The 971,966-nt window shown below is 44.2% G+C and overlaps 21 protein-coding genes and 3 long non-coding RNA genes across 62 annotated transcripts; 10 read left to right on the top strand and 14 right to left on the bottom strand.

Annotated features, from left to right (window-relative positions):
* Window positions 1-932: 932 nt before the first annotated feature.
* On the bottom strand, window positions 933-167,035 carry R3HCC1L (R3H domain and coiled-coil containing 1 like). Of its 6 annotated transcripts, none has more exons than XM_036886414.2 (8): window positions 166,835-167,004; window positions 143,976-144,061; window positions 50,238-52,060; window positions 15,224-15,399; window positions 10,545-10,615; window positions 9,816-9,911; window positions 9,183-9,323; window positions 933-1,740 (listed from the first exon to the last, which is right to left on the bottom strand). In XM_036886414.2, the coding sequence occupies exons 3-8, from the start codon at window positions 52,044-52,046 to the stop codon at window positions 1,673-1,675; spliced, it is 2,361 nt and encodes a 786-aa protein (XP_036742309.2). In that variant the 5' UTR covers window positions 52,047-52,060; window positions 143,976-144,061; window positions 166,835-167,004; the 3' UTR covers window positions 933-1,672. The 6 variants fall into 6 exon arrangements, 5 of the variants coding, with proteins under 5 accessions (XP_036742309.2, XP_036742307.2, XP_036742310.2 ...); XM_036886412.2 differs by lacking the exon at window positions 166,835-167,004 and adding an exon at window positions 166,509-166,823; XM_036886415.2 differs by lacking the exon at window positions 143,976-144,061.
* Window positions 167,036-180,932: 13,897 nt separating this feature from the next.
* Window positions 180,933-228,847, bottom strand: LOC118912924 (uncharacterized). Of its 2 annotated transcripts, none has more exons than XR_005024996.2 (4): window positions 228,698-228,847; window positions 219,471-219,608; window positions 213,051-213,156; window positions 180,933-182,623 (listed from the first exon to the last, which is right to left on the bottom strand). It is a non-coding gene; the product is annotated as an uncharacterized LOC118912924 (long non-coding RNA). The 2 variants fall into 2 exon arrangements; XR_005024997.2 differs by lacking the exon at window positions 180,933-182,623 and adding an exon at window positions 191,773-192,088.
* A 38,011-nt stretch (window positions 228,848-266,858) lies between these two features.
* On the top strand, window positions 266,859-422,743 carry CRTAC1 (cartilage acidic protein 1). Of its 5 annotated transcripts, XM_036886492.2 has the most exons (16): window positions 266,861-267,011; window positions 283,473-283,672; window positions 358,319-358,515; window positions 370,611-370,747; window positions 375,822-375,978; window positions 384,703-384,837; window positions 388,064-388,209; window positions 391,062-391,198; window positions 394,784-394,866; window positions 395,696-395,796; window positions 396,176-396,344; window positions 405,471-405,616; window positions 406,922-406,964; window positions 408,875-409,018; window positions 422,265-422,328; window positions 422,503-422,743. In XM_036886492.2, the coding sequence occupies exons 2-16, from the start codon at window positions 283,473-283,475 to the stop codon at window positions 422,723-422,725; spliced, it is 2,082 nt and encodes a 693-aa protein (XP_036742387.2). In that variant the 5' UTR covers window positions 266,861-267,011; the 3' UTR covers window positions 422,726-422,743. The 5 variants fall into 5 exon arrangements, with proteins under 5 accessions (XP_036742391.2, XP_036742389.2, XP_036742387.2 ...); XM_036886491.2 differs by having other exon boundaries at window positions 422,265-422,743; XM_036886495.2 differs by lacking the exons at window positions 422,265-422,328; window positions 422,503-422,743 and adding an exon at window positions 409,482-410,183 and having other exon boundaries at window positions 266,862-267,011.
* A 145-nt stretch (window positions 422,744-422,888) lies between these two features.
* On the bottom strand, window positions 422,889-434,601 carry GOLGA7B (golgin A7 family member B). Its single transcript, XM_036886497.2, has 5 exons — window positions 434,472-434,601; window positions 427,346-427,471; window positions 424,731-424,883; window positions 424,485-424,644; window positions 422,889-423,013 (listed from the first exon to the last, which is right to left on the bottom strand). Exons 1-5 carry the CDS (start codon window positions 434,481-434,483, stop codon window positions 422,994-422,996), a joined length of 471 nt encoding a protein of 156 aa, XP_036742392.1. The 5' UTR covers window positions 434,484-434,601; the 3' UTR covers window positions 422,889-422,993.
* Window positions 434,602-434,637: 36 nt separating this feature from the next.
* Window positions 434,638-542,471, bottom strand: ZFYVE27 (zinc finger FYVE-type containing 27). 7 transcript variants are annotated; one of them, XM_057506193.1, is made up of 15 exons: window positions 542,339-542,471; window positions 532,307-533,336; window positions 528,668-528,865; window positions 525,471-525,541; window positions 523,634-523,820; window positions 521,028-521,123; window positions 519,788-519,900; window positions 518,904-519,049; window positions 518,252-518,323; window positions 516,784-516,804; window positions 516,511-516,655; window positions 512,671-512,717; window positions 512,294-512,375; window positions 474,116-474,166; window positions 434,638-434,775 (listed from the first exon to the last, which is right to left on the bottom strand). In XM_057506193.1, exons 3-15 carry the CDS (start codon window positions 528,862-528,864, stop codon window positions 434,642-434,644), a joined length of 1,362 nt encoding a protein of 453 aa, XP_057362176.1. In that variant the 5' UTR covers window position 528,865; window positions 532,307-533,336; window positions 542,339-542,471; the 3' UTR covers window positions 434,638-434,641. The 7 variants fall into 7 exon arrangements, with proteins under 7 accessions (XP_057362176.1, XP_057362175.1, XP_057362174.1 ...); XM_057506192.1 differs by lacking the exons at window positions 532,307-533,336; window positions 542,339-542,471 and adding an exon at window positions 530,093-530,299; XM_057506191.1 differs by lacking the exons at window positions 532,307-533,336; window positions 542,339-542,471 and adding an exon at window positions 529,930-530,058.
* On the top strand, window positions 497,429-503,119 carry SFRP5 (secreted frizzled related protein 5). Its single transcript, XM_036886515.2, has 3 exons — window positions 497,429-498,162; window positions 500,335-500,412; window positions 502,039-503,119. The coding sequence occupies exons 1-3, from the start codon at window positions 497,643-497,645 to the stop codon at window positions 502,383-502,385; spliced, it is 945 nt and encodes a 314-aa protein (XP_036742410.1). The 5' UTR covers window positions 497,429-497,642; the 3' UTR covers window positions 502,386-503,119.
* Window positions 540,476-544,526, bottom strand: MARVELD1 (MARVEL domain containing 1). Of its 2 annotated transcripts, none has more exons than XM_036886351.2 (2): window positions 542,339-544,526; window positions 540,476-541,293 (listed from the first exon to the last, which is right to left on the bottom strand). In XM_036886351.2, exon 1 carries the CDS (start codon window positions 544,372-544,374, stop codon window positions 543,853-543,855), a length of 522 nt encoding a protein of 173 aa, XP_036742246.2. In that variant the 5' UTR covers window positions 544,375-544,526; the 3' UTR covers window positions 540,476-541,293; window positions 542,339-543,852. The 2 variants fall into 2 exon arrangements, with proteins under 2 accessions (XP_036742246.2, XP_057362179.1); XM_057506196.1 differs by having other exon boundaries at window positions 540,476-541,014.
* Window positions 544,527-556,331: 11,805 nt separating this feature from the next.
* AVPI1 (arginine vasopressin induced 1) lies at window positions 556,332-563,765 on the top strand. 3 transcript variants are annotated; one of them, XM_036886333.2, is made up of 4 exons: window positions 556,348-556,488; window positions 556,579-556,828; window positions 561,868-562,164; window positions 563,162-563,765. In XM_036886333.2, the coding sequence occupies exons 3-4, from the start codon at window positions 561,878-561,880 to the stop codon at window positions 563,319-563,321; spliced, it is 447 nt and encodes a 148-aa protein (XP_036742228.2). In that variant the 5' UTR covers window positions 556,348-556,488; window positions 556,579-556,828; window positions 561,868-561,877; the 3' UTR covers window positions 563,322-563,765. The 3 variants fall into 3 exon arrangements, with proteins under 3 accessions (XP_036742229.2, XP_036742228.2, XP_057362180.1); XM_036886334.2 differs by lacking the exon at window positions 556,579-556,828 and having other exon boundaries at window positions 556,332-556,488; XM_057506197.1 differs by having other exon boundaries at window positions 556,376-556,828.
* Window positions 563,766-564,788: 1,023 nt separating this feature from the next.
* PI4K2A (phosphatidylinositol 4-kinase type 2 alpha) lies at window positions 564,789-605,530 on the bottom strand. Its single transcript, XM_036886331.2, has 9 exons — window positions 604,969-605,530; window positions 598,000-598,200; window positions 587,959-588,090; window positions 587,429-587,582; window positions 582,171-582,232; window positions 580,570-580,669; window positions 579,703-579,836; window positions 579,153-579,212; window positions 564,789-567,192 (listed from the first exon to the last, which is right to left on the bottom strand). Exons 1-9 carry the CDS (start codon window positions 605,401-605,403, stop codon window positions 567,031-567,033), a joined length of 1,440 nt encoding a protein of 479 aa, XP_036742226.2. The 5' UTR covers window positions 605,404-605,530; the 3' UTR covers window positions 564,789-567,030.
* A 3,175-nt stretch (window positions 605,531-608,705) lies between these two features.
* Window positions 608,706-620,815, top strand: MORN4 (MORN repeat containing 4). 8 transcript variants are annotated; one of them, XM_036886435.2, is made up of 7 exons: window positions 609,016-609,161; window positions 612,879-613,460; window positions 614,831-614,906; window positions 616,920-617,017; window positions 618,552-618,666; window positions 619,094-619,203; window positions 619,462-620,815. In XM_036886435.2, exons 4-7 carry the CDS (start codon window positions 616,951-616,953, stop codon window positions 619,608-619,610), a joined length of 441 nt encoding a protein of 146 aa, XP_036742330.1. In that variant the 5' UTR covers window positions 609,016-609,161; window positions 612,879-613,460; window positions 614,831-614,906; window positions 616,920-616,950; the 3' UTR covers window positions 619,611-620,815. The 8 variants fall into 8 exon arrangements, with proteins under 8 accessions (XP_036742335.1, XP_036742331.1, XP_036742330.1 ...); XM_036886434.2 differs by having other exon boundaries at window positions 612,879-613,547; XM_036886436.2 differs by lacking the exons at window positions 609,016-609,161; window positions 612,879-613,460 and adding an exon at window positions 608,709-608,973.
* On the bottom strand, window positions 619,878-643,773 carry HOGA1 (4-hydroxy-2-oxoglutarate aldolase 1). 5 transcript variants are annotated; one of them, XR_008998977.1, is made up of 10 exons: window positions 642,938-643,773; window positions 633,036-633,164; window positions 632,715-632,842; window positions 632,058-632,192; window positions 631,717-631,813; window positions 631,115-631,195; window positions 629,908-630,041; window positions 622,743-622,899; window positions 622,127-622,177; window positions 619,878-619,995 (listed from the first exon to the last, which is right to left on the bottom strand). XR_008998977.1 is itself a non-coding variant. In XM_057506186.1 (9 exons), exons 1-8 carry the CDS (start codon window positions 643,146-643,148, stop codon window positions 622,172-622,174), a joined length of 921 nt encoding a protein of 306 aa, XP_057362169.1. In that variant the 5' UTR covers window positions 643,149-643,773; the 3' UTR covers window positions 619,878-619,995; window positions 622,127-622,171. The 5 variants fall into 5 exon arrangements, 4 of the variants coding, with proteins under 4 accessions (XP_057362169.1, XP_057362167.1, XP_057362168.1 ...); XM_057506186.1 differs by lacking the exon at window positions 622,743-622,899; XM_057506184.1 differs by lacking the exon at window positions 619,878-619,995 and having other exon boundaries at window positions 621,945-622,177.
* On the bottom strand, window positions 633,202-640,718 carry C8H10orf62 (chromosome 8 C10orf62 homolog). The gene is made up of 2 exons (XM_036886441.2): window positions 640,706-640,718; window positions 633,202-639,798 (listed from the first exon to the last, which is right to left on the bottom strand). The coding sequence occupies exons 1-2, from the start codon at window positions 640,716-640,718 to the stop codon at window positions 638,852-638,854; spliced, it is 960 nt and encodes a 319-aa protein (XP_036742336.2). The 3' UTR covers window positions 633,202-638,851.
* A 134-nt stretch (window positions 643,774-643,907) lies between the features above and the next one.
* Window positions 643,908-652,586, bottom strand: ANKRD2 (ankyrin repeat domain 2). 2 transcript variants are annotated; one of them, XM_036886521.2, is made up of 9 exons: window positions 652,381-652,586; window positions 649,225-649,323; window positions 648,263-648,421; window positions 648,057-648,164; window positions 646,523-646,621; window positions 646,069-646,167; window positions 645,165-645,263; window positions 644,959-645,057; window positions 643,908-644,208 (listed from the first exon to the last, which is right to left on the bottom strand). In XM_036886521.2, exons 1-9 carry the CDS (start codon window positions 652,453-652,455, stop codon window positions 644,059-644,061), a joined length of 987 nt encoding a protein of 328 aa, XP_036742416.2. In that variant the 5' UTR covers window positions 652,456-652,586; the 3' UTR covers window positions 643,908-644,058. The 2 variants fall into 2 exon arrangements, with proteins under 2 accessions (XP_036742416.2, XP_057362170.1); XM_057506187.1 differs by lacking the exon at window positions 652,381-652,586 and adding an exon at window positions 650,260-650,999.
* LOC130684621 (uncharacterized) lies at window positions 645,172-645,757 on the top strand. Its single transcript, XR_008998979.1, has 2 exons — window positions 645,172-645,305; window positions 645,664-645,757. It is a non-coding gene; the product is annotated as an uncharacterized LOC130684621 (long non-coding RNA).
* A 1,449-nt stretch (window positions 652,587-654,035) lies between the features above and the next one.
* UBTD1 (ubiquitin domain containing 1) lies at window positions 654,036-702,705 on the bottom strand. Its single transcript, XM_036886489.2, has 3 exons — window positions 701,993-702,705; window positions 656,516-656,743; window positions 654,036-655,138 (listed from the first exon to the last, which is right to left on the bottom strand). The coding sequence occupies exons 1-3, from the start codon at window positions 702,060-702,062 to the stop codon at window positions 654,753-654,755; spliced, it is 684 nt and encodes a 227-aa protein (XP_036742384.1). The 5' UTR covers window positions 702,063-702,705; the 3' UTR covers window positions 654,036-654,752.
* A 178-nt stretch (window positions 702,706-702,883) lies between these two features.
* Window positions 702,884-741,568, top strand: MMS19 (MMS19 homolog, cytosolic iron-sulfur assembly component). Of its 5 annotated transcripts, none has more exons than XM_036886480.2 (31): window positions 702,884-703,038; window positions 721,374-721,422; window positions 723,383-723,483; window positions 724,194-724,279; window positions 724,672-724,746; window positions 725,158-725,227; window positions 725,593-725,721; window positions 725,809-725,870; window positions 730,876-730,962; window positions 731,404-731,478; window positions 731,929-732,006; window positions 732,555-732,693; window positions 732,944-733,098; window positions 733,359-733,437; window positions 733,702-733,827; window positions 734,024-734,105; window positions 734,412-734,509; window positions 734,613-734,762; window positions 736,522-736,677; window positions 737,505-737,604; window positions 738,121-738,223; window positions 738,364-738,432; window positions 738,659-738,785; window positions 739,262-739,362; window positions 739,510-739,566; window positions 739,715-739,901; window positions 740,206-740,288; window positions 740,421-740,585; window positions 740,668-740,727; window positions 741,005-741,105; window positions 741,178-741,568. In XM_036886480.2, the coding sequence occupies exons 1-31, from the start codon at window positions 702,927-702,929 to the stop codon at window positions 741,203-741,205; spliced, it is 3,090 nt and encodes a 1,029-aa protein (XP_036742375.2). In that variant the 5' UTR covers window positions 702,884-702,926; the 3' UTR covers window positions 741,206-741,568. The 5 variants fall into 5 exon arrangements, with proteins under 5 accessions (XP_036742375.2, XP_036742376.2, XP_036742374.2 ...); XM_036886481.2 differs by having other exon boundaries at window positions 734,409-734,509; window positions 736,537-736,677; XM_036886479.2 differs by having other exon boundaries at window positions 734,409-734,509.
* Window positions 730,940-733,711, bottom strand: LOC118912900 (uncharacterized). Of its 2 annotated transcripts, XR_008998978.1 has the most exons (4): window positions 733,592-733,711; window positions 733,448-733,489; window positions 732,525-732,711; window positions 730,940-731,321 (listed from the first exon to the last, which is right to left on the bottom strand). It is a non-coding gene; the product is annotated as an uncharacterized LOC118912900 (long non-coding RNA). The 2 variants fall into 2 exon arrangements; XR_005024985.2 differs by having other exon boundaries at window positions 733,448-733,695.
* On the bottom strand, window positions 733,719-751,083 carry ZDHHC16 (zinc finger DHHC-type palmitoyltransferase 16). 2 transcript variants are annotated; one of them, XM_036886487.2, is made up of 13 exons: window positions 750,888-751,083; window positions 746,965-747,212; window positions 746,610-746,804; window positions 746,387-746,475; window positions 746,028-746,056; window positions 745,298-745,431; window positions 745,120-745,167; window positions 744,197-744,282; window positions 743,448-743,571; window positions 743,188-743,258; window positions 742,219-742,400; window positions 741,837-741,995; window positions 733,719-733,832 (listed from the first exon to the last, which is right to left on the bottom strand). In XM_036886487.2, the coding sequence occupies exons 2-11, from the start codon at window positions 747,205-747,207 to the stop codon at window positions 742,286-742,288; spliced, it is 1,134 nt and encodes a 377-aa protein (XP_036742382.1). In that variant the 5' UTR covers window positions 747,208-747,212; window positions 750,888-751,083; the 3' UTR covers window positions 733,719-733,832; window positions 741,837-741,995; window positions 742,219-742,285. The 2 variants fall into 2 exon arrangements, with proteins under 2 accessions (XP_036742382.1, XP_036742381.1); XM_036886486.2 differs by having other exon boundaries at window positions 733,725-733,832; window positions 741,837-742,400.
* Window positions 751,084-751,193: 110 nt separating this feature from the next.
* Window positions 751,194-761,282, top strand: EXOSC1 (exosome component 1). Its single transcript, XM_036886490.2, has 8 exons — window positions 751,194-751,303; window positions 751,410-751,525; window positions 753,411-753,485; window positions 757,611-757,699; window positions 758,468-758,501; window positions 759,014-759,064; window positions 759,195-759,279; window positions 759,606-761,282. Exons 1-8 carry the CDS (start codon window positions 751,273-751,275, stop codon window positions 759,710-759,712), a joined length of 588 nt encoding a protein of 195 aa, XP_036742385.1. The 5' UTR covers window positions 751,194-751,272; the 3' UTR covers window positions 759,713-761,282.
* Window positions 761,283-761,598: 316 nt separating this feature from the next.
* Window positions 761,599-768,098, bottom strand: PGAM1 (phosphoglycerate mutase 1). Its single transcript, XM_036886488.2, has 4 exons — window positions 767,836-768,098; window positions 764,213-764,487; window positions 763,459-763,639; window positions 761,599-762,679 (listed from the first exon to the last, which is right to left on the bottom strand). Exons 1-4 carry the CDS (start codon window positions 767,972-767,974, stop codon window positions 762,510-762,512), a joined length of 765 nt encoding a protein of 254 aa, XP_036742383.2. The 5' UTR covers window positions 767,975-768,098; the 3' UTR covers window positions 761,599-762,509.
* Window positions 768,099-781,213: 13,115 nt separating this feature from the next.
* RRP12 (ribosomal RNA processing 12 homolog) lies at window positions 781,214-807,873 on the top strand. The gene is made up of 34 exons (XM_057506182.1): window positions 781,214-781,962; window positions 782,497-782,726; window positions 785,030-785,113; window positions 786,206-786,282; window positions 786,857-786,962; window positions 787,161-787,277; window positions 788,294-788,432; window positions 788,537-788,664; window positions 789,520-789,618; window positions 790,271-790,362; window positions 792,031-792,142; window positions 792,358-792,455; window positions 793,650-793,764; window positions 794,773-794,915; window positions 795,121-795,242; window positions 796,136-796,200; window positions 796,291-796,453; window positions 796,919-797,073; window positions 797,340-797,407; window positions 797,968-798,061; window positions 798,818-798,976; window positions 799,095-799,175; window positions 799,393-799,498; window positions 799,719-799,826; window positions 800,341-800,498; window positions 801,889-801,980; window positions 802,151-802,312; window positions 802,432-802,604; window positions 802,837-802,968; window positions 804,496-804,545; window positions 805,865-805,937; window positions 806,541-806,608; window positions 806,914-806,996; window positions 807,359-807,873. Exons 1-34 carry the CDS (start codon window positions 781,824-781,826, stop codon window positions 807,459-807,461), a joined length of 3,894 nt encoding a protein of 1,297 aa, XP_057362165.1. The 5' UTR covers window positions 781,214-781,823; the 3' UTR covers window positions 807,462-807,873.
* A 23,481-nt stretch (window positions 807,874-831,354) lies between these two features.
* On the top strand, window positions 831,355-833,842 carry FRAT2 (FRAT regulator of WNT signaling pathway 2). The gene has a single exon (XM_036886503.2). The coding sequence runs from the start codon at window positions 831,810-831,812 to the stop codon at window positions 832,506-832,508; it is 699 nt and encodes a 232-aa protein (XP_036742398.2). The 5' UTR covers window positions 831,355-831,809; the 3' UTR covers window positions 832,509-833,842.
* Window positions 833,843-840,686: 6,844 nt separating this feature from the next.
* On the bottom strand, window positions 840,687-843,243 carry FRAT1 (FRAT regulator of WNT signaling pathway 1). Its single transcript, XM_036886506.2, has one exon. The coding sequence runs from the start codon at window positions 843,059-843,061 to the stop codon at window positions 842,222-842,224; it is 840 nt and encodes a 279-aa protein (XP_036742401.2). The 5' UTR covers window positions 843,062-843,243; the 3' UTR covers window positions 840,687-842,221.
* Window positions 843,244-855,117: 11,874 nt separating this feature from the next.
* On the top strand, window positions 855,118-946,016 carry ARHGAP19 (Rho GTPase activating protein 19). 2 transcript variants are annotated; one of them, XM_036886504.2, is made up of 12 exons: window positions 855,118-855,201; window positions 908,345-908,610; window positions 909,429-909,509; window positions 910,997-911,206; window positions 913,546-913,772; window positions 916,378-916,464; window positions 928,167-928,232; window positions 929,454-929,645; window positions 933,803-933,901; window positions 938,029-938,139; window positions 938,652-938,730; window positions 942,124-946,016. In XM_036886504.2, the coding sequence occupies exons 1-12, from the start codon at window positions 855,146-855,148 to the stop codon at window positions 942,132-942,134; spliced, it is 1,485 nt and encodes a 494-aa protein (XP_036742399.1). In that variant the 5' UTR covers window positions 855,118-855,145; the 3' UTR covers window positions 942,135-946,016. The 2 variants fall into 2 exon arrangements, with proteins under 2 accessions (XP_036742399.1, XP_057362164.1); XM_057506181.1 differs by lacking the exon at window positions 855,118-855,201 and adding an exon at window positions 905,361-905,412.
* Window positions 946,017-971,966: the final 25,950 nt, after the last annotated feature.

Genomic DNA, 971,966 nt, shown 5'->3' with positions numbered 1-971,966 from the left:
ACAAGTCCTGCGGCTACAGGCTGAAGAGAGGGGCACTGACCTAAGCAGTCCTGGGACAGAGGGTCAAAGGGACTTATTTAATCCCCCAAACCAGAAATGGGGCACTGAACATGAATAAGGGACAATCTCAGAGCTGACCAAGAAGGTAAAGGCCAGTGCTAAGGAACTGTGTGGGAGGGCTCTAAGACCGGAAAAGCAGCAGGAATAGCTGGGTCAGGACTAAGACCCAAGGCCAGTGTCATCTGAGGAACACTTAAACAGAGCCCTCCTCCACCGTGTTCTAGGCAATGCTCATAACCCATCATTGTCACGGGCCCTAAATCATACAAATATGAGACTGCTGCCCTCTTTGAAAGTATAATGAGACACTATTTCTTGCCACTCAGCATCTTAAGGTCTAGTACTACCATTTCTTCAGTGCAGAACCACCTTCCGAAAACAGAGAATACAGATGTGAGATAGGTAAAGCCCAAGCTGAGTCTCTGACTTGTCTGTGTCCTTTAGAAATCTCTCACTGCCCAGAGGTGTTTGTTTCACTCTGGCTACTCTTCATAATGGATGGTCTTGTGCTGCTTGCCAAGTGCCTCTGGCACAGACCGAGATCATACCGAGAACATGTGTGCCAGATGCTTTCTGCAAGACGTCAGATTTAACAGAAATGGGAAAAGGCAAGAAGTTGAGGTAGGGGTGTACTAGGAGGACAAAAAGGGGAGAGGAGCTGCCATATACTGATCCCAAAAGAGACATTTTTGTAGTATTTGTGGGGCAGAGAGATTATCAGCAGTCAGCATAGTGGGGTTCAATAAAACCAGCAGATCCATTGAACCCATGCACAGCATTATAGGGATGAAGGTAAGAAGACAGTTGCTCTTTTAAGTTAAGAAGATAGTTGCTCTTTTTTTGTTGGAATGACAAGCTTACAAAGAACAAAGTGGTATGTCATAAAATGGGCTTTAATGTCTCCCACTTACAACATGATAGTACTGCTTAAAACTGGAACTGGCACCCAGCTCCCAACACTGGCTTCCTATGAGGAATGAGGCTGGCATGCCCCTGGCTGCTATGTAGATGGACAGCCCGAGGTACAGCTCAGTACAAACTCTAGAGTCCAATATTCGACTTCTGTTGCAATTCAGCAGCTTTGGAATTCTGGCCTGACAGTGTAGATTCTGTGAATACCAAGTACATCGGACACTGTTCTGTCTTTTTGTACTAACTGCTCCCTCCCATCCCCCACCCAATACTGCTGTTCTCAGCTTTGAGAGGTACAAGGAACACCCCGCCTTTGCAGAGCCTAAATCTCCCATCATTGCAGGTTCGAATCCTCTGTTTTGTATTTGCTTAAAATAGCTCCGAAGTGTGACCCACACTAACATGACTTGCTCTGTCCAGAGGGCTCGAAAGTCACATCTTCCAAGCTTCTTCCTAACTAACAGCTTCCTTCTATACCCAACACAGTGGGGCGATTCCAAAGAACTGCATTTAGGAGTGAAGACAGACAGGAATCTATCTTCTTTCTATACCCAGTCAGTCCTTGTCTTGATAGATTTGGCTCTCTCTTCCATTAACATGCACATATGCATGTGCACAGATCTCTGGAAGGATCCTCTTATTTGAAGACTAAGGAAATATTTTCTGAATTCATGGAATATCCCCTTTCACTGAGTGATGTTCAAACTGCAGACTGGTCTCTGCCTTCCCAGATATCTTCCCGTTGCTTGGCTTCCAATCGTTTTCTCTCTGTAAATAAGGGCAGTGTTAAAAGTGGTAGTATGCTTCATACAACCAGTGACTTTCCCTTAATCCAAATTACAAGGCAAACTTTAATCATGACATAGGGATTTCTTGGTCTTCTCTTACCAGATTTCAAGAGTAAATAATCTTTTAACTTGCCAAGTGCTTTGTTAGTGGAAACAATGTTACTACTACTATATTAATAAAAAGAGACAGACCTGGGGCTAACAGAAATAAAAGGTATATGGAGTAAGTTAGCATCTAGCAGAACCCAGATTCTAGTCTTGCTATTCTATTTCCTAATTATGTTGGTGCTTCAATATAATTGCTCATTATTCCCAGTTTCCTGATCTTTACAAATATTTCCATAGGGACAAAGAATGTATTTCAATATTCTACTTTCTAGTTCAAATGGACACAACAGCCACTGGGCTTAGGAGTTTAGGGAGTCAGATCTCCCTACAATCTCACAGAAAAATTATTTCAGAGGCAAATCAAATTTCAGTATTCTTTAGAGCACTTTTGGAAACCAGAATCTTCTGGAATACACAATTCCAACATGGAAAAGTGATCACACATAATGGAAGGAAATTTAGAACTATTTCTAAAAACAAAAGATGCACAAATCTAGGCAACTCATCAATTTTTAACACAGAAGCTTGTTTTCCATTTAACACTTCCACTAAGATCTAAGAAAATACAGACCATACATTGTTTGGTGACCCAAGCACTTCACTAGCTGCCACTATACCAGTTCTAATTTCATGGCTAATCATTTATCTTGATACCATAATGTAGGTAATAGGCCTAAATGCTTCCTTCCAAGGGTGATTATTTCAGACAATGTCTGTAAAAGATTTTGCAAGTCATGGACTGGGAGGATTACAGAAATCAAGGTGACTTTAGAGTTAACACTTGCTATTTTGACATAACTTTTCAAATCCTCAGAATCCCTTACATAATTCCTGTATTTGACTGTACTTTAAGGGCAAAGAACTTGGTCAGGGAGCTGACTGCCACTTGTAAATGTGAGAGAGAGAAATTTGCTGCTATTTGGGCACCATCTTGTGGCATTGTCTGAATATAGCAGCAAAGTTACAAGAGGCAAAAAAAACCAGGGGTCAGTAAATTCCAAACTGAAAGCTAATTATATCAGTGCCCTGTGACCTGGCTTTGAGACAGACTTCAGTTGAGGTGGGGACTCTCCAGGGAGAGAGCACTAAGGCTAACTGGCTTGTCTAAAGGATCCCAGGATTTCTTAGGAATGCACTGTGGTTCTGATTCTTGAGCAGGGAAAAGTTAGGAGGGTATCTAAAGGCAAAGGCAATCCTGGATAAAAGCAATCAAATACTGGTTCTGGATTCCAAGAAAAAGTAAAGAACCCAGAAAAATGAATTACTAGAACTCACATTTTCCAGTAAGCTCAGAAACTTGAATCAGAAAGGCAATATAGGAATATGTCAAATTATAAGAAAAGAAATCCAGGAGCAGTAGAAAAATATAATGACCGGCCATAATCCACAATTTCAAAAATCAATAAATTTTGAAAGTTTGGGGCCAAAATTCATTTGGTGGTAAATATAACCTGAAAGGACACGAGGTTGCTTTATAGTCTTATACATCATTTAGTGTAAACAGTCATACACTTTGCTACAGAAATATTAAGGTTAATGTGATTGATTTTGGTGTTACAAAGCATGTACTACGATAACTATATTATCTTTCTAAAACTGGAAAGGTTTAGAATTCTGAAATATTTCCTGCCCTAATGCTTTCTAACAAAAGACTGTGGATCTGTTACCAAATATATGTAAATATAAAAGGAAATACTGGTAGTAATCCACAGGAGAGAAAGGAGACAAATTGAAAAGTACAAAGAGAAAGGGAAAATGTGAGGCATACATTTAGCAATACAGAACACGAACGGAATAGATAAATACAGGTTAAGATGAGACTTTAAAATATTTTCTTCATTTTAAATAGGAAATGGAAGCCTTGGAGGAGTTAAGTGAACTGCCCAAAGTTATATACTCAGTGAAAACTGAAGCTGGACCCCAGGTCCTTGTTTCATAAACCAGCACACTTTCCACTATCCTGACATCTGAAAATATAATTTAAAAAACTATCTATGAAGAAAAGGAAACAAATGTGAAAAAAAAGTATTGACAAAAACATTTCTCTTTAAGAAGAAACATGTCTCTTTATTAAAGAGAAAGGAAAGCAGATAATAGCTGATAGACTTCATGAAAAAGGCTCCTATTAACTTTGCCTCCAACAATTAAAAAAAGTAAACTAAGGGAAAGCCCATCAGCAGCCATAAGGGCAAGGAACTAATGAAGAATAGAATAATTAGAATGAAATGGTTAGCCTAAATCACTCAGATAAGCTGGCCCTGAAGACTCTGATTTGCCAGTATAATAAATAAGTTGGCAGAAATGATAATATTAAATGAGTTGACTGAACTCACCACTTCTCAATGAGAAAACAGAAAGTGTTGAAGATGAAAAAAGGGCCAGTCTGGTGTCATGTTTTAAAAAAAATAAAGAAAAGTGATGTAAATTAAAACTTTCAAAACTTACTTCTACACCTGAAAACATAAAGTACAAGTGTGGTCAAACTAATCTAATTGTCTTCTTTCATGAATTGACAGACCTGATAGATTAAGGAGAAGTAATATAAGTAACCTCTTAATTTTAGGAAGGTTTTTTACATTTTAAGCTTACCAACTATTTATATAACCATTAAAACACTGGGAAAATATAGTCTGGATCACATTAATGTTAAGGGGGGCATTTAACTCTGGAGAGTAGAATTATAAATATATTAAGTATCAACACAAAGAACTAAGTGCTATTTATTTAGCAACAGCTGGTGAACTACCCAGTTAGTCCTTGGGTTAACATTTTCATCTCTGATCTACGACAGGGATGTAAGTTTATTAAACATCGACTGACACCAAAACTATGGGTAAATACTGTGCCTCAGAGAAAGAGATAACATTAAAATGAAAGGAAATATGGTTAGAAATGAAGGGAATTTCACATCAGGGAAGAAAAGACACCAAGAAAATGCCCCAAGAACTAGATTATGAGTCAGCAATGCAGCACTACTCTTCGAAAAAGAACTGAATGCCTACGAAGGCATTCATAAGGGAGCCATGTGATTACATTTTTTATTACAGTTGACTAAATAGCCTATAGAAATTATTTTTACTTTTAAGTTCTTAGTGATTTAATTAATCAACCTAGGGGATCACACTCTATAGCATCTTACTATGCTGATGGACAGTGACTGCAATGGAGGGGGTGGAGACTTGATAATATGGGTGAATGTAGTAACCACAATGTTGCTCATATGAAACCTTCATAAGATTGTATATCAATGATACCTTAATGAAAAAAACAAACCAAAAAACTAAGGGATAACATTATTATTTACTTACTGTGCCTTTCAGGCCTGTGACCCAAAAGATGGCCTAGAAGCACCAATCAATCACCTACCCCCATTAGTAAAATGCAAGTAAGTTATGAAATAAAATTACAGCAGGCTTTAGAAACGAAAGAGTAGTTTATTCTGAGAAGTAATGATTTATCTATCTACAATTTTAGGTGGAAATTGTGGAACTTGGGGAAATTTTACATGTATCCCTAAATCTGGTTTTACTGTTCCCATGTTCTAAGACTTATGAACTAAAGCTCTTATCCTCCAAATATATACAATATGATTTCCTTAAAAGGATTATGGTACTTCTTTTTTCTTGATTCTTCCCAGAGTAGCTTTACTTTCTGAATCTCTTTTTTAAGGGCTCAGAAAGACTTCTCATTAAAATGGTAAAAAGGCCAAAGTAGGGTGAAGGAACTTAACAGGAATGTACTTAAACCTCAAAATCATAAATCCCAAATTCACTAATTAGGAGCGTTTCAGTGCTCCAACTCTTGAGTTTTATAAAGAAAACCACAGAGGACTTGAAAGGGAACAGGGTAGACCCATGAATGAAGTAAGACATATGAAGAAAAATTAAGTAACCAATGTCATTCATGAATTCAGTCAATGAACATATATATGAGTATCTCTCTATGAACCAGACATTGTGCCACAGAGCAGAACTCTTCAAGTAGGAAAAAGAAAGGGCAGAAGGCTGTTCTATAGTATTATTAATATAAGTACTTATATTAGATGATACATATATTTCAGTTTCCATGCTAATTCTGATCAATTGGCAATATTCAAGTCAAAACTCACAGGAGTGTCATGATTTAATGAGCACTGTCTGTCAGGGATAATGGATGAGGAGCAGCAGTACACAGCACCTATTTGTCATTACTGGCTCATATTATTATAATGTACATTAATTTCACAAGAATCACATAGTAACAGTTGTCCTGAATTTGTAAAGCACCTTTCTATCATTTTTACACGTTAACCTATGTTATGCTCAAACAATTCTCCATGGTTAGATAAGCCAGGCATTACTTTCACTGTGTTGGAAACTAGGGCCAGAAAGATGTAAGAGACTTGCCCATGGCCACACAGCTAAATTAATGGCAAAAACTTGATTAATGCCTTGATTCTGTCATTCTTAAAAGATCTACCCTTGATCTTTACAGTTAAAGGCTTTAGAACAGAATGGTGTCCAGATGTTCACTACCTCTACAAAGGAAAAAGAAGAGGAAACTGGTTTAAATTCCCGTGCAGTTTAAATTAGACTAAGGAAAAATCTTCTGACAGTGAAACCTGTTAACCACTGGACAGATAACTAAAACTTAGAAACCTGTCACATTTCATTTTCTGAAAAAATGAAAAATGTTTGATTTTTTTTCTGGGAAAAAAATGTTTATTACCCCAAAAGTCCTGTAAGAGTGACCACAGTACTGTACAAGGAGCATGGTTTTAATAGAGAGGCCTAGGTGCAAATGCCTCTTCTCCATTTACCAGCTGGGTGATCTTAGGCCAGTTACTTAACTTCTCTGGGCCAGCTCTAAACTGGAGGTAATATCATCCATCACAGAAGTATCATAACATGTCATACTGTCTGAAGTGTCCTTCCAATCCTTTTAATCACAAAAATCTTTTCATGGCTTTTAATCTTAAAATCTTCAGAACTGAAGAGGAGAAACAAATGCTTAAAATTCCAGGTTCATATTTTCTTTCTTATATCAAGGCAGATATCCTCATTAGACTGTAGTCTTAAGGAGAGGAAGAAAATCTTGCGATCTCTCTACTTCTTCTAAATAGGGTGCATAATGCTTTGCACAGGGCAGGGCTTAGTAAATGCCAAATGTTGTTGACAGACTATTAAAGGAAATTTACAATAAAGGCAATAAAGACAAAAAATATGCACTGAAATCTGTGGACTCACCATATAATGGTACACTACTATTACTAAAAACAGCAGCAGGCCTATGGAAACAGGAGGGAGAATACTCCTATGTGTTTTGAAGATGACTGAATATCTTTCATGGATTATTTCACTTGATTTCCATTTTAAGATAAGGAAACAGAGGCCTCCAGAGAGCAAATTAATTTGCCCAAGGTCACACAGCCAACAGAGCTCACATGTAGACCCAGGCAGTCTGATTTGAGAGTCTATAATGATATCCAGCAAGTTGTACTGACTTCTCCCCCTCTAGTGGAAGATCTGGAACAAAAATACCTGTTCTGTTTAATACCTAAACAGTACTTTTAATTTCCACAGAAAAAAATCATCAGTTGACAGTCTTGGGCTCCATGAAGGCAGTACAACAATATCTGCTCAATGCATAAAGAAGCCACAAAGATGTATCAGGAGTTTTCCGTTGGTGTTCTCTCAGATATCAAAATGGCAGAACATAATAAAGGATGAGTCCTCTATAATCCATACAGCCTCAGCACCAATGTATAGGAGGAACTTATCACAGTGGGTCTCTATTCACAACTAAAAGCCTTGTTTTAAGATGTAAGTAACAGGGTATCCACTTAGCCAAGTCTCACTTTTAATTCCATCACTGAAATGTCCTTTGTATAGCTGGGCACATAAAACAAATACTTCAAGTAGCACTGAATGCTAATGCACCTTCAGAGAAATGGAGGGGACCCCTTAGATGATATCCGTACAAAACTATCGCTGCAGTACCTGGAGATATACAGGTGAAATTACACCCAGAGGGAAGCATGATACATTGCAAAGAGAGTCGTATCTCCTTTTCTGGATACTCTTGTTATTACCCTCTACTGATCTTCTGAGATAATTGTGGTTATCACAGAGAAATCATTTTCCTCAGAGGTAACCAATTAATAAAGGATTAGGACACTGCACATTCCCTTTAATCTAGTCCTGTTACTGCCATCTATAAAAACTAGAGGGATCCCCTGTTTCTGTAGTCTATAAGAGGCCTTGGAGTGAACAATGCATTCATTGGAAAAATCAAAACCACCTCATTATAATCATTAAGCTTTCATAAATTGGTTGGGTTCAACTCTGAAACTCTAGCACTTGCCAGGATACACTCTGTCACTGGTTATCTAGTCAGAACAGCTGAGAGTCCACAAGCTGCCTGCTATCACCAAAGCAGAGCAGACAGGAAGTATTAATGGCCTTGTTAGACAGGCAATGAACAAGGAGTTTGAAACTTCAATTCGTTTAATGGAAAAATGAAGTTACTTTTCGGTAAGTGGAATTTTCAGAATAAATTGCCTTCACAGATTCCACCCATCGTGGGCTAAGGCAATGAGACTGTCTAAAGCCTGAAGGCTGATAAAAGTACTTAAGTGCAAAGCCGAGTCCCAAGCCTTTACATACAGTCAACAGCATATAAAGGGGGAGAGACAGATTTTTAACTTCAACTCCAAACTATAGGGAAAGAAAAATCTACCTTGTGGATCAATCGAAGTATTTTCTGAGAACTCGTAGGTAATGGAAAATAATCAGAAGCTAGGTTAATCTAGAAGTACTCTAATGGAGCCATTCAAGACTGTCTTTAAAGAAAAAAAATTCCTCCCATGGTTATCATCATCAATGCCAGTTGCTGGCTTTTCCTTAATTTGTCTTCTACCTCCTAAGATCTAAAACATCTGATAATAAATACCACGGCAATCATGGCCCAGTAAAGCTATAGCAAATAATGTTTTCTGTCCAAGAGACTATCATGCCTGCACAAGAAAATTTTTCTCAAGAGTTTGGAGCAAGAACTATAGAAAAAGCCATGGATGAGCTAGGAAGACTGAACCTCACTCTTGGAAAGCAACAGCAGGAGTGTGAAATTAGGATGACTGGGCATGCGGCATGGCAGGCAAATCCGGAAATGTCTTCCTCCCAAATACAAGGCATGAAAACAATTTCAATACACTTGGGAGGCTTCAAGTTAATGGAAATTGCAAAATAGTATGGTGTCATTCATTCATTCTTTTTTTACAATGCCTCACAGTGAGCTCTAAAGGGCCTAGAGAAGAACACCATCACTTCAACTCACCTCGGGCCTCTTGCAGTTTCCTGAGCTCTGCTTCCTGTTCTGTTTTGCTCAGCTTACTTCGAACCCCAAGGGCACTGATGACTAACCTTCTGGCTAAGGCTGCTGAAGTCTCAGGACGCTCCTTTGCTGGCTGGAGGAACTCTGAATGGGAGAAAGGGAGGGAGTAGGAGGAAGTGAGGAAGAAAAAGCACTCAAGCTCCAAGTGATTTAACTCAGTAATTAACAAACAAAATAGACTAACAAGGGCTGCATCAGCAGTAATTAATACAAGCCTGATAAATGATGATCAGAGGAAATTAACAAGGCAAAGCACAAACAACCATGGCTTCATTATCTGTATTAACACAATATCTTACAGTGACTCTATCAAACAGCTAAACACAGAGGTAAAATAGATAAGGATGTCATCAGAAAATGGTTGCTGCATTGCTTGCTGTATCTCCTACTCTCTTCAAGTGGCTGCTCAAATGCCAACATAGCCTTTTCTCTTTTCATTTTTCCTTAAAATCATACTCCCTTTAGTACTAAAAATAAAAGTGATATGTTTTCAGAACTCTGCATGCTATACAAGTGCTGGACAAAACAATAACGCCACTAACCAACAAGAAAAAGGCCCTGAGTTTACAGGCTTACCGGCATAAGCTCTAGCCTTCGCCTTGGCTGCTCTTGTGGCCTGTGACAAGGGCCGGATCTTCACCATGGTATGTTTACTACCCAGAGCATCACGAGCTGCAAAGAGAAATAAATATAAGGAAGTAGAAGACATTAAGAAGAGTGAGGCAAAGGAAAATTTAAGACTAGTTCTTAGAAAGCATTGCCTAGATGTTATGTTTTTTTTTTTTATGGCAAGCAAAAGAAGAGGTAACTCTAGAAAATCCATAAGGAGTAACTTGGCAGTGATTATTTTTAGATCAGGGATCAGCAAACTATGGCTTTGGTGACCGAATCCAGCCAGCTACCTTTTGTACTGAAACAGAGCCATGCCTATTCATCGCATATTGTCTCAGGATGCTTCCCTGCTACAACAGCAGTTAGGTACTGTCAGAAACTTTATATCCTAAAATATTAACTATTAGGCCCTTTACAAAATAAGTTTGCAGACCCCTATTCTAGGTGGTTCAGACAGGCACCAACAATTCTAATTTCTCTGAATGCCTTTGCATTCTGGAGACTCTCTCTCCAAATACCACCGGATTAAGGTGAAAAGGAAGAGGTGGAGTATATGGGTACATGCCTCAAAACCTGTACCTGTCAATTACCTATACTGGCTGAATAAAATGCCAGGCAGCTGAAATAGAAGGGAAATATGGACAAGCAGCAGGAGAAAATGCACAATAAGAAAAGAATCCACTGGGTAAATACCTGTGACTGGACTGGAGAACACTCCAAGGGCATGTGTATCATCCACCCACTTAATATCAAATCCTTTCTTTCTGCAACAGAAGAACACATGTTATTTCTTAAAATAAAATTTACTTTTATGAAACATCTTTCAAATAGAGTCTCATAAAGCATTTCATTATGAGATAAAGAAAAACACTCAGCAAGCGCACAGGTGGAATAGGAATAATGACACGAAAAAACAGCTTGGAGGACAGGAGAAGCCACTGAATTTTAAAAGCAATAATACCATCATAAAGAACTACCTGGGAGTATTTTATGTTCCCAGCCATTTTATAGACATCAACTAATTAATCCTCACATGTCCCTTGGGGAGGTAAAGTATTTATCACACTATTTACAAGAGATGTTCTTACGGGCACAGAACAAGAAGAGATGGAAAGAGGAAGCAGAGGAGGGGTAGAAGAGTATTAGAGGAGAAGGTAGGCAGGGAAGGTCACTTGGATTTAATGCAAATATAGGCTCAAGGGCAGAGACAGAGAAGGAGAGGAAGACAGGTCATTCAAAGCAAAACAAAACAAAACAAAAAGCAATGGAGAAAAAGGGCAACTATAATCAGTGACTGACCTAGTTGTTCTAGTTGTAGAAGCAAAGTAAGAAAGAAAGGGAAAATAGGAAAGAATTGTGGCAAAGTCAGAAAAATTCAGGATAAAAGAAATCAAAAGAAATGTCAGACCAGATTAGAAAGACTCAGAAGAATGACCAGGAAGTACTAAAAAAAAAAAACTTTTATTTTGAAGCAGGAGCACAAGGACTATCAGGATGACACAACAGTATTAAGTTTTTCAGTCAGCAGCTTAAAACTGCTCTGGACCAGGTTCTATCACCTCTGGCCAGTTTAACCTCTCTTGAAGCCAGGTCTGCTCATCTACATTACTACTTTCCTAACAGAGTTGTGAAAATGGAAACAAGATCGTCCATGACAAAGCAATTAGCACAGTGTTGAGCACTTACTGCACATTTAAGAAATGAATGGTGCTCATTATTTTTTTATTATTAATAGCAATATTCATGTTTTTAATTCAAGGTTATTAATGTTGATGAAGGTGATGATTAAAACATGAAGCTGACTCTGGTGTTTGACTCATAGGCATTATTATAGGCTTTTGTACTATGACTTTTTCTTTATTTTTATAAAGCACAATAAAGAAAAAGAAAACCTGCTAACCTCTTTAACAAGTGAAGAAAAAAAAAATTCCTCTCAGGGAAAAAGAAGTAACGGAGTCTTCGAAGGTTAGTTAAGAGAATTTCCTGACTGTAGGAGTAAGTTTGACCATGGCATAAAATGACCACAGGAGTTGAAGACTGGAAAACATTCAATAGTAGAAGAGCCTATGTTATAAGATAGCTTACAAAAAGGAAAGAAGAATACCTAGAAGGGCTCTGGAGGGCCTTTGAGACTTCAGAATTTCATAATCCTTCAAAATACTTCTCCTCTTTGGGAATGTTTTTGGGTTTGATAGAACATATCTTACAAGTAAAATAAAGAAAACAAAGCAAATGGAAGTTAATTTGTAGGAATGAACTACTCTTCAGGAAATTCTAAACATCAACAAAACTGATCCTTGGTTCTAAAAATCAAGGTAGTTCTAATTTGGGATTTAATTTCATTGACTGCTTTCTAAAATATATTATGTATTTCATATAAAATAGGCCCCAATCCTGGGTCTTAACATAATTGTAATCAATTAGACTAACCTACACTGTATATTTAGAGTAAGGTGTATGGCAGAGATTATCTGTCCTCCAGGATCCAGTCACCTCTTCTTTTAGTTATAAAACTGATACTGCTCCCCAACCAAAGTTAAGTGAGATACATGGCTGCTAGCTAGTTTTGCCTGTTCTGGAATTTTATAGCAAAACAGGATACTTGTTTTTGTACATAAAGTTTCAATGTATACAGCCATACTCATTTGTTTACTATTATCTATGGCTGCTTTAATGCAACAGTGGCAGAACTGTCTAAATATTTACTATTAAGAAATTGCCCTTTAAGAAAAAGTTTAGGGCTAGACTCTGATACAGAATCTTATAAATTTAATATGTACATAAATTTTAAATTTAAAATAAACCTGGTTCACTTTTAGTATCAGGATTGTAGCATTAAAGTATAATCCTTTGTGGTATTGACTTTCTTCTAGACCCTGAAAATCTTATTCTTACTTTCTTAATTATTTATTTATTCTGGAACCTTATTTTTTCTTATAAGCTGGAGATACACTTTTGACTCTTTTACCTTCTCCTATATATGTATGAACTATATATGTAACAAGAGTTATAGCATAATTGTTCTCAAACCCCTCTTTTATCAGTTTTATATTTTCACTACATAATTTAATTAAATAAAATTAAAACAATGAAATATAAATGTGAAAAAGAAGAGTTGTTGTGTCTATAATAACTTAACTGAATACTTTGGAAGACTAGAGAAAAGTGAAGTAAAAAAACCCCAAAGTTTATCAATCATGTTTGGCAAAACAGCTATGAAAGACAGAGAAAATAGTTTAACATAGAAAGAATATGCACTCAGATTGACTCTGAGGATAAAGTTCTTGCTCCAGTGTAAAGAAATGCAACTTGTAGGTGATATATTATAAGGGTGATAAACAACAACTCTTCTGTCAATACACCAATAACTTGGGGGCAAAAAAGTCTTGGTACCACATCAAAGGCAAGTGAATGCACATTTATATGTGTTGTTAAAATAAACTAACTGAGACATATAACTATCATTTTTTACATTCTCCATTTGACTATTTCTATCTCAGTGGTCAGAATAACCTCAAGTCAGTGATTTAATTTATAGTTAAATTAAGTTGTAAGGGCCCTGGACTATTAGGGCCCTAGTGCTTGGCGGAAGAAAACACATATCCTCTCAGGAGAAATCCTCTTCTTTTATTGTAGGCCTCAATTCCCATAAATGAAATTCCAAGGAAAACGGTAGGCCCATAGTAAAAAAAGTAACTAAAACTCTACAGAAGTACATACTACAAGCAAGGATCTGCAGAAAGAAAACTAAAAGGACTTCAGGTAAAGGAATTATCAGACATAGACTACCGAAGATTCATTTTAATATACTTTAAGAAATTTTTTAAATCTTGAAAATAATTGGAAATAAAACTCAATGGATAGATGTAACATCCAATTAAACACAGCTTAAGAAAAAATGAACTAGAAACTAGAGCAAAGAAATTATTCAGACTGTAACAAAAGGTATAAAATTCGAAGAAGATATTAATGAGGATTAAGTAAAAATATCTAATATACATTTAATTGGCATCTTAGAGAAGGTAAAAGAGGGAGATTGGCAGAGGCAATATTTGAACAGATAATATCTCAGTGTTCTCCAGAATCAATGAAAAACATTTAATTCACTGATTTTAGAAGCCCAAATAATCTCAAGAAGAATAAACAAAAAGAAACACAAAGCCACATCATACTTAAAATGCACAATACCAAAGACAAAGAGAAAACTTTAAAAGCATCCAAAGAAAAAACACATTACATTGAGAAATGACAATTGTTAGATTTTCAGCTGGGTTCTCATCCTCCACAGATAAAGATAGGAAACAGGAGAACAAAATCTTCATGTTTCTGACAGAAAGATAACTGCCAACCAAGAATTCTATACCTAACAAAAATGTCTTTCAAGAATGAAGTTGAAATAAAGCCATTAAAAAAGCAACAACAAAAAACCCAACTGAGTTTCTTACCAACAGACTTACACAAAAAGAAAACAAAAGAATCAAAATAATCACAATACTGTATTATTTGGGGATGGAGGTAAAGGATGGAATTAAAAGCCCTTCTAGTGTTTGGAAAACAGTGTGATAATGTTAACTTTAGCCACTGACAAGTTATGCATGCATTTTGTAATTTCTAAAGTAACTACCAAAGAATAGAAACAGAGTACCATTTCCTAAAAAAATGGAATGAGGAAAAAATACCTCAGCAATCCAAAGGCAAGAAAGAAAATAAAAAGATGGGACACAAAAATAGATGGCAGGCATACATCCAAACATATCAGTAATTACAATAATATAAATGAACTAAATGCACCATAAAGACAGATTCAGAAGTCATCACTGATGATGTTCTTCTTTAGCTAAAATGAGGTCAAGCAAGACTGTTTGGCATTTTTGAGGAACTTAGAAGACAAAGTTTGATACAGATTTCTAATGGGTTTGGAAAAGACAATAAACTTGATGCTAAATTAAACAAAAGGGAATATGAAAAACAGAAAAGACGATTTTTCAGAAGACTTTAAAAAAATTTTTTTAGTTTTGATATCTTGATGTACAATTACTTGAACATATGGTTACTAGACTCCCCCTATTATCAAGTCCCCCCCACATACTCCATTACAGTCACTGTCCATCAGCATAGTAAGATGCCATAGAATCATTACTTATCTTCTCTGTATATACTGCTTTTCCCATGTCACCCCCCCCTACATTATGTGTGCTAATTGTAATGCCCCATTTTCCTCCTTATTCCTTCCTTCCTACCAACCCTCCCCAGTCCCTTTCCCCTTGGTAACTTAGTCCATTCTTGGGTTCTGTGGGTCTGCTGCCAGAAGACATTTTTTAAAGACTTCATCCCACTTTCCCTAACATCCCCAACCATTTGCAAATACTTACTGATAACTGCAGAAAATCCTTAGGAGGTCTTCAGTACGAAACTCTTGGGGGAAGTCATAAATTTCAATGACATGTGGGAATTCACAATCACTGAGGTCAATATCAGAAACTTCATGGTTGTAATAATCAAATCTAGGTTCCTGGATGCTTTCTCTATTCTTCATATTCCCTGATAACTAGGAAAGAGGAAGCATATGTGACTAAATATATCAAGCCAGAGCTTTATGAAATATTCTACCATATACAAATAATCCTTGTAAGATAAATTCTAGCAGAAATAAGCAGGCGAAGAGAGGCAACAAAGGGCCAGGTAGTTTATTTGAGCACAAATTCCCAGGTGATGTTCCGCGGTCTGGCTATCACAGGCTGGGGAAGTCACACCCGGTCAGGGAGGTGGGGGCTTATAAGGGGTTAGGAGGGGGAGGAGTGGGAAGCTACCCTAGGGGGCATGGAGAGGTATGATTGGCTAAAGGTGAAGTAATAGACAAGTAGAAACTTTTTTTCCTTCCAAGAGGGAGGAGGCTGACATCCAGGTCTTAGTTGGCACATCAGAAGGATGGAATTCAGGAAGAGCTGTCCCCTTTCCATATAAGGCGTGGACCTTGGGGTCTGGTCTGTTCTCCTTTTATGGTATCTCTCTGTTCTATTTGCATGTCCTTGTTTTTCCTTCCTCCAGCCTAACATTCCAGCCTTTTGGTCATAATGGGCAATGACTCGATCTGGCTACTTCCAGCTGACAAGGGGTGTCGTGGGGGTTTGAGGCTGGTATTAGGCCGAAGGAGGGGGTTCAGTGGGAAGAGGTGCATAACGGTGAAGTAACATCTGGTTGGTGGCGACTTGGGTCATCTGGGTTAGCCGCTGTTGGAGGAACTTGAGGACACAAGGGGCAACTATGAGTAAACCACAAACTGTTACTAAGGGGCCCAGGAGGGGCATTAGCCAGGCTATTATGGGGGACTGGAATTCTGGATTGAGTTTACATTTCAATGACTAGTATTGGGATTTAGTACAGATAAGGCTGCATTATTGAAACAATACTTTTCCCTAAAATTACCTTCATTTTTATTAGAAGTAGCTAGATTAAGAAAATAATTAACAGTTGGCTTGATTATTTGCATAAGTGCAGCAAGAAGAGCAATTGATTATATAGGCTCTTTTAAATATGCATTGCTGGAACTTTTTATAAGGAATTTCAGACTGGACTTTTAAAGGCTTCTTGAAGCCAGAAAGCCAAGCCAGACTTGCCATCAGGTTGTGCCTGTAGTACCTGTACATTTGGGTGAATTCCTCTCTTCTCTGAGGTTCTCAAGACATTCCTGAGGTTCCTGTACCTGCCAGGAAGTGACCTTCTTTACTCACCTGGTAAGGCTGCTGGGAACCCTGTAAGCAAGGTACTAGGCCAGTTCTTCTAAGGGGCTTTGTTGGCTTTATAAAGTCAATCTTAGTTCCCTAAAGTTGTCTGTTCATATCTGAGTTTACACACATGTCTCTCAGGTATGACGTTCCAGTAAAAGCCTTGGTAATATAACCAGTGTTTTTAATTGGTCTTCTTACAAGGAAAGCAGATTCTTATTGAACTTGTACAAATAAACATACTGCCATGAACTATAAAAATAGTCACTGAGAGTTTTTAAATTCTGGAGGGGTCAGGTAGAGAGAAAGATAGTTTCAATTCTGCTTATAAAGGCAGTCATTTACTAAACTGTTCTCAGCTTAAGAAAAAAGCTTAAAACACTTTATCAACAACATTTGAAACAAAAAGCCATAAAATAATTTTCCTTAGTTTACTTAATCTTATGTAACTAATACCTGTTGTGCTGAAATTTAGTTCTTTACTAGCTTAAGAGTAATAAAACAGTGACTATAAATAATAAAAGACTTACAAATGACAATGGTCAAAGATTTGATGAGAGCTTACTGTAAGACAGCTGACATAAGGAAATTCTGATATTTCTGTAACACAAAACATTTAGTAACAAAGTTTAGCATTATTCTTTTTGACAGTGCTTTCTAGGTAATTAAGCAGGTAATTATATATCAGATAAATAAGCCAAATTAGCCAAATACTTTTTCCAATGAGAAAAAGTTCTTCTGACATGTTCTAGGGGCCCTCTGGAAAATATCAGAGTTAAATAGAGTTTGTGAAAGTACCTTTTTGAATTTGACTTTTTTTTTTTGGTACTTGCTTAAATAGGATTATAGGTTGCCATGAAGCAATACTTATCTATTTAACTAGAATGACAACAAAATACCACAAAGGCAAATAAAGGTTACACAGTTGTTAGCAAACTTCAGCTTTTAGTCTTCTTAATATTAAGATTTTATTTTCTTAAATACTCTGACAACTCATCGAGACTTTAAGCATGAGAAACTGCTTTGATAAAACAATTAGAGAACTTTTTGCAATCTTTCAATATTAAGAGCAGACTAACAGTTAAGAAAACTTTGTCTTTTTAACTAAAAACAAAATTCTAATTTTGCTGTGTACTTGATACTGAGATTCATTTGCTTTAATTTTATATAGCATGACCATATTAAATTCTTCTACAAACTTTCTACAACTTTCTTTTTATAGAGTTCTCTCTCTAAATAAACAGCTGTACTTTAGAACAAAGTTACTTTTTTTTATCAAAAGACACATTCTTTAGCATGCAGAAATGTTTTCCTTACTACTTTAAGTAGTTTTGATTAGAACTTAAAACCATCACTTTAACCTTTAGTGAACACTGAAAAATAGGCCACTGTAAACTGTTACACAAGCATTCTTCAGATTGACAAATTTATGAACATTTTATAATTTCTGTAACTATGAGCTTTACAGCACAATCTCTCACTAAACATAAAGTATATCTTTTTAACTTAGCAAAACTTTAAGGTTTTAGGTTACCACAAAGATTCTCAGGCTGTAGATAGGTATACACACTGTAACACACAATTAAAAAGGTGTTCACTTGCCACACTTACTTAGTTCATTCATTCATAATAACTATGCTAGATTACTTACAAGACCTTTACTGAATATTAGACAAAGCCAAGCCTTTAAGCATTTTATTCATAAAAGATTTAGCAGATAACATCAACTTAAATGACCTTAGGTAAACTTAGGCAGCTGATAACTACAAGGACATGCTCACCTCAGCCAAACCCAAATTAGCATTAATGCTTAACATTTTTTATCAGATTTTCTGGAAGTTTTAGAATGCCCAATTTTCACAAGCGCTTGTTTTTAAATCAATTTTTATTAATACCATCCAGAGGTAGGAAATATTTTTCATCTACACACCTAGACACACAAACATACAAACTGAGACACACAAACATACAAACCGAGACACAACGACTACAGTCAGCAACACTTCTTACACAAAAACATATACACAGACAGACAAACCGATAAAAAGACTTGAGTCACTGATATCTAATTGCTTTCCCTCTCTTCAGCTTCTTGTCTCTGGCTTCTGGAACCAGAGGGCGGGAGGAGCATGTTCTGGTGGGAGAAGAGGGTGGTGAAGGCGGAAGGAGAGGGAGAGGGGTGGTGCAGCCACTGGAAGAGGAGAGGAGCAGGTAGGCGGCGTGGATGGGAACAAAGGACCTGAAGATGGCAGCGACGTGGGGGAGGACAAAGAACTTAAAGATAGTGGCGAAGAGGGGTAGGGGTAGCGAGCTGAGAGAGGTGGGAGACCAAGGTCCTCCAGTGGATCTGAAAAGGAAAAAGGACTGGGCAGAGTAAGAGGCTGACCATCTTTAACTGGAGATCGGGCCAGGAGAAACTGAGTCGTTGAACACTTAACGTAAAGGTCTGGGCAGGAGCGCAAAGTCCAAAAAGCCTGCACATATGGGATTTCACTCTACTCTCCGCTCCGGTGGTAATAATTAATCAAGTCGGTGAGGAGGCCAAAAGTGAAAGTTCCCTCAGGGGGCCAGCGAGATTGATTGTCCAAGGAATACTGAGGCCCGGCCTCAGAGCAAAGAAAGACTAGCTTCTGTTTGCGAACTTCCAGGGACAAATATAGAGTAGCCAAATTAGAAATGAGACACTGCAATGGGGTCTGAGCCTCTGCTTTTGAGGCTGTTTCCCCATGTCTGTGCCACTCCCCAACTAATCCCACTGAGAGGAGTGCCCAGCATCCCAAGCACGCCAAGTCAGGGGAGACATCCTGGGAGCCTGGGTGAGGGATGTCTCCCACACTGCAGGGCCAGGGGCAGGCCGGATGCCCGCAGAGGGTGGGCCGAATGCCCAGGGGCTGGATGCCCCACCTGGACGTAGCTACGATTTCTAACGGACCAGGTGAAATGGAGTTAGGAAGGGAAACAGACCGGGGGAAACTGAGGGACTCACCGGAAAATAGTCCACACAGTGGAGAGCAGGCTGAGGTCCCAGGTAGGGGGAGGAGGGGGCAGGGCCACCGGTGGCCAGTCAGGGCCCCGCGCTCACGCTCCTTCCTGGGTTTTGGCACCAAATGTAAGGTAAATTCTAGCCAAAATAAGCAGGCAAAGAGAGGCAACAAACTGCCAGGTAGTTTATTTGAGCGCAAATTCCCAGGTGATGTTCCGCGGTCTGGCTATCACAGGCTGGGGAAGTCACACCCGGTCAGGGAGGTGGGGCTTATAAGGGGTTAGGAAGGGGAGGAGTGGGAAGCTATCCTAGGGGGCATGGAGAGGTATGATTGGCTAAAGGTGACAGAATAGACAAGTAGAAACTTTTTTTCCTTCCAAGAGGGAGGAGACTGACATCTGGGTCTTAGTTGGCACATCAGAAGGATGGAATTCAGGAAGAGCTGTCCCCTTTCCATATCAGGCACGGACCTTGGGGTCTGGTTTGTTCTCCTTTTATGGTATCTCTCTGTTCTGTTTGCATGTCCTTGTTTTTCCTTCCTCCAGCCTAACAATCCTCATCTTTGTCTCCATGTTCCATTTCTTAACCTTCAGCACTGTGTCAATATTAATGCTATTCATTAATATAATAATGACCAGGGGTCTATCACCCAGTTTATCCTATCCATGTGGAATACTTTTGAAAAGGTGCTGAAATTTCAGCAAAGACAGGCAATGCATGAAACTTAACTTGCATCTATCAACAAGCGTGTGAGAAAATGTAAAATGATTAATGTGGTGAGTTACACATTGTACATCTTAGAAAACAAACTTCAGAAAATAGCTGAAGAGATGAATGAACAACATTTGTTTTATTTGAGCTTATTGATCAGGCTCATCTCATGGTTTTTTTTCTGGAAGTGAACAAAAACAGAACAAAATTTTTAAAAATGGAAATACTTTTTTAGTCCACCTTTTGTTAATGTAGCTTACAAAGAAATCTGTTAAAAGACAAATAATGTAAGTGATACAAGTAATTACATTTAAGGTCCCCAGAATGAGAGCTACCTAAAGGAATTCACACATAGCAGGTTAGAAAAGGAATTAATAGTAACGAAAAATCTTAAAATTCTACTATTCTGTGAAAAAACATAAAGCTATTAACTATTTCACAGAGGAAGCAGGAGAAGGAAAGGAAAAAATGAAAAGTGGCAGTGAAGCCATAACAGTCACTTTGCCATTCACTTGTTATAAAACTTAGATGCTAGTACTGACCACCACAGCCTTCAGAACCAGTGTCCTCTCCCATTAGATCAAAAGTCCAACTAGATTTACATCCCTTCAAACTTTCTCTCAACTGTTCCTCCTTTCTCATTAAATGAGAAAATGAGAACTTTTAGTGCCAAGGATGTATCTCCTTTCATTGCAGAAGTAAAAAATGGATTCAAGAATTTTATTTGGGAGGAAAGGCAGGAAGAAGGCGATTTAGGTAAAATCAACAGAAATATTTATCACTATGCCTCTACTTCCTTTGCTCCACTAAGCTTCAGCTTTATATATAAAAATATAGGAAAAATAATAGTACCTGCACCTCATACATAGGCATATGGATTAAAAGAGATGACAAAGTAAGTGCTTACTTAGCACACCTCAAGTATTCAATGAAATCAACCTACTTTAAACAAATGTTAACTGAGTGCCGAATCTATTACAGGCAAACCACCATGTTATTTCCACTCTGCTTAGGATATAGAATGCAGGAAGAAAATATTCCTTCCACCATAACAATGAGAAAAGACCAATGATCTATAAAATCATAACTCTTCTTGAGTTCATCAGACAGCTGAGTATGCAAAACAACCAAGGAAACTGAAACCCAAAAGAATGACACGCACCTCCAAAGAAAAACAACACATACTCTGTTTTGCCTTTGGCAAATCATGGGAAGAAGTGGCCACCACACAAACAGGTGAGAAGGTATCAGCTAAATTTCAAACAAATTTTTAAAAGCCTAAAGTGGGCTTGTCTATCAGTTTAGAATAACTCAGAGACCCAGAGACCATGAGAGAAGTCTGCTATCACTTGCAAGTCCAGTGGTATGACAGTATCAGTTTTGAATTACTATGGTTTTACTACAGGTTTTGAAACCAGGAAGTTTGAATCTTCTTACTTTGTTCATGTTTTTCAAAATCATTTTGGCTATTCTGGGCCCCTTGAGTTTCCATATGAATTTGAGGATCAGCTTGTCAATTTCTATCTTCCCCCCCAAAAAAAGGGATTGTGAATATGTAAATCAATTTGGGAAGTATTTTAATGATATTAAAAAGATGAATATGGGGTGTCTTTTCATTTAGTTAGGTCATCTTTAGTTTCTTCCAACAATGTTTTGCAGTTTTCAGAGTATAAGTTTTATACTTCTTTTGTTAAATTTATTCATAAATATTTTATGCTTTATAAATGGAATTGTTTTCTTCATTTCAATTTTGGATTTCTGGCATTGACTTTTTGAGTTATTTTGCAAAAACCAAATAAACTGAATCACTGCATGTCCATGCATTTATAAATTGGGGCTAAACAATGCATTGTAAGAGATAAACAATATATAACTACAAAATACCTTGGAAATATAAATCCAAAGAACTAACTATAAAGAGGAAAGAAAGAGGCAGAATGGTGTGACAAGAAACTGTGATTATGGCCTTTTGCTTGCTCTAACCTGGTCAGCAAAATTGAACTTGTATACTTATATCCCATTTCTGAGATAACTACTAAACATTTTGGCTTCTGGGACTGGTTAAATCCAAAGTGTTAGTAAGAGCAAAACACACAATTCTCATTCTACGTTTCACAGAACCATAGATACAAAGCCTACAAGTAACATACTCCTGACTACATTTTCCTATAATACTCAGACTCCACTATTATCAGGGATTCCTAACTTTTCCTAAGAGGAGGAAGAACTTCATTTCATTTCCCCACGGTATAGATATTGTTGTGATCAGCTTACATTTCTTCTACTGTTAACACATTTTTTGTGGAGGTAGGTGGGAGGCCATATTGTTAATGGTACAAGTGAGATTCTTTTGTGAGAATCTCAGCAAAACATGCAAGGAGGCCTTGACAGAGTAAAGGAGAAAGGAATATACAACCTAAAAGGGGGAAATGTCTAAGAGAGGACAATATGGTATGATGTGAGGACCAGAGTGAGACTGTGAAGGAAGTTTGGGCAGGGCGCAGGGAGGAGGCACTGTCATACAGGGATCAGACATGGCAGCATAGACAGCTTTAAGGCAAGGCCCTAACATTTGATGCAATGATTATGTAGATACCTTTGCAGTTAGACCTGCACTGTCTAACAAAGTAGTTGTCAGCCACATGTGGCTACTGATTACTTAAAATGTGGCTAGTCCAAATTGAGATGTGTTTTATGTATAAAATACACATTGGATTTCAAAGACTAAATACAAAAGAATGTAAAGTAGCTCATTAATAATTTCTTACATTGATCACATATTGATAACTTGGATATATTAAAATATATTATTAACTTCAAGCATTTCTTTTTACTTTTTTGAATGTGGTAACTAGAATTTTTTAAATTATATGTATGGCTCACATTTGTAACTTGTACCATATTTCTATTGTAGACAACCAAAACATTTACTGTTAAGAGTCACATGTACTGAGGCAATGCTCGCTGTATCATCCAGGTGGAACCTTCATACTGTAAGACCCACATATATATTTTTCTTTTTTATAGCTAAGAAATTTTTGATAGAGCAACAACAGAGGGGAAAGGTTAGAATTTTATTTCTTTTGATCTAATATAAACCAAGGGAAAGTTTACAAACTCAGAACAGTTTTGAGTTATGAATCACAAACATTTTAGGATTTTTACCAGTGGTCTGTCTTGCTATTTATAAAGCATAAGTGAAATCTGAGTATTCCTTCATATGCATAACCAGCTTCCACAAAATCACTCAACTAAATTAAAATTATCTTCCCCAAAGTGAGGGTTTTAAGACTCTCATACCCTAGTAATAGCCTATTCTTGAAAAAAGTCTGTAAAATATTACCTGATGTGCTATGACATAAATTGCACTGACTTCCATTTGTAGAGGAAAAAAGGATGGGGAGAGTAGGTCAAGTAGGCATGGATCACTGATCTTTTTATTTTTTGTTGATTCTTGGTTCTTCAAGATCCAAAAGGAAAAACAAGTTCTGAAGTGTAAGCCAGTTACTCTTTACAACCAAACAAAAAGCTACATTTTTAAAAATAAGGTTAAATTCATATCCCTGTCACACAGGCATGTCAAATGAGCCCAATTACTAACAGGGAGATTGTTATTATCCCAATTACTAACATGGAGAATTGAAACACAGAGACTAAAGGATAACCCAAGGGTTAAAATCAAAATACTGACAAAGTTTGAACCATAACTCAGGTTTCCTGATTGCTAGCCTGGTATTCCTTCCATAACATGACGAAATGGCCTTAGAGTGAATAGAATCCGAAACAGTGGCTGTATCATTGTTCAGAACAACTAATTCTCTCTGATTAAGGATTTATGAATATAAACTGTTCTAAGAGGAAAAAAAGAAGAAAAAGAAACAAGGAGGGAAGGAAAGAGGGAGAGAGGATCAATAGTAAAGCTGAAAAGACAACTCAAGAGTTGATTTCTTTCCAGTCCTATATTCTAGATAGCATATAGACTAGAGATTAAACTTCCCAAAACACTGCTTTCATCATGCCATTCCTTTAATCAAGAATCTTCAATGGTTGCATTTAAAGCTCCTATAATCTGCTCTATCCTACTTGTCACATGCAGAATAATGGCCTCTCAAAGATGTCTATGTCCTAACTCCATTAACCAGTGAGTATGTTATATAGCAAAGGAGAATTAAATAAACAGATGGAATTACAGTCGCTAATCAACTGACTTTAAAACAGGGAGATGATCCTGGATTATCTGGGTGAGTCCAGTTACAATTGCAAGAGTACTTAAACGCAGAAGGGCTCAGAGGCAGAAGAGGCAGTGAGTCAGTTATGTGATATGAAAAAGACCTAACTGTCCATTCCTGGCTTTGGAAATGGGGCCACGAGCCAAGGAATGTGGGCAGCCTCTAGAGGCTGAAAAGGGCAAGAAAATGGATTCTTCCTTACAGCTTCTAGAAAGGAACACAGCCCCGCCAGTACCTTAATTTTAGTCCATTGAGACCCATTTTGGACTTCTGACCTCCAGAACTGTAAGATAATAAATTTGTACTGTTTAAAACACTAGTTTGTGGTAATTTATTATGGCAGTAATAGTTAACTAATATACTATCATTACTAGCTTTATCTCATGTCATCCCTTAAAATATGCTACATTCCAACCAAAGAATAATACCATGCCTAAACACACCTTGTTTCTTCCTGACTATTGCTTTGGTCACATTATTTTTCAAATGCTGACATGTGTCAGTTTGCGTATCTGAAAATATCACATCATTCTCCAAGGACATAATCAAACACTACCCTCTTCTAGGATTCCTCCCCTAAATACTCGAAAGCATGTATAATCTGACTGTTCCTCTATAGTTCTATAGCATTTATCTTATCTGCACTATTTTTATAATATTCATTACACAACACCTTACATTACAGCTAGACCTGTCTCTTCCTCCAACCTTATCCTGCCTGCCTAACAACCCACCCACCAAACATTTAATATATGCTTACATACATTAGAAAAAGAACAAAGAACTTTAATACATATAAAGTTGTAAGAATGAAGAATGTGCTACCAGTGGGTAGAGGAGAACAAATTGTGCTTCCTCATCTTCAATGCCCAAGTAAAGACATAATACAGAGAACATGCAAATAAAGATACCATAGGTAGAAGTGTGCCAAGGCATGAAAGGAAATAATGTGAGAACTTAGGGGAGTGTTTAGAGCTTATGTCTCCCCCTAAAATTCATGTTAAGTCCTAACTTTCAATACCTTAGTATTTGGAAAGATCTTTAAAGATGTAATTAAGTTAAAATAAGATCATTAGGGTGGGCCCTAATCTAAAATGGGTGGTATTTTTTATAAGAAAAGTCATCTGACACAGACACAGAAGGAAAACCATGAGAAGACACAGGGAGAAGACAGCCATCTACAAACCAGGGGGGCCTCAGAAGAAACCAACCCTACTTACAACCTGATCTTGGACTTTTGGGCAGACTTCAGAGAAAACAAGTTTCTGTGGACTCTGTCACAGCCAGTCTGGGGTACTGTTTTCTGGCAGCCGTAGCAAACTAACACAGGGAGTAAAGCTGTAAAGAAAGGCTGGAGTTTCAATTTCCTCGTCAATACTCTGATTCTGTAATTCAACTATGAAGGACATGTCATATTTATCCCTATATTTCCCCACTGCACACATTATCTTGCACAAACTAGGCATTCAGTAAGTATTTGCGGAACGAATAAAATGCACTTGCCTCAAATTAATTACTTTGCCCAAATGAATGTTTAACAAGACTGATTCTACACAGAGCCTTCATCAATAAGGATTTGATTTATGCAACATATGTTTTTTTAAATGATTCTGGATGGCATTCTGAAATTTGAAAAAAATTAACACTTTTCTTCTTTCCTTTTGCCAATAAACTTTAATTGCTCTGGTTATATAGATCATGCAGAAAATCTAAATTAATAAATTTAAAAAAAATTTCAAAAGAGATCACCTAAATTTCTGAAAATTTAGGACTTATATCTGGGAAAATTCTATATATTTTACAAGCTGTTCTCACATCCTGGAATGCCCTGTCTGCTCCTGATGCTTCTTCTCCTTTAAGGCCCAGCTTCAATTTTTACCTCCTCTTGAAGCTTTCCCTGCGGACTCCAATATGGTGGTCTCTGCCTTCCTATACTACGTCCTAACACTTGGCAAGTGGATATATACTGTATTTCATCAATTCTAAGATGCACATTTTTTCACATTTTAACATCTCCAATGTCAGAATGCATCTTACAATCATGCATACTGTCACTGATTGCTGGCACATGCATGGGCAACAAAAGTACCAGTTCCAAAACTTGCAGAAAGGGTGGTTGACAGTGTGGAAGATAATTCGGATATACAAACATTTCTATATAAATGCAAAGGTGGCTTAAGAATCCAGCAAAAATGATTTTTTGCTTCTTTTATATATCCTTTTAAGAAAATGCTGCATCATCAAAGTTCTTCATGGTATAGAAGTTGATACAGGAAGGATAGGCATCATATCAATGACTGAGTTAGGAAGAGCTGGACTATGAACATGAAGTTTTAAGAAAACCTTAACCAATTTATTTCACCTATTTTTCTTTATGTAAAAACAATGACATATAAAAATTTATGTCTAATTAAGTCTAAGAGTTTTTCCAATATGTATAAAATAAAAATTCTAAAGGATAAGCATTGTATGAAAGTTTGATTTTTCTTTCTTAGTGATGTATAAAATAATGTACTTCACAATCAACAGCATTTTCAATTCAATCAAATAGAATACTGTTTCTTCTCTAGCCATTTCTGAGAGTAAGCCTTATCAGCTCCCTAAAACTATAAACTCCTTAAACATTGTTAGTCTTCTCCTTTATCTCTAACGTTACCAACATCAGAGCTGGGCACAGAATAGCTGTACAGTGTCTGTTGTTTGGGTGAGACCTGTTAAACAGAAGCAAAGGCTTAGTGTCAATGGAAAGAGCCCAGAGCTAGAACCAGGAGACTCCGATTCTAGTGCCAACCTCCAGCACTAACCTTAGCTAAGTAAGTGACAACCTTTTTGGGCCTTAGTTACTTTATCTATAAAAGAAGAGGGCTAGGCTACATTATGTTACAGGTCCCTTTCAAAGCTAACATTCCACTTCTTAAAAAAGACATATAGCTCTGTCTCTTTAACATGTTAAAGGTTCTAATTCCTAATTATAGTTCAAGGTCTATCACATAATCCTGACTCAGAACTTAGAAGGTAGGAATAAAAACACTTTTGAGGGTACTTTTAATTAACACAATTAAATATAATAAACCACTTTAAACTATAATTATGGTTTTAACAAATTTAAATATGGGAGCATCAGGAGTTACAGGGACAATGACAACAAAGAATTAACCACAAGTTAACTACAGTTACTTCAAACACCACAATGTCTATTTACATAATTAATTACAGAATTAACCCATATAGCCAATTCTCAATTATGCAGATTAGATTATTCAAGTCCTTTGTTTCTATTTTTCTCTTCCACTGTTATCTTACAGCTACTTAACTGCTTACTAATTCACTTTCTATGAAAGAAAAGCAGTTTTAAAATTTTACTATTTACTATAAACCACAGTAAATTAAAATAACTGTTTAGAGAACAGGTTTAAGCTATAAACAAAAAAATAAGCTTTACTGAATTATCTGGATTTGATTCTATCTAAGGTATTTCAGTATCACAGAAAAGAAAGGAACGGCCAAGAGTTTTTCTTGTTGGTCTATGGTAATGTGAGTAAATCAAAAGCTAGAATTAAAATGTTTTACCCATTTTAACTTATCTTTGGCAGACAAGGAAATAATACTATTTTAAAAAACAAAACATATTTTAAATCTTTTCAAATTACTCATGACCTAAGTTCAAAAACATCAGAAAAAAAGAGTTCCCTAAAAAGACAGTAACACTACAGTGTATAATATGCAACGTAAATTATAGCTTCCAGTCCTCCTCTCTGCTGCTTTGGGCATAGGTCCTTTCAACAGTAAAAAGATAAATTCAGACTTTTAAACTAACATTTCATACACTAAGTGTAAGAGCAGATAATGTCTCCAAGCGTATTCCCTATCTGCAAATAAAACTATCTAATACATCTAGGTGATGCCTCCACTGACCTTATCAAAAAACCAAGGCCAGAAAGGCAAACATTGGCTTCATACAATTTATGATATAGAATGGGTAGAATGCCATGCAAGGTGCATCCAAAGATCTCTCTAGAATAGATACCAGCAACATAATACCTCCGATTATCATCAGTGGGAGAAAGCCATGGTCATAATTTGGATTAAGGCATAGTAAAGACCAGAAAAGAGGAAAGTTAACAGGAAGCAGAAAAGGAGAAGGGCAAAAGGAAATAAGAAAAAATAAAGCTACATTGAGACATTTATAATTGCCCCATAATTGGTTCAAATGATTATTTACCGACCCCAGTGCCAGAGGATAATTTTGAGAACTCTAGTTCTCTCCCATGAATGGTAATGTATGGCAGGGACCAAGTGAATATTCTGAACCAACATGGACCTGGCTCCTATTTAGACAGCACAGAAAGGTTAACATGGCAGATTAACGTTGGCATTCTTGGGAAGACATTATACAGATCCACTAAACAGTGAGAACACTGTAATAGATTATCTTATAGTAAAGATGAAGACTGAGAAGACAGGGAGACCTATCTGTATGTCCTCCCCTTCCCTGCATGGCTGGGAAGACTAGGTGGAGAGATACCATGGATGAAACAGAAAGGTTAGACTAGACTAGCCTGGAATAGTAAAACTAAGTCAGAACACGGGATGCTAGAGGTTTAAATCATCCCAAAAGAGTGCTGATAGTTTAACTCAGGTACTGCTATAATAGTGAGTGACAATGACTGTCCATGAGACCTAAGAAAAATTTCAAAGCAAATAAAACTTAGCCTTTACTGGCTTGATTTCTCTAGCCCCTGGTCTACTTTTTCCTTATACTCTCTCTTTAGCTACCTAAAATCCTGCATCACACCCAGGCCTGTTCTCCCACATCAAAATTTCCCCTTGTTTATTACTTTATAGAGCATTGGTCCTTGCCTATCTGTCCCTCTGAGCAACAGGCAATAGACAGGTACTTCTGACCTTCAAACTGCAGACTCAGATCCACTGGTATAAGAAATGAGTCAATCCTGTTCCAGTCAGGCAGTATAATAGTATGACCCATCATCTATGTGAAGGATCAGAAATACAGTCTTGGTACATTAAGCCTAACATCTAGTACACGTAGGCAACCCTTTGGTTTTTGTTAACCATCTCAGCCTTTGGTCAATCCACACAAAAAAATGTTCTATATAAGGTTGCTGCCTAGCACCTAAATTCCCTCTGTCCCAAATCTAGGCCTTATTGCAAACTTGTATCTCCCCACACTATACCTCCAAATTCACAACAAAGAAGTCTGAATTTAAATATATTTAGACTGTTGGCTACCCACTTCAGCAGTCAGGCCTATAGCTGAGTCACTACTTTCCTCTAGCATTCCTTCCCAAACCCAGCAACAGAGTAACCAGCAGGCCTATAAGTAATTTCTGATACAAATAATTAAATTCATTCAGGTCAAAGTGTGGATGAGATTTAATTCTCCCAAAGTTATGTTCTATCTTTAACCAAGCCTTTTAACACAAATGAATTTCTCATTTGGAGATACAGTTGTGTGTGTTTTTCCTGACTGGGTGAATGCACACTCTGGTTCTCTTTTATCAACCCTACCATTTCCTCTCTCTGCTCATGTTACTATACTGGGCACAAATTAAACAGAATGAACACCATGAGTCCTATCACTCCTGCTACCGCACCGGCCCCAACTGTATGTACTCCACATGCCACATCTCATGGAGCAAAAGCACTGCCATGGGTAGAGTACAGCACACCAAAATCTCTGAAGCTTCAGACAGAAATCCCTCCTTGTACTGACAGCATAAGCCCAGAACTGTTTACTTTTCTGTAGTTTTGAAAAGGGATCAGAAAGTAAAATGCTGTTGTCTTGAATGGAAGTTCAGAGGAAAAAAACATGTAACAAATCTAATGGAGCAAACTCAGAGAGGAGGTTTTTTTAATGTTAGGAGTTACTTGATTAAAAAAAAAACCTATGAGCAATGGTATCTACTTAATATGCCCTTTTTCTGTGTGAACCAGAGACCTAATCATCTGCTAGTGAACTAAACAATAAATAGTATATAATTCAGTCAGGTTCTTCACTGGATGTCCCAAGTAACTACATCAGAATATACAGCATCTGGAAGGTGAGTCTATACATCCCCACTCAGGCAGTCAATAACATGTTTATTGAGATATTTTAATAAAAATATTAAGTACAAATGTTATACTTAATATACAACACATATGAAAGATGGCGGCGTGAGAGGTGAGACAGAGACTTCCTCCTAAAACTGGATAAAATTAGAAAATTTAATTGGCGCAACTAATCCTGAGAGAGCAACAGGAAAGAGGACGGCGCCAGACTGCACACACCTGGAGAAAAGAGCAGTCCTCACCAAGTGGGGTAACATACCAGAGCTGTGCCTCTGCAGGACCCGAGCCCTTCCCCCACCCCAGCTCACTGGCGGGAGGAAGGGAAACAGAGCAGGGAGGGAGTGGAAGGCTTGGGACTGCTGAATACCTAGCTCCGGAGATCTGCTCTGGGAGCACAAACCTACATTTCATGGTGCTTTCATGAGACTCGCATGATTATCAGGTTGGAAAGTTAATACAGGTAGAGTTCCTGGGGAGACTGGGACTCTGGCCGCTTGTGGAAAGCAGGGATCCATATCCGGCTGCTCTGGGACAAAAACTTATACCTATGTGACCTGCCCACTGGCTCAGGCAGTGGAGACAGGCACAGCAGCCGGGAGGCGGGGAACAGCTCTCTCCTCCCCCCAGGCACCCGTACTGCTCCCCTGTGACCCCCGACATTGCTTCAGGGGCTGAGCAGCTCCAGAGACTACAGCTTCTGGAAACTAGAGGGCGCCATATACAAACATGAAACACCAAAGGAACCTTGTCCAGAGTAAAATTATTAATATAACTCCCGAGAAAGATTTAAATGATATGGACCTCGTGACTCTTCCTGAAAGGGAGTTCAAAATAAAAATCACCAACATTCTAATGGAGGTACGGAAAGACACCCAAGAACTCAGGAATGAATTCAGGTCGGAGATCCAATCGTTGAAGAGCACGATGGAGGGTATTAAAAGCAGGTTGGATACGGTGGAGGAGACAATAAATGAAATAGAAACTAGAGAAGAGGAATACAAAGAAGTTGAGGCACAGTAAAAAGCTAACCTTTTCAAACAATATTGCTTCTCTCTCACTTACCAACTTTACATTTCCCTGTATGGCCCCGGAAGATGACTGGTTAGCCAGAGACGGGTAAGATTCCTCAAGGGAGGAACAACCTAAGACAGGCACAGTCGCAGGGGGGCCATCAGGTGAGAAATCGGGGATCAACAGAGGTGAGGCTTAGAACCTCACCCCCCCTGTTTTGAGAGAAATCTTCTGCATCCATGGATGTTTTGTTGCCCTTGTGTAGCTTGGATTAATACTTAGTCTATAGGCACACACCTGATCATCTACATTTGCCCTCTTACAGCACTAAACTATGTTTTCTACCTTTATCTTGCATCTACCTACCACTTCAGCATTTTATTAAAAAAATAATAATAATAATAATAAGGGAGAAATGTGGGATTCACATATAAATCAAGTATAAAAATCAAACGAATAATCATAATTGACCTGATTGTTTATAGTTAATGATGCGTGATCAAAACCGAAAGTTTCTGTGATGACTGCCCTTGCACTGTTCACCATGTAAGAACTTATTCACTATGTAAGAACTTGTTCACCATGTAAAAACTTGTTCGTTATGCTTCAGAAGATTGGAGACTGTTGAGAATTAGGCTTGGGGTTGATTAATGATTGTGCATTGAGTCCCCTATACAGAATTTTATTGTTGTTAACAACCACATGATCAATAAATATGAGAGATGCCCTCTCAAAAAATAAAAATCAATAAAGCTAAAAATCTCAAAAAAAAAAAGAAGCTGAGGCACAGAGAGAAAAAAGGATCTCTAAGAATGAAAGAATATTGAGAGAACTGTGTGACCAATCCAAGCGGAACAATATTCACATTATAGGGATACCAAAAGAAGAAGAGAGAGAAAGGGATAGAAAGTGTCTTTGAGGAGGTAGTTGCTGAAAACTTCCCCAATCTGGGGAAGGACATAGTCTCTCAGGCCATGGAGGTCTACAGATCTCCCAACACAAGGGACCCAAGGAAGACAACACCAAGACACATAGTAATTAAAATGGGAAAGCTCAAGGATAAGGACAGACTGCTAAAAGCAGCCAGAGAGAGAGAAATAGGATCACATACAAAGGAAAGTCCATCGGGCTAGCATCGGACTTCTCAGCAGAGACCTTACAGGCCAGAAGGGAGTGGCATGATGTATTTAATGCCATGAAGCAGAAGGGCCTGGAACCAAGATTACTTTATCCGGCAAGATTATCATTTAAATTTGAAGGAGGGATTAAACAATTTCCAAATAAGCAAAAGCTGAGAGAATTTACCTCCCACAAACCATCTCTACAGTCAATTTTGGAGGGACTACTATAGATGGAAGTGTTCCCAAGGTTGAATAGCTGTCACCAGAGGTAATAACCACAGTAAAGAAAGTAGAACAGCTAATTACGAAGCAAATGCAAAATTAAATTAACTATCCTCAAAGTCAATCAAGGGATAGACAAAAAGTACAGAATTTGATACCTAATATATAAAGAATGAAGGAGGAAGAAAATGGAGGAGAAATAGAAAAGAACCTTTAGATTATGTTTGTAACAGCATACTAAGTGAGTTAAGTTAGACTCTTAGATAGTAAGGAAAGTAACCTGGAACCTTTGGTAACCATGAATCTAAAGCCTGAAATGGCAATAAGTACATACCTATCGATAATCACCCTAAATGTAAATGGACTGAATGTACCAATCAAAAGACACAGAGTCACTGAATGGATAAAAAAACAAGACCTATCTATATGCTGCTTACAGGAGACTCACCTTAAACCCAAAGACATGCACTGACTAAAAGTCAAGGGATGGAAAAAGATATTTCATGCAAACAATAGGGAGAAAAAAGCAGGTGTTGCAGTACTAGTATCAGACAAAATAGACTTCAAAACAAAGAAAGTAACAAGAGATAAAGAAGGACATTACATAATGATAAAGGGCTCAGTCCAACAAGAGGATATAACCATTATAAATATATATGCACCCAACACAAGAGCACCAGCATATGTGAAACAAATACTAACAGAGCTAAAGGAGAAAATAGACTGCAATGCATTCATTTTAGGAGACTTCAACACACCACTCACCCCAAAGGACAGATCCACCAAACAGAAAATAAGTAAGGACACAGAGGCACTGAACAACACACTAGAACAGATGGACCTAATAGACATCTATAGAACTCTACATCCAAAAGCAACAGGATGCATATTCTTCTCAAGTGCACATGGAACATTCTCCAGAATAGACCATGTACTAGGCCACAAAAAGAGCCTCAGTAAATTCCAAAAGATTGAAATCCTACCAATCAACTTTTCAGACCACAAAGGCATAAAACTAGAAATAAACTGTACAAAGAAAGCAAAAAGGCTCACAAACACATGGAGGCTTAACAACACGCTTCTAAATAGTCAATGGATCAATGACCAAATTAAAATGGAGATCCAGCAATATATGGAAATAAATGACAACAACAACACAAAGCCCCAGTTTCTGTGGGATGCAGTGAAAGCAGTCTTAAAAGGAATGTATGTAGCAATCCAGGCATATTTAAAGAAGGAAGAACAATCCCAAATGAATAGTCTAATGTCACAATTATCAAAATTGGAAAAAGAACAACAAATGAGGCCTAAAGTCTGCAGAAGGAGGGACATAATAAAGATCAGAGAAGAAATAAACAAAATTGAGGAGAATAAAACAACAGAAAAAATCAATGAAACCAAGAGCTGGTTCTTTGAGAAAATAAACAAAATAGATAAGCCTCTAGCCAGACATATTAACAGAAAAAGAGAATCAATACACATCAACAGAATCAGAAATGAGAAAGGAAACATCACAACGAATCCAACAGAAATACAAAGAATTATTAGAGACTATTACGAAAACCTATATGCTAAGAAGCTGGAAAACCTAGAAGAAACAGACAACTTCCTAGGAAAATACAACCTTCCAAGACTGACCTAGGAAGGAACACAAAATCTAAACAAACCAATTAACAGCAAAGAAATTGAAGTGGTAATCAAAAAACTACCCAAGAACAAAACCCCCGGGCCAGATGGATTTACCTCAGAATTTTATCAGACATACAGAGAAGACATAATACCCATTCTCCTTAAAGTTTTCCAAAAAATAGAAGAGGAGGGAATACTCCTAAACTCATTCTAGGAATCCAACATCACCCTAATACCAAGACCAGGCAAAGAACCCACCAAAAAAGAAAACTACAGACCAATATCCCTGATGAACGTAGATGCAAAAATAATCAACAAAATATTAGCAAACCGAATTCAAAAATACATCAAAAGGATCATACACCATGACCAAGTGGGATTCATCCCAGGAGTGCAAGGATGGTACAACATCCGAAAATCCATCAACATCATCCACCACATAAACGAAAAGAAGGACAAAAACCAAATGATCATCTCCATAGATGCTGAAAAAGCATTCGACAAAATTCAACATCCATTCATGATAAAAACTCTCAACAAAATGGGTATAGAGGGCAGGTACCTCAACATAATAAAGGCCATATATGATAAACCCACAGCCAACATCATACTGAACAGTGAAAAGCTCAAAGCTTTTCCTCTGAGATCAGGAACAAGACAGGGATGCCCACTCTCCCCACTGTTATTCAACATAGTACTGGAGGTCCCAGCCAGGGAAATTAGACAAAACAAAGAAATACAAGGAATCCAGATTGGTAAAGAAGAAGTCAAACTGTCACTATTTGCAGATGACATGATATTATACATAAAAAATCCTAAATACTCTACTCCAAAACTACTAGAACCGATATCAGAATACAGCAAAGTTGCAGGATACAAAATTAACACACAGAAATCTGTGGCTTTCCTATACACTACCAATGAACTAATAGAAAGAGAAATCAGGAAAACAATTCCATTCACAATGGCATCAAAAAGAATAAAATACTTAGGAATAAACCTTACCAAGGAAGTGAAAGATCTATACACTGAAAACTGAAAGACACTCTTTAGAGAAATTAAAGAGGACACTAACAAATGGAAACTCATCCCATGCTCTTGGGTAGGAAGAATTAATATCGTCAAAATGGCCATCCTGCCCAAAGCAATATACAGATTTGATACAATCCCTATCAAATTACCAACAACATTCTTCAACAAACTAGAACAAATAGTTCAAAAATTCATATGGAACCACCAAAGACCCCAAATAGCCAAAGCAATCCTGAGAAGGGAGAATAAAGTGGAGGGGATCTCGCTCCCCAAATTCAAGCTCTACTACAAAGCCACAGTAATCAAGACAGTTTGGTACTGGCACAAGAACAGACCCACAGACCAGTGGAACAGAATAGAGACTCCAGATATTAACCCAAACATTTATGGTCAATTAATATATGATAAAGGAGCCATGGACATACAATGGGGAAATGACAGTCTCTTCAACAGATGGTGCTGGCAAAACTGGACAGCTACATGTAAGAGAATGAAACTGGATCACTGTCTAACCCCATACACAAAAGTAAATTCAAAATGGATCAAAGACCTGAATGTAAGTCATGAAAACATAAAACTCTTAGAGAAAAACATAGGCAAAAATCTCTTGGACATAAACATGAGCGACTTCTTCATGAACATATCTCCCCAGGCAAGGGAAACAAAAGCAAAAATGAACAAGTGGGACTATATCAAGCTGAAAAGCTTCTGTACAGAAAAGGACACCATCAACAGAACAAAAAGGTACCCTACAGTATGGGAGAATATATTCATAAATGACAGATCTGATAAAGGGTTGACATCCAAAATATATAAAGAGCTCATGCACCTCAACAAACAAAAAGCAAATAATCCAATAAAAAATGGGCAGAGGAGCTGAACAGACAGTTCTCCAAAGAAGAAATTCAGACGGCCAACACACACATGAAAAGATGTTCCACATCACTAGTCATCAGAGAAATGCAAGTTAAAACCACAATGAGATAGCACCTCACACTCATAAGGATTGCCACCATCCAAAAAACAAACAACAACAAATGTTGGTGAGGTTGCAGAGAAAGGGGAACCCTCCTACACTGCTGGTGGGAATGCAAATTAGTTCAACCACTGTGGAAAGCAGTATGGAGGTTCCTCAAAAAGCTCAAAATAGAAATACCATTTGACCCAGGAATTCCACTTCTAGGAATTTACCCTAAGAATGCAGCACTCCAATTTGAAAAAGACAGGTGCACCCCTATGTTTATCGCAGCACTATTTACAATAGCCAAGAAATGGAAGCAACCTAAATGTCCATCTGTAGATGAATGGATAAAGAAGATGTGGCACATATACACAATGGAATATTACTCAGCCATAAGAAGAAAACAGATCCTACCATTTGCAACAACATGGATGGAGCTAGAGGGTATTATGCTCAGTGAAATAAGCCAGATGGAGAAAGACAAGTGCCAAATGATTTCACTCATATGTGGAGTATAAGAACAAAGAAAAACTAAAGGAACAAAACAGCAGAAGAATCACAGAACCCAAGAATGGACTAATGGTTACAAAAGGGAAAGGGAATGGGGAGGATGGGTGGGAAGGGAGGGATAAGGGCAGGGAAAAAGAAAAGGTGCATTACAATTAGCATCTATAATGTGGGGGGGGCATAGGGAGGGATGTGCAACACAGAGAAGACAAGTAGTGAGTCTACAGCATCTTACTACACTGATGGACAGTGACTGTAATGGGGTTTGTGGTGGGGGGACTTGGTGAAGGGGGGAGTCTAGTAACCATAATGTTCTTCATGTAATTGTAGATTAATGATAATAAAATGAATAATAAAATATATAATATATATATATACAACACATATGTTAAGTACAAATGTTGTACTTAATATACTATATATATATGTTGTATATATAATTAATATATAAACTAATAATAAAAGATACTATGCAAATAGAAATTAAAACAGTAATGAAGAGTAAGGCAGTATATGGATGGGGATTCTGTATTTTTCACCCAATTTTTTTCTGTAAACCTAAAACTGCTCAAAAAGTAATTTACAAAAGTAGAATAGAAAATAGAAATTAGAAACAAAGAACAATCATGTAAGTGGGAATCATAATCTCATTTAATCCAATGACCTCACCAACATGAAATAATATCAACCAGTTTAACCCTCAGGGATCTAGTCTTCTTTTGAAGCCATTGTCTGTATCATTTATCAGAAATCAAATTCAGTATTACAGCATCTCTTATATGGTTGTTTTATAGGTTTTTTTATATTAATCATCCTTCAGATTGTTATGTGACTACCTAATCACATGGTTATTGTTGGGAGCCACACAAAGACAACAAGATGGCCACAGTTCATGAGGTTCCTGCTTCACTTCCTGGAGATTAGCTGCGAGCCCGCGCGCGCCAACAAGAAAGCCCGCGCGCGCCAAGAGATACTCTTCTCCCCCTCCTTCCCCATTATCATATACCAATCAGAATGTAACTCGCTGCGCCATCCCTGCTATGCAGCCAATCCCCTGCTTACAAGTATCCTATGGCCCACTCTGCCCCTGAACACTGGTGTATATCTACCCCCGTCTTACAATAAAATTTGAGGGCTTGATCAGAATACTGTCTTGCCTTCGCTCTTCTCTCGCCCCCATTTTCTTTCAGGTCGGATCCCCCTCGTCCCCACAAATAACTAGGTCCCGCTGGACGGGACAAGTGGCGCCCAACGTGGGGCTCGAGGCGCGGATCCTTCGCAGGCGGACCCCCGAGTAAGATATCGTCTGGCCAGACCCCTTCTTGATGAAACAATAGGAGACGCCTTTCGCCGCTCACGGAGGTCGTCGTCCCTGGTGAGTACCGGCCGCCTTACAAGAAAATGGGAACTAAATTAAGTAAAGAAGCGGTCTTCATAAGAGACCTAAAAAGTTCACTTAGGGAGAGAGGAGTTCGAGTTAAAAAGAAAGACTTGGTAAAGTTTTTTATTTTTGTTGATGAAGTCTGTCCGTGGTTTATCATTAATGGCCCCGAAATTCATCCTAAAAAATGGCAGAAAGTAGGTAGAGATTTAAATGATTATCTTATCAAAAACGGCCCTGACTCTGTTCCTGTTTCAGTATTTTCCTATTGGGGTCTTATCAGAGATATTGTTGAAAATACTGACCCTGATAAACGTCAACTCTTGTCAGTGGCAGAATATTGCCTCCGCCCCCTATCTCGGGCGGCCTCAAAATCGTCTCTTTCGAGTGATCCCCCTGCCCCAAAATCAGCTAAATCCCCCTCCCCTAGCCTGACACCATCTTTGCTCGGTGCCCTCCATGATACCCCTCCCAAATGTTGCATTTATCCGCCTCTCCCTCGAGATTCGGACTTTGTCGATACACAAAAGGTTTTTCCAGTCGTGACTAAGAGCCAAAATGGCGAGCCTTTAGATCCGAGAGACGCGGCTGAACTAGAAGACGAAGCGGCCAAGTATCACAACCCAGATTGGCCTCTTGCCGCCCCGTCGCTTAACCCCCCTTCTTACACACCCCCAGTTTTGAAAAGAGCCTCTTACACTCCCTCTATTCAGCCTCCCAATGTTTGCGCCCCGGCCTTTTTGCCCCCGTCGGCCCCTCCGCTACCCCCTCCGGCTCCCGGTCCTGTTAGCCCCCCTACCAGCACTGAAGACCTAATAGCACAGATAGTAGAACAAAGAATAACTTGCCATCTCCAAAAATTAGTTGTCTCCCAACCAGTTCGTCCCGCATTATATTCGCAAAGGGGCCTCTCTAAGAAACCGCTTACAGCCACAAAACCTAAAAAACAACCTAAAAAACTGCTCTTTCCTGTTCTTACCCGGGCCTCCGCCCGCTCTGGCCCCACCTCCACAACACATAGCCCGGAGGAGGGCGATCTTGAAAGCGACGGCGAAGACGCCCCTGCTGCTCAGGAAATAGAAAGTGAGGGAGAGGAGCAGGCTGAGCCAGAGCCGGCCGAGCCTGCCGATGGCCCTAGAGAATTTCACAAAATCCATTTCAAAAGCTTAAAAGAGCTGAACGCGGCCGTTAAAGCTTATGGCCCCAATGCCCCTTTTACCCTTTCTGTTCTTGATTCGCTGTCTCGAGGAGGACATTTACTCCCAGGTGAATGGCTGCGTATAGTCCAGGCTGTGCTTACCCGTGGTCAGTTTTTAACTTGGAAGGCAGATTTTGCTGACCGCTGTCAGACCATCGCTGCTGCCAATGTAAAAGACCCTCATTCCCCAACAGCGTCCTGGACTTTTGATAAGCTTACGGGACAGGGCAGATATATCTCTGAAACCAGGCAGCAGCGCCTTCCCCTTGGTCTTTTATCTCAAGTGAAAGATGCCGCTTTGGGCGCTTGGATATCACTCCCTGCTTCCGGGACTGCTAACACTCCTCTAACTAAGATCACTCAAAGCTCGCAAGAAGACTATAGCGAATTTGTTAGCAGACTGTTAGAGGCCGCCGAAAGGACCCTTGGTTCCGCGGCTGCCAATGATAAGATTGTAAAACAGCTAGCCTATGAAAACGCCAATTCGGCATGTCGAGCCGTCCTCCGCGGTAAGACTCGAGACAAAACTCTTGATGAAATGCTGAGAATGTGTAGAGATGTCGATCCTTTTACATCCAAAGTCCAAGCCCTTTTAGCTGTAGGTGCCGCTGTTCAAACTCCCCCGGCTTCTTATCCTCCTTCCTTCCCCAGGGGCGCACCGCCTATGCGTAACTGCTTTAAATGTGGACAGCCAGGCCATTTCGCTCGCCAATGCCCTACCACAGCTCCTCCTCCTAGAGTTGGGTCAGTCCCCGGTATTTGCCCTCGCTGCCATAAGGGGCGGCACTGGGCCAAAGAGTGCCGTAACAATCCAACAAATCCTTTTTACAGTACCACAAATCCTTTCACCCCCCCTTTTCAGGGAAACGGGCTGAGGGGCCAGCCCCGGGCCCCCCAGCCAATTCCATTTCAGCCGGCCTCGGGGAACAGCCTAGCTGTAGCACTCCCGCCCTCTATCGGGCCACACCCGGGAGTGCAGGACTTGACCTCTGTGCCTCCTCCTCAACAATATTAACGCCTGAAGAGGGAATTACAATTATTTCCACAGGAATTTATGGCCCACCTCCCAAAGATACTTATTTTCTAATTTTAGGGCGAGCTTCCACCACAATAAACGGCCTTATTGTCCACCCTTCCTTAGTTGACAATGACTATACTGGAGAAATAAAAATTCTTGCTAGTGCCCCCCAGTGCCCTGTCAGCATTATGAAAGGTCAGCGCCTTGCGCAGGCGCTCCCCCTCCCTTTAAGTACATCTCACCCTGCTATTCATAAGCAGCGAGGCTCCTCTACCCCAGGTTCTTCAGACTTATATTGGATCCAAGCTATTACTAAAGAACGCCCCACTCTTAAACTTAAGATCCAAGGAAAAGTATTTGAAGGAATTTTAGATTCGGGGGCCGACTCTACGGTCATATCTCAGGCTTCATGGCCCTCCAGCTGGCCCTTACACGCTTCCTTGACCCATCTACAAGGAATTGGGCAGTCAAGAAACACCTTACAGAGCTCACAGTTATTAAACTGGGAAGATGAAGAAGGAAATACCGGATTCATTCAACCCTTCGTAGTTCCTGGGTTGCCGGTAAATCTTTGGGGAAGAGATATCCTTTCTCAAATGAAGGTCATCATGTGTAGCCCTAGTGAAGTTGTAACACAGCAGATGCTTTCACAGGGTTACCTCCCTGGTCAGGGGTTGGGCAAACTAAAACAGGGAGATCCCAACCCGATACTGGCCACGCCTAAGATAGACCGCTCAGGTTTAGGGTTTGAAAAACATTTTTCGTAAGGGCCGTTGCTCCTCCTGCACTCCAGGCAGACAAGATTACTTGGAAAAGTGATGTTCCTGTCTGGATCGATCAATGGCCCCTTACCACTACAAAATTAAATGCAGCCATAGAGTTAGTGCAGGAACAGCTGGCTGCTGGACATATTGAACCTTCTACATCCCCTTGGAACACCCCAATCTTTGTAATCCAAAAGAAATCAGGCAAGTGGAGGCTCCTACAAGACCTCAGGGCGGTTAATAAGACTATGGTCTCTATGGGCGCATTACAACCGGGAATTCCCTCTCCAATAGCCATCCCTAAAGGGTATGTCAAATTAGTAATTGATCTAAAAGATTGCTTTTTCTCCATACCTTTGCATCCTGATGATTGCAAACGTTTTGCCTTTAGTATACCCATTACCAATTGTGTAGGGCCTTCTCCCCGGTTTCAGTGGAGAGTTCTCCCACAAGGAATGGCCAACAGCCCCACTCTTTGCCAAAAGTTTGTAGCCCAGACTATAGACCCCTTTAGGTTGCTCTTCCCCACTTTGTATATTATCCATTATATGGATGATATTCTTCTTGCCAGTCCTGACCAGCAACAGCTCTATGCGGCCAGTCAACAGCTAGTCACTGCCCTCCGAGATCGAGGACTACAAATTTCCCCAGAAAAAGTCCAGGTCCACCCCCCCCAACTTTTTTTAGGCTTTGAATTATTTTCTAATAAAATCCTCACTCAAAAAATTCAGTTAAAGAGAAGCTCCTTAAACACTCTTAATGATTTTCAGCGTCTGCTAGGAGACATCAACTGGCTCAGGCCTTATCTAAAGCTGACCACCGGAGAGTTAAAGCCCTTGTTTGATGTCCTACGTGGAGACCCTGATCCTTCCTCCCCCCGCTCGCTTTCATCAGAAGCACAAAGGGCATTAACCATTGTAGAGCGGGCTATTTCTGAACAGACCATTAGCTACTTCTCTCCACATCTAAGTTTGTGGCTGCTCATTTTCCCTACCCCCTTCTCCCCTACAGGAGTCCTTTGGCAAAACCATCCACTATTTTGGGTTCATTTGCCAGCCTCCCCCCCTAGAGTCTTAGCTACCTATCCTCAATTAGTTGCTGCCCTCTTACGTTTAGGCCGAGAGGCAGCTCTCAAGTTGTTTGGGAGAGACCCTGAAGTTATAACCCTCCCATACAATACATCTCAATTACAATGGCTTATTCAACATGATGATGATTGGGCAATTAGCTGCACCTCCTTCCAGGGGACAATAGACAATCATTACCCTGCAGACAGATTAGTCCAGTTCCTTCAAAAGACCCCGGTTGTCTTTCCCAAGAGGACTAAAACCACGCCAATTGCTGGGGCCGTAATGGTGTTCTCTGATGGGTCCTCCTCCGGTATAGCCGCTTTCAGTATTAATGGGCAAGTTACTCGAATACAGACAGACCTCTCTTCTGCACAACTTGTTGAACTAACTGCAATAATTAAAGTTTTTGAGCTTTTAATAGATGCCCCCTTTAACCTTTACACTGACAGTGCCTATGTAGCAACCTCTGTTCCCCTATTAGAGACAGTGCCTTACATACGTCCCTCTACAAATGCTTCCCCCCTATTCGCAAAATTGCAAAAATTAATTCTAAACCGCGATGCCCCTTTTTTCATCGGGCACATACGCGCTCACACTGGCCTTCCAGGGCCGCTTGCCAAAGGCAATGACAGAGTTGATCTGGCGACTCAATTAGTAGCCTCTGTCACGTCAGACTCACCCTTGGCTGCAGCCCAACGGGCTCATGAACTACATCATCTCAATGCTCATACTCTTAGACTCAAATTTTCAATCACCCGAGAACAGGCCCGCCAAATAGTTCGGCAATGTCAAGGATGTCTAACTCTCCTCCCAGAGCCTCATAACGGAATCAACCCCCGGGGGTTGGTTCCAGGAGAGATATGGCAAATGGATGTCACTCATTACCCTCCCTTTGGTAAATTAAAATATATCCATGTGTCTATTGACACATGTAGTGGTTTCCTATGTGCATCCTTGCAAACGGGAGAGGCAACTAAAAATGTTATTACCCATGTTCTCTCATGCCTGGCATATCTACCACCACCTAAAATCTTAAAAACTGACAATGGGCCTGGATACGCCAGCTCTAGCTTTAAACAGTTCTGTGCGCAGTTAAGTATTAAGCACATAACAGGAATTCCCTATAATCCCCAAGGCCAAGGCATTGTTGAAAGAGCCCACTTAACCCTTAAAAACATGTTATTCAAACTTCAGTCGGGGGGAGAAGTACTCTATCCGAAAACAGGTAATGCAAAGACACTCCTAAATCATGCACTGTTTGTTCTTAATTTCCTTACTTATGACTCCGCGGGTAAAACCGCTGCTGATCGCCTTTGGCATCCCTCCACGGCAGATAATTATGCACAGGCTATGTGGAGAGATCCGATGACCAACGCATGGCACGGGCCTGACCCTGTGCTCATATGGGGGAAAGGACATGCTTGCATATATGATGCTAAGGCACAAAATGCCCGATGGCTCCCAGACAGGCTCATTAAACTTCTAGACACAAATAAAAGCAAAAACAATAATTCTAGTCCAGGGCATATTAACCCCTGAGAAGCCTTCCCTTTCTGTTTAATTTCAGGAGGCAAGGCCAAAAGACCTCTCAGTGTCTCACCAGTTCCAAGCAAGAGACCTAGTCTCTGTGAAGAAAGCGCCTCAACCAGACCCGGACTGGCAAATAATTTGAACTGATAACCCTCTTAAATTTCGCTTGTGTAAAAATGATTGTGTCACTAACAATTCTAATTCTAATGACCCAGTTACTTCCCACCTTCCAGAACCCTAACCCCCATGAACCCAAGATACTCACATGGCAAATCATCACCCCGGCTTCCCAACGAGTAGTAGTCCAGTTAACAGGACAACACCCTAGGGGAACTTGGTGGCCTACCCTCACTGTGGACCTGTGCACTCTCTTCAAACAAGACCCTTGGCACGAAGGTAGAATAGGGATACCAGGATGCGGTTCCCAGAATTCCATGAAAGAACTCCAAAAAACCTGCTTCTATGTATGTCCAGGCCCCCAAGCTGGCAGTGCCAAGATCTCACAGTGTGGTGGGTGGACAGATTTTTTCTGTAAATATTGGGGTTGTGAACAAACAGGGACATGTCATTGGCTGACAGGAAGTGCAAAGAGATCTCCTCTAGGCCTCATAAATATCCAGCGGAAGACCTCGCAGAATACCGCTTGTACCCAATACCCGATCTGCAACCCTATTGACATCTCTTTCACAGATGCAGGAAAAAGGGCAACAAACTGGGAAAACGGGCTTATGTGGGGACTGAGACTCTACCAGAGTGGCTATGATAATGGAGTCTTGTTTATGCTCAGGCTTAGGGTAGAGCCTCTTCCGGCTGTCCCAGTAGGACCCAACACTGTCTTGCGAGACCAGCCGCGTCTCCCAGCCCCACCCGCGCCGACCCTAGCCCCACCTGCAGACGCTGCCACCCCTTCCTTCGCCTCCACTCTTACCCGCACCACCTCCTTCAGACCCACCTTCCTTCCTAGCACCGGACAGCGCCTTCTCAACCTCCTTGAAGGAGCCTTCCGAGTTCTAAATACCACCAACCCAAATATTACCAAATCCTGTTGGTTATGCTTTTCCTCTTCACCTCCTTACTATGAAGGACTAGGATTGTTAGGCAATTTTAACAATACGACCAGCCACGAAGCCTGTGGCTGGGGCATGCAGAAGTTAACCCTGACTGAGATAACTGGAAAAGCTACATGTTTAGGAACAATTCCCTCAACCCATAAGAGTCTGTGTAATAACACCATACCCATAGTTACCTCGAGTGAATCTAGATATCTAGTCCCTCCCCGTCAAGGATGGTGGGCTTGTAACACTGGACTAACACCGTGTGTTTCCACCTCTGTTTTCAATTTCTCCCATGATTTCTGTGTTATGGTTCAACTAGTGCCGAGACTTATATATCATGATGATCCCTCATTTGTCACTGAGTTCGACCCTAAAAATAGGTACAAGAGAGAATTAGTCTCGTTGATCCTAGCCACATTAGTGGGAGTAGGAATTGCAGCAGGAGTAGGAACAGGGACAGCTGCCATCATCCAGGGGAACCAAAACTATGAAGGGCTGAGAACCGCCATTGACGACGATCTAAAAACCATAGAACAATCTATTACCAAACTTGAAGAATCTCTGACTTCCCTTTCTGAAGTCGTCTTGCAGAATAGACGGGGGCTAGATCTACTGCTCCTAAAAGATGGAGGACTGTGTGCAGCTTTAAGAGAAGAATGCTGTTTTTATGCAGACCACTCCGGAATAATAAGAGATTCAATGTCAAAGCTTAGAGAAAGGCTAGACCAGAGAAAGAGAGAGCGAGAAGCTAGCCAAGGTCCCTTTGAGTCCTAGTTCACTAAGTCCCCATGGCTCACAACTCTGATCCCCACCATCCTTGGACCCTTAGCAGGACTCCTCCTTTTAGTGTCTTTTGGCCCTTGGGCCTTAAGAAAACTAACAGCCTTTATTCGAGAGCAGGTTGACCAGCTCGTCAAGCCAGCAGTTGCTGTTCATTATCACAGACTTACAGCCTGTGATGAAGGATCCGACACCGAACCAACCAATGCTCCCGGCCTCCAGTTCTCAACTTTACAGGCGCCTCAACCATGGTACCATCGATTCTGGCACCGTAATTAATGTGGCCCATATGCTGGTCGGCCAGAACCAAGCATACCCCTAACTGTGAGGGTATGGGCATCGAGATGAGTGCGAGACAAAGTACCGCAAGGGAGGGTTCTTCCTAGAACCTCTCTGGTCCTCCCTGAGAATACGCCTGGCTTGCATAGAGGTTGGTATCCATATGTACATAAAGCCTTGATATATTAAGATCAATTTGGCTTTCAGCTCTGCCTCTCCTCCCTAAAAGATACCGAGAGCATTTGCGAAATGTTACCCTGCTGGAGGAGCCAGGCCTCTATTCCCTCACTCGATTAAGGCCCACCTTTCTGAAATAAATAGAAAGGGAGGAGATGTTGGGAGCCACACAAAGACAACAAGATGGCCACAGTTCATGAGGTTCCTGCTTCACTTCCTGGAGATTAGCTGCGAGCCCGCGCGCGCCAACAAGAAAGCCCGCGCGCGCCAAGAGATACTCTTCTCCCCCTCCTTCCCCATTATCATATACCAATCAGAATGTAACTCGCTGCGCCATCCCTGCTATGCAGCCAATCCCCTGCTTACAAGTATCCTATGGCCCACTCTGCCCCTGAACACTGGTGTATATCTACCCCCGTCTTACAATAAAATTTGAGGGCTTGATCAGAATACTGTCTTGCCTTCGCTCTTCTCTCGCCCCCATTTTCTTTCAGGTCGGATCCCCCTCGTCCCCACAAATAACTAGGTCCCGCTGGACGGGACAGGTTATATCTTATCTCTCCAAATAAAATGTAAGTAACTTGAGAGTAGAGAAAAAAGGCAGCATGTAGCACAGCGTCTTTAACATAGCCGAGATAACTATATCTAGCTATTTACAATTTATAGTTTATTCAACTGTAAGTGTCCAATATTTGCCAATTAACTGCAAAGTAATGATGGGGTACCCAATATTAATGAGGTCCCCTAGGATATAAAGGACTTTTCTCTCTTTGTACTTCATGTAATTTGCTTTCAGTGGTTGGATTATGAATTTTTCAATTTTGGGTTTCCTATTTAAAATGAAGAGCATTTTTACAAAAGGCTATAGGAAGACAGAGAGAAAGTACAAATTTGAGTTAGCACACACAGAAGGAAGATGGTTTGGGCTGTGTAGTGTTCCTTCACTCTTTTCTCTTTCCTGGCTATACACTGTTAGTAGCCTTCTGTAACAAAAGGAGACTCCTACCTGAATATTTACCCCTATCTAAAAATTCAAATCCACTCTAGAAATTCCGGCCAGTAAAGGGACCAGATGCTGGTATCCATCAATATCAATGTTATGTTGCTGGTATCCTACTAATTCTCCTACCAATAGGTTTGTTGATCAGTATAGGAGGCAGCAAGGGTTTTGGAAGTTTTATCTAGACAGCAATAATTCCTGTGTTTCTGTACCAAGATCTCAGAGGGCTGAAAGAGGTCATACCAATATCCTTTTCTTTATTAACTAACAACTTAAGTTTTTGGGCATCCCATACCATGGCTTTAGGAGATTAAGTGTGATCCTTGAAGATTCATCAAGAGTTGCAGTTCTGGGAGCTCAATAATGACCTACCTATGCTCTCTTCTCACCTCAGAGGTTTCAGGAGTTCAAATGACACAGGAAACTGCTTTACATGCCAATAGCTGCCACACCCTGCTCTAAGGCATACTTCTCTGCCTATTAGAAATATCAAACATACCTCCATGTGTAGCCATTGTCAACAGAGAAACAGACCAGCTAGGAAAACAGCCAAAAAGCTTTGACTGGGAAGTTTTCAAAGTAGGCAGACACTCTGGTTTAGCCTTTAATAAAGTATGTTCGGAGCAACATAAATAATATATTAAGAATAATAGTCACCAAAGGGCCATTAATGTTATTGGATTTATGACATCTTTTAATAACATTATTATTGTATCTTCTAAATCCCAAAGCACAGGAGACCATAGCCTGGAGCTGTATCCACCACCTGCATTCTCAGCCCATCAGCTTCTTTCTTGTTCTCATCCATCCTCATCCCTCAACATAAATTCCACTTTCTACCAAGGACCTCCAAAGAAATAGAAACACAACACCAAGGCATTGGCTGTCTTTTTTTCTGCCATTCCATGCTTTAGGTCATGCCAGTGTCCTCTTTGCCTATATTACTATGTCCTCAAAATATTGAGTAGTTGCCTGAAATCTTTTGTAACCATTCTAAACAGTGTTAAAACCTGAAAAACAGAGTTGCATACCTGAACACCCCTCCCCCAAATACAGAAACCATATTCCTCAGCTACCACACAGAATCCAAGTTCCAGCAGCAATGTTCTGAAGCCCCTGGAGGCCCCCCTAAAAAGGCAGAGCTCTAACTAGCCCTATGCCTACATGCATTCAGTATTTACTGAGTCCTGCCACGTGTAAAAGGCTCTGTGTCATGCCCTTCTTTTGTAGGAAGCCATTCTTTCCTAATCATACCTGTACTCTCCACCCACTCAGGTAGTCCCTTTGCCAACTCCTAAGAACACCGCCTCTTTCTCAGACTAAGGCCTTCTCCCAATGCTTGCAGCCTTAACAACTCTTCTTTATTCACCTAACTTCCCACATTATTAGTACTTTTTAAACTGATTTGGGTCTAAAACCTCCGCTGAACAATTTCTTTCTTTCTAATTATGGGCTGACAGCTATCCCTAGTTTCCACACTAACATTCTGACATACACTTAAGTTTATGTATTACCTTTGAGCAGTGGTTCTCACTTTATGTACATCAGAATGACCTGAAAAAATTTGTAAATATACAGTTTTCTCGGGTAAAGAGTACATTTCTAACAAGTTCCCAGGTGATGCTCATGCTGCTGGTCCAGAGACCACACTCTGGAAACTATCACCTTTGAGAATATGATAAAAGCTATGAAAAACTGCGCATACATATAATGTTTGCATGCAATTTCAAGCAATTCATGAATGCCCACTCACAGATACCTTCTGTGCTGTATTTCTTTCTAAGGGATGTTTAGGACACAGTGTTCCCTGATGTGACCATAAGAAGTGCTAATTGTGGTACAGATGTGCATGCCAATACCTCCTACAAATGAGGAGGAAGTGCTTGGCATTGGAAAATCAGTTCTGTACAATGCACTGCCCCCTTCAGTCTCACCTCTCTCTCTCACATGCATGTGATGATTTTTCTGTACCTCTGGTTTAATTCCCAGAAAAAGACTAAGAGGCTCTTTGGAATCACTCAAATAAAACCATATTATAGGTGAAGAAGTGATCTGGTAGAAAGAACATAAATACTGGATTAAGAGAAAACTAGACTGAAATCCTGGTTCTGTCTTAAAGTTATGATCACTAAGCCTCAACTTCTTCATTTATAAAATTGGGGATTTTCCAGGGAAATCATTTTTTCCCTTCTAGGCAAAGGTTATGTGAAACCCCCATGAGGATGAAAGGAGTGGTGGTTCTACCATTTAAAACCAATGATTCTTATGTACGGTAAGGAATTTAAGTGTTGAATAGCAAGTGAATGTCTAAATTAAGAAAATGAAATAACTGAACTAAATAATCTCTAAGATTCTTTCAAATCTAACATTTTGCATTTATGAACTCTGGCCCACGTAAAATTACTCACTTATATTATCTATACATACTCAATAATCATTTATTTAACTCAGCACAGTAAACTCTTTAAAAAACAATTATACCTTTATTTCCCTTCTCTACACTAACAACATTCCAACACCTACTGGAAAAATAAATATAAATAATAATAAGCTTTTCTCCTTCCCTCAAATAGGCCTGTGTAAGTTATATCTTAATCAGAACAGAAAAGCCCTTCTGAAGAAGCTTCCCTCTGTATTTCCTCAACATATAGCCAGAGTTTACTTTAATTTTTAATTTAGTAAATTTCTTTATTCAGCAAGATCTCTCAGGATTTGGCTGTTACAGATATAGCTCAATTCTATATATTTTAGCTTTAAAAGATCTATCAGGTATTCTTTTCTCAACCTACAATCCTATAGTTTATTGCAAGAACCCACACACTATATGTAATGTGTGAGTATGTACAAATATCTATCAGAATTACCCCCTAAATCCCAGGTTCTATGAATCTATAAATTACCTAAGCATCAGGCAATTAGCACTAAACATACCTCTTGTAGAAGATGTGGATCCAGGCATTCACCATCATCATTAAACATCGACTCCCAGCTCTCCTCAATGGCAGCACTTTCTTCCATGTAAGAAGTTTTAGTTGCTTTCATTTCCATGGATGTTTCCACAGACAAAGAGTCTATATCAGGAGAGGATACACCAAATTCTATATTCTCTGAGTCACCTTCCTCTTTCGTTTTGAACTCTTCAGCAGTTTTTAGTTCATTCAATGCCTCTGCTATATCGCTAGTACAATCTAGATCATTGCCCAAGGCACTGTCTGAAAGTAGTGCTGTCCCATTTAACATACTGAGTTCAGAGTCCAAAAAAGTGTTACAATTACTACCAGCAATCTTCTTTATAGGTAAGGAAGAAGCAGAATCTGACAAGCTCTCTATCAACTTTCCTGTTGACTCTGTGAAAATAGATGAAATACTCTCAGCATAAATATCTGAGCAAGCAGTCAGGTTGCTGAAATTTTCAGTGTCATTACCACTTCCAGCTGTATGAAGAGGAGCTGTATCTGCACTCATTTCTAAATATTCTGAGGAATTACTTGTGTTGCTACAGGCCTCTTCAACTATTCTAACTGCAACTCTACAATAGCTACCTACAGCTATCTGATTGGGCATGACATCTGTAATGTCTATCATACATGCCTTATTGGTAATGTCACCTAAGCTCTTAGAGCCATTTTCTGTAACTGTTTCATGAGGAAGGAAAGCTGCATCAGAAGTTTCATATTGTACACATAACTCATCAGCGGTGCTGTCATTCTCATACTCTCTAATCATTGTTGAATCAAAAATGCCATTTGTGCTCTCTAATTTGGGGATTACAGTCATTCTATGAGAGATGTGACTCACGGTGTCAGGAATGGAATCTATACTTTTCTGACCCAACATGAAATCAGTACTGTTGGATCTATCACCAACATTCTCAGCTTCAAAGTCTATACAAGTTTGATCAGTGACACGATCCGGACTTCCAGGAACAGAACTCATGGTGACCCCTCCATTGCTGAGCTTCAACATTCCACCTGAGGTTTGCATGCCTTGTTGTACAATCCCAGAATCAGAAGTTGGTTTTACTGGTACAGTCATACTCTGAGGTGTCAACACAGAACTAAAAACTCCAGGAAACTGGGATAGTATCTCCACAACCTTGGTATCAGTTTCAGTTCTGCTTTCCAAACCTCTGTCTTTACATGTTTCCCCACTTAATTCATGCCTACTGAAATCACAGAATTCTACATTTTGTAATGTTCTGTTTATCAGAGCTTGAGCCTCACTGGTTTCTGAACAAGACTGAGAGAGAGGCAACCTCTCATGTCTTGTCACATCTGTGGTTCCAACCTCCAAACACTCCACCTTCAGTGGTTTTAAATGTCTTTGTAAAGGTATACTAGGTATAATCCCAGGATCTGGGACTCTGTGCTGATGTCCTTGGGATAATACTTCTTTGGATTCTGTACTTCCCCTCTTAGTACCAACACTAGCTTGCTTGCTTGCTTGAAGACATGCATCTTTTCTTAATTTTTTTGAAGATTTCTTTCCTCCCCTAAGATTGTACTCCTTCTTATTAAGAGTAATACTTAGTCTTTGAGCCTCAGGTTTGTCTCTAAAGCTCTCCTTTTGGGACAGACATTCTTCTTTTTGTTCTTGTTTCACCATGGAGTTAGGTTGACCACATCTTTTTTCTCCATCACCTGACTTGAGGAGTATTACACCTCTTCGAGCTTTAGGTACATAAAGTGCCATGTCAGGCCTTCTGGCTCGAACTCTGCATCTCTCTGCTTCTTGCTGCATGGCACCACCTCAATCTAAAAGAAAAAGACGGAATGATTTAATTACCAGAAAGTAATTACAATGTATTGAACCAAGATATTTTTAAAGACTAGTAGAGGGCCCACTAATCCATCCTATAGAAACCCTCAAGTTAAAAGAAAGTAAAATCTGCCATAAAATAATTAATGCAATCAGGTAAGCAACTAAGGAAATTAAGTTCTAAAACAATTCATGAGCCCGTGAATTATATCTACCTATCTTCTTTCTTCATATTCCCCACGCCCTTTACCTCCACCTCCCAGTCCTACTTTTTAACAAAAGGCCTTGTCTCAGACTAAATTAAAACACTGCTATAACAGTGACTGCCAGCTATCAAAAACTCATAAAATACAACTGTCTCCCTACTGTAGGAACTCAGAATTTACATTGAAGAGTATATTCAGAGAGAACCCCAAAAACATATTTGCTCCACATATATATATATATATATATGATATTTAAGATTAACTTATGGAAGTAACTTGAATGCCAGCTAGAAAATGAGACTATTAATCAAGGACTGCTTTCTAGAAGATGTTTTTGACCTATGTAATACTTTAGCAAAGAAACAGGTAGTGGGAAAGAGAGACATTATTCTATTAATACTTTTTAATCAAGTGACCTACTATAAATTTTTCCTCCTTCCAGCAGCAATAAAACAGGTGTGGATAGGATGAAGGAGGGTGGAGACCAAGGAATGTGATGAGAAAAGTCCACCATGGTTGATGAATGGAGTTACAAGGGGGGGGAAATTTAATGACAGTTAAAAAGACATTTATCTAGTATCTACAAGACACAAGCAATATATGCTAGACAATTTCATACTGAGTTATTCTTTTACTCTTCAAAATAATACTGTGAAATAGGTATTAGTTTGTCCAGAGCCAAGAGAATAAGTAGCTGGTATACAAAGCAAAAAAACACCCATACACACTCCAAAGCACCCAATGTTAATACTTCACCACATACATGTCAAAGGAAAGAGATAGGATAGGAAAACTATTTTCAGATCCCTAAAATTTCCCCTGCTCCAGAACACCTCCTCAGTGAAGCAGCTCTGCTCTCACTGCACAGGCTATTTTCTCTTCAGCCATGGTATATACCATGGTCCAGTGATGTTCTTGTCCCTTTTCTCTTTTGATGTCTTATTATCTAGCCCATTATTCTTCATGGGTTCTCTCCCTATCTATTCATTTGTGGAAAAATATGACTTTAACACTTAGCTATGCCAGGATTTTTCAAAAATGCTGACTTTCCAAAAATAGAAGTATTACAGTGTATTTCATTGAAAGGGATGCCAATGAAGACATCTGGTATCCAAACAAGACATTTGTTTCTTGATCTTGGCAAAGCATCTGACAAAATACATCACGATGAACTTCTATATGTAAGATGGTAAAATGTAGGCTACTTAATACAACTGGTAGGTGGTCTCATAACAAGAAGTAATAATAATGGGCAGAAGTGAATTTAGAGAGGCTTATTTTAAGAACTGTGCCCCCATAGCCTTTCGGAATTTAATATTTAAAAAAACAATTTGGATGAAAAAATAACTTGGATATAAACAATAAACATTGAGTGCTTATTAAACCTGCAAATGACACAAGATTGATAGGATTAATAAGTACCAAAAATTATAAAGTTAGAATTTAACTAACATTTCTACAATCTGGAACACTGTGCTGAAAACAATATGAAGACATAAGAATGAATAAATACAAAGATCTACTTTAGGTTTAAAAAAAACAGTTGACTTCTGTGTGAAATTTGCACAAAAAACATCTAAAAGCTTTTATCTCATCTACAAAGTCAATAAAGGCCAAAAGGGTAGTGTGGATGTTTAGAAAGGCAACACAGTCTTAGATTACACAGTCTAGAAACTATGCCATACAATGTAGGATTAAAGGAACTAAAGGTATACTCCTTGCCCAAAAAGGACTACAATGGAAACATCCCAGCTACCTTTATACCTAACAGGCTGGTTGATCTACAGAAGAGACAAATTTTCTCTTCTAAGTTTCTATGCTTCTATATTTCTCCAGAAGTCAATACCAAACCAACTGGTAGAAATTAAAGGAAAATAAAGTTTAGCTCAATATAAAAAAGAATTCTACTTTCAGAGTTCTCCCATGCTATTACTATCAAGTAATGAACTCTGTCTCTAGAATTCTGTCTCTAGAATAATTTAAATACAGTCTGGATAACTGACTGATTACACTAGAGAAACAACTTCTATCTGTATGGCAGATTGGTCTGGATTAATTTTAATCATTCTTCGAACTCTAAATATTCTATTTCTCATTTACACCAGACATATATACCACAGATTTCAAATTTAAAATAATTATTACATGCTATACAACTGATGACATAAATTTTAAAACTTAAACCTTTTTTATTAGTGCCCACATGTTGTCATTATATGTTTTCCTAAAGCTGAATAACAGTGTAATAAATTTGTTATTATCTAATTCTTAGCAAAACACTGAATTCAATTATGTCATGACCACCAGTGTTGGCATGGGTTTAGCAACCAGCTTTCCAAGTGCAGTTTGGACAACTGGTTGACACTTTTGTTTATATCAATCATGTCAACAATATGATTTCTTTGCTAACCCGGATCATCATTTTTGAATGGAAAATTATATCCTCTACTTTTTGAGTTATGCACAACGTAAGAGCTAAAGACATGACATTTTTCCCCATCACCTTAACTCTAGACAATTAAAAAAAACAAAAAATCAAGCCCCGAATGAAGACATTTGCTGATCTCTGTGGTGTAACTATTCCCAACATGGCTAATTTCAAGCTACCAGTGTGACATCACTGAACATGGAACTAGGAAAAGGTACACAGTAACATAATACACAATAGTTCAACCATAAAGATACAATATATATATATATAAATAACACCAAGGGTAAGTAACATAGTAAAATGTAGAAAACTAATTAGGAGGGCATGAATTTTAATTTATTACCTTCCTATAAAAAGCATCATTTATTTACAATAAGGTATGTAATTTAATTTTAATAATGGCTATGTTCAAAAATCAGTTTGCAAAATTCCTAAAATTTTAACAATCAGCTCTTGGGCCAGAAGGAGATGCCCCAATACACCACTGGCTGTGACTTCCTTCAAAATACTCATCGACACACACACAACAACAAAGGACATCCCCATCTTGTGGGCTTTCAAGATAATGCCAATTCAATTTAAAACCTTGTGTTTTCATGAATTTCCTTTACAACTGTAGGCATGAAAGGCCTTTAGCATTGAGAGACAGGGTGCCTATTATGTGCATGTTTAAAATATATCTTGGATTAAAAGTTTCCCACCCAGGTATTTACTAAGAGCACTTGATATTTTCTTTCTCTCTTTAAACACAGTTTAATTTTTCACAATGTTCTAAGTGCTTTTATCAGTCCAATTTGTTTCTTAACTGCAAGGGAGAATCAGTTATTTGGGGGGTATATTTTATAGCTAACTTATCCTGGAATGGCCATCAGCATGCAATTCTATTCAAAATTACATTCCCTAAAGGGAATAAAAATTCATATTTCTTTACAATTGTGGGCAATTAATTGCTAATGTACACCTTTAAAATATTTAAGCCAAATCATTTTTTATACTACACTTTTGAACACTGGGATCATACATAAGCACCTGCCAAACTGCTCCTACAGTTTCAAATTCTCCTTAAAAGAAAAATAACTTCCTTTAAGTACCCTCTGACCCATACTCATGAGTAAGTGAACTAGCACAGGACAAATTAAGTTTTTATATTTTCATAACAGAAAGTCAACACTATCCACATTTGGTATCTGAAATATATGGATCCCTCTCCAATCAACAATAGAGAATATTGGCACTTAAGGTACTCACTGGATAATTCAATTAATTCAATCCAGTACTCACCAAAGGTTCAAATGAGACATCTGCCATTTGAGAGAAAGTGCCTAATGGACATTTTAACTATTCATTATTTGAGAACAAATTCTCTAAGCTCTATCACTTTATTGGCTTATTAAAATGCATCATAACTAAACCATATATTTTTGTCTTAACTTTTTATTTGGAAATAATTTCATATTTACAGATAAGTTACAGATAAGCACCTGTACATCCTCTGCCAATATTTAGCTACTATTAACATTTTACCGCACTTGCTTTATCAGTTGAAATTGTGTGTTTCGTCTCTCCTTTCTCTCTCTACACATACACACACAATTTTTTTCTGAACCTTTTGAGGGCAAATCAGACATCATGGCCCTTTTACCCCAAATACTTTAGAGCATATTTCCTATAAACAGGTATATTTTCTTTCATAATCACAACAGTTATCACTGTCAGCAATTTAACATGATACTTTTATCCAGTCTACCTTAAATATTACAGTTCTGTTAATTGTCCCAGTAATATCCTTTACAGCATATTTCCAATACTGGATCCTAGATTAGAATTACATAATGAATTTAGTTACCATGTCTCTTTACCTCCTACATTCCAGAATGTTTCTGAGGCTTTTCATGGTCTTTTATGACATCAACGATTTGGAAAACTCACACTCCCAGCCTTTTGTTTTGGTTTTGTTTTCTCTTCTTTTTCTTTAATAGGATTTATTTATTTATTTTGGAATCATTTATCTAAAATTACATGAGCAACATTATGCTTACTATACACCCCCCATCATCAAGTCCCCACCACATATCCCATTACACTCACTGTCCATAAGTGTAGGAAGATGCTATAGAATCACTACTTGTCTTCTCTGTGTTTTAGAGACATCCTGGTGCCCTGCACTACATTATGTCTGCTAATCTTAATGCCTCTTTTTCACCCTTGTCTCTCCCTTCCCACCCAACCTCCACAGTCCCTTTCCCTCTGATAATTGTTAGTCCATTCTTGGGTTCTGTGAGTCTGCTGCTGTTTTCTTCCTTCAGTTTTTGCTTTGTTCTTCTACTTAACGGACGAGTGAAATCATTTGATACTTGTCTTTCTCCGCCTGGCTTATTGCACTGAGCATAATACCCTCTAGCTCTATCCATGTTGTTGCAAATGGTAGGATTTGTTTTCTTCTTATGGCTGAATAATATTCCATTATGTATATGTACCACCTCTTCTTTATCCATTCATCTACTGATGGACACTTAGGTTGCTTCCATTTCTTGGCTACTGTAAAAGGTGCTGCAATAAACATAGGGGTGCATATGTCCTTTTCAAACTGGGCTGCTGCATTCTTAGGGTAAATTGCTAGGAGTGGAATTCCAGGGTCAAATGGTATTTCTATTTTGAGCTTTTTGAGGAACCTCCATACTGCGTTCCACAATGGTTGAACTAATTTACATTCCCACAAGCAGTGTAGGAACGTTCCCCTTTCTGCACATCCTCACCAACATTTGTTATTGTTTGTCTTTGGGATGATGGCCAACCATACTGGTGTGAGGTGATATCTCATTGTGGTTTAAATTTGCATTTCTCTGATGATTAGGGATGTGGAGCACCTTTTCATGTGCCTATTGGCCACCTCAATTTCTTCTTCGGAGAAGTGTCTGTTCAGATCCTCTAACCATTTTTTAATTGGATTATTTGCTTAGTGTTTGTTGAGGTGAGTGAGCTCTTTATAGATTTTGGATGTCAACCCTTTATCAGATATGTATTTATGAATATATTCTCCCATACTGTAGGATGTCTTTTTGTTCTATTAATGGTGTCCTTTGCTGTACAGAAGCTTCCCAGCTTGATATAGTCCCACTTGTTCATTTTTGCTTTTGTTTCCCTTGCCTTGGGAGATATGTTCATGAAGAAGTTGGTCATGTTTATGTCCAAGAGATTTTTGCCTACATTTTTCTCTAAAACTTTTATGGTTGCATGACTTACATTCAGGTCTTTGATCCATTTCGAATTTACTTTTGTGTATGGGGTTAGACAATACTCTACTTTCATTCTCCTACACATAGCTGTCCAGTTTTGCTAACACCAGCACTTGAAGAAGTTGTCATTTCCCCATTGTATATCCATCACTCCTTTAGTATATATTAATTAACCATATATGTTTGGGTTAATACTATCCGGACTCTCCGTTCTGTTCCACTGCTCTGTGGCTCTGTTCTTGTGCCAGTAACAAGTTGTCTTGATTACTGTGGCTTTGTAGTAGAGCTTGAAGTCTGGGAGCATAATCACCCCTGCGTTATTCTTCCTTCTCAGGATTACTTTGGCTATTCGGGGACTTTTGTGATTCCATGTGAATTTTAGAACTATTTGTTCCAGTTCATTAAAGAATGCTATCGGTATTTTGATAGGGTTTGCATTGAATCTGTAATTGCTTTAGGCAGGATGACTATTTTGACAATATTAATTCGTCCTACCCAAGAGCATGGAATGAATATCCATTTATTGGTGTCCTCTTTAATTTCTCCTAAGAGTGTCTTGTAGTTTTCTGGGTATAGGTCTTTCACTTCCTTGGTTAGGTTTATTCCTAGGTATTTTATTCTTTTTGATGCAATTGTGAATGGAATTCTTTTCCTGATTTCTCTTTCTGCTAGTTCATCATTAGTGTATAGGAAAGCAACAGATTTCTGTGTACTAATTTTGTATCCTGCAACTTTGCTGAATTCAGATATTAGTTCTAGTAGTTTTGGAGTGGAGTCTTTAGGCTTTTTTATGTACAATATCATGTCATCTGCAAATAGTGACAGTTTGACTTCTTCTTTACCAATCTGGATTCCTTGTCTGAATGCCTTGTATTTCTTTGTTTTGTCTAATTGCCATGGCTAGGTCCTCCAGTACTATGTTGAGTAACAGTGGGGAGAGTGGGCATCCCTGTCATGTTCCCGATCTTAGGTGAAAAGTTTTCAGCTTCTTGCTGTTAAGTATGATGTTGGCTGTGGGTTTGTCATATATGGCCTTTATTATGTTGAGGTACTTACCCTCTATACCCATTTTGTTGAGAGTTTTTATCATGAATGGATGTTGAATTATGTTGAATGCTTTTTCAGCATCTATGGAGATGATCATGTGGTTTTTGTCCTTGTTTTTGTTGATGGGTGGATGATGTTGATGGATTTTCGAATGTTGTGCCATCCTTGTGTCCCTGAGATGAATCCCACTTGATCATGGTGTATGATCCTCTTGATGTATTTTTGAATTTGTTTTGCTAATATTTTCTTGACTATTTTTGCATCTATGTTCATCAGGGATGTTGGTGTGTAATTTTCTATTTTTTAGGGTCTTTGCCTGGTTTTGCTATTAGACTGATGCTGCCTTCATAGAATGAGTTTGGAAGTATTCCCTCTTCTATTTTTTTGGAAAACTTTAAGGAGAATGGGTATTATGTCTTCTCTGTATGTCTGATAAAATTCAGTGGTGAATCCATCTGTACCAGGGGTTTTGTACTTGGGTAGATTTTTGATGACCTATTCAATTCCGTTGCTGGTAATTGGTCTGTTCGGGTTTTCTGTTTCTTCGTTGGTCAGTCTTGGAAGGCTGTATTTTTCTAAGAAGTTGTACATTTCTTCTAGGCTTTCCAGCTTGTTAGCATATAGATTTTCATAGTATTCTCTAATAATTCTTTGTATTTCTGTGGGGTCCGTCATGATTTTCTTTTCTCATTTCTGATTCTGTTGATGTGTGTAGATTCTCTTTTTCTCTTAATAAGTCTGGCTAAGGGTTTATCTATTTTGTTTATTTTCTCAAAGAACCAGCTCTTGGTTTCATTGATTTTTTTCTATTGTTTTATTCTTCTCAATTTTTTTTATTTCTTCTCTGATCTTTATTATGTCCCCCCTTCCCCTGACTTTGGGTCTCATTTGTTCTTTTTCCAGTTTCAATAATTGTGACTTTGGACTATTCATTGGGGATTGTTCTTCCTTCTTTAAATAGGCCTGGATTCCTATGTACTTTCCTCTTAGAACTGCCTTCGCTGCATCCCACAGAAGTAGGGGCTTTGTGCTGTTGTTGTCATTTGTCTCCATATATTGCTTGATCTCTATTTTAATTTGGTCATTGATCCATTGATTATTTAGGAGCATGTTGTTAAGCTTCCAATTCCATGTGTTTGTGAGCCTTTTTGTTTTCTTTGTACAATTTATTTCTTGTTTTATACCTTTGTGGTCTGAGAAGTTGGTTGGTAGAATTTCAATCTTTTTGAATTTACTGAGGCTCTTTTTGTGGCCTAGTATGTGGTCTATTCTGGAAAATGTTCCATGTGCACTTGAGAAGAATGTGTATCCTGTTGCTTTTGGGTGGAGAGTTCTGTAGATGTCTGTTAGGTCCATTTGTTCTAGTGTGTTGTTCAGTGCCTCTGTGTCCTTACTTATTTTCTGTCTGCTGGATCTGTCCTTTGGAGTGGTGTGTTGAATTCCCCTAGGATGAATGCATTGCATTCTATTTCATCCTTTAATTCTGTTAGTATTTCATTCACATATGTCGGTGCTCCTGTATTGGGTGCATAGATATTTATAATGGTTATATCCTCTTGTTGGACTGACCCCTTTATCATTATGTAATGTCCTTCTTTATCTCTTGTTAATTTCTTTGTTTTGAAGTCTATTTTGTCTGATACTAGTACTGCCAACACCTGCTTTTTCTCCCTATTGTTTGCATGAAATATCTTTTTCCATCCCTTGACTTTAAGTCTGTGTATATCTTTGGGTTTGAGGTGAGTCTCTTGCAAGGAGCATATAGATAGTCTTGCTTTTTTATCTATTCTATTACTCTGTGTCTTCTGATTGGTGAATTCAGTCCATTTACATATACTTATTGCCATTGCAGGCTTTAGATTCAAGGTTTCCAAAGGTTCAAGGGTAGCTTCTTTACTATCTAACCATCTCACTTAACTCTCTTATTAAGCTATTATTTACACAGTCTGATGATTCTTTATTTCTCTCCCTTCTTATTCTTCCTCCTCCATTCTTTATATTTTAGGTGTTTTATTCTGTACTTTTGTGTTTCCTTTGACTGCTTTTGTGGATATTTGATTTTATCTTTTGCCTTTAGTTAGTATTTGGTTGGTCTGCTTTCTTTGCTGTGATTTTATTTTCTCTGGTGACAACTATTTAGCCTTAGGAGTGCCCCCATCTAGAGCAATCCCTTTAAAATATGCTATAGAGGTGGTTTGTGGGAGGCAAATTCCCTCAACTTTTGCTTTTCTGTAAATTGTTTAATTCCTCCTTCAAATTTAAATGATATTCATGCTGGATACAGTATCCTTGGTTCAAGGCCCTTCTGTTTCATTGCATTAAATATATCATGCCATTCTCCTCCGGCCTGTAAGGTTTCTGTTGAGAAGTCGGATGATAGCTTGATGGGTTTTCCTTTGTAGGTGATCTTTTTTTCTCTCTGGCTGCCTTTAATACTCTGTCCTTGTCTTCGATCTTTGCCATTTTAATTATTATATGTCTTGCTGTTGTCCTCCTTAGGTCTCTTGGGTTGGGAAATCTGTGGGCTTCCATGGCTGAGAGAGTATTTCCTCCCTCAGTTTGGGGAAGTTTTCAGCAATTATTTCTTCAAAGACAGTTTCTATCCCTTTTTCTCTCTCTTCTTCTTCTGGTACCCCATCTTCCGTTTGGATTGGTCACACAATTTTCTTAATATTATTTAATTCCTAGAGATCCTTTTATCTCTCTCTGCCTCGGCTTCTGTGTATTCCAGTTCTCTGATTTCTATTCCATTTACAGTCTCTTGCACCTCATCCAGTCTGCTCTTAAGACCTTCTATCGATTGTTTCATTTCTGTAATCTCCTTCTGGACTTCTTCCCTTAACTCTTGCATATTTCTGTGCAGGTCCATCAGCATGGTTATGACTTTTATTTTGGAATCTTTTTCAGGAAGATTGGTTATATCGTATCTCACCAGGCTGTCTCTGCGGCTGTCTGAGTGATTTTTGACTGGACCAGATTCTTCTGCCTTCTCATGGAGATAGATGTGGGCGCAGGCAGGTAGCGTGTGTGTCAGCTGGGAGAACAAAGTCCCTTCCTGCTTGTTGGTCGCCTTGCCCTTCTCCACTGCCTGTGCTCTCTACCTGCACACTGGGAGCCATCTCTGGAATAATCTCCTGAGCTGCCATGGCAGGACGGCCCTCGGGATAGCCTAGGGCCCTGCGGGGTTTCGCAGTCACAGCAGGTGTGTTCTCCTGCAAAAACAGTATGTGCCTTTTGGACCTTGCTCCAGCTTCCACTGCCTGTGCCATCTACCCGCACACCGGGAGCAGTCTCTGGGATAATCTCCAGAGCTGCCGTGGGAGGGGTGGCCTTGGGATAGCCTAGCACACTGCGGTGGGTGGCAGACATGCCACATATGTTCTCTTGCGAGAACGGTGCCCCTTTGTGCCTTCTGGACCTTGCCCTGGCTTACTCTGTCTGTCCCGGTTAGCTGCATGCTGGGAGAAGACTCTGTGTGGTTGCTGTCAGCAGGGCTGTTCTCCAGCTGCTCTGCAGCTGTGGCGGGTCAGCCAGTTTGCTTGCAGTTGCTTGTAGCACGGCCAGGGGGAATGAATGGCAGGCTGCTTATCACTGTGAGGGGCTTCAGTTCTGCATTACCCCCCAGGGGGTTAGGGAGCCTGAAGTTCCTCAAGATTCCCAGCCTGCTGGGCTGAGTGTGCTTGGACGATTCTGTCCAGCTGTTGAGACTTTGTCCCTTTAAGACTTTAAAAGAGTGCCCGCTTTTCTTTTGTCCCAGGGGAGCCGGCTGTGGGGCTCAGCTCTCAGTCTTTGTCTCAGATTTCAGTTTTCCATTATCTCTAATAGCCAGTATACCATGCATTGTGTGTCTGTGCTCCCGGTGCAGATTACTAGGGCTGGTTAGTAGTCCTGTGTTTCCACTCCCTCCCCACTCTGATTCTTTCCTCCCGCCAGTGAGCTGGGGTGGGGGGAGTGCTCAGGTCCCACCAGGTCACAGCTTTGTATCTTACCCTTTTCGTGAGATGCTGAGTTCTCATAAATGTAGATGTAGCCTGGCTGTTGTACTGTATCTTCTGGTCTCTCTTTTAGGAATAGTTGTATGAGCTGTATTTTCAAAAATATATATGGTTTTGGGAGGAGATCTGTCACCCTACTCACACCACCATCTTGAGCCCCTCTCCACCTCCCAGACTTTTTAATAGAACCATCCCTTATTTAAGGTTTGTGTGACATTCCTTATGATTAGGTTGAGGTTATACATTTTCAGCCAATATAGTACATAGGCAGTTATGTCTCCTTCTCAGGGCATCATGTCTGGACGCACATAATTCTATCTGTCCTTCAATGGTGATCTTTACATTATCACCTCATCAAGATATTGCCCAATTTCTCTGTGTAATTACTGTGTATTTTTTCCCTTACAACCACTAGGGAAGGTGTAGGGTAACAATTTAAGAGCATACAAATAACCTGCTCCTCATCAAAACTTCCCCTAGATTTAGCATCCACAAATGATTCTAATCTGATCCAATCTAATTATGATGGTTGCAAAATGATGGTTTTTCCCAACTGTGCAAGTCCCTTCACATGTACCAGTCAATCCTTGTCATTTCTCTGAAAGCCGAAGTAAACCATGTATCTTAGCTAACCATAAAAGCTAAGGATCTCTAAGTTAAAAGTCAATGTTAGGAGGGTTGGCGGAAGATGGCGGCGTGAGTAGAGCAGCGGAAATCTCCTCCCAAAACAACATATATGTATGAAAATATAACAAAGACAAACCTTCCTAGAATAAAGACCAGAGGACACAGGACAATATCCAGACCACATCCGCACCTGAGAGAACCCAGCGCCTCGCGAAGGGGCCTCCCAGCAGCTCCTGCTCCAACGCGACTCCACCATTTTGGAGCAGCTGCCCGAGCCAGGCCACGCCCACAGCAACAGCGGAGATTAACTCCATAGCAGCCGGGCAGGAAGCAGAAACACTGTCTGCGCGCAGCTGCGCAGCACAAGCCACTAGATGCCGCTGTTCTCCCAGGAGAGGAGGGCCACAAACCAACAAGAAAGGAAGTCCTTCCAGCCGTCACTCGTCCCAGTTCTGCAGACTATTCCTATCACCATGAAAAGGCAAAGCTACAGGCAGACAAAGATCACAGAGACAACACCAGAGAAGGAGACAGACCTAACCAGTCTTCCTGACAAAGAATTCAAAATAAGAATCATAAACATGCTGACAGAGATGCAGAGAAATACGCAAGAAAAATGGGATGAAGTCCGGAAAGAGATCACAGATGCCAGAAAGGAGATCGCAGAAATGAAACAAACTCTGGAAGGGTTTATAAGCAGAATGGATAGAATGCAAGAGGCCATTGATGGAATTGAAATCAGAGAACAGGAACGCATAGAAGCTGACATAGAGAGAGACAAAAGGATCTCCAGGAATGAAACAATATTAAGAGAACTGTGTGACCAATCTAAAAGGAACAATATCCGTATTATAGGGGTACCAGAAGAAGAAGAGAGAGGAAAAGAGATGGAAAGTATCTTAGAAGAAATAATTGCTGAAAACTTCCCCACACTGGGGGAGGAAGTAATCGAACAGACCACGGAAATACACAGAACCCCCAACAGAAAGGATCGAAGAAGGGCAACACCAAGACACATAATAATTAAAATGGCAAAGATCAAGGACAAGGAAAGAGTGTTAAAGGCAGCTAGAGAGAAAAAGGTCACCTATAAAGGGAAACCCATCAGGCTAACGTCAGATTTCTCAACAGAAACCCTACAGGCCAGAAGAGAATGGCATGATGTATTTAATACAATGAAACAGAAGGGCCTTGAACCAAGGATACTGTATCCAGCACGACTATCATTCAAATATGACAGTGGGATTAAACAATTCCCAGACAAACAAAAGCTGAGGGAATTTGCTTTCCACAAACCACCTCTACAGAACATCTTACAGGGACTGCTCTAGATGGGAGCACTCCTAGAAAGAGCACAGCACAAAACACCCAACATATGAAGAATCGAGGAGGAGGAACAAGAAGGGAGAGAAGAAAAGAATCTCCAGACAGTGTATATAACAGCTCAATAAGCGAGCTAAGTTAGGCAGTAAGATACTAAAGAGGCTAACCTTGAACCTTTGGTAACCACGAATTTAAAGCCTGCAATGGCAATAAGTACATATCTTTCAATAGTCACCCTAAATGTTAATGGGCTGAATGCACCAATCAAAAGACACAGAGTAATAGAATGGATAAAAAAGCAAGACCCATCTATAAGCTGCTTCCAAGAAACTCACCTCAAACCCAAAGACATGTACAGACTAAAAGTCAAGGGATGGAAAAACATATTTCAAGCAAACAACAGTGAGAAGAAAGCAGGGGTTGCAGTACTAATATCAGACAAAATAGACTTCAAAACAAAGAAGTAACAATAGATAAAGAAGGACACTACATAATGATAAAGGGCTCAGTCCAACAAGAGGATATAACCATTCTAAATATATATGCACCCAACACAGGAGCACCAGCATATGTGAAACAAATACTAACAGAACTAAAGGGGGAAATAGACTGCAATGCATTCATTCTAGGAGACTTCAACACACCACTCACCCCAAAGGATAGATCAACCGGGCAGAAAATAAGTAAGAACATGGAAGCACTGAACAACACAGTAGAGCAGATGGACCTAATAGACATCTATAGAACTCTACATCCAAAAGCAGCGGGATATACATTCTTCTCAAGTGCACATGGAACATTCTCCAGAATAGACCACATACTAGGCCACAAAAAGAGCCTCAGAAAATTCCAAAAGATTGAAATTCTACCAACCAACTTTTCAGACCACAAAGGCATAAAACTAGAAATAAACTGTACAAAGAAAGCAAAGAGGCTCACAAACACATGGAGGCTTAACAACACGCTCCTAAATAATCAATGGATCAATGACCAAATCAAAATGGAGATCCAGCAATATATGGAAACAAATGACAACAACAACACTAAGCCCCAACTTCTGTGGGACACAGCAAAAGCAGTCTTAAGAGGAAAGTATATAGCAATCCAAGCATATTTTTAAAAGGAAGAGCAATCCCAAACGAATGGTCTAATGTCACAATTATCGAAATTGGAAAAAGAAGAACAGATGAGGCCTAAGGTCAGCAGAAGGAGGGACATAATAAACATCAGAGAAGAAATAAATAAAATTGAGAAGAATAAAACAATAGCAAAAATCAATGAAACCAAGAGCTGGTTCTTCGAGAAAATAAACAAAATAGATAAGCCTCTAGCCAGACTTATTAAGAAGAAAAGAGAGTCAACACAAATCAACAGTATCAGAAACGAGAAAGGAAAAATCACGACGGACCCCACGGAAATGCAAAGAATTATTGGAGAATACTATGAAAACCTATATGCTAACAAGCTGGGAAACCTAGGAGAAATGGACAACTTCCTGGAAAAATATAACCTTCCAAGATTGACCCAGGAAGAAACAGAAAATCTAAACAGACCAATTACCAGCAACGAAATTGAAGAGGTAATCAAAAAACTACCAAAGAACAAAACCCCCGGGCCAGATGGATTTACCTCGGAATTTTATCAGACATACAGGTAAGACATAATACCCATTCTCCTTAGAGTTTTCCAAAAAATAGAGGAGGAGGGGATACTCCCAAACTCATTCTATGAAGCTAATATCACCATAATACCAAAACCAGGCAAAGACCCCACCAAAAAAGAAAACTACAGACCAATATCCCTGATGAACGTAGATGCAAAAATACTCAACAAAATATTAGCAAACCGAATTCAAAAATACATCAAAAGGATCATACACCATGACCAAGTGGGATTCATTCCAGGGATGCAAGGATGGTACAACATTCGAAAGTCCATCAACATCATCCACCACATCAACAAAAAGAAAGACAAAAACCACATGATCATCTCCATAGATGCTGAAAAAGCATTTGACAAAGTTCAACATCCATTCATGTTAAAAACTCTCAGCAAAATGGGAATAGAGGGCAAGTACCTCAACATAATAAAGGCCATCTATGATAAACCCACAGCCAACATTATATTGAACAGCGAGAAGCTGAAAGCATTTCCGCTGAGATCGGGAACTAGACAGGGATGCCCACTCTCTCCACTGTTATTTAACATAGTACTGGAGGTCCTAGCTACGGCAATCAGACAAAATAAAGAAATACAAGGAATCCAGATTGGTAAAGAAGAAGTTAAACTGTCACTATTTGCAGATGACATGATACTGTACATAAAAAACCCTAAAGACTACACCCCAAAACTACTAGAACTGATATCGGAATACAGCAAAGTTGCAGGATACAAAATCAACACACAGAAATCTGTGGCTTTCCTATATACTAACAATGAACCAACAGAAAGAGAAATCAGGAAAACAACTCCATTCACAATTGCATCAAAAAAAATAAAATACCTAGGAATAAACCTAACCAAAGAAGTGAAAGACTTATACTCTGAAAACTACAAGTCACTCTTAAGATAAATTAAAGGGGACACTAACAGATGGAAACTCATCCCATGCTCGTGGCTAGGAAGAATTAATATCGTTAAAATGGCCATCCTGCCCAAAGCAATATACAGATTTGATGCAATCCCTATGAAACTACCAGCAACATTCTTCAATGAACTGGAACAAATAATTCAAAAATTCATATGGAAACACCAAAGACCCCGAATAGCCAAAGCAATCCTGAGAAAGAAGAATAAAGTAGGGGGGATCTCACTCCCCAACTTCAAGCTCTACTATAAAGCCATAGTAATCAAGACAATTTGGTACTGGCACAAGAGCAGAGCCACAGACCAATGGAACAGACTAGACAATCCAGACATTATTAACCCAGACATATATGGTCAATTAATATTTCATAAAGGAGCCATGGACATACAATGGCAAAATGACAGTCTCTTCAACAGGTGGTGCTGGCAAAACTGGACAGCTACATGTAGGAGAATGAAACTGGACCATTGTCTAACCCCATATACAAAAGTAAACTCAAAATGGATCAAAGACCTGAATGTAAGCCATGAAACCATTAAACTCTTGGAAGAAAACATAGGCACAAACCTCTTAGACATAAACATGAGTGACCTCTTCTTGAACATATCTCCCCGGGCAAGGAAAACAACAGCAAAAATGAGTAAGTGGGACTATATTAAGCTGAAAAGCTTCTGTACAGCAAAAGACACCATCAATAGAACAAGAAGGATCCCTACAGTATGGGAGAATATATTTGAAAATGACACATCTGATAAAGGCTTGACGTCCAGAATATATAAGGAGCTCTCACGCCTCAACAAACAAAAAACAAATAACCCAATTAAAAAATGGGCAGAGGAACTGAACAGACAGTTCTCCAAAAAAGAAATACAGATGGCCAACAGACACATGAAAAGATGCTCCACATCGCTAATTATCAGAGAAATGCAAATTAAAACTACAATGAGGTATCACCTCACACCAGTAAGGATGGCTGCCATCCAAAAGACAAACAACAACAAATGTTGGCGAGGCTGTGGAGAAAGGGGAACCCTCCTACACTGCTGGTGGGAATGTAAGTTAGTTCAACCATTGTGGAAAGCAGTATGGAGGTACATCAAAATGCTCAAAACAGACTTACCATTTGACTCAGGAATTCCACTCCTAGGAATTTACCCTAAGAACGCAGCAATCAAGTTTGAGAAAGACAGATGCACCCCTATGTTTATTGCAGCTCTATTTACAATAGCCAAGAATTGGAAGCAACCTAAATGTCCATCAATAGATGAATGGATAAAGAAGATGTGGTACATATACACAATGGAATACTACTCAGCCATAAGAAAAGGGCAAATCCAATCATTTGCAGCAACATGGATGGAGCTGGAGGGTATTATGCTCAGTGAAACAAGCCAAGCGGAGAAAGAGAAATACCAAATGATTTCACTTATCTGTGGAATATAAGAACAAAGGAAAAACTGAAGGAACAAAACAGCAGCAGAATCACAGAACTCAAGAATGGACTAACAGGTACCAAAGGGAAAGGGACTGGGGAGGATGGGTGGGTAGGGAGGGATAAGGGGGGGAGAAGTAGGGGGGTATTAAGATTAACATGCATGGGGGGGTAGGAGAAAACGGAGGGCTGTACAACACAGAGAAGGCAAGTAGTGATTCTACAACATTTTGCTATGCTGATCGACAGTGACTGTAAAGGGGTTTATAGGGGAGAGCCTAGTAAACATAATATTCGTCATGTAAGTGTAGATTAGTGATAGAAAAAAAAAAAAGGGCAGTTCCTGTGTGGTAACCTCCAACGAGTTCTACACAAGGGTATAAAGGGCATATAAAAGTGTAGGCAAAGGGTCTGTTTGTGTTTATACAGAGGATCAAAGCCTAATTGGGCTACCCCGAAAATGAACTAAGATATGATATGAAAGAGAACTTCCAACATCAGCACTCTCTGGAAGACTCATGCCAGAAGATGATCATCAAAAAACCCCAACAAAGATCCACGCACTGCCACAGCTGTAGATGCACTCATCCCACCAGTTCCTGGACTTGCCATGGGAATGAGGAAGGAGATATCTAAGCTGGCCTGTGCATACAGTAAAACAACAAAATTGGACTGGATCTATACTGTTGGAACTCAACCAAGAATTAGGAGAAGTGCAAATTGTAGCGCTCCAAAATCTTACAACTACAGACTATTTACTGTTAAAAGAACATAAGGGATGTGAACATTCCCCAGGAATGGGTTGTTTTAATTTGTCTGATTTCTCTCAGACTGTTCAAGTTCAGTCGGACAATATCCACCATATCATAGATAAGTTTTCACAAATGCCTAAGGTGCCTAACTGGTTTTCTTGGTTTCACTGCAGACGGCTGGTAATTACAGATATGCTTTGGTTATGTAACTATACTCCTATTATGTTAATATGTGTGTGCAATTTAAGTAGTAGCTTAAAACCTGTACATGCTGAAGTTACACTTCAAGAAGATATGTCAGAGAAATAATCAATCTTCCCATGTTTTCTTCCGCCTGCTACTTCTATAGCTTTTCTTCTTCCTTCCTAATTACAACCCTTAAATAGAATTCGTGCCTCATATCAAATTTACCGACTATCATAATTCTTCCAAGTGGTAAAGATACCTCAAGACAAATGCTGGGCATAGAAGCCACAGGGCATAAATATGCAAAGAAGTAAAAAGCTAACCTTTCAAACAATAAGGCTTCCCTCTCACTTACCAACTTCACATTTCCCTGTATGGCCCCGGAAGATGACTGGTTAGCCAGAGACGGGTAAGATTCCTCAAGGGAGGAACAACCTAAGACAGGCACAGTCGCAGGGGGGCCATCAGGTGAGAAATTGGGGATCAACAGAGGTGAGGCTTAGAACCTCACCCCCCCGTTCTGAGAGAAATCTTCTGCATACGTGGATGTTTTATTGCCCTGGTCTAGCTTGGATTAACACATAGTCTACAGGCACACACCTGATCATCTACATGTGCTCTCTTACAACACTAAACTATGTTTTCTACCTTTATCTTGTATCTACCTACCACTTCAGCATTTTATTAAAAATAATAATAATAAAGAGAGAAATGTGGTATCCACATATAAATCAAGTATAAAAACCAAATGAGTATTCATATTTGAACTGACTGTTTAGAGTTCATAATGCATGAGCAAAACCGAAAGTTTCTGTGATGACTGCCCTTGTACTGTTCACTATGTAACTTATTCATTATGTAAGAATTTGTTCTACATGTAAAAACTTGTTTGTTATGCCTCAGAAGATTGGAGACTGACAAAAATTAGGCTTGGGGTGGATTAATGATTGTGCATTGAACATTGACTCCCCTATACAGAATTTTATTGTCATTAACAACCATTTGATCAATAAATATGAGAGATGCCCTCACAAAAAAAAAAAAAAAAAAAGGACAGGCTTCCAATGGTAAAATAAATTAGTAACCGGGATGTAATGTATAGCATAAGGAATATAGTCAAGATATTGTAACAGCCTGGTAGGGTGATAGCTGGAACCTAGAATTATGTATATAAATGTTCTACCACTGTGTTGTACACTTGAAACTCATGTAATGTAATACTGTGTGTCAACTACCCTTCAATAAAAAATAATTGTTTAAGAAAAAAAAAAAAAAAAAAAAGTCAATGTTAAAATCTTAGTTTTTATAATTGGTCATACAGGGAATGTCCATCTGAAAAACATTTCCTAACTTTTGCAAATCAAAGTTGAAAGTAACTATTTTCTTATCTAATGCCATTTATAAAAGAAAAGAAAAAGCATGTCTCTCAAATTATATGGTTCCTTTAACAGACACAGCATGTCTCTTTCTACTCTTTTCCAAAAAAACAGACTTAAGTTTGGTTTTCAAACACAATGACTAATCCATCCCAGATGTCTGGTAGTATTTATTTCTCTGTCTCTTTTCAAAGCCATCTCAAATTCCTTTGGGAAGGAGGCAAGGCATAATCAATTCATGTACATTAATAAACAGAAATATGAGGGCACAAGAGGAAAACATTTTTCGTGGAGAATATTTACTTCATGTCTCTTTTCAACTTAGATTTGTTTCAACTATTAAATATTCTTTAGAATAATGAAATGTCTCAAATGAGGTATATTTTGAGTTCTGACCCTGGCATCCCCTTCAAATGATATGCAAAAACTATGCAAGATAAAATATTTATGTAAAGCATATATTAAAATGCCAATGCAAATATTCTGATAGCAAGATTCAACAGTTAGATTTTCAATTGAAGATGACAGACAACCACACAAGTACTACCCCACTCCCAAAAGAGACCTACTTCTATATGGGAATTCAGATTATAATAAATGTGGCACTTCAAATAATGGAAAAATCTGGAACATACAATGTCAGGACAACTGCCTGGCTTGCCTTTATTGAGGATTTTGTGTGTTTATGCAAATGAGTATTCAGTCTATGAGTTGTTCCTAGTATTGAGAATTACATGATTATCAAGTTTACTGTAAGATGTACTATGCAAGTTAAAGATTCATGTATAAGGCTGGGTTTACCATTCCTTAAATGGTGGTGGAACTTACCTGTAGCTTTGTCTGGAAATGGTAATTTTTGGTGAAGATGTTCTAAAATTATTTGATTTTTTAAATGTTAAAGGTCTACTGAAGTTTCCTTTTCTTCTTGATTCAGCTTGGCAATACATTTCTCTAGAAAATTTGCCTTTTGATCTAAGTTTACAAACTTATGGATATAAAAGTTGTTAACAATACTTTTGGTTATTAAGCATCTCATTTATGGTAGCCATTATGTTTTCGTATTTGGTTCTTAATATTGTTTATTTGTGCTTTCTTTCTTTTGTACCTTGTCAGTTCTGTCAGAAATCTACTTGATAAATTTTTCAAAGGACCAGATTTTGGTTTTATTTTCTTTTTCTGAATCCTTAATTTCTGCTCTCACCTTTATTATATTCTTTAATTTTCTTTAGCATTACTCTATTTTTCTTTAATTTCTTGAGTTGTTGACTTAATCAGCCATATTCCCAAATTTTTTGTTTCTGCTTTATTTTTATATCACAAAATTTTTCAAACATATTTAAAAGAGGAAATATAATGAACTCCCAAATGCCCATTGCTCAGCTTCAAATCACAGTTAATGTTTCTTCTCTTTATCTGTGCATACACTCCCACCTCCAACTGGATTATTTTAAAGCAAGTACCAAACATCCAAACATCATGGCATTTTATCCTTAAGTACCTCAGTATATATCTTTAAAAGATTAAGACTTTTTTTTAACAAAACTATAATACCTACACACACTTTTTTGAAAAAGGAACTAATACCTTGTATAATCACATTCAATGCTCAAATTTTGCCAACTGTCTTTTTAACACTTGTTAAAATCAAGATCTACAAAAAGATTTACACATTGCATTGGTCTTTTAATTTACAGGTGCCTGTTAGCACTGTTTTTGTTTTCCTATCTTGCCATTCATTTGTTAAAGAAACTGAGTTTCTTTAATCCAGAATTTCCCACTTTCTAGAGTTTGCTGATTGCATTCTTGTAGTATTGCATTAATAAGTTCTTATACATAGTATCTGTACTTCCTAAAAAGTAGTGGTTAATCTAGAGGCTTGATAGGATTTGGGTTTAAATTTTTATAGCAAGAATATGATGTCATAAGTGATGCTATGAACTTCCTATTGCATCACATCAGAGAACAGTAATGTCTGATTGTCTCCTTTTTGTAATGTTAACACTGATCAGTGGGTTCAGGTGCTGTCAGTCTGAGCCATCCACTATAGTCTTTTTTATCCCTATTAGTCTTTCACCCAATGGTTTTAGCAGCCTTTGATGAACACTGCCAAGATACACTACTACTTTAGGGTTTGCAAAATTATGACCTTCTAATTGCCATTCTTTTTTGCATATATTACTTGGAATTCTTTTATAAGGAACTTTCCCTCGTCAACTATTTTGTGATTCTGAGGTACAGTTCTTATAGGTAAGACAGAATATGTGATTATTCATTTTCCAGCTTTTTCAAGAACTAGTTTCATGGCCTCCTCCTAAGGTAACCAACTTTTTTTTGGTCTATTTTAACAACAAAAACCCTCAAAGATTTTAACTTACTGTGTTTGAGTCCACTGCAGTAATTATTATTCTTGAAGTCCACACTATCTTTGACCATGGCAGTCCCTCAAAGTTCTTTTTATACAACCCCAAGTTGACTTTGATAATTTCGTGCTTTCTAGTATGACATCTTGAATTTTAAAACCAAAATCTGGGCACTGTAAGAATTCACTGCTATGGGGTGGTCATGGTGTTTAAGCCCTGTCAGAACTCACAAGTTTTGATTCTTGGAGTGAAACAATAATGAAAACACACATTTTCATGCTTTTTTCATCTCATAAGTTATTTTAAAGTGTCTGCCAAATGTATGTAAATTTATTATATTTTTCAATTGATTTCCAACAATTACATTGGGGTCTGAATGAGATTAATTCTTCAAAATGTGTTGAATTTTGTTTTATGGTCTTATAAATGATCAATTTTGGTAAATGTCTCATCTGTGCCTAAAAATACTATATACTGCTACATTTTTGGGTGCTATGTGTGTGTGTATTCATTAAATCAAGTTTACTATTATAACAACAAAGCAAAAGTGAAGGAACAAAATAACAGCAGACTCACAGACTCCAGGAAGGGACTAGTGGTTACCAAAGGGAAGAGGTTGGGGAAGGTGGGTGGGAAGGGAGGGAGGGAGAAGGGGATTAATGGGTGTTATAATCAGCACACACAATATAGGTAGGTCACGGGGAAGGCAGTACAGCACAGAGAAGACAAGTAGTGACTCTATAGCATCTTACTACACTGATGGACAGTGACTGCAATGGGGTGAGGAGGGGGACTTGATAATATGGGAATGTTGAAACCACAATGTTGCTCATGTGAAATCTTTGTAAGATTGTATAACAATGATAATCTTAATTTTTTAAAAAATCAAGTTTACTATTGTTCAAATCACAACTATACTTACTATCTGTTAATTAATCACTGAGAAGTATACATACACTCCCCATGTTTATGGATTTACTGGTTTCTCTAATTTTGTTCATCAATTTTTATATACTTATATAATTTTTTGAATATCAGATACTTATATTTAGAACTGTTCTATCTTCCTAGTAAATTGTTACTTTTTACCATTATATAGCAATTCCTTCTACTGCTGAACTTTTTGGGGACAGGGGGCCCTAAAATCTATTTTCCATAAAAAAATAATACAGCAACTTCTAGTGATTAGCTATCTTCTTTTGTCCTTTTACTTTCAACTTTTCTGTGTCAAAATGTTTTAGGGGTGTCTCTTGCAAACAGGATACAAATGAATTGCATATTCTTTACACATTCTGTTGAGGTCACCTTTTAATCATCAAATTTAGTCCATTCACATTTACTGTGATTATGGATAAAGGTGGAAGTATTTCTACCTTTTTATTTTGTGCTTCCATTTATCCTACTTTTTGTAGTTTTCTTCCTTTCATGCTTTAAGGATTAGCAAGTTTTCATTTTTCTTCTATTGCTCAGAAAGCTCCAGATTTCTACTCTGTGCTTAGCATTTTAATATAATTAGCTTGTCTAAATACCTAAAGTTAATCATTATATTTGTATCTGCCTCCTAGACAATCACACACTTTTATTTCACAATTCCTTCCATATATATGTAGTTTTTGTCTGAAACTACCCTTACATTGCTTTCACCCTCTAATGGATTTTGACTTCTGTTGTTACTGTTAAAAAAAAAACCCATTGCCAGTTTGCCACTGCTTTATAGTTAATCTCTTTTTCTTCTAATGATTCTCAAGATACTCAAGTATTTGGTGTTCTCAAGTGTCTACTATGTGTTTTGTATTATTTTTCCACTAGCACAACACTATGCTTCTTGAGTTTTTTTAGCTCTGAGTCTTTAACCAATTCTATTCATTCGGGGCAATATTTTCACTCCATCTTCCATATCACCAGTGTTCTCTTCAAATTTTACCTACTCTGCACTTTACTATCTAATCAGTTTTAAAAATTTTCATGACTAGGGTCTCTCACAGAAGTTCTATGTATCCCCTACCCGGCCCCGATCTCCCTGGCCTTATGTTTTTTTAAAAATGGTCTTGCTGTTGTTCTTGTATTTGCTTTTATCTTTTATCCTTAATCATTTTCAACATTTGTTTTATTGTTTAATTTTTATTATTACAATTGCAGCATTTGCTTTTTAGCTGATTTTATAATTAGATGTAATATTAAATATTATTTAACAGTTCTACATTTTCAAGTTCTGGAAGATTTAATTCTGCTGTCTCTTGTGTCTCAGACTTTTGCTTAAGGCATTATCAATTTTTGTGTGTTTTTTTGTTTTATATTTTGTTTTTGATATTTTGTTATAATTTTGAGTATGGAGATCAGCATCAGTGGGGCTTTTATCTGTGGGAATTCCACATAGCCAGACTACAAACATTCTTCCATGGAGTGGTTTTGCATTAATGTTAATTTTAAACTTTGAATTCTTCTGGGCCAGTTAAGTATTAATATGAAACACAAACCCACATGAGGGTAGAACTATAGCTACAAAATCTCAAGAACCTTTTTCCTTTTACCCAGAATCCATGTGGAATCAGAAAATCTTATTTTCTTTCTGTAACTCTGAAGAATTTTTTTTCCTAGCCTATCCTTTGAATAAGGGTACAACTCTTTGAGATTAAAGCCTTTAGGTGAACTGGTTTCCAGCTCATCTCTACCAAGCCCAATGCCTCGACTCTTTATTTCCCACAAGGCTATTAAAATCTAAGTTTCTTAGTTATTACCAAGAACAGCAACATTAGTAAAATAAAAGATAAACAAAAACTGTAACCAATATAAACAGGAACAATTTCTTAAAATTACAGTCCACCCACACAATGGATCTAATTAAGCATTATAAAACATACTGCTAAAGGGAAAAGGAAAACTACAATTCAATTCATTCTCTTTTTGCACAAAAGTGTGTGTGTAGTGTACATGAGAGTGTAGTCAAGTATGGGCTCTGATTCCTAGGTTAAAATTCTAGCCCCACACTTAACTAGACCCTTACTTCAGACAAATTACTTAATTGTGGCAAAGGTTACCATTCTAAACCTTAGTTTATTCAAAGAATAAAATGAGGATAATAAAAGACATTGAACAGATTAAATAAAATGATGCATGTATAGAAATTTGCCAGTCATGGTAAAAGTCTCAATAAAAGTTATTAGCTATTATTTAAATAAGCAGTTAAAGTTCCTTATGTTTACACAAGGAAACAAAGTCCTTACAATACAATAATATTCTAAATTTGCTTTGATCACCTATAAAATCCATTTCTGCTTGACATTAACAAGTACTGCAACTATGCATCCTGGCTTTGCCCATCAATTTCTCACTAATAGTCTATTGTTGTAGACATCCAATATAAACACAGTGTATCTCAACTGTAAAGTGAAAACACAAATCTTGAAAAGAATGCAGGACTTCGTGAAGCCTATGAAAATAATACTGAAGGAAGTGCTCATCTTATAGCAAAACCCCTAAGATATGGCAGAAGCAAATCAGTGAACAACTGGAGAAGAGAAAACTGAACAAGGATAATAACAGAATAGTAATTGAGAAAGACAGTATCTAGGGATTTAAAATATTCTTTTAAGAAACTACTAAAGCTCTCACTTGTTTTGGCACAATTGATGCATTAATATAACCTCTATGATAAACACTAAGGAAATTAAACAAAGTGAAGAATGCTATCAGACTATCACAACATTGTAGCAGAAAATTATACCAAGAAAACATATAACTAGATAGAGGGAGGAGCCAACACAGCGGCCTGAGTAGGACAGTGGAAATCTCCTCCCAAAACCATATATATTTTTGAAAATACAACAAATACAACTATTCCTAAAAGAGAGACCAGAGGATATAGTACAACAGCAAGGCTACATCTACATCTGTAAGAACTCGGTATCTTATGAAGGGGGTAAGATACAAGCCGCGGCCCGGCGGGACCCGAGTGCTCCCCCCACCCCAGCTCCCCAGCGGGAGGAAAGGAGTCAGAGCAGGGAGGGAGTGGGAGCCAAGGACTGCTAAATACCCAGCTCTAGTAATCCACACCATGAGCGCAGACACACATTGCATGGTGTGCTGGATATTAGGGAAACAGAAAAGTAAAATCTGCAAGCGGGTCCCCGCAGCCAGTTCACCTGGGAAAAAAGAAAAGCAAGTGCTTTTTGAAAGCCATAAAGGGACAGGGGCTTCACAGCTGGACGGAATCATCCTGGCACACTCAGTCCAGCAACTAAGAATCCCGGGGAACTCCAGGTGCCACAGCCCCCTGGGAGGCAATGCAGCCCCGAAGCCCCTCACGGTGATAAGCAGCCTGCCATTCATTTCCCCTCCCGTGCAGCCACAGCAGAGCAGCCTAGGAGCAGCCGTGCCCACAGCAGCCACCCAGAGTCTCCTCCAGTGCGCAGCCGCCTGGGCCAATACCAGGGCCGCTGCCAGCGAACAGCTGCCTGGCACAGACAGAGGAAGCCAGACAGGGCGCAAAGGGGCCCTGTTTTCACAGGAGAGCACACCCGGCATGCCTGCCTCCCCCTGCAGGGCTCTGGGCTACCCCAAGGGCTGCTCCCGTTGTGCAGGGAACTGACATAGGCAGCGGAGAGGGGCAGGGTGACCAGCAAGCAGGAAGGGACTTTGTTCTCCCAGCTGACACATGCGCTACATGCCTACGACTACCTCTATCACCATGAAAAGGCAGAATTTGGTCCAGTCCAGAATCACCCAGACAACCCCGCAAGAGAGGACGGCCTGGGGAGACAGATATAACCAGTCTTCCTGAAAAAGAATTCAAAATAAAGGTCATAACCATGCTGATAAAACTGCAGAGAAATATGAAAGAGCTAAAGGATCAAGTTAGGAGGGAGAATACAGAAATAAAACAATCTCTGGAAGGACTTAAGAACAGACTGGATGAGGTGCAAGAGACCGTTAATGGAATAGAAATCAGAGAACAGAAATACAGAGAAGCTGAGGCAGAGAGAGATAAAAAGATCTCCAGGAATGAAAGAATATTAAGAGAATTGTGTGACCAATACAAACGGAACAACATTCGCATTATAGGGGTACCAGAAAAAGAAGAGAAAGAAAAAGGCATAGAAAATGTCTTTGAAGAAATAAGTGCTGAAAACTTCCCCAAACTGAGGGAGGAAATAGTCTCTCAAACCATGGAAGCCCACATATCTCCCAACACAAGGAACCCAAGGAGGACAACACCTAGACAAATAATAATTAAAATGGCAAAGATCTAAGACAAGGACAGAGTATTAAAGGCAGCCAGAGAGAGAAAAAAGATCACCTACAAAGGAAAACCCATCAGGCTATCATCAGACTTCTCAACAGAAACATTACAGGCCAGACGAGAATGGCACGAAATATTTAATGCAATGAAATAGAACGGCCATGAACCAAGAATGCTGTATCCAGCATGAATATCATTTAAATTTGAAGGAGGGATTAAACAGTTCCCAGACAAGCAAAAGTTGAGGGAACTTACCTCCCACAAACCACTTCTACAGCATATTTTAAAGGGACTGCTCTAGATGGAAGCATCTCCTAAGGCTAAATAGATGTCTCCAGAGAAAATAAAAATCACACCAAAGAAAGCAGACCAATCAAATACTAACTAAACGCAAAAAAATAAAATCAACGATTCACAAAAGCAGTCAAAGGAAACACAAAAGAGTACAGAATTAAAAACCTAACATATAAAGAATGGAGGAGGAGAATTAAGAAGGGAGAAAAATAAAGAACTATCATACTGTCTATATAATAGTTTAATAAGAGAGTTAGGTTAGATGGTTAGATAGTAAAGAAGCTATCCTTGAACCTTTGGTAACCTTGAATCTAAAGCCTGCAATGGCATAAGAACATATATTTCCATAATCATCCTAAATGTTGAATGGACTGAATGCACCAATCAAAAGACACAGAGTAATAGAACGGATAAAGAAGCAAGACCCATCTATATGCTGCTTACAAGAGACTCACCTCAAACCCAAAGACATACACAGACTAAAAGTCAAGGAATGGAAAAAGATATTTCCTGCAAACAATAGGGAGAAAAAAGCAGGTGTTGCAGTACTTGTATCAGACAAAATAGACTCAAAACAAAGAAAGTAACAAAAGATAAAGAAGGACATTACATAATGACAAAGGGGTCAATCCAACAAGAGGATATAACCATTATAAATATAAATGCACCCAATACAGGAGCACCGACATATGTGAAAGAAATACTAACAGAATTAAAGGAGGAAATAGGATGCAGTGCATTCGTCCTAGGAGACTTCAACACACCACTCACTCCAAAGGACAGATCCAGCAGACAGAAAATAACTAAGGACACAGAAGCACTGAACAACACACCAGAAAAATGAACCTAACAGACATCTACAGAACTCTCCACCCAAAAGCAGCAGGATACACATTCTTCTCAAGTGCACATGGAACATTTTCCAGAATAGACCACATACTAGGCCACAAAAAGAGCCTCTGTAAATTCAAAAAGATTGAAATTCTACCAACCAACTTCTCAGACCACAAAGGTATAAAACTAGAAATGTACAAAGAAAACAAAGGGGCTCACAAACACATGGAATTGGAGACTTAACAACATGCTCCTAAATAATTAATGGATCAATGACCAAATTAAAATAGAGATCAAGCAATATATGGAGACAAATGACAACAACAGAACAAAGTCCCTACTTCTGTGGGACGAAGCGAAGGCAGTTCTAAGAGGAAAGTATATAGGAATCCAGGCCTATTTAAAGAAGGAAGAACAATCCCAAATGAATAGTCTAAAGTCACAGTTATTGCAACTAGAAAAAGAAGAACAAATGAGACCCAAAGTCAGGGGAGGTGGGAACATAATAAAGATCAGAGAAGAAATAAATAAAATTGAGACGAATAAAACAATAGAAAAAAAATCAATGAAACCAAGAGCTGGTTCTCTGAGAAAATAAACAAAATAGATAAGCCCTTAGCCAGACTTATTAAGAGAAAAAGAGAATCTACACACATCAACAGAATCAGAAATGAGAAAAGAAAAATCACGACGGACCCCACAGAAACACAAAGAATTATCAGAGAATACTATGAAAATCTATATGCTAACAAGCTGGAAAGCCTAGAAGAAATGTACAACTTCTTAGAAAAATACAACCTTCCAAGACTGACCAACGAAGAAACAGAAAACCCGAACAGACCAATTACCAGCAACGGAATTGAATCGGTCATCAAAAATCTACCCAAGCACAAAATCCCTGGTACAGATGGATTCACCACTGAATTTTATCAGACATACAGAGAAGACATAATACCCATTCTCCTTAAAGTTTTCCAAAAAAATAGAAGAGGAGGGAATACTTCCAAACTCATTCTATGAAGGCAGCATCAGTCTAATAGCAAAACCAGGCAAAGACCCTAAAAAATAGAAAATTACACACCAATATCCCTGATGAACATAGATGCAAAAATAGTCAAGAAAATATTAGCAAAACAAATTCAAAAATACATCAAGAGGATCATACACCATGATCAAGTGGGATTCATCTCAGGGACACAAGGATGGCACAACATTCGAAAATCCATCAACATCATCCACCCATCAACAAAAACAAGGACAAAAACCACATGATCATCTCCATAGATGCTGAAAAAGCATTCAACAAAATTCAACATCCATTCATGACAAAAACTCTCAACAAAATGGGTATAGAGGGTAAGTACCTCAATATAATAAAGGCCATATATGACAAACCCACAGCCAACATCATACTTAACAGTGAGAAGATGAAAGCTTTTCCTCTAAGATCAGGAACAAGACAGGGATGCCCACTCTCCCCACTGCTATTCACCATAGTACTGGAGGTCCTAGCCATGGCAATCAGACAAAACAAAGAAATACAAGGCATCCAGATTGGTAAAGAAGAAGTTAAACTGTCACTAATACAGATGACATGATATTGTACATTAAAAACCCTAAAGACTCCACTCCAAAACTACTAGAAGAAATATCTGAATTCAGCAAAGTTGCAGGATACACAATTAGTACACAGAAATCTGTGGCATTCCTATACACTAATGATGATGAACTAGCAGAAAGAGAAATCAGGAAAACAATTCCATTCACAATTGCATCAAAAATAATAAAATACCTGGGAATAAACCTAACCAAGGAAGTGAAGACCTAAACCCTGAAAACTACAAGACACTATTAAGAGAAATAAAAAAAGGACACTAACAAATGGAACTCATCCCATGTTCTTGGCTATGAAGAATTAATATTGTCAAAATGGCCATCCTGCCTAACGGAACCTACAGACTCAATGCAATCCCTATCAAAATACCAACAGCATTCTTCAACAAATTGGAACAAATAGTTCTAAAATTCATATGGAAACACCAAAGACCCCAAATAGCCAAAGCAATCCTGAGAAGGAAGAATAAAGTGGGGTGGATCTCGCTTCCCAACTTTAAGCTCTAATAGAAAGCCACAGTAATTAAGACAATTTGGTACTGGCACAAGAACAGACCCATAGACCAATGGAACAGAATAGAAAGTCCAGATATTAACCCAAACATATATGGTCAATTAATAGATGATAAAGGAGCCATGAACATACAATGGGGACATGACAGTCTCTTCAACAGCTGGTGCTGGCAAAACTGGACAGCTACATGTAAGAGAATGAAACTGGATCACTGTCTAACCCCATACACAAAAGTAAATTCGAAATGGATTAAAGACCTGAATGTAAGTCATGAAAACATAAAACTCTTAGAAAAGAACATAGGCAAAAATCTCTTGGATGTAAACATGAGTGACTTCTTCATGAACATATCTCCCCGGGCAAGGAAAACAAAAGCAAAAATGAACAAGTGGGACTATATCAAGTTGAAAAGCTTCTGTACAGCAAAGACCACCACCAATAGAACAAAAAGGCATCCTACAGTATGGGAGAATATATTCATAAATGACAGATCCAATAAAGGGTTGACATCCAAAATATATAAAGAGCTCACACACCTCAACAAACAAAAAGCAAATAATCCATTAAAAATGGGCAGAGGAGCTGAACAGACAGTTCTCCAAAGAAGAACTTCAGATGGCCAACACACACATGAAAAGATACTCCACATCGCTAGTCATGAGAGAAATGCAAATTAAAACCACAATGAGATATCACCTCACACCAGTAAGGATCACCACCATCCAAAAGACAAACAACAACAAATGTTGGCGAGGTTGTGGAGAAAGGGGAACCCTCCTATACTGCTGGTGGGAATGTAAACTAGTTCAACCATTGTGGAATGCAGTATGGAGGTTCCTCAAAAAACTCAAAATAGAAATACCATTTGACACAGGAATTCCACTTCTAGGAATCTACCCTAAGAATGCAGCAGCCCAGTTTGAAAGAGACATATGCACCCCTATGTTTATCACAGCACTATTTACAATAGCCAAGAAATGGAAACAACCTAAGTGTCCATCAGTAGATGAATGGATAAAGAAGATGTGGTACATATACACAATGGAATATTATTCAGCCATAAGAAGAAAACAAATCTTACCATTTGCAACAACATGGATAGAAGTAGAGGGTATTATGCTCAGTGAAATAAGCCAGGCAGAGAAAGACAAGTACCAAATGATTTCACTCATCTGTGGGGTATAAGAACTAAGAAAAAAACTGAAGGAGCAAAACAGCAGCAGACTCACAGAACCCAAGAATGGACTAACAGTTACCAAAGGGAAAGGGACTGGGGAGGATGGGTGGGAAGGGAGGGATAAGCAGGGGAGTGGGAAGAAAGGGGGCCCCATGATTAGCATGTATAATGTGGTGGGGGGGCATGGGGAGGGCTGTAAAACACAGAGAAGCAAGTAGTGATTTTACAGCATCTTACAATGTTGATGGACTGTGACTGTAATGGGATATGTGGGGGGGACTTGGTGATGGGGGGAGTCTAGTAAACATAATGTTCCTCATGTAAATGTAAATTAATGATACCAAAATAAAAAAAAGCATGTAACTCTTTGTTAATTTTTAAAATTAGCACAGCTGTAATTACAACCTAAATTTTCTTAAATATGTGGTAAAATAAATCTCTTCACTATATAAAATTGTCCCTGACAAATCTTTTTTCATTAACAACTATGAAACTTTAGTCTCCATTTTAAACAGGTCCACTTTAAGAGGTATTTTCAAAGTAGAAATTTCTCACTTCAGAATTTCTCTTAAATGTATATTCCTAAAGGAGAGAAAGGCTATTATCTAAACTGTTAACAGTGGTTACATCTGGAAAAGGGGAAAGAATTAAGAATTATCTTTTTATACATATATCTCAGTACTATTTAAATCTGTTACAATAAATGTAGTATTTTTGTAGTTAAAAACAAAATCACAAAAATTTAAAGATATGCTATTGTTTTAGTATAAAACGGCGTTACTATAAGTTGCTGTAGAAGAAAGCAAAAGCAATGAAAACTGATAAGCATATCTTTATTGGACAAAATTAGTGTAAGTACAGAAATGATGGAGAAAAGAATGACGTCTTTAATATGCTTGACAGAATAATGAAATAAACAGCACATAAATTACCTGATGTTAGAAAAATATCCTCAAATGTTACAGAATGCTGAGCAACCTCTACTTTTTGGCCTAAGAATGATCTAGAACTATACTATCCAATACATTAGCCACTAGCCACACTTGAAAAGTGGCTAGTGTAAATTGAGGTATGATGTGTACGTAAAATATCCCCAGATTTCAAACACTTGGTATGTAAGAAAACAGTAAAATGTCTCATTTATATTTTTATGTTGATTATATGTTGAAATGATTCTATTTTGGATATAATGAGCTAAATATAAAATAAAATTAATTTCATCTGTTTACTTTTTTAATGTGGCTACTAGAGAACTTAAAATTATGCATGTGGTTCACTTTTTTTCCATGTTATATTTCTAATGAGATAGCACTGGTCTAAGATCTTGCTATATCCTTAATGCCACAAGAACAAACACAGTCTGTTTTTCCTCTTGTGTCTTGCCTGTTTCAGATTTTTCCACTTTCAGCAAGAGAATAAATAAACCAAGAAATCAACTTCATAATGAATGTACAGGTAAGCTTATCTCTGCACTGACCTTTTAATGTTCCAATTTATAATGATCAAAAAATGAAGCATCAAAAGAAGTCTACTCATATTTCATAAATCAGAAAATAAGACTGATTAGACAACATTCCTATCTGGTAAAAGTTATCCTCAAAAGATTTAGGAACATTTTTTCATATATGTTTAAAATTGTGGAAGGTCCTAGATTTAGAGTCATTTCTTTGCATAATTAATAAAACAACTTTCTTTATTTTAATAGTACCAAGAGCAATCTTATTCTTGTTCTACTTACAAACTGGTAAAATGATGACATGCCAATATCCTTTAGTTCACAGCATACATGCATGCCCATTTGTAAAGGAGTAAAAAACAGTAAACTTAGTATGTTTATAAGTAGATATAATATATAAAATATGTTAAGTGATACAAGTAAACCAATAGGTTTCCGTACACTAAGACAATTATATATTTTTAAATTCTAGCCATCCCCTCAGAAGGATTTCACTACTCTTCCCTCCCCAATTTCATAGTTTGAATGGTATCACTGTCAACCCAGTTGTTCAAGTCCAAAACATGGAAGTCATTATCCCTGACATTTCAATTAACAAGCCCTGTTCATTCCATCTCTACACTGCTTCCAGTGATTTTCTAAAATACAAATCACATTTGATCATTTCCCTGTTCAAAATTCTTCAGTGGCTCTTTACCACATGCAAACTTTAAAGTGTCCTGCATAGCATATTTGGCCCTACATGATCTGGCTCCACTGCTATCCCTAAAACTACCTATCTGCTCAGTCTCATCTCCAGCCACCTAATTTCAGACTTTACAATCCATCCATTTCAACATGTACCAGACACATGCCCAGATGCCTTCTCACACCTCTGTGGTTTAAGACAGACTATTTTCCCAGTCAGAAGCCTGCCTGATAGCCTCCTACCTGTTCTTTAATTCTCTCCTTAAAGGTTACTTCCTCTATAGATTCATCTTTGTCTCCTTGATATACTATGGTCCTACCCATAAGTTCCCACTATATGCCTTTACATATACCTTCATTAAAGCAGTTATCATACTGCTTTTCAGTTACATGTTTGCATGTCTTGTTCTCTTCTAGTCAGTAAATTCCTTCAGTGTAGAGTTAGTGTCTGTCTTTCTATCTACAACGCCACAACACTACCTTAAGCACTAAGTATCTGTGAAAGCATGGCAAGTGAGACTTCTCAATAAGTGATGCTACCCCAATGTCCAGCTGATACTTAGGGCCCCATTCATTTATTCATCCACAAACATTTACTGAATACCTACTATATGCTAAGTCCTGTCTTAGGCATTGGAAACACAGCAATAAACAAAACAAAACTTCTGGCTTCATGAAACTTACATTTTAATGGTGGAGGCAAAAAGTAAATATTTGAACACATTATAATATCCGATAGTGATAAATGCAATGGAGTAAAATGAAGAAGGGACAGAGAAACAGAGTGATGGGGTGTGTGGCTATTTTAGAAAGGAAGACATTTGGTAAAGTGGGGACGACCACTCTGAGTTAACACCTAGGCTGATACTCGAATTGAGTCAATGGCTCAGACAAATTATCTGGGAAAAAGAGAATTCCAAGAAAAAAGAAGCTCTGAGGCAGGACAAGCTTGAAATGTTCAAGGAATAACAGGGAAATGTGTGGTAACAGTAGATTAAGAAGGTGCACAGAATTCAGTGAGATAGCTAAAACCAGAACAAGTAGTGGCTTGCATGAAGGCAAGAACTATGGATTTTATTTTGAATGTGTTGAGAAATCACTGGTAGGCTTCAGCAAGAAACGAGATGATTTGACTTACCTTTGCTAAAGATTACTCTAGCAAAAATTTGAGGAGCTGACTATAAAGGTAAGAGTAGAAGGAAGAAAATCTGTAAGGAAGTCTAAAAACGAATAGACATGCAGCATGTCTAGGACAGCAACAGAGGCAGTCACAAGTAATTGAATTAATGATATATCCTGAAGGCAAAACTAAAAAAAACTTGGTGGCATGCCTGTACTGGACGTGAAAGAGAGGAGTCACTTTGAGAGTTCTGATCTGCTCAATCTGGATGATGACAGTTACACTTATTAAGATAGGGAAGGAAACAGGAAAAGAGGAATTAAGAGCTGTGATTTGGACATCTTAAATTTGAATGCCTCTTGGACAACCTGTACAGCTATTATGAAAGCAATTGGAAATATAAGACTGAAGCCAAGGGGAGATGCAAGAATTAGAAAATTTTGGGAATCACCACCATAAAGATTCAAGCCAAGGAATAAGGTTAAGACCACGTAGGGAGTGACAGAGACAGATGACGAGGGGGAGAACTAGCCATGGAAGAACTACAACCTTCAGAGGTCAGGAAGACGAGATGCAGCCAGCAAAGGAGACTGAGGAAGAAAACAGAAGCATATAATAAATACCAGAAGCAAGGGAAGAAAGCATTTTTAAAAGGCAAGAGTAATCATTTGCAGGTAATGCTAAAAGGTCAAGTAGAAAGAACTGAAAATTTTCTACAGAACTTGGCAGGATAGAGGTTGTTGGAATGGTTTCAGTGGAGTTGGGGAGATAAACACCTCACTGGGATGAGTTAGGGAGCAACTGTGAGGAAAAATGATTCAGTAGGAAGGGAAAAACTGATGATGCACCTGGGGGACAATGAGGTTAACTGTAATAATGACATGTTTACAATAGTTGTTAAATCCTGGCACAAAAAGCTAACAACTACAAGATTAGAAATTCTATCAAAACCTGCTTTGTTATATCTTTCTTAAAAATACAAGAGAGTGTTAAATGGAGTATAATATTCTGAACTGCTCAATTATCCACCTCAGGACAGTTAAGGCACCTGGAGCCTCAGTATTTACACAGAAATCAAGCTCACATATTCAGCATCTTTTTTCTTAAAAGTTAGTTTTGCCTTAGCAAAGTTCAGGATTCATTAAAGCCTGTACAAAATCAGTTCTTCAGTCATTTGAATTCAGTTAGTCTAAGGAATACAAACAAATTCTGCTTCTTAAGCAATGACCAGTATTTTGGAATACTGGGTGATCTTGCAAATGTAGCAATGAATATTCATTTACAAACTCTCAGCATACTCAGTGTTCTGATAACAATCTAGATCACAAAGTTCTTTTTCTTGGTCACCATGGGCTACAAACTGAGGAATGACATCTCCAAGTAGAAAAAAATGGGATTTCTTTAAATAGGATACCTACTTGAAAGATAATGGATAGCTCAAGGGTCTATAATAGAAGGGAAATCTAGTTTTAGGAAAAAAATTTAATGAAGTAAAAAAGTAGGTTTTTTGGTATTTTCCTTAATACAAAAGCATTATACAATAAATCTAAAAATAAAAAATTTGTATTCTCACCTTATAGAGATAATCACTGTTAAAATTTTGCTGTATATGCTTCCATTTTTCCATATTTTTTTAAAAGCCTTGTGAATGAGACTTATGAGCTATGAGAGCAAATTTCTATACAGAAAGACTAAGTCATTTTTTTCCCAAAATATTTTCGGTACTCTAGTTAAAAACATTTCACATCATGACATAGTACATGCAAGTTTCATACACATATGTGTGACTGAAAAAAGTTCCATAAAATAGTATTTGTACTGCTCTTAATCTATTTGACTTTTTTAATTTAAAAAATTTAGATTCTTATCATAATTTAAAATCAATTTATTCACTAAATTGTTTCACTTGATTGACTAAAAAACACTACTCCAGACAGCATATATTCAATGCCATAAATTTTCATAGCAGGGATAAAAAATATTCTTTATTTCAAATGATTCATAATTTTGGTTGTAGAGCAAGATAAAAGGGAAAGTAAAAATGTGTAAAAACTCAGAAGATTATACCACCTGACCAGGAGTCTTTAGCAAAATAAAATTAGGAATATATCTAATCTTTCTACACTGTCAAGGTCCACCAATGCAAGCATATTTCTGCAACTAAGAAACCAAGAAATGCCCTTCCTCTGCAAAAGAGCTTCACTTTAAAATATACTTGATCCAGACACAACACAGAGGCATTTGTGTGTGATAAAATGACATGAAAAATTATACTTGGACAGCAGAAAAATGGCTTCATACTCAAAAAACTATAAAATCTGCTAATGAACCACAACTGATTCTGCTATAGTTTTCTTAATGCATCTTTCCCTAAATGGCACTCGCATTAGTTAATAAAATGACATATTTCACACTTGAAAAAAAACAAAGTAATTCCTATATCCACTTAGACATTTTTTCTTACTTCTATTTAAAGCAGGTTTACAAAATATGTTATAATTTAACAGAATAAAGATGATAATCTGTGACATTAGTGTCTATAGTTCAAGAGATTACTTCAGGCCTTCTCTTAAAGTCTCATATCTAGAATGAAGATTTTGAAAAATAATTTAAACTGGGTAGATACTCATTTAGAAAACCTTCCATAAACCTTACTCAAAGTTATGCAAGAAACAGATTCATTAATGGGAAGCATTATTCAAACTGCTAAACTGGCCATGTATTAAGTGACACATCAAGGCCTTATTCATTGTGAAAAGCTGCTCTTCCCCCACATACAACTGTATTATGATCTCCGATTACTATTTCTCACAGTGACTGCTTTTTATTGTTTCCATCTCTTTACCACCTTTTGCCACACTAAGCATTTTTATTTTTCTCAATATAATGAGTGCTGTGTATTCAAATTATATACAAAATAAAAGGCTTCTAAGTAAGGATCTGAGATGCTTCTTATTTGAGTGAAGTGTGTGAACTTTAATATATGAACTTGGTCCCTTACCAAATATTATTTGCTTACCTGATGATATTCAAAAAGTGATGTCCTCATTTAAGCCTCCCAACAATCCTATGAAGTGATATTACTACCAATCCAATTTTGCAGGCGAGAAAATTGAGGCATGCAGATGTTAAATAATATGGCAAAGAACAAAGAACTAGCCTGTGACTGATTCAAATCTAGATAATCTGACTCCAATGTTCGTGCTCCTAACTCTTCTTATGGCAGTATGAACACACCAATGTGTTTAGTACCCTCTGCTTTAATATCTTTGACAACCCTCTACGGAAGAAAAATAGGAGTAACCACACCAATTAGTTCATTGATGTCTAGGAGACCAGAAGCTCTGACTACCTCCTTTCACCTCTTCAAAAGCTGCTCCAAAAGATGTAATTGAGCCATGGAAATGAAAAACCAAAAGGCACGTTAGTGGGTTAACAAAGCTAACCACGACATTTTCAGAGGTCTAGCCTTGTTTAGGATTACATTGTGCCCATCCTATAGTGAATCCTAACCTAAGGCTCTCTCCATTGCCATTTGTTAGGACTGTTGCTTTTGAGATGCAGCCCTAAATGACCTCTGAATGGTCTACAATCTACAACTGTTGCATGTTGTAGATTTCAATAAATATTCCTCGAATAAATGTAAGGTGGGTATTTTCTGCCCCCTGCTGCCATATCAAACTGTTAGCTTACAGCTTACCTGACTCTCAATTATACCTTGAACTTGCTGAAAGCAAGAAATACTCTATCATTGTCATAGCCTCAATGCCCAGCACCATTCCTGGCACATGGATGGCATTCAATAAATGATTAGTAAATAAAGAATATAAAAACAAACATTCCTAACACAGAGCAATAGCAATACAGATGTTTCTCCTTAATTTGAGACTGTGAATAGAAAAAAAGGTATATGTATTCTTGATGAAAGTTAAGAATTTTTTATTATTGTGTTACTTTTTGATTCATTAGCTATTTTCCTACCAAAGTAGACTTTACTTGTATGTGTGACACAATACGTATCTACTCACAGGAAGAGGCCTTATGTGCAAACTAATGGTGAGAACAAAATTAACCAGACCTCTAATAACTGATTCATTCTTAAAAACTGCAACTTCCTATCACCATCAAAGAAACGTTGTTCTATATTTTTAAAGTGTTATCCATTTTTTCAGATAGTCAATATTCATATTGCAATTATGAGAAATGCTAGAAAGCACTAAGACTATGAATGTTTCTGAGATATAAGAAAGTTGTAGTATGTTGGACTTAAAAAATGAAAGTATAATTTAAATTTGTACTGTACTAAAGAAGTCAAATGAATGAAGCACTGTGCTAAGTGCACATATATATTATCTCACTTAACCATCGTAACAAGTTCTTGAGGTATGTATGATTATTATTATTACCATTTTACAGATAAGTTAACTAAGACTCAAGGTCACACATCTAGCTATCAAGCATTGGAGCCAGAACTGAAACTCAGCTTTGACTGATACTAAAGCTCCTAAATGCTCTTAAATCTGCATCTCATAGTATACCCTCAACAAAACAACTCTGAATTTTCTGAATCACAAATGCCTAACTTTAATATTGTGACATGTTTATTTTTAACTTCATCATTTTGAGAAGAAAAATAAAGGAAAATTGTTTACTTCCTTGAGCTCCACATGTAACTTTACATCTTAACCAATGTTTACCATATGGGGCTGTTCATCACTAACTTTCCCTTTTCTGAAAATTAGACTTTGCCCCTCCAATATAATGAAAACACTGTTGGCATCCACCACTATGTTATGTATAAAACTTGCCACAGCTGTTTGTGGTAGTGGTCACTACCTTAATGACTGAATCTTAGAAGACTTGAATTCTCTAATACAAGTTCTAAAGGTTTTCTATAGTAATATGTACCACACTAAATACTGAGTAAAAACATCTGGGAAAAGCAAGGAAATTAGGTGATTAAATATAGTAAATTTCTCTCTGCACAGAACAGCTCTGTTGATATCAGTTGTATATTATTATTATTCCAAAAGAGCAAGGAAGCCAGTTTACAGATTTTTTTTGTATGTCAATGGGCTAAACATTAACACTAAAGGAATCAAACTATCTTCTATTTTGCTCAACACTCAAAAACAATCAAGAAAGAAAACTTTATTTGCCATGACTTACAGTTTTTGTTTCCTTTTCTGACTGACTTTCACCCAAAAACTTCAATGAATTTTGAATCATGAGTCATGAATTGTAGTATTTTTAAATAAACCAAGGATCTTTTCTTCTACTCTTTCTTTCTCATGGAAGGAAGGAAACTTGGAGGTTCTGTAGAAATATACCAAGTTTTACAGGGTACACTTTAAGTCTTCCCTGTCCTTCACTTTCCATATTCGATCAATTGGCAAGTTCCACTGATCTCCATACCTGAATACCTTTTTTATCTGCCTAGTGTTGCTATCCCTAACAATACTCCAGGGTAAACCAACACACACAACTGCCTAGATTACTATAAAAACCCATCCAACTGGTCTGTTTTGCTTCCTTTCCATTCATGCATTCACCTTGTCTCCACAATGACCCTTTTAAAACAATCAGCTGCTCAGACATGCCCCTCCCTAAAACCTTTTGATGACTTTTCATCATTCTTATGACAAAATCAATTTATTTTTAACAAGACTCTTTCTAACCTGGCTCCAATCAATTTAACTTAGCTTTTGTCACTTCCACCTATATGCTACACAGCCACACCAAACTCCTCTTCAGATTCTTCAACTCATCTGTTTGTTTTGTGCGCTTTTGTTCCCATCTTAGCCTCTACACACAATCTCTCCCCTCTACCTAGTTTACTCCTTGCAACCTACTAACCATCTTCATCTAATTTCTACATAACCTTTGGGTCTCCAAGATAGCTCTTTCTTAGAGAGCCTTACCTAATCATTATAGATTAGAGGAGGTACCTCTGCCATATACTTATCTTATTACAGCTCTTATATTTGATTATAATTACTTCCTTAATTATCTGATCTTCTCCACTGCACTATAAGCTCATTAGAGAAGGCATTATGTCTTCTTGCTCATCACATATCCCTAACACTTAGCACAACACCTGAGCATATAGCAGAGAACCTTTTTTTCCCTTTTATTTTTTTAAGAATAAATGAATGAAAGAACAAAGGAACAAAAATAATGATTTTGAGGTAGGAATTGGATGGGACAGATTTAAATGGTATTTTGAGCAACAAAAATCCAATATCAAAGTAACATCCTCAAAGACATGAGACTTCTGGATACTGATTAGGATGTACAAATTGGAGAATATTATTCCCACCCTTAAAACAAACTAAAAGGTAGATAATGTGCAAAATCACAATTTTCTTGAACTCATCAGAGAAGTAAGGTCACAGGACAAACAATGAACCCAAAATTTAACGAAGACAGATTCCTCAAAGGAGAGATTGAACGTGAATGCTTTCTTGCTTGTAGTAAACACCGGACAACATACAAACCAGTAAGAACTCAATTAACATGTTTAAAAATTGCCAAAAGGCCAAATGCAGGGTACCATGAGAAAACAAAACCCTTGGCAAATACAGAAACAAGGGGAATTATCAACCCACTCATGGAACCTTCTCCAAAGACCTCACTCAGAGGTTCAAAAGACAGACTAAGGGCAAGGCAAGAGATGGAGAAGTCTAGCCTTGTGGTGTAGACCTGGGAGAAGGCAACAGCAGCCTCTGTGGAGAAGTACCAAGTTCCACCTGGATCCTTCTTGCCTACCTTCCCTACAGGGAGGGGAAAAAAGCATTGTCTGGGGAAAATGGAGCAAATCCTGTTGCCACTAGGCCAAAGGTGAAAGACCACTGCAGCTAGGGGAAGTAACAAAACAAAAACAAAGACACCTCTACGCTGAAGAAAGGGCAGGATCACTGAAAAAGCCCCAGCCCTTAGCTAAGACTCAGGGAAAATGCATCTAACTAAAATGAAACTGAACCAAATCAGTAGAAAATGTACTCTTCCATTTCCCCCCACATCAGGGTAGCAAAAAGTAACAGCAATTTATTACTCTGGGAAGAGCAAAAGCAAGAGACCTCTCTGAGATGCAGGTTCAAAGGAAAACACGTAAAGCTGAGGGTAGAACAAATGTATGAGAAAAGTCTGGCACACCAAAGCCCATCCTAAACACAAGCCAACACTAGAAAAAATCGAAGTGTATGGTAAACTGAGGATAACCTGGCAACAATTAAACCTAAACTCAGCTGAAAATCCTAACCAGAATGACCTGGGCGCAAACCCTCCTCTCCTTAACACACACATAAAAAAGTCTCAGCAAAAGATAAAGCATGCTAATTTCCAGGTTGTGGGTAAAATCCCATTATTTCCAGAATCTCTCGCCTGGCCTTAGTGCATCTCCATATCAACAGTTGTTTCCAAGGAGTGCAGAGAAGCAGTCCATCTCCATATCAATAGGTGATTACAAGGGAGGGAGAGCAAGGGTATACCTGGATGGAAGAAATTTGGTAGAGTCCCTTTTTGCAGCCAGGTTATAAGAGACACAGGTGAGCAGAAGTGGTTGATTGACTGCTTATAAGCAATAAACAAGTTTCTCCCACTTTATATCACCCTTTGACTGATTTCGGTTTCAAAGGTTATCTGCCCCAAGCTGAAAACTAATTTTTGCCCCGGTTACACAGGCATAAACACTATTTACCTGTCTACAAAAAATGTCCAGATTTCAACCAAGAGACATTCAACCAAAAGGAGTAAAGAAAAAAACAAAAACAAAAACAGAAAATCCTACATTAAGAGATAGAGCAGTCAACAGAACCCAACTCAGAGATGATGCTGATGTTGGAACTACTATATATGGAATTCAAATAATTACAATTGTTGAAAGCCCTGATGGAAATGTGGACAACACACACAAGAGATGGGTAATTTAAGCAGAGAGGTGGAAACTATAAGACAGAACCAAATGGAAATGCTGTAAATAAAAACACAGTTAATAACATGAAAGCCTTCAATGACCTTATTAGTGAACTCAAAACAGCCATAGAAAGAATCAGTAAAAGAAATCAATAAAATTGCTCAAACATATATAAAAAGAAAGAATGAAAAGAACAAAACAACATACAAGTGCTATGGGACAATATCATACAGTCTAATATATATGTACTTGGAATCCCAGGAAGGAGAAGAAAGAGATAGACTGAAATAGTATCTGAAGAGATAATGGACAAAATTTTTCTAAAATTAATAAAGTACAACAAACCACAGATCCAAAAAGCTGAGAACACCAAGTAGTATCAAATAAGCAATAATAAAAACCAATACCTAGATACATCATATTCAAACTGCAGTAAAAAAAATAATAAAAGACAAAGAGAAAATCTTAAAGGCAGCTGCTAGAGTAAAAACGATGTGTCATATACAGAGGAACAGGGTAAGAACTTTCAGAAACTATGAAAGCGAGATATCACTGAAGAGCTGAAAGTAAAAACTGTTCACCCACAATTCTATACCTGTCAAGAATATCTTTCAAAACCAGAGGAGGAACAAAAACTTTTTCAGACAAAATGTAATTTCAGAACAAAACTGCAATTCAGCATAGCAAAAGACTAAAGAAGGTAAAATACATCATCATCTCAACAGATGCACAGAAAGTATTTGACAAAGTTCAACACCATCCATAATAAAAATTCTCAGCAAGCTAGGATCAGAAGGGGACTTTCTCACCTTGAAAAAGGCTATCTACAGAAAAAGAAAAAAAAAGGCATCAGCAAAGTAAAACCTACAGTTTACATCACACTTGATGGTGAAAAACCACATTCTTTCCCACTAAGATCAAAAACAAGGCAAGAATGATTGCTTTCACCACTTCTATCCAACACTGAAAGGGAAGTTCTAGCCAATGCAGCAAGGGAAAAAAAAAAGCATAAAAGACATCTGTATGGAAAGAAAGAAATAAAACTATCTTTATTTGCAGACAACATCACCTTCTATATAGAATTCCCCACAGAATTTACAACAAAATTACTAGAATGAGTGAGTTTAGGAAGGTAACAGGATACAAGTTCTGTATGCTATCAATGAATAAATAAAAATTGAGAATTTAAAGAGTACCGTTTGTAATAATAGTAAAAAACATGAAATACTTAGTAAAAAAATTTAACAAAATATGTGTAGATTCTGTGCAGAAAACTTTCAGACACCGATAAAGGAAATTAAAGAAGATCTAAATAATAATCATGAATGGGAAGACTCAATATTAAGATGTCAGATCTCCCCAAAGTTATCTTTAAAGTTTCAATCAGAATCCCAGAAGGAACCTTTTGGTGTGTGTGTGTGTGATTCTTTTTTGTGGGTTTTTTTGGTATCATAAATCTACAATTACATGAAGAACACTGTTTACTAGGTTCCCCCCTTTAACAACTGCCCCCCTCAAACCCCATTACAGTCACTGTCCATCCACATAGTAAGATGCTGTAGAAACACTACTTTTCTTCTCTGTGTTGCACAGCCCGTCCTGTGCACCCCACACACACACATTATACATGCTAATCGTAATGCCCCCTTTCTTTTTCCAGCCCTTATCCCTCCCTTCCCACCCATCCTCTCCAGTCCCTTTCCCGTTGGTAACTGTTAGTCCATTCTTGGGTTCTGTGAGTCTGCTGCTGTTTTGTTCCTTTAGTTTTTCTTTGTTCTTATACTCCACATATGAGTGAAATCATTTGGTACTTGTCTTTCTCCACCTGGCTTATTTCACTGAGCATAATACCCTCTAGCTCCATCCATGTTGTTGCAAATGGTAGGATTTGTTTTCTTCTTATGGCTGAATAATATTCCATTGTGTATATGTACCACATCTTCTTTATCCATTCATCTACTGATGGACACTTAGGTTGCTTCCATTTCTTGGCTATTGTAAATAGTGCTGCGATAAACAGGGGTGCTTATGTCTTTTTCAAAGTGGGCTGCTGCATTCTTTGGGTAAATTCCTAGAAGCGGAATTCCTGGGTCAAATGGTATTTCTATTTTGAGCTTTTTGAGGAACCTCCATACTGCTATCCACAATGGTTGAACTAATTTACATTCCCACCAGCACTGTAGGAGGGTTCCCCTTTCTCCACAACCTCGCCAACATTTGTTATTTGTCTTTTGGATGGTGGTGATCCTTACTGGTGTGAGGTGATACCTCATTGTGGTTTTAATTTGCATTTCTCTGATGACTAGCGATGTGGAGCATCTTTTCATTTGTCCGTTGGCCATCTGAATTTCTTCTTTGGAGAACTGTCTGTTCATCTCCTCTGCCCATTTTTAAATTGGATTATTTGCTAGCTTGTTGAGGTGAATGAGCTCTTTATAGATTTGGATGTTAATCCTTTATTGGATCTGTCATTTATGAATATATTCTCCCATACTGTAGAATGCCTTTTTGTTCTATTGGTGGTGTTCTTTGCTGTACAGAAGCTTTTCAGCTTGATATAGTCCCACTTGTTCATTTTTGTTTTTGTTTCCCTTGCCTGGGGAGATATGTTCATGAAGAAGTCACTCATGTTTATGTCCAAGAGATTGTTGCCTATGTTTTTCTCTAAGAGTTTCATGGTTTCATGACTTACATTCAGGTCTTTGATCCATTTCAAATTTACTTTTGTGTATGGGTTTAGACAGTGATCCAGTTTCATTCTATTACATGTAGCTGTCCAGTTTTGCCAGCACCATCTGTTGAAGAGACTGTCATTTCCCCATTGTATGTCCATGGCTCCTTTATCAAATATTAATTGACCATATATGTTTGGGTTGAAGTCTGGAGTCTCTATTCTGTTCCAATGGTCTGTGGCTCTGTTCCTGTGCCAGTACCAAATTGTCTTGATTACTGTGGCTTTGTAGTAGAGCTTGAAGTTGGGGAGCGAGATTCCCCCACTTTATTCTTCCTTCTCAGGATTGCTTTGGCTATTTTGGGTCTTTGGTGTTTCCATATGAACTTTTGAACTATTTGTTCCATTTCGTTGAAGAATGTTGTTGGTAATTAGATAGGGATTGCATCGAATCTGTATATTGCTTTGGGCAGGATGGCCATTTTGACAATATTAATTCTTCCTACCCAAGAGCATGGGATGAGTTTCCATTTGTTAGTGTCCTCTTTTGTTTCTCTTAACAGTGTCTTGTAGTTTTCAGGGTACAGGTCTTTCACTTCCTTGGTTAGGTTTATTCCTAGGTATTTTATTCTTTTTGATGCAATTGTGAATGGAATTGTTTTCCTGATTTCTCTATCTATTGGTTCATTGTTAGTGTATAGGAAAGCTACAGATTTCTGTGTGTTAATTTTGTATCCTGCAACTTTGCTGTATTCCGATATCGGTTCTAGTAGTTTTGGGGTGGAGTCTTTAGGGTTTTTTATGTACAATATCATGTCATCTGCAAATAGTGACAGTTTAACTTCTTCTTTACCAATCTGGATTCCTTGTATTTCTTTGTTTTGTCTGATTGCCGTGGCTAGGACCTCCAGTACTATGTTAAAAAGCAGTGGGGAGAGTGGGCATCCCTGTCTAGTTCCCAATCTCAGAGGAAAAGCTTTCAGCTTCTCGCTGTTCAGTATAATGTTGGCTGTGGGTTTATGATATATGGCCTTTATTATGTTGAGGTACTTGCCCTCTATTCCCATTTTGCTGAGAGTTTTTATCATGAATGGATGTTGAATATTGTCGAATGCTTTTTTAGCATCTATGGAGATGATCATGTGGTTTTTGTCTTTCTTTTTGTTTATGTGGTGGATGGTGTTGATGGATTTTTGAATGTTGGACCATCCTTGCATCCCTGGGATGAATCCCACTTGGTTATGATGTATGATCCTTTTTATGTATTTTTGAATTCGGCTTGCTAATATTTTGTTGAGTATTTTTGCATCTATATTCATCAGGGATATTGGTCTGTAATTTTCTTTTTTGGTGGGGTCGTTGCCTGGTTTTGGTATTAGGGTGATGTTGGCTTCACAGAATGAGTTTGGGAGTATTCCCTCCTCTTCTATTTTTTTTTGGAAATCTTTAAGGACAATGGGTATTATGTCTTCTCTGTATGTCTGATAAAATTCTAAGTTATATCCATCTGGCCTGGGGGTTTTGTTCTTGGGTAGTTTTTTGATTACCGCTTCAATTTCATTGCTGGTAATTGGTTTCTTGTTTAAATTTTCTGTTTCTTCCTTGGCCAGTCTTGGAAGGTTGTATTTTCCTAGGAAGTTGTCCATTTCTTCTAGGTTTTCCAGCTTGTTAGCATATAGGTTTTTATAATATTCTCTAATAATTCTTTGTATTTCTGTGGGGTCAGTCGTGATTTTTCCTTTCTCATTTTTTATTCTGTTGATGTGTGTTGATTCTCTTTTTCTCTTAATAAGTTTGGCTAGAGGCTTATCTATTTTGTTTATTTTCTCAAAGAACCAGCTCTTGGTTTCACTGATTTTTTTCTATTGTTTTATTCTTCTCAATTTTATTGATTTCTTCTCTCATCTTTATTATGTCCCTCCTTCTGCTGACTATGGGGCTCATTTGTTCTTCTTTTTCCAACTTCAATAATTGTGACTTCAGACTATTCATTTGGAATTGTTCTTCCTTCTTTAAATATGCTTGGATTGCTATATACTTTCTTCTTAAGACTACTTTTGCTGCATCCCACAGAAATTGGGGCTTTGTGTTGTTGTTGTCATTTGTTTCCATATATTGCTTGATCTCTATTTTAATTAGGTCGTTGATCCATTGATTATTTAGGAGCATGTTGTTAAGCCTCCATGTGTTTGTGGGCCTTTTTGCTTTCTTTGTGCAATTTAGTTCTAGTTTTATACCTTTGTGGTCTGAAAAGCTGGCTGGTAGGATTTCAATCTTTTTGAATTTACTAAGGCTCTTTTTTGTGGTCTATTCTGGAAAATGTTCCATGTGCACTTGAGAAGAATGTGTATCCTGTTGCTTTTGGATGTAGAGTTCTATAGATGTCTAATAGGTCCATCTATTCTAGTGTGTTGTTCAGTGCCTTTGCGTCCTTACTTATTTTCCGTCTGCTGGATCTATCCTTTGGAGTGAGTGGTGTGTTGAAGTCTCCTAAATGAATGCATTGCATTCTATTTCCTCCTTTAATTCTGTTAGTATTTCTTTCACATATGATGGTGCTCCTGTATTGGGTGCATATATATTTATAGTGGTTATATCCTCTTGTTGAACTGACCCATTTATCACTTTATCATTATGTAATGTCTTTATCTCATTACTTTCTTTGTTTTGAAGTCTATTTTGTCTGATAGTAGTACTGCAACACCTGCTTTTTTCTCCCTGTTGTTTGCATGAAATATCTTTTCCATCCCTTGACTCTTAGTCTGTGTATGTCTTTGGGTTTGAGGTGAGACTCTTGTAAGCAGCATATAGATGGGTCTTGCTCTTTTATCCATTCTATTACTCTGTGTCTTCTGATTGGTGCATTCAGTACATTTACAATTAGAGTGATTATTGAAAGAGATGTACTTATTGCCACTGCAGGATTTAGATTCGTGGTTACCAAATGTTCAAGGTTAGCTTCCTTACTATCTTACTATCTAACTTAACTCACTTATTGAGCTATTATAAACAGTGTCTTATGATTCTTTATTTCTCTCCCTTCTTATTCCTCCTCCTCCTCCATTCTTTATATGTTGGGTGTTTTATTCTGTGCTCTTTTCTGTTTCCTTTGACTGCTTTTGTGGGTAGCTGATTTTTTTTTTACCTTTAGTTAGTATTTGGTTGGTCTGCTTTCTTTGCTGTGATTTTATTTTCTCTGGTGACATCTATTTAGCCTTACAAGTGCTCCCATCTAGAGCAGTCCCTCTAAGATACCCTGTAGAGGTGGTTTGTGGGAGGCAAATTCCCTCAACTTTTGCTTGTCTTGGAATTGTTTAATCCCTCCTTCATATTTAAATGATAATCATGCTGGATACAGTATCCTTGGTTCAAGGCCCTTCTGTTTCATTGCATTAAATATATCATGCCATTCTCTTCTGCCCTGTAAGGTTTCTGTTGAGAAGTCTGATGATAGTCTGATGGGTTTTCCTTTGTAGGTGACCTTTTTCCTCTCTCTAGCTGCCTTTAAAACTCTGTCCTTGTCCTTGATTTTTGCCGTTTTAATTATTATGTGTCTTGGTGTTGTCCTTTTTGGGTCCCTTCTGTTGGGAGTTCTGTGTGCTTCCATGGTCTGCGTGATTATTTCCTTCCCCACTTTGGGGAAGTTTTCAGCAATTATTTCTTCAAAGACAGTTTCTATGCCTTTTTCTCTCTCTTCTTCTTCTGGTACCCCTATAATTAGGATATTGTTCCATTTTGATTGGTCACACATTCTCTTAATATTGTTTCATTTCTGGAGATCCTTTTAGCTCTCTCTGCGTCAGCTTCTCTGCATTCCTGTTCTCTGGTTTCTATTCCATTAATGGCCTCTTGCATCTCATTCATTCTGCTTTTAAGTCTTCCAGAGATTGTTTTATTTCTGTAGTCTCCCTCCCTACTTTGTCCGTTAGCTCTTGCATTTTTCTCTGCAGGTCCATCAGCATGGTAATTACCTTTATTTTGAATTCTTTTTCAGGAAGATTGGTTAGGTTTATCTCCCCAATCTCCTTCTCAGGGGTTGTCTCTGTTAGTCTGGTCTGGATCAAATTCTTCTGCCTTTTCATGACAATAGAGATAGTTGTGGGGAGTTGGCGCATGTGTCAGCTGGGAGAATGTCCCTTCTTGCTAGTTTGTGGCCTTCCTCTCCTGTGAGAACGGCGACCCCTAGCGGCTTGTGCAGCGCAGCTGCGCGCAGACAGGGCCTCTGAGTCTGGACCGGGGGGCTGCTGTGAGCATGGCCAGCCTCAGGTTGCTGCTCCCCTATGTTGGAGCCACGATGGAGGGGGAATGGGTGTGAGCCTTTTATCGCCGTGAGGGGCTTCACAGCTGAGTTGCCGCCCCGGGCATTAGAGCACCAGGAGTTCCCTGGGATTCCCAGCTGGTGGGCTGAGTGTGCTGGGATGCTTCCATCTAGCTGTGAGGCTTCTGTCCCTTTAAGACTTTCAAAGAGCACTTGCTTTTCTTTTGTCCCAGGGGCGCCGGCTGCGGCGACCACTCACTGTGTGTCTGTGTTCCCAGTGTGGATGACTAGGGCTGGGTATTTAGCAGTCCCGGGCTCCCTCTCCCTCCCCGCTCCAACTCCTCTCCCCCTACTGAGGGTCTGGGGTAGGGGTGGCGCTTGGGTCCCACCAGGCTGCTGCTTGTACCTTACCCCTGTAAGGCTGGAGGCACTGGGGAAAGTGGTGAGCCTGCTGGACAAGCTCAGGCGTTGCCAAATAAGGCAAAGAGACCAACAGGTTCTGGTCTGACAACATTCCAGGGTCTGATCGGCAACACTCCAGAAGTTCTTAACTAGAGCCCTCCCCCAAGCTGGAGGAGTAGTGGTAGCTTTCCAGTGCCTGTCTAGAGACCAATGAGAGACCTCCACACAACCTAGGCTAGCCAATCCTCGCGTTGCTGTAAATCTAAGCTCTGCCTCCCCCTACCTTCTTTATAAACTTGCTGCCTGCCCTACTGGGCACAACTTCTCCAGCCTCCATTTATGTAGACTGGTGAACCTTGCCCGGGATCACGCTCAAATAAACTGCCTGGCCCTTTGTTGCCTCTCGTCGTCTGCTTATTTCGGTTAGAATTTATCTTACATTTGGTGCCATAACCCGGGAGGGAGCATGAGCGCAGGGCCCTGACTGGCCACCAGCGGCCCTGCCCCCTCCTTCCCCAACCGAAGACCTCAGCCTGCTCTCCGCTGCGTGGACTATTTTCCGGTGAGTCCCTCAGTTTCCCCCAGTCTGTTTCCCTTCCTAACTCTGTTTCACCTGGTCCGTTCGAAATCATAGCTACGTCCAGGTTGGAGCATCCGGCCCACCCTCTGCGGGCATGCGGCCCGCCTCTGGCCCTGCGGTGTGAGAGGCATCCCTCACCCAGGCTCCCAGGTCGTCTCCCTAACTTGGCGCGCTTGGGACTCTGGGCGCTCCTCTCAGCGGGATTAGTTGAGGAGTGACACAGACATGGGGAACCAGCCCTCAAAAGTGGAGGCCCAGACCCCACTACGGTGTCTCATTTCTAATTTGGCTACTCTATATTTGTCCCGGGAAGTTTGCAAATGGAAGCTGGTCTCCCTTTGCTCTCAGGCCTGGCCTCAGTATCCCTTGGACAACCAATCTCGCTGGCCCCCTGAGGGAACTTTCAATTTTAGCCTCCTCATCGACTTGACTAATTATTGCCACCAGTACGGAAAGTGGAGTGAAATCCCATATGTGCAGGCTTTTTGGACTTTACGCACCTGCCCAAATCTATGTGTTAAGTGCACTCCTTCCCAAGTTTTGTTAGTCCAGGCCTCCACCAAGGACCACCAATCTCTACCACTCCTATTACTGGGAGGCTCTTCTCTGACGGACTCGGCAGAAGACCTCAGCTACCCCTCTTCCCGCTCCTCCAGGCCCACTGCGGGGGCCAGCTCCCTTCCTCAATGTTCATGTCCTCACCCCTCCTCTCTCTCCCTCTCTCTACACTATCTTGTTCCCCTTCTCTTCCCGTCTCTCCACCATCTTGTTCAGCTTCTCTTCCGGTCTCTCCACCATCTTGCTCCCCTTCTCTTCCGGTCTCTCCACCATCTTGCTCCCCTTCCCTTCCGGCTCTCCACCATCTTGTTCCCCTTCTTTTCTGGTCTCTCCACCATCTTGTTCCCCTTCTCTTCCGGTCGCACCGCCGTCTTGCTCCACAGGTGCCAACACCACTTTGGAAAAAGCGGATAAAACTCCCCCATATCCTAGTCCCCTGCCTTCAAGTTCTGCATCAATTCCCAGGTTGTATCCCCCATTGCCAGTGTCCCCTCCTCTGTCCCCTTCTTCAAACCCACTGCCGTCCTACTTGCCGCGGCTGGCGCCCAAATGGTCTAGCCCTCCCATAACCCGCTCTAAGTCACAGCAGTCTCAAGCTCATGTGATAGCTCCTCTGAGGGAAGTGGCAGGAGCTGAAGGGGTAGTGCAGGTTCACGTTCCCTTTTCCCTGGCAGACTTGTCCCAGGTAGAACAGCGATTAGGGTCCTTTTCCTCCAACCCTGTAATGTTCGCTGAACAGTTTAAATATCTCACACGAGCTTACAAGTTCACCTGGTACGATGTACATGTAGTCCTCCAATCCACTCTAACCCCACAGGAATGTGACCGTGTCACGGCGGCAGCACAACACTGTGCCAATGAGGGCCACGCCACAGATGAATGGGAACCTATGGGCAGGGAGGCTGTTCCTCTACAGGAACCTCTGTGGGATTATAATTCTCCCGAGGGTGAGGCGTGCCGGGATCGCATGGTTCGCTACTTGTTAGCAGGTATGAACTCAACCACCCAAAAGACCATCAGTTACGATAAGCTTAGAGAAATTACCCAGAAGCCTGATGAAAACCCATCAGAATTCCTCATGCGCCTCAAGGAAACCCTAGGGCCTTTTACTAAGATTGACCCAGCCTCAGCATTGGGTTCCTCTCTCATAGCCATGCATTTTATAACTCAGTTGGCTGTTGACATCAGGTGCAAGCTGAAAAAGGCTGAAGATGGTCCCCAGACCCCTCTAGGAGACCCCTCTAGGTAGATATGGCATTTAAGGTTTTTCATGCCTGAGAGGACGAGAGCGAGAAGAGGTCAGCTGCCCGAATGGCGGAACAGACTCGCACCGTAACAGCTACTTTGCGACTGGCTCGGGGAGATCATCAGGTTGTCCCTGAAGATTGACTCAAACCTCCAGGTCCTTGCTTTCAATGCAGCGAAGAAGGGCAATGGGCACGGAAGTGCCCCAACCAACCACACAAACCGACCAGACCGTGCCCCAGCTGTGGTAAGCGAAGTCATTGGAAAGTAAGACTATCCACTAGGAGGTGGTCCTCCTCCGGCCACAGAGCCCAGCGGGGAGTGGACGCCCTCGAAAGACTACCCTTCAGACCTGCTGGGCATCCTTGAAAATTGAAGACTACCTAGACTCGGACACCCTGATCACCCTCGCCGAGCCCAGGGTCAAGCTGTAGGTAATGGGTAAGCCCATCTTCTTCTTGGTGGACACGGGGGCTACCTACTTTGTTCTCCCCTCCTTTAAAGGGTTTTTATACCCTGCCAGAGTCTCCGTAGTTGGAGTCATGGGAACCCTCTCCAGACCTTTAGAGATGGGCCCAGTGGCCTGTACCTTCCAAGGCATCCCTTTTACCCATTCCTTCCTGGTCATGCCTTCCTGTCCTACCCCCGTTAGGATGAGATTTGCTCTATAAGTTAGGAGCCTCTATTTCCCTCCCACCTTTTGAAAGCTTACAGGAAGCCAGAAGCTCCCTCATTGCTTTGGTCAGCGAAGGAGAGTTAGACAATAAGGACCTGAGTCTCCCAACTCCCTGGACTGCTGTCAGTCCGGTCATGTGGGACATCTCCACCCCTGTGGTGGCAACCCACCACACCCCGGTTCTAATACACCTTAAAGACCCATCCCGCTTCCCTTCTTGGCCTCAATTTCCTATTTCGCAGGCTCATCGAAGGGGACTACAGCCTATTGTTAATCGTCTGCTCTCGCAGGGGCTTTTAATACTGACTAACTCTCCATGCAATACTCCCATCTTGCCGGTAAAAAATGCCTTCTGGAGTGTATTGCCTCATTCAGGACCTCCGAATAATTAACGAGGCTGTTATTCCCTTACACCCAGTAGTGCCTAACCCATCTACTCTTCTGTCTCAGGTCCCTTCCGGTACTTCTCATTTTACTGTACTGGACCTTAAATAAGCCTTTTCACTATACCTCTCCACTCAGACTCGCAGCCGCTATTTGCCTTCACGTGGGAAGACCCTGACACCTGTTGATCTAGACAATTAATCTAGACAGTTCTACCTCAAGGTTTTAGAGATAGCTCCCATCTTTTTAGACAGGCCCTGGCAGAAGACCTCTCACGACATTCAACAGGCGAGAGTACTCTCCTCCAATACGTAGATGATCTTTTACTTTGCAGCCTCTCAAAGGAAGCCTCGGTTCTGGACACCACATCCCTTCTTAATTTCCTGGCAGACATGGGATACAGGGTATCCCCTGCCAAAGCACAGCTGTCTCTACCCCAGGTTACATACCTCGGGCTAGCTCCAACTCCCACCACTAAAGCCCTAACGGTGGACTGAGCAGTTGCAATTAAAGCTCTCTTGCCACCTACTTCAGGAGCCAAAATACTATCCTTTCTAGGCTTGGTAGGGTTTTTCAGACACTGAGTGCCTAACTTTGCCCTTCTGGCCAGACCGCTCTATGCCAGACTCCTACTAGGCTGCTAACTTCACCCACCGAGGTGGCTTCTGCTTTCAATCAGTTGCGGAATGCGTTGCTCTCATCCCCCCCGTTGATGTTCCCTGACCTAACTAAGCCCTTTACCCTATATACAGCAGAGAGGGCAGGGGTGGCCATTGGAGTGCTGGGACAGCCAGTGGGGCCAGGGTGCTGTCCCATTGCCTTTCTCTCCAAACAGTTAAAATACCACCACCAAAGGGTGGCAGCCTTACCTCCAAGCCCTGGCAGCTGCAAGAAGTCTGGCCCGAGAAGCCCTGAAATTAACTCTCCAACAGCCCATTACTGTGTATTCCCCACACCAGTTACAAGATCTTTTGAGCCATAAATCCCTGGCCTCCTTGAGTCCTTCAAGGATACAAGAATTCCATCTTCTGTTCATTAAACATCCACAGGTAACCCTACAAGTCTCCCCACCCCTTAACCTAGCCTCCTTGCTTCCCATCAGGGATCAGGTGGATCAGCCCACTCATTCCTGTGTAGAAGTTGTAGAAGCTCTTAGAAAACCTAGAGAGGGCCTACAAGATGTGCCCCTCGTAGACCCTGACTTGACTTTTCTCGTAGACGGAAGCTCGGTGAAAGAGAGTGACGGGGTGCGAAGGGCGGCCTATGCAGTGGTGACTCTGTCGCAGGTGATAGAAGCAAACCTACTCCTGTCTAGGACCACCTCCCAGAAAGCCGAATTAGTGGCTCTTACCCGGGTGTTACAGCTGGCAGCTGGGAAGAAGGTCACAATTTATACTGACTCTAAATATGCCTTCCTAATTACACACACTCATGCTGCAATTTGAAAGGAAAGGGGCTTCCTTACCACTAAGGAAACCCCAATTATCAATGGCAGGGCTATCAGCCGCCTGCTACAGGCTCTACAGGACCCCAAGGAAGTGGCCGTCGTGCATTGTAAGGGACAGCAGACTAGAAACAATCCAGTAACCAGAGGTAATGCGGCAGACACCGCGGCGCGACAGTTAACATCTGGGTCTAGCCAACCCTCTGTGCTGTTTCTTTCCCCCTCTCTATTGCCCCAATACCCCAATGATGAACGGCGACTGCTTCTACATCAAAGGGGGACGGTGAGAGATCAGAAATAGATATACCTCAGGGGATGAATTGCCCTCCCCTAAGCCCAAGGCAGAGATATCATATCCAAAATTCATCAGTTTCTACATATTGGGCCGGAGGCCATGCACCGGTTTCTCTGCCCCATATTTGCCCCTTATGGTCTCCGCAAGGCAATAGATCAGGTGCACCAGACCTGCACTACTTGTCATTGTGTCTCATCTCAAGATGCTCTGAAGACCCAGATAGCCCTTCACCAGATGAAGGGAGCGATCCCCGGACAGGACTGGCAGGTCGATTTCACCCATATGCCTAGGCATAAAAAGCTCTGGTATTTACTAGTTCTGGTTGATACCTTTTCAAGGTAGATCGAAGCCTTCCCAGACTACCGAGAGATTGCATCAGTAGTAGCACAAGTGCTGGTAGAACACATCATTCCTCATTTCAGTCTCCCCACTTCACTCCAATCTGATAACGGACCTGCCTTCATCTCCCGGGTCACTCAGCTAACAGCTGAAGCTCTCAATATCACCTAGAACCTCCACATACCCTGTCATCCCCAATCATCGGGCAAAATCAAAAGAGCTAACAGTCTCCTAAAGGACCAACTAAGCTGTTTCTAGAAGTAAAACTCTCGTAGCCTGATCTTCTCCCTATCACTCTCACTCGGCTGCATGCTGCCCCCCAGGGACTGGCTGAACTAAGTGCATTTCAGCTAATGTATGGCAGACCCTTCTTACTGAACACAGGCCTGCCTGCTACCTCTCCTCCTTTGGCCTCCTACCTTCCTTACTTTCACTATTGAGACATCTTCTCAGAGAACACGCAGACCAGCTCCTACCCTTACCTACATCATCCAACAGCCCAAGAGACGCACTGATTCTTCAGCCAGGGGACAAGGTACTTCTAAAAGAACTCCAGCCAAAATCACTCCAATCCCGCAAGACAGGGCCTTATACAGTAATCCTCACTATGCCCTCAGCAGTCAAACTACACAGGCATTCTGCCTGGTATCACCTTTCTAGGCTCAAACGGGCACCCAGACACAATGATTGGGTGTCTTGTGAGGTAAGTCCTCTTAAGCTGCGGGTTAGTCGTGTCAAGTGCAACCAGCCAGATGAATAGCCCGGTGGTCTCCAGGCAGTTACTCTGCATGGAAGTTTAAGCTCCAACTAACTCTTCCTCACAGAACCAAAGTCTGAGAAGTGGCACCCAAAGTTGCCCACATGTGGGTTGTCAGACACCGATCCAGATACCAGTACACACAGACATCTTAAACACTTTCTCAAACCCTACACTGTGCTTTCCGTATGACCAAATATCTCATACATGTACTTTCCAGTCCAACATGTATGGTAAATGTCATCCTGAATTAGACACATGTAGAGTTCACGCAGTAGAAAATACAGCAAGAGAAGTCTCTGACAGCATGTTCTTCAGAATACAAGATAAGCTATACATTACCATTAGTGATCCATGGGATCAACGCTGAGAGAGAAGAGTACAGAGCAAGCTATACAATAGTTACCAAGCCTCCCCACAGGGCACAGTATACATCAAGAGAGAATAGACCACTGTAAATCCCACTCACATGGAAGTTCTAAATACCCAGGCACAGGTATCAAGTAATATTCTACAAAAAGAACAGGCACTAAAACAGAGGATTCAGTCAGACCCCTACCTCCGCTCCCTATGACTAGCAGGAGCACCACTTTCCTGGGCCGGAGCCATTAGAGAAACAGTACGGTTTCTTAATGCTTCACATGTGTCCTATTGTTTCCTCTGTGCCTCCCTCCAACGCCCCCTGGTGGCGGCAGTTCCCGTTAGTTTTTTTCCAAGCTCAATCGGTAAACTCCTCTGAAAAAGACTGCGGCCTCCCTTTAAGTGAAGTACCAATGTGAAAAACGAGCCTTAAGCCCGAAGTTCAACAGAGGTCCAGGGCCACCAGAAAATGGTGCGAAGAATCATCATCCCCACTAACCTGCTACCTGACCCAGCATTCCACCATCTCGGAATTGTCAATGAGAAGCCAATGCCGACGACAGGTAACCGTAGACACTCTAATCTCCCTCCAAGGGGGCAGGTTTTCCTGGTGCAACAACACCCTTACCCAGTGTATCAGCAGCACCACAGTAAGACCCTGCTTTTCAGTGATGCTAGTTCCCCAACCGACATTATACAACAAACCTGAGGTAAAGCAGGCACTAGACGGATGGATGGTCTATGTATCTGAGAGCTAGGCAAAAGAGGGCTGTCTTCCTACCCGTACTAGTAGGAGTAAGTCCTTGTCACCACAGTAGCCTCGGCCGCCACAGGGGCAGGAGTGTTAAGCTATAGCCTAGTCAGCTCTTAAAGTCTTGCAAGTCAACTGGCAGTATTAGATGATAGAGTGAGCCTGGCCCTGGAAGAAACCTCAACCACTCTTATTTCCCTCCAGCAACAGCTTACTTCCCTTGCCCAAGTCACCCTTCAAAATAGACGGGCTTTAGATCTGCTTACCGCAGAAAAGGGCAAAACCTGCATTTTCCTACAAGAAGAATGCTGTTACTATATCAATGAATCTGGAACTGTAGAACAAAGTGTTAAAAAATTACAAGAACTACAAAAAGACCTCCACAAAACACGAGTATCTGAAGGTGCCCCTTATGGGTGGCTTCAGTCCCCCTTGATGGCCTGGCTAATGCCTCTGCTAGGCCCCTTAATAACAGTTTGTGGTTTACTCTTAATTGCCCCATGTGTTTTCAAGTTCCTCCAACAGCACATAGCAGAAATGTCACACATAAAGGTCAATCAACTGTTGCTGCACAAGTACTTGCCCCTCCCGACTGGGCCTCCTCCAGCCGTCAACCAGCCTTAAACCCCCCACCCCCACCAACAACTCCCCTTGTCAGCCAGAAGTAGCCAGATCGAGTCGGTGCCCACTATGACCAAAAGGCTGGAATGTAAGGCTGGAGGCACCAGGGGAAGGGGTGAGCCCGCTGGACAAGCTCAGGCCTTAACAAATAAGGCGAAGAGACCAACAGGTTCTGGTCTGACAACATTTCAGGGTCTGATCAGCAACATTCCAGAAGTTCCTAACTAGAGCCCTCCCCCAAGCTGGAGGAGTAGTGGTAGCTTTCCAGTGCCTGTCTAGAGACCAATGAGAGACCTCCACACAACCTAGGCTAGCCAATCCTCGCACCACTGTAAATCTAAGCTCTGCCTCCCCCTACCTTCTTTAAAAACTTGCTGCCTGCCCTGCTGGGCGCAACTTCTCCAGCCTCCATTTACGTAGACTGGTGAACCTTGCCCGGGATTGCGCTCAAATAAACTACCTGGCCCTTCGTTGCCTCTGGTAGCCTGCTTATTTCGGTTAGAATTTATCTTACAACCCCCTTTGCAAGGCGCTGGGTTCTCGCAGGTGTAGATGCAGCCTGGCTGTTGTACTTTATCTTCTGGTCTCTCTTTTAGGAATAGTTGTATTTGTTGTATTTTCAAAAATATATATGGTTTTGGGAGGAGATTTTCGCTGCTCTACTCACACCGCTATCTTGGCTCCTCCCTCCAAAGCCCCCAGAAGGAATCTTATAGAAATTAATATTCTCATTCTGTTAGAGTAGGCAGATATTAGACATAAGCAGGAGAAAGGGGCCAGCCCATCACCAAGGAAGACTCCTCCCTGGCTAACCCCTAAGCCCTCCTTAGTTTCCAGTTACACAGTCAAGGACACCTAGTTTATAAGGGTGCTCAGGACAAGGGCTTCCCTGATTTCAGAGCACATGCAAAGTCCAAAGACCTTGTCCAAAAGGAACCCCGCCTCATTAAAATAACATCTAAAACTAATTAACATTGCAGTTTTGGCCCCACCATGAGCTTCACTTAGGTATTTATGGGTAAGGTGCCTGTGCACTGAGAAAAAAGTTATATAACCTAGGGCCATCAATCAACCTTTCAGTCAAAGGATGTAAGACACAGAGCAGGACTTCCTGCCATCTTAAGAAAAAATAAAAGCCAACCTAAACCTAAGAGCAGGGCTGCTTCTGGTTTCCAGAGTCTGCTCTCTTCTCTCAAGAGTGTACTTTTTGCTTTAACCCAATAAATTCCTCACTGCTTTTTTCTTGCTATCTGGTCTCTCAACTGAATTATTTCCTTTAGGAAGACAAGAATCAGGGAAACACAATGCACTCCACCAGTAACAATTCTAAAATAGATAGTGAGGCAAAGGAAGTAAAATAGTCAAAATAGTTTTGAAAAAAGAACAAAGTCAGAAAATTCACACTACCTCAATTCAAACTTACTGTAAAGTACAGTAAATCAAACCATTGTGGTACCAGAGAAAGGGTAAATATATATATCAATAGAATGGAAAAAAAAGAAAGAGTCCAAAATAGGCCCACATGTATATGACTGACTGATTTGCAACAAAGGCACAAAGGAAATTCAATGGACAAAGGATAGTCTTTCCAAAAAATGGTGCTGAAACAATTAAAAATTCACAAATAACAATAAAAAGATAATGTTTATCCATACCTCACACCATGCACAAAACTCAAAATAAATCACAGACCTAAATATAAAACTTAAAACTGTAACACTACTAAAAGAAAATACAGGAGAAAATTTTTGTGACTTGGGGTTAAGGAAAGATTTCTTTAAAAAAACACCAAAAGCAAGATCCATAAAATAAAAAAAGAAGTTTTAAATCAATAAACTGAACTTCAAAAAAATTAAGAACAGAACCTCTGCTCTTCAAAGACACTGTTAGGAGAATAAAAAGACAAATCACAAACTCAAAGAAAATATTTGCAAATCACATATCTGATAAAGAACATTTATCCATAATATATGAAGTCTCAAAATTCGATACCCCAAAACAAACAACTTGAACAATACCTCACCGAAGAAGATAGAAAGATGGCAAGTAAGCATACCAAAAACTGCTCAACACCATTTCCTATCACTTGGGAAATACAAGTCCATTTATATGACATTCTGGAAAAGGCAAAACTTTAGGGACAGAAAATACATCAGCAGTTGCCAGAAGCTCAGGTTCAAGTAAGGGCTTGACTACAAAGGAGCACAAAAGCATTTTTTGGATTGATGGAACTATTCTCTATCTTAATTACCTGGGAGTTATAGGACTGTATGCTCTTGTCAAAATTCACAGAATATACTCTAAGAAGGGTGAATTTTACTGTATGCATATTGTACCTTTAATTTTTAAAATGAAAAAAAAAAATCACTTATCTAGAAATTCCTACTAAAGTTTGCCTGCTAGCACTGACTCTTTAAATTCTGATTCTTGGCTTTAAAATCTAGAAATCAGTGAGTCACCAGTGCAGCCTTAATGAAGTTACATTAGTAAGACTGAAGATCAACTTCTTTCTTAAAACTTGAGGTTATAATCCTTTCTAATTCTGAGATCCTTACTTAAAACTTCGATTGATTTACTCAACTTTGCATGAGTAAAGACTGTAAAGCAGTCTCTTCTGACTGTCAACTCAACTATCTACTCCATACATAACCGAACCACACAATTCTTTACACTGCATTCAGGAAGATATATCAAACTATATTTTTAATCTGCAAAGTTGTATTCTGAACCTTAGAAAAGCGGGCACTGAAACTATTTTAAGATACTCTGGCAATCCCAAACGATATTAGGCATATAAATATAATAACGTTTTCTAAAACATACCATTTTTCATAATTCCTTGCTCAAACACCTTCATGACTCACCAGAGTCTACAAATAGAAACTAAGCTTAAGCTTACCTGGCATTCAAGGTTCTCCACAATTTGGTATCAGTCTACTGTTCCAATCATATTTCTATCACTCTCAGACACAAATCCTGCACTCTGCACTGGATGGCCTCATGATTTTGTTCATTCTAACTTCTGAAATCCCTTTAAACACTCACAGTCACTATTCATTCAAAAGGCTTATCTCAAATCTGGCTTTTTCCTTTAACTATTTGAAGGCATACGGATTTCAACCTTCTGTGAATTCATGTGCATTCATCATCGATGGTATTCATTGGTCATTATATACTACCTTATTCTTACTTAAAATGATTCACAATATGAATCTCATATTCCATACTACAGTTTCCTGAGGGTAGATACTGTTTTTCACATGCTTTTTATATCCCCAGAAACACAACACATACTCAATAAATATTCAGAGAAAAAAATTAATATAGAAGGTAAATAAAGTTTTAAATTAAAATACCTAAACAACTTTCTAGAAAAGCTTTTTTTTATAGCTCGAGAAACTGAAGCCAGAAGCCCTAGCTAGACTCTGCTCCCTGAGGTCTGTGCTATATTATATTCATCTTCATATTTCCAGAGTTGAATACAGTGCCTGACACATGGAAAACACTAAAATAATTAAATATCTAAGTAAATTTCATTTTCTAAGGCCAAAGTAAGAATAGAACCCTGGAGTTCTATCCCAATCCCCCCAAGATTATATTAGTGCCTTTAAATGTTCTCTAGTTTCTCATTTTTGTTCTCAGATTCTCCCTGAACAGATTTACAAACACCACAAACACAAAACTAGGCTTTTTCGTCTCTTTAAAGCTTGAAGATCAACTATCACAGTGTTGAGTACATGCACAGTAGGTAGGCAATATTTCTATCAGATTTCTTAAAAGTAACATAAAGTCAGCTCATATATACTTCTCTGTCCCATGTAAATACATACTAAGTTACTCATCCAACTAGAAAGATTTATTTTTCATCATCTTTGGCACAAATTCTAGCATGCTATCTGCCAGATCCCATGCCCCAATAAATACGCATCCACAAGCAATTAAGGAGATGGATAGCTTATGGGGAGGGGGCATTCTTTGGTCAAGTCCCAGTGCTGGCCTGTGGTTAGGGGAAAGGGTAAGTGGGGGGAGGGGTATGGCCCCATGATTAATCATTGCCCACTCTACTTAGGGGTATTTATCACGGCCCGCTGTCAGGTAAATCACTGGAAAAACACCTCTTCAGTAATTAATGTGAAGTGACAGATGGACAGCCACTGGGCCCATTAATCAGGAACATCAGCAGCCTACTGAGATTATGAATGTCAGGATGCATAAACTGCCAGTGGATCAATAGGCCCAGGAATACATCCAAGGCTCTCATTTCCAAGGCATCTCCGGTACATTAGACTCCCTCAACCCCTCCCCGAATCTAAAATGAAAAGCAGGGCTGCAGAACAAAGAGCTGAAGCTGAGGTCTGAAGTGACCACTGCAAGAAGTCAGTCAAGGAACCCAGCCATGGCCAGGAAGGTACCAGAAGAGTCAACATGAGCACAGAACTATACAGACAATCCCAACTTAAAATGGATCCTTCAACTTTTGATTTTTCGACTTGGCAATGGTGTGAAACCATACCAAGCATTCAGTAGAAACCATACTTCCAATTTTAAATTTTGATCTTTTCCTGGGCCAGCAATATGCAGTCTCATCCTCTCTCTTGAGTCTGGGCAACGACAGAAAGCCATAACTCCCAGTCAGCCACACAAAAAGGCCAAACGACAATATACTTAAAACCATCCTATACCCCCACAACCATTCTGTTTTTCCCTTTCTATGTAGTATTCAATAAATAACATGAGATATCAAACACCTGATTATAAAATAGGCTTTGTGTTAGGTGATTTTGTCCAAGTACGGGTTAATTTAAGTGTTCCGAGCACATCTAAGGTAGGCTAGGCTAAGCTATGATGCTTGGTAGATCATATTAAATGCATTTTCAACTTAAGATAGTTTCACCTTGTCCTAGCCATGGCAATCAGACAAAACAAAAACATACAAGGAATCCAGATTGGTAAAGAAGAAGTTAAACTGTCACTATTTGCAGATGACATGATACTATACATAAAAAAACCCTAAGGACTCCACCCCAAAACTACCAGAACTGATATCGGAATACAGCAAAGTTGCAGGATACAAAATCAACACACAGAAATCTGTGGCTTTCCTATACACTAACAATGAACCAACAGAAAGAGAAATCAGAAAAACAACTCCATTCACAATTGCATCAAAAAAATAAAATACCTAGGAATAAACCTAACCAAAGAAGTGAAAGACTTATACTCTGAAAACTACAAGTCACTCTTAAGAGAAATTAAAGGGGACACTAACAGATGGAAACTCATCCCATGCTCGTGGCTACGAAGAATTAATACCTTCAAAATGGCAATCCTGCCCAAAGCAATATACAGATTTGATGCAATCCCTATGAAACTACCAGCAACATTCTTCAATGAACTGGAACAAATAATTCAAAAATTCATATGGAAACACCAAAGACCCCGAATAGCCAAAGCAATCCTGAGAAAGAAGAATAAAGTAGGGGGGATCTCACTCCCCAACTTCAAGCTCTACTATAAAGCCATAGTAATCAAGACAATTTGGTACTGGCACAAGAGCAGAGCCACAGACCAATGGAACAGACTAGACAATCCAGACATTAACCCAGACATATATGGTCAATTAATATTTGATAAAGGAGCCATGGACATACAATGGCAAAATGACAGTCTCTTCAACAGATGGTGCTGGCAAAACTGGACAGCTACATGCAGGAGAATGAAACTGGACCATTGTCTAACGCCATATATAAAAGTAAACTCAAAATGGATCAAAGACCTGAATGTAAGTCATGAAACCATTAAACTCTTGGAAGAAAACATAGGCAAAAATCTCTTAGACATAAACATGAGTGACCTCTTCTTGAACATATCTCCCCGGGCAAGGAAAACAATAGCAAAAATGAACAAGTGGGACTATATTAAGCAGAAAAGCTTCTGTACAGCAAAAGACACCATCAATAGAACAAAAAGGAACCCTACAGTATGGGAGAATATACTTGAAAATGACACATCCGATAAAGGCTTGACGTCCAGAATATATAAGGAGCTCACACGCCTCAACAAACAAAAAACAAATAACCCAATTAAAAAATGGGCAGAGGAACTGAACAGACAGTTCTCCAAAAAAGAAATACAGATGGCCAACAGACACATGAAAAGATGCTCCACATCGCTAATTATCAGAGAAATGCAAATTAAAACCACAATGAGGTATCACCTCACACCAGTAAGGATGGCTGCCATCCAAAAGACAAACAACAACAAATGTTGGCGAGGCTGTGGAGAAAGGGGAACCCTCCTACACTGCTGGTGGGAATGTAAGTTAGTTCAACCATTGTGGAAAGCAGTATGGAGGTACATCAAAATGCTCAAAACAGACTTACCATTTGACCCAGGAATTCCACTCCTAGGAATTTACCCTAAGAATGCAGCAATCAAGTATGAGAAAGACCAATGCACCCCTATGTTTATCGCAGCACTATTTACGATAGCCAAGAATTGGAAGCAACCTAAATGTCCATCAATAGATGAATGGATAAAGAAGATGTGGTACATATACACAATGGAATACTACTCAGCCATAAGAAAAGGGCAAATCCTACCATTTGCAGCAACATGGATGGAGCTGGAGGGTATTATGCTCAGTGAAACAAGCCAAGCGGAGAAAGAGAAATACCAAATGATTTCACTCATCTGTGGAATATAAGAACAAAGGAAAAACTGAAGGAACAAAACAGCAGCAGAATCACAGAACTCAAGAATGGACTAACAGGTACCAAAGGGAAAGGGACTGGGGAGGATGGGTGGGTAGGGAGGGATAAGGGGGGGGAAAAAGGGGGGTATTAAGATTAGCATGCATGGGGGTTGGGAGAAAGGGGAGGGCTGTACAACACAGAGAAGGCAAGCAGTGATTCTACAACATTTGCTATGCTGATGGACAGTGACTGTAAAGGGATTTATAGGGGGGACCTGGTATAGGGGAGAGCCTAGTAAACATAATATTCGTCATGTAAGTGTAGATTAATGATACCAAAAAATAAAAAGGCAGTTCCTGTGTGGAGACCTCCAATGAGTCCTACACAAGGGTATAAAGGGCATATAAAAGTGTAGGCAAAGGGTCTGTTTGTGTTTATACAGAGGATCAAAGCCTAATTGGGCTACCCCAAAAATGAACTAAGATACGATATGAAAAAGAACTTCCAACATCAGCACTCTCTGCAAGACTCATGCCAGAAGATGATCATCAAAAAACTCCAACAAAGATCCACGCACTGCTACAGCTGTAGATGCACTCATCCCACCAGTTCCTGGACTTGCCATGGGAATGAGGAAGGAGATATCTAAACTGGCCTGTGCATACAGTAAAACAACAAATTTGACTGGATCTATACTGTTGGAACTCAACCAAGAATTTGGAGAAGTGCAAATTGTAGCACTCCAAAATCTTACAACTACAGACTATTTACTGTTAAAAGAACATATGGGATGTGATCAGTCCCCAGGAATGGGTTGTTTTAATTTGTCTGATTTCTCTCAGACTGTTCAAATTCAGTTGGACAATATCCACCATATCATAGATAAGTTTTCACAAATGCCTAAGGTGCCTAACTGGTTTTCTTGGTTTCACTGGAGATGGCTGGTAATTACAGGTATGCTTTGGTTATGTAACTATACTCCTATTATGTTAATGTGTGTGCACAATTTAATTAGTCGTTTAAAACCTATACATGCTGAAGTTACTCTACAAGAAGATATGTCAAAGAAATAATCAATCTTCCCATGTTTTCTTCCACCTGCTACTTCTATAGCTTTTCTTCTTCCTTCCTAATTACAACCCTTAAATAGAATTCATGCCTCATATCAAATTTACCGAGTATCATAATTCTTCCAAGTGGTAAAGATACCTCAAGACAAATGCTGGGTATAGAAGCCACAGGGCATAAATATGCAAAGAAGTAAAAAGCTAATCATTTCAAACAATAAGGCTTCTCTCTCACTTACCAACTTTACATTTCCCTGTATGGCCCCGGAAGATGACTGGTTAGCCAAACGGGTAAGATTCCTCAAGGGAGGAACAACCTAAGACAGGCACAGTCGCAGGGGGGCCATCAGGTGAGAAATTGGGGATCAACAGAGGTGAGGCTTAGAACCTCACCCCCCCCTGTTCTGAGAGAAATCTTCTGCATACGTGGATGTTTTATTGCCCTTGTCTAGCTTGGATTAACACATAGTCTACAGGCACACACCTGATCATCTACATTTGCTCTCTTACAACACTAAACTATGTTTTCTACCTTTATCTTGTATCTACCTACCACTTCAGCATTTTATTAAAAATAATAATAATAAAGAGAGAAATGTGGTATCCACATATAAATCAAGTATAAAAATCAAATGAGTATTCATATTTGAACTGACTGTTTATAGTTCATAATGCATGAGCAAAACCGAAAGTTTCTGTGATGACTGCCCTTGTACTGTTCACCATGTAACTTATTCACTATGTAAGAATTTTTTCTCCATGTAAGAACTTGTTTGTTATGCTTCAGAAGACTGGAGACTGACGAAAATTAGGCTTGGGGTGGATTAATGATTGTGCATTGAGCATTGACTCCCCTATACAGAATTTTATTGTTGTTAACAACCATTTGATCAATAAATATGAGAGATGCCCTCACAACAACAACAACAACAAAAAAAAAAAAAGTACACACTTCCAATTGTAAAATAAATGAGTAACCGGGATGTAATGTATAGCATAAGGAATGTAGTCAAAATATTGTAACAACTTGGTATGGTGACAGCTGGTACCTAGAGTTATAATGTATATAAATGTTGAATCACTGTGATGTACACCTGAAACTAATGTAATGTAATACTGTGTGTCAACTACCCTTCAATAAAAAATAATGATCTACAAAAAAAAAAAAAAAAAAGATAGTTTCATCTTGGATTAATCAGGATGTAAACCCCACTGTAGGTTGAGGAAGATCTGTGCTGACCAAAAAGCTCTTCGAAGCTCAATGCACTGGGAAAGCAGGGGAACCAGGAAGGTAACAGTTAACATTCAATTACTCAGTTTGATTATCCATTTTAGGGTAATCCAGTTTCTTGCTTCTAATCTTTTACCCACTTTCCTGTCCATCTTTTCTTTCCTTTCTATTGGTACCACTAATGTAAAGTAGACAGAAATAAGAGAAAGTTCAATTTCTGCTACCTAACAATCTACATAAAAATTCCAATTTAAGAGGAAAAAGAGGAATTTGTATAAAATAAAATCACTGAATTATCCTTGAATTTAATTTAGCCTCATCCTTCATTACCATGAAGAACTGGGAATTGCTAGTTGTTTTCAACTGAGAAAAAGGTGGTCTTCCTGATTAATATCTACAAAGCATTACGCAAAAATAAGAGATGAGTTAAAGGCTAAACTGTGTAGTGGGATTGCAGTGAAATGAAATCAGCTCTTAATTCTATTTCTTCTCCAAGTTAAACAAACAGTTCTCCATCAAAAGAAAAGGGTCTGTTCAACTTGTAAAAGAGTATGGAGCTTAAAGAGAATTACTGTTTGCTTGTTCCCCCAAGTTCACTCAAATTCTGTATGGGAATCACGGCTCTGCTCCCACCTCATACTGAACACACTGTGGGCTGCAGTGACAGGAATGAGACTGCACTTGCTGCCACATCCCGCCAAACCCCAGTGCTGTGCTTTGTGGTCAGACTCAGGCCAGAGCTACAATTGTTGGTTAGAAAGTATCTCAGAGTTACGGCTGCCTGTTCTGCTAAATCTCATTTCATCCTACTGATGGATGGATGGACAGATGGCTGCTTGGTGAAGGCAGCATTATCAGGCAGCTTCTATGGGGCCTCTGAATGATGGATAGCCTTCTTTCTACTTTCCCCAAACCACCATCGATCCAAGCCATATTTCAGCAGTCAGAAGCCCAGTAATATTAAGACACACAATCAGGTTAAGTTACTTGCAGTGTAAACCTCTAGAACAGAAATTCTAACACCTCTGCTTTGCTGTCATGAACTAGTCTGAAAATGTTACAGTTTCATTCTTTCTAGCTGCTAATGCAATGAATTCCAACAACTCAAAGCCCAAAGGGAACAGATTGGCTCCATTCCTAAGAACACTTGAAAAGCTAGCTTACCTGTCAAATTTTTTACTAGCCAGTTCTGTGAAATGAACTCTGCAGCAGTGAGCAGGTCTGTGAATATGTGTATCCAGTGGAATGTGAAGCTACCAGAAGCATACAAACCACACAGAGTTTGTCAGTGATATAATCACTAGCCTCAAACATGTTGGAACTTTGGATATATCAAGTAGACCTTGCCTAGCAACATCAAGGATGGTGCTTAAAACCAGGACAGATTAAAATTTTGTCTTCTGCTCACAATCCTAAAATGCTGTTTCTAGCTAGTGTGCCTGACTAGCTTCTGTTCTCCTGTGTACATATCAGATCCTACGTACTAACCCATGCCTGTTGCCACAAGCATACTTCTGCATCCATTTGCTCTGTCACCTTCTAGACACTCATCTCATCTTGTCTGTTTGGGCTCCATGCCCTCCTTCTTCCTTCCACGATATCCTGTGCTCTCAGACAGCAACTGAGACATATAACTGGACTCTGTGTCAAAGTTATTTCCACTCATGTAGTGGGAAGAAAGGGACTCTGACTCCAGCATTGGGATTGGGAGATTCCCAGAATGCACATGCCCTCTGTTTCTAAGATCACTTACCCTCAAATGACCTCTCTAAATGTTTCACTATCAACTATACCCCAAATCAGCATGACCTGGCCCCTACACCTGGCCCTTTTTGGTCACCCTGAGTCTATGGGCACAGAGAAATTGCTTGTATTTGTTTGCAGGGTTAGAAAAATATCTCAGTGGAGTGGCCACTGTTTTTCTTCTTGCTATATGGTAGTATACTTGATTACTTTAATATTTATGCCTTAACCACACCTATAGCTCTGTTCTTTGCAAAAAAAAAAAAAATGTGCTATTTCTATAAGATACTACTTAATTATAATGTCATATCAAAAATAGCACTGCCCTTCACAAAAGCTTTAAAAAATTTTTACAGAATCTTTGAATTACATTACTGAAAGGGGTTATATAAATCAGAATTCAACATCCCAACTTTCCAAATAAAGAAAGTTAAGATCTAACATTGTAATGTCCATGGTTAGATAGATATTAAGTGGCAAAGCATGACTGGAACCTAGGTTTTAATTACAAATGTTGTGCCCATTCTACTTTATTTCTCAGATATTTCATTTTATCTGGAATTTCAAAGAGTAGGGGTAATTAGGGTTCAGTGTTATTTGTATGTGTGCCTGTGTGTTTTAGGGGAGAAAGGTGGCCACAAATAATTAAATTTGGTCACCCATACTATTACGCTTCCCATCAAATTTGTCCATGGATCATCTGAGAGCCACTCACTATCTTATAGAACAAAAGTAAATGAATTTCTGACAACTAGAAACCTCTACTGTTCTCCCTTCATGTTATTTGTTCCAGGTCTGTCTAAAAGGTTGAAAAGATACTTAATGCAAATAAAATCTGAAAACTGAGAGGCTCCATATCTATAACTTAAACTAAGTGGACAGAGTAGTAATGTGACCTTTTCATTTCCAAGGACATCACATTCTGGTCAAATACAGAACATAGATTAAGTTGACTGACTGGACTTCACCCTCCGGTGGCCAAAATGTGTCACTGCTGCATTTCCTGATTGCCAAACGACCTCAATACAGGTCATATTAAATTTACAGCTGAAAAGACCTTTGTAAATTATAACTGATAACTTCTTCATTTTCAAGATGAGGAAACTGGGTGAGGAATTTATCTAAGACATACAGCTACTTGATTGGGAACTAAGACCAGAACCCAAATCTCTTATTAACTAAAATCGATAGTTTTATCACCATGACAGCTGCCTTACCCAGTCTTCCACCCAGTATATGCTCAGGATTTACTAGCTGAGCAAAGTTTAATCAAGAAGTTAATTGTGCTGCAAAAATAATCATATAATGCACATGAAAACCAAATATATCATCCACATGAATGCTCATCTGTATTAGTATAAATTATTAGGAACACTTTTTCATCCCATCCCCACAAATATGTGCCTCATACACTGGACAAGAACTCTACTCTGACTTTTCTTAACAACAAACAAAACATTTCTCCTAAGAATTCCAAAAAAGACACCTCATCAGAAAAAACATCTTGTGTAAGGTAATAAGGAATGACAATTCTTTGAACTCTTATTTCTATATACTCCCTAAGTTCATGCAAAGGCTGTTTTATTTGCATTAACCAAATATGTTTTAGAATAATCAATTTTTTATATTCATTTTCAAGGCTATCGTAAGCCAACACAATGATCCTTTCCTTTCATTAAAAAAAATCCTTTTCACAGAGTTTCTATTTGGTTAAGAAAGATCTATTAAGCCATGCCTAAGAGAACAATGACGTATTTTTTTAAATCTACTGCCATGAACCATGTCTAATTATGTTTTCTGTTTCATTAAGATTTAGGCCCTACAAGCCCAAGTGAAGTAGTGTAGTACCAATGCTAGTAGCAGACAAAGGAATAGCCAGCTACCGTTTAATGACTGCTTACTGTGACAGGGACTGTGCTAAATGTTTTATATATTTTATCTTATTTGAGTACAACTGTAATACTATGAGGTAGCTATTATTATCCTACTTTTACAGATTTTTTAAAAATCTGAAGCTTAGATAACTCAAGGCCATACAGCTTCAAGTTCTGGTTAGGATTCTAAAGTCTCTGTATTTAACCCCTGAATATTAGACTGCCTAATATTCAGCAGGATGGTCTCTGACTACAATGTATTAATTTCATAAATATTCACAATTTATTTAGAATCTCTATAAATGCAAAGCAACCAAAGCTGCAGTAAAACAAGAAAACAAGCAAGTATAAGAATGAAAGAACTTCAATGCTTTCATGGCATGTCTCTTTCCAATAACCTTCCAGACTCAAAAGTGCTGACAATAATTCACTATTGTCTCTGAAACATCCTCATTCACCTTGCCTCACCCTGGAAGCCATATGGTGAAGAACCTCACCAGGTGTCAGGAAAGGAACTCCCTCTCTTCTATTTCCCATAAGAATAATCTCTATACTCTTTTCCAGCCAACCCCCACAACCATGTGAAAACATTATCCTTCTCTACATACTACCCTTTCTCCAGAGGCACTTGTGAACATGGAAACAACCAATGAAACTGGTAATACAGTTCTAAGACTGGAGGAAGCTTCAAAGCTGAATGTAAAATGCACTTTCAAACCTCAGTATAAAAACAAAAGAAACTTGTGCATCAAATACCTAGTACAGATAGTATTTTCAGTTGTAATCTTAAACAGAATATATAGTTACAGTATTTTAATTTTAGTCTGCCTTGGGGATTTATAGTCTTTGCCTCACTGCATGCAAATGGACAAAGATACAGCTTACATACTGAAAGAAACATTTCATGAAAAATCTGAGTATCAAGTCAATGAAAGATGGATACATGATTCCAGTAGGATCTTGGGGGACCCAAAACACATAATCAAACTACAGCATGAAAATATTTTTTTTCTCACAGTATAACACAATTCATGGCCTCAACTTATTTTACACTCCACTGGCTATAGTCACCATGCATGAGCACCAACTGATTTCACACTTCATAGGCTGCGAAACAATCCACAGCTTAGTCTCTTTCACACTCCACTGACATGGTAACCCCATGGTTCACCAACTTAACTGTTTCAAGTTTAATGTCAGCACCCATTACCGACCACCTCAAAAGGCAGTCCGAGGAAACCTTTAATGTAACTGAACAACAGCAATATGATCTGCAATACAAAGGGAAAGGGAAAGCTCTGCTTCCTACCCCCATATATACCTGGGAGCTGGGGGGAGAAAGAGAAGGGAAAAACTCTCTCCTAAAACTTCTTTCCCTCACTATGTATATTACAGTTGGTTTGTTTTACTACACTTACTTGAAATTAGCTCCTCTCCTGGGTTACACTGATATCCTAAATTTGACAATAAAAGAGTTGAGGCTGTGCCTCAAACATGATATGCATTAAACTTGATCTTTTTCTCTTTTAGGATTCAGAGACTAAAGCTAAAAAACCATTGAATGAATTGTGAAAGTAGAAGCCAAAGAGCTTAATCTGTGCTAAGCACCTTGTATGTATTATCTCATTTGATCCCAACTACATACTAAGAGGTAGCTATTATCTCAATTTCACAGATGTGAAATCTGAAACGTAAGTTACCTAAGATTGCACAGCCTCCAAGTGTTGGTTAGGATTTCAAAGTCCCTGCACTTACCTACCAGTAGACTTTAGCACATGCCTTCTTTAAAAAATGGGTAAAACAACACATAGCAGAGGACGGTTTAAAAACAAAACACAAAAGTGCATAGCAACAAAAGAGAGTAACTGTAAAGGAGGGGGAGTCTCTATGTTAGAGATAGTTACAACTCTGTATCTATGTCCTCCCTCTTAAAGATATGCTAGCAAGTGTGAAGGCCAAATGTGCCTGTAGGAAACAGAAACCAGAAGAAGCAAAGTTTCACTTGAAAGCAGGACAAGAAAACGTTAAATAATTAATAAGAGCTTTTCTTTCATGCAAACTGAAAGTTTACTAATTCGAGTTTCAAAAATAACAAATAATTATCTTAGAATACAATAGTATCTTCAGAGTAATGCTTCTTTAAAGATCAGGAAGCCTGGTACAGAGTGCTACGGAAGGCTTTCAAAGAAGAATAATCTATGGAACAAACACGGCTCTGGTACTTAAACTGCATTCTAATCTATTATTCTTATGATACAAAAAAATAAGTGAATGATAAAGACTGGAGAAAGCTAACAACATGTAATTGCATTTTCTCAAAGTCAAACAAATATTTATTAAGTGCACATGTACTAAAATCTATGCTAGGGGCAGTGGAGGTTTCTAAAGTAGGACTACAAATAATAACATGTTTTGAACCACATGAATAATGTAGCCCCCACTTTTAAGCTGTCTCTACCTAATTGGGAAGACAAGAGGTTTTTTTTAATTGTTTTAAGTAGTATATAACTGTCAAATAAAGAGAAAAGCAGTAAGTGATAAAAACCCAGAAGAGGGAGATATCACTAAGGGCCTGAAATGGTTGAAGTTGTCACAAAGTAGGTGGAAGTGGAGCTGTGCCTTTAGAAGCTGGTACTTATAGACAGAGAATTGAAGAGACACATTCCAAGTAGGACTAGCCTGAACAATATGAAGAATCGGTAAGACAAGAAGTGTTATTCTGGAGACAGTTATAGAAACTATTCTACCTAGGACCAAAGGTCCAATGTAGGAAGTATTGGAAGACTCTGCCAGGAAGACTGTTTTCAGCCTGGAGGGCCTTCAACACTAGGTTAGGGCATTCAATACCCGAGGCAATAGAGCTGAGTCTAGACCTTAGAGACAATTTCTGAGAAGTGATACTATTATAGCATCTCTAGGTCCCCATACCTTCTCTTACTCCATTTGCCCTTTCATTTACCTGTGGCATCTTTTAATATGTTTCATCAGGAGCAAGCAATCTCTCCTGTGCTTACTTAATCCACCGATAACAATGTCCAAGCAGTAACGTATTTAACCAAAATCTAGAAACAGGGTCAACCAGCAAGATGAGTTCCAAAATGATGTGTCCCAAGTCTAATCCCATATTCAGAATTAGACATTATACCTAGGGGAGCAATCAAATACATTTACTTTGTATAGCCATTCTCATAAGCAGAGAAAGAATTGAACCATAACTTGCCGCACACTAAATTTTACTCCACTATCAAAATAATATCCAGAAACTAATGCGTTGATAACTGATGAAGACTGCTGTAGTTGGCCAAGTGTTTCTGAAATCATAACTGCTGGTGGAATGTGTATATGTGTGGGTATAAAATCCAATACATAAATAAAAACAGGATATATATTTATCTAAGATAAAGGCCTAATCATTTTAGATCTAGATATGGTAATTGTAATAATTCCTGGAAAACAGAAGCCCCATCCCTATTACCCTGACTTTTATAGTCTCCTTTCCTGGCAGGAAGTGATATTTCTAGTCTCTTCAAAATGTTTACATCTTTCCAGTCCATACCCTCAACAATAGAACATCGAACCTTACAGGTTTGATGACAGAATGTAACAATAACACCGTGGCAGGAAAAGTGCAATATACTATTTCTACCCCACCAAAACCCACACACTCCAGCTGCTTCTTTCACAATCATATTAGTACAGCTAACAAACAATGTTTTCGAATTGCCCAGAGAACTTAAGTTGCTCTGCTCTTCTCCCATTTCTCCCCCTCGTCATCTCCTCTATAACTTACACATAACCACCTCACTCTGCTGTCCATCTTCCCCAACTGCTGCCCAACAATTCACAGGCTGTCACAGATTGTAAGCACTGCGTTTGGGGACTGGAGAAGTACTCTTGTGGGACAGTGCAGTGTGTTAGTTATGCATTTTCCAGGACACAATGTCACTCTTTATAGCCAGCTGCAAATTAGCTTCTTCTTAAAAAAATGATACTCCTAATAAGACAGGTATAAGGAGATTTTAAATAACCAAGATTAAAACTCACACTGGTTTGCTCTGAGATCTGGGCCATTTCAGAGTCATGCACAATGAAATCCTATACCTCTACTCATACAAACCATACACACCATCTAGGAACATCTGAAGTCAGCTTTCTGATGCTAACAAAGAAAATACCAAAGAAAGGTATCAAAGGAGAATCTTTTTTCCCCTTTTTTCTGTGGCTGTGGCTCCTCATCCTTAGATTCTATTTGAGAATACTTTAAGTTCAGCTCTCAACATTAACATTACTTCTCTGTGTAAAATCATTTAAAAGAAAATTTTGCAAATAATATCATTTCATTATAGCTTCTCTCCAATTTTTTGCCACATGTTAGCAAAGAAAAAGTAAATCATATTAGTTAGCAAAAAAATGCACATTAAATATACTCTTCTTTGCCTTTTAAACTGGCAAAGATTAAGAAGACATCAGTAAAGTCCTGTGTTGATGAATGTACACTGAATGGGTTCACACACAGCTGATGGAAGTATATACATTTTTATTAATGTATAAAGTATTTTAACAATTACAAAATCTTTTATATATCAAAGAGCCTTTGGATCAGGCAATTCTCATTTAAAGAATTTACTGGAAGGGAATAACTGAACTTCCACAAGGATACTTATTCCAGAACTCCTTATAATTATGAAAATTATAAACAACTCTAATGTCCATCTATATGGGGCAGGTTAAATAAATTATCATACATCTATACAATGGAAAAGTATACGGACATTAAAGAGAAACATGCAGCTCTATAAATATTGATAGAAACATCAACAAACTCATTAATGAGTTTCTTAAATATGGAGAATTTAACAAGAAGTATTCAAAACCACTATAAAGAAAACTTTAAAACATTTCTCAAAGATACAAAAGTAGATTTGACCAAATGGAAAGTTATTTTTTGTTCTTGGATGGAAAACTCAATGCAACTCAACATCATGAAGACGTCAGTTCTCCCTAAATTATGAATTTAATATAATCCAATAAAAATCCTAATATGAACAAGCTTTTTTATGAAGGTAGACAGCAGATACTAAATTTCAACAGAAAAATTAACATGTAAGTATAGCCAATAAAACATTATAAATTTTTACAGCTAGCCTTTCACATATTATGGAGCCTCTATAATTAAAACAGTGTTATATGATGCAGGAATAGACAGACCAGTGCAAAAGAAAAAAAAGTACAGAAATAAACTCATTGGAAACTTGATATGTGATGAAGTTGTCGTTATCAAAACAATGGAGCAAAATACTACTTTTCAAAGCAAATTAAAATACAAATACTACTATTTTAAAGCAAATATGCTGGGACAACTAATTAGCATTTAGGGAATGATTATTAACTTACACAATATTAATTTAAAAAAAAAATAAAAAAGCTCCAAATAGACCAGGGATCCAAATTTAGCAACTATAACAATAAAGTACTAGAAAAAAACAGGTGCAAATTTCTCTTTACCCTGTTTAAAGGAAAGGTTTCTAATTATAATCCAAAATTCAGATGTAACAAAAGACTGAAAAATTAGACTACATAAAAGCATACACACACAAAAACACACGTACACTCTCTCTCTCTCACTCTCTCTCTCTCTCTCTCTCTCTCTTTCTCTCTCTCTCTGAACAAAATCAAAATATAACTGACACTCTGGGAGAAAATATTTATAATACATAACATTTAAAAAGAGCTAATATCCCTAATATATAAAGAACTCTTAAAAACTGAAGGACAAGGAAAGGGCGGAAGATGGCGGAGTGAGAAGAGCAGCAGAAATCTCCTCCCAAAACCACATATATCTATGAAAATATAACAAAGACAACCCTTCCTAGAATAAAGACTAGAGGACACAGGACAATATCCAGACCACATCCGCACCTGAGAGAACCCAGCGCCTCGCGAAGGGGGTAAGATACAAACCCCGGCCTGGCGGCAGCCGAGCACCCATCCCCCCAACTCCTGGTGGGAGAAGAACAGGCAGAGCGGGAGGGAGACAGAGCCCAGGACTGCCAAACACCCACCCAAGCCATCTGGGACAGAGTGCAGGGCCCTGGATACTAGGAAAACAGGGCAGCAAGAACAGTGAGCGGACACCGGAGGCCGGGCGCTGGAGGACATAAGAAAAGCGCGCGACCATTTTTTTTTTTTTTTTTTTTGCTTTTTTGCTGTTTTGTTTTGGCGAGCACTTTTTGTAAGTCTTAAAGGGATAGGGACCCCAATACTAGGGAAACAGGGCAGCAAGACCGGTGAGCAGGTGCCTGAGGCTGGCGCCGGAGAATAAAGAAAAACGAACAACCACCTTTTTTTTTTTTTAATTACTTTAAAATTTTTCTTTCTTTTTTTTTTTTTTTAGGTGGTTGTTGTTTTGTTTTGGCAGGTGCTTTTTGTAAGTCTTAAAGGGGCAGGGCGGGACACTTAATCCAGAGGTACGGAATCTGGGGATCTCTGGGCACCCTAACCCCTGGGCTGCAGGGAGTAGGGAGGCCCCTTACGGAGATAAAGAGCCTCCCAGCAGCTCCTGCTCCAACGCGACTCCACCACATTGGAGTAGCTGCCCGAGCCAGGCCACGCCCACAGCAACAACAGAGATTAACTCCATAGCAGCCGGGCAGGAAGCAGAAACCCTGTCTGCGCGCAGCTGCGCAGCACAAGCCACTAGAGGTCGCTGTTCTCCCAGGAGAGGAAGGCCACAAACCAACAAGAAAGGAAGTCCTTCCAGCCGTCACTCGTCCCAGCTCTGCAGACTATTCCTATCACCATGAAAAGGCAAAGCTACAGGCAGACAAAGATCACAGAGACAACACCAGAGAAGGAGACAGACCTAACCAGTCTTCCTGAAAAAGAATTCAAAATAAGAATCATAAACATGCTGACAGAGATGCAGAGAAATACGCAAGAAAAATGGGATGAAGTCCGGAAGGAGATCACAGATGCCAGAAAGGTGATCACAGAAATGAAACAAACTCTGGAAGGGTTTAAAAGCAGAATGGATAGGATGCAAGAGGCCATTGATGGAATTGAAACCAGAGAACAGGAACGCATAGGAGCTGACATAGAGAGAGACAAAAGGATCTCCAGGAATGAAACATATTAAGAGAACTGTGTGACCAATCCAAAAGGAACAATATCCGTATTATAGGGGTTCCAGAAGAAGAAGAGAGAGGAAAAGAGATGGAAAGTATCTTAGAAGAAATAATTGCTGAAAACTTCCCCAAACTGGTGGAGGAAATAATCAAACAGACCACGGAAATACACAGAACCCCCAACAGAAAGGATCCAAGGAGGACAACACCAAGACACATAATAATTAAAATGGCAAAGATCAAGGACAAGGAAAGAGTTTTAAAGGCAGCTAGAGAGAAAAAGGTCACCTATAAAGGAAAACCCATCAGGCTAACATCAGATTTCTCGACAGAAACCCTACAGGCCAGAAGAGAGTGGCATGATATATTTAATACAATGAAACAGAAGGGCCTTGAACCAAGGATACTGTATCCAGCACGACTATCATTCAAATATGACGGTGGGATTAAACAATTCCCAGAAAAACAAAAGCTGAGGGAATTTGCTTTCCACAAACCACCTCTACAGAACATCTTACAGGGACTGCTCTAGATGGGAGCACTCCTAGAAAGAGCACAGCACAAAACACCCAACATATGAAGAATCGAGGAGGAGGAACAAGAAGGGAGAGAAGAAAAGAATCTCCAGACAGTGTATATAACAGCTCAATAAGCGAGCTAAGTTAGGCAGTAAGATACTAAAGAGGCTAACCTTGAACCTTTGGTAACCACGAATTTAAAGTCTGCAATGGCAATAAGTACGTATCTTTCAATAGTCACCCTAAATGTTAATGGGCTGAATGCACCAATCAAAAGACACAGAGTAATAGAATGGATAAAAAAGCAAGACCCATCTATAAGCTGCTTCCAAGAAACTCACCTCAAACCCAAAGACATGTACAGACTAAAAGTCAAGGGATGGAAAAACATATTTCAAGCAAACAACAGTGAGAAGAAAGCAGGGGTTGCAGTACTAATATCAGACAAAATAGACTTCAAAACAAAGAAGTAACAATAGATAAAGAAGGACACTACATAATGATAAAGGGCTCAGTCCAACAAGAGGATATAACCATTCTAAATATATATGCACCCAACACAGGAGCACCAGCATATGTGAAACAAATACTAACAGAACTAAAGGGGGAAATAGACTGCAATGCATTCATTCTAGGAGACTTCAACACACCACTCACCCCAAAGGATAGATCAACCGGGCAGAAAATAAGTAAGAACACGGAAGCACTGAACAACACAGTAGAGCAGATGGACCTAATAGACATCTATAGAACTCTACATCGAAAAGCAGCGGGATATACATTCTTCTCAAGTGCACATGGAACATTCTCCAGAATAGACCACATACTAGGCCACAAAAAGAGCCTCAGAAAATTCCAAAAGATTGAAATTCTACCAACCAACTTTTCAGACCACAAAGGCATAAAACTAGAAATAAACTGTACAAAGAAAGCAAAGAGGCTCACAAACACATGGAGGCTTAACAACACGCTCCTAAATAATCAATGGATCAATGACCAAATCAAAATGGAGATCCAGCAATATATGGAAACAAATGACAACAACAACACTAAGCCCCAACTTCTGTGGGACACAGCAAAAGCAGTCTTAAGAGGAAAGTATATAGCAATCCAAGCATATTTTAAAAAGGAAGAGCAATCCCAAATGAATGGTCTAATGTCACAATTATCGAAATTGGAAAAAAAAGAACAGATGAGGCCTAAGGTCAGCAGAAGGAGGGACATAATAAAGATCAGAGAAGAAATAAATAAAATTGAGAAGAATAAAACAATAGCAAAAATCAATGAAACCAAGAGCTGGTTCTTCAAGAAAATAAACAAAATAGATAAGCCTCTAGCCAGACTTATTAAGAAGAAAAGAGAGTCAACACAAATCAACAGTATCAGAAACGAGAAAGGAAAAATCACGACGGACCCCACGGAAATGCAAAGAATTATTGGAGAATACTATGAAAACCTATATGCTAACAAGCTGGGAAACCTAGGAGAAATGGACAACTTCCTAGAAAAATACAACCTTCCAAGATTGACCCAGGAAGAAACAGAAAATCTAAACAGACCAATTACCAGCAACGAAATTGAAGCGGTAATCAAAAAACTACCAAAGAACAAAACCCCCGGGCCAGATGGATTTACCTCGGAATTTTATCAGACATACAGGGAAGACATAATACCCATTCTCCTTAAAGTTTTCCAAAAAATAGAGGAGGAGGGGGATACTTCCAAACTCATTCTATGAAGCTAATATCACCCTAATACCAAAACCAGGCAAAGACCCCACCAAAAAAGAAAACTACAGACCAATATCCCTGATGAACGTAGATGCAAAAATACTCAACAAAATATTAGCAAACCGAATTCAAAAATACATCGAAAGGATCATACACCATGACCAAGTGGGATTCATCCCAGGGATGCAAGGATGGTACAACATTCGAAAGTCCATCAACATCATCCACCACATCAACAAAAAGAAAGACAAAAACCACATGATCATCTCCATAGATGCTGAAAAAGCATTTGACAAAGTTCAACATCCATTCAATGTAAAAACTCTCAGCAAAATGGGAATAGAGGGCAAGTACCTCAACATAATAAAGGCCATATATCATAAACCCACAGCCAACATTATATTGAACAGCGAGAAGCTGAAAGCATTTCCTCTGAGATCGGGAACTAGACAGGGATGCCCACTCTCCCCACTGTTATTTAACATAGTACTGGAGGTCCTAGCCACGGCAATCAGACAAAATAAAGAAATACAAGGAATCCAGATTGGTAAAGAAGAAGTTAAATTGTCACTATTTGCAGATGACATGATACTGTACATAAAAAACCCTAAAGACTCCACCCCAAAACTACTAGAACTGATATCGGAATACAGCAAAGTTGCAGGATACAAAATCAACACACAGAAATCTGTGGCTTTCCTATACACTAACAATGAACCAACAGAAAGAGAAATCAGGAAAACAACTCCATTCACAACTGCATCAAAAAAAAATAAAATACCTAGGAATAAACCTAGCCAAAGAAGTGAAAGTCTTACACTCTGAAAACTACAAGTCACTCTTAAGAGAAATTAAAGGGGACACTAACAGATGGAAACTCATCCCATGCACCTGGCTAGGAAAAATTAATATCGTCAAAATGGCCATCCTGCCCAAAGCAATATACAGATTTGATGCAATCCCTATGAAACTACCAGCAACATTCTTCAATGAACTGGAACAAATAATTCAAAAATTCATATGGAAACACCAAAGACCCCGAATAGCCAAAGCAATCCTGAGAAAGAAGAATAAAGTAGGGGGGATCTCACTCCCCAACTTCAAGCTCTACTATAAAGCCATAGTAATCAAGACAATTTGGTACTGGCACAAGAACAGAGCCACAGACCAATGGAACAGACTAGAGAATCCAGACATTAACCCAGACATATATGGTCAATTAATATTTCATAAAGGAGCCATGGACATACAATGGCGAAATGACAGTCTCTTCAACAGGTGGTGCTGGCAAAACTGGACAGCTACATGTAGGAGAATGAAACTGGACCATTGTCTAACCCCATATACAAAAGTAAACTCAAAATGGATCAAAGACCTGAATGTAAGCCATGAAACCATTAAACTCTTGGAAGAAAACATAGGCAAAAACCTCTTAGACATAAACATAAGTGACCTCTTCTTGAACATATCTCCCCGGGCAAGGAAAACAACAGCAAAAATGAGTAAGTGGGACTATATTAAGCTGAAAAGCTTCTGTAAAGACACCATCGATAGAACAAGAAGGATCCCTACAGTATGGGAGAATATATTTGAAAATGACACATCCGATAAAGGCTTGACGTCCAGAATATATAAGGAGCTCACACGCCTCAACAAACAAAAAACAAATAACCCAATTAAAAAATGGGCAGAGGAACTGAACAGACAGTTCTCCAAAAAAGAAATACAGATGGCCAACAGACACATGAAAAGATGCTCCACATCGCTAATTATCAGAGAAATGCAAATTAAAACCACAATGAGGTATCACCTCACACCAGTAAGGATGGCTGCCATCCAAAAGACAAACAACAACAAATGTTGGCGAGGCTGTGGAGAAAGGGGAACCCTCCTACACTGCTGGTGGGAATGTAAGTTAGTTCAACCATTGTGGAAAGCAGTATGGAGGTACATCAAAATGCTCAAAACAGACTTACCATTTGACCCAGGAATTCCACTCCTAGGAATTTACCCTAAGAATGCAGCAGCCCAGTTTAAAAAGGACACATGCAACCCTATGTTTATCGCAGCACTATTTACAATAGCCAAGAAATGGAAGCAACCTACATGTCCATCAGTAGATGAATGGATAAAGAAGAGGTAGTACATATACATAACGTAATATTATTCAGCCACAAGAAGAAAACAAATTCTACCATTTGCAACAACATGGATAGAGCTAGAGGGTATTATGTGCAGTGCAATAAGCCAGGCGGAGAAAGACAAGTACCAAATGATTTCACTCATCTGTGGAGTATAACAACAAAGGAAAAACTGAAGGAGCAAAACACCAGAAGACTCACAGAACCCCAGAATAGACTAACATTTACCAAAGGGAAAAGTAATGGGGAGGACGGGTGGGAAGGGAGGGACGGTGGGGGGAGAGAAAGGGGGCATTATGATTAGCATGTATACTGTGTGGGGTGGGAGCACAGGGAGCACTGTACAACACAGAGAAGACAAGTAGTGATTCTCAAACATCTTACTACGCTGATGGACAATGACTGCAATGGGGAATGTGGGGGGAACTTGGTGATGGGGGGAGTCTAGTAAACATAATGTTTCTCATGTAATTGTAGATTAATGATACCAAATAAAATGATACCAAAATAAAAAAAAAAAGAATGATTAATATCCTCACAATAGATGACTATGCAACTGTAGGACAGATGAAAAGACAGAGGGAGGGTGAGGTCTATAAATTGATGTGGAATGGATCCCAAAATACATCATGGTAAGTGAAAAAAAGCAAACCACTAGAGTATATATGCTACCTTTTGTGTAAAAAAAAAAAAAAAAAAAGAGGAAAAGAAAATATACATGTATCTCATCATTCCTGAGGGAAGCACATGCAGGAAGTATAATTCAGAGAATGATGAAACTGGTTACCTTTAGAAGGTAAATGGAAAACAGGGTGGAAAGGACAGAAGAAATGAGTGTCAAAAATATGTACAATGCTGACTTTTTGATCCATGTTAATGTCTCACATACTCAAAAATAAGTCAGATCAAGTAGGATGGTGAGAGAGACTTAGACTACAAATAGAACTGAACTGTACTTGAAATGACTAACATAACCACAATGGGGAGGAAAGAATTATGGGGAGAGAAAATTAATCCAGTTAACTTTTGAACATGGTTTTTAGATCAACGCTCCAATAGAACCATAATGACAGCCACGTACATTATTTAATATTTTCTACTAACTACTAATAAAATAAAAATAGGTGAAATTAATTTTATTACTGTATTTTGTATCTAATATATCTAAAATACTTTAAACTATAATCAATATAAAAATGGTATTAAATTTTAATAAGGTATTTCACATTCCTTATTTCATTCCAAGTTTTCAAAATGTGTATTTTATACTTACAGCACATTTCAATTCATGTGGTTCATGGCTACCCTATTGGACAGTGGAGGTTTAGACTATACACCTTCAGGCTAAAGGAGAAACTATAAACAAGTATTGAGCTACATTTACTAGGTGTCTTTTAGTGATATTAGTTAACAATTCTTAAATGATTTTCTGATATTCCTGGATTGAGCTAGCAAGTAAAAATATGATTATGAATATGGGAGTAGGATTCTCACTCTTGGAAGAAGTAGTTACACAAATGGAAAGAAAGGATAGAACACATCCTATAGGGATGGACTGGAATCAGAGGTATCAGTATAAACTCACTGTTTTCAAAAGATGGATAAAGATGAACTGAGTGTGTGTGGACACACACACATATCACATACATGTACTTCATAGAAGCCTGCTGAGAAGGCCTAAAGGCTATGACATCCAGTAGCAATGAGGATATCTAGAATCAAGATCCTGGCTTTCAAAGCCATTCTTTAAGACAGGAAGTAGAGCTCCCTGAAGAAAATATCTCATTCCAGGGCTTGGGCTCAGAAAGTGAAGATGAACCTAGAATATGTTGTTGTAGTAAAAAATGAGGAAGTGACCACTGCAAAAAAGGAGACAGGAACCAACTTGAAGGACACCCACGGCCCAAATCAGGGAGAGCATCAAAATAAATAATGAATTAAAGTATTATAAATAGAGGAGGGGCGGAAGATGGCGGCGTGAGTAGAGCAGCGGAAATCTCCTCCCAAAACCGCATATATCTATGAAAATATAACAAAGACAACCCTTCCTAGAATAAAGACCAGAGGACACAGGACAATATCCAGACCACATCCGCACCTGAGAGAACCCAGCGCTTCGCGAAGGGGGTAAGATACAAGCCCCGGCCCCGCGGGAGCCGAGCGCCCCTCCCCCCAGCTCCCGGCGGGAGAAGAGCAGGCAGAGCGGGAGGGAGACGGAGCCCAGGGCTGCCGAACACCCAGCCCCCGCCATCCGGGCCAGAGTGCAGGGCCCTCGATACTAGGAAAACAGGGCAGAAAGAACAGTGAGCAGGCACTGGAGGCCGGGCGCCAGAGGACATAAGAAAAGCGCGCGACCATTTTTTTTTTTTTTTTGCTTTTTTGCTGTTTTGCTGTTTTGTTTTGGTGAGCGCTTTTTGGAAGTCTTAAAGGGATAGGGACCCCAATACTAGGGAAACAGGGCAGAAAGACCGGTGAGCAGAGGCCTGAGGCTGACACCGGAGAATAAAGAAAAATGAACGACCACCTTTTTTTTTTTTTTTAACCAAAAAAAATTTTTTTTTTTTTTTTTTGGTGGTCGTTGTTTTGTTTTGGCGGGTGCTTTTTGGAATTCTTAAAGGGATAGGGATCCCAATACTAGGGAAACAGGGCAGAAAGACCGGTGAGCAGAGGCCTGAGGCTGGCACCAGAGAATAAAGAAAAATGAACAACCACCTTTTTTATTTTTTTTTTAATTAAAAACTTTTTTTTTTAATTTAAAAATTTTTTTTTCTTTTTTTTTTTTTTTTGGTGGTTGTTGTTTTGTTTTGGCGGGTGCTTTTTGGAAGTCTTAAAGGGGCAGGGCGGGTCACTTAATCCAGGGGTAGGGAATCCGTGATCTCTGGGCACCCTAACCCCTGGGCTGCAGGGAGCAGGGAGGCCCCTTACGGAGATAAATAGTCTCCCAGCAGCTCCTGCTCCAACGCGACTCCACCATTTTGGAGTAGCTACCCGAGCCAGGCCACGCCCACAGCAACAGCGGAGATTAACTCCATAGCACCTGGGCAGGAAGCAGAAACCCTGTCTGCGCGCAGCTGCCCAGCACAAGCCACTAGAGGTCGCTGTTCTCCCAGGAGAGGAGTGCCACAAACCAACAAGAAAGGAAGTCCTTCCAGCCGTCACTCGTCCCAGCTCTGCAGACTATTCCTATCACCATGAAAAGGCAAAGCTACAGGCAGACAAAGATCACAGAGACAACACCAGAGAAGGAGACAGACCTAACCAGTCTTCCTGACAAAGAATTCAAAATAAGAATCATAAACATGCTGACAGAGATGCAGAGAAATACGCAAGAGAAATGGGATGAAGTCCGGAAGGAGATCACAGATGCCAGAAAGGAGATCGCAGAAATGAAACAAACTCTGGAAGGGTTTATAAGCAGAATGGATAGAATGCAAGAGGCCACTGATGGAATTGAAATCAGAGAACAGGAACGCATAGAAGCTGACATAGAGAGAGACAAAAGGATCTCCAGGAATGAAACAATATTAAGAGAACTGTGTGGCCAATCCAAAAGGAACAATATCCGTATTATAGGGGTCCCAGAAGAAGAAGAGAGAGGAAAAGAGATGGAAAGTATCTTAGAAGAAATAATTGCTGAAAACTTCCCCACACTGGGGGAGGAAGTAATCGAACAGACCACGGAAATACACAGAACCCCCAACAGAAAGGATCCAAGAAGGGCAACACCAAGACACATAATAATTAAAATGGGAAAGATCAAGGACAAGGAAAGAGTGTTAAAGGCAGCTAGAGAGAAAAAGGTCACCTATAAAGGAAAACCCATCAGGCTAACATCAGATTTCTCAACAGAAACCCTACAGGCCAGAAGAGAATGGCATGATATATTTAATACAATGAAACAGAAGGGCCTTGAACCAAGGATACTGTATCCAGCACGACTATCATTCAAATATGACAGTGGGATTAAACAATTCCCAGACAAACAAAAGCTGAGGGAATTTGCTTTCCACAAACCACCTCTACAGAACATCTTACAGGGACTGCTCTAGATGGGAGCACTCCTAGAAAGAGCACAGCACAAAACACCCAACATATGAAGAATCGAGGAGGAGGAACAAGAAGGGAGAGAAGAAAAGAATCTCCAGACAGTGTATATAACAGCTCAATAAGCGAGCTAAGTTAGGCAGTAAGATACTAAAGAGGCTAACCTTGAACCTTTGGTAACCACGAATTTAAAGCCTGCAATGGCAATAAGTACATATCTTTCAATAGTCACCCTAAATGTTAATGGGCTGAATGCACCAATCAAAAGACACAGAGTAACAGAATGGATAAAAAAGCAAGACCCATCTATATGCTGCTTCCAAGAAACTCACCCCAAACCCAAAGACATGTACAGACTAAAAGTCAAGGGATGGAAAAACATATTTCAAGCAAACAACAGTGAGAAGAAAGCAGGGGTTGCAGTACTAATATCAGACAAAATAGACTTCAAAACAAAGAAAGTAACAAGAGATAAAGAAGGACACTACATAATGATAAAGGGCTCAGTCCAGCAAGAGGATATAACCATTCTAAATATATATGCACCCAACACAGGAGCACCAGCATATGTGAAACAAATACTAACAGAACTAAAGGGGGATATAGACTGCAATGCATTCATTCTAGGAGACTTCAACACACCACTCACCCCAAAGGATAGATCCACTGGGCAGAAAATAAGTAAGGACACGGAAGCACTGAACAACACAGTAGAGCAGATGGACCTAATAGACATCTATAGAACTCTACATCCAAAAGCAGCGGGATCAACACTATCAGAAACGAGAAAGGAAAAATCACGACAGACCCCACGGAAATGCAAAGAATTATTGGAGAATACTATGGAAACCTATATACTAACAAGCTGGGAAACCTAGGAGAAATGGACAACTTCCTAGAAAAATATAACCTTCCAAGATTGACCCAGGAAGAAACAGAAAATCTAAACAGACCAATTACCAGCAACGAACTTGAAGCGGTAATCAAAAAACTACCAAAGAACAAAACCCCCGGGCCAGATGGATTTACCTCGGAATTTTATCAGACATACAGGGAAGACATAATACCCATTCTCCTTAAAGTTTTCCAAAAAATAGAGGAGGAGGGGATACTCCCAAACTCATTCTATGAAGCTCACATCACCCTAATACCAAAACCAGGCAAAGACCCCACCAAAAAAGAAAACTACAGACCAATATCCCTGATGAACGTAGATGCAAAAATACTCAACAAAATATTAGCAAACTGAATTCAAAAATACATCGAAAGGATCATACACCATGACCAAGTGGGATTCATCCCAGGGATGCAAGGATGGTACAACATTCGAAAGTCCATCAACGTCATCCACCACATCAACAAAAAGAAAGACAAAAACCACATGATCATCTCCATAGATGCTGAAAAAGCATTTGACAAAGTTCAACATCCATTCATGTTAAAAACTCTCAGCAAAATGGGAATAGAGGGCAAGTACCTCAACATAATAAAGGCCATCTATGATAAACCCACAGCCAACATTATATTGAACAGCGAGAAGCTGAAAGCATTTCCTCTGAGATCGGGAACTAGACAGGGATGCCCACTCTCCCCACTGTTATTTAACATAGTACTGGAGGTCCTAGCCATGGCAATCAGACAAAATAAAGAAATACAAGGAATCCAGATTGGTAAAGAAGAAGTTAAACTGTCACTATTTGCAGATGACATGATACTGTACATAAAAAACCCTAAAGACTCCACCCCAAAACTACTAGAACTGATATCGGAATACAGCAAAGTTGCAGGATACAAAATCAACACACAGAAATCTGTGGGTTTCCTATATACTAACAATGAACCAACAGAAAGAGAAATCAGGAAAACAACTCCATTCACAATTGCATCAAAAAAAATAAAATACCTAGGAATAAACCTAACCAAAGAAGTGAAAGTCTTATACTCTGAAAACTACAAGTCACTCTTAAGAGAAATTAAAGGGGACACTAACAGATGGAAACTCATCCCATGCTCGTGGCTAGGAAGATTTAATATCGTCAAAATGGCCATCCTGCCCAAAGCAATATACAGATTTGATGCAATCCCTATGAAACTACCAGCAACATTCTTCAATGAACTGGAACAAATAATTCAAAAATTCATATGGAAACACCAAAGACCCCGAATAGCCAAAGCAATCCTGAGAAAGAAAAATAAAGTAGGGGGGATCTCACTCCCCAACTTCAAGCTCTACTATAAAGCCATAGTAATCAAGACAATTTGGTACTGGCACAAGAACAGAGCCACAGACCAATGGAACAGACTAGAGAATCCAGACATTAACCCAGACATATATGGTCAATTAATATTTCATAAAGGAGCCATGGACATACAATGGCGAAATGACAGTCTCTTCAACAGGTGGTGCTGGCAAAACTGGACAGCTACATGTAGGAGAATGAAACTGGACCATTGTCTAACCTCATATACAAAAGTAAACTCAAAATGGATCAAAGACCTGAATGTAAGCCATGAAACCATTAAACTCTTGGAAGAAAACATAGGCAAAAACCTCTTAGACATAAACATGAGTGACCTCTTCTTGAACATATCTCCCCGGGCAAGGAAAACAACAGCAAAAATGAGTAAGTGGGACTATATTAAGCTGAAAAGCTTCTGTAAAGACACCATCGATAGAACAAGAAGGATCCCTACAGTATGGGAGAATATATTTGAAAATGACACATCCGATAAAGGCTTGACGTCCAGAATATATAAGGAGCTCACACGCCTCAACAAACAAAAAACAAATAACCCAATTAAAAAATGGGCAGAGGAACTGAACAGACAGTTCTCCAAAAAAGAAATACAGATGGCCAACAGACACATGAAAAGATGCTCCACATCGCTAATTATCAGAGAAATGCAAATTAAAACCACAATGAGGTATCACCTCACACCAGTAAGGATGGCTGCCATCCAAAAGACAAACAACAACAAATGTTGGCGAGGCTGTGGAGAAAGGGGAACCCTCCTACACTGCTGGTGGGAATGTAAGTTAGTTCAACCATTGTGGAAAGCAGTATGGAGGTACATCAAAATGCTCAAAACAGACTTACCATTTGACCCAGGAATTCCACTCCTAGGAATTTACCCTAAGAATGCAGCAATCAAGTATGAGAAAGACAGATGCACCCCTATGTTTATTGCAGCACTATTTACAATAGCCAAGAATTGGAAGCAACCTAAATGTCCATCAATAGATGAATGGATAAAGATGTGGTACATATACACAATGGAATACTACTCAGCCATAAGAAAAGGGCAAATCCAATCATTTGCAGCAACATGGATGGAGCTGGAGGGTATTATGCTCAGTGAAACAAGCCAAGCGGAGAAAGAGAAATACCAAATGATTTCACTTATCTGTGGAATATAAGAACAAAGGAAAAACTGAAGGAACAAAACAGCAGCAGAATCACAGAACTCAAGAATGGACTAACAGGTACCAAAGGGAAAGGGACTGGGGAGGATGGGTGGGTAGGGAGGGATAAGGGGGGGAGAAGTAGGGGGGTATTAAGATTAACATGCATGGGGGGGTAGGAGAAAAGGGAGGGCTATACAACACAGAGAAGGCAAGTAGTGATTCTACAACATTTTGCTATGCTGATGGACAGTGACTGTAAAGGGGTTTATAGGGGAGACCTGGTATAGGGGAGAGCCTAGTAAACATAATATTCATCATGTAAGTGTAGATTAGTGATACCAAAAACAAAGCAAAAAAAAAAAAAAACGGCAGTTCCTGTGTGGTAACCTCCAACGAGTTCTACACAAGGGTATAAAGGGCATATAAAAGTGTAGGCAAAGGGTCTGTGTTTATACAGAGGATCAAAGCCTAATTGGGCTATCCCGAAAATGAACTAAGATACGATATGAAAAAGAACTTCCAACATCTGCACTCTCTGGAAGACTCATGCCAGAAGATGATCATCAAAAAACCCCAACAAAGATCCACGCACTGCTACAGCTGTAGATGCACTCATCCCACCAGTTCCTGGACTTGCCATGGGAATGAGGAAGGAGATATCTAAGCTGACCTGTGCATACAGTAAAACAACAAATTTGACTGGATCTATACTGTTGGAACTCAACCAAGAATTTGGAGAAGTGCAAATTGTAGCACTCCAAAGTCTTACAACTACAGACTATTTACTGTTAAAAGAACATATGGCATGTGAACAGTCCCCAGGAATGGGTTGTTTTAATTTGTCTGATTTCTCTCAGACTGTTCAAGTTCAGTTGGACAATATCCACCATATCATAGATAAGTTTTCACAAATGCCTAAGGTGCCTAACTGGTTTTCTTGGTTTCACTGGAGATGGCTGGTAATTACAGGTATGCTTTGGTTATGTAACTATACTCCTATTATGTTAATGTGTGTGCACAATTTAAGTAGTAGCTTAAAACCTATACATGCTGAAGTTACTCTACAAGAAGGTATGTCAAAGAAATAATCAATCTTCCCATGTTTTCTTCCGCCTGCTACTTCTATAGCTTTTCTTCTTCCTTCCTAATTACAACCCTTAAATAGAATTCGTGCCTCATATCAAATTTACCGACTATCATAATTCTTCCAAGTGGTAAAGATACCTCAAGACAAATGCTGGGCATAGAAGCCACAGGGCATAAATATGCAAAGAAGTAAAAAGCTAACCTTTCAAACAATAAGGCTTCCCTCTCACTTACCAACTTCACATTTCCCTGTATGGCCCCGGAAGATGACTGGTTAGCCAGAGACGGGTAAGATTCCTCAAGGGAGGAACAACCTAAGACAGGCACAGTCGCAGGGGGGCCATCAGGTGAGAAATTGGGGATCAACAGAGGTGAGGCTTAGAACCTCACCCCCCCGTTCTCAGAGAAATCTTCTGCATACGTGGATGTGTTATTGCCCTGGTCTAGCTTGGATTAACACATAGTCTACAGGCACACACCTGATCATCTACATTTGCTCTCTTACAACACTAAACTATGTTTTCTACCTTTATCTTGTATCTACCTACCACTTCAGCATTTTATTAAAAATAATAATAATAAAGAGAGAAATGTGGTATCCACATATAAATCAAGTATAAAAACCAAATGAGTATTCATATTTGAACTGACTGTTTATAGTTCATAATGCATGAGCAAAACCGAAAGTTTCTGTGATGACTGCCCTTGTACTGTTCACTATGTAACTTATTCATTATGTAAGAATTTGTTCTCCATGTAAGAACTTGTTTGTTATGCCTCAGAAGATTGGAGACTGACGAAAATTAGGCTTGGGGTGGATTAATGATTGTGCATTGAGCATTGACTCCCCTATACAGAATTTTATTGTCTTTAACAACCATTTGATCAATAAATATGAGAGATGCCCTCACAAAAAAAAAAAAAAAAAAAAAGGACAGACTTCCAATGGTAAAATAAATAAGTAACCGGGATGTAATGTATAGCCTAAGGAATATAGTCAATATATTGTAACAGCTTGGTAGGGTGATAGCTGGAACCTAGAATTATGTATATAAATGTTTTATCACTGTGTTGTACACTTGAAACTAATGTAATGTAATACTGTGCATCAACTACCCTTCAATAAAAAATAATTATTAAAAAAAAAAAAAAAAAGTATTATAAATAAGTGCAGAAGGAATGATGGAATTAGGAAATCACCATTTAGGAACCATCATGAAAATGATTCAGGCAGAAACCACCAATGAATACTAAAATTTGGGAGTAAAAGTTCAAGAAGAGGATGTAAAGTCCCAAAGTATTATTTCAAAGATAAGTCTAAATTACAAACAAAATGTGAATGTGCTTAATCCCACTTAACTGTACACTTAAAAATGGTTAAAATGGTAAATTTTATGTCAGGCATATTTTACCACTAAAAAAATTACAAAAGGAAAAACAATAACTTTACACTGGAAAACCTGGCAGACACTACCTTAATGAAGTAATTCAAAATCACATTACCAGTATTTCAACATCTGTGTTTCCTGACATGATGCCCTGAGAAGAGTAGCATTACGTCTGTGGTACTCCTGCCAGAAATGGGTAACCTGAATCCAATCATGAGAAAACATCAGATAAACCCAAATTAGAGGTATTCTACAAAATAACCAGCATGCACTCTTCAAATATATCAATGTCATGAAGAAAAAACAAAGACTGAGGAAATGGTCCAAATTAAAGGAAACTAAAAACATATGATAACTGAATGTACTCCATGATCCAGTATTTTCTTTAGCTATCAAAGTACATTATTGGGACAATGGGTGAAACTTAGACACGTCCATAGATTATATACTATATATATAGTTATATATATATAATACATATGCTAATCATTGTTAATTAAATCTATGTTAATTTCCTGATTTTGACAACCGTACCATGGTTACATAAAAGAATGTCCTTGTTTTTAGAAAGCACACTCTGAAGCATTTAAGTATACAGGGGAATCGATCTGTACTCTACTCTCAAACAGTTCAAAAAATAAATATTGGGAGAGAGGGGGAGGGAGGGAGGAATGGAGGAGGAGGAAGGAAGAGAAAGAAAGAAGGAGGGAGGAAAGAAGGAAATGTAGTAAACTGCTAACATTTGGGGATCTGGGTGAATTTTTTATACATTCTGAAAACTTTTCTGTACTCTAACATAATGCCAACACAAATTAAACAGAAAAAAAAAAGATGTTAGCATAGTCCCTAGCTCATAATCTCTAATCAATAAATGGCATCTGTTAGATGTTGTTAATGAGAACATTATCTCTAGATTCTGCACAAAAATTTCCTTTAACTCAAGAGATATACACTTTTATGGTGAAAATGAGAGGACTAAAATACATATAGTTTGTTCCAATTAAATGTACTTGTTGTGCAAGTACATAGGTAAATGCATACAAAAGACTAAAAAATATACACTAAATGGTTAATACTGGTTAGCTCTAGATAATGAAATTAAAGTGATTAGTTTCTTCCTCGTGCTTATCAGTATTCGATAGCTTTCTTATAATGAAGATGAATTACTTTAAAGCTTTACTCCAAAAACTATTTTTTGAAATTAAAGGGTAGCCCACAAAGTACGACATCATTGCTTTTCTAGAACAGTGCCCTCTGTGCAGACTTGTATTTAGTTATTGTATCTGAGTAACATATTCTGATACTTTGCCTCTCATATATTAAAATTACAGTGATCATGTAGTGTCATTTCACATAAAAATATTCCCATTAGTCTTATCAAATCATTTCAGTCTTGTGGCCTAGTAAAGTGGGGTGGATACACACATATAATTTTGCTCCTTCCCCAAATCCTACTAAAATAACAATAAAGTTTTTTTGTAACATCTAAATCAACAAGAATAGAGAGTAAAAAGAAAAAAAAACAAATGAATGCTAACTGTAGGGAAGATCATGGAGAGCCAAATTGCAATCCCAAATTGGGCTGAAACCCAACCCAATTTACAGCCAAAAATCTATACAAGGGTTAAGAACTGCCAGCACAATCTCTGGAACTGGAAGTGGGGGTGGGCACTAGGTGAAAGCTGTTTGAAGAGCAGTTAGAACTTTAAATCTCCTCCCCTTCTTTGAAAGAAGACTTGTGGTTAACTCTGCAGAATGTAAAATAGATGATCTCTGGCTTGGGGACTGAACTAAAAGTGCAGAGGCTTTTCTTTCAATCTAGGTGATTAAGTGAGCATTTTGAATGCTAAGATCTATTTCCCCCACCCCCATTCCCACACCAAACTACCAGAAAAATGCAAACTGTTCTAGATCGAAAGGGCCTATAAATATCCAGCACAGCATAAAAACACAGACCCACACCAAGGCACATCATAGTGAAATTTCAGAACACTGGGGACACAGCAGAGATCCAACAAGTGTCCAATGAGAAGGTCCAACAAAAGAGGATTCATTGTTGGCTTAGGATTTCTCAACAGCTACAGAGGACAAGGAGAAAAAAAACTATGCCTTCAAAATTCTGAAGAAAATATTTCCACTCTAGAACTTTACACTCACCTAGACTACATTAATCAAATTTGAGAACAGAAAAAAAGACATTTTGACATGGAAAGGGTGAAAACCTTACCGCCCATGCACTTTCCCTTGGGAAATTAAGAGAACTGAGAATTTAAAGTTCCTACAAATTTAGGCAAAGATTGATTGTAGCCAACATGTTGCCAGGAGAACCAGTTTTACATCTATTCAAGTGATAAGGACAAATTACCTCAGCAGGCATTCTTTTACATGCCAACCAATCAGAGACTGATTCATCCCAGTAGACACACCCTGGACTCCACACTTCCAGGGACACTATCGAAGATTAACAATCTGCTTTGTTCAGGAGACTGCACCTGACCAGATACGCTAGACAGCAGGTGATGGCCTCATCATCCTTTGACACTAAATGAGGAAATAAAACAAACACGGGATATGGAAAACAGGATATCTAACGTAAAAGAAGTGAAGGAATATTGGTGAATGGGGATTCCAGAATTCCAGGATACTAACTGCACCAGAAGTAGAAGGCAACCTTGAAGTTATGTGACAGAAACAGGCATGTTGAAGGCTCTCTGCCATAATACTTTTTAATCCAACACAACTACTATGTAGTTGTACTCTACCTAAGCAAGACAGCACATGAAGAAGGAAGAAGAGTTCCAACATCTGGAATCAAACCCAAAAGGAGAGAAAAGTCTAAGGATGTTAACAGAGGGAAATCATCCCAGGTAAAGAGCTATGTAGCAGATCCAGAAAGTAGGCATGGACAGGAGGACAATGAAGGTCTGCAGAAGAAAAATTGCCAAGAATTTTTTTTAAAGTAAAGAAAATTGGAATTGACAGATTACTGTGAGTAACCCTGTGGAAAACTGTACCAAGAGGCTACTAGTTAAGAAGACAACACCAGCAAATGAAATCTGCACAGGCATAATAATATAAACACAACATTAACTTATGGTACTATAACTAAATTGAGAGGCCAGGGAAGGAGTAGAGGCGGTGATGGTGGTTTAAGAACACTAAAACTTTCTCTGTAACAGAAACTCTATAATAACAAGTTGGTGAATCAAAAGATAGTATTACACATACATTATTTTAAAATATGGAGATATGCAAATACCAGAGAAATGGCTTAGGGAGTTGAAAGTGGTTACCTTTAAGGAGGGAACTAAAGAGTGGGAGGGGTGGGATAAGAAGTATTCACTGTATGAACCCTTCTTTTTACTATGTGAAAATACTTTTTAAGCTATATTTCTGAACTTGATGTCTGTTAATAAAATAAACAGCAACAGGTGAACTTACATTGTTCATTCAAAATATATATAAGTAAAATATATTTTATTTATGAAATATAAGTAAAAATGTATATATATAAATAAAACATTTTCAACTGAAAAGGACAAAAAAAGTCCTAGGGAAAGAGTTTTCCCTTCTCTGTTGGAAGACCTTCATATTTCCAATACCAAAAGAATATAAAAATATAAAATATAGAAGCTTTAAAAAAAATTTTTTTAATTTTAAGCAAATTATTACTAATTGAGGGGACAGACAGAATTCAGTAATTGCACTACTAGGAAGACTGTAGGTCTGACCTTACTTAAAAATTCATTAATGATCAAGAGAGTGCAAATAACACACATTTAATTAAATTTGCTCATTTATCTACTTTGGGAAGCACAATTAACAGCACTGAAAGACCAGTAATACAAAGGACTGAGATGGATGAAAAACACTGGCCCGAAACAACCACACTGGAGAGTGGATGGAAAGCTAGGTAAAATTACAGGCTTAAAACAACCAGAGAGGAATATCAGAGGCTTATTTACCATCAATTTTACTGAATACTGTTGCCATGAAGTAAAGTTGGCCAAAATTAATGTCAAATGAGGAGATACACACACACATATATACACATAATAATCCTAATTAAGCAAGGACTCATGAAGGGATTATACCCTAAAAGCAAAGTACTACTGATGCAATTTGACAAGAGTAGTTTTATACTCATAATTTCTAAGTATAAAAACTCTATTAAGGATTACTAATAATGAATTAAACTGTTCCTGAAGACAATTAACTCTATTTTCTACCCTATATTCTTCATTTAGCTACACATGGATTACCCTCATTGTTTCTGTTCTTTATTCCCAGGCACTGACATTAAAAAAAAATCTGTATTTCCCAGCCTCTCCAGCAGAAAGGTGTGGCTATATGACTAAGTTTCACCAATGGAATGTGAGCAAAAGGGGTATATATAACTTTCTGGAAGAATTCTTAAAGGGAGGGAGATGTGTTCTTTTATTCTTTTCTGTTGGTTGAAATGTGTATGAAATGGCTGGAGCTCCAGTAGCTATCTTAGACCATAAAGTGACTTTGGAAAAGAACAGAATCCATGCACAGTTAGCAACAACATGGCATGATGACAAACCATACTAGTCTTAGACTAGTTCTGGGATTTCTGACATGGACAAAAATTAATTTCTATCATGTTTAAGTCTGTTATTTGGTTGCAACCAAACCTAATCCTAATTAATATAACCTCTATACTAATATACACTTGTTTTCCTTCTGCTCTTTGCTGGCTCCTTTTCTGCCTCTCATTTCCTTACTTTACGTATTCCCCGATATTCTACCCTTGGTCTTTTCTGCTCTTCTCCCACTAAGTTCTAAGCAAAACATTCTAATAACGCCATGTCTCTATAAGCCTGATCTTTTATTTTAGCTCTAACTTTATCTCCAGCTGCCTATCATTTCACTTGTATGAGAAACAATTATACTCGAACCTATGTAATTTTTAAAACAAAATAGACAAAGTGGTGGTGGTAGCAAGAGTAATTGTTGTAATGGTAATAAATGGCTAATATTTACTGAGCTCTTAGTATGTGCCAGGCGTTGTCCTAAATCTAAGAGCTAATTCTCACAATAACCCTTTGAAGAAGCGAGTATTGTCACCATTCCCATTTTAAAAATGAGGAAACTGAGACCCAGACGAGTTAAATAATTTGCTCAAGACAAATAACTAATGTACTAAAAAGACCATCTAAACCTTATTCTAAGGATGCTATCACAGCTTAAGACTTTTTGTCCTCAGCAACCATGATAGCCACTTACATATCCACCATGATAATAAAGTTTACACCTTTGCAGGTTAATTTTCAGAAACTGCCAAATATCACTTAGAAACAAGTATAGCAAATCAGTGATCAAGCAAGATAATTTCTTTTGGGGATTAAGGATATGCTATCAAGTAATAAGACTTGTTTTCTTATAGGGCTCTACTGGTTCTGAAAGCAGTTTTAAAAGACAAATTCCAAAAAAATATTTATTTGCTAGAATAAATGCATGGCCCCAAGAACAGATTACTTTAAAAGGGAGAGAATTAATTTATGCTATTAAGTTCTTTATTTTTAAAGCACCAGATTTCTTAAACTACCACTCAAATTATTGAATACTTAAAACTTGTATTAGCAATTGAACTCATTAACTTTTCCCCCAGGCCTATACATTTACGTCAGACTAAAACTTTGAGGTATTCTAACTCTCCCATTTCTTCTAACCCCATAGTTATTAATATTCTTCCTCCACACTAACTATCATGTTTTCTACTTCCCCACTAATCCATAATTGTCCAGCCACTCCTAACGTGAGGTTATCCTACGAAGCTGTCAGGACAACCTTTCTCACTGTTTTGATCATACGACTCTCAACAAGTACTATCACCTATAGGATCTAAACTAAGTTCTTCAGCCTAGCTTTCAAAGCCTACCATTAATTCTTCTTCATTATCCTCACATACATATAAACCTAACAAATTCTATCTCTTGACTACTCATTATCAGTAAAAACCATACCTTCCACTTGTGCAATATTACTAACATTCCCTTTTTATCTCACTCAGTTCATACTGTACTCATTTTTGCTTCTAACTTCTCACCACTCTGTTTCTGTGGAATTTTCTGCCATTCTCTACAATTTATTATCACTTCCTTCAATACAATCCTCTTCCATGAAGCCTAAATAACCTCACAGATACTGCTTTACTTTGCATTCCTCAACAAAGAGATCATTCAGTAGAACTGGAAGAATCTCAAAGATTGACCAGACTAGGTCTTCTTTTGTGCACGTGTGATTTTTCTAAGGAGAGGGTTGATTTTCATTAGATTCTTGTGTCAAACGCATACCTTGGAATTCATTTGACAGCTGCCACAATGGAAGCCTTTAGTATCCTATACCTTGCCCTAGTTTTCAGGTTGACAATGAAATAATAAGAATTTGAACCCATCTCCTAGGTTCCCACTCAAAATGAATACAAATTTAAAGATCAATGCCCAACAATATAATTCAGGCTAGTTCTAAAAACAGTGCTAGACACTACTGTTATTTTCTTAAAAAGCAGAGTACAAATGTATATACAATAACAAAGAGATTCCAATATAAGTGTGGATATGTTACAATAATACACTTACACAGAAAACGGAATGGAAGAAATAAACCTCCATGTTAATAGTTACTTCCAGGTGGTGAAAAATACAACTATATTTTCCAAGTCCCCTATAATAAGCACATATTGAATTTATAATAGTTATAATAAGAAATACTTTAAAAATTAAAACTGTATGGCATGAAGTTAAAGATAAAACCCTCAACCTTGAACTCAAGTGTCAGAGGCAAAGAAAAGTTTCAGGCTACCCAGGGAAAGAAACAAGAAGCACATTAGAAAAAGAAACACCACAGTAAAATGGGAACAAACAGCCAATGTCACATAAACAACATTGGTGGCAAGAAACAACAACTACGTAACCCCTGGGACTTCTCAACTCCAGTACTTAATAAATCCTTGGTTCTCACACTGGAATAGTCAAGAGGTCTGAAAGTCACTGGAAATTCTGAATGTATTGAACTTAATTGGGATGGTTGCAGAGAACTACCAATCACATAAACAAATAAAGATCATTTCCTTTCCTTCTTCTGGTTCTTCTCCTAAAATGAAACTGTGAAATCAAAGGACGAAAGTTCTTTTGTCATATGGTAAGATTCATATTAGAAAAGTTTAGAACCACTAAAATAGGCTAATAAATTTGTCTTTTCCTAGCACTAGGTTTTTAATTCCAGTCCAAATACCTTTCCAAAACTCTTGGAGCCAGAGATGCTTTGGAAATTTTTTCAGATTTTACAAAAGTTAATACAGTATATATTCTATGTTACAAAATATTCCAACCTCAGTCTGGGGCAACACTCTGTAAATATTTCTGTGGGGAAAAGTATGAATCATTAAACTAATTACAATAAATAAAGACTACCAACAGAGTTTGCCACACTTCTTAAAAATTTTCCATCTTCATTACAGAATTTAGGAACCAAGGATAAGAAATTATGGACCTGAATTCAGCAAAGCTGCAGGATACAAAACTAATACACAGAAATCTATTGCATTCCTATATACTAATGATAAACTAGCAGAAAAAGAAATCAGGAAAACAATTCCATTCACAATTGCATCAAAAAGAATAAAATACCAAGGAATAAACCTAACGAAGGAAGTGAAAGACCTATACACTGAAAACTACAAGACACTCTTAAGAGAAATTTAAGAAGATACCAGTAAATGGAAACACATTCCGTGCTCATGGATAAGAAGAATTAATATTGTCAAAATGCCATCCTGCCTAAAGCAATCTACAGATTCAATGCATATCAAAATACCAACGGCATTCTTCAACTAACCAGAGCAAATAGTTCTAAAATCCATATGGAACCACAAAAGACCCCAAACAGTCAAATCAATCCTGAGAAGGAAGAATAAAGCAGGGGGGATTACGTTCCCCGACTTTAAGCTCTACTACAAAGCCACAGTAATCAAGACAATTTGGTACTGGCACATAAACAGACCCACAGATCAATGGAACAGAATAGAGAGCCCAGATATAAACCCAAGCATATATGGTCAATTAATACACGATAAAGGAGCTATGGACATACAATGGGGAAATGAGAGCCTCTTCAACAACTGGTGTTGGCAAAACTGTACAGCTACATGTAAGAGAATGAAACTGGATTATTGTCTAACTCCATACATAAAAGTAAACTCGAAATGGATCAAAGACCTGAATGTTAAGTCATGAAATCATAAAACTCTTAGAAAAACACATAGGCAAAAATCTCTTGAATACAAACATGAGCAACTTTTTCCTGAACACATCTCCTCGGGCAAGGCAAACAAAAGCAAAAATGAACAAATGGGACAACATCAAACTAAAAAGCTTCTATACAGCAAAGGACACCAGAAGTAGAACAAAAAGGCATCCTACAGTATGGGAGAATATTTTTGTAAATGACATGTCCAACAAGGGGTTAACATCCAAAATATATAAAAATATATAAGGAACTCACACACCTCAACACCCAGAAAGCAAACAACCCTATTAAAAAACGGGCAGAAGTTATGAACAGACAATTCTCCAAAGAAGAAATTCAGATGAAAAGATGCTCTACATTGCTAATTATCAGGGAAATGCAAATTAAAACCACAATGATGTATCACCTCACACCAGTTAGGATGACCAACATCAGAAAGACTACAACAAATGCTGGCAAGGATGCATATAAAGGGGAACCCTCCTACACTACTGGTGGGAATGTAAATTAGCTCAATGATTGTGGAAAGCAATATGGAGGTTCCTCAAAAAACTAAAAATAGAAGTACCACTTGACCTGGGAATTCCACTCCTAGGAATTTACCCAAAGAAAGCAAATTCTCAGATTCAAAAAGACGTATGTTTACTGCAGCTATTTACAATAGTCAAGATACGGAAGCAACCTAAGTGTCCATCAGTAGATGAATGGATACAGAAGATATGGTACATAGACACAATAGAATACTATTCAGCCATAAGAAGAAAACAGATCCTACCATTTGCAACAACACGGATAGAGCTAGAGATGCTTAGTGAAATAAGCCAGGAGGAGAAAGACAAGTACCAAATGATTTCCCTCATTTGTGGAGTATAACAATAAAGCAAATCTGAAGGAACAAAACAGCAGTGGACTCACAGACTCCAAGAAGGGACTAGCGGTTACAAAAGGGGAAGGGTGGGGGAGGGTGGGTAGGGAGGGAGAAGGGGATTGAGGGGTATTATAACTGGTACACATGGTGTGTGAGGGTGGCACAGGGAAGACAGTATAGCACAGAGAAGACAAGTAGTGACTCTGTGACATCTTACTACACTGATGGACAGTGACTTCAATGGGGTTTGGGGGGACGTGATAATATGGGTGAAAGTAGTAACCACAATGTTTTTCATGTGGAACCTTCATAAGAGTGTATATCAATACCTTAATAAAAAAAGAAAGAAAGAAAAGAAAAGCTGGTTTTGCCAGGTGCCCTAGGGTCCTTCCAAACGAGAACCACTTTAATTCCTCAGAAAAGGGTTTCCTAGACATTCAGGTAGTGCAAACTGAAAACTCAGATCCACACACTGGGGGGCCTTGATTACATCATGGAGAAACTTTTTTCTGACCTAGCACAAGTGAAAGAAGCAGATCCATTTCCATGGAGTTCACTCAACAAATATTTACTCGGTTGCTAATATGGGTGAAAAACTACTTGTCATTAGGTTACTAATTCGAATACATATGTAGGGAAGAGAACAGGAAAAGTACTTGAGTCCCCCCCTTTTTTTTAACACACTTATTTTCTACTTGGTTTCATTGTTAAATCATAGCCAGAGATGAAAACTATACTTTGCATTTCATTTTTCATCTGATTAATAAGAAAGCCAAAGTATTCCTATTTCTTCAAACAGCCCCGAATGTACTCTTAGAACTCCTTACTGGCACAATGTTTGATACTCTAGTATATGTGCTATGTTTATGCAATATTTGGAATGACATATTAATAAGTAATGTTATGAAAAAATTTAAAAATTATGGAACTGAAACTGGTCACATATGAGAGATGTGATTATGGGTGGACTTTATTTCCTGAGTTGCCTAACTTTCTACAGAGAAATGTATCATACTATTTACAAAATAATACTTGAATTTTAAAAGGGGATGAGGAAAAAAGTCCAAGTATAGACAATGACCAACCTGAAAACTGGGTTTAAAAAAGATCTAGTTCAGAGCTTAAAAGTCAAGAAAAGAATTTAAAATATCTTTGAGTTTAAAAGTTTTTACAAGTTTGGTACCAGTTTTTAAAACATATTAATAATAACACCATTAGGAAAAACTAATATTCAATAGCATATTTATTCTCTGACATTCAAAAAGCGATTATTAATTCATTTTTAACAAATTACATTTCAGTTCAATGAGTGCTTGTGACAAACTGTCTTTCCCCAAAATAGCACCTACCCCTTTCCCCAGTGCTTTCCTTCCTATAAGAAGTGGATTCAATGTAACTGCTGTTCTCTTTGAATCTGGCAAGTTTGTGTCACTATGTGACTTCACTAAGTCACAAAAGGCAACACAGCTTCTACTTGGTTCTCTTGGGATGCTCACTGTTAGAAAACAGCCATCACCATGCTGTGAAGAAGCTCAAATCAGCCTATGTAGAGAGACCATAGGTGGGTGTTCTGGGAGACAGCCAACATCAACCACCAGACACATGAGTAAAAAAAAAAAAACCCTCCAGATTCTAGCTCCCAGACAGAAATCACCACCACCTTAGTCTTTCCAGCTAAGGCTCAGACAAGCCATCTCTACTCAGCCCTGTCTGAATTCAGACAGAATCCACAGTATAATAAAATGTTTGTTTTACACCACTATGTTTTGGAGTGGCTTGCTATGTGACAAAAGTGAACCAGAAAAAAACACCCTTTCCCAGTTGAGTAGTTGTATGTTAAACACACACACACACACACACACACACATCCTAATTTCAAGGTTTTCTCAGCTTTAAGGACAATCTAATCAGCCAATGAGGAATTGGGCAGACCTATTTAAATTAGACAGTTTCTACTTAGGGAGCTTAATGATTCATCTCCAATATATTCTGAGTACCAACTATATGTAAGATGCTTTGCTGGGATGCCTAAAACACAAAGATGAATAAAATATAGTTATTAGTCTAATCTAGGGAGGGAGGAAATAAAAAGAGGTACACAAATAGTTTATGAGTACCTAAGTGCCAAAATAGTTGATTTATAAAATCATTTTGGACTTATAAACAGTTTTTTTTATTCTTTTAGGAAAGGAGAAGAGCTTTGGAAATGCCTCGGAAAAAAACTGGAAAGAAAACATGAAAAACATGGACCTTATTATGTGTTCGGATTGTGAAATTATGAGTGTTTTATGTTGTTTCTCTTTTTAATTATTTTATGTATTTTCTACAGTAAATGTGTATTCGATTTTGTAAGAAAAAAAGTCCTAAAAAGAAAATATTCATTTTTTTTTAATGTGTTTAAATTGTACTGTGAAGGGGCTCAATCAAGTAGTTAACAGGTATGTAAACACATAAACGGGTATGGTGTTTGCAGGCTGAATATGCAAAATAAATTTAATGTTAAAAGGACAATTTTGGTGTAATAAAAACTACATAAACAAGGATCACGGGAAGATGGCGGCGTGAGTTCAGTGGAAATCTCCTCCCAAAAACATACATATTTATGAAAATACAATAAATACAACTATTCCTAAAAGAGACACCAGTGGATATAGTACAACAGCCAGGGTACATCTACATCTGCGAGAACTCAACATCACACGAAGGGGGTAAGATACAAGCTGCGACCAGGCGGGATCCGAGCAGCCGCCCACCCCAGAACCCAGCGGGAAGAAAGGAGTCGGAATGGGGAGGGAGTGAAAGCCCAGGACTGCTAAACAACCAGCTGTAGAAATCCGCACCCAGAGCACAGACACAAGGGGCACAGGGTGCTGGATATTAGAGAAACGGAAAAGCAAAACCTGCAGGCAGGTCTCCACAACCAGTGCCCCTGAGACAAAAGAAAAGTGAGTGCTTTTTGCAAGTCTTAAAGAGACAGGGACCCCACAGCAGGAAGAAGTCGTCCCAGCACACTTAGCAGCTGGGAATCCCGGGGAACTTTCAGCGCCCTAAACCCCTAGGCAGCAGCGCAGCTCTGAAGCCCCTCACGGCACTAAGCAGCCTGCCAGTCACTCCCACAACTGGCGCAGACCCTGACACACCGGCCCAGTAGTGGGAGAGTGGCAGCATGCACCGGGGGCGGGGGCGCCAGAGGAGACTGGGAGCGGCCCGCGTACGCCGGCGGTGCCAGAGGGGACCAGGAGAGGCTTGTGCGAGCCCACTGCAGCAGCAACTGAGCAGCTCAGGAGCAGCCCACGTGTACAGGCAGCAGTGGCGCCAAAGGAGCCTAGGAGAGGACCACGCGAGCCTGCAGCGGCGGCGACCAAGCAGCCCGGGAGCAGCCCACGCATGCCAGAGGCAGCGGCGCCAGAGGGGCACGGGAGAGGCCTGCGCGCACCTGCAGCGGTGCCAGAGGGAGCAGCTGCGCTCCCCGCAGCCGACTGGAATCCCAGCCCAACGCACAGAAGCCCAGGCCAGAACCAAAGGCCGCTGCTGGAACACAGCTGCCTGGCAGGGGCGCCGCTATCGCGGAGGAGCGCACCTGGCGTACCTGCCACTTCCCGCAGGATTCCACACTGCTCTGACAGAGACCCCGCCCACAGCAGCTTAGGGGATTAACCCAGTGGCTGCTCCAGGAGTGTGGGTAGCCGACACAGGCAGCAGAGAAGGGCAAGGCATCCAGCAAGCAGGAAAGGACTTTCTTCTCCCAGCTGACACACCTGCAACCTGCCTACAGCCACCGCTATCACCATGAAAAGGCAAAAAAATTTAGTCCAGTCCAAAATAGTTCAGACAACCCCTGAGAGAGGATCTGCAGAGACAGACCTAACCAGTCACCCTGAAAAAGAATTCAAAATAAACACCATAAACATGCTGACAGAGATGCAGAGAAATATACAAGACCTAAGGGATGACACCCAGAGGGGAATTTCAGAAATGAAACAATCTCTGGAAGGATTTATAAGCAGAATGGATAAGATGCAAGAGACCATTGATGGAATAGAAACCAGAAAACAGGAACACATAGAAGCTGACGCAGAGAGAGATAAAAGGATCTCCAAGAATGAAAGAATATTAAGAGAACTGTGTGACCAATCCAAAAGGAACAATATCCGCATTATAGGGGTACCAGAAGAAGAAGAGAGAGAAAAAGGCATAGAAACTGTCTTTGAAGAAATAATTGCTGAGAACTTCCCCAAACTGGGGGAGGAAATAGTTGCTCAGACTACGGAAGCACACAGAACTCCCAACAGAAGGGACCCAAAGAGGACAACACCAAGACACATAATAATTAAAATGGGAAATATCAAGGACAAGGAAAGAGTATTAAAGGCAGTCAGAGAGAAAAAAGGTCACCTACAAAGGAAAAACCATCAGGCTAACATTAGACTTCTCAACAGAAACCTTACAGGGCAGAAGAGAATGGCATGATATATTTAATGCAATGAAATGGAAGGTCCTCAAACCAAGAATACTGTATCCAGCACGATTATCATTTAAATATGAAGGAGGGATTAAACAATTCCCAGACAAGCAAAAGTTGAGGGAATTTGCCTCCCACAAACCACCTCTACAGGGCATCCTACAGGGACTGCTCTAGATGGGACCACTCCTAAAAAGAGCACAGAACAAAACACCCAACATATGAAGAAGGGAGGAGGAGGAATAAGAAGGGAGAGAAATAAAGAATCATCAGACTGTGTTTATACTAGCTCAATAAGCAAGTTAAGTTAGACAGTAAGATAGTAAAGAAGCTAACCTTGAAACTTTGGTAACCACAAACTTAAAGCCTGCAATGGCAATAAGTACATACCTTTCAATAATCACCCTAAATGTAAATGGAATGAATGCACCAATCAAAAGACACAGAGTAATAGAATAGATAAAAAAGCAAGACCCATCCACATGCTGCTTACAAGAGACTCACCTCAAACCCAAAGACATGCACATCAAGGGATGGAAAAAGATATTTCATGCAAACAACAGAGAGAAAAAAGCAGGTGTTGTAATACTAGTATCAGACAAAATAGACTTCAAAACAAAGAAAGTAACAAGAGATAAAGAAGGACATTACATGATGATAAAGGGCTCAGTCCAACAAGAGGATATAACATTATTAACATATATGCACCCAATACAGGAGCACCAATATATGTGAAACAAATACTAACAGAATTAAAGGAGGAAATAGAATGTAATGAATTCATTTTGAGAGACTTTAACACACCACTCACTCCAAAGGACAGATCCACCAGACAGAAAATAAGTAAGGACGCAGAGGCACTGAACAACACACTAGAACAGATGGACCTAATAGACATCTATAGAACTCTATATCCAAAAGCAACAGGATACACATTCTTCTCAAGTGCACATGGAACATTCTCCAGAATAGACCACATACTAGGCCACAAAAGGAGCCTCAGTTAATTCCAAAAGATTGAAATCCTACAAACCAACTTTTCAGACAACAAAGGTATAAAACTAGAAATAAATTGTACAAAGAAAGCAAAAAGGCTCACAAACACATGGAGGCTTAACAACATGCTCCTAAATAATCAATGGATCAACAACCAAATTAAAATGGAGATCCAGCAATATATGGAAACAAATGACAACAAAAACACTAAGCCCAAACTTCTGTGGGACGCAGCAAAAGCAGTCTTAAGAGGAAAGTATATAGCAATCCAGGCATATTTAAAGAAGGAAGAACAATCCCAAATGAATAGTCTAATGTCACAATTATCAAAATTGGAAAAAAGAAGAACAAAGGAGGCCTAAGGTCAGCAGAAGGAGGGACATAATAAAGATCAGAGAAGAAATAAATAAAATTGAGAAGAATAAAACAATAGAAAAAAATCAATGACACCAAGGGCTGGTTCTTCAAGAAAATAAACAAAATAGATAAGCCTCTAGCCAGACTTATTAAGAAAAAAAGAGAGTTAACACACATCAACAGAATCAGAAATGAGAAAAGAAAAATCACGACGGACCCCACAGAAATACAAAGAATTATTAGAGAATACTATGAAAACCTATATGCTAACAAGCTGGAAAACCTAGGAGAAACGGACAACTTCCTAGAAAAATACAACCTTCCAAGACTGACCCAGAAAGAAACAGAAAATCTAAACAGACCAATTACCAGCAACAAAAATTGAAGCGGTAATCAAAAACCTACCCAAGACGGATTTACTTCAGAACTTTATCAGACATACAGAGAAGATATAATACCCATTCTCCTTAAAGTGTTCCAAAAAATAGAAGAGGAGGGAATACTCCCAAACTCATTCTATGAAGCCAACATCAACCTAATACCAAAACCAGGCAAAGACCCCACCAAAAAAGAAAACTACAGACCAATATCCCTGATGAACGTAGATGCAAAAATACTCAACAAAATATTAGCAAACCGAATTCAAAAATATATCAAAAGGATCATACACCATGACCAAGTGGGATTCATCCCAGGGATGCAAGGATGGTACAACATTCGAAAATCCATCAACATCATCCATCATATAAACAAAAAGAAGGACAAAAACCACATGATCATCTCCATAGATGCTGAAAAAGCATTACAAAATTCAACATCCATTCATCATAAAAACTCTCAACAAAATGGGTATAGAGGCAAGTACCTTAACATAATAAAGGCCATATATGATAAACCCACAGCTAACATCATACTGAACAGTGAGAGAGGCTGAAAGCTTTTCCTCTGAGATCGGGAACAAGACAGGGATGCCCACTCTCCCCACTGTTATTCAACATAGTACTGGAGGTCCTAGCCATGGCAATCAGACAAAACAAAGAAATACAAGGAATTCAGATTGGTAAAGAAGAAGTCAAACTGTCACTATTGGCAGATGACATGATATTGTACATAAAAAACCCTAAAGACTCCACTCCAAAACTACTAGAACTAATACTGGAATTCAGCAAAGTTTCAGGATACAAAATTAATACACAGAAATCTGTGGCTTTCCTATACACTAACAATGAACTAGCAGAAAGAGAAATCAGGAAAACAATTCCATTTACAATAGCATTAAAAAGAATAAAATACCTAGGAATAAACCTAACCAAGGAAGTAAAAGACCTATACACTGAGAACTACAAGACACTCTTAAGAGAAATTAAAGAGGACACTAACAAATGGAAACTCATCCCATGCTCCTGGCTAGGAAGAATTAGTATCATCAACATGACCATCCTGCCCAAAGCAATATACAGATTCGATGCAATCCCTATCAAATTACCAACAGCATTCTTCAATGAACTGGAACAAATCGTTCAAAAATTCATATGGAACCACCAAAGACCCCAAATAGCCAAAGCAATCCTGAGAAGGAAGAATAAAGTGGGGGCGGATCTCACTCCCCAACTTCAAGCTCTACTACAAAGCCACAGTAATCAAGACAGTTTGGTACTGGCACAAGAACAGAGCCACAGACCAGTGGAACAGAATAGAGACTCCAAACATTAACCCAAACATATATGGGTCACTTAATATACGATAAAGGAGCCATGGACATACAATGGGGAAATGACAGTCTCTTCAACAGATGGTGCTGGCAAAACTGGACAGCTACATGTAAGAGAATGAAACTGGATCACTGTCTAACCCCATACACAAAAGTAAATTCGAAATGGATCAAAGACCTGAATGTAAGTCATGAAAACATAAAACTCTTAGAAAAAAACATAGACAAAAATCTCATGGACATAAACATGAGTGACTTCTTCATGAACATATCTCCCCGGGCAAGGGAAACAAAAGCAAACATGAACAGGTGGGACTACAGCTGAAAAGCTTCTGTAAAGCAAAGGACACCACTAATAGAACAAAAAGGTATCCTATAGTATGGGAGAATATATTCATAAATGACAGATCCGATAAAGGGTTGACATCCAAAATATATAAAGAGCTCACACACCTCAACAAACAAAAAACAAATAATCCAATTAAAAAATGAGCAGAGGAGCTGAATAGACAGTTCTCTAAAGAAGAAATTCAGATGGACAACAGACACATGAAAAGATGCTCCACATCGCTTGTCATCAGAGAAATGTAAAATTAAAACCACAATGAGATATCACCTCACACCACTAAGGATCGCCGTCATCGAAAAGACAACCAACCACAAATGTTGGCGAGGTTGTGGAGAAAGGGGAACCCTCCAACACTGCTGGTGGGAATGTAAATTAGTTCAACCATTGTGGAAAGCAGTATGGAGGTTCCCCAAAATGCTTAAAATAGAAATACCATTTGACCCAGGAATTCCGCTTCTAGGAATTTACCCTAAGAATGCAGCAGCCCAGTTTGAAAAAGACAGATGCACCCCTATGTTTATCGCAGCACTATTTACAATAGCCAAGAAATGGAAGCAACCTAAATGTCCATCAGTAGATGAGTGGATAAAGAAGATGTGGTATATATACACAATGGGATATTATTCAGCCATAAGAAGAAAATAAATCCTACCATTTGCAACAACATGGATGGAGCTAGAGGGTATTATGCTCAGTGAAATAAGCCAAGCGGAGAAAGACAAGTACCAAATGATTTCACTCATATGTGGAGTATAAGAGCAAAGAAAAACTGAAGGAACAAAACAGCAGCAGAATCACAGAACTCACAAATGGACTAACAGTTACCAAAGGGAAAAGGGACTGGGGAGGATGGGTGGGAAGGGAGGGAAAAGGGCGGGAAAAAGAAAGGGGGCATTATGATTAGCATGTATAATGTGGAGGGGGTACAGGGCAGGCTCTACAACACAGAAAAGACAAGTAGTGATTTTACAGCATCTTACTACGCTGATGGACAGTCACTGTGAAGAGGTATGTGGAGGGGACTTGGGGAAGGGGGGAGCCTAGTAAACATAATGTTCTTCATGTAATTGTAGATTAATGATATCAGAAAAAAACTACATAAACATGTTACTTGATTTAATATCTACTTTTCTTCCCTTTCCTAGCCAATTATAAATATTTACAAGGTCTCCTCAAATAACAGACAAAAACTAACTCAAGCTTTCCATCTTTGGTCATGCCCTCATGCCCTCCTGCTTGGTCTCTCTGGCACTCTCTGTCTCCTTCTCTACATCTGTCTGTCATTTCTAAGTTGGTCCTTTCTACATCCCTGATTATACTCTCCTTTCTACATGCCTCTGCCGCTCAGAGCTTCTTACTTCCCTTCTGTCTCTAAGTGACCTTTGCTCTCAGTCTACTGTGTTCCCCTTTCTGTCACTCCTCCAGTTACCCATTTGCTTGTGTGTGCGTGTGTTTGTGCACGCATGTACTTGTGTTTGTATTCCTCTCTTGGACTCTGCCTTTCTGTCTGTCTCTCCTCCAGTTACCCACCCTATTTCCAGGACATCCTTATTAACTTTTCCCTCTAATCTTTATAAACAAGCAGCGTTGATATTATTATCCCTATTTTAAGGATGATAAAACCAACAGGACTACATGTATAAATTCGAGGTTAGGATTTAAATCCAAGTGCTTTCCTTTTTTAATATTCTTCCTTTTAATATTCCATGGCAAAGAACTTGAAACAGCCCAACTACAAGCCAATATCAACACTATACACAGTCTTTTCTAAGAGGCAAAAGTCATACTAAGGCGTACCGCCACAACCTTTTACCCACATTTTTGCCTCTGCACCAAGTTAAATAGTTATGAACTGTCAGTCACTTGCCTATTCCAGAAACCTGTACTATCATATTTACAGGTTAACCCATGTTATACTGGAACCTCATGATAGTAGACACCAGAACCTATTACTTCCAACAGTACTTCTCTGCTTCTCTATTTTTATCCTAGTCTGAAACCAGCCATATTTGATATAAAAAAAGATACAAGGACAACAAATATTAATAAACATAAAAAGTGAATTGGAAGAATGAAAACTACACAGAAGGCTAGCGTGCAACAGTGAAAAATGCACACAACCAATGAGGAACAACTGGTCTATGTTTTATAAAGGAGACAATCCTCTTCAACTGCAGACTTAGTGCTGCTGAGAAACACCCTATAACTTCTCTTCTACCTAAAGCTCTGACAACTGGAATTTTTCTGTAATTCAATAAGCTCTTAGGAGTTACCCAGGCTTCATCCATCCTGCTGGGCTCATTAATGGAGAACTTTAAATGTTCTCCCCACTAGCTAAGAGCACATTTTCTGGTGGTGGCATAGCATAAGTAGGGTTCTCTTTCAAGACATCAACAGCCTACCTCCACTCACTTCTCCTATGAGTGGGGAGTCTGCAACAAATACAATTCACGTCAACTAAATTGTAATTCAGATTAGTGGTTGTCAAAGACCATCTTATAGATCATCAGTTTTATACAGAGTGAGGGTTAGTCTTGTATTTATACAGGTTCCTAATAAAAAATCTAGTTTTACTTCTGACATTAGCTCATTTATTTCTATTATGTCTAATGAGTGCATGAGTGTCAAGTCAACAATATACCAGTCATAGAATTCATTCTGGTGAGGTATTTTGTGAACAGCTTATGGAGCTAATGAGGACAAGTACACAGAATCAAACATGTCAGTCAATTAACTTTGCTGTTTCAGGGTACTATGGTGATTGTCAACAACCTTAACCTTGGCAACAAAAAAATACACTGACCATGTGAAGCATTAAGTGAATACAGATGTATCACCAAAATCTGTGACTATGAAAAAAATACAATAAAAAAATTTTAAGTACCATCTTTATTTTATTAAGCCTGGCTAGATGTGCCTACTTCAAATAACCTCTAACCTTTTCAGTCATGCAGGGTTGGTATTACTACAGATAAGAAAATAAACTCAGAATGATTATATGAACCAAAGTCAAGAAACTTGTAAGTAGCAGAGTCTGGATTCAAACTTCTATGTGTATGAATCCAAATCTTAGGTTATTTCCACAATACCATCTGGTCTCTCCAGAACCTGCCTTAGGGACATAAGACAATCAAAAAAAATGTTCTTATTCAGAACTATTCAGCAGTCATTACTAAAGGAGCATTCACTATGCACACTTAGATGCTATAGCTGAGAAAGAGTCTATCTTCCAAAAAGTTTAAAGTAAAAAAAAGTCAAGAAACCAAAGTATTTAAAACAAAGGAAAAAACAATACATTATAGCACACAAAGTAGATTTTAATGGAAGCGACTCCATTGTCATAGCTTTGCATACAAGTCTGTGGTGAAAAAATGGTTATCCTGCTGATTCAAACCTGAAGGTAAGAACTAAACTGGCAATGCAGAGCCAGGGATACCACATCAGAAGAGAGAGTCAGGAAACATTTCCTGCACATGTGAATCTGCAAGCATCTTACAGTCAACAGCATTCGAAGGAATTAAAAATAAACATGTCAAGTGTTAACCGTAAGACTTCGCTTTGACCAACAAATCTTTTTTCTCTATTAGGTTTTCCTCCTTGGTTTCTCTCAATTGTCACTCCCTCCAGATAAACACACACACACACCAATGCCACCACTGCACCCATCACAGAGTCTCCACCTTCAAAAAGAGGATTACCAAGTGTTCTGGACCCTACCCATGAGGCTGAAATTTTAGTCAAATAGTCTGGCTTAAAAAAAAAAAAAACAAGTGGGAGGGGGGGAAGACACAAAATGCTCTGTAAAACTCTGCCCTAGTAAACAGTCAGTATCTAAACCATAAACATAGATAATTGTTCTGCTACAAGCTATAAAGTGCAGACACAAAACTACATTCTTACTACAGGTAATAAATGAAGCATCAGTCCAACAGCACGTCCCAAAAATCTCTTCACGTTAACATTTTGAAAACCTTTAAAAGTGAAAAACAGCATAATATAATCCTCAAAGAAAATGCAATTACTGGAAAAGACCAAAACCCTACAATCTGAGAACTTCTGTTTACAGTATTTGAGTTAAGAATAACTATCCTCATTTTACCAACAAAGAAAAAAGGAATCTCAAGAAAACACTTTAAAATTATCATCACTTATCATCATCATCATAGTCATCAATTACAATAGCAACAATATAATGAGCACTTTCTCCAGGCACTCCTAAATTCTTTATCCTCTCATTGAATCCTTATAAACACCTCCTGAGGTAAGTGCTATTATCTCCACTTTAGAGATTAGTGAACAGGCAGAGAGGTCAACTAATTTGCCAAAAGTCATAAACTAGAAGTCACAGCACTAGGATTTGAACTCAAACTTGTCCAACTTTGAATATTCAACTAATTCACTAATTCAATACGATCCTGGTTTTTTTTTTAACTACATTCAAGTATTTTTTAACCAGTAATTTCAGAAAAACACAAGGTAAGACTACTTAATTAGTACACCTCCAAATCCATAAAAATGAGAATAAGACAAACCACCTGCTTGGAGTCTCAGAGCTTAATTCCCAGTAAAAAGAGCAGATAGGAATTTATATTCTGAATTCTAACTATGAGGAAACACAGACTTCTTAACACAATATATCTAGGACAAGTAAAAATCACCCCAATATTTCAGCTAGTATGCACACAAGGTTAGTGGGACTGTGTTAGAAAATTAGAGACAGGTTTAGCAGGTGTAGAATCTGAAAAGAGGAAAAAGACACAAGCCCTGATGGAGAGAGGCATTAGTTAAGCACCACAGCTGAGGAAGATTAAGTGCTTTCTGAGACGCCTGTACCTGAGCAGTGCAGAAGAGTGGTTGCTTGTAACAGAACAAGGGGTGTACACAGGTGTGTGTGTTGCGCGGGGAGGGAAGGGTCCAAATTCTGGTGGATTTTAACATCCAGATGAGGTTTGAAACTGCCTCCAACAGGTGATAGGGCCCTAATGTCACCTCTTCACCAGAAACATGGCTTAAGAACACTTGTATGGCTCCTCTTTATTTCCAAAGACACTTTTTCCCTATTAACTCATTTGACCTTCACATAAATCATGATATTTATGATCAGGTTCATAAAAACACGAGTGTGGTTTTAAAATTCAACTAACCTGGAGTGGAGAAAGGGCAGTAAAGTTATATACTTTCTCACATCTGTCACTTCTACTGAAACCCACAACACTGGGAGGCAGGCGAGCCAGACTATTATCCCTATTTTATAGATAGGGATACTGAGGCTGCGGTAAACGGTTCAGCAAGTGGCAGACCTGAGATTCCTCCCAGAACATCGGACTCCAAATCCTGAGCTGCTTCCCTTCCTCAACTCTACGAGGCGGCTTTATTGATAAGGAAAACTTTAATAATCGGACTTGGGGTTTCCGAGGGCCGGCCAAGAAAACCAGGAAGTTCGTCCTCTCATATCGACTGCTCGCTCCCAGCCCACAGCCCATAGCCCCGGGCTTCGGGGCAAAGGAGCGGACTCCGCTCGCGACCCGGAAATCACGAGCAGCCCCTATCTGTCTTGGGGCGGCATCTGCTGGCTACAGCCCCGTACCCCGGGAATGTGGGGGTGGACATCGCCTCAGACCCGCTCAATACCTGTTGAAACCCGCGAAAGGAATGTCCCCTCCTCAAGGAGTATTTGAGGGGTGGCCCCACAGCGGGTATGCTGCCCCGGAAGAGCAGGTGAGCCTCGGGAGGGTCCTCAGCAACCTAGGGCCCGCAGGGGTCGAAGGGCCGGAGCTTCCCAGTAACCTCCGCCCCAGGCGGGAGCCCGCCCCGCGCGTCACGTGAGGGGAAAAAAATACCGGTAACAACAAAAAGGGGAGAAGTCTTGTCCCAGGTGTAAGAGAAGAAGTGGAACCAACAAGCCCCAAGATGGGTGAGGTAGGAGGGAGGGACAAGAACGCGAGGCTTCTCGTTACCGGGAGCACCGTCGCTCTCCGCTTCCGCTGCCTCTTCGAAGCTCTGGCTCTTCCGCTCGCGCCTCTGGGGCGCGCGTCGGGCCTCAACACCGCCCCACCGCCCGCGCGCCGCGGGTCCTTCTGGGAGCTGGAGTCTCCGCGCGGGCTGCCTCCGGGTCACGTGAGGGAAGGACGCTGCCGAGACGGCGTGGTCAGAGAGCCGTTTTCTCTTCGCTCTTATCAGCCCTTACGGCTTCCTCTAAGCTGTAAATGTGCTCAAATAGCCTCACATACTGCTTGATAATACTTCTCTCTCATGTTCTCTTCACTTCCAAGTTTCCTGAAAAAGGTAGTGTAAATCGCTGTCTCCACTTCCTCCGTCTTCTGCACTGTAGCTTCTGCCCCCGCAGAAAATGCCCTTGTTGCCAACGGTGACCTTGTCGCCAAACTCATCAGAGGTATCTTGAGGTCCTCTAACTTAAGTTTTAGGCACCATTTGACGCTGTTGGGCATTCTTTATCACTCATTTACAGTGTCACTGTACAGGGTTTTTTTCTTCCTCTTCGGTCATTCTCAGTCTCCTTCAAGAAGTGTTTTTCTTAACCCACCTCTCAAATACTAGTGTTCTCCAAGTGGTAATAGAGGAGGGGAGACCCATCCCTTTCTCTCGTGAGCTCAATTTTTGTATTCCCAACTTGATGGACAATCCCTCCTTATCCGTGCCCCTAAGGCATCTCAAATGTAACAACTTAAAATGTGAACTACTGGCTCTGCCCTATTCACTAATATTCATTACAACCTTCAACCTAGATACCTCTCTCTCTCACACTTCCCTTCCACCCATGCCCAAATGGTCACCAAATTTTGTGGAGTCTACCTCCCGAGAATCTCTTGAATTGGTTCCCTCTTCATACCCACTACCAGTGATTTAACTCAAACCCGCATCATGTCTTAACCTGATTACTGCATTGCCATCCTTACTAGTCTCAGCACCTCTTTTGAGTCCACCCTACCGCCATCTGACCCATTTAAGCAATCGGCAAGTTTAAACATTTCACCCTTTTGGTAAACTTGAAAGGTTCCACCTAATTGAATTTGGGAAGAGGAATGGAGGTGAATCCCTTAGGTGGCTTTTACAAAATACAGACACCAGCCTCACTACTCCCAAGCCCCCTATCCCATCCCATATTATGGTTGGAAGGTCAAAGATGGCAGATTTATAGCAGAACTTATTTTAGGATAGATGGGCATCGTATTTTTTAAAAGTATCCCCAGGTAATTCAGCCATTCCACAGGTATTTTACTGGCTACCACGTACCAGGCATTGTGCTAGGTGCTGAGAAAATAATAGTCAACAAGACAGTTCCTGCCCTTGTGGATTTTACATTCTCTTGGAAGAGACAAATGTTAATCAAATGATTCCATGCCAAAAACAAAACCAACAATAACAACAGCAAAACACAATTGACAGCTGTGGTAAGAATTATTCAGGAAAAGTAATCTTTCCCTTTCCCTCTGCCACCTGCCCCAACCCAGGGTACTAATCACCGCATGCTCCTCAGCCTATACATCTAGATGTACCAAACTGTTGACTTGCACTTGCTCTCTTCCCTTTGCATTAGCTGCCCCTCTACTTGGAAAACCCCTCCCTTCTCCTGTGACTAACTTCTACCCTAATTCTCCTCTGTTGGACTAAAGCAAGCCCAGGAGAACACCAACCACATGGAAGGATTTTCTGAGGATTGCACTGAGTCAGGCGATTAACTCCTAAGCAAGCAGAGATGAGCTGAGTAGGGAAGCCAGGAGCAGTTGAATGTGGGCTACTGGGAGCAGGGCTACGCTAGCCAGTTTAGAGATAACAGGCCTGAGCCATTTGTGAAAATACAAATCAAGTGTCACCTCCTCCAGGAAGCCTTTGCTGAGTTCCCCTGGGATGACCTATTGCCTCTTTCTTAGGTACACATCACACTCATGCTGATCTCTTCCAGTTATATGCTAGAGCCAACTCATACCATCTTTGAAGACACAACAGTTAAATAAATACTCAGGAATATTAAGTCAGTTTTGGTAGCTTGAAATTAGCTGTGATGGCAGTATTTATAGCACCAATCAGCAAATAACAATCAGAGTCTTTTTTTTTTTTTGGTAGAGTCAGTTTGCCAGCACATCACTGTCTCTATCATACCAGACATCTCTACATTGTGTCATGGTGATTACTCCCCTATTAGATAAATTCCTTGTAACAACTTCATTTAGCAAATATTTATTGTTATTTATTACTATGTGCCAGAGACTAGCAAGATGCTAAAGGAGCATACAGTGGAAAACAAACAAGCATGTTTCCTACTGTTACGGAGCTTACAATCTAACAGATAAGACAGAAAATAAAGAACTGGGCTTTAGAAATTGAGCTGGGCAACTTTGTGATAGTACATCCTGGCAAGGAATGGTGGTGGACACTATTTTAACAAGGTGGTCCAGGAAGGCCTATCTGAGGAAGTGACCTTTCCACTGAACACCAAAGGATGAGAAAGAGATGGTCAAAGGGAGAACCAGGGAAAAATGTTCCAGCCAAAGGGATCAGACATACAAAGAAAGCTAGGCTATTTGAAGGACAAAATGATCAGTTTTTGTTGGGATGGTGTGATTATTAGTTTTATGTGTCAAATTGACTGAGCCACAGGGTGCCCAGATTTAACATTATCTCTTGGTGTATCTTTGAGGATGATTCTGGATAAGATTAGCATTTGAGTGGATGGACTCAGTAAAGTAGATTGCTCCCCACTTCAATGGGCGGATGAGCTTCATCCCATCTGCTGAGGGCCTGAACAGAACAAAAATCAGGGGAAGGGAGGATTCCTTCCCTTCTTGCCTGTCTGCTGAGAAGGAACATTGGTCTGTTGGTCTTCTTCTGTCCTTGGGCTTGGGTTTACACCACTAGTTCCTCTGGATCACAGGCCTTCAGACTCAGACTAGAATTATACCATCAGTTCTCCTGGGTCTCCTGCTTGCAGAAAGTAGACTGTGGAACTTCTCAGCCTTCATAATCACATGAGCCAACCCTTCACAATAAATCTCTTTTATGTGTACATATATATGTGCATATACATATATGAGAGATACATAGATATATACATATGTATATACACACACAGATACATAAATGCAAGATAGATGTAGAGATACATACATGCATACATACATAGCCCCTTGGTTCCCATTTTTCTGGAGAACCCTGACTAATGGAGAGAGTGTGGGTTCAGTGATGCAGATGACATAATGAGGTATTTAGGACCAGGTGTGCACAGCTTTGAGGCCATGGTGAGGACCCTGGATTAAATTTTAGTCACCAAAGAGTTTAAACAAGGAGGGTGATATTATCTGATTCTTGGTTTAATACAATCACTCTTGCTTTTGTTTGGAGGACCAGTGTAGAAGTGGAAGCCCATCTGTTGCAGTAGGCTAGGTAAAAAGATGATGAAAAGAAGTGCTGGCAGTGGAACAAAGTGGGTGGATTTGACAGATATTTTGCAGATTGAGTCAGCAGGACTTGCTAATAGATTGAGTGTGCATAGGGGAGGGTAGGCTGATGAAGGAAAAAGAGGAGCCAAGTGCAGAAATTGTTTATATTCATCACCATAGCCTTAGCCCCTAGAACAGGGTCTGGCACATAGTAGGTGTTCAGTAACTGTGTGTTGAATGAATATATCCATCCTATATGCTAAGAACTGTGCCCTATCACTGTCACACTGCTTCATACAGGCCTTCACTAGCCCATATGGTACTTTTGTGCAAAGTAGAAAAAAATTGTCCCTTTCTCCAGGTGGACATGGCCCATTACCATCGTGCACAAATTGATGAGTGAAGAATGGGATGCATTTCAGCCCCACTTACCCCCTCAGCTGGCACCCTCGTGCAATGTACAGCCTGCACAACCACATACAGCGTCCCTGGATGAACATCCCTGGGATGTGGTTTTGTGGCATGAAGCCCAGTATTCATGGAGAGAATTTGAGGTCCAGGGGAAGGAAGCCGCCTGCCAGGGTCACCATCGCTGCTGCTGTGACTGAGATTCAAACCTCTGCCTTCTGAATCCCTGTGGGCTCTTTAGCCGTGGAGCCACATTGTCTCTCCCAAATCACTCAGCCCATCAATAAAAAGCTAAATTCAAAATGGTGACTTTGCTTCCTTGAGTTTCTCATCTGTCTCAGTTACTATTGTTAGCGTATTTCACATTTACATAGTATCCAATATGTGCTCGGTGCCTGACAAAATACAATAAAGGAACATGAGACCAAAGGACTTTCTTTTTCTTTTTTTTAACAGAACAAATAAGGAATGGCTGGTTTAAAGGGCCCTTAGTACTTGAATTAAAATGAACTGTGCTGTATTGGCTTAAGTGATGCCGTAAATAATATGAGGAAAAAAATGTTCATGTGCAAATTGGTTATCCTTTGCACCCCAAACCAGCAGAGAAAGGGATAGTGGAGCAACTGGCTTCAAAGTGTAAATGAGGGAGAGAGTCAAGGACATTTAAAAAAAGAAAAAGAAAAGGATTCTCTCTCTTTAGTAAATAAGAAGTACCTGTTGTGTGCCAGGAGCTGTGCTAAGCCCATTACACAACTGATCTGAGTCAATACCTGCACAACCCTACAAGGTACAATTCATTACTACCATCATTTTACACTGGAGGAAGCTGAGGCTCATGCCATGCAATTAACAGGTGACAAACCTGAGATGTGAACCAGCACAGTCGGGCTCTAGAGTCTGAGCCTCAACCACTAAATTATAGTACTTCTCCATAGAGATGTTCCTGATGCCAGATCCTCCATTTTAGTAGTCTGACATTTAGGAATCCTCAGAAAAGGAAGAGAGGATACTGGTTCTCAGACCCAGGGATTCCATGTTGCCTCTCTGCTCAATGATTAAGGCATGGTCATCTCCAGCTTGGCTTCAAAATGGACAATTTGAACAAGGCATATAAAGAGAAAAACTTGGCTGGGGGACATTTTACAATCTCTTGGAGTTTCAATCTCCAATATAATACCACAAGTACCCATATGGAGTAGAAAATATTACCAGGAGAGAAGTAAGTAAACCTACCCCATGGATATGTGGTCCTGATTGGTGCCTCCTAACTTGAGAATGCTTTCCTTCTGACGTTCAACCAGTGAGCACAGAAGGATCCAAACTTTATTGGGCTTTCAGATCCCTCGTGACTAACATCAGTAAGCACTCCTACTATTTAGAAAGGTGTGGGTCTTGGGCATCGATTGGAGGAAAGATAAGACGTTTTAGGACAATAGGAGGGCAGGATATCAACATTTTTTAATTCATGAGGAAAAGCAGGATAGAGAACTCTTGACAGGTAGAGTCTGGAACTCTGACTTCAGACTCCCAAAGCCTAAGTTAGGAACCCAGAAAACTCTCCAGTTATTCAACTCTAATTGAAGCCACCTTGAAAAGGCATGGCAGCAACTGTTGTTTTGGGTGACTCTCTGGGCTGTGAGGTCACAGCACCTGATGCTATTATCCAACTGTGAGCTGTCCCAGTACCACCCCCGAGCTCCCCACATCCCCCAAAACACACACTCACACACACTCACAATTAGTTTTCCTGCACCAAGTCTATTCCATCTGCCTCTTGACCTCAAGGCTTATCTGATTAATCTATCCAACACCACAATGCCTGCTTGGAGGGTAGGGCTTGGCAATATTACGCCTGTTTTCATCCTGATCTCAGAAGAACTTGACACCTTAGAGCTATAATTCAGAAATAGTCTAGTAATTTCTGCCATTTAGAATCTAATGGCTCAGCTCCAACTGAGCCACCCAGATATTTAGAACTGAGTTTTGGGTTCCAACATGGCATCATCGTGCCCTGATTTTGACATCCTTGACACCTACTTCAGAATGTGCAGCAAGCCATACCTCCCAAAGGTGCCATTAAGGACCTCTGACATTCATCTGTGGCTGTGTCAAGCACAGAGCTAGAAGGCAAGATGGCATATATAAGGAAACAATGAGACCAGGATCCTGAAAATTTATATTATTATACAGCACATAACCTTAGCTGAGTCACAAATCCTGTTTCCTCATCTGTAAAATGGAGACCCACTGAAGTCACCTATCTCATTGGGTTGTCATGAGCATTAAGTCATAAAATGGATGGGAAATGGTTTGGTGAACTATAAAGGACTAACAGGGAAAGGGGGCATAACAAATTTCTGCCCACAAGGGACAGGGATGAGTAGGGAACAAATAGATTCTTTAAATTGCAATGCTAATTCTTTTTTCCTTAGGGAGAATGGTAGAGGCAGTGACCCTTCTTCAGTTTCCTTCCCAGTCCCAGAGCCTTTCTCATGGCCCCAGAGCACAATCCCTTATCAAAAAAGTCATAATCCCTTATCAGTAGCACCTAGCACAGTTTGCCTTACATATAGTAAAAATTTAATAAGTATTTGTTAAACAAACCATCTTTTCTACTCAATAACAGAACAAGAATTTGACCAGACATGTCACAAAAAGTTACATTCTCAGGGATGTCCCAGAGTTTGTGACCCACTCCTTCATCTAGGGCAATGGAGCCTCAAATTGGCCCATTTAACTCAAGAACACAAGAAACCCAACTCCAGACAAACAGAACTGCTTGCTACTCTCCAAATTGCTGTGCTATTTCATATCTCCCTTCTTCTTCCCATGTCATCATTTCCTTTGCCTGGAACAGCCTTTCTCTCTTTCCTCCACCTCCGTCAGGATCCAACTCGTGTCACCTCCACAAAACTTCCCAGGACTAACAAGTCACCACTGCCTCCTCCTTCCAGTGAGCTCTCAGAATCCTTGCTTAAGGTGCTCCTCGCCAAATCATAATTATTTATGTGTGTCTCTACCCAACCAGTGCAAGTGCCATAATTAAGCACAATGTATGGCACACTTCTATATTGGATGATCAGGTCCTCTGTCCTTTTAAGCAGAACTCGAAATGGGGAGCCAAGGAGAAAATCAAGTGACCAACAACTTTAGTTTACACTTTCATTCTTCAAGAATATCTTTACAGACAGCTCCCCCCAAACCTAATTTCTTTACCTCTAGAAATGATCTTGCAAAGCATATGATGAATTGCCTGACAGTAGGCAGAACTTTACAAGCAGTGACCCTGCTTGACCTGCTCCCTCTACCCACCCTTAGGCTGGTTCATAATAGTTAAAGGTATCTGAAGCTAAATAGCCTAGGTTTAAATCCTAGCTCTACCAATTACTAGCTGTGCAACTTTATGCAAGTTATTTAATCTTTCTGTTGCTCAATTGTCTGATGCATATAATAATAACAGTAGTGACATTCCAGAAAGTGGGCCAGGAGTGTGGGAACTAAATAATACAAGTATCCAGCTCCTGGCACCTAATAAGGGCTCCATAAATAGCTGGTTTGTAAACAGTCCAATCGTACAGATGACAAACCCATTCTATTTAAACCTTCAGAAGGCTGGGTTTGTTCCAGGACATCCTGGGCAGGGAGGGCATGTTGGGGCCACCCTGGATTTCTGTCTGGAGGCTCAGACAACTGGTGTCATTGACCTTTGTGTCTAATTTGGATCTGCCACTCACCAGCCACGGCCCTTGCATAAGTAGCTTATCTTCCCAAAGTCTGATGTCCCCAGTAGGGCTGGCAGTACTGAGCTGTCTCAAAAGGGGGTGCTGAAAAGATCAATTCGTGTTAGCAAAGTGCTTTGGAAACATAACATGCTAAATATTAATGGGTCTTTCTGAGTGTCGGGAAATATGCAACCTGAACTCTACTCAGGGCAAGCTGAAGGTGGGGAGAGCAATTCTGGGCAGCCGATTGCCACATCCTTGGTCTAATTGGGAGGTGGTGCTGATAAAGGAGTGAGTGCAGCCAGCATCTGGGGGCTGGGCAGGGCTGTGGATGGCAGTCTGGAAGGAAGGATGTTCGGAGGAAGGAGCTAATCCACAAATAGACAGAAACCTGGGGTAGGTTTGGGGCAAACCCAGTAAAGTCCTCAGGCTTTCTTTACAAAAATAAAAACACGAGCTCACTGCTTGCTGCTCTCTCTCTCTCATTCCTCTGAAGAGGACAGCTCCATGAGGATGTTAGCCACCTGAGTTCTTGTCCTGCTCTCCACCTCCCAAACCCTGTGGGTATGGTGAGAAGTAGAAAATTTTTAACCTTATCCAGAACTCTCAGTCCAAAATCTTTAGTGTGGCCAGACATCAAGGACTCTCTGCCTTTGCCATTGTTAACAACTCTGCAGCAGGGCATCCCTTAGGACACTGCTCAACTGTCACCTCCTCCAGGAAGACTACCTGGACCCAACCAGGTTGAGCTGGGAGCTCATCTTTGGGGCTCGTGTAGTGCTCTGAGTTATTCCTGTAACTGCAGGTTACAGACACTGTTCATACTCTTCCTACACCCTCTTGGCACCATCAGTTCCCACACACCCATGGCTTTCTACTGCCTATGACCACACATGTGCACAGCCAGAGGACAGAGCAAGCCAGAAGTCGGGAGTTAATAGCAAATGCCCCAGATTCCAAACACTGAGACAGCTTCTATACTAGCTCTGAGAAATCCCCAGTGGGACTGAGCACTAACCTGCTCGTTAACACACTCTGCATTGGTTCCCTTTTCTTCCCTGTCTCAGCTTCTCATTTCTCTACTGGTACTTCCTGGGATCACTGCCTTCAGCTGCTTCTGGGCACCCAACCTAAAACACTGCCCTTGCCCTGCAGCATGAGCATTATCTGTTTGTACCTCTCTCACTAGATATAAGCAACTTAAGGGAAGAGACTGTTCTACTTCATCTTTTTATCCTCAGTGTTTTGAATTTAGCCTGGAACATGAGTGCTCTGTAATAGCTGTTGAATGAATGAACAATTCGAGTATTGGACCAAACAATATTAATAATAATATCCAGCACTTACTAACTCATATAATGTATCTCTCACTATTCTCAATATCAGGCCAGTAATGAGGAACAATTACATCCCAGAGCTTAGAAGGTAAAATATACCTGTCATAAGTGAACTTTCCAAATGTGGTCAAAACTTGCTTGCATGCCCTTGCCATTAGCTTGCTTCCCCGGCGGTCTGCTCCCAAAAGCCCTGTGGCTCTGGCCTCAGGGAATCCATCACATCCGTAGGACAGCTGCTTCTGCCATAAATAACAGCAAGTGCTCCTTTCTTCTCATACCAGGTCCTCAGGCCTCCTCTCTCTTTGCTGTTCTTCACATGAAAAAAAAACTGGCTGACTATTTTTCATGAATTTTGTGCAGTGTTGCCTTTCTTCTTGACTTCTTTACTTTCTTTGTGCTAAAAGAAAGGGAAGAATGTGAATCTGTAAGAACAGTGTCCAAAAAGCTGAAGCTAGAGAAGGAGCCAGTGCCTTAGGAAAAGCTAAAAATGACCAAAGGGGCTCTCTAGCCATGATTGGAGGAGAGTATTAAGAAAAGGCAAAACCCATTGCTGCTGGGAAGTGTGGGAATGTATGGGTGACAGGGATAAGGAGGTCAAACTATTCCATGTTTGTTTTTTCCCATCTTCTCCAGTCTCTACAAAGGTGTTCAAACTAGAAATTGTAAGATAATTAGTATAAGAATGCATAGAATTCCAACAGAAGGGAAGTGCCTAAGCAATTTACGGTGAGGTCACATCAGTCAAATTCCATTATTGGCATTTGGGAACAGAGAAACAGAAACAAAGACAGTGGAGAAAGTGACTACAATTTCAACAGTCTAATACATTCTGCCTGCCTTTCCACCCATTAAGCATATACCCCAATATGAACAAGAGATGGGAGGTAATAAAATAATTATAAATATTAATTGAAATGCTATGTGCCAGGTGCTATTCTAAGGACCTTACATGCATTAATGAATTTGGTCCTCAAAATAACCCTATGAGGAATGTACTATTACTATCCCATTTTACAGATGAGGAAACTGATGCATAGACAGATTGAGTAACTCACCCATAGTCATAGTGCAAGTAAGCAAGTGGTAGAGCAGCTAAGTAAGTGGATCCAGGATTCAAAATTAGTCTGGCTCCAGCACTCACTAGACTCAGTTCTGAAATGCCTATGTAGGAAAAGCATTTAACCAGCTAAGAGCAATTTGGGTGTTCAGAGATGCATTATTTTTCATACTGCAAGCTTCCTAATGCAAACAAATCAATTTCTTGGGTACACAACTAAAGAATCAGTGATTTGTTGCAATGGTGAGGATCTTCAAGGAAAATTCTGATACGTCACTTTTAGCTTTCTATGCTAACTTGAGAATGTAATCCTCATGCTAGATGTGAATCTCTTGCAAGGGCAATTTGTATAAGTCCATAGACCTTAGTAGAAAATCTCCCAAACAGCTGAACAAATTTGCAGATCTGAAACCACAGCCAAAATCCTTGAGAAATCATGAAAAGTAGGATATACCACAGGATTTCAAATGAGAAACTATTTAGGCTCATTTTCAAAGAGATTGGACTTGTTTCTAGATATAGTACACTGGATATTAATACCAACTGCTGCTAGTGTTATTTTAGAATAAGTTATCAAAAAGATGAACTCATTCACTCATTCCACAGATATTTATTTGGTACCTGTTATGTTCTTGGCACTGAAGTATACAGCAAACAAAACAGATAAAATCCTTGCCTCCATAGAGCTTATATCCTACTGGGAGACTGTCAATTAATAAATACAGATAATTTTAAGTAGTGATAATTGTTATTAAGTAAATAAGGCAGGTTAAGAGGATAACAAGTGACATGTTGAAGCAGGAAGTGAATTATAGGTCTCTACACAATGGGCAGTTGAACAAAGACTGAATGAAGTGAGGGAGGAAGCCAAGGGGAGGCCTGAGGGGAGACACACAGTGTAAAGGTCTTAAGATAGGAATCTGGTGGGTTCAAGGGAAGCAAGGAACCCTGTGTGACCAGAGTGGAAAAGCATGGGGGTTCATGTGGGCAATGAGAGGTGGGCAGCTACCAGGTCATGCAAGACCCAACAGATCACTGTAGAGACCTGGGGTTCATTCTGAGTGTGATGGGAAGCCTTGGAGTGATATAACGTGGTCTGATCTGGTTTTTAAAGAGATCATTCTAGTGGCCATGTAGACACAAGAACAAGCCATCTCTTCTCTCTTCATTGAAGTAACTACCTTTTCCTCTGTACTTCCACAACATTTAGCCCATGTTTCAATTACAGCCTTTGTTTTACTCCTTCCTGTGTCCTCGCTCACTATGGTGTAATTTCCTCAGAGACAAAAATCTAGGTTTATTTGTCCTTGCTCCTCTGCCTTGATTGCCCGCATGGATTACTCATATCCACTGGCACACACTCATATCCACATGCACACACAACGCCTAGAATAGTGCTGAGAAAATGAAAGACTCAATAACTCAGGAAGATGACTAACATTACAGTGAGGCAGGTTTCAGCTGAAAAGGAGGAACTCTCAAACAGAGAAATCAAAAACTGAATGGCCTGCTTTCAAAACTAACCAAGTTTCCCATTAGAGAAGATACTCAAGGCTGCTTGTCTTTTGCAGGGAATGTTGTAGCTTGGCTGTTTAATCATCAGATGGGCAGTTATGCCTTTAAGGATCTTTGTACCTTTGAGCTTTTATAATTCTAAGAATAATTGTTAAAAGTCATGAAACAACAATAGGACTTGGTTCATGTAAGAATTTTCAAGATCCACCCCAATTAAGTCTTGGTTACACTTTCACAGACATTCTCCCTGCTTAGAGACACCTTTATGCACCTTGTCAACTCAGTGAACTCCTTTTCACCTATCAAGATTCGCTTCAATGTCCTTTTGTTAGCTTGTATCCCTAGTTGATAAGATAACAAGTGAAGTACTGTGTTCATTCTGGGCACCATGATTTAAGAGGAATGTAGATAAACTGGGGCATGACCACAGAAGACTAACCAGAGTGATGGGTCTCAAAACCAAACACTGTAAGAAATAGCTAGAAGCACTTAGAAGATTTCTTCTAGAAAAAAAAAGACCAAGATGGGAGGACAGGAGTATGAAAGTCACAACAGCCATCTTCATGTAGTGAAAAGGCTGTCATAGGATATGGAGAGAACCTACTACATGCTATCCGAAGGCAGGTGTAGGACCAATGGCAAGAAATTACGAGGAGGCAGATTTCTGTCCTGCTGAAGGAAGCACTTTTTCAACACATAGTTCTGAGCCTTCCCTGCAGTGGAAACACAATATGTTTTCATTGAGCTGGAGGTTTAACAATTTAAGCTATTCAACAACTAAATAGGCTCACAAAGCCTCTAGATCAGCCCTCCAGAAAGCCATAGAAGGGAGCCCCACTAGAATGATGTTAGATTGGATTAGCTCAGGAAAGGCAAAAAGATTTCACATTAAATCCCAGCCATGAATGTTTGGCAGTGGCTCCTGAAACACTGGTGAGGATATTTTGAAGCTGCATCTCTGTTGAGCAAGCGTGTGAATGTCAGTGAGCAAAGTCTCCTTTGGATAGGGGAGCATGGAATGGCAGCACGAATGTCAGCCCCAATACTGAGGGACTCTGCCAATCCTTCAGCTGTATGTTCCTCTGTTGCTGTGGGCTTCTGTATTGGGCCTTCAGTGGCCCAGGTACAATTGCAGATATGAAAATCAATAAAGTGTCTTCCAGTCTCCCAAACACGTACACATTGTTATATTGTGCAAAATCAACATAGAGCCTCCATCCATGGGCCCCATGGCTTTCAGGTCTGCTCAGAGACTTGGGACAGCTGGAATTAATTCTGTTTGTTTCCTTAGATGGAACAGTATTGATCTACTGCACCATGAAATGTGCATCTGGGTCGTGTAGTACGAACAAGCAATTCCCTTGTCTTCACAGCTATTTCAAAGTCCTCTAGATGGTCTGCTTCTATTCGGCTCGGCCTCTAGCTAACAGTCTACTGATGCTGGGGACCACCAAGCATCCCCCGGTTTAATCAGTGTAACTCTTCCTTTCCACCTTCAGACAAAGCCAAATCAAACACCTGCCTCTTCAGCGCCAGGAACAGTGCTGGGCACTCCGCATACGGTTGGCTCCAAACCAAAGTCTCATGCAGACAACAGATAAAAAGATAAATTACCAAGTGTGATGTAGGCAATCCTGGCAAAGAAAAGTGAAATTGGGGCTGGGTGACAGCAAAGGAGGGAGGCAAGCTCTGCTGGGGCTGGACTGGAGTTGCTTGCGTTTGAGGGAGTGCTTCCATGGAGGCTTAGCAGCGTGGGGAGGTGGGTCTGGAAGAAAGAGTAAAGATCTCTCCTGAAGTAATTAGTACAATGTTATAGTTGGAAGTCACCTCTAATGACCTAACAAGAGTTCCAAAGATTGGTCAACAAAGTATGAAATCAGGGCCAGGGCTGGACAAATTGTGAGGAAAATAAAATTTGGCATTTCCCTTCCTTCTGCATTCTCTCCCTTAAACATAGTCACCCTTCCTCAGGCCCAGGAAACCATTCCTTCCTGTATCTGCACCAGAAGAGGGCGCTCTGAGCACTTACGCTGCCTCTTCAAAAGCAGGGCTCTTATTCAGGCTTCTACTGGGACCCTAACTCATGTGAATTCTGGCAAACTCCAGAACACTCAGCCTCCTTCCATCAAAACTGATCTTCCCCACTGTGCTCACAGCAGCATTATTCACAGTAACCAAAAGTGGCATCAACTCAAGTATTACAGACATGCAATGGGATATTACTCAGCCTTAAAAAGGAAGGAATATCTGACACAATCTACAACTGGGTCTTGTTGTCCTTCAGGACATTATGCTAAGTGAAATAATCTGGTTCCAAAAGGACAAAACCATAGGGTTTCCCTTTATGCGGAACCCAAGGTAGTCAAATTCATAGTCACAGAAGGTAGAATTGTGGTTGTCAGGGGCTAGAGAATGGGGGAATGGAGAGTTGTTTAATGGCTACAGAGGTTCAGTTCTGCAAGATGGAAAAGTTCTGGAGATTGATTAAACAACAACGTGAATATATTTAGTACTACTGAACTATACACTTAAATGGTAAATTTCATGCTTTGTGTATTTTACCACAATTTTAAAACTTTTTAAATTATATATACATAAACACCCCCACCCATCTTCGTCTTGTGCCATTCTCTAGAACCAAGAACAAGCTTCTGCAGGGAGCTCTCTGCCAGGAGAGGCCAGTTTGGCCAATAAATTGATTATGCTACATGGGTGATAACAGGATAAGGTGACACTCCCCTCCGGCTAATACACCATAACCAGAATTCTTCTGGAAGTTATTCTTGGAAGCCAAGAGTCATATTTAGCAGAGAGTGATTAGGAACTGTAGCAGTCCATGCAGAGAGGTTTTTGAGCCCTCATCCAACTGGAAGCTCCAGGAGAGGAAGCTGGTGCCTTCAGCTCTGCTGTCAAAAGTTCAGAAATAACAGATGTAAAACCAATGAATCACTGAAGCAGTAATTAGTAAGAGTTTATTGTGCATATAACAAAAAAGACAGTTTGCAAACCAAGAGCACACTCAGGGATATATTGTTATGAAGCTGTTTATACAGTGAGAAAGAAGTGACTTTATTCCTCACAGTGACTGGTTATAATATCAGAATTTTCTTAAATGGTAGAGAATTGGTCAGTGGTTACTTCATATCAACCTTGGGAAGCAGCTTAAGTTTTGCTTACAGTTTTCAGAGGCATTAGCAAGAAATGACCCAGGTCAAGCTAGTCTTGCAAAATAGGCGAAATAAAGCTTTGACTGGCTTAAGTGGTTTTGTCAGCTCAGAGAATTTTCAGGGCTGGTCTCCATTTGTTTTTGGTTTTAAGAATTACCTATTTTGTTCATTCTCTCAGGAGACTGAGAATATGGCCAGCTGGTATAGTGTTATTCTCAGTTACCACTGTCAATGTAGTAGTCAAGACGAAGCATCATACATTTAGCATCTCCACTAGTTGAGTCGCCCTGCTGGATGGCCATGCGTCACTATCTTCATCATTTACATGGTTATTGTTGATTTCATCAAGTTGTCAGATTCTGACGGCTACCATTTTGCATGCAAGGGGTTGGCTGCCAACTGGCATTTAAATCCCTCAAGAGTATACAACATACTAGAGAGGTTAATACGATGACTATAAGGAGAATAATAGCCAGGGATTTAATAACTGCCTAGAGCAGTGATTCTCAGGAGCCAAGATTTAACCAATTAAATAACTCAAATGGGTTATAATTTTTTAAAAGGTATTTACATAGGCACAACATGATCTGTTAGCAAACACATATCCTAATGATTACTTAGGATAGGATGAATTTGAGGATGTTTTCTTTCAAGAGTCTGTGTTGCAGGTGAGCTTCCACCTAAATGAAGCTTCGATGTGATGTGAGCAATCAGGGAATTTAACAAGAGACATTTCTATGGAAACAAAAGAAAAAACAAAGGTTAATAGTTTCAGCAAATTATAAATTCCGTTTCTGAGTTTGGAGAGCAGCCAGTTGAGAAAATTTCTAGATGTCATGTTCCAAACATCTTCAGATGGATTGAGGGCAAGCAGTGGCAATCAGACAGATTTTCCTGGTTTGCAGTTTGAATGCCTCTGGTGATCTTTCTGAGTGGCCACATAGCAACAGGCACGAAGATTGTCCACACATGAGCTGTTGTGATGATTTCCCTGAAGTTTACATCAAGTTGTCCAGCTTTAACTTGCATGGCTTCCAGAAAAGGGCAGTTTCAATTTCAGTGATTCCAAGTCAGAAGAGTGTGAGAAAATTGGTTTGGAGAGTTCTAGCCAAATATTGGAGGAAACTGGGAGAATTCAGGATCTAGTTTATAGCTAGAAAACAAAAATTTCCAAGACAATTAACAGCACTAGAATCTCATATCCACAAACGTGTATTACTGAAACATAATTTTTCTCTCTATGATCCCTTTCTATCAAAGACAACAAAGTAAGTCTAATTTATTTGCAAATCAGGTTCAATAAACTTGACCTGGATGATTTATGTAAGTGCATCATAGTGACTAACCATATAATCTCTTTTAAATCTGCTTTGCTGGAACTTCTCACGAGGAATCTCATACTGGACTTTCAAAAGCCTCTTGAAGCTAGGAAGCCAAGCAAGAGACTTGTGCAATCATGTCCTGTTACAAGGACAGGTTCTTATTAAACTTATGTAAATACATATATTATTGTGAAAAATAAAACATTTAATAAGAGTTTCAGAATTCCAGAAGGATCAGGTAGGGAGAAAAAGGTAAGTGTCTCAACCTCACTTATAAAGATACACTTAACCAAATTGCTGCAAGTTAAAAGAGAAGAGAAACAAAGGCCCTTCAAGTTTGGTAAACAAAATATTAAAGAACTAGCAATGTTTTAAATGAATAATAAAAATTATAATCCCTTTCATCAATTCATTCAATATTATGTAATTAATTCTTGTTTTTTTGCTTCACCTCGGGGAGCCACTTTATGTATGACTAAATCAGTTTTCCATTAGAGTTTCAGAAATTCTTACCCAGTCCAATGTTATGATCTTAAAGTTATCAGAAATCTGCATTTTAGAGTACCAGGTAGGGTATTTTCCAAGGATCTCTTTGAACAGGAAGCATTTTTACAGGAATACTTTTACAAAAGCATCACAGTAAAATAGTAACTGACTGTAAATGACAAAAGATTTTTAAATGGCTGTGGTTAAAATTCTGGTCAGAGTTCGCATATACACACCAAAAAAATTATGCAACTGACAAGTAAATTTCGTTGTTTTGTGACATGCAATATTTAAAGATAATACCTAGAATTATGATTGACAATATTACACCAGGACATTTTAGATTTTTAAAAATCGCATACAAATATATCCTCAAGAAAGTTTAGCATCATTTTTTATTTGACAATGCTTCCTATAAAATTTAACATATACAAAAGTTACATAGTATAAAACACCTAGCTCTTTTAATAGAGAAGAATCAGTTTTCTTAAGTAATCAGACCTGATAAAGACAAAGCACAGAATATTGTTTTCTAGGCAGATTACATTATACATAAAAAAATCTTTGCTTATAATTTTATTAAAACCAGACTAATAATCTAAAAAAACAAATGACTTTAACAGAGAAAATGAAACTCTAATTTTGTGCTGGTGTACTTTTGATATTAAAACTCTCCTTTTTTTTCCTTTTAACTTAAATAAATCCATAGCAAGTTTAGCTTGACTACACATAAGTATGTCCTTTTTAATATTCCTTTTTCATAAACCTGCAACTTTCTATAGTCATTCAGCTTTTGCCTTCTTTTTTTTTAGGACAAAATTACTTTCCTTTTTCCTTTACCACAAAAACAAAACAAAAACAAATGACCTTCACACCTTTCCTTAAAAAAAACCCTACATTCTATTTTCCTTACCTGCTTTTTATGTACAATCTTTTTCTTTCATCCTTATTATTCCTAGTAGTTTTAATTACATATGTTAATTAAAATTCTTAACCCTTAGAATCTTTAATTCCTAGTGAAATTTAAGAAGTAATAATAGACTGGCAAAGTTATAAATACATTTCATAATTTCTAGAAGTATATTCTTCCTCACAGTAAATTTTTCAAAGTTCCACAAAACATGTTTATTAATAGACCCAAATATCTTTGTCTCTCTGAAAAAAGCCAAAAGTAGATAAACCTAAACCTATGTTTAGCACTTAATATTTATCTCATTTGGAAAAGATTTAGATATTCAATGAATATCATTATTCAGTTTAACTTAGTATAAACTTTTATTTACACTTTTCTAAATAACTTGCTTTGAACATTTATGCTTGGACTAGACATTAAATAGCTAATCATCAACTTATATTATTTTTCTTGACAAATTTTGAAGACGTGTTTTAATTAAACCAACAAACTTAAACTAGTTTTCATTTATCAAAGACTATCCTAGATCATGTGAACTCAAACTCTCTATGCTAAGTAAATAGAACTCTTTACAAATTAATTTTGGCAATACCATCCAGAGATAGAAAAAATATCACGTATCTAGAGTACACATATGTAGACAAAACTCAAAAGAATAGTTGGAGCCAAACTATGTTTCTGGCAGATGGACTAAGTTAGGGTTACTTGCTTAGATAGCCAGAGTTTTTACTAAAAATTTTTTATTTGTAAGATGTAAGGATCTTCTAAGAGCTGTTATTGGAGTCATTTTGTCTTTTAGAAACTTTTGCATATCAAAGAATGCATTCGATTGTATCTAAGAGGTTTGTAATACTTTGTTTCAAGGGTGCCCCTTAAGGTGGCCTTATCTAAGATCAAGTTTCCCCAAAGTGGCCACTACAATTCCAAAAGTTCACCTAGTTTCCAAAAAGACACAAGATCCTGGCCCATAGGCCAGGTGAAACCCATCTTTGTCTTTAGGTTCCCCTCACCTGTGAGGGGCCCTGTTTTCCAACAGCTGTTTTTAACAGGGAATCACCTGCCCCCACCCCCACCCCCCCACCACCTTTTGAACGTAATAGGGTGACTTACCAAGAAGCTTCGATAAACAAAACACAGGTATGCACAATAAGTTGGAGAGCTCAAAATGCAAAGAAAGTAGAATTTGGATCTAAGAAAGACTTACCCTCAAATTTCAGAGTCAGCAAGGGAGCAGTGAGTGCAATGGCCCTGTGGGTGCTAGAACCTATTTGCTCCCTGGCCTCAGAGTCATTCAGGGTCTTCTTTGGATCCCTTTTCTGACACCGTGAAATACCAAAAGTTCAGAAATGAGAGAAGTAAAACCAATGAATCGCTGAAGTAGTAATTAGTAAAAGTTTATTGTATGCATACCAAAAAGGATAGTTTGTACCAGAAGCACTCAAACCAAAACATGAATGTGATTCAGGGATATATTGTTATAGAACAGCTTACATAGTGAAAAAGCAGTGACTGTTTATTCCTCACAGTGATTGGTTATAATATTAGAATTTTCTTAAATGATAGGGAATTGGTCACTGGTTACCTCATACCAACTTTGGGAACACTTATGCTTATAATTTTCAGAAGCATTAGCAAAAAATGACCCAGGTCAAGTTAGTTTTGCAAAATAAGCTAAGATTATATGACTACAGTGGTTTTTGTCTGCTCAGAGAATTTTCAAGGCTAGTCTTCATTTGTTATTTTATCGTTGCTTTACCCCAACCCTTGGCCCTGGGCTGGGAGCTTAGAGACCTCAAAATGGTTTTATCTTCCTCAATAACAGTGAGTGAATAAATGAATTGAGTAAATGAAACTGGGCCCTTTAAATAACTAAGCAGGCAGTTTTAAGCATAAAGGGTAGGAAAGGGTATATTTTCTACTCGTGCACTGAACAGGTTACTTTGTCAACACCCCTTCTTTGGGAGGTACTACCTCTCCCTCGTTCCTGTGGTCTGTGGGTCTGTCGACCACTACATCATTTCCCACGGGCCTTGTGGTGAGCAGGTGACCCAGGCTGAGTCAACCATAGCACTACCTCCTTTGAACTCACTGACTGGTCCAGATGTGGGCACAGGACCCAAGCATGATCGATGAGAAACCTTCTGTGAACTATGCATGCAGACACAAAGATAAATTTTTATTTTTTTGGTCTGCAAGCCAGTAGGCATCCTTCCCACCACCTAGAGAGATGCTGCCTGAGAATGAAGCCACAGAAGCAGTGCTTAGAGATGGAGAAAGAGACAGCATCATGACTTCAGTGTTTTAGCCCCTGGGAGCAGCAGTGCATAAAGCCAGTCCCACTCTAGAACTTCCCAACTGTGGGAGTCAATAAATTCTTTTTCTATTCCTGAAGCTTTTTTGAATTGGGGTTTATGAACCTTGCTACATGAATCCTGACAAATATAGCCTGTTCATTTCAGTTTGAGTGTTTTCCATATGTGTTCCACGTTATGACATTGACTATTTTTAAGAGTCCCCGAAATGTATTCTGCACATCTTTGTATGTGGTGCACCAAGACACAAATCTGGAGAGAAAGAATTAGAAAAGCCAGCGTTTGTCCTCAGGGACACTCTAATGGAAATGAAGGATTGGGGGAAGGGAAAAATTTCAATTAACTAATATTTTTTAATTGCTATGTGTCATATATTTTCATCACCATCAAACCTGAAAATAAGGAATTGGTATGTGCACTTTACAGATAAAATAATGGTTCAGAGAGGTTCAACAACTTGTCCAAGACTATCCAGTTATTAAGAGGTAAAACAAGTTTTCAGACTCAAGCCTCTGACTCTAAGCTCAGTGGCCCTGCCCCTTGGACAGGAGACAAGAAAAGCTCAAGACCAGAATTAGGAAAACAGAGGAATTTGTTCATTGATCCATTCAGCAAATACTTATTCAGTGTCTACTATTCAGTAATGTCCATGAAAATGCTTAATAAACCAGTATATACTATGCAAATGTAAATTTTTATCAATATATGAATCACACCATGCTAGGCACTGTAGAAGGGGGAAATAAAAATGAATAAAACAGCCTTTTTCCTCAGGGTTACACAATAGCATAGACCTAGAAACATTACATGGCAAAGTATGATTAATGGCATAAGAGAGGTTCAAAGTGCTTTGAGAGTTCTGAGCAGGAAATACTCACATCTGATTGAGGGAGCCAGAAAGACTTCACGGAGAAAAAAGTGTATTAGGTAAGTGCAAGTGAAGGTACTGCTAATCATGTGTTTACCCAGATGCCAATGGGATTTTGGAAAGAAATGGAAAAGAAAACGAAAAAGGAAGGAGGAAGGAAGGAAGGAAGGGGGAAAAGAAAGAGAAAAGAGGGAGGGAGGGAGGGGCAGAGGGAAGAAAGACAGGGGAGGAGGAAGTGGGGAGGGAGGGGAAGAGAAAAGAAGGGAAGGGAAAAGAAGAAAAGAGAACAATGGAGGGATATGAAAGGAGGCCAAGCAGCAGACAGGCAAGCAGCTGCAGCATCGTCCTGGGGCTGTGGCCTGGGAGCAGGCTGTGGATCAGGGAACCGCTAACCTTTTTCTCCATAGACGCTCCTTCAAGACAAGATGCCCTCTGGATTGCTCATTCATCCATTCTACTCATTACTGCAAAAATAACTTAAACTGTACTTAATCCAGTAACACCTACATCTTAGAAGAAAACTTGGAAATTTTAAAAGCTTAGAGGTTTTTAACTTGCATGGAAATAAAAATCAACAGGGGGGCTTACTCACATGCAGACCCCTAAGCCCTGTCTCCAAAGATTCTTTTTCAGTAGCACTGGTTTGAGTCCAGGAAACTTGTGTTTTAAAGTCACTCAAGTGAACCTGATGCAAGTATCCTGAGGACCACACTTTGAGAAACATTGTAGTCTGACTGTATTGTTTCACAGATAAAGAAGCAACAGAGTCTCCAAGAGGTTAAAAGACGTGTTCAAGGTCACACAGCTAGTTAGTGAAAGGTCTATGGACTCTTAGTTCATTTTTTTCCCCTCACTAGCCTTAATAGCTATAGAGCTCAGAGTTAGCGCTAAATACTGATAGTAGAAGGTAAATCAGCCCTCAGCTTCCAGTAACATCCATATGGACCATGCTCTGAGACCCATAGCTCTGAGCCATCTCAGTGTGCAAGATTTCAAAACCAGCTTTCCAGATTTCAGTGTTAACTTACACATAGTTAGCACTAAATAAATATGTGTTGACTTGATAAATCCGTAGCTGGAATATAAGAAAGGAAAAGAAAAAAGAGGTTCTAGTGAATCTGCAAGAATAAGACTTCTCAAGCGCCTTCTTGTAGCATCTCATCTCCATAAAGTTTCCCTTAATTCAGGCTGATTTAACAAGTGTTTACCAAGCACCTACTATTTTCAAGGCCCTGTGTTCTGTGCTTAGGGGATTCAAAAATAAAAGTCAGCTTTTCTGTTCTGATAAGTGATACAAGGGTGACAAATTGTAGGAGTTCAAAAAAGAAAATGTTTTTTTCAGGGAAATCAGAGTGACAGGTAATTAGGCAGATGTGAGCAGGTCCTGTCCTGTCCTGGACAAGGTCCTCTCCCTCTCCACCTACCCTTTTGTCACCAGATGGCAGAACACACCCAAATCCCCTCCTGTTTATGGTTCAATCTCTTGCCTTATGAGAGGCAAACAAGATGTAAAAAGTCCAGCAGGGGTCCCAGACCACCAATACAGGTTGGCCACAGGTGCACTAAGACCCAGAAGGTGACCTAGAGCTACCTCGGGTTTCATTATACTGTAATTATAATAAATTTACATTGCAGGTTTGTCGCCCAACACTCCCACCTCCTGATCCCTCCATCCTGTGGGTTTTGCTTAGGTACTTAAGGGTAAGCACATACGCACTATGAAGAAGTCAATCAATATTTCAATTAAAGGATGTAAGATGCAGGGGGGGGCGCTTTCTACCATTTTAAAAACCAACCCTAATCCTCATAGCAGGGCTGTTTTGTTGGTTTCCAGACAGCCTGCTTTCCACCCTTCTTGATAGTGTACTTTCACTTTGCATAATAAACTCCTGCCACTAAGACTGTTCTGTCTCTTGATTGAATTATTTGCTTCAAGAAGACAAGGACCAAGAAAACACAATGCATTAAACTGGTAACAGAAGTATACTTTATTGAGGTGTTTTTTGAGGTGAATCTTAGGGGATGAGTAGTAGTTCAATAAATGAAATATGAAGGAAAAATGGTCCAAGTGGGATTCATCTCATTAGTAGCAAGGTGTGGAAGAAATAGTAAATAGCCCAGTTTGGCTGTAGCTTGGGACCAATGAGACAGTAATGAGATTATAAGACTGGAAAGATAAAGGGAAAAAACTTGTAGTAGAAGACTTAGATTTAGGATGGAAAGTTTGGGTGAAATCTGAAATATATTGAGAAACCATTGAAAATGTTTGTTTGCTTTGGTGTTTTAGGAAGGTGTTTCTGAAAAGCTGTCCTATAAGGTGGTCAGAAACTGGGATAGCCAGAAGGCAGAAAGATAGTCAACTTGAAAAAGAGGTAATTAAGGTCAGGATATAGCCAGAGGCAAAAGTGTGAGGTTACAGCAATTGACTGGCTGTGGGATGTAAAGGAGAGAATTATATAGATGGCTCTAAAGTTTCAAATTTACGCAACTGAATAATCAGATAGGGAAACAGGGAAGTAAGGTTGATTTGACTTGGGCAGTGGTGGTGGAAATTTTGATGTTAAATTATAAGTTTCAAGCTCAATAGACCACATAGTGCCACTCAGCAAAAATCTAGCAGTGTTGGAGTTGGAGGTGAGGAGGCAGGTGTTAGCTAGGGGTGTAAAGGAACCATCCACATAGATGCGATCATGGAAGCTACTGGAACAGATGAGAGAATATAAAAGGAGAACAGTGAAGAGGGATATAATGGTTGTATGTTTGAACTGCAAATAACAGAAAGCCCTACATTATGATTTAAATGATACAAGTAATTTAACTTGTATTAAGTATTAACTTGTATTGAATCATTGTCTTGCCTGAGGGTTTCAGCCCTGGGCAAGTTCACTATGGATTCGATAAGACAGAAATTACAATGGAATATTCTTGGGCTAAAAGCATTTATACCTGGCTTTTTTCTCCCGGCAATAGATCGAGCACTAGAATCACATCTGCACCCAGCAGTCTGCAGTTCCATAATCCACCTCCATCTCTGCTCTTTATATAGTGACTCAGTCAATAATAGCTCATTGCCAATGGTTGTGAAAGCATCAGCCTAGCCATAGGCCAATTACATCATCAAGTAGTTTAAGGTCAGGGGAGGATCCTGGCCATAGGAATTTCCATTTCTCCATAGTCATGTAACTGAAAAATCCAGTGGAGTGGGCTTCAGGAATGGGTCCATTATGCTTCATTTCTCTAGATTCTGCTGTTTTCTGTGTTTTGATTTCACCCTCATACTAGATTCCCTCCAGGCTGTAAGATGGGGGCCAACAGAGGGTGAAGTGACATATAGATCATTCTTTGAGAAAGGTGGATGGTGAAGAAAAATGAGGGTAGTTCAGGGAGAGAAGAGAAGACTTGATAGTTGCAGGCTGTGGGAAAAGAGCAGGAGAAGAAGGAGAGACGGATGACGTGAAAAGAGTGGAATGACTAATGCAGCATGGTTTCAAAGAGACAGGAGGGAATGAGGTTCAAGTATGCAGTCACGGAGGTTTGTTTGGAGAGCAAATTGGACACCTCTTCCTCAGAGATCAGCTTAGGAGGGGAGCCAGCATGAAAATAGAAATGTTGATATGGAAGGAAGTGGAGGAAATTCAGGGACACATGGCTCTAACTTTCTCAGTAAAATCACCGCTGGATGGTGAGGGGGACTGGGTTCCCCAGGCAGGCCCTGAGGATTTGGAACAACCCCTGGAGGATTCATGGGGAGGCTACAAAACATGAATAAAAGGACTAGAGAATTGCAAATTAGCACAGGCTTTCTGGAGAGCAGTCTGGCATCTCGCAACAAAAGCCATAAAAGTGTTTCTGGCCTTTGACCCAATAATCCCTCTTCTGGGAGTATATACCATGAATATAACTGAAAAGAAAATATCCTCTGTTTGCAAAGAGATGTTTATTGCTGCCCTATTCATAATAGGAAAATCCTGGAAACCACCCAAATGCTCTACAATTGGCAAATGGTTAAGCAAACTATAAAACATGATTATGATGGAATATTATATAACCATTTCAAATGATGAATATGAGTCTCTGTCAATGCATGAGAAAGTATACACAGAAAAACATTTGGTGAACAAGGCGGAGTATGAAATAGAATGGATAAGTTGATTTCTACCCTGGAAAATGAAGCTTATACAATGATATGATTCATAAAAGGTCACTGAATTCCATAAACAGTTCGTGTGAAGAAGTGAAGAGATTTTTTTACCCTTTGAAAAACTGTTTAAATACACATCTTTTAAAGAGTCATCAAGCAGCTGAAGCTAGCCAGCACACATCTGTAGTGGTGCTCACCAGAAGGACTCTCAAGCAACCTCCCTTTGCAGAGAAAGAAAGAGTGGAAGACCTTCAGAGACAAAGACTGGTGAGATGGTGGGTCGGGAGAGCAGGGGTCGCTGAGAGCTGGCCACATTCTTTGCTGAAATGGTTCATGATGACTCCAACTTTATAGGGAAGTGAGCAAAAACAAAACAGAGAAGGGGACCCAGGAAATTGGGAGGTGGGGAGAGGCTGAAGAGGTGAAGAGTTTGTTCACTAAGAGAAGTGAATGAGCAGAAGCTTTGGAGTCCTCAGAGGGGTGCTACTGAACTGGGGGTCATGGGATGATGAGAAATGAGAAGCCATTGAGAGATGGTTGAGGGAGGTGCGGTGGACAGAGGTCCCTGGAGTAAAAGAAGTAGGATAGTGATGTTAGAAAAACATATCTGGGATGAACAGAAAAATATAATAAATACCATTCATTCATTCATTTATTCACCCAACAAATACTTAATGAGTTCCAAATATGTACCAGGCACTGGGTAACCAATAGTGAACAAAACAGACAAAGTGATTTGTCCCACCAGGGACTGTACCCCACTGGGTGGCCCTGAACCACATTTCCTCTCTATTACAGGTCCTAGTATATGATTGGTGCTTTCTTACCTTGGATTAAGTGAATGTGGAAATGAGATGAATTCTGTTGGTCTTCTAAAGAGGGGTTCATTTAGTATGCTCACACCCCAGAAGCAGTAAAGGGGAGATCATCAGGGCCCACTGGCCTGCCCTAGAGCAGTTGGACAGTTGCTACCCAAGAAGGTGGGCACAGTGGAGAAGAAGGGGCCAGGTTTAGAGAAGAGCTGATACCATCCTTTCTAGAACCAGAGGGACCAACAAGAAGATTGATGTAAGGATAAGAATATTAAGATGAAGAGTGGCGTGTCTGAGAACATAGTCTTGGAATGTTCTTGGTGTTTTCCATGAAGTCACTCATTCACCACTGACCGGGCATCTACCTGGGTGCACAGTCTGGCCTAGGGATTGTGGGGCCTATAGAGTTGAAAAAACTCGGCTGCTAGTCTCAGAAAGAGTACAAAGTCATAACATCAGAGTTTGTCTTGAAATCTGGAGTTTAGGAAGAGAGGGGCCACTCCTGAATGCCTCAGTGAAGGAAGAAGCTGTGAAACTGCCCAGGGCTCTGTCCGCCTCCAGAGTTATCTGAAACCAGGGGGTAGAAACAAGAACACTGTCGGGTGCAGGTTTCTCAGGGCTTAGACAGAGGCCAGAGGAACACAGGGAACTGAGATGCTGGGAAGAGAAGCTGAATGGCTGATTGTACAGTAGGGGCCGGGGAGGGGATTGGAGACAGGATGGCCAAAAGGGCTGCTGAACTGAGGACAGTGAGAGTGGTCAAGTGATTGGGGGCTTCTCCTGAGAAGGGGACAAAAAACTTTCTCTAGGGCTTTGGAAGAAAGCTTTGTCTGGCAGAAAATGGACAAAGGATGTCAGGGCAAGTGGTGTGGTGCCCTGGAGGCAGAGAAAGCCTGAGCTCACAGAGATGGGGAAGCGGCTGAACTGGTGGGATGTGTCGTAGGATCTAGACCAGAGGTCCCTCTGCCAGTCTACCTAAGGGGCTGCTGTCACTAAGAAGCAGGAGCAGGGCAAAGAGGGGGAGGTTCATTCAGATAGTACTGGATTCCAGTCCCTGTTCTGCCATATACTAGCCAGGTGTCCTTGGACAGGTCACTTCACTTCTTCAAGCCTCCGTTTCATCATCTGTGAAACGGGCTCAGTAACTTGGAGGATTCCATGAAAAAAATGTATAAGAAGGACCTTCCAAGCACTGAATAAGCCATCAATACATGCTAGCCAGTATTTTGATTAAGAACTATGTCTTATTCTGTGGAGGATACAAAGAACAAAATACAACCCTCCCCCACTTCCTGCTACTACTCCCTATAATGGGGAGAGACAAATATAAACAAGGGATTACAACCCGCTAGAATATAGTGTGGTAATTGGTAAAACAGTGGCATGCCTGCCATGGGAGCCTGGAGAAGGAAATAATTAGTTCTTCCTGGAGAGGTCAGGGAGGGCTTCCCAGAGGAGAGGACGCTTGATCTGGGCCATGAAGCAGATCACCTGGCAGAGAAGAAGGAAAAGGGCATTACAGGCAGAGCAACTGCCTTGAGCAAAAGGAGGGAGAAGGCAAGGGCAGCGTGGGTTTGGGAATAGCAACTGGCGCTGCCTGCAGCCTAGTGGGGGTGGAGCCGGGGTGGGTGCAGATATAGGGCTGCAGGGCTGTTTGGGGCCATTCTGGGAAAAGCCTTGAGTTAAGGGCTTGGGCTAAGGTGTATGGATGGACTCCTGCCACAGCGGGCAATTTCTGAGCTTCTGTAAATAAGGGAGTGACATGATCAGGAGAGAGGCCTCTGGTCCAAGGGAGGACAGCAGGGAGGAGGGGAGAGCAGGCGCTGGGAGACCAGGGAAGAGCCTGAGGCTCAGATCAGGCCTGGCCCCCGCAGCCATGCTGCAGCTCCCCCTCGCAGACAGTCTCTGGGGTGTCTAGGGCCCCTGTGCGGCAGTTAGTCATCCCTGGTCCCCCCAGTATCTGGTGCCGTCCCTGCAGCCACCCACCCATTCCCTGCGGCAGGGGAAAGGGCCCCTTGTGAACACAGTGCCAGGACGCTGGTGGTCCAGAGTCGCTCTCCTGCCTCAGTGGGTCCCACACTAGTCAGGAGGCAGCCCTGGGCTCTTTCACAGGAGGAGGGAAAGGACAGTCCCCACCTGTTCAGCTGATTTTCCTTTTCAAACAGAGCTTTGCTGATGAAGAGTGATGTGTCTTTCACAAAGGATTTTAATAATGTCTGCTGATGACTCTTGCCCTGCTCCACCAAGATGCAGAAACTCATTCTTCTTTCCTCTAATAACCCTGCATAGGCCACACCGTGAGGGAGCGAGCTCCACTGCCCCTTCCCCTTGGCCTGGGGGCCTGGCCCCCTCCGCCCCCCAGCTCAGGCCCTCCCCTGTTCCCTCAGCCTCCCTCTCTTCCCTGCTGACAGACTTGACTTCCCTTTTCTTCTCTCCCTGCCTCCCCTTTCTCTGAAAGAGTCTGAGGCTGAGAGGGACCTTATAACAAGAAATTTGCTTCAAGGAGATGGATGGGTTGGCCAATGGGGGAGAGAGCACCCCGTTACCTTGTCGTGATCACCTAGGCTAGAGATCTTGCCAGAAGGTTCTTGTTATCGGATAAAATGTGGTTCTCAGACTTCAGTTTACTTCAGAATCACCTGTGGAGCTCTCTAAAAACATAGCTCTGATCCCTGCCCCTGAGCTTCTGCTCTCCAGGTCTGCAGAGGGCCAGGACACTGCGGGTTCCACAAGCCCCTCCGGAGACTCAGACAAGATGCTGTGTCGGCCCTAACCTGAACAAGTAAGTCACGGTCTCCGACTCTCCTGGTAAATCCAATAGCCTTTCCTCCGAATCCACCTGTTTTCAACGATTCCCGTGTGCGCTGAACATTTTGGTGGTTTGAGAACTTGAACTGTGTGGTATGTTACAGTTGGTTTGGCAATCGCAGTAGGTAACATTCATCGAGCATATGAGTGTAAGGAATCGGGTAAGCACCTCGCATGCCTCTCCTCTGAGCCTGGCCGCGCCGTGAGGTGGGTCTTATTCCCTTTGCTGCCCTTCCATGACTTGCCCAGGGCTCCAGGCCAGTGAAGGGACAGAATCCTGACCGGCTCCCCAGCCCATATCCATCACCCGACTCCACGCGGTTCGCAGAACAAGTGCCCTGGAGGTAGGCTAACCGGGAAGAAACAATGGGGAAAACGGTTATGGAACTGCCTCTCCAATGTGAAGCTCAAAGGGAAACGGTCCTCAAGAGAAAAGGCCTGTTCTCCGTTGCTCCCCTTCACCTTGGGATTCTTGTGTCTGCCATGATATCCCTCCTCTCAAAACCTCTCTCCCTTCCCTTCCTCCCCAGTTCTCAAACTCAGTTCCCAAACTACCTAGTTTGCCACCCTCTCCAAGCTTCTCAGGCCTAAACATGTAGATCCTACTTGACCCCCTCTCTGGTTCAGCCCTTACCAAACCCTAGTGAGCCCTTCACTGCACCCCTCGTGGCTTCACCCCTTGATCATTTTCTGGCCACCGCACTAGCCCCCACTACCATCACTACTCCATGGCTGGAAGACTTCCTTCATTACCTTCCTAGCTAGAGTTTGGTCTTCCAACCTTCCAATAGTCCAGGATGGCTGACATCAGTTACATCTTTCTAAACCCGCAGCTGTCATCTTACACTACCTTGTTTAACCGTCTACACTGACTCAGCACTGCCTCCCCCGAGTCTAAAGTCCACTGCCTCTGATTCGGCCGCACGAATTCTCCTTTCCTGAAGGACCAGCATATCACACTATGTTCTTTCCAGCCTCCAGGCCTTCGCTTACCTGGTTTCCACAATCAGACATGCCACTCCCTCTCATTTCCTCTGTTCCTGATCCCTCTGTCCTTTAACCACCCAGTCTAAACTCCACCTTCTCTGGCTGAGCCTACCTTCCTTCACTTTTGGTTTCCTGAGGCTCAGTATGTATGGTTAGCATCATACCCTCTCACATTTGTTTGTTTGTTTGTTTGTTCATTCTAAGGTTGTTTTTCAGGTCTGTGTGTTTTTCTCTCCCCAGCCAGATGCCATTGGTGTTTAAGAACGATAACCAGACCTTCTTGCTCTTCAGCAGCCCCTTCTCCAGAATACTGTGAGTGGCACTAGAAACTTCACATTGAACTGAAACAATTTCTAAATAACCCACCTTTTAATTAGAATGAATGACTCCAAAGTCCAAAGCCAGTGGAGTGTGTGCTTTGTGGATGGAAATGATCAGATGATATAATGGGGACAAAGAATACAGGACTAAAGGCAGGACACCTGCTTTCCAATCACACATTTTCTTCTGTGCAGTTACTCCACTTCTCTGTCCTAAGGGGTCAGGCCAGGTATTCTGTGAGACCCTTTTCAGCTCTTGTATCCTATGATGAGTGCTAATCCACCCACCCTCTGTCCTAGCCATTGATCAAGGGCACATGTCTCTCTCTGGACCTTACTTTACTTCATATGAAATGGAAACTATGGTAATAGTAGCTAATTTATGGAGTTGTTGTAAGGATTAAATGCAACAATTCAGAAAGCTCTTAGCCTAGAGCCTGTTCCATAGAAAATGATCAATAGATGGAGATGGTAGCTATTTTTGTCACTTGGCCAGGGTTAGGAGAGTGGGGTGTGCCCAAGGGAGAAAAGAAGGCTGTCCCTTAGTGTCCTGATCCAGGTGGAAAGTTGGAGAGTCCATGAGGCCATCTGAACTCTGAAGAGGTCAGTCTGGGATCCTGCCCAATAGCTTGCAGTGGCTAGAGTGCCAACTGTCCCATTAATGACAGCCCTACTGGCACTTGGGGTGACCCTGTTGTATAGTCCCATCGATTTTCCCATTACCCTTTAATGCTGTGTATTAAAGGCTTTGCAGACCCACTCTATTACCTTCTTTCTTTATTATCTCCAAAGCCTGCCCAACTGCTTGGGAGGATTAAATGGCCTGCATACAGTAAACCTATCCTCAGGGTGAGACACCTCTTATTGGGCAGAGCTTGGAAGCCAGGGGCCTTGGAGTCCTCGGCGGCTCTCTCCTTGGGTCATACACACACTGCAGGGAACACAGGCTATGCACCTGGGCCCGACACAGAACCCACTGCCAGCTCCTCACCCCTCTGCTGGCATCTCCTGTGGTCATACCTGCTCTCAGTCTGCACACCTGGTGTGTAACTGCCTGTGCTTGATCCCCTCCCATGTTCCACATCTTGCTTCCTGCTGGCCACGTTTGTCCCTGCTCAGATCCCATGATCTGCCTCTGCCCCTGTGTCTTTGTTCATTGATTCTGTTTAGTATTTGAGATCCTAATACATTCACAGCCTCACACAAAAAAACTCCTTATCTGAACTTAAGTTTGCCTTGATTTTCTTATTCATGAAATGGGACTATGAGTCCTCTCATCAGGATCAGTGGGGGATGGACTCCACATTGTTCTCTGCAGCAAAAGAGGCCAGGAGAACAAGCACTGCTATTATTTTTGAGGTATGACCAAAAATAATGAGGCTGATATTTCATACTACAATACATCTATGCAAATAAATTTTCTCCCATTCACCTTGAAAAGCAAAACGCCAGTTCAAAGATGTGCCTGCAACCTATTCTCATCTGGCATCCTAGTCAATAAATCTCCATCCTCTGAGGCTAGATTTGAGTTTTGGATATGGTGAATCAGAATTAAGCCTGGTGAACAAACTAAGTGTTCAAACAAAATAATCTTCTCCTCCCTTGCAATGACATAAAGTAAGGAGATGACTTTATTATGAAATTGGTACCAAGAGTTATCTCAATCATTGAAAGATTTTCTTTTAAATTTTTACCTTATTCTTGAATTACATTTTATAAAATAAATAGAAATGTAGATGTCCCTTGAAAGCAATCTATACTTGAGGAGAAAAAAAAAAGGGAAGAAAGAAAGAAACTGCCTTATTCATTTCTGGCGCATCTTTCAATGTCCTTGCACTGGGTGTAGGGCATTTGTCTGGAGAGGTTTTCAGGAAGGTCTAACCAATCAGCATGAATATGTTCTCATTTGTTCTCTCCTTTATACAACATCTGGCTGGCATGTTGAGCAATACCCTGTGGTTATAGATTAGTGGGTTTCCAACCTTTTGTAGAGGCAGAACCCTTTTTGCAAATACCACCAACCCTGCCTTAATCAAACAGACAGCAGCAGAGCTGTTGTGGTTGATCAGGAGGAGGAAACCCAGATCCCATCTGCTAAACTTTCTCCTTCCCCTGTTCTTCTCCCCATTTCCCTCAGCCTCTGATTCATGACTGCAGGATCCTGAGTCTCCAGTGAATGCAGTTTGAAAATCAGTGGAATAGAGCAAAGTAACTGGCTTTCCAGAAGAAAGTCTGTGGCTCTGGCTCCAGCACCATGGCTGGGAGGAGTACAGAACAGTCATCTATCAAGCACTTACCATCCAGATGCTACACCTCCTTTATCTCATTTAACGCCTATGACAGTCCCATGAGGTAGCAATTATTATCTCCTTTTACAGATGGGAAGATTGAGACTTTGATTGCACAAAGCCGGCATGGTATGGAGCTAGTTTTGAAGCCAGGCCTTTCTGATTCAAGCCACTGCATGCCTCCTTGGCTGTTCATGGAGTGCCTCCTGTATGCAGGTGCCATACTAGGTATTTTGATACAGACTGTTTCATTTGATCCTTTCAATACCCTTTTCCTAAGGGAAATAATCCTGACACCAAAGAGCACACACTGTATGATTTTATATAAATTTTTAAAATATATCTATCTCATCTGTAATTATGGAAATCAGAAATAGTGGTTACCTTTGGTGGAGCAGGGATGGAGTGAGTGGGTGGTACTAACAGGGAAGGAGTATGAAGGACCCCTGCAGAGTCCTGGCAATGCTCTGTATCTTGATCTAGGTGATAGTTACACAAGTGTACACATATGTGAAAATTCATCAAGCTGTATGCTTAAGATTTGTGTGATTTGTTATGTGTGAGTTATACCTCAGTTGTTACAGTTAAAACCTTACTACTTTTCAAAATTGTCATTGTGAATATGAAGAAACTGTGGTTCAAGAAGGTAACTTGTCTAGAATCCACTGCCAGGATTGGAACCTTCCATAGATAGTGTGATGCAGTTCTCCTGGCACGCAGGCTCATCTAGGACACATCCACTGACCTCTGGGTGGGAGCATAATGTCCAGGATGATCAATCAGAAAGAGCTGTGTTGTTCAAGACAGTGGCCAGTCACTTCAGACTCCCAGGGCCACATGTTCACCCCTGCGCCCACCACACCCCCTTCCTCTTCTCCACTGGCTTTGGTTTGATGGCTCCTTAGCTCTCTTTAATGTCCTGTGTAGGTTTGATGGCTATGCAAGCCCTCTCTGGGAATGAGGACAGAGCCTGGGCAAGGCATGGGTTCAGAGACAAGAAAGGCATAGGAGAGAAGTTGTAAGTGGGGGAGACAGTTTGCATTCTCTCACTCTCAGAGCCTGCGGGGTCAGTCTCCGTGCTCCCCAGAGAGCCCTCCAGGTGTCACTTCTGTCTATTGAAACCCTGCCTGGGTCTTTTGCCTCTTCCCTTACACTATAAAAGTGGCTTCTATTTTTAGGTTCCATTATAAGGGAGACCCTGGGATTCAGGCCAGGGATCCAGGGAGCTGGGAAACTGCAGTCCTGGGGACCAGATTAGCAGCATAACTGAGTGGATAAAACAGCAGCAGCCTTGGCATCGACTGGGTGTAAATCTAAGTCGGGTGATGAATCACTGTGAGGCCCTGACCAAGCCCCTGGTGCCCTGGATCTGAGTTGCTGGGCCAGGGTCTGGTTCAGAGTGAAGGCCTGCCCATCTCTAGTCTCCTCCCCGTCTGATCCACCCCCATGAAGCTTTAGGAACAATCAGCACCAAGTCTGGCCACATCACTCTTCCTCCTAAAACTCCTCAATGCTTCCCTTCCCTCCCAGAGCCAAGGGGAACATCAGAGGGTTTAAGCAGGGAAATAAGTGCTATAATAGAGCTGGCATCAGAGACAAGTCCTGAAGGATGAGTAAGATTTCAATAAGTGAGCAGAGAGTCCACTGAGAGGACTCATGAGCTATGAAGATAGAATGACTGAGCAGGACAGGTTGCCATTGTCAGGGACAGGCTAGGTGACTTGGGCTTCCTGTACAACTACTGGGCAACAAATGACAATTTTGTGAACAGAAGGATAATCTGACCATGACGTCTGCAAAAAAAAAAGTATTCTATGCAGGCCGATCCGGAGAGGAAATAGGCTGGAGGCAGGAAGGTCATCTGTTTATTCGCTCAACAAGCATTCACTGAGCCCCTATTATGGGTCAGGCACTGTGTTGTGTCTTGAGGAAACAGTGGCAGAAAACAAAGAAGGTGTGGGTCTTGGCCTCTGAACTTTATCATCAACAGAAAGGAAAAATACTGAGCAGGAAATTCCCAACGTGATGCGTGACATGAAGGGAAAGCTCCAGGTGTGGTAGGAGTGCTTCCCAGGGAAATCTCCTCCAGTCTAGGGTAGCCGCGATGCTGCAGCTGAGACCCGAAGGATGAAACAACAGGTGCAGGGGTGCGGAGGAAGCAGCCCAGGCAGAGGGAACACACATGAAAGGTGTCTGAGGTGGGAAAGAGGAACAGGACATCTCTGGAAGTTTTTACAAACTCGAATATGGATCGAACTCAGAGGGGAGGGGAATCATGGTAGATAAAGCTGGAGGGGAAAGGAGAAGGGTGGAGTGGGAGGCTTGAAGTGGAGGGCCTGTGGGAAAGCCCACCTGTCATTTTAAAACTCACTAGGTAAGGGAGAATGGATAGGGGAAGAGGCCAAGAGCGCTACAGGGCAGCCTTCTGGAGGTCACCGCGATGCCAGGAGAAAGGAGATGGAGGCCTGACCCAGGCTGTAGTGGGGAAGTGGAGATGAGGGGTGGGGGTCCCAGGGCCTGTGGAGACAGGATCTGCAGGGCCCAGTGAGGAGGGAGGGAGGGGTCAGGGCACCTCCAGCATTCCTGGCTTGAAGAGGACCATGACACAAGCGTGAAAGCCCCTTTCTCCTTCAGAGCCACCTGAGCACACCAAGTTGCATATGCCAGCTCCATCCTTTAACTGGATCACAAGCGCCTTGAAGCCAAATACCAGGTCTTGCTTTGCCCTACAATACCTATCCTAGGGCCTTCCCAGCAAGAGACGCCCAGGGAACAGTGGCTGAATGAATGAATGACAACCACTGAGGAGACATTTGAGTTGCTCCCAACTCCGGCCTGTTGTGGCCAGACCTAGGTTTCCCTCCCTTCTCAGTCCCTTCCCCTCTCTTCTCCACTCCCCACCAGTGACAGGCAGAGGCCAGGGACAAGGGGCAGAAGTGGCTTGTGGGCACAGTGCCACCTGGAATACTTAAACCATGAATTGCGAGTCAAGTGGCCCCTCTCACAGTTAATCGATGGCAGCATATCCTGATCGCTTTCATTATTATTATTTTCTTATGCATGTGTGATCGGGAGATTTATTGTTGAGGCTACAGAGGCAAAATCAATTATTCATGTTATAAATTAGAAAATGATTTATGTCTACAGGAGACGGGGCCTCAGCAGAGCAGAGCCCATTACAGATAAGCTTTGCTGAAAGGACCAAGATTTATCTGTAAACTTCACAAATTGCAGCTCACCAACCCAGGCCTGTTCCCACCCCTCCCCAGGGCACCCATCCGTCTCCCTGAGTCATTCTGTCTTTCTCTGCTGGCCACTATCCCCTTGGCTCCTATTCCCTCTGGCTGCTTCACACTGACTTTTCTTTGTTCTTCTTTCCTGCTTTTTACCTTTGACAAATGCCCCGTCACTCGCTCGTATCTCTTTTGGGGGCAGACACTCTTGAAGCTTCTAAATAAACTTTCTGGTCTCTGTGCAGAGCCCGCCCTGTGTGGGGAAGAGTTAGGGAACAGAAGTGGAAAGAACCCTTTTCATTCCTGGGCAAACCTGTCAAGAGGTTAAAGAGCTGGAGCAGCTGACCCCCACCTCAGGTCAAAGACAGCCATCACCTACCATCTGCTTTCTGTCTTTCTCCTGGCTTCTTCCCAGAGTAGTAAGGTGAGGGCACAGAAAGCCCATGGGTGCTTGGAGTCAAAGGAACAGTAGTTGAATCCTAGCTGGGCTATCAGTGATGTGACCTTGGGCAAGTCACTTATACTCTCTAGGCCTCAGTTTCCTCATCTGCAAAATGGTTTTCCAGCATCAGCCCTATCTCATGGGATTGTTTAAGTAACAAAGATGGCAGGTGGGGAAGAGCAGTCAGAATGACAGCTCCTGCCCTGTGCCTGGTACACGTGGAATGCCCCCAGGGTGTTAGTTTCATTCGGGTGGACAAAAGATTGCAAATGGACTGTCTCTCTCCCTGTCTCTTATTCTTCTGTCCAACAATAACAGGCACCCTGGACTCAGTGAAGAACTGGCATCCTGAGCATGAGGGACAAGTCTGTCCCAGTGAAACCGCTTCCAGTGGAGGCATTGCACGCAGGGAAAAGGGCTCTGCTCCAGGAGTCAGAAAACCAGGGTTCAGACTTGCTCTCTCTTGCAAGCGCGTGACCAAGGCAAGTCACATTCCTCTCTGCATCTCATTTTCCACTCCTGTTAAGTGGAGATGATAATACTTGCCTTGCCTACTTCATAGGTTTTTGTATTAAATGAAAGGAAGGCTCTAGAGTTGCTTGGAAAACTCTAAACCTCTCCACAATAATCACACCACCACCTTCCAGCATTCTTACTGGATAATGTTATAGGAGAAAATTGGCAAAAAGAGATTTGGGTCAGCTGGGGGAGACTGGTAGAAATGTGCTTAAGAGTCCATGTCTTAAATGACTGAGTGAATGCTACTAGAATGCCCTGAAATGGCCCCAAAGTCCCCTGAGGGATCTTCACACAGGGCCTGTGGTGGCCACCCGGCCTGTCTGCTGATACCCGAGCCTCTGGCCTTGCCTGGCTCCAAGATCCAAGGCTACCACACTGGCATGGGGCAGTTCCAGGCCTGACTGGTGTCTGTGCAGTGGTTTGGTGCAGAGGCAGGATGCACTGACCCCAGAGAGCTGCAGCCTTCTGAGGGCCCACAGCGTGCCAGCCTTTGGGGAGACCTGGTGCACAGCGAGCACAGTGGCTGCCCTCAGGGAGCCGACAGTCTCATGGAGGAGACAGATGTGGGACAAAACCACACACACACCACGCAAGCCTATAAATTGCAAACTGCAAGAAAATTCTATGATAAAGATGCACAGGGGGAGGGGCGGAAGATGGCGGCGTGAGTAGAGCAGCAGAAATCTCCTCCCAAAACAACATATATCTATGAAAATATAACAAAGACAAACCTTCCTAGAATAAAGACCAGAGGACACAGGACAATATCCAGACCACATCCGCACCTGAGAGAACCCAGCGCCTTGCGAAGGGGGTAAGATATAAGCCCCGGCCCAGCGGGAGCCGAGCGCCCCTCCCCCCAGCTCCCGGTGGGAGAAGAGCAGGCAGAGCGGGAGGGAGACGGAGCACAGGACTGCCGAACACCCAGCCCCCGCCATCCGGGCCAGAGTGCAGGGCCCTCGATACTAGGAAAACAGGGCAGCAAGAACAGTGAGCAGGCACAGGCACTGGAGGCTGGGCGACAGAGGACATAAGAAAAGCGCGCGACCATTTTTTTTTTTTTTTTTTTTTGCTTTTTTGCTGTTTTGTTTTGGCGAGCGCTTTTTGGAAGTCTTAAAGGGATAGGGACCCCAATACTAGGGAAACAGGGCAGAAAGACCAGTGAGCAGAGGCCTGAGGCTGGCACCGGAGAATAAAGAAAAATGAACGACCACCTTTTTTTTTTTTTTTAATCAAAAAAAAATTTTTTTTTTTTTCTTTTGGTGGTCGTTGTTTTGTTTCGGCGGGTGCTTTTTGGAATTCTTAAAGGGGCAGGGCGGGTCACTTAATCCAGAGGTAGGGAATCCGGGATCTCTGGGCACCCTAACCCCTGGGCTGCAGGGAGGCCCCTTACGGAGATAAATAGCCTCCCAGCAGCTCCTGCTCCAACGCGACTCCACCATTTTGGAGTAGCTGCCCGAGCCAGGCCACGCCCACAGCAACAGCGGAGATTAACTCCATAGCAGCCGGGCAGGAAGCAGAAACCCTGTCTGCGCGCAGCTGCGCAGCACAAGCCACTAGAGGTCGCTGTTCTCCCAGGAGAGGAGGGCCACAAACCAACAAGAAAGGAAGTCCTTCCAGCCGTCACTCATCCCAGCTCTGCAAACTATTTCTATCACCATGAAAAGGCAAAATTACAGGCAAACCAAGATCACAGAGACAACACCAGAGAAGGAGACAGACCTAACCAGTCTTCCTGAAAAAGATTTCAAAATAAGAATCATAAACATGCTGACAGAGATGCAGAGAAATACGCAAGAGAAATGGGATGAAGTCCAGAGGGAGATCACAGATGCCAGAAAGGAGATCGCAGAAATGAAACAAACTCTGGAAGGGTTTATAAGAAGAATGGATAAGATGCAAGAGGCCATTGATGGAATTGAAACCAGAGAACAGGAACGCATAGAAGCTGACAGAGAGAGAGATAAAAGGATCTCCAGGAATGAAACAATGTTAAGAAAATTGTGTGACCAATCCAAAAGGAACAATATCCGTATTATAGGGGTCCCAGAAGAAGAAGAGAGAGGAAAAGAGATGGAAAGTATCTTAGAAGAAATAATTGCTGAAAACTTCCCCACACTGGGGGAGGAAGTAATCGAACAGACCACGGAAATACACAGAACCCCCAACAGAAAGGATCCAAGAAGGACAACACCAAGACACATAATAATTAAAATGGCAAAGATCAAGGACAAGGAAAGAGTGTTAAAGGCAGCTAGAGAGAAAAAGGTCACCTATAAAGGGAAACCCATCAGGCTAACGTCAGATTTCTCAACAGAAACCCTACAGGCCAGAAGAGAATGGCATGATATATTTAATACAATGAAACAGAAGGGCCTTGAACCAAGGATACTGTATCCAGCACGACTATCATTCAAATATGACAGTGGGATTAAACAATTCCCAGACAAACAAAAGCTGAGGGAATTTGCTTTCCACAAACCACCTCTACAGAACATCTTACAGGGACTGCTCTAGATGGGAGCACTCCTAGAAAGAGCACAGCACAAAACACCCAACATATGAAGAATCGAGGAGGAGGAACAAGAAGGGAGAGAAGAAAAGAATCTCCAGACAGTGTATATAACAGCTCAATAAGCGAGCTAAGTTAGGCAGTAAGATACTAAAGAGGCTAACCTTGAACCTTTGGTAACCACGAATTTAAAGCCTGCAATGGCAATAAGTACATATCTTTCAATAGTCACCCTAAATGTTAATGGGCTGAATGCACCAATCAAAAGACACAGAGTAACAGAATGGATAAAAAAGCAAGACCCATCTATATGCTGCTTACAAGAAACTCACCTCAAACCCAAAGACATGTACAGACTAAAAGTCAAGGGATGGAAAAACATATTTCAAGCAAACAACAGTGAGAAGAAAGCAGGGGTTGCAGTACTAATATCAGACAAAACAGACTTCAAAACAAAGAAAGTAACAAGAGATAAAGAAGGACACTACATAATGATAAAGGGCTCAGTCCAGCAAGAGGATATAACCATTCTAAATATATATGCACCCAACACAGGAGCACCAGCATATGTGAAACAAATACTAACAGAACTAAAGGGGGATATAGACTGCAATGCATTCATTCTAGGAGACTTCAACACACCACTCACCCCAAAGGATAGATCCACTGGGCAGAAAATAAGTAAGGACACGGAAGCACTGAACAACACAGTAGAGCAGATGGACCTAATAGACATCTATAGAACTCTACATCCAAAAGCAGCGGGATATACATTCTTCTCAAGTGCACATGGAACATTCTCCAGAATAGACCACATACTAGGCCACAAAAAGAGCCTCAGAAAATTCCAAAAGATTGAAATCCTACCAACCAACTTTTCAGACCACAAAGGCATAAAACTAGAAATAAACTGTACAAAGAAAGCAAAGAGGCTCACAAACACATGGAGGCTTAACAACACGCTCCTAAATAATCAATGGATCAATGACCAAATCAAAATGGAGATCCAGCAATATATGGAAACAAATGACAACAACAACACTAAGCCCCAACTTCTGTGGGACACAGCAAAAGCAGTCTTAAGAGGAAAGTATATAGCAATCCAAGCATATTTTAAAAAGGAAGAGCAATCCCAAATGAATGGTCTAATGTCACAATTATCGAAATTGGAAAAAGAAGAACAGATGAGGCCTAAGGTCAGCAGAAGGAGGGACATAATAAAGATCAGAGAAGAAATAAATAAAATTGAGAAGAATAATACAATAGCAAAAATCAATGAAACCAAGAGCTGGTTCTTCGAGAAAATAAACAAAATAGATAAGCCTCTAGCCAGACTTATTAAGAAGAAAAGAGAGTCAACACAAATCAACAGTATCAGAAACGAGAAAGGAAAAATCACGACGGACCCCATGGAAATGCAAAGAATTATTGGAGAATACTATGAAAACCTATATGCTAACAAGCTGGGAAACCTAGGAGAAATGGACAACTTCCTAGAAAAATACAACCTTCCAAGATTGACCCAGGAAGAAACAGAAAATCTAAACAGACCAATTACCAGCAACGAAATTGAAGTGGTAATCAAAAAACTACCAAAGAACAAAACCCCCAGGCCAGATGGATTTACCTCGGAATTTTATCAGACATACAGGGAAGACATAATACCCATTCTCCTTAAAGTTTTCCAAAAAATAGAGGAGGAGGGGATACTCCCAAACTCATTCTATGAAGCCAACATCACCCTAATACCAAAACCAGGCAAAGACCCCACCAAAAAAGAAAACTACAGACCAATATCCCTGATGAACGTAGATGCAAAAATACTCAACAAAATATTAGCAAACTGAATTCAAAAATACATCAAAAGGATCATACACCATGACCAAGTGGGATTCATTCCAGGGATGCAAGGATGGTACAACATTCGAAAGTCCATCAACATCATCCACCACATCAACAAAAAGAAAGACAAAAACCACATGATCATCTCCATAGATGCTGAAAAAGCATTTGACAAAGTTCAACATCCATTCATGTTAAAAACTCTCAGCAAAATGGGAATAGAGGGCAAGTACCTCAACATAATAAAGGCCATCTATGATAAACCCACAGCCAACATTATATTGAACAGCGAGAAGCTGAAAGCATTTCCTCTGAGATCGGGAACTAGACAGGGATGCCCACTCTCTCCACTGTTATTTAACATAGTACTGGAGGTCCTAGCCACGGCAATCAGACAAAATAAAGAAATACAAGGAATCCAGATTGGTAAAGAAGAAGTTAAACTGTCACTATTTGCAGATGACATGATACTGTACATAAAAAACCCTAAAGACTCCACCCCAAAACTACTAGAACTGATATCGGAATACAGCAAAGTTGCAGGATACAAAATCAACACACAGAAATCTGTGGCTTTCCTATATACTAACAATGAACCAACAGAGAGAGAAATCAGGAAAACAACTCCATTCACAATTGCATCAAAAAAAATAAAATACCTAGGAATAAACCTAACCAAAGAAGTGAAAGACTTATACTCTGAAAACTACAAGTCACTCTTAAGAGAAATTAAAGGGGACACTAACAGATGGAAACTCATCCCATGCTCGTGGCTAGGAAGAATTAATATCGTCAAAATGGCCATCCTGCCCAAAGCAATATACAGATTTGATGCAATCCCTATGAAACTACCAGCAACATTCTTCAATGAACTGGAACAAATAATTCAAAAATTCATATGGAAACACCAAAGACCCCGAATAGCCAAAGCAATCCTGAGAAAGAAGAATAAAGTAGGGGGATCTCACTCCCCAACTTCAAGCTCTACTATAAAGCCATAGTAATCAAGACAATTTGGTACTGGCACAAGAGCAGAGCCACAGACCAATGGAACAGACTAGACAATCCAGACATTAACCCAGACATATATGGTCAATTAATATTTGATAAAGGAGCCATGGATATACAATGGCAAAATGACAGTCTCTTCAACAGGTGGTGCTGGGAAAACTGGACAGCTACATGCAGGAGAATGAAACTGGACCATTGTCTAACCCCATATACAAAAGTAAACTCAAAATGGATCAAAGACCTGAATGTAAGCCATGAAACCATTAAACTCTTGGAAGAAAACATAGACGAAAACCTCTTAGACATAAACATGAGTGACCTTTTCTTGAACATATCTCCCCGGGCAAGGAAAACAACAGCAAAAATGAACAAGTGGGACTATATTAAGCAGAAAAGCTTCTGTACAGCAAAAGACACCATCAATAGAACAAGAAGGATCCCTACAGTATGGGAGGATATATTTGAAAATGACACATCCGATAAAGGCTTGACGTCCAGAATTTATAAAGAGCTCACACGCCTCAACAAACAAAAAACAAATAACCCAATTAAAAAATGGGCAGAGGAACTGAATAGACAGTTCTCCAAAAAAGAAATACAGATGGCCAACAGACACATGAAAAGATGCTCCACATCACTAATTATCAGAGAAATGCAAATTAAAACTACAATGAGGTATCACCTCACACCAGTAAGGATGGCTGCCATCCAAAAGACAGAGAACAACAAATGTTGGCGAGGCTGTGGAGAAAGGGGAACCCTCCTACACTGCTGGTGGGAATGTAAGTTAGTTCAACCATTGTGGAAAGCAGTATGGAGGTACATCAAAATGCTCAAAACAGACTTACCATTTGACCCAGGAATTGCACTCCTAGGAATTTACCCTAAGAATGCAGCAATCAAGTTTGAGAAAGACAGATGCACCCCTATGTTTATTGCAGCACTATTTACAATAGCCAAGAATTGGAAGCAACCTAAATGTCCATCAATAGATGAATGGATAAAGAAGATGTGGTACATATACACAATGGAATACTACTCAGCCATAAGAAAAGGGCAAATCCAATCATTTGCAGCAACATGGATGGAGCTGGAGGGTATTATGCTCAGTGAAACAAGCCAAGCGGAGAAAGAGAAATACCAAATGATTTCACTTATCTGTGGAATATAAAAACAAAGGAAAAACTGAAGGAACAAAACAGCAGCAGAATCACAGAACTCTAGAATGGACTAACAGGTACCAAAGGGAAAGGGACTGGGGAGGATGGGTGGGTAGGGAGGGATAAGGGGGGGAGAAGTAGGGGGGTATTAAGATTAACATGCATGGGGGGGTGGGAGAAAGGGGAGGGCTGTACAACACAGAGAAGGCAAGTAGTGATTCTACAACATTTGCTATGCTGATGGACAGTGACTGTAAAGGGGTTTATAGGGGAGACCTGGTATAGGGGAGAGCCTAGTAAACATAATATTCATCATGTAAGTGTAGATTAGTGATACCAAAAACAAAGAAAAAAAAGAAGAAAAAAAGGGCAGTTCCTGTGTGGTAACCTCCAATGAGTTCTACACAAGGGTATAAAGGGCATATAAAAGTGTAGGCAAAGGGTCTGTTTGCGTCTATACAGAAGATCAAAGCCTAATTGGGCTATCCCGAAAATGAACTAAGATACGATATGAAAGAGAACTTCCAACATCAGCACTCTCTGGAAGAGTCATTCCAGAAGATGATCATCAAAAAACCCCAACAAAGATCCACGCACTGCTACAGCTGTAGATGCACTCATCCCACCGGTTCCTGGACTTGCCATGGGAATGAGGAAGGAGATATCTAAGCTGGCCTGTGCATACAGTAAAACAACAAATTTGACTGGATCTATACTGTTGGAACTCAACCAAGAATTAGGAGAAGTGCAAATTGGAGCACTCCGAAATCTTACAACTACAGACTATTTACTGTTAAAAGAACATAAGGGATGTGAACATTCCCCAGGAATGGGTTGTTTTAATTTGTCTGATTTCTCTCAGACTGTTCAAGTTCAGTTGGACAATATCCACCATATCATAGATAAGTTTTCACAAATGCCTAAGGTGCCTAACTGGTTTTCTTGGTTTCACTGGAGATGGCTGGTAATTACAGATATGCTTTGGTTACGTAACTATACTCCTATTATGTTAATGTGTGTGCGCAATTTAAGTAGTAGCTTAAAACCTATACATGCTGAAGTTACTCTACAAGAAGATATGTCAAAGAAATAATCAATCTTCCCATGTTTTCTTCCTCCTGCTACTTCTATAGCTTTTCTTCTTCCTTCCTAATTACAACCCTTAAATAGAATTCGTGCCTCATATCAAATTTACCGACTATCATAATTCTTCCAAGTGGTAAAGATACCTCAAGACAAATGCTGGGCATAGAAGCCACAGGGCATAAATATGCAAAGAAGTAAAAAGCTAACCTTTTCAAACAATAAGGCTTCCCTCTCACTTACCAACTTCACATTTCCCTGTATGGCCCCGGAAGATGACTGGTTAGCCAGAGACGGGTAAGATTCCTCAAGGGAGGAATAACCTAAGACAGGCACAGTCGCAGGGGGGCCATCAGGTGAGAAATTGGAGATCAACAGAGGTGAGGCTTAGAACCTCACCCCCCCTGTTCTGAGAGAAATCTTCTGCATACGTGGATGTTTTATTGCCCTTGTCTAGCTTGGATTAACACATAGTCTACAGGCACACACCTGATCATCTACATTTGCTCTCTTACAACACTAAACTATGTTTTCTACCTTTAACTTGTATCTACCTACCACTTCAGCATTTTATTAAAAATAATAATAATAAAGAGAGAAATGTGGTATCCACATATAAATCAAGTATAAAAACCAAATGAGTATTCATATTTGAACTGAGTGTTTAGAGTTCATAATGCATGAGCAAAACCGAAAGTTTCTGTGATGACTGCCCTTGTACTGTTCACTATGTAACTTATTCATTATGTAAGAATTTGTTCTACATGTAAGAACTTGTTTGTTATGCCTCAGAAGATTGGAGACTGACGAAAATTAGGCTTGGGGTGGATTAATGATTGTGCATTGAGCATTGACTCCCCTATACAGAATTTTATTGTCTTTAACAACCATTTGATCAATAAATATGAGAGATGCCCTCACAAAAAAAAAAAAAAAAAAAGGACAGACTTCCAATGGTAAAATAAATAAGTAACCGGGATGTAATGTATAGCATAAGGAATATAGTCAAGATATTGTAACAGCTTGGTAGGGTGATAGCTGGAACCTAGAATTATGTATATAAATGTTTTATCACTGTGTTGTACACTTGAAACTAATGTAATGTAATACTGTGCGTCAACTACCCTTCAATAAAAAATAATTATTTAAAAAAAAAAAAAAAGATGCACAGGGAGCTATGAAATCCAAGCAGGGACCCTAGCTGCATCCCCCAAAAGAAGTGGATGTAGGCCAAGACCCAAAGGACAAGCAGGTTAACGAGGGGAAAGGGACAGGTAGGGGAGAGTGTGTGAGTCCCCTGCAGGGAGGGAAACGTGGTGTCCAAGGGAGGAAAGCAGGCCAGTGCACCTGGAGTGTGGTGAGCCAGAAGCAGGGTGATTGAAGGTGGGCTGGGGAGGCAGGCATGGGTCTGCTTTTGGAGAGAATCCCAAATGTCTCCAGCTCCCCAGCTGAGAACTCACCTGCTTTTAAGTGATTGTCTAACTGAAGCCCAGCAGCCTGATCCCAGGGCCATAGTCCTTGCCTGGGAGATTCAGCCACATCCTTTTCCAAGGGACTGGAACCCTGGAATCTGCCAAGTATGTTCCTACAAAGGACCTCATGTTGAAAGACAGAGCCCCTCCCCCTTGCGCCCTGGAAGATCTTAGAGACCAGGCCACAGGCTCTCTGGAGAGATTCCATGGAGTCCAGTCAACACTGCCCCCAGAGCCCTGGACCCTTTCCCCAAATCTGCGGATGCCTGTCCCCATGGGCCTGAGGCCTGAAAGTATATTTTCTCACCCCCATGGCTCTCTCTTGAAGTCCTGACATGTGGTCTCTCAGCTGATGGGAACCCCATGAACCCATCCTCTCCCTGTGCCCCATGGACAACCCCTAAGCTTCCTGCCCTGGCCCAGGCAAGAACCACAATCCCAGAGCCAGCCTCAAGTGCTGCTTGGGACACACAAGTCTCCTGATGCCTCCCCTACTGTTGACCAAGAAGTCTCAGATTCACCCTAGCTCCAGCAACATTGTCACTGGACAAAACCACTCAAGTCAACTTTAATTCTTTCATCTGATTCCTCAAGGACTGGTGTCAACTGTTTTCCTTGGTATATCAGACATTCAGTCCCTCAGAAATTCCACCTACCTTAAAGCCCAAATTAGATGGTCGTACTGCCCCCTACTCCAAATTCCAGTGGCTCCCCACTGGCCATGTCTGTAATAAAGCTCAAAGTCATTAACATGGCTGGGAAGGCCCTCAAAGTGGGGCCTCAGATTCCCACCAAGTCCTCAGCCCCATCTGCCCCCAGCTGTACAGGACCATTTGCCATGCCCGTCCCATCTTCACACTTTTCGCCTTTCATATGCCTTCCCTCGCCATCAAAATTCTGCTTGTGTATTTTGGCCCAGTGTCTGCCTCCCAGGAGGGTCCTACAGGAATGAAGCAAGCACGTTGTGGTGCAGAAAGCCCCAGGCTTGAGTCTTGGCTTCTCTATTCAATAGCTGTGTCCCCTCACTCAAGACCTTACCTCTTGAGGGCTCAGAGTCTCCGTATCTTAAAGAGGCATCACCATCTTCCTCCCAGGTAACGGTAGAGTCTACTACTTGTCAAGAGCTAGGGCTTCGGGTTCAAACCTGGTTAAGGAGACAGATGAAGACTCAAACCCAGGCAAAAAATGGGGAGCAGCACTTCAGACAGAGTCCATCCTTCAGGGGCCACAGAGCACTCTTGGAACAGAGCCTCATTATTAATGTGCAACTGAGACAATGCTTATGAAAATGCACTCGAAGTGGCAGGTAGATTGCTGTACAGGTTATAGTCATTATTTCTGGATTATCAAGGAAGGGAACTGGGGGTTTTGGAGGGAGAGGGGGCAGCACTTGCAGACCCAGGACAGGAGCCAGCAGCTGCACCTGGGACACCAACCAGCTCTGATGAGGATGGGAGCGTCAGCTCCCGCTGGAGAGGGACGTACAGGAGGTTGATGAACTAGCTTTGGCAACGCTTGGTTACCTTGTCCTGCCAATAAAGTCACCAAGACTGAAAAATGGAAGCGGCTCCCTCCCTTGCCCTTGTCCTCGGGTGTTTTGTGTGTCTGAGCTCTGTCCTTTTGGCTGCCAAATTGCCTTTGCTCTCCGTGCTCTGAAAAGCTGGTGATGAAATGACCCCCATGCAGAGTAATACAGCGATGCCGGATGTGCAAGCAGGGTGGACAGGACTGGAACCGAAGGCAGCCGGACTCTCAGGGAAGAGGAGATGGGGCTGAGGGAAAGTGGCCATCTGGTCTCTCCTCCCAGACAAGCGACACTGCATGAGGCTTTGTTTGAAGACTAAAGGGAATCAGTCTAAAGTGATGTTTATTAGCACAGGTTCAGAATTAGGTAGGCATGGAATGAAAGATGGGTTTTCCCACTAAGTAGCTGGGTGACTCTGAGCAAGTTAACCTGACCTCTCTGAGGCTCTGTGTGCTCGTCTGAAGAAGGGGATGGGGGGAATATCTACCTTACAGAGTTGTTGTAAGGATTAAATAAAGTTACTTGTTTAACTTGATGCCTAGTATTAGTGTAAGTGTTCGGTAAGTGGTAGCCATGGTTATTTTTAATAATCCTCCCAGCTGAACCCTCCAGCTTTCTCTCAGAACTGTGAGAAATGGCCAGGAATTAAGGTAAAGCAGACTGGAAGCAAGAAGGTAAGATTGCCATTAGAAAGATAATTATGGCTGAGAAGAAACCAGGCTTGTACAGGGAGGAGACTTTGCCCAAGAACTTGAGAGCCCTACTTCCAGTTCCCTTTGGCTTATCATCAATTGGGAAAGTGGGCATAAGAACAGAAGGGCCAACAAGATCTATCCTGCCTACCCATGCAGGGTCCACATAGGGTCTTGCAAAGACTCTGAAAAGAGAGCCAAGCTGGTGTAACTAATACTGAGTCTGAGTTTTTCCTCTTTAAAAGGATCTCTAAGCCTCTATGCAGAAAATAAACTTAGTACAATGTAATAAATGCTGGATAATTTTTTGTGGAAAGGAAGGGAAGTGATAGGGAGGAGAACAGGGAAGAGGAAGGGTAAAAAGGAGGAAAAGGAAGGCAGACCCTCAGGGAGGAAGCCAGTGGGAGCTGCGTGAGGGTCGGGCTCACACCTGTTCCCTGTCTGCAGCACTTGCCAGGTAAGCAATCTGCACCTGGCCAGACGCTCTGCTGTGTGTTATACAGTCTGATCTCTCCCCACGCCGCCCAGAGGCCTACACCTGGAACACAACCCCTCCGTGCAGATTCTGGCAAGCCTGGGGCCCCTCACCTCCTGCCCCAGGCTCAGGCTGGGCAGCACAGTGAGGAGCTCACAACTCCCAGGCAGCTTACTGCCTCCCTCCTCCTGACCCCACAGATCTTGTCAGCTGCCATCCCAGCTCCTTTCCTTGCTTCACTGACCAAGCAGCTCATCAGCACGCTGTCCCCCAGGCTCCAGAGCTTTCCATGCCTTTGTGGCATTAGCCTGCTTCACCCTTCCAAAAGAGCAGCTCTGCCTGAAACCTCCCACGCCGTCCTGCTGCCTTGTGACTGTCTCTTCCCCCGCCTCCCCGCTGCTGAAGCTCCCCACCACTTACCAAGGACGCACCTCCCATCCTCTGGACTCCCAGCCTCACTGAGTTTTGGATTAAGTCAGTGTATCTGGTTCTTGTGTGAGTGCTTAGACATTCAGCGTCATCTTAGGAGACCTCCTGCCCCCATGCTGACTCTAAACTTAACCATGACCTTGGTCTAGAACATTCGCTACTCCCCATGACACCCTCTACCATTCTCCTCCTGCCAAAGTCTGTAATGATGCTTCTTTAAGTCCCTACATTTAGCTTACCTCTTCTGGTACAGATTGCACATAAGGCCCAGCTCAAATGCCATCTCCTCTTTGAGGCCTTCCCAGAGCTCAGCCACCAGAATTAATCACCAGCACTTTGCTTACAACACTGTTTTAAGCATGACTCACAGGCTGCCTGCACTAGACTGTCACATGCCTGCCTCCCCACCCCACCTCTACTCTAATTTTATAAGCAGGAACCCTCTCTTACTCATCTATGCATCCTTGGCTCCTAGCTTGTTGTTGCCTGGAACACGAGGGTACCGCAATAATTTTTTTTGAGTTGACTAAATGGTAGGTACTTAGGGTTTGGATGCACTCAGCTCCCTCAGAAAATGAAAAATTGTGTCGTTAAGAAGGACATCACTTCAGGTTCAAAATCCCCCAGGGATCGAGCAATGACCCAGCAATTTTCCTCTCCAGTCCTGTGGCCTCCAGCACACAAAGACAGTGGCCACTGTCTATGCAGTTCCCATCTGTCATTGCACTGCCGTTTTGTGGCTGTGCTCTGCAGCAGTACTGATTTCTGCTAAGACCTCTAGAGCTTGTCCATCCTCATGCATATATAGCCACTGAGTAATTCCTCCAGCTTCACACACACCTTTTTGTATGTATAGCTGATTTTTCCTCTTTGGAGAAAAAAACATAATTTTGATCTCTTTGTTTGTATAATTACCAACAAGTCATCTAATTTGGGCGAGCATTCATCTTCATCCTTTGCCCACTTTCCGTTTTCCTTGTCGATGGAAAAACCTTCAGTTTTTAAACCTCAGGCATTTTTGCCTCTTCAGTCAGTTCACTCTTGAGAATGTCTCTAGACTCATCCCTTCCTTCCCATTTTTAGAGCTTCCACTGCCATGATGTAAGGAGATGCCATACCCAAGGATAGCCCTTAGGGAATGCTAGAGCAGAAAAGAACATGATAAATCATGGTCCAGACTTCTCGTCTTAGAGATGGGAGACTGAGGCTGAGATGTGAACCGATGCCAGTGTGGTGCTGAGAGTGAACGCCGCGTGAGGGCAGGGTGTTCTGCCGTATCTGGCGCTGCGTGCCCAGCAGGGGGCCACATGGCACTTAGCATCAGACTCAACAAGTACGGGACTCAGCTCTGGGTCTTCTGACTCCCAGCCCAGGGCTCTGTCCCCACTGCCAGTGCAGGAGCCACCTGGCTCCTCCCCCAGCTGCCAGCCCATCCCAGTGGCCAGTCTAAACTGTGCTTCCACATCTAACAGATGCTTTCCTTTGACAGGCTTTCTCATGCCTCGGAACTTAACATGGATCCTTATTCATTGCCTTGTAAGGAAACATACCTTCTCTCCTCTCTCAAATTTTAGAGGCATTAAGGTTTCTTTCAGAAAGGAAGGTCAAATAGTTTATATTGTTGAGTGTCATAGAAAGAAGAGAATGGGCTTTGACATCCTAAATTCATGAAAATCCAGACCGATCTCCTGGCAATAGGATCCAGACCAGGAAAGGATGAGCTGCTTGAACTGGGATGATGGGAATGAGGAGAGGGACAGGAGGGGACACGGGCAGGAGGAGGAGGAAGAGGGGGACAGGAGGGGACACAGGGCAGGAGGAGGTGGAGAAGCCAGGACTGAGGGAAACCTAGCTTTGTCTGGGTAGGCAGAGGTCACAGCCAGGATACATCCCCCAGTCAGTAGGCTCTGACCAGGACCTCATTAGTAGGGAGGTCAGGACATGCTCAGTCTTCAGAATGGAAACCAGGAGGTAGTTCCACACAGACTGTTGTCTCCACTGAGTGTTTCCCTGCCTTGGGGTCTGGAGCTGCAGTGCTGAAGGGAGGACTATCCCTAAGCATCCTGATGGCATCAGATGAACATCCAAGACGGGCCTCGCCCTCTGTACTGTCTGCTCAGGTGCCACACCACATATCACAGAATGGATAGTTTAAAAAACAGAAATCTATTTCCTCATAGTGCTGGAGCCAGAAGTCTGAGATCATGGCTTCTTCTGAGGTCTCTGTCCTTGGCTTGTAGATGGCCATCATCTCCCTGTGTCTTCACGCAATTTTCCCTCTGTGCTCATACATTTCTGGGTCCCACTCTCTTCTAATGAGGACTCCAGACAACTGGATCAGGACCTACTCTAATGGCCTCATTCTAACTTGGTTTCCTCTTTAAAGATCCTGTCTCCAAATACAGCCACATTATGAGATACTAGGGGTTAGGACTTCAACTTATGAATTGGGGGGGAACAAAATTCAGCACATAACACCCTCTCAGAAGACAGAGTCCAGGGTGGTGTAGAGCATAAAGGCTGCAGAGGACCTACCTGGCTTCTCCTTGACATATGTCCATGGGCAGGAAAGACTTGGAAGTGAACAGCAGCTCAGAAATGCCCATGAATTCAGGGGTTCCCAATTAAAGAGCTTTTAAAAAGTATGGCTTCTGAGACTGTTGTGGCAGCAGACAGGCTCTGAGCTGCAGTGTCTTCATCACTGTCTGAGAAAAAGCAAGCTCAGCCTAGATGGGGATATCCAAAAGTCTACCTGGGCAGAACCAGTGTGTGAGACTCAGACTGTTGTCCTACTGGCAAATGGGCTATGGGATCCCAGGCAGCATAGAACTCTCAGTGATGAGGGTGGGGAGCCATATGAGCACCTCACTGAGCAGGACAAAGATGGTAGGAAGTAGAGTAAGGCAGCAGAGCCAAAGACCCTGAGAACAGAGGACGGGCAGTGGACTGATTTTGCTAATAGCTCCAGTTAATGGTGTTGCTGAATTACATCCTCTTGTAATTTTGTAGTCCTGCCCACCCTGACTCTGGATTTGGATATGTAATTTTCTTTTTCCAAAGAAATGTTAGCAAACGTGTGCAAGCAGAAACTTGAAATGTGCCTGCATGTTTCCGTTCCTTGATGATTGCACTTGTTGCCATGCACTGCTGTCCCGCCATGAGACTATGTCTGGCCCAGTCTGCTGGACACTTGGCAGAGAGCTGAGTCATCTCATATACCCCAATCGTACAAGCCATCCAGCGACAGCCATCCCAGATAGGCCAACAGCAAGCCAACCTCTCCAGAAGAATCCAGCCATTATAGGAAAACCTCCCAGCTGAGTCCAGCCTCCATCATTGACCCACAGCAAACTAAATAGATGCTTATAGTTTAAGCCTCTGAATATTGGGGTGGTTTGTTAGAACTATCGTGGCAACAGAAAATGGATTCAAGAGACAAAGCAAGATAGGTAGTATCCAAGTAGTAGACAACAGTCAGTGATCCAGAGACCCTCAGATCTGAGGAAGTCTAACAACCTGAGACCCCCAAATGGTAGAGTGGAGGCCAGAGCAACACCAAGACTTGAACCATGATATCAAGCAGCCTACTCCTTACCTCGTGTCTCTGATCCCCCCTATGCCCTGTCCTTTCACCCCAACTGAGGTTACTTGTGCATTTCCCATACTAGATTTTATATGTCTTGGTCCCTCCATCACTGCCTCTCCCCTTCTCACCATCTCCCAAGGGTGCCAGAAAAGCACACTGACTCAAGAGCCAAAAGCCCAGCTCTTCTAATACTGAGTGACCTAGGGCAGCTCCCTCCCCATCCCTGATTCTCAGTGTCATTGTCTGTAAAGCAAGAGATGGGGCCAGATGACATCTAGGGTCCCTTCAGCTTGGATATTCTAGGGCTCCCTGTCACTGGGGACCCCAGACCTTTAGTTCCTGGCATCACTTCCTCTTCACCTTTCACTCTCCAATTGTTTTCTTAACCTTCTAGTCTGTCTGCAGTTTGTTCCAGCTACCTGGGAAATAAAGCATTAAAAACCTATGCATTTCTAGTGCCGTCTATTATCAGCTTTCTTTCATCATCTATTAGGAAGAAACATTCCTCCTTATCTTCCTCTTGTTCGTAATGTATTTTAAAGAATGTTCTTCTATTTCCTTTTATGTGTCTTGCAGGTGCATCTCATTCTTTTCTTTGATTTTTCTCTCCCCCCACCTATAAATTCTGACTATTTCTTTGTTCTCTTCTTGGGCAATCGGGCCAAGCTTCCTGTTTTTGCCTTTCCAACTGACAAATCTGTTCCCTCTGCAGCTTTTTGTCTGACCAATGAGATTTCTCCTCATCACTTACCAATCTTGTTCACACTGGAGTTTTTTCTCGGCCTTTTAATTAATTCTATATGCTGGAGAGATGGTTGACAGAATGCTGCAGCTTAACTGAGTGACCTTGGGCAGGTCAATTAGCATCTCCAAGACTCAGTTTCCTCACCTGTAAAATAGAAAAATAACACCTGCCCTTACTACCTGCCAGAGTTGTTATGAGGCTCTGAAATGATGGTGAAACAGTCTTCGGTAACTGCAGAGAATTCTCTAAAGAGGGGGATTATTGTTTTGCGGATAGGTTTGACCTTCTGCCTTATAAAGCTGAGCTCTGGAAAAACCAGGAGCCAGGACTGCTTTTTGTCCCAAAGAGCCCACTGAGCAGAGCTGCTCACCTTTCCTGCCCTGATTCCCACAGCCTCCCCACGCCCCTCTCAGGAGACCCTCTAGGAGCCCCTCACCTAAGTTCCAAGAGCTGTGTGTATCCACTACAGAGTTCCAGAATATTTAACATTTTTATTTGTTCGGTCTGATTTCCATCATCTTTCTTTTGGTTCTTTAGGAAGGTCCTCTATCACTTCAGGTGACACCATTCTCATTCCCAGTGTGCCTGTCTACCTCCAACAGGTGAAGCCCTGAGACGAGCGCCTGTCAATCAGAATACATGGGCAAGAACAAAGCTGAGCCAATCAGAGCCTTTGTGATTGATATATGGAAATTGGGAGAGAGAAGATGCTTTTCAGCTGGTGTTGCAAATTAGAAAGGGTGGATTCTGGGACTCCTGGCAGCCCACCTTGTCATAGCCTGGCTAAAGCCTGTCTTCAGAATAAAACAAGGCAGAGAATGAGGGCTGGAGGAAGGGGCGGAGTCATGATGGAATCATCTGATTTACCCCTACCCACTCCCACCCAAGGTTCAGCATACCTGAAGCTGACTTCAACCTTGATCCTGCTCCTGCTTACATGCCACGGGATATGAGACCCACACACTCTCTGAGCTCCTATCTTACGGGACTATTTAGAAAGAATGTGTGCACAGAGTGGCTTATAGTGGACACTCAGTAAATGGTACTGTGGGGAAGTTGGGGTTCCTATGACCAGGATCCTCACTGAACTTAAACCACCTGATGATGTAACTGGCCTGTTGCTAGGCTACCACTTCCACACCTTTAGGCAATAAGGTATTATTGCACTATATAGAGAGCTCGGTCCAGTGCTCTGCGTAGAGGCAGAGACGTTAGTGCTCGACCTACCACCTGGAGAACAGCCGGGTAATAAACTATTTCACCCCAAGGAACGTTTTGCTGTCAATTTCTTTGGTCACACTGAATCCATAGCGAACTTGCCCAGGGCTGAAACCCATTGGCAAGACAAGTACCTATTATAAAAAGTTTCCTCACCTTCCTGAATTCAACTTTCTAAACTGAAATTGTCTTTTTTGTGTGTTTCCTCTCCTATTTTTCTTGCAAACTTTGGTTGTGTAATAGTTTTGGTCATTTCCGTTGAGGTTATCTTCAACTTTAAAACACTCAGACTCCTTCCCTGTTGTTCCTGGGTGCTTCCTGCACGTAACAGGCCCTTGGTGAATGTTTGCAGGATGAATGAGTCAGTGAACACTGAACTGGAAAGTATATTCCCTTCTAGCTCTACCTTCAGCACCAGCACGATGGGGCTGTCTACAGTACTACCTGGAACCAGGGAGTCATTTTAGAACTTGAATATGGGTTGTCCAGCTGACTTCTTTAACTATTTCAAGTGTATTATCTGGGCTCTTCAACCCGGAAGTAGGCTCCTTGGTGAGAAGGAAGTTTCACTTTTTCCTCATTCATTCATCCAACAACATTTATGCAAGTTTCTGTGCTAGGGAGATATCGGTTGCCCTCAAAGAGAATATAAACTCCCAAAAGTAAACTTATCAACTTTCCTCTACACATTTCTAGACACATGATGTCTGCTCCATGGGGATAAAAAAGAATCACATATTAAAGGTGAAAAAAACCTTAGAAATTATTAAATACCACTCTCAACACCCCATCCCAACCTCCCAACCATTATTCATTTGTAAATGCAGAAACTGATGCCCCATGATTTTTCCAAGGCCATACTTACAGTTTGCCATTTGATTTTCAACAAATTCTACATGCCTATATTCAAATATTAAAAGGTTTCCATCCTTAGAATTCTAGAAAACAGTTCTTCATAATTTTTGCTCAGGTCAAGAGCCCTCTGACTCTCCTTTCATTGGTCTACATTGCTCCTGTCTCCTCCATCCTCCCCATGAAATGGGCTGTCCTTTGTGTTCAAGGCCACACCATTGCTCCCTCCCTTTTTCGTTTTTCCTCGCTCTCAGATCAGTCTGGCTGCACAGCTGGCCCAGAATCTCAATCATACATGTCACATCACAGTCACCAGAACCAGGAACCCTTCTGGGATGGGATACTTTATAGACTGCCTCTGGGAAGTCAGGGTCCCCCTGCCAGGACATCCTGTCCTCCTCCCCATCGCCTTTGGATACAGAAAGACTCACCGTTCTCCTCGCCCTTGCATAGAGCAGAAACACTTCTCCATCCTCCTACAATTCTTGTCATTCAATAGGAGGTGTTGTTCAGACATGGGACATGTATGTGACCCTCAAAAAGGGAGACAGGAATCACCTAGTAGGGCCAGAAAAAGGGAACCTAGGTAAGATTTTCAAGACCCTTTTAGGTTTCCCTTTACATGAAGAAATCACCTATTATTCTCCCACACTACAGTCTTTATATATTGATCTATCACCTCCACCTAACCCCTACCCATCTCCAGCAAAGGCTTCCTGAGAGCTGTGCTCGGAGGAGAGGAGGGCAGCGGAGAAAACAAATATGTGTATGTTTGTTAGCCTATTCTGGCTGTGTCCCCCACCAGACTGTAAGTCCCATGAAGACAAAAACCAAATCTATTTTGTACACATCGTTTTTCCAACACCTCACCTATAGCAAGTATTCAATAAATACTTGTTGAATGAAGAAATAAATTAATAAATAACAAAAGCTGGAGAGGCGAGCAGAGGAGAAGCACTTCCCTGTATGTCTCTGTCTTGTAGCTAATGGAATGGGATGGATGAGAGGGCAGCTTGTCCTCAGAGGCTTGTCCGAAAGGCGCTCATGCTCCCTCCGCTCACCCAAGGGCCAGGGTTACTTCCCATGATTTCTAATCCAGGGCTGACATTCATCCTCGAAGGAAGACACAACGGGCAGCTGCCTCTGTCTCCTTATCCTTGTGCAATCATCTGTAACTGTGACAGATGGCAGACAGGGAGGGCTGCGTGTGTAAAGGGGCAGAGGCAGTGAGAAGACCAAGGCAGAGAGAAAGGAGCTGCCTCAGGGTTTCAAGTTCAGTCACTTCTGCATTCTGAATAGGCGAGATGGTCAAGGCTTTTTTGGGTCTTTCAGCACAGGCTGAGCTCTCTCTTTAGAAGGCCACATGGGGTTCTGAGGACATGGGTGTTCTGCTCAGTCTGTAGCAATCTATGTGCAAGGCATTGCAAACATGTGTCTTAAGGGAGGGGCCAGAATCCAGAATTCATCTCAGCTTCTTTAGGAATGCACAGAAGTGCTATAAGCTCTGTTGTCTTGTCTTGACAGCCTAAGTGTCCAATTTTTGACCTTCAGACTATTTTACCAGCCTCGTTGCCCACTACACTCCCTCTACGCCTCATGGCATTCCCTTCAGGCCCTCAGTGATTTTTCAAGGAATTTTATTAGCACCTCCTAGAATTCATACAGAGGAGTCAGTTTTCCTGAATAGCCATAACTATTTTGAAAAAAAATAAAGAGAGGGGTTTGTTTGCCAGATGTCAAGACATATTACAAAGCTTTATGAATTTAAATAATGGGGTACTGGGTTAGGTACAGAGAAAGAAGACAATGAAACAGGACAGAATCCAGAAACACACCCAAATATTTAAGGGAATTTGGTATAAGAAACAGGTGTTATTTTTAATTAGTGAGGAAAGGATTGACAATCCACTAAATGGCATTGGGACAATTAATCATCCATATGGAAAAAAATAAAGTGAGATCCCTACCTCACACCACCTAAGATATATTCTAGGTGGAGTACAACTGTTAAACATCCCCCATTCAACTGCTTGCATTTCTTTAAACATGCATTTCCAAATCTATCTGCCTTTGTTTATATTGTTCCCTCTGTCTAAAATAGTGCAAGCCCTAACTCTGCTCCCCCTCTCCTCCAAACAACTCTCTTCTGCAGGCCCAGGATAAATGAACCTCCACACTGAGGCTCTCCCTGGTTTTCCCCTTGGGTTGGAATCTCCCCAAGAAAAGGACAGAACCTGTATCACGTCTCTGTATTTCTATCCTCAGAATCTAAAAAAGTTCCTTGTGAGAAACAGGAACTCTGTAAATATATACTAATGATAATGATTTTAGTGGTGATGATGATAAAGAAGCTTAACTGAATGCTCTAGGAAATGGAATGAATGACACTCATGGTTTGCAAACAAAACTGTCTTCATCAAACTCCCAATTAGATCATGAGTCAGGAAGTTCAGTTCCTCCCCTGATGTCTATCTATTAATTCCTGATTCGAAATTCAAGATTTTAAATGATACTTGTCAACCAAGGCCATCCAAGATCTTCAAGATCTCAAGAAGGTTAAAATGCCACTGTTTGGAAATAAGTAGTAAAATCATAGGAATTAAAAAAAATTTAAACCCTCACCACAAATCAATTAATGGAAAAGCATTTACTGATCCTTTTCTATGTGTCAGGATCTATAGAAGATACAAAGTGCTAAATTCAAAGTAGCCAGTTATAAATGATATACAGCAGTATAAGCCAAATCGTAGTTCTGTGATTAAGAACATGGATTTGAAAACACAAGTATATGGGTCTAAATCCTGACTCTGCAACCTACATCTGTATGGGCTTGAGTGAATTATTTTACCTCTCAAAGCCTGTGTTTCCTCCTCTATAAAATGGAGATAATATCAGTATCTATTTTATAAGGTTATTATGAGAATCAAATGGAATGCGTCTAAAGCACTTAGTGAAGTGGCAGACATGTAGGAAACAGTATATGCTATCGATACATATTCTTTTTGTTCTGCCCAATCTGTGAGCAATAGATCCTAGTGGAGCCCCAGAATTATTATAGGGTATCCCCAAGTCTGCACAACAACTAAGAGGAATCTATAGAATGAATAATATGCCTCTCACAAGTATGTCTTAGCATTTTTCAAATGGCTATAATTCTTCTGCAATAAAAAAAATACTGATCTAAGATAAGGAATATCATTGTTTACTTTATCACTTACATTTTCCTAACTTCTAAGCTACTAAAAAAAAAAAAATCCAAAGACAGGGAGAAGGTTTTGCTTCATTTACCCTAGGAAACTCAGAAACATGTGCATGAATGGTAAGCAGAGAATTCTAAAAAACTGTTCTCTGCATAAGAGTTTTGAGAGAAAACTCCAAAGTTACAGAGTTGAGCTGGAGGTTATACATTCCGCTCACTGCCTTTCCTTCCACTATAATTGCTCGCAGATGGGAACCAAATGACCGGGATCCTTCCTGAGATCAGTGGCCACCACAGGGCAGCTGTAATCATGGCTAATCCCCCAGTTTTCTCATAACTGTCAAGAGAAGAGCAAAGGGACCCCCAGCAGCAGGCACACCGAGGGAGGACGTTGATGACTGGAGACCCCAGGAAAGGCAGAAGGGCCTCTTCTCACTAGGGCCTGAGGGGTTTGGGATCGTGAAAGGCAACATTAAGATTGATTTACCTGCAAAGTGCCTTTTTTGTAAATGCTATCTTTGTATATTTTAAGTGGATAATCTTTATTTTCAGGAACTTTTCTGAAGGAATTGGACTTGAATATTTAAAACCTGAAGTTTCATTTATTGAAACCCATGTTTAGTCTCTGATCGTCCAATATTTAAGTCTCCTCTCAAGTTATTGCCAACTTTAGATTTCCTAACTAAAAACCCCAGGCATGTACTGGAAGGTGTGGCCAAGAGGGTATTTATAAAGAGCAGGGACCCAAAGAGACTAGAAGCATCTCACATGGCAAGACCCAGAGATGGAGGCCAAATGCTCAGACTTCCCAGCTGTAAAAAAGAGACAGAGAGAGAAAAGAATTTTGTTTTATCAGTTTCCAGAATTACAGAATCAATATGCCACTGAAGCTCAGAGAAGGAAGACTTTCCCAAGGTCAAGGAATGAAGATCCAGAAGAGCTGGAATTAGAATCCAGGTCTCCTGGTTCATCAGTGACCCCCTCTGGATCTGCCACATAGGCCTTTCCCACAGTGGCCCCATGGAGATAGGGGACAAGGAGCCAGGAACCCCAAGAGCTAAAGGTAGAAAAAGAGGACTATGCTGACTCACCTTCCACTATGCAGCTTCTGATCAGGACTACAGTCAGGATTTGGCAGAGTCATAGCATGAAGAAAGAAGGAGACTGAACAAAATTTCCTGTGGCCTGTGGTTAGGAATTCTAAACAGGACAACCACTGATTGACAGTCCCTGTTCTATCACCCCCAGCAACACTGGAGGCTCAGGCTTATTCAAAGTTCAGCTTACCCTCAACCGGGGACCAATGGTAAAAAATCACAACCCCCCAAAGCAGAACACTGTGAGGGGCTTCAAGAAAGAAGAGCCTTTGAGATGCCTCCCAAAACCCAGACCCCATCAGCAGCTCTTCTACTGACCCTCAAAGAGCTGACCCTAGATAATGCCACACTCTACTGATTTGTAACACTATTTTAATTGCATTGTTTAAAGGCAAACACACCTGTTTGTACAATAAAGACTCAAGATTTTCATCACAGGGTGTTTGTGTATTTGTGTGCATGCCTGAGTCTTATTTCAGCACAAACAGCCCAGCTTGAATTGTTAAAAGACTTCGTCATTTGCAAACATACAAATACACCTCCTCTGTCTTCCAACTACCTCTGCCCACCCTTGAGATTTTGAAAACATTATGCCAGGATTAAAAGGCTGCCACCACTCTTTCTAGACTGGCTAGCACAGGGTTAAACTCTGCTGTGATGGAAGAAACCCTAGGTTAGCTAACGGAGCCATTTGGCCCACGTCAATTGTACTGAGTGCCACAACATTGGCAATGTTCTGCCAAGGAATGACTCAACATTGTCAAGTATTCAGGAGCAGCTAAAAAAAAATGAAAAAAAGTCTATCTTCCAGCCAAGGATGTTCACTCAACCTGGAAAATAATGTGTTGGCAATAAAAGTCAATGGGCTAAAGGCACGATGTTCTTGAGGCCGTGCTCCTCGCCAACACTGAACTGGAGTGCCCTAACACTTTCTAAAATCAGAGGGCTGGATGAGTCCTGAGACTATTATGAATCCATGCCTGTACCCTGGGCTTTTCCCCTGGGGATTATGTCAAAAAACCGCCTTCTAGCAGTGCCACAGAATTAAAAACTCTCAGGTTTAGAGGTCAGACACATCTGGGTTAAGCCTTGGCTCTGCCACTTAACTTGCTATGTGACTGTGGACAAGCCTCCTTCTCCATATTGTAAAATAGGAATGACAATACCAACCTTTCCGTTAGCTGTCATAATTTAGCAAGTATTTACTGAGTACCTATTCAGCGCCTGACTCTGGGGAAATAGCAGGGAACCAGATATGTGATCCCGTCATCATAGAGCTCTAATTATTTAAGTCATATAATAATGTATGCAGAGTAATGGCCCATAAGAAGTGGTAGTTAATAGTTGTGGTGGAGACCTAGGAATTCCAGCACATTACTGCTATTCGAGGGGAGGAGGGTGACAGACGAGGGAGCATGAGAAAGGGCACCAAAGGACCTGGGGCAGAGGGTGTGTAAATGAAGCTCTCCCTTCTTTTAAGAAAGAAATAATTTCTTGATTAACCATTAGTGAGTGCTGACTCTTACATAGGAAAAGTCTTCAGGACTTAGTTGAGGTAATCAGAACCTTCTCAACCTTAAAGCCATGCTGACAATGGTAGGTAGGCTGTTGTCCTCATTTCACCTGTGAGGGAGCAATGGCTCAGAGAGGTTTAGTGCCTTGCTCAAGGTCACACACAGCTGGTAAGTGATGGAGCTTTGACCAGTACCTGAGTCTGTCCAGTGCCAACCCCCATGCTATCAGTTCCTGCACGATAGCACCTACTTCTCCAGCTCCGGGAAAAGGGCGTGAGGCCCTCAAGCTTTAAGGGAAGCAGCCCTTGTCCCAGGGTCTGCACAGCTGCTGGAGATATTGAGCCCAAGTCACTCTGAGCAGTAGTCATTGTATACATTCAGTAAGTATTCGTTATGTTTGTGCACCATTTTGGCTTTGGAGATACAACACTGAGCAAGATAGACAAAAATCCCTTCCCTCCTGAAACTTACATCCTGGTAGGGGTGAGAGACAAAAATAATAAATGAGAAAAATATACGGTAGGTTACAGAGTTATAAAAGCTCAGGAGAAAAATGAAGCAGCAAAAGAGGCAAATGGGCCGTGAACAGAGAGTCTCAGGTCCAAATGGGATGGCCAGGGAGAGCCTTGCAGAGAAGGCCATATGGAAGTAAGTCATGTGAATATCTAGAGGAAGACTAGAGAAAAGAGTGAGAGTCCATGGAAGGATAGAAGCAGTCTGTGACTTGGCTTCAGGCATGCCAAACCAGATAGGGCCACCATGGTCACGAGAATGTGCCTGACAGACCTCCAGCTGCAGGGCCAGGATTGACCAAGCCTCCGGGTGCCAGGCTCTGAAGCCCATCAGTTAATACCAAGGCCCTGCTTCCCTCAGGCTGCTCCCAGACAGTGACAGAGATGGACAGCAATGCTGCAGTAGGTCCGTGCCTGGAAGACACCAGACCCCTTAGCAACTCGGGTTCAGGGATACCCCAGCAGCCTTGCTGAACCTTCCTGAGACTGCAGGGCAGCCAAGCATGCTTTCTGCCCAACCTTTATCCTGCACTCAAGGTCGGACTTGCATCGCTTCCTTCAGCCTTTTTTAGCTCCCTCCCCATTTTCTCTCCCACGGGTGTTTCCCCAGAAAAACTGAGGCTCCTTTAATCCTATCTTGGCATCTGCTTCTTGGAAGACACAGACTAACACAGGGTGGAGGTTAAAAAAAAAAAAAAGAAAGAAAGAAAGAAAGGAAGGAAGGAAGGAAGGGAAGAGAGAGAAGAGAAGGGAAAAGGAGCGGAGAGGAGAGTAGAAAAGAGAAAGGAAAAGAAAGCATTACCAAACCAAAGGAGCCTGGTTTCCAGGAGGCTGTGCTCACTGGGCTAACGTTGAGCGTCTTGGGTTGAAGGGTCCCTGCTCAGCAAACTCCTCCATTTCAGGAGTTTGTACTTTCTGTTCTGATGTGGTTTGGTGATTTGCTGGAGTTCCTTTTAAGTAAACAATGACGAAAGCCCCGGGGTGTGGCGGCGCCCTGCTCTCCCACAGCCTGACACACACGGGGCGCAAGCCCCCATGAGGGCGGCAAGGCGAGGCTCCGAGGCCAGATGTGGTGGGGGCGGCAGCCAGCTGGGCGGGGGGAGGCTGAGGAGACGCCGCTGGGGGCCACCCGAGGACGAGAGTGGAGAGGAGGGAGCAGGGGCCGCCCCGGGGACCTCTCGCATCGCCCGGCCAGGGTCTCCCGACCGGGGTGGTGTGTGGGTTGATGTGCAGGTATTTCTGGGAGGGGAGAAGGGGGGGGCGGTGAAAACCCTGTGCGGGCTTCAGCGAGGTCTGTCCTAGGCTCACTAACTTCAGTTTCCCTATTGGTTTTGAAGGCAAGTAAGTCGTTTCTGGCTGTTCTGCCAACATCAGCTCCAATCCATAGGATCGAAACTGTTTCTTTGCCCCATTTGTTTCCAACAGCCCGCCACCAGCGCTCCCCCACGCTTTCTCCAGCGGCAGCTGTGTTCTCCTTGCTCTCCGGGACCCCTGTGGGTACACAACAGAGGTCCCCAGCCGAGCAGCAATCGCAAGTTCAGGCCTTTAATCTCCTGCTCAGAGGGAAAAGGTCCCGCTCGCCTCCCTGAGCGGATTATAGGCATTTACTGCACAAGCAACTGACAGCCTTCTTTTCCCTTGCGCTGGGTTTGCTCTTGAGGTTATCATTTCCTGGTAGGCAGGACCGTCCCTCACTCACAGACACTCCCGGGGACTTTGTAAACCTCAGCAGCTGCAAGGAAGGCTGGCAACTTGGTTTCTAGGGGAAAGAGATTCAGCAGGAAGGGAAGGGCTTCTGCTCTGTCCCCCACCGTATGAAGGGTTTGGTCTGCTCCTGGAGAAAGCACCTCTCGAGCCAGATACCCCAATCAAGACAGATCCTGCCCTGTCCCCCAGGCAGTTCTAAGAAGCTCTGATGATCCATTTACCCATCTACCCACATTTCTTCAACAAATCTTTATGAGCCCCTACTACATGCCCAGTACTGTGACCCATGGAGCACCCAAGGCCTGCCCTCAAGGACTCTGCAGAACAGCAGGAGAGAAGGCGATGTGGACATCCAATTGCCACCACTCAGTGGGCCAAATCGAAATGGTCACCAAGTCCTGGAAAACAGTATGGCGGGGAGGAGGTACTATCTGTTCTGCCACTCACTCTGTTTTCCTTTACATGTTGGTTTATAACCAAGTCTGACTATACTAGGCAATGGACTTCAGCCATGGTGGGGACTGTTCTGTGTGGAAGACCACTGACTCACACACACACACACACACAAATCAGCTAAGAAAGGAAAGTGGTAATAATAGAAACTAAATATACTAAGTGAGAGGTGTGGATGGAGGGGATAATCACCCCACCAGAATATAACTTCCATGTGGACAGGGAATTGAAACTGCTTTGTTCACTGCTATGTCCCCAACTCCTGACACAGTGACCAGCACACTGTTGACACTCAATAAATACTACTGTGTGGATGAATATAGAATAAAATGACAGGGGGCTGGTTTTAAAATTAGTATCATGAGTTATTCATTAAAAACAGAAAATAATGGTACTTCTTTTTATGACTAAGTAAGAAGGGTCATGGGAGGAAGGAAAGTCCCCAAGGTGGTGGCAGGAGACACTGACAAGGGAGGAGCAGAGTGCAGTCAGCTGCTGGGGAAGGCTCACATTTCCCTCCTGCTTCTCTGGTCCAGCTGGCTCCTTAGTCACTGCAGCTACTCTGTCACCCAGACACTCACCAAAATGTGTCCTCAAAACGACCCAAATTATGAATATTTCAAGCCTCTGGATCCCTCAAAAGCCAAAGCTGCCCCACCTGGAAGATCAGTGTGTGCAGTGGAAAGGATGAGGATGGAGCACCCCCTAGATTATCTCATGCAGGCCTCAGAACAGCCCTGAGGGTCATTATCATCCCCACTGCATGGACAGGGAAAACTGAGGTTCAGAGGGTGTCCAAAGTTAATAAGCATCGGAACTGAGAGCTCTTCCCGTCTGCCTTGAAAGTCAGTTCTGGTTTTAGCTCTGCCACTCCCCATGCAACCCTGGCCAAGCCATTTCACCTATTTGAGCCTCAATTTCCTCATCTGTAAAATGAAGAGCTCATAGGACACCCACCTAGCACAGTCCTATTTCCAGAACTTTCCAGAAAGGCAGGCCCCACCAGTGCTCCTTTGTGCTGTCTAGATACCGCATATCTCTCTGCAGCATGTACCCCTATCTGGCAAACAGGGAGCCCAGCAATCCCACTACACATCTTCCCCAAACTGAGCCAGACTGACTCCTAGAGTTGAAATGACTCCCTCTTTCCATCCTTTACACCTCAAGCAACCAGGAGCTGCTTCTCCCTGCAGAAGCACACCAGCTCAGAGTGAGTGAAGTGCCTGGAGATAGGGTGGGCTCCCCTCAAATTATGGAGCCTTCCTTCAAGTTGCCATTAGAGCTGGTGGCCAGACAGGCAGATGCTCAATGAATCTGTTGCTACAAATAATGGGAATGCCCCTATTGTAGGCAGGAAGGGACAATCTTAGAAACATGACATAGGCCACCCATTCTTCTTTCTTCTTCACTCATTTTTCCTGTAACCCCTTGTCCTGGGACCTGGATTTTGGTCTTCTCAAAAGTGCAATGCAGCACTTATTTATGACCTACTTATGACAGACACTGGTCTGTGTGGCAGGATGGGGTAGAGGGAAAATGAGAACAGAGATGCTAAAACAGCAGCAAGTGAGCAGTAGAGTCTGGCAATGCTTGCCTCTGAGTATTGGGAGCGGACCAGGGCACCCAGACAGTGCACTGGCCAGACAGGTCAGTGTCTTGACACATCTTCTCCTCCTGGGATTTGGGTCGAGTTCTGGGCTAGAGGACACAATGCTGCCTCTGAATTCCTGTGAGGAAAAACTGGGAGGAGGAGAGATGGAGGCTTGGGACTTAGAAAAGCAGGTAGAGAGGCCCCTGATCACCAGCTCCAACAGAATCATAGTCTGCACCCTGGGCAGCTGGGACACTCAGAACTGCTCGGCCAATAACGATAGTGGCAATGCCTTTTATTGAGCAGTGCTTGGTATTTACAAGCCTTTGCACTGAGTCTCATTTGATCCACACAATAACTCTGTAAGCAAGTAGGGCATGAACAGCCCCTACTTTACAAATGAGGAAACTAAGGCCAGATGCACCATTCAAACCAGGTATTCATAAATTCTACCTTGTCCCAGGCATCTCTCCTCCCAGCAAGACCCAGATATAGATGCATGCACAAATGAGGCAGTGCCAAAAAAGATGCTTTTCTCTTGGACAGGCAATGTGGTGCAGTGGTTAAGCACATGGACTATGAAGCTAGGCTTACTTGGTTTGAATCCTGGCTCCACCACTTACCAGCTGTGTGACCTTGGGCAGGTCATTTGCTTCCCTTCCTTATATCTCAATCTCCCTCTCTCTTAGAAAGGGATTATAATAGCATTTATTTGCTAGGTTGTTGAGAGAATTAAATGCACTTAATACTGGCACAAAACTCTTGGCACCATGCTACGTAGCTATTTATGTGCTGGCTATTGTTGCCACAATTAGGTAAAGCTTTGAACTCATCCCATTAGGCTGGACTGTGCAGGGACAGCCTCTCCTTGTACCAAAGGAGACCATTTGTTCCCTTCAACATTCAAACTCAGATCTGAGAACATGATGCCCCTATGGGGTACAAGGTCACCCAAACCAAAGGAAGGGCAAGACAGCAAGAGAGGGGCTTTTCCCAGTACCTCCAGTGAGGCTGCTCTGAGCTTCCACCCCAAGGCCCCCTGTGTCTGGGGGCTCACCCCAAGTATGACAGCCTCAAGGAGAAATGAAGCGAGGAGGAGATCATGGCAACTTCTCAGAAGGGTTGCTGGTGTTGGGCTGTAACCCACCTTCACCATCCTTAGGGTGGGCCAGAAAGTGAGGTGGCCAGGGCCAAACACTTCATCTGACAAGGGGCTCACCCCCAGCTGCCCTCTCCCTCTTCACCAAGCATCTATAATGGAGACCTGAGTTATTCTGTTCTGTCAGGAACATGATGGCAGAACCTGGCCTGCAACTCAGATTCTCTGACTCTTATCCTTACTGCCTACAGTGCTAATTTTGCTTTGCACACCAACTCTGTTGGCCACTGTCCCAAGCACCTCAGAGCCCTTTTCACCATTGACAAAATGGAAGTTATAATTCTAAATGAGCTCGCAGGCTTGTTTGGAATTACTCTGGGAATAGCATGAGAGGACTTTGCAAATGGGCAGGGCTATTTAGACTGAATAGCTAACTCCAGCTCAGGTGCAGTGCTTCTAGAAGCAAGCAAGGTCTGGCAGAGGAAGATCCAGGGAAAATAGACCCATACATGGATTTGCCCCAGACGTCTACAGTGTTGGCTCTATTCTCTCCCCATACTCTAAGGAATTAACAGCAATATTGTCTAAGATTTAGCAGCAATATCAGGAAATTTGTTTTCCTATAGTTTATGACAGCAGAGTGGTGTTTCCTGACCTTTTGGGAAACTATGGAAAATATAATTTGAAAATAGACTTAAAGCTATAGGCTCTTTCCCCAGAAGGGTATGTTGCGTACGATGCTCACGGCATTTGGCAAACTGTTTGGAAGTCATCCTAGTCCCCTCTTAACACTGCTCATGGATCACTGACTCAGGGCACATCTTGGGTTGGTGGATATACACAAGAGGCTTTCCTGAGTTACCTGAACAACCTGTAAGCAATAAGAATTTTTACATTCATCAAGTACATCACACCTTACAAAATGTTTTCCGCTCCATGTCCTCACAGCTCTTCCAGCCATTATGTTCATGATGGAAACATGGCTCAGAGTTCAGTGACTTTTGCCCAAGGTCATGAAGTCCAAACTATAGTTTACTACAAATATCTGCCAGGCATTTCAGATATGTTAATTCTGATTTCCCAGCCCCAGTTTGCAGATGGGGAAACAGGCTTTAAAAAGCTAAGTAGCTCAACCAAGATCACATAGCTTTAAGTGGCAGAGCTGGGCTGCCAGAGTGCAAAGCCCATCCTGTATAAGGGATTCTTGGAACATGAAGCTAGTATTTTGTAATAACATGCTACTTGGTTAACAAAGGAAAGGATTTTGTTTAAAAGGAGCATTTGGAGAGTGTAGATATTGTGGCATTTCTTCAATATGGAGCAGGAAAAAATGTATATTTAGATACACTTAACTATCATAACGGCCTGCCCAAATCTGGGTCTTTCAACCAGGCCAAACCACCTCAGGCCCCAAGCGCCTGGCCACAAAAACAGCAAGCCGTGGGCTTGCCAGTTACATTTGCTGGGAAATCCCTGGACCTCCTCAGAGCATGCACACCTCTGCTCCTTGAGTTTTCTAGCACTTACTTGACATTTACTCTCTTGGCTTGTCTCCCATGCTAAGCCCCATGCCCATCCCTCAGGCCAAAGGACCAGCTGAACTTTACTTCTCTGGCCTCCCAACTAGACGCTATTTGAGCTTCTCCTTTGTCCTTTCTCTTGCCCTTTCTGGCATCCCCTGTGATGCCCCCCACACTTAATTAAGCCTATTTGGTTAACATCTTCCAGCCAGTCATGTGACTTTCCCCTCCATGTGGGGTTAGGTGACAGTTCTCAGAGTAAATTAGTATGCTGCATTCTGGCTTAACAATCAGCCTCTCAGAAAGTTGGTTTTGTTGATACAAATCAGACATGCACTGATTATATTCAACTCAACTCTATACCTGAGCACCAGGTCTCCTGGTGTCATTCTCATGCTTTACTGTATCAGTCTGAATGCCAGGGAGATATGAGACAGCCATCCAGGCAGGTGTGCATCCATTCACACATTTATTGAGCACCTACTGACTATAAAGCCCTGAGCTACATGCTGTAGGCACACAAAGAGAACTAATATTTTTTGGATCCTACATTGAACCAAGTTCTGGGCTGGGTGCTTTTCATAGATTATTATTTAATGATTAAGACACAGCCCCTGACTTAAGATGTATATTTTTGAAAACATTTAATAACAAGAGATATAAAAACTGGCTTAAGGAAAGGGAAAAAAAAAGTTCAGAGGTTCATGGGGGAGATAAAAATGCAAGCAAAAATTACCATACATCAAAGACTGTTATAACAAATAATATGAACATTTGGGAGAAGAAGACAGTACTTGTAAGTAGCAGAGGTTTGTGTGCTAACCCTTCAACCTTAAATGGGCTTCCCTATATTTTCTACAGTGAATCTCTGTAGACTTAGTCATTTACACACTTATTTTTCTTTTCCTTCCCCCAGATAGGTAAATATCTTGCTGATCACATGTCAGCAGCAATTCCAGTCGTTCAGGCAGCACGTCAAGGCAATGATATGGACCCAATGCATCTTGATTTCGGCGTGGCATTTGACAAATGCTTTACCTGGTGTCCTTGAGGATGTGATGGGGAAATGAGAATTGGGTCAGAGGACAGGAAGTGGAGTCACTGCTGGATGAGCAACCACAGTCAAAGAATGTTGATTAGTTTTTCTGTGTCAACCCGAAGGAGGTGTCTAGCGACATGCCATAGAGCTCTGTCCTTGGTGCTGACCTCATTGGCATTGGTATCTGTGACCCAGAAGATGACATACAAGGTGTTCTGATCAAGTCTGCAGCAGACACAAAGCCAGGGAGCATGGGTACCACTACAGATGCCAGAATGGAAATAAGAAATTACCTCAACAGGAAGGAACACAGGGCTGAAACCAACACGATGGAATGAGAAGAGAGAAATGCAAAGTCCTACATTTAGGTTAAAAATTAATTGCATGAGTACTGAATGGGATAGACCTGATTTGGCAGCAGTCCATGCAAAAAGGACCTATTTGTCTGTTGTTCTGTAAATTGGCCACTAGCTCAGCCTGGTCCAGCTGTGTTATGTGGTTGATATGTAAAGTGAGCACAATCTTGGCTACATCAAGGGAAGCAGAGTGTCTCTGGTCTAGAGCATAACATGACCTCAGAACTGATTAATACTGTCTCGAGGTGCTCTAGACAGGACAGGTAAAAAGGGACATTGAGAAATCAGAGCACATCCTGAGAATGGCAGCAAGTTAGTGCAGGAGCTAAAAGTCATGTCCATAAAGAAGGCTTGAGAGATTTGGAAAACTTTGGTCCAGAAGGGGCAAATCAAGGGACCCATGTGTCCCTGCTTCAAATGTGGTGTGTTGTTCAATGAAAGCTGGAGTAGACTTTCTCAGTGGGTGCCTCTAGACCAGCCATTCCCAACTACACTTATCTGCTGGGACGCATGGTACAGATAATGTGCACAGGCTCAATACATTCCCATGGCAGACTCCTTTTTGATCTCCCCCTACACCATACTTACAGGAAAGTATAGAACTTACAATGGCTTATTCTCAAAACAATCAAAGTCACATTAGTTGTGATGATTTGCTGGCCTCCAGCAGCAGTCTGGTAGCCAAGGAAATGTCACAGTTTCTCTTTCTGCCTCACCATCTCCCAGGAAGGAGAATGTTCTACAGGCCATGAGGTCTGAGGGTGCTGACTGGAGCATGCTGGGAAGGGTAGAGTCTGAGCAGGGTGGAGATTAAATAAATCCACAGTGTGCAAACGTCCTCTTGATGTCTTGTGCTTTCATCTACTTCTTGCTGACAAGTGTGGCCTTTCCTCACGTTGAAATGTTAAAAGCCAAGAACTGGGTAGGCATTTTGGCATGCAAGTCAGCAGAGCAAGCCCTTCAGCTGGCTCTGGTTCTAGGCTGTCTTTATTGATATAAAAGAGTTGTCTAAAGGGTCCAGTGTGGCTTGCTCAAGAATAATAACCTGTTCCTTTGCCTCGCTTGTTTGCTGCTTTTTGCAATTCTGGGGACCACTCATGCAGAAATGGCAGGATTCCTTTATTTGGGTCCCTGGACAGGGATTATATGAATCTCCCCCACTGTCTCCAATAGTCATGGGACAATTAAAGTCTACCAAGATAGACAGACCTGCCTTCCTGCTCAGGACCTTTTTCTTTTGTGTTTGTTTCTCAGCCGGATGACATCTCTTCTAGTTTGCTCATTTGTAAAATGAGCTAATAATGACTCCTACTTATGAGAATTAGGGTGAGGATCAGGTGAGATAATACACGTAAAGTTCTTGGCACATTGCTGGTCAAAGAGGAAGTGCTCAATATTGGCATGATTGTTGACCCATCCTTCTCTCTCCTCTGTTATTGACATCCTGGGCAGCGATAAGACAGGGCGTGGGTGTGCAATGCCTGTCATGTGGCAGGACCACCACACTCTTCATTTCTAATCAAGAATATGTCCCAGAACACAAGTGAATAAAAGCAACACTATTATAGGAGTAATCTTGAATCTGAACAATTTAAGAAGTAAATAATTTGCAAACTTAGCCACTTTATTTTTAGGAAAATTACTGGCAGCATATGTCACAACTGATCATACCGTTGGGCACTGTGCCACCAAGCTGAGGGCCCCTGCTTGTGGGTCTGGTTCTTACAACACTGTGTGTGTGTGTAAGAGAGAGAGGGAGAGAGAAAAAAAAGGAAAGAGAAATGGGGCAGTGGGGAGAAAGAGCAGAAAAAGAGAGATGCAAATTCCTGGGGATTTTGATTCAGTAGGTCTTGGAGGGCACTGAACTCCCTGACATATTTTCTGGAACTTTGAGAGGCACAGTTTCAGAAAATAGAACCAGGAGTTATTTATGGAATTGAAACACTCTGAAAAGGGAAGTTCAGTACAAAGAAGAGTTTTTTAAAAAGTAGAAGTACCCAAGAGTGGGGTAGACAGGGAGGGGCTCTGAGCTCCTTGTGATTGGAGCCAGGCCCACAGGATCTGCCTGAGAACCTACAGCAGAGCAGGTCAGCAGGTAGAGCTGGGGAGGGCAGGCCCCAGCCAAGTTTGCCCCCCTCTCCAACTGCTGGGGTCTCTGAATAGCTGGTTGGAATGTCGCTGAACTCAATGTGGGCCCCCACTCCACCCTGGGGCAGACCTGGGAAGCAAAAATTTGTCTTGGACAAGCTTTCTTTCCTTTTATTGCTCTCCCCAGTTGGGTGGCAGGGTGGTGGGTAAAGAATCAAGGTCAAAAACTCCATCTCTGCTAAGCCCTTCTTTGACTTCCCTGGAGGCTTGGAACATCCCTTCTCTTAGAAGTATCTACACCTTAAGAAGGGGACTCCTCATATTGACAAAATATTTAGGAACTGATGGTAACTTTTCTATCATGTCATAACCCAGCACTTCAACATTTACAAATCCTTATTGCTGGAGACAATAGACTGGGTGCTTATGATTTGAGGTTTCAGGCCACACGGCCCAGTAGAAATATGATGTGAACCACTTGTGTCATTTAAAATTTTCTAGTAGCCACATTAAAAATAGGAAAAGAAACAGGTAAAGTAAATTTTAATAACATTTTATTTAACTCAATATATACCCAAAATACTACCTTTTTAACATATAATCAATATAAAAATTATTAATGAACTATTTTACATTCTCTCTCTCTTCGTACTGTCTTTGAAATTGGGGTTATAATTTACAATTAAAATACATCTCAATTCAGACTAACCACCTATCAAGAGCTCAATAACCATACCTGACCAATGGCTACATTATTGGACAACACAATTCTAGTCCCTAAATTATCCTAATAACTTCCTAGCTGTCCTACTTACTAGCATATGACCACAGGCAATTTATTTAACTTTTTTTATTATCTGACTTGACTCCTTCACAGCTAGTGATAATAATAATAATAGTGTCTCCATTATAGAGTTGTTATGAAGGGTAAATGAGTTAATCTGTATAAAGTCTATAGAATAGTGGCTGGCACATAGCAAATGCTCAGAAATTCAGCCCTCCCAGCTCTGACACATAGAGAGGGCAGGAATTTTCATCTCTTTTTTATAGATAAGGCATGAACATTTATTAAGATCCTCAGTATGTCAGGCTCAGAGCTAGAGGTCATGACCTCATTAAATTCCACAGAAACCCAAAGATGGAGAGATTATCGCCATGTTTTAATGATGAAGCTCAGAGAGGTTATTGAACTTGTCCAGGGCCACAGAGCAAGTACATGGCATAGCAGGGATTCGAACTCAAGTCTCCTGACTCCAAAATTCTGTTCTTGTCACTGAACTACATGACTTGAGGTGCAAAGGGGTGGCCCAAGCTCTTAGAGCAGGTAGTGACCACTCTGGGCCTGGAGCCACTACATGATTCTTCCAATGAGCTCCCCCCCACTAAGCTGCCCCCTCAAGGGTAGAAGTATGGCACTGTAACAGGGTAAATGGGACTTTTTTGGCAGAGAGGTCTTTCCAGCGATTCCTTCTCTTTTGGTGGCTTCCCAAGTTTGCCAAGAAAACTGGGCCATCTGAGCTAAAGGTACAGAGGGGATGAAAGACATGGGAATTTCTTAGGTTCACCAAAAATACTTCATAGCATCAGAACCCAGTTTTTGCCCAGATTCTACCCAGTTTTCATGTCCTTGAGTCCTCAATGTTTTCAGAGCAGGAAGTGGCTCTCTGGCCAGAATGACCCAGCAAAGGGACATGTCCAGGTACCTCTCCCTGGCTGGCCCTTGCTTGGGGATACCCCAGCTCCCCAGACTGCAGGTGAGAGGTGATCAGAGGAAAATGAGTAAAGAAAAACAGAAGCCCCAGGAGCCAGGAGCCAGTTACAGAAAGAAAGAAGAGGAAAGAGATTGTGAGAACAGCAATGCAGCAAAAAGAGCTTTTAGTGATAATTAATAATTAACATTTCTAATGATGTCCGGGCGACAGGAAGAGGCCAGCACAGAGATCTGGGGCACGACTTGGGGTGACAGTGACCTCCAGGAGGACAGGCAGCCTGAGCCTCATTAACCTTCATGAGCCCCCCATGTGGCCCTTCATGCATCCTGTGGGTTGCTCTATGCTGAGATGGCCATTGCCATGACAATCACAGAGAAGGGGGAGGCTGGGGAAGTGATTTAAGGGGGATAGGAGGCCAGTATGAGAGGGTTCTTGGGAATTTCACAGATCCAGCTCCTATGAAAGCTAGGTTTCCCTTGGCCAAGGCAAGCAGTCCACGGAAGGCATATTCAAAGACACAGAACATTGCTAGGGAGCAGCAGCTGCTAAGAGCCAAAGGAAGGGGTGAAGGCAGTGGTAGGGAGTAAAGGCATGGGAATGCCTGGGTCGGGGAGCAGGAACAGCCAAAGCCAAGGGCAGAAGAGACATGGTTATCACAATGGTGGCCATGGTATGAATGGGTGGTGGATGGTTCCCCCGCCCCCAGAATGCATACGTTGAAACCCTAACCCCCAGCATGACTGTATTTGGAGACAGAGCCCGTGCAGGGGTAACTAAGGTTAAATGAGGTCATAAGAGTGGGACCCCAACCTGATGGAACTGGTGTCCTTATAAGAGGAGAAGGAGACACCAGAGAGCCCCCTTCTTCCCTGTGCACACATGAGAGAAAGGCCTGTGAGAAGGAGAGCATAGGAGGAGGTGGCTGTCTGCAGCCCAGAAAGAGAGCTCTGACAGAAACCAAGTCAGCCAGAACCTTGATGTTGGACTTCCCAGCCTCCAGAACTGGAGAAAACAGATGTCTGTTGTTTAAGCCTGAGCAGTTTAATCCAGTGATGGTTGACATACTCGTGGCAATCAAAATGTGGTAGGCTCTCAGGCGCCCAGTCACCCCAGCGGGCTGAGAGCTAAGGGGCTTTCAGAGCCAGAACCGGGATAGTCACAGGCAACCTGGGGCGGCTGGATATCCTGGCTAGTACCAGGCAGCGGGAACTGCAGTAGCAGTGACAGTGGCCATCACAGGAGCACTAATAGCAGCAGTAGGAGGAGCAGCAGTAGGAGTAACAGGCGCGGTAGCAGCAGAGATGGTCAAATACTGAGCGAATGCTTTATATTATATTTATATCATATTTATATGTTGGTCACTTTTAAGCTGCCTCATTCCTAAAAGATGCTTTATGGATACAAAGCATTTTGCAAATGCATCTGCCCTGCTACCGTGAGCAGCTCTTTGCCCACCTAACTCAAGCCTGTCCCACTTTGCCCCAAGGTCTGTGGGGATCAGCCAGCTGGAGGGGCCTCTCCTGCCCGAGGAGCCCTGGCCACCTTGTTAGCTGCCCAGCAGGTGCCCCAGGCCTCAGCTTTGGAGTTTGATTCCTGCCAGCTGGGTGAGGCCTGGGACTCGGCAGGCTTAGTCAATTCTCCAGGGGTTCCGAGCAAGAACATGCTCCAAGTGTTCCCCAGTAGCTCTGTCTACTGCTGCTTACTTTCATTTTATTTGTTGCAACTTTTTATTTGATATAATGTCAACTCAGAAAGGTTTCAAGAAATGTATAAAAAAATCTCTCATTTCCCCTTTACCAGATTCACCAATTGTTCACATTTTCCATTTGCTTAATAATTTCTTTCATTTTATTAATCTAAAAACTAAAACAAAAAGTAGACTTTCCTATGTGTATCATACAGATTGACAGTAGGCAAATATAATATGTAAGTAAATGCTTCCATATTTTGGGAGACATATATATATATATATATACATATATATATATATATATATATATATTGGCAGCTCAACACCTGCTTAATGATAGAGATGTGTCATTGTTACGTGTGGTGGCAAAGATCATAGTTATCTGGGGCTGGGGATAAAGGGGGTTGACTGTAATTGGGGGCAAGGAAGCTTTGGCAGGGGAGGGGGTTGATAGAAAGTTCTATATCCTGATGGTGGTAATTATACAAGTTATACACTCATCCACCTAACTGCATGCTATGTGTATTGGCATTATAGACAATATACATCAATAAAGTTGATTTTTTTTTCTTTTTTTTTTTTTTTTTTTTTAATAATTATTTTTTATTGAAGGGTAGTTGACGCACAGTATTACATTACATTAGTTTCAAGTGTACAACACAGTGGTAGAACATTTATATACATAATTCTAGGTTCCAGCTATCACCCTACCAAGCTGTTACAGTATCTTGACTATATTCCTTATGCTATACATTACATCCCGGTTACTTATTTATTTTACAATTGGAAGTCTGTCCTTTTTTTTTTTTTTTTTTTTTTTTTTGTGAGGGCATCTCTCATATTTATTGATCAAATGGTTGTTAACGACAATAAAATTCTGTATAGGGGAGTCAATGCTCAATGCACAATCATTAATCCACCCCAAGCCTAATGTTCGTCAGTCTCCAATCCTCTGAGGCACAACAAACAAGTTCCTACATGTAGAACAAATTCCTACACAATAAATAAGTTACATAGTGAACAGTACAAGGGGAGTCATCACAGAAACTTTCGGTTTTGCTCATGCATTATGAACTATAAACAGTCAGTTCAAATATGAATACTCATTTGGTTTTTATACTTGATTTATATGTGGATACCACATTTCTCTCTTTATTATTATCATTTTTAATAAAATGCTGAAGTGGTAGGTAGATACAAGATAAAGGTAGAAATCATAGTTTAGTGTTGTAAGAGAGCAAATGTAGATGATCAGGTGTGTGCCTGTAGACTATGTGCTAATCCAAGCTAGACCAGGGCAATAAGACATCCACGTATGCAGAAGATTTCTCTCAGAACAGGGGGGGTGAGGTTCTAAGCCTCACCTCTGTTGATCCCCAATTTCTCACCTGATGGCCCCCCTGCGACTGTGCCTGTCTTAGGTTGTTCCTCCCTTGAGGAATCTTACCCGTCTCTGGCTAACCAGTCATCTTCCGGGGCCATACAGGGAAATGTGAAGTTGGTAAGTGAGAGGGAAGCCTTATTGTTTGAAAAGGTTAGCTTTTTACTTCTTTGCATATTTATGCCCTGTGGCTTCTATGCCCAGCATTTGTCTTGAGGTATCTTTACCACTTGGAGGAGTTATGATACTCGGTAAATTTGATATGAGGCACGAATTCCATTTAAGGGTTGTAATTAGGAAGGAAGAAGAAAAGCTATAGAAGTAGCAGACGGAAGAAAACATGGGAAGATTGATTATTTCTTTGACATATCTTCTTGTAGAGTAACTTCAGCATATATAGGTTTTAAGCTACTACTTAAATTGCGCACACACATTAACATAATAGGAGTATAGTTACATAACCAAAGCATATCTGTAATTACCAGCCATCTCCAGTGAAACCAAGAAAACCATTAAGGCACCCTAGGCATTTGTGAAAACTTATCTATGATATGGTGGATATTGTCCAACTGAACTTGAACAGTCTGAGAGAAATCAGACAAATTAAAACAACCCATTCCTGGGGACTGTTCACATGCCATATGTTCTCTTAACAGTAAATAGTCTGTAGTTGTAAGACCTTGGAGCGCTACAATTTGCACCTCTCCAAATTCTTGGTTGAGTTCCAACAGTATAGATCCAGTCAAATTTGTTGTTCCACTGTATGCACAGGCCAGCTTAGATATCTCCTTCCTCATTCCCATGGCAAGTCCAGGAACTGGTGGGATGAGTGCATCCACAGCTGTAGCAGTGCGTGGATCTTTGTTGGGGTTTTTTGATGATCATCTTCTGGCATGAGTCTTCCAGAGAGTGCAGATGTTGGAAGTTCTTTTTCATATCGTATCTTAGTTCATTTTTGGGGTAGCCCAATTAGGCTTTGATCCTCTGTATAAACACAAACAGACCCTTTGCCTACACTTTTATATGCCCTTTATACCCTTGTGTAGAACTCATTGGAGGTTACCACACAGGAACTGCCCAATTTTTTTTTTTTTGCTTTGTTTTTGGTATCACTAATCTACACTTACATGACGAATATTATGTTTACTAGGCTCTCCCCTATACCAGGTCTCCCCTATAAACCCCTTTACAGTCACTGTCCATCAGCATAGCAAAATGTTGTAGAATCACTACTTGCCTTCTCTGTGTTGTACAGCCCTCCCTTTTCTCCTACCCCCCCATGTATGTTAATCTTAATACCCCCCTACTTCTCCCCCCCTTATCCCTCCCTACCCACCCATCCTCCCCAGTCCCTTTCCCTTTGGTACCTGTTAGTCCATTCTTGAGTTCTGTGATTCTGCTGCTGTTTTGTTCCTTCAGTTTTTCCTTTGTTCTTATATTCCACAGATAAGTGAAATCATTTGGTATTTCTCTTTCTCCGCTTGGCTTGTTTCACTGAGCATAATACCCTCCAGCTCCATCCATGTTGCTGCAAATGATTGGATTTGCCCTTTTCTTATGGCTGAGTAGTATTCCATTGTGTATATGTACCACATCTTCTTTATCCATTCATCTATTGATGGACATTTAGGTTGCTTCCAATTCTTGGCTATTGTAAATAGTGCTGCAATAAACATAGGGGTGCATCTATCTTTCTCAAACTTGATTGCTGCATTCTTAGGGTAAATTCCTAGGAGTGCAATTCCTGGGTCAAATGGTAAGTCTGTTTTGAGCATTTTGATGTACCTCCATACTGCTTTCCACAATGGTTGAACTAGTTTACATTCCCACCAGCAGTGTAGGAGGGTTCCCCTTTCTCCACAGCCTCGCCAACATTTGTTGTTGTTTGTCTTTTGGATGGCAGCCATCCTTACTGGTGTGAGGTGATACCTCATTGTAGTTTTAATTTGCATTTCTCTGATAATTAGCGATGTGGAGCATCTTTTCATGTGTCTGTTGGCCATCTGTATTTCTTTTTTGGAGAACTGTCTGTTCAGTTCCTCTGCCCATTTTTTAATTGGGTTATTTGTTTTTTGTTTGTTGAGGCGTGTGAGCTCCTTATATATTCTGGATGTCAAGCCTTTATCGGATGTGTCATTTTCAAATATATTCTCCCATACTGTAGGGATCCTTCTTGTTCTATTGATGGTGTCTTTTGCTGTACAGAAGCTTTTCAGCTTAATATAGTCCCACTTACTCATTTTTGCTGTTGTTTTCCTTGCCCGGGGAGATATGTTCAAGAAGAGGTCACTCATGTTTATGTCTAAGAGGTTTTCGCCTATGTTTTCTTCCAAGAGTTTAATGGTTTCATGGCTTACATTCAGGTCTTTGATCCATTTTGAGTTTACTTTTGTATATGGGGTTACACAATGGTCCAGTTTCATTCTCCTACATGTAGCTGTCCAGTTTTGCCAGCACCACCTGTTGAAGAGACTGTCATTTTGCCATTGTATGTCCATGGCTCCTTTATCAAATATTAATTGACCATATATGTCTGGGTTAATGTCTGGATTCTCTAGTCTGTTCCATTGGTCTGTGGCTCTGCTCTTGTGCCAGTACCAAATTGTCTTGATTACTATGGCTTTATAGTAGAGCTTGAAGTTGGGGAGTGAGATCCCCCCTACTTTATTCTTCTTTCTCAGGATTGCTTTGGCTATTCGGGGTCTTTGGTGTTTCCATATGAATTTTTGAATTATTTGTTCCAGTTCATTGAAGAATGTTGCTGGTAGTTTCATAGGGATTGCATCAAATCTGTATATTGCTTTGGGCAGGATGGCCATTTTAACGATATTAATTCTTCCTAACCACGAGCATGGGATGAGTTTCCATCTGTTAGTGTCCCCTTTAATTTCTCTTAAGAGTGACTTGTAGTTTTCAGAGTATAAGTCTTTCACTTCTTTGGTTAGGTTTATTCCTAGGTATTTTATTTTTTTGATGCAATTGTGAATGGAGTTGTTTTCCTGATTTCTCTTTCTGTTGGTTCATTGTTAGTGTATAGGAAAGCCACAGATTTCTGTGTGTTGATTTTGTATCCTGCAACTTTGCTGTATTCCGATATCAGTTCTAGTAGTTTTGGGGTGGAGTCTTTAGGGTTTTTTATGTACAGTATCATGTCATCTGCAAATAGTGACAGTTTAACTTCTTCTTTACCAATCTGGATTCCTTGTATTTCTTTATTTTGTCTGATTGCCGTGGCTAGGACCTCCAGTACTATGTTAAATAACAGTGGAGAGAGTGGGCATCCCTGTCTAGTTCCCGATCTCAGAGGAAATGCTTTCAGCTTCTCGCTGTTCAATATAATGTTGGCTGTGGGTTTATCATAGATGGCCTTTATTATGTTGAGGTACTTGCCCTCTATTCCCATTTTGCTGAGAGTTTTTAACATGAATGGATGTTGAACTTTGTCAAATGCTTTTTCAGCATCTATGGAGATGATCATGTGGTTTTTGTCTTTCTTTTTGTTGATGTGGTGGATGATGTTGATGGACTTACGAATGTTGTACCATCCTTGCATCCCTGGGATGAATCCCACTTGGTCATGGTGTATGATCCTTTTGATGTATTTTTGAATTCGGTTTGCTAATATTTTGTTGAGTATTTTTGCATCTACGTTCATCAGGGATATTGGTCTGTAGTTTTCTTTTTTGGTGGGGTCTTTGCCTGGTTTTGGTATTAGGGTGATGTTAGCTTCATAGAATGAGTTTGGGAGTATCCCCTCCTCCTCTATTTTTTGGAAAACTTTAAGGAGAATGGGTATTATGTCTTCCCTGTATGTCTGATAAAATTCCGAGGTAAATCCATCTGGCCCGGGGGTTTTGTTCTTTGGTAGTTTTTTGATTACCGCTTCAATTTCGTTGCTGGTAATTGGTCTGTTTAGATTTTCTGTTTCTTCCTGGGTCAATCTTGGAAGGTTATATTTTTCTAGGAAGTTGTCCATTTCTCCTAGGTTTCCCAGCTTGTTAGCATATAGGTTTTCATAGTATTCTCCAATAATTCTTTGCATTTCCATGGGGTCCGTCGTGATTTTTCCTTTCTCGTTTCTGATACTGTTGATTTGTGTTGACTCTCTTTTCTTCTTAATAAGTCTGGCTAGAGGCTTATCTATTTTGTTTATTTTCTCGAAGAACCAGCTCTTGGTTTCATTGATTTTTGCTATTGTTTTATTCTTCTCAATTTTATTTATTTCTTCTCTGATCTTTATTATGTCCCTCCTTCTGCTGACCTTAGGCCTCATCTGTTCTTCTTTTTCCAATTTCGATAATTGTGACATTAGACCATTCATTTGGGATTGCTCTTCCTTTTTTAAATATGCTTGGATTGCTATATACTTTCCTCTTAAGACTGCTTTTGCTGTGTCCCACAGAAGTTGGGGCTTAGTGTTGTTGTTGTCATTTGTTTCCATATATTGCTGGATCTCCATTTTGATTTGGTCATTGATCCATTGATTATTTAGGAGCGTGTTGTGATGCCTCCATGTGTTTGTGAGCCTCTTTGCTTTCTTTGTACAGTTTATTTCTAGTTTTATGCCTTTGTGGTCTGAAAAGTTGGTTGGTAGGATTTCAATCTTTTGGAATTTTCTGAGGCTCTTTTTGTGGCCTAGTATGTGGTCTATTCTGGAGAATGTTCCATGTGCACTTGAGAAGAATGTATATCCCGCTGCTTTTGGATGTAGAGTTCTATAGATGTCTATTAGGTCCATCTGCTCTACTGTGTTGTTCAGTGCTTCCGTGTCCTTACTTATTTTCTGCCCGGTGGATCTATCCTTTGGGGTGAGTGGTGTGTTGAAGTCTCCTAGAATGAATGCATTGCAGTCTATATCCCCCTTTAGTTCTGTTAGTATTTGTTTCACATATGCTGGTGCTCCTGTGTTGGGTGCATATATATTTAGAATGGTTATATCCTCTTGTTTGACTGAGCCCTTTATCATTATGTAGTGTCCTTCTTTATCTCTTGTTACTTTCTTTGTTTTGAAGTCTATTTTGTCTGATATTAGTACTGCAACCCCTGCTTTCTTCTCACTGTTGTTTGCTTGAAATATGTTTTTCCATCCCTTGACTTTTAGTCTGTACATGTCTTTGGGTTTGAGGTGAGTTTCTTGTAAGCAGCATATAGATGGGTCTTGCTTTTTTATCCATTCTGTTACTCTGTGTCTTTTGATTGGTGCATTCAACCCATTAACATTTAGGGTGACTATTGAAAGATATGTACTTATTGCCATTGCAGGCTTTAAATTCGTGGTTACCAAAGGTTCAAGGTTAGCCTCTTTAGTATCTTACTGCCTAACTTAGCTCGCTTATTGAGCTGTTATATACACTATCTGGAGATTCTTTTCTTCTCTCCCTTCTTGTTCCTCCTCCTCGATTCTTCATATGTTGGGTGTTTTGTGCTGTGCTCTTTCTAGGAGTGCTCCCATCTAGAGCAATCCCTGTAAGATGTTCTGTAGAGGTGGTTTGTGTAAAGCAAATTCCCTCAGCTTTTGTTTGTCTGGGAATTGTTTAATCCCACTGTCATATTTGAATGATAGTCGTGCTGGATACAGTATCCTTGGTTCAAGGCCCTTCTGTTTCATTGTATTAAATATATCATGCCATTCTCTTCTGGCCTGTAGGGTTTCTGTTGAGAAATCTGACGTTAGCCTGATGGGTTTCCCTTTATAGGTGACCTTTTTCTCTCTAGCTGCCTTTAACACTCTTTCCTTGTCCTTGATCTTTGCCATTTTAATTATTATGTGTCTTGGTGTTGCCCTTCTTGGATCCTTTCTGTTGGGGGTTCTGTGTATTTCCGTGGTCTGTTCGATTACTTCCTCCCCCAGTGTGGGGAAGTTTTCAGCAATTATTTCTTCTAAGATACTTTCCATCTCTTTTCCTCTCTCTTCTTCTTCTGGGACCCCTATAATACGGATATTGTTCCTTTTGGATTGGCCACACAGTTCTCTTAATATTGTTTCATTCCTGGAGATCCTTTTGTCTCTCTCTATGTCAGCTTCTATGCGTTCCTGTTCTCTGATTTCAATTCCATCAATGGCCTCTTGCATTCTATCCATTCTGCTTATAAACCCTTCCAGAGTTTGTTTCATTTCTGCGATCTCCTTTCTGGCATCTGTGATCTCCTTCCGGACTTCATCCCATTTCTCTTGCGTATTTCTCTGCATCTCTGTCAGCATGTTTATGATTCTTATTTTGAATTCTTTTTCAGGGAGACTGGTTAGGTCTGTCTCCTTCTCTGGTGTTGTCTCTGTGATCTTTGTCTGCCTGTAGCTTTGCCTTTTCATGGTGATAGGAATAGTCTGCAGAACTGGGACGAGTGACGGCTGGAAGGACTTCCTTTCTTGTTGGTTTGTGGCCCTCCTCTCCTGGGAGAACAGCGGCCTCTAGTGGCTTGTGCTGCGCAGCTGGGCGCAGACAGGGCTTCTGCTTCCTGCCCGGCTGCTATGGAGTTAATCTCCGCTGTTGCTGTGGGCGTGGCCTGGCTCGGGCAGCTACTCCAAAATGGTGGAGTCACGTTGGAGCAGGAGCGGCTGGGAGGCTATCTCCGTAAGGGGCCTCCCTGCTCCCTGCAGCCCAGGGGTTAGGGTGCCCAGAGATCCCGGATTCCCTACCTCTGGATTAAGTGACCCGCCCTGCCCCTTTAAGACTTCCAAAAAGCACCCGCCAAAACAAAACAACGCCCACCAAAAAAAAAAGAAAAAAAAATTTTTTTTAATTAAAAAAAAAAAAAGTTTTTAATTAAAAAAAAAAAAAAAGGTGGTCGTTCGTTTTTCTTTATTCTGCGGTGCCAGCCTCAGGCCTCTGCTCACCGGTCTTTCTGCCCTGTTTCCCTAGTATTGGGGTCCCTATCCCTTTAAGACTTCCAAAAAGCGCTCGCCAAAACAAAACAGCAAAAAAGCAAAAAAAATGGTCGCGCGCTTTTCTTATGCCCTCTGTCGCCCAGCCTCCAGTGCCCGCTCACTGTTCTTGCTGCCCTGTTTTCCTAGTATCGAGCGCCCTGCACTCTGGCCCGGATGGCTGGGGCTGGGTGCTCGGCAGTCCTGGGCTCCGTCTCCCTCCCGCTCTGCCTGCTCTTCTCCCTCCGGGAGCTGGGGGGAGGGGCGCTCGGGTCCTGCCGGGCCGGGGCTTGTATCTTACCCCCTTCGCGAGGCGCTGGGTTCTCTCAGGTGCGGATGTGGTCTGGATATTGTCCTGTGTCCTCTGGTCTTTATTCTAGGAAGGGTTGTCTTTGTTATATTTTCATAGATATATGTTGTTTTGGGAGGAGATTTCCGCTGCTCTACTCACGCCGCCATCTTCTGCCCCTCCCAAAGTTGATTTTTAAATGTAAATTTTTTTAAGTTTAGTAGCCTCTGTTCTGAAGGATTTGGCAGAGAAAAAGTGATGCCTGAAGAAGTGTGGATTTTATGCCCTTAATTAGCATACATTTATGTGGCACTTTTTATGTGTCAGGCTCTGTTCTAAGAGCTTTGCAAAAATGAACTCATTTGATCCTCACAATAAGCCTGTGGTATGATAGAGATGTGCCATTGTTATGCGTGGTGGCAAAGAACATAGTTATCTGATGTAAGGCTACCATCACCCCCATTTCAAAGATCAGGCAGAGAGGTGAGCCTGTGGCCCAGGAAGCACCACTGAAAAGTAGCAAAATGTGACTGCCCCCAGGCAGGCTGGCAGCAGAGCCCCTGCTCTTGGACACTATGCTAAGCTGCTTCTTTATGTGATAGCAAGAAACCAGGTCCTGTCTAAACATGGACTGTTGGCTCCACAGCAGAGATGCCCTTGAGTGTCTGGGACCAGCCAGTGGGCAGAGCAAGGCTGATTTCCCTGGGGCTTCACTGCTGAGCACCCACATTACCAGACATTCCCCTACTTTCCTCCATCCTCAGTCTGTCAGTCTCATCTCTAGTGCTTTCCAATGGCTCAATTCTAGGGAGAATCCACTGATGCCTTGCAGCCTAATATTGGAAACAGAATTGGTCATTAAGCCACTCTTGTCCCTAAGAGACATTAACAGAAAAGAAATATGTGCATGTAGTTTCCTGAAGTTCTATGTTTCAGAAGACAGGGCTGGTTTCCTCATGACCTGTGTGCTTCTATAAGTCAGGGCTCTGTGGGGGAAGAGCTTTGGGCCCCATTTCACACCTGGTTCAAATATGGACTTTGCTACTAAATTGCTCTGTGATGTAGGGCAAGTTACTTGCCTCCTCTGTGTCTCAGTTTTCTCACCTAAAACACCAGGAGATTAGATCAGATCAGCGGTTCTTGGCCTATGGATCCCTAGAAAGTTCATGGATGGTCTTCAAATATTCTAGGAATCCCCCAAAATTTGTAGGCAGAGTGTTTTATGCTTGTGGTTAAAAAGGTCCATAGATTTTTCTGATCTTCAAAGGGACCCACTATCACTCTAAAATTTTAGCATCACTTGCCTGCCAAAATCCTTTCTTGTTCTAAAATTCTAAAATTCTACATATCAATCTAAGTCTTTGTAGTACACACAAGCTTGGGACCTTCATTTCCAGAGAATGATGGAGACCCAGGACACTCTTAGCAAAGTGAGGACTGGCCCATGGGTCTCCTGATTGTAATCTAGCCTTTTTTATTCATTCATTCATTCAATCATTCAACACATATCCATTATAGAAATGTGTGCTATTCAAATGATTATTTTTGGCATATGCCCAGAGCCTCTACAATACCTGTATGGGGCCTAGCACAATACCTAGCACATAGTAAATACCACTGGCCCTTGAACAACATGGGTTTGAACTGCACAGATTCACTTATATGTGGATTTTTTTCAATAAATATATTGGAAAAGTTTTTGGAGATTCATGACAATTTGAAAAAACATTTTCTTTTCTCTAGCTTACTTAGTTGTAAAAATACAGTATGTATTTAATACATCCAACATACAAAACATGTGTTAATTGACTATGAGATTAGTAGGGCTATTACTAACAGTAAGCTATTAATAGTTAAGTTTTGGGGGAGTCAAAATTATATATTGTTTTTGACTGGGCATTTGGCACCCCTAACTCCCAAATTGTTCAGAGGTCAGCTGTTTTCGGTGAATGAACCAGTGAATAGGGAAGCTGATAAGGTGCTGGGAATGGGAATATAGGGAGAAAAGGCTACACCCTAAATCAAGAGAGTTCTAGCCTCAGCTTGACTCTACCACAAAACCTCTTCTCCTTTGGCCTCTCTTTTTCCATCTGTAAAATGGGAGAACTAGATTAGCTAAGCTTAAAGACCCCTTCTGGACTTAAGATTCCAGGATGTCAAGACTACTTCTGGCTACTCAGATGGGGTTCTGGGAAGGAACAGTGCCTAAGGGTTCCCCATCCCAAGGGAGTCTCTAGCTTAATCTATTGGTTATCTACTGTTGTATAACAAAATAGCCAAAATTTCAGCAATTTCAAACAACAAATACTGATTATTGCACACAGTTTCTGAGGGTCAGGCATCTGGGTAGTTCTGGCTCCAGCTCTCTGATAAGGTTTGGTCAGGATGTGGGCCTGAGTGGCGGTCATCCGAAGGCTCGACTGGAGCCGCAAATTCTGCTTCCAGGCTCACTCACTTGCTGTATTTTACTACTTAAAAAGATCAATCCTGGTGTAATGTAACAAGGAACCACACAGGGTGTGAGTGTCGGCAGACAGGGGTCATTGAGGGCTATCTGGGAGGCTGGTTACCACAGCCAAATTGGAGTCAAATCCCACAGAGCCCCCATTTAGATGAGGCCAATGCTCGTAACTTTTCCAGGGGATCCCAGTTGGGGGAGTTTGGGCATAAGCCAACCAGTATCATCAGTAGAATGTCCTTCCGGTCCTTTCCAAAGCAATCACAAGAATTCGACAAGGCTACTCACTGAAATCCTGCTGCCCAGCACAGCCCTGCAAGGGTGAGGGCAGAGCTGTGTAGGAGCTCAGCAGGGATGACCATAAATAACCCAGCAAAACTTCAGTTAACTAGAGCAAAGTGAGCCAGGACCCTCACTTAATCAGATATTTTTTTATTCAACTACCCACTCTGACAATTAAATCTAAATGCTATGGTTGATGATAAAGAGACAAATAGAAGGCAAGTAAATTGCTATTAAAGATTTTTTAAAACCCTCTAAGGGTGTATATCTATAAACTTGTATGCTCTCTACATCTAAAATATTGTAAGATACTAAAAGATCCAGAATTATCGAAATTTTACTTTGCTTGCTACATCAGAAAAGTGAAATAAAACATTTTAGGAAGTTTTTTAAAATCAACATTTCTAACAGTACAGCCTTTGTGCTGAACTTCCATCTAATTAGGAAATTAAATTAGCCAGACCATTTCACTTCCTCAGCAAATGGGATTGGATTTCTGAGACTCAGAATCCTTTCTCCATTTCTCTGACATATCTGGTACTTCGCACCCCAACCTTTCATCCCTCCCTCAGCCTGGAATTTTGGGTGAGCCCAAGTAGGAGTGAGAAGATGTGGGTTCTAATCTCTGCTCTGTCTCTTACATCTAGAGCATTTGGCCTCTGTGAGCTCCTTTTTCCTGGCTTATAACATGAGATTAAAGTATACGATTCTTTAGATCTCTTCTGCCCCTAACATTCTAGGACTCCTTAGATTAACCCTTCTCTTCCTCACTTTTTGAAATCTGACTGATTTTTCAGGATGCAAATAAAATGCTGTCATCACCTTGGAGTTTCCCTTATCTCTGTGAGCAGAAGTAATTTCTCCCTCCTCTATGATTCTGCAATTAATAGGTGTTAACACATTGTTTTATGTATTATGTATAATATATATGCACATTTTGTCTCTCTGACTGGACTCCAAGCTCTTTGAGGACAGGGGTCTGATTCTTCTCCTCTTTATATCCCTTAGCACTACACCTAGCACATAGTAGGTGCCCATGCTGTCGTTTGAAGGAAGTCCAGAGTTGTTTTGCAGCGTGCTGCTGTATTGGCTGCCCTCAACCAGCAGGGGGAGTGCATTTGCTCCTTAAAGAAGCCAATTCTGAAACGTTACGGATAGCTGATGGATTTACCTCAGGGTGAGAGAAGCCCATGGGGCTGGGATGAAGGCAGGGACGAGAGAGAACCTGTTACTTCTGACTAAGAAGCTACCATTTATTTTGCAACTTGGTAAACAGAATAGCATCTCACGAACAGAGAGCAACCTTCATGATAAATTCAGAACACTTCCTATCTCTAAGGCCTGCATGGAGTTACAATGGGGATATATTCTTGATTGTGTAACTTGGGGCATTTAGTCTACGATAAATTGGGAGATAGGAACTTGCAACCACCTTTCTTTTAAGGATATTTAATTGCATAATTCTATAACAACATTATAACTTTATGTAAATGGTTTCTCGCCAAAAAAATGGGTCTCAAAAGGTGAGATGATGCTGATAGAATAGGTGCTGTGCCTTCAGGGTTTTTCATGAGCTCTCCCTGTACCACTGCACTCTGTTCAGAAATCAGGAAGAGGACAGGAACATCTCCTTTCAGAAAACAGCCCCCTGGGGAAGGTAGTCTCCCTTTCCACCTACCCCAGTGAACCTGCCCCCACAGATGTTGGAGTGCCAAGCAGCCAGGATCCTATTTGGGAGAGATGTCTGGTGGATAAACCAGCTCCCTTTAAAAGGACAGACACCTGCCAGTAATAAGCAGCTCATTAGTTACTCACACTTTAGTATAAATTATAATAATCATCTTTTTCCAATTTTTCCCTCCCCCAAAAAGAAACAGAAGAGAGATTTTTAGCCTGAGAATGGTCAGTTTGACTGTTATTAGAAGTCATCATTTTGGAGCACAAGATACTCTGCAGGAGGAAAGCCACAGCAATGAGCCTTCCCAGGAAGGATCTGGGCAATCAGAGAGTGGTGTGGAGTCACAGAACAGAAGGGGCACCAAAAGGTAGGTGCCTGCTGAGGACCACACTGAGAGCAACTGCTCCTGGATTTTTCCAAGAGCCTGCTCCATCACCAGTTAGTGCATCAGACCACATACCCCAATTTTTCACTCAGAAAATATGGCTCCTTGGGTTTCCTGATGAGTTAATACCTTCTCCAACAACTAGAAGCAGAACCATGGCAATCCTGGCGGCTCAGCTTTGAGGAACCTGTTTCATCAGTCTGAGACAGATCTCCTCAACCAGCAAATAGGGAACTTTGTCTTACTCCCCTCGTAGGAAATATGCTGACAAGTACATTAGTCTACTGAGCACACAGTGAGCCCTCAACTGCCGCCGGCTGCTGCGATTCCTGTGGTTGCTCTGGCTGTTGTCAGTACCCAGCACTTGGTACTGAGAGGCCCTTGATAAACACTGGCTGGTGTGATTACAGAATCCTTCTGTGCCCTGTAACCAGGGTCATCCTGTGACACAAGGTCTGCTGCTCATTACTTACATCACCTTAGCTCTTCACCCCTGAGCTGCCTAATTGGGAGCCAGAGATGATGTTGAAAACCAGCAGGAAATCTCACAACCCCAGCTGTGCTCTCCCTTCCTCCATCACTATGTGGACCAGAGCAGTGCTCCTTGGGAGATGCGTGCTCCTTCTAGGAATTCAATATTCTGGAGCATTTGTGGAGATGGTAGATGGTTCGTCAGTGCCAGATGCCTTGTGGTAAAGCCCCATCATGTCCCAGCTGTGTGACTTTAGGCGTATCACTTACCCTCCTTTATTTTCTCATCTGAAAAATAGAGACCATGTGGGGCTGCTGCGAGGACCTGATGCCACTGTGCCCATTCAGTGCCTGATGTAAAGTAGAAATTGAATCAACATTAGCTTCCTTTCCCACCAGCCAAAAGGGCCTAGAACATCAGAGCTGTGGGGAATCTGAAAGACCAGCCAACTCGGTCTTATTTTTCCAGATTAAGAAAAGACATACAGCGAGACAGAGGCAGGCCCAGATGAGAGGTCAGATGGCCCACTCCTAGTCCATGTGCACCCCCAGTATTGCTCTGCCGCCATGTCCCTATAGTGGGGCTGTCAGTACAGAGCGCAGTTCTCTGGGTTTCAGTTAGCTGAGATTAGGGCTCTTCTCATTCTCTGAAGTTACATCAAAGAAGCTCTAATGGCCATCAGCCATTGTGGTTTTCTCCTTTCCGAGGTTGCTCATGTCTTTGACTATAAACTCATTTGTGTGAGTATTTGTTCTCTGCTCCTATTTTCAACAGACCTCAGGAATGGTGCCTGGGCTGGGGCTTCTTACAAGTGCAGCACTCTAAATTCAAATCCACTAACCAGTGTCTGCTTTCTGGAGCACATCCAAATGTGGGTGAGTAAGAACAGGCAGTTTATAATCCTGAGATGCTAATCTACCTTTCCAGGTTCTGACTGGGGTGGAGGAAGTAATAAAGGAGGAGAACAGACTAGGTTCCAGACCTGAATGACCGATTAAGCCTCTTTTTAAATGACTAAGAGCAATATATCTGTAAGATACAAGCTAATTACAAGAATTAACAACTACTACCCCAAAAAACCGCAGAGATTTCAACTACATCAAATACTGAGAACCAGAAATGCAAGCCATCTTATTTTCACTCCATCTCATATTTTACTGCCTATCTGTCAAATTAAGCCCAGTCCTGGCTCTGTCCTCAATTCACCTCTGGTCCTGGTTATATAAGGGAGGGGTCCAAAAAACAAAGAGGGAAGGATGATAGGAAACCACAGGAGGGATGAGCAGGCCTCTGAGTTAAATGCATAGGAACCTGGTCAATAGACCTTTTCTTCCCTGACATCTCCAATCACTCATCCAGGAAATATTTACAGAGCAACTGCTCTGCAAGCACTATACTAGACACTGGGAGTGCAGTGGTGCCTGCCTCCACAGAGCTGACATTCTGCTGGGGCATACAGATAACAAACAAGCACTCAAACAAATAAGTAAGTTCATCTCGGAGAGTGCTAAGCCCTAGATAGGCAATGCAGTAAGTTAAGGGGACAGTGACTAGGGGCATCTTGAATGGACAGTTGGAATAGCATCATTGAGCAGGTGACCTCTAGGAGCTGAGAACTGGATAATGAGTGTCTTGCCAATGGGTTTCAGCCCCGGGCAAGTTTGCTATGGATTCAACATGACCAAAGTAAATGACAGTAAAACGTTCCTGGGGTGAAAGGGTTATACCCAACTTTATTTCCAGATGGCAGGTCAGTCGTTAAAATCCCATTCACTCAGAGCGAGTCTGCACGCAGCAAGCCAGTCTCTGCCTCTGGGCCTCTCTGTCCACACAGCCATCCTCTGGGCCTCTCTGCACAGTCATCCTGCACAACCGTCCTCTGGGCCTCTGTCCTCGGCACTGCCACCGCTCCAACCTCTCCTCTGCTCTCCTGCAGCCTTGCAGCCATGCCACCATGTCACGCCCAGAGCACTGGGCAGAGCTCTTTATATAGAGTCAACAGCCATGTATTGCCCACAGGTATGCAGTGAGCTAGTCAACCAGGGCCAGGTGAGAATCCTGGCCACAGGAACTCTCATTTTATCCACATGAGAAACAGTGATGGGTAAACTGGAGAAAACGTCCTAGGCAGAGGGCACAGCAGGTGCAAAGGCCCTGCATGAGAATGAGCTTGAAGAAGAGAGAGAAGGTCAGAGTGACTGCAGCTCAGAGAGGTGCAGGATTGAGATGGGAGAGGTAGGCAGTGGCCAGTGGTACAAGGGTGGGAGGCAGGATGAGGGTACTTTGGTAGAAGAGGCACTTGGGGGTCAGCAAACTTGGACTTCAGTTCCAGTTTTAAGATTTACCAGCAACATGACCTTGAACAGGTTACTTAACTTCTGAGCCTCAGCTTCCTCATCTTTGAAATGGGGATGATGATGATAGATCAACCTCAAATGGTTACTGAGAAGCATAAATGAGAAGAGCCACTGAAAGAGCTCAGCACAGTGCCGGGAGTGCAGTCAGTGGTCAATAAATTGTACTTCTCTTAGGAACTTTTTGTCGTGGACTCCCAGGACCAAGGCTAGTAGGCCCTGGGTCCAGTTTCAGCCGCCACCATCAAGGAAGCCACCAGGTGGCAGTCTTTCAAGACATTTTCCTAGTGTCTCCAGTGCTTGGTCAGGACTGTGCCGTCCTTGTTTTCATCCAATAGGAAAGTGGAAAGACACAAAAACTGGTTGGGCACAGGGTTACCGGAAGTACACAGGGAATATTTTCTGATTTAAGCAACAAAATGTAATGGAAAGAACACTGGGCTAAGAGTCAGACCTGGATTCTAGTCTCCCCTTACCTGCAGACCAATCAAACTTGGTAGTGCATTTGATGGTTCTGGGCCCCAACTGCCCATACTTAAATGCTGGTACCATTGTGAGGTCCCAGTAAGGTACAATGTGGAATGGCTAGAGGTTGTCTAGAGTGTGCTGGAGTGACAGTCCTAGCTTTGCCATGTACTTGCTGGTGACTGAACCTGAGCTTTTTCATCTATAAAATGGGCTTAATAATAGAATCATAGCCTTGTTGGGATGATTAAAACTGTCAAAGTGCATGAACTGCTCCCAGGACAGGTAAGCGTAGCGTCAGTGTGCGCTGTTACCATTTGTAAAGCAGTGTAGGCAGATGACCTTGCGGACACAAGCCATGGTGACTCCTGGGAACATTTGACGAAGGATGAGCTCCCAGAAGACCATGAATAGGCAGGGAGAGGGGAGAGTGCCACGTGGAGATGGGGAGGGAAGGCACACAGTAGCTGAGTCAGGGAAACATCTGCCCAGTTCCCAGGTGGGGGTTGCAGGATGCAGGAGGAGGGGCATCACCTGCTGATCATGTTCCCCCAGCCCCATCATAATCCCTCTCTTTCTGCACGAGTTGGGCATCAACTCCCCACTGTATTGTAAGCTCCTTGAAGGCAGAGAAGGTCTGATTTATCTTTGTTCCCCCAGTAGCCTGACACAGAGCCCACACCTAACAAGTCCTGGATAAATGCTTGCTGGTGACCCATCCATCCTGGGCCAAGCAGTGAATTGATTGCACCAGATGCCCCTAGGCTATGCATTGAGCTGGAACTCCTGCTGGTCCGAACCTGGGAACTGGACACTCTGCCTGTGACCTGGGAATGTTGGTGACTCTGTGCTAATGTCCCCATGTGTAAGTGTGTGCACAGCATGTCATAATCATAATTAAAGGCACTAGTTGGATTTCCTGGGCTTCGCATTTGCTCTGGACCTGACCCTCCTGCCCAGAAGGCTCTCAGGAGGGAGCATGCAGCATTGAGTGCTGTGAAACTGCTTAATGGCAGGGAGCAGGCGTGGGGAGGAATCGCAGTCATGGGAAAGGGTAGAATGCACACTAGAAGAGGCATGCATGCCAAAAAAAAAGAGCACCCACATTCCTAACCCACATGAGAATTTGGTTGGGGATGGGCTACTTGGGCCTGCTTCTTCAACTCTACTACTGGTAGAATATAAATACCCGCTTCCTGGTCATAGAAGGCATATTGCGTGCCCCACAGAAAGTGCTTAAATGTTTTTTGACTATTCCGATGAGATAGCATAGGAGACAATGGTTTGTAAATACTACAGCAGCCCTGATAAAACTTTTCTACCAAAATACTCTAAAAGCAGAAGAGAGGGTTATCACAACCCCAGGGATCCAACTGGAAGCCTGAGAGTCTTTTGTCTAAAGTATAATGCAAACAATTTTGCATTCATCTACATGATATATCCAGATTTATTGACATGAAAAGTGTATTTTCAATTTCTTACCAGTTAAATAACCTACCACTCCTCTTGCTCCCTGCCCCTAACACATCTTCTAGTAAAAGTGGATTCTCCAGGAAGATGTGGCACTGTTCTCTGGGGTCATTTGTGGTCCTGGAAATACTCCCCAAACACCCTTTTTTAAGGAGCACAGTGGAAGGCATCTTTAAGTTCAGTTACTTATATTTAATATTTTGGTGGGCTAGCCTTTGCACCCTGCTGAACTTCAGAATGTTTGGCATTTGGCCGTTCGGTCCAATCAGCTCCTGAAGGTCCAGAAAGAGCTCCTTCCCTCCATGCTGCAGCGCCCACTGGCCCAGCCAGCAGGAAGTAATTGGACAGATCAGACAACAAACAGCCTGCAGGGCTCTCCACTCAGAACTCCATCTGCTATTCCTGCTGTTCTTGTTGCCTGCTCCTTAGACCCCCTGCCTCCCTGGGGCCTGCCCTTCCCTCCCTGCCCTGACTCCTGGCCCAGCCTTTGAGCTCTTGCCTGCCTCCTGGGATGGTCCTAAACCCTCCATCCTGCTGCCTGTGCCCCAGGCTTATATGCACATACTGGTACACAGCCATATCCACCTCGTGCTGGAAAGTGAATTGTCCTCCAGCTCTTAAAGACCTCCAGGAGAGCAGTTTCTATGACCTCTGCAGGAATCCTGTTCTCACACCTCACAACTCTCATGGAGAAGAAAGCCTTCGTTTCATGAAACCTCGATTCCTTTCTGTTGCAGTGAACATGGCGTTGGTTTTATTCTCTGTAGTTTGAGCTACACTTAAACAACCATAATTCCTCATGATTTTCTCCTTGCTCACCAGAGTGTGGAATGCTGCTTGGCTTTTGGTCATCCTCCATCTACCACATACACTGTCTGGGTCAGGGCTCTGCTTCAGCTTCTGAGGTGTGAGCAGAGCACCCCTGAAGCAGAGTGGACCCTTCCACCATGGAGGTGGGGCTGAGCCAAGGGTGACCCTCCTTTGCATGCCTGGATGAAGTGAATCACCTGACACTGGTTAAAGGCCTCTTGTAGGCCAGACCCTAAGATATTTATGGGAAATATAAAACCTCTCTATCCTCTATCCTCAAAACAGTGCTATGAAAGAAGCTGTTGTGTACTTGACTCTGTGGATAGTGGGCAATGCTAAGAGACTTAAATTTGCATCTCAGCTCTGCTTTTTATTAGCTGTGCCACATTGGGCAAACCACTTTACCTTTCTGAGCCTTCCTTTATGTGTCTTTCTCAGAAATAAACATTAATAAGGATTTTTTTAATTCTGTAAAGTGCTGCACAAATGAAAGGATTACTATAGATTGGGTGGGAAGCATATGTCGGCAGGGGACCCACACATCTGCTCTTGTAGGAATACAAATGTGAAGTGCTTAAGGTCTGGGAGTGAAGAGAGAGATGAGTGGCATTTCAAAGGAAGGACAGGCAGGTGGAGATGACAGGTTGGGCACAGAGATTGGAGGAAAGAGAAGAGGAATGACAATAGTTATCATTTACGGAGCACTCAATACATAGCAGGTGCTCTGCTAAGTGCTTTGCATACATTATCTCATGTGTTCCTTATCAAAGCCCTGTAATGGGCTTTATTATCCTCATTTTATCTGCCAGGTCATAACAATACTTTGGCACCCTGAAGCTGAACCTGAGAATTCCATTCTATCTTTAATGGAATCTGATGTCAAGTTGAAGGTGGAGTTTTAGGACAAATCAGGGAAGAAACAAGAGTTGCAGAAACAGGTGGTGGGGGAATGGAGTGCCCAGCAAACTCTGGTTAATGAAATCAGGATGGAGTCATCAGAAATCGTGTCCCTTGCAAACTTCAAACATGGATTCTTTTCCCTGGATGCTACCAATTCTTGCCCAGCTGTTCTTATCAGCTTTCCACTTCCAACTTACCTGCTCCCAGGATAGTCTATCTGCTCATTCCTCCCTCTTTCTTTTCCCTGTGTCCCCTCCCTCTCTCCCAGGCCCCCACTGCACATGCACCCTGGCTCAATCACCCTTTCCAATTTCTTTTGTGTCAATGCTTGACCCTATGTTGATGACAAGATCTTCACACGCAGTTTAGACATTCAAGACACTAGAAACATTCTCCCACCATCATTGGCTTCCTCTCCTAACATCCTCCCTTCCTTTCTCTCTCCCCCTGATTCTTTGCCTCCTTTTATTCACTCCCTCCTGATTACCTTCCTTCCCTGTTCACTTTTCACCCATTTCTCTCTCTTCCCTTAGGATAACACTGGCCAGGGGACCCTAGCCCAGCAGCTCCCACAGCTCCCACTCCAGCTGTTAAAGGTTTGGAGTTTTTCCCTTCTTTAAACCATGTCCATGAGCTCCTATCTGTCAGAAACTGGCTGGGTTAGCAACTGGCTCTGCCAGATCAGGAGGGACTGTACCCTGGATGAAGATCTACCCATAGAGGCAGGGCTAGGATCTGGGGAGGGCCTGTCAGCTGGTGGTGGGAAGGAGTGAGGCCAGGTTGGGGGCGTGTCCAAGGGAGCTGGCGTGAGACAGTTGGCAGAGGCTCCAGAAAGAAGTTGATGTCAGGAATGTGAGGCAGCAGGTGGTAAAGACTCAGCCATGGGAGGGGAAGTAGAGTATTATCTGGACCCCAGAACCCTAGTCCCTGGGAAGCAGGGTCTTAGAGTAGGATACCCAAATGGGAGAGCGAGATAGAGACCCTGGGGGTGCCAGACAGAGCTCTGTCAGAAGAAAAAGGGGTAAGGGCAGCTGGGAACAAAGGCAGAGTAAGACCACGGTGAGCAACAAGACTAGCCTTAGATTCGAGATGAAGCTTCCCTGTTGTTGACCTTGGGCTCCAGGGAGCCCTGACCATGGATGGTACTGCTGGCTGAGCATGTCAAGCAGGCATAGAGAGCTGTGCAGGCAGGGGCCCATCACGGCTTTCCCCTTTACTGTCCCTCTTCAGCCAGCCAGCCCCTCAGATTGCAAAGCCACCCACTACAGTGCAGGAAAACCTCAAAGCACCTAGGCCACTTGGGTACAGACAAACAGGATGACCCGGCCTCTGCCTGCATCACTGCTCCCAGACTCCCCCCAACCCTACGAGGCTCTGACCCTCGTAACCAGACTTTTCTAGGATTCTGTAATGTCCTCCTTTACCTAGTCTCCCTTTGCCAGTTCTGCCCCTCTACCTGGAGAGGTTTGCCAGTAGCATGTGCTCCCCTCTGAAAAGCCACTGTTACCACAAGTGCATCTGAAACTCACCAGCCACCTGATAAATATGTGCTCCTTAGAAAAAAGGGCCTACAGCCCGACAGTAGTTGGCTTGAGAAGGGGTTGTTTCCTCACAGTTCCTTCAACTCCACACTTCATCCACGCCATGGTTTCTCTTTGGCTACTGCTGACACCCTCATGAAACACTCATTTCTTTGGGGACAACCAAGACTGAAATATCATTCCGCAATCCCTTATCTGCAGTTCCAAATTCCCAAATCTCTGAAATCAAAAGGTGGATTTTCTTTTTTTTTTTTTTTTTTGCAAGTTTGGTGCCAAAACTCATCTGGTGACAAATCTGGATCCAAACTAACTAACATGAAGCTACTTTATCCTCACACCTACTTAGTGTGAACATTCATGTATTTCACTGCAGAAATATTAAAATGGCCACTTACAAGATGCTTTCCAAGATCTCATAGGTGATGTTTCAGAATGTACAGTATCTTTATTCCCAAATGCTCTGGCTTCAAGGGTTTCTGATATTGACTTGAAGAACTCTACAAACCTCTCTGTTCTTTTGCAACAAATCTGTTGGAACAGAAGCCTCTCTAAGATCTGAGATTCCCTGACATTTTCTCTCCATCTGGAGAATGAGAATACAGCCAAGTAGATCAGAGGATCACAAGGAAACCAAGGACAGCAAATCTGATTTGGAGAAAAAAGGTTTGACTTAGTGTGACTCTGAGTAAGTTTTATAACCCCTCCTGTAGCCTGGGCTATAAGACAGAGCTAGTTCCTGATCCAACAGGCTTTCGAGATAACTGAAATGACACACACAAAATGTCCAGCTTTCAGAGAATGAAGTGCTATGTAACCTTTCTTGCATTTTTCTTTCGAAAGTAGTATGTTTCATTGGAATAAATTAATCAGCAAACACTGTGTGTTCACTCTGTGCCCAGTTTCATGCAGGGTTCTATGAGGTAGTCAAGTATAAGGTACAAACTCTGGACTTAAAGGGGCTTTCACCCTGATAGGAAGGTCAAGTTTTACCCATAAGAAACAATTAGGGAAAAACCAGGACAACTTGCGTAACAGAGTGCTAAGATATTGCAGACCTGCAAGAGAGCTGAAAGGCAAAGCTCACTGGCCAGAGCAGTTTTCAAAGGTGGTGTGGAAGTTGAGACTCAGTTTAGGTGTTGAAAGATGAGAAAACATTTTAGGCAAGTGTTCCAGGTAAACATGGACAAGGTTTGGAGGGGGACAATATGGAGAGAGACTTCATTAGGGTGGAGAAGGCTGGCATCCAAGTATTGGGAGGAGAATGTACGAGCTGGATGGGGAAAGGAGTGTGTTGAAAACACACGTGTCTTAGTCTGCTCCGGCTGCTATGACAAAATACCACAGAGTGGGTGGCTAAACAACAGAAAATTCTTTTTTCACAGAAGGAGGCCAGAAGCCCTAGGTCAAGGTGCTGGCAGGTTTGGTTTCTTCGGAGGCCTCTGCTGGACTTGCAGATGGCCACCTCGGCCTGTGTCCTCATGTGACCTTTTTTCTGTGCATGACCAGTCAGAGGAAGATCTCTGGAGTCTCTCTTTTCTTATAAGGGCACCCAGCCTAAGGATTAGGGTTCTACTCTATGACCTCATTTGACCTTAACCTCCTTAAAGGGCCTGTCTCAAAATACAGTCACATTGGAAGTTAAGGTATCAACATATGAATTTGAGGGGGACCCAGTGCAGTCCATAACAGCGTGCATGTGCTCGAGAAAGCACGGTGTGGCTGGGCAGTTTGTGAGGGCAGAACGTCTTCAGTGTGATGGGCAGGGAGGGCTGGAGCTCTGAGTGGACACAGACATGAATTGAGTGAAGGCATGTGGAGGACCCCAGAGGAACTAGAAATTATAGGACCAGGACTCCTTGCCCAATGGCTCAACCCTCACGAGCTCAAGTGCAGAAACCAGACCACATTCCCTGGATAACTCCCTGGAGAGAATGTCTCCATCATTTCCTGCATTTCTCTGTCCTCCCCCAGCACCTCTGGTCCATTGTGCCCTTACTTAGCTGGCTGCAGGACAGTGTGCGATAATTATAGAGCTGTTTTGTGCAGAGAGCCTTTTCACATCTGGATGACTGATGCTGATAATTACCAAGCAAGTTACTAAATCTGTCGGGTTTAGGTGAGGTGAGGCTCCACAGCTGGGGCTGCTGCTCACAGCTTCTCAGCAGAGAGAGAGGTGAGAACAAAAACCAAGAAAGGTGTGCTCAGATGCTTGGGATTGAGTGAAACCGGTTAATTACCACTCACTTGCTGTCTCCCTGAGTTGGGAGTTTCTGGCTAAGGAGCTCTTGTAGATCAGACAGAATATGACAACCTGCAACTTATTTCCACACTAAGAGGGTAGCAAGGACCAAGATACAGAGACAAGTGTGGAGATGGTCTCTCAGGTGCCAGAGCCATCACCACATGACTCAGATGCCCCTAGAACAGGGTGGTGGCATGAAGCAACAGGGTGAGAGCTGACCAAGCTCCTTATAGAGAGAGCTGGAGATCAGGTGTGCCCTTGGGGCAGAGACTTTTTGCTGCTAGGTGAAGGTTCTTAATCCAGGGCCCTAGATAAGGTTTTAAGGATCCATAAACTCCCTAAAATGGCATGCCAACATGTGTTTAAGTATGCGCATGAACATTTTCTGAGAAACAGGCTCCTACCATTAATCAGATTCTTGAAAGGCTTAAAAGGGTTCTGTGATCCCCAAAGGAGGATGATTATAAATGATTGCCCTAGACCCCTACAGAAACAGGTTTGACATGGGCAGAGCCCCCAAGAGACATCATGGTTCCTGCTGATCCTGAAATTATACTCCCGGGGTGTGTGTGTGCGTGTGTTTGTGTGTAAATGTGTGTGTTTGTATATTTTTCTAGAGAAAGGATTCAGTAGTTTTTGACAGATTCTTAAAAGGGTCCACAACCCTCAAAGGGTTAAGAACCTAAACTAGACGGGGGTCCATAAAGCTAGAAAGACTGCCTGTACTTAGCTATTCCTTTCCAAAGGGCGATCACAGAAACCTGAAAACGGCCCAAAGTAGGTCCGAGTAGTTCAGCTCAAAATCTGGGGATAACTGGGTCTGGGACCAGGCGCTGAATGGCAGCGCCACCCTTCATAAAAGAACACATTGGAGTCATTTTAAGAGTCAAATGCCCAGACGCCAGGGTGATGGTCACAAAGGTATCAGTAGTAGATGGGAATGTTCTTGGGTCTTTCTCTTTCAAAGCCCTGTGCCCCAGCTTTCAGAGACCCAAATACCTTCTTCATGGAAGCTCAAAATTCATTCATTAAATCCTTAGTGAGCGTTTAGTATGTGCCAGGCTCTATTTTAAAGGCAAAACAAGGGACTTGACTTCGGAGTGTTATCGACGTAGGCCCATTTTCTGCCCTGAACACGGGTATCCAGGGCACTGCTGACCAAGTGCATTGTTTCCAAGCTTAGCCCCACCGCGCCTGGTCTGGAGAGGCTAGACCATCCCGCCCACCGCAGCGGCAGGGGCCGAGAGGGGAGAACCCGTACGTGTGAGCATAGCTGAGGGAGGCTGGAAAGACACACAGGACGAGAGTGGGTGGGCCGGGCTCAGCCCCCGCAGTGCCGGGGCGGGGGGCTAGGCGGGGTGGGGTGGGGGCACTGCCCGCGGGCGGGCGGGGGACTTGGGGGAGGAGATGCTGCTCGCAGCCGCCACCGCCGCCGCGCCTGATCTCCGAGCTGTGCTCGCCCGTTCCCCGCCCTCTGGGGCCGTCGCGAAGCTTCGCTCTCCATACTGAGCAGTCCCCGGGAGGCGCTCGGACACGTTCCCTGCCCGGATAAGGATCGGCTCGGCGCTCGCTCCGCAGCGCGAAATCTCGCCATCAGCGCGGCTTGCGCGGCAGCTCCAGCCCGGCCGGGCGACGCCAGATCGCTATCTGGGGTGTAAAGGGAAGGCAGCGCCGCTGCTCCCGCCGCCACCCTCGGCCCTGCGCGCAGCGGCGGCCCCGGCGCTCGCCGCCCTCCTCTCCCTCATGCCTTCCTTCCCGGCGCTTCCTCCCGAGGGACTCCTGCTTCCCGCCGGCCCGGGGCCCTGCGCCCCTCCTCGCCAGGCCCCGCTGCCTCCTGAAGGTTACGCGACGCAGCGGAGGGGCGCGGGGGGCGCCCGCCCTCGCCGCCGCCTGCGCCGCCGCCCACTCCAACGCCTGCCGCGCCGGGCCGGCCGGGCTGCCGGCTGCTGCCACCGCAATCCCGGCTCCTAAATCAGTGCGGGGAGGCGCCCCCTTCCCCCACCCGGCTCCCCGGGCTCCCCAGGCCGCGATTGGCCGCGCGGGCGACCCCCACCCCCGGGCCCCCAGCTCCAGCTGCAGCGCCATTGGCTGCGGGTCTCCGCCAACCTTTACATAAGCCCCGGCGCGCTCGAGTGGAGTTGTATAAAGCGAGCGAGCGGCGTCGGGGCGGGAGGCTCGAGGCCAGCCCGGGACCCGGGGCTGGAAGCTGGGAGGCGGCAGCGGCAGAGGCGGCAGCGAGCGCCCGTGCTCCGACGCCCCCAGGCGGTGGGGCTGAGAGAGCCCGAGGGTGGCTCCGAGCGCTGACCCCGGTGTGAGTACCCGCCCCGGTGCTCCCACCCCCTCAGACAAAGTTTCTCCCGCCCTAAGCGCACCTCCCCATTTGCCAGCAGGGGTGGCGGGGATGCCGCCCGGGGACCAGGGAAGGCGGAGACCGCGAAGGCGGCGGAGGCTTTGCTTCCAACTTGCCAAGAGGCACAGGACTCGACTGGCGCACACAGCCTCCCCCGCGGGGTGGGGGCAAGGCTGGCGCCCGGCTGGAGGTAGAGGAGAGATGGGAGCGGAGGTGTGGGGACGATGGCTGGCAGAGCTGGCACGGTGTTGGGGTGCGCTGGAGGTCAGCTGTTTGGGGAGGAGGCACCGGGGCTGGAACCGAGACGGAGAGGGTGAGGAGGGAATGTGCTGGCCGTATTGGAGTCACCCAGCAAGGCGGGTTCAGCTCCGGCCCGAGGAAGCTACTGGCTTCGGCCGGGTGCCTACGCTTCCAGAATGGGGAAGACACCCGAGGAGCTGGCGCTTCTTCCCCAGGGAAGCTGAGCTCCCCGGGCACAGCGCTGGGTGGCAGAGAGCTCCGGCAGCCAGCCCCGAGCGGCGTAGCTGCCGGCTGTCTTTCCTGGGCCGAGGTGTGGTCTCCTTGCTTTCAGCCTGTTTCAGGCAAGCCAGCCTCAGGCATTCCAGGGGAACTGGGGGTCCTCCTTGGCCCCGTGGGGGCACATGGAGACTTCGGTGGGTCAGCAAGCCGGGCCTGGGGGCATGCCCAGCAATGCAGCGCTCTTCTTTGCAATACAGTATTTGGGAGCTCTGGTTAGTCCCGTTTCTGCAGAAACCAACTCAAGAATCCAAAGTCATTCCAGCCTGGGTGGGAGCCTTCCAGAGTGGCCAGCGAAATGATCCTAGGATAGTGGGGCGGGGGTGCTCCCCTTCCTTTGGGAATGACTAATGAATACTGCTGCTGTAGTGGGGTGTGCAGCTGGTGTGTCTTCTGTGCCTCCCAGGAGGTGCTTCGGCTCTCCAGGCAGGACACATTCTTGAGTCACACTTGAGGTGTCTTCAGGGATGGGTGCAGGACTTTCCAGGTGAAGTCAGATGGAAAAGAAGGGAGGAGAGTTCCAGGAATAGGGGACAGCTCTGTAGTGCCGTCTTCAATCAGGGGAGAATTGTGGGAAGAGAAATACTATTGATGGAAGATTTTTTTTTACCCTTCTGACATGGGGCTGGAGATAGCCGAGACTGAATTAAAGCAAATTCAGAGTCACACTGTACCTCTCAGCCATGAGGAAAGGGAGGTGAATGATGGAAAAGTAGGAACATGGCAGTTGTTCCAGTATGGCCCTTGGGGAAGCATTTTCTCTCCCTCTGACTTGATTAAGAACATCCTTCTGGCAGCAGGTCCTAAAGTCATTTTAAGAGGCAACTTAAGAAGGGTATTTAGGGTCTTGATGCTGGCAGAGTGGACCACAATTAGAATATTCTGGTTTCCAGTTGGGACAGATGGACTCCGGAGAAGGTCAAAGGTGGGCTGCTCAGTTGGGGCTATATCCTTCATTCATGCCCCATCCCTGAATATGGATGAGTTTTTGAACTCCTAGGATAACTGCTTCAGCCTGGAGATCTTTTAGGGGGCTATCAATCCATACCCCCAAACCCAGCTACACCCTATGCCTGCAGTCAACATTTTTTTCCTGCATTTTCTGACCTTCTTTCCATTGGGGCTTTGTACAGAAACATACCTGCTTGTTGCTCTTTCTTCCCTTCTCTCTATCTGGGCTGTACCTGGTGCTCTAAACCCTGATGTTTATTACTTGGCACCTCGATGTTTAGTTAAGATGTCTTATTGCTGTACAGAAGTGCCCCTGCGAATGTGTGGACCAATGGCCTGTGTAATTCTAGGGAGTGAAATACAGTCTCTTATAGAGAGAGGACCACCTACCAGGAAGGCAATCCTATTAAAGAGGTTGTGACAGTCTCTTGTTCTCAATCTTCTTGCACCTGCCGAGGTGATGGAAACTTAAAAGTAAAAGCAGGCTCCTTTGTGTCCAGTAGGGGGCACCAAAAGCACCCAGCAGTGGACCACTGACTTTGCCACTTTCTGCCCTGTACTGACTGCAGTAACTTAATGCTTTAAGCAAGCTCATAGGCCGCAACCGTCACTTTCATGACTGGAGCCCTTTTGCCACATGCTTGCTGGACTTCAGGTGGTCCTGTGATCTCAGATGCAATGGGGCAGGTGCAAGTACAGCATTCCAAGGAAAAGCTGGCTCACAGCCTCATCCACCAAGGTCATTCTTTTGTGCTTGGCCTCGGTTGTTCTTTGAACTCATTAAAGGCTCCTAGAGCCCAAGAGCATTAAGAGCTAGATGAGAGGATACTTGAAGCGCATCTAGAACAAACCCCATCCCATCCCCAACACTCACAGTACTTCATTTACAGATGAGAAAACTGAAGCCCAGTCAAGGCAAGTATCTTGCCCAAGGTCACATGGCTATTTGCTGGAAGAGACAGAGCTAGATTCTAGGGTTCCCAGTTCTCTACTCAGAGCTCTTTCCACTCCTGTGACCTGCTTCCTCTTTCCTATGGAAATGGATACGTGCTCTCTGCACAATAGGTACTCACAATTGCTGACTGGTCAGGCATAGGTGAATTAATAAATTTAGTAAATTTGGGGAAATTTCCTTCAGATCAGTTATTCAGAGTGAAGAGGTGAAGTGCTAACTTCTTGTATATGAACAGGTATTAGAAATTTTTGTATGTAATGTACATATACAGGTAATAGAAATTGCTAATTATTCCTTCCTTTTCCTCCACTATTGTAGCTCATTGTTCAAGTGGTCTTTTAGGCAAAAGAAATGTAACTCCAGGTTTCCATCCTTTCATTTAAGAATGAGAAGTGCCCAGTCCTTCTCCATAGTCTTAGAACCAGGCTGGAGTTCTTCCTTTCCTCTGTGAAGGCATGCTGGAATGGGGTCTCTGTCCTGCAGTCACACCGCTGCCTATGGGACCTCCAAAATTCAGATCCTGGATGAAATGGAGACTCTAACCAGTATTTGCCCACTTCCCCATTCTTGCTGTTCCCAGCTCAAGGTCAGAGTGCTAGAATGTTCTGTTTTTGCAAAATCCTCATGTTAGTGCTTCTGGGGTAACCTAGAAGACTCTACCATTTCCATCGCCCTTTTTCTGTTTTGTGAGTCTGGCTGTTGACATCTGAGCTGGGCCCTGGGAAGGTTTGCTGAGTGGCCTGTGGGCTGCCCCCTCTTCTCTCCCCACCCTGCTCCTTTGCACACTGCCTTGAGCTCCTCTGGCTTCCCCTTGGAGCCTCAGCAGACTTGATGGCAACCTTCAGGAGGAACCACTGCTGCAAAGCCAGAATTTTGAGAGGCAGATCCTCCTCTGTCCGTAAGGCTCACCCAAGGGATGCTTGTTGCCAGGGAAGATGCTTGAGCTTCCTCATCTCCTTCAGGCTCACAGACAAGTTGGTCTTCGTCTTCAGCGGGAGCAAGGAGGTGACAGGATAATGTGAACTACCAGAGAACAACAGCCCCCTCCTTGAAAGTGGGGTTCCTAGAGGCTGTGGTTGCAGTTCCTGGCTTCAGCTGAAGAAATTTGCCTGCATTCCCAAGGCTTGGTCTAGTCTAGATAAGAAGAGGATTATAATTATGTAAAATACAGCTATAGCACAGGATCTGTGGGCTTTTATGTGAATTGGGGGGAAGAAGGATCTACAGTTTGAGAAGTGGCATTAGACACTGAGAAAAGAAGTCACCCCTTTCATGAGCACACTAGACTGTTGATTCTTACCCCATTCTCATTGGGAAGGCAGTCCAGCATAGTGGAAAGGATACAGGCTTAGCATCTGGCTCCCCCACTCACTGGCTTAGAGACCTTGGACAAACCACTTACCCTCTGCATGCCTCAGTTTCCTCCTCTGTAAAATGGTGATGAGGGCAGGAAAGTGAAGATCAGGGAAGATAGTCTTTAACATGCCTCTGCCTTAGATAAGATGTAAGGAGGCATTCAGCTGGAAGGGGATACTGTGGGATCACTGGGAACCATTCTGAGGCTTCCTTTTCCCAGCACGTGAGCATGAGTGTCCAGGTTTGCACGTCAGTCTCTGCTGACAGCAACATCTGGGCCAACCGACAAGGCTTTCTTGGCAGGGCTCCCTTGTTGCCTTCTTCCCTTCCCCACCTTGGGGTTTTAATTTTGGGGTTCCACCATGCTTGGGGGAAAGAAATTTTACAGGTCCCAGGATAATTCTGAATGTGATGGAAGGCCCTGAGCTATTGATTCCTAAGGAGGGATCTCTGTGCTGGGAGAAGCCTTCCTCGGAGCCCAGTGATTTAAGAGTGCTGACAAATCCATGCTCACGGAGCCTCCTGCAGGCTGCAGATACAGGCTTCCGGGCCAGCCAGGGCTGGCGAGGGATTTCTGGGGAGCCTGGCTGGTTGCTTAGGGGACATAAACCTGTAAACTCTCCTTAGGAGAAAGTATGAAATCAATTGGTTCATTATCACACAAAACACACCCTGGACCACTGAGGGCGTTTAAGAAATGAGAAGCAGCAAAGGACTTGGAGGTTGTTTTTGAAAAGTATGCAAAAAATATGAAGGGTTTGGGGAAGAGAAGGGTCCAGGAAGACCTTCTTCCACTGAACCACTCATGATCTTGAACTTATCAAAGTCCTTTGTCAGTGACTAGAGGAGTTACTTTGCCTCCCAGATATTTGGCAATGTCTGGTGCATTTTTGGCTGTCATGACTGAGGTGTGGGGTGCTACTGGCATCCAGTGGGTAGAGGTGAGGGATAAGGCTGAACATCACACAGTGCACAGGAGAGCCCCCCATAAAGAATTGTCTGCCCTAAAAATGTTAGTAGTGCCAAGGCTGAGAACCCCTGGGCTAGAGCATTCCAGCATAGAATCATAGCATGTCAGGGGTGGGAGAGATTTTAGAAGTGTTCTCATCCAACTCTCCCATTTCACAGGTAAGGACACTAACTGCCAGCTGGAAAGGTAAAGAGACCAGCCAGGGTCACACAGCAAGCAAGTGTCAAAGCTGGTCTGGAACTCAGATCTGCTGCTGTCTCCTGAGACTGACTTAACCAGCCTCTCTCAAAGATGTTGTGAAGATTATAGGAGAGCTGTGAAAACACTTAGAAAACTAGAAAGAGACTATTATTAATATTGCTATTATTAAGAATTTGGGAGTTTGGAAAGTTCTATTTCTGGCTCTGCTACTGACTCATTGTGTAATACTGGGTGCATCATACCCCCACCCCCATGCCTCTCTGTGAGTGTGTGTGTCATGGTGGGTGGTCTTAGCAAATGATAAATATATCATAATCATTATCTTTACAGAAAAGTCCAAAGATTTGCCCTTCAAAAACCCCAGGCACTTTAAAAAAAAAGAAAAAAATTTTCCTTGAAAGAAATCATGTTGACTTTGTTAGAAGCAAAGTGTTTTCTTCTTGGAAAAATTCCAGTACCCAGGCCCTGTAAATTGGTTCCAGCCCAGGAAATCTGATCAACATCCGGAGGAGAAACTGATAGCTCCCTGAATGACAAGGGACTGGATTTGTCCCGACTCCTTCTGAGAAGGGGAGGTGGCGGCTTCTCCTCTACCCTTTCCTGCTCAGCCCTCCTGGCACAGGAAAGTTCTGCAGGGAACTTCAAGGAGGAATGGGAAGGCATGTCATTAATAGTAAAACCTTGTTTACTTAACAGACATATTCTTAAAGATCTCTTCCAGGGGACGTTTTGACATATTACTTTAATTAGCCGCAGAAGGATCGTGAGTGCAGAGAGTGTGAAATGACCCTTCCTGTTGTTTCCAGTTACTCTTATCTTTGTTTGCACCCCACAAGTACAGCGACAAGGCCATGGGAATCACTGCTGAGCTCGGGGTGTCCTGCTACCAGAGGAAGGGTTGCAGGGGCTTCCTAACCACAGCCTCCACCTCCCTGGAGAGCAGCCCCCAAGTGGAGGTGTCTCCAAGGACAGCCCCACCCTGCCCTCTGGTGATGTCTGTCTGTAAAGACCTACCCTGTCAAGCAGATCCTGAGACAGCTTTCAGGATGGGGAGCAGGCCTTGGAGCCCGACGCGCTCCCTGGATGGGCAGAGGAGCTCTTGCAGGACTGGTGGGAGCAGCCGTGGTTGGGGTTTTTCATAGAAGGCCTGTCCCTGGTCTTGCCCTTCTTGTGCTCAGGATTGGAGGTAGGAAGTCACTCTAGACTTGGCTTAGAAGACTGAGGTTACACCCCTCCCTGTGCATGTCTGTGACAAGCCCCTCAGCTTCTGGAGGTCAGTCCATGTAATCAGAGGAGCTGAGCAGACAGGCCTTTTCTGTCTTGTTTCTAAGTGATGTCACATGCCTGTGCACCCTGGTCTCTGAGAACAGACTCTTTCTTGGAAATCCTAATCATGCACTTCTTATCTGAGAAGTTATGTATATCCAAAGAGGCTTTGCAAGTGGGGAAATAAGAGACCCCATGAAGGAGAAAAGCTGCCTTGCAAGCAGTGTGGAGGGAAGCACTCTGTCTTTTGTTCTCAACTCTAACCTCTCTGCCTGGCATGGTGTTTGGTTAGGAAGGGATCTCTGTTGGGGCTTAGTGGATGAGCAAATGAATAAGTGAATGTAGGTGGCCCTTGGTGTTAAAGTGTACCTTCAAACTGGCCTGGGTCAGTGAGGCCAGCTTTCCATCTGGCTCCTTCCCAGAGCTGACACTTGGTACCAGGCCTCTAGAAACCCCAAACTGATCAAGTGTTTGAGAAGCCCCTGCAGGGCCAGCCCAGCCCAGGGAGTGGTGGCCAGCTCTGAACCTTGAGCAAGGCCAAGTTTCTGTTCTTTTTCACCACCCACTGGGTGCTCGCTCCCCTTCCCTGCACCTTCCCACCAGGCTTCTGCAAGGAAGCTCAGTGCACCAAGCTGATAGAATAGATGATAATTTGGGTGTCCACTGAAGACAGACTAAGGAGTGAGTCATTGCTTCACAGAAAGATACCTAGGAGGATGCTTTTAAATAGCAAAGTCCAGTAATGCATTTTAAGTAACTTAGGGGGTAAAAACCTGACCTATAGACTCTTGGGCCTGGGAAAGAACTTTGGAAATCATCCAGTACCATGCCCACCTATCCCAGGATGTCCAGATCCCCTCTGTGTTACTCTCAATCACTTTCCAGAAACACGGCCTATCTGTCCAGCACACTGCTGTCCCAAACCTAAAATGCCATTTCTAAAATGCAAGTCTGATCATGTCTTGAACCGACTTCAAAAACTCTCCTCCCGTGTGACTCCAGGCTCCTTGGCATAGCTGGTAGGCTCTGCGGACCCCAACTGCTGCCTCCACCCAGGACAGTCTCCACCCTCTCCTGCACCCTCCCTCCTCCCTCTCGCTCAGGGCACACCCCAGACACTGCATTCCAGCAGCAAAGACCACATGTGCAGCCTGCACCATGCCTGCACCAAGCCGCGTCACATCAGGCCTTTGATCTGAAGGGCTCCCCCGAGAAGGCAGCAGCTCCCTTTGAATCCTGGTTGCCCTTCTCCAGAGGCCCTTCCCTGCCTGCCCTTCCCACCACACTCACTAACGCCTCCCTCCTATGGGCTTCTTTTGGACTTTGTGCCTTTTGCTGCTCTGAACTTTTCCCCTCATTTTGTGTCTTCTGTGGTACTGTTCAGCTTCTTGGGGTCAGGAGCCAGTTTTAGGCATCGTTTCTAAGCTGGGCCATAGGCGTACTTAATGTTTGAAGAATGAATGTGTATATTACAGTAAAGAAAGGGCTTCTGTGTTTGGAAAGCAGTACTTAAGAAGTCAAAGAACTCTGCTAGGCTCCTGAGACTAACTAGTAACAGAAGCAAACCTATTCCTTCAAGTCTGACAGTCCTAAACATTTGATTCAAGTTTTGGCAACTACTCTCAGAAGAGGAGTGCCTAGTGGGCCTGGACTCCACCTCCTGAGGTGTATTCATTCATTCAACAAACATTTATTAGCAGTAGTAATAGTATGAAGTTACTGTTAACCTACCATGCATGGACTGCTTGCCAGGCACTGTGCTCAGCACTTAGTACACGTTTCATTCCCCATCTTACAGACCAGGAAGTCTGAGCAGTTAATAATAATTATTAAGGACCTGCTCTGCTTTGTGCAAAAGGGTAGGAGACTCCATTTGCCCTCTCACTTTCAGAAACACCATTTCATTAGCCTGCTTGTCTCTGTGCCTCCTTCTAGCCTGGGTCCCCTGAGTTTTCATCTACCTTTTCTGGAGCAGGACCAAGTCTGTCTGTCTGTGCCTATAGCTGCAGGCAGTGTCTGGAGCTCTCTCCAGGTAGAGGGAAGGGAGAAAGCCTTGTATTTTCTTAGTACTGGGGAAGACACATATGGCCTGGTGGCCCCTGGGGGTAGCCAGATGCAGAAGGTCTGTTGTTTGTCCTGCAGGCTGGCACTGCAGAGGACATTGGACAGAGGCAGGGTGAGAAGTGCCAATGACTGAGACATTAGAATGTGCAATCCAGGGGCAAGGACATAATTTTGTTCTCAGCTGTGTTCCCAGTGTGCAGAACAGTCCCTGTTACAGAGGAGGTGCACAAGAATTCCAAGTGAATGAATGAGGAGATACTGAATGGCAGCCTCAAGCCTTCTCTCCCACTTGGGACCCAGTATTTGCTTCCTAACGTGCCACTCCACTTCCAGCCCTACTGCCCATGGCCTGCTCCACATCCCACTGTCACAGTGTCCTTTCTAACACCCCACTCCAGCCAGGTCACTCCCAGCGCTCTGGCTGATGTCGCTCTCAAGGCTGCCACTGTCTGTCCAGCCTCCTCGGCTGCACTTCGCACCAGTGTCTGGCCTCATCCCAAGCTGCAGCCACATGGAGCCTCCGTGCACTCATCCAGCGTGCACTCACTGGCCCCTCAGTCTGGAACTCTCTCCGCCGTGTCCCTTTGCCCCGCTCACCACCGCCTCTCTCTTGGACCTTCCCCAGCTGGCCCCAGGCAGAGGTGCTCGTTCCTTGCACTCTCTTCCCGTCTCACTTAGTTTAAGACAAGTTTGGTGCAGTGAGAGACACTGTTTACTGTAGTGTCCAAAAACACCAATTCTGTAGCCAACTGGGTTAGGTGCAAATCCAGCTGCATCACGCCCTAGCTGTGTGAGCTTGGGAAAGTTACATAGGCTCTCTTCACCTTGGTGTGCTCATCTGTGAAGGGACAAGAGTAGTACCTAGGTCACAGGCCACCATGAGGATTAAATGAGGTCATCTGTGCTGGCACATCATCCGTAGGGGGTAAGGGCTATTATTACCACCCATTCCTCCTGTTGTACTTGTTACATCAAATTGCAGTCAAAATCTCTGTTTGCCTTGTGGACAGGGTCCCACGAATTCAGCTGATGAGTGACACGACCAGCTCTGAGATTAGAGTGGGAGCTCGGAAGGCTTGCGGCAGTGGGGTGAGGTGGGCGGCAGCGGGGGCAGTCAGCAAGTACTGCTGTCCTGCAGTGAAGGATAGAGGGGGGCAGATCCCCGGCAGCGGGATGGAAAGGCTGGGCAGTTCTGAGAGGCGTTCAGGAAGCAGAGTTGATCCGGTGATCCAGTAACTGCAAAGGAAGAAGAACCAACTACACCAGCAGATTTCCAACCTGAGAGACAGTGTTGGGTTTCCAAGGGGCCCAACAAACAGCATCGCATTTCCCCACTCGGATTCGGGACCAGCTGAGAGAGACCAAGGGGAGGGAGAGGGAGGAGAGAGGCCAGGCTCAGGCAGGCTGCCATGAAAATGCCACCATTGTGACAGAGCTGTCGGGAAGGCCAGGCTTTGGAGCGGGGTCTGTGGGGCCTGCCGGGCACCCTTGCCTCCCCCGCAGCCTCCCTGAGGATGGGCACAGGCCTGAGCCTCCCCCAAGCTCAGCACAGGGCAGAGCAGCCTTTGCAGAGAGGCAGGTCCAGAAGGGCCCTGCATGCCTGGTGCTTCCACCCTGACCGACCAGAGGAGTCCCTCCTCTGCCCCTCAGGAGGGAGGGGGAAGGAGGGAGGCCGCAAGTGTTGCCCCATTCCAGTTCTCTCAGTCTCACACTGCTGCCATAGTGGGCAGGATAAGTCTCTGCCTTGGGACGGTCCTGGGTGTTGTAGGGTGTGGCAGCATCCTGGCCTCTCCCCACTAGATGCCAGCAGCACCCCTTTTCCCTGGTTGTGACAACCAAAAATATCTCCAGACATCAACAGATGTTGGAGGGATGTAGCAAAATTGCCCCAGGTTGAGAGCCACTGCTCCCATCTGATGAGAGGTTCTCGGGATGGAAACCCAAGGGGTGGGAAGAATGCTTCCTCCCAGCTTGTGACCCAGGCACGGGAGCCTTCAAATGGGCAGTGCTGGGAGGGCAGCTCGCGGTGAGAGCTGGGTCTTGCAGACCTCTGAGAAGCCGGCTGCCTGCTGCTCTTCCTCACCCTCTCCTCCTCCTGCCTGTCCAATCCAGGGAACTTCTTAGCATCCTTAACACTCAGTGCCCCCGCTGACCTCTGTGGAAGTACTCGCCAGCTCCTGTCCTGGCCCCTGCTAATTCAGAGATCTCTCTGTGCTCCCCTCTCCACAGCACCCCTCACCTTGTACAGCAAATGTTGACTTTCTCCCTATGACCCCAGCGCCACCAAGCACAAGCCAGCTCGGCGAGGGTCCACAGGGAGTGTCGTCGTGGGTGAGTGAGCCAGGGCAGCTCCTGTTGGCTCTTCTCAGTGGTGCCTTAGTTCCAGGTGCCCTTTGTGGGCCTCCGTGTAGGTCTGGGGCCCAGCCTGTGCAGGGCAGAGTGCTGTGGCTGCCCAGATCCGAGTCTCTGTCCTCCTACAATGTCTGGAAAGGGTCTGTGCTCCCTGCCAACATCTAAAACATTGAGGGCTCTTACTTTTGTGAGAGTTGAGGGTGCTGTCCTTGGCTCTCAATAATTGCTAAAGAACTGCATGCCTTGAAAATTGCCCTGGAAGCCTCTCCCCACAGCTGCCTGACCCCACATCAGAGATTCAGGTTGCTTGGTTACTGGTTCTCAGACCCAATTCAGGAAAGTCCCGAGGCCACAGGAACTGAGTTTGACTGCATATAACACACAGCCAGTGTCTAGAGCCTGTCTAATCTTAGCGTGAAAGGAAAGGAGACAACCCGTGAGCGCTGGCCAGCCTGGCCAGAGAGGCGCTCACTGGCTCACCTAACCCCTGAAACCTTGGCCAGTCGTATGACTCCCATGTTACAGATGAGGACACTGCATAGAACGATTCAGAAACATGCCCAAGGTTACCAGCTAGTTAATGGTGGGACTGAGATCCAAGTACAGCTCCCTGACTTGGGCTTCATTTTGTTGACTTTTTTCCTCTTTCTGCTGAGGATTGTTCAAGACGTTTGCTTATTGAGCATTTCATAGAACTTATTATTACAAAGCAATTCTCACCGCCTGAAACACATGTCCTACCATCTCTCACCCTTGTTAAAACTGCTCTTCACCCCCTCCCCACACATCCCCCGCAGGAGCAGCTCACTTTCCACACTGAGCCACCGGGGATTCTGGCCCTGAGCCCTCTGCCCAAACTCTGCCTTTGATAATTCGCTCCCCCTGGATGTCCTCCTGTTGCATTTACACCCCTTACTACTTAGTACCGCCTGTGCCTGTGAGTACTGCCCACGGTTCTCTCATATGCAGTAGGCGATTGATACACAAGCATTCAAGTAAACAAAAAGTTCAGTTCAACCTACTTTTTTATTCTATTTTTAACCTTTCTGCATGTTCTCCCAAAAGATTCAAATGTTTACAGTGGTGTGACAGGTTTCCCAAGCCAGCCATGTAAAATGTGAGGTCACTCCGGGCACCGGCTGCCCTTCTGCCTCAGTCAGTACCATCCTGCTCTGCTTTCTGCCCAAACCCCAGATCCTGCCTCCTCCTTTGACATTCTCTAGCTAAATAGATTTTTATATACTTCAACAAGCTGGTGATGAATTTTGGAAGCAGAAACATCTTTTCACTTTAAAGCAAATAGCAGTTTATATTCCCATCTGGAGACCAGGAGTCCAGGGAAGTGGTTCTCAACCCAGACTGCCTATTAGCATCATGGGGGAACTTAAAAATATGCAGACCAATTTTATCAGAAAACTGGGCAAAGGACCTGGGCAGCAGCATATTTCTAAAACCTCCCCAGATGATTCAGTTGGGCATCTCGAGTTCAGAACCGCTGGCCTAGAGCCTTGCTACTGAAAGTGAGGTCTGCAGAGCAGCAGCCTTGGCGTCACCTGACAGCCTGTTAGAATGCCAAATCCCAGGCCCCACCCCAGACCTACCAAGTCAGAATCTGCCCTTTACTGAGATCCTCAGGTGACTGGTAAGCATGTTACTGTTTGAGGAACATTGTTTTAAAAGGACCACCAGGTAATACATGTACACAGTGATATTTGAGAAACACTGAAGCACTAGCATTAGAACAATGTCCCTCAAATTTTGCAACATACTAGAATCAGTGCAGAGCTTTGGAAATTGATACACCTGCTGCATCCTATACCAGCTAAATGAGAATTTCTTGGGATGAGACCCAGGCATCAGTATTTTTCTGTGGTAAGATATATATAATATAAAATTTACCATTTTAACTATTTTAAGTGTACAGTTCAGTGGCATGAAGTACATTTCATTCATGTTACATGCAACCATCACCACCATCCATCTCCAGAACTCCTTTCATCTTCCCAAACAGAAATTCTGTCCCCTTTAAACACTAACTCTCCATTCTGTGTTCCTCCCACCCCTTGACAACCACCATTCTTCCTGTCTTTGTGCATCTGACCACTCTGGGTACCTCATGTAAGTGGAATCATACAGTCTTTGTCCTTTTGTGCCTGGCTTTTTCACTTAGCATAATGTCTTCAAGGTTTATCCACATTGTAGCATGTGTCCGAATTTTCTTCCTTTTAAGGCTTAAAATATTCCATTGTATGTATATACCACATTTTGTTTATCCATTCAACCATTAATGGACACTTACGTTGTTTCCACCTTTTGGCTATTGTGACTAATGCTGCTATGACATGGATGTGTGAATATCTTTTCAAGTCTCTTCTTTCAATTCTTTTGGGTATGTACCCAGAAGTGGAGTTTCAGGATCACATGGTAATTTGGATTTTTTGAGGAACTGCTGCATAGCAGTTTTCCACAGCAGCTGCACCGTTTTACATTCCCACCAGTGATGCACAGGGTCCTAACTCCTCCACGTCCTCTCCAAGGATTGTTATTTTCTGGTGTTTCGAGTACAGCCATCCTAATGGGTGTGAAGTGGTATCACATTGTGGTTTTCATTTGCATTTCCATAATGATTAATGATGTTGAATATCTTTTCACACACTTATTGGCCATTTGTATATCTTCTTTAGAGAAATGTCTATTCAAGTTCTTTGCCCATTTTGGATTGGGTTGTTTGGTTTTTGAATTGTAGGACTTCTTTATATATTCTGCATTTTAATCCCTTGTCCAATAAATGATTGGCAAATATTTTCTCCCATTCTGTGGCTCACCTTTTCACTCTGTTGATAGTGTCCTTTGATGTATAAAGGTTTTAAATTTTGATGTAGTCCATTATGTCTACTTTTCCTTCGGTTGCCTGTGCTTTTGGTGTACAGCTAAAGTCAAGCAGTGTTTCCCAAACTTTAATGTATGTTTGAATCACCTGAAATCTTGTTAAAATGCATATTCTGACTTATTAGGTCTGGGGTGGGGCCCAAGTTTCTGCATTTTAACAAAATTCCAAACTACTGCTGATGCTGCTGGTCTGGACACCACTCTGAGTAATGTAGAGGAGTGTTTCAAGGATTTCCTTCATTGCATATTTACCAGACCTTTTCCTGAGTTTCCTCGCAACAACTGTTTCCTGATCCACCATCAAGACAGACCCACAGCTTAACCCTAGTGGGTGCACTGGGTGCCTTTGGTGTGGCAGAGGAATGAAGTGTAAGGTGCATATTCTTCCTGCTTCACTCTCACCCCGCCTTGGTTGGGAGGCCATTCACTGGTCTGCCCATGCCAGGTGACCTCAGGTTCCCCGCTAACAATGGCTAGTTCCTCTTTAACATTGGCCCCTAAGAGGGAACAAACTGTAGAACCTGCTGAAATGCTGTTTCATGCTTAATATACCTAGAAAGAAAAACCACACAGTTTGCTCTGAAGTTTATAGAAGAAATTGAGGAGAAAAACTGCTGAAGGTCTGCTTCTTTAAAAAAACCCTTTAATCTATTGAAGAATTTAGAGCTAGAAGGAACCTTTAGAGCTCTATTCCCAAACCCTTGTTTGGGAGAAGAAAGCTGGGTCCAAAGAGGCTGTGACTCGTTTCAGGTCACCAAGCAAAATAGAGGTGGGCCCACAGGTGTATTATTTCTTTTTAATCTTGCTTTAGGTTATTTGTCTGGAAATGGATAACGCAGAGTAGCTACTTCTTTTATGGGGCTCCTCTAATTAAAAGTTCTACTTGTCATGGAAAAGGTAAAAATCAAGAGGCTGGATTGTGGTTCTTGCCCCTCATGGCCTTCATTAGAACATTTCTGCCAGCTGCTTGTTTTACCCTAATAGCACCTGCCTCCCTGGTGGCAGTTACTCAAATTACAGATACGGCACCTGGGAGAAACTAGCTTTAGAAGGCATACCTGACACCACTTTTCTCTTTCATGCCCACTGGAAATGTAAGCTGATCACAGTACTCTTTCAAGCCACTGCCAATCAATTGCATTGGCTCTCAAGTTGAAATTCATTTGCTGTCCCTATGCTAGAGATCATACCTTAAAAAGTTCAGTGACCTTCAGATCCGTGCTACATTTCAGCATGTCTACACTGGTTATTAAATACTCTTTACCTTCTAATTACCCCCTCAGCTGCTCACTGATCCAATTCTGAGTTTCCTTTTTCCATCCAAACTTCCTGATGAGTTGCAGAACTCGTGTAGTGATGCATTTGCCTTTGGTGATCAGAGAGCCCAGTAGAAGATGCTGCCTTGTTCAGACATCTCTGTAATTTGGACCGACCTCATTTCGATAGTGCACTACTCAACATGTGCCCCAGGAATGCACTCCAAGAGCTTCCTCCCCAGGAAGGCTTGCTGAGGGTAGTTTCTGTCCTGCAGTTGGAGCCCTGCCCCTGTGTCTCTCCAGCCTCTCCATTAAGGCATTAGGAAGGCTTCCAAATCATGTTTGGCTCCAAAGGCAGTGCCTGGGTCCTTCCCTTTGGTCTCTGGGTTCTGAACTGGAGCAAAACTCACTTGCTGGCAGGAGTGTCTGTCTCCATATGAAGCGTCAATCTTCAGATCTTCTTTTCATTAAGATATCAGCCTCACTCAGCCTTGCTCTCAGCCGCCAGATGCACAGAAAAGCCAGCAGGACAAGGTCCATCAGGAAGGGGTTGCTGCTGTCTGAAGGCAGGAAGGCACCACTGTGTGGGCCTTATTCCAGCAGAGCCTTTAGAACACTGTGAGTTCTGATTCTAGGCTGGTGGGCCGAGTCTCTGAGTGGAGCCATCTGTAGCAATCTAAGTGTCTCCCTTGTGCATACAAGGGTGGGGTGGAGTCCTTCCACCTCCTTGGCCATTTCATCTGTCTCCTGGGTGTGTGCCACCAGCTCTCGTGGCCCCAGGCTGCTTGGCAACACCCTGAGTTATGTTAGAGATATAACAATGAATTATACAATGGAATATACATAATTAATTTATAATAAAACACACATGCAATGGTTTAATTTCTCCAAGTGAATGATGTGCCAGTCTCTAGATTTTGCCGGAATACATTCCTTAACTGCTTCCTGACCTAGAAGCAATGACCAGCTGTGCTGGGGAGGGACCTTGGCTGGGGAAACCTGCCAAATCACAGATTCCCTCCGGGTTCCCTCTAGGGTATGTCCCACAGAAAGACAATCCTTCACTGCCTCTACTGTTGTTCCAGACCTTGGTACCCATGGGGGTCTCACCCCACCCCAGGTCTGTTGGAGAGCTGTTATTTTCTTCAGTCCCCAGTCTTTCTCCCAGAATAACGGGACACGCCTATGTATTTATACCCTATCATTCTTTTGTTCCTTCATTCAATCACTAAACAAATATGTTTTGAGTGGCTACTATGTACCAGACAGTGTCTTGCCTTGATGAACATGAGTGAACAAAACAGACCAAGATCCATGTCCTGGTGGAGCTTACATTCTAGCAGAGGGAGACCAACAACAGAGAGTAAGCATGATGAATGAGGTCATTCTACAGTATGTTACACAGTGTAGGTGTTATAAAAAGAGAAGAAGCAGAGCAGGGTAAGAGTGATCAGGCGCGATGGGAGGAGGTTGCAGTTTTACAGAGGGTGGTCAGGGCAGGTCTTGTGGAAAAGCTACAGTGTAGGAATGGCCAGGTCCTCTGTGGACAGGGGAGAAGGGCCCCTCTGTGCCAACCCAGGATTAGCTTTTCCTGGGCTGCTCTGGCTAAGGGGTCTTTCAGTAACATTGGTAACTTTTGGTTTCAGATGTTCAAGATGTTACTATTCCTGCTGCTGCTATGGTTTCTGCCCCCCACTGAGGGGTCCCAGCATGCGGAACCCATGTTCACTGCAGTCACCAACTCAGTTCTGCCTCCTGACTATGACAGCAACCCTACCCAGCTCAACTATGGTGTGGCAGTTACTGATGTGGACCATGATGGGGACTTTGAGATCGTTGTGGCAGGGTAAGTGCCCCCCACCCTGAGTTTGACAGATATATTTAGGCAGCTTTGCTGTGATAAGGCTGAGTAACAAACAACTCCAAAACCCATTGGTTTGCAACAGCACGCATTCTCACTCATAGGTCTTGGCTGGGCTCAGCGTGGGCTCTGATACGCTATGTCCTTGCCTTTCACTATAGCAGTGAAGGGATGGAGGGCAGATCAGAAGAAGGTGCTTGGTCCACAGGCTTTACAGTGAGGAAATTGGAATGCTCTGCTTCAAGGCAATCTCCTCATACTTAAGCCTCTTTATTACGTAGGTATTACTTCCTTACCAGTGGGACTCTAGAATCTCTGTATAGGAGGAGCTTAAGCATGACAATTATGGTAGAAGTGGATGCTCAAAACTGCCTTTGCCACAGCATTTTAAGAAAGACTAAGAAAACATTGATTGTCTATTTCAAAGAAGTGGGGGAGATGGGAATTAAGGAGAGCTGAACTTCCTTGGAGCCATGCCTTGGTGTCCCCTGCTCCCCTCTCTCCTGAGAAATAACATTGTGTAGCAACAAAACATAAGATTTGGAACCCAAATAGCTTGAGTTCATGCCCTAGATCTACAACTTTCCAGTTGCATGGCCTTGAGTCAATCCCTTAACTCACTACGATTCAGATATATCAGGTGTATATAAAGATGGGAATAGTTGTAATGCCTTCTTGTCCTAAAGCCTCAATAGGGTATTACAAGTGCCAGTGCATTTCTGCCAGTCACCACCAAAAAATATTATTTATGGAGTGCTAATATGTGCCAGGCACTGTGCTAAGCCATTCACATGCATTGTCTTATTTAATCCTTCTGAGATCACCATAAAATATGTGTGCAAGAAAACGAAATTAAGGTTCAGAGACAGTTATCAACTTGCCCTGGTCAAGAAAATTGTAAGTGGATGAGTCAGGATTTGAACCTCAAGGCTCCCTAACTATAGAACTATTAAACTACATTGTACAAAGTTTAGTTAGCATTTCAAAAAAAGTCAGTCAATAAAAACACTACAGGGGCTTATCATCCTCATTCTGGGGGGCCTGAGCTTTTATGGCAGCACTGAACAAAGTCACTGGCAGGTAACATTATTGGTAGCAGCTGCATGTAACAGTAGAAAGCATTGATCTTGGAATTGGAAAACCAGGTTTTAATTCTAACCATACCGCCCAATAGCTGTGAACCTTGTGCAAGTTACTTAGCTATGCAGCCTTTGCTCTCCTCTTCTGTAAAATGGGCATATTGAAATTACCCACCCCCTCCACACAGGGCAGTGGTGAGGATCAGTGGTGATGATTAGTAGAAAAGATGCTTTGTAAAGTGCATTTCTTCTTTCATATATTTATTTCTTCTAGCCCTTGAAAACTAGAAAGTACTAGATTCCAGACCTCCTAGAAGTCCAGATGAGCATGCCATTCAATAGAACTTTCTATAGTGATGGAGGTATTCTATGTTGGTGCCGGCCAATATGGTATCCACTAGCTACATGTGGCTACTGAGTACTTGAAATGTGGCTACTGTGAGCAAGGAACTAAATTTTTAATTTTATTTCATTTTAATTCTATAGCCCATTTAAATTAGCACTGTTTCAGGCCTTTAAGAAATAAGGAAAACTTAAAGACCAGAGTGTAATAGGAAAAGGGAAAATAGAAAAGGTTGTAACAATCCTTATTGCCTGAGGTGACCTGAGCAGGGTGGGGCCAAGGAGCTTGTCTCGGTTCAATGCCATGACATCTAGTCATTCTCTAAATAAGGAAGAAGTGCTCCCGGTCAAACCCTGCCTCCCAGAGCCGTGGCTCCTTCAGCAGAGTCTCTGCTTAAAGGACTTTGATGCATTTCCAAAATGTTCTGCTTGGCCCTGCCTCCTGCTAGGTGATACAAGCCTCCCCTGGTGGACCCTTGGAGCTGACAGAGGGCAGAGAACAGAGGGGCAACCATCCTTCCCGCCTTCTGGGCCCCCCTGCCAGTTACTGCTGTGAGCATGCTCTCCTTTCATCCTGGATGGTGGGCTTCAAGTGCAAGGCTCCATCCCACCCATCCTCTGATGTGCGTGGGATTGCTGCGGCATCTCCTGAGTGTGCAGCTTCTTTCTTTCTAGTGCTGGGCATTCATTTCATCTTCTTTTTTGGTGAAGTCTTTTCCTCTTTCCAAAGAACGCAAGAAATTTGTTTTTAATTCCTCTTTGGTAGGGAGGCTAGCCAATCATTTGTAATCCACTTAGAGTAGATGTCTAAACCTTGCCTAGCTTGCTGCTTCCTGTGGGTCCTGCAACACTTGGAATCATCCTTTAGAAACCAGAACCAGACCATCCTGGGTCCTGATCCTGAATCAGCCAGAGATCAAGGAAAGACCCTTGTCTCTTCTCCCAGGGAAGGGTTGAGCCAGCCAGCCCCTGCCTGAGAAAGCTTGGGCCGCTGGGTCTTCTGAAAGCTAATATTGCTCACCTGGAGAAAGAAGAAATGTTACATGGAGGACAGGATGGTGAAATTGGGCACCCTCCCAGCTCCAGGTCAGGCCTCCTTTGTGGCTGTTGTGAAGTATTGTGAATTCTCAGAGAGTCAGAAAGACACATTCTAATTTAAGTACCAAAATACATTCCAAAGGCAAATACAACTTTTTATTATCTTCAGTTTAGGATGATTTGTCACTGTCTTCTTTGGGCTGGAGAATCAAAGGGTGACTATACAGACATATTTAAATCAGGACCTTTGGAGGTCATTCCATCCACCCCTTGCCTTCCATAGGCCACACCTACAGTTTTTGGAGGCTTCATTTATTTAGAGCCTTCTAAGGAAATGTGTGTGAGTTTTGTAATCCTGCTCAATTGCTTATGTCAAGAATCTATTTGATAATCTGAGTCCCTCATATTCAAGCTTAATAAGCCATTTATTTTAACTTCTGTTTTGCTATTGCCTTTGAAACTGTAAACCAAGTGGTCACCATCTTTTCAAATAATGGCAGCTAGGGTCACTCCCCTGCCTATCCTTTCCTGTGGACTCCTTGGCGACATATCTGACTTTGAGCCTTAGTCTATTTCATCCATCCTACACCCATATATTAACTCTGTTTCCTTTTCTGTTTGACTGTAGACTCTCTGCTTAAAAATCATGTAGCAATAGTTGAAATTTTCAAAAATTGAATGTGAATGCCTTTACCTGGGGCCCCTATAGTCCAGCTCACGACGGACCACTCTCTATTATCTTACAGACCTTTCCATTAAGCTGGCTCCTGAAGGCATTAAAGTTTGCAACCCCTGGGATAATGGCTAGTTTTTCGGTTTATAAAGTGCCCTGTACTTGAACTTGTTTTGGATTAGTTGACCTTGTAGTGTGTCTGACTTGAGCCCTGTTGCTTTGAGTATTTACTCTTTGAATAGGTTTGTTTTGTTTTGCTTTTTTTGGTATCCTCGTTCTCGGTATTGACGGCATTGATTTTGAGCATGTTGCCGGTGAGTTTGTCTGTGTTTCAGATTCTTGAGTTAATTGTGATGGAAGGCGTGTGTGTGCATCTGACTCTGGGAGGAGCAGAAAATGACCGCCCTTTGTTCTGCGGGGTTGGGGGAGGGAACAGCCGGCTCTGCTCCTCCGCCACAGCTGGGCGAGTGCCTCCGCATGTGGAGGGCTTATCTGGTAACCTGCAGGTGCATAATTGCTGTCTCCTACCTGCTGGGTGAGGGGAGGATTTGATCACCCCCAGAGACCTCCGAGCACGCAGAGACCATTGAGGATCTTCAGGACTGGTTCCCTGAGTAAATAAAAAGCCCAGTGGCTTCCCCTTTTCTCAGTGCAACTAAACACCCAATCTACAGCTTCATGTAGTCTGGAAAGGAATTCCTGTTGGTGTCAATCTTGCACAATTCCTTTAGAGCAGCTGTTGTTTCCTGGGATATTCTGAGGTCTGAGATAACCCCCCTACCCTACCATTTTCCAACAGAAGTTTTGCTCAAATGGAAAGATTGTAGTTGTTGTAAAGTTTAAATCATGATTTAGGTTTTTCTACACAAAGAGCATTCATTTGTTAAAACCTTAACCATTCTTTACAGTTGGAAGGGTTTCACTTAAAGAGATGTTACATATCATAAAGCAGTGTTTCATTTTTCTTAATTTTGCAACTATGTCAGAAAAATTTTAATTTACTAAAGCTAATTAAATTATTTAAAAGGCAAACTGTATTCAATTACTGGGTTAATCATAATCATATAGGAGATATTTCTGCCATTATAAATAATCAGAACAATAATAAAGATGAGATATTTATCTATGATTTAACCAAAGCAGCATTTATGCATTTTAAGTATGTATAGAGATACATGCAGCATATATGTGTGTATATATATATATATATATGGTATGTATAGATAGATATAGTAGCCATATAAATATATTTTGATATATGTCATCACACACTCTTAACAAAATAGGAAAAGTACTTTTGAACTTTCAGTCCTGTTACTTTGTAAAATAAAGCATTTAAATAGGTTTAATCATCAGTTTTGACAATTTAAAATGTTTGATTATTTTTCTCTTTGAATCTAAAATATATTTTACATTTTGATAACACTTAAATACATTTTATTGTAAAATAAATATTCACACAATATAGATGAGAGTAAAAAAATCTACCTTTATCAACTCCTTGTTCCTACTCCACGCCTATCTCAGTTCCCTCCCAGAATAACAATTGTTTTTAGTTTGGTGTTTATACTTACAGAAATTTCTATGTTACGTATATGTATTTACATACTATATAATTTTTGGAGGAATCAAACCAATGCTTATTGTTCCAAAACTTGCATTTTTCACTGTATAATATGTACACTGTTCATACATGTAGACCTAGCTTTTTTTTTAAGTTATTTAGTGTGGATTTACTGCATTCATTTGCCATACCTCAAGTGACATTTAAATTGTCTTTAATCTGTAACCATTGCAAACAATAATGCATATCTTTACACACATGTGCAAATATCCTTTCACACATATGCAAATATTTTTGAGACAGACCCCAAAAGTAGAAACGCAGGGAACAATGTATACATTTTAAATCTTGATTTTGCCAAATTGTTTCCTGTCTCAATCTTTTGCTGTTTATTCATAACCTAGAAATAAAAGGTGATTTTGGGGATTATTGAATTCAGCAGCTGTTTGAGTACCTACTAAATGTATAGTCACATAGGCTCCAGGATCTGAACTTTTATCAATTTAGATCTAATATTTCCAAAAAAGGAAAAAAAGGCCTATTCTACATTTGCAAAAGAAGCTCTTGCTGTTAAAAACTGGGTTGAGGAACTTCAGTACTTTCCGATTCAATCTGCTAAAAGGACTTCCTCTAAGGCCTTCACTGCAAAGCTATGTTTCTTAAATGGTTCACCTTTAACCCTGAGATTCATCGTCATTGACATCGTGGAAGAATGATTGTGGGGTGGCAGCTCTTCTGCTGTGGCTAAGCAGGGACTGCCCCTGATTTTGAATACTAATAAGCATGAGCTGGAGCAGGGCTTTTCAACCCATCTTAAAGCAGGAGTGCATGGCAGGTGTTCTGGAGATGTCTCATTGCTGCATCTGAGCCTCCTCCTCCCCAGTCTTGGGCAGCCATAAGCAGAAGGCAAAAATGCCAACCCTCACCCAAGTCACAGACTCTCCTGACAGCTCGAAGGTCTCAGGCTGCCACGTAGTTACCCATCCACACCCAAAGCAGAGGTGTCAGGAATTGTGGTAGGCAGAATAATGAACTTCTGACTGGACAATAAAGGTGTCCATGTCCTAATGCCCAGAAACAATGAATATGCTATCTTACATGGCAAAGGGACTTTGCAGATGTGATTAAATTAAGGGCGTTTAGATGGGAGCATTATCCTGGATTATCCAAGTGGACCCAGTGTAACTGCAAGGTCCTTAAAACGTGTAAAAAGAGAGGCGGAAGAGGAGGCCAGTGTGAGGTGACGTGAGAAGGACTCAAACAGCCATTGCCAGCTTTGAAGATGGAGGAAGGGGCCACAGTCAAGGTACGCGGGTGGCCTGTAGAAGCTAGAAAAGGTGAAGAAATAGATTTACCCCTAGAGCTTCTAGAAGGAATGCAGCCCTGCCAACACTTTGATTTCAGCATAGACCAATGATGGACTTCTAACATACAGAAATGCAAAATGATTAGTCTGTATTGTTTTAGGCCACTGAGTTGGTTGTGATTCGTTACAGCAGCATTTGAAACTGATACTTGAGGTCATGGTCAGGGGCTTGGGGTCATTTTTCAGTGGCCATTACCCTGGAGACTTGTAGTAGTAGTATTTTAATAATTTCACAGAAGTAAAAGAAACAGACCACTCACAAGCATATTCTTTAAGAGAAATATACACCAACAAAAGTATTATTTTTAATCAATGACAATCCCCTGTCTCAGGAACATGTGCTGTTTTGGAAAGAAACCCTAAAAGCACACTTTGTTCCTTGGTGACCATGGACATGACTCTGCAGGTCACTGTTTGACACCCTGTATTGTGGGTGGTTCGAGGTGGGAAGAGGTATTCAGGGCATTTAAAGATCTCACTGTCCCTGGTGGGACAAACTCACCCAAACTGGGTGAGGCCATAAGTGTTTTGCATCTCCAGGAGAGGCAAGCCTCTAGGAGGTCGCAGCCTGTGGAGGGCACTTCTGGATGAGAATCAGGAAGGCCTCAGAGGGGACGTTTGGATGCCTCGGAAGGACAGGGAGCACGTAGGTCTGTTTAACAAGGGGCCTTTCCAGGCCAAAGAGAACTTTCGGCTTCTTTGGATTTCGTTGTTTGTTATTTTTATTTTTTAAAAAAGCTTTTTGACAAATACTGATTTTCACAAGTATTTAAGAGTATTTTTAAAAAGCCATTCCAAAATAGTAATATAATTAAGACACTAAAATTGCCTCCGCTGAAAACAGCAAAGCTACTTTTAGTTGTCTGCGTTTTAAATCCATTGAGAAAGTGGATGTATCCCTGTCTCCAGTCATTTTCCTGTAAGTCTCTCATCTCCCCATTTTTTCAAGTGGTGGGCTGACCAGAAGGCACCTAGGCTCCGAAAGGCATAGGAACACAGCAGGCTGGAGCGACACCCACCCTTCCCCACCGTTAGGGCCTCACAGCGGAAGCCCTCTCCCAGCCTCCACCCCTCCCCCAGCACCCCTCCCCTGTTCTCTTCGGAACACGTGCCATTTCCGTTCCCAGAATCACTTGCGCTCTGGGGGGCCCGATCTGACCCCTGCCTCCCTCTGTCATTTTCCTCACATTCCTCTTCATACCCTGATGAGTCATTTTCTTTCAGGAATGCTATGGTTATGACTTAATTTTCCCTCTGGGAAAGCAGTTATTTTTGAGGGGCAGGTATCTAGGAAAACATGCAAGGATGCAAAGAAACCAAAAACAAACACTCCACACTTCAGATTTGGGCCACGCTCTCCCTTCATTTACCTGCACCTGCTTACAGACTGAAACTATGAAGGGGTGGAGGGCAGAAGCAACATACGTCTGGGATTTTACTTACATCATTCCATTTTAACCAGCACAGCAGTCCATATAATATGTAGTATTTAATTGAGTGCAAGTCACACATTTTTTTCACATTTAACATCACTGAAATTGGGATGTGACCTATGATTGGCAGCTTGCATATAACTGGCAGTTTTTTCTTTCCTAGAAATATGTAAAATAATGGTGAGTCTCATCACTAATGACACTTTAGATTTGACGAAAGCACGGTAGGGTTGTCCCCATTTTGTAGCTGAGGAAACGGAGGCCCAGAGATTTGCTGAGTGACAAAGAGATGGTGAAACGTAGAACTACTATTCTATAAACAACCATTCAATTAAGTTTCTTAATTGTGTCATTCAAATCATAATAATATTTTTCTGCCTATTAAAAGCTGAGAGGCTTGATTTGAAATATCCTACTGTGGGAGTCCATTTCTTTCTGTGATTCTGTGTTGTTTTATATGTTTTATATATGTATATTTATATATGTTACTTTATTAATAAGGTACAGTTTTAGAATGCTCTTTTATTGAGAGATAATTAACAATCAGTTTCAGGTATACAACATAATAGTTTGATATTGTATATATTGCAAAATGATCATCACAATAAGTCTTAGAATTCTGTTTTTCTGGTGAGTGGAACCATTATCATTATGAAGTGACCCCTCCTATCCTTTAGTATGCTTTTGGTCCAATATTATTATAGTTATTCCATCTTTGTTTTTGTTAGTGTATACCAGGAATATCTTTTTGCATACTTTTACTTTGAACTTTCCAAAGTCTTCATGTTTTATGTATGTTTCTTATATGCAGCATATCTATAGCTTAAGTTTTTTCCAACTGTTTGACCGTGTCTGTCCCTTTACGGATGAGTTTCAACCATTCCATTTAATGGGAGCATTGATATGTTTAAACTTGTTTCTATTACCTTATTTTTCCAATTTCTGTGTTTTCAGTGCTTTTCTTTTTCTTTCCTGCTTTTTAAGATACTGATTGATTGAGGGGCTTTTGGGGGGTAAGAAGGATTCTTGTTTTTTAAATCCCATTTTTTACCTTTAACTGATTTGGGATTTATGCGTTCTGTTCTTTAAGTGTTTCCTTTGAAATTTTATGATATGTTTTGTACTTACTGAACTCTAAAATTACTTTAACTCCCTTCTATAACTAGAGAAGGACTTTAGTACATATTTAACATCCCTTCCTAGTATGCAGAGTACTTTATTCTTTACCTTTGCGGACCCTACCAGTTACAATAATTTTTCTTGTTATTGTTATTATCTAAAGGCAATGTTTTTTATTCACATCCATTTTTACCATTTTATTTGCTTCTTTTCCCTTCTTGCATCTCAGGAAGACCTTCTGGGGTTATTTTTCTTCTTTCTTATACACCTCTTTTAGATGTTCCTTATCTGAATGTCAGATCCTGGTAAAATCTATCCATTTTGTTTAATTTAAAAATATGTTTATTGTATCTCTATTCTTCAAAGATAATTTTCTATATTCAAAATTCTAGGTTGACAGTTATTGTTCCCCTGTCATCTGACTGCCATTTGTTGCTGAGAGGCCTATTAGTAGACTGTTATTCCTTTGTAGGTGATCTGTCTCTCATTTCTGTCTCTTTTCATCTTTTGGATTTTGCAGTTTCACTACTATATGTATCAATATGAATTAATTTTGTTTAAAACCCAGCTTGTGCTTTCTGAATTCGAATTTGAGTCTCTCATCAGTTCTGAATAGTTTTAAGCCATCCTCTTTTTAAAAGTCTGTCCATTCTCTCTCTCTCCTTCAAGATGTTGTCAGGTATTCTCATTCTAGCCTCTAAATCTCTTAACTTTTCTCATATTATTTCATCTCCTGCCTCTCTGTGTTGCTTGCTGCATTCTGGGTAACTTTCCAGGTATATCTTCCAGTTCACCAATTCTTTCTTTAATTGAATCTAAACTGTTGAGTTTTAATTTCAAAAATGACTTTTCATTTCTAGCAGTTTAATATGGTCTTTCTTCAAATCTCCCTAATCATTGCTTACTTATTTCATCCTTTGTTCCATTATACATTTCATAGACATCTCTGTATTTGACAAGTCTATTATCTGTGGTTGTTGGGGATTAAATGTGTTCTTTGTTGTTGTTTTTTTTCTGCTGCTTATTTGAGGTGGCTTACCTTCCTATTATATTTGCTCAGTCTTAAAATGTGGAAGTTCTGTGTGCCTAAATTGGAGATGCTGTTTGCCAGAGAGGACTTGTGCCCTCTGATAAGGCCCAGGGGCCCTCCTGACCTAGGAACTCTCCAGGTCCCTCCACAGGTCCTAGCTTAATATAGATTAAGCATCCCCACCACACTGCCATCTCAAGGTTTAGTAATACTTTTCACAGTGCTCTGAGCCACTCATTTCTATTTGTTTAACACTAATTGCTGCCAGATCTATTTTTGGCTTACTTTTCTGTGGAGTAAGGTGAGTCATCAAGGTTTCCCTTAAGTTTGTGGGTCTACTAACACATTAAAATATGTTTTATCTGGAATCTACTTGTTTTGTAATGGTAGGGTCCTTCTGCAATCTATCATATGTATGGAAACAGAAGTCTGTAGTTGTCAGTAGATTGAGGATATCCAAAGGTTATTTTTCTATTACCAAGAAGAGTTGGGAAGGTATGTGCAGCTAAAGAAAGTTGTATTTAAGAGGTTCTGTTCCCATGCTCTTAAGTAGAAGGAATTAATATTGTCACAGTGGCCATCCTGCCTAAAGTAATCTACAGATTCAATGCAATCCCTATCAAAATACCAACAGCATTCTTCAGTGAACTAGAGCAAATTTTTCTAAAATGCATGTGGAACCACAAAAGACTCTGAATAGCCAAAGCAATCCTGAGAGGGAAGAATAAAGCAGGGGGGATTATGCTCCCCAACTTCAAGCTCTACTACAAAGACACAGTAATCAAAACAATTTGGTACTGGCACAAGAACAGACCCATAGATCAGTGGAACAGAATGGAGATCCCAGCTGTAAACCCACACATGTATGGCCAATTCATATATGATAAAGGAGCCATGGACATACAATGGGGAAATGACAGCCTCTTCAAACTGGTGTTCACAAAACTGGACAACTACATGTAAGAGAATGAAACTGGATTACTGTCTAACTCCATACACAAAAGTAAACTTGAAATGGATCAAAGACCTGAAAGTAACTCATGAAATCATAAAACTCTTAGAAGACAACATAGACAAAGAGCTCATGTGACTCAACAACCAAAAAGCAAATAACCTGATTAAAAAATGGGCAGAGTAGCTGAACAGATACTTCTCCAAAGAAGAAATTCAGATGGCCAACAGGCACATGAAAACATGCTCCACATCTTCTCTAATAATCAGAGTAAATGAAAATTAATGCTAATCATAAGAGAAATGCAAATTAAAACCTCAGTGAGATATCACCTCACACCAGTTAGAATGGCCAACAACCAAAATACAACAAATGCTGGCAAGGATGTGGAGAAAGGGGAACTCTCCTACTTTGCTGGTGGAAGTGTAAATTAGTTAAACCATTGTGGAAAGCAGTATGGAGGTTCCTCAAAAAACTCAAAATAGAAATACCATTTGACCCAGGAATTCCACTCGTAGGAATTTACCCTAAGAGAACAGGATCACATATTCAAAAAGACATATGCACCCCTGTTTTTGTCGCAGCACTATTTACAATAACCAAGATATGGAAGCAACCTAAGTGTCCATCAGTAGACGAATGGATAAAGAAGATGTGGTGCATATACACAATGGAATATTATTCAGCCATAAGAAGAAAACAAATCCCACCATTTGCAACAATGTGGATGGAGCTAGAGGGTATTATGCTTAGTGAAATAAACCAGGTGGAGAAAGACAAGTACCAAATGATTTCACTCATCTGTGGAGTATAACAACAAAGCAAAAACTGAAGGAACAAAACAGCAGCAGACTCACAGAACCCCAGAATAGACTAACAGTTACCAAAGGGAAAGGGACTGGGAAGGGTGGGTGGGAAGGAAGGGATAAGGGGATTAAGGGGCATTATGATTAGCACACATAATATAGGGGGTGCATGGGGAAGGAAGTATAGCACAGAGAAGACAAGTAGTGACTCTATAACATCTTACTATGGTGATAGACAGTGACTGTAATGGGGTATATGGTGGGGACTTGATAATAGGAGGAATGTAGTAACCACAGTGTTGCTCATGTGAAACCTGACATAAGATTGTATATCAATGATACCTTAATAAAAAAAAAGAAAGAAAGGAAAAGACAAATTCAGAGTAAAAAAAAAACGTCCCCTTCCCCCCTTCCCCCTCAGCGGCCATCTGTCCATGTTGTTTATAGGATGGTTACAGCCATAGGGAGTCACAGACAACTACCCAGTATCCTTTGACATGCCCTCATGTTGTAGTCACTCTGTATGGTAGCCATGAGTGAGCCTTGGGAAGATGAGCAGGCTAATGAGGATTTTCCCTGGTTGAGATCTATTCTGGAAAGCAGCATTGCACTGTAGGCTTGTCACACAGGACAGAGTAGCAGAATCTTCTCCTTGGACCTCCACATCACCTTCATTCTTTCTTTTGGGAAGAACATTCCTTCTCTTTTGGAGAACTGTTCTAATGAAAAGATCCTGTGGAGCTGCCAGTCAAAGTACCTCTTTGACCACTGGTGATTAGTTTGGGGTTCTCTATGACTTATGATTGTCAAGTCAGTGTCTTGATCTGAGATTTTCCATCCTGAATCAATGAAGGAAAGCTTTACCTTTGCTCTTGGATCGTGAGTTGTAAGGATATATCACAGAACCACCATGGATATATCCATGTCCCCTGTCTTGTGGAGGAACTGGAAAAAATGAAGATGACATCCAAAGAGAAGGAGAATCCTGAGGGCATCAAGGCCATGGTCTCCTATACCTCTCCTGAAGTTCTGGGGGCACCTTTCATACTTCTGAAAAATCTTCCTCTCCCTGCTTTTTTTCTAGTGATACTTTTCTCATCTAATACTAAAACTTATAAATTTAGACAAGGCCGCCCCTTTTCAGGCCAGAGTGAGCACCCTATCTGATGCTGTGTTGCAGGCCAGAGCATAACCATCCCTAGCCCTAAAGGAGATTCTGTGGCTATTTGGTCAGAGGAAAGATTCTTATGAATATACAAGAACAGTTGACAATCTGTAATCAATGTTAACCTATGTTTCTGAAGGTGTTTTTGCTAGCTGGATCAGATTTTTAAAAACTCAAGCCAAAGAAATACCAGAATGTCATTTAATTAAATAGTAAGCATTCTATATACACACTTTGATCAAGAATTCTTCTTAAAACTTTCCCTTAGATTGTGGACTCCTAAAGACAAGAACTTTCTCCTTTTCATCTGTGCACCTTTACAGACACTACAGTGCCTAGCATGTAGTCACTGTTCAATGAATGAATGAAAAGAAATAGTCAGGGGTCTTATGGATGGATGGAGGGTCTTAGGTAAGGGGGCTAATGAAAATAATAAACACCAGCTGTACTCAAAAGTGGCTGATTCAAGGACCTTAGCTTTGAGTGCACCATCAATCAATTCAATAAACAAATCCTACATGCTTACCTGCCATGTGCATAGCTGTGTGCTCAGTACTTTGGCAGATACAAGAATACAGTCCCTTCCTTCAAGTCATCGTAGTCAGAAGAGGTATAAGGCACACATGGAAATAACAGAGCAGAATGTCATATGAGCTATAGAGGAGAAACTCATTGCATACTCAGGACCCTTGTGGCTCATCTCCACAGTGAACATCCAGTTTTTCCAGTTTCTTACAAATACTGAATTTCATCTGAGGTCGTGGTAATAAGCTTTTTCTCCCTGTATGGAATTTCTATATGATGTCACAGTTTTGGTCTTCTCCTACTCATTACAGCCAAGTAATGTCTTTCATTAAACAACAATAATTGTTTGTTGACTGAGTAGTCCCAAGGTACTGATATCATCATTGAGCCTCCAGTCCTGGTTCTTCCCACTTCCTGTCTATCACTTTGGAGAAGCAGTGAAGTTCCCCAAAATGTACCACTATTCAGTTGTACCAATGCTAGCCTTGTTTTTTTTTTAACATATACTTTTCCATCAGTAATCTGTTGTCCATATTCTTCTCTCCACACTAATGCAGATCATGTAAGGAAGCAGAAGGAGGCTAGCCATTTCCCCCAACTCTCTCCAAATAAGATAGATTGTACTTCTAGCTCCTCCAGTATCTTTAAAGTTGTGTCCCTATTCTGGAAAACTGTGGCTGCACCAGGCTATAGCTGAGGCTGCACTCCCCCAACTCCGGTTTGGAAAGGCATTGGGTGAGCCATCTCAGCACCTGATCCATGGACAGCACCAGAGCCCTGGAACAGGTCCAGAGGCTGAACCCTGACCTTCACTCACTGCATCCCCACATGCAAACCATTTTGCGTCTGCAAATTAGGAAGACTTTGAAAAGCATGGCAAGTGTCATTATAAAAGTTTCTTATAACTCATTCATGTCAAAAGGCAAGAGCTAGTAATATAACAGATATCTCAAAGCTTCCAAGGACATATCTAAAATCTATGTCAATCTTTCTAATGTATCTAACATTTCATGGGGAAATAAATCTTTAAAAAGTAGGAAGTAAAGAGTAGACAAGTTCATTCTTTATTCAAAAATTTGAGAGCTAAAGATATTTTCAAGGGACACTGGTAACTTTCTGATACCCACCAAATAATAATACTTCCTAGACTGTGATGAAGACAGGTAAGAAAAGGCATGTAAATTGCTTATTATTGCACATGACACATACTAAATGCTCAATTGTTAGTGTGCAAAGGGTGATTATGTGTATTTAATGCCTATATAACAGTAGCAGTTTACCTGTATTGACTCCCATCTTAGCAACCTCTCTCTCTCTCTCTCTCTCTCCATCCCTTTTTCCATCAACAGGATAAGATAACATGGCCTGTGGAGCATTTCTGCTCTTTCAATTAGAACTATATATCCTGTGTTGTTAATTTTTAACACAGTCATTTAAACATTTTATAATGCATTGTCTGCAGACATGCAAACCTAAAATAAGTTGTCTTATATTTTACTCAGTTTCCTATAAATCAATGTCCCACCTAGAAAAGTTTATTTACCCCTATTATATAGTCATCTCTTATTCATTCATTCTACAATTTTTAAAATTAAGCCACCATGTGCCCAGCCCTGGAGGTTAGTAATGAACAAGAGCAACTCCTGCCTTCACTGAACTCAGAGAGAATCAATATGCCTGATGAATTAAGGAAATTATTATTTGGGGAAAGGATTTCAACTTCCCCCAACCAAATCTTTCATCCAAATTCATAGTTTGTAACCAGAATCATTTCTCATTCCCACTGTCCATTTTTACTAAGAGATGCTGATAAGAAATGGAATGCTCAAACAAATGGGGATAGGAAAGAGGACATGACTGGGGCAGCCCATGAATTAATCAGCCCCTGAATAATCAAGAGGTGATATATAAAATGTAAGTATCATAGTTCATGCCTTCTTAAATAATTAAATGTATTAAAGGAGGGACAAAAAGACCACATTTCAGAAGAAATTAGTAGCCTTAAGGCAGAGGGTGAGCAAAAAGGAGCTCTGTAGTAGCATTTATAAGTCTTTTCTATATTGTAATAAACCAAGCAGGTAGCAGTAAGAGGGATGGTTATTTGGATTCTCCCATATATTTTAAAGTAGCAGATGCCAAACTAGAGGTCACAGAGTTATTACAAGGCATCTGGGAATCCATCTGTGCATGGGCATTTTATCAATAGACACTAAAGCACAGCTACTATTATATGGAGGGTTTTTTTTAACATTGAATGTGCATCCTCATACTTGAAAAGAGTTGAAAATCATGGTCTCAGAAAATGTGCTCATGTACTGTCAAAAAGATGGGGCTAAAAGGAGCCAAAGAAGGGTCATTGAAAGGAGAAAAGAAAGTGAAAGACTTCAGACAAAAGGTGGAGAATACAAGAGAGAAGAGAGGAGTTGGCAAAGGAAGAGAAGAGAGAGGAGGTGTGCTCCAGACAGCCAAGGAAATGATGGGGTCTGCAAGCCTGTGCTAAAACTCCAGCTCCTTCTCTCCCTAGCTGTGGGACCTTAGGACAAGTTACCTAATCTCTCTGAGTTTTGATTTCCTTATCATAAGGTCAAGACCATAATAACTAATAACCTACTTCATAGCACAGTGGTAGTGGGTAAACAAAACAGTGACACAAATTCTGGTCTTGTGTCTGACACACAGAAAGTGCTCAAATATTAGCCGCCACCACCACCACCATCATCATTTCTTACTGGCCCACTTTACACACACCTGTGAGATCTCTCAGTCTTACTACCTAACAGCAAACACCTGAATACCTGAGTGCTACTTTCTGGTCAATCCCCATTTTTAATGAACTGAATTAGTCAGAATCCTTTTGATTCCATAGAGACTAACCCTTGCCAATTTATCCTCTGCCCTGCCAAAATACAAAAAAGAGGATCAAGTGGCGTCATATTGGGGTAACTCACATAACTCAAAGGAAAGCTGAGCCTCCAGAAAGCAGGCATGGGGAAGCAAGCAGATGTCAGGACTGACAGGAGCCAGAGTCCAAACCCAGCTGGGATCACTCTCCCTGACTCTCTGCCTCTCATTCCAGCCTCTGTCTTGGCCTATCAGCCTAATTATTTCAGAGCATCTTTCTCCCTCACTTTAGAATCAAAATCACCAGCAGCTCCTGGGCATATATCTTCCCAGCCTGCCCATCAGAAAGAAAGTTCCAGTTACAACAAAAAAACGCTGAGTGGTCATGTACCCATCCCTGTGTTTCAAGGAAACCATCTGGTTAGGAAAGGGGGAAATGTTGATCCTCTAAATATAAGGGGTTCTGTTCCTAGGTCCAAGAGAGCAGAGTCTAGCAGACAAACAGCTATGATACAGTCACTTCTCAGCAAATCTTCATTGAACACCTACTGTGTGCCCAAGCCTGTATTCAACACTAGAAACACAGAGGTGGCCAAAACATTCATGGCCCTGCTCTCACGGAGCTAACATTCTAATGGGGCAGGCAGCAATTAAAAAAGCAACAGGAAATTTGAATTTCTGTCCAGACAGACAGTGTGCTCTCGCTCGTGCCCATGGACACACACATGGCCTTTGGGAACATCTCACACAGCCTTGTGCTGGCACTCCTTCATCCCTGCCCTAGAGGCCTCAGGCACAGACCCTTCTCCTTCCCAGCATGCCCTAGAGTCCCTCAGTTAAATCATCCACTTCAGCACCCATTTATCTTCCTTTCTAACCCTCAATTTTAGTCCTTTTGAAACCTATTGAGATCTAGTGATGCAAAAAAGACACCAGCTAGAATTCCAAGAACATTTGCATGCTCCAAATTATGAACCAAAGATAGGGAGGTCTGGAGAAATGTTCCAGGTGAACTCTAGTCAGGGAAAAAGAAGAAAAGAGAAGAGAGATGAGTAAATCAGTGCTGTGAATTTCTCAGTGTGTCATCCATGAGAACCATGGCTTAGGAAGGAGTTAACCAGACAGAGGCTGAGGAGCTCCAGGGCTTCAGGGCTCCAACCTCACTCTCACTTTCTTAGCTTCCTGTATTTCTTTTAGATGCATTGCGTATTTGTGTGTGGATGTGTTTCAAATATTTTTTCCAATGTGAATATTTTTTAAATTATGGGAATGATTTTGGCAACCCTGTTTTAGCATTACTTCATATTTTAAAAATACACTAAGAGTCTCAAAAACTAGAAGTGACCTAGTCCTCTCAAATGTTGGGAAGGTCTGGTATTAGCATTTAATGAGCACCTGCTATGTGCCTAACCCTGTGCTTTGCCCTTTACACGTATTATTAATCATGGATGTGCTATCATCTCCAATTTATACAGGAGGAAAGTAGACCCAGAGGGCTGGGCTCTTACTAAAGGCCATTCAGTTATTCAGGAGCAGAGCTGGGAGGGGACTGTGCCCTGGTTGGCTTTAAGGCCCAAACTCTTTCCTCCCTGCCATTGGTTCCTAAGCCAGGCCAGTCTGGAATAAAGTTGTTTTCACTTTTGTGTGAAAATTCACTTAATGAGGATGATGTAATTTTTTCATAAAGCTAAAAATATTACATCTAAAGAACTGATGTTTTTTATTCTAAGATTTTGTCTGTTTTGCTTTTTTCTTTGGTATTAAAAATATTTTTATGGTTATCATATTGTAGATAGTTGTTGTTTTTTGTTGTCCTTAGTTGACAAAATAAAACATTGGCAATCCTGTGAGAGGGCTGCAAAGTCTCTGTTTAGAAATTTTACTGTGCCATGAAACCTCAGACTCTGGATAGCACTGCTCTGGGTCACGTTGGCATCGCAGGAAGGCACAGCTGTCCTTCATTGAGGGCCTGCTGTGTGAGGCGGGCGCTGGGCTGGATTGTTTTCATACACCCTCTCTGATAAAACCACTAAAGGGAGGCCTTCCTCTGGTTTTACAGATTAGGAAGCTGAGGCTTAGAGAGGTGACAGTCCTTGCCACGTCTCGGGCCCCAGCCCTGTGCCTTCACTCTCCCATGAGGGTGGCAGGCTGTTTGTGAGCCCAGAGTGTCCCTGCCCTCTGTGCATTTCACCTCCAGCAGCCCTCCTCCCACTCCGGGGACCCCCTGTGAGACGCTAGTGTTCCTGGGTGAGATTACAGCCTCATCTTCCCTTCATACATCCTCTCTCCCACAGCCTGACCCTCTCCCACACACTGAAGCTTCGGTAGCTTGAAGAGCCTCCACAAACAGCATGGTAGAGGGCTGCAGTCAGCCTTTATGACTCTCTTCTGGTGCTCTGGCTTGGAAGAATTCCCCAGAAACTCAACGGGGAAGTAATGAACTATGTGCCTTCTGTCCTTTGTTGGCCAGAGACACTGAGGTCAGATGTATTTCCCAGAGCCCTTGGCAGTTCACAAGGAGATCTGTTTCAGTGCAGGGCAGGCTGGGGTGAGTGGGCCACCTGCCCAGAGGCCCTCAGGGCCTGCCTTGTATGTTCATATGGTCTTGGTGTGTGCACATGGCCTTCTCTCTGTGTGCAGTTTTAAGGGTGGTTTTCCCTTGCATAGGCTGGGCTGATTTTCTTGGGAGCATACACATGCAGTCTGCAGAGGGGACCTGGATACTTTACAGAGGAAAAAATGCACCTTTACATTGACTAAAGGCTGTCTCACTCTTGTCCCAGCTCATTCACAGTCATGGCCTCATAGTGTGGCCTCATGTGTCTGCCATATGGAGCTATGGCAGCCATACATGCAGACAGCAGAACCTGCTCTCTTTACTAGGATGGGGAGAGGAACTTAACTTGTCCCTGTGACTCATGTGTGCTCGGAGGGAGAGGCAGAAGGTCTGGCTTTACCTGGAGAAGATGGACTAGACTGTAGACTTACGTATTTTTTAGGTGACAATAGATGAAAGGGAATGCTTCCCTCAGTCTATGGAACTGACTAACGAATCTATGGAAGAAGTTCCATCATCTATGGAAGATGGCTAACGAGGCCAATGTAATTTACAAGTGAGAAAAATGTTGACAAATAGAGCAAAGTTTAATATAATCAGTATCATTATGCGCAAGTAGTAATAATAGAAACAGGTAACTGTGGTTCTTATTTGCCTTTCTGGAAAACATGGTAAAGCAAAAAGTCTTTACTCTCTCTTCTTAAAAACACCACCCCTCCTTCCTTATGGGAAATTGCTTCTCCCTTTTATGGGCAGTTCTAGAGAAATGGCAATCAAGGAACACTGCCCTCAGTTCATAGAAGCCAAAAAGATCCCTGGAGGTTCTTCCATCAGTTGCTAAGGGGTAGAGCCAAGAGATGGGCCCAAGCCTTAAGCACATCCAATTTGAATGTCCCGACACTCATTTTTGGTCAGAGCAGTGCAAAGATGGAAGAAGTGTTCTAAACTGAGTCATTTTCCCTGGAGTACCTAAGTTAGACTGGCAGAGGTCTCCGGCTCCTTCTGGAGCTGTCTGTTCCAAGCCTGGTCCTCCAGCCTTCCCTTGGAGCCGGTGAGCTCCCCTATAGCCTGCCAGTCAGTTTCCTTTTCACATAAGTTAGGCAGAATCACTTTCTGTTATTAATAACCAAACCACCCCCACCAAGCACCACCTGCCCAGATTAGTGCTGTCCCCTTCTCAGTGGCCTGCTGGAAGGTCACACACCTCGTCCAGTGGGGCTGCCATTGCTCACACAAAGCAGGGCCTCCTCATCTGAAATGGCTTTAGGGGGCTGTGTCCATGCCACACAAGAACACATCACCTTATAACTATGCCTCAATTTGGATCCAAAACAACATTACCAACTCAATCAGCTGGTTATTCACTAGACTTGGCTACAAATGCCAGAAAGCCTTTTGACTGTTTCCAAAAATGAAATCCAGCCTCATAGGATGAGAATCTGCCACCATTGTGCTTATTCCAACAATGTGGCATCTATCTGAAGAAAATTCTCCAGGGAGTCCCCAGAGTATCTGGAAGGATGGCAGCAGCCTTGGGGTAAATATCTGGCATCCTCGGATGACTGCTCAGAAGGCGGGTGGGGTGCACATTTGGACGGATATATTCTGGTATGTTTATTAATGTCTCATCTCATTATTTAAAAGTCATACTTCATAGTGGAGTCATGTTTCTAAACCTAAAAATTAGACTTTGCATTAAAGACCCTTGGGAAAATCCCTTGCATACAGCCTGAGAACACCGCTCTCAAGCCCACTCCTTAGACATGGTCATGGAAGGATTCTCCCCTTCACATTGGAGGCAAATGAGGTTTAACAGGCAGTGGCTATTGTCTGCTGTTCTTGAGTCCGATGTGTGCCCTCTGTCCAATGATGGGCTGCAAATCTAAAACAAGAACACGTAACATCCACCAGCAAATCCTGCTTTAGAGCCTCTCGTGTGGGCATCATGCCTCTTGCTTTTTGTTTCTTTTAGATTAAGCAAAGGCTTGCCCTTAAGTTTCCCAAAGTAAGAATGTGTGTGTGTGTTGTGTGCACATATGTTTGGATGACACAGTGGGCCCCAAATCGAAACATTAGAGTGAGTGGAATACACTCTCCCTGACCCTCACCCCCATCTTGATGTGGTCACCGGTCAAACAAGAGGAAAGGATTAATCCATGGTCATGCACCCCAAGGCCATTGCCAGGTCCAGGGTCCTGGCCCATCCCCAAAGCTGAAGAATCCCACTTTCAGGCAAGGAGCAGAAGGTGGTCATTCTTGATGTTTCTTTTGATAGGTAAAGAAAAAAATGGAAGAATGAAGCTTTCAGAATTGACTTCTGTCTCTAGTTGTCTTGCAGTTTCCATCTCTTTGTGATCAAAAGATCACAGCCCAACGAGGGGAAGAAGAACCTCCACTTTCAGCAGAGGCTCCAAGACAGTCTTGGATTATTTATTTGTTCTGTAACTCATTTCTGTCAAACATTCTTTTTCTATCTCTTGCCATAAAAAATTGAAATGCTAGTTTCTTGGTGATGTCTTAGCTTTAACTGTCTGTCTGACCTTGGACAAATTATTTAACCTCTCCGAGCCTGTTTTCTTGAGTGTAAGCACAGTGCCTGACACAGTAGAGATGCTCAATAAGTGTTCATTGGTGAGTAAGGAGATTCCTAAGGTCCTTTCAGCTCTAATGCTCTGTGGCTTTCCTGGCAATTGAGGGGATTCTAACAGTGGGCTCCCTCCCCATGGTGGACATCCCTCTGCCCCTTGACATGCTTCATATTCATTTGACATTTATGCTCAAAAGCATTGTTCTGCTGTTCTTCTGAGCATGCTATCACACTAGTCATACACGGTTCATGTTAGGAGTCTAGAATTGAGGATCCATGTGTTTTACCCAGGGGAATTGCTGTTGGTCACTATTGCACAGTGCTCCTGGGTTTTGCTTGTCAAAAGTTGCTCATTTACTCTATATATTTGAAGAACTTTTCATAGACAACACCTCTCCCACTTCCTTCAATCTTAGTCATCTATGTCATGTCATCCATAAGAGGCAAGATTGTAAACTTTGTTCAAATGTTGTTACTCTTTGCATTCTTATTTCCCAGTTGGCCAGCACCTGAATTTGCACAATTGAGGTGTTTCTGGGATTAATATTACCCTTTTGTGAAGTTGATTTACAAAGTGTGTCCCCTAGAGGCTCACCCCTAATCTGAATTGTCAACCGGGGACCGCTCAAGATTGATGATGGGGGATGATTGTCTGCATGTTGCGCTTTCATCCAATTTTCTGATGTGTTTTGGTAATGATGTTGACAGTTGTGTGAAGATCTGTTACTGAAATTAAAGCAGTGGCAGCCGCATTTTTGAGCTTGATGATTAGATTTGATTAGATCAGAGTGGGTTTTACTTCTCCCTTCGAGTCAGCAGAGATTTACTGTCCACCAACTGATTTAACTTCATGCTGGAAGATGGTTAGTGACATAACTTACCATCAAAAAAGGAAATGTCAAGGAGCATTGGGAAGAAAACCCAACCTTGTTTGACTTTTGTGATAACCTTAAAGGGGCTGAAAGTGTACACATTATCAAAAATTTCTGCCTGTAAAGCATCATAAAGAAAATAAATGTTGGCATATTTTGGTGGACATTTGTATTGATGAGCATCTTCCAACAGTAGCTATCATTTGAGTGAGTCAGAGGCTTTCATGAAATCAGGTAAGGTAAAAAAGAATAGGATTATGGTTTCTGGATTTTTCTTGACACTGGCAAGAGGCAAAAGTAACCATTTGTGAATCTAAGTCTGCATGACTTAAAGCCACTGTGAGATGCTGGGAGAAAGCTTATGAACAGTCCTGTGCAGGGGTTTCCTATATGGTGACATGTGTGATTTTGCTCTATGAATTCTTAAAATAATCATGACCAATAACTCACAAAAGATGAAAGTGGATGATAGGAAAATACTATACAACTTCACTAAGAATTTTCAATGCATACTGGCAAAAATTTGGGCAGATTATATGACTCAGTGGTAGCAAAGATGTGGTGAGGTGGATATTGTCATGAAATACCAGTGGAAATTCAAAACTCTGGAAAGAAGTTTATCAAAAGGTACCAAAAGCCTCAAAAATACGGACCCTTTGACTCTATAATTCTACTTCTGTAATTCTAGGGAAATAATCGGAAACATATGGTCAAAAATTTATGTGCAAGGCTATTTGCTCCCTGTTTTCATAATAGCAAATTGAGAGAGAGAAAGAAACAGATTCAACTTTATTATCCATTAATAACAAAATAGCTAAGTAAATTATGGAACACCAACATGATGAAATACTATGTGATGGTTAAAAATTCTCTTCAAAGAATATTTAAGGACATGATGTAAATATTCATTATATAACTATGGAAAAGCAGCATAATATAAAATTTGATAGAGTATGGTCCCCCCTTTGTAAAACATTTAATGTGCACAAAAAAAACTAGAAGGAAATAGACCTAAGTATTAACAGTTATTCTAGTTAGCTAGGTGGATTTAGAGGTAATTTTTTTTCTTTATGCTTTTCTGTGTTTTTCCAATTTTTGTAAAATTTGCACAAAGTACTTTTTTATACAATCAGGAAAAACTTTTAATGATCATAATCATAGCACCCATATGGTCACCCAAGAATTTTTTTCAGCATTTCAGATCCTCAGGATGAGAACAGGGAGAGCAATTATGTGTTTCTCTTCACCTAATTTGGAAAATTTTAGTAGAAATTCCATAGGCTCCGGATGCCTTGTTTTTTCAGCTGCTTGATGGTTTTCTGCACCTTGTCAAGAATCAGAGGGATTCTGCAGATTCTTTTGTCTGGTATTGCAGAATAGCGTTGAAAACATGTTCCTCAATAATTGTCTTAACTGAGGTCTCTGAAATGCTCTTTCCAGAATTCAGTGACAGCTTCATTCTTATTAAGCAACTCTCCACCCAGAAATAACAAAGGAGCCAATGGCTACTCCTTGTGTGTGTATTGGCAGCGTGGGAGGAGCACTTAAATCTGTATGTGTTGTAAAATGTTGGAGGAATGCTAGATGCTTTCATGGGGTCATTTTACCATCAACCTCCTTGTGCCAAATTTGAGCCTCTGCCCTGGTTTATAGATGCCTCAATTTCTCTCCCTCTGAGTTGGTATCAGTGTGCTGGAAATTAAAGCCTTATACCTCCTAACATGGTGTGAGAAGTTTGGACTACATGATCTAAGGTATCTTCCAACTCCAACCTGACTAATGTGATACTTGTATTCAGTCACTTCCTCCACCCCCTTGTTTCTCTCAAGAACCCAATTGTGATGTTTTGTGGAAGTGAATCCCAGGACTTCCTTACAGTCCTGTCAATGGTGGGTTAAAACCCACCCTGCAGCTGGCACATGTGGAACTCATGGGGTGTAGAATATAGGACTGAAGGTTCAGGAGGCTTAGAAGAAAATGGCAGACATGGTCCCTGATTAGAAGGGGAGGCAGGACCCAAACATTTGCCCACAACTGAAATGGAAGCAAGTGCTTTGCTAGATATGGCTTCCCAAAACCCACCTTATATGCGGGTGAGGGTGGCAAGTCATACTCACTGAGCACCTACTGTGTGCCTGGCATTGTGCTGAGCACTTTGCATGAATTTTCTTATTGTACTTCTCAGCAATCCTCTGAGATAGATATTATTTCCCCCATTTTAAAGATGAGGAAACTGAGGGTTAAGGAACTTTCCCGAGGTCAACTTAAGATGCAAAGCTAGAATTCAATCCCAGAGCTCACATAGACCATTTGAACAGTGTGTCCCCAACTTGCTTAGAAGAATCGCCCTGGGTGTTTGTGGAAGAGACAGCCCCCAGGCCCTTCAGGCTTCCCTGACAGGGTGGTCTGGGGAGGGACCGAGAAACTGGTAATTATCACAAGTGACCCTGGAGATTCTTATATTCAGGCAAGCTTGGAAGAGACAGTGTTTGAAATATTGCAGTGGTTCTCAGGCCTGGCTGCAAGTTAGAATCATCTGGAGGATTTTTTTTTTAAATCCTGGTTCCCAGCTCCACCCCTGAAACATTCTGCTTAATCAGACTAGGGTGGGACCCAGGCATCAGGATCTTAAAGCACTCCAGGTGATTCTAAAGTGCAGTCAGAACCAAGAACCGCTGCTCAGCTGCCTCAGTTGATTAAAATTAAATCAGCCTGACTCACTCTAAAAAAACACTGGTAAAAGAAGAATCACTCTGTGCCGACCAACTGTCTCCCACTTGCAGCCCAACAATCAGAGGAAGTCATGTAAGGCTGAAAGGAGAAAAGCAAAATACCTTGCAGGGTGTCACACCTGTCCTTTTGTCCATTCACTCCCCAGCTCCCCACTGAACATCAGAATCTCATGCCCTGAAGGGGCTTCATAGGCCAGAGCCTGGACAAAGAGGGGAAATTCTTTTGCTCGTTTACTGCCATGGTTCTTAAGCTTTGATGTGTATCAGAATCACAGGGAGCCTTCTAACACAGACTGCAGGACCCTGTCTGTGCCTGTAGTTTCTGATGCAGTCTGTCCAGGAGGCCGCTGCTGCTGGTCAGGAGACCACTGCTTTAACATTTTGGCTGTCACTGAGTTCACGTGCCATGTGAGCATAAGGACAGAGCAGCCCTGCTTCCTGGCCAAGGCAAAACTGTGCTTTGCAAGGGAGACTTTCCCTGACAGAGCTTTCAGTTGGGTCTTAGACCCTTTGACCAGGGTGTTTGTGGGAGACACAACTGAGGCACCCAAACATGAGTCAAGGACCAGTCCCTTTCCCTCAGCGCTGCCCTCAGGCATAAGTCATCACACACACTTGCAGACACAGTCCTTAACTCATCAAATCATTCAGTAAAATGTATGTGAGGCCTCCTCAATAGAAGAGCAGCATTCTAATGGCTGGAAGAATGGTAGACAAGTCAGACCAGATTCTTACCTTCATGGAGCTTCAGTAGGGATCCAGCAAATGCACAAAAACCAAGACGATCTCAGAGAGCTGTAAGTGATTTGAAGCAAGCAAATCAGGGTGATGTGGTAGAAGGTATAGCTTTAGACTAAGAGGAGCAGGAAGGCCCTTCTGAAGGGTGGACATTTGAGCTACGACTTGAAAGACAAAGCTTGTCTTTCAAGGACCAGAGAAAAGAGCCCCGGGACCAAAAATGTCACAACTGGGTTCTTAAGAATAATAAGGGCACAGAGGAGGTGACTGACTCCTAGTGTCACAGGACAGAGGGAACAGCCTGTGCAAAAATTGCTGAAGCAGGAAGAGTTTGGTGCACGTGAAAAACAGAAAGCAAGCTGAGCTTGGTACATGGGCAACACTCATATTTACCTGGTGCTGTAAAGTCCTTAAAATCCATTTTTATAACAGCCCAGTTATGTGAAGGGAAAGACAATGTATATCCCCATTTTTTGTATGGAAAAACTGAGGTGGAGAGAGTGAAAGGGTGACGCTAAGGTGACAGGGTTAGTAAGAAATGAAGCTTAAAATTCTCAGACTTTCCTGTGCACACTAATCGCTAGGACCTTACTAAAAATGCAGATTCTCTCTTGGTAGGTCTGAGTGGGACCTGCAAGTCTGCCTTGCCAACAGGCTGCCTGGTGATGTTACTCATGCTGGTCCATGGACCACACTTTGAGTAGCAAGGCCTTAGGTCATTATTTTGTATTCTGACTACTTGATCCTTGGAATTGACCTCCCCCCTACTTACCCATGGGTCCAGGGTCAGAGGTTGAAGTCCTCCCAGATGCTGACCTAACACCCAGGAAGAGGCCGCGGGGAAGGCCCTGCCCCTTCAGGAGTCCTTGCTGGTCTGAAATCCTGCCTTTGTCTCAGTTGCAGCCTTCAGGTCAGGCCATACATACTGATGACCGCAGCACATTGGCTCCCTGCCACTCTGATTTACACTCGTAAAGTGCTCATCAATCCCAATAGGCAACTTCTTGAGTTATTTTCAGTTTTCAGTTTTGATAGCAAAACCAACTCAGTATAGCCAACATTTCTCGGTTATGTTTCCAAGTCACAGCTGCCTTCTAGTTCTCTGGTTGCCTTGATAACCAGATCTCATTTCTATCAGGGCTTCAGAGCTGGTGTCCCTCCCCAGGGCTTTCCAACCCTGGAGAGTTGTCATTAAGATTGTCCTAGAAAAAAATTAGCATAGATTGTAAACAGCTGGTTTTCTTTTTAACAGCAGGAACATCATCACGCTAGCCACTGTTATCCAGAGAGGGAAAAATCTGACAAGACTTGATTTAGGGGACATTTCACAGTGCCCTGCCCTATTGGGTGAGCAGGGCCCATCCTAAAAAGAAACCACAGACATGCAATTAGAGCTCTGAGCCTTGCTCATGTGCCAGTGTCCTGGAGCTGCTGCTCTCCTCCCCAGCCATAGTATTCCAGACATCACACTCCAGCTCCTGGCATGATGAGCAGCTTGCCAGAGGACTCGTAGAACCTGTCACAAAAGATACCTGAGTAGAGGCCTGTCTTGCCAATGGGTTTCAGCCCCAGACATGTTCACTATGGATTCAGTGTGACCAAAGAAATGACAGTAGAACGTTCTTGGGGTGAAAGGGTTATACCCAACTTAATGCCCACGGTGGCAGGTCAATCACTAAAATCTTGTTCACTCAGAGCGAGTCTGCATGCAGCAAGCCGGCCTCTGCCTCTGGGCCTCTCTGCCTGCACAGCCAATCCAGTCTCTGTCCTCAGTGCTGCCACCACTCCAGCCCCTGCTCTGCTCTCCTGCAGCCCTGCAGCCGTGAACACATTACCCAGAGCACTGGGCAGAGCTCTTTATATAGAGTCAATAACAATGCACTGGCCACACATTTGTAGTGAGCTAGCCAACCAGGGCCAGGTGAGAATCCTGGCCACAGGAACCTTCATTTTATCCACAGGCCCCTTTATCAATTAACCTGGGCCCTCTTAGCTGTCAGGGGCCCACCTCGTCCAGCTGTTCAGAACTTACCCATAAATTCCAGGCAAACCAATACTAATTTGGCAGTAAACTGCAGGGGAATATCCACTGTGTAGAAATGCTTGGCAAACACTGCCACTTTTCGTGTAACATCCTGAAGGTCCAGCAAAGATTCTTGAGTTGCTCAGGGAGTTATCTACTTTACACCTTTTAGAGAGGTGATCCATGAGCCTAATTTAACAAAATTGACTGAGCTGACCTGCATTTGTCTACATTTTATTCAATTCAACAAATACTTATTGAGCTCTGTGAAGGAACTTTGCTAATCACTTGAGGAGAAACAAAGATGTATAAGGTGCAGTCCCTGTTGTCAAGAAGAGTGTAATCTACTGCAGCTGAGCCCCAGAGCCACACCCACAAGTATCTGGCACGCAGAACAGAAGGCGGTAGATTCAGGACTCAAGGCAGGAATAGACTGTAGCTTGGAACTGGATGGGAAAAGAGACTGATTCTCACTAGAAAGAGTTCTTAGAAGGGGTGCCAATGGGTCTGGTTTGCCCATGGCTTAGACAGAATTTCAACCTGAAGATGAGCATTTTTAGTGAAACAAACGATACCTACCATTTCTTAAGCTCTTACTATTTTGCTTATCTCATTAACAAGAGGCCATCCATGTTATCATCCCCATATTACAGGTGAGACAGGTGAAGGCCATCCAGGTCTGGTAACCTGCCCCAGGCCAAATACTACTCTGAGGGGAGCTGGAATTTGAACCCAGGCAGCCTGGAACCAGTGGCCAAGCTAGTAACTATTTAACTGTATTGGTAACTACTAAACTCTATGTACAAGACATTTGGTTTTCTTTTCTCTTACTCTCATTTTAAAATCAGTAATCAACTCTCTTGAGCTTTGTTGGAAGCAGAGTACGCACTGAGGACCTACTGAAGATGTTTGTTTACTCCCTCACTACGGGTTTTGAGCCACCTAATCAGCCAGGCCCTCCCGGAGAGCGAGCTGCTGCCACCTGCCTCTCTGAGCGTTAGAAAGCCAGGAATGGGCTCCCAGGCTGGCCGCTCCCCAGTGCTGGAGAGTCTGCCCAGTCCTCAGAGGCCAGCTAAGCTTGTCTCTCTTCCTCTGGGGCTTTGGCCTCAGTGTCCACCGTCTGCTTGGTGTCCTAAGATGTAAGATGTGGTTGGGGGAAGGGAGCCCCGCACAGGGAGACAATTCTCTTCCCTCCACAGCCTCAGGGCTTGGGGTTGTTCATGGCCCCAAGGGGCAGCAGTGAGCTGGTTCCTTCCCTGATGGCCAGGACGGGCTCTGCCAGGTGTTCTCTGCTTCTTCCCTTGAGAGACAAAGGCTCTTGGTATAGAGTAGAAAGTAGCATTTAGGGGGCTTCACCATGTGAGTGGAGGCTCCGAAATCCCAGCAGCCCTGCTGCCAGCGTGAGGCTGTGCTGAAGGAAGGGGCAAATTTCTGTCATTCCCACCAAGGGGCCCTTAGGACTCTGCAAAGGAGATGTGGCTGACAGGTCAAACAGAAGTGCTGCCAACTGACAGCAACCCCCTGTCCTTATGGAAGAAGAGATGGCCCAATCCCGACCTGGGCCAGAGCACCGACAGGGTTAACCCTCTTTCTCCTCTTTGATGCCAAGTGATGTTGAATCTTTCAGCTACTTCTCCTCTCAAGAAAAGAAAGAAAGAGAACCTGCAAGCCCTCCCTCCCCACCCACCTCCCCACACGCCCCACCCCAAGCTGGGACATCTCTGTACTCAGGAGCTGGGAGGTCTAAAGTCTTTTGAACCTTCCAGCCAGGAGGCAGGTCCGGACAGGAGCTGCCTGCCTCCCCACCCTGCAGTCTCTGGGAGGAGAGTGAGGGCCCCCTGAATCAGTCAGCCAGGCCCCAGGTCCCTCTCCATCCTGGGATTGGTCCAGGAGCATTTTGTGTTAAATGCCGACATATAAATTTGGAGACGTTCCTTGTGAGCAAATTGGATTCCTTCACACGGCCCTTAAGTGCTGCCATTTAGCCAGATTTAACGGAAGGCTCTGGCCACCACCTCCCCTCCCTGCACTGACCCCTCCAGAGTCACCCAGGAATCGATCCCAGGCCAGCCTGCCACCGGAGACAGCCAGAGGCTTGTGCACACCAGCCAAGCTCTGCTGCCGCCGAGCATCCTCTTGGCTTCCTCCCCACCGCTCTCCTCATTCTCCGCTGTCCTCTCCCCCACCTTCCTCTCCCTCCCTCCTGCCTTCCCCTCTTCCCTCCAGTCTCTCCCTCCTCCTGTCTGCGCCGTGGCAGCTGCTTCCAATGCACAGAGATGCACCAATTCATTCAGCCTCGCAGACTCTTTAAGGTCGTTACTAAATATATCAAGCAGAAGAAAGGGTCTTTTTTCCTATCTCTGAGCAGGGAGCATAAATGCCGGCCTTAGGATCCAAGCTGGTCCTTCTGATCCTGAACGGGAGGCCATCCAGAGCCAGCTGGTTACGGGAGCCCCCCTTCCCACCAGGCAGTGGTGACCCCAGAGGAGGAGCAGAGGTGAAGTGTGGTGGGGTGCAGAGGGTGCGGGGAGATGCCCAGGAATGAGATGAAATCCACTTATACCTTCAAGAGCTAAACAGCTCTGGAGACAATTTCCACCAAAGCTATTTCTCCCCTTCTCAGTTAATTTTTTTTTCCTATTTTTAAGACAGTTGGGAAGTGTTTAAAGTGTCTGACTTGCCAGTCCCGAGGAAGGACTTCTATTTGAATGCCCTAAGCAGTGCAGTATCTGATATTTCTCCAAATTGTAAGCAGATGACCTTGCTGCTTGAGCAGGAAGCAGTGGTGAACCGCCAGCCTTCGGTGTTGTGATTAGAAGAAACTGTACAACAAAGTTTGTCTGTGTGTTACACATCCGGGTGGATGCTTGGCTGGCTCCCTCCTCTGGGGTCATGGGTTCATGGCAGCTCCGCATTCTGCCCTCGTCCTCCTACTACACAGACACCCCCTTCCTGGGAGTCTCTGAGGCTTCCCCTCCTCCTAACGTGTGTAGGCAGAGCAGGCTGGGTTGTAATTTAAGAGAAACGCCTCCTCCCCATGCAAAAATATCTCCCACACACAGCACGCAGTGCCCATCGTTTAGAAGTTCTTTGAGGGGAGATAAAAATATAAGTGGTATTTTATCTTCAAATAAAAAGTAAATAAGGTCACTGGAGAATGTGTAGGGCAATCATTTGGAACCTTTTTTTTTTTTCTCTTCTGGTCACAGGATCTTTTCTGAGACAAAGAATGCTGTGGCTGTCTCCCCAGGTAAAAATGTGCATACTGTCACAATCATGAATTCTGCATACCATTTTGGGAGGCGTATAAACCCTTAGTGCCTGCCCTCAGACCTGCTGGACTGCTAAGTAAGAACCATGGGGCCAAGGAACGAAGGCTGGGGGACAATGGCATTTCAGTGACTGTCAAAGAGAAGACGCAGTGACAATGGCCAGGAAAGGAGAAGTTAAGTGGAGGAGAACATTCCAGAAAAAAGAGACTTCATTGACACGACAGGTCAAAAGGGGTTCAGGATGAAGAAAAGTGGTGCCCATGAGATACCTCAAAAAGCAGGACTGAGATATGTTCACTTGAATTAGAACTTGGCAGGTTGGTAGTGGTGACCTGGGAGAAAAGTTTCAGTGGGAGCAGGGAAGGAGTTGGATTTTCACAGTATGGCTGGAAGGCAAGATGGTAGGGACAGGTTCTTATTAAAAGCCCTCTTCAAAAGCTTGGGCCAGAGGGGGAAGAAGAAGTTACCAGTGCCTTGGAAACACAGAGAAAGGACTGTTGTTCTGTAGGTGGGGAGTAAACAGGAAGGCTTCACAGAAGAGAGGATTTGGGGATGGGTCATTGAAAAATAAATAGGAATTTAGCAGCAGAAGTGGGAAGCCAGAGGGGGACATTTCAGGCAGGAAGAAGAGCATTGTTGCAGACATGGAGGCATGGAATACCACACAGTGTTTGGAGAAGCAGGAATAATGTGTTGGCTCATAGTGTATCTGAAAAGAGTGGGAGGGAGAGATCTCTGAAAGGCAGACAGGAGCCAGAGGGCACAGGGGCTGAGGAGTTTGTGCTTTTTCCTGTCAGGCAATGAACAGTCATTGAAGAGATATTTTTAACATACTTTTTTCCTTCTGATTCTAAAAGTAATATAAGCTCATTATAAAATTTCTTTAAAATATGGAAAAATATAAAGAAACACACATAATTACTGTTAACATCTTGCCATATTACTTTTAGTCCGCTTTCCATACACCGTGTTTCATTAAATCTAAGGCACCATCATTTGAGAGCATATCATTACTTTATGTACCACTAAGAATGTGCAATTACACTTGATACAATGCTTCTTTTCAGAGAGAGTGAGATGCATCCCATTTCAGATAGGTTAAAATGTGAAGAAGAAAAAAAACTGTGTCTTAGAATCAATGAAATGAAGCCAGGTCATTTTTTTCAAACTTAAGTTCTCATTGTATTTCAAATTTTGTATCCTGCTTCTTTTCTCAGAATTATACCACAGTAGTTCTCCCAAGTTATAAAAGTATTTGTCGAGATAATTTTTAACAGCTGCATAATATTCCATTACATGGAAATTCCACAATGTGTACAGTTATTTCCCTATCAATAAGTATTACATCAATTTATTTTTTTACTACTATATATATAGTACCTCAGTGAAAAGTAGTGTACATAAGCTTTTTAAAATTTTGTTTTTGGTTTAAATATTTTTCTGAGATAGGTTTATACCACAAGCAAAACATTGATGTGATATAAGACTTTCTTTACAAACATATGTTATGCTTTCTATCTCTCCAGGGGATATAAATAAACTATTGGTGAACTTAGAAGCAGCTCTGTGTTCAGTCTTATAGGTTTTATTTTAATTGTAGTAAAATACATGTAACATAGAACTTACCATCTTAATCACTTTAAGTGTACAGTTCAGTGGCATTAGGACAGTCACAGTGTCATACTACCATCACCACCATTCATCTCCAGAACTTTTTTCATCTTGCAAAACTAAAACTCAGTACCCATTAAACACTAACTCCCTATTTCCCCTCCCTCAGGTCCCTGGCAAACACCATCTATTTTCTGTCTCAATGAGTTTGACCATCTAAGTACCTCAAATAAGGCAAATCACACAGTATTTGTCCTTTGGTGACGAGCTAGTATAATGTCCTCAGGGTGCATCCATGTTGTAACATGGATCAGCTCTTCCTTTTCAAGGCTTATAATATTTCCTCGTATGTGTATGCCACATTTTATTTATCCATTCATTCATAGGTGTGCATAAGCTTTTATCTGAATTTTGGGCTATCCCTCCAGAATAGATCCTAGTCATTGATCAAAAGATATGAAGAAAATTTTAATACATATTGTGAAAATTTGATACATATTGTGAAATTGTGTTCCCAAAACTCTGTATAAATTTATACTCTATATTGTATTAGCATGTCAGTATTGGATATTATTATTTGGTTTATTTTTGTTACTTTGATACTAGAAAAATAGCATGTCATTGTTTTAATATGCATTTCTCTGAACATTCCTAATGAAGGTGAACTTTTTCTTATATCTTCATTAGCCAGATGTGTTCCCTCGTCATAAATTGTCTTTTTGGGTCCTCTGATCATTTTCCTATTAAAGATGGAGTGTTTTACTTATTGCTTCATATGCACTGCTTATAGATTAGTGATTCCTTCACACAGTCATTAGCATTCATGCCATGCCTCCTGGTTTGCATCAGGCCCTGTCTAGGCACGGGAGATCGGGCTGTGAACCATCAGACCAAAAACCCCTGCCCTCACGGTGTTCCTGTCCTAGTGAGGGAGGGAGACATCAAACAAGAAAATAAACAAACTGGGTAATATGTTTGGTGTCATAAGTGCTAAGGAGAAAGGATAAATTGGGGGAGGGAGGTGAAGGGTAAGGACTGGGAGTCAGGGAGGCTTCACAGAGGAGTCTGAGGCCAGCCCTGAGGAGGAGAGGGAGGGGTCCAGCACGCACAAAGGCCCTGAGGCAGGAGCTCGGGTGCGGAAGTGGGGAGGAGGAAAAACCAGGTCTGAGCATGGCCAGAGCAGCAGCCCATGCTGCCCTGAGGGCTGCTTGCTCAGACTTTGGCTTCTTTCTCTGAGAAGGCCAGTAGGAGATGGATGTTGAACAGAGGGGTGACGTGATATGACTCGGACTCTAAGGATAGCTCTGTTTCCGTGTCAAGAATAGAGTGAGGAAGGAAATTGAGAGAACTGATGGGAAGTGCTTATAATAACTCAGATTAAAGACGGTGGGGCTTAAACCAGAGGCTGGCAGGAGAGCTCTGTGTCTATGTTAAAGTACAGGAGATGGGATTTACTAATGAGTTGGTTGTAGGGGGTGAGAGGAGTTGAGTAGGACTGGAGCTCTGGGCCTGAGCAGCTGGAAGTCAGGAGTCAAGAAAGGAAAGACAGCAGGAGTGGATGTACAAGGGTGATGAGAGCTCAGTTTTTGACAAGTTACAGTTGAAATGTCTATTAAACATTTAAGAGCAATGTTAAGTAGGCAGTTGGATATATGAGTCTGGAGTTCAGGGAAGGTCTAGGATAGAGAGATAAATGTGAGTTGTAAGCATATAGATGGTATTTAAAGCCCTGATACTGTGTGAGGTCACCACAGAGTGGGGAATGGATGGAGAGAGGGGAGAAGCCCAGTGACTGACCCTGCCACCTCCAGTGTAGGGAGAGGCCTGCACCGTTGGCATGGTTTGACACCCCAAGGGTTACCAGGCTGGCAGTGAGCAGGGGGTGGTGCGAAGACATGATCCAATCTGTGATCTGGATCAGTGACTCTGTAGGGTCGCCTGTGGTTTATCCCATCTCTGCTGAGCGTGGGGAGAATCAGAGCTTCCCATCAGAGATCCCTAGCTGGCAAAGGCTAATATCTCAGATTTCCATGGTTACTTTTGACCAAAGATCAGCTAACTCTTTAATCTAGAGAGCCATCATCAACAGGGCGAAGCATATTGCCAGCCCTTTGATATTAACAGAGGGAAATGCAGGCTGGAGAGAAAGAAAGGAGGAGTAAGAGACAGGAAGGCTTAGGGCTGGAATGACAGCCCCACTGTCACTCTCCACCAGCTCCATCCTTAAGCAGTGATTCTTAAGGGGCTGGGGCAGGGGAGGCACATCAATACACTTGGTGATATTTACCAATCTATTTTTCCCTGATCCCCGAGCCTCTGACTCCAGGAGATTCTAGAACCCTCTCCTGTCCCAACACAAACCTCTCCCCACCCTGAATGGAGAACCCTCACTTTCAGGTTGGAGCCAGGATGGAAGAGCAGTGCTTGGCCAAAAAGAATGCCTTGCCAACACCTGCCTCCTTTCCTGTATGGCTCAGGGACGTATCAGTAGTAAGAATAGTGACCCTATAATTTGTCACCCAAACCAGGGCACTTTTGACATGAGAGGAAAGGAGACCTGTTAATAATTACCCAGAACAAGAAGCATAAACTGGGACTGTCCTGGGCAAACTCTGGTATTGAGAACCACCAGTACAGCACCAAGTGTGGCTGAGAAATTCCAGCACCAGCATCTCTTAAGGGAGCTTATTTAAAAAATAAATCTCTGAGCCAGACTCCAGATGTACTGGCTCAAAATCTTTGGGGATGAGACCACCCCAGGTGGAAGAAGTCTGTTTATCCCTTCAACTCTTTCCTTTCCTTGAGAGGTGATTTAAAGTCTTTTGGGATGAGACTTGAGCGAGAAAGAAGAACTGCTAGTTGAAGAGGGATTCCTCTTTCCTGCATTGAGATGGCTTTCCCTTTCTAGGAAACTCAGCCATCTCCACGTGCTCAGGATGGTCAGGTCCTTATCTCCTTCTCTTAGACTCTGGGCTGCCCTGTTTTCCCTGACTAGATCATGGGCTGCAGTAGTAAAACGGAAAGAACTATCCCTCTGACTACGCACACCCTGGACTCCTAACGGAGCGGCAAGATTAACTCCTTAGATGTCAATCTCCTGGCTCGTGTCCCGCCAACAAGCCAGCCTCATTCCCTTTTCATTTCCATTCTGGCTCTGTCATCAATGAATTTAAAACCTCTTTGAGTTTCATTTATATTTTAAGGTTATTTTCTCTTCTTTGGATAACAAATGCCATAAATTTCCTGCCTGTTGAATAGTGCTTCCTTTATTTGTCCTAAATGCCAGCTCTTTCTCCTTGCCTGGAGCTGAGACTTCTGAAAGCTAGAAGACAATGAATCTTCCTGGGATGCCATATATACTCTTCCCTTATATGGCACTTCTATCTCAACAGTCATAGGGCTGCAAGAGACCTTGAACAAGTTAAACTGACTTGCTTTTCCAGTTCTGCCCACCTTATCTCCTCTTTCCTTGTAGCTGCCTGGTCTGCCTGAATACTTGGTGATGGAGCACACACTACCTATGGAAGCAACCAGGTCCAACTTTGCAGAACATTTTTTTAATATTAAAGTTCCCCCCCAAGATTTATTGAGATATAATTGACATGTAACATTATATAACTTAAAATATACATCGTGATTTTATACACATACATATTGTGAAATGATTATCACAACAAGATTAGTTACATCCATCACCTCAAAGAATGTTTTTTTGTTGTTGCAGTTGCTTAAAAATCAGCCTTTTCTCGAATAGAATTATTCATGTGGTAATAGAGTGGGAGACATCAGTGCAAACCAATGTTTAACTTAATATGGACACATATGGTTACATACAGAAATATTTATAGGTATGTATATATACATGGGTTAATATACATATGTGTTTCCTGTTCTGTCACCTGAGAGAGCCTAGAAGGAAGAGACACCCCAGTAGCAATGAGCACACCTAGGCCCTGGATCTTGATTTCTAAAACCATTCTCCAATAAAAGAAACCAGGGCTTCCTGTAGAAATGGCTGATTCTAGGAATAGGGCAGGAAATATAGAAGATGAACCTGGAGCATCCAGTAGTGGTAGAATGTAAGGAAGTGGTCCAAAAACCACAGTGATGGGATATACCAAAGAGGCCATGAGCCAACTGAAAGAGTTCCCAATGGCCAAAGCTGGAGCAATGACAAAGTATAAGTTATAAACCAAAGTATAAAATAAACAACAACAAATCTATATTGATATAAATAAATGACTGAGCAAATATGTAAGTGATAATAGACAAATCTCCCATGTAGAAGAATTCCAAATAATGTGTGTAGGTCCTCCATCCTCTGGGAGGTGAAGCATGACTCCCTACTCCTAAGTGTGGGCGTGCTGACTTCCTCTCGAGGGGTGCAGTACAGAAGGAGAGGTAAAGAGGTCTCCCTACAGCGGAGAAACCTGGCCTGTACTGCCTCGGCCTAGGGTCAAGGTTAACGTCAACAAGGACCAGTCATGCTGATAGTAGGAACCCTTGATATGAAGTGAGGAAAAGGGCACTGTACCTTTGTGGTCCTTCCAGAAACCCATAACCTCAGTCTACCATGAGAAAAACATCAGGAAAATCCCAGTTGAGGGACATTCAACAAAATACATGACCAGTACCCCTGAAACTGTCCAGGTCATTAAACAAAAAAAAATAAGAAACTGTCACAGCCAAGAGGAGTCTACAGAGACATGACAACTTAATGTAATGTGGTATCCTGGGTTGGGCCTAGAAAAAATAGTGAAAACTAGGGAAATCTGAACAAAGTATGAACTTTAGGTAATAATGTATCAATATTGGTTCATTAATTGTAACAAATGAAACATACTAATATAGGATGTTAATGACAGAGGAAACTGGGTGTGGGATATGTGGGACTCTCGGTACTATATTTGCAATTTTTCTGTAAATCTAAATCTATCACAAACTAAAAAGTATATTAAAACAAGAAAATCATCCTTCCTGCCTAGCTGCTCCCCTTGGCTCTGTCCTTGGCCTGAATCCATAAACGAGTGCAGCCATCATACTAACCTCTCCCCCTGACCCATCTATCTTCTCATTTTCAAATCAATTATCTCCATCTCCCTCATCAGATCCTGAGTCCTGGTTTCAGTTTCTCTCAGTAACCAGATCACCCTTCTCCAGACAACTCAGTTTCATAACTTGCCTCCCAAGTTCATTGACTTGCTGAGAACATAGCACTCTGAATGTGGCTGTACAGCTCAGGGAAGAAGAGGGCCCTGTCACCTCCTTCATCTCATACACTATATCTCTATTAACATAGCCTATAGTGACTTTAACAACTTGTACTCACATCTGTATCTCCAACTCAACTACCCAATTTTTTTTCAAACAGCTTTACTACAGTCAACATTAGGAACAACTTTCTGCAAAGTTGAACCTTACAAAAAAAAAAAGGGTTGCCTCTGGAGGTAATGAATGCTCCATCAGTAGAAATATTCAAGTATACTTGGCAGCTGCAAAAAAAAAAGGAAAGATTTGGTGCGTGGAACTGAAAAGAGAAGTTCAATCCAATAATGTTGACAGTCTCCTGGACAAGTTTACTTAACTGCTTTTGCCTCAGTTTCCTCATCTTAAAATTGAGAATAACAATAGAACCTACCTCAAAGGGTGATGAAGATTAAATGAATATATGAATATATGTGAAGGTGCTTAGAACAGTTTCTGGCACAGGGTACTCGATAAGTGTTTGTTATTATTTTAAGTTACTATTTAATATTTATTTCCAGGGTGGAGACAGGCCAAGTAAAAGACCTGCCAGCAGCCCCTGTAAGTCACTCCTGACTCATAGGCCCCTTTTGGATCCTGGCTCTGACACCAAGCACCTGGCTTCCTTTCAGCTTTATGTCATCCGCCCATTTGACCAGCAGGCCCATCAGAGTCCCCTTCCAATTCATCTGTGTGCATGTTGAATAGAAGGAGACAGAGGGCAGAGCTCCATGGGGAGTGTGATGGGGTGATAAGCTAGGTCTCCTACCAGCCAGACCGGTGTGACACCAAGGAGAAAGAAATGTGCTCCATCTCTGAGCACTGGATTGGTCTTACCACAAATCATGACAAGCACCTTGCACATGCTAATGACTTGCTTCCTTTGGTTTTAAAGTCCAATCATTTCAGGGACATCAAAGTAAATGATGGGCTCAGTAGCTATCGAGAAAGAAGTTAGAGGTGCTGGCATCTGAACTTAATTAGACTCCTGTGCTCTTTATAAGGCCTGATAAGGTCAGGCAAATACATTCAGCCTTAATAACATTATCAGCACTGTGTGGCTGGCAAGCCTTGCCAAACTCGATATGTCAAGATTTTGTGGCTCGAAACATGTGTCTTCTATTCACACTCAGGCTTGTTCTCACATGCCAACAGCTGGTGCCACATCTGGAGAGCCGATCTCTGCTGTGGCTTCTTTTCTCCTCTGAGTGTTTTATGGGACACCCGACCCCACCTCAATCCTTTTAAGAGAGAAGGGCTCATTCATTCATTCTCTGATGGCCTGTCAAGGAGCAGCCCTGTGCATTTGCTGCAGGGGACTTGCATGAACAAGACGAGCTCGCACTCCAGGGCAGTGTGCCAGAAACATCAGTGTGCAGAGCAACCACGAGGAGTGTGGGGGGTGCTTAGGAAAGAGGCATTTCTGTGCCCCACTCCAAGCCCATTGTGTTAGATTGGAGGTCAGGGGAATGGCCTGGGGCTCTGCATTTCTCACCTGCTCCCCAGGTAATTCTGCTGCAGGTGATCCAAGGACCACACTTCAGGGAAGACTCATTGAAGAATGTTTAGGCCTCCGTAAGCCACCCACCATAATGCACTGAATCAGTAATATAATTAGCAAGTAGTCTGTTCTATCTTGAAGAAGGATCAGGTGAGACTTCACAGAGGCTTATAGCATAAGCCTGAAAGCATGTAAGTGGGAAGAGCATAGAAAAGTCACTGAGTTCTGATTTTGAAAGGAAATGCCTTTAAGGCATGAGCCGAGACAAACAAATCTGTATTGAACTCCAGCTTGGTGCCTGTATGTCCTTAGGCAAATGACCTAACCTCTCTGAGCCTCAATTTCCTCATCTGTAAAGGGCACCTACCTACCTCTGCCTCTCAGGGTTGACAGTTTTAAAAAGAATAAATATCATAATATAGGGTATTTACCAAATTGACTGGCATGATATAAGTACTCCACAAATAATAACTATGATAAAAACAGTACTAAAAATAAATTAAATTAGTATTATTCTACCTTACTGAGGAGTTTCTAGGTTACTTTCTAGAGGCCATGAGTACCCATCAAATTTTTTAAAGCAAAGGATGGATTTCAGTCAATAAATGTATATTGTGTACCCACTATATGCTGGACTGTGCCAGGCCTCAAAGCTGATCAGGTCTGTTTTAGAAGGTGGCTCTGGTGGCAGGGCTAGGGATGACTGGAGGCAGGAGACCGTTACAGACTATTGTAATAGTCCAAGCTAGTGGTTCTCAAACTTGAATGTGCGTCAGAATCACCAGAAGGCCTTTTTAAAAACACAGGTTACTGAGCCTCTTCCCCAGTTTCTGATGCAACAAGGCTGGGGCAGAATCTGAGAAGTTTGCATTTTAACCAGTTCCCCGGAGATGCCAATGTTGCTGGTCAGAGGACCACATTTTGAGAACCACCGGTCCAGGCAAAAGGAGAGATGAAAACAGAAAGCAGAAGCAGGCACTAAGTAGGGACATGGTAGGGGGCTGATTTTAGGGGCAGAATGGACAGGAAATGGTGATGACAGGGCCCTGAGGACACAGGGCTGGCCCTCTACTAAGCTGGCCTGCAGGATTTTCTGTGCACCCCCAGGGTCCTGCGGACAAGAAGGAGCTCTGCAGTGTGGGCCACCTGCTCTTTTAGAAGCATCAGCCCTGCCATCCCAGTGGGGGTCTCCCACTCTGCTCTCTCTTCTCTATGTTCAGAGGAGAGGGGGGTTATTTATTTTATTTTATTTTTTGCTTTGCTATTCTTCCTGGGATGTTGATGCGGCCGAGATGCCGGGTACCGTTCCGCAAGAGTACCCGAGGTGTGTATTGAATTTCGGTCCCACATCATTTAATGCGTGGTGACAGAGGGAGCGGATGTTGTTTGGATTCATGTGGAACTTTCCGCCTTTTCTATTTTCTACTCTGAAAGACCACAGAGCCTTGCTCAGCAGCTAGCTGCTGAGTTCCCCGCCTGTAAGAAGCTTGTGGCACCAGGAGCCCCTGGTCCCCACGGCATTGCCAAAGCTCCCTGTGAAACCCAGTGGAAAATTAGAACGTTTGTGTAGGTCTTCAGAGCATCCGTTTCATTTAAAGCTCTCCACAACTCGAGCTGTTACTGAATTAAACATCGAAACAAACAACAATCAATAGCCTAATAACATTATGTTCTGAAATGTGTTGTTTAATAATGACTGTGAAGCTCTTTGAGGGTGGAATGAGTCCGTGTGCCTTGTAAACAGTGATCTGCGTTCATTCCTGTACAGCTGCTAGTTTTGAAAAATGGTTCTGAGTGTTTCTTGCTGATGCAAGGTGTCCTGTGTTCTGTGGATCAGAAATGTCTGTGTAGCTAGTTGTGATCTGCCCCTCCTGGTCTTGTTCGGAAAGGCTGCTTCTGATCTCTTAGCCTCTCCTCCTTTCTCTTGCCTGGAGTGTTGACTAAGAAACTGGACAGACAGACCTGGCCCTTGCAGCCTGGGGCCCAACTACAGACAGGTACTGGGTGAAGGAGAAGAGCAGGCACAGAGACTGCACACTAGAAGTAGGGATTGCATAGTTCCTGAACACAGTGATGGCCCAAGGTTTTCTGAAGAAAGTTAAAGACATGGAAACTGTCTTCTGGCACCTTGTGTTCTAAACAAAAGACCACAAAGAGAGTAGACATAAAAAAGACACCAGTACTAAGCACATATGGAAATTAACCTGTTACCATTAAATTAGATGCAAGCCTGGCATAGGTGCTTATTGTAGGGGAGGCATGAGTCCCTACCTGTGAGCATGGAGGTGTTGATGCTTAAATAGAGTCCAAATTCTCTTCCTTAGCCATCACCACCCCAAGGGAGGAAGAACTAAGAGAAAATGCATTTTCCCTTTTGGGTTTAAGATGGTTAGGCCTTCAAGAAGTTGACAAATTCTCCACAATTCTGTCTATTTGGTCTATTCCCTGAACACATGTTCAGTCCTCCCCTCCTTTCCCTCTGACCCAAGATCCAGACTGATAACTACGTCTTCTAATATCACTGAAATTATTTTCATTGGTTTTTTTTTTTAAGAAAGTTTTTATTAGAGAAAAGTTTCAGCAATGAAAAAAGTAATAGATTGTGTTGTATTGTATAAATGATGTAAGGTGTAATTGTGTACCATATCATTTAGCAGCCTATGGCTACATTCTGCACAGCCCTTTCAGGATTATTTAAAACCTATTCAACATGTCATTTCATTACCCTGTAAATATTTTCACTTTGGATCTCCAAGTGGTGCAGATTCTTCTACTTCTTTTTTTAAAGCATAGCTACAATACCATTATCACACCTGAACAAGATTAACAGTAATTCCTTAACATCTTCAAATAGTAGTGCTCATATTTCCCCAATTGTCTTATAAATTATTATTATTATTTTTGCATTTTGTTTAATTCAGGATGAAGTTTAGCTGCTATCAACATTATGTACAAATATTTGTGTGAACATATGCTTTCATTTCTATTGGGTAAATACGTAGCAGTCAAATGGCTAGATCATGTAGTAGGTGGATACTTAACTTTTTTTTTTTCGCATTTTTTTTTTCTGAGAGGGCATCTCTCATATTTATTGATCAAATGGTTGTTAACAACAATAAAATTCTGTATAGGGGACTCAATGCACAATCATTAATCAATCCCAAGCCTAATTCTCAACAGTCTCCAATCTTCTGAAGCATAACGAACAAGTTCTTAAATGGTAAACAAATTCTTACATAGTGAATAAGTTCTTACATGGTGAACAGTGCAAGGGCAGTCATCACAGAAACTTTCGGTTTTGATCATGCATTATGAGCTATAAACAATCAGGTCAAATATGAATATTCGTTTGATTTTTATACTTGATTTATATGTGAATCCCACATTTCTCCCTTATTATTATTATTATTTTTTTAATAAAATGCTGAAGTGGTAGGTAGATGCAAGATAAACGTAGAAAACATAGTTTAGTGCTGTGAGAGGGCAAATGTAGATGATCAGGTGTGTGCCTATAGACTAAGTATTAATCCAAGCTAGACAAGGGCAACAAAACAACCACGGATGCAGAAGATTTCTCTCAAAACAGGGGGGTTGAGGTTCTAAGCCTCATCTCTGTTGATCCCGAATTTCTCACCTGATGGCCTCCCTGCGACTGTGCCTGTCTTAGGTTGTTCCTCCCTTGAGGAATCTTACCCGTCTCTGGCTAACCAGTCATCTTCCGGGGCCATACAGGGAAATGTAAAGTTGGTAAGTGAGAGAGAAGCATATTGTTTGAAAAGGTTAGCTTTTTACTTCTTTGCAGATTTATGCCCTGTGGCTTTTATGCCCAATATTTGTCTTGAGGTATCTTTACCACTTGGAAGAATTATGATACTCGGTAATTTCGTTATGAGGCATGAATTCTACTTAAGGGTTGTAATTAGGAAGGAAGAAGAAAAGCTATAGAAGTAGCAGACGGAAGAAAACATGGGAAGATTGATTATTTCTTTGACATATCTTCTTGTAGAGTAACATAAGCATATATAGGTTTTAAACTACTAATTAAATTGTGCACGCACATTAACATAACAGGAATACAGCTACATAACCAAAGCAGACCTACAATTACCAGCCATCTCCAGTGAAACCAAGAAAACCAGTTAGGCACCCTAGGCATTTGTGAAAACTTATCAATGATATGATGGATATTGTCTAACTGAATTTGAATAGTTTGAGAAGAATCAGACAAATTAAAACAACACATTCCTGGGAACTGTTCACATCCCATATGTTCTTTTAACAGTAGATAATCTGTAGTCGCAAGATTTTGGAGCGCTGCAACTTGCACTTCTCCTAATTCTTGGTTGAGTTCCGACAGTATAGATCCAGTCAAATTTGTTGTTTTACTGTATGCACAGGCTAGCTTAGATATCTCCTTCTTCATTCCAATGGCAAGTCCAGGAACCAGTGGGATGAATGCAGCTACAACTGCAACAGCGCCAGATTCTTTGTTGAAGTTTTTTGATGATCATCTTCTGGAATGACTCTTCCAGAGAATGTTGATGTTGGAAGTTCTTCTTCATATCGTATCTTAATTCATTTTCTGGGTAGCCCAATTAGGCTTTGATCCTATGTATAAACACAAACAAACCCTTTGCCCACACTTTGATATGCCCTTTTATATCATTGTGAAGAACTTATTGGAGATCACCACACAGAACTGCTTTTTTTTTAAGAGAAAGGAATATTATCAGAAAAATGTACTTCCATAGCTGATCATCTGACACCCTTTAAATGATCAAAATTAAGGATATTTAAAGCATGCATTAATCATTGATTTACAGTTAGTTTTATCCTATCAGAGAGTAATCCCCCTTTTCTTTCTTTTTTTTTATTTTTGGTTATCATTAATCTACAATTACATGAAGAATATTATGTTTACTAGGCTCTCCCCTATGCCAGGTCCCCCCCACAAACCACTTTACAGTCACTGTCCATCAGCATAGCAAAATGTTGTAGAATCACTACTTGTCTTCTCTGTGTTGCACAGGCCTCCCCTTTCTCCCACCCCCCCATTATGCATGCTAATCATAATACCCCTTTCTTCTTCCCCCCCTTATCGCTCCCTACCCACCCATCCTCCCCAGACCCTTTCCCTTTGGTACCTGTTAGTCCATACTTGGGTTCTGTGATTCTGCTGCTCTTTTGTTCCTTCAGTTTTTCCTTTGTTCTTATACTCCACAGATGAGTGACATCATTTGGTATTTCTCTTTCTCTGCTTGGCTTATTTCACTGAGCATAATACCCTCTAGCTCCATCCATGTTGTTGCAAATGGAGGATTTGTTTTCTTCTTATGGCTGAGTAATATTCCATTGTGTATATGTACCACATCTTCTTTATCCATTCATCTACTGATGGACACTTAGGTTGCTTCCAATTCTTGGCTATTGTAAATAGTGCTGCGATAAACATAGGGGTGCATCTGTATTTTTCAAACTTGAGTGCTGCGTTCTTAGGGTAAATTCCTAGGAGTGGAATTCCTGGGTCAAATGGTAAGTCTATTTTGAGCATTTTGAGGAACCTCCATACTGCTTTCCACAATGGTTGAACTAATTTACATTCCCACCAGCAGTGTAGGAGGGTTCCCCGTTCTCCACAACCTCGCCAACATTTGTTGTTGTTTGTCTTTTGGATGGCAGCCATCCTTACTGGTGTGAGGTGATACCTCATTGTGGTTTTAATTTGCATTTCTCTGATAATTAGCGATGTGGAGCATCTTTTCATGTGTCTGTTGGCCATCTGTATTTCTTTTTTGGAGAACTGTCTGTTCAGTTCCTCTGCCCATTTTTTAATTGGATTATTTGTTTTTGTTTGTTGAGGTGGGTGAGCTCCTTATATATTTTGGACGTCAAGCCTTTATCAGATCTGTCATTTACAAATATATTCTCCCATACTGTAGGGTACCTTTTTGTTCTATTGATGGTGTCTTTTGCTGTACAGAAGCTTTTCAGCTTAATATAGTCCCACTTGTTCATTTTTGCTGTTGTTTTTCTTGCCCGGGGAGATATGTTCAAGAAGAGGTCACTCATGTTTATGTGTAAGAGATTTTTGCCTATGTTTTTTTTCTAAGAGTTTTATGGTTTCATGACTTACATTCAGGTCTTTGATCCATTTTGAATTTACTTTTGTGTATGGGGTTAGACAATGGTCCAGTTTCATTCTCCTACATGTAGCTGTCCAGTTTTGCCAGCACCATCTGTTGAAGAGACTGTCATTTCCCCATTGTATGTCCATGGCTCCTTTATCAAATATTAATTGACCATATATGTTTGGGTTAATGTCTGGAGTCTCTAATCTGTTCCACTGGTCTGTGGCTCTGTTTTTGTGCCAGTACCAAATTGTCTTGATTACTATGGCTTTGTAGTAGAGCTTGAAGTTAGGGAGTGAGATCCCCCCTACTTTATTCTTCTTTCTCAGGATTGCTTTGGCTATTCGGGGTCTTTGGTGTTTCCATATGAATTTTTGAATTATTTGTTCCAGTTCGTTGAAGAATGTTGCTGGTAATTTGATAGGGATTGCATCAAATCTGTATATTGCTTTGGGCAGGATGGCCATTTTGACGATATTAATTCTTCCTAGCCACAAGGATGGAATGAGTTTCCATTTGTTAGTGTCCCCTTTAATTTCTCTTAAGAGTGACTTGTAGTTTTCAGGGTATAGGTCTTTCACTTCTTTGGTTAGGTTTATTCCTAGGTATTTTATTCTTTTTGAGGCAATTGTGAATGGAATTGTTTTCCTGATTTCTCTTTCTATTAGTTCATTGTTAGTATATAGGAAAGCCACAGATTTCTGTGTGTTAATTTTGTATCCTGCAAGTTTGCTGTTTTCCAATATCAGTTCTAGTAGTTTTGGAGTGGAGTCTTTAGGGTTTTTTATGTACAATATCATGTCATCTGCAAATAGTGACAGTTTAACTTCTTCTTTACCAATCTGGATTCCTTGTATTTTTTTGTTTTGTCTGATTGCCATGGCTAGGACCTCCAGTACTATGTTAAATAAGAGTGGGGAGAGTGGGCATCCCTGTCTTGTTCCCAATCTCAGAGGAAAAGATTTCCGCTTCTCGCTGTTCAGTATAATGTTGGCTGTGGGTTTATCATATATGGCCTTTATTATGTTGATGTATTTGCCCTCTATACCCATTTTGCTGAGAGTTTTTATCATGAATGGATGTTGAATTTTGTCAAATGCTTTTCCAGCATCTATGGAGATGATCATGTGGTTTTTGTCTTTCTTTTTGTTGATGTGGTGGATGATGTTGATGGATTTTCGAATGTTGTACCATCCTTGCATCCCTGGGATGAATCCCACTTGGTCCTGGTGTATGATCCTTTTGATATATTTTTGAATTCGGTTTGCTAATATTTTATTGAGTATTTTTGCATCTACATTCATCAGGGATATTGGTCTGTAATTTTCTTTTTTGGTGGGATCTTTGCCTGGTTTTGGTATTAGGGTGATGTTGGCTTCATAGAATGAGTTTGGGAGTATTCCTTCCTCTTCTATTTTTTGGAAAACTTTAAGGAGAATGGGTATTATGTCTTCTCTGTGTGTCTGATAAAATTCTGTGGTAAATCTGTCCGGCCCGGGGGTTTTGTTCTTGGGTAGTTTTTTGATTACCGTTTCAATTTCTTTGCTCGTAATTGGTTTGTTTAACTTTTGTGTTTCTTCCTTGATCAGTCTTGGAAGGTTGTATTATTTTTCTAGGAAGTTGTCCATTTCTTCTAGGTTTTCCAGCTTGTTGGCATATAGGTTTTCATAGTAGTCTTTAATAATTCTTTGTATTTCTGTGGAGTCTGTCGTGATTTTTCCATTCTCATTTCTGATTCTGTTGATTTGTGTTGATTCTCTTTTTCTCTTAATAAGTTTGGCTAGAGGCTTATCTATTTTGTTTATTTTCTCAGAGAACCAGCTCTTGGTTTCATTGATTTTTGCTATTGTTTTATCATTCTCAATTTTGTTTATTTCTTCTCTGATCTTTATTATGTCCCTCCTTCTGCTGACTTTAGGCCTCATTTGTTCTTCTTTTTCCAGTTTTGATAATTGTGATGTTAGACTATTCATTTGGAATTGTTCTTCCTTCTTCAAGTGTGCCTGGATAGCTATATACTTTCCTCTTAAGACTGCTTTTGCTGCATCCCACAGGAGTTGGGGCTTTGTGTTGTTGTTGTCATTTGTTTCCATATATTCCTTGATCTCTATTTTAATTTGTTCATTGATCCATTGATTATTTAGGAGCGTGTTGTTAAGCCTCCATGTGTTTGTGAGCCTTTTTGTTTTCTTTGTAGAATTTATTTCTAGTTTTATACCTTTGTGGTTTGAAAAGTTGGTTGGTAGAATTTCAATATTTTGGAATTTACTGAGACTCTTTTTGTGGGCTAGTATGTAGTCTGTTCTGGAGAATGTTTCATGTGCACTGGAGAAGAATGTGTATCCTGTTGCTTTGGCATGTAGAGTTCTATAGATATCTATTAGGTCCATCTGTTCTACTGTGTTGTTCAGTGCCTCCGTGTCCTTACTTATTTTCTGCCCGGTGGATCTATCCTTTGGCGTGAGTGGTGTGTTGAAGTCTCCTAAAATGAATGAATTGCAGTCTATTTCCCCCTTTAGTTCTGTTAGTATTTGTTTCACATATGCTGGTGCTCCTGTGTTGGGTGCATATATATTTAGAATGGTTATATCCTCTTGCTGGACTGAGCCCTTTATCATTATGTAGTGTCCTTCTTTATCTCTTGTTACTTTCTTTGTTTTGAAGTCTATTTTGTCTGATATTAGTACTGCAACCCCTGCTTTCTTCTCTCTGTTGTTTGCCTGAAATATGTTTTTCCATCCCTTGACTTTTAGTCTGTACATGTCTTTGGGTTTGAGGTGAGTTTCTTGTAAGCAGCATATAGATGGGTCTTGCTTTTTTATCCATTCTATTACTCTGTGTCTTTTGATTGGTGCATTAAGTCCATTTACATTTAGGGTGACTATTGAAAGATATGTACTTATTGCCATTGCAGGCTTTAAATTCGTGGTTACCAAAGGTTCAAGGTTAGCCTCTTTAGTATCTTACTGCCTAACTTAGCTCGCTTATTGAGCTGTTATATACACTGTCTGGAGATTCTTTTCTTCTCTCCCTTCTTATTCCTCCTCCATTCTTCATATGTTGGGTGTTTTGTTCTGTGCTCTTTTTAGGAGTGCTCCCATCTAGAGCAGTCCCTGTAAGATGCCCTGTAGAGGTGGTTTGTAGGAGGCAAATTCCCTCAGCTTTTGCTTGTCTGGGAATTGTTTAATCCCTCCATCATATTTAAATGATTATCGTGCTTGATACAGTATCCTTGGTTCAAGGCCCTTCTGTTTCATTGCATTAAATATATCATGCCATATATCATGCCATTCTCTTCTGGCCTGTAAGGTTTCTGTCGAGAAGTCTGATGATAGCCTGATGAGTTTTCCTTTATAGGTGACCTTTTTCTCTCTAGCTGCCTTTAAAACTCTTTCCTTGTCCTTGATCTTTGCCATTTTAATTATTATGTGTCTTGGTGTTGTCCTCCTTGGGTCCTTTCTGTTGGGAGTTCTGTGTATTTCCGTGGTCTGTTCGATAATTCCTCCCCCAGTTTGGGGAAGTTTTCAGCAATTGTTTCTTCAAAGACACTTTCTATCCCTTTTTCTCTCTCTTCTTCTTCTGGTATCCCTATAATATGGATATTGTTCCTTTTGGATTGTTTACAAAGTTCTCTTAATATTGTTTCATTCCTGTTGATCCTTTTATCTCTCTCTATGTCAGCTTCTATGCACTCCTGTTCTCTGGTTTCTATTCCATCAATGGCCTCTTGCATCTTATCCATTCTGCTTATAAATCCTTCCAGAGTTTGTTTAACTTCTGTAATCTCCTTCCTGGCATCTGTGATCTCCCTCCGGACCTCATCCCTTAGTTCTTGCATATTTCTCTGCATCTCTGTCAGCATGTTTATGATTTTTATTTTGAATTCTTTTTCAGGAAGACTGGTTAGGTCTATCTCCTTCTCTGGTGTTGTCTCTGTGATCTTGGTTTGCCTGTAATTTTGCCTTTTCATGGTGATAGGAATAGTTTGCAGAGCTGGGATGAGTGACAGCTGGAAGAACTTCCCTTCTTGTTGGTTTGTGGCCCTCCTCTCCTGGGAGAACAGCGACCTCTAGTGGCTTGTGCTGGGCAGCTACGCGCAGACAGGGCTTCTGCTTCCTGCCCGGCTGCTGTGGAGTTTATCTCCGCTGTTGCTGTGGGCGTGGCCTGGCTCGGGCAGCTACTCCAAAATGGTGGAGCCGCGTTGGAGGGGGAGCGGCCGGGAGGCTGTTTATGTCCGTGAGGGGCCTCCCTGCTCCCTGCTGCCCAGGGGGTTAGAGTGCCCAGAGATCCCCGGATTCCCTACCTCTAGACCAAGTGTCCCGCCCTGTCCCTTTAAGACTTCCAAAAAGCACCCGCCAAAACAAAACAAAAGAATTAAATAAATAATTTTTTTTTTTAAAGCCGCTCGCTTTTCTTTCTCCTAGGGTGCTGACCTCCGGTTCCCGCTCACTGTTCTTGCTGCCCTGTTTTCCTAGTATCGAGCGCCCTGCACTCTGGCCCGGATGGCTGGGGCTGGGTGTTCGGCAGTCCTGTGCTCCGTCTCCCTCCCGCTCTGCCTGCTCTTCTCCCGCCGGGAGCTGGGGGAGGGGCGCTCGGCTCCCGCGGGGCCGGGGCTTGTATCTTACCCCCTTCGCGAGGCGCTGGGTTCTCGCAGGTGTGGATGTGGTCTGGATATTGTCCTGTGTCCTCTGGTCTTTATTCTAGGAAGGGTTGTCTTTGTTATATTTTCATAGATATATGTGGTTTGGGGAGGAGATTTCCGCTGCTCTACTCATGCCGCCATCTTGGCTCTGCCCTTCTGTTTTCATTGGTTTTTGGAAAAAATTATACTGAAGAATTTTAAACATACAAATGCAGATTAGTATAATAACCCTCTGTAAATATTGTGGGTTTTCATATCTGTTTTTCCTAATCATTGATGTCCTGGAGTACAGTGTTGTTATGTTTTTTGTTAGAAGTAACAAAGGATGAGAAAAAGAATAGATTGTTGGGGGGCTGGGGAGAGGTAGAATGGGATAGAAAGAAGGTAGAACTTTACACATGTGTTGACTTCCACCTTCTCCATGAGGGGGCTCCCAACTTGAACAGGTAGAACCAGTAACCTACTAAGTGCAGGCTAAGGCAGGTAGGTGCACATCTGCTCATGTGAAATTAAATCTTAAGACAAGGTGCCTTCCCCGTGCCAGGAAACCACAGCTGTGCTCTTAATGACACATGGTGATCTTGGGAAAATGGTGCAGAGAGGAGAACAGGCAAATTGTTTTAAACGGGAAGAGAAAGAGAGAATATATCTGTCAATTAAAGAACAGAAAAGTTTGAACAAATGGCGTATAAATTTTGGGGCACCGTGTGTGATCACCAGGAACCAGCACTGGCTGCCGAGAAAAATCCATACACAACTCTCCTTGTTTCCTTGCGAGGAGGACTTTGGCTGGTAGATTGGCACAATGCTGTAGACATAGTTGATTTTTGTTTCAGTGAAGGAGTTAACAGCCTTCCAACATAATATTCTAAGTAATATGTTGACCCAAGAGCCAAATGATCATTCTCTTAGAGGGATCATGCCTTGAAGGTTGAATCAAAAGCCTGAAAGAAGCTTTAAGTAGAGTGCCTGGAGCTCTGTCCCAACTTCTGCCTTGATGAACCCTTTTTTATCAGTGACTCAGCAGAAGATTCAGAAAGCATGCTAATCAGAATTCTAAGTGGCAAACAAAGACCAGAGATGAAAGAATGATTATTCCAGTTTTAAAGAGGAAAAGTTTTGTTATGTAAGCAGTTACTGCATCCTGGGTACACACTTGCACTATAGGTATGTGTGTGCACTGGTGTGTACACTCACACATTGTTCATTTTCTAAATAGGCACCTGATATGACTTGGAAGACACCAGGGTTGGGATTACGAGCTCTCCTTCCTGTAGAGAAAAATGTAAAACTGTGATGCTGCGGCAATGGTAGCTGCAATTTATTGAATAGTCTACTACATGCCAGTGATGCAGGCTATGCAGAGGTGTTAACGTGGCAGGCCAAAAGCTGTTATCCTTAGAAAACCATGCTTGCAAGATTGGCCTTTGGCTGGCATATGGGAACTTGGATTTGGGGAGAGTTCCCACGATCCCCAGGACTGACAAAAGTGGCTCACTGCACCTAAGCTGTTTATACAAACTGTGGCTTGTGCCAAATACCTGCTTTCCCTCTGGGAGTCTGGGATTTGGGTATAAGCTAGGCAGAGGGTGCCTATGTGGCCAACCCCCAACAAAAAGCCTGGGTGGTGAGTCTTTAATGAGCTTCCCTGACTGACAACATTTCACGCCTGTTGTCACACCTGTCACTGGGGGCATTAAGCATGGCCTCTGTGACTCTCCTGGGGAAGCACTCGTGGAAGCTTGTTCCTCCAGGCTTCACTCAGTGCGCCCTTGCCGCTTGCTTATTTCGCTTTGTATCCCTTCACTGTTGCATGAGTCCCAAATGCTGAATTCTGAGAATCCTCCTAGAGAATCACTGGACCTGGGGTGGTTTGGGGGACCCTTGAGCCACAGGCTTGACACTCATTGTGTCATGTGTAATTCTTTTAGCAATCTGACATTTATTGTTGGTAACTCGCAGATCCAGGGCTTGAACCCAGGTCTAACACCAAAGGCTTGCTTGTTCTGTGGAATCGCTGAGCAGCCTGAAGCTCTTTTATACTGGCTGCTACTACAGGTGCTAAGACTTGAATGGAGAGTCCAGCTGTTTTTGGATTTCCAGACAGCCTCCCCATCTCTCAGTGTCTGCTGGGGTGAGAGTAAACCACTGAAGAGCCCACCTTGAAGCAGCAGGGGTGAGAGGTAGTCCCTAATTTTGGGGGCCCATGGGATTTATTCCTGTTAGTTTCACCCATGTAGATTCTCTCTGCCTCACTTTATAGTTATCTGTCCCCTGGGAGACCCGCGGGTTGTATTTTCTGGCAAAGAAGGTGTGGCTGTGAGGGCTAACCAGGGATTAGGGGCTCATCCCAGTAGGTCGCCGCATGCCAGTCATCCCTGTTTTCCTATCAAATTAAATAAAGGACATGCTCCAAACCCATAGAAGGTACAACCAAAAGTGAACCCTAATGTAAACTGTAGGCTTTGGGTGCTAATGGTGAGTCAGTGTTACGTTTATTGATTGTAGCAAATGCAACACTCTGGTGTATATGTAAATAGTGGGGGAAGTAATGCTTGTGTAGGAACAGGGGGCATATGGAAATTTTCTGTACTTACTGCTCAGTTTTGCTGTGAATCTAAAACTGCACTAAAACATAAAGTTTATTCATTTATTTTTTAAAGGACATGCTCTAAACTCTCCAGGTGTGGTTTAGGATATGAATTAGGGCAGCAAGAGCACTGCTTTCTTAAAAAGGTGAGAAATTTCTAACATTTCCCCACTGTTCTCTCCATTAAATGCACTGAAATGTCTTGGAAAGGGAAGAAATTGTCCCCTTTCTTCTGCCAACTGGCATGTGATGTGCCCATCCTCTCCTCCAGCCTGAGAAGCACAGAATGCCCAGTTCTCATCTTTAAACCACATCCTTCACCTAAGATGCCCCAAGGCTGAGGGGGCCAGAGGTTTATCATGGAATTACCCATTTTATGAATATCCTGTTTCCAGAAGCCCCCACTTTTCTGTTGGGGCTACATCAGGACCTTTGCAAAAGTAAGAGGAGGCAAGAAGGAAAAGACTTTGCAGCCCTGGGAGGTGGTACAGGGATAGAGGGTGGTACATGCCCCTGATGCAAACCCCATTTTTCCTGATTGACATAGGAAGTGGCCAGAGGCTCCAGGGCATTAATGGATGTCACTGCCACTTCTTGTTGCTTAGGCCCTTCCCCACCATTTCCTCCACCCCACTAACGACTCTGACTTTCACACGCTTTAAACCCAACTTCTTGGGCCTGGAGAGTCATCACATTTTAACTACATCTAGACATAGTCAGTGCAAGGAGTCTGTCCCCACTGCATCAAAACTATGCCACCTTTGGAAGACTGTGTGCAGGGGACCAGCCAGGAGAAAGGCAAGAAGAAAGCTGTGTAAGACTGGGAGCTCTAAGCCCCACAGGTCTGGGTTTGAATTGGCTTCTGCTGCTTTCCAGCTGTCCATCCTCAGGCAAGTTGCTTAACTTTGCTGAGCCTTAGTTTCCTCATCAGTAAAATGGGGGTAATAATAATTCCTACGGAGTTGTGAAGATTAAATGAGATTATTCGGCTGAAGTGCACATCACTCCTGATACGCATTCATTGAGTATCGGCAGCTGCTTCTCCTGTCGACATGTCGCCAATGCTCTCAGGAACAAGCCCCCTTCCCCAGGCCACAGTAGAAACATACTCCTTTTATTATCACTCACTCCCTTTCCCCCACCCTCTCGAGCTGCAACTCTGTTACCTCTCTCCTCCTATGACATCTGTCCTGGCCCCCTGCAGAGAGCCCGCCAAAGCCAGGTATGCCCCTGGCCCTTTCGGAGCATTTCCTTCTCCCCAGAGTGCTGCTTGTTCTTTTAAAATGAGCGCGGTGCTTCTCAAAGTGCACTTTCCCACCCTGACACCTCCACGTGAGAGCGTGCCTGTCACCCCGGCCCGCTGCTGTGCCTTGAAAGAAGCAGTCTAGGTGTGCGTTTAGGTTTGCTCCTTTTCAGAGCCGACGGTTGTAGGTTTCTGTGATTTAGGGCCCAAAGCACATTTTTTTTGTTTGTTCGTTTGGGTTTTGTTGATGATGGTGGTATTTTCTGTTGGTTTTGTTTTGCTTGATTACTGCTATTACTGAATATAACATTTATATTTAATGATCAGGATAAGATCCTGTCCAACGTGAAGATGCAGAGCACTGCTCCTGGAGTCAGGTCACAGGCTGGATGGAGAGCGCAGCCTGCAGAGACCCGCACAGACCCAGGCTGCACTGCGCACCGCCACTTCACGATGAAGGGACCTTCAGGGAGTCGCCTGACCTCCCGTGCCTCATATGTAAAGAGGGATAATAGGTTTATTTGGGGGAACATGAGAACATGCAGGCAAAGTCCTTAGCCCAGCGCCTGGCAGGCAGTAAGCAGTCAATAAATGCTAGGCTCTCATTATAACACATTTTAAAACTCAGTCAGAACCTGTACTTAAAGCAGATGTTTTGAAATATACTGGGGAGGTTGATGTCAGTCACCCTGCCTTCTGGAACTCGTGTTTCATTCATCTGGAAGCAAATGTAATCATAAGCCCTTAACAGAAGCAGGTCAGCTTCCCTTTGCCACTTACATAGCCCTTCACAGGAGTTGTGCTTGTCCACTGAGGCGGCAGCTGCCTACTCCAGGGTCATCTAGAACCCAGCAGATGTCGGTAAATAAACCTTCTGATTATCAAAGATGTCAGGAGTCCCATGCCTCCCTCCAGGGCCCAGTCTTTACAAGTCATCACAGCCTCTTTGGGACTCCTGTCTGAGGCAATGGCTGCACCTTGAATTCATTACCTCGCACATGCATGTGACGTTTGGACATAAAGTGGATGACAGCGCCCTCATATGTGAGCTGGAAGAGTGACCTTGCGTGGCATTTCATTGCCCTAGGCTGACACCAGCCCTCTCCTCTGGAAGCTCTAATGAGGGAAAACAGCTGGACCCACCTGTTCTGGATAAACATTTTCACTTTTAAGAGGTCCCAGACTGAATATCAAGGGAGCTGATCAGTAGAGAAATGCACAAGCCAACTAAGATATCAATGAAAATAAAAGCTATGCTTTATTGAGCACACTTTAAGCTTTCTAGGTGCATTATGTCATTCAGTTCTCATGACAAACCTTGGACATAGACACCATTATTATTCCCATTGCACAGATGAGAACCGTGATGCTCAGAGAGGTTAGGTAACTTGCCCAAGGACACAGAACAAAGACAGGATAGAGAGGAGATTTGAGCCCAAGTGTGTCTGTCTCTAGACGTGGGAGCTCTTGAACCTGGGCCCCTGCCCAAACAATGCAAGGAGCTGTGGTTGGCAAACTTAATTTGCTCAATACAACCCTTGGGAACAAAAAGAAAATCTTCTGCAGCCTCCTGACATCTAAATCACATCTGAGTGGCACAGCCGTGGTTGAAGAGGGTTAGAGGCTCCAGGCCCTTCTCACCCTCTCCTCTTCCCCTCAGGGTCCTTGAGGCCCTTGGGGCCATAAAGAACACAAGTCAGAAACCTCTGGTGAAGCCGAAGGAATGTGGACTTGAGAGCTTCTGTTCTTCCTTCATGATGGGAATACAAATATTGGCCTTAAAGAGTCATTGGGAGATCACATGAGCTAGGGCATAGGAAGCACCTCCCCAGCCACTATTGTTATTACCCTGACTGAAACACCTTATGGGAAAATAAGAGGTAATTCAGAGGGGGTTGTAGTGGGTTGAATGGTGGCCCCCTAAAAGATATGCCCTGAATCCTGTAAACATTACCTTATGTGGCAAAAATTATGATTAAGTTAAAGATTTTGAGAAGAGTTTATCCTGGATTATCCCAGCCAGCCCTAAATGCAGTCACATTAATTCCTTAAAAGAGGGCAGAGGGGGTTTTGAGAGAGGAGGAGGCAATATGCCCGCGAGGCCCAGGTTGGAGTGAGGCGGCCGCAGGCCAAGCACTGCCTGCAGCCACGCGAAGAACCTCTATCCCAGAACCTCCGGAAGGCATGTGGCCCTGCCCACACTGTGATTCCGGACTTCTGGCCTCCAGAACTGTGACGGGCACCCTGTTCAGAGTTATCTCTCATGGCAGCCTGAGGAATCTGATACGGGCCCCTGTGCCCCAGTTCACAATCTGTATGTGGAAATTGTTTCAAGAAAGAGGAGTAGAGTCCACACTGGAGTCCTTGGAATAACGCATGAAAGGTGCACATTGCCTCCTGGACGTGCACAAGCAGGCTTTTTCAGGAGGCCTCTCAGCTCTTTCAAGACCCGTCCAGGCTTGGGCAGAGTCTTCTGGCCACTGAAGATTCCTGCTCAGGTTTCCACTTTCCTCCTGAACCTCAGCTCCAGTGATCACCACATTGAGTCAGTAATTTGTAAGACCCAGATTGTCATTTCTGGCAACAGGTCTGCATTTATCTGTTGAATCCAATGACTGTGTGGACAAGAGCAGTCTTTGTGCTGTCACCACCCCGCTTCATCACCATCCACATAGAGCCTGGAGGGGCTCTCAGCTCAAGCAGTACTGCCTCCTGGATGCTGCGGTCACTACAGCCCCTCGCCCCTCGTTCCACTTCACTGTTGGGCTTGAACATTAAAATAGAAGCTGAGCCAGGTTAGGTCTGTGCTGCCTAGGAGGCTTGCGTGGCCCGGGGTCCAGCCTGGTCTTGCCGCATTCTTCAGCTGCAGAGATGTTCCTCCAGGGTGGCTCCCAGCAGCCGGGCCATGGAGCCCTCTCCACAGGAGCCGTCCAGCACTGATAGCTCACCTACACCTCTGAGAACTGGCCAGAGTCGCAAAGTAAAGAAGCAGTAACTCTTCTGCGGTCACCTCACCCACCAAGGGGGTATCACACACTGGTATAATTTGGAGAGAGCTTTCCCAAAAGGAATCCCCAGCCTAGTTAAAATAATATATTCATTCATGAATAGAAGAAAAATAAGGCATTATGATTGGGTAAAAGAAACTATAGTGTGGAGTCAGAGAAATGAAATTTAAGGCCCAGCCCTGCCACTTTCCATCTGTGTGACAGTCACATGACTGAACTCTGGCCTTAGTTTTGCATTTAAAGGAGGAGTGGGGATAAATAATGACCCCACCGGATCTCAGAGAGGATTAAGTCAGTGTTGTATTAAGAAAGGGCTATGCAACTGCTTAGGGTACTTTGAGTTCTGAGATCTGGGCCGGGTTAGCCCTACTAGACACTGTTCCACTAAGGGAACCACTGGTGAGGACCAGCCTCCCTGCATTTATTGAAGCTCAACAGAGACCTCCAGCCAAGCTCCTATCACACACAGCCCCATCACCGTTTGCTGTACACTGAATTTCAAAAGATGCTGGCTGGTTTTCTCTTATCTCTAAAAGAGAGTGTCACGGTTGAAGGAACCAAATGCAGACATCAAAAGGAAAAGAAGAAAGCCCACTCCATCGCCAGGGACTGACAGCCTGCAGATGCCTAGGCTTGATCTGGCCCTTTCCGGACCTGTATGTTGGGAATACCTTGGGCAGAGCTGCAGAGGGCTGGGCCCTGCTGACCATGGTGGTGGGCACGAGGAGAGGGAAGGTTTTTAGGAAAAGGCCAATGAAATGAATAGCTGGTTTCCTGTCTGCTCTGAGCAGAGCACTCAAGTGGATGAGCCATGGATCGTAGCCCAAAAGAACGAATGGTCCCTTGGCATGGGAGTCTGCTCAGCTCCAGGAGGAGAGCTAGGGAGGGTGAGCACAGTATGTCTATTGTTCTCCACCCTCCAGGAGGACATATATCTACAGTGTGGAAGGGAGACTCAAATGCACTGTGAATTAGTCAATAATATAATCACTCCAGGTACTTATGCCACAGCTTGCACTGTGATCAGCTGCAGTGATGTTGCTATAAACCTCTTAAGTGGCAGAGATGACCTCTATCCAAATCCCTCCTACTGGACTCAGAATGCTACATGCAGCTGGTCCTTAATGGATCTCAACGAGAGGGGGAGGACTAGGGGTGGGTCTCACCCTATGGTGAACACAAAACCCACCTGGGAGTTCATTGGAAATGCTGATTCTTGGACTCCTTGTCTGGACATTCTGATTCAGTGGGCCTGGGTGGAGCTCAGTAATTTGCATTTTTAATAAGTTTTCCAGGTATTTGCCATGTAGATGGTCTATAGTCTAATCTTTTAGAAACACTGACCCAGACCAGCCCTTCTCAAACTTTAATGTGCTTATGAATCACCTGGGCACCTTGTTAAAATGCAGATTCTGACTCACAGGCCTGGGCCCAAGACTTTTGCATTTTTCACATGCTCCCAAATGTTGTCCCGTGCCACCTGTACCCACCCCCACTTTAAGTAGTGAGGATCTTCCTGCTAGTCTTCTACTGTAATTAGAATGTACCTGCTCTAGTAAGGGCTTTAATTTAGATGGATGGTTCAAACATAAAATGTCTGCACTACCTAATATCTTATAGTCATGTACCTTTCATTTGTAATTAAAATAACTTTATTTTAAATTGCTATTCAGGTAGATAATTTTTATACTGAAAGCACTTTAAAGAATAAATATCTAGGTACATTTGGTACTTTCTCACTAACACTTAACACACAACATTTTCTGTTGCTAAAGTTTAATGCATATTTACTCCCAACAGCCAGATTCTGATTAGTGCTAATGTATGGCTAAGGGAGTTCACACCAGCTTGGCAACAAAGACCCCTCTGAACAAACGCCTTTCATAGTTGACGGCTTTATTTTTTTTTAAAGCAAGAGTCTCTTCTAGGACATTCCCTTTAAATCAAAATGAAGAGTTAATTCATCAGTTAATACTCTATCGCAACTGGAAGGCTTTCTTCAAGACACAGCCAGGCATGCCCCCATTAGCAGCAATGTGAGGGAAAACTAGAAGGAACTTGATTTTCCCTCTGGGATGGGGTAGCCAGGGTGAGTGGGGTGTGGAGTCCAGCAAGCAGAAAGCATATCCACATGGTCTGGAGAGAGCGTGTGGAGATCCAGGTGGGCAAAGGGGGATGGGCCAATACAGCATGACCCATGAATCCTGACAGGCACAACAGGCAGGGGGCTCCAACAGTGACTTGTTTGAGAAATTCCAAGTAGATAGTCACCGGGGGCTAGCTCCTTGTCATGAAGGTCTGGGCCAGGACTCTGGTTGAACAGAGCCCTGAGATAGGACAGGTCTTTTCTAAGCAGAAGATGGCCATCTCCATTCCTCCATGAGCTGAGACCAACAGAAGCATACCTGGTCCTTGTCTTCACACCCCAGCCCTGCCCTTTACCAGCCAAGACCTTTTGGTTCTCTGCTCCTCAATAGGCCCAAATGACCTGTGTTGCCTGGCTTGTCTAATGCAAGCATCAGACCAGGCTGACTCAGAGCAGCCTGCTGCATACCTCCTGTGTAGTCCAGTGCCCAGCTCTGTACTTCATCCCTGCTTGAAAAAAACACAGCCACCTCTGACCAGGCCCTCAACAAATTCCCATCATCTTCCTTTCACAGGGCATTCCTGCAGCTCAATGGGCCCATCATTCAACTCCTGCCAAATAAGGTAGAAGAGCTAGGGCTCCCTGGGGGGCCCAGGCAGCTGCCTCTTGCTGCAGACAACAGCTGTATATTGTGTGTGTGTGTGTGTATGTGTGCATACATGTGTATGTGCACACACATACGAAAACTACAGGTATATTATGATTTACATGTTAATTGACCTTGAAGTAGAGCAAATATTATTAACCCTACTTTATGGGTGAAGAAACTGAATCCTAGTGAATGTAAGCAGGTTCCTTTATCAAACATAATATTGTGTTAGGGACTAGAAGAATAAAATATAGTCCAGCGTTCTGTGGAGCTTGCAGTTTCTATGCTCAAGGCTGCATAGGTAATAATCGTAATAATTCATTGTTTCAAAAATATTTATCAAGTTCCCATTACGTTCAGGCACTGAGTGTATATGGGAGAAGGCAGACATACTAACTAGCATTTATTGAGCATTTGCTCTGTGCCCAGAACTGTATTAACTACTTTACAGGCGTTTTCTTAATCTTCAGCACAACCCTGTGACAGGGGAGCTGAAATCAGGAAACTGAGGTCTGGACAGGCTGGGTGACTTGTCCAAGGACACCCACACAGCTAGAGGGTTGCAGAGCAGGGATCTGCCCTTGGGCGGTCTGACTTCTGAGCCAAGCTTCTCACCGCGGAGCTATAACTGCCTCTCAACCTTTCTGTTCTAACTCCAAGACCAGTGTACTTTCTGCTGCCCTGCATTACCCAAACAGAACCCACCTCACTCCTTCCACTTTCACCCAGCCACTCTCAAGGGCTGAGGGCAAACAGCCCCAATTCAGGATCTAAGACCCCAAATGCTTGCCCTCACTTCTCCCAACCCTAAGCTCTGCTCCCTGAGGCAGCTCTGCCTGTACTCCACCTCTGCCATTGCCTCTCCCCAGTTGATTCCCTGGCCCCCTGTTCCAGTTTCCCTGCTGTGATTGAGCCACTCTTGACACACAGCCTGTCTTCTCTGTACCCTCAAAGACCACTCCTGCCCTGCCACCTGCCTTCTGCCTCTCACCAACCCCCAGATTGTCCCAAGTTCACCTTCTGAGGCAGTTCATGCTACATGTCCCTTTTACCATGGAAAATGGCCATGTATTAGCCGCTCGGTTGCTATTCTGACTTCTTCCTCTTTCCTCAAGCTGTGACTTTCACACCATGCTCTCAGCTAAGAATCTCACCTCTTATTTACCTAAGAGCAGACCAAGGCCCTGGGCATCAGCTTTCTAGTCTCTCTCTCCCACCTTGTCCTGTCTTCCTAACTGTCCTGGCTTCCTCTCCTCTTAATCCAAGCCTAACCCATGTGCTGGTACTTTAGACTCTGGGCTCTCCACCTCCTAGGCCTCTTGCCCAGGGGCCCTCTGAATCCACTGCCCTCCTGGGGCTTTTCCTCTTATCCACAAACTTACACAGGCCCCAGAGCTTGGTGAAACCAACACTTAACCTCCATGTCCCCCGGCTAGTATCCTAGGCCCTCCTGAGCCCTTCTTGTCCTCAGTGAGTCATCTACCCTGCTGCCAGTCCACTCTCTTATGCCCTCAGTCCGGCTCCTCTCTCCTCTCTAAGGAAGCAACTTCTTGAAGGTCATGAGTGGCTTCCAAATTGCCAGATCCATTTGCTTATTCCAATCCTTGGCCTTTTGACCTCTTGAAAGCTTTTAGCACTGTCTGCCATGCCTCCCTTTTTAACCCTCACTTTCCTGATTGCTGTGCCTTCCTGACTCTGCTCTGTCTTAGGAGTCATTTGCTTACGAGGAACAGAAACATGCTCCAGTTAGCTCAGAAGAAGTTTTTGGAATAATTCAGGGGAACTTCCATTCTTCTGAGCTGTTCTTTCAGTTCTGTCCCCTGGTCAAACTTTCATGCACATAGCCACCAGACAACTCTCCAAAATTGTACTTTGATATAATGGTTCACCTATTCAGAATCCTTCAATGGCTCCCTATTTCCTCCCAGATAAAATCTAAAGTCTTAGCTTACATGCCATATCTTCCCATCATAGCTGCCTTGTTCATACTGGAAAGTACATGCTTTCCAGTTTCCCTTCCATTCTTTTCCAGGGTCATCCAACACAGCTCTGTGTCACCCAACAGGTCCACTCTCTATTCCCCAAGCATAATTTTCTCTTCCCTGATTTGCTTTATAGCTCACATGATTTCTTTTGTAAACACTCAATTCATATATCTTCTATTAAAATCCTATACATCTGCAAGTTCTAGATCAAATATACCTTCTTTATGAAGATTTTATCCCAGCAGAAGTGACCTCTCCCTCCTCTGAAAGCTTGGGATTAAGACCACTCCTTATTTATCATATTAGGCTGGTGGCTGTCTGAGCAGGCAATTGATCATGTGCCATGAGGTGTGCCCAATCTGGAAATGGGATCCCAGAAGGGTGAAATGAACTCATTTCAAAATATTTTGTTTATCATTCTTACTCCTAAAGAAGACTGAAGCACCCATAGGCTGCTTGCCCCACCATTGTGTCTCTAAATTGGCCCACCTCCCTAACCAAAAGAGAGACAGAGACCAACAGCTTTTTAGCTAAAAGCTTCTAGGTAGTTACAGCATGAAGGGAAGAGAGTTTGAGTAGACATTTAAAGTCTTTTGTTATCAAGCAGTTAATCATAGTGTTGGACCAGAGCTCACCTCATGTCCCCCCACGCTCCCCACCGGGCTCATTGCTGCCAACTCTCAGTGCCCTCTTGCCTCCCGCAGCCAGCAGTATTACCTGAATAGAGGCCTGAGGAGCAGGCAGGAGGCCAAGATCTGGACCCGTTTCCAGAACATAGTCGGGCAGTCGTTCCACTTTGTGTGTTTACCTCTTTCTGGAGGAGAGTGGGGGGACCTTGAGATGTATCCAGAGGACACAGGGACTTACTGGCGCCAGGGAATCATTGCCATCTGTCAGGAGGCCCTGGCGAGTTTGTCTCCAGAATGTACAGACCCAGATGAGTGACTGTCTATCTAGAGACCCATCCTTCATCCTTCCTGACATTTGTCTTCCTGAAAATACGTGGCTCCTGAGACACTGCTCTCACTAGCTTTGGTAGACTGTCAGCCATAGGCTTTTAGCTCCTGGCTCTGACGACGAATGTGTGCCCCAGCCTGAGTCCTTCCCATCTCCACTTGCTGCTGAAGCTGAGGGGCGAGGCTGAGAGTGCTGCCACGTGTCAAATCTCGTGAAGAAGGATGGTGTGAGAGGATGAGGCCAACCCACAGGGAGAAGAGAGACAGGGAAGGAGAAATGAAGTCCTGACAAGCACCTGGTCAGAGCCCGGGTTCCAGTCACCCCAGCGCCAAGCTATAATCTTGCTCTTCTGGCAGTTAGGACATCTGAGCCAATAAACTCTTCCATTAGTTCAGGTGGAGTGCGTGCCACTTGCAAGTCAAAGAATCCTGACTAACATGGCCTCCATCTCTCACCTGAATCCCTCCTTCAATAGTGTACAGAATCCCTGCATCCCTGGCTTCCTCTTCCTTGAGGAATTCATTGAGGAATGAAGTCATGGTCTTTATCATCATTATCATTGCTGTCGTCAATGTCAACATCAACAAGACCACCTGTGTTTTCCTGGCATTGTCCTAGGTATGATGAGGGATAGAGCTGCAAATGGTAGCCTCTGCCTTCTAGATGCTTCCGTGCTCATCATAATATTAGAAACTCCAAGTGCACAGAGCACATGCTGAGCACAGATCTTTTCCGGAACAAGACATAAATCAATCAGTCTGCATGGAGTTTTTACAGAACACAGACACTCATTATTCTGTAGATTATTCTGACTTTTTTATGCCAAACATCCCTCTCTTGAAAAATCACCCACCCCTTAAACAGAAGGCTTTTATCTTTCATCTTAAAGTTACTTTCTTCTTTGCACTTTTTTGTGGGGACTTCTCTACCCTGGTTAGCTACTAATATAGGATCAGATTTGTTTATTTGTTTTCTGGGATGCCATTTCCAGACTTAACCAATTTACTCCCTGTAAAATCCCCATCCCCGGATTTCTCATCACACCTGGAACCCTTCCATTACCAAAGTTTCTATTCCTTTAAACTCATACCTGGGCTCTGGATATGTCCTGTTCCAGGATACAATCTGTGAATCTCATGTTTGAATGTTTTTCCATGTTTTCTGGTCCTATTTAACTTCAATGGCTTTCAAATAATTAAATATATAAAAAGGAAAAAAAATCACACACATTTCCAAAGAAATGATCTACGTTCAAGGTTGTGCATTCAAAAAGGGTGAAAGCTAGATCTGGCTAGACAGGAAAGAAAAATGAGAAGGAGAGGTGAAAAGCAGGGGTTTCTGGAATCCTTGTATTTCTTATAACTCTTCCACCCTCCCAGTCTGCACAGACTCTCAGATATCCGAGATCCAAGCATCAGCCCAATGGATCCACGCCTTCCTTGGGGAAACCTGCCTACTGTGAATTAAAATGGCTACCCTAGAGAATTCCACTAGAATTCCTAGAGATTTATGAATATACTTTTTCCTACTTCCAGGAATAAAATCCTCTTCCCCTCAGGTCTGAAATGATAAGTCATCATTATCTACTTTCTTTTCCAAAAATTTAGTGCTTAAAAACAATTTATCATTTGTCACAACTGTGGGTCAGGAATTTGGGCAGCGTTCATATGGATGGTTCTTCTGCTCTACCTGGTATCAGCTGGTGCCACTCACTCAGCTGCATTCAACTGTGCTGGGCTGGACGGCCCACAGAGTCTTCACCCACTGTGGGCGGCCTCTGTGCCCTGCCACATGGCCTCTCCATGGGGCTAGACTGGGCTTCCTCAGAGCATGGTTGTCTCAGGTAGTCAAATTTTTCACATGGCAAATGGCTTCCCTGAGAGACAAAGTAAAAGCTGGTAGGCCTCTGACATCACCTCCACCATACTCTACCAATCAAGGCAAGTCACAAAGCCAGCCCAGATTCCAGGGCCAGCAAACTAGATTGCACCTCTTGATGGGTGGAGAAACCTGTGCATAAGAAAGAAAATAAAGGCAGCTATCATTGGAGATCATCTTCCACACCCCTTTAACCACTGCACTTACTTAGGGGGCACATGTTCTTGTTCATTTCTTAGCCTTAGATAAAGCCCCAGTTTCAGAATGCTATTCTCATTTAGGCAACTCTTTTTAGTCTCTTTTTTTCCCCGTAGATTATTCCGCCTCACAATCACCGTCGCAGATCTAATATCTTTCTTACATTCAACTTATGTTTTCCCTGGAATACTTGTTTCAGAAAATCGTGTGTTCCCAAGTGCTGGCCCCAAGTTAATTTTTATTAAAGCTTTTTCTAATTTTGTGCTTTGGGTGGAGGAGCCAAGATGGCGGCGTGAGTAGGGCAGTGGAAATCTCCCAAAACCATATATATTTTTGAAAATACAACAAATACAACTAATCCTAAAAGAAAGGCCAGAAGATACAGTACAACAGTCAGCCTACATCTACACCTGCAAGAACTCAGCACCTCATGAAGTGGGTAAGATACAAGTCGCGGCACAGTGGGACCTGAGCGCACCCCACACCCCAGCTCCTTGGCAGGAGGAGAGGAGTCAGAGCAGGGAGGGAGAGGGAGCCCAGGACTGCTAAATAGCCAGCCCTAGCCATCCACACCAGAGTGTAGACACAATGCATGTGTGGGGTGCTGGATATTAGGGAAACGGAGCAGTAAAACCTGCGAGTGGGTCCCTGCAGCTGACACCCCTGGGACAAAAGAAAAGCAAGTGCTTTTTGAAAGCCTTAAAGGGACAGGAGAGCCTCACAGCTGGACAGAAGCATCCCAGCACACTCAGCCCAGCAGCTGGGAATCCCGGGTAATTTCAGGCGCCCCAGCCCCCTGGGAGGCAACGCAGCTCTGAAAGCTCTGAAGCCCCCACTGCAATAAGCAGCCTCCCATCCATTCCCCCTCCGGCGTGGCCCTGCCATAGCAGGGGAGCGGCCTGAGGGCAGCTGCGCCCACAGCAACCACCCAGAGCTGCCTCCACAGCCACCTGGGCTAGACTCAGAGGCCCCACCAGCACATGACAGCCCAGCACAGAGGAAGCCGGGACAAGGCACTAAGGGTCGCCATTCTCTCAGGAGAGCACACCCAGCGCACCTGCCACTCCCCGCAGGGTTCTGGGCTGCCCCAATGGCTGCCCTGCCCACGGCGGCTCAGGAAATAAAACCAGAAGCTGCTCCCCATGTGTGGGTAACCAGCACAGGCAGCAAAGAAGGGACATCGTTTTCCCAGCTAACACACACGCCAACTGCCTATGACTACCTCTATTGCATGAAAGGGCAGAAAAATTTGATCCAGTCAAGAATTACCCAGACAACCCCTGAGAGGGAGTCTGGGGAGATAGATTTAACCAATCTTCCTGAAAAAGAATTCAAAGTAAAGGTCATAACCATGCTGATGGACCTGCAGAGAAGTATGCAAGAGCTAAAAGATCAAGTTAGGAGGGAGAATACAGAAATGAAACAATCTCTGGAAGGACTTAAGAGGAGACTGGATGAGGTGCAAGAGGCCATTAATGGAATAGAAATCAGAGAACAGGAACACAGAGAAAATGAGGCAGAGAGAGATAAAAGGATCTCCAGGAATGAAAGAATATTAAGAGAACTGTGTGACCAATCAAAATGGAACAATATTTGCATTATAGGGGTACCAGAAGAAGAAGAGGGAAAAAAGGGATAGAAAGTGTCTTTGAAGAAATAATTGCTGAAAACTTCCCCAAACTGGGGGAGGAAATAGTCTCTCAGACCATGGAAGCCCATAGAACTCTCAACACAAGGGACCCAAGGAAGACCACACCAAGACACATAATAATTAAAATGGCAAAGATCAAGGACAAGGACAGAGTATTAAAGGCAGCCAGAAAGAGAAAAAAGGTCACCTACAAAGGAAAGCCCATCAGGCTATCATCAGACTTCTCAACAGAAACCTTACAGGGCAGAAGAGAATGGCATGATATATTTAATGCAATGAAACAGAAGGGCCTAGAACCAAGACTACTGTATCCAGCACAATTATCATTTAAATATGAAGGAGGGATTAAACAATTCCAAGACAAGCAAAAGTTGAGGGAATTTGCCTCCCACAGACCACCTCTACAGGATATTTTAAAGGGACTGATCTAGATGGAGGCACTCCTAAGGCTAAATAGATGTCAACAGAGAAAATAAAATCACAGCAAAGAAAGCAGACCAACCAAATACTAACTAAAGGCAAAAAATAAAATCAACTACTCACAAAAGCAGTCAAAGGAAACACAAAAGACTACAGAATAAAACAACTAACATATAAAGAATGGAGGAGGAATAAGAAGGGAGAGAAATAAAGAATCATCAGACTGTGTTTATAATAGCTCAATAAGTGAGTTAAGTTAGACAGTTAGATAGTAAAGAAGCTACCTTGAACCTTTGGTAACCATGAATCTAAAGCCTGCAATGGCAATAAGTACATATCTTACAATAATCACCCTAAATGTAAATGGACTGAACGCACCAATCAAAAGACACAGAGTAAGAGAATGGATAAAAAAGCAAGACCCATCTATATGCTGCTTACAAGAGACTCACCTCAAACCCAAAGACATACACAGACTAAAAGTGAAGGGATGGAAAAGATATTTCATGCAAACAATAGGGAGAAAAAAGCAGGTGTTGCAGTACTAGTATCAGACAAAGTAGACTTCAAAACAAAGAAAGTAACGAGATAAAGAAGGACATTACATAATGATAAAGGGCTCAGTCCATCAAGAGGATATAACCATTATAAATATATATGCACCCAATACAGGAGTACCAACATAGTGAAACAAATACTAACAGAATTAAAGGAGGAAATAGAATGCAATGCATTCATTTTAGGAGACTTCAACACACCATTCACTCCAAAGGACAGATCCAGCAGACAGAAAATAAGTAAGGACACAGAGGCACTGAACAACACACTGGAACAGATGGACCTAATAGACATCTATAGAACTCTACATCCAAAAGCAACAGGATACACATTCTTCTCAAGTGCACATGGAACATTCTCCAGAATAGAGCACACACTAGGCACAAAAAGAGCCTCAGTAAATTCAAAAAGGTTGAAATTCTACTAACCAACTTCTCAGACCACAAAGGTATAAAACTAGAAATAAATTGTACAAAGAAAACAAAAAGGCTCACAAGCACATGGAGACTTAACAACATGCTCCTAAATAATTTTGTGCTTTGTTAAGAGAATGATCACTTGAACTTGTAACACACCCATAATATAAGGCTGACAACCCTTTAAACCAAAGGTTGGAAATCTTTTTCTGCAAAGAGTCAGATGGTAAATACTTTCAACTTTTGAGCTATGCCATCTCTGTCACAACTACTCAACTCTATTATGTCATAAAAGCAGCCACAGATGATATGTCATGAATGAGCTTATCTGTGTTCCAATAAAACTTTATTTACAAAAATAGGCAGCAGGCCAGATTTGACCCAAAGGCCATGACTTTGTTGATAAACCCTGACTTAGATTAAGGGATCAGTTTGTCTTTCAGCTTATTTTGTCTAATGACTAGCTGTTTGACTTTCAGAAAGTCACTTTTCTCTGAAATTCCCTTTCTTCATCTTTAAAAGAAGGGTATTAAGGTGGCCAAGGATAAGATACCTGTGCCCATTGTTGTGAGAATGCCAATGCATTTTTTTAAATCCTTGGAGGAATGTCCAAAACGGCTACAGATGGGTTGTTATCACAGATTATCAGAGAATATCTCAGAGTCCTGTTGATATTTCTGTGATGTTGCATCTTTCCAGGGGTCTCTCGCTGTTATCCCCCTAGGTCTGCACCTCCCCTTCTCCTTGCATCTCTGTTTCTGTATAGGCCAGTCTCTTTAGCTTTTTATGTGTGTGTGTTTCTCTCTGTGCTCAGGGCTTCACTATCCCTCAGTTTCCATTTTTGTAAATTCTTCTGTGTCTCTATCTTGCAATATTTTGTATATGTATACACTTGTCTCTTTCTGCCCTGCCTCTCTTCCCCAACCATAATGTCAAATAGCTGTATAACTTTCATTATTCTCCTTTTTTAACGAAAAAAGTTCCCCATTCTTAATTTTCAAAGGAGCATATCTTATATATCATTTGAATTAGAAAAATTTTCTATTTATATACAATGAGATAGATGTGAATTACTTAGCATAGCATCTAGTACACAGTAAGTACCAAATAGTTATTCCATCTTTGTATCTGGCTTCCCTTTATGTAACTGCCAAAGTGACTTTTTTTCACATGGGCCAACAATTCTCCATAGAAAAAAAAAGTTGAGCCTCTGTATCTATCTACAAGACTGTTATTTTCTCTCACCCTTACCTAGGATACCAGCTTTTGGCCTCCTCTTTGTCATTACTGTTTGTTATCTTTTGGGACCTAATCATAGTGAAGGTCAAGGCCAATCAAGAGGCTGGTGGTTGAGCCGATCTTTTGCTCAGTTGCACAGTGATGATCTTATATCTCTTCTCTTTCGTTCAGTCTACAAATAAGTATCAAGCACTCACTGTGTACTGGGTCATACAGGGACAGAAGTGAACAAAGCAGACACAGTCCCTGTCCTCATGAAGCTTATGGTTTACTGGGAGAAATGGGCAATAAATAGGTTACCAGACAAGAGGAGGGCAGAGGGTGCAGCAATTGGAACACCCATGAGGAGGGTCTGTCCTTTGAAGGTGAGACCTACGGATGAGGAGGAGGCAGCTGTGGGGCACAGCAGGAGGGGAGTGAAGGAGTGTTCTGGTCAGAGGGAGCAGCCCTGCAGGGGGGCCAGGGGGCCGTGGCTGCTGGAATGTTAGGAGCCAAACGGAGTCTGAGGGCCGGCGGCAGACCAGGCTGGTCTCCCTGGCCGCGCGGGATAAGGAGTCTGGTTTTCATTCCACCACAATGGGCACCAAAGGCACGAGAGTGGCTGATCTGATTTATGTGTTAAAAAGAAGACTCTGGGTATGGAGCAGGGGAATTAGATTGGCATGGGCAAGTGAGGAATCAGTGAAAGGGTCTCTCCAGACATGGTGGCAGTGGGGGAGGACAGAAGAGAAGAGACTGAAGTGTTTCAAGAGGTAGAAATGACAGGATTGGCCGATGAATTGGATGTGAGGACAAGGGTGAAGCAAGACTGACGCCAGGGCTCTGGCTTTAGTACTTGAGTGCTCATTGCTGGGAGGAGGGAAATGAGCCATCAGTAGGTCCACTTTGGGCACATTCCTTCAGAGATGACGGTGGGGCATGCAAGGGGAGATGTCAGGTGGGCCGCTGGATCTATGAGTCTGAGCTTGACCTGGGGGTTTGGGTTGGAGATATAAATCTGGGAGTTGTCAGTCATGGGCATGGATATTATGCCCTAGTGAAAGGAGACAGAGAGAGAAGGGCCCAGGACCAGGCCTGGGGACTCCAGCATGAAGAGGGCAGAGAACCTGCAAAGAGGAAGAGGAGGGGTAGCCAAAGAGAGAGGAGGAAAGCCAGAGGAGGGCGGCATCCGCAGAGCCAAGACAGCAGAGAGCATTCAGAGGGAAGTGGTGCAGTGGAGGCTGGCAGCAGACCATGTGCCGAATGCAGCTGAGAGACCAAGGAGGACCAGGCCGGAAAGGGCGCCCCAGGTGTGGCCACACAGAGACCACCCATGACAGTAACCAAGGCAGCTTTGCTGGGGTTGGGGCAGAATGTGGATCAGGGTGGAGTAAACCAGTGGTGAGAGAGTGGAAATGGCTTGTGAAGACAACTCTCTGAGAAGTTTAGTTATGATGGGGAATAAAGAAACACACCCCCAGAGTATGAGAACAAGGGTGGGATACTTTTGGATGAGAAATACTAGAATGTATTGGAAACTCTCAAAATGATCGCTGGCAAGTGAGACAGTGTGCCTTGGTTTGTTTTTCTTTAACAGTGATGAGAACTTATAATTGGGTAACTTCACAGTTTACCAAGTGTTATCACACACACTCTCTCCTGTCCTCACAGCCATCCTGAGAGCTATGTAGCAGCCTCATGTTATAAATAAGGAAACTGAAGCATAGAGGAATTGAGTGACAAGCTCAAGGTCAGAGCCGGGAAGGGGCAGGGCCAGGACCCCACGCCGAGGCTGCTTTTCTTGGCCTAACCCCAGAGCCCCTCCCTGTACACAGCAGTCCTGTCCCAGTGGACTGGCACCAAAACTGGATGGCCCTCACACAACTATGGGCTGTGCTCTGCTGCTGTCTCTCAAGCAGATTTGCCAGTTGCCACTGAGACAGTCACTTCTGCCTGCTTGGCCCAGCCTTTGATATCATGAAGTCACAGCTACTTTTCAAGAACATGGGACCCTGTCCCACTTCCTAACTCTACTTAGCTCAGCTTCAAAGCCTGAAGAATTTCTAGAAGTACCCAACAGTCTCTGGCAGGTGTTGGAGAGAGGAAACCTGAAATCCCACATACCTCATACCCTTCTCCCCAGGGTTGTCAGCATGAAGGCTGACATCCCAGAGGGAGTGTGGGCAAGTTAGTGGCTAACCTCTGTGCCTCGGTCTCTACATCTGTAAAATCCTAGGATTGTCATGAGGATAAAATGCAATTGTGGGTATAACATGCTCAGAAGGGTGGTTGGCACATGGTGACTGCTGTACTCATGCTACCTGTGATTATTTGATTTATTCATCCCCTCACTCACTCATTCTTACATTGGACATTTGTGGAGCACCTTCTCTACGCCAAGCATTGCTGCTGTAGGCACAGCAAATGTAGAGATGCAGCCACATGCTGCCTGGGCTCAAGAAGCATTTGTTTTAATGAAGGGAAGTGATGTTGAAACACAAACATCTCTGTAGAATTAAGCAAGGTGCAAAACGCCGTGGGGATCCAGAGAGGAGATCACATCCAGCTGAGGCAGTAGGGGCAGGCGTCCTGGAAGGACTGGAGGGTGGGGAGAACATTCCCCCCAAGAGGGGGTGGCTGCAGCTGAGCAAAGTGAGGAGTTCAGGAGACGGTGAGGAAACCAGCTGCAGCATCAGCTCTGCCGGGAAGAGGGCCGCAGAGGAGAGGCCAGTTATCCTGGGGAAGACAGTGAGAAGCTTGGATGTCTGTCCGGGCAGCCTGGGTGGGGAAAGGATGGCAGCCTCATGCACTGTGTGCTGGCCTTGCTCCATGTGTTGTCAAGAGCCCACGTAGGAGCTGCTGGTCTGGCTTCATGTCTGTTGTCCCTGGCAAGGCAGTGGGAGGAAGGGTCTCGAGCAGCAGGATTCATCCCAGGCTGCTGTGTTTGGGGAGGACTCAGGGCACACATTCACTCTGTAACAGATGGAGGAGTTTGAGTCGGCCTAGCCAGCCCACCACATCCCATTAGGGAGTGCCCTGGAAATAGTACCCCCAGGTTCTTCACAGAAGAGATGAGCCAGGGCCATCCGCTCCCCCAGGCCACCACCACAGGACTAGGGACTTTGTGTGCACACCTGCCACCCCAGATTCAGAGTGAAAGGAATGGCCTCCAATATGTGTAGAGCCCATGGTGCCTCACCTTCCACTGGGAGGGAGCTCCAGGGGGTGGTGAAGACATTCTGGGAGACCCAAGGCACAGGGGGTGCAAAGGAGGGGTTTCAGTGCTGGGCTTATATGGTGGCTCCTCTGCCATAACCAGGACATACCTGCTCTGCCCACCTCCTAAAGTTAGAGTTAGACTCCAGGACCCCAGACTTATACCAGGAAAGGCCCTCTCAGAGCTTCTAGTGCCTTTTAAATATTGGCTCTGGAATCCTTATTTAAACATCTTATGGAATATGATGCATAAAATAAAATGCATCAACCTAGAAATTCTCTTGTTTGAATCCCACAGGCACATTTGTCCACACATTTCCTGACCCTCTGATGTAGTACAACTCTTTCATTTTGCAGAAGAGAAGCCCAGAACCCAGAGAGGCCAGCTTAAGGTTATAAAGCTAATCTCTGGAAGAGTAAAGACCTTCAAGAAGTACATGAAATCAAGGATGAGAGAGTGCTTTGTAAACTATAAAGTGCTATAGAAATGTAGGGTTATTATCTCCACTGTCTACATGAAATTCTTGGGTATTTCCATGGTTGCTACTCTGGAGGAAGCTGCCAGGGAAAAAAATACAGAAGACTAAGAGTGGTGGCATCATAGACAGTTTGGGAAGAGCAGAGGTTCTGGACCCTTGAGCTGTGTAACCATGGACAGCTCTCTTTGCCTCCCTGACCCTCAGTTTCCTTTTCTAGAAAAAACAACCTAGCTACTTTCTTCCTGGAATTGTGTGGGGCTCAGATGAGACAACGCATATAGAAGTGCTTTCAACAAGGCCCAGCACTCTAGGACTGTAGTGTCTAAGGAACAGTAATGATGGTATTAAACAAAAGACCTGAACACTTTGAGGGCTAGTATTCAGCACCCAGAGGTATTTACTGTCCCTGGGGCCTGGAGCCAGCTGCTCACAGTGCTGGAACCCAAGTACTGTCTTTCCTGCCTAGATACGACTCACAGGTCATGCTGCGCCCTTGAAACACAGCCCTGACACTCTTCCTCAAGCCATCTAAGGTGTGACCTTCCACTACCAGGTGCTGCCTGAGCCCTCAAAGAGCTCCATCTCCCCTTTCACACACTGTCGGTGCCAGAAGGTGCCCGGCCAGTTGCTCAGCATTCCCCAAACTTTCCTGGCTCTGCATCTTGGTGACAAAGGAGAGCGCCAAGTTGGAACTGTCTCAGGAAGGCAAGAAGTGATTTCTCTCAAAGACCTTGGAGAGTTCTTCCTGCACCACCACCCCACCACCACCCGCCCCGTGTACTCAGCTGGGCCTCTCCGGAAGCCACCGGCTGAGCATCAGTCCCAATGTATGCTCTCAGGTTAAAACGAAGGCAAGAGGCCGGGACTAATGGATGGGGTTGGCCAGGTTCCTTTGGAGAGCCTGGCAAACTGGTATTCCCAAGGGAGAGGGCCTTCAGACATTCATGGCTGTACTGTCGGGGGGTTACACTGGGCTGGCACTTTCTCTAGATGGAAAGGCAATGGAAATAAATTGAAAATTGACCGTGGGACACCCAGGCCTTTATGACTCAGATGTGAGCTGTGGTTCCATTCGTTCAATCATTCAGCAAGCATTTATTAAGCTCCTATTGTGTGCCAGGCACTGGGGAACAAAACAGACAAAATTTCTGCCTCTGTGGACCTGATATCCCAGTGGGATCAGAGAAGGGAGAGCTGAACAAGAAAACAGAATTGTCTGCTGGCGGTAAAAGCCGTGAGGAGAGAGTGCAGGGTGGGGGATAAGGTACAGGGTGGTGATGGTTGCAGGGTCAGGAATGTGAGCAGGAATGGTTGAGCCGGGGCCAGGAGGAGGAGGGAGACAGCCATGCGGATGTGGATGAAAGGCATCCTAGGCGGAGGGAACAGCAAGTGCAAAGTGCCTGAGGCAAGAGCATGCCTGGCATTTCTGTGCAGCAGGGAGGCTGTGCAGCTGCAGGAGAATGAGTCAGGGGAGAAATGAGGACCAATGGGCACTTTTGTTTTGAGTTCCTTAGAATAAGAGATCCAGCAGGTCCACCTAATGACTTTAGATATGTTCACAATCTCCCATCTGAGATGCTAATTTCATACTACTACTTAATTGCTGGCACTTTCTGTCAGGAGAGTCATTCAAACCTCGGCTTCTCCAGGGCTCACTCCTGCAAGGGCTCTCGGCATAGCAGAAAGGGCCTGGCTTCAGGTCCCAGCACCTGACATTTACTGGCTGTGTTAGTTTGGGAAGGGCATTCAATTCTCTGAGCCTCAGTTTCCCTGATGAAGTTCATCAGTTGCCTCATTTGTAAAATGGGTTGATAATACAGCCTCCCATGCGTGCCTCACTTGATTGCTGTTAGATTTGAGTTAATGAGAACATAAATATGAAAAGGACTTTATATTGAAATAAGCAAGCTAGATGTTAGCAGGAATTGTTTTCTTCAGCGAAGCACATGGTAAGGGATTGTCACTGGCTGCCCACACCCCTCTGCCACTCTGCTCCTTAGATCGTGTCCCATATGATTCCAGTTGACTCTCACTTTGCCTGGGTCTGTGTGTTTCGGGGACACTCATCAACCACCCAGGGACCCAGAGGTGAGGCTGCCAAGTGTTCCCCCAGAATGCTCTGGCCTGAATTGCCCCACACTCACCTGTCCAGGAGGCCTCTGGACCCATTGCTGTGGTTGGAGGAGCCAGGTGGGCCCAGCTGCTCCTCCCCAAAACCCCTTCCCCCTTCCCCCTCCAGGTACAACGGCCCCAACCTGGTTCTGAAGTATGACCGGGCGCAGAAACGGCTGGTGAACATTGCAGTGGACGAGCGCAGCTCCCCGTACTATGCTCTGCGAGACCGTCAGGGGAATGCCATCGGGGTCACAGCCTGCGACATCGATGGGGATGGCCGTGAGGAGATCTACTTCCTCAACACCAATAATGCCTTCTCAGGTAAGGTTTGGGACCTTGCGCCTCTTCCTGCTTCCCACCTTCTTCCTCCCAACACCAAGCAGGGAGGGCCGTCAGGACCCAGGCCTTCCTCAGGCTGCTGCCATGATCACCCCCAGGCACAGTCACCTGCTGCCCCCAGGACAGCTCTCTGTCCCAGCAGAGGGATCACCCCCTGAGGGCACCCCTTCTTCTCTGTGCATAAAGCTTGTTCTCGTGTTCCAGGCCCTGGTCCTGGAGCAGAGACCAGTCCTCCTCAGCTCTCTGTCTGCTTCACACCCCAGTCCAAGTAGCCCCCAGTCTTTCCAACCCATCCCCTCCTCTCCCTCCCATCGCTCCTGCCAAGGCTCAACCACTCAGCCCTTCCCACCTGGTGGCCCTCCATGCTACTTCCAGGGGACCTTTCCACATGCTTTGAGGTCTTTAAGGGCCCCCCACAGCTTCTAGCTGAGCCCATTTATTCACCCCAAAAATTCCTGCTGGCTACCTATCCATGCCATAGAAGGGCTAAATGCTAGGATATGACTCGGAAAAAGACAGACCTTGAGTTCATGGAGACTTTCCTAACCCAGAGCACCTTGCCCTAGTCACCTGGAGGTGTTGTGTAAATGCCGACTGTGACCCAGCAGGTCTGGGTGGGGCCCCAGGTCCTGAACTGCTAACATGCTCTCAGGCAGTGACAATGCAGATAGTCCAGGGGCCACACTTGAAGCCGCAGGGCCCTGCACACCAAGGGATGACTGAGGGAAGTGTTTGCCCACAAGGCTAATAGTAATGATAAGAATAATAACAGCTAATACTTAAGTAGCACCTACTGTGTACCAGGCCCAGATCTAAACACCTTACATTAGTCATCTCATTTGAGCCTCACAGACACTCAGGTAGGTAGGTACTAGTGTATCCTGCTTTATAACTGAGGAAACCGAGGCACAAAGAAGTCTCATGACTGGCCCAAAGCCACACAACTTGTAAGTCCCAGGATTCAAACCCAGGGGTCTGACTCCAGACCCATCCTTTTAATCATGACACTCTGTGGCCTTACTCAATTCTCTATTTCCCCAGGGCCCAGTGGAGAGCCTGGCTTTAAGTGGGTGTCAGTGTTTCATGAGTTGGGGAGCTGTGTTCTTGTGGCTACAGATTAAAGTGGTTCCCAGCCCCCGAATCTCACATTCTCTTGGGCCTGAGCTCAGCCCACTGGGAATGATGTCTGCTCTCATGGGGCTGTAACAAATGCAGGTAAGTCCAGGCCACAGTGTCCCCCTTGAGCATACAGGGTCTTGGGTCCCTAAGAGCCAATTAGATATGCATTGGACTCTTCCAAAGGGCATGTGTCCCTTGGATTGGTCTGGACAACACCCTGTGGTTTGGACCTACGTATTCACCATCCCAGACCCACCCAACCTCCTGGGGGCAGGTGATTGCCTGGCCATGGGGACCAACTTTCCTTCCTCTCTCCCCACAACACGAGCTTTCCTCTGGGCCCATAATGTTGCCCCCGCTGCTTGTTGAGCCCAAGCCAGGATCCAGCCCCTAGGCTGCCCCTGATGTTGATCCCTGCCAATTGCATGAATGGGAGGGAAGAAGTTGGGGCCCGTGCCAGGGCAGGGGCAGGCGGGACTGACTGGCTGGCAGCCATCCTTGGGCAGCCAAGAAATGAGCCACAGCCCTGCGTGGTGTTTTATGGGTTTTCATATCATCTTGCCACCCAGTGAGGCCTGAGAGATAGTAATTATCCCTACACAAATATCAGGGCATGATTCCCGGCCTGGATTTACTGCCCTGTCTCCAACCAAGCCAAGACTGGATTAGGACACAATTAATTGATGGGCTGATCAACCCTTTAAGTTGATCAAGGTCAGAAGGGGAAGAGCAACGGAGATGGCTGTGGAAAGGGTGAGTCCCCACAAAGATGCTGGAGGGCAGGAAAGCAGAAATGGAGGCAGCTGTGGAAGGGGGATGTTCAATACAGGCTCAGTAGGCAGGATGCCAGAGGAAGAGGATGGACTCTCATGCCTCCCCACTGAGCACAGAACACCTGGGATGGGTATCTGATGCAGCAGCCCCTCCCATGCTCTTAGAGTGTTCCACTGTGGATCCTAGAACAGTGGCACTCAGCCCAGGCTGCACATCAGAATCTCCTGGGGAGCTTTTAACACTCACAGTTCTCAAAGTGCACCCCAGTCCAGGTGCATCAGAACCTCTGGGGGTAAAACCCAGTTACCAGATTGTTAACCTCTCCAGGTGATTGCCATGTGCAATCAAGGTCGAGGGCCACTACCCCAGAGTCATGTTAGTTCCATGCTCAGACCAACCAGAGCCCCATTCATTCTCCAATGTATTCATTCCATGGACAAATATTTGTTGAACACCTACTGTGTGCTGGGCACTATTCTAGGTGCTGAGGGTGCCCCATAAATGAAACAGACAAAAGTCCTGTCCTCGTGAAGATTACATTCTGTCCCCAACACAGCCTTATATTTATGTAGGTATCTGACTCCCCTGTCCCAACCCCCTTGTATTGGTCAATTTGTCAATTGACCCCACTCTGGTGCAGCCTAAGAGCACAGTCAAAACGTGATAAACCATCCAGGAAGAACAGACGGAGCACAACCCATTAGGCCGGAGAGATTTGCCAACAGAGGGAAGACAAAGGGACTCAGGCCAAAGGGAGCCCACCCCCACTGCCCCCCTGGCCCCAGAGATCCTGGGTTTGAGGAGAGTGTTCCTCTGGGAGAGGCAGAGCTGGGCCTTCCGGGCTGGGGTGACAGCGACAGTGTCCAATGGCCTGAGGCCCAGGCATGCACCTCCCGGTGACCTTCTGTGGGTTTGAGGGATGTCCATGGGTTTGAGTTAATTTTTCAGTTGAGTGAGTCAATTGATTCATCAACAGTGGGCGGGGTGTGGAGCCAGGACATTTGTGCAGAGTCAACAGTTCCCTGGGTCCAGCTGGCACCAGGCATAGCCATTGCCACCCTGCCCACCATGGGGAACTTGAGATCCTCTCCAGGAGCCCCCAGCCAGCCCACTCCTGCCCATGGCTTGTGACTAGGACTCCCTTAGCCTGTGCTGGAGCATTGCCGGGACCCATGGAGGGGTGGGCCCTGCCCGCTCTCTCAGCCTGCCTTTGGAATGTCAGCAGTCGGAGCCCCTGGAAGAGGGCTGCATCCAGTGGGAGTCAGGGACCTGCTCCTTATTACTGGGTGACCTTGGGCAAGATACGTGACCTCTTTCTGACTCAACCCCTTCATCTGTAGAACAGGATAAACATCAGCCTCAAGCTCAGCTGCCTCCAGTGGCTCCAAGACTACATCCAAAGTCTGCCATCACCTCCAACACCCCTCCCGATGTGAGTCAGGTCACCTTTCTGACTTGTTTCCTCCACTCTTCCTCTGCCCACCACAGACCCTCTGAGGCCTTCATATTTGCTGTTCCCTGTGCCTGAAATGTGTCTCCCACCACATTCTTGGGGCCCACTCCTTCCCTGCATTCAGTTCCCTCCTCAGATGAGGTCTTGCCTGGACCTTAAAGTCGAACCCCTGTCACTCGCTATACCCTTTACTTGCTTTATGCCTCTTCATAGCACCCATCACTGTCTGGAAGCACGTCATGTATTTGCTGTCCTTCCCATCCACACGTACGCTGAACTCCATGTGGACAGAAAGTTGTTTGCTGCTGTATCTCCAGAACCAAAGTGCTTATGTCACTTAGTAAACATTTAACACATATATTTGAATGAACAACCGAGATAATGAGTGAAAAGCATTTATTATGGTGTCTAGGCCCTGCCCAGTGCTCTCTAAGCAATAGCTGATGTACTTCTGTGTCATGAAGAAAGCCAGAGCCTTGGGAAGCCCGCTGGGCAGAGGGGCCCCAGGCTTCCCTCCCAGTCCGTGGGAGGGAGACACTCTAGGAGAAGGAGAAAGACCAGTGTATAAACAAGATGCCACTCAGATGAGGGCACCAGGGGGTGCAGGTCAAGGGCAAAGAATGGGTAAAGAGGGAAGGGAAGGAAGGGAACAGAGGAAGATTGACCACAATCCCAGGAAGGCCTAGGCCAGGAAACCAGCTTATGGCTGAACTGACCTGGAAAAATAGTTGTTTCAGGCAATTCTACTCAGCTAAAACTACGTAGGCAAGTGGACAGGACAAAGGGGGTCAAGAGGTCGGCCCCAGCACCTCCTTCCACATCCAGGAACCCAGGACCTCCTACAGCTCCTCATCAGAGCCCATCCCCCAGGGGTCCTGTTCTGGCCACCCAGCAACCTCACTGCCTGACCTGGCAGTGACCTAGCCAGGGGTACCAGTGGCCTGGACAGTGGGTCGGTCAGCATGAACTGCAAACCCCACTACATACCTCATTTTCACTCATTCCATTCAACAGAATGGTCACTAATGATCTGTTCTCTTCAATCTACATATCCCTCCCTTCTTTTCTGCCCAAATAGTAGCATGCTCTACTCACAGCACTGTTCCTTGCTTTTTTTCATTCAACAATTTCATGGCAGCACACAGTTTTCTCATTCTTTTTATGACTGTATAGTACTCCATTGTAGAGATTTGCCATTCATTGAATTGATCCTCTATTGATGAACATTTATACTGTTTATATTGCTTGCAATCTTTTGCCCTCACAAACAGTGCCACCACATGGCTAAGCTTGTGCAACATGCCACCTTCTACAATTGCGGGTATACCTGGAAGGTAAATTCACAGAAATGGAATTGCTAAAAAAAAGAAAAAGAAATGGAATTGCTATGCCAAAGGAATACACGTGCAGTTTGGATAGTCATTGCCAAGTCATCCTTCTGAGGGATAGTCCCAATTACATTCCCATCAGCCCTGATGTGAGTGAGCATTCTCACCCACACAATGTGGCGTTTTTAGAAAATATTTGCTAATCTGATAGGAAAAAATTAATACCTAAGTGCAGTCTTAATTTTCATTTTTCTTAGAAGGAATGAGGCTGGGCATATTTTTATATATTTGGGTCTCTTGTCAGCTCATAGCCTTTGCCCATTTTTTCTATTGATTACTAGCCTTTTTCTTATTGATTTGTAATATCTCTTTATAAATTAGAGAAATTAGACCTCTGTTTGTAATACAAGTTGCAAATAGTTTCCCCCGGTTTGTCATTTTTCTTTTGTCTTCATTCATGGTGGAAATTTTTTATTTTTATGAACTTAGATGTGTCACAGGAGGCGGTGGTCACTGCACCAGAATGAATAAAGGGAGCTGGCGGCGGGTCGTCCTTCCAGCCCCTTCCGCCTGCCCAGCAGATGAGCCGTCTGCCCTGGAGAGTGCACCCCTTATCCTGCAGCTCCGTCACCCAGAGCCAGTTCCAGCTGCACCCAGATACTCTACACCTTGCTACTCAGAGTGGGTTCTACAGCCCAGCAGTGCTGGCAGTAGCTGGGAAAATGCAGAATCTCAGGCCCCACTCAGGACCTACTAGACTAGAGTCTGCATTTTAACAGGATGTCCAGGACTTCCTACACCTGGTGAAGTCTGAGCTACTCTGTGCTGAGTCTCCACCCAGTTCTCCTAGGCTCCTAGGGTCTCCTGATCTCCAGCCCTGTTTCCCTTGGATGCAAAGTCTTGATTTTCTGCTCCCGCAGCATGGCCTCATTTGGGGAGATAAGCGTACAACCTGCTCAGGCTCCTCCCACCCTTGTGCCTCATTCATACACGGCCCATAAGCAGCAGGGGTGGGGCAAGGCTGTCACAGCAGCACCATACAGAATATGGGGCCTGAAGGCCGTTTTCTCGGTCCTAACACAGAACCAGGTTCCCTGGTAGCCAAGACCTGCCCCCCACCAGCCCCCGCCTTAGCTCTTTAATACAGGGACAGTGCTTTGCAGTCAGACCACAGTTTGAAGCTGAGCATTGCCACTTAACAACAGCTGTACAACCTTAGGCAAATGACTTAACCCTCTGAGTCCCAATTTCTCTCTGTAAAATGAAGAATCTGTCTTCCTGACAGGCCTGTGGCTAACTGAGCTAATGTGGGTGAAGCACCTGGCAGAGGCTGATCAGATTTCCCTCTTCACCTGAGGATGGAAAGAGGAAGACTTTTTCTTCTTTCAGAAATTGTATCAGGGACACAGAGAAGACTGGGTTCATTCATTTTAAAAATATCTTTGGCCTAAACTAGTTCTTTCCTCCTCTGAGGCTATCATGCTGTATTTCCAGTGACTAAGTCTTGTAAAGCATTTTATTCTTAATGTCACAGTTGCCTCCTGGGATGTGGCTTATTGAGGACCTGCAGTGGTCATGCCCGGAAACTCCTTGGAGGATGATGACGGTGGTGGTAATGGTGATGAGGACCATGTGTTATTTTTTATTGACTTGCCATGTACCAAGCATTGTTCTAAGTACTTTACATACATTATCTAATCCTCACAACAGACTGATGAATAGGTGGCCATACTCATTACCCCATTTTACAGATAGGAATAAGACAAGTTTGTGACTTGCCCAGGGTCAGCCCAGGCCTGCAATGTTGCTGGCTACCTCACCAATCCTGCTGTTCGGCAGTAACCTTTTACCTTAAGAATGAGGCTGGAGGTGGAGCCCTCTGCCCTGCCACATACATTTGCTCGCCCTTCTTTTTGTCGCCAGTAACAGACCACAGGTCAAGTCATACCCCCAGTGTGTGGGCAGCCCCTGGGGAAGGAGGCGCTTGGCCAGTGAGCCTTAGGAAGAGCACTTTCTTTATGACCTAAACCACCCTCCCAGTGGCTCCAAGGTACTCTCTGGGCAGAGCTAGGTGCTGAGGGGACAGGATGGTGAATCAAGGACCATTTGCTGGATGGACACCACTGCCCTCGGTGCAGAGCCTTCCCCTTTTCTGTTTGTCTCATGACTCCTCTATCTCTGACTCTTGTTTCTTCTACACCTACTGTGGCTGCTCCCTGACTCAGTCTGTGGCTCTGGTCCTTTCCCTCTGCCCCATCTCCACCCTCACTGCTCTGCAGGCTGCCATCCCTCATGGCCAGTGACCCCTCAGCCATGCCTTCTCAGCCACCTTGTGACCACCACACATGCCAACTCAGAAGCCAAGCTCCTGTTCCCACCCCCAGCAGGCCCCATGTCCCTGCTTCAGTCCCTGTTGTGGACTATTCCCTTGTTCTCGCCTGCACACCCACCCAATCCCTCCTCCCCTTCCTGCTCCAGCCTTCTATTGCCCTGTGCTTTCACTCCCATTGTCCCCCTGGGTTGAGCATGAGCTAATACAAAAGTGGCCACCCCACTTCCTTTTCTCCCTTACAAGTCCACCCCTCATTCTACTGCCAGGCTAACCTTCTAGAAATACTGTCTTCCCAAATCAGAAACCACCAGTGGCTCCTTTGCCATCAGTCCTGGAATTACTGGGTCTCTCCTGCCTTGCCATGTTTCTCCTCCTCCACCTGCATAAACCCTCCTCTCTAGGCAAACTCAGTGTCCATGCCACCCTGCCTGCCCAGGTCCCCAGCCCCCTCCTCTCTGCCTGACTAAGCCATGGAGTGCAGTGCTCAGAAGCACAGACTTTGGAATCAGAAAGACCTGGGTTTGAATCTGTCTCCACTTATGAGCTCTGTGACCTTGAGCAACTGACTTAACTTCTCTGTCCCTCAATTTCTGTATCTATAAAATGGAACTATACTACCTTTCAAGGTGTCTGCAGGGTTTGAGTAAGATGATGCTTATAAAAGAGAATGCTCCATGCAAAGCCTGCTCATACTAAGTGTTGTATAAGTGGGAGTCACTGCAGTTGTTACTCTGACCCTTCAAGGCCCAGTTCAGGTGCCTCCTCCATGATGAGGCCCTCCCTGATCACTGTGGCCTCTCTAAGATGCACCTGCCCCATGGGCTCTGCTAGCTGTGGGATCTTAGGTAAGTCCCCTGTCTTTTATGCCTCAGATCCTCTTATGCCTTTGGGCATGAAAATAGTACCCTTGGTGGGGTTGTGATGAGAGTTGTTAATTGATTAGATGTGGCATGCCTGGCACATAGGAAGTGCTTTAGAAATGTTAAGTGGTGTGATTTTTAGTATGGTCCCATGGTATCTCCTCTACCTATCCCTTCTGTTGTCAAATGGACTGTAAGCGCTCTAAGTCTGGGCCAAAGATGCCTGCTTCCCTGTGGCCTCCTATAGCACCTGGCACCCAGCAGGGCATGGTGGGCACCTGAGCCTCATCCGCTGGGCTCCCCAACAGGCCACCTGGCAGCAACTGGCAGTTCCACTGGATTCTGAGACCTTCAAGTCTCCTTTAATGCCAAGATACCAAAGTCAGAGTGGGAACAGGAGTCCCTGGATATGCCTCTTATGGGGGCTGCCATTCCAGAGCCCCCTGCCCTGTCCTTGAACACCCTCCTGTTTCTCCCAGGCCTCTGCCTTCTCAGAGTCTCCCAGGAACTCAGGAGAACCCCCCACCCCTACCCCCGCAACTAACAGCCTCTCTTCTTCCCAAGCAGCTGCAACCCACACACACACTGGACTCAGTGAGGGACCCTGGGGCAGAGTGCAGCTACAAGGAGCCAGAGGCAGGATTATATGCTGACACGGGCCCGGGGCCAGTGCTGGTGGTTATTGCCAGTGCCATCGACCGGCACAGCTCGCTGTTTATCTGTCTTCCTGACACACCTAATTACCCAGGTTGCAGCTGCCAGAGCATTTGCTCTTCCTAAATCACAGGCTCCCATCTCTCTCCCTGCCCAGGCCTCCGGGCCTCTGCCTACAGAAGGGCTGCCATTGATTTTGCCGTTCCCATTTATGATCTACAAGGCTCTGCATCGCTGTTGCACATTTTACTTTAATTAGTTTATTCTTCTGGACATCCCTGGTCAGTTCTGAAGCCAGGAGGCTGGAACAGGGTAAGAGGCTAACAGGGCATCCTAACCCCTCTGGCCACAAAGCCCAGAGCCTGGCTGGACATTAGCACCCTCGAATGGCAATTTGCTAAGAATAGTGCTAGTTCCACAGGATGCTAATAGGTGAGCTGCAAAAAAGAAGTCCCATAGCCAGGTATGTTTGGGAAAGCCTGCATTAAGTAAAATTAAGCTGGTAATTTATTGCAGGACTTTTCAATGTCTTAATACACTGATGTGCATTGAGAATCTCCCAGAGGGGGATGGAAGACATGGTCTTCCCTGAACTCCGACGATCAGGAAATCTTTTCTCCTGGAGCTCACAGAGACCAGGTTCCACAATTCACACCTCAGGAAATGTTGTCTTGGGTGAGCAGGAGGAATGGAGGCAATGAGGCAAATAGAGGGGGACGGAGTCACCCTGGGCCCCTGTGCTCCCCTTGCCTAGCTGCAGCAGGAACTCAAAGGCTTGAGAAATTTCTCCTGTTGCATGCAGAGGTACCCACCCGAGCTCTGCAGGACTCCAGCTGTCTGCAGCTGCTTTCCCAGCCTGGCCCAAGCTTTGGTAGCATTTAGCCCCAGTATTTCAGAGGGACTAGACGAGCTGGAGGTGCAGTCTGAAGGAGCCCTAATTTGACAGAAAGTCAAGGGTCACTTGCTGTTGCTGAAGGCTGGAGACCTGGAAGCCTCAGAGGACCCCCGGCACCAAGAACGGAATGTGACAAGGCTGCCACTGCCTCAGAACAGCCGTGCAGATGGCAGTCTACGTCGTCCACAGTCCCTTTTCTGCAGTCCTGAAACCCGAAACACTCTGAAAGCCTCAAGGGCTTTTTTTTTAAGTTCTTGGGAATGTGAATTGATAGCAAAACCTGTCCTGAGCTGATGTGAGCTATTTATAGGCTTTATTTATCCCACTTAGTGTGAATATTCATATATTTCACTGCAGAAATATATTTTTTTTTCTTTTGCTATCATTAATGTACAATTACATGAACATTATGGTTACTAGACTCCCATCATCAAGTCCCCCCACATTACAGTCACTGTCCATCAGCATAGTAAGATGCTATAGAGTCACTACTTGTCTTCTCTGTATGTACTGCCTTTCCCGTGTCCCACCCCTTACACTGTACATGCTCACTACAGAAATATTAATGTATTTAATTACAGGGTGCTGCCCCGTCCCTGCTGGGGGTGCTCTATAATAAACAGTATGTGCACTGTTAACTTCCAAAAGATGAAGGAAAAAAAACTAAATTTCTAAACCCATCTGGTCCCCAGCGATTGTGACAAGGGGCTGGGACCTGAGGAGGTGAGCAGTCCAGCCCACCTGGCCCTGGGCCAAGGCTCTAGTGCATCTTCTGTAACTCCCACAGCGGGGCTGTGAGGGGGGAGGCAGGGCTGTTACCCGGGACTCTCAGATCCCTGGAGCTAACCAAGTCAGAGCAGGCCCGGGCTCAGGCTGTCGGCGTCGGCACTTGTGCTCTGTCTTTCCCCAGCTTCGCGGCTGTCCCAGTGCCATGCAGGCCCCAGCCTGCACCTGAGCAAACACCTGCGGGGCTCCCAGGTCTGCTTCCCGCTCTGCTGGTAAAGAGCCTTTCCCTCCCTCTGCACCTCTGGGAGGGTCGGGCAGCACGATGGTTCTGCCCCAGTGCTAGCTCCCTGGGGTCTGGGCAGCGTCCCTGAGGCCAACTCAGAGCCCACAGATGATGCACCAGCCCCCACAGGTCCCGTGGCCTTGGGGCCCCACATGAGGTCCCTCAGAGAGCAAACCCTTTTGTCCCCTCCTTCCTGGGCAGAGCCACCTGAGGGTCCTTCACGCACTGCCCTCCCTTGTGCACACATGCTCACACCCACTCTCACTTGTTCTCACTCACTCTCACACTGACTCCCACCAAATGCCTACAGTAGGAGCTGAAGGCTCTAAAGGGCCTCAGAGAGCATCTCCTGTGTGAAATGGGGATAATCATTTCTAATACCTACCACATTGGGGAGTGGGATGCACTGTGCTTAACCTTCCATTTATTCTTTATTCCTTAATAATAATGCAGTTATTATTGTCATCCCACTTACAAATAAGAAAACCCACCCTCAGAGATGCTAAGCAACTTTTCCAAAATCAACAACTAGAACCTAGAAGTAGAATCTGGGGAGAACCGAGACTGGACTCAGGCTTATTCACTCTAAACCCCAAGGTCTTGGCCGCTGCGCCAGGAAGCTCCTGTCACTCTAAGCCCATGCCACTCGCCTGGACCAGCCAACGAGTCCAATCCAGGACTTCTGTCCCCAGGTCCGCTCTTCCCCAGGCTGGCCTTCCCAGATTTCTGCTTCCGCTCCCCTCTTGTGCTTCCCATGCTAGTCCCTGAGGGCAGAACATGATCCCTCCTAAAATGTGAATGCTTTGGGTCTCACACAAACAAGAAATAAATTAAGAGTGAGGGCAGAGGAGCAAGCTCTGCCTTAGTAGTCTTAGAAGGATTCAAGCCTCCAGCCATGGAAAGTGCTTAGAACAAAGCTTCTTAACCATGAATGTGCTTCAGGAAGCCACAGATCTCCTGCAATTACGTTTGGCATGCTGTGCGCCACTGATGTGCAGCTCCCTGACCTGAGGGTCCTTAGCCTCCATCCAGGTCTCAGAGGGGTCAGGATCCCAAAGAGGGGGAGACCACCACCCTCTCGGGCCTCCCAGCACCACCGAAACCCTTCACCCTACCTGAATGCTGCCACTGCTGCCACCTGGTTCCCACAGGGGCAGAGGTGACACACCTGTCAGAGCTCCACTTCCAGTCTTTCCTTGGTCTGGACGTAGGGACCCCCCCCTCCACCCAGGGCCATCTTCTGAGATGCAGATCAGGTCTCATCATCCCACAGAGAGTGTAACGGGAAACCTCTGGTGGAAGAGCCATTCTGGGTCGTGTTTGGGTGCTGGCATACTGGCAATCCCAGATGTCCTCTGTGACATGGGCCGTGGCACAGAATGTCCAGTCCAGCTGCTGAGGTCGCAGACACACAGCAACAGTAACATTTCTTCTGTAATCCCTAAGGCTGGGGCTGGCCATTTGCATAAGCCTCAGTTTCTTCTCTCACCTGAAAACATCTGAGTGCCCCCCAAACAGAGAAGAGTCTCCCCTGCTTGTGTGAGTGCAGAGTGCTCACTTTGCAGGTGAAAAATCTACCTGTGGCAGACTCCCCAAGTCACACCTGCCTCCTGCTCCACCACCCACCAGCCCTCACTTTTCTCTTCTCCCCAGGGGTGGCCACATATACAGACAAGCTGTTCAAGTTCCGAAACAACCGGTGGGAAGACATCCTGAGCGATGAAGTCAATGTGGCCCGAGGCGTGGCCAGCCTCTTTGCTGGGCGCTCTGTGGCCTGCGTGGACAGGACGGTGAGTTCAGGAATGAGGGGGCTGGGAAGAAGGAGGGGGCACAAAGCCATGTGAGAGCCAGGCGAGGAGCCAACTGGCAGGTGCCCCCAGACGGAAAGGGCAGAGCCCAAGGCTGTACTCTCTCAGCAGCTCCTGCAGGGTTTGCCCATAGCAGGCACTAAATCCTAACTAAGACCTACAGGATGAACTGCAATGTACTTTCACATCCTTTCTCCCAGCAACCAGTGGGAAAACTGGCCAGGGGTGTCATCATTGTATCCATCGGACAGAGGAGAGCCTTGGTGCCCTTAGAGCAGTGACCTGCCTGGTGGTATGGCTAGGACACAAATCAGAATCTTCTTGCTCTAAACCTTGTGCTCGTTCATTCATTTATTCAATATTTAAGTGCCTACTGTGCTCAGCATTGAGCCCTAGGGCCCCATGTTAATATTTATGGAACAAATGGAGGCAACACAAGGGGGTTCATGGATGGTGATGCCTGCATGTACGAATACTCTAGATAATCGATAGCTCCAGCAAAGCTTTTGTGCCTGCTAGCCCACCCTCTGCAAAAGTGCCAACTCAAAGTGGGTGGGGAAGAAGGGCTGAGTAGGAAGGGCAGGAGCAGCTGCAGCCATCTGCCCTGTTGGTGCGGGAGGCCCCGCCTGGGCTCAAGGCCCAGCAGCCCCAGCCAGAGCCGGAGGCTTGCTGTGGAGGTGATTTATCCCTCCTGTCACCTGCTCCCCTGCCACCCCCTCCTTGGCTTTATAGGCATCATCACTAAATCAGGGACCCAGCTGCTGCCCAGCTTGCATGGGAGCGTCTGTGGCCCCCATTCTGGGGGCAGGGGTAAGGGGGCCGGCTCATTTCGGGATTGAGATGCCACTGAGGGGATTGGGGATTAAGCGTGAATCTTCACAGCAGGGGCCTCCAGGCCTAGGGGAAGGCAGGTGCCAGGTATAAATATTTATTTCTTAACAAGCTGGTGCTGGGAAGAGAAGCCAGGCTGGGCTGTGAAGCCACATTTAGCCCTGACCTGAATCTGTGCCACCTGGACTCCTGCCTGGTGAGAGGGGATGGGAGGCAGCCCTGTGAGTGGGGCGGATCTTGGGGTGCCAGACCTGGCTGCTGCTGGGAGCCTCTTCCCAGGTTCTTCCTGCTTCCAGACTTGCTCTTACAGGAACAGGCTTCTCATGTTCCACGAAGGTGGGAACCTTCTCAGAGCTGGTGGGAGGGCCTGAAGGTTAATCACAAAGAGATGCACTCTTTGTCCTAATAAGGTCATCTGCACATTCATGCATTCAACCACAGGACAAAGGCACCACGTGAAATGGGGGGAAAAAGGAGGCTTTGGCACACAGCACAGTAGGCAGTCACTTAGCAGCTTGCTCTGTCCCTGCTCAGTCCCAGCCTCAGAGAACTAGAAGGAACCCCTACAGTCAGGCTGCCATCAGGAGAGGGGCTGCTTTCTGTGCGCAGCCACCACCTTGGCAGTCCCCCAGGGCATGAGGGCTGCTGAGGGGAGGCATAGGGAGAGATCAAGGCCAGTCTAGACGTTGAGAGAAGAATGGAGCGTGATACAGGAAAACACAAGAGCATTCTTTTTTTTTCCCCTTATTATTATTATTTTTTCTAATAGAATGCTGAAGTGGTAGGTAGATGCAAGATAAAGGTAGAAAACATAATTTAGTGCTGTAAGAGGGCAAATGTAGATGATCAGGTCTGTGCCTATAGACTAAGTATTAATCCAAGTTAGACAAGGGCAACAGAACATCCACAGAACACAAGAGCATTCTTAATCACAGTGGCTAACACTAAACTAGCAACATGCCAAGCCCTGTACTATGTGGCTTGTGTGCATCATCCCACCCAATCCTCATAAGCCTGTGAGGTAGATGCTATCATTATTCCCATTTTACAGATACAGAAACTAAGGCTTCAAGCAATTAAGCAACTTGACCTTGGTCACCGAGGAAGTGGCAAGCAAAGCCAGGGATTGAGCCCTGCCTGCCGGAAAATGAATCAGAGGCCTTTTTACCCCTAGGCTACCCTGCCTCTGAGTGAACAGGTATCAGACACAAATTTCTAGCCACAGGTTCTATTTCAGCATTCACCCTGCTCCTCCCTCAGCCCCATAGCCCCCAGCCTGGGGTCTTTAAGTCTGCCTGATCAGTGGTTCTCAAAGTGTGGTCTCCAGACCAGCAACATCAGCATTGTTAGAAATGCAAATTCTCGGGACCCACCCCACTCCATCCTCCAGATCTCAAAAATCAGAACCCCTGGGGTTGGGCCCCAGAAATCTGGGTCCCAGCTGGCCCTGTGGGAGGTTCTGATGCAGGAGCAAGTGTGCAAATCATTGCACCAGGTAAATGTCTCGGACTCCACGGCACACTCTTCTTCTCCTCCCCACCTGCACCCTCATTCATTCTCTGTCCCAAACCTGGAGCACCTGCCTGCCCTTCATCTTCAGCTGCCTCATCACTAACCCACCCTTCTGGATCCACTCAAAGCCGATCTCTTACAAGAAGTGTTGCCAGATCAATAATGATTATGCCTCATGTTTATATAGCATTTTTATCTTTCAAACACCTTTCATGTGTGTTGTCTCATTTCATCTTCTCAATAACCCTGCCGGGAAGCAGGGGGAATATGATCCCATTTAACACATGAGGAAATGCAGCCAAAGGAGGTGAAGAACGTGCCCAAGGACAGAGCCAGGTGGGGGCAGAGCCTGGCCTAGGACCCACACTAATATTCCTGGACCAGAGGTTCTTGAAGTCTGGCTCCTTCAAGCAACTTCACTGGAGAACTTTTTAGAAATGAAATTCTCACACCTTCTGAGCCAGAAAACCTGGGGACGGATCCCAGCATTTAATAGCACAAGCCCTCCAGGTGATTCTGATGTTGCCTAAGGGGTAAGATCCACTGCACTGGACCCAGATCTGCAGGGTCCTTCCCCTGGAATCATCTCTCTGTCCCAGAATTATTGTGGTCAAGTTCACATGTGAATTCCTACAAATTTCTACAACTGTGACATATCTGTGTTTGTCAATTTTATCACCCCAGTACACTGAGGTAAGGAACTAAGTATAACCAAATTTTAGAAATATCCTAATTTCTAGCAGCGTGCCTTTCAGTGCATTTGGGCCTGACTGCCCATTTGTTGATGAGATTGCTAACAGCTGGCAGGGTCCGGAACAGTCACAGCAGTGGTGCACTTTCCCCTGTGGTCCCATTCGCTCGCTCTTCATCCAATCATTCCACGTATATATGCTGAACTACTCTGATGGGCAAGAACCTTTTAAAGTTCTCCCCACAAAGTGAAGCCATGTTGCAAAGCAGTGCATCTCAATCTTCAATTTGGCACGTGGGTCTTGTGGAAAGGCAGATCCTGACTCAGCAGGTCTGGGGCGGAGCCTGGGAGTCTGTATTTCTGATCTGCTCCCAGATGACGTCAGGGCTGCAGGTCCAGGGGCCACATTCGGTAATAAGATTTATAAAGCATAGATTCCCGGGTAGTAGGATAGAGACTCAGGTACAAAAAGAGAAGGAGTGTAAAAGCCTGTAGGGAACAGCTTCACCACTTCTCCAGCTTCATGCCCTGACCCGCCCTGCCTTGCATTTTACATGCCAGCAACATTGAACAAACTGCTTACGGTTTTCCTACATACATCATTCTGTCTCATCTCTGCCCAGAAGGTTCTTTCCCCTCCATTTCATTTGGCTGAGTGAAGTGAAAACCTTGACTTCTTCAGAAAACCATTTCTGAACATCCCCATGGCTGGGTGCCCTTCCTCGGGGTTAGGAGCCCCTCTTCTGTGCACCCAGGAAATCCTGTACATCCTCTCGTAATCATGCCTATAACTGTGAGATTGTTGACATGTCCGCACCCCCCGGGAGACCCTGAGCTGCTTTGTTGCCTTCACCCACCAGTCAGACAGACTCAACTGGCTCCTCCTTAGCTTCCCCAGAGAAAATGGTCCTGTAGAAGTGATAAAGTCAGTGAGTAGGTGGGATGGGGGTTCTGCTCATGGGGCCACAGGGCAAGTAACAGAAGCAGGCGAAAAGGGCCAAGAAGAGGTGGCGACGGAGCAAGCACGCTCTGGTTGCCTTGAGCTCAGCTGCTTCACTTGGGTGGTTTCGTGTTTACAGCTTGCCTTTCAACTCCACTAAAAGTGACCTAAGAATGAAGCCTTTGTCTTAAGGACATCTATAGCAGAGCACCTTGCGTGTCCTTGGAGCCCAAGAAATATCTACTACCTGATTAACTGGAGGGAAATGATGAAAAGGATGAGTGGAAACCTAGAAAACTGATTTAGAAATTGTGTGGATCTTGGGGGGAAAGGAGGCATCCATTGAAGAAAAAACACCATTATAACAACAGGCAGAAAAGAATCTTTCATCAGCAGCATTTCTGGCTATTGAAGGGAATGGTGAGGAGCAGGTGCCCAGGGCTTCTCCTGGATACAAAGAAAAAACATTTGAGACAGTTATAGAGGCAGAAGCAATGTAATGTTTCTTTCTGGTGATATGGGGAAAACAAGGGTGTGGGAGAGGGAAGAGGGACCCCTGCCTCTCTGAGCCCTCTGTGCTACCAAAATAAAGGAATGAACAAGTATAAGGTGAGAAGGGTGGAAGGAGATGGCTCAAGAATTTGCTTGTCATCTTGGCTGGAGTGAGCTTGGATGGGAGAGGAGAGACAGAGTAATGGGAATTGGTAGATCAATCAATCAGCAAATATTTATTGAGCAGCTACCCTGGCTGGCAGGTGGAGAGAGCTCAGCTGGAGAGAGGCACATTAGAAAATTGTCTATAAAAAGGTGGTGGTGGGGGAGAGAGAGCGATGTGTTCTTCTGGAACAGGATAGAAGGAGAAGCAGGGCTGCTTTGTTGTAGGACTCAGTGGGGTGTCCTGCACTTTGTAGCCCCTGTGAGAAGCACCTATGGAGCTGAGCTGTGCACTGCCTGCAAGGTCATGCACACCAGACCCGGGGAGAAGAACCCAGACAGAGTGATGGTCCTGCAAGAGAGGGGGAAAAAGACTACAGTGAGCCCCAGTGGGCCTGATCACCCACCCTCCTTCCCTTCCTCCTCAGGGCTCCGGACGCTACTCCATCTATATCGCCAATTATGCCTACGGTAACGTGGGCCCTGATGCTCTCATTGAAATGGACCCCGAGGCCAGTGACCTCTCCCGGGGCATTCTGGCGCTCAGAGATGTGGCTGCTGAGGCTGGGGTCAGCAAATACACAGGTAGGCAGAGTGACCCCAAGGCTGTGAGCTGAGGGGGTAGGGGGTTGGGAACTGGGGCTGGGGTCCGGGCCCTGCAAGGCTGAGTCTAGTTCATCAAAGACCACAGGAGAGGGTGGGTTTGTGTCACTGGGGGAGGGGAGGATGAAGGCTTTATTCCATTCCACCCGTCTCAGGAGGCTCCTCCAATACTTCCGCCCCAAGGGTTGATGAGATACCCAGCAGGTGTGGGCTTTGGGGGGCCCAGTGGGGAACATGGGACATAGGGTGAGAACACCCTATGTCATCCTCTCATGGAACCTCTTGCCCCATTCCCTGCTGTAACCCAAATGATGGGTGAACGGGTTCTGTAGAAGAAAACTGACAAATCACAAGGGCTGAGACTTAAAGCATTCTTTATTGCCAAACAGCAGATGAAATTATTTACTTACACACGAGCAGCCAGGAATTGAGTGCTAAATCCCTAAGCTTCAGCTGGGTCCTGTCTTGGATAACTGAGCCCAAAGAATGGTGTTCTTGTTGCAAAACCTCTCCAGCACTTTTTTTGAAGCATGCTCCCCCCATATCTTTCGGGATGGGGGGGTCTATTGTCAGAGTTTCTGACAGGGAGATTGTTCTAGGGAAGGCTGTTTTTCTAATTCCAGCACGGCTGCTGACTAAACTCTGATAATCTGCCAGTAGACTGCTGATGGCAGAGCAATCCAGTTCCTGTTTGGGGTGCCAAAAATCAGGAAGCCAGAGCTGTGCACAGCAACTTCTCCCATGATCTTGGGCCCCACTCACCCCAAACCTACCCTTTGGATGTAGAAACTCTCTCACTGGTTGACATTCCCCCTATATCCATCCTATCTTGGACTACAAGCTTCCAAAGCGGCAGCCTGCCTGAATCTGAATCTGGAGCACTTGGGCTGCCCCCCCTGTCCCCAGACAGCTGGGTGATAGCATAATCTAAAGCCCTAGATCATCATGCACCCCCGAGTTTATGATGACTTTCCCTAGCCACTTTCCACCTCGGTAAAGGGGGGACGGGGAAGTGATTGATGTTGACCTGTCTGACAAAGTTTGTGGGAACAAATAACTAGACAGTAAAATAGTTTGCACAGCTCAAGTCCCATCAAAGAGCTCAAGAGCTCCACATGTGAATGTGTGGCAGAAAGGCTGAGGGTAAGTAATAAACTATGTTTTCCTAGGAAAAGAAATAAATATGCAGGAGCTTCAACCTATATTTGTACAGTTGATTTTTCCTTAATAGCTCCCAGCTCTGTGCATTGGGCTGGCTGGGCAATTAAGTGCCTGTAGGAAACGGAGAGAGGGCTGGGGAGATGAAGCACTTGAAAATGATGAGATGGAAGGGAGGCCAGGTCTGGGAGAGAGGGTTACACACAGAATCCAAGAATTCAGAAGGTTGCGGCTGGGTTTGAGCATGAAGGGGACATGGTTGATGCTGGCTGGACTGGCAGAGCGGCTGGCAGGAATGGAGTTGGGGGAAGGAGGGGAGACAGCTGAGGAGCAAGGATAGGAATGGGAACATCAGCCAACTGGGCTGTGCTGGAAGGACAGGGCAGCTCAAGGAAGGGACGGCACTTCTGTGGAGTAGTCAGGAGGCTGGGGCAGCTGGCATGCCCAGAGGACACATTAGAGCTGCTTTGCCGACTTCCAAAAGCCATTTGGCTGACAAGAACCTATTTGGCCCGCCAAGTTACTATTGTGTCTGCCTGCCTTCCCCAACCCACCCTTTCCCTGCCTGCCAAGCCCCCCAGCTCTACCCTGCAGCCCCCGTTATGACTCCATTAATGACACAAGGACATCTGGCTGGAAAACTAACCCAGAGCACCCCCTTGAGCCCCAGGAATGGACCCCAAATGTAAGAACCACCACCAGAGCCCAGCCTGATTGCTGAGGCTCTGGCATGTGGCCAGTGGTCAGCCCCAAGCTGATGCCATGGGGCCTGGGAAGCGGGGTGGGAAGCAGGTAGTGATGGGCAGGGACCTGAGCAGGCTGGGAGGGAAGCAAGCCGTGGCCAGATGTGCAGCCAGGGAACCACAGGTTCCCTGAGCCAAGCCACACAACACCCATCTGCTGGAAGGACCTGGAGAACCTCCTGTTTTACAAAACAACAAACCAAGTTCCAGAGAGTAGAAGGGACTTGCCCAAGGTCACACAGGAGGTTTGTAGAGAAACCAGCACTTACAGCCCCCTCCCCTGAGGCATAAACTGCAATAACTAGCTGACTTTGCTGATGACCTCCAGCTTGAGGATCCTGATTCAGCCGAGCCCACCAGGAACACAGCCCCAGAGACTGGCGTTCAGGACTTTTTATGGTCTGTTTTGCGGCTGTAGTAGCTGCCGCCTGGCCTGGGCTGCTCAGGGGAGCAGAGGGATGCCGTAACAACAAACGCGATGGGCAGGCCGAGCAATGGCGCTGCCCACACCAAGCTGTCGGGCTCCTGGGAGGGGGAGGGGAGACCTCCTCTCTGGACCCAGTTGCACCGCCCGCCGCCGCTCCGCTGGGTCGCAGTGCCATCTAGTGGCCAGCGTGCCCGCTCTCGGGGGACTCGGTGAGAGCCGCTCACGCGGAGTTGAACCGAGTGAAGGCCACGCCCACAGGGCTCCCGGTTGGAGGAGAATCCCAAGCCCCGACTTTCCCAGCCGCTGCCCCGTCTAGAGCCCGGAAGGTACAGGGAGCTGCCCTGCATGGGAATTCTGAGAACTCGTGCTCCTCATAGCACAGAGCCTGGCATGGAACCCAAGGAGGGAGAAGGTGGGGACTAACGTCAGCACTGCCCCTGTGTCCCCAAGAGATGTTCGTCAGCACATTCTTCAGCCTCTGTCAGCACCTTGAACTAGCTCTGAACTAGCAGTACAGCGGCGCTGCTGAGAGGACAGGATCTGGAGTCGGAGTGCCAAGTGCACATCCTGCCACCACCATGTCTTCCTGCCCAAGCAGCTGTGGGCAATGTACTAACCTCTCTGGGCCTGTATTCTCACCTGCAAAATGGGGATGCGGTGAGAACGAAAGGAGGGAAACAGGACATGCCCGGCACAGGGCCTGGTACACAGACAGTGCCCCAGTGCAGCAAACATCAGCAGCCCCCTCCAGAGTGATGTCAGGGCCCTCTGCTGGGCATCTCCTGGATGAAGGGAATGCCATGCTAGGCAAAACAGAGGCACAAAGCCAGCAGGCCTAGGCCCCACCCTGGAGGCATTCTCCATGTGTGCCCCAGCCTGCCCTTCAGGCACGGGCATCTTCACCCCATCCCACTGGAATCCACCTCTCTTGCCTTTGTCCCCCTTGACCCTGACTCTCCCTACACCCAACTTCCAAGCCCTCCCGAGGAACTCTTCATTTGGGCCTCCTCCTTTGTGGGAGCATCTGTCCAGGCTACAAGGTGGTGATTAAAGAAGCCTTACGAGAAATTTGGAAAGAAAATGAAGGTGGATTTATGATGTTGGGTGGGGAATTTCACTGTTGGCTGGGAGCAGTGTAGAACAAAACAGAGGGCAGATCTGATTTATAGGAAGTCATTATTGGAGGAGACAGAAATGCCTAAAGCCCAGCTGAGACCTGGCGGATCCCTACCAGCCGGCTCCAGAGAGGTGACCAGGGCCGGCAGAGTGGGGGCCATGGAGCCTCCCAAGTCCCCAGGCAGGCCTGGCCTTGCAGCAGGAGCACAGTGAGATCTGTCAGGCAGGACAGGCAAGGCTGCAGGGACAGGCTCCTTAGCCAGGGCCCAGAGCCCCCACGGAGTGCAGCCCCAGGCCTGCCAGGAAAACCCAAAACCCCAGGATACACAGGGTGTCAGATGTGTTAGATGATTGACAAGAAGGGACATCATTTTTCTTTCAAAACACAGATGTGTTATACAATACAAATGTGATCTTGGTATGCATTTTCTTCATCTATAATAAGAGATTTTAAAGAAATGTCACGTTGCCACTGGCCACTCTGGGCCTCACTGGGAGCATGAATCTCTTCTGCCGAGGACTTCAGTAAAGCATTGGAGCGTGCTGTGGGTCTAGTGCAGGCTCGGAGCTTTTGGACGGTGGTCCATTGAATGCTGGCTGTGATTGTGTGCCTCCCAAGCCTCTGTTTCCTCACCTAGAAATGGTGGGGTAAAATGAAAGGTGTAGGACACCTAGCACACAGGACAGGAGCGACAGGGAGCCAGGGGAGTGGCTCTGCCACCCCTTTACCTGCCTTCCTCATGACACGGCTTCTGCCAGCCCCCTCATCACCTGTGGGGGCGCACAGGGAGAAGTGACTTTCCCTGCACCCACCAGGTGCCTGAGGTTTGGAAACCTCCACTGGGCAGGCAAATGAGAGAGCCTGTGCTCTGCCCACCTCCCATGAGCATCCTGCCAGGACAGGGAAGGACTGGGAGTGGCAATGTCCTCGTCTGAAACCCTGTACACTGTGCACTTAGAAACAGCCCAGCACCTAGACAGCTCACAGGGGGCTCATGGGGGAAACACCAGCACCAACACAGCATTATTCTGTGTCAGAATTTTCAGGAAATTTAGGATGAGACACCCTGTTACCATGTTCTCCTTACCCACACCGTTTCTCCAACATGCGCACACACACACACACACACACACACACACCCTGCCCATCCTGCCACCCTATGTTTCCTGGTGTTTCTGCTGCTTTTCTATGAAATCTGAGATATTCTCAGCAGCCTATAGACCTTGGCATCCACCAAAATCATATTTCTATCAAGATCTCAGCATTTTAATCCCACGGGTCCAAGTTCTTTGGCCTGCGGGCTTTGCCTCAGAGCCTCCACGGTGCAGACTCCCAGTGGGCCCAGGAATCTGCTCCCAACCATACTTCTCCTGTGGTCCAGCCTGGAGGAGGCACTGAAAAGTCAAGCTGGTAGGCACCTTGGAGATCTTGTTCCCTCACCCATTTTACAGGGAAGGAGACCAAGGCCTGGAGAGCACACTTCCCAAGCTCCTGCAGCCTGAGAGTACAGACGCCAGGCCAGAACCTGGGAGCTTTTCCTTAACATGCCAAATCCCTCTGCCTTGGGATCCTCTGTCCCACAGTTTGGGGTGGCTCAGCAGCATGCCACCCCCATTCCCCACAACCTCTCTTTTCCATCCTCACCCCACCACCTCCTGCCCCCAAATGCAATCTGGTCTTTCAGCATGCCACCCCACAGTGGCCCAGATGCAGTCTGAGAGGTGGATCGCCTGCACGCAAATCTGGGCTTGTGTCTGCATCACCAGAGTGCAGGGTTAAGGGGCTCAGGGGTGCAGTTTCAGAGGGTAAGCAAGGCTGCCCCATGGGGCTCAGGCCCCATGAGCAGATCATCAGAAGGGGTACCAGGATATGGCAGAAGGAAGAGGGGGCTGTAGGGAGGCATTTCCCCCTGTGACTCCACCTCTCCTCTGGTGGGCAGAGTGAGAAGCCTTCCAGAAGGGATGGGCAGGCAGCAACATTCACACCCAACAGCAGAACAAGGAGCCCTTTGAAGCTTGAAAGTGCTGGGAAAATAAAGGGATATTATTTACCCAGCAGGAGGGAAGTAGTCCCCGCTAATGACTGTGGCTCCTGACATTTTCCAAGGTAACTTCCAAAAACCAGCTCACTTAATACTTATGACAGCCCTGAGAAGAATCTATCATCATGATCAGTCTCAAGTTATAGGTAACAGATGTCCAGAAAGGTTCAGTGCCATGCCCACGGTCACACAGTTTGTACTTTCTGATCCCCGGTCTTTCCCACCATCAGTGCTGCCTCTCCAGCCCCAACTGGGGAACTGCTTGCCCCCAAGAGGTGCTGGCCTCAAGTATAAAAGAATTAATTGATGTAAAGTGGAGTTCAATTCCCTATAGGGACATCATTCTCCAAGGCTAAATAAAGATGCTCCTAACTGCCCCCTGGTTAGCCCCATAGGTGTGCCCCGAACCTTAGGAAGGGGAGGACAGAGTGGGTGTGACAGAGGAGAAAGAAGAGCTGGGGGAGACAGAAAGGTCCAGGTAGAAGATACTTGCTGAGTAAGGGGCCTCTGCCATTGGCCAGGCAGGGAACGAGAGTCAGGCTACACTAGGATGGATGGATTTTATTGGTTTGAAGAGGACTTACATGATCGACCCAGGAGTAGAGTTTCCTCTGCAGCAACAGTGAGGGGTGCAGACACCTGGCTGCCCCTGCTTCAGACCCCGTTTGGTGCTCCATCTGGAGGCTGCTGGCGCCGATGCCCTAGAGGCTGCCCTCCCCCAACTGTCGACTCACCTACTCCCCAACTGTGCGGTGAACTTGCCAAGGAGTTGTGGGTAACATCTCTGTTATGGTCCGGTTGCCATGGCAATAAATTGTCACTAATTAGTAGTGTGGTTACCATGGCAATTTTCTAATAATTACAGGTTACAAATGGTGCAAGGCTTCAACCCAACCCAATTAGTTAATTAGAAAGATTTAGAAATTTGTTCAAGAGGGAAATAACTTGCTTTGTAGAAAATGAAGGGAATGTGTCACAGCTCAGGTGCCAGAGGCAGAGAGGAAATCAGAAAACTCCAAAACAAGGGAGGAAGGATGGAGTTGCATGGTGGCAAGTCCCTGAGCCCCACCTGGAATTTCTGGGAGCCAGGCAAGGCTGTGGGTTTGTCACCAAAGCGTGCTCCTGGGCTGGAGTCTGGCAGGGACAGCTGCCAACAGCCACTCAGGGGCTCCTCTTTGAATGAGCACAAGTGGTAGCCAGGCTATAGCCAGGCAGCCTGCCTGCTGGCTTTAGGAAAGGTATCTGAAATCCTTCGCGCCCCACCCTGTGGCTCTCCTAAGGAAAACCCATGCTGACACGCCCCTGGAGTGCTTAGTGGCTCCATTTTCATGAGGCTTGGGCTTTCCTTGAGAACTAATTATATTGCCTGGAGGAATCCACAAGGAGCAGGCCCCAGAATGTGTTAACAAGGAGTCCAGCCATAAGAGCAACAAGAGTGACAATGCCATTTGCCCCACCCTGTACCCCTGGCTGCAGACACCAGTTCTGGTAGGCAGGCTCCACTCCCACAGATGAGAGGGGCCCCATGATTTCCCCCAGGGGCATCTCTTTGAGGACATGAGGAGCCTGGGGACCCAGAGAACCTCCATCCCAAATTAGCAGTCGCTTTGTGGAAACCTCTGTCCCACCCACAGCCTGGCAGGCAGGGAGGCCTGGCTGAACATCACCCAGGTCTGAGTGCTCACTTATCTAAAAAAAAAAGAAAAATTCTTCTGCCTGCTCTGTTAACTATTCTTACTGCACTGAACAGCCCTGTAGAACTGTACTTTTCAAGCCACCTTGTGCACATAAAGCAAGGGACCTATTTGATGGCAGGTTCTCCTTGAGTAGGGGCCTGAGATTCTGCATTTCTAACAAGCTCCCAGCTGACACCACTGCAGCAGGTCCCCAGACCCAACGCTGGAGGATCGTGGCTGTAGGATTCACAATGACCTCTCATGTATCTCACCTCACTTGATCCTCTTAAAAACCCTGAAATAGGAAAAGCAGGTCATCTATCCCCATATGAGGAAGCTGAGCCTAAAAGGGTAACATAAATTGCCCAAGATCATGCAGCTGCTAAAAAGCCAAGCTGGAGACTAGAATCCATGTCCTGGTCCTGCTTGGGCAGTTTTCTGCACAGAATTTCCACTGTTGAGGGTGTGGCCCTCAGGGCTGGATTTGAAACCCACTGATTGGGGTGGTTTGTTCAAGACATCTTCGGATTGGCCTTGTTGACTTGGGCAGCTCAAATTTGATCTTGGAGACCTCAAATCCTAATATATAGAGCTGGCTTGATTTCTTTCTCTTTTTTTTAAATATATACTTCATTGGATTTTTTTCCTTTCAAACTACAGAAGTAATTCCTTGTTGCAACAAGCCAAAAAAAAAAAAAAGACGTTTTTTTAAAAGGCCACCTAAAATCTCCCCTTCCATCCCCAAATCCAACCCCATTAGGTAGGCTGGGCTAACAGTGGCCTTTCCTACTTTCCCCCAAACTCAAGAACAAGCTTGCACAAACATGTTTAGAATTATCATGTTTTTTTTCCTATTTTAGAAAATAAAAGTAAGATCTAGAATACCATTACTTGGGGAATTGCTTTTTCATTTAACAATGTGTCCTCCAAGTTAATACATATGGATCTTCACGGTCTTTTTAGTGGCGGCAGAACGGTCCATCACACGGATGGGCCATAGCCCTTTCAACCAGTCACTGCTGATGGGCATGCACATTGTTCCCAATTGTTTACTACGTCAAAGCACAGTAAGTGGCTTTGTACCTATAGCTGGAACTTATTTCTATAGGTTCTTAGAACAGGAACACACCCAGTGTCTTGACCAGTAGAGAAGGGATTGTCATGGAAATCTGTGACTGATAAAAATGCTGCAGGCAGAGCTGTTTTTAGGATTGTCATCCAGTCGCCAAAGGGAAGGGAAGGCAAGGCTCCATCTGGGGGCCTCTGTGCTCCTTGGGTCGTGGGGTCATTCCCTTGGTGCTAAGTGATCTGTCTTGCTCCTCACGTCATCATCAGCGCAGTCGCCCTCACACAGGTGTGTGGGGCTCCAAGCCCAGATCTGGGCTCAGGGAAGCACCCAGAGAGCCAGACACCATCCCTTCCCCCTGCTGCTTTCTGAGGCACCTCCGTGGCAGCTTCTCACAGGCCCCAGAGGCAGCCCCGCGCTCCCCACAGGCATGGGGCTTTGCTTCTGCCACTTACTGTGGGCCCTCCTCCTCTCCTAGGGGGCCGGGGTGTCAGCGTAGGCCCCATCCTCAGCAGTAGTGCCTCGGATATCTTCTGTGACAACGAAAATGGGCCCAACTTCCTCTTCCACAACCAGGGTGACGGCACCTTCGTGGACGCCGCAGCCGGAGCTGGTGAGTGCAGCCCCCACCCTCTGTCGCTCAGCCCCCAGGCTCCAGTATGACCCCACAGGCCTCAGGGAGAACGTGAGTCATCATCTGCACCACACAGGGCAACACTGCTTTTTGCCTCCAATTCCACCTGCCCTGTGGCTCAGGCCATAGGAGATGTCTGCTGTTGTGGAGCAGAGCCTGCCTGGAACCCCTGACCATTATCCATTTTCCAGCAACTGGAATTGGCCCATGTTCTTCTGAGCCCTGCTTGAGTCTCCCAGCATCAATTTCCCTTCCAAGCAGCCTCTCCATTTCCCCTCACCACATTTATCTTAAACATTCAGTTCAATCCAATAACCATTTATTGAGCCCCAGCTAAGTGCCTGCCTGGTGCTAAGAGCTGGAGATGCTGACCTGAATAAGGCTAAGACCACCCTACCCCCAACCCCACACACAAAAGGCACTGACATTCTAGAAGGGGAAACAGACAAATAAACAAATAGCTATGAATAAGAAGCAGAATAAAATCCACACAAAATAGCTCTCCAAGCTGCAAGCTCTGCTCCCCTTCCTCCCTTTATGCTCATCCCTCATCTGCCGCAGGGCCTTTGCACCTACTTTTCTCTCTACCTAATGTGCCTTCTCCTCCTCTATCTGCAGAACTTCTATTTATCCTTCAATGCTCAGCTCTCTTGCTACCTGGAAAGCCTCTTCTGCCCTCTCTGCACCTTCTGGCAGAGACTGGCCCTCCCTCCTCTGCCTTCCCACTGTCCTTCCATCTCCCTCTCACTCAGCCTATGAGTTGCTATGGTAATCTGTCCAGAAGGACTAGGCATTGTACTATTCACTCCTGACACAGTGCTTATAATGCAGTGATCACCTAGTAAATTTTGCTGAATGGACACTTAATATAAGTTTGCAGATGTAATCAGCCTGCCATTCAGCCACTTCTCCCCACCCAGAACCTTCCCAACACCAGTGAATGGAATGATTTTACCACCTCCTTGGCAGCATAGGAACTAGCTCTGGTCTCCAGAAGGAGAGGTAAGTGGGGGTGTAGACACATAGATCGAAGGTCCTATAAGCTCCAGCTCGTGCTGACAGCTAGCATCAAACCCCTGAGTGTATGCCAACCCACTCTCTGTGACTTAACAAGTACTGACTTCCCTGCTCTCTGCTCAGGAGTTCCCATTTTGAACACCCTCCCCCAGCTTGTAGCTTCTCAGCTCCCCTTCTTACCCTTCCCTCTTCTTCCCAGGCAAAGCTCCCCTTTGGGGAGTTGTGGACAGCTCCCCTGGCCTGTCCTCCCACCCGGCTCATTCCTCTTGGTGCTATATTCTCAGGCAGCAAATTTTCTCACTGCTGAACAATCATAAAATGGAGGGGAGGTGCCGGTGGAAAAAACCTAGAGGATTTGATAAGGTGTTAAAGAGATGGAAGCAGAGGTGCGCGAACAAGTTGGAGTGGGAGAAGGTATCAGGAGAAAGGAAAGGTGCGAGGCCCATAATTGAAAGTCAGAATGATTGCAGGGGTTTAACAAGGCATGTCAAGAGGGCATTCATCACCCAAACAGATGCTGCTGTAAAATGCAGCTTGGCACCGATTTGTCCTGTGAAAGGGAACCAGCTTCTCGTCAAGGTGCCTCGTAGATAGGAGAGAAATGGGCCAACACAGAAGGCCACTGATATTAGGGCTGGGAGTTTTGCAGAGAATTAATGGGGTATTAATCATAGAGGTTGGAGGCTACCCCCATTCTTTTATAAACCTTCTTTCTCCAATCTGGGTCTTACTGCCTCCTCTCCCTCCAACTTCTACCCATCTGTCCTCCAAGAGGATGCTCAGCCTCCAAGGTTGGGGGGTGAGGGCGTAGCTCCACCCCTGCCGTCTCCTTGCTCCCATCCTCAGGGTCTCTAAGTCTGTAGCTGGCAAGAGTTCTCTGTGCTCTGGGATCTGTAATCCCCACCCCCCACTATATTGTCCTATCACCTGCCATCTCTGGGGACCTGATGACCATGGCAGTTTGTCCTCTGAAAGAGTCAACGTGACTATTTGAAGCCAGCATCCACCTCAGGTTTGTGCTTAGCCTGAGGGAACATGTTTGCCTTGGGCAGCTAGGAAGTCAGGCCATCTCTCTGGGCAAAGCTACCCTCTGAGGATCAGCTCAGCCCCACTGAACACTGACAGATGCAGGGACAGAGTAAGCAGGTGACTCTGGGCACATAAGCTTCCCTTCCCAGATCTCACAAGGCACACTGTGGATTTCTCTGTCATGGTGCAGTATTTCCTCTGCTGTCAGTTATGTCCCCAGTTGCCTTCTGTCAAATTATTTATGTCTCTTCATTCATTCAGCAAGTATTTGCTGAAAACTACCAGGTCACCACAGGCACTGAGAGAGATGCTCTGTGAACACAGGTGACCAGAAAGGTAGTCCCTGATGTCCTGGAGCACAGGGCCTCATGGGAAAGCCAGGCTCTAAGCAAGTAAACCACAGAGGAGCATAATTACCTCTGACCGGCACAACGGAGGAGGGGAATGGAAGGTTGTCAAGGCCAATAACAGGGTGGTCTGGAGGCTGTCCTCATGGAAGTTGTCAGGAAAGGCTCCCCTCCGGGGGTAGTTTGTAGCTAAGAGCAAAAGAAAACCAGGAGCCAGGAAACCAAAAGGGGAGGAGGAGCATCCCAGGGGAGAGACCAGCTAGAGCGCAGGGCCAGAAGCTGGATGGAGCTTGGCTCATTGAGGAATGAAAGGAACATGGGGTGGCCACAGCCTATGAGTAAGGGGGAAGTGGTACCAGACAAAGACCAGATAAGGCTGGCAGGAGCCTTGTGCTCCCCAGGCAGGAATTTGAACTCGATCCAGGAGTACTGGGGAGCCACTGAGAGGTTTAAGAAAAGAGTGGTGATCAATTTAATGTACTCTAGTGGTGGAGTCAGGGCGCTAGAGAGGCCTTTCATCCTCCAGACCTTGCACCTGCCTCCTTCCCCCAACCCATGCTACCCCAACACTGAGCGGAAATAGTGTGCTGGCTGGGCAGATGCACACTGAAGACAAGTCTCCAGTTCCTGCTGCAACCAGGTGGCCGCCCCACTTCCCACCCCTCTTCTGAGACGTCTCCCCGCCTGCCCCAGTTGGACAGGGACAGCGCAATGGGCGCCCTCCCTTGTTGCTCTCCCCAGAGCTCTGACAGGTGAGTGTTCATGGAACCCGCGGGGGATCTGCCCTGAGGGGTCCTGCCCTTTCTCCCCAGGTGTGGATGACCCCCACCAGCATGGGCGAGGTGTTGCCCTGGCTGACTTCAACCGTGATGGCAAAGTAGACATTGTCTATGGCAACTGGAATGGCCCCCACCGCCTCTATCTGCAGATGAGCGCCCATGGGAAGGTCCGCTTTCGGGTAAGAAGGGGACACTCTCCCTCCCTCCCTTCCACCACCCAGCACTGGGAGTGGCCCCAGCATGTCCTGGGGATGCCGCCCTGCCAGACTGGGAAGGGTCCTAAGGCCCTGCAGAGCCTGGGGGCAAAGGTGCCCTAAAGAAGGTGGCCTCTGGGGGATGAGATGGGCTCCAGGCTGGGCTGCTGTAATGTTTCTACCGACAGATGCAGGGCAGAGTAAGCAGGTGACTCTGGGCACATAAGCTTCCCTTCCCAGATCTCACAAGGCACACTGTGGATTTCTCTGTCATGGTGCAGTATTTCCTCTGCTGTCAGTTATGTCCCCAGTTGCCTTCTGTCAAATTATTTATGTCTCTTCATTCATTCAGCAAGTATTTGCTGAAAACTACCAGGTCACCACAGGCACTGAGAGAGATGCTCTGTGAACACAGGTGACCAGAAAGGGACAGAGAGAGCCACTGGCAGAGGAAGAACAGCAGGCTCCAAGGTGGGTGGGAACAGGGCAGAGGAAGCCCTCTGACGTGGACCTCAATCTCTGGTTCAGGGGTGTTTGTCTAGGTGGCTCTTAGAAAACCTCATCTACAGTCCCGGTCTGAGCTTTTCAAATTGAGGTTCAGGCCAAGGGTGCCAGTGCAGGAGAGGGATAAGGTTGGGGCCACAGAGCTCCCAATAACTGTCCCCTAAGGACAAATGCCAGATGGTAGGCAAAGGGACCCCAAACTCCTCCCTGTGTCCCCTCCCTGAGCTGGCAATAAACTGTGATACCAAGAATCTGTCAAAGGGGCTGTTTGCTGACAGTAATAGAGGTGCCTCAGCTTGAGTTTGTGGCTTTCTCAGGGAGGGCTATGGAGGGCATGGGGTGGTTGAAGCCAATCTCAGGGAGTCAGGATTATTCTGGAAGTACCTAGATCTTACCAAAAATCCCTGCAGGAGTGAGAAGGTTCCAGCATTTCTCTGAGGCTTGATGGTCCCAGGGGAGTCTCCAGGGACCTTATGTCTGGGTGACTGCCACAGGCTCCCTCCCCAGTGGGCAGCCACTGGCGGTACTCAAGCCTAGTCGCTCTCTCCTTGCAGAAGCTTGAGACCCAGACCCAGGCTCTCTGGGAAGGGAGGAGGTATTTCCTGGGCTCAGGCAGTTGGTCCTGGGATCCTGGATGATTTTTATCTTCATTCAGTCTTTTATTGTAACCCAGGTTCTCAATTGGGTGATTCTTCCCACCCCAGGACATTTGACAATAACTGGGACAAATGGAATAGCGAGTGTTTCTGGCATCTAGTGGGTAGAATGCTGCTAAATGCTATACAGTGCACAGGACAGCCCCACAGCAAAGAATGAGCCAGTCCCAAAAGGCGATGCGCTGTGGTTGAGGAACCCTACTAGCCCTTTGTATGGCCCCTTCCCAGAGCTCACGGGAGCAACAATAATAGTAATAGACACCCCATTTGTCAGGTGCCTTCCATGTGCCAGGAACTGTGCTAAGCGCTTTACATACATTATCTCAGAAGCCCAGGCGTCCAGTGGGGCGACCCCAAGAGGGCTATGTAGGTTTCCATTTTTATAGGATCAATAGAATAATAACGAGTTAGAGATCCTGAGGTCTCTTTGTTCTCCAGCTCTTAAGGCCCTGTTCAGCCCACCCTGGCCAGCTGGCCAAGCTCTTAATCAGACTCCTAACTGCCCTGATGGGGACAGTCACCTCCTCGGCCTCCCCAGAACAGGCACTTTGCCAGCTGTCCCAGGCTGGCTCATTCCTGCAGCCAACAGAGAAGGTCTGTAGCAAGAGGCAGAGGGGCAATAGGCTCAAACACTACTGTGCCCTTCCCAGCCCTCGCCACGTGGGCCTGCGATTCAGACAGGCTGCCAGGATCTTTAAGGGACAAAACCATCTATAAAGGATATTCTGCTCAGAAATGAAAGGTTCTTCTTCTGTTTCAAAAGCAAGTCCCACACCTGGGACCCTTTGCCAGATCCACCAAGGCCCTGTCAGCACTTTGGGGTCCAAGCTGGGCTTTTCTGAATCTGGGGTCTCCCCATGAGTCCTGGAGAGATATGCCTGACACTATAGCTCCCCAAAGCAAATATCTCAGAAAAAATCAAAAGGCTCCCAGAAAACAACATAAGACAGTAGAGGCAGCAAAAACACAGCTAACAGCCACCTGTGCCACCTTCCGGGAGGCTGATCACAGGGGCAAGGCTAGGACAGATTGCCAGTGATCTGTCATGCCCACTCTGTGCCAAGAAATTCACATGCCGTCCTCACAAGCTGGGCCGTTACTACTATCCCCAAGTTACTGATGAGGAAAGTGAGATCTGAGGGGTTAGCTAACTTGCCTGAGATCACACAGCTAGTCAGCAGAGAAGCCTGGATTCAAATGCACAGCACTCCCCAGTGTCCGCCAGGTTCTGCCTCACTGCGGAGGAGGAAAGGCATGGCACCTGGAGCAGAAGCCCTGGCTACAGCCCCACTCACTGGCTGTGCCTATGGGCAATTCCCCTCCTCGCCAGGACCAGTTACCTCACCTGTAAAATGGGAATGCTAATACCTGCCCTGCTTCAGGTGACTGATGGGAGGGCTAAGTGTGATCCTGACTAGGGAACAGCAAGGTGCTTCACTGGTGGTGGACTGTTCCTCTTACCTCCTTGTTCATTTCCAAGCAGCCTGAGGTGCATGTGGTCCTACATACAGCCACCCCACATCCCTTCCTGGGGAGGTAAGAGAGGAAGTGTTTGGACAGCTGTCTTTTACCTTGGATCGCACCTACACAAACACACCCAGTGGGGGAGTAGGCCTTTGGCCCGCTACCACTGTCCCATGCATCTGTCCACTGACCTGAAGCCCTGTCTCCTCCCAGGACATCGCCTCACCCAAGTTTTCCATGCCCTCTCCTGTCCGCACAGTCATCGCTGCCGACTTTGACAATGATCAGGAGCTGGAAATCTTCTTCAACAACTTCGCCCACCGCAGCTCCTCTGCCAACCGCCTCTTCCGGTAGACGCTTCAGCCTGGCCCTTGGCTGCTCACCTTTGGCAACCGGGAGTCCGAGTGCAGAGTGTAGGACTCAGAAGGGGAGTTCCAAGGGCTAAGGTGGAGAAAGGTGCCCCTGATGAAGTAGAGAGAAGGGAAGGACAAGGTTTGAGTAAGAGGCTGCAGGGATGGAGGGCAAATTCCTGGGCAGGAAGCTGGTCTCCTGCTGCTGGAGGGGGGAATGGGCCACACTGTGCCTGGAAGCTAGGCTCTACAGCAGAGAGATCCACACTACAACAAAAGGGGTTACAGAGTCAAATCTGTTTGGGTACACCAGGGTTAACCAAAGGCAGGCAGGTTTATTGACTGCAGGACTTCTCAGAGCCTTCAACATGACATGAGAGCTTTTACTTTCCAAAAGGTGGATATTGTATTCCAAATATATCTGATCACAGGACACTGTCTTCCAAGATTTTTCTCTTGGGATTGGTACTCTGCAAAACATCCTTTGCAAAATCCTGGCTGGGACAATTAATGGTAGATGAGGAAAAAGGGAGCTGCGGAATGGAAGGAATCTGCAAGCATCCAAGCATGGCATCTAGGGAGGAAGGGTTAGACTTTCTATGGCAACGCATCTCTAAGAGGGGAGACCTTGGGCATCACAATCACCTGGATTGCTATTTAAAGTACAGAATCCCAGGCCCCACCTGGATCTCCTGCGTCAGAATCTCAGGGTGGGGCCCAGGAATCTGTACATTTAACAAGTGCCCCAGGCATCATGTGATCCTCATGGCACTAAAGTTTGAGAACTGCTGTTTGGGAACAAACCTCAGGACCCAGGTGGCCTGAGACAGCCCTGTTCCTGGCCTAAAACATGCTAAGTGGGCTCAGGACCAAGTAGGGAGGGGAGGGTGGGCTCAGGGCCTTGGGTTCAGGAAAAGGGCCAGATTGGCTGCTTGGCTCCCCAAAGCCCCCACTGCCTCCCCCAGGAGGCCCCAGCTACCAATAAAAGGCGAGAGCTGTGACTAAGTGTGTTTTAAAATATAATTATTAACAAAGCATCAATCCTGACTGAATGTAATCACCCCCCAAAGGCACCAGATTTACTAATTAGGTGCCTTGCAAAAAGCTTATTCACAACTTCCAGATTAATTGCAGAAGATCAATTGCTCGTTAACAGAGACACTGCTTTCCTTCTCTGGCTAATAAAGTGTCACTTGCCAGGGCCCCTGACACCAAGGGTTCTAGTGCTCTTGTCTCAGTGGCCCAAGAAACCAAGCACCCCCCTGTCTGCCTGCCTGCCCAGCCTCTCTCAAACCTCCCAGCCTCCCTTTGGCTGGCCCAGGGCTGTCGTGGACTAGTCGCCCTGTGGTTTAATGTGTTCACTTCCACATAGCAGCAATGGAAGCCACTTCCCAGATATGTGGCTGTGCCCCAAGTCCCCATGGCAGATGGCTGGGCCCTGAGCACACAGTGGAGGGCGTGAGGGGCTCCAGCTGGGGCTGCCACTCAGCTGGTGACTCTGGAAGTTCAACCCCTACCTGTCCCTGTCACTGAATGGAATGCAGTGGGCTCTTTGTAGGAGGCACTGGGGCCTCAGCGTCAGTGTGCCTGAGCCTGCAAGGCCTTCAGTGATGTGTAGGCAACCAGGGAATTCATCGCCCAAACTGGATGCTTAATGAGAGTGTAATTAATAATGGCAGACAACAGGCATAAACAGGCTCTCCCAGCTGGGGTGCGTCTGGTCACACCACTGATACGCTGAAACATGCCTCTGATGCATTCTTATCTCCCTACCCCAACACCATTCCGGGTTTCTATCCAGGGGTTTCCTGCTCCTCCAGAAACGATCCCTGCATCTAGTCCCGCAGAGCAAGCTTGAAAATGCAAATTCAGCCACAGCTCTCTTCCACCTTTTAGAAGGACCCATCGCCCTGTCTTTGATACATCCCACACTGCCTGGCTTTGTCCCCAACCTGGCCACTCCACTTCTCTGTTTACAACTAAGCACCAGACACCCCCAGCTTCTTTCAGTTCTGGACTGTACCAGGCCTGGCCCCTCGTGCTCCCATGCTTGCCCCTCACCCCTCCCTCTTCCTCAGAGGGACACATGCTCACATAACCTTCTAGTCTCAGTTGGCCTGATTACCCAAATATGGGTGAGCTTGCCCAGCTCCACATGCCCCTAGTCCCCACTCTCCCATCGGCCTTCATGAGAAGGAATCTCTGCATGACATTCCCTGCCACCATGGACCCTGAGCTCCATCCTTCCTGATGCACACCATAGCCACAGGCTCCCACGCTGCACCTGGCACACAGAAGTCACTGTAGAATAATTTGTTGAGCAAATACATAATGCAATGGAATTGCTGGGCTGTGTCCTTAGGAACCCTTAACTGCATTGTCATGTGAACCAAGGGATGTCTGTGCCCAGCTGTGGCAGAGTCTTCAGGACACAAGTGGACTACAGGGTTAGCAGGCTAGAGGCTCGCACCGCCAGCAGGTGAGCACATGCCCATGTGCAACCAGGCACACTGCCCACTGCCCAGGCTGTACACATGGATGTGCTCAACTCAGGTGTCCCATGTGGACAGAGGACGTCTCCCGGGACACCTGCTCAACCCTGCTAACACTCTGCAGTTCTGACAACACTATGCCATCTGGCCACATAGCTCCAGCTCAGGGGACCCGGCCCCCTCCTGAAAGCACTGGCTGCATCACAGCCCTCCAGTGACTCTGATTTGGGCAGATAACAGCCACCTGCAGTATTGGAGGAAGAGGGATACACATCCCTCCTGGCCCTCTGTCTTCCTCCAGCATTGCTCCATGCATCTAGGGCAGAGTACGCAAGGCTGCAAAAATCTAGTGTGGAGAAAGAGCACAACTTTTACAGTGGACTTTTCTGAGGCAAATATTACTGTGATTCAGAGTTCAAAATAGAACCCCTGAAACACAGAGGGACCCCTCTCCTTCCTTCTGCCTCTGGAATTCATGCATGCATCCCATAGACATGTGCTTGGAGCTTCCTGAGAGCCAGGCACTGTGTTAGATGCTGTGGGAAATTCAAATATGAATAATGCATGTTCCAAGCCTGCAAAACACTCAGTCTAACTGGGGAGATAAGGGACATTCATACAGAGCCTTAGCACAGGCAGAAAGTGATAAAGGCAGAGCAGGAAGTCATTGCTTCCAGCAAGATGATCAGGGAGGGCTTGGAGGAGGGACATTCAAAAGGGACTGGAACCTTGGGTAGCATCCAGAACTCAGAAACCCAGGGCCATTGGAAGGGAAGGGAAGGTCAGTTGAAGGTAGCTATGTCCCTGCCCCTTCTCCATCCATCAACCACCCTTCCCCAGGCTGTCTATATTTCATCCATTAGAGAAGGAAAAATCAATATTTACCAACGTAAATTAAAACCCAAAAAGGGAACGGGCTCTGTGAGCAGAGTGGCTCCAAAGGCATCCAGGTGGTGGCCCATGTACAGCAGGACCTGGGGATGCTCAGGGGACAGAGAATGGAGCAAGTAGGCATCACCTAGGTCCAGGGGTCCCGGTGGGGCCTCACCAGCATGTTACTCACCCATGAACGGGCCTGTCTCCTCTCCTGCAGCGTCATCCGCAGGGATCATGGTGACCCCCTCCTTGAGGAGCTCAATCCTGGCGATGCCTTGGAGCCTGAGGGCCGGGGCACAGGTGAGGGAACCTGAGGGCTCCAGCCTGCACTCCCCCCCACTCCTGGGCTCCATGCTGCCCCTACCCTGGGTGAGGGCAGGAGGGACTGGGCCCCAGATCCCTCTGCAGGGCTCCTCCTGTCCCTGCCACTCAGAGGGCTGAGTGCCCAGGTCCACTGGGAGCAGAGGAGGAGCAGCCCTGGGAGCACCAGGCAGGAAGCAGAGGAGGGGAGGGTCCCAGGGAGGTGGGGCGGGGTCTGGGAATCCATGGGCCCTAGTTTTCTGGTGACTTGATGGGTGGGAATGGAAAGGGGAGGGTGGGGGTTTTGCAGTCAGACCTGTCCCTTCTTGTCATTCAGCCAGGTGTCAGAAAAAGACCACTCAATCAGGATTCCCAAGACCCGGTCCGGCCATTGCTTTGCTTTGTGATCTTAGATAAGCTGCTTCTTGTTCTCCACATCCATAAAATGGGGATAATTATATCTGCCCTCCTGTCCTCTCTGGTTTGTAGTGAGAACCAAAAGGAGACTGTGTACATGCAAACACTTGATAAACTGACAAAAACAGTAGTAGAAAGATCAGGAAGAATCCTCGTGGCCTGAGTAATTTGCACGCATTATCTCCATGCAAAAGTCCAGGAGAAGGAAAGGAACCCCTCTCCTGTGAATTCCTATCATGAGCCAGCTGCTAGAAAACAGCGGAGATGATGGCCTCAAGCCCCAGTCTTCCCAGTGCTATGTTCTCTGCCTCCCACCCTCAGGCACACACCCCACGACATGACACTGGCTGGGAGCCTCTCTCCCTGGTGGGTCTCCTGGCCAGTGGCCAAAGTGAAGTCTGTGTTGTTGCAGGGGGCGTGGTGACAGACTTCGATGGAGATGGGATGCTGGACCTCATCTTGTCCCACGGGGAGTCCATGGCTCAGCCGCTGTCTGTCTTCCGGGGGAGCCAGGTGGGCATGGACCTTGGGGCCCACAGCGCCCAGCCTGGTGAACTCCAGGGCCTAGGGTGGGTGAACACAGAGAAGCCCGAATGCTGCTTGACCGGCGTGGTGGGAAATGGGAACCCCAGGGCCTGGAGGAAGGAAATAAATTCCTAGCAGTGCAGTAAACCTCTAAGAAAGGCTGCCTCCTGGGAGAAGCCCTTTGCCCCTCTGCCATCCACTGGCACTTCTCCAGAAACTGTCTTTCCTGGGTCTGTTGGCTTTTTCCTCCCCTCCCTCCTCTGCCCCTTTTCTTCTCTTCCTCGTCTCCCTCTCCCCCTCTTCTCCCTTACCTCGCTGCTCCTCATGCCTGCCCGACTGATGCTGGGGCCTGCCTCCCTCCCTACAGGGCTTCAGCAACAACTGGCTGCGAGTGGTCCCTCGGACCCGGTTCGGGGCCTTCGCCAGGGGCGCTAAGGTCGTGCTCTACACCAAGAAGAGCGGGGCCCACCTGAGGATCATCGACGGTGGCTCAGGCTACCTGTGCGAGATGGAGCCCGTGGCACACTTTGGCTTAGGTGAGTCAGGACCGGGGGAGGCGCTGGGAAGTGAGCTGTTGTCGGGGACAGCAGGTCCTGAAGCTGCATCCCCAGTGTGCTGAGTGATGGAGGACTCACAGCCCAGCAGCTTCCAGGATCCACGGTACAGTGACAGCGTGGCCAACTCCGCTATTGGAGGCAGCCCTGCCCTGAGAGGAGCCTGAGCCCGAGAGGGAGTTTCATGCCCCGCCCCTTGCAGGGCTCCCCACTCAGGTGCCTCTGTTGTAGTTCACCTCCCACGCTCAGAGTATTTAATCCTCCATTTGTCCAAGGCTATGGCCTCGTTCTTCAAACATTGGCCTGCACCTAACTTGTCCAAACCAGCTGTTTCCCTAGCCTCTTGGGAGTTGGCTTGGTGATTAAAGTCTCACCAAACCCCTGGGGCCTTCCCTTGGCTAGAAGTCTTGGGGAAGCCATGCATTCTCAGTGAGAGTGATGTCACCCTCAAGGGTGTAAAACTGGTTACTGGCTGGGAGAGGGAAAGTGAAAAAAATCCTATTTTTTTATATGTAAGAAGGTACAGATATAGAGTATATCTGCAGTATTAATGAGATATCAGTACACACCTATTAGAACAGCTAAAATAAAAATCGTGACAATACCAAATCCTGGTAAGGATGTGGAGAAACTAGATCTCTCATTCATTGCTGGTGAGATTGTAAAATGTTACAGCTACTTTGGAAAATAATTTGGTAGTTTCTTTAAAAACAAAAAGCCAAATACACAACTACTATGCGACAATTGCACTCCTGGGCATTTATCCCAGACAAATGAAAACTTATGTCCACATAAAAATCTATACAAGATTGTTCACAGTGGCTTTCTCTGTAATAAACCACACTGGAAACAACCTAGCTGTCCTCCAGTAGGTTAATGGTTCAGCACACTGTGGTCCATCTACACCATGGACTACTACTCAGCAATAAAAAGGAATGAACTATTGACACATGCAGCAAGTGGAATGACTCTCGGGGGCATTAATGGTAAGTGGGAAAAAAGGCTAATCTCAAAAGGTCACATACTGTTGATTCCATTTATGTAATATTCTCAAAAGGACAAAATTAGAGAAGCAGAACATAGATCAGTGGTTGCCGGGGATTGGGAATGGTGAAAAGGACAGGGGTGGGGGTGACTGTGAAGGGATAGCGCACGGGAGGGCCTCGTGGTGATGGAGCCATTCTGGGTCTTCATGGTGGTGGTAGGTGCACAAATGTACACGTGTGAAGTTATGTGTAAACAGCATAAAACTATATGCACACATTGTACCAATGTCGCTTTCCTGGTTTTGAGATTGTGCTGTAGTTATGTAAGATGTCACCACTGAGGGAAACTGGACGAAAGACACAGGACCTCTCTGTACTATCTTTGCAACTTCCTGACTCTGTAATTATTTCAAACTATAATGTTTTTAAAGAAAAGCTTGGGGGAGAGAACTAGGGGAAAAAAGACTAAAAAGCCTTCTTGAAAGGAGGGGCAATAATGGAAAAAATGTTGAGCAACGCTGGGGGAGCCAAGAGTGCCTTTACTGAATCACAATGGTTAAGAAAGCATTTGAGTCAGATATACCCAGGTTCAAAATCAAACACCCTCCCCTATCTGTTAGCATGTCATAAGGTGGTTGAATATTACTGTGAAAAGAATAGCCAATATGGTCTCCAATTAATAAATATATATGGATATGTTGATATTATACACACATGATATGTGCATAGAAAAAAAGTGAAAGAAAATGCAAAAAGTGTGAACAGTGGTTCTTTCTGAGTGGCTGGGTTAATGTAGGAACTCCTACTCATTCCAGGCACGGCAGCAGTTTACTCTTATTATTTCATTTCATCCTCATGACCACCCTGTGAGATGTGCATTCTTTATCCCCATTCTGTAAAGGAAAAGCTGAGGGTCAGGACAACTAAGAAACCTGCCCAAGTTCACATGACAGGTAAATGGCAAGGTGGGGGGATTGAAATCCAGACCTGCCTGAATATGTAATCGTTATTGTCTTCTATATGTTTTCGTGTGTGTTTTCCCGTTTTTATAGGCCCACATAGTATTTATGTAGTCTGAAAAAGAAAAAGATAAATATTTTGGGGACCCAAAAAAGGCCTGGTTTGATAAGCATCTTCCTGGACTATTTCACCCTGGATGGGTCTGCACTGCAGTCGGAGTGTTTAAGGCTTTTAAAGCAGCCATTTTCTATGCTGGCCCTAAAGGTACAAGATGACTTAAATACAGAGTCTTTCTTGTAAAAGAGCTGTCACCAATGTTAACCAAGCACTTAGTATGTGCCAGGCACTGGGCTATGAGCTTTGCATCAGATACCTCATTCCATTCTTACCACAACATGATAAATCATGACCTCCATTTCCCAGGCCAGGAAACTGAGGCTGAGGTTAAGTAACCTGCCCCAAATCACACCTCCAGAAAGCAGGGAAGGCTGGATTGGACCTAACCCCTTGGGCATCATAGTCTGAGCTCTTGACCACTGTGACTCTATGGCTCATGGCTGCTCTGGGTGGGGCCAGCAGGGCCGCCCTCCAGCCCTGCCTCTCTCTTCCTGGACACCCACAGCCCCTCAGGCAGCAGGTGACCCAGGTGAGGCCATCCAAGCACCAAGGTGACTGCCATAGTGGATGTTTATCCAGGTATCTGGCTGGACATCCCATGGGTTTTAAGATGCAGGTTATGGGCTTCACTGGGTGTCTTCTCTGGCCAGTGTCTGCCCCTGCTGAGAGGACAGAACTGCTTCTTGAACTGAGCAGCCTCAGCTGGTCATTTGATGGGGTCCCAGGGGCCCACAGGCCTTGTCGCCTCTTCACAGCTGTGCACCCTTGCAGGGTTATGGACACCGCTAGCTGGGAGCCCCTCCTGGTGGCCGATTCTTGCTCATGTGCAAGGCCACGGGGTTTGTCCTGGGTCTGAACTCTGGCTTAAAGTGTTCTACGTATCTCCCTGCAGACTCCTCTCTGTTACCAAGATCCACTCCCAGAGAAGCACTGCAAGAAGGCTGCTCTTGGGGATCGGCCACTGCCTTGGGCCTGGCAGTGAGACACGCCAAGGTGGCTCAGCAGGCTGCAGGGCCAGCAGCCCAGGGCACAGTGAAGGGCAGCCGGGCTCCAGCCCTGCAGTTCTGAGGCTGCACATCCATGAGGATCTCCTTCGTGGATGGAGCACAGAGCTGGCCTTCCCGCTAGAGGGAGCAGCCAGCAGTGGGATGGGGGGAGATGGGAAAGGCCTCCTGGAAGGAAGGGTTGAGGGAGGAGAGAACAGTGGGGAGACAGACAGACTGAGGGAGGGGACCAAGAGGCACGGAGAGACGCGGGACAGAGACACATGAGACAAAGAAGAGATGCTCCCTGCTCTCCAGGCTCACAGGCCAGAGCAAGAGGCAGATGGACGCAGGAACCAGCACACAGGGCAGCTTTGGAAGTGCCGTCTTGCAGGCCCAGTGCCTGTGAGAGGGCTGGGCAGGAGAAATTAGTTCTACTCTGGGGCGGCTTTCCCAGAAAGTGGGCCTAGCGCTAGGTCTAGAAGGATGGCAGGAATTTAGAAGGTGTGAGTGGGTGCTCAGGAGAGCATCCCAGGGGCGGGGCTGGCTTGAACAAAGGCCCAGCATGTCCACAGTACAGGAACAGGTGGGAGTGGAGCCCAGAGAGGGAGGCCAGTGCCGAAGTGGGGGGGTGCCCGAGCCAGGCTGGAGGGGCAGACAGAACAGAGGCAGGAAGCCAAAGCCAGGTGTGCTGTGGGAGGCAGGGCTGCAAAGACACCGAGGAGCCACTAGCAGAGGCAGTCCCCTGGCACCAGGAGCCTGCAGGGAGAGCCTCACTTGCAGTTGTTCTTAGAAGGATTTAATTTTTTTTTCTGATTGGAAGAATAATGTGTATGGGTTATAGGAAAATTAGAAAATATCACATCATAAAAAAAGCAGGTAAAAACAGCCCATAATCTCACCACTATGGAATATTCAGTAGAAAGTAACCTGTTCTCCCTTTTCCATTACCCCTACCCCATACCACTTGATTCACTGAATCAGTACTTATTTCCTGAGCACCTACTATGAGATGATCACTAGGCAAAGCTTCTAGTGGAAGGAGGAGGAACAGATAATAAGTAAGTAACATAATAACTAGGTAAAGAAAAAGTTTGATGCTCAGGGCTATGAAGAAAGGAAATGCAGAACATGGTAAGAGGATCAGGAGTTGTGGGGAGGCCGGGAGCAGCTTTAAATATGGTGGTCAGGGTGGCCTCTTCCCAGTTTCATGCGTTCATTTTCACAACATACAAAGGAGCACATTGATAGATAAGTACTCCTTGCCACTTTTCAAAATTATTACTGTTGATCCTTGAACAACACAGGGCTTAGGGGCAGCAGCCCCCTGTACAGTCAGAAATCCGAGTATAACTTTTGACTCCCCAAAAATTTAACTGCTGGTAGTCTGGTATTGACCAGAAGCCTTACTGATACCAGTCGATGAACACATGTCTGGCAGGTAATGTGTATTATATACTGTTCTTCCAATAAAGTGAACTAGAGAAAATATTTTTCAAATCATCAGAAATCTCCAAAAAATGTCCCAATATATTTTTGAAAAAGATCTGCATGTAAGTGGTCCCACACAGTTCAAACCTGTTTTGTTCAAGGGTCAACTGTATACTCTTCCTATTATTCCCAAACCTGCTTCCTTTTTCTCTTAATAATATATCCTGGACATCCTTCCAAGTCTGCACGTATCTCCTACGTTTTCCTCCAGTGCTGTGCTGTACTTCCTTGTGTGGTGGCATTTGTAATTTATTTAACAAGTCTCCTATTGACATACAGTCTGATGGTTCCAATCCTAAGCAGTTTGCTTCTTGGCGTTTGGGGTGAGACAGGGCCTGACCAGAACGTGAATGCAAGAAAGCCCTGCCTTGCCCAGCTGACCCTGCTCCCAGCCTCCCTCCACAAATCACCCCCTGCCTCCTCCTGACCTGGCAGCAAGGTGTGGTGGGCATGTGGTACATGGACATGTGTGTGGGTGCATATGTGCTCTCAGCAGACCGCCTCCTGCCTTCCCCTCATGCACTGTCCACCTCATCCCTGTGCTGGCTGGGGATGTGCCCAGAGCAGCAGGCCTTGCTCGGTCAGCACAGAGCTGTGGTCCCAGGACTCAGCTTCTCAGACCTACAGGTGTTCTCCCGAGGGTCCGGGCTGCATCACATCACACAGGGACTGCTCAGGGACCTCACTGGATGTTTCCCTCTCCGGGGAAGCCCAGAGGGCCCGCTGTGCTGTGCAGAGAGCTCCACACCTCACGCTGTAGAGCTGTCCTTCCTGGGCATCAGCCCCACCCTACCCACCCCTGCTCAGTGGGGTCCCTGGCCTGTTCCGCAGCCCCTCTCCATCCTGCTCCAGCCTTTCCCTGCTCCTCCTGGTGCAGATGGCCCACCACGATCATAGTAAGTGTTTCTGTTCTCAGCGCTTCTTGACTGCTTCACTGCACCTGGTCGCTCCCAACCTACCTCCTAGCTACTCACACCCACCCCTGCATATCCCACACTCTGGCTGTTTCCTAGCAGACAGCTGAGACTGCTGAACCAAACCAGAAATGGCAACAGGCCCCAGTCATCTCCTTGCCTCTGCCAGCCTCTCCTGGGGGGCTCACCCACTCAGCCAGCCCACCCCAGGCACTGATGGGACACCCCACTGCCACTGCCACACACACACACCGCCTTTCTTTCAGCTAATTGTCTGCAAGTGACTCAGAGCTGCCTCCAAGCCGCCCGGTGCTCATTTAGGGAAGGAAAATTCAATGGCCCACATAAAAATTGCTTTATTAAAGTGCAAAAATATTCCACCAACTGTATTCCCACCATCTGTTTCGCTTGTAATTTTTCTGAAAAGAGCAATTCTCTGTGCCTCCTTGGCCTTTGTCCTTTAACAGCTGCCAGGGGCAACTCCCTGCTGCTCTTGACCTCCCAGCTGTGCTCGTTAATGGGGTCTCCTCTGCTCACTGACCAGGTCCCCGACACACGGGCCTGGAAGACAGGCCAGCTTAAAGGCTGCCCTTGTGCAGTGTCTGGGAGCTGGGCCCGCTCACTTGTGTGGCTGCGTGAAGACCTGAGACATCTGGGTCAAAGGGAACAGCCGGGCCTGGGGACAGGAGCCTGGGATTCCAGTCCTAGCTTAGTCACCTGCAAGTCACTTCACCTTGTCAAGCTTAAGTGTCTACATGTAGAGAGTGGGGATAAAAATGCCTGTCTTGCAAAGTAGACAGGAGAATTCAAGTTGGCTACCCAGATAAAGACTCCACAATTCCTCCCCATCTCCTCTCCCACCCACCCACCTAACACACATTCTCATACTCTGCTTCCCCGACTTTGAACTTCTCCCTGATCTTCAAACACTTGGGCCCTTTTCATACCTCTGTAGCTTTGCCCATGCTGTGCACCCTGCCTGGAATGTTCCTTTCTTCCCTTCCCTGCCTCACAATCTCTTATTCCTACTGCAGCACCTAAATGAAATGACTTTTAACATCTGCCTCTCTCACCAAATGCTCCCAATGCTATGGCTGCCCTTTCCCAGCTTATTATAACAACCACTGTGTTCATTGCCCTCCAGACTCAGCTCCTCAGGATGGGGCCTGGGTCTGTCTCCTTCCCGCAAAGTCCCAGATCCCTCCATAATGTGTGGCCTCTGGTGGGACTGGGGGTGGGGTGGGCAGCAGGAACAAGGGCAGAGCCAACACGGGCTTGGGGGTCAGACGTTCCCTAGCTGCGTTAACTACGAGCCATTCATGTCACATCTCCAAGTCTCAACTCCCTCATCTCTAGAATGGAAAGTATAAAACTAGTGCCTTCCTCATGGCACTGCCATGAGGATCCAATATGCTAGCAGCAAGAATCTCCTGGTACAGTTTGGAGTACCTGTACCCCTGTATTATTGCCAAAGAGTGAAAACCCTTTGAGACCTGCAGAGTGTCCCCCATGCCTGAAGAACCCTGCTAAAGGTCACAGTCATCCAGGGCAGGGCTCACAGTCCAAGGCAGAAGGACTAGGTCACACCCCAGTCTTACAGATGAGGAAACTCGGGCGCCAGGGGGTGCCCAAGGCAACAGAATAATCAACAGCAGAGCAGGGAGTTCTCTTGAGACCTGTGGTCCTTGGCTTCATTATGTCAGCCCCTGAGCCTCCCTGGGTCTGGAGGGAGAAAGCAGCACTCAAAACTCCATGCTGCAAATACAGGATGTAAATTTGTGATCGTCTATGAATATTTGACAACTCTTTTGAGTTATTTGTGGCACTTCAGTCAGGCTGGAAAATGTATTCATGTAGCTATTCTGTTGGCTTAGGTGAGAAATATTTGCTGCTCTTTGTCTCCTTTTTGATGGAAACATGTTTACTTTTTACATATGCCACTTAATTTGGGAACTGTAACACCCTAAAAATGCCAAACCCTCTTTAAGAGACTACTTCAAAACAGAAAAGTCTGCAGATGACACCCCTGCTCCAATCCCATTTCCACACCCCTTCCCCAAAAGGAATTATTGTAGAAGGAGGGAGTGGTGGAATAGGCATTTATGAGAATTGTTTTCTGGCTTAAAAAAGTAAACCCCAGAACCAGTAAGGCCAGGCCTGGAAGGGGAGAGTCTCTGTGGGAAGAGAAGCTGCCTGGTGCTCAGGGGGGGGGTCTCCGCTCCAGGAGCTGCTGCCTGGTACATGAGGTAAACAGGAGAATTCTTCTGGAGTGTGGCAGCTGGTCCCTGCCCTCATTAACTCGCAGCAGTGAGGCAAAAGGAAACCAGAGTGGATCAGGAAGCCGGGGGACACAGCTAGCAAGGTGCCACCTCCTCGGAGAGCCCCATACTGATGTGCTGGGACTGGGCCCGGTACACCATGTAGTTCCGGCCCCCGACCCCAGAACAGACCTCCACACCTACACATAGGCCCCCTCAAAGTCCAGACACAGCTTTCAACCCTTTTCCAAATTATGGGAACCCTCTTTACACATGTTTCACAGACTACTCTCTGCTCCCATGGGACTATCACTATAAATTCTATTGCTGGACAATAATGACCAAAAGCCTCCATAAATTCAACAGCTCCTTCCAGTCTCACTTTTTTTCGAGAGTATCTGTATATACTATATATATCTCCTACCTGTGCTCAGCACTGCACTCCTTCCCAGCTGACTGACCAGAACAGCCTCTCCCTGCAGGGGAGGTCCAGCTCATCCGCCTCCCCAGCCCGATCCACCACCATCAGCCTGACCAGTGACGGCCGTTGCCTTAAGTGGAGAGATGGAGCCGACTCTGACAATCCCCAAACACCTGACCAATCTTTCCAGCCTGCTTTCTGCCAGTGATGTAACTACTATTTTAAGGATGTGTGTGGATGCATTCACCGTGAATACTCTCTGAGCTTCACCATTAGTGTTTGTAAACATCTCAGCTCTGTAGAATGGTCTTTCTCCTGTGCCCTTCACCTTCTCGTTCTTTACAACCTTGGCTGTTATTTAGAGCTCAGCTCAAGTGCCTTCTCCCCAAGAGATTGTCCCTTGCCCCCCTAACTAGAATAGGCCCCCAGCCAACCCCCAGTTCCCCTTTGTACTGTGGCCCTATTTTTCTTTTCTTCACAGACTTGTCAATATATCTCACATTATTATTTTGTGCATCTGCTTGCCTGTTTATCCCCGCTAGAGTGAAAGCTCCTAAAAACTGGGACACTCCCAGTGACAAAAGAAAGCCTGGCCCCTAGCAGGCTATAAACATAAATATGCATAAGTGAAAACACAAAAATGACATGCCAGCAATTACATAGCAGGTCATCTGCAGAGCTGGTATTTGTCCTCAGCTCTGCCAGATGCCCAGCCTCCACCGTGTTCTTCCCAACATGTCCGATAAGTGATACAGTCAAGATTTGAACCCAGGGTACCAAAGTCAACCTGCTCGCCACCAAGCTTTACCCTTTTTCCTGAAACAGCCTCATGCTGACTGGCCTATCCATCAGAATGTAAGTCCCAGAGCTGTGCTGCCCAATATGGTAGCTGGTAGCCACTAGCCATGTGTGGCTATTTAAATATAAATTAATTTTAATTAGATAGAATTTAAATTCCATTCTCCTTCCATCCCACAGGGAAGGATGAAGCCAGCAGCGTGGAGGTGACATGGCCAGATGGCAAGATGGCAAGCCGGAGCGTGGCCAGTGGGGAGATGAACTCAGTGTTGGAGATCCCTTACCCCCGGGATGAGGACAGACTTCAGGACCCAGCCCCACTGGAGGTGAGCCACGGCATCTGGGCCTCAGGACCAGAAAAGCATGCCTTGCCCACAACTTCATGGGCTGAAGCTGGATTCCCAGGTACCTGCAGATTCTGACTCTACAATGATGGAAATCTTAGCAAAGGGCAGGCTTCCTAATGATCCCTCCATTTGTAGTTTGCACAGTGGTATCACAACCACATCTCTTCTGCTCCTCACTAAACTATTTGGAAGGGCAAGTATTTTTGCACGCATTCTACAAGGGAGGAAAACCAAGACCAAGAGAGAGCCCACCAAGGCTACAACAGCCAGCTGTGAGCAGAGTTAGGAAGTAACCTCAAGTCTTCTGTGTTACCTCTGGATCACCCCGAGTCTCTGATAAGCCTCCTGTCACCTCTGCAGGTGGAGCAGGGCCTCTGGGGACTCTTGGAGGCATAGCTCTGGACTGCTTCCCAGGGTCATAGCAATCACTTGGTTGCAAAGAACCCACTTGAACTCACACAGAGGAGAGGTCATACAAGGAGGTCTCTAGAGTAGCTCAGGAAATCCAAGGGAAAACCCAGGATGAGTAGGAACTCTGGCAGCTGGGTGGCCTCAGCCCCAGGAGCTCAAGGACCTTTGTCACTAGCACACTGGCTTTGGAGGGGCATTACCCTTCCCCACCAGCTCCCCCCATCCCTCCATGTGTACTGTTGACATTTCCTGACTTGGGTAAAGTGTTATGTTTCAAGTCTCCTGTCCTGCCACCAGGCTGCTGTCCCTGAAACCCCCAAACAGACATAGCAAAGCTCCCACAGCCTGGCTCCCAAATCTCTGTTAGTTCAAATTCTAGCCACAGGGCCTTTGATTCACACCTGCTGAGATGTCCACCACTCATCCAGCCAGCCTGGCTGGAGAGGAGGGCCTTAGCCTGGCTTGCAGATGCCCATGGCAGGGAAGGTTGTCAGAGAAGGGAGAAGGGAGTGTGGGGTGGAAGCAGGCCTCAGAAAGCTTCTCTCAGCCCTTGTTACACTTTGCCTTGGCCGAGACGCAGCCTTGGTTTCAGGGTTATGCCACAGGAGGGACAGATTCTGTTAGGTGTCCCAGCTCAGGTACGTGTGTGCCCCACGAGGGAAATGAGCAGGCCTCCGGGCTGAATCTGTCCTCAGCCTTCCCCGTCTCCCACTCTAAGTGCAACGGAAGGGGTCTTGGCAGGGAGGGGCTCCTCCCAGGCCTAGGGCTAAGAGCACTCATTCAGGAGTCAGGGTGGCAAGAGCATCTGTGACTAGGAGGGGACCGAGATGAGATCTGAGCTCACTAGTGTCTCTGCTTCTGCCCACTTTGCAGTGTGGCCGAGGATTCTCCCAGCAGGAAAACGGCCATTGCATGGGTGAGTTGCCTGCGGGTGCCATGGGATGGGGCAGAGGCCAGAGCCTCCCTGAGGAATATCAGCCTGAGCCGCCGCAGCAAGGCTCAAGGTGTAGATGGGGAGGAAAGGTGGGACGGGGAGCGTGTTGTTTGTCCCTGGGGCTCCAGATGCCAAGACAACCACCATGTCACTCGCTGAGGTGAAAGTGATGTTAGCAACCAGCAGGCTGAATCAGTGATGCTGGGGGAACTGACAGTGCTCCCCCGCCATGAGCATGGAGAGAATGAGCATGTGGAGGAGACACCCAACTGCCTACACAGTGCCCACAGGGAGACCTGGCTACTGGGCTGGGGTGGCTGGAGTGAGCACACATCTTCCATGGAGGTCTGGTAGCTTCAGCTTGGCCAGCCAGTGGGACAGCAAGCAAGGGGGCTGGCAGGCACAGGTGGGGATTGCCAGGGGGCATTGAAGCAAACCAAGGTGTGGAGTATGGTCACAGTACAGAAGGCAGATTGCAGCCTTGTGCAGGAATGGAGGGGAGCAGGGGTGCAGGTAGTCACAGCACTGACAGGATGGCAGCTCCATGAGGGCCCAATGACCTTCTGGAAGTCCCCCAAGGGCCTGGAGTAGGAGAGGGGCAGCCTAGAGACTCAGCATCCAAAAGACCCTCAACCCAGTGTCTTCCATCCCAATGACTGACAATGAGGGGTCAGGTCGAGGATGCCTCCAGCCCTTGAACCTTCAGGCAGTATTCGTCCCAAGTCCATGCTACACATGCTCCTCAGCCTCACACAAATGGGTTTGCTACCGAGGTACAAGAGGGAACAGACAGTCCCTGCCCTCAGGGAGCTTGGAGCCAATGGGAAAGGCACCCAAGTAAACAGCAGTGACCACACAGTGTGAGCAGGGCTGGGGTGGTGGAAGGGGCAGAGAGTGTGGAAGCACAAAGGTGGGGCTCCACCCCAGAGAAAGCAAAATCTAAGCTGAGACCTGAGGGTGATGAGGAATTCACCCGGCGAAGAAGGAACAAAGTGTTCTGATGGAGGGCACTGCAGGGGGTAAGGACCACAGGAGGGGAAGTGGAGGAGAACGGCTCTCAGCGTGGCTTGAGGAGGAAATTAGTCCCACAGCTCTCCCTCTCCCCATCCTGGCCACTCCAAACAGGCCATGCATGTACACAGAAATGTGTACTGCGCCTGAGGGACCCTGTGAGATCACCAGTCCAGCTGCCTCTTTCTTTTCGTCACCCAGCAGATGATGCCTCCTCCACCCCAGGCCCCATGCAGGGTGCTGGGGGTGCAGGCCAAACACCTGCCCTGCAGGGCATTCATTCCAGTGGGAGACAAGCCACAGCACGTGACCTGACAGCAGGACAGTTGAGAATGCTTTATAAGCAAGGCACTCTCTGGAGACTGTTCTCGACAGAGTAGTCAGGAAGAGGGCCTTTGGGATGAGACCTGAAGGATGAGAAGAGTCAGGCCAAAGGAAGGGCTTTTCTGGTGGAGAGAAGAGCAGGAAGTAAGGGAAAGGGAGGCAGAGGAGATTGCCCTGATTTGTGCGTGAGCAGCTAAGTGGATAATGTTAGTGCTGATTGAGTTAGGGAAGATGGGAACGGAGGTGGACAAGGTTTGAGGGCTGTGGACAATCTAGAGTTCCATTTGGGACCTACTATGTTTGAGATGCATGTTAGACAAATTCCTGAGTCCAGAGCCTGGAGAGGTTATGGCTGGAGAAAGGAAGACTGGAGTCATCCATGTATGAGGGAACACCTAGAGAAAGTGTAACAGGTAGAAGACCCAGGACCATGCCCGAGTGCTCTCAACTAGAGAGAAGGGACATGGCCAAGGTCACAGAGGGGGTGGGACAACAGAGCCTGAGCAAGGACTCACTGCCCCACACCTCCCGGGTGAGTGGCTCCCCTCGCTTTTTAGACACCAACGAGTGCATCCAGTTCCCATTTGTGTGTCCTCGAGACAAGCCCGTGTGTGTCAACACGTATGGGAGCTACTGGTGCCGGACCAACAAGAGGTGCAGTCGGGGCTACGAGCCCAACGAGGACGGCACAGCCTGCGTGGGTGAGTGGGGCCCGGCTGCAGTCCAGTAGCGAAGGGACACTGTCATCCCCTGAGGACTCTGGGGAGGCCCCAGATCGAGGTCCTGAGCTCCTGCTTTCTCCTGGCTGTATGGAGTCTCCTTAGAACCCCACAGGGTCTCCAGAGAAGACCATGGCAGAGGCTTGGAGAAGCCCCACCATTACTGCCACCATCTGAGGGGCCCCTGGGTGCTGCAGCGATGGCCATAGGACATGGCTTTTCTTATTTCTCCCCTTCTCACATTTCCTAAAACAAATGTTCCTACCTTAATGTCAGCCCATCTTTTCCTACCTGAGGTATAAACTAGCTCCTACTACTTATTTTGTCTGAATTTCTGAACTGGTATTTGTCTTCTTCCTCCCAAATGCCTCCCCCACCCCTTCTCCTTGCCCACCCCTTTTCTCTTTTTCCCATTTTCTGTCTCTTTGCCCCATCCTTTTTGCAGCTCAAGTGGCCTTTTTAGGTGGGTATCCTTCTGCTGCCTTTAGAATCTCTGAGTCTCTCTCTGGGGCCTCATATCTTTCTCTAGGCCTTGGACTTTGCCTTCAGTTATATGCACTTTAAATCCCATCAATAAAAGAAAAAAAAAAAAACTAACAGCCTTTGTGGAAAGCTAAATCTCTCCTGCTGCCTGTCTCTCCACGCCCAGTAGATTCTGCTGCATGCTCCTCTGAATGGACAGCAGGGGTGGCCATCTTTGAAAAGGGAAGCTTGGGAGATGCTGCTGCTTGTGTAACCTTAGTTGTTTGTGAAGCTATTCTTTGCATGTTTTCTCAGAAAACAGAAAAGGGAAGTCTCCCCTTTACCCCCTCAGTCTTTCAGAAGAATCAAGATAGTCCTGTCTTTTCTGTATCCTCCAGTGTCCTGAGCAGCTAATTTTGCCCTTAACAAAGATGGCTCCCCAGGTGGTTGCTTGCTCGGTTGATTTGACAGTGTATCAGGCACCTGCTAGTTTGGCCTGTGTTGTTTCTGCTCTGTGCGCCCTGACTTCCTGTGGCAGAAAGCCTGATTGGGGTTGGTGGTGATGATGGGAGGGGAAAGGGTGGTCCTTTGGCCCTCTTGATAAACATGTTAAAGTTGGAACTTGCAAAGTCTTCCAGCCTCTTTCTGGAGAAATTATGCCAATAAACTCTCTGCTGGATATTAGTGCCTAGCTGGTGAAAAACAAATATGCCTGGGGCAAGTAGATGCTGGATGGAAGGCTGAACTGGCAGCAGCCCTCCCAACGTGTGGCACTTGGAAAGCAAACCATGAGACAGGGAAAGTGTCTGCTCCGGGCATGAGCAATGGTTTGGGTATGTGCACCAAGGTTCACATTTGCTGTGGGATGTGGGAGAAGCAAAGGGTAGTACTTTAGGCCTTCTGCCTGGGGGAAGTCAGTTCTCCACTCTGAGCCCTCATTATCCCTACTCGAAATGACAAGAGAGCAGAGCTTGTGAACCCTAAGGGCCATTTCCTTTTAAGACCCCTCAGTGTGGCTGGACATAAGCATGACTAGTCTCAGGGTGCCCTGGTTTCTAGAAAGAAACTTGCAGCTTAATCGCCTCTGCAATATGCTTAGAAACCAAGAAGCTTCTGTAACCAGAGCACCCTTTGGGGGTGATGTAACACCATAGAATACTTTCACAACCAGCCTCAATTGAGAGGGTTTGTTATAAATCACAGATCTACTCTTCATGGAGAAAAAAATCACCCCAAGATGTAATAAAATCACACTTGAGAATGCAGCAAGCCTTTTAAAAGCATATTTAACAAAAAAGCCCTACCATTTGCTGATATAATAATAATACTCCCAATAAATCACAAAATAGGAATTTCTCACAGCAGGTGCTGTTTTTACACTCAGGACAGGAGCATAAATGAAAAGTTTAAAAATAAAAACAGCTACAATTTCACAGAAAAGCATATACCAACTTAAAAATAGATCCACTTCTGGGATGCCCACTCCTGAGTGTACTGACATAGAATTAAAGAAATTAAAGATCTGAAAGGGCCCCGGAGATGAGGCTCAGAGAGATGAAGTGGTGTACCCAAGGTCACAGAGCAGGCAGCCCCCATCACACCATCTTGCTGGGAGGGTGAGAGACAGAGCCCTCACTGTCCAAACTATTCCCTAGTCATTCTGGAAGCTGGTGCCTTTTAGGAATGGACAAGCGGCTGAGATGGTGAGATCAGTGAAACCCAAAACCCACAGAGGCGATGGTTCCAAATACAACCGTGAATGACAATTACCAGTGTCCATTGACTGCCCACACACAACAAGAAATAAGGGACAGGAAGCTAGTGAGACAGACTGCCAAGGACACCAGGAGGTTCAGATGACAGCAAACTTCAGAGGATGCCTTATACGTAATAACCACAAATCCCTGCATGTTGGGTTTCTTATAACAGGGTATATTTGTGGAGTTTTACCCTACTGGTTGGGTAGGACCAGATGAGTTACAAAGGGAAGTTCCAAATCCCTCCAGCGGCTGAGAAGAACACACCTACAAGATCCCAAAACCAGGGTAAGAAGGCTTACTCTGGACTCTACTCACTTATTCATTCATTCATTCATTCATTCATTCATTCATTCAACAAATATTGGTTAAGTATTTGCTGTTTGCCAAGTACTGAGCTAGGTTCTGGACATACAATGGTAGGTAAAAGTGACATGGTCACTGTCCCCACACTGTCTTCCTCCAGCCAGATGGGGGAGACCAGTGTGTGGGATGGGAGTGGGATTTGGAGGGGCTTCCTGACAAGTCTAGCTAAGTTCGTGGGTTGCTAGAACAGAAAGCAAGCTCTCTGCATTCTGTCACTCATATTCATTCAGCAAGGATCACTGAGAACCTGCTGTGTGACAGCACTGGGCCCCTCCCATGAGGAGTGTGACAAGATCCCTCCAATGAAGGGGTCCGGTTCCCTGCCCCCAGGGTGCTTGTGCTGGAAGAACTCCTGGGCTAAAAGATACAAGGAACAGGCAGGGACTGAACCAAGTCAACATGACCTGTCTCCGAATAACAAGGCATCCCCCCTGGGCCAGGAATCCAGGCTTTCTGAGCCACGTACCGGTTCAGTTCACTTACTGGTCTGTGTTGGACCCGCCACAGCTGGGTGGGCGCGGAGCCACCCTCAAGCTGGCCAGGCTCAAGATTGCTGTCTTCCTCTTCTCATTCTCCTTCCCCTGAGGCCCACAGGGACCTGCACCCTGGCCTTGGGCTTCTGAGCAGACAATTCAGCCTTTTCTCTGCCCCCCAGCCCCAGGGCTCCAGTGTTTTACACTGGACTTAAGTTTGTAACAGGAATAACAGATGCCCTTGGGGGCTAACAAATAATGGCCGGGCCTAGAAGGGATTATGCGAATGACGAAGGAGCCCCCTCTGCAGGGCCAGCAGGAAGGTGGGCCAGCGCTGCCAGAGCTTCCCATTTTCAAGAAAAGCCGAATAATAATAATAATACCATTTTTATTCTGCTCAAGAACATGCCTCTTCCCAGGAATGGGCCCCTTAAAATGACAATAATAGCTTACATTTAGTGAGTTCAGCGTGTCTGGGTCGAAATCTAAGCCCTTTACAAGAAGCAATTTGTCTAATCCTCACAATCCCAAGAAGAAAGTGATGTAATTACCCCGTTTACAAAGCTAAGTGGCTTGTTGGGGATCACACAGCTGGGACAGAGGCAGGGCTCCAGCAGGGCAGGGTGGCCCCCAGCCCCGGGCCTAAAGCTGCTCCTTCCTTGTCCATTTGGCGTGGCTGGCTGCGGTAGCTAACCAAAGCCACGGTCTCCCATCAGCCCAGGGTGAAGGGATGGGTGGGGAAGGAAGAAAGGGAGTCCCTGGAGGGCCTGGGATCCCCCATGGTCGTGCCCAAGCTGCGAGAAGAGCGGGTAGCACCCGTGTTGAGCCCCCTCACTGGCTAGCTTGGCTGGCCTTGGCCAGCACAGAATCGTGAATCACCCCTTGGAGCGTCCACTGCGCTGCCAACCCTGCTCTGGGGAGGAGCCATCCTGAGGGCCAAGAGTTTGGTTATGTGTCACTCTGGCTGCTACGGCCCCCTCCCAGGGTCTGGGCACCCCGCCCTGAGCAGCGTCGCCAGCCTGTACCCAAGCAGGAACGCCACTCCAGCCTCCAAACAGGGCTGCTGGTCTCTCTCCAGAGCCACACAGAGAGAGGAGGACAAACACTTCGCCCTTCAGAAAGCTGTCTGGGTTTTTCCAGCAGACTCCTGAATGATACCCCCATCCAGACTCTCAGCCCAGGAGGCAAGCCGAGTCCCTCCCTTTCTCTCCCTCCCCAGGGTCAGCATCATCTCTCTCTCCTCCCATGTGGGCCAGGACCCCAGCCACATCCTGTCAGGGGTTGGTGTTGTGTCTCTTTAGCAACAGGTGCATCCTAGGAGGAGGAAGGATGTGGGGCAGCACGAGCTGCTTAACTCTACAGGTAATGCCAACCCCTCCTTCAGCAGCTTGTCCTCTTAAGGAACGGCTATTAAACAGCCAAGTGGCCAAAGGGCAGGCCATCAAAGGAAAGTGAGAAGAAAAAAAAAACTCTCCTCAGGGAAAGGAGCTAACATTTATGGAATGCCTACTGTATGCAAAGAACTTCACATATGTGTCCCTTTTAATTCCCACACCCATCCTCCGCAATTAATGTTACTTGTCTATTTTATCACAGCTGAGGCTCAGAAAAAATAAGTTTTCTAAGGTCACATGGCTAATTAAGCAGCAAAAGCTGTGACTCAAGCCCACAGCTGTCTGGCTCCAAAACCTGTGTTCTTAAGCCTTAGGGGGTGCAATCTCCAGGAAACTGTACCAGGGCAAACTATTGAACCAGGTGTGGCTTGGCATACATTGCTTGGACACCTGCTCTGTGCAGGGCATTGTTCTAGTGCTTGAGATAGATAGCTGCGAACAACATTGGCAAAGATTCCAGAACGTCCTGGTGACATATAGCAGGCATTAAGCAACATCATAACGAAAGTATACAGTATGTTAGAAGGCAGTAAGTGCTGTGGGCGGAGAAGCATTAAGGCAGAAAGGAGTGCAGGAATGCCATTTTAAATAGGGTGGGTCAGGGTGGGCATTGCTCAGAGGCAGTTAAGACCTAATGTAGGTGAGCTGTCTCACTTTTCTCATCTTTAGAATGGGGATAATACCTACCTCCCAGAATTATTGAATTAAACGAGGTGATAGAAACACTTGACATGGTACCTAGCACATAGTCAGTCCCCAACCAATTAGAAATGTTACTAATATTAAGTAGTAAAGTTCAGGATGGAGCCTGGGTCTGTTCAGTGCCAAAGTCTATGTGCCTCCCAGCACAGCCTGCTGTGGCCCAGGTCGCCCAGGAGTCCACAGAGAAACTTCTGTGCCTTGCCCCTAAAATGCTTGTGTTGGAATAAATCCCAGGCTAAAAGATACAGGGGTGTGTTCAGTTAGTTCTCCTGCAGTGCCATTCCCCAAGAAAACAAACCTGAGATGAGGTAAAGCAAGCAGGGTAGGTGTGGCTTTGACTAAGGTGCACAGGGAAGGCACTGCCAGGAACTAGTCAACTGGCTGGGGACGTGGCCCTTGACCATCCCAGAATCCTAGCTGATTAAGTCCAGAGGGACCTGGGAAGTCATCGAGTCCTGCCCCATCCTTTTCAGATGTGGAAACAGGCCCAAAGAGGAGCAGTGACTTTCCCAAGGACCACAGCCTGGCTGGGGGTCCAGCGCCTGCCTGGGGCTCCTCCTCGCTCACTCTGCCAGCCTTCTTCTCCAGAAAGCGCAAAGTATTTCAGAAGCACAATTGTACCAACAATTTCTGAATTATGAGGGCAGGACTTGTGCTTCCATTGTACCCACACAGAATCAGAGTCAGGGTAAGTGCCCACCAAGTAAGCCAAGGAACCATGCTTGGGCTGGAGAACACAGCTAGGATTAAAGAGCTGCACACAGGCACCAGGTGCAGAGGATCCTGCTCAGCTGAGGGAAGGGAGGCTGCAGACAGGGACAGGAGGGTGGGGACAGAGGGGAATCTGTATCACCCCTTCCCAGGAAGTCCCTGCCCAGAACCTCACAACCCCACCTGCCTGCCAGAAGGAAGGCCCAGAATAGTCCTGTAAAGGTGACTCATTGCCCTTATATCCAGCCCCAGAGCAGCCATGAGGGATTTACCCCAGAATTATTTAATGCACCTGCACCCAAAAGATCTACAGCCTAACTCTCCCGCCACCCTCCCAACCCCAGACCAGGGAAGGAGAAAAGCACAGCCAATTCCCCAACCACGGCAAGGGGGTAAAGCTTAGGCTCTAGGAGGAGGTGAACCCCATATATATCTTCTCTGCACTTTCAGGTCCCTGGGCTCAAGATTTATAGGCCTTAGAGGTAGACATAGAGAGGGAAGGGGAGAAGGAAACCGGGAGGTCTCAAAGCCTTTCCCTGGTGCAGAAGATGTCTCGTGTGCCAAAATGCCACATTCTTCCTTAGAAAGCTGGTCCGAAAATCCATGGTCCTCCTCCCCTCCTCCCCTCCTTCCTTCCTTCCATCTTAATCAAAATTCTCTTTTCACCCTGAGACTCTGGGATCAGAAGGACTCAGGCTTGAATCCCAGACACTCTACTGCACACTCTGTAAGTGACCCTAAACAAGTGCTTCACCCCTCTGAGCCTCAGTTTTTTCATCCACAAAATGGAGGCATGACGAGCTCACAGAGTCCTGTGAGGCTTCAGTGAGGCACAACATGGAAGGCGCTCAGTGCAGTGCTGGGATTGAGAAAATGCAGGTGCCATTATGAAATCTGTTCCAGGCCCTTTATAATCTGCTGGTTTCACTTCTAGCAGTGGCCATGTCAGACCTGTAAGAATCCTTCCCAAGACATATCCATCATTCAGAGTTTCAAATGCAGAGTTCATTTGGGTCCTGGGCTGCTCAGCACCTTCCCTTTGAGGAGCTCCGGCCCTGTATTTAGATCTGCAGTGGGAAGCACAGGGCCAACGGGCACCCATCCATTCACCTGCCTCTCCAAAGTCTGCATTGATCCCAGGCCAGGCAGCCCTCTCATTCACCTCTGATCCATCAGTCATTTCCCTGTACCCATATGTGCATCCATCCACTTATCTACCCATCCATCCATCCACCCATAGTACTTCACTCTTTAGTGCCCCACGCCCAGAATTTCCAGACTTTTCAGCCCCACAAGGATTTACCCACCTTAGAATAATGGTGTTTAGGGAGCACTGGGCAGAGGCTGAGTGGGGCTGGGATGCACGCTTCCTCCCCTCCTTTCCCAGGACAGGTGGAGGTCATTTGTAGAGCCATAAGATTGCAGCCAGGTCAGCGTTATGGAAAGCAGCTGCCCAGCGCAGAGGATGGCCTGGGGTCACTGCCTCTACCCTTTAATTGAATGGTCAGTGACCTCTTGTAGTTGAATTGTATCGTTTGGTGACCACTTACCCACCTGCATCTGCCTAAGATGCTTCTGTGACCCCAGGAGCCTGAGGACTTCACATCTCTATCTTCTTGTCCCTTCCTGCCAGACTGTGATGGGCTACATTTCCCATTCAGTGGCAAAGGGTGAAGCCGTGTGACAGGCACCTGGGAAGGGAGGTGGTGGAAATGAGTAAGTCAAGATCCTACCCGAGAGTTTACGGAGTACCTGGGACAGAGGGAAGAAAGCCGTCACCATACAAGAGCTGTGTGTAACATCTCCCCTTCCAGGGCCTCACCCAGCACTGCTCAGGCAGTAGCTCATCCCCAATCAGTTTCCCTTTACAGAAATCAATAACTTGAATTACTCCAACATAACTAGCCCCTTCATGCCTCTGCAAAGCGGACTTTTCTGTGCCGCATTTGGTCACGTGCTCCTCTCTGGGTCTGGAATCTGTCTTTATGAGTCAATACAGGTAGAACAGTCTTGTCTGACTGGGACACACTGGCAGGATAAGAGTGGGATTTGGAGTCAGACACTTAGGTTCAAGTCTTTGCTCAGATGCTTACCAGCTGTGGGTGCTTGTCAAGCTACCTAACCACCTGGAACATCAGTTTTCTCATCTATAAAATAAGAGTTCAAATATAACCACCCACCAGAGTGTTGGAGCACTGAGTGGGATAATGTACATGTATTATACATAATAATGTACATGTAATAATACATGCCAGAAAGTTTCTGGCATGTATTAGGGAATCAGTGAGTCCTTGGATAAATATCTGTTTATTCAATCCAAGAATCTGAAACCTGGCTATTATAAATCTATATCATGAGGCCACTGTATAATGAGGTCCTAGTGTCACTTAAGCAATAATAATATCTTACACTGGAGAAACAGATTATCACTTACAAAGACACATTCTCATAATCCTCTCATTTTACAAATGACAAAACTGAGGCTCAGCAGAGTTCAGTGAACTACTGGGGGGTCTGTGGACTGGCTCAGCCCTCAGACTCCCTTCATTTCTTCCTCCTCGTCCATCATCAGAACTATAATTCCCTGTGCAGCTCCAGGGCACTACTCGCTTAGTCCTGCCATTCAGCACTCGCTGAAATGACAGGCCCTTTAAGTGGCCTCTTAGAGGAAGAGCTGCGAGCTCAGCACAGCCTGCCCCAGACACCGCCATGAGGACAAATCCTCCCACAGGGCCCTCCTGAGAAGGGCCATGTGGAAACCTCGGAAGGCTGCACCCCGAAAGGAAGGAAAGAAGCTGACATTACCAAAGTCCTGTATCATGCCAGGCACACTTGCAGCCGGTTCCTCAGTGACTCCTCAAAAGCAGTCGTTCTCAACCTTTATTTTTCGGTGAGGAGGGGTGTGTGTGTGTGTGTGTGTGTGTGTGTGTGTGTGTGTGTGTGTGTGTGTGTGTGTGTGTGTGTGTGTGTGTGTGTGTGTGTGTGTGTGTGTGTGTGTGTGTGTGTGTGTGTGTGTGTGTGTGTGTGTGTGTGTGTGTGTGTGTGTGTGTGTGTGTGTGTGTGTGTGTCCTTGGCTAAATCAAAACGTGAGTTGTTTTGAGATTTTCTTAGGCACCAAGGACCTTCTCTTTTGGAGACCCAACCCCTCGTCATATCAACATTTTCATATACATCAACAACCCACACTAAATTCACACACACACACACACGTGAGTTGAGTTGAATTGCAGTAGACTGACATTGTTATATGTAGATATGTAATAAAACATTAATTTCAATTTTGAGCTTTCTTTTCCTATTTTGGAGCCAATGAACTTTTGGGTAAATTTTATTGAAATGTATCAGACATTCAGAAAAGCACACAAATATGAAGTATTTGTAGCTCAATGGATTCTCACAGAGTGAGCACACCTGTGCAACTGGAGCTCTGCACAAGAAACACAACATCGTGAGCACCCAGAAGCTCCCACGGGTCCTCTTCCATTCACTGCTCCCACCCCAGGGCAGCTGCTTTCACAAACCAATAAACTTCTTTATTCAGGTCTTAGACATTTTCAGAAGCCTGTGAAAAGCTCATAGGCTCTAGGTACTGTCAAAACCAGGGGGTTCTCAAACTTCCCTTCACACTAGAATCTCCAGGGGAACTTAAAAAATCCTGATGCCGGGTTGTACCCCAGAACCATGCAATCAGAATCTCTGGGAACAGGACCAGACATCTGTGGTTTTTCTTGCACCCCACGTGACTTCACTCACAGCCAAGGATGAGAGCACCGGTCTAAGCAATTCTGTAATGTATCAGGATCCCCATTTTAATGACTGGGCAAATTGAGGCTCCTGGAGTCTCCACCATAGGCTATTACTGTCATGAAGCCTGAACAACAGTTCAGGTCTGAATTGGAGTGGTATTTGCATCAACCTCATCCTTGGTGATAGTAAAGCCCAAACCAGGTGTAGGTGCCGGGAACACTCCTCCCTGCCAGAGTTGTGGAAAAAGGAGGTGGGGTTTCCCAGGCTGCCAAGACCCCCAGGAGAAAGGTAGGACCCCAGGGTCTGGCCGTAAGGACCTAAAATCACTACCGACTGGACTCCTTTGCCCTGCACCTCTGGAAGCCACAGGAAACGTTCCTGCAGGTGGGAGCAGCTGGCTTGGAGGATCGTGGGGAGGCTCCCAGCAGCTGAGTTGCTCTGGCTGGGAGCACTTTGATTCTGGGGTGCAGTGCACAATTCTGCCGCTCAGTGGCACCACGATCTTATGTAAACCCTGTGGTTTTCACACACAGCCCTACCTTTGGCCAAAGAAAGCCAGAAAACAGAGAACTGGGGAATTGATGCAGGAACCACAGCCCAGAGCTCCCCGGGGCCTGTCCCCAGCTGGCAAAGGGGATTCGGGGACATGGCTGTGACCAGACCCAGGAAAGAGGCCATAACCAGCAGAGCAAAGCCAGGCCAAGAGAGCCACCCCTCACTTGGCTTCTCCCCAGCCCCAGCCCTTCACCAAGCTGCCTCTTGGGCCCCACCCATCCATAAGGAGTACAGCCCACCCACACTCCCATGATGCCCTGGGCTTGGAGGTACCAGCCCTCCCTGGGAGCCCAGTCACAGCTCCAAGCCCTTCCCTGGGAATCTGCCAAATCCTAACCCTAGGATGGCAGAGGACCTCAAGTTGCTGAAGGGTCTGAATCTATCATCTTCCCCACAGTTTGAAGTCAGGCTGCCTAGATTCACAGCCAAGCTCTACCACCTCCTAGTTGTATAACTTTGGACAAGTCACTTAACTTCCTTGAACCTCAGTCTCCTTATCTGTAAAATGGGAATAACAGTCAACACCACAGAGTGTTGTGAGGATTGAATGATGAATTCTGTAGTCTTAGCCTAGTGTCTGGCATACAGTAAGTGCTAAATAAATGTTAGCTACTACTGTTTATTTATTAACAACACTGCAAACAGGACAGACAGCATGAACCTACCCACATATTAAAAACAGTCTCCATTATGCCAACCTACACACATCCCAGCTTTGAACAGAGGCAACAAGCCCCACCCATCCCATGGCTCAGGCAAAGGCCCAGCTGCCCCTTAAGAGCAGTAAGTTCAAGCATGAAAGCCACCCAGAGTTCCATTCAACACCACACAGAAGGAATCCCCCAAACCCCCACCCAGAGGCATGAGCCATTGTCCCCACAGTCTGGTAAGATCCTCCCTTGGCCCTCAAACCTGAGCATGTGACTCTGGCTGCCCTGCAGCCTCAGACAACTTCCATCTGGGTGCTATCCCCATGTCAGAGTGAGCACTGGGTCAGAAGAACTTGGTTCTAAACTTAGCACTGTCATCAACCAGCTGTGTGACCTGGGGCAAATCACTCACCCTCTCTGGACCGCCATTCTGCCTCATTTAAATGACCCCAGACACAACCCTGTCAGGTTTCAACACCCATATACTTTCCTAGTCTTTAAAACTGAGTGACCAGTGTGATCCAACCCCTAACAGGGCCCAACGCAGGGCAAGAGCTCAAGAAATGGCTACTTCTCTGATCAATTCATTATTTACTTTTGACCTGGTTTCAGCCCAAGCTGTTCTCCCCACACAAAGCTGCAAGTGCCCCCATTAAGGCCCAGATTAGAGGATCCAGAGTGCCTGCCTCCCCACTAGACTACCAGCCCAAGTAGCAGGGTGTGTGCTGCCCACGTCGGTGTGCTGCCTCCTCAGGAACACACTCAGCCTTGCCTCCTTGGCATAAAATGGGTGGGCAACAGAGCATCCTCTCACTGTGTCCTGGGCCATAGAACTGGCCCCCCATCACCATGAGAGAGGAGCACCAGAGCCTCAAACTGGAGAAGTCCTTTTATTGGAAAAAGAAATAAAATAAAAGGTCACCACATCACCTGTGCCCAGCCATCCCATGAAACACGCACAGGTTGGACACAAGGCCGAACCACGCAGTGGGCCAGGGAGGACACAGACCTGTCCACGGGTCAGAGGGCCGCTGTGGAGCCCACTGGGCTGCTGTGCTCCAAGGGGATCCTTGGACCAGGACCTACTTAGGCTCAAGGGCTGGGCCACCCCCCAGTCCTCTGGGTAGACACCTCCTTTCCACACACTGCGCATGTATCCAAAAGAAAATCAGACCCCTCTTTGGTTCCAGAAAGCTATCTGCAGCGGCAGGTCTTTCCTATCTGCTCCTAGCACCTCCTGCCAGCTGAGGCAGGCAGCCTCTGTCCATCTTCAGGGCACCAGGTCAGGACTGCTTCCTTCCCAGCGGCCCCCTGGGCCTTGGCAGCCAGGGCCTCATTGGCTGGATACCCCTCTTTCCTTTCAAGAAATGAGCCTGCCTTTCGCCTGCAGGTGGCTGGCTCCTTTGGTCATCCAAGCAAGCCTGGAGTACACAGCTTTAGAGAGCCCCGGAGACTGGGCAGGCTGAATATGCAGTGTGTGTGGCCCTGCTATCTTGTTATGGGTGCTAGGAGAGGGGCACAGAAGGCTCCAGAAAGTTGGCTCTGCTCTCCTAGAACCCGAACTCCTCCACTGCTAGAACGTACACAGTAGAGTCACACGGTGGGGAGAACCTTGCAGGTGGGAACAGGCCACGTGGAAAAGCCAAGCTGGCAGCCCGAGGCAAGGGTCAAGGGGCTTTAGGACAATTATTTATAGGGAGACAGGCTGAACCCACACAGGGAAGCAGCTCAGACCATCACCTGTGAAGATAAGACAGGATACAGAGAGGAACACTGGCCAGGCAACCAAGGGGAACACACTTGTGCACACCCACATGCGCATGTGGAGTCTCTCACACACATGTGCCTGCCCGTGCACACATTCACTCACATACATGCAGCTTCTAATCTCAGGAAGTTGGCTCTGATTCTGGGGGTCAAACGCCCTGAGACTACATCTCTCCATGAAGCATTTCTCCAGACCTCCATGTACCTCTCAGCCCTAGCTGTGTGCCCGCAACCAGCACCCAATGTCCCACAAAATCTCAGAAGCTGTATGCTTCTCCGCACAGCCAAGATGGCCTCCAGGCTTTGAGTGAAGAACAAGAAGCTACACGTCTAGAAGAGGTCAGGAGAGGGGCAAACATCTCCCACCGCAGCGCCCAGAGACTGACCCCTCCCATCTCCCAGACCTCAGATTCCATGGAGGCAGGATCACAGGCAGGCAGAGGCCCTGTGGCGGCGTCAGAGAGAGCGAGCACTGGGAGATAGCCATAAGAGCAGGCCCCGAGGGAAGACGGTCCTGGCGGACATGGGATTTGGGGTGAGGAATCGTGCAGGATGGAATTCTGTGTGACAGACCAGGGGTGCTGGGAGAGGCGCTGCAGAAGAAAAGGGCCGTCCAAATTGTGTTGTGTTGTCCCCACCCACAGCCTTCCTCGGAGCATCTGGATCCGCGTGGCCCGGACCAGCCCCATCAGGAAACAGCCAGATCAGGTCAGGACGTGGATCTTCCTGCCAGAGGGGGGGGGGCGCGGCTGCGGACTCGCGGGGCCAGTCACCCCCCTCCCGCCAAGCTGGGCCCAGAGAATGGCTCAGAAGCGGGTGCTTTGGTAGCGCAGCCGCCGCAGGTCTGCGAGGCCCTCAGTCCGGCCGTACACCTCCCTGCAGGGACTCCCGGCCAGTCACCGGGCCCCGCCGCCGCCCCCGCCGCTGCTGCCGCTGGAGCTGCCGCTGCCGCTGCTGGAGCTGCCGCTGCTGCACCGGTCCTCGTAGATGGAAATCTCGATCTGCGGCCGCGTTAAGGAGCGCTGCGAGCTGCATAGCAGGGGCCACAGACCTGGGGGACAGAGGCCAGCTGGGGAGCGGGACGCACAGCCGGGCCGCCTGCTAGACTCTAACCCCGCCCAAGCTAGGGGGCGGCCCCGCCCAAAGCCCCGGGCGCCTGCGCTCACTCCGCCCGCAGGTGGGAGACTGGCAGGGCTGGGCGCACGGCAGTCATCCTGGGCTTCCCTTCCCGCGGGTCTAATTACCAAATGCCAGGCCAGTGTGCCCAGGCAGGTGGTGCTACTGAGCAGGAAGTGTGAGGACTCCGGTGTCCTGAGGTCGACTCCCAGCTCGCCCACTCTCCAGCGACGACCATAGACCAGTCACTTAACTTGTTACCCATCAATCATCACATCTGTAAAACCGTGATAATAATAGAATTTGGGGGTTCTTGTGGGGATTAAATGAAATAACATATGTAATAATACCCAGCACCTTCTAAAAGCTCAATAAAAAAGAGGCACCTCGCACACACCTGATCATCTACATTTGCTCTCTTACAACACTAAACTATGTTTTCTACCTTTATCTTGTATCTACCTACCACTTCAGCATTTTATTAAAAATAATAATAATAAAGAGAGAAATGTGGTATCCACATATAAATCAAGTATAAAAATCAAATGAGTATTCATATTTGAACTGACTGTTTATAGTTCATAATGCATTAGCAAAACCAAAAGTTTCTGTGATGACTGCCCTTGTACAGCTCACCATGTAACTTATTCACTATGTAAGAATTTGTTCTCCATGTAAGAACTTGTTCATTATGCTTCAGAAGATTGGAGACTGACGAAAATTAGGCTTGGGGTGGATTAATGATTGTGCATTGAGCATTGACTCCCCTATACAGAATTTTATTATTGTTAACAACCATTTGATCAATAAATATGAGAGATGCCCTCACAAAAAAAAAAAAAAAAAGTACACACTTCCAATTGTAAAATAAATAAGTAACCAGGATGTAATGTATAGCATAAGGAATATAGTCAAAATATGGTAACAACTTGGTATGGTGATAGCTGGTACCTAGAATTATCATGTATATAAATGTTGAATCACTGTGTTGTACACCTGAAACTAATGTAATGTAATACTGTGTGTCAACTACCCTTCAATAAAAAATAATTATCTACAAAAAAAAAAAAAAAAGAGGCACCTCTCACTGGACTTTGTAAACATATGATTCTGGTATGTGTGTTTTTTTCACTTTTCCCTCTCAATTTTCCAGTAGAATTTATTTTTTAACAGTTCTACTCTCTTGCTGCTGACTGCGGGTGGGACACATGCTTGCCTTGACCACACTTTTCTAGGTGGGGTAAGCAGACACAAAACCCACCCATGGAGCAGCCTCCCACCAAGACTTCATTTTTCTGCTCTGTGAAAAGTGGACAGTGGGACCCACACACACAAGATTAAATGAGATTACATGAGGTTTTGGACATGTAAACATATGTGGAGGTTTGCATATTCCCTGAGGAATGAGCCTGATAGTTAAGGGCTGAAACCCTGGCTCTGACATCCACCAGCTGGGTGACCCTGAGCCAGTGTGTTCATCCATGTAGAGAATAAGGAGAGTTACCCACCTTATAGGGGTGTTATGAGAATTACATGATAGTTACGTCATAGTTTCAAAGCATTTAATGTGATATCTGGCATGTATTAAGCACTGATTAAATGCAGCTCAATGAAAGGAAACCCTGAGATTCACAAACAGCGCCAATCACGTACATGGGGGAAGGAGACCAATGACCAGTAATGTGGGAAATCCTAGGAAATCCCTGAGAAGAGGCCCCTAGGGTGGCCCCCATTTTTGGTAGCCTTACCAGAGAGCCCATGAGTTGGCAGCTCTGGGCCCTCACAAAGAACAGCCAGAAAGGATACAACCCTCATCCCACGCTCCACGGGGTCCGTGAGCAGGAGGCCTCGAGGGGCAAAGATCTTCTCATTCTGCTCCTGGATGTAGCGGGAAATCTTCTTGAGAACCTGCAAGGAGAGAGGCCGGTTGAGGGTGAGAGCTCACCAGGCGAGCCCTGCAGGAGGGGCCGTGGGGCAGCCAGGGAGGAAGCCACCTTCTCGTAATGGGTCTCCATGCAGAGGAAGATGAAGTAGGCCGTGGCACAGGCCAGGCAGCCCTCCAGGTAGGAGCCACCCCCGATCTTCTCAGCCTCTGAGTAGAAGCTGTTGAGTGTCTTCACAGTCTCCTCAAAGAGCTGCCTCTCAATCTGCAGGGAGAAAAGGACGGAAAGCAGGCTTAGTCAGCCTCCCTGGAGCGTGGACGGTCCCAGATGGGAGGGAGAGTGGCATTAGAGGGGCCATGCCAGCTGGGAAAGGGGGAGTGGGGCACACAGACCAGACCAGAGAGACTCCAGCTGCCTGTGAAGCACTCAACTCAGGGCCAGGGAACCTGGGACCCAGTGCGGACTTGACTGTTAGCTGTGCGGCCTTGGACTAGCGACTTAACTACTCTAGCTTCACTTTCCACATCTATAATATGGAAATAGAATAGCTACTTGGCTTCCCTTGAAAACGGAGAACTCCTATGATATCCCAGATGTGAATATTTCTGCAAAAGGTCAGGCAAGAGTTCTAGTGACTTGGCGACTCCCCCATTTTGATGGGCTAGAGAGTTCGGAACCAAACTGGTAGGGGCTCTCCATGTGTGGGTGGTACTACCACTGCATGAGACTGCCTGGGCCAGAGCTCAGGAGTGTCCCTCCAGGAGGGAGCCCTTCCTCCTTGCTAGGGTCACGCAGGACACAACAGCCTTGGGCTGTGGACTACTGGGAGGCTGTCCTGCCTGCACCCATAATCATAATAGCTGATATTTATTAGGCACTTTCTACGCTTTCTATTTTTAAGCACTTCATGCATTTTTTGTAATGTATTATTTCATTAAACCCCTTAGAACAATTCTATCAGGAAAAGTACCACCATCATTGCTGTATCACAAGTGAGGCCTGATCAAAGTTCTGCTCCATGGCCCAGCCCACCATCATCTCTGGCCTCTCTGCTGGTCTTCCCGCCCACATCCCTGCCAAGCAAGCCCATTAAAGTCAGATGATGTCGCAGCTCTGACCAAGAGCTCTCAAAGGCTTTTCTCCTCTCTCCAAGTAAAATCCCCTAAGTCCTTACAAGGCCTTACAAGACCCTCCAAAGGCCTGGCCCTGCACCCCCTCAGAGCCTGTCTCCTACTCTCTTATTGAGTTCCCACTCCAGGCACACTGACCACCCTGCTGCTCCCCAAAACTGCCAAAGGGCCTTTATGCCAGTGCCCTCAGCTGCAGTTCCCTCCCAAGATGCACCCCTCCCCAGGCTCATCCCTGCTTCTTTCAGATGTGGCCTTAACCAGCAGATCCCCTCCAGTCACGGCTCATCGTCCCCAGCTCTCATCCCCTTGACCTCCCCCCTTATTTTCCTAGTATTTGTCACCACCTGGGCTCCTACATACTCACTTGCTTGCTGTTTTACTTTTCATAGCCTCTTAGAGAAAAATGACCTCCATGAGTTTGCTCCTATATCCCCAGTGCCTAAAACATAGTTTTGCTCAGTACATACTTGCCGAATTCTGAGTGAATGTGTCCCAGGTTACATGGCTCTTTCTTAAGTCTGTGCTCTTCACCATGTAACCCTGCACCAGAATGGAAGTCATGCTGCAAACTCAGCAAGCGTCAGTGTCTGTAGACCCACCTTTTACATTCCTCAGAGCACCCCCTCCCCCACTCACCCCCACAGCACCAGAACTGTCCACACACAGGTTAGGGACTTCTCATACCTATTAGGACAAAAGTCTCCCCAAAAATAGAAGCTTTGAGGTTCCCAGCCACTGTCCCTAAACAGTTCTGGAATGAACACACAGAGAAAGTTCTGCCCATCTACTCTATGAATCCAAGCCGTGCTGCTCTACCCAGGGTCACCCCACCCCAGAGGGTAGGCATGCTAAGATGAGGAGACCCATGTGGCTCCCTGAAAGCTGGTTAGGGGTCAGATCAAAAACAGGCAGTCCTGCCTCACCTTCCCAAACCCATTCAGATCTGCCTGGGCTGCTGAATGAAAGGATCAGTGCCTGCCCTCTGCCCTCCCCCAATGGGCAGCCCGGGATGAGGGTTACATACTCCCCCAGAACCAGGAGCAAAACTCATCAGCAGGAGCTGATGCCTTACAAGGGGCTGGTGGTGCATGAAACACCCAGTCTGCAGAGAGAGGCTGTGGGCAGGAACCTTGGTTGTCAGCCTGGGCATCAGGTTTTTTTAAAGCTCCCCAGGGAATTCTAATGTGCAGCTGGGATTGAGAACTGCTGCAAAAATGGAGATTCCTGAACCCAGTCCAACAGTTGAGTCAGCATCTCTAATGATACCTAATATCATCCAACAGGACCGGGGAAATGGTGTTTAACAGGCTCTCCCGGTGATCCTCATGCTAATGAACTTTGAGGGCTGCTGGGCTGGGAAAACCTCTAAGGTTTTTTCAACTCTAACTTTTAATGGGGCAACAGCAAGACAATGTTAAGGGCATTTTTTAATTCTACCATTTGAAGTGGTTGAACAAGTCATGTGTCATATATTACTTTTATCCTGCAAAAAATATATATATATACTTGAATAAGCCCTTCAGTTCCACCATGGCCTGTTTTAAAAAAAGACATCCAAGAAAAAAAAGTTCCAACTTTAGAAAAAGACGTCCTTACCCGGCTGTCCAGCTCTGGCGGGAATTTGGTCTGGAACTGACAGATGGTTCCATCACTATAGTCTCTCTGGATGAAGACCTTGGTGGCCAGTGAGGCACTTCGCCGGAGCTCCTGCAGGTTGTGGACCTGAAGAGGTGCACAGGAGACACACCCAGGGTGAGTATCCGTCTAGGTTTGTCTGAGACTGTGGGGTTTCTCAGGATGTGGTTCTTTCGGCACTAAAACCAGGCAAATCAGGACAAGTTAGCCACCCTGTAAGTGCTCTAGGAAGGCCAGGGGGAGGCAGGACTGTGAAGTTTACCCAAGAAGATGCCTCAAGCTATCCCAAAAAGATCTAGAAAAAGCCTGAAGCAGGGCCAAAGCTGAGCCAAAACGAGAGGTTCTGGAACCATCAACAGAGCCAGAAACAAACTTTATGAGAAAAAGATTTCCTGGTTGCTGGTCCAGAGCCTTCTCCCTCTCCTGCTCCCACCAGCTTGTACTTACTCACTCTCTCGTTCTCTCTCTCTCCCTCTCTCTGATTCTTTCTCTCTCTCACACACACATACAGTGGGGCCTTTTACATTTTCATTCATTCAACAAGTATCAAATGTTCACATGTCGGGCCTTGTGCCCTGAGCAGGACTGAATCAGACCTTGCTGGGTGGAGCTTACAGCAGGGATGGAGGAGGGGAGCAGGTGGGACAGAGCAGTACGTGATATGCCCATGAACTCAGAGGGGGGATTCAGGTGCAGGCCAAGTTATGGGTCAGGGAGCACCACAAATGGCTTTCATATCCAGCATTTCTCCCCCCAGGAATGAAGGGGACAAGACATCCAGACTCCCCCAGAGAAAACTAGATAAAGTGGGCTGAGGCCAGAAATTAAAGAAATACCATGCCCTGGTAGGAAGGAGTTGCGTGACTTCTGTCCCTGTCCACACCTGGGACTTGACATTGGCACAGACTATAGTGTTTGAGGGGAGTGGGCTCAGTGCCATAGAAGGACAGGGCCTCTTTCTTCACTTCCAGCCTCAGTCGCCCACATTCAAGACAAGCTTCCCACTGGGTGAAATATGCCGAACACTGGAACCACGTGGAGACCAAGCCCCAAAGGCAGAGTGAACACACAGCCAGTTCATCCTGTGTAATTAAGGTGAATCCATTCAGTCACTCAGCCTTCATTTATTAAGTCCCTACTATTGCCAGGCTCTAGGGATGTTGAGTAAAAGACAGTCTGTGAGCTCCAGGGTGGAAGACAAGTAAATATATAATGAATTAGACTGAGATAAATGCCACAAAGAAGTAATATCTTATGCAGAAACTCTTACTCAGAAAAGGCTTCCTGCGGTCTGTGTTTAGTCATCAAGGACGGCCAGGAGTTTCCAGCGGCAGGGGCAGGCAGTGGGTGGGGAGAGGGAGGAAAAGGCAACCCAGGCAGAGGGAGAAGCTGGTGCAGAGCAACAAAGACAGCAGAGAACACAGTCAACTCCACGATGGCAGACAGATTTCAGCAAGACTGGAGTTGGTTCGTGGAGTGGATTAGATCAGAGCAGTGAGGATGAGTACAGAGGTGAGCTAGATCACAATGAGTTGGGGGGAGGTTCTACTAGAAGGGAGGATTTAAGATGGAAGTACTTATCTTGCTGAAAAAGCTGGGGGAAAGAATAAGTAATAAGAGAAAGGTTGTCAGTATGGTAGTAGGAGCAAATAATTGGTAGATCAAGGTCCTGAAAAGGTGGAAATCAGAGAATACTAGATGAATTCCAGGTGAACCTTGCCCTATGTAACAGATGTGATCCCAAGTATTATGACTGGATTAAGTGATACATAAGTGCTCCTCACCTCTAAAAAGTTTCTGATTCCTCTAATCAAGGTTTGAATCAAGGAAGTCCCCTTGATATCTGCTAGGACTCTATGATAACTTTAACAAATAAAGAATACTTCGGTAATATGTTATTCATTAATGTGTCTGCTCTGTCTGGTTAAGGTTTCATACTGTTGGATTTTCCAAAGAAAAGGAAGGGGCTGTGGCCTTCCTCCATCCTTCCAAACCAACTGACATGAGCCCAGTCAGTCTTGAGGATGGAATCCCCTGGGTCCCAGGAGGATCATTCTGGCAACTCTGTGAGGGCTGCACGGGAAGTGGGCATGACTGGGGCAGTTGGAGGGATGACTATGTTTCATAATAGTCCACGGGAACACTAAAGTGGGTCTAAACCAAGAGAAGTGGAGGTGAGAACGGAAAGACAAGGAAATACCAGTGCTTCAGTCATTGTGACAACATCCTTTCTCTCTGTGCCTGAACGCACATATACACTGTGTGCTCCCGTAAAGACATGTGCCTGTAGTGACTGGCTAGCTGTTGACCACAGCCACGTACTCCTAGGCACACAGATTACTCCTTAGCCTTCCCTGCAGTTAGGTGTGGCTGAATATGACTGAGAGGAATATGAGTGGAAGAGATGAATGTCATACATAGGCTTGACTCATAAAGACCAGCCCCTCCTCTATGATCTTTGCCCTCCCACAAACCAAGGGAACCATGTGTTGAAGATGATAGAACTACAAGTTGGAAAGAGGCAGGGTCCCTGAATTACTACTGCCTGAAGGAGATCCACCTGCTGATCAGAAATGCTTGTCTGGGACTTTACTAAGCAGGAAATATACTTCTAGTGTATTAAAATTTTAAGATTTTAGGGTGCTACTTTATATAATACAGTCCTATTTCCTCTTGCCTTTGATCCATGGGTTCCCAAGTAGCCAGAGTGGGAAGGATCAACACCCTTTCCAACCCCCAAACATCCTGAGCCTTACAATACTGTCCTGACTCTGGGTGACTATGAATTTGCTTCCCTCCTTGTAAAGTATTTGTAGGATCTTGAGGATTTGGTGGAAGATGATATCAAACACATTTCCAAAGCCTTAATCTCCCAGATCTATATAGAGCACACACATCACAGACTCATCTATAGTTGGTGAAAAGTAGGACTTAAGGCAAGGAAGCACCTCTTGGCTCTCTCCATCCATGCAGCTCAGCTGTGAAATACCAAAAAGCCCTGGTAGAAAGATGGCCCACTGACCTGGGAGCAGACTTGGGTGCTAGTCCTGGCCACATGACCCTGGGAGAGTCTTCCCTCCTCTGGCCTCCATTTCTTCAACCAGAAACTGAGAAATCAGAACTGCATAATCACTTAAACCTCCTCCCAGCTTTGACATTCTAGAGGTCTTATCAGAGATTATGAACTCAAATGTTTATAGTGGCTAAGTATGTAAATGGACCAGGTGGGGACTGTGACTAATTAGAGAATTTCTGTCCTGTCTCAAGAAAGCAGTTGATCATTGCCACATGAAAATGTGTGCCCAGATTGCCACACTTCTGACATTTTAAGAGAAGTCATAAAACCAGATTTCCTTAACATCAAATATCCTGATGTTTAAATGTCTCCAATAAAGTTTTAAATTTATAAACACTGAGCAGACCAAATAAGACACATTTCTGAACCAGATTCATTCCTAGAGCTGCCAGTTTTGAACCTATGGATTCCTATGGCAGAGGCCCTTGGACCAGAGCTAGAGCCAGGCTCCACGCCACTTGCCAGATACTTAGATTTCAGGAAGCTGGTGGGGGTTTTTCAGGAGAGATTGCTTGACATCTCATAAGAGAATCCCAGAACATGCACAACCCTCTCTGTGAGACAACAGCTCTTGCTGTGGGTGGATGGAGAGAGCCAAGAGGTGCTTCCTTGCCTTAAGGCCTGACTCAGACACTTGGCCTTCTCATATACTTCTTACCTTCCTCACTGTGCCCTCTCTCCCATCACCATCCCCTAGTCTTATGGTAGCTAAGTAAGGACAGGACCAAGAGGCATTTCATGAGGAACAAAGAGAGTATCAGTGGTGAACCTGCTGGCACCAATTTTCGAACTGCAGTGCAACAGGGATGGAGAGGCTGCCTGGAGATTGGGTATGGCAGGTCACATATTCAGGGCCTGTACACCTGACAAAGCCAATCTGGCAAAGGTGGTGAGGAGAAAGCACTGGAGTGCAGATGACACCCCGAGGCAAAGAAGAGACTCCGTCTGGCCCACATCTCCATCTTCATTAAAAACCAGCTATTTCCAGAGGATTCATCTGAGGCTCAACTCAAGAATCAGGAGATTCAGCTGATGAGCCAACACCATGCGCCCTGTCTGGTGTGGAGGAGGAGTGAGGATCATGAGTCACACATGCAGCCAACTCCCGGATGGAAACCCCGCCCGGGGCCTCGCTACTTCTTGGCCTACACCAGGGCCCAAGCAAGCCCAGCCTATTGTCTGCTGGTTGTTAATTTCATGCCTCAGAGATGAAATCTCCAAAAGCATGGATAATGCTACTTGGGTGCATTTAAAAATCTCTTAGGGGCCACACTCCACCACTTGGAGAAGCCCCTCCCAAACAGGCACCTCCCAGCTTTCCTTGGCCACCTGGACTACTTCCCAGGGCAGACCCTACTCCCAGCGACACACATACGCAGAGGTTTGTCACTTAGGAAATGGGTTCATTACAGTTTCCCAAGTGAGGTCAGTGTGTCGCTCAGGAGGCTTCATCCCTCCTCTGAGTCCCTCCACACATCCCTCCCTCAGTGCTAACTCCTAAACAGAACTTAGGGAGTAGAAAAGATCCAGTTTCCATGCCTTCCATCCAGAGATCCAGGGATAGCCAACCTTTCTCAATATATCTTGCCCTCCCTCCCTCTATTCCTCCCTCTTCCTATTCCCTCTCTTCCCTTCAAAACACCTTCTGCTGGAGCTGAGGACTTCCCATTCAGAATCCTAGGGATTTGGCCACAGAAGCTTGGCTTGAGGTTTTCCTTCTCCCAACAGACTTTTCCTGGTAATCTTAACTCAGTCCTGACAGTAAAAGCAGCCTGGGGAGAATGACTCACTCCACAGCCCAGATAATGTGCGCGTCCTGTGTCTTGGCAGAGCTGAGGCTTCCTCCCTCGGTATGGCCATCGAGGTCCACCCAAGGCCAAACTGGGGAATAGTGAGTGTGTGTCCTCAGTTCTCCATCCCTTCTGGGCATTCCTCTGTCCTTCTGCCCTCAAGCTGACCCAGCCAGGCCAGCCAGGGGGCCTGAGTCCCCACACTCTAGCCCTTCCTGAACTTTGCATCCCTCTCCCCATCATAACCTCATGTCAGCAACCCTAGTGCTCTCCTCTCTGTTGGGCAACACAGTTTGACTAACTGGTACACTTGGATCCAGCAGGAAAAGCGCTGGCCAGGGAGGCAGAATATGAATTCTAGTCCTTGCCTAGACACTTTTTAGACATATTTTCTTGAATAAGTTTCAGTACTCCAGCTGCATCATCTATGAAATGGGGTAATGACACCTTCCTTGGCTCCTTCACAGGGATGAGGCGGGCTTGTAAGCCTCAGTTGTTTCATCTGTTAATTGGAGATAATAACACCACCCTTGCCCACTTCACAGGGTTGCTGTAAAGCTCAAAGGAGATCACACATGTGATAATGCTTTGTACACAGGACAGCGCTGTATTCAGAGAGGCATTATGAGCAGAGCCTCTCCCAAGGGAGAGTCAGCCTCCTGGCACCACCTCAACCTAGAGAAGTAAGCCTGTGGTTGGAATCTGCGAACCACAGCAAACCTGAGATAGGACAGATGGGCCTCCTGGGACCTGTCAGACCACATCTCAGATGTGACTGCCTTCTCTGCTCACACTGCTGCCCAGCCATGCCCATGTGGTTAAGTCTTCCCTTCCTGCCCAACACCGGCAGCCTTTGCTGCAGCCTGGCAGCCCTAACTGGAAGGTGGCCAGATCCTCAGCCATTTCTCCCTTTGTTCTTCCTGCTTTTCTCAGTATCTCTGGTGCTTTTGGAGCCTCTGCATTCTTCCACCCTAGAAACCAAGCTCCAGGGGTCTTCTCAGGGCTTGCCTCTTTACAAGGTCCTGGGGCAAACTCTCCTATCTGAGTAATTCTGTGCCCTGTTAGAAAACTGGGTGAGGCCATGCAACTGAGGCTTGTTCTGTGGTGGTGACAACAGCAGAGTAACAACACTAACACTTGGTATTGATGTAACTCTACTTACCAGGATGCCCGGAGACACTGCACAGAATCATTCAAAGACCTTTGCAGTCCCCCTCTGTGTTTCAGCTGAGGTGGAAATGAGGAAACACCACAAAAGAAGTCAAGATCAGAACTGGGAAGACTGTGGTGTCCTGGGTTCCACTCCAAAAATTCAAAGGAAGTAACTTTTAGCTCTGCTGCTAAAATGCTGTGTATCAAACAGGTCCCCCCCTTCTCCATGCGTTGGCTTTACCACTTATAAAGCGGAAACATAAAGAGCTCCATTTCCCTCATGAAATGAGGGGGCAGAGGAGGTAATTCCTGATCTCTTAAGCACTGCACCAAGCTTCTGCCCTCAGCAGACAGGTCCCTCAGATCAGCTTTCAAGTCCCTTGAGGGTGACACACCTCCAGGCACACCCTGTAGAATAGGCTCCTCCCATCAGACACAGGGATAAAGGGGGACAGTCTGTACAAGAGACTCGAACAGGGTGAAAAGGCAAGAAGGGGTGATATGCAAAGGTGGGGATTGGTGCGGGCAGATCATTACAACCAGCCGTCTGGGTTTGGGCCTGGGAATCCTTTGTCCTCTCCCTCCCCCATGAGGGAAATGCGGATGTGGAGGTAGTAGGTCTGTCATCTCTCAGCCAGACTTTTGGGTTCAGAAGCTGGATGGCTGCATTGCATAGCAACAGCAGCCAGTCACCCTCCTCCCCTAAAACAGGCACAGGCTGTGGAGAAGCAATTTCAGACTTGCAGTCCAGGGAAAGGGGAAACCCCAGCTGGGGCCCTGGAGCCACCCTGGCGCTAGTGCCAACAAGTGGCACAGGCAGCTTCAGGACTCAGATGGGGAAGATTGACAGGTCAGGGGTGATAAGAGCCCTCACAACGAGCTCTCCTCCTCCAGCCTGCCACTTGACAACCCCCCGAACCCGACTGGGGAAACCACCCCATCCCACGCTACCCCACCCCCTCACCCCACCCCACCCCTCGTCTCCCTTTCCCCCCTCCCGCCCGCCCCTAGCGGGATTCTGATCCCGCAGCAATGGGGCATTGCCTACCGGCCGGTGCTCACCGCCTACCTCAGTGGCCATGTTCCGGGAGCGCTGACCGCTCCAAGCCTGCCTCGGGGCCGGTGGAGGGGGACTGTCCGCGGTGCTGACTCGGGGAGCCGGTGGGCTGGCAGCGGCGAGGGGCCCCGGGCGCTGTCCGCGGTGCTGATGCGGACGCCGCGGGCCCGGCCGCCGGTGGGCTAGTGGGTCGGCGGGCGCCTAGGGACTGGCAACGACGAGCTGTGCTGTCCGCGGTGCTGATGCGAGCGCCGGGCCGGGGAGGCGAGGCCGCGACCGAGGCTCTTCACCGCCGGGTCGCCGGCTGCCGCCGCTCCTGCAGGCAACAGCCCGGTTTATCTTTGACAGCGGCGGCGAGGGTGGGGACTCGGGGCGGAGGAGGGGCCAGGAACCTCCGCGGACCGGGAAGGGGAAGCAGCGGCCCCCAGACTCCGGCGCCCGCCCGCGGCCAGAGGCTTCGCTCCCGCCTGGCCCGGTGGCCCCGCCTCTCCTGCCCGCCCTTCCCCCTAGTAAGAGCGCCAGGAGCTCGGCGCTTTCTACCGCGGCCTCCAGGGACTCCCAGAGCCGGAGCGGAGAGAGGCGGGACTGTTCTGGGGCGAGACGCTCCAGCCTGCGGAGGCAGACAGCCCTCGCCTAGTTCTGGTGCCCCCGGGTGTGGCCTCTTTACCTTTCCAGCACTCCTCCCCCAACGCCTCCCCCTCCGTGGCCCCGGTTTCCTCTTTTCTCTCTTCTCTCCCTATTTGTCTCTGTGGCCCTCTCCTCAGGCGTACATCAACGTTCCCTCCTCTCCCCCATCTCTCCTTTTCACTGCCTTGAACCGTATTAGCTGGCGGCAGATGCTGAAGACTGCAGGGAATTATTTCCTTTCTTTACGAATGTGCCCACTTCTCATCCTGAGCAAAACCCTGGGGTCCCTTCTTTCAGGCAGCATCAGAATTGAAGCCAGTCTTTCCGTGCTGCTCCTCTTTGCCCTGGCCCCACCCCTTACTCTTTCTTCTCTGCTCTGAAATCCCAGAGTTTACACACACCACCACTACCACTACTCAAAAACCACAAGTACATGGTACCAAACTGGTCTGCCCAGGATGGCAGGCCTGGCCCTGGCACCGCCTTCACATTTTGTACATCACACCTTCTAACCAGATGACCTACCTCTTCGCTTAACAAACAGAAAGGAAGCACCAACACAAGTGCCTTTCTACACACCCTTAATACTCCTCTGTCTCTTGGGGAAGCTGAGTGTGTTCCTTTCTCTGCAGCTCACTGCTGCCTGAGGGTCAACAGCAGCCACCCACACAAAGGAAGAGATGGGCAGCCAGGAGACCTGGGTTCTTCTGGCTTGGGCTTCTCCAGCTGTATGACCTTGGTCATAAGTTTCACACCCAAGCTTCTTTCTATAAAATGAGTGTTGGACTTCATCAGACAATTTCTAGGGGATTTTTTTCCCTTCAACCTTTTATTTTGAAATTTTCAAGCATACAGAAAAGTTGAAAGAGTACTACAATAACCTATACTATTCACCTAGTTTCAACATTTATTACCACTTTACCACACTTGCTCGATAGATTGATATGGAAACATAGAGATATATTTGGCTTGATTATTAGGAAGTAAGCAACAATTGAAGCTTTATTCTTAGGTACTTCACCATGCATCTCCTAACAATACATTCTCCTACCTGACCACAATATTATCACACCTTTAAAGATTCCATATTATCTAATATTCTAGGATAGTTTGTTGCCCTTAAAACACATTAATAGCAATGACCCAGAACTTTTCCCCAGAACTTTTCTTTTGTTGTTTGTTTGTTTGTTTGTTTTGGCATCATTAATCTAAAATTACATGAGGAACATTATGTTTACTAGACTCCCCCCATCACCAAGTCCCCCCCACAAACTCCATTACAGTCACTGTCCATCAGCGTAGTAAGATGCTATAGAGTCACTACTAGTCTTCTCTGTGTTGTACAGCCCTCCCTGTGCCCCCACACACATTATACATGTTAATCGTAATGCCCCCCGTTCTCTCCCCCCCACTTATCCTCCCTTCCCACCCATCCTCCCCAGTTCCTTTCCCTTTGGTAACTGTTAGTCCATTTTGGGGTTCTGTGTTTCTGCTGCTGTTTTGTTCCTTCCGTTTTTGCTTTGTTCTTATATTCCCCATATGAGCAAAATCATTTGGTACTTGTCTTTCTCTACCTGGCTTATAAAGTTTCACTGAGCATAATACCCTCTAGCTCCATCTATGTTGTTGCAAATGGTAGGATTTGTTTTCTTCTTATGGCTGAATAATATTGCATTGTGTATATGTACCACATCTTCTTTATCCATTCATCTACTGATGGACACTTAGGTTGCTTCCATTTCTTGGCTATTGTAAATAGTGCTGCGATAAACAGGGGTGCTTATGTCTTTTTCAAACTGGGCTGCTATATTCTTAGGGTAAATTCCTAGGGGTGGAATTCCTGGGTCAAATGGTATTTCTATTTTGAGTTTTTTGAGGAACCTCCATACTGCTTTCCACAATGGTTGAACTAATTTACATTCCCACCAGCAGTGTAGGAGGGCTCCCCTTTCTCCACAACCTCACCAATATTTGTTGTTGTTTGTCTTTTGGATGGTGGTGATCCTTACTGGTGTGAGGTGATATCTCATTGTGGTTTTAATTTGCATTTCTCTGATGATTAGTGATGTGGAGCATCTTTTCATGTGTCCGTTGGCCATCTGAATTTCTTATTTAGAGAACTGTCTGTTCAGCTCCTCTGCCCATTTTTTAATTGGATTGTTTGCTTTTTGTTTGTTGAGGAGCATGAGCTCCTTATATATTTTGGATGTCAACCCTTTACCAGATCTGTTATTTATGAATATATTCTCCCATACTGTAGGATGCCTTTTTGTTCTATTGGTTGTCCTTTGCTGTACAGAAGCTTTTCAGCTTGATATAGTCCCACTTGTTCATTTTTGCTTTTGTTTCCCTTGCCTGGGGAGATATGTTCATGAAGAAGTCACTCATGTTTATGTCCAAGAGATTTTTGCCTATGTTTATTTCTAAGAGTTTTATGGTTTCATGACTTCCATTCAGGTCTTTGATCCATTTTGAATTTACTTTTGTGTATGGGGTTAGACAGTGATCCAGTTTCATTCTCTTACATGTAGCTGTCCAGTTTTGCCAACACCAGCTGTTGAAGAGGCTGACATTTCCCCATTGTATGTGCATGGCTCCTTTATAGTATATTAATTGACCATATACATTTGGGTTAATATCTGGAGTCTCTATCCTGTTCCACTGGTCTGTGGCTCTGTTCTTGTGCCAGTACCAAATTGTCTTGATTACTGTGGCTTTGTAGTAGAGCTTGAAGTTGGGGAGTGAGATCCCCCCCACTTTATTCTTCCTTCTCAGGATTGCTTTGGCTATTTGGGGTCTTTGGTGTTTCCATATGAATTTTAGAACTATTTGTTCCAGTTCGTTGAAGAATGCTGTTGATATTTTGATAGGGATTGCACTGAATCTGTAGATTTCTTTAGGCAGGATGGCAATTTTGACAATATTAATTCTTCCTAGCCAAGAGCATGGGATGAGTTTCCATTAGAACTTTTCATTTTTAATAGGTAATATTTATTGAGCATTTACTATGTGCCAGACTATATGCTATATACTGCACATGTATTGTCTTATATAAGTCTCACACTCTTTGAATTAAATATACTATTGTTATCCTTTTATTATTCCCACTTTACAAATGAGAAAACTGAGTAAGTTGTCCAAGGTGTGAGGAATGGAAGCAGAATTCAAATACAAGAGCCATACTCCAGAGCTAACTGTACCACCTCCCTCTGGCACCTTGCAGACCATAAACTAGCAGAACAGAAACCACATCTCCAACTGCTTATTTCACAGATGAACACACTGAGTACCAGAGGAGAAGTGACATGCCAAAGAAGTTAAAGGCAGATGTTTCATCCCACCTCAGAGTTCAGCAAATGATTTGGCACCAAGGAACAAACAAAATATCTGTGAATCCCACGGTGGTCACTGGTAATAAGTAAATACCTAATGATCTCCATGTACATCTCTCCCAGTTCCTCAGACTTGATTTTGATCATATTAATTAGAAAACTACCTGGAAACCACTCTTCTCACCTGATGCCAAGAGACCTAGATGGGTCTATTATTATAATAGGCATTATTCTAGGAGCTTGGAATACAGTGATAACTAAATGTACAAAGACTGTTCTTACTGAACTTATATATTAATGGAGGTAACAATCAATAGCAGATAAGCAAATAAGTGTTAAAAATGTTGAGTTGCAATCATTGCTAGGAAGAAAAGTAAAGCATGGTAAGGAAGAAGAGAGTGACAGAAGAGGGTTATTTTAGAAAGAATAGCCAGGAAAACCTTTTTGACGATGTGAAATTTGGGCAGAGGCCTGAATGAAGTAAAAAAACTTAGCAAGCAGGTCTCTGAGAGAAGAATAACAAGACTTAGAGGACAGAGAACAAGGGCCCTGAGGCAGGAGTGGTCCTGGAATGTTTAAAGAATAGCAGGGAAACCAGTGAAGCTAGACTGGAGTGGACAAGTGGGGGAGAGATGGTCACTGAGATAGAGGGGTAACAGGAGCCAGGCCTTACAGGGCTTGTAGGCCCTGATAAAGACTTTGGATTCTATTCAGAAAGTGGGATGGCATGCCTTAGAAGGTTAAAGTAGAGGTGTAGCACTATCTAATTACAGTGTTTTAAAGAGTACTCTGGATGTTCGGGTTAGGGAAGAAAGGGGTGAGAGGCAAGGATAGAAGTGGGAAGACCAATTAGAGGCTCTTAGAGTAGTCTGGGTGAGATATGGTAGCTTAATCTAGGGCAGAAACAATGGAGGTGGTGAAAAGTGGTCAGACTCTAGATATAATTTAAAGGTAATACTGGCACAATCTGTTGATAGACAGGTGTGTGTGGTATGAAAGAGAGTCAAAGATGATGCACGTTTTGAAGTCTGAGTCACTGGAAGAAAGGAGTTTCCATTTACTGAGGGGGTAGAGATTAAGGGCTGAGCAAGCCCGAAGGGACAGGGAATACAGTTTTGGTTGTGTTTAGTTGATGTAGGTTTGAGGTTTGATGTGCATATTATATAACTAAGAAGAGTAGGCATTTGGGGTTCAAGGAAGAGGTAAAGGATTAGAGATATAACATCAAGAGTCATCAGTATGTGAATGGTATTTAAAATCACAGGACTAGATGAGTCCAGCTAGGGAGTGGATATAGCCAGAAAAATTGTCCAGGGACTGATCCTGGGCACTTCATTACTTACAGGAAGACAAAAGAAGACTGAGAAGAGTGCCCAGTGAAGTAGGAGGAGACCCAAGAGAGAGAAGCCAAGAGAGAGAAGTCCTGGAGCCAAGCAAAAAGCCTGGTAACAGCCTTACCAGCCAGCAGAGTGCATGGCCCACATGTAGAATAAGATGAGAACTGAGAGGTGACCACTGGGCTTGGCAGCAAGAAGGTCACTGATGACCTTGATAAGAGCTATTTTAGTGGAGCATAAGGATGAGATCCTGATTAAAGAGAGTATGAGAGTTAGAATGGTGGAATAGAAGTAGAGATACTGAGCGCATAGACATCTCTTCAGAGGCATTTTGCTATAAAAGGAAGCAAAGAGTAGCATGGTGGCTTAAGGGAGAAGTTGGAGCAGAGGAGGCTCTTCTAAGATGGGAGACCTTAGAGCTTGTTTGTTTGCTAATAGGAATAATCTGGAAAGAGGGAAACATCGATGGCTCAGAAAAGAGAGGGTTAATTGCAGAATCAAGCCCCTTGAAGTCAGCAAAGGATGGAATCCGGGGCAAACATGGAGGGGATGGCTTTGTAGAGAAGGACAATTTTCCACCATGGTTACAGTGGAAGAAGCAGAGTAAATGGCCACCGATGTGAGGAGGTTGTAGCATAAGCAAAGACCTGAGCTCTCCTCCTTACTCCTATTTAACTAGTTGGAGCCTTCAGGCATCATGCCCTTCTTCAACAACTATAGTCAACCACTATGTATAAAAAGCTTGCTGTGTGCCTAGCATGGTGCAGGCACTCTTCCTGGGTAGCCCAAAGAGAGTTCTTCCCACTGAAATTACAGGACTAGGACTCTTTAGTGCATCCACAAGTATGAATGGTCCCTTTTTAATATCCTGCTCCTCTGACTGCAAAGAGACTTTAAAAGCCTCAGCCTTTTATCACTACATTGCCTCCAAGTTGTTACAACAATGTTGACAGACCTAAAGGCTCAGAGGCATCAACGTGAAGGCCATGGAAAGAGGTCCACATTTGGAGTGGGGAGAGTTTCATCCTGTGCTGACTCGGGGTGTAATGGGATGCTACAGGATGGGATGTTCCCACACTCCAAACACTTGGACTTTAACTCATGAGGCAGGAGAAGATGTCGGGATTTCATCGGACTAATCATTATTACCCAGCTGCCTTAGGACAGACCAGTCCTATGCACAAGCCTACCTCTTTGATGTTTTTGTCATAAATTAATGAGTGTGCCCACAAAATAACATCAGAGAAGATCCACTAACTAATTCATTGTTATTACCCTCCAATCTGCAGCTGCCTTGGAAAGTCTCCCAAAAAGGACCACAGCCAGAGAAAGAAGCCCAGTGAAAGATTTGGAAATCATGGTATCTGGAAAGAGATGAGAGTGAAAGGAGCTCCTGCAGACTGCGGAGGAGACAGGGAAAGAGCTAGCACATTTCAGGAAGAAAAAGCAGGGGAGAGAGGGAGATTCTCAGCATTTGGGTCTAGAAAATAACTGCATGAATGTTTGAGGGGCAACTGTGGTCCGAAGGTCTTAAATGGTATCATCTCAGAGCACACTGAGGGGACTACAAGGAAGCATGTGGTAGGAAACAGTATCCCTGGAGTCAGATGACACGGGTTTCAACCTCTGGCTCTGCTATTTACTATGTGATCATCAAGTCTCAATTTTTGTGAGCCTCAGTTCTCTGATATGTAAAATGGTGGTAATAATCCCCCCTCCCCTGAGAGGATCCCTCCAAGTATAGGAGCCTTTCTCTAGATGTTACCTAACTCTTTCCTGTTTCAAGAAGAAAACAGAAAAAGATTTATGGAGATGCCTTGCTGGAGATCTCAACTCGCCAAGGACACCAAAATATAATCAAGTGAAACTAGGCCCTGTGATAAGTGCTGAGGTGGAGACAGTCCCCTCAGAGTTGGGGTACAGAAAAGGTTTTACAAACTACATGAGATTTGAACTTGGACTTCAAGGATTAGTGTCAGTCCCAGACAGCACATGAAGGAACATGGTGTGCAAAGACAAGAAGTCATGAAAGGTGCCTGGAAACACAGAACCTCTGGGACTTCAAACTCAGGAAAGCAGCTGCCAGGCAGCAACAGGAATGACTGCAAAAGCCCCCAGAAACATGAATGGAGGGGACCTGCCCTAAAAATAGTACCAGAGCAGGAAGACCGTGACACATGTCTGGAAGTGGAGTCACTAGGAGGTGACTAAGCTAATGGGGGGTTGCCTCCCTTTCTTAACTTCATTCATAGTCTCTCCATCTCCCTCTCCCTGTCCTACTCTCTCCATCTCTCTCCCCTAGAGGAAGTAGAGTGGGAGGCAAGTTTCTGTAAGAATGCACAGCTACCACAGGAGAAACTGCAAATACTGAGACTCTTAGCCAAAATGCTTACTTGTCGCTACAACAGCCACTGTGCTGGAAGCCAGGCAGAGTACCCAAAAGACCCCTGTTCTATTTAGCAGGGGCTGCAGAGGCACTCTGAAGTAGCAATCACAGAGTGATTGACATAGGGTCTCACTTCCATAGCACAAAAACTGCTCACAAATTCACCAATCACTTCAAACCATAGCCAACTGGGAGGACACTGCAAAGCTTCTAAGTGATGAAAATTCTCTGAGCAAGGAAATAGGTGTGAGCATAAAGGGTAAGAGAGGTACTTAAAAAGCATCATCAGTTATGCAAGCAAAAGGGACCGTGGAGATCAAACCAATTTCAACTGCAGAACCCTTTGTTCAAATAAAATCTTGCATGAAAGTCAGACATAGAAAACAAATAAAAGAAAGTGGATTTGGATGAAACGGGGCAGAGCTTACCTACTCGAAGACCTCTCCTCTCCCTGCAGAAGTCCACAAGATACTGCCCATAGGCTCCCCAGGGCTCAGAAGAATATTTTTTTTAATTCATCAAAGTAACCCATGCATAATAAAATAATAAAGGGCAAGAGACCCCTGCTTATTCCCTACAACTTCCTACCTTTACTTGTTTCTTCCCTAGAAGAAATGACTTTACACTCTTTAGCAGTTTCTGCCTTAAGTCCTTCTGATAGTTTTCTTTACATTGCTAAATGATATGCCTATATTTCTATTTCTTGATTTATTAACTTTAGAAAACTTGTCCTGTTTTCTGCAGTGACAGAAGAGAACTTAGCTCACACTGCCACCCTCACCTCCCAATATAGTTACAGCACTATTTGAACTTTATCTTTATTTTTATCAAAGTAATACATGCAATTAGTTTAAAATTCCAAGCAGGGTCAAGAGCTTATAGCAAAAGACAGAAGCCCCATCCAATCTCTTCCTTCCCTCTCATTCTCCCCCATCTTTCCCACTAAGGCAGGTTGGCTCATGGGAATAGAGATTCCATTTGTTTCTTCTTGTTCTTTTTCTACAGCATTCATCACTTTTTCTAGCAAACAATATAACTTACTTATTATGTCTTCTGCTTGTCTTATCTGCTAAATTGTAAGCTCAGGCAAGGATCTTTGTTATGTTCTCTGATGTATCCCAAATGCCTGGCATTATGTCTGGCTCAACAAATATCTGTTGAATTAATTAAAGCAAAATTTTCTTGAAAAGAGAGAGAAAGAAGCAGCATTTCTTTGAGACAGTGTTAGAACCAGTTATTTTACATCTGATTTGTTCCATGGGGAGGAATGAGTATACATGAAAACCTTATTTGATAGATAATACAAAATCCTCCTGGACAGTGGGGGAGGTGCTATAATGGATAAAGACTTCAGTTAACCCACTTATTGGCTTTGCATGTTTGGACAAGTTGGTCCAATGCCTTGAAAAGTAGCTATTTGCTTAGGTTGGTAGAGACTGAGTAGAAAATGAATGTTGAGGAGGGGGCTTTGCCAACCCCACTCTCCCAAGGACAGCTCCTGCTGTGGACAGAGAGGTAGAGGTGCTTCCTCCGAGGGTACTAGCTACCATGGGCCCAGAATCAGAGCCCATTAGCCGAGGACTGGGCACTGGTGGGAAGGAGAGAACACAGTTTTGAGCCCAACACGCCAGTTCTGTGAGTCCTATGTTCCAGATGCATCTCAAATCCCATTAGTCCCAAGAAGCCTTTCTTGAATCATTCTACTCCCAACACAGTACCTTACAGACACCTCTCTCAAAGCTTTTATCTCACCATGATTTGCCTGGTAAATTCCTAGAAAGCTTTTAGAATTCCTGACCACTGGCCAGGTCACAGGGCAAGTTCCAGCAACTGGAATGTTTCCACAGTCTTCCAAGTTCTGCCAGCCATTTCACTATTCCCTGCCTCCATGTCACCTATTCCTCCATCTGGGCCCCCTGATATTTCCCTCAATCTGTTGTCTTCCTTAGCTAAAATGTAGCACCCTCTCTGCACCAATGCCACAACACCCTAGGCTCCTATTTGTCCTGGGTGCAGCCCATCTGGCCGCTACCTGTCCCTCCCAGCCCGTCTCACCTCACACTCTCCACGCCAGCCACAGCCATATTGGACTTTCATTTTTCAGTCCTTCAAACATGCTGTGCTCTGTATCATTTCTGAGCCTTCATATATACTCTACCTGGAATGTTCTTTCTCCCATCTTCATCTGGATAAATCTCTTCAGGTCTCAATTTAAAATTTACTTCCCTGGGTACCATTTTTACTTTTTTTTCCCCTACCTTTTGTTTGATCTGATTATATTCATTAAAATGTTATTCTTTGTTGAGTCTAATAATAATGAAGACTTGTAAAAAAGAAAATAAAAAGTAAAATTTACTTCCTTGGGGAAGCTTCCCTGGCACTTTAGCCATGGTTAGGTGCCACTATGATTAGACCCCTATCATTACCCTATAAAACAACCACACTTTCTAAAATTTATTTGTCTGTCTTCCCTATTGGACCACAAACCCTTTGAGGGCAAGAACTCTGTCTCCTCAGCTACATTCTCTGTTCTCCAAATAGTACCTGGGACATTAATCAGTATCTGTACAGGAAGGTGAGGTATCTTACAGGAAAGGGAATGTCTCCATTCAGTTCCTAACCATTGGCCCTCAGGCAGAGAGGCACGGTTCAATCATAAAAGGCTTTATAGTCTTGTTTGGGAGACCCAGCTTAGACCCCATGACAGAGTGAGCAACTGACAGGTACCCCAGGAGCCCACAGAGACAGGGAGTGTTAAGGGAAAGCTGAGGAGGGAGAGATCCCAGTGACCTCACAGCTGGAGTCCTCCTCTGGCCCAAGGGACCAGAGGTGGTTTCTGAAAGATGAGGTGTTTGATACTGGGAGGAGCATAGGCTGGGTTATAAAAGGGGCACCTGGAACCTAAGGAAAAGGAAGGTTTCTCTGAAACAGCAGACCATGCCGGCCGGTTTGTACTGCTCTGCAGAGAAACAGGCTGGAGCCAAACAAGGAAGAGCCATTAAAGGGAGGTAATGGGGAGCCTTCGAGGGAGCCACACCAGTGAGGGACTTAAGGAAAGCAGTGTACTGGGACGGGTCATCTGGGAGCATCTCAGGGATAGATCAGGGGGGAGCGGCTGGAGCGGGAAGAGCAGGGAGGAAAGAAGTACTGCCCTAGACCAGGTGCTGGTGGCAGGGGAGGCAAGGCCTGGGGTCACTGCCTAGGAATGAGGGCAAAGGGGCAGACTCAAAGACCATTTTAAAAGGAGAGTTGCCACAGCCGCTACTTCTGACTGAGCACGAGATGCAGAAGGGAGGGGTAGGCAGAGAGGTTGCAGGACTGCCCATCCATGGCTGAAAGACGGTCAGAAATCACAAAGGCAGATTAAGTAACTCTACACATCCAGATTAATGGATAGGAGAAGCTTCAGTGGTTTCTTTTTTTTTTTTAGGACTAAGGAAATAGTGCAAGGCTAGAGGTTAAGACTGCAGAGGTCTCTATAAAAGGATTAGTTGACACCAAAAGATGGGTCACTTGACCTTGAAAAGAGGTAAACAGAGCTTTGAAAAAGGGACAGACTATTAAACCTTAGGAAAGATGGTGCAGTTGAAGTCAAAGGACCTCGGTTCATATCCCAGCTGTGTCACTAACTGGATGGCCTTAGGTAAGTTAATTAACCTCACAGAGTCTAGGTTCCACATCCATAATGTGGGGATAATAATACCTAAGTCATGGGATTTTTGTAGATGACCTCTGGAAAAGCCAAATTCAGCTCCTGGTCTGTACCAGGTGTTCAGCACAGGTAGCTCATGGTGAGGAGTCAGTGCAAGAAGAAAAGGACAGCAGATGGAGATCCAGGATTCTGGAATGTCCCTGAGGCCCAAGGAGGCAAAGTCCTCTGGGTATGTGGATGAGCAGTGTGAGGCATTACAGAAAGGTCAAGTGGAACTGGATTGGCAGGAATTGCATTACTAACTCTTTATGGAGAGTGCCATTTGGAAGACTAGAAAAGGAGCTAGTGAACCTAGTAAGAGAAGCAAGAGAAAGAAGTCCACACAAAGTCACCCCTATCACTCAGGATGTTTTAGCTGCAAAAATATTATCCTACTAACATGGTTTGAGCAATAAAGACATTTAATTAACATACAGGAAGTCTTGTTCTTAGGTGTCAATTCCAGGATTAGCTCAGTGGCTCTGCAATGTCCTCAAGAACCCAGGCTTTTCCCATCCTTTCTCTATGACATCCTAAGCATACTGATTTCTCATCCTCAGACTTACTGCCTTATAGTTGCAAGATGGCTGCTGCAGCTCCAAACATCATATTTAGTGCTGCTCATACAAAACACCATGGCTTTGGAGAGGCCTCAGAATGGGGGGCCTGTTGAATGAAGAGGGCTGCAGCTGGGGCCCTGCTCCCAGGATCTAAATCAGGCCACATGAGCTCTGGGGGTCCCAGGCACTGGGCTGCTCTGGGAACCAGGGAACTGCCTCTGAAATGAGATGGTACACAGGCTGCCAGCCAACCACCCCCAAGCTTACTGAATTTCCTGGCAGGGAAGAATCTCTGGAGCAAGCAGAGGAGGCTGTGTTTTGAAATAAGCAGGAAAGCCTGCAGAGAGGGACCAGGCTGTCAGCTAGAAACCTGCAGCTCCTAGGCTCCTATCGAAGAGACAGGAGGGATGGGAGGAAATGCCTGTCCAAAGTAGCAAGGCAAGCTTGGAGGCCCAGGTCATGGACTACCACGCCTATCAGGGGGATGCTGACCTAACCTACCCTCTGTGCTCCTGAGATAATAATATAAAATTAACAGTTACTGAGCACCAGTTCTGAGCCAGGTGCTAGGGATACAGCAGGGCACAAAACAGACAAAAAGCCCTGCTTTCGGGCTTATAGTCTAACAGAGTGACAAGCAATAAGCAATACAAATAATACAAATACATGGCAAATTAAAAGGTAGTAAATGTGAAGAAGTATATAAAGAAGGGAAGGGAGTAGGGAGTGAAGGCTTGGGGAGGGAAGGCAGTTTGTGATTTTAGGTAGCTTGGCCAAAGACCTCACTAAAGGAAGTGAGCCATGTGGATTCCTGAGGAGGAGGCTAATAAAAAGAAACAGCATGTGCAAAGGCCCTGTGGTAAGAATAGCCTGGCATGTTCAAGACATAGCACAGGGCCAGCGTGGCTGCAACAGGGTGATGGGGAGGGAAGGCACCAGCCATGTGGGGAGAGAGGTCAGAGGAAGGTCAGGGGGAGGTCAGGTCACGCAGGGGCTGGAGGACTGCGGCTTTGGGAGCCCCTGAGGCTTGTGAGCAGAGGAGGGACTTGATCTGCCACATTTTAACAGAGTCACTCTTGTCACTGTGTTAACAAAAGACCAAAGGGAAAGCAGGAGGCCCAACTGTTATTATTATACTTAACCACCATCATCATCATCACCACCAACCAGCAGTTACAGAACCTGCACCAGGCCCAGCACCTCCACTCTCATTCTCCAGGTGAAATCTCACAAGTTGACAGAGAGAGGGCCTTATTTTTCCCATTTTAGAGTTGAGAAAACTGAGGCTTAGCCAAAGTCAGAAAGGCACGTGAAACACCCCTTCTCCAATCTGGCCCCATTACATGTCCAGCCCCATCTCCCATACACTGACTTCTTACCCGGCCCCGTCCTCCAGCCACATGGAGCCACTCTGAACATCCTTTCAGGCCTCTGCGCTTTCTTCAGACACTGTCCTAGCTGCCTGGTCTCCTCCCGCTCCTAACCGCCACGTGGACTCCCACTCATCACTGGAGAGCCGACTCCAGCTCTGCCTCGGGGGAGGCCTCCTGATTGCCTCCAGCACGGTGGCTCATGCCCTTCTCCCAGAACTGCTGGCTTTGCAACAACCCTGCAGCTAGCCTCCCGAGCACCACACAGCACAAGGCCGGGGGCTAAGGCTTCTCTGCCTCCATTTCCCCAACAGTTCTGCAACCAGGTTCGAATCCTGCAGGCACGTATTGGGTTCTCCTAGGATATTTCAACTTTCTCCAGTGTAATTTTATTCTAAATCACATTTCCTTCACACATGTTCATTTAGACACATATACCCCTGACCTGGGTCAGATATATGCAGAACCTTGGGTGATGGCTGCCATCACACTTTAGGAGAATGATCCTTGTCACAGAAGCAGAGGTACATAGTGGAGAGGGAGCCCTGTGTGCTTTAGAATCAGCCAATCCTGTTCTGCCTCTCATGAGCTGTGTGGCTGTGAGAACATATTTAACCGGGGCCTTGTTATTATCACCCGTAAACTAGGGCAAATCCTCTTGCACGGGTTTTATTAGAGTTGGAACTAGTGCAAATGCCACACTTGGCCCTAGGCATGCCTTCTGGAGATGGCATTAGTGCTCCTTGACCACCCCTATCCTTAACCCAGGTCTGTCTCCAGAAGTGTCCTAGACATTAACACTTGACCACCATGCTCTCAGAAGGCCTCATACCCTTTGGGGACTTTTGCAGTGATTCACCCAGAACCCCCTTCTTGTTCCAGGCCCAGTTTTGAGGCAGGCCCTGGTCCCTCACCTTGGAGCCCTGCCATGCGTGGCTTCCTGGCATGTCCCCGCTGCCTGATTATGTCCACATGCTCCCTCCGTCCCTTTCCTCCAATTATCCTGGCTCCATTGCCACAAGGCCTTCCTTCCTGATTGGCCAAGCCAGCCGTACGTTCAGCAGACATCGGGAAATTAAAAAGGAGGGGGGAAGGACTCCTTTGGAAGTAAGGAGGAGGGGAGATTCCACAGCAACAAAACAGGTTGGAACAAAGTCTGAGAGCAGAAACTAGACAAATATCCTGGCTTCTGGTCTTCTGAGGTATTGTAACATGTCAGGGTGGGGAGGACTTGAAAGTCCAACTCTCTCACTTTCCAAATGAGAGGCCCAGAGAGGGCAAGGGACTAGCTCAAAGTCACACAGCAATCGAGGAGGAGTAGGGAGTCTGATCCAGGCTGTAGATTTGCCTATGGCCAGGCTCTTCCTATTGCACCAGGCTTCTGCTCATGCACGGTTGAGTTTGAACTGGACTTGCTGACAGAGCAGAGTATCTTGCTGAAGGCCCTCTGGCTCTGTTTCCCACAAAACATACCAAAACCCTTTCAGCACATAATCCCAAAAGGCCTAGTGCCTGACATCTATTTCCTCAGTACTCTACAAAGAAGTCATTTGTCTGGGTTCTGTGGTGGCTACCAACTCAGCTGATGAAGCTGCATATTCCTGGCTCCTGGGGTGGTTTTCTGATCTTCATCTACTGTCACTACTGCCAGGGGCTGCAAGTACTTGAAACTTAAATGGTGTGATGCATTTAGGGCAGGGAAGCTGGGTTATGCTCAGCCCCACAGAAACAGAATCACAAGGCTCCAGGGTGGCCATGTGGCTCAAGGACTTCCCCAGGAGTCCCCTCAGTAGGCATTATTAACAAATTCCCAGCCACGCTGGGAACTACCAACTCAGTGAAGAGATCCCTTCCTCCACATCCTTACATCCACTGAAGAACAGGGCACTCACTATCTGACAAGTCACAAATGTTTAGCAGTAAGAGCACAGGCCATGCTAGCTTCCCAGGTCTAGTCAGCCTTCTGGGGCAATACAAGTCAAACGTCTCTTCTTCCTCAGGAACAATGATCAGGTCCTATCTAAACACACCATTCGGACCTCTGGCCTCCCAGTTGCTGTCCTTGGCCTGGAGGCTCCCAGTGTCCACCTGGCCCTGACCAGTAAGAAATTCTCCTTGTCCAGCACATGGGGCAGCAGATGTGGGTCACTGCTCCTCCTCCTGCCCCCCACACCCCACCTTGTGACTATGTGATTGTCTGGCCACCCAACCCACTTATAGTGTGCCAGACACAGGATCAAAAATGAAGCCACTGGACAGAACCTTGGCACTCATCTAGTTCAACCCTCCCATCTTACCCTCAGGACAAGGTTTCCAAGACCCAGAGAAAGAAAGTGACTCATCCCAGGTCACTCAACCAAACTGGCTCAGTTTGCCCAGCCAGAAACCCCCAATGCAGCCCACAGAAGTTGGGGGTGCTGACAACAGTGTAGCTGACACGAGGACTCCTTGGGACCCCAGAATTGCTGCAATGCCAGTCACTGGAATTTGGCAACCCTCCCAGCATCCCTGGCCCTGGCTCCCAATCAAACTGCTCCCTGATGTGTAGGAAGCCCTGGGGCCCTCTGTGCCTGCCACCCACACACAGAGTATGGGGGCTACAGGGACCGACAGCTCACATCTTCCTCTGGGTTATTTATACAGTGTTTTTGGGTGAGGCAGGCACAAAACTGCCCATTGCCAGCAGAGACTGTTCCCTGGGAAATGCTGTAAGCATTCCTGAGCTCTGGAATCCCACCCTGACCCTTAATAGCTCCTCATGGAAAAGTTGAGGCAGGAAGCAGGGACCAGCAGGTGTCTGGGGGACTGTCGTGATGCTCCCACTAGTGGTCTGAGCCCCAAGCAGGAACATGCACCCTGGCAGGCTAACCTTGTGGGGACGCCAAGCAGGAAAAGGAGGGCATCCTCCCAGCATAGACCCTCTGCCCCTTCCTGGCCAGGGCTACTCCCGCTGAACCAGACAGACAGACAGGCCCAAGAAGACAGCTCACACCCCTGTTCCCTCAGGCGCTGGCTGCTCCCACCTCCATTCCTGTGTGGTCTGCTCTCCACCTCCACCAACAGACTGGCTATTTATATCTCTCTGGAAAGGGAGCTGGAGCCTCTAAGCTTCTCCCTGCTTCCTGCTCCTGGCAGCACTCTAATTACTTCCTCAGCTGGGTGCTGCCTGCCACGGGCACCCTGGCTGGGGCCACCATAAACAACTGCCCCTGTACACCAGCTTCCCATGGAGGCTGGCCCAGATGCCCCCGCAGGGAGTGTGACTGCCCAGGGCCTGGCCCCCAAGAAGTTGCACATCCTTTTGTGAGCCTGAACTGAGGGCACAGCAGGGTCTTGGGAACCCACCCTTTCCTCTGCAGCCTCAGCCACAATTGTGGAGGGGCTGCTTGTCTGTTGAGCAAACCTACTGTCTACTCCTCACGCCCTTGCAGGAGAAGGCGGGGAGGCAGATGAATAAGCCGCTGTCCGCCCTCAAGGGAGGCAGACACATAAACAACTCATTATGCAACAAGGAGGAATGAAGTAAGTGCTAAATTAAGGTACAAGCTGTGCACTGGGCCTTCAGGCCTTTAATTCTTCCCTACACTTTTTTCACCCACCCATCCCAACCCCTCCCCCATGGTAAATTTACTATTTTTTTTCTAATAAGAAATTCATATTCATTTTTTTTAATGCGTAAATGCAGATAACAAAAGGGAAATTATAATATATTCATTATACAGCCACCCAAGGACAACCTTGTCCATACCTGAGGCCCAGACTTCTTTTAAACATGACAAGTTCAGTCTCCAAGACAGTCAGTGGAACAATCGAAATTCACAAGAAATGGACAGAAAGATTTCAGAGCAAGATAATATGGGTAATATTACATGTTTATGTAAAAAAATTCAAAAACGATATAAATGCCTGGAAAATGTTTGGAAAGATACAGACCAAAGGGTTAACACTGGTCAGCCACAGGGAAAGGAGTAAGATGTGGTGGGGGAACAGATAAAAGATACTTTTTTCTTCCAGAAATTTATTTACAATAAGCATGTATTTATAATATAATTTTTAAAATTACTTTAAAACTTAACGAAATTGCTCAATAAATAATTTCTAAATGTTCTATGGTGGTATATTATCTTTGCACTCAGAATAACAATCTTAAAACTAAAGGGAGGTCAGCCACTATGGAAAAATAGTTTAGCAGTTTCTCAAAAATTAAACAATTAGAAAAGATATGCTTCAAATTTCAAAATATCAAAACACCACTATGTTTATCGTAGCATGATTTATAATAGCCAAGCTATGGCAGCAACCTAAATGTCCATTAATAGATGAATGGATAAAGAAGCTTGGTATGTGTATACAATAGAATATTACTCAGCCATAAAAAAGAATGAAATCTTGTCATTTGGGACAGCATGGATGGACCTAGAGGGTATTATGCTAAGTCAAATAAGTGAGACAAAGACAAATACTATATGATTCCACTTATATGTGGAATCTAAAGTCAAAACAAACAAAACAGAAATAGACTCATAAACATAGACATGTTGGTTACATGGAAGGAGAATGGGTGAAATAGGTGAAGGGAATTAAGAGATACAAACTTCAACTTATAAAATGAATTAGTCACAGGGATGGAAGTACAGCATAGGGAATATAGCCAATAATATTATAATATCTTTGTATGGTGAGAGATGGTAACTACACTTACAATGGTGATCATTTCATAATGTGTATAATTGTCAAATCACTATTTTGTACATTTGAAACCAATATAATATTGTATATCAACTATACTTCAATAAAAAACATTTTTAAGCTAAACATAGAGTTATCATATGACCCAGAAATTCTGAAAATACGTACTCAAGAAGATACTTGTTCACAGATGTCCATACAGCTCTACCCACAATAGCCAGAAGGTGGAAACAACCCAAATGTGCATCAATGAATGGATGGATAAACAAATAGTGGTATAGAATACAATAGAATATTATTTGGCCATAAAAAGAGATCAAGTACTGATTCATGCTACAACTTTAATAAACTTTGAAAATATTATATTGAATAAAACAGTCAGACACAAAAGGTCACACATATTGTATGATTCTTAATATATGAAATGACTAGACTAGACAAATCCATAGGGAGGAAAGGCTGATTAGCGGTTGCCAGGGGATGGTGAAGGGAGGGAATATGAGGTGATATTTAATAGGTACAGGTGTTTCTCTGGGATGATGAAAAAGTTTTGAAACTAAAGAAAGGTAGAGGTTGTACAACATTGTGAATATAATAAATGCCACTGAATCGGACATTTTTAAATGGTTGTTTTGTGAATTTTGCCACAATTTTTTTAAAAAGACCAGTGAAAATAAAATACCCAGGAATGAACCTAACTGAGGAAGTGAAAGACCTATACTCTGGAAACTACAAGACACTCATGAGAGAAATTAAAGAAGATACCAATAAATGGAAACACATCCCATACTCATGGATAGGGAGAATTAATATTGTCAAAATGGCCATCCTGCCTAAAGATATCTACAGATTCAATGCAATCCCTATCAAAATACCAACAGCATTCTTTAACGAACTAGACAAAAAGTTCTAAAATTCGTATGGAACCATAAAAGACCCCAAATAGCCAAAGCAATCCTGAGAAGGAAGAATAAAGCTGGTAGGATTACGCTCTCTGACTTCAAACTCTACTACAAAGCCACAGTGATCAAGACAATTTGGTATTGGCACAAGAACAGACCCATAGACCAATGGAACAGACTACAGAGCCCCAGTATAAACCCAAGTATATATGGTCAATTACTATATGATAAAGGAGCCATGGATATAAAATGGAGAAATGACAGCCTCTTCAACAGCTGGTGTTGGCAAAACTGGACAGCTACATGCAAGAGAATGAAACTGGATTATTGTCTAACCCCATACACAAAAGTAAACTCGAAATAGATCAAAGACCTGAATGTTAAGTCATGAAACCATAAAACTCTAAGAAGATAACATAGACAAAAATCTCTTGAATATAAACATGAGCAACTTTTTCCTGAACACATCTCCTCGGGCAAGGGAAACAAAATCAAAAATGAACAGGGGACTACATCATGCTAAAAAGCTTCTGTACAGCAAAGGACACCATCAGAAGAACACAAAGGCATCCTACAGTATGGGAGAATATATTTGTAAATGACATATCTGACAAGGAGTTAACATCCAAAATACATAAAGAACTCATATGCCTCAATACCCAAAAAGCAAATAACCCTATTAAAAAATGGGTGAAGGATCTGAACAGACACTTCTCCAAAGAAGAAATTCAGATGGCCAACAGGCACATGAAAAGATGCTCCACATTGCTAATTTCAGGGAAATGCAAATTGAAACCACAATGAGATACCACCTCACACCAGTTAGGATGGCTAACAAAAAAGATTAGGAACAACAAATGTTGGCAAGGATGTGGAGAAAGGGGAACCCTCCTACACTACTGGTGAGAATGTAAACTAGTTCAACCATTGTGGAAAGCAGTAAGGAGGTTCCTCAAAAAACTAAAAATAGAAATATCATTTGACACAGGAATTCCACTCCTAGGAATTGACACAGAAATTCCACTCCTAGGAAGAATGCAGGAGCCCAGTTTGAAAAATACATATGCACCCTTTTGTTTATCACAGCACTATTTACAATAGCCAAGAAATGGAAGCAACCTAAGAGTCCATCAGTAGATGAATGGATAAAGAAGATGTGGTACATATACACAATGGAATATTATTCAGCCATAAGAAGAAAACAAATCCTACCATTTGCAACAACATGGATGGAGCTAGAGGGTATTATGCTCAGTGAAATAAGCCAGGCGGAGAAAGACAAGTACCAAATGATTTCACTCATCTGTGGAATATAAGAACAAAGAAAACACTGAAGGAACAAAAAGCAGCAGACTCACAGAACCCAAGAATGGACTAACAGTTACCAAAGGGAAAGGGACTGGAGAGGGTGGGTGGGAAGGGAGGGAGAAGGGGAATAAGGAGCATTACGATTAGCACACATAACACGGGGATGGGGGGCACGGGGAAGGCTGTATAGCACAGAGAAGACAAGTAGTGACTCTATAGCATCTTACTAAGCTGATGGACAGTGACTGTAATGAGGTATGTGGTGGGGACTTCATAATGGGGGGAATCTAGTAAACACAATGTTGCTCAAAAAAAAATAAAAGCTTTTGTGCATCGAAAAAAAAAAAGCCAGTGAAACACTAAAAACCTTAGTCTCACTTGGCCTTCATGCCTTCCTCACCCTAGTCCCTACCCCTCACCACCATCACTGCCTTCGAGGGTCAGGAAGGAGAATCCAGAGCAAGGCAGAACCATGGGTTCCAAGGCGGCCAGGAAAAAGCAGAAGAGGGTCTGAAGGGAAAGCAAATCTCACTGGGTGAGATAGGAAGAGTAGGGGCAGAGAGGGGGCCCAGCAGCAACTCTGTGTCCTATGTCAGCATTTGTTAAGGACTGCCTCACTCTCATGGAACCTTAGGAAGAGAGAGCACTATCACCCCACTCTTTAGATGAGAAAATCAAGGCTCTGTATGACTCAGGGGCAGGGCTGAGAACTCCTGACTCCAAGGACCAGGCACCGTGAAGGGCAGTCAGGGGGAGCTGGAGCAGCCCCCAGGGCTCCCTCCAGCCGGCAGACCCCACTCCTCACCTGCTCACCCTGGCTGGTAAAGAGGAAAAGGCTCAAAAGGATTTAGCATAATAACTGTCTTACTTTTCTTCTTCGTCAAGCATCTTCTGGCATTACCAGAGTTTCTGGGGCCCAGAGGACTGAGGCTCCATCTGGGCCCATCTCTCCTCCTGTAGCTGAGAAAAGCCCCTTGTTACCATAGGTTCCACTGAACTTGCCGGGTCTAAGACGCATTGGTCCAGACACTATTGTACTGATGTTTCTGGGCCCCAGCTACTCGGGCCAGCCCTACCCTGCCCCCCTCAGAGCCACTGTCTGATATTTCCTTTTTTTTCCCTTGAGAGCCAAATAGTTTAATCCATCTGCCTGGCTGTTTATAAGGATTCAGATAGTCCCATTCCTAATAATTAAGGTCCAATGGTACCTGTGCCAGGTCTTACAGTCTATGAAGCATTTTCCCAGATATTACCTCACTTAGTTCTTAGCAAAACCCAATGAGGTAAAGATTGCTGTTTCCTATAGATTAGATACAGATATATAGATATAAATCACCCAGGTAATATTCTTTGTCCTGAAATCTACTTTGTCTGATATTAATACAGCCAGTCTAAAAAACAAGATGTAGTATGTACATACAATGGAATAGTACTCAGCCCTATAAAAGAAAGAAGTCTTGCCATTTGTGACCATATGGATGGACCAAGAGGGTATTAGGCTAAGTGAAATTAGTCAGAGAAAGACAAATATCTTAAGATTTCACTTATATGTGGAATCTAAAAACCAAAACAAATGAAGAAGTAAAACAGAAAGGCTCATAAACACAGAAAACAAATTGGTTGCTGCCATAGGGGAGGGGGATGGAGGTACGAGTGAAAGAGGTAAAGGGGGAAAGAAATGTTTGATACCTTCATCTGGACAGTGATTACATGAGTGTACACATATGTTAAAATTCATCAATCTGTACACTAAAATATGTGCATTTTATTGTACCTCAATAATAAATAAATAAATAAATAAAGTCACTTCAGCTCTCTCTTGACTAGTGTTAACATGGTATATCTTCTTCCTTCCTTTTACTTTAAACACAATTGTGACTTTACATTTAAACTGTGTTTTTTTTGGTGGCAGTCAACAAAATGAAAAGGCAACCCATGGAATGGGAGAAAATATTTGCAAACCATGTATCTGATAAGGGGTCAATATCCAAAACAAAAACTCTAAATTATATTAACCATTACATTTAATATGGTTATTGATATTGTTGAGCTCAAGTTTATCATCTTACTATTTTCTATTTGTTCCATCTGTTTTTTATTCCCTTTTCTCATCTTGTTTTGAACTGAGCAATTTTGATGATTCTGTTTTATCTCCTTCATTGGCTTATTAGCTCTATCCCTTTGCAATTTGGATGGTTGCTTTATTGTGTATAAAACTCATCTTGGCTTTATCACAGTCTGCCTGTAGATGACATGGTAGCAGGTCACATTGAGTGCAAGCGCCTTACATTAGCATGCTTGCAGTTCTCCGCTCCTGGCCTTAGCCCTCCACCCCATCCCTATGCCAGGACCTAGAAACTCTCACAAGGCAGTAAGTGGAGATCATCACTGAGCACTCCGGGGTCCCTGAACTTTGTGACCTAATATCCAGTGTCCTGAAAACCATTGTTTCAACTATTTGTTCTGCTTGTTTTTAATTGTTTCAGATGAAAAGGTAAATCCAGTCCCTGTTACTCCATCTTGAATGGAAGCAGAAGTCCCCACTATGTATATGAGGACAGCAAGACTCAGGAGCTAAGCCCCTTGCCAAAGGTGAGGTAGCCTGTAAGCAGCCAGGCAGGACTCCAACCAGCTGTCCCTGCACTGGACCTGGTACTCTTTTCTCTCTCCACTGCTCCTGCACAAACCACCCTGAGAAGGCAGAAAGTGCTGGCAGCAGCACAGAGTGGACTTCTGCCACCACTGCAAAAAGCTGCTCAAAGCATTGTCACCGGTTTGGAAGCCCCTGCAACAATTATTTTGCATAAGGTTACAAATTAAATAGCAAGTTTTGGCATCTTCCAAGGCTCACTTTAAATGCTCCCCCACATCTTCAGAAGCCCCCGAGGCATGGTCCTGTGGTATTAGCTGTCTGTTTGCCAGGAGGCAAGGGTCTACAAGGATGCTGGGACCAGCTCCCCAGAAAGTGACAGAGGAATCCACAGTATGATGTGACTGAATAAATAGATTCCACCATTTCCTTCCATGAGATTTTTTGGTTGAATCCAGTGACCCAATTGTTGGAATCACAGCAAGTCTGGTGTGTGTGTGTGTGTGTGTGTGTGTGTGTGTGTGTGTTGATTTGGAGACAAAGAGAGGCGTCCCCTCTTTTTATCATACTATTCATCTCGTTTTAGGTCCAGGGACCTATTTAGCTTAAAGGAGAAAGAGAGAATAATACCTCCTCTTAAAGTCACTGGGAGCAGCTGGTCCAGTCCTGACTCTGATGAGAATCTGATGGGATTTGAGAAACTAGAATAGCCTTTACTCCCTCCACCCTCTGTTCTGTAGGCAGAAAGGAGCTAGGGGCTCAGTTCTTTCCCATGCCCTCTCCTCCAGCAGCTGACCCCAGAAATGTTTCATTTGAGACATTAGTCTGAAAGCAACAGTGTGGACTTTCATTCCTACCCGCTGCTTGTCACATGTCAATTTCACTTAAGGCTCAGCCATTGCACAGCAGTGTCATTAATACGGCCAAGACTCAGGCACGTCATCAGAGTCATCATACTGAGCCTGGAACATCCACATCCCAGGGCTGGTTGAAGGGGAAAGTAGTCCAGGGGCCCCTGCCCTGCCCCCAACTCAGAAAAGCATCTTCTCTTTGAACAGAACACCAAATCCTCCTCCTTCCCTGCGTGGTGCCGTGGACCTAGCCCCAGGCCAGGGCTCAGCAACTGTCAGGCCACTTGTCTGACCAGCTGAAGGGGAGACAAGGTGGCCCTTACCTGCTAGCCAGCCACCGATCTCCCCCTGGAGTTGGCCCCCTGCCCAGGTAACAGTTAAAAGGTCCTGGGGAATGACAGAGTTTGGCAAAAGAAAGCATGACCTTTCCTCCAGGTGCAGGGGTGGGAGCAGGAAGGCTGGGGAGGAGGTTTCTCATGCCCTTAGCCTGGTCAGGGCCTCAGCTGTGCCCAGGAGGTAGGTGTTCAGAACAAGGCTCCATCAGCAGAGCTAGAAGGTACAGTGGGGGCCCCAGCCCTACCCGAGAAAACATGATGAGTCCGACCCCCCTGCCCTCTAAGTCCCAGCCTCCCCGTCTTTGTGGCTTGCAAATGTGAGTGACGTCAACAATTACCTGGGGAACTCCCCTCCAGATTCTGCTGCACTACATCTGTGCCCACAGGTGACTATAATCCAGGTGGTCCATACTTTGAGAACCATTTCCATGGGCCTTGGTGCTGTCACCTCAGCCTCGTCGCCTCTCACTTGTTTCCCAACCCCCAGCACATGCTGTAAATCTGCTCTCAGGAAAGGGTCTGATAAACTCACTCACCCTGAGGAGTAGGCGTCTGAGACTTGGGGAGGGGCTCACTCGCTCTATCGGGTGATCCAGACCCTCTGCCCTCCTGTGAAACCTGCATTAACTACTCTCATCCAAATCAGCTTAAATGTCCACAGCGGCCAGGCAGGTAGGCCGTGAGTGAGAGGGACCAGGCGTGATGCCACAGGGAGTGGGGACTGCAGCAAACTGCAGTGAACATGTCCGTCTGGGAAGGCAGGGAGGGCAGCAGCCACTTCTCAGCCCCACCAGCTGCTGCCATGCAGGAATGCAGACGAAGGTTGCCAAATCTTCTTTTTATGCAGAGAAGCCAGAAGTTGGATTTGTATGGGCAGTTCAAATTTTTAAACTATAGGGGTCAAAGCCGGCATAGCTGAGGACCAAGCCTGGATGCAAGTGGCCATCGTGTGCAGGCTGGGGACGGTGGGGGGCCACTGTCTCGGGTTGAGAGACCTCATGTCCCTCCTTCCACCTAGGCGCCCAGCACCTCCAGAGGTTCCCAGTAATTGCTGCTATGTGAGCAAATAAGTGAACATACAGTGTGGCAAGCAGGCAAAAGGGGACTTCCAGCCCCACCACACCTAAGGTGAGCCTTGTCTGTCAGCCTCGCTCCCAGCCCCCGGCTAACGCCTACCTCGCCCACACCTGATAACCACCCCTTTTGGCATTCCTGGATGTCCTGTGAGCATCCCCTGTGGGGCAGACCTCTCCTGGGTCTCCAGCGTTACGCACTCCACTCCCACCCTGAAGCCCCTTGGCCTCTCCTGCCACTGACCAGGACCTGGACCCAGCCCTCCAGGCTCTGTTTCTAGAACCCCACCCCCCAGCTTGTCCTCACTCAGGCCACTGCTCAGAAACCTTTGCTCGGGGCACTCAGCCCACAGCCCAGCCCCTCTGAGCTCAGCCTGAACCAGCCCAAACCAGCAACGCCTCCCGGCTGCCCTGGGAGGGGAAGGAAGGGGAACGGGCGCAGCTGCACACTGCTGCAGGCCTTCCTGTGTCCCAGGACACCCCGACAAGCATGCCCGAGCGCTCTGCCCATCTCACGGGACAGAAGCAGACTATCATGGGTGATGTGCCTGAAGGGAGGCGCTCTGCCCGTCAGGAAGAGCGGGTGATAGGCTGCCTAAAATCAATCAAAGAAAAATAGAAATGAAGGTGCAGAGGGAACGATGTGATGTACAGGATGTGTAATGTCACTTCATATGAAGTTCAAGAACAGTTCCTGAATGATGTGAGGACTAGCTGGGTTCACGGGGTGGCGGGCGGGGTAGGGGACATGTGGGGCACTGGCGGGGAGGGGGCGAGGAAGCCTTGGAGCGATGGAAATGTTCTGTATCTTGATCCAGTACTCACACAGGTGAGGTGCATACATATGGGAAAATACATAAGCTACAGTACGTTTAAAGAATGATGGATTTTAGTGTACATAAATTTTACCTTAACAACAAAAGAAAAAGACAGCAATGGAAGAAAAGAAGGGAAAGGCTTCTCACAGATACCCACAAATCAAGATGCTGGAGACCTGCGACCAGCTCTTTGGGAAAGCTTAAAAAGAGGCAAAAAGGCCAATGAGGTGTAAGAACCTTGCTCCTAAATGAGCCATGGAACTGATTTCTAACAGTCAGCCAGCAGATGGCCAAGTTCAGGTGCAAACACATAATTGAAAACGGGCTCATGGAAGAAGCCTTGAAGGCAAGGAGTGGCTGTGGCGCCTGACAGCACTGCAGCCTTCTCCCCTCACAGTTCTCGGGCCCCAGGCCTCTCAGCCCATCCTCACGGCAACCCTGGGGGTGGCTATAAAGTCTCCTTTTGGAGACACATGAACAGATGCTCAGGGAACTTCCAGGACCCGCCCAAGGTCACACTGGTCATCCCAGGACTCAAATCTTGGCATCGGGCCACCAGGTCTGTACCTTTGCTTGTGCCTGCAGAAAAAAACATGTCTCTCTTAGGGAAAGCAATACTGACCTGTGGAATTCTTTGTCTGTAACAATAGCCAATTACTAGGACAGTCATTTTACCCTAACTTGGTTTGGGAATGATTTTGTGTGGGAGCTAATGGTCAGCCTTTTCTTCAGAAAAATCTTTGTTCTCAAGAGTCAGCAGGCTTTGGGACACACTGAAGGGAGGACTATCTCCATCTTACGCAGCCGTATCCTACAGAGATGGCAGGAAGTGCAACGCTAAGGGATTTGTGGCAAGAGGACATCTCTTCCCTTTGACAGATTTCATAACAAACCCCAAAGAGGGCATCAATAGCTACAAAGAAGGGTGTGACAAAGCAGAAGGGTGCTACCCTGTCTCTAGAACCCGAGTTCTCTTCAGCAGGCATGGGGTGGGCCCAACGACCTGAACCAGTAGTTTGATGGTAACACAGGAAATCAGAAAGAATGCGGACACTTTTAGTGCCTATCCTAAAGCCATCTCCCCCTCCTCTTCACTACAGACCATGGTTTTAATCTAGCTCCAGAAGAATCATGACTGGGCTATGCCAACACAGTAACCTCATGTGTTTTCCCAGATTCTCACTTTCCCAGTTACCCTTGTAGTCAGGATACAGTCCTAGTCAAATAAGACATGAAGACAGCTAAAAGGCTTCTTGCTTCCTGATTAAAAAGATAGACACTGAATGGAAGAAACTACCCCTCTTCCTGTCTTAAATGTGGTTTGTGAGGGTGTGATGGCAGCTCTGTGGCAGCCATCTTGCCATCAAAAGGTAGTAAACTTACAAAAAGCAAGCACTGTTACCATGGCTGAGGAAAGAGGTCAAAAGAGTCTGGGTCCTTGTTGACGTTTTTGATCTGTTCATCAATTCTGGATCAGACTTTTACTGAGATAATTCAGTGTTATGATAGTTTAAGCCACTGTCTATTTAGGTTTTCTGTTACATATATCCTACCTGACACAAAGGGCAGAGGAAGATACACACACACTGCTGGATTCAACTTACATGCATGGGCCCAAATAAGAAGCAGGGGCAGGCCGGTCGAGGGCAGCAGGTGGCAAAGCTCAGTGGCATCACCAGGCCAACAAATGATTTCTCAGCATTTCCAGGGCTCTCTGGCCCACTAACAGAGGCCTGAACCTGCTCCTCTGGCCCACCGCTTTGATGTTGTTCCAGGTGTCTCTGATCAGTGATCACCCAAAGCTAGCACAAAAAGAACTGTTGCCCTTCACAGCCACAGGGACCTGGTGTTTTGACATGCTGTAAACTTGGGCAGAGGAGATAAGCTAACCTGCTGGGCAATGAGATCTCTTTTCAATTTTGCCTAATACTGAAAAATACCTGGTCATTGCAATTGCGTGCAATTGCAGTCCAGGCATTAATGAATGGGGCAGCTACAGAAGCTCTTTCTACTCTTTCCTGATGCTAAGTTATTATAAACTTTTTATATTATAATGACCTGTTCAAGTCAGAAAGTAAACTGCAAAATCCACATGAATTAAAGATCAGACACAAGGCGTCGGATACATTTCTCACTGTGGCAGGCTCGAACTGTGTTCACACTCCTCTGTTGTCAGGGGTGCTCGGGGGAGAAATTGGAGACTCTTAGAGCCTGTGAGTCAATTTATCAGCAGGGAGGTTTTATCCTCAGAGCATCCAACTGTGGTAGGTCAGAAGGGATACCTCAAGCCCTATAAGATAAGGGAGTCTCCTAACGCATGGCCAGAAAAAGCCATGAGTCTGTGGACCTCAGGATCTATATGAAGGGGGAAATCGGGGCTCAGGGGTAGAGCTGGGCCTGAAATCTAGGACCACATAGAACAAGGCCATACCACAAGCAAAAAGAAACAGAAACACTCCTGAAAGATCTGCTTTGCCAGCGAGTTTCTTCACAGACACCTGCCGTGGGTGTGCCCAGACCTGCAGAGGGAGAAAAGCGCCCCAGCTTGTTAAAGATAGACGGCAGGAGTGCAGCTGCAACCAGGGTTTGCACAGCGGCCCGTGCCCCACGGATAACCGTCCAGCAGCTTTCACTTGAGAGGCTGCCATGTGCCACCCACCCTGCTAAAAGTCCTTCCAAAGCCTCATGGAGCCCCATGATTTAGGCCCCATTATCATCCCCACGTTCACAGATGAGAAACTGAGGCCAAGAGAAGTTCAATCAGATTCCCAAAGGCTCAGTTCTGGTAAGTGGTAGAGGCAGGTTTCAAAGCCAAGCTCTGAATCACTTCTAAAACCTCAAGTCCACCTTCCCCAGAACCCTCCCCCACCCCTCCTTCTCCGTCACCCTCCCCAGCACCCTCCTCCTTCACCATCACCCTGCCCCCCACCCTCCTCCTTCTCCATGAGCATTTCCCTCCTTCGGCAGCTCCCACAAACCCTTCTCTCCCACCATGTCCGCCCTGCCAGTGTGGTTGGCCCTGAGTTCTTGGCTGCTGCTCTGTGGTGACCTAATGCTACCCATTATGTGCTCCTTACCGCCCCACCAGCACTGTAAACTCTGTAGGGCCCATGACAACAGGAATGCTGTCCCCTGCAAGTAACAGAATGCCCAGCTAAAAGTAGCTCCCATAATAAAGACACTTACTATCTCAGAAAACTGGAAGCGGGAGGCAGGGGTTGACCAATTATGCTAATTTACTGGCTCTAGAAAAGCAGAGCGTGGGGTCAGCTTCCCTGGCATTCTTTTGGCTTTACCCGACATGGTCGTAAGCGGCCCGCAGCAGTGACGAAGGCCTGTGCTCACACAATAGCATCCAAAGGCAGGAAGGAACAGTCTTGGGAACTGTTAAAAAGTTCCCAGGTGCTTTCCTGTGATACTGTAATTATATAATAAAAAATACATATTTGGTCTTTGTTTCTGGCACAGAGCTCATAAAACCCTTGGGATTTCCTAAGTGATGAGAGCCACAAAGGTGAAAGGAACATCTTTTGTTATCCATAACAAGGCCCTTTCACCCACACCTGAGTTTATGTTAATAAGGTGATTTTTGGAAAGCCCCTAGATAACCCACCCAGGATGGGGGACTGGCTGGCAGGGGAAGCAGCCATGTGATCAGAGGGATGGGACTTTGATTCCTACCACTCACCCTCCTGGGAGGGGGCCAAGTTGGAGATCAATTCAATCACCAGTGGCTGATGATTTAATCAATTGTGCCTCTGTGATGAAGCCTCTGCTAAAAAAAGAAAAAGAGAGAAAAAAAGCCCTAACAGAAGGGGTTCAGAGAGCACCCAGCTTGGCGAACACATAGAGGGCTGGGAGGGCCGTGCACCAGGAAAGGGCCCCTTCCCCCACACCTCACCCTATGCATTTACATCCGGCTGTTTCTGAGTTGTAGCCTTTTTTAACAAACTGGTACTCTAGTAAGGAAACCCCGAGTTCTGTGAACCATTTTAGCAAATTAACTGGACCCAAGGAGGGGTTCATGGGAACCTCCAATGTACTGTGAGTTAGGAGCACAGATAACAACCAGGACTTACAACTGGTGTCTGCAGGGGGTTGGGGACAGTCTTATGGGATTGAGCCCTGAACCTGTGGACTATGATGCCAACTCCAGGTAGACAGTGTCAGAACTGAGCCGAACTGTGGGACACGCTGCTGGCATCAGAGAACTGCTTGTGCTACCAGTAAAGCCCACATATTTGGCAACCACAAGTGTCAGAAGTGAAGTATTCAGAATGGAGAGGAGAAACACACAGGCACTTGACATGTCCAGAGGCACTGTTCCACATCGCTCAGGCCAGCACTGCAACACATGCCGAGACCCAAGGCATCCCGTAGCAAGAGGACTGGACTCTCTTGACAGGCTTAGACGCAGTCCTGAGTGCACATGAGAATCACCTGGGGGCCCCCACGCACCCCTTGGAAGTGTCTGGTTTAATTGCTCTGGGGTGCCTCTCCTCAGTATAGCTTTAAAACCTCCTTAGGTAATGCTAATGTGCAATCAGGGGCGAAAATGACTGGTTTGGGCTAACGAACATTTGGCCTTTGTTGCTGGTGAAAGGGTCATGAAGCACATGGCTACCTAATACCTGAACCAAATCTGAGCCATCTGCAAGGAAAAGGCTTTGGCTGTGAGTGGACAGCCGTAGGATCTGACACAGGGGCCCTCTCGTCTTGGGCATGGGACAGGTGCTCGGCACACATTATGGAGTGGTATTGAATGGTACCAGTCACTCCCAAGGATGGTTTGAAACTTCCGCACTCCCAACAACTGCAATTTCAGTTAGCTTATAGTATTTCAAGTTTGGTAATGTATTTCCTTTGATATATATATATGTGTATATATATGTAATTTCATATCAGCTGGGAGCAGTGTCAAGCTCTAAAAATAATATCAACAATTATATTAACAAAGGTGTCTTTTGGTTGCTTACTATGTGCCTGCCAGGCCGTGGTAAGCAACAGAGGTTCTGATATATACATTGATTATTATATGGGAAGGCAGTATTTGGCATAATGGGGTCATATCCCAGCTCTACCACTTAATATTGTGTAAACTAAGTAGGTCCTTAACTTCTCTAAGCCTTGGTTGCTCCATCTGTAAAATGGGGATCATAATAGAGCTCTGGCTTTGGTGTTCTAGCAATCTTGAGTTCAAATCCCAGCTCCAGCACAAACTATCATGTAACCCTAGGAAAATCTCTTCTTTTCGGGCCTAAATTTCCTCAGCTGTAAAATGAAGATAAAGACAAACGTATCAGGATATTGGGATGATTAAATAAAGATACATAGAAAATACACAGCACAGTGTATCATTCAAGACAGCACCCAGGAGGGCAAAGCGTCAGGAGATCACACTAGATAAAGACTGGTCAAAAAACCCAAGGATCCTGATATGACAGCAGCTGTCAGCTCTCTGAAGGGCCACCATCTGGAAGAAACATTAGGCTTGCTTGGTGTGACTCCAGAGGGCAAAACCAGAGCCACAGACTGGAAATCTTAGCGAAGGAGATGCAGTATTAAGTAAGAGTCACCCTCTCCACCAGGAACAACAGCCTCTGGGCAGTGACTCTGGAAAGCTAGATTCCATCAAGCAGAGGCCAGAGCCAAGATGCCATTATCTCTGGGTGGCAAATACATTAAATGCAATCAAGGAAACATAGCCCCAGCTCCCCAGAATGCTAAGGAGCTTCTCTCTTCTACAGCAGTCCCAAACTTGTACATGCATAAGAACCACTTGGGGGGCATGTCCAAAAAGCTGACTTCAGTCCCCACTCCTGGAGATTCATAGTCAGTAGATCTGAGGCGGGGTCTGTATTCTCAACCAAATGATGCAGGCTCACAAGGTTCATGGACAAACTGGGACACCAGGCCTTCACTTCCACCAGCTGCTGTTTCAGAGGCCCCTGTGTCAGGGCTGAGTCCACAGTTAGAAGCACTGAATACAAAGAACCTCTTTGGCTCAGAAAGACAGGCCCAGGGAATCGACCCCACCCTAGAAGGTAGCCAGAAAGAGAACAAAGCGGGTGCTAATGAATTCTGGTCCTAAATCAGGAGGTGTGGCACGCAGGCACCTAGGGAGGAGAGAAGTTATTCAATGTGATCACTGGAAAAGTCAGGGATGAGACAGCAGACAGGATGCTCTGCAGCAGGCACCTGCACAGCCTGCCTTTGGGCAGAGACCTGGAGGCCATGAGCCAGTCCACAGGGAACTAGTGACAGGGTCCAACTATAGGGGGCGCCACTCACCTTGAAGTCTTTGTGAATGGCAGCCCTTAGAGTTGCTCACTGCTGGGGTCCCTGAAAGTGAGGCTGCAAATGCATAGTCCAAAGCATCTCCACAGCATCAGAGTCCCTCAGGGTCGGGCCAGCCCACCTCGGAGGCCTTTTTCCCTGGCAGCTGCTCCTGGAGCTGATTTATTTGCAAAAAAAAAAAAAAACAGGAAGTCTGTGGGGAAACTGCACTCTCAAAGCATCCTGGGCTCTAGCCATGTGGTTTTCCCAATGTGAACTCACCAACTCTCACTTACTTCACACATGTACACCATCCCCCGACCCTACCCCTGTGTGCCTTGGCAAATCCCACTTGGCATGAAGACTCCAGCAAAGGTCTCATCACGTGAAGCCTTTCTCAGCCCTCGAGACACACAGCATACAGAAATTTGTTCTCCCACCTTGGGGCCCCTCAGCACTGTGCTATATTCCAGAGCAAAAAACTTAACACACTCCCATGCAGCCTCATAAGGCCAGGGGTCTTTGTTTTGCTCACTGGAGTATCCCAAGTGCCTTGGGCAGTGACTGGCATGGAGATGCTGCATAAACATCTGTTGAATGAATGAATGAATGAATGAACTTTGCAAGACAGAAACTGCTGTCTTCGACCAGGTGAGCCGGGAAATCACCATGGGACCAATGTTCTCAATGAAAGGAACAGACTCCTGGGAACCCCTCTTAGTAACGCAAAGGTGAAGCAAGTAGACATTCATTGCCCAGGACCTCCTATGGCCTGACAAAGATCACTGCAGAAGTGATTTCTAAGGAACAGGGGCCAAATCTGCAAAGGGTCCAGGAAGTCCCTAGAAGGAAGTCCCTTCCCAGCCCTGCCCCCTCAAAGAGGGATGGGGTAAAAAGCTCTTCAGGTGGAGGGGTTCAGTGCTGGCCAAGATTAACTTGCTTGAAATCACACACCACAGGCTCCAAAGGGAAGAGGCATATTCATGCCCTGTGTCTAGTCCTGATCTGGGCCTGGAAGCCTCAAGTAAGGGGCACAGCTCTTAGGACCCAATGCCTTAGGCCCTGAGAGAGCACAAACCGAAAGAATTAGAACTTCAGGAGCCCGAGAATAGGCAGCCTGCAACCTGTAGGAGAAGCAGGCCCAGCATCCCTGCCACAGCAGGTAAGAAAGTGCAAGACCATCCAGACCTGGGCCAACAGTCAAAACCCTGAGAAAGCAGGGCCCGTGAGTGGACAGGTCACCCCCTCTAGATACCTTCCCACTCGACACTTTAAAGCCCAGCTGAGCCCATTGGACTGAGGAAGCACTGTGGATTCATGGGTAATTTAGGAGTGGAGAGTAGGCCTCACTAGGGAGATCCCAACAAATGGATTTTTTTACATGATTAATTGGAAAAATAAGAGCCATGACTGCATTCTGGCAAGCTGATAATTGAGCACCCACTCAAACCATTGTTTTTAATTATTTACACAACATGTATTTAGCGAGGATGAGGAGAAACTGATTTTCTCTTATAAAACTTGAGCACCTTTCTTTAGGTTCAAAATAATGGATTTATTGCATGCATTTATTATAAGCAATTTTCTAAACCAGACAGCTTCCTGGGAAGCATAGACACCATTTAAAATTTAGATGCTGAAATAAATCACTTGTCCTGGTAAACAGCACTGTGTCAGCATTAATCAGTTTTCACAGTCTCAGCTGATGGGGTGGTATCTGCAGTGACCTGCAGAGGGGGTGCAGGGTAGGGAGCATGGGGTACCACAGCGCAGAGGCTTAGAAGGGAAAAACTACCGAAGTAGGTCAGCAGTGTGAGGAGGGGTTTGCTTTGGTTTGGTTTTGTTATTTCCACTTGAGCACACTTCTTCAGTCTGAGCCAAATCAATTAATTTAGGTCAGGGGTTGGCAAACATTTTCTGTAAAGGGTCAGATAGTAAATATTTTAGGCTTTGGGAGCCAAAAGGCAAAACTGAACAACTGTTGTAGCTAAAGGGCTACATGGTCTTTTTTTTAACATTTACATTTAAGACTGTGAAAACTATTCTTGGCTCTTGGGCAGCTCAAGTCCAGGTGGTGGGTTGGATTGGTCTGTGGGCCACCAAATGCCAAGTCCTGATTTAAATCAGGCAGTTACTGAAGAAATATGGAAACCTGAGTTCCCAGGCCCACTTCAATGACTTAGGAAAGTGATATTTTGCTGCCTTTAGTAGGGCAATTTCCTAGCTGATAACTCCTTAAAACAACTCTGCATAAAGTAAACATACTTACCTAATGCTTGCAGAGCACTTTACAACTTCTTCCCCAACTTAATAAATGCCACATCACCACCAAAAACCAGGAGTCATTCCTAATTCTTTTTCTGCCTTTCACTCCTATTGTCAGCAAGTCCTGATGGTCCTACTCCAAAACACATTTCAAAACCAACCACTGGATTCAAACCGATACTTGTATACCATGCTCACAGCAGCATTACTCATAGTTCACCAAAAGGTGGAAACAACTGAATGCCCATCAACAGAGGAGTGGATGAACAAAATATGGTATTTCCACACGATGGAATATTATTCAGCCTTACAAAGGAATGACATTCTCACACATGCCACACCATGAATCTGGAAGACATTATGCTAAGTGAAATAAGCCAGACACAAAATGACACATATTGTATGATTCTACTTACATGAGGTACCTAGAATAGCCCTAGGGAGAGAAAATAGAATAGAAGTTACCAGAGGCTGGGGGGCAGGGAGGAAGGAGGAGTTATGATTTAATGAGGTCAGAGTTTCTGCTTGGGGTGATCAAAAAGCTCTGGAAATGTATGGTGGTGATGGTTGCACAACCCTGTGGATGCACTTAATGTCCCAAATTGCACACTTAAAAATAGTTAAAATGATAAATTTTATATTATATATACTTTGCCACAATTTATAAATTAGATAAAATTTTTAAACCCATCCACCAGTGCCATCTCCCCTGCCACCATCCCAACTCAAGTGACTATGATTTCTGGCCTCTTAACTAGCCTCCTGGTGCCCCATCTTGTCCCCTCTAGTGCATTCTCCACAGAACCACAGAAATAAGGTAACCATTTTCTTATTTAAAATTTTCCAATGGTGTCTACCCATGCTTCTCAAAGTGTGGGCAATGGACCAGCCACATCAGCATCTCTGAAGAACTTGTCTGAGTTGCAGAATCTCAGGCCCCAGGCTGGACCATCCTATGCCTGTGGGCAAATGAAAAGCACCTCAGGCCCTAACCCTCCTTATTGCCTCCACTGTTAGGTCCAGAAAAGCTCATTCCTGCACTTGACTCCCATTCTGGCCTGCCTGGGAACTGCGAGCAGTGCTGATTAATAAGAGTAAAGAGAATCTGCCTTGTATGTAGGTGTAATGCCTAGAGTTGCCGGCCACTTACTACCAGTGGGGACAGACCAGAGAGTGGCAGAAAGTCAGTCCAAACGTGGTCGAGCCATTGAACCTGCAGCAGGCTTTTCAAGTAAGAAAAACAAACTTATCTTTGTGTAAACCATTGTTGGTCTAGTTCTCAACAACCTAGTATTTCTAACTATTACATCTGGGTTCCCATTGCCCTGAGTAAGACCCAGACTCCCTGCCAGTACCCACAAGACTCCCACAGCCTGGTCCTGCCTTGCCTCTGTCTCCTTCTCACACTGTTCTCGTGTATCCCCTGTGCCTACCCCAGCCCAGACCGCCCTCACGATCCCTCACCAGAAATGTTCTTTGCATGGCTGGCTCTTTCTGTCAACGGGCTCCAACTCCAAGTGTCGCCTGCTCAGATGGTGCCATCTGAAGGAGAGTGAGCCCCATCACCTGTCCCGTATTCACAGCACTGAGTACTATGAGCAGTCACCATACCTTTCATTCATTGATTTGTTTACTGTATGTCTCCCTACCCCAGGCTCACGTTAGAGTTTGGATCCCAGGAGGGGGGACAAGGCAGAGACCCTGCCTGTTCTGTTCACTGCTGTATCTCTGGTCCCGAAGAAAGTGACCAGCACAAGATAAGGGCTCAATCAATCATCATTGACTGAATAATGGATGAACTTCAGATACCTGTCACATCCCTCATTCAGTTAGTTCCAAGCACTACCCTGTGACATAATCAGGATAAACATATTTAAAACCTTTTTGCCAATGAGCTAAAGAAAGTCCAAAGAGTAAAGGGGTCACAGCTAATAAATGGTATATACAACCAGCATGTAACCTATGCAGTGGATACAATGGGATCCAGCCCTAGCCTCTACCCTTCACTGGCTGTGTGACCTTAAACAAGTCACTGAAGCCCTCACAGTGCAGTTCCCTCCTTGAAACAGGACTGATGGTATCTTCCCTGTAAGATCACTAGGAGGATCAAAGGAGACAGTTCATAGACAGCATTTGGCACAGTGTCTGGCACATAGTAAGCACTAAAAACAGTTATTCTCTTTGTTAATTCATAGTCATTATTCACTGACATCTCTAATAAGTGTGCCATGATTATCATGTTAGCGTAAACGTTATACCCAGCGACAATGAATGCCACCCCCAGGACCGGTGCTCAGGTCTCTGAACTCAGATCCAAGACATCTGCCACAAGCCCCCGCTGCCCCCCAGCATGGTCCTCACTCTCTCTCTCCATAAGCAGGCAGGAGCAGGTGCTGCGGAGGGCGTGAGGGGCATCCTGAACCGTAGCTCGGTTGGCCTCGCTGCTGCCTCAGGGCCCAGCCCTGCCTGCCCAGCCATTCAGACCCACTTCATTCACACCACGTGCAATCTTCCCCAGCAACAAGCAAGTCAGGCCCTGAGTTTCTGGGCCACTCCAAACCTCCCCGTCTATGGCCTGGGCAGCTCCAAGGACGTTATACTTCAGGCTAAGCCAACTCCTCCCTCAGGCTCTCAGCACATGATGCAGCTGAAGGCAACACTCCGACACTGCCCACAGGCCTGCATCTGCATCTCTGTCTACACAAGGCTCAGGTGCCCACACTGAGTGGACCCTTGCTTGGCTCTGCTGCTCCTGTGGCCTCGTCTAGTCCGCTCCCCATCCCCTCCAGGGAATGCCTCTCTCCAGCATGGGGTGGTGGAGAGCAGGAGCTCTGGCCTACCATATGTTGTTTACCCCTGGAAGCCAAATAGTTTGCATCAGAATCTCCTGGCTGGGAACAAAGAGAGAGGCAGGGCTCCACCCAGAACAGCAAGGACTGCTGCCTGTGAGCCATTATTATCTCCATTGTGCAGACGAGGAACAAGCAAGACAGGAAGGTCTTGTCCAATGTTGCACAATTAAACCAATGTGAGAACCAGGTTTGAATCCAGGCAGCATGACTCTCGAGCCTCATACACCCTCCCTCTGGCTCCATCAGAACCCACTGGGATGAGCACACCACGATCCACCTAACCATCCTCCTGGCAGGGACTAGGGGCAGGAAGGGGCTGGGCCCCAGGTTCTTTGATCAGCCCTGCCAGACATAGCATCTGCTGCCCCAAAGGTCAGATGGGCCCCACTTATGAGGTCCTGCCAATGGACGTGGGAGCTGCTAATAAGGGCATCATGACAGATGGAGACCAGTGTGCCAGCTTCTCAGGAGATGGCCCTCCTGCCATCCCTCCCGCCATCTCTCCTGCCAGGTGCACAGTGAAGGGCCTTGGGGAGGGGCAATGGGCCCCTGTTGGGATCAGGTGCTCTGGGTTCCTGCCTCCCTTCCCTCTCATTCTTTGGAGAGTTTTGGCCTGGCCTCTTCCTCCCTTCTGTCCTTTCTCCTTCTCTGACCACCTGGAGGCCAATGACCTTGACTCTAGCTGCATGATTCCTTTTCCCCGACTGCAAAGCTGGGGTGGACTGAAGAAGTAGACATTTGCATTCACATCTTCTCCCCTCTGCCTGCCCAGTTTGACAGATGAACTTGACCCAGGCATCCTAGAATCACAGGCTCTCACAGAAGGGTTAGAAGGGCTTTGGAATCATCTTGCCCAGGGGCTATCAAAAGGAGCAGTATCATCCCCAAGAGGCAGTGAGAAAAGAGTGGGGTTGTTTTGGTGACACAATGCCTACAGATACTACTGGCAATTAATAGGCATGGCCCAGGGATGTTAAATGTCCAGCACTGCATTAGAACAGCTCTGCACAGTGAAGAACTGCACCACCCAAAATGCCAGTAGTGCCCCAACCCCACCCCCAATACCAGCTTCGATAGAAGAGACACTGAAGTTCAATGAGAAAATGTAATTCAGTCAAGGTCACTGTGGCAGAAACTGCCAGATGCCTACCAATTTCCCTTCTCCTTGTCTTGCCTGGAAAAAGAACCCTACAAATAGCTGAGTACCACCCAGCTCAGAGATTGTTTCCCTAGTTCTCCAACAGCTCCACGTAAGCTATATGCAAAGTCCAGCCTGTGAAATTAATCAGGTGTATTGTACAGGCTGCCAAGAAGTCCCCTTGAATGCCCTTTTCCTGCCCTTCCATCTCCTGCTGCCTAAAATGCAGATGGAGCCTGAGCAGCATCTTGGGCCACAAGGCCAAGCACTAGGGATGGAGGAGCAGCCAGACAGAAGGTGTCTGAGGCCCTGAAAAATGTAGAGTCACTACCCAGCCCTAGACTGGCTTTGGATGCCTGCTACATGAAAGAGAAATAAACTCTCTTTTTTTATATTTTGGTATCATTAATATACAGTTACATAAGCAACATTGTGGTTACTAGATTCTCCCCATTCCCCACCACATACCCCATTACAGTCACTGTCCATCAGTGTAATAAACTCTCTTTTTAAAGCTATTGTTATTTGGGAATTTTTCTAGTATTTACAACTAGATTGATATAGTCATGTCACTGATTCAGATTAATATTCATCAAACATTTTTGAACATCCAAATGTGTCAAGCAGCATGTTGGGAATTTTTATAGGCAATTATCTTGAGAGATAATCTAGAATATCTGATTCTTAATCCCACATTGCATATAAACTATTAAGAAACCAAAGGCCTAAAAGAGGAAGTAACTTCCTTTTCCATGTCAACAAATGAGCAAGTGGCAAAGCCAGAACTGGAACCAAATCTCCTGATTCCTTGACTGTTGCTACTTCTGCTTCTGGAAAGAGAAACATTTTGGCCAAGTGAGTAACTGTACGAGGATGGCACTACTCATCCTGCATGACGAAGACAGATGTGTTCTCAGCCCAGATAGAGCAAAGTCGTGATTAAAATAAGCCCAGAAAAGAAGCAGCAAAGCCTCCTTTAGTGAATAAGGCCAGTGTTGCTATTTCTCAAGTAGTAAGGTCACAGCCACTCATGCTTCATGTGAACTCCTGGTCACAGTGTACAAGGTAATTGAGGCCAGTTGTTCTCTGAGGACAATGAAAACAAAAGTAGGCCAAAAAACTGGAAAAAAATCTTAATAACACCAAAGATTATAAACTACCAAGCAATTCCTGGGATAGGATCTGGGAAAAAACAAAAGTCCAGAGAGATAAACTCAGCCTATAAAGCTGCTTTCATCCAGAGGAGACTTGCTTACCTGGGAGAAACAGGTACTGGAGTAGAAGCTGGGCTTTGAGTATCCTCAGAGCTGGAAGGAAAGAAGTAAAAACCAGAGTTTGTCATAGGTGGGAACTCTGAAGACTCATGCCCTGCCCAGAACTGGGGCTACACAGCTGGATGGGGTGCAGAAGAGGTAGGGGATGAGTTTAACATAACCAGCCCTTACAAAGACTTACACTCTGATTTCTTATCAGGAAATATCAAGCCTTCAAATTGAATTGTGGTGGTCCCAGAATGGTAATACCCCTAAGCACTTGGCTGAAGCAAATAAAAATAATTCCTGGATTTTGAATCCACGCCTTCAAGATATTATTCCAACATCCATGAGAAGAAATGAGGAAATAACAGACAATAAAAACAAACCCAAAAGTACATGAAGTATTGGTATTATCAGACGCAAACTAAAAAGTAACTATGCTTACTGTGTTCAAGGAAATAAAAATCCAAACTTGAAAAATCTGGCAGGGAACTAGAAATATAAAAAGTCATCAAGCAGATCTGAAAAGAACCAAATAGAAATTCTAGCTCAAAAAAATTAAATTACAATCTCAAGGAATGGGATTAAAAGCAGATTAGATACAGCTGAAAGAGAATTAGTGAACTGGAATTTAGGTCTGAAGAAACTATCAAGACTGATGCAAAGACAGGACAGATTAAAGAGAGAACATACAAAAGTGAGAGTAAGAGACACAGAACATAGAGTAAGAAGGCCTATCACACTTTTAATCAAAGTCCCAGAAGGACAAAAAATATGTGGCCAAAGCATTCTTCATGTGAATCTATCCTGTGGGAATTTTTTATGGTAATAAAGTGATTTTGCCCTTAATTAAGCAGAACACTGGTCACAGCCCTGGGAGAAAAAGAATCAATTTTTCTTCCTTTGTCAAAGCCTTCTCCAAATTTTCAACCAGAAAAATCCTAAGTAGAGGTAGACACTACTGACACCTTGCTGAAGCCTGAGATGACAGATTTTTACAAAACACAGGAAGGGTTGGTTACAGGGTTGGGACTCTTATCTTGAGACATGGGGGGGATATCTACAAAAACCAGTAGAGGGACACCAGACTGGGAAGGTGCATAGAGACCCAGCAGAAGAGCCTGAGGAAGCCTGGAGAAACAGAATTGGGTCCTAAAAGAGGTCCTCTGAAGGGTTATACTGCACTTAACTATCTCTCTCCACTAAGCATCTGGTTTCCAGTGGCCAGTCACACCGATCCTCAGTTAGGGTCCTATCACCCAAAGTGGTCCTTAAGCCAAATCTAAAGCAGCTCCAGGCCACCTCTCCCTCAGCAGACCCCAACGCCCAAGGGATTGAAACTTATAACACAGTTTTCTACAAGGGAATTCTCTCAAAAAGATCTCCAATCCCTGATCTTCTTTTGCCCTTAATGTGGATGTGCCATCTCACCGGTCCCCAGCCAGTGTCTGCCCTACAACTCCTGCATAGGGTACCTTTGTCTTCCTTCCTCAGCCAAAGCTGGTATATAGGACAAGTCACGATTTAATGTCTTATTACGTGTGTCACTACAGCTCAACAGAAAATTCTGTGAGAAGATACTCTACAAAGCTAATAGTAATCACCAGAAATTGGGATTGTGGGTGTGTTTTGTTCTATCTTATTTTATTTATATTTCAAGTTTTTCTAAAATGAATTATTTTATAACAGAAAAAATATATAATTTATTAAAAAAAGTTTTAAGAAAAGAAAAGATGTGGTCCCTGGAGCAAGCATTGTGGGTCACCACCCAACCACCATTTCTCCACTCCACTGTTAATTAATTCTTCAAGCAATTCTTCACGTTTAGCTGCCCTGAGATTCAGTGGAGGTTGAACTCTCCTCTGCTCCAAGATAGATAATTGTCAGTCACTTGTGGTCATTCCTTTCTCCTAGCTAGTGACTGCCTTAGGGAGGAGCATGTGACATGAGAGGAGAAGTAAATTATGGCACATCCATGCAATGAAATATTATTAGCAAGAAAAAGAAATGAGCAATTAAGCCACGAAAAGACATGGAAGAAACTTAAACGCATATTACCAAGTGAAAGAAGCCAATCTTTAAAGGCTGCATACTATATGATTCCAATTCTATGACATTCTGGAAAAGCAAAACTATGGAGACATTAAAAAGATCAGTGGTTGCCAGGGTATATGAAGAAGGGAGGAATGAGTAGTGGAGTACCGAGGACTCTAGGGCAGTGAAACTATTCTGGCAATACTATAATAGTGGATACATGCCATTACACATTTGTCCAAACCATAGAAATACAACACCAAGAGTGAACCCTAATGTAAACTATGGACTTTTGAGTAACAGTGATGTGTCGGTGCAGGTTCATTGATTGTAGCAAACACGCCGCCATGCTGTAGTGTTCATAGTGGGGGAGACTGTGTGATGTGTGCAACAGCAGGTATATGGGAGCTCTCCGTATTTGCTGCTCAGTTTTGCTGTGGACCTAAAACTTCTCAAAACAAAATCTATTGAAAATTAAAAGTTTTTTAAAGACCTGAGAAAAGAAATAGTTCCCTTCTTGTCTGTTAACATGGCCAGTGAAGTGCAGTAGAAAGTTGAAGAATTTCTGGCCTGTTGGCAGTGGTGGACCAAGAGCAGTATTGTGAGGGTGGTCCCCCACAACCAGTGCAGGCAATACAGGGGTGCAATGGCAGAGAATTTTAAAATGTTAGTAAAACAAACCAAAAGTCGGTCTCCATTTTATTATCACCAACCAGAAGTTTTGAACTCTATCAGTAATAAAATACCCATGCCCTAAAAAAATTTCTTGTGATCTAAATTATAAGCAAGTGCTTACAGTTTACTGTTGGGCTTTAACACATGTTAACATCCAATGAGCGCATTTTCATTACTTAGGCTTTAATAAGTGTCAAGTTCTACACGACAGTTAATTCAGAAAGTTCCTGGTTATTTGGGCAACCTTTGGTACACACACACACACTTAGCTACACATGTGGTATTTTTTTTTAATTAATGGATTTTATTTTTCGAGAGCAGTTTTAGGTTTGCAGAAAAACAGTACACAGTCGTTTCCCCTATTGTTAACATCTTGCATCAGTGTGGCACATTTGTTACAATTGATGAACCAATATTGATAGACTATTATAACTAAAATCCATAGTATACATTAGGGTTCACTCTTTGCACTGTGCATTTTATGGATTTTGACAAATGTACAATATGGTCCACCATCCCAGTATCATATAAAATAGTTTCACTGCCCTAAAAATCCCCTGTGCTCTGCCTCTTCCTCCCTCCCCTAACCCCTGGCAACCACTGATCTTTTACTGTCTCCATAGACTTATTTTCTCCAGAATGTCGTAGAGTTGCCATCATACAGTATGTAGCCTCTTCAGACTGGCTTCTGAAGGTTCCTCCATGGTTTCTCATGGCTTTACAGCTCATCTCTTTTTCTTGCTGAATAATATTCCATTGTCTAGATGTGCTACAGTTTATTTATCCACTCACCTGCTAAAGGACATCTTGCTTCCCGCCTGTATGCTTCTAGGATAAGTTCCTAACTGTTCCAAATCATTCAAGCTCAAGCTCATTTTAGGCACAGTTTGTGTCCCAAACCTTGATACTATACATTCCTGCATTTAAACAGTACATTCAAAGTAAAAACGGATGGCCCACTGAGTGTGAAAACAGAAAACTAAAACTTGAGGTCCTTCAATTCTGTCATTCTATGGGATCACTTGGAGTTTTATTTTGTGTTTAAAATAAAAAACTATGGAGCGGTGTGAACTGAGAAGTAGCATGCTTATATTTGAGAAGCACACTATTCATTTATACGTGAAATACTTTACTGAATTTGAACAATATCTTTAAAATTTCTTCTGTTTGCTTATTTCAAAACTAAAGAAAAAATCAAGAGTAATTATTACTGCTTATTATGTGATTATTAGTCAAAATAATTTCATCATGTTAGTAATTCTAAGATGGCCTCCTAGATTCCCACCCACTGCAAGGAGGCCTGAGATAATCCCCTGGCCCTGAGTGTGAGTGGAACCAGTAAATATAATAGAACATTACAGCTGGCTTTGAGTTAATCAAAAAGATTATCCTTCTTGGTGGGCCTGTCCTAATCAGATGAGTGCTTTTAAAGGTGACACAGAAGGAAGGTCTCTCTCCTGCTGGCCTTGAAGATGCGGCCTCCATGAATTCCATAGCTACAAAGAAGTTAATTCTGCCAAAAATCACATGTGTTTGGAATGGGACCCCAAGCCTCAGATGACTCCACTCCTGGCTGACACCTTGACTGTAGCTTTATGAGACCCTAAACAGAGGATCCAGCTCACCCATGTCTGGATTCCTGACCCATAGAAACTGAGATAATAAATATGTATTGTCTTAAGCTGCTAAATTTGTGAAAATTTGTTGTAGCAGCAATAGAAAATGAATACACATGTCTAAGGCCTCCTGGCTGGCCAGAGAGAAGCTGAGAGGAACACATCCCAGCTTCACACTATGTAGGTAATCCTTATCACTGCTTGCAGATGCCAAAACAGAGAAGTCATGTGTCTTAGCCAAGACCACACAGCTGTTAAGTGACCAAGTCAGACTGGAAGCCAGGCCTGACTCTAGGGCCTCCAGTGGATTTTCCCCATGGGTGATTCTGCAGGGGGCATGCAGTAAACACCCTACCTGCTGTCATTGCTGGGTTCTTATGGGGAATTGTGATTTCTGGTGACACAGGAACCCACAGTTAAGAAGGGCACTGTGGAGGAGGCAGTTCCCACTCCAGACTCACAGACTAGTTCCACCTCAATCCCACCTGGTCACCTGGGTGAGCAAGTGGAAACACAGGCCCCCAGTCATTGCTTGTCTCAGCCCTCTGTTTGTTTTACAGCATACGTGCAATTACTCCATTTGTACATCTTGTCTTGTCCCAGCCTCCCCACTCAAACGTCACTTGAGTCCAAGTCTGACCTGGGCTCCCAGTGCCTATCAGGATGCCAGGCACACAGTAGGTATGCAATGACTTTTGCTGAGTGGATTATAGAGTGAAAAATGATGACTTCTGTTCCTCCTCTGAATCCCAAGATAGGCAGGGGCTGAGAACTGCGATCTCAGCCCAGAAAATTCAATCCTTTCTCTTCCTTTCTCACGGCCCCTTCTCCTTGACTCTAGGGCTCAAGACTCCTCCCTTCAGAGGCTGAAGTCCCCACCCTCGCCAGCTCCGTTACAAATCACCCCACTGCCCCACACTGAGAGGCTTCCACGCAGTTGGACTCTCCCAAGTTCAAAACACAGCACCTGCTCCCTCTGCTGGTGAAAGTGGGAAAGTGCATGGATATCCCTCCACGCTGGAGGAGTTGGAGACGCTGGGAAGGCAGGTGGGAGGGGCTCAGGGAAGCTCCCAGCCGGGAAGGAGGGTGGGAAGGAATGGGAGGAGTCAGTGGCCTGGCTTGAGTCCTGCTGTGGTGAAGGACTTCCTCCCCTCAGGCTTGAAGGCCTGGAGCCTCAGGCCCTACCCCCAGGGCTGTCAAAGGAGCAACATGCTTCAGATACTGTGTCTTTGCCAAGCAAGGCCTAGATGGGGGTTCCAGACAAGGAAGGGGACATTGCTTCCAGCAGGAGAGAACTACTCAGAGGGAAGGCAGGCCCTGAGGGCTAGCACCACATACCCATACATATGTACCTCAGCTATCCTTGCCCCAGTGCACCGAGTGGATACTATTACTTGTACCATTGTGGGTAAAACTGTAATATTTCTAGTATATCTCTCCTGGCTTTAGTACATCTGCATATCAAAAGGCGTTCAAGTGTGGAGAGAAGTATGGCTTTAGTGCACTTGCATCATTCCTCAGGGATGGAGAGAAGTTCATCTCCATGTCAATGGGTAATGACCTGGGCAATGGAGGCCTTATAGGTACCTGAGAGGTGAGGGGTGGTGCCAGTTTTGCTTCTGCTGGAGCAGGAAAGAGAGAAGGGCCCGGACTGCAGTTTGTAAGCAACAAATGAATTTAAAATTTTATTTCTCCCTTTGACTGATTTTTGGTTTTTAGAGGTATTTTGCCCCAGGATTTCCTCTCCCCAGACTTACAACCATAAAAGGTGAGGAAACTGAGGCACAAAGTAAGTGGTGGAGTCAGAATTCAAACCCAGGTCAGTATGACTCTAAAAGTCCCTGCTCCTCACATGCCCTGAGCGTGTGTGCCTCCTGTGTTATTTCTGATTCTGCATCCACGGAAGCCTCATTATCCTATGTGACTTCATGAGGCTCTAAAGCAAAGATTAGCCTGGGTGTCACTGAAGCTAGGGCATTGCTGGGGTGGGGAATGGCCCAGCCCCAGGACCAGACAGCATGATGGGCACCTCCTGGCTGGGTGACCTTGGGAAAATCACTTAACCTCTCTGAACCATTATATTCTCATTTGTAAAAGAAACATAATTCCTGATTAATAAGTGGTTGTGGGATTAGAGCTTATGTGTGTCAAGTTCCCAGGCATAGAGTAGCTGTTGTTCACAATTATCATCTTATCACATGTGTCTGTCTCTGATATTCCTCCCTTGAGTATGGACTGGCCTTAAGTGACTTGCCTCTCAGGACTGGAATAAAGTAGAAGCAACGGTGTGCACTTTCAGGGAGCAGGCCATGAAGGACACATTTCCTCCATGCTTGCTTCTTTCTAGCTCACTCACTCCAGGGAGGCCAGCTGCCATGTTGTGAAGACACTCAAGCTGCCTGAGTAGTCAACAGCCACTTGAGTGAACTTGGAAGCAAATCCTCTAGCCCCAGTCAAGCCTTCAGATAATGGCAGCCTGGAGCACATCTTGACTGCAACCTCATGAGAGATCCTCAGTCAGAACTACCCTCCTAAGCCATTCCTGAACTCCTGACCCACAGAAACAGTGGAGATAATGTTTGCCATTTTAAGTTTGCTGTTTATAAGTTACAAAAATATAACTAATACACTTTATAATCCACACCCTGGGACCAGCAATTGCCCAAATCTCTGCCACAGCAGTGGTCACACAGAATCTGCACTGAAAGAGGGCCCAAGCCCTGTGCAGCTGACCATGAAAGAAAGAATAACAACTAATATTTACTAAGCCCTTACCATCTGCCAGGCATGGAGCTGAGCACTTTACATTTATGTTCCTAACAAACATACCAAGAGGGAAATGCTATTATCCTCATTGCACAGATGGGGAAACTAACTCTCCGAAAGGTTACGTTCTCACCACACGAAGATCTCACCACAGGGCAGGAGCAGGGCTGGGATTTTAATCAGATTCCAATTCCTGCTCCCAGGTGCTTAACCAGTGTACTGCATGGCCCCCTGAAGGGTACAGTGGCTCAAGGGCCCATTCCCTGTTCCTATCCCATCCTAGCCTCACTACCACCACCACCACCCTCTTGCTCTCTCCTGTGAGGGTGACCAACACATGATCTGGGACAAATCCCACCCAGTCTGTTGCCCCTTAGCCAAGGTAGTGTCTCTGTTCCCTACTACTATCAGGTGAGCCCACCCCTCACCTGCCCCAGTGCCTTTTCAATGAACACATTCACAGTGAAGGGACCTCCAAGTCACATAATCCAGTCCCCCTTCCATCCAGATACATAAACAGGTCCAGAGGTGGGCAGTGGATTATCTAAGGGCACAGAGGCAGCTGAGGGAGCAGTGAGGCTGAAAGCCAGCTCCCCTGGGTCCCCTCAATCCAGCCTGCACACCAGCTGCCTTTCCCAGCACCACCTGCCCCAGCACCCACCATAGGCCCTGCCCACCTACCCAGATACCTGGGATTGGAACCTGAAGGCCCAACTTCCCAGCATGTTCCACTGCCCCTGGCCTGAGGGAGCCAGGAGGAGGGAGCTTATCTCCACCTGTGAGGTGTTGTCTCACCCCACCCCCCTCCCTGCCAGGCAGCCCTGATTAATGGGCTGGTGCTATCTTATCTCCCAGCTGCAGCAGTTAGGGATTAATGGGTGGTGGCAGGGCCCCAGGAGGACACATTCTGCCCCCCAGATCAACCTGAGAGCTCAGCAGGAGGGCAGGGAGCAGGAGGAGAGGGGACCAAAGGGGTCTGTTCTCCAGCTGCCATCTTGCTCTCCCACCTGAACTGGCTGGGTCACTGCAAATGTATTAGAACATGTAGGACACAGCCTGGCACTAATAGGGCTCAATAAATGGTAGCCATTATTGCATTCTGCTGTCATCTCTTGGAGTCCTTAGGCCCATGCCTGCCCTGAGGTTGAGCTGCCCCACTTTGCTCACCCAAATCCCCCCCCGGACAGCCCACTCCACCCTCAGGTACTGCATCTATAAAATGGGCACAGGTTTGGGGTTTGGACACAGAGTTGTAGGTCTGACATTATTTTATTGAGTGACCTGAGAGTGGGTCTACAGATTTATTTATCTGGCTGTGAGGCCTTAGCAAACCCCCTCACACTCAGCCTCACATTCCTCATCTGTAAAAGGAGTATGATAATATCATGACCCTTCACACAGTGTCGTCAGGATGAAACAACTTCTGGAAGCCCTATAGGGACTGTCCCATGTCATACTGGAGTGTGGACCTGGAAACCAGAGCAGGTCAGACACCAAACTCTGACTAAATGGTTCATGTTGCTGCTCAGAGAACCAACCCCCCAATCCAGGCTCAGCTCTGGGACAGAAAGACTGCCTGAGTCACATAATAGGGCCGACGAAGGGGACCAGATGTGCTACTGTGCCTGGAATGGTCCCAGGTTGCTCCACAGCCCAGGTGTGACTGTTAGTAGCACCCCCTTCCACTCTCCAAGTGTCCCCCTTTGGATATCCATTAGGTGGCCCCTAGGCGAAGGAACAAGACTCTGTCCTCCCTCAGGGAGAGACTCCATCTAACCTTGAGTGAGTGGCCAGCATGGCTGAAGTCAGGCCATTAAGTCCACCAGGCCCATGCAGAGGCCCAGACTCAGAACCCCATGGCTCAGGGGACACCCACTGACCTCTTCCCTGACTATCTCAAGAAACACATGGTCACTAGGCAGAGGGAAGGAGAGAGCTGAAGATGAGCCAGGGGTGGGGAAGGAGAAAGCAGCAGGGAGGTGCGAGGGCAGGGGGTTTTCAGATGAATAGATGTAGAATAAGGGAAGAATGGATGAAAGAAATGAGAGGAGGAGGTAAGAAAGCAGATACAGGGGAGAGTGTATGAATGGAAGAAAGGAAGGATGGAAGGGTGTTGAAAGGAAGGGATGAGGAGATGCATGGCTGGATGGATGCACAAGGGGAAGGCTGAAAGCGGATGGATGTCAGAGCCTCGCTGGCCCCGGGCCCCCATCCCTTGGACAGGGCACAGCACAGAGGGAACCTAGCAGAGGGCTTTTATTTTCAGGTTGACTCTGTGGGGCCCCAGGAAGCCAGTCTTCCCTCCTCCACCCCAAAGACATTCCTAGGACTCCTCCCTCCCCTTCCCTCTCTGCCTTTTCCCCCTGCCCCTTCCCAAAGGGCAAAGGGCAGCACAGCCAAGGAAAGCTCTCTGCTCCCAGCCCCTTTACCCCAGCCCTGTTTACTCTGCATCTGCAATTAACAGAGCCTCCTTCCCAGACCAACTAATAGTGGGGGGCCCAGGGAGGGCACTGGGAGCCCCGACAGGCCGGGTTACTCATTGGTAAACAATAGGGAATTGATGGAGGCTACTCCCTAATCCTGCTCTGAGGTGTCCCATCAGCCACCCCTTCCTGATTCTCAAAGAGGCACCCAAGTACCAGGTAAATCTTAGCTCAGAAAGGTTGACATGGATGGTGCTAGAAAGCCCTGCCTCTAGGTGCGCAGGTCTACGTGGGTGCAGCTGGGACCCTGGATCTGCCTTCATCTGGGCAGCTCCCAGGATCAGAGTAAAAAGATCGTGTGGCTAGTGGTGAAGATCATGGGCCCTGGAAAGGAACCAGACCTAGGTTCATAAATCCATTATTTCCCACTTAGCAGTTGTGTGACCTTGGACAAGTGAGTTAATCACTCTGAGCCTCAGTCTTCCCTTTTGTAGAACTGGGATGGAAAGACAGGCCTACGTGAAAGGCACTGCAGGATGGAATGGGTTAAATGCACCAAACACATGGCCTGTTAGTCATTCGCCACAGCTCTGGGTGCCTTTGGGGAACCTGAGCAACCTTCTCAGCCTTTTCATTCTCCAGGCTCCTTCTCCTTCCCCATGGGGTCCCCTCAGGTACCAGGGGACACTTGGAGGTTCTGTTTCCTCTGTCACCCAGAAGGACTCCAAAGGTTCCTGGTTGTCCAGTACAGTGGCCACCAGCCACATGTGACTATTTAAAATTAAATTAACTAAAATAATATTATCTGGTCATTAGAAAGGACTGCAGTCCTGATACATGTTATAACATAAACATTCTAAGTGAAAGCCAGGCACAGGTCACACACTATATGACTGCATTTGTGAAACGTCCAGAATAGACAAATCCACAGAGACGGAGAGGGGCTTGGCAGTTTCCAGGGGCTGGGGCAGGGGCAATAGGGAGAAACCACTTACTGGGAACACTGTTTCTTTGTGGGGTGATGACAATGTTTTAGAACTAGATAGAAGTGGTGGCCACATAACATTGTGAATCTACTCTACTATATGCCACTGAATTGCTGACTTTAAAATGGTTAATGTTATGTGAATTTCATCTCACTAAAAAAATAAAATAATTAAAACTTCAGTTCCTCAGGAGCATTAGCCACATTTCAAGTGCCCACTAGCCACATGTGGCTAGTGGCCACCAAACTGGAGAGCACAGAAACAGAACATTTCCATCTCTGCACAGTGTTTTAAACAAACTTGATCTTCAGGCAATCAAATAATAATAGTGCTAAAACCTCTTCACATACATTATCTCCTCTGACCCTCTCACCAGGATGGCATTGTTATTTTCTTTTAAGAGATGGGGAAACTGGGACCCAGAGAGAGGAGTGCAACCGCAAAGCTGCACAGGCAGTGTGGCCGGCCAGGGACTTGCACTGGAGTCCTAGGCATCAAGTCTGGGGCCCTTTCTGCCCACCTCAGAAACGAGCCCAGGAAGAAGCAACCACACTTTCTGGCTGTCTGACTGTCCTCACATATCTTGATTCTTGGTTTCCTCTCGCATCTGCTTTCTCCCAAAGGGACCCTGGCACCAGTTTAAAGCACGAAAAGGTGTGAAAGGGTTCAGTCTGGAAAGTGAAGGGTGCTTGGTTCCTGTTTGCAAAAACTGTGGGGAACAGGACTTATTGCCAAGAGATTTGGAATTTTAACAAAAATTCCAGGAAGCCAGGGGCTGGGTAATATGAGTGGAGGGAAAGAATGCACCTTTCCCTGACCCCAAGTTGCATGGCCACATAACTAAGTCAAGAGGGCACAGACCTCTTTGTCTCTTGTGGACCCTGAGCTGTCTTCACAGCCCTCCAGGGTGGGCTGGGAGGGACACACCTCCGGCTAAAAAGGCCTAAAAGTTTTCCTGGCCTTGGCACAATCTGGACTTGTGGGGCAAGGGAAAGGTGTGGAATGTAGGGAGAGTCAGAGCTTTGCTCAGTTCCAGCTCCATGACTTACTGCCTGGGTTACCTTGAGTGACTTCCTTGACCTCTCTGAGCCTCAGTTTCCTCATCTCTAAAATGGGGGGCTGACTATACATGCCTCCTTTGATTGCTGTAAGGATGAAGCAAAATAACAGATGTGACTCCCAAACACCCTATAAAGATGAATTATTCCCACCAGGACCCCAGCAGGTCTCAACTACTGTCCTCATGAGGGTCTTTCCTTAAGCACAAACCCCTGGGAAACCTTAAGCCTAATGTCCTCATTACTAATAACACTAATAATAGCACCATGCCAGACTAACTCAGTGAAGGGTGATTGTGAAATCCCAGAGGGAGGGATGACAGGCCTGTGGTAGAATGTGTGTGCTAGGCTCAGATCCACCTGAGAGATTCCCAGCTGGGTGACCTTGGGCAGTCCCCCAGTCACCTCTGATTTCTCATCGGTAAACAGGGATGATAGTAACACCTACCTCTCGGATAGCTGAGAGTTAAATGAGATGATAAAGCACCTAGCACCAGGCCTGGACAAGCAAATGTCTGCTAACATTATTAATCAGAGCCCTGAGCTGGGTGCTGGGCAAGGTGAGAGGGACATGAGCCCAAGTAACTACATGCCCAGGCAGAGGGGGCAGGCTATATGGAGCTTCTAGAAGGACTGAGTTCTCACTTCAGCCTCAAGGAGGCTGAAGTACTTTAAAAACATCAGTGGTGAAAAGCATTGATCTATGAGTGCATCTTGACAGAGGATCTACCAGCGTTTGGGGCAGGACAACCCTTGGTCATGCAGGGCTGGGCTGGGCACTGCAGCAATTTAGCATCCCTGGCCCCTGCCCAGTAAAAAGCCTCAAGGAGACTCAGGAGCCTTGCAGAGTGGCTGTGACCAGCAGGCGGAGGGGCAGACAAGGGCCAGCAGGCGCGGGCCCCTCTGAGGCCAGCACTTCTCACCCCCAAACCACTGCCTCAGAAGCGGCTGTGAGCGCTGTGGGCTGAACGGGTGGCCCAGCAATCCGAATGTGTATTTTAATCAGCTTCCAAGGTGATTCTTCACAGGCAGATTTGGGAACCCCTGTCCTTTCTTGGCTGTGGGGTGTGTCCTACAACCGTCCAAGTAAGCCCGCCCAGCCCCAGGTGACCCAGGAGGCCAGGGACGATTCGCAGCTACAGGAAGTTAACTCCAAATCTCATCTGCCCATTATACCTCTAACAATTAAACAAACAAACAAACAAAAACGTGGGGTGGGTGCAGGGGTGAAGAGTAACAACCAGTACAGCGCAGACACTAATTCCAGCAGATGTTCAGCGGATCCGAATAGGCTCCCACCAATCAGAACAGAGGTCTGGCCAATCAGAACTGCCAGAACAGCCACCTAGGGCCCAATCAGCTGTGTTTGGCCCTGGGGAGAGTTTACACTGGATGGAGCCTGCTGTGGGTACAGGAATGCTCTCAGCCCTGCCCCAGCCCTGACCACACTTGCCCACCCCTGCTCTATCTGCTGAGTTCCCACAGCCACATCATTTTGATACCGGGGTTCTTGTTTGCGGAGCCGAAGAATGAGCTTCACAAACAGTCAAGGTAGGAGAGCAAGGTACAGGCTTTTATTTAGAGATACAGTGAAAAGACAGAGCTCCTGGCTCACGCCAGGAGGGAACAAGAGAGTCCGTGGTGGTGCGTTGTCTAGGGGGTTTTATAGGCAGCTGAGGATTCTTCGAGAACATGAAAAAACTTAGGGGTGTGGACTTGTTAAGTGGTCCCTGAATATTTAGAATTAACTTAACACAAGTAACTTCCTCTGATGATTTATTTCTCCCTGAGATACCAGCATCTTGGTCTGGGAGCATATGAAACAAGGCCACCTGCTCAGCCCCCAAGGTGGGCCAAGGTAGTGTTTCCTAAAGAGTAAGTTAAGAATTTCTAACGTCTTAACTTCTTGGGTATTAAAATGCAATCTCATCTTTAAGGTGGACTCCTTCCTGCCTTTTACTATGTTGTTAATGCCTGGGCTTACTTGCTAAATTAGTTGCCCAGTTTGCAAAATCACTTCATCAGATCTGAAGGAGAAAGACAGCACAGAGGCCTGGGCCTTTTAGTATGCTAAAGAGAACCTTACACATGATTATAAATGGTTAGCATAATAAAACATGTGCTACTCTTCTTTATCTGGGGAACATTAACTGATTTTACTGAAAAATGATTCTAGAGCTCAATGTTTAACATAGAGTTTTAGCAGGGGGGTTTCTTTGCATGCAGTTACATTGCTCTGACTGTAAATATCTCGCCCTGCCCCCTCCAGAGGCCCTCACCCTATTCTGACTACATTTATGGTCCCTGTCTCAATTTGAAAACAGGATCACCTTACTTTAAAAACATCAGTGGTGAAAAGCATTGATCTATGAGTGCATCTTGACAGAGGATCTACCAGCGTTTGGGGCAGGACAACCCTTGGTCATGCAGGGCTGGGCTGGGCACTGCAGCAATTTAGCATCCCTGGCCCCTGCCCAGTAAATGCCATTAGCAGCCCATCATCCCAATGACCGAACCAAGGCACAGGCAGGCTATCCATGCATCTGAGAAAGACTTAGAGCCAACTCTCCTCATTTTACAGATAACACAACTGAGATCTGAGGAGTCAAGCAACCAGTCCAGGGCCGCAGCACAAGGGGGCGAGCAGAGACAGGAGAGCTAAAAGCAGTGGGCTGAGTCCTGGTCTCAGACAAAACTACTCAGGGCCTCGGGTTTCCCAGCAGTAGGGAGGAAGGAAGGGGCCCCTTTTCTGTAGCCCCATACTCTGAATCCCCAGCTGGAATAACCAGGCCCAGGTAGTTCCTACTGTGGCAAGAACCCTCAGCATCAAGCACAGAAGACCCGTTCTAGGACCAGGCAAAGAAGCTGCGACCACCTCGGAGGCCCTCAGGGCAAGTGCCCAGCAGTTCCCAGGCCAAGGCCCCAGCTCCCTCCCAGTAGAGGACAATTGCTCCATTGCTAGGGTGGAGGAGAGGAGATTCGCTGGCTTCAGCCCTGCCCAGCATCCCCCCCCACCAGCACCCTCTCGTTAATGAGGCCTTTGTTTGCCCAGTTCTACCAACAACTGGCCTCCACCCCTACCACTCCTGCCCTGGGTTTCCCCTCCACAGGCCTGCCCTCGAGGACCTCCCGGGGGCTCCTGACTTCCTCCCCTGCACCCAGCACAAAGGCCCCTGGAGCCTCTCTGACCTGCGTTCCCCTTGCTGGGTCACTCACTTCCCTCTCCCAGCCTCTGTTTTTTAAATTAATCAAAAATGCATGGACTGCCAATGGACTTCTGTTCAACATGAGAGAAGGAGTTCCATCCTAAGAGCTTGTAATTCCAGCCAAACTCAAAGAAATCTGCTGTTTTATTTAAGGGCAAATGAACAATTCTGTGTTGATTTGGGGAAACATGGAGAATAGTTTATGAACCTTTAGCAGCACCTTCACAGGAACCACCAGGATAGAGTATAGCTTTCAGGATAGAGTATAGCCTTCAGCTGAATCATTTTATAAACTGGGGTCCCAAGAACCCCACAAAGCCATAGCAGGACCTGAGAGAGTGGGGCCATGCACTGGCCTCCTGTAACTGCACAAAATCCTTTGAAAACTTACATTGCAGCAGTGTTAAGTATCTTCAGGTACTTCTTATTTAAATTTACCAACAAATTTTGCAAAAGAAAGTCCGTGTTTTGTAGATGGGGAAACTGAGGCACGGGGAGATAGCTCTTATCTGAGTTCCTACAGCCCATGAGGGGTAGCAGCACAAGCCTAATATGTGCTTTGACTCAGTGTCCAGTGCTCATTCTCCTTTCCACAAAGAGGAGGCATTGGAGTACCTCTCCACCCCTGAACCAGCAAATCATTCTAGTTATGATTATAAGCTATTTATGTATTATTCATTGCTGGCTACGCCCCTAGACCTTGAGTTCCCCAAGGGCAGTGGCTTCCCAGCCAGGATCAAATCTGCAGCAGCCTCAGTCACTTGAGTGCCAGGTGTCTTGTTGTGGCCCTTAAGGCCCTCCTCCCCTGCAAGGCAGTTTGGGTCAGTGCTCAACAGATTAGAACTTCCCCCAACGAATGGGTCCTGGGTTCCAGGCCTGCCTCTGCTTCTTGGCTATGTGGCTCTGGGCAAGGAACTGAACATCTCTGGGTCTCCAATCAATGGGGATAATAATGCCTCCTTCACAGTACTACTGGGATAGTTAAATGAGATAATGTATGGGAAAGTACAGAGGGTGGGAGGGAAGTCAACATGAGCTTAGGAGGGTTGTCCACCACTCCCAGCCCCTCAGCAAGAATGGCATACCGCTCAGCCTACTCCACTAGCCCCCACAGCTTTCCCCGCAGTCAATCTCTGACCCATGAATTCCAAACAAAACCTGAAAGGAAGCTAGCTCCAACCCCTGGCTCCAAGGACTCCTTGTTTCGGCCACTTCCTTCCACCAAGTATTCATCCACTCATTTGGTCATTCGCTCAATGTGTATTGAGCACCTACTATGTGACTGCCAGTGTGCTAGGCTGAAGACAAGGACTTGCACTTGTGGAACCCTCAGCCTACTGGGAAGCCAGGAATTGAGAAAATAAACCTACTGGTATGATGACCTGTGGGACAGGGCTGCAAAGGAAGCGTGCCCAGCAAGGAGGCCTGGCCAACCCAGAGCCTTGGTAAGAGTTTTATGCTAAGAGCAATCAGAGTAACTGAGGGTCTTGGGCAGAGGAGTGAGGCTAGCAGGTTAGTGGTGGGAAACGATCCCTGCACTCCAGCAGAGTGGAAAACCATGGAAGAGGAGCTCAGCCCAGAGCAGTGAGGAAGGACAACAGTGATGAGGAAGAGCAGCAAGAAAGGGAAAGTGCAGGTAGATTCAAAAGAAATTTATGAGCGAGGGGCCACAAAATTTGGTGACTGTCTCTGAAGACCATTGTCACGCCAATGTTCAAAGGCATTAACAGTTATATTTATTGATAGCTCTTTCTGTGTGTACCACTCTAAGTGATTTTTAAGTGAACTCTAATCCTCTCAATAATCCTATTAGGAATTATTGTTATTATCCTCATTTTGCAGATGAGAAAACCAGAGCACAGAGAGGCCCAAGGTCAAGTAACATTGCTTAAATGAGAGTCCAGCCTCATTCCAGAGTTCATGGTCTTAATCAAAATATTTGGCTGCCTCTCTGATGTGCTTCTAGCTGAGGTTGCCCACTAGCCACAACCTCAGGGATCCCAGGGGTGCTAGGGACCTAGGGAGAAGAGGAGAGTTTTACTCAGCCTTCTCTCTATCCCCAGGCCTGTCCAGAGAATACCAGCAGTGCTTGCCCCCACCCCACTTCCTTTTGTACTTCTGAAAGGCATTCTTAGAGCCAGACTAAGCCCCGGGTCCAAGACTAGTCTGGTCTCTGCTTCTGCTCCTGAGCCACATGAGATCCAGGACAATCAGAGAGCCTGCCTATGTGTCCAGGCTCATATAAGGAAGGACTATGGCTCACCTCACTGGCCCCTTGGTTCAGGGACAGCAAGCCCAGCTTCAGCCCCTCTACAGCCGGGCCCCCACTGCTGCCAGGGCACCGAGATCCTGAGCAGGCCTTCCTGAGCTGCTGCCCTGAGCACACAGGCTGTGTAGCAGGAAGGTCGCACACAGCTGGGGGCCTCTGGGACAGATGATTTTGCAACTGACAAAGCTAAAATGATGAAAAATAAAACAGTGCTCTAGGTGTGGTAGGAAGAGCATTAGACTGGGAGTCAGGAAGGCCAAGGTCTGGTTTCCTCTTATAGAAAGGGGTGGGGGGTGGGGGACACTGGCAGACAATAGCAATGGGTCCCTGCTAGCACTAGTAGTTCTCTTGATTACACAGACCATCACCCTGGGCTCAACAGCAGCTGATATGAAGATAGCTGTCCTGGTAGGGGAACACTGAGATTGTAAAAGGCAGATAATTCCAGGAGACTCTAGACTAAGGACAAGATTTTCTCTCATTACTTTGGGCATCCCAGCCCTCTAGGGAAGCAGGCAAGCCTGTGCTGGCAGGTCCTCCTCACAGCTGGAACAAAGAGGTCCCACCTTGGGCCAAGGACAAACTCAGTTTCACTGCCATCATCACCCCAACCCCTTTTCTGTTCATTGTCTCATTTGATCCTCAACATAGCCCCATGGAGAATGCGGGGCAGAGGTGTTTCTCCCCACTTCACAGATGAGAAAACTTAAGACTCAGGGGTGGGAGGGACTTGCTGTGAAGTTGAAAACACACAACTCAGATCTTCTGAATCCAAGCTTAGTGCACTCCCCACCGCCACACACTGCCTCTCCTGGGGGCCTTGTAAGGAGGCACAAACGGGGCAGATCTCCTGGTTCATGGCTCTGTTGATGCACTGACCACAGAGCTACTATATGCCTGGCACTCTGCTGGGTGCTTGCCTCATCTCTTATCTAGTAAGTCTTCACCATTACCCAGTAAATAATGCTATTAACCCCATTTTACAGAAGAAAAAACTAAAGTTCAAAGACAAGAGACATCTGATGAACTAGCAGAAAGAGAAATCAGGAAAACAATTCCATTCACAATTGCATCAAAAAGAATAAAATACCTAGGAATAAACCTAACTGAGGAAGTGAAAGACCTACACTCTGAAACTACAAGACACTCATGAGAGAAATTAAAGAAGATACCAATAAATGGAAACACATCCCATACTCATGGATAGGGAGAATTAATATTGTCAAAATAGCCATCCTGCCTAAAGAAATCTACAGATTCAATGCAATCCCTATCAAAATACCAACAGCATTCTTCAACGAACTAGAGAAAATAGTTCTAAAATCTATATGGAACCACAAAAGACCCCAAATAGCCAAAGCAATCCTGAGAAGGAGGAATAAAGCCAGGGGGGTGTTACACTCCCTGACTTCAAGCTCTACTACAAAGCCACAGTAATCAAGACAATTTGGTCCTGGCACAAGAACTGACCCATAGACCAATGGAACAGACTAGAGAGCCCAGATATAAACTCAAGCATATATGGTCAATTAATATATGATAAAGGAGCCATGGATATAGAATGGGGAAATGACAGCCTCTTCAACAGCTGGTGTTGGCAAAACTGGACAGCTACATGTAAGAGAATGAAACTGGATCACTGTCTAACCCCATACACAAAAGTAAACTCAAAATGGATCAAAGACCTGAATGTAAGTCATGAAACCATAAAACTCTTAGAAGAAAACATAGGCAAAAATCTCTTGAATATAAACATAAGCAACTTTTTCCTGAACGCATCTCCTCAGGCAAGGGAAACAAAATCAAAAATGAACAAATGGGACTACATCATGCTAAAAAGCTTCTGTACAGCAAAGGACACCATCAGCAGAACAAAAAGGCATCCTACAGTATGGGAGAATATATTTGTAAATGACATATCTGACAAGGGGTTAACATCCAAAATATATAAAGAACTCATACTCCTCAACACCCAAAAAGCAAATAACCCTATTAAAAAATGGGCAGATGATATAAACAGACAATTCTCCAAAGAAGAAATTCAGATGGCCAACAGGCACATGAAAAGATGCTCCACATCGCTAATTATCAGGGAAATGCAAACTAAAACCACAGTGAGATATCACCTCACGCCAGTTAGGATGGCCAACATAGAAAAGACTAGGAACAACAAATGCTGGCAAGGATGTGGAGAAAGGGAAACCCCTACACTGCTGGTTGGAATGTAAACTAGTTCAACCATTGTGGAAAGCAGTATGGAGGTTCCTCAAAAAACTCAAAATAGAAATACCATTTGACCCAGGAATTCCACTCCTAGGAATTTATCCTAAGAATGCGGTTTTCCAGTCTCAAACAGAAATATGCATCCCTATATTTATTGCAGCACTATTTACAATAGCCAAGAAATGGAAGCAACCTAAGTGTCCATTAGTAAATGAATTGATAAAGAAGATATGGTACATATACACAATGGAATATTATTCAGCCATAAGGAGAAAACAAATCCTACCATTTGCAACAACATGGATGGAGCTAGAGGGTATTATGCTCAGTGAAATAAGCCAGGCGGAGAAAGACAAGTACCAAATGATTTCACTCATCTGTGGAGCATAACAACAAAGAAAAAAACTGAAGGAATAAAACAGCAGCAGACTCACAGAACCCAAGAATGGACTAACAGTTGCCAAAGGAAAAGGGTCTGGGGGAGTGGGTGGGAAGGGAGGGAGAAGGGGAATAAGGGGCATTACGATTAGCACACATAATGTAGTGGGAGTGGGGGGGGGCATGGGAAGGCAGTATAGCACAGAGAAGACAAGTAGTGACTCTATAGCATCTTACTACACTGATGGACAGTGACTGTAATGGGGTATGTGGTGGGGACTTGATAATGGGGGAAATCTAGCAACCACAATAATGCTCATGTAATTGTATATTAATGATACCAATATTTTAAAATTTTAAGAAAAAAGGCAATAGACATCTGTCCAAGGACACACAACTAGGAATTGCTCAGAATTCACCATCAGTCAGTCTGACTCAAAGCCCAGACTCTTCCCACTATGCTACATTGACTTTGTGTGTCTGTCTCCTGCATATGGACAGGGACTGAGACTGTCATGTGTAGGCCTGGACCATAGGGTCTCCAAGAATGTTGGTTCATGGAATTATTATTCCCAAGACTAAAGTAATACAAGAAACAAAGAAGGCTATTTCATATGAATAGAAATTACAATCCAACCAGAACATAGAATAATCATGAATTATGTTCCTAACAACATAGCTTCAAAGTATATAAAGCAGAACAGATTCAAAAGAAAAAAGAAGGAAAAATTGGCAAACTCACAAAGTAGATTTTATACACCTCAGTCAGAAATGAACAGGATAAGTAAACCAGGAGTTCCTAAACTTTTTGTTATCAGGACCTCTCTACACTCTTAAAAATTATTAAGGTTTTTAGATTAAGTTAAAGAGCTTTTGTTAAGATGGGTTTACACCTATCAATATTTAACATGCTTAAAATTAAAACTTTTATTTAAATTTTTAATTTATTTATTGTAAGTCTCTTTCACACTCTGAGCCTCAGTTTCCTTATCTGTGAAGTGGGAAGGAGCAACTCTGCACTACCTTCTCCAAGGGGCTATCTTAAGGATCAATGAGATAAATAAATCATTAGAGGACCAAATGAGATCATGATTTAATAATGAGATAATTTATTAATCCATATAAAATAAAAATAAACCTATTATATGTTAACATAAATAACATTTTTGTGAATAGCATTGCTTTACATTTTTGCAAAATCTCTCTCATGTCTCACTTAATAGAAGACAGATTCTCCTACCTCTCTGCATTCAGTCTATTGTTATATGTTTTGGTTGAAGTATATGAATAAAATTTAGCCTCACATACAAATGTAGTTGGAAATGAGAATATTTTAATAGCCTTTTCAGATATTGTGGATATTCTTCTTTGAACCACCAAAAAATTGACATGTAGTAGTTCTTTAAGTGTTAGTTGTGATGTAGTACCTGAATCCATATCAATAAACTTTTCTTACTCTGTTTCCTTAAAATCCATTGATCTATCTTGTACTTTGAGTGGATCTTTATATTATGTACAATTTGACCTTATGTACTCCCTGAAAGGAACTTGGGGACCCTCAGGGCAACCCCGACCACATTGGGATGCCTACCGAAGTAGGCCATAAAAAGTAGAAACATAAAGGATTTTATAACATAATTAACCAGTTTGATCTAAGAGGTCCCCATATAGAACTTTGCTCACAACAGACCACAAAGACACATTCTTTTCAACAAACGGTCCCCTCCAGCAGCTGGGGGAAATGTGTGCCTGGACAGACTGCAGACACTCTAAGATGGACAGACGCCCAGACACTCAGCATGCCAGGTGTTCTACCAGCTGCATAGGTCCAGCCTCATCAGAAAGGCATACCACATCAGGGTGCAGCCTTATCCCTTCTCTGGCAAAGAGCCAGGGTAACCAACTGACCTGGCCACAGAGAGAGAGCATTCCTGAACAAATGCCCCCTGGGGCAGCCCCCACCTGAGCTCCATTCATGTGAACGGAGTTCCTCTATGATTTCATCATGGAACCTATGTCAGGGAGCCTCAGGGGACCCAAGGTAGAGTTGCCAGGTAAAGACTGCCCATCTTTCTCTTCCAGAAGGCTTCCAGGCTGGCCCTCTTGCCCTTCGAGCCCCTGGAACTGCCAGGTACAGACTCACCAGGCTCCGGACCATGTGTAGTTCTTATTTAACCAGCAGCAGGAACAATGCCTCACTCTATCCAGGCAAGCACTAGGTCATCAAGAACACAGGCAACCAGCTGCCCAGGGAGCCAGCATATTGTACACCACCTGGGGAGCTCCAACACCCTGACCAGCGCCCAAGGCCACACCTCCCGGGAAAGCAGAAGCCCTGCCACGCCTGGATAGGAGTCAGGGGAGGGGTAAGCAGGAGCATATAGGGCAGAACTGCTGCTCAGAGTTACAAATCAGAGCCTGAGCCAAGGTGTCAGGTGGAGCTTTCAGAACACACACCACATTTTCTCTGAAGTCACACACCCCTGGGAAGATCGAATATTCTTAGGTGCCTATCATGTACCAGCACTGTTCTGGGACTTTCTTTCCATGCATCATTTGGTATGCCCCTCACAAAAACAACTGCTGAGGTGGTTCCATTTTACAAGCAAGGAAATGGAGGGTCAGAATGGCTAAGTACTTGCCCAACATTCGTTCAGCAAGTATGCACTTGGATTTGAACCTGGCTCAGTCTGTCTGCAGAATTCAGGCTCTTGCACCATTACTATACTACACTACACTCCCTGGCCCTGCAGGAAACTTCCAAGCACAGAGAGGTGCTGAGGATGACCACCCTGGCTCCTTTTCCTATCAGCTATTTGACCAAGGGCCTTTTCCTTCACCTCTCAGCCCCCTGCGGTCATCAGGCCTGCAGACCCAGAATCCACACTTCTGGGTTGTATCTGGGCTCTGACTCTCTGGCTCAAACTACCAGGGTTTGAATCCTGACACCAATCCTTACTTAATTTCTCTTTCAGTACCTTTATCTGTAAAGTGGGAATACTAATAATACCTACCCACCTTATAGCACTATAGGAGAATCAAATGAGGTAATTTACCCAATGTGCATAGAAAAGACTTTACACACAGTAAGCACCCAATAAATACTAGCTATCATTAGAAATAGTAGCTAATAGGGTTATAAAGTGCTGTGCAGTGTCTATAGCACTCAGTAAGAGCTCCCTAAACAGTGGTTATGATTATCGTCACCCCCACTAGGCTATGATGTCCCTGGAGGTGGGTTCTGGGTCATATCCATCTCTGGTTCCCCAGCAGCCAGCCCGGTGCCCGGCACCATGACGGACTCGATAAATATTTGAGGGTTGCGGAGTGAGACCTGTTCGCCTGGACCTGGAAGATGTGGTCAGCTGGGAGCCTCCTGGTGGGAGAAGGGAGAACCGAGGTGTCAGGGAAGAGAAAACAGAGCGGAGGGGGAAAGGCCGAGACGAAGAGATAAGCAAGTGAAGTGAGTGAGAAAAGGACCAGGAGAAGCTGCGGAGAAGATAAGAAGGAAGGATGGAGAAGGCGAGGGGCGCGGAGAATGCCGAGAGAGGCGAGGGAGCCGGGGGAGAGGCACAGGGCGAGAGCAGGGCTTCGGGAAAGGCGGGCGGGAGCGAGCGGGAGGGGCTGCGGGGCTCCACCCTGCCTCCCTGCCTCCCCGCCTTGGCGGGGGAGCCGGGCGGCAGGAGATTGGCTGGGGCGCGCGGCGAGTCCGGGGCTGGAGCCCCGAGGTGGGAGGCGCCAAGATCACTCGGTGCGCCCGGGAGCGGAGCGACGGCTGCCACCCACTTAGGCGATCTCAGCGGCGGCAACAACTGCAAGGACACATCGGTGCGGCGGGCGCACGCCGAGGCACGTGGGGGCGCCACGCAGCGAGCGTCGGGGCCTGCTCAGACATGCGGGCGGCGGCGGGCGGCGTGCGGGCGGCCGCGCTGGCGCTGCTGCTGGGGGCGCTCGGGGCGCCGGCGCGCGGCGAGGAGTACGACTACTACGGCTGGCAGGCCGAGCCGCTGCACGGGCGCTCGTACTCCAAGCCGCCGCAGTGCCTCGACATTCCCGCCGACCTGCCGCTCTGCCACACCGTGGGCTACAAGCGCATGCGGCTGCCCAACCTGCTGGAGCACGAGAGCCTGGCCGAGGTCAAGCAGCAGGCGAGTAGCTGGCTGCCGCTGCTGGCCAAGCGCTGCCACTCGGACACGCAGGTCTTCCTCTGCTCGCTCTTCGCGCCCGTCTGCCTCGACCGGCCCATCTACCCGTGCCGCTCGCTGTGCGAGGCCGTGCGCGCCGGCTGCGCGCCACTCATGGAGGCCTACGGCTTCCCCTGGCCCGAGATGCTGCACTGCCACAAGTTCCCCCTGGACAACGACCTCTGCATTGCTGTGCAGTTCGGGCACCTGCCCGCCACCGCGCCTCCAGGTAGCGCCGCCGCCGCCGCCCCCACGCGCTCCAACGGGCCCCAGACGGATGCTGTTCCCCCCCCCGTCCCTTAGCACAGCTCCGCTAGACGCCCCCGAGATGCCACCCCCTCTACAAAACACACACACACACACACACACACACACATGCACATCTTTGCTCAGCCCGGCATGCACCAGGAATTGTTCCCCACAATCTTCTTACCTCCCCACTCCCCACGGATTGCCAGAGTAGTGCCCCCCTGCAGCTCTGGACATTCCAGAGGTTCTCCCTCATTCCAGCTCTGTTCCTGGAAACCCCTCTGACATCCCTTGCGGCGCCCACCTTCCTGAGCTGTCGGAATCCCTGGTGTGACCCCAGTGCTGTCCCGCCACCCTGGGGCATCCTGAGAAGCATCTTCAAGCCTCTCTCTCAACCCAACAATGCCCTCAGTGGACACACAAGGCCTTTCCCCTCCTCCACAGCAATGGACCCCCGGGGCACCACGACAAGCATCTCCCTCACCCCTCCTAGCAAACTGGGGAAGGGGCTGAGGCCCAAGGGAAGGGATATAGCAAGAGACAGGTCTCAGTGCGCTCCAGGGCTGTGGTTTACACACTCCCCACTCCATTTTCTGCACCTGGGAACCTTAAATTCCCTCACTGTCCTCCTCAACCACCCAACCCTAGAGACCTTGGGTAAGGCTCTGTGCTGAAGAGAGCTTTGTCAGGCTGTGCCCCTAATAAGCAGCCCTTAAGTGAGCGGCTTAACTTGGAGCCTCCGTTCTCCCATCTGTAAAGTAGAAACAGATCCCAGGTTCACGAAATCCTATGAGATCCTAACTGCCACCTTGTGCCACCTCCCACCAGTCCCATTACCCCTAAGTCCAGCTTCCCCTTTGCTGTGCGCCTCCCTCACCCTTCCCCTGCCTTCTGCCAAACTCCTTCCAGGAGGAGTGAGCCCAGGTTGGGCACCAGACAAGGAGCATAACAAGTGGCACCAAGCAGAAAAGCTTTGCCTGGGCAGTTATGAGAATCAGGGGGCCTCTAATGCTGGGGCTCCCCCACAGGGCAACACCACTCCCCCTTTCTCCTATCTGACCCTGCTCCCAGAAAGCAAATGGACCCCACCATACCCCACCCACCCTCTCAGGACTACCTCACCCACACAGTCCCCTGTTGTACACACCCATGCCCTCCCCTGAGAGTCGTGGTGGGGAGGGGGTCCTGTGGCTGGAGAGTGTTGAGAGAAAGGAAACCCCTCTATTCTCAGGTTGGAAATGGGATTGGGAAGCAGGGGAGAGAGAGCGCAAGCTCCGCAGCACAGTCCCCAGCTGGGATCCTGGCATGGTTCCTTTCCTGGTCTTCTTGGAGCCCAAACGCTAATGGCCTGGAAGGCAAGGAAATCTCAAACTCCGAATCCCACCTGGCCCTTCTCTCACCCTCTCGCCCTCTGTGAAACACCCATTCCCCCATGATGGGTGCCTACCTAGAGGCACAGGCATAGGGGGGGCCGAGGTCAGGTGTTGTGTGGTGGCCTGATGACCACAGGCAGCCAGAACTGTTTGTGTGGCAAACAGATGAGACTATTTCACAGAAAAATAAGGAGTTCTAGCTTCCCTTGAAGTCTTTGGGCGATGCAAAGCTGCCCACTTTAGACAGGGTTGCTCTTCTGTTTACCACAGTCCCTGCCCTGCCAGCATCAATCACTTACCCACCTGCCTGCACCCTGTGTTCCTACAAAGACCCTGCAGACTCTGCCACCCCAGCACTAGCCTGGGAGTCACAAATCCTGAGTTCTAAGCTCAGTTCTCACTAGCTCTGTAGACTTGGGGAGCCACTCTGGGCCTCCATTCCCTTTTCTCTGAAAAAGGAACAGATTATTATTCCTACTTCACAGAGGGTTAAATGAGATGAAATTTAGAAGACACCAGTGCACATCATGGTTGCAGCTGCCAGGGTCACAGGGCAATCATGCCCACATGGGCAGTTTTGTCCTGCACAGACTTCTCTTTTGAGCCTCACAACCACTCTTGAGCAGGTGGTGTTATCATCCCATTTCCTGATGAGGAAGCTGAGGCTTGGCAGGGAAGGTGGTTCATCAGTGGGGAGGCCTGCACACTAAGCAGCTCTTTGAACTCAGATCTCCTCACCAGCCTCCCTCCAGTGATCCCACCCTTGCTTCTCTCCTCAGTGACCAAGATCTGCGCCCAGTGTGAGATGGAGCACAGTGCTGATGGCCTCATGGAGCAGATGTGTTCCAGCGATTTTGGTGAGCATGGAGCCCACCCAGCATTGCCCTGATGCCACCCCCAATCCCTCCTTCTTGACACACACAGATGTGCCCACACCCAGCACAGTGAATCCTAACAGTTACCGCATCATGGACCCCTTTTGGAATCTGATGGTAACCATGAACCCTCTCCCCAGAGAAGTGCACCTCTTTTTGCAGGTTGTCCCAGGGGCTTCAGAAGTCCCTCAGGGCCATGGGCCTCAAAAACATCCCTGGCTAGTCTCCCTTGGTGCTGTCACACAGGGCCTCCGGGGCTGGATTCTCTTTGAGATAGCAGGCTTAGCCTGGAGATGGATGGGGCAGCATAGGGGAGAGAGGGGCTCCAGGAGAGAATTGCAGCCCCCTCATCCCTGGGCACCCGTGGCCAGGGGAGCTGCCTCAACTGTCCCACAACTTTATCCTGGAGCCTCCCCATTCCCAGGATAGCCGAGCCAAGTCTAGTCAAGACCTGGCTCCTACATGGACCACAGAGCCCAGCATGTGATCTATGCCAAGTCGGCTCCTGTTCTGCGTCTTTGCCTCCCCGTCTAAAAAAGAAATCCTTACTTCAGCAGGTCTTTTATATCGTTAGTCTGTCTGGAAAGAGAATGCTACTATTGCAGGGTGTGTGTGCTGAACAGAGAAAAAGAGGGAGTAGGGGCAGAAAAGAGAGCAAAGGAAAGACATTTTATAATAATGTCCTTCCATGGGTAGATATTCTCTGCCTCCTCCCTGGCTGCTGAGTTGGGGGCCCAGAAGCCTGAAGAATAGGGGGCACTAGTTTAAGTGACTCCCTGCCAAGCTGAGGACTCCCCGCCCCCAGCCCATCAGGCTCTCTGTAGCCCCCTCAGCACACCCCAGATGGCCATACTCTGACACTCTCTGGCCTTCAACCACCGCCCTCCACTGCCCCCCACACCACTACAAATATACTCTCCTGCACAAAAACAGCACCACACACTCATACTCCCTCCCACACTGTACAGTCTCACACAGATCACAGTGGTGTGTTCACACCACCCGGAGCTGGTTGTGCATAGCACTTCCCAACCCTGCGTTCAGTATGTGGTGGGTCACCCCATGGAAACCAGCACGTGGCAAAGAGCAGGGCCCCTCTACAGAGCCAGCTGTCAAGCTGTACCAGCCCACCACCGCTCTAGCCACCCACACACTCACACATACACACACAGAAATCCCATTTGGAAGCATCCCCAGAAAGCATGAAGTCCAGCCTCCCCCCCTCCCAAGGACTCCCTCTGCTAACTCCCCTCCAACTAGTCAGCTCCACCCCCAGTATTTTCTCCTAGGGGAGGCTGTGCTTGGTGCAAAGGCACAGGCTCTGGAGCCAGCCAAACCTTGGTTCATCCCTCCTCTAGAGTTCAGGCCAGCCACAACCTCTCCAAACTCATTTACCCCCAAACCTAGAGAATGAAATGTGCTCGTGTCTGTGAAGGTCCAGCATATGACAGGAGCTTCATAAGTATTAAAATGTACATCTATATGCCCCACCTTCCCAAGCCCCAGGCTTGGGACTTCAGGCAGAAACACCAACGTGGGGCCACCGACATCCTGAACAAGCCTGACTGTGCTCACCCTGTACCTCTGTCCACCGCCCAACACACACAGTGCTCAAGATGCGCATCAAGGAGATCAAGATAGAGAATGGGGACCGGAAACTGATTGGAGCCCAGAAAAAGAAGAAGTTGCTCAAGCCGGGTCCCCTGAAGCGCAAGGACACCAAGAGGCTGCTGCTGCACATGAAGAACGGCGCCGGCTGCCCCTGCCCACAGCTGGACAGCCTGGCCGGCAGCTTCCTGGTCATGGGCCGCAAAGTGGACGGACAGCTACTGCTCATGGCCGTCTACCGCTGGGACAAGAAGAATAAGGAGATGAAGTTCGCAGTCAAATTCATGTTCTCCTACCCCTGCTCCCTTTACTACCCCTTCTTCTATGGGGCTGCTGAACCCCACTGAAGGGTGCTCCTCCCCGCCCTACCCAGCCAGCTGTGCCTTGCCCTCTGTCTCTGCCCCTGGGGTGCACTCTCTCCTGCCAACCTGCCCCAACCCCTACACCCAGGCTGACCCAGCCCCTGCTGGAGAGTGGGTTCATGCAGAGGTGTTACCTGCTCAGGCCCTGAGGGATGGGCACGCAGCCTGGGCTGTCTCTGACTCAGATTCTGGGGTCCTTGGGGGCTTTGTCTCTTAGGAGCAGGGCTTTCTCATGTGGAGGGAAACCCCAGGGTCTCAGAAGGGAGCAGGGAGGGGCTCTGAGCGGCCTGAGAAGATGGCTTCCAGAGCAGACCATGGTGTCTGCTCCTCAGTTGCCGGTGGGACCTCGTCCTGGATATTAAGCTGAGCCTCTTGGGGGACAGCTCTCTGCCCCCTCACATGTCCTTACTGTAGCCCCCCAAAGGAAGGGTGTTAGAGTCACAGTGCCCTCCAGCCACACGTCCTCATCTCTGCCTGTTTCCCTTCCCACTGGACTGGAGAGAAACCCAGCCCAGGCCCCCTCCCGTAGGCTCACTTCCTGGAGTTCATTCCTCAGCCTCTGCATATTCCTCTTATTCTGAGGATGAGTAAATTATTCCTACTTTGGGGGGGCGCCTAGGTACCAGACTGATACAAGTAGGGTCTGGGGGGGGTTTCCCCTAAGTTTTTAATTAAATCAAAGGAAACAACCGTTGTTTCTGACCAGGTGAGTTCTTCGTCAGCTGGTTCCCCAGAGGTTCAGAGGGACTTCTTGAAAGAGGCCCTTGTCACAGCCGCCTGTCCACAGTCATACTTGGAATGCCTAAGAGATACCCGTGTTTTTGTACAGTCCCTGAGAGCAAGGGTTGCCCTTCTCATCCCCCGACTAAATAAGGGATGAAGATGACCATCCTTCAGTCCCTGAGCGGGGACAGAGCTGCCAAGCTTCCCAGCCTTCTCCCATGGTCAGAAGGCTCCCACAGCCCTGATGCATCTCTCCAACGTGTGCAATGCCTGCTCCAAAGAGCCCAACAAGGCTGGGCTGCAGGGAACTACTCGGATGAGCCACAGGCCTAAATGAGTCACAATTCCCCCTTCAGCACACAAACACCCCTGGGCACCAGTCCTGACTTGTGGGAGATAATGGTGTAGACCAATGCCACTCTTAAGCATGGTTCCTGGCCCAGAGCATTTCATCTGGGAGCTGGTTAAAAACACAGCTCAGGCCCCACCCCAAACGTGCAGTATCAGAGTCTGCATTTTAACATGTAAAGCTTCAAGTTATCTAGCGAACTTTACAAAATACTTGGCTCCAATCTAAAACGATTAAATCCAAACCTCTGCAGGGTGCTCAGAAATCAGCATTTCTAGATGCTTCGTGGCCTGTGTGCGGCTAGGGTTGAGAACCTCAATCTAGAGGAGCCACAGCAGAGGCAGGAGGGTGAGGGGCTAGGATTACCTCAGGCTGGAGGGGTCTTAGTCCTGCATACAGGGAGGGGACCAGCTATAATGCAGCAGCTTCTTCAGTGCACCCAGAGCAGTGGAGGTTGTTAGATGGAGCAGGGATGAGAGAAGGCTTGAAATGCAGACACCAGGCTGCTGTCACTCAAATGTCCAGCATTTGGAGGGGATGGCGCAAAGGGAAAGTCCCTGGTAGTGGTGGGGTGTGGGGTGTCCATCAGCAGATGCCAAGGACAGGGCAGATGTGCCCAGAGTAGGGGGCTGGGGACACCCCCAGAGAGGCTTCCTCACCAGTGGGGATACAGCTGGCTTGCCAAGTCCAGTCAAGGCCTGCTGCTCCAACAATGGAGCCACGCTCTCTCGAAGTGAGGAGAGCCTTGGCTTCTGCAGGACTCAGAGGAGCAAGCTGCTACAGAGATTCAAGCAAGGCCGAGGGCCCAAACTCAGCTGCGGAGCCTGTGTGAGCCAACAGGTGGTCTGACAGCCCGCCCATAAATCACTCCCTGGGCAGTCAGGTGGCCTCACCACAGGCCAGGGCGGCAGAGGTCTGCTTGTTTCTCCTCACCCCTAAGGAAGCCTCTGCCACTCACCCTCCCCGAGCGCTGCCCAGCCTACCTGGCTCCCTGAATCTGTCCCTTGTCTTCCAGCCTCCTACCCCGACCAAATATTTACGGACACTTCTATGGTCAACCAGGAGCAGGGATTATTTTTCCACTGAACATACAGGACTCAGGCTGCCTCTGGCCAGAACATAATACTGACCTCTGTCAGGTGCTGGCAGCAAGGGAGAGGGGGAAGGAGAAGGGGAAGGGGGAGGGAGGGGAGAAGGGAGAGGGGAAGGGAGAAGGGGAGGGAGGGGAGGAGGGAGAGGGGAGGGCGTGGGGACGGCTGGCCAGCACTTCCTTAGTTCCTGGCAGGAAGCTCCAGTCAGGCACTGCTCACCCACCCTCCACAAAGGCATCAGCTCTGTCCCCCAAATCTGCTGTCAGACCCCCCAGCAGTCTTCCCTGAGACCAAGAGGAATCCTCCCAAAGACCAGGAAGGCCCTGCAAGGCCTGAGCCCAGCCCTCATGTCCTTCGGTCAGGAAACACTCCCACCCGGCCTGCCTGGAGTCAGGCAGCTAGTGCTATTCAGCAAGCACCCAGGATGCGAATCGGTGAACGGCTGCATCTGACTGTGTGGAATAAAAACCCCAAGAAACACGGCTTCTCCACACAAGAAGCCTGGAGGGAGGAGGGGAGGTGGGAGGTCCAGTCCCAGACTCACTGTGTCTTCCTGCCGCCAGGGGGCGGCTTTTGTTCTTGAGGTTACAGATGGCGCCTCCTCCTCCCCACCTCTCAACCACATTCTAGGCAGCAAGGTGGGGGGAGGCTAAACAAAAGCAGCATGTCAGCTGCCTCTGGTCCTTTTAATCGGGAAAACAGTAATTTCCCAACAAGTCCCACCTGGCAGATTTCTACTTCTAGCTCGCCAGCCAGAACTGTCACATGGCCACCCCTAGTTGCAAAGGAGCAGAGGAAATCAAGTGTTTCAGCTGGGTACAAATTCAGAGTTCTAATGAAGACAAAAGGATTTGGGGCAGGCCGCTGAACACCCAGGATGGGGCGAGAAGAGGCAGTAGAGCCCAGTGACCATGTGATACTGGGAACATTGCACAGCTGTAAAATGAAGCAATAATGTCTGCTTAACAAGGTGGCTGAGTGTTAAGTAGGGAAATGTATGAAAAGTACCTGGAAACAATGCCCAGCATTTAGAAGATATTTATTAGTAATTAGATGGTAATTAGTATTTTGATTAACCATAGCATAGTGCCTGCACATAATAGGTGCTCAATAAATCCCTAATTTGTTTGTTAACCAACTAAGAAACACTACTGGCAGGAAGGCAGGGAAAAGACAGGAACATCTCATCTAAAAGCCAGAATTGTTACTTTCAGAAAGGGGCTATGTGGCTAAAATGAAAGTTCCTGTGGCCAGGATTCTCACCTGGCCCTGGTCAGCTTGCTCACAACACGTGTGGGCAATGCATCATTATTGACTCTGTATAAAGAGCTCTGCCCAGTGCTCTGTAGCATGGTTGCAAGGGTGCAGGAAAGCAGAGGAGAGGCTGGAGTTGTGGCAGCGCTGAGGACAGAGGCCAGGAGGACGGCTGTGCAGGATGACTGTGCAGGCAGAGACCTGCTTGCTGTATGCAGACTAGCTCTGAGTGAACGGGATTTTAGTGATTGACCTGCCACTGTGGAAATAAAGTTGGGTATAACCCTTTCACCCCAAGAACGTTCTACTGTCATTTCTTTGGTCACACTGAATCAATAGTGAACTTGCTAGGGGCTGAAACCCATTGGCAAGACAGGCTAGAACCCACATTTGGGGTTTTACTTCAGAAAATAAATCCCTTCGTGTTGTGTGAGCCAATACAGGGGAGAAGACATATAACACTAAGAAATAACAAGCCCAGGCTGGGTAGCAGGCACTATTTGAAGCTCTTTGGCATTCTAATTTAAGCCTCCCAATAGCCCCTTGAAGAAAGTATCATTAATAACACTTAAATGGTGAGGCTGATTCAGAGAGGTTAATGAACTTGTTGAAGTACACAGAGCTTGTACATAGTGGCCTTACTAGGACTTGACCCCACACTCTAACTGTACTACTACCTTCATGGGGCAAAGCCAAGAAGCCAGGGACAGGTGGTGGGGAGGGGGAGGGGGATGCGCAAGTGTACATATAGGCCACCATGCTTCTGCCACCCTGCCTCACAGGAAGATGTCTGGGAGCCCTGCTCAGACATGCTCCAAAGGTCCTGACAGTGGCAGAAGAGCCAGCCCTGGGCCAGCCAACACCCAGCAGCCACCCCCTCAGCCCCTGCCTCAGCCCGTCAGCATTCAGCCTCTTGGGGCCACAAAGGAAGCTCTCATCCCACAACTGTTTAGTCGGCTGTAATCCTGGCTAAAGTTCGCTCCTTGGGAAATCCAACGTGGGGGGTGGCTGCTGCTGGAATGTGTGTGGCTGGGACCCAGTGTCCCAGCCCTGACGGCAGGCTGTTCTGAGGCCTTGAAGAAAGCAGGCAGCCAGGGGAATCCGGAATCCCCAGCCCCCAGCTGTGCCAGAGAATGGAATGTGCTGCTCTGGAGTATGGAAACAAACCCAGCCAGGAAGGGTGGAGGGGCTGCTGGGAGCAGAGGGGAGCTCCCACCACAAGGCTGCCTCTGTTCCCCTGGAGGCTGAGCCCACTCCCGCTAGGGCTTTGGGTGGGCAGCGTTAGCTCAGTGGCTCAGAAGGTCCTGCAGTGCGTGTGGGCAAGGCAGAGCAGAGGGAAGGGTGACAGCCAGGGCTGCGATGCTCACCCAGTTTCTCTTGGATCTGCAAGCCCCTGTGGCACCATTCACATCCTGGCTCCACGGCTTACTAGCTGTGTGACCTTTGGCAGGTTACTCAACCCTCCCAGGCCTCCATTTACTCTTCAGTTAAATGGAGTTAATGATAGGACCTAGTTTCGGGGACTGTCAAGAGGAGACCACTGGGGAGATCTGGCTCTCCAGGTTAGCGCAAGGACCAGGACACAAACTTGAGAGGCTTGAGGCCTTTTTATTGACAATTCCTCAGCATGTTGCCTAGCACAGCACCCAATAAACCTAAGTATTATGACCTTAGAGCCACAAGCTACAGGATAGATGCTGGGGCCAGAGCCCCTCAAAAGGGTTCCTCTAAGGCTCCATGGAGACAAAGGGGTGAAAATGAGGCTTCATTTGGCTTCAGCTCTGAGAGCAGGTGATCAACCACCACAAATCCTGAAGACCCCAAAAACCACAGCCAGTTAGTTCAAGGTCTTCCAGGGCTCACTGGAAGCTGTTCTCTATCACTATAAAACCATGAAAAGCTTGACAGAACCCTCAACCCAAGCCAGGCTGTGGAGCTGGCAGTCTGTCCCAGGTCTGCCCCAGCAGGTTACCAGGGCTGTAGCAGAACCTGCTGCCCTCCCCTCCCACTGGGTGCCTGAGAACGAACTGGAGAGCATCTTTTAAACCAAGCATCCAATTCCACAATGGACAATCTGTCTTCCAGGCCATCCCATACAGTCCTCTCCACGCTGCTGACAAGGCTCTAAGGCACCACCCAGTCCTGCAAAGTCCCTCCATGGCCTCACTGTCCCAGTGTGGTACCTGGACTTTAAAGTGGTCTGTCCCTGGTCTGTTCTCACTAAGGCCCCTCAAGGAGACAAGGAAGTGGCCCCTGGCTTCCCTTCTGTGAGGCTACTGACCCCAAATGATGAAAAATATGTTTTTCATGCCTTTGTATCCCATGTCTCACCAGCTACTCATGTTATAGTCTGTTTCACCAAATTAGGAATTGTTTTCATTTTCCCAAAATAAAATTATATTGCCTCTGCTTTTTCAAACTATACTCTCTAGATTCTTCTCTAGAATTCTTTCCTTGCCTCTCTCTAGATTCTTTCCTGAATAATAACCTAAGATTATTCTCATTAACAAGAAAACTGCTATTCTAAAGCCATCCAGAACAGAGTTGTTCTTTTCCTGAAGACTGCCAAGATGGTAGTAATGAGTTAGCATTTCTGAACATTTACCATGCCAAGCACCTACTCCCCACCTCAAGCGGACTATCCCATTTAATCCTCACAGCAGCACTACAAGGCAGATAGCACTATCATGCCTATTTCCCATCCTCTATCGCTATGAGGAACAGACCTCGTCCAACGCATGTGGTGTCACATCTGCAGTGAGGGGCTGCCCTGGAAGATCTCTGAGCATCCTTCCAACTGACCTATCCGTGACATACGCCATCCACGAGATGCGCAGGCACAGCCCCAGCCACTTCTTCCCTGGGCCTGCACTATCACTGCTGTGCCCTTTGGCTCAAAGCCTCTATATTCCACACCCCCAACATCTTTCCTGTCCCTCTGGACCATGAGGCTGCTGAGGCCACTTTGATACTTTTTAAAGTCAACATGCTCTTCTGTAAAAACTGCTAGGGCAAGGTTCTAGCTGCCTCCCTGCCTCTCAAGGACCCTCAGGAGCTGCTGTGGCTCCCCCATACTAGGGGAAATTCCTAGACTAGGCAGAATCCTATCTAGAACAGACCAAGGCCTCAGCATGCTGCAAGGACTCCCCGGCACCCTGCAGACTGAGCTGCACATGTGTGGGGCCATGAGGATGTGACAACCTGACCTTATCTCTCTGAGGCAGTCTCTCCTCCCCTCCTTTCTGCCCCGGCCTACCATCTGGAAGGCAGGTCATATCCAGCTCTGGTATGCACAATGCCATCCCAAGCCTTTCACGGCCATTAACTAACTTCCTTGGGCCTCAATTTCCATACCTAGAAAATGGAGAGAAGCAAAGTGCCTACCTCACAGGACCATTTTAAGGATTAAGTGAAATACTGTGTGTAAGACACTTAGCACAGTGCTGGGCATGCAGTCAACACCCCACACGGCCCTGCACTGAGAGCTGCTTATACTGCCCGTCTTTAATAGTGAATCATCTTTCCCGTGGCTCTCAGCATCCCCAAGAGCTGATCCTTTTTTCCTTTCTCAGAGGGATTAGCTAGAATCTTTTCATTCTAAAGCCTGCACTGCTTGGCATTGACCCAGTTCTGGTCCCCACCCCAAGCCCCAGCCCTCACAACCTGGTCACAAGATGGAGCCTTAAGTCAATCCAACAATCATGCTGAGCCCCCTGTGCAAGGCACAGCTTTCCTCCTGTGCCCCCAGCTCCCACCCAGACTTCAGCCTCCTCACCCTCCAGCCCTGACCTGCAGGCACAGCCCAGGCCTGCAAACTCGGCCAGCGCTGGGGAGATCTGACTCTCCAGGTTAGTACAAGGACCAGGACACAAATAAGAAGCTTGAGGCCTTTTTATTGACAATTCTCCATATATACAGAGATCCTTTTAGGTCCTCTCGGTGTTTTTTTAGGTCCTCTCCAGTGTAAATAAGCACGGGGTACTTCACTCACGTCTCTGAACAAGACAAAGGCACTGGGGGATGGGGGTATACCAAGGCCCATGTGGTTCTCCAGGGATGTGTACACCCCTGGCCTGGAGCAGGCCCCTGGCTGTCCAGCCCTCACTAGACTGGTTGGCCTGGCCCCAAAGCTGACCTTGGATGGTCCCTGTCTCCCCAGCCTGCCTCCTTAGGGGTCTGGGTCCCAGGCAGCCCATGACTCCAGAGAAGCATCCTAGAGTAGAAGCCGCCACCCATCCTCCTCATCCCATTCCTTGTGCCACACATTCCCAGGAACCAAGCAATAAATAAATACTTCAAAAAGGCAGAGCAGCTCCAGGAGAAGGAAAGAATGCCTGAGCTCACTCATGGCTTAGGGAGAGACACTGAGCCCCTCAGAGTCCAGAAGTAAAAATGAAGTTGTTGGAAAGAGGATGGGAACCCCAAGTGGCCTTATCTCAAAACTGAGACTGTCCTGCTGGGGAACAGCCCTGGAATGTAGGACCTAGCCAGCAATATCCTTCATTTCCCAGGACCCCAAGGGTCAAGGACTTCAGGACCTCTGCTCTGCTCTCTTGGTCTCACACTCCATGAGATGAGGGGCTGAGAAGGGAAATGTAGCTCTGGGTCAAGAAGGTGCACGAGGCTCTGAGCAGGGAGGAGCTGAAGAGATCTGAATGCCCAGCATCTACCCAGAGTTGCTGAGGACACAGGCTGGTATGTGGCTGACAGTTTGCAAGTCAAGGTCTCCATAAGGTGGGGCTGAGGTCCTCTGAGCTGCTGGGATCATTTGCCCTCCTTAATACCGAAGGACTCTGCCAGGACCTCCTAAACATGTCCTCCTCTGGGGGAACTTGGGAACCTCAACCCTGTTTCCAGAAGCACTTTTGGTCTTGTCAGCCCTGCCACATCCTTTGATAGGAAAATGAGATCCTGATGCCTGGAGGGACATTCAAACAGCAGAGTTGCAGCATGGCATCCCCAAACCTTTCTGCTGGCACTCAAAGACCAAGGGCTTGGCCCAGCACCCAGCAAGAGAAAAAAATCTCTTTTCCCAATCTCTGATCTCGGTCTCCTGGAATTCCCTGATGTGGAGAAATGTCCTGATCCTCAGAAATCCCAGTTGAGACTAAGCCTGGCTAACTCTGCCCTCTAGCTTGTATTTCCTTACCAGCCCAGGGTAGAGCAAGGTAAACATGCCAGGCCTTCCAGGGGTTCCTCTCCTCTCTGCAATTTGAGGGCAGCCATTACCAGCCATCTGCAGGAGTGGGGAACGGCTCTAGGATTCCACTGGAGACAGTGAGGGCAGAGAAGGAAAGCCTAGCTAGCATCTGGGCCACATTTGCCCAGCACACACCTCATGGGGCTAGGGGTTAGGGGGAGTGGGTCTACTGCTGGCCCCAGGGACTGGTGCCTGCTTGGACCCTGGCCCCTCTTCTCACTTGCTCAGGGTCTGGTTACATGAAGCACACACAAACACAGTCTCTCTCTGGGCTTCAGGGGCTGAAAAGGAGGAAGAACATGGTGAGATGCTTCCTCTTGCCCTCTGGCTCATGGCCCCAACTACCAGAACCACCTCCCCATCCCCAGAAGCCCCACAGAGACTGCCCACTGCCCAGCCCACATCGTCACTGACCCAGCTCACTAGCCTGCCCTCAAAGATCTCTCTATCCCTGGAACTGAGGGCCTTGGGAGTGACTGTACCAACAGCAGGCCCCTCCCAGGTGTTGCAGGAGGTAGAATTTATTCTGGCACCAACAAAGCACCTTTAAAAATGTTTTCAAAGTAAAATATCAAAAGAAAATTTTCCAAAATGTTTTAACAGTGGTTATCCCTGAGTGTTAAGATTACGGGATTATTTTCTCTTCCTCCTTCTTCTGTACAGTAATTTCCAAATCTTCCAGAGTAAGCATATGTTACTTGCATGCCCAGTGGGGAAAAAAAAAAACCTTGATTTATCATTATATCACCAAGCAGTACGTATGCACCCATTTTTTACAATATGCACGTGCATTTACCCTATGTGCAAATAGTGTTCTTCCTTTATGTTATCTGTGTTGTTTGTGAGTATGTACAGCTTTTAAAAAGGAAGTTTTTTTGTTGCTGTTGTTAAAAGTATTAACAAGGTAACAAGAAGTATAAAATTAAGGACTCTGGTTTCCTCTGGGGAAGATGGGAATGATGCTGGGGAGCTCCATGGTGTTGCTAGTGCTCCATTTTTTAACTTCAGTGAGGGCGTCACAGGTATTCACTAATGCTTTATAATTCAGATATACTATATATATATATATATATATATTATTTGGCATGCTCAAATATTTCAGTTTTTTGTTAAAGGGCAAAGGAGGAGATGTTACTACAAACCAGACTTGGATCCAATTTCATTTGACCTCTTACTGACCCCTAGCTCCTATCCCACAACCCCAGCACCCCTCAGAGGAGGCGGGAACCAGCCAAGCCCTCCCACTGCCCTGACCACCACCGCCTACACCACTCACCTGTGGCCCCCATAGAGGACTTGGGCACCTTGAAGGAGCAGCACCGAGAGCAGAAGCTGTTTCCACAGTTACTGCAGCTCCGCTGCAGACAAAAGCCAAGGTCAGTATCAGATGCATCCCCCACCCCTGGGCACCTGGAGCCCCCAGTGCCCCCCTTCTTTCCACCAGCCAATCCCACCCAAGAGATTTGGGTCCACTGTGAGGTACCCAATACACCATCCCATGGGAAGGCAGATGAAAGTGTGAGTACAGGGGCAGGGAAGACCCATTCATTTGAGCAAAGCTCAGACGCCAGGCCCAATGTGCCCCAATGACTCCCCACCTCTCCCCTGTATCTTGGCCCAAATCCTCAGCAAACACACCCTGGAGAGACTTACCCTCTTCTTCAGCACTGAGAAGGTGGCCGAGCAGCCTGTACAGTTCCCTGAGAAACAGAGGCAGCAGCTCAGCCTTGACCCAGCCTGGCCTCTCACCTGCTCCTGGCTCTTCTAAATGGGGACACTTAGGACACAGACCAGCCCAGACTCCCTGGCTGGGAGCAGTGAACAAGGGAGCAAAGTCCAGATCCAGAGACAGGGAGAGGGATTCAAACTGAGGAGGAAAAACTGCTGGCTGCTGGGCATCAATGTCTCTAGATTACAACAGTTGACAGTCCCTGCACCCTCCCAGCTTTAGAGGCCCCACCCACAGGTCCAGCCAGAATCAGAGTACCCAGCAGAATTCACTCCTTGGAAATCATATCAAGCTGGCAGGGACCTGACAACAGGCATCCCTCAGAGAAGGCGGCTCCAATGACCTCAAATGAAACCTGCCTAATAGGTCCCTTTCAAAGTATTGCCTTACAAATACTCTACCCACACATAAAGACAGAAATGCCCCATAAAACCCCAACTCCTGCTGTCATCTGATGATCAGGAGAGAAGCTCGGAACCAGGCACCTTCCAAGAAGAGTACTCTGAATGGTGGGTGGGATGGGGCAAACAACCAGACATACGACAAGATGACAAAGTTTCAGACAATGGCAGAGAAGTCAGTGCAGCTTGGCAAATGGCTGGGAGGAGGTAGGAGGGGTGAAGAAGAGATGAAGGATGGGGAAAGAGGAGACTGATTGCTCTTTTGAGGCTACATCAAGGCAGGCAGGCCTAACAGAAGCTGTGCTCACCGCCCACCCACGCTCGCAGGAAAACTGAAGACGGAAAAGGCAGACTGCAACAAGTATACAGTCTGATGGAGGAGGTGAGTGAGAACTGAAAGGATGGAAGCAAACTGAAATCGGAGGCGAGGGAAAAGGCCACACTGGGCCCTTGTGACTTCAGTCGGCTCCAGAACCAAAAGCAAACCCTGAAAAAGACAAAGAAGGTTCCAAGGGATGCCCCCAAAATTACTGTGGTTCAGTGCAGAAATCTCTGTGCAGGCAGGAGGCGCTGAGTCAGGGAGGAAAGGCAGGGGTCCACAGGAGGAATGAGTGCTGCCAAAAGGGGACCAGACAGCCCAGCCAAGGGCTGTGGGCCCAGAAGGAAGATGAGCTGGGTCCTGGGAAAACTCGAGAAGAGATAAGGCTACTGGAGGACATTTCCAGAACTTGGGGCCCAAAGGCCTCCTGTGATCCGACTAGAGCAAATCAGCTTCAGGGAGCTGTCAGACCTGTCCAGCCAGGCACAGAGCACCAGGCCTCACCTTCACACAAAGGCCCAAAGCTATATTGACAGCTACATGTGGTCCCTTCCTCTGTCCAGCCAGAATCCCTTTGTTTGCAGCTCTTGCCAAGGAACACTCCCTGTGTTCAAGGGAAGAAGGGCCCTGGCTAAAACAAGGAGAAACCTAAGGCCAAGGTGCTTAAGGTAGATGCCCCTGCTGTCAGTCGGCTCATGGCCCCCGCAGAGGAGAGAAGAGCACAGTGGGTGCTACTGGTGGTGTCAAAGCAGGGAATAGGCTGCCCTAAGACTGTGTCCCCCAGACAGAATTTGGGCAAGGCAGTCTGCCTCTGCTTCTCCTAGGGGCATGGGACAAGGGAGAGAAGCTGCTCAAAGACTGACACTCTGGCCCATGTCAATTCCTCTCAACTAAATAGAGTGCCAGGGCCAAGCACCCCAAGGCAGCCACGTAGTCTAATAAAACAACCACGTACCAATGAACAGGTCTGGGGCCAGGGAGGGTTCCGCGTGCTGACAACAGCTCCACCAATAACATGGAGCAGGAGAGCACCCCTGTTCCCTCCCAACATCCATAACTCTTCATGCCCCCATTTTTGGCAAAGATCCTGATTCACCATGTGATGATGCCATGGGGCGGTTAAGGGCAGGAGCAGCCTAGGCCCACATGGGGCCTGCCAGGGAAATGGTCAGGAAGCCTCCAGGACAGAGAGAAGCCCTTTCCCCCAGGACTCTCCCACTTGGAGACCACAGAGAAGCTCCTGAGAAGCCTGTCCTCATCCCTTCCATGTGTCCCCTTCATCCACCAGCAGCCAGAATGGAATGGCCCCAAAGCAGCTTACCTCACCCTAGCATGAGGGAGCCAGACCCAGGAGCTGAGGGGCTACCCCTGCCTCACAGCCAGGAGCTTGAGGACATCTCAAGGAGGGGTGGCAGGCAGTTGTGAAAGAGGAGGGGCTAAGAGGGGCTTAGGAAAAACCTCTGCCATCCTCGCGGGAGCCTGAAAGGCCTCTGCCTGTCCTGACAGGGATTACCTGAACCAAAAGCCAAGTACAGAAAAAGGACAGACACAAAACCAGGGGCCTTCAGACACCAGAGCAAAGGAGGAGGATGAGTTAGAAAGAACACAGGAGCCAGATCAGACCACCTGGATTTGAGTCACAGTTCAGCCATATACTAGCTGAGGACCTAGGCAAATCACTCTTCTCACCCCAGGTTTACTCCCCTGCCCAAAGGGAATATCTAAGGGCCCTTCCTTGAAAGCATAAATACAAACAAATCAATTGCCAGAGCAAGAGGATTAATTTCTTGTGGTGTCACCTGGGACATCTGGAACCCAGCAGCTTCTAAGCCCGTAAGAACCATGTGTTCCTGTCACGCCTGCCATCAGGACTAAATGACAGGGTATATGCGAAAGTGCTCTGAAGTGAGAGTGTGCCCAGAAGTCAGCAATGGTCTCAAATGAAACAAAGGGACCTTCAATGACAGGGAGACATTCATGCAGCAGAAAGAAAGAGCATGTCCAGGACCTCTAATCCTGCGAAAACCACAGGCCTGTTGCTGCAGGGGCAGGAGGGCAGGCTCCTGATGCCTTAGGTCAATTCCTCAAAGATAAATCCCAGGGGCCTCTCTCAGGGCACAAACCCTACACCTCACTCACAACAGTACATACAGTACAGCCGCCCCAGCCTCCTCCCCGTCGACTGACCCCCGGCAGAAGCAAGGCTCTTCTTCAGGACCAGAGTGACTCCCAAGTCACCTACTCTCTAGGCTTCAGCCATGACTTGTCTGCTCAGCTCCTCTGCTCCCAATCTGAGCCAGGTTTCCAACCTCTGCAAACAGTCATGTCTACCCTTCTCCAAAGCTGCCTTGTTCAACCCACCCTCACTCCCCCTGCCAGTAAAATAAGGACTGGCCATCTGTGAGCTTGGCTGATTGGGGCTCTATCAGGCTAGAAAAAGATACTGCTTGCTTCCAGTTGCTTCCACCTGGAAAGGAAAGATCCAGAAAGACTCCCAGGCACCTGCCAGAGTCTCTCATATCAACAGCACCCTTATTAACCCTTACTACAGAGCAGCTAGCACCATGCTAGCACTTAATAAACATTATCTCATTTGAGACCTGTACTAACCCTGCAAGGTAGGATGATCATTATCCCCCTCTAACAAAGGGAAAACTGAAGGCACAGACAAGCTCAGTAACATGCTCAAGGACACCCAGCAGAGCTGGAATTGACACGAGAAAAACAGACCCCAGACTCTGCTCTCAGCCACTATGCTGCATGGCCTTCTGAGGTCCTGCCTGTTTCAGAATTATACTTCTCTGCAGTCCTGGAGTGGCATTTCCAGTAATAAGTTTCTCTTCTTCCCACAAGCTAATGTTCAGTAAGGACAGAAGAACAAGAAAGAAGCCATGTTCACTCCCTCAACAGGCCTGCTATGCATCTGCTACCTTCCCAGCGTCCCAGGGACACAGCTTTTGTCACAAACCAGAATGCACAATTCCAAGCCTTGGGCCCAAGGCTGTTGTGGCCCCAGTCCCACCCCTGCTCCTCCCTGGTCATACCGAAGTTGTTGGTAGGGTACCGCTTGCGGAGACGCTCCGTGAGCCGTGACACCTTGCTGCGCAGCACCTCGTTCTTGCTCAGGAACCCATTGTCCTGCAGGGCCAGCTCATCCTCTGCTGGGCACGGGGCACCCTCATCATCCTCCTGTGGGAACAGCTCCTTCCAGTCCTGCCCGCCTTGAGGCAGGGCCCCAGGACCTGTGCACAGAGGCACCCCAGCCTGGCAGACCCCACGAGGCAGCCCCTGCCCACTTTACCAAGGATCTTACTTACCAGCACCACCAAGTGGGTCTCCTGCCTCCCAAGGAGCGGGGGAGAAGAGAACAGAGAGAGATTGCAAGAAGAAGGAAGCTGCTGGGAGGAGGACCCCCAAGCAAAAGGAACAAAGCAGCACTACTCTGAGCTCTGTCTGAGCATGTCCTAAAGGGTAACACTAACAGAGGCCCCCATAAAAGGACCCCAACATCAAAGGAGCCTGAGAGAAGCTGCATACTACTATTTTCCAAACTGGGTGAAATTGATGAAGTGGGTCATTATTTTAATAGAACAAAACAGAAAATGTATTTTCTTTCGATGTATTTCCTTACAGTGTATTTTTCAGGAAACTTTTGATTCAGTTAAGTTTACTTATTGTACAGACATAAGTGCTCCCAACTGAGTCAGGTTTCCAACCCCTGACTGGGTCAAGATGTAAACTATGCCTTACTGTGGGTTATGAACAAAATGTTTGAAAGCCCCCGCTGTATGTACTCCCTACCACCACCATGAAAATTCAGTCTACAATCATGTATTAAAGTCTCAGAGAAACCTTCTAGCAACTGAAAATGTAAATGCCTACATGGATGAGGCTGACATAAGAATGAGGTGGGCTAGGTGTAAATCAAAGGCCTGGTAAAAACTCACAAGACCCCCATTTCTTATATCTCAATTTCCCACTTTATAAAGAAACATAGAGAGGTATCATTTTCTATCATAAGAAAAACAGTAGAGCAAATGTAACAATAAATAGCAACTGCCACTAGACTCAGTGAGCGGGGATGATGGGGAGTGGTGGGGCTACGTGACTTTTCTAAAGGGGACAGTCACTCTTCAGCTACACTGATCACTACAGAATCAAGGCTACCAGAGCTTCTGATTTTTCAGAGAAACTGAAAATCCAGGGTTTTCACTGAAATCTCCATTTTTAAATTGACTCAGAATTTTTTTTTAATGTGTGTGTGCCATATAAAACACTTCTACAAATTACCAATTTGAACCACCGTCTTAGAATCAGGAAGACTGGTAACTTTCTCTGACCTAGCACTTGGCCGTGTAGCCACTCTCTCCAGCCCCCTTCCCTTCCCCCAAAAGCGACATCTTTCAGACTTCTTGCTGCCTAAGAGAAGTCAGAGACGTAGGGAACTACCCTCGTGGAAATGTGCCTTCCCTACATCAAAGGAACCAAGCACACAGCCTCCAGCCAAAGTGGTGAATGATCCACCTCCCCAGGCAGGGCGCCTCCAGAGCTCCCAAAGCCACCCCACCCTGGGAACCCCAGACAGACAACCAAATCAGTGATAGGACGGGCGGAAGTTCCGTGAGCCTTTCACCCAGTGAGTTTGAGCTCAGGGCAAGTTCTGTCTTCTCATTTGGATAGATGAGAATTTTAAAAATCCACACTTAGGATTTAAGAAGCCACACAGCTCCAGGACCACCCAACTTCTGACCCGGACAGTGGAAAGTGCTGGGAAAGGCCACCCACCTCAATGGCATCTTTAAACTCCTCATCGGGCTCAGCCTCCTCGGCCTCCTCAACACTGCCTGGTGTGAGGTCCTGGGAAGAGAGGTTATTACTGAAGGAGAGGGAGGCAGCCCTGCCCCCTCAGGTTGAAGTCCCCTCCCTTAAGCCAGCACCCAGTTTTCCCAAAACATCTGTTTCTACCCCTGAGGAAATGGCACAACTGCCAGAAAAAAGGATGTCATGAGAAAGAAAACTCACTGACTAGCGAGGACAGGCAGAAGGGACCAAGGCCATGAACAGACCTACGCGGGCTGTGCAGCACAACAGTTGAGAGCATGGGCTCTAGAACCATAGGGCCTAGTCTGAGTCTTGGGCCCACCACCCTTAGGCAACCACTCTGTACCTCTCTCTGCCTGCTCCTCTGCAAATGAGAACCATCTCACGCTCAGAAATAACCTACACCTCATGGGGTTAGTACCTGGAAAGTACTTGGAACAGCAGAGGAAGCACTCAATGAAGCACAGAGTAGCTATCATCATTACTGCTATTAAGAACTTCAGAGAAGGTGAGGCCTAGGAAGCAGCAGGAACTACAGAGGCCAGCCCAGGAATTCTGTGGTATGCACACACTGGTACTGGGAAGGCCCTGCCACCTGCCCGAAGCAGCCTCTCACCTCTGTGGGCGTGGGCGTGGGCTCAGGTGTGTAGTCCGGCAGGGCACCTTTGCCCCCAGCATCTGGTGGTGGTAGGCTCTCGAAGGTACACTGTTCCTGCTTGGGGTTCATCCGCTGCTGCAGAGATGCCCTGTATTCAGACACCACTACCCAGGGTGCAGAGAGTGGGGTGGGAGGCAGAAACAGGATGGAGTAAGTGGCACTTTCTGCAGCTGACTGGCCTTTTCTTCTAGCACCCCCTTCTCTGCTGTAGGAAAGAGTTGCCCTCCTAACTCTGAACAAATCACCTAACCTAAACCTCATAAACAAAACAGAGATACCACAACCCACCCCATGAGATTATTATAGAGAAATTAAATGTAGTAAGTACTCAATAAATTATGGCTTCTGTAATTAATTACCCAACCACAGGGAAGAAAACAAATATAGCAAATCACCCAAACATATTTACAGGCCTGGGCTTCTGTGACTCAGGGCCTCTCCAGACTGCCTCACTGCTTTAGAGGCCAGACAGCAGATGGGTACTAGGGGATCACACAGAGATGTGACAGCAACTCCAGGTGGCTGCATCCTGGGAGGTGGGCAGCAGCACAAGGAAAACATCCTTCCTTCACCTCGCAGAAGCCACCATACCATGTAAGCAGTGATTCATCTGCCTTGGGAAGGGAGAGGATCCCCTACAGTAGCAGCCTGCCCTGTATGCCACCTAACTCCTCAGGCTGCGGAGTCCAGGAGAGCCCTCCAAGGGATGACCCTAGGGTGGTACTGCCCCCTTGTGGAAAGCACAGCAAACAGATGACCAGCTGTAGAGAGAGAAACAGGGAAGCCTAACCCAACCTTCAGAGCCAGCTGGATCCATCTCTGCCAGGCTCTCCAGGGCTTACCTCGGAAGAACTCCACATTCCCCAGAAAGAGCGTGCTGTTTAAAAGGGCAAGGACCCAGCACAACGGCAGCAGATACAGCATGCAAACCATGCCCAGAAGAGCCCCATAGAACCTGGATCGACAGAGAAGAACCACAGGATCAGAAATTCCTAAGATCAGAAGGAAACCAATTTGGAGCACAACCAAATAGGGGCCCAGACAAGAAATAGCTCGGAACACAGTTAATACACTGCTAAGATCTCCTTAAGTGGAAAATAAAGCAAGGAGGAAGGATTTACACCTACCAACAAGTCACTGGTTGCTAACAACGGACACTGGTGAGGCTGCAGCAGAGCCTGAGGCTGGGGCCACGTGACCCGGCTCAACGCTCGTCACTCCTCAGGCTCTGGACTCTGGGTAAGACAGCCCTGGATTTGATTCCCTTTCTGCCACTTCTCGCTGTGTGACCTTAGGTAAGTCCCTTGGTTCTCTGAGCATCACTTTCTCCACATGTAAAATGGGGGTTAACACCATGCCTCCCTCACAGGGTTACTATGCAGACTGAGGTAATACACCAAAGTGGTGAGCACAGTGCCTGGCAGGGGGAAGACTACATAAAAAGTAGCTGTCATTGTTATTCACATATAAAGAGCTTCAGACACACTCATTCTACTTGATCCAGTAGTTCCATCCTTGAATTTATTTTAAGGAAAAAAATTTCAAGAGATTAAAGCTAAACCCATAACAATGTTCACTACAGGGTTAGTAATAAAAAGTAGAAATTGACTAAATGGATAATGGAATGGTCCCATAAATTATAGTATATTCACTCTATATTAATGTGGTATTACAAGTAATTCCAAAAGCTATGGGGCAACAAAGAAAACCATTCGTGATATAATGGTAAGAAAAGAGTAAAAAAAGGAAATCTTACATACACTATGAAGCTATACATTTATAGAGTAGATGCACGTGACAAACTCTAGAAGGCAGTCTAAACATGAGGTAAGCTGCTACATCAGGGTGGGAGATTATATACTGAGCTACATATCTATTATTAAAATATTTTTACCACACCTAAAAGAAGTATCTAAACAAAAGCAATGCATTTGAGCCCACAAACCTATGTGTAAGTCTGCACACAAGAGCCCTGGAGGCTCTCATTCCTGGAGCCAGGGGGCAAGGGCCCTCTCAAAGCAGCTGGCTTTGCTGGGGCCGAGTCCCCCATTCCTCCAGGGTAGTGGCAGCGGCGGCACTCACTGTGAAGACACGGAGGGGTTCTCCCAGCGCAGCACACGGTAGGTGGCCTCGCAGGTGCAGCACAGGCGGCTCAGAAAGGCCTCCAACTGGATCAAGCTGCAGACACAGGGGGCCTCTGTGAGCCCTGCCTGCCTGCCTGCCCATGGGGCCTGACAGCCTTCTGGGGCAGCAGAGCCTAGAACTTCAACAGGCATCGCTGGCCAGAGACAGCCAGTCTCTTCAAACCCAAGGAGTCGTCAGCAAGCTTGGGAGACAATTCATATATACTTCAGTCCCCTTTTTGGAACCCCTAACGGAGGTGGAAACAGGAAAAAAGTTCCTGCTTTGGTCTCTTCCTAGCTGCTGATGTTGGGGCAGCTACTTAACTTTTTCAGGGCAACAGTTTCCTCATCCATGAGGAGCATGGTACCCCCTCACAAATATACTGGGACTGTGAGCATAAATGGCAGGGTACAGATCAACGTGTCTCCACCCGGGTGTAAGGCAGATAAACTGGGAGAGTTTTATTAATGGATACACCCTCAGGAGCAATGAGCACATACTGCACCCAGATCTTGGCTTCTGAAGGGCTCCTTGGAGAAATGGCTGATTCTAGACCTAGAGCAGGGAAAGTATAAGATGAATTTGACTATCCTATTGTACCATTAGGATGCATTCAGACATGATGGGGCCATTCTGAAAGAACACAGGGGCCGGTTCAAAAGAGCCTACTGGCCAAATCTAGGACACTCTGAGATTCAAATAATAATGACAGTAATGGATTATAACCCATTGAATAAAATTTTAAAATCTTAAATTCATATTGATAATAAGAAAAAGCTCTTTCTTACAGTAGAATGCCAGCTAATAATGACAACTGGAAAACTACTTTTGCAACCATCACAGGAATAAACTGACAAAGGTAATACCCATAAATGATCACTTACAGTACAGAAACCTTAACCAAGGGACCAGAGTTAGTATCTCTCTTAATGAGGCAGACATTATGTACCTCCTGACATGATACAGTGACAATGACAAAATATTGTCATATCCCTGCCAAAAATGCATCATCTGAATCTAATCAAAGGAACCCGACAACCCCAAATTGAGGGAAATTCTACCAAATAATAAGCTTCTTCTATTTAAAAATGACAAGTTCATGAGAAACAAAGACGGAGGGACTACTCCAGGTTACAGAAAGACATAAAAGACATTAAAAGACAAAAACTAACTGTAATGTATGATTCTGGATTGGATCCTGGATCAGGGAAAATTTATATAAAAGACCTCATTAGTACAACTGGTAAAATGTGATTATGAACCAACCATATATTAGGTAACAATACCAATGTTAATGTTATCAATGAAAAATTTCCTAACTTTGAATACAGGACTGAGGATATATAAGACAATGTCCTTGTCCTTAGGAAATACCTGCTGAAATATTTGGGGTAAACAGGCATGACGTTTGCAACTTACTTTCAAATGGTTCAGAATGAAAAAAATAATGTGTCTGTGTAGAGAGACAGATGAAGCTAATGTAGCATAATGTTAATAATAACTGTTCTATCTGGGTAAAGGGCATATGGGGGTTCTCTGTATTATTCTTGAAACTCTTAAGTTTAGTCATTTCAAAGCAAAAAGTTATTTTTTTTTTTAAACACAGATACCCAGACAACATGGATGGACTTACAGGGTATTATGCTAAGTGAAGTAAATCAGATACAGAAAGACAAAAACTGTGATTTCACTTATATGTGGAATCTAAAACCCAAACAAAGCAGACACAGAGAACATACTGGAGGTTGCCATAGAGGAGGGAGAGAGAGGGATGGGTGAAATTGATAAAGGGGAAAATAATTAGGGAGAATGTTTGGTATCTTGACCTAGGTGATAGTTACATGAGTGTACACTCATGTCAAAATTCATCACACTGTACACTAAGATTTGTGCATTTTATTATATGTACCTCAATAAAAAATACACACAACACACATACACAGATACCAAGGCCCCAGTCCAGAAAACTCACTCTGCATGTCTGGGGTGGAGCCCAGGCCTCTGTTTATAAATTTTTTTTGAAGCTTCGTAGATGCTACAGTTCATGTTATTCAACACTTGAAGACTTTTAGGTGCTTCCTCAGAAGTACCAACATTTAGGAGGTTTCTCCATGGTGTAGTGACAACAACTGATATTTACTGAACACCACCTGGGTACCAAACACCCATTTAATCTTCACAACCACCTATGAGGTAAGCCTTATATCATTATCCCATTTAACAGATGAAGAACATGAGGCACAGGAAGGCTGAGCAACTAGCCTAATGCTACACAGCAAGTACATGAAAGAGCTGGAATCTGAACCCAGGCAGTGGCTTATGCGTGCCCATGCTTAAATAACTGTCTCCAGTGGAAAGAACACAGGCTGTGAAATCAGCTAGGTCTGGATTCTCACCCAACCATGGAAGCCTTTTTCGTCATCCATAAATGAAGTCATAGTAGCTACCTGCCAGAACTGTTAAAAAGATGAAAGGAAGTAACATTTGTGGTTTGCCTAACACACTGCCTGGCAGGCAGCAAGCACTCAGCTGTCCCCCACGTCCTTGGCCACTTCCATACTCACAAGCTCTTCACCTCGGCCACGGCCTCGGGGCGAGACAGGCGAACTTTCTGCAGGTCTTCCTGCCTCACGCTGTGGTACTTCCTCCGCATCAGCTCAGACTCAGGCAGCTGAGTCCGGCAAACCTCCTCAAGGTAACCCAGGACGGCAGGCACGGAAATCACCAGAGCGCCCACTGAGTACCAGGCACCTAAGGAATCCATAACACTGCAGGTAAACAGGTAGCGAGGCCCAGGGACCCCTGCGCACCCGGATGTGCGCTCCACCACCTCCTCCAGGGCTGAGAGGCCTTCCCTGATCACCTCAGATGAAGCAGTATCTCCCCCCACACTCTCCAGCCCTTAACGCAGCTTTATTTTTTCTCAGAAATTTCCACCCATGACAGACTGTAGGTATCGTTGTTTCCTACACGAACATAGGCTCTGAAGGGATGGAACTTTGTCCTTTTGGTCACTGAAAAAGCCGCAGACCCATTTTTTAAAAATATTTAAATATCTATGCTAGTACATCATAGATGGCTCACTCCCAGAGGGGGCTGCTGGGCGCTCCCAGTGACTGACAGTCTGACTTCTGGGCCACTGGGCAGACTGGAAGCCTTTCCTTCAGCTTTTAGGATACCACAGACCACTGTGGATTGAAAAATTGTGAGGCTGAGAGAAAATCCAAAGGAACTTCCCCCATGCAACATGATGCCCACAAGCACTAGACACAGAGTAAATGCTTGTTAAATACCTGTCACACAAACTGATTTATTTTAGAGATACATTCAGAAAAATCTAACAGCCTGAGTTTCAGTCAGGCAAAGTCCTACCAAGAAATAGAAGATGAGGTCTTAATGAATTGGATTTATTTTCAACCCAGTGAATCTGTATCTCCAGAGAAAACAACAGAGACATGTGAGAAATACAAGTTCAAAAGAAGAATGAATACATGAACAAAGGACCAGCTCCTCAAAACATTGTGTCCCAGACCCTTCACTCATTTCCCCTGAGAGGTTTGGGCTTTGCTGCAGCCACATGCCAGTTCCAACTAGGGAAAGAGCTGGGCCACGGCATACCTTTTCATAAAAAGCCCCTGGGACACATCACCAGCTGGGACCCCTACTGGAGCGCCCAGCAGCCCCCTCCAGAAGTGAGCCACCTACGGTGTACTAGCATAGATTATTTTAATATTCAAAAAAATGGGTCTGCGGCTTTTTCAGTGACCAGAAGGACAAAGTTCCATCCCTTCAGAGCCTATGTTCGTGTAGGAGACAATGATACTTGTCCACACACCTACCTCAAAGGCTTCCAGCACAGACCCTTCATTGACGGTGATGGCCCAGTAGCCCCTGCCAAGCTCACTTGCTGGTCCAGAGAAAATCAACAGAGGAGGCAAAAATCCCTTACCAGTTTATCTCGCCAGTACCGTCACCCCATGTTGGGCCCCTAAATAACCCCAGAATCAGAAACCAAAATGGAAAAAATCGATGTATCAACACAGTCAAGAAGGAAACAATAGGAAGAACTGTAGCGTATTGGCTGCTTACTGTGTCAGGCACTATGCCTAGTGTTATGCACTGGTATCTCACTCCTTACAACCACCCATGGAGGAAAGCACTATTATTATCCTCCCTTTAGAAATGAGGAAAATTAGGCTTTAACAGAAAGGTTAAAGAACTTGCTTGAGGTCACACCAGTGGCCCAGCCAGGATTCTAGCCCAGAGTGTCTCTCTCCAGAACCAGTTTCTGACATCAAGCAGACACTTAGAGGCCAATTCCTAGGAAAGACAAGTGGCTGCTTCTCAGAATTTCTTCCCACATTCACAAAAAAAACCCTGGACCCTGGAAGCCATTCTTACCCTCATTCAAAGTGAGGAACAAGACGTTGAGGCCCAGGCAGGTCAGCAAGGAACACAAAGGCATCTGCCACCTACAACACAGAGAGTCCTTGTCACTAAACACAGCAGCTCTCCCAGCTGGGAAGAGGAAACGCATCAGCATGTGTGAATCACTAAAACCAGGAGCAAGAGGGGGGCTGGAGCTCAAGATGTCAAGGAGAGATGAAAAGTGGGCTCTCACTTAGACAAGCAACCAGGAGAGGAGTTAAGGTCACACATTAAGCCCTACAGGGTGAGAACAGGGAAAAGGTATCCTCTCAGAACTAGAAGATCCGTAGAACGTTGTCCCAGATGGGAAAGAATTTATAATATAGCTATTAAGAAATCCATTTAATGCTGTTTAACCTGTGTTGGTACGGTTCTATTCTCTTTAGGAGGTAAAAATAACAAACATTCTTTAAAATTTTCCTTTACTTTTTTTTTTACAATTTCATAACATATATTTGCTGTGCAAGAGTCACCTAATAAGGAAATCAAGAGAACAAAATGTGAAGGATTTCTTTGACCCCATTTGTGAGTTTCTCTTATTTCCAAAATTTTGAGAATTTAAGATATATTAATTCAAAAGGAGAAAAAATAAAGATTTTAATATATTACCAATGAAGCTGAAACCAGGGTACAGTATTCTCTCAGCAAACATGCCTTAAGTGAACTGGAACAGACGAAAGTGCTCAGAGCACCCCCAAAGCAGGAAGACAGACCAGAGACTAGGGTTGCTGAGGACAAGCTAATGCTACTGGCTTAGTCCCTGATAAACAACATTTCATAGGGAAAAAAGAGCACAGGCATAATAATGAAGCCACTGTCACCTATATTCTAAAAAGCAGTGTCTGTGTATATAAAGCCAGCCATCAAAGGAGAGTCAAACAGAAAAATAAACAGCTAACTTGCTGGCAAGCCAAGTATTCAGAGCTTCAGAGTAGTTTGTTTTGCTCTAATTGGGGTATTTCACACTTACTAAATGAGGTTAACTAATTTATGAGCTGTTTTTATTTTTTAATAAAAGTATGAGTAAGGGAATGAAATGACCGCTTTCTCTTAAAATTCAACACACTCCCATTGTACCACCCTTATTAGGCCTCAGAATAAGCAAATTAAAAGTCAGGACTAAAGTCAATCCCATCTCAGAAATAAAAACAGCACATGGCTACCCAAGTCACTCTCATTTTAAAGCCTCTCCTGCTTTAGCTGACATCTTTACTGATACTTTGTTCATGCTGACCCACCTTCTGGAGTGATCCCAGAAGAGAGAAGTCTTTTAAAAATCGAACGCAGCTCTAGGCTTCAGCCCTAATAGACAAAGCTCAAGATTAGGTTCCCTCTTCAAAGTCAAATCTTTACTACGAAAAGAACAATCAAAAGCATAAACTAATCTGACAGCCATTTTCACAGACCAGTGCTCCGTCTCCCAGTGGCACAGAGACCACAAGCTCCTGGGGACTCTTTAGGCCCAATGCTGCTTCTCCTCCATCCTGCTTTAATCAATCCCATCACATCCTCAGAATTCTAATTTCATAAAATGGAAAACCCTAACACATTAGTGCCAAGCAACCCTAGTAGATCAGGGGTGGAAAAGGATATATTTAACTTCTGTGCTTTGCCAAATACTTTGTGATGGGTATGTATAAACACACAAACACATACATGCACCTGCATGCACGCACAGTAGAAAACACCAGCTTACCCCCTCCCCTAAGGAAGACCGAAGTTCATTTCAGCTAGTTGGTCATAGTAGAATTATAAAACGAGCCCCTCCTCGTCTTCCCTATCTCTTGTGCCAAGAATACAGTGATCTAACAGTAGAGAACATTGCTCTGGAATACTGACTAGCTCATCTCTAGGGGAAAATGCCAAAAATTCAAGAAGTTCTGGGGTGCACAAGAAAAATTTAGGGCCTTGTTCAGAGAATTAAAAAAAAAAATCTCCCATTATTTCCAGACTGAGTAAGAATGAATACTCAATGGCACCCTTGGAGGTTAACCCAGCTCTACTCACCCTGCCTCCTACTTGTCTCTCTCAGGCATCTTAAGGGGTTGAAGGTCTTTATAAGAATCTGATGAAAACTAGAAGCTTCTCCCGAGAAGTACACACATGTGCACGTACACAATTCTACATATAGTTTCAGGAGATTCAGTGACTCCTAAAGCCCCACTCACAGGCTCCAGGTTCAGAATGTCTACTTTTTAAGACAACCAGGTTTTATGACTTCCAACACTAGGAACACATGACCTTTGCCAAAAAAAAAAAAGTTCTAACTTGAATCTAATCCAACCTTTAAATCTAATTTCCAGTTTGCACCATGAGGAAGCAGCCAGACAAATCTAAGTAGGAGATCCTAACCTAACTGGGTGACAGGCAGCTCAGTCTCTTTGGCAAGCCCATGTCATGAAGAGACAGTTTTAGACTGAAAAAGACTTAAGGGACATAATAATCTCAGAATGCACAATCCTGGATTAGAATCTGATTTTGCCAAAATAAATGTTGGGACAACTGAGGAAATCTGAATATGAACTGGGTATAGGATAATACAAAGGAATTGTGAATTTTGTTAGGTATAATTTTACTTTGATTATGAAAAAGTCATTATTATTTAGAAACAAACTGAAGTATTTAGGGAGTGGAATGGTATATATCTATAATTTAAAATACTTTAACATAAGAAATAAAATGAGCTGAAAAGAGAAAAAGGAAATTATGGAAGATGAAAATCAAAGCAAAATAGAAACAAAAAATTCTGAAACCCGATAATTCTTAACAGATTAGTGAAAATGGTACTTGTTTATTCATAGATGTCTGCATTTCTTTAACTTATGTTTAAAGTTATCTTAGTTTTAATATTAATTACACTAACACAGAGAGAAGAAATACAAAAAGCTGCACTAAGAGTTAGAAGGCCCAATACACAAGGCTAGCTAGCAGTCCTGAGATATGAGCTTATTGAGCCACAAAGCAGCAGCCTTGGTGAAAAGCCAGATGGTTTCCAGTGCCTGCCTGTCCTGGGCTGGACCTGGAATGAGCCCAGGAGCCCAAAAGACCTCCCAGAACTGCTCCTCACTAGGAGAGAAATGACAGCCCAGCTACTGCATAATGGCCAGCACAACAAGATAGCAGGAAGGCAGAAAGCCCAGCGAATCAGAGCAATTCTAAAAAGTCTGTACCTGAGCAAGTACCGGATACCATCACCTGCATCCTTCAGAGGTTCCAGGTAGACCTCCAGCCTCTTGTAGGACAGAACCAAGTTGAAAAGATCAAACGCTGGGGACTTGGCAGGGGCAGGTGGAGACTCTGGGAGAGCCTCAGGCATCACACCGGGGCTCACCTCTGGCCCACTCCCTTCACGCTCTGAAGTCTGCATCCTGTAACCATAATTTCTGACATTTGCATTGTGCTTCCAATCCCCAATGTACTTCTACTTGCATTATTTCCTTGGTGCCTACAATAAAGCTGTGAGGCAGGCAGGGCTGCCACTGGAATGCCCACATCACAGAAGAAACAAGTTCAGCAAGATGAACTGAATTACCCAGATATAAAATCCTGCTCTTCTGAATCTCCATCTAATGTTTTTTTCCCCAGAGACCCACCAAGAGTATAAACCATAAAGACCAAGCACATATGGTTGCTGGAGAGAGACAGCCTGAAGTCTCAAGAAAAACGATGACCTGGAATATTTTTCTCCCATTCCTTTACCTGATTAATTCCTACTCATCCTTAAGATATCAGCTTAAACATCACTTCCTTGCTCTGCCAGATCTTTGCCAACAACCCCGTCTGGACTGGGAAACCCTCCCCAATGATATCAAAGGACCATGTACTCACCCTAACAGCATTTATCACACCAAGGTAAAATTTCCTGCTTTCCTGTGGGGCTGCTTCTCTTAACTCTGAGCTCCACCAGGTCAAAGACTATGCCTTCCCATTCCCCACTATCTCTGCACAAAGTAGGTGCATAATAAATGCTTGATGAATGGATGAATGAATGAACTGCCCATCCTCTAGGATTCCCATACCTTCTCCTGTCCTGCCCATCTTCTAACCCTTCCTTCTCCTTTCCTGGCCCATCCCTGTTCATTACCCTCCCTTTTCCCTTCCTTGAACCCCACGGGGTACATAACGCCCCATTTCCATCTCCCCTCTCCGAGGATAGCCACAGGGATCCTCAACGTCTTTCCTAATTTCAAAGTCCTACCCCAAATGCTAAGCAGAAAACGGGAGGGCAGAACCTCAGCGCAGGGCAACAGAATCCAGTCTGTTATGGGCTGCGACTTGATGGGGGTGGGGGTGGGGAAATTTAACTAAGAGGCCTACGGGAACACGACATCCCCGCGGACAGAGGTAGGACGAAAAGACCCAGGACAGGCGCACGGAAAAAGCCCACGAGAGGGTGAAGCGGCACAGCGCCAGCAGGGGCCTGGACCACCACCTCAGCATCCCAGGGTGCCTGATGAGACCCGGTGACCCAGACCGGGGAAGGCCACGCCCAAGGTCGCAGGTCCAGCAGGTGGAGGCCCCCGCAGCGTTCCGGCACCGAACTCCGCACACTGGGCGGAGACACGAGGCTGGGTGGAAGGGGAGTGACACCTCACCTACGCGACAGCTGAGCTGGTGGGGGAGGGGCGGGGACGACCAGAGGGCACTGGTAGGGCCACTGGGCCCTGAAACGTTTCCTCAGAACCGCCCCACCCCGACGACGCGCCTCTTCCCAGGGTCGCTCTAGAGTAGCAGGTCTAAGAACCTCCTCGGCGTCCCGCCGCCGCCGCCGCTTCCGGGACGCGAACTGCTCTGCGGCAGCGTGCCCGTGACGTCACCGAGCTCGCCCCGCCTCCAGAGTTTAGCTCCTCCCGCTCTAGCACAGGTGAGCGCCTCGTCAGCACTGCGTCTGCGTGCCCAGCTGCTTCAATCCTAACCTTGAGCCACTGAGATTCGCAAAATTCTGCATAGTCTTTCGGGAGTACGCGCTTGGGGACCCTGCACCTCGAGGTTCGCGCCTCCCTCTGAAGGATTCCGGCAGGGAACAGTTGGAGAAAGACTAAACTGAAGAGTTTACGAGTGCATCCTATCCACACCCCCAAATTTGGCATTTAACTGCCCCCCTCGAAACCGTGTAGCCAAGTAAAAGGCAAAAAACTTATTATATGCCGGATGCCTAGCGGAGAATGCAATTCCTTTCAGTGTTTTTGAGTAGCTACTGTGTACAAGGTGCTATGCAAGCCTTTCCCAAGTCCATCCTCTTCCCAGGGTTAATCGTGCATCCGATGGTTTTGTATTAATAATATCAGCGCTTTCTTACTGAAGGTTTACCAGGCATCAGGCACTGGAATAAGCTCTCTCTAGCCATTAATCTTACCTGGACCCTATCAGCTTTACCGCCATTTCACAGATGAGGAATCTGAAACATGTTAAGGATCAATGTCACTCAGCTAATATGTAACTGGGAACTGGGATTTGAACTTCATGTGTCATCTGACCCTGGTGCCCCCAACCGCATCACTACCCGCCTTAGTCTGCATTTACTAGGCTCATCCCCTGCCATTCCCTTAAATGAGCCTCTTAACTAAGGCCAGCTGAACCCCTTTATTGCTTGTGCATTGCTTTGCTTGTGCTGTAATCTTGGGGAGGAATGCCCTTCCCCCACTCTTACTTGGATCCAAATCCAAACCATTCATCCAAGTAGGAGTCAAATATCTGAACCCCTTCCCTGATTGCCCCAAGTGGAAGTGACTGCTTCCCTCCCTCCAAACAGCAAGAGTGTAGAAAGATCTCAATTCCTCACACACCACTAAGCTACATTCAGAAATCCCCCTGCTTCTTAGAGGAATGGGCCTTACTTTGTGGCTGGGCCAGGCTTGTGTGCTGGACTCTGCCTCTCTTCCTTTAGGATGAATCTAGGGTAAGTATAGAAAGATTTTTTTTCTCTGTCTGAACTACCTGAAATTCCACCGTGAGTCATTTACTCCAAAGGTAAATTTCAGTTTCTTTGCAATTCCTCCTCCCTAGGTTAGCCTGGACCACTGCCCTCAGGCTGGCTGTGGCTACTGGTATTATTGATTCTTTCTTCTGGTCAATATAGAATTGGGAGTTATTATTCAGTAACTCCTAGACATTTTGCAGGGAGAACATTAAAGAATACAAGAAGGCTCTAAAGACCAGAAAGGGACAACAGTCACGGCCAATATCAATGAACAAAGGCGTCTCCTGGTAATTAGAGATTGGTCAACTCAACTCTACATTTGGAGTCTAACTCTAAATTTAATAATCAAGTTCTCCTAGTTCCTTTTTTCCCTTCTCCAACATTCTGAGTCTTCATTCTTTGCCTCAAATCCTAATGCCACTGATTTTTCCCCCTGGATAGTGGATAGGAGAAAGAGACTAAGGGAGAAGATAAAAGAGGATAGCTAACTTGACCCTTTTCAGAGGTTAGTCTCTGCATCTATAAGCAAGGGTGTGTATGGCCCACATAGTTGACTCATAATCTTCCCTGTGACCCTTGGAGTAATACTAGGGGGAAATACTGGGTAGAAAAAGCTAGAAAATAGAGTGGGAGGAGAAGGGAATGTCTAAGCACACTACCTCCACCAGAGGGCTCCATCGCCCACTCTTACACACACCTTGGGATTCAGAGGAGGATCTAAACCGAATGCTGGCTGTCGTCTCTCAATGCCACCATTTCCACAGTATGATAGATCTTTTCATTCTTCTACCTGTATTAGTTTCCATCCTTCTAGATGTATTAGTTACCTCTTTGCGTAACAAATTATTTCAAAACTTATTGACTGAATAATAAATATGTATTATCTCACTTTGCCTTTAGGATGATTTTGGTCAAATCTTGAGCAGCTTGGTGGGCAGTTTGGACTCAGGGATTTCATGAGGTTGCAGTCAGATGTTGGCCAGGGCTGCGGTCATCCAAAGGCTTGACAGGGCCTGAGGACTGGCTTCCTTAGTGGCTTCTCACACAGCAGACAAGCTGACGTTGACATTCTGAATGCTGACCGACTGAAAGGAGGTTTGAGTTTCTCTCCACTTCACTCTAGAAGGCATCTTGAGTGTCCTCAGGACATGGCAGCTGACTTTCTCCGGAGCAAGAGATCCAAAAGGGAGCCACAAAATATTCTATGATATATCCTCAGAAGTCACATACCGATCTTAGCAATGTCCTATTGCTTTTATCTGTTAGACCTATTCAATGTCCCAATGTGTAATGGAGCGTGACTACAGGAGATGAGACTAATTGGGGTCATCTTGGAGGCGGCTACTATGTGCTGCTTTGTCTGCTTAGAATATCCTTCCTCCTCCATTCTAACCTCCTCCCACTCATCTTTTAACAACCAGCTTTAATGTCAAGTCCTTTGTGAACCTTCTCCAAATAATTACTTACTTCATCTTCTGGCTTTATATAGAACTCTGATCATCTCTATTAAGTGCCTATCACCTTGCATTTCAATCTATCTCTTAAATGTGACTATTTCCCCCAATGTTCTTGAGGCCAGGGAGACTGAAACTTAGCACCCTTGGCAGCCCCAGTTTTTGCCAAGCATAGTGCCTTGGCTTAGTAAGAACTCAGTGAAAGCTTGTTTTAAAATAAATGGATAAAACAAAAAAATGGTGAGGATGTAGAAAGATGAACCCTTGTGTACTGTTGGTGGGAATATAGATGATGCCGCCTAGTATGGAAAACAATATGGCAGTTCCCCCAAAAAATCAAATATAAACTTCCCATATGATTCATCAATCCCACTTCTAGATATACCCAAAGGAACTGAAAGCAGGGTCTTGAAGAGATAGTTGTGCACCCATGTTCATAGCAGCATTATTCACAGTAGCCACAAGCTGGAAGCAACCCAAATGTCCGTTAATGGATGAATGGATAAACAAAATGTGGTATATACATTCAATGGACTATTATTAAACCTTAAAAGGAAGAAAATTCTGACACATGCTACAACAGGAATGAACCTTGAGGAACTTAGTGAAATCAACCAGTCACAAAAAGACAGATACTGTATGAGTCCACTTATATGAGGTGCCTGAAATAGCCAAAGTCATAGAAACAAAGGGTAAAATAATGGTTGCCAGGGAATGGAGGGAGGAGAGAATGGGGTGTTATTATTAAATGAATATAGAGTTTCAGTTTTGCAAGATGAGAAGAGTTCTGGAGATGGTTTGCACAACAATGTGACATACTTAATACCCCTGAACTGTGCACTTAAAAATGATTAAGATGGTAACTTTTAGGTTATGTGTATTTTTTGCCACGATTAAAAAATTTTTAATGAAAGGATTACAGATAAAGTGTGATATAACCATTCAGTGGAATATTATTCACCATGAAAAAGAGGGAAGTCTTGATACATAATACAGTAAGGATGGACTTTGAAAACATTATGCTATATGAAGGAAGTGAGACACAAAAGCCCACATATTATATGATTCCATTTATATGAAATGTCCGGGAAAGACAAACCTATAAATATAGAAAATAGACTAGTGGTTGCCAGGGACTTGGTAGGGGGAAGGAATTGGGAGTAACTGCTAACAGGGTGTCTTTTTGGAATGATGGAAATGTTCTGGAATTAGATAGTGGTGATGGTTGCACAACTTTGTGGACAAACTAAAACCACTGAACTGTACTCTTTCAAAAAAACTAAAAATTTTTATGTTATTTTGTGTTATATGAATTATGTTTCAGTTAAAAAGTAAGTGAATAAATGAAAGAAATATTTGACTGGTATGTATTTTCAGATTCTCTTTAGTATCTGGATCTTCTCTAGTATTTAAACTTAATACTTAAGTATGTTTTTGGATTAAGTTTACCATCATTGCTCTGAAAAATGTTCAATAAATACATCTTTATGTTCTTGTACCTGGCAAAGAAGTACTCATGAGTAATGAGTTTTCCAGCTGTGAGACAGTGAGTTATTGGATAAATACAGCAAGGAAATGAATGTCTGCAGTTACATTCTTACTCAATAGCTCTTGGCAGCCATAAAAACAACCATTCATCAGACACAGGCACAAAAAGTCTCACAGAGCAAGGCAATGAAAACCTCAGCAATAAAACCTTGTGGCCTCCTATGAAAGAGACAGTTAACTGTCTACCAAAAAGTCTTGTTCCTCCTTTCATGGTATAGCGTTGTGGCTGGGCAGCAGATGCTCAAATAGGAACTGCATTTCACAGCCCCTTGCGTATAGGTCAGGTCATGTGACTCCCCAAAGGAAGTTAGGGGAAGCGATGAGTGTCACTTGTAAACCAAGGCATTAAAGTGAGAAAACTGCTCCCTCCTCTCTTCTCCCGAATGCCAGCTCAATGCCAAGGTGGAAGGAGCCTGAGGCCTTGAGTCATTACATAGTGGAAAGGCTCCTACTGACCTGGAGTATCCACAATGGACAATTGTGTGAGGAAGAAATAGATTTGTATGTGAACAGCAAATAGATTTTTTTTTTCATCTTAAGCTATTGGAATGTTGGGGTGTATTTGTTATAGCAGCTAATCATCAAAATTCATTCATTCCACCAAAGGACTATTTATTATTTGCCTTTCATGGGAATATAGGTATGAATAGCACAGAATTCTTCCTCAAAAAAGTTCTAGCTTTGAAATGAAGAGTTAATGGGAGAAGCAACTCGAATAAATATGCCACCAGTGGAAGGGCAGTAGGTGACCCACCAAAGAATCTGAATAGACCAGTTACCATTAAATAAATTTAAAAAATTAACAAACATTCTAAAAGGCACAGATTATTTTGTAGACAAAGTTTATTGAACCCATCAATAAAATGATGTAGTTAAACTATCCCAGAGAGCAGAACAGGATAGAAAGCTTCCCAATTTATTATATGAGTCCAGATATATCATCCCTGATACAAATCCCAGGCAATAGCATGTACACACACACACTCACATACACCAAACAAATTTCATCTGTAATATAGCCCATTTAAAATAATAAAAAGAATATACCTACCGCACAACTAAGCCCTTTCACTGCTAGCTATTTATCCAAGAGAAAAAAAGGAATATGCCCACACAAAGATTTGTGCATAAGTGTTCATTACAGCTTAATTTGCAATAACTAAAACCTTGAAACAGCTCAAATGTCCATCAACAGGTGAATGGATAAATGAATTCTAGTATATTCATACAATGGAATGATATCCAGTGATAAAAATGAATAAACTATTACCACAACATAATGAATGAATCTCAAAATAATTGCATAAAACAAGCCAGAGACTCCCCCTACCCCCAGAAAAAGAAAAAGGCCGTAAGGTACTTTCCACTTACATAAATTAATCTGTAGTCACAGAAAGCGATCAATGGTCGTCTGGAGTGGGGGAGGTAGGAAGAGATTACGAAGGGGCACAAGGAAGCTTTGGGGCATTATGCATATATTCACTGTTTTAACTGTGGGGATGACTTCAGAGTGTACACATATGTCAGAACATATCAAAGTGTATGTTTAAACTGTGTGCAATTTAATGTACCTCAAGTATATCCTTATAAATCTGTTTGGTTTTTTTTTTTAAAGAAATATCTAGGCAACCGCTTCACCTCTCTGAGCATGATCTATAAAATGGAGGTGTTATCTACACTGTTTAGTATTCATATGAGGATGGGATGAAATAATGCAAAAATATTTTGTGCATTGCAAATATAAGAGTATAGGGACATCATGTAATCTTTATTATTAATGCCATCATCAAGAATGTCGTTATTATCATCACTATCACAGTCACCTTGGTCTTCTGGCACTCTGCATTAGGATCTCTGAAGTCGTTCATCAGTTTAACTTAGAAGGAAAAAGTAAACCCAGCAAGTTCACTAGTTCCTAGGGATGGCTGGGAGAAGGCAACATGCTGGTAAACACAACAGTCTTCCAGGAAAGTGAGGAAAAGACATGTTGTGAAATGCCCAGATATGAAACAGCTGGGGAGGCCAGCCCTCTTGCTGTTATTGGAAATGCCCCCTGTGCCTGGACAAATTTTGATTTGAATGCAGTCATAGAAGATCCAGCAATCACGATGAGGGGACTGTGAGCAAACTCCTAGTGACACTTGAGAACGCACAGTCAGTTCATCTCTCTCCAGATAGACTGGAACCCAAGGAAATGAGAGGTGAACAGTGAGTCTGAGTCCTCCTTCCAGGCTGAAAGGAGGCAGAAGGGGAACTGCTGGGGGCACAGAGGGTCTGAGGACTGCAAAAAGGAATAAAAAGGAGGGCAAAGAACACCCTCGGATTTGGGAGAGAAGGAAAAGGTTCTGACCTTCAGGCAGGTAAACAATAATTTTAACACTGTTGTGTCATCTTTTCAAGAATGCTCAACTCAAGTCTGGACACAAGAAAGAACAGCAGAAGGATTAATCCATGACTGATGAGACTGCCGTTCCTTGGATGGGGAGAGAGCCAGGGTGCAGTGGGGAAAAAGGGACTAGATATTTATGAGCACTTACTGTAGCCGAGGCATGGTATTTTACAAACATTAACATGAAGTCCTCCCAACAATATTACATGGCGGGGAGCTGAACTGCTCTGAAGAATTGCCAGGCCCTCTGTTCCATGTGCAGCATAAGCCCTTCAACAACCCCGTGAGGGAGGTACTAGTATTATCGCCATTTAGTAATTGATGGAGCTGAGACACAAAGAGCTTTGTAAATTGTCTAAGACCAGACAACTCATAAGACATTGGGCTCCCCTCTGACGTCCCAGGCTGAGCTCACCTAAAAATTAGAGCCGTGCAAACGGCCTGGGAAACATAGAAGGAGACACACCAAGTACACGAGTAAATTTTGACAGGCAGAGGTTTCAATATCCAAGTTCTGGGTCAGGCCAGGTGGCCAAACCTCTGGTGTGGGGCATAGAGGGAGGAGGACTGGGTGGAGAAGCACTCTCACACATCCTTCTTAATCCAGCACATAGACGTCTCCAGGGCAGGACAGGGACCTCAGCAGAGTAGCTGATTAAACCTGAAGGTAACTATCTAACTTCATAGTAAACTGGGAAGAGAGAAGTTAATGTAATTCAGATTTTTAACAGTGTAACTTTTTTTACAGTCTTTCTCTCCTCCCTTTGCTCAAAATATAACTATGACAAAACCCAGCAGAGCTCTGGGTGAGGGCTTTGGATGGCTGGGAGAAACAGTTCGGCTGCTGGGAAATCTGAAGCAGCGTGGCGCTGCAGCACAGCCCTGAGTTTGAATCTTGTTTCTGTCCCTTCATCCAGTGCCCTGGGGAAATCAGTTTACCCTCTGAGCCTGTCTCCACATCTGTTAAATGAGGGTCTTTAATACTTCACGGGCTTGTGAGGATAAGAGGATTACATAAGGTGTCCTCTGTCATGTTCTCAGCTCTTTGCAGAACTTCATTAAGTCAGCTCCGTTTTCTCCCCTCCTCCCAGATTTGCCTCACAAGTGCATTACCACTGGGTGGTCAGCGCACCCCCTTCAAGACTCCTGGAGATGGTAGCAAGGAGAACCTGCATTCTCCCCAAGGAAATGCAGGTTTGAAGCCACAGAAGAGCTGCCTCTGGGAATTTGCCCTTACCTGAGTACTGGGGCAGGAACACAACAGCCTTGGTACATATATCCAAAAAGCCACCCAGTTCAGAAGGAATGAGGTCATGGAACAGGGAGGGCGAAAGGGCTTTCAGATTAGGAACCTGGGATTTCCCCAGGCTGATGACGGGCTGTGGAGGCTGGGCGCACAGCATCCTGCTGGCTCTGCCCAGGTGCTCTCCTTGGGTTCTGACCACCTTCCCAGCATCCCTCTCCTTTGCTTTACGGAGCCCAGAGAGTCTCAGGCCCCCCTCACCTCTTTCCAACTTGCCCCAACTAACCCTAATCCCCAGCATTCCTCATCCCAAAACTGGCTGTGAAGTGGGACACAGCTACCCCAGTGCTCACGCCCCTCCTTGCTACTCTTGGCAGTGCAAGGTAGAAAGAGCTCCGACCTGGGTGAGTCACTTCCCCTCATAAGCTTCTATTTCCTCATTTGGTAAAAAAGGACCCACCCCCGTCTTTTGAGGGTTTTATTAAGGTCTCAATAGGAAGTAGCCAAGGGAGTAACAAAGTTAACCAATGTGAGAAACTTATAAAGATTCCAGAAAGCCCACAACATTTTTCAGTCCCTGACTATTTATATGAACATTTAGAAAGGGTTAGAACTATTTATTATATTTATCGAACATATAGTAAAGGTTAGAGCTACATTATTAATTTTAAAGAGCAAGTTGTAGAAGAATCTGAATTATTTATGTATATGTGTGTGTGGAGGTCCATCCATGTATGTCTGATTAGTTATAAAAATGAAGGAGTTTATAGTTAATGGTTTATCTCTAGGGCATGAGATTAGGATGACTGAAAGACTTCTTTTTGTAAACTTCTATACAGTTTAATATTTTTAATGGGTATACATTGCTGTTATATTTAAATGGATTATATTGATATTTTATTTTACAAATAACTACTGTGATAAACAAAATGATAAAAACATAAATAGTGCTAACCAGACCTTTCTTATATTCCTGCCCTTTCCTTTCATCTCTGAAAATGTAGGTTTATTAACTCTTCTTTTCTCGTCATTTACCACCCCACCCACAATCCTAGAAAATCAATAGCCATAAATGAGCAAATCCCTCAGATTCCCCACTCATATGGGCTCAGTTATGTCCCTGAGGAGCAGTGTCTTCAAAGTGCCCTCAGCATTAAACAGGAAGTGTCAGATTAGACCGCTCCTGAACACCTGGGCTCCAGGAGGGAAAACTAAACTCCACTTCAGCTTCGGAGTTTACCAGGGGACCACAAGGGTTTAGCAACCAGTTGCCAAGGGGAGTGAGAGAACAGCTACCTCCCAGTTCCAGGCCTACCACTGCCCACCTGTGTGACCATGCACAAGGCCCTTTGCCTCTCTGGGACTCTATTTCCTCTACTGAATGGGAGTGACAATGCCAACCTCTAAGATTGTGGACAAGATCAATAAGGTAATGCAAGTAGAAGCACATTTTCAATTGCAAAATTCTCCACCCAGCTAAAGTAGACCAGAGGGCTTACCAGACTTTACATAAAGGAAGGCCTTTTTCTTTTATGTGAAATTCACAAATATACACAAGAGGGAAGGGGAGTAAGGGAGGGTCCTCTGTGTGTTCCTCCCCTGGAAACCCAAACATGAAGAGGAGGGCATGTGTGAGTGAGTGAGTGTGTGTGTGTGTGTTACGTTGGGAAGAGTGCTTTGGAAGAAAGTGGGTGTGGAGCACACACAGCATCATATACTTGCCTGGAGCTGTTCTAAGTGGGTTTTGAGATCTGCAGGTAGCTGCAGACTTCAGGCCCAGGGCACAGGACAGAGAAGCCCGCAACGAAGCCTGTTAACTCTGCCCTCCTGCCCTCTCCAGGGCACCTCAGTCAGCAGGCTGTGACTGGAATGAGGGGGAACATAGACGCCGGGTAGGGCGGGCGGGGAGGGTGTCCAGAATGCAACACCAGAGCAGGCACAGTGCTCTGTGGGAAAGAACCAGAGCCTAGGTTCCAGGAGACCCCACTCTGCCCCTCCTCAGCTCTGTGACATTAGGCAAGTTGCCACTCTACCCTGGGGTTCATTTCCGCTTCTGGAAAATGGAGTGGGACTAGAACAGGACCCCTCTAGCTCCCTGACCAGTCATTCTGTACCTACCCATCGGCAATAGAGTTTCCCCAAACAGAGGGCCCATTGAGAACAGGATCGGAGCTTCTGGAATTCCTGCCAGGCTCCATCAGGGACAGACACAGGCAGTGTTGGTTCCTGTGTCCTACCCTAACTGTACTGGAAACCTGTGAAGAAATCTTCCTTTCCCTCCAAGAAGGAAAGCTAAAGCCAGCGAGGGAGAGAGGAGGCAAACAGGCCAATGTGGCATAAGAAGATAGAAGGAGGCTGGGGATACCTACCTGGCACAGCGGGTAACTACAGGGCACCAGGAGAGAAGACACAGAGACAGTAAGATCAGACAAACCAAACTTTATTCAGAAAAGAGTATCAGTAATCACCACTAAACTATTAAATGAGGCACTTTGGTCCCCACTCCCTATCAGCCCTCACGCCTCCCACACCCACCCTCTCTTTGGCCTTTGTAGAACACTGAAAAAATCTTTTCCTGGGTTTACAAGTTGTCCCAGACTTTTGGGCTGGGAACAGCCCACAGTGGTCTCAGGTTGGACTGAGTCCAAGAGGCAGGCCAATGAGACTGCCTCCAGTATCCAGAAGTTCTAGGCCAGGTCAAGTGGCCATTCCTATGGCTCAGGACCTCAATGGGGGTGGGGGTGGATGTAGGGGTTCCCTTACAAGTCCTTCTCACAGCTGGAGAAGCAGCTGGAGGCCAAGCGGAAAAGCCAGTGAGCTCTAGAATGTTTTAGGCACATATGGATGGATAAGGTACCATGAAGGCCCAGGAGGTCTCTGCTCCTGAGGAAGGTCACCTGACCACAGACCAAGCACCAAGAGCTGGGCTGGATCTGAGCTCAGGATGTAGCTTAGATGGTGTTCTAAAAAAAGAAAAGGAAGAAAAGCTGGTGCTAAAACCCACCATTTAGGGCACAGTGTCACACAGCTCAGTTCCAGGTGTCTGGAACCTTCACCCATCTTGGATCTTCCATTGGACGGTGTTGAAGGGAAGCTGCTGAGCAGAGGCTGGTCTCTCTCCCCACTCTGAAACCCTCTGCTGGCCCAGGCCAGAATGGTGTTGCCCGCCTAGGGAAACAGGCCCTAGGAGGGGTTGGCATGACCAGCTCTGGAAATCCCCATGGCCTCAGCAACATGGAAACCTGCAACAGAAGAACTAAAGTCACGGGGCTTCCAACTGCATCTCCAAGTATCCCAGCAAAGCCCACCCCAGGCTCTGGTTGGCACAGGCAGGGGAGCTGAGGGAACAGGCACCCCGCCTAGAATATGGCAGCCGGACCCCAGCCTAACTGAGACATTAAAGAGCTTCATGTTCTGGAATTTCCCAGAAGAGAGAAAACAACAACAAACAAACAAACAAAAAAAAAAAAAAACACAGTTTTAATGAATACAGAGTTTAAAATGAAAAAGTTTTGGAGATAGATGGTGGTAACATTTGCACAACAATGTGAACATACTTTAATGTCACTGAATGTAAACTTAAAAAATGGTTAAAATGGTCAATTTTATGTATATTTTACAACAATTTAAAAACATTTTTAAAATAATCATATTAACAGAATCTAACATGTGTTGACCCCACTATATATAGTACAGTGTGGTCCTGAACAGCCCAAACTGCGTGGGTTCAAATTCTAGATCCACTACTCAGCTCACTAGCTGGGAGACTTCTGGGCAAGTTCTTTAACTAGCTGTGACTCTTTTTCCTCATATGGAATATGAGAATATATAACACACCTCACTAGGGTTGTTGAGGGAACGAAATGAATATGTCTGAGGGCTGTGAGCAGTTCCAGGCACACAGTAGGGCTAGATAAATGCCCTAGCAGTGACTATGTAAAACCTACATAAGTACTCCACACCCCTCCCAGATCATCACAACTACAACAGAGAAACCAAACACCTCTCCACCTGAGCCTTAACAACATGTTCACAAAAACACATTCTGGCCTCTTATTCTAGCTTCTAATCCAGAGAGGGCTGAATTTTTTCCAAGAGCATTTAAATTCTTGCAAAGATTTAGCAAAAAAAGTTGACTTGTCACAACTCTTTGGACATTGTCATTATTATTGTCACCCCTCCAACTTGCTCTGAGTAATAACCCTTAAACTTTTAGAAAAGGAGGGGGCTTTTGTGTTTGTTATTCAAAGGTCTAAGACGCCTCCAAAAAACCAAGAAGCATCTTACCTTACAGAGGCTGGGCCAGCTGTTCACCCCAGGTTTAGGGGGTTTTCTCTGGTGAGTGACCACTCCTGCCAGCTGCTCACAGTCATGTCAGGATCTCTTACAGGTGACATGCTTTTTGACTGGGAAACCATCTGGATAACCTTTGCTTCATTTCCCAAACAGTGTAAAGGAATGTTCAAATCCACCAGTTCCCAAGTCTCCCACTGGCCCAGCGAGGACAGCTCTCTTCCCTCACAGGCCTTCCGTCTGCTAGACAAACGCCCTGGGAAAGGAGCAGCAGTCCAAATCTTCAGTCAGACCACAGCCAATCGGTTGGACCCCTTGGAGTGAATGCAAGCAGGAACAGCACAGGGCTGCTTAGAACCTTAAGGTGGGTAAAACTGGTCCAGGTCCAGAGGCAGTAAATTAACACTGTACACTAAATTACTTGGGCTTCTTTTACACTGGGCTTTCGCAAAGTCTGTGATATGTTAATGAACATCGTGAAACTCCAGGGGTAGATAGCACCTTTGACCAACCCATGTGGTTGTGAAACCCCCAGGGTAGCTCCCGAGCCAGGATTCCCGGGAACACCCACTGCTTTAATGTGAACAGCACTGGACTGGGAGTCTGCACACGGAGTTCTAATCTTATTATGGCTGTTCCCAAGAGCAAGGAGTGGGACTCACGCTAACCTAACATTCCTTGACAGGCGTGTGGGATCCCCAATGCCAAAAGCTGCTGGGAGGCGGGGGTGGGGCAGAGAAGCCTGTGGGACGAAGGCTAGGAAGCTGAGGCCAGGGAAGCTAGTGTGCGTTTGGGCCTGGCCTCCACGAACCGCGAGGCCAAAGGCGGAGCTGGCTGGGGCGAGAGAAGGCTCTGAAGGTGCAATAGTACACCTACTTCTGCCCATCCTCACCTTTGCAGGTGGGCCCCACCCACGACATCAAAGCACCGAGGGACGGGCGGGGAAGGGCTGCGCAAGATGCCCGCACAATCCCAAACTAAAACGACACTCGTTGCTCATCCCGGGACCAGTGGAGGACTGTCCCCAGCTCCGCTGGCGACTGCACGCCGCCTTCTGCAGCACTTGCGGCTGGAAGAGGGGCCAAGCAAAAGGGGGGCCCTTGCGACTGCGGGGAGGGGAGAGAGCGGCAGTGGCGCAGCCATTAGAGTGGCTGCGATATGGGCACCTCCCCGGATCTACGCGGCGCCTGTCCACGTCTCGCCCTCAGCAGGGAAGGGAAGGAGGAACCCCGAAGTTCGCAGCAGAGCTGTCAGTCCCAGAGTGTGCGTCCGCTCCTCGGATGTAGCCTTGCTGGTCCCTGGAGGCTGCGCATGTCGCGCAGCTGACTGGACTCAGGGCGGCGGCGCTGCCGTCGGGCGGGAACTGCGTGACAAGGGTGCCTGGGCGTAGGAGGCGGCGGGGACGCAAGGCAGGGGGTGGGTGCCACGGCACACGGGCGCGGGGCGGCGGCGGGAGGACTGGGGCGCTGTCCTACGCAGGGTCCCCGCCCCGCGCGCGCGCGGCGGCCTCACGCCACCTCCTGTTCACCCTGGTAGCGACGGCAGCAGCCGTAGAGCGCCGAGAGCAGGTAGAGGCCGAGGCACAGGCCGCCGCAGACGGCAGCCGCCAGGAAGGCGTGGTAGGCGCAGGACATCTGGTAATCCTTCAGGTTGCAGTAGCTGTGCCTCTGCGTCTGGTCGATCATGATGCCCGTCGCGGCGCCGTACAGCGCGGCCGCCAGCAGGTCGTGCGCCACGTTGACCACGAGCCAGCGCGAGCCCAGCACGGGCACCAGCTCGTGCTTGCCCAGCAGCGTGAGGAAGTAGAGGCCCAGAGTCAGCAGCCAGAAGAGCACGGACACGAAGAGCGCGAAGTGCACGGGGCCCTGGTACCTGCTGGTGGCGATGGTGACCCAGAACGCGGCGCCGGCCACCAGCTGCAGCAGCCGCAGCACGCCCAGCGGGCCGCGCAGGAAGGCCCGCTGCAGGCGCACCGCACCGCGGGCCGCGCGCGCCTGGGGCGGCGGCTGGCGCGGGGGCGGCGGGAGCATGGCCCCCGGGCGCGCGGGCTGCGGCGGCGGCGCCCCGAGCAGCGGAATGGCGGCGCTTTGTTCGCGGGGGCGGCCCGGCCGACGTGCCCGCCGCGGCCTCCTCGCTGGCTCCTAGTCGTCCTCGCTTCCTCTCCCCTTCTCCCCACCCTTCCTCCCCTCCTCCTCCTCCCAGCCCTCTACTTTCTCTCTCCTTCTCTCCACCCCTTCTACCCGCCCTTTCCCTTCCCCTCCCGGGTCTCCACCCCCACTCGCTCCTCCCGGCTTCCTGCCATCCCCTTTTCGGTCTTGTTCATACCCTGGCCCCCCTTTCCGGCAGGCGCCAGACTCCCAGCTCGGATTCCTTCCTCCCCAGGGCAGGGTGGAGAGCATCCGCACCCCCCAGCCAACCGCGGGCCTCCCGCTCTGTCCTGCTGGGCGAAGTTTGCCACATCTGGGGCCACCCTGCCTGCCCTGCCTCCCCGGCCCCCGTCCAAGCTTCCTGTGGAAAGCTGCCTTCTGGAGCGTTCTCCCAGCCTCTAACTGGGCTCTTTCTCGGGTCCTGGCGGCCACCCCAGCTTCCTGGCCCTTGGCGCTGGAGGCAAACGGTGATGGTCTTGAACTCATATCCATTCTTACCTGGACATCAGGAATATTCTGCTTGTGTCCATCTCAGACTTGTCCAAAGTGGGGCTCTCAGACTTTGTCTCAGCCATCTGAGTCCTTGCACTAAGAGAAAGGAACTATCACCCACCAGGGGCCCCACATGCCACAAAGTCTTGTCAGTCCATTCCGTATATGCTACCCAACATGGCCAGACACAAACCCCCCTCTAAGAGACAGCAAAGTTCTAGTGCTTAGCAAAATGGCCTGTAATGGAGACTAAATGATGCTTTACATTGAGCTTTACATGTATTCTCATTTAAGCCTCAAAATAACCTGAGATATATTTCTGTATAGTTTCTTCATTTTACTGAGGCAGGGAAAGGATGCCTTAAAGGGGTTAAGACCAGGAAGCTGGTAATTATAGCTGGTCTCTCTCCTCTCCCCTTCTGATCCAACTTTTGCGCACTGTGGCATATTTCTAAAACACAGACCTGCTTATTTATTGTACTACTTCCCCTGACCACAGGATAGGGTTCTCTCTCTTCTATGGACATACTTCACAAACTGGCCCCAACTGACTTCCAGTTTCTTGGTTTTCCACTTCCTTTCCTTACCCATGCTCCCACACAGCATGCCAACCCCACCGAAACTCTTACGTTCCCTAAAATAAGCTCAAAATGCCCTTTATTCCCAGCCCCCACTTGGCTGGTAAACTCCTATTTATTCTTCAATGCCCAATTTAAATGCTCCTCTCTTTTATCCAACTTCCCAGGCTGTTGATTACTGGCTCTTCTAGGCCCCCACTAGGAGCATCCCTCTGCAGTCATTTTGAGTCTGCTTACATTATAACCACTGCTTACCACCTCTTCACATCTCTGCCTGGCACACAGGAGACTCAGTATATATTAATGGAGTGAATGGCTAAGTAGATGCAGAAACAGCCATGGAACTGAGAGGAACTTCTTACCCTTGGGACCGCGCATGCATCAGACCCCCAGCTGATCCTGCCTTGCAGAATTGGTCCCTTATCTCCTGGTCATGGGATGAGTCCACTGGCCCCAGGTCTGGCTATGCAGGTCCCTCTTCCTGCAGCCTGGCTTCCCTTCAGGGAGAAAAGCTATGTGATTTCTCAAGCAGCAGCTAATGCATTTCGCTGCCAACACAGCTCTGTCTGCAGGTACCTGGGGAAGAGCTGAATGCGTATCTTAAATGAACCAATGGTGATACACAACACACATAAGACAGCATGGTGTCAAGGCTCAGGGTACAGGCCCTGAGGCAGACTACCTGACTTTGCACCACTGCCTCACCATGTCCTAGTGCCGGGACCTGGTGGAGGGGGGCAGGGAGGGATACTTAACCTCTTTGTGCCTCAGTTTTCTCATCTGTGAAATCCTTTCATTTACCCATGAAGTGCTGGGCATTATTGCAGAGGCTAGGGTTACATAATATATATGTGATTATATTACTTGATTGCTTATTACACACTAGGTGCTATGATGAGCACTTTATATTCACTGTTCTATCTAATCCTTGTCAACTGTAAAATAACTGCTGTTAGCTCTGATTCAATGATGGGGAAACCAGGGCTCAGACGGTAAGGGAAGCTGACCATGTTCGCAGAGGTGACGGGTGACAGTTTAAACAGGAGCCCAGGTGTGGCTGACTCCAGGTCCACATTCAAAGTGCTTTTAAATACTCTCCCATATTTTATTCTCAGCTACTCTTATGCAGCTGTCCTCTTAGGTGGCTTGTCCAAAGAAAACAACTTTACTAGTTGTTACTAGGGTGGTGAGTGTGAATGTGGGGACTAACACCTCGGTCTTCTGACCCCAACTTCGGGGCTTTTCCCTCAGCATCCCTTAGCAATCCTTGGACATCCTCAGGGTGCCAGTCTTGAGCAGGGCTGGAGCTAGGATGGGCAGGCCCTGAGGGGCTGAAACTGGGTGCTGGCCTGATGACTGTGTTATGCCACACAAACTATGTGGCTGCAGGAGTCGGGGGCTGCCTATCTGAATAAACACTGAAAGGGAGAGAACAGAATGCTTCCAACGTCTAAAAAAAGGCATCTGGAGATTTGAGGGTGGGGCGCCACCTGGTGGGCCCAAGGTTTCAGCCTCTGGAGCTAAATCTTGCTCCTTACAAGGAAGCCAAGGCAGTGGCTTTGGGGAGTTATTTTTAGCCTCTGGAATCCTGAAGACATTCCAAGGGGCGGTCGAGCAGACTTTCTGCAAAAGCAAAACCGTGCAGAAAGATCTTGAGTCCTACAACTCAACAAATATGGTATCAAATAAATATGCAAACAATCTGGGTGGGGAATTCAGGAATGAGGACCAACTCCTGCTCTGCCCTCGACCTGTTTGCACCCTTCTGGTAGGGAAGGGACAGTTGTGGACACAAAAGGTGAGAATTATAAGGAAAATACAAAGGGAAAGGAGAGAGTATGTGCGATGGGAAGACTGGGGCAAGCTTCAAGAAAGAGTTATTTGTGTCATTTGAGAATGGATATAATTTTGACAAGCAGAGATGGGGGATAGGACTTGGTGGGTGAAGCAGACCACCATGGGTCCTGAGCAGCTCTGAATGTTGCCATTGGATATGCTTAGAATGCAAGGCCATGATTGCCCTGAGTGGCAACACAGAGAGTTGTCCCAGTTTTACAGAGATAGTCAGCAGGTAGGGGCCAGGCAAAACCACAAAAGCAGGTGTGGTTGTTATACGCTTCAAGATCTGCTCTTAGGGAGCTTGTGTATGCTGTTCCCATTTCTCAGCCTATAGCAGGGAAATAGAGGAAGGCCCCAGGAAAGAGGGGTTTGTTCCCCCAACTCTCCACCCCATCCACAGTTGGAGCTTAGTGGAGCCCAAGGGTTGGGCTGGAGCCGAGTTCCCATCAGATGATGGCTCTGTGCTGAGTGCATTTCTTCTTAGCCCTTGTAGCAACCTTGAAAGATAGGTAATTCATTATCTCCACTTGACAGTTGAGGAGAATGAAATCCAGATTAAACTAGGAACTAAATTTAGATATCCAGACTCCTATAAACACTACAGCTGCCTTAGAGTTCCTGAATCTACTTTAACCATAAGCTTTTCCCTTAGGTCCAGTGTCACAAAAGACTCATTACAAGACATTACCCTCTCAAACCTCATCAAAAGACATTACAAAGCAAACATGGTGCCCCCTCCACTACCACTTGGGGCTTGAACCTTCTGTTATCACTGAGAACTCTTAAGGATGTGGTGAATCATGGAGATTTTCCCCAACAATGGTTTTTCTCTCTGCTGCTGAGAAATCCCCCCTTAACCCAATAGGGAAACACAGCAAAGAGATCAGAGGTCACAAAAGCCACTAGAGATCTAAGGGGACCTTGCCCTGACCCATCAGGAAGATGTCAGAATAGCCAAAAGCATGGCATTCAGGGGTCAAGAGAAGCAACAAGAATCTTCAGTGGAGTTGCAATGCTTTGGGAGGCTGCCTCCCTTGTGTAGCCTTCTCCCCTAATCCACAGCCTAGAGATATAGATGTTATATTTGTACTATAAGGCCTTGCCCCTGCCTCTCCTACTCTACCTCTGACCCAAGCTGGGCCTATCGGATTCCCTCTCCTGGAATTTGGCTGAATGGTCATTCCTGATTGGAGCCAGTTCTGGGTAATCAAAGCTAGTGTATGAAGCAAATTTGGGGGAAATAGAAAACTCATTTGGCAGAGGAAGCTGGTCTGCGGAAACAGAGAGAGGGCAGTGATTAGGGTTCTCCAGAGAAACAGAATAGATAGATAGGTAGGTAGATTTATTACAAGAAATCAGCTTACGCAATTATGGAGGCTGATAAATCCCAAGATCTGCAGTTGGCAAACAAGACCCAGGAGAGCTGATGGTGTAGTTTAGTCTGAAGGCTGCAGGGTCAAGACCTAAGAAGAGTCAGTGTTTCAGTTTGAGTCTAAAGACAGGAAAACAATCAATGTCTCAGCTCCAACAGTCAGGCAAGAGTTCCTCCTTACTTGTGGGAGGGTCAGCCTTTTTGTTCCAGCTCAGCTTCAACTAATTGAATGAGGCCCACCCACATTAGGGAGGGCAAGTCTACCAACTCAGATGTTAATCTCATCCAAAAACACTCTCACAGACACACCCAGAATGTTTCACCCAATATATGGGTACCCCATAGCCCAGGGAATCTGGCGCCTAAAATTTAGCATCATAGGCGGCTCTGCAGACACGAGAGATGAGAGAGAACAACTGCCTATAACTTGCTCCAGGTTGTTCAGCCGGACTTCGTCTGTGAACTCACTGTTGCTTTACAGTAACCTCCGTGCTACATCTGCACTTGAGCTAACTTAAACAGATTCCTGTTTCTTACAACAGCACTGTCATGAAGCAAGTAGGATTCAGAACCCTGCAGTTGGACTCTGAATCCTAGTTGCACTCTGCAGTGGTTAAAAAAAGGGCTGCTAGCATAAGAAAACAAATTCCACCATTTGCAACAACATGGATGGAGCTAGAGGGTATTATGCTCAGTGAAATAAGCCAGGCGGAGAAAGACAAGTATCAAATCATTTCACTCATATGTGGAGTATAAGAACAAAGAAAAACTGAAGGAACAAAACAGCAGCAGAATCACAGAACCCAAGAATGGACTAACAGTTACCAAAGGGAAAGGGACTGGGGAGGATGGGTGGGAAGGGTGGGATAAGGGCAGGGAAAAAGAAAGGAGGCCTTAAGATTAGCATGTATAATGTGTGGGGGGGCACGGGGAGGGCTGTGCAACACAGAGAAGACAAGTAGTGATTCTACAGAATCTTACTATGCTGATGGACAGTGACTGTAATAGGGTGTGGAGGGGGACTTGGTGAAGGGGTAGCCTAGTAAACATAATGTTCTTCATGTAATTGTAGATTAATGATTAAAAAATTTTTAATAATAAAAAAAAAATATATATATATATATATATTTTTTTTTTAATAGGGCTGCTAGTTCTTTGACTCCCCTTCCCATCAGGAGGTCGGGTCTACCTCCTCTTCCCTTGAATCTGGGCAGGCTTGTGATTCAGTTGTAACTAACAGGACGGCAGAAACAACACTTACTTATGACTTCTAAATCCTGTCACAAAGGGCAATGCCATTTCTGCCTTGTTTGGTAGAACTTGCACTTGTAGCCTTGAGCCACCATTGTAGCCCTGAGCCACCATGGAACAGCTGGCTACTCTGAGGTCACCTGCTTCAAGTCACACTGAAGCACTCCAGTCCACAGTTTAGTGTTCAAGGTTCCCCAACCCAGGCACCAGACATGTAAGACATGAGCTTTCAAATGATTCCAACCCCAACTGTCAAGTCAACCTCAGCATTCAAGACCTCCAGCTAAAGCACTGACACTGTGGAGCAGAGACAAGCCACTCCCACTGTGTGCTGCATGAGTCCATGTGTGTCATTCATGATCTTTACTTTCTGTGTTTTATGATGTTTTGACAGCCTGGGGCCTTGGATCCAGGGAGGGACTGCCCTCCCAGGGTTAGCTAATTCCTAGAGACAGCCAATAGCTTGCCTGCAGCATGCTTTTGACATGCAAACCAACCAACTCTGAGCCCAGACTCCAAAACACCTCCTCTATTTTGGCTCTTGCACTCCAGAAGGAAGTATTCCTCTGCTCTAATCATTTCAGGGTCAGTTATCAGACAAATAGAAACAGTCCCTATGCCCCCTGAGTCAACTGGAATTATTCAAACTAGCCAATTATAAACCTGCCTAGCCTGCTTACTTTGCCTCACCAATTCTTTCCCACAAAAACTACAATAAAAGTTTATGCCCACATTTTTCTCTTGCTCCTTCTGCCTCCTAATTGACCCTGATGGTTCCCCATGTGGCCCTGTGTGGCATGGCATGTCCCATCTTCTTGGAAACTGTGAGTAACAAATTATTTTTGCAATAGCAGTCATTTCCTGATTTATTGGCCTCACTATTCCTGAATAAAAGCAAAATCCCAAGTACATTTAAAAATATTCTGATGGTTGTTTTATGCCACTAAGTTTTGTGGTGGCTTGTTATGCAGCTATAGTAACTGGAACACAGATGACAGCCCACAAGTGTCTTAACCTCAGCTTCTTCATTGGTCTAATGATATTACAGCAATAGCACTATCTCAGAGGGCTGCTGCAGGGTTAAATAAGTGTAAAGTGCTTAGAGCTCAGTATGTGTTAGCTTTATATCAATATCATTGTCTAAAAGAGCTTTGATACATGGCTCGGTGGTTTTTCAATGTATCACTGGATTGCAAGACAAAAACTTGCTGCACTTGATGTTCTTCATCCTTCACCACACTGCCAGTCTGACCATTCTCTACTCTAGCAGCCAGAGTCCAATCAGGAGACAGCAACCACAGAATAATTTGAACAGAGAAACTTCAATGAAGGAATTATTTACTACAATGGGGGTTGCAATGCTGAGGGACTGGCGAACAAGAAGTTAAAGAGATGTCTAAAGAATACCAGAAAAGAAGATGCAAGGAGCAGACACTACTGCAGAACCCCCAAGCTGAGTTCTGTTCTCCTCCCTCCCACCAGAGCTGAGGTCCAGACCTCATTAGAGAGGTCATGGCTGTGGCTCAATGAATGGCAAAGAAGTCACTAAGGTGCTGCACTTGTAGAACTTGCTGGAAATCAACCATCTAGGATGCTGGGAAAAATCATTCACAGAAAGCTACGCATGCACCTCAAAGCTTATTGCAAAGCCACCCGAGGGAGTGCTAAGGGAAGCTGCTAACCTCTGCGTGTTGCTGGCTGCCATGTGCTATAAGACCCAGGCGCTGAAGAAGCTGCCCACATGGCAGGAGCCCCCACCACTGCAGGACCTGATGCCTGAGAAGCCCCACGTGCTGCAGCCATGAACCCTAGAGAAACCTCAAAAGCTGCAGGAGCCTGGTGAGAGGACACACCAGAACCAAGGAGAGAAACCTCTTCCTTCTGCAGTATCTTGCCAGCCCCCACTACTGACCAAGCCGAGCATTGTGTCAGCTGGAAGGAGAAATAGTTATGGGATTCTGCTCCATTATCACAGAGATAATTGGCACAGTCCACCACTTTGGAGACTCAGTTTCCATATTCAGCCTTCTGTATATGTGTAGACTTCCATACAACAATGAAACTACTCCACATTTTCACCTAGTGAGATACAGCTCTCTTTCTTACAAGTGAAAAGGTTATTACCATCTCTCCAAAATGAGGAGTACACAGTCCCAACAGTCTATATTAAATACTTCTCAGATTTTGTCATAGTCCCACAGAATATACTGTTACCTAAGGTCTAAACTGTAATATTAACTTCCAACAAATTACATACAAACTTACACATAAAATGAAAATGGAAGGAGAAAAATAAAATGGTTAGTATGCACAAAAATGCCATATATGCATAATAGAAAGTAAATATGCAAAACTACCACTGTCCTTGTTTTTATAATTGGCCACAAGGATGTTAAGTAGCCGTTGATGAATTTCTAATTGTGTCATTTCTTCTACATTTATTAGTTGGCATTCTACTATAAGGAAGGCTATTCTCCTCTTTATGTATTATTTGTTTATATTACTGTGGATTTATGTACTTTTACTCATTGGGTTATAATCTGTTACTATCATATTTTATTTTGATGATATGCATTTGCTAATCGGAGTCTTTATAAACTAATTTCTAGTTCTTTTGACTTCCCTATCATTTTTGAGTACTTCCTTATTTCCTGGCACAATATATTCTAGAATCATCTTGAACTTTCTCAACCCCAGTGGTCAAAGCAATCATTTCTCCAAGGAGCTGTGATTCCTTTTGTAGAGAATGGTACTGAGAAATCAAAATGTGGTTGCTAAATGTGTTTATCCCTATTGGAGTGTCTTTGCTTCTAGGTCCCCTCAGTAGATACAGCTGGGAAATGTGTTTGTGTGTATACATGAACACATACACATATAAACATATGCACACATTCATATCTACATTAATTTCTACATCTACTTATGTAAATATTTAAAAACATGAGTTCATACTTGCTGTGGACTCAATGGTTCCCCCCAAATTCACATGTTGAAGCTCTAACCTCCAATGTGACTGTATTTGGAGTTAGGAAGTAATTAAAGTTAAATGAGAGTGTGTAAGATGGGAGCCCTGATCTGGTAGGATTAGTGTCCTTACAAGAAGAGACACCAGAGAGCTAACTTTCTTTCTCCAGCATGTGAGGACACAGTGAACAGGTGGCCATCTGCAAGTCAGGAAGAGAGCTCTCACTAGAAACCTAATCAGTTGGCACCTTGATCATGGATTTCCAGCCTCCAGAACTGTGAGAAAATTCATTTCTCCTGTATAAACCACCCAATTTATGGTATTTTGTTATGGCAGTCCAAGCTGACCAATATATACTGACCTTTAATTCTAATAGACATGGTGTATTTTTCTATAATGTGACATTTGCCTGTAGGACTTTGCTATTTTGGGCCTATTGTAAGTTCAGAGAAGAGGGTTGTAGTAAGCTGTCTTATATAATGTCTAAAAGAAGGGTGCTTTTAAAAAAGTTTAGAATGATCAAGATAATTTATTAAGAAAAACAGAGTTGACTAAGAGTCACACTGATGATTTTCAGCTGAGTATGAAAGTTCTCTTTCCAGAACAGGACAGATACCAATAAGAAACCTAGGGGAACAAGTCTCATCACTACTGGGGGACCATTGTAACTGTCCAGCTATTTGAATTAACTCCTGCAGGATAGAAAAGGAAGAAGTCAAATGCTGGTTTAGCAACTGTAACAAGGTTCTATTAAGCACTGTGCCTACAACAGCTCGCTTCATCCTCAGAGCAGTGCTGAGAGGTAGGTATGATTATTTCCATTTTCTAGATGAGAAAATAGAGAAGCAGAGAAGTTAAGTCATTTGTCTAAGGTTGAACAGCTAGAACCTTTTTCCTAGACTCTACTCTGCTAAAAACTAGTACCTTACTGGAGTTCCTATTGGAGCCTGAGGCAAAAGGAAAAATGTGCACCCCTATATGCACTCACGAAATGGCCTTCCAAATCTTGAGTCAAATGGAAAAAGTGGATAAAAACCCTACAGTCAAAGAACATGACCATATACAAAGCCCTATGCTGCCCAATCTATTCACACTATTGTCAACCCTCATAAAGCCGAGACGCAATGGTGACCCACTTGGGAACTGTGACTGATTGGAAATGACTGTTCCTGTTACAAAATGACACAGGGTCATAAACAACAGCCTGTCTTTTAAATCTTGTTCACCATGGATGTTTCACATTAATTTTGATTTTTAGAACTATTACATTAAAATATTTACCTTAATTACTGAGTTTTTGGTGCCCCCTTAAGTATTACTCCTTACCTTGAGTATGCCTCATTTGCCTTCCCTTAATCTGATGCCTGGTAAAACCAAGCCTTGGTCTAAATTACACCAGGGCTCCATTCCCTAGAGTTGACCTTCTCTAAACAGGACCTTGAGGGGCATGGATCCCAGACACATTCTGTAGATCCCAGATTTCCCATTCCTGCATAGCCCACACAACTGCGGAAGTGACCTGCCTTCTCATTAGAAATACTGAATCATAAAGCTATAATAGAAGCGGTTCGATTGTGTGGTAGGCACGCGGTCACATGCCTGCAAAAATGTTTGGAGATACCACATATTCTCCACCCAGCCTTAGTCACATCTGACCCAGAAGCCACAAGTTCCCAATTCCTACAGTGGTATGTTCATCTGAGCTCATGGCATCAGATTTCCTAGGCTGTCCGCGCTCTGATATGCCAAGAGTTCAACCTTCCTACTGCTGAGAATGGGGTAAAGAGAGTCTGTGGTTCAGAAGCCCAGCTTCTGAAGGTTAAGGAGTCTCCTCCTTAGCCAAACTGCTGGCTGAAAGGCTTTGCACCAGTTATTGGAGATGAACACTGGTGATTTCTTTGTTCTTTTCGATATTTCTGCAAGACTTTAGGAAAAGCAAAGAGAAACCACTGTTAAAATGTTTTTAACTACAGCAAAGCACTTGCTGGTGTTTCTACGCAAGACAGAGGAACTGGAGACCAAGGGATGAGGAAGAACAGCTCCCAAACATCCCTTCCACCTTTAAAAAGGGATCCACAAATCCTGGTTCGCTAGCTCTTATACTTTCCCCTCAGAACTTACAGAAGAGAATCAAACTTAAATAACTACAAAGGTCAACTTTGAAGTGAAAAAGAAGTTTGGGGGACCTAGCTACTTATTCCCAGGCACCCTTCCTGACTACTTCTGAACCAGGGCACAAACAGCCCCTCATCTTCCAAGGAAGTTAACAGGCCATTTATCAAGTGCTTATTGGAACCCTGCATCCACCTCTCTCCAATCCACGTTTCAAGCTGCAGCCAAATGACCTTCTAAACCACAAACTTGTAATGAGAATGAAATGTGCTAATATTTGTAAAGTGCTGACTGGCATTACAGGCACAAAGTATGTGCTTTATTCCCCTCAGAAAAATCAAATGGAATCACTGCCTGCCTCCTCTTGACTTCTGTTTACCCGCCACTCTTCCCCTTGCTAGTCTTACTCCAGGCCTCTTCATCAACTTCTCCTTTATACCAGTTTAAATGTTATTTCCTCACCTTCTAGGACCTCCCGGAAGTGGTTTGGCTCCTCTATTTACCCTCTTAGTGCCAAATGTTTATCATAATTGTAATCACAATTGTAAGTTTTAAGCTTTTTATTATCTGTCTCCCCTACTAGGCTGTAAACTCCTCCAGGGCAAGCAAGGACTTACAGGTTGCTCCTACTTACTGCTAGTCAAGGAACTTGACAGGGTGGGTCCCTAATGGGTCACTCTCCTGAATGAATAAAACCTTTGAAAAACTCTCACTTAGACAACTAGCCCAAGGTTGCACAGCTGATCCGAGATTCGAACCCCCGACATTAAGGTCTGATCACCGCACCGCACCGACAGTCCCTTCCTCCCCTTCAAAGCTACAGCCAGAAGCCAAGTGGTCTAGGAGGTGAGTTTAAGGTGCTGCAGTTCTATTCGCAGAGGGCCACAAGCGGCAAGGAACTCGGCGCCGCGCGCACTTGGCTTCGGGCCCGGGAGAGGGGCACTCGTCACGTGTACCTTGCAGGGCCTGCGGCCGCCGCACCCACAAACAGGAATGCGGCCCCGCCCGGCTCCCACGCCAGCAAAGCCTCGCTCTCCCTGGGGACTGACGTCAATGAAAGAGGGGCCTCCGGGAGCTGCCGCGGGAGGGCGTAGGTGGGGGGGTGGAGCCCAGATGGGCACGCCCCTCGGCGCTGCTCCGCCGCTGATTGGGCCCGGGGAATCCTAGCCCTCGGGCTTCGGGGCGGGCGGAGCGGAGGGGCGGGGCCTACGCACGCCCCTCGCCCCTCTGCAGCCGCAGATTGGCCCACGGAGTCTCGGCGTTGGGTTTGGAAGACTTGCTCCGAGCTGACGCCCAGGCTCGGCGGGGGATTGGCTGCTCCAGGGCTGGGGAGTTCTTTCTCCGGGGAGCCGCGGCTGTGGCAGAGGTGGCTCTCCTCGCGCAGCCAGGTACGTAGGTCGGCAGTCCGGCTCGCGTTGCGGTGGGAGCAGGCGGGCGGGCCATCAGTACCAGCGTGCCGCTGGGACCCGAACCCCCAGATCCACTGAGGGCTTGTCGTAGTACGAAGCGGTCACATCTGAGCTCCGGGAGCCGACCTGTGCTGGTATGTCGCCGTGTGACCTCTACCAGGATCCCCCGCCCAAGCTGTCCTGTGTGTGAAGGCCGCCCGGTCTTTGTGAACACCGACGCGGCAAGAAGCCCAAAGCTGCGCCCGCCTTTCGTTGGGGTGGGCGTATCTTAGCTTGCCCCATCCGGATTTGAGGTCTGCCGGCGCTGCCCTTTAGCGTGGTGAGTAACCGCTCTAAGTCCGCGGGGTCGTGGAGTGCGGAGGGCACAGAGATTAGTTTGGAAGACCTGACTTTTGATCCCTGCGCCTTCCAAAACCCGCAGAAGCAAGATAACTGACTCCAGGAGGTTTCAGAGCCTCCTGGGTCCGTCCTTCCCCTGAAGACCTCGTCAGCCATCTGGCAGGAACAAAACAGTGGTTGAGAGCGTGGGCACTGAGGTCAGACTACCTGGGTTCATATGCCAGCCTTGTCACCTACCACCTGTGTGACTTCAGGCAGGTTACTTACTTAACATTTCTGAGCCCGCTTTCTCATGTGTAAGATGGTGTAACTACAGTGCCTCCTCCTAGGGTGTTGGGGGGATTAGAGATTGCCCGTCTCAAAGTGCTGTTCTGCACTTGACAAGAGCAAGCTGCCTCAGTGGCAGCAGCTATGCTTTAAAAGTCCATGGATGAATCCATCTCCCTTTACCCTCTTCTCCCAAGAGTGAAGATCCCTTTTGAGGGAGTTCCATGACAGTGGTGAAGATGAAAATGACAATGATTCTATAGTCCCTGGTGGTTAGATAGTCTTTCCCTTAACATCATTCATTCATGATGAAATGTACTGGGATGCGTGCTTTTATCTCCCTTGACCCCTTAAGGGTTATTTATTCTCACAATTTTGATGATAAGCAAACTGAGGTAGGGAAAAACTGAGGCTTGCCAAGGTCACCCAGTTGTCTGTTCTTGAACTCTTGAAGAGTTATTCCTAGACCTAGTAGGAGTTTATTTCCAGGTCATATCTGAGATTTGGAGGCCAACGTATGTCCACTTCTTTAAGGCACACCTGGCTGAGAGTAGGCTCTGCCAGGTGGGAGGCCCACATTGGACTGGGCCTCTCACTTGAGGAGTCACAGATTTTGGCTGCTGTCCAGTCATAGGCCTGTGCAAGGAAGCAGGCCAGGGTCACAGTTGTTGATTTGGGCCTTGGGCCAGAGCCTCCAATTCATTTTCTAAGATGCCCTTAGTCTCTGACTGCAGATTACTATTATCTCCATGATTATCTGAAGGAGGTGAGCTGAGTGTGGAACCAGTTGCCCCCAGCTCACACTGTATTCCGCCTCTCGTGGTTACTTGCGCCTTTCTGAAACCATGGTGAGAATAGCTGTCTAAACTGAGCTTCACCTATTACAAAGAATGCTAAATTGTGCACCATATTTATATACTGAGAATTCACTGTGCGATGAGTCATGTTTTAAATACTTTGTTAGAGCTCTACAGTTCATTTATTGCCTGTTTTAAAAGAAGTTGAACTCTGTCATTCTCAACATGTGATGTTTACTTTGGGGGGATTCATTTTAAAGCTAGTTTGTATCAAACTGAAATATTTTGCAGTAGTCCTTACTCATTTGCTCACAGACCCACACTTATTTTCTTTTTATGTCAACTCTGAAATGAAAGATCCATCTGTAATCTTTTAATAGTCCCATGGTTTCATTTTCCAATTTTAGAATCATTGTTCAGATATACACCAACTTACCCAGGAAATTCATGGGGAAAGTAACACATGGAATGAGACAGGAAGAGCCTCTCCTGATGATAAAAGTGTCCTGATTCAGTTTTCCCAAAGTTTACATCTAATCCTACATGAAAGCCACTGATTCTTGTTCCCAGCCTCTCTCTGCAGTCTGAATCCCAGAGTGGGAGGCATAGCCAAGAGTGAGGGGCCTCAAAATCTGGAGGTACCAAGGGTCCCCCCACTGAAATTCATGGAGGGTGTGGTTGAAGCTGGAGCCTCAGACTCTTCCAGATGGTTTCTCCTGGTGCATTTGGAACTAAATCAGCATTTGGAAGCTAAAGGCTGGAGGCAGGGGCTTGCAGGGCCCTGCAACCCTGGCAGAAGAGGCTGGGGCTAGCTAGGAAATCAGGCCCGGGGCTATTTCCTCCCTGAGGCAGCTGCTACTACTTGATCCCTTTGCCCTTCTCTCTGAAGGGTGGGTGAGATTGCCTGAGTCTGAAAGAAGGGACAGAACCCCTTTTCCCACCACCCAGACCAGCCTAGGAGGGTGCACCTGGCGTGGCCATAGCCAGCCTAGGTCACTAGAGTACTTTAGAGCGGTGAGCCGTCTGTCTTCTACCAGACCTTCACCCACAGCTCACAGCAGCAAAACAGCATCTGGCCTCCTGGGAAGACTGAAGAGGGCAGAAAGGAGAGCTACTGGTTGGGGAGTTTCCTGGCTCCTAATTAGCTAGACCTGTCCACACATGTTCCTAGGCGCTGGCAGACAAGCAAACTCTTCTCTGCTTTCGTACAGGCCTCACCACATCATGGAATCACTGACTCACAACACTGGCACACACCCTCAAAGACCATAGCATCAACCTGTTCATCTTACAGATGTGAGAGGGAAACAAGAGGCCCACAGAGGCCCTATGAAGTGCCTAAGGCCTCTCAGCGAGAGTGGCAGAACTAGGACCGGAACCCAGTCCTCTGACCCACTAGCCAGCGCTCTGTGAACAGGGCTGGGTTGCAGTTCCAGATTTCTTTTGTGGAAGCTGGGGCTCTTCCTCTTCAGAGTGCCAAGGCTTCCAGGCTGGGGCAGCCTGTCACCTAGTAAACAGCCCTGACGCTGGTGACAAGATTAAAATAAATTCTATAACCTCTGCTCACGTATGGAGTATTCATTGTTCTTCTCTTTCTACTGTCCAGTTCCCCTTTGTGAATTAGGTAAGGATAGTGAGACACTTCTTGCAGAAATGGGAAGAAATGTGCTTTGAGTGGCTTACTGTGAAGGCAGGTCAGTGGTTTTAAAGCACAGGCTGTGGTCATCTGGATTCTGGCCTTGGCTTGTTTATATCTGTATCTCAGCTTCCATTTGCTCCTCTCTGAATGGGGATGAGATTAAACAGTGTCTGATTCTTACAATTGTTTTTGAGGATGAAATGATATACATATTGCCCAGTACTGAATAAATGTCCCAGAGTTAGCTTTTACTTCTCTTTATCAGCCTGAAAGTGTTACTTGGTAACTGTTTTCTGGTCACAGTGTATTTATATCATCCAGCTTTGGGGAGGGTTAATTACCACATACACTAGGTTTTGACTGGATTCTCCTAACACTGTCTAAGGAGAGGCAGATGTTAAGATTTCCTGCTTCCAGATAAAAAGCAAAATGTTTATGCAGTTAATTTATCTGTCTTCTGAGTTTTTAGTTATTAAATCTTTTGAAAAGAGTCGGTTGTTTTAAAGGAAGTATTTAACAAGGAAGTATTTAAACAAGGCCCAGAACTTGGGGCCGGGTGAGTGTGGAAATTGCTGGAATAAGGAGCATGGCTATTGAGTGAGGTAGGAAAGGCCAGGGCATGGGAGGGACAGATACATTTAAGGAGTCTGATGGCTCCAGCTCTCAAGAGAACAGAAGGCAGGTCAGAGTAACTGCTCTAAGTGGGCTGAGGAGAGGTACTGCTTTTATTTATATGGTTCTGTTTGCATTTTTTATAATAAGAATAAATAAAGAATAAATAAAAAATTCATATCCTAACTTTATTGTCCCCCTTTTTAAACTGGCTGACAGGTATCTCCGTTTCTAGCTGTGGAATGAGTTCTGACCTTGCCGCCAGTCCTTCCCTGGTTGGCTGCAGCCCTGAGGGGTGCAGGGAGCACAGGCAGGCCCTCAGCTGGCTCAGGCCAGACTGCATAGAGGAAAAGGTGGGCCTACATCACACCCCTGAGCCAAGTACCAAAAGAGGGGCGTTTGATTTAGCTTTTTGGGTTCCTGATACCACACCAGACTCATTTAATCCTTAACAACAGTCCTGAGAAGTGGTTATTAGCTCCATTTTACAGGTAAGCAAACAGGCTCAGGCAGGTTGAATAATTTGCCTAAGGTCACAGCTAGGAAGGCAGCAGTGCTGGGAATCAAACCCAGTTCTGTGTAATGCCAAAGTCCTTGGTCGTCTTTGTCTCGTCTGCTTTCCAATCCCATAGCCTTTTCAGGTTGTACTGAAGACAAGGAAAAGATGGGTGAGTCTCTTATGCCCTAATTATTCCAAGTGAACTATTTAGAATTGAGAGAGATAATTTAAATTTTCTGAATGGGGGGGAACACTGATAGGAGCGTAACTCTTCCACACTTCCTTATGGATTTCAGCCTCTGCCCATGATAGTGCCCTAATCCTGTAGCTTCTGCTGCCTCTTTCTCTGTGCTCCTTTGGATTGTAGTTAGATCTGAAATGTCTATTTCATACTGCGTTCATCCCCAGGTCTTCAAAGTAGAAGGGATGACTCCTATCAGTTTTATAGATGGAAAAGGAGGATAGAATATCAAGCATTGTTAATGCTTTGTATCTTTACTCAGTCCTCACAGCAGCTCAATGAAGTAGGTATTAGTATAGCTGGTAAGTCTACACAGGAAGCAGCTGAGGCATGGAGATCACCCAGCCAATAAGTGGTGGAGGCTAGAAGTAGGATTCCAACTTGGGTAGTCCAACTCCACAACCCCTCGTACTTCTCTGCTACATAGCTTGGACCTTAGCATAGAGACATCTGGATTTTGCTTCTCAGTTTCCTCCTCTATGAAATGAGAAAGAGCAAAGTACCTACCTCTTGTTGTTGGGCTCACATCTCGGCTGCTGCTGACATCATCATTAGGATCCAGGTGTTCTGGGGTCTGCATGGACTTCGGAGCCAGACAGACCTAGGTTCTACTTCTGGCTCTGCACTTAACATAGGACTTTGTGACTACAGGAAAGTAATTTCAACTCTCTGCATTGTGCTTATTCATCTATAAAGTGGGGATAAACAGTTCTTAACCTTACAGGCTGCTGGGGCTCTTTAGTGAGATAATACATGTGTCAGAAACATAAGCACTTTATAATAAAGTTTGGCTATCATTATTTCACCAAGGTGCCCTGGGAAATTAAGAGTGATTTTAAGTTAAGACTTACTCCACTCTGGCTTTTGAAGAATGGGAACAGCAGAAGCCTTTGCACTGGTCAGGACCCCCATGTTTGGGAAGGGTCTGATGAGCTGATTGTCTCTTCATTCTCTCACTCCTCAGAGCACCCAGGATGGGCACCCCAGCCTCTGTGGTGAGCGAGCCGTCCCCCTGGCAGGCCCCAGCTGAAGCCCGGAGCCGCAAGCAGGCCTTAGCCAACATCTTCCAGGACGCTGAGCTACTGCAGATCCAGGGCCTGTTTCAGCACAGTGGGGACCAGATGGCTGAGGAACGGGCACAGATCATCTGGGAGTGTGCAGGGGACCACCGTGTGGCAGAGGCCTTAAGGAGGCTGCGTAGGAAGAGGCCTCCACGGCAGAAACCCCTGGGCCACTCACTACACCACTGCAGCCGCCGCAGGTGGGTCCCTGAGGACAGAAGGGAAGCGCTAATGACACCCATTCTACTATTTCCTGGCTGTGTGACCTGGAGCTACTGACTTGGCCTCCTTGTAAAGTACCTACCATTGGGGTTGTAGGGTCTACACAGTGCCTACCATGTGGTTGGCACTTAAGAGATTGTTGTACTACTGGAGTCATAAACGATCCTGAGAACTCCCAGGGGAAGGGATGCCTGGGTCCTAGCAGTGCCACCTCATTCTCACCTTCCCACTTCTTTCCCACCTCCAGGTGGGAGGGACTGTTGTTTGAGAGGCGGGGGGAAATTGTTTTACCAGTTGTAAAACAGGTTAACATTCAAAAGTAAGCCTGGTTAAAATCTTGGCTATGGGGTTACAGAGAATATAGCATAGGGAAGTTCTACATGGGTATCAAATGTTCAAAAACTGTTGAGAAACTAAACTTTCCCTGGTCATCCACCTCCTAGCTTAGTTCACTGACAGGCCAGGACAGCAAGCCCCAGGAGAGCAAGCAGAACCACACGGCTAAACCAACTGCTACAAGTTACACCCTGGGCTTCACTCCTCTAGCTGCTGTCTCTGGGGCCCACAATCAGAATTAGACTTGAACAGGCCTTCCGAGGTCATCAGATCTGGAGGTAGCAAATCACTTTATTTTTTTATTGCTCATATTAACGCCAACTGATTAGTAATCCCTACTTAAAAGACCTTGCTAAGGACACTTGGTTCCTCTAGTCTCGTGTCCTGACTGATTAATGGTGTCTGCCGCTGAGTACAGGATGAGGGTGCTGAACAACTGATGAGTGTCACACACACTGATCTAGTTCAGTTCTCATTAGAGAAATCTGTAAGCTTTGCCTAGTCATGTAGCTCTCAGGAGGGTTCCTGGTCTCATTTTGCCCCAAAGTTGTTTTAAAAGTTCACCATGACCGAAATCTCTTTAGTCCCCATTCTGTCCTCTCTTTTGATGTTGGCCTATCACACATTTGTTCCCTGCAGAATCCACGAGCACTGCTCTCCACTGGCTGACCCACAGAGCATTGTCACAGAGACGGCTTCCAGGGATCAGTATCTGAACTCTAGGAGGACAAGTGCCAGGATCCGCCGGAACTGGAGAAAGCCAGGTCCTACAAGTTATCTGCATCAAATCAGACACTGATCCAAGGAAAGGGCTGGGAACAGCAGTATCTTACCCAGGAATCATAAGGACTTTTGCCAAAGGGCTGAGGGAAGTGAAGCGGGCAGAGAGCCTTGAGGCAGGCAGCCCCATCTGGGTAAATTAAAGACCGCTGCCACGGGCCTACTCCTTTGAGAACAGGACTGGAGGTGTCCACTGCGTGCTGTTATGTGGGACCCATTCCTCACCACACTGAGGAGAAACAGTGACCATTTCTGCCTCAGCCCTTCCCCATCTAACACTAAACCTGGGCTGCATGATATTCCCCAAGTGATGGGCACTCAGACAGAGCATCTGACCACTCCTGCAACTAACCCTCCTGCTACTACTGTGACCTGTGGTCGAGCAGTGTGTCCCACACCCCTGTCAGGCCAGCACAAGCAGCCTGTGGTTTGAGTGGCAAAATAAAAATATTTGCCTCAGTAACTGTATGAGTCTGTCACAGAAGGGGAGGCTCTTGAAATGGATATCCTGGAGCCAGGGAGTGAGGGGCTGGGCTTATTGCAGGGAAGGGGGCTCTCAGGAAAGAGAAAATAGGGCTGGCCTTCTCTGCTTTCTCACCATCCCCCTCCCCAGCCCCTGCGCTGAAGTTTCCTCTTCCAGAGGCTGTCAGACTGGGAGATGGAAGCATCTCTGCAGGCAGTCCTGATCCACAGCAGAAGGGAGGGGGCTTCCGGCCCCTGGCCAGCTCTAGAAGGAAAGCTATTTATGGTCAGCCCGGCATAGTGGTTGGTGAGCCTGCAGTCAAGTGGTGGGTGCCAGCTCCTCAAATGGCTCCTTTCTCCCCATGGGCCAACCATCCCAAGGTGGATCAACAGATAGCTCAATCATTCTGGAGCCCCCTGCATTATCTGGGCTTTCTTAAAAACTTGTGAGACTTTTTTACTTCTATTTTGGCTTTGCCTCATAAGAAGCATACTATGTGGTCATTAGCATTTGGCTCCTCTCCCCACCCAACCTATCTGCTTGATTATCCATCACTAAACAGTGCCAGGGTTGTGTGCCTCAGTGGGCAGTGACGCACACTCACAGAGCAGGGCTGCCCTCTCATGGCCAAGAAGAGAAGCTGAGAAGCCGGTCCACATTTCTTGGCCCAACCCTTCGGGGCTAGGTGATTTAGTTATTCAGAATTTTTTGACTTTTAGGAAGTAGTGCAAACATTGCATAATCCCTCATTAGGGAACATCTCTTAATAAAACATTAATATCTCTGCAATAAATATTCACACTAAAGGGCATGTGAAGATTGAAATAGCTTCATGTTAGTGTAGGTTCAGGGCAGTTTTGGTATCAAATGAACTTGGGTTTTCAGAGCATTGGGCTTTGGAAATAAGAACCTGTATGGAGCCATACAGATAGGGCTCAGCACCTTCAGGGAAATACAGGGTTCTCTGTCCTCAAAATTGCATTCTATCTTGTCTTCCTTTCCCCAAAGAAAATTAGACAAAAATGGTCAGAACTGGACTTGTTATTCATACATTTGCATTGATTTCAATACATTACTTACAATTTCTACAGTATATTAGAAGAATAATACCGAGGCAGCAGCTGTCTTGTGGCCTGGCCTCTGTGCCCTGACACCAGAGCACAGGGCCTCTATGTGGGCCATCCCATGACCACCACCCAGAAGCCAGTCCTGGCATTCTGGGCCCCTGGCTCTCCACAAGTCCATGTTCAAGGCAACTGAGTACAGGCTTCAAGGAGAATGGAGACAGGCCAGGAAAGGATGCCCCACCCTCTTTTGTCTGCCAGCACTGGGACCAGATCCCTCTTCCATTGGACCCAATTTCCTTATCACAGAACTGGCCTGGATGAGGGCAATATGCAGATCTGCTGGGCTGGGTGAAGCAACCAGGCTCCTTCAGACCACTTAGGCTCTCTTGACACCCAGGTGGGAAGCTTTACTAACACATTTGTGTAAAGATGTCTTTGGGGAACTAAAACCTGGGTCTTCTGGCCTCTGGGAGCCCTGATGCTCCTGCAGTCTAGGAGCAGGCATTCTTGCAAACATGATCCCAAAGGCCAGAGTCCAAGTTGGCTAAATGGGATTGTCAGGGCTGCAGCCTGCAGGGAGCCACACCTTTGTCCACAGGACATGCATATCCAGATCCCAGAGGCTCTCCCTGTCAGCTAGGTGGAAGCCCAGAACACACAGGTTCCTGGAGGCTGGAATGGAAGGGGACCAGCCTGGCCTAGCTAATGAGAAGACTGTACATCTTTGCTCTGCCTCCTGGATGGTGGGAGATGGGCAAGAAGTACTCAGTCCCTTTCTTTGGTTGTTTTTCAAACCTTTAGGATAGTTTCTTTCCAATGCTGATTGACCAATCGCAGGGTACCAGAAAACTGGAATGTCCAGTAGCATAGAGCTGCCCCTTAGCCACAGATGGCATCTTTTACTTCCTTTTGAGACCACTCTTTGCTTTGGTGTAGAAAGGGCTCAGACACCTGGCAAGGGGTACAGCTGAGGGAAAAGAGACATGGAAGCAGGAAGATACACAGCTGTGCAGGCACTGGGGGACATTGTAAAGGCCTCTCTACTTTGGGCCCTGCTTTTCTCAAGAAGGCATGGAAAAACTGGCCTGGAACAAGTCAGGGAGCAAAGGGAAGATGCCAATTAGGAGGCAGAATACAAGCGCTGTTACCTCCACCAAGCAACAGTGGTTGCATAAAAACAAGTCCAAGGATCTAGTATCCTTCCCTCTTATGAACTGAGACCTGACCCAGAACCATTTCAAAACCCTCTCCAGACCTCCTAAGTCAGAAAGAGTTGAGGAAAAAATATCTAAAGCAATGGGAACACATTAGAGGACTAGTCCAGTTTATGGGAGAGTCCTCTGGCTAGGGCCAAGGACTCAGGAAGCAAGACTGGGCTAAGTCTACGGCTCCCAACATACTATTAGGTTATGTGGGCCACTTCCACATGCTGGGGAGTCAACTTCCTTCCTTCGGCCTTTGCCTGAGTGATGGGCAAGCCAAAGGTCTAGACTAGAGAGGGTGGGTCCTTTGCAGTAGAACTTACCTACATGGTCATATGCAGGACTGCTGGGATTTCTACAGCAAACTATCCCCATTAGGAAAATTGTGTTTAAAGACTTTCAGCCTACTGCACTGGTAGGGGGAGAAGGGAAAAAAGACTTGGCAAAATCACAAAGAAAAGGTGTAGCTTCTGTCTGTCCCAGCACTGGGAGTCACCCAGCTGGTCCACAGGAGTAAGGAACTGTGAGGCACCTGCACGGTTGGGCCCATGCAAATTTAGGCCTGGATCAGAGGTTTCTGACATGAGAGGATCTGAGATTCTGCCTGGTTTTTACTAACATTTAAATTTGTATTTGTTTGTTTTTTTCTGATGCAGAATATAATGAGGAATTACAATAGAGCAGGGTGTTAGGGAAGGAAGGGAATTCCCCAGCCTGCCCTCAGGAGATGACAGGGAGATGCTCCTTCCCGGGCACTGGAGTACTTGCATGGAGCGCCAGCCCTCCCCAGAGCTCAGAAAGGCCCAAGAGTGCACACTGTCCCTCTGATTGTGCTTCTCCCTGTGCTTGGGAAAGCCCTGACAGGGTGGGGTGAGCAGAGGAGGAGGGCTCTTAGGGGCACTGCTCTCCTCTGGCTTCTCTGGCTTTTCCTGCAACCTGCTCCCCAGGCTTCCTCCCAGCCCAAGTCTCAGGCAATGTCTTTGTTTCCCTCTTGGGCTACCACCATGAAAAGAAGGGCTTCCGACTCTGAAAGCTCTGTGTGTAGGACTCGCTAGCAGATCGTTGGTGGGAACGGGCCGTCTCGACAATCACAGGTGGCATCTGGACAAGGTGCAGGGGACTCTTGTTGTCTTTCAGGGCCTGAGTCAGATTTAAGATCTGCAGGGGGGAAAATGAGATCAGTGAGGGAAAGGCCTAGGCATCCTGGTTGCTTCTGAAGGGAGACTAGCAGATAGAGTACTCCTATAAATCATTCAAAAAATAAACAACACAGTAATGAAAAATTATACAAATAGGGTATTTACAAAAGTAGAAATGTAAATGGGAATATACAGAAAATGGAAACCTCTCTAGTTGTTTTAAAAATTATAAAACACCTACTATTTTTTGCCCTTCCTGTGAGTAAAGATACAGAAGACTCAGAGTTGAACAGAGTTCAAAGACATGGCTGTGGAACTGGAGTACGGGACAGTTTTTAAGAAAGGCAAGTGGATAAGAAAGGCTTAAAAGTGAAGAGACCCTATGATTTAGCAATTGCATTTTTAAGAGCTAAGGAAATAATCACAGATATGCACAAACACTTAGTTTCAACCAATACAGTGCAGTATCGTTTACAGCAGTGAAAATGATAAAACTGCCCGAGTATGGGACCAGTAAATCTTTTAAGGGATAAGAAACAAGCAATGAAAAAAATTGGCATAGAAAGCTGATCACAATGTCATTAGATGGAAAAGAAAAGTAATCAGTATTATAATGTAGCCCCTCCCTTATTTTCTAAAATTCTATCTTCCCATTCAACTCTCTGAAGAGAAAAACATCGGGAAGTTGGCAGTGACTGTCTTTGAATTAAGGAATTATAAGTGATTTTTATTTACTGTTGTTTATCCTTATTTTCTGATTTTCCTGCAAAAACTATGTATTAAAAAAGCCTAATATTTCAGTTGGATTCACCCTCTAAGTCTGTCTCATCATCTTTTTTTTAAATAAAATTTTTACTTTGGAATAATTTTAGATTTACAGAAAAGCTGCAAAGATAGTACAAAGAGTTCCTGTACACCATTTACCCAGTTTCTCCTAATTTTAACATCTTACATAACCATGGTACATTTACCAAAACTAGAGAATTAGCATTGGAACATTACCATTACCCAAACTCCAGACTTACAGCAGATTCCATTAGCTTTTCCAGTACTGTTCCTTCTCTATTTCGGATCCCATCCGGATACCACATTGTATTTTAGCTCCTTACCAACTTTTGTCTGTATTTACAGATATTTCACATGTGGGTCCATGGGAACACATTATCTCCCCCTTGTTAAAATTAGAATTCCCACCATTTATCTTCTCTGGTGGGACAATACAAAACTTGAAGCTAACCTACGACAGCCTTCTTTAAACCAACAGATGAAGATTTTCACGTCCTGTCTTCAGACACACAGGAGAGTAAGCTAGGCTGCACCCTCAGATCACACTAACACACACAGCCCTGAAGCCACAAATATCCTGGGCCCACAAATGCTGCTAATGACACAGAGATTCACCTGGAACAGAGGTCAGAAGTCAGAAACAGACCCTCCCAGTAGGGAGTTCCCTTTTCACTTAATTGTTCTGGTACTTGTCAGCACCTTACACTGCTTCAAAGACTCTTGGGCACAAGTTCAGGACAGAGAATGAAAAAGGAGGTTCAAGTGGAATTGGAGTGGGTTGTGCAGGAGATCATCCACCTTAAGAGAAACAGGGTTTGAAACCTGTGCTGGCTGGATCTTCTGTGCTTCCTTGGGTTCTCTGGGTTAGAAGATACCTCTTACGTGTGCTGCAGTATTTGTGGTAAAATGTCAAATTGTAGACGCTTACTTTCAAAAGATTTGGCAAAGAAAAAAAACTAGGGAGAGAGACAAATTATATAGATGTATTAAAGAGAGAAATTATACAGATAGATATTATTTAGATAGTAATATCTAAATATAGAAATATGAGATAAAGGTAGTAACTAAATATAGAAATATGAGATAAAGCAAATCTGGCTAACTAAATGTAACCACTGGTGAATCTAGGAGAAGATCCCACTCTTTCAACTCTACTAAGGTTTGAAACTTTATCATACTAAAAATTTGAAGAAAATTTTACAGCAGGCACATAATGCTAAGAATAAATAATGTGAGGGGCGGAAGATGGCGGCGTGAGTAGAGCAGCGGAAATCTCCTCCCAAAACAACATATATCTATGAAAATATAACAAAGACAACCCTTCCTAGAATAAAGACCAGAGGACACAGGACAATATCCAGACCACATCCACACCTGAGAGAACCCAGCGCCTCGCGAAGGGGGTAAGATACAAGCCCCGGCCCCGCGGGAGCCGAGCGCCCCTCCCCCCAGCTCCCAGCGGGAGAAGATCAGGCAGAGCGGGAGGGAGACGGAGCCCAGGACTGCCGAACACCCAGCCCCAGCCATCTGGGCCAGAGTGCAGGGCGCTTGATACTAGGAAAACAGGGCAGCAAGAACAGTGAGCAGGCACTGGAGGCTGGGCGACAGAGGACATAAGAAAAGCGTGCGACCATTTTTTTTTTTTGCTTTTTTGCTGTTTTCTTTTGGCGAGCACTTTTTGGAAGTCTTAAAGGGATAGGGAGCCCAATACTAGGGAAACACGGCAGAAAGACCGGTGAACAGAGGCCTGAGGCTGGCACCGGAGAATAAAGAAAAACGAACGACCACCCCTTTTCTTTTTTTTTTAATTAAAAATTTTTTTTTTCTTTTCTTTTTTTTTTTTTTTGGTGGTCGTTGTTTTGTATTGGCGGGTGCTTTTTGGAACTCTTAAAGGGGCAGGGTGGGTCACTTAATCCAGAGGTAGGGAATCCGGGATCTCTGGGCACCCTAACCCCTGGGCTGCAGGGAGCAGGGAGGCCCCTTACGGAGATAAATAGCCTCCCAGCAGCTCCTGCTCCAACGCGACTCCACCATTTTGGAGTAGCTGCCCGAGCTAGGCCACGCCCACAGCAACAGCGGAGATTAACTCCATAGCTGCCGGGCAGGAAGCAGAAACCCTGTCTGCACGCAGCTGCGCAGCACAAGCCACTAGAGGTCGCTGTTCTCCCAGGAGAGGATGGCCACAAACCAACAAGAAAGGAAGTCCTTCCAGCCGTCACTCGTCCCAGTTCTGCAGACTATTCCTATCACCATGAAAAGGCAAAGCTACAGGCAGACAAAGATCACAGAGACAACACCAGAGAAGGAGACAGACCTAACCAGTCTTCCTGAAAAAGAATTCAAAATAAGAATCATAAACATGCTGACAGAGATGCAGAGAAATACGCAAGAGAAATGGGATGAAGTCCGGAAGGAGATCACAGATGCCAGAAAGGAGATCGCAGAAATGAAAAAAACTCTGGAAGGGTTTATAAGCAGAATGGATAGAATGCAAGAGGCCATTGATGGAATTGAAATCAGAGAACAGGAACGCATAGAAGCTGACATAGAGAGAGACAAAAGGATCTCCAGGAATGAAACAATATTAAGAGAACTGTGTGACCAATCCAAAAGGAACAATATCCGTATTATAGGGGTCCCAGAAGAAGAAGAGAGAGGAAAAGAGATGGAAAGTATCTTAGAAGAAATAATTGCTGAAAACTTCCCCACACTGGGGGAGGAAGTAATCGAACAGACCACGGAAATACACAGAACCCCCAACAGAAAGGATCCAAGAAGGACAACACCAAGACACATAATAATTAAAATGGCAAAGATCAAGGACAAGGAAAGAGTGTTAAAGGCAGCTAGAGAGAAAAAGGTCACCTATAAAGGGAAACCCATCAGGCTAACGTCAGATTTCTCAACAGAAACTCTACAGGCCAGAGGAGAATGGCATGCTATATTTAATACAATGAAACAGAAGGGCCTTGAACCAAGGATACTGTACCCAGCACGACTATCATTCAAATATGACGGTGGGATTAAACAATTCCCAGACAAACAAAAGCTGAGGGAATTTGCTTTCCACAAACCACCACTACAGAACATCTTACAGGGACTGCTCTAGATGGGAGCACTCCTAGAAAGAGCACAGCACAAAACACCCAACATATGAAGAATCGAGGAGGAGGAACAAGAAGGGAGAGAAGAAAAGAATCTCCAGACAGTGTATATAACAGCTCAATAAGCGAGCTAAGTTAGGCAGTAAGATACTAAAGAGGCTAACCTTGAACCTTTGGTAACCACGAATTTAAAGCCTGCAATGGCAATAAGTACATATCTTTCAATAGTCACCCTAAATGTTAATGGGTTGAATGCACCAATCAAAAGACACAGAGTAACAGAATGGATAAAAAAGCAAGACCCATCTATATGCTGCTTACAAGAAACTCACCACAAACCCAAAGACATGTACAGACTAAAAGTCAAGGGATGGAAAAACATATTTCAAGCAAACAACAGTGAGAAGAAAGCAGGGGTTGCAGTACTAATATCAGACAAAATAGACTTCAAAACAAAGAAAGTAACAAGAGATAAAGAAGGACACTACATAATGATAAAGGGCTCAGTCAAACAAGAGGATATAACCATTCTAAATATATATGCACCCAACACAGGAGCACCAGCATATGTGAAACAAATACTAACAGAACTAAAGGGGGTTATAGACTGCAATGCATTCATTCTAGGAGACTTCAACACACCACTCACCCCAAAGGATAGATCCACTGGGCAGAAAATAAGTAAGGACACGGAAGCACTGAACAACACAGTAGAGCAGATGGACCTAATAGACATCTATAGAACTCTACATCCAAAAGCAGCGGGATATACATTCTTCTCAAATGCACATGGAACATTCTCCAGAATAGACCACATACTAGGCCACAAAAAGAGCCTCAGAAAATTCCAAAAGATTGAAATCCTACCAACCAACTTTTCAGACCACAAAGGCATAAAACTAGAAATAAACTGTACAAAGAAAGCAAAGAGGCTCACAAACACATGGAGGCTTAACAACACGCTCCTAAATAATCAATGGATCAATGACCAAATCAAAATGGAGATCCAGCAATATATGGAAACAAATGACAACAACAACACTAAGCCCCAACTTCTGTGGGACGCAGCAAAAGCAGTCTTAAGAGGAAAGTATATAGCAATCCAAGCATATTTAAAAAAGGAAGAGCAATCCCAAATGAATGGTCTAATGTCACAATTATCGAAATTGGAAAAAGAAGAACAGATGAGGCCTAAGGTCAGCAGAAGGAGGGACATAATAAGGATCAGAGAAGAAATAAATAAAATTGAGAAGAATAAAACAATAGCAAAAATCAATGAAACCAAGAGCTGGTTCTTTGAGAAAATAAACAAAATAGATAAGCCTCTAGCCAGACTTATTAAGAAGAAAAGAGAGTCAACACAAATCAACAGTATCAGAAACGAGAAAGGAAAAATCACGACGGACCCCACGGAAATGCAAAGAATTATTGGAGAATACTATGAAAACCTATATGCTAACAAGCTGGGAAACCTAGGAGAAATGGACAACTTCCTAGAAAAATATAACCTTCCAAGATTGACCCAGGAAGAAACAGAAAATCTAAACAGACCAATTACCAGCAACGAAATTGAAGCGGTAATCAAAAAACTACCAAAGAACAAAACCCCCGGGCCAGATGGATTTACCTCGGAATTTTATCAGACATACAGGGAAGACATAATACCCATTCTCCTTAAAGTTTTCCAAAAAATAGAGGAGGAGGGGATACTCCCAAACTCATTCTATGAAGCTAACATCACCCTAATACCAAAACCAGGCAAAGACCCCACCAAAAAAGAAAACTACAGACCAATATCCCTGCTGAACGTAGATGCAAAAATACTCAACAAAGTATTAGCAAACCGAATTCAAAAATACATCAAAAGGATCATACACCATGACCAAGTGGGATTCATTCCAGGGATGCAAGGATGGTACAACATTCGAAAGTCCATCAACATCATCCACCACATCAACAAAAAGAAAGACAAAAACCACATGATCATCTCCATAGATGCTGAAAAAGCATTTGACAAAGTTCAACATCCATTCATGTTAAAAACTCTCAGCAAAATGGGAATAGAGGGCAAGTACCTCAACATAATAAAGGCCATCTATGATAAACCCACAGCCAACATTATATTGAACAGCAAGAAGCTGAAAGCATTTCCTCTGAGATCGGGAACTAGACAGGGATGCCCACTCTCTCCACTGTTATTTAACATAGTACTGGAGGTCCTAGCCACGGCAATCAGACAAAATAAAGAAATACAAGGAATCCAGATTGGTAAAGAAGAAGTTAAACTGTCACTATTTGCAGATGACATGATACTGTACATAAAAAACCCTAAAGACTCCACCCCAAAACTACTAGAACTGATATCGGAATACAGCAAAGTTGCAGGATACAAAATCAACACACAGAAATCTGTGGCTTTCCTATATACTAACAATGAACCAACAGAAAGAGAAATCAGGAAAACAACTCCATTCACAATTGCATCAAAAAAAATAAAATACCTAGGAATAAACCTAACCAAAGAAGTTAAAGACTTATACTCTGAAAACTACAAGTCACTCTTAAGAGAAATTAAAGGGGACACTAACAGATGGAAACTCATCCCATGCTCGTGGCTAGGAAGAATTAATATCGTCAAAATGGCCATCCTGCCCAAAGCAATATACAGATTTGATGCAATCCCTATGAAACTACCAGCAACATTCTTCAATGAACTGGAACAAATAATTCAAAAATTCATATGGAAACACCAAAGACCCCGAATAGCCAAAGCAATCCTGAGAAAGAAGAATAAAGTAGGGGGGATCTCACTCCCCAACTTCAAGCTCTACTATAAAGCCATAGTAATCAAGACAATTTGGTACTGGCACAAGAGCAGAGCCACAGACCAATGGAACAGACTAGAGAATCCAGACATTAACCCAGACATATATGGTCAATTAATATTTGATAAAGGAGCCATGGACATACAATGGCGAAATGACAGTCTCTTCAACAGGTGGTGCTGGCAAAACTGGACAGCTACATGTAGGAGAATGAAACTGGACCATTGTCTAACCCCATATACAAAAGTAAACTCAAAATGGATCAAAGACCTGAATGTAAGCCATGAAACCATTAAACTCTTGGAAGAAAACATAGGCACAAACCTCTTAGACATAAACATGAGTGACCTCTTCTTGAACATATCTCCCCGGGCAAGGAAAACAACAGCAAAAATGAGTAAGTGGGACTATATTAAGCTGAAAAGCTTCTGTACAGCAAAAGACACCATCAATAGAACAAGAAGGATCCCTACAGTATGGGAGAATATATTTGAAAAAGACACATCCGGTAAAGGCTTGACGTCCAGAATATATAAGGAGCTCACACACCTCAACAAACAAAAACCAAATAACCCAATTAAAAAATGGGCAGAGGAACTGAACAGACAGTTCTCCAAAAAAGAAATACAGATGGCCAACAGACACATGAAAAGATGCTCCACATCGCTAATTATCAGAGAAATGCAAATTAAAACTACAATGAGGTATCACCTCACACCAGTAAGGATGGCTGCCATCCAAAAGACAAACAACAACAAATGTTGGCGAGGCTGTGGAGAAAGGGGAACCCTCCTACACTGCTGGTGGGAATGTAAGTTAGTTCAACCATTGTGGAAAGCAGTATGGAGGTACATCAAAATGCTCAAAACAGACTTACCATTTGACCCAGGAATTGCACTCCTAGGAATTTACCCTAAGAACGCAGCAATCAAGTTTGAGAAAGACAGATGCACCCCTATGTTTATTGCAGCACTATTTACAATAGCCAAGAATTGGAAGCAACCTAAGTGTCCATCAGTAGATGACTGGATAAAGAAGATGTGGTACATATACACAATGGAATACTACTCAGCCATAAGAAAAGGGCAAATCCAATCATTTGCAGCAACATGGATGGAGCTGGAGGGTATTATGCTCAGTGAAACAAGCCAAGCGGAGAAAGAGAAATACCAAATGATTTCACTTATCTGTGGAATATAAGAACAAAGGAAAAACTGAAGGAACAAAACAGCAGCAGAATCACAGAACTCAAGAATGGACTAACAGGTACCAAAGGGAAAGGGACTGGGGAGGATGGGTGGGTAGGGAGGGATAAGGGGGGGAGAAGTAGGGGGGTATTAAGATTAACATGCATGGGGGGGTAGGAGAAAAGGGAGGGCTGTACAACACAGAGAAGGCAAGTAGTGATTCTACAACATTTTGCTATGCTGATGGACAATGACTGTAAAGGGGTTTATAGGGGAGACCTGGTATAGGGGAGAGTCTAGTAAGCATAATATTCGTCATGTAAGTGTAGATTAGTGATACCAAAAACAAAGAAAAAAAAAAAAGGGCAGTTCCTGTGTGGTAACCTCCAACGAGTTCTACACAAGGGTATAAAGGGCATATAAAAGTGTAGGCAAAGGGTCCGTTTGTGTTTATACAGAGGATCAAAGTCTAATTGGGCTACCCCGAAAATGAACTAAGATACGATATGAAAAAGAACTTCCAACATCTGCACTCTCTGGAAGACTCATGCCAGAAGATGATCATCAAAAAACCCCAACAAAGATCCACGCACTGCTACAGCTGTAGATGCACTCATCCCACCCATTCCTGGACTTGCCATGGGAATGAGGAAGGAGATATCTAAGCTGGCCTGTGCATACAGTAAAACAACAGATTTGACTGGATCTATACTGTTGGAACTCAACCAAGAATTTGGAGAAGTACAAATTGTAGCGCTCCAAAGTCTTACAACTACAGACTATTTACTGTTAAAAGAACATATGGCATGTGAACAGTCCCCAGGAATGGGTTGTTTTAATTTGTCTGATTTCTCTCAGACTGTTCAAGTTCAGTTGGACAATATCCACCATGTCATAGATAAGTTTTCACAAATGCCTAAGGTGCCTAACTGGTTTACTTGGTTTCACTGGAGATGGCTGGTAATTACAGATATGCTTTGGTTATGTAACTATACTCCTATTATGTTAATGTGTGCGCAATTTAAGTAGTAGCTTAAAACCTATTCATGCTGAAGTACTCTACAAGAAGATATGCCAAAGAAATCATCAATCTTCCCATGTTTTCTTCCGCCTGCTACTTCTATAGCTTTTCTTCTTCCTTCCTAATTACAACCCTTAAATAGAATTCGTGCCTCGTATCAAATTTACCGAGTATCATAATTCTTCCAAGTGGTAAAGATACCTCAAGACAAATGCTGGGCATAGAAGCCACAGGGCATAAATATGCAAAGATGTAAAAAGCTAACCTTTTCAAACAATAAGGCTTCCCTCTCACTTACCAACTTCACATTTCCCTGTATGGCCCCGGAAGATGACTGGTTAGCCAGAGACGGGTAAGATTCCTCAAGGGAGGAACAACCTAAGACAGGCACAGTCGCAGGGGGGCCATCAGGTGAGAAATTGGGGATCAACAGAGGTGAGGCTTAGAACCTCACCCCCCCTGTTCTGAGAGAAATCTTCTGCATACGTGGATGTTTTATTGCCCTGGTCTAGCTTGGATTAACACATAGTCTACAGGCACACACCTGATCATCTACATTTGCTCTCTTACAACACTAAACTATGTTTTCTACCTTTATCTTGTATCTACCTACCACTTCAGCATTTTATTAAAAATAATAATAATAAAGAGAGAAATGTGGTATCCACATATAAATCAAGTATAAAAACCAAATGAGTATTCATATTTGAACTGACTGTTTAGAGTTCATAATGCATGAGCAAAACTGAAAGTTTCTGTGATGACTGCCCTTGTACTGTTCACTATGTAACTTATTCATTATGTAAGAATTTGTTCTCCATGTAAGAACTTGTTTGTTATGCCTCAGAAGATTGGAGACTGACGAAAATTAGGCTTGGGGTGGATTAATGATTGTGCATTGAGCATTGACTCCCCTATACAGAATTTTATTGTCGTTAACAACCATTTGATCAATAAATGTGAGAGATGCCCTCACAAAAAAAAAAAAAAAAGGACAGACTTCCAATGGTAAAATAAATAAGTAACCAGGATGTAATGTATAGCATAAGGAATATAGTCAAGATATTGTAACAGCTTGGTAGGGTGATAGCTGGAACCTCGAATTATGTATATAAATGTTCTACCACTGTGTTGTACACTTGAAACTAATGTAATGTAATACTGTGCGTCAACTACCCTTCAATAAAAAATAATTATTTAAAAAAAAAAAAAAAAAAAGAATAAATAATGTCTTTAAAAATGTTATTTAAAGGGGCTTTCCCTCAGACCCTGCATTCTGCATCTACTTCCTGGTTAGAATAATAAATAATAAATAACCACCCACCTCCCTCTCTCCAGGGTTTCTTCACCCTTACCCTTCAGCTCATGGCTTCCACATAGCCCACCTATGATTATGTTTCAGGTAGGGAGAAGGTTATGGCCTCATTCCCCTGTGGTACATCAGATTTCTGTAAGGCAGAGGCTCATTTTGCTCCAACATGTAACTGGTAAGCAAGTGGTATACTGGTCACCTACAGGCTGGGAGGCACTGGATGTTCACGGAATCTTATGGTGTTCAGAGGAAAGTGCACTAGGTTGTAAGTTGCCAAAAGGCCCTCAAAGAACACTAAGAGCAGCAGAGGGAGAGAAAGACAAAACTGAACTCTCCCAACCACCCTCCTTTTCCTTTTGCCACTTTAGATAATGGCCTACATAGTTATAATGAAAGGAGGATTGCTATGGTGTTGGCAAGAGACTGATTTGGGAAGGGGTTAGAGAAGATAACACAATAGGGACAGAGACACAGCCTACAGAGGCTTGAGAAGTTTGTTCCTTTGTGCTGAGTTCCAATCATGTGGCTTTTAAGATTTTCAGAATATCTGCTAACCTGATTAGGCCCTGACATTTTTTTGGGAAATGTAAGAAGACTACATTACTGGTATTCAGGCAGCTATAATAACTGCAGTTCTTAAAACCTCTGCTCATCCCTCTTGCAGGGAAACATGGGTGCAGTAAGCCCAAATGTTGATGTCACCAGAAGCCTTTAGCTAAATTGCAGGAAGACATAAATGTGTAACTATGACTGAGAGACATTTCTGTCCTTTAAAGAAGTGAGAACCTAACTTTTATGTATATAAAATCATACTCAAAACAGCTAATATATATTGAGTACTTCAACACACCAAACATTATACTCCAAATGATTTACCTCATAATAACCCTATGATGTAGGTGTTATTAATCCTATGTTACAAATGGAGACTGAAAGGAGGAGAGATTAAGGAAGTTGTCCAAGATCTCACAGCTAGTAAATGGCAGAACCAACAACCAAACTCAGGCACTCTGCCCACATTTTATACCCTAACTGCTAGGCCATCCCAGCTGTCTTTAAGACTTCAAAGTGATAAGCAGAATGTCAATGACCTACAAGTTTAAAAACAATTTTTCAAGCATATTCTTTACTATGCTTTGGAAGATCAATGCCCTGGGGGTTTTCTCAGCTCTCTTTTAAGGTGAATTGGAAAGAGAAGAAATAACATAACTTGTAACTAGAACAACAACACAAATTGTAACCAAAATCTGAGTGCTTAGTATGTGCCAGGCATTGCTTTCACTGAACACTTGATAGGCATTTTCTCATGAAATCCTCCAGCTAACACTACAAAGTATTATTACTGTCCTTTTTCTACACAAGGAAGCTGAGGCTCTTACCCAAGGCTACAGACCTTATAAATGGTGAAGCAATGACTCCAGAGCCTAGCTCTTAACTACCAAGGCATATGGCCTGTCTTGAGCAACATGAGGGCAGGGACTGCTAGGTCAGTTTACCAATGAACTATCCAGTGGCACACAGTTAAGCACCTAGTAAGTGCTTCACCAAACACTGAATATTGTGGAAGATGTGGAAGATTTGGAAGGGCTAGCATTTTCTCCCATGTGATAGGGCAGAGTCACAAACATGCATGGCATTGACTAAAAAGGGTGTAAAATACAAGTTTTACACATTTACTCAACATGAGCATATAACCCTCCCAAAGAGATCCCTGGATGACACCAGGAGGAAGCCCCAGGCTTACCTGTCCCCGCATGACAGCAATCTGCTTATGGAACTGGCCCCTGTCAAAACCAGGATCTTTCTGTAAAAGAAGGGCAGAAGGAGATAGAATCGGCCTGAGTCCCTCAGAAGCCATTTTCCTCCTCAATTAGAAATGTTCTAAGGACAACCTACCTGAGGCTTATAAGGCTTAGTGAAGTTAACTACCACCCCAAGAACTCCCTCCTTCACAGATGGGGATACAGAGAACAAGAAAATATCTTGCCCTGAGTCTCATTATTAACTACAGAACTCCAGGCTCTCATGCTCCCTGTGAAAATGAGCTCGGCAGATACACCACAGCCACACGACACAAAGGATACACACAAGTGTGATTCGTCAGAGCTGCCAATGTGTTTTCAAACCAACCCAAAAGAGATCTTGCTGTGCACATGTGGGAATCTTGCTTTTCAATGGCTAATACAAATCAGAAGGGTGCTAGCCATTTAGTCATTCTCTCTTGGACCAATTAGAAAAACTATTAGAAACTCTTTCTTCTATATGGTTATAAGGCTCAGGTTCCCAGAGCTAACCTTGAAGAGCTCATATAGGTCTTCCTCCAAGTCCTTGACAAAGTTAGGGTCCGATATCTTTGGAAGAATCAGTTCTTTGATCTCCTGAGAGAATGGGACTTTTGCCTGGGGCAACCAGGCCCAGTAAAAGGGATCTGAAAAGAAGAAAAACCAAAGGCACAGCTAGTATTGATACAGTCCTTGCTCATCTATGTCCTCCACCTCTCAGAGCACTGCAAAAGGCAGAACACCCCTCTTACTGGACGAACAAGAGAAAAGAAAGAGTTACGAGGGCTATTAACTGCAAAGGTTACACAGTAAGTAGTGGAACTAGGATTCAGACCGAGGTCTGCTTAATCCCAGTGCCTGTGCTCTTCCCCAGACATTACATGACCTTCCAAGATTCAAGCCCATTTAGAAGCACGTACATGCCACTGAGACACTGAAGTGCTCCTTCTGAAAAGATAGATTAGTACTGCAAAGGGGCTAGTGAACCCTATTTATATATCTCTCTCTCTTTCCAAAAGTTTCTCAGTTATAACAGGGCAGGTGCTGGCTTCCAGGGTGTCAACTTACATGTAGAGACACAAACAGAATAAATTATGGTAAGACAAGTCCTTAGAAAGAATAAGAAAAATGCTAAGCATAAAGATAAGAAAACTCAACTCTACACTTCTAATGGGAATAATGTAAGATAAAAATTATAATAATTGCTTGCATTATGGAGTAGCTGCCATGTACCAGCCATTGTACTAAAGTGCATGAGGTGCATTATTTCATTAATTCCTAGAACAATCCTGAGATAGAGATATTATTATCTTCATGGAACAGATTAGAAAACAGACTGAGCAAGAAAAAGAGCCAGACCACAGTGGTCTTGAGACTTACATGCCCTCCAGGAGTCAGGATGCTTCAAGGGGAAAGCCAGCCCGTTGTCTATGGCAGCCACCCTGATAACAGGCTCCTTTACCACCACCCAGTCTGTGTCCTGAAGAGCAAGGAAAGACTAAATACTTAGGATGCCATCTGACTCAGGCCCTTTAAAGTAGCAGCAAAGCATCCCATCTCAACTCCTTTAGGATTGATCCTTATTCAACCTCTGAACTAGTTTCTACATTGTTACTTGAATTTCGTACACTTATGGCACCTCTGACTTGGCTAATTCAAGGTTCTCAGAGTCCCTTTTCTTGTCTTAGAACAGGTGCACTTCCTTAGTGGCGTTGGCACAGTCCTTGGTCGACGAAAGGCAATGATAACAACAAAAGCTAACTATAAGCCATTCCTTCTAGGAAAAGGCAATGAGACTTCTTGAAAATAAGAAAAAAAGAAAGACCCTTTTGTGTGGACTTTTACCCCAGATGCCACTTCACTGGTGGTGACCACACTTTCTTGACAATCTTCCATCAATCATGGAAGATAACAGCTGACTGCTCTTGCATAAGGGTGTCTGTTTCCCTGCTTCAATGATACATAAAAAAGAAACGGACAAGAGTTGAATGCAAAAGAGTGGGGCAGGTTATCCATGAGAGCCCATGTCAGACACTCCCATGACTGTCTATGTGGCCCCATGCTTCAGGTTCACTAGGACCATCACAGGAACAGGGAATGTGGGTCCAGAATACTTGCTTTAGAATCCCCTGGGATACCTTATTAAAAGTGTGGCATCCTGAGCATTAGCCCAGACCTATTAAAGGAAAGTCTTGAAGAATATGTATAAGCTCTTCAGGTAATTCTGATGTACAAAATTTGAGAGCTACTATTAGAGAGGGAAGTAAAATGCTGTGAGGATGTGTTAGCTAATCTTATTGTGTGTAACCTTATGTGATAAACATTCTGCAATATATAAATGCATCAAATCATCACATTGTACATCTTAAATTTGCATAATGTTATATGTCTACTGTATCTGAATAAAACTGGGGAAAAAAAAGAATAAAAGCCACCTCACTCTCCTTCTCTAGTTAGCCTTTCCACTAATTTTTTAAAATACACAAACTAAGCAGGCCCAGAGAAGTATGGTGGAGGATAAAAGCAGTGAGAGAATAAAGAAAGCTACAGAAAGCAGCTTTTTCTAAAATGATGTTGTGTAGAATTGTGATCTGTTGTGAAAAAACTGTTCCATGGTCAAGAAAGTTTGGAAATCACTGGACCAAACAAAATTAAACAGGTTCATTTAATGCACTATTTCTCAGACCTTTACTATGCTACTATGTAGTATGAATCTCCAGGAAATGCATAAAACATATAATAGGTTCCAAACTTATCTGAACTTTTCTTCATTCTATCCCTATTAACATCATTCAATAGGATATTCCTTTAAAAACAAATTGAGAAAAGCTCTACCAAATATTAACCTTTCAATTTTAAACACATGTGCTATCCTGATTCTTCTGAACTTACAGGATCTGAATATCTAACCATTATGTGCTTCCATATTATGCATATATTCCACCTCATCCTCTTCTTCAAGATATAGATTGACCTCTTACCCGAGAGCTAGAACTATCCATTGGACAGTCATATTTAATCAGCCAGTTGTCATTGCCTCGATCTGTGAACAGAAACATGAAGTTAGTAAAAAAAAACTAGAATGACTTTCATTTTCAATAATGATAGAATAGATAGTTTGGACCAATCATTCTACTGAGAATGACTATAAAACATGAATAAAATATTCTTAAATATCTTGAAGGCATTGGAGTTTTAATAAGACCATTGAGAGTTAAAGTGTCAAGACTGGGAGAGTAAGGAAATCCAGAGAGGAGAGTTCAGCATTTATTGCTACTTTTATTCTCTAGCACCTGTTGATTTGGGAAGAGGTGACTAAGAGGCTGAGAGATGTAACCGTGTTCTAATATCCTTGTGGAGCTAGGGAGACAAATTTGTAGCCTGTTGACTGATAAGGGGAAGGAGGCCCTTGTAAATCACCCATGCTTTGGGTTGAAACCTGAAGGACTACACCTTGGATGTGAGCAGTTTCCCCACAATACCTGAAAGTAAAGTCATCCTGGATTGCTGATGCCCCTAGCTGCTTGCCACAAGCAAACCCCTTCTTCCAGACAGGATCTATGTCAGCATCCTAGTCCTTCAACTATTTGTACAATTTCTGACAATCAAAAATAACCAGGTATATGAGGAGACATGATGACATGAATAAAAACAAAGAAAATTAAAACAAATCTATAGGAGCTCCAAACAATGAAGATACGGACTCTAAAATGTTCAAGATAAAATCCTTAATATGTTTAAGAAGATAAAAGTCAAGATTAAAAAATATCAGCAGAAAACAGGAATCTATAAATAAGAATCAAACAGAAATTCAAGGACTTAAAAATACAGTTGCCAGAGTTAAGAACACAACAGATGCTCTGAAAGATAAGTCACAAGAAAACAGCAGAATGAAGCACTCTGGAAAAAAGATGTATATGTGAACACATACTAATAACACATTATTGGAGTCCTAGGAGCAGAGAGAAAAATGGGCAGGTGTAATATTTAGAGGTAACAGCTGAGGATTTTCCAAAAGTGACTAAAGATCTCATACTAGAGATTCAAGGAAGCCTGTTCTTATCAAAGAAAGAAAACTATACCAAGGTATATCACAGTAAAACATTTGAAAACCAACTACAGGGAAAATCTTAAAAGGAACTAGAGAAAAAGACAGATTACCTTCAAAGAGGCAAGAATAATATGAATAATAACTGACTTCTCCACAGAAACCATGGGAACAAGAAGACAACAGAATTTTTTTAACTGCTGAAAGAAAATAACTGCCAATCCCAAATTCTATACCCAGCAAAAAAAGCCTTCAAAAAATGAGGGTGAAATAACATTTTCAGACAAACAAAAAAGTAAAAAATTCATCACTAGCAGATGAGTATTAACTATTCTCCAAGTCCAAGGAAAATTAACTCAAATAAAAGCTTAGAATGCAAGAAGAAATAGAGACCAATAAAATGGGTAAGTATGTTAGTAAATCTAGACAAATATTGTTAGTTTTCTTTGGTGTGACAATAGTATATATATATATTTTTAAAGAGTTATCTTTTAGAGACACATACTAAAATAATTATGAATAACATCATATCTTGGATTTGCTTTAAAATAATACAAGATGCAGATAAATGAAAGTGTGAATAGGACAGGATTTATCATGGATTGATGGTTGCTGAGACTGGAACAACTGGTTCAAACAGTTCATTATTCTGATTGTGTTTGTTCAAATGTCCCTATTAAAACTTATTTACAATAATAATGATGATAATATTGTCTTATAGTTTTATATAAATGTGTTTTTATGTATACACATACACACAATATATATACCTATATGATTAAAATACATGACAAAAGTATAAGTATGGAGATGGGTAAACAGATCTAAGGATTTTTGCATTGTCTAAGATCTTTGCATTGTCCAAGAAAAAAGTGCCAATTAATACTAGATTTTGGGAAACCAAGGATTCAGTGGTAATCTTTAGGGTAACCACCAAAAGAAACAACAAAAAATATATACAACTTACAAGCTAAAAGAGGGGGGAAATTAAATAATTATAAAATAGTTTAAAAGAAAGCAAGAAAGGTGAGAAAAAAATCATAGAAGATTCAGAAAACAGAAACAAGTAATAAAATGGCAGTAAAAATTCAATTATATCTATACATACATTATAAATTAATGAACTAAATGCTCAAATTTAACAGTTGTCTCACTGGGTAAATAAACTGACAAAGTCTTCGCTAGACAGACTAAGAAAGAAAAGAATAATCAAGTTACTAAATCAGAAATGAAAGTAGGGACATTTCTATGGATTTCACAGAATAAAAAGGATTATATTATTGCAGAATACTACAAGCAATTAGGCCAGCAAACTGGATAACCTACATGATATGGACAAATTTCAAGAAACACAAAACCTACCAAGATTAAACCATGAAGAAACAGAAGAAAATAGAAAACCACAAAGAAATATACCTATAACTAGTAAGGAGATTCAAGCAATAATCCAAAAATCTCTTGACAAATAACATCCCTGAACCTGATGGCTTGACTAGTGAATTCCACCAAACACTTAAAACATAACTAACACCAATCCTCCTCAAACTTTTCAAAGAAACTGAAGAGGGGATACTCCATAATTCATTCTATGATGTCGGCATTACCTTGATACTAAAGCCAGACAAAGACATTGTAAGAAAATGACAGACCAATACCCTTTATGAATAGTGATGAAAAAATCCTCCACAAAATGCCAGTAAGCTGAATTCAGCAGCATATTAAAGGATTATACACCATGACTAAGTGGTATTTATTGCTGGAACACAAGGATGGTTCAACATATGAAAATCAATCAATGTAATATATCACATTTACAGAATAAAGAAGAAAAACACATAATCATCTCAATTGATGCTGAAAAATCATCTGACAAAATTCAACATCATTTCATGATAAAAACATTCAACAAACTGGGAGTAGAAGGAAACTACCTCAACATAATAAAAGTCATATGTGAAAATCCCACAGCAAATGTCACACTCAATGGTGAAAGACCAAAATATTGTCTTCTATCATCTAGAATAAGGCAAGGATGCTTGCTTTCACCATTTCTATTCAACAAGTATAGGAAGACAAGAGCAACTATGCAAGAAAAATAAATAAAAGGTAACCAAACTGGAAAGGAAGAGGTAAAATGATCTCTTCTCACAGATGAGATGATCTTATATGCAGAAAACCCTAAAATTTTCACAAAAAAAAACCCTGAATAAATAAACTCACCAAAGTATCAGAATACAAAGTCAACCCACAAAAGTCAGATGTACTTTTGTTCACTAACAATGAACAATTCAAAAACGAAATTAAGAAAGCAATTCCATTTCTAATAGCATCAAAAACAAAAAGAATATGTAAGTACTAATTTAATCAGGAAGGTGAAAAGACGATACAATGAAAACTACAATGCTGAAATTTCAAAAGATGTAAATAAATGGAAAGATACCCCATGTTAGTATTTGGAGGAATTAATATTGTTAGGATAGCCATACTAGAGATTTAATGCAATTTTTATCAAAATCCCAAAGATGTTTTTCACAGGAAAAAAAAAAAAACCTACCCTAAAATTCATATGGAACTTCCAGGGACCCTAACAGCCAAAACCATCCAGAAAAAGAAGAATAAAGCTGGAAGGAATTCACATTTCCTCCAAAACTTTCAAACATATTACAGAACTACCACTAAAAACTTACTATAAAGGTAGAGTAACCAAAAAAGTGTGTTACAGACATGCAGACCAATGGAACAGAATAGGAAGTCTAGAAATAAATCTTCACATATCTGATGAAATGATTTTTGATAAGGGTGGCAAGACTATTTACTAGGAAAAGAATCTTTTTAACAAATGGTGCTGGGAAAACTGGATATCCACATAAAAAGAATGAAGTTGGATCTTTACCTAACACCATATAAAAAATTAACTCAAAATGGATCCATGATCTAAACCTAAAACCTAAAACTATAAAATTTTAAGATGAAAACATAGGGCAAAAGTTTCATGACAATAGATTTTGCAATGATTTCTTAGATATGACATCAAAGGCACAGACAGCAAAAGGAAAATAGATAAATCGGACTTCATGAAAATTTTAAAAATTAATTCATCAGAAAACACTATCACCAGAATAAAAAGGCAGCCAACAGAATGGGACGAAATATTTGCAAAACATACCTGATAAGGGATTAATATCCAGAATATATAAAGAACTTCTACAACTCAACAACAATAAAACAAACAACCCAATTCAAAGATGGGCAAAGGACTTGAACAGACATTTTCTCTAAAAGTATACAAATGGCCAAAAAGCACATGAAAAGATGTTCAACATCCTTAATCACTAGGAAAATGCAACTCAAAACTACAATGAGATACTGCCTCATGCCTATTAGGATGGTTATTACTATTAAAAAAAAAACCCAACAAACAGAAAATAACAAGTGGTGGTGAGGATATGGAGAAATTGGAACTCCTGTGCACTACCGATGATAATGCAAAATGGAAGAGCTGCTGTGGAGAACAATACAACAGTTCCTTCAAAAATTAAACACAGAATCAACATATGACCCAGCAACTTCTCTTCTGGGTATATACTTAGAAGAATTAAAAGCAGTATGTCCTAAAGATATTTATACACCTATGTTCACAGCACCATTACTCACAATAGCTAAAATGCAGAAGCAACCAGCATCCAATGACAGATGAATAGATAAAATGTGGCATGTACATGCAATGGAATATTACTTAGCCTTAAAAAGAAAGGAAAACTAGCAAAAGGTTCAACATGAATGAACCTTGAGGACGTCATGCAAAATGACAAATACTGTATAAGTCCACTTATATGAGGTAAAGACAAACTATCCTGTGATAGGCCTTGCTACTATGAATGTAGGAATTTTTGATCCCTAGTTGTCCTGTTGCTTTGGAAGAGCCAAAGTGTCTTCTGTCTGAGACCAGGAAAGAGGCTAAGGTAAAATGTAAATACTGGCTCCAGGCCTCACCCACCACCTCAGATAATCACACGATATGCCTAGACAAAGTTTGTCTTGCTAAAGTGTTCTCGAGACTCTCCCCAAATGTGGATAACCCTTCTGACTAAAGAAAAGTCATCCTGATACCAAGCTCTGCAAGCTTCCAGGCCTCCTCCCGTGCCTCACTGCAGTCTGGCAGAGGCCATGGGACCACCCATAGCTGCTCACCAGTGTTGCGGATGATGTAATCCAGCACCACCAACCTCTCAAACTGGAGCAGTAGTTGCCGGTTAGTGTTTTCAGCGAGAGGTTCTGCTTCAAAACGCCGTAGCCAGTAGTCTGCATCTTTGTAGGATTCCACAAAGAGCTGGAATGAACCAACCTACAACCAAAAAGGAGGAATAAAGGTATTTCCCTACAGCCCAAGTCCAAAGACACCACAAGTAAGCCAGATACCCACTAAGGCCCTGTGGAATTTATATATCAGAAGATTGTGGTATCTGGTGAAGTGATTTCCCATCCAAACTCAAGAAACCCATCTAAATGGTCCAGAGAAGTAACATGAGAAAGTTATGTTATTTATTCTCTGGAAAATTACTCTCTAAACTCTAGGCCCTTGACAGAAATGAGGAACACAGGGGAACTCAGGGCAGGCTATTCATGTGTCCATATGCGAGTCTATAGGCACCCTGCTTCACCACTTGAATGGTTTATACCACTATAATATATTGCCTATAAGCCACACAGGTAGTCTATACCTTTGGCGGTAGCCCGATGCGGTTAAACCGCTGCCCAACTTTTGGCACTTTCTCTAGCGCAAGCCGCTTGCCCCTGGACTTCACGCGATCAATGGCACTATAGTTGAAGGTCTCACTGGCCAGGTATACTACCTACAGTGGAAAAAGAAGAGATACTTAGGTTAAAGTCAAGTATAAGGAACTATACCACTATGGTAGAGAATAGCTAGGTGCTCACCAGTACCATTCCACTTCCAAGGCACACAGAAAGAATGCATTTCTCAGCCTTTCTAGTCAGTAGGATAGAAATGAAGGGCTCTGAGATGGCAAAGCCACATCATGGAAGGATCCTAGATCCCTTACCAACTACATGGAGTAACAAAACATCTAGATCCTAACTGGCATGGATCTATGATGTGAGCAAAAAATAAACTCCTACTGTTTTAAGCCACTGTGACTGAGGGGTTGTCACAGCAGCTAGCAGGAATTACCTGACTAACATAGCCACCCCTGGGTTAGGAAAGGATGGCCCAATGCCTATTTTCTCTGCAGATAAAAATGAATTTTTCTATCAATTTACTCTATACCCTTTAATTTCCTTTTGAAGTTTGTACTACATGTAAATTATTCACATTCAAAAGATAAACATTAAAATAGGTTGTAATTTTTAGTGGATTGCTATATTTATGCATGTTCCTGCAGACTATTTCTGGACTATTACACAAGAAACTAGCAAGAGTAGCTGCCTCTGAGGGAAGAAACTGAGTGACTGGAAAACGGGTGGGAGAGAGGCCGAATTACTCTTCTCTATTTATTCTATTGTGCCTTCTGATTTTTTGCACTAGATGCATGCACTGCCTATTCAAAAAAGCATTTTTCAATGGCCACCAATATTATACCTTACTGTCAAATTGTGGTGATATCACTGTAATCTGTACGTACATCCATTATCACACCTACCATATTTTCTTATGATTATCCATTTGTATATCTAAATTCTCTCTTAAGACTAATGAATTCTGGGGAGGAAGAGAACATCGTATTTACATTAGCATCCCCAGTATCTAACACAGTGCCTGGCACATGCTTATTAAATATTTAGTAAATGCATGAAAGAATGAGTTATAACCTTCTTTCAGAGACAGCAACAAGTGAGTTTTAAAATATAAATACCTAAAATCAAATTTATAAGGAAATTCTTTCTTCTCCTAAGCCTTGCAAAATTCATTACAAATAACTAATCATTCTGCCTATGAACCTTACAGATAAAGAGAGGCAAAATAATTCCCTCCCTCCCATCCATCCACCCATCCACCCAGTGCTAATGAAGTACCTAAACTGCATGTGCAAGACACTATGTCAAAACCTCTGCTGAGGAAACTCTGACACAGGAATAAAGGGAAAAAAAGGCTTTCCTAACACTGTCTTGCCAATTTCCACAGGGAAAGCTCTGGCTCTCTTAAGCCATAAACCATCCTTTTCCCATCAGACTTATTTTTGATCACTCTTTGTAACAAACCATTTTCCCTACAGCGAAAGAAACTATCACAACCTGAAACCTCACAGAGACAGCTATTGATTGAGAATTAGAGTCTTACTATTTGAAGCCCCATTGCAACCTTGAGCCCTGTTGCCACAGTGACAGATGCTCTGATCAACTGGATAGAATCCTGTCACAAGGGTGTTAGAGGAGGCAAGGAGGGGAGAGACTTCCTCTTACTATTCTTCAGCAGCTGTATGTTAAGCTCGCAAAGTTCTGTCTCATCTCAGTCTCATGGAAGAGAGTGTTTTTGTTGTTGCTGACTTTCTGTTGCAAAAGCTCCTCAAGCCTTATTAAGGTTCTCTACCAGGGAAAAAGGAAGACCAGAGCTGGGGAAGAAAGAGATTGTGGGTGGGTGGGTGGGGACATTAATGATTAGAACACTCATAAAAATACCATAGCCTAAAACATATGGTGTTTACATTGTGCCAGGCACTGGGCTAGGTGCTTTATGTAGATTATATTATGTAATCTAATAGCCTACAATATAGGGACTATTTATATCCGTATTTTATTTTTACAGTGAGGAAACTGAGCAGACAGAGGGTATGGGGGTGGCTTAAGTGACTTGCCCAAGGGTCACCCAATAAAAAGCTGTGGAACCAGAACTTGCATTCTAATTCTTAGGCACTGTACTCCAGAAGCACAGACAGAGCAAGCAGGCCTTGGGCCAGGGGCAGGCTGCTATTCACCTGGAAAGGAAATTACAGAGTGATGAGCAAGGAGTATTTGTACAAGTTCCTAATATCTAGGAGGGGCCTAGCAGGAGGATTTCAGGTTAGGCAGGAGATCTTAGGAGCATTAATTATCATATCAGATGTTCAAAGTATGCGGTTCAACGATGCAAAGAGAAAACTAAAGCATAAAGGGAAGGAGTGAGCAGCACGAGGCCAGGCAGTGAATTTGACGTCAGATGGGAGTTACAAGGGATTAAAGACGGTGGTGTGAGAGGTGAGACAGAGACCTCCTCCTAAAACCACATATAATATGAAAATATAATTAATACAACTAATGCTGAAAGACCAACAGAAAAGACGGCTGCACCAGACTGCATACACCTGGAGAGAGGAGCAGACCTCACAGAACAGGGTAATGTACCAAAGCTGGGACCTGGCGGGACTCAAGCCCTTTCCCCACCCCAGCTCACCTGCAGGAGGAAGAGAAACAGAGCGGGGAGGGTGTGGAGGCCTAGGACTGCTGAACACCTAGCCCTGGAGATCTGCTCTGGGAGCATGAACCTACATTGCATGGTGCTCTAGTGATTAGTGGGGTTGGAAAGCTAAGACAGGAGGAATATCTGGAGAGGTGGAGATTCCAGCTGCTTGTGGAAAACAGGAATTCATATCCATCCGATCTGGGCGGGCAGCCAGAGACTTCCTAACAATGAGATGGCTGATAATGGGGCAAGGATTGCACAGATCTTACTGCTCAGGAGAAAGGAGAGGTAGACAAAATTGTCTGGGTGCACTCTGCCCAGCAGGTTGGGAACTTAATCTTCAGGCACTCCATCCCCCTGGCTGGCTACACAGCTCCAAGCCCCTCCGCCCCCCGCGCCCCCGGGGGGAATACACAGACTATGACTTCCTCCTGGCTAGCCTGTACCTGGCTTGCAAACCGGCAGCCCCTGCCCTGGCATCAGGCCAGCCAGAGGGAAGCCCCACCTATGGCAGCTACAAACACAAAGCATAGAGGCTTACACCTGTGTGTATGGCCCACTGGTTCTGGCAGTGGAGACAGGCATAGCAGCCGGGAAGCAGGAAACAGCTCTTTCCCCCCCCTACGGACCAATACCACTTCCCTGTGACCCCCTACATTGCTCCAGGGGCTGAGCAGCTCCTGAGAATAGAGCTTCTAGGCACTAGAGGGCGCCACATACAAATATGAAACGTCAAAGGAACCTGGTTCAAAGCAAAATCTCACCACCAGAGAATGGACCGAGTGAGACTGAATACATCTTCCTGAAAGAGACTTCAAAATAAAAATCATAAACTTACTCATGGAGGTAAAGAAAAATATTCAAGAACTCAGGAACGAATTTAGGATGGAGATCCAATCATTGAAGAGCACAATGGAGGATATTAAAAGCAGATTAGATACGGTGGAGGAGACAATAAATGAAATAGAAACTAGGGAAGAGGAATAGAAGCAGCTGAGGCACAGAGAGAAAAAAGGATACAAAGTGTCTTTGAGGAAGTAATTGCTGAAAACTTCCCCAATCTGGGAAGGAGATAGTCTCTCAGGCCATGAAGGTGCACAGAACTCCCAATACAAGGGACCCAAGAAGGACAACACCAAGACATATAATATTAAAATGGCAAAGATCAAGGATAAGGACAGACTATTAAAAGCATCCAGAGAGAGAAATAAGATCACATACAAAGAAAAACCCATCAGGCTATCATCAGACTTCTCAAAAGAAACCTTACAGGCCAGAAGGAAGTGGCATGATATATTTAATGCAATGAAGCAGAAGGGCCTTGAACCAAGAACACTTTATCTGGCAAGATTATCATTTAAATTTGAAGGAGGGATTAAACAATTTGCAGATGAGCAAAAGCTGAGAGAATTTAGCTCCCACAAACTTTCTCTACAGTGTATTTTGAAGGGACTGCTATAGATGGAAGTGTTCCTAAGGTTAAATAGTTGTCACCAGGGGTAATAAAAAGGGATAGACAAAGTGTACAGAATATGATACCTAATATATAAAGAATGGAGGAGGAAAAAAAGGAAGGGAAAAAAAAAAGAACCTTTAGATTGTATTTGTATTTGTAATAGCATACTAAGTGAGTTAATTTAGACTCTTAGATAGTAAGGAAGTTACCCCTGAACCTTTGGTAACCATAAATCTCAAGCCTGCAATGGCATTAAGTACATACCTATCGATAATCACCCTAAATGTAAGTGGACTGAATGCACCAATCAAAAGACATAGAGTCACTGAATGGATAAAAAAACAAGACCCAACTATATGCTGCCTACAATTAAAATTTGTTTTAAACCCAAAGACATACACGGACTAAAAGTGAAAGGATGGAAAAAGATATTTCATGCAACTAATAGGGAGACTAAAGCAGGTGTTACAGTCATTGTATCAGACAAAATATACTTCAAAACAAAGAAAGTCACAAGAGACAAAGAAGGACATAACATAATGATAAAGGGGTCAATCCAACAAGAGGATATAACCATTATAAATATCTATGCACCCAACACAGGAGCACCTATATATGTGAAACAAATACTAACAGAATTAAAAGGGGAAATAGAATGCAATGCATTCATTCTAGGAGACTTCAACACTCCATTCACTCCAAAGGACAGATCCACTGGACAGAAAATTAGTAAGGAGACAGAGGCATTGAACCACATATTAGAACAGATGGACCTAACAGACATCTACAGAACTCTCCACCCAAAAGCAGCAGGATACACATTCTTTTCAAGTGCACATGGAACATTTTCCTGAATAGACCACATACTAGGCCACAAAAGGAGCCTCAGTAAACTAAAAAAGACAAATTGTACCAACCAACTTCTCAGTTCACAATGGTCTAAAACTAGAAATAAATTGTACAAAGGAAACAAAAAGGCTCACAAACACATGGATGCTTAACAACATGCTCCTAAATAATCAATGGATCAATGACCAAATAAAAACAGAGATCAAGCAACATATTGAGACAAACAATAACTCAGTAACACAAAATCTGTGGGATGCAGCAAAGGCAGTGCTAAGAGGGAAGTATATTGCAATACAGGCCTACCTCAGGAAAGAAGAACAATTTCATATGAACAGTCTAAACTCAAAATTAACGAAACTAGAAAAAGAAGAACAAATGAGGCCCAAAGTCAATAGAAGGAGGGACATAATAAAGATTAGAGCATAAATAAATAAAATTGAGAAGAATAAAACAATAGAAAGAATCAATGAAAGCAGGAGCTGGTTCTTCGAGAAAATAAACAAAATAGAAAAACCTCTAGCCAGACTTATCAAGAAAAAAAGGGAGTCTACACACATAAGCAAAATCAGAAATGAGAAAGGAAAAATCACTATGGACACCAGAGAAATACAAAGAATTATTAGAGAATGCTATGAAAAATTATGTGCTAACAAATTGGATAACCTAGAAGAAATGGACAACTTTCTAGAAAAATACAACCTTCCAAGGCTGACCCAGAAAGAAACAGAAAATCTGAACAGACCAACTACTTGCAAAGAAATTGAACTGGTAATCAAAAAACTACCTAAGAACAAAACACCTGGACCAGATGGCTTCACCACTGAATTTTTTCAAACATTTAGTGAAGATCTAATACCCATCCTCCTTTAAGTTTTCCAAAAAGTAGAAGAGGAAGGAATACTTCCAAACTCATTCTACGAGGCCAGAATCACTCTAATACCAAAACCAAGCAAAGACACCACAAAAGAGAAAATTACAGACCAATATCCCTGATGAACATAGATGCAAAAATACTCAACAAAATAATAGCAAACCAAATTCAAAAATACATCAAAAAGATCATCCATCACGATCAAGTAGGACTTATTTCAGGGATGCAAGGATGGTACAATATTAGAAAATCCATCAACATCATCCACCACATAAATAAAAAGAAGGACAAAAACCACATGATCATCTCCATTTGCTGAAAAAGCATTTGACAAAATTCAACATCCATTCATGATAAAAACTCTCAACAAAATGGGTATAGAGGGCAAGTACCTCAACATAATAAAGGCCATATATGACAAACCCACAGCCAACATCATACTTAACAGTGAAAAGCTGAAAGCCTTTCCTTTAAGATCGGAAACAAGACAAGGATGCCCACTCTCTCCACTTTTATTCAACATAGTTCTGGAGGTTCTCATCATGGCAACCAGACAACACAAAGAAATAAAAGGCATCCAGACTGGTAAAGAAGAAGTTAAACTGTCACACTGTTTGCAGATGACATGATATTGTACATAAAAAACCCTAAAGAGTCCACTCCAAAACTACTAGATCTAATATCTGAATTTAGCAACATTGCAGGATACAAAATTAATACACAGAAATCTGTTGCACTCCTATACACTAATGATCAACTAACACTAACGATGAACTATCAGGAAAACAATTCCATTCACAATTGCATCAAAAAGAATAAAATACCTAGGAATAAACCTAACCAAGGAAGTGAAAGACCTATTCTCTGAAAGCTACAAGACACTCATGAGAGAAATTAAAGGAGATACCAATAAATGGAAACACATCCTGTGCTCATGGATAGGAAGAATTAATATTGTCAAAATGGCCATCCTGCCTAAAGCAATCTACAGATTCAATGCAATCCCTATCAAAATACCAACAGCATTCTTTAACAAACTAGACAAAAAGTTCTAAAATTCGTATGGAACCATAAAAGACCCCGAATAGCCAAAGCAATCCTGAGAAGGAAGAATAAAGCTGGGAGGATTACGCTCTCTGACTTCAAACTCTACTACAAAGCCACAGTGATCAAGACAATTTGGTATTGGCACAAGAACAGACCCATAGACCAATGGAACAGACTAGAGAGCCCCAGTATAAACCCAAGTATATATGGTCAATTACTATATGATAAAGGAGCCATGGACATACAATTGGGAAATGACAGCCTCTTCAACAACTGGTGTTGGCAAAACTGGACAGCTACATACAAGAGAATGAAACTGATCATTGGCTAATCCCATAAACAAATGTAAACTCAAAATGCATCTAAGACCTGAATGTAAGTCATGAAACCATAAAACTCTTAGAAAATGACATAGGCAAAAATCTGAATATAAACATGAGCAACTTTTTTCTGAATGCATCTCCTCAAGCAAGAGAAACAAAAGCAAAAATGAACACGAGACTACATCTAACTTAAAAGCTTCTGTACAGCAAAGGACACTATCAGCAGAACAAAAAGGCATCCTACAGTATGGTAGAATATATTTGTAAGTGACATAGCTGACAAGGGGTTAACATCCAAAATATATAAAGAACTCACACACCTCAACACCCCAAAAGCAAATAACCCAATTAAAAAATGGGCGGAGCATATGAACAGACACTTCTCCAAAGAAGAAATCCAGATGGCCAACAGGCACATGAAAACATGCTCCACATCACTAATTATCAGGGAAATGCAAATTAAAACTACAATTTTCACACCAGTTAGGATGGCCACCATCCAAAAGACAAACAACAACAAATGCTGACGAGGATGTGGAGAAAGGGGAGCCTTCCTACACTGCTGGTGGGAATGTAAGCTAATTCAACCATTGTGGAAAGCAGTATGGATGTTCCTCAAAAAACTAAAAATAGAAATACAAGTTGACCTGGGAATTCCATTCCTAGGAATTTACCCAAAGAACATAATTTCTCAGATTCAAAAAGACATAGGCACCCCTATGTTTATTTCAGCACTATTTACAATAGCTAAGATAAGGAAACAACCTAAGTGTCCATCAGTAGATGAATAGATAAAGAAGATGTGGTATATATACACAATGGAATATTATTCAGCCATAAGAAAGAAAGAAATCCTACAATTTGCAACAACGTGGATGGAGATAGAGGATATTATGCTCAGTGAACTAAGCCAGGTGGAGAAAGACAAGTGCCAAATGATTTACCTAATTTGTGGAATATAACAGGAAGCGAAACTGAAGGAAGAAAACAGCAGCAGACTCACAGACTCCAGAAGGGACTAGCTGTTACCAAAGTGGAGGCTTGGGGGAAGGTGGGTGGAGGGGGAGGGAGAAGAGGATTGAGGGGTATTATGATTGGCACATATGGTGGGGGATCCGGTGGAAGACAGTGTAGCACAGAGAAGGCAATAGTGACTGTGGCATCTTACTACAATGGGCAGTAACTGCAATAGGGAATGAGGGGACATAACAGGGGTGAATGTAGAAACCACATTGTTTTCTCTTTTTTCTTTTTTTTTTTTAACCATTGTTTTTTCATGTGAAACCGTCATAAGAGTGTGTATCAATAATATCTTACTAAAAAAAAATGGGAGCTACAAGCCTGGAACTATAATAAAACACTCTCTTCATAGACCTGAAGTTGGGGGACCTCTGGTATTGTCTCTCATGGCTTGATATTCATTCACTGATTCATCTGGTATTTACAGAATACTTGCTATAAGTACAGTACTTTGCTAGGCACTGAGAATGAGAGAAGAAAATTTCAAGAAATGATCCCTGACTTCTACAAATTTACAAACTAGTTGGCTTATTGTTTGGAGTATGGGGGCAAAGGCGCAGACATGGTCAAACATTCACAACAACCATATTTTCTTCTAAAATATCTTGGGAAACAGAAAAGAACAGGCTTGAAGGGAAGCTCCCATCTGCTGATCTGTCTCTTTGCCCACAGAGTCCATTAACTAACCTGCAAAGAAAACCATCTAAACCTGTCAAGAAAACTACAAGCTGAGATTTCTAATCTAGAGGTGTGGTCTTTATGAGGTCCGTGGATGGACTTCAACTGTCTATGAAACATCCCCTGCAATTAAATGTAAAACAATAACTACGAATATGTACACTTTTTCTGGAAAGATCTATAGCTTTCATCAGATTCTCAAAGAGGTTTAGAACTACAAACATGCTCCTGCAGCCTTAGGGCATCAGATTAGAGTTCCACCTTAAATTTACTAAACCTCAGGTAGCTACATACTAAATGGACTAAATGACACATACTAAATGATGTGTCCTCAAACGTTCATATGCTGACCAGCAGATCGTTTCCCTCATAATCCTTGGAAAGTTTCATGGAACACCCTGTGGTACAGAGGTTCTTAACCTGGCATCAATAAACTTACTGAAATTGAATGCATTCAATTCTGTATTTAAGCATATTTTGGAGGGAGGGGCAGAGGTATAGTCTAGACCTTTTGTTAGAACCTCAACTAAGTCTATAACACATATAAGGTGTGTGCAAATCTATTCTAAGTATGGATAGCCTGGATCTGGGACCCTGATTTTGTTATGTTCAGACAACTATCAGAATTCCATAGCAGAAAGATAGGTGGGAATTCCATGTCAGTTCCCTGTAGGGGTCCAGGCCACACCTTTACTCTAACCCTCAACCCTAGAGTCTTCCTTGCCAGACCTGCAATAAGTACTTAGCTGACATCAGCTAAACCATTCTAGACTGCATCTAAATCCTGGAATAGCTTGGAAATCTAAGACAGTGAGCTACAAAAGCAGCTAACTCTCTAACAAGTTACCGAAGACCCAGGAAGTCCATAAATGTACATCAGAGGGTTGGTGAACTTCCTAAAACTTTGTGTGCAAAAGTTTTATGTATATCCTTCTCAGGAAAGCTTTCATCAGATATCAGATCATGATAAGTCTAAATCTACTACTCCTCTACCCCCCACAATAAAGGCTGAGAACCCTAGACTCAGGGCATAAACAGTCCTCACTGGATCTACTGGTCCCACCAACATGGCCCAGGGAACTCTGGGCAGGCAGGAAGGCTCCCTGGAGACAGGTCACTGACCTTTGTACGGGGTACAATGTTGAGTTCCAGTTTTTGGTCCACCAAGCTGGCCCCCGCTTCTGAGAGATAGCCCTGGTTGAGGACAAGGCAGTCACGGCCAAAGCAGCAGGGACAGCACAGCTTCTGCAGCCACTTGGTCCACTTAGGATTAAGGTGTCCATATGGCTCTTCATTCTTGGGTTTGAAGACAGCAATGATCTTCTACACAGACAAAAGAAAAGGAAGATTTAAAGGCAAGTTGACTGAAGGAGCTAGCTCCCAGACCTGGTCAGCAGGAATCTAGAAAATGACAGGGCCCAGGTAGACAATCTCTCCTTACAGTCGGACACTGGTTTCTCCCCAGCTTATAAGGGGAACACACAGCTCAAGTGTGCAGTTAAGACCCACTGCCAAAGAGGGCTGGGGCCAAAGAAAGTGCCAAGTCTATATGGTGCAACAGATTTTAACACCATCAAACCCCAACTTCCAAGGTACATTCATATACTGTTTGTTGCCTGCTTTAGTTACGTAAAGACTTATAAAAGTATTGATTGAAAGGAAATTAACAAGGTATTATGGAATAAGGTTAAGAAAATTCCTCCCTGATTTCCTCTAAGAGCCTTACTATCCCACCCCCATGTATGTTAACAAAATCTTAAAATAAAGAGTTTAGTTAAGACAAACTTGGAAAGCAAAGGAAGAGAAAAATCACAGCAGGAAAAAGGGTCAGCTGTCTGGTTGGGATGGGGTTCTTTTAAGTAATTCTGATAGGCAAGAGACCGAATCATGATAGGCCACAAAGGTTAAAATCCATCATCTCCAGCAGACAGTAACTTAATTCTCAAAGGTCCCTGGAAATATGGGATGCTGCAGCATGTAAACACTGTGGCCTTTGCTCTTGAAGGGCTCTTCCCCAGGCCAGTCAGCCCTCTGAAGTTGTTTTACATCTATCTCATTCCCTCCAGTCCCAAAACTGGCACTTTCAAAGAAAGAAAAGTAAATATGCTAACTAAGTGATTCATGTTCATATCATATGACTTTCCCTCTCCCCTAACCCCACAGCCAACTCAAGCTAGTCAGGGTTATAAGACATTTTCCTGTGGGTGTCACTTCCTGAAAGACAAGTCACAGCAGAAAACACACACCCACTTGCCTGCTAAGTACTCGTATTAGGAATTGGCTAGGTGTTTGTCTCCAACAATAATTGGTCAATCTTGAAGCCAGTTCCTTCAAGAAGCTTTGCAAGGATTTGAGAGAGCAAGAGTAGTACAAAAGTTTCCTCCTCCCTCCAAAAGAATCCATTTATTCTTAGAGACGGACAAATGTACTTACTCACTGGAAAAAGTCAAATGCATGTATTCCTAACAAAAGTCTTCAGTCTTTCTTTTCCAAAGTGCTAACAAGAGGCCTAAGTTAGCAATCTTCTTCTCTATCTCTGTAGTTCTGGAACCCTAGGCTCTGAACCACACGGCAGCAGCAGCAAGGGGCTTGTCCCTCAGGGAATGACTGGTGAGTCCACTAACTCTCTGGAACCTGGGCGGTGAGGCCACAGGACAAGCTGAGGCTCGTCCCAGAATCCGACAGTTCAACTGAGGTCCAATGTGCCATTCAGCAAGCTGTTCCTCAGTAAAAGGGAGACAGGCACATTGTCTATTGGCGGGGGGGCGCTGAAAACTACCAGGGTTAAGGCTCAGATACTTCACTTAAAGAAAGTGGAACCTGAAGGCCTAGACTGCAGCCAAGCAGCATTTGCAGACTGACCTCTCAAACTTCTCAGTCTTCTTCCACCGTGAGGAGGGTCAGAAAGCATTCTGACACTAAAAGCATTAGTAATCATGGTTATCTCAGTATTACAAGGGTTTCATTAAACAATAACATCTAGACTGGACATATGGCAGAATGGTAGGGCAGGAAGGAAGAAGGAACAGAAGAATATTCAGAACGGAAGGGGAGCCTTTCAGGACAAAGTGTCGGCTCAATTCAATTCTTAACATTTGCTCAGTACCCAGCTTGTGTAAGACAGCGTGTGAGGTACACAAAGCAGCCTCTGGCCTAATTTCCAAAGCTAATGTTAACTTCACATAGTCAACTGTGTTACTGAATACTCTCCTAATTCACAGAAAACAAACTGTAAAACCACTCAAATTGGAAAGACACTCACCATTATTTGGTGAAAAGGAAAATAACTACTGCCTGCTTTTTCTCACCATTCTTCCTCAATATATTTTCAATTCTTTATTACCTTTGGGAGAAAGCTTCAGTTTGATACCAATAATTTTAGAACACCATTCCTTAACACCCACTTACTAACCCCTTTTTCACAAAGTGGGTGAGGAATGGCTTGCTTAAGTAGCTGCAGTCCATCATCTCAGAGATAAAAACAGAACTGCGCAAGGAAGTAAGAAGCCACTAACTGGCTGATGTCAGGACCACGACTAATTAGTGGACCCTGGAACTAAAGGGGTTCCTACATCTATCCAGCAGCCCCAAGGAAGAGGTTACTAGGCTATGCTAAAATCTAAGACCAGCTCAAGCACATCACTCTTATCGTACACTGAAATATAAAGAAATAACTTTAAATAAGTTTTTTTCTAAAGTTTGGTAAACATGAAGTAGAATGTCCTCAAACTTTTTGGTCTTGAGAATCCTTTAAACTCTTAAAAATTATTAAAAACCCCCAAAGCTTTTGTTTATGTGGGTAAGATTATTTGCTGTATTAGAAATTAAAATGGAAACATTAAGACTATTTATTAAATCACTTAATAAAAACAAACCTATTATATGTTAACATAAGTGACATGTTTTTATGAAAAATAACTATATTTTCAAAAATTCTTTTTTGTGAGAAGACTGACAATGATTCATCTTTGCAACTCTCTCTCATGTCTGGGTTAATAAGAGACAACTGTATTCTCACATCTTCCTTAATACTGTTTCAATATCACACATAATGCAGCCTCTGGACATCTCTACTGTACATTCATAAGGAAATGAGAGTAAAAAAGCCAAATATAGTTTTAAAGTTATTATCAAAATTTTGATCTGTGAACTCCTTAAGGATTGCTAGTGGTCCTTGGGCCACACTCTGAGAACTGCTTCATTCTTTATTAGAGACTGGATGGAAAAAACACTCCTAGGCTTAGTTATTTAGGTGGAGAAGCCTTATTTACATGGTAAATCTTACAAAGGAGAGGGATGGGCTACTCCAAACAGATGAGTCCCTGAAAGAAGACGGGATTCAAATAGAATACAGTGACACTGACCCAACCTGCCTCATCCATTGCACCTTGCAGCCTGAGACAACTCCATAACAGCAGGTAGATGATATTTAAAAATCTCATGAACTATATCTATATATGATATACAAACTTGACTACCTCTTAACATTTTAGTTAAGAAAATTATGTTTGTCATTTGCTTATCAGTGTTCTCCACCAGGTGTGAGGACATCAGAATTTCTTGGAGAGCATAGGTGGTTGGAAGAAGCACATTCAGTATTATAACGTAACCTTGTATTTGAAAAGTGGAAAAAATACTGCACTGTTTTCATGACAAATGCTTGGTGGATAAAGTATTTTTAAAAGGTTAAAAATTACTGATATACAACCAAGTTTCTAGAACATGTGAGCAGTAGTTGTAAAATTTTGAAGCAAATGCCAATTAGCATTAGATCTAATGAATTACTATTCGCAGTGGTCATGAAAGCATCTTCCCCAAATTATACTATTTTTGCCTTATCCAGTGCCATGTATCCAAGAGAGCCTTACCCAGAGGCAGGCATATACCTTAAAACATTCTGAGCTTCCACTAAGCACCAGGAACTATGCCAGGGGCTCTCATGTACACTATCTCACTCTATCCTCTGAATAAACTAGTGAATCACACGCTATTCTATGATTCTTGGCAAAATGAACATTTAGTATTACTGGCCTCACAAAAAAGAATATGCTCAAAAAATATTTTTGTAGGTGATTAAACATGAGGCCTGAAGCTCAAGAATGTAAGTGAGGGTAATATGAGCACTCTACCCTGACTTCTGATCTCGCATTTTCCATCCTAATGTTCTAGGTCCCCACTGCTTGCCCTGAGGAAGAGACCATCCTAAGTTGGGAAATGAAATTAGGGCTGTTACCTTCAAGAACCTTTCAGGAAAAAGGGGCATTACGATTGGCACACATAATGTGGCAGGGCGGGTGGTGGGGGCACAGGGAAGGCAGTTATAGCACAAAGAAGACAAGTAGTGATTCTATAGCATCTTACTACGCTGATGGACAGTGACTGTAATGGGGTATGTGGTGGGGACTTGATAATGGGGGGAGTCTAGTAACCATAATGTTGCTCATGTAATTGTACATTAATGATACCAAAATAAAAAATAAAATAGGTAAAAAAAGAACCTTTCAAGGTGTTTAGCTCAAAAAGTAGCAGTGCCCCCCATCTCTGTTACCCTTTATGCCTTGGACACTGGACCCTTGATTTTTAGTTGGACAAAATTAAGGCTATAGTTCCCAGACACTACTGCAGTTAAGTTCTGGACAATAGGATGTAAGGAGAAAAGTCTGGTGCAACTTCTAGGAATTGTCTTAAAGGAAGGCATACTCTCCTTCTCCTTTCCTTCTTCCAACTGGCTGAAAAGCAGACAAGATGTTTAAAGTTTGAGCAGCCATCTCAGACCATGAAGTGGAAGCCACATGCTAGAGATGGCTGATCAGCTGGATAGAAGGGTGCGTATTCACAGTGCATCCCTGAAAAAATGAAATGCCATGCCAGCCCTGAGCGGCCCGTAGACTTTCGTAAGAGTTACCTGTCATTATTCAAGTCACTATTATTTTAAATTTTCTGCCATACATAGCCAACTTTAGTCCTAACCAACATGGTAGCTGAAAAGAGAAACCAGAAATTCATATGACTAATGAGCTCTTAGGCAGCAGAGCCTAGCAGAAACATGAACTCTGGAGCCAGTCTGCCTGGGTCTGAGTCCTACCTCCCAACTACTAGCTGTGAGAGCAACTTAGTTAAACTGTGCACCTCACTATTGTCATCTGCAGGGAAAATAATACCTACCTCGAAAGGTGTTAGGAGTATTAAATCATTATTTGTAAAGCACTTCAAATTGTACCTAATGAATAGTAAATGCTACCTAAGTATTTGTTAAGTAAAATAATAAACACATTTGGAGCAGAGCCAAAGATGACAAGACCAACTACAGTGAGCCTGTGGTCCCGTACAACACACCACAGCATTTAGGGAGCAGTCCTGCTCTGAACCACATTTTCCTCCATGGGAGCAGGATGGTTACATAATAAGTTTTGTGAGGGTATATGTGTTTTGACTTACCCTCTAAGAAAGGACTGTGGCCAAGCAATGTTAGAGTCTAGGATCCTGCAAATCACCAAGAAACATACCTCTAGAGTCAGAGCACCAGATCACTTCTCAGCTGACATGACACACTTCCAACAGAGCTGTGACAACGTCATGAAAGAAAAACAGAAACCTTCCTCCTGTTCTGTACCTATCAAAGATAATCTTAGCCCCCTCTTCTATCAACCAACAAGCTAAAAAAATAAAAAACATATTAAAAATCTTCAAAAATTGAAAAACCCACTCATATCTTAGATCTCATTCTGGTTCCCAAATAGAAAAGATAAAAGTATTTTGCTAACATTTAGACCTCAAGACCCACACCTTTCTTTTCTTCTGTAAGTGATGGCTGCCCTTTGTACTTTCAATTTAACTCACTGTTTGGAGTTGGAAGACTTGGAAAGACTTATAACTCTCAAAGCTTTCCCCAACTTAGTTAACTGAGTTGGTGACAGAATTGCTTTCAGGTTTTTATAATAATTCAGGAACAATGACATCCAAGAAAATAACATTCAATGAACCTAACCAACAGCTACAAGTCAAAGTCCATCCTGGCCACTTGGCACTCCTGTCAAAACAGCACACTACCCACCTAAAGAGTTCACACAGGAGAGATGCAGGGAAAATCTGAGGGAGTTTTGATGCCCAACATGTTAATAAGTATAACAATAATACATTTTTCTAATAAGCCATTCTGGCCCATCTGACAACTGTTGACAGGGAAGACTTAGTATTTTCTGACCCTCTGGTTGGATCTAGATAACTTAAATTCGTCTGCAGTTTCAAAAGAATAAAGGTCACCTCTCAGATGCCTTGGAAACTCCGTTCCCTAATCCCATCCCGTCCCCATCCCCCTTTATACACATGCAAGGGACAAAATAAAGGTCAGCTGACACTCTGCCTTAGCTAAAAAGCAAACTGCTGATAGTCTTGGGAGATAAATGAAAGTAAAAGGTACAGGCTGTCCCATGTTTTTTAAACTCCACATTATAATCTGAGAAACAATAAAAAGGGATTTGAACTATTTCCCAGAAGAGAGCAATAACCTGGTGAGTCCATCCTATCACCAATGTCTGCCATTAGGAGACCTGGAACAGTGGCAGGAGACAGCCCCACAATAAAGAAAGCTGGAACTGCACCTTCAGGGCCCCTGCTGAATCACCAGTCCTCCTCAACGAAGAGCAACAACAAACACTGGTTCGATGCAAAAGGAGAGAACGAGGCCAGGGCTCAAATCTGTAGTTCAATGGCCAAAGAGCAGTCTCTGTAGTTTAAAGCTAAGGAACCTACTAGAAAGAAGCATCTCACCGCGCGTCTCTGTTCAGAGGCCGATTGCCCCACCACTCAGATCGGCCCCTTGGGTTTATCTGGTCAATTTCCTCTTTTCATTTTCCGCTCACTCCTCCCCCACCAAATAAGTTCTGATTTATTTCTTCATTCCGCAGAGATTCTCCATCTCCAGTCCTCAGCGGCATTCCAAAATCCTGCCAAGGTACTCCGCACTGTGAAGTTTCTCCCTTTTGCAGCCTTTCAACCTCCCTTCTCCCTCTGGCTGTGCGAAGCCCCAAAATGCCCCGACAGGCCCACCTTCCCCGGAGCCTGCGGCCGCGGTCCCCACCCATCTCTCACCCCCTGAGGATCTTTGACGAAGTAGCTGCCGCTGGAGCCCTGGTAGATGCGCTCCGGGAAGATGCAGCGCTCGATAGCCAGCTCCGCCTGCCGCACCACTGCCTCGAACTCGGGGTCCTCCGGGAACTCGTTCCGCTCGCGGTGGGCCTGCGCGGCGTGCGCCGCCGCCGCGGCCTGGGCGGCCAGGGCCTGGGCCTGCGCCGCCACGGTTTGGGTCTGGCACTGGGCCGCCGCACCCCGGGCCCGATCCAGCAGTGGCTGTCGCTCCCGGTCGTGGCCCGGAGAGCCTGGCGGAGAGGGGGCCGGGCCGGCCGCCGCAGCCACTCGGACCGCGCCCCCCGGCACCTGCGGAAAGTGAACGACCGAGCCAGACGGGAAGGTGTAGTCCGGGGGTTGAGCCCGCTCAGGGGAAACTAGTGGGCTCGTCTCGTCCATCCCTCAGGCAACCGGCTCCTGGACCCGGTGAGCTCCACAAAGCTGCTTGCAGCCGGGACCAATCCGCGACACCCCCACCCCCGCCTGGCCAACCAGGTCGCGGTACCTCTTTAGCCCCGCCCCTACCTTGCCTGTTTACTTGGCGACGAATAAGCACGACCCCTGGCGCGCCAACGGTAGCCAATCAAAACCAGCGCCTACGCAATCTCTCGCCCTCCGCATTTTTCTCGTCACCTTCTATGAAGACTGCGCATGCTCCAGGAGCCAAACCAGGGTCAGACACGCCTTCTGTTCTAACCAGTTTAGCTCCGCCCTTAACTTCCAGCTCCTGGCAGGTCTCTGGGAGCTTTCGATAACGTAACCTACCGAGTGAGTCACTCGTTTGAGTGCGTACTGTGAACTATCTGTGAGACTAGAAAAATCTAATCTTCTTATTTGTATTCAATCATGCCCTTAGTCATTAAATATTCACTGAGCACCTACTGTGTTCTAAGTGCTAGAGAGACGAAAGTGAAGCAAAGAAACAAAAATCTCTGATCTACCTAAATAAAAAGTTTTTTTAAAGTCCCAGCCATCACGCAGCTTTCACAGTGCCTGGCCCAATGCTCATTGCTTTTTATTAAGTGCAATTTATTTTTATTTGTTAATTGAAGTAAGATATTGTTCCATTAGACTAAAAAGTTCCATGAGAGAGTCCGTGACTGTTTTATTCACCACTCTAAAACCTCAGTACTTAGACACAATGGATGCTCGGTACATTTTAATCAGTGGAAAAGAGAAGGAAGATACAGTCCCTGCCCTCAAGCTGAAAACACACAGTCCTCTGAGGCAGTAAAAGAAAAAGAGCCAACGAAAGCCGAAAAAACCGTAATAGGAGTTCAGCGATTTCGGGGTAGGCTAGAGAGTCAGCAAAAGCCAAGTGGGGTTTGTGCTCTGAGCTGTCTTAGAGGAAGAATGTAATTAGATCACTGGGGGCGGGGGTAGAAAAAGGGAATCAGAGATGTTTGAGTTTGAACCCCAGCTCCACACTTACTATTTTGTACAAGTTACTTAACTCTCCAAGCCTTTTGTCTCATCTATAAAATTGAAATAATCGTCCCTTCTTCAAGTGATCAAGTAAGAATCAGATAATGTATGTAAAGCACTTAGCATAGTGCTTAGTAAAAAAGCACTCAACAAAACGTAGCTTTATATAACTGGGGTGGTTTTCCGTTTTTAGTTTTGTGCTTAAAGCAACCAGCAAACTAGAGAATGGGTTTTCACAAAAGATGACCAGCCACATAGTAACCAATATTTCATAATCATTCTTTACTGAATCCAATTATTGCTACAGCTAACTATCAGTACTGAATTGAAAGAACAATTGTTTAATTGTATGTATGGGAGTGTCTTTAACTTTTTCTTTGCCAAATAAATCATCCTAGGCATAGGTCCAAACAGATGGTTCAATTTCCCCTTTAAGTTACAAGACATGTATTTCCCTTTCCAATAGAAACAACAAGTAATTAAGCAATATTTGCCTCTTATGTCCCAGGGGCCATAAGCCACAGAGATGATCTCTTAGTATTCATCTCATTTAGCCCCTAAACTTTATTATGGTCAAGAAAAGCTCCAAGGTTCAGAGTTCTCCCTTGAATTCTGAGTGTTTTCTCTGGAAAACACTCAGAATTTATTTATGTATCTACCTCTTAGAACTTGATTTTCCTTTTACTGAAAAGAGTGTCAATACATGCTAGCACTTTACCAAATGCTAAGCATATGCCGGATACTGTTTTAAGTGCATCATGTGGATTAAGTCACATATCCGGCATTAGAGCCCCTATGATGTTGGAAACTGAGTAGCTTGTCTATGGTCATGCAGTCAGTTACTATCATAGCTGGATTCAAATCCAGAAAAACTAGCTCCATGCTTTTAACACTATATCGCTTCTTATTACACATCTCTATGAACTGTGCCTCATATTTACCCCCCTTCTTTCCATCTTCACTGATACCACTTTAGCTTTGAGACTTAGCAATACTATGACAGTAGCTTCTGAGTTTGTTTCTCTTCTTTTAATCTCTCTCTGATCACCTGGTGGTATTATTCCCAGATTAATTTTCTTAAAACACTGGTTTCATTGTGTCACTGCTCTGATAAAGAAAATTCCATTTTTCTTCTGGTAAAATATACATAATATATATTATTTTAATCATTCATAAATATACGATTTGGTAGCATTAAATACATTCACAATATTACATAACTTTCACCACTATCTATACCCAAAACTTTTTCATCATCTCAACAAAAACCCTGTACCATTAAACAATAACTCCTCCTTCCCCTAACTGCTGGTAATCTCTGTTCTACTTCCAGTGTCTGTAAATTTGTCTCTTGAAGCTAAATTTTGCAAACCATATCTTCTCCCTAATTTTTCAGGCCTCTCCATAATTTGACCACAAATGTATTTAACCTTATTTCTTCATATTTTCTAATACACATTCTCCAATTTAATAAAACCTGTTTTCTTGACCCTCCATTCTCTCAACTACTTTAACTATATCTTTAGTCAATACCACACCGCTTAGCATGTTTAACCATTTAATGTTAGAGCTGGACTGAATTTCATAGATCTGCTAGTCCAATCTCATTTCACAGGCTACCGAACTTGACAGCCTTGTTTGAAGCCACACACGATTGGTGGCAGAAATGAGACTTGAACACAGAATTTAAAGCAATTTAAAACTACTGTGTATTGATTACTTGCAATGTCTCAGACACAATACTGAGCATTTTACATTGTATTCTCATACAAGTCCTGGGGACTCTTTTATCATTATTATGATAATTTTATGTTCTCGAGTTGAAGAAATCCCAATTCAGGGAAGAAATTTGCTTACTCTTTTCTTGTGCTCACCTTCTCTTCAGGTGAACGAACTTTTTCTTTTCCATATCTAGGCAGTAAGTCCCACGAGGGCAGTGACCATGTCTTTTCTAGCCTAATATCATGCTGCATTCACATTGTTTCGTAAATAGGCATATGGATAAACGGACGGGTTTACATGGCATTTGGCAGGATTTGCTCCAACCTAGGCACTATATTTTAAACACAAAGGATCTGATTAGTGACAACAATAACACAAATCCCTACAATTGATTCAAAAGTGTCCCGGTATCACAGTGCTGGCATGGGACTGACACTCAGTAAACTGCAGCTGTGGGTCTATCGCATTACAATTTACAAAGCTGCACCTTCAAAGCCAGATTTAGGCTCTGTCCTTAAACTCCGCGGAGGGGTCTAGAACTGTGGAGATCCGAGCAGGACGGAGCTGCTTGGGTTGGTGGTCACTCTTGCTTCTGGCGCAGGGCCCGTTTTGCTTTGCATAGGTCTGACATTTCGACTAGGCTGTCTCTGGGTACGCGAGACGTGACTTCTCCAACAGGGCTGCGGAGATGCGACCACGGGTTCACCCCCACCCTTCTATCGGTTATTTGGCGCACGACTCTGGAGCCGCTCTGCCCCGCACAAAGATGGAGCCGAGTCCCGGCTGGGCCAGTGGAGAGTGGCGGTGCTCCCGGTTGCCTAGGTAACAGCCAATAGGCAGCGGGAATTGTGCCGGGTGCGGCTGCCCGGTGACGGGGTCACATGGAGTCGGCACCGGCGGAGGTGGTGGGAGGGGAGGCAGGCGGCGGGGACGCGCCGGGCAGAGCGGAGGTCCGGGCCACCGGAGTCCTGCGTCGGGGCGTGACGGCCATCCCGGAAGGCGGAGCCCAGGTTGGCCGGCAGTGAGGATGGGAGGGTCCGCAGAGTGGTCAGCGAGGAAGGGGCTGAGGAGCCTTGCCGGAGATGACAGGGCCTGGGGAGCACGGCTCCACCCCGACCCGCGGACCGGAGGGCGGCTGTCGGTGGGGTCTGAAGCCGGGCCCCCAGTCTCCAGAGCTGGGGCGGAGGCACTCGGGTTAGCAAGCGGGGTGGGAGGGGACCGGGCCAGGTGCGGATGGCAGACCGGTGTGAGCGGAAGACCCGTCCCGGGCCGGAGAGCAGACCTGGGGCAGAGGGAAGGAGTGGGGCAGGCATGCTGGAACGCGGAGGGAGAAAGAATGGGGAGGTCGGCCAGGAAATGTTGCCTTGTTGCGGTCTAGGGCTTTGTTTGCTCTGGGCCCGCCTCTCACATTCCGGTGGAGGCTTGGGGAATGGGATGCCTCCATTCGTTTCTGGTGGCCTCCCTGCAGTCTAGCATCTCCAAACTAACTGGTATCATCTGATACCAGCTCGCAGCATCTGAGTAACGAGGCTGTACTAGTACGTGGCCCAGGCATTTTCCTTCCCCATGAAATAGAATAGTATCCTGGCAGTCCCCATCACCCCAAGTCGTCTTTTTTTTCTTCTTCTTTCTGGTGTCAGGATGTTCTCCCCAATTTCCTCAACCTAACTGACCCCCGGTCTTCCCAAGTAAGATCTTTAGTAGTGATGTATTTGTTTACTTTTCAAGTCGAAGGAAGACTTACAGTAAAAAGACTTACAGACATAATAAAAACAGTTATTTCAGCCATTTAAAACACTTTAAAAAGAGAGTTTGAGTTTTTGTTCTAGGTTTCTTACAAACCTAATGTTTGTTCACTGCTTTCTTCATAACCGAAAGAACTTTACTAAGATGTCATACCCTGGGGGGAGGGGCTCTTAAGAGGGACATGTGAAGGTATATGTGGGTAAAGGTGGCTGCCTTCAAACTGTATTCTTTTTTTTTTTTTTTTTAGATAATTATTTTTTATTGAAGGGTAGTTGACACACAGTATTACATTACATTAGTTTCAGGTGTACAACATAGTGATTCAACATTTATATACATGACAATTCTAAGTACCAGCTATCACCATACCAAGCTGTTACAATATCTTGACTATATTCCTTATGCTATACATTACATCCTGGTTACTTATTTATTTTACCATTGGAAGTGTGTACTTTTTTTTTTTTTTTTTTTTTGTGAGGGCCTCTCCCATATTTATTGATCAAATGGTTGTTAACAACAATAAAATTCTGTATAGGGGAGTCAATGCTCAACGCACAATCATTAATCCACCCCAAGCCTAATTTTCATCAGTCTCCAATCTTCTGAGGCATAACAAACAAGTTCTTACATGGAGAACAAATTCTTACATAGTGAATAAGTTACATAGTGAACAGTACAAGGGCAGTCATAACAGAAACTTTCGGTTTTGCTCATGCATTATGAACTATAAACAGTCAGTTCAAATATGAATACTCATTTGATTTTTATACTTGATTTATATGTGGATACCACATTTCTCTATTATTATTATTTTTAATAAAATGCTGAAGTGGTAGATAGATACAAGATAAAGGTAGAAAACATAGTTTAGTGTTGTAAGGGAGCAAATGTAGATGATCAGGTGTGTGCCTGTAGACTATGTGTTAATCCAAGCTAGACAAGGGCAATAAAACATCCACGTATGCAGAAGATTTCTCTCAGAACAGGGGGGGTGAGGTTCTAAGCCTCACCTCTGTTGATCCCCAATTTCTCACCTGATGACCCCCCTGCAACTGTGCCTGTCTTAGGTTGTTCCTCCCTTGAGGAATCTTACCCGTCTCTGGCTAACCAGTCATCTTCCAGGGCCATACAGGGAAATGTAAAGTTGGTAAGTGAGAGAGAAGCCTTATTGTTTGAGATGGTTAGCTTTTTATTTCTTTGCATATTTATGCCCTGTAGCTTCTATGCCCAGCATTTGTCTTGAGCAAACTGTATTCTTAAACTGAAAATCTTTTCCCCTTTAAATTAGTTTTTTTTTTAATCCTCTGAATTTGGGTACAGGTTTCTGTGAATGCATGAATATTTTTTAACAAGTTTGAGTTCTAAAATAAAAAAAAAGACAAACAGAATGGAAACAAAAGTTACCATTCCTGGAAATGTCTGGGTCAGGAGAAAATGAAAATAGCAGGGATATAGTCTATTGTGCAGACTAATAGTGTATTAGTTTATAGGGACAAAACAGTCATTCTCTTTTAGATAATGTCTGCATTGATCCATTGCAACCCATCTATCAAGAGAGGAGAAAGGGTGGGTAAATCTCTTTCAAAGCATGAATCTTGGTTTTGTGACTAGAATCCATATGTATAGCTAAAGCCTAAACTCCTAGGTCATCTGTTCTCTTGAAAAAGCTTTTTGAATAACCAATACAAACACTGATTTGCATCCTTATTAAAATATTGGGTTTTCAGTCTTCATCAGCACTGGCTGTCCTGTAGCACTGGCTAATTACAGAAGTCATAAATGAAAATCCTGACACAGTTCCAGGCAATGATAATCTCAGTTATTTGAACATAGACTCTACATGTGTTCCCTTTAATTTGCACTTCTGATTGTGTTCTTGGGAATGGACATCATTTTGACAACTGTTGAAGGGAGTTTGCTATATCTCCCTAGATCAAAAAGGGATGGAAATTTGTAGTATGTACTTTTGAAAACAAATTGGAAGAGGATGGTTGGCAGGGTAGGTGGAGAGATGACGTTTTGGTTACTATTGTTGTGTAACAAATTACCCCAAACCTAGCTACTTAGAACAACCATATGATGCTCACAGATTCTGTGAGTCAGGAATTTGGACAGGGATGACCTCTGTCTGCTCCATGATACCTCTGATGGGATCTGGATGCTGGGGGCAGGAATCTGAAGGCTCCTTTGCTCACATGTAGTGCCTAGGCTAGGATGATTCAAAGATGAGGACTGCCAACTGGAGCATCAACATATTTGGCTGGCTGTGTGGCTTGGCTTCCTCACAGCATCGTAGCTTCAGGGTAGTCAGACTTATAATGTAGTGGCTCAGGTCTCCAAGCACAAGCATACCATAAAACATACCATCACGTTTTATGATTTAACCTCAGAACACACTATTGCTTCCATCATGTTCTATTGGTTGAAGCAATCAAAAGCCTTCCCAGATTCAAAGGAGAGAGTTGGACTTGACCTTTTGATGAGGAAGTGGACATAGAAGAACATGTGAGACAGGAGATATGGTTGCAGATGTCTTTGAAAAATACAGTCTGTCACATTTGGTAATAAGATAATCTTTCAAACTGCCTTGGCTTCTTTGAAATATTTAGAGAATATTCCCCAAGAGCTAAGAACATACCTAAAGAGTACCTAGATTTACAGTTTGGGGGGCTGGCTAGTACTTTGTCCAAAGATAGTCCTCAGCCTGGAGAAACACTGTATTCAGGGACCTCCTACCGGCCTCTCTGAAACAAGGTGGGATGCCACTATGTGGAAGTTTCATGTAGCCTTGAGAAAAAGTCAGCAAGTACAAGAGGCTGCTGTGCCCTTAAATTGACTCTTCAAATTGTACTGCAATAACTCCTTCCAAAGTTTTGAATGAAGACAAATTAACTGCTGCGAAACATTTAAAGAAAATGCCCTCATCTTCTTCCTGTGTAAATAATTAATTTGTTTTTATGTTTTGGAATGTTGTTTAGTTACAAGATTTATTAGAAGATACAGCCCTTCAGCTTCTGGCTTCTTTGAAAGAATGAAATGCTCTGGATGTGCATAAGCTGACATTTTAGTACTTCGACTTCATTAGTTTGGAGAGGAGCTGAAGATGACCTCTAGTTATCAAAATGCCTATCTGAACTGGAGTTTTCATCTGCAGTTTTGGTGGAAAACTGTTTCTCTTCCTCTCATTAATGTTGTATCTGCAAGGGAGTCATGTTGACCTTCACCTCAGGAACACTCTGACACTGGGCTGACAAGAGGAGGCTTGTGATCCTGAATTGGATGCTGACCTAGTAGAACAGAACTGGCACACCAAGTGCCTGCATCAGTGATCTCTCTGAGAAAATAGCCCCGAGTGGTTCTGAGGGGCTTTAAGACAAGAAGAAACTGATCCATATGTCAGGATATCTTCTAAGTTAGAGACCCTGGACATAGGGTCTGTGTAACTGGAAAAGAGAAAATCCCTGGTGGACCTATGGGAATGACTCTCGGACATCACTGGAAGAGCTTCCACCAAGCTGGCCTGCAGTATGGGGTAGAAGTGAATGTTTCTCCATGTTTGAGTGAGAGCACAGGGACTATCAGAACTCATCTGCCCTCGTAGCTGGGATGAAACCAGAGCTTTGAGACACGGCCAGGGCCTAGAAGATGTGAGTGCTGCTCTGTTCAGGCCAGGCTGTTTTCACATCAGACCATTGCTGGGCTCGCACCATCTGTATCAAAAATCATTATGACTCAGGCCAAAATTAATATATCCCAGAGCGTGTTGATAAAGAACAGATGAATGACAACTGTAGTTTGCTTTTCCTCTTAGAAGTTACCCTCATTAGTAAAAGTTGCTGATTTTTTTTTTCAAACTGTTACTTGAATGATGTGGGGTAGCATTTTAATACTGAGATTTACATTACAGTAAGTGGATGTGTGAGTTTAGGTGTCTCTTTTTGAAGGAGGAAAAGAATATTTAATGGACAGGGCCAGGCAGTGTTCTAGGTAGTTTCATATATGTTATTTAATTTAATCCACATACCAATTCTATGAAGTAGGTATATAATCTCCATTTTAAAGAGGACGAGCCTGAGGTTTAGAGATGCTTAAGTAATTTACTCAAGGTCACAAAATGAACCAGGATCTGACCCCAGGTCTTTGTGCTCCCCGGGTCCACAGCACCACTATATTACACTGGGAGACAAGACAGGATAGGATAGGATAGTGTTTCGGAGAATGGGCCCCAGAGGCCAACTACCAGGGTTCTCTTTCTAACTTGTACGTGTTAGCTGGGTGACCTTAAGTTAATTTACTTAACCCTCGGTGCACCTCAGTTTTGTCATCTGAAAAGTGACAATAATAATACACACCTCATAAGGTTGTGAGAGATGAGATTGGATAATATATTTAAAAGACACTTAGGGTACACAATGAGTAGTCAATAAATGTTAGTTGCTAATCATCTTACTATGCTGATGGACAGTGACTGTAATGGGGTATGTGGTGGGGACTTGAGAATGGGGAGAATCTAGTAACCACAATGTTGCTCATCTAATTGTATATTAATGATACCAAAAAAAAAATGTTAGTAGCTATTATAAAGGTATTTCAAATAGCTTCTCTGGGATTAGTTCAGCTGATTATAGAGGGTTGTGTTAGCTGACCTAGAATATAAATAACACAGACCTGTCTACCACCACAATTGGGGAAAACAAACTTAATGTAGGTTTATTTCAGCTGAACTTTTAAAGCATCATTTTTGTATAAAATATGCCAGGTCCCTTTTTAACTTTTGAACCCACATCTTGATTTTCTGTAATGGAGACATCAGTACAACCCATAACATTGTGTGTGATTTGGGCTTCTCTGGGACTTGAAGTAAAAGGAAGCTAGCCATTGGCACCAGGTCCACAGAGATTTAAAAATCCACTACTCTTTTGTCCTCCAGGTCTGGCCCCAGCTCTCTGAAGAAGAGGTGCACTGGGCCTGTTGGAACTCAGTCACATCTGAGGGTCGGACTCTAGGTAAATTATTAGTAACAGGGGACCTTTCAATGGTGATTTATAGGTCAGAGAACTTTTCACACACAGTATATCCATTTATTGGAGTAGTAGTCCACAAACTTTCAAGTGTGTAAGAACCAATAGGCTTGCTAAAACTACAGACTCAAGCTCTAACTGTACAGAATTTGATTCAGTAGGTCTGGGTAACACTATATTGCTTAGATCTGGAAAAGAGAAGGGAATGAGTAAAAAGGCCTAGGGAATTAAAAAAACTAGGGATTGCATTTTTAAATATGCCATATGATTCTATTTGCCATATGATTCTATTTGTCTCTGTTTATATTTAATGATATTTTGAGTATCTTAACTGCCTTCTTATAGGAAATGCTTGAATAGAAGCATTCTTTTACTACTCATGTGAAGCCACACCTAGCCAATCTCCAAATGGTACTGGGTTGTTGGTTTTTTCCTGTGATGTATCTGTTATAGTCATTCCTTCTGATCCCATTACAATTCAGCTCTACCCTCTTATTCCCCCAGTTCAGGCCTTATGAGCTCATACTTGGCCTTGGTTAGATTTTGCTGAGCTAGTAACACCACACCCCAAAATGTCATGACTTAAAACAATAGCCATTGATTTAGTCCTTGATTCTGAAGGTCTCTGATTTGTGGCTGGGCTCAGAAGGGCAGCTTTTCTGGTCTTGCCTGAGCTCACCCATACATCTGTGGTTAGCTGGGACAGCTGCTCCAAGTGGCCTCTCATCACCTGGCAGCGTAGCCTGGGCTCACTCACAGTGGGGCAGGACAGGGCCAAGTGCAGCAGGAGCGCAACCCCAGTGTAGACGCTTTTTTAGACCTCTGCTACATAACCTTTTTCTAACGTTCCATTAGCCAAAGCAAGTCATAGAACTCACCCAGACCCAGTGGATGGAGGAATCAACTTACTGCCTGCCTCTTAATGCAAGATCTACCATGTCACATTGAAAGAGCATGAACAGAGGGAGAAAACTCTGTGCTCATTTTCACAGTCTACTGAATTATCCTGTCTCTTCCTTGCAAGATTTTCTGGCTGCAGGCTTTTGCTGTTCCAACCAATCCTGCTTCCTGCTGTCACATTCATTTTCCTTAAACACTTTTCATTTACATCCCTGTTCAAAAACACCCAGAGTCTTCCTCTTTTCCCCACCTTGCCAGCTATAAACTCTTCTGCCTAGCGTCAGAGGTCTCCTTAAACTAGCCTGACTCTAAAAGCAGAGCACATAATACAGGGAAAAAACAACCAGCAGCAATCAAGAGAGGCCTGGGCACTAGGTCCCGCTTGGTCACACTAGCTTTTAACTTCTCTGGGCTTCCTATTCTCCATCTATAAAATGAGGGAGTTTGGATTAAATCTGAGAGGTATTTTTTGGATTCAAGATTCAGGCTGAGTGTACCTACACCAATTTATTTCCATTTACTCCCTAAATAAACTTTCGACCCTATTAAGACCTAGTTTCTTATTTTCCTACTGGACATCCATGCTTGGGTTGCTCTTTGTGCTTTCATTCCCTGCGTTTTCTCAATCCAGAATTGCCCTTTGCTTTCTGTACTGTTTGCTTTAAATTCTGCCCGTCCCTTGTCTTTGTTAATCTCTGCCATTCAACTTGACACTTTATTATCTCTTACATTATTCAATATCTCAGTTGGTAGTCTTATTGACCAGCTTATAAACTCATTGAAACTGTATGTTAATACATCAACTCAGCACATCATAGGTGTCAAGCAAATATATGTAGATTAATCCTAAATTTCCATCCTAGAAATTTAGAAATTTGGAACTTGTTGATAACTTTTAAAACAAGGAGGATAAAACTGCTGGAGCAGAGATGGTGATGGTGGTGTGGGTGTTTTGAGGGTGAGTATTTTTGTTACATGGATCCAAACTGGTAGATACAGGGCTGATAGCCTGTAGAATGTATCTGTCAAATTGCTTTGCAGGCCTTTCCTCCAGCCATCTTATGACACTGGTTCTCCTCCTCTGCTTGTTTCCTGCAGCTTTTATCCTGTTCTTCTGTAACCTGTCACCATGACCCTGACAAAAGGTTCTTTCACCTACTCCAGTGGGGAGGAATACCGTGGCGAGTGGAAGGAGGGTGAGAGCACTCCCAGGGGGTATCCAGTAGACAACACTTCATTTGGCTGAAGGACAAATACATCAGGATACACAAGCCAACTTTAGAAGTCTTGATTTCTAGTCCAGGATTTAATATGAGTTAATATGCCTTTCCTTTATTCAATTTTCAGATTAAGTAAGGAATTAGAAAGTGCTATTGTTAATCCAGAGTCCAAAAGTGAGTTATATTTTTCTTCTTCTAAATTTAAAATGTTTCAACATCCTTTTATCCTTTAGTGGTATTAATTATTTGAGAATTGGCGTTATAAATGCTAGTGTACCCAGCAGAGTACAATGAATTATTTTAAGTGCCTGTAAATTAGGAAGTACAGAATTCATTGCAATGACTTGGTTTCAATGAATCTTAAGAAATTAAAGAAGATGTGGAAATTAGGGCAGACACTCAAGGGCAAATGACATTCATTGCCTTTAATTTCCTGTGACAGCTCATTACATTCGTAGGTATCTATTCATAGGAATGGTAAAATTCTGTATAGTCTGAGAAACATAGTTTGGCCACTTAAAAACCTCGTGGCTTCAGTCCTTGTAGGACCAGGAACAGCCCGGAGGAGACTTGACTTTCTACAGTTACATGTGCCAGTGAAAAGCAGTTCATGCTGTTTCCAGACATGTGCCTCCTTCTTTTCATGGTAGATCCCTGCAGCTGATGATTTCTTGAGAGGAGAAATTGTGCAGAGGGGATGTGACCTTGTCTCCATACATCCCTAGCCTTTTCTCCTCCTTCCCAAACACCTGCTGTCCCCTTTAATGTGGCCTTTTAGAGGAGAGGCTTCCTGAGGCTCTGCTGGGCAGTCTTTAACCACCAGAAGAACCCCCTTGTACTGTCTTTGAAGAACAGTATTGCTCTGCCAGCATCTTGCTGTTTTCTGGTCAGTTCTGGTAAGCACAGTCCAATTGATGTAATAAAGCTCAAATCCATGTCACCGGCCAAGCGATTAGGTTTGCCCAGTAGCTTCGTTGGGCTTGGGGGTACTTTTATTTTTCCTCAGAGAGACAGCAAGGTAAGTGTTGAGGGCTCTCGAGTCAGGCTGCCTTCTGTGTTCGCGTTCTTGCTCTACCACTTAGTAGTTCTGTGATCTTGAGTAAGTTATTTAGCTTCTAGCCTTGGTTTCCTCATCTGTTAAATGGGAATAATAATAATATTGTTCCTACCTCATAAGGTTCTTGGGAAGATTAAATAAGGTGATAAATAAAAGTGCCTAGTAGAATGCCGGGCACATAATAAAGGTACTAGGAATGTTAGCTAGTGTTATTTTTAAGTGCTCTTATCTTTCATACTTAGAGAGACTCCCTCCAAATCTGATGATTGTACTTAAGATGGGAAGGGGCCAGGAGCTAGGTTTTCCTGTACCTGACTCTGGGAAATAGTCCTCTGTTCTGCTGATGTCGCCGCTGCTCTTCTTTCCTTTGTGGGTGAGGTGACAGAAAGCAGGGGGTGTTAGACTCTGAGTCCGCCCCACCCAGACCTGACACCTGTCCTTCTCTTTGCTCAGGCCGCAGACATGGTTTTGGTCAACTGATGTTTGCAGACGGTGGCACCTACCTGGGTCATTTTGAGAATGGGCTCTTTAATGGCTTCGGGGTACTGACCTTCTCGGATGGGTCAAGGTGGGTACTGGATCTTTCCTGTCTCAGCCTTAAACTAACAAGTCTTTGATCTAAAAATGAGGGTAATAAATATCTGGTCACACCTGAACTTGTCCCAGTCCCTCTGAAAACAGGCAAGGAATAAGCCATGTTTTTACTGCTTACTTTATAAATAGATCTAAAATTTGAAATGGCAAGGTGCTGAGTGGCCTTCCACCACACTGCCATTCTCTTACATTACCTCCTTGAGATTAGGGCCTCATATCATACATGCTCACTGGTCCTTCTCTGCTGGATGGGAGTAGGGTGGGTGGCTGGATGGAGCTCTGAGGCAAATGGAATCAGCTTTGCTCTTTGGCACTAATAGATGACACATCTTAACTGCTTTACTCAGTCAGCCTCAGCAGCTCACTAACCCCCTGAAGGCTAACATCTTGTGTTTCTGCAGGTATGAGGGGGAGTTTGCCCAGGGAAAATTTAATGGTGTTGGAGTCTTCATTCGACATGACAACATGACCTTTGAGGGGGAATTTAAAAATGGCAGAGTAGATGGTTTTGGTAAGTTGAAGCCCAGCAGGATGGGTGACTTAGGCCAGCATTATATGAATGGAAGTACACCTCTTCAGCTTCAGTCCTTCTAAGGCTGTCCCCCCATCCTCAGGGATCATGCCCCAATGCCTACTCAGTGAATTTACCAACAGACTACTCTGGAATAGAGCTTGGAGTTTTTCTCTTCCTTGGCCTCTGCATATCAGGCTAATCTCTTGAGTCCTTGATGCGACTGTCACTCCCATATTTTCTCTGTCCCCCTCAAAGGCCTGCTGACTTTCCCTGACGGTTCTCATGGAATACCCCGCAATGAAGGTCTGTTTGAGAACAACAAGCTGCTGCGGCGTGAGAAGTGTTCCGTGGTCGTTCAGCGGGCTCAGAGCGCCTCCAAGTCAGCCAGAAATCTCACTGCGTGACGGGGCTTTTTGCGCCAGCTGACAAGTACTGGGTGAAGCAAATATCCCATTATTCTCTTGAGGTAAACAAACGAACCAGATGTGAGAGGCGCTGAGAATGACTGTGGAGCAGAAGCCTGGAGATGTGCCCCATCAGCTGCCAGTCAGGGATTCGATCGCAGGGAGGTGCTGAGGATTCCGGCCCTGGGCCGGGAGCAGTTGTTGCTGTTCAGTCTTTCCCCTTCCTGTGTGTTGGTACTCTGTTGCTGATGCCTCGGGTACCTGCTGCAGACCCGCTGCTGCCTTCTACTTCATTTTCTGCCAAGGGATGCAGAGTGTCGTCATTCGGCCTGTATTTGGGGCAGGTGATCCTTGCTCCTAATTAGGGCCAGGGCTTTGTGCTACCCTAGAGAAACAAGGAAAAAGGGGTGGTGTAGACAGTACAGCAGTCGTGTGAATGTCAAGGCCAGAGCTTTCCTGTACATTATCTCCTCATTCGCTGCTGGTTGGCGTCATGGCTCCAGGTCATCCACTTTGTCCAGTCAGACTTGTGTTTGTGTCTGTGTATTCCCCCTGTGAAGGATTCAACAAGAGTGCTATTTCCCTCTCCTTTGACTTTATAAGCTGCCTTCCTTACCTGAGTTCCAGCAGCCACTTTGTGCCCCATTTGTGCCTCTTTCCTTACTTAGACATGGGACAGGATTCCTTTTTGTGATAGTCAAGAAAGAAACAGATGTAAACAGTCATATTCTAAGTTACATTTATTACTTACTCCAGGGCAAAGGGCAGACATCTCTGGGCCACTTCAGGCCCTACCACAGAGTAATTCAGTCTTTAGGGATGGCTTGGGCTGACATGGCTCCTTCTCAGTGGACCAGTAGGTCAGGCCACCTCAACCCCTTGAGATTTGGGTAGAATTGAACCTATCGTAGGACTGCAGTGAACTGAAAGAGCATTTGGCTCCTTGCATGTGGCTCACCATAATCTTCTACCGTGAGCTTGGCCATCAGCCCTGGGGATCAGATCTTGACTTATAACATCACAGATGCATCCAGTTACCCTGTGACCCAGCACATCCCATCCCACCCCCAGCCTCTTGCCTCACACTGAATGTCTCCTTAACAGCAGACTGTGGTGGAAATTATAGCCGTGTGCCTCTATTTATTCTCTGAATTGTACTGTAGAAACAAGTGTTGATGAGGAATAAACAAATCACCAGAACTGCTTATCCTGAGTTTTCTTGATTTCCTTGCTCCATGTTCTCATGAATGTTAACCCGTTTGCTCTTTCTAAAAGCTAGTCACAGATGGGGCTTGGAACTGACACTGCACACCTTACTTCATAATATCTAATATTTGCAAGATAGGAGCTTTTTTTGCAACCAGAGAGCCTCAGGTTGCCCAGACTAGGAAGCAGCAGAGCTGGGTGGGATCTATACCCCAGTCTTTCTGATTCCCAAGCACTTCACACTGTGTTCTCTCACCCTGAGCACTCCCAAGTCCTGAGACCAGCTAGTGTCACACCTGTAGGGTTATCTCGGGCAAGTCATCTCCTGCCTGGGTTTCCCTTTCTCTGCAACAAGTCGAGTAATACTTCCCCGACTGAGCGAACACCTGACACTCACCTGCCCTCCTACCCCCTTCACATGCAGGATCTAATAAAGCTCTGAGAAGAGAGTACTATTATTATCCTCATATTAACAGATGAACTCAGGCAGTTCAGTAGCTTCCCAAGGTCCCACAGACACTAAGGGGCAGAGCTAAGACATGACGCAGCCCTATTTAAACCCAGAGGTTGAGCACTTCACCAGTACACTAGCCTCCAAAGCCCAAACTTTTTGTACCATCCCTAAACCTGATTCTCCTCTGAGCTCACATCCTCCAGAAGGTACCTGTGAGAAGAGCCCAGGTGCTAAGCCCCAAGCTTCAGGGCCATTCAGATGCCCAGTTTCAGCTGAAGATTGAGACCTTTTGTATTCTCTCCTAATCATGGACCTGTTTACCTTTCTTTTTAGTCAGAGTAATGAAAAAATATATCTCAGGCTTTCTGCTACTAGTCAGACATCACTGAAAAAGGTTAAAAATTTTTGAGAAATCAGCCTTTTTGATTAATGTACAAAGCATTTCCAAATATCCCAGTTGGACCTTTTGCCTCTCCCACTCAACACTTCAATAAACCTTGTCCTAGGCCGCCATTAATCTGATACCTATGTTTGCTCAGTGTTAGGGACTCTCTCAGAGCCGGGAGAATACAGATCTTGAGAGCTAAATTGCCTCTAAGGAGGTTCTTTGACATTTGGGCAGGAAGTCTAAGGGATCTGCATAGCAGTGGAGTGTCTGTACATAGCCACACTAGTTTAACTTATTAAATTTTATTGCAGTAACAAAGTAGTTATTTTTAACAATAAAAGCAGAGGGTCTATAGGAAAGAGGATGATCCTGTCTCGGGCCAAGCTGCCTTCCCTAATGTTTCAGACCTGGATTGGCTAGAATAGTCTCCCAGAATGTAACATTCATCCACCAGGTGTCGTTATTTACCCGTTCTTGAAGCCACTGGATGTCTCCTTGCACTCTTGTTTCAGGTCAAGGCTAGAGACAAGAATATGAGATGAATCAAAATGGATTTAGGGAAGGGTACTGTGGCTGGAATGCAGCTTGGGGACCTTCCAAAGACCAGTGACACTTCTGATCAGGTTTCCTAACCTACCACTTTCCTAGAAAGGAGTGGGGTTCTTAGGAATAGCCCTGGCTTCCCACTGCACTGTGCTAGACTTGAGTGTGTATCCCCAAGTCTGTGTAGTCTTCCCTTCAGTAAGATACACTGCCTTACTGTGCCCAGCTGCCCTTCTCTTCCCCACTGGCTTCTGGTTTCCAGGTCTTGGGGCCTGGGAAAGCACAGTAGAGAGGCAAGTAAGTAATTGCTTCTTCCCAGACAGCAGGTCTCTTGAAGACCCAGAGTATAGGATACAAATGTGAGACGTTATAGGGCTGTGAGAATCAGAAATGGGCACACACAGCAGTGCCTGGCAACAACAGGCCACCAGGAGGACTCAAGTAGGAAAAGGAGCCTTGAACCCTGTGCCCCCATACTCCTCTTCAGGCTGCAGGTGCAAGGCAGGAGGCTGAGATGGGCTTAGGCTGGGCACATCCCCACCTTTCCCTCAGAGCCAGCCATTGCTGGTGAAATCCATGCACAGCGCCTCCTCCTCTGTGGGGCTCAGATTCTGCAAGGGGGCACGGCAGGGGCCTCCGTAGTAGCCAAACCAGTCCATGGCTTTCTTCAGCCCTGGAATCCCAAAGCGCCGGGTCACCTGAGAACCAAGACCTGTCAGAATAGACTGAGGAATTCCTGCACACACATATCTGGGATGAAGAGATGGGTCACTTTCATAAAGTTAGGGTTCCCACCCTTCTCCCCTGGTAAAGTAACTACCAAATCTGTGATGCACAGGGTGAATGGAAATCCAGACTGAGAGCAGAAGGCAGGTCGGCAGTGGAAAACACAATGCCAAAACTTCAGATCAAGGAAGTTGCTTCCTCTGGTTTTAGGAGAAAAATCCCCCCCACTGGGGAGCAGAGTGGCATTCAGTTGTCAAGGTGGGATGGAAGGAGGTAGCAACGCTGTGGGGTCTGGGCACTAGAGCATCACTGGTCTGCAGCCCAGTTCCCCTGGAACCTGAGCCAGGGTACACCAGGCCTGGGGCCCAGGCAGGAAGGGGTAGGTTCTGTGAGAACCTCAGGCACAGCCTAGACCTCTATTGCCCCAGCAGCAGGGCTCCCACCCCACCCATAGCTCCTCCCAGACGGCAACTCTAAATTATTTTGCAAGGGAAAAACAATGCCTGGTTGTCCCAGGAAGTCTCACCGTGTAACTTTGTATCAGCACCTTATGCCTAAGCAAGTTCTCTTGTCTAAAAAGTGAATGGGCTGGAAGACATGATCTCTAAAATTTTTTTCCATTGTAATGGGGGACCTAAAGCTATTGTCAAAGTTTAAAATGAATGCATGGAGTTTTACAGAAAATGAAGCATCTTTACTTTTGGCATAGCAACTGGTTATTTCATGTTGATCAGAAGTGTTAGATGAATCTTAGACTACCTAAAAACTAGGAAAGTAATTATTACTTAATGAAGTTTTATTTCGAGAAAAGGTAAACCTTTAGTAGGATTTCATGAAGGGTAAAATAATAAAAGAGGCTCGTTTGGGGTAAAAAGGTTGAGAACCACGGATGAATGACTAATAACTATTTACTGCCAGAGGCCACTAGGCTTTAGCAAGCACGGAATTTTTTATTGGAATAGGTGGTAAGCCTCCCTTCTCCCAGGCCTGGCCTCAGCCATGATGTTTTAACAACCTGATATTTTCACCCAAAACCTGAGTAGCAAGGGAAAGACCTAGGAGAGAGCATGGAGACAACAAATACCTAGAGAAAAAAACGTCTTCCCACTACAGGTGTCTGAAGACCTCTGATTTGTGCCCTCCTCAGACCCTGAGAAAGGGTTGAACACTTTGGTGGTAAAGACCATGGAAAGTCCTAATTATAGCTGGTAGATGGGAAGGCAGAGGAAGGACATTATGTTCAAGCAGGGCAGGGCAATAGGGTGACATCAAACTGCTCTTGGGGTGGCTGATCCTACAGCCCAGGCAGCAGAAAGGTGTTCCAGGCACTCCTGAGTGTGTGCCCAGAGCTGGCAGGGGAGGAGGTGCAGAGGGAGAGTGCAACAGGACAGTATGCAGATGGCAAGAATGGCAGTGAACATCCTCTCCTCCCAAGGGGTAGTTCATGCTGCTTTTTTTGTAAAATGAGGTGATAACAACACCTGCTCCATGTCACAAGAATTGGAAGAGAAAGACACCACTCCAAGACCAGACCCCAAGAGTCCTGAATGCTCCTCCCCTAACTGTCCTGGTAGTACGCAGGTTCCAGGACCTTCTTGCAGGTGGATGGGAGTGGGAGAGCGGAGGCTCCACCCCAGTGGAATGTCCACTGTGTACAGGACAGCCTGTGCCCTGATGAGGCTCAGCTGAAGGCCCTCATTTCTGCAGTTCTTACATCCTATTTATAGAGCATCCTCTCCCATGAGAACTTCCACATCCAGGGAGGCTCATACTTGCCTCCTCGGCTGTCCTTTCTCTAAATATGAATCATTCTGCCCCTTTGAGGGAAAGATATAAGCTATGAGGGAAATCTGGAGCCACTCTCCACTTTACCCAAACAACACATTACCCAGTTCACTCTAGCACTGTTGCTTCTGATGCAAACCTTAAGGGGAGGCCAAAAAGCTCGGTTATCAGGATAAATAATACTTACTGTAATATTTTTAAAAAATCAAAATCAATGCAAAAGAATCATGATGAATAAAATGTCAGTGTTTTAAAAGAAGGGTCCAATAGGTCCATGTCCTGCCATATTGTAGTCTGAGGCAAAAGTGTGTCCCTCTATACATGTTTTGTGTATTTTCTAATGGTTAATTTTTTCTAGAAATAGATTTAGAAAAAAAACATCTGATGAGGTTGCTTCCATTCAAGCCAGGAAAATAAAATTATAATAGATTATTATCTTGGTATAGATAAAATATTTAAAACTAAAAGAATGCTGTAAGTTTTAACATACCTACTTTTTAATTTTTTCAAAAAAATTCTTAACTAATGTTCTGGTGGGGGGGATAATCATTTAGAAAACACTCCATTTCCACTTCTAAGAAGATGGGAATAGATGTACTTTTCCCTATTCCTCACAACTAGAAAACTTTGGACATTATACAAAAACAGACATAAGGAGATTCCAAAAGGTAGAATGAAGGAAGACCAGCTAGGGCCCCTGGGACCCAAGGAACAACAAGTGGTGAGTTCCCTGGTCCAGACTTGGAGCTGATGAAGCTGACAACTCTAAAATGCCAATGGGCACAGACAGTAAGATCCCCAACAAAAGCCTTTTCTTTGGCCAAGGACTGGGAAAGGGGCAGCTTAGCAAGACAGAAAACTTTTAGATAATAACCACTCTACTCCAGCAAACACCCCAGAAATAACTGTGGCCTCACCCCCAACCAAGCCACCAAAGGCTGAACTGGGAACCAGAACTTCTCCCCCAATTCCTGATGCAGGAGTAGAGTGTGCCCCGCCTCCAAGGGGTTGGTTTCAGAAGAGGCATAGTGAGGGAAGTCAGAACTTCCAGTGCAGACCACAGAGGGAAGAAACAAGGAGACATTCCCGCAAGGAGGCATTCCTGCCCCTTCTGGCCAGGGAGGTCTCAGTAGAGGCCTAGTGCAGAGCTGTAATTTAAAAAACACTCCCCAAAAAGAAATCTCCAGGCTCAGATGGTCTCACTGGAAAAATCTAAGAAATGTTCAAAGAAGATTTAACACCAATTCTACACAGTCTTTTTCAGAAAAGAGAAGAGGAGAGAATACTTCCCAATCACTTGAAACTATTGGTACCAGGATACCAAAATCAGACAAAGGGTAGTATCTAGAAAAAGGAAAACTATATACCAATATCACCCATGAGTATAGATAGAAAAATCTTTAACAAAATATTAGCAAATGGAATTCAGCAACATATAAAAAATTATATGCCATGTGCAAGTGGCGATTAGAATTAGGATCCCAGGTTTAATATGCAGGCCTGGTTCAGCATTAGAAAATTATTCATGTAATCTAACATATTAACAGAATCAAGAGGAAAAAATTCACATGATCATATCAATCAATGCAGAAAAGCATTTGACAAAAGTCAACACCCTCAGCAATACCACAGAGACTTGATTACTGTTGGCATATAATAAATCTTTCTATCAGGTAGACTATTTCCTCCCACTTTGTTCTTTTTTTCCCCCCGATAATTGTTTTAGCTATTCCAACTCCTTTGCTTTTCCATATAAATTTTAGAACAATCTTGTGTGGTTTTGCAGAGACAGACACATAGATCAATGGAAAGAATAGAGAACCTAGAAATAGACCTACACAAATACGCCCAACTGATTTTTGACAAAGGTGTAAAAGCCTTTCAATGAAAGAAAGATCAGCTCTTAACAACTGGTGCCGGAGCAAGTGGATATCCATAGGCACACACACACAAAAAGAACCTCTACCTAAGTCTCACATTTTACACAAAAATTAACTCAAAATGGGTCATGGACTTCTAAAATGTAAAACTATAAAACTTTTAGAGAAAAAACAAGAAAATCTTCACAATCTAGTGCTAGGCAAAGTGTTTTAGACTTGGTATCAAAAAGCATAAACATAAAAGAAAATATCAATAAATTAGATTTCATCAAACTTAAAAACTTTTTGTTCTGCAAAAACACCGTTAAAAGTATGACAAGACAACCCTAAGAATGCAGCAGCCCAGTTTGAAAAAGACAGATGCACCCCTACGTTTATCGCAGCACTATTTACAATAGCCAAGAAATGGAAGCAACCTAAGTGTCCATCAGTAGATGAATGGATAAAGAAGATGTGGTACATATACACAATGGAATATTATTCAGCCATAAGAAGAAAACAAATCCTACCATTTGCAACAACATGGATGGAGCTAGAGGGTATTATGCTCAGTGAAATAAGCCAGGCAGAGAAAGACAAGTACCAAATGATTTCACTCATATGTGGAGTATATGAACAAAGAAAAAAACTGAAGGAACGAAATAGCAGCAGACTCATAGAACCCAAGATTGGACTAACAGTTACCAAAGGGAAAGGGATTGTGGAGAATGGGTGGGAAGGGAGGGACAAGGGGGAAAAAGGGGCATTACGATTAGCAGACATAATGTAGAGGGAGCACGGGGAGAGCTGTACAACACAGGGAAGACAAGTAGTGACTCTATAGCATCTTAGTACACTGATGGACAGTGACTGTAATGGGGTATGTGGTGGGGACTTGATGATGGGGGGGAGTCTAGTAACCATAATGTTGCTCATGTAATTGTAGATCAATGATACCAAAATAAAATAAAATAAAAAATAAAAAATAACTCAAAAAAAAGTATGACAAGACAAGCTATGGACTGTAAGAATATATCTGCAAACCACATATCTGACAAAGGACTAGTATCTAGAAGATAAAAAGAACTTTCCAAACTCAACAGTAAAAAACAAACAATCCAGCTAGAAAGTGGGCAAGAGACATAAACAACTGTTTAATTTAAGAGGATATAGATAGAGCAAGTAAATAGATGAAAAGATGTTCAATAACATTAGCCACATTTGACCCAGTCATTTCACTCCTAGGAATTTACGCATAGAAAACAAAATCCCTGATTCGAAAAGACATATGCACCCCTATGTTTACTACTGCACTATTTATAATAGCCAAAATATGGAAGCAATCTAAATGTCTATCAACAGATGAATGGATAAAGAAAATGTGGTACATATACACAACGGAATATTATTCAGCCATAAAAAGAAAAGAAATCCTGCCATTTACAACATGGATGGGTCTAGAGGGTATTATGCTCAGTGAAATAAGTCAGGTGGAGAAAGACGAATACCAGGTGATTTCACTCATTTGTGGAGTATAAAAATAAAGTGAAACAGAACAAAAAAAAGCAGTAGACTCATAAATACCAAGAAGGGACTAGTGGTTACCAAAGGGGAAGCGTGGCTGGAGAGGGAGAAGGGGATTAAGGGGCACTATACTTCACAATCACAACATAGGTAGGTCATTGGGACAGCAGTACAGCATGGAGAATACAATTAATGACCCCATAATATCTTACTACATTGATAGACAGTGACTGTAATGGAGGGGATGAGGGCTTGATAATATGGGTGAATGCTGAACTACTGTTTTGTGTATGTGAAGCCATCATAAGATTGTATATCAATGATACTTTAATAAAAATATAGCCATTAGAGAAATGTAAATTAAAACCACAGTAAAGTGTCTCTACACACCTATCAGAATGGCTAAAATAAAAAATAGTCACAACACCTAATGCTGGTGAGGATGCAGAGAAATTGGGTCACTCATATATTTACATAGACACAAATGTAAAATGGTACAGCCACTCTGGAAAACAGTTTAGCAACTTAGAAAAGTAAATATGCAACCATCATATGACCCACCAACTGTGTATTTATCCCAGAAAAATGAAAACTTATGGTCACACAGAAACCTTTACATGAATGTTCATAGCAGTGTTAAATAGCCCCAAACTGGAAACAACCCAGCTGTCCTTCAACAGGTAAATGGTTAACTATGCTGTGGTTTAGCCATACCATGAAAGAATACTCATCAGTAAAAAGGAATGGACTATTGATACATGCAACAACCTAGTTGAATTTCCAGAGAATTATGCTGAGTGAAAAAAAAGCCAATCTCAAAAGGTTATATACTACATGATTCCATTTATATAACAGTCTCCAACTGGCAGCATTATAAAAATGGTGAACATTGGTAGCCAGGGGTTGGAAGGGGTGGGGGCAGGAGGTGAGTAGGTATGGCTATAAAAGCATAAATGAGGGATCCTTGTGGTGATAAAAATACTCTGCATCTTGACCATGTCACTGTCAGAATCCTGGTTGTCCTATAGTATTGTAAGATGTTACCACGAGGGAGAAACTGGGGAATGGGTATATGGATTCTCTCTGTATTATTTCTTACAATTTCATGTGAATCTACAATTATCTCAAAATAAAAATTTAAAAATATACATAAACACATGTCTACAGGGACACATATTTTTCTTTTTCCCTCAGACTCCAACGTGGCTGTGCAAAGCATTGCCTGCACTTGACAGGCCCCGCATCTTGGCCCTTCTCCTTCACTTGCCCAGCACAGCACTGAGATACAATGGTCTGACTCTGACTGCAGAATAGCTTGTTTGAAGGCAGAACTCTCATGGGAATCTGAGCTCTGAGTATCTCTGGCCTTCTAGTTCCTCTACTACTCCCAATTATTCTGTTGTTCAGAATCTGGCCCCTGATAAAGTTGCTACAAAGGCCCACGGCTCACTCTCTCTAGGCAACGTATCTGCAAGTAAGGTCCTAGGGTTATTGATATCATAACCACCCAGAATGTCTCGATGCATATTCCTGGGTCTAAAGGATTAGGATTTTAACTAGCTCCCTAAATGAATTCAAATGCACACTTAAATTTGAGAACCAATGGGCATCAATTTTGTCTGAAGTCAAGATTTTTCTGGGGAGGCGCAAGGAGTCCCCACACTGGGATGTTCTCTAAAAGGACTTTCTGCAAGGGAAGAGACTGGGGCCCCCTGTGCCTGCTCTGGCTCCTGCTCCTATGAAGACACAGTACCCACCCCCACTTCTTCCCTCATGCCCCTGCCCTTTTGGTGCCATCAGCTGGGAGCTCACCGCAGTGTTTGGCTCAATGAGGCGGTGCTGCAGCTTCTGGGCATCCTCCCATTGCCCTGTGAGGCAGAGTCGCTCCAGCTGGCACACCTGTGCCCCCAGGACATTGGCCAGAGCACACACGCCCCCAACAGCTCCTGCCCCAGAGTAAGGTGCAGAACATCAGTTAGAGCCTCTTCTCACAGAGAATTCCAAACCCTAGTTCCCAGCCCTCTTTATTCTGGGGAGATTGGATATGATTTCTACATCACCGGTTGGCCATGTCAAAGGCAAGCCTGAGTCCACCAAGCGCAGATTTCTAAGGCTGTCGCAGGCTGTGTTCTGCAGGCTGAGGGCCAGGGAAGAGAGACTGAAGACTGACTCAAGGACATGCCTTCCCTGCACCCCCAGCCCCTGAGAGTAAAACCCCGCTGCTGGTTGACACCTTCATGCTCCTCTGGTTTCAGCAGTCCTGGAAGGGAGTGGAGTGGACAGGAAGCCACTCTTCTGAAATCTCACTACCCCCAGTGAATTTAGCCTGGCACAGTGGTGGGGGTTGGAAAGAGCTCTGGACACAGGAGACCATGTATTTCTTCTTACTGGCTACATGAACTGGCACAATCATAGACCTCCTGATCCTCTTTGTTCTCATCTGGGCAATGAAAGTGGGCTGGCCGTGATCTCAGAAGGCCCTGCCACTTCTGCCAGCCTGTGAATGTGATTTTTAAGGCTAGTTAGGAGTGACCTTAAGGACAGTGGCCTCAAGACTAGAGAGCAGGAAATCTGTAATAAGCTAATATTGCTGCTGTTTACTGATTCCTCCCATGTGCTGGCCACCATGCAGACACAGGGCCAACCCTTTTGAATTCTCACAACACCTCCCTGCTTTACAGAGCAGAAACTTGGACCCAGAGAGGGTGAGTGCCTTGCTCAGCAGTAGTCAGTGACTAAATGGCAGGGCTGAGATCCCAGCTCAGACTCCCTGACCTCCAGACCCTGTGTTCTTACAATCTACCCTACTCTCGGGAATGAGGCGTACATGGGTCCCCTTCTGATTCTTCCCCTGCAATTTAAAGATAGTGACATGGCAGAGGAAAGATGTGCAAGGACCTAGACAACAAGCCAGAGTCTGTGGAGACCAGAGAAGATAGGAACCATCACTGCCCCCTGGAGCAAGTGCAATTTTCCAGCATTTTCCCTGCAGCGTGGGAAAGTAACCCAGTCTATCTACCTGCTGGGGATCCAGCTGAAGGGAGCAGAAACTCCCCATCCTCTCTTCTCCAGGGTGCAAATCCAACCTTAACCCAAAGACCTTGACCCAGAACAGACAAAAACAGTTGGTCTAATTAGGTGGCATTCCTAGGACCCTGGACTGGAACAGAATCTGATCAGGCAGCTGAAGATTCTTGGCTTAACCCTATGGGTCTGACCATTCATTTTGGCCTGGGACCAGGAGAGGGGAAAACGGACTCCCAGACTAGAGGGGAGGGCCCCAAGGCCTCTGCCCTTACAGAATGATTTACAAGGTGAGATTAGAGAAGCTAAATCTGTTACCTAAACAGAGAGCTCAGGACTTGGAAACTGCAGGCATCCCAACTACAGGCCAGAGACGGTTCATGGCTACCCTCCTCAGCCCAGAAAAGTTCATCCACAAGCACCCAGTATTCAAATAAGCAAGCAGCATACTGGACTTCTGAGGTTTTTCAAGTAGGCAGGATGGCCAAGTCCCTCTGCAGAGCAAGCCCCAGCCCCCACGGTCTCTCCCAACAGACCCCAGCTGCCTGGGTGTATCTGGGTCACCCATCATAGTGTGAGAGCAGAGGGAGGCCTTACCCACGGCATAGCTGGCCAGCAGGAAGCCAGCCGATCCAGCCAACACCTGGAAATCCTGCCTCTTGGTCTTGTGAACAATCAGCGCAATCCTGGTCACCTGCAGCAGCAAACTGGGCATGAGAGCTGGACCCAGACTCAGTGCTGGCCTAGAGAGGACTGGGCAAGTGCGGGAGAATGAAACCCAGGCCCCGAGAGATGCCCTGAAACTTAGAAAAAGCCCCAGGAAGTCCACATGACCGAAAGAATGCAAGCAGGCCTCTAGGACGGAAGCAGACCCCAGAGCTGCCCTGAGGTGGTAGCAAAAGAGAAGGGGCACCCAGCCAGGAGCTGCTGCCGCTCACATCACCACCGCTGTCCTTGATGCCCACGATATTTGGGTGCTGGGAAAGCGTGACTACTGCATCCACAGGCAGGTCCAGCCCAGTGTTGGCTGGGACACTGTACAACGCCACAGGAATTGGGGAAAGGTCAGCAACCTGAGGGGTGCAAAGGAGGGGGAGAGGGCAGCTGCCACATGCCCAAGCAGCCTGAGGCTCTGCCCAACACCAACAGGTCTGGGCCTGGTCACTGCAGGGCTACCTGGACAAGCCCACCTGCTGGACTAGAGGTCACAGAGCTCCATACCCTGTTGTAAGTAGTAATAATGGGCACTCTTCAGTGGGCCCTTTCTATGTGTCAGGCCAAGTTCTAAGTCCCTTATGTTTTGATCCAATTTAGTTCTCCAAACAAATGCATGGGGAAGATACCATTATTCCTCCCATTTGAGAGGGGAGGAAACAGCGGCACAGTGTGATTATGTTAGTTGCCCAGTGTTGCACAGCTGGGACGTGGTGGCAATCCCTCCCCTTTCCCATAGCTGCCTTTCATGGGAAGCAGGATCACCACTCTTGTCTCTGCTCCCAGTTTGTCTTGTCTCCTCTCCCTAGGCAGGGTCTCCGCCTCATGCATCCTCCCCTTGGTGGCCAGCCTAAAAACCCATGCCCACCTGTCACACTCACCTTGGTGTAGTGGTGAATAAGGGCGCTGCTGCTCATGCGGCCCCGATAGTAGCATGGGGTCACCACCAAGGCAATGTCGGCCCCGACCTGGGCCATGCTCACGGTCATCTCCACTGTGGCTTGAGTGGCTGCAGGAGGAAAGAGGGAGTCTTCCCTACAGGCCACAGAAGGCGAGAGAAAGAGGAAGAAGGGCTGGGCTAGGACCCTGGGGCAAGCAAGGGGTGCTCAAGAGACAGAACAAATAGACTGAACCCAGCCCAGAGCCAAGGAGCCTGGCCCCCATACCCAGCCTCCCACAGGCCCAGGGCTTTATGGTCTCACACTCGCAGCCAGAGCCAGCTAACAGGAGCTTGTCCTTCGGTAAAGCCTGGCACACACGGCTCACCACCTCCAGGCGTTCGCTGCTGGTCAAGAAGGGGAACTCACCATTGGAGCCCTGGACCACAAAGCCTGCGAGAGAGGCCCCATCACAGCCATGGACATCTTCCCAACCAGAACTTTTTACCCAGTTGCAATGGCAGTGTTCACACCATTCTTCATTTTAATGAAATGTTTTAGTCATACCCAAAAGAGTAGATCATCATATAATCTACATGCATGTACCCATGACAAACCTGCCCTGATCACCTTCTCCTTCCTCTTCTTACTGTCCTGACTCAGGCCTTTATTGTTTCCATCCATGTCTTTCTATCCTTAAGACATACATGTGGACCCATAAACAAGGTGTAATATGGTTTTTGTCATTGTAAACTTTTTAGAAATGGAATCAAAGTTATATAACCTTCTGCAGTTTGCTTTTATTGTTCAAGCTTATGCTTTGAGCTTTGCCCGTTGTGGTACATGTAGCTGTGATCATTCATTTTAATTACTATGTAACATTCTATTGTGAGGTTAGATCATCATTTATTTTTCTCTCTCTGAGGACACTTAGAATGTTTCCTTCTTTACTTTGCTATTACAAACAATGCTAAAACATTTTCTGTAAAGTTTTCTGTGCCCACAGCCAAGAGTTTCTCTCCCGTTTACTTAGGTGTATAATCTCTGAGTCACATGTATGTGCATTTTCACATGCCAATTAGCTAATTTTCACTAATTAGCCAGTCCATGCCCCATCAGCACATAGAAGAGTCTGATAGTGCTCATCCATGACAACACTTGGTATTATCAGAAAGAAATTTTGCCAGTTTTCTGGGAGAAAAGTGACATTTCATTATTTTATTTTAATTTTCCTGTTTTACAATCATTTGAGAGGTTTCTAACAATACCAGTTAAAGGTGTCAACCCTTTTATGCCCATAAGAGACCAGTAGAATTGATATTCTTCCACTGAATCTGACGGGAATGTTAGGAAACTATTTTCTTCTCAGCATTTTTCACTTAACTTTCTTTCCTCTTCTTTTCTTTCTCCTCTCTATTCCATTCCAAAAATATTTTCCTTATTTTGCTGACAAATACAGCACAGAATACAAGATTACTGATAAACAGAAGACTGTTTAGGAGAAAGTAAAGAAAGCTAGGAGAGATACTGACACATAAATCCCCTGCCATACAGTTGTGAAAGATGGGCCATAAATTTGACTTGAAGCTTCCCGACAGTCAAAGCTAAAAGGGAAATGTGGTCAGCTGACAGATATGCAGAACTCAAGATAAAAGCAAAGCAGCTGCCCTGAAGAAACAGTTTCCTGGCACTGGAACCAAGAGAGATTGTTCCCGTGAGTCATCCTTAAGGGGACACAGTGTGATGTAGAGTCAACTTTACACCACAAACCTTTGTTCATTAGATTCCACTGAGTGATTGCCAAATAGCTCACTGGGTATTAGCGTTTTTCCCCATGTTTTGCCTTGGTAACATTGCAGGGAACATCTGTAGGCAAATAACTTTTGGCTTCTGTTAGATTGCCTGCTCCTCAGGTCAGCTCCTCCATGTCAGGTTAGCAGCCTCTTGTCTTGCTGTGCAGGGCCCCTGTGTTTTGCCAGTGTGCCATCTCCATATGCGGAGCTGCCAACTGGGAGCAGGCTCCAGCCCAGCCACGACTCGACCAGCACCCTCAGAGTTAGACATCAGGCTTTCACTACTTCTTCTATGTGAATGCCAGAGACATCTCCCTTCCCAACCCTGCTGCTGCCTTCCCTTGAAGGGGGCTGGGCGGGTTCTTGCTGTGGCCACCCCTTCAGCCATGGTCATCCACTCCCAAGTCCCCTTTTATTCTGGTGGTCAGTTCCTGGCCTACAGCCGGTCTTGCACCCTGTCAGGGCTGAAGCAGGACTCTAGGCTGAAGACTCCTGGAAGCCTCTCGCTTGTCTCATTTAAGGGAGCATCTGACCCAGGCCTGACTCCCCAGAAGGAAAAAATCCAGGCTAGGGAAGTGGGGGTGTGATGAAGTCAGATGGACCCAAATCACCTCTGCCTATTGAGCAAGTCACAGCACATCTCTGAGTCTCCATTTCCTTTTCTATGGGATGACAATAGAATCATTTCAGTCCTACTTACACTTGTAAAACACTCCTATAGGGCTGTTTTAAAGGCTCAAATAAGAAAATGTACATGAAAGCACTTTGAAATCTGTGAACTGATTGTCACAAGGATCCCCCTCCTTCTCCTTGGCTAGAGGTCCAGTCTAGGCCCACATGCCTTCCCTGGTGTAGAGAGGGAAGTAGAGAGGTAAAGGCCCGGGGCCTGGATGGGCCAGGAGTGAGGGGAGTGAGTGGTGAGGGATGGAGAAGCGTGGAACAGTGTTACAGGGTCAGATGCATAGGGTCTGAACTCAGAGGAGCCTGGGCTCAACTCTCAGAGTGGCCCCTCATCAGCTAGGAGATCTTGAGCAAATGGCTTAAAACCCCAGCTTCCTCAAGTGAAAAATGGGTATAATATTAGTACCCTCCTGAAATGGTGGTAATGAAGCTTAACTGAGATATTATTTGTAAAGTGCTTAGAACAGAACCTGGCACTCAGTAACTGTTAGCTGTAATTATTAATGAGTCTAGAGTAGGTGCTCAAGCCTTAAATCAGGAAGGTGACAGCCTTCAATTTGAGGTGGAAGACGATGGCTGGTGTGGAAGGGGAGGTTGCCCTCAGGGATTTCACAGTCCTCCTCCAGATTTATGACAAAAAACTCATTTCAGAAGCTACTTTTTGCCCCCATGGTTATGCTGGCTGCTCTGGGGAGCCAGAGTGGCATGGGAAGAGGAGTGTGTTGGGGGTTGGGGATGCACAAGCAACATGGGGACTTAGTGTGGCCAAAAGGAATCACAGTCTCCCTTACTGTTATGCCCCTTGTTCCATCATCATTGCCACCTCCTCTGAGAAGTCTTCCTGGGATCCCTCCGAAGCCTTCAATCTCCCCCACCCCCACCTGTGGGATTAGGCAAAATTTCTCAAACTGGTCACTGCCATAAAATGAAGAAATTGGATTGTATGGTCTCTTAAATCCTCCTGGGCTCTAAGCTTCTGAGTCACTTTTCTGGCTTTTCTTCCTACCTTTGGTCTATCTCTAAATGTTCCCCTCCAGCCAAACTGACAGTCAAGGTCCCCCAGATACACTGCCACCTTCCTGCCTCTACCGCTATGCTTTTACTCTTCCCATCTGCTGGGAACATCCTCTCTAGTTGCAACTCCTCAAATGCTGTGAGGTCCACAAAACTGTTTCTCAATTCTCCTCCCCTTTGCACGCCATAGCATTTTGTTCTCCTTGCATAGCCTTTGTCCTACTTTGCCTAGAATCATCAAGATCAGGTTTGGTCCCCCTCAGTGTGGCCTCCATGACATTTAGTACACTGCCTGTATTGTTATGTATTGACAGTTTGTTATATAACAGAAAAATTGTCCCAAACTTGAACTAGGGCAGAACTTTTTTGTGTGATGTCATTCATAACCTCCCATGGGAAAGAAATGGGCATTCCTGATAAAACGCTTAAGCAATTTCCTGACGAGCTTTAGCAGAATTTAGCACTGATCTGGGAAGCCACCCTCCAGCTGACTCTCAGACAAGAGTCCAGTGCTGTTAACTACTCTTCCTTGTATCTAGCTGAACAATGATTTAACCCATTCTCTTGGGTTAAAATATTCTTATCAAGAGTATATATTTGAGTTGGCTGCTTAGAAGCCATTCTCCTTACAGCACAACTGTAGTACCCTGACATGACTCATAACTAAACTGTCTGGAAACTTTTTTAACTTTTAATTTTGAGCTACTTTTAAATTTATAGAAAAGTTGTAAAAAGAGTACAGGAGATTTCCATACATTTCTCACCCTTCCCCCACCAATAATAATGTCTTACCTAACTATAGTACAATTATCAGAACCAGAGAATTAACATTGGTACAATTAACTAAAGACTTTATCTGAACTTTGCCAGTTTGAAACTTTCTTAGATTCCAAAGTCATAATTAGCTAATCTGAAATTTGATACAATAAGCTTGTAATAAAAGATTTAAGGTCTTCCATATACATGCATGCATTTTGTGCATTTTAACAATCACTTTCAGAAGCTAAACATTGCCCATCTTGATTTTTGTCTAATTTAGCAGCTTTCAACATTTTCCAGTGTGACTGAGCCCATTTTTTCCAATTAAGATTTTTATTAGGAAGTATTTTGACACATGTATATATCAACATTTCTATAAAGTCACTTATTAATAATGTCAAAAATATGTAAATACTCTCAATTATGCTTCATAAGATCAATTGGCAACCTTTAGGGGATTTACAGATTTATCCAACCTGTGCAATGATTCTGGTCACTTTCTCCCTGGAGTTGAAGCCCGCAGGCTGGGAACCACTGGTAAATCCATAATAGATGCAAATGCTAAGAAACTTCTATGTAAAGGAGTCACTGGAGGTAAGAGAGCACTGCATAGCTGACTTCTCAAGTTTCATGGGGGAGATGGTTGCCTCTCTTTAACTGCCTAACTGGGGGTCACCCCTTGCCCCAGAAATGATTTCTTGGGATGCAGGAAGAGTAGTCAGGGAGAGTCCCAGGTTTACAGGAAGGCCCAGAAAGTGTCAGGACATGTGAGAAGAGGACAGGACAAGTATGTGCGAGGTAGACCCATCTGAGGACAGTGGGCTTCAGACTGGAATGCAGCAGAGGGCAGAATGAGGGGTGTGGGCTTTGGAGTTAGGCAAAGCTGGACCCTGACTCCAGCGACATCCCTTAGTGTCTAGGCCATCTCAGGCAAATTACATCTCTGAGCCTCAGGTACCTTATCTGCAAAATGGAGGTAATATAATACCTTCCTCATGGAGATGTGCTGTAACACTGAACACAGAGCATGGCATGTACTAAAAACTCAAGAGGGAGCTCTGGTAGTACTAATAATCCTACTAGGTAGTAGTACTAGCAGTAGTGGTTACCCCAGCAGCAGTAAATAAACAAGCAGAGAGAGTATATAGCACAACAGCTCTGAAGGCAGGTGGCACACAGAGGGCCCCGGGCAGCAGATGGGCAGGAAGAGAGAACTGCAGCAGGGGACACCACACGATCTCAGAAGCAGTAAACAGGGTGAGAATGGCACCAAGAGGATAGGTGGCCAGTGTCTCGCCCTGCTTACTTACTCACTTCTGAAAGCTGTTTCTCCCCATTCCTTCCAACACCTGGCCATTTCTTCCTTTCCTGGCAACAGCAGGGTGGTGAGTATTGAGCCCTGGACATACCCATCCCCAGAAATCAAGACCCAGGGAAGCCCACTGATGGAGTCTTACACCAACCCAGGGAGAAGGCCCCAGGCCAAGGCCCATGGAGGGGCTGTGAGAGAAGAGGCCTCTCCCCTCGTCCCTGCCCAGGCCTGAGGCTGGCCACACAGCTCCCAGACACAGATGGAAGGTATGCCAGGCTTTATTGGCTCGGTTGCAGGCACTCAGCCGTCCCTGGGATCTGCCTTGTCTGCTCTTGGCTGGTCTGTAGGAGCTTGTGAGTGAGTTTCAGCTGCTTTGCTTTCTCCCAGCTCTCCTTCCACCAATGGCCATCTCCTGTGGCAGACTCCACTCAGAGAGTCAGAAGGGCCCAGGACCCCTGTGGGGCCTGAGGAAGAAGGGATTTGGGCAGCTCACCCTGGGCCTCATAGGTTGCCCCAAAGAGAGAAAACAAGCCTACAATTGTGTGCCAGTCCTGCTGGGGGAAGGGGCATCTCGTATGTAGTTACTTGGCTTCAAAGGGGTGGTAGGGCTGATGGCTGTGGCTGGGAAGGCTGTGGCTCTGATGGCTTGGGTGGCTTGGATAACCCTGATGGCTTTGGTGCCCGTGGCCAGGGAAGTTGTGTGTGTAGTGCACACCAGCTATAGTGGTTTCCCGCTGGCTGAGGAAATTCCCTTTCAGCTTCATCTCCACCTCCTCCAGGACCTTCAGCTCCTCCTGGTTGATGTCCTTGGACTCCAGGTGGCCTGAGTTCTGGTAAGCTGTGGCATACTGCAACATGGAGTTAGCCAGATGCTGTCCCTTAGTGTCAATCTCCTTGGCACAGGCAGCCACAGCGGCCCACGTGGCCTCATCTGTGGATGAGGCTCTTCCAGACTCCTTGTGGGTCTCTTTGGGCCCTGAGGACCCAGACATCCTCTGCTTGCTAGTGAAGGGCTCCCGGCGAAAAGCTGTGCCTCCTTCTTGCTTCATGGCGAAGGTCTCCCCGTGAACTGTGCTGCCAGCCTGCCCTCTGCCACTCTCAGTTGGGGCAACGATAGCACTGCTGCCAGCAGCGCTGATGTTGCTGCAGGCGGCCAGTTTCTCCTCAGAAAGGCAGCTGAAGTAAGATTTGATCCAGTCCTCATTCTTTGTTCCGTGGCATTCTGATGACTCGTGTTCACCTTGTGCAGACTCAGGGAGCGTCTTCCTTCTCCTCTTCCTCTGAATCCACAGCAGGAGGCCTCCACCTCCAAGTAACAGGGCAGTCGCCAGCACCACCTTGCATGACGGCTGCTGGATGAGCTCCAAGAAGGTCTCCAGGACCCTACGCTGGGCAGGCCGAGCTAAGTGCACACTGGGAGTGGGAGAGCCGGGATGGTATGGCTCATGCTTGAAGGGGCAGTCTCCCCAAAGGTGTCTGGCAGGCAGGCCCCATCTCCTGCTGCACCTCCCTAGGATGCCCCTCCCGCCTCAGCAATAAACCCTATTGTGAGGAAGGTGGTTGGGGGGCGGGGTGCAGAGAGGCCGCAGCATCTCTCACATCAAGCCTGGCAGGCATTGCCTAAGGCCCAGATCCCGCCCAGACAGCTGTCCCCAAGGCTGGTGGAAGGGCAACTTCCCCAGTTCTGAGTCCATTCTGCCTTCTGTTTGTGACCCATGCTGCAACTCAGTCTTTGGTTTATCTCCCTCCCCATCCGGTGGTCTCCAGGGTGTAGAGGCTGCTGGGTCAGGCTAGACACCGCTGAAGGACCTCCCTCGGCTGGGCTGGCATCTACTCCTGCTGCCTGAGGCTGGTGTCTCCTTCCACCCTAAGGCCCACCCTCACTGCCCGCTTAGCTCATCTCATTCCCACTGCAGGTCCCAGTCCCATTATGGAGCAGGGTCCAGAAAGAAAAGGGGCCCAGGAAGGAGCTCATTCTAGAATAAAGGGAGATCACAACTGGGGGATACAAACAGTGGGCTGAGAAGGCAGGACAGATAGGACAGGAAGCTTCACCAGGTTCCAGATTCTGGGGTTACTCCAGAAAGGGGGCTGCTCCCTCTTGCCTTAGTGATACATCTTCAAACCCAGAAATTGCCCACACTCCCACCCCACGCCCAGGTTGGGCACAGTTCCGGTTGCAGGCAGGTGGGCCACCTGGCCAGGCTCTCCAAAGGCAGAGACAACTGAGAACCTGGCCCACAGTCCCAAGTTATATCCAGGGCCTCTCGGGGTAGAAACAGGCCTGAGCCACTCTATTTGGTTTCCTCAGAGGCATCGAATGCATTTTTAAAAATGAAGAAATGCTAAAATAGGGTTGCAAAAACTGTGATATTTTTAACAAAATACTTTAACAAAGTAATGGCTTTAATACCCACAAAAATATTATATCTTACCACAAGAAACCATGGTCTAGTCTACATTCAAAGGGAGTAAGACACAAGCTTAAGGTTTTATGGGGACTGTCATCTCCCCTGTCCCACTGGATAGCTCTGTGGTCATCTACAACCTCATCTGAAAATAACAGTTCAAAGTTCATCTTTGAGGTTGTTTGTGGGAGTGAGGTCAGGGCGAAATGTCCCCTCTGCAACAGCTCCACCCTCCAGTCTCTAGTTTCAACTTTTATTTTAAAAGAACACTCTTTATTCAAATTCTGCCCTGGACTGTTGGGCTGAAACCCTACTGCAGAAGACAGGATAGCACAAGAGAAACATTGATTTTAGAGCTGAAGTTGCTCAACACTCCCTTCCTGGCTTTCTGGCTGAGTCCCAGGAGCAGTGACAAGGTCCTGTGTCTGTGTTCACCGTGCCAGGGCTTCATGGTTGAGCTCCTTGGGAGGAACGTGTTGAGCCTGCTGCTCAGTTCCCATTCTAAAATGAGGAAACTGGATTAGAGAAATTCAGCAGCTCTCCAAGGTCACTGGAATTGGCAGAACCAGGATTCTTACTCAGGTCTTCTAAGTGCAGATGCCAGGCTCCTTCTACACAGCCCACTGCCTCCCTGGTGTGTGGGTAAGACAGAGATAAGGTGGGAGCAGGAGCCTGCGTGGGGTTGTGTGGGCACGGGAGGTCCACAGCCTGCCAAATCCACCCTAGCCCGTGCTCCCAGGCACCCCCACACCCTCTGCAGGAGTGAGTGGGTGGGAGGGAAGGATGGGTCCGGAGAAGAGCCTGGGGTTTCTGTGGATGCTCTGGGTGGCAGGCGGATACAGGATGCAAGGACCACTTCCCATGCCTTGCACTAGGCTGTCCTGGAACCTGGAAGGTGAAGCAGAATCTTCCCTCCTCTTAGTGATTCAAGGAGCTTCTCACTTTGCCTCAAGAGACCTAGGCCTCAGCCCAGACCTACAGGCCCCAGTGACATGAGCCACAGCAGAAATTTACTTAGAGTTGGTGCCACTGCTTAACATGGGCTTCCAATGGAGCATTCAGTGTCCCCTCGGGAAGGGTCACAACACCTCAGCACTGAGAGATGAATGGGGTCTTAGGCCAGAAGTCACTGTCACAAAGCAGCTTTGTCCATGGAGTTAGTCATACTGTCTTTATAACAAGTGTCATCATTGGATCAACACCTTCTAGGGTGTATCACTCTTTACAATTTACAGCACGCTTCCTCTTGCATTCTCTGATTTTTCTCCCAGTGAGCCTATGATACAGACATTTTTACTCCATTTGTCAGACAGGGAGACTGAGGTTGAGAGAGATTATGTCACAGCTAAGTCAGTGGCAGAGCTATGATTGAAATCGAGCCCACCTTCCTTACTGCTCCATGTACCCCCTTGGTCAGAACCACTCCTTTCCCAAAGTTGGTGCTAACTGGACTCTGTTAGAATATTCTGGTCTAGAGACTCAGCAGTCAGTACAGCAGAGCGAAACAGAGCGTGGCTGTGTAGCCAGACCCAGGTTCAAATCCCAGCCCAGCCATGTATTAGCTGAGTGACCTTGGGCCAGTGAGTGTGTCACCCTGAGCCCCAGCTTCTCATCTGGGAAATGGGACTAGTGAGGGCTCCCTCAGGGAACTGTCGTGGTTATGGACGAGATGGGCAGGGCAGGATGGGAATTTACCACGTCCACCTTCATACCTTGTGCCTGTGGTTCTGTTGCATGAAGTGTCACAAATATGTTGTATGTTGAGGTCTGTGACCTCAGCAAGGGGAAGCCTCATGTATACAGGGGTAAATGAGTCAGAGGATCCAGGACAGGAATTCATCTGTCAGCGGAGGCTTCGCCCAGTGGAGAGTGTGCAAACAAGGCTTTGAGGGAGATGAGCCTGGCACTGTGCCCCACGTGACACCCCCAGGTGCCCTCACATCTGCAGAATGCCTGGTTGACAAGGACTTTCACACCCATTATTTAGTTTGATCCCTGCAATAATGCTGGGCTAAGAAGGCACTTGAGCAGCTTACAATAGGGGACAGTCAAGGTCACAAGCCATCAGGGAGCTTCCCACCTGTCTCCTGATGGCAGACCAATGCCCCCTGTTCTTTTTCCATAATAAAATGACTCCCGGGGCACCTGGCTGTCCCTGAGCAGTTGCCCAGAGGCTGTGCATCCTCCTCTGGTCCTGGCTGAGGAGACCAGGGTCACTCACATCTCCCCTGAGTCCCACAGCAGACAGGCCCCACTTACCTCGGAAGGGGAAGGTGCCCAGTTTGTGCAGATTCTCCTCCAGTTTCTCATAGTCCACCTCTGCGGTGGCAGTGAAGGGGGTGGTCACAGGGGGATAGATGCCTGCAATGTCCACCTTCCTCCCCTCCCCTGAGGCCCAGCCCCTCATGTTTCTGGACAAGCCCCTGCTCAGCCCCTGCCTTACAGATGACCAGACCTGGGGGCCCAGCATCTCTGCAGGAGGCCCAAGGCCCAGCTGGTCTCTGCCCACAAGGGAAGCTGAGTTTGGACTCCTTTCTACCCCCTGTTAATGATCAATGTGTCTAGTTAAAAATTTGCTGCTACCTGACTTGTTAGCACTGGGGAGGCCTGGGCTGGGTGCCCCCAGGGTCAAATGCTAGGCCTATAGGCCCTAGGGGGTCCTCCTCCCCACAGGGAGCAGCTTTAGAAATGCCACAATCCAGTGTCCCTCCGGCCAGCCAGAGGTCTGGTTCCTGGCATTATCACACTAAAGAGTATCTCCAGTGGGGGGCCTGGGCCCTCCTCTCTCAGTTCCCAGCCCCAAAGCCCCCCACTGTCTTGTGTCTGGGAGCTCCCAGGCTGTACCCGATTGGCTGAGCTGGCCCTGCCCTGTGGGAGGTACAGCTTGGCTGGGTGGGAAGCTGAGGTCACCGCCCCTCAGCTGCCCGTCCCTGCTGCCTGGCTCCTCCCATGACAAGCCTATGCTGGCTACACACAGCCCTACAGGACAGCAGTCCCCAGGACGGGAGCCCAGGACGAGTGCATCAAGAAGCTGATCTATGCTGCGTCTTTGGGGAGGTGGGGTGGCACAGGGAAGAATCAAAGAGAAGAGATTTTGGTAGGAAAAGCAGCCGGGCTAGCTCAGGGGGCCAAAGGGCTCCAAGAGACCCTTCTCCTCAAGCTCACCCTTGCTCTCAGCCTTCCTTTTTTCCTAAGTATTTCAGACACATGTAGAAGCAAACACCACAAATAGTAAAAACAACTTTTTTATTTTGGAAGCTGGTGGGTGCTCCCAGGTCATACGCAGAGGAAGGGTGGGTGTTCAGCTCTGGCATCCATTCTTATGACCCTCTGGCTGCACTCAGGGACAGGAAGGGTGCCTGCTGGCCTGGGGCAGGTGTTTACTGGGCTGGCACGAGCTGGGGGGTCTCCTGCCCACTCTCAGTAGGCCCCTCCAGCCCATTTTGCTCTGCCCCTGGCTCGGGATGCTCCAGAGCATGGCGAGTATCAGCTTGCCACAGCTGCACCAGGTCCGTAGGGGTCTTTCCTGCCTGGGGGAGCCAGGAGGAGATCTGGTCACTGTTCAGAAGTCTGTACCAGGAGATGCCCTCATCTATATCACCATCTAACTGGCGATGTTGTAGGTGGCTGGCTGGTTACTACTGGCATCTAATGAATAAAGGCCAGGGACGCTGCTAGCAATCCCACAACGCACAGGATAGTCCCCACAACAAAGGATTATCCAGTCCCAAATGTCAAAAATGCCAAGGTTGAGAACCCCTCATCTCCAGCCTCCCCATATCTTCCTGACTTTCCCACTGTCCCCTTAGCCTTTCTTGAGTCGGGGGACTCTCCTGGTCCCCCCTTTTTTTTGTGATTGCTCTGAGACTCAAAGAAAAACTTGGACCAGGAGACATAGGATCCTTAGGGAGCATGAGGACCATCAGGAGCCAGCACGGTGCTGTCTTAGGAATGGTCGTGCCAGCCAAGTGCTTAGGGCCTGTCCAGCTCTGTTCCTCCCTGGTTTGGGCCTCCCTGGATGTGGACATCAGGATCTTCCCTGGTCTACCTGGAGGCCCTTGGGAAGTTCTCTTACCACCCCTCCTGGTTGTTCCTCTGCACTCACACTCTGGGCAGAGTTGGGAAGGTGGGTGGGCCCCCAGAGAGAGAGACCCTTCACTGTGGGAGGGCTCCAAGGGCAGGCTGGGTCTTGCTGAGTTCCATATTCCCTCCGAATGACCAGCACAGGGCCTGGCCAGCAGTATACACTGACTACTGATTCATGGAAGGAATGAGCTTACCAGATTCTTGGTCATCATGTCGGCTCCATGCAGGAGCAGCAGTTTGATGATTTTGTAGCGGTTGAGCCTGACGGCATCATGCAGGGCACTGTCTCCTTCCTACAGTCAGTGTGACAATCAGTATGGCCCATGGGGGCATGTGGGAGCCCTCAGGCTGTTTGTACCCCTATGGGTGGAGCTGGGCAGGAGGGAACCTGGACACTTACTCTGTCTTTTGCATTGATTTCCAGGCCCAGGGATAGAAAGTGCTCCACAATCTCCACATGCCCTGTTCGGACTGCCACGTGCAGGGGGGTGCTCAGCAGCTGGGTGGGGAGGAAGGTGGAACTGAAGAGACTTGGACTCTGGTACCTCTGGGAGGGGAGCTGTCCTAACTCCAGCCTAATCTTTCCCCCAAGTCCTAGTGCCAAGTCCTGCACCCTGGAGGGGCAGAAATGCTACAATTTCCCACCATCCTATCCAATGGTCTAACTCTGAAGCATGCCACCTCCCCTGGGAAGCCCACTATTCCTATCTCACCCAGCTGCAAGCAACTGCTCACTCCTTTGTCCTTCTTCTAATAATTATAATAGATGCCATTTATTGAGAGATGATTATGTGATAAACGTGGCAAAAGCTTACAAAACATCATCCTTATGTTGAATAAATAATTTACATACATTTTCTCATTTAATTTATGTAAGAATTCTTCAAAATGTTTTACAGATAAGCACCAGAGACACTTATTCAAGATTACACAACAAAGAAATGGATGAATAGCAAAATGGTGGGCGAATAAATAAATGAATGGATGAATGGATAGACAGATGGATAAAGGATGATGAAGGATTCCATGGATGAACAAATCCTGTATCTTTTGGATGGTCCCAACGTCCCCAAGATGGTAAATCTCTTCTCCTCACCTCTCCTCTGTTCTTCCTGCTCCCACCCCCAGACAGTGGCCCCCAAGGGCCTGCAGCTGATGGCAAGAACCCCTCCCTGGGCTCTGCAATCACTCCAGAAACCAGACTAGTTCACTACCTCACTGCCTTCTTGGGTTTTTCTGCCCTCTGCCTTCTGACCCCCCATTTCACCCCACAGCCACCCCAATATCCGTGAGCATTATTGCACCTTATCCCTCATGTTGGTGTCTGCTCCTCGACTTTGCAGGAGCTTCACCGCCTCCAAGTGGCCCCCACGGCAGGCCCAATGCATGGCTGTGCAGTCCAGCTAGAATGGGAGGAAGAATGGGGCCTAAATGCAGAGCTTCAGGGAAGAAAGTGCCCTGGGGGAAAGGACCCCAGTTGAGAGATACACAGGGAAAGGGTTTGGGGAAGGGGCAGGGGCACTTCTGTGCCTGGGCAATGGACCAGGCAGATCAGAATCCTGGCAGCCCATCTAGTACAAGCCAGATTCACAGGGGAAGCTAGGGGAGGAGATAGGCCTGCACAAGGTCACATAGGGTGGGGCTGACCCTGAGGCAGCCTGTTTGTGTCCCAGGTTGGCACAGGTTTGCAAGGAGAGGGAGTTTGTTAGTGCTGGACCCACCTCCTACTTCCCACCCAATACCTGCCCTCTTGCTCACCCGATCCTGGAAGTCCACAGTAGCCCCCTTCTCCAGAAGCTTCTCCAGGATCTCCACGTGGCCCTCTAGGGAAGCTCGATGCAGTGCTGTCCGGCGGAACTATCCCCAGAGAGACCGTCAGGGCCTGACCTCTGGCCCTAGCCTGGGCCTATCTCCCACCCAAGCTGAGACCTTACCCCTACTTGATTCTGAGCCCTGTGCTGGGTCCCCATATCTTCCATGTTCTGCCAGGAACCTCATGCTCTATCCAGACTAGGCCTGGAGTCCTCTTATGCCCTGGGGACCCTGATCTTCTCACTGCTCCCCAAGCACATTAAGCCAGCCCTGGTTCCGCCTGCCAGGAATATCCACTTTGCCCCTACTTCCTGCGAGTGCTTGATAAAGTCTTGCTACTCCTTCAAGATGCAGCTCAAGTGCCATCGTGTTCTTGAAACCTCTAGGCCAGCGCTGTCCTGGGAGGCCCAGAAAACCCTCCACTTGGAGAGTGTTCAAGGGCAGGTCAAGTCTTACTAGACTTTACTTCCCCTGAATGCCCAGCCCAGGGCCAGAACAGGTAGGTGCACACTGATTACTGATCCAAGGAAGGAATGGACTTCATCCTTTCCCACTGCAGTCAGCTTTCTTGCTTTAGTCTCTTGAAACCCATAGGCCATTGCGCATATCTTTCCATTTCTAATGATCTAGTTATACATCAGTCTCCCCACCACTCTCAACTGTTGCTTTTTTCTTTTTTATTTTCTTTTGCTCTCAGCACCTCCTAGTGTAGGGCTCAGAGGCAGGAGGTGCTGGGATAGACCCTGGAGTCTAAGGAATGGAAAGGACATAATGCCAATAGCAATGAAGGTTAGTGGGGTGGTCATTAATTTGCTTAATCCCAGGATATGAGTGTGAGAGAGTACCCACCTAGCGTGAAGGAGGCAGTATCAGGGAAAACAAAAGAAGTATGATGGGTGACAGAAACACTGTGAAAAGAGTGATGACTGCACAATTTTGTAAATGTCATTAACACCCACTGAACTGTACACTTAAAATGGCTAAAATGGCATATTTCGTGTTATATATATTTTACCACAATAAAATAATTCTAAAAGGAAGTATATTATACAATGTGGCCAAAAATAATATTCTATCATGAGCTTTCTAGTTTTTTCATTCATTCATAAATATTTATCAAGGCACTGATATTTCATTTGATATCCTTAACATGCTCTGAGGTAAGTAGGCCACTTTACAGAGGAGGAAACTGAGGCATGGACAGGTGACAGGCCTAGCTTCAGGTCACAGAGCTAGGGAGTGGTTGAGAGGGGGTTTGAGTCCCAACTCCTGGACTTGGGGTCTTTTTTATTCCATCCCTCTTTCTTCTCTAAAAAGCCATATGGTATTTGTTACTCTGGAAGTGGTTTAAGTTGAAAACTGTCATCAAGTTGAAAAGGGTCTAAGGACATAGATAAATTCCTGTGTGAGAAAAAGCACATTCAAAATCTGGGGGCATCTCTGAAAAGGAGGTGGGCACATGTCTGGGTAGGAAGCTCACCTGATCACATGTGTCAGGGGAGCCACCGTCTGTCAGGAACTTCTCAATGATCTTCATGTTCCCCTCCACCGCTGCTTTCAGAAATGTCTCCCCATCCACAGGGCCAGTCTGGAGAGCACGCGTACAGCCATGGGGGGCTGTCCCACAGTGACCTGAGGCCCTCCCAGCTCCCCTGCCAACACAGGTGTCCTCCCTAGCACCCTTACGATCTCCTCGGGCTCCGGAGGTGGCTCCTGCAGGGCGGCCTGGGCTTCCCGCTTCTTCTGCTTGCGTTTCTTCCGCAGCTTGATGAGGTTCTGGATCCCGCCCACATCAATGATCTCCCTCCTGAGGTCGAGGGATGTCTTGCGTACACGCTCTTGGCCCTGCGTAGGGATGGCCCATCAACACCCAGGCTAGGGACTTGGGGACCCCTGAGTAAACTGGAGGGGGAGGGTAGGGAGAGCTTCTCAAGAAGGAATCCAGGTTCAGCTCTCCTGCCCAGGACTAGAAGCAGCAGATGAGACTGGGACACTGATGGCTTAGACCAGGGAAAGGGGAAACTTGAGGGGGCTGCCTAGAAGGTGCCAAGCTTCTAGGCTTCATGTAGGGTTGGGGGTTGGATGAGGGAATCTCAGAGGCATTTCCTAGCCCAGGCCACCAGGACTGGGAATGAATGAATCCTCAGCTTTCCATGCAATTTCACTGGCTTGGTACAGTCATAAAAGTAGTACATGATTAATATTAAAAATAAAAGTAATCCAGAAGCATAAAAGATATGAAAAGAAGGCCCTGCTCTCCCTCCAGTTACTTCTGTTATGGCTTGGTTTGATGCCCTATCAGACTGGGGTCCTGTGCAGTCATCCTCTACATGATGCTCTGGAAACTGGTTTTCTCTTACCAGCCTGGAGCTCTCCGCTGTCCGCACACATAGCCTCCCTCAGCCCTTTAATGCCTGCACGGCACCCTGCTGCACAGCTACTCCATCGCCCGTCACTCTGGGGCTTCCAAAATGAATTCCCTGGGGTCTTGTACACATGCAGATTCTCATTCATCAGGTGTGGGGCGGGGTCAGGATTCTGCATTGCTGACAGGATCCCAAGGGGTGCTGGGGTGCTGGTTCAGAGACCACACTTGGAGGGGCAAAGCCGTCCTCTGAGCACAAGGGCTGGGTTCTCCTCACACTTACCTTAACCTTTTGTAAGGTTGTACTCGGAACCCCATGGTGCTTCTCATCCTCTAACACCAGATTGTCCATGGGCAGCTTCTGGTGGATCCCTCGGAGTTTCTGATAAGCCAAGGAGAGGATGTGCTCCAGGGCCTGCCTGCAGCACCTGGGGAGGCAGGTAGCCTCTCCCCCAGGCAATCCAGGCACCACCTACTTTCTCCTGTGGGACCTCAGCCCTTCCTCAGCCTCACTCCTGACTGGTCCTGGAGGGCCCTAGGCCAGAGCAGGGCTCCCCACAGTTCCCCACCTCAACCCTCAGCCCCACTCTAGCTCAAACACCCGCTCAGCAACCACTGACCCCCGCAAAACAAGATTAAGAGCTCCTGGAGTGAGTTTTCATGAAATTAAATGTATTCACTTTTTTAAGCTCCAAGATGATGATGATTTTTACTTTTTTGGCATTAAAAATTCACTTTGATGAAATAATTGTATTAAGAGATGAAAGTTACTTTTTAAATGGGCTTACTTGGCAATGCAAACATTTGGCAACTTTACGTTAGATACCAACTTTTAATTTTTCTTCAGATTTTATTGATAAAATCCTGGAACATGGAAATTGTTCTCAGGGAATCTGAGGAATGGGGGCCCCAGCTCCCCAGCTTTCATCTTGGAATGCCTCTAAATATTACCTATTCTCATTGTAATAACTCTGGTGAAACTCTTCCCTAGCGCCCTATTTGCAGGCTTGACCTGCCTGGACTACTTCTTCACGGTCTCCTTCTCTCTTCTAAAGGAAACCACTCTTTGTGAGCTGCTGGCGCCTGTCTCTGTGTGCCTGGAACATTCGTCCAGGCTGGAGGGTGCCGAGTCCAGATGGCAGCTGGGGAGGAATGACCACCCTCACGGAGCTCTCAGCTGCCTTTCTCATTTCTCTCTCTGAGCTCTGGTGTTGTGCTCTTCAAGGGTCGTGTTGAGGTCTGATTTCCTGTTGTCCGAAGGCTTCTCCCTTCCATGTCAGGCTTACATGGCTTGGGGTCTCTTCAGTGCTGGCCTCACCTGAAACACTGCTTCTTCTTCCAGGGATAAGGGGTGACCTGCGGCTGCAGCTACTACTGCACATGGTCTCCTCCTGGAACATCCTGAGGGTGGGCTTGGCTCTTAATTATCTTGGTCTCCCCAGCACCTATAACGGGGCCTAGCACATAGTAGGTGCTCAGAAAATGTTGGGAGAATGGAAAAGAATGAGTGAATGGGTTATGGCAGGTGGGCTCAGCATCTCTGCTCACCCAGTCCTCAGTGATAACCTGACCTAGTGAGCACCCAACAACAGAGGCCCAGCCCCTGGGCTGGCCTGCAGGGCTCTCCTTTCCCTTCCATGTCAAGGAGGAGGCACAAGCTGGACAGAGGCTCTCCTCTGAGAAACCTGCTGGGCTGGGGTATGGTGGGCACACCTGGGGACTCTAATGCTCACCCACACCTTGCCCAGACTCTATAGTCTGTTTCCTCAGATTTGTCTTTGCGGGCTGGCATATAGTAGGTGCTCAATAGATGATTATTTAATTAGATGCTAGCTGGTGAAACACAATGAAACAAAACTCACACCTTACATCATAGACTGTTGTACAGGTTAAATGAGAGAAGGTCTACACAATGCTCAGCACAGTGCTTGGTACAGAGGAGGCCCTGGCTGGGGAGGCTGGCTCTATGGGCCCCTGGTTTCCTGACAGCCCTGCTGCTATATTTGTTGGATGAATGAATGGATGAGGACTGTTGTGTTCCCTTGCTGAAGGTCTCTGTGTCCAGTGGCAAGGCTCCAGAAATGGCACAGCAGCATGACTCACCTGCCTGGCGTTGCCCAGCCCACGTGCACATGCCCTTGGAGGAGAAACAGCATTCCTGGAGATCCAGGGATGCCCTGGCCAGCACTCAGCAGACTCAGGCCAAGCTCTTCCCTGGCAAACCTGCCCTCCCTTCCTTAGCCCTCAACTTTGCTTCCTTTTTCCTTACCCCCATTCAGTCACTCTTCCTTTTTTGAATGGCGTCTACCTCTAAACTGATTTATCTCCTTTCTCCCACTCCTGTTAGAGCCAGTCTTCCCCCCCATTCCCCAACAAATCCTTCTCTGGGCTGCCTTCCTAAAATAGGTCAGATGGCATCACTCTCTCTCATGCCACATTTAGTGGCTCCCCATTGCCGACAGCATATTTTTCATGTGGCCCTCTCTGGCTTATGCCCTGCCTCTCCTCCCAGCCTTCTACAACAGACTCCCAATCATGTTTTTCATTCACCCAAAGCTTAGCACCCATCGTTTCCTTGGCCTGGAATACTCTTCCCTCCCGATCTCTACTCACCATCCTTGAACGCCCAGCTCAAATGCCATGCTGCCCACAGAGAAGTCCTTGAGGGCCCACCCACCCACCCACCCTTTAAGCTCCTTCACTTTGGATTTAACACCTCTATTTCATCACTTCTTTACTCTGCCTTGTTTCTTGGTTGATGGCACCTAACAAATGGTTGAAATAAATGTGGTATTGGTAAAAAGGAGGCAGGAGCTGGCCTTAACTGATCCTCATCCCTCACAGCACCTGGCACTTGGCAGAGCAGATCATAGGTCAAGTATTAGTTTAAATAAAAGGAAGAGTAGGACAAGTCTGCGCCCCTCCTACCTCTTCATCCCAGAAGAAATGCAATTAACCAGAGCCCCAAGTTCCAAAGGCATCCACAAGTGTGAAGGGCATTCCTGGGAAAATCCACACTTCCTCCCCAGCTTCCCTTCCCTGTGCTACCAGTCATCATTCTTCTTCAGGGCCAAGCCCTGGAGTTGCTCCTGCCCCAGCCTCTCCCTCAGCAGCTGGGGCATCTCAGGGTTCCCCACTTCCACATCCCCACCAGTGCCCCAGCTGTCCTGCTCTGTGCTGCCTGGCAGCCCAGGTAGGTGGGCAGTGTCTCAGGGAGCACAGCTTGGCTTGCCCACAAAACTGTCTCAGTTCTTGGGGCTGAAGCCTCAGTCTCCCACTGCCAGTAACCCCTCTTCCAGGGGTACGCTGGGGCTGGCATGGAGCCAGATGGGCCCTTGGGGACACCTGTTCTCTTGCCTACCACAGGGGTGGCAGCCAGGCTCTTCCTTCCCTTGACAGCAGAGTTGGGTCTCCTCAGAACCCGCTTGGGCCCCCATACCTCATTCTCCTCCTCCTGTGCCAGCCGCTGCTCGATAAGCTCTGTGGCCCTCTGCACTGCCTCGGAGCCTGCCATGGTGCTGTCTGTAACCTGCCTCTGTAGGCCACAAGGCCACGGGGGATTTATAGGCCAGGACACCCACTCCCGCCCTACTGGGCGCTTTTGTCATGAGCTCACTGGCCCAATTCTCCACCTGCCTCCCCCACCTGTCACCTTCACCCCGGGCAGCCCCAGGGAGTGGGGGAGGCAGGGATAGTTGCCCCCTGGCCCTCAGCCTAATGGACCTGGAGTGCCCAGCACCTCAAGAGCAGGGCCTGCAGGAAGGAGCCGGCCCAGACTCTGTCCTGAGTGCTTTGGGCCCAGCTGGGCCTTAGCCAGGGCAGCTGGGCTTCACCAAGGATCAGCTGGCTGCCCCTACCCTGATGGCAGTGCCACCTGCTGGACGCTTGGAAACTGCCCAGCCAGAGACAAATGTGGGGCCTCATACAGGTCTGCGCTCTACACTGTCCTGAGAAGAGGCCCTGCTTGCTCTGGGGTGGGGCAGATTCTGCCTTGTCTGGGCTGGAGTGCCAGAGTGCAGGGACGGTAGGGGCAGTTACCTCCCCCTGCCCGGAGCTTCTGCAGGCCTTTCCCTCTCTGGGTCCCACAGTGCCCCCTAGCGAGGCGTTATAGCGTTTGGCTACATGTCCACTAGCCCCTGACAAACATCAGTCTGTCTGTCTCAGGGGCCTCTGCAGGACTTAGATGGTCTTACTTCAAGAGGGGTCTCAGGAAGCCACCGGAAGGGCCAGTGTACAGTGCCAAGCCCAGCTGATGAGGACACTAGCTCCTCCTGATCATCCTTTCCTCCCAGTTTCCCTATCAGGCCACTCTGACAAGGGGGCCAGCCATGCTCACTGAGAAAAAAAAATACTCCCAACTGGAGAAAAAGCAGACTTGAACTTGCTCAGTTCCATACCTGGAACAGAGGGAGTGAGCCTGAGGTCTCCATGACTTAGGTTCAGCCTGCCAGTGAACCATAAGCGCCACAGCTCTGCAGTACTGTAATGCCCACATGGCCTGCCCTCAGGTAAACCACCTTATCTAAGAGCCCCTCTGCTTACATGCACACTTTCCTCTAAGGAAACAGAGGAACCAGCTCCTTTTTCTCTCTGGTTCCCTTGCCAGCAAGCTGACACATGCTCATAATCTAAATGTGTCAGAGGTTTTGCTTTAACATCACCAGAGAGGCAGCGTGTCCAGGACTTCTACACATTCCTCAGTCCTGAGGGCCCGGCTCAGGGGCTGGGGCGGCAAGCCAGCACTCTCCTGCTGCAGAAGCAGACTGCCAGGTAACTAACGTCCCTTCCCGAGATGCCGCCTATGCTTTCAAGCACAGCCACAGCTGTTACCTTTATCCTCCCAGCAACTGGAGGAAGAAGTAGGGCAGGCAGCATCACCACCACTTGGAGGGTAAGCCAAGTGGGTTCATAGGTTGAGTGGCTGTTCCTCAGGACCTACACACACTAGCAGTTCAAGACTCCCTCCACTATACTCTGTGCTGCACCCAGAGCAGCTGGGGAGGCCTTACACCCACTTATTCCCACACCAGAACTGAGGCCTGGGCTCCACAGATCTGTAGGAGGATCCAGAGCCAAAGCCAGGCAAGAGAGAAGGAAGGAGCAAAAGGCTTTATTGATAAATATGCAGATACGTTTGTACACAGGGATCTGCTATGGGGCCATGACCAGGCTGCAGACCCCTGCTGCTTGGGTTACAGCCCAGAGATGGCCCCGTGCAGACACCTGCCACAACAGCCCAGCCATCCAGCCACCTGCCTCATCTCTGCCAATTGTGCTGGGGGCAGGGAGAGGCAGAGGCCGGCCTCAGGCTCCCCACCCTGAGGGCTCACGAGCAGTCCCCTCTCCTCCGAGGGACTGGCCCTGTGCCCAAGGCAGAGTCAGGGGGTGGAGGCAGGGATGGGAACAGCAGCTGCTTCAGACCCTGAGCAGAAAACCAGAGTGAGCACACCCAGCAGCACCAGATGACAGATCTGGGCTCCGGGGCCTCTGGGCTGCCCTCGTGGCTCCAGCCTGCTGACGGAGAGAGGCAGGGTGGAGGCTCCAGTGCGCCTTTACTCTGACGAAGCTGGCAAGGCCGGTGTGTGGCAGCATTGCTTCCTGGGTGCCAGGGACTGGTGGCCCCTGGTGCCCCTAGGAGGCAGGGTCCCTTCACAGTTCGCCCAGCAGCCATAGGGCGGGGAGGAGGCACCCCTGAAGAAAATAACAGCATTTGAAGGCAGCAGCAGGGTGGGGGACCTAGTGCTCCAGCTGGAGGCCTCCCAGCCCCAAGAGGCCCTCCCTGGCCTTTCCTCCCAGGAGTCCACGGGCTCATCAGTCCTGGGGTGGTGGGGGCTGGTTGATGATGACCTGGATGACAAAATCTTTCTGGATCTTGGTTTCCTGGAGCCGAGTGCGGTCTGTGAGCAGCTTCCCAGAGAAGAACCATCGCTGCCAGGACGGCTCGATGCCCTCCTGGGAGTGCAGCTGCCTCTTAAGCTGCCCCACTGTGTCAGGCAGGCTGGCGTCGAGCCTCACGTCCCTGCCTGTGGACAGGCGCACCTTCAGGGGGAACTCCCGGCGCATGCTGGGCGTCGGCTCAGGAGGCTCCAGGCTCTCCTCCTCAGTGTGCTCCAGCAGCAGGTTCACGGGTGGAGACAGGCAGTAGATGGGCAGCTGGTAGCGATTGCCCAGCTCATCATAGCATTCACAGAGGGTCCCTGTGGGAAGGACAGGGCAGTCTGAGTTGGCCTGTGGACCCACTGTTAAGGACTGAATTGTGCCACCCCCTAAAATAATTTGTTGAAGCCCTAACCTCCAATGTCACTGTATTTGAAATAGGGGCCCACCTGGGAGTAATTAAAGTTAAATGAGGTTGTGGGGATGGGGCCCTGATACAACAGGATTAGTGTCCTTAAAAGAACAAACACCAGAGAGCTCTCTCCCTACCATGTGAGACATAGAGAGCAGGCAGCCATCTACAAGCCAAGAAGACAGTGCCCACCAAAAATCTAATTAGCTGGCACTTTAATCTTGGGCTTCCCAGCCTCCAGAACTATGAGAATAAATTTATGTTGTTTAATAAGCCATCTGATCTATGGTATTTGTTATAGCAGCCCAAACAGCAGACTAATACTTGGGTCAGGGCCACTTCACAGTCCCTAAATGCACCCTACAGTCATGTCTCCCTGGGACAGCTGGGAGGAGCTCAAGATAGAATCAGGAAGACCTAGGCTGGCATTCTGGCTCCACTAGGTAGTAGCTTGTTCAACCCCTGCAAAGCCCCTAGCTTTCCATTTGTTCTTTCAACAACCCTTTCCTGAGCATATGTGCTGGGTGCTGGGGTTACAAGTGTGCATGGAACAACACAGGTCTTGCTCTTCACGGCTTATACCCTAGTGGGCCTCAATTTCCTTATTTGCAAGCTTTTGCATGTAGCAATATATTTACTGTGCCTCGAGCATTTACTAAGTGCTGAGATTGGACTAAATGATGTTATATGTATCCTGTTGAATCCTAATAGCCATCCTATGATGTAGGTACCACCGCTTTACAGTTGTAAGTCACTGAGGCTTTAAATTCAAGAAGCTTCTTGCTCAAGGTCACACAGGCAGGAAACAGACACTTGTGTTAAAACCCAGGTCTGTGACTCTGGAGTTCCACTGTTATCCTCTCCTTCACATGGCCCCATAAGGCTGTGATGATCCTAAATGAAATAATGCAGTAGAAGCTTCTAGCTCAGTGCCCAGCACATAGTAAACCCAACAGAAGGTTGGTACCTCAGATGTTCTGGGATGCCAAAGCACCTTGAGTAAGTCTTCAATTTGCTCTCATTGCACAGCTGTGAGGTTTGCTGATGCCTTTCCACCTCCTCATTAGGCAAGCAGGGACTATGTCTCGTTTTTCTTTGTGTCCCCACTCCTGATCCATCATGCTTGGTAAGGGTTGTTTGAATGAACAAGTGAATAGCCACACATGCACACCATCCCCACACCAGCTTGGATAGAAACTCCTGATGCCACTGGCTCTCCTCCACCCTGAATAGTGCCAATGGTCCCCTTGCTCCAGTGGGAGAAAGCCCTGGCCTGCCTGCTCACCATGAGGCAGGGTGATGCTGGCTCCGTCTAGGATGGCCTGAGCCAGCTCATGGTCGTTGGCCTCCGCTGCATAGGCGGCAGCCTTGAGGGCGTCCCAGATCTCCTTGCGGCCCTCAAAGGCGGGTGCTGTGTCCCAGAACTCATCCCGTTTGCTCCGCAGCTGCCCGTCAGTCATGGGGTAGTCGCTCTTCCACTTCAGACGCTCCTTCCTCAGGGGCTCATTGCGTCCTGGGCAGGGCAAAAGGGTGAGGCTCAGCATCTCTAAAGCCAGGGCTGCAGCCCACCCTCCCCCAGCCTCCTGTACCCCAAACCCTGGCTGCAGTGACTCTGAAGTACTTAAATTTCCAGGCCCTTTCTTGGATTCACGGGACAGTTTGGACACTGCACACACCTAATCTGCACATATAAACTAGTTTTGTCAGCGAAGTATACACTGTCTTCGGGTTACTGATGCTGTTAAGTTTTATTATTATTTGATCCTCAAAACACAACAGACAGGGAATCTAAGAGCGTTTGTCACTGGCGTAAGGTGACACAGGTACCAACTTAATGCAAGACTTTCTGACTCCCAAGGCCACCCTCTGCTCACTGTCCGTACCATGCTACCACTGGGGGTAAAAATTACTCAAGGATTCCACCATTCAGAAATAAACACTGTTGGCACCTAGATATATTTCCTTTTCCCCACTTTTCTCAATATAGTTGAGTTCCTATTATTAAATTTAGTTCTTATATTCCTTAATACAGAAAGGATTAAAAAAATTTTCATGCCAATATACTTTATTTTACACTTTCATTATTATCAATATATATTTCCATGATTTAAAATGATAAACAATTGTAACCCATGTTAATGTTCCACCATATAGTTACAAAGAGTATTTTTTTAGAAAACCATAACCAACCAGCCAAAAAAATTCCTACAGCATCTGAAGAAGAAAACAATTCTGTTAAATGTCATTTTTCTTGTTACCTAGCCCCAAGTAACCTCCAAGACAGCTCCAGACCACGGTCAAGATTGAGGGCAAAGGCATCTTTCAAAGGCTTAGGAGGCTAAGTTACCTCAAAGCTTAAGGCAGAATGATCCCCAGGAATGAGGACTAAGTGCTCAGCTCCCACTGTAGCTCAGATCCAACAGGTGAGAGGTGTAATTAAAGCTGGCAGACTGCCACCAGAAGCCCCTCTGACTGGGGCATGAGACAGGGGTCCTCAGGGGAAGAGAATGACATTCGCTGCCTACCCATTGTGCGAAAGAACATCATCCAAGCATTGCATTTACATACATCATCCTTGCAGTAGCCTTAGGTGCTATGTGTTATTATCACTATTTCACAGATGATGGGACAGAGAGACTAAATGACTTGCCTAAAGCCACTCAGTAAGTGACAGAGTGAAGGTTCCACCTCAAGTGAGACTAAGTCCACAAATGGCCTCCTGTGGGTTTGCCACTACCTCTGCAGGCTGAAAACTCTTTTAAAGCCAGACGTTCTACCCTTCAATTAAAAAAATAAAATAAATAAATAAATAAATAAAAAAGCCAGACGTTCAACTTAAAGTGCCCCTGGGCAGAAGAAAGAAATGCAAATCCTCCTTGTAGGAAAACAACTTCAAACCAGGCCTCAAAGAATTCCCAAAAGAAAGTTCCAAGGAAAATAAACAATAAGTTCATAGTTTTTTTATTTTTTTTAAAAATCACAGCATAGGAGGAAACTAGACAATATGAACCACAGCCAGCAAAAACAGCAGACAGGAGAATCAGACTCACAAAGTCTGGGATTTATCAGACACAGATTATGAAATACCAAGTTTGAGAAATGAAAGCCTTAAAAATGTGAACAGGGAAAAAGAGATTATAAAGAATGACCAAGCAGAAATCAAAAGAACCATATAGGACTTAATGAAAAACAGAATAATTAAAATTCATCTTGTCTAACATTTTAAATCAGAATTTCCAGGAATAGGAAAATGGGGATGAAGCATTATTCAGAGATCATAAAGATACCCATTTCCTTCTAAACTGATTTATAAATGTAATGCAATTGCAATAAAATTCCTAACTCGAAGGTTTGTTGTTGTTTTTTGTTTTTTCCATGGAACTTGGTAAGCTGATTTTAAAGTTCATAAAAAGAACACAGATACTCTTAGAGAAGAATAAGGTGGAGGAAGTTGCACTACCATTATCACCACTAATTATGAAGCTGTAGTGAGTGCAGTACTGGAACGAGGACAGACAAATGGGCCAATGGAAGAGAATGAAGAGCCCAGACCCCGACCCAGGCATATACAGAAATGAATTTAAAATGAGAAGGAGCATTGCAGATGGTGTGTGTGTGTGTGTGTGTGTGTGTGTACATATAACAGACAAGAAATAATAAATATATCTTCTCTCTGCCCCAGTTCCTGCTAGTATTGGTCTTTGAGCCAGTCCCTGATACAGAGACCCTAGAACCCTTGTAATTTCCTGAGTGGGAGGGATGTCTGATACAGAGCTCCTAAATCTCTTGGAATTGCCTGGGTGACACAAGTGTCTTTTGTTCTAATGAGGGGACTCTTGGTGGGCTCCTGAACAGTGGCTGGCCACCAGAAAGACCAAGCCATGATAAGCTTGAAACTTTCAGTTCTGCCTCCCATTCTCTGAAGTGGGGAGAGGAGCTGTAAATTGAGTTAATAATTGATCAAGCCTACGTGATGAAGCCTCCACAAAAATCCAGAAGTGTGGGGTTTGGAGAGCTTCCAGGTTGGTGAATACATCCACATGCCAGGAGTCTGGCACACCCCAAGTCTGGGGACAGAAGCTCCCACACCCTTCCAGACCTCACCCTATGTATCTCTTTATCTGGCTGTTCACTTGTTTCCTTTAAAATATCCTTTGTAATAAATTGGCAATAGTAAGTAAACTGTTTTCCTGATTCTGGAGCTGATCTAGCAAATTATCAAACCCGTGGAGGGGGTCATGGGAACTTCTGATCTGTAGCTAAGTTGGACAGAAGTCATGGGTAGCCTGAGGAACTACTGCTACTTTGCAGTTGTCATCTGAAGTGGGGAGCAGTCTTGAAGGATTGAGCCTTTAACCAGTGGGATCCGTGCTAACTCCTGTTAGTATCAGAATTGAACAGAACTGTAGGAGACCTGTTGGTGTCCACAGAGAATTGAAGAATTGCTTGGTGTGGGGAAAACACCCACACAACTGGTGTCAGAAGTATCCTTTGTGAGCAGTGGGGGAGAAACACAGGAGATTCTTCTTTATAATGGATTACCGATAAATGGCATTGGGACTAGAGGTTCTCCCTGTAGGAAAACATGAAACAGAATGCCACAAAAATCAAAACCAGATCACTCACAGGCTTATGTGGGAAAGACAGAAAGGAGGCATTGGAGAAACAGAAAATCACAGTTCTGTTGGCATATTTTTTGTGGAAGCTGGGCCCAGAGGTGTTTTTGCCTAGAACAAAGCAGTAGCCCCCTTCACGATTTGACTCCTTTCTTGGGTCCTTTAGCATTGATGACTCCCTACCAAGTGCTCTGATCCATCCAGATTGATAGCTGCGCAGTGACACCCTCGGGGACCTCCAGGGTGGAGACTTCTGCTTCTCCACTCAGTGACCTAGTTGGTCTTTGGGGCTTTTCAAGTTCTTGAGCTGATTTCTATTGTTTCTTCCTCTTTGGCAGATGTCACTTCTTACTGGTCTCCATCTACCTGCTGCTCCTACAGGGGGAGGTCATGTCCAGTTAACAGGCTTCTGACAGTTAGCTGAGGGTTCAGGAAACTTGTCAGCACTGACGAAATCGAGAGCATCCGGTTCTGAGAAAGAGGCTCCCTAAAGAAGAAAGTAACTCAACTTTGGGACGTCTGCTGTTCCAGCTCAATGACCTCCCCACCTCCACCCCACAAACAGCCAGGTTTTGGGCAGGTTCCTGATAAATGAGGTTGCTGGACTATTGACACTAAGGTGAAACCATGTATAACTCTAAAATAAACATAGCCCTGCAGTCACCTTTCAAAGTCATCACCTCAGGAGGCCACGCATACCTGAGGATGCTGTGCTTGCATGCCTCACCTTCAGAGTCCCCTCCCCTCCCCATAGCCGCACACTTTGCTGTCATAGACAAGATTCTCACCCATGGATGGACACAGTGCAAGTGAGCCTCAACAAGTATTAACAGCATCTGGAGTCACCCAGGATACAAGAGTTTAGAAATTCCTCACCCTGTACGCTGATCCTTTCAGGCTGAAAATACTAGAAAATATTAGAATGGGGCAGTGGTGGGGTCTGGAAAGAGGAGGGTTGGTGTAAGAAAGGAGCAGCACTAGGCCAACTGTTGCCTTCTCAGCCGTCATGCCACCTCGCAGCCAGCAGGGGGCAGCCGCAGCACCTCTGGGCCAGGTGAGGGCTCCCTTCATCAGTGAGTCCAATACAGCATAGCGCTATCCAGCAAGGTTCTCCAGACCCAAGGTAGGCATGTACTAAGAGACATGCCAGAATGTCTGGATCCCTACACAATGATGCTTATAATATTAGGCACAGATATAGACAAAAACAGAAAAGGAAGCTTTTAATTCAAACACAAAAACAAACTGATGAATATTTTAAATTTACTTTAAAAAAAAACCGGTGTTTTATAGTTGTTGAGCCCCAAATATTGGGCAGTGAAAAGGGTGTGAACACTCTCATATGCTATACAAATTGGTACCAACTTTCTGGAGGGCATTTGGTATGGTACTAAAAAACTTAAAAATGTGCATCTCTTTGGCTCAGCTGTTTGGTTTCTAAGAATATTCTAAGAAAATCATCACAAGGGTGTGGTGAAGGTTTATCTACAAAGCTGTTTAACTTAGCACAGTTTTAAACAGGGGAAAGCCTGAAGCGAACTAAATGCACTCCACCAAGAGAAAGGCTAACTAAAGTCTGTGCATTTGTGGCAGCCCCACGCATTCATACTTGGTAGGGTGACAGGATGCTGAGTAGTAACATGACCAATGTCCACAATACTCTGAGAAAAGGTCACAGAACATTAAGTGCTCTGTGCTCCTGCTTCTGTTTCTACAAAAGTATGCAAAACGATATACATTAAAAAGACTGGAAGGATTTACAGCAAAATGCTGCAGTTACCAGTGATTTTTTTTTTTGCTTATATTTTCCAAGTTTTCTACAAGAAGCATTTATAACTTAGTAGCAAGAATAATACAATGAAAGCTGTTAACAAGCAAAAAGGTTACATAAAGTTCCAGGGATCAGCCATGGCAAATTAGGAAGAGTTTGACAAGCGGGGTGAGGGAGACTGAAGGTGGAAAGTCCAAGGCCCACAGTCTCTAGGATTTCAGTTGCTGGAAGCTCTGGGTGACTCTGTCCAGGGCCAGGGCAGGCACAAGAGCAATTAGGGACTTCTATTATGTCTCCACCTGTCCTAGATAAGCTCGAGGTCAAATACAGAGTAACAGAAATGGTCCTCCTTAATGAAGCTAACAACAGAGAATTTTTAAAAACAACAAAAGATCATTCTGCAGTCAAGGCACACACCTGCATGAAGAGGTACAAAACACCCACAAAAATTGTGGGTTTCTGTGATTATGGTGGGCAGAGAATAGCAAAAGACACTGTGACAGAGAAGAGAATGGCTGTTGCTGAGTACAGAGGCAAAAGCTGGGTCTGGAAGGGTTGTCTGCAGCCCCTCTGTGTCACAGTCTCCAAGGTGCTGGTTAAGAAGGCAGAGTCCTACAGGGCCGTCAGACCCTCTGACTCAGAGTCACAGGGGCTGAGCTGGGTACCGATGGAAGAACTACAATTGTAAACAGCAAAACAGAAGTGGAAATGGCACGCTCATCCATGCCTTGATATTAGTTAGTTCAACGGCTCACCTCCAAAGGTGCTGTTGAGAGCAGATTTGGAGAGGAAAGAGGGAAGACAGCAAGAAGGCACAGTGTTTGGGTCGGGGAGGATAATGATGGTGGATGGTGTGGTTTGGCCTCAATAATAAATGATGTCTGGCAATGCTACCCCAGGGAAGGGCCCTGAAAGAAGAGTGGGGGAAAAAACACTAAAGACCCTTTCCAATGCCTAGAGATGGTGTGCACCTATGAGCGTGCATGCATGAGTGTGTGCACTCTCGCCACCTGATTCATCCTGCTTAATTCAGAATGACTACACTAAAGGGGTAGTTCTCAAGAACCCATGAAAGGACAACAGGCCCTGGCTGCTTCTCTCTGAATATCCCAGGGCCTCACAGTGTGCCTGGCCCAATGCAAGTTCTCAGCAAGTGTCTGTTGCATTGAAAACAGAACTACAGTGAGCAGGGTGGGGAGCATGGTAGAGGAATTACAGCTGAAGGCAGCAGTGGGCAGGCAGAGGGACGAGGAGGAAGGTCTGCATGAGGAAGAAGTCAGACAGTCCCTCCACTTCTTGACTCCAGACCCCACGAGATCCTTAGTGTGGCTCTGGGGACTGCTACAACTGAGCCACTGGGATGTGACACCAAGACTGAGGCTAGCCAAGGGAAGCAGAGATTTCCCAGGACAGTCGGTCCACCCAAGCCAGGAGACAGCCCTATTTATACCTGCAGCAATCCCCAAGCCCTATTTCCACACTCGGTTACCAAGCTCCATCCTCAAGCCTCTACTCCAGGGATGGGGCCAACACTGTGCTCCCCAGAAGTACTGATTATGTGACAAGACTGGGCTCACTCTGGCTGGTGTGAGATGAGGCTCCAGACAGGAGAAGGCAGGGACAGGTATCTCCCCATCCCAACAGCCTGGGCTGCAAGGGTCCCCTGGCCAGGATGCAGCCTCCAGTCTCTCTTCTTCCCCTGCCACCCTGGTAGTCACAGCTGGGAAGCAGGGGGCTGGAGAGATGTGGCAGGATAAGAGGTAGGATAGCAGCAAGTCCCAGAAGATTGGCCAGGCTGGGGAGGGTGCAGCTAGGGGAAGCGGAGCCCAGGTAATCCCTTCAGGAAGCACGGTATTTATAGTTAGACTTAGCTGAGGATGACCCTCAGAGCCTGGGTAACCTTCAAAGGGAAAGTGCTGGCCCAGCTCTGCTCAGCAGGGACCTCCCCTGCCTGGGCCCTTCTTCCCCATTCACTCCCTCTGCCCAGGGAGGGCAAACAGTGGAGCCAGTTGCTAAGTGACAAGCCAGGCTTCCTAAACTCTGTCCCCTCCTGGGGCATGTCTGATGAATCCTGGGCAGAGCTGAAGGAATCAAGGCTCCTCTGGGAGCCTTGCACTCGGCTCTGTGGTGGCACCCAGCCCAGGGCAACTGCAGTTCTCTGCAATGATCTTGTTTGTCCTCCTGAGACTGGGACCACCTCCAGTTCATCCTTGGGATCCCAGGACAGGCCCGGAGTTTGGCAGGCAGCAGGTCTCAATAACGGTCTGCCCAATGAGTGAGTGAATAAAGTGAGCAGGCAATTTAGGAAAAGTGGGAGTAGCTGGAGAGGGGAGAGCAAGATCAGAGATGGGGGAGCAGGTGGAGCTGCCTGGAAGAAATCCCTGTAAGGAAGAGAGAGGGTGGCAGGATGGGAGTCCAGGAGTGACACCAGTCCCAAGGTGTACAGTGAGGAAACCCGCTGGAGGATGAAGGGCTGGATGTCAGAAACCATGTCCAGTGAGGCCCTGGACCCTTCTTGGCAACTAGAGAGATGTGGCAACTAGTGTAGCCAAGAAAAACAAACCTACTAGAGGCCCCCTGCTTAGGGGGCTGTGGACAAGGGGGCACACAAAACTGCAGAGACAGTGCATGCTTTCCCCGCGTTGCATACAACAGACATATTTGTTGGGGTGTGCTCACAGAGGGGGACCTTTGGTCTGCACTCTGCTCTGTGGGAGCCCAGGGGCCTCTGGCTGTATGTGGTCAGGCAGAGTGAAAGGTGACATCCCAGGGCTGGGCACTGACCCAAGCTGACTTCCCCCATAATCCCCCCCATTTCCTGATGGAAAACTGGCCTATTTGATCTCAGCTACAAACCCCCAAATCCTCAGGGTCTACTCTGGGATCTAACCTGCCATACAACGAATAGCTCCTATTCTGAGGCTGGCTGGGAGAGAACACTTTACTTCCCAAGTACAGTGAAAACAACAGGTGTTTAAGAAATTACTGTACTTCTTGTTTTAAGAGCAAATTAATTACAAAAACAATACAGCCAGTTCCTTTCTTGTAATGAATATGTTCCCCATCTTCGTCACATACTGGTGTTTGCTCCCAGATACAACAAAGTTCTGGCCTTCATGTGAACAGTTCCAGTGTTAGTAGCTCTAGAGGGAACTTGAGCACATGTGTTTTCTGGCAACCTAGATTACAGATGAGTATGAGTTAAGAGACACATTCGCACAGCCTGTCTCTCCAGTCTGGCTGCTCACTTACACATGGGCTTCAGGGACACATGGAGTTGCAGGGTGGGGGGCGGGCAGTCTGCTTCAGCTACTGACCACCTGTGTGCACGCAGGCAGGCACCTCACCATTCTAAGCCTCAGCGTTCCCATCTGTACCATAACGAGGACGTAACCCCCACCTCGTGGAACTGTTAGGAGTACAGAGAAGACAGTAGCTACTGTGATTAGTAACCACACCGTCAATAATAGTTTTTCCAATTATGCAATTAAAAAGAATTAAAGAACACCTTTTTTCCCCCATAAGTTGCTGTGATTCTGAAAACTGAAAAGTGCTACTGTAGTGAGTTCTTGGTCTCCACCTCACAGTGCAGGAGGGCGTAGACGTTAAGTGAGGTTAAGTGCGGCAGGGACAAGTGGGCTCATTGGATGCCTGCCTCCCTGCTGTAGCTGCACAGCACAGGCTCAGCACTTCTCCTGGGGCAGAAGAGGGAGGATGGCAGCTAATAAATAAAACAGGAACTCCAGAGTCTGCTAGCAAGGTCCCCTGGAGTACAGCAGAACCTGGGGGCTAGGCCCCTGCATTTTACAGATGAGAAAACTGAGGCTCTGAGAGGTGATGTGACCTGTCTCAAACCCCACAGCCCAAGTGGATTGAATGTGAGTGTGTGTGAGTGTGTGGTGGGGGTGGGAGGTAAATTCTATCAAACCATTCACTGCCAGTGAAAGCTAAACTGTAACTAGAATATCAAAATGTCAAGAGTTTGACCCAGATGAATACACCAAGGGGGAAAACAGCAAGCAGAACACACATCAGGAGAAGAGCGGAGGGGTCTTGAGTCTGCCTGACCTTTCAGCTCCCCCGTGGGAAGAACAAAATCAACAAGCTGGGTCCTCCCAGGACACCTGGGCCTGACTGTGCCCAGGTCTCCTGCAGGCTTGATAGAAACACAGCCTGAGACTCCAATTCCACATAGCTGGGTGGGACTCAGTGATGGAGAGCAACTTCCCACCCCATGTGACATTCCTGCTGGGGCAATTCAGCCTCTGTGTGCATTTCCAGAGATGAGGCACTCACTCTGCCTTGCTTTTTCTGGAAGGATCAAATGGTTAGAAAAATGATAGTCTTATAGTCCCCCTTCACTAAGTACTAATTATGTAGTGGGCAGTAGAACAGAGTAACATAGAGGCTGAAGGACCAGACACTGGAGTCAGACAGACTTGTGTTTGAATATCAGCTCCATCATAAATTAGCTACGCGACCTTGGGTAAATGTCTTAGGCTTTCTAGTCTCCTCTTCCGGAAAGTAGGGAGGAGTAAGAGCCCACTTCTTAGGTAGGTTGGGGGATTGGAGATATATATTAATTAATTGAATCGAGATTATATATAATAAATCCACTAAACTAACACCTCAGGTGTGGTCTCCCTAGCACTAAGCCTCACCAGGTTCTTGCTTCCTCAATCTGAAGATACACACACACGCACACACACACGCACGTGCGCATGTGCCATATCTGCTACAGAGGTAGGCACTTATTGCTGTCATTGAAACTGTTTATGCCACTGTCATTATTAACATTACTTTGATCTGGAAGCCATTAGCTCTGCTCTCCGGAATAACACAAAACAGGTCACAACCTGTTTCACGGGGTTGACATTTTGCTCTTCTCCAGACTGAAGAGCCCTATTTCCTCCTGTTTCTCCAGATTCTTTACCATCCCACTCTCCTTCCTCTCAGTGACCTAACTCACCTAACAGCCTGGGTGAGAACCTAAGCACCTCTTGCTTCCTCTGAGCACTGACCCCTCAGTCTCCACAGCAAACACAGCAGCAAGTATGCCCAGAACCACTGGGGCTGAAGCCAGAAAAGACCCCATAATCCTCACCCTGGCTGTGCTCTACCTTCTCTCAATCGTAGTGTTCATTTACAGTCCACACCCCATAAGCTGGCCCTAAAGTTACTGTCTTTCTTTCAGGTCTGTGTCTTAGGTGGGGCAAACTTGGAGTCAAGACACCTGGGTCGTTTTCCTATGACCCAGGGCTTAGCACTTAACCTCTCCAAGGACACCTGCCAAATGCAAATGCTGCTCTTCTGTGAACTTCAGGGGCACTGAAATACTTCGGGGAGTTTCTGTGAGAAGTGTCTTGATCAAGGGTGAGGTGCACATAGAGGCCTGACATCCCTGAGCTCTGGAACCCCTTCTTTTTAAGGCTCACCCACTTTGTCATGTTGCACAGCTCAGGACCCACAACATTCAGTTTGTGGATCAACAGAAAGCTTCTCATTTGAGCACGTTCATTCTCCTCCAAAGCCAGGCACAAGCCTTGCATGCAGCTGTACCTGACTCATTCTTTCCCCTTCCTCCTCTACAGCCTGTGAATCTCCAGCCCTGTCAGGCCAGCCCCCTCACGGTTTCCTACTAAGCATGGCCTGGTCCTGACCTCCATTCATCAGGATGAGGACAGAAGCCCTCTTCCCACTGTGGCCCACACATACCTCTCTCCTGACCCTGTGATGCGTGAACATCCCTCACCAGCCGAGTCACATGCTGCCTCCCAAGTGTGTTCCCTGCACACTGTGCTTTCCCTGCAACTTGACTATCAACTCCTGGCGGGCAAGCTCCCAAGAGGCAGTATTGTGTGGTGTATCGAAAACATGGTTGCCTGGGACCCACCCCCAGGAATTCTTATTTCATTGCTCTGGGGTATCTGAGCTTCAGAGGGGTTTAAAAGCTCTCCAGGTGATTCTGATATGTGACCAGGACTGAAAAGCACTGATCTGGAACTAGGCTGCCTAGCCTGGCTGGCTGTTTCAACTGTTTAATTAGGCCTTCAAGAGGTCCTGGCAAGGGGGTGTTCAGGGAGAACCCCATGCCTGCCTGAGGCTGACCATCTGGACCGTCTTTTCAAGGCTCGCAGCCAGACTGGTCATAAGGCAAAAAGCAGACAGCTGAGGGGAGCTGGGGCCTGGGGAAACCCAGCTGCACTGTCAGGAGGTTATGGGCTAAGCCCCTCTTCATGGAAAGGAGAGGGTAAATCAAAATAAGAGGCCAAGAGCAGGGGCTTAGACAGCTGTGGACTAGCTCTCTTACTCATTTTACTAACAAGGCCCTTCCCCTCCCTACTCTTCCCATCCCAAGGCCTGCTTGTGCGTGCCAAAATGGCCAGCACACACATACCCTCTTCTGTAGGAACATAAAACTCTTCCTCCAGGGCTGAGCCACAGACTTCTGGATGGAAAAATAACAGCTCCAAAACAAGGGGGACAGTGGGAGAGCAGAGAGAGGGAGGTCCCTATTTCCTAAGAAAACCCCCCACCCCCTCCACAGCTGCTCTGGGCAAGAAGGGAAAAACCTGACTCATCCATTCTATGTGACTCATAGGCCAACAAAACTTACTTGCCAGACTGGCAGGGAGAGGAGCCTGCTGCTCCCACCACAATCGGAGGACTGTGGGCAGGTAAAGCCCATCCCTCCATCCCTGCCTATCACCAGCTGTCAGGCCTGGGTGGCTGACCTGACAGGAGTGCCTTGCTCAGCCTGGCCCCCTGATAGCCACACCCTCTCCTGGCTGGTTCAGTGACTACTAGTGAGAGGTGGGGCTGGGATCTGGGAGAGAACTCAGAAGGTTTGGAACACAGAGATGTGGCTTCGGAATCAAAGAGAAGCTGGGTCTGACTCTCAGCTCCACACCTCACATGTGTGACCCCAGAGAGCTAAGCCTTTGGACCTCAATTTCCATATCCATAAAATGGGAGCAACAAGTCTTGAAGGACTTTTGTGAGGATTAAACAAGATACTGTGTATAATCTCCTACTACTGTGTAAGGCATGAAGTAGGAGCTCAAAAATGGTAGTGATTATCACTACTTGTATAAGTACTAAAGCCAGGGCTATAAACAGACTTTTTTTTTTTAACATCATTTCACTTAATTCTTACATCCCTGTATGGCAATTATTATCACTCTCCTTTTATAGATGAAGACACGGAGGTTCAGAAACCCTGGGGAGTGGCAGGAATCCAGGAGTGGTTTCAGATCCCCTTACGCCCAGCCCAGGGCTTGTCCCAGACCCTATCCTACATGGGTGTGCATCCTTCATAGCTGGGAGCAGTTGGAAGAACACCTTGACTGGGTGACCTGCTGCCCCCGACCCCACCCCCAACACAGTTGACAGGCACAGAACAAGCTCGGCCTCCAGCCCTGGAGGGAAGGCATAGCTGGCAACACTCTACGGCCAGTCCTGCATGCAATACAGCGTTGCTGCCAGTCCCGCCCTGCCTCCCGCTCAGCCTGGCTTGACTCTCCCCCATGTGATGCCTCCGGAAATTCACTTGCTGATGCCCCTGCATGTGTCAGCCTCCATGACAGGCTGTGAGCTCCTCAAGGCAGCACCTGGTCTCGTTAGTGCTGGCATCTGAATGCCCAGCTCCTAGCCTGAAGCAGGATAAGCAGTACAGTCAGGCTGTCAGAAGCTCAGATTCCAGGCCTGAGATGCAACCCTGGCTCTGCTCTGTCCCTTGCCTGCATGATTTGGGCACGTTATTTAACCTCTGAAAACCTTAGTTTCCTCATCTGGAAAATAGCTATAGCAACAGTCACTACCATCAAGGGTATGTTGAGAACTACAGTAATAACCATGACATTACAATCACAGCTAACATGTATTAAGTTCTTACCATGTGCCAGACACTGTTCAAAGCCTTTTTACTAACTGCTTAATCCAAAGGTCACACAGCTAAGTGGCAAGCTGGCTCTGAACCTTCCCCCCCAAAGATACTACTTCTCATGAGTGTCAAGAGCCTGGTAGATAGTAAGTGCTCAGTACATAAGAGCTAGTCCAAGGGGTGCATAGGCAACATTTATAAGACAAATTAATGAATGACCCTCTTTTGTTCTAATTTCACTCAATGCACAAGCAATTATTACTGAGTTTTATTCTGTGTACAGCCTTGCTGAGTTATTTGAAGTTCCTGTGAAATACAAAAAAATACAAAAAGAAAATATTTAAAACAACCCCCAACAATCAAAGCCTCCTCACCCTTACAGGAGAGTAAGAAGGCCCAGACTGTGGGGGCCCAGACTGCGGGAGGCCCCTCTCGCCTCCCCACAGGAGGTTCCAGATGGGAGGTGCCAGCCCCTCAGGAAGAGACGCAGAGGAAATGGCCAAAGGTGCTGGCTGTGCCTGCCCTCCAGGGTGCAGCTGGGGTGGCTGTGTGGAAAGGCCTCAACCGCCCAGGCACCTCATCTGGAACTGTTTATTTTAGCAATGTCTGAACAGTGTAGACGGGGAGGCAGGGACTGAGCAGCCTCTAGGAGCCGGCCCTGGCGAAAGAAGGGCAGGGAGGGCCCCCCAGTCCTCCCACACACAGCACATCCCCACCCTCCAGCCAGGCCACAAGGCCAGGCTCCCAAACAAAACAAGGAGAGGGGCTCCTCAGTCAGCCCCAGGGGAGCTGTTTCCTAAGCAGTAAAACCCTTGTTTCAAAGAAAATAGCAAATGGCTTTCACAGACGTCCACTTATCATGTGCAGGAGGTAAAGTGGATCTGTTGTAGCTACATGCCCTCCCCTCCCAGACAGGCCTGAGAAAACCCAGGCTCCGGAGGCACAAGTGAGCTTCTGCTCCTGCCGGCGCTGCCCACCTGGGCCTCGCAGGGACAGGCCCCCTTCACCTCCAAGGCGGCTCCCAACTCTGCTAGTAAGGAGGTACACCTCAGTCCCCGTGACCTGGGGCAGGTCTTTTCCCTGCTGCCCCTCAGCTGGGCCGCCATCTGTAAAATGGTGGGGGAGGGGCAGACTGAAGGATCCAGGGCCCTTTCTAGTGCTAAGACTCAAGCTGTATCCACCTTGTGGGGCTCATGAGGGGCACAGAGAAGCTCAGGCAAGCTCCTCACCCTCCAAAAATTCACGGCCCCTGGACAAAACCACCCGTGTGACAATGAGCACACATGTACGGAAGAGCTACAAGAGTCTGTGCAAAAAAGTGCTGTGAGACCAGGAGGAGACTTTCAAAAGCCTATGGGGATCCTGTTAAAGTCTCAGTCTCTCCCATAGTCATCTGCCAGTGCCAGGCACTGTGGATACCCGGATGAGCATGACAAGACCCCAGCCAGACAATCTACTATCTTGTCTGGGCTGGGGCTGAATCACACAAATGATGCTGATCCTTTCTGGATACATTATGTTCATGCTCACGATTTTGAAAATACATAATTTAGGAAACCCCTATAATATGCTCTCCTGTGTCACATTAAAAGAATAAATGCATAATAAAAAATGATACATGCAAATTCCATTCAAAAAGAACCCCCACACACAAGCAGGCAGACTGCCACACACTAGTGCAGAGGTACGTGAAATGTGTATTGGGAGCCCACACTTTGACCAACCAGGCCTTGTTTATTCATCTCTAAATGAACAAATGCTAGATCATCTCTAAAGCAGCTTCCAGCTCCAACCCTGGACTCTGACGAGGACTGTGGAAATAAGCACGCTCCAGCTAGCTGAGGGGGCAGGCTGGAGGTCAGTCTCACCCTCATCTCTGGGCTTCAGACTTCTATCTCCCCGCCCCACATGCAGTGACCTGCCCCACTTGGACCTTTGCTATTGCTACAGGAAAAGGCAGCTTCAAGCTCTGGGCCTCGGTTTCCCCCTAGATAACAGTGGTTGGGGGCAGGTGAGACATTCCTGATGGAGGATCCGGATGAGAGAGGACCAGTCAGTCACATGCACAGCCTCCAAGCTCTCTGGAGATCAGCCTCTGCTCCCTATCCTGGCTCTGATGCTGACGGGCTTGGCCTGGGAGCAGCCCTGCTGGCCCACACCCAAGTTCACAGGACCCTGCCCCCCACCCTCAAGGTAACCCAATTCTTCCGAGTCAAATGGCAGCTGGAGGTGGGGCTAGGGAGCCCAAGGCGGGAGAGGGCAATGATTACGGGCTTGCGGGTGCTGAGGCCCAGGCAAAGGGTCACAGCCCAGGTTCATTTCAACACAATTCCTGAGCATCAACGGTGTTCAGGATCCTCCCAGGCACTCAAGGGGCCTGAGAAAATGAGGATGACATTTTTAATTGCCTTAGCTGTATCTCAAGGTTTAAAGAGAGAGGCCTTCCCTGCCAACCTAACTAAAGTGGGCTCCCTCACTTGATTCTGACCCCTTTTCTCTTAAGCAGTGTCTATTCCAATTCTGCAGTGGTTTATTTACTCATTTTTCTGTTGTTTCCCCACTAGAATGTTTGCCATTCAAAGGCAGGGCCCTGGTCTCGTCTTCACAGAGGCACGGAGCACCTTATACAGGGTAGGTTCTATATAAGGTGAATGAATGGATGAATAATCAATGAATGAGTGATTACACCACCAGACAAGCAGAAAGTGGCAAAAGAGAGATTCAGAAGAGATTCAAAGGAGGGAATGAGCGTATCTGTGAGGCTTCATGGGGGAGGAATAACACTGTGTGGCGTTGAAGGAGGGTGAGAGAGAAGGAGTCCCAGGTTGAAGGTACAGATGCAGCAAAGGCCTGGGTCCAGGCCAGGATAACAAGTGTGGGTCAACAAGGCAGGCTGAGGCCAGATGAGTCTGCCTGGGCCCTGATGGGTGCCCTGCTCCCTGGCCCCCTGTCCTCCTAGTGAACACTGGCCCTCACTCTTTCCTGACAAAGTCAGGACTGCAGAAAGGAACATAAATCTGCAGCGTGGTGAGCAGGGGTCATTTCTGGATCAAACTCTACATGTGGCACCCTCAGGGCTGCCCTGCTTTCTTCTACTTTCCTCAGACCCCACTGACCAGCTCTGGTTCTAAACATCTGTGCCGCCACTGAGGGACAGTAGGGCAACTCTCAACCTTGTTGAGTCAAAGATCTTTTGTTACCTTTCCCCTTCCCAGCTGAGTCTCAAAAGAATTTCTCTCCAAATACACTTACATTTTAATTTTTAAAAAGGAAATGTTAAGACCTATCTGTCGATTAAAGCCCCTGATCAGTATATGAAACTAGTGGTTTGCACTGAGCTGATAAAATGCCAACTCCAAAAATGCTTTGGTCAATCTGGATGGTTATGACATCTCTGTGATTCAGTTTCTTGAGGCCAGGAGATGGGGCAGGAACAGAGGAGGTGAGAGAGATGGCCAGAGGGAAGAAGAAAGGGTGGAAAAAACCAGAGGTCCACAAGCTCCAGAGCCAGGTGAGCCTTCCCTATTGCCCACACCATCCTCCTCTTCAAGGCAGGAGGAGCCTGGGGCTCAAGGAGTTGTTTGGCTGGAGGAGGTGGGATGTTTACAGTCACTATCATTGCCAATCAAGGCTCTCAACACAGGGCATCAGATGCTGACTTGGTGCAACTGGGAGGGTGGGGAGCGGTGTCAGAAGTCTGTGAGCTGGACATTATGTCTGTTCTGGGCAGAGGTCTAGGGCTGGGGTCAGACAAGAGACCTTGGAAGCTGTATGCTTCCCAGGAAAACAGGCAGCTTTCCAAATGAGCCCAAGTTTATACAGTGTTAGCATCTGCCAGGAAAAAAATCTGGGGAATACATACAAGTCTTTTCACTGGTGAGGTAGGGAGATGGGCTGTTTACTTTCTAGGACATATATTTGCATGTACAGTATTTTCACTAGAAGTATCTTTGCCATAGATGTCTTTGCTACAAGCACTTTGCCATATAACTAACTGGCCATGAGGCAATTTTACTGTAAAAGAGAAAATAAAAGGGAGAGATTAAAAAGGACATAATGAAATGTAGAAGAATTAATAAAATGGCTATAAGGCAATTTTCCTGTAAAAGATAAAAGCATGAAAAAAGAGGGACACTCATATTTCTCAATTTAATACATTTAAAGTGTGTATTAATTCATGCCAATACTGTGCAAATAACTGATTATATTTTGTGGGTTATACCTAAGCATTTGTCTTTGAAGTCTTCCATTCACAGTATTATAAGTTTTTGTTGAATTGTGTCCTTTTTCAGCATTGCACTTCTTCTTTTATCACTAAAATTTCTCCCTTTATTAAAAGAGGTGTCAGTTTCCAAATCCTAGGATGCATGTTTGTAACTGAGCTTCGTATTGCTGTGTGAAAGCCTTCTACACTGTTGTTTGTTCTTGGCATCTGGTCACATGGTCATTGACAGACATCCCAAAGTTCTATGAGAAATGTGGAAGAGGTGCTAATGCTGTAATGCATTTTTAACTGAGCCTTATTATCACTGTAATTGATATGTCATCATTTTCTAGTGTAGTATAGTATGCAAGCTGGCTTTATACTCTCTTACTATACATTTCCAGTAAGTTTTATCACTGTATTTTCTATCAAGTCAATATACACAATTATCTTCCACTATTTTAAGACGACCACATCTTCTCTTACTGTGTAGTCCATTATGAGGGCTAGCTAAGATTTATATAACATAAGAATGGGAGCTTTGCCAATAAAGAAATAAAACCAAACTGTCGAGCAGTTACTTTATCTTTTATCGCAAAATTGCCAATTAGTTATATGGTGAAAATGCTTGCCGCAAAGATGATTACAGTGAAAATACTCAGAATATTGACTTCTAAAAAAGATAGGGATTCTATGAGTATATGTGTGTGTGTGTTCCTTAAGCTTTTGTTTCAATGCAGTTTGATAGAAAACTGTATGAGCCTTATAGGGAAAGGACTTTTGTGTGTCTTCTACTCACAAGGCACCTCTAAGGAAAGACTTTCAAGCTGTCCTGGATCCAATATAGCTCCCATTTAAGCCACTTGGCTTTAGCTGCACCTCAAGGAAGCTATAAGGGCAGGGCTGGGCCTTACCCATCTCAGGAGCCCCAGGCTTCAGGCCAGTGCCTGGCACATAACAGGTGCTCAATAAAGGCTACTGTATGGATCTCCTGTGGGGTAGGTGAGTGCTTAGATCTCTTAGGAAGTGATGAGGGTAAGAACAAGAAAGTGGCAACAGAAGGGACATATCAAAAGACAGAGAGCAGCTGACCTCCTGGTGGAGAGGTCCTGAGGCCTCCATCTCGGGGGAAGGCAAAAGGCCGAGTGGCCAGGAAAGGTCACAGCCGGCCCTGCCTGCAAGGCTTCCCAGAGTAGAAGGCTGCGGTGCCTGGCCCATCTGGGGCAACTGGGCCATGGCCCACATCAAACTGCCCTCCGTAAGACCAGTCTGATGAGGGCTTAAGATCTGTGTCCAGCAAGAGCTGAGTCAGACTTGGGGGAGGGGGGCATGAGGGGGGCAGGGCAGACAGGTCAGGCCTCCTTCCCTCAGGTGTGCTCCACCAGCCAGAGGCCAGGCAGACACAGCCTCCTCTGCTCCCCCACCACCACACCCCCTCAGCGCTTAGGAGAAAGGCAGACACCCAAGGTGCTGAAACCCAGGGAAAAGCAAAGCCCCGGAAGGCTCCTCTGCAGACGGGGTGCAGCAGGTAGCTGTGTGCTAGGAGAAGACCGCCTGTTTTGCCCCAAGCCTCCTCCCCACCACGGATCCATGAAGACAGGATCTAGCAGTGGGTGGGGAGGCAGAGGCGGCATACCCAGAGTAGCAGGAAGTATCTGTTTTCAGCACAGCCATCGAAGGGACAGGGAGGGAGCCCTGCATGCTTGGCTCCCAGCTGCTCAAAAAGCATCTTCTGTTTTAACTCAGCTGGAGGTCAAGAACTGCTGAGGCTGACAGCCCTGTGTGGGGATCCTGTCTGCCCACCAGTGAGCATCTCATCACCGTGCTGACCCAGGGAAGCACCAGGCAGGAGCCAGTCACAAGGCCAGGAGCAGAGCCCTCTTCACTCCAGCACTGGCCTTGAACTTTCCAGCTGGGAAAGCAGATGTGAAGCACTCTACAACCTTCCCTGGACCCTACCATGGCCATGTGGACCCCAAAGATACATGAGATGCTGCCCCTCAGGGGTCCCTCAGATATGCCCAGAAACAAGAACACAAAATCAGAAGTGATGAAAGCCGTAAGAGGCATGAATAAACACCAACGGTGCTTTAAATGTGGGGAGTTCAATTTGAAGGGAACATAAAGGGAAAAAGACTCATTTTGGGAGGAAGATGACATTCAACAACAAACAAGAAAACACATATCCTCCTGTGGATGACTCTGGCTGCCAGGTTAGCTCCACAGCCAGGAGGTCATAAACTGAGAACACCTTGGTTCAGGGTGCTCCCTTGGCTGGCTGCTTTCCAGGACCTGGTCAGTCCTCTGCTGCCTGCTCCTCAAATGTCTCCCCTTTTTAAATCTCAGTGTCCCACTTTGCTGCCCCTTCCAGGTGGCTGACTCCCCAGCCCCTGGCATCACAATGCCCTGCTGGACTGGGCCCCAGGGCTGTGTCTTCTCCCCCGTGCCTTCCCCCCAACCTCAGCTTTTCTGGTCTGAGCCCATTTGGAGACTACCTTTTGGTTGCAAACTCTTACTGCAATCCCATCACATTTCTCACCTGGTGACCAGGAAACCACAGGGCAGCCTGCTCCAGACCTAGGAATTATTTACAGCAATTTCCAAAGTCTCCGTTTACTGGGCTGTTTCTCAGAGCACCAGGATGCTCAGATGGGGCCAAAGGGTCAGGTTCCAGACCCGATGCTAGAACCAAAAGGCAAAGGTCAGCTCGCATCCGCCCCACTGCTAGAAATGAAGGCTACTGGAGCCTGAATCCTCTGCTTGGCCACAAACAAAATGACTATGCCCAGGAATAGGTAACAAGACTACACAAACAGGGCATTGGGTTGAAGGGTACATTGTTCTGGAGCTGGGCCAAGGCCAGGGAGGGGCACTCTCTCCCTGCTCCAACCTATTTTCCTGCTGCTACCATTAACCTCAACAGTGATTATGTCACTCCCTGCTCAAACACTTTCTGTAGCTCCTTACTGCATACAAAATAAAAGCCAAACTCCTTAGCATGAAAACCAAGGTTTTCCAAAAACATGATATTCAGTACACATTTCTGTTCACTCATTTATTCATTCAGTAAATATCTGAGTACCTGCTATTTGCCAGGTACTGTACTAAACAAAGTCCTTATCTCATGCAGCTTACATTCTAGTGGGAGAGACAGAAGATGCACAAGCCAATATAAATGTGCCAGGTACTTATATGCATTATGCTAAAAATGGAATAGAAAAATAGTGATGAGTGAGGATACAATTGTAGAAAGGGTGGCCAGGGAAGGCAGGTGCAAGGAGATAGGTGCAGAGGCCAGAATGGAAGGAGGAGTAAGCCATGCAGACATCTCTCCCACTCTACTCAGACCCCACCTGAGCCACTAACCCTCCATGGACTTCCAAGTCTCCATGCCTTTGCTGTAAGTCTTCTCTCCTGAAGATTCTGCTCCTCTATCTGTGGAAATGGAACCCTTCTGTGTCTGGTTCAAATGTCACCTCTTCTATGAAACCCTCCTAACTTCCCAAGCCAAACCTGCACCCCGCACTTCACTTCCATCTCCTAGTCCACACACTGAGAGCATACTGAGGCCACAGGCAGCCTTTTAGCTCTATATTTCCAATGCCTCACACACACAAACAAGGGAATCTCTACATCGGCACTGCCAGACCTGCCCTCTCCACACTCCACTGAGCTGCTAAAGGAAGGAATTGCTTTAGTCAGCTCTGGTTCACCCACTCTGTGGAGCACAGAGTCTGGTGCACAGATTGCCAAGGAGAGAAGCATGCATGTAAGCTGTCAGTGATAGCAAGCACATTACTGGCAGGGAAACAACTCTTCTCTGAGCACACGCAAAAGAATATACTCTCCACCTCTGCGGTGAGAATGTCAATTGCCTGAATCTCCCCTCCTCCTCAGCAAATGGTTGCCCAGCCGGATGACATTTCCCAGCCTCCCTTGCAGTCAGGGTGGCCACCTTCTTGTCACAGGGTGATCACATTCTTGTCAACGGAATGTGAGCTGTAACGATGTGAGCCATAGAGGACCTGAGGCCAAGGACAGTGGGCATGCCTCCTCCACCTTCTCTTTTCCTTTCTACCAGTGGGAACCCATGCATGGCAGCACCCTAACTTCATTGATGTGGACAACAATGTCCTGTGATAGGGTAACAACTCCAGAGGAAATAGATACTGGAATGACCACAAGCAGCAGAGCTGCCCCATTCACCTGGTCTGCTCACATCAGGGACATCAAGGCCATTACTTGAGACAAAAACAAACTTATTCTTTAAGCCACTGTCTCATTAGGCCCCTTGTATACAGCAGTATAGCTTTACATTAATAAATGCACTTGCCTTCACAGGGTGAGCTGAGCACCAATGGGATCTAAGTCTTCATCGCCCTCAAATACTTTTCTTGGTGCCTGCAGGAGAATGGGGAGCCCCGACCCCCAGCCAGCCCACGGAGACCTAGCAGTGTCAGGAAGGGAGGCAAGATGAAGGGGGAGTCAGGGCAAAAACTCCAGGAGGAACTTGTAAGGAGGCATGAGCATGGGTGGAGTATCACTATGAGAGCAGGAAAAGGCAGCATCTGAGCTGATGAAAGGGGCCAGAAAGACAAATCTGGTCCCCAAAGGTTTAAAAATCTGACTCCATGGGTAAGAAAGGGTTAAGGGATACAAAACTAAACGCAAACACTATTCTAGCCTCTCTGTGGGTCTCCTCACACCCATCCTGCTGGCTGTCACCCTCTGGAAGGGGAGAACACAAAAAAGTGGGAAAGGGCTGGCCCCCACGGGGAGAAGAGGCAGCAGGAGTATAATCTCAATGACACCACCTCCCACAGAGGCACAGAAACCAGGGAACATGTGTCTCCATCAACCACAGGAGTCCAGAGAGACCAACAATCCTGCCATGACTCTGGGTCTGCTACACTCAGCACCACCTTGCCCTCATTTCACTTCTGGCGACTCTGAGCTTTGGTGCCCTGTAAGTCACACCCAACCAGAAAGCGCAAGGACAGAAGACAGCCATTACCTTCCCCCAGCCCCCCAGGTGCCTGAATCACCTTCCCACCCATTACAGCTCTACCCAGCTCATCAAGCCCCTGACTGATAGATCTCTCCCACCTTCTAAAACCATCACCACATGTTCATGCCAGGTGCTGCGCTTGGTGCTAGTGAGGAACCAGTGAAGAGAGAGAGGCCCTGCAGAGAGGCAGCACAGGCCAGGGGAAGGAGCTTGGGCTCTGGAGCCAAGCATGAGAAGATTCACATGCTGATCATACCCATTAACCGGCCTTGTGACCCTAAGGAAGCTTTAGTTCTCTAATCTGTAAAGCGGAGGTAACGATGCTACTTCACAGGGCCCTGCAAGGAGAAGCTGTAGTAAGCACATGGAAGGTACTCCACAAAAACGCAAATTACCTTCTGTTGCCCTCAAATGTCCTGCCATTTTTGGTCTGCCACATGATATAAAATTCTGACCACTGGATCTGTCCTTCAGGATTAAGGCACTCTCATGAAATTCCCTGTGGAGTAAGATGTCACCTCTTACAAGGACCAATAAAATGCTCTGGCAGGCTAGAAGGCAGGCGCACAGAGTGTCTGCTGACACTCTGATGTTAAAGCTCCCAGGTGCAGACCGGAGTTACTCTGAAGTGGTAGGTATGGCTGCAGAGCCCCTGAAGGAGAAAATGATATAAAGAAATATGACGTGTCAAGGACACTAAATCTTAAGGCCTAGGAATCTCCAGGTGGGCAGAGCTGGAAGGCAGAACAGCTCAGGAGTGCCTCACAAGAAAAAAGAAAGGAGACAGGGAGTTAAAAATCTCCTAAAGGAAAATTAGGAGGGAGACACTAGAATGGCCCCAGCCCCCAGCAGCAGTGACCCTTCTCCAAAGTGCTCAGCTGTCACACCCTGGGTCCCCTCCAGATCCCTCCTCCAAGCCACTACATCCTGTTCCTGGAACCATATGGCTCCTACATGTCCATCCCCACCCTCACTCTACCAGCCAGGTACATTCTGGAGAGGAAGGAAGCCAAAAGCTTTGACCTTGCTGTTTGCAAAGGGCTTTAGAAATCTGGCCTATAAAACATACTGGAGGTCGGGGAGGAGGCAGAAAGTGCCTGAACAGTGAAGGATAAGACTGAGCATCTCTCGGGTTGTATTTGTCACCTGGTCACCCATTCGGGATGACCTATGCCCTCTTTGGCAAGGCCATACCCTCTCTTTGACCCTCACCAAACTGTAAGAAAGGTCACCAATGCTCACTCCTGATTCAAATACCAGGAGCAGAAACAGGAAAACCTCAGCAAAGGAAAGCAGACCTGCTCATGCAGAACCAGCAGGTGAGACACACAAAGGAGGCCCAGCTGGACTCACCAGGCTCACTGAGCACAGACCCCCCACTGACAAGGTCACAGCCAGGTGCAATGAGGCACTGCACAGGTACATGCTCTGTAGAGGGCTAGGCCAATGCAAGGAAGGACTTTTTCCTTACTAGAGGCATGAAAAGCTAGCCTTGCTCGAGGAAAGCCCAGCTGACCAGCTGGTAGGGTGCTGAGTGGAGTAACTCCACTGGGTGGGCAGACAGTTGACAACATCACCTGTAGGGCTTTTCCAACTCTAATGTCCTGCCACAATGCTCTGCTGCTGAAGAGGCGATCTCATTCATGTCTTGCAGGGTCAATCCCAATCAGTTATCAGGCCAGCTCCTGCAGTCTTGCAGTTTGCAAAAAGGCTCCCACCTACATCAATTCACTTGACATTGTGACAGGGGTTCTAGAACCATACCACATCCCTCTGCATCCTGGAGTTGGCCACGTGGCTACAGGAAGTCAGTGAGGCAAAGCAAAAAGTCAAAAGACAATCAATGCAACGGTGCAACCATCTGTAGCCCCCCAAGGAGCCTGGGAGAGGTGTACCCACCCCAATCTGCCCTCCCCTGAACCCATCTGAGGGCCAGCCTCCATGTCAGGGTCCAGAGACCAGGCCAAGTGGTTGTATGGCCCATTCCAAAGGGGGCCAAATACAGATCCTGTTGCACTGCCCAGCTCCTGTTGGAGGACCCAGACCTGTAGCTGGGGCTTCAGGGAGAACAGGGGAACTGAACACAGAGATCTGGGCTGGGATAACCCGGGCAGTGGGCCTGGCTGAGGGTGGCTCTTACAGCTTAATTCAGAAAAAGTCCCTGCCAGGCTTGGGTGGGAGAGCTGCAGTGTTTGCAGAACCCTCAGTGCCAGAAGGTCCTGCAGTGGAAGCTGGGCTCTCAGAGGGCAGCCCCTTCTAATTTCACACTGCTCTCCTTTAAGAAGAGGAACAGTCCTGATGGGGAACAGAGAACTACCTTCCTGGAACTTCTACCCATGAGTGCCAGCTCTGTCTTCTGAAATCACATGACAGAATCACTGGCAGCACTGTGTGGTGGTTAAAATCTTAGTAACTGTGTGAGCTTGGGAGTCAGAGACCCATTCTAAACCCCAGGTAGGTGATCACGGGTGGTCAAACCCAAGCTCCAGTTCCCTCCCTTCCCAAACAGAGATGACAGTATCCTCCTCTTTGGATTGCAGTGAGGATTAAACAAGCTGGAACATGTGAGGCCCACAGCACAGTGCCTGGCACATAGCAAGGGCTCCGTAAATGGTAACAGTATCATGACAACAGTTCTTTGAGGATAAGTATTTAAAGACCTCCTTCCTGATATCCCTGTGCCTTTGTGTTTTCTTGGTAAGCAGTCCCAGATCCTCAAGACAGACTCCCCAAACATTCCTCGGTTGCTCTCACTAGGCAGCTGTGGTACAATGGCAGGCTTGGGCAAGAGACAGAAAACCAGAGTTAGAGTTAGGACAGCCTTCATGGAGAGATGCTGAAAGGGACTATTCATTTCCAAATGGGGCTGAGCAAGTACCATGAGCAAGCATCATGCTGTGTGCTGAAGATTCACCAATCAGCAAGATATGATCCTTTCCTCCAAGAGCTTAGAGTTGAGTCTACTCCATAAATTAATGGTCCATGTGTGTCCAACTGCCTAAACTGAACTTGAAAGCCACTTCCTGAGCATTGCCTACTACCCTTCCCAAGGTGAGCAGAGCTCTCACTCAGCAGAGAGCTTTACCAGCCATCAATTGCATGAGTCCATTATCCCTACCTGTGAACGGAAGACTGTGTGTTCCAGGTGAGAAGACAAAGAAAAAGAAAAAGATTAAAAGTCCATGATATTCCAAATTAACAAGATTAGTACAGAACTCAGCACAAAGAAGGCACTTGTCCTAGGGAGGCTGAATAGAAGCTGGCAGGCCCTGGGTCTTGGTCTTTGGTCACAGAACTCCCTCCTAATGGTCCTTTTCTCTTTCTAGGACACTGTGGAAGGGACATCCACGATAGGAAGAAAGCCAGAACAGACATTCCACTACAGTCCTGTTGAAGCCAGACTTCAAGTGCTTGGTAGCCTGCCTAGTAGCTCCAGACACAGCCTCCGTGTCCTTTCTCTGTGAAAGAGAAAATACCTTCTCACCAGAGCAAAATAAAACTGAGGTGGTCACTTGCTTCTTCCAATGGCTTCTTTCCCTTCTTGGAAGGCATCAAGCTCTTTGCTGTCCAAGGCCTTCACTGGTGCAGTTCCTTCTACCCAGCTTGGGTAGCCCCCCACCTTGAGCTGTGCCCAGCACATAATCCCAGGACTGGGAGCCAGCTGAAGCTGGAACCCAGTTCATCTTCTCTCACCAGCAACGGGCCCTTGGCAGGGCTGCCTCTGCCCAGAGCAGGCACCTCTCACTAATTCACCTAAAGGCTGTACTGTCATGTCGTTCTGTGTCCTGAGGAGCCCTGGCCACGGGTGGGCCACAGGAGACAAACATGGCTGTCTCAGTCCCAGCCTTCAGCTATCAGCTTGGACATCTTTTTTCAAGGAAAGCCTTCCCTTATTACATAATTCTCTCCCAACACTCTCTTTTCTCCTTCCTAGTATGTTATGTTCTGACGTAGTAAGTCTTATGTACTGTTACATTCTGACTCTGTACTTCTTAGTACATGTTACATTCTGACTACATTCCCCACTACTCTGTGGGCTCCATGAGGACAGGGCCATTCTGTCTTGCTCAGCTGCATACCCAGGGCCAAACATGGGGCCTGGCACATAGAGACTCAATGACATCCGAACTATATGGTATATATGATATATACCTTGAACTCACCAGGACTGGGCCTCTCTACATTAGATATTTCCTTCACCTGGTATACAGCAGGAAGTGAATGGCCAGGCCACCCACAGCCCCAGGAAGGTCTGGTCACCTGAGACGAGGTAGGCAGGATGCTCTCATAAAGGCCTCAGGACACAGAATGACATGACAGTACAGCCTCCTGCTGGAAGACTGTTTCTCAGCCTTTTTAAGCACACACTCCCTTTTGGATAAATATACAAGATTTCACTCACAGACTGCCACCAAAAACTGCCATGCCCGACTTGAGAACTACTGTACCATAAGGCAAGATTTTTGTCAAACTCTACTTTCAATAGTTTACATTTTAAAAATGACATGTATTTCCAAATCTAGAAAGTGATTATGATACTAAATATGCTTTTCTGAACTTCATATATGCCCCAGTCCCCAGAGATTTTGATTTTCTTTTTCTCTCTCCCATTGACAGTCACCACTCACAGACAAGAACTGAATACAAAGGGTCTACTGCAAAGAGTAGAAATGTTCTAAGTCAACACAGAATGTGTAGAAGAGCCAACCTTTGGGACATATTTCTAGCACTCTCAGAATGGGTGACAACATGATCTAAGTGAGAAGATCATCAGATGGAAAGTCAAGAGATTAGACCATTCTTTCTAGTTCTGAAGCTCCTTTATCAGGATAATGTCCAATTAAGTTAAGACTAGGAGGACATTTTCCCAACTCCATGGCAAGGAGAAATAATATGACCCCTACCATTTGAAGGTCTTTTCATTGTTTGGGGTACAGAGAAAAGAGAAACAGAGCACAGCTCTGAGACCGATGCCACAAGGGTTCCTTGTGTGGACTAGTGAACAGCTGCCACTGGCACCTGGGGGAAAGGCAGACCTGAGATTGAGGTGGGCTGCAGGGATGCCTGGTCCGGGGGCGACCCCCTCCTCCACTGAGAGGCAGATTTGCCTCGGTTAGAAGATGGACACAGGAATCAGACACACGTGAGTTCTGGTCTTGTCTACCACTTACTCACCAGAAATGTCAGATAAATCCCATAACCTCTCTGAGCCTCAGTTTCCCTCAACTGGGAGAGGATGACCATACAACTTACCTCAAGGGTTATCTTGAAGATTAAATAATACATGTAAAATGTTTAACACAGTGCCTGGAAAACGATAAGTGACCAAAGACTGTATTTATAAATGTTAGCTTTATTATTTTTATTACTGTTATTGTTTCCCAGTTGGAATGCAGGCACCTAGATGGGCAGCCCAGAGGCACCTGGCAACCCTCTCACTCTCACTTCCTATTTATTGTCACAAATGACGTGACCTCTGTGGGTGAGGACAGGAATAGCTGGGGAGGCCAGCAAAATGCACAGCTGCTGTGTTTTAGGAAAAGTAACACTGCAAGGGGCCGAGTTTGGATATGAGCTGGCAGGAGAATACAAAGTCCGGCTGCGGAGGGTGGGGGGCAGGTGACTCCTGCGGAGGCTCTGTGGGAGGGAAGGGAACGGAAATAGCCAAAGGGGCTGCAGGAGAGGAAGAGAAAGCACAGGGAAAGCCTGAACCCAAAGACAGGTGGGCACAGGAAGCTGGCCTTCCTGGAGAGAGGAAGCTGCAGGTGAGCCAGAAAGAAGCCAGGAAGAGCAGGATGTGGGCAGCAGGGGAAAGCTGGGTCACATCCTGACGGAGGGCAGCTGGGGAAAAAGAAGCAGGCTGTGGGGCTCTGCTGGATGGAAAAAGGTCAGGACAGAAAGGGAAGGAGAGCCACAGGCTCTCCTGTTGACCTTGGGTTCCCTCCTCAAACCCTGTTTCCCTGACTCCTCAGGCCCTAGGATTTTGCCAGTATTCTGGTCACTGCCACCGTCTATGTTCCCATCTGGGTCCTCTTCCCTAGGCACATTCCCATCTGGGTCCCCTTCCCTAGGCCAGTGGCAAAACAGGATGCAGGTTTCATCACTTCCCTTTTCGCAGGAACTCTGAGACAAGTTCCCTGTGGGGAGCAGGCCAAGGAGGCCCACACGGGGAGAAAGCACCTTTCAGGTCCCCTCTGAAATGTACTTGCGTTAAGCTTGCTACAGTGTCCCACTTCCCCACCTGCCTCTTTTCTTTCTCTGTGTAGGCTAGCTCAGCTCAGTCCTGCCCACTGGGCTCTACACGCACATAGACCCATCAGGGGAGTGCTGGAGTTGGTGGGTGGTGAGCGAGTCCTAGTCATTCAGGTTCTCCTCTCCACAACCCCCACCAAATTCCAGGCAGAACCCCAGGTAATATGGAGTCAGCAGCAATGTCACCAGCCGGAAGTCTGGGCTGGCTGCAAGGAGATAGCGTTCAGGTCACATCGTCACAGGCCCAGGAAGGAAGGCTCCCTGACCCTGCAGAGGGGTCACCGTGCAGGCCCTCACACCAGCAGCAACAGTAAGAGGGCGGCCTGCATCTGCAAGAGCCTTTCCTGTGCACAAAGCATCGTCATGTACATAACCTTTGACCTTCCCCACATCTCTAGGAAGGGACTGGGCAAACACTGTTCCCATTTTAAAGATGAGGACACTGAGGCAACTTGGGCAGGGTGCTCATTGCTGAGAAGCAGAGCTGGTAGGCCCAGGACCCATTCTCTGGAAGTCTCCTCCTTGACCCAGACTTCCCTTTCCACTTTCAGACTCAGCTCTACCAACCTACAACAACCAGCTCTCTGACAGCCCTGCTGTTCTGTAGGCTAACACTCTCTCCTTCAAAGAGCTTCCCTTCCCCAAGTCCTGAGTGCTCCAACCCCCTGCCCACCACCTCTCTGCTCCTCCTCTGCTTTGACCAGCCTGCCACCCAATCTTGCAGACACTCTCTTCAAAGGGGCTTCTGTTCCCCTCCCACTTCCACTTCTGACATCTCAGCACAGACCCTTTCGCCTCCTGCCTGAGTACTGGATCTTGGAGTTGTCTCCCTGTCTTATGTCACGCCCCATCCCTTCCCTAGCCATTCTTTTCATCCTTTGAGTCCAGAGTACCTCTCAAGTTCCCAGCACTCCCCAGTCACACATTCCCAGTGACTTCCTGCCACCTCCATATCCCTGCTCCATAGCTCAGCTTTCAAGGTGCCCTTTAAACCTTACCTCTTGTGGCCCCCTCCCCAAAGCACAGGTGTGCCCCCAGCCCCTTCCTAAACTGTTGCATTAGCTAGGCTGGTCGTTCTTCCTGAGTCCTCCTCCCTAGCCCATCTTCCAGGCTCTGCTCTTCATGTCCACAAGCATCCTGTGACTGCAGGAGATATGAGAAGACTTTGTTACTGCCTGTCCTGCCCAAAGCCCTCAAAGGAGCAGCCTTGCTTCCTTTCAGACCCCCCACCTGCTGCCTGTACTTGGCATTGGTGTGCTGTCATGGAACAAGCCAGTGAGTAAGAGACAGCTGGGTCGACAGAGAGGGAAGTCAAGAACAGATGTTCAGACGAAAGCAGAGAGGCTAGCAGCCCCCAAAGGACAGAGCTGCCTCCATTCCTGACCACTCTCCAGCCCCGGCTCCCATGAGGCCAGCTGCCTCACTGCAATCTTGCCAACAAACCCTTTCTTCCTGAGCTAACCTGGAGGAGTCTCAACTCTGTGTGGAACACTGTCAATACCAGTTTGGGGAGTCCCACCTCCTCCATTTGGCAGCCCCAACTGGAGAAGTGTGTACTTGGCAACAAGCAGGCTCTGCCAAGGGTCACAGCTCTTCTCATCTCCTTGTATGTTCTACATACACCTGGTTCCCTCCCTGGGATAGAGCTCTTCATTAAGGGCTGGAGGAGCAGACAGCTTTGGGGCAGACTGGGCAGCTCACAAGCCACTATCTGGAGTTGCCCCCAACCAGCAAAGGGTCAGGGGTGGCCCCTGCCAGACACATTTTGTCACATGTGACCCATCCCCTGGCTGGAGCAGAATGGACCAAGCTGGGCCAATCAGACTCATTCCCCTGGGAATCTGGACTTGGGACTGGGGGAGCTGAGTGTGGCTGGGACTGCTGCAGGAACACTTGGTACCATGTGGGCTGAGAAGGGAGAAAGCCAGGCTGCAGAGACTAGAAGGAATCCCAAGGACAAGCAGAGTTGAGGGAAAGAGGAAGAGTCTCACAAGGCTTTTCTAATTCCTGCTTAAGGTCAGGCAGCAATCTCGCTGTTGGGTTTTGAGCACCCCCTGAAACCCTGTATCACTTTTTTGCTTAAGTTAGATTCAGTTGGTTTCTGTTGCTTGCAATCAAGGGATCCTAACTCAGCTGGGATCTCCCTTACAGTTCTCCAGGAATACAAAGTAGGTGCTTGACAAACAAACTTGCGGAAAGAAGGAAAACTGGCCCCAGATCCTGGCTTTCTAATTTCTGCCAAAGGCACCACCATGTTCTATAAATAGTCCACATATACAATGTGTAACTTGCAGCCCTAGGCAACTTAAATGAAATGCATTTTCCTTGCCTGAAATGCATTCTAGCCTCATTTTCATCTCTTCTTTGGGACAAACCAGCACTAAAAGGAAAGGCAGGCAGGAGGAGCAGGTCAGAAAAAAAGCCCCTGGCAGTACAGGCCAGAAAGTAAACTCAATCTGCAGACTATGCTATCCCCAAGACTGCCTCCACTACAGAAAAGTTTGCCCTAAGATTTCTATCCATATGCCACATGCTCAGTCTACCCAAGATGGCCAGTAAAGTCTCCATGAGGTCACAAAGTTTGCATCCCTACTGATGGGTCATTTAGCCAGAGACCATCACAAGGCCAGACCCATAAATCCTAAGACTGGAAGGAACCTCAGAGGGTAGCTCCTGCTTAGGGGATTTCAAGATGTGTGCTCTAGAGGACCCCAAGACCTCAGAGGAAACTCCGGGGGCCCCAGCCTCCCTGGTGTCAACCAGTGCAGTGCTCATTTGGTTGTATACATCAAGCTACACTGTAAGGTTGCATCTGAAAGGGTCCTGGTGGCTTAAAAAAATTGTACAAAGCTCCAACACCACACTAACTCCATCATTCAGATAAGGAACCAGGGATTCATGGGCATAAGGCCACACAGGGACCAAGGGGCAGAGCTGGAAGAAACCTCTGGCTCCCTGACTCTCCCTGTTGCCTCTCTGCTAAGGCTATTCCTTGGGCCTGAGCTGGAGCAGAATCCTGATGCTGTGTGGGTGAGCACTGGCTGGGGGACACACAGAAAGTGGTGAAGACATAGCACAGCTCCCACCTAATGGAGCTGAGTCTGAGGCAACCCTGGGTCCATGAGCAGAAGGGCAATGCTAAACAGTGCGGACAACATGGAGCTGTCCTGATGCTAGGCCTCCACTATATATAGTTTCTCCCCTGAAATGACCTCACGCAGCAGGAGAGCTTTGTGGTGTAATGGAACTGGCTATGTGTCCCCAAATCCAGAGGAGAATTCTGCTGAAGAAACTGTATGGTAAATAGGAAAGAGGAGTCTGTGGATGGGGCAGGGGGAGCAAGCTTTTGAGACAACTCAGGAGAAATTTTTTCCCTTGAGTCCCTGGGCAGCAGCAGTGAGCAGCAAACCTGAGGCTCTTGTACAGTGGAGCATGAAATCTGAGCCCCAAGTCTGGGGTGGAAGAGCCCCAGCTTTGCCACAGGCTCCAGTCCTGCCTGCTCACAGACGGTGGGTGTCTCTTCCCCAACCGCTTCATTCCTCGGCATGCCGTGGTGCAGGAACCAGCAGAGGCTCCCTTGGACCTGAACTCACCGTTTACTATTCAAGGCCTTCCCTAACCTTGGTGTACACAGCCAATTTGATTCTGTTGCCTAAAAAAATAAAAAAGAAAGAAAGAAAGGCTAAAAGGATAGACACCAAATGAGAATGGGGACTCTCTCTGCATGGGGTGGTGGGAGTCCAAAGGAGATTTTCTTCTTTGGGCTTTCTGGTATTGTTCACATTTTTTCCATGAACACATACTACTTTTACAATAAAGAAAATCCTATTATTTGCCTCTCTCCTACCTGTACCTCTGTACTCACAAACCCTTCTACAAACTCTCATTTACCCTTAATAACCTGCTGTATCCTGTCTCAACCCTTTCTAAAGTACCTACATTGTCTTTGTCTCTATTTGTCTACACTTATCTACACATTGTCTTGCTTGAAATGGTCTCACACTCTTATTTGTCTTTGCTCCCTCCCGGAGACAGACTATTAAGCTGTCATGGATGATGAGACATACATGTATAATATGTGTACACAGTAATGAGGCAGGACATATATATAGAAAAGACAGGAAAATGTTGTCAGATTCCCTAGGTCTGATACCAAGCAGCTCCACTTTTGACGGCATGGGGCAGACCACTGAATTGTGGTTTGACCTCTCTGAACCAGTTCCTCCAAGTGAACTCCTCATTAATGCCAATTCTCTTCTCTTAAAAGGTAACAATGGATACTGAGCAAGCCTGCCAACCCCATAGCTTTCGAAAAAGGGATCACTTCACCTCTAAAACCAAGGCCCCAGATCCAGCCAACAAAAGGGGACAATAACCAAACTAGTACCAGGTGGGCCAGACATACGGAGAATGGGCCTGCAGGCTGAAATCTCTCCTGGGCACTTCCTGTGGGCCAAGTGCCCCTGCCATAGAAAATACCCAAGGAATGATGCTATCAAAAGTAGCAAGCTAACCTCTTACAGCACTAAACTATGTTTTCTACCTTTATCTTGCATCTACCTACCACTTCAGCATTTTATTTAAAAAAATAATAATTATTATTATAATTATAAGGGAGAAATGTGGGATTCACATATAAATCAAGTATAAAAATCAAACGAATATTCATATTTGACCTGTTTATAGTTCATAATGCGTGATCAAAACCGAAAGTTTCTGTGATGACTGCCCTTGCACTGTTCATCATGTAAGAACTTATTCACTATGTAAGAATTTGTTCACCATGTAAGAACTTGTTCGTTATACTTCAGAAGATTGGAGACTCTTGAGAATTAGGCTTGGGTTGATTAATGATTGTGCATTGAGTCCCCTATACAGAATTTTATTGTTGTTAACAACCATTTGATCAATAAATATGAGAGATGCCCTCTCAAAAAAAAAAAAAGTAGCAGACTAAGCATCTCTGCCCAGGGGTGCAGAAAAGTATCTGATGGTCAACAATGGCCCAGACATCCAAGCCCTGGATCTTCCATGGGACACATGTTACAGCAGGATCCAGAGCTAGGCTCAGCTTCAAAAGGGAAGGGTCACTTGCAAATTAAAGGGCCCAATGTAGTTTTCCTTCTGCCTACTGACACCAAAGACTAGCCCATCCTGTTTCCCCAGGGAGAGGGCCCAAATAACAGAGCATACAGCATGTGAATGTTTTTAAAAAAATCATTTGGGGCCTGCTAAAAAGCTATAGGAGCAGTAAGTTCCCAGTCAAATAAGATCTCCCTTCTCCTCAGCAGCCAGCCCTGAACCAGGCCATAAAGAGGAATGTCAATGACTCTTGGTTCCATCAGCCTGATGTGAATACGTAGAGAGGAGAGGGCAAACTGCAACAGGGAAGTCAGTCTGGGGTGTAAATACAGCCATGCAGAGCATCCCAGCAGCACTGTGTATCATGGATCTGCCCCCCAGGGTGTGTCCAGGTGGAAATGGGTTTGAAAAAAATAAAACAAACCACGGAAGCTCTAGTATCATTCAGTCTCACCCACCATGAGCAACTTGAACAAAGAAATGGATTCTTCATGCTGTGCTCCACTCCTACGGGTTCCTGGTACAAGGCCGATACCATGAGTATTTAGGGGCAGTGTCTCACAACGGTTAAGATACAGGCCCCCAGGATACAACTACTAGGATTCCAATATCAGTTCCTCCACTTTTGTGGGCAAGGGACTTAAACTCTCTGAGCCTTGGTTTCCTCATCTATAAAATGGGGGTAATTGTGTCTACTTACAGGGCTGATGTGAAAATTGAAAACAGTGATGTCAAACACCTTGCAGGGTGCCTATAAATGCTACTGATTTCAGTGATGATGATTCCTGGAGCTGCCCTGGGAGCCTGGGAAATGAAATGCTTGTGTCAAGTGACAGTCTATTTTGAGGGCAGCGTGCATTTGCTAAGTGACAAAAATCAATGCCATGCAGGATATCCCACGTTACAGAGGACAGTGATGTCTGTTTTGCAGACACTGCATGGAATGGTGGAAAGGTGGGAAGAGGAACAAACCATGAAGGTTGTCACAAAGTGCACTTTCGGGCACATTTAGGATGTGTAGTGCGAGAATTGGCAGCAGTAGACTATCTGCTAGTCATGGGTGGCAATGATGTCAGTAAACCAGCTAATACCTGTTTAGGGTCCAGTGAGCCCTTAGTTGAAATTGACAGTGAGATAGGTATGTGTGGAAGGAACCCAGGGCTGAGAATCAAAAACAGTGGTTGGAATTCAAAATCTCCCATCTCTCACTATGTAACCCTGAACATGATAGTGACCATCACTGCAGCTTTCTCTTAAAATGAGGATAATCTCATCCGTGGTTTACCAGGAGGATTAGATGAGATGTGTATGTAAGTACCTACTGCAATGGCTGCCACAGTCAAATGCTCCATAAATTGCAGTACATAGTAACTATAAAACAACAGATTTTTAATCTAGCTGCAGGGAGCTGTGTATCAAGTGTGGAAAAGTGGCTCTGCTCTGGATGTTTATCACCAGTTTCTTGGAAGTTCATGGAGCAGGTGTTTGCAGTTGACAGAGTGTATCAGAGAAATATGCCAGGCTCCAGAAAGGAAGTCTAGTGGACCCAGAGATGTTATGCCAAGCTGAACGTGGACCATAGCAAACTGAGGGCACTCTAGACCCTTGACCTACCAGGCAAAAAATGTTTGCATCTGTTTGAAGATAGCTCAGAAAAGTAGCCACTGGTTGTTGCTGGGATCAGCAAGAGTTGGGGGTAAGGGGACATGTTGCAAGAGATTTGTAACTAACAAGACTTGACGGTCTCAAATTTTTGTGATGGTTTCATTTTTTTTTAAATGAGGCTAGATTCAAGGTTATCTGTATAATAACATCACTCTTGACCAGCTGGCTTCCTATTTGTTTTCCTGAATGAATGAGTAGAATTACAAGAATGGCAGATATACCAGGGTACACAGTGGAAGCTAGGTCTTACATAGGAACTTCATTGGCCATGCATCTGAACTTGGGGAAGAAGGCTATAGACAGCTGGCTTGAATATGGTGCCAAGCACAGTGCTAATAGTAAAAAATAAGAACGACCAGTTACCGAGTGTTTAAATATGTCCCAGACACCATTCTAAGGACTTTACATGCATTAACTCATTTAATCCTTATGCCAGCCCTATGGTATAGGTACTATTATCACCATTTCATAGATGAGAAAAGTGAGGCCTCAAAATCCAAACCAACTTCCCCAAGGTTTAGTTGAGCTGGAGGAGCTGGAATAATAAAATGCAAATGGATACTAAATGAATGAAATACTTTCATAATTGTTGTGATTACCTGCTACCAAAAGAACAACTGTAAGTTATAAAACTCTCCTTTGAAAGACCACAAATTTTGCAACAAAAGAAATTCGTGGTCTGCCCTTGCTCTACACTCTGACTCTAGGGGAAGGGCCAGAGGGGGGCCAGAATCAGATTTCCCAGATGGGATTCTAAGGGGGGTCTACACTCTGTTCTTCCTAACACTCTGGGCTGAACAGGAGTCAGTAGAATACAAGTCCCCAAAGAAATAATGAACTTAACCTTGGTTATTGTCCTTAAGAACCCAACTTCCATCATTTGCCTAAGCATCTGTTCTGTGTGGGCACTGTGCTGATTACTTCACACACATCCTCACATTTCATTCTTGGCGATCCTACTGGCCCTTCTCCTGTTCCATTGCACAGATGCAAAACTGAGGCTTTGACCTGATGCTTTCCCACTGTAATAGAGCCATTGCCTCCCATGGCTTCTGACTGTTACTTACTTGTCCAAGTGGGCAGCTTAACATCCTCACTAAGTCTCACTATCATCATCCATAAAATGGGAAAAATGATTCCAGCCCTGCCTTCCAAACAGGGTGGCTGTGGGGATCGAATGATATATATTACTCAAGGACACACTCTGAAAACTGCAAAATGCTGAGCAAAGCAAGAGATTGTTAGTCCTATTAATTACAAAGAGTGGCACCTGATCCTGCAAGCTCTTTGCTAATGCAATGCTCTGGTGCCTCTTTTCCCTTGGCAATTTGGGAATAATTCAAAGTCAGCAGAGCCAAGGCACTTTTCTTCCCCTCCCCGGCATCTGGAAGTTGGAAAGTAGAAGTTCGTTCTGGGAGAAGGGGGAGGAAACAACAAGCTTTGCATTGTACTCGTGTTTCTCTTTAGGAACACAATTTTGACTGAGATTATACTGCTTCCAGCACACTCAGCCCTCAGACAGCAGTCAACACAGGTTTACTGTGTACCTCTTATGGGCTAAGCACTTGGTCCATGAAGATGGACTCACGTGGCTCCTATGTACAGAGGTTGTGTTCTGAGGGCTGGGAAATTAAAAGAGGAGGGAACAGCTACAGGAAGGAAGCAGAGTGACTACAATCCTTGAAGCTTTGCAGACTTCACAGCCAACTTCCCAGATTCTTTTGCAGGGGGGTGGGTAGGGGGAAGGAGGCAACATAATGCAATGAGCTGTGAGCATTGGAATTCTGGTCTGCCACTTCTCAGCATCATGACTACGGGCAATCAATTTACTTTCCTGACCATCAGCTTTCTGATATGCAAAATGGGTAGAAATGTTCCTGTAGGTAAAATGAGGCAATTGTTTGAATGGGCCTAGCATTGGTGCTTGAAGATGCTCAATAATAAACTCTCCCTTAAAAAAACAAAAACATGTATTCTCATCCCCCATTCTGGCAAAGAAAAACTCTACAGGGTGTAAAAGCTCAGGTTATAACGTTAGATCACTTGGGTTCCAGTCCTGGCTCTGCTGTTTACAGCTACATGGCCTCAGGCAGGAGATGTTACCTTTCGAAGGCTCAATTTCTTTACCTGTTAAAAGGTGATAATAGTATCCACCTTAGGATGGTTGTGAGGATTAACCAAGATACTGCATGTGATCCTTCCGGTACATGGCAAACACCCAGCAAAGATGAGATGTTGCTGTTTGCATCTCTTTGAGCCCTTAAAAACAGCAAAACTCCAAGTCCACAGGCTCTCTAAGATCCAGACTGCTTGGTGACTGGCTGTCCAGGCTTGGGCTCTGATGCCAGCCTCCCAGAGGAGACAAGTACAAATGAGAAGCCATCCCTGTCCCCTCATTCTTGTGTACCCTGCAGAAGGTGCTCCAGCCCTTTTCCTGATAGGTTCCCCTTTCCAAGGGCAATAAGGGACACACTGGGGGTGGTCAGAGGTGTGGGTGCACACTCAGTTCAATCTCCCTTCCTTGTGGCTCAGAAAGCAGGGAAATTCTGTTCCCAACTTAGAGAGAAGCACATGGCCTAGTGCAGCAGACAAGCTCACTTGCTGCCATACTACTGTAACTCCCCCTATCTTTAAACTCACCCCTACATGCTCCCATCTGAACCAAATGAAATAGTCTTGCATTTCTCACATGCAAAAAAGGGAGCTAAAAGAAAGTGGTGCTTACCCCAAGTAAGATAGCATTAACATTCTTTGGGAACCAGATTAATTATAACAAATGGACCTGCTTTTGCTTAGCTGGAAGCCTCCATTCATCCATCCATCCATCCATCCCAGTCATCGACCACACAGGTAGAAAGAAACCCAGAAGCAAGCTAAATTCCGACTGACCAGAAAAGATGTCACAGAATGTACCCACCCACACTCCTGTACTTCCCTCTCTGGAGGGTCCCTCAGGCTTCACTTCAAGCCTATCTACTCTTTTATCAGGCACAATTCCAACAATCCTAACCATCTGTTTCTGAACTTTGAGGGGCTGTTATTTGAGCCCAGTAGACGGGATCTCAATAAGTGACCACTATGATGAGATGCGACTTCACACACACTAGGATGGCTATTATCAAAATCCTAGAAAATAACAAGTATTGGAGAGGACGTGGAGAAACTGGAACCTTTGTGCATTGCTGGTGGAGTGTAAAATGGTGCAGATACTGAGGAAAACAGTATGGCAGCTCCTTAAAAAAATAAACATAGAATTACCATATGACCCAGCACTTCTACTTCTGGGTATATACTCAAAGAACTGAAAGCAAAATTCAGATATTTGCACACCCATGTTCATAGAGTCGTTATTCACAATAGCCAAAAGGTGGAAGGAACTCAATGTCCATCAGTAGATGGTTAGATAAGCAAAATGTGGGACAGACATGCAATGGACTATTATTCATCCTTAAAAAGGAAGGAAATCCTGTCACATGCTGCAACATGGATGAACCTTGAGGACATTATGCTGAGTGAAATAGTCACAAAAGGATGAATATTGCATGATTCCACTACATGAAGTACCTAGAATAGTCAAACTCATAGAGACAGAAAGTAGAATGGTGGTTGCCAGGGGGCTGGGGGAGGGGAGAAGAGGGAGGAGTTAGTGTTTAATGGGGACAGATGTTCAGTTTGGGAAGATGAAAAACCGTGGAGATGGATGGTAGTGATGGTTGTACAACGCTTCAGAGCTGTACACTTGAAAGTGGCTAAAGTGGTCAATTTTGCATTATGAATATTTAACTACAATTTTTTTAATGGGGGAAAAAAAGAAATGACCACTTGCTACCAGGGAGAAGACAGAGCAACAATTAGAGGTGGAAGCATGAACCAGGAAAGCACAGCAGCCAGGAACCATTAAGTTTGGGGCCCACTGCTCTTCAGTCTCAGAAGCCCAGAGGCCTCACACTGTCATAAGCATGTTAATTGATCAGGCAGGACCTGCTGTTCTCCTCCAGAGCCCAGAAAAGGATTCAAGAGCCTCCCCACACCAATGCTGCCTGGAACCTTGAAGCAGGCCACTACAGAATGGGCTCTCCCCAGCAATTTTCTTCTGCCTGCCACCAGTTCAGCCCCAGCCCCTTTCTTTCAGAGATAAAGGCTTGTGAGAAAAAAGCTTCTGTGGTCACCACCTCCCCCAAGCAGGTTCTTTGTACATACAGGTACAAATGTAACAGCCCCAAGTTGCAAAGAGGAGGTTATACATGCTCAGTATACTTTGTTTGGAAGCATACCATCTGATTCAGAAAGATTCCTACCCAAAAATAGTTCTTAAACATTTCTTTTATAATTTTTCTCTTTAAAAAAGAGTAAGCTTCAATACTCTGGTGGGAAAAATCACTGGCTATCATTTTTCTGTGTAAAAATCCTGTAGCTTTGGATAACAGAAACTTTTTAAGTTCACAAAGTCTCTTTTTATCCAGGATCTCACTTGATTCTTACAACTTCTGTGGGAGGCTGGGACTGCAGGGGAGCAGTTTTGTACTAATTGTACAAAAGTTTATACATTGTACACATGGGGAAACTGAGGCTCAGAGAGATCAAGAGCCTTGTCCAAAGTCACACACACAATTAGGAAGGAGCAGTGAGCCAAGGCTTTATTTCGCAACACCAGATGAGTCTCTGGGTTGGGACCTCATATTTGAGGAGACTGTAAAGCCATGAAAGTAATTTTAAAAACAATGTTAGTTTATTTTATCCCCATAATATCTTTCTGAAGTAAACTTGAAATATTACCATCTTTCTTTTTTTGATTCAGAAGATCAACTGAACACAAAACAAATGACTTGGCCAAGGTCACCACTCAAGAAAGTGGCAAAGACTAGACAGCCTTCCTTTTCGAATACACTTGACCTTCACCACTTCCTTACAATGTCTTGACCTCAACACACTCAAAACTTAAAGGAGTCCGTGGAGTTTTTATATAGCTTGTACCACATTTCTGTGGACTCGGCAGGGAGTAGGTATACCTTTCTTCTCTTTTTAATAGCTGGAAAAGAAAAAAGAGGTTAAAGAAAGTTCCTTTTCTGTTCTAAAATTCTATGATTCTAAAAATTCCCTAGCAAGTCAATGGATAGGGAGAGGCCTGGAATCCATATCACCCACCTTCTTGCTTCACCATCTATTAGACCACCCCATCCTTGCCCAGTGAGTTAATGACAACAGATACCATGTGTGCCTGGAGAGGGGTCCCTGCTTACACAGATGCACACATGATCTGACAAGAAAGTGCCACTGAATGGTTAGGACCCTAATAGGGGGCTTCACTCTGCTCTTCTGTTTCACCTCTGTTATCTCCTAAGCAAGAAGCTCCCAAACCACAGGGAATTATATCCCTGGTATTTGATAACCGACCCAGGCCTGCAGCAAGAGAAAAGCCAGTCCCAAAACAACAGCTCTGAGGTTGCAGTTGAAATCCCTTCATTAGATGCCTGCCCTAACCACCATCTAAGATGAGAGAACAATCCGGTCTGCTCATTCCTGCTCATCTGTAGGCCTCACTACTCTGTTAGACATATTAATTTCATCCAACAAGTATTTATTAGGCAGTTATTATTTATACGGCAGGCACTGCTCTAGGTACCAGGATACAAACAGATAAAAAATCTCTGATGGCACACAGTGGCACACAACTGGGTAGACAGCAAATGTCAGATGATGGTGACTCTCCCATGGAGAAAAATAAAATAGGGAAGGATGGTAGATAATGCTGACAGCACATAGTAGAGGGGAGGGGTCTGGTTTTAAAAGGATGACCTGTGAGGGCTTGACTGAGGGGGCATGTCTGAAGAGACCTGGAGAAGAAGAGGGAGGGAGGGATACATTCAGTTATCAGTGGGTAGCACAGGGGATGAAGAGCAAGAGGTAGCTTAAGAAAGGTAAGCTGATGAAAATCACACTGTGTCTTGCAGGCCAACTCAAGGACTTTGAGTGAGATGGGGACCAAAGGAGTCCCAGAATCTGACTTAAGTTTACAGCATCCCTCTGGTGGCTGGGATGAGAATAATCTGTCGGGAGACAAGGGAGGAAGCAGGAAGGTCAGTTAAGAAGCTGATGGTAGCTTAGACCAGAGTGAAAGTGGTAAAAAACGGTGAGAATCAAGTTCTTGACAGATTTAAGGCAAAGCCAACAGAAAGCAGTGATTAAATGGATGTGGCATTGAGAGAAAGGGAGGAGTCAGGGATGACCCAAGAGTTTTGGGGGCTTAGGCAACTGGGAGGATGAAATCTTCATGAACTGAGATGGGAAAGACTCTGGGAGGAGCAGGGGTGGGATGGTCGTCCACTCTGCTTTGGCATGTTAAACAAGCAAGCAGCCTTTTAGACAGTAATATGTTGTGCAGGCAGCAGAATATATAAGGCTGGAGCTGGAGAGGATGGGCTGAAATTATAAATGTGGGAGTCACCTGCATATGTAATAATACATAATTGTATGTGTAATCATATAGGATTTCCACCCATAATCACATGTAATTTGTATGACTATATGCTTATTGTGCCCTCCACCCCTAAACTAGAAGCTCCATGTGGCCAAGAATCTTATCTGTTCACAGCCAGCAACATGCCTGGCACTCAGTAAATATTTACAGAGCAAATGGAGAAGTTACCCAATTACTCCCTCAAGAATAGCCACAGCAGCCCACACAATGAGAAGCAAACTCTCTTGCAACCACAGTGCCAAGCCCAACTAACCCCAAACAGGGCCCTAGCTCTGTCCATACTGAGCCCAAGATTTCAGAATGTAAGTGGATATGCCTGGCACATAACAGAGTCAGATATTTGGGTTTCAGCCCTGTCACATTCTCAAAGGGTGGAGCTGTGGAAAAGACTTGCCTGTTCTACCACCTCTATTTCTCCCCAGCATGGCTGGGGGAGGGGCTGCTTCACCCACTTCATGGGCAGAGATATTGATATACCCCAGTGTACATGCATGGGGTGGTGGGAGCCTCTCAAAGGAGTAAATCCCAAGTATTCTCCGAAGCATGCAAGGACCACCCAGCCTCTGAAGGGGAGAACACAGACCTACAGGGGATACACTACAAGTAACAGTCTAGAAAAAAAAAAGGGACAATCACAACACTTAATGTGATGAGAGGACCATCTCATTTTTCTACCTAATGCAAGATTGCCTGGCCAGTGAGTGTCATCTGGCTCTGCCCAACACATGACTAGGAAGATAGAATTAAGGCCAAAAGGTGACATAACAAGGCATAAGATTTCAACTCAATAAGCTTCCAGTTTTGAACAGTTGCCTTTCTGAAGATGATAATAACAGCTCTAATGATCTTGTATAACTCCATCCCTTTCTGAGATATTTAAAGTGTAACCCAGAGAGGTTTGATGTCTTGCCCAGGGTCACCCAACTGCTTGCTTAGGACTACAGCTCAGGTTCTAGCTCTCGATTGATGGTTTCTTCCCATTAAACCGGCGGCAAAGGAGAGGTGAGAGTTACAGTGGGAGCTAGGGGAATTTTAGGCATTAGTGTTACAACATAAAATGATGTCCTTGTCAAAGGGTGAGTTGCAGATGTTACAGGAATGCCAGGTGCACTCTGTGAAGTTAAGAAGGGTTCTTTCCCTTACAACAAACTTGTCATCTTACAGATTTCCCCTTGGCTTTGGACTTTATGAATAAAACTATTCATAGTGGGACCCACAGAACTGAAAATACGATACACTAGCACGTTAAAAAAATGTAGATATATACTTCAGTAAAATGTTTACATGAGAAATTCAGATGGCAGGGTGAAGTCAGGTTACCTTTCTAAAATCAACAAATATTGAGTGATTCCTCTGTATAAGTCATTGTATTAAGTGCAGAACATGTGTGCATATGGCTATATGAGTGTGTGAGATAGACAGACACACTAGGATAAGACAGAACCTTGGTCTTCAAGGCTTTGCAAGGTAGTTGCTGATATAAAGCTATAAATATCAAAGAAATGACTAATGATATGGAATAGATAATTGTTAAGTAAATGGCATAACTTGTCTGCAGCAGTTTTCAGAAGCAGAATCACATCTACTGGGCAATTATCAGGCAAGGTGCTTCTAGAAAGGTATGGGATTTGAGGTGGATCTTGAAGGGAAAAGGGCTCTTGATAAGAAGGGGGAAATGGCATGCACAAACACTAGTGGCCCTCATGTAAAAGAAGAGGAAAAAATCCAGCCTTAAAAAGGAAGGACTGGGCCAGACTTGAACAGCCTTGAAAATTAAAGTTCTTGTAGAAGTGGGGAAGTTGAAAAGATTTCTGAACATAGAACGACAGAGTTTGGACCAGGTTAATTGAACAAACATCTGGGGGGACCACCATATTCAGGCACTGGCTGAATGATTGAAGATAAACTTGCCTTTGGTGGGGAACTAACTCCATCCTGGGAGATGTGCTGAACTTGGGGTGTCTAGGGTGTGAAGTACAGTGGGAAGAGGCAGGTTTATAAGACCTGCTGAAGGAAGAACCAGAAGGAACCAGAAGGTCCCAGTGACTAACTGGCTGGAAGGCAGAGGATATGGAGGGGTATCTTCGAAGTATATAAATTTAGACAACTCCAAGAAAGGAAGAGTAATGGGAAGCTGGTTGAAGGGGAGAGAAGCAGAGCTTGGTTTTAGAATCTGAGGGTAACTACACCAAGTGTCCAGTGAGCATTTACAGATATGAGTCTCGAGTCTGAGAGGTAATAGCTGACAATACAGTGTAGGGATTCTTCCCAATGAACGAAGAGTTGTGGGACTGAGAAGGAAAGTTCTCTGGGAGTGTGATGGGAGAAAAATAATGTCAAACTGAACTGTGAGTGCACCTACACTGAGGAGGTGATGGCAGGCAAGAGTGATCAGAGATAACAACCAAGACAGTCCAATGCCAATAAATGGGAGTTTTCAAGTAGGAGAGGGTTGTCAACAGTGAAAATGCTACAAAATCAGTTATGTGGACTGAGCATCTAAATAATAAATACCTGAATAAATGAATGAAAGGAAGAAAGCCCTAAGGTTTAAGAATCAACTTTTCTCAGAATGGCCAGGGTTGCCAAGAGTATTTCAATGTTAAATTTTACCCCATGTCCCCTATAAAAACAAGTTTCTCCTTCCACAAGTCATCCTGTTCACCACACACACATCCTTCTCTGTTTCCACCATGTTTCCCCTCATCCTCCTTTCCAGTTTCCACGACCCAAGCAATACACCTTTGGTGTCAAAGGAGGCAGGAAATTCCAACTAGAGTTTCCACTTTATGAAAAAATCTGCCTGTGGCTCCTCTTACATAAAGGGATATGTGGTAATTGGGTGGAAAAGGAGGCTAAGTTCTAGCCCCAGCTGTACTGCTAGCCAGCTGTGTGGCTTTGGGAAAGTTGCTCAACCTCTCTGGATCTGGGCTTTTACAGACTGGAGGAGGTAAGTCTACCTGAACTCAACACAAGTTTTGAAGGTCCCTTTCATCTCTAAGGTCCACGATTTTATCATTCTCAGAAGGTCCTTGCAACACCCTCAGAGAAGGAAGTGAGTACAAGACCCGGGGAAACGACAGTCAGACCTCTTCCCAGGGCAAAGCGCCAGGATAGGAGGAGTGTACCAAGAAAGTGAGAAGGCGCTGCCCGGCCCTCACTGATTACCAGCGAGCAGATCCCATTCCCAAGGCTGGGATGGATCCCAACAAACCCGAGCGCGATTCCCACTCTGCACCCCACCTTTCCTAGTCTCCCAGACTGCCGGGAGGTTCTAAAAAGCCCTGCGGGAAAAATAAAGATTTCTTTCCCAGAGTCCTGCGCTGCTTTTGCTAGTCGGATTCCGGCAGACACGATCTGCAGCCGGATAATGAAATGACACAGTGTTCGGAAGGAGCGACAGTTCTCGCCTCCCTCGCTCCGAGTTCTGGGGACGCCTGGCCACCCGCGCCGTGCCCCAACGGGCCAGCGTCCGACCCCAGTCCGGCTGCCAGGCCAGCAGCGCCCACGCCCCTGGTCCTCCTCCCCTCCGCCGGCCCCGCTGCGGTCTGCAAACATTTCCTGCCCCCCCCCCCTCCGCCCAGAGCTTCCCAGTTGGAGAGTTGGGCTCGCAGCCGGGTCAGCGCTCGCAGTTGCCCCAACTCGGCTACTCCAGCCGCCAGGGCAGGAGAGGCAGCGCCCGTTGGACTGGGAGCAGCCATCGGGGAAACCCAGGAGCCAGAAGCTGTGCGAGGTCACTCGGGGAGCCCAGGGCTTGGGCAACTGGCGAGGCGCCCGGGGCCCTGCTCCCTTCCTCGACATTACCTGCTCGCTTGCGGGGGTGTCCCGGGGCGACCGGCCTCTCACGGCGCTGTCTCCCCACGCAGTTGCCCATGCTGGCTCTTCAGACGGGCCCCATGCAGCGGAGGCAGCGGGCTGGTCGGCGGCTCCGCGCTCCTGTCCCGGACGGCGGCGTCCCGGGTCAACGGCTCCGGTCGCCCGGCATCGGGCGCGCCCCGATTTGCCCCCCGGCACACTCTGCCCCGGCACCGGCTTCGCCACAAACTTTGCTGGTGAGGGGAGAGGAAGGTGGACGACTCCCTAGCACAGTCCCAGGTGGCCAGGCCGAGGCGGGGGTAGCCCACGACGGTACCCGGCCAGAGACCAGCTCCGCTGAAGGGGCGGAGAGAGGGGGCGGGTACCGCCGCAGCTACTCCCGGCTCTCTCAGGGATCCCAGCTGGAGCCGGCCCCCCGGAGCCTGTCACTCACCTGCCTAACCCCGCCCCAGCCCGGCCCCGCTCCCATCCGCCGGCTCGCGGTCCCGGCGGCGCCGCCGCCGCCGCCCTCCCCAGGTGCGCATGTGACCGACGGCACCGCCCCCTCGGGCAGGACCTGATATTCTCATTGGCTTCCCTTAGGGTGCGTACCGCCCCGCGGCCCCACCCAGCCAGGTGCCCATCCAGCCCCCGGTCTCTCGGGGAGTCGCGCCGGGAATTATTCGCCCTCAATGGCCCCGGTTGCGTGTTCAGCAGCCGTCTTTCCTCCACGCCTCCGCCCCTACTCCAGGCCCCGCCCCTCGGGGAGGGACTGCCCCATCCCTCCCTGGAACGGCTCGGCCAGGAGCCGGCAGGCACGTGATCCAGAGACCGCCCCGCCCCCTAAGCCTTCGCCAGATGATTGGGTCAGGAGGCGCTTGCGCCCAGAGGCAGGTCCCTGCCACCGCCCACTTTCCCTCCCACGGCGTCTAAAGCTGGCGTCATGGCTGCCGCCGTCGCTCTGGAGGCGGTGGCGCCTAAGGGCGCCCTGTGGGGCCTCGTGCACGACTTCGTCATGGGTCAGCAGGAGGGCCCCGCTGACCAGGTGGCTGCAGGTACGGTAGACGGCGCCGCGCGGCTTCCGCTTGGAGACCGACAGGAGGCAGCGGCCTCAGCAAAGACGCCGGGCGGGAAGGGAGTGAGGGACCGCGGTGACTTTGAGAGATTGGTCGGGCCATGGGCACGGCATGCATAAGAGCCATAACAGATTGCAAGTCGCTTGGATCTTCCTTCAAGCGCCTTTACTTCACTCTTCGTTTATAGCCAGCCTGTACTCCGGTCAGAGTTAGGAGAAGCATTACCATTTCAGCGATAACAGGCCCAATGAGGGCGAGAGACTCGCAGGTCAGGCAGGATGGGGGAGCTGGGATTCGGACCCAGGTCCTCCAGCTCAGAATCTGTTGCTCACGCCGCGGAAGCACGATGTTTCTGAGAGGTTGACGGGAGTAGCATCAGCTCCAGTCGCGTGGCATGTTGGGAGTGGCCGGGCGGCCAAGTCTCTGACTGGATGCCAGTCTGGGGACAATTTGAGATGTTCTGCGAATCCTCCTTAAGACTGTCTCTCTGTTTCTTGGTAAACTTCTTGGTTAATTTGCGTCATGACTTTTTAAAGTCATGTTTGTCTTTATCGTTTTCGCAGATCTCCAGTTTCCTGCTTATGACCAGTTGAGGAATCTCTTAGTTCTGACAGCTTCTCTAAAATTTGAATAAAACAAATTCCAGATTTCCTTGGAAATTTGAGACTTCACTCTTAGAAAAAAAAAAATCTGAGAAGTTATTGAATGTTAGATCTTCAGACCCCGTGTAAGGAATGGAATACAAAATCTTGTGAAAACATGGATTTTGTCAATTTTTGGAAATTTTGTGTGCTTGAGGAAATGTAAAGGACGCATTTCTTACATGTTAACTTTTAGAATATGTGAGAAATGAATAAAGTGAATCTGTGGTAAGTATAATACTTTGGTTCCTAGCAATTCCATTTTTATAAAATCATTCCACCGTTATCAAGCACATATTATTCTCCACACACCATGCAAAGCAATAGGAATTTAAATGCACATTAGATCTGTGCCTACCAGGAGCTTAAAGTGTGGTGGGAGAGAACCATGCAAAAGGTAGTACACTACACCATAAAAAGAGTTATATGCCACTACACCACATAAGAGTTATATGCCAGGGGGGCAGGGAAGCTTCAAGGAGCAAATGCCTGATGCTGCCATTCCACTAAGCTTAACTTCTTACAGCTTTATGAGGTATAGAGTGTTATCAGTGCGATGTGTTATCAATGCCGTTTTCCCCAGTTTTATTAGAAGAAATTTCAAACATACAGCGAAGTCCAAAGAATTTCATAATAAACACATGTACACCCACCACCTAATTTCTACCATTAACATTTAAAAAAAAATTTTAGTAAGGTATTATTGATATACACCCTTATGAAGGTTTCACATGAAAAAACAATGTGGTTACTACATTTACCCATATTATCAAGTCCCCACCCATACCCCAATGCAGTCACTGTCCCATCAGTGTAGTAAGATGCCACAGATTCACTATTTGCCTTCTCTGTGCTGCACTGTTTTCCCAGTGAACCCCCACATGGTGTGTATGAAACATAAAACCCCTCAATCCCCTTCTTCCTCCCTCCTCACCCACATTCCCACACGTCTCCCCTTTGGTAACTACTAGTTCCTTCTTGGAGTCTCTGAGTCTGCTGCTATTTTGTTCCTTCAGTTTTGCTTCGTTGTTATACTCCACAAATGAGGGAAATTGTTTGGCATTTGTCTTTCTCTGCCTGGCTTATTTCACTGAGCATAATGTCCTCCAACTCCATCCATGTTGTTGCAAATTGTAGGATTTGTTTCTTTCTTATGGCTGAATAGCATTCCATTGTGTATATGTACCACATCTTCTTTATCCATTCATCTACTGATGGACACTTAGGTTGCTTCCATATATTGGCTATTGTAAAAAGTGCTGCGATAAACATAGGGGTGCATGTCTTTTTGAATCTGAGTTGTATTCTTTGGGTAAATTCCAAGGAGTGGGATTCCCAGGTCAAATGATATTTCTATTTTTAGTTTTTTGAGTAACCTCCATATTGCTTTCCACAATGGTTGAACTAGCTTACATTCCCACCAGCAGTGTAGGAGGGTTCCCCCTTCTCCGCATCCTCGCCAACATTTGTTGTTCTTAGTCTTTTGGATGCTGGCCATCCTTACTGGTGTGAGGTGATAGCTCATTGTGGTTTTAATTTTCATTTCCCTGATGATTAGTGATGTGGAGCATCTTTTCATGTGCCTGTTGGCCATCTGAATTTCTTCTTTGGAGAACTGTTCATATCCTCTGCCCATTTTTTTAATGGGGTTATTTTCTTTTTGTTTGTTGAGACATGTGAGCTCTTTATGTATTTTGGATGTCAACCCCTTATTGGATATGTCATTTATGAATATATTCTCCCATACTGTAGGATACCTTTCTGTTCTACTGATGATGTCCTTTACTGTACAGAAGCTTTTTAGCTTGATGTAGTCCCATGTGTTCATTTTTGCTTTTGTTTCCCTTGCCTGAGGAGATATATTCATAAAAAAGTTGCTCATGTTCATATTCAAGAGAGTGTTGCCTGTGTTTTCTTCTAAGAGTTTTATGGTTTCATGACTTACATTCAGGTCTTTGATCCATTTCGAGTTTACTGTTGTATGTGGGGTTAAACAATAATCCAGGTTCATTCTCTTGCATGTAGCTGTCCAGTTTTGCGAACACCAGATGTTGAAGAGGCTGTCATTTCCCCATTGTATGTCCATGGCTCCTTTATCATGTATTAATTGACCATATATGGTTAGGTTTACATCAGGACTCTCTAGTCTGTTCCATTCGTCTATGGGTCTGTTCTTGTGCCAGTACGAAATTGTCTTGATTACTTTGGCTTTGTAGTAGAGCTTGAAGTTGGGGAGCATAATCCCCCCAGCTTTATTCTCCCTTCTCAGGATTGCTTTGGCTATTTAGGGTCTTTTGTGGCTCCATTTGAATTTAGAATGATTTTCTCTAGTTTGTTGAAGAATGCTGTTGGTATTTTGATAGGAATTGCATTGAATCTGTAGAATGCTTTAGGCAGGATGGCCATTTTGACAGTATTAATTCTTCCTATCCATGAGCACAGGATGTGTTTCCATTTGTCTTCTTTAATTTCTCTCATGAATGTCTTGTAGTTTTCAGAGTATAGGTCTTTCACCTCCTTGGTTAGGTTTATTCCTAGGTATTTTATTCTTTTTGATGCAACTGTGAATGGAATTGTTTTCCTGATTTCTCTCTCTGCTAGTTCATTGTTAGTGTATAGGAATGCCACAGATTTCTGCATATTAATTTTTTATCCTGCAACTTTGCTGAATTCAGATATTAGATCTAGTCATTTTGGAGTGGATTCTTTATCTACCATTTTAATTTAACTTGCTTTATCCTGTATCTTTCCATTCCTTTTAATTGCAGGTATCAGAACACATCCTTCTAAATAGTTTGGTAGGCATATTATTAGCTAGAGTTTGTTTACAGTTTATTTTGTTATAAAATTTATGTCAAGCGTAGTGTAGAGTCTTAAGTGTTCCCTGATTTTTTAAAATGCATACACCTACTCCACCAGGATAAAAAACATTACTACACCAGTGTCATTTGTAACTGTTCTTTCACATTTGTATATTGTGAACACAGCAATTTTGGATTTTTCAAATTCAGTGTGCACTTGAGAAGGCAGTATGAATGAGGTCTGCCAAGTTCTTGTAAATATTTTTGTAAAATTCTATTTCTTTTTGCCTGAAAAAAAAGTGACCTAAATTATTGTGTACTTTAAAGTTAACACACCGAAGACTGTAACACTCACCCTGTTGTGATTTAGCTCTCCTGACTGGGGAAGGAGGTGTAAGAGGTAAATAACAGGGGAGTTACAGATAAAGTTGAAAATGTTCAATGGGGTTGGATTATGCATAATCTGGATTCCAGGCAAAGGGATTTGAGAGACCTATTATAGATAAAAGTCGTTATACATCCTTTTGCACGGGAGTCATATAATGAAAGGGAGTTTGAGAAGGATTCAATTGGTATTCTCACTCTTAGATCACAGCCTTAGTTAGGGTTACTGAAGGCTAACAGAGTTCTGAAGCATCCCCAGAATAAGATGTACTTTCTAATTCCCTAGCCTAAGTCAAGCTTTGTTAGTGCTGAAGGGAGCAGCTTTCTATTCAGCCACCCACAGCAGCAGCCTCTCCTATAAACTGTAAATGCAAAAGGGACACTCTGTGATCCCAGAGGCAGCTACACAAACTTGGTTTTGCATCTGCATTTCCATGAAAGTAGGTGTCAGATGTAAAGGTACAAAATAATGGGAGAGAAATGACCTGGTAGCCTAAGAGTTAAAAGTTTCTCAGCCAGGCACTGAAGGCTCCCACTACCTTGCCCCTGCGTTTACTCTTACCGCTCCCCTCCTGGAACCTTTCGTTGATCTGCTATTCCAAGTGCTTTACTTCCCAGCTCCTTCCACTAGCTCCATCTAATCAAAGTGAGACCTAGGATTCAAGGCCCAGCTTGAGTGCTCACTCACTGCCCCCAAGTGTTTCCTGATTGCTCCCACCAGACATCATCCCACACTTCATCTTTGTGGTACTTATTTCTCAACCACTCATATACTTATTAGCACACTTGTTCAGTAGCTATTTTGGTACATATCTCCACATCTTACCCTCCTATTTCTACCACCAGAGTTGCCCAGAGACTAGCATAAGTAGGTATGCAATAAAAAACTACCATAAGTGAGTAGAATGAGAGATGTTGAAGGAAGAATCTATGAAATTTGAGGCCTAACTCTATTAGTTATAGGGCTTGAAGGAGCAGGAAGACTCTAAGATGACCCCAAGCTTTTGAGCCAGAGGATGAGCAAGAGAGAAGTTCTTTGTCCAGAAATAGAGCTGATTTCTGAAGAGCTGATTTTGAAGAGTGATTTTTGGACATGTTGAATTTACAGATGAAAGGTGCAAATATTCTTCCTATTAGTTATCTGGATTTTCCTTCATTTTAGTCTTTATTATATGTTCTTTCCCACATTTGTGATTCCTTGAGGAGACCACAATTCCTGAAACCAAAAGATTGTTAAAGAACAGTAAAATATAGTTCTGAGAAATGTCTGTGGCATCCTCAGCAGAAAGGGCATATTGACGGCTTGATTGGAACTGAGTCCTGATGGGGATTTTTGACTCTCCTGCTCCTTCACATTCTACCCCCTTACCCCCTTGGCTGCTACTCCAGATTCTTAAGATGCTGCAGCTACATCAGACAGAGGTCTGATTGTGCATTCTGTGTCAATCTCATATAAATACTCCTTTGACAACTCTTCAGTGCCCCCCCACACACTGGTGCCCTGCTGAGGAAAGTGGGTAGTTAAGAGGTGCCAGTAGGTCCATTTTTAGAGAGCAGATCTTGGACACATTGGAAAAACTTAGGTCTACCTTTGTAGAGAAAGGAATTTACACTTATTTTCCTTACTGCCAGTGAGACTGCCTTTAGGAAAATTAACTATTAGCTTCTTTCGTGCCAGGAGTCCTAGTGCATAATTAACAATACTTCCAGATATTCAGGTATTTTTCATTTGGGAGAACGTATAGTGTTAAGAGAAACTAATCACTTAAAGTTAGTGATGGATGGTCCATAAACCCAGGAATTTTACTCATTTCTTATGTTTACAGTCTCTGTTTATATCACTATAGTAACACTGAACTTGTTTTGTTATACTGTGATTGTCTTTCTGCTCCAACAGACTGTGGGTTCCTTCATAGCTCCCTGTCTGTATTTCTCTCTCCAACCCTAACACAGTATCTGAATTATAATAGGTGTTAAATAAATGCTGAGTGAATAAATGTAAACAAACACACATGACAATTTTCTTAAAGAATTATGGAGGAAACACAAAAGATGGAGTGATTCTGTTTTGGGAATCAAGGAAGGCTTCACAAAAGAATTGACATTTGAGCAGAGTCTTGAAGAGTTTAAGTTCCTCATATTGACATGGGCAGGAAAAAAATAATTCCAAACCAAGGGAATGTTCACAGAATTAAAGATATGGAAGAGCTTGACAAGTTGGGATTGCATGTGACTGAGTGATAGCCATGATGAAAGAGGAGGGTCAAGGGGTTTTGGAGGCTAAATTATGAAGGACATTTTTGTAGCTCTCAGGAAAACTGAGCCAAGCAATCAGCTCTTTTGTCAATAAGCAGATATGGTGATGATGGGCAGGGATATATTTGTGCATTTTGGGGAGGTGATTCCAGAGTATGGATGGATTGGAAATTAAAAAAAAAAACGAGATAAAATTCACCATATTAAGTGTACAATGAATTGGCTTTTAGTGTATTCACAATGTTCCACAGTCATCATCACTACCTAAAAATTTCAAAATATCATCACACCAACAATTGGAGGGCTAGTTTGAAGGCTGTTGCTGAGTCTGGTTAAAGGGATGAAAAGGAAGAATCATATTTGAAAGATGTTTTTGAGGTAGACAAATAGAATAAGATTCTGGATTTAGTCACCTTCACAAAAATATCCTCAAAATACCAATTCTAGTTTTTTGCCACCTTACCATTTTCCTTACTAATATTTACTGTTATTGTATGATAGCTCTAAAACTAATATAAATAATATACTTAATTTTTTTTCTAATTTTGTATTACTTTTGTACTTCACTTTCCTTTTATGTCTGTGCTGCATTAATTCAAGATGGGATCCTTGTGAAAGGTACAAAGACTAAAGTAAAGAGTTCCACCAGAAGAGGTCACCCATACACTGGGATTCAAGGAATGACATGCAAATGAACATTTCTTTGTAATTATAAAGCAGCCAGTTTCATAGTGATGTATACTGAATGCTGAAGAAGTAAGTCTTTTTCATTTATAAAATTTGAGGCAACTTACAAGAGTAGGAATTGGCTAGTAGGAGGCATAAGGGAACTTCTTTGGTGATGGAAATATTCCGTATCTTGTTTGGGGTATTGGTTACTCAGGGTGTACTTTGTTAAAACTCATCAGTTTATACAGTTAATATCTGTGCATTTCACTGAATGTAAATAATATCTCAATTTTTCCAAAAAATGAAAAAATTAGAGTCTTTGTCTTACAACACTTGAAGTATTTCCAAAGATAGACCCTGTCCCAGCATCCACAGAGGACTTTGATGGTGTTGCTGAAGAATGATTTGGCTCAGTAATGTTTTTGTCCTCGTAACAGTTGCCAGTCCCCTATAGCTTCTTATATCCAATTACTAGCTCCTTCTGTGGCTGTTACTGAAATTCGTTTTTAGATAAGGTTTCTAGCAGAGTTTCCTGGGCTCTAGCCAAGAGGTTCCAAAAAAGTACCCTTCTCCACTCTCCCAAATGGTGCAATACAGGTTTATGGTTTGTAACCCAGAAATGAGTATTTCTCTTCACTTACATGTTGCCATTAAGAAATTGGGCATAATCTTACCACACTGATGGACAGTGATTGCAATGGGGTATGGGCAGGGGGTACTCAATTAATATGGGTGAATGTAGTAACCACATTGTTCTTTGTGTGAAACCTTCATAAAAGTGTATATCAATAATACCTTAATAGACGGATTAAAGATGGCAGCGTGAGAGGAGAGACAGAAGCTTCCTACCAAAACTGTATACAATTAGAAAATATAGTTGGTGCAACTAATCCTGAAAGAGCAACAGGAAAGAGAACAGCGCCAGACTGCATACAGAAAAGAGCAGACCTCACGAAACAGGGTAACATACCAAAGCTGTGGCCAGGCGGGACTCAAGCCCTTCCCCCACCCCAGCTCACCAGTGGGAGGAAGAGAAACGGAGCAAGGAGGGAGTGGAAGGCCTGGGACTGCTGAATACCTAGCTCCAGAGATCTGCTCTGGGAGCACAAACCTACATTTCATGGTGCTTTCATGATACTCGTGTGATTACGGGGTTGGAAAACTAAACAGGCAGAATTCCTGGAAAGACTGAGATTCGAGCCACTTGTGGAAAGCAGGGATCCATATACAGCTGCTCTGGGACAAAAGCTTATACCTGTGTGCTCAGCCCACTGGTTAAGGCAGTGGAGACAGGCACAGTAGCCCGGAAGCAGGAAACAGCTCTTTCCTCCCCCCAGGCACCAGTACCGCTCCCCTGCGACCCCTGACATTGCCTCAGGGACTGAGCAGCTCCAGAGTAGAGCTTCTGGACACTAGAGGGCACCATATACAAATATGAAACGCCAAAGGAACCTGGTCCAGAGTAAAATTAATATAACCCCAGAGAAAGATTTAAATGATATGGACCTTAGGGCTCTTCCTGAAAGGGAGTTCAAAATAAGAATCATCAACATGCTAATGGAGGTACAGAATCGCTGAAGAGCACGATGGAGGGTATTAAAAGCAGGTTGTATACAGTGGGAGAAGACGATAAATGAAATAGAAACTAGAGGAGAGGAATACAAAAAAGCTGAGGCACAGAGAGAAAAAAGGATCTCTAAGAATGAAAGAATATTGAGAGAACTGTGTGACCAATCCTAACGGAACAATATTTGCATTATAGGGATACCAGAAGAAGAAGAGAAAGAGAAAGGGATAGAAAGTGTCTTTGAGGAGGTAGTTGCTGAAAACTTAGCCAATCTGGGGAAGGAGATAGTCTCTCAGGCCATGGAGATCCACAGATCTCCCAGCACAAGGGACCCAAGGAAGACAACACCAAGACATATAGTAAAAAAATTGGCAAAGATCAAGGATAAGGACAGACTCTTAAAAGCAGCCAGAGAGAGAAATAAGATAACATACAAAGGAAAGCCCATCAGGCTAACATCAGACTTCTCAGCAGAAACCTTACAGGCCAGAAGGGAGTGGCATGATGTGTTTAATGCAATGAAGCAGAAGGGCCTGGAACCAAGATTACTTTATCTGGCAAGATTATCATTTAAATTTGAAGGAGGGATTAAACAATTTCCAGATAAGCAAAAGCTGAGAGAATTTACCTCCCACAAACCATCTCTACAGTCTATTTTGGAGGGACTGCTATAGATGGAAGTGTTCCTGAGGTTTAATAGCTGTCAGCAGAGGAAATAAAACCACAGTAAAGAGAGTAGAACAGCTAATTACTAAGCAAATGCAAAATTAAATTAACTATCCCCGAAGTCAATCACGGGATAGACAAAGAATACAGAATATGATACCTAATATATAAAGAATGGAGGAGGAAGAAAAAGGAGGAGAAAAAGAAAAGAACCTTTAGATTGTGTTTGTAACAGCATCTTAAGTGAGTTAAGTTAGGCTCTTAGATAGTAAGGAAATTAACCTTGAACCTTTGATAACCACGAATCTAAAGCCTGTAATGGCAATTAAGTACATACCTATTGATAATCACCCTAAATGTAAATGGACTGAATGCACCAATCAAAAGACATAGAGTCACTGAGTGGATAAAAAAACAAGACCCATCTATATGCTGCCTGCAAGAGACTCACTTAAACCCAGAGACATACACAGACTAAAAGTGAAGGGATGGAAAAAGATATTTCATGCAACTAACAGAGAGAAAAAAGCAGGAGTTGCAGTACTAGTATCAGACAAAATAGACTTCAAAACACAGAAAGTAACAAGAGACAAAGAAGGACATTACATAATGATAAAGGGGTCAATCCAACAAGAAGATATAACCATTATAAATATCTATGCTCCCAACACAGGAGCACCCACATATGTGAAACAAATACTAACAGAATTAAAAGGGGAAATAGAATGCAATGCATTCATTCTAAGAGAGTTCAACACTCCACTCACTCTGAAGGACAGATCAACCAGATAGAAGATAAGTAAGGAGACAGAGGCACTGAACAACACAATAGAACAGATGGACCTAACAGACATCTACAGAACTCTACACCCAAAAGCAACAGAATGCACATTCTTCTCAAGTGCACATGGAACATTTTCAAGAATAAATCATATACTAGACCTCAAAAAGAGATTCAGCAAAGTCAAAAATATTGAAATTGTACCAACCAGTTTCTCAGATCACAAAGCTATGAAACTAGAAATAAATTACGCAAAGAAAATGAAAAATCCCACAAACACATGGAGGCTTTACAACATGCTCCTAAATAACCAATGGATCAATGACCAAATAAAAACAGAGATCAAGCAATATATGGAGACAAATGACAACAATAATTCAACACCACAAAATCTGTAGGATGCAGCCAAGGCTGTGCTAAGAGGAAAGTATATTGCAGTACCTCAAGAAAAGAACAATCCCACATGAGCAGTCTAAACTCACAATTAATGAAACTAGAAAAAGAACAACAAATGAGGCCCAAAGTCAGTAGAAGGCGGGACATAAAAAAAGATTAGAGCAGAAATAAATAAAATTGAGAAGAATAAAACAATAGAAAGAATCAATGAAAACAAGAGCTGGTTCTTCGAGAAAATAAACAAAATAGATAAACCCCTAGCCAGACTTATCAAGAGAAAAAGAGAGTCTACACACATAAACAGAATCAGAAATGAAAAAGGAAAAATCACTACGGACACCACAGAAATACAAAGAATTATTAGAGAATGCTATGAAAAATTATATGCTAACAAACTGGATAACCTAGAAGAAATGGACAACTTTCTAGAAAAATACAACCTTCCAAGGCTGACCAAGGAAGAAACAGAAAATCTGAACAGACCAATTACCACCAACGAAATTGAACTGGTAATCACAAACCTATCTTAAGAACAAAACTCCTGGACCAGATGGCTTCACCGCTGAATTTTATCAAACATTTATTGAAGATCTAATACCCATCCTCCTTAAAGTTTTCCAAAAAATAGAAGAGGAGGGAATACTTCCAAACTCATTCTATGAGGCCAGCGTCACTCTAATACCAAAACCAGGCAAAGACACCACAAAAAAAGAAAATTACAGACCAATACCCCTGATGAACATAGATGCAAAAATACTCAACAAAATATGAGCAAACCGAATTCAAAAATACATCAAAAAGATCATCCATCATGATCAAGTTGGATTTATGCCAGGGATGCAAGGATGGTACAACATTCGAAAATCCATCAACATCATCCACTACATCAACAAAAAGAAGGACAAAAACCACATCATCATCGCTATAGATGCTGAGAAAGCACTCAACAAAATTCAACATCCACTCATGATAAAAATTCTCAACAAAATGGGTATAGAGGGCAAGTACCTCAACATAATAAAGGCCATATATGACAAACCCACAGCCAACATCATACTTAACAGTGAGAAGCTGAAAGCTTTTCCTTTAAGATCGGGAACAAGACAAGGATGCCCACTCTCCCCACTTCCATTCAGCATAGTACTGGAGGTCCTAGCCACGGCAATCAGACAACACAAAGAAATAAAAGGCATCCTGATTGGCAAGGAAGAAGTTAAACTGTCCCTGTTTGCAGATGACATGATATTGTACATAAAGAAACCTAAAGAATCCACTCCAAAACGACTAGATCTAATATCTGAATTCAGCAAAGTTGCAGGATACAAAAATAATACGCAGAAATCTGTGGCATTCCTATACACTAACAATGAACTAGCAGAGAGAGAAATCAGGAAAACAATTCCATTCACAATTGCATCAAAAAGAATAAAATACCTAGGAATAAACCTAACCAAGGAAGTGAAAGACCTATTCTCTGAAAGCTACAAGACACTCATGAGAGAAATTAAAGAAGATACCAATAAATGGAAACACATCCCATGCTCATGGATAGGAAGAATTAATATTGTCAAAATGGCCATCCTGCCTAAAGCAATCTATAGATTCAATGCAATTCCTATCAAAATACCAACAGCATTCTTCAATGAACTAGAGAAAATCATCCTAAAATTCATATGGAACCACAAAAGACCTTGAATAGCCAAAGCAATCCTGAGAAGGAAGAATAAAGCAGGGGGAATTACACTCACCAACTTCAAGCTCTACTACAAAGCCACAGTAAGCAAGACAATTTGGTACTGGCACAAGAACAGACCCATAGACCAATGGAACAGACTAGAGAGCCCTGATGTAAACCCAGCCATATATGGTCAATTAATATATGATAAAGGAGCCATGGACATACAGTTTGATGTAGTTTGACTACATCAAACTAAAAAGTTTTTGTACAGCGAAGGACAGCCTCTTCAACAGCTGGTGTTGGCAAAACTGGACAGGTACATGCAAGAGAATGAAACTGGATTATTGTTTAACCCCATACACAAAAGTAAACTCGAAATGGATTAAAGACTTGAATGTAAGTCATGAAACCATAAAACTCTTAGAAGAAAACATAGGCAAACATCTCCTGAATATAAGCATGAGCAACTTCTTCCTGAACCCATCTCCTCAAGAAAGGGAAACAAAAGCAAAAATGAACTCATGGGACTACATCAAACTAAAAAGTTTTTGTACAGCGAAGGACATCATCAACAAAACAAAAAGGCATCCTACAGTATGGGAGAATATATTTGTAAATGACATATCTGACAATGGGTTAACATCCAAAATATATAAAGAACTTACACACCTCAGCACCCAAAAAGCAAATAACCCAATTAACAAACGGGCAGAGGATATGAAGAGACGGTTCTCCAAAGAAGAAATTCAGATGGCCAACAGACACATGAAAATATGCTCCACATCACTAATCATCAGGGAAATGAAAATTAAAACCATAATGAGATATCACCTCACACCAGTAAGGATGGCCAGCATCCAAAAGACTAAGAACAACAAATGTTGGCGAGGATGCGGAGAAAGGGGAACCCTCCTACACTGTTGGTGGGAATGTAAGCTGCTCAACCATTGTGGAAAGCAATATGGAGGTTCCTCAAAAAACTGAAAATAGAAATACCATTTGACCCCAGAATCCCACTCCTTGGAATATACCCAAAGAATACAACTTCTCATATGCCCAAAGAATACAACTTCTTATATTCAAAAAGACATATGCACCCCTATGTTCATCGCAGCACTTTTTACAATAGCCAATATATGGAAGCAACCTAAGTGTCCATCAGTAGATGAATGGATAAAGAAGATGTGGTACATATACACAGTGGAATACTATTCAGCCATAAGAAAGAAACAAATCCTACCATTTGCAGCAACATAGATGGAGCTGGAGGACATTATGCTCAGTGAAATAAGCCAGGCGGAGAAAGACAAATGCCGTATGATTTCCCTCATTTGTGGAGTATAACAATGAGGCAAAACTGAAGGAACAAAATGGCAGCAGACTCAGAGACTCCAAGAATGAACTAGTGGTTACCAAAGGGGAGGGGTGTGGGAGGGCGGGTGGGAAGGGAGGGAGAAGGGGACTGAGGGGTATTATGTTTAGTACAAATGGTGTGGGGGATCACAGGGAGAACAGTGTATCACATAGAAGGGACATAATGGATCTCTAGCAACTTGCTGTACTGATGGACAGTGACTGCATTGGGGTATGGGTAGGGACTTGATAATATGGGTAAATGTAGTAACCACATTATTTTTTCATGTGAAACCTTCATAAGAGTGTATATCAATCATACCTTAATAAAAAAAATAATAATACCTTAATTTAAAAAAAGGAAAGAAATAAAAGAATTGGGCATAGAATCCAACTATCAGTTCCTTGGTTTGTCCTGTTAGTCTGGCTGCTGCTCCTTCCCCCACTCTTCAGTCTATACAGTTTTTCCCTTAGCTTTTTCTCAGAAGCAGGGGCAGCAGCTGGGCCTTCCACATCCTGGCACCGGTAGGGCTAAGAGTGCCTGATGTCTAAACTGGTGCCAGTCACAAGTTATGAATCCTGACTAGAGTGCTCCTGTGCTTGGTTGGATTGGACTTCTCCTTACTCTAGTAGCAGAGTAAGCCTCCGACCAGCTCAGCTCACATCTATTGCCTTGAGACCACAGACTTAGGGGAACTGGAAATTTAGGAGTTTTCTCAAGCTTCTTTTTCATTCTAGCCAAAGTCCAGAGGTAGGTGAGTTGGCAATCCAGAATAGGCTGCTGGACGTAATTCCCTTATTGCCACGCCTTAGTGAGCTAGAACTCCTCATGTAACCAAACCTTAAGGAAGTGCTAACCTTTTATTCTTTATTTTTCCCTTGAAAATATATCCTAAGATGCTTCTGTTAGATTTATATGAATTACTTGTGCTGTTAAAATTGCATTTAAAAAAATAAGTATATCCACATGGACAATACTCACAAAGTGCAAAGGGATACACAATGAGAAGTCTCCTTTCCATCCCAAGGTGGAGTGCAGACAGTGACATATGAATCTACTAGCATGGCATATCCTTACTAAAGGGGGTTGGGGGTTGGGGGGAAGCTGATGTAAGTGACTTTGAAAAACAATATTTTGTCTGGAAACTATAAGGCTAAACAAAAACATAAAACACTGCACTCTGCTTATAAATTTCTCACAGAGGTTAACAATTCTGTAAGTAATTTATAGCTACACTAAGGTGGAAAAATAAATAAATGGTAGATAATGGGAACCAGGTTTCTCACTGTCAGAGAAACAAATCACAAATAAGCCAGAAGAAAGTTGGAATGACCCTTTGGTACTTGGTTAGAGTTAGAGACTTTAATAGGATCTTATGTTTAGTTTCATATATGGATATAGAAATAATGGTAGATAGGTGTGTATATGTGGGTTAGAATACATATGTATATTTCCTAGCTCTCTCTGCTAAGGAGGGCCTAGAAGCAGTGACACCCCATAGCAACAAGCACAGCCACACCCAGATCTTGCTTTCTCATACCATTCTCCAATAGAAGGAACCAGGGCTTCTTGGAGATATGGCTGATTCTAGGGCTAGGGCAAGGAAATTAGAAGATGAACCTATAGAATTTTGTAGTGACAAAAAATAAGAAAAAAGTATATCATGTCCATTAAAAAAAAAAATCCTACCATTTACAACAACATGGATGGAGCTAGAGGGTATTATGCTCAGTGAAATAAGCCTGGCGGAGAAAGACAAGTACCAAATGATTTCACTCATTTGTGGAGTGTAACAACAAAGCAAAACTGAAGGAACAAAACAGCAGCAGACTCACAGGCTCCAAGAAGGGACTAGCAATTACCAAAGGGAAGCGGGTAGGTAGGAAAAAGGGGATTAAGGGGCATTATGATCAGCACACATAATGTAGGGGGGTCACGGGGAAGTCAGTACAGCACAGAGAAGACAAGTAGTGACTCTATAGCATCTTACTATGCTGATGGACAGTGACTGCAATGGTGTTTGGGGGAGACTTGATAATATGGGTGAATGTAGTAACCACAATGTTGCTCATGTGAAACCTTCATAAGATTGTGTATCACAGAGAAGACAAGTAATGATTCTATAGCACCTTACTACACTCATGAACAGCGACTGTAATGGAGTATGTGGGGGGGACTTGATAATGGGGGGAGTCTAGTAACCATAATGTTCAAGTAATTATACATCAATGATATCAAAATTAAAAAAATTTTAAAAAAGATTGTATATCAATGATAACTTAATTTTTAAAAATGTATAGGGCATGTCAGTGGGACAGAGAAGCCAACTTTAAAAAGTTCCCAGTGGCCAAAGATAGAACAATTTGAGCAACAAAATAATCTAGTATTGGATTATAACCCAAAGTATAAGATAAATATACATGAGACATACAGTTATAAATTGAATGACTGAATAAATAAGAGGGGAGAAGACATGAATCTTCCTTGTGCAGTAATTCCAAATAAGGTAGACAGATGGTCCTTTTTTCTGTGAAATAGAGCTTAATCTCCCCCTTGCCTTTTCGTGTAGGCTGGGCTTAGTGAGTCCTTTCCAAAGAATAGTATAAGAGAGGGAAAAATAGCAAATGTGTAGTTAGAGACATGGACAATATTACCTTAACCAACTGACCGAAGTTAAAATCACCAGTGCTAGGTAAGTCAGGTTGATAACTTGTACCTGATACAGTACGATATGAAGGGGCACTTCACCTCTGTGCTAGTCTTCCCAAAATCCATAACCCCAGTCTAAACATGATGAAAACATCAAACAAACCCAAATCGAGAGGGATTCTATAAAGTACTTCTTTAAAACATCAAGGTAATTGAGAAACAGGGAAGACAGAAACTTTCACAGACCAGAGAATGCTAAGGATTCATGATGGCTAATTACAATGTAGTATCCTTAATTAGATCCTGAAACAGAAGAATGATGGTAGTAGAAAAACTGGTAAAATCCAAATAAAGTCTAGAGTTTAAATAATACTGATGAGCCAGTGCTAATCTCTTTTAGTTTTAACAGATGTATCATGTAAGATGTTAGCATTCAGGGAAACTGGGTGAGGGGTATACAGGAACTCTCTGCAGTATATTTACAACTTTTCTTTAAAATTATTCCAAAATAAAACATTAATTTATTTTTAAAAAGCCTTTCTCGACCCTCAACTATCCAGTTTCCCTTCCTAGAGACAACCAGTGTTATTAGTTCCTTTTATCTTCCAGAGATATAAATAAATACAAATAGAAACGATACCGACTCCATTTAAAAACAATGCTGTGCACTATTTATGTACACTGTTCTGTTTTTAGATCTTATCCCATTATCAGTATGTACATAGTCTCTGAAGCCTTTTTTCAGTTTTTTATTTTTTTTCCTTAGCAGCTGCACAGAATTCCATTATATGGATATATTATAATTTATTTAACTGGTTTACTATTGATAACCATTTGTTGTTTACAGTCATTTGCTATTATAAATAATTCAGTAATGAATGACCTTGTACATGCATTATTTTACACTTTTATAAGTATAAAGGATAAATTTTGAGAGGATCCCCTGGGTTAAAGTATGTATTACACTTGTAATTTCAAGGATATTATCAGATTGTTCTCAATAAAGGGACTGTACCAATTTATACTCCTACAATGTGTAAGAGTGCCTGTTTCTGCATACCATCATCAAACATAAGTGCGTTTACTGATTTTTTTGTCTTTGCCAATCTGGTAGATTAAAAACAAAGTTGTTGTGTAGTTTAATTTGCATTTCTATTTCAAATATGGTTGAGCATGTTCTGTGGAATGCCTGTTCATTTTTTTGTTTTTGCTCATTTTAAAATTGGTTGTTGGTCTTTTTCTCAATTGATTTATAAGAGCTTTATATATGTTGGTAAAACAGCCCTTTGTTAGAAGTATTGTAAATATTTTTCCCAGTTTGTCTTATGATAGTTTTTTGCCTTGCAGAAAGTCTAAACTTTTAAAAATGTAACTGATTTTAACCAATCTTTTCTTTTATGCTTCTGAGTTTTATGTTATACTTAGAAACTCTCTTGTGTGTCTTTAATCCATTTGAAATTTACTTTGGTGAAAGATTCAGAGCTAGTGTTTTTTATTTTGTTTCAAATATTTACACAATCATCCCAACACTGTTTATTGAATAGTCCGTTTTTTCCATTAAGATTTCAAAAATCCTATTCTCATATGTATTTCTCTCTACGCCTTCTATTTCTGTGCCTTTGATTTGTCTGAATATAAACTCAGTACTCACCGGTTCATTTTTTGTTTTTACTTTTATAATGGAAAACTTCAAATATATTCAAAAGTATATACTATTTTAATTATTGTGACTTCATAACAATCTTAATATCTGAAAGGTCTACCTTCCCTCCATCTCCAGTTACTCTTCTTCAGAATTTGCCTAATTATGTATTACTTTTTGCCATTAAATTTAGAATAAACTTATCTAGTTCCCTTCAAAATAAACATTCTACTGGTATTTGTATAGAGATTGTCTTCAAATAATAGATAATTTGGGCGTTTTGGCATCTTGACTTTCAAGAATAAGGCAAGCCTTTGTATTTGTTCAAGTTTTCTTTTGTTATCCTCAAGTTTTCACCATTCAGATCTTCACATTTTTTTGTTAAATTTATATCCAGGTATTTGTTTTTATTTTTATTTATTTATTTTTTTAGCTATTGTAAATAGGATCTTTTTTCCTTTATTTTATTTTACATGCTGTTATGTGTATATATGTAAAGGTTCTTAATTTCATAATATAAATTTTGTACCCAGCCACCCTAATGAGTTATGTTATTTGTAATATTTTTTCATTTATTTCTCTTGTATTTTCTAGTGTACAATCATGTTACATACAAATGATATATTCTTTTCAATTTTCATACTTGAAGCCTGCATAGTTTAAGTATTACAGTAATGCCTCTCCTTTAGGAGGGATTCTTGGCAAGCATAATGGGCCCCATGATACAAACCTAGGGTAGGCAGGAAACATTGGTAATGAGAGACATGCAATCTTGAGATAGGGTTTTGTTTTTGTTTTTTCATATTTCTTTCTTGTTTTGTTTCTTTTAGATGTGAAATCTGGAAGCTATTCAGTGTTACAAGTGGTGGAAGCCCTTGGGTAAGAGACCTGCCTGCACACTCTGAAAAACTTACTTTGTACATGCTGCTTTCCTGTAGCTAACTGGTCCTGAATTTCTCCTACTGTAGCCCACCACCACCCTGCTCCCATATCAGTACATCAGACAAAGGCTGTTTCCCCACAGGAAAGTTTCATGCCAGCTGACTGAGGCTTCTAAGGAACTGTTAGGAGCACACAGCCTGTGGGCCACATCAATCAGTTCCTGGGGCAGCCCACAGGTTTGGGGTGAGGATGGTGGATGAAGGCCATTAACTGTTACTTAATATAGCTGGGATCCATTCTGTGCTTCTTAAAGACCCACCCGCCCCCATGGGATTCTCCTCGGCCTGGATGTGACTCAGACCTCCTGTGGGCCCTGCCTGGGGAGTTGCCAGGAAGTTGACCTTGTACCAGATCCCCACTATAGGAAAAGGCTCAGGGAAACAGCTGAAGATCAGTGTTAGAGCCAGATATTACAAGCCCCAGAGAAAGTCTGTGCTTATAGTCTAATGCCGATTTTCCTCATTTTTCATACTTGGTAGACTGTTTAAATTGACAAGTCTTACTGCAAAGGTTGTCACAGCCAGCATGTCTTCTGAAACAGAAAACTAGAAAATTGTGAAAAAATAGGTCACTATTAGGCATTTCTCCCACATAAGGGACCATTTGGCCTTTCTACTCATGTTGTAGCCTTGGTCTATTTTTTAAAAAATAACAGGTTTATTGAGATATAATTCACATATCATAAAACGCACCATTTAATGTGTGTATTCACAGATTTGAGCAATTCTTACCACAGTCAGTTATGTAACATTTTCCTTACCCTAGAAAGAAATCCCATGTGCTTTAGCAGTCATTCCCCATTCCCTCTTCTTCCCAGCCCCCCAGCAACCACTAATCTTTCTGTCTCTGTGGATTTGCCTATTTTGGAAATTTCATGTAAATGGAATCATACAGTATGTATCCTTTGTGATTGCTTCTTTCACTTAGCATAATGTTTTCAGAGTTCATCCTTGTGGCATGTATCAGTTTTTTTGCTGAATAATATTCTCTGTGTAGATATACCACATATTTTTTAACCATTCATCAGTTGATAGATACATGGATTATTTCCACACTTTGGCTATTCTGAATAATGCTGCCATGAGCATTTGTGTGCCCTGGTCCATTTTTAAATGCTCAGTTTTCTGCTTCTGCGCAAGGACCTTTCTATAAGTTCCTGTCCTAGGGACCCTGTCAAGAGTAATCTTATTTTTGACACTTTGCTCCTCATTATAGATACCCATATCCTTGAGGTTTCACTCAAATGTCCTGGCCAGCTTTCCTTCAGAAATCTTCTGCTTCCTACATTTACTTGCTTAGATTCTATCAAATATGTTTAAATATAATCTCTATAGAGACATTCTGAATATAAATCACCTCTTTGTTGCTTCAGTTCAGGTCCTCCCATATCAGCGAATCCTAAATAGTTAAAACCTTTTTTCTGATCATCTTACTTTATTAATTTACAGTTCTCAAGTGTTTTTCTTCCAAAAACCTTGGTGTTGCTTTCAGCATTTTTTCTTTAGCAGTAATATATTTATTCTCCTCCTGTTTTGGTAAAAGCTGCAACTGCCAATCATCTGTTGAGCTCTGTGGGTAGCTGCTAAGCTCTGTTTCAAAGGAATGTCACAATCATTCTGCTGGGGAGAAAGAGTAAGCCCAGTGCCCAGTTAGTGTCTGGAGACAGATACTTCTGTTGGCTATGTTGTCATATATGCTGCTGCTGATGCCAGATCAGTCTGAGGATTGGCTCTTTAGCTCCTGGTCTTCTGTTATCTGTAATTCTAAGTGCCTCCAGAACACCTTCCTGGGCTGGCTTCTGTGTCCAGCGGTTGGGTGTGACTAATTGCAAAATTTTTATTCCCTCAAAAGTTTGATCTGGGTAATGTCAGGCTCTCTCTATCCTGCTTTCCCCCAGGACCTCTCTAGAGAATCCAGAACCCCGAACTCGGGCACGAGGAATCCAGCTTTTGTCACAGGTGCTACTACAGTGTCACTCTTTGCTCCTGGAGAAGGAAGGTACTGGCATCACTAATAGGAGTGTCTTCCTAGATTGCTGAGCCAAGGAGGGAGGAAAGAAGGGAGGGCATGAGCTGTCTGTGAACTACTAAATCAAAGTCTTTATTCCTCACTGGTATATGTGGGAGGGATGATAAAATTGAGACAGAAAACACTTCGATTTCAAATGTAGCCTTAGACAATTTTTTTAGTATATCTTCGCCTCTGAAAAATGAACAGAGTAGTGTTTCATTGATGGAGCAGTGAAGTGGTGAATTATCAAAGTTCTTTGAAGTTGTAAGAAAAAAAGCCAGTAATTTATTTATCTTCTACAGCAGAAGTAGGCAAACTACAGCTTGTTTTTATAAAGTTTTATTAGCACATGATCACACCCATTTATTTACCTATTTTTTATTCTGCTTTTATGTTACAAAAATGAAGTTGACTGGTTGTAACAGATACTATGTCCTACAAGCCTAAAATATTTACTAGCTGGCCCTTTGAGGAAGTTTTCCAACTTCAGTTCTATAGAAGGGCAATTTGGGGGTTGAGAATGGGTTTAACTGTGTGAGAAAGGACTGATCAAGGCACCCTGAAATGGGAGGACATGTGACATGTCTTTTGGTGAAGGAGAAAATTTGTAGTGAAACTCAAACAGAAATGAAGGAGCAAAGCTGGTGGGCCTTCCTCCAGCCTGTGTAAACTAATGGCTGAATCTCTGTTTTGTGCAGTAGTACACCTGATCCTGTTCTATGAGAACCGGCTGAAGGACCATCATCTTGTAATCCCGTCTGTCCTGCAGGGTTTGAAGGCACTTGTGAGTTCTCTCTCTCTCTCTCGCTCTTTTCCTTTCTCTTCATTACATACTGTTAGCAGGAGCCCTTTTCCAGTGAATTTTCTCCTTACCCTGTGGGGGTGAGAGACTTGAAGTGCTGAAGAGCAGATGTACAAATGTGGGACTAAACTAGAGTCAGCCAGCTTCACTTCTGTTTTTAGTCTAGAGAGTAAAAGTATCCTTTGGATTTTAGAGCCAAACTGGAAGGAGCTGATGATAACTTCAGAAAAGAGACCACATTTCTCACTGTTAGCACTTCTTCCTGAACCTGAATATTGTGATTCCCACCATGACTAATTCGGTCTATTTTAGGGTTGTGTCTTGAAGAGTGTGCTAGAATTCCCTCTGTGCTTATATCTCGTCTTCTCCCCCAGAGCCTGTGTGTAGCCCTGCCCCCAGGGCTGGCTGTCTCAGTGCTTAAAGCCATCTTCCAGGAAGTTCACGTACAGGTGAGGGATAATAATCACTTTGCTGTTCTCATCTACCTCCCAGCCCTTGACAAAATTAGGATTAGGTGACAAAATAAGACTGCCTTCTAAGTTCTGAACTCTTTCAGCTCCTTGATCATGCTGACATGCTATTCCTTACTACTATAAGAAGAGGGAGGCATGCCATTTGGTCTGACTATGTCTTCTTACGTCCAAAGAAAGTAAGGCATACAGCAGATAGGCTTTGGTCACTGGCCCCCTGCTGTACTGCTGGGCCAATAGCCATATCCTTTCTCTGCATTTCTTCTTAGGCTCATTTTATACCAGCATAAAGAGCACTGTCCACCTAGAGATTGTGAAGTGGGAAGTAGTTTTGTCAGCTGAGCTATAATTTGAACACTTTCTATTACTTACTGTATCTCCTACCCTAAGTCCCTGCCACAGGTGGACCGACACACAGTCTACAGTATCATCACCAACTTCATGCGAACCCGGGAAGAAGGTATGAGGCAGGTCTCTGTGGAAAATCTGAAAAGCAAGCACATCTTTTTTTATTTGTCCATTACCAGGACTCATTTTAGCCTGGGGACTGTATAGAAAAGCCAAAATTCTGAGAAAGGATGATAAAGGGAAACTAGGTCTACTCACTGCCCAGTAAAGTAAAGAAAGAGTGGAGTTTAAGCTTATGTTTTAAATTTTTACCTCTATAACAATTACATATTGTTTGCACATCTCTTCTTCACTGAATAGGAAAACAGAAAGGATCTGCTTGGGCAGGCAGTGATAATAGAGGGAGAGCACAGACCAGAAGGAAGGCCCAGCTTTCTGTCCTATGGGAGAGTAGTGACCTTGTTTTCTCTTCCTCAGAGCTGAAGGGCCTAGGAGCTGACTTCACCTTTGGCTTCATCCAGGTGATGGATGGGGAAAAGGATCCCCGTAATCTTCTGGTGGCCTTCCGTATTGTCCATGACCTCATCTCCAGGGACTATAGCCTGGGTACGTTCTTGCAGCCTTGAATTAGGTTGGGGCTTGTCAGATGAGTGAAGCTTGTAAGTCAACCTCATTCTTTCTCTGTTGCCTTAGGACCCTTTGTGGAGGAGTTGTTTGAAGTGACATCCTGTTACTTCCCTATTGATTTTACCCCTGTAAGTAATACCTTTCATTCATTCATTCATTCACTCATTCATTTGTTCAGATATTTGCTAAGTACCTGCTATGTGTCAGGCCCTGTTCTAGCTACTGAGGGTCTAGCAATGAACAAAACAATCTCTGCCCTCATGAAATTACATTTTTAGCAAACTGGGAAGTGCAGAAGCATTTACCATGGAAGGAAGGATTCAATTCAGCAAGTATTTGGGGGGCTTCTTAACAGTGTACTTAGTGCTGAGGGCTACAAAATTGTAAAACATGGGTTCTTGTCCTTGAAGGTTGAAACATTTAAGTAACAATATGAGGTTATGGACCAGGACAAGTGGTGTTAGTTTTTCAGAGAAGACAGAGGTCAGTCAGAGTGAGCTGGAGTAGGGAGAAACTAACATCACAGATCAGATAGGATTTCAGCTGGTTTCCAAGGAGGCATAGGATACGGTCCAGGAGCCCAGGGGCATCTGAGGCAATGGAAACAAATTGACAAAACAAGTAAGACACACAGTCTACAGTATCATCTCTGCATGTGCAGGAGGTGTTTGCTGTGACCTTCTTGGACCTTCCCACTCTGCATCTCTGTATCCCTTCTATTCCCAAATACTTGGGGTCTCCTCACTTTTTGGGAATACATAGGTTTGTATTCAAATACATAGGTATTCAAATTGCATACATAGGTATGCAAATACATAGGTATGTATTGCACAACCACTGCAAGCATTAGTGGTTTGGAAGAAGTGAAAGGAGTTGCATCACAGCACACCAGCCAGCGCCCCAGTTTTGACTCTCATTGCCTTTAAAGCTACATAGCCATCTTTGTTGTGGGTAGTTCTTTCCAATTACATGTTCTAGTTGACATCATGTTGCTTTGGACCACCTCTTCCTAAAATTCTTTTCATCTCTTTTACAATCAGTATCACTGTTTCTCACTCAGAACTTAGGCCTTTGAAATCTTGAAAGCTCTTTGTTAGGCTACCAGCTTTCTCTGTTTTTACATTGTTTCATTTTGTGGTTTTTTGAAAAGATAATACATTTACATGATTCAAAATCAAAAAAGTGAAAAATCTACCATCAAGTTTCTTTCTGCACTGTCAGCCAATTTTATCAGTTCTATCTGTATATTACAGAGCTTTTTACATCCATATATAGGCAGATGCTTTAACCCTCTCCCGTCAAATGGCAATATATGTATGCACAATATGTATGTGTGTCTGTGATATATATATATATATATATGTACTTGTGTGTGAGTGTGTGTGTATATACACCTGTACTTTGCCTTCTTCATTTAACAATATCTCTGGGAAAGTTCCATATCAGTATATAAATTAGCTTTTTATTCTTTATGGCTATGTAATATTCCTTTCCATAGAAATATCAATTATTTTCACTAGTTGTCCATGGTGAAGGTTGTTAAGTAATCTCTAGCTGTTACAGCAGTGCTGCAATCTATGTACGTGTATCATCTCACATATATATATGGATATAACAGTATAGGATAAATTCCTAAAAGTGGAATCGCTGAAATGTATGTATTTACTAGGGCAGAGAGGAGTATGTTTCATTTTTTGAAAGGCAATAACAATGATCATGATTCAACATTTAAAGGATAGAGAATTAAGTTTCTTTATACCACTTTATTGCCACTACCCATTTTCACTGCTCCCAACTGCTTTATATTATCTCTGAGATATTCCAGGTTAAACAAGGTTGTAGATTATGATAGAACAATGTCTTATATTCAGGCAGATTTTTGTGTTCCTCTGTACTGCAGACTATGGGAAGCAGAAAGCTTTTGTCAATTAAAACAGACACCTGGCTTTAGTGTAACTGTGTTAGAAATGTTCTTTATGGTTGTATCAATCTGTTTTGGCCAACATGTCTTCCTCATAGTGGATCACATCAGTATAATGATGGTTCCTTTGACTTTAGAGGAACCATCCTGTATGCTCATTTTAGAGCAGGGGTCAACAAATTCCTGTAAAGGGCCAGATAGCAACTATTTTGGTCTGTATGGTCTCTGTCACAACTCCTCAACTCTGCTGTTCTAGCAGGAAAACAGCCATAGAGAGTGGAATATGGTACAGTGGCTGTATTGCCACTTTATTTATAGCACAGAAATTTAAATTTCTTACCATTTTCATATGTCACAAGATACTATTCTTTTGATTTTTTTTCAGCTGTTTCAAAATGTAAAAAACATTCTTAACTTGGCCATACAGTCTCAACTGGTTACTTCCTACTCCTACTGCACAGTTGATACTGAGTCTTCCTTCACCATCACCCTAGGGGTTCCTTTATCCTTTCTCTTGGATAAGATCTCTTATCTCCTATGTTCATTTATTGATTTACTCCCTCATTTTGGTGGTACATATCCTTTATGGGTTTCCTGAGAGTGTGAGTGAAAATGTTTTTAGATTTTGTAAATCTAAAATGCCTTCATTCTTTCATCTCACTTACTGATACTATGGGTGTAAAGTTGAAGAATGAGAATTTTTTCCCCCAAGATTTTGAAAGCATTGTTACATCTACCTCTAGGTTTCAGTTGCTGTGGACAAGTCTAAGTTTCTTCTGATTTATAAGCCTTTGTGTGTTCACTTTTTTTTTTTGCTCTCCTTTATGGGAGGTTTTAAGGTTGATTTTGCCCCCAATCTATTGAAATTTCACAATGATGTGCCTTAGTGTGAGTCTGTTTTCATGCATCGTATTAGGTACTTGGTAGGCTCTGTCAATCTGGAAACTCATGTCCTTGAGTCCTGGGAAATTTTCTTACATTCTTTTACTGATCTCTTCTTTTCTGTGTTCTTTTTTCCTTCTTGTTGGAATTCCTATTAATCTTTTGTTAGACCTCTGAATCTCTTATCCTTTCCTTTGTCTTTTCTACCTCTATCTTTTTGTTACTTTCTAAAAGAATTCCACAATTTTATCTTTTCTATCAAAGTCCATCCATGAAAATAGAAACCACTTGGGTGTTTAAAACAGAAATAATTTAGTACAGGAAATTGTTTATACAAGTGATGGGAGAGCCGAGAAGCTGGACAGGGATAGTAATGCAACCCAAAGAGTATTAAGAGCAGGAAGCCATACAACCCCTAGGCTATAGGGAGAAACGGAAGAGTTGATGTTACTGAACCGCAAGGGCTAAGAGTATCTGGAACCACAGTGGGCCTGTTAGTGCAGCTGGAGCCATGAACGACATGCTGCCCGTGCTGACGGTGCCAACTGAACCAGATAGACGGGAAAAATGCCTTTTCCCTTTCTTCTGCCCTGCATTCTTCTACAAGTGGCTCCAGTTGGCTGAACCCAAGCCAGTATGGGAGTCTGGATAATGTAGCCTGCGATGGTCAGCCAAAGGAATGGATCTGAGGGCAGAAACACTCAGGAGCAGCTTATGTCCCAGTAACCCCTTCAGTTGATTTTGTTTCTTTCATTTCTGCCCTCATGCTTTGATTCCAAGGGGCTTTTTTCATTGTTGATGACCTCTAAATTTTTTTGATAACATAGCATTATAGCATTATGTTCTTATTTCATTCATTCATGGATGAATTATAATTTTTGAAAACATTTATGATATTTTTTTAATATTACTTCTCCCCACATATGTGGCCTTTGTTTCCTCCAAGTATTTTCAGTTTTCTTTGGCTTCTACTTCCAGGTTAGAGGCTTTCCTCAGATTATCTGGTAATCCTTGGAAGTTTGCACATTTCAAAGTAAGAATTATGAAGTTGAGTGGGAGCTCTGAGCACATGGAATGGGCTTGTTGAGTATGAGCTTCACTGTAGAGTGGTTTACATGGACAGTTTGGGGAACTTCCAGTGTATTCTTCCTCTTGGGCTAGTCAGATTCTTCTAGAAAAACACCTTAGATCTGTCCAGAGGGAAAGGTCTAAGAGTAGATGAGTCTGGAAGGGGCTGGAAAAATCTTAGCACTCAGTACCCTATCACTTAAACCTCCTCTTTGGTACAGCATCCAGGTCCTCAACTGCTTTTACCTCTCTAAGGCTAGAGACCTGTCTCTTACTCTCTCCAGAGAATAAAGTCTCCAGATTCTGCTGCAGTTAGGGAGGAGTTGGAAAGCAGTCTAGGTCAGATTGCTTCCCTAACCCCACTCCCAGTTCCAAAAGTACCTGGTATGATCAGTTAGGTGCAAAGCTTTTTAAGACTCTCAAAAAGTATGTATGGGTAGTACTCAGCTTTCCATAAGCCTACTGAAGATTCTGTTGTCTTGGCTCTGTTAAGTCACTTTTGTCTTTTCTACCTGCTTTTCAGCTTCTAAAATTTTGTTGCTAAATCTCTTTATCCTATTCTCTTCAACCTTTAGCTTTATGTCTTAAAAACATCCCTTTACTGTGTTTTTGGTGGCATTTCGAGGAAAAGGAAAATCTGATGCATGTTTTCCATCTGTCTTCTTGATGTAGAAACAATGAATGCTCTTTATACTACTAAAATTAGTTTTTTATAAGGGTTAAAAAATGGAAATGTCCATCAAAGGGAAATTATTTAAATTATTGAATAAATTTAAATGTTATTTAAATTAAGCCACACAATGAAATAGTATTAGCCACTAAAACTAATGTTTCTATAAAAGGATAATTTAATACCATGGAAAAATGTACCTAATGTAGTAAGTGAAAAACTAGACTACAAACTATATGTTCAACAAAACAATCACATTTTAAAGTGTATATGTTTTAAAGGGAAACAGTGTCTACTAACATGTAGTCATAATACATACATACACAAAAGAAAGTTATGCACCAGAGGGTTAAGGATGCTTATCTCTGGGTGCTAAGATGATAGATCAGAAAGAAAATAAGCACCCAACATACAGAAATTCCTAAGGAACATAAAAGAGCAAGCATGTCTTCCTGCCTCATATCACACCCTTTGACCAGATTAGTGTAAAGATCACCTATTCTTCAGGTTTGCCAGGTTCAATCCCTTGTCCACGGGTGGTCCCAAGAGTCCTGAGAGTTGTACAAACCCACAGCCCTTCTCCCTTTTCTAGCCACCAAATGATCCCCATGGTATCCAGAGAGAAGATCTCATCCTGAGTCTTCGCGCTGTGCTGGCTTCCACACCCCGATTTGCTGAGGTGGGTCTGACCAAGGTTAGAGTATGTTGTCTCAGCCCATAGGGGGCTCTGAAGGAAGACAGCAAAAGCACCGGGAGAAAGGGCCAGTGGAAATTTAGGTATGGCATCCTGCAAATGTCTTCACACTTACTTGCATGGCAAGTATCTTCAGACTCCAAAGTAGAAAACTTTACCATCTCTTCATCTAAAGTAGTAATTCAAGCCACATTTGGTGCTCTCTTGAACTCCTATAACTTTGCCAACTAGCCCATTTTTCAGGTAACTGGGAGTCTGGCCACAGCTTGTCAGGAAAGTCGGCTTACATCCGTAATTCCTGACTTCTGTGCAGCTCCTCAGTGTCGCGCCTTGCCTTTGGGGACCTGTGGGAGTGAGGACATGGTTGGCCTTGCTGTGGTGTCAACACACCTGTCGCTGGCTTCAGTTCTTCCTTCTCTCCTGTAGTTCCTTCTGCCTTTGCTGATAGAGAAAGTGGATTCTGAGATTCTGAGTGCCAAGCTGGATTCTCTGCAGACTCTGGTGAGTGAATTTTCTTTTTCCAGGATCCAGCTCAATTTAGATAATTGAGGAGTTCTAAAGGATTACAGATTCTTGGAGAGCCATGGAACAGTCCAGTGGACCTCAGGAGAGGACACCGAGGATCTGAGCCTATATGTTGACTGAAAACCTGCAGCTGCATGTTGTCTTATGCTATAGTAACTGGGTGGCTACTGAGGAAAGGCTGACCGGGGCTCCCTCTTTATGCTTATTTTTCATCATTGAGGAGAACCTCTTATTTTTCTGTGACTTAGGTAGGACTATTATGAAATCCTGCTGGTTTTCCTGCTGAGAGCCAGGCTCCTTCAGGTGCCATTATGCTGAGATGCCTGCATATCCTAGGAAGGCAGCTATGCTCACCACTATATCACCAACACATATCCTAGGAAGTCTGAGCATATAGATAGCTGATACCTGTGTTTTCCTTGGCAGAATGCTTGCTGTGCTGTGTATGGGCAGAAGGAACTAAAGGACTTCCTCCCCAGCCTCTGGGCATCTGTCCGAAGAGAGGTGAGTGTTACTGAGATAAACTCATGACTGTTAGCCCCCGGATATCAGGCAGGAGGAGAAAGAGCATACCCTACCCTTTTGCTTCTGGTGTTGTGCTCAGTTATTAAGAATCAAGCAAAAGGATATATTTATAGTTGAATGACAAGGGAGAGAGTCCATATGTACATAGGGTTAGCTGCTTGTTTATAGTGCATGCTCACCTTTGCATTGTGTCTACTTCCTGTCCTTCCACAGAAAGGAGCATAGGTCTTGGTGCCTTTGGCACCATGCTGAATAGAGGGGAAGAGGAAAAGACTTAGGATAAGGGACCCCAATAACCACTGCTCAGTGTTGGCATTCTGTTTCACAAAAAGTATGTGCATCAATCCTAGTGGGACTGAGGACTTGGTGAGAGCATACCAATTGAGAAGAAACTCATTTAAGGGGTTAGTTTCCATTGCTGTGCCCTAAAGTTTTCAACTGCCACCCAAAAGGAAATAGGCAGTGGTTGGGTGGAGTCTCACCTGCTGCACGCTCACCTCAGTAGCTGTGGGATCCCTCCCTGACAGGTGTTCCAGACAGCAAGTGAGCGGGTGGAGACCGAGGGCCTGGCAGCCCTCCGCTCCTTGACGGCGTGTCTGTCTCGCTCTGTGCTGAGGGCTGATGCTGAGGACCTCGTTGACTCCTTCCTTTGCAACATTCTACAGGGTAATGGGGCCATGGCAGCTACAAAGGGGAGTGAGCACAACAGAGAAAATTCCTTAAAGCCAATGACCTTTCATGAGTAGCCCCCCATTTTTCAATGATTTGGGTTCTGGAGCCCTACTTTGAATTAAAAATAATTTGAGTTGTTCTGCTAGCAAATAGTCCCAGGTCTCAAGCTCCAAATTCTGAGGGCTGCAGAGGTATTAGGCAGCATTTGCCCTACTCCCCAGTTTGTGACATGCTGCCCCTCTAGACTGCAGGCACCATCTGTGTGAACCGGACATGAAACTGGTATGGCCCAGTGCCAAACTGTTGCAGGCAGCTGCGGGTGCATCTGTCCGGGCCTGTAACCATATCACCAGCAACGTACTGCCTTTACTGCTGGAACAGTTTCAGAAGCACAGTCAGGTAAGGAAACCGAATATTTTGAGGAAATGATGGGACACCTTGGGTGGGTCCCGTTCTCACAGAGCATGAGCCAAGTGTTGAGCTTGAGCTCAAATAGTAGGTCTTGGGTTTTTGCTCCCAGTAGTTGCTGCTGGTTTCCTTGTTTGCTCTTTTTCCAACACTCTACATACAAGGATAAATAATGCTCCCCACTTAAAAAGTAGCAGGACTGAAATTCATCAAAATATTCTTTGACTCCAATACCCCGTGTAACATTACAGAGCAGCCAGCAGCGGACAATCCTTGAAATGATCCTGGGTTTTTTGAAGCTGCAACAGAAATGGAGCTATGAAGACAAGGGTGAGGTTACCTTCCAAATGTGGTATCCTGTGGGTGGCTGAGCACTGTAACCCTATAAAGGGTGGCAGGCAAAGAGTGTTACAGAGAAGTATTCTAGAACAGTGGTCCTGTTGTTCTGAGGTTGTAGCACAAGAAAACACTTAATAGATGGGACCTGTCTATCTTTTTTTCCAGTGTACTTCTGGGACACTTTATGCCCCAAGGTGTCTTTGCATCAGTGCTGAGGCGGGGCTTCCCTCTAAACGGAACACTGTCTCTCCCCAGATGAAAGGCCTCTGAATGGCTTCAAGGACCAGCTGTGTTCACTGGTATTCATGGCCCTGACAGACCCCAGCACCCACCTTCAGCTTGTTGGCATCCGTACACTGACAGTCTTGGGTGCCCAGCCAGGTACACTAAAGGGAAAGAGAAAACATGGGGATATTGATCTCTTCCTTACAATTTTCTGTCGTAAGTGAAGAGCAGTCCTAATTCCCTGGCTCTAAACCACAACTCTGGCTGATTTGGGATTTCTAATAGAACTTTTGGAAGGGTTGTAGTGGCTACAGGGGAAGAAAGATGGCGTTCATGTTTCCTTCTAAAATAGATCTCCTGTCTTCTGGGGACATGGACCAGGCAGTGGGTCACCTATACAGACTGAGCTTCCTGGAGGAGGATTCCCAGAGTTGGTGAGAATCTAAAGCAGCGAGAGAGAGCAGTCTGTTCCCGGGCTCTGTGTGTCTGACCCTTGGCTCTCCCTAGGGGAGGTGGACTCTGGGCTTGGCTCTGGCTTCTAACTCCCACTTATAAGATGTGGAAGTCCTCTCTTTTCTTGGGCGTTAAGAAGCCTGTCTTAGTAGTGTAGTGCTTGAGCCCTGCTCTTCAGCAAGGTGGTGTTGGGAGCCCATGCTCCTGAATCTGCATAATGGCAGTCCCAGCCAAGAGAACCGTGGTTTAAGCCTCTGCTAATGCTCATTTGCCCTGTACCCCAGCAGGGTGGCAGCACTGGAAGCATCGGGAACCCTGGCCACTCTTTACCCTGGGGCCTTCAGCAGCCATCTAGTATCCAAGCTTGCTGAGGAGCTGTGCATAGGTATGTGTCTCCAGTCTTCTGTAGCCCACCCCTTCCCAGGGAGGCTTGGAGGACTTGAATGTGCTCTCACACAGTGAAACCTTGTCTGCTGCGCTCCTTTCAGGGGAGTCAGATTTGGCCAGAGGGAACGGACTCAATGAGTGCTCCCGGCACTTGCGCTGTCTGCAAGCCTTGTCAGCTGTGTCAACCCACCCGAGCATTGTCAGGGAGACCACACCTCTGCTGCTGCAGCACTTCTGTTGGATGAACAAAGGTAGCTCCCAGGGATAATCAAGGAGCTGGGCTGAATGGGGAACCATAGTCAGGTTTGGAGTTGATGCCTGTAAGGCAGTGGCTCAGCTGGTGGCTATACTTAAGAGTTGTTTAAAAGTGCTGAATGCTGATGCCTGGGCCTCACTCAGTCCAACTGATTCAGTCTCTGAGGATGGATGGGATTTTGGAGCAACAATAATTGTTAAGAGTGCCAGGTGATTCTAATGTGGAGTCAGAACAGAAAAGTACTACTCCAAGGCCATGCTTCTCAAAATATGGTCCATCAACCAGCAGCATGGGCATTATCTAGGAGCTTGTTAAAAGTGCAAAATATTCTCAGGCCCCACTGATCAAAATATGCATTTTAACAGGCTCTCCAGTTAACTGGTAAGCACCCTTGACTTTGAGAAGAACTGCTCCAAGGCATAGTGACAGCAGCTCCTGCTACTGCATGCTCACCGTGGACCCTCACTAATTTCCTAAGCTCCCTGCTTTGTGCTGCCCAACCCTTTGTGGTAGATTGTCAACGGTGACTGATCTAGCAGCCGTTACATAGAAAGAACACTGCACTCAGAGTGTGGCCTGGGTTTGATTCCTGGCTGCACTTACTGTGACCCTGGAAAAACCACTGGGAGTTTCATTGAGACTCCACATTCTCCTCTATAAAATGGGGGAAATGATATTTCTAGTGTTGTCAGGAAAACTAAATGGAAAAATGCAAATGAATGCTTCTGTCACACAGCTGGCACAGAGCAGGTCTCAGCTCTGAAAACTGAATAGATGAAAAAGAATAGCCAAGGAAACAAAATGACTTGGCTTTTTTTTTTTTTAAACTTAGTTTAATCTAGTAATTTTTTTTTTTTTCATTAATCTACAATTACATGAAGAACATTATGTTTACTAGGCTCCCCCCTTCACCAAGTCCCCCCCACATACCCCTTCACAGTCACTGTCCATCGGCATAGTAAGATGCTGTGAAATCACTACTTGTCTGCTCTGTGTTGCACAGCCCTCCCCGTGCCCCCCTACACTATACATGCTAATCGTAATGCCCCCTTTCTTTTTCCCCACCCTTGTCCCTCCCTTCCCACCCATCCTCCCCAGTCCCTTTCCCTTTGGTAACTATTAGTCCATTCGTGGGTTCTGTGATTCTGCTGCTGTTTTGTTCCTTCAGTTTTCCTTTGTTCTTATACTCCACATATGAGTGAAATCATTTGGTACTTGTCTTTCTCTGCCTGGCTTATTTCACTAAGGATAATACCCTCTAGCTCCATCCATGTTGTTGCAAATGGTAGGATCTGTTTTTGTCTTATGGCTGAGTAATATTCCATTGTGTATATGTACCACATCTTCTTTATCCATTCATCTACTGATGGACATTTAGGTTGCTTCCATATCTTGGCTATTGCAAATAGTGCAGCAATAAACAGGGGTGCATCTGTCTTTTTCAAACTGGAGTGCTGCATTCTTAGGGTAAATTCCTAGAAGTGGAATTCCTGGGTCAAATGGTATTTCTATTTTGAGCATTTTGAGGAACCTCCATACTGCCTTCCACAATGGTTGAACTAATTTACATTCCACCAGCAGTCTAGGAGGGTTCCCCTTTCTCCACAACCTCACCAACATTTGTTGTTGTTTGCAAAATGACTTGGCTTTTTATAAGACATTCTTGGTTTCTTTGGTCATTTGTCTTTGATTTTTCTGTTATCTTTAAGAAGTGCTTTTAAGAAAACCTTACAGAGAACTCTGTCACCACACAGGGAATCTGGTTGCAGGGACAAATGAAGTTATTGCTGTCTGTCAGAGCCTCCAGCAGGTGGCAGAAAAATGCCAGCAGGACCCAGAGAGCTGCTGGTATTTCCATCAGACAGCTGTGCCTCACCTGCTTGCCTTAGCAGTGCAGGCTTCCCTGCCAGGTAACTTTCACCACCTCACCCCCATCCTTCCTCTGGACTTGGGCCTCCCCCTAGTGTTGACATTGAACAGCGCTGCCACCCTTGGGGTATCACCTGCATTGCAGTTTGTACCAGCAGAGGCTTCCTTTGAATCCTTTGTCCCCATGGTGAGATTTTGCTTCAAGCAAAGGGTATAAACCTGACCAAAGGCAGGAACCCAAATCTACTAGTTAGCAGCACTCAAAACATGCACACCTTTCCCCCTTTAAATGCTGTGTAGTTAGTTTAGTTAGAATTAGCCTCTGGAGTTGGGCTGATCTGCCGGAGTTCTTCAGTTCTACCCCTTGCTCTAACTTAGTTGAAGATATTTAGCCTTTCTAAGCCTCTGTTTCCTCCTGTAAATGGTAGGGGGGGCGGTAACATCTGTATCACAGGATAGTTGGTGAGATTGAATAAGGAAATGCATAGGGCCTGGATAGTAATGAACGTGTGGTAGCTGCTGTAATAACAAGAACCCATGAAGGGAAATCCATGTTATCTTTAAGTGTTTGAAAAGACTAACATAACAATTTCTGGTGTTAAGAGTGCTCATTTTAGGCAGCCTTGTTTTCCATTAATGCCCAGTCTAAGGACTGCACAAAGTTCTAAAGAGCGCTGTGTGACCCAAGTTAAACCACTCCTGGATCTGGTACCTTGCTGATTCTAAGGGCTACACCACCACTAGAGGACAGGTTAAAAACTGCCTCTATTGTGACTAGAGTCAAGCCCCAGAGTCACGATTATAGGACCTAATCATCTGAACCATAGTCATGGCCTTGTGAATCTGTGTGTGTGTTTCAATTTTGCAGAGAAGGAACACTCGGTTCTGAGAAAAGTACTGTTGGAGGATGAGGTCTTGGCTGCCATGGCGTCTGTCATTGGCACTGCCACTACCCACTTGAGCCCGGAGTGAGTATGATTATGGATGTGGCTTGATCCCAAGAAGGATAGAAATCTTGGGAAGAGGCATCAGCTAGTTGCCTTCTGAGCTGTCCTTTAACTCAGAATCAATGTGGAGGCATTGGAGGCAGTTGTTTTATAAGTGTTGTTGGCAAAGCAAAAGAACGGGGCTTTTAGCACCATAGATTGGACTGTGGGGGTTGGGGAGCCGTGTTTGGGGAAGCCTATGGTTCCTAGCTTCATGTGGGCATAAGAACAACCTATGGAGCATTTTTAAAAATACACCTTGAGTTCTCTCACTAGATTGTAGGCTCCAGGAGACTAAGGATTTGATTTGTCTGGTTCACTGCTATGTATCACCAGGACCTAGAATGGCAGTGGTTCCTGGTATATAATGTATTCTGAATTAATACTTGTTGAATGTGTGAATGACCATGTTCTGGCCCATTAACTCAGTGACTAATGTGACCCCAGGGCTGCTTTAGAACCCTGGCTCCTTGGTGATACCTAGTGCTCTACCCCCAGCTTAGCTGCCCAGAGTGTCGGCCACATTGTGCCCCTTTTCTTGGATGGCAACATCTCCTTTCTGCCTGAAAACAGCTTCCCTTGCAGATTCCAGCCATTCCAGGTGAGGGTCGGATGGATCAGACTGGGGACAATCTTGGGACTTCCGTCCTTCAAATTTTTAGGCTAATCTGGGATGGGCTATCTGGGCAGACAAGCCTATTGCTGACAGGACAGGCCTGATAGTACTCTTCTTCCTTACAGGGAGGCTCCCCAGCACAGAGGCGGCTGGTTGCACTGCTTATGGCCTTTGTCTGCTCCCTGCCTCGAAATGTGAGTGAGCCCAACATTTGGGGAGTGCCCTAGGATAACCCTGACAAGGGGAGCTGGATCCCAAGTGACTAACAGGCTGAAATTTGTCACAGGCTAAGCTGATCTTCTACTTTGCCCACTGGAGAATTTAGTTCTCATTCATCCTGGCCTACTGCCACTTCCCTACCATGTTTCTCTTGGAGTGTGAGTGTTCTCTGGGTCCATTACATGGTCAGGTTTCCTGTAGGTGGAAATCCCTCAGCTGAACCAACTCATGCGGGAACTTCTAGAGCTGAGCTGCTACCACAGCTGCACCTTCTCCTCCACTGCTGCCACCAAGTGCTTTGCAGGACTCCTCAACAAGCTCCCTGCAGGTACCAGGATGAGGCTGGGGTCAGGAGCCTCCCTCAGTCCACTACTGATGACATTTTGAAGTTCGGTCCTCATTCTCTTTAAAAAAAGAGCTGCCAGTAATATAATAGGTCCTCTCAAGAGACAGCCCTTGGGAGAAGAGTCAAGACCAGAGTTGGGCAAAGCATTACAGGACATAAGATAAGGGAGTACAAGAAGAGTGCTCTAGTTCCGTCATCCTGCCCCATACAGGGAGCAATTAGGGATGCTTCATTATTTGAAGTAGACAACTCTTTGTGAAGGCCAGCACCCCTGTCTTATCATAACATCAAGCTCTCATGCTGACGTCTAGAACTGAGTGGGCAAAGCCCAGAGCCAAAATAATAGGATTCTTTTCTAATGGCTTCTCAGGGAACTCTGCATTGAAATAATTTTAATCCTTGTTGTTAAAGGAAAAAATATGTAGCCTTTGCATCAGCATTTCCTCCCTCCTTTTTAGGGCAACAGCTGGATGAATTCCTACAGCTGGCTGTGGACAAAGTGGAGACGGGCCTGAGTTCTGGGCCCTATCATAGTCAAGCTTTCACACTGCTTCTCTGGGTAAGGAGTAAGAATGAATTCTTGTTAGACAGAGACAGTTATATCTGGTTAAGTAAAATTTCTCTATTTTTTAACTATAAGCATGCTTCTCAGGGCTCTGAGGTTTGAGTGTCATGCCCTGACCTTTCTTTTTCTCTCTGATTACAGGTAACAAAGGCCCTAGTGCTCAGATATCATCCTCTCAGCTCCTGCCTTACAGACCGGGTAAGTCCATTCTGGAGACAAGAAAACCTAGGACCTAAGCAGGAACTTCCCTGTTGATCCTGTTCCTCCTAGAAATGACTGCCATCCTCCTTGGGTTTATTTAAGATTCTTCTCCCCTGATGCACCTCAAAGCCTCTCTTTTCTCCAGCTCATGGGCCTCCTGAGTGACCCAGAACTAGGCCCAGCAGCTGCCGATGGCTTCTCTCTGCTCATGTCTGACTGTACTGATGTGTTGACTCGTGCTGGCCACGCTGACGTGCGGATCATGTTCCGCCAGCGGTTCTTCACAGATAATGTGCCTGCTTTGGTCCAGGGTTTCCATGCTGCTTCCCAAGGTGAGGACAGTCTGAAAGAAAGTCCCCAAGTACATCGACCTCTCCTCTGCTCAGGCAACATTCCCTCAAATAATTTAAGACCTGAGTGCTACCATAGAGCTGTAGTGTGTACCTAAAAGGCTAATCTTCCAGACTTTAATCCCACTTTTTTCCTCTCATGGGTGTATCTTGTTTGTTCTGAGCTTGAGGGACTTAAAAATAAAAAACTATGTAGGCTCATGTTCAGATTCATCAGAGATTAAACTGAATTCTCAAGCTGTATGTCTGGGATCAATTTCTTCGTAAGTTTTTCCATTTTTTACAGATGTGAAGCCAAATTACCTGAAAGGTCTGTCTCATGTACTTAACAGGCTGCCTAAGCCTGTGCTCTTACCAGAGCTGCCCACGGTAAGCCTTGCAGTCAGAGCCTCTAAGCAGGGACTAAGCCACTGGCCCCCAGCTGAGCCTAGAAAGGGGAGGAGGAAGAGCAGCAGGCTCATCACATATGTGGTCATGCCTGCCTTTCCTATGGCCCCTTAGCTGCTCTCCTTGCTGCTGGAGGCCCTGTCCTGCCCTGACTGTGTGGTACAGCTCTCCACCCTCAGCTGCCTCCAGCCTCTCCTCCTGGAAGCACCGCAAGTCATGAGCCTTCACGTTGACACCCTGGTCACCAAGTTTCTAAACCTCAGCTCTAGTGCTTCCATGGTGCGTTAAGCCCCAGCAAGTCTTTGGCACCTATGTCTGTCTTCCAAGGGTCTCCCCTCACCTCCTTATGGTTGTGTTCCAGGCTGTCCGGATTGCTGCACTGCAGTGTATGCATGCCCTCACTCGCCTGCCTACCCCTGTGGTGAGTACCTCAGGTGTCCCTCTCTGGCCTAAACTTCTCAGAAGAGCCAGAGAAGGACCGCTTTGCCTTAATCAAGCAGGGCTGACCACCATGCTATGTGACTGAGGAATGAACTGCAAGGTACAGACAGGCAAGGATTTGCCTGCTGTAGGCTGTCCTGCCACATTGCATTCTCTGGAATCACTAAAGAATAGGAAGAATATTATAGAGTCAAAGAAGCAGCTCTTTCAGTTGCATTGGTTGAATAAAGCTAAGATTGGCTCCTCTAACTCCATAGCTGCTGCCATACAAACCACAGGTGATCCGGGCCTTAGCCAAACCCCTGGATGACAAGAAGAGACTGGTGCGCAAGGAAGCAGTGTCAGCCAGGGGAGAATGGTGAGTTTCTAGGTCATGGGGAAAGGTGGGATTAAAATGAGCCTCACCACTAATGCCGCCAACATTTTACAGGTTTCTGCTGGGGAGCCCTGGCAGCTGAGCCCTCAGTCCCGGCCTAGACTGTTCTAACAGACAATCTAACCTGGAATTACTAAGTACCGAGCCATCTCACCTGAGGCAGGGAGACCACCAGCCTCTGACTGCCTTTCCCATAGACACAGCACAAATGCTGGGCCTCTGTTGCATGGCTGTACAAGAAACAAAAGGAAATGACTTCCAATGGATTTGTGAAGTAACTGAGTATGAGACTACTTGTGTTTGAAGAAACATCTTGGTCCTGGGTTCTTCCATTTATATGTCAGAGGAGATATGCTGCTGAGGGGTGAATGAGATGAGTGTGGCCCTGAGGACCAGGGACAGTGGATGTCTGTATCTGCTGGAGAATAAAGATTTCTTTTGGTAATGGGGCTGTCAGATACGTCCCCCTCCCACTTATGCCTCAGTAACACATAACCAAAAGTGTGAAGTCACTGCATAAGCTGGAGGAACAGTAATGACAGGAATTAGCCAAGAATTCTTCAGTGCATCCAACCCCTCCAAGTGGAGCCCAGGGAGCACGACCAGAACTCCTGCTCTTTACACTGGACCCTGACTCCCCCACCCTTACCCCCACCCCAGCTCTGCAGTAATGGCAAAGAGAGAGAAGCTACATATCTTTAAAAACCAAATACCTTTATTTTTGCTCCTTCAGAGCATGTGAGAAATGGCAGTGACCTCAGCAGTAGGCCTGGTATCTTTGCCCTGTTGAGAAGCCAGGATCTCAGCTCTGTCATTCAGGTGTTTTCTCAGACAGCAAGTGGAAGAGGTGGTGGCCAACCCAGTGCTGTAACCTGGAGGAGGTTGGGGTCAGCACCCGGCAAGGTGGCTAGCTGCCTAATCTCCAGTCTGGGGCTGGAGCTTCTGTTTGCCTGAGTAAAGGGACATCAGTCTTAGGCTTTTTCCACATCATTCTTATTCCTGTAGTGGCCAGGAGATTGGTCCAAGAGTTGTCCCTGCATGGTACCCTAAGGCAGGCCCACTGGCTCTTTTTGCTCAAGGATTTCAAGAAGCTACCTTTGGAGGCCCTTGAGACAACGCAGGAAGCAGAATGATGCTCAAGCTGTGGCTGATGCAGTCCAGCTCACACGGCCATCACAGAGGCTGAGTGAGCTGTAACCCAGGGAGGGGGGTCCCAGGTCATTCCATTCCCATGGGGCAGGTGACTAGAAGGTAACAGCACCCGAGTAAGCCAGTGCCTACAAGAGAAGATAGAATATCTCTTGAGTTCCAAGAATCCTTGGTCTTCCTTCCTGATCCTCACTCCTCAGCAAGGATACATCAAGATATCCTGAGCTATACTGGCGTTAATCTCAAACGTAACAAAGTTCAAATTTTGTCCAACACATGTGCCCTCTGGTGCCTTGGGTTTCAAGCTAAACTTCTCAGGGGCCACTGAAAATAAGCAGTGACAGGCAGGAATGTAATCAGGCTGGGAAATGGAGGAGCGCAGGTTTAGGGCTACCTAATTATTACAGCCTCAGTAGCTGCCATTTGAAAATGATGTACCTTTGTCTCTTGAGCTGAAAGAGCTAGCTTCACTTTTTTGTCTTAGGGCCTCTGTCACAAATAGGTTACTTCAATCCCACAAATTACTGGCTTGAACTCCAGACATTGCCATACAAATGGGAGGGGTTTGGTGGCTACCATATCCTACCTAGAGGTTCCTTCTTAAGAACAAGCCTCTCAGGATTCTGTTGTCATCTGCTGCTACACAGTTTTAGTCTTAAGCCCCTTTAGCTCAAATGAGCAATGATCTCTATTCCTAGAGTCTAGAACTGCACTGTCCAATATAGTAGCCACTAGCCATGTGTGCCTATTTAAATTAGTGAAAATTAAATTAAAAATTCAGTTCATCAGCCACATATCAAGTGCTCAGTAGCACATGTGGCTCATGGCTGATGTCTTGGACCCCACAGGTATACTGAACAGTTTTTTCATTGCTGAGTTCTATTGACTAGCACTGGTCTAGAAATTTTACGTTACCTTCCTGTGTCCACACCCAGGAACACCTTCCAGTTATCCAAGCAGCCGTAGTTATAATGATTCTTAAAAACCTGGAGCCAAAAAAAACATGTTTTTACAAACCACTTATACTTAATTCCCTTCTAATACCCGAAGCTCAGCTAGGCAAGTTCTGGCCTTTTATGATGCCTATACCCTGGCTGGCCCTGACAACGGCCTCTGTTTTCAGGACAGCAGGTTCAGTTACCCAGCCTCCATCCCAAGCCCTCAGCACTACTCACTCTGCCCTTGGCCTGCAGCCGACGTCTCTCCTTCCTGTTTATGTGCCTTTCGATACTGGTCTCACCTCGACTGATGAGAACAGCATGCCATATGGTTAGAGCACCCAGGGCAAGTGCTACGGAGCTAAGAAAAGAGGGGCAAAGATTGGTGGGTAGCTTAGATGGGATTGGAGGCTATAAGTAGGTCTGAAATTGAGCTGAGCAATAATGATTGGTTAGGGAGCCCTCCGCCTAAGTCTTCCTTATCTCCCAGCCAATACATACGTGAACTTTTACTTCACTAAATAGGCTAAGAATAAATTATGTGGAAAGAGGGGTGGGAAAATAAGTCCATGTGACGAGTTAAAATGTTCTGTTTTCCTTAAAATACCCATGGTTGGGAGACTGCAGAAGGTAGCAAAGCACCAGGGAAAAGAATGGGATGGTACAAAATTCAGATTCCAGATCTGCTGTTCCTAGCTGTGTATCATGGAACAAATCATTCACCCCTCTGATCTGCAGCTTCTCACATCTATAAAAGGCCGCTGCCTGACTTTTAGGTAGTCTAACTTACCTTGGCATGTAACGCTCAATGCTACTATCCTTAATGTTCCCTGTCCCAAAAGGCTGAAGAAAACTAAGTGCTATCTCTTCGCCAACCTAAATTAGACTGAGTATGGTAGCAACCCACAGGAATGGGTCTCTGCCTGCACACAGGCACCTCAAAGGGTTTTTCTGAAGCTCTTCAGACTGTCAAAAATGAGAGATACCTGCACAGGAACCAGAGGTAGATGAGACTCTTGTGAGTTACCCTTTCTCGAAAGGAGAAGGTGAGTGGTGGGGTCTGCTGATAAGTCTAGAAAAAGAAAACAGCAAAGTCTCACTCATTCGTTCTGCTGGTCACCAGAGCCCCCAGCACCTTCAGGCAGGGAAGTGATCCAAGCCCGGGATGAGAAAAGAAGGGGTTAAACCACAGAGGAGTCAGGGCAGCAGCCAGATGGGTGGACCAAGCCTGGCAGCATCATCGTCGACAAACACTGGGCAGGGCAGGTCTGGACAAGATGGCAAAGCACAGGAGGAGCCAAGCCTGGGCCTTTAGATTCGACAACACAGATGGGGCTCCAGGGGAAGCCACTCCGCTCCCCAGCTAGAACTCCCTTACCGTATGACTGCAGTCCCCAAGAGAGGCGGCCAGACCCACACCCAGAATGGAATGATGGAAGGAGGGAGAACTGTGAGCCCCACCAAGGACCAAAAGGCAGCAGAGGTACAATCATGAGCCCCAGATCTGCTCAGGATAAGGAGTCCTAGAAGGCCAGTGGAGAAGGGATGACTCTTCCACAGGTGCAGAAGCCCAAGAGTGAAAGATGATCAGACTGGCCCAGCCTGACCTCTGTCCCCTGGAACCCCATTACACAGACTAACATAGACCCCTTGCTGCTCAGGCAACCACCAAGGCAGAGTCCTTGCTCAGCCCAAGGAAGGTGATAGGATAGAGAGCCAAAAACTATCACATACCAGGGACTTCTAGCTTGCCCCCCTGCCACTGTCTGCCCAGTAGACGGCCTCCCAGAACACCCCTGATCTAGTCTCAAGTAGCCCCTCAGCCAACCTCTACAACTCAGCAGTTGCCTAGGCAGCTCTCTACCCCCTGGCCTGAGCAGCAGGAGGCAGTGGGGTGGGGACAGCCCACCTGGTTGGCAACCGCCTGCAGTTTGTTCTTGTCGAGCTGTTTCATTTTCTAATGGGATGGAAAACAGTGCTGGTTATACTCTCAGGACTCTAGGGTGGGGGTGCTACCAGCCCCACTCCTCAGGGACAGATTCCACACCCCAAAGCTCTCCTGAGCTGCCCTGCTCCTACGGTCTCACCTCAATGGCAGCGTAAGCCTCCTGGAAGAGGTCCCAACTTCCATAGCTGCAGTAGACACAGCCCAGAGTCATGAAAAAGCAGAAAGAGAAGAAGTACCGATGGTTATAGTGGCCCACACAGTTATTTAGCCAGGCTGGTGGGGAAAGGATTAAGGACATCAAACACAATTTCAGGGGGGTGTCGAGGCCTCTGGTTCATCCTTGCTTCATGATGACATCATCCAAGCAAAGGGCTTCTTGTCACCAAGAACTATTTCTCCAAAGGCAGAAAATATGGGGCTATTTCCAGAGGTTGAGGTGAAAGTGTTAAAACTTTTCAGAGCCCTCACAAGCCCCACCAAGAAATCATGAAAACTGAAATCCTTCAGGAAAATCCATCTGCCAAAACCCTCATGGGTTGAGACATCTATGTGGGACAGCAGAACAGAACCAGTGGTTCTATACATCCAATGGACAACCACTAAAGCTCAAACATCTCTTTCCATCCAACAAATGTTAGCATGAAAGTCTACAGAACAAAAGGAGTTAGACTAGACGCCTTATACTCCAAGATCCATCTGAGAGAGCCTGTCTGTTTCCCCCAGGAGATGGTCAGCCCCCCACAACTCTTCCTCATGAGGCCAGTGTTCTCTGCAGGGTGATGCTGGAAGCCTTGGGTTGTGGCCTTTAACTCTGTGTGGTGCTCTGGAGATAAGGGAGGCCTCAGGCATACGTGATGGTAAAAGGATACGGCAGTGATGATCCATCTTCAACACACACCTGTGAGGGAGGGACACAGACTCTGTTACCGTGACCAAGGCTCTTGAGATATCAGTGCCAATCCTTTCCTACAAGGACCAGCATCCTGCTGAGGTGGAAAGGGCACAGAGTTTGAAGACATGATATGGGACAAGGTAACTCATCTCTGAACCTCAAGCTTCCAAAAGTGATGATAATGCCTAATAGACCATCCTGAGGACCTGATGTCACAATATAGCCTGGTATGTGACCAGTGCTTCAGAAATGTGTCAAACTCCAGGTATAGGTATTGCCCTAGGGCTACAGCCAGAGGGCCACAGCAGGGTTGACAGAGATAAAGCCAAGCCCTACCTATTGCAGATGCTGCAGTGGTGTGTTCGGGCTGGCTTGGGGTAAATGCACTTCTTACAGATGGAGACAGTTGCGATATCATTCCTGCCCTGTGCAAAGAGAGAAAAGCATCATGACAGCTGTGCAACACCAATTCTGCACTTCAAAAGATACCTCCCAGTGCTTTGGACTAGTCCCCAGAGCCTGCAGCTCACTCCCTCCATGTGCCCTGGCATGAACCCACCTGGGGTGGGTATCCAGGTGGAGTGGTAATGGCCTGGTAGTAATGGAAGACGATGAGGATCAGATTCCAGTGACTATAGAAGAAATGCCAGCAGAGTCGTGGCACTGAGTAGGTTCGGAGGATGAGGGGCAAAACACACAGGTAGGCAATGGCCACAATGGAGCTGGTCAGCACGATCACCAGCACCACGAACACCTGGCAACACAGGGAGGTCAGGCAGATGCAGTGAGAGAGCTTGCCAAACACGCAGAGTAGATAAAGGAATTTCCCTGGAACGGGGCTGGTGTGGGTCCATCAGACACATGTCTCTGCTACCCCCAAACATCCCTTTTCCTGGTCCCTGGGCATCACTCACCACCCCACACCAGCGGATCACGTTGTCCACCAGCCAGTAGATAGGCTCAAAGGCAGCATCAACAGCAGTGTCGCTGCCCCCAAAGGAGTTGTAGAGCAGGGAACGCAGGCAGACCTTGCCATAGCGCCAGTGCTGTACCAGGCCCTGGAGCAGAGGTGGGCAGCGGCGCCTGTAGCCCAGGAGCAGAAGCAGGCGCAGGCAGAGGCGGGCAGGGCCCAGCAGCAGGCTCCGCTGGCCCCACATGGCTCCTAGGAGAGCACACCATTATGAGGGGCCAGCCTAGGTCCTGCCCCTCCCTCCCTCCCTACCCACCAGTGGGGAGGCCCAGAGCACCAGCTTAGAGGCTAAGACCTAAGACAGGCCTAGCTGGGCCAGTCACCTGGCTATGGGAAGTAGAAATGTCATTTCACTTCTCTTAAGGAATGTGTGGTGTCAGTGTCCCAACCAGATTACTAGGAGTAGTGTCTGGAGGTTCTGAGTCTGACGAAATCCTACTTAACATTACACCAAGTGGGTGCACAGCAAATCCAAAGTGATGCACACCTAGAGTAAAGGGCCACAATAAAACTAAGAGAGAGGTAGGTGGCTCCAAGTCAAACAAGGTTCTTTGGAGCAGTCTGTGTAGACAGACCACTAGATGGCCAATAAGCACAAAGCCGCCCCATGTCTGTGGGCATGACCACTGTACAGAGGTTTCCAGAGGTCTTTTGTCTGCCCTGGGTCATGGACCTACATCCTAACAAGTGCTTTTCACTATGCAACGGCCAGTAGGGGAGTGAATGCACAGCATATGGATCTGCACCTACATCTTCCCTGGTGCTATCTGAGTCTTAGCAAAAGATACTCACCCTTCCTATTCCCTCTGGGCTGATGTTACAGGCCACCAGACACAACCTGATAGCATGGAGTCTCTGTCTCCTGTGAGGACACCTCAGCTACTTCTTGCATGACATAAAGTGCTTTGTCTGTAATTCCAGTTCCAGGATACAGAAGCCAAGCCAACTTCAGATACACCGAGCAGAATATCACCACAGGCAGGAGATACCGGTAGTGGAAAGGGGCCTTCATGCTAGTGGCTCATGAGACTATAGGGCCTGCCCTATCAGTGATGAGTCTCCTCTGTGCTATTCTAGTTAAGACACTCAAGAACCTTTCTTGTGGCTCCTGCCCTTGACCCCCAACTTCCCAACCAGCCTTCCAGGCTCTTTGGCCCTTTACACAGCTCCTCTGAAAGTGCCTTCGTCTCCTCTATGTGGTTTTTACCTCATCCCACAGCCATGGGAGGTCAGCCACCCAGGCAATGCCCAGAACAGAAAGCATTCCTTTGATGATTCCTTTGATGATAAGTCACATTCTGCAGATTTAAGTCTTTACCAGAAAAGAAATTACCTAATTTTCTCCTATAGCTACTTTGTCCTGAGTAACTCCACTGACTTATTTAACAGGCAGCTCAAAACCCAGCAGAAACTGGAGGAGGCTGCTCCACTGTAGGGATGGTTTCAGTTCAGTAACTGGAGCAACGTACTCTCCTTGCACCCTGGCTCATCACCATGAAGCCTTTCAAAGAAAACACTTAATTATCTCCTTCCACAGCCCTGTAACGATCTAAGGCAAAAAGAAATCCAGCATACAAATGCCAGCAGAGAAAGAAGAAAGACATTTCAGTAGAGGCCTACTCTGCACCAGGATAAAGAAATCAGCCATTCCCGTCACCTCCTAAGAGCTAAGAGAACAAAGGGGCAATGTAGAAAAGAGAAAAAAGGAAAAGCTCAAACTTTCTAACTTCTCTGAGCTAGACTCCTATTGTCTGGAATCATGATTTGACTCAAAGTATAAATTTTCAAAATAGCATACAACCACAGTCAAATATAAGAGTGAGACACATTTTACCTTAAAACAAATCCAAGACAAAATAGTTCACACCACTGTTCATTCCCTTACTATGGCAAATGGAGAGTTTCCTATTTGCTAAAATACTTTTTACAGCAATGGCTTGCAAAAGAGATGTATTCCTCATCTACAATGAACAAGAATTATATGCCATCTCTCCTGTCTACAAAAATATCTTTCTTCTCAGATTCTCCATTTTTCATATTTTCAACACCTCTGGAACTCCTAAGCTCTATAGGAAATGCCTGCTTCAAGGACTAGACTTACCAATTCTCATCTGCCCCATAACTTGAGTACTTAGTGTTCAATTCTGCCCTTAAGTAATTCTGTGATCTTGGACAAGTCAGTAAACCCAGTGGGACTCAATTTCCTTGTGTTCCCATTCAGTGACAGGGTAGCATTAAATGCTAAAGTCCTTGCCAGCTTTAACTCTTTGTGATTTCTCTCTATACACTTGTTAAGGTATAAATGAAATGTTTATAAAGTGCTTAGCACAACAGAGAAGACAAGTAGTGATTTTACAGCATCTTACTATGCTGATGGACAGTGACTGTGAAGGGGTATGTTGGGGGGACTTGATGAAGGGGGGAACCTAGTAAACATAATGTTCTTCATGTAATTGTAGATTAATGATACCTAAATAAATAAATAAAAAGTGCTTAGCACAATATTTGGCTCATGGGAGTACTCAATAAATACTTGAATGAATGATCTGGAGGTTTGCAGTACTGGAGAGGCTGGCCAGATGTCTATCTGTCCAACAAATAACAGTAAGGGCACTCTTGCCAATGTGTTAACACAAAAAGTGCTATCATTCTTTATGATCAATACAGAAATAGAAACAACTGTTAGAATCATAATAGCACCCAAGAGCTAGAAAGCATTTTAGAAAACAAGTCCAACCAGAAATCAACCCATGCATGTAAACAGAAAGCTTGTAGTTCAGAGATACAAATGAAATTTCAGGGCTACAGATGAGAGTTGAGTGAACAAAGTCTCAACCCAATCCTAACTCACCCACCACCACCACCACCACCTCCCTGCACCCTCATTTTAGCTAGTGGGGTTTGGGGGCTATGGGGATGCCATATGAGATATGTAGTCCATGGGGCCACAACTGAATATGCAAACTCTTCATCTCAGGAAACTGAAGTAAAGCAAAGCAAAACTCAAAAAATTGGGGGGTGGGGGTCGGGTGATCAGAGTGAACAGGAGATGAAACAGCAAAGCACAGCCCCATTATCACCCCAAGCACTAGTCTTGAATAGTGATTCCTCAGCAGTAGAGTCCCTGGTGCCATCTGCCATCAGATAAGAGGGAATTGCAGGCCACAGCACTGCCCTCTTCCCCAGACTCTAAGCCACCGTTTCCCTAGAGGAAACCGGATTGGGGTGAGAGTGGGGGTTTGCACAGGAAGGGACATATTCCAAAGCCACCACAAGGCAGAGGAAACAGATCAAAGTCGTGGCAAATATCTGGACAACGATGCTGCTCTCAGGATATTTGCACTCTCAAGCAAAAGATGTCAGTCATCCATAAGAGCAGCATTTTATTCGTGTGCAGACTCCCCTTCCGGACTAACATGCTGGAAAGAGAGAAAGTTAAGGATGGGCCCACACGACTTGATCCGACTGCAAGATCAGAAGCTGCAGCCAAAAAGCTGGGGAAAGGTTTTATTTCTCAGTGAGGATGGCATGGTCAAAGTGAGATGGACTGGGAGCCAAAAAACTTGGGCTCGGGCTCGGGCTTTACTTTGAACTATCTCCTAGACACTGGACAAGTCAAATCTTATCTCTGGATCCAAGTTTCCAAATATGTGAAATGGGCGAACTGGGTTGGTGGACCGCCTTCCACCCTTAGGTGTTAACGGCTGCCGGTAACTGAGAGTGCGCTCCGCGGGTTTGTGGAGGGTTCCGCCGCACAAGGCAGGGCGAGGAGAGAGCAGGAACTCGGGCTTGCAGTTAAGGGCCCGAACAGGGCCCGACCCTAGAAGGGGCAGGACTGGAGAGCAAGGGCGACGGCTTTGCTCTTACCTGCCGCCTGCCGACTCCCCAGTCAGTAATTCAAACCCCACAGCTTCTGCTGCCGCTCACTGCCACCCCCTCCAGCTCGGCACCCAGACCCGGATCGCCTCAGACCGACCAACCATGGCCCGCCGCCCGCAGCGACAGGCTGCGGACACGGACCCGCCGCCAGCCCATCCTGGACCCAGGCGCAAGCGCAACCTCAGGCGCTTGGGGGCTCCGCCCCCGGACTGTCCCGGTGCAACCTGGGAAATGGAGTTTGCCCCAGGAGGCGCTCCAGGAGAACACGTGATATAAAGCACCAATTGGCGTGCTTTTTACTCTGGAACTGTTCCTGGATTTTGGCAAATGAGAAGTCGGCTTCCTCATCCTCCGGTTTGGGACAGTGGCAGTCATGGCGCCACCCGTGAGGTATTGCATCCCGGGTGAGTGAGCTGTGCCCATAGCCAATTCTGGATGGCACAGAGACAGGAGGGCTGGATGGCCAACAGCTTCTGGGTATCGTGGCTGATGCAGCGTTTTTTCCTGCAGGCGAACGCCTCTGTAACTTGGAGGAGGGTAGCCCGGGCAGCGGCACCTACACCCGGCACGGCTACATCTTTTCGTCGCTTGCTGGCTGCCTGATGAAGAGCAGCGAGAACGGCACGGTAAAGGGGGCGGTTTCCCAACTCCTCCGTCTCTGCCTTTCTCTTAAGCTGCCTTTGTTTTCGCTGTCAGGGTACTGCGGAGGTATTTTTAGTGCATCTCTAAATTGGTCTCTAAATTTTTCCCAATTGCGGTCGCCGCTGCTGGGCACTTAGCCACTACAGACCAGTTGTGTTGGTCTTGCTTCCTTTTGTTGCAAATATTCGCGGAAGAAAGTAGGGGAAGCGCAGAGGCGAGCTCAGCCTTGACAGTGAGCCGAAGCCTACCCGGCGTCATCTCGCTCCACTGTTCCTACCTCGCTCTGCAGTCTAGTCATTTTGCTTCTTTCAGTGTCTCTAATGTCGCTAAAGCTCTCTCCTGCCAGCCATCCGGAACGCTCCTCTCCTTCTCTGCCTATTTAATTCTTACCTTTCAGATAGCCTTTCTAGCATCACTATCTCAGAGGCCTTCCTAGACCCACTAGTCGAGTAAAGGAGTTTTCTTGGGTTTTAAAACCCGAAACACCTTTTTTTTGTCAGTTTTTAAACACAAATTAAAAAAACTATTCTTTTCCTTCCAAGCACTTATCTCAGCATGTAACTAAACCCTCAGTTGTATGTTCCCCAATAGACTCTTACCCTACTAAGTTCTGAGAAAGCAGGCCTCACCACCATACCTTCAGCGCCTAGCACAAGATAAATATTCAATAAACGTTTGTTGAATGCGTGAGTAATATCATCCTCCCTCGCTCCAGAGGCTGATCTAGGATTAGTTCAGGATCAGGTAAGCAGATTTTGGAGGGGGGGGGCAGCATAAAGACAGGTAACATAGTAGAAAGATTCAGAATCAGAACACCTAAGTACCAGCTAACTAGACCTGGATTCTGTTTTGGATAAGGAACTTAAACTCTCTGGTTTTAGGTTCTTCCTCATCTGTAAAATGAGGCTTATTTATTTCTTCAGTCAATTTTGGGCGTGTCTTTAACATTCCTAAGTCTACTAATTTCATAAATATAGATATCTGTTGAGCATTTTCATGCTCCAGGCACAGTACTGACCTCTGGGGATATGGTAATGAGCCAAATATACATGATCTCTGCTATCAAGGGACACAGACACAAATTGTAAACAAATACTTGGCCAAATGAATGTATGGTTATAAATGTGATGACTGCTTTGAAACAATGTTATAGAGTACCATGAGAACATGTAACAAGCAAGCCCACTAATCAGCAGAAGTGACATTTCAACCCGAATCTAAAGGATAAATAAGAGTTAAGTGGGTGGGGAAAGCACAGTCCTAGCAGAAAGAACAAATTGAACAGAGATCCTGAGATGAGAAAAAATTTAGTGCGTTGGTGAAACTGAAAGGCCAGGAGAGCTGAAGCATAGTGAACAAGGGAGAGATTAATAAAAGATAAGATTCAAAAACATCTGTTTAACACCAACAGCCCATGTCATGCTCAAAGAGAGAACTCCACAAGTATTCCCTTAAAATAAAAGTAATCAAGTATGGCCACTATTATATAACATTTATTTGGAGATTCTAGCTGGTACAATAAAATGGGAAACAGAAACAAGCAGTATAACTTTGGAGAAAAGAGTTAAATATCCATGATTATAGACAACATGGTTGTATACTAAAGAATTCCAAGAAAATAACCAAAATACCTACTAGAACTAATCTAAAGTGGTTAGATGATGACTTCTAGCAACATTCTTCCTATGCCCCCCTTGTCCCTCCTATTTCCTAAAATTTCTAAGGCTTTCTACTATGGGCACAGATCTGTAGGCCACCTCCCTTATTTCCTCAGCTATGGACCAAGGCATTTCTGTGTTACTCTAGAGCCACAAATACGTTTACCCAGGCCTCAGCCATGAAACTCATGAATTATTGTTACCTCTGTAGCTTCCTGTCGTGTCTGTGATGAGAGAAACAGAGTCCCAATTGCTGCCAGATGTGGGGGCTGTTGTAACCTGTAAGGTAAGTTGGTACTAATCTCCCTGCTTAGGACACTTGTCCAATGCTGAAATCATGATCGTTATAGAAGTGCCCTGTCTAATATGGTAGCCATTGGCTAATGGCCATTAAGTTGAAATAAATTAAAATTAACCACAATTTAAATTCCCTTCCATAGTCCCACTGGCCACATTTCAAATAGTCAGTAGCTACATGTAGTTAGTGGCTGCCCTGCTGGTCAGCACAGAACATTTCTATCATCACAGCACTGGACTTCGCTGGTCTAGAGATTTCTAAGATATTGATCAGGGCAGCAAAGTTCAAGCAAGCATAGTTCTTTTACTGAGTTTGTCGTTTGCAAAATGGGTACCAAAGGGTGATAAGGAGGCCTGTTTTTGAATGTCTGGAGCTGGGGGCGGAGCCAACATGGCGGCGTGAGTAGGACAGTGGGAATCTCCTCCCAAAAACATATATACTTTTGAAAATACAACAAACACAACTAGCCCTAAAAGAGAGACCAGAAGACGCAGGACAGTGGCCAGACTGCAGCTACACCAGCGAGAACCCAGCGACTGGTGAAAGGGGTAAGATACAAGCCCCGGCCCTGCGGGACCCGAGCGCCCCTCCCCCCAGCTCCCGGCGGGAGAACAATAGGCAGAGCGGGAGGGAGACGGAGCCCAGGACTGCCGAACACCCAGTCCCAGCCATCCAGGCCAGAGCGCAGACACAGTATATGCCCAGGGGGCCCTGGATACTGGGGGAACAGGGAGTAAGACCTCAGAGCGGGTGCTGAAGCTGATGCCCCTGTGACAAAGAAAAGCGGGGGCTTTTTGAAAGTCTTAAAGGGACAGGGACTTAACAGCTTGACGGAAACAACCCAGGTCACAGTACAGCAGCTGGAAATTACAGGGAAAACCAGGTGCACTAACCCCCTGGGCAACAGCTCTGAGACCCCTCACGGAGGCAAACAGTCAAGCAGCCCCCCCATCTATCACCCCACCGGGCGCTGCGAAAGCAGAGAAGCAGCCTGAGACAAATTCCGCCCACAGAAAGGGAAATTTCTCCCTCCCGGCCAGGCAAGACACAAAGACCCACTCTACACGCAATTACCCAACACAAGCCACTAGGGGTCGCAGTTGCCCCAGTAAAGAAAGGCCAGTAGTAAGTGAAAATTTTGGCCCTCCCAGCTGACAGTCAATAGCACCTGTCAACATGAAAAGGCAAAAAAATATGATTCAGACAAGACTAACCCAGACAGCTTCGGCATCTGCTACATCTTCCCCTGAGAAGGAATCTGGGGAGATAGATTTAGCCAGTCTACCTGAAAAAGAATTCAAAACAAAAGTCATAACCATGCTGATGGACTTGCAGAGAAATATGCAAGAACTAAGGAAGGAGAATTCAGAAATAAAACAAGCTCTGGAAGGACTTCAAAACAGAATGGACGAGATGCAAGAGACCATTAATGGACTAGAAAACAGAGAACAGGAACGCAGAGAAGCTGATGCAGAGAGAGATAAAAGGATCTCCAGGAATGAAAGAATTTTAAGAGAGCTGAGTGATCAATATAAAAGAAATAATATAAGAATCATAGGCATTCCAGAAGAAGTAGAGAGAGAAAAGGGGATAGAAAATGTCTTTGAAGAAATAATTGCTGAAAATTTCCCCAAACTAGGGGAAGAAATGGCCTCTCAGACCACAGAGGTACACAGAACTCCCATGACAAGGGATCCAAGGAGGGCAACACCAAGACACATAATAATTAAAATGGCAAAGATCAAAGACAAGGACAAAGTATTACAAGCAGCCAGAGAGAAAAAAAAGGTTACCTACAAAGGAAAACCCATCAGGCTATCATCAGACTTCTCAACAGAAACCCTACAGGCCAGAAGAGAATGGCATGATATACTTAATGCAATGAAACAGAAGGGCCTCGAACCAAGACTACTGTATCCAGCACGAATATCATTTAAATATGAAGGAGGGATTAAACAATTCCCAGACAAGCAAAAGTTGAGGGAATTTGCCTCCCACAAACCACCTCTACAGGGCATCCTACAGGGACTGCTCTAGATGGGAGCACTCCTAAAAAGAGCACACAACAAAACACCCAACATATGAAGAAGGGAGGAGGAGGAATAAGAAGGGAGAGAAATAAAGAATCATCAGATTGTGTTTATAATAGCTCAACAAGCGAGTTAAGTTAGACAGTAAGACAGTAAAGAAGCTAACCCTAAACCTTTGGTAACCACAAACTTAAAGCCTGCAATGGCAATAAATTCATACCTTTCAATAATCACCCTAAATGTAAATGGACTGAATGCACCAATCAAAAGACACAGAGTAATAGAATGGATAAAAAAGCAAGATCCATCCATATGCTGCTTACAAGAGACTCACCTCAAACCCAAAGACGCGCACAGACTTAAAGTCAAGGGATGGAAAAAGATATTTCAAGCAAACAACAGAGAGAAGAAAGCAGGTGTTGCAATTCTGGTATCAGACAAAACAGACTTCAAAATAAAGTAACAAAAGACAAAGAAGGACATTACATAATGATAAAGGGCTCAGTCCATCAAGAGGATATAACCATTATAAATATATATGCACCCAATACAGGAGCACCAACATACCTGAAACAAATATTAACAGAACTAAAGGAGGAAATAGAATGCAACGCATTCATTCTAGGAGACTTCAACACACCACTCACTCCAAAGGACAGATCCACCAGACAGAAAATAAGTAAGGACACAGAGGCACTGAACAACACACTAGAACAGATGGACCTAATAGACATCTACAGAACTCTACATCCAAAAGCAACAGGATACACATTCTTCTCAAGTGCACATGGAACATTCTCCAGAATAGACCACATACTAGGCCACAAAAAGAGCCTCAGAAAATTCCAAAAGATTGAAATCCTACCAACCAACTTTTCAGACCACAAAGGCATAAAACTAGAAATAAACTGTACAAAGAAAGCAAAGAGGCTCACAAACACATGGAGGCTTAACAACATGCTCCTAAATAATCAATGGATCAATGACCAAATCAAAATGGAGATCCAGCAATATATGGAAACAAATGACAACAACAACACTAAGCCCCAACTACTGTGGGACGCAGCAAAAGCAGTCTTAAGAGGAAAGTATATAGCACTCCAAGCATATTTAAAAAAGGAAGAGCAATCCCAAATGAACGGTCTAATGTCACAACTATCAAAATTGGAAAAAGAAGAACAAATGAGGCCTAAGGTCAGCAGAAGGAGGGACATAATAAAGATCAGAGAAGAAATAAATAAAATTGAGAAGAATAAAACAATAGCAAAAATCAATGAAACCAAGAGCTGGTTCTTCGAGAAAATAAACAAAATAGATAAGCCTCTAGCCAGACTTATTAAGAGGAAAAGAGAGTCAACACAAATCAACAGTATCAGAAATGAGAAAGGAAAAATCACAACAGATCCCGCAGAAATACAAAGAATTATTAGAGACTACTATGAAAACCTATATGCTAACAAGCTGAATGTCTGGAGCTGACACCTTTTTCTGAAGAAAACCAAAAGACCTTACATTCTAGCATTTCAGTTAAAGTCTGTTAGTGTTTCATGGGAAGTACAAATCAATGCTGTACTGATCAGTAAATGTAACACATCAGTACTCCCTGCCCATCCCTACTCTCTGCCAGGTTAAATTAACTTTAGCTTTTAGTTTCTCTCTTTATAAGTTGCGCCAGCAGGAAATCTGTGTTTTTCTGGAAATAACTGGAGAGGCAGTGACCCAAACATTATGCAACAGCTGAAATGTAGACTTAAATTTCGTCCACTCTACAGGCCTGTTAGCAAGATCTGTAAAGATGTAGATTTGCCGTGATGCCCTGTGTTTAGGTTAGATGTCTGTATTTTTCAAAATCTACACCATATTATTTCATTTGATTCCTGCAATAACACTTTTAGGTGGCCAGAGTGTATCTTATTCCACTTACATATGTCACTTATGCAGGGATAAGTAAGAGTTAACTTATCTTAAATTCTATATTTTCTAGAGTTGCTTGGATTAAAACCTTGGAATTCCTAGTGTATTGCTGCCTCCTCAAGCTGACAACTGCTCATACTCTAATGCTGATCTTTCCTCTCTTCCACAGGTCTCTAGCATCAATTCACGCTTTGCCAAAGTGCACATCCTATATGTAGGATCCACACCTCTTAAGAACTCTTTTCGAGGAACTATCCGGTAAGTAGTAGTCTTGCCTTCACATGTGTCTCAGTATCTGGAATAAGATTAGGGTAGAACAGGAGACTAGAATTCTTAGGAACAATTACTATTAGTACTCCTACCTATTTCTCTTCTCTGTGCTCTGATTCTCTCCAGGTGGTGTCCAAAAAAAAACATAATATGTGAGCTAGGACAAAAGGAAAAATGAGATAGGGCTTTAAAATAAATTAAAACAATTGTGCTGTGCTGGCAATTAGCAGTGCAGAATAATTCATATCAAACAAAATAGATGGCATTTTAGGCAGTACTTTTTTTTTTTTTACTTAATGTACATTAAATCAAGGATTGTAAGACATTAAAAGTGTTAGTGAGTGAAATGGTAGATTTATTTATCCTGCAGGTTCTTTGAGAAAGGACAAAGAATTCTTGTGAGCTAGACCATTTAACTTCTGAGAACCCTTTCTGCCGTCAGGGTTCTATGTAGCTCCATCGTGCCTCTGTTCAAGCTCTCCTAAGGCAGCAAAGTTCCTTATCCTCTCCTGCCAAGTCTGATCTGCTTTTCTCTATGCAGAGGATACTGCTGCTCCATGTGAGCCAAGAATGAGAAAGGAGATTTTCTCCTCCTGGTGAGGACTGGGAGTGCTTCTCCATCCTGCTCCTCTGAGTGGCATTTGGGTCCCAGTTATGACTTGTTCTCTCTGCTCTTGTAGCTCTTTGTCTACTAGGATTCTGCAGAAAAATTTTTTCTGACAAATAATTAATCTTTGTGTTAATTCTTTTTTATAGAAAGGAAGATGTCCGAGCTACTGAAAAAGACAAGGTTGTTGGTTGTTTTTTTTTTTTTTTCTCCCATGGCTTGAGAATCTCAATCCTTTTAACTTAGTCCAGTGAATTTCAAAGATCCATAGGAATGTGGAGTCCAAGGAAGTTTAAGGTGTTGCCTATTGCAGAGTGTGGAATTCACCTCACTGTCTCTTTCCTCTCCATATGATTTTTATTCACTCTGTTGACCAGAAAGGATCTAGTTTACTTTTTGCCTTTGAGATCAGGTATTTATTCCTTGCTGTTCCCTCAGACTTACTCTCTGGATCCTTCCAGAGGCAACTACAGTACCTTTTGTCCAAGTCAGATTCCTCATCAGTTTACTGAATTCAAAATCTTTTCATTTATATGATGATGCTGTACAAGCAATAAAAGGTGTTGATTGACTTGAGCAATGACGACTTCTATCCTCTGGGATTAGGAGGTAAAGTGGCTCTACCAGAGGGGTTAGGAATTTCATGTGGACCTGATTTAGAGCTTTCAGTTAACACTCCTGTTCTTTCTTTACAGGTTGAAATTTATAAGAGTTTCCGCCCAGGAGACATTGTCCTGGCCAAAGTGGTATCCTTTATTCCCAGCAGACTGTGGTCCTTTGTCAAAACAAGAAATGGAAGTAGAGAGACAACTCAAGTGGTTATGGGAGGAAAGATTTATAACCTGTCATTTTCCTTCACCAGTGGTATGTGACTAGATCTCCCTAGGTGATGCACAATCCAACTACCTCCTGACCACTGCTGAAAATGAGCTGGGGGTGGTGGTGGCTCACAGTGAGTCAGGTGAGTTGGTCCATGCTTCCTCACACTTACCTTTCCCTGGGAGCTATAGTTGGGACTAATCCGTTGTTTTTCTTTGTTCTCCTTGTTTCTTAATTATCTAGGAAGCAATATGAGTGTATATACTACTGGGACTAGAATGATCTTATATAAATCTTAGGAAAAGGGGAACTCACTCCTTAAGTCAGTGGTATAAACAAGGTTTTTTCTGTGTGAGGTGAGGTTCACTAGGTAGCTTAGTGACGCTTCAGTTCATACCCAGTTGGCAAGAGAAGGCTCTCAACCAAGTATCTGAGGTCCTAGCTCCAACACCAGCTTTTCCCTTCCAGGTGTCCAGATGGTTCCCATCAGCTGGTGTGAGATGCAGTGCCCCAAGACCCACACTAAAGAATTCCGAAAAGTGGCCCGCGTACAACCTGAATTCTTGCAGACCTAAGAAGCCACATTTTACCACATGGAGGAGCATGAGCTGTTTCTAACAGTGCATGTATGAAAGTAACATCAAGATGCCATTGTCTTTATTCAGACACCTGGGGTTGGCCAGCAACCACCTCGTAGGAAAATCTACCAGGAACTTACTTTGTAGGTGGAATAATTTTCTTGTGAACCTTTCAGTGGATTTCATTCCCTTGAGTGTTAAATCTTTCTTTTGGAGGCACTAGCAAACAAACTGTAAGGTGTTGGAAATAGCCTATTTCTCCTGACAGTCTTACAAATTCATATTTTTTACTGTGACAAAAACATTTTTGCTAAAAGGATTTTATGGTTTCTATTGTCTTGATTAGGGAAAAGAATCATCTCAACATTTAGAGCAGAGGTTTGCCTGGTGGCACCCATTAACTAACACGGTCAGGTGCTTACTTGCTCTGGACAAAGGCTAATCTCCGGTCTTTTTTGTTTTCATAATATTATGTCTTAAGTACTTGTGCTTATTGAGTACTTACTATGTGCCAGGCTCTAGGTCAGGTACTTTATATTCCCTCATTTAGAGATGATGGTTCAGTGAAAATTACAGGACCCATGATGATGATTCAGGTGGCATCTAAATAGGTCTGAAAGTAACTTATATAGTATTGCTGATTTAGGGGAAATGTTAGAGGGACAGCAGTATCATGGGAGGTGGCCATGGAAGGATTTGTGACATGAAGTAAAAGGAACTAAAGAACTTAGATCTAAGTGAAGTGAAGCTGTTCAAGGCAGAGAGAAGCAGAGCAAAGGACAGAAGAGGAATGAACATATAAGTTTGAGGATGAGAAGAGGACAAGGGTTAAGCATGGAATGGTCACACAGGTAATGGGAGGACAGATGAATTATGAGATGTCACTTCTTGGGATGTTATTCAAGGAGCTCTTACCTTCCATGTGTAGTGACAGTGGTTTGGGGTGAGCTTTGGAATCAACCCACCTAGGTTTGTATCCTCTAGTTGCTAGCCTTGAGCAGGGTAAGTTGGGTTTTTTTTTTAATTGAGCATTTTATTGAGCTAATTGTAGGCCCATATGCCCTTTTAATAACATAGAGAGATCCTTGTTCACTTTGCCCAGTTTCCCCCAATAGTGACATTTTGCAAAACTACTCTATATGAAAACCATCAGGATGTAGACGTTGATACTTAGTAGGTTATTTTTTTTTTAAATCTGTTTCCTCATCTGTTTATGACCTTACAGGATTATTGTGAGGAAGAATGCATGAAAGTGCTTAGTACCTGCCAATATTATTGTTATATATTATTATATATATCTGATTGCCTTCTATCAGGTATCCTCTAAATGCCAGGACTTATGCTAGGCACTTTGATCTAGTTTGTTTAATCAGTCTCCTATTGTTATGTATTTTAAATCTACAGATTTTTCTTTTGCAGTCAGTACTGCAGAGAAAACCCCTATACCGTGTATCTTTGTGCAAGCCGATGATTCTTCTGTAAAACAAATTCCTAGAAGTGGAATGCTGGGTCAAAGGATAAGCATATTTTACAAATTGCTAATACAAAGGATTGACTTTAAAAACAATCTAGTAAACAAGGCTTTACCTTTAATTCTAAAGAGGACATAATGGAGTTTGAGAGTTTGACATTCCAGTGAAGGGGTATTCAGAAACTGGCACCACCAAGCAAGAGCTGTACTAGAGGCATAGAAATGGAGAGCTCAGGCAGGAAGACCTGCCCACCCCATGTCCGCTCACCAGCCTAGTGAGACAATTTTTGAAATGGACTGTGTAAGAGTTGTGACTGGTTGCCATCATACAATGATTTGGAATTGAGACATTTCAAGTTGAATATTCAAGCTTATTTCCTCAGAAAAGAGAGATTATACACTGCACAGAAAATATTGCACATCACTCCTTTATTATACTGATCTGGAAAAAAGACTTAGTACAATTACGCTCAAAATAAGTACTGGGCCCAAGTGGCAGAGCCAACCAACTAGAATATGATTCAGCAATCAGACACAGTGAGACACACATTTGGATGTGATCAAGAGACATCTTACTGCCATAAAACAGTTAAGGCAGGGGAGGGACTATAAAACACACAGCAGGATGAGCTCCTACACCTTAAAGTCAAGGAGCTTATCCCACGTTGGTGTGAGGAATGGCTTATTTTATGATGACCACGTGGGAATATTTCAACTGCCACTAGAAACTCAAAGGGTTCTTGTTTTCTATTATTTATATATATATATATTACTGGGGTTTTTTTGTAAAAGTAAATGCAACACGTAAACATTCAGGATTGATCCCAAACTTGTGCGGTCAGGGAGGAAGCATTTGTGATCACTGTTCGGGTTACACTCATTTCCAGTGGAATGACTGGAGCCCCATCCCTCCCAGTCACCCAACTACACAGCAGTACTGGACTGGCTCCTGCAATACAAACAGGCTCCCCACTTCTCTGCACTGGTTGTGCCTTAGCGTGGTTCCTTCTGCTCCCCCACTTAAGAAGGTCCTTAGTAGCAAAGCACTAGCAAAAACCAGTTACTATCCTCTCTTGGGTGAGTCTTCCTCAGCTGGGAAGGAGGACCCAGGTCCCAGAGGTGCCATTCTGACCAGAGTGTATGAAGGGAGTGGGTGCAAGAGCCAAAACAGCTAAAATCAAATTGGGAGCCACCAGTCCCCACCTGCAGCTACAATTTAAGATGCCTACAGATGTGGTCAGTGTGACATGTGCAGGGAGAGGCGCAGAGGAATGGGACGGGCAGGGAGGGTGTCCTTGGGGAAAGCAGTGTGCTGGCTCGCCTTTACTTCTTGGCCTTGCCCTGGGCAGCTACAGCTTCCATGGCTTTGCGCACAGTCTCTTCATCCCCCAGGAACTGCATGGGCTTGATGGGCTTCAAGTTCTTGTCCAATTCATAGACTATGGGAATACCAGTAGGCAGGTTCAGCTCCATGATGGCCTCTTCAGAGAGACCTGAAAATACCCACAATGATCAGCCAACAAGATGTGAATCCACATCACTCCTCCAGGTGACAAAAGACTTTGGTAGAAATTAAAACAGGACATCCTTTCTGATATTTGTAATGACAGTTATGATATGTGTTATGAGCTGCCCACCCCATGTCAGCTCGCCAGCCTAGTGAGACACCCAAGGGATGTCCCTGATATTTATTCCTCAGCCACTGAAAATCAAGAAGAGTATGAAAGGTATATACTGTAAAACTCTCCCAAAGTGGGACCTGGAAACCCAGAGTGAAGAAGGACTATACACATCTCAAATATCCTATGTAGTCTGTCCAGCCTACCAAAAACCAGTACATCTGGACCTCTAGGCCCTCAGGTGAAACAATTTAAGATGTAAACAGATTCATGTGTAAAGTTGTACGAGGTTGTGATTAAGGACTTGATCAACATTTCCAACCGCAATCCTAGTCTAGAGGTGGGCATCTCAAACTTTAATGTGATTCTTAATCACCCGGGTGGTTGAGGCAGCTTGGAATCAGGTCTGAAGTGGGATCTGAAGTTCTGCATGTATAACAAGCACCCAGAGGGTGTGGCCACCTCTGCTTTTGCAGATAATGCTTTGAGAAATAGGGTAGAAGATGTTTCCACTAGGAGTCAATCTATACTGTCTAAAGCTATCACTCTGTCTGGTCCTTTCCTGAAGGTCTCCCTCACAGTAAATAAGTCCCTGATTAGCTGCAGTTCTGCTTTATCCCTCCTTGAGGGCTCCTCTGAAAAAATGTACATACCCTCCAGATGCTTGACAATGCCCCGAAGGCTGTTGCCATGTGCTGCAATCAGTACCCGTTTCCCCTCCTTGACCTGGGGAACTATTTCTTCATTCCAGAAGGGCAGAGCTCTGGCAATAGTGTCCTTCAGACTCTCACAAGAGGGTAGCTGATCTTCAGTGAGGTCTGCATACCTGCGATCCTAAACAATAACAAAAAATCCAAGCTCACAAATTATGAACAGTTGTATCTGTTCTGCCCATTCCTCATCCCCTAAGGGGTCAAAGTGATGGGTGAAGTTCTCTCACCTGTGCACAGAATGCAGCTGACTGCTTGGGGAAGGGGATAATTATTAACCTGCCCCTCTCTCCCCCATTCCTCCCACTGAGATTAACAGTTCAAAACAAACACAATGTAGAAAGGGAGGTTTGGGAGGAAGGTAGGCTGGCTACAGGCTCTTCCCAATTCACTTTATCTTGTAATTGGTTTAGGAAGGCCATATCTATGGCTATGGTTGTGTTTCATAAAATATGAGCAATGGAGATATAAAAAAGCAGATAGAAATTCATTTTAGATAAACAACATAAACCATCAACAAAATTTTTTAACAAATGAAGGTCATTCTTTGGAAAGGGGGATTACAACTAACTACTTTATCATAAATTATAAACTCAATGGACTAGATAGAACACTAATAAAAGCTGGAAAAGAGTGAGGCCCAGATTCTAATCCCTGAGTCCTGGGTGGAGTGAGCCAAGCCTTGGTTTGTCCATACCTTACTGATGTTGCTGTAGAAGGGATGGTCAGGCTCCATCGGAGGTGGTGGGACATCATAGGAGCGCCTCCAGATCTTTACCTGGGCTTCACCATGCTTGGCAGCAGTTTCTGCTTTATTGAGGCCAGTCAGACCCCCATAGTGCCGCTCATTGAGGCGCCAAGTCCTCACAACTGGCAGCCACATTTGGTCAATGGCATCCAGCACTGTCCAGAGCGTGCGAATTGCTCTCTTCTGCACGGAGGTGAAGCAGATATCAAACTCATAGCCAGCATCTGGAAATTTTAAGTTCAAAATGATAAGCTAATCAGGTCCACTCTGGAACCAGAATTTTTACATATAAATCTCCCAAACAGGTATTCCAAAAGAAAACTATTTGGCTAAATATTCTATTTTGTATATCCTAGCAGGAAAACAACAACAACAACAACAGTATTCTGCCTTCCGGGAAGATAAACCTTGTTGACTTATGTTACAGTTGACAACATACCTCCCAGCAGTTCCCCAATAATTCATCTAACCTAAGACCTAACTGTTCTGCCAACCAGTTAACCTTCCATCTGTGCTGCTTATCATAATCCCCAGAGTGCTGTACGGACACACATTTTAAGAATTTGTTTCTGCTTCCATTCTTTCAAGAAAATGATCCTGAAAACTTGGGACTATCTTAGTAAAAACAGTAATAGCTAATATTCAAGCTTATCATGTATCAGGCAGTGGACTTAATACTTTGGGTTTTATTTAGACTTCATAATAATTCTATGAGGTTACAATCCCTACAACCCATTTTACCAGATGAGGAAAATAAAGACTAGAAGCTAAGCAAATTATTGAAGGTCACAGCTGTTACAAGACAGGAATTAAAACCCAGGCTGTGTGACTCCAGAATCCAACTCATAACCACCATTTCTAGGTGCCTCCATAATTCTCTCACTCCTAAGGATCCTGATGTTTGTAATTTAGGTTAGAATTGTCACTTCTGAAATTGTCTAGGGAAATGGGTTTTTTACTTCTGAAATTGTCTAGGGAAATGGGTTTTTGAACTTCCAAAAATCAGGACACAGCAAGAACTCTTAGAGGATGCTGCTAAACCTTCAGTTATTGCACAAAATTGTATTTCCACTATAGAGGATGGAAATCACCATAATCTCTACATCCACAGCTCCTCTCTGCTAAAGTCTAGTGCCAGCCTATTCCTGGGAGGCAGATACACCTACTTAGGTAAACTGTGAAACCAGCTTTAGGAGAAATCACTCACTGGAATAAAAGCAAATGCTGTACTTTTTATGATTCATTTGTAAATGCATCACTCTTCCATACACAGTAGTTATTAAGGGGTGGTAATCAAGAGTTATGTTGGCTCAACCACAGGTTACAACAATTAATCTTACCTTACTTTGTATTTCATGAAAGATTATTCTCCCACCTACTTAGTGGGGAGATGGCCCTTTCCTTATGTAATGGGCCAAGAAAACATTCCTGTTTTCTTCCAAGAGGCTACAAGGCTCCCTGAAATTCAGGACAAACTTTCCAGGGTATTGCCTCACATTGAGGTTGCTAACAGTAATTAATGAAATGTGAAGTAACTTCCTGTCAGTCATTCAACTGAGAATGCAGCCAGTAAGAACTACACTGATGGGGGAAGGATTAATCACCAGGAAACTCATGCCACCTACAAGGAAAAAGATGACAGATCTCATCAGAGCCTCAGAACAAGTCCTAGTAGACTCAGTTACCATGTCCTCCCCTAACCATCAAGGGAGAAAGGCTCCCCAGTAAAGGCTGAGTCACTGGGAAGAGGCTATCCATAGCGCAAGCCAGCACTCCCAGAATGAAAAGCTATTGGCTGTTTCACTGCAATTATTTCTACTTGCAATGGAGTACCTCACATGGAACACACAGAATAGGTCCCCCCAGGAGAAAAGCAGTTCCCCTTAGGGCTCATAATAAGGAACTCTAAAGCCTCTTCCTTTAACTTGCCTATTAAACAAAAGTACGGCCTAGAACACTCCCAGGGATGGAGTGGAGCTCATCTTTTCCCAGGAGTAAGACTGCATGAGGAAACCCAGTTCTTGCTAGTCTCCTCCTGAAATGAATCAAGATTTTATAAATCCTAGTATCATTTAAGGCTCTGGTGAGTTTATTCTATTTATTTTAGGTCTCAATTTATTAGATTATTCATAATGGTCTTTGTCATTAAGGGTTTCTGCTTCTAGTCTTTCATTTTTTAATATAATTATCTGTGATGCCAATCTAGATATTAAGATTTTAAATAGAATTTTCTGAAAGTAATGCTACCAACATTTACTTAAAAACTGAAATAGGATCGTTATTTTAAAGAGAGAGAACAAATCTAACTTTGATCACTCTTAGAGAACAGTTTTGCCTGGGGATAATCATCAGCAAATAACCACAGACCCATACACTTCTTCCTGTTAGACAGTAGGAGAGAAAATGGCCTCCTTTACTAGCACTTTCCCTTTCCCAGGCTCTCCTAAATGGGATGAGGTCACACTAGGCCATCCCAAAGCATTCACACACACCTCCAGCAAAACTGCATTCCCCAGACTTTCCAAACCTTTAGTTCATTTCAAAAGGATCTATAGTGAAGGGAAGAAGCTACAGAGAGCAATCTGGGGCCACATATCTGTTCCTCATCAACCAGACATCATGATCCTTCTAAAAAGCTGCTACCTTGTCTAGAGGTTAGAAGGGAGCAGGGCAGGACCTGCCCTAATTGCCAGTGGAAGCACCTCCTCAGTCCAGAGATTTGAGTTGCAGGCAGCAGGAAATGCTTCCTTATTAGCATTCCAAAATCAGAGCTGACTGCCCCAGGGGTCAAGCCTGGATGGGCAAGCTTATCTCACTGTCACTTCCATCTAAACCCAGCCCATGTCACTCAACCTGAAACTGAGGTCAAGGCACTGGATTAGGAATAATACAGGCCCTTGGACAAGTTATTTTTCTAATTTTCACTTTTCCCTACTATGAAAGAGGGCCAGGAAGGGATGGGAAGGAAGGGGATAAAATCTGTCTACTTTGTGGTGTTGTGGAGAGCATCTACTGAAATCATTCATTCATTCATTCACTCAATTACATGTTGGATACAATTTCAACACTGGATTTGTGGAATACTGAACAGCAAAGGCCTACATAAACACGTGTATTTCTTGGTATCTGGAGGCCTGTAGGCCGCCCCACAGCCGGGGATAAGTGTGTGCACACACTTCACTGGGATATGCAGTTGCCTCTTGAGATTTGGTTACAGTTGCTGAAAGACACCGGCATTCAATTTAATAACCCGTCTCCGAATTACTTAATGCTAAGACCAGAAAGCGGGAATTTCGCAAGTCGGTGTCGTGGAGAGCGCAGTGAATTGCAAGGCAACCGCCCTGGGTCCTCTTCCTGGCGCGGCCCCTCACACTCCACTGGGTGACCTTGAGCAAGTCAATTCCCTACTCTGGACCCATTTTCTCAACTGCAAAATAAATTGATGGAGAGGTGAAACCCAAGATCTCGGCCCTCTCCGGGAAGGCGCGGGGGCGATCCAGCGGCCGAGACTCAACCGCGCCGGCCTGGGCCTTACAGCCCCCTCCCATGACCCGCACCGGCCCGCTCCGCACCTCGCAGCGCCTGCCCGCCGCGCTTCGCTTCCTCGTGCCCCGCCGGGCTCAGGTCGGCGTCGTACCAGCCGCTGAAGCGGTTCTCCAGGTTCCACGCGCTCTCGCCGTGCCGTATCAGTACCAGCTTGTAAGCGGCCATGGCGTCGGCTCGGAGTTCAGCGCACACTGGGGCTTGCTGAGATTCCGGAGTCGTAGTCCGGCCCCCCGGCTGCGCCTGCGCACTCGCTCTCCACCGCCCGTTGCCGCGCGCTTGCTGGTCCAAATCTTTCCACTCGTTCGGGGCCGCCCTCCGCCGACTGGGGTGCGCATGCGCCCCGTGCAAGCTCAGCGGCCGCCGTGGGGAAGGGGCACGCTCGCGTCCGCAGCGGCGGTCACGGAGCGCACGTAAGCGGCGAAGGGCGGCGAGACCTTTGGGCGGCGCCGGACGTGCGTGCTGGCCCGCGTGTTTTAGAGTCACCCGCCAGCCTAGGATTTCTATCATTCATAACCCATTCGTTGCAATAAAATGGTCCTTGTCATTTGAACGGGGCATAGCTGTTGCCAGGTCACTTTCCCATCCTTATGCAATGTTTGATTCACACATTGAATGGATCTTCACTGTAATAATTTATTTGCTTATTATTACTTTATTTTCTTATTCACTTAACCATGCCCAGCCTCATCTGTAAATGGACACAATACTTAATTGATGCCTATCTACCTGGAAGGTGCTCAGTAAATAGTTACTATTGCTAGCTCGTTTCAGTGGACATTGACCTAGTTTACATCTAAGGAGACAAGCTTGACTGCCGGTTCCTAAGCCCTGCTCTTCATCAAACACAGGGCTGTTTATTCCACCTCTTAGTCTCTCACAGCCTCTAATCAGTGCCTCCTGGGCCTCCAACAGTCAACCTCTAGGACCCTTTGAAAGTTCCAGAAAGAGAGTCGTTCCTCCCCTACACCCTCCCTACACCCAGTCAGCAGTTTACACATCTGCTTATTTGCACAGCTCTCTGCTGCCGTGGCACTGTCTCCTGGTTTTTCAATCTAGCCATTTATATTGAGCACCAAACATGAGTCAGGGTCAAACAAGAGATTGGTTGGATGTATTTTCTGCCCTTCACAACAGGTGGAGCGCAGACAAGACGCACATGTAAATAGCTAACTGAAATTGTGCCTTATGCTGTATTTTGACAGATTCCAGAAGTTTTTAATCTCCATCTACTATGATCCAGGCAATGTTATAAGTGCTTTACAAATGACAACTCATTTAATCCTCAGAATGACTCTGAGGCAGGTGCTGTCATTTCCCTACTTAATGAGAAAACTGCGGGATGAGGTCACTTGCCCAAGGTTACAGGACCCAGGACTCAAGTGTAGGCTGGCTTGCTCCCAAGTCCATATATGCTCTTGCCTGTGACTCTCTAAGGCCTCCACGTTTTGTGGGGGTGGGGATGGGGGGACATGCATTTTAGGCATTTAAAGAGTGGGAAAGATTTGAGATGCAGAGAAAAAAAGCACTTTGGGAACATGAGCCAAAATGCATTAAGACGGTTTGTAAATATATCATCTACTGTTTGTGAAAGTTTAGTGTGTCAAGTGTTGTATTATCTCAACGTTTTAGCAATTCATATGACGTAGGTATTCCTATAGCTCCATTCCACAGATGAGAAAACCTAGACCCAGAGAAATAATTTATCCAAAGTCACAGATCAGAAGTGGACAAGAAATCAGGACTCAAACCCAAGCAGTTCCATGGCCTAGCATGACAAAGCTCCACTGCCTCGCTCCTCTGCTGTGGAGAGAAGATGGGACTTCAGTAACCAGAGGTGACTGGTATAAGGTCCAGCACTAAAAACTGCACCCGGAGCTCACAGCATCCCATGGCTGTGAAGGGAGAACTGCTCTCAAAGACCTCCTTGTTCAAGTCCCAGTGGGGCCCACGTGGGGTCCTTGAATGACTCTCTTTCTATAAACTCCCTCTGGTGGTTCCTTTTCTCAGATCATCCCAATCCTGATGCTCAGGCCCTCACAAAGAAAGCTTTTCCAGCCCTATCCTGGGTTTCCCAGACTATACTTTTTGTACAGGACTGTACCAAGGCCGTGAAGGCTTGGCAGCTGGAAACCATAATTCCTGGGCAGAGATGGGGATTCATTCAGCCATCTATCAAAACACCACAAATTTGGGAAGAAGCCTAAAGCCAATCAAAGAGCTTTCTCAGATGTCAGTAAAGGGTAAGGATAAACCAGTGTGTTTTGCCCTTCACTACTTCTTTTTTAAGAAATCTTAATTGTTATCTCTGCTAAACATAAGACATACAGACATTTGTTAAGGCTGATTCCTGGGCCCTCCTAAAGAAGTGGGTGGATGCAGGAGAGCATTCACCCATCCTGAGAGCAAGGCAGCTGTGAGGGGCTCTGATCACAGCTGGGAGCCGGCTCCTGGGAACAGCGTGAGGGACCCACGGTATGGCTCCTAACCAGGTCACTGCTCTCCCTCTGTGCCCTGCAGAGATCAACGTGGTGAAGTAAGTCACCTTCCAGCATGAAGTGTGGGGGTGGAGATCTGTGCTCCAGAACTTTCTTAGCTGTCAGCTTCTGGGCCGGGGGCACTCATCAATGAGAAGCCCACATCTCTACGTGGGGGCTCCAGCCAGCCTCTAAACCCTGAGCTCTTAGGGCAGACAGCCTCCCTTCTAGACCATGCTTTAATTCCTCAGGCCTCGGAAATTCCCAGGATTTTAACAGCTTTCAAACAACCAACAAATTGTTGATTATGCTGTTACAAAAACTCAGATGAGGATAATCAGTGGTCACAGCTATATTATCCTCCACTGTCCCTTAGAACAATAAAGGCTTCTATCAGCCTTCCCTTCCCATTAATTTTTTCCAGAGAATAATTCCTTTATCAGGTACCGAACATTCTGTGAAGGACTCAATCTAGAGCTGCAGTGGGGCAAGCCAAGTTCTCTGCTGGGTGAGAGGAAGGCAGCGGCTATTCGGCAGGCTCCCTGCCAGGACCCCGCAGGTCTTTCTCATTGAACATCTTGCAAACTCATCACCTGATGTGCTATCCCCCCAGCTTGGCTGGTGTCTGAGGAGGAGAGCATTTTGGCCTTGGAAAGAGGGAGCCCAGATGATGGAAGCCAAGGCCTCAAGACTGAGCACCTAGAAAAAGAAGCAGTGCTTCAAGGTGCATAAGACTCACACTCCAGCCACTATAGTCACCATCTGAAGATAAACAGAGCTGGAACTGGGAAGCCTGGGTGGGTGGAGGCCTCTGAGACTGCAGTGCATTTGTGAGGGAATTCATAAAGATTATCTGGCAGGGAATCCTTGAGCCCAAACCACCCGCCAGAGGAGTGCCCAGTTTCCCAGGACAGGCCTGCCTCTGTGTCCTTCATGCAGGGATGCTGTCAAGCTGGACAGCTGTGGGCTGTGTGGTCTCTGTCTGAATGCTGTGGGCGGTTTCAGAGTGACCCATGGAACCCTCTGTTCATCAGCTGTGTGAGACCTGAGGGGCACATTCTCAAGGCCTGCACAAGTACATTCTATAAGTTTGTCAGAAATGTTTTTAGGTCAACATTTAGTAACTACTTACTGGCTGACTAAGGAAAGCTATTTATTAAAGGTGCCTTTCAACCAACAGCAGGGTGACCAGGTTTCCTGTATGTCTGTTAAGTATTTTGTTTGGGGTAGAGCAGGGAAGCTGGTGGCTATTATGTTTCTGACTGCAGTGAAGGAAAATGATTGTCTCCTAGAGGTAACAATAGGAGCCAGCTCAGAATTGTCCTGCCTAAGAAACATCAACAAGAAATAATAACTATCAGAAACCCACATGAGTTCCTCAAATGGTGTAACACAGAGTTACATATGATCTAGTAACTCCACTCCTTAGATGTACACTGAAGAGAAATGAAAGCATATGTCCACATTAAAACTCATACACAAATCTTTTTAATGGCATTAGTCCATCAACTGGTGAATGGATAAACAAAACCATGCTATTGCCATGCAATGGGACATTAGTCAGCCATAAAAAGAATGATGTTCTGATACCTGCTACAACATGGATGAACGTTGAAAACATTATACTAAGTGAAATAAGCCAGACACAAAAGGTGACATACTGTGGATTCCATTTACATGAACTGTCCAGAATAGGTAAATCTATAGAGACTGAAAGTAGTTTAGTGGTTGCCTAGTACTGGGAGATTGAAGGATAAAAAATAAGGGGTGTGATTTGCAATAACATGGATGGAGCTAGAGGGTATTATGCTCAGTGAAATAAGCCAGGCGGAGAAAGACAAATACTAAATGATTTTACTCGTATGTGGAGTATAAGAACAAAGAAAAACTGAAGGAACAAAACAGTAGTAGAATCACAGAACCCAAAAAGGACTAACAGTTACCAAAGGGAAAGGGACTGGGGAGGATGGGTGGGAAGGGAGGTTAAAGGCAGGGAAAAAGAAAGCGGGTATTAAGATTAGCATGTGTAATGTGGGGAGAGGCACAGGGAGGGCTGTGCAACACAGAGAAGACAAGTAGTGATTCTACAGCATCTTACTACGCTGATGGACAGTGACTGTAATGGGGTTTGTGGGGAGGACTTGGTGAAGGGAGGACCCTAGTAAACATAATGTTCTTCATGTAATTGTAGATTAATGATAACAAAATAAAAAAAATAAGGGGTGTGGAGTTTCTCTCTGAAGTTATGAAATGTTCTAAAATTGCCTATGGTGAAGGGTGTGCATATCTTTGAATAGACCAAAAACTATTAAATTGTATACTTTAAATGGTGAAGTGGATAATATGTGAGTTATATCTCAATAAGGCTGGGTTCTTTTAAGTTTTCAAAATTATTTTTACAAAACCAGCCTGAGCTTTAGCCACCAAGAGCCGTTGCTCAATGGCAGGGAGGTGGGTGTGAGTGGAGGGCTTCGCAGACTCTAAAGTGGCTGCTGCAGCAGAGAAACAGCAGTCTGCTTTCAGTCCCAGTCCTAATGCAGCTGAGTCTCCCAGGCAGCTCCAGGGCTGATCCTCAGGGGTGTGGTTGGGCAAGCACTGTACCTCCTGTTAGACCAGCAAGCAACAGGAAGGAGTGAGGGAGAAGAGGCCTCCGCGGAGGTGGAACAAAAAACTGGCTGTGAGGTCTGGCCTCAAGCTGTCCCCTGGTGCCTCACATCTCCCAAGACAAGGGACTTGAGTGGTCTGGGCTCCGAGGTCCCATTTCACATTTCATATGTGACCTCGCACCAGGGCCTTGCCCTGCTATGCAACTAATTTCCCTAATCCCTGTACTGGGAACACCCCAGCCCCAGGATCCTGGAGGGAGGGAGATGACAGAAATGACCTTGTTGCCATAGCCTGGACCAGATAGATGCCACCCTAAGCCCCCAGACTCTAAATTCCTCTGGAGATTTATCCCCTTGAGCGAACGCCACTAGCAGAGTCAATGGTCTGAGCTAGCAGCAGTCAACTGAGGGAAAATTCTCATACCCTAAACACTGTCCTGTTGCCATGGCAACAAATAACTTCTGCAAAGGGTTTTAAACCATTTAATCAATGACAACTCATATCCATTTAACTGAACAATGAGAATTTGCCTCAGTGACCACACTTCTGAAAGCCTTCCAATCAGCAACAGCCACACTCTGGTTTGCCACCCAGTTCCTAACCTCTCTCCTCTAAGTGTACCGGTCACTGACCTTCACACCTCCCAGCACCCTACAGATCACTTCCACGCTCTGCTCTGAGAGATTGCACCCTACAGTCATTGTTCTGCCCTCCTTCAGATACTGGCAGGTGCTCTCTTCCATCAGTACTCATAATCTGGAATATCCCCTTCTTGGGAAAAACTTATCCTCACTCCTAAGGCTATTGCTAGTCTTGGGGCCAACCCTTCTGCTAGACAAGGCCCCAGTGAGGACTGGATTGCAGATCCCTCAGCTAGGAAACTGAGCAGTCCACAGTCTGTATAACTGCACACAGCCACCCTGCTTCTCCCTTACCACTGGTCAGCCAGCAAGTGCTGCCCACTCTATCTCCTACAGATGTGTTCCAATCTGTCCCCACCAACTCTGCCCCCACTGCTGCAGCCTCAACGTCATGCCTTGTAATTTCTTGCCTGTACTGGCATCCCCGACTCCAGTCCTGGCCACTTCTAGAGCAAACACATCATACTCCTGCCGGCCCCTGTGCCTATGCAGCTGCTGTGCCCTGGGCCCAGCCTGAGCCTCCACCCTCACCTTCCTGGTCAACTCCAGCTTACCTGCAGGAGTCAGCCCCAACATCACTGCAATGGGCTGAATGTCTGTGTCCCCCACAAATCCATACACTGAAATCCTAACTCCCAGTGTGACAGTGTTACGAGGCGGGGCCTAGGAGAGGTGATGAGGGCATGAGGGTGGAGCCCCATGAATGGGCTTCGTGCCCTAATAAAAGAGACTCCTGAGAACTCCCTTGCCCCTTCTGCCATATGAGGACACAGTGGTCTCAGAATCTGGAAGTGAACCTCAATGCCTTAATCTTGGGCTTCCCAGCCTTCAGAACTGTGAAAGATAAATTTCTTTTATTTATAAGCCACTCAGTTTATTATATTCTGTTATGGCAGCCCAAAGAGACCAAGACGGCCCTTACCTAAAAGTTGTCCCTGACTCTCCTCCTAGGCCTGTCCCTGCCAGGCCCGGGGTTCCCATAGCTCCTGGGCATATCTGGATGACTGCACTGACCATCATCCCTGGGTTTCCTTGCTGTCAACCCCACCAGCCTGTGAGTGCTGTACATGAGACCTAGGCTACTTTCATCTCTTTGTAACTAGATGGTTGTGAAGAACAGGACTTGGGAGTAAGGTAAGTTACAATTCCAACTTCACCATTTAATGCTGTTGGGAATTTAAGCAAGTGAAAAGTTTTAGTTTCCCCATCTGCAAAATGTGATAATAATAGCACCTCCTGTACAGTGTGGTTGTGAGGACTCAGTGGGATTATGCATGTTGAGTTGCTTGGCATGGTGCCCAGCTCTGTACGGGCTAATAAACAGTAGTTGGTATCATCATATGTCAGAATCCCTGACACATAGACATCCACTAAATGTTATTTTCCTCTCCTCCTCTCTGCCACAATGCCCCATATGCTCAGCAGCAATATATATTGATTGAGTAAATGAAGGACCAGTACTTCTAAGTACAAGCCCTGTAAGTTATTTTCCCAGATGGCAACCTTCAAAAACTCTATTAAAATCCAGATGTGCTAGACTGGCCGTCAAGGCTCTTCAGGATCTGCTCCCCATCTTCTCACCCACTCCACTTTCAAGAAGTCACCTTCTCATCAAAGATAGCCCTCTGACAGCCCCCCAATGTGGGGGCATCTTCTAGGACCCCCAAAGCTTCACCTGAACTTCTCTTATGCCTCTAGTTGAGCTCTGCTTGTGTCATGTATTCATTTGGCAACAGATGCATTGCACACCTACTATGTGCCAGACACTGTGGCAGGCTCTGAAAGTACAAGAGTGGACCAGGCATGGTCCCTGTCCTCAGGGGTTCATAGGAGGGAGGCAGAGAAACAAAATGCAATTCTGTGAATTGAGCATCAGTGAACATTAACATTACTAAGGGCCCTAGAAAGAATTACATGCAACATTTTCAATTTATAAATGTCTTGTCTAAGCATGATTAACCTGCAAGTTTCTCTTAAGAGCAGAGTGGATCATTAAGCATCTTTACATATCTTCATATGCTTACTTAGTACAATGCCTTACACATAATAGGTGCTCAACATAAAACTTGTGGGTATGTAACTGAATTAAATTGATCAGAACTAGTCCTCCTAACACCTAGCTGAGAGCCAAAGGCTGCTCATTGCCTATCCAATATCAATTATTCCCTTTTCCCTTAAAAATAGAATCCCCAGGGGGGAGAAGGGAGGGCTGCAGTGTTGCCAGTTAGAAGACTACATTTTTCAGCCCCCTCTGCAGCCAAGTTTGGCCAAACGACTAAGTTTTGGCTGATCAGATTTTAAGTAGTACTGCCTTAAAGGAACTGACTTGGCTGGGAGGTGCACCTTTTTTGGCTCTTCCTTCCTTCCTTCTCACGGAGTCTTGATTTTGAGTGTGATGGCTGGAGATCCTGCAGCCCGTATTTGGAGCATGAGGTGACACTGAGGATGGAAGATGCACACCATGGAGAATGGAGCAGAACAGGAGAGGGAGCCCAGGACCCTGAAGACTCTGTGGAGCCACTATGCCAGCCTGGACTGCCCACCTTTCTCCTGATTTCCTCAACGTGAAAGAATTAACCCTGTGTGTTTAAGCCACTGTAGTGAGAGCTCTGTTATAGCAGCAAACATAATTCCTTACTGATACAGAAGCCCTGACAAGGAGAGGTTTGAAGTAGTAAGTAGTGAAAGATTTAATTTTGGAGTAAGAATGAATTTGGGGGGGACCAAGACACCAAGTTAGAATGATGATTATGCTGTCTTTCTTTACCCAGACTCCCTTCTGCCACTCATGGACACCTACTGTCTGAGAGAAAAAAGGGTGGGCTCCACCTTGGGGAGAGTTCCCCTTTTAAGCAAGAGCAAATCTGCCATGTCCTGATTCTAGTCCTCTGCACTCAGAGGGAAACACGTGTCCTCTTTGGTACACCAGGACATCTACTTGTCCCCCCAGACTAACTCTAGAAAGCAAGCTCTTCTGTTCCTGAAAGCTCTTCTTTGGCCACATGGAATGTTAATGCCCCAGCAGCTGAGGGACACTCAGCTCTCTGCCACAGTGATGTGCAGGCATGGTGCTAAGCATTCTTATTATTTTAGCCTCAGAACAGCAGCCTCATTTTCAGATAAGGAAAACTGCGGCTGATAAAGCTCAGTCACTCAGTCACACCTAGGGTGTGGCTCCAAATGTGGGCTTGCCTAAGCCCGAAGCCTGGGCTTTAACATGGCTCCAGCAGTTAGGAAAACCCTTTGGGGCAGCAACTTGACCACCTTGGTCATGATGGGCTGCCTGGTCAAAGCCCTTCTCCCTCCCCCACAACTTGAGCTCTAAATTAAACACCCAAACCATCACTTCCTCTTTGAGGCAAGAGGATAAACCCCCCAACTTCCCTTTCCTCCTGGTCAGTGTCATAATAGATTACAGCCCTGCTAACCTAAAAATGGCCTTCCTGCTTGCCTTGGGCTCAGAGCTCTGGGTGCAGCAGCCCTGCCCCCACTACATGAGCCTCGCAGATAGAGGTTTTAAGGGCAGTGGCTACACTGGTGGTTCCTAGGCTAAGAGTTGGATCTCCTGGCTTCTGCTTATTGACTGACTGTTTGACCTTGGGGTGTCACTGAACCCCATGGAACCATGTTTCCCTGTCTGTAAAATGAGAATCTTGCGCTTACTTAGATAACAGGTAGGAAGGTGTTTGGGAACTCTTCAAGAAGAGTTTTTTAGACAATAATAATTAGCTCACATTTATTGCCTCCTCCCTATGTGCCAGATGTATACTAAGTATTTTACATGTATTCTTCAGTTGTCCTAAGTTCTGTGGGTAGTCATTCTTACCTCCATTTTATAGGGAGGAAAGTTGAGGCTTAGAGAACAAGGTGACTTGCTTAAGGTCACATAGCCAAGGGACAATATTTGGATTCTAACCCATAGGGTCTAACCCCTCCTACAAATTTGAGTGGGCCTTGTTAGCCATCTGTAGTATGGCTGATCACAGAGATGGCTAATTCCTCTGGGTGGGAGACACTGCTGGAATTCAGGGCTGGGGAGGTTGATCCTTCACCAGAAAGATGAGCCTTGGGGTACAGTGTGGAAGAGTGTGCTCAGGCCATCTGGATGCCTCTTGACCCCTCCCCTGGAAGCACATGCCTTCTGGAGAAGGTATAAGTAGATGCCTCAGGATGGAAGGCCAGCAGGTGGCCCGTGGGCCCTCCATGCCCATTCCAGACTGGTGATTCATCCAGGGGCTGTATCCAGTTATGATACAGACTCAGTTTGGAAACCAGCAGTTTCTGCTGCCTAGGAACAGGATAGGAAGGCTGCCACTATTCTGAGCCTTTTCATCTTCCCATCTAATTTGCAAAATCCCAACCTGCTCAGCGCTTCAGCTGCCTTAGTGTAGGGATTTAACTTTACTTGGTTGTTGGCAGAGCTCCCTCTGGTGGCAAAGGTGCAGCACCGCCCCCTTCACGTGGTCCCACAGATGTTCTTAAAAGAGTTGTGCATATTGTGACATACACACTCACTTTCATATTGATTCCTCAGAGGAACCCAGAGGCTTCTGGCATTATCACCGCTTTACAGAATGTGAAGGGGAGACTCAGAGAAGTTAAATCCTTGCTCAGTGTCATGCGGTAAAGTAAGTCTAGACTAGAATCCTACACTTTCTCTATCATCTCTCAGTAACTGTTGCCACATCTAGAACTCTGGCTATGAGCACCAGCTTGCTTACAGCAGTTTCCATACTTGTCTGTCTCTTCCTCTCCAGGCCAGCAGTTTCCCCTTTTCAGCCTTCCCTCCCAGATCTTTGACTGTGTCCCAGGAACGGCCCTGGCTGAAAGTTGCTGTTGTTGACTGCTGCCATGGAGGTACGGGGCCCAGAGTCAGCGCTAAGCTACTTTCTCTGCTGTTAACAGTCTTTGTGCTCTCTCCGCTCTGCATGCAAGGACCACTTTGTATTTTTAGTAAACCAGTGAAGTGTAATATATATACAGAAAAGTGCACAAATTTTAAGTGCACAGCTCAGTGAATTATCACACAATGAATACATCCATGTTGTTGGGGTGTTCTTCCATACATATACAACAATAGTATATTACAGCAGCATAACAGTATTATAACTCCTTTCAGGTTCTCGGACACAATCCCAATACGTGTGTTGGGGGTGGCGGCGGTTAGGGGTGGTCTTCCCACATACACACCAAGCAATTTGCAAACATCAAAACAGGGTGTCCAAGAACTCAATTCAATTTTGACACTATCCTGGGGCAAAATGCCCCTAAAAACTAAAATCAGTCAAAGGGAGAAATAAAGTTTAAAACCCGTTTATTGCTCACAAACTGCAGTCCCAGGCCATCTTTTTTCTCTGCTCAAGCAGCAACCACACCGGCCCTCCCCCTCAACTCTCAGGTACAGATAAGCCCTCTGTTGCCCAGGTAATTACCCACTGATATGGAAACGAACTTCTCCACCCCTGAGGAAAGATGCAAATGCACTAAAGCCTACTTGTTTACACCTCTGAACGCCTGTTGATATGCAGATGTACTAAACCCAGGCGAGATATTCTGGAAATGTTACAGTTTTACCCACACGCTATCTGCCTGGGGACAGTACCAGATACCCTAGGCTAAAAGTTGGATCTCCTGGCTTCTGCTTATTGACTGACTGTTTGACCTTGGGGTGCTTCCCCATCAGTGAAATGAGAATCCAGCTCTGTGGGGCCCAAAGCCTCCTGACTTAGATAACAGGAAGGAAAACAGCACCACGTTAAGGCCTCCGTCCTTCAAGACTGCCCTCCACCCCCAACCCAGAGACTGGTTGCAAGTCCCAGGCTTCTGTGCTTCTGATCTACTAGCTACAGGTTGAAGGTTCTCAGGATCTTCCCCTTAGGTTTGATTAATTTACTAGAGTGGTTTGCAGAAGTCAGGAAAATATTTACCTTTACCACTTAATAAAGGATACCGTAGAGGATACAAGTAGGCAGCCAGATGAAGAGATAGATAGGACAGGGTCCCAAATAAAGGAGCATCTGTCCTCGCTGGGCTGGGGCCTGGCTCAGTGGCGCATGGAGGCATTCTGATTCCCCAAATGTAGTTCTCCAACTCAGAAGCAGAATGCAGGACAGCAGTAAGCTCCTCTCAGGGGCTTTTGTGAGGGCTTCATTGCATAGTCATGATTGACTATATTATTGGCCATTGGCTTATTCAACCTCCAGCCCTGCCCTTGGGTGGGGTCCAAAAGTCTTCATTAACATGACAAGACACCCATTTCACTTTTAACACTCCGCGGTGCCTTCACGAACTGTGATTGAAGACTAAATAACCTGGGAAATATGTATTTCTTATTGAGGGAGGGCAGGGACATGGGACAAGCATCATTATTAATTTTTCCTGCCTATGATTAAAAATGCCAAGATATAAATAGTATAGTAAAAATGAGAGAGTCTGTCTGAAGGCTAAGATTCCATTTTAAAAACCAGGGAGTTAAGAAGATTCCTAACATTCTTTGGTAATCAGACAATAACCCACCCTACCTTAAGGCAGGGCAAGCAGTCCTAACTGATATGTTCTCAGTGCTTGAGGGAAACCACTATCTTAAAGAAGAATAAGATCAGTAAATTCCTTGTGTAAGTTTATCTTACAGAATTATCTAGAAGGCTGACTATAGATGATGACATCTCATGGGAGAGACACATCATGACAACACCTATCAAGCCTTTGCCCCCACTCCACTCCGCCACCTTTTGCCCCATTCTAGAAAGCCTTAAAAGACAGAATCCTGTCTTTAAATGCACCTCCTCTCTGAAATTGCCCACACTCCCCTTTTTTCAAGTATATACTTTTTTGCTTTAAATAAAGACTTCTCTGTGCTTAAATTATTGCATTTTGTCTCTGCACTCTTCCAGCAGTAAGCATCTTTATTACTTTGCTATTTCATTCTAGTTTCTAGACTTAAGCACAAGTCTTCACTCTTTCTGTCCTACTTCAGACAAGTAGGCAGGGGCTACTGAGATCTCTGATCTGGCTTGCAAGTGACCCAGACAAGACTGCAGCTGTATGATCATGTTCTTTTAGCCTGCCTAAAAATCTCCTTTCTTTGCCTTTAAGAAGTTCTCAGAACATAATCTCACTCCATCCAGTGCTCTGCAGCTCCCCCAAATCCTAGAGTAGTAGAGACTTGGTTCCCATGCCTTGCAGATCCAAGTGGACACTGGACATCGTGACTTTAGGAATGAGCAAGGGATTCTTCCCATGCTGGGAAGTTCAATGAGCTTCTCTTTCATCTCTTTGCTCTTCCTTGCTCTCTCTGCTGCCTGGGCAGCAGCCATTCCCTGCTACTCTTGCTTTAATGAATTCCTTCCTTACCTACACTCCTCCAACCTGCTCCAAGAATTCTTTCTAATTCAGAGTCAAGAACTCTCTGCCATCCAGTTTGAAGCTTCTCCTAGTGCTTCACCTAGTGCACAGAGGGAGACCTCTCCAGATGCAGCTGCGCACAACATTATGACTCATTATATTGTACGTGTGAACTCCCTTTTGGCCTTATCAGCCGAAACCCACCAGGATCAAGCCATAATCTGGCAAAATCAGATTTATTGATTCAAAATGAGGAAGGGAATTCTGGAGGAATCTTGATATGCTGAGCTGCAAGAGAGGGGAGGGAGGCATCTTTTGCAAGTTTTGAGATCTGGCTAAAGGATTTGGGGGAGGATGGCAGGGGAGTGGAAATCTGCTCTGAATTGGTTGCAGGTCCGATGTGGAATTAGAAGAGGGGATTGAGTGCCGTAATAAGGCAAGCACAGTTTAGCAATTGGGTATCCCGTTTACTAAATGAAAATAGCTGTGTTTAGAGCATCATTGGCTGCTTTTTTTCTCTTTTCAGGCCAAACTGATTTCCACTCTTTAAGATCTGTCCAGGTTTTGACTCTCAAATGAATTTGTTTCTATGCTTTACTTTTGATACTAGATTTTCAAAAATAATATAAACGTACGTTTGCTTTTCAACCTCCAAAGGAATCTAATTTTATAAAGCTCCCTCCTGTGGCCAAGAATCGTGGGCCTGGAGGAGTCCTGGGGACTCCCTAGCAACAGAACTTCCTCCCTAACAACGGATCTCCTCTGGAGCCCGAGCCTGGAAGAAAGCTAAGACCGGATGTTGACTCTTTCGCCGTAGTAACTCACTCAAATCCGGAAGTTACGCAGGAGGAAGAGGAAGTAAAGTCGGCTTCGGACGCATGTGGGTCATGCTCGTGTTTCTAGGTCCCAAGAAGCTGGTCCTTTAAGCTCGGTACCGGCGTAGTCAACATGGGTCGCTCGGGGAAGTTGCCCTCTGGTGTCTCGGCAAAGTTGAAGCGCTGGAAGAAAGGCCATAGCAGTGACAGCAACCCCGCCATCTGCCGCCACCGCCAGGCCGCCCGCAGCCGCTTCTTCAGCCGGCCCTCAGGTAGCAGGATCGAGACCCGGGCGCGGCCGGCGGCGGCCGGGTTCTGGGAAGTTCGGAACCCAGGCATTGGGTCTTTCACTTTGTAGACCTTCCTATCTGCAGCCCGCTGTAAAGGCCCACCCTGCCCATTTAGCACGCGGAAATCGAGACCACCGTAGGGCAGTGACTTGTCTAGGGTAGCACGGATATGATTTGGGACTCTTAGCTAGAATTAACTTCGGCAGGCTCTTTGCAAAGCGCTTTCATTTCCGTTTATTTCCCAAGTCTCTGAGTGCAGTCCCCAGCTGGCATCCACCGACGCTTTGCCATCGTAACAGGGAAGCAGAAACTTTGATCTGGAGGGTTCCCTTTCTGGTTTTGAGTTCGAGAAGTAGAGTGGGCTGAAGAGGCAGGCCATGTACGGAATTCAGGCTCTTGGGGTTGGTTGGGGGCCTGGACTCGGCTGGTTTGTTTCATACCGGTGATTCTTGTTCTTTAGGCCAAAAGGAATTTCAGGTTAAAGAGGGGGCCTTACCTTGTACCTCCGGTTTTCAGGTAAGAGCGACCTGACAGTTGATGCAGTGAAGTTGCATAATGAGCTGCAGTCGGGGACCCTGCGCCCGGGCGGGAGCGAAGCCCCTGAGACTGCCATAGAAGAAGAGGTGGTGCCGGCTCTCACGGAGAAGTCCTCGGCCACCTTCCTGAGCGGCCTCTCCGACTGCACAAACGTCACCTTCAGCAAAGTGCAGCGTTTCTGGGAGTCCAACTCGGCTGCCCACAAAGAGGTAGGGGGGTCAAGAGGGCCTGGGATAGTGTGGAGGGGCCAGACTCCCGCTATTTATTTTCTTCAGCGCTGGCTGACTGCAGTGGGCTAACATCAGCTGGTATTTCTGGATGATGTGTCATCTGTCCCATCTTTTGTAATACGAGTGCGTCCCCTACTTATTACCTTTCCGAGGGCAGGTTCCACTTTCTGCTTTTTATAAAATCTCTCCTGCTCATGTGTAAAGCCCTCCAGGGTAGAAATATTTTCCAAACATTTATCTTGTCAGCTATACCTAACACAGAACTTCTTTTTTTCTCCTCATAATAGTTCACAGCAACTTTATTTGTAATAGCAAAAAAATAGAAACAACCCAGATGTCCTTGAATGAGTGACTAAACCTATGATATATCCATAGAATATTCAGTGATAAAAAGTAATAAGCTCTTGATACATGCAAAAGCTTGGATGACTCTCCAGGGAATTTATGCCAAGTGAAAAAAGCATGTATATAACATTTACATAACATTTATGTGATAATGGTGTTAAACAAATGATATTTATTTATTGATGGTGAAACTCTAGGTGATTTGAATGTTCTGTATTGTTATAATTTTTTATAATGAGTTTCTCTTTTTATAAAAATAACAAGTTGTTACCTATTTTTTTATTAAGGTATCATTGATATACAATCTTATGAAGGTTTCACATGAGCAACATTGTGGTTACTACATTCATCCATATTATAGAGTCCCCCCCCACACACCCCACCATAGTCACTGCCCACCGATGTAGTAAGATGTCACAGAGTCATTACTTGTCTTCTCTATGCTACACTGTCTTCCCTGTGACCCTCCCTGGACCCTGTGCTATCATAATGCCCCTCAATCCCCTTCTCCTTCCCTCCCCACCAACCTCCCTCTCCCCTCCCCTTTGGTAACCACTAGACCCTTCTTAGAGTCTGTGAGTCTGCTGCTGTTTTGTTCCTTCAGTTTTGCTTTGTTGTTATTCTCCACAAATGAGTGAAATCACTTGATACGTGTCTTTCTCTGCCTGGTTTATTTCACTGGGCATAATATCCTCTAGCTCCATCCATGTTAACACAGAACTTTTTACATAGAGTATTTTCAAGGAACATCTGTTGGTAAATTAATGTGAAATAAATAGAAAATATTAGAAATATTGTATCTAACAAGAACTAAATTTCATTTCCTCTTATTAATATTTAAAAATTATATGCATTCATATTTCAATATTTAAATAAAAAATGTCAAATTATAAATGGTAGTTATGATGTGAGTAGAATAAAACTTGAAAACTGTTCTCTCAACTTAACTCCTTCATGGTAGTTACTAATAGTGGGACATAGTGCATCTTCCCATACTACTATATATGTCATTTTTAAATTATCTAGTAGCCACACTAAAAAAGGTAAAAAGCAAGTGGAATTAGTCTTAATAATGTGTTTTATTTAATCCATATAACCAAAAGATCATTTCAACATATAATCAATATAAAAAATAAGATGTTTTATATTAGTTGTAGCATATTACATCTTCAAGATTTAGCAGTATTTTATCCTTACCTCTCCATTTGGATGCTAAATCTTAATTAGACATACTTAATTTGTATTTTGAGTTCATAAAACTTAGTTGCAACAGTAGATTCATATACCCAATTGTTCAAAATCTGTGTTTTCCAATAATGGGATCAAGTGTTTGTTTTTAAATTTAACTAAAATTTAAAAATTAAAGATTAAATTCCTCAGTCACACCGGCCATGTTTCAAGTGCTCAATAGCCTATAATTAACATTACTGTTCTAGACTTTTTTGTATATTTTTTACCCATGTTTTGTTAAGGTTTACTGATTATATTTCATTTACACTGTTCTGCAACTTTTTTTCCCCACTGAACAGTATTTCTAAGTTGATACCGAGTTGGTCCTCATTCTTTTCAATAGTTAAGTAGCATTTGAATCTATCATTTATTTCTTAATAATAGTACTTTATTAATCCCTTGTTGTTGGCTGCTTGGTTGTTCCAGTTTGTTGCTCTGGTGAACACACCTGTACATAAATGTTTACAATTTTGTGCAGGTATTTCAGTAAGACATAGAGTCGTAGAGATGGGGTTTTGGCAAACATGTCTGAGTCTTCCTGTTTGCTAGGCCTTGTGGTATATACCCTGGCTCTGAACGCAGCTCATCTTATCTATCACTAGGCCTTGCCAGGAGATTAATTTATGAAGGAGCAATGAAAAGAGGCTACCCTGCAATAGGGTTAGATCTAAAATAGATGTCACAGGTGCCTTCTCCCTCATGCGCAGATCTGTGCTGTTCTGGCTGCTGTCACTGAGGTGATTCGCTCCCAAGGAGGGAAGGAGACAGAGACTGAGTACTTTGCCGCACTGGTGAGTGGGTATGACTTGGGGGTGGGTACTCAGAGGAGCAGGTTATTCCACCTGTAGAGGGAAGAGGGTGCCCCTGACGTGTGGAAATTGGGTACGACAACCTTGAACAGGTGAATGCTTCAGTCATTCTCAGATGGCTTAGTAAGGCTGGTGGCATTTGTTACATTGTTCTTATGAAAACCCACTACTCTGGTTCCACCTCCCCTGCCTTTGATCCATGGAACTACCTGAGTTAGGCCCAGGGGATCCTCTAGAAAAATGGTTTTCGAAATGTGGTCTGGGGTTCCCAAGGTCCTAGGTCAAACTTATTTCCATAATAATACTAGCACATCATTTACCTTTTTCACTCTTGTGGCCTCATGAGCACACCATGGAGTTTTCCAAAAGTAACGTGATGTCTGATGACATTATTTTGACAGTTAATGGACCTGTGCTTGCATATTTTAATATTTGAAAATTTTCTCACTTAATTTTTATGGCACACATTTATGGTAAATACCAGTAGATATAACCTATGTAAACAAAACCTCTCTGGGGAATCCTCAAACAATTTTAAGGGTGTAAGAGTTTGAGAAGCACTTCTTTAGAACAGGGGTTGGCAAACTACAGCCCATGGGCATAACTGACCCAAGGCCTGTAACAGCCTGAGAGCTAAGGATGGCTTTTACATTTTTAAAGGATAATATGCTGTGCAGGAGAATATGCAACAGTGACCATATGTGGCCTGCAAAGCCTAACATATTTATTACTTGGCCCTTTCCAAAAAAAGTTTTCAAACCTCTGATCTAGAATAATGAAGTAAATTAGATGGCAACATACTGTTTTTGTCATGTGCCAGACACTGTTCTAAGTGTTTCACATATATTAATTCAGTTAAACTTCACAACCATTTAGCCCTATTTTATAAATGAGGAAACTGAATCATAGAAAGGTTAAGTTGCTAGTCCAAAGTCACACAGTGGCAGAGTTGGGATTTGAACCTCTGACAGGAGGGTTCTTGGTCATGACTACTGTGCTGTGCACATGGTGCCCCCAGACTCCATTTTCCCATATGACATATTTCCCATCCACACCCTGTGTTGTGGTCCTCAGATGACAACAATGGAAGCGGTGGAATCCCCAGAGTCTCTGGCTGCTGTTGCTTACCTGCTGAACCTTGTCCTGAAGCGGTGAGTCCTGGCTGCTCTCTGAACCCCAAATCTCTTTGTGGAGGGGAGAAGAGAGTACAGATGGATGGGAGCACCAGGACCTGGACTTGTTAAAAAGAACAGGAGGATACTTATGTGTCAGGTGGCATTCTTCATTATCAGGCTCCCAGAGTGGCTTGGGACATTAGGGGACAGGGTGTGAGTGCTGGTGCCTGGGAGGGAGCAGTCCTGGTGCAGTGAGTGGGCAGGAGAGTGGGGAGGAATGTGGGTGCCAGGATCCCTGGAGGCCTGCAGTTAGCTGGAAAGTGGGTAGAGGGTGGATTGGGGTGAGCTTCTAAGGGCCCATCTCTAGGCAGTACAGAGAATGGGCAGAGGAGAACAGGGAGGTGGGGAGCTCGGGTGCCATGGCAGGGACACTTGAACTGGGTGTCACGGGGGTGAGCTTCTGTCCTGACCATTGCTCACTCACTCAGTAAGTGACTGGGCCAGCACTACCTCCCTCTGTCCAGCTCCCTCCTTCAGACCAGGGCCAGGGCTGCCCCAGCCGCTCTAGGAGACCCCTCCGGTTCTGACCTTCTCTGTTCTCTCCCCACAGCGTACCCAGCCCTGTGCTCATCAGGAAGTTTTCTGATACCTCCAAAGCCTTCATGGATATCATGTCAGCCCAGGCCAGCATTGGTTCCACCTCTGCCCTCCGATGGGTTAGTGTTTTGTCTTTGTGCCATCTTCCAGAGCCCATCTGATTTGGTTAAAGCTTGTATGCTCCCTCGGAGGCGCTTAGGCACTCTGTGGACCCTCAGACAGATCCCTCGGGATTTTCTGGAGTCAGTGAGAACCTGGGCTCTTTTTCCACCTGGCTGAAGAGGGTGGAGCTGAGAGACTCTGAATCTCATCTCAAGGTCCTGTCCTGCCTGGCCACCCTTCTGCGGAAGCAGGACCTGGAAGCCTGGAGCTACCCTGTGACCTTGCAGGTGTACCACGGGCTGCTGAGCTTCACTGTGCATGCCAAGCCCAAGGTGAGGCTGCTGGGCCCCCTGAATATAGGAGGGGCCAGCCACTCCAGTAGGCAGGGCTGGCTGGGCTGGCCGGGTGGGCTGGGGAGGCTGCCCTGAGTACTAGACTTGCCCAGAGCTGCTTCCTGCCCCTGAGGCCTCAGGTGCTTAGCTCTAGACGGGTAGGAGGCTCCCTGTCAGGCCCTGCCCGAGTCTCTGCTGCCTCCTTAGTCAGGGCCTCATTAGTTTAGCTACAGTGGCAGGAGGGTGGGAGGGGAGACAGGGCAGCGCTTTGGAGTCTCATAGACCTCAAGTGGATTCTGGATTCACTGCTTATACTGTGACTTTGGGCAAGTTACTTAATCTTGGTTTAGCTGTAAAAGAGGAATAATAATACCAAACTTACTGCAAGCGGGTGGGGAGACTTCAGTGTTCTTCATAAGCCTGGTGCAGTTCCTGGCTTGTAGCAGGTGCTCAGTAAATGGTGGTGGGCCACTCCTGTTTCCTCCTGAAATAGAGAGTGGGAGCACAGAATAGTGCTCATGTCATAGGAGTCCCTGTGTGCTAAGTGCTTTGCTCCCTGGTGGGCTCCACCTCCCTCCCTGTGTATTCATGTGGTCTTCCCCTCACTTCAGGTGTCTGCTGAAATGTCACTTCACTGGAGTGACTTCCCTGAGCACCGTATAAAAGTCGCAACCCCCGCTTTATTATCTGCAAAGTTCTTTTGCCTTTTGGCGCACATTTGTTTATTTTCTGCCTCCTAAGTATCATGTGAGTCGTTTGCTGTTTGTTGCCGAACTGGCAGCACCAAGAATAGTGACTGACTTGGTGGGCACTTGGTATTTATTGCTGGGTGACTGAGTGAATGACTGAATCCCTGCTGTAAAGATGAGGACTTGGAAACTCAGAGATTCAGTAGTTGACTTGCTGAAGGCTGTTGGGTGAGTTAGGAGAGCAGGGTTGGAGCTGAGGTTTGTCTTACTTCTCAGCTCCGCAGTCTGTACACACACAGCCCTTTCCCTACTCTCCTTGCCCCTCAGATCCGGAAGGCTGCCCAGCATGGAGTGTGCTCTGTCCTCAAGGGCAGTGAATTCATGTTTAGTGAAAAGACCCCTGCCCATCACCCTGCTGCCATTTCCACTGCCAAGTTCTGCATCCAGGAGATTGAAAAATCTGGAGGTAGGGAGCCAGGTGGAGGGCAGGGTAGGTGGGGGCAGAAGCCAGTGGGGGAGGGCGGGGCTGCTGAGGGTGGGCTGGAGTCTCAGCTCCCTTCTTTCTGCCAGGCTCCAAAGAGGCCACTACCACACTGCACCTGCTGACGCTGCTGCAGGACCTGCTGCCCTGCTTCCCGGAAGGCCTGGTGAAGAGCTGCAGTGAGACTCTCCTCAGGGTCATGACCTTGAGCCATGTGGTGAGCTCAGGCCTGAGAGCCAGCAGGCAGGGACATGCCGCGGGAGGGGACACGCAGCTTCAGACCCAGGCCCACTGTGCTGGTGCTCGGGGCCCGGGGCCTCCCTGCCCCGACCCTGCTGGTGCTACAACCAAGGACGCCGTCTCCTCCTGGTGCTGGCTAGACGGGGCCATCTGGTCCAGTGAGGGCCTGGCCTCAGAGGTCGGGGCAGAGTGAGGGTGGCACCGTGAGGGCTGGCAAGGCATCGGTCCTCTCCCAGCCTGGAGCTCCACTCCAGCCACGGCGGCAGTTCTTTTTTCTTCTTTTGCCCACTAACAAATCAGTGTAGTGACCTCTAAGGTACATAAAAACAATCCTGTCCATTTCTGCCGTCCTAGCACAATTCTCTTCATCTTTATATATTCTCTTCTTGTGTTTGTTCACATACATATTTTTAAATATTTATTATGTAAATAACACTCCCACTGTTTAAAAGGAAAAAAGCCACTTAAAACAATTTGCTGTGTATCCTTTCAGACATTTTCTCATTGGATAAACAAACATACATAAAAACGTGAACATACAGCCATAATTATAGTATGCAAACAATTTATAATGTGCTTTTTTAGCTCTTTATATTAAAAACATTTTGTTCGTGTTTCTCCACTGTCTTTATTTAAATCATTAAAATATTTTTTGGTGGCTGCCAAGATTTACTAAAGTGACAGTCCTCTCTGTGTCCAGGTATGGGGAGCATGTCTGAAGTCAGGGGCCCAGGTCTCCTCACTAGCCCACTGGTAGGCCAGAGGGAGGTTGAGGAGCCCTGTACAGCCCTGGGCTTTGTGGCTCCCTACTAAGCCTGTGTGTCCTCTCCAGTTGGTGACAGCCTGTGCCATGCAGACCTTTCACAGCCTTTTCCATGCCAAGCCTGACCCAGGCACCCTGTCAGCAGAGCTCAATGCCCAGATCATCATGGTGAGGCCTGGTGGTGGGGGGTAAGGGAGGGGCAGTGAAGTGGGGGGCACTGTTACTTGATTACAGAGTGAGGTGGAATGGACCACGCTGGGCTGCCGCAGTGGAGGAGGCCAGTAGGTAGGCCAACAGGAGGTGGGCAGCTGGGAGACTGGCCACCAAAGCTACTTCAGTGTCCATGGAAGCTGGGGACCCTGATTCTTGACCTAGTGGTAGTTAAACTATTTCATCATAGTCTCATAGTGTTAACAGATACCTTGAGCAGTGGCTGTCAACTTTAGAGATCCTTCGATGGATCTGGGGGAAAGGAACATAAATGCCTCCCAAAATTGTTTGCAAAATGTGTGTGTTTGTGCCCATGTGCATTTTTCCAGAGAAGGGTTCCATGGCCTTTGTCAGGTTCACAAAGGGTCATGTGACCCAAGTTTTACTTGACTGCTTCTAGAGACTCTTCTCCCATAAAAACAGACTGGAAGAGGCTTCATGGAGTTTGTAAAGGCAAGAGCTGGGAAGGCCAAGGGGCTATGAGTTCTGGGGCTGTGTGTGTAGCCCTGTCACTGGACATGCTGGTGTCTGGGGATGGAGAGAGGTCATTGTCGTTAAGCTACTGCTGAATGCACTTGCTTCACCTTCCTCTTCCCTGTCCTGCTTCTAGGCCTTGTATGACTATATTCCCAGCGAGAATGACTTACAGCCCCTGCTGGCCTGGCTTAAGGTCATGGAGAAAGCCCACATCAACCTGGTCAGGTAGGGACATGGCGGAGGATGTCCCAGGTCCTCCAGCCAGGCTACCTGTTCTGCAGTGCAGATGAGAGGGACAGGAACCAGGAGCTGGAGAGAGGGTGGCAGCATTTCTCTGTCGAGCATGCTGAAGACCAGCTCTGCTGTTCATGGAGGATGGGGCAAGATCCTACAGCCTCCATTAGCCAGGCCAATGCCTTTCTTGCCAGAGCATTTACCAGCCAGCTGTGTGGGGTGACAAGACATGCTGAGAGCAGCACACCCGGGCTGGGGCCCAAGTTCCACCCTGATTCTTGTCACCCCCTGGCTGTCATCCTGTGCAATTGGTTTCCTTCTCAGAGGACATCCCCTCTCTGAGGCTCCGTGCCGCGCCCTCCTGGGTTAATGGTTCTCTTGGGGAGTCATAGTCTTGCAAACCCAGTTTCTGCTTTGTGTCTCTGTTGTAACACTCATAGTTGAGCTTGACCACTTAATAGTGGTTGCTTGATAATTCCACTTTTCCAGAATAAGCCTGAGAAGAAAATAAGTATATCAGCTGTGACTTGCATTTTGCCTGAACCAAGGGTCTCCAAGGCTGCCCAGGCTCCACCACACAACGTCTGTCCTCCCCCAACGGAAGAGTTCCCCCTGGCCTGCTCTCTCTCAGGCACTGGGCTGAGTGCTTTGCTGCTTTTCATCCCACTGATCACAACCACCGCATGAGGAAGGTCCTGGCCCATTCTGAATATGAGTTAGCTGGTCAGGCAGCTGCCATGGAGCAAAGCCAGGTCTCCAGCCTGTATCTGCCAGACACGTCCTTTTTTCTGCACTGTCCACCTTTTTTCTGGAGGTGCTCGAAAATGGCAAAATAACCTCATTCCCTACTTCTCAGGATTTACCACATAGGAGGGCTGTCACTGTCACAGCTGTGCCACGATCCGTGTCCCAGGATGTTTGTTGTAGCACTATAGATAATGGCAAAAAACAAAAAAACTAGAAACAGCCCAGGAGGGGAATAGTTAAATACAAACAGTGAAATACTACACAGCTGTTAGAAATTAGTAAGTTAGCTGTTAGAAATTAGATGTGTGCACACTGATACGGAAAGACTTCTAAGATATATTGAGAAAAATGTAAGGTACAGAATAGGATAGATAGTGTGATTATTTGCCTATTATGGAGCCAAACTACCAAGGTGTGAATTCTGGACACACCCACACCCTCTCTGGGTGGCCTTGGGCAAAAATTACCTGACTTTTCTGTGCCTCAGTTCCTCATTGATAGAATGGGAATTGTAATAGAAGTTAATCCCAGTTTAAATGAGTTAATGTGTGTTATGTCAGTGCTTGGAATGTGATAAGTATTACATAAATGCTAGCAAATGTTATTTTATATGTGTGTAAAAACTTATGGAACAGTATTTGAGAAACTTAATCTTGATTTTCCTCTGGGAAGTGTATCTGAGGGTCAGCCTGGGAGAAAGTTGTAGGGAAGGCATGCTCTTCATTTTATAGTCTGAAGACCTGTATGAATTTTTTGCCACACATAGCTATTACTTAAACAACAGCACTTTAAAAAAATTGCCACCAGAAGGGCCTTGTAGAGCCCTGCAGATCAGTGACCATTGCCAGACCTGGGCCACCTGGGTTCCCAAGGGCCAAGCCCTGGCACCATCGAAGTCTTTTATATTGACAGGCTGCAGTGGGACCTGGGGCTGGGCCACTTGCCTTGCTTTTTTGGAACTGCGATGACCTGCCTTCTGTCCGCCCACTCGCAGGTGGTGACAGCTGCCACTCAGAGCCTCCAGGTATGCAGCACCCCAGCCCCAGCTTTAGTGGGGGAAGGAGAGAGTGCATGAGGTTCTGCTGGCTGCCCTGTCTCCCAGAACTTGCTCCTGACCTCCAGCTGTGTCCTAGGGATGGGGATGGGCTTCTTAGAAGCTTCAGGAAGCAGTCACCTGGGAGGGCTGAGTGGCACTGGGGGGCCATCTTGTGCCCAGACAGCCATGGCCTCTTTTTGCAGGAGATTCTGAAGGAAGGTGTGACTCCTCACATGGCCAGCATTGGCTCCGTGACCTTCTCGGCCTCAGGCCCTGCCCAGTACATTGCCAAGATGTTCAGGTGAGACTGTAGCATCTGAGATAGGAAGGAATAAAGTGTACCTTCTTGAAAGTTCCTTGTAACGACAGAGGCCCCTCTCACTTTCTGTGCACTGCCAGAGCAGCAGCTGTCAGTTTGAGTGCTGGCCCCACATAGGTGCCGTCACGTGGTGCTCATGAACGTGGACTCTGGGACATTTCCTCCACCTCTTGGTCCCTCAGGGTCCTCATCAGAGTTGCTAACAGAGATGAGGATTAAATGAGGTGATGTGTACAGTTCTCAGACGGTGTCTGGCACATAGTGACGCACTCAGTAGAAACTGCTGATGGTCCTTAGGGTCCTAGGAGATAGATACTGACCTTCATTTTACCAATGCGCAAGCTGAGGTCACCAACTAGAAAGTGACAGCCTGACCACACAGTCCGCCCTTGCTCATGTGCTGTGCTGCCTCCATGCTTAGGCGAGAATCCATGCAGATATGGGCATCGACCACCCTCGCCTCCCAGCAGGCAGTGAGGTGCCTCAGAGCACCAAGCACACAGGTATGGTCCCAAGAAAAGGGCGGGGATCCTTGGTGTCTCTCCCTGGTCTGTCAGCTCCAGGTGTGGCGCTTGGGGCATGGCTCTCGTGAGGAAATAGGCCTGTTTCCTGTGACTAGATCTGGAATGAACAATTTAGGAATAGAGCTGCCCTACCCCTAGCTCACCTCTTTCCCCACTCTGACCCCTGTTGGCCTTTTTTGCCTAAAATCTCTAGGGGGCTACACTGGGAGGTGGAGCCCACCAAGGGTGCACAGGCTGGAGGGACCAGCAGCTAGCCAGCCCAGCCCGCAAGCTGCAACTTTCTGCCATTTCCCAGACCACCTGTTACTACCCTGCCATTCCATCTCAGGTCAGACTGAGGAAGCAGGGATGGTGACAAAGCTTGGGCTTTGCAGGCCCAGTTTAGCCATTAGCAGGGTGACTGTGGCAGGTTATTTCATCTCTCTGAGCCTCCTTTTCCCTGTCTGAAGATGAAACAAATAGCCTACCTCATAGATGTTTCTTTAAATGCCAGGATCACATAAATTAAACTCTTAGCACAGGGACATTTTGTAGGTACTAGTTCTTCCTCCTCAGCCTTTCCTGGGCCCCACCTTTCCTGGTCAGCCATGGACTTCCTGGTTGGGGCCCTGGTGAGCATGACCATGGCCCTGACTGCCTGCTCCCTTGACAGGGCAGTGGAGGAGGGCCTGACATACAAGTTCCATGCAGCGTGGAGCTCTGTGCTGCAGCTGCTGTGTGTCTTCTTCGAGGCATGTGGGAGGCAGGCTCATCCTGTGATGAAGAAGGTGAGCTTTGGAGCTGCTGGGCCAGGGAAGGAGGTGGTACTGTTGGACTGTGGGCTCCTCACGGGCCTGTGTATTATCTCTGCACTTTACTCCCCCTCCCCCAGGACTGTGTGCCTAGGAAGGTCACTGGGCCAATGTGGGAGAAACAAGAAGAGGGGCAGGCCCTCTCCCCTCTACCTGCTCACTAGTCCTGGTTGAAGTTGATGGTTTTGAATAGGGAACCAGTGTGATTCTTTCACTCCTGTTTTCTTTGAATTTCTAATTCTCTTCATTTTCTATAACGGGTGATTACAGTATTTTAAGCAACCCTAGATTCCAGAGAGGTTTCTATATCCCAGAGTACATTAAGGATCAGGGATCAGCTAGGGGTCCTCCCCAGCTCTGGGAGAGGGCGGGGGCCTGAGGACGGGCCGCAGACCCTTGCATCGGCAGGTGGGGGCAGCTCCCGGTGTCACGTGGCCCTCTCTCCGTGGACTGTCCTCATGGCTGGTTGGACGAAAGGAGCCAGCCTTCCTCCAGAAGCCTGGCCTGGGCCCTAATAGATTAGGTTGGCAAACTTGGCTTCCTGTGAGAGTCTAGACAGTTCTATGAGGAGTGAGATTCTCCGTGGGGCTCTGCAGGGCTGTGGTGAACCGGAGGATGACAGCTCTCAAGAAGCAACCGCTCCTCAGTGCCTTCTAATTTGCTAATTGTTGCGTGTGAGTCTGCCTTTGCCAGACCTTTCTTCCCATTTTTCAAGATAAACTGGAAATCTACATTTGTATATAAAATTTTCTGATTTTTTACATGTTATTAATGAATACAAAATTTTTAAAAATCCTGGGGCATTGGGGGAGGGTCAAACATATCAGTTGCTTAAATTTGGTTATCAGTTTGTGACCTCTGACCTAGAGTGTGTCACCTGGGTCCTTGCTCTTGGCCTCATCCTCTTGGAGAGAACTCAGCTGTGGTGCCTGCCCTGGGAGCACATCTCAATGTATAATCTCTTAATCTCTCTCTCTGCTCCAGTGCCTCCAGTCCCTGTGTGACCTGCGGCTCTCCCCGCACTTCCCCCACACAGCAGCTCTAGACCAGGCTGTGGGGGCCGCGGTGGCCAGCATGGGACCCGAGGTGATTTTAGGGGCTGTGCCTCTGGAAATTGACGGCTCTGAGTAAGTGTGACTCTGCTTGGCTTCCCTGTGAGCCCCAGGAGAGCAGACAGCTTGCTTTTCCTCAGGGGCGTCTCTGCCTTGGGGCAACTCTCCCTATGCCGTGTGGCAATCAGCGGGAGAGGCCAGAGTGGGGGATGCACTTCTGGGTGTGCTGCCCTCCAAGCCACCATCTGTTCCCCACCGGGCTCTCCCTACCTTCTCCCAGAGAGACTCTGGATTTCCCACGGAGCTGGCTGCTGCCCGTCATCCGGGACCACGTCCGGGAAACACGACTTGGTTTCTTCACTACCTACTTCTTGCCCCTGGCTACCACTCTGAAGAGCAAAGGTATGGGCCCCACCTCAGTCCTGGAACCTGAGCTAGAAGCGCTCCTCATGCAGCACCCCCAGTCCTAGGGCATTCAGCAGTGTCCCCCTGCTCTGAGGCTTGGCGAGGCATTCAGTACCCTGCTACCCCGCCCATTACAGGACCCTGCCCTGTGGCAGGCAGACATTGGCTGCCTCTCCCACTAGGGACATACTTAGACCAGTTTGAAGTATTTGGGGCATAAGTACACACCAGTTTATATCTGTGCAGAGATGTTCTTAGCAAAAAGTCTGACACAGCTTACATGTCCCTCAGTTGGGTCCTCGTGAAGTCCATGGTGGTAAAACCCCACTATGGACATGTTGTGGTCATCGTGAAGAAAGAAAGTGGGCCTGTTTAGTAGATGGTGAGTTGAACAGATTAGATTCAGATCTCAGCTTAGCCACTCCACATTTTGGAAACATTGGGCAAGTTTATTCAACTCTGGGTTTATTTCTCATCTGTAAAAGGGGGGTGATAATTGTGACATTGTGAAGGTTAAATAATCACATAAGTGAACATTACACAGGCTGCCATGTAGAAATTGCTCAAAAAGTGTCACTAACTTTGTCAAGTAAAACAAGGTTTCAGAACAAGGTTTTAGAACAGTATAAAATACTACTTGTGTTTTCAAAAGTCTGCATGTGTTTAAAAAAATAGAAGAAACAGTGGCTATCCATTGGGAGCAAGATTGTGGGGAGGCATCCTCTGTTTTATAGTCTTACAGTTTCTCAGAATGAACAAATACTTCAATTTATGGGGAGGGGCAGTCACCCAATTCCTGTCATCATTGGACTGTTGGTTTTGGTAAAAATCAGGCCTGCTGGGCTAGGAGGGTGCCCAGGGTCATGCTGTGTCCTTGTGTCACACCCCAGCAATGGACCTGGCCCAGGCGGGTAGCACAGTGGAGTCCAAGATCTATGACACACTCCAGTGGCAGGTAAGGGGTCAATTGGTGGGATGGGGTTGGATAGTGCAGGGTCATGAGATGCTGGGCGTCACTCTCCTTTACTGTCCCCTCACTCCCCAGATCTGGACCCTCCTGCCTGGGTTCTGCACAAAGCCCACGGATGTGGCTGCGTCCTTCAGAGGGCTGGCACGGACACTGGGCACAGCTATCAGCGAGCGCCCAGACTTGAGGGTCACTGTGTGCCAGGCCCTGCGCACCCTCATCGCCAAGGGCTGTGAGGCAGGTGCGTGTGGCCTCCGGCTTGGGGGGCTGCTAGGATGATGGCTGCAACGGCAAGGGTCCTGACCCCCTGCCGTGGCCTGTTGTGGCTCACTGCCTGAACTATAGCTTATCCTCTGTAAGGGCCTGAGGCCTCTGAGGGGACCTCAGGAGTTAGTAGGACACTGAAAACTACCCCTTTGCTCTTTGCTTCAGTGTGCTGACAGCTGCTGAGGGTTACCCGGTCAGTGTTAAAGGCTGACACTTGGTTGACCCCCAGGTCAGGAGCCATGGGGAAGCATAGACCATGGTGGCACTTAGTTCTCGGTAATCTGCCCTCAGTGACTCCTGTTCCCCAGAAGTCCCGAGCCTGTGACTCCAGGTCCTGTCATGGGTCCTCCAAAATGATGCCTCTGGGCTGCAGCCCTAGTAGCCTTTGAGGTGGGGTCAACTCTTGCCCCTTTCATGCAAACTTTGGTCCTCCTGCCAGAGGCCGACCGTGCCGAAGTGAGCCGCTTTGCCAAGAACTTTCTGCCCATCCTCTTCAACCTGTATGGGCAGCCTGTTGCAGCTGGAGACACCCCAGCCCCTCGCCGGCCTGTGCTAGAAACCATCAAAGCTTACCTCACCATTACTGACCCGCAGGTGAGCTGGCGGAAGGCAGGGAGGAATACTCTGAGGTGGGTGAGTGTTGGGTTATGTTTGTTGAGAAGGCCGTACTCACCAGGGCTCACCTAGGCCTCTGTCGCCTGGGGAACAGGGGACCGGATACCAGTGTGGCTGGTTGGCCTGAGCTGGGCTGGAGGCTTCCAAATAGTGGGCAGGAGGGAAGAGGGTGTTGATTTTGTGACCCACTGCTCATCTGTATTTCTTCATCAACTCCCTCCTTCTCATCCCATGGTGGCTGCCAGTTGGTGAATGGTTTCCTGGAAAAAGCCAGTGAGAAGGTGCTCGACCCTGCTAGTTCTGCCTTTACCAGGTAAAAGGCTTCGCTAGAGCTGGGGCAGCCCAGGGAGCTAGAAGACATGTCTAACAGAAGCCCTGTGGAATCTCTCTAGAATTATTTAGGAAAGTCTTGAGATAGTGAATGTCCCTGCTCTACCATGAGGTCTGACTGGCTCTGTCTTCCTGGAGAGGCATTATACCTGGCTAGGGAAGGATGAGAACCTCGGAAACACACTGCCTGGGTTCAAATCCCAGCTCCATCACTTACCAGCTGTGTGACTTTGGACAGTTCCTTAGCTCCTTTGTGCCTCTGTGTCCTCATGGGTAAAACGGGCTTGATGATGATAGTATCTGTATAGGGCCGCTGTGAGGATTGAAGGGGTTAACACACTAGGCACCTGGAACAGTGTGTGTTACCTTATGAGTGCTAACTTAGGTGCAAGCAGTGATTATTCACTGGCTCCTTGGAGGCACCTTGTTCTGCTCACCCTGACTTCTCTTGCCTCCCCAGAACACAGTAGACATAAGCACTGGTAGTCTGCGCCCTGCTCTATGCCCCACTAAGCCCCTCCTTGTTCTCCTGCCTCTGAGCAGATTGTCTGTCCTGGACCTGGTGGTGGCCCTGGCTCCTCACGCTGATGAAGCCGCCATCAGCAAGCTGTACTCCACCATCCGACCATACCTGGAGGTGAGCCATGGAGCCTGCGAGTCCCACACGACCACACTCGGAGAAAGACAGGGGCTCCTTAGAAAGGCAGGAGCATTTCCATCCCTTGCTGCTGCCCAGGATCAGGTCCCCATCTGCTTTCTTGTGGAATGGCTGCCTTTGTGCTCTGTTTAGAATGTATGTAGGTGTGGCCAGGCAAAACTCAGGCCCTAGTGACCTCGGGAAAGCTGCCACTATGGCAGCAGTGTAATAGGCAGTTTCCCAACAGTGTGAGGAGTACAGGGTGGAAGATGCAGGTGGACACTGAAGTCCAGGGCAGGGCTGCTGACCTCAGGAGAGGTGCCCTGGATGCACTGACAGAGTGCTCCTTTGCAACAGCAAGGAGTTAGGTAAGGAAGGAGAGAGGAGAGTGCTCCAGCTAGAGAGAGAGGCACGCAGGCCTTGATGCATCCCAGGCACTGGAGTTTATAGTGTGCGGTGAGCGTTACTGAGGGGGTGAGTGGAGTGAGGCAGGGCTGACTTGGCCTCACTCCCTGCATCATCCCTTGCCTGGCATGGTTAGCCTCTCACTGTCCAGACTCCACCAGCCTTCTTGTCAGACCACATGGGCTGCAGGAGGGTGGCCGCTTCTCTGAATCCCCTCCAGGGCTGGCCATGGTGAACGGTGGCTGCTCTGTGAATGTTGCTGGACAGGAGGAGGGTAGTGAATGGATGGACAGGTGGAGGACCTCCAGCCCCCCTTCCTCACCCATCCCCACTCACCACGCACCCTCCCAGAGCAAGGCCCATGGGGTACAGAAAAAGGCCTACCGTGTGCTGGAGGAGGTGTGCGCCAGCCCGCAGGGCCCTGGAGCCCACTTTGTGCAGAGCCACCTGGAGGACCTAAAGACGACCTTACTGGACTCACTGCGGAGCACTTCCTCACCTGCCAAGAGGGTGAGGACTCCAGGGCTGCCCCTCCCAGGGCAGGGTGGGCACCCCCAGGAGAGGACTACCGTGGGAGCAGTGGGTGGCATTGCGGGGTTCTGACTGGTGCTCCCTCCTTGGCCCACAGCCCCGTTTGAAGTGCCTCATACATATTGTGAAGAAGCTCTCATCTGAGCACGAGGAGTTCATCACTGCACTCGTCCCAGAGGTGAGGGGTGCAGAGTGGGGAATATCTGGGTTTTGAGGGGTTCCTTGGAGTGTGGCTCCTGAGGGCCTGTCCCAATTAGGGGAGGGCAGTACTGGGGGCAGGAGTGGGCCCATTCTCTGCCTAGGGGTGGCGGGTGCCCTTACCCGCCTCCTGCCTCAGGCCATCAACCCCAGGGTGGCCGGCTCAGGAATATGTGCCCATGGGGCCGTCTGGGCAGGTGATCCTGTGTACCAAGGAGGTGTCCGTGGGTGCTCGGAAGAATGCTTTTGCCCTGCTCGTGGAGATGGGCCGTGCTTTCCTTCGGTTTGGCCCGAACCAGGAAGGTGAGTCCTGGATGACATGGGACTGGGGAGGAAGCTCTGCTCACAGGCCTGGGGAAGGCACCCCTCAAAACCACTGGGGAAAGAAAAGGTAGGGAGAGCTGCCTGGCTCTGCACCTGGGCAGGCTGCTCCTCAGGCAGGGAATCCCCCTACCTGGTGGGCCCTAGATGCAGTGTGCAGCCTGTACCCTGGTGCCACTTGTCCTGGTCTCTGCCCTCCCAGAAGCCCTGCAGCGCTACCTCGTCCTGATCTATCCCGGCCTGGTGGGTGCTGTGACCATGGTCAGCTGCAGCATCCTGGCCCTGACCCACCTCCTTTTTGAGTTTAAAGGTAAATGTTGCTTCTTGGAAGGAAACCCGCAGGGTAGGAAAATGCCCAGAAGGTCAGGACAGAGAAGCTACCATACCAGAATGGGGAAATTTCCTACGGGGGAGGAAGAGCTGAAACCAAGCCCGGCTGCCTCCCCCCTCCAACTGCTACTCAGCTTGGCCTTCCTCCCTCCCCACAGCTGCCCTGTGTTCTGCCATTGAGTGTATCAGAGTGGCGGTTAGGTCCCATGCCCAGATGTTAGTCCTGGTTCTGCCACTTAATAACCACATGAAACCTAGAGCAAGTTTACAAACCTATTGGAACCTCACTCTCTTCCCTCTAAGTGGTGGAGAAAAATAGCACCTCCTCACAGGGTGGCAAAAGGTCAAAAGGACACCACCATGCAAAATGACTAGGACTGTGCCAGGCACACACAAGTCCCCCAAGCGTTAGCTCCTACTCTTGGAACCTAGCAGGGGTCTCGGGTCTGGCTGCGGTTCTGGTGTCTCTGACAGTGGCCCTCTGGTCACCACAGGTCTAATGGGGACCAGCACGGTGGAACAGCTTCTGGAGAATGTGTGCCTGCTCCTAGCCTCCCGCACCCGCGATGTGGTCAAATCAGCTCTGGGCTTCATCAAGGTGGCTGTGGTTGTCATGGACGTGGCACACCTGGCCAAGCAGGTGCAGCTGGTGGTGAGTGTTCCTCTTCTCCCTCCCCCAGTATGGTCTCTGAGCAATAGGCGTGAACCCAGTGAGCCAGCAAATTTAAAATGGTTTAGCTAGCTGCTTCCTTACAGAACAGAAGGTCATGCAGGGGCCCTGGGAGAGACCAGCAGGGGAATGGCAGCCTGGTGGGGGCGAGGAAGGGGCGCAGTGCTGCCCCTTGTCACCCCTCATCCCTCAGCCCCTCCATAGAGGCAAGGGCTCTGCAGGGCAAAACCAGTTCTCAGGTTTTTACAAATGGGGAAACTAAGACCAGAGATATCCCCGTGTCATAGTGCTGGTGAGCAACGCTGGGAACAGAACCCAAAGCTCAGGACTGAGACTCTGGGCTCTTCCCCAGCAGGGCCCCCATGTCGCCTGTTTTTTCTTCTCTTACATTTTGACCTCCAGTGTTTGAGGAGTCTCCTTCAGATGCCCCTGCTGAGCTGTAGAAGGGCTCAAAGAGCCCTCTGTTGTTGGGTCCCTGGCCCCTTCCAGCTGGGTATAATGTGGACAGCAAGCTGGGACTAACCAAACCCTCTGTCCACTGCATCTACTGCCTCAGTTTCCCATGTGCAGCTGGGTTGATTCACAATCAGACCTCCAGGTCTGTCCTTTGCCTTTTGTCTTCATATCTGGCCTTGGGTCAAGGTAAGAAAGGGCAGATGAGAATTAGGATAGCCTGCCACCACCCTCCAAAGCCTGTAGCCTGACTGGGGAACAAAGATGAGGAGAAGGGCTAGAGCAGTGAACTATCACTGGTTCTGAGAACTTGTAAAAGCCCTTCAAAGGATTGATGGCCCTAACCCCTGGCCCCGTCAAGAGACACTCACTGCAGGATATGAGATCTGCCCCCAGAGACACATGGGTCCCCCCAGGCTGGATGAAGGCTTGAGAACAAACAGTACAGCCTAAGATAAGCGCAGAGCAGTAGAAAGGACATGAGGAACCAAGAGAAACTGGCAGTGTGGGGGGCAAAGTGTACACCCTGGACTTAGACCTAGGCTAATTCCTATCTCTGTGGCCACTTAGCAGCCACTTAACTCTTCTTCAGTTTCCTTGTCTGTAATAAATTGGGGATGATGATAGAATCTGCCTGACTGGGTTGTTCTAAGGATTCAGTGAGATAATGCATGTAAGGTGCCAAGCACATTCACAATACTCTAAAGCTGTCTTCTTGGTGTGGTGCTTGGGATTGTCACAAAGGAGGGTTTAGGGGAAAGATGGGAGGGTGTCCAGACTGGAAGCGTGACTGGACCAAGGAGTGGGACAGGAGCAGCGCTACTGCAGGGCCCGATTGTTCTTGTCCCTGGTCTGGACAGCAGTCAAAGGGCAGACAGGGTTGGGGGCACCCCTGAAACCTTGGTGCTCTGCCTGGCAGATGGAAGCCATTGGGAAGCTTTCGGACGATATGCGGCGGCACTTCCGCATGAAGCTTCGGAACCTGTTCACCAAGTTCATCCGCAAGTTTGGGTCTGTGCACTGAATGCAGAGGAGCAGGGGAGGAGATTAGGGTTTCCAGTCCCCCCAGGGAGCCTGCAGAGAAGGGGCTTGGCTGGGGCTGGAAGGGCTCTGGCCAACCCTCCTAACCGTGGTTAGTGCTCTCTGGCCAGTGTGCCTCACCAGCCCTCCATTCCCCTCAGGTTTGAGCTGGTGAAGGGGCTGCTGCCTGAGGAGTACCACAAAGTCCTGCTTAACATCCGGAAAGCCGAGGCCCGGGCCAAGAGGCACCGCGTTCTGAACCAGGCTGCCATGGAAGAGGAGGAGGAGGAAGAGGAAGAGCCCACTCAGGGCAAAGGTGACAGGTGAGCCCCTTGGTGGGGTCCTGGAGACCTGGTCTCCCCAAATTCCAGAAGAGGCAGGGGCAGTGCCAGCAGCCCTGCCTCTCCTGGGAACACCCTGACGTGGGCTTCCCTGTCCTTAGCATTGAGGAGATTTTGGCCGACTCAGAGGATGAGGACAATGAGGAAGAAGAAAGGAGCCAGGCCAAGGAGCAACGGAGGCTGACACGACAAAGGAGCCGGGCGTGGCTGAAGGACGGTGGAGGGGACGAGCCCCTCAACTTCCTGGACCCTAGGGTGGTCCAGCGAGTTCTAGGTGAGCAAGAAGTAACTGGCCCAGGAGCTCAGAAAACAGACTTGCCTTGGTGCGAGGTCTCACGGTGGGGGAGACTTCCATGGGAGCCAGTGGGTACCCCACACCCTCACATAGGCACCTCATGGTGCAGTAGGTACCCGCTGGGGCACAGCCTGGGCCTGGTAGTTATGAAGGGTGTGAGTGGGTGAGGCCTGGCCTTCCACCTCCTCACTGCCCAACTCTGCCACACTAGCCACACGGCCTGGGCTGGGCCAGGGCAAGAAGAAGGACCATGGCTTCAAGGTGAGTGCCGATGGCCGGCTGATCATCCGGGAGGAGGAGGACGTGGCCCCTGCCAAGATGGAGGAAGAGGACGGCACTAGAGGTAGGACCACCCGCCCGTCCCGGGACACAGCTGCTGCTGGCCTGGGCCAGGGCTGTGCTCACTGTTTGCTCCTTTGTTCATTCAGTTACCACTTCTTGGGGGAGCATGGGTAAAACCAGATACAAGGAGCTGGTGTCTGAGACAACTTTCTCAAACTTTTTGGCCACATTAGGAAATTTCTTTATGTTGTAACCCAGCCATTCATACAATATACATGTAATTCAGATGGTTGGAACTTTCAAAACGCAGTACTTCCTCCTACCATACGTGATATACTCTGTTGGTCTCTCTTCTGTTCTTTTCTTCTCGTCCTTCACCTTTTTATTTATTTACTCTTTTAAACATAAATTTGGTTGAGGCCCTGAAGCTCATTTAGAGTTGGAAAGAGCCAGGTGCTCCTAACTTCCTGATTCCAGGAACACTCACGCATAAGGACTCTTGAGGCCTATGTAGTCTTCCCTGCTCCCTCTCTTCATGTATCATCTGGTAGGTCACAAAAGCCTGTCTTCTAAGATTTACCTGCCTTCCTCTTCTTTGTGGTTCCCACCACCTTGAGTCACTACAGCATCCTGACTGGTGTCCTCTGCACCCAGCTTACCTGCTGTGTGACTGTGGACATTTATTTGACCTCTCTGTGCCTTAGTTCCCTCACTCTGAAATGGGTATAATGCCAATACCCTCTTGAAAGGGTTGTTGTGAAGACGAAATGGGTAACCCAGGCAGCAGCATATGTGTGTGCTTGGTGTAAAAGTGACTGTGCTGCTTCATCATCGGGTCACATCATACTTTATATCCCCACACAGGACCCAGCACATACAGGACAGGAAAAAAAGGTGGGGTGTTCTCAAGTAGGAGAATGAAGCAGTACTCCCTGCAGAGCGGAATGTCTGGGGGCTGGGGTATCACTGACTTACCAGAAAGCCTCGGTGTTCTTAGAGTCTCACAAAGACCTGTATTTATCTCAGAGGAGGAGCCGCCACTTCCTGCAGGGACTGTTGTCCCTGGGGCCTAGGATGGGAAAAGAGAAAGGAGCAGCGTTCAGGGCTCTCACTTCCCTTGGAAGATGCAGGTGTTCTGGGACTGGCATTGCCAGCTCCCTTAGCCTGATGAACCAGAAAGAGGCAAGGTGTAATTTGTATGTGCTTCAGGAAAACGGGCACTCTGAGTGCCCACAGGCCTCTCTTCCTTCCTCCCTTCCTCCCTTCCTTCCTTCCTTCCTCCCTTCCTCTCTTCCTTCCTCCCTCCCTCCCTCCTTCCATTTATGTATATATTTATTAGATATAGATATAGATATAGATATTTTGGTATCATTAATCTAGAATTACATGAGCAACATTATGTTTACTAGACTCCCCCTATGATCAAGTCCCCCCCACATACCCCATTACAGTCACTGTCCATCAGCATAGTAAGATGCTGTAGAATCACTACTTGTCTTCTCTGTGTTGCACAGCCCTCCTCTGCCCCCCCCCCCCACCGACATTATACATGCTAATCTTAATAGGCCTCTCTTCCTTTTGGCTCCAGGGGAAGATGAAGAAATGGCTGACCTCATGGAAAGCATGGATGTCAGGAGTGTAAGTAATTCCTGCTGAATGAGGGCCTGGCCCTCACACCTAAGCCTTGGGCTGACAGCCCGTCGCACCCCCTTCCTTCCCTCCCCTGCGGACCGGGGAGCTCTGCAGCACCCAGTGCTTGCTTCAGAGGTGGCTGGGTGCCCAGCTGAAAGCACTGTCTGTACCGAGGGCACATGCTGTGCAGGCTGAAGCGCCACAGCTGGCCTGTGTGCTCCCTGGGACAGGCTCCTGCGTGGGACTGGGGTACCCACTGTGGTGGAGTGCAGAGGGACCCCACGTGTTACCTCACCTACTCCCCCCAGGACATGGGGACCCTATCATCCCCATTTCCAGACAGGACTTGCAGGAAGTAAGTAGTGTGCCCAAGGTCACAGGGGTTCTTAGCTGCAAACTGGGGACTTGAACCCTGGCCTTCCCGTCTTCCTGAGCCCCTTGCTACCTCCCCGGATGGAGCACAGCCTCCCAGCTCCCCAGCCTGCACCCGTCCGTCACCTGTCTTTCCCAAGCCCAGTGAACAGCATTGCTGGGGCGTCTTGGAGCAGTTTTCTCTCTCTATTTTCTCAGACTGGCTGGCGCACCCGGCCTTCCTGGGTACCCCTGGTATTAATGCTGATACATTATTAGTACAGATGCAGACTCTGGAGTCCCATCCTGGCTTCTCCCTGACCTCTTTCAAGGCCTCAGTTCCTCATCTGTAAATCTGGTGGAATTACTGGGGCAGCTTGATGAGTTTGGACATAGAATGTACATGAGTCCGTGTCTGATAAACTTCCTCCCAAATCACAATTTTCATTAATACCATATTCATGAATTCCCATATGCCTCACCAAATGCCCATCTGCCCACCAGGGCCCAAGGAACTACTTTATCAGAGCATTACACCCAAGCAGAATTCTGTTTGGAGAACTGGGTAATAACCAGACATAAAAGATCAGAGTTATGGAGTCAGAGAGTGGGTTTGGGTCTTGGAGACCCTGATGCAGGGTGCCCACTGTGGGATGCCATTGAATAGTAGTGTTGCCTAGCTAAGCTGAGGTCAGGGCCCCAGGTAGGCAGGTGTAGCTCTGGTGTAGGGGTTCACTGGACTGGCCGAGCAGCCGAGATGAGCTCTGCAGTCAGCACCTGGGCTGGGGCCTCACTTCTGTGCTCCCTAGCCATGTGATTGGATGCTTACTTACTCTCTCATCTGTAAGCGGGGGATGATCTAGTGCTTGGCAGAGGACCTTTACTGCTAACTCAGGCTACGACTGCTTGTGCTATTATTATTAATGAGGATGATCGTGTCCCCTTGTTCACAACTTTTGCTTGCTGCTTCATAGAAAAAACACCAGAAGCTCAAGCATCAGAAAGAGGCTGATGACGAGGAGCTGGAGATGCCCCCTCAGTACCAAGGTGAGGCTCCCACTTTCCTCTGTTGGGACACTCTGTCCCCTGTCACCTGCATTAGACAGGGGACAGGGGACTTGAAGGCAGAGCCACAAGGTTGCATGGCCTGGTTGTACTCAGTTGCTACCAGCAAAGATTGGCTGATGTGTCACCCAAGACTGGGCTGGGGGCCAAGAAGGGCTTGGATGAGAGACTGCCTGGGGGCTAGGAGAATTGGCCCTGAGCCCTATATTTTTCCCCAACCACACATGCCTCTGGGAGGTTTGCAACCCACCACTTCTCTTGGGAGGTGTCTGCCTCCCTTGTCCAGTGCTGAGCAGGCCAGTTTAGGGAGCCCACTTTGGCCTGTCTTGGAGGTGGCCGTTGGGAGTAGTAGTATCGGGCCTGCCCCTCTGGGCTCCCAGACTGTTGCTCTCCCCAGAGCAGCTGCTAGGGGCACCAAGGCTAGAGGCACCTGTGTTGCCTCACCTCTACCTCCTTCCCCCAAGGGCAGTCCCTGCACCCAAACCTTTGGAGCAGAGCTCCTGCTGTACCTCTGGAGGGCCAGAGGCTCCTGTGGAAAGGTGTGCCCTGGTTTGTCTGACCCATGTCCCTGTGTTCTCCCTCTAGCTGGAGGCTCTGGCATCCATCGCCCTGTGGCCAAGAAGGCTACGCCTGGGGCCGAATACAAGGCCAAGGTGAGAGCCGTGGGTTGGGGCGAGGAGGAGTGGCCCAGACAGACTCACTGGGGAAGGATGAGGGCAGCTATGCCCATCACCCTTCTGCAGAGGCACTTCTGTGCAGCCAGATGGAGGCTGCAGTCTTGGTAGCATTTACACTCAGGGCCTTTTCTGGGTGGCATTCCAGGCCTACAGGACCTCCTTGGTGCCACCTAAGGCAGAGAATGAAGGGAAAGGAGGACACAGACCTGCCAGGGCAGGGGAAGGGGGGAGGGGAACCCCACACTCTAGCTGATTGTTTTTCTGTTTCACTCACTGAGCAGAAAGCAAAGGGTGACATGAAGAGGAAAGGTCGGCTTGAACCCTATGCCTATATCCCCCTCAACAGAACCAAGTTCAACTGCAGGTATGGTGTGCGGGGTTGGCTGGGATGGTGGGCATTAGGGCCGGAGCTCCAGGCTCCATAGAAAGGAAGGCCTCATTCTCAGTAAACTCTCAACTCAATTGCTCAAGTCTCATCTAGTTTTTTATTTTTGGTTTTTCACATACATCTTCATGTAGTTGGTACCCACATGTACTGTTGACCTGAGCTGAGTTGCCCTTTTAAACACTGTAGTACATGGCCTGCCCTGTCATGTGCTGCGCACTTCCTGGCAGCACCCTTTCTCCCCTATTCCTGCTGGTGCTGGGGGGAGCCATCTTTTGATGTGGGAAGCAGGACCTCCTGTTCTCAGTGAGATGTGACCCTTCCCTTCCTTGTCCCTGCAGGAAGAAGGTGAAGCTCCAAGGACAGTTCAAAGGCTTGGTGAAGGCTTCCCAGCGGGGGTCCCAGGTGGGCCATAAATCCCACAGAAAGGATCAGCGGCCCTGAAGCCCGAAGGCCCCCGGGGCTGCTCTGAGGTCTAGCCTAAGTCCTCTTCTCAGCCCCCAAGATATCTTGACACCAACTCCAGAAGCTCGAGGCTCTGGCAGAGCTTTGCCTCGGAATGACTGTTGGAACCAAGGCTTGGCTTCCAGAGAGGCATGCAGGACTTTGAAAGCTCCAAACAGGAACCACACTTTAGAGATGGCCCTGGGGCTGGGAGATGGGAATGTGGCCTTAGTGTCTTTGAATAGGCCAGGAAGGTGGCTGTGCTTCCTGCCCAGAGTGGCCGTGTGCATCAGAGTGGACGGTCTTGTTTCCTCCAGCTGCCTGTAGCCACATGGCACTCAGCCTGGCTCTGTGGTCTAGACATGTGAGATTTGCTATGATCAGATGTAGAATAAACATGCACCACCATGAATTACCTGTAGAGACAGTGTTTCACCACTTGCCCCCTCCAGGGACAGGAACAGTGTCCAGTGGTTGGCAACAGTGGCTTGACCCCTTCCTGACCAAGTCCTGGCATCGAGTCTAGGGCATAGCATGAAAGCCCCAGGTTAGGCTATGGAATTTGCCCACGTTCACCCACTGGTTCAGGAGGTCTCCTTGATTTGACTTTATAGTCCTAGTCAGAAAGTGAAACTTAGGGGTCAGGAGAGGCAGTGAATGCTCCAGGGCTGGTCCGTGGAGCTGTGGTTGAGCACCAGGGACTCAGAATAGAAAGAGGAGACAACAGCTGAGAGCTGTTTACATCTGCAGCTCTGGCTGCCCCAGGATGCCCCTGGGCACAGGTTTCCCCCAGCACCTTTGTTCATTAATTCAACAGAGTTTACTGAGCCCCTCCTTGTGCCAAGTTCAGCCTGATCACCCACCTCCCTGATCATCACGTTTTCTTTTTCCCAGTCAAATGGATCAAGTTGTGCAAAGAGCAACATGATTCCCACTAGCCAGCTTTGTTGGTCTAGAGCAGAGAAGGGAGAGGTGCTGACCTCCCATTGCTCATAAGGTCACTTGTCCCATCAGTCCAGGGTACACCTGTGTGTGTTTTTCCAGCAAGAAACAAGATCCCAGGGTTATCACTCCACACCCAAATATGAGAAATTGTCCCTTGACATTCAGTGAAGGTTTTCCCATCTCAGATTCTCTGCCCATTTGAGATGAAAACATGAGACACATACATACACATAATTCTAGTTTAATGCCCTTGGTTCAGATAATACTCCCAAGAGGCTCTGCATTCCTCCTCCAAGGGAGCTCAAGTCTTGACTTAATTCCTTTGCCCTCCCAAATGAGGGCATTTCCTCCCACTGATTTTGGATTAGGAAACTGAGAAGAACCTCACTTCGCCCAGAGGTGGTGCCCCTTACATACCTTGTTCACAGTTGAATTGGTGAGCAACCAGGAAAGGTGGTCAAAAAGAGGTGGCTGTTAGTAGCCAGGGGGGTCTAACCATGACCCCTGTGGTTACACTTTAGCCACAAGGTAAGTCTAATTAAGCCTATCCCAGCCCTTTCCTATTTCCTTTCTCAGAAAGTTAACCACATGCAGTAGGAAACTTCATGTAAATAGGTAGGGGTATGAGCCAATTGCCCAGTATTAGTGTCTTTTAAAAGAGTTTGAAGCCAACTTGCTTATTAGAGCCTGTTTTCCAAGGAGTTTTGTTTTCTTTCAAAGGGGGGAGGGGCAGATGATCTAGAAGGTTGGTGGTGTGCTGAACTCCCATAATTTCTTTTGGAAGTAGACTTCAAATTATCTTGGTAGCAGCAAGAATTAATGTGCCCCAGAAAATTAAGGTGGTTGAAACATCTGTCAGGTAAGTCAGTGCTACTCTTGTTTCAACAGCTGGAGTGAAAGGGAATCAGGAGTTGTCAACAACACAGGGCTCATTCAATGTCAGGGCAACTAAAAAAATTGAAGGCCTTCCCGAAATCCAGATTTACTGCTTTAATTTCATTATGCTTCTGGCAAAGTCAGAATCTGAGACTGTTCAAGCTTTCTTTTCTGGGGTCCATCCATCTCCTCGTTCTCAGACATGGAAGACAGAACATACCCCACCTGACTGTGCCAAAAGAGCAACCTTTGTGTTGACTGAGGGCATGGGCAATACTGGGGGTTTGCAAAAGCAGGCTGCTTGTGTCCCCCATTGGGCACAGGTGGGTCAGGTTAAACCAACCCTACCCCTTCTCAGGAAATGTAGCTTCTCATGATTGTGGCAGCAGGCCTGGTGGTGATTATTCTCCCAGTTCATGTTTGGCAGAGGCTGTCATATTAGGTCAAATGTCACATTTGCAAGATTGCCTCAGTCCATGTGCATAATCGCGTTTTTCTGTTTTGTTTGCAACATGTGAAAATTGCTTACAGTGCTCAAGTAGCCCTTTTTTTTCCTTGGTTGCTTATGTTTTTTCACAGGTAACTTAGAAAATTAGAATGTATTTTATATTTCATTATACTGTAAAGTAATAGTCACAGGACATTTGGGGAAAAAAGTAAAGGCAGGAGGTAGAATTCTTCCACCAAATTCTGTTAACCCCAGTATATTTCCTCCCTCTTCTATATATGGGGATTTTTTTATACCAAAATAGAGCTTTAAAATATAAGCTTATATTCTAAATTTGCATGTAACTCTCACAAAGTTTTTATCCTAACAATGTGGACATGCACAAACATTGTTTTCAGTTGTCCAGCTTAAACATCTACCCAGCAGAAGTACAGCATTTTATTTACAAAGGATCTTTGAGTCCATAAGTATGTTGCCTTTGATGTAAGCAGGGATTTAATGCCATCACTAGATGCTATATCATGTGCAAAGCAATATTTGGAAAATGACACGTTGACTGCTCTTTGTTCTATTTTCAATATATGTATTATGAATAGAGAGATGACTGTATCCAGAAATAACCCTGATTTGGGACACTGGAAACTGGCCCCACTATTTCCTAAAATGCTGCGTGTAGCTGCTGCCATTAGACACATTTACCAAGCTGGTAGAGAGGTAGGCGGAATCATACAGGGTCAGGCCTGCAGAAGTTTTCTCCCAATCCAAGTCCCATGATTCCAAGTCATGGAAGTGCCTAGAGCAAGATTTTGAGGCTGTAGTCAAGAATTGGTAAATATTAAGAATGTGGGTGGAGGGCGTGGTGGCCTTCTCCCAAATACTTAGGCTGCGTACTCATTCCTGGGCTGAAGTCTGGATATCAGCTGTGCAAGTTAAGAGAAAACAGACTCAAGAGGCCTAATCAAAATTACAATTTAAAAATCTGTAATGAGACCTGTAACTGCCAAGGGGCTTAAGACTGGGTATATGGTGATAGCTCAGTACATACTCTCCCAGGCACAGGAAGCCAAAACCGGAAGCGTTAGTATGAGGGCAAAGGGAATTGTGTGAGTGGGACAGTGTCATCTCCACAGGACATTCCTGCCCAAGGTCCCCCCTCTGTTAGTGCTGGGGCCAGAGAAGGCAGACACCTTCTCCGGTGTCTTCTAGGTTCTGTGGAGCCACTTACCTGCTGTTCAGAAGCTTTTCTGAGATGTAATTCGGCTCCTGCTTCTTTCCGATGCAGCCATTCCTAGCTTAAGTTCCAAGCCCAGCTCTTCTAGCTTTCACTGGAGAGACATCTTGTTCTCTCTAGGGCCTTGTACAGATAACCAGTCGTATCCACCGTATGTGGACTTGAAGGGTTTCACTTCTAGAGAGCAGCTTGATTTCCAGATTCTAGGGATGTCACCCTGAGATTTACAGGTACCAATTAAGGAGCTGACACAATTTGAGGTCGGAATTTCAGAGAGGTTCTCAGGCACTGATGGCTGGCAGATGGGCTGGTGAATGGCGCTGGGGATAACCAGCACTGCCTTTGTGGCTCCTCTCTTGGTTTGGGACACTTGAAAAGTCTTGCTTTGAACTGGATTGATTGTTATGCTGTAGCTCTTGAGCTTGAGGCCACAAATCCTGAAGTACATAACATAGCCAATAACCTGAGACCAGTCCTCAGTTGTAAATGTGCTCATAAAAATGATGAAGTGCAGATTACCCAAGCAGATTTTGCACAGCCACATATATTGATTGGATCCTTGTCTGACAATATTTATCTGAAAATTCTTTCCTTAATTGTTCCAACAGCTAGTTAAACTCCTAGCAAGTAGGTGGGGTACACCTCCAAAACAAATAATACTCAGTTAACAAAAACTGACATCTAATATATATTTTGAAGAGAATCCTACCCTGCCCACACCAGGGTCACATGATCCTCTCCCTCCAGACTTCACCAGAGTCACAGTCACACCTGATCCACACCTACCAGATTTGAATCCCTTACACAGGTACAGAGGCAGTTACAACTCATGCAACAGAACCCTCCAGTTTACCAAACGCATTCACACCTACCATCTCTTCCTGTTCCACAGTCACATGATTATGGCCATCATTATCATGATTCCTATGTTACAGCTAAGAACCCAGAGGCTGAATTGCGCAGGTGGCAGAAGGTGGCTTCTAGGCCTCCAGAGTTCAAGCCAAATCCTGCAGCAACCTATGTAACTTAGCCCCGGGGAGAACATGGTGTTGCGAGGAGTTATGGCTGTGAAGTTCAAAATGGGCATGCAGTTGGGACGCCAGAGTCTTCTGCCATTAGCCATCTTGCAGGTTCTTTACCCCCGAGGCCCTAGGACTTGCTTTGAGAGCAAAGATCTTGTCTATTTTGCTGACTACTCTATTTCCCATACCTCACAAAATGCTTTTTTGGAAGGAAAGACACGGCCTGCAGGTCTTTCCTTCCTGACATTTTGTGCCTTCACATACCTTATTCTGTCTGTCTGTCTGTCTGTCTCTCTCTCTCTCTCTCTCTCTCACACACAGACACACACACACACACACACACACACACTTGCACCTTCATTTTGAGCAAAAGACTTCCTTCCAAAAAAGCATTTTGTGAGGTATGGGAAATAGAGTAGTCAGCAAAATAGACAAGATCTTTGCTTTCATAGAGTTTATGAGGAAGGGACAGATAAAATTTAGTAAGTAAGACACATAATCAGAATAGTACTATGAAGTCTAAGTGCAGCTACTGTGAATGGATCTGGTACAGACAAGGGGACCATCGGGGGAAGGTCTTCTGGAGAAAATGATGTTTGTCCAAGACCTGAAGGGTGAGCAGACTTTTAGGTTAGGTTGTTTGCCTAAATGATTAATTAGGGCTCACTCCAAAATTTCCAGATGCCAGGCCTCCAGGCAGCAATCTGGTTGGAAGGTGGGCTCTTGAAGCTCTGTTGCCTACCAGGCTCACTGTTTTTACTTGCAGTGTGTGTGCCTATGTGTGCAGTTGGGGATGGGAGGCAGTGCTGCTACATAAAACTCTCACGCGCTTTTGGGCCATGCTCCAGACTAAGGAATAGCTTGTGCAGAGGCCCTGGAGCCAAAAAGAGTCTGGCCTCTTGAGAGAACTGACTGGTGGCCAGGGTTGCTTTACCAGGGCAACAGGGTAGAGAGCGGAGCAGCCAAAGACTAGAGAAGCCGCTTGTGGTGTTGCACGGAGCCTTAACTCAGTGGGGGTGGGGGCAGTATCCAGAGGACTAACCTGATCTGACTTGCTTTTTTTTTTTTAAAGCTCACTGGCTGTTGTGTGAGTCACAGATTGGAACAGGCAAGGGGAAACAAGGAGACCTGTTGGGAAGCTGCTGTTACAATCCCGGCAGGAGCAGGTGGTGCATTAGGCTGGGGTGCTGGGTGGTGCTGGGTGGTGGTGCCAGTGGAGGAGAGGGCGAGACGTGGCCGTTAGTGGTATGCAAACTGAAACCTGAAGTTCAGTGCTGTGCTTGGAGGGAACTTTACCTTCAGCAGAGAGAAACTGGGCCCCTTGTTTACTGACTGCAGAGGTTGGACAAAGTTCATTCAGTTGTCAAACCCCTTTTTTATGGTACAGTTCTATGGCTTTTAGTAAATTTATAGATTGTGCAGTGATCACCAACCTCTAGTTTTGGAACATTCTGATCAATCCAGAAAGTTCCCTCATGCCTCTTTGGTGTTACTCTCTGCTCCAATTCACAGCCCCAGGCAGTCCCTGTTGTCCTTTCTGTCTCCATAGGTTTTCTTTCTCTGGGTATGTCATATAAATGGAATCATAAAATATGCAGTCTTTTGTGTCTGACTTCTTTCACTTAGCATAGAGTTTTTGAGATTCACATGTATTTTGGCATGTATCAGTAGTTCACTCTTTTCACTGCTGAATAGTATTTCATGGATATACGCACATTTTGTTTATCCTTTCACCAGTGGATAGACATTTGGATTGTTTCTAGTTTGGGATTATTATGATTAATGCACTTATGAGCCATTCACATCCAAGTCTTTGTACAGGTGTATGGTTCTGCTTCTCTTGAGTAGTGCCTTAGTAGTAGAATACCTGGGTCATATGCTAAGTTTATGTTTAATCTTTTAAGAAACTGCCAAACTGTTTTCCAAAGCAGCTATTTTACAGTCCCACCAACATCTTAAGATTCCCACCTTCCTACATATCCTTGCCAACAGTTGGTATTGTCTCTCTTTTTTAATAGCCTTCTAGTGGGTGTGCACTGGAATCTCATGGTTTTTAAATTGCATTTCCCTATGATTAGTGATATTGAGCATCTTTTTTTGTGTACTTATTAGCCATTTGTGTATCTTCTTTAGTGAAATGCTTATTCAAATCTTTTGTCCAATTTTTAATTAATTAATTTTCATGGTATTTTATTGTTATCTTTTTTAATAACAGCTTTATTGAGATATAATTCACATACCATAAAATTCACCCTTTTAAAGTGTATAACTTTTTTTTATATATTCAGTGTTGTACAACCACCACCACTAATTCCAGAATATTTCCATCACATTAAAAAGAAAGCCTGTACCCATTAAGCAGTCATTCCCCATGCCCTACTCCCCTTGCCACCATCCCCTGCCATCTACTTTCTGTCTCCATGAGTTTGCCTATTCTGGACATTTCATATACATGGAGTCATACAATGTGTGGCCTTTTGTGTCTGGCTTATTTCATTTAGCATAATGTCCTCAAGTCCCATCCATGTGGTAGCACGTGTAGGAATTTTCCTCCTTTTAAGGTTGTATAGTATCCCACTGAATGGATATACCACTTTGTTTATCCAGTCATCCATTGATGGGCACTTGGGTTGTTTCCACCTTTGGCTATTGAGAATAATGTTGCTATGAACATGGGTGTACAAATATCTATTTGGGTCACTGCTTTCAATTCTTTCCATTTTGGGTATGTACCCAGCAGTGAAATTGCTGGATCATATGGTAATCCTGTTTAATTTTTTTGAGGCTTCGGACCACTCATGCAGAGTAGTCGCCACTATTTAAAAACACTTGGCCCCTGAAGTTCCTACCTTACACTTGTTTACCTTTTAGAGAATTTTCTCTTTGTGTGGAAACCACTATTCAACCATGTTTGAAGACAGTTTTATTTGCAATGTATTCTTATTGTTCAGAAAAGAGAAAGGGAAAGTCCCCTTTAAAAAATCCAGGTTTAGAGGAGAGCACCAAACACTCAGAGGCAACAGCTCAGGGAATTACTCATTGATTTTGCTGTTCTGATACAGGCAGCCATTGTTCTTCTGGCTGAAGGCGGCATGGGATAGGCAGGCTCAGAGATCCGGGACCTATGAGTAACAAGCTGCCTTATCAATGGCAGTCATCTCCTGATCTGTTTTTCTCATCATAGTTGAATAAAACCAAAATCAAATAACATCTTGAAACACCCTGCCCTACCTTCAGAGCCCACAGAAATGGTTCTGACCAGTTGATTGTCAAAGCAGTATGTCCCAGGGAGCCCCAACCTACCCAGGAAAGTGGGTTCTGGTTAAAAATAAAACGTAGGTGCCCTTCATCCTGAGTATTCCCAAATCAATCCCCTTCCCTCCTGGGAGGAGGGACATGCTTTGGTAGAGATAATAATACTTCCGTAGGGATGTTGTGTTAAAGAGAAGGTGGGCGGTTATCTAGCAGCAACAGTAATACAAGTGACGGTAAGTACCATCGTTATGATAACTACCATTACAGAATGTCCCCTGAGGGGCAACATTTGCCCCTCTCCCCTCCCCCCCCCCCCCCCCCCCCGCTGAGAATCAATGAGTCAAGAGTGACAAACTGTCCTGGTTAGCCTGGGACTGGGGGGTTTCCCAGGACACTGGACCTTCAGGCTAAAACTGGGAGAGGCCCAGGCAAATTGGGATAATTGCTCCCGCTAAGTCCAGTCCCCCACTTCTGAAGTGCGACCTTGGGCTGGTTACCCTACTTCTCCAGCCTCAGTTTCCTAAGAGAAACTTCATTCATACCTCACTCATACATTTGTTTTGAGGATAAAATAAGATATATACATAAAGCATTAAATTCGGTACATGGCATGTAATAACTACAAATAAATGTTAGGTATTATTACCTAAATTCTTATCTAATTTAACCAGGCCAGGTTTGTTTGTCTTTTAGGGGAGATAGCAGTTTTTATTTATTTAAATGTGTAGTTAATCTACATCCACCAACTTATATAATAAAAACCAAATATACATTAAGACTGCTTGCTAGGCAAGAATTACTAAAACCACATAGTAGAGGAGAGAAAAGAATGAGCCCTGAGGTTAGAAGACCTCTGGAGGTGGGCATTCGGCAGGGCAGGCCGCAAGGCAAGAGCCATGGCTCACTTGGGGCTGAGAAGCTGATGCTGGCTGCCAGCTGCCTCTTCAGTCCCTGCTTAGAGCAGGTCCTGAGTTAGATGTTTTATTATGTCCATTTTACAGAGTTGGAAATAGTAAAAACCACAGAAATGCCTGCCAGTCTTCTTGTCAGCCTTTTTGGGACTAGCTTCTGGTCATCCTGACATTGTGAGAGGAATATGAGAAAGGGTTCAGAATTACAGGTCTGGATATCACAGCTGGGCCTCTCACAGCATCCCACAGCCAGGGGAGCCTTCAGGAATTGGGTCCACACTTCTTGCTTTGCAGATAGGAACAGTGAGGCCTAGAGTGGGGACTGCTGTTCCCAGCATGTGGGTACTGGAGGAATGAGGGCTAGAACCCAGGCCACCCAACTCTCAACCCAGTGCTCCCTGCTGAAGCTGATCAGGACTACACAGGGAGGCTACAGGCCACAGACAGCTCACCAGACCCAGGGACACAGGCCTGCCACTAGTAAGAATGGATTTAGATAATGTCTGCAAGCCTGCATTTCCAAATGGGCAGGCAGTGGGTGAAGTCTGTTTTCCCAAATGAGGTCACGTGGTTCTGTGAATGAGAACAACACTGTCTCCAAGGAGGTCCTGGTACCTGCCTGCAGCAATCTGAAATGCAAAAGAGAAGGCCTCAAGTGTACCCGCGTGTCCCGCTCTACAGGTGCGTGGACTTTCCTGTCCCTTCCTCCCCCAGGAAACGAGAAGTAAAACTACTCAGAGAGGGAAACTCAGAATGGCCTGCTTGAAGTGACCTGCCCTCTTTAGGAAAGACTCACTAAGATTCTGTGAAACACTGGGCCTGTGAGACTTGGGAAATGGAACTTGGACTGCCTAGAAGGCAGGCCTGCAGTAACAACTGGGCTGTGGCTTGACAGGAAAGCGTTGGGCTGCACCAGATCAGACTCTGGAGCCCATCCTCCTGCAGGAGGCCTCTATTTTGCCATCAGTCGAAACTGGCATCTGGCCTTTACGTTCACTTCTTTGAGGCTTGCTCCTTCTGGGCCCCAGTACTGCTCTTTTTTTTTTTTTTTGTTATCATTAATCTACAAATTACATGAAGAACATCATGTTTACTAGGCTCCCCCTTCACCAAGTACCCCCCCATGCACCCCATTACAGTCACTATCCATCAGCATAGAATCACTACTTGTCTGCCCTGTGTTACACAGCCCTCCCCATGCCCCCCCACATTCTAAGTATACATGCTTATCGTAATACCCCCTTTCTTTTTCCCCACCCTTATCCCTCCCTTCCCTCCCATTCTCCCCAGTCCCTTTCCCTTTGGTAACTATTGGTCCATTTTTGGGTTCTGTGAGTCTGCTGCTGTTTTGTTGCTTCAGTTTTTCTTTATTCTTATACTCCACATATGAGTGAAATTGTTTGATACTTGTCTTTCTCCGCATGGCTCTTTTCACTGAGCATAATACCCTCTAGCTCCATCCATGTTGCAAATGGTAGGATTTGTTTTCTTCTTATGGCTGAATAATATTCCATTGTGTCTATGTACCACTACTTTTTTTTTTATCATGAATCTACAATTACATGAAGAACATTATGGTTACTAGACTCCCCCCTTCACCAAGTCCCCCCCCACAAACCCCATTACAGTCACTATCCATCAGCATAGTCAGATGTAGTAGACTCACTACTTGTCTTCTCTGTATTGCACATCCCTCCCTATGCCCCACCCCCACATTATACATGCTAATCGTAAGGCCCCCTTTCTTTTTCCCTGCCCTTATCCCTCCCTTCCCACCCCTCCTGCCCAGTCCCTTTCCCTTTGGTAACTATTGGTCCATTCGTGGGTTCTGTGATTCTGCTGCTGCTTTGTTCCTTCAGTTTTTCTTTGTTCTTATACTCCACATAAGAGTGAAATCATTTGGTACTTGTCTTTCTCTGCCTGCCTTATTTCACTGAACATAATACCCTCTAGCTCCATCCATGTTATTGCAGATGGTAGGATTTGTTTTCTTATAGCTGAATAATAATCCATTGTATATATGTACCACATATTCTTTATCCATTCATCTATTGATGGACACTTAGGTTGCTTCCATTTATTGGCTATTGTAAATAATGCTGTGATAAACATAGGGGTGCATCTGTCTTTTTCAAACTGGAGTGCTGCATTCTTAGGGTAAATTCCTAGGAGTGGAATTCCTGGGTCAAATGGTATTTCTATTTTGAGCATTTTGAGGAACCTCCATACTGCTTTCCACAATGGTTGAACTAATTTACATTCCCACAAGCAGTGTAGGAGGGTTCCCCTTTCTCCACAACCTCTCCAACATTTGTTGTTGTTTGTCTTTTGGATGGTGGCGATCCTTACTGGTGTGAGGTGATATCTCATTGTGGTTTTAATTTGCATTTCTCTGATGATAAGCGACGTGGAGCATCTCTTCATGTGTCTGTTGGCCATCTGAATTTCTTCTTTGGAGAACTGTCTGTTCAGCTCGTCTGCCCATTTTTTAATTGGATTATTTGCTTTTTGTTTGTTGAGGTGTGTGAGCTCTTTATATATTTTGGATGTCAACCCTTTATTGGATCTGTCATTTATGAATATATTCTCCCATACTGTAGGGTACCTTTTTGTTCTATTGATGGTGTCCTTTGCTGTACAGAAGCTTTTCAGCTTGATATAGTCCCACGTGTTCATTTTTGCTTTTGTTTCCCTTGCCCAGGGAGATATGTTCATGAAGAAGCCGCTCATGTTTATGTCCAAGAGATTTTTGCCTATGTTTTTTTTCTAAAAGTTTTATGGTTTCATGACTTACATTCAGGTCTTTGATCCATTTTGAATTTACTTTTGTGTATGGGGTTAGACAGTGATCCAGTTTCATTCTCTTACATGTAGCTGTCCAGTTTTTCCAGCACCATCTGTTGAAGAGACTGTCATTTCCCCATTGCATGTCCGTGGCTCCTTTATCATATATTAATTGACCATATATGGGTTAATATCTGGCGTCTCTATTCTGTTCCACTGGTCTGTGGCTCTGTTCTTGTGCCAGTACCAAACTGTCTTGATTACTGTGGCTTTGTAGTAGAGCTTGAAGTTGGGGAGTGAGGTCCCCCCCACTTTATTCTTCCTTCTCAGGATTGCTTTGGCTATTTGGGATCTTTGGTGTTTCCATATGAATTTTTGAACTATTTGTTCTAGTTCGTTGAAGAATGTTGTTGGTAATTTGATAGGGATTGCATTAAATCTGTATATTGCTTTGGGCAGGATGGCCATTTCGATGATATTAATTCTTCCTAGCCAAGAGCATGGGATGAGTTTCCATTTGTTAGTGTCCTCTTTAATTTCTCTTGAGTGTCTTATAGTTTTCAGGGTATAGGTCTTTCACTTCCTTGGTAAGGTTAATTCCTAAGTATTTTATTCTTTTTGATGCAATTGTGAATGGAATTGTTTTCCTGATTTCTCTTTCTATTAGTTCATTATTAGTGTATAGGAAAGCCACAGATTTCTGTGTGTTAATTTTGTATCCTGCAACTTTGCTGTATTCCAATATCAGTTCTAGTAGTTTCGGAGTGGAGTCTTTAGGGTTTTTTTATGTACAATATCATGTCATCTGCAAAGAGTGACAGTTTAACTTCTTCTTTACCAATCTGGATTCCTTGTATTTCTTTGTTTTGTCTAATTGCCGTGGCTAGGACCTCCAGTATTACGTTGAATAACAGTGGGGAGAGTGGGCATCCCTGTCTTGTTCCTGATCTCAGAGGAAAAGCTTTCAGCTTTTCACTGTTCAGTATGATGTTGGCTATGGATTTATCATATATGGCCTTTATTATGTTGAGGTACATGCCCTCTATACCCATTTTGTTGACAGTTTTTATCATGAATGGATGTTGAATTTTGTCGAATGCTTTTTCAAAATCTATGGAGATGATCATGTGGTTTTTGTCTTTCTTTTTGTTTATGTGGTGGATGATGATGATGGATTTTCGAATGTTGTACCATCCTTGCATCCCTGGGATGAATCCCACTTGGTCATGGTGTATGATCCTTTTGATGTATTTTTGAATTCGCCTTGCTAATATTTTGTTGAGTATTTTTACATCTATGTTCATCAGGGGTATTGGTCTGTAATTTTCTTTTTTGGTGGCGTCTTTGCCTGGTTTTGGTATTAGGGTGATGCTGGCTTCATAGAATGAGTTTGGGAGTATTCCCTCCTCTTCTATTTTTTGGACAACTTTAAGGAGAATGGGTATAATGTCTTCTGTGTATGTCTGATAAAATTCCATGGTAAATCCATCTGGCCCTGGGGGTTTTGCTCTTGGGTAGTTTTTGATTACCGCTTCAATTTCATTGCTGGTAATTGGTTTGTTTAGATTTTCTGTTTCTTCCTTGGTCAGTCTTGGAAGGTTGTATTTTTCTAAGAAGTTTTCTATTTCTAATAGGTTTTCCAGCTTATTAACATAGGTTTTCATAGTATTCTCTAATAATTCTTTGTATTTCTGTGGGGGCCATCGTGATTTTTCCTTTCTCGTTTTTGATTCTGTTGATGTGTGCTGACTCTCTTTTTCTCTTAATAAGTCTGGCTAGAGGCTTATCTATTTTGTTTATTTTCTCAAAGAACCAGCTCTTGGTTTCATTGATTTTTTCTATTGTTTTGTTCTTCTCAATTTTATTTATTTCTTCTCTGATCTTTATTATGTCCCTCCTGCTGACATTAGGCCTCATTTGTTCTTTTTCCAATTTCCATAATTGTGACATTAGACTATTCATTTGGGGTTGTTCTTCCTTCTTTAAATATGCCTGGATTGCTATATACTTTCCTCTTAAGACTGCTTTTGCTGCTGCCCACAGAAGTTGGGGCTTTGTGTTGTTGTTGTCATTTGTTTCCATGTATTGCTGGATCTCCATTTTAATTTGGTCATTGATCCATTGATTATTTAGGGGCATGTTGTTAAGCCTCCATGTGTTTGTGAGCCTTTTTGCTTTCTTTGTACAATTTATTTCTAGTTTTATAACTTTGTAGTCTGAAAAGTTGGTTGGTAGGATTTCAATTTTTTGGAATTTACTGAGGCTCTTTTTGTGGCCTAGTATGTGGTCTATTCTGGAGAATGTTCCATGTGCACTTGAGAAGAATGTGTATCCTGTTGCTTTGGGATGTAGAGTTCTATAGATGTCTATTAGGTCCATCTGTTCCAGTGTGCTGTTCCATGCCTCTGTGTCCTAACTTATTTTCTGTCTGGTGGATCTGTCCTTTGAAGTGAGTGGTGTGTTGAAGTCTCCTAGAACAAATGCATTGCATTCTGTTTCCTCCTTTAATTCTGTTAGTATTTGTTTCACATATGTTGGTGCTTCTGTGTTGGGTGCATATATATTTAGAATGGTTATATCCTCTTGTTGGACTGAGCCCTTTATCATTATGTAATGTCCTTCTTTATCTCGTTACTTTCTTTGTTTTGAAGTCTATTTTGTCTGATACTAGTACTGCAACACCTGCTTTTTTCTCCTTGTTGTTTGCATGAAATATCTTTTTCCATCCCTTGACTTTTAGTCTGTGCATGTCTTTGGGTTTGAGGTGAGTTTCTTGTAAGCAGCATATAGATGGGTCTTGCTTTTTTATCCATTCTATTACTCTGTGTCTTTTGATTGATGCATTCAGTCCATTTACATTTAGGGTGATTATTGAAAGATATGTACTTATTGCCATTGCAGGCTTTAGATTCGTGGTTACCAAAGGTTCAAGGTTAGCTTCTTTAGTATCTTACTGCCTAACTTAACTTGCTTTTTGAGCTATTATGAACACTGTCTGGTGATTCTTTATTTCTCTCCCTTCTTATTCCTCCTCCTCCATTCTTTACATGTTGGTTGTTTTATTCTGTGTTCTTTTGTGTGTCCTTTAACTGCCTTTGTGGGTAGTTGATTTTATTTTTTGCCTTTAGTTAGTATTTGGTTGGTCTGCTTTGTTTGCTGTGATTTTATTTTCTCTGGTGACATCTGTTTAGCCTTAGGAGTGCTCCCATCTAGAGCAGTCCCTCTAAAATACCCTGTAGAGGTGGTTTGTGGGAAGCAAATTCCCTCAAATTTTGCTTGTCTGGGAATTGTTTAATCCCTCCTTCATATTTAAATGATAATTGTGCTGGATACAGTATTCTTGGTTCAAGGCCCTTCTGTTTCATTGCATTAAATATATCATGCCATTCTCTTCTGGCCTGTAAGGTTTCTGTTGAGAAGTCTGATGATAGCCTGATGGGTTTTCCTTTGTAGATGACCTTTTTCCTCTCTCTAGCTGCCTTTAAAACCTGTCCTTGTTCTTGATGTTTGCCATTTTAATTATTATGTGTCTTGGTGTTGTCCTCCTTGGGTCCCTTCTGTTGGGAGTTCTGTGTACTTCTGTGATCTGAACGATTATTTCCTCCCCCAGTTTGGGGAAGTTTTCAGCAATGATTTCTTCAAGTACACCTTCTATCCCTTTTTCTCTCTTCTTCTTCTTCTGGTACCCCTATAATGTGAATATTGTTCCATTTTGATTGGTCACACAGTTCTCTTAATATTGTTTCATTCCTGGAGATCCTTTTGTCTCTCTCTATGTCAGCTTCTATGTGTTCCTGTTCTCTGGTTTCTATTCCATCAATGGCCTCTTGCATCTTATCCATTCTGCTTATAAATCCTTTCAGAGATTTTTTCATTTCTGTAATCTCCTTCTGAACGTCATCCCTTAGCTCTTGCATATTTCTCTGCAGCTCCATCAGCATGGTTATGGCCTTTATTTTGAATTCTTTTTCAGGGGGATTGGTTAGGTCTATCTCCCCAGATTCCTTGTCAGGGAATGATGTCTGGGTTAGTGTGGTCTGTATCAAATTCTTCTGCCTTTTCATGGCGATAGAGGTATTTGTGGGGAGCTGGCGCGTGTGTTGGCTGCGAGAACGTCCCTTCTTGCTGGTTTGTGGTGTTCCTCTCCTGGGAGAACAGTGACCCCTAGTGGCTTGTGCTGGGCAGCTGCGCACAGACGGGTTTTCTAATTCTTGCCCGGCCGCTGTGAGAGAAGCTCTGCCCTACTGCCTCAGGCTGCTTCTCCACTATGGCAGAGCCCCGTTGGAGGGAAAACGGGCAGGAGGCTGTTTATCTCCGTGAGGGGCCTCCAAGCTGTGCTGCCGCCCAGGGGGTTAGGGCGCCTGGAGTTCCCCGAGATTCCCAGCAGCTGGGCTAAGTGTCCCAGGACGTTTCCGTCCAGGTGTGGGGTTCCTGTCCCTTTAAGACTTTCAAAAAGCACTTGCTTTTCTTTGTCCCAGGGGCGCCGGCTGTGGGGACCTGCTCACAGGTCTTACTGTCCTGTTTCCCTAGTTTCAGCACCCCACGCACGCACTGTGTCTGTGCTCCAGTGCGGATGGCTAGGGCTAGGTGTTCAGCAGTCCTGGGCTCCCTCTCCCTCCCTGCTCTGACTCCTCTCCTCCCACTGGGAGCTGGGGGGAGGGGCGCTTGGGTCCTGCCAGACCGCGGCTTGTATCTTACCCCCTTCGCGAGGCACTGGGTTCTTGCAGGTGTAGATGTAGTCTGGCTGTTGTGCTGTGTCTTCTGGTCTCTCTTTTAGGAATAGTTGTATTTGTTGTATTTTCAAAAATATGTATGGTTTTGGGAGGAGATTTCCGCTGCTCTACTCACGCCGCCATCTTGGCTCCACCCCCCCAGTACTGCTCTTTTAAAATGCAATTCAGGTCTTTGCCCACCTGTGCTCACCACTTGACCCAGTGCTCACCAGTGCAGCTCGCTCTTCACCCCAGCCTTCACACACTCCCCTCTACCTCCCCCAGATACTGGTCCAGCCATACTGAGCTTTTTCAAGTTGCTTAGGTGTGCGACTCTCTCCACCTCTTTTCCCTATTAATCATTTCCCATCTGTATTAGTGTTATACTAGATGTGGTAAAAATCTCAGAATTTCAGTGCTTAACACAGTAGAGTTGTTTTCAAATTCTCCCAGCAGTCTTTACCGGTGTTCCTAGATGTTGTGTGATGGTGGTAGGGGCAGAGGTTGCCATCTTCCATACATGGCTTCCAAGATTGTCCCGGGCACTGACACCTCTCCAAGAACAGGAAGGAGTACCAGGTCATTATTTAAGGGAGGTTTTTATGGGTCAGCCCACAGTTTATGCTCACCTTTCACTGGCTAAACCTCAGTCATTTGGTCACATTTAACTGCAAGGGAGTCTGGGAAATATATTCTACCTGTGTTCCCGGGGAAGAGGGAATGGGTTTTTGCGAATGCTTTGCCACACCATCCTTGAGGTGTCAGCCTGGGTTACATTCACAGGAAGTCATTTCCTAACTCGTTATAACTGGGCTGAGTTGTTCCTTCTTGGTTGAACCACCACACTTGGTACCTAATCCTTTTCTAGCCCATGTTTAAGGTAGGACATAATAATCATTGATTCACAAGTTCCTGTGTTAGACTGGGTATTACTTCACTGTTGCTGATGTAACAAATTACCATAAATTTAGTGGCTTAAAACAACACAGATACCTTATAGTTCTGGTGGTCAGAAGACTGAAGTGGGTCTTACCTGGCTGAAATGGAGGTGTCAGCAGGACTGTGCGCCTCTCTGGAGGCTCCAGAGGAGAACCTGTTCCCTTGCTTCTAGAGGCCGCTTCCACCTCAGAGTCAACGACCATAGCAACCCCAACAGCCTCTGCATCCATCAGCATCTCTCTTCTCTGACTCTGACCCACCTGCCTCCTTCTTATACGGACCCTTATGAGTAACATTGGGCCCACCTGGACAATCCGGGATAAGTTCCTCATCTCAGGATCTTTCACTTGATCATATCTGCCAAGTCCCTTTTGCCATGTGAGGTAACATACTCACAGGCTCCAGGGTTACAGCATAAGACGTCCCTGAAGGGCCATTATTTGGTCCACCACAAACTGAGGCTTTATAAGGTCTGCCTCTGTGGTATGTTACTGTAGCCTTGGATGGGGGCACAGTCCCTGGGACAGTGCAGATGCTCTTCAATGTGTTGGGTGATGGGATGGGTGGAGTTACAGCCTCCCAAGCTCTGCCCCAGGCCGTGGTGACCCTGCCAAGAATTCTCTCTCCCATGAGGCCTGGGATGGCCTGTAACCAGTGGCCCATTTGTCATCTCTCCTTCTTCCCCATATGATGCGATTTATAGAGAATTCATAGGGCATTTGGCCTTTGTGTTCTAAGGCAAACTTTTAAAAATCAACTTTATTGAGGTATCACTTAAATATAATTAATTCATTCATCATAAGTGTTCGTTGAGCTCTGACAAATGTATATACCTATGCAACCACCAACATAAGCAACAGATGGTGCTGTGTACCTAGTTTGTTTACTTGTTTTGGCATACAGTGCTGAGGTTTAAGACCCATGTAGATGTGTGTAACCATCACCACAATCAGAATGCTGAAGAGTTCTATCATCTTCCAAAATTCCCCTGAGCTCCCTGCTTCTACCCCCTTGTTAACCACTGATCTGTTAATCATGATGGCCTAGCTAGTCATTTTATTAAAAACAACCCCTTCCCCTCTACTGCACTGTATGGTATCCACTTCCCCAGCACATATCCTTAGCACAAAGGAGAGAGGGAGAGAACCAGGAGAAAGCTTTGAGATGGGAAGGACCACTAAAGATCTTCATCAGGTCGCCGTGCTCCCCTAGCTGCCTCTGGACTGGCCTTCACTTCCATGCTGAGGAAGAACAACGACCCCATTCACCTCAGCCAGGAAAACAATGTAGTGGGAGTGAGGGAATCAGGTGATCTGGTGTTTTCAATGTGACCACAGAGTTGAAAAAGATCTGCAACCTGAACTGGAAGCATGAAGCCAGGATTACTTCATATCGGCAGATAGATTGCAGTTACAAAGAACTAGATCAAATACCAGATACAGCACTGAATTTTTCTTACTGAGGTAAAATTCACATAACATAAAATTAGCCACTTTAAAGTGTACAATCCAGTGGCATTTAGTACATCCAGAGTGTTATGCCAACAACCACCTCTATCAAGTTCCAAAACATTTTCAACTCCCCAAAGAAAACCTTGTACCCATGAGTGGGCATTCCCCCTCCCTGCCACATTCTCGCCACCTTCCTTCCCCCTGGCCCCAGACCTAGGCAACCTGCTATCTGTATCTATGAATGTACCTATTCTGGATATTTCACAGATTTGGAATAATAAGTGACCTTTTGTCTGGCTCTGTTCATTTAGCATAATGTAGTATATTAACACTCCATTCCTGTTCATGGCTAAGTAATATTCCACTATATGCATATGCCACATTTTGTTTATTCATTCATCTGTTGATGGACTACAGCATAGAATTTGCCTTTTGTTTGGAGAAATTATGCTCAGAAACTGAGATTGTATTTGCCAATAATTTATTTAACACAGGTTCACTGTAGGAATTATATTTAATATTTCACAAGACATAGCATCTAGGATAAGCTTTTTTAATAAGCCAATAAAAAGTATATTCCAAATCAATGATAGATTCATTACACTATTGTTCCAGGTAAGAGGGGAGAGGAAAGAAATAAAGTCTAAATTTAGCTAAGGTACACCTTTCTACAAGTTGGTTCTTAGAAGAATCGGCTTAGCTGACCAACAGCTGATGTCCGGCTGCAGCGTGAATTGGAAGTCGCTTGCTAGAACTCACTGCTAACAGAACAAAGGTGCTGTGTTGTCAGGTATGATGATTTCCTTCATGGGGCTGCTGCATGGTTTTCACCATTGTCAGCAAGGAGTAGCTTGCTAGGGCTGGAGCTAATGCCCCGAAGTCCCTGGAGAGCTATATAGATGAACAAACAGCTGTTTTGCCCAAATCAAACACTCTTTATAAGTACTTATAAATTCTTGGTATTTAAAGTTTAAATGCCCAGTACATCATTGTTGGTCCTCCATACGTTCATATCAATAAGCACTCAGTAGCCCAATTTTGATGATATCATCCTCCTCCACAATATAAACAAATGCATGCTTAGATCTGAACAACTTTACTTAAGCCATAATCAGGTTAGGATTTGAAATCATAACAAACCAATATACAATTCCTTTTTAAAAAAACATACTCAAAGTTTGATAAGATCCTGTATACACACATTTATTTGCTACTGAAAACAGCATTTCAAATTTTTGAAAACCAGAAAATCTAGTTAATTCTTCCTGTCCTCACGAGGCTCTAGCCAAACCACCAGATATTTTCTTTATATTTCTTCTGCATAAGTTAGTTGGCTTCAAATTCTTGAGGTTGGATTTTATCTTACTGGTTTAAAGCTTCTAAGACACAGGGGTAACCCTAGAGAATTATTAGTGCTGCTTTGGGTGAACTAAAATTAAAAGGTGAACTAAAGTACAGTGAAGTCATTCAAATGCAAACTGCATGGATTCCTTATAAATTACTGGTTTCGAGATAGAAAGATGCAAGAAAAAGACATCACAGAACTTAGATCTAAATACTGGTATACAGTCTGTCCTAGCAGAGTAGCCTAGCCAAGCTGCTGCATAATGATCCTAAAATTACTACAAAGAAAAACAGTATGAGAATAAGGTTTACAGCTAAATCGACTCATCATAATTATTCTCTATGCTGAAATTTTCTCTGTGCTAGTATCCTCAGAAAGATCTCTATGATACAGGCAATAATGACAGCTACCTCTAAACCTTTCCACCTTCGATTCAACCTCAACTGCCTTCTGCTTTTCTTCTCTTCGCATCTAGGAAAGCTGTTTGAAGTAGTGGTATTTAATAATCTGTATCATCCTTTCCATCCTTTCTTTCCGAGCTGTTAACAGTGTCCTTATGCCACGCCTCCTCTTGTATAGCATGCCTTCTCCAAACCTCTGAATGTTTTCTTGGTCCTGCTGTTGGGGCAGATATTCTGGTACAAGGGAAGAGAATTTTGTACTAGGGTTGGGAGTCAAATTACCAAGGTTCTTTAACAATATGCCTGAGATAGATTGAGAGGCAGATGAACTCCCTGGGAATTTTCTTCACCAGGCATCTCTGGGGTCCAGTTTGTGTTAAACTTTGAATAGTCCATCAGACTTCTAGACACAGCTTGCAGCTCCTCCTAGATCTCTGGTTTGCAGCGGAAGGTGATGCTCAAGCCTCAAAATGCTACAGAGTAGTCTGGAAAGAACTATATAGCCCAGAAAGAGCCCAAAAAAAACCCCCAAACCCTCAACAAACCGTGGTGAGAGAAAGAACTAATCTCACAATAACTTTTTTTCAATTTGAGTATCACTAAGATTACTTCTGCTCCTCAGAGCCTGACTCCAATATTCCCCCTGCCATCCCCCCTCCCCCGCCTCCATGTGATAATCCTTCCCATACAGGTTCTCATGTCATGTAATAATTTTGTAAAGAAGGGACCATTCCCATTTTATACATTCAGAATCTGAAGCACAGAAGGATGAAGTAATCAGATCCAGGTAAGATTTCAAGCTTAGTGTCCATCCTACTTCACCTAGGCTGGTGGCTCTGAGTGGAGATAACTGAAAGCAAAGTCCTTGGAAGACAAACTCCTTGGAGAGGATTTCAGTGCAGTCTAAGCTAATGTAGAAACCCCTTGAATTCTGTATTCTTCCACAAGTGATTTTTGAATAGCCTCTGTGAGTGTCTCTTTCCAGGCAGACAGGTAGCCTGCCAGGCACACAGCTCTCATTCCCTCCCTTTTTGATACCCTCTCATTACTTTTAATTGCATCTGAGCCTCTCTAGTATCTTGCATTGTGATTCCTAATCCAGGATATTTCTCAGCCTCCCCCTGACCCGGCACAACACTCCTTTCTCTCAGAGCTCTCCAGAGATGTGCCCCCAGAAAATAGAGTTGCTCTTCTATAATGAATTCATCTTTATAATGAAGAGTATAATATCCAAGTCCTGGCCTATTTACATAGCAATCTCCACACAAAAACAACATTACAAAGGGAAGTGTTTTTTTTTTTTTTAATGTCATCTCAAAGCTCCATTTCCTATAGTACTAAAGAACACTATGGGAATTACCCTGACAAGAAGACAAAAACGACTTCCGGGAATGCTGGGTTAGAGACAATAGCTACACCAGCCCCATTAATGTTTAAAGTCAATGGAGCATAAAACTGCTTTTCTCTACTTCCAGGCAGGCATCATTTTACAGAGAGGAGGGAGAAAAATTACCATTTAACTCTACTGAAATCCATAAGCCTTCCTCTAATTTTTATTCCCCTTGAAATTCTCCAGTAAGTACCATCAGAATGAAAATGAGAATCACTCTCTCAGAGGGGAATGGCTTCCACTCCTCTTCAGTAAAGTGTGTGAAGAACCCTCCATGAAGATGGAGGAGGGAGACTGCCTGTCGGGAAAGGATCCATCACCAAAACCTGCAGAACTAGTCGCAGTGACACACCTTGGGACTGGGAGCCTCTGGGCTAACTTCAGGAAAGCTGAAACAATCCCAGGTCAGGGTACAAGAGAGGCCGAATTCCAGGGACTGGGCAAGTTCAGGGAAGTAATGGCTTCAGGGTACATTTATTTAGCGGGCTACACGCAGGAACCTTTATCCTTCATATTTTGGCTGTTTCCTTGGGGGAATCGCTGGAATTGAGCCAGGCCTCTGTTAGTAAATCATTGGATCTCATCCCACATTGCATTTGTGTAATGCCTAACAAAGCCTGTTCCCATTATCTCATTTGATCCCAACAACAATCCTCAGAGGGAGGCAGGACAGAGAGTATTTTTTCCATTTTACAAGTGAAAACACTTGTAAACTGATTTGCCAGGAGCCACACACCCAAGAAGAGGCAGGAATGAGACTAGAATCTAGGTCTCTGTACAACCTGTTCAGGGTTCTTTCAACTCTATACAACAGACTGAGCAAAATTTTCGCAGCCCCACCCATTCCTCTCATCCATCATTTTAACCAGCAAGTGGGAGCTTCCCAGGACAGAGCCTGTGTTTACACTGCCCACACACCTCTGTCCTAATGATGAAATAACAACCCTGACTGACAAAGTCGCTGGGGAAAAAAAATTGTTTGTATTGTCTCCCTGAACCAAAGACCGAAATTAATTCCGGACGGATTCGAAAAAAATCAAGGCATTAGAAAAATCTAAGGAAAATAGAACTGAATATTTAATAACTTTCTAGTATCAAGAAGACTCTTAACTTCAGCACTGTGTTAGAAGTCTCAAAGGAAGGGATTTTGTAGATTTGACTACATTAAAATTTATGAAAGGGTTAAAGCAGTCATGAAAATACATATGAAAAACTGAGGAGGAAAAAATTACTGGGAAATAATTCGCAAAAAAAGGAAGTGCAGTTAGTTAACATATATTTAGAAAAACTGCTCTAATTAAAACCAAAGATGCAAACTGAAAGATGTCAATTTTGCCTATGAAATAAAAAAATTTAAATACTCAAAATATTAGTGAAGTTGCAATGAATAATGTATGCTCACATGCTAATGATGGGAGAGTAAATTTACCCAACTCTTGTAAAACAATTTGGTAAATTTATCAGGAACCTTAAAATATCCATATTCTTTGACCTGAAATTCAGCTGACTGCTGGGGAATATGTCCTTAGGAAAAAATCAACATGTAAAAATTTCTGCACACAAAAATGTTAAGTCACACACAACGGTGAAATTAGGCAAACAGCAAACGCTAAAGGAATTAATAATTTATGGTACAGCCACTTGATGGAAATTTATGTAATATACGTTTTCAAAGTTATGCAACAGCATGAACAGCGTTTATAGTGTAATGTGAAGTGGGAAAGTGTAATATTGTTTGTACAATATACTTTCAAAGAGAAAGGCTGTAAAGGAAAAACTTTTTAAATGTGCAGTACGTTTGAGTCCTATGATTATGAGATTTTTTCCACTGCCGCTTCATGTCTATTTGAACTTTTTTTTTATATAAATGAACGAAGTCAACTCTTCTGCGGTGCGGTGGTGCGTCCGTCTCACGCTATGCCTGGGGACTGGAGCACTGGGAGGAAGGGAAAGGCTCTAAGGACCCGACCTCAGAACGATTCTGTCCTGCTTTGCAATGGGCCCTCTGCACCACAGCTCCCCCCCTTTTTTTCCGCCGCCCACCACTCGGAAACCCCACGGCGGCGCCCAGCCGTCCGGCTCCACTCCCGGGTGCGGACCCCTACGGGTGCGCTGGGAGACCGCCCGCCCAAGAGTTCCCGACACGTGGGGAGGGAGGGAGCGTCCTAGGAGGGGGGCTTGGGTGTGTGCTTGCCAGTGGGAGAAACCAACCCAGGGCACCTCGGTGTCACCTTTTTCTTGTGCTGCTTTGCGGCCCAGGGGAGTAAGAAGCTCTCCCCACGCCCGGCTCCTCTTACAGGCAGGTACCGAGAGATTAAACACAGGAAGGCTCTGGCCGCGACCCGCGCTGGCCGCACGTACCCGCGCCCCAGCTCTTCGTCGCGCCGCCGCCCCTGCCCCGGCGCGGTGGTAGGACCCGGCAGCGACGTCACCCATTGTTTACAAATCAACGCGAGCCGGTAGGACTCCGGCTCCCGCGGCTGCACGCGCGCGGCGCGACTACCCGGTGGGCTCCGGCTTCCGCGTCCGCCCGGCCCCAACCCCGGCCCGGCCTCAGCGCCGCGCCCCGCCGAGCCCCGCGAGCAGCCGAGCCGCCAGCGACGCCCGCAGAGCCCCGGGTGTGCCCGGGAGGGGGGCCATGCCGTGCCGGAGGGAGGAGGAAGAGGAAGCCGGCGAGGAAGCGGAGGGGGACGAAGAGGAGGACGGCGGCTTCCTCTTGCTGGAGCAGTCGGTGACGCTGGGCGGCTCGGGCGAGGTGGACCGGCTGGTGGCCCAGATCGGCGAGACGCTGCAGCTGGACGCGGCTCAGGACAGCCCGGCCTCCCAGGGCGCGCCCCCGGGGCCGCCACTGCGGCCCCCGCGACCCCCGGCGGCGGTGCGGGCGGACAAGGCCCGGACTCCTGCGTTGCCGCTGCTTCTGCCGCCCGCGCCGGCCGAGGCGGTGGGTCCGGCGCCCCCGGGGGCCCTGCGCTGCGCCCTGGGGGACCGCGGCCACGTGCGGGGCCGGGCTGCGCCCTACTTTGTGGCTGAGCTCGCCCCAGGCCTCAGCGCCCTTCCTGGTCCGTGTCGGCGAGGATGGCTGCGGGGCAACGTCACTTCGCGCCGCCTGCAGCAGCGACAATGGCCCCCAGTCGGGGCGCGCGCCCGGGACGACGACCCGCACCGGCTCCTACAGCAGCTAGTGCTCTCGGGGAATCTCATAAAGGAGGCGGTGCGGAGGCTTCAGAGAGCCGTCGCCGCGGTTGCAGTCACGGGCCCCACGGGCGCCCCTGGACCCGGAGGCGGCCGCAGCGGACCGGATTCCGTCGCCCTGCAGCCCTCTGGCACCTTGTACTGACCTGGGGGCCTTGGAAGAGGAAGAGGAGGTCTCTGCGCATACTCAACAGCCTCCTGTCACCATTCCTGAGCTGAAGCCGCCGTCGTGGTCTGGGAGCGACCGCCTAGGCTGCTGGGAGGCGCGTGGGGAGAGCTCCCAAGCGAGGTTACCAGCCCCGGTGAGGCTGCCGGAGAACACTTGAGCATGGAGAAAAATGCACGGGCCAAAGCTTGTCCGCGGCGCGTGAGAATTATCCCGGCCACCTCGGGGCCAAGGACCTGGGATAAACTGGGAGAACTATGGCAGCTACTTGCATTGACTTGTACCTGATTTAACCCTTGGGGGCGTCGTGTGCTTGGATTATTTAAAGATAGGGCTCCAAGGGGCGAGTATCGCGAGGGCTTTATAACAATACTTGAAAACTAATGGCACGCATACATTTTCTTTATTTTCCGGTGGAGGAGCTCAGTGAAAATGGTGCTACAACTGCTGTGCAAAGAAATTGCGGAGGGAAAAAGAACGTAAAACCGTGGTGGTTGGTGGGTTAGCATCGCTCCCTCCTGTCCCCCACCAAATCGATGTGGAGGCCGGAGATGTGAACTTCATTAAGGGGTCAGAGAAAGGTGGAGAATTTTAAATGACGACCTTGTCAGCTGTGGTTCAGTCAAGATTTGCTGTACCTGAAAGGCTGTGGGGTTCCTGGGAGAGCTACAGCAGTGTTTTCTTTCTTTTGCTTCAAGAAGAGCCCTGCTTTGCCACCTCTTGGAGTTTTCCAAGGATGCACAGGCAGATAGGGACGTGTGGGGAGATGTATTTGTTTTTTCTGTGCTTTCCATAACTACTACTTCTCCTCTGCCCCTGAGGCCACTCTTGGCTGTGCCTTGAGCTTTCTCAGAAACAGCAGTAAACAATCCCTTGAGTTTCTCCTGTCCTCCCAGCTGGCCTTTCTTATTCCACCTTTTTGGTGTCTGCATGGGATTGGATGAGCCCCCGGGGCTGTTTCTTCTGCTCTGTCCTGGCTCTCTGTGGAGCCAGGGCCCTGAGTCTCCAGGGATCCTCACCCCTCACAACTCTTCTTTGTGAATGACTGGAAGCCGTGTTTAAAATGTGACTCTCGGAGAGGAGAAACCTCTGGCTTTACTTGTGAAAACTTGGTGGTGCTTTAAGGAAGGTGCCACCCTCAAACTTTAAGGTAGCTAAACCAATTTTTTAAAAAAGATTCAATGGCATGTTCATCCTCCAGATGTAGCTGTTGATGTACACTTCGCACCGGAGTGTCTGAAATTGTGGTGGTCCTGATTTATAGGATTTCTTAATTAAAATGTCTGCTAAATAAATTCGGTTTTTGTTTTGGAGCATAGTTTGGCTTTTTGGTGGAAGGTGGGGAAAAGAAAAGGAGGGTAACTTAATAATGAAGCATGCACTTTGAGAGACCTAGGCAAATGGTTGGAGCCAGTTTGCTCAGCAGAATCCTGACAGAGCTGCAGAATTTGAGTACTGGGTTGATGTTCTACAAGATCAAACAATTAAGTCCAGGTTTTTAAAAGCTACTAGATGGGCTTCCACTCCTTTTGTGGAATAAGAACATATTCCAGAAATGTTTTCTAGACTGGAGGGCAGAGGCCAAGTGACCTGTTGTGCCTAGTGGGGGTGGATGGAGGTGAGTTTTCCTCTGGATTCTGTGTGTGTGAATGAGGAGGGCACGGGCAAAGCCAGCCTGATTTCTCCTTTGAGACCCAATCATGAGCAGTGACCTAAGGAAAGGAAAATGGCTTTACAGCAATATATCCATCATTTGTAAATGGCTTGCTTTGAGCAGGCATGGGTTAGATTAACCAAAGTTACCCCTTATTCAGTCCTCAGCCCCATCTTACTCGGGTATGGAAACTTGCTGAGCCCCTTCCTATTTAGAAACCTTTCCTGGTATAGCCCAGCTCTGCTAACCAGCCCTCCTCGGGGACCTCTCCTGCTCAGCACCTCCTCCTCCCTTGCCTGCCCAGCACTCTCCCACTATGGGGCTGTAGGGACTGCTAGTGACTCAGTTTGACTCAACCCTCCTGCTTACCAGCTGTGTCACAGTGGTCAGATCATGGTTCTGTGCTTTTCCCGTCTCTAGCCAATAATACTTACTAGGGTAGTTGGGAGGGTTAAACAAGGACCTGAAGTGCCTGGGACACTTAAGTGCTCAAAAAATGACAGCTGCTCATAATTCTTGGCACCACCACTGTCCCCTCTTTCAAGGAGCCCTGGGAGTGAGGCAAGTTTTGACATATCGTGGAAGAACCGACAAGCAGCTTTGGGGCCATAAGATTGCATAAGGGAGGCACAGACAACAAGTGGTTTATGGCTGCTGCTTTTAGAAGCTTGAGTTGTCTGTAAGATGAAGGCATGGGGCCAAGATGATGAGGTCTTGCCCTGTGCAGATTTCCGGTGGGTCTGCACCATGGCCAGAACAGCCCTGAGGAATGAAGCATGGTGAATGCAGACAAGGAGAGAAAATCTACAGGACCTGAGAAGCAAGGTGGAGGGAGGAGGGAAAGGAAACTGAGCCCTGCGTATGGGCAGGCACTCTGGTAGGCACCTTTTATAAGATGTTACTTCCCTCTTTACAATGGGAAGAGGAAGGAATTGGTGGTGGTAGAGCCAGATCTGACCTCATCTTAAGTCAATCCTTTTGCCTCCTGTCCAAGTTTACTCAAACCTTTCCTCATGAACCTCAGCCTCTGCCACTGATCCAGTCATTTGCAAAGGCTGTAGTGAGCCTGGGCCTGGGAAAGCTGCTCAAGGAAGCAATGGCCATTTCCAAGGTGTTGTGGTGTGGTGGAGACCATTTCTAATACTCGGCCCAGGAATGATTGTTGCTGGGATATCTTCAGTCCCTTGGAGTTGTTGGGCACAGAATCAAGGGTGTAGGAGCAGGCAGCATTGAGAAAACTCTTCTAAAGGGGCCAAGGCCTAGGTTTCCCTGGTAACATTCTCCAAGTCTTAAGCCCAGAAGGATCAGAACAATAGGGAACTGGCAAGGAGAAGCTGGTTGTATGAGTATGTGTGTGTATGTGTGTGTGTTGAGGGAGGCTGATCAGAAGTTTCATATGGGAAGTTATAGGGACAGCACTCTGCTGCCTCATAAATGACTAGAAGCTGGAGAGAGACCAGAGTTCAAGATAAAGATTTGGCAGTTACAGCTAAGGGGTGGATGGAGCCTGGGAGCTTCTGTCAGTTGGAAGTATTAATAACACTAGCTAATGTACATAGTGTTTACATGTGCCAGGCTTTGTTCTAAGCACTTTACAAAGACCGACTCATCAAATCTCTGTGGGAGGAAGAGTAAATAAAAGGAGCAGAGAGAAAGTAAGAGGAGAACCAAGAGAAAAACCCAAGGAGGCTGAAGGGCGAGGAAGAGATTAGTGGGTATGTGAGTGTGTCTACACACGTGCCCAGGTACCCACATATGAACAGCTGGACCTGTGTTATCTCTGCATATCCTCTGTCATCAGGTCCAGGGTATATGGAATCTGATCTTGTTCAGTGACTTTCACTATCTTTTTTGAACCCTGAAGTTATCCAATTTCCCTTCATCAGCACCATTAAATAGTGTTTTGAATATCTGCACTGTGAGTTCTTCCCCTCCTTAGCCCAGCTGAAGAAAAGTATTTGTGGTACATCTGGAGAAAGGTGACTATGACTCCTGCGTCTGGGGAGGACCTTCAAGAAAGCCTAGGAAACCATTTTTTCACCTATGTTAGGCAGTGGAATCTGATTTAGACAATAAAGAAATGGGCAAAAGGCAGGGCAAAGGTAACAAGATGATAGCCAGCTTGTGATTTTTTTTAACCCACTCAGATCAGTAAGTCAAACAAACTGCCTGTACGGCCTATCTATCATCTGGGGGTTGTGAATTTCTCCTCCTATGAGTCAGTCAATTGATAAGGGGGAGCAGTTAATAAACTCTTCGGTATCAGATTCAGTTTTCATTCTATTGTAATGGAAGGTACAGAGAAGAATTCATTCACTCAAAAACAACAGAAACATACCCAGCCATCCCAGGCATGAAACAGTTATACCAGGCTGTTTCAATAGCCAACTGTCAGGTCCCTGGCCTCACTGTGGTAGGACAGTTTGTGATATAAGGTGCTGTCATGTGGGACACCCACCCCTGCAATCCCCCTGAACCCTGATGTTCAAACCTTTCCAGACTGGGCACCCCCATCCTTCCTCCCTCATCGAGGAAACTAGTCCTTTATAGCATGTTCCTTTCCCTTCCTCTGTTGGCACATTCTCCTTCCCACTCAGACAAGCATGGGGTCTCTCCTAGTTGAGCAGATCCTTCCCTTGGCCCTGTTTTCCCTTTTTAGCTACTGTCCCTCCTTTCTCATCTTCTTGGAACTTGTAGGCACCACAACTCATCATCTGTGCCCCAAGCACCTACTTCCTTGGTCTCTACAAGTCTGTTGAAATCACCCTATTTGTTTGCTTTGCAAATATTTACTAAATGCCAATATGCAGGTGTTATTCCTAAATGCAGGCAGTGGCCTAAGCATTTTTACTGGCTTTAACTCAGGGAAGCCTCACAACCCTATGAGGTAGGAGTTTTGTTATCAGACTTCACAGATCTGGGACATGAAGTTACAAAGGTGAAATACCTGTCCAAGGTCACAGGAAGGAGCTTTAGAGGACAGAGCCAGGACTGCAACCCGGGCACTCTGCCGCCAGAGCCAACATTCTAACAGCTACACAGTACCGTACTGAGAAGCCTATGGGTTTTCTTTTACACATGTGTCCTTTGTCTTTTCCTCTCTTCTCACCCAAGCCCTTATCACCTGGTGCCTGGATGTTCTAACAGCCATCCAACTGATCTGGCTGACCATCAATGATCCCCCTCCACTTCAGTTCATCCCTCATGTGCTGTGTTGCCTGATATCTGCCTAAAGCATCCTCTTCATCTTGTCACTCCAGTGCCATCAAAGAATATATAATCTCTCTGGGAAAAGAAGACATGCACATATGAGGTCCTGAGATAATCCTATAATGACAGTAAATGAAATGAAGAGTAAGAACAAAGTGAAGATCACTTTTTGCAAAGAAACTGCACGATTTCCTCAGTACCAATTATAGATGGGAGTGAATAGGGCAGGCGTGCAGAACTATAGTTGAGCACCAAATTTGGATTAGAAAAGGATGGGTTTTCTGATAGGGTGTGTTAAGTGCTGTGGCCCCAGGTTATCCTCACCACAAACCTCCCCTTTGTAATACTTCCTGCTGTCCCTACTCTGCCAGTCCCAGTTCTGAGCTGCTTTCAAGGTTGGGGTAGAAGGGTGCCTCCACCCTTGTCTGATCAAACCTCTAGCCTGATGTGTCCCTTTCTCTGCACTTCTCTTTAGCACTTACCTATATGCTCAAGAACCTGGTCTTCTCTCCAGAGGAAATAGGTGTATGCCTTTTAAGATACAGATTGAAGAAGTCATTAAGAGGCAGAATTTCCTACAAAAGACTTAAGTAGTGGTCTTCATGCAATACCTTCCAGGAACTATATTTTACAATTTGAGTGTTTATTATTTGTTATTTGCTTCCCATACACTGTCTAATTTTATCTTCACACAATTCTTCAAGGTAGGATTTGTTCATATCCCTTTTTGCAGATGAGTTGAGATTACTGACGTTAAGGACCCTGTCCCAAATAACAACAGCTTAACAATGAGGGGCTGCCGGCAGAGCTCACGCTCTTATCTGTTACCCCTTCTGGGAAACACCGTTAAGGGCAGGCAGATCACTTGTTCTCCCTTCTGCAATGGATGGAAGACCAGGAGGAAGTGCTACATGGGAGAGTTCTGTCCCTTTGCCTCCACCAGTTTTCACGGTGTTCAAATGGAGTGCACCTCTGAGTGGCAACCTCTCTAGGATGCCATCTGTAAATGAGGTAGTAGCACTAGACCGCCTAGGCGAAGCTTTCCCTGGGCTCACATTCTGTGATTACTGAACATTGGTGGAAGGCGGGGAGCTAATTGAGTGAGTTAGTAATTTGGTTGCCAGGGCAACTCTTTCCTGATTGGACGGAAGGGATCACAGGGTTCAACACAGACTTTGCTGGATAGAAAAGTGGTGTCTGTTCTTCGCTCCATGTTTCTGCTTCTGAGCTGGAAAAGGAAAGAACAAAAAAGGGTAAAAATTGAATCCAAATATTGTAGCATTTATGCCTGATTTAGAATGAAACCTTGGGGTAGCGGACTCTCGAGCTGTGAGGTGTGGCATTCTTTTCTCCAAATCACTGATTTGCCAGTTATCTGTGTTTTTTTCATTGAGTTTATAGCTTTGATATTTTATCTCACCTAGGCCATTTTCTGGGGTCATCAGTCTGTATAGGATGCCAAATATTTTGTTAGAAAATGGTTAAGACATACTTGGCCTTCCCGAGCTCTGCCTGGGATCTGGGGCATGGTTTTTGAGGGTTCCAATGGTAGGTCCACCACACTCGAGGGGTGTTGTTCACATTGTAGTATATTTGTGGAGTTGCGCAGTGAACAATACTGAATGTACAGTGGCATTAAGCTATTGGAAAGAGGCCTGAACTGGAAGCCTGGAGACCTGAGTTTTAGACTGTTAGGTCTTTGACTTCATAAATGACTGGTAGGTCACTCTGTCCTGTCCCCTTCCTAGACCATTTTTTCTACCTGAAAAATGGTCTAGTAATTTTAAGAAATCATTTGTGTAAACCCTTATTCCAAAAAAGGATTTGGGGTGACTATTAAGACCTTGCAGAATTTTTTAAAAGATGGGAGGTTGTAGGGTTGTAGTGCATTTAAGTGCCTGACAATAGGCATTAGTTTTCTCCAGTCTTCCTTTTCTAAGCAGGGGTTTGTACTGTGTGAGCCCTACAGTGGAGTCTAGCCTTAATCAGTCATTCCAAGAAGCCAACACTATTGAAGTAGCCTTCAATAATGGCCAATTTAGCCCTGGATTCCTTTTAACCCTTTGACCTCTGTGAAATCCCACCCCAACTAAGAAGATGAGCTAAGGACCTCAGGGCTACTCCAGTGCTAGGGGAAGCCAGCAGCTGACCACTTTTGTTCTGCTCAGCACCTAGAAGCTGTAGCCCACTGCGTTGTTGAAGGCCCCCACCCCCATCAGTTTGTTGGAGCCTCTGAAGTCACCCTTCCCTTGCTGGGCAGCACTGGATTGAGCCCACCACAACCCTTTCTGGGCAGGTTGTGGGAAATGACTGGCTTGGTGTGTCCATCAGGGTCTGTGTGTGTATTTAAGAGAGAGAATGGGTAAGTATGGACAACAAGCAGAGTCCAAAAGGGAGTTAGAAAATCAGGACTCCAAATCATACCCACTCAAACCAGAAAGCACTTTTGGGATCGTAGCCTGCCCTTGTTTCGTGAGAAACAGAGGACTCAGTTGTTTGGCTACCAAGGGACAGTCCTGGGCAAGAAAAGCCTAGAGACTGTTTATCTCCAGTACTTGCCAGTCACTATGAACCCTCTTTCTCATCCATCTCATTTCTCATCTGTTGTACACAAGGAGACTGAAGCCCACAAAGGTTGAGCAACTTGTCCAAGGTCCCCATTTAGTAAGTGGACTTGAACCCTGATACCTTGTTGCCTAGCATGTGGAGGGAACAGACTGAAGTAACTCAGAACTGGAGGGATTGAGATGGGCTGTTACCCTCACTGTGAACAATTCTTAGGCAAAGAATGGCAGCAGACATGCCAAGGGCAAAGAGCGAAGTCCTTTCATACACACCCTGCCAGCTTTCCCACCGCAGGTTTGCATCTTGAGCAGCCCCAGGCTTAAGGGCCACCTTGTGGAACAACTCTTCATAATGACCACAATAGAAGGAAAAAGTCATAAGCCTCTCCACTTGCAGTGGCAGACTGATCTGATGTCCTTTGCTAAGTCAGAGGCAGCTTCATAAAACATCTCCATCACTGACTAGTAATTCAAAAGGCTCTAAGGTTTTAGTGAATGGGATTGGTCCAAAACCTGACCTCACTTTCATTTAATTTCATGCCAGTGTCGATACACACCCAGCCTGCACAGACCCTGTCTAACTAGTGAGCGGCTCAGACACAAAGGCACTCTAATTACCATCCACAAGCCAGGCGGACAAGGATTTCAAGTGTTTTCATGTTAATGGAAATCAGAGAAATGTGTTCTGTGCATCTTTCCCACCAACAGCAAGTATAAAATAAAACCAAACCAAAAACCCGGCATATTTATTAGAAACAGGTATTTCAGTTAAGTTAAAATCCTATGATCAGGATAGCCACAATTCCAGACACTCCGGTTCGAAGTGTAGATATGTCAATAGCCACATCTGGATGATGAACAAGCCATTGAATCTTATAAAACTAAAACACCAACAAAAGGTTTCAGATCCCACAGAGTGAGTGCACAGTATGTTAAAAGCACTTCACCACGGTTCACAATGGCAAAGCCTGCAGCTTTCTCCATTTGGAGGGTCGTATTTTCTACTCGGTTTCCTTCACTTACAAAGGCGAGCTGGCATGACTGGGGGAGGGGCAGAGGGAGGAAATCAACTCAGTCTACCCAGGGAATTGCAGCTGTTACTGCAAATGGCCCCGGAGAGTCCATTATAAGCTGTTGTGCGAGGCTCTGTCCCTGGAGTGCCCGTCACGTGGCATCTCTCCAGCCCCCTGCCCGGGCCCCAAGGAGTGCCAGCGCCACCCGCTAGCGTAGGGGCAGCACAGCAGAGGGGGAGGAGGGCCCCGAGGCCACATCTCAGACCAGTTTCCGTGAAAGCCTCGGGCGCGGCGGCCCGCGGGTGGCACCGGCGCCCAGCACATCCCCGCCTCCCCACACCCGCAGTAGCGGCGGTGCCCGTGTCCTCAGGAGACTCCAGCACCTGCAAAACACTGGGCTGTTCTCCGGTAACAGGCAGAAACGGGCACTTCTTCTGCCTTGCTGGAGCCCCACAACCCAGTGGGGGTTGCCAGGAAAAGAATGACCTTGAGGCCAAGGAGGGGCGGGCGGGTTGGGAAAATACTCTGGAGAGGACGGAAGGTTCACTCCGCACCTCACCACTACCCTTTCCCCAGTACCGCCCGCCCCAGCTCCCATCCTCACCCTTGGCTTACGACCTTCCCCCGCAGCTCTGACAACTGCAGCCAGTTGCAAAGCGAAAGGAGAAAAAAGGTTACTCCTATTCAACTCCCAAAAAGGTCCTTTCACGGTACCGCGTGTTTTGTATTAAGAATCAGCACCCCAAAAGACACGAGATGGTTTTTTTAGGTACGTAAAATTTCATGTCTGGCAGTTGGAGGTACTCCCTTAAATGATAGTCTACTCGTGTTTCCCTCCCCCATATTGGATCAGGAACCAGCCCTGAAATGGAAAGCAAGTAACTGGGATCTTTCTAGTCCTTCGGGTGCTCGGCGATCCTGAGACTTAAGGGCTGTGGCCACATGGTCGCGGGGCTGGAGGGCACCCTGCGAGTGGCTGCGTGAAACTGCACGCTGTGCTGCCAGGATTGGTCAAGCCAAATAAGGGGTCCGGTTGACTATGAGCTTTGGGTGTGCTCTGTAATCTGCCTTAAATTGCGCCAAGAAGTCCTGCTTTTCAAACACATTGGGGCCGCAGTTCCCCGCGAAATCATTAGCTTATTTTCCCGCTTCCAAAAGCGCGAGTTCAGCAAGTCTGAGTAGGGATGCAGCCTTCAAAGGAGCCTCTTTGCCCTCTGCGCAGAGGCTGGCACTGTAGCCACTCCCGGGATGTTAGCTGCTGGGGACAAGTACGCCGTCGCCAGTTCTGAGCTGCGCCTCCCTTCCAGACGCGCCAGGGTCGCTGCAGGCCGCGCGAGGGCTGTGGGGCGAAGGGGGCTCCTGCACCGGGACCGACGCAGGCCCTAGGAGCGGGCACTGGGGAAGCTTTGCCTGTAACTGCAGCCGTCGCGAATGAAGTCTCCGCACCGCCTCCTTGATGAGGTTCCCCGAGAGCACTAGCTGCTGCAGGAGCCGGTGCGGGTCGTCGTCGCCGGTGCGGGCTTCGGGCTGGGATCCGCGTCGCTGCTGCAGGCGGCGGGAGGCGGCGGCGCCCCGCAGCCATCCTCGCCGACACGGACCAGATAGCGGCTGCCGGGCACCCCTCTTGTCGGCTCCCAAAGGCCTGTCAAGGCCGGGTTGAGGGGGCAGTGGGGACAACGCGCTGGGGCCTGCAGCGAGCTCGGCCACAAAGTAGGGCGCAGCCCGGCCCCGCACGCGGCCGCGGTCCCCCAGGGCGCAGCGCAGGGCCCCCGGGGGCGCCGGACCCACCGCCTCGGCCGGCGCGGGCGGCAGAAGCAGCGGCAACGCAGGAGTCCGGGCCTTGTCCGCCCGCACCGCCGCCGGGGGTCGCGGGGGCCGCAGTGGCGGCCCCGGGGGCGCGCCCTGGGAGGCCGGGCTGTCCTGAGCCGCGTCCAGCTGCAGCGTCTCGCCGATCTGGGCCACCAGCCGGTCCACCTCGCCCGAGCCGCCCAGCGTCACCGACTGCTCCAGCAGGAGGAAGCCGCCGTCCTCTTCTTCCTCCCCCTCCGCTTCCTCGCCGGCTTCCTCTTCCTCCTCCCTCCGGCACGGCATGGCCCCCCTCCCAGGCACCCGGGGCTCTGCGGGCGTCGCTGGCGGCTCGGCTGCCCGCGGGGCTCGGCGCTGAGGCCAGGCCGGGCCGGGGTTGGGGCCGGGCGGACGCGGAAGCCGGAGCCCACCGGGTAGTCGCGCCGCGCGCCTGAAGCCGCGGGAGCCGGAGTCCTACCGGCTCGGGTTGATTTGTAAACAATGGGTGACGTCGCCGCCGGGTCCTACCACTGCGCCGGGGCAGGGGTGCGACGTACATTTGAGGGATGGGGCGACCGCTGAGTCGGGGTCCCGGGTAAAGCCTCGCTCTCTCTGAGTTCAACATCCCTCAGTGCTGTGTACGCGGGCGCACTGGGGTGCTGATCCTTGCTCTCCTAGCCGGGCGTGGTTGGCATTCCCAGAAGAGGGATACCAACGTGGACTCTGTTGGTTTCTTCTACACACAAGCACATACACTTACACCCACACACCCATACACTCCCTTAGTCTAGGCGCGTCAGTTTGTCTGGTTTTGGCACTTGTGCTTTTGAGGTCCTGAGTGCCAGTGCCTGGGAAGTTAAGCCCCAGCCAGTGAGGCAAGGATGGAGAGGAGAAGTCAAGTTAGGGATCTGTCTGGAAATAAGGGAAACGCTGACAGTGATGAAAAGGAAGAAGGGGACCCTGTGGTGCAATGGGGGTAGTAGAGTTGGAATTGGCAAAGAAAGTGCACAGTTAAATGTTTCTTGATCAGGAATATGCGTGTGCTGGGGCTGGACTGAGGCTGGCATTACTTGAGAGGAGGAGGTCGCTCCTCTTGGGAGGGGCTGTGAACTAGAAAGTTTTTTAAAAAATGCCTCAGCTCAATATGGTAGTATTGTCTTTGAGGGGGTAGCAGGAGAGGAAAATAGTTGAGTTGTTTGGATAGAAATGGAGATAGGACCCAGCTTTTAACCCTTCATGGTATGGTTGGCTTAATGATTAACCAAGGCTTCATTTTTTAAACGGAGGTGGGGCAGCAAAGTGATCTTTATTGTCACGTTGCCTGGAGGTTTTAGACCATATTCAAAATCTCAAACCACTCAGGCCTAACTTCCAAATACTACACTTGTAGGTAGGCTTCTGGTGGCGCCCATCCTTTACAAGCCGACCAGGGGAGGGATATTATCAGGGTGATGGAAATATTTAAAACGGATTAAAGATGGATTATGGTGATGGACAACTCAGTAAATCTACTAAAAATCATTGACTGTTCACTTAAAATTAGTGAATTTTAAGTAAATATTCTACATCAATAAAGCTGTTTTTAAAATTGCCACAAAGCAAGCACACACACAGAAGGCAGCAGTAGGGAGCTACTTAAAAATACTGAGCAGAAGAGTAGCCTGATTCAGAAAGAGAGTGCTAGAGGAAGAGCCTGAGCCTGTGCATCCAGGTAAGTATAAACAAGGGTCTTAGAGGGCAATTCCAAAGATGGCAATTACAGGAGCAAGCCTTTAGGGAAGGATGGGGTGAAGGGAACAGATGGGAAGTTGTTAAAAAAGACTGGGGCTTATTTTGGTTAAGTATGGAGGGAAGAAGGTGAGAATAAGGGAAGAGGCAGTTTGAAGAAAGCCACTGGATTTTTCTTGGAAATCTGAATTCTACAGGGTGTCATAAAATTCATCATCTCATTTTAGTGGATTCCTCCCTTAGGATTTTACATTTGTAAAATCATGTCACCTGCAAATAGAGATCATTTTAGTTCTTCCTTTCTAATGTGGATGCCTTTTATTTATTCTTGCCTAATTGCCCAGGTTAGAACTTCTAGAACAATGTTGAGTAGAAGAGGTGAAGGCAGACAGTTGTTTTGTCATGATCTTAGCAGAAAGCGTTCAGTCTTTGGCCATAAAGTATGATGTTGGCTGGATGTTTTCATAGATAGTCTTTATCATGTTGAAGACATTCCCTTCTCTGCCTGGTTTGTTGAGTGTTGTTTTTTTTTTTATCATGAAAGGGTGGTCCTGTCATTTTAAATAATTGTTGATATGAGAATGTGTACAAGGCAGCCATTTATTAACTAGAATATCCTGAAACTAATTATTTAAGATTTAAGATGAAAATAGTAGCACTTTACAATTCGTGTTTTTATTCTTTGATTCAAAGTTTGTAAGCATCGTATATCAAGCGGTCATGAAAAATGATACAATCACTTTGGGAAAAAGTCTTGGTGGTTTCTTAAAAAACTAAATATATACCTACCCTATGATACATTCCAATCCTAGATTTTTATCTAAGTGAAATAAAAACATAGTTCCACATCAAGGCCTATAGGCAGATGATCATAGCAGCTTTATTCATAAAAGTCATAAACTGTAAACAGCTCAAGTATTTATCAGCAGATGAATGAATAAACTTGGTACATTCATACAACTATGACAGAATACTAATCAGCAACAAAAAGGACTGGTGTATTGCTACACACAGTAACATGGATGAATCTCAAAGTGAAAGAATCCAGACAAAAAGGGCACATGTCTTTTGATTCTGTTTATATGAAGTTCCAGAACAGGTAGAATTAATTAATGGTGGTAAAAGAAAATCAGAAGACTTATTGCCTTTGGAGAGGGTGGGGTGGGGGCAAGGACTGACTGGCAAGAGGACTGAGGGAACTTGAGGGGGTGGTGGTGGTGTTCTATATCTTGATATCTACATTTGGGTTTCACGGGTGTATGCAGGTGTTAAAACTCATTGAATCATACACTTAGAATTCATTGTATGTACATTTATGTAAACAGAGAAAGCAAATACTGAATTCTAGTTAATAGACATACTGATGAGTTTAAGGGTGAGTTGTACTGATATGTGCAATTTATTCTCAAATACACAAAAATGTGTGATGGATTAATATATGGATAGAAGGGTTGTTAAGACAGGTAGATTATCATAAATCATGTACAGTAAAATGTTAATGTTACTGTATGACCCAACAATTCCACTACTAGGTATATACTTGAAAGAATTGAAAACATGTATACACAAAAATTTGTACACAAGTGTTCATAGCAGCATTATTCATAATAGCCAAAAAGTATAATAACCCAAATGTTCATTATCTAATGAATGGATAAATAATATGTTGTCTGTTCATACAATGGAATATTACTCACCATAAAAAAGAATGAATTACTGTTACATGCTACAACATGGATGAAGCCTGAAGACATTATGCAAAGTGAAAGAAATCAGACACAAAAGGCCACATATTTTATGATTCAATTTATTTGACATATCTAGAATAGGCAAATCAGTAGAGACATAAGGTGGATTGATGGTTGCCAGAGGAGGAGGAGAAGGGGAACAGGACTAACTGCTAATGGGTAGGGGGTTTCTTTTGGGATGATGAAAATGTTCTGGAATTAGTGGCAATGTTTGCACAACATAGTGAATACGCTAAAAGCCATGGAAGTATAGATTTCAAAAATGTACACTTTAAAATTCACTTTAAAGTGCATTTTAGATGCGAAGTATATCTTAATTTTTTAAGTACTCAAAAATGTTAATGGTAGAATCTAGGTGCTGGGTAATAGGGTAGTTCACTGTCAACATTTTTCAATTTTGTTGGGTGAAAATTTTTAGGATAAAATGTTAGGGAAAAAAAAAGCCACTGAAAAGGGATAATTACTTTTGTGACTTCCTCTAGAACTGGCCAGGGCATGGGGGTTCAGGGCTGACTGTTGGGAAGAAGGAAGGGAGGAAGTCTACACCCTGCTGGCAGGTTGCCTATTGTATGACAGGGGAATTGTGTAGACTCATACTCACCGTTGAAAGGATGTAAACAGATGACTGTGGGTTTACTAAATTCTTGCCCACTGTGGAGGATTTCAAGCTGTATGGCAGGAATGAGGCTTGATGCTATTTTAGAGGCCAGCAGCATCTTTGAGGGATGGGCCTTGGAAGCAGCCAGGCAGACACAGGCTTGCCCCTTTCATTGCTGCCCAACTCTCAGGCAGGAGGGCTCGAGGGGCTGGGCTGGTTGGGGAGGAGAGATTTGTACTGAAAGAATTTAAGAGATTAGGGGATTCACACTGAAATGCAAAGAGGTGCTAATGATTCAACACCTCTCAGAAGAGTAGCTGCTAAGGCCCTCCCTTCATCCCTGTCTCCAGCCACCCAATTTCCCTCCCTGGAGGCAAACTGTATTATCATTTCTTGTGTATTCTTTTCAAAGATATTTTGTGCATTTACAGACATGTTTCTTTGTGTTCTGCTTCCCTTTATTAAGTTGTAGCTGTAACAGAGGCTGCAGTTTGCCTCCCAATTACCATTCTCTCCTTTTTTAAAAGCCCCAAGTTGTAGCAGCACCACAGCCACAGACCTCATTTCTTAGCTTCTCTGAGAGCTGTTTGGGACCATGTGATTATTTTCCGGCCAATGAGATATATGTATGTGGGAAGTGTAGTGTGGTACTTTTGGAAGCAGGAAGCCAAGACCTTCTCTTTTTCTTTCATCTTGTTGCCCAGAATGTGGATGTGATAGATGGAGCTGCAGCTAGCATATTAAACTATGAAAGAGCAGTGAATCTGAAGGAATCGTCAATGTCTGAAGACACAAATAGAATCCTAACCTGCCTACCTTGGATCTCTTTTATGGGAGAAAGAAATAACATTCTATTTCTGTTTAAGCCAACCAGGAACTTTTTAAAGACGATTCTAATATCAGAAAATCGACAAACGTGGTTTGGAGAGCAATGCCAGTCAGACAAGCCTATGGGAAGTACTCAAATCAGGAAACGAAGCAAATAATAATAGTAATCACCTGCGATATAATGAGTCATAAGAAATACATATTTCCCAGATACGTTTGGTTTTCATCCACAGTTCCTGAAAACACTGCAGTCTTAAAGGTGGAAAGGTGTTTTGTCATGTTAATGAGAAAATTTTACAGACGGTGGCTGGAGGTGAGTTAGCCAATGGCCAATAATTTAGTCAATCATGACTATGCAATGAATCCTTCACGAAAATCCCTGAGAAGAGTTTATAGCTTATTGCTCTCTGCTTTTTGTTCTGCCTTGTCCTGCTCATCGTAGCCTACTTGTTGGTCAGAGAACGAGCTTTACGCCTGGGGCATCAGAACATCTCTCACATGCCTCTGAGCCAGGCCCCAAGCTCCAGGAGGATAGAAGCTCCTTTATTCGGGACCAATGTATCTTTTCATCTGGCTGTAAATTTGTATCCTTAACAGTATCCTCTATTAAACTGGTAAATGTGTTTTGCTGAGTTCTGTGAGCCATTCTAGCAAATTAATCAAACCTAAGGGGAAGATCATGGGTACCTCTAACCTGTAGCCCCTAGGTCAGAGGCACAAGTAACTGCCTGGGGCTTGTGACTGGCATCTGGAGTTGGGGGTGAAGGGCAGTCTGGTAGGACCAAGTCTTTAATCTGGGGAATCTGGTGCTGTCTCCAGGTAGACAACATAGGAACTGAGTTGAGTTCTCAGACACCTTGCTGGTGTTCGAGAATTTCGGGAAGACCCTCTCCCACATACTTATATACATTGGAACTGGGTCTGGTAACATATATATATATATATATATATGTAGGAAAAATACACCTTTGCATTTGGTGTCAGAGGAGTGGAAATAACACTACCACATACTGATTATTTTTTAACAGTTTTATTGAGATACAATTTACATAAAATTCACCCATTTAAAATGTGCTATTCAAAGGTTTTTCATATATTTACAGAGTTGTGCAACCATCACCATAATCTAACTTTAGAACATTTGTATCACTCCAAAAAGAGACTTTGTACCTGTTAGCTATACAGAAAAGTGCCTCACAGATATTATTTCCTTTAGTCTTCCAGTAACCTCTGAGTCTGGTATTTCCCTCTTTCATGGATAAAGAAACTAAAGCCCAGAGATAAGAAAAACTGCCTGAGATCACACAAACTCTCCAGGGTCAGAGCCAGGATTCAAAGCCAGGTATTGGTTGATGCCAGAGTCGGCCCTTCTCAAATCACTGCCTTAATGGGTTACCCAGGCTCTGCAATCTGGCCTTTAACTCTGCTTACTTCTTATTCTGCAAGGTCTTCAGTTCCTTTACCAGTAGTCATGCCCTATTTCTGGCCCCACTGCTGATACCCTTTTTGTTTCTTTGCCTGGGCTCATGCAACTTGTGTCTGGGCCCTAGTCTTCCTTCAGTTTAATCCACTCTTCTGGCCGATCAACTTCTTAATGCCCAACCCTGCTCAGGTTACCTCCCCCACCTCACTCTGAAGAGGTCCACATTGTCTCCTGAGTAAAACCTTCAGCTTCTTAACACAGTATCCTGGACTCTCAGAGAACTGACCCTGGTCCACCCTTGTCCTCTACTCCCATAAAACCCCTTTGCTCCTGTCAGACTGCGCTCTTGCCAGCTTCCAAATAAATTCCTACATGTTTCTGTCTGTCTCCCCATGTTGGGTCCTGTTCTTTATACAGAGAATGCCCTCCCCTAAATCTCCACCCATCTAAATCTTACTCAGTCCAGCAACAAAAATCTCTGAGAAGCTGTCTCTGCTGTCTCCAGGAGGCAGTGGTAGCTCCTGCTCTTGGCTGCCTTGTTCCTTCAGTTCCTCCATGGGGCTCTTATTGCATTCTCCCTTTCCGTAGTTACCTTGGCTGGGCTGGGCTGGTCTGGACTGTAGGATCCTCGAGTTAAAAGATTAGGGTCCTCTGATTGGCCTGGTGTGAGTTGTTTGCCCACTCCTACAGTCAGAGATAGGGTCATTCTTACCCAAAACGCATGGACTGAAGGTAGGGGAGCAAAGGACCCTTAAAGAGACACTGGGCGCAGCAAAACAAAAACCCATGTCCGGTATAGGCAGTATGTGATTTTTCCTTAAGGCCGCAACAACCTCATTGCTTTATTTTTACTTCCTTGATTTAGTTGGTTCATTTGTTCCTTTATGCATTCAACAAATAGTTGGGTAAACAAAACCAAGTACAGTCCTTAACTTTCAGAACCTCCAGTCCAGTGGGAGAAGTCAAAACTAATCAAACAATCTCATAAACAAATCTAGAAATGCAGCAAATGTAACAGTGTAATCTGAGACACAGTGACTGAGTCCTCAGGAGGTTTTCATATTTCCCAATCTAAATGACTGTGTGAAATTCTATTAACTGGGCTACAAGCCTTTTATTCCACAATGAAAAGTGGTCCTTTAAATTTACATGTACCAAAAGAGGCCCCTTGGGTTTAAAGCACACTGTGTGTGAATGAATGGGTGGGAATGACTGTAAAGGCCTATAGGGCACTGAGGGACAATTTCCTCTACTTCTGGTTTTGAATGGGGGGATATTCCAGACTGACTCTGAGGGCTCCTGTCTAGAGGACAATGAAGTAGGGGAAACCTTGGGGCCTTTCCTGATGTTCACTCTACTTCCTATAGCTGTCCAGACTAAGTGCAACATTTCGCTCCATAAGAAAACAATCTCCATGAGAATGGATTGTAGTGGCAGGAAAAAAGAGTCCATCCAGGTTTCAGCTCATGTGACTGTGGAGATAAAACCCAACACAGTGAGTTCATGATGTATCAGCCCATTTCCTGAACACCACATACATGTTACTGCTTTGAAACTTAACATTAGCACCTGGGGCCTCTGACCTGAGGTCTAGGGTGTTCTTGATTAGAGGGCCAGAAAGAATCCAATTAAGAAAGATTTGGTTTGCAGCCCCCAAGCCAGGCTTGGCCTTGTGCTGTACCTTCAGGCTTTCAGACAGCCTGGTCCTCTTGACCTCCAGCTACAGTCTGAGCTTTCTGAGGGTAGGCTTCATGGCACATTCAGCTCGATAACCCCATCACTGAGTTCAGTGCCTGACAGATGGTGAATTCTAATCCCAAATGCTCTGTGACTGCATGTGCTTTCTGTCCTTCTCTGTGCCAGCCTCTTGCCAGTGAGCTGGCCATTTCCCAGTTTGTTCTCTTGGCTGGGGAAAATGACCCCTGGAGTTTGTACCCTAAGCCTCCAGCCCTGAACTCAGTCATTCGCAGCTGCACAGAATTGGTTCCTCTCCTCTTGACCTCATTGGGTTCCCTGCCCCACTGTCTCTCCTTGTGTCCAATCTTGAAGAGGACTCCACAGCAAAGCTGAGGTTCTGCATTCTCAGCCCCATTCCTTCCTGCCAGTTCTTCAACCTAATATTGTTCCAACAAATCCAGTTGTTGTTACGTTAGACAAAATCGGTTTCCAGTCTTGCAAACTGGATTGACATAAACCTCAATGTGCAAGGGGTCGGGATGGTTTAAATAAACTGGGGAGCACCTGGAATGTGGACTCCTACACAGCAGTTCAGAAGAGTAACGGCAGATCTTTGTGTACTGACATAGAAAGCCTCCAGGATGCACATGTGAGGACACTATGTATAGTATATCACCATTTATCTAAAAATTAAGATTCTGTATTTCTCTATGTATATGTGTGTTACCATTAGAATGAAATGCCACAAGAGAGGGACTTTATTTGGTTTATGCCTATATCAACAGGTCTAGAACAGTGCCTGGCACATAATAGGCATTCCGTAAATATTTTTCTATAAGGGAAATGTCTTTATGTATTAGTTTTTGTGGATAAAGTGAAGGTTCCTGTGGCCAGGATTCTCACCTGGGCCTGGTTGGCTAGCTCACTACACACGTGTGGGCAATACGTTGTTATTGACTCTATATAAAGAGCTCTGCCCAGTGCTCTGGGTGACACGGTGGCGTGGCTGCAAGGCTGTAGGAGAGCAGAGCAGAGGCTGGAGTCGTGGCAGTGCCGAGGACAGAGGCCCAGAGGACGGCTGTGCGGGATGACTGTGCAGGCAGTGAGGCTCAGAGGATGGTTGAGACTGGCTTGCTGCACGCAGACTCACTCTGAGTGAACAGGATTTTGGTGATTGACCTGCCAACCTGGAAATAAAGTTGGGTATAACCCTTTCACCCCAAGAACGTTTTACTGTCATTTTCTTTGGTCACATTCATTGAATCCATAGTGGACTTGCCTGGGGCTGAAACCCATTGGCAAGACAGTTGTGTAATTAAATGATAGAAAAAGAAGAGCTAAATGTTAACAGGTGATGAGATTGCCATTAAAATGATGATTTCAAAGACTTTATCATAACAAATACAAGGTAGTTGGCAACGAAAGGGGGAAAATGGGTATTCTAGGTGGGTATGAGATATTTTGGTGGGGCTGTTGGTCCTTTTGACAAAATAACAGACCATTATGCTTTTAGTCTTTTATTTTTTAATGTTAATATGCACCCTCACCCCACCCCCTGACCAGATGCAATACTGATGCAAGGCTCAGAAAGGCTTACTGCTCACACGATCCCTTTGTATTTTGATGTGGATCCTTTTGTATTTTGACTTTAAGGAACAACAAAAATGGAAGCGGGGAACAGAAAGATGCATCCAGGGACCGCAAGTCAATTTCATTGTTGGAGGGTGAGGTTAGGGTGGAAGTGTGGAGAAGACCATGTGGGAGTGCAGATCATGGGCAGATCCTCCTTCTCTTTCCTTCTCTTCTATCTTGTTCCTTCTGCTACTTCCCTTCCAACTATCCTCCCTCTTTTTCTCCCCACTCCATTGAGGTTAGGGCCTGGAAACACAAAGATGATTAGACCACCACTTCTGCCCCCACAGCTCATAGTCTGTTGGGGTAGGTAGATTGGATTTGCAATGGCATCTGTGGCCTACTCAAGTGCATGCCTTTGCTCTTAAATTATTCTGGTCTTTCCTTCTACACACTTGTGAATTCCTAGGAGTCTGTTCTTTACTTGGATATTTAGTCCTCCGTGATGTCCAAACTGTTGTTTGTGACGTACATATGTGCATTTGTCTCCCCTAGTCTATTGTAAACTCCTTGAGGACTGGGTCTATTTTTTTGTGACCTTTTGTTCAGCCAGGGTATTGGGAACAGGATGACTTTCTGAACTTCTGTGAATTCTTGCTGTACATCCATGCTTATCGCCAGGCTGACAATCAGTACCTAGAGAGAGTAAGGATGATTTCAGGGGAGCTGTGATATCTTTGCAGAAACAAGGTATGCAGCCTTGTCAGCGGGGGTTGGGGGGTGCTTTTACAACACTCAGCAATGACACTTGCTTTTAATCAGAAATCACAGTGGAACAGATGGTTTTAAGGTGAAACACTCCCCTCTCTAGGGTAACTGATAAAACTGTAACTGCAAGTGTAATGTATGGTTCTTATCACACAGCAATAGAGATGGAAGTGTTATCTGACAAGGGCATTTAACATTCTTAATATTCATTATATCACCTTGAACACTTATCTAGTGTTAGGATGTGCCAGACACTGTGCTGCTAAGTAGCTTTTCAGAGATTATCTCATTTAATCTTCACAATACCCCTCTGAGAATTATTATCTTCACTTTACCAAAGAGAAATGGAATCAGAAAGCTAAGTCTCTTGTCTGGGGCCACACAGCTAGAAGTGCTGGAGTCAGGGTTTGAATGTAGGCTCACTAACTCCAGAGCCCATGCTGTTAACTACTGTTCTGTATCTCCTCAGACTTTAAGGATTTTGTGTAAAAATGTCATCAAAATAGATGAACCAGAAATATAATTGTGTGGTGTTCTTTCTAGCTGTAGTGTTATACTTCAAAGTTTTGGACTTTTGTTCTGTGTGAAAGATTAATTCAATTAGGCAGCCATTTGATGTGCTGGGTGTCATAGGGCGAGGAAACAAATCATGTTCATACTTTGGGAAAGGGAAGAATTTGAGCTTTGGGTTTCCTGCTTTGTATATACAGTAATTAGGCAGCCTAGATTTCCCAAGGCTGTCTGGGGTTCAATGAAAAATTTCACTGACTGTGTCTTGTTGAATTTTGTTTCTTCTCATATATTGCCCAGTAAGACAATTTGTTAAACATAAAACTAAATGCAATTGTATTTTGACACTCCTATCAAACCTTTATCAAACTAATATGAATTCACCAATTGAAATAACCTATTAGAACAATTCAATTTTTGGTTTGGATAATACAGTCTGAAGAGTTGTTTATTCATTTGTTCAAAAACATTTATCAAAAGGCCAATATGTGCCAGATGCCATGGGAGCAAAACAGGTATAGTTTGCCCACCTGTGGCGGGAAGTCTATTTGGGAACCCTCACATGAAGTTAGTGGGCACACAAATAGCTATATAATTATAAGTTGTGGTAAGTGTTATGAAGGATGAGTAGTACAGAGTGCTATGTGGAAGTTTAGCAGGTGAACTGATTTACATGGTGGGGGCTATGGAAAGCATCTGAACAGTGACATTTAAGCTGAGATCTGAAAGATAATAAAGTGAAAAATGGCCAAGCCAGGAAAGCAACAGGTGCAAAGGCTCTGAGGCAGGGAAGAGTTTGTTGAGAAACTGACACATGTGTGGGTAGAACTTGGTAAAAGGAAGTGAATATTGGGAGAACCTCATGTGAAAAGATGTCAGAAGGAACAACAGACAAAATATCCCTAAAAAAAAATCCAACATGGGAAAACAGTACCGAAAAATAATTAATGCTTTAAGTTTACATGTTCTCACCTTGTTTGTTTCAATTAATCCTCATTAGAAGCCTCTGAGGCAGGGAGGGGCGAGCATGATTACGGTTATTTCTACCATTGAGGATTAAAGCTCAGTCAGGGACAAAGTTATGCAGCTTTTGGTTCCATGTGAACTAAATTGTAAATACTTCTTGGTTACCATTCTATGCATATACTTCTGGGTATCTCTGTCCAGACAGAAAACAAATCTTGGTTTTTGAGAGTGAAAAAGTCAATTTAAAATTCGACTGTACTGTGATTCTGAGATTTTCACATTAGGACAAAATTTGAGTATAGGTTGGGGATCTCTGACTTGAACCTAAAAGTCGGTGGGATCCGAAGGGTTAATTAAAATGAGAAACTACGACTCCCAGCAGGTCACCTTCCTGGGAGCGACCAATAACAGTTAGTTATTTGAATAGACCAATAATATCATGTAACTGTTCAACTTGAGGAGGGGCGGGAAAACCATCCAATCGCGTGGAAGAGAGGGAAACATCATAGCCAATCCAAAGGCGAGGGGGCGGAGTCGGAGGAGGGGGAGGCGAAAGACGTTTGGTGACTAAGATGGCGACTGAGGCGCAGAGCGAAGGGGAGGTGCCAGCCCGCGAAAGCGGCCGGAGGTGAGCAGAGTTTTTGGTCCAGCTGCCTAGGAAACGAGGCCGTGGGCTGGTCGTTTGGTACTGACGCCTTTCCCATGGGTCACAGTGACCCAGCGGGGCCGGGTTTTTTGCCTTACTCCCACGGCGTTCAGCACGTTCCCGCCTGCGGGTCTGAGGCTCTGTGTCCCCGCCCCGGCGCTGGGTTCCAGCGGGTCCCCGTGCGTGGTCCTCCTGATGCCCCTTGGAGTCCGCCCGCGGCATTGGCTGCAAACCCACCAGTTTGGTGGTGGCAGCAGTGCCTGCTTTTGCGCGGAGGCTCATCTTGATGGTGAAGAAATGCAAGCCCAGAGCTGTTAAGCGAATTCCACAACGTCACACAGCGCTGGGAGAGAGTTGTCGGTAGCCTTAGCAAGGGTTTGAGCGTCAGAAATGGGTGTGAATCCTTTGGCCAATTAAAAATATTAAGAAAATTTAAACCTACAGTACATAATCGCTGACTGTAGGTACAGTGTTGTACAGCAGATCTCAAAAGTTTATTCATCTTGGTTAACTGAAAGTTTGTTAATTAGTAACTACTCATTCCCCCTTTCCCAGCTCCTTGGCAACCACCATTCCACTCTGTTCTTTTTTTTTTTAAAGTGTAATTGATATACATTGGTTTCCCATGTACAACATAGTGATTCAACAATTTTATACATTATGAGATGCTCACCATGAGAAGTGTAGTTACCCTCTGTCACCATAAAAAGGCATTACAATATTATTGATTATATTCCCTATGCTGTACTTTCATCTGTGACTTATTTATTGAAGTATTGCTGATACACAGTCTTGTATTGGTTCCAAATATATAACAGTAGTTCTCCATTCTTTAATTCTATGAATGTGACTATTTAAAATACCTTATACAAGTGGATACCTCATACAAGTGGAATCATTTGTCTTTTTGTGACTGGCTTATTTCACTTAGCATAACGCCCTCAAGGTTCATCCATGTCACATATTGCAGACTTTTCTTTTTTTAAAGCTGAGTAATATTCTGTTCTATGTAGATACTGCATTTTGCTTATACATTCATTTATCCACGGACATACAGGTTTCCACATTTCAGCTATTGTTAATTCTGCCTCATTGAACATGAGAGTGCTAATAGTTCTCCAAGATCCTAATTTCAGTACTTTTGGGTACTCAAAAGTGGGATTGCTGCATCATACAGTAGTTCTATTTTTAACTTTTTTGAGGAACCTCCATACTATTTTCTGTAGCAGATGCACCATTTTGCATTCCCTCAGCAGTGCACAAAGATTCCAATTTCTCTATCTCCTCACCAACATTTGTTGTTTTTTTGTCTTTTTGGTAATAGCCATCCTGATAGGTGTGAGGTGACCTCCACGGTGATCAGGAACAAGCAAGGATGCCCACTCTTGCCATGTCTATTCAACATGATACTGGAAGTTTTAGAGCAGTTAGGCAAGAAAAAGGCATCTAAACCAGAAAGAAATAAAACTGGCCCTGTTTTCAGAAAACCTTAAAGACTCTAACAAAACAACTGTTAGAACTAATAAATTTAGTAAAGTTTCAGGGTAGACAATCAACAAAAATCAGTTGTGTTTCTGTACCACAATGAACTATCTGAAAAGGAAATTAGGAAAACAGTCCCACTTACAATAGCACCAAAAACAATAAAATACTTTGGCCAATTTTTAAACCTTTCTCAGCTTTAGTTTCTTCTTCTGTAAATGGAAATAATGATGTCTATTCCAGAGCATGTCAGGATTAAATCTGAGTCCTTTTAAAGCTCTTAGCACTGAGCCTAGCAGTTAATAACCACTCAATAAGTGACAGATTTTCTTTTTCCTAGTAGACCAACTAAAACAGACATATTAGAGGGATCTGAAGTTCAGGAAATCAGTACTTTATTTCTACAGAGTGTTCTCTCCTTAGCAGGCACACTGATACTTAGCATTTCCCAGAAAGAATTTCCAGGTAGTCTTGTCTCAGCCTTGAGATTTAGTAGTCTCAAGTGATTACATATACATATCTATCTATCTATCTATCTATTTATCTATCTATCTATCTATCTATCTATCTATCTATCTATCTATCTATCTATCTATCTATCTATCTGTCTGTCTGTCTGTCATCTATCTATCATCTATCTATCATCTATCTATCTAATCTATCTATCATCTTAGAATTCAGTAGAGAGAGATTATTATTTACATCACCTCAACATAAATCAGTAAAGCACATTCGTATGGTGTCTCTTGGTGCCAGTTGTATTGAATGGGAGATTCCAAGTCTTCTCAAGAAGCTGGGTACCAGACTCCTCCCCTAGCTGAGATGGGCATGGTTGAATGTGTTAATATTTTATAGGGAAGAATTTTCCCACTCTTGGAGCAGCCTACAAATGGTTCGTCATTTTAACTTGGGAACGGTAGAGGGCACTGATAAATTTGATTTGGTCATTCTTCATCCTTCTCTAAAATCTTGAATTGTGATGAAAACCTGAAGACAAAATACTATTCTATAGCAGTAGTTTGAATTTCTTTAAAAGATGTTACCAATCAAATTTAAATTTTAGGTGATAATGTTAGTTACATGATGAACAGGTATTTACAGAATCTTATCTGAGCCTGAAACTATTTTATCAATTCCATATTGCAGGAGAGAAGTTGGGTGTCTGTAAGGCTTTTTGAGGGCAGGACACATGTATGTTTTTATTACATATTCCCAGTGCTTAGCTAAGTGTAGGTGGTCCAACAATGAATGAATAACAATTCATTATTTCTAAGACATGAAATACTACCTTGTGGTCATAAATACTATAAAATTCTTTTTTGCCCTGCAGTTACTGACCTTTCTAATGTTCTGTTGGTGGGGTGGCCTCTTGGATTCCATAAAGAAAAAGAAAGAATTGTCTAATTTGCACAGATGAATATGTATTTATGTGTTGAATGGAGAATATGTGATTATCCATTTAGAACTGTCTAGCTTTCTATTTCTTCATCATTTTAAGCCTGCTCCTAAATTAGAAGTGCTTCAAAATGTTTTACTCACATAATTAAGTAAGAAAAAACTGTTCTCCCTGTAAGAGAATTCTCAGATGATGTTTGACCTGTTGATGGTAAATACCTCCTCTCCCATTTCTGGCCTTTATCAGGATGATGCTTTAAAATTTAACCTTCTCCACCTGTTACATCTTCAAATTATTCTTAAGTGGAAAATTCTAAAGGGGAATCCACAAATAAAAGTTATCCACTCTACCAAGACTATTATAAAAATAATAGATTCTCAAGGGTCAAAGAGAGAAAAAGCCAAAGCAATAAAGGAAATATAGCTACCACCCCACCCCCCTCCCCATAATTGGCAGTAGGGAAATACAGCTCAGTACTTTTTTATTTTTTATTAAGGTATCATTGATATACAATCTTATGCTCAGGTTTCACATGAGCAACATTGTGGTTACTACATTCCCCCTATTATCAAGTCCCCACCACATACCCCATTCCAGTCACTGTCCATCAGCATAGTAAGATGCAGCTCAGTACTTTTTGAATAGAAAGGAGACATAAAAAGAAAGTCCTAACTGTTATTAGATGAAAGGGGAAATTGATAACAAATTTTTAACCTCAGTCTTCACTGGAAAAAAAGAAACCCACAGAGAACCAGAAAAGCAAATGGGAACATAAAGGTCTGGAGGGAGGCAAAGCAAGCCATAGTAGTGATGGTACTTTTGAAAAGTTGGTTAGAGTTAATAAGGCAGCAGTTGGGCCCCAAGTTGTGGGGCTCAAGCCTGCAGGAACAGCAGGAAGCTTAGGTACAGCTGCAGGATACTTACATCCCATCTTGGAAATGTTTTTGGAGGATAAGAAAGGTACCTGAAGCTGGGGAAAGGGTCCTGTATCCTGCTAATTTACATACACCTTAAGGTATGGAATATTGCATATTTGTCATTAAACACAGGACTTGTTGAAGCCTTTTCGTTACCTTGTTTTTTCTCTAATAAGACAACAGTGTGGCCCTTTAAGAAAGTGATAGAAGGAAATTTTGCTGATCTTAGGAAGACTTGTCTGTTCTCACATACACAAGTGGGAAAACATAATTTAATACTTGAATCCATTTTTGTCTTTGTGCTGTCAAATTCTATCTGAAGGGTAATGAGGATTAGATTCTTCAGGGGTTTTACTTGAATCCAAATCTTTTACATTTTTATCAATTACATGGCTTAGAAAGTTTGATTAATTGTATTTGTAAATAAGACCAGTTTTTGTGGGAGAAGGGGGGAAGAAGAAAATAGAATTTTAAAATAAATCTGCATTAACTTTCTTTGCCTGTAAACTTTGGTTGTGGAGTTTGTGAGATTAAAAAATGTTAAAGAAGGAGGTTGCTGATTGGTTGTGTGAAAGGTCCTCATATAGTGCAATAATTTGTTACTACAAGTACAGAAACTATTTTATCCATCAGATGGGTTTGGGGAAGCTGACTGCATTCAGGTTCATGAGAGGCCAATTGATAAAGGCAAATTTGGTAATTTACTTGAAGGATATACTGGGTATGTATGTCAGTTGTCCTATTTTATCCTTGGGAAAGACATATTACTGTTAATTAATTATAGTTGATTAGATAATTTCTTTCTTTTTTTAAAAATAGCACTTATCAGTTCCTGAAAATACCATCCAGTTACCTTGAGTGAACCCTCTTAACTACACTTTTTATTAACCATCTTTTAGGTTGGGTTATTTCTAGAAATGCCAGAGCCCATCTATTTTGTGCTGTTGTTTTGCTAGTTTTACCTGCTTTATCAGTTAGGGTTCAACTGTGATATAGAAACTATAAGTAATTTGAACAAAAATGTAGTTATAAACTATAACGGGATTGGTTTAATAAGGGATTGGCTAGTAAGAAATGAAGAGCTCTTTACAGAATATATGAATAGCAGATATCAGAATCAAATATAGAGTAAATATATATGTATATCATAATATTGTTTTCTTATTACTTCAAATATCTTACAATTTTGTTTGTCAATTATACCTTGAAAAAGCTGGAAAATAACAGGAGTCCACTATAATCCTTAGGGCTGAGATAGAATGTGCAAAGAAAAGGGCCCCTAGGGCAGAGATCCAGACCTTGTTAGAGAAGGCATGGCTATGGCTACTGAATGACAGTGAAATTGCAGTTGTGGAACTTGTTGGAAATTCACCTTATGGAACCTGCTAGAAATCCACCTTTTAGTAGTAGGAAAAGCCATTCATAAGGAGGTGCCTTGCCGGGAAGCTGGCTTGTGGATGCTGCTGACAGTTCTACTGCGTGAGTGTCTTACTGGAGAAGCAGCCCTTGCCGTGGGAGCTGGATCTTGGAGAAGCTGTGCACGCTGCAGGAACCTGTGTAGAGGAGCACCCTGGAACCGAAGGGGCAAGGCCCTTCCTCGTGCAGTGTCTCTCCAGTGTTCATTAATAATGCTTAATATTGTGACAGTTGGAAGAGGAAATATATTTAAAGGTTCCAGCTTATGTTTGCAGTTGGGGAGGCAATACCTTGACAACTGGCTCATTCAGAGAATAATTTCTATCTCCAAGTTCTATGCTTCTTTTGCTGCAGCACTTCCTAAGTCTATTCTATAGAAAAGTATGAGATGGTGTGTAGGATCTGAACGAATGAGGAGGGACAGAAACAAGTCAGAGAGGACAAGAAGGTGATTGGGGTTAAATTTGCACTGACACACTTGTTTGCATGTATGCTTGTGAAAGTTTATATGCATTCCAAATGGAACAAGTTTCCTGGAATAAAGAACCTGAAGTAAGACTGTAAAATTATATTTAACTTAATAACTATTGTTTATCTGTATTTTACTTTTTTTGAGGCATGCTGATGTTTAAGATATATAGTATTACCTATTGATTTTTGCAGTTTCCAACTTGTAAAAGATCTCAGAGGATATGTTGTTTACTGCTATTTTTCCCTCAGTTCAAGTAGTATGTCTCTGAGAAAGCTGCTTTCACATTTTCCTATCTTTTTACATGGAGCTACTGGTATGTAGTTATATGAAGTTTTAGAAATTGGTGTTTATAATGATTTTGAAATATATATCATTTTAAGAGTTACTACATTTTTGCTAAGGTCTAATGAGTGATATTTTTGTTTTGTTTGTTTTCTAGGACTGGGTATAGCACATCTTTTGAACAAGGGTGGTTTTTAGTTATAATTATCGGCTAATATCCTCTTATCCTGAATTTAGATTTAATAGCATCAGTTATTTGGCATAACAGCATTATGCTCAAAAGTTTTATTATTTTTTTACGGAAATCTTTGAATAGCATGGAACAATGAAAACAGCTAAAATAAGTTGAGCTGAAGAACTAAAGGCTGCATGCTGGGTGCTATGATTAGTGTGTTTGGCTGAATAGAAGTTCACATTTGTAAGAAAAGCCAAGACTGGCTTATGGAAAACTGAAGACCATTGGAAAAAAAATGGTATGGAAGACAGAAGCACAAGAGATGAGACAAAAATTAAAAAAAGAAAATAATGGAGAAGAAAGGGTGACTTTCTAGTAGAGGCTGCCAGTCACCGCTCACCGCTACAGGGTCAGGCTTTGGAGGCAGTGGTGATAATGAGCCCAGCAAGAAGTGATCTTCAAGAACAGACACTTAACAAAGAAGGAAATAAGGAGGTAGAATACCCAACATGACCACTCTAACCTCTGAAGGTGGAGGTAGGGAAGGGAGGGCTCAGATTCATATTAGGGGCAGATGGTTATACACATTTATGTTTGTTCAGATTCTGTCAGTTACATGTGACAAAAATGTAAACTCAAACTAGCCTAAGCAAAAAGAGATGGTATTGGTTGGCTCATCAAACATCGTTAAATGCTCAAAAAGTCTAGGGGACAGATCAAGCATGGCTTAATTCGTATTAAAAATCTCAAATCTCAGTGTCACTGGGCATCTGCCTCTTGCTCTCTTGGATTTGATTTCTTGTTACGTGTTTTGTAAGAAGGTAGGCTCTTCCCAAAAGATAGCAGTAATGGACCACCAACAGCTTCAGTCTTACATTCCATCCATTTAACAATCTTAGTATATATCTAGGGTCTTGAAATTGATTTTTTTTGTCCTTGTTTGATTTGTGGGCTTTTGCCTGAATCAATGAGGAATATAGACTGTTTGGATCGGTTAAGCCTGGGTCATTTAGTCACACTTCGTGCCCAGGGGTTAGGGTCAACCCACTAAACCACATAGACTGAAAGATGGGGAGAGGTTATTACTGCCCAAAGGAAAATAGGGTGCTATTAAGGGGAAAATAGATATTGGGTGGGCAAGAACAACAGATGTCCATTACACTATCTCTGTAACTCCCTGTACACCCCCTTTTGTTTAAGGTTGTTTTGGAAAGGGTTTGTTGCTAAGAGTGGAGAAAGCATTTTATGTTTCTTAAAAAAAATAAAGAAGCCAAACAAAAAATACTGCTTATTTCCCCACTGTCCAAAACTCCCTACTCATCTTTTTTTTTTGCCATTTTATAATCATTTTTAATTGAAATATAGTTTATGTACAATATTATATTGGTTTCAGATGAACAACTTAGTAATTCATCAGTTGTATACATTGTTAAATGCTCAACAACTTAGTAATTCATCAGTTGTATACATTGTTAAATGCTCAACAATACATTGTTAAAAAACTCAACAGTGTAGTTAACATCTGTCACCATACAAAGTTATTACAATATTTTGAGCTATAGTCCCTATGCTATACTTCCATCCCTAAATTATTTTATAATTTGAAGTTTGTACCTCTTTATCCTCTTCACATACTTCACCTATTTCCCCCTCCTATGGTAACCAACTGTCTGTTCTCTATTTCTGTTTTCATTTGTTTTTCAGATTTCACATATAAGTGAAACCATTCATCTTTCTCTGACTTGTGACACCAAAATACCCATTAGGTACATCCATGTTACTGAAAATGGCAAGATTTCTTTCTTTTCTATGGCTGAATAATATTCCATTGTATATATACCACATCTTTATCCATTCATCTATTGATGGACACTTTGGTTGCTTTCATTGTTTTGGCTGTTGTAAATAATGTTGCAGTACACATAGGAGTGCATATATATCTTTTCAAATTAATGATTTTCTTTTCTTTGGGTAGATTCCCAGAAGTAGAATTGCTGAGTTGTATGGTATTTCTATTTTCAGTTTCTTGAGAAACCTTCAGAGTACTTTCCATGGTAGCTGTAACAATTTGCAATCCGACCAGCAGTGTATGAGGATTCCCTTTACTCCACATCCTCACTAACACTTGTTATTTCTTGACTTACTGATATTTAGCCATTCCTACTGGTATGAAATGATATCTCCTTGTAGCTTTGATTTGCATTTCCCTGATGATTATTGATGTTGAGCATCTTTTCAAATGTCTATTGACCATCTGTATGTCTTCTTTGGCAAAATGTCTATCAGGTCCTCTATCCATATTTTAATCAGATTATTTGTTTATTTTTGGTGTTGAATTGTATGAGGGTTTTAAAAAAATATTTTGGATATTAGTCCTTTATCAGGTCATTTGCAAATATATTCTCCCATACAGTGGATTGCCTCTTCATTTGGTTGATTATTTCCTTTGCTGTGCTGAAGCTCTTTAGTTTGATACAGTCCCATTTGTTTAATTTTGCTTTTGTTTCCCTTGCCTGGGGAGACGTATCCAGAAAAAAATTTCTAATGCTGCCTATTTTTTTCTAATAGTTTTATAGTTTCAAGTCTTATATTTAGGTCTTTAATCTGTTTTGAGTTTATCTTGTATGTGGTATAAGACAATGTAAGATAAACAGTTTCATTCTTTTTTGCATGTGGCAGGCCAGTTTTGCCAATGTCACTTATTAAAGAGACTCTTTTCCCGATTGTGTGTTTCTGCCTTCTTTGTCATATATCAATTAATGGTAGAGATATGGGTTTATTTTGGGGCTCTCTATTCTGTGTCATTGGTCAATGTATCTGTTCTTTTGCAAGTACCATATGTTTTGATTACTGTAGCTTTGTAGTACAGTTTGAAACTAGAGTGTGATACCTCCAGCTTTGTTCTTTCACAAAATTGCTTTGGCTCTTTGGGTCTTTTGCAGTTCCATACAAATTTTAGTATTATTTGCTCCTGTTCAGTGAAAAATGTATTTTGATAGGTATTGCATTGAATCTGTAGATTGCTTTGGGCAGTATGGCCTTAACCATATTAATTCTCCCTATCTGTGATCACGGGATAGATTGCTGTATTTGTTTCATCTTCAGTTTCTTTCATCAGTGTCTTTTAGTATTCAGAGTACAGGTCTTTTACCTCCTTGGTTATATTTATTCCTAGATATTTTCATTTTTTGATGTAATTGTAAATGGGATTGTTTTCTTAATTTCTCTTCCTGCTGGTTCATTATTTGTGTATAGAAATGCAACAGACTTCTGTACATTGATTTTATGTCCTGCAGCTTTACTGAATTCATTTGTTAATTCTAATTTTTTAGTGGAGTCTTTAGGTCTTCTATATATAGTATCATTATCTGCAAATAATGACAATTTTACTTCTTCCTTACTAATTTGGATGCCTTTTATTTCTTTTTCTTGTCTGATTGCTATGACTAGAACCTCTAGGACTATGTTGAATGACAGTGGCTAGAATAGGCATCCTTGTCTGTTCCTGATCTTAGAGGAAAAGCTTTCTGTTTTTGCCACTGAGTATGATATTAGCTGTGGATTTGTCACACATGGCCTTTATTATGTTGCGATATGTGCCCTCTAAAGCCACTTTGTTGACAGTTTTTATTATGAATGGATGTTGAGCTTTGTCAAATGCTTTTTTAGCATCAATTGAGCTGATCATATGGTTTTTTTATTTCCTTTTGTTAATGTGTATCACATTGATTGATTTGTGGATATTGAACCATCCTTGCACCCTGAGATAAATCCTCCTTGATTGTGGTGAATGATCTTTTTAATGTGTCTTTAATTTGTTTTTCTAAAATTTTGTTGAGGATTTTTGCATCTATGTTCATCGTGGATATTGGTCTGTAATTTTCTCTTTTTTTTGTAGTGTCCTTGACTGGTTTGGGTACCAGGGTGATGCTGGACTGCTGGCCTCAAAGAATGAATTTGGAAGCTTTCCTTCCTCTAGTTTTTTGGGGTAGTTTGAGTAGGAGAGATATTAACTATTCTTTAAATGTTTGGTAGAATTCACCTGTGAAGTCATCTGGTTCCGGAATTTTGTTTGTTGGGAGTTTTTTGATTACTGATTCAATCTGCTTACTAGTAATGGTCTGTTCAAATTTTTTATTTCCTCCTGTCCCAGTCTTGGAATATTGTATGTTTTTAGAGATTTATCCATTTCTTTTAAGTTGTTCAATTTGTTGGCATGTAATTTTTCATAATACTATCATGTAATCATTTGTATTTCTGTGGTATTGGTTATAACTGTCATTTCTGATTTAGAGTTCTCTTCTCTTCTTGATGAGTCTAGCTAAAGGCTTATCAATTTTATCTTTTTAAAGAACCAGTTCTTAGTTTTATTGATCTTTTGTATTTTTTTTAGTCTCTATTTCATTTATTTCTGCTCTCATTTTTGTAATTTCTTTTCTTCTACTAACGTTGGGCTTTGTTCTTCTTTTCCTAGTTCCTTTAGGTGTTGGGTTAGGTTGTTTATTTGAGATGTTTATTTTTGAGGTAGTCCTATATTGCTATAAACTTCCCTCTTTTCCTGCATCCCAAAGATTTTGAACTGTTTTATTTCTATTTTCATTATTTTCCACGTATTTTAAAATTTCTTCTTTGATTTCTTTGATGACCCATTGGCTGTTTAGTAACATGCTGTTTAACCTCCATGTGTTTGTGTTTTTTCCATTGTTTTTCTTGTAATTGATTTCCAACAACTATTGTGGTTGGAAAAGATGGTTGATATTATTTCAGTCTTTTTAAATTTATTGAGACTTGTTTTGTGGTCTAACATGATCTATTCTGAAGAACATTCCATGTGCTCTTGAAAAGAATATGTATTGTATACTGTTTTTGGATGCAATGTTCTGTATATATCTGTTAATTCCATTTGGTCTTGTGTCATTCAAATCCATTGTTTCCTTATTTTCTGTCTGGATGATCTATCCATTGATGTAAGTGTGGTGTTCAAGTCCCCTACTATTTATTTATTTTTTAAATTAAGGTATTATTGATATACAATTTTATGAAGGTTTCACATGAGCAATATTGTGGTTTCAACATTCACCGGTATTAACAAGGTCCCCCCAATACCCCATTGCAATCACTGTTCATCAGCAAAGTAAGATGCTATAGAGTCATTACTTGTCTTCTCTGTCCTGTACTGCCTTCCCTGTGACCTACCTATATTGTGTGTGCTAATTATATTTCCCTTTAATCCCTTCCTTCCTCCCTTCCCATCCACACTCTCCAACCCCTTCTCTTTTGTAACTGCTAGTCCCTTCTTGGAGTCTGTGAGTCAGCTACTGTTTTGTTCCTTCAGTTTTGTTTTGTTGTTATACTCCACAAATGAGTGAAATCATTTGGTACTTGTCTTTCTCCACCTAGCTTATTTCACTGAGCATAATACCCTCTAGCTCCATCCATGTTGTTGCAATTGGTAGGATTTGTTTTCTTTTTATGGCTGAATAATAATCCATCATGTATATGTACCACATCTTGTTTATCCATTCATCTACTGATGGACACTTAGTTTGCTTTCCTATCTTGGCTATTGTAAATAGTGCTGCGATAAACATAGGGGTGCATATGACTTTTTGAATCAGGGATCTTGTTTTCTTAAGGTAAATTCCTAGGAGTGGAATTACTGGGTCAAATGGTATTTCTATTTTTAGTTTTTTGAGGAAGCTCCATATTGCTTTCCACAATGGTTGAACTAATTTACATTCCCACTAGCAGTGTAGGAGGGTTCCCCTTTCTCCTCATCCTTGCCAGCATTTGTTGTTCCTTGTCTTTTGGATGTTGGCCATCCTTACTGGTGTGAGGTGATAATCTTGTTGTGGTTTTAATTTGCATCCCCTGATAATTAGTGATGTGGAGCATCTTTTCATGTGCCTGTTGGCCATCTGAATTTCTTTTTTGGAGAAGTGTCTGTTCAGCTCCTCCGCCCATTTTTTAATTGGATTATTTGCTTTTTGGGTGTTGAAGTATGTGAGTTCTTTATATATTTTGGATGTTAGCCCCTTATTGGATATGTTGTTTGCCAATATATTCTCCCATACTGTAGGATGCGTTTTTGTTCTACTGATGGTATCCTTTGCTGTACAGAAGCTTTTGTTTTAGTCCCATTTGTTCATTTTTGCTTTTGTTTCCCTTGCCCGAGGAGATGTGTTCAAGAAAAAATTGCTCATTTATATTCAAGAGATTTTTGCCCATGTTATTTTCTATGAGTTTTATGGTTTCATGAAAGTCCTCTACTATTATTATATTACTGTCAATCTCTCCGTTTGTTTGTTAATAGTTGCTTTATATGTTTAGGTGCTCCTCTATTGGGTGTATATTTACAATTGTTATATCTTCTTGTTGGATTGTGCCTGTAAACATTATATAATGTCCTTCTTGTTTCTTGTTACAGTCTGTTTTGTCTGATATGAGTAGTGCTACTCCATCTTCATTCCTGTGTCCATGGACTATTGTTTCCCATCTCTTCAGTTTCAGTCTGTGTGTTTCTTTTGTAGGCAGCAAATAGTTGGGTCTTAATTTTTTTCATCCAGTCACCCTATATCTTTTGATTCGAACATTTAGTCCATTTTCATTTAAAGTAATTATCAATAGGTATTTAGTTATTTTCATTTTGTTAAATGTTTAAACAAAAATGTTTGTTGTTTTCTCTGATTCTTTGTTACTTTCTTGCCCTCCTCTTGTGCATTATGACTTTCATTAGTCTTATGTTAGGATTACCTTCTCTTTGTTTTTTGTGCATCTGGTGAAGATTTTTGGCTTGTGGTTCCCATGGAGTTCTTATATGGCATCCTACATGTATAGTAATCTATGATAAGTTGATGGTCACTTACGATTGAAGGTATTCTAACAATACCACATTTGTACTCTGCCTCCTTCACATTTTATGTATATGATGTCTTCTTTTTTTTACACCTTTTTATTTAGTGATTTCCTTAACTAACTTTTAGATGTAATTGATTATACCACTTTTGTCTTTTTGACCTTTATTCTAGCTTTTCAGTGATTGATCTACTACCTCTGGTTGTGTTTGCTTTTACCTATGAAATTTTTGCTTTCATATTTTCTTCTAGTTAGGGTATTTTCTTTTCTTAAAGAAGACTAACATTTCTTGAAATGCTGGCTTAATGGTGGTGAACTCTTTTAACTTATGTTTATTTGTGAAGCTTGTTATCTCCACTTCCATTCTGAATGACAACTTTGCTGGATAGAGTATTCTTGGTTAGGGTTTTTTTTTTTTTTTTTTACTCTCTTAGCGCTTTGACTATATCATGCCTCTCCCATCTGGCCTGTAGAGTTTGAAAAATCAGCTGATTTCTGTATTAAGTAACTCATTGCTTTTCCATTGCTTCTTTTAAGATTCTCTTTTTGTATTTGAACATTGACATTTTGATTATGATATGTCTTGGTTTTGACCTCCTTGGGTTTATCTTGTTTGTGGCTTTCCTGCTTCCTGGCCTGAATATCTGTTTCCTTCCCTAGGTTAAGTAAGTTTTCAGCTATTATTTCTTCAAATAAGTTTTCTATTCCTTTCTGGGTCTCTTGTAATGCTGTTTGATACTGTCCCAGAGCTCCCTTAATCTACCCTCACATCTTTTTATTCTTTTTTCCTTCTGCTGTTCACCTTGAGGACTTTACGTTACTCTGTCTTCCAAATTGCTGATCTGTCCTTCCTGCATCCTCCAATCTGCTGTTGATTCTTTCTAGTATTTTTCATTTCATTTATTGTAGTCTTCATCTCTGATTGGTTCTGTTTTATATTGGTTCTGTTCTGTCTCTTTGTAGAGGTTCTTGGTGAGTTTCTCTACTCTTCTCTCAAGTCTGGGAGTAAATTTATAATAATTAATTTGAACTTTTATCCAGTAGATTGCTTAACTCTTTCATTTAGTTCTTTTTCTGAAGTTTTGTCACAGTCTTTGTTTCAAGCATATTTCTCTGTCTCCTCATTTTGTTTGACTTTCTGTGCTTAATTCCAAGAGTTAGAAGAAAGGGCTACTTCTCCCAGTCTTGAAGGATTGGCCTTGTGTAGGGAAGGTGCCTGGGTACACTGCATGTGCTTAGTGGTTTTGGCTGTCTGGTTGGAGGCCTAGTGAGCATGAGTTGGGTGTCCTGGTGTCAGGACTCTCAGGGCATGGCTAGAGAGAGGCGCAGTTGGAAGGGACAATTAGAGGGGTTCCTAAGTGGATACTGATGGGGTCTATGCTCCAGGGAGGCCACAAGCCCAGACATGGTTTCCAGGAGAGCCCAGTCTCTACCTCAACTGGCTCTGCACCTATGATGCAGCTTGAGGCCAGTATGTAGTCTCCAGGAAAGCCCCACCTCCGCAGCCAACCGCTCCATATCCACAGTGTAACAGGGGCCTGGGCATGTTCTCTGCGGCTACTGGGGATATTGGTGCCTGTGGTGCAGTAGTGGTCAGGGTGCACTCTTCAAGGGTTGGTGGCAACTGGCTCTGCACCCTTGGGCAGCTGCAACCCTAACGTCCTCTGGCTGACACATCTGGGTATGGGCAGGGGGCTGCAAAGCTGCCTAGACCAAATCTGAAATTGGTATGTGTGCCCCAGCCTTGCTCCCCATGTCACTACCAATGTGGGGAAGGAGTGCAAATAACTGCAGTTGCCAGAACTCTGATTAGGAGAATGGTCTAGCTTTTCCCCCCACCGAAGAACAGGTGCTTTAGTTCTAAAAATTTTCGCTTATTGTCTAGATGCACATTAAAGGGTGGCTTCTTTTCTTTGCTACAGGGCAGAGAACCTGTATCCAGGTTCATCAGTAATACCCCTTCCCTTTGTGGGTTGTGGCTCTGGGGGTGGGGTTCCCTCTGCTACTGTGTCTCTGTCTCTCCTGTTCTTTTTTATGTGATCTTTCTACCCTCATGTACAGAAGATGTTCACTCAGTCTGCAATTTTTCTTTAAGATAAATTGCTCTGTGTGTAGGTGCAAATTTGGTATGAAGGTGGGAGGAGGTGGTTAAACTCTATGCCACTATCTTCCCAGATGTCCTCTCCCTGCTCATCATTAAGACCTATCTCAAATCTCAATTCTTGTATAAGGGTGAAGGTTTCTCTCCAACTTCTGAATTCTTACTAGAGTTTTTATAGTGTTTACCATGCATTTGGCAGTTAATGACCTTGTATCTTTTTTTTTTTTTGGTATCATTAATCTACAATTACATGAAGGACATTATGTTTACTAGGCACCCCCTTCACCAAGTCCCCCCCACATACGCCTTCACAGTCACTGTCCATCAGCGTAGTAAGATGCTGTAAAATCACTACTTGTCTTCTCTGTGTTGCACAGCCCTCCCCGTGCTCCCCACACACTATACATGCTAATTGTAATGTCCCCTTTCTTTTTCCCTGCCCTTATCCCTCCTTTTCCTCCCATCCTCCCCAGTCCCTTTCCCTTTGGTAACTGTTAGTCCATTCTTGGGTTCTGTGGTTCTGCTGCTATTTTGTTCCTTCAGTTTTCCCTTATTCTTATACTCCACATATGAGTGAAATCATTTGGTACTTGTCTTTCTCCGCCTGGCTTATTTCACTGAGCATAATACCCTCTAGCTCCATCCATGTTGTTGCAAATGGTAGGATCTGTTTTTTTCTTATAGCTGAGTAATATTCCATTGTGTATATGTACCACATCTTCTTTATCCATTCATCTACTGATGGACATTTAGGTTGCTTCCATATCTTGGCTATTGTAAATAGTGCAGTGATAAACATAGAGGTGCATCTGTCTTTTTCAAACTGGAGTACAGCATTCTTAGGGTAAATTCCTAAAAGTTGAATTGCTGGGTCAAATGGTATTTCTATTTTGAGCATTTTGAGGAACCTCCATACTGCTTTCCACAATGGTTGAACTATTTTACATTTCCACTAGCAGTGTAGGAGGGCTCCCCTTTCTCCACAACCTCACCAACATTTGTTGTTGTTTGTCTTTTCGATGATGGCGATCCTTACTGGTGTGAGGTGATATCTCATTGTGGTTTAAATTTGCATTTCTCTAATGACAAGCGATGTGGAGCATCTTTTCATGTGTCTGTTGGCCATCTGAATTTCTTCTTTAGAGAACTGTCTATTCAGCTCCTCTGCCCATTTTTAAATTGGATTATTTGCTTTTTGTTTGTTGAGGTGTGTGAGCTCTTTATATATTTTGGATGTCAACCCTTTATTGGATCTGTCATTTATGAATATATTCTCCCATACTGTAGGATACCTTTTTGTTCTATTGATGGTGTCCTTTGCTGTACAGAAGCTTTTTAGCTTGATATAGTCCCACGTGTTCATTTTTGCTTTTGTTTCCCTCGCCCGGGGAGATATGTTCATGAAGAAGTCACTCATATTTATGTCCATGAGATTTTTGCATATGTTTTTTTCTAAGAGTTTTGTGGTTTCATGACTTATATTCAGGTCTTTGATACATTTCGAATTTACTTTTGTGTATGGGGTTAGACAGTGATCCAGTTTCATTCTCTTACATGTAGCTGTCCAGTTTTGCCAGCACCAGCTGTTGAAGAGGCTGTCATTTCCCTATTGTATGTCCATAGTTCCTTTATCATATATTAATTGACCGTATATGTTTGAGTTAATGTCTGGAGTCTCTGTTCTGTTCCACTGGTCTGTGGGTCTGTTCTTATGCCTGTACCAAATTGTCTTGATTACTGTGGCTTTGTAGTAGAGCTTGAAGTTGGGGAGTGAGATCCCCCCGACTTTATTCTTCCTTCTCAGGATTGCTTTGTCTATTTGGGGTCTTTGGTGTTTCCATATGAATTTTTGAACTATTTGTTCCTGTTCATTGAAGAATGCTGTTGGTAATTTGATAGGGATTGTGTTGAATCTGTATATTGCTTTGGGCAGGATGGCCATTTTGATGATATTAATTCTTCCTAGCCAGGAGCATGGGTTGAGTTTCCATTTGTTAGTGTCCTCTTTACTTTCTCTTAAGAGTGTTTTGTAGTTTTCAGAGTATAGGTCTTTCACTTTCTTGGTTAGGTTTATTCCTAGGTATTTTATTCTTTTTGATGCTATTGTGAATGGAATTGTTTTCCTGATTTCTCTTTCTATTAGTTCATTGTTAGTGTATAGGAAAGCCACAGATTTCTGTGTGTTAATTTTGTATCCTGCAACTTTGCTGAATTCTGATATCAGTTCTAGTAGTTTCGGAGTGGAGTCTTTAGGGTTTTTTATGTATAATATCATGTCATCTGCAAATAGTGACAGTTTGACTTCTTCTTTACCAATCTGGATTCCTTGTATTTCTTTGTTTTGTCTAATTGCCATGGCTAGGACCTCCAGTACTATGTTGAATAACAGTGGGGAGAGTGGGCATCCCTGTCTAGTTCCCGATCTCAGAGGAAAAGCTTTCAGCCTCTCTCTGTTCAGTATGATGTTAGCTGTGGGTTTATCATATGTGGCCTTTATTATGTTGAGGTACTTGCCCTCTATGCTCATTTTGTTGAGAGTTTTTATCATGAATGGATGTTGAACTTTGTCAAATGCTTTTTCAGCATCTATGGAGATGATCATGTGGTTTTTGTCTTTCTTTTTGTTGATGTGGTGGATGATGCTGATGGACTTTCGAATGTTGTACCATCCTTGCATCCCTGGGATGAATCCCACTTGGTCATGGTGTATGATCCTTTTGATGTATTTTTGAATTCGGTTTGCTAATATTTTTTTTTTTTTCTTCTTAAATAATTATTTTTTATTGAAGGGTAGTTGACACACAGTATTACATTACATGAGTTTCAAGTGTACAACACAGTGGTAGAACATTTATATACATAATTCTAGGTTCCAGCTATCACCCTACCAGGCTCTTACAATATCTTGACTATATTCCTTATGCTATACATTACATCCCGGTTACTAATTTATTTTACCATTGGAAGTCTGTCCTTTTTTTTTTTTTTTTTTTTGTGAGGGCATCTCTCATATTTATTGATCAAATGGTTGTTAATGACAATAAAATTCTGTATAGGGGAGTCAATGCTCAATGCACAATCATTAATCCACCCCAAGCCTAATTTTTGTCAGTCTCCAATCTTCTGAGGCACAACAAACAAGTTTTTACATGTAGAACAAATTCTTACATAATGAATAAGTTACATAGTGAACAGTACAAGGGCAGTCATCACAGAAACTTTCGGTTTTGCTCATGCATTATGAACTCTAAACAGTCAGTTCAAATATGAATACTCCTTTGGTTTTTATACTTGATTTATATGTGGATACCACATTTCTCTCTTTATTATTATTATTTTTAATAAAATGCTGAAGTGGTAGGTAGATACAAGATAAAGGTAGAAAACATAGTTTAGTGTTGTAAGAGAGCAAATGTAGATGATCAGGTGTGTGCCTGTAGACTATGTGTTAATCCAAGCTAGACCAGGGCAATAAAACATCCACGTATGCAGAAGATTTCTCTCAGAACGGGGGGGTGAGGTTCTAAGCCTCACCTCTGTTGATCCCCAATTTCTCACCTGATGGCGCCCCTGCGACTGTGCCTGTCTTAGGTTGTTCCTCCCTTGAGGAATCTTACCCGTCTCTGGCTAACCAGTCATCTTCCGGGGCCATACAGGGAAATGTGAAGTTGGTAAGTGAGAGAGAAGCCTTATTGTTTGAAAAAGTTAGCTTTTTACTTCTTTGCATATTTATGCCCTGTGGCTTCTATGCCCAGCATTTGTCTTGAGGTATCTTTACCACTTGGAAGAATTATGATACTCGGTAAATTTGATATGAGGCACGAATTCTATTTAAGGGTTGTAATTAGGAAGGAAGAAGAAAAGCTATCGAAGTAGCAGGCAGAAGAAAACATGGGAAGATTGATTATTTCTTTGATATATCTTCTTGTAGAGTAACTTCAGCATGTACAGGTTTTAAGCTACTACTTAAATTGCACACACACATTAACATAATAGGAGTATAGTTACATAACCAAAGCATATCTGTAATTACCAGCCGTCTGCAGTGAAACCAAGAAAACCAGTTAGGCACCTTAGGCATTTGTGAAAACTTATCTATGATATGGTGGATATTGTCCAACTGAACTTGAACAGTCTGAGAGAAATCAGACAAATTAAAACAACCCATTCCTGGGGACTGTTCACATGCCATATGTTCTTTTAACAGTAAATAGTTTGTAGTTGTAAGACTTTGGAGCGCTACAATTTGCACTTCTCCAAATTCTTGGTTGAGTTCCAACAGTATAGATCCAGTCCAATTTTGTTGTTTTACTGTATGCACAGGCCAGCTTAGATATCTCCTTCCTCATTCCCATGGCAAGTCCAGGAACTGGTGGGATGAGTGCATCTACAGCTGTAGCAGTGCGTGGATCTTTGTTGCGGTTTTTTGATGATCATCTTCTGGCATGAGTCTTCCAGAGAGTGCTGATGTTGGAAGTTCTCTTTCATATCGTATCTTAGTTCATTTTCGGGGTAGCCCAATTAGGCTTTGATCCTCTGTATAAACACAAACAGACCCTTTGCCTACACTTTTATATGCCCTTTATACCCTTGTGTAGAACTCGTTGGAGGTTACCACACAGGAACTGCCCTTTTTTTTTTTTCTATCACTAATCTACACTTACATGACGAATATTATGTTTACTAGGCTCTCCCCTATAAACCCCTTTACAGTCACTGTCGATCAGCATAGCAAAATGTTGTAGAATCACTACTTGCCTTCTCTGTGTTGTACAGCCCTCCCTTTTCTCCTACCCCCCCATGCATGTTAATCTTAATACCCCCCTACTTCTCCCCCCCTTATCCCTCCCTACCCACCCATCCTCCCCAGTCCCTTTCCCTTTGGTACCTGTTAGTCCATTCTTGAGTTCTGTGATTCTGGTGCTGTTTTGTTCCTTCAGTTTTTCCTTTGTTCTTATATTCCACAGATAAGTGAAATCATTTGGTATTTCTCTTTCTCCGCTTGGCTTGTTTCACTGAGTATAATACCCTCCAGCTCCATCCATGTTGCTGCAAATGATTGGATTTGCCCTTTTCTTATGGCTGTGTAGTATTCCATTGTGTATATGTACCACATCTTCTTTATCCATTCATCTATTGATGGACATTTAGGTTGCTTCCAATTCTTGGCTATTGCAAATAGAGCTGCAATAAACATAGGGGTGCATCTGTCTTTCTCAAACTTGATTGCTGCGTTCTTAGGGTAAATTCCTAGGAGTGGAATTCCTGGGTCAAATGGTAAGTCTGTTTTGAGCATTTTGATGTACCTCCATACTGCTTTCCACAATGGTTGAACTAACTTACATTCCCACCAGCAGTGTAGGAGGGTTCCCCTTTCTCCACAGCCTCGCCAACATTTGTTGTTGTTTGTCTTTTGGATGGCAGCCATCCTTACTGGTGTGAGGTGATACCTCATTGTAGTTTTAATTTGCATTTCTCTGATAATTAGCGATGTGGAGCATCTTTTCATGTGTCTGTTGGCCATCTGTATTTCTTTTTTGGAGAACTGTCTGTTCAGTTCCTCTGCCCATTTTTTAATTGGGTTATTTGTTTTTTGTTTGTTGAGGCGTGTGAGCTCCTTATATATTCTGGACGTCAAGCCTTTATCGGATGTGTCTTTTTCAAATATATTCTCCCATACTGTAGGGATCCTTCTTGTTCTATTGATGGTGTCTTTTGCTGTACAGAAGCTTTTCAGCTTAATATAGTCCCACTTACTCATTTTTGCTGTTGTTTTCCTTGCCCGGGGAGATATGTTCAAGAAGAGGTCACTCATGTTTATGTCTAAGAGGTTTTTGCCTATGTTTTCTTCCAAGAGTTTAATGGTTTCATGGCTTACATTCAGGTCTTTGATCCATTTTGAGTTTACTTTTGTATATGGGGTTAGACAATGGTCCAGTTTCATTCTCCTACATGTAGCTGTCCAGTTTTGCCAGCACCACCTGTTGAAGAGACTGTCATTTCGCCATTGTATGTCCATGGCTCCTTTATCAAATATTAATTGACCATATATGTCTGGGTTAATGTCTGGATTCTCTAGTCTGTTCCATTGGTCTGTGGCTCTGCTCTTGTGCCAGTACCAAATTGTCTTGATTACTATGGCTTTATAGTAGAGCTTGAAGTTGGGGAGTGAGATCCCCCCTACTTTATTCTTCTTTCTCAGGATTGCTTTGGCTATTCAGGGTCTTTGGTGGTTCCATATGAATTTTTGAATTATTTGTTCCAGTTCATTGAAGAATGTTGCTGGCAGTTTCATAGGGATTGCATCAAATCTGTATATTGCTTTGGGCAGGATGGCCATTTTAACGATATTAATTCTTCCTAGCCACGAGCATGGGATGAGTTTCCATCTGTTAGTGTCCCCTTTAATTTCTCTTAAGAGTGACTTGTAGTTTTCAGAGTATAAGTCTTTCACTTCTTTGGTTAGGTTTATTCCTAGGTATTTTATTTTTTTTGATGCAATTGTGAATGGAGTTGTTTTCCTGATTTCTCTTTCTGTTGGTTCATTGTTAGTATATAGGAAAGCCACAGATTTCTGTGTGTTGATTTTGTATCCTGCAACTTTGCTGTATTCCGATATCAGTTCTAGTAGTTTTGGGGTGGAGTCTTTAGGGTTTTTTATGTACAGTTTCATGTCATCTGCAAATCGTGACAGTTTAACTTCTTCTTTACCAATCTGGATTCCTTGTATTTCTTTATTTTGTCTGATTGCCGTAGCTAGGACCTCCAGTACTATGTTGAATAACAGTGGGGAGAGTGGGCATCCCTGTCTAGTTCCCGATCTCAGCGGAAATGCTTTCAGCTTCTCGCTGTTCAATATAATGTTGGCTGTGGGTTTATCATAGATGGCCTTTATTATGTTGAGGTACTTGCCCTCTATTCCCATTTTGCTGAGAGTTTTTAACATGAATGGATGTTGAACTTTGTCAAATGCTTTTTCAGCATCTATGGAGATGATCATGTGGTTTTTGTCTTTCTTTTTGTTGATGTGGTGGATGATGTTGATGGACTTTCGAATGTTGTACCATCCTTGCATCCCTGGAATGAATCCCACTTGGTCATGGTGTATGATCCTTTTGATGTATTTTTGAATTCGGTTTGCTAATATTTTGTTGAGTATTTTTGCATCTACGTTCATCAGGGATATTGGTCTGTAGTTTTCTTTTTTGGTGGGGTCTTTGCCTGGTTTTGGTATTAGGGTGATGTTAGCTTCATAGAATGAGTTTGGGAGTATCCCCTCCTCCTCTATTTTTTGGAAAACTCTAAGGAGAATGGGTATTATGTCTTCCCTGTATGTCTGATAAAATTCCGAGGTAAATCCATCTGGCCCGGGGGTTTTGTTCTTTGGTAGTTTTTTGATTACCTCTTCAATTTCGTTGCTGGTAATTGGTCTGTTTAGATTTTCTGTTTCTTCCTGGGTCAATCTTGGAAGGTTATATTTTTCTAGGAAGTTGTCCATTTCTCCTAGGTTTCCCAGCTTGTTAGCATATAGGTTTTCATAGTATTCTCCAATAATTCTTTGCATTTCCGTGGGGTCCGTCGTGATTTTTCCTTTCTCGTTTCTGATACTGTTGATTTGTGTTGACTCTCTTTTCTTCTTAATAAGTCTGGCTAGAGGCTTATCTATTTTGTTTATTTTCTCGAAGAACCAGCTCTTGGTTTCATTGATTTTTGCTATTGTTTTATTCTTCTCAATTTTATTTATTTCTTCTCTGATCTTTATTATGTCCCTCCTTCTGCTGACCTTAGGCCTCATCTGTTCTTCTTTTTCCAATTTCGATAATTGTGACATTAGACCATTCATTTGGGATTGCTCTTCCTTTTTTAAATATGCTTGGATTGCTATATACTTTCCTCTTAAGACTGCTTTTGCTGTGTCCCACAGAAGTTGGGGCTTAGTGTTGTTGTTGTCATTTGTTTCCATATATTGCTGGATCTCCATTTTGATTTGGTCATTGATCCATTGAGTATTTAGGAGTGTGTTGTTAAGCCTCCATGTGTTTGTGAGCCTCTTTGCTTTCTTTGTACAGTTTATTTCTAGTTTTATGCCTTTGTGGTCTGAAAAGTTGGTTGGTAGGATTTCAATCTTTTGGAATTTTCTGAGGCTCTTTTTGTGGCCTAGTATGTGGTCTATTCTGGAGAATGTTCCATGTGCACTTGAGAAGAATGTATATCCCGCTGCTTTTGGATGTAGAGTTCTATAGATGTCTATTAGGTCCATCTGCTCTACTGTGTTGTTCAGTGCTTCCGTGTCCTTACTTATTTTCTGCCCAGTGGATCTATCCTTTGGGGTGAGTGGTGTGTTGAAGTCTCCTAGAATGAATGCATTGCAGTCTATATCCCCCTTTAGTTCTGTTAGTATTTTTTTCACATATGCTGGTCCTCCTGTGTTGGGTGCATATATATTTAGAATGGTTATATCCTCTTGTTTGACTGAGCCCTTTATCATTATGTAGTGTCCTTTATCTCTTGTTACTTTCTTTGTTTTGAAGTCTATTTTGTCTGATATTAGTACTGCAACCCCTGCTTTCTTCTCACTGTTGTTTGCTTGAAATATGTTTTTCCATCCCTTGACTTTTAGTCTGTACATGTCTTTGGGTTTGAGGTGAGTTTCTTGTAAGCAGCATATAGATGGGTCTTGCTTTTTTATCCATTCTGTTACTCTGTGTCTTTTGATTGGTGCATTCAACCCATTAACATTTAGGGTGACTATTGAAAGATATGTACTTATTGCCATTGCAGGCTTTAAATTCGTGGTTACCAAAGGTTCAAGGTTAGCCTCTTTAGTATCTTACTGCCTAACTTAGCTCGCTTATTGAGCTGTTATATACACTGTCTGGAGATTCTTTTCTTCTCTCCCTTCTTGTTCCTCCTCCTCGATTCTTCATATGTTGGGTGTTTTGTGCTGTGCTCCTTCTAGGAGTGTTCCCATCTAGAGCAGTCCCTGTAAGATGTTCTGTAGAGGTGGTTTGTGGAAAGCAAATTCCCTCAGCTTTTGTTTGTCTGGGAATTGTTTAATCCCACCGTCATATTTGAATGATAGTCGTGCTGGATACAGTATCCTTGGTTCAAGGCCCTTCTGTTTCATTGTATTAAATATATCATGCCATTCTCTTCTGGCCTGTAGGGTTTCTGTTGAGAAATCTGACGTTCGCCTGATGGGTTTCCCTTTATAGGTGACCTTTTTCTCTCTAGCTGCCTTTAACACTCTTTCCTTGTCCTTGATCTTTGCCATTTTAATTATTATGTGTCTTGGTGTTGCCCTTCTTGGATCCTTTCTGTTGGGGGTTCTGTGTATTTCCGTGGTCTGTTCGATTACTTCCTCCCCCAGTGTGGGGAAGTTTTCAGCAATTATTTCTTCTAAGATACTTTCCATCTCTTTTCCTCTCTCTTCTTCTTCTGGGACCCCTATAATACGGATATTGTTCCTTTTGGATTGGTCACACAGTTCTCTTAATATTGTTTCATTCCTGGAGATCCTTTTGTCTCTCTCTATGTCAGCTTCTATGCGTTCCTGTTCTCTGATTTCAATTCCATCAATGGCCTCTTGCATTCTATCCATTCTGCTTATAAACCCTTCCAGAGTTTGTTTCATTTCTGCGATCTCCTTTCTGGCATCTGTGATCTCCTTCCGGACTTCTTCCCATTTCTCTTGCGTATTTCTCTGCATCTCTGTCAGCATGTTTATGATTCTTATTTTGAATTCTTTGTCAGGAAGACTGGTTAGGTCTGTCTCCTTCTCTGGTGTTGTCTCTGTGATCTTTGTCTGCCTGTAGCTTTGCCTTTTCATGGTGATAGGAATAGTCTGCAGAACTGGGACGAGTGACGGCTGGAAGGACTTCCTTTCTTGTTGGTTTGTAGCCCTCCTCTTCTGGGAGAACAGCGGCCTCTAGTGGCTTGTGCTGCGCAGCTGCGCGCAGACAGGGTTTCTGCTTCCTGCCCGGCTGCTATGGAGTTAATCTCCGCTGTTGCTGTGGGCGTGGCCTGGCTCGGGCAGCTACTCCAAAATGGTGGAGTCGCGTTGGAGCAGGAGCTGCTGGGAGGCTATTTATCTCTGTAAGGGACCTCCCTGCTCCCTGCAGCCCAGGGGTTAGGGTGCCCAGATATCCCGGATTCCCTACCTCTGGATTAAGTGACCCGCCCTGCCCCTTTAAGACTTCCAAAAAGCACCCGCCAAAACAAAACAACGACCAAAAAAAAAACAAGAAAAAAAATTTTTTTTAATTAAAAAAAAAGGTGGTCTTTCGTTTTTCTTTATTCTCCGGTGCCAGCCTCAGGCCTCTGCTCACCGGTCTTTCTGCCCTGTTTCCCTAGTATTGGGGTCCCTGTCCCTTTAAGACTTCCAAAAAGCGCTCGCCAAAACAAAGTAGCAAAAAAGCAAAAAAAAAAAAAAAATGGTCGCGCGCTTTTCTTATGTCCTCTGTCGCCCAGCCTCCAGTGCCTGCTCACTGTTCTTGCTGCTCTGTTTTCCCAGTATCAGGGGCCCTGCACTCTGGCCCGGATGGCTGGGGCTGGGTGTTCGGCAGCCCTGGGCTCCGTCTCCCTCCCGCTCTGCCTGCTCTTCTCCCGCCGGGAGCTGGGGGGAGGGGCGCTCGGCTCCCGCGGGGCCGGGGCTTGTATCTTACCCCCTTCGCGAGGCGCTGGGTTCTCTCAGGTGTGGATGTGGTCTGGATATTGTCCTGTGTCCTCTGGTCTTTATTCTAGGAAGGGTTGTCTTTGTTATATTTTCATAGATATATGTGGTTTTGGGAGGAGATTTCCGCTGCTCTACTCACGCCGCCATCTTCCGCCCCTCTGCTAATATTTTGTTGAGTATTTTTGCATCTATGTTCATCGGGGATATTGGACTGTAATTTTCTTTTTTGGTGGTGTCTTTGCCTGGTTTTGGTATTAGGGTGATGTTGGCTTCATAGAATGAGTTTGGGAGTAGTCCCTCCTCTTCTGTTTTTTGGAGAACTTTAAGGAGAATGGGTATTATGTCTTCTCTGTTTGTCTGATAAAACTCCGAGGTAAATCCATCTGGCCTGGGGATTTTGTTCTTTGGTAGTTTTTTGATTAACAATTCAATTTTGTTGCTGGTAATTGGTCTATTCAGATTTTCTGTTTCTTTCTGGGTCAGTCTCGCAAGGTTGTATTTTTCTAGGAAGTTGTCCATTTCTCCTAGGTTTTCCAGCTTGTTAGCATATAGGTTTTCATAGTATTCTCTAATAATTCTTTGTATTTCTATGGGGTCTGTTGTGATTTTTCCTTTCTTGTTTCTGATTCTTTTGGTGTGTGTTGACTCTCTTTTTCTCTTAATAAGTCTGGCTAGAGGCTTATCTATTTTGTTTATTTTCTCAAAGAACCAGCTCTTGGTTTCATTGATTTTTTTCTATTGTTTTGTTCTTCTCAATTTTATTTCTTCTCTGATCTTTATTATATCCCTCCTTCTGCTGACCTTAGGCCTCATTTGTTCTTCTTTTTCCAATTTCGATAATTGTGACATTAGACTATTCATTTGGGATTGTTCTTCCTTCTTTAAATATGCCTGGATTGCTATAAACTTTCCTCTTAAGACTGCTTTCACTGTGTCCCACAGAAGTTGGGGCTTTGTGTTGTTGTCATTTGTTTCCATGTATTGCTGGATCTCTGTTTTAATTTGGTCATTGATCCATTGATTATTTAGGAGCATGTTGTTAAGCCTCCATGTGTTTGTGAGCCTTTTTGCTTTCTTTGTACAATTTATTTCTAGTTTTATACCTTTGTGGTCTGAAAAGTTGGTTGGTAGGATTTCAGTCTTTTGGAATTTACTGAGGCTCTTTTTGTGGCCTAGTATGTGGTCTATTCAGGAAAATGTTCCATGTGCACTTGAGAAGAATGTGTTTCCTGTTGCTTTTGGATGTAGAGTTCTATAGATGTCTATTAGGTTCATGTGTTCTAGTGTGTTGTTCAGTGCCTCTGTGTCCTTACTTATTTTCTGTCTGGTGGATCTGTCCTTTGGAGTGAGTGGTGTGTTAAAGTCTCCCAAAATGAATGCATTGCATTCTATTTCCTCCTTTAATTCTGTGAGTATTTGTTTCACATATATTGGTGCTCCTGTATTGGGTGCATGTATGTTTATAATGGTTATATCCTCTTGTTGGACTGAGCCCTTTATCATTATGTAATGTCCTTCTTTATCTCTTGTTACTTTCTTTGTTTTGAAGTCTATTTTGTCTGATACTAGTATTGCAACACCTGCTTTTTCTCCCTGTTGTTTGCATGAAATATCTTTTTCCATCCCTTGACTTTTAGTCTGTGCATGTCTTTGGGTTTGAGGTGAGTCTCTTGTAAGCAGCATATAGATGGGTCTTGCTTTTTTATCCATTCTGTTACTCTGTGTCTTTTGATTGGTGCATTCAGTCCATTTACATTTAGGGTGATTATTGAAAGATATGTACTTATTGCCATTGCAGGCTTTAGATTCGTGGTTACCAAAGGTTCAAGGTTAGCTTCTTTACTACCTTACTGTCTAACTTAACTCACTTATTGAGCTATTATAAACACAGTCTGATGATTATTTCTCTCCCTTCTTATTCCTCCTCCTTCATTCTTCATGTATTGGGTGTTTTGTTCTGTGCTCTTTTTAGGAGTGCTCCCATCTAGAGCAATCCCTCTAAAATACCCAGTAAAGGTGTTTTGTGTGAGGCAAATTCCCTCAACCTTTGCTTGTCTGGGAATTGTTTAATCCCTCCTTCATATTTAAATAATAATCGTGCTGGATACAGTATCCTTGGTTCAGGGCCCTTCTGTTTCATTGCATTAAATGTATCATGCCGTTCTCTTCTGGCCTGCAAGGTTTCTGTTGAGAAGTCTGATGATAGCCTGATGGGTTTTCCTTTGTAGGTGACCTTTTTTCTCTCTCTGGCTGCCTTTAATACTCTGTCTTTGTCCTTGATCTTTGCCATTTTAATTATTATGTATCTTGATGTTGTCCTCTTTGGGTCCCTTCTGTTGGGAGTTCTGTGTGCTTCCGTAGTCTGAGCAACTATTTCCTTCCCCAGTTTGGGGATGTTCTCAGCAATTATTTCATCAAAGACACTTTCTATCCCTTTTTGTCTCTCTTCTTCTTCTGGTACCCCTATAATGTGGCTATTATTCCTGTTGGATTGGTCACACAGTTCTCTTAATATTGTTTCATTCCTGGAGATCCTTTTATCTCTCTGCATCAGCTTCTATGTGTTCCTGTTCTGTGGTTTCTATTCCATCAATGGCTTCTTGCATCTTATCCATTCTGCTTATAAATCCTTCCAGAGACTGTTTCATTTCTGTAGTCTCCCTCCGGACGTCATCCCTTGGCTCTTGTATATTTCTCTGCAGCTCTTTCAGCATGTTTATGATTTTTGTTTTGAATTCTTTTTCAGGGAGACTGGTTAGGTCTGTCTGCAGATCCTCTCTCAGGGGTTGTCTGAACTATTTTGGACTGGACTAAATTTTTTTTCCTTTTCATGGTGATAGCCGTGGCTGTAGGCAGGTTGCGGGTGTGTCACCTGGGAGAAGAAAGTCCTTTCCTGTGTGCTCCATGCCTTGCCCTTCTCCGCTGCCTGTGTCGATTACCCCCACTCCTGTAGCAGCCACCGGGTTAATCCCCTAAGCTGCTGTAGACGGGGTCTCCATCAGAGCAGCGCAGGCCGTGCGGGGAGTGGCAGGCATGCCAGGTGCACTCCTCTGTGATAGCAGCGCCCCTGCCGGGCAGCTGTGTGCCAGCAGCAACGTTTGGGTCTGGCCCGGGCAGCTGTGCGTCGGGCTGGGATTCCAGTTGGCTGCTGGGAGCACAGCTGCTCCCTGTGGCACCGCTGGAGGTGCGCGCAGGCGTCTCCTGTGCCCCTCTGGCACTGCTGCCGCTGGCACAGACGTGCCACTCCCAGGCTGCTCGGTCGCCACCGCTGCGGGCTCGCGCAGACCTCTCCCGGGCTTCTCTGGTGTCACTGCTGCCGGTGCACCTGGGCCGCTCCCGGGCTCCTTGGTTGCCACAGTGGCGGGCTCGCACGAGCTGCTCCAGGTCCCCTCTGGCGCTGCTGCCCCTGGCACGCACTGCCACTCTCCTGCTAGTGGTCTGGTCTGTCGGGGTCTGCGCCAGTTGGGGTAACGACTGGCAGGCTGCTTAGTGCCATGAGGGGCTTCAGAGCTGCACTGCCGCCCAGGGGGTTAGGGCACCTAAAGTTCCCTGGGATTCCGAGCTACTGGCTAAGTGTGCTGGGACGACTTTGCCCAGTTGTGGGGTCCCTGTCTCTTTATGACTTGTCGAAAGCACTCACTTTTCTTTTGTATTAGGGGCGCTGGTAGTGGGGACCTGCCCGCAGGTTTTGCTTTTCCATTTCTCTAATATCCAGCACCCCGTGCCCCTTGTGTCTCCATTCCGGGTGTGGATTTCTAGAGCTGGTTGTTTAGCAGTCCTGAGCTTTCACACCCTCCCCGTTCCGACTCGTTTCTTCCCACCAAGTTCTGGGGTGGGGGAGCATTCGGGTCCCGCCTGGCCGCGGCTTGTGTCTTACCCCCTTTGTGTGATGTTGAGTTCTTGCATATGTAGATGTATCCTGGCTGTTGTACTGTATCCAGTGGTGTCTCTTTTAGGAATAGTTGTATTTATTGTATTTTTATAAATATATATGTTTTTGGGAGGAGATTTCCACTGAAGTACTCACGCTGCCATCTTCCTGTGATCATTTTGTATCTTTTGTCTTATGGTCTTTAGCTACTACTTAAATCTTGCAGGAAAACCATTGTTCTTTTCTGTAATTAAATATAAAACTATAGTGATGCAGTGGTGGTGGGGCATGAAGAGCAACTTTGTCAGATGCTCATAAGTTTTGTGATCTACGTTATAAATAATTACTCAAATATGGAGTGGATTACTGATAGTACATTTTATAATGAGAAATGTAGCATCGAATTATAATTATAACATTGTCTAAAGCCTTGGATTTTGAGATAATCAGATGAAAACAGAAATAAATAACAATGTCAGTTACCACATTAAATATAGGTGATTTTTCAAGCTGAACTATTACCGGAAAGCTAGACACCAGTTTTTTGTTATTGCAAGAAGGAAACAGAACTACAGAAAAATCCAATCTCCAGCCAGCTGAGTTTAGTTATGCTGTAGTATTAACTGCTGAGCTTTTGAAATATTAATACATAATTAAAATACTATTTATATTCACAAGTATGAAGAGGAGATGTTTCCTTAAAGCCATATAGATTCGTTTCAAATCAATTTAATTAAATTTGGGCTTTATTTCTTTTGCCTGTTAGCTAGAGTGTATTGCATAGCATAAAAGTAATTCTTGGGGCTCAGTAATATTACAATAATGCAAACATGACCTGAGCCAATCTGTAGCAGATATACTTTCCCTCAGTTTAATAGAAAATGTTGTCCAGTGTTTTAAATCACATCCACTTTGAAAATGTTCCTGATTATATAATTCCAATTTTCTTTTTTTGTTATTTTAATTTTAATAGAAAATTAAACTGATTTGGTTGATTTTTATCAAAGTTTCTGAAATATGTTGTAAGAAAGAAGTAAAACATTTTTTAACATGCTTTAAAATAGTAACATCTGATTAGAGATAAAAGTATCTCAGCTGGGTTCTATCAGTATCAATAAAATGAAAAAAGTTAACGAAATATAGAAATCACACATAGTTCTTAATATTAAATTTGTAATTACACATGACTATGATGACATACATTTGCTTTATGTGTTTTCATAATACCTTTGAAGAGGAGAAACCTCATTAATTTAGAAACTAAAGAATGACAGTCATTGAGATTATATAATGAAAAAATTCACTTGTGTTATTTTCATGTTGAACCACAATTACAGGAATAAAACCAAGTATGTAGTAACAGTGAAACTAAAGAAAAACTTGCCAAATAACAAACTAAGAATTCAGGGAAGATCAGAAACCAAGACAATGTAGAACAATATTATTTCGTAACATGGTACTTGACATTACTATCAAATACTTTCTGCTCTCCCCAAGAAAGTCCTTTATATATTAATCAGAGATCACTACGTGCACTAAAGGCAGCCCTCTTAAGTACAGCTAGCTTTTGTATACTGAAGTCTATTTATCATTTTAAAGTTTTCTGAATGTTAGAGTCCCTATGATCCCTCCATTGGCTGTAATAATTTTTTTCTTTACTTGAGGAACAAGGTCTACTTTATTATTATTATTATTATTTTCTTTTGGTAGATCATTTTGTGGCATCTGTCCTTGTGACCAAGCTCTTTCAGTCCATTAGATCTGCTGTCCAGTCTTCCTGAGTTGTTGGGATGACCCTAAACAAGATATCCATCATTTTTCAATCTGTTTTTTCATCAAATAAAGATGGCTTTTAAATATTACAAATAAGTCTATTAATGTGAAACCTATTTATATCATTGTGTTAATAATTTTCATTGAAAATTTGAATACAGGGTAAGTTGTATTAAGATTGTACAGAGGATAAAGCCTAAATTTTATTAACCCATAAATATTTTTACCAACACAATAGATTCTTTTTAGGTGTTGAGAAATAAAAGTGTTGAAAATAAATTGGCATATTTAAATTTTTTAAAGTTCATTTCAAAAAATACTTCATACACCATAATATTTCATATATTAGAATGCCATCTTTTCAGCATCATGTCATCTCAACAGTTAGTGTAATTCAGACTGAGTGGGAAAGAATATTGTGTTTCCCCAAACTGGATATTGCCAAAGATTTACTACAGTGAAAAAAAGTCTCATAATTACTTTCAATTTCAGAGGAGTTTTAACAAATGCCCAGTGGTCTCTTTAAATAGTGTTGCCTTTTAAAGGCTGACATGTATTTGCAAATGCAGTAAAACAAAAAATGCAACCTAATTTCCAAAGTCATCTCATTGGGCCTTCTAGGTGCCTATGTACTAATTGTACCTGGTATTGGCTAGTTGTGTTTCAAAAACAGAGATAGTGGAAAAATATACACAATCTTGTAGTGCTTTGTGAATTTTAAGCTTTTGGAGGTCGGAGACTTACCTTAGTTTCTTGTCTCTCTATCTTACCGTTTTTTAAAGTTGGGTGCATGGGGCCTGTTATCTTTCCTCTTTATATACAGCTTTCACAATACCAGTTTACATTTGATATGTAGAAAAAAGGAAGACGAGCTTCTTGTTTAATACTTGCATGTATTGCTATCTAATGGCTCTCCAATGAAGTAGCATATTTAAAGCCATGTTTTAGAGCTAGAGGGTTGAAAATGTAGTAAGAGTACATATTCCTCTCAGGGTGGTAAGTCAGGTTTAGACAATTCTAAATATAGCTCATGTTTTGATAGATGTTGCCAAGGTTGTGGTTATTGGAGAACAAATCAAGTTAAGCAATTCACTAGGGAGGAAATATTTAGTTTTGTGGGTATGCAGTTTTGGTAGCAGTCAACCAAAAGATACATCTGCAGGATACAAGTCCCTCATTCCCCTGCCAACCTCCCAAATTTTGCAGATTCATGGATTCAACATGCCTCAAAAACACTTGGCATTTCACACTTCTGTAATAGATTTTTCAGCTGTGGATTCAGTTTCAGTCTTTTCACTAAGCATATCACCTTACATGTAGAGTTCCATCTAGTGGTAAGAGTAAGCATTGCAAAGAAGAAATTCAGATGGCCAACAGGCACATGAAAAGATGCTCCACATCGCTAATTATCAGAGAAATGCAAATTAAAACCACAATGAGCTATCACCTCACACCAGTAAGGATGGCCACCATCCCAAAGACAAACAACAACAAATGTTGGTGAGGTTGTGGAGAAAGGGGAACCCTCCTACACTGCTAGTGAGAATGTAAATTAGTTCAACCATTGTGGAAAGCAGTATGGAGGTTCCTCAAAAAACTCAAAATAGAAATACCATTTGACCCAGGAATTCCACTCCTAGGAATCTACCCTAAGAATGCAGGAGCCCAGTTTGAAAAAGACATATGCACCCCTATGTTTATCACAGCACTATTTACAATAGCCAAGAAATGGAAGCAACCTAAGTGTCCATCAGTAGATGAATGAATAAAGAGGTGGTACATATACACAATGGAATATTATTCAGCCATAAGAAGAAAACAAATCCTACCATTTGCAACAACATGGATGGAGCTAGAGAGTATTATGTTCAGTGAAATAAGGCAGGTGGAAAAAGACGGTATCAAATGATTTCACTCACATGTGGAGTATAAGAACAAAGAAAAAAACTGAAGGAACCAAACAGCAGCAGACTCACAGAACCCAAGAATGGACTAACAGTTACCAAAGGGAAGGGGACTGGGGAGGATGGGTGGGAAGGGAGGGACAAGGGGGGGAAAGGGGCATTACGATTAGTAGACATAAAGTAGGGGGCCGGGCACGGGGAGGGCTGTACAACACAGAGAAGACAAGTAGTGACTCTATAGCATCTTACTATGCTGATGGACAGTGACTGTAATGGGGTATGTGGAGGGCACTTGATGATTGGGAGAGTCTAGTAAACATAATGTCACTCATGTAATTGTAGATTAATGATACCAAAAAAAAAAAAAAAAGAATAAGCATTGCAGAGTGTAACTAGGTTATAAAAACTACTTTTTCTGAGGGTCTTAACTCTAGGTCTTAACTCTGTCACTCATTGAGTTTGTTGCCTAGTATATGATTTAAATACTAGAGCCCTTGCTATCTCTGTATACCTACATACCTAATTAACTGGTCCTGGTCGTCTATGTAAAAACTTTTATGATAAGGAAATTAACCTTTAGCATGTACTTTGATTTTCTATAATATTACATCAAGTTGTAGCAAGATTTCGGTCAAAACTATTTGGTTCTTTAAAAAATTTTGCCATGAAAGTTGTTGATTACGCATACAAGAACAATATAGTCAATACTCTTCCTATCACCCAGCTTCACCAAATCTTCACATCTGTCATATTTACTTCAAATGAATCCCTGCCTTTTCCTCACAGTTAAGGGATTTATCACAGAATGTTGTTAGCATCCTAGAAACTCCCCTCATGCTTTCTTGCCTCTTCTTAATCACAACCCCCAAAGGTAACCACTATCCTGAATTTTATGGTGTATATATCTTTGCTTCTTTTCACAATTTGCCATTCATACAAGATCTCTAAACAGTATAGTTTTGTCTGTTTAAAATTTGATGAAAATGGAGTGATGTAGTAAGTAGTTATTTGTGTGTATATGTGTGTGTGTGAAACTTCTTTTGCTCGCCATTATATGTAAGGTTCATTCATGATGGTCTATATAACGATTTTGTCTATTTTCATTGCTATGCCATTATATATTCTACAATTTTTAAAACCCATTCTGGACAGTTTGCTTCCAATTTTGGCTGTTTAGGAATTAGTGTTTAAATTAACATTCTTGTAATTTCTGGTATGCACGTGGCTGCACATATTAGGCATATTTCAGAATTGCTGGGTTATAGGGTATACTTTTGTTCAACTTAGGTACATAAGACCAGTTTCCCAAAATAGTTGTACCAATTTATATTCCCACTGTCAGTATAAAAGAGTTGCTGTCACTTTCTCTAAACCTTGATATTGTCAGTCTCTTTAATTTTAGCCATCCTGTTGGATAATAGTATGTCATTGTTTTTTTCAAATTTGTATTTCCAAGATGTCTAATGACATTGAGCAGTTTTTTTTCATGAATATATTGGCCATTTAGCTATCTTTTAAATGAGATTTTACTGAAACCTCATGCCCATTTTTCTATTGGGTTGTTTTTTCTTAATGATTAGTAGGAATTCTTAATATACTTAGGATGTGAGCCTCTTTTTTGTTATATATATATTGCAAGTATATTTTCCCATTATGTGGCTTGCTTTTCCACTTTCTCAGTGGTGTCTTTTGATAAACACAAGTTACTCCTTTTTTAATGGTTCTGTGAATAAGGCATATTTTATTGTGTTATTTTTTTAATTAAAAATTTTTATTAAGGTATCGTTGATATATAATCTTATAAAGATTTCACATGAGCAACATTCTGGTTATTACATTCACCCATATTATCAAGTCCCCCTGCCATACGCCATTGCAGTCACTGTCCATCAGCATAGTAAGATGCTGTAAAGGCACTACGTGGCTTTGTGCTATACTGCCTTCTCAGTGATGCCTACATTATGTGTGCTAATCATAATGCCCCTTAATCCTCTTCTCCCTTCCTTCCCACCCACCCTTCTCACCCTCTTCCCTTTGGTAACCGCTAGTCCCTTCTTGAAGTGTGTGAGTCTGCTGATGTTTTGTTTCTTCAGTTTTGCTTTGTTACTATTGATCTGTTGATTATTTAGGAGCATGTTGTTAAGCCTCTATGTGTTCGTGGGCTTTTTTGTTTTCTTTGCATAATTTATTTCTAGTTTCATACCTTTGTGGTCTGAGAAGTTCGTTGGTACAATTTCAGTCCTTCTGAATTTACTGAGGCTCTTTTTGTAGCCTAATATTTGATCTATTTTGGAAAACGTTCCATGTGCACTTAAGAAGAATGTGTATCCTGCTGCTTTTGGGTGGAACGTTCTGTAGATATCTGTTAGGTCCATCTGTTCTAATGTGTTGTTTAGTGCCTCTGTCTCCTTATTTTCTATCTGGTCGATATGTCCTTTGGAGTGAGTGGTGTGTTGAAGTCTTCTAAAATGAATGTATTGCATTCTATTTCCTCCTTTAATTCTGTTAGTATTTGTTTCACATATTTAGGTGCTCCTATGTGGGTGCATAGATATTTATAATGGTTATATACTCTTGATGGACTGACCCCTTTATCATTATGTAATGTCCATCTTTGTTTCTTGTTACTTTCTTTGTTTTGAAGTCTATTTTGTATGATATAAGTACTGCAACTCCTGTTTTTTTCTCCCTATTATTTGCATGAAATATCTTTTTCCATCCCTTCACTTTTAGTCTGTGTATGTCTTTAGGTTTGAAGTGAGTCTCTTGTAGGCAGCATATAGATGGGTCTTTGTTTTTTTATCCATTCTGTAACTCTGTGTCTTTTGATTGGTACATTCAGACCATTTACATTTAGGGTGATTATTGATAGATAATGTACTTATTGCCATTGCAGGCTTTAGATTCGTGGTTACCAAGGTTCAAGGGCAGCTTCTTTCCTATCTAACAGTCTAAGTTAACTAGCTTAGTATGCTATTTCAAACACAATCTAAAAGTTCTTTTTTTTTCCTCCTCCACTCTGAATATTAGGTGTCATATTCTGTACTGTTTGTGTATCCTTTGACTGACTTTGTGGGTAGTTGATTTAATTTTGCATTTGCTTAGTAATTAATTGGTCTACTCCCTTTACTGTGGCTTTATTTTCTCTGGTGATAGCTATTTAGCCTTAGGAACACTTCCATCTATAGCAGTCCCTCCAAAATACACTGTAAAGATGGTTTATGGGAGATAAATTCCCTCAACTTTTGCTTATCTGGAAATTGTTTAATCCCTGCTTCAAATTCAAATGATAATCTTGCCAGTTAGAGTATTCTTGGTTCAAGGCCCTTCTGTTTCATTGCATTAAATATATCATGCCATTCTCTTCTGGCCCATAAGGTTTCTGCTGAGAAGTCTGATGATAGCCTGATGGGTTTTCCTTTATATGTGATTTTTTTCTCTCTCTGGCTGCTTTTAATACTCTGTCCTTGTCCTTGATCTTTGCCATTTTAATTATTATATGTCTTGGTGTTGTCTTCTTTGGGTCCCTTGTGTTGGGAGATCTGTACACTTCCATGGCCTGAGAGACTATTTCCTTTTCCAAATTGGGGAAGTTTTCAGCAATTACTTCCTCAAAGAGACTTTCCATCCTTTTTTCCTCTCTGTTCTTCTTCTGGTACCCCTATAATACAAATATTGTTCCTTTTGGATTGGTCACATAGTTCTCCTAGTATTCTTTAATTCCTGGAGATCCTTTTTTTCTCTCTGTGCCTCAGCAACTTTGTGTTCCTGTTCTCTAATTTCTATTTCATTCACCATCTCCTTTACCTCATCTAATATGCTTTTAAATCCCTCCATTGTATGTTTCATTTCAGATATTGTATTTTTCAAAATTTCTCTTTCTCTAAGTCCCTCCTGAGGTCTTGAATATTTTTCTGTAGCTCTGTGAGCATGTTTATGATTTTTATTTTGAAATCTTTATCAGGAAGGTTGGTGATTTCAGTTTCACTTAGCCCTCTTTCTGGTGTTTGAGGGATTTTGGTTTGTACCGGTTCTTTTGCCATTTCATATTTGTAATGATTACTATGGAATAATGACTTTGTGTAGACAGTGCCCTCTAGTGTCCAGAAGCTCTACTCTCTGGAGCTGCCCAGCCCCTGGAGCAATGGTGGGGGTTGCAGGCATGCAGTGCCAGTGCCTGCCTGGAGGAAAGAGCTGTTTCCTGCTTCCCGGCTGCAGTGCCTGCTGCCACTGCCGGGGCCAGTGGGATGAGCCTACAGGGAGGAGCATCTATGCTACATCCCTGTAGCTGCAGTAGGTGGGGCAGCCCTCCAGCTGGCACGATAGTGGGGGCAACAGGTGAGCAAACTGGTGCCAGTTGGGAGGAAATAGCAGCAGGCTGAGTATTGCAGTGGGGGTGCCTCGCTGTGTTGCCAGCTAGTGCGATGGAGTGCATGAAGCTCCTGACAGTTCCCAACCTGCTGGGCTGAGGGTGCTGGGATGATTTTGTCCGCCTATCCTTTCTCTTGAGCAGGGAGCTCTGTGTAATCCTTGTACCTTTAGCAGCCCTCTTGCTATTGGGAAGTCTTTCAAAGTGTCCACCTTTCTTTTGTCCTAGAGTGGCTGGTTGTGGGTACTTGTTCTCCACAAGTGGCTGGAATATCAGTGTCTCCAGTATTCCGCCTGTCTTGTCTTTCTAACTCCTCTGACCTCCAGAGCACCATGTAATGTAGGTTTGTGTCCTGGAGCAGATCTCCAAGTGTTTTGCAGTCCTGGACTTCTACTCCCTCCCCATTCCATTTCTCTTCCTCTTGCTGGTGAGCTGGGGTGGGGGTAGGGGTTGGGTCCCATCGGATTGTGGCTTTGCTACTTCAGCCTTTTCTGTGATGTCTTTTCTTTTCCTCAGATGTAGGCTGTCTGTTGCAGTCTTCTTTCTGGTTACTCTTTCAGGATTAGTTGTATTTGCTGTATTTTTGTATTGTATGTGGTTTTGGGAGGAGATTTCTACCTCACTTCTTACGCCTCCATCTTTTTAAATCTCCATTAAGTTACTATTTTAATGAAGTCTGATGTATTCATTTTTTCTTCATGGTTTATTTTTATGTGTTATTTAAAAGTAATTTCTCCTATCTGAGTTCAAGAATATATTATTCTATATTACTTTCCAGTAGGTTTATGGTTTTGCTCTTCACCTTTTATATCTACAGTTCATCTGGAATTGATCTTTGAGTATAGAGTGAGATAGGTGCCAATTTTCATTTTTCCTCCATAGATATCCAAGTGTCCCAGTTGTACTTTAGTGAAAAGATCAACGATTCCCCACTGATTTGCAGTGTGACCTTAACCCCAAATTCAGTAAACAAAGTAGAATAAAAAAAGTAATAAAGTGCAGAAATTAATGAAATAAATAAAAAAACATAATAGAAGGATTCAATAAGACCAAAAGCTGGAACCTTGACAAAGCTAATAAAATTGATAAACTTTTAATAAGATTCATAAATTTAAAAAGAGAAAACATAAATTATCAATATCAGGAACAAAAGGAGGACATCACTATGGAACTTGGGCACATTAAAAATTTCCTAAGAGGGTATTATAAACAAATTTATGCCAATGATGTTTGAAAACTTATGTGAAATAGATAAGTTCTTAGAAATATATAACTTAACAAAATTAATATAAGATGACAGAAAATTTGAATAGTCTTATAACACAAATAAGTTGAATATGTAATTAGAAACCTTTTCACAAAGAAAACTCTAGGTCCAGATAGCTTCATCAGCCAATTATATCAAATATTTAAAGAAGAAAGAATAGTACATCTCACATAAACTTTTTCAGAAAATAGAATAATAAGATACACTCTTCAACTAACCCATAGGCCAGCACAACCTTGATATAAAACCTAATGAAGACACTGCAGTAGTCTCCCCTTATGTATGGGGGATACTTTCTAAGATCCCCAGAGGATTCCTGGAACCAAAGATAGTGTGGAACCCTATATATGCTGTGTTTTTCCCTATGCATACATACCGATGATAAAGTTTAATTTATAAATTAGAAATTAATAACAATAACTAATAAGTTATAGTTATAACAATATACTGTAATAAAAGTTATATGAATGTGGTCTCTCTCAAAATGTTGTGCTGTACTCACCCTTCATGTGTTGATAAAATGCCTATATGATGAGATGAAGTGAGGTGAATGGTGTGGGCACTGTGATGTAGCATTAGGCTACTATTATTAACCTGATGGTATGTCAGAAGAGGGATCATCTACTTCTGGACCTCAGTTAATTGTAAGTGAAACTTTGGAAAGTAAAACTGTGGATAAAGGAGGACTGCTATACTTTTGTCCCCTGTTTTTTCAAAAGTTTGAATTAGGCCATTTCACTTTAATGAAAGACCTACATTAGTATCTGTTCTTGTTAACTGAAAGAAATCCAAAGAGGTGTTTTGCTTTTATAAGAAATGGCACCACCCACCTTCTTCCCCAGGTAATGACACTCAGCATTATTAGCAAGCCTCCTGGGCTTTGAACAGTGTCTGTGAGCATCTGTGCATTATCTTGATTTATTTTGTGCATCTGTTAGGAAGTTGTGTCTCACGGTATACAAAAAGCCTAGAAGAGGTTATTTCTTGGGTCCAGGAATGCTCAGAAAATTTTCTATATAAATTAATGATAATTGCTCTTCTTATGCCATTTTGGCTTATGAAAGCTTTCATAGGAATGCTCTCCTTTTAGATAGTGGGAAACTTGCACAAGAAAGGACGGTTCCATGACAATCATGTTTAAGAATGTATTTGGGGGAACCTAAACAAACTATTGGCAAACCAAATTCAGCAATGTATAAAAATCATAATAATAAAAACATTGGGTTTATTCTAGAAATGCAAGGTTGGTTTCACATTAATCAGTCACTTGCTGCATTAACAAAATAAAGGAGAAAAATCATGTGATCATCAATTGATATAAAAAACCTGATAAAACTTTTTTATAAAAAAATAAAAATGGACTGGGGAGGACGGGTGGTAAGGGAGGGATAAGGGCAGGAAAAAAGAAAGGGGGCCTTACGATTAGCATGTATAGTGTGTGTGGGGCACGGGGAGGGCTGTGCAACACAGAGAAGACAAGTAGTGATTTTACAGCATACTATGTTGATGGACAGTGACTGTGAATGGGTATGTGGGGGGGACTTGGTGAAGGGGGGAGCCTAGTAAACATAATGTCCTTCATGTAATTGTAGATTAATGATACCAAAATAAAACTAATAATAAATAAATAAATAAATAAAAATAAAAATGGAAGAGCCAAGATGGTGGCGTGAGTAGGGCAGCAGAAATCTCCTCCCAAAACCATATATATATATATATATATATATATATATATATATATATATATATATATATTTTTTTTTGAGAGGGCATTTCTCATATTTATTGATCAAATGATTGTTAACAACAATAAAATTCTGTATAGGGAACTCAATGCACAATCATTAATCAACCCCAAGCCTAATTCTCAACAGTCTCCAATCTTCTGAAGCATAACAAACAAGTTCTTACATGGTGAACAAGTTCTTACATGATGAGCAGTGCAAGGGCAGTCATATCACAGAAACTTTCGGTTTTGATCACGCATCATAAACTGTAAACAATCAAGTCAGATATGATTATTCATTTGATTTTTGTACTTGATTTATATGTGAATCCCACATTTCCCCCTATTATTATTATTATTATTATTTAATAAAATGCTGAAGTGGTAGGTAGATGCAAGATAAAGGTAGAAAACATAATTTAGTGCTGTAAGAGGGCAAATGTAGATGATCAGGTCTGTGCCTATAGACTAAGTATTAATCCAAGCTAGACAAGGGCAATAAAACATCCACGGATGCAGAAGATTTCTCTCAAAACGGGGGGTGAGGTTCTAAGCCTCACCTCTCTTGATCCCGAATTTCTCACCTGATGGTCCCCCTGTGACTGTGCCTGTCTTAGGTTGTTCCTCCCTTGAGGAATCTTACCCGTCTCTGGCTAACCAGTCATCTTCCGGGAAATGTAAAGTTGGTAAGTGAGAGAGAAGCAATATTCTTTGAAAAGGTTAGCTTTTAACTTCTTTGCAGATTTATGCCCTGTGGCTTCTATGCCCAGCATTTGTCTTGAGGTGTCTTTACCACTTGGAAGAATGATTATACTCGGTAATTTTCAATATGAGGCACGAATTCTACTAAAGGGTTGTAATTAGGAAGGAAGAAGAAAAGCTATAGAAGTAGCAGACGGAAGAAAACATGGGAAGATTGATTATTTCTTTGACATGTTCTTGTAGAGTAACATAAGCATGTATAGGTTTTAAACTACTAATTAAATTGCGTACACACATTAACATAATAGGAATACAGCTACATAACAAAAGCAGACCTACAATTACCAGCCATATCCAGTGAAACCAAGAAAACCAGTTAGGTACCCTAGGCATTTGTGAAAACTTATCAATGATATGATGGGTATTGTCTAACTGAATTTGAATAGTTTGAGAAAAATCAGACAAATTAAAACAACACATTCCTGGGAACTGTTCACATCCTATATGTTCTTTTAACAGTAGATAGTCTGTAGTTACACAATTTTGGAGCACTGCAACTTGCACTTCTCCTAATTCTTGGTTGAGTTCCGACAGTATAGATCCAGTCAAATTTGTTGTTTTACTGTATGCACAGGCCAGCTTAGATATCTCTTTCTTCATTCCAATGGCAAGTCCAGGAACTTGTGGGATGAATGCAGCTACAACTGCAACAGCGCCAGGATCTTTGTTGAAGTTTTTTGATGATCATCTTCTGGAATGACTCTTCCAGAGGATGTTGATGTTGGAAGTTCTTCTTCATATTGTATTTTAATTTGTTTTCTGGGTAGCCAAATTAGGCTTTGATCCTCTGTATAAACACAAACAAACCCTTTGCCCACACTTTGATATGACCTTTATACCATTGTGAAGAACCTATTGGAGATCACCACACAGGAACTACTTTTTTTTTTTAAGAGAAAGGAATATTATCAGAAAAATGTACTTCCATAGCTGATCATCTGACACCCTTTAAAAGATCAAAATTAAGGATATGTAAAGCATGCACTAATTGTTGATTTGCAGTTAGTTTTATCCTACCAGGGAGTAATCCCCCTTTTCTTTCTCTTTTTTTTTTGTTATCATTAATCTACAATTACATGACGAATATTATGTTTACTAGACTCTCCTCTATACCAAGTCCCCCCCAAGAACCCCATTACAGTCACTGTCCATCAGCATAGCAAAATGTTGTAGAATCACTACTTGTCTTCTCTGTGTTGCACAGCCCTCCCCTTTCTCCCCCCCATTATGCATGCTAATCATAATACCCCCTTTCTTCTTCCCCCCCTTATCCCTCCCTACCCACCCATCCTCCCCAGTCTCTTTCCCTTTGGTACCTGTTAGTCCATTCTTGGGTTCTGTGATTCTGCCGCTGTTTTGTCCCTTCAGTTTTTCCTTTGTTCTTATACTCCACAGATGAGTGAAATCATTTGGTATTTGTCTTTCTCCACTTGGCTTATTTCACTGAACTTAATACCCTCTAGCTCTATCCATGTTGTTGCAAATGGTAGGATTTGTTTTCTTCTTATGGCTGAATAATATTCCATTGTGTATATGTACCACATCTTCTTTATCCATTCATCTACTGATGGACACTTAACCATATATATTTTTGAAAATACAACAAATGCAACTATTCTTAAAAGAGAGACCAGAAGGTACAGTACAACAGCCAGGCTTCATCTACATCTGCAAGAACTCAATACCTCACGAAGGGGGTAAGACACAAACCGCGGCCTGGTGTGACCTGAGCGCCTCTCCCCCCAGCTCCCTGGTGGGAGGAGACGATTTGGAGCAGGGAAGGAGAGGAGCCCAGGACTGCTAAATACCCAGTCCTAGTCATCTGCACTGGGAGCGCAGACACACATTGTATGGTGTGCTGGATATTAGGGAAATGGAACAGTAAAATCTGCAAGCGGGTCCCTGCAGTTGGTGCCCCTGGGACAAAAGAAAAGCAAGTGCTTTTTGAAAGTCTTAAACGGATAGGGGCCTCACAGCTGGACGAAGTGTCCTGGTACACTCAGCCCAGCATCTGGGAATTCTGGGGAACTCCAGGGGCCCTAACACTCTGGGAGGCAGTGCAGCTCTGAGGCCCCTCATGGTGATAAACAGCCTCCTGTCTTCCCCCTCTGCCGTGACCCTGCCATAGCAGGGGAGCAGCCTGAGAGCGGCCTGGCCCACAGCAACTGTTCAGAGCTTCCTCCGCAGCCGCCCAGGCCAGACTCAGAGGCCCCGTTGGCATGCAGCTGCCCAGCACAAGCTGCTAGGGTCGCTGTTCTCGCAGGAGAGGAAGGCGACCAGCAAGCAGGAAAGTACTTTGTTCTCCCAGCTGACACACGTGCCAACTGCCATGACTACTTCTATCACCATGAAAATGCAGAAGAATTTGACCCAGTCAAGAATAATCCAGACAACCCCTGAGAGGGAGCCTGGAGAGATAGATTTAACCAATCTTCCTGAAAAAGAATGCAAAATAAAGGTCATAACCATGCTGATGGAGCTGCAGAGAAATATGCAAGAGCTAATGGATAAAGTTGGAAGGGAGAATACAGAAGTAAAACAATCTCTGATAGGACTTATGTGCAGACTGGATGAGGTGCAAGAGGCCATTAATGGAATAGAAATCAGAGAACAGGAACACAGAGAAGCTGATGCAGAGAGAGATAAAAGGATCTCCAGTAATGAAAGAATATTAAGAGAACAGTGTGACCAATCCAAAAGGAGCAATATCCGCATTATAGGGGTACTGGAAGAAGAAGAGAGAGAAAAAGTGATAGAAAGTGTATTTGAAGAAATAATTGCTGAAAACATCCCCAAACTGGAGGAGGAAATAGTCTCTCGGACCACAGAAGCCCACAGAACTCCCAACACAAGTAACCCAAGGAGGACAACACCAAGACATATAATAATTAAAATGGCAAAGACCAAGGACAAGGACAGAGTATTAAAGGCAGCCACAGAGAGAAAAAAGGTCACCTACAAAGGAAAACCCATCAGGCTATCATCAGGCTTCTCAACAGAAACCTTACAGGCCAAAAGAGAATGGCGTGATATATTTAATGCAACGAAACAGAAGGGCCTTGAACCAAGGATACTGTATCCACCACGATTATCACTTAAATATGAAGGAGGGATTAAACAATTAATTCCCAGACAAGCAAAAGTTGAGGGAATTTGCTTCTCACAAACCACCTCTACAGGGTGTTTTAGAGGGACTGCTCTAGATGGAAGCACTGCTAAGACTAAATAGATGTCACCAGAGAAAATAAAATCACAGCAAAGAAAGCAGACCAACCAAATACTAACTAAAGGCAAAAAATAAAATCAACTACTCACAAAAGCAGTTAAAGGAAACACAAAAGAGCACAGAATAAAACACCTAAGATATAAAGAATGGAGGAGGAAGAATAAGAAGAGAGAGAAATAAAGAATCATCAGACTGTATTTATAATAGCTCAATAAGCGAGTTAAGTTAGACAGTTAGATAGTAAAGAAGCTACCCTTGAACCTTTGGTAACCATGAATCCAAAGCCTACAATGGCAATAAATACATATCTTTCAATAGCCACCCTAAATATAAATGGACTGAATGCACCAATCAAAAGACACAGAGTAATAGAATGGATAAAAAGGCAAGACCCATCTACATGCTGCTTACAAGAAACTCAACTCAAACCCAAAGACATGCACAGACTAAAAGTCAAGGGATGGAAAAAGATATTTCATGTGAACAACAGGGAGAAAAAAGCAGGTGTTGTAGTACTAGTATCAGACAAAATAGACTTCAAAACAAAGAAAGTAACGAGATAAAGAAGGATGTTACATAATGATAAAGGGGTCAGTCCAACAAGAGGATATAACCATTATAAATATATATGCACTCAACACAGGAGCACCAACATATGTGAAACAAATACTAACAGAATTAAAGGAGGAAATAGAATGCAATGCATTCACTTTAGGAGACTTCAACACACTACTCACTCCAAAGGACAGATCCACCAGACAGAAAATAAGTAAGGACACAGAGGCATTGAACAACACACTAGAACAGATGGACCTAATAGATATTTACAGAACTCTACACCCAAAAGCAGCAGGATACACTTTCTTCTCAAGTGCACATGGAACATTTTCCAGAATAGACCACATACTAGGCCACAAAAAGAGCCTCAGTAAATTCAAAAGGATTGAAATTCTACCAACCAATTTCTCAGACCACAAAGGTATAAAACTAGAAATAAATTGTACAAAGAAAGCAAAAAGGCTCACAAACACATGTAGGCTTAACAACATGCTCCTAAATAATCAATGGATCAATGACCAAATTAAAATAGAGTTCAAGCAATATATGGAGACAAATGACAACAACAACACAAAGCCCCAACTTCTGTGGTATGCAGCGAAAGCAGTTCTAAGAGGAAAGTATATAGCAATCCAGGCATATTTAAAGAAGGAAGAACAATCCCAAATGAATAGTCTAAAGTCACAATTATTCAAATTGGAAAAAGAAGAACCAATGAGGCCTAAAGTCAGCAGAAGGAGGGACATAATAAAGATCAGAGAAGAAATAAATAAAATTGAGAAGAACAAAACAATAGAAAAAATCAATGAAACCAAGAGCTGGTTCTTCGAGAAAATAAACAAAATAGATAAGCCCCTAGCCAGACTTATTGAGAGAAAAGAGAATCAACACACATCAACAGAATCAGAAACGAGAAAGGAAAAATCACGATGGACCCCACAGAAATACAAAGAATTATTAGAGAATACTATGAAAATGTATATGCTAACAAGTTTGAAAACCTAGAAGAAATGGACAACTTCCTAGAAAAATACAACCTTCCAAGACTGACCAAGGAAGAAACAGAAAATCTAAACAAACCAATTACCAGCAACGAAATTGAAGCGGTAATCAAAAACTACCCAAGAGCAAAACCCCCAGGGCCAGATGGATTTACCATGGAATTTTATCAGACATACACAGAAGACATTATACCCATTCTCCTTAAAGTTGTCCAAAAAATAGAAGAGGAGGGAATACTCCCAAACTCATTCTATGAAGCCAGCATCACCCTAATACCAAAACCAGGCAAAGATGCCATCAAAAAAGAAAGTTACAGACCAATATCCCTGATGAACATAGATGCAAAAATACTCAACAAAATATTAGCAAACCAAATTCAAAAATACATCAAGAGGATCATACACCGTGACCAATTGGGATTCATCTCAGAGATGCAAGGATGGTACAACATTCGACAATCCATCGACATCATCCACCACATAAACAAAAAGGACAAAAATCACATGATCATCCTCATAGACACTGAGAAAGCATTTGACAAAATTCAACATGCATTCATGATAAAAACTCAACAAAATGGGTATAGAGGGCAAGTACCTTAACATAATAAAGGCCGTATATGATAAACCCACAGCCAACATGATACTTAATAGTGAGAGGCTGAAAGCTTTTCCTCTAAGATCGGGAACAAGACAGGGATGCCCACTGTCCCCACTTCTATTCAACATAGTACTGGAGGTCCTAGCCATGGCAATCAGAAAAAACAATGAAATACAAAGAATCCAGATTGGTAAAGAAGAAGTCAAACTGTCACTATTTGCAGATGACATGATATTGTACATAAAAAACCGTAAAGACTCCACTCCAAAACTACTGGAACTAATATCGGAATTCAGCAGAGTTGCAGGTACAAAATTAAGACACAGAAATCTGTTGCTTTCCTATACACTAACGATGAACTAACAGAGAGAGAAAAATCAGGAAAACAATTCCATTAAAAAGAATAAAATGCCTAGAAATAAACCTAACCAAAGAAGTGAAAGCCCTATACCCTGAAAACTACAAGACACTCTTAAGAGAAAGTAAAGAGGACACTAACAAATGGAAACTCATTCCATGCTCTTGGCTAGAAAGAATTAATATTGTCAAAATGGCCATCCTGCCCAAAACAATCTACAGATTCAATGCAATCTCTATGAAAATAACAAAAGCATTCTTCAATGAACTGGAACAAATAGTTCAAAAATTCATATGGAACCACCAAAGACCCCGAATAGCCAAAGCAATCCTGAGAAGGAAGAATAAAGTGGTGGGGGGATCTCACTCCCCAACTTCAAGTTCTACTACAAAGCCCAGTAATCAAGACAATTTGGTACAGGCATAAGAACAGACCCACAGACCAGTGGAACAGAACAGAGACTCCAGACATTAACTCAAACATATATGGTCAATTAATATATGATAAAGGAGCCATGGGCATACCATGGGGAAGTGACAGCCTCTTCAACAGCTGGTGTTGGCAAAACTGGACAGCTACATCTAAGAGAATGTAACTGGATCATTGTCTAACCCCATACACAAAAGTAAATTAGAAATGGATGAAGGACCTGAATGTAAGTCATGAAACCATAAAACTCTTAGAGAAAAACATAGGCAAGAATCTCTTGGACATAAACATGAGTGACTTCTTCATGAACATATCTCTCTGGCAAGGGAAACAAAAGCAAAAGTGAAGAAGTGGGGCTATATCAAGCTGAAAAGCTTCTGTACAGCAAAGGACACCATCAATAAAACAAAAAGGTATCCTACAGTATGGGAGGATATATTCATAAATGACAGATCCGATAAAGGGTTGACATCCAAAATATATTAAAAGCTCATGCACCTCAACAAACAAAAAGCAAATAATCCAATAAAAAAATGGGCAGTGGAGCTGAACAGACAGTTATCCATAGAAGAAATTCAAATGGCCAACAGACACATGAAAAGATGCTCCACATCACTAGTCATCAGAGAAATGCAAATTAAAACCACAATGAGATATCACCTCACACCAGTAAGGATCGCCACCATCAAAAAGACAAACAACAACAAATGTTGGCGAGGTTGTGGAGAAAGGGGAACCCTCCTACACTGCTTGTGGGAATGTAAACTAGTTCAACCATTGTGGAAAGCAGTATGGAGGTTCCTCAAAATGCTCAAAATAGAAATACCAATTTGACCCAGCAATTCCACTTCTAGGAATTAACCCTAAGAATGCAGTAGCCCAGTTTGAAAAAGACAAATGCACCCCTATGTTTATCACTGCACTATTTACAATAGCCAAGAAATGGAAGCAACCTAATTGTCCATCAGTAGATGAATGGATAAAGAAGATGTGGTACATATACACAATGGAATATTATTCAGCCACAATAAGAAAACAAATCCTACCGTTTGCAACAATATGGATGGAGCTAGAGGGTATTATGCTCAGTGAAATAAGCCAGGCAGAGAAAGTCAAGTACCAAATGATTTCACTCATATGTGGAGTATAAGAACAAAGAAAAACTGAAGGAACAAAACAGCAGCAGAATCACAGAACCCAAGAATGGACTAACAGTTACCAAAGGGAAAGGGACTGGGCAGGAGGGGTGGGAAAGGAGGGATAAGGGCAGAGAAAAAGAAAGGGGGCATTACGATTAGCATGTATAATGTGGAGGGGGCATGGGGAGGGCTTTGCAACAGAGAGAAGACAAGTAGTGATTCTACAGTATCTGACTACGCTGATGGACAGTGATTGTAATGGGGTTTGTGGGGGGGACTTGGTGAAGGGGAAAGTCTAGTAAATATAATGTTCCTCATGTAATTGTAGATTAATGACACCAAAAAAAAATTAAAAATGGAGTCATAATTATAAGTAAATAAATAATCCTTAGCAAACTAGGGATAAAATGATATTGCCTGAATCTGATAGTTTTTGCCATAATGATGTATGGGAAAGATAACATTTTTCAATTTGCTTTAACCTGGTAACTTCTAAAGTTGAGGTTCTTTTTGTGTTTGTTAGGCAATTAAGCCTTCTTTTTTATGAAGTACCTGATCAAATCGTTTGACTAATTTTCTTGGAGTTGAGTGTAGTTTTCTTATAAATTTTAGGCATACTGATAATATTCCAAATACTGATTTTTTAGTATACAAATTAGAAATTTTTTTTTCTAGTTTATAGCTTATCTTATTATTTTAAGTTTTAAATTTATTTATTATGAATGGGTCAGTATGTACACATGAATGAAATCTCTAGAATATAAATACAAAAGAGAATACAATGAGAAGTTTCTGTCCCACTCCTGTTCTTTCATCCAGTTTCTCTCCCCAGAGGGAGTGTGACTTCATTTTTTAAAAACTTTGTTTAGAATGTCATTTAAAGACTTAAAATTTTATTGTAGTTAAATTTATCAGCCTTTTCTTTGTGGACTGTGATTTTTATGTCTTGTTTAGAAGAGCTTTCCTCTGCTTCACCAATCTTTACTGTTTTCTGAACTTTTAAGGTTTGGTTTTTCATATTTAAATCTTTATTCTGTCTGGAATTAATTTTTGTGTATGATGTGAGGTAGTGATCACCCTTCCTTCCATATTATAAAATGACTTATCTTTATGTTCTTACATTATGTGATTGCTTCATCTGATACAACTTGCAGTATGATGGAGACTACTTGAGCTTCATCTACGTGTTGGGAAATATAATTAACTTCTGTGTTTTTATTTCTGTTTTGTTCCTACTTCAAATGAGTGCTTAGAGCCCTAATAAGTATTGCCTTTCAGGCCCCATAATGCACCCTTGTGTCCTCTGATATGTCTGGAATTTGTGTAGGTTGTGATCGGGCAGGGAAAGGAGGGCTCCTTTGTTACAACAAACAAGGAGAAGGCTTATTTCCTGTCTCTTTGGATTACCAATGCCTCATCAGAAGCTTTCAGCATTTATGTAAGAAATTAATTTTTTTCCTTGAACTTGAACAAACTTTAGAGTTTAAAATAAGGTAGAGTAGGAAGTTGTTTTTACTTAAATATAGTATTTTTTTTTTAGTTCTTGATATTTCTTATGTTTTAATCATGTTCCTTTATATTCTGAGCTTTATATTGTGGTATTGTGTATTCTGTGGAAAGGGAGTGGACTATGTGATACAGGGATAACTTAAAAACATAATCCACTATATGTCTTTTCTTTCATCTTCCATTTTACTTCTTTTTGAACCATTCGAATCTCTTGTCTTACCAGATTCTCCACTTAGAAAAAGTGAGGCAGAGGGAAAAAAAGAACTAGGTTAAAGAAATTAAAGTGGGGCAAAATGAGTGAATGATCATGGGAGGGAAGGGGAGAAAAAGCAAAAGGCAGAAAGAAACTGAGATTGCTTATTTGTTACTTGTGTGTTAAGACTTCCAAGGTATCGTTTTCTATGCCTTGTAAATAGACAGGAGCATCCTTGAACTTACTTATTCTTCTACCTATTTTACCTATTTAGGATGGGGCAGACTTGGGGGTGATGACCAGGTAGAAAGGATTCTGTTGAGAAACAACGTAACTAGGGCTTTGTGCTTCTAGCTCCATTCTCACATGTGTATTTGATTCAGTTGAGTACTGGAGGGTCAACTGTGATGGAAGTTTTAGAATCTTAAGAGTCTTGCTCTGGATATTAATAAAATAAAGACTGGAGGTTCTATGTGTATGTGTGTTTCTATTTCAGGAGTATAATGGATGCTATTCATGTCTATTTATATGTTAGAACTAATTGATCTGAATGGAGTCTTTTTTTTTCAGAATTAAGAGATGTATAGACCATAAAATGATAGTTTAGATCTGATAAGTTATGACTCCTTTCAGAGCTAACACATTTTATGATTTTTTTGATGCAATATAATAGTAATTTCTCATTAGCAGTGATTATAAACAATAGTTTTATACTGGCTTTTGTTTCTTGACTGAAATAAGCTGACATTAAAAAAAAGAGGCTTTGACAATGGTTTAAGATATAGTAGCTTTTGATTTTAATTGGCTTATAATCATTGGCATCTCTGAATTTATACAGGAAAAATAACTTATCTTTGTGTGTAAAAATGTTGAGACAAGCATTTTTAATTCTTTCTTTAATGACTTTTTGGGTTGAGAACATACGATAATTTTAAATTTTTATGTGAATTCTTATATTATCATTTTAGAGAAAAGAAAGAAGGAATTTAGTAGCTACCAATAGAAGATTTGGTCTGTTGATTAAAACCATGTAATAATTTTTCAAGGGAGTAGAGAACTTTGGAGTTTTCCCGTGCCTTGTTTGATGATCATTTTAAACATTATTCATGTAGTGTTGGCCAAGTGTGTTATACATTACTTATGTTTAATATTTAGAGTTGTCATTTCTGTGGAGAAGTACTTGGTACATAGAGTGTTATGGGAGACTTTAAAATTGTGCAAGTGATCGTTTTCATTGTAGGAATGTTTGTATCTACTCGTGTTATATAATAGATGACTTTATATAAGGATTAGAACAAGCATTAGAACTAATTGATAATGGATACAAACAAGTGGTGATGTGTCTGCTACAATAAATGGAATAATAACAGTTCTTATATATAACATATTTAAAATGAAAAGGAGGATAGTAGTTAGGCATTAGGAAACGAAGACTAGGGCAAAAAATAGTTCTGAGAGTCAAAGAAGATTTACCAAGAGTATAGCTCAAGTAATGGAAAACCAGCTAAGATCAGGGGCCAATAGAACATATCTGCTAGTGTTACTCAGTGATAGAAGAGTGAAAATAAGAACAAAATACAGGTTTATTTTCCTAGTGCCCTAAAGAGAAGAATCTGAGCAAAGGTTGGGCTTAGATGATGGTCCAGAGGCATCCAGAATTGAAGGATTTTAAAATAAAACCTATTTCTGGACCTGGGCAAGGCTGATTTATTATCTATATTATGTACCTGTAAGTGCCTTCCATTCTAGTGAAGCCTTTTTCGTTATGAGGAAAAGAATCCAAGGGTGGTTGGCTCAGTTGAAGGGGGCTAATTATAAAGAAGCATTAGCCTGTGTGGGGACCCAGGAACCAAAGGACCCTGTGGGTAGAGCAAATGTCTACAAATTGTCAACCATACTATTTAGATACAGCTTAGCACTTGGAGAGTCTCATGCATATTGTCATGTGATTTCAGTGGCATTTGAGACTGGCCTGAATGTGGTACTGTCAGCAGTTGATTGTTGCATGGGAAATACTATATAGTACTGGCTGTATTCCCAAGAAGGCCTTAATTTAATGATTGTCCATTGTTGTGTTGGGGCAACAGCTGCAGGTCTGATGTCTTAAAAGTACTTAACAGTAATAATTCAGGATTTGACTTTTTTAAAAAAATTAAAGTATCATTGATATACAATCTTACGAAGGTTTCACATGAACAACATGTGGTTTCAACATTCACCCATATTATCAAGTCCTCATCCCCCCACTGCAATCACTGTCTATCAGCATAGTATGATGCTATAGAGTCATTACTTGGTTTGACTGTTTTAATAAGGAAATGTGGTCGATGTGACTACCAATTCTAATATACTGTTAGACCTGAGTGGCTGTATGGATCTATATCTTCCTATGGTACATATCTGAAATTAAGAGGCAAATTCAGGTCATATCCTAGAGGCTATTTAGTATCTTTTAATTAATTACTAAGTATCTAGGTGGGTATAACCTTAACAGCAACAAGCCCAAATTGTCTTCTTTTGAGCAGTCAACAGATTAAGGATTAGTTTTTTCAAAAGACCAATATGTCGATTAACCCATGGAAAGAGGGAATAATTGTATGGTTGAGAAGGCATGAGAAAACACATACAAAAATGATCCTCTCAAGATTCTTCTGTTTCATTTTTTCAGAGATGCCATCTGCAATTTTATTATCTGCAATAATTCTTCCCTTCGAGGGCAGCCCATTATCTTCAATCCTGACTTTTTTGTGGAGAAACTCCGACATGAGAAACCCGAGGTGTTCACTGAATTGGTGGTCAGCAATATCACAAGGCTCATTGATTTACCTGGAACCGAGTTGGCTCAGCTGATGGGAGAAGTGGACCTTAAATTGCCTGGTGGAGCTGGCCCAGCATCGGGATTCTTCCGGTCTCTAATGTCTCTCAAGCGAAAGGGTAGGGGATGTGTCTGTGAGGGGTGGGCAGGTCTCAGCTTCCTCCTAGGCTTCCACTCTTAACATGTGTACATTTTTTGAGAAGTTGCTATTACCTAAAGCACTTTTTGTCATTTTTTTTAGTTTTGTTAGTACAACCTTAAGTAATAATAATAAAAATAGTCCAGATAAACTAAAACAAATAAATATGTTAGTTCCTGAGAGATGGCAATTAGTTAAGGTAGTTATCAGGGGCACCTTGATTTTCATGCCCTATTAATACTATACTAAAATAATATTTTTAAAAATCAAGATTACATAGCTAGAGAGTACAGTAAAGAAAGTCTGAACTTTTTTAAATTGCAGTATTTCTAATAAATAAATAAATTGTAGCATTGCTTTAGGTAAGAGATTAAAGATGTGCCATTTTATTTTACAAAACACAAGAAAATAATTTAAGGTAAAAAAAAGTTTAAACATTACTGTAGGTCAGACCCTGTACCAACTCTAGTGAATAATCCATCATGCTTTGACAATCATGGCTCCAAATTCTGTTTTTAAGTTAAATATCAACAGTCTGGGTATTGTTACTTAAATAAGAAGATAGTCTTTACCTTCAAGAAACCTAAAATCTATTATTAAATTTGCAAGAGTTGATTGACAGTTGTGGTTGCATTTCCGGTATAATTCCAACTCTAAGGGTTTTGTTTACTGAGTCCATGAGACATCTGCTTGAATTGTAGGTACTTAAGTTTTTAAATATGATAATTTTGTGCCTTTGGTGGAAAATACAGCCCTGTCCTACCATATACAGCCCTGCCCTACCATATGGTTTTTCAGAAAAAGGAGTGGTGTTTGGATCCCCACTGACAGAAGAAGGCATTGCCCAGATATACCAACTGATTGAGTATCTACACAAAAGTAAGACTACTCAAAATTTTGTTGTACTTTGTTAATGAAGAATTGTCAGTTTTCTATTGAAGTTAATTTTCTTGAATTAGTAGGTGCCAATTAACCATTAACAGAGATGCTAATCAGTGATAATTTTAGATAACATGTCTCTAAATGATATTTCCTTTAAAATTTTATCTCATGTATTGATTTGCTTTGTATTCTTAAAGATGTATATAAATTAATGTCCATGAAAAAACACGATCCCCTTAACTCAGAGAGATATTTCTTCTGGAAAAATACATTGTCCCTAAGAATCATAATATTTACTCAAGGGGATATTATTTATCACCAAAGATATGTTTTATCTCTAGAATTCTATGATTAAAATACACTCTTCACTTAATTCCCATTTCATTTTTAGTAGTCAGGCTGGTTGTATCATTGCTCTAAGTGCTTGCCAGCTGAATATCTGAAATGTGTGGCATTAAGCGAATGCTTTGATAAATTCAACACAAACATTTATGTATGGCTTATTCTATGTGGGACTCTGCTAGGAGCTAGAGCAGAGGTTGCAAACTGACAGCCTACTTGAGTCACTCTACATTTTGTTTCACTGGCGAAGGATTAAATTAAAAATAAAATTGGTTATCAGTGTTTTAAAATGGGGAAGTCTGGGTTTTCACCTTCTTTGGATGGTAGGAAGATGTAGCATCCTTAGGCCCTATTGCCACTTGGACACAATCAGCTGGAGCATAGGTATGTGCTTTCCAGTTTGTTACAGCTTCTGTTTATTCATTTACTATTACTGCCTGGCCCAGTAGGCATTTGAACTTGGACCCCTGAATTAGGGGGCTATAAAGATAAATTTGTACCTAAACTGAAAACATGAACCATCATGCTTCTTCCAGATCAAAGCAAAACTCTACGTCCCATCTTTATATCCTTGGATTAGTTTAGAACCTAGTTGGGAGGAAAGAATAGTTTAGTTGGGATTAACCTAACCTTCTGGGAAACTCTTAGACTGAAAGGTGATATGACAGGTTAGAGTTCTTGTTCCTGGGGCAGTGCAGAAACTCTAGATTTATTTTGGACTGGGAAACCATTTATAGGCACAACAAACCTCTACAGATGGACTCAGCCCCTCCAAAGTCTGGGATGTCCGAAGGGAAGGGGCCTTCTGGGAGATGTGGCTTTGCTTCCAACTTACTTTTCAAGCTCATTCCAACTGTTGTTTAAGTTAAATTCAATCTCCAGATGTGCCTCAGGAGGTTGAATGACTCCTGGGTGGACCATCTCTTAGTCTGAGAGAGCTCCAGGTGCTCAGGGATATTCAGATAGGTCTCCTCGGGCCAGTAGGTTCTAAATGTCTCTGGGAAAAAGGGCAAGTCTCTGCCAACGTCTTTGTAAAGAGTCTTCCAAGTGTAAAGTATCTTTTCAGACCACTTATTTTAATCATAATTTCTCTTTTTTTGCTTCATTTTGCATGTCCTATGTTTTCCTTCCATGTGGAACAGATTTGCGAGTAGAGGGTTTGTTTAGAGTACCAGGGAATAGTGTCCGACAGCAGATTTTAAGAGATGCTCTCAATAATGGAACTGATGTTGACTTGGAATCAGGGGAATTTCACTCAAATGATGTTGCCACCTTGCTGAAGATGTTTCTAGGAGAGTTACCTGAGCCCCTGCTGACACATAAACATTTCCATGCACACCTCAAAATTGCTGGTGAGTATGGGAGGGTAGAAGATGTAAATATATTGCTTTCAATTTAGTGAACTCATTTGGAATTTTCTGTTGTTTTGTAATGCACAGCAATACTTTTGCCAGTATGGTTAAGATTTAGTGATATTTCTGGGCTGTTTGGGTGCTCGTAAGTATTGGCCAGTTAAATTTGATTTACTCAATTGTTTTTCTTGCTAAGTAAGCTCTGTAGATAAAGTCTGGATTTTATTTATTTTTGTTTCTTTGATGGATTCTAGCACTGTGCTTTGAACACTTCAGTTACTCAATAAATGTGTGCTTTTCACTGGATTGATTCACATACGTGAGATGCTTACAAGTTTGCCATATTTGCTTTGGTTTGGGGCTTTTGCTAAGTATTATTATACTTCAATAGAGATGAGTTATGCTTTCAATTTATCTCTGATCTTGAAAATTTGTTTTTTAAAAAGGATTTTGTTTTCTAAGTAGATATCATATAAAATTTGCATAGTTCAAAATTCAAAAGAAAAAATTAAAAAAAATTAGAATGATATCTTGATCTGGGTGGTGGTTACATGTATTTATATACATGTCAAAATTCATCAAGCTGTATACTAAGATTTGTGCATTTATGGTGTATACTGTAATAAAACCCCTCCAAACCTACAAAATCCTCCAAAATCTCCCAAAAACAACAGGTTCAGAAGGATATACAATGAAAGCCTCTCTCCACCCATTCCCCAGCACCCAGTTTTTCTTTCCAGAGACAACCAATGCTGCTGATTTCTAATGTGTCCTTCCAGAGATATTTTATACGTTTACAAACAAACACATATTTTCTTTGTCTTTCTTTTTATGTAATGGTAGGGTTTACTGCCATACATGGTTCTGTGACTTGTTTTTTTCACTTAATATATCTTGGAGAATGCTCCCTTTTCAGCTCATAAATAGTTTTCTCATTCTCTTTTATGCCTGTCTGCTGGGGAATTCATTCTCACATTGCACTGCTGTTATGCTGCTATTGCCTCTAAGTGCCTCTAAGAATCCATATTGCATGTACTTAGTTTACTGCTCCTAAGCATTTTCCTCATTCTTCTCATTTTAAGGAAAATAAATAGATTTTTCTTTTGAATATTTTTTACTACTAAAAAAGACTAGCTTTGAATTTCTCAAATCTAATTAAGATTAAAATTTTTAAAGCATTTCTAGTAATAATCTGATGACATAATTTAGTAAATATTACTAGAATTTATGCAACTTTACAATTATTTTGGAAAGAAATGAAGTTGTTGGATCTTTGAAAAAGATATGGAAAGTACAGATAAGTTAATATTTGAGAGTTAACATGAAAAATGCTTGTTCTGTTTGTTTTCCTGTTTAGTTAAGTTAGTGCGGTATTTGAAATCCTGTCCACCACTCTGTGATTCACTGTTCTTTGAGAGCATATTGTAGTATTTGATAGGCTTTGCTGATAACTGAAAGGGATTTTTGTTTTCAGTCCCATATTAATAAGGAAGAGTTTCTTGAAATATTACTTGCCTTCCATAGATCTGTAATTATTATTAAAGTTAAACAGCTTAAACAACACACTTTTCATTTTCATTTCAGATCTATATGAATTATACCTAAATGGTTATTTGTATCCTTTGAAATTCTGATTATCCAGGGGACTATTTTTACTGATAATCTGTGCAGTCTGTTATGAATAAAACAATGATTCTAATTCTATGAGTAGCTGCCTGAATCATCCTGTTATCAGGGCATAATTCACTCTCATATTTCTTTTGCCAGTAGAATATCTGGGTGAGGAAAAGTGAAGGAGGTGACATTTATCAAAGATATGTGTGGACTTGTTTTCATTTCCCTTCGGTATATACCTAGTGGTGGAATTGCTGGGTCATATGGTAACTGTACATTTGACTTTTTGAGGAACTGCCAAACTATTTTCCCAACAGCAATGTAGGAGAGTTTAATTTTTTCAAAATTCTTGGCAACACTTGTTATTGTCTGTTTTTTTTAAAATTATAGCCCTACTAGTGAGTATGAAGTATCTCATTTGGCTATGATTTACATTTCCAATAGCTAGTGATACTGAGTATACAAATGCTTACTAGCCATTCGTAGATCTTTGGAGAAATGTCTCTTCAAGTCTTTTGCCCATTTTTTGATTTTTTCTTTTGGTCTTTTTATTATTGAATTGTATTGATATAATTTTGTTATTATATTCTGCTGTAATGTCTGTTTATGCTTGATTCTTTTTTTTCTTTCTTTAATTGAAGTTGAGGGGAGGATAATAGTAGGAACAGTGATTTTTCTTGCTTGTATTTTCTGCCTCCTATGCAATCATCTCTTTTGTCCTCAAGATTTGATGCAGTTTGATGATAAAGGAAACAAGACCAATGTACCAGATAAAGAGCGGCAAATTGAGGCTCTTCAGTTGCTTTTCCTCATTCTCCCTCCACCCAATCGTAACTTGCTGAAGTTACTGCTTGATCTCCTGTACCAGACAGCAAAGAAACAAGACAAGAATAAGATGTCTGCCTATAACCTTGCCCTCATGTTTGCGCCACATGTCCTGTGGCCAAAAAATGTGAGTGTTGAGGGGAAGAGCAAAGACTGCTTGGTTTTCTTGGGCTGGACCTCCTCCTATGGCTGTACCTTGGTGAGGTTATCAAAGGTCCAAGGTCTATTCTTCAGCTTTATGAGGTTACAAACACGCTTTATTAGTTCCATTTAAGAGTCATCAAACCCACAGGGGCCTATTCCTGTTAATCTCACTTATAAATCAATCTCTGATAAATCTGAATGATGATTTATTAGTAGAAATTCCTAGTGAAAAATTATACTTACTAAATAGTCTAGAATACTCATTTTGACTGGGCAATTCCTTCTTACTATGAAAGCCTTCTTAAGAAATCAAATTAATTTCTGAAGATTATATGATATAAATTTAGACTAGAGCTGTACAATCTTACAGAATAATGCCACTGACCTTTAGATAAGGTGACACGTAGAGCAATCCTACCTTGCCCTAACTTTTCTATTTGCTGTAGATATTCTTTCCTTGGATAAAACTGAATGTGCTTCATATTACTGAGACCATGGCCTTCTCAGTGACTTAAATGAGAAATAAATTATCAGAATACTTTTGAATTAATTTTTGTCCTACAGGCCCATAGCTTCATATTCCTGTCATTCATAATACAGGTTTTACTAGATGATGGAATTGGAGCTGGGCTAACTGGGTTGGAAACTGCAAACCAATTTTATTACTTGTGTCATTTACCTATGCTCAGGCTCCTCCTCTGCAAACTGGGCATAATAGTTCCTTTACCACTTACCTCATAAAGTTGTTGGGAAGATAATAGAAATAGGTAAGATATAGTAACTTATGATTTTTGGGACTATAAGAAATGAGAAAAGGAAGGTAAAGAAGAGTGGTTGTGTGGAAGATTTTATCTAACAAGTAGCTAGTGAAAAAATAGAAAGTTCTAGGCTAGGGAAGGCCTTTGCCCAGAGAAAAGTTGAGGGGAGTGGACACACCAACATCTGTCTGTATTAAGGAGATCGTGCCTCATAAGGAAAGAATTCAGACCAGCTAACTGAGACTATGAAAAAGGAGTCATTTATGCCTATAAAAAGTATTTAAGAGGCCTCAGTACAAGCAAACATTAAGTACAGGGATGCATGTTGAGGATGAAGGCTTTGGGATAGTAGAGATGCTCAAGTGCTTAAAAAAGAGGCAGGAGAAACAAGAGAAGGGAATCAACGACCATTTGACTGTATTTTTAAGAAACGTCACCTTTGGGATGAATTAGTAGTGATGGTTCTCTTTCATCTTTGGAGAAACTACAGTACTTGCAGTTGACACAGATTCTGTTCTTCCTGCCCATTTTGAATGCCAGACGATCTCTTCTTTAGCAGCTCTGTTTTCAGGTGTAATTCTCAAGCAGAATTAGGAAATGCAGATCGGTTCCAAGGATTTCTTGGTCACTTCAAGGACACATGGTTTAAAAAATTTTTTTTATTTTTCAGTTTATTTCTAGGGTAATTATTTTACCATTCTTTTCTTAAATTTTATTTTGTTATCATTAATCTACAATTACATGAAGAACATTATGTTTACTAGGCTCCCCCCTTCACCAAGTCCCCCCCACAAGCCCCATTACAGTCATGTAGTAAGATGCTGTAGAATCACTACTTGCCTTCTCTGTGTTGCACAGCCTTCCCCATGACCCCTCCCATATTATACATGCTAATCGTAATGCCCCCTTTCTTTTTCCCTGCCCTTATCCCTCCCTTCCCACCCATCCTCCGCAGTCCCTTTTCCTTTGGTAACTGTTAGTTCATTCTTGGGTTCTGTGATTGTGCTGCTGTTTTGTTCCTTCAGTTTTTCTTTGTTCTTATACTCCACATATGAGTGAAATCATTTGTTATTTGTCTTTCTCCGCCTGGCTTATTTCACTGAGGATAATACCCTCTACTTCCATCCATGTTGTTGCAAATGGTAGGATTTGTTTTCTTCTTATGGCTGAATAATATTCCATTGTGTATATGTACCACATCTTCTTTATCCATTCATCTACTGATGGACACTTAGGTTGCTTCCATTTCTTGGCTATTGTAAATAGTGCTGCGATAAACATAGGGGTGCATCTGTTTTTTTCAAACTGGGCTACTGCATTCTTAGGGTAAATTCCTAGACGTGGAATTGCTGGGTCAAATTGGTATTTCTATTTTGAGCATTTTGAGGAACCTCCATACTGCTTTCCACAATGGTTGAACTAATTTACATTCCCACAAGCATTGTAGGAGGATTCCCCTTTCTCCACAACCTCGCCAACATTTGTTGTTGTTTGTCTTTTGGATGGTGGCGATCCTTACTGGTGTGAGGTGATATCTCATTGTGGTTTTAATTTGCATTTCTCTGATGACTAGCAATGTAGAGCATCTTTTCATGTGTCTGTTGGCCATCTGAGGACACATGGTTTTTCCTAGATTATGTCATATCAGTAGAAACTTGCTGAACTACAAAGCCTTCCAGAGGTAAACACTGATTTAGAGGCATCTTTGGTAGGAACAGAAACTATCATACCTTTGAGAGAATAAACTTACTTAATAAGTAAGTGGAATGAGTATGTCTTCTACTTCCCAGCTCTTTATTCCTCTTTTTTGTTTTCTTTTCCTCTGAATAGGCCACTGCAAATGACCTTCAAGAGAACATCACAAAGTTAAACAATGGGATGGCTTTTATGATTAAACACTCCCAGAAACTTTTTAAGGTAGGTAAGAGTTGGGATTTGGGTGGTAATAGGACAAGGAGAATAGAGCAAAGTGGGATCCTCAGCAGGGCTATAAAGATGACTACATAAAAAAGGCCCTGTGTGGGACTGGAAACCAGATGGGACAGTGACAAAACCCAGAGAACAACCACAGTGGGGTGTAGCAGGAAGTAGGAAGGTACCTGGAAGCTGAGTAGGATAATTGGCTTCACCCTTTGAGTCAACTTCCTTCTTTGTGAAAGCAGTGTATGTTAATAGCTGAGTAGTTTTTTTTTTAAATTGAAGTATCATTGATATACAATCTTATATTGTTTTCAAGCATACAACAGTGTCTCAACAGTTACCCATGTTACTGAATTCTCACCCCCTTACTGTAGTTACTATCTGTTAACATAGGAAGATGTTACTGAATCACTGGCTATATTCTCCATGTATACTACCATCCCTAAGACGAACTTATATAATGATTGAGAATTTTTGTGCCCTTTTATCCTTTTCCCACTCCCCACCCACCCACCCTAACCCTATCCTAACCCTACCCCATGGTAACCACCAGTCACTTAGCAGCTGAGTAGTTTTATGCTGCCTATTTTTTTGCCAGTAGAATTTTGAGGGGGCTGACAGCCTTCTTCATTTTGTACTCTTTGTCCCTTTTAATACAAACTACCATTGTTTCTGCCAACATGATTTTCTCAAGAACGTTGTTGTTTTTCTGGGGATTTCAGTGGGATTTACTCTATTAGACACAAGTCACATATGCACATCTTTGGAAGGGAAATTCTTCTCTACCCTGATCTACCTGCTGAGAAGGCTGAGGACAATACCTTTAAGCTTTCTAGAGGCCCTGATTTGATTGAGAGGACCTTTGCATTCTTGAAAGGGCCTTTGTGTGACTGAATATTCTGACCTTTTGATGTTTTTAAGGTTTTAGCAAAAGGTTGTACAGTCATATCTGTGGCCTTTTCTTTAGAACCACTTTCTGATAGTGAATTTCCTAATTTTAGAATATTTTGCCATCTGGAAAGGCTGAGAATTAAAAAAAAAATTTTTATTAAGGTATGATTGATATACACTCTTATGAAGGTTTCACATGGAAAAACAATGTGGTTACTACATTTACCCATATTATCAAGTCCCCACCCATACCCCAATGCAGTCACTGTCCATCAGTGCAGCAAGATGCCACACATCCACTGTGTGTCTTCTCTGTGCTACACTGTTCTCCCCATGATCCCCCACACCATGTGTACTAAACATAATATCCCTCAATCCCCTTCTCCCTCCCTCCCCACCCACCCTCCCATACCCCTCCCCTTTGGTAACCACTAGTCCCTTCTTGGAGTCTCTGAGTCTGCTGCTGTTTTGTTCCTTCAGTTTTGCTTTGTTGTTATACTCCACAAATGAGGGAAATCATTTGGCATTTGTCTTTCTCCACCTGGCTTATTTCACTGAGCATAATGTCCTCCAACTCCATCCATGTTGTTGCAAATTGTAGGATTTGTTTCTTTCTTATGGCCAAATAGTATTCCATTGTGTATATGTACCACATCTTCTTTATCTATTCATCTACTGATGGACACTTAGGTTGCTTCCATATCTTGGCTATTGTAAAAAGTGCTGCGATAAACATAGGGGTGCATATGTCCTTTTGAATCTGAGAAGTTGTATTCTTTGGGTAAATTCCAAGGAGTGGGATTCCAGGGTCAAATGGTATTTCCAATTTTAGTTTTTTGAGGAACCTCCATACTGCTTTCCACAATGGTTGAACTAGCTTATATTCCCACCAGCAGTGTAGGAGGGTTCCCCTTTAAGGCAGAGAATTTTTAAGATCATCCAGTTCTGGATCCTTTTTTCCCTTACTTCAGTTTTATTTTATTATGGTGAAATATAGATAACAAAATTTACCATCTTAACATCTTTAAGTGTACCACTCAGTGGCATTAATTACCTTCATATTGTTATGCAAAATTACCACCATCTTTCTCCAGAACTCTTTTTATCTTGCAAAACTGGAACTCTATAGCCATTAAATAATAACTCCCTATTCACCCCCTCCACCTTGGCCCTAGCAAACACTATTCTACTTTCTGTTCTATGATTCTGATGACTTTAAGTATTTCATGTACATGGAATCATACTGTATTTGTCTTCTGGTGATTGGCTTTTTCACTTGGCATAATGTTTTCAAGGTTCATCCATGTTGTAGCCTTTGACAGCATTCCTTCCTTTTTAAGGCTGAGTAATATTCCACTTTGTGTGTGTGTGTGTGTGTGTGTGTGTGTATACCACATTTTGCTTATCATTCATCCATTGAGGACACTTGCATTGCTTCCACATTTTAGCTGTTGTGAATAATGCTACTGTGAGCATGGGTGTACAAATATGTCTTTGAGACTCTGATTTCAATTCTCTTGGGTATATACCCAGAAGTAGAATTGAGATAGGGACCTTGGGTGTAGTCAGAGTAGGGTGAGGGCCTCTGGAAAAAGCAAGGCAGGATATCTGCAGTCAGAGCAATGTAACTACATACAAGGAAACCCCCTTCTAAAACTGTATGAAACATTCAGCTCTAGAGTCATTCTTCAATGAGATCAGTTAATATTCCCCAGATAAAGAAGAGTAGCACATGTTTTTATTATGCTAATCATTTATAATCATGTGTAAGATTTACCTTAGCGTGCTAAAAGACCCAGGCCTATGTACTGTCTTTCCTCCTTCAGATCTGATGAGGTGATTTTGCAAACTGAGCAACTAATTTAGCAAGTAAGCCCAGGCATAAACAACACGGTAAAAGGCAAGAAGGATTCCATCTTAAAGATAAGATTGCATTTTAATACCCAAGAAGTTAAGATGTTAGAAATTCTTAACTTACTCTTTAGCAAACAATACCTCAGCCCACCCTGGGGGCTGAGCAGGTGGCCTTGTTTCATATGCCCCCAGACCAAGATGCTGGTATCTCAGGGAGAAATTAACAGAGCAGGAAGTTACTTGTGTTAAATTAATTCTAAATATTCTGGGACCACTTGATAAGTCCACACCCCTAAGCTTTTTTTCATGTTCTAGAAAAATCCTCATCTGCCTATAAAACCCCTAGACAGTGCACCACCCCGGACTCTCTTGTCCCTTCCTGGCATGAGCGAGGAGCTCTGTCCTTTCACTTTATCTCTAAATAAAAGCCTGTACCTTGCTCTCCTACCTTGAGTGTTTGTGAAGCTCATTCTTCGGCTTTGTGAACAAGAACCCTGGCATCAGAATTGCTGGATCATATGGTAACTCTAACAACCATAATGTTTTCCATAGTGGCTGCAACTTTTTACATTTCCACCAACAATGCACAAGTGTTCCCATTTCTTCACATCCTTGCCAACACTTGTTATTTTGTTGTTTTTGATAATAGATGTGCTAATGGGTGTGAGGTGGTATCATTGTAGTGTTTTTTTAAATGAAGTAATACATTTTATTTTTTAGAGCAGCTTTAGATTTATAAAAAAATCTCAGTAGAAAGTACAAAGTTCCCATGTATCTCCTCATGCACCTCCCAGATTCTCCTGTTATTCACGTCTTTCATTAGTGTGGCACATTTGTTACAATTGATGATCCAATGCAATGAAATAATATAATAATGATAATGATACAAAATTGTTAACACGTCTATAGTACACATCAGGGAAAACCCTTGGTGTCATGCATGCTATGGATTTGACAGATGTACATGAATCCACCATTACAGTAGCATAGAGAGTAGTTGTACTGTCCTAAAACTCCCCTGAGCTTCACTTATTCATTGCTCCCACCCTCTTTCCCTCTGAACTCCTGGAAACTATTGTTTTTTTGCTATGTTCCTACTTTTGTCTTTTTCAGAAAGTCATATAGTTGGGAATTGCACAGTATGTTGCCTTCTAAGATAGACTTATACATGTAAGTCTCTTTTTTTTTTTTTTAGCTTGATTACTCATTTCTTTTTATCACTGAATACTATTGTGTTGTGTGGATGTGTCACAGCTCGTTTATCCATGTTCACTATTGAAGGACATCTTGGTTGCTTCCACTTGTGGCAGTTATGAATAAAGCTGCTGTAAACACCTGTGCAGGTTTTTTATGGACACAGGGTCTCAACTCCTTTGGGTAAATACAAAGAAGTCCAATTGCTAATCATATGGTAAAATTTTGCTTAGTTTTATAAGAAACTGCCTTCTAAAGTGGCTGTACCATTTTGTATTCCCATCAGCAATGAATGAGAGTCCCTGTGGCTCCACATCTTCGCTCAAATTTGGTGTTGTCTGTGTTCTAGATTTTAGCCAGTTTAGTAATCATGTAGAAGTATCTTGTTGCTTTAGTTCAGTTTCTGGGTGACATGCTGTTGGACATCTTTAGAAATGTTTGTTTCCATCTGTATATCTTCTTTGATGAGGTATCTCTTCAGGTATTTTGTCCATTAAAATTTTTTGATGGTTTGTTTTTTTCTTATTATTGAGTTTTAAGTCTTATTTTTATATTTTACACTCTGGCCTTTATAAGATATGTATTTGCAGAGATTTTTCACCTGGCCTATAGTTCATCATTCATTCACTGAACAGTAATCGTGAATTATACTTCAGTGTTATCTTAAAAGTCACTGTCAAACCCAAGGCATGTAGATTTTTCTCTCATGCTATTTTCTAGGAGTTTTATAATTTTAAGTCTATAATCTATTTTTTTGTTGTTTGTTTGTTTTTAGGACAGCAAGCAAGAGGCTTTTATTTAGAGATAAAGCGAGAGGACAGAGCTCCTGGCTTACGTCAGGAGGGGACAAGAGAGTTCCCTCATTGTAGTTTTGATTTGCAGTTCCCTAATGATTAATGATATTGAGCCTCTTTTCATGTGCTTATTGTCTGTATATCTTTGAAGAAATGTCTATTTAATAAGTCCTTTGTGCACTTTTAATTGGGTTATTTTTTTTGTTGTAGGAATTCTTTGTAGATTCTGGATATTAATTCCTTATCAGGTGTATGGTATGCAAATATTTCCTCTTATTCTCTGGGTTGCCTATTTACTCTCTTGAGAGTGTTTTTTTTTTAAATAATTATTTTTTATTGAAGGGTAGTTGACGCACAGTATTACATTACATTAGTTTCTTGAGAGTGTTTTGCTGTTCAAAATCTAAAAATTTTCATGAAGTCTGATTTGTCTTTTTCTTTCCTGTGCCTTTGGTGTCATATGCAATAAATTTCCAAATCCATTGCCATGAGGCTTTTTTCTCTATGCTTTCTTTTAAGAGTTTTATATTTGTAGGTCTTACATTTAGGTCATGAATCCATTTGGAGTTAATTTTTATATTAGCTAAAGGTCCAACTTCATTCTTTTGCATGTGGATATCCAGTTTTCCCAGCCATTTGTTGAAAAGACCATTCTTTCCCCTTTGAATAATCTTGGCACCCTTGTTGGAAATCATTTGAGCGTATTTGTGAGAACTTATTTCTGGACTCTTTACCCTATTTGATTAGTCTGTTTTTTTTTTTTTTTTTTTATGCCAGTACCACCCTGTTTTGATTACTGTAGCTTTGCAGTAAGTTTTGAAATTGGGAAATGTGAGTCCTCCAGCTTTGTTCTTTTTCAAGATTGTTTTGGCTGTTTGGGGACCCTTGAAATTCCATATGAAATTTGGGATGGATTTATCTCTTTCTGCAAAAACTATAGTTGGGATTTTGATAGGCATTGCACTGAATCTGTAGATTACTTTGAATAGTATTGACATCTTTACAATAGTAAGTCTTCCAGTCTATGAACATGGGATATTTTTCCATTTCTTTATGTTGTCTTTAATTTTTTTCAGCAACATTCATAGTTTTCATTGTACAAGTCTTTCACCTCCTTGGTTAAGGTAATTCCTAAGTATTCTTAAAAAATATTTTTTTAAAATTATTTTATTATTTTTTATTTTAAATTAAGGTATCATTGATATACAATCTTATGAAGGTTTCACATGAGCAACATTATGGTTTCAACATTCACCCACATTATCAAGTCCCCTCCCACCCCATTGCAATCACTGTCCATCAGTGTAGTAAGATGCTATAATTCCTAAGTATTCTTTCTGATGCTATTGTAAATGGAATTGAAATAGATATGAAATAGATCATATCATCTATGAACAGAGATAATTTTACTTCTTGTGCTAACAAGATGAAGATGAAGCCATGTATATATATGCCATACATATAATATATATACACATACATATGTATTATATATTATATAAATATATCATTCATACATAGATAAAATCTTATAACCTGATCATGGTTGTGCCATTCCATGATCTTAGCCATATAATGTAATCATCACAGAAGTGACATTCAGTCGCTATATTCTATTGGTTAGAAGCAATTGACAAGTCCCACCTGTATTCAAGAAGAAGGAAGTATGCAGGGTGTAAACAGGGAGGCCACCTTAGGATTTATCTGCTACAGGATGGTTAAGTGATCCAGACTTCAGAGTTTAGAAATGAAAGATCAGAATCTTTGGCTTATAGGCTAGAAAACAAGAATGTGCATCAGGGGCTTAGGTGCCCAGGTCAGAGATTATGGTTAATTAGAAGGTCAAGATCTAGGTAAGTGAATTAGAGCAGTAGATATAGAACAACAAAAGAGAGAATGATGAACAAAGTTCTTTCAAACCAGTTCTTTATATATTTCCTTAGAGGGGAAGAGCTAGTTCCAAAGCCTGCATTTATAGGTATAAGTAGAGAGGAGTTGTGAATATGGAAATTATGGTAGTTACCTGACAGTGGTTGTGAATCAAAATGGGGAATTTCCAGGTATAGTTCTTAATAGAACTCTCCTTCCATTATGTTATCTTGTTACCATTGATAAGGGGTTAACTTTTCATAGCCCACTACCTGCAAGTTAAAAGAGAGGAGAGATTTCAGCAGTCTCACTGTCCCTCACAGTTTCTAGCCTTTCCACTTTCTGATCTCTCTACCTGCGGAGCCCTTTCTCCCCTGCACATTGTCCAATGTACACAATTCAAGTATACAGTGAAGTTGTTAATGATGAAAAAAGTTGTGCTTCACTGTGAAGGATTTTTTTTAAGTGTCTTAAAACAACACAGACTTGTTATCTTATAGTTCTGTAGGTCAGAAGTCTGACATGAGACTCACCAGGCTAATATCAAGGTGTTGGCAGAGCTGCATTCCTTTCTGGATGTTCTAGGAGAGTCTGTTTATGTGCCTTTTCCATCTTCTAATGATTGCCCATGTTTCTTGACTTATGGTGCCCTTCCTCCATCTTTAAGACTAGCTATGTTTTCTCTCTCTGCTATTCTCCCATAGTCACATTTCCCTCTGACCACAGCTGGGAATGGTTCTCTGCTCTTAAGGACCCATGTGATTATATTGAATCTACCTAGATAACCTAGGATAATCTCCCTATTGCAAGGTCTTTACCTTAATCACACAAGTAAAGTCCCTTCTACCAAGTAAGATAACATATCTCTGTGAAGGATTTGGAGAGCACAGATTGTTCAAACTTTAGAGATAAAACAGGAGTACAGTCTCCTTGATGTAATTCAGCTTGGTACAAGTTCTAAGTATTAGACTCCTTCAAACATTCTCTATTTTTACTCTTCCTTTCTTTCATATAGCTCTGACTTTCAGCTGCTCATCCTTGTGGTTTTGGTTCTTGTTTGCTACTTTTACCTTTGTTTCCAGGCAAGTGTGAACACTCTTTGAGCAAACTCTGTTGCTCTCTAAAAGAGAGAAAGAATGTCTTTTGGAAATTTATATCTTAGATCTCTTTTCTTCAGATGTGGGTCACAGCCGTTGTCCTGTGGGCTCCTGCTTCACTTACTTTGGCTGATTCAGATCTACTTGGGCTTTTCCCCTGGATGACAATGGCTGATTGGTCTGTGTGTTCATCACGTAGTCTGAGGTCCCTTTTGTACTCCATATTTGTTCTTCTTGTGTTATGTTGTGCCTTTTTGTTGTTCTCAGGCTTCTTTGGGTGGACTTTTAACCTCCTAATCCTCAGATTCTACGTGCCTCATTCTGTTTTCTTTGTATTTTTTTCCTAAAATTCCTCTTAATTATTTTTACTTCTATCTCTACTATTATCAGTTCATTTGACCCAGTCTGGTTTTATCTCTCCCCAACACAATCATACCATCTTTTCTTAGGACTTATGTGTATACAATTAAGGCCAGTTCCCCTTTTATGAGGGAAGTCCTTTTGTTGATTCCCTATAAACTGTAAAACCTTAAGACCCTCAGATTTTCATTTAAACCCATCTGCTCTGGCTCCCTTTTTGGATATCTCTTCAGCTCCTAGTATCTTTTTGGTGCAGAAGTTTGCTTGTCTTGTTTGTTTTTAGTGAAGTTTATAGAATAGGTGGGTGGGCTTTGTCATATTCTTGTTTGGAGGAAATTTTCTTTGGTGTTGAGCTCTGCTTTATAGTTTACCAAGGTAAAAATTAAACTGTAGATACCAGAATGTCTTTGTCATGAGACTCTTTCTAAAACTTTATTATGAAGTTTTTTAAATATTGAGAAAAGTTGAGAGTAAATAGTGAGCACTCATATAACTCTCAGCTTCAACAAATATTACCATTTGTCATATATGCCTTATCTCTATATATTCATGTTTTTTTTTTGCCGAACCACTGTCAGTATATTGCAGACATCATGATACTTCACCCCCAATACTTAAGCATGCACCTCCTAAGAATAAGAATATTCTCCCAAAGTCACAGAGTACCATTATCACATATAAAAAAAATGAACAAGAATTTCAGATTAGCTACTAGTCAGTACATATTCAAATTTTCCCAGTTGTCTTAAGAGTATATTTCATAGCTGTTTTTTTAAAAATAAGCTAATAGAGTTTATGTATTGCTTTTGATCATTATGAAACTTTAATCTGGAATGATTATTATGCTTTTTCTTCATGTTATTGATTTGTTGAAGCATTTGGGCCAATTGTGTTGTAGCATATTCCACATTCTAAATTTGTCTCATTGTTTCCTCAAGGTTATTTAACTTGTTCCTTTATATCTTTCTTTGTAGTTCCTATGAACTACAAGTTAGGTCCAGAGGCTTGATTAGATTCCGGTTCAGCACTTTTTGCAAAGATTCATGAGTGATGTTTGTGTACAAACATTGCATCACATTAGAAGGCACAGAGTGTCAGGTTGTCTCACACTTAGTGATGATAATTTTGCTGACTACCACATCTCTCAATGGTAAAGGTCCATGTTTCCCTTTGCAATTAGTAGGTTACCTTCAGGGTGATTACCAAATGTAATGGCTTTAACATCCACTGATTATCCTGATTATAATTATATTGGGCACTACAAAACAGTGATTTTTAATTCTATTATTTAATCTTTATTAGCTGAACTTCCTTGGAGAAAAGCTTTCCTTTTCTCTGTCTTACTCTCTTTTTTGTGAATATCTCTGTAAACTCATAGATATTTAGTTATTCAAAGTGTTAGTTGATTTCAGTTGTAATTTTTATATTCACATTGCCCCAAATTTGGCCAATGATAGTCCTGGCAAGCTGCTTCTTGCTGTGTCTTTTTGACAGGACTCCACTACTCCTTGATTGTTTCCTTCCTGGCATACAATGCCCCAGCTCACTTTGTATTTAACTCTACTCTGGGCCTGGAATCAATTATTTTCTTCAAGGTTTCTTTATGTGACTCGTTTTTCTGGGGTGTCATTGCTTCTAGGCTCTTTGAGGCATGGAAGTAGATACATTTTTTAAAAAAAGAAGTCATCAGTTCATATTAATATTTCCAATTCCTATTTAACATTACAGATCTTTTTTCTTGACTTCTTTTGCTTTATACATGTATCTTTTTTCTTACATTGTAAATTCCAGATTTTAATAGCATTTATGTTATTTGCTTTATCATGCAATATACATAAGTTTCAAAATAATACAACTTTTACTACTAACAATAAACCTATATAAATAAATCTGCTGATGGAAGTTTAAGATCTCCTTACAGCCCACTACCCTTTTCTCTTGAATATACATCTTAGTAGGGATGTATAGTCAGAATACAGTTTCCTTTCTCTTTATCAGTTTGGTATACAGATATGTTCATTTATTTTCCTTTTTGTGTTTAGTTGTAGGGTTTGCCTTTTTTCCTTTTGGATTTAATTTTATTTTTTGATTCTGTTCAAGATTTTGAATCATGGTTCAAAAGTCAAAACTACACAAAAAGGTATACTTAGAGGAGTCTCAGTCCTTTCCCTAACATTTAAATTATCTCCTTGTTTATCTTCTGAGTGTTTCTTTTTGTAAAGACAAATAAAGGTATATGTGTATGTATATTCTTATTTGCTCTTTTTTTTTTATCCCATTTGGCTTTCTGGAGCTTTATTGATTGATTAAGTGGCTTGCATCTCTACAAGGCCACCACTCATTAAAAAAAAAATTTAAGTATCATTAATATACAATCGTATGTTGGTTTCAAATGTACATCACAGTGGTTCATCAGTCTCTGTGATCAACTTCTATTGTGATTATGAATTATTGTGCCCTTTTATCCCCCTCCCATCTACCTTGGTAACCACTAGTCACTTCTCAGTGTCTGTGAGTCTAATGCTGTTTTGTTCCTTCTGTTTTCCTTTGTTTTTATACTCCCTAAATAAGTGATATCATATGGTATTTGTCTTTCTCTGCCTGGCTTATTTCACTGAGCATAATGCCCTCTAGCTCCATTCATGTTGTTGCACATGGTAAGATTTCTTTTCTCTCTATGGCTGAATAATATTCCATTGTGTATATGTACCCACCTCTTCTTTATACATTCATCTACTGATGGACACTTAGGTTGTTCCTTGTCTTGACTATTGCAAACAGCACAGCAATAAACATAGGGGAGCAATTCCCTTGTTTCTTACACAGATAGTTTATATACTGTTGCATAACTTTTCTCAACAATGGATCCTGGAAATCACTCATATCAGTTTATAAAGTGTTTTCCTTCCTTCCTTCCTTCCCCTGCTTCCTCCCTCCTTTCTTTCATTTTTAATGACTGCATTGTACTGTGTTGTATAAAGTTCATTCAATCAGTTCCCTTTTAATGGACATTTAGGTTGTGTCTAATCTTCCGATTAATCTTATCCAATTATGTTTTATATTTTTGGAGTTATATCTTCAGGATGGATTTCCAAAAGTGAGATTTCTGGATTAAAGGATAAATGTAAACATAATTTTCTTTAGATTCTTTTCCATAATGGTTGTATTATTTTGTACTATTACTAGGACTGTATCAGGGTAGTTGTCACAGGATTCTGTGTGATTCTTCCTTGTCTATTGTCACCCCATAGTAATTCTAAATGGTATTTTCTGTATAATGATTCTAAAATGTGATGTAGGAACCACTTGTAATTTGTAAGGACTTTTGGGGTGGTTTTTGTCAAATACGAGCATTACTACAAATGTCTATATTTTTGTTTCTGGCTCATTTGAGGATATACATGACATATTTTATTTTTTAAACTTCAGTAGTATCATCTCACAGTTTTCCTGTCATATTTCTTGAGATATATTTTTGGTGAAAAGGAAATAAGCTATGGAATAGGGTATTTTGAGGAACTTTTGTTTTTTAAATAACCTGCCAGTCAAATCATTTTGAGAACCGCTGTCCTTGTAGCCTGAAAAGAATTTTAGATACTGCTAACCATTTGTTCTTGGTTTTCTTTTATATCCTGCTCAGGCTCCCGTTTACATCCGGGAATGTGCCAGATTGCACTACTTGGGCTCCAGAACTCAAGCATCAAAGGTAAGAATGGGAAAGTGCTCTTAGTCCAAACAAGGATAGAATTAATTAAGAGTAGTGGGTTTTAAAACAAAGTATGAAATTAAAGTAAAGCCATGGAAAATAAAATATTTTTAGTGTTCAAAATTGTCTAGTCATTTTGAAGTAAGGGAAAAGACTGAGAAGAAAGTTATATGTTGAAATAAAAATGCCCCTACATACAGTTTTCTTGTCTTGTTTCAGAGGTGCTCCTCTGGTGGATGGTATCCTTTACATATGAATTATAGACCAGGTGTCTAGGTTTTTCCTAAAGCCTGTGTGCATTCCTATAAGGATATGATATAAGCAATCTGTAAATGTCAAATGTCTTAAATATTTTACAGTAAGAAAAGTATAGTTTTATGCAGTACATTCTTATTTCATGTTTGGTGATAAGTCCATCAAATGTCTAAAAACTTGAGACCACATGAGCTTAGAAAGCAAATGTGTGCTTTTTAACAAGGTTACATATGACTTTTGAGGTTTGAAAGTGAGAAGTTAAAAAACTTCATAAGCGCTTTTTGAAAATTTTGGTGATTTTTGGTTTACGTTTAGTCTGCTTTGGTTAGAAACTTAAGCTGTCATATTATGTTTATTTTTTCTGCTCCTGTTTGTTTCTGCCTCTCATTTAGCAAAAAATTTGGTGTGACCAGGAAAACAGTATTTGATTTCCGCTAGCTGAACTGGAGTGTGGTTTTTCTTAGAGAGTTGTTTTTGTTCCTCTACCACTGTTGTGTAGTTATCACATCTTGTTGTCATATGGAAAAGAGTACCAGCCATGAACCAGTACACCTGGTCTCCAGGATGGTCTGTCACTTTAGTATCTAGGTGACTTCAAAGTTTTGGCCTAACTTCAATTTTTATTCTATCAAATGGAAACGATGATACTTTCTCTACTTACCTTATATGATAACAGGGAGAATTACATGAGATTAAAAGATACTTTGAAAACTGAACTCTTCATATAAATATAATTTTGGTAAGTAATATTCTAAATGAACATAAGCTAGCTCTCTAGGCAGGAGAGTGGGCTATTAATATAGTCTATAATTATAGGTTTCTCTTTATCTGGTAATAGTATTTAGATTTTTCTTGTTGCTAGATACCATGTTCTGCACTTCTCCCCCTTTTTTGTTCAGGGTTGTGGACATCTGAACACAAACTGGCAGAATATATTCATTCACTTTTCTTTTAAATTTTTTCTAGGATGATCTTGATCTGATAGCTTCATGTCATACTAAGGCCTCCCAACAGGCAAAATCTCAGAAATGGAACCAGGTAGATTCCAGTTCTCAGCAGGAGGAAACCCAGCAGCATACAGAAGAGGCCCTGAGAGAACTATTCCATCACGTTCACAATATGCCAGAGTCCGCAAAGAAGAAACAGCTTATTAGACAGGTGCTTGAAGACAGGGAAACAATGACGGGAATTTAGGACTGGGATTGAGGTTATGGACTCACTAGGGAATATTGTTAAGAATCTCATTTAATTTTTGGTTCTTATTGGCCCAAGCTTGACTCAGCCAAGAAGGCAAACTTGTCTATGAAATCTCAGTGGTGATCTCTGTATTATGCTTTACTAGACAGAGCAAGAGTGGAGACTCTTGAATTTCTAGAGTTAAACAGAAGGATCCAAGTGTGGTGAGTTTGTTTAATTCTGGTTGTGTACCAAGTGTGCTGAGAGAGAATCAGGAGTTACATTGTTCCAGAGTTTAAACCCTTCAGATTTTTTTGGCAAATAATTTGCTGTCTCTGGATTCAGTTTTCTTGTTAGTAAAAGTGTAATTGTAATGTGCATGTTTCATGGTTGTAAAAATTAGAGAGTTATCTATGTAAAGTGGTTGGCACAGCAGAGCAAAATCAGTAGATCTTAATGGGTGATTTGCAGTTAGAAAACACTATAAATCAAGAGCCTCATTTGATGCTAGAAAGTAGGAGTTCTAGTGACTTTGTTTATTTTGGAGCTATGGGAGCAAAATCAGGTCTCTGATTTGCCATTCTAAGACTCAAAGTGTAGCCTGAGTAAATCCTGGTGACTTAGTTTTTTTCTCAGGAGATCAATTTTATCTCAGTCCCTCTTGAACTTTAGCTGAACAGGCAAGATCAGCTTCTTCTTCAACTGAGACCTTCTTGAGGAAAGTCTGTGTTTTTTTTTTCATGCCTTATCTCAAGCGTAGGACCAGTTATAAACAAGTGCTCAGAAAATGTTGAACTGAGCTGTTTTAACAGTTGACAGAGTACTTTAAGAGAAGTTTTCATTGTACTTTGAAGTTGCTTTGAGATTTAGCAAATTATGCTATGACTGGAATTTTAGAGGGTGTTGGCTGAGTTTAACTGCAGATTCAAAGCAGTGTAGTGATTTAATTCTTGGCAGAAACCAAGCAATTCACGTAGGGCAAGTGTAATGACTTTTCTCATCAGCAATGCTGAGGGTTAAAGATAATAACAAAGGAAAAAGGAAGATTATTTTTGTTCTTTTTAGAAAAATAGGAAATTATAGAGAAAGAGCAGAAGAAAATGAATTGGTCATCCCATTAGTGTTTAAATTTGGGGTGTTTCTTTCAGTCTTTTTCCTATTGATATATTTTTATATAGTCATGATCAACCACATAATTTTTAAAATATATTTTTTATCGAAGTATAGTTGATATACAGTATTATATTGGTTTCAAGTATACAATGTAGTGATTTATGCATACTTTCTTTTTTCTTTCCCATTTTCAATAAATATTACAGCATAAGCATCTTCTCATGTATGCTTGCAAACTCTTTGTCATTTCTTTCTTTTTTTTTTTGAGGTACTTCCTTTTTTTAAATTTTTTATTTTGCTATTATTAATGTACAATTACATGAGCAATATTATGGTTACTAGACTCCCCCTATTATCAAGTCCCCACCACATACCCCATTGTTATTTCTTTTTGAAGTAACTATAATATTACTATTTCCTAATTTTTTCTTCATGATTATAAAAATAATGAATACTCACTAAGAAACATTGAAACCTCCAGAAGAGTGTAAAGAAAAAAATCACTTATGCTCATGCAGAGATAACCGCTGTTAACATTTGGGAGTTTTCCTTCTAGTGTTTATTTCTGTGAATATGTGTTTCACATTTTCTAACTTTCTTTTGCTTAATTATCATAATATGTATTCAGTTTTTTATAGTCTTACCCTTTTCATTTAACATTATATCATGAACATTTTTCATGTCATTAACAGGCTGTCAAACATTTTTAATGGTTGCATAATATTTCATTACATATAACCTAATCTATATACAGTGTGCCTACTTTTGGACATATTAGGTCATATTTTAGTTTATAAATTTTTGTTCATGAGTTTTTTCATTGCAGGTTATTTCCTAGAAATAGCATGACCAAAGGGTATGCACTTTTTTTTAGATGATACATCTAAGATATAGATCCCTTTTAATATACAGGTCTTTCCTTTATCCCCCAGCCCCCTTTCCCCCCTGAAAAACTGCCAAAGTTTATTTGTTGGAATAAACTTTTAAATTTGAAATAATTTATATTTAGAGAAAAATTGCAAAGATAGTATGGAGAATTCTCACATACCCTTCACACCTTTCCCCTTAATGTTGACATTGTTGAAACTAAGAAATTAACATTGGTACATTTCTATTTTTTTTATTGAAGTATAGTTGATATACAATCTTATATTGATTTCAAATATACAACATAGTGGTTTAACAGTTGGCCCGTATTATTAAATCCTCACTCCCACTAGTGCAGTTACTGTCTCTTAACACAGATGTTACAGAATCATTGACTATATTCTCCATGCTGTACATTACTATTAACATTACAGACTTCATTCATATTTTACCAGTTTTTAAACTAATATCCGTTTCTGTTCCAGGACCCAATCCAGGTTACCACATGCATTTACACATACATGTACACACATTCTCATTCTTTCTCTTTTTCCCTTGTTTGTTTCCATATTCAGGATTTTGCTGATTCTACCCCTGTGGGGTTATTTAACATGTTCCTCAGTCCTTTTGTATTTGCTATCAATTAGTAGTTAGATCTAATTTTAAACACTTGATCTGAATTGCAGTTAGATTTTTTTTTGTAAGAACAGTGCTGTGTATTTGTCAGTATAGTAGTTCCCCCTTCTCCACAGGGAATACATTCCAAGACTTCCAGTGGATGCCTGAAAACTGTGGATAGTACTCTCTCTATATTACATTTTTTCCTATACATACATACATACATACATACATATGATAACATTTAATTTATAAATTAGGCACAATAAGAGATTAACAAAATAGAACAATTATAACAATATACTGTAATAAAGTTAGGTAAATATAGTCTCTCTCTCTCAAAATATCTTATTGTACTATATTCACCCTTCTTGATTTGAGATGATAAACATTCCTGGGTGATGAGATGAAGTGAGGTGAATGACACAGGCACTGTGAGCCAGCGTTAGGCTACCATTGACCCGACGATATGTCAGAAAGAGAATCAGCTTCTGGACCTTGGTTGACTGTGGGTAACTGAAACCATGGAAAGCAAAACTACAGATATGGGGGGACTACTGTATGCATTTTTAAAGGCTTTGGATACACATTGCTAAATAGTTTCCCAGAAAATTTTACCAATTTATGCTCCCATTAGCTGTATACAAGAGAGCCCACCTTACTGCACCCAGCCAACATTACTAGGAATGATGGGGTTTTACTTGTTCCAATACGTTCAGGAGGAATACTTACTAGCTAAGCTCTTTAGAGGTGCTTAAATTTTCTGTCTGCTGAGGTAATTAACTTTGAGAACTTCTTGGTACCTGTACATAAAAAAAAATGTCATTTTTTAAAAACCTCCAGAACTGAACCTGAACTGATAAAAATTTACAAAATTATAATTCAGATATTTAAAAACTATTGTTAGAGAAGGCAGAAGAGTAGAAGACTCAAATACTATATTATTTTTTAACTGGGGAGTGAATGGGTACTAAAACATTCAGTGAGCCTATAACAAGGCTTTAGGTCTTCCCTTTTTCCACTTCAGATGCTTCTGATCAGCTGATATTGATAGAATTGACAAATTTGTATTCCGATGAATTTCCTCTGATGATATTGCTGGCAAGCCATCATGGTAGATACCCATTTTCAGAGTCAGTAACTTTTTAATTCTGTGTACAATTTATGTTAAATGAAGGACTGTTTTAGGTTGTGCTAGTCACTCTGTGCAAGATACTTTATGCAAAAAATCTTTATTACTAGCTGGAAATCCTGGGCATGCTACATAAGTCTCCATTTCCTTGTCTGTAAAATGGCGATAATAATTTCAACCTCATAGTACTTATGAAATAAGGAAAATGAAGTGCAGGACCCCTCAGGGTAATTTAATAAATTTTGACTTCTTTTTGCATCATTTCTGTCTTTGTGATTTACTTGCTGACCTGCTAATTCATCTATGCACAGACTTATTCCTGGACTTCTCTAGGTATTTACATTTAGGACTTTATAGCTTTCTCTTCATGGGAGAATAGTAGTAAAATATCCTCCTTGTTTTCTTTTAGTTTAATAAGCAGTCTGTGACCCAAACACCAGGGCGAGAATCCTCTACTCCCCTGGTACAGAAGAGGGCCCGTTCACGTTCCTTCAGTGGCCTTATTAAGGTGGGTGTGCTGTACTGTTATTTTCAGCAATGATTTTGAGAAGAAAATATAGCAGTCTGTTTGTCTTATTTTTAAATTTTATTTATTTACTTCTTTTTAATTGAAATATATTTGATATGCAGTATTATATTGGTTTTGGGTGTACAAACAACATAGTAATTTCCTAGTTATGTACATTACAAAATGTTCATCATAATAAGTGTAGTTACCATCTGTCAGTATGCAGAGATATTACAATTTCATTTATTATATTCTCTCTTCTGTACTTGTGAAATCATGGTATTTGTCTTTTTTTGTCTGACTTATTTCACTTAGCATAATACCCTTTAGGTCCATCCATGTTGTCACAAATGGCAAGATTTCTCTCTTTTCTATGGCTGAGGAATATTCCATTGTATATGTGTGCCTCATCTTCTTTGCCTGTTCATCTATCAGTGGACATTTAGGTTTCTTCCTTATCTTAGCTATTGTAAATAATGAAGTGATAAACATAGGAGTGCTTATATCATTTTGAATTAGTGATTTTGTTTGCTTTGGGTGAATTCCCAGAAGTGGAATTACTGGGTCATATGGCATTTCTATTTATTTTTTTTGGAAACCTCCATACTGTTGACTGCACCAGTTTACAAAACCCCCACCAATGGTGCACAAGGGTTCCCTTTTCTCCACCTCCTTGCAATCACTTGTTGTTTCTTGTCTTTTTGATGTCAGCCATTCTGACTGGTGTGAGGTGATATCTTATTGTAGTTTTGATTGCGTTTTCCTGATGACTATTGATGTTGAGCATCTTTTCATGTGTCTGTTGGCCATCTGTATGTGGTCTGATTTTTCATATATCTAACAGTTTTCTTCTACTTTTTGGGATCCAATAAGAATTTATTTATAAGGGAATAAGGATAGAATTTGGAAAATCTTGTATTTTCCAAAGTATTTTGCTGTGTTTCACATCAGAGAAGGGGCTCTATGTTGGAGAACAGAAGAATAACAGAAACAGAGGAATTCCTTCTGAGGAATTCCTGAGCAGTGTAGAGAGTCTCCTGCTTCAGGACATGCTTTTTGCTATACACTTCATTGTGCAATTTGCAAAAGCTATGGACAAATGAGGGAGTTGACAGAGACTTAAGGATTGTTAGAAAATGGATTTTAAATAGGCTGGTGAATTTTAGGTACCTCAAGTATTTGTAAGCCTAATATTTTGATCAGTTGTTATAGTATCTTCCTTTGTATCAATTAATTAAAATCTTGTTTTAAAAACAAATACAAAATGTACTTCTGTGCTGTTGCTACCATCACCGTTTGCAGATTGAATTTATGTGTCTTCATGGACGACCTGAACTTGTAGTTAAGGGATATTGCCTCCAGGCGGCAGTAGATTGCTCAGCTACCGGGTTCAAATTGCCAGGCGTACACTGAAGCAAGGTTTTAACTAACTTGGAGAGAGATTAAGCACTGTTCTCTTGTTTTTCTTTAATAAGTTATTTTAACATTATTAAAGTCTGTTAACCTGGCAATATTAAGGAGCTCTTTTAATTTTCTTGAAATTAAAAATTGTTCCTTAAAAAATAAAAATCTTTTAAGGTTTTTTTTTAAAAGCTGTACTTGTTAGCTGTTGCTTCTTCATCTAACCATGCTTTTGGACCTAGTTATTATCATTATTAAAAGGTTAGAATTCACTCTCAATCCTGATCCACTGGGATAAATAGCTTTTGAGACATTAGTCTTGCTTAACATCAAAATATCCTTTGTTACCAACAGAGTAAAAAGGTAACCCACAGAGTGGGACAGAATATTTATATAATATATATCTGATACGGAGTTAATATTCAGAATGTATAAAATGGGCAAAGGACTTGAATAGACATTTCTTCAAAGAAGATATAGAAATGGCCAATAAACACATGAAAAGATGCTCAATATGACTTATTAAGGAAATGCAAATAAAACGGTAATGAAATACCACTTCACACCCACTGGGATAGCTTATAAAAAAGTAAACAGAAAACAACAAGTGTTGGTAAGGATGTAGAGAAATTGGAGCAGAAGCCTACTGGGAATATAAAATGGTGCAATTGTTATGGAAAGCCCTATGGTGATTCTTCAAAAAATTAAATACAGAATTACTCTATGATCCAGCAATTCAACTTCTGGAGATATACCCCAAAGAATTAAAAGCAAGGACATGAACAGATATTTGTATACCCAAGTTTGTAGCAGCATTATTCACAATAGCCAAAAGGTGGAAGCCATCCAGGTATCCACTGATGGATGAATGGACAAACAAAATGTGGTACAGACATGTAACAGAATATTATTCATGTACAAAAAAGAAGGAAATTCTGACACATGATATAGCATGGGTAAAGCCAGAAAACATTATGCTAAGTGAAACAAACCAGATACAAAAGAACAAATATTGTATGACCTCCCTTATATGAAGTACCCAGAGTAGTCAAATTCATAGAGACAGAATGTAGAATGGTGGTTGTCAGGGCTGGGAATATGGAGGAAATTAAGAGTTAGTGTTTAATGGGTACACAGTTTCTGTTTGTAGAGATGAAAAAGTCCTGGAGATGGATGGTGGTGGTAGCTGCAAACCATGTGAATATATTTCATGCCACTGAACTGTACACTTAAAAATGGTTAACATGGTAAATTTTTGTAATGTATATTTTGCCACAACTTCAATTTTGCCACAACTTTAGAAGTGCATTCACCTGTTAGATGTGGCTGTAAAGTGAGCACTGTCTCAGTTCATTTTGCTTGGAAGTCAGTCATTCTGCCCGACTTCCCTGTCATTGAGAGGACTGATAACAAGAAAAGTCATTAGTTGAATAAGTGTTTCTCTATGTGTTAGTCAAACAAATGTTTCTTAAACTGAAGCTAGGTGGTGTAGTTTTATTTTCTTCATGAGTTCGCCTACAGTTGGCTCTAGATGTATTGCTAATTGTTGCTGGAAATGTAAATATATAGTGTCTTTTTGGCAGCTGTCCACTTCTTTACTGAGAGAGAATTTAGAAATTTGCAATTATAAAATAGCTTATAATCCTATCAGGACAAAACATTTAGAACAATAATTTTAAATACAATTGCTTACAAATTTTAGAACAAAAGGGTTTTCATTATAAATGAAGAGACTTTTGAGCTAATAATAGATGTAGGCTTCTGCTCAATAGCAATGGAGTACTGAAATGTCTTTCTAAAGGTTGATTGGAAGCTTTACAGCCTCCTGGCATCCCCAGTCCTGCTTACTCTGAGGTGATAGCTAACTTCTGGAAGGAAGATGTACTGGTCTTATTTTTCCAGCATTTCTGTGTTTAGCTATTTGATTTATGTTCTGCTTTGATTCCCTCCCTCACTCCCACCTTTTTTGGCTAGACTTTTTCCTCCAGAATTCCTCTCATGTAAATAATTTGTTACATCAGAATATTCTGAATATTGCTGCTAATATTTATATTGTAGAGTTTAATGTTCTAGCTTTAATATGTTCCTTTTTGGGATTCAAATTTATTCTCTAAGGAGAAAAAAAGGAAGATTTCTCCAAAGACAGTCGAATTGTCACTGTCAGCTTTTACCATCGGTTTACATCAGCTTCTAAGCTGTTCAGCGCATTTAGTCTTGCTCTGAATATCAGTATAGTCATGTGACCCTCTTAAGAACACCTGTACTGTCTTGTGGTTATATTAGAAACTTGGAGATTTTCTCTGAATTTTCTAATCTTGTGTTTTAGAGTGGATCTAGCAGTAGTATCCTTTAGTGGGGAGGGGAGGAAGGGATTCTTAACAGCTGCCAGAGATGACATGTCTTTGGGGAAAAAAGTTTTATTGGTAAGTAACTGGTGTTTCTTTTATGCCTCAAAACCACACTGTAATTGGCCTGTATTAGCTAGTTTAAATCAACTACAAAGTTGCTTCTAACATTTCAGCCCTTTTAAATGTAGAGGAACAGTGACCACCTAAAGAAAGGCAGTGATTCAGGGTTTCTGTGACATGCTTTGGGCTCCCTTGTATAAGAGTTTATCAAAAAGATGAGATTTTTTTAAACTAAGAAACTGTAGTTTTGAAGGCCAGTATAGCTATAATATAGATATAGGTGTTTATAAATTGAAATATTTTCTCTTTCTAAATCAGCGGAAGGTCCTGGGAAATCAGATGATGTCAGAAAAGAAAAACAAGTCCCCTACTCCAGAGTCTGTAGCCATTGGTGACATGAAGAGAGCCAGCAAAGAAAATATGAACTTAGTAAGACACTGTTCTTTGAACTTTCTCTTTGTATGTGTACATTAATAGAAAGGAGAGAAATTGATATACTGTCATCTGTTTTACTGTGTTTCTCTGGGCCGTTCAGCTATGCCTTTTTCTCAAGCCTTCCATTTATGCTGAGTGTCAACAAATGCATTTTTAGTTCAAGGAGGATATAGCCAGTCATATGCAGAAATGCAAAATACAGTGAGATAGCTCCATAAACAAAGTATTGGAGGGAGCACTTCTTAGTGGGAGGCGCTCTAGGGCAGGTAACATTTGAGCAAGACCTCCCGGGCACTGCACTGTCTGTGGGGCAGTCCTTCAAGGTGTCCCAGGCATGGTTACTTACTTAAGCCAACAATAAAATCAGTTAAGATTAATGGTATAAGTACATTGGTCTCAGCAAAACGCTTTACATTGAAATTGAAGAAATAAATAATTCCTCTCAGTAAAGTCTGTCTATAGGAATGACAGAACATTTAAGACACTATAAAATTTTCTTGTTACAGTTATTTTCTGGTTCTCCAGCTGAAATGATGACACCAACAAGACTGAAATGGTCTGAGGGAAAGAAAGAGGGGAAGAAAGGTATTATACTTACGCTCTGTTCGTACTGAATGTAATTCCTCTGTGCATCTAATCAGTCAGTAGCATTTTTTTGAATTCTCAGTGTAGTATGGTTGTGGTCAGAAGTGATGTAACATTCAAGGCTGTGTCCTTGCCCTCGAGTTCACTTAGCAGATGGTTATTGATCATCTACTCAGCACTGTCCCAGGTACTGAGGCATAGAGCTTTGAACACAGATCGGCAGGGACCCTGCATTCTTGGACAGATGGGACACATGTGAAAATATCTTCAGAATATTTGTTAAGCAAATTAAATGCAAGAGTAAATTAATTTGTGAGCCAAGTCTGGAAGTGCTGAGAATATGCTCAGTAAACATGGACTAATTGTGTTCCTTTTTGGTGTAGACTTTAGCCTTTTTTATCAGTGAAGCTTTTCAGATAAATGGCACATGCTGAAGGACCCTGGAAATCAGATTATACAACCTGTTTTTGAGGACACTTAGGATGAAAGGATTATTTAATGCTGGGGCTGCTGGTTGCCCCAGGCTCTTCTGGCAAAGGCAGCGGCTGCTGTGTTTTCCTCTGTAGAAGCCACATGGTTTGCTGGATAGAAGGTCCAGGGGCTTTGTAGTTAGACTTGATTTGAGCCATTTCTGGCTTGGGAAAAACATTTTCTCTCTGAGCCTGTTTCCTCCTCTGCAAATGAGGACAATAGTTAGTTATGTCTAGCTCACAGATTTTTTTAAATTAAAGTATCACTGATATACAATCTTATGAAGGTTTCACATGAACAACATTGTGGTTTCAGCATTCACCCATATTATCAAGTCCTCACCCCTCGTCCCCCCCCCCCCCGCCATTTCAGTCACTGTCTGTCAGCGTAGTGAGGTGCTATAGTAGCTCACAAATTTCTAATGAGGATCAACTAGAATAATGTTTTGGAAGCACTTGTAATTGTTAAAGCATTAATGAGTTATAATGATTTTGACTAAAGGAAACTGGGTGAGGCTTGGTCTTGTTTTATAAGGCTTGTGTTGCATATGGAGTGATCTCTGGCTTGACACACTCATTTTCCCACATGAGCAGAATTACAGTTTGAGACATCAACAGCAGAGAGAGAACAAAAATCTAATGCTTATGGGTAAATCTTTATTCTTTTCTAGAAAATTAGATTTCAATATAGTCTCCTTACTTATTCTTGAATGAATTATCTGATCTCTCTTTTCTTTCCATCTTGCTTCTGACTTCTGGTTTGGGCTGTCTGACTGAGGCTAGTTTAGTGTTTGAGTTATGTGTGTCTAAATATTTCTACCTGAACAACCATGGGTCAAAACCAAGCATAAGTTATTTTTGAAGAATATATTATTTTATATCAGTTATACCCTTTTGTCACTTTCATTTTTGGGGATAATCAAGAAATAACAAGTCTTTTCTATTGTGACAACCTTATTTTTGGAAGAGAGAAGTGCACTAAAAAAGTAAACCAGTTGAATATTTTACCACGATGCTTTAGAGCAGGGATTCTTGGGCTGTTATCTGTGGGCCTCCAGAGGGCTCTAATAAAGTTTCTGGCATTGTTGATGTCATTTTATGCATAGGTGCTTATGTGCATTTTTCCGGAGGAGAGGACAAATAGTTTTTATTAGATGCTCAAAAATGTTAGTGATTCAGAAAAATAGTGGCCTAATTATGATTAGCACACATAATGTAGAGGGGTCACAATGAAGGCATTATAGCATGGAGAAGACAAGTAGTGACTCTGTAGCATCTTACTACTAGCATCTTACTACCTGATGGACAGTGACTGCAATGGGATGTGTCGGGGGGACTTGATAATATGGATGAATGTTGTAACCACAGTGTTGCTCATGTGAAACCTTCATAAGATTGTATATCAGTGATACCTTATTAAAGGAAAGAAAGAAAAGAAAAAGAAAAGTAGTGGCCAATAGATAATGAATGCCTTCTATTGGATTAGGCAATAACATTTCCACTTTACTCTCTCCCTGGTCACTTCTTCTATCTTGAAAAGCCTTCTTTGGCTGTCACAATGCTACACTATTCTAGTTCTCCTGTCTGCAGTGGCTTGCTTTTGCTGGCCTATCCCTCCACCTCTTTTCTATTGTGACAGTCGTAAGTTCTTGGCTTGCCTTAGCAGCTCGGTCTGCTTCCACAGCTCAGTTCTGCTCTCTGTATGATAACTGCTCCCAAGCCTGCACCTTCACATCTTAATTCTCTTCCATTCTCCAAGCCCACAGATCCAAATACCTGCTGTCCATTTCTTTTACACGGTGAATATAACTCTAAAATTTTTTTATGGTGATTTTATAAAAGGAACAAATATTTTTTTGAAGAAGATAATGCAGTTTTATTGTCATCATCAAGAGCATACTCCAAAAAGACACTTATTTAATGTTTCTTCACCTGGCAGTACTGACATTTGGGGTCATATAATTCTTTGCTGTGGGGGCTGCCTGGTACATTGTGTAATATTTAGCAGCATCTCTGGTGTCTACCCATTAGTTGCCACTAGAACCCTAACCCCAGTTGTGACAACCAAAAATATCTTCCAACATTACCAAGTATCCCCTGGGGTACAAAATAAGAACTGCTGACTGCGCACCTACTTCTCAATGAGCATCTCTTTCAGGAGTCAGAGTCTTACCTGCTCTTCAAAGCCCAGCCAAAACCTCACCTCTGCTTTGAAAGTTTCTTTGGCTAACCCAGCCAGATGGACCTTTGCCTTTGAGCTCTTACTGATGCTACTAAAATGCTGACATTTAATATGATTTATTGTAATTATTTACTTCATGTGTATAATTTTATCTCTGTAGCTAGTTTCTCTTCTGGAAGTCAAGGACTAGACTTAGAGTATTTGTGGACTCCTGTCTTCTGTTTTCTTCCCCCCAGTAATGACAGTGCCTGCATCTAGTAGGCATTTAGTAAACGAGAGGTGAGAGGAGTAGTGGTGGCAAGAACGTGAGCTCTGCATTCAGTTAGGCTTGGGTTCACTTCCCAGCACCGCTGCTTAATAAAGCTAAAATTGGGGCAACTTAACTTGTGTAGGTTTTGGATTCTTCACCTGTGAAATGACAAAAACATTATCTCATGCACAGATTGTTATGAACATAAGTGACATAATGTACAAGAAGAACTCTAAGCAGCTCCTGGCACAAAATAAACACTTAGTAAAGTGGTAGCTGTTATTGCCATTAATACAATTTAATGAACTGAGATTCGGGCAGGTGGACAAAGTGACATGTACTTGGTAGAGAGTCATAAGTTCTCAGTTAAATACTTTAAAATCACACTTTGTAGAAAATATTAAGTAAAGATTCTCCAGCTTTTAGGTTGGATGTTTGCAAAAAGAAATAGTTATCGACATACTTAATGCTCTTATTTTCTTTCAACCTAGGATTTCTTTGAAGGATCCGAGATCTCCTGTTGTCTACCCAGAATTTTCTCTTCAGTGGGCCTGGTGTCATTACCGCTTACTCAGAAGCTAGGACTTGCAACTTGCCTGCTGCATTTTGAATTGCGAAAGTCAGCTAATACCGTGACCCGACTGACACCTCTAACCCCGCTTACTGGATGGTGGCTGCACACTCCGCCTTCTAGAGTGCTGGCTACTCTCACTTGCTCTTTTTTTTTTTTTTTTTTTAATATTAAGGAGAAACCACTAACTACCCAACCAGCTCAGAGCACAGGAAAGGGGCAGAGCCAGGCAGGCTCCAGTGCTCATTCCATTTATTTATTTAGGCAGATTATATATTTTAAAAGCATGAAATTTGTGCTCAACTGCCGGTGATTTAAAAAGTACTGTAATTCTAGTGGAGTTAATGTTATTTTTAAGTGTTTTGGGGCTTTTCTCTGTTTTGACAGTATTGGGGGGATGTTTTGGTTGTTTCTTGTTTATTTCTAATTTGTTTATTTTTTAAAAAATTATCTCTTGGATGGGTAATCTAAATGGGCTCTAAGCCAGATATCTTCCTGCTTTTTCACCTTATGCTTTGGGAATACTCTTTCTGTTGTCAGGCTGTATTCCTCAATACCTTCTTTGTGTCCAAAGAATTTATAGCTTTCCTGAAATATTTTATTATTTATTAGGCCTGAGATTGTATTGAAAAAGGAGAATTCAGAATGATACAATATTTTAACAAAGGTCATTGGTTAAGCTGTGTCCCTTCCTTTCTCTCTCTCTTCCCCTTTCCTCAGTGATACCAAAATAATTGTGTGTTTGCTGACCTTGCTTCTTTCCTTCAGTTTCTTCTTGCTAAAACATTTCTGGTGCTGGTATTTCTGTGCCAAATCAAGTTGTGACTCAAGGAAGATCACCAACAGCTTAATAGGGGTTTGCTGAAATACCTGAATGTAGTGGGAGCTCTGGAGTGTGACTAGGCAGGGGCCGGCTGGCTTTATGTCTGGGATGACTGGGTATGGGTGGGATTCTATTGCATCCTTCTAGAGGATCATGTGTGCAGCCTACACCATCTCCTGAGAGCAAGCTGGAGTCAGAGGAAGGAAGTGAGCATCAGCTCCTGCAGGACTGAGTGGATTTAAAAGCGAGAATGTTCTCATTTGGAAGCATTTGTGGCTTACCACCAGTGTTCAAGGAACGCTTGCTGCACCGCCCCTCTCTTTGTTAGAATGGGCACAGGGGGTAGTTTGGAGACAGGCTGGAGCTTTGACTGGGTTGGGAATGTTCACATGTGTTTGAGGTGAGCAATGGCATGGCTTTGATCTAGTGTAAATACTCTGCCCGAGAGCAGCACACGGCAGGCAAGAAGGTTTGGTTTGTGCCCGCTCTGTTAAGCTGTGTGACTGTTCTCACCCTGTGTGCTGGAGCCGCGTCAGGCCTTTTTGGGGAAGCCACTGCCCAGCAAAATATGATTTGCTGACTACTTTTAAACTGTTGAAAATGCTGTGTTATTGCTGAAACGAAAGTTGACTCTTCGGGAGCGCAGTTTGTATTTGAGTCCGTGTGTCACAGTCTTCTCTTCCATACTTTCTGTTTGTTTAATAGCAGTAATGAGGAAAAATGTAGTTTGGCCTTTCAACTTGATAGACTGTGAACAATAGATGGTTAGAAGTACAAACCTGCTTAAAGCCCCTTTCTCTGGTGCAGTTTTATGTCACTCTTAAAAATACGTATTAGCAAAATCATTTGTGTAGATTTCTATTTGACTTTTTTTCTTATTGAGAAAAAATAGAATTCCTTGTGCCAAGTATCAGTGAATTCAAACAGAGGTCCTTTTGGTAGGACCAGACTGAGTAGTGTTCTCCCTTAACTCGATGCTTCCTTCTTTATTCCTCTAAGTGTTTCATCCTAGACTGGTGTGGTCTGTTAAACATACGGTCTGGTATCAAGTACAGAGAGCAGAGCAGTGACCTGATACCTCCTTGTCGAGTTCATTCTGTGACTCCCTTTGAGGGAGGTAACTGAGATGTGGGAGACATTCTGGTTGAATGGAGTTGGTAACCAGGGCTAAATGTTTGTTACATGCACATGCTTTTATATAGCTTGCCCCTTTGGGCAGTTTATGTGTGTATTTAGGTATGTTTGTTTCATTTATTTATTAAATATGCCGTCCCTTGCTTTAAGGGTATGGTAAGTCATTTTTTTAAATAGAAGCTGTGATCTAGTTGGAATCCAAATTTGAGAAAGAAACAGCATAACCTTTTGCCTTAATAATGTATAACTGTTCTAATCTTATGGAATTGTATAGACAGAACTCAGAGACAGAAACCCTCTATCATTTGCCACAGAAAGGTACTGTCTCCCTTTCACCCTGGTGGGCAGGTATTTTTGAGCCAGTATTTAACATTTTTAAAATCTTTAAGATGTTTTTTTAATCTGTTTTGTTATGTTTACTTTTCACATTGGAGCAGTCTCTTTGGAAATGCCTCTTCTTATGGCTTTTGAAATTTCATTTCTTTCTGGGGTCAGTAGCAGTGGATTTTGATTGTGGTGTCCATGTGGAGCAGGGTGTCCACAGCACAGCAGCAAAGTGCAGCCCTTCTCCTTGATTGACACCTGCACGCGGGGAGCTGTGCTGGAGTGTTAGTGCAACCACAGGCACTGGAGCATTCGACCTTCACAGGGTAGACCTCTGCATTGGGACCAGGGAAGCTGCTTGAAAAGCTCCACTGCAGCAGGGAGAGAGGATTAGGAGATACTGATTGCACCTGGTACCAGACATGTTAAAGGAGCTGGTAGTTAATAAGTTATAACTGAAGCCAGCATTGATGGTCCTCAAGCTCTTTACCCTGAATGTCCTTCCAGAGTTGGGCAGGAGTGGCAACGGAGCACCCTTGGGGAATGGAGTAGTGTAGGGCTGCTGACTGAGGTGACCACTGGGTGCTCAGAGGGGGTGGTGGTGTTGGCCTGTAGTGAAGCCAGATGATCCCAGAGGGTCAGAGCTAAGCCGTTCTCTCCTCCCAAATGGAGGTGTTTCTATTCGTCTTCCCTCACAGGAGCCTAAATGGGGGACACGGTTTAAAGTCCTGCCTTCTAGGAGAACCTGTGGTCATCGGGACTCTGCCCCACTATCCCTAGCCGTGTGGCCATGTGTGACTGGGGAAGGGTCCTGTGGGAGCTGACTTCTCTAGATCTTATTCTTACCTCGTACAGGGCTCTGTGGATGTTGAAGCTGACGGCTCACATCCTGCAATCTTTCTCGGTAGAACTCTTTTCCCAGAGAAAGCCTCGTCCCTGCCCTACTCTACCTTGAAGACTTTGTACTGAAGACAGGACCTTGATCCAAACCTGGATACCAACATTTGGCAGGATTGCCCTGGAATTTGAGAAAGATTTGGGTCCTACGATTCACAAGCTTTTCAAACCAGTGGTAATTAACCCTAAGATTCAACTATAGAAAAGCTGGCTTTCCTAGGCAGCTAATGCTGAGATCTCTCCCCCAACAGAGAGCTGATGGTGGGGCTAGTGAGGAGGTGGAGAGCATAATAGGCTAAGTGGTTGGGTTACCATGGAAACTGGAGTGTGCGAGGCCACAGCCTGTGCTGAAGAGCCATTGAGCACTCCCCCAGATATGTTTGGGCCCAGCAGAACCTGATGGGAGAAAAACTCCTGCCCCACATCTTTCTTCATGGCAGAGGCTGCCTTTGCACTATCCCTGAGCTTGCTCAGCAAGAGAAACAGGATTCTTAACTGGTTCACCATTTCTTATTTTTCATTCCTATTTGACTATATTTCATATATATATGTAACTGTAAAGAAACAATCATATATATTGTCTTTTATATTCATGTAATATTCTGAAATTAAATTTCTTTTGTTTCATGTCTGTAGATTTTGCTCTCTAAATTCACGTTTTGACTGATGGATGATTTTAAAGAGAGGTTGCCTCTCCCACCCCCAATCCACCCTGACAGAGAGCCCACCCTGACAGAGAGGTTGCCCCTTGTTCTGAGGAATATCAGTCTCTAAGAATAGCACCTCTTTGGTTTGTTTTTCAGCTGGGTAGGTGGGGTCAGGTGGAATGGGGCTTTTGACTGATAGGAAATGGGATTGGAAACTCCAGGCATTCTGGGCTTCCTAATTTCTTGTGGCCGAGTCCACAATGCTTTGAACAGATTTCAGTTTCTCATGTAATCTTATTTCCTTGTTTAAAAATAAGGAGTGATAGTTACAGTAACAATAAAAACCAAATGACATTTTCATCTTGGGCAGCAAGTTACAGTGTTTAGAGAACTCTGGTTGAAATGTTTCTGCCACTTACTGTATTTGTGACATTGGGTAACCCCTCTTCTGTAAGGTGGGGATAATGGTACCTTGCTTCAGTAATGCCATGCGTTCAGATGTAGAGGTTTAGCATTAAAGGTTTTAGTCTGGGGTCTGTGATTATATTTCAGGACATCATTTGCTATTATAATTCTGTGTACATTTGAATTTTTCTAAGGGAGAGATTTCATAGCTTCTACAAGAATCCCAGAGGAGTCTGTAACCATGAAAATACTGAGAACCACTAGCCTTACATAGTGCCTGGCAGATGGCTAGTATTCATTAAATGTTAATTCTCTCTCTCTGTGCCAAGAATAAATTTTATAATCAGCAGGTTATTGATGCTGACATAGTTATTTTTGATAACAAAGGAGTTCCTTAAATCTGAACTAGAAGTAAACACTCTGCAGTTGTCTGTACACCATTGCCTGTCCATGCACTCCCTACGTGCTGCTCAGAACCCTTTCTTCTCATCCCCAGGACCAACTCGCATTATTTTCTATAAAGAAAGGAGCCATGTCTGTTTCTGGAAAGTGAAGAATGGAGAGACTCTTACAGATAGTACATGAGAAACAGTAATGCAAAAGAAAAAAAGAAGGGTGGAGGGGATAAGAGTTAAAACAGGAGGAAGATCAAAATGCCCAGTACAGTGCTGAGCATGTAATCATCAATAATTGAATCATAGAAAGGAATGAAGAAGTGAGCATGTGTTAAACAGCAGAAAGGGATGATGGGGAAAAAAATGGGAGGTCTTCCTCGGTCTCTTCCTCCCAGGCCAGTTCTGTGGCCATTGTGCCCTGTGGTGGCCTGCCTACCTTTTGATCCTACCTACATGCCTGAATGAGAAACATCTTGGGATGGGATAGGTGAAGATGTCTGAACTCCATCCAGGCTAGAGGACCAGGGTGTGGAGTACATCATGTTTGTTTGGATGCTTTTAAGACCTAGCCTCTTAATTTTCTCTTAAAACTGAAAAACAAAACACAAAGAATTCAGTTGAGTGATAGCCAAGTCTTGGTCCAAGTTAATTATTAAAATCTTAATATTTATCAGCAGCATCCAGTCGCCAAATCCTGAGAGTCTTCCACCTTGGAACCAGGAGGAAGGTTAGCAGAAGGGGCCTTTGGTGTCATTGCTAGCTTTCTCCTTTTAGTCCTGGAAATTAGCCTTTAAAAATTTTTCATTGGTACCGAGGACTGCTAAATTCAGTTGAACCATACCTATGGGCAACAGAGAGGAAGCAGACTGTTTAAAAACTATGCTTGCAAAAGCCATTCCTCAACGCCAATGTATGGATGTGGGAGCTGTTTTTAAGAGCTCTTCCTGCCCATTTACTTTTCTAATTTTGGAAGAGGAATATGGTAGGGCCTCTAAGGAGTTCAAGTCTTCTGAGAATGGAAATTAATGCCACAATTTATTGAGTACTTACTATATACTTAGCTTTGGGCTAGCCAATTAATTCCTTGTCTCATTAAAGTCATACATCTCCATAAAGTATTGTTATCTCTGATTTTTACAGTAGAAGACACATATGAAGAGTTTAATATATCCATTGTCAGCTAAAAAGTGGTAGAGCCAAGATTAACATCCAGGACTCCTGACGTTAAGAACTTGGTCTTATGCGGGGGTTACACACTCCAATGTTCAGAGGAGCCAGGAAGGAAAAGTAAGATTGTGAAAACAACAGCCATTCCAAGGGATTTCAAAATACCATGGGAGCCAAGTGCATCTCCTCCACTGCCTGGATTTGGCCCACAGGACCCACGTGGCACCCTCTGCATGACGGAGTGCTGTTTGTCTCTGGCTGTGTCCTGGGTCTGCACAGGACCTTCCCCAGAGTTGCTTAGCGCTGGCTCTGGGATGACAGCCACAAGTGTGCCTTCCAGGAACAGGGTTCATTCCTTTGCCCCCTTGTATGCACTATCCCATAGGGTAGCCTCTACTCATGTGGATACGAGCACTTGAAATGGGGCTACTCTGAACTGAGACGTGCCCTCGGTGTGAAGTACACCCCAGAATTCAAAGACTTAGTAAGAAAAAAGAATGTAAAATGGCTCACTTTTTTTATGTTGATTGTATGTTGAAGTGATAAAATGGATGTATTGGGTCAATAAAATTATACCATAAAAATTAATTTTTTTTTGTTTTTGCCTTTTTGACATGGCTTCTAGAAAATACTAATTACACAAATGGCTCATGTTATATTACTATGTTCCTGAGCTTCTGGGGCTCTATTTATAGGCTGTCCTTTTTCTCCCAGAACCCCCTCCTCAACTTCCCTGGCATCTGTGGCTATGTCATCTCTTTTCCAGTGGTTCTGAAACCAGCATGTAGAGGGAGGGGAGGGGAGAGGAGAAGCAGTGAAAGGCTTATCTGCTGGTTTCTCTGGGACTGGCTCCTGCCCACCTTGGCTGGCTAGGGGAATGCCTCTGGGTGGTCCAACTAACAGGTGCAGACCAGTAAGCACAGCTCTAGGGGAAGGTGGGTTCCTGCAAGGGAAATTCAGATCTGCGTTGCCCCATGCACTGCCTGCCACTCCCAGAGGGGTTGCTGCCCTTTGGGGTTTGTCTGTGTTATGATCCATCAAGGTATTTTACAAGGTAATACATTTATAATATTTGTGTATGTGTGTGTATGTCCTGTATTTTCCATATGGACAAAAATGCAGCTATGAAGTGTGGAAACTGAAATTTGTGGGTGTTGAGAAGGTTATTCATATTTCCCAAAGCAGGAGACTCCTGATACGGTTCTTTAAAAGCAAAACAGGCTCAAAATAGAAATACCATTTGTCCCAGGAATTCCACTCCTAGGAATTTATCCTAAGAATGCGGCAGCCCAGTTTGAAAAAGACATATGCACCCCTGTGTTTATTGCAGCACTATTCACAATAGCCAAGAAATGGAAGCAACCTAAGTGTCTATCAGTAGATGAATGGGTAAAGAAGAGGTGGTACATATACACAATGGAATATTATTCAGCCATAAGAAGAAAATAAATCCTACCATTTGCAACAACATGGATGGAGCTAGAGGGTATTACGCTCAGTGAAATAAGCCAGGTGGAGAAAGGCAAGTATCAAATGATTTCACTCATCTGTGGAGTATAAGAACAAAGAAAAACTGAAGGAGCAAAACAGCAGAAGACTCACAAACCCAAGAATGGACTAACAGTTAACAAAGGGAAAGGTACTGGGGAGGAGGGGTAGGAAGGGAGGGATAAGGGAATGGAAAAAAAGAAAGGGGGCATTATGATTAGCAAGTGTAATGTGGGGGGGGCAAAGGGAGGGCCGTACAACAGAGAAGACAAGTAGTGATTCTACAACATCTTACTATGCTGATGGACAGTGACTGTAATGGGGTAGGTGGGGGGAACTTGGTGATGGGGGGAGTCTATAAACATAGTGTTCCTCATGTAATTGTAGATTAATGGTACCAAAAAAAAAAAGCAGGAAAACAATTCCATTCACAATTGCATCAAAAATAATACAATACCTAGGAATAAACCTAACCAAGGAAGTGAAAGACCTATACCCTGAAAACTATAAGACACTCTTAAGAGAAATTAAAGAGGACACTAACAAATGGAAACTCATCCCATGTCTTGGCTAGGAAAAATTAATATTGTCAAAATGGCCGTCCTGCCTAAAGCAATATACAGAGTTGATGCAATCCCTATCAAAGTACGAACAGCATTCTTCAATGACCTGGAACAAATAGTTCAAAAATTCATATGGAACCACCAAAGACCCCAAATAGCCAAAGCAATCCTGAGAAGGAAGAATAAAGTGGGGGCGGATCTCACTCCCCAACTTCAAGCTCTACTACAAAGCCACAGTAATCAAGACAGTTTGGTACTGGCACAAGAACAGAGCCACAGACCAGTGGAACAGAATAGAGACTCCAGACATTAACCCAAACATATATGGTCAATTAATATACGATAAAGGAGCCATGGACATACAATGGGGAAATGACAGTCTCTTCAACAGTGGTGCTGGCAAAATGGACAGCTACATGTAAGAGAATGAAACTGGATCGCTGTCTAACTCCATACACAGAAGTAAATTAGAAATGGACGAAAGACCTGAATGTAAGTCATGAAACCATAAAACTCTTAGAGAAAAACAGACAAAAATCTCTTGGACATAAACATGAGCGACTTCTTCATGAACATATCTCCCTGGGCAAAGGAAATAAAAGCAAAAATGAACAAGTGAAACTATATCAAGCTGAAAAGCTTCTGTACAGCAAAGGACACCATCAATAGAACAAAAAGGTACTCTATGGTATGGGAGAATATATTCATAAATGACAGATCCGATAAAGGGTTGACATCCAAAATATATGAAGAGCTCACACACCTCAACAAACAAAAAGCAAATAATACAATTAAAAAATGGGCAGAGGAGCTGAACAGTTCTCCAAAGAAGAAATTCAGATGGCCAACAGACACATGAAAAGATGCTCTACATTGCTAGTCATCAGAGAAATGCAAATTAAAACCACAATGAGATATCACCTCACACCAGAAAGTATGGCCACCATCCAAAAGACAAACAACAACAAATGCTGGCGAGGATGTGGAGAAAGGGGAACCCTCCTACACTGCTGGTTGGAATGTAAATTAGTTCAACCATTGTGGAAAGCAGTATGGAGGTTCCTCAAAATGCTCAAAATAGAAATACCATTTGACCCAGGAATTCCACTTCTAGGAATTTACCCTAAGAATGCAGCAGCCCAGTTTGAAAAAGACATATGCACCCCTATGTTTATCACTGCACTGTTTAAAATAGCCAAGAAATGGAAGCAGCCTAAGTGTCCATCAATAGATGAATGGATAAAGAAGAGGTGGTACATATACACAATGGAATATTATTCAGCCATAAGAAGAAAAGAAATCCTACCAGTTGCAAGAACATGGATGGAGCTAGAGGGTATTATGCTCGGTGAAATAAGCCAGGCGGAGAAAGACAAGTACCAAATGATTTCACTCATCTGTGGAGTATAAGAACAAAGAAAAACTGAAGGAACAAAACAGCAGCAGACTCAGAGAACCCAAGAATGGACTAACAGTTACCAAAGGGAAAGGGACTGGGGAGGATGGGTGGGAAGGGAGGGATAAGGGCGGGAAAAAAGAAAGGGGGCATTATGATTAACATGTATAGTGTTGGAGGGGGCATGGGGAGGGCTGTGCAACACACAGAAGACAAGTAGTGATTCTACAGCATCTTACTACACTGATGGACAGTGACTGTAATGGGGATTGTGGGGGAGACTTGTGAAGGGGGGAGCCTAGTAAGCATAATGTTCTGCATGTAAGTGTAGATTAATGATAACAAACAAACAAAAGGCACTTTATACTAAATTTAAAAAATTGCAAAATGGGGAAGCCATGATGGTCAGTGAAGGAGATAAAACATTAAATGTGTAACCTCCCTCCCCATGATCCACTGTTCTGGGCATAAAGACCTATTTTGTCTTTCTGTTCAGCTTAGAGGCCTAGGGCCAGGGCCTTCTGCCTCTCCCTAATGAAAAACCACTGGGATTTACTGGAAACCTGATGACCCAATAATCCAGGCTTTATTAAGTACTTTAATGTAGCTGAAATGACCACTAATGAGAGGTCTTGCTCTGCAGCCACTTCTTAACACTCGCTGTGTGTATTGTGTTGAGGGAACTAGGAAGAGGAGGAGAATAGAGAGAGGCATGGCCCTCTTTCTTGTCTCTGTCTCCCTCTTCCATGGGAGCACAAAGGCCTGCTCTTTCCAGAGGAATCTAGAAACCATCTGGTTTGGAGGAATGGGATATATTTAGTCTGAAGCAAATCCTCAACAGAGAGAATTAGAGTCAGAGCTTTTTGGTGCTTAGAAATAATGGCCTTCTCAGGGTCTTTGTTAGGAGGTGCAGGGAGTCAGATGGACACTAGCTACCTCACACCCACTTCAGCCAGGTGCTGGTTTAGAGTAAGATTTTATTTTAATAAGGGTCCTGCGAATCATTGAACTAGCTCACAATGTTTTACAGACAGAAATGGAGATTTGGTAAGAGATGATACATTCAGTGAGTGGCAGTGTGGGGACTTGAATCCATCTTTCCTTTTAGATCAACTCTACTAAGCATGCAGTTGATGGGTTTTGACTGACGCATACATCCCTGTAACCACCACCCCAATTAAAACATATATTTCCATTACTCCAGAAAGTTCTCTCATGCTGCTTTGCAGTCAATCCCCCGTGCACCTGCACCAGGCTACCATCTCATTTCTGCTACTGGAGGTTACTTTTGTCACTAATCTCATCTAACTTGCAGTTGCAGTGTTAACTATGCCTCCTTTCACTCCCTGGCTGACATTAAATATCCAAGTGTTCCAACATGGGGAAGGAGGACCCTTGTAATGTGTTTCTATGTTTCTGGACCAATGACAGGAAGTGAGAAGAGTGATTCTGTCTTATGGAAACCTGAGTTCCTTGCAGGCAGGAGTAGTTCCTTCTATTCTGTTTCCAATGCCTAGTACAGCACCTGGCACACAGGAGTCTCTTAGTAACTGTACGAATCGAATTAGATCCATTCAGTAATGGAATGATCATTTGTTGGAGAAGCTGTTTGGTTCCTTCCTGGGTGAAAATGTGCTGAGAGTGGTCGGGCTCATCACTGATGAACATGGTTAAATTTGAGCTTTCTGGCCCTGATTACAGACTCCAGAGCTGGAGCTGTGTCCAACCATCTTGGTTCTACCACATGGCACCGAGTAATGGCAGAGATGTGGATTCTAATGTGATACAGATAAAGGCAGTGCTGATGCTGTGGAAGCAGAGAGGAGGCGCAGAGTCCAAAGTTTGGGCAACTTTCCCAGAGGGCATGCACCATGGAGGATGGCAAGAAGTAGCCTGTGGAAAGGCATCTTAGTGCAAGAGCAGCAACTTGCAGAAAAGCGCAGAAATGTGAGAGCCCAAGGTGCATGGGACACACTGCTCTGAGTGGGAGGTGGAATGTATGTGGCCCTGAAGCGCTGTTATCATAAAATTCTGTAATTAATAGGTTTGTTGAATGGACACAGGGGCCCACAGGTACCCACGCACATTTGAGGTTTGGGTCAGAGAATGGCCTAATTTTCTCCAGGAGTGTTTTGCATCCTGGGAACAGAAATGGAAGTGAATGGGTATTTGGGGTGATTTGTTGTTGGGTCCTGTGGACTTGAAGAAAGAGTGGCAAAGTCTCTTGTGTCAGCAACAACCATGGAAAATGCCAAGTGTTGCAACATGGAGCACAGTTGGACTTCATACATGGCTGGTGGGAATGTTACATTGGTTTAACTGTTTTGGAAAAACTGGTAGCTTCTATTAAAGTGGAACGTTTAGTTTATAACCCAGTGATTCCACTGATAGATCTATACTCAACAGAAATAAGCTCACCAACACTTGAACTGAAATTACCCAAAGCCATCAACAGCAGAACAGGTAAGTGCACGGTGGATGTGGTAGGCAGGATAAAGCTGCCTCCCAGATGTGTGCATCCTGTGAATATGTTGTTACACAGCAAGGGGGAATTAAGGTTGCAGGTGGGACCAACTGACCTTAAAATTAATAGATTGATCTGGATTATCTATTAGGGTGGGCCAAATGTATCACAAGTTTCCTTAAATGGGGAAGAGGGAAGCAGAAGTCAGGACCAGAGAGGTGGCAGCATTAGACTCCAGCTATTGCTGGCTTTCAAGGCAGAAGGGGGCCATGAGCCAAGGATTGTGGGCAGCCTCTGGAAGGTGAGGAAAAGGGTTTTTTCCCTAGAGCCTCTAGAGGAATGGGGTGCTGCTGACTTTGATTTTAGCCCAGTGAGACCCATTTGTGTGACCTCTCACCTCCATGACTGGAAGATGGTAAATGTGTGTTGTTTCAAGCCACTAAACTTGTGGTAATTTGTTACAGCAGGAATGGAAAACTAATACAGTCGAATATTCATGCCATGGAACACTACACAGCAGTGAGAAAGAACGATTTGCAATTTCATATGACAATATGGCTGAGAACCAAATGTAAAAGTATGTACTGTATGATTTCATCTCAACAAATACAAAAATGGGCAAAACAGGTCTATGCTATTAGACAACAGGAGGGTGATTCCTTTTGGAGTGGGGTAGGCAGAGGCAGTAATGAACTGGAAGTGGACATGAGGAAGTTCTGAGGCCTGGTTACACAGGCGTGTGCCATCTGTGAAGGTTCGTTGAGTCATACGTTTATAATATGTGTACTTCCTCCATGTGTATTATGAGTCAGTACAGAGTTTGTGTGTGCATGTGTGTTTTGTCCAGATCAGCCTGGATTGGAGGGGTATGAAGAGGATGATTTTGTAACTGGGTACTGATTATTAACATGTTTAGTTCTTGGCCTTGGTGAGGGTGAAAGCCAGGTGAGAGGGTGGCTGGGTGAAGGGCTGGAGAGAAGGTAGAGAGACTGGAGCAGGGGAGACCCAGGGACACTTCCTGGAGGTGGTGCTTAGAGCAGAGTATGTAATGCTGGGGATTTGGGGTGCTGTGGAGCAGAAGCAGACATCTTGGGGACCCAGGGTTCAGTCATCCCATATAAATTTATTGAGCTGGTGATGTTTCTTGGGGAGTTCTTAGGGATATCAGAATCATGGGTGGGGTTGATGAAAAGGGAATGCTAAATGGTCCAGGAAGCTAGTACAGTTGACTCTGGAAAAACATGGGTGCACAGGTGCTGACTGTGTGCAGTCAAAAAGCCATGTGTGACTTTTGACTCCCTCAAACTTAATTACTAAGAACCTACTGTGGACTGTAAGCCTTACCTATAACAGTAATTAATCAACACATATTTTGTTTGCAACATATTATATACTGTATTCTTACAATAAAGTCAGCCAGAGAAAAGAAAATTTTTTTTCAAATTTGCAAATCTCCAAAAATGTTCCAATATATTTATTGAAAAAAAATCCGCATGAAGGTGGACCTGTGTAGTTCAGACTCATGTGTTCAGTGATCAACTGTACTGACAAAGTGTGGAATTTAGATGAGAGGCAAAGGGGAAATTGGGGCCCTGGGGGATAGACAGGGTTCTGGGAGAGCTAGGTTAAACTAAGGCCTTGTTTCCCCAGAATGACTTAGGTGGAAGTTTGGATGAACTGTTCAAGGTTTAATAGTGTTTATGTAAATGTGCAACAGAAAATATAACTTGTATATTGTCTGAATTTATAGATTCTTTATGTCCAAGCTAAACTCTGTATTTGAATTAGTGTCAAGTTTTAAAATGCTGAGCAAGAAATAGAAAAGTGGCTTGACTGAGTGACAAAAATATTGATGGTTTGCTCAGCATGATCATAGGTGATGAAGGGGAAGCGTACTGGAGAGTTTCAGACAGCAGGAGTGTTCCTCCATGGGAGAACAGGGGTCACTGGGTGGAGGGTGTAGCAGGGGAGAAGGTGGGACCTGACAGCAGCAAGCTGAGAGCAAGGGGCCTGGCTGCTGAGTGTAGAGCTTTGTTGGGCAGAGGCTCACCAACTTTGCCGCACATCAGAATCACTGGGAGGACGTGTGGCTACACTGACAGACGTTATCCCTGGAGTTTATGATTCAGTGGGTCAGAGGCCCGGAAATTTGCATTTTTAACAAGTTCCTAGGTGAGGCTGATGTTGCTGTTTCCAGGGACCCCACACTGAGAACTGCCGGTGTAGAGGGGGCAGCAGCTGAGTAGCTGGTCACCAGCTGTGGGTGTGGAGGGGCAGGGGCTGGAGAGGCAGGGCAGGGCAGGTGCGTGGACTGGGAGAAACATAGGCAGGAAGGCTGATTCAGCCTTGCTTGGTAGAATGTGGAGTGACCTGGTGCCAGGTGCTGGGCACAGTTGGTGCCACGTTGGGAGGGCCCAGGAGGCCCACATCGGAGCAGGTCCTCCACAATTAGGGAGGCTGCTGCCCAGCCACAGCCCCAGCAGCTTAGCAGTAACATGAAAAAGGGGAAGTAAATCAAGACCCTTTGATGGTGCCTGGGAGGTCACTTGCTCTAGCTTTTCTGCCATTTCGATCAGCCCTGAAAGGAAGGAAACCAACTTCTACTGAGCGCCTACTGCCTCTCAGAAATTTTATGTGCCTTATCACATTTAATCATTACAATCCTGTGATGTAGATATCAATCTATGTTAAGGACAAGAGACTAAGGCCCCAATAAGTGAAGGAACTTGTTCATTGCTATCTAGACAGACCTGGGATGCAATCAGTCCTAGGGTTGGCTAGTGTAATTAAATCTTCCCACTGCTTCCCTTGCCCCCAATATTATCATTTCAGCGTGTAATCAAAATAAACAATTAGTAGGTATTTTATGTTCTTTTTTTAATACTAAGTACATGTATGTATAGTGAACACTTCTGCCACTAGATGGCGCAGGTGACCGTTCCCCAGTTGGTACATAAAGGTTAGAGATTGGTGGGTGGGGACTGCTCTTAAATCTCCCTATTTTTCACTTATTTGTTTAAATTTTAGCTAGAAGTGAGCTTGAAGTTCCAAACCATTGTATCCTTACTCTAGAAATAAACTTATGAAGCTGGGTCCATATGTGTCTGGGGCCAATTGTGTAGCAGGGGTTTCTCCAGGCTGACATCCATGTGAAATACAATGTTCATTAAAAGGTAAGTAGTAAACTCATGTAATCCTAATGATACCAAAAAAAAAAAGAGATAAGTAGTAAAGACGTGCTAATTTAAAGCTTATGCATAAATTTACTATTAAAACTTAATAGTAACAGTAGCAATTGTTTAGAACTTGGGTATACAAAAGACTTTTTTGGTAGGTGTATTCTACTACCCACATTCTTTAGAATTGCAGGTATGTTGATAATAAAAAGCAGACCAACTATTACTTGACTATTTAAAAATTCCCCATACACAACTGACTCACTTATTGCCTGCACCCAAGGGGATCCCCACCCTTGGTCCACTACGGCTGCCTGCTCTCCTGGGGTCTCTATTCTGTTTCAAGGATGAGGAAACTGAGGCCAGTGAGGCAATGTGCCTCCTTTCACGTTGTGGGTGTGCTGATGGCCAACCTGGTACTAGAAGTCAGGTGCTCCAGACTCCCTGTCCGGTGTTCTTTTTGCCATGCCATTCTGTTTGAGAAGTGTGGGCTCGGCAGCTATCTCAGCTCTTAGGTCTCTGTGTACAAAACCCCTGAGCCCCACCCTGTGGCCAAGAGCCTCGCTCCTGCTGTGCCATTTACAGGCTGAGCATGGGGCTGGCTGGGAGTGGGGGTCTGGCTCAGAAAATCCAGGAGTGAATGAAGAAAGGAAGAAATGCCCTCCAGATGTTTTAGAAGGTTACCATTCCTGGAGGTGGGAGGGGGGTGCCCCTACCATCACAGAGAGACATCTGTTTGGTCCTCCTAGGAGAGATACTTACTCTGGATGTGGATTTATCACCCCTTCCTTAATTCTTCTGCCAGCCCAGCCATCTGTGTGCTCACAGAATACCTCCTCCACTGCCAAGGTATTCTGCATAATTTTAATTCAGGGGTCTTATTGAAGAGCAATGTAAATGCAGCAACATGGGAATTCAGTAGTGTTACCACATACCTGACGGCCTGATGGAGCTGTGGGATGGCCTGCTGAAGACTTGGTTAAGGTACCAGCTGGCCTGAAAGGTTGGGGTTCTGGCTTACAGGATGCACTGTATACTTTGAATCTGTGACTGTTTCTCCCATAGTAATCAAGGGATAGAGAAGGGAAGGGGTCTTCTCAGTCCTGTAACTTACCTTAAGATTAGTTAAGTTAGTTACCTTGAGGTAAATGACTCCTCTAACTTACCTGCAGAATTTTTTTCTCCTGTCTGTGCAGCTTTGAGCTCAGCTGGTTCAAAGGCCTTAGTTCTGATGGAGGAATGCTTCCATCAGGGGCACAAAATAATCCCTGGACTGCGCTGGGCTCCTCCTCATGCCTCTGAACCAAAGGAAACCAAGGGTTGCTCCCACACAATGGGGACAGAAGAACTGTATCTGCAACTCTGGGGTTCCTCTTAGTACTTCTAGGTAAATAGTAAAAGTTAGTGGAAAATGATAGCAACCAAAAAAAGGTGGGGCTGCTGGAGATGCAGATTTCTCGGTAATGAAGATGTGGTTCATTCCGCCAAGCAGAGGACCCTGACCAGCTGAGGTATTGGCGGAGGGCAAAGGGAACATAGAGTGAGTAAAAGAAGAAGGAAATTGTGACTATCAGCTGTGGGCTTACGACCAGTCACAGCACTGGGGACTCTGTGTAGCATCTGTGCATATTTTCTTCCTTGCTTCTTGGGTTTGTGTTAGTATGGAACTAATTTGTTTTTCTTCTTGTTTTATATATAGATTATTGTTATAAGTTAACTTTACAAATTTATTCATGTGAGACTATGGCTGAATTTGTGGAGTAATTAAAACCTTTCAGGGATGGATGCTGTGACTCTTGGCCACACACGGACACAAAGACTCTTAGGACTTTTTGTCTCCCCTTTTGGGAAAGAGGCGAGAGCAACTGTGTACCAAGGACAGTTGTATCTTTTTTTTTTTTTAATTTTAATTTTTATTTATTTATTTATTTTGGTATCATTAATCTACAATTACATGAAGGACATTATGTTTACTAGGCTCCCCCCTTCACCAAGTCCCCCCCACATCCCCGTTCACAGTCACTGTCCATTAACATAGTAAGATGGGACAGTTGTATCTTGTGTTACATTGTGTTGGATAAAGTTCAAAGATGTGTCTGTGGATGCTGAGGTGTGCTGTGTTTACATGTCAGATTTTGAAGAGCTAGTACAAAAAAAGAACGCTAAATACCTCATTAACTTAAAAAATTTTTTTTATTAAGGTATTATTGATATACACACTTATGAAGGTTTCAATAAAAAAACAATGTGATTTCTACATTACCCATATTATCAAGTGCTCATGCATACGCCATTGCAGTCACTGTCCATCAGTGTAGTAAGATGCCACAGATTCACTATTTGCCTTCTCTGTGCTACACTATTTCCCTGTGACTCCCCACACCATGTGTACTAAACATAATTCTTCTCAATCCCCATCTCCCTCCCTCCCGACCCGCCCTCCCACACCCCTCCCCTTTGGTAACCACTAGTCCCTTCTTGGAGTCTCTGAGTGTGCTGCTATTTTGTTCCTTCAGTTTTGCTTCGTTGTTATAACTCCACAAATGAGGGAAATCATTTGGCACTTGTCTTTCTCCACCTGGCTTATTTCACTGACCATAATATCCTCCAGCTCCATCCATGTTGTTGCAAAAGGTAGATTTGTTTCTTTCTTATGGCTGAATAGTATTCCATTGTGTATATGTACCACATCTTCTCTATCCATTCATCTACTGATGGACACTTAGGTTGCTACCATATCTTGGCTCTTGTAACTAGTGCTGTGATAAACATAAGGGTGCATATGTCTTTTTGAATTTGAGAACTTGTATTCTTTGGGTAAATTCCAAAGAGTGGGATTCCCAGGTCAAATGGTATTTCTATTTTTAGTTTTTTGAGGAACCTCCACATTGTTTTCCACAATGGTTGAACTAGCTTACATTCCCACCAGCAGTGTAGGAGAGTTCCCCTTACTCCGCATCCTTGCCAGCATTTGTTGTTCTTAGACTTTTTGAGGCTGGCCATCCTTCCTAGTGTGAGGTGATATCTCATTGTGGTTTTAATTTGCATTTCCCTGATGATTAGTGATGTGGAGCATCTTTTCATGTGTCTGTTGGCCATCTGAATTTCTTCTTGGAGAGTTGTCTCTTCATATCCTCTGCCCATTTTTTAATCGGGTATTTGCTTTTTGGGTGTTGAGGTGTGTGAGTTCTTTATGTATTTTGGATGTTAACCCCTTGTCGGATATGTCGTTTACAAATATATTCACCTCATTAACTTTTTATACTGATTACATGTTGGAACGGTCTTCTGGGTATATTAGGTTGAGTAAAATGTATTAATGAAATTAATTTCACCTATTACTTTTTACTTATTGTGCCCACCAGAAAATTTAAAATTGTTTTTGTGACTTTCACTGGATTTCTATTGGGCCTTGCTGGTTTAGGTAGTTTATTTGATTAAGTTGGGACAGCTGTGGGGGAAACCAAGCTACTTGCCTCTTTGTCATCTGGGGTGGACTTCTCTCCCATTTTCCCTGGGGGAATTACCTTTGCCCCACCATGTCAAGTCTCAGTGGTAAATCAAGGTGCTCTGCCTTCCTTTCTTGTGTCAAGCAGTGGGTACCCCAGCCCAGGTTTGAGCTGCTGGCTTTCCCGTCCCCAAGCACTTTGAGCTTTGAGTGAAAAAGGCAAAGATGGGAGGGGGGCAGAGTGCTTTCATCCCAGCAGTGGGCCCAGATGAAAGAGCAGTGGTTCCTGCTTCTGGGACACCCCTGGTGCTGCCATGGCCCAGGCCGGGTTCTCCAACTTTCCTCCTCTCGATTCTGTGAGCTACCCATTATCCTTTGAATTCACTTATTTTTTTAAATTAAACTTCCAAAAATTACTTAAAGTTTAATGGCAGTGTATGCATATGATACCAGATTCAAAAGGCATAAAAGGATATACAGACTTAAAGAATGGGAGAAAATATTTGCAAATCATCTATTCGCTAAGGGACTCATATCTAGAATATATGAAGAACTCTTACAATTCAACAGTAAAAAAAAAAACAAAAGACGCACAAAGGATCTGAATAGACATTTCATTAAAGAAGAGATTCAAATGTCTAATAAGCACATGAAAAGATGTTTAACTTCATTAGCCATCAGAGAAATGTAAATCAAAACCATGATGAGATGCCACTTTATACTCCCTGGAATTTATAACCAAAAAAAGACAGATAATAACAAATGCTGGCAAGAATGTGAGAAACCGAAACCCTCCTACAGTTCTGGTGGGATTATACAATGGTACAGTCACTTTGGAAAACACTCTGGTAGCTTCTCAAAAAGTTAAACATAGAGTTACCATACAACTCAGCAATCTCCCAGGTATGCACCCAAAAAAATGAAAACATGTTCACACAAAAACTTGTACATGAATGTTTACAGTAGCATTGTTCATAATGGCCAATGTAAACAACTCAAGTATGCATTAACTGATAAAGAAAATGTGATATAGTCATACAGTGGAATATTATTTAGCATAAAAAGTAATCAAGTACTGACACATGCTACAACATGAATGAACCTCAAAAGCATGCTAAGTTAAAGAAGCAGGCACAAAGACCATATATTATATGATTCAATTATATGAAATATCTAGGAAAGGCAAATCTATACTCACATGTACCTTTCCTCAACTGCCTTCGCTGCGTCCCACAGAAGTTGGGGCATTGTGCTGTTGTTTTCATTTGTCTCCATATATTGCTTGATCTCTGTTTTAATTTGGTCATTGGTCCATTGATAATTTAGGAGCATGTTGTTAAGCCTCCATGTGTTTGTGAGCCTTTTTGTTTTCTTTGTACAATTTATTTCTAGTTTTATACCCTTGTGATCTGAGAAGTTGGTTGGTACAATTTCAATCTTTTTTAATTTACTGAGGCTCTTTTTGTGGCCTAGTATGTGGTCTCTTCTGGAAAATGTTCCATGTGCACTTGAAAAGAATGTGTATCCTGCTGCTTTTGGGTAGAGAGTTCTGTAAATGTCTGTTAGGTCCATCTGTTCTAATGTGTTGTTCAATGCCTCTGTCTCCTTACTTATTTTCTGTCTGGTTGATCTGTCCTTTGGAGTGAGTGGAGTGTTGAAGTCTCCTGGAATGAATGATTGCATTATATTTCCCCTTTTGATTCTGTTAGTATTTGTTTCACATATGTAGATGCTCCTGTGTTGGGTGCATAGATATTTACAATGGTTATCTCCTCTTGTTGGATTTACTCCTTTATCATTATGTAATATCCTTCTTTGTCTCTTGTGGCTTTCTTTGTTTTGAAGTCTATTTTGTCTGATACAAGTACTGCAACTCCTGCTTTTTTCTCCCTATTAGTTGCATGAACTATCTTTCTTCATCCCTTCACTTTTAGTCTGTGTATGTTTTTGGGTTTGAAGTGAGTCTCTTGTAGGCAGCATGTAGTTGGGTCTTGTTTTTTTATCCATTCAGTGACTCTGTGTCTTTTGATTGGTGTATTCAGACCATTTACATTTAGGGTGATTATCGATAGGTATGTACTTATTGCCATTGCAGGCTTTGGATTCGTGGTTACCAAAGGTTCAAGGGTAACTTCCTTACTGTCTAAGAGTCTAACTTAACTCACTTAGTATGCTATTACAAACACAATCCAAAGGTTTTTTTTTTTCCCCTCCTTTTCTTTCTCCTCCATTCTTTACATATTAGGTGTCATATTCTGTACTCTTTATCTATCCCTTTTTATTACCTCTGGTGACAGCTATTTAACTTTAGGAGCACTTCCACTATAGCGGGCCCTCCAAAATGCACTGTAGAGATGGTTTGTGGGAACTAAATTCTCTCAGCTTTCTTTTATCTGGAAATTGTTTAATCCCTCCTTCAAATTTAAGTGATGATCTTGCCAGATAAAGTATTCTTGGTTCGAGGCCCTTCTGCTTCATTGCATTAAATACATCATGCCACTCCCTTCTGGCCTGTAAGGTTTCTACTGAGAAGTCTGATGATAGCCTGATGGGTTTTCCTTTGTATGTGATTTATTTCTCTCTCTGGCTGCTTTTAATAGTCTGTCCTTATCCTTGATCTTTGCCATTTTAATTATTATATGTCTTGGTGTTGTCCTCCTTGGGTCCTTTGTGTTGGGAGATCTCTGCACCTCCATGGCCTGAGAGACTGTTTCCTTCCCCAGATTTGGGAAGTTTACAGCAATTACTTCCTCAAAGACACTTTCTGCCTGTTTTTCTCTCTCTTCTTCTTCTGGTACCCTAGAATATGTATATTGTTCCATTTGGATTGGTCACACTGTTCTCTCAGTATTCTTTCATTCTTAGAGATTCTTTTTTCTCTCTGTGCCTCAGCTTCTTTGTATTCTTCTTTCGTAATTTCTATTTCATTTATTGTCTCCTCCACCATATCTAACCTGCTTTTAATACCCTCCACTGCGTTCTTCAATGATTGCATCTCCATCCTAAATTCGTTCCTGAGTTCTTGAATATTTTTCTGTATTCCATGAGCACATTAATGATTTTTATTTTGAAATATCTTTCAGGAAGATTCATGAGGTCAATTTCATTTGACTCTTTCTCAGTTGTATTCATTATTTTGCTTTGAACCAGGTTCCTTTGACGTTTCATAATTTGCCTGTGGTGCCCTGTAGTGCCCAGAAGCTCTACTCCTTGGAGCTGCTCAGCCCTGGAGCACTGTTGGTGGTTGCAGGGGAGCGGTGTTGGTGCCTGGGGGGAGGAAAGAGCTGTTTCCTGTTTTCCAGCTGCTATGCCTGTCTCCACTGTCAGAACCAGTGGGCTGAACACACAGGTGTAAGCCTCTATGCTTTGTTTTGTAGCTGCCTTAGGCGGGGCTTGCCTCTGGCTGGCCTGATGCCAGGGGCAGGGGTTGCCGGTTTGCGAGCCAGGTGCAGGCTAGCCGGGAGGAAGACACAACAGGCTGCATATCATGGTGGGGGCCTTGGAGCTGCATAGCTAGCTAGGGGGATGGAGCTACTGAAGATTGTTTAAGCTCCCAACCTGCTGGGCAGAGTGAACCTGGACAATTTTGTCTACCTGTCCTTTCTCCTGAGCAGTAAGCTCTGTGCAATCCTTGCCCTTTTAGCAGCCCTCTCGCTTTTAGGAAGTATTTCAGACTGCCCACCCAGAGCAGCTGGATATGAATTCCTGTTTTCCACAAGCAACTGGAATCTCCGTCTCTCCAGGTATTCCGCTTGTCTTAGTTTTCCAACCTCACTAATCACTAGAGCACCACGCAATGTAGGCTCATGCTCCCAGAGCAAATCTCCAGGGCTACGTGTTCAGCAGCCCCAGGCCTCCACTCCCTCCCCACTCCGTTTCTCTTTCTCCCACTGGTGAGCTGAGGTGGGGGAAGGGCTTGGGCCCCCCTGGGTTACAGCTTTGGTATATTACCCTGTTCTGTGAGGTCTGCTCTTTTCTCCAGGTATATGCAGTCTGCTGCAGCCCTCTTACCTGTTGCTCTTTTAGGATTAGTTGTATTAATTATATTTTTGTATTATAGGTGGTTTTAGGAGGAGGTTTCTGTCTCACCTCTCACACGGCCATCTTTAATCCAATGCCTACTCACATGTATCCTTATGAGAAGAAGATAGAAGATTTGACATAGAAATAGAAGAGGGGGCAATGTGACCACAGAGGCAGAAGCTGGAGTGATGTGGCTAAACCAAGGACTCCTAGGAGCAGAGAGTTCTGGAACAGTGGGTTCTGGAACAGTGGATGTTGCCATTGTATAGTACATAAGATGGAACTGTTCTCTGAACCTGGAAACCCATCCTATAGTTTGTATGTTTTGTATGTTGCAAGTACCTGATTGAATGTAAGGCCAATGATTCACTTGAGGAGAAAGAGTAGATGTGAGGAGAGGCAAGACAGTGAGTCCCCAGGTTTAGATCAAGTAGGACACCCTTGTAGGCTAAAGGGTGGGCATGCTGGCAGGCAGATCTGACTGTGAAAGGGAGTGCCTGATGACCTTCCCATTCTCCTTCTATTTGGTGGTCTCCGGAATCTCTTATGCCCTAAGGAAGCTCTTTTGCAATCTGCCCCATTGGTTCAGGGCCACATGGGCAACTGTAGGAGATAAAGGATGGGTGGGGGGTACCGTGTTCATTGGGCCTGCACCGTGCCTGCCCTGGGAAGCTGGAAAAGGCTGATGGAGCTCACTGCTGCCTGTCTCTAGAACCCCCAATAACTGGCCTCTCAAGGGTGTCAGCTGGGTGTGTGCATGAGATTTCTACAGACTTGTTTCTGTGGCTGCCTTTTATTAAGTGTACTTGGAATTTGAGGTCTGGCTCTTGAGTTTTAGGATGAGCCACTTGTAGAAGTCTTTTCTCATAATCCCTAGTATTATGGTAAGGGTGCAGGGACATGGGAACTAAGGGTGGAGCGGGGTGGGGGTACTTTTTCTGAATGGTAATTTGACAGTAAGTATCAAGGCCTAAAACTTGCCTGGTGCATTATAATGGATTTTTTTTGGTGTGATGATGTGATGATGTTAAAAAAGACTTTTTGTAGAGATACATACTGAAATGGTTATGGATGAAACCTATAGCATCCAGGATTTGCTCCAATCCAGTCCTTTAGGGGTGAAGATTATGGGTGGAGTGACTGTTGAAGCTGCAGGATGAGGGATTCAGGGAGTTCGTTACACTGCTCTCTCTCCGTATAATATATATTTAAAATTTTCTATAATAAAAAGTTTAAAGATAAAGTTCCCTTTGACTCAGCATTTTTACTGTGGTGATATCTCACAAGCCTTCCCAGTTTTCATTCCTACCCCCAAGTCCAGAGGGCTCATGCCCTGTTTTGAGTCCCTCAAAGCCCTCAGGGCCCCACGAGATTCTCTGGTTCAAGGACAGTCTTCTAATATGACCTGCTGTGCTGCCCACATTTCCTTCTCCAGCCCATCTCTCCATTCTCTGCCTACCCACTACCCAGGCTTTCAGGTCCCAGAGATTGCAGGTGCCCTCTGGCCTCAGGGCCTTTGTCTGGGTGCTGTCCCCTCACCTCCGGACCCTCGTCTAGATGGCACCTGTCCTCATCCACCATCAGGCTGAGCATCCTTCTCAGGGATGCCTTCTCAGGCTGGCAGTGTCCTACATGGTTCCTCCAGCAGCTCTCACAGCTCTAAGTAGTGATAAACTAGTGCTTTTTGTTTTTCATTGACATCTGCCCCTCATACTAGACCACGGACGGTGTCTGTGTGTCTCACCTCCCAGAGCCAGCCCAGAGGCTGGCACCTTGCAAACACTCATTATTTAATGGATAAATTAGTGCATGAGGAGGGCATGTATTGGAAAGGTCTTGGATGAAAAAAGTGTATGAATTTCTGGACAGACCCTGTATGGTACACTTGGTTTGTTGAGAATACACAGCAGGAAATGTCAGGCAAGGGGCCTTGTTGGGCACCTTAGAGGGTCTGGTTCTGGTCGTTCAGATCCCAGGAGCCGCTGAAGGTGGCAATGGAGGAGTGGTGTCTGAGCCGGCCGCCCTTTTGGCTGCCCCACAGTCGGAGGGGAGAGCTGGAGGCAAGGAAATCAGATGGTCTGGCACTGGGGTCCTGATTAGGGTCTTTAGGGCTTGGGCTGAGGTCAGGGTGGTGGTGATGGGAGATAGAAATGGAGTCAATGTTGGCGGCAATTAATCCACCCCAGCAGCTCTTGGCTCTTCTTCCCTGAAGAAACAGTACTTCTGCACAACAGAGATGGGAAGGGAGCCCCAGAGGGCCTGGCGGGGCTAGAGTGTGTTCCACAGACACAGTCTTTTGATCACAAAGAGTTTTGCAAATGGTGCCTCCAGAGGCGGTCACCAGGAAACGGTGATACAGCCCAGAGGCTTGGGGGCAGGGGCAGGGGCAGGGCCTTTGTCCCTGCGGCCAGGAGCTGATAGACGCTGGCAATGGCGAATGGAAAGTTGGCTTGTTACGCAGTAAATCTTTCTCCAACACTCCATTTATGACTTGACTCGAAGCCAGGGGAAGTAGACCCTGGAGCCTGAGAAGCCACTGGGGCCTCAGCTGGAGCCAGGAAGGGGCTGCCCCTCCGGATAGGTGGAGACAGTGAGAGCGAGTGTGTGCCGTCCACCAGGAATGGGCTGCCCTGGGACCTGCTGCACTTCTGCTGTCCCAACACATGCGTCACACTTTCTCTCCGTCCCTTAGGAGGCTTGTAATTGGTTGCAGAGATGGAGAACAGGGCAGCCAAGTCACCCAGCTCTTCTCCTTGTGGGAAGTCGCTGTGGGCAGGTGAGTGGTTGGGCAGGTGCCGAGTGGAAACCTCCACAATAGCTACTGGAGACTAAGAGCTTCCTCCATGCCACTCTCGGCAGGCTCTTACATGTTACTCATTCAATCTGAGCTAGGTTCCTTTCTTTCTTTCCCACAGAGCTCTGTCCTTGTCCTGTGGAACACTTATCAGAGTTGTAATAGAGACTTTCATCCTCACATTAGTTTGTTTAATGTCTGTCTCTCTTGCTGGTCTGTAGATTCCTTGAGAGCAAGGATTGGGTCTCTTTGTCCTCTACCACAGCTCCAGCACCTAACGTACTGCCTGGCATGTGGCTGGCATGCAAAAAGCATTTGTAAGATAGATGAATGATCCTCGCAGCTGGCCAGTGATGGGGGTACTATTATTCTCCCCATTTCAGGACTGGCAAACTGAGGCATAGAGAGGTCAGATTGCCAAGCCACAGAGTGGGGAAGTGGCACCTAGGATTCAGACCTATTCAGACCTCTTCTAGGGAGCAGTCCAAGAAATGCGAACATGGCCCACGCCTGGCTGATAAAACTCAAGGTGGGGAAAGTGAGACCTCTGTCCTTTTGGCCCTCGGCATTGGTATATGAGCCTATGACTGCTGGTGGTCATGATTCCAGCCTGGGAGCAGCTGGTTGGAGGGCACAATGTCACAGAGAAACAAAGATGAGAGAGAGAGAGATGGGTTTTGAGTTCCTGGACACAGCCATCCCTTTGACCTCTCTGGAGTTGGAAATCAGAGCCAGTATATGCCCTCCTAAGCTTGGGTGGGCCTGGCTCACATCCTTTGTACTCGTAACGGAGAGTTCTGATACACGTGGTGGTTAAACCCATCCCTGTTGGTGTGGTGGAAAGAGAGCCAGCCACCTGGCCTTCAGTTCCAGGTCTAGCAGGCGAGCTGTGTGACAGCAGAGTCCTTTCCGTCTCTGGGTATCAGCTGCCTCAGCTGTACAGTGGGTGTAATCACTCCCAGCTCTTAGGGTGGGGGTGGGACGCACTGAGAGAGGAATAAGGTTTGAGACTCCATGCCTGGTATCCAGCAATTGCTCGGGAAGTATTAGCTGCCTTATAGGTGGCTTTGGCTGCAAGTGACAGGAAACTTATCCAGGATCAGGTTCAACAAGGGCTTTTATCACTGCATGCCCCAGGAAGGCCAGGGTCAGGGGAGAGGCAGGGTGGGGAATTCAGAAGCTCAACGGTGTCAGCAAGGATCCAAGTCCTTTCTGTCCTTCAGCTCTGCCATTCTCTGAGTGTCATCCATTTCCCTCCAGGTCATGACATGGCTGCCTCAGCTCCAGGCATCACCCAATGTAGGACTGAGGAGGAGTTGCTCTTATCTCCCTTTGGAAGAGTGAGGAAAACTTTCCTAGCAGCTCCCCAGCAGATTTCCCTTCAAGTTTCATTGGCTAGAATTGTCATATGTCCATTCTTAAACAGAGCATTTATAAGGGGAATAAAGTACTGTGATTAGTTTAAAGTGATTAAGAAAGACCCAAAGATGTGGGGTGGGGACTGAGTAAAACTGGTTATGTTAGCAAGGAGGAAGGCGCGAGTGGCCGTTGGGCTGTGCCTGCGGCGTTTGTCCTGCACAGCGCCCGGCCGCTGCAGGCTCTCCGTGAGCACTCACTGGGCCGGCGGCCGTGTGCAGTGAGCCTCCGGCCCAGCTGGCAGAGCAGAGCAGGTGGAGGAGCTTCGTCAGGTGACTACATGTCTTTCCCTGGCCTCGGGGGAAGGACCCAAACTTGCTGGCCTGATGGGATGGGGAGTCGGGACCGTAGTGGAGGTTTGGCTCAGCAAGGCCAGAGGGCAGGTTTCTGGGGCTGCCTCAGTTCAAGGAGAGATACTGGTACAGGTCCGCCCCATTTGGTCTGGAGATTATGAGGAGCAGGCAGAGAGCGCGGTGGGCTGGTGGGGAGAGGGAGGGCCCTAGGGGCTGCGGACGGTGACAGCCTCCCTTGGCCACAGCACATAAATGGGGGAAACAAGCTCCTTTTCAATCCAGTATTTCGTTCATTTGACGTCTTTTCACTGAGCACCTGTGAAGCGCCAGGTCTGTGCTAAATCCAGGAGATACATAGGTGAGTAACGCAGGCATGGCCGCTACAGTCTGGTGGAGGAGGCAGATATGATCGAACAGTCACAGAAGTAAATTTAAAAGGTGACCGTGGTGTTGAGAAGAGGCGTGTGGTGCAGCCCCGGGAGTGCCGTCCCCACAGCAATCCAGGGGGAAGACGGCGGGGAGATGGAGCCCGACTGCACGGCAATTGGAAGGTGAAGCTCGTGGTCATGGTGACAGGTCAGCAGAGAGGTAGGAAGGAGGAGGAGACAAGGGTGCTGCTTGGGCTTCCGACTCACCTAACTAGGTAGACGGCGGCACTGATCAGACAGATAGAAAACACCAGAGGAGGATCAAGGCTGGAGGGGGGAGCAGGGAAGGAAGCTTGTGAGCTGGGTTTTAGTCATGTTGAGTCCAAGGTTTCAAGCAGGCAGCTAGATGAAAGGTCTGGAAGCAGCAAGACTTCTCAAGCTCCGCCAGGACATAAGGAAAGATTGGTGGAGACCTTTCCACCTCATGTTTTTCCTCTCTGGTCATTGTGAGCCTGGGGTTGTGCCCTTAAATGAAGGAATAATAATAAGCCCTGATTCCTTACTTGGAGCCTGGCTCTCTTTAAAGACTTATTTGAACTTACTGAGGCCCTGAAACAACCCTGTGGAATACGTGCAGTTACAGCCCCCACATCACAAATGGGAAAAGTAGCGTGTGACCCCAGGCCAGGTGGTCTGAGCCAGAGCTGTGTGCTTAGCCACTGCTCCCGCATGCCCCTGTGCTGGCTGGAGGCCTGTTTGTGTAAGCATCAGGGACTCCGTGCTGGGACACTCATCACCACAGACTGACAGGAAGCAGTTGCAATTCTGACCCTATGACAGTATGTCATGGTGGCACAAGGATTTTAGCAGAATTCACATTAGAGAATGTGTGAACCAGAAAATGAAATTTGACAGCTGACAACAAAGGCGTCCGAGTCTTATTTTCTGCACCATGTGGGTGAGACCCTGGGCTGTCACGCTGCTGAGTCCCGTTTCCCTCTGTGACCCCCGGCAGGGCTCAGCTGTTTGAGCTCTGTGAGCATGTCCCTAGGGGTAGGGGTGGTCTGCACACAGGATCTTGGGTTCAAGTGCAGGGAGGAGATGTGGTAAAGAACAGGGTTTGTAAACGTATTCAGCAAGAGAGAGGTGAGGTGGGCCCAGCTTCCAGCTACGTTGCCCCTAAATTCTCCTGTGCTAATTCAGATGAAATGGTTATTTTATCAGAATATGTTGGCTTCCAGTCAGGATTGCAGCAGTGTTCTTTCTTCTCTGCATTTTTTTTCTGACTTTTAATTGTACTTAAAACAGATACAGAAAACTGGAGAAGACAAATGCATAACATAGGATTTATTATAAGGTGACCACCTTAATTAGCACCTAAATCAAGAAATGGAGCTCCAGAAGCTTCTCCATGCCCTGTCCCAAAAGCTACTCCTTTCCTCTCCCCCAAAAAGCAACTCCCATCCTGACTTTTGTGGTAATCACTTCCTTGCATTTCTGTATACTTTTATCACCCAAGTACTTTCTTAAACTTTACCATTTAATCTTAACCCACTTTTAAAAATTAATTTGTAAAATTGTAGTAAAAAATACAGCATAAAACTCACCATCTTAACCGTTTTATGTGCACAGTTCAGTAGTGTTAAGTATATTCATACTGTCATGCAATGGATTTCCAGAACTTTTTTATCTTGCCAAACTGAATCTCTATAACCCATTAGACAACAGCTCTCCGTTCCCCCTCCCCCGGCCCCTGGTAACCTCCATTCTACTCTGTCTTTATGAATTTGACTCCTCTGGTTACCTCACATAAGTGGAATCCTGCAGTTCTTGTCCTTTTGTGATTGGCTTCTTTCACTTGGCATTATGCCCTCCAGGTTCATCAATGCTGCAGCATTTGACAGAATTTCCTTCCTTTTTCAGAGTGTATAATAGTCCAGCATAGGTATCTACCACCTTTTGTTCATCCATTCATCTGTTGGTAGACATTTGAGTTGCTTCCACCTCTTGGCTATTATGAATAATGCTGCTATAAGCATGGTGTGCATTTACTCTCTTTTTTATTTGATATGTCTTTTAAGTCTCTTTTAATCCAATGATTCTCCCTTTCCCCTTCTTTTAATTTATGCGTTGAAGGACCCAGGGCATTCAGCCGGTAGACCTTCCCCAGTCTGGATTTTGCTGACTGCATACTGATGATGCCGTTCAGTGTAATCTTCTGTCCTCTGTGTTTCCAGTAATGTGGTAGTTGGATCCAGAGGCTTGATCAATTCAGGTTTTGATTTTTTGGCAAGTATAGGTGATGGTGCGTTCTTTCATCAAAAGGCTCATGTAATCTCACGTTATCATTTTGTGGGTTGACATAGCTGGTGATGTTAGCAGCAGCTGATACTCAATGCCTAGTTCCATTAATTAACTTATGGTTACAAAATGGTGTTCTAATTTGATCACTCCTGTTTCATTAATTAGCTGCAGCAATTTTTCTAAACAGTTACTCAATGGAGAAACTGTACTGCAACCACTGAAATATTGCTTTAAAGTA

This window comes from Manis pentadactyla, chromosome 8, assembly GCF_030020395.1.
Source record: "Manis pentadactyla isolate mManPen7 chromosome 8, mManPen7.hap1, whole genome shotgun sequence".
NCBI lineage: Eukaryota > Metazoa > Chordata > Mammalia > Pholidota > Manidae > Manis > Manis pentadactyla.
The sequence above is the reverse complement of the archived record's forward strand: the minus strand, read 5'-3'. Positions and strand labels throughout refer to the sequence as shown.

Excerpts from the sequence above, each read along its gene's own strand:
- R3HCC1L (XM_036886414.2), bottom strand. The coding sequence starts at position 52,046 with ATGCAGCAAGAAGCAGAGAGATGCAGAGTTCGAGCCAGAAGGCCTGAC. Across the intron at positions 15,400-50,237 it reads ATCCACATCTTCTACAAGAG|TTATCAGGGAATATGAAGAA; the intron begins GTATGTTTAGTG and ends CCTCTTTCCTAG. Across the intron at positions 9,324-9,815 it reads GAAGGCTAGAGCTTATGCCG|AGTTCCTCCAGCCAGCAAAG; the intron begins GTAAGCCTGTAA and ends TCTCCCATTCAG.
- CRTAC1 (XM_036886491.2), top strand. The coding sequence starts at position 283,473 with ATGTTCAAGATGTTACTATTCCTGCTGCTGCTATGGTTTCTGCCCCCC. Across the intron at positions 375,979-384,702 it reads TGGGGTCAGCAAATACACAG|GGGGCCGGGGTGTCAGCGTA; the intron begins GTAGGCAGAGTG and ends CTCCTCTCCTAG. Across the intron at positions 394,867-395,695 it reads GCCTGAGGGCCGGGGCACAG|GGGGCGTGGTGACAGACTTC; the intron begins GTGAGGGAACCT and ends GTGTTGTTGCAG.
- GOLGA7B (XM_036886497.2), bottom strand. Across the intron at positions 424,884-427,345 it reads CGCCAGAGCTGGACAGCCGG|ATTGAGAGGCAGCTCTTTGA; the intron begins GTAAGGACGTCT and ends TTCTCCCTGCAG. Across the intron at positions 423,014-424,484 it reads GCCAACTCATGGGCTCTCTG|ATGTGATGATTGATGGGTAA; the intron begins GTAAGGCTACCA and ends ACGGTTTTACAG.
- SFRP5 (XM_036886515.2), top strand. The coding sequence starts at position 497,643 with ATGCGGGCGGCGGCGGGCGGCGTGCGGGCGGCCGCGCTGGCGCTGCTG. Across the intron at positions 498,163-500,334 it reads GCCCGCCACCGCGCCTCCAG|TGACCAAGATCTGCGCCCAG; the intron begins GTAGCGCCGCCG and ends TTCTCTCCTCAG. Across the intron at positions 500,413-502,038 it reads GATGTGTTCCAGCGATTTTG|TGCTCAAGATGCGCATCAAG; the intron begins GTGAGCATGGAG and ends CAACACACACAG.
- ZFYVE27 (XM_057506190.1), bottom strand. Across the intron at positions 523,821-525,470 it reads GTTCCTCACTTTGAATGAGG|GTGCCTGGTACTCAGTGGGC; the intron begins GTAAGAATGGCT and ends TGGATTCCTTAG. Across the intron at positions 512,376-512,670 it reads TCTCAGTGCTGAAGAAGAGG|CGGAGCTGCAGTAACTGTGG; the intron begins GTAAGTCTCTCC and ends TTTTGTCTGCAG.
- MARVELD1 (XM_036886351.2), bottom strand. The coding sequence starts at position 544,374 with ATGCTCCCGCCGCCCCCGCGCCAGCCGCCGCCCCAGGCGCGCGCGGCC.
- AVPI1 (XM_036886334.2), top strand. The coding sequence starts at position 561,878 with ATGGGCACCCCAGCCTCTGTGGTGAGCGAGCCGTCCCCCTGGCAGGCC. Across the intron at positions 562,165-563,161 it reads CACCACTGCAGCCGCCGCAG|AATCCACGAGCACTGCTCTC; the intron begins GTGGGTCCCTGA and ends TGTTCCCTGCAG.
- PI4K2A (XM_036886331.2), bottom strand. The coding sequence starts at position 605,403 with ATGGACGAGACGAGCCCACTAGTTTCCCCTGAGCGGGCTCAACCCCCG. Across the intron at positions 587,583-587,958 it reads GCATCGGGCTACCGCCAAAG|GTTGGTTCATTCCAGCTCTT; the intron begins GTATAGACTACC and ends TTTTGGTTGTAG. Across the intron at positions 582,233-587,428 it reads TTACATCATCCGCAACACTG|ATCGAGGCAATGACAACTGG; the intron begins GTGAGCAGCTAT and ends TTCTGTTCACAG.
- MORN4 (XM_036886440.2), top strand. The coding sequence starts at position 616,951 with ATGACCCTGACAAAAGGTTCTTTCACCTACTCCAGTGGGGAGGAATAC. Across the intron at positions 617,018-618,551 it reads CCGTGGCGAGTGGAAGGAGG|GCCGCAGACATGGTTTTGGT; the intron begins GTGAGAGCACTC and ends CTCTTTGCTCAG. Across the intron at positions 619,204-619,461 it reads TGGCAGAGTAGATGGTTTTG|GCCTGCTGACTTTCCCTGAC; the intron begins GTAAGTTGAAGC and ends TCCCCCTCAAAG.
- HOGA1 (XM_057506184.1), bottom strand. The coding sequence starts at position 643,148 with ATGCTGGGCCCCCAGGTCTGGTCATCTGTAAGGCAGGGGCTGAGCAGG. Across the intron at positions 631,814-632,057 it reads TCAAGGACAGCGGTGGTGAT|GTGACCAGGATTGCGCTGAT; the intron begins GTGAGCGGCAGC and ends TTGCTGCTGCAG. Across the intron at positions 630,042-631,114 it reads TTCAGCTGGATCCCCAGCAG|GAGCTGTTGGGGGCGTGTGT; the intron begins GTAGATAGACTG and ends ACTCTGGGGCAG.
- ANKRD2 (XM_036886521.2), bottom strand. The coding sequence starts at position 652,455 with ATGGCAGGCTCCGAGGCAGTGCAGAGGGCCACAGAGCTTATCGAGCAG. Across the intron at positions 648,422-649,224 it reads CAACCTTACAAAAGGTTAAG|GGCCAAGAGCGTGTACGCAA; the intron begins GTAAGTGTGAGG and ends ATCCCTACGCAG. Across the intron at positions 648,165-648,262 it reads CTCCGGAGCCCGAGGAGATC|ACTGGCCCTGTGGATGGGGA; the intron begins GTAAGGGTGCTA and ends CGTGCTCTCCAG.
- UBTD1 (XM_036886489.2), bottom strand. The coding sequence starts at position 702,062 with ATGGGCAACTGCGTGGGGAGACAGCGCCGTGAGAGGCCGGTCGCCCCG. Across the intron at positions 656,744-701,992 it reads ACACCCCCGCAAGCGAGCAG|GACGCAATGAGCCCCTGAGG; the intron begins GTAATGTCGAGG and ends TGCCCTGCCCAG. Across the intron at positions 655,139-656,515 it reads CAGCATCACCCTGCCTCATG|GGACCCTCTGTGAATGCTAT; the intron begins GTGAGCAGGCAG and ends TCCTTCCCACAG.
- MMS19 (XM_036886479.2), top strand. The coding sequence starts at position 702,927 with ATGGCTGCCGCCGTCGCTCTGGAGGCGGTGGCGCCTAAGGGCGCCCTG. Across the intron at positions 733,438-733,701 it reads ATGGAGCTATGAAGACAAGG|ATGAAAGGCCTCTGAATGGC; the intron begins GTGAGGTTACCT and ends GTCTCTCCCCAG. Across the intron at positions 740,586-740,667 it reads TCAGCTCTAGTGCTTCCATG|GCTGTCCGGATTGCTGCACT; the intron begins GTGCGTTAAGCC and ends GTTGTGTTCCAG.
- ZDHHC16 (XM_036886487.2), bottom strand. The coding sequence starts at position 747,207 with ATGTGGGGCCAGCGGAGCCTGCTGCTGGGCCCTGCCCGCCTCTGCCTG. Across the intron at positions 745,168-745,297 it reads AGGCTTACGCTGCCATTGAG|AAAATGAAACAGCTCGACAA; the intron begins GTGAGACCGTAG and ends CCATCCCATTAG. Across the intron at positions 744,283-745,119 it reads TGCAGGCGGTTGCCAACCAG|ACTTATCAGCAGACCCCACC; the intron begins GTGGGCTGTCCC and ends TTCTTTTTCTAG.
- EXOSC1 (XM_036886490.2), top strand. The coding sequence starts at position 751,273 with ATGGCGCCACCCGTGAGGTATTGCATCCCGG. Across the intron at positions 757,700-758,467 it reads TCTTTTCGAGGAACTATCCG|AAAGGAAGATGTCCGAGCTA; the intron begins GTAAGTAGTAGT and ends TCTTTTTTATAG. Across the intron at positions 758,502-759,013 it reads GAGCTACTGAAAAAGACAAG|GTTGAAATTTATAAGAGTTT; the intron begins GTTGTTGGTTGT and ends CTTTCTTTACAG.
- PGAM1 (XM_036886488.2), bottom strand. The coding sequence starts at position 767,974 with ATGGCCGCTTACAAGCTGGTACTGATACGGCACGGCGAGAGCGCGTGG. Across the intron at positions 763,640-764,212 it reads TCTACAGCAACATCAGTAAG|GATCGCAGGTATGCAGACCT; the intron begins GTATGGACAAAC and ends GTTATTGTTTAG. Across the intron at positions 762,680-763,458 it reads CATTGTCAAGCATCTGGAGG|GTCTCTCTGAAGAGGCCATC; the intron begins GTATGTACATTT and ends GGGTATTTTCAG.
- RRP12 (XM_057506182.1), top strand. The coding sequence starts at position 781,824 with ATGGGTCGCTCGGGGAAGTTGCCCTCTGGTGTCTCGGCAAAGTTGAAG. Across the intron at positions 792,456-793,649 it reads TACATTGCCAAGATGTTCAG|GGCAGTGGAGGAGGGCCTGA; the intron begins GTGAGACTGTAG and ends CTCCCTTGACAG. Across the intron at positions 802,313-802,431 it reads ACTCAGGGCAAAGGTGACAG|CATTGAGGAGATTTTGGCCG; the intron begins GTGAGCCCCTTG and ends CCCTGTCCTTAG.
- FRAT2 (XM_036886503.2), top strand. The coding sequence starts at position 831,810 with ATGCCGTGCCGGAGGGAGGAGGAAGAGGAAGCCGGCGAGGAAGCGGAG.
- FRAT1 (XM_036886506.2), bottom strand. The coding sequence starts at position 843,061 with ATGCCGTGCCGGAGGGAGGAGGAAGAGGAAGCCGGCGAGGAAGCGGAG.
- ARHGAP19 (XM_036886504.2), top strand. The coding sequence starts at position 855,146 with ATGGCGACTGAGGCGCAGAGCGAAGGGGAGGTGCCAGCCCGCGAAAGC. Across the intron at positions 855,202-908,344 it reads GCCCGCGAAAGCGGCCGGAG|AGATGCCATCTGCAATTTTA; the intron begins GTGAGCAGAGTT and ends TCATTTTTTCAG. Across the intron at positions 933,902-938,028 it reads CCTTCAGTGGCCTTATTAAG|CGGAAGGTCCTGGGAAATCA; the intron begins GTGGGTGTGCTG and ends TTTCTAAATCAG.